Raw genomic sequence first — 1,153,433 nt, 5'->3', positions numbered from 1 at the left:
CATATTTAGGTTGTTAGCTTCTAAGGAACTCTGTTGGCGCAATTCTACCTGCAGAAGTGCTAGAGCTTAAAGTAACCCATACACCTATACAAGCTGTGGTCCTTGTAGTGGCTGAATTGTAGACATAGCCATTGTGAACACTGAGGAAAGCAGGATGAAAGGCCAGTATGTGATTTCCTGTTTTGTGAGAAGTAGCTTAAAACTATTAGAATGAGACTAATTCTTCTACACATATATCCTCATTACCTTCATTTATAGAAAATCCTCTGTAAATGTCCACAAACTCATAATGTACTTTGTCACCTATATCTCTGTCAACTGCAGTTAATCTGAGCACTGTTGTCCCCACAGGCACATTTTCCAAGATGTTCAAAGGAGATCCTTGCATGTTCCTTTTGGATAATAAAAATAATGACATCTTAGCTAGACACTGGATTGGAAAATGTTACATCATAGAGAAATAAAACTAATTGTATTATTTTACTATTCAGTTTCACTTCCTGAAGGAAATAACTGTTTCTCTATCCTTAATGGTTACGTAAACATATAGGGTGCATCTACATGAGATGCCTTACGGTGCATTAAACCGATCTAATGTGCAGTAAAACATCATTATCTACAGGTGCCCAGCAAATACAGTGCAGTATATTAGCCTAATGTGCCTTTTTCTAATACCCATAGATACATGTACTAGAAAAACGGTGCACTAATGCACCATACCACACATGTAGATGCTGACCGGGAGCAATTTGCTCTCAGTCAACCTAGGCAGCAGTGGGCCACAGAGGGCAGGGAGAACAGGGCAGGAGCAACCCTGGACTAGGCTGCTTCCGTCAAGGTAAGTTCTCCCGATGGAAGCACACATGTAGACTTGCATGACTCTAATGAGCCAAAATATTCTACACACACGTATATGTGCCCACAGTCTCCTTCAGCCTTTCCTGCGACTAGTTTTTGGACCAGGAACTGATCTCAGTTATATGACAGCAGTGAACTCCAGATTTGCACATGTACATAAGGCTAAAGTCTGGCCTATTAAGTTAAACAAACAGGAAAGCAACTCATTATAAAATGTATTCATCTAAACAGTTTGATAAGCACCCATTTAAAACCATAAATGTTCTCACATTCTGGCAGCAGAAAAGAAAAAGGGAATGCCATGTTGGAGGCAAATCATATTATACTGAGAAGAATTGGTTTTGAAATACTCACTGAAAGCAGAGTTGAGATTATGTTTCATCTATTAAGAAATGTACCATAGGCTGTAGGAAAATATAGACTTTCTTCTTTTTTTTCTCTCATGCTCAAAAGAGTTTCCAGTATCTGTAATGTCAGCTCTAATATTCTTTTTTCTCTTTTAAGGGCTATTTTATTAATACGCCTTCTTTGGTTTTTCTAAATGTTTCTGGATGAAGGACTGGCAATATATCCAATTTAGGCATGCCATTTTCTATCAATTCAGCCCTGAGTCCCTTTGCTGCCCCAGACCCACCTGACCTGTTTTTATTTCTCCAGAATTTCTCCAGATTACCAAAGCCTGCAGCAAAGCTATATACAGACCTAGCCACAAAATTTAGTTTAAATATGGATTTCATAGATTTCATAGACTTATAGATTTCATAGACATGAGGGCTGGAAGGGACCACGGGAGATCATCGAGTCCAGCCCCCTGCCCAAAAGGCAGGAAGTCAGCTGGGGTCATAGGATCACAGCAAGATAAGCATCCAATTTACTCTTGAAGGTGTTCAATGTAGGCGCTTGAACCACCTCCGCTGGCAGACTGTTCCAGACCTTGGGGGCTCGGACAGTAAAGAAATTCTTCCTTATGTCCAGCCTGAAACGGTCTTGCAGGAGTTTGTGACCGTTCGACCTCGTCATCCCATGGGGCGCTCTGGTGAACAGATGTTCCCCCAGATCCTGGTGGTCACCCCTGATAAACTTGTAGGTGGTCATCAGATCACCCCTGAGCCTGCGCTTTTCCAGGCTAAAGAGTCCCATGGCTCTCAGCCTGTCATCGTAAGATCTGTTTTCCTGACCTCTGACCATGCACATGGCTCTCCTCTGGACTCTCTCAAGCTTCTCCACATCCTTTTTGAATTGTGGAGCCCAAAACTGGACACAGTACTCCAGCTGTGGCCTCACTAAGGCCGAGTACAAGGGGAGAATGATGTCCCGGGATTTGCTCGAGAAGCATCTATGGATGCACGCCAGCATTTTGGTCACTTTACTAGCCGCAGCATCGCATTGGCGGCTCATGTTCATCTTGTGGTCAATGATGACCCCCAAGTCTTTTTCTTCTGTAGTGCTATCCAACGTAGCACTGCCGAGCCTATAAGGGTGCTGCAGGTTTTTCCTCCCAAGGTGGAGAACCTTGCATTTTTCGGTGTTAAACACCATGAGGTTCTCGTCTGCCCATTTGCTGAGCTTGTCCAGGTCAGCCTGGATCACCCGCCTATCTTCTGGCGTGGATGCTTTGCCCCAAAGTTTGGTGTCATCGGCGAACTTGGCCAGTCCACTCCTGACTCCAATGTCCACATCGTTAATGAAGATGTTGAACAGTATGGGTCCCAGGACAGAGCCTTGAGGGACCCCACTGGTCACAGGGCACCACGATGAGTGACTGCCATCAATCACAACCCTCTGGGTCCGACCACGAAGCCAATTTCCCAGCCAGCGGATCGTGGTGGAGCCAAAGCCACAACTGGCCAGTTTGGCCAAGAGGTGATCATGGGATACCAGATCAAAAGCTTTTTTGAAGTCAAGATATATGACATCAATCTCTTCTCCCTTGTCCAGGTGATAGGTCACCTGGTCATAGAAGGAAATGAGATTGGTCAAACAAGACCTACCCGCAACAAACCCATGCTGGCTGTCCCTTAGAATGTTAGCCTGGGCCAGTCCCTCAAGGATGGCCTCCTTAATAAACTTTTCTAAGATCTTCCCCAGGATAGAAGTCAGGCTAATGGGCCTGTAGTTAGCCGGATCCACTCTCCTCCCTTTCTTGAAGATCGGCACCACATTGGCCTTCTTCCAGTCTTCGGGCTCTACACCAGAGCGCCAGGAGTTTTCAAAGATCCGTGCCAGGGGCTGGGCTATGACGCTCGCCAGCTCCTTGAGTACCCTGGGGTGCAGGTTGTCAGGGCCAGCTGACTTGAAGATATCCAGCCTCTCAAGGTGTTCCTTCACGAGGTCAGCATTGATGGAGGGTAGGGGATCCCCCTCACCCAGATTTCCCTGTCCCATAGCAGGCATGGGCATCCCGTGTGACTGATGAAAGACTGATGCAAAGTACCTATTTAATAGGTTGGCTTTTTCCTGGGCGTCAGTTGTCAGTTGCCCCATCTGGTTTAGCAGGGGTCCAACGTTGCCCTTGCTTTTCCTCCGGCTCCCCACATATCTGAAAAAGGACTTTTTGTTGTCCTTGATGCCTGAAGCTAGTTGGAGTTCAGTTGCAGCCTTGGCTTTCCTGGTTTGCTCCCTGCAGGACCAGACCAGCGCAGAGTAATCCTCCTTGGAGGTGAATCCCGTCCTCCATCCTTTGTAGGCTTTCCTTTTTAGCCACAGTAGGTCCGCTAGGTCTCTGGAGAGCCAGGGGGGCTGCTGTGCCTTCTTGCTGCCTTTCCTCCATGTTGGAATAGATTTAGCTTGTGCACTGAGGATCGCTTCCTTGAGAAGCAACCACTCTTCTTGAACTCCCAACTCCCTGGGGTCATGGTCCCTGAGGGCCTGACTGACTAGCCTCTTGAGTTTGTCAAAGTCGGCTTTTCTGAAGTCAAGGACTTCTGTGTTGCTGACTGACTTGCCAGCTTTACGGCGGATGGTGAAGGTGATCAGCTCATGGTCGCTGTCACCCAACTTCCCATCAATCACTAGGTCGCTGATTAGGTCATCCCCCATAGCCAGTACCAGGTCAAGCAGCTCTTTGCCTCTCGTTGGCCCATAGACTTCTTGAGTCAGGTAGAGGTCAGCCATGCACGAGAGAAAGCTTTGTGCCCGCTCAGATTTAGCTGAGTGATCTTCCCACGAGATGTCCGGGTAATTGAAGTCACCCATGACAACCAAGGTCCTGGAGCAAGCAGCCTCAGTCAGTTCCTGGGCGAACTCCTGGTCAAGCTCAGGACTTTGAGTGGGAGGTCTGTAGTAGACTCCCACCATTGTGTCCCCTGTGCCGAATTCCCCACGAATTTTTACCCAGAGGGTCTCTAGTTGTCCATGCTGGTCGCCAACATCAGCTTGCAGGGACATGTAGCTTTCCTTCACATAGACAGCTACACCCCCGCCCCTTTTGTCAACACGATCCCTCCTGTACAGGGTATAGCCCTCTATACCCGTGGTCCAGTCATGGGTGGAGTCCCACCAGGTCTCCGTTATCCCAATGACATCATATTTCTTTGCACTGAGGAGGAGGATGAGCTCTTCCTGCTTGTTGCCCAGGCTCCTGGCATTAGTGTACAGGCAGGCAAGTGTGCCCTTGGGGGCTCTTGCCTTGCCCACAGATTGTGCCAGGGCTGGGGCAGGGGTGGGCTCCCTTAAGTGCCCCTTTAAGTGCCTTGGTCCACTGGCTTTGCAAGGGCCGTTCAGCGGGCCAGCAGGGGCAGTAGTCCCCCCATCCCCCAGCGGGCTTAGTTTAAAGCCCGGTGGAGCAGGTCAGCCAGCCTGGCTGAGAAGAGCCTCCTCCCCAGGGGAGAGAGGTGGAGGCCATCTCTTCCCAGCAGCTCGCTGCCTCTCTCCAAAGAGCGGGCTGTGGTCATGGAAGCCAAAGCCTTCCCGATAACACCAGCGCCGCAGTCTTTGGTTCACCACATGGATCCTCCTCTCCCTCCTCAGCCCATAGCCCGAGACTGGGAGGATCGAGGAAAACACCACCTGAGCTCCCAGACCCCTAAGCCCCGCTCCCAACTCCCTGTAGCGCCTCATGACCTGGCTGGGGGTGCTCCAAGCCGTGTCATTGGATTTGCTAAAAAGGAACTGGGAAGGGGAACTAGGCCAATTATTCACTGTTAACCAATGGAAGCAAAGTCTTGCTATGGCTCTCCTTTGTTCCTTGGGCCTCCGTTTATGATTTCATCACTGTTTATACTAAGCTATTAAATCAAACGCATCCTGACACTATGACTCTGCAGACACTAATTTAGCCCATGTGTATTGAGGGTGTCCCTATGGCCATTTGTTCTGGAAAGAAATCGAGTGCAAAATTATTTTTTTCCCCTATCAGATAAATCTGAATTACAAGTTAAGTGATGATGATGCATACTGCATACTGAATACCTAGGAAAACCTTGGGCTCAACAGAACATCTGTAATAAGACTGTTATGACAGGAATGGAAATCCAAAGCCCTACCAAGAGAAGGCCAGAGGACAGACATGGTAAGTGTGGCCACTAGGGCTGTGCAAAAAGGCTGTGTTTCAGTTCGGTTTTGGATTCAACCATTTCAGAGGACAGTGAAGTGATTCATTTTGGTGTTTCAGATCACTGTCCTGTTTTGTTTCAGTCGAATCTGACAGTTACGTAGATGCTCTTGGTCAGCATCTACATGTGTGGTATGATGCATTAGTGCACCGGTTTTCTAGTACATGTATCTGTGGGTATCAGAAAAAGGCACATCAAGCTAATATACTGCATTTTATTTGCTGGGCATCTGTAGCTAGTGATGCTTTAATGCACATTAGATCAATCTAATGAACCGTAAATTCGAGAGAGCCGAATCTCCTCCAAATCTGTTTCAAACAGGCTGCAAGGGAAACTTTGCATAGCCCTACCCAGACGGGCAAAGATTTGGGCTGGGGGCCCCAGCAGGGAGCAGGACGGGAAAGTGGGTGGCTCATCAGGGAGAGGGGGAGGGCCACTACCCTCCATGCAGGTAATGAGACCCCCACACAGATGTGCGATCCCTGTCACGCCTATTCTCAGGGCAGGGAAGCAGCACAGAGTGGTGGGCAAGCCTGCTGGTCCCTGCCACGTGACCTGGCTCCACAGGGAGCAGAGATCTGCACGGGGTCTGCTCACCACCGCTGCCTGCCCTGTGCAGCCCCACATCACCAAGGCAGTGCGGGGCAGGCAGCAGCTGCAAGGAGACCCCCAGCGCTGATCTCAGCTCTCTGTGGAGCCGAGTCACACAACAGGGCAGCAGCTGTTTCCCTCCAAGCCCAGCTCCGAAACTTCAAAATTTTCCAAAACATTTCCGAAACGTTTTGGATGCCTTGTTTCATTTTGGAGCTGTTTCTTTTTTATTCAGATTCAGCGTTTCAGGCACCAAAACACCTCCAAAATGAAATGGCTGCTGACATTTCTCACAGCCCTAGTGGCCACCGTGGAGCTATACACTATAAGAGAAATGGTCCCTCTAAATTCCTGAATAAATGGCCAGGCTTTTTTCCTCAGCCTACCTCTTCCTCAGCCCACCTCTCTTTGTTTCTCTATCCATTTCCTTTTTTGTTCTATTTCATTCTTTTCTAACATCTCTTATTTCTCCTCTTGCTTATCTCCGTGGGTCACTTCCTCCAGCCTATTATGCTTTCTTTCAGTATTTCTCTACCTAAGATATGGATACAACTGAATAAGAAGTAAGCCTTCCTGGATTTTTACAAGCCTAGATTTTTGATCTACAAAATGTACATATAGATCTATATATTAGCCAGCCGTGTTGCACTTTATTCTATATGCTTTAAGCACATTTTAAATATTTGACATATTATTAGGAGTTTGTATATACCATTTTTTTTCTTTTTTTTTTATAAAACTAATAAAGGGTTTAATCAGGAGAAATGTCCCCAGCTTATTAAAGTGCAAATAAGGAGGGGGTGAAAGTTCATTGTTACCTAATATGGGTTTCACCAGAAAATTTACCCTTTACTAAATAGCCAAAAGTGTTATGCACAGGAAGTTCAGCGGAAAGATGTGGTAAATACTTACACAAAAAGCGGAGCCTCATCATTTACATTCTGGATGTTTATTGTAATTGTGCCAGTACATGATCTGGGAGTTATTTTTTCCTTGTCTTTAGCAGCAACAACCATCTGGAAATGCTAAAGTACATAAGAAAGCAAGACTTATGCTCAGAAACAATGGACCTGATTGCAGCTCAGTTTATTAGTACGCTCACATGCATGTTGCACTCCTGACTTCAATTCTCTGGTTGGCTGGTTTCCTTCACTTTGCCCATCGGTATGATATTTGAGTATAGAAATGAAAGTAGATATTCAAGGAAGTATAAGCGTGGGCTGCAAAGCAGGATATCCAGTTCACAGGAAATTTCAGTCTTTCAAATTTTGATTTTTTTTTCCAAATTAGACTGATTTTTTTTTTTTTCAATTTCTTGTGACTGAGAATTCCAGGAAAACTTTGCATCAAGAAAAGGCAAGAAAGAGTGTTTCCAAAACTAAAATAGCTCTCCAGACCTTTCATCTGCTTAGTGATTCGTGATCCTTGCCTGTTTCGCTGCTGCTACGAGACATGAAACAAGAATGTAACTTTCACTGAAGTCCCTCTCAAGGTCTTGGCCACCCCTCCCACTCAGACTCTCAGCCTGGGAGCCTCTCTGAGGCTCAGCTCCGCAGCTGGAGGTCTTTGAACTCCACCAACCCTGCTTGGATTCTCAGTTCTGCTGCAGAGCTGGGAACCAAACCCTGGCACTAATCAAGACTCTTAGTGATTTTTGGGTACATCTATGCTATGTCCCTGGCAAAACTAACATCCTCAAACATTTTCTACCCGCTCGCTCCCAATCCCGTGGTTCAAACCCAGAAATATGACAGAGAGAAAACTCTGGGAGTGTCCTGAGCATCCTCTCTCAGCAGTACTACAGAATGTGATCTTGAGAGTGAGCGCTGTGGAGCAGCGTTTCCATTGCACTTCCACATTTGGCAGATATGAGTGGGAGTGAGGCAAAAAGGTACACTGAGGGACATATTTCTGAGACATGCAGCATGGATACACCCTCCAGTTCCTGTGGGACAGCTCTGGCTTAGCAAAAACTTCCCCACAGTTGCAGTCCATTGAATCCATTATCCATCACTGTAAGACTTTCTGTGAAGTGGATTGATGAGCTCTACAGTACCAGGGCAAACTGTTGCAGGGCCAAAGCCGTAGAAAATACCAGGTCCTGCTGTCAGGCAGTTCATCAGGAATGCCAGGATGAGCCCAATGGAACCCTGCCTTAGCTAGGAAAAAATGTCATCAGTGGGAAAACAAAAACAGGTTTAAAATGGCTTGCTAACACAATTAACAGGCCATTGGCAGAACAGCGAGAAGAATCTCAGGGTGCATCCTCACAAGCAGGAACATGCATTTCCCCCAGGACAAATAGCAGTGGCACATATTTGTGCCGCTGCTACTTGTCCTGGGGAATGCCCCTGTATGCATACTCTGGTACGTGGCAAGTTGCCCCAGGTAGGGTAGGGGAGGCTGGGGCAGCACCTGGGCTGACCAAAGCAGCCTTCCTGGGGTTCTGCAGGCCTCACGGGGATGCGGCAGTAGCGATCTGGGTATGTGGAGCCTGGTCAGAAGCCAAAGCATGGCTCTGGCTTGCCAGGCTCTAGTTTTAGGTGGCTTACACTGCCACCATGTGCACCACCCCACTTTTTCTGGCATGATATTTTTTTGACACTGGGATCTCCTGCTATCAAAAAACTCCAGCACACTGCAAATTAGCAGTGCTGCAAATATGTGCATGTGCAGCATGTGCAACTGCAGACAGGCTTGCAGTACCACAAACTACATGTGCACACTCATCTGGACACACACCCCCATGTCCTAAAACCCTGTTCTGAGTTCTAGGTGGATGTACAGCCATTAAATTAGATTGGCCTTAAGTGGTAACTAACTAAGCGGTTCAATCTAAATGCCCACCTGCACAGGTGTTCAGGGGACTAAATCAGGAAAAAAAATGGTGGGTCCAATCTAAATTAGTTTACCTGAGGAGATGAAATAACTTCAGTTGGGAACAGGTTAACCCAATTTATTGAATGCTTGCATGTACTTGAAGTGCAGCTTCAGGACTAGGAAAGCTCAACTATTCACCCTAGCCTTGGAGCTGGACCCTGACCAGCCTGACCCCCATTCCTCTCCCCCACCCCCCGCCCCCCATGGACCCTTTTACCCCTCCTCCCCCCACAGACAATTCCCAATCTATGTTCCCAATCTAGCTGTACCATTCCCAATCTATGTTCATGCACCTTAAAGTAAACCATATGAATGTAGATTAGGTACAGCAACTGGCTGTATTCACCCTAGGTGATCCTCATTTCTGCCAGTGTAGAAATTGCTGCTCTCCAGAAGTATCAGAGGCAAAGCTTGAACCCTAATTCAAAGGGTATATGATCTTTTCCAGTATCTTTTTATATAGTCCCTCTCCTCATACTCCTTTTGATTAACCCACTATGACTAAATATGCTGTGGAAAACCCTGCTACTTGTCCTTCCCCAGGACCTATGACCCTGTACAGATTGATACACAGTCACATCCTCTCCCCCATGGCCAATAAGTGCAGAGAACAGAACTCCTATGCAAGAATGTTGTCCAGAAAATGAACTCTGTCAGTGGGCAGTGGCCAGAGCAAGATGGGCTGCAAAAGCTATGTGGGCAAGTTGAGAGCAGAGTAAAACTGAGGTATCTCAGGGTTGGAAGGAGCCTCAAGGGCCATTTGATCCAGCCTCTGAAAAAGTGACAGCAGAACATATGGCTATAGAGCCATATGAGGAGCCAACCATGGGAATAGAAGACAACGAGTGCAAAGCTATATCTACACCATAAAATAGTGCATTGCATTGGTACAAACAAGTCTATTGTGCTGCTCTAGGAAGACTGCCTGCTAAACTGGAAACAGTACATCTGCCTCCACACGGCATTTTAGGAGGCTGCCAGGACTTGTGGAAAGTAGCAGAGACAAAGAAAAGGGTGACAGTACACATTACAATTAAATCACTTCAAATGTGATCAGTTAAAAATATTTCAAACTTTATGATTGTACCTTAAGGCTCATTAACAAGTGCCAAGTGCTTTTTAGGTGTTTTAAAGTTGTGCCACGTTGGGCAAGGATTAACTCTGAGCTGTGCTGCCTAGCAGGAATTAATTTCTGGGTGTTCACCTGAGATAAAACCACCAGTTTTCAGTCCTCTGATATCCCAAGAGGCACTGGTCCCAGGTGGACTAGCTATCATCTAGGACTCTATGGCCCTGGACTGACAGATGGGAACAGCTGGGTGACATGTGGGTGGCAATGGGGTGAGTGGGAAGACAGAAAAGGGGTGAAGGATAGGAGGTCTGTGGGCAGGGAGGGTGCATGGCAAAAGGGTGAGAGGGGACAGGATTGGAGAGGGAAGAGGGGACTGGGTAAGGGAGGAGCTTCCAAGCTGCTGCCCCTTCTGCTCCCCAAGTTGTCCCCCCAGCTCCCACTTCATTCTCTCCACCCCCAAATCACTCCTTTCCCACCCCAATTGCCCCCTCTGCCCCTTATCAGCCCATTTACCCCTTGATCACTGCTCTGGCACCCTGATCAGTCCAAGAATGGCAGAGATGCCAGTGATGGTGTTTCCCTCCCTGCCTGCTCCTAGGGTCCCTGCAGACCATGCCACCCAGATCCAGCCGCTGCAACTGAAAGGGAGGTAGGGAGTGGGAAGGGAAGAAGGTGGAACAAGGAATCGCCAAACAGCTGCAGGGCATGGTGGGGGATGGATCCAGGTGCATGGGGGTGGCATAGGCTGCACAGCGCCTGGAAGCAGGCAGGGAAAGGCCTCTGCCACTGCTCTCAGGCTGATTGGCAGAGGAAGGCAGCAATCCAGGGGTAGAAGGCATTGGCAATGCATTGGGGTGCATGCGGGTGCACGTGCAGCCTGAGAGTGGTGGTGCACCCCCTGCAAAAAGGCACTGCTGACAATGCCGGTGGTGCTTGCAGGTGGTCGCTGCGTTCCACCCCCCCATCTTGCTGCCGACACCACTGGCGGCATCTGTGAGTGGTCCAAGATCGCTACTGGCGGCATCTGTGAGTGGTCACCAACCACTGGCCGGCACTCGCTACCACCCCCCACCGCCAACAGTTCCTGTAGCCGCCTGCGGGAGCTCCCTGCTTGCCACTGCCACACTCCCACCATCGACAGCACCACTGCCATTTGCAGTAGCTTGCCATGCCCCTCCCCACCCCCAGTCTCCAGGGGCATGCAGCGTTCATGGTAGAGGGGCTCATCATGGGATGGAGAGGGATCCAGGATCTGATGGGAATCAGTGGGGTGATTTCAGGAGCAGAGGAGTTGATCCAAGCAGCATGAGGGAGCCTGTACTGTGGCTAGCAAGCAGGGTCGGCATGGAGCAGATTTGCAGCCCCTACCCACACCACTGTTCACCAGTCCTCTAGTAGCAGGTCTGCAAAGTGCACATTAGAGAGGGTATTAACCCCAAACATATGACTGGTCACTAGCAAACTAACATTCCTAAAATTTAGCATCTGTTGCTTCTAATGTGTAATCTCACCCAACGAGGGTCCCAAAGGGACTTCTCCAGAATGCAGAACCAGCCTAGAAAAGGCTACTTCATGCAAGTGCCTTAAACTCTGAGAAAGAGTTTGGGAAGTGATTAATACACTCCAACCAACAGACCAAAGAAAAGGACAAGCCCAAGAACAGGCCCAAACTAGCTCTGTGTTGCCATTAACCTAGCAACCACGGTGTTTCAAAGAAACCCTGAAGAAAGTGCTGCTCAAGCAGTAGGAAGAGAAGGCAGAGAAGCTGCCATCAACTCATCAAAGAATAATCTCTATTCCTTCCTTTGAAATTCCCATCCTTAATTATGAGGGATTTGTCAAGTTTGTGGATGTAAAGTATATGACAATGGACTACTGAGAAGAGAGAACAAAGTGGGTTAAATTTAGGATCCAGTTAAATTTTGTAGGTATGGTACATACACAAGACGTAAAATAAAGGGAAATTGTTTGTATTTCCCTTTATTTTACATCTTGTTTGTAGAACATAAAATACTTCTAAATATGATCTCTCTAGTTTTCTAACCCTCTTTCTTTTTTCCCCAGCAGCCTATTTATTGTGCAACATACTTTCAAACAAAATTCTTCATTAAAATAAATAGGAAAATATAAGAATGTAAAAAAATGAAATTATCATTTGAGAATAAACATTTTTGTACAGTTATTAAAAGAAACGTTTTATTACAGATCTCTTCGTACTCTTACTTTATGGTCCATTTCGTAATCCAGAACTGATTCAGGGGTTTTGTAAACCATGCCATTATCTGGATCCAGTAAAAAGTATGTAGTTGTGTTAGCTGAGGAATGCAGCAAAGAAAACTGAAAAACAAAATAATTAAAAGAGACATGACTATTTTTTCCTTTTGCATTTTTAAAGAGTACACTTTGGAAGGAACATGCTGCAGTCTAAAGTTAATCAGAAGAAGACAAATCATATAAACTAGAGCTCTCCAATTCCAAACTTCAGAAGGACTATGAAATCTGTTAAATCTCAATTGCATGTCTCCAAAGCATTTTTATAATAGTACATTTATTTCGATAATAAGCATTAAGGATCTAAATTGTGATATTTTATAGCACTTGAGACCTAGGATCTGTTAGCCCAGAGAAAATCTGCTTCCTATTCATTCATTCTACTGTTTGGAATTAAATACTGGCGCAAGAAAAGATGTCTTTTAGTTGCTAGCCACAGATTTCATATAGGAGGGTGGCCCTGGCTAGGAACAGCTAGCTACCTACAACAGGGAAAATGTGATATATTACTTCCTGATATTGAATAAGTGTAAATAGGGTTGTAGTCTGGAGAGCAGAGGAAAGTAATTACAGTACATATAGAGCCATATTTTTAATGCCATTCTAGTTTTGTGTCTTTAGTCATTTGCAGATTCCAGTCTGCAGGAATAATCAAATGCTGGCATTCCACAGTATTTCATAGACATCAGGGCTGGAAGGGACCTCGGGAGATCATCGAGTCCAGCCCCCTGCCCAAAGGGCAGGAAGTCAGCTGGGGTCATAGGATCCCAGCAAGATAAGCATCCAATTTACTCTTGAAGGTGTTCAATGTAGGTGCTTGAACCACCTCCGCTGGCAGACTGTTCCAGACCTTGGGGGCTCGGACAGTAAAGAAATTCTTCCTTATGTCCAGCCTGAAACGGTCTTGCAGTAGTTTATAACCATTTGACCTCGTCATCCCTCGGGGCGCTCTGGTGAACAAATGTTCCCCCAGACACTGGTGGTCATCCCTGATAAATTTATAGGTGGCCACCAGATCACCCCTGAGCCTGCGCTTTTCCAGGCTAAAGAGCCCCGTGGCTCTCAGCCTGTCGTCGTAAGGTCTGTTTTCCTGACCTCTGAGCATGCGCGTGGCTCTTCTCTGGACTCTCTCAAGCTTCTCCACATCCTTTTTGAATTGTGGGGCCCAAAACTGGACACAGTACTCCAGCTGTGGCCTCACCAAGGCCAAGTAAAAGGGGAGAATGACATGCCGGCATTTGCTTGAGAAGTATCTATGGAAGCACGCCAGCATTTTGGTCGCTTTACTAGCCACGGCATCGCACTGCAGGCTCAGGTTCATATGACTATTTGAGACTGAATGCTCAGCGGCAGGTGACTTCAATAGCAGATGCAAGTACACTAATATTTAGACAATGGCCACCACTACCACAATTTATACATTCACACTAGTTGTCAAGATTGTTTGAGTTAGGAAGGTCATTGGATAATGATCAGCCTCCAGGGAAATACCACTTACTATTCATAAGAGACAACTGCTTTATGGAAATATTATTGCGTGCAGGTATTGGAAGAGACAGGTGTGAGGGAGAGAAAGAGCCAGCAGGCTCCTTGGCTCCCAGCCTGAGCGGAGGGCCAGTGGCCCCAGGCCCGCAGCCCCAAGGAGCCAGGCAGAAATCCCCCTTACTCAGGTGTGTGGGGAAGGGAGGGGCCGGTACTTCCGTCGCCAGCATAAAAGAGAGGCCAGGGCCGACAAGAGGAGGCAACGCGGAACCGGAAGGAGGGCATGGAGGTGATGGAGCACCCCGGCGTACTCTGCAAAGGATGCAAGCAACACTGAGTGCCGGTACGAACCTCTGGCGAAGGGCTAAGCCCCAGCGGGGTTTTTGAGCCCAGTCTGTGGCCCCCTGCGGGGCATAGGACTGTTTGTTTACCGGCCAGGAGCGGATGGAGCCCTGCTGGAGCTGGGTACTGTAAAGACCCTAATAGAAGGGCACTATTTGACTTTGGATACCGTAGCTCCTGTAATTGGGGCGCAGCTCAACAGTGAAAGGGGAAGTTGATCAAGCCCTCCAAAGGGACTCTTTGAGAGCCAAAAAGGGGTTTCACCCCCACAGAGGGCAAAGTGGTATTGCAGGGTGACTGCAGGGCTGGAACAGCTGCTCCGATCAAGGGAACCCCCTTGGTCGTAGTGCTTGTTTTGATTTTTCTTTTTCTTTCGGGGACTATCTGAGTGATGTGCGGATACAAGGCCAGACCAGACAGTCGGCCACCACCCAGTGGAATGGGCGAGGGTGTAGGGGTGGCGGAGCCCTCAGAAGCTCAGGACCTACATGACACCCCCAATTAAAGGTGAGGACACACTAGGCAACGGGCAGGCGGCGCCTGCACAGTCCGCGGACATTGGTGATAAACCCAACAATAGGCCACACCATACCTATTTATAATCTGGCTCCTTTGTGCTGAGATTCTGCTTGCATTTATCCTTGTTTAGAGCTGTCCAACATGTGGCCTGGTGGTTACCACCTACTGCAGTGACTTGGGTCTCTGGACTCTCCTTCCCTCCTCTAGCTTCCACTTCCTAAACTCATCTGGAAAGGTGACAGCACAGTAGAAGGAGGCCCAAAGGTCTGCACGATGGGATGGGGGTTTGTGTTGCCAGTGGGGTGTTTTTCCTGTGCTGTCCATGCAGCAGGGGAGCGAGGTGCTATGTGACACAGGGTGCTGGCTCTATGGGACAAGTGGTATGTGACCCAGGACCCCATGGCCTGTGCAGAGTGGGCCCCCAGCCACTCAGAGGTTAGACAGCCCTGTTCTAGTTGAACAGGTATTTCAGTGGGTTTATAGCAGCAGCCTTTGGTCCTTAGTGTTCATGAATGTGTCTACTGCCTACATTATTAGTGAAGTAGTCATTACCACATATATATATGAAGGCATCCTAGATCCTGGAGAATAGGCTATCAGATTTTTACCTAAATAATTATCTCAAACCCAACCCTAGCGAAACCCAATCTGTACTTTCCAACTGAGGACTGGGATGTGGGATGAAACTTGAATGTCACCTAGGGTGACCAGAGCCTAGAACATTAGAAATACTCGGTCTACTTAGGGGTAACATTGGACCATATACTTGGTAACAAAAAGCATATATTAAATACTAAAACCAAGGTCAACGCATGAAACAACTTTCTGCATAAGTTCGCAAATTCCAAGTGGGAAGTACATCCAGCCACCTACTACACACTACTGCCTTAGCACTTTGTTTCTCTATGGCTAAATATCTGAATATGCCTGCCCCACATGGGGACACTCAAGTCACAGTAAATACATTGACACCACCCTAAATGAAACATGCAACATTATAACAAGTGGCTAAACACCCCCAAGCCCCCACCTCCCATCCTGTTCCCTGCCTATATGCACTACTGGGCATGTTGCCTGCTACTTTCCTCCTGATGTAAGGGGGCACTATCGACCGGCAGGTACAAGAACCAAACAACCACCACGCACTATATGGACATCAACCAGTGCACCATCATCTCTCACTGAGAAATAGCTTTTTGTCCTCTACCACACTATTGACCACATCACCAGAATCAGCCAGAACTACCCTCTGGCAAAAAGAAAAGGAGAAACTAAGTGAAAAAGTTGTTAAATGGAGCCAGCGAGGAATTTACCCCAGTAAGGAGTTAGCATTTGGCTCCAACTAGAAATGGCACACATGGCAGAGCCTGAACAGATGGAGAGTGGGTCTCAGCAAATGCAACTTTCTCATGAAACCATGGGGCCTCTATACAAATGCCCGATGTGTTTGTCAGGAGAAGCAAACCATGGAACATCTCCTCAGGTGCCTCATAGCACAACAATGCACCCCACAAGATCTGGCAACACCAACACCAGAAACAGTGGCCTGTGCTGAATATTGGGAACAGACCATATAGAAAGGTTAGACTGGAGACATGAAGAAGAAGAAGAACATGAAAGCATCAAGTCTCTTTGATTCCTGTTCTGTTTAATGCCATATTATAAGTCCCTGAGGTCCAGGACACTTCGGGAATACCTGTTCTCTGTGAAAATCCCTATTCCACGTGGTGTGGAGAAGACTGTTCAATGGATGATTGACTTCCATTGGCATTTAATTGCTCATAAAATAATACAAAACTTAATACATCTATCATGCATCCTTGTATACAGCCCCATCCCAAATTTCTATTATTTTAAAAACTACAGGTGAATTGTGGGTGTTCTTGGAAAGAAAATAATTAATTGCAGAGATAGAATTGGAGACTTCTATAAAACCAAGTTGAGTGTGCGTGAAATCATTTAGTTATAGTCTGTCTTATCATGGAAGCAACAGATGCCAGAATACCCTGAAGGGTTACCCAAAATATTTCATAGACTCGTTTTTTCACCTATACATATCTAAGGGGCATTTACTTAGTTGTGTAATGATGTTTTTTGACACTTATACGCAGTTTGAATTCTATTTGTGTCTGTGATAGAAAAATATCACCTGGGGACACATACCTTCATTTGGTAATATCTATTTCTCTACCAGATGAATACATCTTGTCTTCCTAGTAGGAAGGTACTCAGATACTGCAAACAAACCACTTTTCAACCATCTCTTTGATAAATGAAACAAATTGCTCTGCAATTCATCTTATCCAACCATCAAATCACCAGTGTGGCTCTTTTCTGCATCCTCTATAGTTTTTCAATATCTTTTTTTGAATTGCAGACACCTTAACTACACAACAGTCCTCTATCAGTCTCATAAATGCCACATAGTGAGGTAAAACCACCTTCCTACTTCCTACTCCTATTCAGTGCTCTCTTGCTTATATATTCAAAGATCACTGGCTCTTCTACCACGTCATCACACTGGGAGATCATATGCAATTGCTTGTCTAGGACTCCTAACTCCTTTTCACAGACAATCATCCACATTATATAGGCATGGTAGGAAGTTTTTAGTTCAGGACTAAAGAGAAGTTCAAACTCTGGAGACCTTAACCAATGTCTTAACCAAACTTTTGTAGAGAGCTGAACTGGTTTCAGAGATAACTTTACAGTTTAACCCCAAGCTGAAGAAAGATCAGCAGCATGTAATATAAAGGAAATAAATGCCATCAGAGAAGTAAACTCTGAGAGGAAGAGTAATTTCTCCAGGTTTGAAGATATTAACCATCTTTGAAGTGAGCTTTGTTGGGGAGACGCTTGCACCTGCACGAAGCCCTGTGGAAAGCAAAGTTGTTCAGCTGACATATGGAGGTCTGCCCACTGCATAATTACTGCCACAGTAAAAGCACTGCACTAACTATTTGGAATAAAACACATACACCAAAGAGGCCAATGCTGCAAAACAATAATAGAGCGATTGGACTATTTTTAGTTGCACAACTTTTACTCGCTCCCCTTTCTAGTTATTGTTGCACCACGTAACCGGCATAGCCCTTGACCTGCAAGCCTGGGTCGGCACAACCGGCTTGGCGCAGAAGGGATCAATAACCAGACAGGTGGGGATTAGCGGCGAGGAGGAGTCAGGTCACTTAAGCATATTAGTTATAATAAAGGTTTATTGTACTTACGCTACAGATGGTCGTAGCATAGGCAGGATAGCTGGCTTTGTTCAGTTACAGTGCTTGAATAAGAAACAAACTAGAAGGGTCTGTTGGTTGACAGGTTTCTTGAGCCGAGCCCTTGCTTTCTACCCTGGTGCTGAAGCCCGGGATAGGTGTGGCTGCCCGACTCAATAGTCCCAGAACTGGTCAACAGCTCATATAAGGGAATGCACTTGGATCAACCTTCCGAGAGCTCTTTGACGAAATGATCAGACGAACCGGTGAACGAGATACGCCAAATGAAGAATGGCTGGCGGGGAGAAGGTGTCTGCAGGTGGCCAATCTGCTGACGATCTCTCCAAGATGTGTGCGTGGAGTTCTCCACTTAATGGCGGAATCTGCTCTTATTTATAGTCAGCAGTGACCAATCACCTCATGCCAATTGTGAATAATTATTGATTGCCAATTACATTTTTGCACCAGTGACCTAAATACATATTCAAGCGACCTAGATACCTATTCATTTGACTCATATACATTATTCATCTGGCTGCCCTCAGTGGGTTCAAAAGGTCAACCTTGTGATTGGCACCTGCAATACTTATCACTGCAGACAACAAGCTTCTAAGTGTGGAGAACAACTTTTAATAAACTCCAATTGCAATGCTACCTTCAGCAAAGAAATAAAGGCCACTAATACTGAGGGGCTTTATGGTTTGCAATCCTACTAGATCTTTTGGTTTGCTGGCATCGGAACTCTAACTTAGCAAATGAAATTCAAACATGACAGTTATATTCAATTTAATAGTAGGACAAAACAAATATCAATCCTACATATGAGAAACTTAGCCAACATCCATTCCCAGAGCACAGGAGTCTGCAACCTGTATAAATAGTGGTCTGCTGCTTACAAACCAGCCACAGGCCATCCATCTGCTGTTGCCACCCCAGCACACACTGCTCTTTTGCTTTCACTTCTGCTTCTTACAGTCCGCACTTACCATTGCCTCCAAGCGGCACAGATTTCTGTGTCAAGCTGGTGGACAAATTTGGTGGCAAAGGAAGAAAGAAGGGAGGGCTGAGGCCTGCACAGGTGAAAGAAATGGGGTGCAGTCTAGGAATACACCAAAACAAATGGCATGCAGCAGACAGAAGGACTCTGGGGGTACCCATCTCTGCACCCCCTGCCAGCACATGCTTCCAATCCCCTCCATCCCCATAAGCTATATCTTTACCAATCCCTGCCCTAGAGCTATCCAATACAACACAAGTATGCTATTAATGTCCATACTGAATAATTAATGAATTAATGAATTTCAATGACACTCATTTTCAAAAATCCATTACATTCAAATATTATTTGATTTGGTTAATGTTCTACATCGCTTTCCAGAGAGTCTTCTGTTTTCTACAAGGACACAGAAGCCTTCTTCCCATTTATCTATAGCTTTCTTCAGGTGGTGAGATGAAGCAGAGGTGTCTAGTGACTAACTGTACAGCTCCATCTACCAGAAATAATTACATTGTGCACTTACTTCAAGAGTTTCACCAGGGTCTGGATCTCTTGCAAGAACTGTGTAGACAGCTGCAGAAGCTGGAATTGTTTCTGGAACTGATATAGAAATCCCTGGGCAATTGGAATAATAAATTAGACCCAGCACATTAACTTAAACAAGTGTGTCTAATGGCAATAACGGCAACAAATGACTACTTTAATTCCTGGAAAGATCTGATTTCATTCCTGTAAAAATGTACATTAAATCAATGGTCCCAGTCTCAAAGTTCTACTAACAAAAAGCAGAAAAACACTCACTGCCTTCATCAGTATTAATAATAAAGGCTACTGAACAAAATCATATAATTTGAAAGGGAAATACAATATGATCTGGGATCATTTTTCTGAAAACAAAATGAAATATCTTTGTTGAAAACTGCTCAGCAATTAGTAGCAATGTAAAATTCAATCCACTGATTTCATTGGCAAGAGAAGTAGAAAACTGTATTTAAAAGACTGAAGCACATGCTACCAATCCATTGATACTCTAGCATGCCAGGAAATACTTCTCCTCAGACATACACTCCAATGTGGAAACCACCTGGAAGATGATGCCGAAGAGAGAAATACAGGACTAGGGGCTAGTATGAATATATTATGGACACCTATCACTAACCAAGATATGGAACCAGATCATAATCACTCTCTTAAAGACCCTGAACAGAACTTACACAGAATTTATACCAGTAGGAGTGATCCTAATTGATGCTGCTCAGTGGCCACAAAGCTAGACACTTGCACCTCAATTCACCTGGTTTTAGACACCTAGGTTCCCCGTTAATTGTATAGGAAAGTTAGTTTGATTTAGGCTTGCACTCCTAGGACAAGGCACCACAGTGACTTAGTGGAGTCGCCTTATAATTCGACTAGGGTCCAATCACTGTTCCTCAATTGCCTATTTTATCCCTAACACTTAAACCAAAGTGTAGATAAAGCTCACATAACTACATCTTCACTTCCATAGCTTGTACCTAATCCTACCAATTCTCTCTCATTATGAATTGGGATGTTGGGGCTCCAGGATGAAACCTTGTCTCACTCACTCATTAGATTTTCAAGCAAACACCTTTGCACTTTCTCCCATGTTACTCCTAACCCTTGGAAGAACCTCTTCACAAACAAACATCTGCAAAGCTAGTTCATTATCCTTCTTCAAACCCTTGGCTAAAGTTTCCTTGGTGTTAATAAAAACTAAACACTAGTAGTTACACTGCTGATGCACTATGATAACCATCATCAAATTCACCAATATCATCTCATTGTTTCTTTCTACTCTCCTGAGCCTCTCTCCATATCCATTTGTTGTTGTCTCATAATTAGATCATAAGTTCTATGGAACAGGAACCATTATTTAATTTAATATCTTTTGTATAGTACCTAGTACAGTGGCATCCTGATCCAGAACTATTATCCTGTGTCTAACTGATACATATAATGCAAAAAGTTTCTGGTTAGCAATCTATTCCATTGTTTCAGATAATTAAACTTTCTGTTTGTCTGGATAAACATTCTCTCTTTGCTTGGCTATGGACAAATGTAGGGAGTTTCATAAAGATGAAATACATCAAGTTGCAAAGGATCATTGCCAGGCCTTCTGCACCATTTGGAAGTATGGAAACAATTCAGCACAGCAGTAAAACCCCTATACACTGTAGAAAATGTCAATGAGAGCCCTACATCATCCAGTGCAAAAGGCTGACTCTACAACTAGAAAGAAACCAGGGCACTGCAACCTTAACACTCATCATAACTAGCAAAAAGGAACTGCAGTCAGTTCATTGCCTGTAATGTCAGCTGGAAAGTGAGGGGCTTTGCAAAAACATACTCTACCTCCATTTTGGTTGGGGCATTTTCAACTCTACTTCAATTGTTCTTCTCCTAAACAGAGCTAAGTTACCCAGACTTCGTGTGAGTGGTGAATCTTACTCAAAGAAACCATATATGCAGTATGAGAGTACATAGCATATAGCAGGGGTATCAAACATATAGCCCATGGTCTGGATCCAGACAATGGAGGCACTCTATCTAGCCTGCTGGGCAACCCTGGAAGTTGGATGATGGGATCAAGGAAAGTGGCTTAACACAGAATCTGGGGTCATTTGGCTCCAGCAAACATGGCCATTGGCAGCAGAAGGTGGAGTGAGGGCTGATGTAACTCCAGTTGCCACTTCGCCCATTACTACAGCACACCCTATCTGCTTCCAAAAGCCCCACTGGTCAGTGATCCCAACAGCTCCCCATGCCAGAGCCACCGCCACACTGCACACCCTGTGCTGCTACATGCCCTGGGCCCAAGCTGCTATTGCTGCCAAATGCCCCATGCTGGAGATGGAGTTTCTGCCGCCCTGGCATATACCCCAGGTGAGAACCATCCCAGTCTGGATTCGGCCAAGGACACGAGGTGATTTTGACATCCCCAGCATGCAAAAATTAATACATTTGAGAGAGCAGTTTGTGCATTATTGACTGTCACGTCATGTCACCTGGCATGACACACACATTTCCCCATTTATACCTGTGTTTATAAACAGTACTTTCCTTATTAGAGTATGCAGTAAACTCTGGTCAATTTTCTTGTCCAAGGAAAATACAAATTATTCAAATGGTGGGGGTGGAGGGAGGCAACCTAGTGTGGAATCGGAACAGAGCTGAATTAAACCTTAGGGCTGAATTTGTGAAACCCAGAATTTATTGTATGGATCTCGAGATTAGCTTGCCTGTTCCTGTAGAAAAACCTGGATCACATACAGGAGGATCATCTACATTCTCTACTGTGATTACAAGTGTATAAAAGGCAGTATGAGAATTTCCATTGTCTTTGGCTTCCAGGTGTAATGGGTAGACTTTTGGCTTTTCAGGGTTGTCGAAGTCTAGTGGCTGGAGAAGAATAATGCTGCCAGTGTCTGATTTTTTTCCCCAGAAAAAGAAAAGAAAATGATCAAACAGTTTATCATATTCTATTGCTACTATAAAAATCATTACTTCAATTTCTAATGAAGCTATTTGAAAACTATATCCTATGATTTCCTTTTTTATTTTAACCGCTGGTTTGTGGTGCACTGTAAAAATTCAGTTTTAGAATGTGGTTTGCAAAAAAAACCTTTCAAATACCAAAACCAGAGATAATTTAAAGATATTTTAGTATAATCCAGCTGTGAATTTAAATGAAATTGAACAACAGATTTTGTGTGGAAAAAGAGAGGTTAATTAATAATGATAACATAGCAGATCCTCTTCTTGCTTGGCATGTATACAACATTGTGTGCACAGAAGTGTATGGGATCAGAGTCATAGTGCTTTCATCCCAACTGGTCTAATCTCCAGTCCAGCAAAGCATAGAAGAAATCAAGGTAATAGCTCACCTCAGACTCAAAGTGAGTCATTCCAGCCCACTACTCAAAAACTTTGCCAACCATTGTCTTAGTGTGATTCTATTCTGCCTTTTTCAAGCCCCAGAAAAAACCATTAATCAACTATCAACACGCTGCCATCTTATTCTGTAAGACTGAGTCAAAAAGAAGCAGCAAGTAGGAAGACCACTCCCTTTCCCCACAAAAAAAATGTCAGGGATGCAAGCAGGGTGGAAAAGAATAAGACTTATTAGGCACCTAAGCCTAATTATAAGCCTAAAAGGTTGAATAGAATCTGGTTCACATTTTCTTATTTAACTTGCTGAAATACAATCCTTACTCCCAGGTCAGGAAAACCAGGGAATCAAATATAAAAAGGAAAAGTTTTGAAATAGATAATATTTTTTTTTAAAGAGAAAGGGGCACTGAAACACAGAAATACCTTAGAAGAATTACCCAACAGAAAAATGAGCCGATAAATTTCAGGTGACTCACACAGCATAAAAGATGGATGAATATTGGCTTCACAGAGTTGTAATGTGGCTCTCAAATCAGGATAAGTTTGTACAGCTTCAGAAAGGTAGCCTGTACATATTAGAACAGTAATTTCTAACATTTTTGTATAGGATTGTATTTTGGGAATTCTGTGGAATAGATCTTTACCGGACGTGAGCTATGATACTTCAAATCTACTCCTTTACATCTGCAATTTATTTTGACTTCTATTTTGAGCCACAGAACACAAGCTGAACCAGTGATCTTAAAAGACTTGCAAAAATTGCATTTAAAGGTTTCACAAAACATAAGTTTTTTGGATTCTCTCCATCTCAAATACTATTTTTCAAATATGTAAGAACAGTTAATAAAATTAGTTGGTACTGGATATTCTCACTGTCAGGGAAATTGTGATTTGGTGCCTTGAACAGAGTCTAGTCAACTTCTGAACCAGCAAACAGACCAAGATTTAATAAGGAAAAGCTGTTGTATTATTAATGTTGACTTCCCTGGTTCTAGCTGAGCTTGAACCTTCGTATCCTCAAAACTTATTTTTTCTTTCAGATCTTATCATGTGTGCAAGTATGCAGCTTACTGGGGTCCAAACAAAATACTGTCTGTGGAGTTGAAAATTCATAGATGATGTTGCTATTTGCATCTCTGTCTGTTGCATTTACTCTTGTTATGATGGTGCCAACAGGTACATTTTCAGTCACATTAATTGAGTCCAGAGGGAATGGCCTAATTAAAAAATAAGAGGAACATATTTAATGATGAGAGGAAGAGCTAATATGATTCTCCCTCCAAAGCATGGAGGTTTGCAAGTAGTTTACTATGAACTTCTGTTCATTTCATTCTCTAAGAAGAGAAACCGAATTGATGGCTCCATTGCTCCCCTCCCACTTCTGAAACCCCTGTACACCTACAAGCCCCATTAATATGAGTGGAAATCTCAAATGCACAAATATTGAAGAATCAAGTCCCTGGTGGAGTATGTCTGCTTCAAATATAAAAAACTTCTTTTCCAAATCTCATTCTGTGTACTTATTGTCATCAAGCAACCGATTTCTTTATGGAAATATTCAGAACGTACAGATAGTTTACTGTAAAACCAGCTGATAGCAAAGTCCTGCTCTCCGTATTCGTGCAAAATCTATTATCATGTTATATGGAAATTGCTACAGAGTTAACATTAAATATGATGCTGTCCAGCTACTGAGAGCATCAGAATAACTTATCTGTGTAGTGCCCAGGTTCACAGGGGATTCCAAACAATCAAGACTTATTTTCTAGGACAAACTGTGTTCTGCTTTTTTTTTAAAGTTTTCTAGCTATTTATATCTGTTGTGATATTTTCTGAACTCCAAAAGGCTGGGAAAGTTAGATGAAATCAGGGGAAAATTACTTTTCCTTAACCTTTGAATACCTATCATACTCTTATTCCTCCCCTGTGACTTCACTGAAAACAAAAAGAATTTGGCCTACAGAGCTTGGTCTGATATAGTCATAATTACAAAACTACTTATACCATGGTATGAATTTTGAGGGAAATTCATGTATTGCATGGAAACTCTCTCAGCATTTTTGGTGTATTTCTTCATTACTTTATTCATCACAGCCAGCCTTGTATATGCCACATAAAGAAATATTATAGGACCAAACATTGTTTTTAAGCTTACAGCAAAATGTCTTTTTATCATGAGAATTTGATGAGGATTCTTTTAAAAAAAAGAAAATAACTTACACAAATTCAGGTCTTTCATCATTTAAATCTTGAACGATGACAGTCAGTGTTCCCTGACAGAAATGTCCTGTTGTGTCTGCTGCTCTCATTACAAGGTAAAAGCTCTAGAAGAAAAGTTGGAAGAAAAAAACAAAACCCTTCTATAACTGGAAAGAAGATTTTACAAATTAATAATGGAACTGAGATCTGTTCACGTCTAGGTAATAAATAAAAGCATAATTCCTAATGGTAGTGTCCAGACATTCATAGATTTCATAGATTTCATAGACATTAGGGCTGGAAGGGACCTCGGGAGATCATCGAGTCCAGCCCCCTGCCCAAAGGGCAGGAAGTCAGCTGGGGTCATAGGATCCCAGCAAGATAAGCATCCAATTTACTCTTGAAGGTGTTCAATGTAGGTGCTTGAACCACCTCCGCTGGCAGACTGTTCCAGACCTTGGGGGCTCGGACAGTAAAGAACTTCTTCCTTATGTCCAGCCTGAAATGGTCTTGCAGGAGTTTGTGACCGTTCGACCTCGTCATCCCTTGGGGCGCTCTGGTGAACAGATGTTCCCCCAGATCCTGGTGGTCACCCCTGATAAACTCGTAGGTGGTCATCAGATCACCCCTGAGCCTGCGCTTTTCCAGGCTAAAGAGTCCCATGGCTCTCAGCCTGTCATCGTAAGATCTGTTTTCCTGACCTCTGATCATGCGCATGGCTCTCCTCTGGACTCTCTCAAGCTTCTCCACAACCTTTTTGAATTGTGGAGCCCAAAACTGGACGCAGTACTCCAGCTGCGGCCTCACCAAGGCCGAGTACAAGGGGAGAATGACATGCCGGGATTTGCTCGAGAAGCATCTATGGATGCAAGCCAGTGTTTTGGTCGCTTTACTAGCCGCAGCATTGCATTGGAGGCTCATGTTCATCTTGTGGTCAATGATGACCCCCAAGTCTCTTTCTTCTGTAGTGCTATCCAACGTAGCACTGCCGAGCCTATAAGGGTGCTGCAGGTTTTTCCTCCCAAGGTGGAGAACCTTGCATTTTTCGGTGTTAAACACCATGAGGTTCTCGTCCGCCCATTTGTTGAGCTTGTCCAGGTCAGCCTGGATCACCCGCCTATCTTCTGGCGTGGATGCTTTGCCCCAAAGTTTGGTGTCATCAGCGAACTTGGCCAGTCCACTCCTGACTCCAATGTCCACATCATTAATGAAGATGTTGAAGAGGATGGGTCCCAGGACAGAGCCTTGAGGGACCCCACTGGTCACAGGGCACCACAATGAGTGTGTTAAATGGGCCCTATTCGATTTGGATTCGGATTCAGCCCAAATCGGGGACAGTAATTCAATTCGTTGATTCAGATCACAGTCCCCGATTTGATTCAGCTGAGTGCAAATCTGAAGATTTGATGCTGATTCGAAGAATCAGTGATTCAGCCACAGACACAACTTTAAATGTTTTTCTACATACCTCAAGGTACCAGGTGCGGCTCGTGAACACTGCAACCCTGGGACAGGTCGAATGTCCCACAGGAGCATGGGTTCTGATTCAGTTCAGAGAGATTAAAGGAGAGCCAAGGCCAGAAACTCCTTGCTGCCAGGGCAGGGGGACACTGTCCCTGCCCAGACAGCAGGCAGCTGCCCAGGGGCAAAAAAGCAATGTCCCACCCCTGGTCAGGAGACAGCTGTCTTCTGGCCCAGTGCTCCCTGCCAGCCCTGGGCTAGCACCTGGGGGAGCCTAGAGCTCCCCTTGGTGTTGGCAGGGGCCCGCTACAGGGCCCCAGGAAGTGGACCAGTTAGCCACAAATCTGGTCCCACTTCCCTCCATGTGTAGACGCCTGCCCGGGAGCATTTACAAGCAAACTGCTCCCAGATCTAACGCATGTATAGACACACCCACTGTGAAGTATCACAGCAGTATTCTAGAATGAAATATTTTGGTGTTCAACTTGTTCAGATAAAAAAAAATCAAATGTTTGCACAAAAGACATCCACTTTCTAATGGTCTTTCATTAGTGTTTTCTGACCATCTTCTGGTTATCCCCATTCCCAAAATCACACTGAAAATGTTCATAGAAAAGACAAGAATTTAACAGTATTGAAGACCACAAAACTTTCTTTTGGTTTCTTATGTAGGAAACAAAACAACTGTCTCTCTGATAAATGTTTTGAAGCTTTACAGTAGCTTTTACCAAATGGCTGGGAAAGCCAAAAAGAAGATTATATTAGTAGCGGTGACTATTTACAACTTTCAGTGAAGTGATGAGGATACTTTACTAGTTTTCAGGATTGGAGCCTATATGAGAGCTGCTTTTTGCTGAATAGACACATGAGTTACAAGCAAAAGAAAAGAAAAGACATTTCATCACTAGAAATGGCAATGCTAAAGAAGGGTGGGGTGACCTAGTTTAAATTGGATTTAAAACGAAAAACTCACAACAAATAAGAGCTGGAAGAAATGTGATTCGTAGAAGGAAAAGGACAATATTTACTAATCAAAAAGCAATATTGTTATAAGAATTTTGTAAAAAAGGAAAAAGAAAGGGTTAAGTGAAACATGAGGAGACAAGAGGTAAACCTAAGAAGGACAGTTCATTTAGCAGTATTAAACAGAAGGGTGAATTTTTAAATATTATTTGTGCAGAGGTAGATAACACAATTGTGGGAGGTGGAAGGGGGAAAATGTTAGGTTAAAAAGGTAAAAGTAGATGTCTGATTTCTTCTGAATGGGAAGAAGCAAAGTTGCAGGAAAATGTGATAAAATGTTTCCTATACGTAAAATAATACATTTCTATGGCCATCTCTCTGGTAGAAAAAAAACAATCAGATGCAACCCCTATTACAGTCAAAGGGATTTGCACAAGTTCAGAGCAGAGCTGAATTTTCTCCTTTATCGGCAGGATGGAAATGGGGCATAATACAAGCCCTTTGCCTGCTCCAGCTGCAAAATTAGGTTTTAAAGTTGACCCAGGCAGGCAACTGAGGATTCCCTCATCACAGAGGAATCTCTAGATGATTCAGTATCACATAGCAGGCTTTCCATATTCAGAACGAGAGGTATATTCAAATTCGAACTGAGGGATGATTTGAAGAAGAGGGTATCAAGAAGCTGATGCCTGCCAGTAGTCTCTGCTGTTATTATGTCCTTTTGGAACTTACTATCCATCAGGGTATGGGAATAAGCAGCTTTACCCCTCATTTAATCTCAACCCCCAAAGTCCTATGCTGAACAGACCAACAGGAGCTGAAAACTGGTCCCTGAATAAGGAAAATGAAATCCAGACATTGGCAATTCCATTACGTGATATCCCGCATCAAAATCCAGGGGTTCGTCTGAGTTTCTGCTAACAATACCAGTTGCTGAATCCACCATGAAAAAGTTCCCACCTCCAGCAGGCATGGACGACTGTGTTTCCATAGAGTACTACAAACCAAGCAGATAATACAGACATTGTTTTCATGACAGTGATACAGAAATATAAAGCTGCTTTAATCACTTAAGTAAGTATTGAAGCGGCTGTATCTGATTTCAGGAATGTTTTAAGTTGATGTATTGTCTCGTATTGTTCCTGAAAACTATTCAGGCTTATTCATTTTCATTACCACTATATCCGTAGTAACTGGAAATACTCCCAGCTGCTACTAGGGTCTTTTGAAAAAACAAAGATTGTGGTAGAAATAATCTATTGGGACAGAAGCAAGAGTGCCAAAAAAACCAAACATAATTATTAACTTCCTGTGATGATTTTTAGTAGAAATTGGGTTCAGGTATTATTTCTTTCTATTGTGAGAAAGAAGAAGCTAAAACAAGTATCTTGGGGAAATAAATCACTAACATTTTCAATCCTTTGCACACTACAGTGGGCGCATCTACGTGTTCCCCCCATGGTGCAGTTGTTACTGTGCTGTCATTTAGAGTTTGCTTTAGGAAGTACTAAATGATGGCGCAGTAACAGCCATTAATGCACTGCCCCAGCGGCACATGGTTATTTTTAGCAGCTACATCACTGTAGTGACACCCTATAGGGACTAGCAAGGTAACTCATTCCCACAGTGACAGAGTTTCGGCATCACGTTTTGTGCCTGCTGACGTTACATCACCATAGCGACCGGCTACGTCTTCATAGCACATCACTACGGTGATGTAGCTTCACATGTAGACGTGCCTGGTGTCACCTACACACCCACCTCAGCAGGTCCCTGAACATTCATGAGAATTTGAGCAAGAGTTGATACAATAGCAAAAGCTAGCTTTTTAATACAATATGAATGTGTGTGAGAAAGTGAGCATGTATATAATATATTTACTTCATTTTTTCTAGAAATACCCATTTACTCTTCCTGCCACCAAGCTCCATGAACAAAATATCTCCCTAATAGTTTACTCACAGCTATTAATTTTGATTCCTTTTGAAGTGCATCATTAGTAAAGGAAAACAAATAGCTTATCTACCGTCAGTCTTTCACCATTCGCAATATCCTCATCTGTGGCCATCACTCTATAGATGGACTGAAATATAGGGTAATTCTCATCAATGGCTGCAAAAGCTGTGAAATAAAAGTAAAGATAATTTTTATAGAATAGTCATAGGAAACCACAGTAAGATAGAATCAGTGCAGTCAATACTAAGAGCTAAATGCTATGCTTAGATATCTACTAGAATTTAGATCAGTAAAAGTTTTAATTTCAAGTCAGTTCAGTCCTGATCTTTATAGTCTCCTCTGTACATTAAAAATACAGCAGGGCCCTCATTCTCTTTCTACTCAACTGCAATCAAAATCTGTGAATTAGGTTCTTTCTTGGACTAAATCATGCCAATTTTACTGAGGTAGTAAATCTAGCTGATTTGTTTTTTTCCCACAGTCAAATGCATGGGATCCTCAATGTCCCGACCCTTTGGCAACTGGTCTTTTTTTTTCTTAAATAAACTAATGGATTCACCAAACATATTTGTCTGAGTAAAATGTGAGTGTTACACGTTAAATTAACAACTTGAAAAAGAAAGAAATGAATTCATGCTTGTATGAAATTAGTTGTTGGCCTCAAATTCTGTTTTCAGTGAACAAAGATATTAATTACCAAAATTAGCTCCATTTTATTAGAAACCTATATATGACACACTCACAGAAGAAACTGAGAGTTGAAAGAGCATGAGTGCAAACCAGGATTAGATTTGAGATGCCCCAAAAAAGTAGCATTGGAGAGTAATGTGGTGTTCTTTCTAGTGTATTTAAAGAAAATATGAGGAAAAAAATCAAATCACCAAGTTCACCTTGCTCCATAAGTATGGTATATAGTTGGTAAAAAAAGACTCCCAGGTGAGCTAAAAGTCCTATAGGGTGTTCCAAGCTCTGGCAATTTTATTTCTTCTCTACATGCATTACAACATAGAACAAAAGATGACAAAGGAGAAGCTCCTTTTCTTGCTGGGTAATCAGTGTCCTTCATATTTAATGAGCTACCGATAAAAAAGACAATATTTCTCACCTGTTCCTTCAACAAACTGAGGGTCAGTGCACACAGTCTCTTCAGGAATATCAATAATATTGATTACAAGACGTTTTCTTTCCTTATGCACAAACAACTTTGATTCAATTATCAGCTCATATGTTTTGGGGTCAGTTTCAAAATTAAATACTTTGTTGTTTCTAATGACCCCAGAACCTAAAAAGGGGAAAATGCAGATAAGAAGATTTATCTTCTTGAAAACTGAAACTTTGCTCTCCTCTAATATAGAACACAACATTTCATAAGCATCTCAAACAATTGGGGTGCTTATAAAAATTCACCATACCCAGTCTCTGATCACGCAGCTTACTTAAAGCTGCATCATTGCCAGGAGCCACATGGGGAGCCCAATGTAAGTAACTTGGGGTGTAGGAGGGGGGTGGGCCGGGTCACTGGGTGGGAACTAGTGGTTCTCCGGGGGGGACACTTGGCAGGTCGAGGGATGTTGGTGGGTCTGGGGGTGAACTGTCAGGGGGCTAATAAATAGCCCAATCGGGGTCCTGGAGTTGGTATGAAGAACACATCCCCAGGGATGGGGCAAGAAGCTGGGCTTTCTCAGACCCAGGGTTGTGCTCCAAATGTATGCAGACATTCGCTGAATCTGTTTAATCCATTCCCAATCTAAGTTCAACTGCTCAAGTGAACTGAGATTTGGTCCACCATTTTTGGCCCAGTTTAAACCCTGAAACACCTACAGGGATGGGAAAATAGTTATGCTGATCAAAATGTAATGTCTGAAAGTACCTTTGGATGGGTTACATTGTAAAACCATCCTTTCAAAACAGACTTAGTTATACTTAAAGGTATGTAATAAACCTAAGTGAACTGAGGTATTGGAAAGGCACAAATGGAAGTACCTAATTTTTCACTGTCTTAATGGCTGTTGAACATTAATGCTTAGTGCTTTTGAGCAGCTAGTGTGATGCAGGTTTGTATAATGTCAGGTAAGTGGAGCCCACGCCGCTCTGCTACTATCTTCTCCCAGCCTGTCTGTGCTTCCATGTTTCTGGATGTTGGAAGTGGAAGGAAGTTCTAGGACCAGTAGCACCTCTGCAGACTGCCTGGCCAGCTCCACCAGACCCATTGCCATACTCATGTCCTTCTGCCTCTGCCCAAAGCATGGTTCTCTCTTTCTTGCACTTGTTTCTGAAGGTTTCTGAGGGCTTATTGGGGCTCCAGATAAGCTCCTGCCTTGATACGCCCCTTTTTTCTCTCTGGCCATACCTGCCTTGGCCTGCTAGTAAAGACCTCAGCTTCTGGGCTTTGGACCCAGCCTCAGTGGTTGCATCACACTTTTTTAGAGTTCTGTCTCTATGTGCTAGGGTTCCCTGTATGGCTTGGGGTTGTCTTTTATCTCCTATGACAAAACAATGGGGTAGGAACACCCAGGCCCTCTATCCACAGCTTCCTCCACCCCTGTGGCTGTAACCCAGTCCTCTAGTTCACAAGTTCAAATCAAAGCAATAAATGAAAAGGTACAAGCTGATCTCCCCACAAAAGCAATAAGAAGTCTCCACCTTTCTCAAAGCCGGCTACAGGCCTTGCCTGCCTAGGAGGCTTTCTCTCCCAGTTCCTCTAAGTAGCTTACATGCCTGTCTGCCTCTACAGCACCCCCACACCCACTCCTCTCCCTTTGCCACCCCCCCTCCCCCAGCCCCTTGTTATATCTTTGGCTGGGTTTAAATCCCCTTTAAACTGCCTGCCTTCTCTGGCCTAACTACTAGTAGGGGCAGGGGGGTCCCTGTTACACACAGTAATGACATTTTGTAGGCCACGATTAGAGTAGGACTGGTTAACTGGGGCCCCGCAAGGGGTCCACAAGAGGTCAAGTTGTGGTCCGTGGTGCTTGCCAGCACAGCTGCCACAGTTGTCATGCTGGCACAGCTCTGAAACTCAGGGAAGGAATGGCACCACCACAGGCCCTCACATCCCATCCCCAACACCTTTGCCTGCTGCCAAATTCAGGGTCTTTAGTTGCAGCTGGCAACTCAAGTAGGTGGGAGTGAGAAAGGGGGAGGGAGCAAGTGGCATTCACAAACTGGCTGACAAGCTGCTGCCTTGCCACAAGGGTGAGACATCTGGTCCGTAGGAAGGCCCATAGTATGGACCTAGCCCATGGAGCTAAGTAATTTGGAAATCCCTGAGCTAGAGCAATCCCAGTCTATTTGTTACAGATTTTTCACCAAGGTAAATCAACATGAGAACTGTAAAAAAATAGTCTACTCCAGTGGTGGCCAACCTTTTGGCCCCATGGACCAGATGACTGATGTGGGGCTGCTCTGTGGGCCACATTCAGTCCAAAGGCCCAATCTGGCAGATGCCCCCAGCACCATGCACAGACTAAGTCCTGGCCCCATGCATCTGTTGGCCTTCACACCACATGTTGCATTGGGCCCCACAACCCTGGTCCTGTATGCCAGATATATCTCAGACACAGGTGTCAGATCAGACACTGCAGTAGATCATACCTGCAATTCCAACCCAACACACACGTCATCTCCCCAACCCTCTGACCCTCAGGGCTTTCATTTTTGCTGGCAGGGGAGCAGCAACAGCATTAATTGCCAACACTGCCCTACCACCACATTTCTGGATCTGTGGAGAGCCCCATGAACCAAATGAGATGGCACTGGGGGCCAGATCAGGCCTGCAAGTTGGAGGTTGAATGCTACTGGTCTACACTAAGAATAAGGTTTTATATGCTCCTGTAGAGTTAAGCACTAATGTTTTATGGTAATAAAACAACGAATGTTTGCAGTTCAGTGTAAATGTCAGTCATGAAATGGAGATGCTGCTCACCTATCTTATGACCTTTTGTATCAGCTTATGAGGGATAGGGTTTTATACAGCAGGCTAGCAACCTTATCTTGTTGTGCTGAAATCATGTTTTAGAACTGTGGAAAGCATTTTGGAAGCCAAATACCTTAAAAGCAATGCAAATACACAAGGTGATATTGTGCAATGAAGTTACCAATCAGAAATGACCTTAAACAGTTGAAGGGAAACCAAATCCAGCTCACCTGTGTCAATACTAAATTCTTCTGAGTTCCCAACAATACTGTAAGAATTTCTTCTGCCAACAACAACAGGATCATAAGCTCGGCTTAATTCTGTACCAGCAGGAATAGTTTCATTCAGATTCACTGGGTTAATGGTAAATAAGAGATCAGCAAACACTTTAGAAATCACTAGAAAATAAAGAGAAAGGAGCAGGATTAAGAACCTTCCCAAAGGGCAGAGCAATATTATGGTGGCAGTGCTGTGCTGAATAATAGGTAGTCAAAGCAATATAAAAATAGAACAATTTAGTTGATTTTAAGTGCTGCTGAGTAATACAAAATTCTATAAATCTATAAGGAAATCCCTTTTTTATGGCATATTATTGCTTATTCGTTATTTCTATTACAGTATCCAATATATCACTAATTAACAAAAATAATGGTCTATATGGTCAATAATGGCCTTCACTAAAAGAAAAATAAAAGCATAATCTGGGCCCTGAAAAAGTAAAATACCAGACATCCCCATGACTTTTTCCCTGGTAGATATACTGGGGTCCTAACAAACATATACCTTGGTTTAGTCTTCAGTTGCCAGGGAACTCCTGATAATTTCATACAGACCCTGAGTCAAGTTACAGTGTCTAATGTCCTCTTTTCTTCTTATGCTCCAGCTGCCTGGCAGTTCTTTTCTATTGGAGACCCATGCAAGCAGGTTACTTTCTACTGCCACCTTCATCGTTTAGATGAGAATACAAGTGCTTGATAAATAGAGTGCTACATTCAGACCTGGTCTAACTAGCTGCATTTCCATTGAACCAATGAAGTTCCACCTGCTTAAGACCCATTATCAACTTGAAATCATGAATTCATTACTAAGATTAGTGACGTTTTCAGACATAACTCTGTTGATTCAAAGAAGGTACAACTTCATACTCCAGCTCAGCATCTGGTCTGATGTACCAGTCATTGCTGTTTTATTTTATTTTGTTTTGTTTTCAGTCCAGTTGAAATGCTATTCCAGTTGGCGAGCTATCCATGTACACCATGCTGTGAGTAAACTTACCTGTGCATATTAAAAAAGTACCAAATGTATGCATCTCAAAAGCCATGGCCAAAATTCACCCAGTATCCAGTACTTGTAACGACAGTGCAATAACTCGTTCTGATGCCTTACTTATATGTAGACCATTAGAAACTGGATATAGATTAAGCAAACAATGCAGTAAAGTCCCTGGAAATTACAAAAGCCAGATATAGACTGCTGAGGGACTGTGAATACTTAGTTCATGTTACAGTGGAGACAGGTTGGTTTGTTTGTCTGACATAGCTGCAGACACTTAACAGCCTGATCCGATGTTCACAGGAGATCCCATTGATTTGGATGGACTTTGGACCAGACAGGGACTTTAAATACAGTGTAATTTAAGATTCCAGTACAGAAAAAAATGTTTTTTCTTCTACCTTTTTACACACAAGTACATATTCCCCATACCTACATATATGCATGCATGTGTACATGGCACCAGATTCTGCATCTCTCATTCCCATGGACTAAGACCATAGGAAAGATGGACTGGAAGGGACCTCATAAGGCCATCTAGTCCAGCTCCCTTCTGAAAGTAGGATTGTTTCTGACTAAATTATCCTACCCAAATGCCTGTCCAAGACATTTTTGAAAATTTCCAAGGACAGAGATTCCACAACATCTCTAGGTAGTCTGTGCCAATGCTTGACTTCCCTCATAGTCAGAAAATTCCTCCTAATTTCCAAACTAAATATAAATTTTCCTTGCTGCAGCTTCAGGCCATTGGTGTCCCCCTACAACCCATCACCACCATCCTTATAACCACCCTTCAGACTTTGGAAGTAACGGGGAAACAGTTGAGATTACAGGGAGAGTATTATCCTATCTGAAAAGAAAGCCTTAGTATCTATCCGAGAGGTCGAAATTTTCCCTCTAGGACTTGTGGAAAAGCTAGCTATGCACAGACTCATATGAAGATACTGGAGTCCTACCTGTTTATATATACAATACAATGTACAAAACCTTACATTTAAGGAACATTTGGGCTACAAAGTCAAGCACTAAGTAATTAGGAAATGCCCGAATTCAAGCTGTCCTTTAAAGCCAGATAAAAGCATAATCCAGCCCCTGGTTAGTTGTGCATTTCCAGGAATATAATTTGTAGACACTGAATATCTCCTTCCCATACAGCTCACTAATGCTGATATAACTCACAGTTGCCTAGAACAGCTGAAAAATCTTATTGACTCCATTAACAGGATGGGGAAGGACTGAGGGGGAGCAGCTACTTTTTTCCTTTATATAATTTATTTGCAATTTTCAAAAGATGAGGAACATCATAGCTGGGGTAGAGATGTGGTAGGATGGGGGGCTGAGTCATGCAGTGAATCACTCTGCTTTCTTCTCCAAACAAATTTCAGAATTTGCTTGAATGACTAAAGATCTTTAGAACTGATAACTTAAGTATCCCCTGGGATACTGTTAGATCTTGTTTGTGCATTTGTATCTGAGACAAGTAATAAGCTTAAGTTTCACTGAAGTCACAGAATTCTATCCTAACGAGACATTGATCTTTCAAGGTTGTATGTTAAATAAATGAGTTTGAAAAAAGAGAAACGAAATGGATTTAACGGTGTCAACTTAAGTTTTGCAAAAAAGGGAGGAGAAATGGCATGAAAAAAACTTGAAGAAATATTTCAGCCTAAAATTCACTGTCAAATATGAGTTAGATGCCTAAGAAATAAAGACCTCTAGAGAAGGATTTAGGCACCTAAAATAAGTTTAAGTAGAGTTTAAGTGTCTAATAACTTAAGTGTCATTTCTACCTAGGAGAACTTTTACAGTCTTTTCACCAAGGCTTGATGAAAGGTGTCTGTGCTCAAAAGCTTGCAATTAAAGATATTTTTTTACAAAAATCGTGTTGGTCTAATAAAAGATATCACCTCTACTATGAGTCCTAAGTGTCTAATAACACACCTGTGATCCAACAAATGCCTGCTCAGCTGTTACCTAATCCTGGAGGTGCCTAAAACTCATGAGGAACCTGTCTGTTTGACCAGAAAGCTTTGTGGGCTTTTGCAGTTCTGTTTCTGAATTGCCCAGGACAGCACCAGCCTGAGCATCTACTAACACCCACTGAGACAGAGACACTAAGAGCAGCACCCATGTTCCTGAGGAGCTCAGTCACATAGGTAAGGTTAAAGAGCTCCTAAGCTACTTCTGCAGAACTGGGGTCCCCAAAAATGGTACTGTAATTTCCTTATCTTGAAAATGTGGTTGGAAAAGGAGAAGGAATCAGTCATCTACATAATAGCTTAGTAGTTAGAGCATTTGTCCAGGAAATGGAAGATCTGAGTTCATTTTCCTCTCCAAGGAGGTTTAGTCATAGATTTTGCCCTTCCAGGAGAGTACCATAACCACAAGGTTATAGATTAACAGGGGTGCTTTCCACTGGTCATGCTCCATCCTGGTCAGAATTAAGGAAGAGAGTCCCTCCTCCAAGGAAAGCATGCTAATTAATACTACTACTGTCTACTACACAGGCATGTATATTTGTAACAACTCATTTTGTTTCCTTTAGCCCCCTTGGTTAAATAAATAAATGGACTGGGATAATTGATACATTTTTGGTTCACAGTTTGTTCTCAGACAAAAGGAAATAACTCACTGGTCGAAGCCAAAGCTTCCTGACTGCTCAGAAGCTATGATAAAATAAAAAGCCACTGTATCCATTATATCCTAATGAGAGGTATATTATACACAAGGACACACACACAGCTCTTCTATTATGAAGTACACACAAATCTAACATCTGCCTTGGATTATAGCAAAGATGTTTTTGAAAACTATTAAGTCATCAAGCCATCTCCTTGGAAGGCTAAAGATAGAGATCAGAGAACAGATTGATGCAACACTTCTTCTTAGCCAAATGAATATAGTGCTGTGCTCCTTGACTCATTGTGTATAAATATATATAACCGTTGTTTATAGATTGTGTATACCAAGCAAGGCTGAACTTTTGCCAGAGCTGTCATGTTGTATATGTGTGCGGCTTGAGGGGGTTTAAAAAAACCCCCATCAATGACGACATGTCGGGTGGCTTGTATAGAATGACTGGCTATAAGGAAAAGCAGCAGAAATACTAAGTTAAATACAAATTATATGGAAGGCTTATGGAGATCAGAGATAAAGGTGCAACAACACAAAGGCACAGAATGAGCTCTTAGTGAGAACTTAACAAATCTTTCAAGTATATAAAGGTTACATGCTTTGCAGCTAAATTCTGCTAGTGACTGCTTGGAATGAAAAAGGACCCTGCCATGTGAATTTATTCCATAGTTGCCCATTTCTTACATCCTTAAAGAAATACACAGCTATTTCAGAACAACAGAGAAACAACCTCCTGCGCTCTCCTGTCCAGGAGATCACTAGAACACAGAGCTACGTAGCTCCCCAGGTGCCTCTTAGGGATGAGATTGGATGTTTTCCAGGTTTATCCATGGTATCTATGATACCACATAGGAACATCATCGCTTACAACCCTACCAATGCCCATGATTTGCTGAAAGGTAATCATGAAGCCTCTTCCAAGTAGAATGAACTTTGTTTTCCTCTAATTATGAAGTAAGTAAACCTCTAGGGCCTAAACCAAAGATGCAAATGAAAGCAAATCTCTCTCATTAAATTGTGCAAATATTATGGAGAATGTCTGCCCAGGTCTACACCCAGCAATATTGGTGGGGATCTGTAAGGACTGTAGGGAGCAATGTGAAAGCTCATGAGTTCTGTACAGAAAGATGCTCATTGATACCCCCATGACCTGGGCAGATTTGAGTAGATCTGCAGATGCTGGGGATAGAGTCCCCTGCTGCTTCCACAGCAGATATTCTGATTGTGAAGAATCTTAGATTAAGTACTCTGTGGTAAGGACTGGCTATGGGTAACACACTCTAAAACTGTCTAAGGAACATACAAACCCAATATGCAGCTCAGGTAGCAACTAGGCACCAATGTCCAAGAGAGGAATTCTCAGAAACCACATCTCATGCCCTTAGGGCAGGGGTCAGCAACCCCCAGCACGTTTGCCAAGCATGGCACACTAGGCCATTTTGCTCAGCATGCCACTGCCAACCGGGGCTCTAGGCAGCTGCTGCCAGCCATGAAGCCCAGGCTGCTCCCAGCAGGTGGCTGGGCAGCTGCAAGCCCTGCCTAGGCCAGTTGCAGCCAGGAGGCTGCAAACATCTGCTCCAGGCTCCGGCATTAGGTCCATACCAGCGGGTGCATGCGCACTTCAGAGCAGATGGTGAATGAGGGGCCTGAGGCATCACAACCCTGGCCTCTCCCCTGCTCCTGGCACAGAGCTGATGACTGGGCTCTGGAGCCCGGCACAGCTGTTTGTAGCCAGCCTGGGCTCTGGGCAGCTGCAGCAGGCTCCACAGCCCTGGCATCAGATCCATGCTGGCGGCAACTGCACGTGCACCTCAGAGTGGACAGCAGGATGGCTGTGCTGCCTTAGGCCCTATCCCCACCGTCCGCTCAGAGGCACGTGTGCACCTGCCGGTACAGAGCTGGTGCCAGAGCCTGGAGCAGCTGTTTGTAGCCTCTCAACTGCAGCTAGCCCAGACTCTGGTAGCTGCTGCCAACCACGGAGCCCCGGCTGTTTGCAGCAGGGCTTGCAGCTGAGTCTTCCTGACTCCCACCCACTCTGAGCCCAGCCCCAGCCCAGCGCCCCCATCAGGATGAGGCTGGGGCTGCCCCTTGCCAGAAGTGCCACACCTTTTGTGGGCTTAGCTGTGCAGGGTGGGAGGGTGGTTGGGCTGATGGGCAGGCTCTGGACTGGGGCCTTGGCCAAATGCAATGAAGCCTGGGGGCTGGCTCCCTGGAGAAGCACAGGGGCTCTGGCAGGACCAGGGCATTGTTGGGTTAGACTCTGTCCAGTGGCCCAGGAGCCCGGCTCCATGCGCCACGCATCTGGTGATCTGAGCATTTGGAGCCTGGCTGGGCAAATTCCAGTTTCAGGCAGCACATACTGCCGCCATATACACTGCCCTGCTTTTTTCTGGCAGGGTTTTTTTTAAATCTGGAATCTCCTGCTGCGAAAAACCCTCTGCGCTCTAAAAATCAGCAGTGTGGCAAAAGCCTGCACGTGTGGTGCATGTGGTTTGCAGCACCACAGATGGGTCTGCAGTGCTGCAAAAAGCACATGTGCACCCATCTGGATATGTTCTCAATAGTTGTACATCACTTTGATGCTTTTGAAAATGTTGCATTTTGTTTTATTTTGCTCTTCAGTGTCTATTAATGCGGCTTGGATCGTTAATTCTCATCCTTTCCTCTATCATAATATAAAAGATTTAAGAGGAGTAAGTGGTAAATGGGAAATAAGAGGGAGTCTGAAACTCAGTATGGTGACATTTGTAGAATTTCTTCTCTGCTTTACAGGTACGGTTCATGTAGGAGACAAAACATCTTATTTTTGTGTTTCATTCAAACATCCTAAATTTAGTAGTCTCTTACATAAGGCCTTCAAAACCAGTTCACAATGAAACACGGCATGCTGTGTCGAATGGAAACTGGAACATGTTTATATTTTGGCCCACACTACTGAACTTAAGTAGGTGAAATCATTCTTTTTGAATTAGAAAGCAAAAAAGTAATGAATTCCTGATGTTAGATGCCTTTTTCTCCCTAATAAAAGACAACAGATTGTTATTAAGCTGCCATAACTTATGGCCACACAATATTTGGCAAAGAAAAAAGGAGTTTCCTGCCTCCCAAAAGACCAAACACTGTTCACATTACCAATTCAAATAATGCCATTGAGTCAAGCGTTTTATTTGCATAAAGCAGATGAGCACCATTTGACCTCATTAGTTTTATCCTGTAGCAGGTATATGGAAAGAATGAGTAATCTCTTGAGAAATGTTACTTTGAAGTCATAGAAGAAAAAAAGTCCCTTATGAGTTTCCTTTTTTTGCAATAACAGTAACTTTAAGATGGGTTGCCCATGATCTGGGTTATGGCACTAAGCATTGCTCCCAGCTGCAGTAGTAATTTCATCTCACCTCCAAGTTTCATAGTTGGTAGGTTCAGAAGGGACCTGAGCAGATCATCTAGTACAACCCCCTGCCAAGGGCAGAAAAGGATGCTGGCGTCAAATAACCCAGGTGGCTGTCTAGCTTCCTTTTGAAGTCCCCCAGGGTAGGGGTGAACACCACTTCCCTTGGAAGTTGGTTCCAGATCCTAGCCACCCTGACTGTGAAGTAGTGCCTCCTGATGTCTAGCCTGAATCTACTCTCAGTCAACTTATGGCTGTTATTCCTTGTTACCCCCCCGTAGTGCTTGGGAGAACAGGGACTCTCCCATTGCCTGCTGGTCCCCCTTGGCAAGTTTATAGGCAGCCACCAGATCCCCTCTCAGCCTTCATTTGTGGAGGCTGAACAGGTTCAGGTCCTCATAGGGCCTGCCCTATGTGAAGAATGGAATTTTTAACACCTTTTAAGGAAGGTTGAATCAACAAAGATACACAGACATTATTACGTATTTAGCATGAAATACTAATACTCTTCCAGTTTAAGAAGCTTAAACAGGATGTGGACCAATCAGCAAGTGGGATGTGGCTTAACAAGGTAGTCACATGACTGCAACAGAGCTCCTGAATTGGAGGATGGGTCTAGGTAAGCTCAGTACAAGCCCGGGCCCTCAGAGCTACGTAGACAGTTGCTGCAAAGAGCCAAAGGGATAACATTGCCAGCCAGAGCTGCTACTCCCAGAATGCCTGGAGGTTCAGGGTAAGAAGTATGGGGATGGAGGAGGTTCCTGGTCCTGGGGAATGACCTAAAACTAAACCCTGCTAGGGTTGGATGGTGTGGTGGGGCTGCCTGTGGTGGCATGATTCCCAGGAAATGCCAGACCAGTGCCTCCCTAGTGAAAGGCAAGGATGGGGTGCCATATAGCCTCAGCACCTATTACTGGTGAGGGGGTTCAGGAACATCATCACAGCTGAGACCCGAGAGGCATAAGGCCAAGAGCCCCAGTGAGGGCCCCAGTAAAAGGGCATATGAGAAAGCAATAGGCTCAAGTGAGAAGGCTGCATAGAGTAAGGTTCATATTGATGGGCCTGAAGGACCACGCATGGGCTGTGTAGAGTAGGGACTTCATGGGCAGGCCTGAAGGACTGCATATAGCCTGGCCTTGGTGATTAACTGAGCTGGTTTGGAGGGGTCCAAGAAGGCAGACCTGTATGTGAGAGAGAGGGCAAGTAGCTCAATAACTTAACTGGAGATACTGGTCAATGCTGGGGCCAGGACCAGAATGGTCGAAGGGCCAAAGTGCCCAGCGTGAGAGGCAGGAGCTCTGACTGGCCTAGGGGTGAGACATGGGCCTGTGTGACCAAAGGTTCTGGAGGGGACACTGCCAAGAGGGAAAAGGGCTTAGGGAGCTTTGCAGCCCAGAATAAAGGTGAAGTAGACTGCCTGAGAAGGAGAGATTCAGGTGGGCAGATAACATGGTCCAGTGTGGGGCCAGAGCCATACAGTGATACCATCTGCAAGGCATGGGACACGGTATAAGGGTAGATTTGGAGCCATATATTATGCCCTTGGTATCAGGCAGTAAATGGGCAGCCTCCTGCCTTAGAAACAACTACTTATTATGTTTCAACAAAGGTGCGGCAGGAAAGACAAGTGGCCCAGACAGGTAGGCAGGTCAATGATTAGATCAGTCTTGTGAAGGCCCCCCCCCCCCCCATCACAGAAAGAATGACCCTGGTTCTGTCTTTTAAGGACACAGTTGAGACACCTAATGTCATGAGAGGGTCTGGTCTCATCTGACACAGACACTTGCTTGAAACCTGGAAATAGATATCCAAGTCCCAGAGAGAACATCTACATATGCATTTACTCTGGCCTAAAATTACTGCAGTGTAAGCTAAGGCAGAGTAAGAGTTCTCAGGAAGGCATCTACACATGTAAAGATTAGGAAGAAGATTTGCACCCAGTTCCCTGAAGCCCTGCAATGGGCTCCTGTTGCCACTGGGGGAAGCTCCAGGATCCCCCTGGGTGCTAGATCAGGGGCTGGCAGGGACCATAAGCTGTCTCCTGACCCTGGGGGGCCAGCCTGTTGCTAGGACAGAGACAATGTTCCCCGGCCCTGGCTGCAAGGAGCTCCTGGCTCTGGCTCCCCAGTCAAGGGCACGGGGCTTGGAAAGAGCTGCAGCGGAGAGGCAGGTCCCAGCCCCCTGCCCCAATCTGCTGCTGGGGCACCCAGCAGCTGCCAATCAGGGCATGGGGCTGGAACCTGTCCATGACGGGGACAGTTTCTGGCCAGCCCTGGGCTGTGTAGGGGAGTCCACATGTGCAACCTAGAGATGGCTGCAGAATGGCCAAAACAGGACAGTCCCCAGCCTCCTCCAGGCTTCCGCACGCAGCCTGAGGCTGGCTGGGAACTCCCAGTCTCTGGCATGTCCCAGACAGCTCAAGGCTGGCTGGGGAACTGCCCCCATACAGGGACCTCCCAGCCCCTGCTCCAATATTGCAATTGCAATTGCAATCATGATGTGGGGGCTGGGGAGCTTTTTCCCAGCCTCCACTCTGCAATTACAGAGCAGGGGTTCAGAACAAGCTCCCAGTTTATTCCCAGCCCCAGCTCCATGACTGGATTGCAGAGCAGGGCCTGGGAACAAACTCCCAACCTCTGCTCCATGACCACAACTGGGGATTGGGGGCTAGAAGCTCCCTACTGCTGGGGCATGGGGGCATTGACCCCACCCAGGCAGGCAGGATGGGGGCTGGGGAGCTTGTTCCCTGCCCAGCTCCATGAGTAAAGGGCTGGAGGGAACAGGCTGGGGATCTTGGTCTCCTCCCAGTTCCACACTTGTGAGCTGGCTGGGAGAACAAGCTCCCCAGCCCCCGCAGGAAAAAGCTCTCAGCACCAGCTCCACAACTGCAGGGCCACTGCTGGAAGACCCTTATCCTTCCAGCCTGAGCGCCACAGCCATGGGACTCTGGCTGGGAGATAAGGGTCTCCAACCCCCGTTTCCCGATTGCCATCTCAGAACAGGGGGCAGGGGGTCTTGGACCTCCAGAGGCAGGAGCAGATTTTGCTCCCGATCAGGAGTCTATACGAGTGCTATAGCACCATTACTAATTCTGAGTTAAATTGCTATCGCATTTTCAGGTAGCAAATTTACTGAGGATTAGGGAGGTTTACTACAAAATAAGCATGTGGACATGTAGAAGCACATGCTTATTTTACAGTAAACTATGCTAATGCAAAGTTCAGTGTCTTATGTAGATGCACCCAGAGAGAGACAATATTTCTGAGACACCTCTTTGTCTGCAGTATGCTCTGTTGATTCACATGAACTCCACTAAGTCATTGGGCTGATTGCTGTGAATCACAGAATCACAGAAAATTAGGGTTGAAAAGGACCTCAGTTGGTCATCTCATCCAACCCCCAGCTCAAAGTAGGGCTACCCCCATCTATATCATCCTAACCAAAGGTTTGTCTACCCAGGTCTTAAAAACCTCCAAGGATGGAGAATCCACAACCTCTTTGGGTATCCTGTTCCAGTGCTTTACTACCCTGCTTAAGTTTTCCTAATATCTAACCTAAACTTCCCTTGCTGGAAGTTGAAACCATTACTCCTTGTTCTGCCACCGCTGAGAACAATCCAGCTCCATCCTCTTTGGAACCATCCTTTAGATAGTTGAAAGCTTTTATGAAATCCACCCCCACCCTCCCTGCTAGTCTTCTCTTCTCCAGACTAAACAAGCCCACTTTCCTCAGCCTCTGCTTATAAGTCATGTTCCTCAGCCTCCTAACCATGTTCATTGCCCTCTGCTGGACTCTGTCCAACTTTTTCAAATCCTTTCTATAGTGGGAAGCCCAAAACTGGGCATAGTTCTCCAGATGTGGCCTCACCAGTGCTGAATAGAGAGGAATAATCACTTCCCTCAATCTAATGGCAACGCTCCTACCAGTGCAGACCAGTATGCTATTACTACTAATGCCATTAGCCTTCTTGGCAATAAGGGTGCACTGTTGGCTCATATTCAGCTTATTGTCCACAGGTCCTTTTCTGCAGACATGCTACTCAACCAGTCAGTCCCCAGTCTATACCAGTACATGGGAGCATTCCATCCTAGGTGCATGGGATTTCATGAGATTTCTTTTGGTCCAATTTGCCTAGGTTTCTCTGAATCCTAGCCCTACCCTCCTATATATCTACTACTCCACCCAGCTTGGTGTCATCTTCAAACTTTCTGTAGATGCACTCTATCCCATCTTCCAGGTTGTTGATGAAGATAGTGAACAAAAGCAACCTCAGAATCAACCTCTGGGATACCAGCTGCCAGCTACACATTGAGCCACTGATTACTACCCGGTTCACCTGACAAACCAGCCAGTTTTCTATCCACCTAACAGTTCATTCATCCAACACATATTTCCTCAGCTTTCTTGCAAAAATGTTGTGGGAAACAATATCAAACACCTTTTTAAAGTCAAGGTATATTATATTCACTGCTCTCCCCACATCCACAGATCTAGTCATCTCATCACAGAAGGCAATCAGGCTTGTCATGCATGACTTGCTCTTGGTGAATCCATGCTGATTCTTCCTAATCACCTTATTGTCCTCCAAGTGCTTAGAAATGGCTTACTTGATGACCTGCTTCATGATTTTTCCAGGAACTGAGGTGAGGTTGCCCAGTTTGTAGTTCCCCAGATCCTCCTTCTTCCCTTGCTTACAGATGAACACTATATTTACCCTTTTTTGCAATCATCCAGAACCTCTCCTGATTGCCATGACTTTTTAAAGAAAATGGCCAATGGCTCTGCAATCACATTGGTCTACTCCCTAAGCACCCTTGGGTGCATTGGCTCTGGCCCCATGAAGGTGAGGAGCTGATAGTGGCAAAAGAACATGTCAGGGACTATTTCAAAATGTTGGACTATTGAGAAAAACTGGATGTTGCATTGATGCCCTGTGTTCAAATTCTACTGGAGGTTTGGGTAGTAACTATGGGGGAGGTTTGGACACCATTTGATAGGATGCCATACATGATCTGCAGGATGAGACCTGCTCTGGGCAGGGACACAAAAGGCACCCAGCTTTTTTAAATAGTTCCTAATCTGCTCATTTGCCACTGTCATCTGTTCACCTCCTCCCCAAACTGTGCTGCCAGGTGAAGTAGTCTGGGAGTTGACTTTGACTGTGAAACTGAGGTAAAAAAAAAGGCATCGACTACTTCAGCCTTTTCCACATCATCTGCCACTAGGTTGGTTCATTCATTCAGTAAGGGACTCACAGTTTCCATCATCTTCCTCCTGTTGCTGACCTACTTGTTGCTGACAAGCTTCCTTTTTGTGCTTTAGCTTACTGAAGAGCTCCCTGATAAGCCGAGCTGGTCTTCTGCCATACTTGCTAGTCTTTCTGCACATTGGGATGGTTTGTTCCTTGTTTCTCCATGTTAACATACTGTAGGAAGTGCCTGAAGCTTAGATCTTCAAAGTTCAACTAACAAGATACTTGAAACAGTTGATATAGCACTGAAATAGAAAAAGGCAAATAGAATTCAAGCATCAAAGATAAGTAATGAAAGAGGCATATGTTATACCTGCCCATGATACCAATTATATGCAGGAAGATAGATAGGTGGATGGAGGGAAGGAAATGGGCCTCGTTTAACAAACAGATACACATATGTACTTACCAGGTGGTTTATGAGCAAGATGTGCATTGATACAAATTTAAAAACTCCAGATCCTTACAGAAACTGGACTTTCCTAAAACCTTTCAAATTTAGAACCTTTTTAAAAGAAAAACCAAACATCGTCACACACAAAATATTTACTTTCTTTTTTTGTTTTTCAGAAAGTTCTAGTAGAGACAATTATTTTCCATTTCAGTGGGTGTATCTACACATGCACTTTAATGCACAATAACCTATTTTACTGTGTATTAAATTGTTATGTAAAAAAGTGGCAATATGATAATGTGCAGTAAAATAGTTTACTGCACTTTAAGCATCACTAAAATGTGTGCAGACGTGCTACTGTGCATTAGCACAGACTAATGCACATTAATTTAGCACTGTCACTAGAAGTATTATATTTAATGTGCCTTAGAAAATGTGCATTAATGCACATGTAGACATACCCAGTATCCTGGGCATGAATTGAACATGAATGAGACACTACAATATAATTTATCTGTTAAGATGTGCTTTGTATGGCATCAGACCCCAGAAGAATTCCACTGAAGGAAAAAAAATAGTCACCATACATAAGGAGCTAGGCTTTTGGACAGTGAAGGTTTTATTATATTCTTGAGAAGATCCAAAAAAAAACATTAAGTCAAAATTATATATTTTTGGCATTATTCTGTCATTAATTTAAATAATAGCTTTCATTCCAAGCCATTTTACAAATTCTACATACAAGATTCACTTAATCCACATCTGAAATGCAGCTACCTCTGGCATGAAATACAGTATTTTTTTTTAACAGTGAACAGCAATTAAATAGAAGAGTTTAAGGACTGTAAGTGAAGAATACTATATTTAACAGAAGCAATAGGGATGATAAATATTCCAAAAATACATCTGTTTTTGTTTCAGTCTATTTTGAAAAGTCCATCCTTGACCCTTCCCCTTTCCAAACTGGTCTCAACCAATTCCTGAGACAGCACCGCCTCTTACAAATGCTAAGGGGGTTGGTTCTTTGTGAAAGGAAGTTGTCTTCTGTTAGGAACCTCAACTTTCTGTTCTAAGCATCAGTGAGGGGATTTCTCCTAAGTCTACTTCCAACACTTATCTTTTGGGCAACTACTTCCCTATGTGTAGGAAGCTTGTGGGACCACCCTGCTGCCTGATACCCCCTTGGTCAGACCCAACCACCACACTCCCTGGCATCCCCTTGCCTCCTGTCTCTCACCTACTATAGTTTTCATGTTATATACTGGGGAGGCAATCCCTGGATGTCAGGAGCACCTTCCCTTTTTTTGGCTCCATCCCTGAGCTTCTTCACCGAAACTCAGTCCTGCTTCCATCTTAAGGCATCTCACCTCAAGCATCAACATACATATTGGAGTTTCAGCCATCTCAACCTTGGCTCCCTTTCCTCTGGCAAAGTCGTCAGCCCGGGTCCACTGCCCTAACCTTGACTCCTGGACCTCAGGTCTTTGTGTCCCCACACAAAGCAGGTCTCATCTTGCAAACTATGTATGGTACCCTGTCATGTGGCCTCCACACCTTCTCCATAGCCACTATTCAAACCTCCAGTAGAACTTCAGCATAAAACATCAACACAAACCATTCCAACTCAAATATGGACCCTTTCTTGGGTCTCTGCATCCTCTAGTCCTAGGCTTGTTTCTCCAACACTCCAGGTAGCTAGTTTGGGTGCACCTGAAGTCCTCTGTGGCAGTCAAGGTCCAACCTCTGAACCCTCTGAAGATTATATACCTATAAGCCTGGCCCCATTCATCTGACCCAGTTCTCTGCTTCCAGGGTCCAGGTGCTGCTGATTCCAGATCAGCCTGGACTTTTTGTGACCAGTGGCTGAGTTTACACAGGTGGCTTTCAGCTGTTCCCTTTGCCTTCAGGTTTCCTGACATCAGCCCCACCTAGTAAGAAGGGTAGGGGTTCCATGTTCCACTGTGAAATGGCCACCTATTCTGGATAACCACATGTTGTCTTGCACTACATTAATGGAAACATCTTATTTAGGACATTTTATATAACAGTGCTGATTGGACCTCAACTGAAGAACAGTATCCAGTTTGGGGATATGGATAAACCAGAGAGGATCCAGCAATGAAAGAAATGAAAATGGACAGAGATCTGACAAGTAAGGAAAGTCTGAAGAAGCTGGGAAAGTTTAGCCTGTAAAACAGAAGATTAAGGGGTGACTCGGGCAGCTTTTAAAGTATTGAAAGGTTGCAATAGACAGAATAGTAAATACTTGTTCTCCCTAGTTACTGAAGGCAAAACAAGAAGCAATAGTTTAAAACTATAGAAAGGCGGTTTCAGGTTAAACTTCCTAAAGTTCAGAGCAGCTAGGTATTGCAATAAAGTGTCTAGCTAAATGGTAGAAACACCCTCACTTGAATACTTTGGCCAGAGGTTGGAAGGGCATGTCAGGGTTGGTTTAGGTACAGTAAAGCTTGCCTCCATAGAGAAGGTTAGACTCATGACCCTTGAAATCTCTTACAGCCCTGTGATTCTAAGACTAGTCAATCCATTCTGAAATTTCTAAAATATTTTAATCATAGTAATCATGGCCTGTCACTGCTTCCTAGGTGTAGAAGAATGTAAGAGAGACATTAACAGATGCCAAGGCATGTGCCTTCTTCCATGTTCCCTCTCTCAAAATCCTAAGAACCCACCACCTCAAGTATTTGAGATCTCTTTCTGCTAAGAATGTAGTACCTGATAATTGATGGGATATGGTCAATGACATAAAAAAAATGCACCAGTAACCCCTTTTCCTGACATATCTTGTCCTCAAACCTCAAACCAACAGAAGTTTTTCTTCAATTGGGACCAGCTCTTGGTTGCACGACTAAAACCAAATGCCTGTTGCACCCCTAAGAGCAAAGACCCCCAGTGGACCCCTCTGCAATCATGAACCTTGAAAGTGTTCAAGAGGAGGCTGGACAAGCACCTTGTTTGAGCCCAATAACCTCCTTCCTGCTCATGGCAGGGGACCAGACTTGATGATCTTACAGGTCCCTTCTGGTCCTTTGATTCTATGATTCTCAATGGCAATAGCAGGGAAGTGCATAAACTTTCACCCCAATTCCTAAATATTTATGGTTCCACTGATCTCTGTATAATTTGGCGGCAGTCATAAGTCAAGGCTCCAGAGACCTTTCATATTCTGTGTTGGCTCTTGGTGCTCTTCCCAAAATGTCCTCATAAGTAAAAAAACTGCATGAGCTAAGCTGGTATTATAATGCTAACACAAAACTATTAACTGATCTAGAGCAGATCTATCCAGCTGTCAGCCCGTGGGCCACATGAGGCCTGTGAGGGCTTAAATCCTGGCCCCTGTGATCCCATCCAGCCACTGTTTTCCCCATTACTCTGGCTCTAACTGCAACCAGAGTCTCCGGCCTTCCCTTCCCTCCTTCAGCTTTCACTGCCTGCCCTCACACTAGGTGGGGGACCAGTATAGGTCAGCCTGGCCCAAGGAGCTAAGATTAAGCCTGAGCTCACATGGATGCATGACGCAGCAGTAGGGAACACGAGTGCTTTGTACAGTGGGGGGCCAGGTGTCCAGATGGCATGCAGCCCCTACTGTTGTAGCCCAAGGAGCATTCAGTTCCCAGATGCTTAGAAGTTGGACAGCCCTGATCTGAAGGACTGGTTCTTGTTAATGTATATTACAGCCCCAGTGCACCCTTTTAATGGAAAACTCCTTCCTAAATAGTAACTGTGGTAGAATGAGAAAACTTCCAGGCATTTCTATTCTAAACAGAAATACTTACCATTGAAGTATATGTGTAATGATTAAAATACACTTTAGGGTGATTTGAGACTTCAGGTCTCAAAATTAGGCCACTTAGGTATGCCATCATGGATTTTTAAGTCAATCTTTAAGCAAGCATTTTTGTAAACTCCTTTCAGGTGGAGAGGGGAGGGTAATAACCTTCAGGTTGTCTGCAGGCTGGAACAGGAGTCGCAGCGGTGGGGATAACCAGGAAACTGCCATGTACCTGGGGGCTTGTTCAACAGATCTGAGCACAAAATGTACCACCTGGTTGCAAGCAACAGCACGAAATACAGTGCACTTTTGAAGTTGCTACAGTTCAAATGGAGCTCCTTTATCATTGAAGTGGGCGTGGGGGGTACATTTTTCCAGTTATCTATTATTATAGTTTATGATTTTGTCTCCATTCATCATGAAATAAATGTTAGTAACAAGCTTACTGTTTTCTGCTGGGTTATTAGATTTTTTTCCCCCTCAACTGTTGGGAAAGAAAATCTTTTTTTTAAGTTTTCCAATTTAATAAAGTCCTCATCACTCTTTTCCCAGTAAAAGGGAACTCCTACACAACAGAGAAAATGTATAAAAAGTACCATCTGAACTACTTTCAGATGATAAATATGATGATGAAACAGAAGACATTTCCAATTAAAACAAACCGCTTGTCAAACTGCAGCTCACATGCAGCCAGCTCTCAACTAAGAAAATATATTGTAACTATAGATCATGGAGTAAATACATAAATAATTTACAAAAGGCGTCTGTGGAGAAGCAAACAGAAATGTGAGTTAAAACCAAGTGTAAGAATGAATAGAGGAACCTACCAAGTGCATGCCACTACATGCCTCTATATCGTACTCCTGAAAGAAAAAGAAGTATACATCTCCTTTCCTTGGGTAATGTTTAATTAGCTTTCATCAAGGTGAGCCAGGAATTTGAGGACAGATATTTTGCTGCCTTGTAATCCCAATGCATTGCACTGAGGTTGTTTGGCTGTTGCTGAGTGGGAACACATGAAGGGTCCGATCCTGCCTCAAGGTTCAGAGACACTGGGCAGAATCCAAAACAAACTTGTAGGTACCTAAATAGGACATTTTAGGGATATAAGGAACTTTACTCCAATCAACTACAGAACGGCCTAGGAACCTTCGTTTTGACATAAACAGATGTAACAATAGTGATGCCCACCTGTTGCCCAGTAGCTTACTTGTGAAAATACTTACCCAGTAAGTAAGAGACATCAATTCCAGGATTACTTCTAGATTTTAACCAATGACTCTGCAATAAAAAACACATGAGCAATACAGGGATCAAGCAAAAGATTGATTCCTTAGCACTATGAGTGTGGTACTCGGCAGAAACCCAGGTTCTGCTCCCAGCTACCAAAGTTATTTTTTAAATCAAACCACTGATTATCTAACATGAAACGCAGGAAAAGTCCAGAGATCAGGTGCCTCCCCTCCTCACACCCTAAAGGAGAGCCCTCCTCCTTGAACTACACTGATCTACCCTAATACTCTTGCTTGCTTTCCTTCTGGCGCCACAAATCTTGCCCTATCAACTAACCAGAGGACTTGTTTTAGCAGAAAGGATGGAGAGGGTCCCTTTCACCCCATTCTCCCCAAAACTCTCCTAGAAGCAATGCCATTCTTTTCAGAAGTAGGATGCAGGGAGAGGAGGAACTAAAACCTGGCGCTGCCACTTCCTGGAGGAGTGCTCTAATCACTAAGCTGTTGGACTGTAGTAACATTGGCACCACCATCATTAGCCATTATCAAAAGTTAATGAAAGGGCTACTTGAGACTGAAGACAGGAGTTCAGCAGACACTTCCTCTCTCTTATCCCAACATGAAGGCCATACCTCATATGCAGCCCTGAGTCAGACACCTAATCTTTGAGGAAGCGCACAAACCAGACATACTCCTGTGCATAGCAGTTCCTCTTGGCTAGGTATAGGTTCCTCCATGCTCCTATACCCACGTGCTTTGGATAGCCTTTGGGAGGCATCTTGTTCTCCTCCTTGACTGTACTGGAAGCCTCGGCACTTGATGCTGTTAATCTGAATCCCTCTCCTGAAGAAGACTTGCAAGTTCTGATGATTAAGTGAACATGCCTAACCAGCCCAATTTGGGGCTGTTGTCCTGTCTCTCACAATACTTACGTTCCCATACCACAACCAGTCAGACTTTACAAAGAGCTAACTTCATTTCTTCACTCCATCACTATGGTCAGGGAAGAAGTCTAGTGATGACTGGAAGTCACATCGGGATGGATGTTCACAGCGGTTATTTGTTCACTCAGAATTATGAAAGGATTTCCCCCCTGTTTGGTCCCACTCAGTTTGACTCCAGCTGTAGGAGATCACTGTGATCACCTAGGTAGGACTAAAGATAGTAAGAAGTCCTGGCTTCTCCTGCAGTCCCTTGTCCCACCATGAAGGAGATACCTTACATGCAGCCCTGAGGATCCCAACATGAAGGAGATACCTCATGTGCAGCCCTGAGCCAAACTTCTCAACTTTGAGGAAGAGCATGAGTCAGGCATATTCCCACCATGGTTCCAGCTAGAACTAGTTGGGAGTTTTTTGGCAAGATTCATATTCACTGTAAAATACCAGTTTATTAGACAAGGAATCTTTCACCAAAAATAAAATTGAAAAAAAAAAAATCTTTTTTTTCTTTGACAAAGGGTTGTAGGGTCCAAGGTGGAATGTCTTGTCAAAGAAGACGTCTACTTCAGAAGAGCAAAAAACTTAGAGAAGCCAACACACACCTCCTTGAGGTGGGTGGTTTGGATTCAAATCCCAGTTCTGCCTGATTCAGGACAAAGGACATGAACAGGGCAGTGGTCCTCCACTGGGGTGCCATGAGAACATGCAAGGGGGGCCACACCAGGACTCCTGCAAGGTGAAACCACCTTGCACACCTTCATTTTTTTCTGAAGACACATCAAAACCAAACTGAGAAGTGGCTGCAGCAAAAAGGCATGCCTATCTCAGGTGGCACTGACATTTATCTCCAGGCTGCTGCTGCCACAGTGTAAAGCTGCCTTGTGTGCCTCCATTTTCAGGGGGGCTGTCAGAGAAGAACTGGGAAGAATTGCAGCAGAAAGGCGTGCCTCCCTGAATTATGCTTTGTAACACAAGATGTAATGCAGGAAGGCATGCCTTTTTGCAGCAGCCACTTCACAGTTCGGCTCCAACTGAAAGCAGAGGTGCCTCAGATATTTCCATCTGCCTTACACACTTCTGTTGCAGGAAAGACTCTGTAGAATTGGATCAGGGACCGCTGTGGCAAAAGCACATGCTCCTGCCGCTGATACTTCTCTATCTGGCTCTGCAGGAAATGCACAGTGCAGTTCAACCTAGCTATTCCAGCATTGGCATTAGAGTGAATATAATGTCATTGTAATGACTGAATAAATGAATAACAGATTAATTGATAATTATAATATTTATATGATTAAAAGTTTTTTGGGGGTGCCTCGACTCTGAAAATGTTGAGAACCATTAAACTAGGGTCTCCCTCAACAGAAGTGAGCTCTGCTATTCTGTGGTATCCACATTTTTCTTTGTTTTTTGGGGGACAGATTTCAAAAGTCTATTTTTTCATTCTGATGTAGAGAGACAAGAAATGTTCACATTTCAATTTCATTCGCAAAACAGAATTCTCTTTTTGGGCCAACATTACTTGCAATGACTGGTCAGCCACACAGTAGGAAATAAGCTGATCCAAGGAAAATATATAAAAAGCAGTCACTCTTTGGCCCTGCATTAGAAGGAAACACTATTATCTGGTCCTAGAGAAATGCAAACACTCATTGCCTTTTATTAAGGGAAAGCTATAAGGCTATGCCTAGCCCTTTAAGGGTAAAACAATGAGATTGACACCTCTCTCAAAGACGCCAACCATCAGGTGTTAAGATCAATGCAGAAATAATAGAGTGAAATTCTGTGGCCTTTCCTCTGATGACACCAAAACTAGATAATCAAAATGATCCTTTCTAGCTCTGAAATCTATTAAAAGCTTGTAGGACTTTGGGTTTTCTCTTTTATACGATGGGTTATCCCCATTTTCAAATGAAAATACTTAGGAATAATTACAGATTTTTGACTGTAGGATGAGAGTAGCAGCAGCAGCACTAGTAATAATATAACAATGATGTTGATAATAACAACAGTAATAATAATAGGATGCCTACATATGCTCCCTTGATGCTACCAAAAGATTTTATCAGTAAGGCACACAAAATAGGTTAATTACATAGCATTGTAATAGTAGGTATTTGGACTGAATCCAGATGACTGTCTTGCTTGTGAATCAGACAAAAAACCAATATGCTTGTCTACTTTACAGCGAGATAGATACAGATACAAAGAAAAAAACATTCCTTTTTTAAGTTTCACTTTCTTTCACAGCCCTGTTTTGCAATAAACTTAAACGTATTCATAGTATTTGTAAGAACACAGATAACTTAGGTATACACAGACATTTTAGTTGCGTTTATAAATTTAATACATTATGTTTGACATTTTAATAAGAGAACATAAGCTTTACTTATTTGTGTGTTCATTATTCATATATCAATTGGATCAAGTCTGTTAAATCTAAATACTTAACATTTGTGTACAAACCAAATGAGCTGTCATGGATTCATTGCATTCTCAGCTTTTAGCATACCTTCTGTATTGCTGTACAAATCAGTAAGATTTGGGATAATCGACTATATAAGTTACAGTCAAGAAAGAAAAAGCTGTTTGTCTGCCTAGAAAGTTTTAATTTATGTACCCAAGTTTTACAATATTTCATATAATTTTATAACTAAGATTATTTGTTCCTTCCTTACTCCTTACTTCCTATACTTTGTTCTATGCTTTTCATCCCATTTTCAAATATGTGATATGTCCTGGCAATTTTTGAATCATCCACAATATTATAAGAAAGAGCGTATTATCTTGGAGTAACTAAATGAAAAAGAAAAAAAAGCAGAACAGCAACACTCAGCCTCCCGTAACACAAAACTCAGATTTGCAAATCCATTGGTGGAATTAAACTGACCTCTTATTTAAAACGAAACTCTTCCCTCACCAAGATGACCAAATCAAATCCATATTGGGTGCATCTACTTAATGCACAGTAGCCTAATAACATTGCACAGTAGCATGTCAGGCAAAAAACTGTGCTAATATGCTACTGCACAGTAAGCATCACTAAAAAACTGTGCCAGCGCTACTGCACAACAACTATAGTTACTGCACATTTAGTTAGTATTTCATTAAACAAGTACTAAATTAAATACACAGTAACTACTGCGCATTAATGAACATGTAGATGCATCTAGTATCACATAAGTGCCGCCAGTATGCTCAAAGTAGAGTATAATTGGTACTTACATCATGTAAAGGTCTCATTGTCATTCCTCTGTTCAGAGATAATTTCATCCCTAAACAATATAGCTCTTGGAAACAAAAGCAGCCATTGAAAACAAAGGCCTGATTCTCATTATAAGTGAGTTACTCCCACCTAAAGGCCCATTTATATGTCCAGATTGCTGATAACTAACACTGACTGAATATATTATATGTAAACTTTTTATGAATATTTTCAACCATGCTTGTATAGTTTGTCTTTTATAGTTGCAAATTATTCAGGTATGTTTTCCCAAAAGTTTGGAGAATGACCGTTTATATGAATATCAGAGTCCTCATTTAAATGAAGACACTTGCACATAAACAAGGGAACCTATTAGTCTCTAGTCAGTATTTTCTGTTTTTAAAAGTTCAATTATCTAATAGGGAAGCAAAATACTATGAGACTTAGGTGACCACTATTGACAAATAATATAAGGGCTTCTGAGCAATAATTACCTGAAATTTTTTCATGTAAAATGTACATTGGATAATTACAAATAGCAAGTCAATTTATAAAACCCAGGCTGTGAATGTTTTACCAAAATTGGGGAAAAAATGATATTTTTGCAATGTACAAACCAAATAGCTTTGGTTATATCAAGGGCCTGCAAATATAGATGAGTTGTATGATTTCATCTTTTTTGGTAACACATTTAGAAAACTGTTACACCATTTCTATCAACAAAGAAAGACAGAAGTGATGAATATACTGAAAAAAATGCTTCCTGTCACGAATGACTTTATGAACCTACTGGGAATGTTTTCATCTCTGCATCTGGTACATGATGACTAATGCCGGATAATCAAATTAGAAACCATTCTGCCTGTAGGGTCGAGTGACCACAACAAGGACCAATGACTACAATAAGATTAGAAGTTGATATGTGTAAATCACACTGATTCTAATCAGAAGCAGATGCATGATTTCAGACAGGGCATCTTGAGCAAGATGTTAAAGAAACATAGAAATAACTGAATAACGAGTGATAGTGAAATACATTTGACCTTATAATAGGAATTGATAGGGTTTTAGATTTGGACACAGGTGGCTTAACATGCCTAGAACCCATAGGAACATATTAGAAAAATAAGGCCCATATTTTTCAATCTGAAAATTGGACGTGTTTTTTCTATAAAACATTACTTGAAATTATTTTCCATATAATATCAATGAATGCACCTTATTCTATACATTCTACGAGACCAGTTTGATTACTTATTGGCTAAATTGACAGTAGAGTGACATGGCGATTTTCTGTTCACTGATTCTATATATCTGTCTATCCGTAGGGTGTGTCCCAATGAGCACACACATGCAGGGGCATACATTTCCTGTGGGACAAATAGCAGCAGTACATATTTGTGCCAATGCTATTTGTCCCTGGGCACACCCCTGCACATGCATGCATGGTAGCTACTGTTACCAGATTTGCCTGATACTTTGGGGCGTGCTCATTTATTAGGGCTAGGGTCTTGGTAATTCGATCAAAGTGCTGCTTGTGTTACTTGTGTTTCTATACGGAGCTGTATCTCTCCCTTCTGCAAGCCCTTACCCACAATGGAGCTATCTTGCAGGACTCAGTTCAGTGGGGCTGGGTTCCTCCAGTCCCCAAATCAGTCATACACACAAACACACACAGATTAACGTGACACGCCTGACCTGGGCGGGTTGATCAGCATGGACAGGCTGACACCCTCGTATGCCAAGAATCAGTTCATCAGAGCAACAATAAACTACAGTCAGACACAAGCACACAGGTAAACAGAATACCTCTGAATCTGGCTGGGTGTCCAGATGACACCCTTATGGGCCAGCATTCAGTTCATTAGGGCACGTCTGAGCCAAACTGGGTCAATCAGCCTGTACAAGATGATCCCCTTACATGTTTCAAACTCAGCATGTCCCAATATTTTAGTCTCTTGATGAGCAGACCCCACAATATTTCTGGGCTTCACAGGGATCTTTAGCTTAGGTAAGAGGGGTATTGCTGCAGAGCAAGTGGGGAAAGAGAAGTAAAGAAGGCAAAATATACCCAATTACCGCCAGTTTGACTATAAAAGGTATTTATTGTTATATATTGACACTAGTAGTGATAGACATGCAAAGGAAAAACAAACACAAACAGTCACAGTATACCCTGGTTTCACTAAGTATTTGGAGAAACTTAGCTCAAGCTTAACTGATACAGTTCAAGTTCAGAAATCTCTGCTTAGAGAGGGAAGAGAAGAGAGAGAGAGAGCTGGGATCTCACCAGTCCAAGGCACTCGGGTTGCAAAGCTGACAGGTCAAAGTTCTCAGCACGATCCTTGAAGGGAGATGATCTTCCTCCTGCCGCCTCTCCAGAAGAAAGCTGGTGGTGTCAGCACACACACTGCTGCTGCTTTTACAGATTTTTATACCCCCAGTTCAGCTTCTTTCAGGCATTCTCAATAGTGTAAATCAAATTGTCTTTTCTATTGACAAGGGGTTATCTGGGTGGAACATCTCAGGAACTTGATTGATACTCAGGAAACACATAGTTGGGAGCCAGCTTGACATTATATACTTGATGGGATATCTCTTGGTGTCTTCAGAAACAATAGATTGCAGCATCAGGGTTTTTGGATTTTTACTTGCTGTGAACAAGCCTCAGCTTAGCATGACTTTTCCAGATCTTACTATAGTCTTTTAACAGACTTAAGGCACTTGTTGGAGTGTTCATAACCTGTTGCAGAGAGGACTTCCACCAGTCGTCTCGGGAAAAGTATGACAACACTTGTGGACAGGTCTCCAATGGGCTGGACGCTGTGATGAACCTTGTACCATTGTTCAAATGTTGCCCATACCCCCTCGGACTCGGTCTGTTGCCTCAGCATTCCCTAACCCGGCAACCGAGTTGTAGCCAATTAAGTTTACATCGGCCTCCCGTAGTGGGACCGGGGAATGTACGGCCCGAGATGCCTAGTAAACTTACTCTTGCTTAGAGGTGTGTGTGTGGTGGTGGGGGAGGAGGAAAAGTCCTTTGTAAATCCAGATTAGAACTGGTCTGATAAATGCTGAGCTGGGTGTGGGGGCTGATTAGCATTTGGAGCACAGGTTCCCCATCAAGCAGTGCTCCCCTGCTTCGCTGATCCCAGAATTCACTGCAGTCTCTGCTTCAGGCTTTCTGTTCTCCATCGCTCATGTAAATGAATGGTCATCTGTTCCCATCTCCGATGCAAATGAGACCTAGGGCAGTTGTTTCACTTTTGTCACTCTGATCTAGAGGGTTTTAGGTGTGAATCGCACTGCATCTTAATCAGCTTCTGTTTGCGGGGGGGGGCGATGCTTTGTGAGTCAGACAGTCTGCGTCCTGTGTCAGGGTTCCCCAAGAACATGGAGCTGACAGGTAACACTACCCAAGTGGGATAGGGTAACCTAGGCCTGTGCTGACCCCAAAAGCCTTACCTGGGGTTTTGGAGACCTCCGGGGGCAGCAGTGGGGCCAAGCCAGCTGCCCAGAGCCTGGCTGGACAGGTACCATTTCTGGCAGCACACACTGCTACTGCGTACGTGTGGTAGCAGAGACCAAAAAGAGCTGCACTGCCCCCCGAGGCTGGGAACCACAGGAAGCAGGCTTACCCTGGCAGGGAGTCCTGAAGACTTACCTGCCAGGTGAAGAAGAGCATGAACCAGTGCCACTTTATTATCTCCCTCTGCATCCACCTGGGCAGCGCCCAGGCAACCCAGATCCAGATTTAAAAGGCCCAGCACCAGCAAGGCAACCCAACGGCTGATTTAAAAGGTACCCAGGATATGTCATGGGGTGAAGAGGAGCAGTGGGCAAGGAAAACCCGGTAGCTGGTCAGGCAGGCAGGCTTTGGGGTTGCATGGTAAACGCAGGGCCCAGGCGCGGCCACAGCAGGCACAGGGAATCTGACTCCCCTTTCTCTGCCCTTCCCTGCCCTCTCCCTGGAGAAGGCATCCGAGGAGACTAGGCATCTTCTTTCTTTTTATTGTTGTTGTCCCTTCTGTTGGGCAGGGAGTTTCCCTACAGGAGAGGAAGACCCAAGGGACCAGGCCAGGAGTTTCCCTACAGCAGAGGAAGACCCAAGGGACCGAAGCAGGGCCTGAGGATGAAGGAAGAGAGAACCCCAACTACCTACCTGGCTGGACATCTGGGAGGAAGAGTTGACCGACCCTTGTCCCTGACTACAAGGGTAGTATTTCAGTCATCAGAACTTCTTTTGGTTAGTTCTTTTTGCAAGCAATGTTGCATCAGCCAGCAGGTGGAAGCAGCAGAGCCAATTATTCCCCCATTGCAGCACCGGGGGTCGAGGGCCGGATGATGCTCCCACACCATTTTTTGCAGGGGCTAATAGAGCCAGCGAAGTGGCCAGAAGCAGCAAGGACTGCCTCAGAGTCATCAGCATCTACAGTTGGTGAGCGGATAGGGTGTAGCGAAGGTGGAGTCATCTATCCATGGACACGCAAGTAACCCCATGGGGAACCAGCTGCATAAATCACCAAGCCCTCCTGTTCAGAGCACCACCATCCACCACCCCACACCATTGCTGCCATGGGGTACAGGTGGGGGGAAGCTTGCGCATGGTGGCCTCCACCACCACCCACTGTCTGGCGCTGCCACCACTCCGCATCCAGCCATGCGCAACCCACCCCCCCACATTCCACGTCTGGCCCCACACGCAGCCCCCACGCCCCACTGCTCCGCAACAGTCCCACTTCTTCTCCCTGCTCCCTTCCCCTCCACTCCACTATGGCCAAACATACACACACACAGGCATGCACACAGACAGGTGCACACTCTACTCTCACCCACTTTCTGCACATGGACACACAGACACAAAAATACTCCCCCTGCCATGAGCACACACACACACACACACACAACTGCACACACACAGACAGGTGCACACTCTACTCTTTCACTATCTGCACCTGGACACACAGACACAATCACGTGCATGCATGCATGCACACACACATATCCACAAACACAGAAAAACACATGCACACATGCAAACAAATGTGCACTCTACTCACTCACTCTGCAGATGGACACACAGAGACAAACACACCTTCCCTCCTCCCCAAAACACACACATACACACATGCACTGACATATGCGTGCACACACAGACACAATCATGCACACATGCAGAAGGGTGCGCACTCTACTCAGTCTCTGCACATGGACACACAGACACAAACACATTCTCCCTGCCATGAACACAGACACACACATGCACATGTATGCACACACAGACACACACACGCAAACATGCAGATGGGCACACACTCTACTCACTCACTTTGCACATGGATACAACCACACTCTCCATCTCTCCATGAACAGACATGCATGCACACACGCATGCATGCACACACAGACACACGCACATTCACAAACAGACACATGCATGTGCACATACAGGTGGGTGCACAGCCTACTCACTCACTCTCTGCACATGGACACATAGGTACAAACACACTCTTCCCCTGCCATGAACACAAACACACACATGCACACACACTGACACATGCGTGCATATGCATGCACACACAGACACACACAGACACTTTACTCTCCCTCTGCACATGGACACAGACAGTCTCTCTCCTGCCATGAACACAGACACGCACACACACACACACAGAGACACGCACGCACACAGATGGGTGCACACTCTACTCACTCACTCTGCACATGAATAGACAGAGACAAACAGTCTGTCTGCCATGAACAGTCCCCTACCCCCTCCCTAATGCCCCTCACTCCCAACCCTCCCCCATCACTGCTGGTGCCCCTCACTCCTGACCCACAGCCCCCTGGCACTGTCTGCGCACTCTGCACTCCCAAGCCACAGCCCCCTGCCCCCACCCTGGTGCTCCACACTCCCAAGCCACAGCCCCGCAACCCAACAGCTGCCCCTCACCCCCAACCCACTAACCCCAACCCTGCCAGTGCCCCTCACTCACCAAACCTCACTACCCTGCCTCCTGGGCCCTGATGGTGCCCCTCACTCCTGACCCACAGCCCCCTGGTGCTGCCAGTTCCCTCTGGACTCCCAACCCACAGTCCCCCACCCTGATGCCCCTCACTCCCAACCTGCAGGCCTCTGCCCTCCAGCCCTGCCGGAGGGCCCCAGCTGTGCTCATTGTGCCCAGGCCAGGGCTCAGTGGCTCCGATTCATTCAGGCTGCAGCAAAGCGAGTCTGGCCCTGTTGTGGGCTTGTGGGAAGAGGAGGGGAGGCTTGTGGCACCCTCTCCTTCCCTCCCCACCCCATCCCTGGGCAGCAGTTCCTGGGTGCTCAGCCCCTCTGATCACAGGCACTAGTGTCTGCACTGCCACCCAGCCATGGAGTTCCCCATTGCCCCCTCGCCCCTTTCCCCCGCAGGAGAACAGGCAACCCTCCCTTCCCCCCTGCCCTGTCACAGCTACATCCCCTGCTCCCCCTGCCCTGACCAAATGTCCAAGATTTTGCTGTGCTTGGGAGTGGGAGAAGAGGAGGCGAACGGAGCCACGAGAGAGCACCTCATGGGTCTGTGTGGCTCTGCAGCTGCAGGCAGGTCTGTGTGTGCTCCCCACTACCTCCAATTGCCCTCCCCTGCTCCCACCACCAGAGCAAAGGGAAATCCCAAACAAACCACCCAGATGGTGATCAGAAGGCTTAAAAAGAGCTGGGACATGTCCAGAGAAACCCAGACATATGGTATCCCTATCTTGGTGGTGCGTGCACACTTAAGCAAAAGCATTATGGGCAGACAGACAGACAGATTAAGCCCTTTATTATATTAGATTCTGGATCCCCATTCTTTAATCACAAGAATCTCAAAAAATCTTACAGTATGCATGCAAAGACATTTATGTATATGTTTAACTGTATACTGCATTAACAGTCACTGAGTGCCCTCTGGGGTGCTTGCTCTGGACTGCTATGGCCTTGGCTGATGGCTGAGGGCCTTGTCACATGTTATGTTTACGACATAACCAGTGCACTTAAACTGTGAGTGTCCATGTGTTCAGGTAAAAACCACATGCTTAGTGTTATCTATCATAGCAAAGTCATGGCGTTTATTGAAGGAGTATCTCCGATTGTATTAAGTAGCACATGTTCAGCTATCAGCAGAGTGCTCCATGGACATAATACAAGTTCAAGACTGTGGAGTGGGACCAGGGCTGGGATTCACAATCCGCTGATTGTCAGTCCCAGGCCAAGCACCACACCAGAGCCAGTTCAAGACTGCCAGCAGCAGAGACCCAGCTTGTCCCATCAACCTGCTGCAGGTGTGGATCCAGCAGTGGATGTGGCACATTCTCCCAGTCTTGGCCCTCAATGACTCCATCTGCCTGCTGCCAGCAGCAGGGACCTGGCTCACCCCAGTGTGCCAGGGACAGGCACTCCCAGGCTTAGCAGTCCTCAATAAGCAACAAGAGAGTGTGGGCTTTAAGTGTGGGGGTTGCACGTCCTCAAGGGCAAACATGAGATGTGGTGCGTGGTGTCAGGGTCAGTGTCAAGGCGGGTTGGGGGCGATGCAGGCCCCCCTCTCCCAGCGTCCCCATGGTACATGCAGGGCCAGAAGCCACCTGCCCCCGGCCCTGGAGGAGCTGCTGGGCTCCCATGACCTGACAGCCCAGCCTGGCCTGAGCATAACCCACCCCCTGCTGGGGTCAGCACAGAGTAACCTAAGCCCCAGTCCTCCCCAGATCTTCCCGCGGCAGTGGTAATGGGCCGCTGTGACCTCCCCCTTCCTCCACTCCCCTCCCTACGTGGCACTCTGCAGCCATATGTCCCCCCTCCCCCACCCAGCACACTCAATGGCTGCAGCTGGCAGTCACTCACCGCAAGGGGGTTTCACAGATTCATAGACTGTAGCATCAGAAGGGAGCACAAAGGATCATCGTGTGATCTGACTCCCTGCCTCTGGCAGGAAAGAGGACTGAGGTCAGATGACCCCAGCCAGGTGACTGTCAAGCCTCCTGTTGAACACCTCCAAGTTAGGTGATAGCACCACCTCTCTTGGAAGCCCATTCCAGATTCTGGCCACCCTTACTGTAAAAAATGTCTTCCTAATGTCTAACCTGAATCTACTCTCCACTAGTTTGCACCCATTATTCCTAGTTACTCCTAAGGGTGCTCTATTAAATAGTGCATCTCCAATTCCCTGTCATCCTCCCTTGATAATCTTATAGGTGGCTACAAGGTCTCCCCTCAGATATCTCTTGTGAAGGCTGAAGAGATCCAGATCCCTCAATCTCCCCTTGCAGTGTCTATCACGGAGGCCACTAATCATGCAAGTGGCCCTCCTCTGAACCCTCTCCAGATTCTCCATCTCCCTCGATCTGTTGGTCATGCATCTGCTAATGCACGACAAGGTGCGATTGGCCTTGTTGATGGCACTGTTGCACTGCTGGCTCATGTTCATCTTGGAGTCAACTATGATGCCAAGATCCAGATCGAGAATGACCCATCCACCACCACTTTCTGGGTGTGGTCCCTAAGCCAGTTGACCACCCACCTGACTGTGTAAGCGTCCACCCTGCACCCTGCTAGCTTCCCTATGAGAACAGGATGGGAAACTGTCTCGAGGGCCTTCTTAAAGTCCAGGTAGATGACATCAGTCTCAGCTCCTGTGTCAAGGTGGTGTGTGACCTGGTTATAAAAGGCTATAAGATTTGTCAGGCAGGATCTACCTGTGCCAAATCCATGCTGATTTCATTTCAGCATTGTTCCCCCTGCTGGGCCTTCACAAATATGCTCTTTGATGATTTTTTTCCAGTATATTCCCAAGGATAGAGGTAAGACTGACTAGCCTAAAGTTACTCAGCTCATTCCTTCTCCCCTTGTTAAAAATGGGCACCACACTGGCCCTTTCCCAATTCTCAGGGACCTGGCCAGAGCACCATGAGTGCTCAAACAGCTGTACCCGAGGCTCAGCTATGACACTGGCCAATTCCTTCAGCACCCGTGGATGGAGGTCATCTGGGCCGGCTGACTTGTACCCATCCAACCCCTCCAAGTGTTCCTTAACTAAGTCAGCACTAACCTTTGGTGGTCTAGTGCCTTTTGGACATCTGTCTATGTTCAAGGTAGGGGGAAGTGTCTTGGTCAGTACTTAGGAATACTGAAGTAAAGAACTCATTGAAGAGCTCTGCCTTTTTTCTTGCATCAAACACCGACTGTCCTGATTGGTCCTGCAGGGGTCCTATGTTACTCTCTGCACCTTCCTTTTGCCCACTATGTATCTGCGGGGGTGTAGACATAAGGTGCTGCACGGGGAGCGAGCACAGGGGGCATGTCCCATCACATAGCCATGTTCTACAACCAGCAGGTGCTGCCCGCGCCCACTCCCTGCATGGCACCCTGTGGCCACACGCAAGGCCCTGCCACATGCCCCGCCCCCACATGGCAGTGCACCACACCCCCTGCAGGGCCACAAGCCACACCCCTCACCTTTCCCCCACACACACAGCAGAGTATACCCTGGTCACCACCACCTCTGCCTTAACTTGCCTATGTGTCTGTCAATAAGGCTCTGGGCAGTGCATGCGCAATTAGCCTGGAGCATTATGGACAGACAGACATACAGCCAGAAGTGCTTCAGCTTTTATTATATTAGGATTAACACAAAAATATCACAATAAACCCCTTCATGATCTGCCACATAGATGCATTGTTTGAGAACATGATTATTGAGAGGCATAAATCACAGGTTATAAAAAATAAATACATACATTAAGACTTTTTAGGGTACAAGGAAATATTTCCATTTCTGATTGGTACTGCCATGCAGTTCTACAGTAAAGCAACCTCCTTTTTTGTTATACACAAGTATCCCCTGACAGTCAAGTTACTCATTACCTATTCCCCTGAACCAATCCCTTCAAAATACATGGATTTCTGTGATATGCATTTACTTTTTATTTTATAGGAGCCAAAGGATCCAAATAAATGATTTTGGAAGCTTAATAAAATCAATAGACATTCTGTCCATTTAACAGTTTTCTCTCCAGCTCATAAATATCTTTTTCTCAGCATAGAGATAGTAGGTGCAGATGAACCCCCTCAGTCAGTATATTAGGAAAGCAGTAAACACAGTCTCCTTAATCCATTAAATTATGGCAATTGTCAGGATTATTTGTACACATCAAGTAGTTTCAATAATTCTGAATGACATGAAAAGAAATGAATGCCACGATATACTGTAAAGCTCAGAATTTATGTAGGGTCTCTTAGCTAGAACATGTATAGTACCTTACGTAAAAGGATATGGTATGTTGCACCAAGATTTATTGTCATTGTGGAGAACAACAATATAACCTCTGTAAAGCCATGCAAATGAAGTACTGGAAATAAATATGCCTATCTGAATTGGAAGGAGGCTGGCGAGCAATCTTCAACAAATGATTGATTCAGCAAATAGTCTGTGAATAACCCACAAATAGTTTAATTTGGCTAAAATAGCCTGTTCATGCACAATTCTTCAGTGAATCTTTTGTGCAGGCCATTTTGAGGCTGTGATTGGTTGCCATTTGTTCACTGTAGATAGTTGTGTCACAGGCAGCTTATCTCATGTGTTTCGTTTCTGTTCCCTGACTGGATGACTGTCCATCTTACAGTTGTGCACAGAAATTAAATGGTAGCTGATTCAGCAAATATTCCTATGTACTTATATTTACAGGAGTATTCTCATAACCACCTGCTTTCTACATATGTTCTTATATAGACAATGTAGGTTCTGAACAGTAGACAAGTGAGTTAGGGTTTTATTTCAGAGACTTGAAGTTAAGCCTAGATTCGGTAAACCCCTTAACCACAACAGATAAAATCTACTCAGCAAATCACTTAAGTGGGTCAAGTTAGTGGGACTTAGCATAGCTAAGCATGAACTAAATTGTTTTTTTTGTTTTTTTAATGGGGCATCGTTGAAATCAATGGGATGTTTTATGCTGACTTTATGCAGTGTTGGTTTGGCACTTTTATGGTATGAAAAACCAGAAATAATTGCCTATTATTCAGGGGTAAGGCTTGCAATGATGACTGAGAATGAGAATAATTTTTTAAATGTTTTCCTTATCTAATGTATAGAGCATTTAGTCATTGTTCTGCCTATGTTCCCTACCATTAAAAACCAACATATTCAGGCCCTGATTCTCCACCACCCCAACCAGTGCTAGCTCTTCTATTCATGTCAGTGGGTCCAGAGTCAAGCTGTTAGTCACTATTAAAGAATTAAAAAACCCAGACAAACCATGTAATTAAATATCACTACTCCAGGGGAGACATACTGGCTCTATTGAAGTCAATGGGAATTTTGCCATTGACTTCAAAGGGTTTCGTCTCAGCTCTCTTACAACAATATATTTCTGGTAGTAACTTCCCCATACATGTCCTGAATACTGAATTACTGCTTATTTACACTGCATATATTTGGCAATAATTATCTAAATTTTATTTAACTTTCTCTTAATAATTTGCCAAGGAGTAATATTACCATGGGTGTTTTTACTGTACTTAAAATGACCAGTAGTTTGAAAAAGAACAGTTACATATTTTTTTTAAAAAACACAGCTTCATGCCCCGAAGCACAAGCACAATTAACATCTAAGTCCTTGTCTGCTTCTTAAGACAAGCACTTAACTGGAAGAAGAGGATTTAATAACAGTATCTTGCTTTCTTGCTAGGTATTACAAGTTCACAAGAGAGATAATATTCTTAAGGATGAAAAATGTTGTTGATTGCTTGAATCAACATTATATTTTATCATTATATCTTACTGTAAAATAAAGTTGGCACCAACAAAGAAAGAGTTGATGAGTTTTAAAGCAAAGGGACCAAACAGAATCCGAGAAATTAATCCATATATGCACTATAAAGTAGTAGCATTGTTTTGGGACTCAGCCTTATACAGTAAGATGATCTGTGCTAAGCGGGGGGGTCAGGTTAGATCACCATAAGAACCTCCTTAAAATACATCTGCTAATCGAATCTGTGAATCTAAGAGCCTCCACTTAATATGGAACACTGTTTAACTCAATAAGTAACTCTTCTCTTGCACTGTGATCCTAACATCATAGTGATAGGAAAATGGTACTTACGCTTACAAGTGAGCACTTGCTCACACGATAACCACTTCCCCCCGTCTCTTCCCCCCCACCCCACAAGACACCAGCTCAACAACTTTGCCCATAGAGTTTTACAAATGCAGTCATTATTCAAAGCATTTTTGGCCTGATTCCCAAGATGGACTAAATGTCAGTATAGACGCCCAAGTTCAGTTTCGTGCCATGGAAATTAAAAATAAAAAACAATCAAATAGGCGACTAAATTCTTTGAGTTCAGTGTCTAATAAAATGAGAGCCTAAGTTCCTGTTATGAAAGGTCATGCATTATTTTTACCCACTGCCTGTCCAATTCTGCATGTTTCAACGCTTTACAGGACAGATTTTCAGCTGGCATAAATGCATGTAGCTTTGCTAAGTGTAACAGAAGTATATCGCTTTACACCAACTGCCAGTCTGTCCCGGTATTGTCTCCCCAAGAGATATCTCCATGAGAATGCTGGAGTTGTTGATCAGGAAACATTAAAAGGGCACTCTCCATCAGCAAAACAAGTTCCTTAGTCAGATCTCACAATCAGCAATCACATGATAAGATGGAAAAGGGAACCAGCTAAGTGGTTAGGGTAGGGTCTATAGGTCAGAACTCTGGCTTCTGTTCCCTGATTTGTCACTGATTCGTACAGTTGTTCAGCTGGTCTGCCTAAAACAGATTCAATAGTATTCATTTTCCTCATATAGGTACTACCAAGCTTAACTCCATAATATTTATGCTATGCTTTGGGATACAGAGGAAGGCCGTGAAACTAGTGAAAAATAATGTGTATGATTAACAGCAGTGATATCAGGTAGCCTTCTCCCAGTTCTGGATCATATGACTCTTTGTTTTGAACACACAAAGAAAAGTTTAGCCAGCCAGACTAGATTGGCTGTTTGTATTACATTTAATCAAACACAAGTGGGAAGAGATAATGTATTGAAAGGCAAAGCCCAGTGTGAAAAACAATGTCTCTGTTGTATTACTTGATGTGACTAATAGGGCTGCAGACAGAGAGTATTTATATTACTCCAAAGTCTGGATCTGAATTTCTGTGAATCACTGAAATCAGTAATTAAAAGACTTACTGGTTCATCTAGTCTGCTCTGCCTCTGCTCTACCAGCATCACAATTTTTTGCAGTGCTTTGCTTAGCCTCCTCCAAAGGACGGGGCTTCAGGATTAAGACACAGTTCCATAGTCCCGTCTGTCTCATTCTCAGGGTGTCCATTCTGTTTTGTAGCCCACTTTCTTCCTTACAACCAGTCCATTACAATAAAGATACCTATCTTGCCTTGCATCTGGTTGTGATTGAGGGCCACACAACTGCCCGAGTAATGGAGCTGAGGGTGATTACAATTGCCTTTGTTGTTCCCATGATCAACAGTCACAGCCAGCAAGCAAATTTTCTGTGAGAAGTTTGGGTGGTGAAGTCTGATTAGTGGTAGTGGCATCCCCACCTTAGAGAAGAGGTAGCACCCCAGGGAGAACAAACTACTGCTCCCTAGTAGATGGCACAGAATGCAACCCCCTTACAGCAAGTCCTGGAAAGCTGCATCAGACAGGCTGCTGTAACTTAGGGAAAATGTCCCAGTCACTGGAGCAGTTATAGGAACCAGGGCAGGCCAGAAGTCATTCAAAATTTCCTGGGCCTCTTCCTACAGTTGTTGTGATCCAGATCAGCAAAGCCCATCGCTAACATAGACATGGAGAGCTTATCTTCTGAATAGAGCACTTATGCAACAATTATATTAGCAGGTTGTACCTAAATGACACACACTGATCACCCTGCTTCCTGTTAAAGCAATCCTGTGAAATACCCATGTCAAGAGGGTTGAGCATTACTAATTTTTTTCCTCTCTCTAGTAAATTTTGATACCAAAAACCCCTCCCTTCCTGCAGAACTGATAGGGCTGTATTTTAAAATCATCCATAGTTTTGTCTAATTTGTCCTCCAGCAGTAACAGGTATATATAATCCTTTTGACCTGGGCATACAACAGCCAGAAATAGGCAGTCTACTCCTATTTCTTTAGCTACGTGCTTTGGAATAGGCAGGCGATCTGAGAACCAGTCCAAAGTATATTATATGAAACATCCCCAGTCTCAGTTCAAGAAAAGGGATAAGAGTAAAGACAAAAGTAATAGAGATGCTTGTCCTGCTCCCACTCCTGTGGATTATACCAGAAGGAAGCAATTTGTTGCCCCTTTTTATTGCCATGTGTAACATGTAAACCTGCAACACTGTACTGAATTAGTACCTGGTCTTCTGGCTCTATAGAGTTTGCACAGGTGTGACTTGTAAACAGTTTAGTCAAACCTGGCATTTAAGCCTCTTGTAACAATTTTTATTTAATAAACACCATGTGTTCTAGGAATACTCTGTTTGAATATTGTAACAAGAGGGACCAGTGGAAAATAGTCTCCTAGCTCGTCTCACTGAAGAACGTAAATAGGAAATGTAAGAACCGATAACCTCCAGAATCATAAAGATTTGACTTAAAGAGGGCAACATTAGTGATGTTGAATAAAAGGAGGAAAAAGGAGGCTATGGTTTATTGGAGCTGGACCTATGTCATGTTTTCAAATCAAGATTAGGCCAGAATGAACTGGCTTCCAGATAAGAACTTAATATGAAACAGACTTTGATCCAGAATTCAATGAAGGAATCATTCCAGCACCAAAGGTAGTAATGTGAAGCAGAAAATGCCTGAACTAAAGATGTCATATTCTTATTCAGCCAATTTACACCTGCTTATCTGATTTTTTTCAGGAATATAAATATTTTTGCTACTGTGTTGTTAATCCTGCCAGTCCTGAAAAAGCATGAGAGCTAGAGGCCCGGGTTATATGCCGGGTTCTGTACAACAGAACTGTTTAAACTCCGTCCAGAAAGCAGATGGAAAGTGCAGGGATGCACTGAGAGAAAGCTTTGTATTTGTAAAAATAAATTACTGAGAGACAATTAATGTGGATTGCCAGAGGGACATTTTTTACAGAATCACTTCTCAAAATCGAAGTGAGCTTGATGAAAACATCAAGAGAACTTTTTTTTTCTAAAAATGAGCCAGGTCAATAATTTTTAATGAACAGTTTAATTTTTAAATGACTTGTTATAAGAAACAGATATCTCCTCCTGTCTTAGGTATGACATTAAACAATTGGCTACTTGCATTACAGATTTAGTGTGGGATCCAACATCTTTTGAGGAATCTATTGTTGGCTACTATCACGGGGCAGATGTGAGATTTGATTGACCAGTAGTATTAAGTGATATAAGCAATCCCATTTCTACTCTGTACATTTTGCCTTTCTGGAAAATTTCAAAATTTCATTTCTTCTCTTAGAAGTACAGAATACAAAGTCTTAACACAAAATAAATTGGAATAATGTTATAATTGCATGTGGCATAAAATAAACCTTGATTTCGATATTGAAGTGATTTTTCTCAGGTTAAATTCTGACACCTATTTCCTGATGCACATTAAATTGCAGACCTAATTACATCTGCTTAGCTTTGGTGGGATCAGAATCTTTGGCCACATAGCAGGGAAAACTTTATAAAATAATTTGTGATATAATACAACTTTTTTGCTTGCTTTAAGCATAAACCATAAGTCTTCTCATCAGTCATTGTATTTCTCACTCCACTTTCCTAGTGGGATTGGTAAAGTGCCTAATCAAGTTAAGATGCAGTTTCAGGGATGTATTTGGCAGCAAAAAGAAATGCAAAAGTATAGAATTCTTGATTCAGAGATGATACCTTTGTAAGACCAACAAAGAAATCTCAACAACACTTGCTTTGCAAGCTTTTGAACACACACACCCTTCTTTAGGCTGAGGACAAATCCAATATGGTAAAAATCCTCTTTGGTAGAAAATAAACTTCATTTTGCACAGGAGAACTTTGTGGCTGGAAGTCTGTTCCCCTGGGTCTGCGAGAGTCTTTTGTGTGAGTTGCTCCTTGATGTGCAGATAAGGCTGTTCTCATCCCAGGAGGTGTCAGATGGCAGGAAGGCACAGAGGCTATTCAGGAAGCAGATTCAGGTTGTTTTAGCAGGTACCTACATCAATACACATGGAGGCTTCCTCCAGGAGAGTGATCCAAATCAACAGGATCACATACCTAAGATCCTTATATAGTCAACAAGGGGAGTAAGGAGCTTAGAGGAGTTTTGACACAACCATGTACTATATTCACCTGAATCCAAGATGACTTTAAATTTAAGATGACCCCCTACTGCCATGCATTAAAATTTTCATATTTAGAGATGATACCTTTATAAGAGCAACTAAAACTATAAAAATAAATATGTTTTTATAATTTTCCATGTATAGAATCAACTTATTGGAGGCTCATATTAAATTCACACCCCCCAACCACTGTAACGGGGCAGAGGGAAGAGGGGAAGGCAGCAGGGAGGTCAAGTGGCTGGACCCCTACCCTTGCCTCTGCCACCTGTTCCCCACACCACTTGCTTACCCTGCTGCCGGTCTCCCCTCGAGCTTGTGTGCCCCAATGCCTTCCCTCCTCCATGGGGCCTGCACCCCCTGGCACCTGTCCCCACTGCCACTTGCCCCTTCACAGTGCCAGCCCCCCAGCCCTGCCACCTGCACCCCTTAGTACCTCCCTCCATCCTATGCCTACAGTCCCCATCTGTCTGGCCTCCCACTGCCCTGGCCCCACTCCAGGCGAGGATGTGGAGAACCTGTTCATCCCTGCCCCCACCCAGCCACACAGCAGCTCTTGTGGTGGTAGAAGCTCCTCCTCAACCCTCACTGCAGCCCCTTAAGCTGGGGCCAGAGCCAGGACTGGAGCTGTTACCGCCACCACTGCTGCTACTTGGCCAGGCAGGAGCCGGAGAGACCATGTGCTCCATGTTCTGGGCTGGAGCAGAGTCAGAGCTGGAGTCATGTTGGGGGGTAAGCGGCAGCAAGGTGGAGGGGGGTTGCAAGAGCTGGGGGAGGAGAGGCAGTAGACGCCCAAGTCAGGGCCAGAGCTGCAGCCACCTGACTCCCCCTCCTTCCTCCCACATGTACTTGAATCTAAGACAAAAGTTTCCCCTCCCCCCTCCATGCTGAATTGGGGGGGGGGGGGAAACCTTGTCTTGGATTTGAGTAAATATAGTCATTATCACTGCCAGTAGGAAATACTGATTACATGCCCATGTCAGAACTCCTGCCCCTCCTCAGAGCTTAGCTGGCCACAAAGCATCTGTTGTGAACACCTTCTCTCCCCCTTCCCCCACTCCAAACCAAAAACTACACATTTTGTCTTTTATTTGTAAACCAAGAAAATGAGACAGATTACAGAGTAAATTTCAAGAGTTTTAGGGCAAGTTTTCAAATGAAAATGGGACCTGGTCCACGAACGTTTTAGATGAGTTTTGAGTACACATGAGCAAAGTTACAGTACTACACAGAAAGCATGAAAAGCTGCAATCAAAGTTAGGCGAGACTTATACTGTCTTACCTTAAGGACCAAATGCCCAGCTGATGCAAATTCATGTACCACTGTAGTCAATGAATCTATGCCATTTTATACTGTCTGGGCAAGTCTGGAGATGTCGTATAATGACATTGTTACCAAGCTGTGATTTAGCACTTCCTTTTGGAAGTGCTAAATTACGGTGTAGTAACAGCCTGTGCTGTGCCGTACGTGCAGCACATGGTTATTTTTAGTAGCTACTTTGCTATAGTAGTGTGCTATACTGGGGGATCACGTTGGTACAGCAAAGTAGCCGATAGTCACGTATTGCTGCCTGCGTATGCTACGTCACTGTAGTGCATTGCCACAGTCATGTAGTGCCACGTGTAGACATACCTTTTGATTATCGAATCCTCTAGTTTTATTTATTTGGCTTGCAAACCTTGCAGGAACAACAAGCATGATAAACAAAGTTTCAGAGCTTAGTAACACACATTTCATAAATAGAGAAGTCTCTAATTTCAAGATTAATTTGTCATATAGATTTGCACTGAATTTTAACTGGCTGAACAGTGCTTTATAAACTAGGTGGTCCCAAATGGTTCACACACCAAGTTGTTTTAAAAATAAAATTATCCAAAACATGCTTGCCTACGTGCAATGGGAACTGAAACATGGGCCCAATTGCATAGCAAAAAACTTAACAGAACTTAGATATGGATTGACATAAGCACAATACAAGGATATAGAAGAAAAGAGAATCATGTCATGTAATACAGTTGAATACACTAGTAGTGACTCAAAAGACACCACACAAGTCTACATATGTCTACACAACCTCGTAACATTTCAATATGCATAACATGCAGACAGTGTAGTATGCTTCCCTGAGGACAGCTGGCCTATCCTGGACATCATATGGAAATAATAGACCGAATGAGACAACAATAGCATTTTTATAATGATAACCATAATCTAGCTGATCCATTGTTGGAGCCAAACCATAGTCTTCTAAGCACAGTACGTTCCATGAGCAGTCCCCAAATGAACTACTGTAAGGCAATGGGGTTTCATCAGACAAACTCTTTTTATAACTTTGTGTATGTGTGAGTTTATAGCTTGGATTTTTTAACTCTCTGTCAAAGAAAACCCATCATAAATAGTATTGCAATCATTACAGAACACCCTACAATAAATGGGCATTGTTCTTTTCAGTAACAGCTGCTTTTAGTTTAAGTAGTTTACTATACCTAAAAGCTCTGACAGTGCAGAGACATTTTGCTATCAAGGTTTATCTCAACCTGTTAAAGTCCAGATAAAGAGTTGCCAGCTTTTCTGCTTCAAAGGAGACAAGAGTAATTGGAACTATAAACTCTCCCATTCATCATTAAAATGGGGAGCTTTATAGGACCAATAGAAAGCATCTGTGTCTTGACTAAGACAAGGCATACATTAAACAGATTTAACCGGAGGCTGCTCAATACAACAAATCACTTGTCAGAAGTTTCCTGATGTCAATACACGCACACTCATTTTAGAACAGGATAAAAACAGAACAGGCCAAATGAGAAGATTATTGGAAAAAATCAAGTCCTCGTCCTGTGGGGTGCTGAGAGTCCTTGATTCATGACTGACTTTAGAAGAAGCCAAGAGCTCTCAGCACCCCACAGAAAGAGCTCAGAACCAGACACGATCCGGCTCTGGACCTTAGTTCAGTTTTACTTCCCACATTGTGTTTTGGCATGCAGGGATTTTGCTATGACAAGACTGAATGTCCATTAATTTAAAATTATTTGCACTCACACATTGGCCAAATCTGTCAATTATTCATTTATTACAATATTTTTTAAAATGATTTTAAAAGAAAATAACTTAGGAAGTCTAGAGTGTCGATTAATCCATGAAGCTCCCTCATCAGTAGTCTATTAATCATATGCCAACACTACATTAATGAAAATGTGTATTTATCTCATGGTTAAGTAGATAGGATTCATGCAAAATGTGCTTGTTGTTTGATCTGAATCTGGATCTGAACCTGGATTCTCCCCTTTCCAAAGCAAAACAAACATTTCTAATAGCCTTGTCAAATGCACCGAAGACAGAAACAGCCTCTCAAGAGAATAGGGTTTGTTCTTTTAGATTACCTTTTCTATCACCAGACTATAAGATGGTTGAGTTTAAATGAAGGTGTCTGCCAGAGACCTAGTCCCAAAGTAACTTTCTACTTCCTTTCTCTTGTATTTAAACTTTCTTGACACAGCATATTTATCTTCCATGAGATCCCACTGGAACATCCAATGGAAGGTTACTTGATAAGAACTATTACAGTTTCCCAAAGAAAAGATGCTATAATAACCCTTTCTCATTTTGTTACTGTAGAATAAGATTTTTATTGACACAATCATTGTACAAATAAAGGTCTTGGATCTTCTAGAGCTCAAATTTGTTGAGTTTCAGGGTACAATGGGCTTATCTACTTTTTTGTAGAAAAGGTGGGATAAGATGTGTGAAAAGTAAGGGAGTAGTTGGCTCTGCAAGACTAAATGGACTAGAAAATAGGATTTATTGTTGATACTCTACTTTTAAAATGTGAGGGTTTTCCGGGGGGGGGGGGAGTTGCGTAATTCATGGGATATGAACACACTATCAATTCAAATAAATAGCTGATAAGGTTCTGGATCCATTCCTGCAGCCCTGGAACCAATCACATTCCAGTTAGGCAGGTATGCAGCACTCTACATTTGCCCAGGTATGCATATAATTCCCTAAAATTTAGCTGGGCAAACATCCATGACAAGAGAAGGAGAACCTCCCAGATTTTACCCAAATACTTCATGGTTAGGGGACTCAATCAAGCAGTAGAAAATACACTTTCTAGCTCCCCCTGCCTCCCTGTGCCCAGGGACGGTTTGAAAGGACATCTCCTGCTTCTCAGCATAGTGCTGAAACTACCAAGGTACAATTTAAATTAGTCCCTTGAAACTAGTCCGTGGACAGCCAAGGGAGGGAGATATGTGGAGTCGGGGGGAGAGAAGAAGCCAGAGGGAGGCTACATGGCTCACTGAGATAGGTGCTTCTCTGGATGGGACAGTCCCCTGGGCTCTCACCGGGATCCTTTCTCTCAGCAGGGCAGAAACTTCCCTGCTGCGGCCCAGCAGCATAACTTGGGGACTGAGCAGGACACCAGCACTGGGTGCCAAACATGAGGGGGCACCTGAATCCCCTCCACCCCCACCCATCTTCCACCTGGGTATCTCTGCCGTTGCATCTCCTAGCCATGGGAGCTGGGCGACATAGCCCCACACCCAGCAGTATATCTGGGGGTTGAGGAATGAGTGAAGCAAGTGGAACGGTGCCCCTCCAACTCCTGCCACACTGCTGCCCCTGAGTCTTTGCCATAGCAAGCACAGCCCTGCACCCAGTAGCACGTCTGGGGTTTGGGAGGTGTGAACAGGGCCACCAGGTGTGGAACCTGCACCATGGGGCTGCTGCTAAGACAGAGGCTTTGCCGTCAGTGTGCGGAGAGCCCAGGCAGGTGAGACTTCCCTGCTCCTCTGCCCCATCCACCAAGGTCATCATACCACCCCCACCCCACGCCAGGCACTGAATGAGCTTGCTACTCCTCTGCTACCTTCCATTTGTTTTATCCAATGACTATTACATCCAAGATGCCATGGCTCAGGTACAAGGGGAAGGCTGGAGAGGGGAATAGTGCTATCTTCCTCCATTGTGTTTCTCAGGTATGCACAAAGGCATCCAGGCTGACTCTGTTTCTCCCGAGGGTGAAGCAGAATTGCCAGCTGTGCATAAATGCCATTTTTGGCACTTACACAGCAGGGGAAATGCCATTGGGCATATTAAGTGAAATAGCATCTAGCCCCGTGCATTTGTTGGCCAAATTTGTAAAATACAGCTATAATTCACTGATTTGCCTCATAAAAGCTGTGAGTATTCATTAGGGAATATCTGGAAACAACTTCCAAATATAAAGTGGTATAAAATAATTACTCTTATATGGTCTGCATTTGGGAGACCTCAAATTGCTTTGTAAAGAAAATTACTAATATTGGTAGAGTGGGGCAAATTTGGGGTGAAATGCAGACAATAATTTCGGCTGACCAAATGGGGGGGAAGGACGAATTTTGAAACTATCTACATTTTCATGTTAGTATTTTCTAAATAAAGTGTTTCATTTTGGAAATTCTATGCTATTTCTCTCAACATTTTTACTTTTAAAGGAAAAAAAAAAGTGGGGGGACAGGATTTTGAACTTGGAGATCTAGCCAAACTTGTCTAAATAACCTGAAAATGAAACAACACATTTAGCGTGATGTCATATGAAATGTTCTGCATTGACTCATAAATACATTATCTAACCTACAAAACCTCAGAATTTTTTTCAGTTTTACATGAACCAAGTTTTCCCCTCATATTTTGATTTAGCTGCTAGAACAAAAAGGGCCTTTAGTCACCCAACTCTGTTTACTTCACAGACAAGAAAACTGAGGCACAGAGATTTCAAAGGCTCTCCCTGTGGGCCCGCAATAAAAACAGAAGCAAAGTTCATGTTTCCTGAGTCTCAGGTCACTGCTTTATATTGTGAGTAAAGAAACATTTACTAGACACACTGCTCTGTTCATATCTTTTCACAGCATCTTATGAAGTTAGTCTCTAAGGTGCATCTCTACCTTGCTATTTACAATGGAGTTATGGATCAGTTTTTTTCTGTTGATTTTAAAGACATAATGAATACTTTATTATTGCATGATCTTTCATCTGTAGAACAAGCTATTTAAGACATAGATTTTAAGTGAGTCATTCAAGTGATTCTTCTTTATCTTCACCATTTGTTTGTGATCCAAAAAAAGCCATTCCATACTAATCTTCAGCTGATTGCCCTATTTGCAGAGCTTTAGAGTTCAGCTTCTCTCAAAGAATAGGCATAATTTCTTTAATAAAATTCAGCTGGTTTTACTGAATAATTCAGGTGGTTTACATTTTTGCAATTTTCCCCTTGGAGTTTTAGAAAACCTTTTTATCTTTTTAGACTGTTTTCCAAAGTTACCTGAAAGTTACTGTTTGATTCATGGAGGAAAGCTGAATGCCTTTTTTGGATCAAATACATGTATCAATAGATTTACACAGAATTATGAAATAGCTCTCTCCCTGCCACCATGAAGCTGATCAAGGATGCCTTATATATTAGAAATATTTGCATTCATATTGTAAATGGTATCCCTATATTGTATTATGTAAATGACATAGAAAATGAGTAATTTGCCGTTTATAATTTTTAAGCAGTCAAACTATTCCATTTAAAATGCAGTAACTACTTTAAGCTACACAGCAAGGCTGCCAGCCTTTTACGCATGGCAGGCTGCTGTTTGTGACTTGGCTGTAGCCTCGGGTTATGGATCCTCTCCACAGCACCCCGCTCTGCAGCATCCCAGATCTCCCTGCTCTCTGTGGAGGGCAGCTCTCTCTCTGCCATGACCCCTGCTGCAGCATCCACTCACCCATGCCACTGAGTGCCCTGACTCTTGTCACCAACAGCAGTGGGGAGAGAAAAATTTAGAGGCAAGAGTGAGGGCTGTCATAGGGAGTCAAGACAGCACAAGAGAGCAGCCCTCAACACAGAGCAGGGAACAGAGCAGCAACAGTGGAAGGGATTGGTGACATCCGATGTATGGCAGAAGACAAAGGAGGGGATTGCACCAGGATGAGTTGCATGCTGCTAATCCCTACCTATTGCAAGCTGCATCAGACCTTTGGAGGCCAAATGCAACCTCCTCTTGGCCTGCATCTAGACTATGAGTTGTGGGTTGCTAACCTTTGCTATATAACACATATGTTGTAAAATCAAGTCATGCACCTGTGTAGGAGATCAAGTGGGGACCATATTGCCAAGTGAGTTTGCAAATACCATTGCAAGTCTTATCATCAGTTAGCTCCAATATCTTTCAGCTGCTTCAAAACATATTGTGAGGTTGTTTAATGTGAACTGCTATAACAGCAGTAACACAATTAGTTTCACATGAGCTACCTTGCCTGTAATTAAACTTGGTTCTATCCCATTTCCTGTATACTCTAACTGTTGAATTGTAGCTATCAAATAGAGATGCTGGACAAAAGATGAAAGGAAATTATTATTTTTTAATGTAATATTATGATTTCTTCAAAGTTGACCAGCTGTATTACTGTTATTCATGGCCCTGATCAAAGTAACCAGCATGTAAGGAATCCCACCTATAGGCAAGAAAGCAGTTATGAATTAATTGATACTATTCAGGTGCTCAGGGTCTCCCTCTTTTTGAATTAATTTTCTACACACTAGAATATTTCATACCACTATGATATTTTGAGATGAAAGTAGTCATGGCTGCTGTGATTTTTTTGTTGAGCCAACTGCTGTTTTTGTGTGTTATACATGCTTAGAGCACCCTGACCAATTAGGCCTTTTGTGGACTTAGGAGTGGAGGAACTTAACTGGGGAATGTCAAAGACATTTAAGTTTAGATGCGATATAGGCACTCATAGCTCTGGCAAGATAACCACGTTCATTGACGTGCGTAGTAGAAGTTTAAATGCTAAAATAATATTACTGGCAGAAACCCAGTCTACTCCATATTGCTGCCAGTGGCCTGAGACACTATAACAACAGTAACACAATTAGTTTCATACAATCTATCTCGCCTGTAATTAAATTTAGTTCTGTGCTATTTCCTATGTGCTCCAGCTGCTGAGTTGTACCTATCACTTAGAGATGACTTAGAAAAATAGAAGGAGGTGGGAAAACGGAAGAGATTAGAGAAGGTTATCATGGATCATTCACTTGGATGTATGTGTCTATAAGCTTTCTGGGGAGCTGAGTTTTCCACCCTTCTCCAGGGAAGCACAGCCCCTTGAACATATAACACTTGTTTTCAACAGGGCTTAAATACATGTTTGAAATTAGCATATGCTTAATTATTTTCCTGAGGTCTACATAAATTTGTCACAGTATCACGTATGTTGAAGTTCTGCTGCTGTTTGTCAGAAATTGCAGTCTTGTTGCCTACCTTAGTTAGGTTTCTAGGATATTTCCAAAATCTAGGGGCAACTTCACAAAATCTGTGTGTGTTAACTTTTCCTAGCACCTAGGCTCAAGTTTTTGGCAGTGGTAGACTTTGAGAGGAATAGAAGAGTTCATTACATGTAACTATACCAGGGACATGTTCACTGATCTGGAAGTATCTGGAAGCATGACATTTTCCAAATTATGGCTCCTACATGAAATGTTTAAACCAGATGAAAATAATAGCATGAGTCACCTGGCTAGGTTATCTTGTGCAGTATGAACTAACTGCCAAAGCTTCTCTCTTTCGTGCACATATTACCACAAAAAATGCCTAAAAGCAGTTATTCAAGACTTACATAAAAAGTTTTCCTATAATGTACTTAGAATAGGAAAATATTCTCTTGGTTCTTGCCCTTCTGCCAACTTTCAAAGCTTTACAGGGTTAGCAGCAGAACTGCAGGAAATGAATTCCTAGCCAATGACATTTTTTGACATTGTAAGAATTTTTCCCCTTTCACATTGGGATAAACTCGAGACCTCAAAATTAAGTCCCCAATCTGCTACATTTAAAGCAAAATCTTGAACTTCTTTCCCTCACCAGTTAAATGATTTGCTATTCTATCCTACTCTTGTTTTGCCCAGAAATTCCATCCTAGACCTGAGAAACCTTTTCAGTGAAACCATTTCATCAGAAGATTTATGACCCGGTGTCTTTAGCCATTCATCATGTAGAAAATACAGGCCAGCTACACATCTGACCTTATCTGAGTCTGTGGATTTTTGAAACATTTATAACACTTACAGCCGGGAAGAGGACATTTAGCATTCATTATATCAACTGGTCATATCTCATCAGCTGATCCCTTGTAACCAATTTGTATCTCTAGTCCTATGCCGCAGTATATAAACGTAAATGGGGACAGCTTACTACAGGAAGGAAACAGCTGCTAAACTACCACAGCTTTCCACTTCCACAGCTTCCACAGACAAAACAGTTACAGTGGGATCCACTTGAAATGATAAGTCCCCCCAGCCCTTTTAATTGGTATGACTGTTTTGTCTGCTCATGCAGCAAGGAAATAACTTGACGCTTCTGCTCCAGTTCTCATTAGATGCCCTTTGTATTAACTAATTAGCCAAGACACTTTATTCCAATCCCCATTTAACCATCACTTTCTTAAGATCCTTTATATTTGGGTCTCATCTAATTTGAATACAAACACCTTATACACATCAGCTCCAGTATGGAGAAGTCTTGATTTGGCACTATCCTTTATTAACAGACTTTACTAGCTATTTGCCAACAAGCACTCAATATTGAAGCATAACATCTTGGGGAGGCTTACTACCACTGTCTCTTATTCAGCAATGCAAAGGAACTATAAACACAGCTTAGCAGTTAAACCAGATTTATTGTTGCTTTGTGTCACCAGAGCAGCACAAAGTAGCCAGATTATACTGCTAAACCCAACTCCAGACTTCAGGAATTTACAGCTCGTTTCTGTTTTTCGCTCCAGGAGTCCCCTTTTTTCTTTTTATATGAGGGATATTCTACAGCTTTCCTACCAACTTGACAGAAATCATATTATTCTTTACACAGGTTTTATTATATATTAATTATTTACTTGCCATTGCCCATTACAGCAAGTGTTAACTGAGACCACTACCTCTTATGTGCATTCTTTCTTTAATACCCATGAACAAGAAGTGAAACAAGTATTTGGGAAAATCTTACACAAGGGCTTATTATATTTGCTGAGTGGGTGGATCCACACAAAAGACATCATCTGCATCTCACTCTCTTCGCCAGAATGTAAGCTATGCAGATCCTTATTGTGAAGCAGTTATATCACACATTATTTAGTCCCAAAGGACCCTGGCAGATGTTACACTTAAGGCCTGATTAACTGGTTGACTGTGTCTTGCAGTGTAACCTGCCCACACATTCAGGCAGAACAAAATGCAAAACCAGCCATAAAATTATTACACAAAAAATGTGTAAGAATTTTGTGCCTGCTTTCCATTGCACCTTAAAATGAAAGTGTGGATGGGTATAGATTTCATAGATTTCATAGACATTTGGGCTGGAAGGGACCTCAGGAAATCATCAAGTCTAGCCCCCTGCCACAAGGGCAGGAAGTCAGTTAGGGTCAAAGGATCCCAGCAAGATAAGCATCCAAACATTTCTTAAAGGAGTCCAGAGTAGGTGCCTGCACCACCTCTGGAGGGAGGGAGTGTATTCCAGGCCTTGGGGACTCAAACAGTAAAGAACTTTTTCCATATGTCCAGCCTAAAATGGTTTTGGAGGAATTTGTGACTGTTCAACCTTGTCATCCCTTGGGGTGCTCTGATAAACAGGCATTCCCCCAGATCCTGATGCACACCCCTGATGTACTTACAGGCTGCCACCAGGCACCCCTGAGCCTGCGCTTCTCCAGGCTGAGGAGTCCCATGGCTCTCAGCCTCTCTTCATAAGGCCTACTCTCTTGTCCTCTGATCATGCATGTGGCTCTCCTCTGGACTCTCTCAGGCTTCTCCACGTCCTTCTTGAACTGCAAAGCCCAGAGTTGGATGCAGTACTCCAGCTGCAGCCTCCCCAAGGCCGAGTACAGCAGGAGAATGTTGCCCTGAGATTTACTTGAAAAGCATATATGGATGCAAGCCAAAGTTTGGTTTGCTTTATCAGCTGTGACATCACATTGGTGGCTCGTGTTCATCCTGTAGTCAATCATGACCCCCAAGTATCTTTCAGTGGTGGTGCTAGTGAGCGTAGCACTGCTGAGCTTATAAGCTTGCTCCAGGATTTTTTTCCCAAGGTGACATACCTTACGTTTGTTGGTACTGAATGTCACAAGTTTGTATCTGCCCACTTTTTGAGCCTATCCAAGTCAGCCTGGATCACCAGCCTATCTTCAGGTGTGGACACTCTACCCAAAGTTTGGTGCCATCAGCAAACTTGGCCAGTCCACTTCTGACACCAGTATTCACATTGTTGATAAAGATGTTAAGTAGAACAGGTCCAAGGATGGAGCTTTGGGGGACAACACTGGTCATGGAGGACCATAATGATTCACTTCCATTGACCACTACTCTCTGAGTCTGGCCTCTGAGCCAATTCCCCAGCCATTGGACTCTGATGTAGCCAAGGCTACAGTTGGCCAATTTTTCCAAGAGGAAATTGTGGAACACCAGATCAAAGACTTTTTTAAAGTCCAGATATATGATGTCAATCTCTTCTCCCTTGTCCAGGTGATATGTCACCTGGTCATAGACAGAGACAAGATTGGTCAGGCAAGATGTACCCACAACAAACCCATGCTGGCTGTCCCTCAGGAAGTTGCCATCAGCCAGCTTGTCTAGAATGATCTCTTTAATAACTTTTTCCAGAATCATTCCAGGGATTGAGATCAAGCTGATTGGCCTGTAGTTCCCTGGATCTACTTTCCTCCCTTTCTTGAAGATGGGCACCACATTGGCCTTCTTCCAATCTTCAGGTACTTCACCTGAGTGCCAGGAGTTTTCGAATATCTTTGCCAGTGGCTCCGCTATGACTCCTGCCAGCTACTTAAGTTCTCTGGGGTGCAGTCTGTCAGAACCCGCTGACTTGAAGTTATCCAGCCTCTCAAGGTGTTCCTTTACAAGGTCTACACTGATGCTGGGTAAAAATTCACCCTCACCCTGGCCATCCCACATCATGCTAGGCAGGACAGTCCCTTTGGGTTGATGAAAAACCAACACAAAGTACCCATTAAGCAGGTTAGCTTTTTCCTGGGTGTCAGACGTCAGTTGTCCCATTTGGTTTAGCAGAGGTCCAATGTTACCCTTGCTTTTCTTCTGACTCCACACATCTAAAAAAAGGACTTTTTACTGTCCTTGATACATGTAGCCAGGTGGAGTTTGGTTACAGCCTTGGCTTTCCTGGTTCACTCCCTACAGGTACAGACCAGTGCAGACTACTCCTCCTTCATAGTAATTCCTGTCTTCCATCCTTTATAAGGCTCTCTTTTTAGACATTGGAGGTCTACAAGTTCCCTGCTCAGCCCAGGGGGTTGCCATGCCCTTTTGCTACCTTTCCTCCGAGATGGGCTGGACATCTCCTGTGCTTTCAGGATTTCTGCCTTAAGGAGCAACCACTCATCTTGGATGCCCCTCCCTGTTGAGTCATGGCCCCTTTGAGCCTCAACAACAAGCCTCCTGAGCTTATCAAAGTCAGCTTTCCTAAAATCAAGGACTTCTGAATTGCTGACTGAGTTGCTAGCTTTGCAATGGATAGTAAAAGTGATCAGCTTGTGGTCTCTGTCTCCCAGCTTTCCTTCAATTTTTAGATTGCTAACTAGATCATTCCCTTTAGCCAGCACCAGGTCCAGCCGTGCTTTACCTCTTGTTGGTCCATAGACTTTTTGTGTCAGGTAGAGCTCATTGATGCATGTGAGGAAGCTTTGCAACCATTTAGATTTGGCTGGGTGCTCTTCCCATGAGATGTCCAGTCTGCCATGAAAACCACGCACTGAGAGCATATAGCCTCAGCCAGTTTCCTGGCAAGTTCCTGGTCAAGGTCTTGTCCCTGGTTAGGGGGTCTGTAGTAGACTCCTACCATTGTGTCCCCCATGCCACGTTCCCCATGTAACACATCCCCCTATTTTAACCCAGAGCATCTATAGTCTCTAGGTAGACTACACCAGGGTCTCCAACGGGCTGACAATCTGCTTATCAGTGGATTGCTCCAGGGCTCCACTGAGAACTATCTCAGAGCCAGTGAACAATCAGCTAAATGTTGGTTTCACAATCCTGGGCTTCCCCTCCACTGCCAAATAGGTCATAATTGGTGTCTGATCCCAAATTTACATCTCCTACCATGTTCATTTACATGAATATCAGTCATCAGTTTTGGGGTGGAAACCATTGGGGGAGGGAGGAAAGTTCACTTGCGCTGAAGAAATTACAGAGAATGTGAGGATTTGAAATATCACATGCTGTTGAATGTGTATGTATTTAAAGCCCTTTTAGCTTCAGGTCTCCTTCTACTTGCTTTCCATTGAGTTAAAGAATTAACTTTCCATCAGAGCCAATATTTTACTGACTTTCAGCATGGTTTTAACATGATAACAGTAATTCGGAAATACTCATTATTTTAAAATAACATCAAAACCCACTAGGCTCTTATGGTAGAAAGAAGAGATGGTTCAGCTTGATTTGGTTTGTTTCTTTTACTTAGGAAAGCAAATACATTTTCCCTGCTTTAGGAAGCCAGCAGCATATTACAAAGGAAGCCAATCAGCTTTCATTTCCAATCTGTTTTGTTAATATTAATGAACATCTACAAAGAACCCGGTTTTGGTTTTTATGGAGTCTGACTGGAATCCAGTATGAATGTGCCCAAATGCATACCACGTCCTGTACTTGAATTGAATTCCATTCAATACATTGTTGTCTGTTACTTTGTATATGGTTTGCTCTCTGTATACTCTATGTTCCCATCTGGATTGACTACATAGTACTTGGAAGGAGATGGGAAAGGAAGTAGTCTGAGCACCATCCTGGGAGCCAGATATTTTGAAACTACAGCCTAGGACTATCCTAGATGGACTGTCCATCTTCTTCTCCATGTCCCCATCTCTAAAGCAAGACTCCAAAATTAGAGTGAGGATGTGAATAAATTAGCTCAGGCAAGATTTACTCTCAGTTATATAAAAGCAGTTTCTATTGATTTCAAAGGGAGCTTCTGCATCTGAGCGCAAGATTCGACTCTTAAAAGCCCCGTGTTACTCTTTTAAGCCAGGTACAGACATTACACTTTTACCAGTATAAGAGATCAGAAACTGGTCCATACCTGTAACACAACAGAAGTTTGTCACACATAGACTGGCTTAAACATGGTGGAACCCAGTTTAAGCTTTGCCAAAAAGTTATGTGTGTTCTGATCACTACTGATTGAAATTACTCTGCTTACAGGAAACCGTGCAGAAATTCTGCGTTTGTTTTTTTAATGTCTGTACCTAGCCTTAGGGAAGAATAAAGAAGACAGAAACATTTCAGCTGAAACTTCATAGTCCAAATCCTGAATGCAATGAAATCAATAGCAATGTCCAGGTGACTTAAGTGGACCCAAGATGCATCCTGCAAGTTCAGTGTCCCATCACGGAGGTCAGCTTCTCAAGTATCCACAGAAAAGGTAAAGTTCACTTCAAGGTATATGCTCTTATTCTCCTAACAGCACATGCCTTTTGTAAGCCTTTATCCAACTCACTAGGCATGCAAAAGCGTTACCTATACTCCAAGATTACCACAAAAAAGGGAGAGAGAGAAAGATACCATGTGACTAGCGGTAGCTAATTCGAAATGAAATTACGGAGTGAATGACTGTCCAGGGCAGATTGAGGATTTGGCAAAGGAAGATGCAGGAGCAACAATCTGTGCTGCAGGGTTGGCTGCACCCACCACTCCCAGCCTCTCTCCCTCTAATTTCACCCTGACTCTCTGCAGTCATAACACCCTGACTCTCAGAAGTCTCTGCAGGGAGGAGGAAAAAGGGTATGAGGGAACTGGGGAGTTACCAATGGTAACGTCCATACACAAATGGTAGGAGTATGGGGAATAAGCAGGAGAAATTGGCACTCCTGATAGCAAATACGGAATATGTTCTCATTGGAATAGCTGAGACCTGGTGGGATGCCACGCATGACTGGGCTGTATGCATTGAGGGCTACGGACTACACAGAAGGGACCGGATAGGGAAGAAGGGAGGAGGTGTAGCTCTCTATGTAAAGGAATGATATGTCTCCTCGGAGGCCCAGATTGGCTCTAGAGAAGCTCAAGACCTTGTGGTTCAAGATATGGGGGAATGAGCAGAAGGGGGCTTGATGGTAGGTGTCTACTACAGACCTCCACACCAAGAGGAGGAGCTGGGTCTGGAATTTTCTAGAGAACTAATGGAGGCTGCACATTCAAGGGACCAGGTTGTCATTGGTGACCTCAATTACATCTGACATCTGGTGGGAGGAGCACTTGACCAGATCTGAACAGCCACGTAGGTTTTTGACCTGCGTGGAAGAACTTTATTTAGTACAGATGGTGAACAGGCCAACCAGGGGAAAGGCTTTGTTGGATTTGGTTCTAGCCAAAGGGGACGACCTGATAGAAATCTAAGGATTGAGGGTAATCTGCGAGATAGTGATCACGAGATGATAAAATTAACTATGTCATAGGGCAGGAAAGTCATCCAGTAGGGCAGAGGTGCTTGACTTCAGGAAGGTTGACTTCAATGAGCTTAGGAAAATAATGAGAGAGATCCTATGAGAAGAGGGACTGGAGAGGAAGAGTGGTCATTCCTCAAAGGAGCAATCCTCAGAGCACAGAAAAGGTCTATTCCTGTATGCAGAAAAGGTAGTAAAGGGGCCAGAAAGCTCCCTTGGCTTACCAGAGGAGTCAAGGAGTGCTCAATAAAGGAAAATGAGGCTTACAGACAGTGAAAACAAGGGGTAGCCACCAAGGAGGAATATGCAAGTATAGCTCATATTTGTACGGAGAGGATACAGAAGGCAAGAGCTGTGACCAAGATCAGGTTGATGACTGAAATCAAGGACAATAAGTATTCCTTCTTTAGGTATATAGGGAGCAGGAGGAAGACCAAGGGAAATGTTTAGAAGACCAAGGGAGCCTTCCAGAGTAGGCCAGGACAGCTGATAACAGGCAGTCAGGAGAAAGCTGAACTCTTTAATGCACTGGTTTTCCTGCATGCGTATGGTGGTCACCCACCTGATCAGATACTGGATGGATGCGAGGGAGGGGGAGGTGATTGCTAACCAATGGTCAGTGTCGAACTGGTGAGGGAGCACTTTGAGTGACTGAATGTCTTCAAGTTGGCAGGACTGGATGGACTACACTCAAGAGTGCTGAGGAAATTGGCTGGAGTCATTGCGGGACGTTTGGTGAAGGTATCTGAAGACTCATGGTACTTGGGAGAGGTCCCAAAAGACTTGAAAAGGGCCAATGCAGTGCCAATCTTTAAGAAGGGGAGGAGGGAGGATCAAGGAAACTATGGGCTGGTCAGTTTGACCTTAAAACTGGATAACATTTTGGAAAAAAATATCAGGTCCATTTGTGAGAGACTGGCAGAAGGCATGATGCTGAGGAATAGCTAACATGGTTTCATTGTGGGCAGGTCATGTTTGATCAACCTCGTCTCCTTCTATGATCAAGTATGAAACACTTAGATGTGAGAGAGCTGTTGATGTCATCTACGTGGCTTTTAAAAAGGCCTTTGATATGGTTCCCCATGACACTTATAAAAAAAAAACTGGGGTATTGTGGGCTAGCAGAGTCCACTGTCAGGTGAATTGGGAACTGGCCATGGGGTCAAACCCAGAGAGTGGCAGTGGATGGGTCTGTATCACCATGGTGGGAGGTGGCCAATGGTGTCCTGCAGGGTTCAGTTCTTAGCCTTGTGCTGTTCAACATCTTTATCAATGATTTAGATGAGGATGTGGAAAGCATGCTGGCCAAGTTTGCAGACAATACTAAGTTATTGGGAAAAGCAGTATTGCTAGGATATGGATCCAAGCAGACCCAGACAAGCTGAAAATGTGGGCAGAAAGGAACCAAATGGAGTTCAGTAAGAATAAATGCAGAGTGCTTCATCTGGGGAGAAGTAACCAGCAACACAAGTATAGGTTAGGAGGAGGTATTCTAGCCAGCACAATGGCTGACAGGGACCTTGGGGTTATGATTGATCACAGGACGGACATGAGCTACCAGTGTGACACTGTAGTCAACAGAGTTAGTAGCATACTGGGATGCTTTAGCCAACGCATCGTGAGCAAAGCTAAGGAAGTGATACTTCCTCTCTACTCAGAGTTGGTGAGACCCCAGCTGGAATACTATGTCCAGTTTTGGGTGCCACACTTCAAAAAGACAGGGGCAATCTTGAAAGGGTCCAGAGAAGGGCCACAAGAATGATTAAGGGCTTGGAGGACAAACCTTATGGGGAAAGACTAAGGGATAGGGACTGTTCAACCTGGGGAAGAGAAGACTGAACTGGGGGGTGGGGGCAGAAATGGGGGTCCCCAGAGCAGCAACTGTGGGCATTGCTTTTCCATAGGACATTTCAGGGGCTATGATACCCTTAAAAATCCCTCATGGAGCCCTAGGCACCCTGGTTCTGAATCATTGCTATACGATAATTTGTAATTGTTTGGTTTCTTACCCATGTACCTAAGAACCACTGTTTGTTGTGTTCATTGGATAATTATCCTGCTTGGTATTATTTTGTATTCAAGCTGGAAAGGAAATATGGACTTATGGACATGATCACCATTTTCTAAATCGTGTTAAATGATTTGTATCATGATTTGTATCACACACTTCAAATCAAATTTGAATTAAGTGTTAATAGATGATCAAGGGGGGTTGCCCCCTGCTTCCCCAACCAGTAGCCTGTGTGCTTGGCAAGACTTTGGGCTTAGTCAGGATACTGATGCTTAGTCACAGTGAGGTATTGTTGGCATGTTTGACTTTGTAAAGGTGTTACTTTGTGCCAGGGTTTTCGGTTGTAGTCATGTTGGTCTACGGACATACACAGGCAAGATTCTTTTATTAGACCAACAGAGTAGCTGGAAAAAAGTTCTTAGTAAGCTTGTGAGCACAATCATCCTTCTTCAGGCATAAGGAGCCTCTGCTGTTCTGAGACTCCAAGAAATGGACGGACTCTCTATGCCTGAAGAAGGGTGACTGTGCCCAAAAGCTTGCTAAGAACTTTTTCCAGCTACCTAGTCGGTCTAATAAAAGATACCACATCTACTCAAAAAACCTCCTTACTTTGTGCCTGATAGCCTCTGTTGTGTTGCAAAAACCCATTTGAGTTTCCCTTGAGAGGACTGATATTTGTAATACTTATCTGCATTCCTAAGGAATGCTTATCTGAGTTCTTCCTCCTCCTCCTCCTCTTCTTCTTCCTTCACTTATCCCATCAAAATGGGGTCACTATTGTAGATCCTCTCTCCACTGGCTTCAGTCATACAATTTTACTTATACAATGTGGATCCAAGCCTGGATAATGGAGGACAGTTAGCATCAGGCAGAGCACCCATCTGTAAAAACCTCTGCCAAATCATCATGATGTGGACCTGAGATTTTAAGGACTGTTTTTCCTAAAAGCAACGCCATATATACATGTTAATACAGTTGAAATTCACTAATTTGAACTGCCCTAGTTGCATTAACTTTAGTCCTCATTTGATGAGGACTTGTTCATTTGAACAAGCCAATTTTAATTTGCATTACAGATGTCCATGTGTATATAGTGACAGCTGTAGTCTGGATTAAATCTAGAAAAATGGAACATCTGTAAATGGCTCTAGTATGGAAGATGGGAAGAGACTTATATAATTAAGCCAGCAATTCTGAAAAAAAGAATAATTGATAAGTTACTTCAACATTTCCACCTTGCAAATGATGATAAGGTGGCTAGCCATTTCCGACATGAGAAAGAAATGTAAAGTGCCTTGAGTCAACTTGCGTGGACTGCCAAGAACCTGCCAATAGCAGATCATAAATCTTATCCACAGAACAATGCAGAAACTTAGCTTGCAAAAGTGCTGCTGTTTTTTGGTTTATTTTTCCCTCTTCAGCATTAGAAAGGAATAAAATGTACCAGAAAAATGCTCTAAGGAAAAGGGATTAGGATAAATTTGGATTAATAGGCTTAATGGAGCCAAAAATGCAATTGAGACACTATTGTGCTAGATCCTGTACAAACACATAGGCCCAGATCTCCAAAAGAATTAGGTGCACCAATTTGGACCACAACCAAGCTCCTACAGTGGAGTTTACAAACCCAAATTTAGTACCTACATTTCCTAGACAGTGAATAGGAGAGCCAGACAAGGGATGGGACTCACAACACTCAATTTTCTAAGTGGAGTCACTTAAGACAGTCAGTAAGAAACATGAAAGAGTGTAACACACTTTAAATCTAGCCTTTCTCCTACATTTGGGTGCTTGCCTGCAGTCCTGATTCAGAAATTACGGAGATGAGGATTCACAACAGAAAGGGGGTTTTCTTTATGTGCTTGGGAAACTATGTTCCTTTAAGCATAGTAGAAGGACTTCTCTGTTAAAAACCAGGGGGGTAGAAGAGTCTCCTGGAAAGTGGGAGGTGTGGGCTTGGACACCTTTAGGCTGACAAAGTCCTAGACCCTGGGTGAATTGGCTGCTGAGATTTGTGCTGAACTCTAAGGGTGTCTGGAGACATGCAGGGACGAGCTGTAATTGCTGCAGGTCAGAACGACTCAATTAATCGATTCTTCTGGACCATGCTAATTAGCATGCTCCAGCAGCTTCCACATTTCATGTAGCAATGTTCAACAAGCTTTAATTAAAGTGCCCCTCCCGCAATTTTTTTTTCAATCAGGTTACTTCTCAGGGTGCTGTACATTTGAAAGATGGTATAAGGTGTGAGCAGATATGTGCCCTCTGGATGCTTGGAGGTGTGCCAGGAGGCTGCTTCAACACAGGAAGCCCCCCCCCCCCCCCGGGGGGGGGGGAGAGGGTAGTCTTTAATTAGAGCAGTTCTGAGAGCTCCTTTAATTAAAGTACTGCAGTGTCTCATGTATCAGCATGCCCAGACTTCAAAATGGGAGCAGGTTTAACTAAAGCCCATTGAATGATTTGTAATTAAGCTCCCCAGCCACCATTTTGAACAGAAAATGTAGAGGTGGTATAAGCACACTAATTAGCACACTCCAGCAAGTTCAGTTAATTGAGTCTCTCCAAAGTGTTGTAATTACAGTGCATTGGAGCAGCCTCCCGCCACATCTATAGGTACTTGGAGGGCACATATCTACTTATATCCTCACATCTTCTGGCATCTTTCAAAGGATCTGGCAGCAGCCTGGTTAAGAAACACTGGCCTAAGTCTGTTCTCACCTAATTAGCAGAATGCATAGATTTGTGTAGAAACCAATAGGCAATCCACAATCACATACGTTGAAACTTTTAAGCAGGACTTTAATGAATTGCACACTAGAGAAAAGGTAAAAAGTGACCAAAATTCATAAACCCCTTCTGAATCTGGGCACTAGCTCTAATGTATTTCACAGTGTTTCATCATGGAAGTGCTGGCTGTAAAGATCTGCACATTTACTGGAGAAGTGAAAGCAATGTGCTGGCAGTTATATGGATCTGATTGGATGCTGGCTGATGTGAGATTTCCTCAGGGAGCCAAGTGAAAGACTTACTCAGATTAATAAAATAGTCAGAAGTTGGCAGCTAGAAACTCAAAATAGAATCATAGGATTGGAATGGACAGAAAGGACCATGTAGTCCAAATTCTTGCAAAGATATAGGATTCACTTTCCCTACATAACACCAGAGAGATGTCTGTCTAGCCTCTCCCTTAAAAGCTCCAATTAATGAGAATTAACAGCCTCCACACAGCCTGTTCCATTATTCTATTATTCCTATAGATTCAATTTAACTCTGCTTTACTGTACTCTAAATAAAATGTCTCATGTCCAAGCCTTCTTGACAACTGATTTCTACCCTCTACATGGCAGCCTTTCAGAGATTTGAAAATGGCTGTCCTGTTCTCCTCAATCTTTACTTCTTCAGACTAAACTCACCTGGTGTCTTCGGCCTTTTATCAGATGATTTGCCTTGATCATCTTCATCACTCTTCTTTGGATCTTTTCCAGTCTCTCTGACTTCTTCTCAAAATGTGGCACCTAAAAACCAGACATGGCACTCCAGAGAAGGCCCAACCAGCACCACATCCTAGGTCTTGCATAAAATGCACCTGTTAATAAAACCCAATTTTTTTTTCTGATTCATGACGAGTTTGTGCTCTACCATAACATCCCAGATTCTACTCAGAGGTGCTACTGTGACACTAGTTTCATAGTTGGTAGAGTTGGAAGTGACCTGAGCAGACCAAATCTGGCCCCCCGCCATGGCAGGAAAGAGTACCTTTCGAAGAGTCTTTCAAATGACCCCAGCAAGGTGATTATCTAGCCTCTTTTTGAACACCCCCAGGGTAGGAGCCAGCACCACTTCCCTTGGAAGTTGATTCCAGACCCTAGCCGCCCTGACAGTGAAGTAGCGCCTCCTGATGCACTAGCTATTCCCTACTCTGTTTGTATGCATTTTCTTTTTATTTCCTATACATAACCCATATATTTATCTTTGCTGAACTGTATTTTATTGTCTACCCCATTTCTCTAATTTATCAAGATTAAATTTCTCCTCCAAAGAGCTCACCCCCCCATTGATTCTGCACCATCTGCTAATTTAAACAGTATTTCTAGTCCAAATTATTCAGAAAAAAGTTTTCCAAGGCTGGACCCCCAAACTGATGCCCCTACCTGATCAGCAAACAACTAAATAAATGAAAGCTGCCTTCAGAACTTACAATCTGTCCCACAGAAAATAAAATATAATAAAATATATATATTTTTAAATCTTTTCATTCCAAGATAGAGTGAAAGGCCAAATATTTCTTTTTTTTTTTCTCCTGGGAAGGAAAGACTGAAAAAAATACATTTCAGAAAACTAAACAGAATTATTCAATTTGATTCATAGGCTACTCATTCCTGGAAAGTTAAGCAACCAGCTGACAGAGTGGGGGCAGGTGGTTGTCTGGGAATTGATTGTCCAACAAACCTTACTAAAAAATGGTCACAAAAAATATTTTCATGTTGATGAACCTGCATGTTATGTATGGTGGAAAAATCCTTCCAACAGAAAATTCCTAAGTAGCTCCGATGCAAAATTTGTTAAAGCAAAGCTTGGACTTTCCTTTCTTTTTTTGGAGTTAAGTGTTTAAAAAGGGCAGAAAGTTATGATTAACTTTCTGCCTGTTTTAAAGTTATAAGTGATGTGTGCCTCACTACAGAGTTAAAAAAACTAATACTTATGGATAAATGCCCGTGCGCTATAGCACCAAGGGAGTCATTAGCTATAAGTGGCAACCGACGGGATTAAAGAACTAAAAGTTTACGGCTAGAACATAAACCCTCACTACTAGAATAAAAGGCCAGTTAAATCTGGAAAATCCATCCAGTGTTTGAAAAGGAAAGATTCAAAAGGCATGAGAAGAGCGCAGAAAGCACACTAATGGAGAGGTAAGGCCTTCTGAAGACAGCTGTGCCTTCCCTGCAGAAGGGGTACCTGTGGTTTTAAAAGGAGAAGTGATAGGAAGAGTCATAAGTCTAAAGGGATTTGATCCCTGTATGGGTGTGTCTACCTCAGAGAGAGAGACAGAAAGGGCCACATTGTCTTCCATCTATTAGGCATTTAAATCAACTTGGATGCCTGAGTGCGAGCCTATTCCATACTGCTCTAGCCCTGGAAAAACAGCTAATGGAAAAGGCTGGATTCTCGCCATGAACAACTGGTGCCTTCCGTGGCTTGGGGGGCACCATGTTGGCAAGTGGCAAGTGGGGACTGCCTGCAGCTATCGCCTATGCTGTTGGTGGCGGTGAGCAGTGAGCAACTAGTGGGGGCCACCTGCCGCCACCACCGGTGGTGTTGTGGGGGATGGCGAATGGTGAGCAGGGACCACTGGTGGCCATGTTGGCAGCAAGGGGGAATGGCAACCCCCCACAGAAGCCAGTGGCAACCAGCCTTGGTGGGGGGGGCACATGTCTCCTTATGCCCCCCCCCATGCATCGCCTATGATCCTTGTCCTCCTCACTGCTTCTTTATGACCTATTCTTAAGTGGGAGGAGTGCTACCAAAGTAGATGCATTAATGGTTTTTTCTGACTTGAACACGGTGGAATAGGATCACATTTAGGTGCTTTCATTCAGTGGATGGCAAATGGGTAGAATAGAATTTGGCTTCAAGTTTTCAAAATCAGCCTCAAAGAGTGAAACTAGCAGTTAGGGAAAACTGCTATAAATAACATGGAAAAAAGTAAGGAACGGTTATCCAGTCTTATGCACCGGAAAACATTCACTTTGGCTCTTTGCAATACCTGCGCGAACAACCTAAAGGTAAAAATTTCCAGGGACTGGAGTCAAAAGGGAGCTGTATTAGATGATTCAGGGTTGAACATTGTAACTTCAGGCATACTGCCAAAATACAACCTCAAATTAGGTACCTAGGCTTCTTAGAGATGGGTGGCTATAATCTTAAGAATGGGATTCATAGAAGCCAGCACACTGAGTGGAGCCACCTGAGCTCAGCAGTAGGAAATGCTGAAGAGGATGACAGGATATCATTCCTTTCCCCAGAAGAGGATGTCTGTACGGGACAAGGCAATGCCAGTGTGCTACTCCTGGTCCTCAAGGGTGTGCACTAACTCCTAGTGCCTAACTTATTCAGTACCTGTATGAGGTTTTGTGGTCTCAGGTGCCCGAGGAGACACAAATCAGGCCAACATATTCAAGTTTTAAATGACTCTATAATGAAAATCCTTTTTTTATATGGGTTGTGTCATTTGCTCAGCCAATTGTTTATCCTGTTATAAGCAACAACCTTTCTAAACTTCCTGTCAGCTGAAGAAAAAGTAGCAATGAAAGGTTTCTTTCTTTCTTTCTTTTTAATTCTAGTATGGCATAACAATGTTGTGAAACTCAGTGGATTAACAGCAGATGGCACATTTATGGACCAGGCACGAAAGGATCCAGTCCATAACAGCCATGTTGATGTGATGCATATTTCCTGTTTATGTATCATAATGATGTCAATCCTTTGGGAAACAAAACCAGCTGGGAATTTTTTCAATTAATATTATCTAAGCTGTATTACGCACTATAAACTCACTTATCACTAGAGAGAAAATCTTACCCCAAGTCCCTGAATGTCCCTATATTCTTATTCTTACTTTTAAGTATCCCAGTTCAACTGTATACCTTCTGCATAGTTTATATTTACTGCCTTAACAGACTCAACATCCAGCCTGGATTTTTCCCCCAACAAGGCACAATTTTAACACACATGACGAAGAACAATATTGTCCAGAAGATATGTGCTGAGGTGTTGTGCATCCTTAATTTACACTGAAGTCAGTAGATACTTGGCACAAAAGCACTCTCTTAATAAACGTAATTTATAGTAAAAGAAAATCTTTTCAAAAAAAGTAGTCAATTTTGAAACAAAAGTAGTCAGTTTGCATGTCTGAAAATTAGGGCTCGTATCTTTCAAACGAAATGCAGCATTCTTATATATGTTCTTGTATTTTTCAAGTGTAAAAATCTCTTTGAATTTAAAAAAAAAAAGAACACCATACTCATTACTAAGCAGTGAGGCTTCAGTGGGACTTAAAAGTACATGCCTAAATGTGCTTAATTGCTTTGACAGAGGTGGGCTGGACTACATGCTTAAGCCCTTGGCTGAATTAGGACCTAAAGCAATCCTGATGCCAATCAGAATACAAAAGTGGATAAGGAGAGCAGAATTCTGGCCCTAAAATTTGTATCAGTAGGGCTTTGTTATTCTTTTAAATGGATTTAGCGGAAGCCGCTGGTCTCTCCCTTGCTGTGAATTACAGTCCTCTCCATACTTAGAAGAAATCACTATCCATTCTTAAGTGTTCTGAGACAGTGTGGACCATTTTAGGAGAACTAAAACTATTAGGCTTGTCACACCACATATCCCATGTTACAAAAAGTGAGAGCACATAAAAGAATGTTATCTGCTCATGTTAGTGCTGCTTTGGCATTAACCTTTTTATGGTGTGCCATTTACCAATCCAGCTGCTTCCTTTCCTATTTATTGAGTAATTTTTATTAGAACATAGCTGTCCAGACATCGGCGCTTTTGAAGGCAGGGTTGATATACAACCGAGTTCTGCTAATGGCTTGTTCTGTTTACATGTGGATTGTTGAATAGCAAAGTGCAGAAAACAAATACTAAGGACCTTTTCTCAATTATGATGGCTGGAGTGCAATATTCTTATTAACTCCCAAAGATAACAAAGCCAAAACCACTGACTTAGTTCTGGATACAGGGCTTTCTATCTCCAAAGTACTATGCGAATGTTAGGTAAGTCTCTTGGAGGGAAGGTAGTTTCAAAGTATTATCATCATTGTCAACAAAATTCAGATTACAAACACCCCAAACTGCGTGAGAAGTCAAACCAGAGCTGGCCTTAGGGAAAATGACACCCTAGGCAAAGGTGTATTTTGGCGCTCTCCACAAGTCAGTGGCACTGCTACAGGCAGAGGAAGGCAGGGGTGCAGGGCACAGTCTGTCCAGCAGGAAGGCAGTGGCATAATGCACCAGGCAGGAAAGTGGGCAGACCCTGCTGCTGTTGCCCACACTGCTCCTCCTGACCTACAGCTGGAGGTGGGGGGGGCAGGCTGGGCTAGGCACCACTTCTGCTGCCTGGGTGGAGGAGAGCACTGTGCACACATATGTGAGCAGCCTGTGCTCACAACACTCTGATCACATGTGTGTGTGCAGGAGGGGGCACCCCCAAACCCTGAGCAATCACCCACCCCTAGGACCGGCTCTGTGTCAAACTATTAAAAAGATGGGCCCATTGGCAAAACTTAGATCTGTGTTGGGATGTCCAAAGCATAAACATTTAAAACTAACTATTCAAACTGGGGTTGGAGTTGAATATAGTTTAATGGATAGAAAACTGGACTTGTCACTCCAAAAGAGAAAATAAGTAGAACAGTTTCAGACTGATATATAACTTGGAGTCGCAGAGATTAAAGTTGCCAGGCCTCTACTACTGTTCTTTTAAAGGATTATAAATCTCCTAGCAGGTGCTGTCTGACTTTATATTCTGTTTTAATTACACTTTTTCCTCCTAGTCTTATCTCTTGTTTTTCTTCTTTTTTCAATCCTAGTACGTTTGGACCTAATCATCCTTCTCATTCTTAGCACTGAAATACTGAGTGTAACTTGGTAGAATCAGTTATATCTTTATTTGTAAGCACTATAACTAGAAGCATTAAACATGTATCAGAGGAAGTTTTTCCATTAGTTCTCAATCCTTACTTCTTTGTACACTCAAAACCCTCACTGAAATCAAGGGAGGGAGAGGGGGAAGGCATTATATTTTTCTATCACAGCAAGATCTTCCAAATGTAGTTTTCTTAAAATAAAAACTATAATGCTGAATATGTTATTGGTTTTTTCTATAAAATGTTTTATTAAGAATAATAAGAATAAACAAGTTTACAAAAATACCAACTTTATTAACTAATGATGATGTCATTAATTACAGAATCTTTGTAATATAAGTTATAACTACAGTGTTCCCTTCTTGGTAGGCATTCTGTTAGCCCCATTCAGTAGGAAGCATTCATAATTTTCTTTCTGTTTAAATACAAGAAATTATCACACCATCCACCGAGTTCCACTGACAGCCCCTGCAGTTAGGTTCCAAATTAGGAAACTCCATATGCAATTGCCCACAAGCCTGTTTAAAAAGGGACAATGGAAAAGGTGAAAAGCAATGTTAGTGCCTGCCAGCAGCCCCAACGTTCATGATACAGTAATATGCCAGTGCACACAAAGGGTGAAGGAAGTAATCAGTAAGTAAGCAGCCCTTATGCAGACAAAGCTCTCAAGGATTTCCACTGGGATCATTTCACTCGTTATTAGGCTTCTGAAAGAATGCATATAAGCCGAGGCTGCTGGAGCACTTGCCACCACAGATTCTAGGTTTTCCATGTGTTTCTACCCAAGGACCTGTGCGATTGGGTATGCAGCCATGATTGAAGGGTTGAGCACATTTCAAGTCTAGTTCTCCAGTCTTTTGGCAAAAAACACCCTCTGATTTCAAGGGGCATTTTGCCTGAGTAGGTTGTACCCCACACAGATATTTGGGGCCTTTCCAGAAGGCCTTATTTCATGTGAATGTCATGAAGAAGTTCAATGGCACTACTTGTGCAAGAATTTGAGGAGGCTCTATAAGAGCTCTTCTCTTAAACCAGAGAACGGGGTTTTAGCAGCATCAGAAAAAACTAACCCAGCAGATTTAATGAGAGCTTTAATTACAAAGGGCTCTTTGTTTCTTTTTCCCTTAGTCTTAACTGAAAGGTAATAATGAAAAACAAAAACACCCCAAAGTTTGGAGAGAAGGTTTGCATTACAGAAGTAAGAGCTATCAGCCAGAGCCAGCGCTCAGAGGAAATCGCAGCAAAGTTCCCATTATCCTGTTTAAATCCAGTTATCACATCTTCCATAGTCTAAGGAGTAGTATTTTTTTTTCTGCATGAAAAATGTGAGGAACAAAGGTGAGCTCGAATTCAAGACAAATATCAGTGACTGAGAGTTTTCATCTTTGTCTCGTAACTTCTAACCATAACCACCCAATTCTTTTAACTCTGATCATGACTAATTAATCCATAGAGCCCAATTCAAGGTCCATTTAAAGCAGCAGGAGACTTTCCAGTGACATCAGTGAACACTGGGTCAGCTTCTAGTTATTACAGAAACAAGTATTTTCAAAACAGTGAAATACATATCAATAGTGTCCTTTTTAAAGAGAATGCTGTAGCTATAACATTTGCCTGGTACAGTACCATTGGCACCAACAAGAAATATTCACAGGAATAAATGAAGTACAAATTCATTACCACATGTCAATTCTTCTCTAACCTTGCTCTTCAGAGTCTCAAGTTCCCTCCATGCGGAGAGAGAGAGCACCTGATAAGCAAGTGCCTGCCAACGTGTTACGTTCTAGAGCATCGACTCTACACAACTTGTTTTAGCGAGACGCTGCCTAGAACAAACAGGTAAAATTCCTTACGCATTGTCTAACAAAAACCAGTATATTTATCATATATATATATATAAAAAATCATATTATCTTCTGCACAGCAGAAGTGTGTAACTAAAATACTTTAGGATCCATTTCTTCATATTTTTGTAGACATAACAAAATGCCTGCAAATATAGTACAGTGAGCACATAACAATTCTTAGAATAGGAAAAGTGACACGGAATTGTATACGTCTTCCATGTTCTAATTGACAGCCAAAAATAAAAACTCACTAGGAGTCCCTTATCTGTCTTTAAAAGTTAATTGTTTCTTAATGTACTGTCAACATATATTTAATGAGAATATATTTTTTACATATATGGCAACAAGTATCTGTAAATACAACAGGCTAAATCCTGCCCTCTGCTAGGTTACTGAATCGGAGGAACCAGAAAGCAAAGGGTGCATAAGAGCCAGAGTGCAATGGGAAGTGTGTCAGTCTAGCATCTAGAACCTGGAAGGCCTTGTCATTAGCAGGGATCCTAGTTTTCTCTGATAAAAAAACCCAGAAAAATTAACCCCAAAATCCGATTTTTTCCCTGATTAAAATGAAACGCCACTATATATATATATCAGAGACAACCAGGATGGGCTGGTCATTACTCACTTAAATAGCCCCATTTTGACGAAGGATAAGGAAGGATTTTCAGGAACACACCTCTGTGTTTTGAGTGCTGGACATAAGCCTTAATTTAATGATGTACTTAAACATAGGCTGAAGGTTCAATCCCGTTCACCAAAACACTTAAGCACACATGTCAATCCAATTAAAGTGCTTTGCTGAATAAAGATTAGTGAGTCACAGTCCTTTGGGTGCATCCCAACACAGTTCACCCTGCAGGGTTACTTTTTCACTAGGGCAGGATTCAGCCCTATGGCACTCAGCATGTAACTATAACAAAACATGTTTTATTCGTGTGACTCTATGAAAAGATGCCTGTTTAAGAGCAATATAGTTATGCACTTTGCTTAACTGAACGGTTTGCTTTCTGGAACATAGACAATTTATATAGTTCACAAATAAAGTAACCATAAAGTTACGTATATGATTTAATGTACTGTAATAATAAGTACAATGGGATTATATGTCATATCCATTTGCCAGCAATTACAGGGTAATTAGACCATCTATTAGAAAATATTGCCATTTGCTAATTGCTCGGTTCTTTCATTTATACAATGTATTCTAAAGGAGCAACCCCTCATAGATGTTGGATTGTTTTTTTCTTGTTTCAACAATAATAAAGAAAATTATGGTTCTACATGTGCACACACAAAAGAAACGCAAGCAATTAAACTATTAGAAATGTTCTGCATATTGTATAGCAGGCAATACTCACCCCCACGATTGTTTTATTAAATTTAAACACATAATGTTAGAGAAGTATTTTTTGGCCACATACAGTTAGTTCTTTGTTAAAGAGAATATATGATACCCATAAAGAAGAGATGGGTAATGTTACTGAAGTTATATGACACCTTCCACTCTATTTTCGAATCATAGTTCTTTTACTGGTTTGGCTTGTTATACAAGACAGACAGAGACTCTACCCCCAGAGAAAGTATGCATTTTTCATTTACATACCTGAAGACATAACTTGGCCTTATCTACATTAAATATTCTTTTTTTTCCCGTTAATTTTATCAGCTAAGGGCCAAATTCCACTCTCACTATATTGCTATAAATGCAGAGTAGCTCCCTTGAGGTAACTAGAGTCACTCAATTTACAGCACAGTTAATGAAAGAGATACGAACTTAACTCCCTATATGAATATCATTTATTTTAATGATAAAAATGGTCTTTTATTGGCTAATCATGATACATTACTGGAACGCTATGAAATACACTTTACTTGGCACTGTAATATAGCATTAATTAGGAGACTTTAAAATAAAAAGCAAATGACTGAAAATTTGCTAATAACTTAGCACTATGTCTCTTCCCTTTTCAGGTGTTTTGTTATAATAGATACTATATACTTGTGGTGTAGCAAGTATAGAGCTAGTTCCAATAAATTGTGTAAAGACCATTCCCATTGACTTCGATAAGAACTCTGCTGATGGAGTGTTTAAAGACTTGAGTACACAATGAGAAGGTTAAAGAGATTACATTTAAAATCAGATATTTGATGAATTTAAATTCTGAAAATTGGGGAAGAGAAATAGGTCCATAAATGTTGTACAGATCAATGCTCTCAGCTCTCAGGAAGACTGATAGAGCAGTACATAGCGCAGTCTGAAAGAGGTGTGTAAAACAAACTTCCTTTGTTTCTCATGAACAAGCTGACCAGAAGAGCAGCATAGAAAGAAACCACATGATCTATTTCCATAAAACTCATTATCAGCCAGCATTAGTATTGTTTACCCATTCAAGTATCTTCAGGAAATATGTCACTATACTTGCATATACTGTAGCTCACTTCAACACTTATAAAACAACACTGGTAGACAAAAACATCAGAAAACACCCATAAATATCAACAGAAGCTCAACAACTTGACTAGCAAGTAGTTTAAAAAAAGAATCATGGATCTTTACATTACACGTTAATTTCACGTTCTCTGAAATCCTCATGAGAATGGAAGTGGTTCTTTTATGTAGAATATTCCATTATAACTCATTTGTATGTCTGCAAGATTTTGCGTATCCACTTGGAGTAATATGCCACTCGGACAAAAATACCAGGCCGATTTGGAATGGCACATCCACGACCAGGAACAATAACACCCACTACTATTTTCATCCTGTTTTGTTCACACACCAAGGGACCACCATAATCCCGCTGAGGAAAGAGAAATAAAAAACAAGCATTATTTTTAAAAAGTTAAAAGTTGTTTTCTTGGCCTAGATTCTTTGGGGTACCACCATTAGTGAAGCTGTTCATAGAATGGGGGACACAGACACACACACAGCCATAGGGTCCACCTCCACCTGAGTCTAATGATCACTGAGCTGCTGTAGTTACCAGCACATAAGAGAGTTGTGTGGCTCAGTCACCAGAGCTGAATGACCAGGTAGACCCATTTCCAGCTTGATCAACTGGGAACGGCCCTTGACAAAAAACTGCCAAGGCTCACAGCACTGGAATTTAGCAAGCTGTTTCAGTTATTCTGCCACCATCTCCCAGAGTTAGGTGATATTCAGATTTTCAAAAAATAATCACAGTCAGGGTCTATGTCAACAGGCAGGTTTGGCATGGTCTTACAAAAAATAAGCCACATTAGACTCCATCCCGATCCTTGTTCACACATGGTTACAATGCCTTCAAGCTTCACTATGAATACTATTGAGCTTTTCTTTCAGCTACCTAGCAAGAACAAATGCGTTTGTGCACATACAAATCAGACTGCAAAAGAGCAGCTGCTTGGAAAATCTCTTTGCTGTGTTGGTAGGCTATTGATAAAAAGGTATTACTGAAAGAACTGGCAAGGTTATCCTCTTAAGTGCAAATGTTGAAGGGCAAGGGCTTTGGGCATGTATGTGAAGATAGCAAAGCCCAACATTTGTCTGTCTTAAAAATGTGCAACCTGACAAATTACACTCTCTTTTCTCAAGTGCACTGGAGAATTAACAGGGATTGACCCTTACTAGGGTTTTTGCTCTCACTTATTGCAGGAAAATCCCCAGATGCACTGCTACAGTATGGCCCAAAACCTTCTGGTAAAATATTTTCTGAAGTGATGTTTCACCTGCCAGTTTGACTCAGTTTTACTGTTTGTGCCTTGTTGAGAAAGGCTGTTGCAAGTAGAACACAGGAAGGAAGAACCATCTGTTGGTTACAGTCATTGCTAATATCAATGCATGGCTTTTCTTCCTTCAGGCCAATAAGAAGCACTGCATTTCCTGAGGGTTTCATGCAGATATGTTATTTAGCATGCATAAAATCGCACATATAATGAAACACTTAATTATAAAGAAAATGCTTTGTTAAGATCCCATGGATCCCTAGTGAATTTTGATGCTACCCTTGAGCACTAAAAATTATTTTATTTTAGTAATATCACTTCAGTTAGGGAACTATAATCATACTAAGGGTGTTCACTCATAGCAGTTTGATTTTTTGAGTAAAGAATAAAAAACGACCCACTAAAATGAATGTAAATATTCCCTTTGGCTTCTCAGAATCGTAAGATTGAAACAAACCTTACGGGTCATTTGATCCCACCCCTACTCCTAAAATTTGGGCTCAGATGCAGATTGCAATCAAAGGATAGCAAATACCTCCACAAAGTACTACCAATTCAACTGTTTTACCTAGAAACAGCTGGAATCTGTTTTTCCTTTCGTCTCTTGCAAGACCCCTGCCACTTTCTGTGATGAATATAAATATGTTCTCTCTCCTCCTCTCTCTACCATCATATAAATTATGTTATTTTTATTTTACCAGTTATTACTATACTGAATAGTAACTTACACCAGAAATAGATCCTTGTCCTGGAGAGCAATTCAGCATGTGATGTTGATATGTAAGTGAGTTTAACACACCTTAAAGTACTTTCCTGTAATAAGGTCACAGACTCAGTGATTTCAAAGGAACATTTGCTAAATAAGGTACTACCCAATGTCAGAAAAAGGACCTTTGTTTGCAATGCGAAGTAGCACCAACATGTGATTTCTACTCATAAATTTAAAGCATACAGAATAATTAGGCAAAACAACAAATAAATTATTTGTCATTAAAAAGAAAAAAACACCCTGCTCTGTGTTTGTAGACTCCCTCACTCCATTTGCTGCAATACTACTTTACCTCACAAGGTCCAGAACCAACGGTCTCAGCCCCAGCGCAGATTTCTGACTCATTCACAGTGATTTTCCCTTTGAGATATTGGTTGCACTTCTCATTTCCTACAATAAGCAGGTTCGCTACTCGGAGCAGGCCATCAGAGGGAATCACTAACATGAAAAATCAGGAAAACAACTATGAACAAACAATATTTTGTTTTCATGAAAAACATTGAGTGCAAAACTGTTTGCGGTGCATCATGTATATTTAACTGCTGCTCTCTTCTCCATCCTCATGCTAATGAATGTGTAACTTTTACCTTTTTTATATTTGTTCCAACAAAAATGTCAGAAATGCATCTGCTGTGTAGGCATGTGTTATGTATAATATATATATATCATTATTATTATATTCTTCAGGTGCAATACCTGGAGCTGTATGTTGTCACTGGATAAAAAACCAAACATGGATTCATAAGTTTTATTCTTAAGCAATCACTGACTTGCTGTATGATTTTGGAACAATCACTGCAGGTGAAACTGAGACTTTGAGTAAAACCCTAGCTCCTTTGAAGACAGTTTGAGTTTATTCACTGACCTCAACATAGCAGGGTTTCACCCCATCTCTTGCAATGAATAAAAGCAAAACACAGAAGAGCATGCCAGGAACAACCCTAGGAAGAAAGTTTAGCAGCACAACAAAAGGTACTAATACACTCTGCTGCTGACAGCTATTTGGTCTGTGCCAGTAGTGGGTGGGGAGTTCTGGACTGCCCATACTCTATTGCCATAGACAAAATAGATGTTAGCAGCAATAATGTATTAGTACCTCCACCACCCCAGGGAGCTGCTTTGGAGGCTAGAGGTGCCCAAGCACCTGCCTGGCTTTCCCCACTCACAGAAATGCATGTTAAGCGATGCATCTCCACAAGAAGGGAAAGCCCAGGAAGTGTGGAACCCAGAAAATCTCAAGTGCCCCATGCCTCCATGCCAGGACCCACATGGCCACAGGGCTCCATGCTGGAACCTGCTCAGACCCATGCCTCAGAGATGCATGTATACAAGTACAAGAAGTATGGGGAATACACAAGATGAGTCAGAAGCTGCAGTCTGTGAAAACAATCTGATGGGCACCACTGGGACCTGGCGGGACAACTCTTCTGACTGGAATGTGAACACTGAGGGTTACACTCTGTTTTGGAACCACAGGGTTTGGAGACAAAGTGTTGGTGTTTATTTGTATGTCGAAAACGCATACATTTGTTCCCTGGTTCAGGAGGAAGAAGATGGCAAAGAAAAATGCATTTGGGTAAAGATGAAAGGTGAAAGATGCAGCATCAATATAATGGTGGGGATTTATTATAGACCACCTAATCAGGAAGAAGAGGTAGATGAGGCACCTAATCAGGAAGAAGAGGTAAGCAGGTGACAAATCTATCCAAAAGCTGTGGGATGGTACTGATAGGAGACTTCAATTTTTTGGCCATCTGCTGAAAGAACAAATGCATAAAACGGCAAACCAGTTCCTACTCTATGTGGAGGAAAACTTTCTCTTCCAAAAAGTGGACGAAACAATTAGGGTATCATCTAACTTGGATCTTGTCCCGACCAACAAGGAATAACTGGTGGAGGATGGGAAGGTGATGGGTAACTTGGGAGGAAGTGATCACGATAAACTAGAATTCCAGATCCTGGGACAGGGAAAGCATAAAGTCAGCAAAATTAGGATGCTATATTCCAAAAAGGCTGATTTCACCCAGGTCAGGGAACTAATAGGCATGGTGTCATGGAAGGGTAGATTGGAGGATAAAAGCACCCAGGAGGGATGGGAGCTTCTAAAGGGCACAGTATTGGAAGCCCAACAAAAAACTGCCCTGACATGACGAGAGAATGAAAAGAATGGCAAGAGACCATTGTGGATGCACAAGGAGCTTCTAGGATGTCTGAAATGCAAAAGGAAAGCATACAGGCAATTGAAAAATGGGAGGTCACTAAGGATACATACCATGAAATAGCATGAACCTGCAGGGACAAAACTAGAAAGGCAACTAGAAAGGCAAAGAATGAGGACAATTTTGCACCTGGCAAAGGAGGAGGACAATAAGAAAATGTTCTGTAAGCATGTTGGCCAGAAAAGAAGGCCTGAGGAAGCTGTGGTTCCTCTGTTAACAAGCCAGGAGGAACTCCTCACTGAAGATATGAAGAAGGTGGAGCTACTGAACAGCTACTTTGTCTCAGTCTTTACAAAAAAAAAAAAAATCAACTTCCAGACACCTAATAGGAATTACTTGGATAAGGAAGGGGGCAAGCTGAGGAGGAAATAACAAATAATGAATTCAAGCCAGCAGGGCCAGATGAGCTTCATCCCAGAGTCCTGAAGGGACTGATAGTTGAGATCCTGGAGCCCTTGGCAATGACCTTCATGAAGTCATGGGAGATAAGTCAGGCACCAGAGGGCTGGAAACGAGCCAGTGAAGTACCCCTCTTTAAAAAAGGAAAGAAGGATGACCCAGGGAACTACAGGCTGGTTAGCCTCACCCTCAATACCTTAGAAGTTACTGGAGCATACCCTGAGTCAGGCCATTGGCAAGCACCTGGAAGATGAAAAGCTGGTTGCAAGCAGCCAGCACGGATTTATGAAAAGCAAATTGTGTCAGAAAAAGCTGATCTCCATCTTTGACAAAGTAACAATTTGGGTGGATATAGGGAATGCTGTGGATATAGTGTATCTGGACTTCAGCAAGGCTTTTGACAAGGTCCTGCATGACCTTATCAGAAACAAATTGAAGAAACACAGGCTGGATTAAATTGTTACAAGATAACTGGCTCAGTAGCCACAGGGTAATTATTAATGGCTCCAGGTGAGAATGGCAGGAGATTTCGAGTGGAGTCCCACAGGGGTCTGTTGTGGGCCCAGTACTGTTCAATGTGTTTATTAATGATTTAGAGGCTGGCATAGAAAACTTCTTGAACAAGTTTGCAGATAACATGAAAATGGAAAGGATTACACACATGTTGGAGGATGAGAGCACAGTTCAGAAGAATCTCAGCAGACTGGAAAGTTGGGCTAGAACTAATAGGATGAAGTTCAGTGCAGACAAATGCAAGGTACTGTACCTTGGGAGGAATAATCAAAAATACAAATTTAAAGAGGATTGCAGCTCTATGGAAAAGGCAATGGGAGTCTTGGTAGACCACAGACTCAAAATGAGTCTGCAGTCTGATACACCCACACAAAAGGTGAATGTGGTTTTGGGCTTCATTAATAGAAGCATTAGGTGGAAGACACAGGACGTGACAGTCTCTCTCTACTCAGCACTGGTTAGGCCTTCCCTAGAGTATCGTGTGCATGTTTGGGCTCCACATTTTAAAAAGGACATGGAGAAATTACCGAGGGTCCAGAGGTAGGCAACAAAGATGATCAAGGGCTTAGAAGGCAAGTCACACAAGGAAAGGGTGAAGGAGCAAGGTATGTTCAGCTTGCAAGGTATGTTGCACCTTAAGAGGTGACAGGATAGCAGGCTACAAATACTTGAAGGGCTGTCATAAAAAAGAGAGACTGCATCTTTTCTTTCTTGCTGCAGAAAGGAGGATGCAGACCAATGGCCTGAAGTTGCAGCAAAGTAAATTTGGGTTGAATATCTGGAAAAACTTTCACTGTGAGAATAGTAAGGCAATCGATTAAATTGCCTAGGGAAGTTGCCCAGGGGACCTCCATCACTGCAGGTGTTCAAGAAGAGGTTGGTCAGCCACTAGTGAAGGATGATCTAGGAATAGCTATGCCTATTTTCTACCATGGGTACTTCCCATGCTTCTGGACTTGACTAATTGCTCCCATATCCCGCCCCCCCGCCCTTTTCTGCTATATATTTAAGCCTTCCTCAGAGGCACTGGGTATTGGCTACAACTAAGGCTGGGGATTTTCAACTGGGATGTGCTGATTCTCCTGATAGGAGCAAAGTCAGAGATTCCTGGTTAGAGGGTCCTGCCCCTACATTCAAGTTCAGACCAATCTCCATATTTAGGGGTAGGAAGGAATTTTACCCCATGTTCAAATTGGTATGGACTGTGGGGTTCTTTTCCTTCCTCTGTAGTAGGGGGCATGGCCCTCTACCCAGGATGTCTTAAGCATATTTTGACAACTTTTTATAGAAGCAGGACATTGGCTGCTGTGGTTCCCCTGCTATACCTGTGGCAAATTAGGGTGTTAGATCTATGTTGTGTCACGGTTAATGGTAGTCTTAGGTAGAATATAGATTCTGGTTGTATGGGAAGGTTTGCACAGGGATGGATCTGCCTGGGGCAGGGGACTGACCTAGACCTCTGGAGGTCCCTTCCAGCCCTACTTCTCTATGAATTCATGACTCTGATCACTGTACACCCACATGTGTAAGCTGGGTCACACAGCTTTTCCTCTGACAGCATGTAGTGACAATATGTATAAGCTACACAATTTAATATAAGGATCTAACCAAATGGTTCCCTCAGCAGCTATATAAGGGAAGCCAGAATCATGTCCTTAACTGCACTGACACTCACCATCAGATAAAAAAACAGGCATAACAACAAGTACTTCCTTATGTGACAGGAGTACTCTGAGGACTACTACATTAATCAGTCAGACCTATTAAAACAAGAGAGCACAAACTACTCCTATTAATTATCCTGGGCTACTATTTGTTCTGCCAACAATTCTCTCTCTTATTACTGAACACCACTGTAATCAGACCTTCTATTCCCTAGCGGTGCCTGTTGGATGTTGTCTGCCTGCTAATATCATAACCATGAAGTATAACTACTATTCTCATGCCCAAAGAGAGGACGCAGAACTCCATTTAAGAAACTCTGCCATTTGATTCAATGGTGGGCCTGCAGCCCTCACCCTGCGGAGGCTGATAGAGTGTTTCCAGTTGTGAAGGCCGTCTAAATCCCAAGAATCCCAGGTGGTCAAATACATCAGTAATGAAAAAACTTAGCCACATTTTATGATTTGCATTTTCAGTTCCCTGAGTCAACACTAACACCACAAATATAAGCCATCTTACACTTTCACACAGGACCTCTTACTCCCTTGTGTGAGATAACTGCACCATGAGGGGTTAAAGTATACTCTGAGTGGGGCTGCTATTCCATCCCCCATATGCCTGGTAGGGAGTAAGCGGGTAAGAATGAGGTCTTCATGTCATTTTCCAGCATAGTGACCAATTCAATAACTGGTGCACAAAGAGGAACAATCTGATTTAAGGTTGGTGTAGATTACTTCCTAACCCTTAAACAGTGAGGGGTGGGAATAACTAAACAGTAATCCTCATAGATTTGTTCTAGCTCCTAGTCTGCTTTTGGGGCAGTGCAACTATGTTGCTGTCAGTTATTCATGATTTGTGGCAGCAGCAAAACTAAGCCTGGAGTAATTATTGTCATCTGACAACTCATAACTATCAGTCAACATATCATTATTTGATATTTGATAGTTTATACATGTCTGCTCTCCCCCACAAAATTGATATTAAAAAAAAAAAGAGAGAGAGAATAAGCTACCTTATTATGGCAACAAAGTCAAACACTCTGAAGTTAGGTAATACCAGAATTAAATGTTGCCTATGCCTCTTTAATTCGCCATGCCTTGTACCTAGACAACATGGCACAGCCTTGGATTACATGATCCTTTTTCTCCACAGGACCCTTAACTCAGTGCACAGAATGGCTTGTGTTCATTTAATGAACATCTGTTCAATGCTTTGTTTTCTCTTCACTGTATGGTCCTGGCCCAGAATTACTGTCTGCTATTTGAGCCCTGCTATGAAGACAGAATTTTAATTTCCTCTTTGTTTTTTCTATGGTGTCCATCATTCCGGTATCCAAACATTCCACCAACAATTTATTTTCACCATCAACTCAACTGTAAAGACCTTTGTCCCATCTTATTCTGCTTGGCTCCCTCACATGTTTCAATCTTGTTCCCTCTGCATCCTAATCTGGACGTTTTATTCCCCATGCTACCCAGACACAGCAAAGGGGGCACTGACAGCTATATTAGGAGAAACAGTTCCAGTTCCAGGGCTCACCCACAGGCCAGGCCACTTGTAGCACAGAACTGGAATTGCTCAAATGCACATGGAAAAATTCCCAGGCAGATGAACACTTCAGAGATTTTATCTGCTAAACTCTAGACCATCAGGATGAACCCTACACTTCAGTGTAAACATCTCCATGTAGAAGCCCATACTGAGCATGTGCCAACTGTGATCTTATAATGTGGTCAAATTTAGTCCAATTTTAATGGTTATGGCAGAAAGATTCATCCCTGCCAAATTTAAAATCCCTACAGGGAAGTGCTGTAACTCCTCACAGAATATGGTGCCCATTTATACACACACACACATTTTTTATAGTCCAGTCATCAGAAATGGCCAAGCTATTCTGGCTGGGGTTTGACTTTTTTTTGTTTTTCCTAGAAAAAATAAAATAGAAAATAGCTGAAGGCAGATATGGAGCATGGAAAAATGTAGCTGAAACATATTTTGACAAATTATAAGCAACTGAAAACAGGGTCTTAAAATGGGAAGGGTTGGTGGCTTTAATAACAGGTAGCCATACAAGTTTCACCTATATTATATTAGGAATGGGAACTAAATAGGCTGTCAACATACTTTATTTTATTTAGTTTTAAAACACAAGTCTCTCTTACATCCTGTATATCCCCATCCATAAACACTGCAAGCGGTCTTCTCTGGAATGGTACATCCAGAAATGGGCAGTCGGATTATATCCACCTCAGCATTCAATACTGCAGGTCTGGGAAAAGAAACCAAAGAATACATGTAAAGGATTTTTCATGATAAAGTACAGTATTTGTCAAAATATCATTAAAATATATACTAATTCACAGTAGGAATTACAATTGGGCCAATATTGTGCTTTCTTTTCCATCTTATTAAGACCTGACAGATCCTTTTAAATATTTTTTGCATTTCATCTGTGAGTCATCAAAATATTTCATAGACTGCTGTCCCAACTTTTATCCTTTTTCATTTTTTGTATAGTGATGATATAAAGGAAATGTATTTAATTAAAATAAACATTTCTGATAATATGAAGATAGTCTGAAGGTCCTGTGTACAAAATGATCTCAGTTACACTCAACTGTTTATTCTGTAAATTGAAACCATACTCCATTCTAGGGGTTTTTTATGTCTATTTCTTAGGGAGGGTGGAGAGGAGTGGGGATGGACAGACCTGGTCATCAGGAGGAAACATGTAGGACATGTTGTTCAAGAAACACCATACGTTTTTCAGATGGGATTGCTGAACCAACATTTTTCAATGCCAGGTGAATTCCACCTGCTTGAAGTCCAAGTATTCAGGCCCGGTCATTGTGCAAATCTTGGTAATTTAGGAACTGAATGATGTAAACAATTCATCACAATCTAATGGCTGTAGCTATTCAGGTATCAACACACTCCAGTTACTGGATCTGCATAAACAGAGATCTACAGGTCTCCCCTTGATGCTCCCAACTCTTATGGGGTTTTTTATTTGTTTGTTTGGAGTGTTTTGATTTGGTTTCATTAGACTGCTTATGACCAATGTAGAAGGTGTTTCCATGCCTATTGGTAGTGGACCAGAATCCCTTTTCAGCTGCTGTACACAACTAGAAGACAAAAATACTAAAACCTAAACAGGTAAGTTCCATCGAACTGCTGTCCTTTGTAAAAGCAGAACCTGGGCATGGCTGGAAATTAGACAGCTATTGGGTACCTTTACACAAAACGGGGGAAAAATAGCCTTCAAAAACTAGCCACAAGGTTATGAATTATTTCACAGTGAGTAGAGCTGTTCAATGGGGTTTTTTTTGGCAAAACTGGCTTTCTGAACAGACACAGCATACTAGAAAATATTGGCTTTGACCAAGTTTTTTTAAAGAAAACATTAAATTATTTTCTAATATTTCCCATCCTTTCTTGATGTTACTTTATCCTGCTCTCATCTCAGTAAGGATAAAATGTGTAAAATTAAAAATTGAGGCAGCTTGCAGACATTAAAAAAACCCCAAAAAACAAAAATTGCATTTTAAACTCGGCTCATTCCCATGCTCAGCCACATGCATGCCTGGAAGAGGCAGTGACTTAGCTGGATTCACCTTGTCTGACATCTGTAAAAATTGGGCACATTTGTGGGGCTTTTTTGGCACTTTTATCTAATAGCTGATTGAATCAGCTTTAGCTAAAAGTGTCAAAAAGCCCCACTGAAGTACCTGATCTACACAGACACTGCAGAGCCAGGTCAAAGTAACGCGCTGCTTCTTTCCATAAAGTACGTCGTTGGGTTTTTTTCTAAATGTTTGCAAGCAGCCCAAATTATTTTTTTCTCTTTCTCTTTTAATTTGATTTATATTTGAAGTTTTTGTCAAACCACATTGCAAACCAGAGACGAACACAAGAGTGTTATTTATTTGTGTTGGTGAAATATATTTGTCTGTTGTACAATCAGTTCTAACCACGAGTTTAATCTGTATAAATATAGTCTACAACAGGGCTTAGTAACCCACAGCCTGCCAAGCAATTACATGTGGCCTGTGAAGCTGGGAGATCAGCGTCAATTTGGCGGCAAGCCAGTGACAATGTGGTGGGTTGGAAGCGATGGTGGCAGAGATGGTAGCTAGGTTGGAAGCAGTAGCCTGTCTTTGGACCGAGCTCCACTAGTTCAGCCTGTTGCTCTTAAGCCAACCCCAGATCTATAATACTGTTTCTGTCAAAGTCAAAGCCCATAGTTCTTACTTAGGAAAACTGTTATCAGCTGGGGGTCTTAAGAGTTAGTGGTACAAAAAACTAACCTGGCAAGTTTCAGTAACATCAAATCAGACCCTTCAGGACCATACACCAACTGGGAAATATTCCGAATTTGTCTTTTCGTCCCTTCTCTCTCTTCAATGTCATGAACTCCAAGCCAAGCTTTATAGTCTTTCAAATCTTTGTACCTATGTAAGGCAAATTTGATATGACACACTGGGGTTTTACTTACTGTATAACACAATAATACAAAACTATTTTATAGTGTGCCGTGACTATCATGTAAACACTGACTGATTTAAACTAACACTCTTAAATAATATTATGCACACTGCCAATTTCAGATCCAAACCAAAGCTCTTCCAAAATCAACATGGCCAGATGAAGGGTTTGGGATTGGAACCACTACATAGTTTTAGCTCAAACTGGTATGAAACATAACTGTTGTTCCCTGATAGTGGCCAAACTTGCTAATTCTCAGATGATGTGAATCCTTGACCTTCCAGAGGTCTGACCAACACTTGCATTATACTCTGGCTATTTCAGCAGCAGCATTAAATTAATTTTAAAGAGGCAAATACCTAACACTTACACTTGAAAATATATTCATGCTTGTCTATAAAATGTCTAGTATTCCTCAGAAGCAATGAATGTAATAATAAATATAAATACCAAGGTCCTTAAATATCAAAAGAGAATGATTAAAGATAAAGCAAAAGCAGCTCTAGGAAAGAAGCCTTGTGCTTCAGTCCTACAGGAAAGAAATACATTTCAATAATGCTACAAATTACTGTACCGAGAAGGGAAGCACTGTCTTGCAGTTAGCACCCAGTTCTCATGTATCAAAGAGCCTCCACAAATAAGTCTATCCCTGAAAAAAAAAAAGAGTAGAAGAAAAATAAAACTGTTTGCATGTACCAAACCTAAATCTCTAACAATGCTTCTGGCACTTGGCTATGTAATTCACATTGTTATAACTGAATATATTGCTAATGAAAGGTGGATTAACAAGCTCAGAAAATACCTCTCTCCCTCTAGCCACAGTACAGTTTTAAAAAGGACAGAAGTGGTATGGATTTCCCAAGACTGTCACACCAGTGGCCAGATCCAGACATGCAGGCACATGCGTTTCTTCAGGGACAAACAGCAGCAGTACAATACGTGCCACCACTACTTGTCCCTGGGGAATGCCTGTGCATGTGCACTCTGGCATGCGGCCGGTTGCCCCAGGGGAGGCTGGGGCCAGCACCTGGGCTGGCTCCAGAAGCCTTACATGGGGTCAAAGGGGGCAATCTGGCAGCAGGGAGCTTGGCTGGCAGCTGGAGCATGGCTCTGGCTGGCCAGGCTCAAGTTCTGGGAGATGCACGCTGCTGCTACATGCACTGCCCTGCTTTTTTCTGCTGTGGGTATTTTTGACACCAGGATCTCCTGGTGTCAAAACCTACCCCATGCTGCAAATTAGCAGTGTGGGGAATGCCTGAATTTGCAGTGTGTGCAGTATGTGGTGCCGCAGGAAGGTCTGCAGAGCCACATACTTCACACGCATGCTCATCTGGATGAGTATGCTCATACTGCACATGCATGCTCATCTGGACATGCTCAATGTGTCTAACAAGAGATGACAGGGAAGTTCAGTTTATATAATTTATCTTTTTATTCATTCCTTGGTATCAATGTTGAAGCTAGGAAGTGAGCCAAATATAGAATTGCAATGATATCAATATAGTAGAGACAGGACTGAATTCACCTGGTGATTTCACACAAGCCTCCAACTGCCAGCAGGGAAAAAAAAGCAACATTTGTTCTTTATTGAACTAGGTATTATTCAAAACTTTAACCTAGAAGTAGAAAGTTCCTATTTGATTACTAATTCCTTGAGTTTTATAGTTTCTCTTAAGGCACATCCAGATGAGTGCACACGTGTGGTATGTAGTGCTGCAAACCACACATGCAGGCATTTGCCACGCTCCTAATTTGCAGTATGTTAGGGTTTTTTTGACACCAGAAGATCCCAGTGTAAAAACAACCTGTGCCTGAAAAAAGCATGGTGGAGCACATGGCAGCAACATGCACTGCCCGAAACTGGAGCCTGGCCAGTCAGAGCCATGCTCCAGCTGCCAGCCAGGCTCTGTACACTGGATCACCCCCACTGGAGCCCTGGGAGGGCCCCGGGACCCCAGCTAAGGCTGCCTGAGACAGCCAGATGCTGGTCCTAGTCTCCCCTACCCAACCTGGGGCAACTTGCCGTGCCCCAGAGCACTTGTACACAGGCATTCCCTGTGGACAACTATGTTCTACTGCTATTTGATCCTGGGAAAATGCACGTACGTGCTCATCTGGACATGCCCTTGTAGTTCAGTTGGAAACAATCTGTGGTATGTGACATCTTATGTGTGATTATAAAAATTGCAACCTAATAGATGAAGAAAAATTTAAGTGAGCAACATGAATATTCCTATTCCAGGAATAAAGAAGAGAATTTGAAATGCAAATTAGTAAGCTTCTTTCTTTGTACCTCCAAAATTGTTTTTATTTACTGCTGCTCTTTGGAAGTGAGTCAGAACAGTCAGCAATTTGGGAAAAGCTTAACTTTTCACAATTTATAAATTCAAATCATACAGATGTTCAGAGCTTTAGAAAGAACTACTGGAAGAATCCCAGACTGATGCTTATTCTATATTGCACTTCAAAGACAGCAGAACAACACAGATGGGTGCCTTCTATTTCTTTTGGTCTGTGTTCCAGTCAAGGGACAAAACATCTGGCCCAACTGGCTGGATTTTTTTAAAAGCTAGTTTCTGCCCAGATTTCTTATGAATGTATCAGAAACAGGAGAATATAATTTTTTTTTTTTAATCAATGTCAGTTAGCAGTACTGATATCATCCCCTTTAAGAGCTTCAGAGGCAAAAATTCTGCTTTCCCACTGACATAAACTTTGAAATAGCTGGAGATTTGCTTAGATATACTGATAACAACATCTGGCCTCAACTGCAGATGCTCAGGGATGTAAAACCGTGTGTCACTGAATTTCTTTGTATTGTAGATATTGAACTTATCTGCAAAATATGGACACAGATATGGGTTTTTGAATATTTCAAAGCTTAGGCGTGTTCAGATCTGCCACACTGGCTTTGCATTTTATGATTTGGAGTCTAAGAGAATTAAATGTCTATAAAATCAGGAGCCAGATTCAGTTTTCAAACTCTTTCCTCCTTCCTGAAAAGTATTGACATGATGTGAAGTTTTGGTTCAGGCCCATATTTTAATTACTGGGTTGTTTGTAACAGTACACTTACAGAAAACTGTGCATCTTCAACCGATTCCACCTCAGGCTTTTTTAATGCCTGTACCTAGCCTGGATCTCCCAATCCCAACTCCCAGGGTAAGTGTCATAAACACTATGGGCATTTATACGTGTGCTATGGGAATGGGCAAGGGGGTGCTTTAATTAGAGTGGCTCCTAAAGCATTTCATGTATCAGTGTCCCCACAGTGAAAAATGGCAGCAGGGACGCTTTAACTAAATCTTGAACAAGCTTTAGTCAAAGCACTCCCACCACCATTTTTCAGCATGGGGACATTGATACATAAGACAACGGAGTCTGCAGGAGCAAGGTAATTACCATGCTCCAGCAGACTTGATTAATCAAGTTTGTTCCAACGTGCTGTAATTACAGAGCATCAGAGCAGCCTCGCTGTTCATGTATAGGTGCCCTATGGTATTGAACTAAAAGGGAAGCCGACACTAGGAAGGCCTCCTCCCGTTTCAAACAGCCATCCTCTCTCATTATTTTCCATCCAACCAAAGTTTCCGGGACTTGCACAGAATTATCCACCTTGTTAAGTGGAACAGGACTGTCCCAGTGGCTATAAGTTGATCCCTTCTACTCAGAAGGACAGGTCTAGTCACCCAGATGGAAAGAAGAGCTAAGAAATCCATTTAAGTGACAAAAAAAAAAACTTTAATACATCTATACTTAGAAACAGGGCATTTTTACACACGCTGTGAGATGCAACACTGGGCACTTTAATTAGCAAGCTGTGCTAATTAAAAGCACCTGTGCATCACATGTGTCAGCATCCCTTCATGTCCCCACGCTGGAAAAAATGGCAGCAGGGTGCTTTGAACTAAAGCTCATGTTTTATTTTATGTTTTATTTCAAAACGCCCCACCACCATATTTTCAGCACGGAGACGGGCAGGGACTCTGATACACGTGACGCAGAAGGTCGCCAGAGCACATCAATTGCCATGCTCCAGCATACTCAACTAATCACTGACTTTCCAGTATGTCTGAGCAGGCTCTGCACACATGTATAGAAGCACATACATAGCACTCAAATGCCTACAGAAACATAGGATTTAGGCTTGAGTATTTGCAGAGGCTAGACATCTTCAGTGTTGTCACACATATGCAGCAATTCCTGCCACTGCCCAGCTGAAACTTCATCATGAGTCTAATCTAATTGGATGCTAGCAGAAGTTAAAAAAAAAAAAAAGTGCTTTACCGGAAGAAGCAGTGCATTACTTCAACCCAGCTCTGTAAAGATTGGGCACTTCAGTGGGGCTTTTTGGCACTTTTAGCTAAAGTTGATTCAATCCGCTATTAGATAAAAGTGCCAAAACCCCCCCACTAAAGTACCTGATCTTTACAGATGCTGCAGAACCAGGTTGCATGCTGCCTCTTTTTGGCATTTGCAGGGCTTGGTGTGGGAGTGCACCACATTTAAAATAAAGCATCACTTTTTTTGGATTTTTTTTAATGTCTCCCATTTAGTAGGAAGTAGGTTAGGAGCAAGAAAGGCATTGGTGACAGGAGGACATAGAAAAGCACTGAAGGACACTATGCCAATGATCCAAAAACCCCATTTTTACAAAATATCTTTCCTATCATAGGTTTCTGCTTGCAGGTTCACTTTAACAGTAAAAACAGGACTGGTTAGGAGTGACAAATATCAAAATGAAGATTTTCATGTTGATTTTTTTTGTTTTACTTGGCACTAAATAGAACAATGTGAGATGAAATGCTGCTATGAATTTTACTGGACAGGATCTTGCAAAATGCAATGTTTCCAGCTGTAAACATTAACATATTATTTTACAGAAAAAAGGGGATTTCCTTATTGTCCATACTTATTTCTCATACAAATTCTAATTCAATTGCATGTAATGACATGAACAGATACCCTTAAATGTGACACCAATGTAAATTCTGCATATGTCAATATACATCCAAATGCACAGCTCTTAAAGTAAAGGAGGCATCATGCAACTACATTTTCTTACATCTAAAACACTAGAAAAAAATTGTGTTTTAAGGGTGGAAATAATAGTTACGATGCAACAAGATTTACAGTAGCTAATCTACAACACAGAAGATTTATGATCTATATAGATTTGATTGATAGCATATGATTTATAGCAGGTTTATGATCTATATAGAACAATAAAAGTTTTGAACCTAGTCATTGACATGAAAGCTGTAGACTCCAGAATATCAACATTTATTGCGAATGGGGGGGGTTGATTATCCAGTGTTGAACTACAGTCTACAACCTGCATGGAGATCCACGTTTAAGGTAATTTCAAAGCAAATACTCTCTTACAAAAGCACTGTGTTCTTTCTGTGCAAAGTTATAGTTACCTGTACATCAAACTAACCATCCATCCTGAGTTATTTTGCATTGGGATTCCATTTACAACTCTCAACTGCTTTGTTGAGGCACAAGGAATGACAGTATCTGAAAGCAGGTCCAGAGATCACATTTTACTAAAAACAGCGGTAGGAAACCTGTACAATTGCACATAAGGACCACAGAAAGGTCAATATTGAATATAATGGAGACTTTTTTTTTTCCTCAGAACTACTAAAATGTCTTTAAACAAAATTCAAAATAACTTCAATAGGATTGGGACTGGGCCATAATTTTAAAGGGGTTGTTGACAAACACATGTACCTGGTTTTAGGATCAAAATTTATAGAACTAAAAAACAAATATTGAAAATTACCACGTTTCATCACGTGCAAGGTGAATAAATGTTACAGAATATGTTAAAGGTATCAGCTCACTAAGGGATTTTTACATTTCCTTCTGTAAATCCAATTTTCTTAAAGCCACAGGTCATTTTCTGGGTTTTTTGTTGTTTTTTTCTCTGTGTGCTAACAGAAATAAGGACCAGGTCCAATTCATTCTCATAGGTGCCTCCACCTAAGTACTGCAACACCTAGAACTTGGACATCTTGCCTTAGAAGGGTGATCCAGATCAACAGGGTAAAGATACTAAAGATCCTTACAGCATCAAGAGAGAACTGACTGCTTCCAATGGGTGAACCTGAATTCTTAGGTGCTTAGCAGCAAGATGCCTAGAAATAGGCAGAGGAAAATCATAGGTATATTCACAGCTTATGTATCTAACTCAGGGCTGCAAAGGGCATGCCTCCATTGGGCATCCAGAGAGCCCACAAAGGATGCATTTTTCAGACCAAGATGCCTAACTCACCATAATTGCACTGAATTCTATACAAAGGACAGCACCTACTGTGATCTCACTCTCCAATATGGATTTGGATATCTGTAGTTGTGCCATCAATCTGTTGTACAATAGTGGGTTAAGAAGTTGCTCAGGAAGCATATGTCTCTGTTTCTAGGTCCACACAAAGGCTTTTGCTGCAAGAATTATTTCAGTGCATATGCGTGTGTTTTAAATCAATAGCTGTCTAATGTAAAATGCATAAACAGTACTGATAGTAGTGATGGGAACCAAGGATCCCTCCTGAGTTGCTCACTGGGATACAGTCATGTTGTCTCTTTCTTATTTTCCTTGCGAGTTCACTAGGATGGTACTGCCATCCAGCCTGTTCCCTAGTCTCATGGTCATCTCCAAAGTAGGAGATAGAAGCTAACAAGTACCTGGAACAAAGATCCACCACTTTCATGGCAAATGCTCTAATCATGTCAAAAGTAGGTGCTGTCATGAACCTTGTTATGTTTTGGGGGCTCACGGGGAGTCATGAATGTTTCCTTTGTTTTATGGTACTGATATAGCATGTATGTGTGGTTTTGTTGGAATGCCAATGGTATGCTGCGTCCTTTTAGATTACTGTTATCACCATATAAATGATGTTATGCTGTCTATATATACCTTTATAATTTTGGATATGATTCAGTCAGGGGACTGAGGCATGCATACTTAAAGCCAATTACCATCCTCCTCTCCAACCCCAAGCACAGACAGAAAGAGTTAGTCCCAAGGCACAGTCCACCTTTGATGAGGGAAATCAACTCTATAATAGCCAAGGCATCTGGGAGAAATTGCTCTGGGAGTAATGGGCAATTGGAGTAATGCTGATAGGAGGCTTTTTAGGGTAGAATCAAATCTCAGGCTTTGGGGTTCAGTGACCCCAGTTACCAGGCCTGGTAGAGTCAGCAGGAAGGCTGATCTCTAAGAAGTCTGGCAGGTCTCTCAGGAGGGACTAATCTGTAGCCAGATGAGAGGTTAAGGAACTTTATTTGTTTTGCCTTTCTGTTTTTTAAACCTACAGTCTGTTTGGCTTATACAATTCTTTTTCCCTACATCATAAATCTTGTTGTTTTGACTCCTTATTGATTGCCGGTGGACAAAATTATTTCTGGGCAAGTGACAGATACTGTGAGCTAGCTCTCTCTACAGAGAGAGGCAACCATAATTTCTTCTCAACCCAGAAGAGGGACGAGGGAAACCTGCAGCTGGCGTCTACAAGGTCCGGTAGAAGGACAGTAGGGAGCTATCCCAGGGCAAGCTCTGTCTGTTTCATAGGGAGATTGGCAACAGAGTGAGGAGAAATTTGGGGTTCTGTGGACAGATGTGTGACAAGCACTGTTATGCAAAAGGTGGGTACTGCCCCAGAGACGGTGCTCAGGACTATATGCCATCATGGCTCCGCATAATTGAGTGCCGTTGTCAGCATCAATCAAGCATTAGGCATGCTTTCTGAGTGCGTAGCACATTGGGAACTTAGGCAAGAAGCAAGCTTTGCTTGGTAATATTTGTATTGGCCCAATTATCATATTTACTTTAATTCAAGGCAAGGTTTCTTTCTCCCGTCAACATGGGGTAAAAAAGCTTTGTCTTAGATTCAAGTACAGGCCCAGGGCAGCCCAAGCCTGGCCAGGCAGAAGCAGCAGTAACAGCTCCAGGCCTGGCTTTGGGTAAATATGATATACAGCTGAGAGAGATTAGTCTAGAGAAGAAAAGACTGAGAGGGGATTAAAAGCAGCCTTCAACTACCTGGAGGGTGGTTCCAAAGAAGATGGAGTTGGACTGTTCTCAGTGGTGACAGATGACTGAACAAGGGAGGTCTCAAGTTGCAGCAAGGGAGGTTTAGGTTAGATAATAAGAAAAACTTTTTACTAGGATGGTAGTAAAGCACTGGAACAGGTTACTCAGAGAGGTTGTGGAATCTCCATCCTTAGAGGTTTTTAAAACCCGGGTAGACCAGGCCTTAGCTGGGATGATCCAGTTAGGGATGGTCCTGCTTTGAGCAGTGGATTGGACTAGATGTGACCTCCAGAGGTCCCTTCCAACCCTACTTTTCTATGATTCTATGTTAGCCAAGCTTTTGGGCACAGCATGCCCTTCCTCAGGTTTGGGAAAGAAGCAAAGTCAGCCGCAGCTAGTGTACTGGATAAAACAATGGCTTATACTCCATTTTGTAAGGAGAATAGTCATTAAGATAAAAAGGGGAAGAGGGCAGTAAATCCGTGGAGGAGTTAGCTATCAAATGTAGCTACAAACCAAGCAAAAGAAATAGACTTCAATAACCTAAAGAAAAGCTCTTCAAATGGACAGAGATAGTCGTGGTACCAGGAAGTTAGCAGAGAATTTGCAACAGTTTAGGTAGGAGCAAGATGTCTAGGTACTTGATCTGGATCAATTTTAAGTATATCTAAGTGTCTAAGACTCAGACTCAGTCTATGTGTCTATGATTCTTTTTCAGCCAAAATGGAAGCTGCTAATACATTTCAGAACCTGAGCAGCTTTGTAGCTACTGGAATGAGACTGATCCAGTTCACTTTCTGTGACATCTGCTTGTGTCCCTTTTAGGCACATATGAGAATGATTGGTGGGGAGCCCCAGTAGCGCTAACGCTACAGAAGTTACTCAGGTTCCTTTAGAGCATGCACAGAAACACACAGAAGAGAGGAAAACTATCATAAAGTAACAAAGGGCAAATAAGTAAAAATTACTTACTATCTAAACTGGTTGTGGCAGGAGTAGTATCACCTTTACCTAGGCAAATTCACAAGACATCCATAATAAGAAAAAAATAAGTTGAGTCATAATAGGAAAACAAATACTGTGTTAAAGATCAATAACTTACCAAATTAAGATTTCAGTAGGCTTTGAATCAAGCCATAAAGGCATGTTTAGTAGAAAGGAACAACTGGATGGAATTCAGATAAAATTTAGCAACATTTAAAAAATGTTAATTTTATGTGGTTTTCTGCTTGGCTAAAATCTGAATGTCTGAACTATGAGACATGCACCACATGTACACTGTAAATTCAAGATAAGTATTGGCCAATACTAACAAATAAATAAGGGTATGATTTTCCCAGGGGCCTAAAGGAGTTATGTGACTAAATCCAACTGAGATTCAAAGGAAGCTGGGTTCCAAACTTACTTCTACCCTTTTGAAAAATGCAAGTCTTGACTTTATGCTTATATTAGAAAAAGTGCTTCTGAATGCAAATTTACTATCCAAAATCTGCCTCCACTCTATCTCCAACCCTAATCAGAATTCACTTATTTTCATTAAGTTCTGAAAGTCTCTGAAATTCTGTTCATGTTACCTTTTACAAGAGACCTTTTACCTTAGGATAATTTGAAGGCATGACTGTATTGCTTGTGGTCATATCTGAGCTAGCTTGTTCAGCTTCCTGTGCCAGTTTAACCATAGCAACACTGGCTTCTGCAAAGGATTTACAAGTCCACCCAGTACCAGGGGCAAGCACTCAGCACAGCAGCTGAAGCCCACATCTGTCACAGCTACAATTTTATCAGTACACAAGTTAACTGATTTAAACTAGTTCTAGTATATCTACATGAGCTGCATTCATTCCTCTGGACTGCAGAGGAATTAGCAGGAATAGCACTGCCAGTGATAACCAAAAATCATGCCCACTAATGTTTGCTATAAGTACCTCATTAGTATAGACAATACAATCAAAAGCAGAATAAATTTATCATTTCTTCAACTACTGCTTTTCTACCTAACAAGGAAAAATACTTCTGCACAGTCTGTTTACTTTCCAACAATACAACATAAAGCACATGCATTTAGAGAATCTCCCTCTTAGACCAGATGCCGTGCCAGGTCATGATAAAATACTGCCAATTGCTTGTAGAAATGACTATAACTTATCCTTAAACTCCAGAGATCACACGAACACATCCAAGAGCCTGTTTTACTATATAAATGGTCTCCCAGGTTATGAAGCATTTGTGGTTTTAAGCTACAAATTGAAGAAGGATGTCTTTCATGTTTAAACATGCATTCCTATCTTTTTCAGCCTGAACTTCTTTTTCCACTAAACCTCAATTATTTTCCTGATCCCTTTTGATTACATTTGATAAAGCCGTTACATTTCTAATATACAATTTTAGTAGAAATGACATCCATAACATTTTTTAAGAAGGGGATCATTAAATCATTCTATAAAGTTTGAAGGTAGCCACCCAAAAATATATGCCATGTTTTATCCTCATTTAACAATGAATTGGGGCACAGAGATTTTGGTCACATAGGAAACCTCTTGCAGAGAAGGTATTTGACCTTGGTCTCTGAAGCCCCAGGCCAGTACCCTAACCCCTGGGCAATCCTCCCTCCCCTGCCAACCTGACTGTGCCAAGTAGTCCCACTGGAAAGCACTTGCCCATCTGTTAGACTTCCATCTATGCTGCTGCAGCACCTACATAAAACAGCCTGAAAGCCAGTCCTGGAAGCATCCCCTGGCACAGGCTTTGCACAGTCTCTGGACAGCCAGCTTCTCCCATTGCTCCCAAGCTAAATTACTCCAAGTAGGAATGTAAATTGTCTGGTCCCACATGTGACAGACAGAAGTGAGACCAATTCACAAGGCACCTTTGCATAACTAAAATTATGCAGCTGACAGTAATTCTCAAGTTGCAAATGCCTGAGGCATACTCAGTACTCACATCTAGAAATAGGACAGTAGTCCCAGGGGATGAGGGGATCACTTGTGTAGCACCAGGGACCATGAGCATCATCATCTGGATTGCGGCAGTAGTTTTTCTTCAGTTTGCTAACATCTGGTTCCCTGAACACAGGTATATGCCTAAAGAAAAATATAGGATACCAATAAGCATTGGTAAATGAGTGTTGTCCAGACTCTGAAAGCTGATTGCACTGTAATGTCTCGTTGATTAGAAGTGTAGAAGACAGGATGTGAGCTGCCTAAATGTCTTTAAAATCTTCATTTTCAAAATCTTATGGCCCTAGCAAATTCAGTCTCATTGAAAGTAAATGGCTGAACAGAACAATGGCTAAATATCTTTTAAAATCTTGAGTTATGTCATTACACATTATTAACCATAGCTGGATGAATAATACAAAAAATGACTATGAACATTCATTTCTATTTTTACATCAGTTCAATTTGACTGTGTTCATCCTCCTTTTGTGTTTGTTTCTGCAAAGCTTCTGGCATCTGATAGGAGCTTGGGAATTATTTTCTAGTTGCTTTGAGGCCTGGAAAGAAATAATTTACCCAACTCAACCTAGAAACACTTAGCTTAGATTTTTTTTAAGGCATTTTGGTACTTGACAAAGCAGATAAGCACCTACCATCCACCCATTAGGGATCACTAGCATTTTAAAGCCTACAGCTCAGTCATCTGCCAAACCTGTTGGTACCTATTGGGCAGAGGTACCTAAGTTGTCCCTGGTTTATATTTTAATGTTGGCTAAGCACTGCTGCCACCTCCTGGCTAATGAGTGCCTCAAAGCCCTATCTCAAGCTGGATGAAAGGCCCTGCAGTTGTCTGCCCCACCCAGGATACAGTCTCTTAAGCAGATTCTGAATACACCTAAATCCAACAACATGGGTCCATAGTGAGATGTATGTTGAGTGCAAGCAACACTGTCAAGTGTGGACAGGAAAAAGAGAATAAGGGAGAGAGTATCAGACAGAAGCAAGTCATGAGCTACCTAAGCTGCAGACATCCTGCAGGCACCTAATTGCAGGAGAGGGTTCACAGCTGAGAAGCCCAAGCCAAGGCCTGCATGGTTTTCTGGTCCAAATGACTGGAGGAGCAGCAGGTCAGCATCTTAAGTGCCTAAGCTCCCATCTCATTTCATCACCACTATTTACTTATTGGAAAATAGTAATGTGTCTGCAAATATGAAAAAAAGAAGCTCCTTGGACCTCAACTTTCTGGGACAATTCCCTTGGCTGACTCAGAGTGTAACTGAAAGGGGAAATTGTGTCTTATCCCATCAAGTATCTCCTGTTTGTGCCAGTATCTTCTGTTCCTCCTGGAAGCTTAGACAACTCCCAGCTCAAAATCCCTGGCTGAAAATCCTTTCACTCTCTCCATGAACCCTACAGGTAACCTAGGCAGCATAGAACTACCTAATTCAGGACTAAAAAAATCCATTCAGTGGAAATACACTTAAATCCTTAACAGAGGATCCAGATGGGAATGGATCTGGAGCTTGTCTGGATGCAATGTATGCATGCCCATGAACAGACAGGTACGAGGCATCTCTACACTGGTTCTGTGATGCTGTTGAGGCTGCTGCCCAAAACCTGCTCCCACACCACATACACCAAACCCAGAAGTCGAATAAGGAGGACACTCAGACACTGCTCTTGAGAAACAGAAATCTTGAGAGTGGCAGCAGAAGTCACCTCTGGCACATCTTCAGTGCAATAGTTTCAGGTTTGAAATATGCAGAGCAGGAACAGGTGGTCAAAGCTTACTATTATTATTAGTGGCAGTCCCTATAGCCCCTCTGTTCTGGTCAGCTCAGGTACTCGAGATAATCATGCTGCTTAGTTCCATGCCCATTCTGAGTAGCTGAGGCAACTAGAACAGGACTTTAGGACCCAACCTGTATATGCACATTACAACACATCCCTGAAATGCAGTTGATTAATAAAGACAGTCAGCAAGTGGGTGCAGAAATTCCCACTGTAATGGTTAACTAACAAAGAACCAAACAGGGATGGCAGAAACTAAATACAAAACAAAGAACAACTACTTTCCAAAGTGAAGGAAAATAATTTGCTTTGCATCAGTAACAATGTGTCATTATTCTTAATGATCATGTGCCCACTGTACCTTTACTGAGAGAGATTTTTAGTCTTCTTTTCCTAACAAGCAGAGTCTGCACGGCAAGTAAAACTGAACTAGGTGCATTGCAGAGAGCACTGATATGCTCATAACCTTTCTTGGAGTGTTGATCCATTTGCAACAACAAATTGAACTGATGTCTATCAAATTCCATTGCCTTTTTTACCAGTGCATCAGCTTGGTTCTTGTTCAAGTCTTGTTCTTGACAATATTCAGAGAGTGCTCAGTAATTCATAATTCATGTTCCATAGGGAGCAAATACAATATAATCCTTCTACCCTCCTCTTCAGCATAATATTTGTAAAGGGCAGACAGGGGGGAAACCTAGCCAGTAAACTAAATGCTAAAGCCTGCAATTAGTGGTAATCCTGAACAAAGACACATTATGCAATATACTTAAATGTTGAAGAAAATTATCCTGCAAATCCCAAGGGATATTTTAAATGCTTGCAGAAGATACAGAGGTGGCAATTGGAAATGGTGTTTATATGGTACTCATTGCATGTACTCTTTGTTTAGTATGTAACAGCACCTCCTTAAATCTTCAATATTCTTGTCCCACAAGGAGCAAGTTAGCCCAAGTCTTGTCTTGGACAAATTCCCCATGTAATTCCTGCCGTTGCCACGGTAGCAATCTGGATAAAAAATGTTGAGAAAAAGAAAAGTTGAGGGAACTTTTCAGTCATCCAAATAATTAAATAAATCATGCTCTATATTTAGCAAACACTATACAAGATAAAACAAATGTAAGTAAAACTAGAGAAAAATAATCCACCTGAATTAAGATGGACACATCCCCTTTTTGATGCCTAGCATAGAGTGTGACTTTAGTTTTTAGATAAATTGGAAGCTTTTCAGTTCAAAATAATTTAATTACAGTTAGGTTTACACGATCATTGAAGAATCAACTTCAAAACACTGCCAGGATGCATTATGCTTTTAAAAAAAATAGTCCAGATGTTCTCAACTGAAACTGGGAATGAAACTTCTGAACTCATTAGTAGTAGCTCTGGATTTTGGCAGGAGTAGATAACAATTAAGTTATTCTTTCCTCTGGCAAGGCAAAAGACTAGAGTATCTTTAACACATCTTTAAAAATTGTTGTTTTTTTTAGGACAAATCATTTTTATTTCATGACCCATTAACACCAAATGTGTGTGAAAAGCTTCAAAGGGACCATTTAAAATGGTCAATAGCAGAAAAAACCCCATAAAAATAAACAATTTAATATCAGTGAAAAACAGATATCTTATTGTTAATAAAAATAAACTACTCATTTCCTTATCCTGCCAAGAAAATATCCAGTGAATGCCAGAATCTGCATCTATTATTTAATATCATTGTGATGTAGGTTCTAATGCAACACCCAGGCATATTTAACTAGATGTTGTGTCACTCTCCATTCTCAAGGGATAACAATATACCCTGTAGAAATGGCAAGAACTGGTTATAGAAGAATAGCTATAAAGAAAGCTCATCTAGGCTAGGCGCACACAGTCAAAAAGCCAGAGGTTGAATCAGTTAAATCTTCACAGGTTAATCCAAACTGCGTAGATTGAATTGATAAGCAAGTGAACAGACATTCACTTTTGATTCCAGAAATGCAGCCAAATGCCTGCAGTGGCCCAGGCCAGAAGCTGGGGGTCACTAAAGCAAGCCTCCTTGCTCAGCTGAGGCAGACAGCTTGGGCCAAGGCTACCTACCTACTCTGAGAAGTGGGGTTTGCAGGGGACATGCAAAGCATCCTGGGATGCTGGGGGACAGAGTTAATTTGAATCTGGAGGGGTTCTGGGACAGAAGTTGAATAAACTGATTTAACCTAAATCAGTTAAATTGGATGTTACATCCATCCAGGCTTCTCTTACGCCTTTTCCAGTCATAAGTGGTTTATGTGCACTGAACTTACGTTGTGTTGCAGATCTGAACTGGTTTCCGGTCACTTATACCAATTTATGTGTAATTTCTGTCCCTAGCTTTAATGTTTTAGTCTTTGATTTTATTTAAAGTTCACAGCTATACTAATTATTCTATTCCCAGAGGTGATTTACATGGAATTGTTACAAACCATCTCATGGTAATCATTGATTCAAACGATTAAAAAAAAATCTCCATCATTATATGATCAATATGGGCACATCTACTTGTGTGATTTACTGCAGTAGACTAATTAGCTCTACAGTAAAGCTTCATTGTGTACACATGTGGTGCTATTAAGCCACAATAAATTAATTGACTCCACTGTACAACAGTACTGACTGACACAAGTACTATCCTACAGCAGAGGTTAGTGTGCTGTAATGCATCTGTGAACAATGACCCAGGATGGCTGGGGCACAATGGTGCTACAGTGAGGGGCTGCCTGCTGTCTAGCCCCACACTGTAGCACCCTTGTGCCCCAACCAGCCCCCTCTACAGCACGTTGAGCTGGGGCAGAGCTGCTGTGGGCTGGCAGGCTGACCTACCAAGCTACTTGCCAGCTGGGGCTGTTCCATCCTGGCTCAGCATGATATGGCCCCAGGCACAAGTGAACAGACATTCACTGTAGAGGAACAAATGAACTGCACTGGAGTTTATTCAGGCACATTAACAGCACATGAAGATGCCCCCTATACATGGTAAAAAAAATAATGCGCCAGGAGCTCAGCTGTATGACAGCATTTTATTTGCCTTCATTGAGCATCTGGCTGGATAAATTAGAGCAAACCTTCACCTCTGTTGGAGTTGAGGGACTATGCCAGTTTTGACCTCATTTAGACCACCATAGCGACCCTAGAATAATTTAAGTGAAACCAAGGGAATTATTCAGTTTTAGGGTAGAATGGAAAATGGGGATATGTTTCTTATTTTCATGAGTGCCTATTTGACACCTTGAACCAGTTACATTTACTTAAAATCATATTTATCTCCTTGTGCCTATTACCTTGTTCACTTGAGACATCACACTTGGGTATTTGGGAACAATAACCAATCCGGATGTTTGGGTCAGTTGTAAAACACCATGGTGACTCAGATCCATCTGGATTTCGACAGTAATTCTCCCTTAAATCCCTGTAAAAAAATAAGCATGTTAGCTTACACTGCACATACCCTCAGACTGCTACAGGTTTCTAGTGCTTTTGTATTTTGAGTTAACAATAATACGGGCTCCTTGAGGTCTGCATACTATTGATCAATGTCAAGTGCAGACAGATTAAGAGCCAATAAAAATGCAGGGACTAGTAAAGTACAAAAATGCAACTCGAGTGTGGTTATGGGGAATCATTTCCAGTAGATCCATGCTTTGACTAGCTATAGGATTTCATTTGAAGTATAATAACATTTTAAATGTGGTTTACTTTCAACAGGGAAACACCACCATTTTTTTTTCTAAGCTTTCTCTGATTACATACTTACAGCATGCAAGCTGGTATCACATACACCTGAAACCCATTAGAAGCCCTTTTTTTTTTTTTTTTTTTAAACTACAGGCCTTTCAATAGCACTTAAAGTACCTAGTACTTTGAATGGCTCCACTGAACAGGTAGAGAGGGGTGCCCTGATGTTTGTCATTGATTTAATTAGGAAACCACATCTGAAAATATGAAAAATGTGTGTTGAAATACTATACAGGTATCACCTTTTCAGTAAGAGTCTAACCACGAGGGATTATCTTTACAAAACATCTCTCACAGCTTGAAGCAACTAGGCAAACTTCTCAAACATAAGTTTTATTATCCAGTCTGTCGAAAATTGTTCTCATGTTCTTCACTGTGCATGCGTGTAACCTTACTGTATTTTTCCATATGGAACAGTTGTCAGTAAATTTACTGCAGCATAAATGTACCCAAGCCTGTTAACTCTTGTTCCACCATCATGTATGCAACCCCATTGACTTAAGTATGCCAATAGCTCTTATACGTGACTATTTTTATGAATGCTGGCTGCAGAAACAGCTCTAATATTCTTTGCTTTGTGAAATGTTAAAATTTTCTATTGGAGATGCCTAAACTACATATAGTTGTAATCCTGCTGTTAATTCAAACAAAAAAGCCACAACTTCACTGGTAATTTGGAATGAGAAGAAATCTGTATGAGCAGGTCCATGGATTGTTTTTTGAGGGCTTAGGGATTTTAATGTTTGTGAAATGTATAAAGGCAGGTCAGGACCATTCAGCTTCGTTGATATAGATCTACTGTAGTGGTTAACATCTGGGGCTAAGTACAGACATTCAAAAAGCCCAAGCCTGAATTTATTCAATCTTTGCAGGTTAGTCTAGCCTGTGTAGATTGACCCAATGAGCCAGTGAATAGATGTTCACTTTTGATTCTGGAAATGTAGGCACATGTCTGCAGTGGCTTAGGCTAGAAGCCAAGGAGCACTAAAGCAAGCCCCCCCTTCCCTTCTGCAGTGTCCAGAAGGCTGGGGGGAAGCTAAGCTGAGGAGGGGGATGTCGTGGCCAGGCCCCAGAAGGTTGAGTATGACTGGGGAGGGGTTAAAACCCCCACCCCAGCCTGCAGGGACCTCAGTTGGGGTGTGCCTGGAGGGGGAAGGGGGGAAGCAGCCCTTTGCAGGCTTCTTCTCCCTGAGCGGTACGGCATGTGGCCAGCCCACAGCACAGGCAGCACCTCAGGTGAAGGTGGGAGAGGGATTAAACCCCCGTATCCCCTCTCTCTCACCAGCATGGGACCCGAACTGGGGTCTGCCTGGCTTTTCCCCCCTGTTCGGGGCTCAGCATAGCCCAGGACCCTCACAACCCCCTTCCCAACTAGGGGGCTCGCTTGCTGTGCCTTCCTAGATCCTAGGGTGAGCAATTTCACTTGTGGCAGCCCAGGAGCAAAGACCAGATTGTGGGGAAGGAGAGGAGCAAAACTGGCCCCAAGCCCAGGAGGGAACACACAGAGCAGAGCACAGGGGGATCGTGGGGCTGGTGGCTCCATCCTGGATATGAGCCCTGCTGAGTAGAGGAACCCAAGCTGGAGGGGAAGGGGGGAATGACTTGAGTGTGTGTCTGCACCAGCCCAGGGCAGAGTGGAGCCATGCACACAGCTGGAGGAGCAGCTCCTGCTCAGCAGCCCCTTCTACCCACTGGAGAATAGTGCCCAGGCTAGCCCCGGCACCAGGTCCCACGGTGGCACACATGGCACGGGCATACCCCAGCAGCACCTGGAGGTAGGTAAAGGCACCAAAATTCTGGCCAGCACAGTGTTGTAGGCTGGAGCCAGGCCAGGTGCCAGGCTCCACAGGCAGATGGGCATAAGGGCTTCCCTGGGCAGTGAGGAGGAGCTAGCCACTGTGGTCGCCACTGCCACCATGTGGTACTCACTGCAGTACCTCACCTGCCATCCCCTTGGCTATGAAGCGCTGAGGGGCGAAGCTGTGCTCATTCTTCCCCAGCCCAGCTTGCAGCAGTGGCACAGCACAGCCCTGTGTACCAGGCATGCAGGGCACTTACCCCTATGGTTTCCCTGCATGCCACTGTCTTTCTGCCCAGCCAGAGGTTGACCACAGCTCAGTGGCACAGGAAGCACTGGCAGCACCTACCAGTATGGCAAGGGTGCAGGCTCCCCTTTATGGCAGCAGCAGTAGTGGGAAGCCGTAGGGGTAGTGCCTCCATGCTTGGTACACAAGGACCGTGCTGCACCACCACCACTACTGCTGGGTAGGGAAAGACTGCAAGCAGGGTGCACACCAGCTCAGCACCCAGTGGCAACCCAGGGGACACCAAGTAGTAGCACAGTGAGTACCACACAGCAGCAGCATGTGTGCAGCCAGTTCCTGCCCACCTGCCCATGGGGTGCCTTGTGCACCCATCTTCCTTGGAGCCCAGTGCACGTGGTCCAGGCTCAGCCTCCAGCATCATGCCACCCAGCTTCTTGGTGCCCTTGCCCACCTCCAAGATGCTGCTGGGGTGAGCCTGCACTGTGCAGTGCCACTGCAAGGGGCTGCGGGCAGCCAGAGCTGCTCCAGGTATCACTTTCCAGCAGGTAGAAGGTGCTGCTGGGCAGGAGCTGCTCTCTCAGCTGCATGCTCAGCTCAGCTCTGACCCAAGCTAGCGCAGACACACACTCGAGCGTGTTCCCCACTCCGCTACTCTAGGTCCTTCTGCTTGGCAGGGCTCAAGTCCAGGATGGAGCCACTGCTGCCACCTCCTTGTCAGCCAGCCCTCACTGTTCCAGCTAGAGACCAAAGGGGCGGGGCCAATCCTGCTGTGGGTGAGCAGACAACACAGCACAGCACAGGGCTGCAAAGCATCCTGGGATGCTGGGGGACTGTGATTTAACTTGAATCAGGAAGGGATTCGGGAGAGAAGTTCCATAAACTGGTTTGACCTAAATCAGTTCAGTCTGATACGACCGTTAACCAGGTTTATCTTAAACTAGTTTTGAAACTGATTTATGTGCACTGAACTTTTGTTCTGTTACAATTTTAAACCTGTTTCTGATCACTTACACCAGTTTATGTGTAACTTCTGTCCCATGCCTGGGTGAATTCAACTTGTTATTCTTAGCCACATAGGAAAATACCTTAACTTTGTACCTGGATCCAAGTTACTCCAGCTAATGTTCATTTTATTTAACTTCAAAATAAACTCTTGTACACACATTAATACATCATATAATACTGACAACAGCTCTGCTAGCAAAGAACAACAAAAGAACTGAGATAGCAAGGCTAAGTATGCTGCCCAAAACTGCAGGACAAGCTATTTTTTCTGATCTGAGTTAGGAAATTAAAAACCTTGTGCTCTGTCTATGAGATCAATGGACTATTTTAGGAACAGAGTGATGAAAACACATGCTAGAAGTGTAAAAATTAACAAAAGAGAAAAAACATGAAGAAGAATGCAAAATTAAAAAAAACTCTGCATAAAATATTACACATGTAGAGTATTCTCAGTGAGATTATGACTAGTTCTAAAAAATGAACACAGTAAGACTCAGCTACATTAAATATCAAAACTACGAATAACTACCTTTGTCCTTACAAGAAATTGTAATAATGTATTAACATGTATTGGATTTGGGCCACAGTCCCACAAACATAGATTCACTTAACTTTGAAGTCAATGAGATTGCAATTAAGCTCATGGGCACATGTTTACAGGACCAGGGTTTACATGTACAAAAATAAACAATGTCTGGAAGCAATTTGTTATTTTTTTCTTTCTTTTCTTTTTTGTCTTTTTTTTCCAAAGAGAATAAACATGTTTTCGTACAATCCTGCAATGTTCTAGCAGTTCTCTGCCTCAAGGACAATAATGAATGTGTCAGAATGCAGAGAAATAGCAATGATGATATATTAAAAAGTAATAACCTTTCTTTAAATGCTCTTTGACAACACAAATCTCTAAATTACAGGGAACTAATCCTTGTCCTGTGATCTGTGACACTTGCATGTCTCTACTCACTTGCACTTGAAGTTTTCTGGAGTGATGTTGTGCTGGTGAGGAAACTGGGAGTCCCAGCGCTGACACTGGATGCCACTCCATATGTTATTCACAGTACCTCGGTAGCCCTCACCTTGCCCCTTGATGCACTCTGTTGTTTCAACTGCTGCATCAGTGCTATTCACAATGCTCTGAGCTAGAAAGGAAGAGAAAAACTGCAGTTTTCTTGTTTAGTTCTTCAGGATCAAGCCCAGTGTTGTGAGAATGACCTGTCATCTCTAACCTGTGGCTACTCAAGTTCTGGCCCTCTGCTGAAATTAAGAATAATGATAAAGTCTACAACTCTAAAAATAATTAATTGCTGATCTCAGCATTTACAAAGCCAATTAAAATATTGGTGCGAGTGCCAGGGTTTTATGCTGGCACATCTTTCTCACAGGATTAGGGTCTGGAGTATAAGAATTTCTACAAACCTTTCTGTTCAATGAGGCACCTGTTTGACCCTACAACAGTCAGTGTCTGAGTAATATTCTTGATTACTATACTCCCAATCCTGCAAATATTTACATATTACTTTAACTTTTACAAAAGTCGAAAGAGATCCCCAATGTGTATAATGTTAGGCACATGGATATAAGTTTTTCAGGATTAAGACCCTAAAATGTATCTCTCCTCCTCCCCCCTCCCTCAAGAAAACTCCACCATAAATATCAATAATGAATTAATGAGCATCACCTTATTAATAAACAATAACTCTTATGAGCTAAAGTCCTACAGCTTCCTCTAAACTACTCCTTTTCTTTAACTTTATGAGGCACAAAAATATGTCCCCTTAGCTTCTGGAAACCTGAGATAAGAATTCTCTATAGAGAGACAAATATTTTCAAGACCAATGAACTCATCAGACTCGAGATCTTTTACAGATGTTGATAGGATCTGCATTCATGCTGGTGTGGGCTGGCTTGAACAATATTCAGAGAAAGAGTGTTTTTTCAAATGAGTAATTCAAATCACTTGAAAGCTCTTTTTATTTCTTATGAGATGTTGATAATTGAGAAGTTAATGGGCCAGATGTTGCAACAGATACCTACTGAGTCAAATAAAACTGAAAATTCTACAGAAACAGAAGTTTTCAAAACATAAAAAAAATCCAAAACCTTTTTTTCCAATCAGTTTTTTCAAGTGTTATTTTGTATTTGCTAATACAAATTGGTTCACAATCCTGGGAATCAGTTAGCTTATCAGATGTTATTTGCAAAGAGTAAGCATATTAATAACATATCCCAGTTAATGAGAGTTAATTCAGAATGCTCTAGCAACTACAACAATAATATAGACGCGTCTGCTTGATAACACCTTTCATGTTTGTTGTGTTGCTAATTCCACCTAGCTCCACTAACTTGCAAAGGGAATGCATCTTAGGGAAACTAAGTGTCATAAGAGATGGATTTTGTATGCCTTGTTTCCAGATTGTTTCCATTAAAGATTACATTCATATCAAATGATAACTTCAGGATTCAAAGTGGTACCATGTATTTCTCTATGCATTTCCCTTTTCTTCTTTTATTTGGTTGATGTTTTTACCACAATTTTTCCGGGTCAAATTAATTTCCTGCCTCTCCTTCCCAACACAGTCCATCTGCAAAGGCAGCCCCACTGCTCTGAGGTTAGGCATCCCAAGCTCATTGCAAAAGACAGAACAATGTCCCCTGCATATAGAGGATTCTGTGAGCTAGGAAGTTCATTTTCTATACTGGATTTGTCACAGGGATTTGCAGCAAATAACTAGACCTCAAGTTTCAATGTATTAAAAATATTGTTATTGATTTTATAAGGACTTTAAGAGGAAATAAGAAACATACATGTACATGCACATATTTGTAGAAATGTACAGTTATGTCTTTCAGGTCACATCATAATTTATATTTTAATAAAATCATTGAAAAATAATTACAGCCTTCCACTGTTCTCCCACTCTCTAGAACATACGTTGCCTCCAGAGGTTTAAGCAGAGTTTTGGAAAGTTTTTCATAGAAATCACAGAACAGTAGAGCAGAAAGAAACATCAAAGTTCATCTACTCCAAACCCTTGCTCAAAGCATGATCATCCCTAATCCATCCCATCCTATACAGGTGCTTGTCTAACCTGTTCCTAAAACTGCACAACCCTGTCAATGCATTCCCCCAGAACACCAAGGACTCTCTAACCTACCACAGGTAAAGGAGGGAGATGAGGATACTGTTAATGTCCTACTGTTGCAAGTGTTATTAAAAATACTCAGAAGATCCAAATGAGGAGACTATGCTCCCCATCACCAATCTGACTGTGGGGTAAAATTCCTTCCTGAATCCAAATGTAGCAAATTAATTGTATTCTTAGTCATGTTTGTTCAAAAGGGAGATAATGAAGTCTACTCCAGACTTAACTAAACACTTTGATAGAAGGAATCACCTACATTTTTAAGCATTTCACACAAAATAAGAACCACTGAACTGCCCAATATCGTAAAGCTATAACAAATCAGCAACTACTACTTTGTAGCAGATCCTTGCCATCATTAGCTGTTCTCCCAGGTAACTATTATGAATGAAGAATTAAGTCATTATGAAGAATGCTAATTTTTATCTTGTTTGTTAGTTATCAAAAGAATTACCTAACCTCAGAAAGCCATCTCGTCCCAAACAATCCTTAGTGTGCACAAACTTTTGACATACAATTTGCTATTTATAAATTAATAGGATCTGAGGAATGAGATGCAGGAATGGAAGGTAGCCAATAAGTCTTCTTCCCAGGAACTCCCCTCATCCCACAAAGCCTAACATAGGCAATGTGCTAAGGATGCGGCTGGATGAAGAAAAAGCATGTTGGACGGAAACAACAGAAAGCAATGAGATTCCAGACAGCTCTGCAAACCATTAAGGGGGGATGTAAACAGCTGCCTTAATAACCCCATTCCCTGCACACACACACGTGCACGCAAACAGTCTGTGTCATGTAAACAGGTGCACCAATCAACCTTTCTCTTGGAAAGTAATAGGATTCATTTGTTAGGGCTTGCCTAAAGAGAGAAAATATTGAAAAACAAGTTTGTGATTTGACATGGGGGGGAAGGGAGGGCAGGCAGTGTCCTGGACACCCTGGTTTTCCTTATGGTCACCCTAGGCATAAGCATGTTTGAGAACTAATGTATAGTTCTGAATAGTTATTCCAGCATGGCTAATCCACTAGACAGTTTGCCCATGTAAACAAACAAAAAGGCACCAAACGAAATTTCATTGAGTTTTTTCTTATACAACAAAAAGATTGAGCTCCTGCCTTAAGTGCAGACATAATGCAACCTGAGCAACAAAATTAACAGTGAACCATTCATTATTTAGAGAGAATACAGACCAATGTGTTGAATATAAAACAAGGGATACCTAGCAGACCCAATTTTGTCCCTCAAAACGTGTGTAGTTCTTGGCAGAACTAATCTCTCTGTAACAGTTTCACCTCCAAAATTCACATATCATATAAATGTACAATAATTACACAATACAATTTATATAATAATTGCAAGGACATTGAGAGGATTAATTAGCAGGGCTCAATGAGCTATGCACAATAAACCATTAATCCAGTGAACTTATCCTTTTTCCTGCTTGTAGAAAAGTTGCAAACAGCTTGCAGCTTCCTCAGAATTAGTCAACTTTTGAACGAATTCAGTTTCATTATTTCTCAAAATTCATCCTGTGAATTGATCATAAACTTTTCATACACCTGACATTCATAAATGGAAGCACTTTTTTAAAACCATTTGATTGGTCACGTGTATCACTATTATTTCTGTTCTCCGAGTAACTAAGCAAACAGGTACTTTTGTCATCAAAAAGTACCTGTTGAAATTTGGTAGTGTAAGACTGATGTAGCTCTGATGAGCCAAAACCTGTCAGGCAAAGTTTTCTTATCATGATATCTTTTATAGGACCAACTGTATAGCTGGGATAGAGTTAGACAAGCTTTTGAATGCAAGACATTTTTCTCCCAAGCTGACTAGAACATGCCAAACACAATATATGACTATGACTATGCTATGCCTGACTTGTTTTGGTCAGGCCTAAAAGAAGAATATCTTCAAAAGTTTGTCTAACTCTATCCTAAATCTGAAGCAGGTCCAATAAAAGGTATCACCCTAAGAAACCCTTGCCTTTTGTATTGAAATTTAAAATTAGTGACCACGCAACTTTAAAATTAATCTTCATAAAAAGCAGTGGATAATAACGGACTGTGAGCACAGTCCAAAAATCTGAATATTTTTACGTATGTATACCATATATGAACCCAACTTCATCCGGTCCTAATCCTGCAAAGTATCTTGCATGGGCTGCTTTTCAGGTTCAGCTCTTAAGTGATTTGTTTAATTAAGGTCTAAGAGCCTATGCAACTTTAATCACATGAATAGTTTCATTGACATAAGATTATACACATGCTTAAGTGGCTTGTTGGATCAGGGCCTTAATCAGAGCTGAACTGGCTGAAGGAGAAGTACAATTCTCTATAATGTTTTGAAAGAGTGTTATATAACAAAGTGCTACTTGCTTGTTAATGAAATGTCATTATTATTTCCAGTGTGGCGCTTTACTTGGAAATTAGAAGAAATCATTTTGTCGTTTATCTGCTTTTAAATACAATTGAAGCCATTTTTTACAGTTGAAGAACCAAGAATATCTCCTTAGGCTTTATTACTTCAATTAATTCAGACAACTGTGTCAGACTCTTCAGCACAATCATGCACACAAAGTTCAAATGGTACAAAGGCATCTGTTTATCTTAAAATATTCTGTTTTAATACCTTTACATGAACTGCTTCTTAAAGGAGGGCTTTTGTACCGTAATGACATATCCCAAATGAACTGTTGTAAAAACAAACAAGGGACATAATCTGAAGTGTCACGTACTGAATTGAAGCTTCTTTTTTCAGTTTCATTTCCTCCAACACTTTTGAGATAGGTGGAAGCAGCAATCAACATCATCTAGCCTAGGGGCAGACATTCAAAAGGCCTGAGCCTGAATTGATTCAATCTTTGCAAGTTAGTCTAACCTGGCTAGGCGAAATGTACACTGTTGTTAATTATTTTAAAATTAAATGTACATTTTACAATTAAATGTACACTGTTGTTAATTATTTTAAAATTCTAAGCTATAGTATAAGCAGGATCCTTTTCCTCCCCACATTCTGAACATTGCCTTTTCTTAAGCTATTCAAGCTGCTTTCTGCATTTCTCAGAACACGTGGATACGTAAGAGGACAAACCCCCATGCTTAACAGCACAAAAGTAGAATAACCGTAAAGTGCTATTTTTCAACTATATTGCATGGAGGCATAATTAAGGAATATGTTAGAGCTGGCTCAGAACAATGCAAGGAAGGACACACACCAGTTCGACCTAGAGCTTAACACCTCAAACTGAACATTTATATCTAAAATCCAAACATACAATTTCAGAGATGTCTCTATCGCAACAGCAAACTGAACTAAAGCCTTAAATTTAAATACTTTTTATGTTGCCACTTGGTCCTATCTAGATTAACCAAGGATCCTACATCTTGCATTTAAAACCATACTAGAAGAAATTATGCAGATACACGCAGAGAATGCCATTAGGTGGGAGGCAACACTTTATCAAACATTAGGCAGCAGTCTCTTCCCACTAACTCACTTCTATAAACACCTTTATCTTAAGTAAATATTAACTTTAAACAGCATGACACTTAGTTTTCATATGATTTGCTTCAGCAGGAAACTGAGAACTCAATATGCAAATCAGAAAGTGACTCCCAACCCCTTCCTCTCATCCTCCTTAGTCCATCCCAAGTTCAGCAGCAAAACTCATTTTCTTTTCCTGCCAACTTTTACCATGTTATACCCCCATTCAGATCCAGCCCCTTAATTCTTGTCTCTAGCATCCATTCTCCAACTAATGCTAAAATACTTGTCAAAATCCCTTCAAAATCTCTATCCTGGCTTCACTTTAGTTCTCATAGTATCCAAATTAATTCCTACTTCAATGGTTCTTGTAAGTCTATGCTATTCTGTCCTTTTTTCCCCATCCAAATTTGAAACTGTCTAAAGGCAAAATCTCACCCACATATGTGAACAACTTTCAAATTAATTCTGGTGTTCTAAAACCTTATACCAGATCCAACTTTCGCATCTTGAAACTATCTCTAATCCTAATTGCTCCTGTCATCTCGTCCTCACACTCTTGGCCTTAAGCCTTCGGTGCTTGGAGGCCACTGCACCAGTGCCCTTTCTCTGCCCCTTCAAACACTTCCATAAATATTCTTTTATTTTCTGAAAACTTCCCTCACCAATTCACTCATCCAACACGTTGCATGTGAACTGCTATTAGGATCTGAGCCTTAGCATTAGCCGATGTGACACCTGCCAAAGTACTCCAGTCATTCTTTCTTTCGAGATGAGAACATATTGCCAGATAGAAGGAGAGAGACCCTAGTTCTGGTCCTTCCTCCTGACATTGTTTATATTTTCTTAACCCATGATATTTTCATGAAAAGGACATAAACAGTCCTGCCACAAGAATGTAAATCCCTACTTCTTCCAGGTGAGTGCCTGAACCACAAGGCTACAAGTCATGCCAATTTTTTTTTTCAAATTAATCTTCACTTCCTTTGTGTACCCTGCTGTAGAATGGTTGGAGATGTTGTTGGAGCCGTGATGCTCCAAGTGAAAATCTTCACCTAAGGAGGGATACTTGGGATGCAAACAGAAGTGCAACTCCCAGCTGTAACTCAGAAGGTAGTCTGCAAAGTGTTCTGAGTTACAACGTTACTCCAGACCAAACAGAAGTTCACTGTTGGTTTCAGGGAAAAGGGGAATGTAGCTGCAGGCTGGGAGCCTGTAGCCAGGTTCCCACAGCAATGGCCATGGCTCCATGCCACTGCTCGCTCTTTTCAGAATGGGAAGAGGGAAAGGCGACAAAGAAGGCTCGTTCTTGGGGCTCCCCAGCTGGTGCTGAAAGTGGGGTGGGTGAATTAGAGCCCCCCCACACACACCCCAGGGAGCTTCCAATACACCCGCCCCTCCGTCTCAGGGGAGTGGGGGGGAAGCCCCAGACTGAACTCCCTCTGCTCCCTTACCCCCCTCCCATTCTGAAAAGGGTGACAGGCTGGGAGCTCCGCAGACACAAATTACAGAAGATGTGACATTTGGAAACATCTTTATCTGATACCTGAAGCTGTCTGCAGCCATGCATTTGTGCTTGGTCCCAGCTATAAACTGTTTTCTGTGAGCAGATTGGGCAAAAATCGTCACTTCTCGCTGCACCTTTGATGCCCAAAAGTTTGTCCAACAGCTCTCTCAAGAGCTGGCCCAATAAAAGGTATCAAAAAATCTTTCCCTTCCTGAACCATGGCACTGCTTCATCAGGACAAGTACAGATTGAAAAATATTCAGACCTGGCCCAGAATAGTCTGTAGCCTAGGGATGAAGTAAGAGTTATGGGCTTAAATCTCCTCAGAAACACAACCTGGCTGAATGCTTTAACCAATAAGCATTTATATAAAAGGGTGACACTGCAAATAACTTTTCCTCTCCTTTGACTAGGTCAGGGGTTGTCAATGGAGGGTACTTGGGAAGGCCCTAGGGGGTATGCACAGGCAGGGATGGAGCACTGCCACCTACCACCCCACACCATTTCCACCCAGGAGTAGGGGTGGGGTGCGGGAGGACCAGGGCACCAGTGCCCCTCTGCAGGCCACACAGGTGCAGCCCAGCCAGCTGGATGCTGAGAGGGAGGGGAAGTTTGCATGCGGTGACCACCACCCACCACCCCACATTGACATTGCTCTGTGTGTGGCTGCTGTCACCCACTTCCCCCGCCATTCCACATCCGGGTGCATGCAATGCCAACGCCACCCCCCCGTGTCTAGCCATGCACCATCCTCCCCCTCCCTGCTCCACGTCTCGCCACCAGGGGCACACTTATTGAAAACGTTGAAAACCTCTGGACTAGGCCATAAAAGAATATGGCAGCTGTCTCTGTATTTGGCTAAGGAGCCCAATTCCATCAGTGCATGTCAGGCATATTCTGAGAACTCCTTTTGGATCATGCTCCTCCAGGGATGTGTATGGAGGGAAAGGTACTTTTGGGATCCCAGTTATATTTAGGAATGAGCAGGGCACCCAACTACTCAGCACTGTCAAGACTGAGATACTTATGTGTATGTCCAGAAGTAGAAGGTATAAAAGCCTACAAAAAGTCAACAGCCTCTGAAGTTAGCTGGTAACTCAACAAGATTATAAGAATCACAACTTCAGATTTTTGTTGTTAGATCTGACATCGAGTGACTTGCCCAATGCTACATGGGAAGCCTGTACTGAAACAGGAACTTGAATGCAAGTTTCTTTTCAATACTGAAGCATTCTTAATCCACATCTTAGCTATGGTCAAGTTTGTAACATTAAAAAAATGCCTTTTTCCTCTTGTAACATAATGCAAATATGGACGCTACAGGATACTATTTATTTCTAGCATTGTCCATTCAGTGATAGGAAACAGAATCAGAAATTTATCAAAGGAATTCATGTACTATGGAAGTATTTCTCTTATATTCTCTCTTCTACATATGACTTACATGATGTCCAGAACGCTACAGTTCACCATAATAAAAATTTAGCTCCCTGTTTGAACACTTAATCAAAATTGTGTTAGAAGATAAAAGGAGGAATATGTGCCCAACGCTGACAGACCAGCTCTTAATTACAAGGCCAAAGTGTTTCATCAAAGTAGACATCAATGTGAAACCTTATGTGTAGTGGGGTTGGTACCAATACTGCAGTTTTTCAGGACTCTCAGATATTTCTTGACTCATGGAGATGAGAGTATCATTACTGTAGTTTGGAACAGATCCCAAGCATAGATCTTCATAGGTCAGATTATGTACATAAGGAATTTTACTGATTTTAAGCTTACGTGACCAACAAAGCCAGATGTGATTCCTCAAAACACTGGCATATCAGCTCAGGAAATACCAAAGCATAAGCATTTATAAAAGTTGCTCTTGAAAAATAGTCAAAAGTCATAACCAAATGCTTTTTTGCTTTTTTTCTTTTACTAATAAAAATGACTACTACCAAAATAAAATATCTAGGTATAAAACAACAGACAGTCATCACTTATATTTTATTAAATACTGACCATAGTGGTAAGGAGAGCTAGCTGATAACAGATAAAAATTAAATACTTTCTCTTTTCTTTTTTTTTTAATAGAACATAGTTTGGCCTTTACAATCTTGAAGCTAACTATATATACATGACTATATAAATTTGGGACAACAACAAGGTGCAACTAGATGCTATTTTTAGTTTGGTAACTTTCCTTTTGTGGCTTGAGGTGCAAGTTAAATGAGCAAGTGTCAAACAGTCTCAATACCATTAAATACACTAAGTAAGCTATGTTCATAGGACATAAATTTACAGACCTATCTGATTTTGAAATTACTATTCTCAGATATAGAGTCGCTTTTAAATTTCTTCATCTCTGGCCAAGCCCTTTGCCCAGACTGATGGTGTACATCAGGCAGTGCCGGATTATGACACACTGAGGCCCTTAACTATATCTAGTTTAAGAGGCCTCATACGATAAAAATAATCCATGAAATCCATGAAAATGGATTTTTGTGAAATTTTAAGATGAATTATTGTTATTTCTGCACAATCTCATGAGCTCAGTATGAATAACTGGAGCCATATATATGTACTAGCAAATTGCTCACCAAGAATAACGTGGTGGGGAGAAGTGGACACTGAGGCCCATGTCCAGCCCCCTGCACCACTTCTGGGCTGGTCCCACTCCCCCTACCCTCTTCCCTGCTGCTCTGGGACCGGGACCACTCCCCTTTCTTCCCCCACTGCCACTTTGGTGCTGGAACTGGGCCCACTTCCCCCCTACCTCTCCTCCACTTCGGGGCTAGGCCTGCTCCTCCCCCTCCTCTGCCACTTCACCTCTCTCAGAAACACTGGGTGTTGCCCTGCAGTCAAGGTTAGGGATTTTGACTCGGATAAACCGGTGCTCCCACTGGGACTAAAGCCCTAACGTTCCTGGCTAGAAGGTCTGGCCCCTCCTCCCTAGGTCACACCAAATGCCACATTTGGGGTTAAAAAGAAATTTTACCAGATGGTCAGATGGGAATGGACTGTAGAGGTTTTTTGCCTTCCTCTGAGAAGTGGGTGGGGGGTTTGCTACATAGCTCCAGTTCCCTCCCAGACCTAGAGCAGCCATTCCCCAGATGTGGATGTCCCTGGTCTGAATCATCCCAGTCTGATGAAAGCATGGAGAGCAGGAAAGAGAGAATACCTGTACACCGTCTCTCCCAGAAAAGTTGCTACCAATGGAAATTTCTGAATGTCTATTCATGGCCAATGGGACTCCACTGCATAAATACAGAATAAGTACAAATTGATTTGTGCCAAAGTTATGCTTGCTTAAAACTAGCATAAGTGGAGACTATTCAGCAGTACCAATAAGGAGGAAGAACTTGAAAACTTTGAGAGATTTGTTTTGTATAAGTACCCAAATGCTAGAGGGGTAAATTCTGTTGCTATTCCAGCTGGTCAAATAAGTATGGTATACCAGATATTCCACATAGCTCTGCACATCAGGGTGTAAGCTGCACCATTTGGCTCCACATTTTATCCAAATTTTAATAATTTGGGAGGGTAAGAGTAATGATGTGGAAGAATATCTTTCATAAGGTTTCAGTTCTCTGTCATTTTGGCCATTCTGAAATACCACAAGAATGGCTTGTTTTTCCCATTGTTTTTTTTCTGGTCTTGACCAAAATCAAAAAATGCAGTGGACTAAAGACAATTAAAAGAAAACAGTAATTAAAGTTCATTTTTGCTTAAGTTCAAAGGTTCAGAGTTGTTTATGTTGTTGTTTTTAATCAAATCCTCAAAAAATAAATGCAATTCAGAGAGTGAAGGTCAGCTTATGGTATTTTACAGAGTACCAGTTGGCCTTTTTCTCTTCAAAACTAACCACACTGTCTTCTGATGCAGCATATAACTACGTAACTCTAAAGAAGTCATAATGACATCTGGCTAAAAACAGTATTTCTAGTTTATGGGATATTTCAATTTTTGAAATGTGACTGGGGTCCAAAACAGTTGTAATCCCAAACTTTTCAAAATATTCCATTAACTGGAAGTGTTCCCTTTACATAGATGCTGAGAAATAGAAGTTTTTATAAGTTTCATGGCTAATAGAAAAATCATCCATTTCCAGCTTTACAAGGATTCCTCATTCAATAAATTCCTTTCCTGGTCCAGATTCATAACAAGTCTCTTCTGGGTTCAGGAATACTGGATGGTGACCAGCTAGGGATCCCAGTAGGGTTATATCAGGGTTTGGTGACTCTGAGATGTTTCAAAATTAACATAAACATTCAATATCAAATTTTGAACTTAGTGAACCAACAGAAGTTACTTATAGGTACAGCCTTAAATTATATGACTGCAGAGAACTTATTTCATAGGGCCCAACTTCATTAAGTGTGCATGTTCTGGGAATGAATCAGGATCATATAGAGAAGGAAAGTATTTTCTGTAAGCATTCTACTTTATTTGTTGCTAAAACTACAAGATGTGAACAAGGCAGAGGAGATTAGGAAGAGGAAAGTTATTCTTCTCATTAAGACAGTTTCCATCCTGAGAGCCTTGATGCTATACCTTTCTCTGCCACAGAGTTCCCATGGAATTCTAGGCATGCCACTTAAATCAAGCTTTGCAAGTATAGCCCCTAATTAAGTATCTGTTGTCATCTTCTGGGTGCCTAAATGGTGACACACAAGAGCACAAGTGCTGAACATTTATAGCCAAAACTGAAGTCAATGAAAGATGTTCTTTAAACATATAAAGTACAGTGAATACTCAGTTAAATGTCATCTCAAACTAGCACCTGAAATTAATGGATAGTGTTGAACTTATGAAAATACTTTCCTTCACTTAGTTCCCTCCTATAGAACAGGGAAGATGCTGTCACTCTACTTTACATGGGCATTGTGAAATTATGTAAGTTAATGTTTGTAAAACAGCTACTTTCATGAGCAGCACCAACAGAAGAACCCTAGACAAAATTAGTAACTCTATCTTCAGAGCAGAGTTTGAACTGTGCGTAGTAAAACAAAGCGTGAGACCACACATAGACCAATGAGGATGAAACAACACTGAAGAACTGTTGCTTAGGTGGGTAAGAAGCATCCCCTTCACTGAACAAGGCAAGAGTCTCATGTAAAAATGTTATTCAATCATGTAATTTATGCTTGGTAACCTAATTAGGGTTGCTCAGGCAATCTTAGTTCTAGTGCTTGATTTTGCAATCTTAGTGTTCTTTTATGTCTCTTGTATATAAGACAGACACATATTAGTATATTTTAAGTAAATATAGGCTTAGTAATGTGCTTCTATTTGTGTCTTATGCAGGCTAGCTATAACCTGGTTGTAAAAACTCTCTTTTTCATACTATATTTAAAAATTCACCAAGTATAATGAATGGACACAATCATTTATATTCCCATATCACTTAGATTATATGTGTCTAGATAGGGGATAGGAAAAGGAAGCAATAAATTTTGCTTTAACTCACCACACGTTTTAATTGCACAAAACTCCCAGGGGGTGTTTGGGTCAAGAGTGTAGCACCACGGTCTCGGCTTGCCATCAGGATTGCGGCAGTAATTATCATCAAAGCCCTTGTCAGGATATCTGCAAACCACACCGACAAACGTGTCAAGCAAATCTGCCTGGCAACATTATACAAGGAAGTACAAGCTATACAAAGATAGTTCTCCAGCTGGCATCTTTGGTACAACTCCTATTAGCCTGGGGCCTGATCCTGGAAGTTGACAACTATTCTTCATTGCCAGAGACAGAAATAAGAATGAAATCTCCTTGAAAACACCCAGCAGAATCAAGACATTCAAGGGGGAATACCCAGCTGTGTCAACGTGCAGGACACCAGATGGGGTAACTCTGCTAATTGCTTAACTCTACTCTTGTGTCTGTCAACTGACGGCCAAACTCTAAAGCCTCGTTTTTTTTTCAAACAGTCCAATTAAGCGTGGATTAGATAAACACTGCCTGGCATGCCAGGCTCATTACAAAAACAGGTTCTCTAGTGCAACAGCCCAGGGTTCAAACTGGAAGCTATTTTCAATAGCTTTGTTACTAATGATAGTTCCATTTTTGTAATAGAGATTGCTCTGGGTCATGCCCTCATTTCCAGCACTGCAAGAAAAAAAAATTAACCTCCTTCTCTCGCTTTATCTCTTCCAGGTTTGGTCATGAAATTTTAATAGTTTCCACGTTCCTTCTACCATTATTAAACAGACAGTCAGAGACACATAATAAACAGGCTCATTTAGTCTAAATAGGCCATACAAGCAACCAAACACTTCCAGTTATGAGGGTAAAATAAAATGTATTTATTTACCAATTAACACAAATTGTTACCTTTTGCAGTTTCATTGTGGCATATTTGAAAAGTAACAAAAATTAGTTTTTCCCATGGAGCAAACATAAAAACATAATCAGAATAACAAAGATAATGACTACCTATGAACCCGAGACCTTTGGTAGCTTTTAAGTAAATGAGTTTCTTACAAGCAGAGAAAAACAACATTTTCAAGTGTGCTGACAGAGGTTCTTGTTCTTAATCTACTAGATATATTCCAGGGTCTAATTGTACATTTGGAATCCAGTGGGCATGTCTACATGTGCGTTTACTGTGCAGTAACTTATTGCCCGGTAAGTGGGTTTTATGCCAGCGTCTACACATGCAGGCATTACAGCACAGTAACACCGTCTGGACCAATTTGGGACTAAAGTTAATCCCAAATCAGTCCACATGCACAGAGTTACTGTGCAATAAGGTGTCTACATGTGCCTTACTGTGCGGTAATTACTCAGGCGTAAATTTGCTACCTACATCATGCATGTAGCAAATTTACACCCAAGTTGTTGTAAGTCACCATGGTTACTATGCTGTATGGGCATGCACATAAAGACATGTGCCCATACTGTGCAGTAATTTTCAGCTACTGCACAGTAACCTAAATTACTACTCAGTAACTGTGCATGTGTAGACATGTCCAGCATTGGCGTCCTTGTGATATATCATTCTTCTTTTCCTACAGCAGAGGTACAGACACATTATAAAAGAAGGGTTCAGTCACTAAACACTGAAAAAATGGGGAATGGCAATCAAGGCAGCCTCAAAGACCCAGTGACAACTGCAGTATACAGTTCCCATGACTGCTCAGAGATCTCTTAAAATGCAAAGATTTTGTTTCTATTCCCTTGCCTCCTCTCCCCCCCATTTTTGTTTTACAAGAAACTCTAGGACTAGTGCTCACTTCTGTTCTCCTCCATGTAAATATGACCACCAGTCCTGTATTATGCTCCTTGTAAGCTGGGAAGGAAGCTACTACCTCTATGCCACATGCTATTAAAATAATAAGGGGTTCATACAGATGGAACAGTTGCCAAAGAGGAGCATGATGCTGGATAAGAGCCCACAAATACAATCGTGACTTCCCTGAAGTCAAGGGCAAAGCTACAATGGAGAAGGATTTAAGCCTCTGACTTCTTTCTGTACTGCTTACTTCAGGCATTTAAATAGATATCTGTTATCATCATAGTACAATTAACTCATAAAAGCCAATAATGGTCTCTAAGGTGCCAAAAATAAAGGTGAGATGTATTCACCTTGACCTGTAGCACATTTCACTGCAAGACTTAGATCTGGGAGTCTTTGAGGAGGCTACCAGGCCTATTTCTCACTAATTCTTTACAGCTTAAGGCTGTACAAGCTATTCTTTACTGTTTAAGGCTTCCTGGGTTCCAAGCAATACAGTGTATGAGTAGAAAAGCTCCCCAGACATAGGTGTACTTTAACAGGTTACATAGTTCAGACTTTGTCCTATTTACAAATTAGACACTCATAAAAACTCTTTATAAAATCTAGTATAATTAAAGTAGAATTGAAACAATCTAAATTTCATGTAGTTAATTAAGATCAAACTATAACAACTACTGTAGCCCAGCAATTAAACCGCTAAAAGCAAATGCTTTATATAATCCACAGTAATTGCTTTATTAATATTAAAATATGTTAGCTAGGGACAGAATTATAAGCTGGTATAAGTGCTCAGAAACCTGTTGAAATCTGTAACACAACAGATGTTCAGTGCACATAAACTGCTTTCAAAATGGTCGAAACTGGTTTAAGATAAATCTGGATAGATGTAGTATGAACTTCTGTTCCAAATCCCAGGGATCCAGATTCAAGTTAACGCCCAGTCTGCCAGCATCCCAGGAGGCTTTGCACCTCCACCACAAACCCTTGCTTACAAGATGAGTGGGTCAGCCTTGGCCCAAGCTGTCTGTTCCAGCAGAGCAAGGAGGTGTGTTCTAGCACCCTCCTGCTTCTGGTCTGGGCCACTGCAGGCATGTAGCTGTATCTGTAAAATCAGAAGTGAATGTCTGTCCACTTGCTTATCAGTTCAATCTATACAGCTTAAACTAACCTGTAAAGATTGAACCAATTCAGCCTTAAGTGTTTTGACTGTCAATAGTTAGCCTTTATCTTGAAAAGTGTAACAAACTTTGAGATGCCATTTCCAAAGAGGAACTATTGGAGACTGTACAACAAATCACAACATTCATTCACATATATCATCTAATACACAATCAAGTAGGAAACTTTTTGTTGATGACAATAAAGACTTTATTTTCTTACTATGGAATTCCATCAGCATATTTCATGCAAGAGAAATTCTTTAAGGATAAACATGATTGCTGCATCCACCGAAGTGAATTATGAAATTCAATAGTGGATCCCTGTTTTACAGATGAGGAAATATGGAAATACTTACCAATTTATCAAAGGTTATATAGGAAGTCTGTGGCAAAGCCTACAAAAGGACATGGAACTCTTTATTCCCAGGCATCTATTTTAATTATGGGACCATTGTAGTGGAAGCATAAGTGAACCCTCTGCAGTTCATCTTAACTAAAAAGGCAAAAAAGGCTTTACATAAACCCATCAGTTGGACCCAGACATGTAGGCACATGTGGTTTGTGGTGCTACATACTTCTTTGCAGAGAAACCACAAGTGTTGTAGATTAAACCATGGGCAAAATTTGCTACCAGGATTTCCTGATAGCAAAAAAAACACCCTGGAAAAAAGACACAGCACAAAGCACAATGAAGTGCTGTATGCCAGGACAAACCTCCCTGGCTGGCTGGGGCACAGCGTGCCTCAAGAACAGCCTCCACATAATTCAACACAGGGGCTCTGTGGCAGAGCCCTCATGCTGATGCATGTGGAGACAGGGGAGCAGCCAGCCCAGGGGTGCCTGCTACTCTGTCTTGAGGCACACTGTGCCCCAGCCAGCTGGGGAGTGGCTGGTTGGGGCATAGGGTGCCTCAGCACAAGGGCTTCACATTGCATGGAGATGGAAGAGCAGCATGGGTGACTGGTACTACCTTAGTCAGAGGGGCACGTGCCCCCCCGCAGCAACCAGTCAGAGAATGGGGGGGGTCCCCCCCATGGCTAATCCCACCAACTGTTGCGGGGGGTCTCAGAAGTAGCTGTGGCACTTCATCTAGGCGCTCACACTTTGTGGCCTGCGCCCGCAGGGAGGGCACCAGCGCTCCTGCCTGCCCATCACCTAAGCAGGAAGCACAGCCTGTCAGGGGGTACACCGGCACTCTCTATGCATTGTCACTGAAGAGCAGCCAGTCCAAAGCTGCCTGCTACCTCATCTCCCCCTGCCACTTCCTAGCTGGCTGGGCCACAGGGTGCCTCAATGTGGGGGTTGTCTAGTCCCACACTGAGACGTCCTGTGTCCCAGCCAGTCCCCCCTGTAGCACATGGAGTAGCAGGACAGTGTCCCCCTGCAAACTACACAAGCAGGGGTGTGCACTGCAGCATGATGTAGCAGCATAAATTTGTGCCACTAATATTTGTCCTCCTGTAAATGCACACTCTTGCTCATGTGGACACAGCCATTTAGTACAGATCCTTCAGCAGAAGCAGCAAAACTTGTTAAAATCTACTAATTATGTATTTCCAGGACATAATACTTAGGCCTTATTTCATTACTAGCACTTGAAAATTTAACAGCCACATTGAACAGAAAATCTCTTTCAAATATTAATTAATCCCAAGAATCTTCCCAGAAGCTAGCATTTTTAACTCCATTTATAAAATGGAGCTAATCTGACAGACAGAATTTAAAAAAGTCAACATTTTCAAAGCATCCTGGTTCCTATATGAACTAGTGCACAGGCCCATGCTCCAGGGCAGTAGGGAGAAAGAGGCTTTTCTGTGTGGCCTAAATGCATAAACAAAGACCCTCCTGGGGAATTGTAATTCATCATCAACTTAGGTGAATTTCACCATTAGAATGAATGCTTAGTGGTTTGTAGTTTTATAAATGGTATCTCCGACTCATTTTTGGGCATTATATTTCTATACCTAAACAAGTGACTGTCCAGAATATAAAGCTATGATCTTAAAATGTTAAACTTAACTATGTACAATTGCTTTTCCAGGGTGTAAAAATGTGTTTTGTTTTGTTTTTTTTAACATCATGGGGAATGTAAACTGGATATTTAAATTTGACTACTACAGACTGTCCAGCTACCCAGAACAAAAAATATTAGTGGCTGCTTGATACTCTAGTAAATTGATATATTGTAAGTCATTAATGATGGAAATCAAAATTATTTAATATTTGCAAACAGCTTTGAAACCACTGGATGAAAGGGGCTGATTTTTAACAACAGTTATAGTCCTTTTTTATTATTATAAATTATTTTAGGTGTTTTAAGGCAAGCTTTCCTATAGCTGTATGTATTCACACACACACACACACACAGATTGTCCTAAACTCTATTACTTCAATAAACTATTCCTGACTTAATACAGCATTCGTCTCAGAGAGTACCATCATTTTATAAACATGATGAGGATTTACTTATGTATTTATTTATTTATTACCTTTCTGGACGGAATTTGTGTCTATGTGGCCTCTGGAGATCCCAGCGCTGGCACTCTTTGCCAGATTCTGTGTGATCCATTGGGCCTCTATAGCTTTCTCCATTGCAAGTCATGCATTCAGCTAGAAACAAGAAATAACAGCAACACTTGTGAATGTCTCATAATAGTAAAAAAACTCAACATACAATGGCTGTCATAAATTCAAGATACCCTATATGAAGAGTTATAAAAATATTACCTCCTAGATTATGGCTTTCACATTGGTGGAAGAAATGTTCCTTCAAATGTATCTCATTGTGGGCACTTTGTTAAATCTAATCCAGATGTTTACATCTGAATTAGATTTGGATTATCTTTAAATTTGGTACCAATTTAGCACAAGGTCGTATAACTTTTCATGTATCTAAGTGTGAAGTGCTCAGGCCATTTACATACCAAAGCTTCTTTTTTCCTCACTCTGTAAAAGAGATTAGTTTGATTTCTGGTTCTAAAAACTCTGATGGGTTGCACACCAGACAAGAAGTGTTATTGCCAACTAGGTAAGTGACACTCCCCCATGTATCAATAAAATAAAATATATGACCCCTGCAAGGGCTATTAGAGAAAAGGGGAGTTTTTTTCTTGAAGATGATATCTTTTAGCTGAAAAGTAAAAGAAAAGTCATAATTCTTGACCACTTTTATTCATAAAAGATCCTTTAATGCTCCTCTCAAATGCATGGGTGTCAGCCCTAAGATGCTAGTCAGACTGTAATTTAAGTAACTATAGTCTACCCATTCAAATTCCCATTACTGTTTCAGCTGGATGTGAAACTCTTTCCTTCCTGATCTAAACTATTTTATAGAACTGATATGAATTTTTATTCCAATGGCTGCTACATTTAACTGAGGATAAGGAGAGGGGGCATGAAATGATCATTGGAAATAAAAAAACCTGTAAAGCAATTTGGGATGAAAGGCACTATTAACATACAAAACATAAATACATTCATGCCTAAAGAAACTAAAAAACAGTACGTAATTAAAGTTCACATTGATAATAATAATCATAATATAAGCAAACAGAGAACTGAATCTTAAGTCATTTACTTCAGTCACTTGCAGACTTGATTCTGCACTGAGCCCATGGCATCACACTGGATGAAGCTCTCTGAAGAAGTAGAGCTTAAGTATTATTTCTTGGACCACCAGGAACTAGATTTGTTAGACAACCAAACTAAATGCTACTTTTCTTGCTGGCAACTAAAAAGGGAATGAGGGAAATAGGGCTTGGTTCTGAGAGCAACAGGACAGTACATTTAACGTACTGCTGAACACAACGCTTAGAACTGTACATCATTGCTCAGATTTTATGCTGTACCAATGTCATGAGATTTGATGCTTTAAAAATCTAAACACAAATTATTATTTGAAAAGTGAAACAGCAGTGCATTCTCAGCATTGGTCTTCCAAACTACAACAGTTGTTTGCTATGAAGTAGTGCGCTGAATAGGTGAAGAGTGATCCAACTTGTGTGATAAGCACAACTTCATTACTCAAACTTCTTTTGTTAAATAAATTATTCTTGCTGAGAAATAATCTGTTGTAATTTCAAAGCCAATGTGATGTTATGCACTTGCTTCCAAAGCAGAGGAGACAAATTATGCCATGTTACCTTCTGAACAGAGAGGAATGTCACAGACTTCATGGCGTATCTCTGGACTGGTCGTAAAACACCAAGGTCCTCCTTCTTCCCCTCGGGGATTCCGACAGTAGTTTTCCCACAGGTCCTTACCCCGATAGCTCGAAGGCAAAAAGCTAGTTTTAAAATGACAATCATTACAGTATAAGAGCATGCATGCTTTGTTGTGAATCTTTCTATATTCATGAGCAGTTACAGATTATGAAATGTTGCTTCTTTCTCCACACAGACACAGACTCAGACATGCCCCTCCCCCCCCAACTATATAACAATCTTCACTTTAATATATGAAAAAGCCCAGATTGGCCATTTTTATTCATTCCCACAATACCTGACATCTGCAACTAGTCCAAGTGATTTCACTTTAAGGACTGTGCAACATATTTAAATGAAGCAAACTCAGAATAAATTCAATAAGATTATTATAAAAATTAGATCTATGAACCGCAATCTACTCCACTAAAATTTGGTTATTTTATTCAGTATGTAAAAATACAAATTTATTCCAATAGGACATCTTTGGCACATCTACAAGTCCCCTACAGCGATGTAGCGACGTGCTACTTCACCGTATGGCATGCTATGGCAACATAGCAATCACATGATCAGCAGCTGTATCACCATAGTGGCGTGCTCCTCACTACGGTGATGTAGCCATGGAGTCTAACCATGTGCCATGTGCATGGCACAGTAACCACCTGTACTGTGCCATGTTTTAGTACTTCCAAAAGGAAGTACTAAAGCTTGGTGCGGTAACAACATCGCCATATGGCAACATGTTGATGCCCCCCTTGAGGAATAAGTTTCTCTTAAGGAACATGAAAGAGGTAGAAGAACCTGTCCCCTTTCTCAGTCCAAGTGGATTGCAACTTCTTTCTTCTGTGGCCTTTCTGTAGAATTATATACATACCTACGTTAATGCATATATAAAAGCAGTTATCTTTATTTCCCTCCTCCATTTGATGTAACTTATGAGAACATCATAGGCCACAGCAATGTGGAATGCATTTCCATCCACTTTAGTTATAAATGTTAATGTTCCATTACTATGTGATGTTTACGAGAAATACAAACCCGGAAATGTACTATCTTGTTCTTTGCTTCACTTCAAAATAATATTTCTAATAGCCAAATTTAGCAAAATCTTTAAAATGGATTCAGAACCATTCTATAGCATAGATCTTCACTGAACAGTACAATCAGAGATAGTACAGTATGACTGCAGAATAGTAAAAATAGCACTGCTATTTAAAAAAGGGGGGGGGGGAATGACGGGTCCAACAGCTTGACTTCAGTTTTACGTGAAGCCTTAGAACAGATATTGACGGAAAGCACAATCAAGGATATGGAAGTAAACAAAAAAGGAATAAAATGCAATAGGGTTTTATCCAAGGAAGAATGTGTCAAACCAATATAACATCCTCCTCTAACAGGAAAAATGACTGTTTTAGACAAAGGCAATGCAGCATACCTGATCAGTCTAGACTGAAACAAAGCATTTGGCTCTGTGCTTCTCTGAAAATTATAAAAATGGAAATCAACACTATAACTAAGAGGAGCCTAAGGACCTGGCTACAGGGGAGGCTATACCAAGTTATGTTAAAAGATGAGTTATTAGACAGGAGATCAATTACTATTAATATTCTTCAGGGATTGGTCTCGAGGCCTTCCATTTAACATTTCTTTAGTGACTCTGGTACTAGACTAGTGCTTAGGAAATTTGTGGGTGACACTAAGCTGGGGGTTTTGCCAATGTAGAGGAGGACTGAATTATTATAGAGGAAGAATTAAATCACTTTGTAGAGTGGCTCAGTAGAAATGGTATGAAGTGCAAAGTCATGCATTTAGTAGACAACCATATATCCTTCTATGAGAGGTCACCAGGACTTGCAATGCATACACTTAGGCAGGAGTATGGAGGAGTGGAAGCTGCCCAGATCTTCCAACCCCACTTTAGACCACTGAGACAGTATTCAAAGGATACACTAAGTCCGGACATTCAGTGCCTCAGTGGCTGTAGTTACATGGATAATCAGGAACTGAACCCATGTCTCCTGCATGAGAAACAAGGATTCTACTACTGAACCACAATTTAGGAAGTAATAAAAAGACCTTCTGCTATAAGATTTGAGCTCCGACTTGTGAAAATTGTGAAAATCAGGGTCAAATTTATTTTAGCACAAGATTGAAAGAGGACATGATTGGTTTTTTACAAATATATTCACTGTATTAATATCAGGGAAGTAGAGGTAATGTTAATATTAACACAAAACCAAATGGCTACATACTGGTCATGAACAAATTTAGACTGGAAATCAGATGTTTCTAATGATCAGGGAAGCAAAGTTTTGAAATGGTCCACCAAACGATGCAAAACATTTTAAGTGCTTGAAGATGGAGTTTAACAAGTTTATGGAAGAAGTGTTCCCAAGTCAATAATCAGCACGTCATGTGAATTCACATATTTGCAGGCCATATACTGGGGTTGAAAGGTAACTCTGTCTCTATGTATCTGATAATCTCATTTATAAGCATACTATCTGTGACCTGTAGAATTAAGGAGGATTTTTCCCTCTCTCCCTGTCCCCGCCTCCTCTGAAGCACTGGATATTGGCCACAGCGAGACAAGAGTTTTGAACAGGATGCTCCTACCACTACATAGAAACATCAAGTATTTAGCTGGAACGTCTTTTCTTCCCTCTCAAGGTCAAACCAATAACCAGATTTGTTGTCTGCAAGGAAGTTTTTAGCACACATCAAATTGGTAGGGTTTGAGGGTTTTTTGTTTTGTTTTGGGGTTTTTGGTATTTTTGCTTTCCTCTATAATTTAGGACATGGTCCTCTTCTAAGTATCATCTGAGCATATATTAAACTAATAATCCAACTGCAGTGGCATTTTCCCTGATTTTTACCTGTGGCATGTTGTCAGGGGCTAGAATTAATTTTTTGTTTTTTAGGATTGTTAGGGGTTTTTTGTTCAAAAGATGCTTGGCCATGGTGGTGAACAAATTTTAGGATTTTTTGGATTTCTGTATCCCTACATATATAGAAAGGCTTGGAGTTCCAGTTTCATGATCAGTCAAGAACAAGCCTCATTGAACAATTCTCATACACAGTACGTTTCAGCTGATATTAATGATACTGTTTGTTTGTTTCTATTGTTCCCACAGGCAATTTTTTTAAAAATAAGCTCATGTGCAGAAGATCTCCTTACCCATTTACCTACCGGAAGAGCAGCTCTCACTTTGGGCCACCTCAACTACATGTTTCCATGATGAGAGCCACTCCCACTTCGGTGCAGAGAAATTCTCTAAAAGATGCATGGCCCTAAAACTGCCAGAAATGGCAGATATCTGATGGTCTACTTGGTAGAATTTCTAAAGATAATCCAGTTCCCCCTACTCTGCAAAGCGGCACTAGTGAATCACCTGGGGGCAAATCCTGACTCCATTCAAGTCTATGTCACAATGCCGATTGATCACACACAAGTCTGATTTCCACTTCCACACAGACGACAATTATATCTGCAGTATATTTTCTCTGAAGAACCAGTTTTCAAAAAACTCATAAGAACACAGCTTCTAGGAGTCGGAAGGCAAATGAAAAGTATGCCTTCTCTTAATATACACATTGTGGGTGTGACTCAAAGCCCACAGAAGTTAAATAAAAGATTTTCATTGGAATGGGCTTTGGTCAGGCTTTAGAAAAGGAACTGGTATTCTCTTCCTGTCCATGTATCTTGTTTTAATTAATGAATGTGCATCCATATCACGAGAACAACCCGTATTTGGTACTAGCTGTTATAGTTGCTGGCAGAATGACGTAGAGGATGAGACAGTGCTTGGTGACTAAATGGCACTTAGGTGTCCCCAGCAAAGTTGTAGCACAATAGGCAGCATGAGAAAGCTGACAGAACCATGCACGTTACTTGCTCTGTGAATAACTGGGTGTCCATCTCTACGGCTTTCGGTCTGAGCATTTTCACTCATTTTTGTTTAATTTACAAATTACTATTGCATTTTACACACCCTGAGAGTGAGCGGATATGAAGAAGGAAATGAAGGCATAAGATTTTATTTAAAGATCACTGCAACCAATGGAAAGACTCTAGTTTATCTCAGTGGGATTGGGATCAGTCCCATTGCAAGGCAGAACTGCTTTCACGATAAAAAATATCAGTTTACCTGTGTTTGACGATGAATGCTCTGGAGTTAAGTCTTTCACTTAGACCCTGTCTAGACTAAGGATTTGTCTAAATTGCAGCCAGTGCTCTAGTTTGACTAGTGAAATTCCCAATGTAGTCAGGACAGATGCTATTTGTACCACTGGTGCTTCCCCCTCTTCAGTGGAAAGAGTGAAACAAATTCTCCATCGCAAATAGTTACATGGAAGTAGGTGCAAAGAGCACAAATGGCTATTGCCAAGGCAAATCCCAGCAGAGACTCAGTGATCTTCTCTGAATGATTACAGTTCCAGAAAGAAAAACAAGAAAGAAAATGGAGAGTTCACTCAAACTGAAAACGCTAATTTTATTTGGGGTTGAACAAAACATTTTTCACTTGAAATGAAACATTTCTTTCACAAGCTCCTTTAATCTTCATATTTTATATTATAAAACTGAAGTGTCTAGATTAAATGTTCTTTTAAATAAAAATCAAAAAGTTTTGTTTTGAAAATGTGTTTTTTATTTTTTTTTCAGTGTTTTAAGTTCTTTCCCAAAGCAAAACAGTTTATAGCATGTATTGATTAATTAATTGGAGTCAATTTTAAAAAGAGGCTATACACTTGTATTTTACTTTTTAAACTAAATTAACTATTAGGTGCACCTGTACCTAAACTAAACCATTTCGTATACAAAATTACAAGACCAATTTACAGCTGCTGTTCCATTTGGCTAACTGCAAGTTAGAAGTGAATAGCAAGTATTTAAAAAACCTTACAAAGACGAAATCCCTGGCCCTCGCAACTACCCATGGTGTCATTTTTTATTCTAGTTAATTAAATCTTGGAACTGAATGACATGGAAAATACCCCTGTTAATCACATTCTGGCTACAATCAATACAATGTGGTGGCATTCTTTGAAAAAGGCTTTCTTTCCTTGGAGAGAATAACGTTCCTGTTTTTACTGCTGCCCATTGCATTCTTCTTCTTTTTCTCCTCTGAGGTCTCATCATATTACTGTCTGAAAACTTCTTACCTAAAACTGCCCTAGGCAAGCTCTTCTGATAGGGAACTACATATTTTGTCAGTGTTAATGTGTTGTGTCAGTGCATGTTAGAGTTCGTTATTTTGTTTGGTTTTGTTTTGTTTTTTTTTACCACCAGGGTCTCTCTGAAATGATAAACATTTTTTTTAAATCCTGACAAAAGTCAGTTCAAATTATCCTAGATATGTTGTTAGGATAAAAATATTTCAGAAATCCTTCTTACTGCATAACATTACATAAAGGCTCAAGCTGGCAGGAGCAGATGCACTAGCAGTTTCAGCAAGTACTGTAGCATCATACAAAAAAAAGAAAATATCCAGCTAGGGCCAGAACAGTGCAAAACACACCCACTTTCTGGGTGTGTGGAACACACCCAGCACCTTGCCTCCCTTAGCATTGTGTGTAGGTACAGACATTTAAATAGCCCGAGGCAGAATCAGTATAAGTTATGCAGTTTTCTGTAAGCAGTATAATTGAGATTGGTAGTGAACACATTCACCATTTGGTGGGGGGGGGGAGGAGGGGGGGCGGGAGGGGAGTGGAAATATTAGAACAGATTCCACCATTTTTAATCAGTCTGTGTGCTGAATTTAGTTGGTGGAGATAAACCAACTTCCAATCGCTTATACCTGTAAAAGTGTAATGTCTCTACCTGGCCTGTGAGTTCAGTAAAAGAAAAAGTTGCAGGATTTATTCCAGAAAATCAAAACAGCAAGAGTAAAATCATCACCATATTCACTTTTCTCCTATATTATCTTTCTTTAAAACTCTGGTGACTGCTTTTATGACTGCTTTCAATTTATAAGCTCTTCTGAGCACAGAATGTCTCTTATTTTATGTAAGTTAAAGGCTTATAACAACAAAGCCTGAGTTTTGCTTAAGGTCTTTAGGCATTATTGGAATAATAATAATACTAATCCACAACAGTAACAATATTATGCCTGTGGCTGGGGGAGCAGCGGTGGGAGCGTGGAGGCGGGAAAGCAGTGGCGGTAGGCAGGGAGCTCCCACGGACACCGCTGGCGCTGTCGGCAGCAGAGTCGGGGCAGTGTGGCGAGTGCCGACAAAGAGTTCACAACCACCCGCAGGTGCCGCCGGCAGCATCAGCAGTGGCCAGAGGGGATTGCTGACAGCCTGAGGATGCTGCCAGCAGTGTCAGCAGCAGGCGGGGGCAGGGTGGCAAGTGGTGACTGCCCGCAGGCACCGCTGACAGTTTGTAAGGGGTGCACCAGCACGCTCAGGGGGGTCACGTGCACCTGCGTGCATCCCCTATGCATCGCCCCCGTCAAAACATCTTTCCAGAGTTGGTAATAGTTTTGAGGACAACTCATAAAATCAGCCATGCACATTCCTTTCTAACGATAGGAGAAGGATTTTCTTTGCAAAATGCTGCTTTGTGATAACCAGACATTGTGACAAGACCAAGCTAAGAATCCCTTCCTTGAACTGTTAATAGTTTCCACACACACCACTGTTTGGTTCTTCCCATCTCACTCAAACCTCTCACGATGAAGTTGTACGTTCTGATGCTGAGAAACAAAAACTACCGCACAACCATCTCATTTAGTAAGCAGCCTTTCAAAAATTAAAGATGTCACACAAGCCAAAAGGAAACAAGTTAGCTTCATATTATGCATCTTTGATGCATAGCTGGCCAAATACAGATCTCTAATTCAAAGGTAGAAGTGCCTGATCCTGCTTCCACTGATGTTGATGGGAATTTGGTCCTTGACTCCTAGAAAGAAGTCTTAAAACATCCCTAAAAGAATCAGAGAATGATTTTGAAAGGTGCTAAGTCTTCCAGTCACTGCTGTATTAAGAGCTGAGTGGACTCAGCTGATTTCAGGATCTGGCCCTAGGCTCAAGAAATAACGGCTAGAGCTCTCACACTTACTCTGTAGTCACTGGTGTACTGTGCCTGCAGGTCCTTGAGGGAAGCCATTCATTTACGTGCTCACTCATTCATTTACGTGCTCACTCATTTTCAAGTACCAGCTACCCCAGGCTTAATGTGGACCCAAAACCAACATCCTACAAACTCCCATCCTGAATTTTTAAATGACCCATTTCTCTGAGAAAAAAGATGGCTGTGAGGAATTTTACACCACACATCATTGTTAAGGGTTACATTATGCTCTCACTTGCTACCCACTATAAATCTAGAGTAACACTGGCATGAGTCAAAATACAAAGTAGAGATGCACCTTATAGACTAACTGAATCAGACATGCATACACTTTTGTGAACAGCTCACTTTATCAGATGCTGTGAAAAGACCTACATAGAACAGGTTATCAAACAGAGAGAATGATTTGAATAAAGAGACAGGGAAGGAAAGAAAGGAGAGGAGAGGGGTGAGTGCAGAGACAAGCAAAGAAGTCAACAACCTATAAGGCCATAAGGCTGAAAAAAGTTAATCCAGGTAAAGGGATAACATATATTCTGGACATGTCTACACGTGTACGTTTACTGTGCTGTAACCGAAATTACTGCACGGTACGGGTACACATCTACATATGCACGCCCATACTGTACAGTAAATATGGTAACTTACACTGACTTAAGCATAAATTTGCATCATGCAGATATCAATTTTATGCCTCATTACTTACTGTGCAGTAACACACATGTAGACACCTTACTGCATAGTAATACTGTGTGTGGACTGACTTGGGACAAACTTAGTCCCAAGTCAGTCCACACACAGCACTAATGCGTTTTAATACCTGCATATGTAGACACCAGCCTGTTCCTATTTACTGCACAGTAAATTTAAGCCGGTGTAAATTCACGTGTAGACACACCCTCTGGAGGTTATTTCTTGTTCCACAATTTCATATTCAAGTCATCTTTCATTTCCACTTTTAAGAACAGCTATTCTGAGCAGACCATCAAGGAAGATTAAAGTATTCTTCCACAGGCTAGTCTGTCTTCTAAAACTGACGTCAAAATGGCATCCCTTCATTCTTTCACGTATGGACTGCCCCATCTGTACTGCCCCACCTAAAGTAGACTGCAGAAGGGCTCTATAAGCAGGTGATGGCATATATGATGTTAGTTGAACAAGTGGGTAAACCTCAGATGTTATAATCCATGTTATTTGGTCCAGTGATGATGTGGTCTGTATCAATGGGGGGGGGGGGGGGCGTTGCAAGGCCTGGTGTTGCAGTCAAAATAGGAGTTAGGTATGTTGCTGTCAAGAGATGCCATTTGAGGCTGCTAGGCTGTCTGTAAATGAAGACAGGTTTGTTCCACATGGCTACCTTGAAATAGTTATCTTTTTCCAGGAGAGGTTGGAGGCCATGAATGATCTGTCCTGGGTGTAAATGAAAGGAATCTGGCGTTTGCATCTTTAACACTAAGTTTGCTGACATCTAGAATGGATATTTCATGGATTATTTCATCTACAGCCTTCATGGAGAGAGGTACAATTTTTTATTTATTTTTTAAAAGAAAAAGAGCTTTTTAATGGGAATATGAAAAGGTAAGCTTTAGAGAGAGGTAGGTATACGTACATACCACTTGATCGCTTTCATAATTTTCTCTACATAAATAAATATTTGTATGCTTTATAAAGGTTACATAGTTACTAGTTTACCGTCATGGATTCTTACTCAAATTTTTTGTCCTTACAGGTTTAGTACCTTATTGTTCTTTCCAATCCCATTTGCCTCTCTCAGCACTGGCCTCTCCCTTCTCTTCCCTGCTTTCCCTGTTATTGTACTTAAATAAATATTACTATTTTACAGTCTGTTCTCTGTATGTCCTTTCATAGCATTTTATGAAGTAGGCTGGGGCTCATGAAAGCTTTTGCAACTCTGATTCAGTTAGTCTATAAGGTGTACCTCTATATCTTGCCTTCTGACTGGTTACCACTGTCATTGCTCTTAAAAGAAACTAAACTGCCAGTATAAGAGAGAAGTTGGATCTATCCACTTTTATACTGCATATTTTTCATTTTAAAGTACAGAACATCAACAGGACAGGTCTCCAAGAGAGCCAAATATCCTCAGGTTCAAATTATTCTTACCTGTGCTCATGGGGGATCATAGAATTCCACAACTGACACTGGATGCCACTTCTTGTAATAGATATTGTTCCCTTGTAATTTGCCCCTTTTCCAATTATACAATTTCTAACATAGTCTGTTGAAAGAAAACAGACAGGAATTAAGACTCTTAGCCAAAGTTTGTTTACTTAAAATTAGAGTGTCAAAAATTAATTTTTCAAATTAAAAGTATTTTTGTTGCCTACACTGTTATTCTTTAATTTGCCACAACAAATCAAAATATTTTAATATAAACATAATCTAAAAGCTATTGAAAAAGTAATTTAAATGTTTCAGTTATAAAATGGCCAGTGCAGAACACTCAACCATGACTCACAGCAGTGACTCAAACAGGACTAGCACAAAGTGCAATGGTAATAACTAGACGTGCACTGATACATAAGTCTGATATCAGATCAGCACCAATATAAAGAATATTGGAAATTGGCTTGAAGTGGCCAATAATTTTTCCAATAAATGGCTCAGGCATGTGCACAGCCACAGCACAGCATGTTGGCAGAGGCAGTCCCTCGAAGTCGAGAATGATGTCCATCAGGCTTGATGAGTCCTCAGGTGATTGAGGATCCCAAGTCTGGAGGCACACATTCTTCAGCAATGGGGGCACGTTGTTGCCTGGGGGAGTGCGATTCATAGCTCCGGGTTGGTCTCCTTCTCCTTCCTCAGCTGCCGCCGTTCTGTCTCAGTATCAAGTTGTTGGGCCTCGAAGTAGCACATGCCTTGGTGGACCAGGTGACACCATCCTGAACAGTCAGCAGCTTGCTCCTCCCAGCCATTGGTGTCAATGCCTCTGTGCTTGAGCATGTCTTTGTACTGTTTCCTTTGGTCACACTTTGAACATTGGCCAAAGGAGAGCTGGGAGAAGAGAAGCTGGTGAGGGAGGTAGTTCTCGGCCACTTGGATGCAGCGGCCCATCCATCAGAGTTGATTTCTCAACAGCAAGGCTTTGACGCTGGTGGATGCAGGTTCATGGAGGATACTCATGATGACCTGGTGGTCCTCGCATTTGATCCCCAGGGGTCAATGCAAGCACTGCTAGTGAAAGCTCTGAGCGTCGGTAGATGGTCCAGGCTTCACTGCAGTATGGAAGGGTGGTCAGCATGACAGTCTTATAAACCAGGACCTTTGTTAACTTCTGAAGATCTCTATTTTCAAAGACACATTTGTCACAGCTTGAAGAATACAGCACTGGTGCAGCTGACCCAGTGCTGGACTTCTTCATTGATGGTAGCCCATTGAGAGAGGTGGCTGCCAAGATACAAAAATGCTCCACATACTCCAGAGCCTCCCTGTCTATGTAGATAGGGCAAGGGATGTTCAGCTGGCTTGGGGAAGGTTGGTGGAGAACATTCATCTTGGCAAGGTTCAAGGACAGGCCAATTCTCTTATACAAAGTATTGAAGAGATCTAGGGTTGCTTGCACATCCTGTGCAGAGTGAGCCACCACACAGCAATCATCTACAAACTGAAGGTCATAGGTGTCCTTGGTAGTAAGTTTCATTTTTGCCCAGAAGCACCCAAGATTTAAGAAGCTTCCCATCCAGTCAATACTGGATATTGACACCAGGTGGTAGATCATCTCGGATGAGGTGGATGATGATGGTCAGGTAGATGCTGAACACGGTGGGGGTGCTCATGCAACCTTGTTTGACCCTGGTCCAGATGTGGCCGATGATTTGACCAATATATGACCCATGCATGCACGCAGCCACAGCACAGCATGTAGGCAGTGAGCAGTATAACCGGCAGTGTGGAAAGCTGTGTGCAGCTGGTAAGCCTGTTGTGATGGAAGAGAAGGGGCATGGTGGGGCAGATCAACGTCCCCGTGGTGAGGGTGTGGAGCTGGGGCTGCCCAGCTGGGGGGGGGAGGGGGGGCAAGACAGAACGAGATGCAGCTCATCTGGTGGAAGGTGCAGCTCCAAAACACTATGCTCAGCTCATTCAGTGGCTCAACTGCTCATCCAGTGGCTCCTGCCACTTGTCTGGGAGAGCATGGGGGAGGGATGTGTGCCCCCGGATTTGCATGGGGCTGGTGGTGGCGGCACTGGGACAGGGGCTATGGAAGAGCTACGGTGATTTTTGGGGTGGCTGCAGCCCTCTCCCACCCCAATGCCAGCCCCAGCCCACACCGGCAGCCCTCCCTGCCCATGCAGATCCAGGGCACATGCCCTGCCAATGCCCTCCTGGGGTGCACATAGCAGCGAGAGCCTCCCCTCCTTCCCCATGCTCCCCAGATGAGCCACGGCTCCATCCAACACTCTACCCCACCCCGGCTGGGCAGCACCTGCCCCAGCCCTACTCCCTCCCTCACCGTGGGAGGTGTTGATTTGCCCTTCCATCCCCCCTCCCTTTCCACCACAACAGAATTAGCAGCTGCACGCAGTTGTATTTGAGGAAGAGGCCCAGCATCCCAGTCACTTGCCTGTTGCCACAAGAACAAGCTATGATGCTGGACTCCTTCCAGAACCACACCTCTCACTCAAGTGCTTGGCTGCCACCATGGAAACAAGCCATGGTACTGGGCTTCTTCCTGTGGTGCTGTTGGGGCTCCAGTGCCCCAGTTCTTACCAGGGCATTTGCTTATACCTGTGGGATGGTCCCCCCCAATCAAGGTTGAGAGATGGATAATCCACCTCTCTCCCACAGGCCGTACTTTTGATATCCCTGTAGTAAGCAAATACCATAGATCACAAAAGTAGCATACTTAAAAATACACTCCAATGCTATGCAAAGATACAGAAGTGTATAGTATAACGTATAAATATGAATTCCAAGATACAACAAATCAAGTCCTGGAATTTACAAACTACTTTTTCCTCAAGCAGGGCACACAGTCATAAAGGTTGCTTGCTAACTCCAGCTGCCTTTCCTTCTTTCCCCTCCACAGCCCATTAGGGAATAAATCATAGTTACCTTTCTTTTCATACAGATCAAATGCATGGTCTTGCTTCTTCCTCACTCCATTTGTCAAACTATTGAAGGACAACCAGTGACATCGTTTCATAGCTCTGTCATAGGCAAAGGCCCTGAAAAGAAAATCTCAATGAGAAAAAATCCTATATGAGTTACAGTAATGCTGTGGAATATGCTATGACAACAAACTTATTATTACTGGGAAAAATCATGGAAGCACCCAGTTGGATATTTAAATCCACAATTATACTAAAAAGCACAAGGAAACAAAGAAAATAAGTTGTTACGGTCATAGCATTAAACACCAGTTCTGTTGCTTGCAGCAATCTCAAATTTCACTTGTTGCTATAAGATCCCTATTTTAAGTGGGAAAAATGTGGTTAAGGCAGCATCTAAAGCCCCTGTGGACAAGTGCTTTCTGAAGATGCTTTCTAGATCCAAATATCCCTCTGCTATATTTCTTTCTAGAAATAAATAAGAGGATACACCAAATTGAACAAACTCTGTGGGCAAAATACATACCTCATGCGAGTAGATGCAATTCAGTTGACATCAGCAGACCTACAGTAGGGATGAATATGTCTATTTTACTCGGAAAAAAAGTACATGTGGCACTTCTATGAAGTACTCCATCCCAAGTTCCTAAGGCAAGATATAATAATACTACACAAGACTCTCAACACCTCTTTTGAGGTAAATAAATATTTCATCCACCTAGAGACAAACAGAAGCACAAAGGGCTTGAGACTTGTCCAATGTAACAGAACAACCTGAAAGCAGTCAGGAGTATTACTGTTAATCGTTTTGGTTTGTGATAGTGCATTTTCCTCCTATCCTTACCTCTGTTATTGTTTCACTATACTCTAATCATGCCTGTTTTTTAGGGCAGAGTGAAATATGTAGGGTGAAAGTTTGATTTACTGAAAAATGAAGTTCTGAATTAACTAAAACTCTTCATGATTTTGATGCTCAATTTGTGCCTTTTGTAACCATCAATTTCTTCATTCCTTATTCCTCTCTGCCATATTCCTGGAAAATTATACTGTTTCTCCAGTTTTATTGATCCCCAGTTTCACTGATTTTTCCAGTCATAGTAATGGTATAGAAATGTGCATCTTTCATTCTTTCCTAAACTCCCTTCTTTCTCATTCTCCACTCCATGAAATATCTTGCTGACTTTTTAAGGCACAAGAACATTAGAGCACACAATGCAACTCCTTACTTCTTGTATTTCTTAAATAACTTTGCTTCTGGTAATACGGGACAAGGTAAAGAGGGTTTCTTTTCATCTAGCCTTCCTACCTGGTTTTTGGACAGGAGCCCTCCCCACGGGGCTAGTCCATCGCCCTCTGCTCCTTCCTCAGCCTTCTACTCTCTTCTGACCAATTCTCCTCAACATGAGAGCTATCAACCCAAAAACTATTACTGCCTAACCTAAGTCTCCAAATGAATTCTACATTTTTATTCCCTTCCTTAGACTAATGAATACATCATTTACAACCTTTTCCTTGAGTTCCTCTCCTCTAGCTCCTTCTTGGATTCTTTCCAATTCATCTTCCGCTCTCTCCACACAAAAGTTTCTAACAAGCTTTTCCTGAACCCGTCCCCAGGGCCTTCACACACCCAAAGTTTATACATTTAAACAAATTCTTGACCTTTTTGCTACTTTTGACACTGTTGATCAAGCAACCCCCTGTTGTCATCATCTGTGGTCCCTAGAGCTCTTGGTCAGGGACAGAAGGGTTCTTGCTGTAGCACATACGTGAAATAGGCAGTCCATGCCTCAAAAGCTTACAAAGTAACAGAGAAATGAGCAAGCTTTCCAACTTTTGCTTCTTATCATATGCATCATTCCAGAAAGAGAATTAAGTCTACCCTGAATAAACTACATCTAAACTTATGAACATGAGTGACTGAGAGAATGGCATCTTTGTTAAAAATGCGCACTCCCTCAACTTCTGTGATTCTATCAGAAAGCTCGTGGGAGTGCTATATACATGCAAAATGTCACAAGGAGTAGGGTGAGGATGATGGTGAGGATAATTATAATAATCTATCTACAATGTTATTTAATGCTATGTATTAATTTATTTCACTTTGCTCAGCTCAGAGAGTGAAAACTAAAAGTACACTATGTTTGCACTCACAGGATCACAGAAAAGTAGAGCTGGAAGGGACCTCACAAGATAATCTAGTCAAGCCCCTTGCTGAAAGAAGGATCGCTCCTGACTAAGCTATCCCTGTAAAGTCTCTGTCTAACCTGCTTTTGAAAGCTTCCAAGCATGGAAATCCTTGACCTGCTCAAGCTGTTACAACTTCTCCAGGTAACCTGTTCCAATGCTTGCCCACCTTCATAGCCAGAAAGTTCCTTCCGAACTTCCTTCCAGCCTAAATAACCCCCGCAGCAGCTTGAGGCCATTGGCCCTAATCCTGTCCGTTATGGCCACACAGAAAAGCCCATTTCCATCCTCTCCATAAATCACACTTCAGGTATTTAAAGACTGCTATCCCATCCCACTTGAGTCTTCTCTTCTCCAGGCTAAACAACTAGTACTTTCAGCCTTTTTTCATAAGTCTTGCCTCTAAGGCAAGACATCTTTCTTGAAGCGTGGGGCCTAAAACAGCATGAATTATTCCAGGTGAGGCCTCAACAGTGGTTGCTGAATAGAGAGAAAGAATCACTTCCCCAGTTTGCAAGTGGCAGGCCTTTTAATACAACCCAGAATGCTTTGGGTTGTTTTTTTTTGCAACAAGAGCACACTCTTGTCTCATATTCAGCCACCATAACTCCCAGATCCTTCTCTACAGTACTGCAACCAAGCCAGTCATTCCCCAGTTGACTTTTTCTAGTTGTTGCTGGAGCCACAGATTAACACATGACAGAGGGAAAATTAATAATAGTGTTTTGTTCCAAAGGCAAATAGAGAGCAAGTCCAAGAAAGGAAAGCAATCAACAGCATGATGTATTAGTACAGACAAAAACCATCATGCAACAATTAAGTATACTTCAATTATTGCACAGCCCATAATATCTGATTCCATTGTAGCGGAGATATTAAGGGCATGCCAATGACCTTCAACCATACAGGTACGCATGCTGCTTGTGTATAATTTTCAGTGATTCAATAGGAATATTGTGCAAAGGATGAAGGCACAATGTGGTCTGAAATGAGATGCAGTATTATAGCAGTAATACATGACAATAACCATTAGTTACAGAACACATCCTCAGTCAAACTGGAAAACTCAATACATGTTCACTGACAAAATAAAGTAAAGCAACTTCCAAATTTGAATACATTTCTTAAAACCCAGGGAGGAAAAAAAATTGACATTGCACCAATAAAAGTTTCAGAACATGCCCTTCAATCTCAAGTTCAGATATCATAAAGAAATGAGAATCTTTGGACAGGTACAGCAGGATCATAGCTGTCAAGAACGTGAATTTAGGCTATGTATTGTCCATAATCCAGACTAGCAGTCCCACTGATGTCAATTTAAATTATATGTTTGGCTGTCAGGTATTATAAAAGTCATTTCATTACAGAAATGAAAGTAATAGAGATGGAATAACTTACTTGCAAGTGAAAGAAAGGCCTTTATTTCTGCTGCATCTCTTGGCACATTGCTCCGTGGTGTTTAACAGCTTGGTTTTTACCTCCAGTGAGTTGTCAATTTTAATTAGCATCATTTCTCCTGTCTTTTTGAAGTCATGAAGAGCATTTCTCCTTCTCCCTTTGCCCTCTGTAGAAAAACCCAACATGAAAAAGAAAACAAAGACCTTAGGGAGAGCAGTAAAGGAAGTTTCCCTAACTTTTTCTTGTTGTGTACCCATACAAGCATACATCTTATATTTTAACCCCTTTAATGCCCATTATGATTATACTGAAAATTAAGTCTGCTGTTACACAATTGATCCTGCATACCCCACAACGATGTCTTGTGTACCACCAGGACCATGTGTACCATAGTTTGGGAACCCCTGCATTAGATGATATACAAAAACTTCTTAAGGTAGCGATATGCATTTAGTTCCTACAGCACAGAATGAAATGTAAAAATGAGACCCAAGGTCCAATATCATTGCTTTTGGTCACTAATCTCCATGTTTTTTCAGACACAGCGATGTTTTACAATAAAAAAGCCCATTGCAGTTAAGTTAGTGCATAAAACTAAAGCAGGATGCCATCTTGAGACAATTCAAGAATTCAAAAAGTTTCCTTTTTCCAAAAAACTATGAAATTGAGATACTACTAATTACCTTAAAATGAAAAAAAACAACAAAAGAGAGGCAAAGAAAGTGCTTAATTTGGATATTTTCTGGTACAGGCATGTGATGCTATAATTGGCTAAACAAGGCAGGAGTTGAAAATAGACTGCTTCTCCACTTTGCACAGGAAAGAAAAGGAAAAAAAAAAAAACAATACTCAACCTGAGAAATCACTCACAAAACCTTCCAGCTTCATCAGAACTGCTAGGTATCTGGGAGAAATTTATTTAATGAGAAATTTGTGTTTCATGATGAAGAATCGTTTCACTGAAAAATTCCCAGTGAAAGACCCTGCTCAACAAACTAGGCAAGAGCCATTATGAGATACTTGTCACTGTTAGAATCTGATCGTGTCATCACGCCTTTAATGATTTTTTTTTCCTACTTCTTTCATAATTTTTTTCTTCTGTAGAATCTTCAGTAATGGCTGGACAAAGATATTCAGTAGCAGTTAGGTAACAAAAGGTTCATTGGAGCCTGTAACTGTAAAAATACAATAATTGATGCAAGGTCACTGTGCTACCCCGTTAGAATGGTTGCATTTATGTTCACTGTGCACCGTTCTAAATGACTGAACAAGATACAGGGCAGCAATACTTGTGGCCCTAAGTTTCAGAAAAAACTAATACCAGCTATATGAAGAGTGAAGCGTTGAGACAGCTCCCAGTGTCCCTTTTGTTAGAATGCCACCCTTCTTTTAGGAAGGGCATGACAAACTCACACTTTCACTACATGCTGCTAAACCACCCTTCCTAGAAACAGCTTAACCCACAAATCCTCAAGCAAACTTATAAAACAACAGACATTCCTTGGTTTAGATCAGACTGCACCAAGTTTCAGCTGTTAGAAAAAAGATCCAAGGGAGAGAATCTCTCCTTCACAGCTCATTCCTATAAAAGGCTTTACCTCTTCCCTGCATCTTGACTTGCTCAAGCTGAACAATGCTATGTAGCAGTTTATTTTTTCAGGCACAATTTTAACCATTCCCAGGCAAGCACAGGTTTCCTTCAATTCTTGGTTACTGTTATGTGAACATGCCTTTACTCAAAAATGGATTATTTTCACAGGTTCCTTAGTTCACCTTTTGGTAGCTCTTGGGTTCATATGACAGAGTAAATTACAAAGGTAAAGGAGAACTTTTATGGGGAGCACTTTGTTTAAATATTAGCAGCCTATCACTGGCAACCATTCTCCCTTTACTGAGTACCACTAGCCAGCATAAACCAAGTTGCCTTTTCTTCAGTACCCATGGCAGAGCCAATGCACTGCAACAGAGATTTGTCTTCTGCGTCATAGCTACTACAGCAAAACCAGCCTTATTTTCAAAAGTTTGGCTCTTATTTTACAAGATTTCTTTATTATTGCTGAATTATTTCTCTGGAGCCAGAGCCAAGATCTCTATGTCAAATGGAGGTGAGAATCCATCTAATAATGGATTTTAATAATATCAAAGTATTTATTTCCAGTTCTTGCTCATAACATTTCCTATTTACCAATAAGTATCATTATCATAAATCCATATGATAATGGGTTCTTAACATGGTACTAGCTAGAATGCAAGGTCCTGATATAAAAAAAGTCACGTTTTGTTCAGCTAAAACAAAAAAAGCATAGTTGTGCTTTTATTTTATTTTATTTCTTATTATTTATTTCTTGTTATGAACATAAGTCTAAAGATTACAGGTTTGATCTTGCATTTAGCAGTTTATCACTATGTGATTTACTTTAGCTCTGAAATAACTGCATTCTCTGGCCCCGATCTAAAAGAAAGAGCCACGTTCAGCCTTGCTTTAATACCATTAGAAGCAAAAAACTCACAGAAGAGATTAATTTTATATTTCTAGCAATAAAAAATAAAACAGAAAGAATGAATGAAAGCATGAACTTTGATTTTTTTGAATAACAATATGGATTTGTTTAGTAACCTTTAAATACAGTATTTTATATGTTCTCCGATACATTAACACCCATTGGACAATGGGCTATCATCAATATGTGCATAACAAAATGTATGGTTGCCTGAGAGTTACTTATTTTATGAAGCCTCATGAATTGAAGAATGACTTTTGAAGAATGATTTTTGCCTAAGAAAGAAGAGCAAGCTAGAGAGTGCACAGCCCATGAGACGGATGCTGTCCTAGAAAGGAAGGGGACTTGTGTTAAAGGCATCACAATGAGGCAGTAACTTTTCCAGTGCTGTTTGGCCACTGAATTTTATATTAAAATTAAGTTAATATTTAATATTAATATTCCATGGCTCATTAATATTAAGTGAGTATTTAATCTCTCCAGCTGCTTCAATAGGAAAATGACCTGGGAAGTGCCTAGCTGTGGCCTGGTGGCTAAAAACACTTTGCTAGGAAACAGGAGATGCTGGTTCAAACCTCCTAGAAATAAAGAGACCCTACAACTTTCACCTCCTGCTCCTTTGGCAAGTGCACTGTCCACTAAACTTTTGGCCCTGGGGCCAAGTACAATCCCCATCTGTGCATAAGGACCAAAAATGCAGTTTTAAAAAATCCTGCATAAGCAATTTAGGAAGTAAAATAGGTGTGCACTTTACTTTGGTATTTTTTATTTTTCCACCAGTAAAATTGTTCAGAGGGATGGCTATTTCATGTGAACTATCTGAGCATAGAAAAGGAAACCCCCAGTGTCTCCGAAATTACCTCAGACAACTCCTTCACTATCCTAGGGTGCATCCCATCAAGCTCTTCTTGAAAGTATCTTGTTTCTCTAAGTAATCCCTAACCTGGTCTACCACTATTCCAGGCTGTCTGTCTCCTTCCCTATCTCTGCTGCCAACTGAACTTGTCATCTGACAACTACCCTTATTTATTAAAACCAAAGTAAAAAAGGCAGAAAATTCATCAGCTTCTCTCCATCATCTTTGACTAGATTGCCTTCCACAGACTGTAATGGACCTATGGAATCTATAGGTCCAAAACTGGTTTTTCTCTTTATTTTTTACTTTTATTTATTACCTTTTATGTCCCTTGCCAGCTGCATCTTAAATTGTACCTTGGCTTTCCTAATTTTCTCCCTGCAATACTCTTACGGTAATCTGTGGTACTATGACCAAGTTTCCATTTTCTATAAGATTTTTTTTTTTTAGTTTCAACTCCTTGAAGAGACTGCTGGCTACCCATACTAGTGTCTTACTGCACTTCTCATTTTTTCATTGCCATCTCATGAGTAGACAATGAAACCTTAAGAGATCACCTTTAAGAAAGCCTCCTTAACATGCAGCCATCTCTCCTGGAATCCTTTTCCCTTCAAATACGCCTCCCAAGAGATCCTGCCCACCAGGTCTCTAAGTTTATTAAAGTTTACCTTTATGAAGTCCACAAAGCATGTCTACATGTGCACATTTACTGCGCAGTAACCTAAAAGCATTCAAACGTGTGCTTTTATTTTTTCCCTTATTCTGATGTCCTCCTTCCTTCTCCCCTGAACTTTATCATTTCACAGTCACCCAAGTTACCTTCTACCTTCATGTGCTCAACCAATTCCTCCCCATCTGTGAGCAGTAAGTCAAGAAGAGCTTCCCCCCTTGTTGGTTTCTCTTCCATTGAATCAAAAAATTATTCCCAACACACTCCAGAAATTTGCTAGACATCTTATACACTGTTGTGTTTCCCTCCCAGATGTCCTAATAATTAAAGTCTCCCAATGAGAACTGAGTCCTTGTTCAGGTTACTAAACAAAAGATGGGTGGGTCCTCTTTGTTGCATGATCTCAACATCGTATAATTGTTTGGCATGTTAGGTGCAGGGAGGCTGTTCTGTTGCTTGAAAAAAACAAACAAACCAGTTGTATGCTAGTACTACCACATCACAAAAGGGATGGTAAAAAGGGAGAAAATGTAACCACCTCCATTCTTCAGCTTGCATGGGAATTTATTAAAGAAATGGAGAAATTGGTTGAGACAGTTATTTTTAAAAAGTTCAAGAATACTTTGATCCTTACAAGAATGTAAATTTCCAGGCAAGACCATTGTATTTTACTATATGTTCATATTAAAATTAAGTTATATAAGCTCTGGGTGGTTAACAGGCGAACTAATTAGAGACTGCACTGTGTATGGTAAACGGGTCAAAAGAGTAAAATAAGAAACTGACTCAGCTTCTAAAAGCAGTTTTTAAGAGCTAGGCTAATGTAAACTTTGTTTTGCAAACATACTAGGAATAAAGCAAGGAAGATTTCATAGATTTCATAGACATTAGGGCTGGAAGGGACCTCGGGAGATCATCGAGTCCAGCCCCCTGCCCAAAGGGCAGGACGTCAGCTGGGGTCATAGGATCCCAGCAAGATAAGCATCCAGTTTACTCTTGAAGGTGTTCAATGTAGGCGCTTGAACCACCTCCGCTGGCAGGCTGTTCCAGACCTTGGGGGCTCGGACAGTAAAGAAATTCTTCCTTATGTCCAGCCTGAAACGGTCTTGCAGGAGTTTGTGACCGTTCGACCTCGTCATCCCTTGGGGCGCTCTGGTGAACAGACGTTCCCCCAGATCCTGGTGGTCACCCCTGATAAACTGGTAGGTGGCCATCAGATCACCCCTGAGCCTGCGCTTTTCCAGGCTAAAGAGTCCCATGGCTCTCAGCCTGTCATAATAAAATGGGCCTGTCATAGACCCAAAGTGCATCTAATTAAAGCAAGTCCACTGACATATAAAGGTAAGTAACTACAAAAATATATACATGCTTGCAATAAAAAGTAGAAACAATTACAGTATAATTCAAAAGTGTCCAACAGGAGAATCCTATGCTCAGGACAAACAGCAAAAAAATCCCAAAAAACAGATTGATATATATACACACGCACAACTGAAGGAGAAGCTCTAATAATGATGATATAAAGAAAACAGACTTTCTTGTCTCAATAATATTTACAAAGTAAGTCTGCAAAAGACCAATTCCTGCCAAGGAAATAAATTATTAACAAAATAGATTTCAAAACAGATGTTGGGAGTTGTGATGTGTTTTTACAGCAGGTGTATGCAATGTCCACCACGCTGAAAAATACTGAATATGCACCCGATGATCTCATGTGGCAAAACCACAGTGACATCTCAATATGAAAGAAGATATCTGTGAGCAGAGTATGAAATACTGCAATAGGAGTGTCATGTACACTTGGGCTGAAGAGCAGTCTGCAAATGCAAACAGGTGCATAACTTGTCTACAAAACAGGATGCAAAGATATTCTCAGGAATTTAAGGATGCATTCAATGGAAAAGCATCTACTAAGGAATCATACAGAGTATTGTCATAATTATACATCCCACATGAGGAAAAGCCAAACATGACCAGATGGCAAAATGGGTTGTTACTGAAAGAACTGAACTGTTTTAGTGAGCTATGAGCACAGTAATGAAAAAAAAAAACCAAGTTCAATCTATTCAAGTCCAAACAATTTTAATAAGGTCAACAAAATGTTACTACATCTTGAGAAATGTTAAGTAGGTCATTTCTGCACCACAAAATGATTATTTATTTTCAGTCTTGGACCAAGTCTCAGCATACCAAGCTCAACAGAGAAAGTGCAATACTCAGCACATTCAACTCCTCTTCTAGCACATATTTTTAAGTGGATTCTCTTTAGAATTGTTCCAGCACTAAAGATGTCCCAGGGTCTTTCAGTATGTGGATGGGATGAAAGTAATTACTAATGACTGTTGTTTTGGGGGGAATTAACACAATGAGCAATCACATAAAAGTCTACAATGCGCCAAAGAAAAAGAACTGTAAAACAAATGGAAATGAATGCAAGATTGGGTTCAGACAGGTTATTTCTGTAGGACAAATTCAATGACAAAGAAGTTTGACTAGACCCAAGGAAAGTGGAGACAATTGGATGGATGAAGTCAGCAAAAAAAAATCCCACACAAGGTATCTATACAGAGGTTCACCCCTAACATGTTATAGTTAGATGCTCCTCCAGTATATTGTTTATGGACAATAAAGTCACTGGGATTACTTTAATTTCCAAATGTTTCCCCCGCCCCAAAAAAGACAAAAACTTGTAAAAAATGGGTAGAATCAATCTTGAAAAAGTAAACATTTCTATTCTGTCCTTATTTTTTGTGCTTTGCAATTGTTTTTGAGAACTGGGGGCAGAGATAATAAGCAAACAGAAGCATGCTCCTATGCATTTATTCTACCTGGCACCTCTACTATGGCATACATCTAACACTCAGGAACAAAGCCAATCCTTTTATTTGAAGTGTGTCTTTAAAAGTTAGGAAGTGCCATCTTTGCTACTCTCGTCTGTAGACGTTACCAAAGCCCAGTACACTCACGACAATGGTAACAACAGTTAGTGTGTGGTGAGGTTAGATCATGTGTGTGAAAGGACAAGCCATCTTCATCCAGGAAAAGTTATCTGTCCAGCAGGATGCTGGAATGAAAGGGCATAACCAGCTGTTCTGTGGTTTGTACTATGACTTGCTCTATAAAACCTCCAACAAAATAAACAAGAATCTTTTCTCTTAAGATTTATATCCCTTCAAAGCAATGTATGTAGCAATAGAAAAAAAAATCTCCTTCATTAAATACTACCGGCCACAGTGAATTAACACTCTTAACAAGCATTCATTGCCTCCTGCACCTCAAGTAATGCATCTTTCTACAGGTGCCCCATTGGCTGCTAAGGCAATGGAGGAGAGGGAAAAGAAAAATTCAGTGAGGCAGTCTTCTTGGAGCTCACTATCCATGCACACCAGCTAGGAAATGCAGCTGGGAAGGGATTTACACAAATGCAGAGAGAGGATACATACTGTTCCCAAGGAGAGGAAAGCAAAAATTTCTACTACAGTAATATGCTTCTCAAGAAGTAGAAGAGACATTGTACATCAACCTTTATTGGGGGAGTGGGAGGTAACAGCCATAGCCCATGGGCAGGACAGGGTATATAGGCTTGAAGCAGGGTGGGTGGATGTGATGGGAAATGGACTTCTTTTAACTGAATGCAGGTGACATTTGGGAGGCATGGTGGGATGGTTAGCTTGTGCCAAGGTTTGGGCAGAGTCAGTGTTTGAGCGGGGAGCTGGAGTTGTTGAGTCTTGGGGTGTTGTTTAGGGAATATTTGCTGTGGGTTGTGCTTTATTGTAAGCCACGCTGAGGCTTTTGGAAACATTTAATAAAATCAATATGGTAGCTGGTGGGGGAGAAGTGCAAATTCCTAACCAGATTGGTAGAAGTCCTGGAGCATGCAGGGACAGTACCAAAAGTCCTTCTCTACACTTGTGACAGGCCCATTTCTCCCGATTTCCAATTCTGCATCTTCCACCCAAAACCACCCTCCCTTTCCTTCAAAAGGAAAACTTTAATTGCACATTATAACACTGAACAAAAGGATTCAAAGGAAAGCTGTTAGTTTTCTTTGAAAGAGGATGTTCGCTTTCCTTCCAACGTTGGCGTCAGTTAGTATACTTTTTGAATGAAAGATGAAATCCTGCAATAAGAGGCTTTCCTGTCCATGATTTCAGTGCACAAATTCCCAGTTTTTATGCAATGTCCTAATCTTGTCTTTCACCTCTGTTCTTCTCTTATGTTGCTCTAAAAAAATGTTATTAGTGGAAACAGAACGTCTGCGAAGTAGAGGAGTAAGGAAGAGCAAAACAAGCAGCCATTGGCACCGTGCACCAAATGGATTCCATTATCCAGAAAGAATAGTCTTCAAACTGGCAAAGTATCATTTTGCATTGCTGACAGCATATAGTATAATGATTATCTACAGCTGGGAAGAATATAAATCACATTAGACTTGTAAAATGTATGCAGTTATGAAAGCCATTGAACACACAACATTCATAAATCTACCATGGCTACTTTAAAAAAACAAAACAAAGCAATAAGAAATTGAGGAGACAAAATGCAACTCCCACATTTTGCATAACTGCACTTTAGATTATTTTCATGGTGCATGAACCACATAAAATGCTGTGAAATTTTATTGGAGAGACATACATGACTGAAGACCTCTTCATGTAAAAATGTAATACGTTTTTCTATTAATCCTTCATGAATCAATCAGTGCTTCTTTTGAAATATGCTAATTTGTTTTCCTGGTTCCTAAAAATTGGCTTAGTTTATTCCTGTAGCTTTTATTAGGTTAAATAGTCTATTTTTTTTTTTTTTAGCAGAGCAAAAGGCTTTCTTCCCAGAACTACTGGATATTAAAGAATATCTAAATAGGCTTCATATAAATTTTAAAAAAAACTTCCTAAAGAAAATTATTAGCTTAGAGACAAATCTCAGTGTAAGTGGTCAGGGCTTAAAGTATATTGCAAACTGATAAAAGCTAGGTAGGTAGCTGGTAGGGACTTCATGTTTAGCTCACTCATCTGTTATTAATATCATATCATTTATATATTAAAAAAGATTCAGGACATCTTGCTGTGGTTTGTGTCAAGTGTTCTCATTGCCATTTTCTTCATCCTTTTCCTTCCACTCTGAACACGTCTATACATGCCGCTATGGTGCCATTGTTACTGCACTGCACTGTCAATGACGGCACAGTAACAGCTGGTACTGAGCAATGCATGCTGCACATGGTTATTTTTAGGTACTACAACCCTGTAGTGACACACTATAACAGGGCAACGTTGCTACAGCAACGTAGCTGCGGCATCACAGGTTTTGCCTGCAGATGCTACGCCACAGTAACATATTCCTACGGCAATGTAGCATTACGTGTAGACACACCCTTGCGTAGTAATGTACCACGACTAACATTGGGCTCTAAGCTCTGAAAGTCACGGATCTGCATTTGTACAGAATTCAGCACGCTGGGAGCCCAACCCTGAGTGAGACTCATAGGTACTACTTGACAAAAAGGTATACCTCTTAGTTTAGCCCATAATAAAAACTGGACTGGTCAAACACCAACTAAACTGAGACAGGTACTAACCAGACAATAATACAATACCAAATTTTCTCGCATAACCATGCACATTTTACCCAATAAAGCCACCTCCACCCAAACTGGGGTGCACATATTAAACAGGGAAGTTGTTCTCCCAACCAGTATAGTAGCACCCAGCTTGGATTCTTGTTTCACAGGACAGCAAATGCTGCCTCGCTATTTGGGTTCCTGAGGGAATCAATTGACTTAATTGCTCTTGTTGTAATTGTTCTCATTGTTTTTTGCTTCAGAGGTTTGGGGTCATGTTACAAGGGGCATTTAACATGTGTTAAGTGCACTTACACTGCCAGCGTCTGTGCAGTCAAGCAGGCTAACACATACTAAGTGCTCTTTTATTGTATCAAAGCAAAGTTACGCCTTTTTGAGTGAGGACTATGTCCAGAACATATTAAGTAGCACTTGTTGAGATAACAGGGAATAGCTCCACAGAGACAATATGATCTATTGCAGTCCCAGGGTTGAGACCTACAATCCAATCTGGTCCAGGACTGTAAAGGAGTCTCAAACCTTGCTCCCAAGCAGTCCCAGGGCTGAGACCAGCCATCAGCCTATTTCTAGTCTCAGCCCCAGGACCACATCAGAGCCAGTTGGAGATTAGTTGGGGGCTGGAACTTGGGCCAAAAATTAGCTGCCTGTCAGTCTCCATGCCAGCACCACACTGCAGCCAATTCAAGATTCCTGTGCAAAGACCTGGGACTGACAATCAGCTAATTACTGGTCCAGTCCCAGCAAGACTGATCAGAACACACTTTAAATACAGCCCAGCAATACTTACTACCATCTTAAATAAAACACGTGCAACAAGGCCCTTAACAATCATCTCTCCTTTTTATTGGTCCTAATGTTCCACCCAAGGTAGACTGTTCCTCTGTACAATATGGAATTTCATTTGTACCTGGGAATAATTTTACAGTCTTTGCATTCTCCTATGCCTGAAGAAGGGTGCATGTGCCAGAAAGCTTGCAAATAAAGAAAAAATGTTCTTGCAACTGTCTAGTTGGTCTAATAAAAGATATTGCCTCTAGCACACTGACTGCTTGTACTTGTCATCAACACAGTTACAACCTTTATCCCTTTACCATTAATCAAGCTAACTTTTCTTAGGGTACCTTGTTGACTGCTATCTGCTTCTGGTTTCTCTCTTCCTATTTCACAGCTATGGACACTCTAAGCTCTTTTCAAAATCACGGATCAATCCATGTAGATCCATCTTTGGCAATAACTAGGGCTTTAGTTAAGTGTCAAAGGTAAGTAACCCAAAGATTAGGTTCTGTGCCTGCTCTTTGCAACCATAACTCTGGAAAATGTCTTTTCTTCATCATTCTGCCTTTCAAAAACAGATTGTGCATTGCTGTATTTACCCAAATCCAAGATGACCCTGAATTTAAGGCAAATCCCAAATAATGAGAAACTATACATGGAAAAATGTTATAATTTTCCATGTAAAGAATCTAAATTGGAGAATTTTCTTAAATTTATCCTCACCATCACTGTAGCAGGACAAGCTGCAATAGGGGGGCAGGTGAGGGGTGATACATGGGCGGGGGGGACCAGGCAGATAGCTTGTGTGTAGACAATAAGGGAGGCAAGATGTTTGCACACCAGGTCTGTCCCCCTCCCTGCAGATACTGCCCCTAACTGTGCGGGGGGGGGGGGTGGCAATTGTAGGTCTGAGGTTGCAGGGGGAGAAAAGGTGGGGCACAGGCAGCAGCTGCAGCTCTGGGCCCAACCCAGGTCCAGGACTAGAGCCAGAGCCCCAGAAGCTGCCTGCTATCCCTGCCACCTCACACTTTATTCCAAGATGAGGGGCCTCCCCCCTGTCCCCACCACGTTAAATGGGGAAAGAAAAACCTTGTTTTGGACCTGAGCAAACATGATACATTGAGGGCAGGGTGTTGTACGTGAAAAAATATGGTAACAGTCTTTGGCTTCTGAACTCTATGATGGCAATCAAATAGGAGTTCCTAATTCAGGTACTATGGCTTTCAGTGTACAAGATATATTTCTTCCAAAAAGGAGATCTAACATTGAGATGCATCTTAAATATAGCAAGTACACAAAACTGTAATAATAGAAGTTAAACAAAATTTAAATCAAGTTATGTTCAATTTTTTTGCTCAGAATTTTACTAGTTTTGGACAGTGTCTTATATACCAGAAAAAATGGTACAGTAATTAACTCAAAGCTAATTGTAAAATGTGTACAGGCCTGTTTACTGACCCTCAGTAGAACAAAAGCTCAAAACCAGGAATTACTGAAAGCTTGTAGGAGAAGATATTTGGACATGGAAAACATTACTTTATTTCCAAAAATTAATGACATATTTTCACCTTGTCTGTTCTCAAGAGTGGGGGAGGAAGGTTGTTAAAATATAACCTTTGTGATAAAGTTCATGTTTATGAGAAAGTGGGGGGGGAAAGAGGGAAGACACAAGTCTCTGAGCCAATGGTGCAAGGGTGGTTTAGAGCAGGACTCCTCTTCCTTGTCCGCAAATTAACAATGTGATGAATGCAATATTAAGGTAGGGAATGAGAAAGAGATAAAAGAAAAAAAAAATAGAAAAGTGGCGTTGCCAAGAAACTGTCACCACTAGGGCTGGCCAGAAAACAAGAATTCTGTTCTGTGAAAAATTTTGCAGTTTGGGGATTTGATTTAGTTCCATATCAGGATGAACCAGAGACCTTTTGATTTTTTTTTCCCTCTCTTTTTTCCCTTTTTGTAAAAAAGGAGACAGAGACCCACCTTACCCCACAGTAGCCAACAGCAGGGCATTAGTGTACTCCTCTAGCCACAAGTCTATAGGGATTGGGGGAAGAGGCGTGGGGGAGAGGGATTCCCCTCAGCCACTTGTTCAAGCTGTTTGGTTATCTCCCCCACTGAAGTAAGTAGTCTTTGGACCAAAGAGACAGCCTCTAGAAAAGCAAGGATTAGGGCACCAATTTAGACAGATTTGATTCTTTACAGCTGGCATCTCAGAGGAGTGCTGTTAACATTAGATTACAGAAGTAATCTAAACCAGCCCCCTGTTTCCTAAGCTATAAAAGTTAGTTCCTCTCTTTGGGCTAATGAATATTTAATTAATTGTACAACTGTCCAACCCCTCATGTAACTGCAGCTCCCTGCATCTCCTACATCCCAGCCCTGTTCAGGACATTTCCTATCCTAGAAATTTCTGCTGAGAGAAAAAGATGCTGTCTCACCAAAAACTGCATGCTGAACGTGAGAAAGATTCATCCAAGCTGACACAGGTATCTATACAAAGTCCCAGTTTGAAGAAATGAGCACGTTCCAACAACACCCTCCCCCCAGGATATTCCCAATCTGCTCTAATCACTGTCCCACAAAGGTGCATCTCTATAAATCGCCCAGAAATGGAGATGCAGATGGGGATGGAAACAATTTTAAAAAACGAATGTATACGGTCATGGCTTAGAAAGGTGCCCAGCACCTGCCTGGAAACACTGAAGCCAATAGAAACCTAGGGGACAAGTCAGGGGATGGCTACCGCTTTGTAGAGTTAGTCAGGCACACAGAAACACAAGACGCTAAAACTCTTGGTTCAGAGGTGCTGCCTTTTATTAGACCAACTGAAAAACAGCAACACCCCAAAACCACAAACAAACAAAACCCACCTCTCTCTCTCTGCAAGCTTTGGGGCGCACACGCTGAAGAGAAATCCAGGATTGCACACATTCTCCCGGAGGGAAAATAACTTTCCTGAAGCTGGTGCTTCCCGTGCATGTGCCATCTGTTCCTTCAAGCAAACAACAAAACTAACCCTGCCTCCCTTCACCGCTGCAGGACAGCTCGGCTCTCCCCTGTTTAGGAGGGCGCTGGGTGCCTCGGCCCTACCTCCGCGCCCGCTGCGGGCACGAGCCGCACCTGCCCCGGCTCCGCGCGACCCCGAGCGGCGGCGCCAGCTGTCCCCGGGCCGGACCTCGACCGAGGCGCTGAGGAAACGCGGCGTCGCTCAGCCCGCTCTCCCGGGGCGCCGCATCCCCGCCGGCCCCGCGGGAGGCGGCTGCAGGCGAGGAGCCGGGCAGCGCGAGCCCCGCTGCAGGACCGCGCTGCTGCAGGCCGGACCCGACGTGGCCCGAGGGGTGCACCTGAGCGCGGCTCTCCCGGCCCGGGGAAGGGGCAGCACTGACCTGGCAGGGGGCTGGCGCCGGGAAGCAGCAGCTGGTGCAGCAGCAGGGCGGGCAGGAGGGCGCCGGGCCGCATGGCCGCGGGCGGGATGGGCGCGGGAGGCGGCTGGGACGGGCGGCAGCGCAGGCAGCGCCGCTTTTTATTGCGATGACCCAAGTTTGTTGCGCGATTAACTGGAAGGAGCTGGGTCCCGACTCCCTCTTACGGTAAGAGCTTGTTTAACAACATCCCCGCCGCTCCCCTCCCCGCCCCGCCGGCCCTGCCCCCCCTGCACCGCGCGGGACCTGCCCCCGCCCCGCGCGCGGCCGCCCGCCAACGGCTCCTCCCGCGCCCCTGGCACCCCGCCTTCCCCTCCCCCACCCGCGGGGCAGCGGCAGGACCGTCCCACCCGTCTGGGGTCCGGCTCTGCCCCAGGCCCCACAGCCTCCTTGCCTGAGCTGACTGCTTCCCCTTCCCCCAAGCTGGGCAGGTAAAGGCCTTCGAGTAGCTGTGACCTCTTTTATTAAACCAACCGAGTTGTTGAGGGGGGAGTTCTTAGCCAGCTTCGGGGTGCAGTCACCCTTCCTCGAGGACCCAGAAGCTCAGACATGAGATGGTGTCCTTCACATGTGACAGAGCCATGTGGAGCTCTCCCCCCACCACTCTTTTTTCTGTCTTCACCAACTATTATTTCTGTTTCTCCTAATAACGCCTCAACCCTGTGGTCCATGGTTTAAAAAAAGAAAAGCTGATGGGGTGAGGTAGTGCTACACAAAGTCAGCAGGGTCTTGATAAAACTCCAGGACTTTGTGTCAAGGAAAGTCCAGTGCAGTTCCTGAGTTGGCCTCTGTTGTGTGCCTTCCCCCACAGGCATCATCCCCCCTTCTAGCACCAGGCCGAGGGTGGCCACCCTAAGCTCAAGAGGGGCTGGCACGGGGACGGAAATAGTGCATTTTGCCACCAACTAGACTGCTTCTCACAGGACGCTGTTTGGGCACAACTGTATAGGATAAACAAAAAAACACCCTCCGAGGTAATCAAGAACACCCAGTATAGATTCAACAAGAGCAGGTCATGCCTGACCAACTTAAATTTATTCTCTGATTAAAAAGGTGATAAGCTATGTGGATGTGTGGGGAAGAGCAGTAGATGCTATGTACCTTAATTTAGCAAAGCTTTTTGATACCAAGACATTCTCATTAATAAGCTGAAGTAATACAGACTAGATGAGGGCTGTCAAATCTCCAAGCAGCCAGGGGCCATATACCTCATGCAGTGTACCAGGGCAAGCCACATCCCACCTACAAGAGGATGCCCCTCACTGCTGCACTGCATGCCCATTTCCCTACCCATACTAGGTCACTCAACTCAGGCTCACCCTCACTTCTGTGCTGCTGCACTGCCCTGTCCCCGTGGGGTAGGGACAGGACATGACAGCCCAGAGACTCCAGCTATTAATGCAGCCAGAGCAATGTGGGGAACAAGCCTGGGGTCACCAATTTAACCTGTCACGGGCCACATGTGGCCCGTATGCCACTGGTTGGACAGTCCTGGACTTAATGAAAGAACTGCAGCGTGGATAAAGTGACTGGATCATCATGCTTAATGAGTCACCATCAATGGCTCAACATCTAGCTGAGAGAAGGTATCAGGAGGGATTCCCCAGAAGCCTGCCCTGAGTGCAGCATTGTCTAGTATCTTCATTAGAAAATCTAGAGGAGGGGATTAACACTTAACACATTTGCATGATACCAAGTTGGGTGAAGTTGCAAGCACTTTCAAGAGTAGGGCTAAGATCCAGAGACCTGGATAAACTGGGATACGATCCCAAAAACAAAAGCTAAATGAAACCTAACCAGGATAAGTGCAAGGTCCTACACTTGGGACAAAGTAACTGCATGCACAAACACAGATTGGACTGGGGAGTGGTTGGCTAGGCTTCCCTGTGGCAGAGAAGAACCTTTGGGTTTCAGTAGATCATAAATTCAGCTGGTCTACTCTAAGTCAAGAGGTATGCTCTGGTTCCAGGAAAAGCTAAAACACCACAGTGGGTTGTATAGGAGTGTCTCTTATACAGCAGAAAAATCATTTCCCTTCTCTTGTATGACACTGGTCAGGTCTTACCAATGCTAGCTTTGGTCCCCACATTTCAAGAAAGAGGTGTACAGATTGGAAAGAGTCTAGCAGAGAACAAAAATTTTTAGAAGCCTGACAAATATGACATATGACAAACAGCTGAAAAAGCTAGGAGTGTTTAGTCTGGAGAACTGGTGACGAAGGAGAATTTTGGTAACCGTCTTCAAATATGTGAAGAATGATTATAAAAGGGAAGGGGATAGACTTGGTTTTAGGGAACAAGACTAGTAGCAATGGCCTCAAACCAGCAGAGGAAGTGTAGGTTGAAGATTAGGAAGAGCCATAAACAGATATAGGGTGTTGAAAGGGAGGAGGGATTGCAGATATTGTGGTGCATCATTTTTATCCAGGTAAAAAGAAACTAGAAGCATTACTAATAAATTGAGGACCAAAGGCAATATTATTCAGTTTAAAGACTGAAGCAAAAGGAAATATAACTTGATTGAAGTGTACATTAATTTACAGCATTGGATATGTATTAAACACACAGTAAACTAGGCAAAAAAAACAAAGACAGAAAACACCACACACACACACACACACACACACACACACACAGTCAAGAGAAGTCATTTCTCTCATCCCGTAGTCAACTGAATGCTGCTGCCACTGCCTGGCAGTTTGATTCCTGCTCCATCCAAAACTTAAAACAAACTGCACACCCTCCACTCTCCCCCTACCCCTGAATCCACCCGTGGGAAGAATTTTCTGATTGTGAAGGTGGTTATACATTAGAACAGGTTACCTGGAGAAATTGCCCATGGATTGAAAGTTCACATTTTCAAGAGCAGGTTGGACAGACATTTGGCTGTCATGGTTTAGTCAGGGATGATTTTGCCCCAAGCAAGGGGGTAGATTAGACTAGAGGTCCCTTCCAGCCCTACTCACCCATCATCTTATGATCCTACTTCTTACCCTGAATGTTTTTGAGAGATTTGCCCTGGGGCACTGGAAAAGGATATCCATACAATCATACTTTGCCCTGGGGAAAATAAAAAAAAACAAAAACAAAAAACAAACAAAAACACCACTCTCTCCTTGAACAAATGCAATGTCCATTCATATCTTCATTGACTGCAATGGAAATCTAGCCACCAATATAAACAACACAGGAATAACTAACAACATCCTACCAACTCCAGTTTAGTTAGCTTCTGTTGCACTGGATGCACTTGACATGTTGTCTATACACATACTATCCAACCTAGTCCCAAATAATTTACATAAAGACTATAATATTACAATGAAATTGAATTAATTTGAAGTTAAAAATGCAGTTGGTTCTTGGAAAACAAACTAAAAATGATGTTGCATGCTAATAATCTCTACATGATTTTCTGATCAAATTTTCATTTTACAAGTAGAAAAAAAAAAGAAAGATTTAAGTATGCTCTAGACAAACAATACAATATAATAAGCTTGATGCCAGAATTGTGGTATAAAATGTTGTGACCTCTGAAATGCACTTAGTCAATCTAAGACTATCATAATATTCATTTTTGGCCTTTAAAGCTCCTTCTTCCTCTTGTTTTTTAAAACCCTGCTATGCAACTATGTAATCTAGCTCCTCCACCATCAACAGGATTTGGAAGCCAGCAAAACAATACTGTAGATGATGTCCAAGCAGAAGTCACACTCACTTTACAGTAAATGTGTTACCTCTGAACTATTAGCCAGAGTAAAATATTGTGAAAGTTTATTTTAGTTGAAAAAGCAAGTAGACAGGACCAAATGTATACAACTTGCTATTTTTATGTAGTTCATTTTCTGACTGTGATCACATGTGAATGTATATTTGAGATGCAGCATCCAGTGGAGAAATGTTGGATACTCACAATTTTGGCAGCAGCCTTAACAAGATAAATAAATACTAATTCAGAATTAAGTTTAAAGGGAAATGTTGGGGGGGGAGGGGCGTTAAATGAACCAATATTGGTATCTGTCATATGAATCATGTACTGTGTTCAAAGCAAGTTTTTAATTCTGGACTTGTCTAATATACATAAACTTTACTCCTTCTATTATTATCTTAGGGGATCTTAAGCCCACTTAAGACAAATGGTAATTGTTTTCAAGTCTTAGTTGCTGATAAAACTGCAATATGGGGCGGGGAAGGCAGAAAAACTACACTGGCTTTTTTTTAAACTTTAGTTTCCATCTTGAGATGCATCAATTTATACTACATTTTCAAAAAACAAAGTGATACTGCAGGGAAGAATTCATAGCTCATATAAAAGATAAGAATAACAGGCTACAAAAAAAAAAAAAATCTCTTTTAGATATTGAACTGGGTTTTAATCAAGATCAAAGCCAGTTATTTAGTAACTTTCTTTCTTCTTCATCTTATATAAAAGCTTCCATACATTCCGTTTCAAGGCAATGCTGGAAAAGAGACCGTCTTACTGGCTCAGATGTTTAAAAATATAGGATCCAAATTTTCAGTGAACTTAATTGTATGGGTTCTCTCAAGTAGGTCTTCCTTCCTAATTATGCCTTTATTTTGATTATTTAAATATCCATCCTAAGTTCTGGGTCTTAGACAATTCAATGAAAGAGTTAAAATACCCTAAAAACTTAATAATTCAAAGACAAATAATCAGAAGAATCTTCCCCCAATCCTAACTCACTTTAGATCAATTATTAACCCATTAACTTTTATCACTAGTTTCCACATCCCATACCCCCTGCAAAGAAAATGGATGCATTTTCATGCAACTGTTAATAATTCTTTAAGAAAAAGATTGTAATTTGAAAGTTGAGTTTCAGAACGTTATAAACTGGGGCCCTATAGGATAGATCTAATAGAATACTTGTTTCAAGTTCTACTTATATCCTTTTGATTTCAATAGGCGTTAAACCTAAATCCCATTTTGGATCTGGGCCTTGAATAACTAAAGCAAGATTTACATGGCATTTAGACACCTAGCTTGAAAACAGCAGTAGAAAAAGGTATGTGGCCGCTGCCTAACTCAAGGTCTGGAGCAGGCTTCCACAGGAGGTGGTTCAAGCACTTACTTGAAGTTACGCACTTACGCCTTCAAGAGAAATTTGGATGCCTATCTTCCTGGGATCCTATGGCCCCTGCCGACTTCCTGCCTCCTGGGGCAGGGGGCTGGACTCAATCTTCCAAGGTCCCTTCCAGCCCTAACATCTATGAAATCAAAGTCCATCATTTGTCCAGACACGGAGAGCATATTTACACCACAGGAGTAGCTGCCTGGGATCTCTAAGCATGTGCCTCTTGTATCCATGTTCACCAAGGAAACAACAAGTGCACTGAAAACTGAGGGCACATCCCAAAAAGCACTCAAGTGCAGGGGCACACTTCTCCCGTGGGACAAATAGCAGCAGCACGTGTGCACCATACACCACGGAACAGGGTGAGCCACCCAGGCCATGGCCAACCAACCTTTAGCACATGAATTTAGCTAGTTATGCAGTTAAAAATAAGATAGCTATACAGTTTTAACCAAGATGTCAATTGCATATTTCTGGATTTATGGAAATTAGCATGCTAAGTTGGTCAGGTCATGCCCCAGGTGACCCACCTTGTTCTGCCACCTGATTTGTGCTGCTGCTACTTGTCCCTGGGCACATCCCTGCATGTGCACTCAGGTATGTGGCAAGTTGACCCAGATTGGGTAATGGAGGCTGGAGTCCTGGGGGGGTCTTACCTGGAGTCCTGAAGGCCTCCCAGGGAAGCAGTAGTGTGGACCTGGCCTCCAAGAGCCTGGTTGGCAGCCAGTGTGGCTGTAGCTGGCCAGGCTCCGTTTCTGGCAGAGTATGCTGCTGCCACCACATGCACCATGCCATGTTTTTGGTGGCTTTTTTGTTTGTTTTTTTATATCCCATCTCCTAATGTCAAGAACCCAAATCAGTAGTACAGCAAATGGGTGCACATGTGCCACATGCAGTTTGTGGCACCTCATATGGGTTTGAGGTGCCACAAACTGCATGTGCATACTCATTGGGACAGACTGTAAAGGTTTAAGAGCATCTGCAGCAGAATGCCAGGCACGGTCTCACCAGTTCATTACTGGATCTTGAGCATGCAAGTGAGAACTCCTGGGCAGGGTATAAATCAAGAATTTCCCAGCTGATATAGGCTGTTATTTAGGTTGACCATAATTTTAAGGAAAGCTGGGACAATGGGAGGGGGGATTGGGAATGGAGGCATGCAAGCACACTTCCACTTCCCACCTCCCCATGTGGATGCACACACCCCCTCCCACTGATCCTGTGCATCCCAGGAGCCCTTATGGCAGAGCAGGGTTGGGTTGTACAATGCAGAGGCCCATGGCTGAACTCCATCCCCTGTGCTGCACAGCCACATGTCACCCTCTCCCCCTCAGTTATGGGCGCAGAGACTAGAATCCAAGTCTCCCTATTCCAGGACTGTATCCTTAAATCACCAGGCCGCAGTCATGCATTCTCTCTCTCTCTCTACAACCCTCTGAAGTTCGAGTACTTTTCTGTACAATAGCATAACCTCAACAGGAATGAGAGTGCTTCTCACCCAAAATAGTGCATCGCCTAGTGGTTAGGGTAGCTACCTGGCTATTAGGTTAAGGTATTAGACAGTATCACAACACATTTTAAATAAAGGGAACCTTGTTCAGATCTTGAAAGGTTGTAGACTTCTATCCTCAGGCAAGAGTTCTGGGTGGTGGATCCCAATTAGACAAAAGTACCTAAGCTTTAGAAAACAATAGAGTTCCACAGATATCACTCAAGTTTTCCTAATTGTTAGCCTCGGTAGTCCTCTTCTCTACGTTTTGGATCCCATTCCAACATGCTTAATTCACCCAATGCACTGTATAGAGCAGTGGTCTCGGAAGTGGGGTGTGCAAGACAATCCACTGGGGCGCAAGAAGATTAGAACTTCTAATATACATATATTGGGGGTGCGTGCTCAAAAATTTTTTTACTGATGTGGGGTACGCAATCAAAAAAGTTTGGAGATCACTGGCATAGGGAACCAGGTGCCTAACTCAGGATTCTGAATTCTAGGAGCCAATCACTGCAGTGACTAGAGGGCTATGTTACACTAATTTTACTGGCTACTGGAGCTTTTAACTCCTGGATTGTCCACATATTAACATCTGAATCTAGTTTTAAGCATGCTTTAGGGAGCTTGGTTCATCTCTGATCTGTGTTACCCAGCTTATGTTGCATTAATGTATGGCCACTTTATGTTTTTTCTATGTTGCTTTAGGTACCAGGTGCAGCTCATGAATGCTGAGATAGTGGGGCAGATGGAGCATGCCACAGGGGGACTCCCCAGAACACTCAACAGTGGACCAGGAAGTAATTCTGGTTCATTTCTTGGTCTTCCCCACGGCATGTGGGGGACACCCCCCCCCCCCACCTCTGGCTCAGCAGCTGGCACCTCGGGGACCCCCACACACACTCGGCAGCAGACCCACTCTGCATTCATAAGCCGCACCTTGTATCTTGAGGTGTAGAGGGAAAAAAAAAAAACAAAGCAAAAGAAGCCACCATATAAAGCTGTGTCTATGGCCAAATTGTTGATTCTCCAAATGAGAATCAAATCTTCAGATTTGGCCAAATCGAACTGGGGCAGTGATCTGAATAAGGTAATCAAATCGCCATCCCCCAAATCTAGCCAAGCCTTCACACACCCCTAATATCTACATAGAAGTGCCCATTTAAACTCAATATAAGACTTCATGCAGAAGGTACTGTATTTGCAGATCAAAACGTTTCTAGGAACAGAACCTTAAGTCAGGATTGGTCTGAAAAGTAATTATGTAAAACTGGCACTACTCATCTTACTCAGCACATCAGCTTCATGCTGAAATTCAGAGTAGGAATTTACTAACTGAGGAATATACAAGTGGTTTTGTTGGCACTCATATACTTCCCTGAAGTGGTAACACAGCCATGTGGGTAAACATTGTCAGTAGAACTGCTAAATGAATTCCAATCAATTCCACCTGTGTTATCCAGGACCCAATTTCATCTGAAGAACACTTATTGTTGATTATGAGGAGTTCCAATGAAAGGACTCCCCACTCTTCAGTCTGACAGTGAAGAAGTGTCTTGAATGTAGTAAAACAAACAGAAGCCAAGTGTGTTTGATATGAAGCAATAGAATCGGAATCCAATAATTTACATGCCGTAGATAATTATAATTAGATAACCAAGTTAAGACGAGAGGCTGCCCATAATAGAACCACATCCCCAAGGGCAGACAACTATGCTCCCTGGTGGCCATGAAGCTCCTGTCCTGCTCTGTCTCTAGGGTACCCTCCCTTCCTTCCCAGCTCCTATGCCTTGTTCTTAATTAGCTTTGAAAGGAAGGCTGCCCAAGGGTCCTAGAGCAAGCTCCTCTGTCCTCCTGCCAGTCGGTTCCTCCCAGTCTTAATTGGTTCCAATCCAGTCCTCACACTACATTGACCCCCCCTGGTCCATGTGTGCCCCCAAGGCACCTCTTGCCTTATGAGCTATTCATGGCCTCTGACTTCCCCTACAGCCAGGCCTATGCCTCACAGATGTTCCCAATCAGTTTACTGGGCACTTGTCCCTAGTCTAATCTTGAAGCCTAGCAAGGCTTCAACGCCCTAGTTAGTCTCTGCCCCTCCTGGACGGTTGGGTCCCTGGCCCTGGTCTCTGCCTTCTTGCACTACAGAGCCCTAACCCTGGGGCTCCACCTCTCTCAGCATTGGTCTCTTGGCCCCATCTGTACCCCTCTGAGGCACTAGGCCCCTGGCCCTATGGGCATGTGTCTCTCTCAGTCTTCCTCTTTCCTTCACTTGCTGGGCCCCTGACCCAGTTCTCACCCTCAGTCTATACTGCAGCTTGTTCCCTGCCCTTAGCAGGGTCAAGCCTCACGTGCCTCTCTGGACCTGCTACCACTCCTGCTGGTCACAACCCAAGCTGCCAGTCCTAACTGTAAGACAAGAAAAAGCCTTTGTATCTGTAACACAAATTCCTTGCTGTTTTCATTCATGTAGCAGCTCCTCAGCTGACTCAAATCACTTCCCTCCACCCAGAGTAATATTTCCCTTTAAGCCAGCAGCATCCCACCTGCCTACCATACTACCAGGGTAGCCCAAGCATCCACCAGGCATTCCCCTGCATCTCACCCACTCTAGAGTTCCTTCCTCTGCAGTTTCCAGGGTCAATTTACCCATCCCAGCTCAGGTACTGGGTTTATATGGGGCCCAAGCCCTGCCCCTTTCTGGTCAGGTGGCTTCCCCAGCTAGTTGCAGGTATTTCTCATTCAGATCTGATGGCTGGTCTCCATGGCAGCTTACAGCTGTTGTTCCAGCCTTGGCTTTGTTGCCTATAGCTGGGCTCTGCCATATTGCACTATTGCAGGACAAGTGGTCGTGCAACAGGCACTCAGCTTTTGGTTTCTCTTTTGCCTATTCTCTTACAACCAGCTCATTCTGGGCAGCATTCCCTTGGCATGTGTTCCCTTTTACCTTAATGTGCAGCTCCCTGTTTAGGCAGCAGTGTTTCCTTGCTATCTACCCTCTTGCAGTCAGCTGCTATTCAGCTGCCTGGGATCTATCTGCTGTAATTTCTCCCCTTGAAGTAACAGAAGCCCTAGGCTCCCTGTTACACTGCTATTTGAAGTCAAACAGTCACCAAATATTAATGGATGTAGTGTTTATGTGTGTTTGCATGGCAGTCAGCACTGTTCCCTTTATATGTATGGGTTTAGCATGTAGCCCAGAGCTTCATCATGCTTATTTGAACATTCATCCTCTTTCTTTGAATGTTCCTCCTTTTCTTTGAAGTATAGGCTGAAAATTAACAGGCCATGTGGCCTGATGTCTCTATATTTATTGCTCAAGACATTTTAAAAAAGGTTTCTTACCTTTTTGTTGTAGGGAAATGTTTGAAAATATGATCTTTTCATGCTCCAACCAATTGTCAAATAAAAAGAACCCAAAACGTATTGAATTTAAATATCATGGCTTTTAAGCCAATACAATGATTTTGGTGCCTATTCTTGGTGCCTATGATTTTTGTATATTTTAAATCAGCAACTCTGTTATCCTTACTCTGAAACTGTGTTGTGCCTCCCTAGTTCTGCCCTTGGAATAAGAGGAAAGATGTTGAAAGTAAAAAAAAAACCACTTAAAAAACCCCCAAACTCTAAAAATAATGTATGAACCATTCACTGTGAATTGTTCATGAGACAAACCACTACAACAGGAAAAAGATTCACTACAGATTGACCAAAACCAGGAGGGACAGGGAGGGAGGTACTCCCCATCAAAACAAACAACTGGGGGAAAATACTAGCTTGAGAGAAACATTTTTTGTTATTATCTTTGGATTTTTTCCTTACTGTTCATAAATTTACACTTAGGCAAATTTTAAAGCAAGCTATTTTAGGTGGAACTTTGAAACATTTGTTTAAAATTGTCAAAATATTTTAATATTTTTCAATTTTGTCTAATTTTTTATCAAAATAAATACATTTGGCATGTATTTGGATCTCTTGGTCTATGTAAGTATACATTTTTAGGAGAAAAAATCACCCCAATATTTAGCACAAGTCTAACATAAAAGAAACTTGGCCATGTGGCTGGCAGAGAAAAAATAGGGCTTTCCTCTTCTGGAAGAAGAAACATCAGCTTGAAAAACAATGAGAAAACCTCAAAAAAATGATTGGAAGAAAAGATGTAGATGGTGCATCATAAAATACAGATATTAGCAATGAAGTTTACATCAATGGAAAATACTGCTGGTAATGTATAATGTCTCTCAAGCTGATAGACATTTTTGAAGCTCAGCCTCAGTAGGGAAATTGAAGCACAGAGAAATGTGAAGTTATTAAGCTGCCATAGCTCTTGATCCCAAATTATAGGATGAGTGCAGTGACTTGAAAATGCAGACAGGCAAAAAACATCAATCCTTAAAATTCCAGAGGATGAAAACTTCCAGGATCTCCTTGTCAAGAGGAAAATCTCTAGGCTTTCATATCAAAGAGGAGCTTTTGTACCTAGGGTACTGTTACAAAATGCTACAAAGAGTGCGTGCTGCAGTTGTCATGGAACATCTAAAGCAGACAAAAATATTAATAGCAGCTCTGAAAAAAAACAAAAACAAAAGACCTCATAATTGATGACCATAAAGCACTGATATTTCCTCCTTTAAAGCTGGCAACCTGGGGGTTGCAAGCTTGCAAAGACATCAAAAAAGATGTTATCAGTGAAGGAATCTTAGCCTGAGTTTTTTTCAAGAACAAGTTGTTCAGTATTTTATTTGAATCAAAGCCTCCTTGTTTGGGATGTGATCTCTGTAATACAGCTACTGGAAATTAGTCAAGAAGGAAGAGACAGGAAGTGTCAATGGAATCAGGACAGGAAGTCTCAAAGGAAGACTAGATCAAACTGTTGAATTTCCTACCGACTTTCCATCAGAGTATCCTTTCTATTAAATAAGAAATGTTTTCATACATTCATATCAGTGAAGAAGTGTAAACAGTTACTGCAATTATAGTTAACATGGGGTAGCCTTTGCTACATTGGCAGTGCATCTGAATTGTGTTCTATTGTGTTTCATAATGTTCAAGTTCATTGCCTCGTGCATGTTTACCACTGATCTGCTGGCATTCAACCTTTTGTCACCCTATTTTCTTACTGTAGCTGGATCTAGGTATGTATAGCTAATTCAAGAAGGCTCAGTCCACATTCAATAGAAATGATAAAAAGAGAGTTGAGAAAGCAATTGAAAAATGGGTTGATGAGTATATCTTCCTGCTTCATACAGCACATATGTCTTTTTCCGTAGTCAAACTGTCAATCTGAGAAGACCTTGTTAGATGACCAGTTAGTATCAATAGCCTTCATCTATTTATGTCTATCAGATTTGGATCTCAGTACCATTATCCAATTCCATTATTACCTCAAGCCTAGTGAATTTGGGCACCTATACCCAAAATTACTATCCTGAAAACCTTCTATATAATACCAGAGATACCTTAACTCTATAGGGGTGATGACCTCCAGAGGTGTTCTACTTCAAGCAGGAGGACTGGAAAAGGGCAGAGGACTGGAAAAGGGCCAACGTGGTTCATATTTTCAAGAATGGGAGGAAGGAGGATCTGAGTAATTATAGACCAGTCAGTCTCACCTCCATCTTTGGAAAGGTCTTTGAAAAGATTATGAAGGATTGTTTGTGGGAGTCCAGTGGGAAAAATAATGCAGCAGGGAAACCAGCATGGATTCATAGCAGGTAGATCATACCTGACCAATCTGGTTTTGTTTTATGACAGGGTCACAGAATGCTTACATATAGGAATAGAGGTGGATGTCATTTTCTTGGATTTTAGCAAGGCCTTCCATACAGTATTTCATCCCATTCTTATAAATAAATTAAGAGGCTGTGATATAGATGTTTACATGGTCCGGTGGGTGGCAAATTGGCTTAGTGGTCACACCCAGAGAGTGGTACTCAATGGGTTAGTATCGACCTGGAAGGATGTGGGTAGTAGGGTCCTGCAGGGTTCAGTCCTTGGACCTGTATTCTTCAATATTTTCATTGGTGACTTGGATGTGGGTGTGAAGTGTACTCTGTCCACGTTTGCAGACAATACCAAAATTGTAGGGTGAAGTGCACACTCCGGAGGGTAAAGAACAATTGCAGGTAAAGAACAATTGCAGGCAGACCTGGATAGGTTAGAAAAGTGGGTGGTACACAATAGGATGCAGTACAAGAAGGACAAATGGACAGTGCTGCACCTAGGGCACAAAAATATCCAGCACACCTACTGGCTGGGAAGTGACCCCCTCAGCAGCACAGAAGCAGAAAGGGATCTTGGAGTCATAATGGACTCCAAGGTGAACATGAGTCGTCAGTGTGTAAGCAGATGAATGACAAATAGATCCAAGGAGGTGATACTTCTCCTCTATGTGGCATTAGTCAGACTGCAGTTGGAGTGCTGCGTCCAGTTTTGGGTGCCATACTTTAAGAAGGATGTTGATAGACTCGAGAGGGTCCAGAGGAGGGCCACTCATATGGTTAGGGGCTTACAAGACAAGCCCTGTGAAGTGAGACTGAGGGACCTGGACCTCTTCAGTCTCCGCAAGAGAAGGCTGAGAAGTGATTTTGTGGCCACTTACAAATTCGTTAGTGGGGGGAGCAGCAAGGAACCAAAGATGCTCTGTTCACCAGGGTGCCTCTTTAGGTAACAAGGAACAATGGTCACAAACTGACAGCAGATTTAGGCTAGATATCAAGAAAAACTTCTTCATGGTAAGGGTGGCCAAAATTTGGAATGGGCTTCCAAGGGAAGTGGTGATCCCTTCTACCTTGGGGGTCTTTAAGAGAAGGCTGGATAGGCATCTGGCTGGGGTCATCTGACCCCAGCACTCATTCCTGCCTAGGCAGGGGGTCAGACTTGATGATCTGTTGATGTCCCTTCTGACCCTAGCGTCTATGAATCTATAAAAGTAAAATGTTTAAATATTCACTGGAGCAGGGAGTTGACCTCCTTGGCAAGTACAGTTATAATTAAAATTATTCTCACTGTATCTCTTTAGTGCTATGAATATTTAAGTATTTTATGCAAAGTTGGATAGTTTCAACAACACAGAAGGCAAGAGACACCTAGCTCCTATCCTAGAAAACTGTATTTTTGTGATTAGAGCACCATCTGTATTTTGTAAGACACAGAGCTACATGCCTTCCTAGGGGAAGAGTAATGCCACCTGACCCTAGTGGCATTTTGGACTAGCAGGCTTAAGGCACACCAGGACATAAGAGAGTGACATGTCCAGGTTCATGTCCAGCATCCTTTAATTCCCCAGCCTTAGTAATCAGGTCCCCATTTACATCTTGGTCAACTGGAGGAGCCTTTGACAAGATTCAAAACAGGGTTTAAACTTGCACCTCTTGAGCTATAGTGAGATACCTTGACCACTCTGATACTGCACCCCTTCCCAGGTATAGCAGGGTCTAAAATCAGCAGGCTGGTGGCCCAGCCTTCCACCTTAAGTGACTCAAGTTAGCTACCTAAGTACCCCTGGCCTATACAAAAGTAGAGATGGATTTGGGCCTTAGTGTCATCCAAAAATGAAGTTAAAGCAAATTGTGGCAGCATTGTATTACCTGGCCAGTGATGCATGACCACAGAGTTTCTTGTACATACCAGCTTTACCCCAGTGGTGAAGTGGTCCACATTGACTGAAGAATGAAATTTTGAAGCCCGCTCTTCAACCCCAAAGCTTTAGAGAATCTTTTCATCAACTTGGGTTCAGACCACTGAGCACTTTGAATTTAAGAATCAAGACTTTGAATTGGTTCATTATTGCTTTACAAGCTGGTGAGATATTTGGATATTGGTTTGAAATATTGTGCTGGGCAATATTTCAATATTAGTTTCAAATACTGAATTACCTACCTTACCTACCTACCTTTACTGTAATAACCAAGCTCCTGACTTGATTAATAAAACCTTTCTTCATTTTAATAAAATTCAGACTAATATCGATGGAAACAAAACAGCTGCTTACATAGTTATGAGACAGAATGAACCCCAAGAAAAAGTAATCTCATTCTGTTCAATCACACTTTTGTAATTTATCTTCTTCAAATTGAGACAGATGATCTGATTCTATTTTCTTAGTTTTCAAAGTTTTAGTTTTAAAAGTTTAGTTGTAGTCTTGGTTTTAAAAGATTTTCTCGGAAATAGCAACTTCTTATCCATTCTATATGTGTCGTCCAAGAATACACACAAAAGTCACATTATTACACAGTGATTTTTGTAGCTTCTTCTTTTATACATTTAATCTCTGATTTGTTTGTTTGTTTGTTTCTTCATGGCTCTTGTTTACTTGTTTAAAGTGAGTTCAGTTCCAAATATAATTAAGCAACATATTTTAACTGTATTTTTTCCACAGTGAATTCCACACTATTCCTGGTGTGGGTAGTTTTAGAGGTTGATACATTTTGATTGCATAAAATATATTCCAAGTATAGTTAACTGTCCAAATAGAAGCTTTAATTTGAGGACATTTTAGTAGTAAAGAAACAGTTTGAAACCCTCACTTTATTAAATTCTCGCCAAGCAGTTTGTACAACACTATTTTCTTTTTAGATTAAAAAAAGGCATCCCTTTCTCCCAAACTTTTGGATTTCTAGTTTTATCTTAACATTCCAACATACTAAAAGAATTTACATAGCTCTGGTAAAGTCCCAACTTACTTGTTGAAGATCAATAATAACACACTCTTCTTGTGGTTGTGTAAGATGATTTTATTCACAAGGCCTCCAATTATAGAAGCACTTCAAGTAAACTAGTGAAAAATGGGAATTGAGTTTCCTTAGGAAATAAATAAGATGGGCCACCCAGCTTAAGAGAAAGCTAAATCTAGATCCTTCTCTTACAATGTCATTTGTGGAATACATCTAGTGTTTGTTCTTCAGGATTAAAATAGCTGGTAGACAACCTGCAGTCACGACGTATCATGTCCTAAGGCTGTCTGATATTCAGTATCATTGGAAGGGTAGGTACAGAAAGCTGATTCTAAATCTGAATATAAATTTAGAATGACTAATAGAAGGATGCAATTAACTAATACTATGTAGTTATAAATCACATTTAATAAAACAAAGTTGCAACTAGTACCATGCCCCAAGGGAACTGTGATTTCTCTTGGTGGCCACAAAGCTTGTGCCCTGCTTGTGCTTCTGAGGTATCCTCCCTCTTCTCCCACCTGCCGCACTTTGATGTAGTTATTGGTTTCTGAAAAGAGAGGCTGCCCCAGGGTTCCAGAGCGAGCCCTTGCCTAGTATCGGTCAGCGAGTCCCTCCCAGACCCAATCTATTTCCATCCTGTCCTTTGGGTACTAAGTGGAGCCCTCTCAGCCCATCCATGCTCCAGTACACTAATCACCTTAAGGGCTAATGTTGTGGCCTCCAACCTCCCATACAGTCACTCTCAGGTCTCACAGATATTACCGATTCATTATTTCAGTAGGCACTTGGCCCCAGTCCACTACTGGGCCTCCTCAGGCCTCAGTGCCCTTATTAGTGCCTTGACTAGTTCAGGTCTACATCCACAGTTTAGGGAGATACTTTAATATATGAGTAACATTAAACATATGACCTATCCCATTGAATTCTCTAAAAATACTCACATGCTTTAAATCAGTGGTGCTCTATCTCCAGCCTACAGCTGAATTTGGCTCACGGGGCTCCCCACAGGTCTGGAACTTTTGCAGTGGGGAAGCAGTGGTTTCCAGAGCCTCTAAAATTAATTCTCTGCTAACAAATTTCTAGGTTTCTGGGCAGCCTTGTGGGCTGGATGATATGGTCTAATGTCCTGGATCACACCAACATGCAGGGTTGCTCCCCAACCAGATCTAGCAGCTGGAGCTGGACTGGTGCTTGGGGTCACACCTGTGGACCATCGTATGCTCTGATTCTATGCTGGGTCCAGCCCAGGGATCCCATACCTTTCATCTGGCCTGTGGAGTCAGAAGGTTGTTTTGTTCAGGCTCAAATATCTTCCCAGCATAGACCATATGAGACTATTTTTGTGTTAGCTGAATTACAAGGCTCCAGAAGAGTTTATAAAATGACCAAATGAGGCACAGACTGTGGAAAACTGACTTAACTTTAGCCAAAGCTATAGATATTTATAGAGCCAACCAAATTAGTTAATTGCAAATCTGGACTCTAGGAAACCCAGTCTATAATGAGTAGCTACTCTTTGTGATAGTATTTGAAAATGGGAACGAGGGGACACAAAAAAATTATAACATTCAAAATGGGAATGAAAGCTCTCCTGACAGGCACAAATTCCTAAGAAATATTTAGTCAAATGTGTCCTAAATGAAATGGCAGAGGACAACATTTTTCAATGGCACGTGACACACTTAAAGCCAAGTGTGACCACATTCTTCGAAAACAACAAGGAACTGGCACAGCTTTCTTTCAAGGTAGAATTTCTGCAGTGTGAACAATTTGGGAAAGGCAAATGTAGCTAAGCAATAAGGGCAGCGCTGCATTTAAAAAACAAACAAACTAGGTAGCAGAGTACAGATATATTATTATTTTAAGGAAAATATATGATAGTGTGCCAAAAAAATCTGGACCAAACTGAAAAGTAAAATTTTTATCTTATTCTGTGTTTAAAATTCTAGAGAGGGAACTAGTAACAATTACAAAGGGTTGTAAAATGCAGTATCACTTAACATGTCTGAATAGTAAATGCAGATGTACCATCTGTGTTAGAATGGAACCATGCCTACTCCATAAAGTTACTTTAAAAGACATTTGCTGTACATGCCAGAGAATCACAAAAACAAATACGAAACATAACAGGAGAATTTAAAGAGGTCATCCCATAAGCAGGATATCCATAAAAACACCACAAAAATACCAATCACTGACTGCAGTGATCCAGTAACAAACAAAAAGTATACTTACTTCAATAGACATATGGAAAAAATCCTGAACTCTATAATATGAAAAAAGCTGGAAGTTATTGAAAATATAAGCAAATCATGGATATTCATTTATGTTTAACAATGTAAAACAGTGGCACTAAAGCAAGATGACATTTTTAGGCAAAACTCCCATGCAGAAAAATGCCTATTTCAGTTGATCAAAAACTATTTATGCCTTTCTAACAAATCTCTTGAATTGCTTAAGCTAAAAAAAAAGCTGGAAAAATATTTTTAAGTTAAAATCTCTGTTTTGACACTTCAAAATGATATATTTTCATTTTAAAATCTACATTTGAAATCAAATGTCTCATTTTGAAATCTACATACATTTGAATTTCAAAAAAGAGAATTTTCTGAAAACTAAACTAAACTCTTTCAGACTGCACAACAGGCTGGATTTGACCTGCAATTAATTTTCTTTTTAGTTTTTGTTTCTATGGAAAACAGCAACATTTTTCATATCAAGTAGACTCAAAATAATATTTTTCTTGTAACCAATACTGTTAGTGAACTTTAAAAATAGATTATTCACATAGATCTAAGAGTCAACTCAACTAACAAAGCTGAGGATCATACCCTCAGTTTGTAAGACTTACAGTAGTGGTTCTCCACCTTTTGAAGCTCAAGGCACCCTTGTTAAATTTGAAGCACCCCTCGGAAAGTGCCAGCTCTAGTTTTTATACAATATTTTACTACAGAAAAATTATAGAAAGGGAGTGCCACACAGGCGCAGCTGTTCATGGCCTCCTGCCCTCCTGTAAGCACAATCCAGTCCTCTGGTCTCAAGTTCAAAACAGAGCAGAAACACAAGCCAGATGCTTCACAAAATAAATAGTCTCTCTCCCTCAGGATAAATGTTGACCACAGGCCCTACCACTGTCAGAGCATCTCACCCCAGCTCCCCTGGGTGCCTGACTGTCCATCTCTAGTAGCCCCTCTCTCCCAAGGGATCCTCTCCCTGCTGCAAGCATAGGCTGCTCCTTGCATGGTCAAGGACTGGGCTTTGTCCCCCAAGCAAAATCTCCTTCCAGCCATGTGACCTGGCCTTCTGCACCTAGGGACCAATTAGCTGCTTGGTCATTTTAGCCCCTGTCTCAGTCTACCTGGGCTGTTACTCCTTGCCTTTCCTGGCTGCAGGTTTCCTACCTTCTCAGGCCTAGCAACAGGGGCAGGGTTCCCTCTTACAGTGTATCATGCTACAGATTCCTATTGGAATTTCTGGATTTATCTTGTGAAACATGTTTGTACACCTAACAGTTCTAACATTACACAGTACCCTGAGACACCCTTGCTAGGAACTCACAACACCCGGTTGAAAATCACTGACTTAGGCTAGATACCAACGTTCAAAAAGCCCAAGGTGGAATCTATCCCACTGTTCTGGGATAGAGGTTTGTTGGGAAGACATAGCATCCACCTCACACCAAGGGGAAGGAACTGTTTTCTTCCCGGATGGCTGACTTGATGGAGAGCTTTAAACTAGTTGCGTCGGGGGATGGGTATGCAGATGTGTGTGCAAGCCGGGGGACAGCCAAGCAGGAAGGATGTAGAGGGGGTGGTGAGGGAGGTTTCGAGAGCCTGGAACTAGCATCGCCATGGGAGGGGGCTGCAGGAAGACGAGGAGATACAACCTGAGCAAGACAGGTGACAAATGCAAGGAGTGCCTACATAATAAACAGGGCTCCAAACAGTCTCCCAAATCGGGGGGTGGCACACACAGCTTGGCAAGGCCTTAAATGCCTACATACCAATGCTCATAGTATGGGGAATAAGCAGGAGGAACTCACCCTCAGAATAGCCAGGTCAGACCCAGACATAATAGGGCTTACAGAAACGTGATGGGATTCATCCCATGTCTGGGCAGTTAGCATTAGGGGCTATAGGCTTTACAGGCAGGGTAGAGAAGGAAGGAAAGGTGGGGGTGTGGCGCTCTGTCTCAAGGAGCAATACACATCCTCTGCCAGCAAAATGGGGTCAGAGGGGCAAGCTGAAGTGCTCTGGGTCAAGATACATGGGGAGAGGGATCTAATGGTGGGGGTCTACAGATGCCCCAACCAAGGGGAGGAGCTGGACTGGGAATTTTCGGGCCAGCTTGCAGAGGCACTTAAGGCAAAGGATGTAGTTGTCATGGGTGATTTAAATTACCCGAACATCTGCTGCGAGGAACAGTCAACCAGGTCAGACTGTTCTAGGAGGTTCCTGGCAGAGATACAGGACCTCCACTTAATTCAGGAGGTGCACAGTCTCACCAGAGGAAACACCCTGTTGGACCTGGTCCTGGCCACAGGCGATGACCTGGTAAGGGGCCTCCAGGTTCTTGACCACCTGGGTGATAGTGATCATTGCTTGCTGGAATGGGTGTCAAGGGCCTGCAGCAAGGCGGTAGTCCTAGACTTCAAGAGGGCCAACTTCAACGAGTTGAGGAGATTAGTGGGAGAGGCGCTGGGGTTCTCGAGAGCAGGGGAGCTCAGTGCCCAAGACGAGTGGTCATTCCTTAAGGAGACGATACTCAGGGCCCAAGGGGTGACCATCCCAACAAAAACAAAGGAGGGGAAGGAGTGTCTGAAAGCCCCCCTGGACTGCCCGGCTGCCAAAAAGGCGGCGTATAACCAGTGGAAGGGGGGTGCTATCTCCAAAAAGGAGTATACCTCCTCTGCTTGGGCCTGTAGGGGGGCTGTCAGGAAAGCTAAGGTGGACATAGAGCTAGAACTTGCGTCCAAAATCAAAGATAATAAAAAGTCCTTTTTCAAATATATAGGGAGGATGAAGAAAGCACCAGGAAATGTGGGGCCCCTTCAAGATCCTCTGGGCAATCTGGTGGTTGCGCCAGAGGAGAAAGCAGACCTCTTCAACCAATTCTTCACCTCTGTTTTCTTGTGCAGGGACCAGGACTTCCCCACCATGATTCAAGATGGACTTGAGGGGAATGCCTCCAGACCTCAGATTGGGGGGGACCAGGTTAGAGAGCTTCTGGAGGGGCTGGATGTGCATAACAAGGAATAACAACCATAAGTTGTTGGACAGTAGGTTTAGATTAGACATCCGTAAGAACTACTTCACAGTCAGGGTGGCTAGGATCTAGAACCAACTTCCAAGAGAAGTGGTGCTGGCTCCTACCCTGGGGGTCTTTAAGAGGAGGCTTGATGCCTACCTGGCTGGAATCATTTGAGCCCAGTTTTTTGTCCTGCCCAGGCAGGGTGTCGGACTTGAAGATCTACAAGGTCCCTTCCGACCCGACTTCTATGAGTCTATGATCAGGGCAGAAGGGAACTGGGGATTGCCAATGGGGGACGTCAGGGTCTATGCACAAATGCTGAGCAGGGGAATAAGCAGGAGGAACTAGCATTCTTACTAGAATATAGGGAATATGATCTTGTTGAAATAGCTGAGACCTGGTGGGATGCCACGCATGACTGGGCTATATTCATAGAGGACTACGGACTGAACAGAAGGGATCGGGTAGGGAAGAAGGGAAGAGGTATAGCTCTTTATGTAAAGGAGCGGTATGCCACCTCAGAGACCCAAATTGGTTCAAGAGAAGGACAACTCAAGACTCTGTGGGTCAAGATACAGGAGGGACGAGGAGCAAGGGACTTGATGATAGGTGTCACCTGCAGACTGCCACACTAGGGGGAAGAGCCAGATCTGGAATTTTCCAGAGAACTGATGAAAGCTGAATGTTCAGTCAACATGGTTGTTGTCATTGGAGACTTCAGTTACCCTGATGTCTGCTTGGAGGAGCACTCAACCAGATTCGACTGGTCATGTAGGTTTTTTACATGTGTGGAAGAACTTTATTTAGTAGAGAAGGTGAATGGGCCAACCAGGGAGAAGGCTTTGTTGGATTTGGTTCTAGCCAAAGGGGACAACCTGTTGGGAGATCTGAGGACTGAGGGTTATCTGGGAGACAGTGATCATGAGATGATAGAATTAACTATGTCATAGGGCAGGGAAGTCAGCCAGTAGGTAAGAGGTACTTGACTTCAGGAAGGTTGACTTCAATGAGTTTAGAAAAATAGTGGGAGAGACCCTATGGGAAGAGGGACTGGAGGGGAAAGGAGTTCAGGAAGGGTGGTCATTCATCAAAGGAATGATCCTCAGAGTGCAAAAAAGGTCCATTCCTGTATGCAGAAAAGGTGGTAAAGGGGCCCAGAAGCCGCCTTGACTTACCAGAGGGATAAAGGAGTTCTTGAAAAGAAAAAGGAGGCTTATGGACAGCGGAAATAAGGGATAATCACAAAGGAAGAATACACAAGTATAGCCTGTATTTGTATGGAGAGGATAAGAAAGGCAAGGGCATCAATGGCAACCAGGTGTGGTGACCGAAATCAAGGACAGTTAGAAGTCCTTCTTTAGGTATATAGGGAGCAGGAGGAAGACCAAGGGAAATGTGGGACCCTTGCAGAATGGGATGGGACAACTGATAACAGACAGTCAGGAGAAAGCTGAACTCTTTAATGAATACTTTGTGTCCCTGTGCTGTTTAGCACCTTTATCAACAATTTAGATGAGGATGTGGAAAGCACAATGGCCATGTTTGTGAACAGTAATAAGTTATGGGGAAAAGCAGTCATGCTAAGGGATAGGATGCAGATCCAAGCAGACCTGGACAAGCTGGAAAGGTGGGCAGAGCAGAACCAGATGCAGTTCAATAAAGATAAATGCAGAGTGCTTCACCTGGGTAGAAGTAACCTGCAACATCAGTATAGGTTAGGAAGAGAAGTCCTGGCCAGCACAATGGCTAAAAGAGACCTCAGGCTTATGGTTGATCACACAATGAAAACGAGTCATCAGTGCAACACTGTAGTCAACAGAGCCAATAGCATACTGGGATGCATTACACATCATGACCAGGGCTAAGGAAGTGATACTTCCTTTCTACTTGGCACTGGTGAGACTCCAGCTGGGCACCACACTTCAAAAAAGATGTGGAGAACCTTGAAAGGGTCCAGAGAAGGGCCACAAGAATGATTAAGGGCCTGGAGGACAAACCTTATGAAGAAAGACCAAAGGACTGTTCAGCCTGGGGAAGAGAAGACTGAGGAGGAACTTGGTGACAGTCTGCAAGTATGTAAGGGCTGAGTATCCGGACTGGGAGAAAACCTGTTCCCTAGGGTGCCCCAGGGGAGGACAAGGAGCAATGACCATAAACTGTCAGAGGCTTGTTTCAGGCTGGATGCAAGAAAGCAGCAAATCTTAGACCAGGTTCCACCATTTTTAAACCAATCTATCTGTGCCAAACTTTTGTTGTTACAGGTATAGACCAGTTTTGTTTGTTGAACTTCTGTTCTGTTATGGGTATAGACCTGTTTCCGATCATTTATACCAGTAATGTAATGTCTGTACCTGGCCTTAACACTGGAAGTTGTCACTGCTTCATGAAAGTCCATGAAAAAATGGGATTGACACTTCCCCCGCAGTTGTGGTTCTATCCCTAAAAATTTTAAGGAAATAATAATTTGTTCAATTCATAAGGAATTTTGGAGTAATTGTACAGAGATGATTATGATAAGTTCACTATGGAACCATGTTTACATTTGGATTTGGGACCTTTAAAAATGTAATGTCTAGGCAAGTTTTGCAAAGAAGAAGTGAAAGTGAACTTACAGTGAACTTGTAAACAAATAAATAGAGTTCAGCAGAAGTAATCTAGTATATTCTGACAGATTAGTAGAAGGGTCTAGTAATATATTTTGGATGCAAGTTTAGCAAGGAGGACTTAATTGCAAATTCACAAAAAGAACCCAATAATTGAAAACATCAATGTAAAGCAGATCAACAGACATTTATAGAGTTGTTAACATGATTGATGGAATTAACTCCAATCTGTGGTCAATAAACCTTTAAAAGAATTGCAGCACTTGGGAAATGCACAAATAGGCATCTGGGCAATTAAAAATGCCGATCAGCAATTTGCAAGTTTTAAAATACCCTGGTTTAATGAACCAGTTGCATTGTTAATGACTGCATTGTCCAAAGGATTAGATGCAAGCATTACACAGGAAGGGCGATTAGAGGTTTTTTGGATCTGAGATGTTTAAAGAAAGAAGAACAAATTTTATCTCAGAATGGAAGGGAGCTGTTGGCCATTGTGTCTGAATGTCTGGAATTCCCAGCAGTATTTAAATGAGAGAGAAAAGATGCCGACAAAAGCTCATTTGAGGATTTCATAAAATTAATTTAAATTATTTTAGAGATGCCTAGAATTTGACATATGACACTAAGGCTACAAATATATAATTCTACATGGCATATACACTGAGTGACAAAAAATAAATTAGTTCTTACCTTCTGAAATGCCAAATATCTGGAACACTCATTGATTGTAATTGGAACTACGGATCCTGAGGCTGTGGTAATATTTTTTAAATGACAGTCTTACGTTGCTTCATGTATCCATTATGTAACCAATCAGTTGTATTCTTTCAATTCCATTTTGTTAAAGTCAACTGGCTGTTCAACAGATTTCTATGGGAAAAGGTTAAAAGGACTCAAAATTCATTAACAAAAATGCAACCATCAACTGAAATAGGTGGCTTTTATCTTCCAAAGCTTTGATAATATCACAATGCTTTCTTATTAAGTTAGACTATGTATTGGATAACTGATATAAATGATAAGTCTCTTGTATGGGTGGTAACTGAACAGGCACTTATGTTTCCTCTTCCATTATCAACTGTCATAAGATCGAATTATCACTGTCTTTCTAACTCTCTAATCCCTATAATTTTTGTAACCCAGCAAACTCGGAAAAATGCTATTTGAAGTCTTATAAGTCTATTTTAAGTCAGTATAATTTAAAAGAAAAACTACAGAGAGATCCGGTTTTGTTAAATGGCATTTGACAGTTTTGCAAGATTGACATTAGGAGCAGACATTTTAATGTAACAGGCATTAGGATCAAATATTTTAATATAATAAAAATGATTGTTCCAGCAATACTGCAAAAAAAAATCACTACATCACTACAATATCATCTAGCTAATACAAAAGATGCACAAAAGGCAAGGGTTGTTCTAGGCATAAAAATGTCAGGATGGCTTTTTCAACCGTGCTAGATCCAATACAACCAATCAAGTGGCTGAAGCAGGACTGAGGCAGAATTAAAGCCAACCAAACTTGTGCTCCAATAACCTGTGCTCAACTGCTGCCTAACCCTGGAAATTTCTCAGTTCAAAAGACATATCCCTGATTGATGTTAAAGTTCTCTAGGTGCCTCGACTTCTGCTTCTGCATTTTCCTAGTTTAGCTTCTGCCCCTGGTTCACTCCAAATAGGAGGCTGAGGGCGCATCTACACATACCACTACAGCACCATAGCAATGTGCTATGGTGACATAGTGACCTCCTGCGTCTACGTGTCACCGGCAGCTACTTCACCATAGTGGCGTGCTCCCCATTTTAGTATGCCACTGCAGCAAAGTAGCAACTAAAAATAACAATGTGCCACATGTATGGCAGAGTATGGGTGTGCCGTGATTTAGTACTTCCAAAAGGAAGTAACACCTTCCTACCATCTATCATAGGGCAATGTGTAGATGCACCCAGTAAATGACATTCCTCTGCCTAAGTCCCAAGGAGGCATTCTTAGAAGATATCTTCTATACAGTAATACAACTGTGTACCTCACAAAGTGTAGTCATGGTTAGTCTTAACTATGGGGCAAGGAAAAACAAGTGCCACCCCTGTTTATACAAGAGCTCTCTCATTATAGTATTAACCCTAGAAGGAGGGTATAAGGCCCTCAGCTGAACACACATCAAACACTTATCACCCACCAATCCATAGAGGAGAGACTGGAGTCAAATTCAGGTCTCCCTGTTCCCCAGCTGGGGGCTTTAACCACTGGACAAGAGAATCACGGTCACAGTATATACCGCCTCTAAGGGCCAGTCTTTTGTTACACTTAATATGTGTTAATTGCACTTAAAACACGATTGTCCACATGTTCAAACAATAAAATAAATACTAAATACAATCAGACTATAGCTAAATTATGACTTTTGATGAAAGGAGTATCTCCAGATCATATTAAGCTATTGTCAGACAACTCCGTGGATATATTATAAGTTCAAGATTTCTGAGCAGTGCCAGGGCTGGAATGGACAATCAGCTCATTGTCGATTGCAGGCCCAGCACTGCGCTGAAGCTGGTTCAAGACTGCCAGGGCAGAACCAGTGGCATCCCACAGAACCAGTGGCAGGAGTGACACCTAATCCTGGACTCAGCTCCCCATGCCTCACTCAGCCTACCACCAGAAGCAGAGACCTGGCTTGGCCTGGCATGCCAGGGGCAGGCACTCCCAGGCTGGGCAGTTTGGGGGGTTGCACATCCTCACGAGCAACCTGCAAGCTGCAGTGCCTGATGCCAAAGTCAGTGTCAGGGCAGGGGCACAGCCAGCTCCAGCCCTGTCCAGAGCAGGCTGAGATCATAGAAAGCAGTAGCATGCAAGTGCTCAAAACACATTGTACTTTTAATACAGCAAGGTAATACTTACTATGATCTAAATAAAATACGTGCTAAGTGTCTTTGTGGCAAGGCCCTCACTCACGAATGCTGACGTTTTTGCTACACACTTACATAGTTTCAAAACAAAAGTGCTTCTTTCCTAGAACTAACCTGCCAACTGGTGATCGTTGATGCCTGAGTCCTTTATTGGATTATTAGATAATAGATAGCTCTCTCTCATTGCTTATGAAAAAAATAGTAGGGAAAATTCATGGTTACAAAAGAAAAGCAGGGGGAGGGGACTTGATGAAGTCTTGAAACACTTATTTTCAGTTCATTCAGAATAATATTCAGTATCAGTGTAAATTTCCAGACAGTGTAATTTAAAAAGTGAAAGACTGTAATATAATGTAACATATTAGGTTATATTACATATTAATAGAAGCTTGATCCTTTTCTATTAGTGGGAACATAGTACTGGAAAGGACCCCTCTTTGGTCCCTTGTGCTCAAACTATTTATTGAAAGATTTCTAAAAATCATTCAAGCCCTCACAACTACACAGTACAAAACCAGAAATACCAAAAACATGACAAGTAAAAACCGGGGAGATGGGAGTTTCAGCCAGTGCACTTCCATGTCCATGCCAGGGGAATAATTGGTCAATGTACATTCAGAGAATCCTAGGAAGAGGACTATACATCACACCACAGAGGAAGACAAAAATCCTCACAGTCCCACTATGACAGTTTGACCCAGTGTGGAAAAGCAAAACCCTCTCACCAGGAACCAAGGAGTTTTCTAAGGGCTGGCAAGAGCAGTAGTGCAGTGAAGTCAAAAACTTCTAGCCTTTGCTGTATCTAATTGTCCAGTGCTTCAAGGAAGGTAAAAATAAACTCAAATCCAGTAGAATCCATAAAAGAGAAAAACATCCTTCCAGGACCCTGCAGGCAAGCACTACAAGTCATGGAATATGGGATTTGGAATCCTATTGGTTCTGATTAGACATTTTCTTCATCAGAAAGAGTTAATCCATCAAGAGTAAAGGAAAGGATCCTAACAAATATCCTGTTTTGATTCTTTTTTTAAAAATTGTATAAAATTGTCAATTATCCTATTTTGATATTTTCAAAATATAAATTTGGATTCCAAGTTCAAAATGCTCTTTTAATGTTGAAACTCTGGTTCAAGTATAGCAAAATACATTAAAAATTAAAAGGCACAAAAGTGAAATGGAACATTTCAATTGCCCCAAATCAAAGCATTTATTTTGATTATCAGTTCACAGAACTTTTTTAGATTTCAATGTTTCATTATGATTCCTGGCAGGAAAAATTTCAGAATTTGGAAAATCCCTCTGATGGGAGAAGCATTTCCTGCATAGCTTTAGTTCTGATTAATAATGAAAGACCTGAGTCCTCAGGTATGCACACTTTTCTTAATTATGCTTTCTTTTGATTTTTAACCTTTCAGGGCAGAGATTTTATTTGAGTGTGGGTATGGATTATGCCCAGCACAATACAGCTCCAATCCCAAACATAATTAGTAACAAAATTAAATATCTACAAATAATAATTAGAAGTACAATATTTGATATAGTTTACACAGTGTACCAAACATTTAGAGACTTGAGAAATATAGTAGGGGAAATTGTGACTGAAGGCCATTAACCTCCTTGGGTCTAGAATTCAGGGGGATTCAAAAGCTTTTACCTTGGTACATTCTTAAACCTATTTTTCACTTTTTTTGTTGCCTGTCATTTTGCGGGGAGTATTTCATAAGGCTCTTTCTTGAGTCTTTTGCAGATGGAGTAGGGATCTTTTAAAAACAATTCAAAAGAATACTGGGGTTTTGAATAAAAATATCTTAGCTGATCAACTGTCAACCAAACTCCTTTCTTAAACATGCAGATATATAACTAGAGTATGGCCCTACACAGATTGTACATGAAAATCAGATGGGCATGCGGAAATGATCCCATTTTGCCAATTGTAGGTTTGATTCATATGGTACACAGCTGTTCTTTACATGAACAAATTCTTGAGAAGCTAATTTGTGGGAACCAAAGAAAGAATCTTAAAATCCTTAGTAAATATATCACAGGGCCTGAGCAATTTTTATTTGCCTCTGTCAATATTGATAATGTATAGCAGCTGATGACATAAAATTGGTGTATCTCTCTTTAAGGCAGTGCTATAAAGTTCAGAAGAGCATTAATTTGCAACATGTGCTTTGGGGGTGGGGGGTATGATCACTGAACAGTGCAACAAATAGGAATGTAATTCCAACCAACTGCAGCAAATTAGCACAACATCTTCCAGAGATATCTTAAAATCTAGACTATATACCACAGATATTCTGGAGGTTTTCTTTTTGTTTTAGGGGGTATTTTCAATGCTCTGCACTCGCCTACTTTTACTTGCAGAGAAGTTAATGGTGGGCAGGGGGGACACAACCCTGGCTTCACTGCCTTAGGCAATGGTCAATGTTTTTGATAATCCCACCATTAATAATTTATTACATGTGTATGATGATATGGGAAAGTTGTTATTTAATGGACTCCACCCCTAGTTTGTGTCTATCAGCCGAACCCTTATATTAAGGAACTGGTAGGGTCTGTAGCACTCAGCTCAGCAAAGCACACAGGCACAGGTGGACTTCAGTTCATGGTTGACTTGGGGCTTGCACAGAGGCTGATGTAAACCAGCTAATCCATGTTTAAGCTATTGTTCAGTCTCTTCTTTTCATAATATTAGAATGTAGCCCAATATCTTCACTGAATCTGAGGCCTGGGAGAAGTTCCCTACACTAGCCTCTTGGGCAGGAAGATGCTTGAGAGGAAGCCTCAGACTTCATGAAAGAAGAAATCTAGCCCCACAAGGGACACTGTCCATATGGTAGCCTCCAGTAACAGGCCTTCAAAACGAGGGAAGATGTGCAGACAAGGCGAGAATACGGGTCTTTTGTAAGACCATGGAGAGTGCATGCCCAGCCATCCTACTGTGGTCTTCATAAAGGCTTAAGGAAATGGCTGAGATCTGAATGCAGCCAGTTTATTTCAAAACAGCTCCCAGCATCTGATTAAGTGAGCTGCTGCTCACAAGAACTTATGCATTGCTAATTTACTTAGCTTATAAGGTGCCGCTCTAACCTGCCTTCTGTCAAACCACTGTGCCATTAGTTGTTCATTTTAGTTCATTTTCTTGACTTGTGTCTTTTTTTGCTAGGGTGGTCAAAGTCAAATTCCAGGATTCATTATTTATTTTAATCAATACATTTGCCAAAGAGGCACAGAACTCAGGATTGTGAGCTTTTTAATATTTTATATAGATCTAATTAATGAATGAAGTAATTAGCCGCTGCTTCTTTTGTCTGTCTTCCTTTATGGGCCTTTGCTGAGATGCTGGGAAATTAATTTGAAATTTCATGTCAAATAGTGACTCTATAGTCTTAAACTCAAAATGTTTACTGGCATCCTTACTACAGCTTGTAAATTCTGGACAGGGTTCAGAGGAGGCCACTCGTATGGTTGGGGGCCTCCGTGGCCAGCCCTATGAGGAGAGGCTGAGGGACCTGTATCTCTTCAGTCTCCGCAAGAGGAGACTGAGGGGGGATTTTGTGGCTGCCTACCACCTTATCAGGGGCCACCAGCAGGGACTCGGGGAGAGTCTGTTCACCAGGGCCCCCCTTGGAGTCACCAGGAACAATGGCCACAAGCTGAGGGAGGATAGGTTTAGGTTAGACATTAGGAAGAACTACTTCACGGTAAGGGTGGCCAGAGCCTGGAATAGGCTTCCCAGAGAGGTGGTGCTCTCACCTTCCCTGGAGATCTTCAAGAGGAGACTGGATAGGCACCCAGTGCTCTTTCCTGCCCATGGCAGGGGGTCGGACTCGATGATCTGTCTAGGTCCCTTCCCACTCAGTGATTCTATGATTCTGCCCATCATGAACTGTTTTCTTAATTTTTTCCATGTCTGTTTTCTTAATTATATTTTTGTTTTCTTGGGATATGTACATTCTCAGTCTCTTTTCTTCACATTATAACTATTCACTGATACTCACTAAGGCTTATTAAACCAATGGTTAGTGCTGCCTTGTAGCACTGATTTCCCTTGGGGTATATTATCCTGTGAAAATATTATTTTTTTACCTGGCACATCAGGGCCCTGAAGGTTAGCTTTGAAATCTCGGTTGAAGAACTTGAAGAAATCCAGAATACCTAACTTTTTAAACTTTGAACCTTAGGATTCTTCTGGCCCTATTCTCAGGAAATTACTCCGTTTCTTTTGCTGCTCTGTTTCAAATGGGATTTTTCTAGAAACTTCTTTCCTTTTAAACAAAAAGCCAAATGGTACCAGTTATTGTTGGGATATATTTGTTACGTATATAATAGTTTATTGTAAAATCAAACAACCTAGATGGAGCCATGAACCTCTGCAATGTTTGGGTGACATGAGATACAATTTGGCTTAGCTATAGACTATTTAATTAATCTGACTAGTTATTGACTATTCAGATAATAAAAGCTGCCCTAACCCTAACCTTAACCCTAACTCCCCCTTTTTTAAAGTATAAATTAGTGTTCTTAAGAGTAAGACAAAATTAAAAAGTGCCTGTATTATGCACTTCTTGTTATATCTATAATCACAAGATTCTTGAAGAATACGAGGGGTAATGCAAGCTGTTAATTGTAAATACATAGTACATAATAATTGTGGGTTCAACTTATTTTGATTATTTGCCTACCCTGTGTTGATATTATCTTGAACTTTCATAAGATCTCAGTCTGCTTTACAAACTTTAGCTTAGTCTAAATATCCATGCGAGTTTGTTATTAGCTCTCCAGTTTGATAAAGGATGAGATTGAAGCAAAGATAGATTAAGAGAACAAGAGCTGAGGATTACTCCACAACACCAAGTCCCAGCGATTTTAATGAATGTCTCATATTTGAGCGAGATGTGGGCAAAGAGGTTTTGCTAATGTCACAAATCTAGATTGAAGCAGATCTGGGACCAGTTTTGTATACCAGGAGATGAATCGCCAGCCTCTCAAGCTCCAACCTCCAGCCTCACCACTCTACCAAGGGGTGACAGAAGCTATCAAACCATATGAAGATGTCACCAAAACCAAACTTGTTTTTATTGTATATCACACCATAATCACACTACAATGTTATTACATATATAACTAGTTCTTAAAAGTTTAACATATTTTCTGGATAAATGAAGCCAGTTTTTCTGATTTTTGGCATATACAAAATGGTTACTATTCAGACTTCTTTTGGTGTATTTGGTGGGGAGAGGCTCCTTTTGTGGGATGAAAGGGTTGCTTAAGAAGGATGTCCAGTTTGTTTCCAATTCATATGTTGCATCTCATCATCCCCAATAGTATTAACCATTAATTCCAATTAATGGAATTTGCCATTCCCCAACATTTAACAAATATTGACTCTATTCCACACAGCACTATTAATCTCATCTTCACAAAACTATTCAGGGGGCTAATTCGTATAAAAAGGAGTGGTTGCTAGATACCTAAATACCTTTATGGATCTGGAGTTATTGTAAGTTGTTTCTTCTTACAGGCTTGCTGCTATTATCTCTCCGAACCCAGAATGCCATTTACTTTTCCTTCTTCATTACTAGTTATAAGCCTTTTATAGCTGCTCTGCTGTATAGAAGCATCAGTAAAAGCACTGATAGGGTTGAGATAAGAGAATGCGTGAGCAAGCTAAGTAACTTTATTTTCACTACAAGGAGGCTGAGAGAAGGGAGCAGAAAAGGTCCAGAAGCTCAGAGCCAGATCTGCTCCCTGTCTTCCTCCTGAAGCCTCAGAGAAGGTAGCACTTCCTTGTCCCAGGAGGCAACTCATCTCTCTCTCTCTCTCTTAGGTCTTGTACAGTTTTCAGAAAATCCAACTGCTCAAACACAGTCTCTTCCCTTTTTCTCCCTCAGCTTCTGCCCTTTGCACCTAGCCAAAGGTCCCCACCCTGACCATGTGGTCAGGAGAGTGACCTAGCCATTAGCCTTTCTTTTTGCACCTGTTCTGCAACACAAAATGAGCTCAGAATAGTCAGACAAAGAAGAGCTCCTAAATCTATGCAATGCCTAACAACCCTCTAGGCACAGGTATTGCATATGATCTGTAACACTTTCTGCAGGAACTAGGGGTCAGATTCTGATTCACCTATTAGCTGCTTAAGGATGATCCTTTTCTACTCAAATCTGTGAAAAAAAATAATGCAAAGCACTGGATATCCTCCTCCTGATAAATGCTTCTTAAGACTTAGTCCTAAGGGTAAGAAGATTGTGTGTTTCAAAAATGTGTATGGTAACCCAAGCAGAGTGGAACAGGATCACTTTAAGGCACTTAAACTCACTTAGGTGCCTAACAGATAGAGTAGGGTACCAGGTACATAGCCATGATCTTTATTTCATTAGCATCTTTTTTGTCTATAACAAGAACTTAAAAAAAGATCTGCATCCATTTTCAGGTTTAACAGCCTGCAGTGTATTTATTGGTAATTAGTTATATTTGAGAATTCTTTAAATATGCTTTCTGTTGAGCATGCTATTAATTTGGGGGTGTAGAAATATTAGGCTGCTGTATGAAAGATATAAAATTATGCATAGATCTGCAAAAATATACAGCCATAATATCTTCTGGAGTGGCTTGGTGCAACTCAGTCAACCTTAATGGAGCGGTCTCAGTTTATACCAACAAAGATTCTGGCACATAACTATATTATTTCTGTGTCTAATACCCCCTCTGAGAGTTTTCATGGTCATAAATCCTATGACTACTGAATTCTTTAAAGTGTGGTTACAGTCAGAAAAAAATTACTCTGGAAAAGAAAATTGTGAATTTTCACAGTCATTTTCTTAGGGTCAGTTACTGCTTACTCCCCTGCATTCTCACTATTACGGTTCAGCTATGGTGTGATGGAGAAAGAAATCAGAAAAGTAGGTGGGCTGTGCCAAGGATATCAAAAATTGTTCCTTCCTACCAAAGTTGAGCCCTGTCCTCCACACCACCTCTTACCATTGGCTCAGTGCGATCTTAACCAACAATGTTTAAACATTAGGATATTAGTACATGCTACAGTCTGTGAAATAATAAGGTTCCTTCCAGCTGCAGTAGCACCAAAGAGGAAGAGGATTGTAAGCACTTTTGGATGGAGACAGTCTTTGTTCTGCGATTAGATAGCACCTAGCACAATAGTGGCCTGCTCCATGGTAAGAAATCCAAGTCACAACAACAACAACAAGAATGAATACACTGCAACCATCTTAAAGAACTTAATAATTGCCAAAATGACATCAGTTTTGTCTGGCCTTTAGGAAAAGGAATAGGAATAGAAACAAGAGGAATACAAGCAGCAAGCAGAGTCACAAAAATCTATTTAAATGAATATAAAATTTAAAAAATGATTCATCTGTTCACTGAGAGCTATACTGCCTTGTCTTTTATGCCATCTCTATAACGCTTACCCTACTGTGCCAGCTACCTATATTGTGGGCAAAGAGTGCTGGGAAGGGGAGCAGAACTGGCAAAGCCTGGTATTGAGAAGACTTCCCAGCATAGGACTGAGGCAGTGCAGACATACTTTGGCTTTCAAAGTTGTAGTTTGGTTCCCAGTCTGCGTATGGGGCAGCCCAGCTATACATAACCATACATGAAACTTCAGGGAAAGCAACAGCTTAGCTCTGAGAAAGCATTAATTTCTTGTAGATCTTTGTGGCTCTCTAATTTATCTTCTTTACAGTGTTTCAAAGACTTCCAGGTGCCTATTTCCCCAAATCACTCATTCCCCTTTTTTCCTGTTTCCTGATCATTCTGTCCTGCTATGTAGTTAATGGACTTTTCTGGCAGTCCGTCAAATCTTTTCACCCTGCCAGTATTTAACTGCTACTGAAGGCACCTAGACTGGATGTACTGTTATTCTAGTTTCCAGTAATGCTTCATCCCAGAATAGAACACAGATTCATATGGCCATGGCAGTGACTTTTGCTAGGAGTTATGGTGCTGAAATGTTAAATTATCTAGTCATATACATTTACTAAGGCTCTTTTTCCTTTCCTGAAAGTGTGGAAGATCCAGCTTCCAGTTTATAACAACTTATTATATACAGAGGGCTTTTATTTAAGGATCCAGATAATGAACGATAATGAAAAGGCCATTCTCTCTGGGGAAGTAATGGCCAGGATTAAGAAGTGATAGAGCTGTCCTTTTGGTAACTGATCTGGAATAAGCAAAGAGAATATAAAATCTGAGACAGAAAAAAAGGAACAGGGAGAGATGGGTTTGGTAGGACCTAAACCTTAGAAGGATGGTGGTATTGCAGCTCCCATGTTAATTTAAACAAACTGGTAGGTCTTTCAAGTTAGGAACACAAGATTAACAGGGACCTACTGGGTAACTGAATCCAGTCCCCCTCCCCCCCCCCCATCATCATGCCCTTTCTTAACCATCTTAGTTATGTTTTTTGTCTTCCCCCACTGCTGTCAGAAGGCTGCTCCAGAACCCTCTGCTCTGATGAACAGAAACCTTGTTCTATTTTCATGTCTAAATGCATTAATGGACAATTTACATTTCTTTGTTCTTGTGCCTACATTGTCTTTAAGTCTAAAGCATTCTTTTTCCCCCTCTGTAGGAATAAAAGAGGAATTGTCCTCTACTATCCTGCACTTTAACCCTAAACTCCCAGACCTCTTAAATATAACCTTTTTTGGTGATCAATTCCCTTTTTCCATTCATTGTAAGCTTTTTGCTTCCCCAACTATCATTTGTGAGGTGGTTATTCATTCAGAATAGTCTGGAGACCTTCCATACACATGCTACCCCCTTCTATTTTAATGTGATGCAAACTCCAGATAGATTTTGGAGCTTTAACTTAAATAAATTCCCCCCGATCCCACCACTATCACCACCACCACCACCCTTCTTCACATTCAAAACCTTTAGCATCAGTTGAGTTGATTTCACTAGCTAGTTTCCTTAATTTTTAAAAGATGGCCCTTTGAAATCAGACCCCTTAGTTACCTTACTTAGCTGAAATTATTTCAAGGAATATGAGAGGAGAAGGGCAATGCTTGCCACCGTTTGCACAAGTACTTTCCAAGCTGATTTATAATAGTCAACTCAAAATGCAAGTGTTTCTGTTGATACTGCATTTAATTGGGCATAGTAATGACGAAAGGTTTCTAAAGGTCACCCTTTCCAGATGTTCAACTATTAGTCACCATCACCCAAACAACCCTCTACAGTAAATACAGATAAAAAAAGGAAACACTGTAACCCTCAAAAAGATTAATCTGCAAGGCTAGTGGGATCATGTATTTCTGCTTTTTCGTAATCTAAATTTAACCCCTCCACTGCAGAGAATCATACTGAAAGATCTTGTTTTATACAAATTACCCAATTTAGACTTTACCCAGACATAGCTTTTACTTCCATTATCAGTTCCACTGAATAACTGGTTACATGGGCTATCTATAATGAACTCTGTGTATGCTATTTATTTCTGAAGTCTTCCTAGGGCACTGGCGCTCAGGGGTTTTTTGTGGTTAGGCCACAAAGGTCTTGTCTATGTAAGTCAGCTTGCCATGCTTGGTAGAGCATGCTACTGTGTTCTGGGTGGGTTGCATCTCCTAGACGGTGCTTAGCAGATTGTAGGGTGGGACTCCACTAACTTTTTTAGTTCAGGGTCAGGTTCTTTGTGAAAAAATGAGGCAAGCACAAGAAAGATATTGTATTTGAAAATTTCAGGGTGTCTCAGTAAAATTTAGGATGTTATCCTAAAAACACTGTATATATTCATAACAAGTTTTCAGGATGAGTTCTAAACATATGTAAGTCACCCGAGCCCCACTGGAGACAAGGTAATTGCTACTTTTGCTAGGTTACATAACCACAAAGTTCTAACCAACACTTGTTTTCTTTGATCAAATATTAACAAGGTAATATAGGAAAAATATTGACATTTTTTAAAAGTTCATTAATTTGAAAACATTCCATTTTCTGGCATTCTTAAATTCTTTTTAGGCACTATATTATTTCAAATTTAAATGTAAATGGATGTTACAAGCTTTCTCCACTGCTGAGATCTATAAAAAGAGTTCTCATTTGGTTACTAAGGTATATAGGGCTCAAAGGAACCTCTCAGCTTATTGAGTGCAGTCTCTTGTGATCCCAGGCATCCATATAATAAACTTTTGTCTAAAACAGTCTCCAAGACCATCCACTGTTACACCTCTTCTACACACAAGACACAGTGAATAACCTAAATTATAAAACCAGATATTGTGCCACAAGAAGAACACAGAACAGGCAGGGGGTCATCAGTGCCTTGGCCCACTAGAGAGGAACAAAGTTTTTAAGTAAATGAATGGACAAATGAGCAAATTATAGAGAACTGAAAAAGGGGGATGGATTCATCAGGCCTCAATTCTAATGCAATAATACAGTAGGTTCATATATCTGGTCTTGTCCTGTGGTACGTATAGGATGACTATGGTAATTAGGCCTTGTATGCTTCATTTATTTATTTAAAATCTATTGTTTCTCTTAAAATGTCTCCTGAAACTTCTTTACTGTTAGCACAATGAAACAGTGGAATAGGCTGCCTAGGTAATTTGTGGACACTCCATCCCTGGAAATGTTCAAGAAGATGTTGGACAGCCACTGGTTGGGAATGATCTAGGCCTATGTTCTAGCATGGGTATTTCCCATGCTTCTGAGATTTTCTGGTTGCCCCTGATGCCCCTCCCCCCCCACACCTCTCCTCTAGTTCATCTGCTAGTTCTTTTGTACAAGGTACATATGTCACCTTGTTTTTAAGCCTTCCCAGAAGACTTGGGTGTTGGCTACAACCAAGGCTGGAGACTTAAACTGGGGTGTAATAACATTCCTGCTGGGACCAAAGCTAGAGGTTCCTGGCTAGGGGGTCTTACCCCTCTACTCAGGATCAGACTGATTGCCAGTCCTGGATTGGAGTCAAGAAGAAATGTTACCCTGGTTAAATTAGTATGGACTGTAGCAGGGGGTGTAGCCCCCTTCTTGGGATCTCATGAGCATATATTGACAACATTTTATAGAGACAGAACATTGGCTAGCATGATTCCCCTGCTATACCTCTGGCAGTTTAGGGTTTTAGGTCTATATTGTGTCATATATTAGTCTTATATAGAACTTAAAGTATGGTTTTGTGGAATGGTTTGGATAGGGATGGTCAGGCCTGAGGCAGAGGGTTGGACTAGATCAGCCTTTCTGAACCCATGGGCCATGACCCAAAAATGGGTCACAAGAATATTTCAAAGGGTCATGAGCTGCAGCAGGACAGAGGGGTGGCAGGAAGGCACTTGCCCCTTCCAGTGGGGAAGGGGTGGGGGAGAGCTTTGCAGCTGGGCTGGTGGCACCAGGGCTGAAGCCTGTGCTCCTGGGGGTGGGGTGGGGTGACTGGGAGATGCTGCTTGTGGGGTAAGAAGGGCCATGACCAGGCTGCCTGGCACAGCGTGGCAGCCCCAGCCTAGGGCAGGGGGGGTGCCACAGGCCTCTCTTCCTCCTCCCTCCAGCCTGTGCTGGGGCTAGACTCACTCCACTATCACTCACAAGAGCCAGACCTGCCACAGACACTGCGCTTCAGCCCGAGTGGGATGGGGCAGCTGGGGACCCTTCTGGCAGGGCTGAAAGGGCAGGGGGCTGCAGGTAGGGAGTGAGGGACACCAGTGTGGCCTGGGGGGTGGGGGGTGGGCAGGGGAATGGGGGTTGGGCACTGGCATGGATAGGGGGGTCTGGGTCAGTGTCAGCAGCTCACCTGAAATGTCCTGTGGCCCATGTCTCCTGTGTGTCCATGGACAGGTCTATGTAGTTCTCTCTCCACAGTTCTGGTTAAATTATACTCTTGCTCTCTCACCCACCATGACTGGGTGGAAAACTGAATTTGATAAGGAGAAAGAGTTTATGGATAGGTGTGTCCTCAAGGATCTCCACTAGATCTTCTGGGGGCTCCTCCTTGCCTACATGCCAGCCCTTGCCACTCTGTAGTGATGGTGATGTCCATTAATGTGGTAAATTTCCTGCCTGAATCTACGCAGAGCAAGATAATTTTTTATAACATTCATGTGTTAAAGTAAGTTGGGATAAAGGTCCTTGTTCAGTACCTTGGTCTAGTTATAGTGTCCCAGGAACAGAAAGAAAAAGGAAAAAAAAACAGAAGGTCCTGGCCTGTTCACACCTAGCTGCCTCATATGGTGGCAGTGGTCACAGTTTAATCCAATATTTCCTAGCACTGGTGAAAGCCCATCAAGGAGTTCTGCTGTGCTGTCCCATGAAGCAAATAAAAAACATTAAAAAAAGGAGGAAAAGGAAAAAACTATACTGTAAGGGCATTTGAGAGCATTCTCTCCCCAAGACTCTTCCCATACTGGCTGTATTGCCAACAATGCTGAAAGGAATCAGAAAACACCTTCCTTATAGCCAGTAGGTTTATCTTAATTAAGGAGCCTGGAGCTGTCCAGTTCTTAAACAAAGGTGTTTCAGTGTCCATTGAACTCCTGGCTCAGCTTTGCCTTCCAGTGAAGGGCTGAGACAATAAACAGCAGGAATAATCAAGAAAAGAAATTTAAAGACTCACTGTCTGTGACGTGGTCAGGCTTCAGCTATGATGTCCTTGTTTGCTTCCAAATATGTGGGTAGTGGAGCTAATCTATCTGTGCTCCTCTTGATTACTGCTGGAAATGGACACGCTTCCTCACTGCCAATGTTGCGCCAGCTGTCCTGCTCCATCTCCTGGCTTCCAGCATCTCCCCTTGTTCCACCAAGACTGCTACTTCCAGTCTTGGCTTTCCCATGGAGTTTTCTGGCTTCCTGTCCTTCCCTCCCAGCCCTAGCAGTTGCAGGCTGCGAAGGTTGGAGTGGGTTTCCTCCTCCTATCTGAAGGGAACACCAGCTTGAAAAATGTCAAGCCATGGTGGTGTCTAGGCACAGAGGGCCAGAGCCTGCCCGTTGGCAACCCTCTTGAGCCACTGCATCTTGTGCCAGTTTTGGCATTTCTCTCACACCCTCACAGTCAGGACAGGCCATGGATCTTTCGCAATGGGTCCCAGTAGGAAAAGGTTGAGAACCACTGTACTAGATGACCTCTGGAGGCCCCTTCCAGCCCTACTTGTCTATGATTCTATGATTCTTCTCTCAGTTTTAATTTTGTGAAGCTTTTTAATCTTGTCTCAATGGACAGGACCATATGTCTCCTAAATTATTCTTGGGAGAATTGTCTTTCTCTCCACCTATTCTAATTGAAATTAATCTTTGTTATATGTAAGTGGCCAGGAATGGTACACTGTATTGTAAAGAAGTCCTAGCAATGTCTTGTACAATGGTACTAATCCTTCCATGTATTTACCAAAAAAATTCCTACCACCATATATACTCTAGTCTTCTTCATGGTCACATGATACTTTCCACTGATCATCCAACCTAAGAATCTCCAGGAAATGTTCTTGATATTAGATCCTAATTATATGACTTTTCACTTGATACTATTACATTGCATGCTGTATCTTCACTTCACTGTGAAAAATTAACAAATTCTTCTTGTATGACAATCAAATCCTTCTCCATATTGATAATACCTCCCAGGTTTGTGTCCTCCTGAGAAACGCCACTTATAACCTCTCTACAAACAATAAACCATTTTTGTTATAACCTGTTATAACCTTCCTTTTAGCCAACTCTTTATACACTCTACATTTTATAATGTTAAACCCCATCTTCCCCATTTAACTGTTTATAGTTTTATGTGAGGCACAGTGTTGAGTGCTGTACTTGAATCTAGATAGGTTAGGTTTGCTGCATTGCTTTTTCCTGTCACAAAAATATATGAGATTAGTCTTCAAAATATATGAGATTAGTCTTCCTTGAATAAACAACGATAGCATTTTATCTCATCTTTTACTTACCTCCATGTCCTTAACAATTCTTTCCTTCAAAATATATTCCAAGACTTCACAAAGCGCTGAGATCAAATTTAGGGGGGTTAGAAGCTTCTTGGATGTCTCTCCCTCTCCCTCTCCACTTTTATTTAAAAAAGCACTGTATCACGCTTGCTAGTCTGTAATATAAGATACCATGCAGTATATTGCCAGATCAGTTAAAAATCATTTCTATAGGAGCTGCTAGTTCGTCTGCTAGTTCTTTCACCATTTGGGAAGGAAGATTATCCTTCCCTCCAGATTTGTCACAGAAAGATGTCTAAGTTTTGCTTCTACCTCAGATGTGGTAATTCCATCACCATATCTTCATTTCCATTAGGAAACCTGCCATTTTGTTAGGCACACTTCTGCCTTATTGAGTATTGATGCAAAGTATGCATGTAGTATGTTATTCTTAATCTGTATCCCATCTTCAATGTACAGTAGGCCTATTTCTTTTCTCACTTTTGTGTGACCCAAAACCTTTTGCTATTTCCATTTACCACAACAGCATGGTCTCTTTTGGTTTCATGCTGTTCGTTATCAAAATCTATTGATCTATTGCCTCTCTCATCTAAGACTCATTCTTTACTTATCAAGCAGGAAAGGCTAGATCCCAAAGTAGGATGAAATAGAATACAGGCAAGATTTAAATGCTTTAGCCTAAGTATTTAGATCCTCAAAGTTATCTATTGCTAACCCACAGGTGGTTTTATTTTTTATGTAAATGTTCTGTAAGTGCTTCAAGTTCTGCTTCTGTTCATGCTAGCAGTCCCTCAAGTGTGACAGTGCTGAGCAACTTTACATGCATCTAGCATCTAAACCTGTTGGGATTTGCAGGTAGGCATTTTTCCCCCTAACTTACTGCGGTGGGGGGGTCATGGTCTCATGGATAAGCCCAGAACAATCTCAATATATCAGATTTCCCTGGAAAACACAGATGCTGGAGGAGGAATTAGTAATGCTGGTACAGCAGTCCTTCTCCAACCCCAAAAAATCTTTTAAAAATGGATCAATGGTTAGAGCACCCATCAAAGATGGAAGAAATCTGGGATTTATTCTTTCCTCTGCTGGAGACTAGAAGGAAAGAAGGGAAGGTGGGGGGAGGTTAAACCCGCATCTCCCACACCCCCAAGAGTGTGCCCGGAGCACCAGGCTAAAGGATTGTGTAATGTTTCAGATTTGTGAGCAAAGGCAAAGATATTCCAGCATACTTGCTCCACGGCTTGTTTATGTATATTGCGTTAGCGGTATTTTGTCTCCTACTTTTATACACTCTACAGTTTATAATGGTAAACCCCATCTTCCCCATTTAACTGTTTATAGTTTTATGTGAGGCATGGTGTTGAGTGCTTTAAAGTTTTGCATAGATGCAAAACATTTGCAAATCTTGGTAAAAGTGACATTCAGGATTCTCTATTTTGGTAATTTCTTTGCAACTAAGTACTTATTTCAGAATTAAATAAATTGAGATCTGATCCTGCTCTCACTCCAGGTCAATGATAGAACCCCTGTAGATTTTAAATGGAAAAAAAATGAGTCCTTTAATTTCAGCTTCTCATACAACATTACAACTCAGCATTTGAATGACTGCAGGTACATTTTTGCCATTTAATTGACTGCTGCAAGAGTTAGCCCTAATGTGTTTTAGAAATCCATAGACCTTTCTTTTAGTTTGTTATAATTTATTTTTAGAAGAGCTTGAATCAAATAAATCAAATATGCCAACACAGTTTTACCACAAACCTTCTTCTTTTAAACATAACTTGATTTTATTTACTTGTTCAGAAGGAATGCTTCCAGCAGAAATATAATTAGAAACTTAAACTACAGTTTAACAGTCATTCATCATTGCAATCTATACAACTGCTATTTGCAAGAAATTAACATTAGAGAGTGTGGGGAATACTAGTAACACTGTAACATTAATTAGGTAAAGGGTGAAGTTGCACAGATGATATTGGTTCCCATTTTGCACTTGAATGTGTTAAAAGAAATCTGTTATTTTTAATGTAGAATATAACACTCCATCACTGAAGGAAAAATGATGCTATCAAACCTCCTTTTCAATCCATCTCTACAATGTTTCAGCCAAATACCATGCCCTTATTTATCAGTGCTGAGTTTCCCAAATGAGATAAACAGGATTCTTCCAAAGATATATTACCAGGCTTTACAGTAGAATTCATTTGCTGGAGTGATAAATCTAGGTCTGAGCCTGAAAACAGTCCCATTTAATCTCAGAACATAGTCACAATTTATGTAATGCTGCTCTAAAGGTTAACAAGAAAACATCCGCTCTCTTTTTTCAAATGTCAGTCAAATATTTGATAGATTTCTCCCCGTCCTCCTTTTGTAGCCCCTTTAGTTCAATTAGAGCAGCTGTCTGCAAGATCAGATTTAAGGTCTTTGAATGTTCCCTTGCTCTGAGAACAGATGCCCCAGGAGGCTTGCCAGCAAAAAGGTAAGGTGGATTAGTGCCACACATTTTCCAAGCACACTATGTAAACAGAAGTGACAGGTGGACAGAGGAGGTTCCACTGTTTATTAAGAAATGTGCAAAAGCCTTGAAACAAACTCACCATGTCCAAACACAGAATGGGTTAAAACACAAAGAGCCAATGCTGCTTTTTATTTAGAAGAATACTAGGTGTCTGCCACATGTTGGTTACAAAAGTACTGGAATAGTGGTGCAGAGTTAATGGTGATACTGCACAGCAGGAAGTGTTCTTTGCAAGGAGCAGTGAGAGCCAAAGCATGGTGCAGATAACGTGCCTGCTGGCCAGATAGGGAAAGGAACGAATCTTTTTATGCCCCCCTTGAGCCCTTATTTGCTAGCTGTATCAAGCCAACTTAACCTTCCCTTCAGGTCTAAACAGGAATAAGGACCAATTCCTCGGTAGTTCCCTTTTACCTGCTTCTCCACCAGCCACAAAAAAGTTTACTTCAGCTCAAACTACTCCAGAGTTTCTTTGCATTAATTGCACATGTAAATGCACCCACTGAGACTTTCAAAAGACTTGTTCAGCAGCTCCTAAATTGGAAGCATCTAGCAGAGGATTCGGAACTCCAGTCTTTGGTCCTAACAACTTAAGAATTAGGCACTGAAGCCTCTGTCTATGCCCTTTATTGGACCTACTGCCTATGCACTGTTTACCACAAAAAATTCATATTAAACATTGTTTTTGTTATTTGACAAGTGACACTTCAATAGTCTATAAAGACGAAGGCACATTCACCTCCATTAAATGTAAATGTTTATGTGCAGTTAATCCACTGAGATGTCTGAAATACTATGATGCCTTGGTATCTTGAGATGCCCGTGCTAGGATGCGGCATAGTGCCAGCCATAAGGAGGTTTCAACATAGGTCATATTTAAAGCCTGCACACACATTTTCTCAGAGATCATGCATATATCCATATGATTAACTGCAGAGCACACATGACAAACTGATTTATCATTTTCTTCTGATCTTTACCCACTAATTTATTTTTTCCAAGACTGATGGTAACATTTCAAACACCTGAAGAAGCAGAGTAGCACTGGGCTAAGCCATATATTTGGACTTTGGAAAGCTGGCACCACAAAATAAAGCAGGAGTATCTGAAAAAAATAGAAGGCCTGAAACACATTTTAAATTGCTTTAGGGACCAGTAGATATTTTATTAAATTAAAAACTAATAAAGTGTCTTTGTTTTGGTCCATGTGTTGGCAAATCAGTTCTTTGTCTAAATCCTTGCTTGAATTCCCTATATACAGTGTTTAGTAAAAAGACTCCATAAATTATTTTCATAGTGTGGTCAGTTATTACTGCAAAGGTGAATTCCTGTGCATACAGAATAGACATTAATGAACACAAATTGATTACACTTAACCTGTCATGAGAGGGACATCTTATAACTTTGCATGCATGCACAGCTATATTTTGCAGATATAATCATCCTGAAGTATTTTTAAAAGATTAAGACTGTGGCTTTTAAATATAAAGGCTTTCTTTAAATTTTGGTTAGCAAGCTAAATAAGCTAATTAGGTACTGACTTAGAGTTCTGGCTAAGAACCATCTACTTCTCCTGTAAAACTTTGACAGTGAAAATCTAGCCCTATTGAAATCACTGGACGTAACTGCCATCACCAAAGCTAGAAATTCACCCTTAAACCACTTTTTTCCTAGATTCGCCTATGATTTGGGGTGCCCCTCTTTTTGGATTCTCAACCGGAAACAACTTGAACTGGATTTTTCAAAGTGCTGAGTTTTCCCAGCTCCAGAAATCAGAGCGTTACAGGTGTCTAGTGTCTCTAACCCATATCCTGAAGTATCTCAAACCAAACACCTGAAAACCTGCAGCATCAGAAATCAAAAGACACTGTTGGAAATCTTGGCCTAGTTCTTAAAAACAGTTTGAAGGAATTTGCTGTGTACAGAAAGTGTCATTGTTCTTGAAATGAGCAGTGTGGAATACAGTGTGAGAGCACAAGTGAAAGGTGGCAAGTGAAAGGTTGTAAAAAAAGCAGTTTCTTACATTGTCTAAATCATGATCCCAGTACATATAGGCGTATTGGAAAAGGGGATAAGAAGCAAGCAGGATAGCTAGTTTCCCACCAAATGTATTAAGAGACATTAGGAGTCTAGAACTTCAGAAAACAGAAGTGACATATTTATAGCATTTGCGGAGGAGAGATAGGAAGAATGAATGTGTTTAAAGGGCATGTTTAAATTTAGATTGGCAGTTTCATACTGTTTAAACAATTTCCTCATCCCAAACTGTATATTTTTCCCCAAGCTCATGTGCTTACCATGTTGCCATCAATCATCGGTAAGAAAAGTTTATGAGGAGATTTTATGAAAATGGGAATAAAAATCTCTAAGCAATGAAGACGTGATCCTAGAGAGTGTTAAATACAGGATGCTGAGTCATCTCTGAAGCAATGGGGAATAAGGGTACTTAGCACCTTGCATGTGTCCCACACATGTACTGTGGAGAAAATTGTAGGAGGGGTCAAACAAGCCAGAAAAATCCATGGTTAAATTAATGGATTAATAGAATTAAGTTCCACAATTTCATGAAGACACGGGGAAGAGTACCCTCCCAAGGAGGCAGAAGCAGCATAACCCTTTTCCACTATAAACCATGTTGAGGAAAAAGCAAACAGATTTATCTCCTGCATCTGTTAAGAGCTCCCTCAATATCTACATGCAAATAGTTGTCCATACTGATGCTACGTATCAATTTTCAAAGCTTGGTTTCTCCTTAAATGTAAGCTTTCCTGTAAAGTTTAAGTGAGTTTTTAGGAGAATGGAGAAAGTATATGAGCTTTTTTTTCCATTATTGAAAAGAAAAATAAATGAAAGATCTTACAATTTTAAAAGTATAAGCATAAGAAACAGCTAAAGTTGGAAAGTTGTAGTGTGGCACCAAAATAGTCCTCACCAAATTGCAACACATAGCCTTGTTCTAGACAAAACCAATTACCCTCATGTAAAAACTGTATGCTGGACATGCCTAGGAATGAGGCTTTTCTTTTTTCCTTTTAACTTAAGGACTGACCATTAAAGAAATCGATATGGTCTTAAACAAAACAAGGTTTACTAAAACTGTGTAAATAACAGCCAATAGAGAGTATCCAGCAAAGCAAACTTATGTCTTATGTTTAGGTGAGTGTCAGTGTTAATCAGTACTTTATGTTACATTCCAATACTAAATCTTTAAGTTACACCAATATAAGAAGTCCTTAATTAATACCAGTTATTGTAAAATAAACTTACTAATAAATATAGTATAATTATTGTACTGGAAAACACAAATGTTTATGCCGTCACATAGAAAAAAATGTCATTTGTCAGTTTCCTTAAAAGTATATTGGATACCTTTCAAATCCATTCTGGATTTTATAACTGCACATGAATAGTTAGAATGGATCCCAAATCCAGGGAATTTCCTTTTAACTCCTTTGCAAATCCCATAGGAAAACAGTAAGAGACTAACACAGTAATGAGTTATCTTGAAGACAGATAGGAATGTGAAGCTGACTCCTGCCTCACCGGGATCCTAAAAAGGTGTCATATCTGTTTCTATTTTTGAACTACCAGAAAGTAATCCTATGACTCAGTTATCACCCTTCTTCTCCAAACAACAAAAACATGTCAACTGTTAATGGCTCGGCAATAAGCCATGTTGTTTTCAAAGGATTTTGAAGCAGGGTATTGAATTCATACATGCTGGATCTGAACTGCAAGGAGCCTCCTGAGCCAAATCCAGACCTGGCAGCCGCAGCAGGACAAGCAGCAGTGGACAAGTGGTGGCAATGCAGGGGTTAAAAGAGCCATCATTTGCTGCTCCCCCAACCCCTGTCATGCATGCCCACCCACTAGCCCGTTCCTGAATTCCTGGCCCCTCTACCAGCCTTACAGCCTATGCAAATTTGCTTCGTGGGCCAACTCCAGCCAGTGCCATACCTTTGATATCCCTGTTTTAAAGCAACTAACATGAAATAATGTATTGGACCAGTCACTTGAGTCATTGGCCCAGATTCTGAGGGAGTTTCTTATCTCAGTTATACACTGCAATTGTAGAGTACCACCAGTGGAAATGGTTTCACTGCACAAAACATTCTCCAGTAGGTGCTGAGAAGTAATAACCTCAGCTTCATCCAATATACATTTTCATGCAAACTTTTATTGGCAACCTTAGGTTCAGGCACAACACTTTTCCAAATGAACAGACTGCACAGCAGTAATATTTGCTACAGTGTTGATCCAAGAAAGGAAGAGGTCACGGTTAGGATTTTGCATAGCTTGAGTTTAATGAAGCTGAAGGGTATGTTGCTTCCTGTTGTCTGTTGAAGATGCAAGTGCTTGCCTAATGGAATGTCAAAATGTGTTATCAACAGACTTTTATGCAATGTGATGGTGTCAAAGAAAGCTGGAGGCTTTTTCTGTTAATATCTCATATCCATGCTTTTAACGGCTTGGGTTAGTGGGTCTGCCGTGGTGCAACCATAACTGACACTAAATGTTTTAGTTTGCTTTTTGTTTCATTGTAACTAGAAACATTGAATAAGGAGACCGCAATTTTACTTTGTTTTGCATCTTCAACTTTACAAGTAAAATTTTGGCTCTGTTAGTGTTAAAACTCTCAATGACTTCAATAAACAGAATATTTACTTTACCTATAAAACTAAATAACCTAAGTAGTAAGATTCTGTAGATCTACTGATTTCAATGAACAAATGGTAATGTAGAATGACATTGGATTCATATCTTGGATGGATGCCAACATACTATCCTTATTCAGGTATCAGTCTTAATGAAATGAATAGATTAGTAAGGCAAACAGGACTTGACTCAAGATTACAAATAGAGTTATAACTAAAATAAACAAAATACTCTGTGCAGATTCAAGAATAATATTGAAAACCAATCCAAAACTAGATTAGTCATGGGAAATGGACCCATTGTGCTGCACTACAGTAAGCTTCTTGTCATCACTGGGTTCAGAAGAGCACTGACAACAATTAAACAGAATTATTAGCAGCAGAATGCTTGCACAGTTGCTCCAACATAATAGAAATGGATATTGTTGGAGAACCAACCATTCAAAACAGAGAGTGCACATGATAGTCCAATGCTCCTGTAACTAGAAAGTATTTATAACTTTACAGTCAGACCAAAAAATAATTTCCATATTGGTCAGGAAAGCATACTAGGACCCTTACTACCAACAATTTATAAAAAGACATTGTAGTCTGCACATTTTAATCCAAGTACAGAACCTAATCAGTATGTAACATCAGCAGTTTTATGTATTGTGCATAATTACATAGCACTCCCTTGCCGTACTGCAGCAAGGTTGTTCTAGGAAGACTATGGTTGTATGCATGTGGGGAGCTGAAGCTATCTTCTAGTTGGCTCCAATCATTTCCCATTTTAGATCATTTGGGCATTTCTTGACTTTAAAAAAATATAATAGGCACAGGGAAAATGAATAGACAGTAGAGTATTTAAACAACAAATTGGAGAAATAAAACCAAAGAATTCAGACTTCCCTCTTCCCTTTTAATTTTCCTCCTGACATGGTGCCTCGTGAGTCATCTCTCGAAGGGACACTGCTGCTGGCTGGCCAGATTGCTCAACTACTTTACTTTTCCTGAGGGCCACAGAAAACAGGATCATGTTGTGCTTTAGTATTTAATGTTGAGAATCCACCACACAGCTGATGCAAACAAAGGAAGTAAAGGGATACAAGCACACCATCAAGCTGACTTGATGGTTTTTTATGGGGGTAAAAAGCATACAGCTAGGACTATAGGGGCAGAATTCTAATTTCCTTTGTTTTCTCTACCTCCTTTTAATACACATTTCAAGATCTGCTATTCCTCTCAGTGAGTTTTATGAGCAGGTTTCCTGCTGGGTTGGTATACACCACAAAAATAATCAAATAAGTCTCCGATTCAGCATCTTTCTTAAGTAGCTGATGGGATTCTCATCAGAGTCAATGGGCATAGTCACTTTAATATTCAACATTAAGCATGTGCTTACTAAATATGGAAACCTTAGGGTGAGATAACATGACAGGGGGTCGGACTAGATGATCTGCTCAGGTCCCTTCCGACCCTAGAAACTATGAAACTATGAACCTGTGTTACATTATAAATTTTGCAACACTACTTCCAGGCCTCAGCCAAGTTTGATGTACCATTGTGCTTGGTACTGTACAAACAAAACTGCATGGTGGTGGCACAAACTGCATGCAGGGAACATGAAAACATGCACCACACTGCAAGTTTGCAGTACAGTGGCAAAATTCACTATAGGGAAAATCCTGGTAGCAAAAAAAACTCTGGGGAAAAAAAGTGGTGCAAAGCATGCATCAGCTGCGTGCAGCAGAACAAACAGAGAGCAACACTCTGGCAGCCGGGCAGGCTCCATGCTGCTGGATCTACAACCTTGCTGCACCAGGACACCAGGTAATGCTGCTGGGGCCAGCACAGGTGCTGTCCCAGCCTCCCCTTCCTACCTGGGACAATTTGCTGTGCAGCAAAGCACCTGTGCAGGGGCATGTGATGTGGCACAAAGCAGCGGCACAAATTTGTGCCACTGCTATTTGTGCTTCTATAAGCCCATGCCCCTGCACAGCAAACAGCTGAACAACAAACAGCTGAACAAGACTGCTAAGGCAATTCAGCTTCTATTTCAAAGGAAACTGCTTCTCCAGTCAGTTGTACAGGACTGCTAATAGGCTGCAGCCTCTGCTGCAGAAGGGATGTCCTTTGAACTAAAAGCTACATCAAACACCTGGGCAGCTTGTCCTTACTTCAGCAACTGCCTGCAAATTAAGTAGTTTGTGAAACACCCAGACAGGATTGATTTGGATTGTACTCTAGTGGCAAACAGCAATAAAGAAAAGACAGTCTGAACTCCAGGCTAGTACAGGGAAAAGTTACAATATATCTCAATTTCTAGGGTTTTTTTCCATAGTTAATCTGCTGTATTCCTGGAAGTAAGACACTAGTTTTTAATAAAAAGTGGTAACTACTAATACTGCTTAGCACTTACATTGTATTTTGCATCCTTGGAGTCCCATATAAACATGGGTTCAATAAAGTAATAAATAATTCTGCGGTTACTAGTAACCATCACCTATTTTTTTTCTTGCTAATCATCTGTCTGGCCAGAACAATTAATAGTAAGTACTAATGTCTGCTGAACATAAAAGCAGAGCTACACACTTTGTATTGATCCCTTGTGGGTACTTGGGTCAATGTTTATTTTAAAATTCTATTTCTTGTTTCCGTTTCTTATCTTTTATTAACTACTGAGGGCAACTGTTCTCTTGGATTTAGTTTCTACTTCAAGAATTGCTTCATTTCCAGAAGAAAGGAATGCTTTTGGTAATCCAAGCCTCTGCTACACATTTTGGATGTTCCACAAGGTGTATTCTTAAAGCTATACCTTTAGAGGCTGATTCAAGCAATGGTAAAACTCACATTGACTTAAACAGACTTTGGATCAGGCTCACAGTGTAGTTTGGGTCTCGAACTTTTATCATAGTCTTTACAGCACCCCTCACTTACAGTTCTGAGGACCCAAATAAATTCAGGGTGCAGTTGGACATCCACAGCTATTAAGAACAGGCTGGTTAACTCACTTAGATATCTCATACTTGATTTATGGCTACAACCAGCAAAAGAAACAACCACAAATAGAAACCAGTGCATTAAAAAAAAGCCTCTATTCCCCTGAGTAATATGTCACTCTAGGAAACCTTGGCTCAGATTCAGCACATGGTTTCTGTTTGGGTTTTTAACCCAACCTTTAAACAGGTTTGGCAGAGCTTAAGGTAACATTATCTGACATTGTAGCATTCCCAGCGCTCCCCCCCCACCCCCATAAGTAGCTCCCTTCTTTTATTCAGATACTTGAAACACATACTCAGTCATTTGACACCTTTCATTTCTTACAGCAGTCTAGCCTCGCTGCTCTCCCCATTAATTCACAGAACTGGAGGGCATATTAAAGACAAGTGCTAAGATAGGAAGTTGTTCAGTATTAATTTGACACATTTCAATAACAATATTGCCTAGGTCATGCTTGGGGATATTTGGAAGGGCCCACACTACAACAAGAGACCACCGGATGAATTCTGGCTGACTCTGAACTTCTTCTTGGACCTTAGCTTCCTTTACTAATAGGGTAAAAAAGAAGGGTAAAAGGTGGCACCTGTAGGCAACTCACTGCCGCAATGGCGACAGTATTTTTCAGATAGAGGTAGTCTACCCATGTTAGAAACTTCATGTTTCCGATCTGACAAGTAGTGCATGGAGCTGCCATGTTGGAATCCAAGATGACTGCTGTGAATTCATGTTCTGGTCAATATTTCAGTCCCCAGTTGGGTTAGAAAATTAATTCTAATAACAAAACCAACATTGTATGAACCAAGGAGATCAATTCTAACATTTTCATTGTGGTAGCCATATCAGATTCCAAAGTAGCTACTGCAAATTTACAGTTTTGTACATTATTAGATACGCAAAAAGGTTTGCAAAATTGCTACATCAGTTCCATTCTGTTTCAAATTACCTTGATATGAAAACCTCCAACAGAGATTGTTGACAAGGGACTCACCCTTAAGCAAACTTTACAATAGAGCCAATAGCATCACTGAATCCAGCTAAGCACAGGAGGTACAACTTGGAAGCTACAAGATGCTTCATGTGTCTCAAAGTAGGTTGCAGTCAACAATTAACCAAAGCACACCTACAGAAATTGCATGCATAAATAAGGCACACATTTAGTGCCAGACAGTTGCTGAATCTGACACTTGTTATGGCAGTATTCTTGACAGACTATCACATTGTGTTGATCCTACACTACAATATTCCAAAAGTATCAACTGGCACCATTCTTGCTGTAGTTCTTTTACACACAAAAGGCATATTGAGAGACTGTTAAGAAAGTCACACAAGGTAGAAGATGAAAGGGAAATCCTACCAATAACATCAAGTGAACAACACACTGGGACATATAGCAGATTATCTACTCCAGCAGTTCACTGGAGGATATACATATTCTGTCATAAACATTCTAATAAGATGAGAGTGAGTCAAGTGTTATCGTTTGAATCAGCCAATATAATACACAAGCTGACAGAGAAGAATGAAGTGCTGAGTTGCCGAATTGGTGTCAAAGATCTAATAGATGCTGAGGCACATTACCATCGTGAATGCAGGCAGGGGAAACAATGGAAGCAACAAGTCTCTTGTTCCCATTCACATGTGGAGATTGCATAAGAAGATATTCTTCTTTCTGGTGAAATGAGAATGTGCTATCAAATGATTGATGAACTAGATGCTGGTTTTGCACAGAAAAATGAATACAGTCTGAAAGATATACTTGAAAGATATGGCAATTTAGGAGAAGATGAAGGTGGTGAACGTACTCTGAACACATTGAAGCAAATGAAGCAAGACCTTCAGAATTACTATGAGACAGCCATTCAGTTTCAGCACCAGAAAATGCAAATCTTATACTCCCTGTCTTCTGGACTGTGACAACCGGTAAAACCATACAAACAGTTGAAACTTTCCATATAAACTGGCATTGGAATGGCAATGAAAGCCATTGGCCTGCAGTTCAAAAAGAGTTTCTAGATACATGAAGCTTGTACTATGCTGCTGTCAAGATCAAACTGATTTGAAAGTTATAGTCATCCTGAAGGGATACAGCAACTGGAATGAAGAGTCCAGTCCAAAAATGTGTTCCTGATAGCCTTTACATTGCTCTGTTTGATTTTAGAAGATGACAATGATGACTTAGATTTTGAAAGTCATGTGCAAAATAAGAATCTAAACAGAGATATACTGAATATATGTCAGGATTTGGTTTATCTGCAATCAACAGGCAAAAAACTAACATCGAACACATTGGGTTAGCCTTTCTGATACATCATGCAACTAGACCTAATATGGCATAATGTTGTGCTTAAAGTCTGGATGAAGAGAAGCAACCCAATAAGCTCCATTCCAGTTCATGATATTGTGTCAGAGCCAATCTGCGCATCTCTAATTGGATTAGTGTTGCAGTGTCACTCGTTGTGACACTACCAGCCAGTTCAGTGGTCACAGTAAGAAAACTGCTTGGAAAGTGTTCATTGAACATCTACATGTACTGGCAGGTATAGGAAGTAGGGCTGATGTTGATAAGGATTTGTACAGTTGTGTAGAAAAGTTTGCTGTGTGGCTGTATCAGCCATCAGCATCTTTGATGGCCCTTGTGGATGTTAGGGTGAAATTATTCCATCGGCAAAAAGCTCTGGCTAAGCTTCTGCCTACATATGACTTTCTTGTTCACCATGTCTGTAGAGCCAATTATCAAAGTCTCGGTTGGCAAAGTGCCCTTGAACCTAATCTACCATTGCCATCACCTGACCAGTGTGGTTGGCAAGATGAAAATGACAGTTATGTTCCTATTGTAAACATGCCTGAGCCATTACCAGCAGAATACCTTTGGATAACAAATTGGAAGTGCAAGATATAATGCCAGGGACCAGCATGCTCATGCAAGGAGGTTAATGTGCCATGTACTCCTGGCTTCGAGTGCTATGAACAGCATGTTGCAATCTGTACACTAACTACAGGGATTCAGAAATGGATTCAAGTGATGAAGAGATTTGAAAAACTGCAATTACACATTGTATTAGATATACCCTTGTTGTATTACCGTTACGTTATCATTGGGTTTGACTATTACATTTCCTTATTGCCTCAAGCCAAACATATGTCTGTATTTCACTGCCATTGAATTATGTATTATTAATATCTGACCTATCCACAGTCTGAATTTTTTTTAAAATTGTATTGTGTTACTCAATATAACTCTAACAAGTAGGCTAGCATGAGTTTAAAAGTTTTCAGCTTTGTAGGCCTGCTATGAAATTTGCAGTGATAGAATTTGTGAGTTTTTAGCATTAGAGTATTCTTTACTAGGTTTTTTAATTATATTGAGTTGATACATACATGCTAATGTGTCAGCCATCTTGGAATCCATGACAGAAATGTGACAATTGATCTCCTTGGTTCGTACAATGTTGGTTTCATTATTTTCTAACCCTACTAGGGAATGAAATATTGACCAAAACATGAATGTACAGCAGCCATCTTGGATTCCAGTATGGTGGCTACATGCACTACTTGCCAGATTGGCAACATGACTTTTCTGACATAGGTAGACCACCTTTACCTGACACACACTGCTGCCACTTGTGGCAATGAGATGCTTACAACAAGAAAATCTAGAGACCTTATTGTTCAATTTATACTCAACTATACTTTCTGTTCCGTTCATCTCCTGAGCTGCTCTTCTAGTTTCTCTCATTGGTTACTCTCTCTCTTTATTCCTGTCCATTTCAGCTGGAATCTTTCAGCTGCTTGTGCCTGGCCCTTTTCTTTTCTCATTACCTCATCCATTTGTGTGGATTCACCTTCACACCTGCACCAGCAACTATGAAATCACACTTATACAGATCTATCCTCAGAGATTCAGTCCTGTTCTAGAAAAACTAATACAGCAACTTTTCTGTTGCAAAGAACTCAAAAGGACCAGAACATGTCAGAATGGTTTTAACACTGTGGAGTCCTACTTGATATCTCTGCATTTACCATATGAAACATGTTTGGACACCTAATTGTGCTAAGTTTTCATAGCACCCCAAGGGATTCCAAGATGCTGCAATACCCCAGGGAACTCCCTTCTCGTCAGCACAGAGGCCGAAAAGGATCTTGGAGTCATCATTGACTCCAAGATGAACATGGGCCAGCAGTGTGGGGATGCAGTCAGGAAGGCCAACCACACCTTGTCATGCATCCACAGATGCATCTCAAGCAGATCCAAGGAGGTGATCCTCCCCCTCCATGCGGCACTGTTCAGGCCGCAGTTGGAGTATTGTGTCCAGTTCTGGGCGCTGCACCCCAAGAGGGATGTGGACAACATGGAGAGGGTCCAGAGGAGGGCCACTTGCATGATCAGGGGGCAGCAGGACAGGCCCTATGAGGAGAGGCTACGTTCAGCCTGTTCAGCCTCCACAAAAGAAGGCTGAGGGGGGATCTAGTGGGCTGTTACAAACTAGTCAGAAGGGACCAGCAGGCATTGGGGGAGTTCCTGTTCCCCCAAGCACTACCAGGAGTGACTAGAAATAATGGTCACAAGCTGGCAGAGGGAAGATTCAGACTAGACATCAGGAGGCACTACTTCACAGTCAGGGTGGCTAGGATCTGGAAACAACTTCCAAGAGAAGTGGTGCTGGCTCCTACCCTGGGGATCTTTAAGAGGAGACTAGATAAACACCTTGCTGGGGTCATTTGACCCCAGTACTCTTTCCTGCCATGGCAGGGGGATCAGACTCGATGATCTACTCAGGTCCCTTCTGACCCTACTAACTATGAAACTATGAAACCCTGGCTGAGAATCCATCCTACATCTTGCAACCTCAGATACTATCACTAACTTAATCTCCTTCCTGGTTCCTTTCCTACCTATACAGTTCTCAATATTCTTTTTATCTTCAATCTAAGTAGTGTCCTCTCTGCTTTTATTTTCTCTTTTGAAATCCCTTCTATCGTTTGTTCAACAAACCACCTCTCACCTCCTTTAAATCATTTGTAGATGCTCATTTTCTTCCATTTCATCTACTAAAAATGGAGTAGGGAATAACTAACCAAATAAAAATGTTATAGTTATTTCAATATGTTTATGCCTTGCAAAGTAATTATGTGATCTCTTTTTCACTCATCCCTCACCTCTTATATATTTATGATTCAATTGTCTGGCTGGATTTAATGTGAATCCCACATTCTTTCAATCATTGCTTTTTTGTAAGACTCTTAGCACATTATTAGGCATGCAGAAAAAAAAAGTAATGGTAAGTCTTTGCTGGCTCAATATGGGTCCCAAAAGAGAATTGCCCAGATCACTAAAAATATAATGGCACCTGGTACTATTTTACAAGCTTGTTAGCAGCCTTTTCTGATGGAATAGGTAATCAAAAAGACGATGTATCCTCTACTCCTTAATGCTGTGCAGTAGATCGGGGTTGAGATAAAATGTCGAGGCATTTTTTAAATTGTGAGTGAGTAAAACTGTATTCTCCACTACAAGTGCAATAAATAGGAATTTTCTCTAGAGCTGTTATTCAAAAATAATTTTAAGACAGTCATGGCAGGGGCAACAAGGCCGTATAGTTTTAAAACCATGGTCAAGCAATTTTGTGTCACTTGATATCCTGTTTTTTTGCTGTTTTTTTGGATGGTTGCAGGGCCCTAGACTGCACTTTCACTTCCTTCTCATTCCAGAAACAACAGAATATACTGTGATCTTGATGACTCAATACCATCTTTAGTAACTATAGTCATTGTTGAGGATCATAGTTCCCATTCTTTTTTACCTATACAGTTTTATCTATGTTCTCTCTGCTTCCTAGATTTACCTGCAATAATAGCAGCTTGGTATTTCAAGCAACAACCAGGAAAAACAAAACAAAACAACAAAACCCATAATCCACAATTTGCTAGAATCTACTTTCTTACATGAATGAGATATTTTTCCTTCATTGTATTATCTAGCATAATTCAATTCTGATTCATATTTATTCAACTAGTCAGCAATCATTTCAGAGAGAGATTGCTTTCAAGGTTTTCTTAAGTTTACTAATCATTAGTTTGTTATTATTTATATAGGGCCAGAACCAAATCATTCTCATAGAAAAATTTGGCACGTTGCCTCAGGAGGGTGGTCCAAATTGGCAGGAGCAAATGTCTAACTCTCCAGACAAGGATTTATACACTTCCAAAGGGCCATCCAGAAAACCTAGCTGCTGAACAGGGAGGGACTTAAAGCAAGCTAAAATGAACCACTAAGCAAAAGGTCTGAACACCCACCTCTCCTCAGAGTTTACCTGCTTGACTTGGGGCTGTATACAAGAAGTACCTCCGTCATCTTGAGTTCCAGAGCACTGAGCAGAGTATGGTACCACAGTAACGTTTATGCATGAACAGTGGTGGTGGTATTCTCTCTCTTGCTTGTTCTCCTTTTGGCTCAATGAAGGAAGACACAGGACCTCTTAACTATCACCCTTTGATTCAAACCTCTCACCCTGCTTCACCATTTGGTTTCTCAGTGCAGTAAGGGGTCATAGAAACCTCTGACCATCACATATATGGAGAGGTTAACATGGCCCACAAGTTGCCTCTATGACTGGAAGACAACTAGAAGGCTAGAAAATGTCTTGAGGATTTTCAAAGATAGGCAGAAACTATCTAGACACTGGTTCCACAGTCCCCACTCTGGTACTTGTCCATGGAATGATACAACCAAAAATGTTTGCAATCAAAAACAATGCAACCAAAAATGCCATGATCATATGGACAGGTTAGAAACTGAGGTAGGGAAGGAACTATGTGATTTCCCAATGTGTAACAGTCCTCATGTCCCCCTTAGGAGGTAACATGGGTCCTGAGACCGTGAAACACATTGCATAGGGTCAACTGGGGTGTAGCCAGTCTTCACAGCTGTACTGTGTCAGGGAGTTACTGGAGCAGAAGCCAAGATCAAAGTTGTATATCACTCCAAGTTCCAGAATGCCAAACCAAGGGTCTGAGTGATCGCTGAGATTGAGATCACTTTACCAAAGCCAGGAGCAAGAATAATCATGAGCAGATAGGAGGGTCTCAGGCAGCAACACCCAACCATACAGTTGCTGGGAGAAGATCTTGCAGGAAGAGGGAGAGTTTTGTAGCCTTCTAACCAGATGCTTGTGGCTGCTGTTGGTCTGCCCCAGTCACATGATCCCCATTGAGAACCTTATGGGAGAGCCAGGATGAGTTGGGGGTCATTATGTTTTTAGTGATCTGGACAGTTCTTTTTTGGACCCTATTCTGAGACGGCAGACACTTACTCACCTTTTTTATTTCTGAATGCCCAGTGATTTGCTAGGAGTATAACAGAAATTGCAAAGATTGAAAGAATATGGAATTTACATTGAACCTGGTTGTGCTACAGCCTTGCTGGTACAGAAGGTCTGGATTTGAATCCCAGAGGTCCTGCCAAAGAGCTATTCACTTCCTCACCCCTCTTTTTCTGTGAAGCAACTTTGCAACTGGTTTTATTTCAATCATTTGTATTTTAAATTTCAAAGTGTGCTAACATTTTCTGTTTTAACTTCAGGGTATACACTATGCTTAACAGCCACTAATACAAGTAATTTAATGTAAATGTACTAAGTGCTGGAGATGAGGTAAATTGTAATACCATTTTTAAACTTAGTCTGATATGTTCAGGGAATTTGAAGGAACTGAGAAATGTTAAGTGAATTTGCAAGGAACTTCTTTTTGCCATGTTTTGTATCTTTCAACCTACCCAGAGCATTGGAACTAGTGATGACTTCCTTCACTTGGGACTGGATAGAAACAGATGTATACCATGTCAGTTGGCCAAAAAATAATCTTGTCTTGATTTGCAAAAGGAAGCTGCCTATCCTGCCCATTCTTGCTGAGGGATGGTGCTGAGCAGCCACTAAAGAGGAGGTGAAAGGGGACAAAAAATAATACAGCATGCACACCCAGTCTGATGTTCATGAAAAAAAGAAGTCTGTCGTTTATTGAGAAACCATTTCCTACTGAAGAAATCTATTATACAGCTTCTCTTGATTGATTTCCTATGTTATTTCCTATAAACATGAAGTGTGCAAAGCTGCATCTTTGATATAGTCATGTTTAATACCAGAATTACTTTCATATCAGTACTTGCCCATGAAAACCCCGCTCCGCCCCCGCACATAATTGAAAATACATGTTGGTTTAAAAAAAGGAGGTGAGAGCGAGCAAATTATATTTGACTGATGAACTCTCAATTTCTAAAGTTATTACTTTGGCCCATGTGTAATGGATACAGGATGTTACTCAGAAAACCTTGTTCTGTTCTTGGCGGTGGTGATCCCTCACAATTGAGGATGTTCATTCCCACAGGTCAAGTAAAGGTTTATAGATGAGTCCATTGATGGCTAAGAAGGCTGATCCTGGAGCCACAGACTTTCTCTGGCAAATGCCACAGGTGGTGGTTAAAGGGAGGATCAGATCACAGATTTCTTGTTCTTATTTCCTTCCATTTCTGTCATTTTTCTGCCTCCAAGGTAAGACAACTTTCCGCAAAGTAAAAGTTACCTTCTCTCAGAAGCTGTTGCCATGTAGTCCTGTCTTGAGGGAGTTTTTACCAACTTCTGGTGTCAGTGCTACACTTCTTAATGTTTGCCTTGAGGATGTCCTCAAAGCATTTCCTTTAGCCTCATCTGTCCTTTGTCCCTGGCTGAGTTAGGAGTGTAGAAGTTGTTTTGGCCAACGTACATCAGACATGCACACACAGTGCCACTGCAGCTGATGTTGAATGATCAACACACTGCTGGTGTTAGCATCAGTGAAGAAACTGGCATTTGTGTGATGATCCTCCCACTTTATGCCAAGGATCTTTTGGAGGTAGCACAGGTGATGGCATTCCAGGCTTTTCAGGTGATCACCCAAGCTTCACAGCTGTAGAGAACAGTTTGGATTACCACAGCCTTATATATTAGGAGCTTTGTTTGAGTCCCGATGATTCTGAACATGTGATGATTCTGTTTTCTGAAGGCAAAGCTGGTACATCGGATCCTATACTGTATCTCCTCTTTGATGTTGGCCTTTTTAAAGAAATAGCTGCCAAGGTATGCAGTGTTAAACTTTCTTCAGCTCCTGTCCATCAATGAGGATCTTTGCCAGAGGAGTTCATTGGTCCAGAGCAGGCTGGTGAAGCACCTTTGTTTTTCTGATGTTACGGGTCAGTCCCAGGTATGAGTATGCTTGAGAGAAGTAGTCAAGGGCCATTTGTAGGTCCTTTTCAATATGTGCAACAACAGCATAATCATTGGCGTACTGAAATTCGACAACCAAGGCTGAAATAAATAACTTTTGTTTTGGCATGGAGGCAGGAGAGATTGAAAATGTTCCCATCCATCCTGTACTTGATGCTGATACCGATGCCATGTGGCAGATGGTCACAGATGAGCGTCTTGATGACTTCAAGAAAGATGGCAAACAGAATTGGTGTGTCCCAGGGGCATTCAGACAAAAGAGCCCCGAGCCTCACCCTGGGGGCTCTGGGGACGGGGGCCATGTATAAAAGCAAAAAACCAAAAAAATTACTCACCTGCAACAGGATACTTGACACGGCAGGAACAAAGAGTGGAGCTTGTGTGGGTTACGAGCCGCACCTTTTTCCAGCTGAAGCTGGCCGGTGGCGTCACGGGCAATCACCGTCTGACGGAAATAAGAAGAATCACCGTGGGAGAAGCAGGGAGAGCAGGAGAAGTGGCGGAGGCTCTCCACACCGGTGGTGGCTGGTGCCTGTAAAGTTGGGGAAGATCCGGGCAGGAAGCAGCAGCAAAGATAGCAGGTTCTCCCTGCTCAAGCGAAGGAGAACTCAAGCCCTGAGGACTGAAGGACACCAGGGGAGGGACACTGCAGGCAACCCTGAGGGAGGACGGCACCGCAGGCCACACTTGACGACATGAAGGGAGCAACAGTCCAGAGGAACGGGCCATAGCAGACCCAGGGGAGACGACAGGTCATCCTCCTGAATACTCCCAGGTACTGGGTACAGGAGATGGACTGGCGGTAGCAGAGCCGAAGAAACTCCCCAGAAAGGGCGTTGAGGGGACTCCATTGAATTTTGACAGTGGGGCCTGTGGAACAGCCCAATAAGCCACCCAGACCCTTATTTTGGTTTTTGTTCAATTTTCTTTTTCCCCTTTTTGTGGGGTGGTGATAAGGCACACAGGCCTCATGAATTGAGTCTCTTAGGCTTAAAGAGCATCGGCCTGGGGAAGTGAGTGTGGCTGAGGGAGGCCAGTGTTGCGGCTTCCTTCCTTTTATTTTTTTGTTTCGCGTTCCTGGTTTTTTTGTTTTCCTCTTTCTTTGGTTGTCCCAGAGGGGGTAGACACCCAGTCTATGTAACTAGTAGGCCTGTGGGTCACCTCAGGCAAAATATGCTCAGGACACAAAACCTGAGGGAGGCATCATGGTCAAGGAAACATCTACACTGGAGAGACGGCCGCCTCAAGACCTGGTGTCCTGCTGGAGGTTGGCATGAGGTTGGGGTATAGGGGAGGTGGAGCCTCACAAATGATCGTCAAGCAGAGTACCCACCCCAGAGGGCCTCCAGCAGCTTGCCCCCCACTGGTAGTTGTGGCAGGTGAGTTTGGGGGCAGCCACTGAGGCAATATAGACCTACCTCAGGGGCCACATGAAGCATCAGTATGTCCATCACTGGCTGCTCAGGCCAAGGAGCATGGAACGGGCATTCAAGGCCAGGCAGGCACATGATGTGATCACGGCAGCCCTATTTGATGTCAGTTTGAATGGCAAAGGTCTCCACAGCAGAGCCACTGCATAGGATGGAGGCAGTCATCTGGTCATAAAGGAGTCTTCGGATGGTGTCAAATTTCCCCAGCAATGGAGAGGAGAGCGATACCTCAATACTTTCCACAGTCAGACTTATTTCCCTTTTTAAAAATGGTGATAATATTGGCTTTCCTTAGGTCAGCAGGAACTTCCTTAGTGTTCTATATTTTGATAAAATGTCATTCTGTTTTACGGAGGCAACTGGGGGGAAAAAGGATTATGACAGAAAACCTATAGGAGAAAGCATCTCCCATGCCATATTATTTTCCTGCCTAACATTTTTTTTATGTCAATAAGCCTTGAGAATTCAGACTACATTACATAACATGCAGTTATTTTAAGAGGCTTAAAAGCTTGGTTAACTCTGAATGCTCTTCTTTTTCCAAAGGTTTCACTACTTGTTCCCAGTCACCATAACAATTTTTCATGTGTTTGTTTTGTTCTCAAACTTGTGTCCAAATTTAGAGCCATGAATAATGGTGTAGCTTAAAAATGTTTTCCTAAAAGGACCAGAACCTAATTGAGCTCTAAGGCAGTATTTCTTAAAGAGGCTGGACATCTAGAAGTCAGCCTGCCTGGACAGAATGCACCCAAGAGTGCTAAAGAGTTGGCTGACATCATAGCACAACCAATGGCAAGGATATTTGAGAACTAGTGGTGCTCAGGAGAGGTTCCAGAAGATTGGAAGAGGGCCAATGTGGTGCCTATCTTCAAGAAAGGAAGGAAAGAAGATCCAGGGATCTACAGCCCAATCAGTTTGACCTCAATCCCTGGAAAGATCTTGGAAAAATTATCAAAGAATCCATCAACAACAAGCTAACAGAAGGCAACGTGCTGAAAGACAGCCAACATGGCTTTGTTGTGGGTAGGTCTTGCCTGATCAACCTCATCCCCTTCTATGAGCAGGTGATGCTTCACCTTGACAAGGGAGGAGAGGTTGATGTCATATCCTTAGATTTCAAAAAAGCCTTTGACTTGATCTCCCATGATGTCCTCATGGTAAAATTGGGGAACAGTGGGGTGCCCCAAGCAGCCCCTCACAGACTGGAACTCTGCCAGCCTGCAAGGGAAAAGCCATGGTTTTCCATGTTTTTCTCTTTTAAAGGAGAATCCATTTTTCAAGTTTGTTGATCCATATTTAAAAGTTTGTTTGCAACCCCTTCATATATTCTTGTGGCCCACTTTTGCATTGCGACCCACAGGTTGAGAAATGCTGCTCTATGGTGCCTCCATTTAGGCACTACCCCAGAAGTCAGCAATTCTAAATCAACAGGGTTAGGTACCTGGGCTCCCCATATTGTGAATGGGAAAACCTAGATGTCTCCCAAGACCAATCCAGATCACCTAGGCCCTCTCTACACAGTCACACACAATGGGATCTAATGCATGATTCACACAATTATGCATTAGATCCCATAATGCCTTATTGCTGACAGAGGGAGAGCCTGATCCAAGGCTCCCCTGCACCAGTACAAAGCAAGCTTCCACAGCTTGGAGCCCCACACACCCCAGTTGAGAGGCTTCCAGCTGTAAGGGTACCCCACACGCCCCCAGGGCTGGAGGTTTCCTGCTGTGGTGATCTCCCCTCATCTACCAGGACTGGCTTAATGCAAAGAAATAATTCTGGAATCAGAATTCAGAATCAATCAAAAATTGTTGAAGGATATTCACTGTTGTGGCACTGGAGATGTATTGAGAGGGTTTGCACATATTGCTGAGATAGAAACTTCCTCCCAATCAACAGTCTCTAAGTAGGACACAGCTCTTTCTGATGATGAATTGGGCAAAATTTGGGGCTTGTTTGAATCAAGTTGTGGAGTTGAGAATACTTCCCTCAAGGTCTGATCTTTCTCAGTTACAGGTTTATCTCCCTGTCTGATTAACTTTCTTATGGGTTCCAGCATAGAATGGAAATTTTCTGACCCGCTCTAGAGTACGGCTATATGAACAATTTACCTTAAGAGTAAACTTGGAGGGGGGGAGGGAAGGGGAAGATGTTTGCCATGTGTTCACCATTCCATGGTAACTGTCCATATATTCATACCCTGCATTTCACTGAGAGACTAAATTTAGTTTTGAGTTTTCACTTATTGTGAAAGTATTATTGTGAAAGTAGTCTTGTGAGGTACGAGTATTGGGGTGGTTATTGTGGAGCATCTTATGTGTCCTAACCTTGCATTCCTTTCAGTTTATGTTAATTCTTCATACGACCATAACCTTACTGCAGATCTTTCTACCGAAGTGCCAAAATAGCTAACACTAAGATTTGTCTAAAAAATTACTGGAAGAGGGAGAAGAGCTGTGGAAGATAAAAGGCACAAATAATGCAATGGGTATAAAGTGGCTACAAATGGGATGGCATGCAATAGCCTAGGGAGAGTGATCAGTGGGAGTTTTCTTTCTGCATTATGATGTTATTGCAGGTCATTTGTGTGGCTCCTTCAAAGACATGAGCTACCATAGTACTCTGATGAGGTGTCCTTGAGGGGTAAAAATATTTTTCAGGTTTATTAAGGTGGGTGTGTCGAGTGGTCTCCTCGGAGCAAATGCAGTGGTATTTGAGGACTTGACTGTAGATTGGGGCAACTTTTTGTAAGGCAGGACTTTCTTGTAAAAAATTAATACAAATAGTCCCCATTTTTTGACTAGAAGATGCTTCACTCACATGAACTCTAAAAGAAAATGCTCATGGAAAAGACCAAGCTCTCCATCAGTCAGCACATTAGCTGTCACTGGCTGCAGACTTCATGCTGCATACCACAGCATCTGCATGTACACAGCTGGAAACAGCTATAGCCACTGTTCCTAGTTTTGTGTTCCTGAAGAGAATGAGAGATTTATTTCTTAGAACTATTCTTAGAACTATTCATTAAGAAGGGAGCCTGCATATAACATTATGAGAGAATCTGCTATTCTGTGTTGTATTACAACATATGGCAGAGTCACTGTACTGACAAAACGGTGAAATCATTGTCTATTTACTAAGAGTTCTGTATTACTTGCACAATGTAGCTAAACTGACTTCTTGTTCCTTCATAAGGAATCACATACCTTATTTAGTATTGTTTTCTGACATGGGCAGAGTTGACATGAAAATCCTTCATCCTTTACAATTTCAGGTTTCTTGCATAATTACAAGTAAGGCCTTAATTTTCAGTTTACATTTCTACGCAGTTTACACTTCTATGCAGTATCAGCACTTTGGAGAGAGATAAATCAGCTCTGAATGTTCACACTATAATATCAACACTGAGAGGTGCTAGAATTTTTTTCCTGTATGTGTGGTTTTAGGGAACAGGAAGTGCATGTGTAACAGTAACAGCTGGGTTGCAAGATCACTATAAACAGAACCTTCTCAAGGTTAGCCACATCCCTCTTGAAGTGTGGCGCCCAGAACTGGACGCGATACTCCAACCGCGGCCTGACCAGCGCCACATAGAGGGAAAGAATCACCACCCTGGACCTGCTTGTGATGCATCTATAGATGCATGACAAGGTGCAGTTAGCTTTACTAACAGATTCCTCACATTGGCAGCTCATGTCCATCCTGGAGTCAACAATGACTCCAAGATCCCATTCAGTGTGTTGTTGAGAAGGGTTTTCCCCAGCAGATAAGTGTGTTGCTGGTTCCTTCTCCCTAGATTGTTACCTGGCTACATGTTAATGCTATTAAGGCAGGATAAAACATGGAATAACACATAAAACAGCTGGATTCATTTCTTACTGGGGTCACTAGATCCCAACTGACTTCCTGCCGAAGGCAGGGGAGCTGGACTCAATGATCTCGTGATGTCCCTTCCAACCCCTAACGTCTATGAAATCTATGAAAACTATGTGTAATAACTTTGTGGCTGGTTCCTATCACTCTATTAACTGAACATGTGATCAACTGATGGGGCTCCCATGCACTTCCAGGGCTAGAAGCCCCCAGCTGTGAGGATTTATGGTGCATACCTCTGGCTGGGAGTCATCAACTGATTGGGCTTCCAGCCACAGGAGCACATAATGTGCCTGGAGCCCAGATCAGTTGACAGGGTCCCAGCTGTAGGATCTTGCTACTTGCTGGTACAGGGGAAACCCAGGTTCATATACCTGGGCTCCCTCTCCACTGGCAATAGGGTGTGATGCAATCCAAGGCTAAATCCCACATTCAAACCTCCCGCCATGAACATGTGGCATGGCAAGAAGCACAATTGTGGGGATCCTGCATCAGATCCCATTGCACCTTCACTTGCATGTTTGCCAGGGGCCTAGTAGTAGTGTATACTTTTGCCCAGTTGAAATCAGCCTTATATTTGAGAAACTCCAACAGCAATGTAAATACTTCTGCAGAAGTTATTCTGATTCTACTCTGTACTAGCAGTAATACCTCCAAACTCAACTATGATCAGACTAACTATGAATAGATCTAGAACATTATTTCTATCCCTGAAGTGATCGATACTATTTTTTCTGTTTCATCATTTCCAAATTTAACAAAGCTTAGCTCCCATATATTATCATCATCTCACTCAGGCAATGCTAATTAGCTGGCACATTAGGTAAAAATAGAAGTTACATTTGTCACACAATTGGCCCTCTAAAAGTCCTCTATGACCATGCCATGACACACATGCAAAGCTGCAGAGCAGTTTTAAACTGGCCAATCACATGACAAGAATCCTTCATCAAATGAAGGATCAGAAGAAGGCACTATGTTTTGGAGTGCTTATGGACCGTGTGTTCCCTAGAGTTAATCTGTTGTGGGATTGGGGCTGGGCTGATGCAACCCAGCTCCACGCTGGAGACTGTCTGCAGGAAGGGATGGGGGGGCGGGAAGGAAGCTGAGGTTTCCCTGGCTTGAGCTGGAGGGTGCAGGTGGATTGGAGTCTTCCCTACCTAGTTGAATATCTGTTGGGTCAGGGCACTTTAACTCATGTCATTTTATGTAAAGCGCCATGAATTAGAATGGGGGCCTGTATGGCTGTTAATACCCATTCAGTTCTTTACTGGAGTGATATTAAAGCATAGGGCTGTATGCAATCATTTTGTAGCATCCTTAATCATTATAACCATTTTTTTCTTGATTTTTGATTGCTCACAAAGTAACTTTCCTTGTTGGTGTTTCCATCTCCATAGGTGAAATAATTCGAGAGTCACGAAGAAGTAGGCCTGGAAAGGACCCACCGGAGGTCATTTAGTGCAATCACTTGCCTCAGGCAGGATTATCCTTATCCAAACCATCCTATATGACCATAATCTAAATTCTTCATAAGACCACCCTCAACCCTGACCTAACACCTTAACCTGCCACAGGTTCTATAAAATGTTGTCAAAAAATGCTCAAGAGGTCCCAGGTACAGAGCCATGCCCTCAGCTACAAAAGCAAGCAACCCCCTCACAGTCCCTACCAATCTGACCCCAAATATGGTGATCAATCTGAGCCTTAGCGGAGGTGGAAATCATCTAGTCAGGAACCTCCAGCTTTGGTTTTAGCAGGAAAATCAGCACACCCCAGTTGAAGTCCCTAGCTTTAGCTGTAACCAACACCTAAAACACCCTGAGACACATAGCATAAAAAAGGTGGGGAGGACGAGGGGGTCTGAAGCAACCAGCAAGCCCAGAAACATGGGATATACCCACATTAGAAAATAGGCAATGCTATGCCTAGATTATCCGTGACTAGTGGTGTCCTAATGGCTCACTGGACCCTCTGCTTGGAACATAAGCTTGTCATGGTAGAGAGGCTTTTGTGAGTCTCAGAGCTATGTCATTTGGAGCCTTGTACTCCTGGTAGGGTCTCCCCTGGCGAACAGATCTGAGGTGAGGTCCCAAACTAAGCATGGTCCAAACTCCTGAAGACCCCAACAGTGGAACAAGTGTACTTGAGAACCTGCTGAATCTCTGTGGCTGTGAAGACAGATGAGGGCTGCAGCAAGATGGAGGTCTCCAGGTGTCTTGGACATCCTTGCCACTGGGTTCAGGGCCCTCTCCTGTCAAGCTCATGTGACTGTCACTTACACATCGGCTTCCCCATGTTAAAAGATGTCACTCACAGCCTCTGCCAGGGATATGAACATCTTCCACAAATTAAGTCCTGTGTGAGTGGTGGTGGAGACAGGAACAGTGATTTCTGGGAGTCCCTAGTAACAAATCTGCAAGTAGGTGGCAGTTGTGTGATGGTCGATTGTACTTACTGAGACAGAAGTACAATTCGGCAGCTGCAGCCATGACTAAGCAGTCCTCTTTAAGATCCCGTCTGCCCATGCTGCATGGGGAGGGGACTGGAAAAGGAGCCCTAAATATAGGCTGTCTCAAACCCTCCTGGCTGGATTGCTGCATCCAGCAGGATCACTCTACTTGCAGCTGAAACCATCCAAATAAAGTACTGAATTTCACCACATGGAATGTCTGCACTCTCATGTACTCCCCAAACAGTGAGTGTCCTGACAGAAGAATTGCCATAGTAGCTAGAGAACTTGCAAGATATGACATCAACATTGCCGCCCTAAGTGAGACTCACTGGGAAGGTGAAGGTCAGCTGAAAGAAGGGGGTGGCTACACATTTGTTTTGGAAAGGAAAGTCACCTGAAGAGAAGCGCATTCAAAGGGTTGGCTTTGCCATCAAAAATAAGATTGTCAGCCGGCTTTCCAAACTCCCTGTGGGCATTAATGAATGCCTTATGACTCTCTGCCTCAAGCGCAATAACAACCATACTATGTTCATTAGTGCATATGCCCCTACATTTGATGATGAAGTCAACAAGGAACAGTTGTACTGTGCTCTTGACACAGTCCTGACTGCCACTGCCCAGGAAGACAAGCTAGTCCTCATGGGTAACTTCAAAGCAAGAGTTGGACAACTCTCTGAACTCTGGAGCAGCACCATTGGGAAAAAGGGGGTGGGGAAAGTCAACTCCAATGTTACCTTCCTCCTCAGAAAATGTGCAGAGCATGACTTGCTCATCATGAATACCATTTTCAGATGGAGTGAAAAATATAAGACCACTTGGAAACATCCACACTCCAATCACTGGCACCTTCTTCACTATATTATTGTCAGAGCCCATTATCATACCAATGTCCATATTACCCAAGTCCTGAAAGGTGCGGATGACTGCTGGATGGACCACCTCTTAGTCAGATCAATCATGGATATACAGCTTGTACCACAAAAAAAGAGATTTAACATCGAGGCACTCCAAGACCAAGCTAGATGTGAGATGGTTTAGTAATGCCTTACTGAAAGGCTCTCTGAACTACCTGATGACATCAAGGACATCCAGGCACATCAGGAGGAGCTTAAGAACATTATTCACAAGGTATGTGCTGAATCAGTTAGATATCCACTAACCATCACCAAGATTGGTTTGATGAGAACAATGAGGAAATCCTAGCAACTTATCCATCAGAAGAAAGCCATGTTCTGCAGTTGGCAAAATGAATCCTCCAACCAGGAAACATGGGAGGCTAACCACCAGCTCAAAGCTGTAGTTCAGAGGAGGCTATAGGACATCAAGAACCAGTGGTGGCAAGTGAAGGTCATAGAGATATTGCATTTTAACATGACACAAGAAGCTTCTTTCAAGCAATAAAAGCCATCCACGGGGCACATTCCAATGGTCCGACCCCTTGGTAATCACAGGATGGCTCCACCCTTCTCACAGATGATGTATCCATCAAACAATGCTGCAAGAAGCAATTCAAAACTCTACCCAATCTGCCTCAGTTGCCACTGAGTCCATCCCTCACCCAGTAATAGAACCTCTTGCTGGTCCTCCATTCTTCAAGGATGTCTGGTGTGCCATCACTTGGACAAAAAACAATAAGGCACCAGGCCCATAAAGCATCCCTGCAGAGGTCTTCAAAGCTGCTAAAACAGCACTAGCGCAAAAATTTCACCAACTTCTCATCAAACCATGGGTTAATAAAGACATTCAACTGGACTTAAAGAATGCCAACACTGTGACCATTTTCAGGAAAGAGGACAAAGTGTGTGGGAACTATCAAGGCATTGCCCTCTTCTCTGATGCCAGGAAGATTCTTACTTGCATCCTTCTGAAATCACCTCCTCCCCCTTGCTGAAAATGTCCTTCCAGAATCACAGTGTGACTTTAGACCATCTTGGGGTATTACTGGCATGATTTTTGTTACATGACAGACCTAGGAGAATTACAGAGAGCAACACCAGGAGCTGTTTATGGCATTCATTGATTTAATGAAGGCTTTCAACTCCATTAACTGTGAAGCCTTATGGAAGGTGCTGACTAGGTTTGGTTGTCCACTGATGTTCATTAACATCCTCAGGCTACTCCATGACAGGATGATTGCCACCGTCCTTTGCAATGGATCAGAGACAGATCCATTTACCATCCATACTGGTGTTAAGCAGGGCTGCATCATCACCTCAAACCTTTTTCCCATCTATGTTTTTCCAGCTGTATTATTTTTTTACTGTAGTTTTGGATAGCATTCAGGATCTTGCAGGTTCAAGAGAAGGGAGAAAATATACCACTGAAAATATATCGTTTTTTTTAAATGTCACAGTATTGGTAGGGCAACTGAAGTAAAATCACTGCCCATTAGCATCTAAAATCACCATGTTTTGACCACTATTCCTAGGAGGCCAAAGGTTTCAACTTAGAGGTAATTAATGAATTCCTATGGCCTGTGTCATTAAGGTCTGGCTAAATGATCTAATGGTTACTTCAGGGCTTAATGTCTGTTAATCTGAGTCAGAACACATACAATTTTATTGAGTTATACTAAGCAGCTATGATATCATTAACTAGACAGAACAATACAGATATCTCAAGGGCTTGAGGCAGTAAAATGTCTTCCCTAATGCTAAACAAAGTAGTCTTCAGCCTGGAAACCAAACAAGTCCCAACAAAGGCATATAGACAATGCTATCAACAGTGGCTAAGGAATCTGAAAGGCTGAGTGTAGACATTTTATTTGCATACTTAATAGTTTGGGGTTTTGGCAACCATCAATCCTTCCAGATTATGGTGTATGAGTGAGAGTTCACCTAGACCTTTGATACATATGCCTAAGCAGGAGTATGGAGGACTGAAGGCTGTCCAAACCTTCCATACCCTTCTAGGCCATTAAGACAGAATCCAAAGGCCAGACATTTAGTGCCTCCATGACTGTAGTTGTAGAAGCATCCAGGAGTCAAGAACCAGGGTCTCCTGTGTGACAGACAAGGATTCTACCACTGAACCAAGGGGGACTCCATATTTATATAGGGTTAGACTTTTTGAGACTGTTGAGGTCCTGCGCAATCACTGCTTGACCATATATCAACAGTCAATGAAGTCCATGGAACATTTGCTTACATTCTACAAAGATTTGCCTAGTCACAGCATGCTAGCGTTCCTTCTTGTTGCCAGCTAATGACCTACATTTAAGAAATACTTTCCAAGTCTAAGTCAATTGCTGTGGCTGTCACAGTGACAAATGTATAGAAAGGCATAAGCAGGGCAGGGTGAAACCCTAAAGAATTGTTCAGAAAAGCATAAGCTTTTATAGGTTGCGATCTACTTCATCAAATGTCAGGAACATGTAGAAAGGGAGACAATCTACACTTTAATAAAGAAAAGAGTAGAATCATAGAATCAATGAGTCTGAAGGGACCCAGACAGATCATTGAGTCCGACCTCCTGCCATGGCAGGAAGGAGCACTGGGAGTAGGAGGGGTCATAAGACCCCAGACAGGTCTCCTCTGAGTTCACACTATAAAAAAACAGAAACTGAAAAACAGAAAACAGAAAACTGCTCATTAAGTTCAAAAACAAACTATTTTAGAGGCCTACTAAAGGGTAAGAAAAATCAAAGTAGCTATCAGCTAACCCTTTAAAAATATAGGCACATCTTTTTCTTCCTTGACTCTTTAATTGTCATTCTCTCCTAGGCTTCATGATACCTTCTATGCTTTTAATCCCAATTATTTTTAAAACTACTAATCACACTTTCACTCAGATTTTCAAACTAAATTCTTACCTAACATGTTAAATCACTTAAGATCTAGTCTGAGTTGTGAGTGGTAAGCACTTCTGAAAATCTGCCCTTTGACACCATTGCCTAGAAATCAGAAAAAGCACATAAAGCATATAAAGTATCTCCATTATCATTAAAATAAAAACGTTGAGGAAATTCACAGGAAACACTTCTTTTTGTTTGTGGTTACATTACTGACGTCAATTCAGTAGTTGTATGTGTATCTTGAGAACAGATGTCAGTTTTCCAATGTTTTCTATTATAAATAAATTGGCTTCTGACCTGTGTAATGAGATAGCTACACAATGACTGTAAATGCAATTACTTGTGCCTAAACAAAAAATGTCAAGGCTTATTTCTCAATCTGAAAACTGTTAATTTACAGAAATGTATCGATCACACTGGACAAGATACACATGACAGGAAAGGCTGTTTTATGGGCCCAGTGACTTTTATAGTATTCAGCTTTAATGTTAAATGAGTCTGAATGAATTAGAAAGAAGTATTTAAGAAAATTTACTGGGATGGAATGAATAAATTTGTTTCCTATTTTACATTACATTGCTGAGTTTCTTAGGGAACCTGTGTAAAGAAGGTGAAGCAAAGTGGTATCATATAGACAGACAGGGGTTAAATTAAGATGAAGCATGACTCCTTTTTGTCTTGCAAAAGCAAGGGTGCTTCCTTCCTTTCACTGATGTGTGTGAGTTCCTTCATCTATTTATTTTGAAATAAATGTTCATCCAACATTCATAGTTGGAGCAGCAGGAAGAAATACGGAGAGATCGAATCAAGGACTTAGACCCATATCCACTGATGTGTTAAGGTGCCTAATTCCCATTGAAATCAATTTATTTTCAGTTGTGTATCTGGGCACTTTTCTCTAAAGTGGAATTAGACAGAACTGAGGAGACTAAAACCAAAAGCAATCAGATACCCCATTAGTTGTCACCTAATAGAGGAGCTAAACTTATTAGGTGCTCCTCTGTTTGATCTTAGAATGATCAAGGCATCTCTGCTTCTCTGCGTGTCCAGGACTGCCCCCATCTAAGCTCGGCACCTAGCTCAATTAGCATCCAAAAACTAAGAGTGCCTTGAGGTAAGTCCCTTGAGGGATCCAGTCCAGTACATAGTCTCAAGGCACAGCTAATATACATAGACAGAATCTACTTTCACCCCACACCCTTCACCCCACAGTGGTAGTCACTTTCTTTGAACAAGCAGTTACCTATTGTGGTCTACTTTCCATACCTACTGCTTAGATGACTTGTCCATGAAGTGGAAGTCTTTGGTTTAACACCCTGCTGCACCTGAAGTGATTCAAACCCAAATGTCCTATGAGAGTGCCCTAAGCACCAGTATTTAAGAGCCTCTGGGTCGTGCTGAGACATTTTCCTAAACTCCTTTTTTGAGTCTATGACACTGATCAATAACAAATTCAAAATTCATCCGGCTGAAGAGTGAGCAGGAATCAGCAGGACTCTGTAGCCTACTTCTGTAGACCAACGAATCTTGAACTTGGCTGCACAAAGGCTTCAACATGAGGGGTGAAGACAAGGTTGCCAGTGATCCCTACATTCATGGACAGTACATACAAAAAGACTACAAATGCCTGTCCATCAAGGTCAGAAAAAAATCATCCATAAAAAACTAAGCAATTACGAGCATTTCGTTGAAGCTCTGTCATCTGAAAGAAGTTGGATATAAAGCACTGATGGACACACAGAGCAGAGCAGTGTCACCTGGTGTCTGAGCCAGAGCACAGCACCATTCAGGGAGCTGTTAGAGCTTTGTGGCCCATGGGAGGCACACTGCCTGCCTGTAACACCGCTCACCTCACAGCTAGATAGGGTTGCAGAGCCCCAAGCAAGACAGGGAAGGGATGGGGTATCCAAGGCAGAGCTGTGGGGCCAGGAGGGGAAAGAGGCATTGGGTGTGGGTCCATGCTGGTAAAGGGGCAGGAGGGGTAAGATGGGTGGGGGGAGCACAGTGTGGGGTGCAGCTGGGGGTGAGTAGAGGCCCTGTGGGGTGAGAACATCAGGGTGTAAAACTATTGTCACAATCACCAAGAGTTGGCCTTCCATAAAAATTTTTATTACTGATAATCTGCAAACTTTTAATGTTACTGTGGTTGGTGTTAAACCCCTAAATTTGAACCTAGCCCTTGTTATGGCCATCCAGGGCCTGGCAGAAGGATTACATTCACATTATTTAACTATATATCAGTAAAAAGTTTGCAGGTTGTCATTATTTTTTTTCCTTGGGTTGGCAACCCTAGGTGGACAATTCACTCCTCCATTACAGTCCATCATTAGGGCATTCTCCTGGAGTGGGCGATGTAGATTCAAAGCCTTTCAAGCTGATGAAGGAACAGAAGGAAGGTCTCGCACTTGCCGGGTGAATACTCTAAACAATAGGCTATTCCGTCAATACAGGACACTACCAGCCATCTGTTAAAAGAGTGAGCCGGGTCCAGTTTTTTGAAAGACAGTCTGTGGGTGCCTCAGGGAAGAGTTCCAGGAAGTGGATAAAAGTACCAATCTGAAGTCCTGACTCACACACCAAACCCCCAGAGAGGTGTGGAATTCCACTTTCAGGTACATCAAATATCAAATGATCTTCATGTGTTAGAAGAATTTGGGGGAGGGGGAGTTTGGTTGTTGCTACAAACCACATGCTATCAAATCCAGATAATATCACTCCTCTTTACATCATACTCCACAACTTCCATCATCAGTGCCTGGCTTCCATAAATAAAGATGTAAATGAATCCTTTGTTTATTTGAAGGCCAGGTTCTTTGGGTAGATGTGATATCTTTTATTAGACCAACTAGTTATATCACATCTATCCAAAGACCGTTGCCTGCCCATGTCCTTATACCAACAAGGCTATAACCAACAACTCTTTGTTTATTGTCACTCCAGACATTGACACAAACCACATCGTGTCAACAAGTTAGGCAATCTGGACTGGGTAACTTTACCTGTTACTGTCATAGTTATGGAATAATGTTCCAAGATCGAATCAGTTAGCAGTCAATTACTGGCAAACTAAGGATATGTAACAACAAAGAGTTATCATTTTGTACGTAATTGTAAGATAGGTTTTTCAGCTGCTTGCTGAGAACCAGGGAATTTAAGGTAACACCGGAACTTGAGTTCAGTTTGCCTAGGGCTGTCAGGTCATACATGGTGACTTGCCTTATCATTATAATGCATCGGGCATGTAAATTCTTACATCACGGAGTAACTGTTAGGGTTTACTAGTGAAACTATTGATAAAAGCCAAGACAAACTGGTAAAATTCAGGAAGTATGGGAAGGACAGGTATAGAGCCAATGGGCAATATTTAGAGGAGTTTATGCCCTCCTAGCAGTTTTGTACAGTGATAGAGCTTTTCCTTCCTTTAGTTAATTTCTAATAGTGTTTAATGCAGCTTAATTTTTCTGCCTTTCTTACATTAGATATAAAAACTGTCACAATATGACATGATATAACTCACAAAAAACCTGAGGAACAGGGTATTCCAGCCCCTTCAAATTTACAGCCACTTCACTACCCTGAAACAATTAAAACATGAGTAAGCAACACCTGGGGTGACTCTGGTTATGGTAAGCTCAATTTAATATCTCAGGCTTTGATTAGTCTTTCGCATTTGACATAATAAGAGCTAGCTTGTATGCCAGATTCTCAAAAATAATCAGTAAAGTTAAGGGAAAATGATTATTAGGTATAAATTTGGAATGAAATCTTGGCAAAACTCCAATAGCAAATTTATTCATGTTAAATACAGGACAAAAATATTTATGACAGCAACAAATGTAAATCATCCCTTAGAAAATCCCTTTGAAGAACAGCCATAATTGACATTGTTGTATTAAAGCAGAAAAAACACATGTTTTGACCCTGTTCTCAATTACCCAGAATTGCTTCACCCACCCACACACATATACACACACGGACATGCACATACTCTTGACAAACTGATCAATTGTTGACCCAAACTATGTTCATTATATCTGGAAAAGAAGGAAAAAATAAAGATCTGTCAACAACAAAAGAATGTGGACATGAATTTATTACTGGCTAAGGAAAAATGTTCTTCTCTGGAAAACAGAAAGGCTTGCATTTTCATCCCTATGGATTCAAGATTGCTAAGAGGTGCACCATCCTCAGGAAGTGGGTTTAGGGAGTAGTACTTTTTACTTTGATCTATTCTGTTTTTCCAGCCTGAATTTAATAACTCATGGGCAAGTGTTTCTTTACTTTCAGTGATGAAAGATATGGATCTGGAAGAGGTTGACCCTAGATATTCTAATTTCTTTACCATAAAGTTGGGCTATAACAAATGTTCGTTTTTGTTGCTGCATTGAAACATTAAGGATTTGAATCTATTCTCTCCCCTCTCCCCTTTCCAATTGACATTATTAGAATTCTGAGACATTCTCAGCAGTGCTTTTTCCAAGTGCTTTACAACTAACTAATCCTAATACAGCTGTTGTTATTTACAGTATCATATCACTTAATAGTTGCAACTAGGACTACAGCCTCACAGCTCAAAGTAGTCTCTGTTCAAAATGATTCTAATGATTTGAATTAGCTGTTGCAACTCAGAAAAGAGACCTTGGAGTCACTGTAGACAGTTCTCTAAAATGTCAGATCAAAACTCAATAACATGTAGAGCATCATTAAGAATGGAATGCAAAACAAGATGGAGTATAAGGCACCATCATGCCTTATATAAATCCAGGAGGAAACCACATCTTGAATACTGTGTGCAGTTCTGGTCTCTACATCTCAAAAGGGATGTAGTAGAATTAGAAAAGGTGCAGAAAAGGGCAACCAAAATGATCAGGGGTATGGAGCAGCTTCCATGCCAGAAGGCAAGGTTAGGACTCTTCAGTGTAGAAAGGAAAATGCTAGAATAGGATATGACAGAGGTCTATCAAATCATGAAGGGTGTGGACCAAGTTCCAACCAAGGAACTGTTGTTCATCACGTCCCATAATAATAGAACTAGGGGGTACCCACTGAAATTAGTAGATTTAAAACTAACAAGAGAAAGTACTTTTTTTACCAATACATAGTTAACTTGTGAAATTCATTGCCACAGCAGGTGGTAGAGGCAGATAGCATAACTAGGTTCAAAAAGCGACTGGACAAATTAATGGTGATAGATCTATTAACAGCTGTTGGACAGAACAATTGGGGATGTTTCCTCTGGCATCTCTAAACCACTGATTATGTGGATTCTGCATGCCAGAAAGGGTAATAAATGGGATAAATCAGTGCTAAATACTGATTTAAATCAGATACTCCTGGTTTAGCACTCTCCCTCTATAGCATCCACTCTGGCTACTGTTGGAGCCAGGATACTGGGTCAGATGGGCCATTGGTCTGATCCAGTATGGTATATATGTTCTTATGGATAACACAGCCGAAGGCCAAGACAGCCATAAAACCAGGGGTGGGCAATTATTTTGGCTGGAGGGTCACTTTAGAAATGTTGGTGATCTGTTGCAGGCTGCAGGGGGAGGATGTTGACTTGGCCTGGTGTGGCAGGGTGTGAGGGATGTTGGCCTGGCCCAACACAGCGGTGCAGGAGGGAAGCAATTGATCACTTGATCCTATTTGGCCCAGGCCTGCACATCCCACACCCACCAGTGGGGTCACTGGGCAGAGCAGACCAGTAGAGTCTCTATGGAGGTCAGCTGAGATCCATGTGGGTGGGTGTAAGATGGGGCCATGGGTAGGTGGAGAGGCATCCAGAAGCAGGACAGGCAGGTAGGGAGCCATGCATCATTGGTCTAGCCAGGCTGACTCCATGAGGCCCCAAGACTGACCCCTGGGGGACACCAGTTGATACTGCCTGTCAACTAGACACTGAGCCATTCATTACTACCCATTGAGCCTGACAACCCAGCAGCTTTCTATCTACCTTACAGTCCATTAATCCAACACATACTTCCTCCGCTTGCTTGTAAGAATGCTGTGGGAAATAGTATCAAAAGCCTTGCTAAACTCAAGGTATATTATTTCCACTGCTTTCCTCACACCCTAAGAGTCAGTTATCTTATTATAGAAGGCAACCAGGTTGGTCAGGTATGACTGGTCCTTGCTGAATCCATGCTGACTGTTCCTAATCATCTTCTTCTCCAAGTGCTTAGAAATGGATTTTTGAAGAACTGCTCACTGATTTTTTCTAGGGAGTGAGGAAAGGCTGAATGGTCTGTAGTTCCCTGGATCCTCCTTCCCTTTCTTAAAGATGGGCACTATATTTGCCCTTTTCCAGTTGTCCAGGTCCTCCTCAGATCAACAAGAGTTTTCAAAGATAATGGCCAGCAGTTCTGCAATCACATCAGCCAACTCCCTCAGGATCCTTCGGTGCATCCCATCAGGCCCCATGGACTTGTACATGTCTAGCTTTTATAGATAGTCCCTAACCTGTTCTTTCACCACAGAGAGCTGTTCATCTTGTCCCTCAACTGTGCTGCCCATTGCACTGGTCTGAGAGGCCATGCACACCACACAGCTTAGAAGGAACGCTGCTCTCCTCCCTACTCACCAGCTGTCCAGTCATGTGCCATCATGCTCAGTGCCTCCATATGGGCCTCCCAGCTGGAATGCCGGGAGCCCCACGGAGGTTGAAGCATAGAGTCTGCCCGGTCTGATGTTACATGACCTCTAAAAGCCCGCCTCCTGCCAGTAATAATTGTTTTTTGGAGGGGGCCCCAAAGACCAGATAGAATGGCCTGGTGGACCGCCTCTTGCCTGCAGGTCGTGTTTTACCCACCCCTGTTCCACTCCATGTTTTCCTGTTGGACTACTACATACCAAGTTACAATTTTCATTTCATTTTGTGTACACTGTTTTGAGTGCAACCTGCACTGTAGCTCCACTGTTGCCTTTAAATCTCAATCTTGGACTGGTGCTGTAAGCAGAGTGTTAGCAATGGAGATAATCAGAAATCATTAATCTGGCAAACTGTCTATTAAACTGATATGTTTTAGGACACGTGCTGATGACCACTCAAGGGAACCATTTTTGTACATGGCTGTGTAACAGTAAATGGCTTGCCTCATGAGGGGCTTGAAGTCATTCAAATGTACATTCCAGTAAGAAATGATTCATTCTCTAGTGAGTCTGCTAGTGAGTCTGTTTGATTTGCTATGTCTTTCTTCAGCAGGAAAAGTTACACTAAGAAAGCATGCATTCTTTTGCTAGTGCCATTTTTATCCACACATAAAAAGAATATTTGCAGGCCATAAGAGACAGCTTGCATTAATACTCTGTAGAGAAATTACATGTCTACTTTTTAATAATGGCTGGTTCTCAGTGTGGAAAAAAAAGACACCCTGAGATGTGGTATAAAATACCCAGCCCCCAGCTACCAACCACAATGCTATTCTGTTTCATGGAGTTGCTATTTGATTTTGCCATTTCCTATCTCTTTCTCTATTATATCCTGGCTTCACATGAGGAGCTTTAAATACAGAAGACTTCTTTGGACCCCAGGCTAGTGAATGCAGGGTGTGTAACCAATTCAGTTTCTCATGGAGTGATACAAAGAGTGACATTCCACAGTCTGCCTTTACGGCTGATTTCACAAGGCAGAAGTGTTATTACCTACAACATCTTCATTTTTATATTTCCAATATGAGTAGATTAGTTTTGATAGCAGCTGGCAGGAAGAGAAAAGGAACAAAACAAAGCAGAACAAAACCAAACCTGCCACATTATGCACAGAATCCGTGCTTGTTGCTGTGCAGAAATTATTCTGATGTATGTGCTGTCAGCTTCCTGGAGAGATGGCTCATCAGGGTAATCTTACTGGGTCCTGTTTATGTAAATAACATATTAAAGTCCAGATCCTATTATCCTTATATTATTCCATTATAAAGATGGTCTCATTAGTAGAAGGTATTATTTTCAGCACGGAGAAGGGTGTCAGAAAAGAAAGAGGATAATCTTCTTTTGAAAATGGTCTAGCTTTCATTTTGAGAAAACTTGTCTTCTTATGACCTTGGGCCTTCATGACAGTAGCTTCAGGATATCACAATAGCAGTTTCATATAGATTTTTTTTATTCAGATGAAGACGCTTCAATAAATCTGGAAAAAAAATCTATGGAGTCATTCATTCTACATCCTCCTAAAAAGTCGTATTTCTCCCAGGGAGAGGAGAAGCATGAAGCCATCAGGTAAGGCCCACAACTTCCTTTTTGTCACTGTTGTCAGTCTTCCATGAACTTTTCCTTAAAATAATCTTCCACAGTCTCATTATTTGAAAACAGTTGAATTTACATAAGACTAATGGATTTGTCAAAGTGCCAAAATCCTCAGCAATTTTACTTGCCCTCCTCTTTTATATGGATCAAAACTGGGGATCCTTATTCAAACACATTTTGCTTGTAGGTTGCCTGGGTCACTGCAAAGTACTGGTCTTAAAGATTAGGGCTCTGATCTTGCAGAGGCACTGACACATGTTTAGCTTTTCACATGTGAAGAGTTTCATTTAACTTGAAAGCTAGGGACAGACATTCAAAAAGCCTGAATTAATTCAATCTTTGCAGGTTAATCTAAACTGAAGAGATTGAACTAATTTGCAAGTGGAAAGACATCCACTTTTCATTCCAGAAATGCAGGCACATACCTGCAGTGGCTCAGGCCAGAAGCCCAGGGCCACTAGACCAGCCCTCCCTTCCTTTCACCAATGCTGAGCTAAGGACAGGAGGAGGGGGTAATCAAGCCCCAGCAGGCCTGAGTATGACTGAGGAGGGGTTTAAACCCTCACCTTGGCCTGCAGGGTTCAGAGGGTGGGGGAAGAGGGAGCATGGTGAGACGGGGGCATAGCCAGACCCCTGTAGCAGGGGAGAAGGATGAGGGGAAGAGCCTTACCCACCACAGCAGCTCCCTGACAGCCAGGAGCAACTCCAGGACACAGCTCCATTGCTTGGACCTCTTCCCCTTGCTTGTCTTCCCCCCACCACTGCCATGGGGCAGGGAGGGGGGCTCTGTGTGGTGCTGCCCAGCCTAGCCTGGCCTAGCTTGGGCATGGGAAGCAGCTGTTACTGAGCTGCAGCCAATGACGGTGCTGACATGTAGCTGCCTTGGCTGGGACTGAGCAGAGTCCAGGCTGTGTGGGGTTGGACCAGGCAGTGCTGCACAGAAGCCACCTCCCCACCCCGCAGCAGTGGGGGGTGGAGGGGAGGAGGGGGACTGCCCCACCACAGCTGTAATCCCCTGGTGGTGGTGGGTGAATTAACCCCCTCCCTGCCCCTTTAGCCTTAACAGTGCCATGCTGGGATGACTGCAGTTGCTGCCAGTGGGACAGAGAAGGGAGGCAGGGAATAAACCCCTTCGTATGTACCCTGACAGATGCTGCTGCCCCTCCCCATCCTTTAGCTGCACCAGTGGTGGTGGAGACATGGCCCCATTAAAGCAAAGGGGGCAGGGAGAGGATTAATTCCTTCCTTCATGTCTTCTGCCCCCCAGGGACCACAGTTGAGGTCTGCCAGCCCTGGCCAACTACCATCTCCACCACTCACCTGCAGATAGGCAGAACCCAGCTGAGGTGGAGGGGGAGAGAAGGGGAAGGAGGTAAGAATTAACCCCCTCTCTGCCCACTTTGCCTTGACAGGGCTATGCCATGACATGTCTGGCCACATCCTCACCCCTGCTTGGGCTAGAGAGTAGAGGGGCAGGGCCAGCCCTGCTCTCTGGAGAGTCCAGCCCAGGGCTGCAGAGCATGCTGGGATGCTGGAGGACTCTGGTTTAACTTAAATCAGGAAGGGGTCTGGGACAGAATTTGCATAAACCGGTTTGACTCAAATCAGTTAAGTCTGATACTACATTCAACCAGGTTTATCTTAAACCAGTTTTGGCCATTTTGAATCTGGTTTATGGGCACTGAACTTATGTTCTGTTACAAGTTTAAACCAGTTTCTGATCACTTAAACAGGTTTATGTGTAACTTCTGTCCCTAGCCCAAAGGTATTAGTATTCCTACTGTCTTCATGGAAATCCTGGAACAATCTTTAGGTTGTCCTTGAATTAAGACTTGAAGTCTTTTAAGTGTTAATATAAAAGATACAGTCATCAATGTTTGGGGTTTAAGGAGGACAAGGTGCTTTGGGTAACTCCATTATCCTTTATTAGACCAACTCAAATAGTTGAAAAAAATCCTTCATTGTAAGCTTTTGGGTACAAATATCCTTCATCTTTTAAGTAAAAACTTGTAAACTTGATGGCAAAATATATGATCCAGCCTTAAGCCTTACTCAAAATTCAAATCAAAACTAAGCCCACCACTTTCTGACATTCCCAAAAAAGTTTGGCCAGCCATTGTCGATGTTTTGGCGAATTTTGCCACAGAGACACAATGCCAAAGTACTTGACAAGGACCATCTGCCTGAGAAACCAAAAAGCTTAGCCCTACATCATATTATTATAACTGAACATCAGGCAACATGCAATACTCAAATTCATGGTACACACCAGGGCTGTCCATGTTCTGGACAGTGGTGGCCACACACTCCACAACTTGCAGAATCCGGGGCTGCACACCCCACAGGTGCCCTCCCACCACGATCCCCCCCAACCACCTGGCTCCACTTCCCCTCAACTGTGAGCAGCCTGGTGCTGTCCCACCCCACAGGCAATGAGAGCAGGCCAGCTACCCTCTGCTGTTCAGGCAGCAGAGCCTCCCTCTTGGCCACATGCACAACACAGGCAAACCAGCCCTTCTCTTGCCACACGGGCAGTCTGGCTGTTCCCTGTCATGCATACAGTGCCCTCCTGCTGCCCAGCCCTGCTCTCTCCCCAGAAGTGATGGAAGGAGGGAGGAGGAAGGGTGGAAAAGGGAGAGCCTGATATCCCAGCCAACCTGCAGCAACAGGAGCAATGAGGGAAGTGGCAGCTGGGGGTTGCATTTTAAATCCCTTGAGAGCTGGATGTGGCCCACAGCCACCAGTTGGACATCTCTGGTACACACCAAATCAACATTTTACATTAGAAACAGCTGTAAACCAGCTCAATACATCTCAGTAGAAACTGAGTTTTAAAAGCCCATAACAGGAAACCTATTAAATATATGAGTGCAAAATATGCATTAAAGAAATTAAATTATGCTTGTAACTTTCTTCCTCTTAGTCATTCAGGAAGCTAAACACATACAAAAACCAAAGACCGAGAATGAAAGTCAGGACAATTTTTAGAAACAGAATAGGAGATACCAATAATTTTAAATGAAAATACCATACAGCACTGTGGACTTCTGCACAGGTATGCTTATTGACACCATCAGAGGCAGTATTCCCATCACAATACACAAGTTAAAGCCATTTTTTAGAGGAGGGTGGTGCCAAACAGGAAAATGTTAAATTTGTGGCCAAAACCTCTTTTCTTTCCTGCCTTCACATACTTGTATTTGTCTATATTGCAGGACTTACGACTCCCAAGTTTATTTTACCACTAGTGATCCGTCCCATTTTCAGTGCGTGCTTTAGCAGCTCATGCTAGAAATGCCGTTTTGGTAACAGTTATCCTACCCAGTAGAGAAGGTTTAAGCTTACTAAGTGTCCTTTTGGGCTTTTACTTGTAGAGCTAATGGAAGGCGTTCACACACCTATAACTTGTATTCACTTCTCAGCACTGTTTGCAGTAACTAACCTGCTGAGATAAGTTGTTTTTCATTCCAAGTTCCCACACGTCAGCTTTGAGGACTCTTTTTGAGGAGACAGCAATTCTCTCATTAGAAGATTAATTTTTTTTAATCAGCAATCAACAGTCCGAGTATCCCCATCACTGATCAGGAGCCTCTTCCTTTTAGACTCTGGCTGATTTTCACATGCAGTATGATGCAAGCAACCAAAACAACACATGACAGGGCTGCATCCTGAGCCTAGTATCCACCCAGCCTTGAGCTCAGACTCAGTACACATGGCCTCTTAGCAGTAGGATTGTAGGAGAACTCGAAGAAGGAAGTCAGGATGCGATTTCCTGCCAGCTGTCTAGTCAACCAGAGTGCTGCGAGGACGGAAAAGCCAGATTATTCTGTTTGTTCCCTCTTCAGTCTGGGTCCTTGGGGCAAAGCCAACTTTCCCAGCAGTGCTGCTGATCCGTGGAGGGCAGCTTCACGATTACCATATCTTGACACCTATTGCACATTTCATTTCTGCAGTCAGAGTGATGTGCTTTACTGAACAATAGAAAGGGGAATGGAGAAGGTATTTTTGGTTGAAGACATGATGCAGGGCTAATTTGTTATAAAAATACCGTCCTTCTTATAAACATGAAAGCATTAATCATATGAAGCTATCCCTTTACATAGTGTTGGGCTCACAATGTTCCTGTGTGCTACCTCACACACATACTGACACTTGCTCAAACACTACTGTTTGATGTAAAGCCAGCATTAGGACTTTTAATTTAGATCTCTAGCAAGCATTTACTTCCACTGCATGATTCTGTCACAATTTAACTGAACACAACCTGCTTAAGGCTCTTTAGTTCCTGACCACTTGAGGAAATGTACTGATTTGGCTCCATGATGCATTCCTTTAAGCATTATTTCCCATCTTTTTCTATTAGCCTATTTCATGCAGTCTTTTAAAAAGTCAAGACTCATGTCCAGGCAGTGCTTCTGGGAGAAATCTTGTTAGCAGGAAGTTGCACTTACTGAATTTATCATCGCGTAGCACAGAGATAAAGCAGAATGTTTTTTCCTGCGCATTCAGCAAGTTAACATGTTTAGCATCACGTAGCAAACAATCTTGAAGGTCTGGGAGTTCAACTGTGCATTGTGTCACTCTTAGGATGCAATGTGAGGCTGGCAGGATGGAAGCTCCACCCTTAGAAAAAATACTAAGCATATAGGCATTTAGTATTTACAGATTGATAGGTGCCGATTCTCACCTGCTATAAATTGATGTTGCCTCCCTTGACTACTTAGGAGCTATACCATACACTAGGTCAGAATGTAGCCTAGCTGCAAAGATCATGACTTTCTAGTTCAAGTGCCTATTTAGCAAGTTGTACAGCTACATCCAAACATAAACTACTGCTTAACGTTTCGGCGTGGCAGAGGATTGTTGGCATTTACAAGGTTTTCCTCTCTCGTTTTCTCCACTATTTTATTAGAAGTGAGCCCCAACTAAAAATGTGAATGTGGATCTAAGCTACCATAGAGCCTACTGGGTGTGCAACTCAGATCCTTCAACTGACCTCAATCTTGGATTTGGCCTGACTAGAAAACAGATGAAGAATTGGCATTTTCTAAAGGGAATTGCTGAATGATGCAGAGCTGTTGTAATGTGGCACTGAGGCGGGTATACCTATCCCCTGGTGACAGAGGTGCAATGACATGGCCAGGCACCCACGGAAGCTACCTTTTTTTCCCTGTTACTTGTACTTGCCACGTATTTTTTTACAGGGTTAGCAGAAGCTTCTGGTTCCTGTAGTACCACAACTGTGATCGTGTGGCTACAGATGCAATTGGGTTTTTTTCCTGCCCTCCCTAACATTGACACCTGGGGCAACTGCCCCAGCTACCCTGCCCTGGTTACACCACTGCTTGGTGATGGAGAATTTTCTTGAAGTCAGGGGCAACATGGTACAAATAAAAGAAATCATCCTCAAAGAGGATCGTCACATGCTCTGAACCCCCTTCTCATACTAAGTCCTCTGTAGACTTTACCCACACATTTCTCAGTACAGGAAGGACAGAATGGCTGTGATTCGGGACATGTACTGGGCTGGACATGTAGCTTAAGAATTCCCATCACGATACATTGCAGCTGACTCAGGTTATTTAATAACCTAAAAATTATTGACTTACCTTCAAGCACCTTGGTCTGAGGCTACTTTGGTCTGAGGTGAGGATCTAGCCCTATGGTTGGAGACAGGACCTCTAGTTTAACCTACAAAGAATAGCCTTCTGAAATGGCTTACGACTAACCCCTCCTGTCAACACGGTTTCTCAAAGAGCTGCTTTTCTTCTGAATTCAGGTTTATGGGGCTGTAACGGTTGCCCACATGACAGCAAGTCAGCAAAGCAGAACCAGCTTCTCATTGTTTGTAGCATGGAGCATGTAATTGTGATGATGCATGAATCTCAGGGTTTCTACAGCTGTGGCTTCATTTCAAAGGTCCAGAGTAAGCAAGCAGCATGTTGATGAGCTGGATGGCTTTGTTTTTATAGGTTTAAAAAATAATAGCAGGACTAAAAAGTCTTACCAAAGATTAAAACGTGCTTCTGAAAACCTAAAATGAAGAGAAAATATGATAGTCTGCAAGTTAGTTGGAGAGAGTGAAATGATTAGTATTGTGCTGGAAATTTGGGATAATGTTCAGGAAGCTATGTATCATTTCGTTACACAGATTTATGTATTTCTTTTACTTGACTGCAGCTGAAATCACAAATTGAAGGTTACATTAGGTTAAGTACAATCCAAGTAAGGCACAAAATATAAGTGGCAGGTGTTTCATAACTCTTTCAAATGACATGCTACTTTCAACCATTAATCTGTTACTTCCACTACCAATCACAAATCATGCCCCTTTCATTCCTGTTTCATCAGCTCTTGGCAGTGCATTTGGAGACAAGGAGAATCCAAACTTTGCCACTCTTCAACCACCTCCTCAACAAAGCACATAGCCACTCTGCCTTCCTGTATTGGGAAATGTGTGGGTAAAGTCTACAGAGGACTTAATTTCGTAAAGGGGTTCAGAGCACCATGTGAGGATCTTTTCTGAGAATAATTTCTTTTAATTGTACCATGTTGCCCCAGACTGCAAATCATAATACAAGTTCACATGAGCTCTTCCACTGAAATCAGCAGAACAGCCCACATGAATTACTTGTGCCCAGGTTTGCAGGGTAAGGCTCTAATATGTTTTTTTCAAACAGTGTTGCAGGTTTTTTTTTTATTTAATCTAACATATTCCATATATTTTATATAACTTGTATGTGAAGAAAAGGCCCTTTTTATTTACCTCCTGTACTTCTTATATAGTCATTAGATTGCTAAAAGAGAGGGGAAAAAAGCATTGAACTAAAATATGTAGCTGTATAATAAAATATAGTCTGGCTATCTGACAGGAAAAGGTTTTTGACAGTAAAAATAGAGAAACTACTTTATAAAATGTATTTGGACTGACTGGAAAGGCTGAGATTTGCTTTTGAAATGTTACTTTTGCTGACAGCACATTTTGTGGATCTTTACAGGTTTGATGATGCCAGTGGTTCACCAAACATCCTGAAATTCCATTAAACTGATTGTGCATGTACTGTCAAAACACACTACCATGCAGAGAATAATGTGGTTTTATAAAATATTGTAAAATGGGCAGGAACACCAGGTCAGTGTAAGAGAACATAACTTTACTTTGTGTTGCCAGTTTTTGTGATTTTTATCCTGAGTCTTACAATTTATGTTGTGCATGGAGAATATAATTGTGATGATGCATGAATCTCATGGTTTCTATCGCAGTGGCTTCATTTCAAAGGTCCAGAGTAGGCAATCAGCATGTTGATGAGCCGGGTGGCTATGTTTGAAACCTCAGTTCCCAGAGCATCAAATGAGAACTTCCATTAACCCCTCCCTCAAAATATTAAGTTTCTTGCCCTCCCCCACTCCGGATAGAGAAAAAGAGAACAAAATGCACCCTAAAGGTTCACAGACCAAAATGCTAAAGCAAAAGGTTGTCCAACTTTTTTTCCCTTAATCTCTGTTTTTTTTTAACATTAATTTTTTATTTTGGGGGAAGCTGACTCATGGATGCCACATGCTACAGGAGGATAATACTGAGTTCTTTAAAAGCATATGCCTCTTTATTGTCTTAAAGTGCTGCAGGTAAAGTCCATCCTGAATGTTAATTGTGCACAGATGAATGGGCCTGGATATTTGCAATTGTGCATAGACAGAGGACATGACCTAGAGAACTAGGCATAGTGCCTGTTTACATTAGCAAGCTCCCTGACATCAGTGCAGCTGCACCTGGAATTGTGTACATGTCAGCTTGGGCCTGGGATACTGTGATGTCATGTAACATGTGTCTTTCCTTGTCTACACGTGCACCTTCCATGTGATAACGGTCACAATGAGAGACTGTAACACAGCTACAATGGCACAGTGGAACCAGGCCCTGACTATGGATACTGTGCTCCATGGGTAACTGATGTTGATGGTAACATCTTTCCTTAACTCCACAAAGATGTTTTGGTGGAAGGATCATAAACCACGCAGGGCAGTGAGGATTGGGGACTCTAAGGTATGCAACATGCTCTTCTTTTGTTTTTACTGTGTCTCTTAACAGGTGCACTAAACACGGCCTCCTAACTGCTGCTCAACACAACTGTCATGGGATGCATCTTCAGGCAGTGGTGAGTGCAGCACCTATCTTCTTACCTGGGTCCCCAAATCTTGCTCCTCTTTCCCATTTGCCACACCTTGATGTTAGAGTTAGCATGTTATTTAGGAGGCTGCCTTTCGGTAACCAGAGTCTAGAACAGGGTGCTTTGCCTCCCATCCTCCTTCCCTGGTTACTGAGCCCCCTGGGTAGTATGGGAATGCCTTGCCTTCCCCCTTGCTCTCTCCCCATATCTTTGACTAGGGGATCCACCCTGCTGGGTCCCAGTTCACCCAACTTCAATCAGGACCTCTGGCCTCTCTAGGGCTGTGACCCCTCCTGGGCTTTTGCCTGGTGGATGCAGCCACCTATCTCCCTCTCTGAGACCACCACAAAATACTAGGAAAGAGTTAACAAAATAAAACAAAACAAAAAGTGCAGGGGAAAACTTGTGAGGTGCTGAGCACTCTACTTTGTGACCTCCCTACCTTCCCTCACAGCCACTCCAGTTCCCTGGGTGTTACCAACAAATAAGCAGAGGAAAAAAAGCAAAGCAAACCCCTATTGGATCAACATAAATAATTCTCAGGGTGCACCCACCCCTTCACGCCCTTCATGGACCAATGTAAAATCCCCAGGTTTCTGGGTGCACTCGCTCCCCAGGACTCCTCCTGGGTTACCATAAAAAGCCCTCATTGGGTGCGTCTACACAAAATGCTATACACAATGCTAAAGCAAGTATTATATGATTGCACAGTAACAACTATAGGTGACAGGTACACGTGTCGAAGTGCCCAGTGTTTCCTATGCACTAATTCAATGCCCTTCCATCATTGACCTCCTTTCAGGTCACAGCCCCTCTTGCTGGGCTTGCATTCATTCTTATCTCCTTGAGGGCTCTATCCTGCTCTGCCACAGGGACCAGTCTACCCTGCCTCTGCTTTGAGGAAGAGTTTATATCCCAGTAAATCCCACCCCTTCCTTTGGCCCATCCCCCATCTTCCTTTACTGCTATTGTTTCTATCACCAGCTGGCTGCAAGGTGAGCTTTGTAAAACAAGGGGCTGGGGGAGGTGGAGCCCCTAGTGCCATGGGACTCCTGCCATTAACTGCAGCAGGCAGCACCCTGCTCAAACCTTGCTGTCTTTTCTGGCCACTGGTGTCTCAGCCCTTCTGGCTGGGTTGTCAGTGCATCCCCCTCTACCAGCAGCCAACCTTCTCCTTTGGGCTATAAAAATTCTAGCCTTAGGGTACTTGCGCATGTGATGATGTCACAATGTACACATGATGAAAATTTCCCTTTGTGTGGCTTAATGGCATCGCACATTACAGGTATGCAACTTTTGGGGGGTTCAAATGAGTTTGCATCATTGCAAACTAAACTGCATCCCAATGTAGCTTAGTTTGCAACACTGCAACTTGGAATGTTGCAGCCATTAGTCAGCTCAGCCCTCAGCCTCAGGAGAGGCAGGCAGGCTCTGCAGAAAAAAGGGATTGGGTTCCTTGCCACTTCTGCCTTCAGCAGGATCCTGCAGCTGGCAGCATGCTTGGGGCTGTTTGGGAACAGGCTGGCTTACCCCTGGGGCAGTGTGGGAAGGCAGCAGGAAGGTGGCTGGGTGTGCTAGCAGTTGGATACAGTGGTGGAGACTGTGCACTGGGCACAGGGCTGCCTAGGTGGGCTGCTAGTTTTCCTGAGCCTCCCTGGGCTTCCAGCACCCCGTCCACTGTCCCTGCCATGTTCTCTAACTGCCAGCACACCCAGCACAACCTTTTGTCTTAACTCTGGGATGCAGGAAGCACAAGCTGAACATTTGCCTCATAATGACTGCTGTTTACATTTCTGCACATTTCAAAACTCTTATCATCAATCAGGATGTATGTAACATATGGAATCATTATAACATATGGAATTTCTGCTTTTTCCAGGTTTTAGTTAATTAGTTTATATAATGCAAAATCATTCCTTAAAACAGGCAATAGAGTTAAGAGCCATTATTTTTTTCCATTTATCATGCAGTGAGCTGCAAACCCCAGGTGTTCCCTGTTCTGGTAGTGTATCACCCATTGCAGTTGTCCCCATCACACATTGACAGATGCATTAAGCAAGTTCCTCTCTGACCAACACAGAGAGCATTGCGAGTATAGCCTGTCCTCCTAGCATGCACACAACAATAAGAAACGTGTGCTGTGCTTCTTTAGTCAGTGCAACCATCAAACATGGGGCAGAATTTTGCCCAGGGATTAAAACTACATCATTATTACATCTGAGTATTTCAAAACATTTAAAATTAAATCAAATGCTGTCACTTTATAGTCCAGTACTAACACTCCCACTTGCCTCTGGACATAACTTAGTTTTTCTTACAGCTAAATGCTAAAATGTATTAATGACCCCAGGTAAGGGACAGAATTCACAAATAAGGGGGTGCATACAATACCATCATTTTTCACACCATACTGTAATTTCAAGACCCATTTTTCAGCCTTTTTTTGTGGACCAGATCCAATCTCTGTGTTTCGAACAAACTGAAACACATTACTATTTACTAGTTTTGTTTTGGATAGGGATGGGAGTTAGGAAGCGTGCTTTCTTTGCTCTAATATTAATAGGGATGTGGAACTGGTACAAAAACTGCTTTGTGAAAGGTTGCAGGGGTTTGCCATGTTTTTTACTATCTGCTTCATTTGCATTTCCCTCTGAAGGTCTGATTTCACTGAAATGCATCAATGAGTGTCACATCAGTCTTGTGAGGTCTTAATGTTTAAAATAGCAGTTTACTGATGATTTTGCCATATGTTAAAATAACAAAACAAAAATTGTCACAAACACATTTTTTCCCATGACAGAAAACTGCAGTAGTCTTTATAGCGCTGCTTAAAATACTGATTCTCAAGAAAAACATAAATACATCAGGCTTAATGACAAAATAAACTAAATGAAGCATAAATTAAGTAAGCCCAGAGTACCTTGATTAAAGCAATGGAGAGCTCTAAATAGAAAAATTCACACTACAGTCACCCGAAAATTCACTATTGATGACCTGACTCAATAAAGCATTTAAACATACATTTAATTTAAAGTGTACTTTTCCAATCCATGCTTACGCACACTGCAAAGCCCTGAAGAAAGTGCTTAATTTGAAGTATGTGTTCAGGTCCTATAGACTTCAGTCTGCAACCAAATGTTAATGTTGGTAAATTAACATACCCTTGCACATACATAGATGCTATATGATGCGAGACCTACAGAATGACTTTCCATAAATAATAATGTTCCATCCTTAAGGGCTTAAAAACTGTGACCCTTTTACAGGTACAGACAAAGCTAGAAATTTCCCCTTCCCGTGTCATAACACTTGAAGTACAGCTACCAGTGCCTCACTGTTAGAGAACTGCATGCACTTTGAGCCAATACAATTTCAGAAGTAAAAAAAAAAAAAAAAAAGAGTTAACTTACAGCTTACAGACATCCCTATGTGCATATAAAATGGCTTTCTGGGTAATTGTGCTCCAAACTCATGTCACACCCCTTCAAAATCCGTGCATGTGAAGTCCATTTAAAATTCTAGTACAAAGTAGCAAGGTGCAGTAAACATGATATGAACATTTTTAACAACCTTTCCCTTCCAGACAGGGTAACTGGTTTACTGGTAATTGCAATGCAGTACATATATAATATACATGGAGTTTAGTTAGGCTTTTTACTTAGCCCCATATGGCTTTCTTCTACCCAAGGTGGAGCAATTTGGACTAGATAGAGTTACTGTTAGGTGGATATGCCAGTGGCTGAAAGGTGGCAGGCATCTTTCTACAATGGGCCTTGAAGACGGTTTCAATCCTATGTTTCTACTTAGTCATTTGTTACATTTGCTTGTAAGTATGAATGCAAGCACCAGAGTTCAGTAAGCGTTTGAAAGAGCCACTGGGTCAAAATCTGTGCTAATTTTCACCCATACAACCCGTCTGCTCTCTGATAGCACTGGGAATACCAAGCACAATTTCAAGGCAGATGCACAAAACTCAGGTAGTAAATAATAAGTGCACTATTTGTGGGAAAGTAGTTTCTGAATAATTTATTTGGTTTGATATTTACTCTTGCTATCTAAAAAAAATGTCCAGATGCAGGAAGAGTTTAATAATATAAGGTACTGGGTAAAAATGAACATAAAAGGAGATGCATTAGCCAGCTATGTGTATTCTGCTTCTGTCAATCACAATGTCTGGGGCAATAAGGGAATCGATTATTATTTAACCAATAGAAGCTGGCATAGCCAATAAATTGTAATGCAATAAAAAAGACAACTTCCCAACATTACTTTTCTGGGGATAAACCAAGAAAAAGATTAGGGAAATATGTATCTTTTACTGTCTTCTAATATATATCATTCATAACTGCACTGATTTTCATTTTTAGTAATTAAATACATAAATATGTTTCAGCTTTTTTTCCTCATATAAGGAACTATCAAATTTTCGTTAGCCTAAGTGAACAAAAAGAGAACACAAGATGAATCACCTTAAAAACATTAATCATCTATCTTAAAACCATGAGACAAAACATCAGTGAAGTCACTTTAAAAATATTCAGGGACTATTATGTTTTTCCAGCAGCTGCATTTGCTTCAATTCCATATAGACACAAGTTAGCTGATTATAACCTCTCTGCCTCCAAGGTTCTTTTTAAAAGCGGCTGTGAAGTTTAGCATTTTTAAATAAGTAAAAATAAACCAAACCCTGACAAACACCTCCTCTTCCCTCCCCCCCGGAAAACCAAAGCAACTCAAGCCGCCCTGTTTCCAAAGGGACATCTGCCTACATTGCCAAGGATTACATTACCCTCCACAAAACTATAGCCAGACACCCCATACATACATTCCAAATTTCATGATTCGTAGTTTGTACATGCATTTAATTTGCTACAATTTGCTTTTGCCAACAATGAGTAATACACTGCAATATCATGGGTCAAAATCATTTTGCCTCTTGTTTGGGCACACAAGTAGTTAGGACAGTGGTTCTCAACATTTTTAGATTCAAGTCACCACTCAGAAGATTCCAGCTGTTAGCTTTCATTCGTTTCTTGGTTACAGAAAAAGAATAGAACAATTCTTCCATTGTAAAGAACTCAGAAAGACCACAACTGATTGAATGTTTGTGACAGTATGGGTTCCTATTTAAAATCTCGGGTTTTCTTGTCAGTTGGGTATAGGTGTTTGCATACCTAATATTGTGCAACATCCTTAGCAGTATCTCAAGGCACCCTGTTTGAGAATCACTGTGTTAGGAGGTCATATGGTCACTTGGGACTCTTGCAGGCAAAACTGAAGTAGCTATACTCTTCTGAGCAAAAGGATTGATGTGTTATAGAAACCAAACTGGGGGAAGAGGGAAAAGAAATGGAAGAATCAAAGATGAATGAGTACAGCCAGAAGAGTGCTGCATCTCCCTAAGAGATGGTGCAAAAGTGCCACGTTGTACTATTTAAGATTATTAAGCTTGAAGTAAGCATCACTAAGTGTGTTACTAAACAAAAATATATTTCAATTAGGGTCAGTGTTGCCTAAGGTAGGTCTCTAAAGTTAGACACCTTAGAATCTTCTCTAAATAAATGAAGCTTGTCTATTTTTCAGTAGTGATGAACAGTTACAGATCCTGTCCAGGTAACTGGACTGGTGGGGAGCCACACGTTTGGCACATCTGAAGGTCAAGGCCTTTCTTTTGGACAGAAGCACCTTTTAGGATAAAGTCCCAAGGTTAAGATTTTGGCCTAGCTTTAGAAACCACACAGACATTCAAACAGCATGAAGGGTCACAAACCACCAAAACACCATACTTGTGTTGGAGATTCCATTAAGTTTTCCTTTGGTGGCCAGATATTAAATCATGAACCTAGTTACTAGGACTGTGTGAAGCTTCGGTCCCTGATTCAGTTCAGCAGACATTCGGCCCGATTCTGGGGCTGAATCTCTGAATCCAAATCGAATCAGGAGACCCTTAAATCTCTCCAAATCGTATTGGAACCCTCTGAATCAATTTGGAGAGACTTGGAAAGATTCAGCGATTTGGACATAGACACAGCTTTAAATGTTTTTTCTATATACCTCTATGTAGCAGGGGGCTCATGAATGCTGTGATGCTGGGGCACATGGAGCATCTGACAGGAGTGTGGGGGCTCCCCAGTGTCCTCAGCAGCACACCCAGAAGTGGAACAGAAGCACTTCTGGTTCACTTCTGGGTCTACCAGGGAGCTTGCAGAGGGGCCCCCCGGCACTCCCCTGGCTTGGTAGCTGGTGCCTCCTGGGTCTGGGGGGGGCACCGAGGGTCCCCCCGCAGCCAATTGCCAAGCTGTAAGGGTGCGGGGGCGGGGGCTAAGCATGCTCCCCAGTGGACCCAGAAGTGGACCGCTGAACACATGAAGGGCCCCACCACACTCCTGTGAGACACTCCATTTGCCCTAACATCACAGCATTCACAAGCCATGCTGGTACCTTGAGGTATATAGAAAAAAACATTTAAAGCTGTGTCTATATCCGAATCAGCATCAAATCTTCAGATTCGGATTCGGTCTAATCGAACCAGGGACAGTGATACGAATCAACGAATTAAATCACTGTCCCTGATTTGGCCTGAATCCGAATCCAAATAAAATAGGGCTTGCTTTGCACACCCCTACTAGTTACCTCTACTTTTAAGACAAATTCACCAAGTATCATTGCTATAGTCCCATTCTGGGTTCATTCAAATTCCAAAACAAATGTGTAATGTAGTATGCAGAAGCTGTGATTCCCCTTATTTAATGAAATCTCTTGCATAACTAATGTAATCAGGTTCTGCACAATTCAATAACAAATATTATAGACCAATAGGCCATTAATGTGTACTTACCATTGTATTAATTCTGTATTATGCATTCATGGCAAAATACTAAGCATTTGAGATTTTTTCCATAAGGATCTATGGTGCATATAAAATATTAAGCTTCCAAAAATTAAGGTGGAGGAGTGTGCTAAGAAGGGCTTGTATTTGCATTCATAATAATGAAGAGATCATAACATTCCTAATGAAATTACAGAAGAGTAGGGAAACCTAAGCTGCAGAGTTAGAGTTAATCTGGCCTTAGCCGAGTGTCTTTTTCATTTTCTGTAATTCACTACGTGGCTTTGATTTGTATATTTTTGCTTGATTCAGATTGGGGGACAAACTTCCATACAGACATGGATCTACATATTCACCTCTAGGTCAAGTAGACATAAGGTTATACACTTTTGATTAATACTGCAAGTGACTGGGCTAACTATGAGTTAGAGCAAAGCAGAGCCTCAGTCTTGAGGTCTCTCCATTTAATTTCTGAGGAGATTTTAACTTTTTACTTTTGGCTATTATGCTGTCTCATGACTTTTCCCAGGACCTTTCCTATTTTTTATGTTTACATTTGTTGTAAAATAAAAGCTCAGAAGTTATAAACCATCTCTTGGTATGTTATATTCCTGTTCTATTACCAGGGATCTAGGTTTTCCATTTCCCATCGAAAAATGGGGGAAAAGACACGGATTTTCCCTTCTAACAGAGAAAAAAAGTAGATTTTTCATTTTAACAGAAAAACAGATTTTTCCACTTTTGCAAAGTTCCACCCTGCGCAACCTTCTTGCCAAAAGGTCAGCAAATGTAAGCCCTGTCCCGAGGGAGAGGGGGAAGGGCCAGGGCATGAGACTCGCGTCAGCCAGGGCTTGGCTCAAACTGACTTTCCCTCCTGGAGCCTTTGGGGTAAGTGGGGCTTGCAAAGAGCTGGGAGCCAGCTGGCGGTTCCCTCCTGTCACTAGGGTCACACAATATCTGCCCTATAAAAAGGGGCAGTGAAGACAGACACAGTGGGACACTCTCTCCATCTGGACCAGCACCACGCCACACCATCTCTCCACCCAGAGGCCCTGCCGGCGACCCCCCTCTGGGCAACACCTACTGGACAAGGACCCCTTTCCAGCCTGAATAGGCAGCTATCACTCCCACTCCCTCTTCAACCAAGGACTTGGACTCTTTCTGCTCCTCGCCCCTCTAACGTCTGTCTCATTTCTCCCTCTCCTGCTTCTGGCTCACTGTCACTTCCAACACCTGTCCTGAGCTCCTCTCTGCCTCCCAACACCCTGTTTTTTTGCCACTGTCTTATCCCCACTGCCTTTTCCTTTTTCCCTGAGCAACCAGGTTTCTGCCTCAGTTTCTTTCCTGGCTGTCTCCTCCTTGCCACCACTTATCTGCCCCGCTGCCCAAATCTCAGCTGTCTGCCTCAGTTTCCAGCCCCACAGTCTACCTTAAATAAACCCAAGCCTCAGGTCCTCAGCTAGCTTCTCTGTAGTCCACCAGTTCTAATCCTGGTTCTGGTAACTTTCACTCCTGACACTAACTTTCTCTCTCTTACCTGAACCTTCCCCCAAGTATCCCAGGTACCCCAAGCACACACATACACACTGTACCATCCAAGTTAAGAACTTACCTGTGTGTATGTGTAGTTGGGTTGAGTGTGTGTGTATATATATATATGTATTTGACATTGTGTACATGATATACGAATTAGTGAGCTGTGTCTAACTTTTGGGTTGTATAGTGTACGTGCTTGAATTGGTGATAAGTATGCATGTGTATAGGCTGGTTTGGATGTGTATGTGCCTGAGCTGGTAGTGTGTGTGTGTATGCACCTAATTGATTTGTGTTTGTATACATGCAATTGTGTGACACCCTCCTGTCTAACAGCGCAATATTGAGATCCTGAGAGTTGGCTTGACCCCACAGGGCAACAGTGGGTAGGTGCCTAGAAGTGTTGAGCAGCTGGGGCACCTGCATTGCCACCCACAGCTAGAAGGAGGAGGCAGTGACCATGGAGCAGTGCTACAGTGCAGGGAATGCTGCAAAGTACTGGAGATTGGGGTGGGTGCTGAGCTGCTGCTGCCATCAGACCAGGACAGGCAGCTCCATGCCTCCAGGTGGGACTTCCAGCATTCCAGGAGGAAACCACATGCAGAGGCAAGCAGAAGCCCATCTGGCCACATGACTCTGTGCCTCCATGTGCAGTTTCTTTCTGGAGTGTTGGAAGCCTCACCTAGAGGCACAGAGCCAGCCAGCCCAATGGCCCATGGCTCCCAGTCCACATGCCATTGGGCTAGGCTGGCTGCCTCTGTGCCTTCAGGTGGGGTATCCAACACTCCAGTGTGAAGTTGCGCATGGAAGCACAGAGTCTGCCCAGCATATTAGCTACCCAGTGGGCATGTCTACATGAGATGCTACATTGCTGTAGTGAAAAGCTATGGTGTAGCTCATCGCTACAGTGATGTAGCACCAGTAGGCACTAAGTGTGATGCCGCCACTACTGCACAGTAATAAGCTACTGCGCAGTAGGGTTGGAAATGACCCACGTGCCACTGGGACTGCACTGCAGGGCTGTGTGAAGCTTTGGTTGCTGATTTGATTCAGCAGAGATTCAGCCTGATTCAGTGGCTGAATCTCTGAATATGAAGACCCTTAATCTCTCCAAATTGAATTGGAACCCTCCCAATTGATTCGGAGAGATTTGATGATTTGGCCACAGACACAGCTTTAAATGTTTTTTCTACATACCTCAAGGTACCAGGCGGCTCATGAAGGCTGAGATGCTGGGGCAGATGGAGTGTCCTACATATACATATGTTTGTGCATATCTTAGTGCTAGCTATTACTCAGTGTTTGAAACATGTTAATGCAGACAAAGTATGTGTGTGTGTATAGACATATACATATACACACATGCACATATATATATAATATATATACATATACACACATGCACACACACACATATACTTATACATACACACACACACACTTTGTCTGCATTAACATGTTTCAAGCACTGAGTAATAGCTAGCACAAAGGTACGGTATGTGTGGTTAACATGCATTATTTGGCTTAAGTATTCAAGACAGAGTTCAAACAATTACCACTCGCTATGGTCACAGTTTCCAGTATGATTCAATATATCTTCAGGAATGTAACACCTATAAAACTATACAGTTACATATAGGTTCAATCTACGAAGACTTTTTATTAGAACTGCTTATTATAGATTTAGAAAGTAAAACCCTTTTTTCACCCTGTCTACCTCCAATCAGGAAGAAGGATTGTAACGTTCTCACATAATGTCTGTATAGACAAGGTGTACCTCAGGGCCATAGGAATCCTGTAAAGTCATAAAATGTGCAATATGTGTCCCCAGCGTGCTCAGTGGCAAACCCGGAAGTGGACCAGAAGCTCTTCTGGTCCACTTCCGGGTTTGCCACTGAGCACCCGGGGGTCCCGCCCCCACATTCCTGTGGGGTGCTTCATCCACCCCACCATTGCAGCATTCATGAGCCATGCCTGATACCTCGAGATATATAGAAAAAAACATTTAAAGCTGTGTCTATGGCCGAATTGCTGATTTTCTGAGTCAGCATTGAATGTTCAGATTCAGATTTGACCAAATCGAATTAGGACTGTGATCCGAATCAATGAATCAAATCACTGTCCCTTGATTCAGGCTGAATCTGAATTGAATACAGCCTGTTTTGCACACCCCTACTGCACAGTACCGGTGGGTACTTCACAGTCATTTAGTATTTGCTGAAGCAAGTAGTAAATGACTGCACAGTAGCAACTACACAGTGGGATGCATATGTAGACATGCCCAGTATGAGGAAGTCCCAGGTTCAACTGACACCTCTGTCTGAAGGCATATGGCCCACTTCCCTAGAGGGGCTATGAGGGAGAGCTGGAAGATAAAAGGACAGCATCCAACATCCCTATTTTTTAAATTAAAATAGCTCTCCTGTGGGGGGGAAAATAAAGATTCCTTCAGCCAGAGAGAGGGAGCAAGTAAGAGTATGAGTCACTAGTTTAGTGGTTAGGCAGTCACCCATGAGGTGGAAAGATCTAGATCATGGTCCCTGCTCTGAGGACTGGTCATATGTTTTACATTAAACAGTCATTGGTAAAACACATTAGTCCTGGGAACAAAGGTAGGAACTCAGAATCCACCTCCTACAGGTTGGTGTCTTAACCACAAGCCTGAGAAACCTAGTTCAAAGACTTGGATCAGAAAGGTGGTGTGTGAGATCGACCCACTGGGTGCCTGGGTCCAGTCCCTGCTCCAATTAACGTTTAACTATTTTATACAAAGTGGAACAGCTTCAGCAGGAGAGACTAGGTGCACCACACTACACAGCTTGCTCTCTACAACAGCAATAAGCAACATTAGTGATAGGACCTGGGCATTGCTGCTGCCTCTCCTTGCCACCTGGTCACAGCATGGGAGAAGCTCTTCACTGCCCTCCTCATGGTGCAGGCAAAATCCCCCACTGACAGAAGGCCACTGAAGCCTCCCATCTCCATGAGTCAGATTTGGTCTATGGGTTGTACCCCTGCTCTACAAGATAGGAGATATATACTCAAGTAGCCTCAGGTAAGAGGAATTTCTGTATTCTAGGTGAGCACTGAACCTGGATCATTGCCTCCACATTCTGGGTGAGGCTCAATCTGACAGAGATCAGGCCTTGTAAGAAATGGCTAACTCTTGCTGTGGCTTAGGAATAAGCTAAATGCCTAGCTATTCAGTACTGCCAAGACACGCAACGTTCTAGCACATATTTAGGAACTTTCCTGGGTGAAAAGTTAGAGTCCTAGGGATATTAGATATCTCCAGTGTTAGGCAGCAGCTGAGATCTGAGGATCTACATTTTGGATTTATGTACCCGAGAGCTAGATCCATCTAACCCCTGCCTCATTGGCATTTTGACGAACCTAAGTTTCAGTGAAAGTCAGTGGGAGTTAAACATATATTTTCAAAGGTTCACACATGCTATTGCTCAACTTGGAGTTCAAGACACATATTGCACATTTTATGACTCTACAGGATGCCTCTGGCTCTAAGGTACAATGTGCCTATACACACGTTATGTGAAAATGTTATAATCCTTCTTCCTGATTGGAGGTAGTCAGGGTGAAAACAGGATTTTACTTTCTATATCTATAACAAGCAGTTCTAATAAAAAGTCTTCGTAGATTGAACCTATACGTGCTAAGATTTAACTGTATGTTTTTATAGGTGTTACATTCCTGAAGATATATTGGATCATACTGGAAACTGTGACCATAGCGAGTGGTAATTGTTTGGACTCTGTCTTGAATACTTAAGTCAAATAATGCATGTAAACCACACATACTATACCTTTGTGCTAGCTATTACTCAGTGCTTGAAACATGGTAATGCAAAGTGTGTGTGTGTAGACACATATACATACACATATATACACACACACACACACATCACAAGTTTTGTTATCTGGCACCCATGGGGAATGGGGGGTGCTGAATAACCAAATATGCCAGTTATCTGAGAGGCCCGAACAGGTGTCTTTGTCTGTTCGGGCCGTCGCCCTTCTCAGCGCGTCCAGTGTGCCACTGCCCCTCCCGCCATGTCAGAGTGCCGGGGGACAGGGAGGGGGCCTGGGCACACTGGGGAAAGGCTGCTTTGCCCTGGGCTGTGGGGGCTCGGTGGAACTGGAAGTGTAATAGTGTTCTCGCTTTTGCCGTATCAATTGGCATGCCAGTTAGTAAGGCACAGGATAACACGGCTTTTACTGTATATATATATATCTGTGTGTGTGTGTGTGTGTGTGTGTGTGTGCGCATGTGCATATACACACACACAGATATATATATTACTATATCTATACACACACACACACATATATATGTATATAGATGTGTATGTATATATGTATTTATGTCTACACACGCACACTTTTTCTGCATTAACATGTTTTAAGCACTAAGTAGTAGCTAGCATTAAGATACGCACACGCACACACATACAAACATACACACACACTTGTGTACAGTAATACCCAAGGGCATTTATTTTTAAATAATCAAGACGCAAAGTGTAGCTGACATCACAAAACAGTCTGAATTAAACCAATGCAGATTAGAAGGGAAACTCTTCCCCCTTGTATTCCTTGTCTTGCATGAGGTGTGTAAAATAACTCATTTTAAGCTGTGCATGGAAACTGCTTTAAAGATGATCATGATGAGAACAAAAAAGCCACCATGCACTGTGGCTATGTACTTGAACATACTCCTCAACAAAACAAGTGTCAGAGGTAATCATTAATAGCACTCCTCCTGCCCCCCCAAACAAAAAGAAATACTGCAGAAAATGGTGGCAAAAGTAGCAAATGCAGCATATTCCTCACTCTTAAAGGCTTCTATGACTCCACCAAAGTGTTTGCTGACACACTAGTAGTCACTTTACCCTTTATAATCCACTGTAGGATAAAGTATCTGTGTTTCAAATGAGATTTTCTTCAATCAAGAACAAAGGCTGTGGTTATATGAGTTGCTGATTCCTCAAGTCAGAAAGCCAGACTACACAATCAGATCAGAAGGCTGAGTTATTCTGTGCCTGTAGGTTTTTACTGTAGAAGAGAATTAACCAATTTTCCTTAATCTGTCACTTTACAGAATAAAAATAAAGGCCCTCCAAATTTTTAAGATGTAATAAGGTATCCTAATTCAACTGAACTAGCTCCACAAAGAGGGGGGAGGCAGGAAGGCTATTTAGACGCATAAAAATGGAGGGGATTTTTTTTTCTCTTTCCTACATTTTCTTTTGGAGATCTTAGAATTCTTCATTCATGTTTAATAGCTACAAATTAGCTACTTATGCATGGCTTTAGCATTATTTGAATAAAAATATCCCAAAGCTACAAATGAGACACAGAAGGATCATAGACTGGCTTTGATGAACTGGGAAAATGTACGTATTACTTATAACTATTTATGTGCGGCTTAGTTTCCCTGTTCAACTCTGTATTGCTAATTATTTTAATTCAAGAGATTGAGTCTGACATTAGCTAGAGGGGAAAAGATAAAAAAAGAGTTCCTCCAAATACAAAAGCTAGGCTTACTGCTCTGAAGTGGGAGCCAATACTGGCAACAGGGTGCTTGCGATAGCCAAAGATTTGATTTAATAGGCCTACTAGGGAAAGGGTCTGTAATCACTGGGTGCATTTACATGTTGCCATATGGTGACACTGCTATGGCATTTTGAAAGTACTTTTGGAAGTACTAAAGCATGGCACAGTATAGGTGGTTACAGCACTGCAGTTAGATTTTGCCACTATATCACTGTAGCAGCATGCTATAACCGGAGAGCGCACTACTATGGCAATGTAACTGGTGATCACATGTAGACCTCCGTAATCACTGTGTCACCACAGCATGTTGCTACATCACTGTAGGGTGACATGTAGATGCACCCATTAAGCAGACTGATCTCCAGGGAGAATGGAGGGGCACTTGGTCTAAGTCAGTTCTATTCCAGGACCTTGTGGGGCATGTCAAGTGTGGACAACCAAATAAACCTGAAGAGGCATGGACAACATGATCTACGTCATGTCCTTGGCACTGGTAGGGTGCCCTCTCTTGAGAATGCTCCCCTCACATATTCTTACATACAGGCACCAAACACAGAAATGTGACGGTGAAGCCACTTTGGAGAAATCTCATGTGACTGGTTAAAAATACCAGAAACAGACTTTGACAGTAGCTGCAGGGAACACCCACAGTATGGCTTTACCACTGCATTTCTACCATTGTGCATGTAAAACAGGAAGAGATGACCAACATATGGTTGAGAGCGGGTGCCCTTGGCTACGCTGAGGACACAATGTGGACACATCCTTTGCTGTCTTATCCCTTCTTCTTTAAGCACTGTACTCTTTTGGACAAACTAGTATTTTTTTTGAAGAAGCACTTTCAGGATTATTGCTTAATGTTTACTGTCCACAGGAGTCCAAGAATGAAGCTCATCAGGTTGGTAGGCAGGAGTTGTATCCTCAAAGCCCAGACACAGACTGGCTGGGGTGAGATGCCATTATTCACAGAGAAGGGGAAGGATAGGGTCCTTGAAAGGGATCTCAAATGATAACACCTACACCATGGACCATGATGCACTGAATCAGGAAAACACATCAGCATGAATATTCACATGAACTGAAGTGAGACTCTAGATAAGGTTGTCCCCAGACCAAAACATGTGCTTTGTGCCATGGAAGTCTAAATGAAATCCTCCCACTGACTTCAGTGGGGTTTAAGTTAGGCAGCATCCAGTCACAAAACTGCTTCTAGTACAATTAAAGAGGAGGAAACAGATTGCTGCAGTGTGAGATTTTATATTTTATGTATACAACACTCCTGAATTTCTTAAATGATAGTGAAAAAGTTGTAAGATGGTGTTAGTTACCACTTAAGAAAAATATTGTATGCTCCATGCTATTCCAAACTTATTTTGAACTCAGGACTGGCATAAAACGTATCACTAAGGCACAACCATTCTCAAAACAGATTGTAGCAGTCAGATGCATTTAAAAACTAGAGGGTCACTCATGACACCACAGATCAGCCTCCATAAAGCACTTGCATCAAACATGTAACTGCTCCATTTTCACCACATTTCTGGAATAGTTTTATCATGATGTCTTCAGTGCTGACTGAGTACCACAAAGATATGGCACACGTTAAAAACCTGAAATTCTCTTCTCAAATTTCCAAGTAAGGTCTTAACGTAAACCTGTGTGTGAAAATTCTTCACTCTATTTAAAACATCAAGCATCAACACTGTTTACCATGAAATTGCTTATTTCCAGGATGTGAAATTTTGCCCTGTATCTCACTTCTTGGGGTGTAAAGATATACAAACATGATCTGTAATTGTAATTCTTTTAGTTCCTAACAATGTACTCTTGAACGGGGTTCGCTTACAATCACGTTTCTGAGACCGTCTCGGAAGGTTTTTAGACTCCGGCACACAGTCTGTGCTGGTTATGTTTGTTTTAGCTTTTAGAATATTTTACAGTGGGAAATGAAAGTAGAAAGCTAGGACTAGCACTGTCCAAGGCACATACGGAGGTTAACTGCACATCTCCTCCCCAAAATGATCTGGGTTTTTAGCTTACTTTTTTTACTTTTGATAAGATACTTAGATTCCAGAGTACAATTATGAAACAATTCAAAAAGAAGGAGACTAATTCAGCAATTACACCGGCTCCACTTACATGCTACTGTCCAGGGCAACAATACATCCAGACTAGTAATTGATTTTAAATGATAAACTTTTATTCTGAATATACTGTTTTTGCACAAGAATTAAACACAACATTTCTAGGATTATAAACTTTTTTATAACATTATTGTACAAATTTTTACAAAATTTTATTTTTCCCAGGCTTGTCAAGTTCCACAAAAGTGTCAAGAGAACACAGTAAAAGGGAGAAAAGACCTTTTTGCCACTAAGAGCAGTCAAGCCTTTTAGGTTTTTTTTTTCTTTTTTTGCAGGAATGCACACCGAGCATTTCAATAAAAATATCCCAGAAAGCATAATCCAGACATTCCATACAACACAAGAGAAGACAGCTTTGTCAGATCACAATTGCAAAGTCATGGCATCTGCAGCAGACAGTATCCCTTTAGCCTCAGTGAAATTATTTCTTCAAGATGATACTTTTCTTGGAAAGCCAGAAGCAGCACAGATGCAAGGAGCTGGTATTAGGGTGAGGCCAACACTTTGAAACTCTTGAATTGTTTTCAGATACTTTGTCTAAGTCTTTTTACAGTAGTGTACACAGAATATTAACAATATTAACATTGTGGCATGGAAAAAAACGGCCTGGTTTAAAGACCTAGATGTCTGATGAAACTAGGGAAAAACTTTATACTAAGAAAGTGTTCCTGACATATCACTTCCAGTAGACAAGCTAGAAGCATCACAGACTTTTGCAGGGGCATTGTCATAAGTCATAAGTACTAGCAGGTTAGCATCTGGATGTGCAGGACTGGTGGGATTAATGTAGTGTTTCAAAATTAAGACATACTACTAATAATAATAATTAAGCTTTCTGAGTGTCAGTGTAAAGGGGAACAAAGGGTCTCAATGTCCTCTAAAAGATACTGAAAATTCTTAAATGCAGCAAGTAACACTTGGGTTGCAAAGGTCACTTAAAAGGGATACTGCCTATTTGAACCCAGTAAGGCCAGTTTTAAAGTTAGTAAAAGGAATATTATAGGAAAACTTACAAATGGCAGCAACACTGGTCTTGTCAAGTTAAGCAATAAAGCCTCAAGCATTAGAAATATGAAAAAGATAATACTAAAGTCTTAAAGGTCCGGGACCTAAAAATCTCATCAATCAAACTTGCTATGTCATGTTAAAAACCTGTTACAAATATGGACCACGATCTGTGTTTTGGCAGTAATGCTGGTTGTTCAAATGAAAAAGAAGAGAAAAAACCATTCATGTTAAGTCCGTATACCATTTTGTTGTTGTTTTGTACAATGCTAAAATGACTCCATTTGTGGTTATTTGTCAGATATACATTAGGTAATGAGATGACTGTGTAAAATCGAAACAGTTCAAACAGCTTGTCTGTAGCTCTTGTTTAGAGGCTTTAATCAAATACCAACTCAACTTATTTAATAACTAAAAATATTAAAGCAATTTTTACAATATAATTTTAAAAACTTTCCATGTTAAAACCAAGGATTTGAGTGCGTTCCTTCATAAACTCTGTTATATGAGAGAATATACATACCAAACTTCCCTGTAACCAACAAAAAACTTTTCCTACTCACAGAAGTGGTTTCTAAAAGCTGGATCAAGCACTTTGGCCAAGGTAATGTTTATATTTTGTTTGGTTTTCTCACAGATAAATATTTTATATATATATATCTATATAGTGCATTTTCAGACATTTGGATATCATTTACATACACCCAGAAAATAAACAGCTCTCTGCAAACAGCAGCCAGACTTCATTTTTTTTGTAGTAAGCCTTATTAAAAAATAAAATAATATTGGGCCCATCATCAGACAGGCCCAGCTTTGATGACTGAGTACTTGTAAAGAATGGGATTATCAAAAGTGCCAGAGTGATTTAAGAGCATAGTTCCCACTGACTTTAAAGGAGAAGAGAGGGCCAAGAGAGATACAAAGAGCCCCTGGGTTCCTTGCATGGGCCAGGAAGAATTCCCATCCCGCAGTCTTGTAAGGGTATTCCTTTCCTCCTAATGTAGGGCTGCATTGTACCTTCAGCGGATAGGGGCAGAGACACCGGGTACCAGTGGTCCTCCTGTGGCAGCATGGTTCTACACCACCCTTCCCTTTGGGATTTGCCTATAAGTACTTATCCTAAGTAACTCAGGATATGGCTCACACATGCTAGCAAATCTAGTCAAGTATGCATGACTTAAAAGTTAAAGTATTTTACTTTTCCATTACATGTTTTTTCCCCCCGGAAAACTAAGTTGAACTATTTAAACATAAAGCACTTAATAGATCTTTCAAGTAATCAAAAAAAGCAAATACAAACTAATGTGCAATCTTAAGAGTTTGATCGTTACAGTCCTATAAGCATGTCATTTTTTCATGTTTGGGGGTTTGGAGGATAGAGCCTCAATGTTGGAAAAATCCTGGCATTTGGCAGCAGGGGAAGGGAGGGCGAAGAGAATTGCAACTACTGGAAAGTCTTGCTGTAATCCTCACTCCATGCAGGTGAAATCAGCTCATCTTCAATGGAGATAAACTGGAGCTACCAAGCTCAGTCAGTTCTATTTTTAATCATACGCCTATACTAAATGGATCAAAAAGCCAATGGTGATAATTCAACACAAAGATTGGAAGGGGTTTTTGTTTGTTTTTTTATTGTTTCCCCTACTGAACTCCTAAACATGAGAACATACACAGCTGGAACCAAGGGTACATGTGAAAAACAACCAACCAACTATGGGCACAGCTACAAGTAGAGAGTCAATTGTTGAAGTCATACCATGGGGTTTGAGGAACTTCTCTAACTTTCATGGTATGTCCAATAATTTCTCTGTAAGATTTTTCAGGTAATCAAATTTATATTAGAGTCATTTGCCAGCATATGCATACCAACGCTTTGCATTTTGTTATTTTTAAGAGCTATTGTACCATATTAATATTTGCATATTGCAGCTGTTAGCAGAATTGTACAATATCAGCAGAGTTGCACATTCATTGGTTTAGCTGTCTTGCAATACTGTTTAGTTTTGAAAACTAGAAAAAAGCGCAAATCATATTTTGCATCTACATTATTCTACACTGTAATATTGTAATTTACGGCACCAATTTGTATCACCAACAAGGTTGTATAAAAACAACTGTTTTTTTTTTTAATTATTATTCACAATCAAGGATCAATGTGCATACATATAGATTCAAGGCTCCCCATTTGTTCAGATTATGTTCTAATTTCAGCAACCAGGAAATCTTGCTTTGTTCAATTTGCTATTTTCCATATAAAATAGCAACAGTTAGAGGTTTAATATTACAGGTGCAACTGTATTGTAGAAACAAAGGGGGAACCTGGTATGAATCTTTGAGAACATATACTCTTCAAAAATAAATGCATCAGATCTGATTTATATATACGTAAAATATCTGTACACAGGTTTTCATATGAGAGCACTAATCTGTATAAAACCCACCTCATTTCTTTTACCAGGCAACTAAATTACTTTCTTAGCTTTTTCATTGCACAGTATATTCAGAGCTTCGTTTAACAATATAATTTATGATGATTTATTCGCATCACATTGCAATGTTTAGTTTCTCACACAACAAAAAAATCACTCATTTACCTTTTCAATGGACTATACTCTACCATCAAAAAGAAAAAAAACCTTAAAAACAATAAAGTAGCAGCATCATCATGCAAAATACCCTTGGAAACCAACGTTCAATAATCACAAAGACATTTTTTTATTCACAAGTTTTTTGTTTGAGCATTTTGAAGGATTTGACTAGCATTATGTAACTGCACTGTGAAGAAACGGGAGAATATTACATCAAAATTAACATTTTTGTGAAGGGGACATGACACTGAATTTCAGAGGAAAACCACTGGTTTTGTTAAAACATTGAACTCCCAAGCACCTTTATATGTCTAAATTCAGTAGCTTCTTGCTTGCTTGATTTTATTTGGTTTTTAAACCAACAGTTTAAGAACCTACCAAAACTTAGCGGGCCACCCGTTTTGATTAATTTTGGCAGAACCAGCCACTCAGCATAAGGCATTTCAGTCACGGTGAATTTCTGAAGACAACTAGCCAATATTTTCATATCCCTAAACCATTTTGGATGAACTGGAGTCGATTATATATTCTGGACACAACTGATGTTCACAGCAGCTGTGAGGGTCTGAATAAAGTGAAGAAAGAGCATTCAAGAAATAACATCTTTACTAGTGCTCATGAAGAACTGTTGCAAGGTCTGCAACAAATGCAAAGTTAAGTTCAAAATAAACAGAAATCATATGGACCATAAGCTACCTAAGGGGAGCCCTTATACATGAAGTCATCAATGATACCATAACCAACAAATTAAGATTCCTCCATGAAGCACACACAAATTCTGTTCAGATGGCATAGATGATGCAGCATTCACACAAGTTTAAGGATCTGACTCCAACATGCAGCCACTGTGGGTACCCTTTTGAGTCTTTTGTACAGAGTGATACCAAGTCATGGGCATTGCTGTTCTTCTGCTGTTTGAATAGTTGACCCCTTTTAAAATGAAACCGAGAGCTAATGTTTTGGCAGGGTCTTGATTAGGTATGCAGGTTTTGGTTTAACAGGGTCATAACTGACAGTGTCTGCTACCAGATAACAGCCAAAGCAGGACAAACTGGATTCCAATCATAGACCAAAGTGATGGGTTCAGACCAGAGACCCCACCACAGTCTGTTGAATCTTCCTGTTGTAAGAAAAAAAATAAGATAATTCAGCCTTAACTGAAGTAAACAACAGATATCTATCTACTGAAATAAGCTATGCTTTAGGATCTCATTTGTTGAACTACCCTTGCAGGGTAGATTTTGGTTTCAGATATATTGTTTTCCTTCCAAAAAACTGCAAATAATTCTTGGAGCCATAATCTAAATGCTCTTTTTAAAAAGGACAGAGAAAGTAGTTCTAGACCACCTCCTAAATAGAAAAACAAATAAATACAAGACCTACTGTGGATATTCACTGAGCCAAGAAACAGTGTTTGTTAAAACCAGCAGATACATTTTTATCTTGTGCAAAATAGTTCAACCAGTTTAAGTTTTTGAACAGACATAGTGGGTCTTCCAAAAACACCCTGCTGCAAGTCAAGATAGAAGAGTAGTGAATTATCCGTGGTAAGAGAAGCAGCCTAGTTGCAAACAAATTTATCTCTAGCACTCCTGTATAGACCTGCACTCAAAAGGAGCACACAGTACAACCAGACCAAAGACAGCACAACGCTCTTCTTCAATTCCTGTTGCTGCTTTCAAGTACAGGAACAAACCTCATGTTGACTTACGGCTCTCTCTACAAATCACAGACAACACATACTTCACTTTGGCTAAGCTAGATGCCCCTTTATGTTTTGCTGGGGCTGATTAGGGGCTGGGTTGGCTATTGCACTGCTCTGACAGCTAATGGCCTCCAAGGTTCATGATGCCATCCAGGAACCATAGCTCTTGAAGCACATCATAACTCCGGCCCCTTGTATTCTCTCAGGCAGGCCCTTAGCTTACCAGACATAGATGAAGTCTTTTATGTCTGCCAACATAGTTAAGATTATGGACCTGATTTCTGGATCTGACTAAGATGCACTTGATGTATGGACTTTTCCCCTTTGCCATCATCATGACTCCTTGGTTCTTAAGGCTGATACCTAACCACCCAGAGTTTCGTAAGTGGTTCTGAACATGAACACCCAACAACAGTGCAGTGTCTCGTAAGAATTTCCCCATGCCTGAGAGATTCAGAAGTAGCTAAAAGAATAGGGCCATCTTTATACTTCTTTTGACAACCAACACAAAGTTTTTTCAATTTTCCATTTTTTTTACTGTATCTTTATTATTGAGTAAAAGGACCCATATTTGATGCATCTGTACTATCCACCTTCTACAGTTTCTCCCTGAAACTCTTTACTATGGACAGTAATGACCTACTGGAGCTCAAGAAAGAGTTAGTTTAATGTTAAGTGTTGAAAGAAAGTTTACACCTGATGGCACTGGTTTTAATACCAGTGAATCTGCACTGATTTATACCACATAAGGATTTGGCCCATGTTGGTTTTTTTGTCCAAACTTCAGAGGTTCAGCTCTAAAGGAAACTCCAGTAACCAATCACACGATAAATGTAGGGTGAAGTCAAGTTTTTTCCTAAGCTTATTTGTTCGTGAGGTTTCCTGCAAAGGCTTTTTGGTCGTAGACCTCAATTCCCTTTGCCAACAGAGCTTCCTATCAGGATAGAAGCTACAAAGATGTAGCATCTCTCTGTAAGGTTTCAAGACCTGTTTCAGAGTAGATAAACTAAGGAAACCAGCCATTTGTACTACAAGCATCTTCAAAGGATTTGAAAGACATTTAGTACATATTTCGAACGTTTAGACCATTATCTACATAAAGAGTGGATTTGAAACATCCCTTGCCAGACATGTTGTAAAAGCTATCTCTAAGAAAATCAAAGACTTTTTAGAATAAAAAGAGTTCTGTGGTTTTTCAATGCTCCAAGAGTTAAGGCTGATAAGACTAGCCACGTTAGTGAATGTTCATGGATTTTCTTTTAAAATATATATCCAAGTGTTTCTAATTCTTATTTTCTCTTAAAGAAAACATCTGAGGCTTGATTCTGTTATCAATAAGGGCCCTTTCTATGATGCTTTTGTTTGATTGTTGAATTTATTTCCATTATTTTTGCTTTTTTTCCTGGTAGTATCCTGTAAGTTCAAACTTCCTAACGTTGCTGGTCAACAAATGAGTCAAAAATGAAGTTTGTTGCACCAGATTTGTGAGATGAGTGAGATGTTATGACATGACGATGTACTGGACTTTTAGGCTAAGTAAAGGCAGTCAAAAATCCGAAGGCTGGGTTAATTCAATCGTTGAAGGTTAGTCTGAGCTGCATAGATTGAACTGATCAGCAAGTGAGCAGACATTCATTTTTGATTCTGAAATGCAGCTACATGCTTACAGTGGCCAAGCTAGGGGGCACTGCCTCCCTGCTTAGCCAGGGCAGACAGTTTGGGCCAAGGCTAGCCTGCCCACCCTGTGAGAAGGGGTTTCTGGGAGGAGGTGCAAAGCATCTTGGGATGCAATCATTCAGATTTTCTTAAACTGGTTTTGGCCATTTTCAAAGCAGCTTACATGCACCAAACTTCAGTTTGGTTACAAATTTGAACCAATTTCTGATCACTTATTCCAGTGTACGTGTAACATCTGTCCCTAACCTTAGAGTTATTTAGTTTGGCTCCATTTACTTTCTTTTGGGGCTTGCATTGTGACTTGTTACATAGCTGGATTTCTATCCACAACACCTAAAAATAAACCAGCTGCATCTTCCTGAACATTACAACCACTAAGAAAAAATCATATTACGAGAGGGTAACTCATATAAATTAATCAGGGAGCAAAAACCCATTATCATATAACATAACTGCAGGTGGACAGGTATACTATAGACATGAAGGCACATGCATGAAGGAAAATCAAGGGCATAAAGCAAAACTGCACATTGGTTGGTTATAACATGGAGGGAAAAGTGTCAGTTTATTAAAAATAGCACCTGGTTTAAATACTAATGACGTAGATAGATTTCTAAGTCAGAATGAGCTCAGTAACCAGTGTTTATTTGTTACCTTTGTATTAGATCAGATACTGTGGAGAGTATACTGATGGATGATCCCTTCTATTATAAGTTATGGTTGAAGAAACTGGGGTGAATTTTGTTACAGCTTTCCTTTTTTAAATATTGGATTTGAAAAAAAATTACTTTGATTCTATACTGCTTCAATTTCTCAGAGTTTTACTGCCTCACAACCATGGAAGATGCCTCAGAAGCTCTGAGTTAAAAAGGCTTCACACCATATTCATCATGCTTGTGTGAATTAAGCAGTTCAAATACAAGTGTGACAAGTTTATACACACACACACACACAATTATTTTTCTATATTTTGGATATACTATTTGTCTTAAATTACTTAGAATTTCTAAGGCTTATAGACCAGTGGCCATTGGGCATATATATGAAGTTTTGCCTGTCACAACTCAGAAACAGAAGAACTTCTGTGGGACTTGGCTAGTTTTTACTATCCTAATCTAGGGAGAAATGTGCACAGTAAGGAATGAATCGGTGAATCTTATTCAAACTATTGTGTATTTTGCAACACTGTGCATTGCAATTGTCAAAATTCCTGTATGCTTAAGTGGGTACATACAGGAAAGAATGAAGAAGTGAAAAGAAAAAAATAAAGGAGAGTGTGATTCCATTCAGATGTAGGAAGTAAATGAAGGATGATATCATGGAAGGAAATGGAATTTGGGGAAAAGTGGTCTGAGCACAGAGTCAAGCTCAGTGGCACCACAGCTTTGTAGACTTCCCTTCAAAATATACAAGATCACTTTCTTTCACAAAGCTTTGTTATTTGTAACATCATGGTCACTCTCTTCTCCATATCTGCCAGGAATGATGGCATAGGACCTATTTTTTTCCAGCTTATGAAACCAGTATTTCCCCATATGTATAGAATGGGGAAATACTAAATAAGAATGGCATGGCAGAGAAAAGGTTCCTATATTATATTTTTACTTAGCATTTGCAATAACATGTTTCCCTCACTGAAAAGAATCCTTTTTGCCTACTACTATACATCTTGGCAGCACAAATTTCCTAAAATTAGGTACTGCTTGCCAATTCTCTTCAGCAGCAAGTGCTCGGAGCTACAAGTGGAAGAAGAGACAAATCCAGATGTCTCTTCCAGTTAGACAGCAGCAGTAGCAGAAGGTGGGCTGGGTAAGCTGGGTGCTAGCCCCAGGTGACAGTTTGCAGAATGGCAGCTCTGCATTCTGCACAACCCAGGAGCAGTCAGGTACATGGACCCTGCACCGCTGCTGTAGTAGCAATAACTACTGTGGCACTCAGCAGCATCTTACCCGCTCTCTCCCCCTGCTCTCCAGCAGGGGTTGCCCAGGCCATAAACCCCGGCTAGTTATGCCTCTAGGCAGCAGTCCTACCATAATGATAATGGGGGGGTTCATTTTATGCAGTCCAACACTAATTCAGTCCCTTCAGATTAGCAATGAATGCTTGTACAAAAGGTGTATTGGGGTAACTAATAACAAGAGCTACTGGAAGATAATGTAGATTGTTAAAAATGTGAAAAACTCGTGTTGCCCCTCAGAAACAAACTGCAGATAAATGTATTTTAACGTCATAAACTATTATAGTAATAATTATATTTTTTAACTTGTACATAGGAGACTTAATTGTGGAACCTGTACTTGTTCTCTAAGCACTCTACAAAGAGAACCAAAAGGTAGGATCTTCACAGCCAAGGCTTTCCAGTTTCGGACTTTTAGCTGCTAGTTACCTTAAAGATAATTACTGTCAACACAGACTTTTTAAAAACAACTGCAGACTATTTAACAACTGCATGCTACATGGCAAATTTCCTCAGGATTCAGCAAAATACAGCTGACTTCAACTACCATTCTTAAATACATATTTTTTCATCCTGCTAGCAATACCAACATATTTCCCATTTGTATTAATTTTCAATTGTTCTAATCAATAATTTTCTTGCATAATAGTGAGTAGACTATACTTATTGTTACTTTATTTCTCTTGGTAAAATGCAATTTGTAAAGTGACTTACAACAGTTGTGTAAAATGCTCGTAAGCAAGACAAAACCTCTTGCCTAGCTACTGAAAACAGCCTGCTGCAATATTTTTTGGGCAAGACTAGTAATCGAAATATAAGATGTATTGATAGATGCACTGGCAGATCATTTAAAAAGGAACAAATTAATTTTGATCCAATCCTGAAACATGCTACTTTTCAGGACACTGACTGCTTCGGGATGAATCTACACGTATGCTTTAATGTGGAGTTGATTGATTAGATCTGCAGTAAAGTGTCACCATCAATATGTGTGGTCATATTAGGACACAGTAAATTAATTAACTCTGCCACAGGATAGTACGGTCTGGGACAAGTACATCCTACAGCAGAGTAACTTCCACCACTGTAACACACATGTAGATGATGACGAGGACTGGCTGGGGCACTGCTTGCTGGCTAGTCCAGCCCCTCCACAGCATGCTGAATCAGGGCAGCTCCAGGCTGGCAAGCTGACCCCCTGGCCCACTGCCACCCATGCCTGGTCTGTCCTTGCTCAACATGCTGCGGGCCTGGGAGCATGTGTAAATGCTGCACCCAGGATAAATAAACTGCAGTGTGAACTGTGCTGGAGTTTATTTCTTTGTCCTAACTGCACGTGTAGATGTACCTCCCCCACCTCCATGGTTATGAGTGGGAGTAGAGGGAGTACAGCTTCTCACATAAGGTGTTCAGAAACTTGTAGGCTGTTTTCATTTACCAGGTCTATAAACGTAATAGAAATAGCACAGATAACTCCTTTGAGAGGTTGAAGAAGGCAATTTTGGTTTACAAGGAAAAAAAAGAAAACTATGATAAGTGAACCTGTTAACTGTTGTCAATCAGCATTGGCTTCAGGACCTTCAACAGAGCTACACTGATTTAAACCACATGAGACCTTGCCTTCAAAATCAAAAGATTAGTAAGAGTAGTATTGATGAACAAAAGCAATTCTCTGCAGCTACAATACTGCTGCTGAAAGCTTTTCAGTTAAAACTGTATTTTTTGCACTTCATTTTATGGGCATTTTAAAATGGCTTCCTAAGCACCGAACATTAGAAATTAACGTCAGATTCAGATTATGCTACTCTTGCATACTTGCACCTGGAACCACATTAGTTTGAGTTGGGGTGGAGCAGCCTCATGCTTGCGGCAGGCTCGGCTGGTCCGGGCGGTAGCACTGGGCAGTGGAGGGCTGGCTGGGGCATGAGGGTGCCTGAAGTGCACAGCCATGTGGCTGACTGCCTAAACCTGCTGCCAGCCTGTGGCTGCTCTGTCTCAGCTCAAGCTGCTGCGGTGTCAGTTATCACCCACACAAGCTTTCTGCGCAGTAAATGACTCTACTATAAGATAGTACTGTCGGGGGCTCCCTGACAGTATTATCTTATGGTGGAGTTAGTTGACTGTGCCCTAATGATGAAGCATGTGTATACAGCTTTACTGTGGAGCTAATTAGTCAATTGTGCAGTGAAGTGCATGTGTAGATACACCCTTTATGTAGTATACTTAATTGCATTACATTTGACCAGCGGCAATTTAAGATACCACTTGACCTGAACAAGAATTTGGTGTTTTATAGTTTTATGTGAGATCTGGCTATTATTGGAGAAGGAACTTTCATTCTCTCTCACAGCCTTGAACTACACTGATAGAAACTTTTCTACTCCCGAGATCATTTAATACATGACATAATACTTAGAAAAAAACAGAACTATCGAAGTATTAAGTTTTAGTTTTAACTTTTCCCAGTACTGAAGATGATGAACTCTCTAGGAACATTTTTGACTACGCTGGTTTTATTTTTTTCTTATTATTATTAAATTCAGGTAATACTCTAGCCCCATAACTATATGTACTTACCTTCAAACAAAACATTATTAAAAAAACCCCTCTTTAAACATTTCTAACAGCTTTTAAATAAATGCAATGTACATATTATATTTTTCACATTGAGAATTATTATATTAACATGATAATTGAATTTATTTTATTTGTTCTTTCCATTGTTAGCTCTACGGAGATAGTCATGGAAGCATCTCCCCCTAGTGGCTTGATGAGAAGTTGTAGTGATCCCTCCATATTTTGAAACCTTTTGCATAAGGATGGAAGAATAGCCTCATATGAATCCCTAGTTCTTCTGTATATGTACAGTGACTGTGGTACCTAAGAGTTCTTAAACAATTAAACATAACATGGAAAAGAGGTTGGTATTTCTTTGTGAACCTAGAGTATGTCTACGCAGTAACATTCCAGGTCACAGAGATGACCTTCAGGTTCTAATCTACATATATAGCATATTTTCATCAGAAGAAACTGCTTTTATTTTGATGATAACGCTGTGTTATGCTGGATAACAGTTACAGTAAACTTAAGAAGTTTCGTATTTATAGATTCAGGTTAATCAATGAATATTATTTGGATCGTGAATCTCTAAACTCTAAACGCAGCAAAGAGCAGCCAATTATGTTTTCCAATTTATATCTTTATATTTGCAGGTATTGTCATTGCCTTAGCACCTTTCTTTATTTCTATGCAGAAAGTTGGCCTTTAGCTTTTTTCCTGTTCCCCTTCTTCTTCCTTCTCTCTTTTGGTCATTTTCAGGGACAAAGGAGGCAATAAATATTTTGAAGGACTAGCATGACAAGGAATAGCATCAATATAGGGTTATATGTATACAAGTTCAAATACTGCTGCTCTACAAAGCCAATAGTATTTTGTGTCTATTGTGTTTATTACGGAAGAGGTCCCATGGTTCTATTAATTCTGATTTACAAGGCTTCCCACCGGTTTTTTTTTTAGTACTTAATTCTGCTTAACACTGGTACGATAATGTGCTCCAGATTGCTGCTTCAGGGACTCATTACGTTCTGTTTTCTTTTATGTGTTAGTTAGTAAAAAAAGTTTGCCAAGTTTTATTAAGCAAAGAACAAAAAAGAAAACCAAAAAAAATAGAGAAAGTAACTGACCATCCACACCATATGAAAACTTGCAGAAAAATGAAGATAGGAGCGGACATCATGGCAGAGGCACGACTCGTTGTGCATATAGGCTGATCCTATTAATAACGGGCAAAGTAGCAAGTAGAGGAAAGGAAAGAAAACACAGAAAAAAAGACATACAAGATGAGATTTCATGCAGATTGCTGGCAGTTAGCAGAGTTAATGTGATAGCATTCACCCAAGTGCAAGAGATTCACAGTGAGCAATTGAAATAAAATTAACCAAAATATTTCACTATTACAAAACACATGATTTACACACTGAATAGCACATCAAGCTAGTGAGCAAGATTTGCACTTTCACACACACTAATACCTGGATTATACCTGTTGGAAAATTTCTTACATTTAGGACTGATTTGCATATATAGGATTTTCTTAACGTTTATTCAATCTTGGTCAAAAAGAAATCACTTTAAAAAAATTTACTATTCCTTTGTGCAAGATCATTTACAAAAAAATGCTTTTACTTTCATGGTTTGAGCCTGGGTAAGCCCTAGGAATATTTGATTGATACATTAGGTGTCAATTCCAGAGGCAGACATTATGCTATACCATATGTTATATTAGACATAGTATAGTTTAGCAGCAGAATCAAAGAATAGCAATTGTTTTGAGGAAACCATTTTTCTCCTTTTGTTAAGACCACTTTTCTATATACCTATAAGGAACAACAGGATTACAAACACAGAGGGCTAAAATGCTTTAATTAAAAACAACTAAATTGCAAACTACAAGATCTGAAAGCCATTTGCAAATCTCTCTCTGATCTATAAGGCCCCCTCTACATGTGCAGGTAAAGGTGCAATGGGATATAATGGGTGATATACACAATCATGCCTTCTGCCATGCCACATGTGTACAGCAGGAGGTGTGATTGTGGGACTGTGCATTAGATCTCATCATGTCTTACTGCTAATGCAAGGGGAACACAATCCCGTACTTCTCCGGTACGAGCAGCTCTGTTGAGTCCCATGCACCTCAGCTGAGGGACCCCCAGCTGCAGGGACACCCCATGCACCTCTGAGGCAGAGGGATTGTGATCCCCTTGCCATGGCAGTGTGTGAAACTCCCAGGGTGGAAGGGTTGTCACAGAAGTGATCCCCACATTGCAGGGGTGTAGAGAAACCTCCAGGGCTGAAGAATCACCGCAGGGGTAATCTCACTGCCTGATAGGTGCAGAAAAGAGGAAACCCCCAAGGCCAGAGGATCACTATAGTGGTGATATTCTGGCTCCAAGTGTTTCCCGCACCTTCACAGCAGAGGGATCACTCCCAGTGTTTTGCTGCAGGGTGCTGCTGGGATCCAGGGTCTGCAGCTGATAGAGCTTATAATCCCCAGCAGTTGTGGGACTCACACAGCCCAGCTGGGCAAGGTGCACCCCTGAGCTGGGAACCCCATGACCTGATAGGGCTCTCAGTCACAGGGAAGACCCTGCTACACGTGCAAATTAAAGCTCGATTGCAACCAGCTATAAAGTTAAGACACATTTTTGGGGTTTTACTTTATAGCTGGTTGGAGGTTTTTATTGTGTAATATCTACTTTGCATGTGTACCTGGTCTCAAGGTAGCTATACAATTAACCAGGTAATTGCACAATACCTGTAACGTGTAAAGGGGGCAAATGTCTTTAAAGAAATTAAAATAGCTTTGGAGTCAAATCTTGCTAAGTGTCAATCAACTTTAACACCAAATGACTTCACTGAAGGTTGAAAGGCATTTTTCAGTCTGCAATATTGGGCTTAAATAGCAAATTATGTCATAGAAAGCAAAGGGCAGCCACTGAGGCTTTTTTGCACTATGAATTATCTAAGCATGCACACCTCAGTGGCTGAACCAATCATGGTTCAGAATGAATATGTTGGATTCAATTTGTTTTCTTTTTCATACAGTATTTAAAAATGAAGGAGAAAAATAATACTTAAATATCAAAACATATACTCTCTCTTTCTTTTCTACCAAAAGGATATCTCAATCCTAATTCAGTACTTGTAGTATCTTTCTATTGTTGGATGAACCAATAAACACATCTTATTTATAAGAGCTACGTGGAGATCGCTAGTTTATAAATTAGGTTTGTTGACCTACTGGTATCTACAGGAATCATGTGTGAAAGTGCAACGTCTATAGGAAAGGCAGATAAGAAAGCAGCAGTTCATTTTATGTTAATCATGGGACACTTGAAATAAAGTGACTATGGTCCAGAGTGAACAGTATGTTTAATGAAAAATAGATTAAGTCATCAGGCATTGGGTAAACTTAAGCATAGATTGCATCTACTTTGCTCTAAAACATCTCCACAGCTGTCTTTCAAGGGAGTGTTCTTATCTCTGATTCTTAAATCCTTGTGAACTCAACCTTACCTGCTCCGCTTGATCAAAACAGACCTCTGGCCCCTTCCTGTATCTAGGCTGCTTAACCATTTCACAAGGATTTGGCCCTTCATCTGATACTCTGATTAAGGAATACAACACATTAGCAGTACCAGCATTTGTTTTTATGTTTTTATAATTATAAGCATGCTACATGAAGCAAAACACTTATGGACTTCTCTGAAAGACGTACATTAGCAGCTACTGGCCGCTCTGATTGATGTAGGCTGTATTGCAATTCCCACCCGTTGTGACTGTACTCCGTTCAAGAAAACAGCATTAATAGAGAGCAAATGTGCTTTGTTTTTGATGACTTACAGGATAACCTTCTGCTGCTTCTAATTAAGATAATAAAGCAGACACTGCAATAAAATCAGCACATCTAACATTGCTTCTATAAGATTTTTTCCCTTTACTGGGGCAAAATGAAAAGTGGGAGGAGGAGGTGGGGAGAGAGAACCAGTTTATTTTGTAGCATTTTCATTATATTAATTTTATTAGGTTAGTTTTAGACAAATGGGAGTTTTGCAAAAATGTTACAAGATCTAGGCCTAGTATAGTATTCATTATTTGAATTACATTAAAAATGATCTTAAATTGAGATTAGGGCTTTTTTGCAAAAGGCACTGTAGAGGTTGGTATGAACAGAAATAAAGTTTAATTACCTCTTATTAGGGTTTCAAGTTTTTGAGCAGGAGGTGAAAAAAAGCTGAAATGACTCACCCAAGATCAATAGCAGAAATGAAAACAGTACTTAAATCACTGAACTCACTGCCGAGGAACAAGATTTTATTATCCAACACTTCATGTCTATAATCACATTACCATGAGAAGTCTGTTGAGCTTTTTATAAATTTCAGCTGTCGCTATTTGAAATTGTCAAATCTGGTCTAGAGTATTTCAAAAGCTTAAAACACTTCAAAACAAGTCTCATAGATATAATCTGTGCTGATTTATGTTCAGGCCAATACCCTGCCCAACTTTCACTGCAACCTGTGTGAAGTCAGTGAAGTTGTCCCAGTACAGGCGAGACAGTAACATTTCATTTTATAACAACTGGCAGCCTTGTTCACACCTTATTAGCTGCCACTTACCTAATGATATCATGATGAGATATGTGATGAGATTTCTATCATGAGAGAAAAGAGTCAGAGAAAGGGATCACTTTAAAAGTTATCTCACTTTAGCAAATCTGTACCAGGCATCTGGAAGGAATGCCTAATAACAAGTACCTGCAGATGACTAGCATGCAAAGGTCACCCTCTTGTGCATCATCATGCTACATCGGCATTTCACAATGCACCCTGAGACAGCAAGCTTGACTTAGTGCTGCTCAGGTAAAAAAAAGAAAATAAAAAGTCAATTCATTAAGTCATAACTAAGCCCACCTAGACGTTCAAGCTGCCAGCCTTTTCATCCAACCCTGGGAATTTAAGTGCTCCACAGGGAAGTACCAGAAAAATGCTTCCATAGATGTAGCTTACTTCTCAACCATAGCGCAGATAGAATTATACTTTTATAATGAATGCGACAGTTAGTGCCTTTCCTAGGGACTACCAGGACCACCACGAGAAGGAGCTTTAACATCTGAAGCAGAAGAAAATTTGCAAATCTCTCCTCATAGATCTCTTTGCATGTACATACTTATTTTTGTCAACCGTCTTTCTCTACTGTCCGCTAAAAGTCAGGCACTGTTATCACTTTTCATGCGATCTGTATAGCTTAAAGGCTATGGAAGGTCTGGGAGAATTTCCCCTGGCACAGGAGCCGTGCAAAGTTGTTTTTACAGAACTGACCACACATAACAGAGATGAGAGACAGCTGCTGTGCTGAGCAACTGAAAGACAGCCATGGAAATTTGCTGTTATTAGTCAATGTGCTGCAGGGATTCCAAAAGGCACAGGCAGGAGGGAGGCTGTTCACAGAGCATTACACACTGTGTTCGGGATTCAGCGTGGTATAGCAAGGTTTTGCAGTACCTTAGTATTAGGTTTTTAGTACAGGTATTTAATTTGAGTAGATTTGGCATACATGACTCCTTTACAGACATTGCACCAATTTTGATTTAGGTGACTTGACCAGGTCGCAAAATCCTTAGATGCAGGGGTAGCAGTGGACATAGTCTTTCTGGACTTTCGGAAAGCCTTCCACACTGTCTCTCACCCTGTTCTCATTAAAAAACTAGGGGACTATGGTGTTGACAGCTACACAATCTCATGGGTTGCCAACTGGCTGGAGGGCCGCACCCAGAGAGTGGTGGTGGATGGGTCATTTTCGACTTGGAGGGATGTGGGCAGTGGGGTCCCCCAGGGCTCGGTCGTTGGGCCTGCACTGTTCAACATCTGGATCAGTGACTTGGACGAGGGGGTAAAAAAGCATCCTGTTCACATTTGCTGATGACACTAGGATGTGGCGGGATGTGGGCATGCTAGAAGGGAAGAATAGGCTGCAATCAGACCTAGACAGGTAACAGGGGTGGGTGGATGAGAACAGGATGGGATTCAACACTGACAAGTGCAAGGTGCTGCACCTGGGGAGGAAGAACCAGCACCATACCTACAGGCCGGGGAACTCCCTTCTTGGCAGTGCAGAGGCAGAAAAGGATCTTGGGGTCATCACTGATGCCAAGATGAACATGGGGCGGCAGTGTGGGGATGCGGTCAGGAAGGCCAACCGTACCTTGTCATGCATCCACAGATGTATCTCAAGTGGGTCCCAAGAGGTGATCCTCCCCCTCCATGCGGCACTGGTCAGGCCGCAGCTGGAGTACTGCGTCCAGTTCTGGGCGCCGCACTTCAAGAGAGATGTGGACAACATGGAGAGGGTCCAGAGGAAGGCCACTCGCATGATCGGGGGCAGCAGGGCAGGCCCTATGAGGAGAAGCGATGGGACCTGAACCTGTTCAGCCTCCGCAAGAGAAGGCTGAGGGGGGATCTAGTGGCCTGGTACAAACTAGTCAGAGGGTCCAGCAGGCATTGGGGGAGTCCCTGTTCCCCTAAGCACTGCCAGAAGTGACTAGAAATAATGGTCACAAGCTGGCAGAGGGCAGATTCAGACTACACATTAGGAGGCGCTACTAGACATCACAGTCAGGGTAGCCAGGATCTGTAACCGACTTCCAAGAGAAGTGGTGCTGCCTCACCAGGAGTGACTCCATGGCAGATACTTTAACTGGCTGCCATTGACTCTAGCACCTAATGACTTGCCAGCTTTATCTTGGGCTGCCTCGTCTATGTTGCATCTCTCAAGTGAAACATCACTTTTTATTCTGCCAACTCCATCTATAATGCCTACATGTCCCAGTTCATCCTATGTACCTGAATGGGAGTTTTTGCCTCTACTCTTATTTTATAGTGAGGTGAGGACAATTAGGATACAAGCACTAAGATTTGATCAGCTCAGACACTACAGGTAGCTTGAAGGTGTGCTCAGCTCCCAGGTCAGGTGACCAACTAAGACCTTTGGATGTACTTCCTGGGCTCTGAAACTGAACCAATGTCGGGGTACTAAGGTAACAGGCAAGTGGGTATCAAGTGAAGGCATGCATGGCCTACCAACACATCGGAGTCTTTTACAGTGTGGAAAATCACATATATTTTCTCTGAGGAAAAAAAAACAACAACCCATCAGCATGGGAATACACATGAAGATGAGCAAATCAAAAATGTATTTAATCAACTATGGAAATATTTCAGACAATCCTTTTTGGGTTTTGTTATGTAGAAATTCTGCATGGTAATCACTGGTCGACACAGGTGCTACAGTGTTGCATGCCGCTATAGAGAGGGGTCCTATATCATATTCCAATATTTGCTAAGCAGTCATGAATCAACCTAACCAGTAGTCCTGTTTTTAAAAGGATACCCGGCTTTTCTGCTTGCATCAATGGTTTTGGATCACAAGAGCGGCAGAGAAATTGGCTGTCGCTGATTATGAATACTAGATTGGTGTTTGAAATCTTCTCCGCATGATAAAGTCTAAAAAAAAAAAGAAAAAAAAGAACCATAACTCCCATTACATGAAATGGGGGGGAGGAGGGGGTTTGCACTTATTCATGAAATCATAAGAAACTCCTAGAAAGGCACAGATTAAATTCAGCTGCTATTGCAGGAAAAGCATTTCTTACATGAACAGCAAAGGATGGCTAAGGGAAATTTTGCAATCCTTTTAACAGGTGCATCGCTTCCTTTAGAGGAAAAGCAGGGATGAAAAAATGCAAACAAAGAGCACAGGTTGACTTTACATTAACATGTAACCAGAAGCATATGGCTAACTCAGTAGTTCTGCTGAGAAGGGAAAGCAGTTCAGCCACAATTTTATTGCCAAGACAGGGTGGAAAAACATACTACACTGAAAAAAGTTGGAAAAGAGAGCCTGTTACAGCTAAGGGAAACATCTACTTTTTTGTTCACTTAGTCTCCTTGCATGCCTAAAATATATTTGATGATCCGTTATATCTTTTAGGTATGATATTTCCCATCTTAGACACCAGAGTTAAGAGTATTTCTCTATAACCAATGGTTATTTTTGATATTTCAAATGCAAAGGCAGTTAGATTGACATATAGATAGATGCAAAGCTAAAACAGCTATATTCAAGAAAGGTGAAAAAGTAACGCAAAACATTTCTCAGCAATGAAAAGAATGATTTCAGGATGTTTGTTCTTGTTTTGAATTTAGAAAATTATATCTATATTACCCTGTCAAATCTCTTCCACCCATCTAAAAGCAAAAAGGCAGAAGTTAGCCTTTGTTTTAAATGGAGATAACTTCATTCATCTCAGCAGGATTACTTTTGCCTATTCATAGTCTAAATTTGACCCAGCTGCTCCATTATATTGAGAAGTTGACTAAAATTGAATTACACATATTACATAAGAATTGAATCAGCAGAATTACTGGACAACAAGGGAAAATGTGAAGAAACTGATCAGTACTTTGAACATGTCCTGACTCTTAATTTGATAATGGGACAAATGGGAACAGTATCTCAGAAATATTTGGGCTAGAATCCCAAAAGTTCAATAAATGAATTTTAGAAAATGCATAAACACCTTTAGAAATAAAATGTCCTAAAATATATACAAGATAGTTCCATAAAACATAAAAATGCAACTCAGAAATTGTTAGTAGTGCATGTTAGTGCATACCCACCACCCCCAAATGAAATAACTACCTTGTTTTGGGAAGCAGAATGAGAGAAAAGGAGGGACAGTCTACTCTTCAACAGCACTCACTCTCTCCTTGTAACTCTGTCGCTCCAGTCTTAACACTGTCACAGCCACTGCCGAGTTGGTAGCAGCTTTTGGCAGAGTAGCTGAATTCAGCAGTGGTTTTGACGGGGTTAAGGCTTGAGCATCAGAACCACAAGGAGAGGGTGCGTGATGCTGAGGAATGGACTCTCCCCCTCCTGCATGCTGCTGAGCCCAGCACAGAGCCAGCCCCTGGTAGCCACTCCAGTGCAGAAATCAGCTGCCCTGTTTAAAAGACACACTCCAATTTGGGGTGATACATTTTTTAGGCAAAGGATAGAGAGTAAATACTATAAATTAAATAATTACAGATAGTATAATGCTGTTTCAAGCAAGAATCCTAAACATATCCATGTAAACATACACTTAACTATACATGCTGTAGCGTTGTGCAACACTAAATACTACTTAACCTTTCCACTGTGTGTGATGTAGCTAATACGTGGATGGATTTACCATGTAATTGTCTTTTCTACAATTAATATGGACAAAAACTGGTTTGCATAGTGAAAAAAAAAAATTACCTGGAACAGTTAATACAGTCTACGATCCCAATGAAGGATTTATCATCATTTTCAAAGAAATACTGAGTTTGCTCAGTAATGCAGTTCTGCTTTGACAGGGCAGCAGTCAAATCATCGTCATCCATGTCCACTGAGAGACAGAGAAGGAAAACAAAGGCAGTGCCAATTTAGTGATACAAAGAAGAGGGAACAATTTGATCGTGTGCCTGGAGTTATACCTTTTACCTTAAGTCGCCCCCCAAATAAACCATGCATTCACCTGCTTCCAGGAAACGAGGAAAAGTCAGGCTCAAAAACAGCTGCTGTAAGATAGACCTGAAGAGAAAAAAACAAAAGTTTTGTGAATTAAGTAACGATTTATTGCTACTTTGTCTATAGCTTTGCTGTCCCCAGTGTTTTCTTGGGTTTCTAACTAAGCAACATCTTACATTAATTATACTTACACCAGTTCATATGACTGCTATTATCTGCTACATTTTGTTGATCACCTTCTTCCTTCCTTCCCTCATATGCTGTCTGGCTGTCACTATTCACTGTCCTTATACATGTGTCAGCTAGCAGAAATGTTAAAGAGCACTTTAACTGTGATCCTTTTAGATCTCCATTTTTGTGGAATAAAGATGCCTTTAAAATCCTTTAAAATAAAGGTCCTTTTAAAATCTGCACCCTACCCCAGACTCATCCGTCTCCTAGCACTTTACACCTGACAACAGTCCTGGAAGGCAGAGAAATACTGGCATATTCAAACTATTTTATACACTTACAAGCCCACAACCATTCTTGCATTTCAGATCACCTCTGTCATTTCTTCCTGGATGAATATCTTCAGTGTATCTTCTGCATAAGTTTAGGATGGCTAAAATAAGCTCTGTTTTTCCTCATTCACGTCTATATCATTTCTATTTCAAATACCTATTTCTGTTTCAGAAACCTCCAAACTTGCCTTTCTCCCTCCAGGTTTAACATGCTGTCAGAAACAATGAATCACTGCCCTTACCCGGAATCCTTCCTGAGCGCCTCCAAACCACAACTTTTTCTCACCTTGCAGGACTAACTGTTGCCAATGTTATCTGACCTACTCTCTTTTAGTGGAAAACTGTTACAAACTGATGAATATGCCTCACAAGTCTGAGGGTCTCTCTCCACCACAGATATACCCCAGTTAATCCAGCCATGAATGGATACTGGCTACTTGGGCTAAGAAAAAAAGGTCGCAATATGCAGTACTAGTCACATGTACTGTTAGCTATAGAAAACAGTGTGCCATGGTATCCACATAGCCTATGGAGCTGAGGCAGAACTTGGAATATCCTTTTTTTTTTTTAATCCCTCATTTTTTTGCTCCACCCAAAAAGCTGGCCGCAGTGCTCCTTTGGTTTGTTTCTCCTGTTTCAGGACATATCCTCAAAGGAAAGGCATCTCCAAGTCACCCCCGTGATTAGGACTTGCATGAGAGGGCTCATTTCATTCCTACAACATTGTTGGTAAGGATCACTGAATGAGCAGCATACAGTCCTCTGGGATGAAGACATATCTGGTTATTTAATGACCCAACTTTCTGATAAAGAAATTAAGTCTCACGTAGCACTGTAGATGTGAAAAAGGTTAACACAGAGAATTTACTGAGGATGAATGAGGAAAAGAAGCTTGGAGAAATTATGAATTTCAAGAGTGCATAGGAGAGAAGATACTTACTCCTTAATCAAATTCTAATGCTCCCCGCATAAATGTTAACAATTATTACTTACTTTTTCATACATTTTTGCCTGAAATGCAATTGTTATCTTTAACCTGGCTTCTCCTATTTCTCTGCTTTGATTTCACCAGCTGGTTTGCTAAATCCATTCTGGTTATTTTTTTTTTTATTCTGCTTCCTTAATGGCCTTCTCCACATCTTCTAGCCTAGATTCCAGTTTTAAACATTCCACAGAAGATACTTTTATGGCATGCTTTCAGTTATAACATTGGGGAATACAAGGCCCAACTCTAAATTGAGTCCAGACCACTGAGTCTGATTTGAGAACTGATAAACCAAATTTCTCTGTCTCAGCAAAGATTAGGTTTCTTCTATGGATTATTGCCCATCTTCAGTTTCTGAGGTTCATTTTTGTTCTAGAAAACAAAGAGCTTAACTACTCCTGCCAGCTAAAAGTACCAATAAAAAAAATGGGCAATATCTTCAAAGTGCCATCTGTGAGACAACTGCTACACATCTGTTCAGCTGTAATACATTGTAATACTTACCTCCAGATATCAGACAGCATATCCCACCATGCTAATTGTTACTTGGAGGAATCATCACAAATCTTTTCAATGGGGAAAGGGTCAGAGGGTGCACTTCAAATCATTGTAGAGGGCCCGTCCAATATATACCGCTTAAGTCCCAATTAAACCTTTGCATTGTGCGTGAACTAACATATAGGGGCTCACACTGCCAATACACACTGGCTGAATTTATTCTTATCTGCGACATAAAACTACCAACATCATTCCTATCGTTATTGCTCATTATATATGGACCTAAATCAAAATGAGACAATGCTGCTATGTAGAGGTTTTGCTTAAAGATTTATACATTATTGTATTTAGCTAAAATACTAGTCACTTCAGTACAGTAATAAGTACAATTCTGGCTCCATAAAAAATCAAAGACAAAATCCCTCCAAGTTAAAGCTCCTACTTTTCCAATCTACAGCAGTCTGTCAGGTATATGTTACCTAAATGAAACGTAGTTGTACTGAAATGGAGCCAAATAAAAAAAGGAAGTTTTTATCATGTGCTGTGTGACATATGGTTGTTTCCTTTCAGTGGTATTATTACGTTTATGGGCTTTTCCACAAAACCAAAAAAAAAACCAACCGAGAACCGCTGAACACTACTAATCAATGTATTTTGATGTCACATGATGTTCCTAAATAAACTTCCTTATATTTCCCAGTGGAAACTGATATGTGTTTTTAGCAAAATGATTTACTATACTAAGGATTGAAAACTGATTCTTCATCAGCTTGCTAGAATGAATTAAAAACTATATTGTATGGTATTATGGAAACATATAATCAATAATTATAAATAGGTTAATTTGATCTGAAATCTGCCAGGCAGAAATCCCAGTTTAGGATAATTAACCCAAAACAAACTTCTTCTACCTACACATGACGGATAGAGTGAAAGTTTAGAACTACAAAGTCTGGGAAGTCTAATTTATCAAAGGAGTTTCCAAGAAGCCTTCACAGAAAAAAGTGACTACTGCCAAGTATGTTTTTATATACATTATTAGAATATTAGAACTCACCAGGCAGCTGCAGAGGCCCACCATCCTAAATGCAAAATATCTGCTATTGTTGGCTGGAAAAACATGATAAAGAACATGCCATTAGTACATGGCATCTGTATGTACATAAAATAAATGATGATATTTTGGCCGAGGGATACTGACCACATAAGCAGAACGAAGCCCAGCTCCTTGCTTTGGTTCTTCTTCAGGATCACATACAGACTGATAATCGTAAGACTTGTTAAATGCATATAAGGACATGTTAATGAGATTTCGCATCAAGCCAGGATCAATTTCACCAAAGAATCTTCCAATCTGGTATTAAAAAAAAAGTGTCAATAAAATCACTTCTGGACACTTTTATGACATGACAGATTAAAAAATTAGAAAAAAAATCTCAACAATTTTAGTTTATTTAAAAAACCATGGTGTTTTGATGAAATGGGTGTTTTTAATAACTGAAAAGCAGAAACACTCATGGAATTATTCACCAGAGATTTAATTCTCAATTCTCCAGACGACCACAAAACCAGTGGCATAACTAGGGTGGGGCGGCCAGGGCAGCAGCCCAAGGTACCAACTTGGGGTGGGGGCATAAAAATAGCAGCTTCTGCTGCAGCTGTGCAGTCATCCCAGCAGCACAATGACAGCTGGATGTCACTACTGCCCCCATGTGTGTCCTGATGTCTTGGGTGCCTGGCTTCCTGTTACATCTCTAATCAAAACTACACATAATCTTCCACAACTTAGTCCTTAGTTACTAGGCATGTGTGAAGCAGCTAGTATTTGCTTCGGATTCAGATTTGGTCAATTTGGGGGACAATGATTTGATTTGGTGATTTGAATCGCTGCCTTGAATTGATTCACCCAAATCTAATTTGGAGATTTGGCCACTGCAGAACAGTTCGAATCTCCGAATCAAACAGGCCCCATCCTCTGCCTGCTCTCCCACCCCCTCCATGGCTGCCGTGCCCAGCCCCAGCTCCCAGCTCTTTAAAAAAAGAAAAGCCTTATTAGTTACTCTCCTAAATCACTATGACCAAACTCATATTAATACATGTGTGGGATTGCCAAGACATTAGTAAGACTCCGATAAAAGCCATTAAACTACATTATCATTTGGATCTGGACATATTATTTCCAATCTGTGGAATTAGATAATTTTGATTTAAATAAAGGAAACATAAAAAAAATGAAATGTCTTATAGTATGATTTTCTATTGGCAATACAAGACAGCTACAATACTGTTCCTTATCAGCCAAGGCAATCTCTTCTCTTATGGTATTTAAAACATACCCACCTGCTGGGTATACTCATCCCTATTTGACATCAAAAGAAATCCACCATCATCAAGAATAACACAGTCGACATGCTATAAAAAAATGAAAAAAGATCATATGTATTTTAGAAAAGATATGGAAACTTGTTCTTTTACAAGCAAGCAGATGCCCTGAGAAAATACTGAAAGACTCAAATTCATGCCCCTCTTTTCAAAAGAAATCAACCTGGCTATAAATAATCTATGAATTTAGATTAGTTTCCAACCATCAGAACCTAGGAGATCCACGTTAAAATTTATATTAAGGATTTTAGGCAAATTCCTGGGTCACACATTCAATTCTCTATTGATCCAGTAATTTGACCCTCTTTTATTCCGATTAACACTTGGCAAAGATGTTTTGGGTTTGGCACCTGGTATTCAGACTGTGTAGTAATACAGATTATATGACAACTCTGGAACAAGCTAATAGAAGTGGATCTATAACAGTACCATAAAAGTTTGAACAGATCAAGGGGCTGCTCATGACTTTAAGTTGTTTTGTAAATGACTATTGGCTCAGAATACTTTACTAGTCCCAAGAGTGCCATGTCTTTGTAACAGCCCTATAAAGTGACCAAAACTTTTGAACTGCTCTTGCCTTTATGCCATGGGGCCTTTTTTAATTTGCTTTTAAAGTTAAGTCTCAAGACAGCAGACCCTAGTCTTGCTGCCTATTATTATTTCATTTTAATTAATGTATTTTAATCTCTCTGTTCCACCCTGGCCAAGTGTCAGGTGCTGGAAGTGGAAAGTCAATTAATTAATTATAACCCATACACTCTAGACACCTGTGTGGTCTGAGATTTTGAAGGTACGGATGGGCTAGCTAATTAGCTGACCTACTCAATTAACCTGCTTGACATAATTGCTACACTCAACAGTCACTCTTCAAACCATATAAGGACCTCATATAAATCCAGATTTAGGGAAGCAATATTAATATACCATCACATGTTCAAAATAGGAAATCTAGTAGTCTTTTCCTCCCTCTCTCCCCTTCCCCCCCCCCAACAATGTACAGAGGGTCTATGAGGTAAGTAATGAATTTACAATTCTTTAGTTAAAAGGTTGCATTTTCCCCTCTCCTCACATTCCCTGTCATCTTTTGTCTTTCTCCTTCTCATATCCATGTCTTATCCTGTTTTCTCTCTTATTCAATATCAGATCTGTATTCCCTAATCAAATTCTTTGTTGCTTCACATAATATTTTATCCTGTTCTTTGTTTCTCCGTAGCTCTTATATATCCTTTAGTTTTTGATGACTCCATTACCTACTATTTCATTAATCTCTCCCCTTACTCCTCCTCTTTCTATCAGAATCATCTACCATCTCTTCCAAAACAGGCAAGGTAGATAACTCTGAAAAGGTTGCTTCTGTCCATGCCCTTCAGGAAGTAACCAGTGGCCTTATTTTTTGATAGACCCAAAGAAAGAGAGTCCTCTTTGCTTAATCTGCTAGGTATTTAATTAAAAGTGCATTCTTACCATACTGTTTCTTTCACAGCCACAGAGTTCACTGTTGCACTGAAAAGAAAGAAATATAAATGTATTTAGGAAACTGCTTCTGTACTATGTGGTGATGTTCACTGTCTTAAACGTACAAATGCTTGCACTGTATTCAAGATGAAGCCAAGTGTTCTTATGTCCATATATGCCATCAATTTATCTTCAGGTATTATACTGCCACCCATCATGATAATAGTAGAGCTCCTTCCCTATGTAGTCAATTAGTAATAGCAAAACACCCAATGGCCTTTCTGTCTGGTTTGGTTTTAATGACATCTGAGTTATGAGACTGTCTGGGGAAGTTTAGGAATAGTATACCCTATATCTATGCAAGGGGTTGAAATAGATGACCCCTGAAGTCCCTTTCAACACTACGGTTATAAGATAAAGTACTTATGTTTTGTACATAGGAAAATACATAGGAACACTCCCTATTGTCCTTTTGTAGCGATATTTGCGCACTGAGTTTTACTGAAAAGTGAAACCAACTGATGAAATAGGACTGCACGTTTTAAACAGCTTAGTGTCTTTTTTCCCTAAGCGTGCCCCTTTATTCTCTCCCTCCCCCCATTTTTTTTTCTTTCTGTTATAATGGTCCATACAGTTCCCAGACAGTTCCACATATTCTCTTGCACCCACTGAATTTCTACAGGTCTAATTTGTCTTTCCTATACCCAGCTTGCTTTGTTTATGTGCTGATGATCTAGGCCAAAGCAGTTGCTTCTCTGCACTTTGCTTGCCAAAAGTGCGATAAAGGCCAGGTAAAGATCTGAGCTTCCCAAATGTAGCAGTGATTGCTGACTCCTTCAATTACTCCATCCATGCCTACCTTTTCCCCTTTTAAATGCATGAGGACCTTCCTTCTCTGTTCCTACCAACACATTTTCTCCTCACCCCTTTCATATCTACAAATGAACTATGGGAATCTGGTTAACAATGTGCTTACCACCTGACTTCTCAGTTTCAGTATAAACCCTTAATTGTACCTGCCTACCTTTTTTCCCTGCTAAACAAAAGTTGGTTTACAATCATAAGGAGTCTCCCAACCAGCTTTTCTTGGGAGATTTTGATTTGTTAATAAATTCTGTTGTTTGAAAGAAGGTCTCGCATGTCATTTTCCATGGTTTATTCTGTTCTAACTTCCAAGTAAATAATTGAAAAAATGCATTCTCCGTTTATATAGATTTATTTTGTGTGTTTTGAATTATTTAAATGTGTGCCAGTTGGCAACCATGCACCAAATATAAAATTAAAATATAGTAACGCTATGTCAGCTTATGGATGTGCCCTAGATATTTTTGAAAAACCTAAGTTAAGTTCAACAGAAGACAACTAATTCCTTACCAGGCTCTTGATTGTGGTTTTTGTAAAATTTTCCATCCAACTGGTTGTATCAATTTTTACTCCAACAACTAACAGGAGATACAAGAAAGGCTATTTAGTAAAATGTAAGAAAAATGAAGGAACAAACAGCAAAGGAAAACCATCACAATAAAAAGTAATATAGGAAATGAAAAGAAGAAATCTTATTTTTGATCATTCACCTGCCCTCTAAGACCCTTTCTCAGATTAATAAACTAGATATTTTTACTCAGACACTGCTAGATCTTTGGCTTGGTTTCTACCAACAAAATTAAAATAGTCTTGCGGAAAAGAATGTTTGATAAACAGAAGCTGCTTTGTGATTGCAATTAGATGTCTCAATGACCTTAACGAAGGGCAATAACAAAAGAACGTTTGTATTTAGTGTCTGAAGCGTTCCACCTTACCTGCAGGTTTGAGAAGTTTTCCATTAATGGTTATTTCCACCGCCTTGCTTACCATAATACCTGTTTCATAGGTACCAGTCTCTGGGGGTACAGGAAAAAAGGAGTTAAGAGTAACACAATCTTCTTCCATTCAAAAAAGAAAAAAAAAAATAGCCATCCTCTCCCAGTCCATCCTCAAACTTGAAATAAGCTATTATTTAAAAGGTAAACCCAGAACTTTTGCAATCAGGCTAATAAACATATTTGAAATCATCGCAACATAATATTTCCTACATCTAAGAAGGAGAGTATTTCAGTCACTACAGCCTCTGCTTTAGAGGAGTTTTACAAGGTTAACACTCCTCAGCATCCAGTAATGAGCTCCTCTCTCTAATCAGGTTATTATTGGGCATTTTATTCGGTTTTAAGTAGTACAGAAGGTCACAACCATTTCTGGAGAATAATGTTGATCTGTAAAATAATGAAAATGCATACATTATATTGTTAAATGAAGCAGTAGATTGTTTCTGTGGATCTTTTATACCTGCTGTCCTTGAGACTAGATCCAATGCTAATAAGTTCTAGCGACTCAGCTAGACAAGACTGCTATGAGAGCACCTCTGTAACTGTGATACTGATATATGAGGAAAGTGCATGCCTATGATTGCCTTCAACAAAAAATATGCATTTGAGAAAGATTTGAATTAATTACATTTAAAGCTATCTGCACATCTTTGCCCATTAGCCATAGATTCCAATATATACAGAGCACAGATCATATACTGGGATCGGCAGCAAAAGATTATTTTCACTGATAAGAGGCTATTTCCATAACTGAGCATCATTTTTCTCAGAGCTGCTGCTCCAGTGAACTGCCAGACTGTACTGGAACAGCAGTATTGCAAACTATGCTGAAGCAGTGATCTCAAATTGTAGAAAGCAAGCATCCAAGATCATATTTATGCTTTGCAGACAGCTTTGTAGTTTCAAAGTAATGAGGACTTACTGTTGTAGTATGGAGCGGTGAAAATATAGTTGTCATTATCCAAGCTCCGTTTATAGAAACTGAGTTCATACGTTTCAGGCTTTTCACACCAATCTTCTCCTGCCCTAAATATGAAAAAGAAAATTAATGGGAACAAGAAGGATGGTTAGCTTTTCATTTTAAATTGAACAGAAAAATATTTGTGGGTATCTTAACTGACAACTTCTACTTATTAGAGTGCTCAGATACTGCATTATTGCCTATCTTAGAAAAAAAAATCTGAGCTTTCACCAACTTATTTGCAAGCTCCAGTCATGAAAACGAGGAGAAAACACAAAAATGGGAGAAAAGGTTCCTGACAACAATATGTATGGGTTTTCATGTTTTTAGCTATATTTTCTGAAAAACAGCTATGCATAACTGGTTTTAAGCCATGTAAATATAGATTTATTTTGCATGGCATCTTTTGCATGTCATTCCAAAATACTTTGTGGAGTTAACTAATAGTAGAAGAAAATAGAATAAGTTTTTGAGGCAAGCCCATTGCAGACAATTACCCATTACTTTGTATATTGTTCCCCACAAGGTATTGTAATACAGGGAAAAAGTTACATTTGCCATTTAAATATATATGACTGTAATATCCCTGCCCTGCTCCCAGCATGAATCATTAAAGGTGAATTTTTTCATGACATGGTAGGAAATCTGATTATTTCATTTGGCATTTATGCTCTCCATTAAAGTATCAGCATTCCTCCTCTAAGTCCTGGGACAGTGTGGTATATTCTAAAGCACCGACTGCTAAAGTATTCAAGCTTGTCTGCTTCTCAAATACTTCGGAGCAATTACAAGTTAAAATAGAAAGACTGTTATTCCAAGACATAATGCTATTCTATGCTAATAAGATGTTTGAGTCCCTGTGACCTGCTTGGTATTTGGTATGAATTCAATAACATTATAAGCCAGTTTCATGTAGTGACATTGCTAAAATCTGCTTATAAAAAATATCAGGATAGAGGTATTTGTTCCCATGTGTAACAAGACAGATTTATTCAGCAGACGTTGCTCTCAGCTGTACTCATTCAGTGCACCACAAGTATCTGACTTAAAGAAAGATCAGTTGATTTCTCCTTTCAAATTCACCTGAACTGTAGGCATCCATGAAAAAGCTAATCCTTGGTGGTTAGAACCGCTCACACTTTACTCTCTTATTCGTTCTCCTCAACTTTGCTCTCAAATGTTTTTTATCTGCATCAAACCCAAAACCATGTGGACTTTTCAAAGTTCACAGAGCAAGAGCCAACTAATACAGAAAAGGTCAGCATACCTCATTACAAAGTGGATAATACTTGGTCAAGCACTTGTCTCTAAACCTGTGCCCCTTCTCTACCAGAAACAGATCACTTTTAGGCACACAGAAATCGCAGGTGCCCCAAACCTTGCCTTGATAGATAAAATGGGGATATTTCCCTGAGCTAGTTTTACATAATTGAAATGCCTGAATAATACGAAAACTAATTTTTCTGAAGCATTGCAACGGTTGGGGGTAGGGAGGCAACCTGTTTTGCAGGCATGCCATAGATTAGCCCAGCATCCTTCCCAGGTGCCCCTCTGATCCCCTTCCCCTGCCCAACCTGCTGCTCTGCTACCTGTGCTGTGTTCCCTGTTACTTTACTTTCTTCCCCTGCTCTTATCTGCTGCAGTGCTCCTTGGTCCATCCCTTCTCAGTGCTGCAGGTTGGCTGCTCCTTCACTATTAGATGCATCAAATTTTAGCCTGGGCTATCCATAATATAATCACATTAGGACGGGAGAAGGAGAAAGAAAGAGAATGGTCGGATGGCTAGTGAACATGTCATATTCGGTTAAGTGTTCTCTGTCTACAAAAGAGAAGTTATTTCAGTTTGGATACCAATATTTTCATCCCATCATGACAAAACTAGAGTAGGTGAGTCAGCCCTGTAACTTCACTTCAGAGTGTGGAGATGCCTGTAGCTAGACTGCTGGGTATGAAGAGCTTTGCGTGGGCAACAGTATTTTCAAGGACAGGAAAAATGACACACAACCAACTGAGTAATTATAGAAAACTGCTTTCACTTTTGTTTTTGTTTTATTTGTATTAAGGGTTAAGCAATTATGAAAGATATTGCAGGAATCCTCTTACCTAGTACATACAACAAAAGAAACAGCAAAGTTATTTTAACCATGTATGAAAAGTATAGGACAAGACAACTTAAATAATGGCATTGCTCTTCTTTTCTACATGTTTTGGGTTCCTAGCTATTTCACTTGTACATGTAACATTCATTATTTTGATATTCTAAACCAGCAGCTTGCAAATACTATAATACAGTATATCATTCAAAAATAAAATCTTACTTTCTCGGATACACTCTAGTGATTCCACCATCCGTAACAACAAAACGTGCAACAACTCCATCATTACTGAAAGAGAGAGAGGTCTAAATGAAAACTAACGGAAATCATTACCAGCTTCACCATCACAATAGTCATTGTTTAAGTGGATAATTGTAAAGAAACCACCTACAGCTTTTTAGCCAGCATTAAATACTCAAATATACATACATTTAGCAAATCTAGTTTTACATATTGATTTTGATTTCAAACAACAAAACAAATTGTACTTTTGGAGCTTCAATAGTTGAAAAATTCCAAAAATGCGCCACCAGCTATATAGGTAACAAAAAGTGTACTCACGGAGCCTGCTTACTCCAGAAATTCTGCGCAAGGTCATCTGTAAATCCAGCATCCAGCAAAACTCGAATGACCATATCAGTATTACCTAGCAAAAAAGACAAGTTAAAATCACTAAGAGCACATGCTTTTTAGGTCTTTAAAACCTGATACAAATGAAACTCCAAGTTGCCAGGCTCCTGACAACTAAAACATTCACGGCTTCTGATGAGAATTTGTGTGCAGGTTAATTAAATAGTTAGGCCCAAACTATGAAACTTGAGATGTTCATTTTGACTACTGAATCACTACATATGTTCAAGTTTGACTGCTTTCTATTGTTCATCCAAATCTGTTTGTATCCAAAATGACCTTGTTTTAGAGATGAAAATGTCTGCTGCTTCCAGACTGCAAGAGGAGTTTCAGATGTTGATCAGCACTGAAAATCAAACCACTTTTATTTAGGTGCCTAAATTAAGTAAACTATTTTGAAATATTTAGCTTAACTTCAGCTTTGCCACCATTACATCCTATAAAGGTATCCATATGCTAGCAAAATAAACAAGTTGTTTAATAGAGAAGCATCCCAATTTTGCAAAGATGCTCTAGCAAAGATGTAAGTTAACATATTGTTATTATTAAAAGCACATTTTCACACAAACATCTGACATTTCTACTTTTTCACACCATGTAATTATACAAAACGCAGTGCCTACTCTTTTCCACACAGCAAAGAGCTGCTTTGCAGAAAATGAAGAAACATCTTCCAATTATAAAATAAATTAACTGACTCTACTAGTTAAGAACATGTTTTAAAAATACAAAAAACACCAAGCAATTTTTCCTTCCCTTGGTGATGACTGTATTTTAAACTATCAGATTATATAGATTATATCTTCATTAGACCTTGAAAAGATTCAGATGTCATTGTTTCTCAGGTTTTGCTGGGGGACAGAATAAGAAAATTGGAGAAATGAGAAAATTTTGCAGGAGAACATTCTTTAAATTCAATATTGAAGTAAGTATTATACTTTTCTACTTAACAGTCATGGAAGATTCAAATGAAAGGAGTGAAACAAACAGAAACACCCTCTGTCTGACTCCAACGCCAGTCAGAGTCGCTGTGGTAGAAACCTGTGATTAGCTCCACAGGTGAGTTTACAAACATTTTCTTCAGTTTTGCTCCTGAGTTTCATTCAGAGGCTTGGATTCAAACAACCTCAGAATGTTACTTGGGCAAAACCCAACTTTTAACTATTTCCACATCAAAATAAAAAGGTCAATTAATCCAATTTAAAATCTGAATTTATAATGAAGCCTTCTGCATTTCAACTTCCAGACCCCATTGTCACCTGTGTCAGCCCAATCTCAATTAATACTGAAAAAGGATAATGAACTGTTATGTTTGTCAACACTTTTCTTACCCATTGGTGAGAGTGCTTATTAAAAGTGAATTATAGTTAAGAAAAAATAAATTTGAATATCATTTTGAATTTTAAATGGAAAGGTAGCAGTAATTTGACAATCTGCTGTGTGGTTTAATTACTCCCGGAAGCCCTAGTATGTACCAAAGCTGTCACTAAATGTGTCCTTAACACTCATTTAAGGAATGGTAATACAGATTACTGGCTTAGAGTTTTCATTTTCTAAAATTTCTTTCTGATTTATGTCATTTGAGATGAATAATCTTATTTCCAAGATTGACTCAGGAGATGTAAGCCATTATATAACTATACTATGTGGACAGAGGAGGGGCACTCTGAAGTGCTTTGGGTTAGAATACAAGGCAGTTGAGGGTGGTCTACTACAGACCTCCCAACCAAGAGGAGGACCTAGACCAGGAATTCTTAAGTCAGATCATGGAGGTAGTTAGGTCAAAGGATGTGGTAGACATAGGGGATCTGAACTTTTCAGACATCTGCTGGGAAGAGCAGTCAGCCAGGTCTGACCGCTCACGTAGGTTCCTAGCCAGAATGCAGGACCACCATCTAACCCAGGAGGTGCACAGCCCCACCAGGGGAGACACCTTGTTGGACCTGGTGCTGGCCATGGGTGACTACCTGGTGAGGGGGCTGCGGGTGCTCGACCACCTGGGCGACAGTGATCATTGCCTGTTGGAATTCACCATCCAGTGCAAGGTGGCAAAGGCCTACAGCAAGGCAGCAGCCCTAGATTTCAGAAGGGCAGACTTCAATGAGCTAAGGAGAATAGTTGGGGAAGTACTGAGGTCCCGGAGGGGAGAGGAGTCAGGTGTCCAAGGAGAGTGGTCACTCCTTAAGGAGACAATCCTCCAAGCCCAAAGGGAGGTAATCCCAACATGGATCAAAGGGAGCAGGAGGGCACATAAGCCCCCATGGCTCACCAAAAGCATCCAGGAATGTCTCCGAGCAAAAAGGGAGGTGTACACCCAATGGAAGGGAGGGGCCGTCACCAAGGAGGACTATACTGCGGTTGCTCGGAGATGCAGTTAGGAAGGCGAAGGTAGAGATGGAACTGAGACTAGCTTCCTGGATCAAGGACAACAAGAAGTGCTTTTTTAAATACATTGGGGGTAAAAAGAAGGTTCCGGGTAATGTGGGGCCCCTGCAGAACATGCTAGGAAATATGGTCATCACACCAGACGACAAAGCCAACATATTTAACGATTTCTTTGCCTCCATTTTCCTAAGCAGGGACCGGAACAGTCACCCCCCACTCTGGGCCCTCCTTAGACCCCGGTGGAGGCGCACTTAGGTGAAGGGTTAGTGAGGAACTAGTTAGAAAACTTCTGGAAGAACTGGATGTATTCAAATCAGCTGGTCTGGATGATCTCCACCCCAGAGTACTGAGGGAATTGGCTGAGGTCATTGCAGGACACCTGGCACAGCTTTACGAGCACTCATGGTGCTCTGGTGTGGTGCCAGAGGACTGAAAGAGGGCCATTGTGGTTCCCATCTTCAAAAAGGGGAGGAAGGAGGACCTGGGAAACTATAGGCCAGTTAATCTTACCTCAATCCTGGGCAAGCTTTTTGAGAAAATTATTCTGGCGCATATCCACGAGGGGCCAGCAGGGAAGATTATGCTTAGGGGCAACCAACACGGGTTCATTAGTGGCAGGTCCTGTCAGACCAACCTGGTGGCCTTCTATGACCAGATCACCAAATCCTTAGATGCAGGGGTAGCAGTAGACATAGTCTTCCTCAACTTTCAGAAGGCCTTTGACACTGTCTCTCACCCCATTCTCATTAAGAAACTGGGGGACTGTGGTGTCGACACCCACACAGTCAATTGGGTCGCCAACTGGCTGGAGGGCTGCACCCAAAGAGTGGTGGTGGATGGGTCATTTTTGACTTGGAGGGACGTGGACAGTGGGGTCCCGCAGGGCTCGGTCCTCGGGCCCACACTGTTCAACACCTTCATCAGTGACTTGGACGAGGGGGTAAAAAGCACCCTGTTCAAATTTGCTGATGACACTAAGATGTGAGGGGATGTGGGCACACTAGAAGGAAGCAACAGGCTTCAATCGGACCTAGACAGGTTACAAGGGTGGGTGGATGAGAATAGGATGGGATTCAACACAGACAAGTGCAAAGTGATGCAACTGGGGAGGAACAACCGACACCATACCTACAGGTTGGGGAACACCACACCTACAGGTTTGGCTCTTGTCAGCACAGAGGCAGAAAAGGATCTTGGGGTCATCATTGACTCCAAGATGAATGTGGGCCGGCAGTGTGGAGAGGCAGTCAGAAAGGCCAACCGTACCTTGTCATGCATCCACAGATGCATCTCGAGCAGGTCCAAAGAGGTGATCCTCCCTCTCTATGCGGCACTGGTCAGGCCACAGCTGGAGTACTGCGTCCAGTTCTGGGCGCCGCACTTCAAGAGGGACGTGGACAGCATGGAGAGGGTCCAGAGGAGGGCCACTCGCATGATCAGGGGACAGCAGGGCAGGCCCTATGAGGAGAGGCTATGGGACCTGAACTTGTTCAGCCTCCACAAGAGAAGGCTGAGGGGGGATCTAGTGGCCTGTCAGGGGGGATCAGCAGGCACTGGGGGAGTCCCTGTTCCCCTGAGCACTGCCAGGAGTGACCAGGAATAATGGTCACAAGCTGGCAGAGGGTAGGTTTAGGTTAGATATCAGGAGGCGCTACTTCACGGTCAGGGCAGCTAGGGTCTGGAACCAACTTTTAAGAGAAGTGGTGCTGGCTCCTACCCTGGGGGGTTTTAAGAGGAGGTTGGATGAACATCTTGCTGGGGTCATTAGACCCTAATACTCTTTCCTGCCATGGCAGGGGGTCGGATTAGATGATCTACTCAGGTCCCTTCTGATCCTAGAAACTATGAAACTACGAAACTCGCATGATTGGGGCAACAGGGCAGGCCCAACGAGGAGAGGCTACGGGACCTGAACCTGTTCAGCCTCCACAAGAGAAGGCTGAGGGGGGATCTTGTGGCCAGTTACAAACTAGTCAGAGGGGACCAGCAGGCACTGGGGATGTCCCTGTTCCCCCAAGCACTGCCAGGAATGACCAGGAATAACGGTCACAAGCTGGCAGAGGGTAGATTTAGGCTAGATATCGGGAGGTGCTACTTCACGGTCAGGGCGACTAGGATCTGGACAAACTTTTAAGAGAAGTGGTGCTGGCTCCTACCCTGGGGATCTTTAAGAGGAGGTTAGATGTACACCTTGCTTGGGTCTTTTGGGGTCTCCTCACATCCCAGAACTCTTTCCTGCCATGGCAGGGGGTCAGACTCAATGATCTGCTCAGGTCCCCTCCTACCCGAGAAATTATGAAACTATGAGACATAAGACAAATGTGAGGACAGTTACATAAAAAGGAGTAAGTTTTATAGAGTTAGCTTGTGAAAGCATTTCACATGTGGTTAGGTGGTCATACCATTCTAGTTAAGTGGTTTAACGAAACTTATGTTTTATATAAAAACTATCAGACAAAAAAACTGAGAATGTGACATCTCTGCTTCAGTGAAAATTGATTCCAGATAGTGACAGATACCACAGAGATAGACAGTCTATTTTTCTCTCAAATTACTAACAATGCTAACAGGAGATGCATACTGAAACACATACATTCATTGTGCCATTAAAGTCTGATACACAGCTGTCTACTTAAGTTCACTTTGGTTTTAGATGCATTACTTCATCCAGCAATATTTTCCATAATTACAATGGGCTATCCTGCTGGAGCTGATAATGAGCTCCAAACCAAAAAACACAACCCAAAAAAACCTGTACTAATGTACAGTAAAACAACAACCCATTTCATCACATTGTTTCACTCTGAAAAATCAGAATGGAGTAATGGCATGTTCTCATTATCCAGAGAACATTTTTTGGTGTAGCCAAAGTCATAGCTGTGACCAAAACAAGGATTTTTGTGTATTTCGATTCCAGCATGTGTTTTTTACTGTTTGTACGTCTCTGAGCCAACAAGCTAAGGTTGAGTTCCAAGCTGAATTTCATCTTGTGCCTCTAATGCATTACTTTACTTTGTGTTTAAGTATAAGAATGTTCAATCATTTTGATTTTAATGGGTTTTCGCCTCTATGATGAAACTCAATGCAAAATCTGAAAACAAAAGGAGTACATGGGGATAGTTTTGAGCCTAATTCGACCTTCAGGACTTTGATTGCTGGCGACAGTGCATGAACTGGAAATAATCCAGTTTAACTTTAAGAGTCCAAACTGAGTTTTTTAGGATGACAGAGAAAAATATTCCCAACTCCTTGACCGAGTATATTTGCCAAGACTGTAACTGAGACACAATAAGCATTAGAAGCGTGCAATGCTAATCTTACATGGCTATTTTGCAAAGCAGAACTGCGTTAAGACCCTGATTCAGTAAAACTAAAGAGTGTGTAAGCAGTTCCCTGACTGCTATATCTGTTCCGAAGTTTTAAATTAAGCCCATCTTTAAGTCATCTACTAGATCAGGACTTTACCAAGTCAAAACATCTATGCTTCATGATTGAATCTTCCTCTGAGTTTCCCCAGATGTTTTGGCTTATTAAGAGCATCAGATTCTATCTTTGGTTCAATACCTGGCATGGCACTGATGCTTAAAAAAATAGCAAATAATAAATGATAATAATACATCGCTTTTATTCAAGGAACTGTAAATACTTGAAAAAACCTTGGCTAAAAATATAACCTATTTGGCAGATAGCTAACTTTCAACAGGTCACAGTAGTGAAAGGCACAACCCTACACTACTGAAAACCAAAGGTCAAAAGTCAAGAGTTGTACGGTTTTACTTCAGCAACCTCCTAAGTTTGCCCTTCTGGGTTTCATTCCTGAGATATTTGTGACTTTTTTATAATGTGTGTTTACATATACATCTTAGAAGATATTTTGTACTGTATTTCTAAGTGACACATTTATGAATAAAGGCTGCAAAATAATTATTTTGATTTCAATAGGTTTCATTAACAAAAAGTTGATCTCTTGAATACACAAGTTTCCCTTGTTTTATGCGGGTTCTGTATGTGCAAATTCGCTCTTATGCGATGACCCTTTTTATACCAAAAATTTGTTCTATCGAAGGAAAATTCATTCTTATGTGAACAGTGTGGTGAAAGCCCACAGTCAGCTGCTTAGTGCAATACACTGTGGGAGTGACACACACCAAAATATAGTCTCCTGTGTGGATCTGTGCTCCTCGCTTGTTGTCTGTGACACGTGTTTCTGTAGTTGCTATACCCATTATGATAGTGTCCTGTGTTTGTGTGTACTGTCTGCTGTTGGTGAGTACCAAAATTGTCTTGTAAAAGTGGTAGAAACGGGTCTTGGGGTCTGTACCATCAAGGTTTTGAATGTATCCCTATTTGTTACACAGTAAAGTGGGTTCCCTTTATGCGAATTCGAGTTATGTGCCGTTTTCCAGGAACACATGTACAGCATAAAGTAAGGGAAACCTGCACAAGAATCTTCTGCTGGGTTAGCAGGTGTACTGCTGCATAGTCATTTCCTACAACACTCATTTTCATATTGACAATACCAGTTTAAAATATGATGAAATTCATATGAATTGAAATTACAAAAGACCACAGTCAAAAGAACAGACTTTTATGGGCAGATCATGGAAGAGACCTCAGGAGGTCATTTAGTCTAATCCCCAACTCAAAGAAGGATCCATCCCCAACTAGATCATCCCAGCCAAAGCTTTGTCTATTCAGGCCTTAAAAACCTCCAAGGATGCAGCATCTACCACTTCTCTGGGTAACCTGTTCTAGGGTTTTTACTACCCCACTAGTGAGAAAATTCTTCCTAATAACTAACCTAAACTTCGCTTGCTGCAACTTCAGACTGTTGCTCCTTGTTCTGTCATCTGCCACCACTGAGAACAGTCCAGCTCCACCCTCTTTTGAACCTGCCTTCAAGTAGTTGAAGGCTGCTATGAAATCCCATCTCAGTCTCCTCTTCTCCAGACTAAATAAGACCAGTTCCCTCCGCCTGTCCTTGTAAGTCATGTCCCCTAGCCCCATAACCATTTTTCTTGCCCTCCACTGGATTTTCTCATATTTGTTCACATCCTTTCTAAACAGGGGGGCCCAAAACTGGATACAAGACTCCAGATGTGGCCTCACCAGTGCTGAATAGAGGAGAATAATCACTTCCCTGCACCTACTGCAACACACTTACCAGTGCAGCCCAGTATGCCATTCGCCTTCTTGACAGCAAGAGAACTCTGCTGGCTCATATTCAGCTTCTTGTCCACTGTGACCCCCAGGTCCTTTTGTGCAGAGCTGCTGCCCAGCCAGTCAGCCCCAGCCTGTACTGGTACATGGAATTGCTCTGTCCTAAGTGCAGGACTTTGCACTTGTCCTTGTTGAACCTCATGAGATTCCTTTTGGCCCAATCCTCCAATATGTCTAGGTCACTCTGCATCCTAGCCCTACCCTGCAGTGTATCTACTAATCCCCCCAGCTTAGTGTCATCTGCAAACTTGCTGAGGGCACTCTCTATGACATCTTCCAGGTCATTGATGAATATATTGAACAAAACTGGTCCAGGACTGACCCCTGGGCCACTCCACTTGATACCAGCTGACAACTAGACATCAATTCATTGACTACTACCCTCTGAGCCCAATGCTCCAGCCAGTTTTCTATTAATGTAACAATCCATTCATCCATCCTATACTTCCTTAGCTTGCCTGTGAAAAGGTTGTAGGAGACCATATAAAAAAAAAAGCCTTGCTAATATCAAGGTACATCACATCCACCCGTCTCCTCACATCCACAGAGCCAGTCACCTCATCATAACATAGAAGGCAATCCGGCTGGTCATGCACGACTTGCCCTTGGTGAATCCATGCTGACTGTTCCTAATCACCTTCTTCTCCTCTAAGTGCTTCCAGATGGATTCCTTGAGGATCTGCTCCATGATTTTTCCAGGGACTGAGATGAGGCAGACTGGTCTGCGGTTCCCTGGATCCTCTTTTTTCCCTTTGTTAAATACTGGCACCGTGTTTGCTCTTTTCCAATTATCCATGACCTGTCCTGATCACCATGAGTTTTCAAAGATGATGGCCAATGGCTTTGCAATCACATCAGCCAACTCCCTTGGTACCCTCTGGTGCATCCTGTCTGGCTCCCTGGACTTATATGTCTAGCTCTCCTAGATAGTCCCTAATCTGTTCTTTTGCCACTGAGGGCTGCTCACCTCCTCCCCGAACTGTGTTGCCCGGTGCAGAAGTCTGGAAGCTGACCATTCCTGTGAAGACTGAGGTGAAATAGGCACTGAGTACATCAGCCTTTTCTTCATCTGTCACAAGGTTGCCTTCCCTATATAGTAAGGGACCCACACTTTCTCTGAACCTCCTCTTGCTACCAACATACTTGTAGAAACCCTTCTTGCTACCCTTCACATCCCTTGCTGGCTGCAACTCCAATTGTGCTTTGCCTTCCTGACTTCAACCCTGTGTGTCCAAGCAATGCTTTTATATTCTTCCCTAGTTATCTCTCCAAGTTTCTGCTGCTTAGAATCTACCTTTTTGTGATTTAGTTTACTGAAGAGTTCCCTGTTAAGCCAAGCTGGTCTTCTACCATACTTGATAGTCTTCCTGTGCATCAGGATGGTTTGTTCCTGCACGCTCACTAAGGCTTCTTTAAAGTAGTCAGCTCTCCTGGACTCCTCTGGACTCCCAGATGTTACACTTTAGATGTGCTTATCCAGTTAATCGTGCCTTACAGTGTAACCTGGCCACACATTCAGTCAATTAAAAGCAAAACCAGACAACTTTTGTGTAATAATTCGGTATCCGGTTTCCATCACACCTTAAAATGAATGTGTGGCTGGGTGGACTGCACCTTTGCTTGAACAGGCCCTGGTGTGGTCCCTGCTGTCTCCTGATCAGCTAACTGGCGACAGCAACAGAACCACACTAGGGCTCAAATGGGCTTACTGGCTGATCTAGGGACCACTAGTAGGCAAGATGATGACAAGTGTAATTGGGGTTGGATCCCAAGTCCAAAACCCTGCATCTTGCCAAATATGTGCATGAAACTATGAAACTACACGCAGCATGACAGCAGATATTATTGCAGGGGCTGTGTATCAGATTCCATTACACCTTTAACTGAATACCTCTCAGAGGCCTAATAACACAAAACTAGTATTTGTGGGCATGCTGGCAGGCTTCCCTGTTTTCTGTTGCAGAAAACCCCAAAACTGAACAATCATTCTGCCTTTACAAAATTAAGAGTAAAAGGAACCTACAACATTAAGTTATTAAAAAAAAGATGTAAAACAGAGTTTCAGATAGCTATGTTTAGTATAAACATATAGGCTAAGTACAGGCAGTCAAAAAGCTCGAGGCAGAATCAATTAAACCTTGCAGGGTTTCGCTAAGCTGCAAAGATTGGATTGTGAGCAAATGTAACACAGGCTCGCCCTTGTTGGAGGCAAAGTAGGCAAATACCTGCGCTGGCCAGGCCAGAAGGCAGAGGCGCTTCTGCACAGCTCCCAGCCTGGCAGCACAGTCTAGTGGCACATGGCCATCCCTGATTGGCTGTCAAGTACACGGGCCAAACCCCCTGTTTTCACATCAGACCCTCCCCCGCCCAGAGCCCTAGGCTGAGGTCTGCATAGGACAGGGGTGCCTTGTGGTAGGGGCTTTTCTCCCGCAGACCAGCTTTCCTCCAGCAGCCTGGTGGGGTGGCAGGGATGGTGGGGTGGGTAACAGAGCCCCTTCAGCCTAACCATAGTACCCCAGCTAGGGTCTGGCACAGCTGGGGGCTTTTCCCCTGGCAGCTTGGCTTTCATCCCTGCAACCCATGGGGAGCTCTGTGACAGCTCAGGGGCCAGCTGGGCTCTGATGAAGCAGCCAGTGGGCAGAGGCTAGCCTATCTGCCCTGCAAGGGGGGCGGGGGGTTGGCAGGAGAGGTGCAAAATATCCTGGGATGGTGGGAGCCCGAGCATTAACTTGAGTCAGGATGGGATCTGGGACATATGTTAGATAGACCAATATAACCTAAATCAGTTAAGCCTGATACTACATCCATCCATGTTTATCTTAAACTGGTTTTGGTACCCTGCTGCTCTGTCAGAGTGCTGGTATACTCTGGCATTCTTGGAAGCTATGGTCATGAGAAAAATTCAAGCTCAAAAGGTAACGCTAATGCAACTCTTCAATAGTCTTCCTATCAACACCTCATACTTATTCTGAAACTGGCTCTGGTAGCTGGTAAATATCATGGATTCAGTTGTGGAAGTAGACATTAAGGCTAAGTACAGAAAGTCAAAACGCCTGAGGCTGAATTGATTCAATCTTTGCAGGTTAGTCTGAATTGTACGGATTGAACCAATACGCAAGTGAACAGACATCACTTTTCATTCTGGAAATGCAGCCACATGCTGGCAGTGGCTCAGGTCAGAAGCTTGGGGGAGCTAGAGCACACCTCCCTGCATGGCTGGAGCAGACATCTTGGGCTACAGCTAGCCCACCCATCCTGCGATGGTGGGATTTGTGGGGGAGATGCAATGCATCCTGGGATGCTGGGGGACTGTGAGTTAACTTGAGTTTGGACAGGATCTGGGACAGAAGTTCAAAAAACTGACTAAACCTAAATCAGTTAAATCTCATTCTACACCCATCCAGCATCCCAACATGCTCTCTGGGCTGGGTGGGGCTCTCTGCTCCACAGAAGAACTGGTCCCACCCCTTGTACTCCCTGGCTGCAGCTCAGGCAGAGACTTGCAGGCTGTTCCCCACCATGCCCCTCACCACTCCCTGTGGTGAATCCCTCCCTCCCCTCTGCCTTGCTGAGAGGTGTCTGTGTATTAGCTAGCAGACCTGATGCTGGCTGCAGTCCATTCTGTGACAAAGGCACAATCAACAGGTAGCTAGTAATGTCCATCTGTTGGTTTCTTAATGGGATGATAAACACTGAGCTAGGGGTGATAAATACTGTTATGAATTTTCTGCTGGGCTAATCCTGCCAGGGCCTGGCCACACCTTTGCCTCCCCCCAGCTCAGCACTGTGCAGTGACGGGAGGGCTACTCTAGCACCCCCTGGCTTCTAGCTTGAGCCACTGCAGGCATGTGCCTGCATTTCTGGAATGAAAAGGAAATGTCTATCCACGTTCAAACCAGTTCAAGCTTTGCAGGTTAGATCAACCTGCAAAGATTGAATAAGCCCTGATATGTTACAGATTTGAACTGGTTTCCAATCACTTATACCAATTTATATGTAATTTCCATCCCTAGCCTCAAGCAGGAGTGAACAGATAACACAGTTCCCTACACACCTATGTAACTTACTCGCATCCAGCAATTTTTTACACAGGAAAAATCAGGAATGTACACCAGTGTAAATTACACAAATGTAGGTGTCTTCTCTTTGTTTCCATCCTTGTGTATCTATTTGGCCAATGCAAATAAGCTATTTCTGTTTCCCTTATCCCTAGTTACCAAGTACTGTAAGAACGCCTACTGAAAGCAGCTAACTTCTCTCTTTGCTCTGGATTCCAGGGTGATTTACATTGGTGGAGAAAACTTTTAAATTATACTGGTGTAAATGTGTTTTTTGTTCAGGCCCTAGAAGACAAGGAAAACAATCTTTAAAATCTGCCTGTCACGGAGGCACTGGGGTACTCCGTGCCTGAGAGTGAGATAAGGTGAGCTGCCAATCACTGGGGTAGCTCAGCTGCTGGTTGCTGGGGCAACCAGGCAGGTCATGTGGCCAGAAGGGGGCAGGGCTGGGCCTTTATAAACAGCTCAGGCCGGACCCTGACTAGCAGTTCCCTTCTGGCAGCCGCTAGAGGAGGAGCTCTGCGGCAGAGCTGAGCGGCTTGAGCTGGTAGTTGCAACCTTGTCATTCTGCCCAGCTGCTATGATGCCAGGGATCAGAGGACCCTGAAGGGAGGTATGGTTAGGAGCCCTGGTGGGGGCTTGAAGTTGCCTTATGAGCAGGGAGGCTCTTTCGTGGTTTTGTTACAGCCGTTGGGCTAGGGTTTTGTTATAGTTACACCGGAGGACCAGGTGAGGCTGTAGGGGCGTGAGGAGGCCTCACAGGAGTGCCCCAGTGGCTTGGGGGGGTTCCTGGCACCCAGCAGGGGCGCAGAGAGTGGTGCCACAGTGGGCACAGTGGACAAGTGCTGGAGAAGTGCTTGGTGTGCGGGGGTTGTAACCCCAGCCGCGGCAAAGGCCCCAGAGAGGGGCAGCAGGGCGCAAGAGCGCGGCAAAGGCCCCAGAGAGGGGCAGCAGGGCGTGAGAAGTGCAGTAGAAGGCCCAGAGGGGCAACGGGCGTGGGCAGCGCGGCAAGGGCCCCAGGGGCATCGGTAGCGAGTGCAGGTTGCAGCACTGGCCCAGAGGTGACGGTAACAGGGCGCTGGGGTTTAACCCACCCGGAGGTGTGGGTAAAAGGGTGACAGGCGCGAGACCAACTCGGGGGATGCTGGTAAAGGGGTGCCAGTGCTGCAGGTAGGCCCAGGTAGGATTGGAGAAGGGCGCCGGGGCGTGATGAACCCCAAGGGCGCCAGATCGGTGACAAGCCCAGGGGTGCCAGAGAGGGGCACCAGGGCAGGACAAGCCCAAGGGGTGCCGGAGAGGGCGCCGGAGGGCAAGGGCAGAACAACGTCCAGAGAACAGCTGCGAGGCTTGGGGCGTGCTGTAGGGGAGGTAGGAGGCACGCATTGCCCATAAGGCTTGGGGGGGTGTTGGAACATCCCACTTAAAACAGAGGTAACATCGGCGCGGTGTCTAAGGTGAGAGTAGGCAGCCTCTCATCTGAACCTATAAGATCAAAGATGTGGCGGGCGAGTCGAGGGTGCTGGACCACCTTAATTGACACAGCAGGGGGTGCTAGGGAGTACACGGCCACTCCTAGGCCCCACACGCTCACACTATCCATGTCACCTTATTGCCTAATACGTTCAATAATAACGAAAAAAAGGGAACTACAAACAGTGTGGGAGGGTAGAAAGTACTGACTGACTTTGGTTACTGCTAGAAAATCATCCACTGCAATAGAGTGGAAGAGAAGCTGGAAATTACCAAATTAGGTTTATGGTTATTACTATGTACTATTCAGGTAGATCATTTTAGATAAGGCTGGAAATATGCCCTCAGTGTTCTGGTCTCTGTCCTGGACCTAAAGAAAAGTTCATAGAGAAGTTCATCCCTGTTATTCATATAAATTCCATTAAGCAAATTAATAAAGAGTAAAACCACTCCCTCCCAATAAGCAAGCAAACAAACAAAGAAAAAAAGCCCACGGACATTTTCCTTTGCTACAAGTTTTGGTGACTAGAATAGAATACTTACATGAAGGGCTGGTTGGGGTATTTTGATCCATAAACTCCGTGAAATTTAAAAGAAATTCAGTGTTGTTTTCTGATACTTTTACATCATTACAATATTCTCTGTAAAACAACAAACATTCATGTTAGATGTGTTTCATGTGCTACTGGAACATGACATACATCTGAGGGGTCAGGTAGCACTTTACAGGCCCTTAGATAAATCTGAGCTAGCACATTGTAATGGAGCGTACAACAGGAGTCCGCAAAAATCAGCCAGAAGAAGGCAGTGCTTTAAATGAACAAAATAAATCCAAAGGATCAAAAAATAGTAAAGTTGATCTTTTGCCAAAGGGAAAAAAAAAGCAAATAGGTAAAAGGATACTGGAAGCCTTATGGTTGTAGTTTAACATGGTATCTTCAGACAATGGTTTCCTAAGAAAAGACGTTTCTTGAATCACATATGCACACTCGCACTTTTTTAACTTTGACACACACACACCCCCTCAAAATATGCAGAGGTAAACTATTTTCATTTATGCCAGAGCTACCCAACTGGCAGCACATGTGGCAGCTCATGTACCCCTGCAGCTGCCTCTCGTACTGCCATGCAGTGAGGCAGGGTGTGGTGGGGGGGCATATGCTCACTCTTGGCACTGGCATTGCCTATGTACAGGGAGGGGAGGGCAAAGGAGGACACATGCTGCTCCCCCTAGTCCAAGTGGTAGGGTGAGCTGTACACAGCCAGCACTATCCATGAGGATGGGGAAAGATTACAGTGGGCTCACCCATGCAGTGTGCAGCCTAGGATGATGCACACCACCACCACATATGGCCCCTGGCCACACTGAAGCCAGACAGCCCTGATTTATACAAATCTTGTATGACCACATATCTCATGTGATACACTCAAAAATCCCTATGGCATGGTCCAGAAAGGACCTAATCCGAATTTAGAGCCCAACACTGAAGTCCACTCTGCAGAAAGACCCATTGAAATTCTGACCCACAGATTATGTGCAGGATCAGGGACTAATACAAATTATCAGTTCAATAATTCAACCAATTTTCAGTACATTAAGCCCCTCAGGAAGATGAAATGCCCTTATGACTATAAGGGTTTCTGAGTGAAAGTAAATAAACAAGCAGAAAAAAAACCCTTACCTCTAATTTGTTTTAATTAGACTATACAATGATATAATTTAATAAACATTTGTATCTCACTACAGTTATATTCCAATGACAATGATTCAGAGGTACGATTTTTATTTGACTTTTATTTATTTAATCTCAGGTATTTAAAAAAAGTCAAACAAAATCCTTATGTCTGAATCATTTTAATCAGAATATAACTTGAGGATGCAAATACTTATCAAATAAACTAGTCTGAAACATTCTAGCCTGACCATGTGTATAGGAATTCTTTGTTATTTATCTACCATCAGTATTATTTTAAATATTCACACTAGACTCAGTCTTTATATAGTAACATTTATATCTCTGTGTTTTAGTTGCAAAAATGCCAAGGCCCAGGAGTGCAGATGCCCATAAGAAAACCCAGGGAAGTAATCCAATTACAAAAAGTAATGTACTGAAACTCTACTGATGTAACAGAATTGCACCCCAAAAAAATCCTTCACAAAAAAATCACTCTTCATCCTTATATTTCAAAGGTTTTACAAAATACAAAAACACTACAAAAAACATTTCCAAAAGAGGAAACTAAGGCATGGAATGGTAAAGTCATTTGCCAAAAATTAATTGAGACCCAGGATTAAAACCCAAGTTTCTTCAGTCCCATCTGCAAACTGCACACTCCCAATTAATACATTAATGAATATAAGTCTTGGATAAAGTTTCTGTGTTATTTTATTCATTTCTCCAAATATTGCAACACTGAAAAACAGAGTACAGCTCCATATAACAAATTACAAAAGAAAGTAGACTGCAAAGATATTTTCATATTCTACTAAGAAAAATATATCTGACCTTGCAAAACATGTTTAGCCATTGTGCTTTTCACTGAACGTTTTTCCAAGCACATTTCTTGTGCAAAACTAATTTTGCAGGCTATGTTTCATAAGTGTCACTAACCTGATCAAGACTTCTTATTTACTGCTGTGTATAATACTTAGAACTGGGAAATTGACCAACCTTGGTGCAATAAAGGTATAGCCGGCTTTATCAAAGTGATCGAGCTTCAGAGTTTCTAAATCTACAAAGAGGAAGATGAATGTCAGATAAATAAATTGGGCTTTGTTCTACTATGTCCCCAGGCTTGCCTTTTATTTGTTATTTGCAAAATTACACAAGAGCTTCTTCATGCATCTAGGAATTTTAAAAATGGTGATCTCTACAGAACAGTTTTCTAAAGAACAGCTTCTGACTAACCTACTCTACTAGCCACCAGAATTTCACCTTGCACAAAGCAATTACCTCATTACTATATAACAATGCACCAAGCAATAATAAGATAACTGAAGCAAGTTAAGTCTGAGTTGTTTCATTAGCATGACAATATGAAAATATATGGGACACTTTCATTAGCATTATACTGTGATAACTAGACATTTTTGGAACGTGGAGCATTTTAGACTATCAAAGGAAAAACATGGATTTGTAATACATTCAATATAATTCAAAAGCATTATTTCATATAAAAAGTTTATCATGAATCAAAAGGTGACAGGAGCAGACAAACAAGGATTAGAGATTGGCAACAAATTAAAATGTGCATGAAAACACAACAGCATTTTATAGATTTTTTTTCCTCTCTATTGCTATGGTACCCAATGATCATGGGAGAAATCCAGAGATGAGGAATACAAAGGAGAATGTCCAGTAGGAATGGAAACATAAATGGAAAATACCAACTGCAGTAAACAGAAGGAAATTGAGCAACAAGAATATACTTGCCCTTTTTGACTGTGAAAATCCATCAGAAAGAGAAAGCAGGGAAACAGAAAAAAACAGGGTAAAGCAAAAGGGGTCACAAACCAATATTTTATTCAACCAGCCCCTTGAATAAAAATATTGTGCAAAGATAGATCAAAGGTTCAATATATGTACAGTTGTAGTCTGGAAAAAAGACAAACATCTTTGAAGACTGGAGTGTATATCCTTATCAATTATTTCTATAGTACCTTCTATATACTGTGGCTATTTCAAGGGTCTGTTTTAGGGTGCACTGTTGAAGGTACAGCACAAACAGATCTACTGTGCACATACAGAATATTTTTTTCTCCCGTTAAAATTTTAATGACTATTCCCTATTTGATAAAGTTATAAAATGAATCAGCCCAAATTACTGGTTATTAAAAGCGTATTATGTCTCCTACCCATCACGTGATCATTGAAAATTTTCTTTTTCACTGATAAGGAAATCTAATTTGAGCTAACAGATGCTTTGACCAAAAAGTAGACTTGCAAAAAGTGTAGAAAAGCTTATATCCTAATGTTCTCCTCAGTTAAGTTTTTAACTATGTATGTTTCTAAATATAGATGAAGCTGTTTCAAGTTTGGATTAATTCTTGAATATAAGTTATACTTTGTTCACTAACTACAGTCAAACTAAACAAAGAAAATAATAATTAAAAAATACTTTATAGCTAGAAATACTTCAGAGATACTATTTCTAATTATTTCCCCTGCATCTTGAAGGTGCTTGAAATTAGTGTAATCCACACCAGTTTAAACATGTATTGAAAGTAGCTAGAAAGTTCAATATAAACACTTATCTCCAAACAAAAACTAAACCATTTTAATCATTATTCTAGCTATATGCACAGTTTACTATAAACAGCAATGTAAGAACTGCATAAAATGAAAAGCAGCTTGCTACCATAGCCTGTAAGTTAATATTTTGCAGGTTGACTATTTAAATGTCAGCTAGCAGGCCCTTAAAATGACAGCAACAGAGGATACACAAAGCAATGATTCAATAGGTACATAGCACGGGGTAAAGGGTTGTCAGTGAAACTGGGGTACCTGTACATATTCTAGCTACGTAGAATATTTCTTGTACCTTGGATGTTTACAATGGGTTAGAATCATTGCTGCAGATTTTTGGGGACATCATGATAACGTATTTTATGAATTTCAAATGTTATGTTGTTAAAAAAAGCCTGAGTCTCAATCATAACAGTCAGAAGCCAAAGACCCTCCACAGTACTTACATCTGGCCTGAGTTATTGATTCTTCTATTTTGGCTTTAATATAGTAAAAGCTGTACGATGGTAATACCAAGGCCAAACTGTAACAGAAATAAGACAAGCATAAAGAAAGAAACAAAGACACATTTAGCTCAGTGGGGAATCTCTGTACGATTTGTTGCGGTTTCCTCAAATCAGCTTTAATGTGTCTTTGAAAATGAACACATTAGGGGTGACAATTATCATGAAAGGAGATGGTTACATTAGTGTGTGCAATCCCCCATCTAGCACATGTACTGGTAGGCACCCACAGGGTTTGGGAATAAGGTAAATCTAATAAGAACAATGGGGAGGGGGAGGGGAGGGGACTTCAGCACCCATTTTGAAATTCATAGAAAACTCACTTTTTATGGGTGCCGTTATAGCAAGTCAGACTTAGAGAACAGCAGAAGAATCACAGACAACATTAAACTGCTATGATAACAGTGTAAGATGACTGATTCCCCTTTCAATAACAAGACAGCTACTGGTATCCACTACATAAATGTCAAACTCTATAGTGCTTAAACTAGGGTATCTCCAAGAGAGAGAATACCATCTATAGTAGCCACTAAACAAATAAAATCCCTTGAATATATATATATATTTGACATATAAATTTCCAATATATATATAGCCACTTGACTTCCTGCCAATGTTTCTTTACAAATCTGCCTTTTTATTTTTACCTCTAAAAAAATCAATGTGTATATGAATATAGTTTCAAACTGATGCAAAGTACAGATCCCCAGCAGAGAGAGATCTTCCCCATGCCACATTCTTCAGGGTTGCATTCCATTTTCATTAACATAAAAATACATTTTACTGGTGGTTTCTTATGATGGCTGCAGAAATTAACATTAAAACAAGTTGTACCTTTGGGCCCAAGCATGATGACCTTTAATGATGTATTTGCCATTTAAACAGCATGTAAATAAGATTGCTGATTATTTAGAGAGAGCCTTCCACCAATTCCCCTCCAGGGAAATCAGGAGAGGGTTACCTGTCATTAACAGTTATAGTGAACAGAAACTACTAATTAAAACCTATAATTTTATAGGTTTAATGGGCTTACTGCAATGTGACCCCAGGATATTAACTGCTGTCTCTCAGCCTAAGGAGTTAGTTAATCAAACATCTTTTTGTACCAATTCTTAGATAGTATTATATGATGCAAAACACCATTTTTTTTCCAACCAAATAAAAAATTGGTGTAGCTCAATAGAAAAATGACATTCAGAATTTAACATAACTAGGTAGCTCCTTACATTCATTTGCTACCACTAGTTTTACTTACTTGTGTCTGTTTGTGAGAGGATAGATTTGGACAGCAGGAATATTATTAATTCTATTTTCAATACAAAAGAAATTCAACTTGGGCGAGGCCAGTAGCACCTACTAGGGTAAGGCTAAGTACATACAGTCAAAAAGGCTGAGGCTGAATCAATCCAGTATCATACAATGTATATATGCATACATACATACATACATCTATATATGATTTTAAAAAAATCATGTCTTCTTTCATTTGCACTTTTTATCCACCTGAAATAAAACATTATGGGGAGGCTATGCTTTGAAACATGTACCCTAGTTTGGACTCTCAGGAACTCATGGAAGCTGAGCTTAATGCTAGTGATATTAAAAGCTACACAGTTTTCAAATGAAGTATGTTGCATTTTCTTGGATAGAACAAAAACAGATTATATAGGAAAAGGCCTGCCAAGATGTTACATCCTTTCCAGTATCACAAGGATGTTATAGAGGCTGAAATCATGCACACTGCAGCAACTGTGTTAGTTTTCCATGATGTATATCATTTTGTACTGCTGTCTCCTATGATTTTATATACACACAATAATTTCATTGATATTTCATGCTTTTATACAACATTGTAAAAGCACATTTCAGGGAGCTAACGTAACAGTTCTTGCCCTCAAGATCTTACAAATCTAGGTTAGAAACAAAATGATGCAAGAAATGATGAACATGAGATTAAGAAGAAGAATTACCCAAAGTTAATTTCCAATGTAACCTGTTTGGAAAGGCTTCTAATGTTCCCTTTTTAAATAGTAAATAAAAAATATACTTAAAAACAGCCTGATCCTGCATGTTTTTCTTTGGGAAAACGCGTGGCTGGCAATGGTGGCCTCTTATAGAGATGGAAAGAAAAAGAGGGGCACGGAGGAAGGAAGGGGTATTATAGCCCCGTATAAATCCCCTCTCGTCATCACCTAAAGGAAGATGCATGATATTCATATACACCATGTCTACACCAATTCAGGGAAATCTGGTTTCTAGACGTCTATGTGCTTGGTTAGATAAAAATAGAATTAATCAAAATAATCATATGTAATTCAATAGCAAAAGTAACTATGCAAACATCTGATTACCTGTAATCAGTGCTATTCACAGGAGTCCATGTATATGTTCGATTTCCTTTGTCAATATATCTCTGGAAAGCAACATACATCACATTAGCGTTGCCCTTAAAGCTCAGTAAATACTTTCTTCAGTGCATTACTGAAGATAAAGTAGTGTAAAATTCAGTATCCATCTACTGTATTACCTTCTGTCTTTTAACTAATTACCACCAGTAGTAGTTTATTTACAGTCTTCACTAAAACAATACAATAAACATTACTACTACTTATGAAAATGTGACCTTCCCTGCAATTACTTGTTTTCAACAACATAGTTATCTGCATAGTTTAAATCTGATTGTAAACAATTTTAGAAGTCAAGCACTTCTAAGCCTTGTATCTGGCATAGCCATTTCTACTTTGTGCCTCTTTGACAAGTCCATTCTTTTTTTGTTTTAATACATGTCATAGGTATTAAGGCTGGAAGGGCCCTCAGAAGATCGAATCCAGCCCTCTGCCCCAGAGGCAGGAAGTCAGCTAAAGTCAAAGGATCCCAGCAAGATAAGCATCCAAACATTTCTTAAAAGAGTCTAGAGTAGGTGCTTGCACCACCTCTGGCAGCAGTCTAGTCTAGGTGTCGGTGGCTCGGACAGTAAAGAAGTTTTTCCTTATGTCCAGACTAAAACAGTCTTGGAGGTGTTTGTGACCATTGGACCTTGGGAGTTTGCGACCATTGGACCCATGGGGTGCTTTGGTGAACAGGTGTTCCCTCAGATACTGATGTACAACCCTCATATACTTACAGGCTGCCACCAGGTCACCCCTAAGCCTGTGCTTCTCCAGGCTGAGGAGTCCCATGGCTTGCAGCCTGTCTTCATAAGGCCTACTCTCTTGCCTTCTGATAATGGGTGTGGCTTTCCTCTAGATGCTCTCAAGCTTCTCCACGTCCTTCTTGAATTGTGGAGCCCAGAATTGGGTGCAGTACTCCAGCTGTGGCCTCACCAAGGCCAAGTACAGAGGGAGGATGACATCCTGAGATTTACTTGAGAAGCATCTATTGATGCAAGCCAGAGTTTTGTTCGTTTTATCAGCTGCAACATCACATTGGTGGCTCATGCTCATCTTGCAGTTAATCATGACCTCCAAGTCATTTTTGGTTGTGGTACTAGTCAGCATAGCACTGCCAAGCCTGGAAGTGTGCTGTTCCCACTCTTCCACTGTGCCCGCTTGCCTTGGGGTCTCTCTGGGCAGTCCCCGGCAGTAAGAAAAAAATGTGGGGGGCGGGGAGAAAAATTTAAATGAAGAATGAGAGGTAGGGCCGTGGCCCATCCCCACTCACTAGTTCAATGCTGGTAGACCCAACAGTCTCCTGGGGTTGTCGTGGCTCCTCTCCTCTGTTGTGGACCCCTCCTGTGGGTCCAACTCTGAGTTCCTCGGTGTCCACTGGCACTGCTCGTGCCCAGCATGGGAAGCACCCTCACCGTCCGCTCCCCGTGGTGCTTCCCCCATGGTTTCCCCAGTGCCATCTTTTATTCCGGCTGGGCAGCATCCGGGGATGATGTCACCTGCTTGTGCCGGCCTCAACCAGAAACAGACGCAGCTCATGAACTGTATTGGTGCTTTGTGCCGGCACAGCTTATTGTTTATCTCTCCCCAGCCTGGAATGTGTTATTGTGCCCTGATTTCAGGGCTTTTCCCACAGGGACAGGCTGCCCCCATCCCGAATCCTGCTGTAGGAGGACTCTATCGTCCCCAGCCTGGATCACCAGCCTATCCTTGGATGTGGACGCTCTATGTCATTGACAAACTTTGCCAGTCCGCCTCTAACACCAGCATCTGCATAGTTAATAAACACGTTAAAGAGTACAGGTCCAAGGATGGAGCCTTGCAGGACCCCACTGATCATGGAGCTCCATGACGATTCACTTCCGTCAACTACCACTCTCTGGGTCTGACCACAGAGCCAATTCCCCAGCCATCTATTGTGATGTAGCCAAGGCTGCAGTTGGCTTATTTTTCCATGAGGAGATCTTGGTACACCAAATCAAAGGCTTTTTTAAAGTCCAGATATATGACACCAATCTTTTCTCCCTTGTCCATGTGATATGTCACCTGGTCATAGAAGGAGATGAGATTGGTCAGGCAAGACCTACCCACAACAAACCCATGCTGGCTGTCCCTCAGGATGTTGCCATCAGCCAGCTTGTCTAGAATGGTCTCTTTAATAACTTTTTCCAAAATCTTTCCAAGGACTGAGGTCAAGCTGATCGGCCTGTAGTTCCCTGGATCTACTTTCCTTCCTTTCTTGAAGGTAGGCACCACATTGGCCTTCTTCCAATCTTCAGGTACTTCACCTGAGCACCACGAGTTTTTGAATACGCTTGCCAGTGGCTGGGCCTAACAGCTTCTGGGGTGTCAGGACCTGCTGATTGAAGGTGGCCAGCCTCTTAAGGTATTCCTTTACAAGATCTACACCAATCCTGAGTATAAATCCACCCCACCCTGGCCATTTTGCATCGTTAGGCAGGGTGGTCCTTTTGGGCTGATGGAAAAACGATGCAAAGTACCCATTAAGCAGGTTGGCTTTTTCCTGGGTGTCAGTTGTCCCATTTGGTTTAGCAGGCATCCAATGTTACCTTGATTTTCTTCTGACTCCTCACATATCTGAAAAAAGGATTTTTTATTGTCCTTGATACGTGTAGTCAACTGGAGTTTGGTTTCAGCCTTGGCTTTCCTGGTTCACCCCCTACAGGTATAGACCAGTGCAGACCACTCCTCCTTCATGGTGATTCCTGTCATCCATCCTTTATAAGCCTCTCTTTTTAGACATAGGAGGTCCATAAATTTCCTGCTGAGCCCAGAGGGTTGCTGTGCCCTTTTGCTACCTTTCCTCTGAGATGGGATGAATATCCCTTGTGCTTTCAGGATCTCAGCCTTAAGAAACAACCACTCATCTTGGACTCCCCTCCCTGTCAAGTCATGGTCTCTTAGGGCCTTGACAACAAGCCTCCTGAGCTTATCAAAGTCAGCTTTCCTAAAGTTAAGGACTTCTGGATTGCTGACTGAGTTGCTAGCTTTGTGATAGATAAAAAAAGTGATCAGCTCGTGGTCACTGTGTCCCAGCTGTCCTTCAATTCTTAGGCCACTGATTAGATCATCTCATTTGGTCAGTACTAGGTCCAACAGCGCTTTACCTCTTGTTAGTCCATAGACTTCTTGAGTCAGGTAGAGCTCATCCACACATGTGAGGAAGCTTTGTGACCATTCAGATTTGACCAAGTGCTCTTCCCATGAGATGTCTAGGTAGTTGAAGTCTCCCGTGACAATCATGCACCAAGAGCATGCGGCCTCAGCCAGTTCCCTGGTGAATTCCTGGTCAAGCTCTTGTACTGTATTAGGAGGTCTGTAGTAGACTCCTACCATTGTGTTCCTCATGTATTTTAACCCAGTGGGTCTCCAGTCATCCTCCATGGCTACCAATGTCAGCTTGTAGGGACGTGTAGCTTTCCTTGACATAGAGAACTACCCCCCTACCCCTTTTTTCTGTACAATCTCGCCTGTACAGGGTATAGCCATCTATATCTATGGCCCAGTCATAGGTGGAGTCCCACTCCATTATCCCTGTGAGATCGTAGTCATTCTTGTTTAGCAGGAGGACCAGTTCTTCCTGTTTGTTCCCCAAGCTCCTGGCATTGATGTACAAACACATAAATGTCCCATTGTAAGCCCTAGGCTTCCTTGCACTCCTAGGAGGACACTGTTCCAGGGCTGGGGTAGGAGTAGATTTTCTTGAGTGCCCTAACCTGCTGGTTTTGCAGTAGTTGCCTAGTAGACTTGCTCTGGCAGTAGTCCACCCATCCCCCAGCAGGCTTAGTTTAAAGCCTGGTTGAGCAGGTCAGCCATTCTGGCTGAGAAGAGCTTCCTCCCCAGTGAAGTGAGGTGGAGGCTGTCTCTTCAGACCACTGCCTCTCTCACCAAAGAGCGGACCATGATTGTGGAAGCCAAAGCTTTCACGTTGACACCAGTGCCGCACTCTTTAGTTGACTACCTCAATCCGTCTCTGCCTCCTCAGACCATGACCTGTAACCAGGAGGATCAAGGAAAAGGCCACCTACACCCCCAACGCCCTAAGCCCCGCTCCCAGAGTCCTGTAGCCACTCATGGCCCGGCCACTCATATTATTGTGGTGACTGTGGTTTTTAAGTAAGAGAGAGAATCTTCCTCAGAGAATTTGCCCAGAATACTTGTATATGGGAAGGAACCAGTGATAAGCAGAGAAACAGTTAAATGAAACCTTATATTTAAAAAAAGTATACCCAGGCATACAGTATTACATATTAGTAATATTGAGGCATTATCTATCTATTCACATGCACATATGCTCTGTGACTTTGACTGTAGAAATATTTATCCAGGTGCTTCACTTTACATACAGGTAAAGCTACCATGAGTGTTTTTGTAAAGCATGGTATTAAGTTCAGTTTTTCAATTCACTAGCTTTGGGAATGAAAGATGACATGATAAAGCTGGGCCTCCAGCTCCCCATATGAAACTTAATCAGTATTAATGCACCCTGCTGGACCAATTTTCCCCAGTTTTCTAACATTAAAAATTATAACTTGCATGCCAGCTGCAGAATATTACTACTTTACAGTCAGAGAACAAGATTGATGAGGATGCCCTCAATAAAACTGAGACAGCTGCTGTAACATAACTTTACTAGTAATGTTCAAATGTACTATGGTACATTCTTCCAGTCCCTAAGCAAATATAAAAGCAAAAATATTATCATGATTATGAAGGCAAGGTGTTTTGGGCTATGGTCTGACATTTACGATTTGAACAGTTCTCTTACTCCTGCTGTTACTTTTCAGTAGAGCAGGGCAGGTGTCATTTGCCATAAAGAGGGTGTTTATAACAAAAAGCAATGTTTTAAAATCTTTGACTGAAGGCAACAAGATGGCTGAACGAACTGAGCAAAGAACTCGTCAAAAATGACTAGTAGGAGGTATATGGGGGTGCATGTGCCCCCCCGATAGGGCCGGTGCCCCTCCTGATGGCCGACACTGATGCTGTCAGCAGGGCTGGTGCCCCCCCTGACAGGGCTGCTGCTGTTGGAGTGTGCCCCCCCACCAGATTCAGGGGGCACCAGTCACTCATGGAACTCATGTTTATTTATTGACTTAATTACTGTGAATTCTTAGCCAGCTACATCAGAAAAGGAAAAGAAATAAAAGAAAACATCTTACATATATATCATATTCATGCATTCATAAAAGACAGACTAAGGATGAAATGGATTTTCCCAGGGAAAACTGAGTACAAATATATATAAGAATTTCTTACTATCTTACATGGAGCTGATTCAGAGAAACCATTTGCTACTGGATCTCTAGCTGTAATCTGGCTATGGTCAGCAGTGCTGCAGAGGCGTTTTCATTTCATAGTAATTTAAGGAACTGTAATTCATTTAATAAAACGAGCTGGCTGTTTCAGTCAACTATCTAATGGCTAGGTGCTGAGGCCATAAAAGTAATTTTGTATGCCTTTGACTTTATAACAGGGATAGGCAACCCCCACAGGTGCAAGAGCATGTATGTGAAGGCATTTTGCTTGGCATGCACTTCTCGGGGCAGACAGTGGGGGAGGGCTCAGGGCTGCACTGCTACAACAAGCATCAGGCCCCTTGTAGCTCCCCCACTATCCAACCCTGGCATGCCAACAACATCTTACAAGTCAAGGTTGCAAGTGTTTTTGTTACTTTGACCAAAAACATCGCTGACCCCTACATTCAAATGATATACTATATCAGCAGATAGCCATGGATTAAATGGAGACTGAAATATATCTGTTCTGTCTGTGTTCTAGAGGTGATGATTCCCTTATGCCACAGTTCTGACATACAGTGTCAAATAATTTGCAGAGTCTGCATAATAATAATGCAATATGAGGTTAATGTCCATGATTACTAATCAAAGACTTGTAAGGTGCTTGACACTGCTTAGAGGTTCATAAAAAATATAAAAATGGAATTGCTATTTAAAGCAATAAATTAACAATTAATGCTATGATTTTTACGGGGACACACTTCTTCAAAAATGACATTAGAGTAGACCAAATCTGTGCTTTCTGCCAAGACTTCTGCATGTTGTGGTATGGACAAGCATGAATGAAGAGGGGGGACATTTATCATAATTATGGCTACCATAAAATAAGTTTACGCAATAAATTGAATTAAATTGGAAATATAAGAAACAAATGTGTAGTGCTAAATAAAAACTTAAACTGTAGAAACACTTCCGGAATAATTTATCCATGTGCAAATATCATCTTCTTGATCCAAATGTTAATGTGAAAGGTGGACTATGTGCTACTATTACAAAACGACTGATTTAAACTCAAGGGTCTTCAAGCTTCCAAAAAAACATGGCAGGAAAAACAAATCTGTCATGTGTATTATTCTCTTTGCATCCTATTCTCTTGCTTCTCATGATTTTCTGAAACTGTCGGCCTCATAAGGAAGCCTCACACCTACTCATATTGAATTATTATAGATTCTTTTGTTTAAAAAAAAAAAAAAAAAAAAAAGATTTTTAGTGCCAGGGTGCTGGGACGTCCGTGGTTATCACCAGCACCATTTTATAGTCATATGGTTAATTAGCACTTTTACAGGTATGAAACAATGCCCGATTCTGAACTCACACAGATTTAACTTGGTTAAGGTCAATGTAGTTACTCTTGATTCACCCTGGTTGAAGACTAAACTTAGGCCCAACGGCTATTGGCAGACATGAAAAAATCAAAACAAAATAGCACTTTACCAGAAAAGGAAGCATGTTAGTTTGACCCAGCTTCCCAACATCTGTATAGATGGGTGCTTCAGGGGGCTTTTAGGTGCTTTTATCTTAAGGTGATTTAATCAGCTATTACATTTCCCAAACTCTGACAGACTGCGCACCACCATTTTAAAATGATGCAACCTTAAGTACCACCAGCAATATTTTCAGTTCAACCTTAAGTACCACCAGCAAATTTTTGTCATATGAACTAAATATAATAAATCTGTTAACACTGACACTAACAGGTTGTCTGCTAACCACTGGTGATAGATTGGGAACTGCTGAGTTATTAAAGTGAAAAAAGCCCCACTGAAGCGCACAATTTATACAGACGTTGGACAAGCTGAGTCAAACTAACATGATGCCTCTTCTGGGCATGCGTTATGCTTGGTGCACGGGAGCACCAAGCTTAAAGTAAAGCACTGGGGTTTGGGTTTTTTTTTTCCACATCTGGAAACAGCCAAAGTGTCCGAGTGGATCAGGTTGTTATTTAAGTACAGACATAACAGTAGGCGACAGTAAAACAGGTGGTACAGGAAAGGCAGAGAAGCAAGTAATTGTCTCTCGGTGATATGTTCATCCTGTTGGCTCTGCTTATTATTTTATGGTTTGCATGCATTTATAAATAAAACCCTGGTTTCTGTACTTTTTATTTGTTGTTATCTTAATTCAGGTTGTTTATATGTAAAATTTGCACTTCTCCATCTCTAGAAGTACTAGAAGCCAAATGAGTCCTCTTCAGACTGCTCGGACTTATAGAAGCCATAGCATCTGAAGAAGTAAGGTGTTGCCTATGAAAGCTTTAGCGTTTCTGAACAAGCTAGTCTCTAAAGGAGCCTATTACACATACACTGAGGCAGCTCCGACGTGCTGTAATTACAACTCGTCAGAGCAGACTTGATTAATCGAGTCTGCTGGTAATTACTGCATTCCAGCAGACCCCGGCATTACATATATCAGTGTCCTGGTCCTGAAAAATGGTGGCGGGGAGCACTTTAACTAAAGCTCTTTCGATAAGCTTTAGTTAAAGTACCCCTGCTGCCATTTTTCAGCATGGGAACATCAATACACATGACAATCTGGGAGCTTGAATTAAAACAGCTCTCAAAACTGCTCCAATTAAAGCACCCCCCCACAACCTTCTGCTTGACTGCAGACTAACACATCTAACCACCTCTCTTTACACCTGCCTATTATGGACCTACTGGGCTTAATAATGGCTAGGACTCATACAGACGTAGCACATTCTGGCCAAGACTCCAGAAGGGGAGAATAGCCATAGGACCTGCAAGCTCTCATTAAATTTGACAGGTATGAGCCATACATGTTGCAGATCAATATTATCTATGGATTCTCTCGACTGCTGGCAAAGCGCCAGGTTAGGGACAGTTCTGTAATTTTTGGAGCAATACGATAGCTACCCTTATCAGTACTGAGTATCTAACTTGTTTGGAAAACAACATTAGGACACCAAAGCATGCTGTTTTGAAAGTTTCGCCAAGTTGTAACTGGATGATTTGTTTATCGTAAAGAATCCTAATTATGAACTGTAAATCCAACAGACATTTTCCACCTTATTTTCTTCACATCCACCCAAAATATAATTGTACAAAGCCCCACGTTCCTAAACAAACAGACTTCTGCTGTTGGTTTAATGTGAGGAAGTACGACAGCCCTTTGTTAAGGCCCTGACACGCACAGTAACACCTTACCGACAATTTTATGACTATAAAACACGAAAGAAACAGAGAAACAAAGAACTCTGGTTCTTAAGAAATGCCTGCTTTCCTGTTGTGCAAATGTGGAAAGCTGACAACTCCACTGGGGATAGGGAATAGAAGGAAAATATTTGCACATGAAAAATCCTGCAGCTCTCCTCCAACATTAGAAACGTGGAATATTGCGTTTTAAATATAGAAAGACAGCATAAAACTATTATCACATCATTGTTTTGTAGTATTTTGTTGTAAAGGCATAATAGATCCTGCATTCTGATCTCACCTCATCTTGAGACTTGACCAGTGTTGTAAACACCCGTTCCCCACTTTCGCCATCTATCATTTTTTTCCGAATCTGGAAACAAGGAAAATAAGATGGTAAAATAAAAGCTAAAAATTATATACAATATGAATAATGTTTTCCACAATCCATCCTTACAAGCACTGCAATCATGATAGCATATTAGGAAAAAAATTGCTCAGACAAGCCTATTTGTTAAGAGACTATATCTTACTTGAAAACAAATGGAACCGACTCGTGTAATTCATACTAACGTAAGTGGTTACTTTGACACTAATGAGCCCATGCAGGTAAGCACTGCTGGTATAAGGAAAGGCTGCGTGTCTGGGTTCACTGGACATAGGTATCAATCACTGCAATATACAGAATGTATTTGCCCATGAGACAGCCTAGAACATGTATTTTTTCACTGATTAAAGATGTAAAAAATCTTGTTGTTCTTACAGTATTTTTACAGTGTATTGTTTAAAGAATAAAATGTCGGTATTAGAAATTCTATAGAAAGATGCATGGAGAATCTTAACACTAAATTGAAATTTGTAGCATCATTCAAAACAACAGGGTTATTAAACTCAGCCACTTGTGTTCCAAAGAAAAAGCAGATTCTCAAAAGCATATTCAGAAATGTCATTAAAATCCTCCTCTCATACAAAAACATCAGCTTTTTCTAAACAATTAAAAACTATTATGAAGTCTGCTTTTTAAAGAACTACAGCTTTAGCAAATGGTAGGAATCAAATGCATCTCAGCTATTACACAGACCAGCAGAGAATCTGTATTTCATGACAGGTTGCTAGTGTACCTCACCTCAACTTTAATATCATTTTCCAGTTCAGCATCAAGAAAATCCAGTGTCACAGGCTCCTGGGATTTAGGATTCTGAAGCAGAAGATATTAAATCATCAAATAATAAACATTTTTCATTGTAATGTTATGAATAGGTTGCTGGAAACTATTCAAATATTTACTCAGACCACATTAAGCTGTTTAAAAAAAGGATTACTTACCCTTCTATCTTTAATAACTTAGAGCAGAATGAATTACTAGTGGTACTTTGTCACTGAAAATGAACTTAAAAAAAATCAAGAAAAAATTGGGCAAGTGATAACTGGGTTAACAATCTGTTGCACACAATGCTGATGGCTAGATGCTGATTCCTCTATTGGTATGTCACAAATTGTAAGCATGGTAGTAAAAATTGTAGATGAAATGCTAGAAAAGGAGTCTTATTATGTTTCCTGCCACCAAAAACGGAGGGAAGGAAGGTGGTTAAAAGTTTTCCAGATGACTAATAATTTTAAAATTTCAACAGGACTTTTCTTATCCACAGCTGATGTAACAGAATAGCTAAAGATAGTCAAATGTGCAAGATGTGTTCTGAAAGAATCTGTTACCCTGCTCTCAGTGTGCTTCATATATGTATTTTATAACACATACATGGGACTTTAAGTAAAGTTCAAGATTCTCTTTATTTCCCCTGTGCCCTGCATTGTTCTCAGGTTGTTGGTCTATTATATGGCTACATGTGGATTGCTAGTCAGGATTGATTTTATTCATATATATTTAATTATACTTTTGTGTCAAGCATTTTATCATTTGTTAGGAACCTGTAGACTGTAATTAATGTACCCTATAATTAAATAATAATAATCATTATTAGAGTGGCAGGGGCACTTGCTCAGCTAAGGTCTATGCAGGCATAAAGGATCAGTGATATTGAAAATAAATGTCATATGATGATAGAATTAGTACTGAATCCATATAGGAACAATTACATGCTCAAAGATGGAATGGAAAAGATCAGTTACCTTTTGCATCTCTGTTTTCTTAATTCATGCTCCAGTCCTACACAAGTCTTACCAAAAGCAATGGGATTGCTTTATTTTATGTATTTAAATGGCTTTAAGTACTTACATATGTATCAAAGTATGAATACCTCAATCTTTTATGTGGTTCTCCTTGCAACATCAATGAGAAATCAATAAATCAAGTCCTATTTTCTTCATATTATTAAACCAAAGAGACTACTTATTTATCTATTTGGTGTATATGCTACCCCAAAGAAAACTCAAGGTAGCTTACAATAAAAGACAGTATATCTTATAAAATACAAATGGCATGTTAAAATAAGTAAGGCATATAACAATACAAAACTCCCCAAACAATGCCTCAACTTAACCTTGCTTGCTAAATGTATGCCCAAATAAAAAAGGCCTTCCAGCCCTTCCAGAGGATGCTTAAGCTTGGGCTCTGGTGGGCCACAGGAGGAAGTTGTTCAAAGCACATGATTTACTTCCAAAAATGACCTCCCATGTTTTTGCACCAAGTGAATTTGGCATACAGATGTTACTTGCAGGTGGTTGTTCTTGTCTGATTTTAGGGACCAGACGGACCATAAGAGAGAAGATAGTCCCTCAGATATGCAGGTTCCAGACCATTTGGGACGTCAGAGATCAAAATCATCACTTTGAATTGTGCCTGGAAAGTTATTGGGTGCTAGTGCAGACTCTGGAGCTCTGGATTAATGTGCTCCTGACCCATGCCCATCAGAAGGTGGGCCTCCACATTCTGTACTTGCTACAGGCCACACAGAGCCACAGACAGAGCATATTGCAGCAGTCTAGCTCCAGGTTATGAAAGCACAGGTTATGGTGGCCAGATCTGAATCTGAAAGAAAGAATTGCAGCCTTCTCACCAAATAAAATTGGTGAAAAGTGCTCCAAAGTAAAGGATCCAAGAGCACCCAAGGCCATGAACCTTTGATTTTATGACCAGCTACAATTTATCATTCCCAATTTCATATTAAGCAAATAACAAAATCTTGCTAATTCAATTTAATGCATAGAGGTAATTTACAGAGGTGCAGGTTGTAGCTGTGTTGGTCTAAGGACATAGGCAGGCAAGGTTCTTTGGGTGAATCTGATATCTTTTATTAGACCAACTTAAATAGTTGGAAAAAAAAATTAGCAAGATTTTGGGTTTAAAAACCTTTCGTCAGGCTGAGGAAGCCTCTGCAGTTGGTGTGTGCTCTTCCTGGATGGAATGAAAAGTAAAGAAGCCAGAGGCTGGGCTGGTATGCATACAAACAGGTAGTCAGTGAAGATATAAACTGAGGAGTCAGTGGGAGAGAGACAAGCTGGGGGGGCGGAGAGAGAAAAGGGGGATGAATGTAGCAGTTAAACAGTGGAGAGTCAGATGTCAGGCAGATTATAACGTGTCATAAATCCAATGTCTGTATTTAGTCCAAAATATAGACTATATGGACTCTCTCTCTCTCTATACATATATATAGGACTCTCTCTCTCCCTCTCTATAGTCACACAGAGACTATATGGAATATACAATATATGGAATATAGAATATATGGACTAAATATAGGATTAATGACACATTATAGCCTTCCTGACATCTGACTCCCTAGGTACCTCTCTACTATTTAACTACTACATTTGATCACCCTTTCCTATCCCCCGCCTGTCTCTCACCCACTGACTCCTCAGTTTATATCTTCACTGACTGCCTGTCTTGCAATGCATACCCGCATCTGGCTTCTTTACTATTCATTCCATTCAGGAAGAGCACACACCAACTGCAGAGGCTTCCTCAGCCTGCCAAAGGGTTTTTTAAACCCAAAGCTCACTAAATTTTTTTTTCCCCCAACTATTTAAGTTGGTCTAATAAAAGATCCTAGATTCAACCAAAGAACTTTGTCTGCCTAGAGGTAATTTAGGCTTTTCTTAAAAGAATTATGATTTGAACTCCAGCACTAAGCAGCTTAAAATAGGAGGGGAACTGGGTATCAATATATTTTGGTTTTGGTTTTTTTGGTTCGTTTTGTTTTGCTTCACAAGTTTTGTGCATGTGTGCGTGCATGTGCATGTTTGGGTAAATAAAACATTATATATGGAAAGGAATTCAGGAGCCAGTCCTAACTGAGCACTACATAAGCATTCCTCATGATGTAAGCCAATGTTGCTATCACTTGTACTCGCTAAGCCTCAATTTACTATGTCAGGGAATAAACTGTTCTCATTTATTTTTAGAATGGTGGCTGCATCCTTTGTTTATCTAAATAAAGAAAGGTTATAAAAATGTAACCCTTACATTTTGGCAGTAGCTAAGTTATAGTAACTGAATGCAAATCAGGCTTTCTGCCAAATGTAAATGGTCACTACTTGTGACAAATGTAGTAAGTAGTGCAGACATGATACTTCTTTCATTTATGCCAGTTTGACTCTATAGATTTCTATGCACTTACTCCCACTGTATGCTGGTAGAATCATGTCTTGTGTGTTTGGCTGGGAAATATCTTCATGTAAATGATGTGGAGTACTAGGGGCCAATTCAATTAGATTTGCTCCTGATTTTTGTGGTTCAATGAGATTTACATTGGTGTTAAAAAAGTGCACGTTCAGTCCCTTGAATTCTGCAAAACCAAAATACAAATTACTGGATAGTAAGCGTTCATCATTCTCTCACTAAGTTATTCTTTACAAAGAGAAAGTGGAAGAAATTTTAGGCTTTAAAAGAAAGCTCTTACTGAATAAATTTTGAACAGGGGACTGGTGGGTAATACTAGCTGTTTCTAGTATATTATAACTGGGAAGGTATTATTATATGGTTTATTCATATACAACACATTAAATAATTTTTAATGCAATGAAAATACATATTATAATTCTGTCTTTTGCTACTCATTAACTTTTCTACCAAATTCACACTCTTAAATAGCAAAAGACTAAAATCCAAGGAAGTAAATTAAAAAAAAAAATTCTTACATGCAATGGATAATGAATAGCACGGTCAAACCCAAACACCATGCATGGAGGTATTGCCATGGCAGAATTGGCATTGTGAAGTTCACATCCCATTCCAACACACAAAGGAAACAACAAGAAAAAAAAAGATAATGGTAAAAGAAGAGCCATCATATCAAGCCACTGTAAAACATCTCAAATGAGAACCTGGGCTACTCAGAATTAAGGAGTCCCACAGCTTGAAATCTGGAATATTTTATAAAACATGCATTCAATTCATCTTGTGTTTACTTAGGATCTCAAAATATTTTATCAATTTTTATTTTGGGCATCCCAACATACTTATGGTTTCTCAATAATGCCCTCGTGGTGCAGGTGACAAGAAGTACAGACAGATAGACCAAATGATTCCTCAAGATCCTACTGGAACTCTATGGTTAAGGTAGGAATAGAAATTTGTATGCCTATTGCAGTATCTTAAGCATAACACCCTCCCCACCGCTTCCCCCAGAGCCAGTTATATTCTTTCCTGAAGATGGAGGGTTTGGACTCCATAACGTTCTTTGCCCAGGTTACCATTTTCCATTTTTTTTCAATGAAGAGACAAGCTTTGTGTTCTGTTTGCTCTTCTATTTACCTAATCAATCAAAACACACAACATAACTATATATACTACAGAAACACTAAAATTACTGGCACAACTTAATACAATGAAACAAAAGTACATCACTAGAACTAAAGCATGCAGACAAGCATGGCAAGAAAGAGCAACAATGTGTTATTTTAGCTGATAAAATAGGAAAGAAAGAATGAACTGGTACAGCGAAATAAAAATAAATTCATTTAAATGCCATGGTAAATCTATTATTTGAAAAGACTTTGGGAGCATGTCTACATTCTCACAGACTCTTAGACTATATGTCAAGCTTCTTTCTTCCTAACTTCAAGTGGTTAGCATCTAATTTTTACCTTGTTTCTTACAGGTGGTGAACATGGGATGTTAGATTCTTTTTATATATGTGAAGCTAGCCCATGATCAGGATGAGTTTGGAACAATCTTGGCCCTTCTAAAGCCAAGGGGAATTTTGTCACTTCCTTGAATTGGATTGAATTTCATGCCATGCAGTTGATTAAATTAATTCTTTCTTTGCATAAACTGCTGGTTTTGCATTCTAACACCCTGAGATAGATTCCCACACATGTTGGATATTGACATTTATACTGTATTTCCTTCTTTATGTTGGTACCTATGTAGTTAAAACATTCTTTGTATTGTTTCAGTATTTTCAGTAGGTGTTTTGTTCTCAAGGTTTTTAACATAATTCAAAAAGAACTGCATAAGTGTCACTAACTTCCTTTTCCCTGTTTGATATGATGGCAGCTGGTCTGAGTCACAGATAAGTAGGGATCCGGGATTTCTGTTTGCCACAGAAAAACACGGTAAAAAACGGATTTTCTCATTTTAAGGAGAAAAACCTAGATTTTCTCCTTTAAAGGAGAAAAAATGCAGGAAATGGTGGGTTTCCCTTTACAGGCTGATGGAGTCCCAACCTGCAAGGGGCTGGGGAGAGCAAGATCAGAAGGCGATCAGCAGGTGGTGTCATGTGCATGTGTATGCTCAGACATACACATGGCTGCCGGGCAGCCTGGAGAGCAGCTCCCGGAGGTAAGTGTGGGGGGGGCTGGGGGAGGATTGAGGCCCCCATAGTCAGGGAGGGAAGGAGGGAGTTGGGCAGGGCTGTGGTTGCTGCGTTGGCACATGGGACCTGGGGCCAGAATGCACGGCCTCAGGATCCAGGTGGGGAGTGGGACAGAGGTGTGGGGGGCTCGTCTAGGGGTCAGTTTGAGGCTGGCTCCCTGCTGCTGCATGTACTCTAAGGGGGGGGGGCACATACCCCTAGATTTCTGCATAGGAGCAGGCTGCCTGCTGTAGGCTTGGGGCTCCCTACCTGCTTCCTCTGCCTCCCACCTGGGGCCTCCACAGCCCAGTTCACAGGACACAACACAGCAGGAAAGAGGAGGTCAGGGAAGCTTGTTGCTGCCACAAGCTTCACACCACCTTCGTGATGTGCCCTGTCTGCCCAGCAGCAACGGGGTGGCGGAGTGAAGTTGTGCCTCATGCTGCTGCCAGGCAGGCAGGGGGTGCCTTGCTAGGTGGTATGGGGCTCTCAGTGGCAATGAGCTTCCCCGCCCAGCCCCTCTCTGTCCTGCCATGGCAGGTTCCTGCTGCTGGGCCACAAAGGCCTCAGGGGGAGAGTAGGAGGGTAGGGAGACCTGAGACTGCAGCAGGCAGCTCATCCCTACTCTGCAAGGGATCCCAGTTTTGACATGTTGCCTGTGGGGGAGCGGGAGTTGGGCTCTGTGCTTCACTCTGCTGAAGAAGCCTTTGCCTCCCACAGGTGGCAGCTGGGACTTAGGCATGACTGCTGGGGGCAAAGGGCTGCAGACCAGGTCCCTGGTCCCATAGCCCTGGCAGATGGGGGCCCCCTCCAGCGGGTCTAGGGTGGCAGGGGAGTGTGTGTGGGGAGTGACAGGCACTGGCAAGGCTGGGGTGCTGTGGTTGGGGAGTAAGAGGCACCAGCAGGGCCCAGGGGACTGTGGCTGGGGAGTGAGGGGAAGCAGCAAGGCTGGGGGCTTTGGGGTGGGAGTGAGGGGCTATGGCACAGGCAGGGTACTTACATATCAGGGCTGCTAAGTGCCACAAAGCAGTAGGGGGTACACCTGCAGCTGGACTTGTGCTCCGGTGAGTGAAGGGGGAAGGAGGAGCTCTGATTTTCCATGATAAAAAAATCAAAACTCAAACACCAAAACTTCTATGTATTTAGAATTTATTTTCTTGAAGTGATTGAGGCACTAGCAGGCTTCCAAACTGCTTTAAAATTGTAAATATAGCAATAAAATATTGTGTTCGGCCGATACCTATATATAGTGCCATTTCATTTCAATTATGGAATTGTGGAAAAATGTGGATTTTGGCAGTTTTAATCAGGGAATTTGCAATTTTTATCAGAGAAGTTGAGATTTTTAAACAGAGAATACCAGGATCCCTGCAGATCAAACATATGCCCCAATATCTTATTTTGACATAGGAACTTTGTAAGTCATTGAAATTCTGCCTGTGTATTATTGTACAGTAGTGCTGTGCAAAGCTTTGGTTCCTGATTCGATCTGGTGGAGATTTGATCCAATTTGGTGGCCAAATCTCTGAATCCAAATCGAATCAGAGGACTCTATAATCTCTTCGAATCAAACTGGTACCCTCCAAATCAATTCAGAGTGATTCAGAAAGATTTGGCAATTTGGACATAGACACAGCTTTAAGTGTTTTTTCTACATACCTCAAGGTACCAGGCAGCTCGTGAATACTGTGATACTGGGGCAGATGGAGTGTCCCACAGGGGCACAGGAGTCTCCCTAGTGCAGTTGGCAGCAGAGCTGGAAGTGGACCAAAAGCACTTCCTGTCCACTTCTGGGTCTGCCGGGGAGTGTGCTGCCCCCCCCCCCCCCCGCAACCCCCTGGTTTGGAGACAGGTGCTTCCTGGGTCTGGGGGGGCACCTGGGGTCCCCCTGCAGCCAATTGCCAAGCTGGGAGGAGTGTCTAGGGGCCCCTCTGTGCACTCCCCGGCAGACCGGGAAGTGGACCGGAAGTATTTCCAGCCCACTTCCAGGTTTGCCGCCAAGCATGTGGGGGGGCCCCCATGCTCCTGTGGGATGCTCCATGCGCCCCGGCATCACTGTGTTCACAAGCCGTGATGGTACCCCAAGGTATGCAGAAATCAGCATTGAATCTTCAGATTTGGATTCGGTTGAATCAAATCAGGGACAATGATCCGAATCAATGAATTGAAATACCGTCCCCAATTCAGCCCGAATCCGAAATGAGTAGGGCCCGCTTCACACACCCCTATTGTACAGCATACACTGTGTAATAAAACCTGGCAAACAATTTACAAAGATGCAGAATTTTTCTCCTGATTTCAGGTTTATGAAATCTTTCTCCTCATTTCAGCCTCTTTTCAGCCTACAATTCATCTCTTAGCCTGAAGAATAGTCTTTAAAGCACAGCTCTAATTAGCAGCTATTAGTAATGCATCACAATTTAAAATAATGCCCTTCATTACCATGAATAACAATTTTACTATTATTTAACAAAGAAAGATGCAAGCTTCATGCTTTGGAAGCTGTTCATCAACAGTTCCCTAGTTAGGTTTTCCTAGTAAGCGGAGCAGAAGCTTTCTAATCTTATCTCCATCTCTATGCATTTTAATGCACTATTGGTCACCTCCATCCACAATTACCTGGACATGGGGTCTCCTTTTTCTCAAATTAACTTTTGGTATGCCCACACCAATGTGCTGAAGCAACAGAAAAGCAGTAATTTATACCTCTGAACCATCAGTGCACAATCAATTTATAGTTTACATTTTACCCTGGTTTCTACTCTTTCCCAATCGGTATGTTTATTGAATCACAAGAGAAGGCTCATTTTGACAAAGTACTTTGAACTCTCTGTTAACCTTTGCAGCAAGTTTCAAGTAAAACAACAGACAAGTCCCAAGCAGGTGAATTAAGTCAACAGAGAGATCTACATGTGCAAAATGAGTACGTTCTGCCAAAGATTTAATAGAGCAGACAAAAGCTAATTCCTTTTTGCTTATCATGATACCGTCATCTATTACAAACTAAACTTTCCATTTTGCTTTTAAAAATAGAAATAAAGTAAGCATGGTACACAGCATGATGGGATTAGGATCTGTGAAGACAACGGCAGTCTTGCCAAGGAACTGGCTCTGAAGCAGGACCCTAACATGGTGAGGGAAGGACACTGATACAATAGCAGAGCTAGCTTCATTTGTTTTACTACTTTAGAGTCCTTATCCCATTAAAATCAAGCATGTTGAGTCACATATAAACCAGTGTAATTCCACTGATTTTAATGATTAAATATCACTCTTGGGATGCTTTGTTTTGGGTCACGATAGCAGATTTAATCCATATAAAATTTGGCAGCAATATGTTAGCTGATTGCTCATTTAAAAAATTTTCATAACTAATTTGATTTTCTTTCAGGTACCAAATGGAAAAAAAAAAATCTCAAAATTACGTTCTTAATTTGGTTGCTTAAACATATAGAACAGGTTCACCTCAAAACGAACAATTCACAGAAGAATCTTTATATCCTGCACTATAGCAGGGAATTTGGGCATAAGAACATAATAGAGAGATTTTCATATTTCAGTAAACAAAAGAGCCCTAGCTATTTGATAAAACACTGCTCATTTACATGGGAAAGTCAGACCATGTTGTTTATATTGTAATGTATTTGAAAGTGAAGTTTAAACCAATGTGCTTTGCTAAGTTCATGATGCTTTTATTGTATAACATGAGTTACAGGATGTTCTCAAGAACTCTATGAGAAAAACAAACTATATGTTCCTTTGTAGGGAGTTCCTGGGTGTTTCTGCAAGACAATATTTCAAAATGTTAATTGTGTTGAACCAGTTTTGAAATTTAGGTTACAGATTTTCAGAAGGAAAGAAAAAGGCATTCAGAGGAAGAGGAAACTACTGGCACTATATTGCAGCCTCACCTCTTCAAACGTAAATATGTAGTTATTTTTTGGTTTACTCCCATTGAACAACTGCTGGTAAAGCGGGGGGAGGGGGGAATCAAGATGTTCTTTGTTAGTATGTTAAATGCCAATAGAAAGGTCAACTAAGATTAATTTATAGTGCATTAAAGGAAACCCATAAATTCTATACACAGCTGTCTTTGTTGTGTACCTTGGTTTTAGAAGGTAGTTCTGGTATCAGTCTGAATAGCATGCACCACCCGAAACAAACTGTCAATGATAAAATCTAGTCTGTGTAACTGTTAATAGTAGATACACAGAGAGGAGTATGCACAATACTCAATATACAAATTCTGCAAAGAATTAAGAAACACAATATATGTTCAAAACATTGTGAAACAGCCATTGAAGGAGTACTTGAAAACATCTCTGCTCATCTTCATTCGATTGATAGCTAAATCATCTTTAAATTAAAAAAAATGCAAAACAATATTCTAAAATACAGTTTTAAAAAAATCCATTGGTTTGCAAAGAGGGTGTTCAAGAGATCAGTTTTAACTTTCTGTGATCAAGAGAGCTCTGGTGAACACAATATTATTTACAACGGGGGTTCAAGAATTTACACTTCAGGTCTCAGAAAGAATAATAAAAATCTTGGTTACTGAATATATTGAGATTCTTGCCTACTTCAGTTCCTTTTTTCAAGAGCAGTTTGCTATACACTGTTATTTCATTGGGCACACAAGTTTCAACTAGGTGTGAAAAACTGGAAATTCATAGCCAACAAATGGTTTTAAATTTGCATGGTATGGCTGGGCACTAAAGGTAGGTGATACCAGTATGGGGAAGGGAAATCAACACTTCACAAAACGGGCCACAAATAATACCATTACAAATTCATTACTTTATATTATTTTTCTCTCCTTAACAAAGGACTCATATTTATGAAGTCATATAAAAGAGTCAGTTGCCCAACCCCTTTGTAACAACTTCTAATGAATTTAAAATCAGCAAATAATGGTGCAATAAATGGAAAAATCTGAAAATATTTCATCATATTAAATAATAGTCATCAAATGAAATGTGAAGTTTAGGTGTGGAAAGGCCCCTGTGAGAACACTGAGTCCAGCTGAATCTGTGAATGTTTGATGAAGGAATTCCTTTACACATCATCTAAAACTTGATGCATCTACTCATTATGCTGAAGTGCATTTCAGTTACTAAACTCAGGGGTTTTATCACTGCAGGGCACTGCTTGGGACCCAGTCCCTTGTGCAGGCCACACTTCCCTTTCAATCAGTGGATGCTGCAAAGGGAATCAATAGGAAAGTGCAGACGCTAGGACCCTGGGGATGCCTCCCCTACTGCAGCAGAGATACTAAGGTTGTTTACACAAATGACATTTTTCACAGGAAGGGGACCCTGAAAGTGGTCTACAGCTGTGACTTAACACATGTGCATGACTGCAGAGCACTTTTAAAATGGCCAATCACACGAAAAGTTAACCCTGGACACATGAAGTATTAGAGTAAGGAATTCTAAAACAGAGTGCCTTAGGGAACACGCGTTCCCTCCAGGGTGAATTTTTCACATGAGGATGGGTTTGGACTGCTGCTTGCCCCAGAAGCACCAGCCCAACCATGCTCCTGCGCATGTCCGTGGGGGAGGAAGAAGGAAGGGGAGGGAGCAGCCAGAGCTGGTGTGGCGGGGGGGTGGGCAGGATGGAATGGAGTCCCCTCAGCTTGTGGGGCCCTGCTAACTACCCCAGCTAGGGTCCTGGGGAGACCTGGGCTGGTCCCACGAGGGACTTCCTTTCCACCCTGTCACCCCTCACACTCTGGACGTTCAAAAGCTGCTGCTATCAAAGGCCTGGGCTAGGGAGAGGAGTGGCTCAGCAGCGTCTTTGGAGGCTGCTTGTGCACCCCCACCAGCTAGAGCCACTCCAATCCCTCCCCACCCCCCCCCGATCCAACAGGCAAACATCTGTTGGGCTCTGACTCATGGAGCTGTATGTAAGGCACCATGAGTTAAAGCAGACATCTGTAAGCACCCTAAACTGAACACAGTAGACAACAGGACCCTGGAGACGCTTCCTCTGCTGCGGTAGCTGGAGTTATGCTACTGATTTCCTAAACTGCCTCCAGCCTGATCCACTCTATTCATGGGCTGGATTTAACCCACAGATCATAGGTTGCCAACCCCTATTTAAAGCAATATTGAAATTTCTTCCCTCCTTGTTGCCTTTCTCCTTCTTTTAATAAAGAGGCATTTTTGCATGACTTCAAATTTGAAAATGAAGAAAATTCAGACAAAGAGGCAAAGACTTAAGCAAAGCTATTTTTGCCACATTTCTTTCCATTCCATAGTAAAAAATAATTATCACTGAATTATGCGTTCTCTTTCATAGCTCAGTGTCTCCTTCTGGTTCACCTGGTAAAAAGATTTACTGCCTTGTGTTAATTCTATTAGTTGTGGTGGGATTCCCCTGGTCCGGGCCCTGGGCAAAAGAGCTATACGGCCATCTTCAGGGAATCTACTGCAAGCCCTAACACAGTAGTGTGGTGGTGAAGCTACAACATAGAAAACAAAGAACTTTCTGCTCAGGCCTATTATCACGATGTAGCTTAGGTCAGGCAGCCCACAGTCTGCCTAGATTATGTTGGGGGATGAAGAATAAAACAGAATTGAGATTGAGGGATTCTTCAAGCCATTATTAGCTCACTCCTCTCATCACTGAGAGTCTTCTGTTACTTCATCCATATACTTAAACATAACTGGCTCAAACATCATCTTACTGATACCATTTAATATTAATAGTTGAAACAGATAGAAACTGAAGATTCTTTTCCTGAGTCATAGCGCTCATTTTTTTTTTGCCTGTTTCGTATTTTATATGTATTTCACCTTGGAATGAGCGTTTTCACTTCATTCATTTTATATATGATTTGACTTTGACTTTCCTATGAAATTTTCTTGCTGCAGTCTGTAGGTAGCAGAAACTGTTCGGGGGGGCAAATATTGACAAAGTATTTCTAGAGAAATTAAAGCAAAACATTTAAAGAAACTTATCTCTTGGCTTCAGACACCTGCAAGCATCTCTCCAAACAAATTAGAGAAAAGGCTGAAACACAGTAAGCCTTTCCACAAATAGAAATTAAAGTCCTGACCCTGAAAACGAGAACATACTACATGGTTTTATTTATGACTCACTAAAATCAATGGGGCAATTTGCAGGAGTAAATCTATATAGTATATGAGCATTTGCAAGATCAGTCTGATGTTAAACATCCTAATCATATACAGATTCAGGTTTCACAGCTCAGTGCTCTCTCCCTCGTGTCCTATCCAATAATCTTTGGAAAAATTCTCATTTGGAAATATACAAGGAAAAAAATAATGAAAAAGCAAATAAGTGCTATTTATTTGCTTTGGATATGAAAATTCCAAAATCAAAATTCTCGGCAGGATGAGAGAGTTCCTCTTTCAATGAAATTTGCAATAGCTAAAAAAAAAAAAAATTTTTAAATTTAAAAAATAAAGACTGAAGTGATCTTTTTCTAGCACTTTCTAACCATCTTTTCTTGAAAAAAATGGAGTGCACTTCAGAATCGTGTTTAGATGCAGTTACCACAAGCTATTATTTAAATACACTAGTGCCAATTACCTGGAGTAATTAGTCTTACCCTCCTTTTGGATAACCACTTTTTTCCAAATAATTAATCACCATGATATAAAATACTGACAACTGCATACTGTACTTTACTGTACAACAAATATATGGTAAGAATTGTGTGACTGAGATAACTGGCAGCTCGTGTATGAGTCAGAGAGTGAGAGGGAACATTATAGGGTGGGGCGAACAACTGCACTGCCGCGCCTGGGACTTCCATTACACTGGCAGACACAATACTTGCTGCTGTTAATACAAAACCTCCTTGTTAACTGACGTTCTGGAAAACTGACTTCCAGATAATCAATGCTCTACTGAAGGGGTAGGCAACCTCTGGCATGTGTGCCAGAATGTGGCACTCATGCCAGAATATGGCATGCAAAGGCATTTTGCTTGGCACAAGCATCTCAGGGAAGGGGCTGGGGCCGCACTGCCACAACAAGGATTGGGCCCCTTGCAACTCCTCTGCCGTCCATCCCTGGTATGCTGAAATCTTTTAAGTTGAGGTTGTAGGTGTGTTTGACACTGCCCAAAAACATTGCTGACCCCTGCTCAACTGGAACATGCAAAACCACCATGGTGTAAAACTGAAATCTGAAATGTCCTTTTTCCCCACTGAAGGTAGGGAGATTTCTATTGACAAGAGGCCATTTTTAATTAAACCAGGATCAAGACTTTTCTTCACTGTTATTGTGTGGCACCTTTGGCTAAACTTACAGTGCCCACATACAGTCATTAATGTTTCTACTGGAAGAATCACTTCTCTCCTGGTTAAAAAACCTATGAGTGTACAATTTCTCCTGTGGGAAGCATGCCCCCTTAGGGAGAAAGGCCTTCCAGGTGTCAATCTGAAAGATCTCACTTGCGAGACAAACCCTCTTGCAAAAATGAACACTTACACACTCCCCTCTCAGTCTGGTCTGGGAGGAGAGTGGAGCAAGCAGTTGGAAAATGCTCCCCTTGTTTTCCCAGACCAAGAATTGCTTGATCAGGTAAAGGGGTGGGAGACATTGCCCTGTTGCTCTAGTCCCATCCTAGACTGGTCTGGGAGGGGACTGAAGCAGCTGCTGAAGCTCCCCATCTCTTCCCCAGGCAAGAACTGCCTGGTCTTGGAAATGAATAAGGGGCTTTGCCCCACTTCCTTCCATCCCATAGACTGGTCCAAGAGAAGAAAAGCTCCCCGTCCACTCCCTACAACTGGGTATCCCCAGCTTGCAGAATGGGCTGAAGTCTTTTCCCACTGCTCTACTCCCTCCCTGGGAACCACGGTTTCCCATGCCTTCCCCAGACTGGGATCACCTGGTTTCGAGAAGGCCTGAAGAGCAGGGGAGAAGAGGCTGTTGCAGGCTGGATGTCTGCACTGCATCCTCGCCTAGAAAGATTTCTAGTCAAAATATCTCTAAGAAATTTCCACCGCTAAAAACAAACGTCTGCTTGTGGCCAGTGTATTTTTCTTATTTCTGACAACGATCCCAGGCTATAAGGACTTAACTTAAAAGATTTTTTGTACCTTTGGTTGAAGATTTGGATGAAGCAGCACATAACCATTAGGGTCAATTGCAAAATAATATCCATTTGGGCAGAGCTGAAAGAAAGAAAAAATGTTGCATGGTGTCATAAGGGTGTTTAATGGAAAATGAACAGCCTTCTAATAACGCTCAGAATCTGGAAAATATACAGTCAACAGCTGGGGTATAAATCAGAGAAATTATTTCTGTGGCTTGGGTTTCCAACAGCAACAAACATTTTCTTGGAAATTAACTAGTTAAATGCTTTGCCACACACATAGGATAAAAAAAAAATGCTCGCATGCAAACTCAGATTTGCAGTGAAGAAAACTTTGCTGAAGAAAAGCACTATATAGGAGCTATGCATAATGATGACTTATTATGGTGGCACGCCGTGTGCACAGTAATAAGAATATAACATAGAACTAGCTTTTAGATTAATAGCAGGATTGTGGGCTTCAGGCTGAGTAATAATCTATGGCTGTCTGGTTTCAGGGCTGCTGGAATACAGCCATAATATGCAAGTGAGCTACAGGATACTGATGGGCAGTTCATAGGTCAGTACTGATAAGGACTATAGAGGAAGCAAACTCTAAAACTGTCAGAAGTATAAGTGTATACATTGTCTACTATGGGGGTGGAGAAGAGGAAGAATGAAAAGAGGCTCTTAATTATCTAATTCACCACCATGCCTAGTGCTAGATGCTGCAGGAAAGAGCACACTATGATAAGCGTGAAGGTAAACAGTTGGTGCCATCACAACCATGAAAAAGGGGACTTACTGTAAACCTTGGTGTCAATTTTTTTATATCTTCCAAAGAGACATCGACTCCCATTACTCCAAGAATCAGCTGGTTCTGAGTAAGATTCCAAAATGTTAGCATACAATTTAATATATTTACAGTGTACAATAGTAGAAAGAGGTGTATCTTAATTTTGCTTTCCCCATTTTTTGATAGAAGTAACCTACTTTTGTATATAAAGTATAGTGTCATTATAACAAACCAGCAACAGGAGCTGTTTTGCCCCTCCCCCCACTCCATTATCATGATGCAGCCAACATCCCCTATTAATAAACTTTTCTCTTGGTCCCATGGGGGTTCATTATAATGAGATTGTATTGGGTGTCAGCTAGTCTTTTGGGGCAGAAGCTGTCTTACGTATGTAAAGGTGAAAATCAGCTACCATACCCATATGAGACTGATTAACTGCCAAGAAATGTAGAGCAGTTGGCCTAAACTGGAAAGACCTTATTCCCTACCAGCCATTAAATGGGACAGTATTAACATATGCCTCAGAGCATTAGCCTTCATGTCAATGGGCACATCTACACAAGCTGTATACTCGGTAGTTGCCTAATTAGCTCTGCAGTAAAATGTCTGCATCTACACATGTGCTGCTATTAGGATGGAGTAAACTAATTAACAACACCTTAAGATACACAGGTAACATCCTATGGCACCTATTTACTCCACCACAATGCACATGTAGATGCTGATGGAGCTGGCTGGGACTGCCTGCTGGCTAGCACCTCACTGAACGGCCCTCGTGCCCCAGCCAGCCCCTCCAAGGCACGTAGAGTTGGGTCAGAATAACAGTGGGCTAGCAGGCTGACCCCGGAGTCCCCTGCCATCTGTAGCTGCTTTGCCACAGCTTAATGTACTGCAGTCCCGGGTGCATGTGCAAACGGCATGCCCAAGAGCAATAAACTTCAGCACAAACTGCTCTGGAGTTTATTCAGGTATGCGCATTGCATATGTAGATGCACCCAAGATCTCAAAAGGTAAAACCAGGGGTGGGCAATTGTTTCAGCTGGCTGGCTACTTCGTGAGTTTTGGTGAGCTGTGGAGGGCCACACATAAAATCTTTTAGAAGATTTTGTTTTAACAAATTACAATTAAAAAACAAACCATACACTAAAAATGAAACATCTGCTATAACGTATTTACTTTTATTAAAAAAAAAAAGTCCCGATTTATGTTTTTTATGATGTCTTAAAATAAAGTCTTACTCTAGTATATTGTGGGGGAAGTGGGAAGTTGGGAGGCGCGTATGGGGGCATGGGAGAATATGGGGTGTGTGTGTGGGGGGGTGCATGTGTATGGGGGGCTGGCCATGCACTAGGTCCTGGGAGCTGGCCAGGGGACTGGGAGGAGGGCAGGGGGCATATGCTACAGAGTTCACCCGGATGGTGCAGTGAATGTGCAGATGCAGACCACTTTCCCATCTGGCTGCAGCTGCCTCTGCAGCAGCCTGCTGGGGGTGAACCACGAGCTGCTTCTGCTTGGGGCAAGCTGTGCCATGCTGCTGCCCACACCTGTACTGCACCCACTGACAGCACCGCCGTGGCCCCAGCCAGCACACAGTGCTGCTGCTGCTGCAGTTGCCTAGGTACTGCTCGGCTCCCTGCACCTCCAGCAGTTCCTCTTCCTCCTGCCCCTGCTGCACTGCTCCGGGCTGCAGGTATCATGGGGAATCAGTGGCAGGCACTACATGCCCAGTAAGGCAGGGGAGGAAGCTGCAAGCAGGCAGCTTCTGCCTCAGCATGTGGGGCTCCACCTCCCGCTCCTGGCCACCTTCTTGGTGCGACGAGCAGCCATCTGTGGGCAGCTGAGTGGGTGGAAAGTGGAAGCAGGCGAGACTCAGCCCCATGCAGAGAACTGCGGCAGCAGCCACGGGCCAGATACGATCAGTTGGTTGGCCAGATCTGGCCTGCAGGCTGTATTTTGCCTACCCTTGTGTTAAGTGGTAAGAAGATACAAAGATCCAAGTAAATATATATAGGCTCCCACATTAAGAAACTTATGTTTTCATGGTTGAGTGTGTAAGAAATACAGTAAACGACAGATAACAGTATAAACATGTGGGGTGTCTTTATTCATTTTATAGAATTACGGAAAAATAGGGCTGGAAGGGCCATCAGGGGAGTGATCTAGTTCAAAGTGTGTGTGTAGCTCTGTGATGCCAAGGAAACATTTAAATTCAAGATTTTCTAATTCTGAGCATTTCACTTTGCAACTCAAGGGTTACTATACAGTATGCAATTTACAGTATATTTATAAACTTATTTGGGTCATCTTTCAAAAAAAGTAGTAAGCGCAGTATGAAGTTAGATCATGTAATAAAGATGCCCTTTTGAGAGGAAGCCAGATATTCCTCTTCTATACTCAGAAACCCACCTGTCCTTTTTTGACACTCTCCTAGGTAAGTGACTGTTCTTCCATGTAAATTGCCTATTGTCCTGAAACTTCATAGCTTCCATTGTTTTTTATAAAGGCAAATGGACATCCTCTCCTGGAACATCTCTGTATGATTACCACCTGTTCCCCATCTAGCTATTCATCCCATAAGGAATTCTCAGTGTCACCAGGTCACGCAGGAAGATCAAGTAATGTCACATATTGAAACTTAGGACAACACAATCTGTATTTCCTGATTTCCAGGTTATCAGAAACTTGATGTAACAGTATATTTCTAGCTGTACATGCAATTAGACTGTAGCCTATAATCTTTTATGCAAATATCTATTTCCAGGGAGATTTCTCCACCAAGTTTAATTAATATAACTGAAATGTCTTTTTGACTTAAGTAAAACTTCATGCTTACTTTTTTTCCATCTTGGTCTTTTGTTAGATTGAAGACAGGCAGGGTTCCGGTAATGACTAGGCCCAGTTCCTGGAATATAATCAGAGATGGAAAACAGCAGTTAATGGCAAACATTAAACTAGAATATGTTAAAACAAATCCTTACTTTCTCTAAATCTGTGATATTTTTAGTTTGGGTATTAGGTTTTTTTGAAAAAACTGAAAAAGCAAACTTTGAATATAATAATATATTCTAACATGAGTGATCATTGTCAAATAATGGATGTAAAGCACTGAGCAAATATTTTTAATAAGGTAATTAATGATCATACTTTTCAAATTCCATGGCTTATCAAAAATGCGTGCATGCAATTCTTGGTATGTGGCAGGTGAAAGGACCAGTTTTAAAAAAGGAATGGTGTAATACAATCTGACATTGCATAAAAATTAGGATAATGAGACTGTATTTACATCTATACACCATTTTTCTCTCTCACAGTTACTGCTAACTAAGGTATTTATTAATAAAAAAAATAAAAAGGGTAGTAAAAATGTAGGTAACAAGCGGGTAACGTGACAAAGCTGTAAGGAAAACCGATAAAGTAGGTTACACTACTCCTGGTATCTACATTTTGCCTCGTCATTCCAGGAATGCTACCTTTAAACAGGAGTGTGTCTTGGGATGATGCCCAGTAACAAGGTTATTACATCACAGCTAAAATAATAACAATACTTTAGCTACAATTCAAGTTTCAGTAATATGTCAGGTGTATCGTGTGGATTTGTCATCTTACTTTTATCATTCGTTCTTGGAGCTCTCCTCAAAAACTCAAATGTCAGTGGCTCCAAAACTTTTTTCTTGTCATGATCCCATTTTGAATGGGGAAAATTTCAAGCTACCTCATGCATGTAGTTGCAGCTTTTTGTGTTCTCACAATTATTGGGAGGTGGGGCATTATTATATAGTAAGTGCCCCTATCTATTTAATGTGTGGATTGGAACAGATATGCCAAGACTGCACGACAGCAGACATTTGTAAGTCCCTGGTCCTGGTAACTGCAGGTCCATGTGCTATTTCATAGGAAGTCAAAATTAAACTGGAACAAATTTAATCATTTTATTTAGAAATAAAAACCATTCTGGTTTAGCTCTGACTATCAAGTAACTGAGGGCACCAATGAAAATTGAGGTGTTGTAAGTCTCCATCCCCTGTTAATTAAGGCAACTATGCTTTCACCCACAAATATGTCCTACTGAAAGCTAAACCAGGGCAGCCTGTCCTTGAATGAAACAGAGCTAAGTTGTCATGGTAGCAGAGGACACAGGGACCATTATGAAGCAACTGATGCACAATACAGTCTTAATACCTGCAAGAAGCCTGACTAAGACACATTACATAGTAAGCCTTTGAAGAGACTCAAGATGACATGCTTTTACAGACGTAATGGGAAAAATTCTGTAGCAGAAGCATGCTCACTCAAAAATCATTCCTGGCTCAGGCTGAACCATTCCCACATGTTTTTACTTCTGGACAGATTAGTGGAGAAGAGAGGTGAGATGAGGTCATTACAATGGTAAATGCAACAAAAAGTGACAAGCATTTTAATTGTCTGGATATTGGGCCCAGGCAGACAGGTCAAAGTGGGAAGCAACAATGATAGTTTTAGAAAGACTCTTCGCAAGAAAGTCTTCTAAGAGTATCATTGTTGCTTTCAACTTCGTCAAGGGAAAAGGGATGGTCAAATATCACACTATGGCGAATTTGCCCAAGTAAAAGGAAGAACAGATTGCACATAGAAAGGGAAACGCTAGGTGCATAGAAAGGGAAAGGCTAGGTGCTAACGAGAATCACCTTCAGCACCTCCATGTAGTCACCAATATAATGGGGGTGCAGTGCCTGACACTTTGGGACTGGGATGAGGTCAGAGAGAGAAAGGTGAATAAATGGAGTCCAGCAGCTTAACAGATGCCAAATGAACAGATGAGAGAAAACATATTTCTAGGTGCTATGTTGACATAAAACAAGTACTCTACTAACAAATATTAGAATATGTCTGAACTAAAGCACCCTAAGTAGAAGGGGTACATTTGCAACATTGGGGCCTGCAGCCAGTATTATGTTTTATAAAAAGAAAACTCCTAAACTGGGCTGAACTGGGACCCTACAGTTGAGCAGACTCCAACTAATGGGATTTTGAAATCTAGATCCTCATTCAACCCTCTGACTACTGCAGTTACCAAGGCTCAGAGTCACCATGGCCTTCCTGGATCCAGCCTGACCTACATTTTACAGCTTTGATACATCCTTACTTGAAAAAATATTTATACTGAGAACTTCTGGCACGTTATGAATGTGGGCAAAAAACCTGAAGAAAAGACTTGATGTAAAAGCATTTTGTAGCCCACTGAAACTAAACTCACATAATGTTTGTGTTCAGGTATCATAGTTCTTTTTAATTAAGTGAATCTCTCTCCAATCTCATATTGCAAAATTATCTTTGACTTGAGAACAGGATATGCACAGAACATATGAACTTTCTTCATAACATCCTTTATGTTTCCAGTAAATACCTCAACAGCAACCAAGAAATCATGGTCAATGAACTTCTGGCTACTGAAACTATAAGGACACAAAAATTGGCTCTTCTATGTCACACACTGTTCTACAACGAATGGATAAAAAATGAGCATTTTACGGTAATACTGACAGGAAGAAGAGCATTTTGACATGACTTTAGATGAACTTAGATAAACATATGATGTCAAATGACCATTTTACAGTAATTTAAGCAAAGTTAGACGTACATGCAGCACATTTATCTACTTCAGTCTGAGCTGTTGATAATAATACTTAGCTTTTCGTAGTTTCCTGCGTCTGTTTGTTTTACACGACTCAAATGATAAATTAAGCAGCCAAGAAAGTGCTGGAGTATATCCTTTTGTTTGTTTCCTCCATTACATGGACTGCTAAGTTAAACAAACAGTTGGCTGAGAAAATAGCTAATTGCAATAACTGTGCCCTTTGGAGACTCAAATTGAAATCCTGGTCAGGTAACAGGTGGAAATGAGTTTGCTGGCACCACCACGGTATTTGCCAGTTACAGTTTTCAGAGCACAAGGCCTCCAGATAATTTAGTAAAACTGTTAGCCTTTGCTGTGATGAAGACAGACATCATTGAGAAATCGTGTTTGCTTCAAGTCAAGAACAAGCTGCATTTAGAGACTGTGCAAAGACTTTGTGGAATAAATTACACTTCTCGCAATGCCACTATACTGGAGAAAATTGATACATACAAGTGACATCCCAGTGGGTTACAGCAGTTCAAAAAGCTATCTTATTGCAATGTAACCTTATGGAGAATCCTTTGAATTATTAGTCTATAAAGGGCTGAGTCCTTAAGTTTGTGGGCAGTGGGTAGAGGTGGGAGAATTCTTCATGTTATAACGCTTTCTCTCTATAACTGATGCTCTCCTTCACAGTTCATGAAAGCATTAAATGATGCACTGTAGGTGTAACATGAGGTGGGGAAGAGGGGCACATGCCTCAGTAAGGGGTATTGGCTAAGGGTAGGGGCATCAGGATGGCATCACCCCATGATTACTTGCTGCAGCCTACCTCACTGATATGCCTGCTGTCTTGCTGTACTCTGTAGACAAACCCTGGCCCCAGAAAGCAGAAGCAAAGCATTCTGGAAATCACAGTTTAGTAGAGCAGAGCTGGAGGTTTTCTGGGGGGGTTGTGGGAATGGGGGTTGGAGGCTGTCCTCTGAACATGGGGTTGGGTTGAAAAAAATTAGGGTGAAAGTTTCCTCCACAGCAGCAAGCAGCAAACTTCCCTGGCCAGTCCAGAGAACTACAGTTCCCACAATGCCTTCACACCACTTGGCTCTGTTCTGTTCTTGCACTTGAAGAAGATGGGGGGAAGAAGGGAGTATCTGCTCATGGTGCATTTATCCCATGCTATCCCTCTGATCTCAGCCAAGTAAGATTCTGTTTTTCCTTAGACTCTGAATACAATGATTATTAAACGCACAAACAAGTATACTCGTTATTGAGAATGTTATTTTACTATAGAAATAAATCTAGATCATACCAGTGCATCCAAATAGACATTGGTCCACTGTACTTGTTTTGATTTGTTTCCAGCTAAAACCATAGGTCTGCCCAAAACATCCAAATATTCCTGTCAAGAAGGTTGAGAATTTCATCATTGGCACATCATTATTGAACCAACATCCAGAAACAGTACCAAAAAGAAAACAAATCAAATGACAGAAAACAAATACGATGGGATCAGGATTACGGGGCAAAATTCAGCACCTGTGATATTAGACAGACAAACTCTCATGTTCTTTGTCCTTTCAAGGGCAGGCATTAGTCTAGACTGACCCCAAACTGATTCCAGCAGGGGGAATATTGAGACAGTCCTGGCACTGCAGAGTCAAGACCCAACAGATATTCTACCAGTTTTCTTTCCACTATTCACATATACAAAAATGAAATATAGATAGAATGATAAATTTACAAGATTACAGGACCCTCAACTCTATGGGGAAGAAAAAGGGGGAAGTGATTACTTACACATTTATACATCCTTGTAAAATGGTTTGAGGTGTATGGGTGGAATGCATAGTATGAAAAGGTAAAATTACGGAGTAACTTTAAATGGATTAGGGGAAGTGCCTACAGAAGCCAGGTCAGTTTTTAGGCTCTCTGATCTAGCACTAGACATAGCTGTAACAAATTCCCACATTTTTTCCAGCACAAAGATGGAGGGAAAAAAGGCCTGAAGAAACTGAGCATCAGAATCCATTGATTTAGATGATTCTTATACCAGGAGTAACCAGCTCATAAGTATTTATGGACAGAACTATAAAAACGGGGTTTAAATAGCAGATTGGTAACTAAGGACCAATTAAGTGCTATTTCCACATCTAAACATAGCCGCAAATGTTGGCACTGATGTAGATTTGAGATTGAATTTCCACTTGTGCAGCAACACTTACCCACATTTACCTTCCTGCCTCGCCAGTCCTATTTTGCCACAAAGCATATAGAGCCATAGTGGAGCCTCCTCAGCATGTTATGCAAGTGGAAATTCAATCTAAACTCTGTGTAAACGACAGGCATGCCACTTACATAGCAACGTCTGAGCAGATAAGTAGCACTTAGATTCACAAAGGTAAAATAGCATTTGGCCCTGGATATATCTATAATAATTTGCAGTGGCTTTCATGGGACAGTCCTTATTGGAACAAGTATCTTTAGCGTGTTGATCATGTGTATTTCCTGCCTTCAGTGAGTGCAGGAGCATGGACTGAGAGTAGGGATCTAATGAACAAGTCTACACGTTGCCACAGCAATGTGCTACATCGCTGTACGGTGTGCTATGGTGATATAGCAATCATGTGAGTCTACATGCGATCATCAGCTACTTCACCACAGTGGTGCACTCCCTCATTTTAGCATGCTGCTATGGCAATGTAGCAGCAAAATCCAACCATGCACTGCACACACAGCACAGAATGGGCGGTTACTGCGCCGTGCTTTAGTCATGTTCCTAAAGGAAGTACTAAACCACAGTGCCATAGTTATGTCACCATACGGCGACATGTAGATGCACCCTATGAGGAATAACTCCTATTTTTGGTTTGACTTGGAAAATCCATAGATAAACTTGACCATCTCGAATTCATATATTTTTGCCTACCACATTATGTCTCTTTCTGGCAATGCCAAAATGGCTGAAATTACGTTATTTGCTGGTCCGACAAATACAAGAATTACCAACAACTGCACAAGAAAACCTCTTAAATTTTCATTTAAATATTCAGGGTTTTCACCTAGCATGGATTCATAGAATCATAGGATTCAAAGGGACCTTCAGGATTATCTAGTACAACTACCAACATAAAAGATTTTAAAATAAAATAAAAGAAATCCTGTTAAATACTTTTGTAGAATAACTCAGATCTGAAGGAATGTCTTAATATGTTAGATCTTACAGGTATTATGTTCATACTATTTTTACTTTGTTCAAACAGAAATTTTTTTTGTTTGTTAGACTAAACAAAAATAGTATCTACAACATTTTATTACTGTTGTTATATTTTTTACTTATGAGTAGGTCTACTGTGTGCAAGCACTACAGACTTACCTGTGTGTTTATTCTTATTGCGCCAATGGAAGGGATTTCATAATAGTAACCTAAAATGTATAACAGAAATGATAAAATACCACTATCCTCTTCATTAGGGAGTATCAATTACCCTATCCCTTTTTCCTGAAGGAATAATGGAAAGTAGCTTAAACATGAACAGGTTGCAGGAAAGACTTTAATACTTGCTTTCATTGGGATGCAAAGAAAAAAAAGAGAACTTTCAAGATTACTGTGGAAAAAGGAAAAAAATAAACCCCAAAACCTCTTATCCTTGAAGAGCCTTGGTTTTTAAGGCTTCTATGCTGTTGGCTATTCTGCAATATGTCTCTGCCTGTGACTACACCTTTTCTCTTGAGAAAAGTTGCAGAGCAACAGTTGCAATTTTGCTTTTTTACAAATCAGCATGCACTTAGTGTCAAAAAAACCTTTTGACTAGCTCGTTAAGATATTTTAAAATGATTTCCAGGAAATATCCTGAAGGACATTTAAAAGTCTTCCCATTTTTTTTTAGCCTCGATCATCACATTTGGAGAACAGATATTATTAATGTTCCTGCCCATTTCAGTGTTTTTTGTCTCTATGCAATCCTTACAGAAAGTTTTTACCCATCAAGTCCACAGGAAAAAACCAAGAACTTTCTGGAACTGAAATAATTCTGCCAAATGTAATGGTGCTGCAATGATTAACGGGACACATTGGCACATCTTGCTGATGTCTTTCCATTTCTAGAGATTTATCTTGAGAAAAAATCTCAAGCAAATAGCAAGAGTCAGAGAGCCGTTCAGAGTTTTAGTGGCAGCTGGATTCTTTATAAACCATGTAGCTTGGTAACATTTATTATATTCTCACTTTGTTTCTGATTATTCAGTTGAACTTAATTAAATCAGTTCAGGTGTTTTGAAACTGTACACAGTGAGTAGTTACTTTTGTATCTATGGGCAATTAACATGCTTCAGACTTGGCAAACTGCCTGTGTAATTCTCTCTCCCATCAAATACCCCAAAATCTAATTCAAAGTATAAGGGGAAGGGATGAAGATGAGATTTGTTTTATACATTACTACATCATCAAGGTAATATTAGCAATAAACACTAATGCTATTAGTAACAGTACTATACAAATAATACTAGTCTTTAGTCCATCCGATATGTTTTCCCTTAAAACCAATTAAGACAAAAACCATTTTTTTTAATCTACATCAAACGCTCATTGACACAATAAAGTAAGTTTGCAAAGCATGCAAATAGTTTAAACTATTTTTTTGTAAAGCTGAAGCTTTATGAAGTTATGAGCAGGGACACATAAACATACCTTTATTCTGACAGGCCATCCACTGTATGGGGCCTTTGTCATAATTATGCTGACCGACAGAAAATGTGAACACACGAACCTAAGCAAACAGAAAAGAATAAATTTGATTTTCCTTCATAGCATAAATCAAGTGCCATGTTCATATTGGTGCTACTTGCATTCTAATCTGATTAAATAATTTACTATCTTCCTAATAGTTCAATGGTACATCCAAGACCTTAGAGCAGTTAGTTACACTGAGTACTGAAGCATGTACTATCAACATCTCAGTACAGTTTATTTTTCAATAGAATAAAGACAAGAAGAACGCTCTTCCAGAAATCTCAGAACCTTTAAGTCCACATCATTAGTTACTCAGTATGATACATTTGAGATACTTATTTTGGAGTGCTAATTAACATTCTTGAGATTTTTACTAAACATCCTGACATAACCCTTCATGGACACCAGGTTGTCTCCAGGGCAGAATTGTAGCCAGGGCAGTGCCAGTGGTACACCAGCCGTAGGTGCTCTCATACTGCCCTGGGTGCTGCCTTGCCAACCCGAAGTCACCACTGCCTCTCTGCACTGGGTGTTTGACCGCATGCCCATACTGTTGCTCCAAGAAGATATAATCTGCATATCTGAGGCAGGTGAATTCAGTGCAATACAAAATAGGATTTTCTAGGATGTAGAAAGATTTTTATGAGGATCTTCACTCTGAAATTTAAACTTGCAAATAATATTCAAAGTAAAGACTAATTAGGCCCAGACCTACAGTCTTCTTTGCATGCAAACACCCATATGATGAGAGTTCCATATGTAAGTGCTTGTCCGATTAAGGTCAACGACATGATGCAGTTGATATACACCACTGTGTCTCACAGGTACAACCTCACCAACTTCCATGTCTGTAACACGGAGAACAGAAATGGCTCAAAGATAAGCGTGAGGAAGGGAGGTGGGATTCCTATTTGTAGCATAGTCATCGGAACCAAGCCCGATACTGCATTCTGCATTTTATTAATGGGTGGATAAGCCTGTACAGCTTCCCCCAGCACTAGCAGGTACCCACCCCTTTCACACACCCATCTCCTTCACACACCTCTGCCACCCACATCCACACACCTCCCCCAGACAGTCCCCAAGCCCTAGCCTTGCAACCCCCACAGACTTACCTGTATCCAGCTGCCAGGGCTGCTCCCATCCCCTGCAGGCCTGCCTACATGCTAGTCATGTGTGTGTGCCCTGTCCCCAAATGCCCTCTCCCCAACCCCAAACAGCTCCTTGCTAGGGAAAGCTGGGAAGTCCTTGGAAAAAATTCGAAGCTGAGCTAACCAAAATCATGGACATTTGACCATATTTTAAAAAAACAATGCCTGGACTGAGATAGGAGGATGTGTGCCCAAGAAAACCTGGACTTATGGTAACCCTACTCACCATCTTTCAGAGGAGGCTGCATTTTTCCACATAGAAAAGGGTTAGGTTTTCCAGAGGAAACAAAATATTGCCAGGCTGAATGACTTTGCAGTGACTAGGGATACTCATATTGCCCCTTTATATATTCTTTGGAAAATCAATTTTGGGGGGGGGAGGGTATTTACAGTTGGATCTCAGTACTAAATGGCAATCCTCTTTGACTAGATTCAAGACTGAACAGATGCTCACAGCTGTTCTAGCTGGATGCAGATTTTCCATTCCAGGGGCTAAAAGATGTTGCCCAGCCTGTCTAGGCATTTTGGAAGATACTATCCACTATGTTTTAGGATGTTATTCATATAATGACATAAGAAAAACATATTTATTACTGTTCTTGCAGAAATTGATACATTTTTCAAACTGAGAAAGTAATCTGGCTTTTACAAGCAACAGATTCAAATTTAGTAAACAGTCTTGCAATTTTTGCTTATAAGGCTGAGGCAATTAGAGTTAAATATGAGGGGTGTGTGAAGTGGGCCCTATTCAATTTGAATTCAGCCTAAATCAGGGACAGTGATTCAATTAATTGATTTGGATCACTGTACCTAATTTGATTTGGCTGAATCCGACTCTGAAGAGTCAATGTTGATTTGGAGAATCAGCGATTTGGACATAGATACAGCTTTAAATGTTTTTTCTACATACCTCGAGGTACCAGGTGTGGTTCTTGAATGCTGTGTGAAGTACTTCTCCCAGGGAGAGTGCTGGGGGGCTCCCCTGCACCCCCTGGTTTGGTGATCGGCCACAGGGGGACACTGGGTGCCCCCCCAGACCCAGGAGGCACCAGTCACCGAGCCAGAGGGGAGCCCAGGGCCCCCCTGCACATTCCCCAGTGGACCGGAAGTGCTTCTGGTCTACCTCCAGGTCTGCTGCCAAGCGCGCTGGGGATCCCCCTGCACTCCTGTGGGACACTCCATCTGCCCCAGCATCACAGCATTCACGAGCCACCTGCTACCTCAAGGTATGCAGAAAAAACATTTAAAGCTGTGTCTATGTCCAAATCGCCAAAGCTTTCCAAATCTGTCAAATTGACTTGGAGAGTTCCAGTTTGATTCAGAGAGATTAAAAGGTCCTCTGATTCTGTTTGGATTCAGAGATTCAGCCACCAAATGAGCCAAATATCTGCCAAATTGAATCAGGGATGGAAACTTTGCAGAGCCCTATTAAATATCCTTTGTTACTGATATAAGTCATACAATTTAACATTAGGTTTGATTTTATTGTTTCAACTGTGAATCTATGCACAACAATATTATAGATTCACGTCTTGATTTACTACTATATGCATATTAATAATGTTTTTATATTGGTGGGCTCTATTTTTAGTATAATATTTGTAGTTTGCTTACTTTCTTTGAACGTATTTCTATTACGGTTGTATGTGTGTTATGTCATTTTTGGGAGCATGGCATTTAGCCAGAATCCTTAATAATTTGAACTGAAATTAAATTGAGAGGGGTAGGGCAAGCAATAAGCCCTGTGCATGGAGAAGGAACAACTGGGGCACAGCAAGGGATGGGCAGCCTGAAGTGCTGGGTGGGTTGCAAGGGATGGCCTGCAGCTAGTACAAGGTTAAAAACCTCTAATATAATTTAAAGTGCAGAAACCACATCAGGGCAGGAGACAACAAACCTGAAATGATGCCATCTTGGTTGAATCACATGCTTTGTTACCTATGTCCTGAAAAGGCTGCTTGGTATTTAAAAACTGGGCATTCCCCAAACATCATTATCAGGTGAGTGTGCTTAGAGGAAGCAAAACACCAGCTAATGAGTTCAGTGTGTTGAGGAGGAGAAGTGGGCTAAACCTTTGGCATAACAGCCTGAGGCCAAATACAGAGATGGATTTAGACACATTAGGCTTCTTAGGAATAAATTAGGCACTTAAGTCAAAACAAATGAACCTGGACTCTCTTTGATTTTCCATTTATGGAATAGGTGTCTACATTTTCCATGAAGTGTCTGGATGCAATGCAGGGAGGAACAAATCTTTCTCAGTAGGTCAAATTCTGGCTGGGGGACTGTAGGGTTGCAAATGATGTATTTCTGCAGCAGGCTGGCATTTGTCCAAGCTTCCCTCCTATGTTCTTCGATACTCCTTGGGAGTATCTCCAGATGGGATTTCTAGATTTGAGCCTATCTGGTGGTGGTATAGTGATTTTCTTATTGATTGGGAGCTTTGGGTTACTGATGGCCTTATGGCAGGGTTGGGCAATAATTTCAGGCAGAGGGCCATTGGGGGCCACATGACAAATAGCTAGAGGCAGATAAATATTCATTTTCTAAAATGTTTAGGGGCCCTGTGAGCTGGATAGAATGGCTTGACAGGTCACATCTGGCCCGTGGGCCACATTTTGTCCACCCCTTCGCCTTGTGGTATTCCCTCACACATGCAGCATCATGGCAGAGCTGTGGGGGAGCAATGTTCGCTAGGACTAGAAGCCGTGCCAATGGTGTACTTTTTGGGGTTCCTGATATAATTCACATAGCTGCATTTAACTGTGTATTGACAATCTGTGTGTGCATGCTTTTGTTCCAGGCTGGGGAGCAATATTCTGCTGCAGAAAAAACAAGTGCTAGAGTGACCACCCGAAGCATGGTTGTATTTGGTCCCCATGTTGTTACGGCAAGTTTATGCACAAGGTTAACTTGAGCTTTTGTTTTCAAAGACAGATGTTCACAAAAGGTAAGGCTTGAGAGTTACACCAAGGTATTTTGGGAACTTCTATATTTGTCTCTTGTACATACCTAAACCCAACTGCAGGCTACCTATGTTTCACAGAGATGAGGTCAAGACATATCCCTCTCCTTTGTGCTTCCTGTTGGCTAATTTACACGTCCTCCTGCTCAGCATGCTGAGAGTTCAATACTAGGCCCCTAAATTTCACCATTTAAAGTACAGGGAATGTATGAGCTTAACTCAGGTTAATGAATTCCACTCTTGGAGCTTGGGTTTTTGCATACATTTCCTTAAAAACATATTTAATACAGACCTACAGAGTGCCTACAAGAATGTGAGTGCTTGAATGCCTTTTTCAGGGAAGAATAATAACGGCAATTTAATTAAATAAATATTCCTTCTCCAACAAGTGTCTACAGTAAACCAACACTGGAAATGCACGCTGGATTTTCTGTCATAAGTATAGCCAGCTCAGTTCTGCAGGCAAGACTGAACTCTGCAGTGCCTATACAAAAAGGACATGTGAAATGATCAGTAGCACTTGTCCCCAGGGATATAGGTAAAAAGTGGTTATGTGGCATTATCTCTGCAGCTACTTTATAAGGAACTTAGATTGCAAACCACTGAGAAAGAATAAAAGAGATATCTAATCTACTGTTTCTAAGATGATTTCGAGAAATCAAGAGCAGCAAAAAATAATAAAAGTGAAGCACTCAGAAATTTGGTCAGTGCTGTTTGGTTTGGCAAACTGCTGGTATGATCGAATACTCATACTCAGAAATTTTCCTCTGTCTCATCCAGAATTGAAGAAAGATGGGTCACCTAGAAATCTGAAGTAGATAAGTTATTTCTGAAGAATTATTGACCAGATAAAAACAGAGCTTTACTGTGAAATGTTTGTACTCTGTGCAAAGTTATATTCCCCTCTCCACCTCCCAAATGCAAGACCGGCTGCAGTCCTGCTACAACATGGGAGTGTCTACATGGTGGAAAACCATGTAGCTAGCTTTGTGCACAATAGTTTCCCAACTAGAAGCAGCATAGCTTTTTGTGTAGTGCTGTGTCCCAGCTGATTAGTCCAGTTCAGTCTAGTTCCTGAACTGGCATGACTGTGCTCTTAGCAGTTTTGCATCCCCGTACCTGCACCTTTCCCACTGCTCACTGTTTTAAGGTATTCAGTCATATTACATAATACAATCCTGTATTAAGGTATGACTTAAAAGCAAGGGCTCAGCATATTGGAAAGCCAGAGATAAATAGCATGTTCAAGTTTGAGACACTAATCAAATATAGCTTCATGGCTGGGTAAAATGCAAGAAACCCATTTTTCACAAGAACCAGTATACAAATGTATTAGTACACATTTAAATAAAGTGTCAGTAACAAGTAATTAATTCCCAATGTTTCTCAAATAGTGGCAGCAGTTTCTCTGGGGAAGCTATAATCATTTTGTTTTAGTAGATGATGCTGTACATAACACACAGGTAGCATTTTATTAACTTATTAATAGGACTTTGCTTCGAAGTGTTTTCTGTCAACATAAAAAGAGGAGAAGATGAAAAAGAATCAAATCCTAATCAGAAGCAGGAGGGAAGGGACTGAGGGAAAATCCTTACAGATGCAGAGAAGAAAGGATTGCTGTTGTGGGAAAATGTACTTTCTCAAGAAACAAATTAATGTGCTTTTATTTTGGATCTCTCGCCAATGGGAGAGGTTCATATAGTTGAAGGTAAAATGAAAGGTTATAGGTGTTATAGACATTCGAGATTTCAAATTCTCTAGGGTGCTGAGCTGGGTAAAGGCAGATTGTAAGAGCAATTATACAATAAAGAGAGTTGCATTGGTTACAGATGTTAGTTTACTTCCATCTATCTTTTTCCCCTTCAGTATGCTACTGGAAAAATGTAAAACATGAACTGGTTAACTGAAGATATCTACTTCAGTGATGGTCAACCTACGGCACAGGGATGGTCCAGCCCCCAAGCGGACCTTATCCAGTTTGTAGCACAAGGGATCACACTAAAGCAGCTCAGCCTGGTGTGCCTCTTCCCTGTTCTGCCTGCCACTGCTGCCCTCCACAGCCCTGCCCGCTCTCTCCTTCTCCTCTCCATTGTGGCAGGCACTGCTCACGGTCCTTCCTCTCTCACCTAAGCAGGCCTGCTTACCAGAGGTAAGCTCCTTCCCTCCCCACTCAAGATAGTAAGTGCTGTTTATTAAAGATAAGCTCTTCCACTCTCCTTCTCCCTACCCTTTTCCCTACACTGGCAGCTGTCTCTCTCCCACTCTCACCCTTCCCCCTTCCTCTAGCAGAGGAGAATAGTGGGTCAGAGTGTACCTGGCCTGCCTCTCTAAAGGGTTGAGCTCTACTTGTTCTAGGTCAGCATGTCCTGCAAGTATAATACAAAAGAAGCAGGTTAATTATTGTTCTTCAGAAAAGTTGTCATGGGGTAAATGATAAAAACAGAAGGAAAAATGTTTGTATTCATAATTTATTTCAATGTGGTTATACATAGAATAATGGAAAATTGAGGTTGGAAGGGGCCTCAGGAGGTCATCTAGTCCAACCCCCTGCTCGGAGCAGGACCAGCCCCAATTAGATCATCTCAGCCAAAGCTTTGTCTTGTCAGAGCTTAAAAAACCTCCGAGGATGGAGATTCCACAGCCTGTTCCAATGCTTTACCACCCTCCGAGGGAGAAAGTTTTTCCTAATATCTAAACTTCCCTTGCTGCAACTTGAAACCATTGGTCCTTGTTCTGATATCTGCCACCACTGAGCACAGCCCAGCTCTATCTGGATTATAAGCACCCTTCAGATAGTTGAAGGCTGTTATTAAATCCCCCCTGTCCAAAATAAACCGGTATTGTCACATGTCCCAGCCCTCTAAACATTTTCATTGCCCTCTGCTGGACTCTCCAATTTGTCCACATCGCGTGCATGCATGCGTGTGTGGAGGAAAGGGGGGAAAGCAAAACTAGACATAGTACTCCAGTTGTGGCTTTACCAGTGCTGTGTAGAGGGGGAAAATCACTTCTCCATCTGCTAGCAAAACTCCTACCAATACAGCCCAGTATGCTGTTACTATGAATGCCATTAGCCTTCTTGGCAACAAGGGCACACTGCTGGCTCATATTCAGCTTATTGTCCACTGTAACCCCAGGGTCATTTTCTGCAGAGCTACTGCTTAGCCAGCCGGTCCCCAGTCTGTACTGGTACATGGGGTTGTTCTATCCTAAATACAGGGCTTTGCAGTTGTTTTTTGAATCTCATGAGATTTCCTTTGGTCCCATCCAATTTGTTAAGGTTGTCTCTGAATCCTAGATCTACCTTCCAGCATATCTACTACTTCCGGCAGTTTGGCATCACCTGCAAACTTGCTGAGGGTGCAATCCACCCATCTTCCAGATCATTGATGAAGCTATTGAACAAAGCTGGCCCTAGGACTGACCTCTGGGGCGCTCCACTTGATACTGGCTGCCAGATGGACTTTGAGCCATTGATTGCTACCTTTAGAGCTCAATGATTCAGGTAGTTTTCTATCCACCTTAGAGTCCGTTCACTCAACCCGTGCTACCTTAGCTTGCTTGCAAAAATGTTGTGGGAGACTGTATCAAAAGCCTCGCTGAAGTCACTCTATATCATGTCCACTGCCCTCCCCACACCCATGGAGCCGGTCATCTCATCATAGAAAGCAATTAGTTTGGTCAGGCATGACTTGCCCTTGATAAATCCATGCTGACTGTTCCTAATCACCTTCTCCAAATACTTAGTAAATGATTCCTTGAAGATCTGCTCCATGATTTTTCCAGGGATTGAGGTGAGACTGACTGGTCTGTAGTTCCCTGCATCCTTATTCTTCCCTTTCTTAAACACAGGCACTATATATTTGCATTTTTCCAATAATCTGGAACCTCTCCCAATCACTACAGGCTGTGCTGTGACTACAGATCAAACTTTACCTCAATAAGCTTGCTTGGCTTAGTGCAGAAAAAGAACATTTACTCAGAACATTTCTAAACTGCAGTCACCCAGTGACCACAGGATAGCACAAAGGTAGATGAGCTAACTCTATGCTAGACAGGTTGGCTACTGGTAGCAGTCTAGCCATTGCAGCATAAAGAACAGAGCAGACTATTCTTTCTTACTTCTCAATAAACTACTCAGTATGAAGCTCTATGTTACCATGGATACATTGCTGTTGGTACCTGCAGATAGCTCAGGTGTCTCTACACCGTGCTGCAGGCCACGAGGTCAATGAGAATCTATTCAATTTGACAGATTTTGGATCAGATCTATGTTGCGAAGGCAAGGAAGGAAAAGACATAGACGTCTACATCTAGAGATCAAGAGATGTCAAAGTAAATGCAAATAAAGATCAGGGATGCAGTATGTTCCAAGATGTACAACAAAACGTACTATTGTATTTTTCCCCTTTACTCTTGTTACAAAAGGTACAAAACTGTTCAAGATATTGTGTTCAGTTTAATTTCATTTAATGGTTAAGTATATTTCTCTGAAAGAATGGAAAGCCATAATTAATGCAACCCTTTCCCTTAGATATAACTCTTTAGTCTACTTTTTTTCTGTTCTATATTGCACTTCATCACCTGATTCTCCTATAGTTTGTAAACCACATCATTATCTTTTCTAATCTAGAGTTCTGTTTACAGTTTACAGGCTGACACAGTGCAAATGCTCAACACATGTTTCCTAATTTGTGCTTAAATTTGTGGGTGTGTCTCCCAACACATAATATAGTGGATTCTTGTGGGAAAAAATGTTTAAAGTATGTTTTGGATTTTACTATAAACTAGCCAAAACCAGAAGAAACTTGCTCCACCTAATTATGTGCATGATAGATTTGCATCAGTTTGAACATTGGCAGAAGTACGTGGTTTTAACGCTCAGATGATAATACCCAGAACTGTGTGTAACCCACACAAAATGGACAAGCCATCTTTGTACTGCAAAGGTGTTTTAGTGTAAATATAATCATGTGCTTTTTGTGTCTACTTTGTACAGCATGTATTGTAATCCATGATTTCTATGCTGAGTATCTTGTTTTTTCTCCCCCACTTGGGTAAAATGAGGAGATCTGAACTGGCAACTTTATAATCTCAAGCTCATAACTCAAGACCTCCAGCCACAGAGAGGCTCACTACTACACCTGTGGCTTTTGTTAGGCCTATTGCTTAACAAAACAGGATACCCCTCCTACTTACAGTAAATAAATGAGCGTGGAGTTACGTCACTTAAGCAAGTGAGGCTTGACTCCTAGCCTGATTGGCTAAAACAGGGCGGTGTTGTTTTTAAATTAACTGGTTGAGAGAAAGGCTGGGGTAGGGCAATCCCTGGTTGGAAAAGCTTGGGTGATGTCACACCAGGTATACAGGAACTTCTAAACTGAGGCTCAGGCCTCTTTCTCTTGGGGCTGCCGAGAGCTGGAAAGCTAAATTGGGAACTAAAGAAACTGCTCCCCATGGTGGGGTCTCCTTTTCTCTGCTCTGGAAAAGCAAAGTGGAGCTATGTGAAGGGAGCGTCCACGTTTTCTTCCCCAGCAGAGCTGGGGATTCGGATTAGAAATTTTCAGGGTGCGGTACACTGATTGAAGCCACACGTCACCGTCCACTGTGGACGTGGAGCTCCGTGCTCTACAGTTCCCCAGGGAGCAACGAGAGGTCCCTTGTACTGCAGAAGCATCTTCACTCGCTGCCCCAAGATGCAGTGAATCCCAAGGAGCAGCTCATTAGACTCTCCGGTGTGGGCCCTCCTGTCCATCCTATTGCTGAAGGGCAGGTACAGGGGTACAGGCCCCCAGAACTACCCTTTGGGGATCTCCCAAGTCCCAGACTGCCTGGGCACAGGTGAAGCCTCCCCAGGAGGGTGCAACCTATAGACTATTCCTTGTAGTTGGTAGTGTCTTAAATTGCATGTGGTGTTCTCCTTTGCTTTCCTTGCCTTTGTTTTCTGTAATAAATCTGTCCTTTGTGTTTACACTGCTTGCAATGAGGGGGCTTTGTTAATGTGGGACACCCCAGCCAAATTCAGTGATCCCAGATTTATGGGTGGGAGCTTGAGCCACAGTGAAAACATACTGGGTATCCCAAAATTTGAACCCTTGCTGCTGTTGACCAGTGTCCAGTAGAAGGGGTACATCTGGAAATATCTTAAATTGTCTGTCTCTGAATCTCTCTTCAGGTCTGGAAAGCTATAGGAGTGTGTGCACATTTGATAATGAGCTGTCCTAGGCTAGAGTGTGGACAAAGATAACAATTACACCTACATCTAAAGATACCCTACTACAAATGGCTAACCTCTTCTTGCTCCTGTATTAATAACATAAGCATAGAAAAAACAAAGAAATTATTGTATTCCATATTGGGAGGGTAACGGAAAAATACCCAGATCATTTTACTAACTGTCCAGGCAATTTCATTCCAATACACTGGGGATGCTGATCTCAGAAAAGCAATTTGTTTTCCAGTTATCTCACTTTTTTTAGTTTTCATGGGAAACTCAGAACAAAGGGACTTTAATGCTGCCTATTAATCTGGTTATTTAGGCAGGTTTACTTGTCACGAGTGGGCCTGACAAAGACAATGGAAATCTTTCCAATGACTTCAGTTGGTTTTGGATGACACCCTTGACAATAATTAACTTATGACTACTTTTATTTTAACTAAGCCATAGTTAAGCAGACTGAGCACTCTATTATTTTCCAAGACAAACAATGTGGGGGAAAAATGTAGTTTGAACATGTCTGCTAATTAGCATCATATCTGTTTTACAGATGGAAAAATGAAGTACAGAGGGGCTATAGGCTTTGTTCAGTGTTACACAGGCAGTACTTAAAATTAGCATTGGTGTGAAGACAGCATCTAATGTCTGAGAAGAGAGACAACAGGTAGCCATATAAATTGGCAAACGTGCTCCTCCTTGAAGTTTACTGAATCAAAATTAATATGAAATGCTAACCTTGAACAATTCTTATGGATATAAAAGATGGTTAAAGAAGTCCACCATGGATGGATTCTACCCATCTAATACCAGTCCCAAGCCTGGATAAAAGAGAAGGATTAGTGCCAGGAAGGGCATCTGGCTATGAAAACCTGTGCCAAATCAGCACGATGTGGAGATGAGATGGAGAGATATAGGGGAGAGAGACATGAGAGAAGGAGTTGGAAGATGAAGATGTATATGACCAAAGCCAGTAGAGAGCCAGGATCTGCAACAGCAACCCCCATATAGATGGGAAAGTGAAGGAAGTAGAAGATAAAAGATGGTTAAAGGATGGAGCACTAGATTCTGAAAGGAACGTAGGCACTGCAGTCCTGAGCACTGTTACACCAAACTTTTTGGCTCTTGATTCCTGGCATACAATCCAGACCCATGTTAGGTTCCCTATAAAATGTATGGGGAGAATTAGGCACTCCAGAATGATATTAAAAAACCATGAGTGCCAAAGCACACTGAGTGAGGCACTGCCTCAAGTCAGAAAGGTTATTATCATCTCAAGCTAGCCAACAGGGGAATGTTGAGAACAAGGGTATGTCTTAAACCCCCCCTTATTTCCAGGGCTTAGGCAGCTTATTTAATACTCCTGATGCACTTGGGATTCACAAGATGGAAACTTGAAGGTATGTGCTTACCTCTTTTCTTTAAAAACTGAACAGAGCCACACTTTTATTTTCCCTCTTTTCAGAAGATGACTCAAAGAAATGGAGGGGACCCCTTAATATGCAATAGCTTCATTATTAAATATTTGCTCACAACCTGGATTCAACTGCCTTCATGGAGCAAGGGGATTCAAACCCATCCCCTATTTTGCAGGAGGGTGCTACTCTGTAGGAAAGGATTCAACACTTATTGGGACAGAGAGCAAGTATGACTGTAACCAGTGTTAGGGTGCTCAGTCCTGGAAAATGGGAGAGTTATAATTTTTCCTTCCTCTTTGAGGTGGATTTGGTTTTGATTCTGGAACTCAATGATAATGCAGTGTACATTATCATTCCATCTTTAGGGATGGAAGCCATTGAATCATAGTCTCTCACTTTTTGGTCAAGTGCTAAAGCAAATATCAAGAGATTGAGCTACAAAATTGAGGATCTAGACCTATTGGTATATGACATGAAATTAGAGATTATGGGATAATACCCAATGAAAAAAAAAAGATAGAAAATGAATCATGACTATGAAACAGGTAGTAAAGGATAGGAACTATGCAGACAGAAATAAAGGTGCTTGGATAGCAGTTTGTGCTAATTAAGTCATCTGTTTTTAAAGAAATAAGAACAGGTACTCAGGAGGTCCTACTGGGGGTAAGTGCTGGGTGTCTCCTATGGGTCTTCAGAATCAGATTTGAATGAAGATATTGGTGATATTATTAGAGAAATAAGTACAACTGAAATTGTCATAATTGAGGGTTTTACTCAACACATATAGATGGGAGAATAAATGATACAAATCATGATGTGGCTCAGATATTCCTGGATTTAACTGCCAATGAAGATCCTCATCCAAAAAAATCACAGAATTAACAAAAGAAGAAGCAATTTTAGATCTGGTTCTAGTAAGTAATGAGAGCATTATAAACGGGTCTCAGAAAATAACCTTGGATTGAATGACCACAAGCTGATTCAGTAGAAATTAAATGGAAGAACAAACTTAAAAGGCAAGCTTTAATACACTAAAGGGAGCAGTTAATAACTATGCTGACTCGGCTAAGGAGCTCAGGGCTGTGAATGTAGGAAGGCCTTGAATTTCATCCAGGAAAGGGTGCTAAAACTATCATAAATCTGCATCCCATACAAGGGAAAGTTTTTTTTTTTTTTGGATGAATAACCACCTTAAGAAAGATATTAGGAATAAAAAGAGAGCCTACAGAAAGGAAAAGAAGGGTGTGGCAGCAGTGTGATTAAGGCCACTTGCTGCAGTTCCAGGGGCACATAGTTAAGATTTGCTCTGGATTTGTATCAAAAAGCTGCCTCCAGTTAACCCATCTGTACATGGTGATTCAGACTGGGGAGACAGTGGTGCTCATGTCTGCATGCCACTGGCAACAGAAACAACCATGCCTCGTCCATACTAGCCCAATAGTCTGTGAGGATCATATGGACCTCTGACCTACATGAAATGGAAAAAGAGATTAAATGGCCAGGAAAGCTAAGTTTTAAAGGCCAGAAGTGCTGGAATGAAATGAGAATTTCCAAGAGTCAAGCTGACTTAGACCTTGCAGAGACATTAAGACAAACAACAAAAGGCTCATCAGCTACAGAAAGAAGGAAAAGAACACAGAACAAAACAGGTTGAGAATGGAAAAGATAAATCAAGGCATGACCCCAGCACAAAATGGATACTTGCCTCATGGTAAGCAGGGTTGCCAACTGTCTGCAAATTCGTGGACGCTCCAAAAAATGCACCCTAAAAATGCCTGTTCATAAAAATCCATAAAGACATGGAGGTGGCACCAGAGCTTTAAGCTCTGCCCATGGAAAAAACAGCTGGAGTAGCACTGAAAGCTAGACAACCACAGCAGAGCCACATGCTGTCTGTGTGGCAGCACAGTACCCTTCATGCACACAGCTTTGGTCAGGACTTTGCACTCACAGGAGTCTTCTAGACACTTCCCCCTTGTCTAGCACTATGCTGCTGCTGAGTCCCTACGTCTGTCCTCTGTCTCTGCCACCTGCTCCATCAAAGGTATAGGGTGGGGGAAGTGTGGCCAGGACACAGCTGCAGGCCTGGAAAGGGAGAGGCAGTGGGTGGGGATCCATGCTGGGGCAGGATGAGTGAAGCCATTGGGGGGCAAGCTAAGGGGTGCAGACAGGCATGATGCCGGGTGCAGACAGGCATGTCAGTCGATTCCTGACATGGGCAGCAGGGTATAAAACCACTGCTGCAGATATACAGGGCTGCCAACTGAAAAAAAAATCTTTACTGACCATAAAAATCCAGGTTAGTAAAAAAAAAAGTTTCTCTATCAACAAGAAATGTGAAGATTGTCAGTAAAAAAAAAATAATTTCTTGGGTCAGCAATCTTGGGGACAAGGCATGATGCATAATGGGAATCAGAATGTGGGAACTGATACAACTGAGATGGAAGCAAAAGTGGTCAATGGTGGGGTAATCTCCAGCCCACAGTTCTGTAGGAACTGGTGCACACAACTGCAGGTCCAGTAGCAAATATTGTTAATAATCATATTAAGTCATGTAACAAGTCATGTAACTGGAGATTAGCAAATAGGAAGCAAAAAAAAACAACAACAACAAAAAACTGGGGTAATTTAAGTCTGTATGTTTGACTTCAGGACACGTGGCTTTAAACAGATCTTGAAGAAAACATAATTAAAATGGATAGTAAATGGAAAATGGGAGAATATGCAACCCCTGTATGTGCAATAGCTATAACTACATTATTAGTATATGACATGAAATTAGATCTTATGGAATAATAATGGCTAGATGAAAAATGTCAGATTAAGCTCTTAGTTTGCTTTGCTGAGATAACTGATTGTCTAAACAAAAGAAATGTACGCAGCTATTGTTATGCTATGCATCTTTACAGCAATCAGGTTTTGGAACAGCCTCCCAATCAGACCAGCGGGAGTGAAAAAACATTTTTTTTTTTTTTGGAGCTAGATAAATTTAAGGGTGTTATATGACATAGTGCATGTGATAGCAGGGCATCCTACTTGATGACTAGGAAGTCCATTCTAGTCCTAAGGTCTTATATTTCTAACCATGAAGGTATTTGACAGAAAGGTGTGCAGTGGCAACCAGCCAGGTTTTAAAGATGTGCAGGGCCCATGCTCAGCATTGTATCTGCATGCTCAGAGAATGCATACAGGATCATGCCCCTGCCCCTTCCCTCTCCCTCTCATGTTCCCTTCCCTCCCAGAGCACCACTCCACTGCAATTCTGGATCCCAGTGAAGCACTGGCAGTGGGGCTAGGGACCTAGAAATATAAGTATAAACTTCAAGAACTTTCTAGGGGAATAGGGAGGTGCCTAGCACATTAAGGAGCTTCCAGAAAAAGTTTTCTTTTTTTTGGACTGCAATCTGGTCTTTCGTACTAAAGTCTACCTAGGTCCGGTTTTAGATGCCAAGATCCATTTTTTTTCCTGTTTGGCCTCAAGAGGGTCCAGAGGAGGGCCACTCATATGGCTCTAAGAGGAGAGACTGAGGGATCTACATCTTTTCAGCCTTTTCAAGAGAAGGCTGAGAGGTGATCTTGTGGCTGCCTATAAATTCAGGGGAGGGCAGCAGGGAATAGGAGATGCTCTATTTACTAGGGCACCCCCTGGAGTAACTAGGGACAATGGCCACAAATTGACGGACAGCAGATTTAGGTTGGACATTAACAAGAACTGCTTCACAGTTAGGGTTGCCAGAATAAGGAATGGGCTTCCAAGGGAGGTGGTGCTCTCATCTACCTTGGGGGTATTCAAGAGGAGACTGGGCAAGCACCTGGCTGGGGTCTTCTGACCTCAGGGGGTCGGACTCGATGACCTACTGAGGTCCCTTCCAACCCTAACATCTATGAATCTATGATGGTTTGAGTAATACTGTGAGTCTGTGAAAGGCAAAAACTGATCCCAGAGTTTCTGAATGTCTACTACCTAAACCATAGCAGAAGATTTATAGGAAGAAAGTTTAAAGCAATTTTCCAGTGCTAAGTCCTTATGACTAACTTCCTATCACTTTGGGGCTTCTCAGCTTCTTGAGACAAATGATATTAATTAAAAGGTTTTATTTTTAAAAAGAAAGAAAGGAAAATGCTATGTATCTGATCACACCCATATTCAGTGAAAAGAAAAGTAGCACAAAGCCATGGAAAATATTTCTGGTAAAGAGGCAATGAGAAAGAAAGTTATTTCAACTGTAATTGACAATTGAAGGTCAATATCAAATGTCTCGATCAAATACTAATTAATACACTTTCCAAAGTTATCTTTCCACTAATTAATCTTTTAAAGTGACTTCTGTTTTTAAGTGAAAAGGTGCTTGTTCCACCTTTATCCCCCCCTAATGCTATTTAAAAAAATCTTCATTCCAGTGGAGATACTTTTAGAGCAAAGGCAGAAAAATAACATTACACTGATATGTGGAACAATATTTGATGTGACTCACTTTATAATGCTGCAGAAAGTTTCACTTCCATATCTTATTACTGCCACCTTGTGGCACACCTAGTGAACTAGCATGAGGTTACGGCTACCCATTCCTGAACCTGGCAACAGAAAGGTAGGACGCCCTCCCTGCCTTGAAGTTGGTAGTTCTTTTGTGCTGCTTGTCATTTTTTAATCACAAGAATACTTAAAAAAATTGATTTGCTTTAAAACTAAATATTGTCATTTGCATTTCAGCAGATTTCTAAATATAAACGCCTCTCACCGACGTTTTGGATGCTTTTTTTCATTCCTTGTTCTTTGGCATATTTCAAACAACTCTTTATAACTTGACCATGTTCAGAAAAGATGACACTGGAACAAATGCAGTAGGGTTTATTCAACTTTAGCAGCATGATGCTGTCACTATTAAACAATATTTTTTACTGGTGTTTATCAAAACAGCCCATTAAGGAAGTAATGAGAGTGGAGGTAAGCACTCTGAATGCCTATAAGAACAACTTGTACAACTGATTTTTGTGAAGCTGTCCATTAAACTATAAGCTATAAAATAAAAAGGTCTTTTCCCACAGTTTCAGTAGTCATTTTAATATGCTCCTCATATAGGTAGAATGGTCAATGGACTTAGTAGGCACAAGAAGCCAGGATCACCTAAATTCTAGCTTAGGCTTAGGTCTCTGAGGGACTTGGGTGAGCTGTCTTCTCTTTCTCTTGGGACTCAGGTACATTAAACAATAAGAATAATTCCTGTCTAATACTGAGGCTGTGTGAAAGCTGTGAAAGCAATGAATATTTTTTTAAATAACTTGATTCCTTGAACTCCCTACCCGATTTTTTTTTTGTACAAGACATCTCAAGGTTTATTAACATTTCCAAATCTGATGGAATATCACCTGAATTCCTGGGAGGTCTGTCCCAGGACCAGGGATCCTGAAAGCTCCCATTTCACAGAGCAGCTGCAAGGTCCAGGCAGCTGCCTGTCTGGCAGAAATGTATCAAATGTGGTGGGCTTGGTTTAACAAAAACCAAATAAAAAGACCCCCAAGCTTTCCCATGAACCAGGAAGCCTAGCATCTACCCCACTGGAAATCTGCAAGACTAAATTAATATCTGAAAAATATTTGAAAAAACAATTGGTATTTGTGACAATAAGTATTAATGCCTGAAGTCCAGGACCCAATTGTCCCACTGGTATTTCTCAATTCAGCTCAGTTGACTTTAGCATAGCATTGATTAACCCATGCTGGGGACCTGACCTATACAGGCCAATTTAAAGAAAAGCGGTGATGTACTGCCTTTGAGTTTCCCACAGTGGCCCTCAAACCTTTTTCAAAAGCTAGTCTCCAGGTTAAGGCAACAACTCAGAAGATCTCAGTTCAGTGCTTGGCTTTGTTGCCACTTTCTGTACAGTGCTAAATTGTTTGCCTAAGAGGTGGCTTATTTCTGAAGGTCTAGACCCAATATTAGTACATGGTGATATTTTCCACTTCAGACTACAGAAGCAGAAAGTTATGCTGTACAATCAGTATTTTTATAGGAACAATGGAAGAGACTGAAAACTCCAAAGTCAACTAATCTAGTTTACCTAAAAGTCTGCTTTCCAGCCCTGGTTGTGATTATGAAAAACACATTTTTCCAAAGAGGGAAAACAAGTATATGTCCTTCAGCTTTTCCCACTCCCTTCCTGAGCACCTGCTGATACCTGGGGTTGATCAAAAATAGAAAGAGAACATCATCATTGGAGCTGTGTGTTGTAAAGTGGACAGCTCATCACAGGACATAGACAATGTTTCCACTGACAATTTTCATTGCTCACACTAGAACACTAAGACTTTCCCTTCTTCTTCTGGCCACACCAGCATTTTTTAATAAATATTACTTACAAGACTAATTTTTGTATAGAGAAGAATTTTATTATCCCATGGAATGAAATCCTTTTTTTGCTTGGGGTAGTATTTTGAGTCCTAGTTCTTCTCAGCTGCTATGGATCAATTTTATTATTAATGCAAATAAGCTATTCTCTAGAAATACTGTGCTCTGCTCCTTTTTAGCATTATCCCTTCAGGGCTCTGTTCCCATTACTTTGGCTCTTTTCACACAAAATGTTTGACTGCAATTAAATGTTTTCAAATACCAAAGGGCCGTACCAGAAGGGGAAAAAGGTGAAAGGTTCCCAGTAGAACCCATTTACAGCAAATCGTCTCTGCAATTATCGGTTTTTCAAAGTTCAAATCTAGTTTTACAGTAGTCACATCTCCAAAGAAAAATGAAACTATGTTGTTGAGGAAAGTAAAAGTAATACGGCATTTAAATGTGAATGGTTGCGTGATGCTGACAAATGGTTAGTGTGCCACTGTGGGACAAAACAGGCTGAAAAACTTTTCCTAAAGAATTTGGACATGCTCCTGCCTTCAGTTCATAGACATTAATACATGTCCTGACACTACAAAAAATTGTTTGGCAAGTGCTTAATTTTTCCAACACAGCTACCAAGTGAGATAAATTAGTGCCTCTGGTAGCAAAATTACGGGTATGCTTCAGGTTCTACAGGATTTGGGTCTGAAAAAGAGCATACAGATAGGTCCTTTGCAGAACTTGCATATTAAAAAATCAGTCACCTGTTACCCCAATGCGATGTGAAGTACCTGAGGTTTTAGCTATTCCCCAATGACTCAAGACTTTAAAGGGAAAAAACCTGCTTAGCCTTAGCTAACAATGTGAAACGATAATTGCTAATACATCATTGAGCTCAGCTTTGAACTTTGAGGGAAGAATTGAGAGTGATAAATTCTGAAATGGTAATTAATGAAGACATTTGCTATGGTCTAGCTATTTCATTGAAAATAAAATTATAATAAATGGCTTCCATAATCCAACATTTCTTGTTTTGAACATGTTCTTCAGAAAACAGGGGGGGGAGGAGGGGAGGGATGCTAAGTGAATTAGTAACAAAATGATACACTGTTATGAAGTTAGAAGCATCACCAGCAGAAAGACGTGCCTACCACCAACATATTGGCAAATATGTTCGATATCTTTTTTGTTTACTAATGTTAAAAGGATTCATTTAAAAAAGACAGTATTGGGGGGAAGGGGGATGAGAGAAGGAGGCACCAAAACAACTCCCTTCACTCCTCCCGTCACAATTTTTTTTCCAGCACGTACCCCAAACTAATTACTTGTTCACTGGGGACAAAATTTATCCCTATGCAGAAGACCAGTACAAGGTCTCTGAGTTACCTAAGTCCTTCTTAAGCCTTGGATTCATACTGTTATATGAATTGAGATTCAAGGCTAACATTAATATGCGTTCATCTAAAAACAGCTACCTGAAAAAAAAAAAAAAGATTAACGGAGAACAGGTACTGGAAATGCAGTGAGCCAGAAACTCACCCAATATAAAAATGGCAGGCCAGAAAATATTAAGTCTGCTGCATAAGAGAAATGCCTGGTTTTGAAAATTGTTTTTGTGTTTTGTCATAGTGAAAATGGGATCTTTCAAAATTTTTACTGAAAACATATGGAAGGGCTTGAAGGAGGGCCCAGTACCTGAGGGAGCCACCAGCTACTGTGCCCGTCTCACATTTTTTCAATCTCTCCCTTGGGAGCTTTTCCACATTGGTTAAATAATTACATGTTCACTGGAAGGCTAACTTGACAGCCCACCTGGGATGCTGAAGAGTTAGTCTCAAGCCCTAGCTCACAAACAGGGACCTGAAAATGGGTCTCATGTTCTCATTAACCATGAAGCTGTTGGCTCTTCTCAGTCTGATATTTCATCCACGCCCTGAGAATTCTTCTGGACAGTTGTACCGTCGCATTGCATTGTTGTATGGGGGGAAATGATTTGGGGGGCGGGGGGGAAAACAACTAGCTTCAGTAAATCAGTGCTGCTTCACTGATTCAGAGAACTCTGAGGGCATATACCACTGAGGACCTGCCACTGGAAATCTCCTAACATGCCCCTCCTTTCTGGTTAACATTAACTGTAGGTGTTTCTAGATTTATGAACAACCTATTCTTTAGTTGCTGTTGTAAATTACCATTTGTTAAACACCTAAGCAGAGAGGGGATTTCACCCTTATTTCATAGTTTCATAGTAGTTTGGGGTCAGAAGGGACCTGAACAGATCATTTAATCTGATTCCTCGCCACTGGCAGGAGCACACGCTGGAATCACATGACCTCAGACAGGTGTTCGTCCAACCTCTTTTTGAATTTACTCAAGGTAGGAGTGAGGACCACTTCCCTACGAAGTTGGTTCCAGATCCTAGCCAGCCTAATAGTGAAATAGTGCCTCCTAATCTCTAACCTGAACCTGTTCTCCAGCAGCTTCTGGCTATTGTTCCTCGTCACTGTCCCGATTTGATTCAGCTGAATCCAAATCTGAAGATTCGAATTAAGCTGAATCCAAATCTGAAGATTCGATGCTGATTTGGAGACTCAGCAATTCGGACATAGACACAGCTTTTAATGTTTTTTCTACATACTTCAAGGCACCCGGCATGGCTCATGAATGCTCCAATGGCGGGGCAGATGTAGCATCGCACAGAAGTGCAGGGGGGAGGGCACCCTGTGTTCTCAGCAGGAAACCCAAAAGTGGACCAGAAGTACTTCCAGTCCACTTTCGGGTCTGCTGGAGTCTACGTCCAAACCGCCAAGTCTTTCCGAATCTCTTTGAATTGATTGAGAGGGTTCAGGTTCGATTTGGAGAGATTAAAGGGTCTCCTGATTCAATTTGGATTTGGAGACTTGGCGACTGAATCAGGCCGAATCTCCACCAAATCAAATCAGGAACCAAAGTTTCGCACAGCCCTAGAACCGTGCCTCTGTATCACAGCGAACTGCATGTCACTTTTTTTTTCGTTCTACTAAGAATATATCCTAGACCTACTGAAGTCAGTGCAAAACTACTAACAGAACTAGGATTTAGCTCTCAAATATACTCTAAACCACTCTAAAGTATTACTTAGAGGGTTTTAAAATCAGACAGTTCTTAAGCTACCAAACCTATTGTACTTGTAAATCAGGTAGTCAGACATCTGCATGCAATCATTTGTGCATGCAGGTAACTGTGGCTACAAAAACAAAAACTGAGTCATTATTTTTTTGAAGAACTGGAATGTCTGTACCCTTGTTTGTTTACCTATTACATTCAATATTAAGAGAGTTTTCACTGTACCATTTTGATTTCTTGTATGTCTCTTTTTCTTTGCTTTTCCTTTATATCATTTAATCTCCTTTTGCCTTTAGAAATGTTTCTGTGCTCCCCACTTCAATCATTTTGACATGTAAAGAATTTATATTTCTTTTCCTGATATCTTTACAATGTCCCTTCATTCACTTCACATTTATAACATCTATTTAAAATATCCTAATATTAGTTTGCTTTCTTCACTTACTATATTCTCCCAGAATACTGCTTTGTGTCAGTTGTTTTTTCATATTAAAAGCTTCCTTTAGATTCTGTTTTTTCTTAAAGATAACAATCTTCTGTCTCTGTTAACTATATGATCTCCTATATCTAAAAGTCAATTTTCTCTGATAACCTCAGAAAACTAACATTCAATATTTATGTACCTTTGATTTTCTGCTTACTTAAAGTTAAGCCTATGATGTGCTTATACTTACAGTGTAACTTCTAACTCCTTTGTTATGTTCCCTGAATATATAAATGCAAGCTGCATATTGTCTGAATGGGATTTAAGTCTCTTTCATAGTGTTTTCCATTTTTACTTTATTTTAAGTACTTATGTCATCTGCTTATATTGCTGCATATATCCTTCCTGTTCTACCATCTGTTTGTTTCAGCTGTTCCTTTATTCTCTTATTTACTGCAGAGATTCCCATCCTATAGTCTCTTCTCCCCTTTGGCTCTAGGATATACTCTCCCACATATTTCTACCTGTTCTCTCACCAGTACATTGGCAACCCTTTGCTTCAAATATACCCCAAACCACCTGTCCTAATTCCATCTGTTCCAAAGAGAGACTTAATGCCCAACACTTGTTTAATTATTCTGACATACATTTAGGTGCTTAAACTGCCTAGTCTTATTATTTGTGAACAGCAGCCCTTGTAGTCATGTACCTTAGTTTACTTTTATAGTTGTACCTGCTCTGTGTCATGTCCACTTCATGGAACTGAAATGACTGACTTTACAGTTCAACTAGAAACGTTTTACTAATACGATAATTTCTCCTCCTTGACAAACAGGACTTGGTTAATATAAAATATTTAGGACCATTATTGCATACCTAATGATATATACAGTTATTTTGGTTTTGTTTTAAAGCATCTTCTTATCAACATTACCATCACTTAATATTTTTTCTTATGCCCAGTTCTACTTCCATTTTCAAGGAATGGCTGTTTCATGTCTTTAAACTTTCTCTTATCCTTAGGTCTGTGTTTAAAAAGTGCATACATGTGTGTGAGAAAGAGCACAATTTTATTTAATTAAAGTCAGCATGGAATACACTTGGAATATACTAAGGACTAAGGACAGTTTTCTTCTGATACAAAAGATTGAGAGTGTTTCTAGAGAGGAGTGGTTATTTTGCATTTCATTTTGAGTAAACAGGGGGCCAAATTTCTCTCCTTGTTCTGAAAACTTAGAGAGAGAAAAGATCATGAAGTGACAAACATTTACTATTTTCAGAAAAAGAGGTATGAGAAAAACATAATAGATACAGAGACTTTATAAAAGAGGAGTTCAACAAATTCAGGGAACTCATGGATAGGGAAGAAATCTGAGGGATAAAGGAGTGCAGAAAAGCTTTGCTTCGTTCTTCATAAAAAAGGTTAATTATGATCACAAAAAAGGTTAATTTTACCAATGAAATAGGACTGGTGGCCTCGATAGCGAAAGAATACCTGAAGCAATACTTAGATGACATGTATTAAAATCCTCAGGGCCTCATGAATTCAACCTAGAGTACTTAAGGAATAATTAAAGTAATTACTAAACCACTGGTGATTATATTCAAGAATTAATGAAGGACAAGGGAAGTCCCAAAGGACTGAAAAAAAGGCAAAAAAAAGTACCTTCATTTTAAAAATGAAAAAAAAACAAAACAGATCCACCAGTATAACTTAGATCTCTAGGAAGATGGAGAAAGGGGAAAATGGGAGAGGGAGTGTTAAACAAGGAAATAGTTGGAAGTAATTAGAAGACAATAAGGTAACAAGGGGGGAAGGGGACAATCTGAGTTTTTCCAGAACAGACTATGGCAATTAAATGTAAAAATATAATATTCTTCTTTGATAGGGTGACTGGCTTATTAGATAAGAAGAAAACAGTAGATGTAATATACCTTGATTTCAAGAAGGCTTATGATACTGTCCCTTAAGACATTTTCACAAGCAAGCTAGGGATACATAATTTAGAAGTAATCGCTATACGGTGGGTGGGTGTCTACTTGAAAAACTTGCTGAAAAAACCCATTGGGAATCTTGTGTGCATTTTCCCAGATATCTGTCTTTCATTGATTTCGATTTAAAATGTTCAGTAATTATGTGGGTTATCGAATAAACTTTTTGCTTATCTGGATGATAAGTTGGGAAAGTTTTCAAAAACTTTGGAGGAAAGGAACATAGTGCAAAATGATGTTGTCATTATGAAATTCAATACAGCAAAAGGTGTGAATGTAAAATCAAATGCAATGCATAAATGCACAATTGATAGTTACTGACTATGGAACAGTATGACATGAAAATGATCTGGTAGTTACAGTGGATCACTAACTACATAAAAGTCACCAATGTGATGATGGAGAAAAGGGAAGTCTTAATGTGTTTAGTCTGGAAAAGAGACTAATAATAATGGAAGGAACATAAGATATTTTCAATACATGACATTTATTAACTGTTTTCCATGGCCACTGAGAGATGGACTAGTATAAATCAGCTGATTTGCAGCAAAGAGAATACAGGCTGGCATATTAGGCTAAACTTGATAATTGTAAAGGTGGTGGAAAAGTGCTGCGAAATGCTGTGGGATCTTCTTCGCTGAAGGTTGTTAAGAACAGGTTAGATAAAGACATGTTGAAATGATCCAAGTCATCTTGACCCTGCCTTAATGCAAGGAGCAGAACTAGATGGTTCCTTGATGTCCCTTTCAACCCTGTATTTCTATGTCTCTACAAGAAAGGGAGAATACTGCCAACTGATTGTAATTCATTACAAATTGACAAGAACTTGATGTTCTCTACTGCTTATAGCTATGTGGGAAGAGCAACACAGCACCCACTTCATCAGCTTCAAACCTAGACAGTTCTGCTCCAAGGAGCCGTATGTTTGTATAAATAAAATATAATCTGACTTTCTTGCTTTCACTCCAAAACAAACACCACATCCTATCTGCATTAAGTTGTTTCTGTCTCTACCACCCTGACTAATCAATTTACACCATCTGTAGCGTCAACCTGCTTGCGATACCTTGAATCAATCATTATTAATGTAGTCTGGGATGCAAAATGAACAAAAATAAAAATTTCAAGTAGACCTCTCTGTGCCAAATGAAAGGAAATAAGATGCCATTTGGATTTTATATAACAGAAATGTGTGATCCAAATATGACTTAAAAGATTACTTTTCAACAAAATTGTATTAAAACTTTTATTAGTCCTCTGCGGTCCACAATATCACCATGCTGATTTTATCTAATTCATCAAATATAACACTGCACAAGAGATACATGTCATATGATACCCTAACTAGGTTTATGCTGATAATTAAATAGTTGTCTAAAAAGGCACACATACTACACCCCATAGATCCATGTATAGTGGGAAAGCCCTAAATAAAGACCTCTCAGAAAAATGAGAACCCAGCCACTACACGGTAACACATGTCCATCCTCAATTCAGCTGATGGTTTCCCTAATCTGGGGTCTAAATGCTGAAAAGTAGAGGAGTGGGATGGACAAACTGAGTAATAGGTAAGGAAAAAGATGTATATCCTTCAAGATTCAACACTCTGGGGAGTAGAAGAGATTACAGTCTGGGCCAAGTGGGGCCCCTGGTGTTTCCCCAAGCAGGAAAAAAATGAGAGACTTTCTCCAAACTGTTGGAATGAAATAGCATTACCAGGGCCTCAGGAACACTTGGTGATCCATCAGCACTGGCCACATAGCTTTTGCCATGAAAGGATACTACTAACAAGGCAAAATTTGGACACTCTTCAAGAAAATCTTAATGATTCCTCTTCCTTCTCCGTGGAAGAGAAGGATTGGGCTCTTGCTAGGTTTTGTTGGGGTGGGGACAGAATTGTGTCTTAAATGTATTATTATAAAACATACTATTTTTATTTAGAAATGCTGAGCCCCACACATTTCTGCTTTATGCTACTGGACAATTAATACAGTAATTTGGGGATGCTGGAGGCTTTAAGGAGATGAGTCATTTTTGCAGAACACTTGAACATTATAAGTGTATGTATCTAATCTGTATCAGGCACCCAAATGCTATGACACTTGGTAATAACAAGACATTAATTAAATAAATGGTGCTCAGGAACTAAGTAAAATACAGATAATTTTTCTTAGCAATGTGGTATTTCTGCCCTGGGAAAGTTGAGCCTCACATTAAGTGACTTTTCACCTCTGCTGCATTTCAAAAGGCAGAAGCAACGACATTGAAAAATTTCTGAGAAATACCCTAAGTTTTCTTTTGAACCCCAGTTGTGTTTGCCACAGTACCTAATTAAAATATATTCAATTTAAAATCTGGTTGACAACAGTAACTTCACAATAATAGAAATCATTAGAGGGAAAAAAAGTGATTCCTAGTCATTCCAAGATCTGTTAAATTGCATGTGTGTGTAAGCGCACGTGTATGTGCGCGCACACACACACACACACATGCTCTAAGCATAAAATAGGGGTACTCTTTGGCAGCAGAGCATAGGCTGTACACTTTTGTAGATGGTCAAATTGTTGGATATTGCAAGACCTTCAAAATTTGACTACGGTAATTTGTTTAATAATGGGAAAACATAAGCCACAGAGGAAGAAAGGGCAAAGTCATATCCCTGAATATCACAAAGCACATCTTTGTTGATGAAGGCTCACTTTTATGCCAACTGAATGATGTTTGGAGGTTTACCACAAATCTGATTGCTGTGCACATTATTACAAGAAAAGCATATCTTATATAAAGGTTTAAAAAGAAAGCAAATATTTCAGGCACCTTAATCATTTTCAACTACACAGGAATAAATAATCAGAGGGAAAGAAGTTTAAGTGCACAGAATAAGGAAGGAGGTAGGTAGGTTACCTACAGAAACTGCATGACAACCAGTGTCAATCTTAAAAAATTCTCCATTCCCTTGGTTTGCTGCATGTTCTCAAGTGTGGCATGAGCAAATCTCTCTTTAGCTGGAACATGACAAATAGCAGAAATGGGAAAAAGTAAGTTATATATTCCTAAATGTTTTCACCTTAAAAATCAAAGATGCTTTTTCTGATAACAAGCTGCATCTTGGGTAGGTCATTTAACTTTTCTGTGCATTAACTCTCAGCCCTACACGGGTCCTGCTTAGGTTTAGAAATCAGTGGAGATCATTGCAAGACTGTGGCATCAGGCTGATCAGTTGAAGATTGACGTACGAGCAACAGCAGTGTTGTGAAGCCGGTCTGTAAAATTCCTGAGCGTTTGTAAGTGCTTTGAGATGCCAAGCATAATAGCTATACTATATCATGAAACACTTCTTCCGAGTCAGTATTTTTGCTTGTCTATCAAGTTCTCCTCCAAAAGTGATTAATTTAAACTTTTTTTAATCTCTGAGTTTAAGTTACCATTAATCTTCCCAACTTGGCAGATGACACTAGAACATAACATCACAGAACTTATGTGCTGAATATGAAATTTATAGAGGCAAAGAGCCCAGTGCCCTGAGAAGGTACATCACTTATGTAGTAATTCTCTGTCAGAAGAAAATGAAATTGCTCCACGTAGCAAGTTCATAGAAGTTAGAGAGGAAAAAAAAAATCCTCTGAGCTCATCTTGTACTGCCATCAGACTACATATTCTTTGTGGTGTTTTGTATATAAATGTCTCCAACTGCCAGGCTCCTGCTGCTTTTCCGAGCAGACTTATACTACAGTTCAGTTGATGAATTGGTTAGGAAGCTGAATGAGAAACAGAATTACCTCAAATGCTTTGCACTAGTCCACCTCCACTGCAATGTGGCAGTGAAGTCACCTTAATGGCCTTGAGGACAGTTCTGAACAGCAACCTCCAAACCATCGTTCTCCTGCAGCCACCGGCACATAATGAGGGGAAAGAGAAAGTGTCCTGACAATCCTCAGCTTCTAAATTGTTTTGAGGGCCACTGACAAATGATACAAAATTAACAGCGCAGCTTTCATATCTGACAGGTAGAAAAAGCGACTTAAAACTTTTGCTTCCCCTAAGCCTATCATACCGGTCAAGCACAGTTAAGGCACAGCTTGGGATCGGGGTCATTCACATCTAAACATCCCTTAATTTCAATCTGACATTAAATTGCACCTCTTTTCACCACTCATTTCTATACACAACAACTGCTTTCACTTGCTGCTGAATGTAAAAAATTCTGTGGCAGATTTTGGCAGTTGTTAATTTACACATGGGTGCCAAATGTACAGCTTGCAGGCAAGATCTGGCTATTATCTCACCCGTGGGACTCCCAGAGGGGCTGGGAATTCGTGGACGTGGGGGCGGCAAAAGCTGATATACAGGGCCCTATTAGATATATAGGTCAGCAGTGGGGAATGAGTAACAGCTGCATTAACCCCCATGGGCACTGTTTACTCCACTGCCACGACCACCTCTGGATCCAGTCCATGAGGAGTCCCATGGTTCAAATCTGGCCTGGGGGCCAGGTGAGTTTGACAGCCCTGATTTGCACTGGATAACAGTCAACATATTGCAGTTAGAACCAGTGAAAGGGTCATGGGTTTTTAAATGGACATATTAGTCAGAATTATTGTTTTCCACTAACTATATAATAAATAGTCTGCTGCTGCCCCAAATGCACCTCCTCTTACTTTAGATACTCAGATCATGCAGAGTCTTTCATAGAAGGACAGTGCACCAGAGATGCCCAAGATCCTTTTCTATCCAGAGGGGCTGAGAATTTGCCTGGAATGATCTTCTTCCAGCACGCAGACCCGAGGGGGCACAAGCAGCAGACAAAACTATAGTTAATTCATTTTGTATCTGAATTCAAAGTTCTAGGGATGGGTAACATCTGCTGTGGTTACATTTCAATTAAAATTATATGGAAATAGACTTCTATCTTCAGTAAAGTCATCTGCATTGTGAGTGTTCATAAAAATGAACATTTACCACCTCTATTCCTGAAATTTACCACTGTGTATGTGGCATTTCACATGCTTAATGTGCATTGCCCAAATGCCACCATAAACATAAACATGCCATATTTTAAACAGCACCCTGAGTGTAGTGCTGCAATCTGTTACACTAAAACCTAGTTTATAAGGGGGGAAAGACGAGGTGAGAAGCAATTAATATTTAAAACTTGAAAAGGAAGATAAAAAAGTTAGTATTTTCAGGGAACTAGTCTAACAATTAAGTCAGTTCTAGAACAATCCTTGTCTTCACATACTAAGCAATTTAAAGAGACAGAAAACTACTTTAAATATAGCTGTGTGCCAGCTCAGACGCATGAAAACCAGTAATTTAACAGGGCAGTTTTCCAGCCTCTAACTTCCAGGGTTATATTTTTTTTTTAACTGTTTATCATTTTCTTTAACTTGTCAACTTGAAGGCTGAGCTAAGGTCATGGTGTAACACAAACTAAACAATGTAAGCAAGTGTGCATTGACCACATTATACAAGGGGACACAATGTGAATGTCACATGCCTCTCGAGGCTGGGGGGACATGGTGACTGCCTATAGGTGATGGTGGTGTTGGCGGCAGGGCCATGTCAGCAGTGAGAAAGGAGCTTCCGCAGGTGACCGTGGTGGTGGCGGTGGCAGTGGTGGTGTTGGGGTGGGGAGGGGGGGGGGAGTGGTGACCACAGGCACCGCCAGCAGCGTTGGCGTTAGCCAATCTCAGGGGGTACACTGCCAGTCCCAGGGGGTGTACATGCACTCGTGTGCACCCCCTATGTGTTGCCAGTGGAACACAACTTAGTTAGCTCCTTTTGATGGATGAAGTAGTTGAAACCAAGAATGTAATAATTTGAAAAGTAAAGTGATTCCAGATTGGTGAGGCAGTAAAATAAGGAACAATAAATTTGAAATGGTCTTTTTGCTCACTTCATAGGTCATAATTTTTCCAGTATAAAGGACATATTACTGTGCAGTACCATCATACTGAAAATCATGAAGATGTACCTTTTATAAATCTTACATAAAATAAGATCAATTGATTAAACATGGATATACTGGTATTATACAAGAAAAAAAAAAAATCTAGTTCCATCTTATGTTATACAGTATCAATATATTTTGATACTCTGTGGTGTTACCGATACGGAAAAATGTGAGGCTAGATGTCTGATAGCCTGACTCTTAATTTAATAATATTTTATGTTCATATTATAGACCAACCTCTTCTTAGGGCGGTCTATAAATTTATAACTAAGCCTCATTATATTCTATGTATTGCTCACAGAATAAGATACAGCTGAATTAGAGTAAGGGTCTGTAATATATACCATGCTATTAAATGACATGTTTTATAATTTCTCTTTCACAAACATAGCCTTCAAAGGATTTTTTTTTTTTATGTTAGAATGTATGGGTCAGTAATACCACTTATATAATTTGCTGATCTGAACTCCAATTAATGCATATTGATAGAGAAAGGAATATATACATGTTTAGACTCTTTGAGAGGAATACGTGCATGTTTAGACACTTTGAGAAATACCAAAAACTTCACTATAGTACTGTTAATACTTGTATTCTAAGGTATACAAAGATGAAATTGCTAGTATGAGATATATTATCAATCCTTTGCTGTGAAATACTTAAAAAAAATCTTTTGTGTAACCACATATTCACCTCCCAGAACATAAAGATTTTTACTTGATTGAAAAGCACAAGGTTTATTCAAGGAAAATGAAAAATCTTTTCTTTAAATGAGATGCCAAAACTTCTTTTGTATTGCCTGTCCTTTCAAAGTCACCTTGGATGAAAGCAATAATACAAGCTTTTTGCTACATGACATCTAGAAACCTAGTTCATTATTAGACTAAGAGCAGGAATGTAAGCACTTACTGTGACTTGAATCAGTAGATTTATAAAATTTAATCAGATACCAGTCTCTTGCATTACAGTTAATTATAGTAGAAAAATGTGCTTAATAAAGAAATATGTTCCTAGAAGGTGGCTATTATCACTCATATTTACTTTCGGTGCAATAACAAAGAGTGAACCAGGGACATTAAAAAAGCATTATGAAATAATAATGTCTACTTATTTTCTATACCTCATTCACCATTCTTGCTTGAGGAACTGACTGCTTTTCTTAAACTTACACAGGTGAGCACAAGGCAGAAGAAGTAAGACTGATTTCTCAGCACTATAAATCAACTTCAGTCTTCAGACTGGGTCTGTTAAAATACCTCCGTTCTTAAGACAGGGATCTTAATAGAACGCAGTAATGAGTCATACATGTTATACAGAAGAGTGTTACCTAATAACTTTCCCTTTGGCTGACAGCATTTACTTATTAAAACAATTAACAGTATGAGTAGTAGAACTGAGGTGGAATAGCATGAACTATCCATGTATACGTGCAGTACTACAAACTATGCCTCACAAGTGGCTCTGACTTCAGCTGTTGCTGCAGTGCTGCTGGTCATTTACAGCTAGCTCTTTTCTTTTCTTTCTTTTTTTAATACTTAGCACTTAGATATTGACTTTCATTGCAAGACTGCAGAGACGTTGAAACAGATATTACTTAAGCTTCATAACAGCACTGTTATAAAAGTACTGCACATATATTTCAGATGAGAAAAGCAGGTAAATGAATAAGCTACTCAGGGTTACACAGCCAGTTATCGACTGAGATTAAACAAAGCCCTACATTCCTGGGCTCCAATTCATCATATGACTATTTAAATACATGGGGTGCATCCAGACTAGCGCAGCTATGTAGTATGTGGTGCCGCAAACATGTCTGCAGCACCACATACTGACCAACCAGATGTTCTCCGCACTGCAAGGCCACTCTGCCCGTGTGTGTACTGCTCCATTTTGCTTTTTTTCTGCAGGTTTTTTTGACCCCTATCCCCTCGATATCCAGCCAACGTGTAGTTAACAGTGGATATCCAGGGGGCAAAAAACCCCAAGGGAAAAAAAAAAACCCCAAGTAGCGCACGCCATGGGCAGAGCGCACTACTGAAAAATGGAGTCAGGCCACCCAGAACTGTGCTCCAGCTGCCAGCCGGGCCCCACCCAGTACAATCTCCACTGCTGCAGCCCGGGGACCTGGAGGACCCCAGGACCCCAGCCTTCCCTGATGCCCCTGGGTTAAAGTTGCAGTGCACCAAGGTGTGTATGGCATGGGCATTCCCTGAGCACAAACAGCTGCAGCACAAGGGGCACCACTGCTACTTGTCCCCAGGGAACCAAACATCCACGCTCATCCGGATGTGGCCATGAATATTTTTCTTGAGGTGAAAATGACATAAGAACGTAAAATGTGTCATACTGGATCATACTAGTCCACTTAAGCACATCTAAGTCTACAATGCCTTAGGACAGTGTGTGTACAGGGATGGCTAGTGAAAGCCATCTCCTCTCATACTGTCCTTGGCATTAACCATCCCTATTTTATTTAACAGCTGTTCATGGTTATGGCCTCGTTTGTCTAAGCCTTTTTGAGCCTGGTTATACTATTTACCTCTATAATTTTCTGGAGCAGTGAGTTCCGTAAGTTAAACTACACATTGGCTGCATCTCAACAAGATCCTTACCGAGCAATAGCTCGTTACTACTGCACAGTAGTTCATCAGTACTGCACAGTAGTGTCGCAGGGCATGACCTGTGACATGATGTTACCGTGCAGTCATTATCACCCAGAAACTGTGTAGGGACATGACTGCACAGTAACGCTGGTTACTGCACAGTTATTTAGCGCTTGGTTATGCAAGTACTAAATGGCTGTGCAGTAACAAATACCAGTCAGCACCTCATGGAGATGAAGTAAAAAAATAGTACTTGTTTATTTTAAATCTTCTCCCATGAATTTCAGTGTGTGTGCCCTGTTCTTCTAGTCTGGAACCTGATGAATAACCATTCCCGAATAACTTCTGTCCTTAAAGGTAGGTGCATAATTGAACCCCTTGCTGAACTGGGACTCCGATTTCCATTTATTGGCATTAAATTGTCTACACTTACTTTCATTATTATGAAATCATCATACAAGGTGTGTTTAACATTCTGCTAAAAGCGATGAGCCTTCAGAGCATAGTAACTTAAAATTGAAATATATTGGGTAAAGATTAAACGGTTGTACTTTATTCTGTATCTATGTCTGTATATGCATATCTGCACACACACGCTGAATAAATCATACATGTGTAAACATCTAGCTATGAAAGACATAGATCTGTGGATTTCTTTTGGTGTCTATCCCTCTCTATCAACCAGGAGAGACCAGCTAATATGACCTGAAAAACACAGGTCATAGAGTGCCATGCAACAATTCCTGCTTCTACCCCACATGTTTCTGGTTGGATTCAAACATATCTTGTATAAAGAGTTCCAAAAGCTATTTAAAAGCTATTTAAAGAAAAAATACTAATGGTGAGGACACACATGCAAATAAATGAATCCAAGTGAGAAGAAAAGTGAAATGGCAGGTTTGGAAACCATTTACCTAAGTCACGATAGCACAAATATGTGGTTCATAAAGTTGTTTATTTATAATTATATAAATCTTCATGTTCAAAACTCCCTTAGTTTTTAGCCTATTTTGTATTAATGTTAAATATAGTCACAAAAAAAAAAAAATGCTCCAGTGCCCACTGTAAGAATATTTGTAGGGAGAAAGAAGAGATACTGTGCATTTGAATATTCACCCATAGGAAAGAGGTTTGTGTTTTGCGGTCTTCAGCCAGTCATTTTATCTTCCCATGTCTCAGCTTCTTTACTTGTAATATAGGGATAATAATAATTGCCTACCATGTTGGGGCCATAAAAGTTCATAATTCCTTACAATATTTTAAGTGCCTTGGGATCATCATGTTGAAGGCAAGACAGAAGTGCAAAACTGTAACCTGCTGTCTTTTTATAAAACTATTCTTTACTAAGAATGCCACTGATGACATATTATGCAACACTTTCAAGTCTTAAAATTACAAGTTATTTCCTTCCAGAAATCATCTCCAGGTCTTATTTTGGGTCTTCCATGCAGAAAATTCTTCTAAATGTCACTTACTTTTTTGTCTTTGTTGTATTTGTGGAAAATCTCTTGTGCTCTTTCTTCACCACCATCGGTAAACAACATAATAATCTTATTGCAGTTAGCTCTAGATGCACTGTACTGTAAGAGAGACAAAGACAAGCATTTTGTTTAGTTCAGTCTATAAAAATAAAATATGCAACAGTGGTATAGTTCTTAGGAACACTGTTTTCTGAGGGTAGGGATCACTCATCCTTCTGTCTCATGCATCCTTAAGAATATTACTAAAATAGTACGAGTGAAGTGTTGCACCCCACAGCAAGGTCAATGATGAAGCTTCTACAAACTTCAGTGGAGGTGAAGGTGGAATTACTGACTCTACAGATGTGCTATTTCTAACTCGCTGCAGTTGAGCCCAGATACTTTGCAGGGTTAAGTTTCTTACCTTCCTGGACAGATGAGTTTTTGTTAACTAGATGGAAGTATACAGAACGGGGGCAACCAGCTGTGCAGGACCACTGAGATGCTCCAGATGGTTGCGGCAACTTTTATTTCAGCAAGTGCCACTTCCCCCAACCAATTGCTGAGCTTCACCTGGGTGGAGAAACACCACCCTTTGAAGTAAAAGTCAGCAAACAGCCAAGCAGCTTGTCTTTACGTTGGCAGCCCACTGCGACCTAAACAGGTTGCAAATTGCTTGGACAAGGTATGCTCTGGTTTCTAATGCATCTTGCCATTCATTCCTGAGCCTTTTGTGCAATCAATGCTTGAAATACAACAACATTGAAAGAGAGCCAAATTATGGTATACTTTAGATCCAACCATTCTGGTAATTGGGTATATCCCCCCCAATCAGTGTAAGAGACTTGTGTGCACTGCCCTAATTTGGGATGAGGATAAGGTACATATTTAAGACAAAACATGTTGATCACTCCCTGGCACAGCTGCTGTCCATGAAACTGCCTTGTATGAGAATCCAAAAGTGGAGGATCCACATTAGTAATTCATGAACCAGAACATTTTTGCTCTGCCTGTCATTTTTACTTAACCATACTCCTTCCATCCCCCTCAGCTGGGGAAGTTTTGGAGAAAACTTCTAGAAGCAGCCACTGATTTTGGACGCTTCAGGTCCTGGACTCTCAATATGAGACTCCTTGACTGTTTCAATCTGGGCACTGAAAACACTCACACAATCAAACCCAAAGGATCTTTTGTATATCTGGATCTCAGCAAATTTAGGATCTACTAAATCAGGGGTTGGCAACATTTTTGGGCAGAATGCCAAAAATACCTGCAAACCTCAACTTGCAAGGTGCTGGCATGCTAGAGGTGGACAGTGGGGCCCAATCCTTGTTGTGGCAGTGCAGCACAGCCCAGCCCAGCCACTTTCCTGCTGTCCAGTCCAAGGTATGTGTGCACCCACTTCCAGCAATGAGCAGGGACAGGGCACTGCAGATCCTGGTGCAGCTGCTTGCAGCCTCCCAGCTGCCTGCTGCAGCTGGCCTGGGCTCTGGGCTCTCAGCAGGCAGGTCGCAGCAGGCAGCAAGAAGGCTGCAAGCAGGTGTAGCAGGATTCACATAGCCCTGGCTCAACTTGTTGCTAGCAGCAGATGCACGTGCGTCTCCAGGCAGATGGCAGGGAAGAGTCTGGGGCTGTACTGCCAGAACAAGGATCAGGCCCATTACAGCTTTCCTGCCATCCACCCTGAGGTGCGCATGCCAAGCAAAATGTTTTTGCATGCCACTCTTTGGCATGCATACTAGGGGTTGCATACCCCTGTGCTAAACCTTAAGCTTCCAGTGAACCTCCCATCTCAGTCTCAGGCCCTAGCAACTCAGGTGCATACAGCTAAATTCACTGTGTTAAAAATATGCAAAATCATCTTGGCCTACTTATTTTTCTTCTCGTTTCATCTCCCCTCAGAAAATAGCTAGCCTTTACAATGTGTTTTATAAGGACAATATGCCATAGCTCATACTTGGCTTCATACGGGAATAAGATTTCTGACAACAGGACTATATCAGAGTGCAACACTAAATGACCTGACTCTACTCCCCAATTTACCAGACAAAGGAACTAGCTAATCCATGAAAAAAGTGAAGTAACTTTCTCCACAAGAAGATCAAGGGAAAGTGGAAGAAAATTTGAACCCTTTGGCCTCATCCCGATTTGCAGGCACATGCAATTTGTGGCACCACAAACTGTGCATGAAATGTAAAATATGACCTGCAGTGCAAATTTGTAGCACAGGGGCAAAATTTGCTACCAGGATTTCCTGGTAGCAAAAATAAATAAATAAATAAATAAAAAAGACCCAGGAAAAAAAGTAATGCAGAGCACATGAAAATACTGTGCACCAGACAGAACATAGAGAGGCTTGGTCCTCCAACGAGAGGCCTTAACTGCCAGCCAGCATGTCTCTACTGCTTCATTTCTGCTTCATTTGTGCCCCGCTGCTCCAGCATGCTGGGAAACAGGAGGAGCTGAAAAAGGGCAGTTTGCCCAAAGTGGCACAATGTGTCCCACAATGAAATGCACATGCAAGGGTGTGTGCTGAGGCACAAAGTAACAGTGCAAATTTGTGCCACTGCAAGCACGTGCCCCTGCTCATCTGGATACAGCCTCTGAGTCACAGTTTCTCTTCTGGCCTGCTCCTAGGTACTGTGGCTTTGGGTCTCCCTGTACTCAGAAAACATCGTCAGGATAAAACCTGACCCTCAAAAGTAATTTGATACCCTATTAGTCCAGAGTCCTTTCATCAAATTCCAGGATTAATAAAACAAAGCAAATAAAGAAAACAAACAATATTTTTTTTTCCCAAAGCAAAAAGAAATATTCTTTCCCATAGCTATTTTTAGTTCCTAAAATAAGTTGTTTACACATTTTTTTTACATCACTGGCTCAACTAATCAATAAGCACCTCTAACTCAGGGAAAAACCAGGCCCAAATTTTCTTCCCAATAATGACAAGAAAATAAATTTGAACTCAGCACATTAAATCCACTCCTCTAACAAGGTAAGTTCCATTTGGAAATAATCAACACATCTCTCTCTCTCTTTTTTTTGGCTTATAAAATGCCACAAACAACAGTATGTATTGCTTCAGGTTTCTATCTTGTGGTATTAAAAATGCAATGAATCCAGAACGAGAATGGAGAAACTCAGAAAAGCAGAATTAAGTACTTTGCAAATACTGAAAATCCCCAACTTAGTGTTTTATTATACATTCTGGAGTATCAGAGCACCACAGCAGTACTTGGCTCAGCAGTCAAATCTTTGCATGAGTTGTCCTATTAATTTAGAAGGACAAATGACAAACAGGTATTGATGTATTTTATAATTTTTCCAATGGATAAAAATCTGTACCTGCATACTTAGTGTTTTTTGAGACACTATTGTGTGTCCCACTCACATCCTAAGAGTGCCAAGGGCTTTTCTGTCTCTTGCAAAGGGCATAAAGTAGGGCTATTAACAAATATACTACAGCAGGAATGTACAGCTTGCTGCTAGGGCAATCCCAGTGGCCCATCATCATATTTTATTAAACCACTTTATTAAATTAAAAAGGGTCTGAAAAGCCAAATGACAATTCCCATCTCCTCACTGCTCAATCTGCACATGGGCCTGCACATGCAATCTAGTACTTGCAAACAAGCTGAAGGCTTACTCCAACAGAGCTGGACTCATTAGTGGCAGCCCAGACTGGAAAATGTACCTCTTGAGTTGTAGCAACACAGCACTAGGTACTGTTGACAAATAAGACAAATACTGTGGAAAGATCCTGGAGTGTTATCAGCCCTTCAGGATTAAAGACCTTCTGGTGTGCAAGCATACATTAAAGATAGCTGCTGCGGATATGCAATATAATTAACAGACACCCCTTCCTAGATCAAGTCCTAATGAGCTAGCAAGAGGACATCAATTAGAATGTACTATTTTGTCATATATGCATTGTGATGTATAGCTGTAATCCAAGTAACTCTAATTGGCTATTCTCACCAGTACAAAGGGATCAAACTCTGTTTCTCCTGCTGAAAGAATAGAAGAAAAGGTGTTTAGGCTAGTGAGAAAGAGAGAGACAGAGAGGGAGTGAGAATATTTTTGGAACCTGTAGGAAAGACTACAAAGCCTCTGAATATTACTCAAATATGATACCTTTAATGAAAACATATGACTAGATATAAGAAGCATCTTACAGCATGTAGAGTTCACATAAATTCACGTTTAGCTGATATATTACAGTACATTACATCAGGTTCACATGTGCTGGGATGGAATCTTGTTTTGGAAATTTTGCAGTTTCCCCTGGATTAAATAATGCTCCTACTTGCAGAATTTTGTCCAAGATACGTACTTTCTAAATATATATTGCTATGAACACAGTAGATATATTAGCAACCTGTTCTGTTCCTGTATCACTAAATCTTTTGTGCTTATAATAAATTATTTATTTGTCACGTTGACAATATTTTTTGATATTAACACACACACACTTTTAAGTGTTAACCTAGCATTAATCCTGCATTGCCCTCTAAGGTTGTTTATCTCTCTTCAGTTCCTCTGTAATGGTTTAAGAAACTGAAACAGAGAAAAGTCTCTTCCTGCAGTTTCTTCTTTCCCCCTGTTTTCTTTTGGGTTCATCTGCCTGCTTCATGAATTGTGTGCAAAGGAGCACATATATGCAGCATTCTTAACTTGCCAATTATGGAGGGCCAGTCTGTGACAAAGCCTCCATATTGTGGCGTAAGACTTCTACATTGCCTTCCTAGCACCTCCTCAAGCTGCTGCTTATTCATCGCTGCTCACTGGCCATGTCTACATGTGAGCCAAACTGCGGAGTAGACTAATTAACTGCAGAGTAAAGCATCACCATCTACAGGTGCAATACTATTAGGCTGCAGTAAACTAACTAACGGTGCTGTAAGACAGCACTGTCAGGCAAAAGTACTATCTTACAGCAGGATAGTACTTTTCCATGACAGCACTGTCTTACAGTGTGGTAACTGACTGTGATTAAATGCACATGTAGATGCTGACGAGATGCAATATAAGGCTTTGGATGAACATGACAAAATATAAACAAAATCCTTATGATTTTCTTGATGCTGGTGAATGATCTCTCTCTATAATAAAAATTATTCTCGTCCCCTCCCCCCTCCTTATTAGATGATAATTGTTTCTTTCACATTTTGTTTTAGATTTTAAACTTCAAAGAGCAAGCAAGGAGCTAGACCTTTTATTCTGTGGAAAAAACTGCCTTGATTTCAGGTAATTACCACATCCTTAAAAATTAATTGAACTCTTTTACCTGTAGACTGGGATTATAGCTTGGAGCATAAAGCCTAATGAATACATTTTGAGCTGTGAATTTGCATGTCATTGAAAAAAGAAAAAGTAAAAGCAAGGAAAAATCATCTAGCTGGAATTAAAATAGGCCTCTAGGAGGTTTACTGACAAATTTCTTCTACAGTAGTCATTACAATGGGGTAAAGATTAATTAAACCACTAAGCTAAAGAACATTAACTTGGTAAAGAATTCTTGGTAAGTAATATGTAGATCAGTAAAAAAAATGCTTATCCACAAATAAGCATATCCATATTACTAAAATTTGCCTTAATTTTTTTTGAGGACTGAAAGCATTTGTTTCCAACCAGCATTATATTTAGAAAGCAATTTTCTTGCAGGCACAAAGAGGGTAACACTTCCTTATTAGTGAGAATGAGTTCAAATGGTTGTTATGCACTGCACTGGTCCTTATAATGAGAACTAGCTTTTTCTTTTTAAAATATACTCATATTCAACACCCCTTGAACACATTATAAAGCTCGCCTGTCTGAAATCATAAACATACCCATATTCATAATCTTGTTATCTTTATATGCCTTCATTATCTCATCCTATTATATTTTACACTCTTGTCTCCAGGGTCTATAGCTGACTCCATCAGCAAACCTTTACCCTCCCCCTGTCAGCTGGATTTGTCAGAAACTGAACAGGAAGAACTAGTTCTTTAACCTCACGTAATCTCTGTATTTGCCTCGTGTACACATCAGAACATCCACCCATGATTACACATTCTTGTAAAACACTCTGAGGATCTAACTAAACCCACATCTACAGCAGTGAGAGATGTACGTTTTCTATAACCACGATCATAGTCAACACCTACTCATTCCCACCTTCCAGACAAATCTGTTCTGTGGCACTTCTGTACTCACTAATTTTAATTAGGACTTCTACTACTTCCTATTCATTATTGTTCTTGGTGTTGTACCAGGCATAACAGAGTATCCCTGCTTCAGTGAATTTATAAAATGCAACAAAACTTCTTGTTTCCTCCTAGTTTTTCCTCGTTATTGTACTCACCTGGCTGCAGACAGAGAAACAAATGGGAATACTGCCTCAGGCTGGCTGAGAGATTCTAGCACCTGGGGCTTCAGCAGCTGGATTGGCACTTTTTGGGTTAGAGGTGGGTGGGGGGTGACAGGCCAGTGCTAGGACCCAGCTGTCATTACCAATTTTTCCAGCAGTGGCGTGGGAAGAGCATCAGCAGCAGTTGCGTTCCCCTGCTGTTGTGGAGACACCTCTGACCCAAGCTGGGTCAATCCAACTCATAGTCAGAAAAGGTGGCAACTAGGTCTGTGTGAAGTGGCAAGTATTTGCTTTAGATCTGATTTTGTCAAATCCGAAATGAATACTTGCCCCTGAATCTCCCCTGAATCAAATCGGCTTCCAAACCTTCGCAAACCCCTAGTGGAAACCCCTGTTTGCAGTTGCAAATATCAACAGCAGAGGGCACCAAATCCATTACTCACCCCGTGTCGAATAGGTCCAAAATACTATATTCTTGAGAAATGGATACTGATTTTTTTCACCTGTCACAATTTCATATGCATGAAAATCCTACAGCTAGCTCTATTTTTAGGGCACGAGAAAGAACAATGGTTTCTGGGTCCAAAAGGTAGCAGGTCAGGGAAGAAAAACACAGGTTTCAGCTGAGAAACTTCACTGAAGCGACGTTTCACCAAAAGTGTATTCTTTCCAATACAATCACTGGATTTAGCATAGCTTTGTCTACATCTACTGAAGGTCTGACCTACGATCATTAACATGGTGAAATGTATAGTTATTTTTTAACATGTACATTAAATATTTTTCTTAAAAATTATATTTTATAATATTTACATTAAATTAAATATATTTAGTATGTAGTAAAGATATTTAGTATGTAGTATGTGGTAACATTTTACAATTTTACTAATTAGTCACTGTTTGTGTACAAACTAGAAAATCTGTAAAAACTGAAAGATGGAGGCAAAGCATTCAATCTTTGATCAAATCAAGTGTTTTAGACATGGCAGGAAGATACACATTCAGAATATTTTCTTTCAACTGCCTAAATATCTCTGTGGTTGTTTATATCCATTGTGTAGCTTACAGACACTCACACACAAAGGTTTAAATCTCAGAAAGTCTGGATACATTACATGTGGCCAGGACACCAAGATAGCTAAAATACTCATGGAAGATGCAATGCCATCAGTTCTCATTTGAAAGCTATCTGCAAAGTGGTCACTACTAATATCATGTGACAAGTGGAAGAGAAAGACAGAGAGTGGTAGTGGATGGGTCATTTTCAACCTGGAGGGATGTGGGCAGTGGGGTCCCCCAGGGCTCAGTCCTCGGGCCTGCACTGTTCAACATCTTCATCAGTGACTTGGACGAGGGGGTAAAAAGCACCCTGTTCAAATCTGCTGATGACACTAAGATGTGGGGGGATGTGGGTACACTAAAAGGGAGGAATAGGCTGCAATCAGACCTAGACAGGATACAGGGGTGGGTGGATGAGAACAGGATGGGTTTCAACACTGACAAGTGCAAGATGCTGCACCTGGGGAGGAAGAACCGGCACCATACCTACAAGCTGGGGAACTCCCTTTTCATCAGTGCAGAGGCGGAAAAGGGTCTTGGAGTCATTACTGATGCCAGGATGAACATGGGCCGGCAGTGTGGGGATGCAGTCAGGAAGGCCAGCTGCATCTTGTCACACATCCACAGATGCATCTCAAGCAGATCTAAGGAGGTGATCCTCCCCCTCTACGCGACACTGGTCAGGCCGCAGCTGGCGTACTGTGTCCAGTTCTGGGCACCACACTTCAAGAGGGATGTGGACAACATGGAAAGGGTCCAGAGGAGGCCACTCACATAGTCAGGAGGCAGCAGGGCAGGCCCTACAAGAAGAGGCTATGGGACCTGAACCTATTCAGCCTCCACAAGAGAAGGCTGAGGTGGGATCTGGGGGCCTGTTACAAACTAGTCAGAGGGGACCAGCAGGCACTGGGGGATGTCCCTGTTCCCCCGAGCACTACCAGGAGTAACCAGGAATAACGGTCACAAGCTGGCAGAGGGTAGGTTTAGGTTAGATATCAGGAGGCGCTATTTCACGGTCAGGGCGGCTAGGATCTGGAACCAACTTCCAAGAGAAGTGGTGCGGGCTCCTATTCCGGGGGTCTTTAAGAGGAGGCTTGACAAACACCTTGCTGGGGTCATTTGACCCCAGTACTCTTTCCTGCCACGGCAGGGGGTCAGACTCGATGATCTACTCAGGTCCCTCCCGACCCTACAAACTATGAAACTATGAAAAAAAGACCAAAATGGTGGGGGAAAAATGGTAAATCACAGCCATAAACAAGTTTCCCCATTACAAATCTTAACAAATCAAGCTAAGGGGATCTCTGCTAAGACAAACTAGTTTGCTGGGATACATTTCATTGCTAAATGACTTCATCATAAAACGCATCGATGTTACTAGGAGCAGATCATTCAAAGTAACCATCTGGACATTGCAGTTCTATGAGTACAGCTCAAGAGTTTAACAGTACTGAAGGATAACTTTGCAATACTTACATTTAGCAGCTGTTCAAAAGCATAGCTGAAACCTTTTTTATAATCAGTGATTCCTTTAGCTAAGATTTTATAGACCGCCTCTTTCAGCTTCTTCTTATTCCTCACATTAGCTTGGACGAGATGATTAAAGCAACTGACGTTCTGCGCATTATTGTTGAACTGCAAAATAAGTAGGAAAAAATGTTAATGCTAATAACTATCGGTCCCGTTCCCATCAACATTTCTAAGTGGTAAGGGTCACATGCCAGAATCTGCTAGCACTGGTTTCTCCAGGGATGGATGATGGGGAAAATCAGATGAGAGATGATGCGTACAAATGTTTGGATACTTATCAGCACTTTACTAAAAACAGCAAAATATCTTGAGACTTCAAGTTGGAAAATAAATGTCCTTTTTATGTCTAGGATCTGATGCAAAACAACCAATTTTAATGGAAAACCATGTGTCAATTTCAACAGGCTTTGTTCAAGTGCTTTCTAGTGAAGCAAACTCTAGCATGGAAAAGTATAGAAAAGTAAAATTTTAAAAAAGGGAAAACATTTACATTAAAAAAAATTGCATTTCAGAAAGTTTTGTATAAAAATTCTAGTCGTTCCTTATAGTACCTCACTTAGCCTGTCCACCCTTATTTCTAGTATCATAGTAGAATTGTCAATTGGGATGAATTACAAATATGACTCATACAAAAAATACATTTTTAGAGGAACATAAATACAATATAAGGTAGATCCTGAGAACGAAGCATCTTTTTACATGTAGGTTTCCACTGGTAGTAAGCTAGGGCTGTGTGAAACCACCATTTCATTTTGACTTCCATTTCGCCACTTCAATGGGACAGTGTGTCATTTCAAGTTTCCTTTCATTTTGAAAGCCCTGTTCCATTCCGTCGAAACTTTCGCTGTTCCGACACTGTTTTGATGTTTTGCCCATAGGCTATAATGGGGAAGCATGAAACTGCCTATAACGTTGTCATTTTGGGGCAGATTTGGATGAAGACAGCGGGAATAGTAGACCCTCCTGAGGGCATGAAGCCTGCCAAGTTTCAAGGAGATAGGTGTAGGAGTTTCTGGGAAACTGCACCTCAAAGTCTTGAAAGCAAAACTTGCGTCACTTGTAAGTGTGAAGGCACAGAAGGGTGAAAACTACAGGCATGGCAGCCGCTGCTAAGGCAATGAAGCCCACTAGGTTTCAAAGAGATAGGTGCAGGGGATTCTGGGACACTGCACCTCAAGCTGCTGACAAACAAAGCTTGTGACACGTGACTACGTGTGTAGGTTAAGGCGTGCCCTCACAGGCACTGGGGCCTCTACACAACACGGTAGTGTGCCCAAATGAGGCCTCCTCCTCCCCTAAAGCCTCAGTCTGGTCTGCCACTTTAAATGCCAAGAGGTAATAACTTAGTAAGCAGCACAGTAGCACCAGCACCATCTCAGGCAGCCAAACAGTCACAGCCGATCTCAGAGCAGTCCTTCTCCCCTCTTCTCCCTCCCTCTCCTTACTTTCTGTTTCTCTGCAGGCAAGCCCAGCTTCAGCTTTGGAACTTGAAATGTTTTGAAACTTTCAAAACATTTCGACTACCCTCATTTAGTTTTGAGGCTGTTTTGAAGCCATACATTTTGTTTCGTTTTGATTTCGCTGTTTTGAGCTCGAAATGAGTCGAAGCAGCATCGAAATGAAACAGCCGGCAGAATTTTGTGCAGCCCTACTAAGCACAAGCCCTGTTTGAGCTCCATTCTTCAGGAAGGAAGGAGAGGAGGAAGATTATAGGGTCTTCAGGAGAACTTCATACATCCTAACATTCATATAAGCATGCGCTTACTATGCTAAAAAATGTACATGCAAATATCTACATGTACCACGTTATGACTATAGAAGTCAAGGTCAATTTGAGGACCCTTTAAAATTAGACTCAGTGGCTGTATCTACATATACACTTAAATGTGCAGTAGCCTGTTTTACTGCACATTAAAGCATCATGTAAAAGCACATTGATGAATGTGTAGATGCGTCCAGTATGCAGTGACCTATTGCGATTAAACTGCAGTAGTGTCTAGTAGCCTTATTCAGTTTCTTCAGCACAGGTATCCTGGGAGTGAAACAAATAAGCATTATCTGTGTTCATCTGTATTACAAGAAAATCTCTTATTCACTTATAACAGTGATTTTCATTGAAAATGCAATTAGCATGCGTTAGCAAACAAAATTATTTTCCTGGTCAAACAATTGTAATTGTTTGGCTAGTCAAAACACTATACACAATGGAGAGAGTTCTTGGAGTTTTACATGGGCTTGCAAAGTTTTAGGAAAGAAAAAGGTGAAGTATTTTATGGGACGGAAGAAACGTATTATTTCATCCGAAAAAAAAAAAAAAAGACACGTGGTACAATTTCTTCCTTGTTAGCTCAATGAATGCACTCAGATCTTACAGACCTGATTCTTATTTAAGATAAAAGCTAATTTCTACTACTGTGGCAGCATAAATGGCCTTAATGAGAGTATAAATGTAATTTAGGTCCCATTACAGTGCCAACAGTGTGAAATGGCCTCAGAATAACTAAGAATCATTCTCTATGAGTCTAATTGTGTACACCTCTGTTTAAATCAGTTGCGTTAGGGAAGGGATAAATACAGTGACACTTTAGCAAGTGCTTTTGCATTTTAGAGTACGGTATCCTAGAAACTTTCTATTACCTCACTGATTATCTTAAAGGTAATTTTTTACTATCTTCTCTATTATCTTATCTATATTAAACTCGAAATAAAACACACTTAAAGGATATTTTCTGCTGTAATTAGTTAAGACATTCATGTTAGGAGATAATACTGTATGTAAACAATAGATAGATATAAAATTTGTGCAAAACTGTTGTACACTCTCCCCCTTGCCCCCCCACTACCCTCCCCTCCCTCACAAATGGAAAATATCATTTGATTCCATTAGAAATCCAAGCTTGAGTGTGTATGCCCACGCCTGCATACCCCCTGGGACTTTTCAAAGTACCCCCAGGGGTATGCTTACCCCAGCTGACACCCATTAGATTAACTGAAAAGAAGCTCAGTGCACATAAACCTGTTTCAAGAAGGCTGAAGCTGGTTTAAGATAAACCTGGTTTAATGTAGTGTCAGACACAACTGATTTGAGTCAAACTGGTTCATGAAACTTCCATCCCAGATCCCGTCCCGTTCAAGTTAAATCACAGTCCCCCAGAATCCCAGTATGCTTTCCAGCCCTGGGCTGGGCTGTCTGTCTCCCCCCTCCCTAGCTGGAGTAGTGAAGGCTGGCTGACAAGGTGGTGGGAGGGACAAGCCCAGTTGGAGATGCAGCCTAGTCTACAGGGGGTACTGCCCCCGCATCCTGCAGGCAAACCCCTGCTAGGGTCTGGCACCAGGGAGAGAAGTTAAACACCTCTTCCCCCACTCAAACTTACTGCTGGCTGCAACTATGCTCTAGAAATCCCAGATGTACCTGGAAGCAGGAATAGGAAGTGATGAGCAACCCTGCCTGCAGAGTCCTGCTACTGTAATTCTGGAGTGCAAATCTCAGAGACCTCAAAGGCAGCAGGAAGAGAAAGTGAATGCAGTCAGAGAGCTGTGCTCTAGCTTCCCTCTGGCTTCCTTACTGCAGGCATGTGGTTGCATTTCCTGAATCAAAGGTAAATGTCTGTTCACTTGTGTTGCAATTTAATCTGTGTAGCTTAGACTAACCTGGGAAGACTGAATCGATTCAGCCTTGAGCTTTCTGACTGTATGTATTTAGCCCTAGTGAGTAGCTGCCTAACTCTGGAAATATGTAGCCTAATCCTGAAATGCTGGAGCTCAAAAGGCCCATCCCTGTTGATGCAGCAATTTCCCTAGGTGCCTGCAGTGCAGTAGTGAGCACATTCTGGCCTGAGGGGCTAATTATCTAGCTCTTCACTATACCACACTGGGATCTAAAAACTAGCAGAGCTGTGCCTCCATTTTCTGAGGGGCCAGATTGTGCCAGCACATTCTGAGTACATCTAATATACACTGAGGAGATTAGGCCTGTCATTTACACAAAATAGGTGCAGTGTTTTTTTTCCAGCCAGTGAAGATGACATTTGCCTTTTGTGTAATAGCTTGGTGGTTAGAACACATGCCCAGAAAATAGGACCTGGGTTTTAATCTCATTTTCATATGTGAACATGAAGGCATTCCTACCTCCCAAGAAAAAAAATATTCTAAACAGAAGACTAGAAGTTATTCTATGTGGGCTGCACCTTCCATCTTTGTTGATACTATGTTGTGCAGAAGTGAACATACGATTGATAGAACCGGAAGGAGAGTGAGCAAGAGAAAGTCTGGCTCAACGATCTAGAAATTACACACAAACTGGTATAAGTGATCGGAAACTGGTACAAACCTGTAACACAACAGAAGTTCAGTGCACATAAAATGGCTGAAATTGTTTAAAGATAAACCTGAATGGATGTAGTATCAGACTGAACTGATTTAGGTTAAGATGGTTCATTGAACTTCTGTCCCAGATCCCCTTCAGATTCAAGTTAACTCACAGTCCCCCAGCTTTGCACCTCCTCCACAAATGTCCCCACACAGGGTGGGAGGGTAAGCACCTATACTCTAGCACCTCCCAACTTTCGGCCTGTGCCACTGAAGGCATGTGGTGACATTTGTGAAATCAAAAGTGAATACTTGTTCACTTGCTTATCAGTTCATACTATGCAGCTTTGACTAACCTGCAAAGATTGAACTGATTCAACCTCAGGCTTTTTGACTGTCTGTACTTATCATAAGGGTGCATCTGTAGTATAGCATTGTCAGGGAGGGTTACTCTTGAAAAGGTCCTGCCCACCTATTCCTATTTGCATTTGCCAAACCTAAAAATGAAATGGCAAAGCCACTCTGGAGACACCCAAACCTTCACTCTGAAGGACACCGGAGACAGGTGGAGAGTGGTTACCTATGGAGCAATTTCACCTTATTTCCAGACTTGGTGCAATCATGCAGGAATAGGCAGCCAGGGCTGTGATATAAAATGAGACATTGCTCTCATGGGGGAGCAGACAAGACACTTCTGGAGCTCATGTAGTCTTTATTTCAGAAAACTTTAGAATGGTGAAGAAAAGCAACCAAATAAAAATAAATAAATGCTTGCACTTCAGCCCCCAAATTATAACTATCAAGTACAGTTGTACTTCTCTTTGTAACAGATTATGTTCTCAGGGACAAATGGAAAGGAACAGGGTATTATTTGCATGATTCTACTATTTTTAAGTTCTTTTAAAAACACTTATACAATACCCATTTTGACTGACAGCAATTTCCCAGAATGGGAATCTTGCTTTTTCAGCTGAGTTTGGATTTTTAGACACACTGATGGTGTCCAGATGAGTGTGGCTGTGCGGTATGTGGCGCCGCAGACATGTCCATGACGCCACATACCACATATTCTATTATTCTCTGCAATGTGGAAGGGTTTTTTGACCCCTGGATATTCCGGGGTCAAAAATACCCATGGAAAAAAAAGCAGTGCAGCGCATGTAGGGGCAGTGGACATTTCTCAAGTAGAGCTGGGCCACCCAGAGCCAAGCTTTGGCTGCTAGCCAGGCTCCACGTGGCAGAATTGCCACTGCTGCAGCCCCAGGAGGCCCCCGGGACCCCAGGTAAGGCTGCCGGGGCCAGTTCAGTGCTGGCCCCAACCCCTCCTATTGCCCCCCCCGGGCAACTTGCCATGTGCCAGAGTGCGTGTGGCACAGGCATTTCCCAGGGACAAGCAGTAGAGGTGCAAGGTGCATTACCATCCCGGCTCCGGTGTCAGACGCGCGGGTGTAAGCCTGCTGTACCCCCATGAGCTCAGGGACCCCAGCAGTGACCCCAGGACCCCTGACAAGCCCCGGTCTGCTGGCAGGTGAGCAGGGGCCTGTGGAGGGAGGGACCTAGCCAGCTGGAAGCTAGCTAAGTGGACTGAGGAGGGTCACGCCCTCCCTGACTCCTACTTGGCCTAGCCCCCCAGGGAGCCGCACAAACACCCCTACAGGCACGTGTGCCAGGTTAGGGGGAAGTCACCCACCTGTTCCTTCCCTTGGTGGAGAGGAGGGACCCCCCTTAGCCCCTCAAAAGCACTGAGGCACTGGCCGGCCCTTCTGTGCATGCATGCAGTTTAAAAAAGGCCCGGCAATGGCATAAGCCTCATTAGCTGTCCTGGCTCCGGTGCAAGACACATGGGTGTAAGCTCGCTGCACCCTCATGAGCCCAGGGACCCCAGCAGCAACCCCCGGACTCTTGACAAGCCCCGGCCTGCTGGCAGGTAAGCAAGAGGCCTGTGGAGGGAGGGACCCAGTCAGCTGGGAGCAGGTTAAGTGGAACCAAGGAGGGTCAAGCTCCTCCCACTTCTACTTCGTCCAGCCCCCAAGGGACCAGTGTGACTGGAGCCTACGCAAACAGGCTGTGCAAACAGGCATGGTCCTGAGCCCGCCGCGCGAGTTAGCTATGGGAGTTCACACAGGACCGCGAGCGGGAGGGCCTGAGGCCCCTGCCAGTGAGTCCCCCTCAGAGCAGAGCAGTTCCAGCCGTAGCCAGCCTACCAGCAGCATGACACGGATGGGCACGCACCATACCCCGAGGTTCCCCTCAAGGTCTGCACCCCTCCCCCCCGGCACCTCAGAAATATTCACCCAGACGGAGCCCATGGTTCCGGGCTTCACGCAGATAGAGCTTTTGGCTCTTGGCTGCAGGGGCTGCCTGTCCCCTTTTCAGGCTCTGGGGCCTGGGAGCATGGCCACCTCCCCTTGTGGGGTCTGCTTCCTACTGGGCTCTCTGTCGTGACAGCTGGAGGAACTCCAGGCCACAGTCCAGAGACTGTGCCATCAGGGCCTGTGAGCAGGAGATTGACTCCTACTGCCAGGCCTTTCTCCCCTGGAAGCCAGAGGGTAGACCACAGTCTCCCTCCAGGACAAGGGAGGACTCAGGGACTTCCCCTTCTGTCCAGCCACAGGGTTGGACCAAGGTGGTCAAGGGCCCCAGGGCCCACTGCACCAAGGCCCCTGCCCTGCTGGAGCTTTGCTTCTTGCAGCCCCAGCAGAGCCTGCTGAGTTGCCAGCTCCCACAGGCAACACAGAAGACACTGTAGCTACCATCTCCACTCCCCCCAAAACCAAATGTAAAGTGTTTGTCGTGGGAGACTCCATCCTGAGGGGGACTGAGGGGGCAATCTGCCACCCCAACCCCTTAGCCAGAGAAGTTTGCTGCTTCCCCGGGGTCTGCATCCATGACATTGCGGAGAAGATCCCTAAACTCCTCCAGCCCACAGACCACTATCCCATGCTCCTTATTCATGTGGGCACCAATGACACAGCTCAGAGCACTCCCAGCTGGGTCATGAGGCGCTACAGGGATCCGGGAGCAGGGCTAAAGGGTCTGGGGGCACAGGTGGTTTTCTTTTTGATTCTTCCAGTCTCGAGCTATGGGCTGAGGAGGGAGAGGAGGAATCATATAGTCAACCAAAGACTGCGACGCTGGTGTCATAGGGAAGGCTTTGGCTTCCATGGCCACAGTCCACTCTTTGGAGAGAGAGGCAGTGAGCTGTTGGGAAGGGATGGCCTCCACCTCTCTCCATTGGGGAGGGGGCTCTTCTCAGCTAGACTGGCTGACCTGCTCCACCAGGGTTTAAACTAAGCCTGCTGGGGGATGGGGGGACTACTGCCGCTGCTGGCCCACTGAATGGCCCTTGCAAAGCCAGCAGGCCAAGGCACATAAGGGATCTCACACCAACCCCAGCCCTGGAACAAAATTTAGGCAAGGCAAGAGCCCCTAAGGGGACACTTGCGTGTCTATACACAAATGCCAGGAGCCTGGGGAATAAACAGGAGGAACTTGTTCTCCTCCTAAATGCAAATAACTATGATGTCATTGGGATAACAGAGACCTGGTGGGATTCTGCCCATGACTGGACCATGGGTATAGACGGCTATACCCTGTACAGGAGGGATTGAGTGGACAAAAGGGGTGGGGGCATAGTTCTCTATGTCAAGGAAAGCTACGCATCCCTGCAAGCTGACATTGGCACCCATAGTGGATGACTTGAGACCCTCTGGGTTAAAATCCATGGGGAACATGACGCAGGGGATACTACGGTGGGGGTCCACTACAGATCCCCTAATCAGAGTCAAGACCTCGACCAGGAGTTCACCAGGGAATTGGCTGAGGCCACATGCTCCCGGTGTATGGTTGTCATGGGAGACTTTAACTATCCAGACATCTCTTAGGAGGAGCGCTCAGCCAAATCCAAGCAGTTGCAAAGCTCTCTCTCGTGTGGATGACCTCTATGTGACGCGGGAAGTCTAAAGGACAAGAGGTAAAGCACTGCTCGACCTCATCCTGGCAACCGGGGATGACCTAATTGGCAACCTAACAATCAAAAGGAAGCTGGGTGACAGCAATCATGAGCTGATCACCTTCACCATCTGCCGTAAAGCTGGTAAGTCAGTCAGTTGTACAGAAGTCCTCGATTTCAGGAAAGCTGACTTTGACAAGTTAAGGAGGCTTGTCAGAGAGGTCCTAAAAGGCCACAATCCAATGGAGAGGGGAGTTCAGGACACGTGGTTGCTCCTCAAGGGAGCAATCCTGGATGCGCAAGCAAAGACCATCCCATCTCAGAGGAAAGGCAGCAAAAGGGCACAGCAGCCCCTTTGGCTCTTCAGGGAACTGGCGGACTTCCTGCATCTTAAAAGGAAGACCTATAAAAGATAGAGGACTGGAACCACCACCAAGGAAGAATACTCTTCATTAGTCCAGACTTGCAGAGAGCAAATCAGGAAAGTCAAGGCTGTGATGGAACTCCAGCTAGCTACAAATATAAAGGAAAATAAAAAGTCCTTTTTTAGATATGTGGGGAGCTGGAGGAAAAGCAAGGGCAACATTGGACCCCTGCTAAACCAGATGGGGCAAACTGACAACTGACGCCCAGAAAAAAGCTAACTTGCTAAATTGGTACTTTGCATCAGTTTTCCATCAGCCCCATGGGACAGCCCTGCCCACTATGGGTCAGGGAGGCCTGGGCGAGGGAGATTCCTTCCCCTCCATCAAAGCTGACCTCATGAAGGAACACCTCGACTGGCTGGATACCTTCAAGTCAGCTGGCCCTGATGGGTTGCACCCAAGGGTACTCAGGGAGCTGGCGAGCATCATAGCTCAGCTCTTGGCATGGATCTTCGAGAGTTCTTGGTGCTCTGCTGAAGTGCCTGATGATTGGAAGAGGGCCAATGTCATGACTATCTTCAAGAAAGGGAGGAAAGTAGATCTGGAAAACTACAGGCCAATCAGCCTGACCTCTATCCTGGGGAAAGTCTTAGAAAAGATTATCAAGGAGGCCATCCTTAACAGACTAGCTGAAGGCAATATCCTGAGGGATACCCAGCATGGGTTTTTTGTGGGTAGGTCTTGCTTGACCAATCTCATTTCCTTTTCTGACCAGGTGACTTATCACCTGGACAAAGGGGAAGAGATCGATGCCATATATCTCAACTTTAAAAAAGCCTTCGATCTGGTATCTGGATTAAACTGGCTAACTGCGGCCTTGACGTCACCATGATCTGCTGGCTGGGGAACTGGCTCTGTGGTAGGACCCAGAGGGTGGTGGTCGACAGGAGCCAATCGTCTTGGTGTGCTGTGACCAGTGGGGTCCCACAAGGCTCTGTCCTAGGGCCTATACTGTTTAACATCTACATCAATGATGTGGACGTTGGTGTCAGAAGCGGACTGGCCAAGTTTGCCGATGACACCAGACTCTGGGGTAAAGCATCCACACCTGAGGACAGGAGGGTGATCCAGGCAGATCTGGACAGACTCACAAAATGGGTGGACAAGAACCTGATGGTGTTCAACACCGGAAAATGCAAGGTTCTCCACCTTGGGAGGAAAAACCTGCACGATGCATATAAGGTCACTAGTGCTACTCTGGTTAGCTCTACAGAAGAAAGGGACTTGAGGGTCATGGTTGACCACAAGATGAACATAGGCTTTCAGTGTGATGCTGCAGCTAGTAAAGCGAGCAAAACGCTGGGCTGCATCCCTAGATGCTTCTCAAGCAGATCCTGGGATGTCATTCTCCTGTTGTACTTGGCCTTGGTGAGGCTGCAGCTGGAGTACTGCATCCAGTTTTCAAAAAGGACGTGGATAAGCTTGAGAGGGTGCAGAGGAGAGCCATGCACATGATCAGAGGTCAGGAAAACAGACCTTATGATGAGAGGCTGAGAGCAACGGGGCTATTCAGCCTGGAAAAGCACAGGCTCAGGGGTGATCTGGTGGCCACCTATAAGTTTATCAAGGGTGCTCATCAGGATCTGGGGGAACAACTGTTCACCAGAGCCCCCCGAGGGATGACAAGATTGAATGGTCACAAACTCCACTGTGACTGGTTCAGGCTGGACATAAGAAAGAACTTCTTCACTGTCCAAGCCCCCAAGGTTTGGAACAGACTGCCACCTGAGGCAGTTCAAGCACCCACTTTGAACGCCTTCAAAACACATTTGGATGCTTATCTTGCTGGGATCCTTTGATCCCTGCTGACTTTCTACCCCTGGGGTGCGGGGGTGGACTCAGTGATCCTCCGGGGTCCCTTCCAGCCCAAATGTCTATGAAATCCATTTAAAAAAAAAAGGTGCACTGCTGCTAGCTGTCCCTGGGAAACCAAACATCCACACACACCTGGACACCACCACTAGGTGCATTTTCACCTGAAATTAGTGCACCTGAATAAACGTCAGCACAGTTCACACCGTAGTTCATTGCTCCCAGGAGCATCATTTACACATATGCCCAGGACTGCAGCATGTTGGCACAGGACCCAGAAAGTCAGTCTACCAGCCTGGAGCTACTTTGCCCTGGCTCAGTATGCTGCAAGGGGCTGCCTGAGGCATGAGGGTACTATAATGCAGGACTAGCCAGCAGGCAACCCCTGCCCTGTAGCACCCTCATGCCCCAGCCAGCCCCAGTCACCCTTTATACGTGTTGCAGCAGTGTAAATAACTCTACTGTAGGACAGTACTTGTGTCAGGTAGTACTATCCTACGGCACAGCTAATTTGATTATGCCACACGTGTAGATGGTGCCACACAGGTAACGCTTCTCTGCAGAACTAATTAGTCAACTCCACCATAAAGTGTATGTGTAGATGCCCCCACTGTGGTGTTTTGAGACATTTGCTATATCAACATCAGAATGATTCTGTCTCCTGTTGTAGCCGATTAATCTCATAGTCTCTTATATTCAGGAGTTAGTCATTTTTACACACACAGGTGAATGACACTCAGGTTAATTATCAATAAAACAAACATAAAATGAATGTATAAAAAATGCACTTCACTTGTATATTGTTTATATATATGAACACGTTAATCATGGGCGTGTGTCCAGTAATTATTGATTAATTGGTTAAGAAAATGCTTCTGTGACTGACATATAATAGCAATGGCTATTAAGCAAGGATGCAGAGAAAATATGAATAAAAACAAAGAGGAAGAAGCAGCAAGGAGAAATGAAGGAGACAGAAAATGATACTGAAAGATGACTGAGGGGGTCAACAATCTCTCATGTAGTGGGTACCCTCTCTGACATTTTAGGCACTATTCTTCACTTCCCTAAAACCTTCTGTCAAGTGAGGGTAAAACAATACCCAAGAATACGTCACACTTTGCACAAGTATAAATGATGATACAAAGTACCAGACAGTGACAAAAAAATCAGCCTTTTGGAAGGAAGAACAGAAGCTTGGGTATTAATATCAGATAGCATCGTACAGCATGGTCATACAATAGTTTCAGGAATGCAGAGCAGAAGCAGAAGCAAGATCATCTCTAAGGTCATCTCTTATTAACTGAAAATATGTCTGACCACCCTTCTTTATTATACACTGTTATTCAATGCAGGTTGCTAAATTACTCAGAAAGTAGTCTACTTTCAATGCCTTGCAATCAGGTGTGTGAGCATATGTGCTCTCTGCTGCTGTGAACAGTAGTATTGGCAACTGGTGTCAGCTACCCCATAATGAACTGAAATATAAATTGTGTGTAGGCCTTCTCAAATGCCTTACCTTGCTCCATTTAAATCAAAGGGGTTTTGCTGCTGACTTCTATAGGAAAGGTGGAAGCAGCAAACAAGGCTATGAAACTTAAGGGAAAATGGGCATGAGGAAAGAAAAACTCTCAAACCACCTCCTAAACAGTTGGGAAAATGTTCTTCGCAAGCTTTAGGGTATAAACAGCTTGGCAAAGAACATTTTCCAACTATTTAGGTGATCTAATAAAAGAGATCACATTTACCCAAAGAACATTTTCTGCTCTGTCCTTAGACCAAAACGGCTACAACCAACATCCTCAATCCACCACCTGCACTTTCAACTGGTGGTTCTGATTTATATACTAGTTTTAGTTCAGATCTGATACAGAAAGGCTCTTATCATTTCATTGTTCTTCTGTTGTTCTCATACCGGCATGGATTTGAGAAATGGGATTCATTTTCATGATTTATATCAGGAGGAGGGGAAAATGATTTGCTTTACTGTCTGGGAACAGATTTAAATTATAGGAATAGAGAGAGATTTGCTTTATTGTAAAGGTTCTCTTGTGGATGTTACTGGAGGCATGTAACTAACCATAAAGAGAATACTTTTAATTGCCCTGGTATGATTCGAAAGTGGTATAGTATATCTTATGGATATTGAGTGCTGTGTGGCTGGGAACTCTCAGTAACGATGCTGTAATTCCTGTCATGGTAGCTCTGTGCACAGGAAACATTTGAGCCTCCTAAGATATCTTGGGCTTGAAGTCGAAGTGCTAAGGTCGATATAAATAGAAACATCCAGGCAGGAAATCTGGCCAGCCATACCGATAGAAACTGAAATTTTGCCGTTGACTTCAGTGGTGGCACAATTCACCACAATCACCTTCTACTTGTTTCATTGCTTACTCTGGCACGGCAACTGGGCAAAGAAGAAAGATAAACCTTTTACATTTAAGAAGTCTATTAATTTAATATGCATGGCAGAATGCCAGCACAGAAATGCACTATCAGCAGCAGAACACTTAGCCTATTGATTTAGTGTCTAATCTCCTGGCACTTTGGTTACTCCAGGCTTGTTTAAACTGGATCAGTATAGGGAAACAAAAATAAATCTGTTTCAAATCTTCTTGACAAATGTCCATGCACTTCTGTTTTTCCTACCTCTAGATAGATCTGGCAAATCTTACAATGGTAGCATTTCGTTCTTCGGTCGCCACGTACAGTTCTAAACATAACTGTTTTCTTAAAAATCATATACATCAAAGTCCACGTGGAGCAGACAGCATAAGACAGGCTGAATAGCTGGAAAGTCATTTTCCCATGGCACTGTTGTGCCATTGTCCCTTCTTGGACCATAGTAAAAGCCAAAGAAGCAAACCCTTTATTATTATTTTGTACATAATTTATTTTAGTACTAATTTAACATGCTGTCATTTTCATGCTGCATTTGCTTTGCTGATCAGCTGATTTTGCTCATTCTTCACCTCAGGTTACACTGACATTCAGTAAGTTATTGATACCATATACCAGCACATCTGCTGTCTTCCCAAGGTATTTTTCTTATGTACGCGATAAAAATTGATGCTGACTCGTGGCATGTATGGGGCTGGGGAAATGATGTGATGTGACATAAGGAATACCTTGCTACCATCTAAATTTTTTCTTCTGATTAATAGGGAACAAGAGGCTATTATTTTTTCTTTGTATGTCTCTGGCTTGTATCCAATGCCTATTAAAGCTTATGAGCCAGTCTTAAATAGCTTTGGATCTGGCACTATGTTTACCCCACCTCTCTAAAGAGCTGGGTCTAAGACTCCTATTCTGTCAGTACGTCACACTAAACTCCACAAGCTGCATGCATCCCACCCAGTCTGAAACGTATAGCAGAACACATGTGTTGAATTCCCTAGACAAGCCCACAGTAGAAGATTAGATCCAGAGCTACCATTAGAACTGAAAACTCCTAAAGGAGTCCCATAGAAACTAAAAGTATTCTCCCCCTCCCCGCCAACCAAAATACCTGTTTGTGATAATTATATTGCTATCAAAGCAGCATGCTTTGCCAAAACAGCAAAAGCATACATGTCTATTGCTCTGTTAAAACGGGATTACTTTGAAGTTCTGAACTGACACACTCAAATAGCATTGCTTATATTAATAAGTGATAACACCCCATATGATATTATGTGCACAGATGATAAGACTACAAAACATTACTGTGTTAAGGAACCCTTACAACTTTCTTTCACCTATTTAAAAAACAGGAAGGGTAGCATTGCATCCAGCAAAGTAATTTTGAAATGAATGAAACACACTGTAAACCAGGGGTGTGCAAAATATGGCCCGTGAGACAAATCTGACCCATCAGGCACTTTCATTTAGCCCATGGTGCCCCCCAACGAACTGTGCACTGACCAGCCCTTCTGCCCATGAGGGTGAGAGCAGGGCACCGAACCCACCCCCAACATACTCTATTATGCCTTGCTCCCACCTCCGTGGGTGGAAGGATGGGTTCTGCTAACAAGGGGTGGAGCTGCTGTTGCATGATTCCCTGAAATCCCGCTTCCTCTGGGCAGCAGGGAGGGAAGCTGGGGGTGGGGTTGCAGCTGGGCAGGAGTGTGGAGTTTGGGGCTGGCTGCAGTGAGGAGCCCGCGTGCAGGGGGTAGCAGCAGTGTAGACCTTGGGTGAGCAGGGTGTGTGTGGGGGGGAGGGGTATGGGGACCTTCCCAACACACCCTCTGTAGCACGTGCCCCTGGCAGGCAGCGGAGACAGCTGCAGCGGCGGGGGGGTGTTCTGCTCGGCGCTGGTGCCTGGCTCCGGCCAGCGCTGTGAGGGCTTCCCTCCCACACCTCGCTAGCATGGGGAGTGCTAGGGAAACAAATGGCCTGGTGGGGGCTGTGTTCTTTTCTGTGATGTTCAATGATGGCCAGAACCAGGCTCTAGTGCCCCACTCCCCCGGTACCCAATCCCACAGCGTTATCTGGAGCAGACAGTGTGTTCCGAAAACGAGTGTGATCCAGAGCCACACCCCCATACGCCACAAACACCACACTGCCCAACATACCCTATGTCTCCATACACAGCCGCACCCCATCACAAACTCCCCTTACACCCCACCATAAAAAACCGCATACCCTACCATATGCACGCACACCCCTACCCCCCACCATATACATACACATCATACACACCCCCTACTATACACCTCTCCACATAAGCGCCCCCCCCACAAACATAAAAGACTAAGAATTTATGAGTTATTATGCAATCACCTCTATATACAGTACACAGACATACATCATGAAAAAATATATTTTTTGTAATAATATTAAAATATGTTATAGTAGGTTTTTTACTTTTAGTGTATGATTTTTTCTTCTGGTGCTAAGATGGCAACTCCCCTCCCCCCAGGAGTATCTCCACGGGGCAAATGATGGATTCTGGTGGCAACGGTAAGGGATTAAGGGTGGGACTCCCACCCCAAGATGGCAGTCAGGGGCGGGGCTACTCATGCAGCCCTTGACAGCTTACCAAGCCTCATTAAGCAGCCCTCCACTTGAAATAATTACCCACCCCTGCTGTAAAGGGTAATCACTTTCTACTGAGAGATAACATTTCACTATGTCTCAGGGAAAGAAGTAACGAGGGGTACTCACCAGCAGCAGGAGACGCAGCACAGCAGGGGTGGAAGGAAGAGCCCATGCGGCTCGTCAGCCTCCTCTTTATTCAGTTAAGGCCGGCTGGTGATGTCAGCCTCAAACACCAGCTGGCAGAAATAAAAATGGTGACCGATGCCGCAGACAGCAGGAGGGAGAGCAGCACGAGAGGGGAGCTGCAGCCACTGCAGGGAGAGAAAAGGATCCTCCCCAGGGGACCCGCGGAGCCCGACGAGCTGGGGACAGATGCTGGCAGTGCGGACCAGAGTGCCCCGGCAGGAGCACGCATGGGATGGCGAGGGAGTAACAGGCACACCCGACCCAGGGACGGAACCAGAGCTGCACCCGGAGCCCGAGCAGACCCCAGGTTGGAGTATTAGGATGACCAGGGTGAGAAGGAAGCCACGCCAGAGGGAGAAGGCCCTGGGAGAGCGCCGAGAAGTTTACAGTCGGGGCAGGTATCACCGCCAGTCCCAGCCGGGCCGACGGGAGAATGGGAGTGAATCCCGGAGACGACGGGAGAGGAGTAAAGCGCCCCCCCCACTTCTAGAGCAAGGGGAAGGATAGTAAGGGGGCAGGGTGTAGCCACATCAGGAAGTGGCTCATTATTTTTTGTTTTGTTAATGCGTTTTATTTAGTTGTCCCGTGAGAAGGGGGAGAGTGGAAAGTGTGGGGTATCCCCGAGGAACAGGGCTAAGGAGGAGACTTGGAAAGTTTTTTTGTTTCCCCGAAAGAAGGGGTGGAGGCAAGGAAGGTTGAGGGGGTGAGCCCACATGGGCAAACTTGGCCATAGGCCACGGGCATCTAGACATCAAGCCGTGAGGCGTTATCCCACCAGAGGGGACGAGGCCAATGGAAGGACAATGCACCGGAGGAGACATGAGGCCAGGGTGTGGGGGTGGTGGAGCCCCGTGAATTACCGCTGGGCGAACCATGGGCCACCGAGTACACTCGAAGACCCATCCCACCTCCTGAGGAACAACAAGTCATGGCAGGTGAGAATGGGGGGGGGGCACTCGAGGGGGGAGACATATGCCTAGTCTGCGACACAAATCCATTAGGTGCCTTACGTCTATCACCAGAGTGAAGGTCACACAAGAACGACTATTCGAGGTCCTGTGGCCACACTCAAAATATGTATACCCTTGGAAAGCAAACTTTAATGCTCTCTGATACTTAACTCTACCTCCCCAAATTCAATTTCTTTGCAAAAATTCCAGCAGGTTTGTTCTGCTCTTTGTGAAATGTTTTATATATAAAATAGCTATATAAATATATTTTACATCTATCTATACTTTAAGCAACTTGCCCTGGGAATGACACAAGAAGATGGGTCGCTGTTCAGAAGAATGCCTGAGAGTGGCTGCTAAGAAGTTGATTGATTGCTAGCAGACAGATTAGGTTTCTGGGGTAGAAGGTGCTGAGGCAACTGCTGTTTAGAGAGGTACAGAGGGGAGCAGATGAGTGATGGGGTTAAGTTAGGAGGGACTACTTAAGGACAACAAAGGCTTGGGACAGCCTAGTTCAACTACCTCTAGTGAAGGAGATGAAGAAACCTGAGACTGACCTGTAGTATGCCTAGCACTGTATCTTTTTCCTGAGTCACCAATGAAACTGGCACCTGGCTCTCCTTCCAGGCTCTTTTGCTCAGGTGCCATGCCAGCCTCTCATGGTTAAAACATGCTACTACTTGCAAAACGCCTGCAGCCTCCCTACAGCTCCTTTGCTGGTGAAAATCCAGTTAGAGGTTGGCAAATCATAAAAAGGCAGTAAGTGACCTGTGTGAGCAGTCTTGTCAGGCCTTTTTGTCTACTTCTATAGAAAATTATTTCTACAGTTCCTAAAATAATGGGGTCCTGTCTCAGTTGAGGTCCCTACTAAAATAAAATAATTAACTAAGACAACAAAAATGTTTGAGACTCAAGCCCATATGTGAATATGGCAAAAACAGCATTAATGTGCATCTACATTCTGAAAAGCACTGGATTCATGACAGAAGATACATATGTGGGAACCACTGCTGGAGGAAGGATTATATATGTATAAATACACATAGTAACTTCACAGTCTGTAAAGCTAAATGATTCATTTTTATGAGGACAATCAAAGATTAGGGTGATAACCTCAAGCCTGTATCTTCAAACCTCTGGTTTTGTTTGCTCTGCCAAAAAAAAAAAAAAGTATCTCTAATGAAAATTAGGAAGATGATCTTGAGAGAATCACAGAAAACAGGCATGGATGGAATCTCAGTAGGTCAACTAGTCCAAACCTCTGGTCAGGGCAGGGTCATACTTCTCTAAAACACCCCAGACATGTGTCTGTCTAACCTGCTCTTAAAAGCTTCTAAGGATGGAGATTCTACCATCTCATTCATCTTTTAGTAGTATGACAAATTCTTTATTAGCTCCATTGGCCCTACTTTGACTAAATTCAGACTCCAAAAGATTTCCTAGCTGAAGGTGCTGCACACAATTCCAAGCCTTTAAAAACATGTATGGAATATCTAATATTTGGTACTTATATATTTAAAAGCAATAAACTGCGTTTAGAATTTATAGTAAAATGTACGAGAAGTACATGTAACTAATGGTCAACATCAAATGAAGAGCAAAGTAGCACTTTTTTTGAGAGAGCGCATGCATTACAGAGGCAAAACAGTCTCCAAATTTAATTAAGAATGTCTACCAGCCAGCTGATTGAAATAGGTCAATCAACACTTACGGTAAACAAGGCCAACAGGAAGAGTTTTCTATTAAATAAAGCAATCAGTTTGGGAAAATGTCACTATAGTGAGCATCAACTTGTTCTTCAAGAGATGAACCCAAGAGTCTGAAGGTCAAAGAATGACTGACAAAATGGCTGTAGGGAGGGACAAAATTCAGGGTTACATTTAATTAATGTGAACTGCAATAAACTAAAGAACTGAACTAATTGAAGCATTACAATTTCAGCTCAAGTGTAAAACCTTCCAGACTGCCCTTAGAACTCAGTAGTCTTTCCTATCTTACAATACAAAAATAGTTCAATGCTTTAGACAGCTGACAATGTGATAAATACCAGGAGTATCCAGGACCATTTGGACCCTCAGACAAGGTAAGAAATATTTTATCTTGCTGGTTTTCTATTACACTCATTTGCAATATCACAGCACTAATTTAATCATTCCTCTTTAAAATGCTTAAAAATGCAAATAAAAATCTCTGAGATCTGCATGTTTGATTGCAGACATGGCAACTAGTTCCAGAAGAAAGGAGTGGATCTTCTTGATGTCAGGTAACAGCCCTTTCCCTTTGTCTCTCTTGTCTGTCGCCATAGTGAAGCAAGTTTCCTTAAATTTCCCTTAATCATCATGTGTATAATGTATTTTTCAGTCAATATATATTGTGACTCCAATGAAGTTTTTCCGTTCTGCTGTAGGCTGAATGAGTCATTTCTAAAACAATACCTGGCTTTTGCAAGGGACAATCGGATGTTACAACTAGAAGCCATTCATTTACTACACACTGATCCTAGGAACTGGTGACATCTTCGGCTCTTTGACTGTTTAACGCTTACTCTTGAGTTTAAGCTGAAGGAAATGGTATGTAAAAACAGACCTTCAGGGCCTGTAAAGCCCACAGACATTTGCCTCCACTATTGATTTGGAGATGCTTTACATACAGGACAATTTAATTTTAATTTTAAAATTTCATTAGACCTTCTCATTATGAAGGCAGCCTTCAAAAATATGCAATGGCTTGAGTTTACATATGTCTTTGCTTCCCCTACTGATTAGAAGTTAGTCATGATCTCTACTCATAGCTTTCAACTGGGACCTTTAAAACCATCTCCTTGGTCCTGATTACTTAAAAAAACTACTTAAAAATCTATTCATAGTAAAGGGGAGGGGGCAGGGATAGACAGGTTTCTGCTGGTGGCATTAGCTAGGGAGACCAGGGTGTCATTGCTAGCTGGTGCTAAGCTGCCATCATGACCTCTGCTCCTATGTGAAGTAGCTCAGCAGGCTAAGTAACCTAATCTTATTGACCTAAGCAAAGATGTCCAGCAAGAGTAAACTGATGAGCTTAGGCAAGTCACCTATATCTTTTCCCATCGTACTTTCACTCATAAAAAGGGGTGTTGACAAAGTAAGTGGAAAAGTTGGATGGAACGTCAGTTAAATACTAAATCACTTTGCACTCACCATCTTCATCACCACTCTTTCAAGCCTCTGTAGATCCTTATTTCACCTTCCACTACAAGCAATTTCCAGCATTGTAGAAAAAACCCCTACCCTAACACCAGCATTGAAAAGATTTTTAGGAAGAAGAGAAAGCACCACTTATGATTTGTTCCTTCATGTCTTGTCGGGTGGCTTAGCTTGCTGACCATGACAAGCAGAGAATGAGTTGCCATGACAGACTCAAGAAAGGTGTGTGCTGAGAGAGGACCAGGAAAAGTGAAGGAAGAAAGGAGTGTAGAGATGCTAAAAAATGAGGCAACTATTGAGAGATTCAGATGGAGAGTAAAGAAACGTCAAGGAAGGGCAGTGAGTGGACTGAGCTCATTTGGGGGGTGGCGGGGAAATACACAGAAATATCTGGTTGTCACATAAGATGAGCTGCACCTGTAACCAGTGAGAGGAAGGGTGGGGAAGGAAACATAGGATTTACTAATCAATTTTAACATAATTTCCCCCCCGAAATTCTCTCCCTCCTACTGCAGCTCAGCTCTGTTTTGCTCTCAGACAACACACAGGGAACATTTTTGTTAAATCTACCTTCTGCTGAAGGTACTCAGACCCTCACAGAATGGGGTCAGCCATGCATGGGATCAGTGCCTTTCACCCACTAGCTTCAAATCACCTAACAAACATGAATGGCTTTTCTCAGTTTCCTAATTAAACAGGTCTGAGTATTGTTCTCATTTCACTGGTGATGAAACGGAGGCAAAAAGGGGCAGTTCCATCTACGGTTACACGGTAGCAAGGACGGGACGAGAACCTACGAATCTTGGCTCCTTCCCCACGCCACTTAAATCACCCCAACGCACTGTCTCCCTTTACCACTCACACTCAAATTCCCAGCTGGGAAATTCCACCCTTCAACTTGATCTTCATTATCTTACTGTTTTACGCACAAGGGCAAATATAGCACACAACCTTAACGCATAAATTCTTATAAAGCTCCTCTAACTAGGACTTATTCCAAAAGCATACATTGCTAATGAAATTCATTCTGAATAATACAGCACCAGAGAAAAATCGTTGGTTTCACAGACAATGTATAAATTGGTGTACATATGAAATTCTCTCTTTATACCTATGGATACAGAGGGGTAAAAAGGATTTAAATCTGCAATTCAATGTTAATCCTTCTTTTGTGGAACTTGGGAGGTTATTTAAATACACATTTAATATTGAAATTGATGTTTCTCTTTTTATGGCTGAGATCTAGAGCGTCCATCACCTTCAACTGCACGTTATTGGTACTGTCAGCAAAACAAGCAGACAGCATCCACTAGGGCATCAGAAATGGCAGCAAAAGAACAATGACTATAAAGAGCATTATCTTGGGTTGTGGAGAGAGTTCTCTCATTTATCTTAAATATAAGAAGTGGATTTATACTATCTGCTGGATTTTTACAGGGAGACACAATGGTGCACCCCATGCATTCCCTTATATATTGTAATTGTTTTTTCAGATGACTGAAAAGCAAAAATGTTTTCATATATTTACTCTGAGGTCACCTATCAGTATGTATCTGGGGTGTTTCTGATACAAGTAAGGACAGAATATGACTGCACTGAGCAGTAACGAACATCAGCCAATCAGATCAGTGCATGTGAACACAAGTCATCAAAAAGAAGCTGGAGGCCAGAGGTACTATGCAACTCCTTTCCACAAAACATGAAATAGTGAACAGAATCGTCTCATTGCTGAAAAATGCAGCATTACAAATTAGTCAGAATTAAGACAAATTAGTGACTTACACAATACTTCTCAGGTTTCAGCAGTAGGTGGCACTATGGTAAAAAACTTTGCTAGATCTAGAGTCCAAAGACTACTGTTTTACTTTAAAACAAGGGGTTTGCTCTCTCTCTTTTAAAAATGCCACAAAAAAAATCACAACCTTCTGTGAATGCTTTAAATTGCCCATTAAACTTAAAATAATTACTTTCTCATGTGTACCAGATGGACTGAAAGAGCAAGGACAGTAAAAAAGAAATACTGAAGTCTTCCTATCTCGAACACAGGAGGTTCATCATTATAGGGCGGATGGAGGACAGTCTATTCAGCCGCAAAGAGTGCACACGGTACAAACACAAATGCACTCATTGCCCATGAGTGCATATGGAGGTCTGCAATACTTGCTGTACTCAAAACCATGCAAGCCTGAACTGCCACGTCATGCTGCCTAAATGCTCTCTTGACTTCCAGTTACTGTATGAAACAATATTCTTACCACATGCTGTATCAAACTTTATGCATGTCTCCACTAAGATGATGCCAGACCTCCTTCCCTGGCATCTCTCAGACATACTTTTGTTGGTTCGCTAATATTTATGACAGGTCTAAATGGAACCCCTTTAAATGACATTTCATGACTAAAAAAATTACCTGACAAGAGCCAAATTTCAGATGCATTTGGACAAAGCAGTAATTCCTACATCTGGGCCTGCTACAAGGATGAATCTGATCCGTTTAAAATGCTGCAACAGGCCTATCTGAATAAATCAAAATATCATTCTGGGAATACTGAAAATTGAAAAAAAATATGGCCAGCATGTTGCAGATCTAATCAGATATTACTGCTGCTGATTTTCCAATCTACTGAGGTTTGTTGCTATGCTACTCCTACCCTCATGGCTAAAGCAGCTTGGTGACCCAGTTGTATCTATACATATTAAATAAGCAGTAGTGAAATATATCTGATTCCATCAGGCTTTCTCCTTATAACTAAATCCAGCTTTGGTGTTTCCTTTTTTTAGTGCTGTGGGCTCTGTAATAGGATTTTAGGGTTAATCCTGAGAAGAACCGAATCAGAATCAGGCCAATTTTCTGAACCATAATCTGTATTTTCAGTAGCAAGAAGCTAATATAAATTTGTGTTCCAGGGCATTTTGAGAACAGTAAGGGAGCACTTTGTGAAATTTTACTCCCAGATTCATTTCAGTGCATTAGAAAAATTGAGAGAATTCATCAAACAATGGACGCTTCCAATCCTGACAAGACAGGGAATAATATTTTATGTAAGGCTTTATCCTGCTATTGAAAAATAATGGTTCTTTCTTATGTTTGTATTCAATGCAAACAGGTCTTTAAGGAATGATTTATGTTCCCAATATACACGCCGTAAAGTGACTTATAAAACCTCATCCTTTTTGGAAGAATTATTTAAAATAACTCTTTATTGGCACATTTTAAACGGTAATAGAACTTCAAGGTGAAATACCCTGAAGTGGAAATAAGGTTACTTTTGTACATGGATTTGCATCCTGTATTTTCTAATATGTAGGAATAAAATACTCAGTTCTGTCCTTTCCATGATAAAACTGTTTCTTGCTTGGAATGCACATATTTTACAGAAATGCTTTATGTACACCTCTAATGAAACCAAAGGAAGATTCAATGAGAGATACATATTGTAAAATATGGCCACAAGGTTTAGCCATTATGTCACAAAATATATCTTTGTTGCTTGGTTATTAAAAAGACACAACAAGAGAAATATTTAAGAAAGGAATAAATGCTGGGAGACAATTCTTATCTTTCTTAGCCCTATGAAGTCCATCCTTCCTCCAAAAATTACAATAAGAATTACATAAAATTCCCACTGGCTGTGAAAAACTTAACATTTAGCCCAGAGGGTAAAATTATATCCTGTGCTTCCTGGGTTGCAGCTCAGAACTTTCTAGGTTGGAGCACAAGTTTGTTGATAAGCTAAATAAGCCCTACTTTACAACAACTTTTTTAGGACATCTCATGGTACTGTACAGTACTGTCCAAACCCTAAGAGCTCCCACTTCTTCTTTAACAGCAATCTATGGCGTGGCCTCTATGCCATGTCTCTGTGCCAAAAGCCAAATCAGAAGGATTTATTTCTGAGGACAGCACATTGTTTCCCCTCTGCGCTCTATTTTTAAAAAAATCTAACTTAATATTTGTCTTCCCTTTGCACGCTTACTTTTCTTGAAATGTGAAAAAAAGCAGAATTTTCTAAAATGTAAGCAAAGGTCTAATCAAGCCGTTCACAAGTGTGCAGGCCTTGAAGTTAAGCATTTAAAGAAACTTTCAAAATCCTGCCTGTTTTATTAAAAAGGCTGAGCTTCATTTATTCACCGTCACGCACTGAGGACTATGGAAGCTGTTCAATGCTTAGAATTCCAACTATCAAATGAGACAAAAACTTAAGGATATAGGAGGTCATCAACATTCAGGGAGCAAAATCTAGGATGTGGTCCTGGGTACTCCACAGATGGCTACTGGTAGCCCTGAAATTGAGTACTAGTGAGTTTCAAGGCTATTAAAACATAGCCATGAGAATGACAGTCCCTGTCCATTTGAGGCCTATGCAGTTGCATGGTTTATGAACACTGGCACTGATTAGGACACTGCTTGGAATTGGTCTGGAAACAATTCTTCATGTTCAGGACAGACTTCCAATTTCAGGGAGTCCTCAGGGGCATGAGGATGGAGTCCTGAAGTTAAAATCTGCCCTTAAAAATATAGGCTCCTTCAGGGATATATTTGCTAAAATGATACCCGCCTTCTTGAGGCACAATTTGCTCCCTTAATGTATTCATAGGCTCTGCCCTCTTCAGCTGCAGCCACAAATCAAGTACTCAGACAATTCTTGTATTTTTATATATCATCTTAACTAAGTCGACAGGTGCAACTTGAGAGAGAATTTTAGGCATAGATCACTACAGAAAAATAAAGGCCGGGGGACCTACACTGTAACTCAGCAGAAAACATAGGCCTTAATATCCAATTGTTAAGATAATGAGCTAATGAAAGTGGCAGAAAAATCCAGTTTAAAATATGAATTTGTAAACTCCCTATATGACTTGGATTTTACAAATGTTCTCAGGACTTTCTAACCACTGGTCAAAGATTCACAGTCCCAAAGGGATTTTTGCAGAAACTCTGTGCATAAGGTTGTTTTCCAAGTTATCACTAGGGATCCTGGTTTTCTCCGATTTAAAAAATCTCCAATTTTTGGTTAAAAAAAAAGTAACCCCATAACCACATTTTTCCATGATTAAAATAAAACACCACTAACTATATATGCATATATGAATGGTGTTTCATTTAACTCTCATAAAAATGTGATTTGGGGTTACTTTTTTTTAACCAAAAAGTGGGGATTTTTTTAAATCAGAGAAAACCAGGATCCCTGGTTATCACATATACCTTTGGACCAACAAGCTTTTTAAATTCAGTGCACAAGCATGGTTATGATATAATTTAATCTCTGAAATGCTTCCTAAGTCCTATTTTAGCTGTACAGACTTCATTTTAAATGATATGCTAGAATTAATGAAATATACCCTTCTGCTCATTTGGGACCTTCCTTTGCTTGACACATTTCCTAGTAATAGCTTACTAGTTTGAATAGCTGCAATATGTTTAAAAATGATTTTTTAAACGCTTGCTATTTCCTTTCTGTTTCACACAGCTCCTGTAACCTTTAATTAGTATTATGAATGCCGGTCTCATTCATTCTTCCCGATAAACAATGTATGTTATTGCTGTTTTGCGGACAAGTAGAATATTTTCAGTTAAACATTGATGCTGTCTGTCTGACATGTCCATCACTTGGAAAGCAAAGAAATACTGAAAGATCAGCTCTTTTTGATGTCCTACTCTATGCACTTCTATTTACACACACACTTTTACCCTCTCACATGAATACAATGCAATGGCGATACAGCTAGAAGGTAAGCAAGTATATTAATCATGAAAGAAATAAGAATAGTATAAGCTAAGGCTGTCAAACTTATCCAGCCTCACAGGTCAGACGAGTAGCATGGGGCTCCCCCACCAGGCCCGTTCTAGAGGGTGAAGCTGGTTGCAGGTGGGATTAAATCACAGAGCTCACAGTGTTGGAAATCTAATGGTGGGGCAAGCAGTGGCAATGCTGATTGCCACAGCTTCCAGAACCATGGAAGGCACTGCTTGTCCTGCAATCAAATATCCAGGCTATAGGTAAAGCCGTAGGCCACATGACATGGCTCCACATTCTGGATCCAGCCCACAAGGTCAGAAATTTGGCAGTGGGAAGAGCAGCAGTATCATTAACTACCAATTCTGGGAGCTGTGGCAATTAATTCTCCTGTGACTAACTGTCACCAAATTTCCAAGCCCACCAGGCAAATGACACAGTTCTGCAGGCCTTATCTTCTACATCCCTGGTATAAACGGATGGCTGAATGCAGACAGTAATATACCAAAAACTCAAAAATGTTCAGTAAATATTTCTATTTGGAAAGATAACAGAATGAACACCCATTTTCTTGGTATGTTTGTTTTAATTAATAAGCACCTTCACTGTTTAAACATTGTCTTTTTCATAGTTAAATGGGTCCAGTTTCAGTTTCCAGCAGTTGGTTCTTATTATTCCTTTATTCACCGGATTTAAGACTTTTTTTAAATCCAGAACAAATAAACGTAGCTATCTACTATAATAAGTAACTGTTTGATCTCTTTTTGACAAGCTAAACTGACTGAGCTCTAAGTCTCTGTAAAAGTTGTTGAACTATTTGCAACAGAAATTCTTACCACCCAATTTGCCCCCGGTGCTCTCACTTGGTAACCACTTTTAGACTACTGCTTTGAGCCTTTCAGTGATCCAATTCTTCTGTGACTCAATGAAGTTAGATCTATACAAGTATCTGGGTTGTACTGCCTTCCTACTTTGCTATTCAAAGAATCATAGAAAATTAGGGTTGCAAGAGACTTCAGGAGGTCATCTAGTTCAACTCCCTGCTCAAAGCAGAACCAGCCCCGACTAGATCATCTCAGCTGAGGCTTTGTCTAGCTGGGTCTTAAAAACCTTCAAGGATGGAGAGTCCACAACCACTCTGGGTAACCTATTCCAGTGTTTTACTACCCTCTTAGTAAGAAAGTTTTTCCTAATATCTAATCTAGTCATCCCATGCTGCAACTTGACACCATTGCTCCTTGTTCTCTCATTTGCCACCACTGAGAATTGTCTAGCTCCATCCTCTTTGGAATCACCCTTCAGGTAGTTGAAGGCTGCTATTTAATCCCCACTCCATCTTCTCTTCTCTAAACTAAACAGGCCAAGTTTCCTCAGGCCCTCCTCAGAAGTCATGTGCCTCAGCCCCCTAACCATTTTCAGTGCCCTCTACTGGCCCTTCTCCAATTTGTCTACATAATTTCTGTAGTGGAGGGCCCAAAACTGGACACAGTACTCCAGATGTGGCCTCACCAGTTCTGAATAGAGGGGAAGAATGATTTCCCCCTCTATCTGCTGGCAGCAAGCCTACTAATGCAGCCCAGCATGCCGTTAGTCTTCTTTACATTAAGGGTACACTGTTGGCACATATTCAGCTTACTGTCCAGAGTAACCCCCAAGTCCTTTTCTGCAGAACTGCTGCTTAGCCAGTTGGTCCCTAACCTATATCAATACACGGGACTAGTCTATCCTAAGTGCATTGTTCTAATTGAACCTCACGGGATTTCTTTTGGTCCAATCTTCCAATTTGTCTGGGACCTTCTGAATCCTAGCTCTACCCTCCAGAATATCTACTAGTCCCCCAAGCTTGGGGTCATCTGCAATCCACCCCATCTTCCAAGTTGTTCATGAAGACACTAAATAAAACCAGGATCAGGACTGACACCAAGGACACTGCACTTGCTACCAGCTGCAGGCTAGACATTGAGTTATTGATTACTTTAAGCCCAATAATCCAGCCAATTTCTATCCACCTTCTATTGTATTCATCTACCTCTAACTTCCTTAGCTTGCTTGGAAGGATGTAATGGGAGGCCATACGTAAAGCCTTGCTCAAGTCAAGTTCTGTCACATCCACCAGTCTCCCTGCATCCATGGAGGCAGACTTCTCATCACAGAAGGCAATTATGTTGGTAAGGTATGACTTGCCCTAGGTGAATCCATGCTGATTGTTCCTAATCACCTTCTCCTCCAAGTGCTCAGAAATAGATTCCCCGAGGACCTACTCCATAATTTTTCCAGGGATTAAAGTGAGGCTAACCAGTTCAGTTTCCCAGATCCTCCTTCTTTCCTTTCTTAAAGATGGGCACTAGATTTGCCCTTTTCCAGTCATCCAGGACCTCTACTGATCACTACGAGATTTCAGAGATAATGGCTAGTGGCTCTGTAACTACACGGACTAAGTCCCTCAGCACCCTTGTGTGCATTGTGTCCAGTCTCATGGAAAGTACACATCCAGCTCCTCTAACAAGTCCATAACCTGTTCTTTTGCCACTGTTGACTGTTCACCTCCTCACCAAACTGTTGCCAGGTGCAGTAGTCTGGGAGCTGACCTTGATTGTGAAGGCTGGGGCAAAAAAGACGTTCTACCGTTTCTGCATCCTCTGTCACTAGGGGTGCCTCCCCCATTCAGTAAGGGGCCCACATTTTCCCTGATCTTCCTCTTGTTGCTGACATACTTGTAGAAACCTTTCCTGTTACCTTCACATTCCTGGCTAGCTGCAACTCCAATTGTGCTTTGGCCTTCCTGATTTCACCCCTGCATCCCTGAGCAATATACTTCTACTCATCCTTAGTTGTTTGTCCAAGTTTCCACTTCTTGTAAGCTTCCTTTTAGTGTTTTAGCTCCTTTTTGTGTCCCCTCTAAGCCAAGCTGGTTTTCTGCCATACTAACCAGGTCTCCTGGACTCCTTTCCCCCTCAGTATGGCCTTCCATGAGTTCCCTGAGTGAATCAAAGTCTGCTTTTCTGAAGTCCAGGATCCTTATTCTGCTGCTCTCCATCCTTCCTTTCCTCAGAATCCTGAAATCAATCATTCCAAGGAGATGATAATTTTCCAGGTACAGAATCTAATTATTGGAAGTTTGCCTTGAATGTTTTCCCTTCCTGCTGCTACAGTAGGGAAAAAAATTCTGGGGGATCAGGTAATCCCCTTGCCCTGTGCCTGACCATCTTCTTGCTCCTGCAGTCCCTTCCCCCATCCTTACTGTCAGATCCTGCTGTCCCTGAGCACATGGAAGTGAGGGGCAAATCTTAAAACACGGACCTTGAAATAAACATACTTGTAGTAATTTGAATATTGGCAAATTACTACAGATACCCATTGACTTAGTTCATCTGGAATTGCTACATTTTACCTTTTTTGAAACTGCTGCAAGTTTTAGTACAGGAACTCCCTAAACACACTTTTAAGTAGCACTTTTTAATCTACTTATATATAATACAAACTCTGTGTGTGCGTGTATGCATGTATGTACACACACACACACACACACACACACACACACACACACAGACTATATACATAGATATCTATATATATAGATAGATCTCTCTCTCTCTATCTATAGATCGATCAATTGATATTCCAGGTCAAAATTAGCCAAATCAGTTCCAGTTCATATCAATTGAGCAGAACTCAGTCATTCCAAAAACCATATCAACTGAGCAGGGAGAACTCAATTGTTCTAAATACCATGTATGGTGCTATAACCAGCAAGCATTCTCCATCCTAGACCTATCGTCTGGGACTTCAGATACTTCCAAATCCATTGGCAGGCATCCTACACAGGTCTTAGGGTTCAGATGCCCCCAGATATACAGGCAAGCATCCTCCATCCCAGAGTTTTTAGTTTGGGACTTCAAATACATCCTACACTCAATCCTAGCCCACAAGAGCCCAAGAAGCTTAACAAGTACAACTTGAAAATCAAGTGCACAACCACCAACCTCCAAAAACTTCAAGCCAAAAAGCTCATGATTCCTATGTAGCACACTGGACTGGGCCCCAGCAGAGTGAACAGTGTTTCAAGCCATGATGACTTCACACCTCAGCACTCTTCAGTAAGTGTGTGTACTCCAGAAACCCACCACAAAGTATCCTTGTGCTAATTAGTTCCCCACTCACAATCCATCAAATATTCTTGTCGTGAGTCCTGGGATTCTCCAGAAAGTTATATGCAAATATGGCACAGTCTGGCTCCACATAATGGAAGGCGGGCCACACTAATCATACATACGGTCACAAACTCCTGCAAAACCGTTTCAGGCTGGACATAAGGAAGAATTTCTTTACTGTCCGAGCCCCAAGGTCTGGAACAGTCTGCCAGCGGAGGTGGTTCAAGCACCTATATTGAACACCTTCAAGAGTAAATTGGATGCTTATCTTGCTGGGATCCTATGACCCCAGCTGACTTCCTGCCCTTTGGGCAGGGGGCTGGACTCGATGATCTCCCGAGGTCCCTTCCAGCCCTGATGTCTATGAAATCTATGAAATAAGAGGCTGAAGGGCGGGGGGGGGCAACAGAGGGATTCTGTGTGAACTGTCTGAGGCCCCATTTGGTGATGTTTGCTAGACATTTAAGGCTGGTAAAGAAACAGGAACCACTGGAAATAGGAAAAAAAGATGCATCTCAGTTGTAGGAGTAAGAAGAGGAAGCTCAACATGACTTGGAAAAAAAGTTGGCAGAGGGGGACTGTGTGCAATGGACACCAGCATATACCTTACTCAGATGGGCTACACTAATGTTTCCTGGGCTCCCATCATAATCTCAACCTCTTCTGGTTTAAGATCAAGTGTGGTCATTGCACTTGTTTGTTGCCCTGACAGATGGATTGAATGGCGCCCTGTATTAGAGGGTGCACCTGGGTCCAGTGTGGACAGGGCACCTTACAAGAGTCTGGTGCAGACTCCCAGTTGGCAGCTCCCAGTAGGAGGATCTCGGCTACACACCTACCTTCTGAAAATGGAGGACTCCTCCCTAGCTTTTTCTTGTAGCTGCTACCTAAGAGCAAGTGAAACTTGGGGGCATCTAAACCCCAAGACCTCCAGGCTTGTGCCTGCATGCAGGAACCCTGCCAAATGGATTTGGGAGTATCTGGAGCCCCAAACTGAAATGCCTGGGGTAGAGGATACTTGCTGGTTGTAGCGCCACATATGGTGTTTGAATGATTGAGTTTTGCTCAGTGGAGAGGATTTGGAACTGATGTAGCTAATTAGACCTGGAATATGAAAAAAAATTTCCAAAAAAGAAAAAAAATCTTAGCCTTTTGGCTAAGTTCAAGCATTTTTGGCACCAAGAAGGTGGTGTCAGGGTTGGTTCTAGTCCTCCCAGTGCTGTCCTGGTATTGCCAGCTCTCCATGGAGGGAACACCCGGACCAGGAAAAAAAAAAAAAAAAGGGTTCCCAATAGTATGCTTATCCAATATGGCCCACAGGTTTTATAGCTATGTTGGCTGCATTTTAACAACTTCATAGTTGGTTCCTACTAATGAGCACATGCTGTTTTTGGCGGTAGTTTAATGATAGACAATGCATTTAATGAGGCTTCTTGTATGTGAATTAAGATGAAGGGCTTTTTTCCCCATATTAATTGGGAGAGAAACACCTTGTCTTGTATTCAAGTAAATATGGTATGTAAATATATTTAATATATGTGTGTGTGTATACACATACACACACACGAAATATTAAATACATATGCATATATATACACAAATGCATGCTATATGTGTATACATATATTTAATGTATGTATGTACTGCATATACCTAGGTATATATGTATTTTATTTATTTTAATATACCTAATACATCTATACATGTTATATGTGTATATAGAGACACACCTGTGTGTGTCTGTGTTTCATAGCTATACATACAATTTCCAGATTGGTTCTGCAGGTAATTGTTAAAAACCAAATGATCCAACAGAACAGATACATTTTGAGACTTTTGATACATTAAAATGGGAAAATAAGGACATTTGAATATTAAAAAGCCTCCAGAAGATGCATCTAGCAGTTTAAATGTTTCTAAAAACATTGAGCATGTGGTGAACAACAAAGAAATGCCCCTGTGCTGCAATGGAAATTAGTGTATTTAATTTTCTGTTATTTATAGCTCCTAAGGTAAATATAAGGGCTCTGATCCAACACCAGATCCAGCACTTATTAAAGTAAATGGGAAATAGGCACTGGATGAGGTCTGAATTATCAGTTTCATCCCAGGGAGCAGCTTTTGTGTGCAATTTGTATTTGGTACAAGAGGACTTGCAATGCTATTTAGAATTCAGTTAAATGAAGATTCATTCATTCCTTTTAGACCCTAAGCTGGTGCTTAGGGTCTGAATATGGTCCACTGACTTCTCGCCTGCATGGCTGCTCATGGAATTGTGTTTCCATGACCCATTCTTAAACCTTTCCTCCTGAATGCTCTCTCTACACATCCTGTCTGCATCTCTCCAGAAACTTCCTCCATTTCCTCTTTTTTACTTTGAGAACCACCTCTTTTCTTTGTTTCAAAATTACAGGCTCATTTCAGGTGTCATTTTTCTTACTTTTTAAAAACATTTTTAACATGATATGAAAGTATTTTCAAAAGGAAATGTCATTTTTAAACAGAAACCAATATATTTAAAGGAAAATTTCAAGTCTGGGGCAGAAAAAGCTGGAGTATTCAAACGCCCTTTAAAAAGTGCTTCAGACCATCCAAATCTGTTTCTCTGGAGGGAAGTTGGTGGGGGGAGTTCTGACCATTTTTTTTTTTTCAAAATCATAATCTCTAGCAGCTCCAGAGCATCACTGTTTATAGCACGTTACCTATTCCTCCTTCCTCCGAAGACACTATGATGGGAATTTTCAAAAGGATCAAAAGAAATTGTCAAACTTCAATTAAAATTCAGTGGGAGCTGAGGTCTAACATCTTTGGCACTCGATGGTGATCCCAGCCAATAACCTGTTTGGCTGATGTATGGTTCAGTATTAATTCCCCCTAGAATCTGCCTCTTGCATATCTCCAAACCACATTCAGGATCGGCACAATCACCAGATATGAGCTTTTAAAATCTCCCAGAGTATGAGTCTATTATCCCTAACACATGCAGACTATTTAATTTCTGGTTTCTAAACAGTCAATATAGGGCTGAATTTTTAAAAGGTTAAGTGATTCTAAGTAGCCCTACAGCTTCTGGCCTCTAATGTATCAGCTGCTACCAGTTAGTGTTTTTCTTCAGTGCCTTTTTTTCACCTACAGATCTGAACTTGAAATACATTTCTCCAGAAACCTCAGCCTACCCACAATCATAAACAAATTACACTCTGTGTCAACATCTGAAACCAAGTCGCTAAATCATAGCATGCTGGGATTGAATTGCTGCCCCTATCATCTACCACTTACTGCTATCAAAGCATATAACTGGATTAGTGGGAAAACAGCTGTATTACTCATACATTTAAGCTCTTTCTAACAGCAGGTAGCTTTTCTGTAACAAAGGACCACACTTCAGATAGCAGAAATGCAAATCCCAGAGGGAATTATGACATATCAACCCCTGGCAGACTATACATGGCTTAAATAGCCTGTACAGCCCTTTGTCCCTGAAAATGAATGCAAGGGCTATGTTAAACACGTAGGGCTGAAATAGTTTAGCACATTCACTTTTAAGCTTGTTGTTCCCCAGGATTTCTGGCACGCTTGATTAAATCATACTATCATTTCACAGAAATGACTGACGTGATTTTACATTCCAGTCTTTCAGGTGCAGGCACAAATCACTACACATATGGGTTTTAGGGGACAGCGTAGTGGCTGAGGTTAGTTGTTGAACAGCACTGTGTTTAAAACAACACCTTATTACTAAACGTTGCTGAGGTTATTACATGTATCAGGGCACAAAACACTTGTTTTCTTGGTGAAGGTATTCAGAAGGGAAAGAAGAAATTAAGGTAATCTACAATTACTAAAGTTTATATGCTAATATTGTGTCAAATTAAAAGTGCTACCACTTAGATATTTTTTAATATTATTATCATTATTAGCCAACAATGTTTGATACGCAGGATGTTTCAAGACAAAATATTCTGAAGAAATACTAGGGATCATTACATGAAATTACATTACATGATTTTTTGCATTAAAACATTTTTTTTTTGTATTTTGGAGAGATGATACAAGATTTTTAACCTTGTTATCACTGTGCTGAAGATGGCCTTTCATAAGCATAGCAGCATTCATTCACATCAGAATCATTTCATTTGCCAAGCATAAAATCAAAAGAATTAAGTCACAGTAGGATTAGAGAGAAATAAAAGGACTTTAAGAGAAAAAGTGATGAATTCAATACTTAACAGAAAATTAGTTTGAGGCTTCATGTATGCTAAGAGTTTTCCCTGCACTGAAATCTCGTATGCAATTTAAAACAATGTGTGCTATTTTTTCAATATTTTGGTAGTTTTATCTTTTGTTTCACACAAAATAAAGAATTTGAGTGCTGAGAGTTTTTTAAAAAAAGTAAAATCAAATAATAAAAACCAGCGTAGTTATTGTTAATTTTGCATTGAGTGAGCTGCATACAAAGAATGCTTATATATAAACCAAACTTTATGGTTAAGCATGTAATTATAATCTCTCCTTTACATGATATGTTGCTGCTGGTGCTTGATTTGACCTTGGGGATTTGGTTGGGTTATAAATACATTAAACAAAATTAAGCAAGTAAAAAAACCCCTAAAACAAAATGTCTCAAGGTTACTTTATTTTTCTAATTCCATAACCTAAAGAAAGCCTTACAGCAGTGAAATCATTTGAAACACCATAGCACATATATCCCGTTCTCTTGTCACATAAAGAAGTCATAACTGACACCCTAATCTTTCCTCATAATTTCAAGTCAGAATAGAATTTGAAATGTTTAAAAACACAAGTTAGATACAATATCCTGCCAGTAATATTTTAAAACACTAAAATGTACCACCCCATCAAATGACCTAAACTGGATTATGTAAAAATGGTTATTGCTGCCAGGTTCTGTTATGGACATACCTGTGGGACTTGCCTGCCCCCAGGGTGAATGCTTCGGGACAAACACATCTTTGACTTAAAAAATGAACTAAAGTTAACACTAACATTGCCACAAAAGCACTAAACAGTTAGTGCCAAAAAAGCATGCTCAAATAGAGTGGGTTACAACTCAACTCCACAATTTACAGTATAAGCATTCAAAAGGTTTTGAATCCCCTTTGAAGCAGTCTGCATTTTCATGCAGTGCTGAATCCTGCTTACCTAGGTCACTTGAGTAAGGTGAGAAGGTTTCACTTCTAAGTATTCTAAAGGTTTTTATCCACAGTAGGAACAATTAGCTACTTTATATTTTATAAAGTTCATGGAAAAAAACAGACAACATGAATCTCATTTTGTATATGAAAGCTAATGTATACATGCATGCTTCCGGAGGCATTCTGGGAGTGTCAGGTGCAGTTAAGGTTTTGTACGCTTATGGATGAGAACGCTATTCACAGTGAAGCGTGTTTGTCATTCAAAATTACTTAAGTAATGAGTCACACAAGCACAAGTCAGACTTTGAGATCCTCACAAGCTGTACATGCCAAATGCATTTGCTATTCCTTTTTATTAGCTTATGGCTGAAACACAATACAGTAAGTGGTCCAGGTCAACAGAGAACTTGAAGTAGTTTTCTATCACGGCCAGGCAGGAAACATAAGAAATCATAACGTTTCTTACTCTAGAGAGGTTGTGAGAAACTTTATTGGAGAAACTTTACCACATATTTTTCAGGCTGAGCTGCAAGTACCTGTACAGCCCCCTCCTCAGATATATTGCAAAGCAATGAGGAAAAGAATCATTTTAGTCTCTCTGTTCACTTTCTCCTAAATCAGCTTTGCCTAAAACCAACTGAACAATTACAGAAAGGCTTGCTTTCCAGTCTGCCAGACAGAGCGAATCAAGGATAAGCTACCTTTAATGCACCTGCATAATCTGGAGCTCTTAGACCAGCGAGACTCTAAAAGTGCTTGTCAGAGAATATCTAATCAACTATAAGAAAAAGTGATTCTTGGGAAGCCAGATCCTTAAACAGTATACGATGCTATAAACTCAAAGTTACCATTACTAACTAAGTAGATTTCTATCAGCTAAGCATCTCTTTTCTCTTAAGTAAATGAGACTTCAGGACGGATGTCAATTCACTAAGCCATGCATTCCTATTTTATTATTGAAAAGCTTCTTGTGTTTTAACAAACAACGGAGCTCACAGTGTGTTTTCCCCTTCCTCACTGTAGCTCAGACCAAAGAAGACTTTATCCACTATTAAAAATTTGAAGACAGGAAATGCCACTTCCATTAAAGGCTCCTTCTCTACTACTACAAGAGAGGTCTAACTAGACTGACAGCTAAAAGATGAAACAGTAAATGGTGTTCAAAGAGATTTTTGACAGTGTCATTTGAGGACTTTCTTCCTGCAGGCTGGTTACAGCACATCAGTAGAAGTTGAAAATTGTCTCCAAAATCATCGCAGAGTTACTCACCACACATACTGTCTCTTGGCGTTACGGATCTGACAGTGTTTCCGTTCTAAATCTCTATATTCAAAGCTTTATAATTCAGACATTAAAAAAGAAAATGCTCCAGGCTAAGCTATGGTATTCAAGGTTTCAGAGTGGAAATTAAGAACACCCGCCTCCACACACACACTACCTTTTAAAAACAAAATTATCTATTTCCCCTTCACTTCATTCTGAACCTGCCTTATTAAACCCCTAGAAAATCAGTGCTAATTCAAATAAACCCTGCCTATTCTGAAGTCTAATATTCCCTGAATCTATAGCATTAGGAAAACGTCAAAGATAAGAATAAATGTTTCTGGGTTTTAGGGAAGTGGGGTGGGTTTTTTTGTTTTGTTATTTTTTTAAGAGAAAGGCATGCAGCATGCTTAATGAATACACATAATGCCCATTTGATGTAGGGGTATAAATGGCATAAATATTTTCTCTTTTTTCTAGATATTTTTTCTTTTATTCTCCATGCCATTCCTTATGCATCCTAATATATTCTGCTTGTCTGAACGCTGCTGCACAATAGGCAGAGGTCTTGACTGAGCTTTCCAAAATGACCCAAGTCCTTTTCCTGAATGGATGTAGTTAGTGTAATATGCAAATCATTCCAATTATGTTCAGTCCAAAGTGTATTAATTTTGTATTTATGAACTCTTTATTTCTTCTTCTGACTAGCTGTCTATTCACTTTGCATGATTAGGTCTCAGTGTAGCCTTCTCCAGTCTTAAATATGACATTATTTTAGTTAAAGCAAATACTGACACCTCACTATTCACCCCTTTTCCAGACCAATAACTAATTAACTTCATGTAACTATACACCAACACGCAGTTCAGCCCATTATGTGCGAGTGTACATGACTACACTATGTGAAGGGCAGTGAAGAAGCTATCCTCTTATTCTTGTATTAGTGTTCTATCTCCAGGGAGACTCTCTCATATATTGCACTATAAAGGCTGCTAATTACCACTGATCTCAGTGGAATCAGCATTTACAGAAGAAAAAAAATATTTTTAATAAAGACCAAGAAATTATTACAGGGTAAATAGCTTCGTTTAGACCATGGTAAATTAATGGTGCTGTGATTGCAACCAACTCCTAATTTCAAATCCATGTATATGAATGCTTCATTGTTTTTCATTTATTTAATTATGTTTGTACAATATAAAATACTTTATATCAGATTTGGCAGTTTGGTATCGCCATGGGTCCACGCCTAAGATACAGTTCAGTCTCCAAATATGTTGCAGGTAGCCTGCCAGTGCTAGTTACTGAAAGAATTGATACTCACTGAAACTACATTCACAAAGTCATCATCAGATAAAGTTTCTAGCATCTCAATGACGGAGGTTCGGATCAGTTTCAGTGTCAGTCCGCTAACACTTCCACTCCTGTATAGCAGACAACCACAAAAACAAATATCAGATTTAATTAATTTGATTAGACACACTGAAAATATACAAAGGAACTTGATCATATAAACCTGTTCCCATATTTTGTGCTTTTATATTGAAGATTGCTCTTGAAATACTTACTCAGGCCCAGATCTTACTACTCTGTAATAGCAGCAATTGTTACGAAAAGAAAATGTTCCAAACGTAGAACCCAATGCCGTAACTTTGTGGCTCAGAAGGAACCTTTTTAGCACAAGAGTCCTACTGATTGAACTGATTTCTCATTTTCATTTCATCTTTGCTTTAAGAGTTTAATCACATTCAAGTTATGTGTTCCTTAAATATTCTTCTACTCTCTGGCATTCATTTAGTGCTTTAAATTTTCAGGGATCTAAAAGGGCACCTTGTTTGCTTTAGGGCAAAGCTCAAATTGCGGGAATTGCAAATGCTGTTTAAACACATTTCTGATATAGAAGTATTTGGCTGAGTTTAAAAGCATCCAATGCAATCTCTCCCACTGAGTGCAAAAACCAATGAATAGATTTTTTATTTTTTTCCAGTACAAAGCAATCTGTGAGATGCATCAAGCTCAGCGGGTCTTTTAGCCCCTTGACATTAGCTTAACAAAGGATGTCTTGACATGAGCACAGAGAGATATATTTTTTTAAGAATTCCTTCCTTTAGGCTTCATACTGTGTGGAATAAATTGTAGTAAAATACCAAACAGGCATTGATTTAGACTATACAATGGGGAATGGGGAATGTAAATCTGTCATGCCATTTTTACACCTGTATTCATTAATATCACTGTAAACAGCTCAATTTGAATAACAGACCAATAAAGAAAAATATACAAAGCTATATATTCTAAAATATGCCTGTTTTGATTAAATGTCAACTCCTCTGGTCTTTTAATTTGCCTCTGCAGTCAAAAACTGGTCTAAAATAACTAGACTATATTTTTACATTGAAATATCTATTTTGACAGATTAGGAATGAACATATTGTCAACTTTCATGAGGGTAGACTGAAAGCTTTTTAGTAGCACAGAGATCATAAAGAGCTGGAATACGTTACAAAACTACATAAGCCCTCCTCCCTCATTATAACAAATCCAGTTCCTTTCAGTCATTTCTTTGCTGTTTTACAACACAGATATTCACCTATGAAATATTAAACTGTTTGCTTAAGCGATTGACACTTTGAAATTATAATAATATCAAATTGATTAAAAAACACGTAAAATTGAAAACATTTTTTTGACACCAATTCATGTGTCTTTCAAGATGGGCTTTTTCTTAGCTTCTAAATTCAGCTCTCCTTCAACACAGCCTTTGTTCAAAAGGTGACAAATGCTTCTTATCCCTCCATATATCCAAGTCTTTTAGTACTTACGCATCGACTAAAATAAGCATGTCTTTGGGGGATGCAGCTCCTTGGATGTACCTAAAATAAATAAATTACAGGAGAACAAAAGGTAAGGATTTGAAAATGTTACCCCAACACTTGATCTAAAGAACTACTAACCTCTAAACCTATGTCTAGCTGGACCAAAGAAATCCTTTTATTCCCTATTCTATCTGGATAGGAAACTCTTATACCATGACATTTTTTTCCTCTTATTATTTCTTCACCTGGATAAAGCAAGATTCAATAGCAAAAGGCAGGCCTGGAGGTAGGATGTAAAAAAGAAAATCACCATTTTCATATGTCAATTACTAAAAAAGGTGAATAGAATTTGAGAGCTAAAGATATTCTGATGACAGGTGAATTATTCCATCAGTCCCTCAGGAGAATAATATATTCAGCTAGTACAAATGCATAAGCATTATGCACTACGACCTAATGGGAAAAATAGAGAGTATCAGTGTTAAATAAGAGCATTTTTAGAGAACTTCTATTGCACTGGAAATTTTGCTGATTCTTGTATTGACTACTCAGGACTATATAAATAATTTAAGAGAAGACAATAGTTCAGTTGAAAGCAATTTAAGACAAAAAATAATGTAGTCTGATCATCCTAGTTCAGACTTGGTTTGTTGCCTTCAATGGAAGTGTCTAATTGTCTTGCTTTCATTCCATTCCATTTCTCATAAAGACAAGGCCTTCTTGTAAAGCAGTATGGTCCTGTACAAATGCTACCTCCCCAGAAAGTGAAATCGAGTTTATAAAGACAAGGAAAATATATTAAAATGAAGATTTCTATTCTCAACAGTTACTTTTCAGAACAGGATTTTGTGCACAGTTTAATTCATATTTTCATTTTTCCCTTGTGTTTTCACAGAACATACAGAAAGCTAACAACTTCATATGCTTCTCTTCTCTACAGGAAACTTACCATGGTCTTCTGCGAACATCATAGAGGTCTATCTTGTTGTTTTGAGATCGACTTTTAACTACCCATGGAGAGGCTAATAATAATAAAAAAGAAAAAAAAAATAAAACAAAACCAGATACATTGTGCTTATATTAGTATAATATATATTAACTGAATAAAGAATGGTAAATTCCTTTTTTAAACCTTTAAAATATGATATGTCAATATCACCTTATTACCACCATATAAACTCTAACATGTGGCATGTAGTTAGAAGGTTCTCTACTTCCACAATGTATTTTTGTTTATTAAAATAGGTTTAATAAGCACATTTCTTGCCTTATTGTAATTAATGGGATTGGCATCAACTATAATGGAGTCAAAATTTCATCTATGTTCTTTTGGGACGAGAACAATTTGATATTTTATTACAAACTATTTTATTATTCTGATCTATAGGAATGCAAGTTTGATCTGAAGCCCATTGCAACTTCTCTATTGGCTTTAGCAAGTTTTCATTCAAAGTATGGAATAGACATGCAGAGAAAGCAACTCTTTTCCTGAAAACAACATGCAGTGAAAGTATCAATATTGTAAGCTGCAAACCTACAGACTCATTCACTGAGAAATGTGGGTCTAATAGAGGTATAACTAGGCTAGGGAGACTAGGGCAGACTTGTCAGACATCAAACTGGGGAGCAGGATAGGGAAGGAGGAGAGTAGGGAAGAACATTCTTAATGAATAATTATAAAAAGCATTAAAAGTAAAGCGAACAATATAATATACACACAACAAAATACGAGATGAGCTGATCCAAGTAATCATCCCCCAAAATCAGGGATGGTCAAAATACGGTCCGCAGCAGGACCCTTGGTCCCGCCTGGCCCAGGCACAGTCCAGCCATGGCACATCCTACCACCACCTGGGGATGCAGCGGGGCTCGGGCAGCTCCGTGGCTGGACTGCCTTTCTAGGCAGCCCACGTGGTGGCTGCTCCTTCCAGCTGCCACCAGTACTGGCCCCAGCTCTGCGGGACTGGCGGGGATCTGCACTGCACAGCCTAAACCCCACGTGCCCTGCCCCTGCTCTAAGCTTAGCAGCAGCAGTGTGGGACAGAAGCTGTTGCTCAGCATGGGCTGGGGAAAGCACCCCACCTTTTGCCCCAGCCTTGCTGCATGCCCAAGGATGGCAGAATGCCCCATGATGCACCATGGTGGTGAGGAGCAGGTGCAGGGCAGGCCAGGGTGGAGCTGTACCTGGGTTCCCACTGATCCGTTCTGGTAGGGGTGAGTCCGGGGTGGGCGCAGGGCAGGGTTGGGACTGTGTACTGTTGACGATGGCAGAGAGGTGACTCAGGGCGCACAGGATCTGAGCTGTTGCGGGCCGGGGGTGGGGACGAGCACCGACTACCTCTGGGGGGGGGGCATGCATGGGGGTTCACATGCATACCCTACCATACCCACAAATCCTTTAATTTGAGCAAAATTAATATGCTTGGACAGCCTGATTTAAAAGTCCTTTCCACGTTTAAAATATATGTGACATTGAAATTTCCAGGTCTACAAGGAACAATTTCTAAGAATTGAATAGACTGAGACAAATTGCTCAGTAGATTGGTAGCATAAAATATACAGATTAAGCATATGGGACAACATCATTTCATTATGATGCACTGGATGGACTAAAAATTTCTGTTTACTTAATTACATCTACCTTAATTTTTTATATTTTGTGAATTGATAGACCCATTACTCTTGTGGTCTATAAAGACTAATTCATGTATTAAAATCTGATCTAAAAATTCTTGCTTGAAACACTCTCCCTGAGACTTAAGAAATGCATATTTAATTTAATCATTCAGGTTTATTTGAACTGTGTTCTCTAGATGTGCATACAGAATGTAATTCAAAACACAGCCAAAATGAAACAGTACTAATGTGCAAAGTTATAGCCCCCTTCCCATGTCACCCAATTAAAACTTTCATTAAAAAGCCCTCCCACTCAAGCAATACTGCACAGGAAAGTCTAGGAAAAAAAGATAATTGAAATTATTTAAATGGCTCAATTTGGATTTGTTCCAGGGTGTACCATTAAGATGACTTCTAAACATCTTTTAAAATATTGTTCCTTACATCATTGCAGTTATAATTGCCCAGAGCAATTTGCTCAGATAATTGGAGAAAAAATATCATCTTAAATGGCCTTTCTTATCTCAGACAAAAGACAGGTCTGACTTTAATTGCTATGTGCAATGCTATGTTAAATTAATGGCAACTCAGAAGTTGAAAGATGGTACTAAATTTCATCAAGTGCTCTTGCTATAACAGTGGAGAAGTTCACCCATCTTTAATTTAAGATGGCTGTTGGTCCAAATCCTCAGCTGGTATAAGTGATCGTTAGCTCCATGAAGCCCAACAACATATACCAGCTAGGAGTCCAACAGTAATACATCCAATATTTCATTTAAAAATGCTGAGTTATTTTGGGTTTTTTCTCCCCCCGCCCCAAATCAAATTCTGGATATTCAGGAGAAACTTCTGGAATATTAAGTCCATTAGCAAATGAGTACAACTCCATGTGAAGACCACTATAAATCAGTGGGTCTGTAGATAATATTTAGAAATTATTTGCTTTAAATATATCAGTCCCCACTTGGCAAAACAATTACCTGATCCCAAGGTACATACTGTGTGCTTGAATCAAGTAGTTACATGAGCTAAATATATCCAAGCTTCAGGCCTTTTAGGCCCCCTCTACACAGGCAGGTAAAGGCACAAGGGGATGTAATGCACGAGTCACACAATTGTGTCTTCTGCCAGGCCACACGTGTATGGCAGGAGGTGTGACATTAGATCCAATCACACCTGATCCCAAGCTCCCCCTGCACCAGCAAGGAGCAAGCTTTTATGGCTGGGAGTCCCCTTAGCTGGAAGACACGTGTGGGGCATGAAAACACTGTGGGGCATGAATACCCAGACTTAGTGGGGCGTGAATACCCTGGGGCAGGTTCATGTACCCCTGGGGCTGGGAGATTGCTGCAGCAACAATCTGCCTGCCCCAGGGGCTTCATGCACACCTGGGGCTGGGAAATTGTAGCTGGTAGGACAAAAGTTGGGTCCCAGAACTGGGAGGCACGCTGTGGGGACCCAGCATCCACCACTGTGGGATTTGGGTCCCAACAGCTGTGGGGCGTTGCCAGGACCCAGAGTCCATAGCTGCTGGGGCTGAGAGTCCCCAGCAGTTGTAGGACTAACAGCCCTGGTTCTCAAGGTGCACTCCTCAGCTAGGAGCCTACAGCTACGGGCTCTCAGCCACAGCGGAGACCCTGCTAAACATGCAAATTAAGCAGCTATAAAGTAAGTACACATTTTTGAGGACTAACTTTATAGCTTTTTTTGGTGTGATAGCTGCTTTGCACATATAGCTGGTCTCAAGGTAATTGTGCAATTAACCAGCATAACTGGAGAGGGATGAGAGGGGCACTCACCCTGGATACTGACTTAAGAGGTGGCATAAGAATTGTACCCATCCCCACCCACAGCCTGGGAGCTTTGGCTATGGCAGGCATAGCCCACTGTTGCCCAGCCATAGAAGCAAGGCAGCCCTTCACTCTCTGGCATACACCAGGCCCATAGCATGGCCTCCCTGGGGCTGTCCCTGGTGCCTTGCTCATTTTCCCACACCCCTCTAGGAAATGTAACAAAAATCCCAGGGAAGGGCACTGTTTAGTTCAAGCCCTCCCCCACATACACTTTGGGATGCAGGGCTGCCTGGCTTCTATGGCTCGGCAGTGCTGGGCTACACCACAGCAAAGACTCCGGGGTGGCGGGGGGCAAGGACATTCTGGTGCCCCTGCTGAGACTGTTCCTCAGATGCAACAACATAGGTACATGCTATTATAGCCACAGGAGCTGCCGCTGAGTGCAAAGAGCACCAGGGAAGGTAAGCCTCTTTGCCCCCACCCTCCTGTTCTGACTAGGGCACTGAAGTTTGCTATGCCTCTGTGGACACATGTAACACTGAAACATAAGTCCTTTGAAATGCTTCAAAGGGTGAGTGGACAGATGCACTTACCCTTTGAAATATTTCAAAAATAGTCGCTGAGGAAACACTAAGTTCTTCCAAGCTCTTTCTATGTCTGTGCACTCTGTGGAGCATGACAGACTCTTGCTGAGTCCTCTAAAGTCCTACTGCATTCTTCTCCCTCTCCCCAGCCATGGAGGCGAACGCAGCGCTTCCTACTCTCCAGCACCCAGTCTCCACACCTCTTTGTGTCTGTGCTCCCAGGCTAGGGACAGATATTCAAAAAGCCAGAGCCTGAACTGATTCAATCTTTGCAGGTTATTCTACCCTGCAAAGATTGAACCAATTTGCAAGTGAATAGATATTCACTTTTGATTTCAGAAATGCAGGCACATGCCTGCAGTGGCTCAGGCCAGAATTCAGGGGTGCTACAGCAGCCCTCCCCTCCCTTTGGCAGCAGACACTTTTCCCCCTGCTCCTGCTCAGGCAGTGGGGGGCCTGGCCAGAGCCAGCTGGCATGGACCTGCTATCTGCCTAGGGCTGGGGGTGCAGAGCTGGGTTGAGCTGAGCTGCCCCGTGGGTACTGCTGAGCAGATGTGGAGGGGCCAAACGGGTTGGGTCACAGGGGCTGGGCCCTTCCCAGCATGCTGCCGCTTGGGCTGGGGCTATGGGGGCTGCACGAGGGCTGTGCAGCCAGATTACTCCCAGCTCCCCTCGCCCAAGTCGGGCAGGGCTGTCATGGAGGCCCTTTCCAGAGGCTGCAGCTCTGTGACAGCCCAGCCTAGGAGGCACTGGCAGGCCCCGAGCCCAGCAGCCATCCATCGCAGCCACTGCCGCACCCCCATGCCCTATGGGGTGGCTCTGGCTGCTTCACAAGCTGCAGGCTGGCCAGGGCCAGGCAGGCTGTTCTGCCCCCCTCACCTCCAGCTGCCACGACCAGTGCCGTTGCCTCTACCCCTGCCCTTTCTGCACCATGCCACACCACTCTGGATGGAAGGATGGGAAGCGTCAGTCCAGTGGCTTCTGCCCAGGGCATGGAGCTCTGGCTCTAGTTCTAGCTGCCTTCAATCCCCTCCAGCTGCTCCTGTGGATGGGTGCAGTGGGTGGAAGGGAGCCAGAGCTGGAGACAGAGCTCCATGCCTTGAGCAGAAGATGCCAGGCTGAAGCTTCCCATCTGCCCACCCAGAGCAGTGTGGTGGGGCAGAGGTAGGGGTCAGGGGTGGCAACAGCAGTGGCTACAGCAGCAGCAGCTGGAAGTGAGGGGGGCAGAACAGCTCACCGGGCCCCAGGGCCCATCAGCACCTCTGAGCTGCCTAGGCAGCCCATTACCCTGCCAGCTCCCACCACTGGGTTGGGCTGTCACAGAGCCACAGCCCCTGGGAAGGGCCCTTCCCAGCTGAGGCTCCATGACAGCCCCGCCTGGCCTGGGTGCAGGGAGCTGGGAGCAATCTGCCTGAACAGCCCCGGCAGCCCCAGGCTGCTGGGAAGGGCCCGGCCCCAATGTACTGGCCCAGGCTGGCCACTCCACATCCACTCAGCAGCACCTGCAGGTCAGCTCAGCCCCACAGTCCCAGCCACTGGCAAGGCATGTGGATGGCAGAGCTATGCCAGCTGGCCACCCTCCCTCCCCTGCTACTGGAGAGGGGAGGGGAGAAATGGCTCACAGGGGCTGCTTCACCCTGGTAAAGTGGACCAAGGCTGCTGGTAGGACAGGGGAGAGAGAGGAGATTAAATCCCCCTCCCACGCCCTGTTTGCTTCAGGCTATGGAGGGGGTGAGGTGGGGGGGAAAGAGGCGCTGCTACATCCTGGCCAGGCAGACCCTGGCTGTGGTTACCCAGTGGGAGAGGGAAGGGAGGTGGGGAGTAAGTGCCTCATGGGGCCATGCCAGGCACTGTCTGGCCATGCCCTGACCCTGCTCTGGGTAGAGAGCAGAAGGGCAGGGCCAACTCTGCTGTCTGGAGAAGACAGTACAGCACAGGCCAGCCCAGGGCTGCAGAGCATGCTGGGAGGCTCTGGTTTAACTTAAACCAAGAAGGGGTCTGGGACAGAAGTTGCATAAACTGGTTTGACCCAAATCAGTTAAGTCTGATACATTCAACCAGGTTTATCTTAAATCAGTTTCAAAATAGCCAAAACTGTTTATATGAGTTGAACTTGTGTTCACTTACAGGTGTAAACCACTTTCCGATCACTTAAACCAGTTTATGAGTAACTTCTTTCCCTAGCCCTGGTTGTGGTGGGGGGGAGAGGGGGGAGGAAGAAGAGTGATCTCCTCATTCCAACACAAGACCTCCTGTATCATGGTTTTGGGAACTCCTGGTTCGGAAGGAGAGCACAGTATGGGGGAATGGAGCCACAGGACCCAGAACCCTCTTGTCATGGCCTGGGCTCAGAACATACCACTGCATGCAGCCAAAGGGATTTTGAGGTACTTAAGCTGGAGCGGTGTGAGGGTAGCACATTGCAGGACTGCTTCTCTGTCCACAGTAAAGCACTTCATTTTTCAAATGCTTCAAAGTGCAGCTGCATTTATAGTGCTTCAACTGTTACATCTGACCATACCCTCCTTCTCCCTTTCTTTTCCTGGAACTACCACTATTATTTTCTTGTTGACTTAGACAAACCATGCTGGAAGTCTACATATAAGCAACGTTCACTGAGATTTACATTATAATTGAAAAGACGGGGAAAGTTCTCAGATCTTACTTGTGGGCTAGATTATGTAAACTCAAATTAAAGAGCAGAGTGCCTAGTATCACCAAGAGTACTTCCATTGATTTTGATAAGGATTTCAATACCGCTAAGTATCTCACGCAAATTGGAAGAAATGGTTTCATGATTAGGTATGGAGTGCACCATTTATTTCAGATAGCCTCTTATTCACACCAAGAACATACTGGCAACGCTGGTTACCAAGCAAACATAAGTTAATGATGAATCCATTGGTTATATCCTAATATGCTATGGTTGTTATTAAAACTGTTATTTGTGAAGTAGAAGAAATGTAGTAGTTAAATGATGAATGTGTTTAGGACAGCTGAACTTTCTTGATCTATTTTTGATTTATCCACATTTAATTTTGTCAGTATTTAAAGATGTTAGATGCTGTCTATGCTGAGATAAGTAATTATAGATTGAGAAGCCATACACCTTCATGAGAAGGGATGTTCACCTCAGAGGCATGTGCACTCCTTGATCTGTGTGCACAATATTCAATGGCAACAGACAGACCTGCATGAGGATTGAAGCCACTTTATACTTCCAAGCCCCAAAGAGAAAAGCAAATGTAAAATATGTCATGCATTAGAGTAGGGTGCTCAACCTTCAGCCCATGGGCCAAATACAGCCCATCAAGTTATTGCATATGGCCCATGATGCTCCCCGTGGGTTCAGAAACTATGTGGCAGGGGAATGATAGCCATTAATACATCTATGCTGCCTGCCAAGTCCTCAAACCCCAATACCTGTACAGCAGGTTGGAGTCAAGCTAAGCTCCCTTCCCCAACAGTGCTGGACTATACCTCCTTCCCTTCCATTTGGCCTACCCTCTTTCCCCCGTAGAGTCACATTGCATTGGCCTTCCCCCCACGCCCCTCCACAGGGCCAGATGCTGCCCACCATGGCTGCCTGGGTACCAGATTGGGAACACAAGCTGGATCCAGCCCGCAGACAGACTGGACACTGCCAATTCAGCCTGCTGGGGACAAAGGTTGGCACCATTGCATTAGAGACATCTTTCCTAATGTTTCATAGTAGTATCCTACTAAAATTGAACTCTATTGATAGTGCAGAGTTCTCCTTTGCACAGTATTTTTGTTTTGTTTTTTTTACCATGTTCATGTTTCATGGATGTCTTTATTGGCATACAGTTTGTCTTTATATTTTCTAAGTATTTCATTTTGATTTGGTATAACCCTTTTATTTCTACTATTTGTACTTTGGTGATATCGGCCTGGATAAGTTTCAGACACGATCAGTTCATGCTGCTTTGCTGATTGCTATGCATGTGGTCATTCCAGGCATATGGAACCTCTCCTTTTCTCTGATTACTCAAATTTACACTACACACTTTTATATAAAGGTAATGGGAAAAATAGAGAGGCTTAACAATTGAATTCAGATGTATATGTATCCATTTTTAAAAATGTATATCAAAGGTATCATCATCTTCATTATTATCTTTCTTAGAAGGGTTTTGCCATACTCTATGCTGTTAGGTATGATGTACTCTTTTGGCTTTTTCTCTTTCCCATTTTCTCTCAGAGCCAAGTTCATTTTTATAATTTTACACTGTGTATTTTAGAATTCATCCATTCAAACCTTGATGGCATAGTATCTATTCTGATTCAAGCTTATTAAGAAGCTTTGCCAAATGATCTTTAAAATTTTGCTCAGGTTAGACAACATTAGGTTGTGAGTCACACCTCAAATCACTGTCACTATTTTAGCTTAGATTAGGTTTCTCATATTACATGCATTCAAGTAAATCCAAGTTTAAAGTGTGGAACTACCCACATTGGAGGAGAAATGTTATTCAACAGCCAACTCCTTAGCTTACTACACTGAAATGGAGGTCCAATCGGAGTCAGCTGGGACAAAGGTGGCTCTGCAGAATCAGGTACATTTCAGTACTGTGTGCACAGTCACGGACTTCATCCATAACTGAATCATGAATGGCTCTAACTATATTAGCCACTGACATCATATTAATCATCATGAACTAAAGAGTAGTTTCGCTATGTGCTATGCGATGGATTACTCAGAAAAGACCCTATGATAATAGTGCAAGTTAGGTTAATACTGGTTACTCTAAACAAAACGGCTCACTTACACATGTGATAGCAAAATCTCTGTGCATGCATGTGAAAAATGAGAGGCAATGGGTTTGCATTAAATGAGGTACTGATTCCATGGCTCAGGTAGCCTCAACACCTTGAGGAGGAAATGAGGAGATTGTACTAGACTGCCCTGTCTTATCTTGTGGGCTGCCTTTCCAAATCCCTGTGAATGTATATGGAACCTAATCTTCTGCTTCTATATAGGTAAAGTGAATTTCATCCTTGTGAAGGGGCTAAAATACTTCAAGATTTTGAAAACACGAAGTACTGAACCAACAGGACATCACATCCTAACTGTCACTAATAAAGACCCTGGCATCGTTTTTTTTAATTTGTAAAATGTTAATTGTAGAGGTTTCTCTTTGAGTGATGGATGCATTGAGCTCATATTGCTTTTCATGTGATGTATGAGGGCTAGCCGTGGTGTGGATCTAGTCACCAAAACTCAAATGCTCTCACATGTCTGGCTTGCATAATGGTAGACATTCAATGTGACAACTGTGGAAATATGAGACCCAATTAAGTGCATTGATTGAGCTTCTGTATCCTGAACATGGTACAAGCAATAAACACTCTAGTCCCTGGCCTTTCTCTCCAGATGTTAAACAATTATAAAGTGAATAATGATCAAAGAGAGACTAATTCTCTTTGCAAGGGAACCACTCTGCCTAACACACTAATTGAATGGATACGTTACAAGCTGAAATGCTTACAAAGTTCATTTTACACACTTTACAGGCACACTTAAATTTTCAATTGTAATGGAGAAAACACGTTATAAAAAGATGTATGAGAAAGTGCACATAGTTCTCTCTCTAACTTCATCTCTGCAAGGGTTCTGATTCACTTTAAATGGATTTTTAGGGTTTCTAGCCTCCTATTACCTGCTACAGTAATAACTTTCTTTAGAGAGTTCAATATCATGGCAAAACTATTACTTGGTGTTAATGGTTAACAAAAGAGCAGATGTGCACAGCAAGTCCTTCACTTAGAGAGATACCATTCTATTTTATTAGAAATTGATTTTTGAAAATTGTTCCATTATTAATTTGCCTAAACAGGAAAAGCTTTAGTAGCTGGTTGAGACAGACTTAAGTAGAATCTGGAGAGATTTTTAAAAGATTTTTTTTTTAGATTATGAGGAAAAACTAATAATGCTGATTCTTATCCTTACCATCTTAAAGCAGAATTTCAAAAACCTTAAAAAAATATATTCTTCCAGATATTCAACTTGATTATGTACTTTCTTTAACCTAGGCTATGTATTCACTAGCATCCACAGAGGTTCTAATAATGTATAAAGATAATTCATTATCCCAAAGTACCACCACCACTGGGACTTTTTTTGTAAAACATTTCATAACGTGCTATGTCCATTTATCAAGTGTGTAAACTGAGGTAAAGAAAATCGAAAAATGTGTGCTGTCATGATGAACCAAGGGTAATAGGGGAAAAGAACTCAGATCACCAAAACCCCAATCTAAGACTGCAAAGATCCTAAAGAAACTAAAGAACACACTTACATCTAAATACCTAGGAACTTCACTACCATGAGTTGGACCAACCAGCTAAAGCAGTGCAATGAGATTTGGAAGACTTTGCTTCTATTCTTGGCTCCACAGTAGACAAGTCACTTCATCTTTTGTCACAGATTTTCCATCTGAAGAAGTGGAGGTGATGATACCAATTCCTCCTTTGTAAAATGCATTATCCTGCTTAAGAGCCAGCTCTTGTTATTCATTCAGACTACGCCCAATAGCAATATCAAGGACATATGTAAATATTACTATGAGATAGGAAAGGCAAACAACAATGGTCACAATGGGTTAATGACATTTCTCTCTTTATCATACACCACAGATTAGACAATTGCATGTTGCCAGTCAGTGGCGGCAGTGCCAATCCCTCAATTTGAAGATTAAATCTACCGTGGCTCATTGGTGGGTCTTGAGCCAACTTAAGGGGGGGGGGGGTGTAGGGAGGGAGGGGCTTTCTCTGGGGGAGCTGTTGCTGCATCCCCTCCACCAGCTAACTATATTGGAAGGGCTTGGACTCCAGTATAGCTTAGGCTGTGCCACTTCCACCATGACCAGAGCTAATAAGGGCCAGAACTCTGGCAACTGGGGGCGGGGGACGGGAGGGCTTGGCTAAGGACAGAAGCTACACACAAACTGGTTTAAGTCATCAGAAACTAGTTTAAACCTGTAACAGAACAGAAGTTCAGTGCACATAAACCACTTTCAAAATGGCCAAAACTGGTTTAAGATAACCTGGTTAAATGTAGTATCAAACTTAACTCATTTGGGTCAAAGCAGTTTATAAAACTTCTGTCCCAGACCCCTTCCTGGTTCAAGTTAAATTACAGTCCCCCAGTTAAGGGAAAGCATTGGTCACACTTGAAGATAGGCTACAGATACAGGTGGACCTACACAGGCTAGCAAGTTGGGCGGATCGGAATCCGATGAAGTTCAAAGTCGAGAAATGTAAAGGGCTCCACCTTGGGATGAGCAACCCCCAACACACCTACAGGCTTGGCAGCACCAAACTGACTAGCACCACAAATGAAAGGGACCTGGGGGTAATAACAGACCACAGTAAGAATATGAGCCAGCAGTGCAATGCTGTAGCCAGTACGGCAAATGATACTCTGGCACGTGTGAATCAATGCATCTCCGGCGAAACCAAGGAGGCGATACTTCCACTCTGCTCAGCACTGGTGGGACCGCAGCTGGAGTACTGCATCTAGTTCTGGGCATCGCACTTTAACAAGGATGTGGACAAGCTTGAGAGAGTCCAAAGAAGAGCCCGTATGATCAGAGTCTTATGTGGCAAGCCATACGAGGAAAGGCTGACAGATCTGGGATTCTTCAGCATGAAAAAAAGAAGCCTGAGAGGAGACCTGGTAGCGACTTACCACTGCACTAGGGGACTACATCAAGGGCTCGGTGAGCAACTGTTCACCAGGGCACCTGAGTGGGAAAACCAGGAGAAATTGCCACAAGCTCCTGGAAGACCGATTCAGGCTCAACATTAGGAAAAACTTTTTCACAGTCAGGGTGTCCAAACTGTGGAATAAAGTCCCTCCAGAGGTGGTGCACTTACCCTGGAAATCTTCAAGCAGAGACTGGATGGTCAGCTTGCTGGGGTCACTTGATCCCCAGTTATCTTTCCTACTTGGTGCAGGGGGCTGGACCCAATGATCTTTCAAGGTCCCTTTCAGCCTTACAATCTATGAATCCCAGCATACTTTCCAGCCTTGGGCTGGGCTGGGCTGTCTGCTCCAGCAGAGAAGGGTTGGGGGGCAGAGGGAGGGTAAGGACTGCCTGCCCCGCCCCCAGCAAACCCCAGCTGGGATCTGGGGCCAGGGAGGGGAGAGTTAACCCTCCCTTCCCCCAAGTACGGAGCTGCCCTGCTAAAGTTACTGCTGGCTATAACTCTGGACTACAAATCCCAGAGACACCTGGAAGCAGGAAGAGGAAGTGATGAGCAGCCCTGAAGAGTCCTGATGCTGCAATTCTGGACTGCAAATTCCAGAGACCTCAGGGGCAGCAGGAAAAGGAAAGGAAAACACAGCCCATGCTGGCTTCATGCCAGAGAGCCATGCTCTATTGCCCACTCTGGCCTGAGTCACTTCAGGCATATGGTTGCAAAAATGAAATGTCTGTTCACTTGTTAGTCAGTTAAATCTCTGCATTTTAGATTAACCTGAAAAGACTGAATTGATTCAGCCTTGGGCTTTTTGACTGTCTGTCCTTAGCCCTTAGGTCCAGTGTGGCAAAGTGGCTTTTTCCCACCAACTCAGGGTAGCAGGAAATCAAGTCCCTTATTAGGTCTCATCTTAAACTTATGTATGTTTTCCATGGCTGGAGGGAATTGTAGAAGTTGTTTGGGTCAAGCCACCCACATATTTCTGAACATGTCTAGCTAAGACGTACCACCATCTTGTGGACTTTGTGAGTACTGAATAGGCTGCAAAAAGTGAGAGCGGGGAATGATACAGAGTGTGATTTCATCCATTATAAACTTGATATATTTATGTAATGAAAGCAATTCACTGACACTTGAAACTCTTCGGACCCTCAAGAATATCATTCCAGGCTTTTTGTAGCATCACACTCTGGTAAACTACATTTAATATATCCTGAGGGAATTCATTCAGTTTTGTTGTCTATATTGTGATGCATGGCTAATCATTCATCAGAACTGAGTGTGCTTTTAATCTAGTCTTTTCTCAGCCAGACTGTGCAGCCAATCTTTTTAAATAACATCATCTTGTACCATGAACACAAACACTTCCATATCATATTTAGGTGCAGAGAAATCCCTCCCGCTGGTTAGTTTGACTGTAGTCCAAAACAGAAGGATGTCGCTATTACAAATCTTATCATTAGAGTAACAACATAAACAAAAAGAGAGGTGAGGCAATGATTAATAAGGCATTCAGCAAAGGCAATACAAAGACAAAGTAGTTCTTAAGTCTGTTTAATTAGTAATTACTACAGAGGCAATAATGTGCTTCCAATAATAGGATTATAATGAACCATTGATTTACAATTATAATCCCAATTGCATCTATAATTAAGAAGGATTTCAAGATTAGAAGGGAAAACGGCTGAATCACACCTACAGTTCTGTGTAGCCTGCCAAGAATTCAGTAGTTAATTGTTCTTTTGGGCAGTTGCTTTTTCCAGCCTAGAAGTAAAATTAGATAGTGGGATAGATGTCTCACAAAATGCAAATTGGTGAGTATCTGTCATAATTGTATCAAATTAACTTAATGGAATTAATTTATTTCAGTGCAACAAACTTATCCCTGGCTCTCCTATTCACTACAAATTCAGTCTGAAACCATATGTTTGGAATTAGGTTTGCGTATGTGCATCTTTCTGCCTGCCCAGACCCCACTGAAATAAGTAAAGAATAAGCAAGTGCATGGCTCAGCCTACACAAAGCCAATTGCAGGACTGAAACTAGTACCAGAAGAAATACAGAATTTGAAAACTGAAAAAAAATCTTTTAATTTAGGTTTGGACCAAACTAGAGTTAATTTCTTTTTTAATTTCACATGAGGCAGAAATTCCAGACCAATATGCATTTTGAAAATACTATGGGATATCATATGAACTGCTTAAATAGCATCTATTATTTAGCAATGAAACTAGCAATAATGCCAAGTTTACACAGAATCTCTTAGGCTATTGCCACAGAGTCAGGACTTGGAGCCTGAAAGTACTTGAATGGGCTTCCAATGTCCCTGGCTTTGGGGCAATCCATATGGCAAGGCTTCACCAGGCTGGACACCCTTGGGCTTCCAGAATCCTGGGCCAACTGGCTTCCAGGACTCTCGATTTCCCAATACTGGCACTCCATTAGGGAGCTTTTAAGACATTAGAGCTCTGGCTCTGACAGTTTTTTGGGTGTTGGGAGTTTTCAGGGTCCATCAGTCAATACTGCATTTTCATTCCTATTTCAAAGTTCCCGCCATCATTATACACACTGGGTTACTGGACAGAAGTAAGCCACCACCACCACTTTCACCCTGGTAGTTTTGTAAATCTTTATCTCCTTTCATGTCATGCCTGACCAACCTGATTGCCTTCTATGATGACATGACTAGCTCTGTGGATGCAGGGAGAGCAGCAGATGTGATGTATCTTGACTTTAGCAAGACTTTTGTTATGGTCACCCACAACATTCCTGCAAGCAAGCTAAGGAAATATGGGTTAAATGAATGGAGTGTAAGTTGGACAGAGAACTAGCTTGGTCATCAGACTCAGAGAGTAGTAATCAATGACTCAATGTCTAGTTGGCAGTCAACATCCAGTGGAGTGCCCCAGAGGGTCAGTCTTGGAGCCAATTTTGTTCAATATCTTCATCAATAACCTGGAAGATGGCACAGAGTGCACCCTCAGCAAGTTTACAGATGACACCAAGTTGCAGGGAAGTAGACTGGGGACCAACTAACTAACCAGCAGCTCTGCAGAAAAGGACTTGGGGGTTACAGTGGACAGTAAGCTGAATCTGAGCCAGCAGTGCACCCTTGTTGCAAAGAAGGATAATGGCATACTGGGCTGCATTAGTAAGAGTTTTGCCAGCAGGTGGAGAGAAGTGATTATTCCCCTCTATTCAGAACTGATGAGGCCACATCTGGAGTACTGTGTCCAGTTTTGGGCCCCCCACTACAGAAAGGATGTGGACAAATTGGAAAGTGTCCATAGCTATAAGAGTCTTCTATTTAATACTACACTATTGCCAAGGGATATTGTGTATATTAGGCTTACGAGGCCAAGTCTGTGAGCAAGAATGGCCTTGATAAGGACAGATTTGTAACCACAAGGCTGAGAAACAGAAAATTGCCAAAGAAAAATGTCACTTAAAATGTTTTTGGCCATCTGATTTTAATGGCCTGGAACTTTTGATAGTCAACATTGTTAACTTCACATATTTCAGCTACTGTTATAATTATTCACCCATGTCACAAAATTTAGGAGAGTCACTTTAGAAAAAATATTTAACAAATTACATGACAATCTTTGGAGTTTGATATATTTTATCTTAACATAGCAACTTTCTACATTTCTAGTGTGTTACAATTAGACATGTCTTTAGTCACTGGTGAAATGTCAACCATGGCTTACAGCAACCATTTCAATCATAAGGCATCAGTAGAGATTGTAGAGGAGTCTGGCTTCATTAGATCAAGTCCCAGCACACTGCAGAGAGCACCTTCTGCAGTGATTCCCACCCCCCGCATTTTCTTCATAGTTGGGTGAAGGGTGGAAGAGCAAGAACAGGAAAGAGGCTGGGATCTTGTTTATGTCCTCAATCAATGTACCAGCCAATACACTGGTACTCATTTCAGCTGCTTTCAATGTTAAAAAACCCCCAAACAAATGACATTTTATTTTAAACCTGCCACATTCCTGTGCCGAGCCCAGCGCATGCCCAGTGGAGGCAATGTGTTAGTTGCATCCAGCTTGCCCAACATCTGTATAGATCGAGTGCTTTAGTGGGGCCTTTTTGGTGCTTTAATTTAATAGCTGATTGAATCAGCTCTAGATAAAAGCAGCACAAAGTCCCATTGAAGCACCTGCTCTATACAGATGCCATGGAGCCAGACTGAAAGAATGCAATCCTGCTTCTGGTAAAGTCCATTTTTGGGGTTTTATTTTTAAAATGTCTGCAAGTAGCCTTCATTATTATTTTCCCTTTAGAGTGGGGCATTGGGAGAAGTCTGAAGCAGGTTGAACTCTCTGTTTCCTGATTGTTGCAGATTATGACTGAAAATATCTAGCCCTTAAATATGAAGCTTTGAATATACCCCTCCTGCTGGAGATCAGGACCCCTTCTTTGCTCTCTCAGCCCTGAACGAATCTTTTATAACCCCCACTCTTCTCTGAGTAATTGTCTGTACATATGCTACTAGTGGAGACTCTCAAGCAATATCGTATTTAAAGGAAATTGGTACCGAGGTCTCATTTGAATTCTGACTGAAGTACTGAAAATTTTCCAAGAATAGCATCTGCTCCAGAAGCCTGACCTCTAGTATAATGCTTAGTGAACACGCACAGCAAAGACTAAGTGGCAGCTCCGTAATTTGCAGAAGAGGCTGTTTTAGTAGCTCACGGTCTGGTAGCATGAGTTTTAATTTATACTAACAGTGTATTATGGCAATCTGAAATCCATTTTGATCATCTTTGAGGGAACAATACTTCATCCTTAACTTTTCTGAGAGGCAATTAAGGACTATGAAGATAATTTGAAACGTTTAATGCTGAGTATATATAATTAAGTTATTTATCCTTATTTCATGTGGAAAGTATTCTTTATAGCTTACCATCTTACACTTTGGAGGCAGGAATGAAGACCAAAGACAGCAAAACACTTATAAAAAGCTCAGAATTCATGAACATGACGTTCTGATGCACTTTGGAAGAAAACTAGGGTGCAGCTCCTAAGGCCTGAGTCTGGAACCCTGATTGTGAGAAGGAGGCACCAACACAATCAAATACAGGGAGCTGTATCCTCCTTGAGCTCCCTTAGCACTCAGGCAATCAATGATACAAGTGGCTACGCATGTACTAGAGGCTTGGACAGCTGTTCTGGTTCTCCAGGGAGAATCCCTGCTCGCTCTGGAGAAACCACGAGTGTACAGAAGTTCACCATTTTTCTCCTAGAGTTAAAGCAGCCAGCTGGGGAGAAAAATAATGTGGGAACCATGTAGTGAAGTGGCTTCTAACGGAATCTCTCAGGAGACATAACTGGTATATAGGCAGCAGATGCAGAGCCAGCCTCCACAATCCCAGCGTGCTTTGCTTTTTCTCCTCCCCCACTCTGACATGGGGAGGTAGAGTATGTGTCAGTCTTACAGGGGAAGGGAAAGGCTGGAGGGCTTTTGTGCATGGCACAGACCCCTACCTGCCTATCCCTGCCTACACTGCTGTACAAAAAAGCCTGCAAAGGTCTCCGAGACCGCTGGCAGTCCAGGCTCTTTGCTTCTCGGTCTAAACTTCTGTACAGGTCAGTTTTCGTCTCAGTAACAAACAAACAAACCTGGGAGAGCTGTCTTGGATAATCTGAATGTGTAGATGTAGCCTAGGTCTATATTTTCTAGGATAAGGAATGTGTTGGACAGTGATCCCTTCTTGAACCTTCCTGTGGAATAGAAGAATTTGCATTTTCTGTTTCTCTCATAGGAAAAAGATCGATGTTTGAGTGTCCCTGAATTTTAAAGACGCTGTTTACAACAGAGTATTTCATCAACCAAGACGAAAAAAAAGGAGGAAAGAAAAAGTCTTCCCAATTAACCTATTACACCATTCACGGTGTGTGCCTGCAATGCGGTTTTGATATTAAATATACCACTTGGACCGCTGCATCGCTTCTTTGACTAGGAGAAATGATCTTGCACTTCATCGCATTTTTACATAAAATACTGTGGTCATACTGTCATGATTAGAATGTTTTTTTCCACAACAGAGACAGGAATGCTGGATGGAATAAAACATATTGCTTGAAGATTTATTATATTTATGTGAAAGCAAGATTCCCAGTCTGTGAGTCCAATAGTAGGAGTCTTGACTGGGCTCAGAGGTAATTAGTCAGTGATGGTGAAAGAAGTGTGAAGTAGTAAACTCTGCAAACATTATCAGGGTGCAGCCACCTGAACAGAGATTAGACATGTTGAGGAATGTTAATTTTCAAATCTACTCAATGAATCAGTGACCTGAATACTGACTTCAATCAATGTTGAACACAAGGTACAGCAAAAGCTGTGTTAACTGGCACTTTATTAGCCGGAAAACTTGATTAACCGGTATCGGGGGGATGTGGCAAAAGCAAAACTGGAAGTACCACTTCTGGGTTTCGCCACTGACACGAGCAGAGTTCTTGCCACTTCTTCGGCCCACGGCCCAGGGCAGAGCAGCCTGCACGGGGTCCCCTCCCTGTCCCCTGTCACACTGATGCTGGGGAGTGCACCAGACGGTGCACATTTGATTAACCAGCATATTTGATTAACCAGCTTCCCCCATTCCTGGGGGATGCCAGGTAACAGAGCTTTTCCTGTAGATGCAGTCAGGCATAGATTTCATAGACATTAGGGCTGGAAGGGACCTCAGAAGATTGAGTCCAGCCCCCTGCCCAAAGGGCAGGAAGTCAGCTGGGGTCATAGGATCCTAGCAAGATAAGCATCTAATTTGCTCTTGAAGGTGTTCAATGTAGGTGCTTGAACCACCTCCGCTGGCAGACCGTTCCAGACCTTGGGGGCTCGGACAGTAGAGAAATTTTTCCTTATGTCCAGCCTGAAATGGTCTCGCAGGAGTTTATGACCATTCGACCTCGTCATCCCTTGGGGCGCTCTGGTGAACAAACGTTCCCCCAGGTACTTGAGGTCACCCCTGATAAACTTATAGGTGGCCACCACATCACCCCTGAGCCTGGGCTTTTCCAGGCTAAAGAGCCCCATGGCTCTCAGCCTGTCATCGTAAGATCTGTTTTCCTGACCTCTGATCATGCATGTGGCTCTCCTCTGGACTCTCTCAAGCTTCTCCACAACCTTTTTGAATTGTGGAGCCCAAAACTGGACGCAGTACTCCAGCTGCGGCCTCACCAAGGCCGAGTACAAGGGGAGAATGACGTCCCGGGATTTGCTCGAGAAGCATCTATGGATGCAAGCCAGTGTTTTGGTCACTTTAGTAGCCACAGCATCGCATTGCAGGCTCATGTTCATCTTGCGGTCAATCATGAACCCCAAGTCTCTTTCTTCTGTAGTGCTAGCCAGCATAGCACTGCCGAGCCTATAAGGATGCTGCAAGTTTTTCTTCCCAAGGTGGAGAACCATGCATTTTTCGGTAAACACCATCAGGTTCTTGTCCGCCCATTTGCTGAGCCTGTCCAGGTCAGCCTGGATCACATGCCTGTCTTCTAGCGTGGATGCTTTGCCCCAAACCTTGAAGGCATAGGATGTTATCTGATACAGAATAGTGGTGCTAGATCCTAGTCTGCAGGCCAGATCCAACCTATGAAGTTACGTCATCTGACTTGGGGGCACCCTGGATCCAAAGTCTGGTGGTGGGGGAGCAGTGTTAATTGCTGCCTCCCTGCTGCCAAATTTCTGGACCCACAGGGTGCCCTGCAGACTGGATAATGCGGCACTGCCACTGCGTGCAGCGTCACTCCATCTGATTGCCTAGGGGTAAGCCAGCATGTGGCTGGATCCAGGACATAGTCTCAAACCTGTGAACTAATCCCACATGCTAACCTGAGTGGGATCCAGCCTGTGGACCAAAGCCACACTGATCATTTGACCCACAGTCAGAAGGTTGGACACCACCAATCCAGAAGTTTGACAAGACTACACCAGGGCAGGAGAACCGTGGTGTTAAACCAATGAGTTGCTGCCCAAAACCAGAGCGTGATCCACTGAAGTCACGCTCCACCTGCTGGCCAGGCGCCAAGCTGCAGGAATGCCACAGCTGAAGCATTCCTGGACCCCAGGACAGGCTACTGGGGCCAGCAGAGTTGCTGGCCCTAGCTTCCCCTATCCCACCCAGATTAACCTGCCATGCACCAGAGGGTGCATGGCATGGGCATTCCCCGGAGACAAGATGTACACACCGGGGAACCAAATGTACACTCATTCAGACCCAGCCAAGGTGTTACAAAAAAAAGGTGAAGAAATGAATAATGAGCACAAATGCAAGCAAGCAAACAACAACAAGAAAAAAAACAGAACACATTTCAAAATTGCCACATACTTACCAATTTAAACTCCAGATGTACAACTTTAAGGTGAATGCCAGAATGTACTTTTGAATGCTAGTGGTATGTATGGAAGTTAGGTACTTGTCCAATTATAGACATGCCAAAGAGTAATGTTCAGCACGTTTGTGGAAAATAGAACAGGAACACGTGCATATGCTTTATTGCTATACAAAGCTAGGTGTATGTCTTGGGAGGAAGTTGACTCTCAGTTATCAGTGTTTCCTCAACTGCTCTCTGGACAAAATACTAAGGCATGAGTGATATCACTGCCAATAGCTCTGCAAGTCCCATTTCAGTGACTCTCTGAAGTGATGGATTTTTGTTGTCAAACATCTTTGGGGAATCTCTGCTTCTCTGTCAGCTCTAGGAAACTCGTGTTGCCTATAAACCTGATGTACCATGCACTGGTAGATCTTGTATATCTGCCTCTTGCTCTCTTTTGCCTCTGTACAGGTACTCATTTCTAAAAGATTGTTTCTGGCCTCAATAATAGCCCTTTTCTGTCTTTTGCAGTATTTTTTGGATATGTTCATCATGGATTTTCATAAACATGGGGTGAAACTTTAGCCCCACTGAAGTCAATGACAACATTGCAGATAGCTTGAATAGGGTCAGAAATTCGTGCAGGGACATTTTCTCAAATGCTCTATGATTTTTCTGACATGACAAACTTTCTGTGTGCACAGTAGTTGTGTAGAGAAGTTCTGAGGAATTATTTTGGGAGCTTATAGTGGCAGTTAGGTGGAATATGGACTCAAATTCTTTTCTGCATCTACCTCTGGTCTCCATTTAAAAAATGGAGAAATGCAGATCTATAAAATAGGGGTACTATGAGGATGAACATATTAAAGACCGTGAGGCATTTGGGTACTATGGCAATAGGGCTACTTACATACCTCAAACACTCAACTCAAATGAAAGTAACTGCTGAAAATGTATTTTCTATTATACATAAACATGAAAATGCATTTACCACCAAAAGGAAGAGCCACTACAGTTAGTTTCCTATATTGGAGAGCAATGCAGTGTGTTGGGAAAAAAAGTAGTAACTTGTAGTGAAAGGTGACTTTTTCATGGCAGCCACAAGATACAGTACTGCTACATTATATACATACTGTAATAAGCAACACTGTAAAAAGGAGGGGGGGACTTTATCATTATTATTTACCTATAGCATCTTACTGTACTTTTTATCAACATGAAGCATAGCAAATCAAACAGAATTAAACTGCTATAAAACATCTATTCTTGCAAACTAGCTTGAGGCAGTTTCACTGCCAGTGCAAGCAATTTTGCTAATGATAAAGCAATAGTATTAAGACATTATTCACTGCCCTCAGAAATACCAGCCATCTTCCATTAACAAAAGAGGAAACATCCCAACATGCTTCCTTAACCAACCGCTAGTATATGAAACACAAGATAAGGTAAATAATCCTGAATCTGTTATTCATAAAAGCATGTTTAAAAGAGTAGACAACAATACTAACAAAAAAGCAGTGGTGTAGAGAATATGCCTAGCATAAAACAAACCTTTCTACTGCATTCTATATGGAATATATTAATTCAGTCTACTGCTGACCTAAAGCCATTAAAATATACACTTATTTAAATGAATTACTGTGATTCAGTAATGGGATTCTTTGACCGATGGAACAAATGCAACTTGAAATAACTCAATTTTTACTAATGCATTTTAGCAATCTAATAATTGTTAAAGATCCTGAGGCTTGCAAGAAGTAAACACACCAATACACAGTTATGATTTTTTTTCCAGTATTCAAGTTCCCGATTCAAGTATTTTGGAGATTAGTAAAATACAAAGTTCACTAAAGCTAGTGTTTAAGCATTACTTAGGAGTTTTCTCTGCTGTCACTCAAAGACAACGTGCTAAGCAATAGGCTATATGAAGCTTTGGTCCCCGGTTCGATTCAGCAGAGCTTCCACCCAATTCAATGGCCGGATCTCTGAATCCAAATCAAATCAGGAGACCCTTTAATCTCTCCAAATCGAATTGGAACCCTCCAAATTGATTCGGAGAGAGTTGAGGATTCAGATATAGATACAGCTTTAAATGTTTTTTCTACACACCTCAAGGTACCAGGTAGCTTGTGAATGCTGAGATGGTGGGACAGATGGAGTGTCCCACAGGAGCACAGGGGACTCCCCAGCACGCTTGGCAGCAGACCGGGAAGTGGACCAGAAGCACTTCCAAACCACTTCCAGGTCTGCCGGGAAGCATGCAAGGGGGTGCCTCCCCCCCCCCCCCCGTGCCCCCTGGCACGGCAAGTAGTGCCTCCTGGGTCTGGTGGGGCACCCACGGTCTTCCCGTGGCTGATCACTGAGACGAGGGGGGAATGGGGGGGGGGCCCTTGTGCACCTTAGCAGTGGACCTGGAAGTGGACTGGAAGTACTTGTGGTCCACTTCCGGGTTTGCCACCAAGCATGCAGGGCCCCCAACCCCCGGGCTCCTGCGGGATGCTCCATCTGCCCCAGCATCACAGCCTTCACAAGCCATACCTGCTACCTTGAGGTATGTGGGGAAAAAATGTAAAGCTGTGTCTATGGCCAGATCACTGATTCTCTGAATCAGCATCGACTCATCAGATTTGGGTTCAGCCGAATGGAATTGGGGACAGTGATCTGAATCAATGAATCCAATCACTGACCCCAATTCAGGCTGCATCCCAACTGAATACAGCCCATTCCACACACCCCTACTATGCAACATTTCCAAGTAACACTGTCATCCTGAAGTTTCAGTGCAGAGGTTTCAAATACACCAGTTTTTTCCCCTTCCATCCTTTTTACATCAGAATAATTTTATTGACTTGAGTGGAGTTACCTTAATTTTTAATGGGACAAATGAGTAAAAGAAGTAGACGCTCTGGGTTTTTCTTTTGAGAAAGTTACTTTTAACTGGTGCAGGACTGAAAAAAATAAAAACAAACTGTGATGACTATACATCTGTAACATTCATTTATAGGTTGCAATTACCTGGATAATACCTGGCGAGGCCAGTTGCACTGCCAAAAACTTGCCATAATAAAGTTGGGTCTTCTTCTCTATTCTCTTTGAAGGTATCATCCAATGCAGCAGTCCAATTGAGTTCATTTAACACTATTGTAGCTGCAAAACATGAAAAAAGATTTGGTATTACAATGCTATAGCTTTCCATAATTAATAACTACTGTGAGTGACAGAATAAGCTTTTATAGCAAGTTAGAGCACTTCACTTTAAAGATCACATATGGAAATTTTTGGAAATTTGTCTCTATGCTTTGTATGATTATTATATCATCATCCACTGCTTGCTAGTATTCTTCTTCCTTTATATCTATAAAATATGCCATATTCCCAATTCCATGTTATAGACAGGAAATCAGCATGTAACCACATGACTTTCTGATCATAGTACACAGTAATAAAGAATACAGCGATACCAAGAAAAGATATGCGAGTCGCTGGAAAAAGCTAACTGAGATCTCCCTTGAAAGATACATGCTTTAAGAGGGATTCCATGGGAAAGGGAAACAACAAGGAATTAAAAAACATTAGACTTGTAAAACTGAGCTGGGAGCAGCATGCAAGATGGTGCTCATTACTGCAAGTTAACAAGATTTTCATGTTTATGGATGTGATCGCTTGCAAAAAGATCAGTTGTGTGGACATTAATATTCATAAGCTGGGTCAGTTCCACAGTGAACTTGAGATACAAGGAAATTCATATTCTTGAGCATGATCAGCTAGGCACTAAGTGGCCAGTTACATGGAAATTCATATTCACAAAGTTGTCCTGGACTGGTGCTTGTGTTACTCATGCAAATATTTATATTAGCATGCTCGGTGCCTTAGTGGGAAAGAGATGGTAGGGAATTTACTCAACAACTTCTAAACAATGCTACAGTACTAATCAATGGGACAAATAATGAAGCTTAATTATGAGACAGATAAATATCTATGCCTTTTGCCATGGTTTAATCAGTTGTAAATATCTCATTAATTTCCAAAAATATCTCATTTATGTTAGCCCACAGCTGGCATTCAGTTCATTAGAATAGAACAAAATTTTATTTGTTGGTTGGGTCACTAATTCTTTCCTTTCTCTTGCCTGATGGCATTATAAGGAGCGTTTCCAAGGCTGACATATATGTACTGATGGTCACATACTCATAATCGTGAAGAGCAAAATGAAAAGTAAAGGTGAAGATATCAGAAACACCTAAACAACTTTATATAAAGTTTCCGTAGTAAATGGTACTCTAATTGAAATTCCCCTCTAATTGAAAGTATGGCATCTAAATAAGAATGAGCTATTTTCTGGATCTCCACAGCAGCTCATAGAAAATGCAAGCTGAGATGAACAAGTCAGCTCCATGCTCAGACAAAGCAGTGGCATTATGCTAAAGAACTTTGTAGGTAAATCTCATTTCTAATCCATTATTGCAGTGGGGAATAAAACAATAAAAGTCCGGTGCATAACTACAATATAAATATCTGACAGTCTGCTTCTAAAATCAGGTTGTTTTACTTAATTAGACAAGAGACCAACATTAAATTGTATAAGCTTGTTTTTAAGGGTTAAGGAGACATGTGGTACAAAACATATTCTGGGGAATGATTTATCTGACTATTCAAAGCAGATTTAGAATCATGTGATATTGTTTCAAAACCTAGTCTTCTGGAAAAAACAGAAAATTAAATCTCCAATTCTTCAGATTCCTAGTAAGCAATAACTTGTAAGATATACAGACACTTTGTCAAATATTTAATTAAAAATATATACCAATATGTTTACGTGACCAGGAGGAACAATTCCCTTAGACATACTAAGTTCTTAAAAACTGTGAATTTAAAATATTTACTGTTGACTACATCCTTTAGCACCAGTCAGATCTTTCGTGCAATTAGGCAGTATGCATTCTTTGTAGACTCTTTGTAAATTGTTTCTAATTTGGGTAGATGTTACTTTACTTCCATGACAGGTTCATCCTGAAACCAATACAGTCAGCAGGCGTTTTGCCATCGACTTTACCAGTGTCAGAATTCAATTAAATCCTGCTTCAAAAAAAATAAAAATAAAAACAAAACCTCAAACTAATGTCACTGTTCTCCTTCATGATTTACAGAAAGCTCAGTGTAATGTAATTCTTTGCACAGAAGTCCTCACCCATACACTGCTGTAAAGCAGAGAGACTAGGACAAATAGGGTTTTTAAACAACATGGAAGATAGGAGGGTCTCTCGATAAGGAACCTGAACTGGGACTCGGAACTGTACCAATAACTTTCAAATAACTGTAGAAAAGTCACGTGTACTACAATTCAGAGAAACATTTCGGCACCAATGCAGTCAACAACACTGAAGCACATGCTTAAGCACTTCACAAAATAAGGACTGCCTTCAGAACATGTTCATCTTGAAACCTGCACTTATAGTACTTTCCTAGAGTACTTTACTAATTTACTAATCCATTTGACTCAGTTTTCCAATGCATAAAATGGGTGTAGCAATACAAATATTTAAGAAAATATTCAAATGGCATAGTGAGGTATTGCATAGAAAAGGCAAAATAATAATAATAATAATAACACAAAGACCTAGATATTAAAGTGATAAGGGCTTTGATATAATTAGATAAATTAATAGATCAGAAAAAAAATGAATTATGATTCTCTCTTGGTTTTTCCCTTTTGGTTTTTCCACAGTCATATTAGATGCCATGTTTTTTCTGCTATAAGTGAAGAAAAGTGGTATGTGGTTCTCTTTAAGCCCTTCCTTTGTTTTTAAATCAATCTTTTTCTGCCCAAGAGGATTTTAGGACATGCTGCAGTTTGCTAAGAAAAAGTACTTCTCCCTTGTTTACACATTTTAAAACTGTATTTTAGAAAAAAAATAAAAAAGTGCTACAGCTCAGGAAAAAAAAATGTTTCTGTCAAATCCAGATGCAGGAAACAAACGATAACAAGTGGAGTTCAACAGAAGCAGAAAATGCAGGCCACTAAGATGTCAACAATATTATAAGAAAAGAAAGCTGTGCTGTGCACCATCTCTCCTGTCACATTTAAAATAGCACACCTTGCAGCGCTCCAGAAATTAATATAGTGAATGCCGCAGCTTTAAATTGCCAAAATAGCTCATGCAATTGAAAGTTTCAACTTTCATCAGCCTGCTGTTAATTCACTCTCTCACCGTGACCACGACAACTTGTCATGTGCTTGCAAGCAAATGTGCAGTGTGTGATAGGGGAAAACGTATTCAGATTCAAGAGCATAAAGTCATTAAAACAATCATTCCTGGTGGAGGTTTGGTGTTTGCAATAGAAACCTGTTATAAAAAACAACAACAACAACAAAAAAAAACACACACACAAGCACACATATCAAAAGACCAGCGATAGAAACATTACTGGGAAGGAAGACTAGCTTTAACCTTTGTGCTTTCCAAACTTGTGTTCATCCATGAAGCTTGATGCTGCTTTGCACTTATGGATGAATGTACCCCCACTTTCAACAGGCAAGAGTGATAAAATTGCTGCTGCTGAGATTTACCACTTTTTTGGTTCTACTGTTAATTAGCAATTTCAAACCACTGCCTCTGATGAGTACCTGATTCTGGTTAAATGCTAGCGGCAACACATTTGAAACTTTTCCAGGATAAGAAAAATGACCTAAGGAAAAAAAAAAGTATGTGGCCACTTAGTAAAATCTATTTGTAAAACGTGCATTACTGTGGGTTTCTTGTATACAAAGTGCATACCACAGCAAGTAAGGCTTTCATTTATTTTCTTGTTATTTTTAAATTTTAAAAAAATGGAGCTTTCTAAACCAGATGTGTTATTAGTTGTCATGGAGAGGCCTATGAAGAAATTACATCTAAGAATGATCTATTTTGCTTTTTGATTTCCAGTTTTGGGGAACAGGATTTTGACTGACAGTTGGCAGAAGATCAAGTGTTAGACCACTCATTATTAACCTTACTTCCAAGAACTCTAAAACAGGTTCTGGTCTTTGAAGCTTGCCTCTCCTTTTATTGCTACTTCTCACTTGCCATGGGCAGGAAGAAAAACAAACTAAATTAATTAACACACAATAGGCAACTTCATTCTTGCCTGCTAATTCCACTGAATTACATCCATCTTTTCTTTTTTCTCTCTTGTTTATGACATGGGATTCAGGGGCCTTGACAAGTCATGGATTCAATTTGCCTCTGCAAATGCAATCAATAAAACATTGCACTACTGCGACCTTAAAAAGAGCTGGAAGAATACACTTTTGATGATTTATTCAATGTATAGGCCCTGGCCTGCATAGTAGGCAATGTATAACTTAATTTGAAAAGCCTAGAAGCTATTTGCTATGCCTGAAAATATGTCAGCTACGGTTCCCTAATGAAGCAACTATGCATACACTGGAGAGAACAGAAGGTACCATCTCTGCAGTTCATTTATAATATAAAAGAAAGGTTGGGGGGGTATTAAGTTCCACCAATGAATTTAACTCATTGCTTTTTAAAGATTATATAGATACAATTATTATTATGAAGGTGATATATATTTCTAGTCAAATGTTAGGACGGGCACTCAGGGAGCATACAGTTGCATACGCATCTGTTCATATGCAACAGTATGTGTGACCTGGAGCATACACATGAGCACACATGTGTGCACATCTGTCTGCAACAATGGCATGCATCCACACATTCTGAAAATTCTACTCAGGATGTATCCTCATTTTTTTGCACCCAATATGTTGTATTATATTTTCAAAGCATATATGCTTTCTCATTCACATTAAAGGAAATTAAATACAGAGCTAAACATTCCCAACAATCACTGAAACCCTTTATCGCCATCACATTTTATGCTGAGCTGACAATGAATGAGTAGCCTTCTATGCATCTCCGAACAGACCCAACAATGGAAAGGATTCTTATTAAGTGTGTAGGGCAGTTGTACATCTGGAGATGCTTCCCAAGTGCAGTAATCCTAAAGGGACCATTTAGTCTACCTAAATTCAACACCTGTATAAACTCTAAGGTTTATACCTTAGGGTACGTACAGGCATTACATTTACAATCTAACCAGGGATAGTTCTATCTAAATACCCATTTGTGTAGGCAGCCAAAGGTTTAAATTGGACAAACAATTACATGCCCAATCTAAATTAGTGCACCTCCTGAGGATGTGCAGTAACTTGGATTGGGAAAGAGTTAACTCAATCTACAAAGGGGTTAACCTGATCTAGTAAATGCCTGCACATGTTCCCAGCACAGCCCTGGGGCGGGGAAAGCCCAGCTGCTTGCCCCAGACAGGGCTGTACTATTCTTGCCCTCCTCCCATGACCATGACTTGTTTTACTTCATTTGACATACGAAGTAAAAAGCTTTTTAGCCCCCCACCCCTTCCCATTCACCAGGAACCCCCATCCACCCCAACCCACCTCCCAACCCTGCTGATCCCACTAGCCCCTCCCTTCTACCCTGTTACTTACCTTATGTTGCCTGCACCATTCCTGGCAGTGGCAAACAGCTGCACAGTTTGCTCCCAGTCTTAGTTTAGTCAGTTTAAAATAAAATGCTAAACATAGATCGGGTATGTGCAAAAGATTGTTTGCACCCTTAGTGAAATACAGATCCCAGAGCCAACTCTCCTTGCAAGATATTGCATTTCTTCCAATGCAAAGCTTACAATGACAGAAGGGAGTCCATTATACATTTAGGTGCCTGCACTGTATCTGTTCTTTTTAGGAAGTCTGCAGTGATGTTGGTAGGAAAAGGGAACTTCTCTGAACTCTTCAAACTTTAAAGAAGTTTTCACTCTTTTAAGAGCATCTGCCTTCTTGGCATTACGACAGTGTACAGCCTGAGCAGCTTATTGTTTTATTAGTCTGCAGTCTTGTTTTTTTATACATACAACTATTCATACAGGATGATCAGAGGAATGGATGGAAAATATGGTCAAACATCCCAAAAACATGCAACCTCCCACTGCTAAACCGAATACCAACCTGTTTATGTGGGAATGAACCAGTCGCCAGCTGGGCCACAGTGTTTTAAACTGTTGTGACCTTCAGGCACCAAATGCTACAAATGATGTCAACAGTGAAAACACACTACTTCCAACTGGTACAAAGACCAGCATCTTTTCTGCTTGGCAATAAAGTTCACCATGAACACCTCACCCCAGTGGTCTTCTCACTTTGTCAGCTGTCAGTGCAAACAGAATCCTGTTCAAGGCTTGTGCTTTGATATTCAAAATACACTATGGGATTGATCCTTGCTACCCAGGAGATCACCTCTCCTGCTGCAACCATGACCTCAGACAGCAGCTGTGCTCCACCAGAACAAAGATGCTGTCAGTCAAAAGGGACAGACTCCCGAGTGCAGGAGACACCGCTCTCCTAAAATAAGAACTGCCATAGAATTAACTATCAGAAATAAATGCAAAATTAATTCCTTAGGCTTGCCCCAAATTTTTCTCACTCTGTCATGCCTCTCCACCCATCTCCTACCTCAGACAAACAAAAATAGTAGTGAAGCTATTCTTCACGCTGAGAAAGGGAATGATTTCTATTACTAATATGCATATATGTGTATATGTATACATGTAAATATATAAAAGCACTAGATTTTTTGGTAGTTAGAGGTCATATAGACACCTGGAGAGATGTAGAAAACCAGGCAGTAAGGCTAGAGCGATATAAATATGTAGATTAAATAAGGATTAGTATAGGTACCTTGAATAGTTTTATACATCACAAATATTCACTATAAGCTTTTTGTCCTATGTGGGTAAATGTGCCTACACCTATTGCAAAATTTTTGTTCAGTGACTCTGAGATCTTATTGGTTTAAAATATGCGTATAGGAAAATAAGTATATACATTTCTACAGTACAAAGGATGTATATAAATTTAAATAAAAAGTTTTCGCATGCATATGGGTCATTCTTTGTATTGTATGTATGCACACACAAGAGTAAAAGTACTTTGGAGAGTTATACTAAAGAATTCTAAATTTGCCCTACTTATTTACAAATAGTTACCTAATTGAACATAGACAGGCAACCCCTGCTTAGCGCTCTTAATTGGTTCCTGAAAAACTGAGCATTAAGCAAAACAAGTGTTAAGTGAAACTGAAAGCATTTGAGGATCCATGATGTGTCCACAAGTGTGGTCAATATTGCAGACTAATAAAACAATAAGCTGTGGTCCATGATGGCAACCACAAGTGTTTCTAATGACACAAGATGGCAACTGTGAGCATTGTAATGAAACTCACTGGGCGCCAAGTGAAATCAGGTATCAATTTAAAATAGCGCTAAGTGAAACAGCGTTAAGTGGGGGTTGCCTGTATTTGTAACTGTGTGGATATGTATTGAATAGCAAAGTGCATCAAACACTTCCTTTTTAAAACAGTGGCAGCAACAATTAGTATCAGCGGGATGTTAGTACAGATGACACAAGGTTTGCAATTTTTTCTTTTTATCAATCCCCAATCTCCTCCCAGAAAATAAGGCTATCCTTTGTTATTTTTTCTAAGCACTAGAGATGCATATCAAACACAGAAACAAAAAAGAAAATGCATGGTTCTAAAATTGTTCCATATTATAGTAATAACCTAGTTTAGCAAGCGAGGAAGAAATTTCCGATTGGATTCTTTATTATCTTATGCAATGCTCCACTTGGCCTTAAAATGCTTCAAAATCTTAGTTTGAAATTATCTGTAGGAATTCCTCCCATATTAAGATTTAACCTTGCTGGAGAATGAGAATTTGTCCATGAGCTCTGTTATGCATCCAATGCAGTGTAAAGAAATCATGGTACTGTAGCAAGACCTGGCTCATGGGTGGCTGTGATGCTCTCTGGTGGTAATGTAACTCCTGCCCTACTCTGGCTCCTCAGTGTACCCTCCCTTTTACCTCACCTGTCATGCCTTCATGCATCTTGCAGCATATAGTGAGGCTGCTACCACGGTCCCAAAGCGAGCCTCATTCTTGCCCCTTTGGACACTAAACTGTGGCCCTCCTGGCTCTATTAGTCCCCAGGGCACCAGTCACCTTAGGGCAAAATTCACAGCCTCCATCCTGCTCTGTAGCCAAGCCCATACCTTTGTGATGTTACTCCATCGAAACACCAGCCTATATGGCCTCTTGGTTTTGGCCCATTAGTTGACATTACTGAGGACTCCTATGGCTAGGCTCATTTGCTCTGGCCTGGCTCCTCAGTTCCAGCCTCTCATCCATCTCAGGCTGCCTTGCCCCCTCTGGGCTCAAGCCCTGCCCCTCTCAGCTTCAGCTTGCCTTTGTCTTCCCATCTCAAGTGCCTGCCCTGCCAGATCCCTACATGGCCTCCAATCCACCCCTATTAGGCACACCTGGTCTTCCAATTTCAAAATTAATCCATACATGTGTCCCGGGAGTCGAAATAACACGCGGCACTCACCAGCAGCTCAGGACGGGACGTGCACGGGGCAGAAGGAGGAACCCGCGTGGCTTGTTAGCCGCCTTTTTGTTCAATTACAGCTGGCCGATGACATCAGTGTCGGATGCCAGCCGGCAGAAATAAGAACAGCGGCCGCTGTCGCGTGGGGGAAGGGGAGGACAGCACGAGCAAGGCGCTGCAGCTGCCGTCAACAACGGGAGGAACCTTCACCATAGGACTCACGGAGCCAGGAAAGCCAGCAGGGACGTGGGTGGCAAAACATCCCAACAGGAGCCCGCGCTGGACAATGCGGGAACTGTAGGCACGGTACCCGAAGAAGTGGCTGAAGTGGCATCCGGGAGCAACGTGACCCACAGGTCAGGTGCCGGGACAACGGGGCATGGAGAAAGCCGTGCCAGGGAGGGAAGACCCTGGGAGAGCCCTAAGGGGGTACAGTCGGAGCAGGAATCGCCGCCAGTCCCAGGTGGAATGACGGGGAGAAGAGAAGAGCGCTGGAGGTGACTAGTCCGGGGTGTACCACAAGAAACCCCAGGGAGTGTTCGGGATAGGCTAGTAAGAGGGTAGGGAGTGACCTGGCATTCTGTATTTTGTTGGTTTGTTTATTTAGTCACCCCAGACAAAGGGGTAGAGAGAAAGGGGTGTGTACCCTGGGGACCGTGGCTGAAGAAAAGACTCTGTAAATTTACCTTTTTTTTTTGTATGTTTTCCCCCCTGAAGGAAGGGGTGAAGGTGAGGAGGGCAGTTAGGAAGGCCCTTATGGCAGTCACAGTGGCTAGGGGCTGCGAGTACTTAAAAGGCTAGTCAGGAGGCGTTACCCCACAGTGGGGAACAAGGACCAATGGACAGGTGACGCATCGAAGGTGGCGTGAGGCCGGGGTGTAGGGGTGGCGGAGCCCCATGAGTGACCGCCGGGTGAATCCCAGGCCACTGGGTATCCCGTCAACCGACCCCCTCCTATTGAGGAACAGCAAGTCGTGGCAGATGAGAACGGGGTCGGTGACACGGGAAGAAGAGAGCTACTCCGTCACAGTCATGATCCCAGAAGGTGTTTGACATCCACCCATAGAACAAAGATCGCTCGAGAGCGGTTATTCAAAGCCTGGCGGCCACAACATAAATATAAGCAATTGAAAGTCACCCCACTCAGGGTCATCACCTCCCCCACTCCTTTCTTAGCTCTCTCCTTTTAGCTATGGGATGGCTCAGGGGCCTACCAGGCTCTCCTACAGCCATCTCTCTCAGGAGCTCCTCTCCCCACAGCCTGCAGGGTCAAACAGACTTCTTGCTCTCAGGCACTAGTCTTATATGTCCTCCAAAGCCCACCCCTTCCTGTCAGGTGGCTCTCCAACCACACACAGGGGTTTCCACTTTGGGCTGATGACCAGATGCCCTCCTCTGCTGCAGCTCAGCCCAGCTGCTTCTAGTTGTTATGTCTGCAGTGCCTGGAGGTTTGCCCCGGGCTGCTTATTGCATTGCAACTAGCTCTAAGATAGTCACCCTCCAATGGTACCTCCTCTCCCTGTTGTTGCTTGCCTGCTAGCATCCAGGCCACTAGCCTTTGCCCAGCAAGCTTAGCCTGCTTAAAGCCTCTGGCTCCCTGTTACAGGTACATTAAAAACTGAATTACACTTTAATGAAGAAAGCAATCAAATGGAATAATTTCAACCTCTGAGAGTGATGAAGCATAATTGGGCATGGTATACAATTATACTTTGATGAGAAGCAGAAATGGCAAAACACTCCATACTTTTTAAATGCTCATGAATACCTTATTCCCTTTTATATGCATGACACTAGGGCTCAGGCACTTCTATAAATGAGTCACTGTAGAAGTCACTGAAATCTAGCATACTGTTGTTTCCTATGTCAAATGAAGTAAAATAATTGGCAGTGCTACATGATAGAAGCTGACTGGTTTAGCTCCGACATACGGATAGCTAGAGCAGCATACTAAATTCTCATAAAAAAGAGAAATGTCCAGGAGAAGGCAATGGGAATAAAAATGTCAAGAGCAGAAGACGGCATTAAGCCTCTGCTACATCTCAACAGGGGCAATTAATAAAATGTAAAGTAGACGTAAACAGCTTCTCCAGATAAACCAACATTATTTTCATGAGTTATTTACCACTCTATAAAATGAAAGCAAAACCCTTGTACCCCGGCTTACTGACAGTTAAAATGTACGTTTTTTTTGAACTAGAGATGAAAGAACCATTACTTTGATGGTTCTTTAATAGATATACATAACAATATGTGTACTAGAACAAAACAAAACAGAAATAAAACCCTATCAATACAGGATACTCCACTGCATGTTAGTCTCTCCACCCCTTCCCCTTGTTTTTCCCTGGGGAGGAGATGAGAAAGCAAACAGCACATGACAGATGTTAGTCACATTGCTTAATGCACTACTGGAAGGCAAACAGATTCTACAGTATGGGGCATGGCATGAGAATCGACAGGCAATAAAACAGAACAGAATAGCACCTGATTGTTTTAAGTAGTTTAGTACATTTTGGGTTTTTTAAAATTTATTTTTAACTAACACTTGTGTTAGAACTGGGTTATTTAGCAGAATTCCCCTCCCCCTGTATTTTAAACTCCTTTCTTCTTCTGAATTAAATTCAAATTTTAATTACATGGAAGAAAAAAAACATATATTTTTTCTGATTTAAAGGATATACTTGACATTATGAATAAAACAATCTCATTTATTTTGCAAAACGAGAGATCAGAGTTAACATTCTTGATATTCTGAAGGTATTCACTCTGGTCTCTCTTGATTTTGGGTTCTCTCTGGGGTTTCATAAGTCCCATATTATTTCCTCTACCATTTAGCTAAGCAGGTAGGGGTAATACATCTTTTGCAAAGACTTTTTTTCACCACACATTACTTAATTGTTAACATTAATTAGGTGCTAAGGGAGAGGAACAGAAACCAAAGGCCATTAAACTGACTGTCTAGAAATCCCTTCCAATATAAATTGTACAAAATGACTCCTGAATGGCATGACACCACCATCCTACTAGGTCTCCAGCCATCATTTTCTAAGTTTTTAGTGTGCATAAAAAGAGGGGAAAAAGGAAATATTTAAACAAATCTTTCCAAATGTCTTTATAAATCATAAGAAAGCAAAAGATAGCCCCAAACCAGTTTCCCCTCCCTTTTGTCATGCTTACTCCTATTTCAGTTTATATTACTCCTGGTTTGAAATATCAGAAATCCTAATACAATTGAATTCTATCCAGATTAAAGCCCACTGAGTTCTTTAGGCTTTCCCCATGACAACTATACTCTTTGCTAGTGGCAGTAAAGCAGGATGCATTTATTAGGAGAGATGTTTTCAGCAGGCTAGGAAAGAGTTAATGCCACAGAGAAAAGCGATTTAAAGCCCGCATCTGGAATACTCTGTACAACTCTTGTCACTTATTGTGCAAAAAAAGATTAATTCAAATGGGAACCAGTGCAGAGAAAGAGAGAGAATGATTAGCAAAAAGGAGAGGCTATCTTATATGGCACACCTATGTGGAAAGTACACCATCCGGGTGGGCCAATTAGCAACTGCTGAGTGACAGCACCAATTAGCCCATCTCCAGACTAATGAGCTCAGATGTAGCTGTACTGCTTCCGGTTTAGGAGACAGTCTGCCCAGGGCAGTGAAGCATGCCTGAGGGTGCCACTGCCAGACACAGCATGTTTTCTGGGCAGATGTAGCCTAGGAGTTTTGCTTATCTGGCGGAACAAAATGAAGGGTGAGAGGAATATGATTGTGCTCTAGAAATACATCATGGGGAAGTAAATATTAAGAACTATTTCAGCTATTGGCATGAGAAAAAAAATGAGGTGGGGGGTTAGAAACAGTCTGTGAATAAATTTAGGCTGAAAAATTAGACGGTTTTTACCTATCAGATGAGTCAGGGTGAAGGCAGGGGGAGAAGTAGAGGGCAAACAACCTTTCTAGCTTTAAAATGGAGCTTAATCAAATTGCTAACAGATTATCAAACAGGATTGTATGAGACGGCATAAAACAAGACTCTGCGAATGAGGAGAGCCTTATTCCTATGTTTGATATTTTGCTATAAATAAAAACCAGGCAACTTTAAAAGGCCATGTAGGACAAACACAAGCACTGCTGATTTGATGCAATAACTAACCGTGCGGCAGAACAGCTAGCAATAAAACTGCTTTTTCAATTAAGTACGTAGAGATCAAGTGTCTCTCCATGAAATATATGTATTATGTACTTACATAGCATGTATATGAATATACTTGAAGGGCTGGGACACATTCATAAATATTAAAATGGTACAGTGGATTTAGCTAATGGATTCTAATCTAGTCCCTATGTAAATGGAAGATTAATGAGCGAGAGAGAGATGGACAGACCAGTTTAATCTATCTTATCTTATCTCAGGCTATAGAAATCCAAGGCATTATGTGTATGAGGGGAATACAATGCACCAGTGCACGTGAGGAAATTTATGATGAGACAAAGTGTGTTCCTTCATGTAATGTAGTACAGATATATCGGATTCACGGTCCTTGTCAATAGTCTAGGATCCTCCCGAATCAATGTGCCATCATAAATAATAGCAGAAGTCTTTTTTTCCAGGTAATTTTTGCTTGGTGAAAGTTGTGCCAGTTTTCTCTCTCTGGAGAAAGTTGCTGATACAGAAACAAAATAAATGAAGGGGAAGATGTTGTGTGGAATTCCAATCTCTGAGTTAGCTAAAGAAATGTTATTGAACATCTCGTACCCAACATATTACCAAATGTGCCTTCTTGAAAACAGAATATGATGTGATACAAGTGAGATGGGAAATTTTCTAGTCAATGCATAGATCTGCCGTGTAACAGTACTAGGCATGAAATGATAAGGGCCTTTGGTGTATATGGATCTTGGATATTTATATGGGGAATTAATAAAACTGTTTCCCCCTTCAAGGGGCCAAGGGACTACGGGATTTTGGAGAGGTGAGAGTGCAAGTGAACAGCCTCTGTATGCAGAGATGCTATTTGTCTCTCTACGGACACTAGCAAGACTTTGTGCTACCAATAAAGACTCTGCACACACGCACACAAAAACCCAACATGCGTGCGCATCTTTTTTGTATACAGTCAGCAGTACAGAGCCATGTAGCACAGGAAGCAGACTCGCATGCCAGAGTCTTATTTTCTAGGAAGCCAAACTGTATTTCACTCATATTGACTTGGGAAAGGGCAGGGTTTTATCTTCTTCATGAAACTGCTTTTCCTGCTTCTTCCTTCTTGTCTTTGTATTCAGTAATTGTGTCCCAATTTAATATACTGAGCACAGGACAGACAAGTCTTATTCTTTGTTTAGATTTGAAGAGCAAACAAAACCTCAAAGTTCACCTTTCTAAAAGCTCAAGGTGCTTTTGACATCATTAAAGATACAACAAAGATTTAAACAAGTGCAATTATTTTTCAACTGCATGAAAACAGAGTCATATAATGCACTTCTTGTGCATACTCTAGGGATTTTTTATTATTATTTCTGGCACTCACTCTTCAAGGGCTCTGAATAACAATTTCCATTGCCTGTAATACAGTCGTTGGTACATGGATAGAAGTCTCCTATCTATGCACTGGGTTACACTGACACTGTTTTGGCTGCTGATGCTACAGAATGGCAGAAAAAGGTGGCACAGATGAAGGGAAAATGTTTCAGGAAGTGGAATGGTAGGAAAGAAGAAACCATTTTAAGAAAGTGACTAGATGTTACATTTTACAAAAGGTAGTTGCAAAAGCTTTGGGATTTGTTTCCTTTTAAACCTGACAGCTTATTTCCCCTCTTCCCTCCCCCAATTAGTAAAAGTCACATAACGAGACCTTTGATGGCACTGAGGCTGCCAAGAATTGTTTTGCTCCAAGTGATAAAAATCATTCCCTAAGATGGGAAGAAGGCAGTGCTTTAACAAAATAAAAGCATGGATGAAGCAAGTGCTTAAGAGTGAAAAGAAGCATCTGGAACAAAATGGCCAAGGCTATTTTTTTAAACCCCTGTCAGAATAATATTAAAAGCTCCTTCCAACACAAGCCTGGAAACAAGGACTCAGAGCACAACATGTTCCTAAGATAAAGGCTGCGGTATTAAAAAGGGAATCCAAGTTTAATATAAGCCTTTTTACTCAAGGGCACACTTTTTAGTGAAATACAACAATTTTTGCCCCCAATCCTGCAAGCACAAATATGTTTAACTTTTCATATCTTAAGGATGTGAGTATGTCTAAGACCCTCCAGTCTTTACTCACATTCTCAAAGCTTCTGATGATGTGTGCTGTCCTAGATCTACGAGCTTCACTGGAGCTATAATAATGTGCATTAGTTCAGGATCTGCACTGGAACATTAGGGTTCAAACCTGCAAGACTTTCCTTGCGGGAACAGTGTAAAAAGAAAAGAAAACAAACACTGTTCTTCCAATCAATTAAAAAAAAATTGAGAATACTGCTAGGCAAACACAGGGTTCATCATCAGTGAAGAACCTGTTGCCTTGGTTTTGTAATTGAATTCAGTTCATACAGTGATTAGACAGCTGAGATATAATTCTGGTCTGGTGAACTAACAATGAAGGGTCAAATAAATTAAAGTATATTAATAAAACATAGCTGTGGCAGGGAATAACTTGGCTGCCAGTGAGAGAAGATATGCTGTCAACAGGCAATACACTGGTCTGTACTTAAATGAATGTGTCACGCCATCTGCAGTAAAATGTCGCCCAGTGATTTTCAGCTGCGAGGATTTGATATGCTCCAGCTATGGCCATATTAATTTGTTATAATTGACAGCAGATGTCACACAATTTCAGCTAGAGAAATTAGGCACTGTAAAGCTACAGTGAAGAGTGTAAGAAAGGATAGAGCAAATTGTTCAAAATCACATAGTTGACGTGCATGTAACATATACTAACTCCATCTGGCTTCTTAGGCAACTGTCTATTGTCTAGAAAAATCAACCGCTTCCTCGGCTTACTGGCATTGCACTAATATTGTGCACACTGATGAGCAGATCCTTAGCTGTTGTGAAATACCATAGTTCTGCTGAAGCCAACAGAGCTTTGACAGTTTACACCAATTGAAGATCTGCCTCAACAGATGCCCTTATCAAGGACATTTGTCCCTTGCCATTAAATTGGGAATCCAGCAAAGCAAAGCTGAGCATCGTGCCCTTTAAGGACATACATCATTCCTACTGAACCACTCTTTTACTTTAATTGATTCTCCTGAATCCTTTATGCATGTGACACTGAGCAGACAACCAGATATCAGCTAGACATAAAGAAACCAGCTAGTAGCTCCACTGGAGGCAAGGACTGACCTGAGCTGAGGTTCTGTTCCTTGAGCTTCTAATCTCGGTTTTAACATTGACTGCCTGGGCGACCATTGGGACACTAAAATCCTATGGAGTCTCAGCTTTCCCCAATACTTTGGGGACAATACTTTTCAGTGCTGCTGCCCAGTTCAACTGTATATTAGTGGGGTTTTGTGCAGGATTTTAAATTAGTACATTTGTTTCGGATTTGCCCTGGAATGATCCAAGCGTGCAAGACTTTCCCTGCAGGAACAGTGTTTGATGTTGCATAGAGAATCAACTACACTGGTGGAGGTAAACTATTTTATAACTATTTGTGGGTTTTATTGTTATTCAACCACAGCAGAAACCTACATCTGCCCAGTGTTTTGTTCCTGCTAAATCAATTAACAGGGGCTAACTACACAGACAAGAGTAATTTATAAGAGTCATCTGCTCAGACTTTCCCTCAGAACATCTGCTGTAGCAGTGGAGAAACCCTTCTGATATATTTGTAGGACATATTTATCTAAAATACCTTTCATGACACCGAAAGGACATGGTGCATGGGTAATTCAACAAAACAAAACTAATCTCTCATTTTGTCTGCATGTACTTAAACTGACAGTACTTAGAAAAGTTATTCTATTATTCATAGTTATGGCATAAACGCATTATTCAATGCAATCCTTTCCTGTTTTATTGAGTCAACCTAAGTGTGTTTTGGGGAATACTGACACACAAGATTCTACTTTATCCTTCCAGCTATCTGAAAACTATAATGAAAAAATCTGAGAATTACAAATGGAATTGATGACAGGTTCCTTTCTAGGTCCAAGAAAGCTACCTTTAGTCAGTATACATGGATAATATTTTAAGATGTATTAGAAGTCTAGCAGTATGGCTACAATATGGTTTTCACAAAGTCATATTTCAGAGTAGCAGTCAAAAGACCTGGAAATGCACAAAAGTCCCATCTCTGCAGATGCTTCCTCAGCCTGATGAAGGGTATTTATGCCCAAAAGCTTGCTAAGAAGAATTTTTCCAAATATTTGAGTTTGAGTAATAAAAGAGTAATAAAAATATTGAGTAATAAAAGATATCAGATTTACCCAAAGAACCTTGTCTGCCTATGTCCTTAGATCAACACGGCTACAGTCTATACCCATACATGCACTACATTTGTAACTGGAGGATAACTGTGTTTGTTTGTTTTGTTTTATTTTTATTTGCCCTTCAAGGCACCAGATGCCATGACAAAGTGTGAACGAAGAGATCTTTAAAGTAAGAAAATAATCAATATTCTCTTAGTAACATACTGTTGGAAAGAAAGGAGCATTCATGCTGGTGACAGCAGGTAACTAAAGCAGAGAGCAAAAACAAAACAGTTACAGACTTGGAAACTATTGACTATTAGGTGAGGGGAATAGAAAAGACAAGCAATATTGTTGGAAGTCATTTGCAATTATCAGTACATTAATCATATCTGTAATTGATTACTTGTTTCAAGGCCTTATTCGATTAAGTGCTATCCAATTACATAACATGCTTTCTATTTCTAGAAGATCTTAAAATCTAAGTTAAATGCTAATCCATCAAATGAAACAATAAGCAAAACCTGGAGAAGAAAACATAATGACTGCAGTGAGAAGAGGTAGTTTTCAGAGGTAAATATGGTGCTCAGCCGAACCATTTAAAAGAAACATATTGTACCCCTTTTCTAATTTAAACAAATATATATTTGCATTCCCCATTCTAGGAATCCCTACTGGATTTCTATTTAGGCACTGTTTGTGGACACAGGTGCTATAGACATTGTGGTAGGAGTGAGAAATGATTTGAAGGTGGGAAAAGTAGTGTCTTTACTGAGTTGATAAGGGAGAAAAAAAAATCTTTTCCATTCCTGCAAAATGCTGCAGGAATAGGATTGTGGGTAAAGAGAATAGTTAAGCCTTATATTATTAGCAGGAGATGGGGACAAGTTGTGTTTTCAAGGTGCAGTAAATCATAGGAATGAAAATGTAGAAACAGGATAAACTATCAGGATAAACCAAAGGCAACTGTCAAAAATAGAGTTAAATGCTGACAGCAGACTTCCAAGAAAGGCAAGATCAATTCTTGTGAGATGTCTGGAAAATTCCCTATTAAAAATTTAGCAAATTGTAAAATTTGTTCAATGGGAAAAGCAGAAAAAAAAGTTACCCATCATATCTAACCAATGCACAACAGCTTACAGCTGAAGCACTGAATAGAAGATTACTGCCAAACAATCTTTTTATTTTTTTATGAAGTTCCTCATACATTTTGGTCTGCCAAGCAATCCTGTACTTTGTATTAAAAAAGTGAAACAAAAACAAACAAACAAACAAAAATCTGCTGTAGTACGCGATAATATGATTGGTTGATAAATGAGTTACAGATCCTTAGTTTCCTCTGGCTCAAAGAAAAGCAGTGGTAGTATGTTTAGGGGAAAAAGGAAGTGTATTTAAATCTCATACGGCCCCGTATGTACACATTTCTGAAGAAAAAACAATAGCAGTTGTCTGTGTAGTGTTGCAGTGATGCTGTAGCCATACTGGCCTAGGAAATATGCAAGAGACAAGGTTTTTGTGCATGTGAAGAAAAATACATTGCTTTCAAAAGTTTCTTAAGTCTATCCAAACCATGCAGTTCAAGCAATAAAAAGTATCACCCCAAAAAATCTTTGCCCCTAAACAGAGGTAAGTATTCAAGCTTTCAACTCACTGCTAAAATGATATATTGCTGAATGGCTAGTAAGCATCTCCCAGCCAGGTCAAAATACAAAGGAGCACTGTCAAATAACTTACATGTTTCTACAGCCATATCCTTAAACAGTAAGAATTTAAATCAGAACTAATAATGCATACTTGTTTTTAAGATGTAAGTGTTGTGCTCTTCCTTCCAAAATTTCCGTAATAACTATCTCTTATTTTCCTACCACTCACTGCTGCTAAGAGCAAATATTAATAATCAAAGTACTTTTATGCCATTTGGTCTAAATCAAGTGATGTGAAGGATAAGTTCTAAAATGGTGACCCTGATTCTTGTCTTGCGGTGTATAATATGAAAGAGGGTATTTCTGTGATGAGAATAGGCTAAAAAAGTCCTAGTAAAAAGAAGAAATAGTTAAGCTTATGATAAATTCTCTTTCTCTGTCATGAGACAAAGGTGATTAGCTTTCATCCAAAATGTGATTTGCAAAAATGTTCCTAGATACCAGCAAATTTAAAAAAAAAAACAAAAAACACAACAGAAACCAGAACCAAGTTTATTCATCAAAGCCTAAATTTATAGCATCAAGAAAGTACCCCTGGGAATAGAACGAAAAGAGGATTCTGAAAGAACAGCATGCAGACTGAAAAAACCCATGACATATATGCCATATGTAGCATGCATTTTCCTGATGTAGTCTGATAGTAAAAAGAAACTGAAAATTGTCAAGCTATACTATGCTGTGGCTTCTTCAGCAAGTCTTAGGATACAGGACAACATCTTAAAAACATCCCAGAGTGAAATTAACAGCATAGCAAATTATTTACAGCAGAGGTTTCTTTAAAATGAAAAAAGAAAGGCCAAGCCTTATTGGCACCAACACTAAGAACAGAGTATGTGTGGCAGTAAAAATACATTTATATATTTGTACCTAGCATGCTTCCTCTCTCTCTCTCACTGTCTGGTGTAAAAACATAATTCAACTTATGTTTGTGAAATATGCAATAGTTTTTAATTTTTTTTTTATTTTCGAGTGGGCAGAAGCTAAGCAGTTACTCTGGTTTCCCTCAGGTTGCATTTTATTATAGCTCTACTTGAAGCTTTTGCTCAGCTGTCCTGAAAAAGTATAGTTTGCTGATAATCTTGCCCCGTGCCTGACTCTGTTAATACATAGATCTAAAAACATGCTGTTTTACATATAAAAGCAGCTGTAATTGTTCATTTCTCTGTAAAAAAAAACACAAAACAAAAAGAGCCTACTTAATAGCAGAGCACTCTCAAAAGAGTTTTAAGTGATGGTTAAGGCATATGGATATTTCATTTCACAATGATTCCAGAAAAATAATTTGTGAAATCAAAAAACTCCATTCTAGAGCTCCCAGACACTGGAATAGAGTACCAACTTTATGATGAACTGAACCTGCATGGAATATCGATTGCATAATAATAACAAGTAAAATCTGATGAGTGAAAATGAGAGTGAGAACAGAGGAGTATGATCCTATATCAATGAGAGTAGCTCCTCTTGTTATCACGTTAGTCTTGTTAAAACCTACAGAGGGAACTTGTAGCCTAATTTTGCCTTTATACCATGCACAACACATGGCACCTGTGTTTCTTAGGTCCGTTCTCTTGCCACAAGTGCACAGCGACAACCAAAAAGCAAGAATGTTTTGCTTCTCAATGCAGGAGACAAAACTTAGTGCTCAGACCTTGCTCACACACATAGCCTCTGCTTCACTAAGGCAAATAGCACCACACAGAGATTTGCTCCCTACTTGTGTGGGTGTGCGCGTGCATGCATGGCATACGGATAACTGCACACACCTATCTATTTATCTATCTAATATATTTATACAGATATACCTACCTAGCATCCATCTGTACACACACATTCATGCACAAATCTTAAACTGTATTAGGTCCCTGCCAACCTAAGGCACACATGCTCTTATCACAAGAAACACAAGCAGGCCAACAGAGAATTCCACTTCACCCTGGAGGTGAAGGCCAAAAAAGGCTATCAACTACCCCTTTGTTTTGTGGGGGTGTTGTCAGTTTTTCTGAATTTTTGTGATATACAACATATGCATGGGAAGAATGGAACCTAGGTCTAACATGAAGGGATTCTTTTGCTTTTCTGCCAAATAGTAATAATGAGGAATAGCTACCTTTCACTGTTCAATTTAGCAACCTGTACTTCCATATGAAACCAGAGAGTGAAAAAATATATTCATATTGTATTCCTGTCATGGGAGACTTTAACTACCTGAGTACATGAATAATGCTAATGGTTCGCTAATGAAAGATCATAAAACAAACAGCTTGTTTTTATAAATCTCAGTGCTATTGCTATTCTAGTCTTAAGAGATAAAAGGTGAATTTAGTGACATTCAGACCCTCGCTGAAATTTCAACTATGTTTACTACAATGTCTTAGGATGCTATAAATTTATAGATCCTCTCTTTTCTGGTTCTTTATCTGCATATATTAAAGTAATACTGCTAGAACTGTCTTCTCAGTAGTCAGTGAAAGCATTAGGAAGTCAATCCAATCTTCAAGTGAAGTGAGCTTGAAATGTCAGTGGTAAATAAATTACAAATCAGTGCAACAAGGCACAACTGATACCTGTATCCTGAAAGAAGCCACCATGCCACTAAATCAATTGCTCCAAGCACTCATGCCCGTTTGATAACTGTTCATAGGTAACTTCTAGGGCTGTTTGAACCTGTAGACGCTATTTCTTGTTCTGTTCTCAGTACTTTCAAATAATTGTGCTGCAAGAGAAGAGACTGAATTATTTATAAACAAGATCTTCTGAAGAGACCAGAAAAGGGTTTTTGTAAGGAATTTTAACCATACAATGAAGTGTAGGTTCTTTGTATGCAATTGTCATTACACTAAAGCGTGTCTGCCAACACCTTACGACTCGGATACTCACACTTACCTGCTGTATGGCTAGGGACAGACAATCAAAAAGCCTGAGCCTGAATTGATCCACTCTTGGCAGGTTAGTCTAACCTGCCTCAGCCGAACAGGTTTCCAACAGAACAGATATTCTCTCTGGACTAAGGAAATGCAGGCACATGCCTGCAGTGGCTCATGGTAGAAGTCAGGGGGTGCTAGAGCAGCCCTCCCTTCCCTTCCAGTGCTGAGCCGAGGGGGGCGTGGCCCGGACACTTTGATTAGAAAGGGGTCGCCCCCCCACAGCAGCCCAGTAGGGAATTGATAACAGTGTTTATCACCCCTTTAAGAAAACAAAGGGACATTACCAACTACCTGCTGATTCTCCCTTTGCCCTGTTACAGCATGGTCCATAGCCAGCATGTGGTCAGCTAGCTAATGCTGATGTGTCTGTAAGGCAGAGGGGATGGGGGGTGGAGCGGGGGGAGCAGACAGACGCTTGCAAGCTGTGTTGGAGCTCCCGCCAGGGAGCAGAGGGAGGGGCCAGCCCTGCTGTGAAGCAAAGAGCCCTGCCCAGCCTAGAGAGCATGCTGGGATGCTGAGCATGTCTGATTTATCTTAAATCAGCAAGGGGTCTGGGACAGACATTGCATAAATCAGTTTGAGCCAAATCAGTTAAGTCTGATACTACATTCAACAAGATTTATATCAAACTGGTTTTAGCCATTTTCAAACTGGTTTATGTGCATTGAACATCTGTTCTGTTACAGGTTAAAACCAGTTTCTGATCACTTAAACTGGTTTATGTGTAATGTCTGTCACTAGCCCTTATGAGTGATCACATAGCAAGGTTCTGAACGGGACGTGCAGACTCTCAAACCACTTTTTAAAAAGAATCACCTAGTGATGTTTTTGCCTGGCTTGGGGGACCCAGGCTCATTTCCTTTTCCCACCAGATAATTAAATTCCCTAAGGTTATGCAAAGTTAACACTGAGAGCTGCTCAGGTTTTATAAATGTTAGAAAGAATATTTCTATCATTAATTTTATAACAATGATACCGTACTTCTATGACTCATATGTTGTTGAAAATCGATTAGAAAGTTTTTCCTTTGTCTGTTTTTGTCCAGCTTATATGGTCTCAGGAGACAACTCATCTCAAAAGACTTTGTTTGTCCTGATGCCAAGTTCATAGTGACTGCAGAAACAAGTATATTTCTGGTGGCTCTCCCAGACAGGAATGAGGAGATTGCCTTCTGCATAACTTTTCAAGTCCTAAGGTCTCAAGGAATCCTGTATGGGCTTTCTGCATTTCTATCTGAAATTTCATCTTTGGACTGAATCACTTCAGATCCAGGATGGGTCATTTGATTGAAAGGAAACATTAGGTACAGCCAGTTAAGGCTCTTTCTACAATCTGTCATCATTCTTGAGTTTTAAGTGTCTTTAACTGTCCTTGCTTCTGGACAGACCTAGGCTACTCCTCAAAGCTTTCCCCATGTGAAACTGGTCACCCTCAAGGGGTAGTGCCAATACAAAGAAGACAGATGCACAACCACAGCATTTGTCACCCATGTCCAGGTGGATTTTTTGACTGTGGGGCAATAGTAAATATGTCTTGGGAAACAATTTTTTTTTTTGGGGGGGGGGGGGGGGGCAGAATAAAATAGTTTTTCTTTTCCAGAAAGGCATAAATCAAAAGATTTGTTTGGATATGATACCATGTAGTGGAATTCTAACTCTGCTTTTTTTTCATACTCAAAATCAAGAATAGGAGGTTTTTTTCTTTGGTTTGAGAAAGACATGCTCCTGAGCATTTTGTATTTGCTCAGGTTCTAATGCTCTTCTGGACCCACCATCACTTTCATGAGGATTAACACAAAAAGACAGAAGAGGAAAAGGTTCTGACAATTTTGGTCTTCCAGTTCAACCTAAATGGAGCAACATAGTTCTCCCGATCAGATAAGCTAGTTAACAGTGAGGAAAAATTAGCAATTTTCTTTTTATGTGCTCTGATTTCTTCTGCCTTTCTTTTCTAATTACAGAGGAATACAACACAAGGGGCAGTGCTGTGGAGGGCTTGAGATGAAAAAGTGCTTTGCTTTTTGAGAACTTGAAGGAGCCTGGTTTTCACACAGCATTTTAACTCAAGAATTCTGTTTTGGCTTTAAAAAAATTGGGAAGGCATAGGGCCCAGGCACACATTCATTTAAAAGTGCCATGGCATCTAATCCTGAATCCTAACAATTGTCCATCCTGACATTTCTCATATATATGACAGGAGACATGATTTTGGGATCAGAGATCAGATCCCAATGGCACCGTTGCTACTTGCCAATACAGGAGGGGCCCGGGATCAAGATCCCGGGCCCCTCCTGAATTGGCATGTTGAAAGTGGGTTCCTGCAGGTCTGGGCCCTGGCCTCACGACTACACAAGTTTATGGCTAATTTACCATTTTATGATGTCTTAAATGTGGTGCACATGTACCACCTTTGTGATCTATGCTGTAATTAATACATTAATCACAACATAAACATAATGTGTAGAAGGGCCCTTAGTTCCCTTGTAAGGGAATTAAAAATGGCATGCAAGTCATTTAGAACAGGGGTGTCAAAGATCCAGACCATCAAGGTAGTGTCTGCCACTGAAATCTAGGGTACAGATGTGTTTTGAAAACATTTCAGCAGCAGAAGGGGTAATCAATGGCTGTGTTCATCCCACAGCTCACTGAACTCATGCATTGGAGTGGATTGATGAAACGAGCAGGTGTCGCTGAATCATAAACATGGAAGTCCTGATGCATTTCTGCTGGCCATTTGCCACATTGTTATCAATGCACTGTAAAGCTTTGTTGCAACCAGTATAACCCAGATACAGAACAGGGCATCATTGTATCCCTGAACGCTGGTGGGCTGTTTGGAAGAGGGAGGAGCAACACAATTAAGCTTCTCCCTTTTGCTTTTTTGTTGCAGTCTCTGAGTATCATTCTGAAATGAGAGGGGCAGGGAATATGTTGTCCAGGAATTATTGCCAGGACTGGGCAAAAGAGGGCCAGGATGTACTTAGTCAGGTTTGCAAGAAAAACAGTGAGGGGAAAGGGAAGAAACAAAATACAGAATGTTTTTGTGCTACACATGGAGAATGTAATCTGCTATCTAAAGAGAAGCAGCCACTCCCAACAGGCAGGGAGAAGAAAACATTGCATTACTGTAAAGAAATGCAGGGTGCAGAGGATAAATATAGGTTTAAAAACACCTGCCTTTATTTAATAGAATTCTTCCCTTCATGTGCTAAGGTATTCAATTGTTTAATGTAATTTTTTTTTAAAGTTCATTAGGGAAAGATTACTGGTACTGGACTAGACAAACAGCATTTTCAGAGTGCCTAATGAAAAAGAAGCATCTTTGTAAAAGCCGTGTGAAACCATAGAATAACACAGTTTATATTTCTATATCTATGATTGCGTGTCCTGGTGCTACTCATGAAGTGATCTCTGTCTTCCCAGTCTTTTCAGTACTGTATATATTTTCAAATTAATCTCATTTTTGTAACAGCCCTCCACTTCTTTGTCAGTTTGCATAGCATCTGTTTTTATATCGATCTCATGGAAGGAGCGATCTTTCACTTCTCTTGTCAGTTTCTATTGCTTTCTATTTTACATTCATCTTATTCAAGCAAAGAGCTTTCACTTCCCTTGTCAGCTTCTATTGAATCTCTTTTTATATTGATCTTATTCAAGTAACACCTTTCTACTCCCTTATCATTTTCACATATATCACAACCATTTTATATTGACATTTTTATATTTTCATTACCGTTTCATCTCCTCCCCCCCACATTTCATCATTATTACAATTAAACACATTTTTAATATCTGACTTATTTACTGTTGTTTTTATTATTCGCTAATCAGAGGGGTGACCATACATCTTCTTACTGACTGGCTTGAGGTTGTGGATTTATTGTGCTAGTCATTTTTGCATTGGGTAGTAGCTACTTATTCAATTACTTCATGATTTTGCACACACCACTTGAGAGTTAAGGAAGTTTCACTTAATGTATATAAGAATGTTGGACTGTGGTCTGAAACAAACTGAAATGCCACAACCATGTTCTTCAATAATAAATATATTAATACAAATGTTTTCTGAAATAAACAAAACTCCCCTAAAAATGATACATCAACCTACAGTTATGGCTCCATATTATAAATCTTTACCCATGTACAATTTCGTATTAAAGTCAAGAGGGCTGATTCTTTTAGCCCTGTATCCTGAAAACAATTATGAACACATAAATCATAGAAAAGGAGGGAGGAAAGGGATCTCAGGAGATGATCTAATGCAACCTTCTGTTCAGGGCAGGATCACCCTTGTCTAAACCATTTGAGATAAGTGTCTATCTAACTTATTCTCAAAAATGATTCTCAGAAACACCCCTTTTGCTATATATATATAATCACTATGTTCAACAAAACAGCTTTACAACCCTGTGTTCATCTGAAAGTTCCCAGATTTACATTATTTTCAACCAGCTGATTATCAATGAGTCTCTCTGCAGTTACAGTAGATTTGCTCCACCTCAAACTAAGAAGCAGAAAACATGTTTTGACCAAAAAACAATAGAAGATGACTTGAAATTTGCACGTGCAACTCTAGCTGGTGCTGGGTCATCATGGCTAGGGACAGAAATTACACATAAACCAGTATAACTGGAAAATGGTTCAAATCTGTAACACAACAGAAGTTCAGTACGAAACCACTTTCAAAATGGCTAAAACAGGTTTCAGATTCTGGATGGTTGTAATATCAGACTTAACCGATTTAGCTTAAATCAGTTTATTGAACTTCTGTCCCTGATCCCCTCCAGATTCAAGTTAACTCACAGTCCCCCAGCACCCCAGGATGCTCTGCACCTCCTCTGCAAACCCCCTTACAGGGTGGGCAAGCAGGCTAGCTTTGCCCCAAGCTGTCTGTTCAGCTAAGCAGGGAAGTGTGCTCTAGCACATCCTGGCTTCTGACCTGGGCTACTGCAGGCATGTGGCTGCATTTCCAGGATCAAAACTGAATGTCTGTTCAATTGCTTATCGGTTCAATGACTAATCTGTGAAGACTGAATAGATACAGCTTTGGGCTTTCCGACTGTTTGTACGAAGTCTATAAAACTGGGAAGTCTGCACACAATCAAGGTACTACTACAGGAGATATTAGTTCCTCCAAACCAGACCTACCCAATGGGTGGCCCACAGTCTTCATGCAACCTGTGAACAGTTAACATGCACCCTGTGGGCTCTGGAGGCTGCCTCTCCAGCTGCCCTGCAGTGAAGGAGAGCCCAGGGGTCCATGCATCACCTGCACAGCCCACTTAGCTGAAGCACCTTCCAGTGGGGAACAATCCTCTAGCAAGCAACCTGCAAAGTATTCAGCCTGAGAGCTGTATGCCATGTGCAGCCTTCCAAACACATCAGCTTTGAATTTGTGGGGTGATGGGGGGGCAGGAGACAGAGTGAGGGAGCAACTATTTAGCTAACTATCAGAACTCAGTTTTCAGTGCCAACACATACACATTAGCAAACAGAATATATCAATAGAAACAATAGCTCTGGAACAAAACTTTCCCAGGCATAGGCTCAACACTGTTTCACTGAAATATCAGAGTACTAATAATATTGTTTCTACAGACAACTGCTATATGAAAGATTGAGAGGTTTACATCACATTCATAACTTTTGCTATACTATCTGCTCCTACATTTGCTGTCCATTATATAGACATGCACTCTGACATTTTAAAGCATGTCAAAGCTAGAATTTTATATTTGCCTTTGCTGAAAAGGAAGAAGTCAGGCTTTAAGCTAATAAAAACTACTGAGAAACTTCCACCAAGAAAAGGATCTTGTCATAAATTCCCTTTTAACTTGCAGAGTGCGGCAACATGTATCAGTCATTAATAATGCTACACAGTCTTGGACTGGTATGAATTGTGTTTTTCTTTTTTTCTTTTTCTTCCTCACCTTTGAAGTATGATTATTCATACTGGTAGGTAATGTGCAACTTAAAATTATCAGTTCGTTCAGTAAAATTTGCAAGATTGACTCATGGTTCCTTGGAAGACATTACACAGAACTTGCAATTAACCAGTTTACTACATCTTAAGTAGTAATCCAGCCACGTTAACACAATTAATGGTATAATAAAACAAGGGGTAAGTTACAAAGTTATTACACAATATTCAAAGAAATGTGTTTGATTCCCATCACACTTTAAACTGCACATGTGGCCAGGCATCAAAGCCCTCAACATCCATAAGTTCCTGGTGCTGGGAGACCCGATTAGCTGACTGCTACTCCCAGCCTGGGGGTGCATGGGAGTCAAGGACTCCAATGTGTCCTTGAGGCTTGAAGTCACAGTTTGTTGTGGCTTCCAGTCCTGGGGACAAATCAAAGTCAGGGGCTGTGCAAGACTGGGAGCAACAGTAAGCTGATCGGCACTTCCAGCCTTGGGAATGCATTGGAACCCTTGACTCCAATATGATCCCAAGTCTAGGAACAGGGATCAGCTGATTGGATTTCTATTTGTTGGTGCAGGGGGAGCTCAGGATCATGATCAATATGGCACAATAGGAATCTAATCCCCAATCCCAGTATCAAGTGGTTTTGTTCAATGTCTTCAACAACGACCTGGAAGATACCACAGAGTGCACCCTCAGCAAGTCTGCAGATGACACGAAGCTGTGTAGAGCAGTAGATACGCTGGAGGGCAAGGCTAAGATTTAGAGTGGCCTAGACAAATTGGAGGATTGGGCCAAAAGGAATCTCATGAGGGTCAACAAGGACAAATTCAAAGTCCTGCACTTAAAACAGAATAGTCCCATGCACCAGGGCAAGCTGGGAACTGACTGGCTGGGCTGCAGCTCTGCAGAAAATGACCTGGGAGTTACAGTGCAAAATAAACTGAATATGAGCCAGCAGTGTGCCCTTGTTGTCAAGAAGGCCAGTGACATACTGGGCTGCATTGGTAGGTGTGTTGCCAGTAGGTCAAGGGAACTGATTATTTCCCTCTGTTCAACACTGGTAAGACCACATCTAGAGTATTGTGTTCAGTTTTGGGGCCCCCACTACAGAAAGGATGTGGACAAGTTGAAGAGTCCAGCAGAGAACAAGAGAGGTTGGTACAGTCACCTACTCTGGAGATCTTTAAAAAAGTCCTGACACATACCTCGCTGGGGTCGTCTGACCCCAGCAGTCTTTGTTGCCTAAGTGCAGGGGGGCTGGACCTGATGATCTCATGAGGTCCCTTTCAGCCCTTAACATTTTTTAATCTATGAACAAAAATGGTGACGGTTCTGGGACGCACGACATATGAGGGAACTGGGAAGGCTGAGGGAACTGGGTTTATTTAGTCTAGAGAAGAGAAGACTGAGACAGGATTTAATAGCAACCTTCAACTACCTGAAAGGGGGTTCAAAAGAGGATGGAGCTAGACTGTTCTCAGTGGTGGCAGAGGACAGGATAAGGATCAATGGTCTCAAGTTCCAGCAAGGGAGGTTTAGGTTAGACATTAGGAAGGATTTTATTACTAGGAGGGTAGTAAAACACTGGAACAGGTTACATAGAGAGTTTGTGGAATCTCTATCCTTGGAGGTTTAAAAGACCCGGCTTGACAAAGCTCTGGCTGGAATGATCTAGTTGGGGCTGGTCCTGCTTTGAGCAGGGGTTTGGACTAGATGACCTCCTGAAGTCCCTTCCAACCCTAATTTTCTACGATATTATCAGGCACCTTCAACTGAAAGTCTGCCAGGAACCATAGGAATGGCAACAGTCTGATAACATCCAAAACAGACAGAGAATGATTTTACTTTTGTCATCTAATAGAACAGCAATATAAATATTTTGATTTTATGTTTCTGATTCTATGTGTATTCAGTACAAGAGGAAAATGGAGGGTTAATATTTAAAAACATATTTTAACTATAAAGTTCTTGTTATAATGTGAAGTGGGCAAAGGAAGTCAACATGAAGACTGACGTTGGCCTACTTTAAAAAGCAACTGTTATATAGCCAATGGAAAAGAAAATCTTGGTTTAACCAGCAGATTATTACTGAAATTCAATCTTCAAAATACAAAAATTATAAAATTTTTCCTAGTTTAACAGTATTTATCTTTTCCTCTAGTCAAGATTTAGTTAAAGAAAATCTAGACTAGAGGAAAGCTATTCACACTAAAGTATAAGTTTTGATAAAGTTCCTTAAGCTATCCAAGAAGTTTTGTGTCCTGGGAGAGAGCGGGGGGTAGGACCCCAAACAAAAACAAAAAACTATTTACCGAAGATCGGCTGTGGCTGGAACCAGGAAAGAAGCTGCATTTTTATTCAGCTGAGGCCAGCTGGTGATGTCACTGGTAATCACCAGCTGGCAAAGATAAAAATGGTGAGCAATGAGAGAGAGGGGGAGCGGAGGAGTGAGTGGCTCCCGGAGTTACACTGGGAGACCCGCATTAAAAGAGAAATTGAGGGAGGAGAGCCAGAAGAGGATCTCAGTCCGGGGCTCAGCAACAGCAGCAAGGAGCAAGCCACAGATGCCGGTCTTAAAGGTACAGCGACCCCGGTAAGCAACAACGGCTGCAGTGACCGGAGCAGCAGTGAAGGACTGGTGGATCCGTACGAGCTTGCAGGTAGGAACACAAAGAGAGAGGAGGAGGAGAAGAAAGTGACCTCAGCAGAGAGGTTCCAGCAAGACCCCCAAGAAGGGCTACAGATGAATCAGGCTTCCCCACAGGGTACAAAAACCCAGGGAGAGGGCACCCAGAAGTCCCAAGACCCTCAGCCAGGGACAAACCTGGAGGGCAAAAAGAGGGATGGCCCCGGAAATGCAAGAGGATCCAGGGAGGTAGCACGGATAGCCCTGGCAAGAGGGCTCGGACAACAGGGGCTGATAGAAAGGGGGAGTACCCTTAACTGAAGAATAGGAAACAACCTCCAGTGCCCCTAGAGCGAGGGACCAGGGAGGAAGGCTAGCCTGGCTGCAGTAGAGCAGTAGGCACGGTATTTTGTAGGGTTTTTTGTGGGCTTTTCTGTTTTGTTTCCCCGAAAGAAGGGGCTTGGAGAGGTGGTGTGCCCTGCACGAGGGCAGGGCCCGGGAGTAGGATGGTAGGCTAACTTATACCCTTAGAGGGGGTGAAGGAAGCCACATTCAGGGTGAGGGGCTCAGGTGAAGAGGGAATCTCAGAGGCCCCAGCACTGCTGACAAGAGAGGCTGTGGCCGTGAAGACAGAGGGATCAACTAAGGGGGTGTGAGGCCAGGGTATAGGGGTGGTGGAGCCCCATGAGTGACCGCCGGACAAACCAAGGGTCGCAGTATACCCGGATAGCCAGCCCCACCCACTGAGGGTCAAAGTCGTGGCGGGCGAGATGGGGGAGGGCTATCAACAGAGGGAACAGCTACACGACCCAGTACAGGGACCTGGAGGGCAGCCGTCATCAACTGTGTGGAGTAAGGCTGCACGTGACCAGGTGTTAGAAACTCGGCAGTCACATTTCGTTTTCAGCTATCTCTACACCCACGCTCTTAGGATAAAGTGTAGTTAAACAATGGCCACACTGATTTTGCAGCCATCAACCACAGTTCTATTATGGGTCCAAAGACACAATTTGGATGTCCAACCAACCCTAGGGGCTTCAGATCAAGCCAACCATTGCTGCTGGCAATACATATCTAACTATTTTTATTTTGATTCCATCGTACAATAAAGCCTTACCCTAATGACAAGAAATTGAGCCCTCCCTTCAAGATCTTATTGAAATGGGTTTTTATTGTATAATTTTTTATTATCAGTTGTTCATAGGTACTCCTTCTTACATTACCTTTCACTGCACAGAATTTCACCAAAACAATTATCACTATTTGATTAGATAAGGTTCAGGCCCAGATGTATATTTTCTAAACTCCACATAGGTATACCATATCATATACTATCACATCCAAAAGCAAAATGGGAACAATAGACAGAAAAAAACCACCATTCCTCTGATACTTGTATCGAGTATGATCAAAACCCAAAGGTTAACAGTTTATACTGTAATTATCTCACAATATCCTTAAACAAACAGAAACAAAATGGAGGGAATAGCTTTGTCAGGAAACTGTTAATATAGTCATCATCTGATTTATGTTGGATCATTACATCACAGCACAGCACACAAGCCAGGTTCATTTTTGGATGTCATAAAGACAAATCATAACAGTCTCTGAGTCAAAGCATAGGCTTCTGATACAGAAGTTCTGGAGTCTAGTTTCTTGATCACCAATTGTCTTCCTCTGCCCACTTACCTCTCTATGCTTCAGGTACTTATGTCAAAATGGCAGGGAGCAATACTTTTCTTTCATGCAGTGGCATCAACAAGATACCTTACTTAAGGTTTTCCATGAGATAAGCACCACAGAAAAGCCTATAATGAAATTAAATAAACAAACTAGAACACAGCTGCATGTTTGATGTCTAAAGCTTAGGTTTACTGACTCCTAAAAGACCATCTTCCTAAAAAAATGAACCTCACTATTGCAGGTAAAATTAGGGTTCTTTTATTCAAGTTGATGACTATACTACTCTCACTTCAAGGTGCATCTCACAGGCTTGACATATTAGTAAATGTTTTGTATGATTCAACTGATCCATATGTGGTACTAACTGAATGTGTTAATTTTTGTACGGAAGCCAGCATCAGGAGGCTCTTTTTTTCCTACCTAGTCCCACTGAACAGAATGCATATAAATTGCCTTAGCTTTTATTACTCTTTGGCTGCTATTATTGGTGCATATGCAGGAAAAGATAGCTAGGCAATGATCTGCTGCTATGATTAGCAGCCAGTTGCAAGTCATCACATCCTCAGGTTGCTTTATTAAACAGAATGTGATTTCTTTTTCAAATTACCTGGAATGGGGGGGAAAAAAAAGACAATAATATGGCTATAACGGTTAAAATCGTTACTTCCACTATATGGGTATTTACAGAGAAAGAACATTCTGTGGAATTAAAAATAAAAGAAAATCGCATCTCTGATGGATCAGTTATTCCTATAAAAACATAGGATTTGTCTTAAACTATAATGAATCCTTAGAAATGAAGCACTTAAGTGAAACCAGTGTCACTGTGGCTTCTCGATCACCTTACAATCACTTCCAACAAGACAGCTATCTGGATATTACAAAAATATTCTTTGAAACAACACACATAAGTCTGCAATGTTTTATTCACTCTTCTTGTATATTCAGAAGGCCATTAAGAGCTGCACCCATTTGACCAAGAATTCAACGAAAAACTCTTTGCCAGAAGTGTTTTATCTTGAATTGCCTATTACCTGTAATTTTTTCCTTTTCCAAAGTTTCAGGGAGTAGTAAATGTAGTAGTAAATGTAGTATAAGGCCCTATCTACATGTTACACTTAAGGCATGATTAGCCAGTTAATTACATCTTAAGTGGACACCAAGTTACATAGTCAATAAATAAATGGCATGATAAAAAGAGGGATAAACTACTAAGTTATTCTACAAAATATGTATATTAACTACATAGCTACTTCCTATCATGCTATTAACTGAACATGTGGGCAGGGACCCTGGGGGCCAGAAGTCCCACCAGCTGGTTGGAGCTCCCAGCTCAGGGGTGGTCATGTGCACCCTGTGGAAGAATCCTCTTCCAGCCTCCAGGGTTTGTTTTTTTTTTCCCTTGCTTTATCATTGTCTCCTCATCTGTCTGTCAACCTGGTTGCCCCGGGTTACAGCTACTATGTGACCTCAAGAAGGTACAGGGGGAGTGAACCTTGTCTCTTATTGTTCTAAGCAATAACCTCATGGCAAGGGGGCTTGGGCTTGAGCCATGTCACTCCTTGAGGTGACCAGTGATGCTTTTCAAATTGATTGGTCAGCATCAAACAACACCTGTTTTAACTGGACCTGGAAGGTGGGGTCAGAAAGGTTATTTAAAGGCCCCATCTTCCGGGAATGAGAAGAGCCATATTGGGGAACATGGAGTAAGCACATGGCCTCTGGAGCTCTTCTGGACTCCAGATGAACGTGCGAGTAACTTACCTGAAACTTATCTAGAAATACAGCTTACTGTAATGTAGAAGCGTGACAAAAGGCTACCTACTTAGCCATACTGTTTGCTCTGTGTTATTCTTTGATACTTCTCTATTCTGAATCCTTCCCCAAGCCTACCTTCTTTAACCAATAAAGCTCTCCATTATAATAAGCATGGTGGACTTGCTGGGAGAGGGATTGGGGCATGCCCTTAAGCTCCCTATGCTCAGCTGACTAAGAGAGGCTACTCTTTATGCTTTAAGTTAAAGAAGCACCCCAAGTTCTCACAGTGGGTCAAGCACCCTCAAGGTCTACAAGGCCTGGGTACCCCAGGGGGCACAGGGTCTAAATACAGACCAGATCCCTGGGTGGTGGCAGGCTTGAAGGTGTGCTCCAGGAGGGGGGGCTTAGCCTTACATGAAGCACCCCTTGGGAAGCATTTGGAATTTAGTAGGTGGTTGGGCACAGTGAGGTGTGTGGCTCAGCACAGGAACACCCCCCACTGGCCCACCACACACCCCTGAACCTTGGAATTCCCAGCTGAAACTAGCTCCCAGCCCCTGCAGTTGGGAGCCATATCAGCTGACACGTCTGATGGGATCTGACTGGCAATCCCACAGTCACACCTCCTGACATGCATGGAGGTGTGATTATGTAAATGTTTCATACTTCAGAATTCTTTACAAATAAAACTAGAAACAAAATATACCAAAAATCACACCTCCATTCATGGCATTCATAATCACGTGTGATTATGGGATCATGCATCAAATCCTATTATACCTTTACCTGTACATCTGGAGGGGCCTAAGTGTCACATGGGTGTCAGGTAATTGTTACACACTAGCAACAAAAAATAAATTAACAATTCAGAAACATAATACAGGCTGAACAACCTTACATAACAATTGCAAGTAACCATATTGCATTACGTTGATTGGAGAAGGGTTTTTTTTGAGAAATAATGCAATCAGGAAAAAAAAAAAAGATTCCTAACCACCTCTAATGAACTCATCTATGAATATAACATATATGCACATGAACTCACAAGCAAACTTACCTTTGTAATGTGTAAAAACCAAAACTATTCTCTCAGGCTATCATGTTTTCCCTTTTTAAATTTTTGGTACCCTTCTCTGTTGGATATCTGCAATTGCCTGATAAGTTACATTTGCCTAATGGAGGGGATGGAATTCTAACATTTTACACCATTATCTTACCATGTAAATTATTTTTGCTTTCTAATTTCATCTCCTCTCAATATTAAAATCCTGCTTAAAATTCTTTATAGTTCAAAAATCTTTACAAATAAAACCAGAAACAAAATATACTAAAATAACTTGTAATAAGATATTGACTATTGAAGCCTCTCTCATTTATAGGCACCAGCATGCTTATGCTATACACACATACACCTGTTTCTATTTAACTAGTGTACTGACTGAAATAAAAAGGTAGGGCTATTCATTATCAGTTTGTTTCTTTACTCAGAAATAGCACTTAGCACTTCACTAGAATGAACAGTGATCAGTAATTATTGACTCAATCACAGTGGTAAGATTAGACAGAGTGGGGTATAAAAGTAACAAATGTATCGATGTGAGCTGGTAGAGATGCAAGGTTATTTAAACACAAGCAACAGATGAGACTTTTGCAGCACAAGTAGTTGCTTTATAGTGATTATTTTAAGTGGACAGTGAATGGTACTTCCTGCAAGGAATTTCAAATAACATATTTACCCAAATCCGACACTGAATTTAAGACAACCCACCGCCCCCCCAAAATTAGATTATATACATGGGAAACTATAAATTAGTTATAATTTTCCATGCATAGACTCTAATTATTGGAGGATCATCTTAAATTTATTCCCCCTCCCACCACTGTGGTAGGGAAAGCAGCAGCAAGGGGCAAGTAGTGGGGAGGCAAGCAGTCAGTGGGAACAGACAGCCTGATCCTGGTGCCCTGTCCCTCTCCTGCACCTTGCCCCCTGCCACTTGCCCTCCCAACCAGAGCCTAACCCCCGACCTTGCACTTGGTCCTCCCCCATGCTTGAGTCCCTGCAACCACTTCCATGTCTGCCACCCCTGCCACTTTCCCCATTGCCTGAATCTCCATGTCAAGCAACAGTTAGGTCTCTTGCCTGACTACCCACTGCCGCACGTGGCACTGCAGGATGCCTAAGATCATGGTCCTATGCTGCTCTCTGCCTTGCTGAGCATATTCCTGCCGCCTTTTTTTACTGCAGGTACTGCATTTTTACCTGCCACCTGATTCTAAGACATGACTTTGGTTTTACCTTGTCTTGGAATTGAGTAAATATGTCATTGTTGGTCTTTGTTTTAGAATTGCAGAAAAAGTTTTGGTTTTTTTTTCTTTTTTCTGAAAGTGGGTAAGGACAAAACTTAAATAAACAACACTAAGGTAATCTTTACACTAGCTGCCTTCATTACAGTGTCCCAAAACAGACTCTACCCATAAGTAAAAAGGGTACCAATTACTTATATTCAATATCACTCATGAAAGGCTCTTTTACTGCCTAAGGGAAATGAGAAACATATTGGATTTCCTGAAAAAAAAATCAAGTGCAATCCCAAAAAATTTCTCTTCTTGAAAAAGTAAATATTTTGATTCAAATGTTCCAGTAAGCAATTCACAGATTGATAGCACCTAGAGTTAAGTGCTATCAATTAACACTGAGTTTTCTTGTAAAAAGCCTGATACCAGACATCTGCCCTGTGGTGAAATCTATTTTTTTTTTGTTAAAGTGTTACATTTCTACTGGGAGAATCCCCACTCTCCCAACAGACACCGCAAGTGTACATGCAGTCACACTGTTTCTCCCACACCAAAAATGAAGGTTTTGGAAGAGAAAATGAACCTGACTCTAACCAGCTAAAGTCACTCCCAGGACAGTTTCTTCCTGGAGAATGAATGTCTGTACACCTCCCCATGGCTTATGTGCTTTCAGCTGGCTCCTCAGGGTCCCCAGAGTGAGACATCGACAGGGGTCCTTGCTGTGCTGCTCCTGGGCACTGGGAGATGAGCAAAGGGGATGTGATAAGCCGCCCGTGCTTTGAAAGTGCCTGAAATAAGAAGTGGGCTGGGGGCCATGCCCCCACTTTTCTGTCTACTTGCATCTCAGGCACCAGGAGCCCAGAGGAGGGAGCAGCATTGTAAGCATCCTGCCCGCTCCTTACCAGTCCCCAGAGGGAGAAGCAGGCAGGAGATTTTGCTCTGCTGCTCCAGCCCTCTCAGGAATGAAAGAACTGAAGCAGCCCATGCTTTCCCCACACTGAGATGACCTCTGTCTCAGGAAGGCACATGGAGGCGGGGAGGAGAGGGTGGGGGTTGGAGGTGCTTCTGGTGCACTCTCACCCAGCGTCATTTCTAGTGGTTGAAAATTCCCGTGGAATTGTGTACACAGCCATGATCAAACCATCGGGGATGCAATGGTTATGGTAATGTTGTGGTTCCCTGGGTACTACAACATGGAAAGCAAGATGTCCACACAACTGCTGAAACTGCAACTTTGCCTGAAATGAAAGAAATCTTATATTTATTCATATATTGGTAAATTGTGTTTACAAATGTTTTCTTTTGATTCATAAATGCACATCTTGCTCTCGCATCGACACTTGCACAGAATCTTATTATAGTAAGGGAAGGTTCTCGCTTAACTGCTTTGCCTTAGAAACCACAAACTAGAAGGAAAGGGGAACTATGACGCACGCATTGCATCTAAGCCTTTCCTTCCTTTCTCTAATTCTCTCCCATGCTGTTCTGTACAAACCTACAGAGGGAAAAACTTTAGACTGGTGTAAGTGAGTGTATGAACATGGAGATAATCACAACCAAGGAAAATTTAAAGAGCACAATGCACTCAGTTTGGTTGGCTGTATAATCTCCATCCCAGAATTCTGATTGAATCTTAGGTTGTAGAAAGAATATTTTATAAATCTATAAAATTAGCAGCAGTCACATGTGGTTAGCAAATATTTAAAACAATGAAAGTGTGATCTAGGCTTCAGAACAAAACCTGAAAGACAGACAGAGTGACACTGGAGTTATGAAAAATGGTATAAGTGCAACCTGGATTTACTAAAGGTAGATCATGCCAAACTAACCTGGAATTTTTTTTCCTAGCAACTTAATTTTCGAACAAAAGGGAAGTGAAAGATCTAATCTAGCTGAACTTCTGTATTGTATTCATCTGTTGCCACAAGGGAAATTATTAGTAAAGCTGGAGAAAATGGATATTAATGCAAGAACTATAGTGCCGGTAAGAAACAGACACCCTGACATCTGCTGGGAGGGCAATATGGCAGTGCACAGCCAAAGTCAGGAAGTTTTTGGGGACAGCTTCCTAGTGCAAATTTTGGAGAAGCCAATGAGGAACTGTAATCTTCTTGATCGAATGCTAACAAACAGGGAAGAATTGGTGGAGAAAGTAAAAGTGGATGGCAACTTGGGCAGCAGTGATCATGACATGACTGAGTTCAGGATAGTTCAGGATCCTGAGGGAAGGTAGGAAGGAGAGCAGCAGAGTAAGGACCCTGGACTTCAGAAACAGAGACTCTGACTCACTCAGGAAACTGAAAGACAGGATCCCTTGGGAAGCCAGTCTGATGGAGAAAGGCGTCCAGGAGAACTGGTCGTACTTTAAAGAAACTCTACTAAGCATGCAGAAACAAATGATCCTGATGCAGAGGAAGACTAGCAAGTGTGGCAGAAGACCAGCTCGGTTTAGCAGAGAACTCTTCAGTGAGCCAACACACAAAAAGGAAGCTCATAAGAAGTGGACAAATGATTAGGGATGAGTATAAGAGTATTGCTCGGGCTTGCAGGGATAAAAGGCCAGGAAGGCCAAAGCACAGTGGAGTAGCAGCTAGCAAGGGACATGAAGGGTAACAAGAAGGGTTTCTATAAGTATGTCAGCAACAGGAAGGTCAGGGAAGGTTTGGGCCTGAATAAGGAAGGCGTCCTAGTGACAGATGGTGCAGAAAAGACTGAAATACTCAATGCCATTTTTACTTCAGTCTTCACAGGCATGGACAGCTCCCAGACTACTGTGCCTGGCAACACAATTTGGAAAGGAAGCGAGCAGCTGACAGGGATAAACAGGTTAGGGACTATTTTAAAAAGCTGGACATGTACAAATCCATGGGGTCGGACAAAATGAACCTGAGGGTGCAGGGGGAGTTGGCCAAAGGAATTCAAGAGCCATCTTTGAAAGGTTCTGGCAACTGTAAGACTGGAAAATGGGCAAGTAGAGTGCTCATGTTTAAGAAAGGAAAGGAGGAGGATCCAAGGAACTACTGACCAATCAGTCTCACTTCAGTCCCTGGAAAAATCATGGACCAGGTCCTCAGGAAATCCATTTCTAAGCACTTGGAGAAGAACAGACAGCATAGGTTAAATATTAGAAAAAGGTTATCACTAGGAGGGCAGTAAAGCACTTGGAACAGGTTATCCAGAGTGATTGTAGAATCTCTATCCTTAGAAGTTTTTAAGATCCAGACAGAAAAAGCCTTGGCTGGGATGGTATATTTAAGGCTGGACTTCGAGCAGGAGTAGATGACTTTCTGAGATCCCTTCCAACCCTAATTTTCTATAATTCTATGAAACTGTCCAAAGGAGAGAGGAGAATGGGTAAAGTTGAAAGGGTGAGTATCCAGCCTCAGAGAGATTTCCAGCACAGTTCTGCAAAGAACTGTCTTGGGACTGGTAAATAATGACATTGGCAACACTAGCAGGAGTTTACTGGTGAAATTTGATGATGACAACTTTGGGGGTAGCATCATCAACACAGAAGGAGTCTGTAATATTATACTGGAAACAATGGAAAAGATTGAGAGATGGAGTAATAGAAGCAGGATGGAACTAAATAGCAAGAGTACCAGGGGATCTTGTGATATCTTGTACTGAACCAACCACATAGTTGGGAATGCTGCTGGACAAACTCCCCCTATTATATGGTTAGTCCACTAAAGGATACCACAAAAAACAAAACCAAACCAAAACAAAACAAAAAAAATCCCCCCCACCTCGCCTTTCAGACATTTCCTGGAAAAAAGTGGGAGACAAAAGTTCAACCAGGGGAGAGATTTTGTCAGGTTCTGGCCTTGAAGCTGTGGCCTCAGCCTTCTTGGCATAGACACTCATCCCAGTTAGCTGTTTCTGCAGTTGATCATTCAAGGTGAGCAAGCTGACCAGAAACCTCCATCCAAGTCAAGCCAGCCAACCAACTGCCTGCCACCAGTGTGGCAAGCCAGAGTCTGCCGACTCACCATTTCCTCCCATATAAACTTCTAACCAAGAGGAGGATGTGTCTAGGAACAGGGCTCAACCTGATCCCAGACCACTTTGCTGTTCCCTCTGGCTTGTGTTCTGCATTTGCTCCTGGCCCAATCTCCTGGCTTCTTGACTTGGCTTGCCTCTAACTTCACACTGTCTGATCATTTGGCTCTCTGACACTGACTGGCCTCCTGCTTTCTGACCCAGCCCATACCTGGATTCTGTTCACTCCTCCTGAACCCTGTCAGCAGCTTGCTCCCTCTGTGGTCCCTGACCTGGCTGCCCACAACCCAGCATGATAGATTTCGAACAGCTCTCCAAAATCATATGCAAAGAGGTGGGAAGATTTGAAAGGAAATGAGTGAAAAATTTTAAAACTATTATTGTCAAGTACTTAGAATCAGTAGTGCAAACACAACAGCATCTGATCAACTACTGGGAGCCATTCCTACAGAAGCAAAAGCCACTACCCAGAGAGAATATTCCAAATCAGAAGACACTTTGGATGTTTGTCTGGTTTAAAAGCTGAATTCCACTTTGAAATCACTGTAAAAATCATCCAAATAAACCACTATATATTTTATGAATTAACGTGTGGCTTTTTCACATACTACACCGTATAATATATCATACCTTATTAATGCATGGCATTTTCTTAACAAAATACATGTCCCAACTGTCTTTGAAGTGGCATGACACTCTGCAATGCTTGGCTGACTTGAACACCATTCTGTGTTAAAACCTGCACTAAAATATGCCCTGCAGGGCCTGGAAGCTGATATTTTAGTTCTTTATAATATAATATGTTTTATAATAAGTTTACCTAATCTTAAACAATTATTGTTAAGAAATTGTTGAAACAAACAAATTTGTTTTTTCATGCAACAGCAGTCCAACCCTACTACTAAACAGCACAAAATGCAAAAGCATATACTTAAAGGCTAATGACAATTTCTGCTGTCACAGCCCTTCTTCACTGAAAAAGGACTGAAAATGAGAAAGACCTGGAAATACACAGGATTCCAGGATAACTCAGTCCCACCAACATGATGCTGCCATAAAAAGGGCAAGTGCCATCATAAAATGAACCAGCAGTCCTTCAGTGAGAGAGAAGCAAGAATTAATGCAATTTTACAAGGCACTGGTATGATGCATCTAAAATACCATATATAGCTATATTCACCCATTGCTGAAGAAACAGGAAATCTCACTGCAACAGGACTTTGATTACAAAGTCAATCAAAACTGGAAAATGAAGATTAAAAGATTTTATTTAGCCTAGCAAAATGAAGATTCAGAAAGAGTATGTTTTTTTTTAAATAGGCTAGTGTGAATATATGAACATTGTAAGTGTCATACTTCAAACCAGTGCTTCATATAGCACAGTATCCTGTTTCTGATAGTGGCAGTAGTAGATGCTTTAGAAGGCGAGCGTATGAACACATGAAACATGGGATGACTGTGGTGGATACCACCATCAAATGCATCCACCAGTACCCCAAAAGGAGATCCCTCACTGACCTTCCTACTCTAGAAGTCTGACATACTTTTAATTAAATCAAGAACAACAAGGCTACTGGACTGGACAGCATACCTGCTGAAATCTATAATGCTAGCAGTGAGGAACTGGTACTGAGACTCCATAAACTTAATCTATGAATTTGGAACAATGAAAAGATTCCTGGGGACTGAGGAATGTCAACATTTTGATTATCTTGAAGAAAGGAGATAGATCTGTGTGTGGGAACTATTGAGGTATTACCCTTCCTTTCCACAACAGGGAAAATCCTTGCCCACATTCTCCTGAACTGTCTTCTACCTCCTGCTGAAAATGTCCTGCCCAAATCTCAGTGTAGTTCCAGCCATCCCATGGGGCAACTGACATGATTTTGTTGCCCAACAGATCCAAGAAAAGTGTTGGGAACAACATCAGGATCTGTATACAGCTTTCACTGACCTCAGTGAGATCTTTGATTCCATCAATAGTGAAGCCTTGTGGAAAGTACCAGCCAGATTTGGATGTCCTGAAAAGTACATCAAGGTCCTGAGGCTTCTTCACGACCAGATGACCATGGTGGTCTTACATAGCAGATGCGAAATAGATCCATTTGTCATCCAAACACGGACCAAGCAAGGAGGTGTCATCACCCTCTGTTCTCCATTTTTGGTTCTCATTAATGACTACGTCCCTTCTGGAATTGACATAGAATACTGAATGGATGGAGGGTTCGTTATTCTGGGACATTTTTGCTTGAAAGCCAAAGTGCTCAGAACAATCATGCTTGACCTCCAAAATGCCAACAACTGTGTCATCCTTGTGTACATTGAGGGAAATTTCCAGATTGTGTTGGATCTTTTTGGAGAAGCCTAACTGACATTTTGGGATCTCTCTCAAAATCAAGATGACTGAAATGCTCTATCAACCATTGAGGGAAAGACCTTGAAGGTAGTCAAGGCCCTCCCCCTACCTCAGCAGCCACATCTGTCAGAGAATGAACATTAATGAGGAGATCCAGCACACTAGTGAATCTTTTGGGAAACTGCGTAGGCATGTGCTTATTTATCATGATCTCCAGAAAGACACCAGGTCAACAATGCACTCATCATCCCCACTCTCCTCTATGAATATGAAACATGGGTGAGCTACTCTCAAGATCCTGGAGAGGTATCAATAATGATGTCTCCGGAAAATCTTCCATGTCAACTGGGAAGATTGCTACACAAAAACCAGCATCATTGCTGAAGCCATTGTTACCAGCAATTAGACAGTGATCTTCAAGCATCAACTTGACTGGACTAGACATTGTGTGTGGATGCCCAGCTCTTGACTCCCAAAAGAAGTGCTCTACTCTCAGCTTAGTAAAGGCCTGAGATCTTACAGTGGCCTAAGAAAATACTACAAGGACATGTTGAAGGTATACCTCAAGACGACAGATGCTGACATCAAGAGCTGGAAAGAGAGGTCTACCAACTTTGGGGGACAGACTTGATCTGTTCGGGTCCCTTCCAACCCTAGAAACTATGAAACTAACTCAGTTCAATGGTGCTGCAATCTCAAGCAAATGGCAGCCCATTTTGAGTTAAAGCATCTTACCCTCAAAACAGAGGAGAGAGAACAGAGGAAGGAAAAGGAAGAAAATCCTAGCCTACAGGCTACTTTTCCCTGTGGAAAGACCTGCAAATTCTGCAGATGGGTCTGTGGCTTAAGGATTAGACTCTTAAGTCACCTCAAGAGCCATAAATGAGCCATGGCAGAAATCATCCTAGAGTCAAAGGATTGCCAACAATGATATCAACAGGGTATATCTAGAAAGATATATCCCCTGGCAAATACAATCATTGATTACAAGATGCCAGAGCATACATCCCTGACTGTTCTCTTTAATAGCTACTAATGAATCTATCACCCATTAATTTTTTTAGTCCCTTTTTGAACCTGCCTATATTATCCGCTTCTACAACCTCAATAATGAGTCCAGAAATTAACTATATGCTGAATAAAAAGTACTTTCTATAAAACATAAGTGAAGAGTGTAAGAAGTGAAGGGCATAAGAAATGAAAAACTTAAGCACGGATAAACACCAGAGAGGGGAAAATATTTAAGATAAATAACAAAATGGGAAAAAAATGGTATAAACTGGTCACAAATTCAGTCTGGAAATTAAGAGCGTGCTAATGAGAAAGGTTTGGGAACAGTTTGCTAACAGTGCTTCCCCTCTCTGACTGCTCCTAAACATTTTTAAGCTGGAGTTTGAACAGTGGATGGAATGGATTATATGATATTGTTGCCTGCAATAGGACCTGTGTCATACCTACAGAATAAGGTGAAAATCTGCTCTGTGGTTTAACATTTTCCCTATTTTATGTGCAGCCATGACAAAAAGGGGTAGATTCAATCTAGCCAAATATCTGCACAGGGCAAGGCTATCTGTGCTCTGTGGTACAAAATCAGATTTTGGTTGTCATAGGGTGAGATTACACATTCGATTAGATCTTGTTAAGAGATCAATTTAAAACTTCAATGATCACACATTAAGGCTCATTAACAAGTGCTCTTTAGGCATCTTAAAGTTATGCCACTTTGGGCAAAACTGTCTTTGAGCTTTGCTTCCTGGTTTCAGTTAACTTCTGGATGCTCACTTGAATAAAACCTCCAATTTTCAGTCCTCCAGTATCACAGGAGGCACTGCTTCCAGGTGAACCAGCTATCATTCTCCATGGCCCTGGACTGACAGCTGGGCAACATGTGGGTGTGGATAGGGGGGATGGGGAGGGAGGGAAAAAGGGTGAAGGGGGTCAGAGGAGCACGAATGGAGAGGAGGAGGAGGGAGGGCTATAGAAAGGGGGGAGCAGACAAGTGGGGAGCTGCCAGGCTGCTGCCACTTCTTCCCCCCAGCCCCCCCACCCTAATCACGCTGACCCCCCCCAGATTGTTCCCCTGCTACTCCATCTGCACCCCTGTTCCCCATTAAACCCTCCACCCTCAGATCAATACCTTGCTGCTCTGATCAAAGTGGCAGAAGTGCCAATGGGGGGGAGGTTCTTCCTCTCTGACTGCTCCTGGGACCCCTGAAGACCATACTGCCCCTGCACACCCAGATCTGGGACCCCTGGGACCCCTGTCAGGCCCTATAACTGAAAGGGAGGGGGGCAATTAGCTGCAGAGTCTAGTGGGGGCTGGATCTGGATGTGTGGGGGTGGCACAAGCTGCAGGGAATCTAGGAGCAGGTAGGGAAAGAGCACTACCCCTTGCTGTTGCTTCTTACCATTTAGTCTTTTTTCTGTGTTCTATGTTTCTTTGCTCTCATAGTGAATCTGCATTCTGAATGCTAAGAGATAATATCTCTACTAGTGAAAAATAAAAATAAGGAGAAACTGGTAGAGATAATTTAAAAGAAAAGAAATGGCTAATAAGCAAGGATAACTTCTATTCTTGCAGTGGTGGAGGAAGGATAAAAAAATGTATTAATTTGCATAGGCGGCAATGCTTGAAAGGGACAGGATTTATAGGAATAATTTGTGGAATTAGGGCATATTGATGGGGTTAGTGTGATTAACTTAAGAAAAGAAAAATCTTGGTTGAATATCATGTAAAACATCTGAGAGTAAAACTGGCTAAACTTTGGACCAGTTGCTTTGGAATTTTGAAATAAGAGCAGAAATGTATTAGAAAGATATTCTGGGGGGTGGGGGGGGGGGGGTCTCTATTGCCATAAAGATCAATAGATAGCCCATTAGATTTTTCCCTATCTGACCACAGAAAGTGAAGAATACTTTTGCCAGCCGGATTTTCTAATGGAATTCTTCTGTTCTGAATAATACAATATTTTAACAACTACATATGGGCATGACTTCAGCTCCCAATAATACTATTACTTAATAGAACAAGATAACTCACAGGGAACTGCAACCAATAAATCATCAACACATTTTCTGTAAATCTCATCTTTCCTTAGATCTCCTATTCAGTGTCTCTGGGTGCAAGCATGGCAAAATCACTAGGGAGGAATTTATTTAGGATTTTACTTCCTAGTAAACTTACTCTATAGCAAGGAGTAGACCAACATGCTGCTCTCCAAAGCTGGCTGCCCCCAGCAGATGCTATTACAATGCCTGACCAGTAGGTTGTAGGGAATCAGTTTGAGCTGAGCTAATAGCTATGTGGAATGAAGCTGGCTAGGGATGGAGCACACAACATGTAAACCAGTATTACTTACACTGATATTGTTTCTGAGTAGAGTAGTGGCTTATATCATTTTAAGGTAATGTGTTGTACATGCCACCTATTTTACTACAGTTCAAAATCAATTTACCTTTTAGTAACATACCACATGTCTGTATTCTGTTTAGCTTGCAGGACATCAAGGTACAATGGGTGACTATACACATGCTCAGGGGTGGGAGGACTGTTTTAATTAGAGTGGTTCCTGGAGAGCCACTCTTTATTAAAACACTGCATCATCACATGTATAAAGCTCCTGTGCATTTAAAAATGGCCCCGGGACACACTGACTAAAGCTCATTTAGTGAGCTTTAGTTAAAGCGTCCCAGCAGCCATTTTTAAACCTGCAGGGGCTTATACAGATCATGCTGCAGCAATGCTACAGTGTTCTAATTAGAATGAGGAGCAGACTCAGTTAATCAAGTCTGCTTCGACATGTTCTAATCAGAACGCATCAGAGCATGTGTACAGGCGCCCAGTATGACAATATGGCCAGTCCTAGGAAGTGACTTAAGTACAAATATATGCAACTTTCCAGAACTGCACATTCAGAAGCCTATGTATATTTCCTTCTGAATTAACCGTGATCAAACAATTAAAATGCACAAGAATGAATTAAAGGAAGTGCTATGTTAGAGCATGTAGCTGTATATTCTACCAGCTGAGATTAATTAACAAGATTCATTTTTACAATTCAATTTTGCACAATGTCATATAGTACTTCTGCTAATTTAAAAGCTTTTGCTCTCTTGATTTCCACATAATTACTAAGTATAAACCAGGAAAACATCTTACGTTGCTCCATCTTATATGTTGGATATTATTTCCTTCAAAATATTTGTAGCTATATATAATGCTTTTCATTCATGTTTACATATTAATTATAGTTTAACTAGACAATGTATTAAAGCTTTCCTCCAACAGATGCTGTCAGCTTCTGCACTTTGCCAGCTGTGTTGACACTGCAGTTCCAACAACTCAGTATGTAAATGCTTCGTGTTTTTCTTCAGTATCAATGGTGGATCTCATTTCTCAGTAGAAGGGGCAATACATCCTTGCCTTCTGAAAGAGCAGCCACGTATGTATTTCTGAAGTAAGTAGTCCGCCATGACCGGATGAACTCACTAGAAATCCTGGGCAAGCTTCTACATTTTCAATTGCATTCTTTGTACATGACGGGGGGGAGGGGGGGAAGGAGGAGGAAACTTATCAAGTTGTCACAACTGTAAATAAATATATTTTCCCTGCCATTGCAAATCAACACGTTAACCTCATGACAGGAGAAAAATACTCCAACATACACATCAACATTACTGCACTGTGATATGAAAAAGGCTATCTAATCAGATTAAAAGAACAGTTCCACACCTACAGAAAATAAGTATGTACAAATGATAGTACATTTCCACCAAGCTTTTTTTCTGATTATATGCCCTGAAAAAGGTAATACAGCTAAAAGGAAATGAAACAGATTCATTAATTCTTCTGTACTTTTTAGTACAATTATTTGTTGATACTATGATCTGGTTTAAAAAAAAAGACTAAAGCATGAAAAATCATAAACAATGGCTTGAAGAACAATAAATGCACTAAAGCATCCAATGCAAGTACAGTGGAGTACCCTCAGCTGGTATAGTCAGAACAGTACTGAGCACTGCAAACTCCAAAATAATATTCCAGAATTAGGGAGTTAGGGAGTGTTTTTTTGGTCAAAACTAGTGTACTCAGCACCTTGCAGCAGAACTGCTACTAGGAATTCTGGGACTTTAAGCAGGGGGAAGAGGGTATATTATTTAGCATTGGAGACTTATGTCCCTGCACACAGGCCACTGCTGCAGCACCATAGGCTGTTACTTTTATATGGTGTGGGTTCTATGAGGCTGTCATTCTCCAGCCCTCCATAATCAGTGCCTGATGATATAGGTGATACATGGGGGGGACACATGTCCCCCCAGAGATTGACCCTTCCCAATTGGGGAGTGGGGGGAGATGGTCGGTGACCCCCTGAGCACTTCCAGTTTTGCGATTGGCCCCTGGTGGTCCCCCCCCACCGCCCCAGCCAGCAATCAGCCGCTGGTGTACTCCTAGTATCAGGAGGCATCAGTCGCTCATGCCTGGTGACCACCATAGCTGCATCCAGGAGGGGAGCACATGCCTGTTGTGGTGTCTCAAAGCAGTTTGAAATGCTGCAAGAGGCACACCAGGAACAAAAAAATGTTCCTGTTGCTGCATATTTGTAGTGTGGACTCTAATTTTGATACCAGGGAATCCCGCTATCAGAAAAAAAAACCCACCCTGGAAAAAAGCAGCACAGGGCATGGGTAAGTTGAGACCTGTAAAGTCTCAGAGTCTTAAGCTCTGTCCCAGGTAAGTAGAGACCTGGGGGTGGGGGGACTGTGGGTATGGTGGAGCTATGGGGGGGGCAATTTTTCAGGAGGGTTGGGCCTGCCGCCTGCCCCTCTGCATGGTGCACACCTCCCCCTGCAGTGTAGCAGCAGCTATTGGGGTACTCAGGGTCCACTGCCACCTCAGACATGGGGGCTGCACATGGCACATAGTGGTGGCCCAACCTAGTGGTGTACACCCTTGCAGAAAAGCAGGTTGTCTCTTGTTGTCACCATGGCTCCCAGTACAATGTGCAAGGGCCACACACTATTGGGCTGGGCCAGGTCCTGCCTCCATGGAGCCAGCCTGGCCCAAAGGTGTGGAGGGCATGTGGAAATAGGACCCGGCCTGGCCTGATAGTACACATCCCCTGCACGAAGTGCTGGGAGACAGCAAGAGCCAGTCTGGTTCTGTGTGAGGGCATGCACCAGTAGCCCAAGCCAGCTGTGTGTGCCATGTGTAGCCCTTGTGTCTCAGATGGCAGTGGGCCATGAGCACCCTGACAGCTGCTGCTGCTACAAAGGGAGCTGTGTGCCATGAAGAGGAGTAAGCAGGGGATACACTCCTCCCGAACAGTCAACCCACCCCCACAATCCCTGGAGCAATTCTCTGGAGCAGCAGAGACACAGGGCAGGCATAGAGATACTCTGACCACCCATAAGTCCCCTCACCCCACAATCTACCCACAAACCCCACACCCCCACCCATGAAACCCACACCCCCAAATCATCCCCACAAACCCCACGTCCACAAACCCTCCTCCCCAAACTCCTGCACAAGCCCCATACCTCCCCATAAATCTCACCCCACAAACCCTGTACCTCTTGCTCCCCAAGCCTCACACCCCCCCAAATCTCACACCCTGTGTACTCAGCCACTAGACAGAACAGGACAGGAACTGCTGGCAAAAGCCACAACTGCAAGAAAACTGCTGCACTGCAGGCCTGTCCCATGCTCACTCCAGTGCTGAGAGATGCAGCCCTAGCCTGGAGGGCTGGGGAGCGGGCTCCTAGTCCCAAGAACCACTTAGGTGTGTGATGGAATGGGGGGGGAAGTGGAGGTGGCAGCAGGGGGTGGGGGTGTGTGTGTGTGTGTGTGTGTGTGTGTGTGTGAGAGAGAGATAGGGGTTAGGAATGGGGGAACGCTCTGGGTAGGAGAGGCCACGAGAGCTGGGCTTGGAGCCCCCCTGCCCCGCTAAAGCAGCCTGTGCAGGGGGAGGACAGCGCAGAAGGGAAGGTGCTTGCCCAGCCCAGTCCCTAGGCCCTAGTCAAGGGCTTTCCAGGAATGGCATGGGGATCATTGATGCCTGGGCACAAGCACAGAAAGCAGAACAGTAATGGTTGGCAATGTTCAGAGCCACAAAGCAGTGGGTGGAACAGCTGCAGCTAGACTCCTGTCCTGGTGCTGGGATGGAGCACAAATTTTGGGTATTTTAATGAGACAATTTGGGGTTTTTTTATGAGGCAATTTGCACTTTTTAAACAGGGAACACCAGGAACTCTGCTGGTGAGACAAGTGGCGTGATCTGAGCAGATAAGCCTGACCAAGGCCAGTACTGGGGACCCAGCTGGAGGGCAGACAAGGTGGCTGACCTCCTAGCCAGTTCACACTTTTACAGCTCAAAGTGAGCCACCATAACAAGCAAATCTTCTGGGCAATAGATGCCCAGATGGCAGAGCAGAGTCACCGGGAAACATGACAGCAGTGCTGCCCAAAGGTACTTCACATGACAGCAGTGCTGAAGCCCACCAGCAGCTAGCCCGGAGGCACAGGCATCTCTGCTGTACTGCCCATACCACAGCCCAGGTGACTGTAAAGTCTCCATCTGGGTCTGGCAGATATGCAGGCATGTGGCCGCAGGTCCGAGGCGGCAGATGCTGTTGCAGGTAGCAGCAAGTCAGCAGCCCCCATTGCCAAACTGCTGCAGTGGTTAGAGGGTGCAGGGGCCACTCTAGGTTAGGGCTGATTCAGCAGTCCAGCTGGCACAAGGGACTAGTGTCCCCAGATAACAACTGACTGAGCCTCAGAACCTCCTGAGGTAAGTGGTCTCACCAACTTCATTTGCAGGCCTATCTGGTGTATACATTTTCATTTATTTTCTGGCAGAAGTAGTGGAAGCATGACAAAAGCTAATTTTGATTAAAATTTAGGTTTTCCAATACACCAAAATGGCATGATTTAAAACCAATCTCTTACTTCACTTTGAGTAACTACAGCCTCCTATTTCCAGTTGTGCTTCATGTAAACCTGGCATTTTACTAACAGAATTGTACTCTCTAATCATCATGCAGAAGGGAACACGTAGCATAAGGATGTATTTTGTATGACGCGGTATTACATATTCCTTGAAATTCTTAGTTTGGTTAATGTAATTGGAGACTAGGATAAAGCAATTTGGTAGATTTTAGTCTCAGGTTAAATACTGCTTTCCATCAAGCACTATGGTCTTTCACTTTATTTCTCTCTCGCTCACTCATTTTAAAAAGTGCACATCACTTGGGGGAGACTTACAACCCACTCCTATAAATGTTCTGCCTCTTTAAACAATTGTGCAAGTTTTAGTTCAGTGTTTAATGAGTGCTCTAAGAGATTTCAAAAGCATGCCTTGAAACAGCCCATTTTAAAAAGACAATCTCTTTTATGAATTACATGAAAGGGACATGGATAGTTAAATTTTCAGTTAATCAAGACTTCAGAGAGAATTTACCATTAACGGTGCAAACATGCTGCTGTAAATAGAGATTTTTCTTTTTTACCTTTGAAAATATGATTTTGGTAAATTTTTAGTATTCATCACAGCAAAAGGCTGCCAGCATTGGAGACTGTTGGAATGGAGTGGGGGCGTGCTTCACCCTCCTGCCACCCCTTACCCCTGCACCCTCCCAGCAGTGGCTTCAGTTTTGGCAGCAGTGAGGGCAGAGAAGATGGGGAAGGAGAAGCAGCTGGTGGTTCATTGCTGTGGGTGAGGAAAGCTCACCACCTTTTTTTCCCACTGAATATCAAGGCTTCTCATATGCTGGTAGCAAAAAAGAAGATGATATCACACCCAGCAGCAGGAGACTTCTGACTGTACAGTGTGTGCCACCACGTCCCAAGGTGCAGTACTGGCCGGTTATGCCTCTGGGCCAACGCACTAAGCCTTGTTAGCCCGAACAACCTGAGATACTTTTACAGACAAAATGAAAATAAGCTTTTGCTTCATCTTACTTCTTAATGGATTTTGCAAATTACTTAAACCTAGATCTCATTGCTTGCATGTCTTGCCTAAGGATCTCTCTAAGACACTCTTCTAAATATCTAAGATCAAAAGATTTTTGCCAGGCCTTGTCTCAAAAATCACTAGGAATGAAATCCTTCAAAACCTGCCACACAGAGAAAATGAACAGACTTCTGATACTTCAAATCCCATTACTAATTTACAAAGTACAGACAAATCCATACTCTGAAGTACACTTGAAGAATGCTTTCTGATGCATTTCTAATTGATTGGGAGATTGATTGTGTGCCTCATTTTGCAAGCTGCAATCACAGTTTTTTCATATTTTATATATAGGTTCTCTTCAACCTCTATGATATCAGGGTGACCTTCTTGAAAACCACTTGGGGGGGGGGAGGGGGGAAGCTAGTTTTTAGTCCGCAAGAAAAAGAACCCCAAATAGACACTTAATATTTTAATTTTCCTGCCCATAAGCAATTGAAAATTTTTTGTAGATTAATTAAAATTTTAAAACCTTGTAAAATTATATTTTCTATAAACCTGCAACACATAAGTAAATAATCTATTTGTCAAAGGCACGGACTAAAATCACTCATGTTCCACCTACTATTTAAATAACAGTTGCCTGATCATCATCTATATAGGTTTTCAGCAATTCCTGCACACCAAAGAAACGTGTGTCAGTGTGTCAAATTGCCTGGAAAGCAGAACTAAACAATAAGTAAATAAATAAAATAAAGTGCTTTCATTTTACACAAAAAGAATAACATTTTAAATTGAATTTCTTACTGAATCAGGAAGGAAAGAACATTTAAACAAAATCAGATTCTTGTTTCTACACAGATTTCCAATTAACTCAATGGGTTTCTGTTTCTACATAGTTGATAAGAGAATCAAGGACTAAGTAACTGAAAGAAAGAATGGGGCCAGGATGAGATAATAAGATGATGAAACCAAATAGAAAGTTAGTATTGTGCTACCTTGGTGGTTACAAGCTTTATTTATTTATTTAAATATTATCTGAATTTCTATGCCTTGGCACAGAAAGCAAGCACATAGGCATGTAGTTAAGAAAAGGTATAAAGTAGCCAGTCCAATAAAACAAGTTTGGAGCAAAGTATGATGCAACGTGTACATGTTTAATCAGATATAAAAATGTTTCATTTTCGTGACAAATTAAAATTTAAAACTGCTTCCAGTAAAAGTGTGGCGGATTATAGAATAAATAATATAATCCAGTAATACAGGCAAATTCTTAAAAATAAAGAATATATTGCTATTCAAAGAATGGATTATTAGCTGTTAAAATAATCTGCATCTTGAAGGAAGAAAAGCCACACCACCACTTTCCAATTTGGAAAAAAAAGTGACATTAATTAATGATCAAGTATAATTTGCTATGTCAAGCTCATTTCTTTAAAATAAGCCACTTTTTTTTTTCCTGTTATGCAACAAGTTTGCCTTCACTTTGAGCTAACCTTGATGGTGGCTGTACATCAACAAAATTAAAATGTGTTGTACAACACGCCTGTGTCTGCAATTTATTTTCCTGCAGTGTGCTGCTGCCATCTCAAACCTTTAGTGGATCTCTCAACCTCTGTTTCCTTACAACACTGATAATTTCAAACACTTCAGTGCTGAACAAAGAGATTGGAGAGCATCTGTAGAACAGGAAGGAGTGAGAAAAACAAACTATCTGAACTAAAGGTGCTAATGTACTAATTTGGTTTCCAAGATCCTGTTTTCCATCTTTTCTTTATTCTGCACCGCCCCCTCCCCACTTCAGTCTTGCTCTTTCAAAAATGTTGAACAATGCTTATTCAGTTCAGCCACTGGCCTTGAGAACTCATTCTACAGCCGTCACTGCTCTCCTTGACTTCTGCAATGCACCATTATTTATACACATCATTATTTACATAAGGCAGGTATTAATCATAGACCAGGTTTGAGCTGTATTAGAAAAAGTTTATCCAAACCTAAGAGAAAACTTTAGTTCCTGACCACTGTATTTATCTGGTATCTTTAAAAAAGAAAAAAAAAATGTGATTTCATAGTTAAAGGGGCTCCTCTTAGCCTGAACCATACAACAGGTGTCCTGTCTGAACCCAACAGACTTGCAAAAGTGTTACTGCAAGTTGCTAACGCTCTAAAATGAAGCAAGATCCTTGGTGGGGAGGAGAAAGATAACAGCTAGATCTGTCATCTATGGTAATAAAATGGTGTTACTGAATGCTTGTCTCCAGGCTGGCAAGTAAATGTTTCTACTTCACCTCTGCATTTAAGCTACTGGCAGGAGACCATTATCCTGTGACTTTCTATTACAATATTATTTCAGACATCTATGTACAGCAAAACCTTTTTAAAGGATTAAATGCTGCTTTCCAGTTATACTCTCTGAAAATCAGCATTAAAAGGGTTTTTGTTGGAGACCAAGGAAGGATATCCACTATGTCAATATTGACAGCCTGGTAACGTATAAGCAATTCTATACACAAAGCATTTTGGTGAAGACAGAGGCATTTTCTGCATGGTCAATTTTTAGAAAGCTTCTAACTAACATCATGTGAAATAACTAACCTGATGATAATGCTAGGTTTGCAAAATTAAGTAATTTAATAAGGAATTAGACAACATTGGTTCGTATGTAATATGTTTAACTCAGCTCTTAAAGCACTCTACAAAGGGCATATTTTTAACGTGTACAAGGAAGTTTAGTAACTTCTCAAGGTCATGCAGCAGGCCAGTGGCAAAAATAGAAGAGTGAGAACCCGATCTTCTGATTCTCAATCTAGTGTCCTGCCTGTGGTTGCACTGCCTTTTGAGCAGTTAGGGATAACATGAAAAAAGAAAAGAATTACATTTCATGAAAATTATACTGGCTAATAAATTAAACCAAATGGTTTAACTATAAGATCCTACATTACTGAAGTGGTAGTATGTGAGGGAGATTGTAGCCATGATGGTCCAGTAATTATGCAAGAAATAAGGCCCTTTTTTTTGGCAGGGGAGTAGAAGGGGATGGGAGCAGCAATATCTTTTACTGACCAACTGGGTGGTTGGAATAAAGTTAGACAAGCTTTTGGATGCAAGCCATTCTGAATTCTTCATTTAGAATTTACTGAAGCAATTACTCATAGTTAAAAAGATATGCAGTAATCTACAATTACTGAAGCAAACTCATAGTTAAAAAGATATGCAGCCATAAAAGTCATTTAAAAACATACAGACAGAAAACAGAAACAGCTTGTTACTACGGCAGCTTGTCACTACTGCAGATACAGGAATGTAAAAGGGGAGCAAATGGAGAGCAAATGAATATATTACTAAGTTTTCAGGTACAAAATGTTAAAAAAGTGATCCATAATTATATGCTGATTTTTGTTGCTTAACTAAAAATCCCAAGTTTTGGACATTACTAATAGTAAAAATTTACAAACAATGGGAATTCCAAAGCACTTTACACCCTCTCATCTGAAAGCCCTTAAATTCAGCAAAAGAAAAATGAAGGTAATAGGGAAAGGAAATCATGTCAAAGATCAGAGAGGGAGAGAAGAGAGAGGCAGAGCCGGATGTAAAATCTCAGGCTTCCTGACCCTTATCCCCGTTATCTCACCAGTTTTTTGCACAGGTTTAGAGTGATCAAGCACAGGTTGCTTCTCTTGTTTTCTAAGGCTATACATTTAAGCAGTATTTTACTAGCAGAATTCTGTAAAAGGTAAATTCAGCACATTCAATATCTATTTTACAGTGGTGTGATTAAATTTAGTCTGACAGATACCGGTTGCTTTCCCTGACAAGGTAGAAAATCAATGGTGGCCAAATAGAAGCTCTTAAGGGTAGCTTACAAAAAGCAAGCATCACTGTCTGCAAGGATTATCTTTCTCCACAGTGTTCCATTACAATCCAAAGGACTGAACATTCCCAGAGTAGGTAATATATTTATACATCTTTCATTTTCTTGTGAAATGATACATTACATTAAAAAACTATAAACATTAATTTAGTAAAATGCAGTAATGACCTGTCAACCCTTGAAGGACAAGCTGTTTTGTGATAACAGAGGCATTATTTTAAAGGTAAAACAATGTTTATAATTTGACTACATTGAATTTTATATAACTAGTTTAACTATTCCTAGGTATTCCATAAGACATGCAATTGGAAGGGACTTCCTAGTCATCCAGTCCCATGTTATTGCAGGCAATTATGTCACGTGATTCCCCAAACTAAAATAGGTTAATACCATTAAATCATCAGCAGTTAGCGCAGTATTCATCTATCAGCACTTGGTAGAAAGGAACAACGGTCCTGTAGTTAAGCACCCTTCTTACTGTAAGACCCGAGATTTAGGGAATAGAAAAGCTTTATTTTGTAAGGGACATTTTTGTCTAATGGAATCTCTCCAGTCTTGCTCATAATTACTCCAGTGTCAATTCCTACCACTCACATATTATATATAATGTTCAGTGAAAATACTATAGAAAAGCTGCATTTCTTTTCATTGATCACAAAACCTTACTTTTCACTAATAAAACTTAGATAATACAACCTCAATTTGCAATGACTCTATACTGTTTAGGGCCCCACAGCATTTCTATATTTTACTTACAATTCTCGCTTTTTTCTATGAAAATGTCCATATGCAGTCAGACCTGAATAATATCACAACTCCTTATATCACACTCAGACTATAATCAGAACTTTAATTATCAGAAGCTGACTTCTACATATAATAATGCAAACAATGTTTATTGTCACTCTCAACGTTGTCAGAAATGCCAACAACTTAAGTGATCTCACTAGTTAAAATTACCATTCAGTGTCAAAATTATTGAATCATGTTCCAAGATTGAATCCATTAGCAGACACTTATTGACAAAAGAAATTTGCCTTGTAGAAGGAATATACACATAGATGTACAACATGAATTTTCTCTTTCCTGGAAGATAGGTTTGTCAGGCTCTTGCTTAACCTGCGGGAATTTAAGGTACCACAAAAGCTTGAGTGTAGCTTATCTTTTGTGCTCACACCTGGTTTACCTTGCAGTTAAGTCCATAGGGTGCATCAGGTCTTACCACATACTGTGACTTGTAGGCTGAGCTTGTGAAACTTGTGGGGGGTGGGGGACGACGACTTAAAAATGAATTAAATGTTCAGAGTGAGGAAAGCACTGGCGTGGTACCACTTGTGTGGGAAAGGCTGGAGACGCTATTTTTGGATTATAAGCCTGTGCTCCCTTCACTCCAGTAGCATGTTATTTTACCATACAAAACCATGATTTGTAGGCTTTTTACTTCATTTATGTTCGCTATTAAATAAACGGTCATTATAAGTTCACAAAAATGTACAAAAAGCAGCAGCGTTTAAAATCTAGCCCCTCCACATTTCAAAGTGCCTTCCTCGGTGAATCAATTAAGACCTGACTAAGTTCTGTTGTGTAACCCTAGTTATTGTCAACTGTGCTTAAAATCACAGGCTTTTCTTGGTCCCATGCATGCAACAGTGCTAGGGTCTTACAGTTTGTATGTGTGTGCATACACGCAAACACATATGTACATTCAAGTAATAACAACAACAGATCAAATAAGAAAACACTATTATTGTTGTTATTTAAAAGTTGTCCTAGAGCAATATTTTCCACAGACTTTTATGTAAGCACAGACAAATGCTTCTTAACTACCATACAGTCATAGAATCAAAGGACCGAAAGGGACCTGTTAGATCATCAAGTCCGGTCCCCTGCCATGGGCAGGAGGTAACTGGGCTCAAACAAGTTCAATGAGGTGCTTGTCCAGCCTCCTCTTGAACACATCCAGGGATGGCGACTGCACCACCTCTGCTGGGAGTGTGTTCTAGATATCTATATGGAAAAAGTTTGTTCTTATGTCCAGCCTAAATTTTTCCTCAAGTAGCTTGTGCCCATTGTACCTTGTCTTCCCAAGGGGTGCCTTTCTGAAGAGTTGTTCCCTTAGATCTTGGTGTTCGCCCTGACATACTTGTAGGCAGCTATCAGCACACCTCTCAGTCTTCTCTTGCTCAGACTGAACAAACCCAGTTCCTGGAGTCTCTCTTTATAGGGCAGTTGTGGGCAAGTATTTCGGGTGGAGGGCCACTTACTGAGTTTTGGTAAGCCATCGAGGGTCACCTGACAGGCAGCCAGGGGCACATAAATCTTAATTTTCTAATTTTTTTTTAGGGACCCCGTGGGCTGGATAGAATGGCCTGGCGGGCCACATTTTGCACACCCCTGTCATAGGGCCTATCCTCCAGCCTCCTAATCATACAGGTGGCCCTTCTCTGTAACCTTTTGAGCTTATCCACATCCTTCTTCCAAGTGTGGTCCCAGAACTGGACACAGTACTCCAGCTGTGGCCTCATCAATGCCAAATAGAGGGGGTGGAGGCACCTCCCTGGATCTTTTTGCAAAACATCTGCTGATTTGCCCTGCTGGCGACTTCATCACACTGATGGCTCACATTCATCCTCTGGTCGATTATCAATGACAGGTCCCTTTCAGATGCAGTGTTAGCCAGTAGAACACCACTCATCACTGGGTTCTTCCTACCCAGATGAAGGCACTTGCCCTATTGAACCTCATCTGATTGCACCGAGCCCACAAAACCAGCTGTCAAGGTCATCCTGGATCCTTATCCTGTCCTCAGATGTACCCGCATTTCCCAACAGCTTGGTGTCATCTGCAAACTTAATCATTGTGCTTTCCACTCCCTCTTCTAAGTCATTGAAAAAGATGTTAAAGAGCATGAGCCCAAGCACTGATCCCTGGGGGACACCACTAGAGATGGCCCTCCAGGATGAGGCCAGCCCATTGATTACAACTCACTGGGATTGGCCTCTGAGCCAGTTGCCAACCCACCTCATTGTAGACTGGTCAAGGCCAGTATCCTCCAACTTAATTGGAGCCTGAGCTCTTGGGAACTAATTTTTTGGTTGGCTAAGACCTCTAACGTTATTATATTTGAGTTAAAAAAAGAAAAGAATAGGTCTACTTCAAAGGGGGGCGGGGGGGAAAAAATACCTGCTGCCGGTTACATAAAATATAGAGTGGTCCTGCAATGTTAAAGAAAAGGTAAAACAGTATCATTGTTTACATGCACATCAAGATATAATTTCTAGTTTGCACCCTGGAATTTCAAATCAAGAGAGATCTCGATGGCTAGAAAATGTAAATTTTTCTTGCTGGAGAGAGCTGCAGGAAATAAAATTTGAAGATAATAAAGAAATAATGTAACAGCTATACCATATACCTCTCAGCAGATCGCCACTAAACACAGAAAAAATATCCTGCAATGAAGGTTCTCATTTATTAACTGTACAAGCTATTAGTCAGGATGAAACTAATGGTCTATCTGGGACATAATTCCAACTCATTTGTAAGATGTCAATAGGAAATTTTGTTCAAACATCTAATTGTAAAATGGTATTTTTATCATTACTTTTGGTTCATTTCCATTTATATTTTAATATTTGGGAACCTCAGATTTGACAGCACTAAAATATGCACTATAGCAAATGGTCACAAGAAAGGTAAGGAAACAGTTTTAGGATGAAAGTATCAGCAACAGTTTTCTTTAAACTAAATATTTTAATTCCTATTAAAATCAATTGTATTAAAAACACAGAATTTGACCTCAAATCATCCTATAATGAAGAATGTCCTTAAAAGGCCAGGTTCTGACATTAGTTTAAATTATTGTAATACTGATATAACTCAAACCAGAATCTTTCAAACATGACTATATTTAAAATAGTGTTGTCGCTTTTTAACGGATTTACCAACATGCAACTCCATCATATAGAAACTTCTGTCAGAACTCAGTAACTCGGTCACATCCAATAATGCTGCTACTGGCTGACAGAGATGGAAAACATCAAAATCAGCTATAAAAGTATTTGCTGTGCTCATGTCTCTTGCTGTGCAATGGATACAGACTTGAAAATATTGACAGGCTTTGCAAAACTTTAACCACGTGAAAGACAGATAGGAAAGATCTTATTTCTAACTCAATAGTGGAATGCTAGCCTGGGGTTGGTTCACTACTTAACTAATCAATCAAGAGTCTAGTTTTATTCAGCTGCAATTTTGAGTCAGTTCACTCACTGAATCCCTACTACCAACACCCTCCCCACCCTCCAGGAGTAGCAGTATTTTGTGATCCCATGCCGTGCATATTAAAATCAAAGCTATCGCACCCGAGGCCATCAGTTCCATAAACAGTTCAAAGTGATATTATTTCTATAACTTTATAAATATGACAGTGGTGGGGTTTCCTAGTGAAAACCAATTTCTTACCTTTAGTAATTAAGTTTCCCCAAGAAAGGTTCTTCCCAGAAATCCCATTCTTGGCATATATGGATGCCATACATGTAAGATTAGCCTCAGAACAACAGTATCTATCCGAGCTGTTCCACATTTCAGGGTACTAAAGGCAGAGCAGTCACTTTCAGGAAATCATGGGATTTTATTGTGTCATAGGCCATGTTTGTACAAGCGTGGACATGTGGTTCCCTGGGGACAACTAGCCATGGGACAACTTGTGCCATCACTAGTTGTCCCTGGGGAATGCCTGTGCCATGCACACTCTGACGTGTCAGCTTGCCCTGGGTGGGGTAGGGGAGGCTGGTGCCAGCACTGGGCTGGCACCAGCACCTTTACCTGGGGTCCTTTGGGCCTCCTGGGGGAGCAGAAGTGGCAACCCTGACACTTGGAGCCTGGCCAGCAGCCGGAGTATGGCTCCAGCTGGCTAGGCTCTGGTTTTGAGTGTCACATGCTACCCCCGTGTGTGCCGCTCCACCTTTTTTTGTGCGGGTTTTTTTGACCCCTAGATATCCAGAGGTCAACAAAACCCTCTCACACTGCTCCCTTGCAGTGCAGAGAACAACTGAATGTGTGGTATGTGGCACCGCAAACATGTCTCCAACACCACCTACCATAAGGATGCTGGACATGGCCATACTGAACAATGACTGAAGGGAAGTAGTTTAGTAAAGTTAATACCTAAATACAGAGCAAAGTGAGATGCCTAGACAGAAAACCTCTTCCACCCTGTGGCTTTCTACCATGGAGGAGGATATTCTACATGTCAGCTAAAAACACCTTCTAGAAGATGGTGCAAAACCATTCTAGGATTCAAGGCAGGAAGAGAAGGGCACTTCTTAGCAAGCGTGACCCACACTCTGGAACCAAAAAAATCAGCACTTGTTATTCTGACAAGTCAAATGATGTCACAGTTGGAAATGCCCATCCATGGAAAGTATTAAGGACAGCAGTCAGAGAATGACTACCCATGATATCACAGGAAAGACTTGTGTAAATCTTCTAGCTTGCTCTGGAGACTTATGTTTCATACAGCTGTGAGGTATGGTGAAGAGTATACCAACTCCACAAGTGAATCATTCTTCCTTGCCTACTGATGCATTTAATTTCTGTACTTTTGTCCATTAAAATCTGCATGATGAGATCCTGGGGAGTGGCAGACAGACTAGCACACAAGAGGAACTAAACTGAGCTTCAGGATATTTAAGCACAGATTGGTAGAAACTTGGAGTAGTTGAGAAATGAACAATTCATCCCCTGGTTGAGAGGGGAGTGAAGAAAAGGACACCATTACAACTCCTCAGTGCCTAAGTCATTCAGTCTAAACAGTCAGAGGAGTCTGACATGCAGAGTGATATTGGTATATGCTGTGAACAAGTTCTATAAATATATTCCTGTGATCAATGAAATTGAAGAAGGTTTTCTACTGCATTCTAGGATGCAGACAAAAAGCTGACTGATGATCTATATCACAGTCTGGAAATGCAACCCAACCCCCAGTGGAGAAAGCAGGTGAGAAGAGGGGAGTCCCTGATACTGCCCTGGGAGGAAGCCAAAAAAAAATCTTTAATTGTAGGTTCAGATCTTTTTGGTGTGCTGGATGTGATGTCAGGATCTAAGTAATTGCCTAGACTGTTAGATACATTGTTTCTTCCTGCTTTCTGATAGTACTAGGACTGTGGAAGAGCGAGGTCTAAGGGAATTTGCACCAAATTACCATTTCAGGCTTATAGGCGGAAGCTTCAGACTGTATAGTCTTTTCCAGCAAAAACAGTATTAGGCACTCTTCACTCTTCTACAAGGCTGTCTTAGAGAATACAAAGGAATACTGAAAAACAGTATCTTCCAGGCAGTTCAGACATAGAAAGTGGTCACTGATGATCAACATGGGACAGTCATATGATAGTCAATTTTTGAACTGAGGAAACTTGGGAGACCACCGTGACATGCAGGGTAGCAAGAAAGTGGAAAGGACCTGCAGTTGGGTGCACCAAAAGACAGATTTTCTTTCATTTAAAAGGCACAGACACTGGGTGGAGGTTCCATTTCACACTATTTGGTGGCCAAAATGGACTGAACAACAGCTGTGCCTGGCTTTTTCCAGCAAACACTTATTAAGCCAGCTACAACACCTTGGAAGATGTTAGATGACCCGTAACACTTGACTGTTTGAAACTACTTAAACTTAATGAAAAATCACTTCTATTTAATCAAAACTCAATAATTTTAAATATATTTCCTCCCATTAATGTAGAAAACAATCAACTCCTATAGACAATAAAGAAAAATATGTTTTAAATATGGCAGTTTACTAGTTATCTATAACTCATAAGTAGGCAATGGGTTAGCTCTTTTTAAATGTCCACCAAATTCCATTGTCAATTATTTTGGAAGCAATTGATGATGTTTTTATATACTGCATACAGATGCATTTCGTAGCATTATATTAGTGGCAGATGACCACCATTAGGATCTGAGATTCAGTTTGCCAAAATGCTGATTTTTGTCTGAACTGGTTGATCATTGGAACTATAAGCTCAGTCCAGCACTCTAATGGTAAGAGGGTCATGCAGAATTTAGAGAATTTTTCTCTTCATTACAGAGTTAAGAAAGGGAAAAAACAATACAAAAAATAAACTTCTTTGACTGCCCTAACCTTCCCTCCAAACATGTTTATGGTAATGTCAGGGTTCCTCTACATGCTACAGGTATGGTGCAATTACCTGGTTAAGTGTGCAATCACCTGGAGTCCAGCTACATGTGCAAAATAGCTATCATACAATAAAAAAAACTCCAACCAGCTATAGAATTAGACTTCAAAAATGTGTGTTATCTTTACAGCTGGTTGCAACTCAGCATTATTTTGCATGTGTAACAGGGCCTGCTTTGCATCTCAGAGTGCCTTCAGCTGACAGGGCTTACAGCTGCAGTGGTACACCTATGGCTGTCCATCATTTTGACAGATGAAAGGAGATGCGACATCAGTCAGTCAATGGCAGTGGTACAGGAGAAGAACCCAATGCACAAGCAGCAAGCCTTCCATGGTGCCTACAGGCCCACTCGTCAGCTGGAGGTTGAAGCACACACTCTGCTTCCTGGCTCACCTGCGGGCATCAGCCTGGGCTCCCTGATGGCTCTCAGCAGTGACTGCACCAGCTTTGACCTTGCTTCTCCAGACTGAGCGGTTGTGAGCAGGGTTCCCCCAGTCATCTCCCAGTAATCCTCTAGCCCCAGAGGTTTTCCATACCCCTGGGGCAGGGAGATAGCCCCAGTGGTGATCTTCCAGCCCTGAGGATGTCTGGGGTGCCCCTGGAGCTGGGAGCCCCTCAACTGGGCTGTGTGGGGCTCCCAGCCACAGAAGTTTGTTCTTGCCAGTGTAGGGGCACTCCCTGCACCGCCAATTAGGCACAAAGGGATCTAATGCACAATTCGACAATCACACCCTCTGCCATACACATGTGGCAGAGCAGGAGGATCAATTGTGTGAACTGTGCATTAGATCCCATTGCATCTTTACTTGGACATGTAGAGGGGGCCTTAAAGTGATGCCATAGCCATCATTTTCCAGGAATTATGTGAGAGGCAAGGATTTTTTCAGGGTGATATCTTCTATTGAGCCAACAGCATGGTTCAAATAAAGTTGGACAAGATTTTGAATGCAATGCTATTCTTCATTTTATGGTGCTGGTCAGACCTTACTTCTTTGAACCCTATTTTCCTGCTTATAATAATCTCAGTAGTTGCCTGTGATTCTTTATGGAAGGATGATAAATAATTCCAAAACATCTGTTCCTGGTATAACGTTCAGTTAAAAAAGTCTGGCTTATACTGTCAGGCGTATGCAAAACAGAAGATGCTAACTGACACCGGCCATCCCTTTGGACCTTCCACAGAGATAACTAACCAAACTCTGGAAACAGATCTTTAAAGCTTACCTCTGAGTCACTGAAAACACAATATGCAAAAATATACCCATGAAATAAATGGCCAGGCTTGAAAAATTTACTTATTTTGCCCTTATTTTTTCCCCATTTGCCAGCCCCTAAATGACTTTTTAAAATTTGCTTTAAGCAATTCTGTCAGCCTGTTTTGGAGCCGACTCTAATTTAAGATTTCATTATCTTCTCTCCTTCAGCCTCTGAATAGTCTGTCACTTGCTATACCAATCATTTGGAGGTACCCAAGCGCGCCTTTGATTTTCTAGCTACCAAGTGAGAGGAACCAAGTTTTATATTTTCGCCTTCACATGTTCTCTTCCTTTGGTGAGCTATTCTTTTCTTACCATTAAAATTGCACCACCCAATAAGGAGCTACTTCCAAAAGGCGCTGGATGCCCTCAAATTCTTTTCAAGCAAATTAAGTACTGAGGACAACCAGCACTTCATAGGACTGGACCATAAAGAGGCTAAACAAAGTAATTTGCCATTAGATGAATAATTACATAATTTAAGAGAAAAATAACCAGGAACATTATATAGAATCATAGAGAATTGTAGAGAAGTTGGGCTGGAAGGGACTTTCAGAGATCTTCTAGTCCAAACCCTGCCTGAGGCAGGGTCATCCTCATCTAACCATCCTATACAAACCATCATCTAAACTCTACTGATAATGTTTTACAGAAGCCATTTCAAAATGTATAGAGTAACAATGCTTGACATGTTTGTTTTGAACGAACTTAATTTTTTCTGAAGGTTAAAGCTGACTGTCACGGAGTCACGTAGGTGCCCCGTGACTGTGAGGGTGATTGGCAGAGCTGCCAATCACCCAGGCAGCTCAGGTGCTGGTTACCAGGGCGACCAGGCGGGTCACATGGCCAGAAGGGGGCAGGGCCAGGCCTTTATAAACAGCTTAGGCCAGAGCCTGACACACAGTTCCCTTCTGGCTGCCGCAGGAGCAGGAGCTCGAGCTCTGCGGCTGAGCTGAGTGGCCTGAGTTAGTGGTCGCAGCCTTACCACACTAACCGGCTGCGATGATGCAGGGAACAAGATCACCCTGACTGGAGGTAGGACTGAGAGCCCTGGTAGGGCTTGGAGTTATGGTTAGGCGTATGGAGCCTCTGTGTTTCTGCTGCAGCCAGATGGCTTGCGTTTAAGTTACAGTTTGACCGGAGGACCGGGTGAGGCTGTAGGGGAGCGAGGAGGCCTCACGGGGGCTCCCCAACAGCTTGGGGGTTCCCAGTGCCCAGTAGGGGCACAGTGCCAGGGGCACTATTGTCGGTGCCAGGGAGGCACCGTATTGTGCCAGGGAGGCGTGGTGTACAAGGTTGCAGACCCCAGCCCATAAGGGTGGGGTGTCGCCCGGTGGGGCAACCTGACCCTGAGAAGGGTCAAGGGGACAGGCACGGCAGCGAGCGCCTGTGCCCCTAGCGCGAGGCGCGCGGTGTCGGCCCTAGAGAGGGCAAGGCCCCCGAGCGGGGCAGAGACAGGGCGCGAGGTGCGCGGTGTCGGCCCTAGAGAGGGCAAGGCCCCCGAGAGGGGGTGTCGGCCCTAGAGCGGCAGAGAGCGCAGTACAGGCCCCAAAGGGGGCGAGGACCCAGAGCGGGGCAGAATAATTCGTGGTAGCGAGCCACCCAATGGCACCGAGACTAGGGCGGCGAGAGCGAGCCGGCCCCAGGGCGCCGAGACTAGGGCGGCGAGAGCGAGCCGGCCCCAGGGCGCCGAGACTAGGGCGGCGAGAGCGAGCCGGCCCCAGGGCGCCGAGACTAGGGCGGCGATAACGCTCTAGACCCAGGGGGCGCCAGCGATTAGCTGGATGCCAGTAAGACAGGCCCAGGGCGCAGGGAGCGGGCTGGAGACAGGAGCCCGGCCCAAGGGGACGCCAGGTGGGCGAGGAGCCCAGGGGCCCGAGAGAGAGAACAAGGGCACCCGAGGGGCGAGGGACCATACAAACGTCCCCCCAGAACAGCTGCGAGGCTTGGGGCGTGCTGAGGGGGAGGTTTGGAGACACGCATAGCCCTTAAGGAGGGACGCATATAGATACCCCATTCTGGAGTAGGGACAGGAACACCAGTACCGTCCACTAGGGAAACAGGCAGCCTCCATACTATATATATTAGTCATCAAAGTCGTGGCGGGCGAGATTCTGAGGGTGCTACGTTCACCAGACGTGACGGTAGGGGGCACTAGGGAGTTCACGGCCGCCCCTAGGCTCCGCTCCCTCACACTGACTTTAAGTGAGACTTAGGCCCACTACCTGTTAAAGGTATTTCAATATCTCTCTTTGATCATTATTTTAGATAAGGGGTATTGAGAGAATTCAGATATACATAATCCTCAAATTACACATTTAATGAGGAGCCACTTGGGGAATTATTAGTTAAGACTTAAAATATGGGGATTATCGTAAGCATGAAAAGTTAGGTAAAGAAGTTGGGACGAATTATCAATACAAGAAAAGAACATAAAGAGAAGACTTGAAAGAGGACAACAACAATTTCTGCATCTGTTTTGGAGTAAATTTTGGAAATGTACTGAGGGCCATAAGCACAAAGATGCATGGTTCAAAATAAAATGTGTGCTTGACAGAGCTGATACACGGTATAGGGATGCATGAAAGAGAAGGCAGCATTATTATCCTTGTAATGGAAATACTTACTAAAAATTCAGAAAAGCTGAATTTTATAATTTGTCAAGTGTTCAGCTTCATTCTGCTTTTGACTTTGCTAGAAATACATAAATCATAGAATCACTGTGTCGGAAGGGACCTAGACAGATCATCTAGTCCGACCCCCTGCCATGGGCAGGAAGGAGCACTGGGGGTGGCAGGGGTCACAAGACCCCAGCCAGGTGCCTGCCCAGTCTCCTCTTGAAAATCTCCAGGGAAGGTGAGAGCACCACCTCTCCGGGAAGCCTATTCCAGGCTCTGGCCACCCTTACAGTGAAGTAGTTCTTCCTAATATCTAACCTAAACCTAAATGGCATACTTCTGAAAATACATACCCTAATGAACTTCCTAAGAGTTAAAAAAGAAATCAAAGTTAAAGCTAAAAATGAAACCCCAACACAAACGCTTATTTTATAGTTTTACAAATTAAGGTAAAGATTAGAGATGGTTAATTGAAGACTTGTTTTCAACTAAAATTTGGTTTCTGTATGAAAACTATTTTTAATGGGGGTGGGGGGGCGGATAGTGTTCTATTAATAAATGTTTTCCAGCCCTGAAAACAAAAGAAAAAGCAAAAGACAGATGTTTTTGCACTCCTGCATGGGTCAAGATTTTAATCTAAAAAAGTTTGGGTGGGTTTTTTATAGAAATGAAGTCATAAAAAAGAACATATTTTAAAAAGGTCAGTTTTCCAGAGGCAGGTATATATCACATTTAATTTTTACTAGCCATAAATTATTTTTATTATTTCAGATCGTTAGATAGCTTTCATGACCTCACGTGTGAGCAAAAAAAAAACCAGCAGGGGGAACAAGAGGGGTGGATAGATGGGTGTGAGTGGGTGTATAGCAAATATGATTAATGTCTTGTAAATAGCAGCATTCAGCAGGTGATGAGAAGGGTTTTGGATCTAATATTCAATATTCTTTTAATGAAGTCTCCCCAAGACGCACGCAGTTCTACAGAAATTGGTAAGTTTCTTCATGTCCCTCCAGGATTAATCCCTAATAATTACATTTTATGAGATTGTTTCAGGAAGGTTTATTCTGGGGTTAGCAATAATATCAAAAGTTTTAGAAATGCCCCTACATTTTTAGAGAGCTTCAGGTTCCTAAATTCTTGAGTACCCAAATTGAGGCACCTCAGAGAAAACAGATGTTGTGCAGGGAGGTTCTCATAGTTTCCCAAAGTCAGATTTCTTTTTTTAATTGTCCCAAACCCTGCCCTCAAAATATTTATTGCATGTGGACACTTAGCCCTTTACTGCTGCAGTACAGGTTTCCTCTCTTGCCCTGTTTTTTGTTTCGTTTTCAGGGTTTAAAAAATTCATTGAAAACATTTTTTGTAATAAAAAAGCAATATATAGGAACAAGATTATATTTGAAAAAATGCTTTTGATTCATTATTTACAATCTCAGATAAACTAATGTGTACATTAACAAATAGTTTCATTTTACAAATTACAATAATTTCCAAATTTGCTCTTGAAACTGAATTTGCTGAATGTTAGAGAATATTCTAACTTTCACACATTTGTGTGCTTTGTGCTTTGTGTGTGATTTACTTTATGATGGGAAAATAATACAGATTTCCAGCAGCTAACAGAATCATACTTAAATATCTTGAAGGGGGAAGAGGGGAGTAGCTAGCAGTGGCCTCCATCAAGGCCTCACTCCATCAAGACCTGTCACCAGAGTGGTTGGTTAAGGTCAGCTGACCCTCCACTGTATATAAGCTCCCAAGCAGGAACAGGAAGCATCTGGAAAACAGGGATTAACCTGATCCTAGCCTGCTTCACTGTTCCCTCCAGCTTGCTCTCCCGGCTTCTGCACATGCTCTAACTCCACACTCTGTCCGATCACCTGGCTTTCTGACTTAGCCTGTTCCTAGACCTGGTTTTAGGACTGACCTTCTGGCTTGGCACAGGATTCTGCTCACTCCTCCTGACCCTGTTTGGCACATCAATCCTCGAGTGGCCCCAGACCTGGGTGCACATAAGCTGGTATGACAGCTTGCCTGGACACCCCTACTTGGTGAACAAGGTCTGGCATGAATCCCAATCTCCTGCAGTGCTGCCAAACCCATTTACTTTGAATCCCACAACTGGGGAGACCCACAGGTCAGGCAAGACTGGCTGAGCTAGCCTGCTTTCACCTGACAAATAATAGAAGCCTAAGTGCAGCAGTTTCAGGCTGAGAACCAATTCTCTAGAAGAATAACTCTCATAAGGAGGTACAATGGCTGCAGGAGACTGCTGCACTCCAGGATGTGACCCTTTCCTAGTACCTGAAAGGTATGATGAGAATCAGTGGTCTTAAGGGGATTTCTTATTCAGTTTTGCCTTTTGTTCTTAGCCCAGCCTGAAACCTACTCCAGGGAACAGGAAAAGGTGAGTCTCATCATAAGTCTGTTGACAGGATGACACCCTGAACTAAGCCTCCGCACTGGTGAAGCGCAACTGCCCTGTCCTCCAAAAAACTGGGAGATACACTGTCAAGGCTTGGTGGGAGTCATCAAACTTTTTGGAGAATTCTTGAATGGGTAAGCTGGGGTAGGATCTGGGTGCCTCCACAGCTCCACTCTTATGCAGACACCTCATATGGAAGATTAGTCTCTTGATGTTCCTAGCATATGTAGTCCATGTTTCTGAATCATAAAGCATGGATGACAGCACACAAGTCTTGTAGATCCACGTCTTCACTTTAGCTGATAGTTTGCTGTTATTCTACGCAAGTTTCTGTAGTAGCCCAAAATTCTTGGCTGCTTTTCTGATTTTGTGAGCCAGTTCAGTCTGAAGGTCAAGTTTCCTGCTGATCATAGAACCCAAGTAGCAAAAACTGTAGGCAACACCAAAAGATTTATCCTCCAGAGTCATGTCAGGATTTGGTTCCTCCACCCCTAGATACATGATCACAACCTTCTTGAGACTAATTGTCATCCTGGAGTTCTTGCATGACTCAGAAAATCTGCCCAAGAGATTTTGCAGGAAAGATTCACTGTGGGCAATCAAGGCTGCATCATCTGCAAACAGGAAATCTCCCAGAACCAGTTCTTTCACCTGTTTTCGCTCTAAACCTTGTGATGTTGAACAAGCCTCCATATAGCCTGGTTCAAAGAGAAATGTCATCTTGCTATTCTTGAATACATGAAGAAGCAGGAATGAAAAGGAAATGCTAAAAAGCACAGGGGCTAAGGTGTACTCATTTCATCCTGCTGTTGATGTCAGAGGCATTTAATTGTTTGTTTTCATACGCTACAGTTGCCTTCATACCTTGATGTAATGAATGATATTCAGTAGTTTTGGGGGGGGGACGGACAACCCAGTATCTTCAGAACAATAAAAAGGCCCTTTCTATTGGCTGTATTGTAGGCCTTTGTCAGATTGATGAAGGCTATGTATAATGGTATTTGTTTTTCTCCACACTTCTCTTGCAGTTACTTGACCAAAAATATTGTATCAATCATGGAAAATCCTGAGTGAAAACTGCATTGACTTTCAGGATAGATTCTTTTACCTAGAGACTGCAGCATGGTCCAAGTGACAATTTTTTCAATGATGTTCAACAGGGAGACACCTCTATAGTTGTCACAGTCACTTCTATTCCCTTTCTTTTTGTATAATTGTACAAACCGAGTATCTTTGAAAACATGCGGTACCGCTTCCTTTTCCCACCAGAGCAACATACCTTCGTGAATCTTTTGAAGTAATTAAGCATTAGCACATTTGTAGATTCAGCAGGCAAACAGCCAAAAACCTCGAGCACACCTTTTAACCTCCTTTTGCATTTCTTTTCAAGCCTTTTTCAGATTTTCCAAGGTTATGGTGTTGGGAGATTCAATGGTGACACGTAACAGGTGCAGGGGGGTGCATGTGCACCCCATCAGAGCACTGGTATACCCCCTGACAGGCCCCCCACTTAGGCGATGGGCAGGAAGGGCAGGCGGGAACACCAGTGCTCCTGCAAGTGTCAGCCAAGGAGTGGGAGCACCAGATGAAGCACTGTGGCCCCTTCCGGGAGTGCTGCAGCCACTTCCTGGTAGGTAAGACTGGCTGCAGGGGACTGCCACCACTTCTTTCCCTGGTCAGTGAGATTGGCCGCAAAAGGACCTCCCAGTCACTGACTGGTCGCTGGGGGGGCACGTGCACCAGTTGCCCATGGGGAGATTTCTTCTAATTGGTTAGTGCTATTCTTTTGTTCTCAGCAAGTGGTAGAAGGGTTTCAGAGTGCTCTTCAAACCAGACTGCATTTTTTGCCAGATGCTACTTTATTAGCATTGTACACCAGTTTCTAAGTTTTCCCAACTGAGCCTTGGGGTCTGAGTTGTTAGGGAAATTAGCCTTCTCAACTTCTTCATTGAATAGTCTGCATGTTTCTATGTTTGGACATCAGTCTGGCTGATATCTACCTGAGGACGACTGGTATTTTTTATACAGTGGATCTTTTGGACATTGATTCCAACTTTGCAGCAGACTAAGGTATGGTCCATGTCACAGTCAGTACTGTAATAAGACCTCAAATGCAGGATTTCTTCCAGGTAGTTACACTTGGTCAGTTCATATTACCAATTCTATATTTGCCCAGAATACCAGGCCGATTCTTAAAACTACATCCAACTCTTGCATTGAAGTTGTCAAGTATTATAATGGTCTCATTTCTGTTAGTTTTGTCAATTTCTTCTTCAGCTTGTTAGTAGAAAACATTTTTTTCTTCATTGTTAGCTTGAAGGGTAGGCACATGGACACTAAACAAGGTGATGAAGCTGTTCTGTGTATGCACCCTGAGCGTCATGGCATGTAGGGTTAAACAGATCCAGATGATCAGTAAAGCAAATGGTAATAAATAATTACATAAATAAATAATGCATGTCCTTAAGTCAGGCTAAAGAAAGACATTAGGTTTATCCCAGAGCTGACAGTCCTGGGCCGTGATTCACATCAAACATGTTTTGGACAGTTCTCTACACAGAGAATTTGAATAGCAATTAACTTGAATTAGCCTCTATTGTCCCAGGGCAATGTGTTAATTGGGATACTTCATAGGTATTTACGTGAGACAACATGTTTGTCTATCTGTAAGGTTCCAGTCTTTCTCCTGGGAGAAATCCAGTGTCTGTTTTTAGCCTTACAGTCTATATGAGTGTCATGGGATGGGGTCCCTAAGGATGGCCATGTTACCCTCAGGCCCCTTGACCTTGCCAATTTGGCCTGATGGGCACCCTCTAATTTCACCTGCCACATTTTGATGGATTTATGATATAGGGAGGCTGCCTTCATGTCCCATTGGGCACGGTCCCGATGGATTTCTTTGAACCCTGTGGGTTCCTGGACCCCTTGTGGGTCCCATTCCAAAATAGATGTCACGGGACACCCCAGCTTTTTGGGCTATATACGTGGCTCCAAACCACCCTTTTACCATGCCCCAAGCCTTGCAGATGGTACTTCCACAGCATCCCTCCAAGGCCTTGGTTTTGCTCAGCCTTGGGTTGTCTCTCATGGTGCCCACACTGGCACTGGGGTCTGTGCACCCCTCAATAGCACACCCCCACTAGTGCTGGAGACCCCTCACTATAGCGGGGCCCTAATGAGACCTCCTCCTTCCCCAGTAGCCTCTCCCAAACCACTGGTCTTATAAACAGAGATCAACATGCAAGCCCCAAAGCTATAACATAACTCAAGCCACCCGGATATAACATAACTCAAGCCACACAGGGCATGCTCTGTCCCTCAACAGTACCAGAAGCTGCATTTGCAGTCAGGCCTCTCCCCTTTGCTTCTGCTGGGAGAGCTCCTTCCCCCCTTGGCTGCTGGCACAGAACTGCCCTCCTGGCCTCTGGCCTGGGGTTTATATACGAGCCAGGCGTTGCCCCTTCTGGTCAGCTGACTGCTGGCAAGTGTGGGCCCACTAGCTCGTTCTGGCTGCCCTGGTAATCAGCAGCTGGGGCTCCCAACTGACTGCTAGAGCTCTCTCCCCAGCAGTTCCAGCCCTTAAAAGGAGCAGGACACCCTAGTGCCCTGAGACAATGAGTTATGAATGTCCCTATACAGGCATACCTCGGAGATATTGCGGGTTCGGTTCCAGACCACCGCAATAAAGCGAATATCACAATAAAGCGAGTCGCACGAATTGTTTGGTTTCCCAGTGCTTATAAAAGTTATGTTTACACTATGCTGTAGTCTATTAAGTGTGCAATAGCATTATGTCTAAAAAAAACAATGTACATACCTTAATTAAAAAATACTTTATTGCTAAAAAATGTGAAGTGAGCAAATGCTGTTGGAAAAATGGCGCCGATAGACTTGCTCGAGGCAGGGTTGCCACAAATCTTCAATTGGTAAAAAAACCCGCAATATCTGCGAAGCGCAATAAAGCGAAGCGCAATAAAACGAGGTATGCCTGTATATGTTATGAATGTCCCTATATATGTTATGAATGTCCCTATATAAACTGTGTTCACGAAGACTACAATGTCAGCATCTAAAGCTCAAACCTACACAAACAGAAACAATTCCCCCCTCCACAAACACACATCTACTATTTCACATCTACCTTTCATCTAATTCCATCCCTCTGCACATTCAGTTGCCTAGATCAATTGAAAAGATGAGTTTGCATTTTCTTAAACTATTATACAAGTACCATATTCCAACAACAATGGTAAGATATATATTATTAGTGTAGAAAATAATATTTATTTTAGTCCATTGCTCCCATCACTGATCAGGCTGGCAACTTCTCAGTAAAAAGCTCAATAGCACACACCAGATGAATTTCTCAATTGGGAGATTTTAAATAGCATCCAAATGTATGCTGTTTCCTTTTTAATATTTAATCTAACATATGTTTAGTATTTTCAGCATGAAATTCTCTGAATCTTAATTTTTATCTACTTGACATGTATACTTTATGAACTTTCATTCATTTCATAAAAGGTTCAAGTGAATGAAATGCCCTTAGAGTGTAGAATTATTAGGACACATGCCATAAATCTTGTAAAGTCCAATAAACCAAAGATGTAATTTCAATTTAAATAATGTGAGGAAGAAAAATCATAATTTATGGCCATGCTCCCATCAACTCACTCAAATTTCACAGTTGATATCACAGTCTTGAAATAAGATATTTCTGAAGCAGGAAGACTACAATTAATATTATATTTCCCTGTTCCAAGTGCTTTTTCGGGTTTGGAAAACAAAAAAAAGAGCTTTTTAATGAAAAATGTGTAACATTTTGTTTACAATGTATACATTACTTCCTTTTGAAATAAATAAATAAATGAAATGCTTGCATGCATCTGAAAACCCACGACTGCATAGAGAAGTTTTATACAAGGTGTTTCAAATTCTCCGAATGTAAAGATTGTGAATATGGTTTTGTTGACGGTTTGAGGAGATTTTACACAAGCACATGTGTACACACACACACACACACTTTATTGACAGTTTGAGAATATTAATATATAATGAACATATACGAACATGTAATATGTATAACATATTCTCAAACTGTCAATAAAACCAATATACACACAAAACATACATCCATGTATGTATATATTGCAAGCAAGAATGTGTATGGTATTATATGGCATGTGCACGTAAGATATAAATAACACTACGGCCATTAATTACCTAAAGTCTTACATAAATGCTCTGTTCAGAATTTTTAAACTATTATTTTTTTTATATTTAATTCAAGACCCACTAATGTTAATTGTCTTTATGTACAGTTTATCTTTTTTTTCTCCACATAAATCAATATTATCTATTGTTACCAGAAGAATCTGATCTAATTTTGATGCAAAGCCACATTTTACCTATTACAGGTTTGTCTTTGTGGATAGAGTATAATTCTGTTATTTGAATCTATAGGTGAGGAAGAAACAGATAAAGACAAACCATCTGGGGTGCTGCAGGGATAATCTTGCCTCCAAAATATTTGTAAAGTTAAATATTATTCAGTCACTTTGGCTACAGTAAAATGACTGTGTTGGTATCTCCAGACTTACTTTCATTTATAAGAAAAAACTGGGCTCTTGCCATATTGATGTGCCAAATATATGCTGGACTGTAGTCTGCTTCTAAGTCACCAAATGCCTTTTTACAAGCATTTAACTTCGAACCATGATGTCCAAGTCAGACATTCAACTCGGAGGAAAAAAAAATGTTTGGAACTTGATTTTTAATGTGTCGATGTAAGCTCCTACGCCCCTGAGTTTCCCACAACGTGGGAGCTTCTAGGAAGATATTTTTTGAAGAGTCCTTTTGTTAACAGAGGCTTCTCTTTTTGGTGGGATCAGAAATATTATCCCTGCAGAGTGTAAGTAGCAGATTCTGTGCCTTGGACTATAGCAGCGGCAGATGACAGCAGAAGCTGGGTCACCCCAGTGGTGGCTGTCACTCTTATGCCCCTTCTCCATTGGCACCAGGGGCCAGTACCCCAGGCGCCCAGCCCTAGTTACCCTACTTCATGATCATTTGCGGTGCATCTTTCCGTCTGTCATAATTAAGCTTGAATGATTAATTCACAACATTTAGTATCCTTGAAGGACTTGTGAAAAAATGTGTCATCTCAGTGATCCATGTAGATTCATTCCTCATTTCAAGAACAGGAATGAAAAAAAAACCTCTCAGAACACACAGCAGCCATTAGTTCCCACAGGGTTTATTGTGAGAACTACATGGGAGCCACGCGTGGGAAATTAGTCCCTAATTACGATGCCAAGTGTTGTAATGGGGGAGGGGTGATAGTTTAAAGTTTTTTAATTCAGTCTGTTTGAAAATAACCTAATGAAAATGAAATTCAATTGCTTCCTTGATTTAATAGCATGAACATTTATATTTCTTGAATAAATGTACTGCAGATAAGAGTATAATCTATTCAGCCTCCACAAGAAAAGGCTGAGAGGGGATCTGGTGGCAGTCTATAAACTCACCAGGGTGGGGATCAGTGGAAAATAGGTAAGGCTTTTTTCCCCTGGGCGCCACCTGGGATAACAAGGAATAGCAGCCACAAATTGATTGAAAGCAGGGTCAGGCTTGATATCAGGAGGCATTACTTTATAGTTAGAGCTGCCAGGCTCTGAAATGGGCTCCCAAGGGAGGTGGTGCTCTCCCCTACCTTGGGGGTCTTCAAGAGGAGGTTGGATATATATCTGGCTGGGGTATTATGATCCCAGCACTTGTTCCTGTCCGGGGCAAGGGGTTGGACTTGATGATCTGTTCAAGTCCCTTCTGACCCTAGAAGCTATGAAACTGTGAGTTTAAATCTTTCTTCTTCTACTTTAATCAGAATCAAGGGTCCAGGTTCCCAGAGAGTTCCCTGACTCCAGGTTCCAGGTATTGAGGAGGGACATTCTGTCCTACTGATGTAGCTCCATTTTGCATAATATAATAAAATATATTGGGGCTGAGAGTGGAACCTAGGTATCCTTTATCTTAAGTAAGTATCCTATTCATCAGCCTGCAATCATTTTTAATTTTTTTTCTCTCTAGCTTACCAAATGTTCCTTGATAGAATATAAGAAAATTATCCCAGTTACGCAGCTCATTTAATAAAAAATATCACCCAAACAAATACTTGCCTCTCACATGATTGCTACATTTTCTAGAGGAAGCAGCACACTGGCAAGGATACTTAGTGAGGGAAAATAAGAGGTCTGAAAGCCCCTTTAAATTCACGTCAGTTTGGAGATTTCCCTACTCTTTAACACAGGCTACTACAGAAGAAACACCACCTTGTCTCTAACAGATCATAATTCATTACAACAATAGAAGTGGCAGATATAATACAAACAGTAACATCCTATTTCAGCCTGAAACTCATAGTTGGCTGGCAAATGGACTTTTAGGTGCATCCGGTAGATGGCAGTTGCAGCAGCCCATCACATAACTGTACCCATCATTTTTTTAAGACCTCCTTCATTGTGAAAGGCCCTTGTAGATTATCAAAATGTAATAAATAATAAATCGTCACTTAGCGTCATGAAGATTTTCTATACTGGTGCACTTCAACTGATATATCTGCCTCCAATCTTTCCAGTGTTAGCCTTAGCTCAGTTCACCTCTCATTATATATTATAGCACAACAGAGTAAAAATTGGCAGAAAGTTTTGATTCATTCATGTAGAAACATTTAGAAAATACCATTTCTAAATTAATTCAAATGATCAGAATACCACAAAGAAGTGGAGGGGTGGATAACTAACTTTTTAAAGAAACCGACACTTTAAAAAGCATCTAATATGGTTTCTAAGTGATAGATTCATGTTACACACACACACACACCCTGCAACTTACTTTTATTACTGAACTTCTTAGAGTTCTTCCAGAGTGGCAAGAGGTCAAGAGGGAATGATAAATTAAGTACGGCCTCACAAGCATTTGGTTTCTTCAGTTAAAAGTCCTGGGGCTATGGTTTGGACAGATAGTGAATGTTGTACTGTTTGGTCTTTAATAATTTTTGGATAAAGGTGGATAAAGTGTCCAGGAATGTAATTTTTAAACTCTGAAGATAGTGTAAAAAAGGTACTTGAACATTTAGACAGGGGAACAAAAATCAATTCAGAAGTCTGTCACCAGCAGATCCACGAAGAAAACCTACATATGAACATCTGAGAAGCTAATATGCAACTTTAACAAGAGGTCTCTTTTTATAGGGCTCATACTACGTGATAAATAAAATGGTAGTAGGAAATATTTGTTTAAGCTTGTTGCATAATCTATGACAGTTTCACAAAAATGCATCATCTCTGGAGTGCTTTTCTTCAGTAAAATATGCATAAGAAATGTGCTTTAACCAAGATTCGGTAGCAGTGCAAGAATGAAAGTGGCAGCGTAATATCCATGTACTGCATCTTGTTGCAATGACGACTCCATCTATAACATGATGGGCAAAGAAAAAAAAACTTAAATAAAATAATCTATGGGGATATAGACTGCTATCATTATATTTGCTTCATTGCTTTGCTGTTTAAAATTGCTACATACGGCTAGTTCATTGCTCCTTAAAATTGTAAAATACACATGAAGAAACTAAGATTGTTACTAAGTCACTAAAATTCCTTTTAGTACGTCATGCAATCTCTCCTTAAACTCACAATAGATGACTTAAGACAGAGCCCACAGCAGATGTGACATCAAGCAAATACGTTAGACTAGCCAATAAAATTCATGTGACCTAAGTATTAAGATCACTATAGAGGATACTCTTCGTGTTCTTTTACTTTCTGAACTCTGACAGCGGCAATCTTTCTCCTCCTGAAGGATGTAATGAGAAATTTAAAGTAGTAAATTTTAAAGATATTAGCTTTAAAATACTAATAATGGAAGTGTTCACTCACTCTCATCATCATAAGAAGCCAGAAAGATAACTGAAGAAGACTTTCATTTCAGGAACTTTAGTAAGCTACTCAACTAAACAAAACATATAATTCTCCTAACAGAAAAGCAATCGTGACCCAAGATTTCTATGCTTGGGTTCATGCTTCAATAATTTCCTTCCAGGTTTAATAATGGATTCATCCAGGCAGGCTAGGAGGCTTGGTGAAACTAACATTTGCTTTGTGCTAACCTCAAGCCATAGTGCTGGTATTTAGAACTTGCTGATACAGTAAATTCATTTAAGGCTCCACTTCACTGATTATATATTTCTTAAATCACTTTGTAATTAAATCATAGTAAAGAAGATTTCTTGTTAAAGTCTTATCTGCTGCATGGTGATAAACATTGACACAATTCAACTTTTACAGCTCAGCTATTATCTGTCCCTAGATTCAGAGATGTGCACATGAAGAAGCATTCAAAGGTTTAAAATGTTTTTACTTGTCAATTTTTGCTGCACTAAAACAAGCAGCATGTACATTTGCTCTTCAGAGGAAAGTCTTGGAATAGTAATATCCTCGCTCAGCTATATCACCACAATTTGAATTTGATAGTATGAATCATAATGTATTTCATAGACAAAACAAAATACCGTCTTGCCCAGAGGAAAGACACCTTATATTGTACAGTTATTACCCTCTTAAAATATTTATTGTAAGACATAAGAAGCTTTTATTAATCCCTTGGTCTTCTATGAAATCTTTAAACGATGCAACGTTCTGACCTAACTATAAACAGAATTAAAAAATAAAATAAAATAGATGTCTCCTGTCATAAATCTACTCATTTACCCATGCACACATATGTAAATATTATTTTATTATATATACCATATATTTTATATATTTAATACTTATAGACACTATTTTACTTCCATTTATATATTATTTATACAAACACACACATATCATGTACGCATATGTATTTATAAAAACATAAACATAAGAGACATTCATTCCTTTTCTGGGTGAAGTTAATGGAAGTTTTGCTATTAGGATCAGCAGGTGCCTATACACATGCTCCAACACATTCTAATTAGAACACATCGGAGGAGACTCTATTAATCAAGACTGCTCCACAGGGTCATCCCTGGAGGGGTGAACTGGGGCAATGACCCCCGGCCCTGAACTTTGGGGGGCCCCACGGAGCCGGGCAGAGCAGGCGCAGTGACTCCGTGCTGCTGCCAGCTTTACGTCTGGCTGCTTGGCACACCCCTTGGCCCCCACCGCCGAATCTGTTGCTGGGTTCCTTGTGCCAAGGGGCAGGGCCCTGCACAGGCTGATTTGCCCTGGGCCCTGCACCCTGCTCAGATCATCTCTGCTGCTCCATATTCTAATTAGAACGCTCTAGTATCCTTGCAGCATCACATATATAAGCCCCTGCAGATTTAAAAATGGCTACTGAGGTGCTTTAACTAAAGGTTTGTCAAATGAGCTTTAGTTAAAGCATCCCGCAGCCTTTTATAAATGTGTTGGGGCTTAATACACATGACACTGCAGCATTTTAATTAGAAAAGTTCCTCCAGGAACCACTCCAATTAAAACATAGCCCACTACTGACTATGAAAGCTGTGAAAGCTTGGACAGTGCCTCTTGCACAAAAATGCAAGACAGTGGGTAGGGTAAGACTGGGTAAGCCTGTCACAAAGAAAATCAAACTCCACTAGTGTCTTGCAACCCATTGGGTGTAAGAGAGAGTAGAGTGCTTACAGTACCGAATACCAGATCCAGGCCATAAGACAATAACAGTCATGATAACAGCCCTCAACTTTCTACCACACCTGAGACAAAAAAATGTAAGTTTAATATAAATTTAGGTTAAAAGTATTGGCACAGACCTGACACACTCATTACACCTATGCAACAAGACTCAGACAGCAAACCTGAAAGCCAAGTGGCCTGGGGAGAAACGTACAAACTATAGCTACATATCAATTGAGCTAAGTGCCACTAAAGAAACAAAAGAACTAAAATATCCACTTCAAAGCAAAGTATGTAAGAGATGAGAAGAGCCAAGGTGCACTGAAAATAGGACTGTAAATATATCCTGGTTAACACATTCCCCCTTTTGATTAAGACCTATCTGTCTAAAGTTTGACACGTTTTAATGTTATTATGCTAAATCAGTCTACGTGACTACATCTAACATACCTCACACCTACTACCTGATCCTCACTGCCTCACGTTTGCATTTATTAAGGCATATTTCTCAAAACAGGCAGTCAATTTCAAATGGTTATTATGTTAAACCAGTGTATTTTCCCGAAACACACACCTATTGTACCCAATAATCTCTGATCTTCACTATCTCCATAAGCCATTTGATGCAGCTATTCATTAGACTCCATTGTTAAAATAACTACTGAAATAGTATTCTGTCATCAACTTCCTAAAGGTACCTCATTCAACCAATACTAATCCCAGTTCATTCCAAACCGATCAAAAGCTTGCAAATTTACGACCACACAAACAGGATACAATTGCAATGTGTTAATCCTGTTCTTGCCTGGTTTGTTAGGACTCTGGTTAACCAGCTATCAAGAAGGAATGCTTTGAAACTATACAATTAAAACAGTATAAAAAGCAAGACAGAACTGCCAGCAAGGTGTGTGCAGTCCAGGAAAGATCAAGAAGCCATCCTGTACCACCCAGCACAGGAGTGCAGGACCCACACTCTGTAAAGTTGTACAAGAACTGCTTCCTGCCTGCATTGGGTGAAGTTCGCCAGGAAGCTAAGATAATACAAGGACTGTAATAACTCATTTCTTGAATACTAAGAAAAAAGTCTTGTTTTTTTCTGTCATTTAGTCTTCTAGTTTGTTGGTAGTTATTAAAGCAAGCCTTTCTGCTTTTCATCAACCGAGTGTTGGGTCAATTCTTAAAGCACTAGGTTTAAAAATTTGGTTTCTAAGTGCAATATGACCCCCAAGCATGTGTATAGGTACCCAAGTATGACCAGGATTTTGACCACACACTTTAAGAGTGACAGACAAACTTAGATTGCCACACAAATAAAGGGAAATTTCACCTAAACATAAGCAAATTGGTTCTGAATAAAAGAACCTATTTCATCAAAACAATCAAATCATTTGACAATCATAACTCTACAATATCCCTAGTAAATACCTGGTGCGAGGGGGCTGAACTCTCTATTAGGCCATTATTAGTTGCCAAGACATATTTCAAGTGATGCCACTACACCAAAGACACATGATGCTTCAGTATGTGAACAGTGACAATTTGTTACTTTCATCAATTCTTCTGAGCTAATTAAACACTGAAGTGATGGCAGTCTTTGACTCTTGCAAACTTTTAAAAAGCTGACTTAGAGTGAACATCTACTATGAGGAAAGCAGGAATAATTGCATCTCAGTACTGGTGTTTATTGCATTGATTTGTCTAGCACCTTCTTCAAAACCTGGAGAAACACTAGTCCTGAATCTGGCTTGCATAATTTATCATCTGCTCCAAACAGCAAGAGCAATTTCCAACAGTACCCACGAGAAAGATTAACCTTACTTGAGTTCCAAGCAGGGCGACCTCTCCATTTTGGGCTGGCAATTTCACTCTTATACTTAGAGAAGTAAGAGGTTGTTTCAACGGGGTTTAAACATGAAACCTGAGTTACTGCTAATAGAAGCTGCATGTCAAATTCCGGGCTGTGGAGATCTGACCCCAAAGTCTATTTAGTTTTCAAAGTGACTGATTTTATTTTGAGACTCCTGGAAATACTGAAAGTTTTAGCCTTGGCAGAGGTCAGTTTTATAGCGTGATTTACATGGAAGACTCCCTTTTAGCAAGGTCATCACACCCCGTATCCAGCCATCCAGGTAAGTGATGGGAACCAAGATTTCTTCAGGCTTCTGTATGACAGTACTCAGAATAGGAGTCCAGCTTTAAGTGGAAAGCCAGGAATTACTTGCTCAATACTGCATTTTCATACAAATGGTGTGAGAAGTCATCAATGTTGATGAGTAGGAGAGTCGCATTGCTGCCCCCTTTCTGAAAATTAATGGTCTGCAAAAGAAGCTGAAGTAACATTGTCCCACTTGATTCCAAAGCAAGGGATATTTGACTTTAAGTTAGATGTAGATATTACCAAATGAAATGGATCAGCTATGCTGAGATGTGTCCTGGTAGAGCTTAATTAGGTGAAACATGTCGCCTGTTGTTCAGCCCATTGATCTTGCAGGACAACAAGCAATGTGATCAATCCCCACTCAACCAGGACTAACCCCAGGAATCTCTAGACTGCACCTCTGCAAGCAGGGAAACCCCTTTCTCACTTAAAAAGACGTGCTTCAGAGATTTCCAGAGTCTGAGTCTGTAAGAAGTGAAATCTAGGCAGGCGCTTCCAGGGCTTGAGGGGTCCAATGTTGTGAAGGAATTGAGAGGTACAAGGGATTGAGCCCCTCAAATGCTGGGAGTGATTCATTACTCCAGGGTTACTGGAGAGCATGAGCAGCTCTGGGTTGCCCGTGCTCTCGTGCTATAAAGCCAATAGACATCTGCCATAATAAAGCAGTAGAAACGATTTCTACCTTTTGTGATGGCCAAAAAATTTTGGTGCAACAAATGGTGACAGACATCTGTTTGCTTACCCTTTGTGCTGCCATAAAAAATGTTATGGTGGCACAATGGCGGTATCTATTTGTTACAACCAAATTAGTTCTCTTATCTGCTCCTGGGATGGTGTAATAATGCACTACCCCTTATTCACAGCTGACTGTAACATTGTAAATACACTTAAGATCAGATCCTATTTTACTTACTTAAGTGGAGGTGGGTACCTAAGTGACATCTTATTCCACTGAAATTCCTGAAAAACAACTGTGCCTATGTTTGTAACATGCCATCCTCTTAAATGACATTTGCACATGCAAATCTCAAATGAGAATAGGGCATTCAAAAGAATTATCCCAAATATTATTCTATATTTAAGCATCTGCTTCTATAACCTTTTTTCTTGCCATCCCCATAATATGTTCAATAAGGCAAAACGTCTTCCCCAAACTTGCTTATCTTTGTTCAAGATAAGCCAGTCAAGGAATATAATTCAACCCTGACCCTAAATGTGTTTCTCAGAGATACTTCCTGGTATACCCAGTTAACATCTGTATGTAGTCAAGGAACTATAAAGTCAACGGTTCTCAGACCATATAACTGTTCATTAGGAAGGCAGGCACCTAAACTTCTGTCACAGAAAAGCAAGGAGTGAAGTGCTATCAGTATAAAGACATGCAGGCAATTTTGCAAAAAAAGAAAAAAAGAAAAAGAAAAATTCAGTTAAAGAAATCTGGTTTTGAAAAAAGTATGTCTTAATGTTGGGAATCGTACTGATTGCTAGATTACTTTGCCTAAACTAGTGCAGCATTGTATGCTAAATGTTATAGTGCTTTGCATCACATAAATACAATCTGGAACCCCCTTGCATGTTACGAAACCTGTAACTTGAAAGTGTTTATAATCGTACGTAACCCTGGTAATGTATCTGTGAGACAATCTGCTTATTTACATACCCCTACTGGATTACAGGAAACGATGGCCCTTATCTGCATATTGCAATTGGTATACATGCTTGACAGCAAGGGAAACTCTTTTGTGCTTGTTCTGACTGCCATAGCAAGTGACTCAGTTTGGCAGAGCAACACCCTGACCTGCTGCAGCAAGCATCGGTGAGGCAGGTGAAAGCTTGGGCTAGCAGCTACACTGGCTCTACAAGATCCCATGTTCATCTTGTCTGGGACGAAGAGACAACGCTGAAACATATTGACTGTAATAAAATGTTAATAGCTGGCTGAAGTGGGCTACTGATTATTATGGGTTTCCCAACTTTGTTACATGTCCCACTTTCCTTCCCTCTTCAATAAACCCTGTTATAGTGTCATAATTGCTTACAAGCGGAAAGTTTGTTCATACTGGAACACCCAAACAGAACTGATTTTCCCAGGTTTCTGGGTAGGGCCTTGAGCCAAGATAATACATTTGTGTAAAACACCTACAATGAACCTGACCATCATTACTGCTGTCCCATGCCTGACAGAAGGGTTACAATTAAGCTGTCACCAAAAAAAAAAAAAAAAAATCTATAACTACGTAAATAAAAGTTGCACATTATCCTATAGGGATCTTAGATTAAAATTAGACAGATTTCAGGACTTTTTCTTCTTTGAATCTAAATCATATCTTAGTCAGTTCACCCCTCGGGCATTTAATGTGATAGCCTCAAAGAATCATGAATTCCTCATGAACCATATCTTCCTCAAATCAGGAAATTCAATCATTCCCCGGCCCTCTAAGAAGTTACATGTTAATCGTTTTAGATCTATCTCACTAAATACTGAAGTTGTACTTCCCTAGATGGATTTTTCACCATTTAGGTTTACAGACTCTTGATAGTAAAATTATATCAGAACATATTTCTATGATATATATGCAGCCTGGTGAATACTGCCTAGATTTCTAAATCCAAAAAGCTGCAACACTTCACATTGCTATAGCCAAAAACCACATCAGAATTCACAAGGCATTTGAAAGGAAAAATAGGTTCCCAGCAATAGGAACCATGCAATTTCTCCTATGAGTTTAGCAGCTAAGTGAAGAGGCTTTTAAAGATAAGGAAAGGAAACTGTCGTTGTCTTCACTTTAATAAATGCTAAAGTGCACTTTAATTGAAGGATTAAAGTCAGAATCCTAGAATAATCCTGTAAATCTGTGCCATTCAGATACACCATCTGAGAAATATCACTAACTATGATTTCCCTCCTCAATCCTATTGACATTTCTGTTTTCACTCCTATGTCATTTATAAATGCAGACACATGATGATGGCTATGAATTTTAAAGAAATGCAGGTCAGGTTAGGGTCTCCTTCCTGTTGATGAGATTTTGGCAGAGAAGGCAGGCCACAGAATTAAAATGAATAACACTAAATAAAAAGAAACTTGTTTTCCGGTCCTTCTGTTTCCTGGGGTTTTTTTTAATTCTGCAAGCGTTGTCTGTGTGAATAGCATCTACCATATATCTTCTTACTACATTACATATCTGTATTTCTATACACTTTCTAAAAGTCTAAAAGTGGCACTAAAAATATCTCTATCTTGAAAAACAATGTAACACTTTTTGGATGTTTTTTAGAAACTTCATTCCTACTGGATGCTGGACTAGATCCTGAAGTCCCTTCCAACCCTAATTTTCTATGATCCTATGATTGTTTCCTGTACATGCATAATATGAGAAAACTCATTCAAATAGTCTTAAAATCCTGCACTATCAAAAATGCTTCATACATGCTACATGTAGCAGAAGTACTATCATTATGCACAGTAAGCTGGAGAAGGGTCTGAATTTGGAAAGTGGAGTTAGGAGCAGGAACTTAAGGCAAACAAGGTCTTTGTGAGTGGCCTAATTTTTCTCATTCATTTTCTCTTTGTGCTGTTTTTTCATCTAGGGTAAAGTATTCTTGATAACTTTTCTTTAGAAGAATTTAGCCTGGGGCAGAGATGAATACTGGAAACACTTGAAGTATCCCCAAAGCATATATTGTTCAAGGGACTGGCTTACTGTGCATAATGATAGTACTTCTGCTACATGTAGCATGTATGAAGCATTTTTGATAGTGCAGGATTTTAAGACTATTTGAATGAGTTCTCATATTATGCATGCACAGGAAACAATCATAGGACTTGAGTCCAAAAAAGGTTGTGAATTATGAGTCTTGTCAAATAAGGATATTTCTATTGTACAAATCATGTGATTAAAGATTCTTAAAAGAAAAAGTACTTAAAGATATTCATACTCAGAACAAAATCATTAAAAAAGGCATGGTTAATCTGTTTGTTTTTTATGAATGTCATGCATAAAGAAGTTTACTATAAATATAAAGCCATATGTTTACATGGTACTTACAGCCTTCATAAATATCAGTTGGTATGTGAACGGCTGCATGCTGGTAAGATGTCTGTCGTCGAAAAACAGGATCTTCTTCAAATACTGGTTTGATTCTCTGGCTGCCAGTCTCTGTTTCATTCTTCTTAGACTTTTTAAAGAAAAGACAATGAAAGGGAAATATTATAATTAAGGCTAAAATTTTACATATGTATATCTATACATACATACATACATACATACATATAGATATGTATATAGATGTGTGTGTGTGTGTGTACACACACACACACACACACACACCCCTATATATACACATATCTGTATACACACACATAGATAGATACACACACACACCTATATCTATATCTAGATAGATAGATCTATCTATATTATTTTTGCCTCTTGGCTCAGAATTGACCACAAACCTGTCATTAATAGCTAAGGGTTTATGTGTATGAAAATACAGGCACACATATACTTCAATAGCTAAATTATCCTGTCATTTATGCTGATGTAAATCTTCATTACTCCAGTATGCAGAACATAATGCAAGAGCTCTTAAATTTATTGCATTACATTGATTCATACTCATTTGAAATCTGTGAAGGAAAAGTGTAAATGTAATTTATTCCTATAATCTTCCAAGAAATTATCACACAGATAACAAATCTTATATGGGTACAAAACTGCACAAATTTACAGGAGGATGTTTAATAAATGATGTACTTCATTTATAATGAGACTGACAAATAAAAAAACCCTCCCACAATATCATTTAAAAAAAATCTGTTTTAGGATTCTTTTTGAAACCAATTTAACTCTTATTAGATCAACTAAATACATACGCCTAGCAATCTTGTTTTATATGGGCCACCACATAAATTCCAGGCAAAATATGGCACTAATCAGCTAACTGAACTAGTCAAATGTGTGGCTGCCTCACACTTATTATTTGTTATTCAGGGCAAGATAAGGAACCTCATGCTCATTTTGCTGAGCAGTTACATTTGTAGGTATTGTAGGTATTACAACAGACTTCCAGTCAGTGAAATGTCTTTTGAGTATAACTGTTCACTTGAACATAAATACGAAAATCGGGAATCATCTATTCAATGTTGCATGAGATAACATTTAGTATGTCCAACGCTCTCCTTTATTTTCATAAGCAGCTCTGAAGCTGGGTACAGACATTCAGGGAGAATAGGTGGAGGTTAGAGTCCTTAGATAGCCACCCAATCTAAGGTAAGTTGGGTGGGGGGGTTGCTGCAGGGCAATTGAGAAGTCAAACAGGTATGGAGGAGACTGGGGGTCCACAGAGGGATTGGGGGGCAGGCGGGATCCACAGGACTGTTTAGGGGGAACAGGGGAGAATCACAGGAGCTAGTGAGGTCTTCCAGGGGTGGGGGTATTTGAGCACCTGTGCAGGATCAAGGGACATGCTGGATCCATGGAGGGACTGGGGGGAGCATGCAGGGTCTGCAGGGTCCTCCCCGCAGCAAATCATCTCTTCCACCCCTCTCCCCACTGGGACTTACTTGTTAGGCTCCCGGCATTGGCAAATACTGATAAAACTGGAACATGGAGCAGCTTGTGAGATGGGGGTTTGGTGGGAGGTGGAGGCAAGAGGCCAAGGGGCTAAAATAGACCTGTGCCATAGGGGCAGAGAACAAAAGCTCAGCCCTGGAGCCAGCAGCTGGGCTTTCCCAGCCCTGGGGCTGTGTTGGAAACTGTACAGAAGCTTGGGAAAGTTAGATCGATTTGAAAAATATGGCTAATACTATCTAAACTAGACTGCCTTGGAGGTAGGATTAACTTAGATCAGGGCAGCTACTTTTAGACCAATCTAGCCTTCCTGGAACTTCTGTACAGTTCGCATTTAGCTGGACATAACGAGGGATCCAAGTATAAGGTCCACACGTGGTGAATTAAGTTAGATTGCATAGCTATTTTTAACAAAATCTAACCTCCTCCTAGCCCCTCTGAAGGTCTGTACACACCCTAAGTGTTGTATCTTGCTTTTATGCATACTGCCTATAGCCAGTTTCAGCAACAGTTTAAAAATATTGTTTTCTGTTACGATTTAAATAAAGCATTAAGTTGGCCCGACTACTGCTTTAATGAATGATTGAGCACGGTAGTTTTTTTCCATGTCTGACAGACCACCTAAATAGTTAGCAAATTTTGGAGCGTTATTTTCTTGTATCATGCTGTCATAATTAATAAAGTAGTGCAGTTTTGTAAATGAGATTCTAACAATTGATTGTTGATCTGAGAAAGTTTCCCTTGTGCCTACAAGCCATTTCGTTAAAAAAACAACCCAAACTTTACAGCGTGATATCTAATTAACTCCAGGAATTACAATCTCTACTTTTTCCATAAACCTGTTCAAAAAAGAATACTACATTACAACTATAAGACAGCAAAAGGGTAAGACCTTCATGAATGCTCTGTTTTCCTCAAAGATAACCTGGTTTGAGTTGCTTCATTTTGCTTTGGTTGGGGGGGGGAGGGTTAGGAGAGAGGGCAAGGGCTTCCCATCCAATTATTTTTCACAAAAATATGACTCCAAAGGGTATGTTTACATATTTAGCTGGAAGGACGCTGGAAACTAATCACTTATATGAATGTGAAACTGTACCATCTTTTGTCGTCTCACTGTTTCATCAAATCCTGAGCAACAGATATCTGGATTTTGGCTAGAGGGCCCAGAGTCCTCCCTCCTAGCTATATTCTTTCCCTTCCTCCTTCCCCCCTCCCACACCCCCCTAGTGAAAAAAACTGTAAATCCACCCCCAAATTTCGTGAACTCTTCATTATCCATAAGAAGCATGTAGCATTATGTTTTTGTACAACCTCCAGCAAACACAAACTGCCTAACAGCACACCTACCACCCACCAAAAACATTAAGCACGGAGGCACTTCCCACTGGCTGAAATTCATTCCTACACAAGAAGTGCCAGACCAGAACCATTTGTATGGGTGTCTAAACAGGATTCACGTAGACTTTAGACACCTTAATCCGCAAACATAACTTGCCAGGCAGCAGTGCTGTCACACATGCCGTGCTGCTGTCTGATCTGGAAATTGCATAGCTGTATTTGCACAGTGCTTGGGATTGGATAATTAGCCCTGTCACTCACTGGAACAATGAACACCATATAACACCATATAACATGACTATAGCACACCTCGTTCAGAAGGTTACCTACACAGAGCAGCATACTGTATTTCAGAGTTTGCTGCCTTGCATGGTAAATTGTAAATAAATGCATGGGAAATTTGTGATAAAAATCATACTGAACTCTCAAGAAAACAATTCAGATTTACTCTTCTTCAGCCCAAATTATTAGGCACCTCTACACTGATCTCTAAGATTCCCTGACTTTAGGCTTCTGTATATGCTCAGAAGCAATCCAAAAATCAAGCACCTAGGCATCTATCTTCAACCCTAACTCTATTGTGATCTAGATTACTAGTGGACTCTCAAAACTCCCATTAAATTTCCAATCTGCTGGGCAGGAGTTTATCATAGAATAAATTTAAATGCCTAGGTGACACCAAAGGAAGAAAATCAGAATAAAGGGATCATGGCTCAATAGCCCAAAAAGGAAGAACCCTGGAAGGAGTCCCCAGGTTTGATCCCTGCTGCCTGAGTTATGTGTTTATTTAATCATGACTAATTTCAAATGGAAATAGCCCTGGCAACAGGGACCCAAAGCTGGGACTCATCCTTTCCAGAAGTGTATCATCTTTCCTAGGTACACATTCTCTCTTGTGCTCTTCTGGTCCCATGGCTCTAGCTTGCTTTGCTAGCCAATGGTCCCAACTTCAACAGAAGGGGCAATGCCCACCCTGCCTAGAGTATAGCCTGATGCTTAGGATACCTTCCTGAAAATGAGATGTGGACTTGAGTGCCCTTAGACTAGAAAGAGCCTGGATTCCTGATCTCCCCCAGGCAAAAGGTGGACAGCACCACTGCCATCATCAGCCATGTTTGAGAAAACAGAATACTGAAATTTGTGCTCAGCACAGTGCTGTTTTTCAGATCTCTTAGTTTAAGCTGATTTGGATCAACTCCTCGGGTCAAGATGCCTAATGATTAGGTGCTACAATGAAGAAGTAAAGGTACTTCTGAAAACAGTTTGGATCCAGCCACTACCCACACCATAATGGAGTAAGTCATTATAATGGGATGTCTGTAACTAGTATCATATCTGAATTAGAATAAAACAGAAGCAAAATAATACTGTACAAAAGGGGAATCTAATACATTCATGCTGATATTAACTGCACAACAATGATAGTCCTAAGAATTATGTTACTAGCAATAGATTAAATAAATGGTTAGCTTTTAATATCCAGAGCAACTTTGTTTTCTGAATAGTACTGCCAGGCACATATATTGCAAAAGAAAGTCATCCAATTCAGCTTGTGAATACAATTAAAATCTAACTCCAGCCAATTCCACTCCTGAGGCAGGAGCTGAAATACAATCAGTAATGGCAGAGGAAAATCCCATAGGAGACAGAGGCTGAAGATTAATTTTCCATCTGTTCAAACTCGGCCTTCACTTATTGAATTACATTGTTACCTACCACTGACAGTCAGCAAAATATCTCACTCATTTCTCTGAAATAAATCTCCAGACCAATTTCTCCCTCCCTTGTGTCAGAGTTACCATCAATTTCTCCTTTCAATTCACATTTGTACCATTTTAAAACATTTCTGTACAGAAATATAGTTCACTGTTCTCTGTCAGAATAGAAGAAAGCTGATGTTGTGGCTAAGGACTCCGCAGATGTAGATGTAAATTTCATTTACATTTTCCTGCAGACTTTCTGTGACCTCAGTCAAGTCACTTGAACTGATGTAAATTGGAAGCTTTAGTTTTAATTTAAGCAGACCCTTCATCTCTAATCAGTGGGTGAAGCTAAACGTGTAATTAATATGGCAATAAAATCTGGCACAGTTTGAGCCAGAGTTTATTGCTCCCAGGTGAAGTGTTTACATGTGCACCCATGACCACAGCATGCTGAGCTGAGGTGGAGCAGCCCTGCCTGGCAGGAGGCCCAGTGGGTCAGCCTGCCAACCCAGAGCTGCTCTGCCCCAGCTCAACTTGCTGCAAAAGGGAGGGCTGGGGCATGAGGTGCTCCAGTGTGGGGCAGCCAGCAGGCAGCCTCCACATTGTAGCACCCTCATGTCCCAGTCATTCCCGGTCACTATCCGCACATGCATTTCAGTGCATGATATAACTCTGCTATAGTTTAATACTTCTCCAGGACAGTACTATCCTACAATGGAGTTAATTTACTGCACCCTAATAGTGGTGCACATGTAGATGATGATGCTTTACTGAGGAGCTACTGAGTCTACACAGTCTAGCGCATGTGTAGATGCACCCAGAGGGCACAACTACATGAGATGTTTACTGCACGGTAGCCTAACAACACATTGTGGTAGCATGCCAGTCAAAAACCATGCTAATAAGCTACTGCGCAGTGTTATTAGGCTCAGTAATTGTCACAAAAAACCTCTGTGAGCCAGAGATACTGCACAGTAAATGTAGTGACTGTGTATTCAGTTAGTACTTCATTAAGGAAGTAAACTAAATACACAATAACTACAGCACATTAATGAATGTCTAGATGTACCCACCAAGTCTTACATAAATTAGAAATAGTTCTTCCCTTCTCACAAGAGTATAGCAAAGATTAATTCATTTAGGCATGTGAGGTGCTCAGACTATTCTGAAGACCTGTACTGAAACAGCTCCACAGAATGAATGAAATCAAACCTGCTCAGAAATCTCAGGATCATTCTTTTGCTTCCTTCTCTGGTGCAAGTAGCTTGAGGTTTGATTCCGTCAACATTTTCCTTGAGTGCAAAATATAAATTCCTTTTACATCATCAGAGTAACAGAAAGGCGAAAAGATTTTGTTGCCCTTGTTAGTAAATGTTCTATATAATTTAAAGCTGCACATGTAACTGTTTATGCTGTATTCCTTTAGACTGCAGTAGAAGATACCAGAAATTATATTTAGAAGTGTAATATAAATTGAAAATTCCTTCCATGACTCCATTATATTATTTTTTTTTTTGCTGCCTGCTACTTACAGTTATTATGAACCATGTCCTAAAAAAAAATTGAATTTTAGTTTGACAGATACTACACAGAAGTAAGGAAAGAAGGACTTTGACTTTTGAACTACTTAATTCAGGGGGTTGGGGTACAAAAACTTGGCCCCTCCGTGGTCATACAAAAAGTTGGCCCCTCCGACTTATACAAGGTGCACCAAGCCAGATGGGCTGGTGGGGAATCTGGCCTGGGACTCCAGGCTCTGTTGCCACAGAGTACTGGAGTGGCCCACCAGCACCTGGACATGGCAGACATGAACCACCCAGGTATATAGGCTTCTACGTGACAGAAAAGCAAAGGGGCAACCCGTGTCATGATCAGGAGGCACAGGGAGTATCAGCAGGGTACCAGGCCCGCCGACTAACTTGCTGGTCACGGCTGGGGTGACTGGCAGTGTGGGAAAAGCCTTGCTCAGGGGTCCTGGTGTGTCCGGAGATGGTCATCCAGGGTGGCTGCTGCCTCCAGTGGGAGGGTACCCTGGATGTCATGCAGGAAATGGCCCACGCTGCAGACAGAGTGCATGCCTAGCCAGGCAGTCAGGGCCTCAGGCGAGAGCCAAGCCAACTGAGCAGGGTCAAGTACTCAGGCAGACGACATGCGCCTGGATGAGGGTGGTTCTGAGTCTGGTGGAGGCCAGGCTTGGCAGAGGGTGCCTCAGGGCTAGGTTGTGCACCAGGGGCTCCCTCAACAGCTGCGGAAACTGCAGGTGCCGGGCCCAGGGCTGGTGGTGGAAGGTGGCCTGCCAGACTCATACCATACTGCAGCAGAAAGCCAGAAGCACCACCCAGTTCAGGGGCATGAGGTCCAGCAGGAAGAGCTCCCAGTTGAAGCCAAGGGCCCCCACCCTCTGCAGGAACCGGCATGCCAGTTGTTGTTAGGGTAGGCACTCCTCGCCATAGAGGAGCTGCTGAAGGGTTTGCAGGCGGAAGGCGACCACCTTGCTCATAAGGTCAACCAGGCTCTGGACTCCCTCAGCAACATGTAGGTAAAGGACAGCTCGTGGGAGCCAGTGACACCCATTCCAGAAAAAATCTGCCAGGAGGCACTGGAGCCTCTCAAGTAGGTCCAGTGGCAGGTTGAACATGGTGATGGTTGGTGGACCCAGGAATATACCCAGGACCTTGAGGCCCTCATGACGCCAGGTGAGGCCCACCAGCAAATTTGGGGGGGAGGGAGGGGTTGTGTTGATCCATGCACCAAGCAGCAGGCTATTGCTCTTGGCCCAGTTGATACCAGCCGAGGAGGCACATTCATAAGCTGGCTGGCAATCCGTCAGGCCCCATGTCTTCCTGGGTGCTAAGGAAGATGGTTGCATTGTCCGCATATGTTGACAGCTGGAACAGAGGGCCAATGGATGGGCCCATGGCAGTGCCCCTGCATGTGGTGAACACTGTTCACCTTAAGCAGGCTGGAGATGTCTTGGTACAAGACCAGGAGGGCCCTGGTGAAGAGTGGCCCAAAGCCAAAGGCCTCCAGGGTCTGGAAGAGATAACTGTGGCCCACCCAGTTGAAGGCCTTCTCCTGGTCAAGGGAGATGAGGCTGATGTCCAGGCCAGAGAGTTCAGTGGCTGCGAGGAACAGCTTGTCTTGGATGGTCCTGCCCAGCATGAAGTAGCTCTGCTCTGAAGCAGTGGCAGAGACCATGACAATGTAGAGGTGGGTCGCCAGTGCCAGGGCCAGAATCTTGTAGTCTTCGCACAGCAGAGAGACCAGCCACCAGTTCTTAATGAAACCAAGGTCTCTGTTCTTGGGCAGCAGTGTGAACAGCATTTGGTGGCAGCTGACCAGTAGGACCTCCTCGGCGAGGCTCTCCTGGAAAAAGCGTAGGAGGCAGAGGCCAAGGAGAGGCCAAAACGCCTTGTAGAACTCAGTGGGTAACCCAATGAGGCATGGGGCTTTCCTGGAGGTGAGACCGTCCACGGCGGCTGCCAGCTCCTCCAGAGACAGTTCCCACTTGAGCTAGCTGGCCTCCAGGGTGCAGAGATGTGGCAGGTCCTCATAGAGTTCCCGTGTGGCAGGATGGCAAGGCTGCAAACAGGTCACGATAGAAGGTGACGGCATGCTCACGTACTTCACCTGGGTCCATGATTACCCAGCTCTCGGGGGTCTTCAGGTGATCTAAGATTTTGCTAACTGCCCACAACCACTCCAGATTGAAGAAATGGGTAGGGGCGTCAGTTTCCTTGACCTTTGAGGGCCCAGCGGAGCCAGGTGTAGTGGGCGTGGCGACTGCACTGCTGCTATCTTCATGGCCGGTCGGCTGCTTGGCACCCCCACCACCACCACTGCCGAATCCGCCACCAGCTTCCTCACATCTGGGAGCAGGGCCCCGCACAGGCTGATTTGCCCCAGGCCTCACACCCTGCTTGGGTCATCACTGGCAATAGGAGTGTCATGACCACAGCAGTGAGCTTGGTGCCATGGTTCAGGAATGAGCGGCCTCACCAGGCAGTGTGCCAGGCCACCTGGTTGAGCCTGTCAGAATGTGTCTCCTGGAGAAAGGCGACAGCCAGCTACTTCTAGCACAGGAGCTCCCAATGGCCTCCCATTTCACCGAATCTTGACAGTCTTTGATGTTAAAAGTGCCAATGGTTGTGACTTTGATGGGTGTTGGTATGGGAGAGGAAGAGCAAGGTAAGGTGTGGGTGGAAGGGTGAGCACCCAAGAGCAGAGCAAGATAGCAGAGACAGGTCAGGGAAGGCCTATCATGCCCTACTCTACTCCACGGGCTCCCCCCCCCCCCGCAAGGCCCCACTTGTCTCTCACCCACTGTGCAAGCATCTCCAGACAGTAAGCCATCTGCCAGGTGCCTAGATCTTGCTGCATAAGTTTGGCTACAGCCCTGGCAGCCTTGACAAAAAACCTAGGGTCTGCGGATATGCACCCCACTACATTCTTCTGTCCTTTGGTCTGCTTCAAAGAGGCCAAGAGGCCCCCATAGTCAGGGATAACCGGGGGGGGAGGGGGGGGAGGGCGGTCCGCCAATGTGAGCTGGATGTTTCCAACAGCAGAACAGTGAGGCTTCACCTCAGGTGGGAGATTGCCCGAAAACAGTGTCTACACCCTCAATGTCCAGGCACAGCAGCTTCCTCTTATTGTCCAGGGCAAGGACCAGCTCCAGGAGAACAATTTCTGCCTTTCTGTGGGGAGAGAGGTCATCCTGCTCTCAAGGTCACTTTCAACACTCAAAAAGCTTACTAGCTTCTGCATCTAATCCAGTAGGTTGGGACATGTCCAAGAGGCCAACAAACCCCTCTTCCGCCCCCTGGGTCAGGCCTCCAGAAAATAGGCATTCTGTATCACCTTTACTGCCACCTGACTTCGGGAGCTGGGAGACGGGGAGGGGTTAGTGACCCCCACTGTTGCTTCCCCCACCACTGAGTCATTCCTGACCACAGTCATATGCAATGGGGTCACTGGCGGGACAGCACTGCTGCAGTCACTGGTGTTTCAGGTGCTTTCCCCAGTGGCCACTGGGCTGCTAGATGTGAAGAGCTACCACACTGGAAACACACAGTCTCCCCATGGAGAAATAAATCACAAACCTCTGCCCGTTGAGCTTGCAGTTCAATGAGCGAGGCAGAGACCAGGCCCTCCCCAAGGAGTATGAAGACCTATCTTTGAAAGGACAGGACATGCTTCAGCTTTGGGTCAGTTGGCGAAAGGGACTCGTAGGAACCCCACAGGGGTCGAGTCCCTTGGCCAGCTCCTGGTTGGACAGGTGTGGGAGCACGTTAGACATCACCATCGTCATTGCCTGGGTGTCTAGGGGCGTGACAAGATAGTGTACACCTCTGATGTCCAGGCCTTCCATGCACACCCTGTTGACCAAGGTGGAAGCGCTCAGGTAAATCACCAGAACGGTGTTAACACAAGCTGCATAACATACATAACGTTGCCCCAGGAGATCAGATAGGGCACCTGTGCAGACCTTGACCCTGACATGGGGAGGGGTCTGAACCCTCAAGCCATGGTTAAGGGGGAGGGTCTTGAGAGACTTCCTCATGCCATCCACTGGGTGTAGTAGTGGCCATTCCTGGTAGGACAGGGTTAATCCCAAAAGGTAAAACTAACTAAGGGAAAGAAAAAAAAAATGGTTTATATAAACTACAGAGATAAATGTCTGGGAATGCAGCCATGAAAACCAAAAAGAGGGAGGAACGAGTGCCCAGGGCAGAGAAAGGAGGAGTGAAAAAGAGAGAGAGGGTTATGGGGGCTATGGAATTAAAAGCACCCCTCAAAAAGCAAAAGATAAAATAAAGATAACTCCCCATGGCAGACAAGCAAAAAAGAAAGTAAGAAAGAAAGACAAACAGTAAGAGAGAAGCTGTGAAGTAGACAAATGCAACCTGTAGACAGAGAAACCAGAAGTAGAAGGGGGAGGGGACAGAAACAGAGAAAAAGAAGGAAAAAACACTGCAAAAACATAAGAAAAAAAAATCAGAAAGGGAGGTATACAAGAGTAAGAGACCTTTAGACAGGTGGGAGTCAGAAAAGAAAAGAGATAGGAAGTGGGGGAATCTTATGCTCAGGATCCCCCCATACAGCTCCAAGTGAGCCTGGCCTGAGGTGTCCAAAGCTGAAGGAAGGAAGGGGTAAACGATGGAATTGATTTCTTATGAAACCTTACTTACAGGATTAAATCCTACCAGCTACTTACAAAGATAATAAATTTAACAGAAGTGCAAAAAAGGCACAGGGTAAATTTATGCAGTGAAAGAAATCATTCACCTTCTTAACTACTGAACAGATACAAAAAACCAGAAAACAAACAAGCAAGAGAAATAGAGACTCTGTGCTTGGAGAGGAATTGGCATATCCAATCATTTATATGGCTCTGCTGTCTAGCAAACATGTTTTGTATGAATACACAGCCTCCTTATTTACCAGCAACATTAGAGAAAGTGGATGTAGGAGGCAGTAACTCAGTTACAATAATTGCTGTATGAATTTAGAGCCCAGTGCTGCTGCCTTCTCACTCTCTCTACCTTCAAGAAGCTCCTTCACTCTGGTCTTACCAATATCTTTATTTCATGCTAACTGAATGGTTTACACTTCTTTCAACAATTCTTTCTTCACAGTCCCTTTGCATTCTTGATTTCCTTTTGTCTTGATGACTTCTATTATGCTAGGCTTAGAATTTTCCCTTATGAAGCTAGCCATACATTTGTATTCTGCTTCCTCCCTACTGCCCAGTCTTCCCTCTCCCATTGCCATCCCACCAGGAGACACAAATATACTCGCTTATTTATCTGAATAATTATAAACATATCAATACAGCATTTGACTGGACCTCTATTGTCTGTCCCAAATTATGCTCAGCTCTACAACTTTTCCATAAGCATGTCCTTTAGGTTGTCCCTCCATATTTTAGGCTGCCTCTTCCCTCTTACAATTATTACAAAGACTAGTTCAATGGGGCTTGGATAGTCTGTAGGGTTCTGGGCACTGTTACATGCCTGTATTTGAGGAATAAGGACCTGAGGTATCTGGCTGCCTTCTGGTTCCAGTTCAGGAAGTTTTTCTTCTTTTTACTTTTTTAAGTATCCTGACTCCATTTATTTGCTGCAATTTTCACTAGTTATTGAAATTCATATTTTTTCCCTTCTTTTTCCATTCAACTGTGACGGGCTAGCTGGTAGTGATTTAGCCCAGGGGTTTTGAAAGGGTAAAAGATGACTGGAGGGCTTGGGATTCCCTTTCTTCACCAATTAGGCCTCAGAGACTCACCCTCTATGTCCCCTGATTGGCCCCTTGGGTCACCTGGAGGGGGATAAAAGGGGCAGCGCAGCTGACTCAGGGGACCAGTGAGGGACTACAAGGAAGGCATTTCAAAGAGCTGGGACAGCGGGGTGGGACCAGTTGCCCCAGAAGAGCCTGAAGGAGGGGGACCTGCAGGCAGCACTGGGGCCCTCAGCAGTGCGGCGTGCAGCCGGCAGGACAGGCTCCCCGCTGGGCTCCAGGATCCCCTACAAGAGGCTGGAGCCAGCAGGAGAGGCGCCCCTGCTCCAGGAAGGATCTGAGCACTGACCTGAGAGTTTCTCAGCTCTGCTTCCAGCTCCTCCAATAAGAGGCCAGGCAGCTCAACGTGAGGCTGGGGCTCCGGGAAGGTCAAGACCCCTAGCAGCTTAGAGGGGCACCAGTGCTGGTGGCTACACGGTAGAGTTTCTGCCCGCCATGTGGGAGATCTGAGTTCAAGTCCCTACTGGGGTGACCTAGAGTAAGTGAATTGATGGAGAAAAATACTTGTTACAGTAGAAAGGGGTTACTACACTTTTCCTCCAGGTACCTAGGCCCTGTATTTCTTGTTATTTCGTATTTTGTGCCTTTTATATTTTGCCAACCCGTATTGTTTGCTCTGCTGTTTGTGTTTTATATTTTGTCAACCCTGTCTTTTGTCAACTGGATGAATATGTCTACGATCGTAGGCGTCTAACCTTTATTGAATCCTGCCCCCTCGGGGCGTTGTAGTGTCCCCTATACCCCCTGGTTTATACCTGTTATTTTCCCACTACTGTTCTCTCATTAAAAGGTTAAGTCCCCGTTGGTGGTCTGGATCTGTTCTATAGGGGAAGGAGGGTCTCTATGCCTCCCACAGTGCTTGTGCACCTGCTCCGATCCCTTCAATTGGAGAGGGGGTACCTCTTGGAGTACTGCCCGGGTTATACAACAATAACTTTTTTTAATGACTGAACTTAAAATTTTAGGATTCTAATAGAATGTTTTGTTATCTATTCCTGTAAGCAAATCATTTATTCAAACTGAGTTTAGAGTGGAAAAAGTATTTGAAAAATAAATCACAATTCATAATCACATTCTGGTTTGACCCTCCTTGGAATCTTTTTTCTTTATTCACTAATACTCTTATAAATATTATTTTTTTCTTTTGCACATTCTATCAAGACTGTAGCCAATATTCATTTAATTAAAAACCAAACTCATTGCATGTTATTATGAAGCTTGCAAGAAAAAAATTAATAAAGGAAAGCCATCCATTAAGGTATGTATAACAATAGCTGATGTCCTTAGAGAAATCCCATACTATGACTTATGAATGACAAATAGTAGTGTATCAACACAGTTTTTGAAGACTCCATAAGGTAATATTTAATTGCAATAAGTTTGATATCTAGTAATTCTACATAATGAGGAAATATCTAAATTGTGATCTCAAGTATAATAAAAAGGATTAAAATACAAATACAGGTTTTGCAATTAATAATTTGATCAGGTATACTATTTGCAGTGTACCCGACATAGGCATATCAAGTAATTGTATAATTCACTAAATTATCAAAAACTAAGCTAAGCCCAATATTTGCCTGTTGCTTACCTTGTAATAAACCCTGGTTATCTGTATATCTGTTAAATATATAAACTGCTTGAGTTAATGGAAAGGTTTGACCCCATAATCTACATTGTAAATTGTACTGCATAACTAGAAAGTAGGGCTGTGCGAAACTTCAGTCGCTGATCCAATCTGGCAGAGATTTGACCCAATTCAGCAGCCAAATCTCCAAATCTAAATTGAATCAGGAGACCCTTTAATCTCTCCATATCGATTTGGAGCGATTCGATGTTTCAGACATAGACAGAGCTTTAAATGTTTTTTCTACATACCTCAAGGTACCAGGTGGCTCACGAATACTGCGATAGTGACTTGGATGGAGCATCCCACAAGAGCGCGAGGGATGGCAGCACTCTCGACAGCAGACCCGGAAGTGGACCAGAAGTATTTCTGGTCCGCTTCTGGGTCCACCAGGGAGCACGTGGGGGGAACCCCTCCCACCCCCGCGGCTCAGTGACTGGTGTCTCCTGGGTCCGTGGCCGATCGCTGGTTGGGCAGGGGGAGTCCCTTGCATGCTCACTGGCAGACCTGGAAGTGGGCCAGAAATACTTCTGGTCCACTTCCAGGTCTGCTGTCAAGCATGCAGTGGGGGGCACCCATGGTCCTGTGGGACTCTTCATCAGCCTCACCACCGCAGTGTTCATGAGCCGTGCCTGGTACCTTGAGGTATATAGAAAAGACATTTAAAGCTGTGTCTCTGGCCAAATCACTCCAAACCAGCATCAAACCTTCATGTTCAGATTCGACTGAATCAAATTGGGACAGTGATCGAATCGACACATCGGATCACTGTCCCCGATTTGGGCCAAATCCAAATCGAATATGGCCTGTTTCACACACTCCTACTGGAAAGTGACTAGGAGTCATTCAATTTGAAAGCTTCTAAAGCAGTCTTGAACTGAGGAGCTTTACCATTTCAAAGTTGCTATTTAGATGTATAAAACATTCAGTAACAGTAACAAGCGTTAACAACAACAAACCTTAAAGAACTTAACGTTCTTAAAGAACTCCTCCATGATCAGGAGGAGTCAAGAAGAAGCTGCCTCTATGCCTTCTCTGGACTGCGGAGGGACTCTGGTCTGGGGAAGGTGGCAAGGCATTAGCTTGATTCTTCCCAATCACAGAGAAGTGCTGCTGCTACTGCCTGCTTTCTCCCCTCCGACAAATGAGCTTTCACATGACTGGGGATAACCTGGTCTGGGGAATAGGCAGGGAGTATTGCTGTTTTCTTCCCTCTTAAAGACCAGAAAGGGAAGGAGCAACTGGTCATTTCTCAGACCACGGTATCTCTATAGTTTGGGGAAGGGGCAGGGAGCAGTGTCTCACCGCTCTATCTTCTCCCAGAGACTGGGGAAATCATGGGAGTCTTTCCCTGCCGCACCACTTAACCCCTCTCCCTTCCCTCCCACCCTCAGCCCCTGGGGACCAGGAGGAGTAAAGCAGTGATGGCTTTTCATGACTTCCCCAGACTAGTTCCCATGGGGAGTGGACCAGCAAAGCTTGTGAGCTATGGGATACCAAAAGAGCTACATGAACAGGCATTCATTCTAGCAAGAGAAATACTCTCATAGGGAAGATCTTCCAGTGTCAACCTGAAAGATCTCTCTCCTGGACTGGGCATGCTCCCTGCAGGAGAAACTGAACCCTGGTCTGGGGAAGACATGGGAACCGGGGGAGATGGACAGCTGTAGGCCTGATCATCTGTATTTCTCCCTCTCTTGGAAAGATTTCACAGCATAGACATGTATATTATATCTTCACAGCATAGGCATCTCTATGGGATATGCTGGCTCTCACCTTGCAAAAAGAATGAACTATCCACTGACACAAAAACTGGTCATTTATAAGAAACATGGGGAAAAAAACATACGGAGGACTGAATTCACCAAACTGCTGAGCCAGAAGGTGTTCTCTTAGCCAAGAGTTACAGGGTTAGAGTATTTATGCAAGGTATAGGAAGTTCAATTCCCTTCTCTCCCTGAGAGAATCTGAATTCAAATCTCTCATCTTCTAAGAAAGCACTGTAACCCCCAGATTATTCTAATTTACTACTAGTAATCTGTTTTGTGGTAGCAGTACTGGAGAATACACCCTTGAGCAGAGGCATAACTACCACAAATGGGTTGATATTGATGGTGCAGTGGACAGGACAGCAGTGGTTCCTTCTGCATTTTTCTGCAACCCCTCCTAAGTTAACACTGTGTCCTCTTGATATCTAATAAAACATTTAGGAGTAGATTATTGGGAAAAAATGCTATAATCAAATATTTTTCAATGCTTTCTTCATCTCTGTAAAGTTACTGCATGTTTACAGGAGAGGTACAAAGTAAGCCATGCATTATGGCCTTTGCTATCCCTAAAGCTTGGGCATAGACTCTGGGTAAATATAATGCTAAAATTTCCATACAAAAGATATTTAGGCTGCCTCTCATGCAGAAATTCGTATGGTGATGTAAATGTAGATACTAGTCTGAAGACAGTACTAAGCTAACTTTTTCTGCTATGTGAGATAGCTTAAAGTATTTCTGCACACCCTGCATTTCATTCATGCATATAAAAATACTAAGAATTTAGAGCTTATCAGAAGTACTTGGTAAGGTTTTAAAGTTTTGATAGTTTTAAAACTTTAAAGTTTTAAAGCTTGATATTAGAGTCACCTAAGTAGATTCAGGATTCATTTTAAAGCGATGAATCCAGTATGTGCATTTTTCCTCACAAGTTTGAACCAGCTGGATTTACTGTACATCACAAATTTCTATGCCTTAAAATCTAACTGGTACCTTGCAGCTGTCTCTCAAAGCAAATTAAAAGAGAGCAATTAAAATGTTAATGTTACATAGGATTCTGTCACTTGCACAGGAGTCCTAAAGAACAGCAAGCTATAGGGAAACGTCCATGTGTTTTTGGTTTCTTTTTAATGGTTCAACAAAAGCATGTTTAAATAGCAGCAAAATATTGGGTTCAGCTTTTCCTAGCAGCCAGCAGCTTTCAGTCTGAGCTGCAGGCAACTGGAATTCACAGGACTTTCAAAACAAGACAATCTGCAGTTAGCAATGACACCAAAGAACAAGATCATTTTCAACCATGTTAAAAAGAGGATAGCACCTATCAAAGGAAAGGGAAATTAAAGCACAGCAGCAACGGCACCCAGTTAGGGAGCAGTTTCACAGTAATTTAGACTAAATTGGGAAGAGGTGATAGACATTTGCACAAAAATTGGGGAAGCTCAAGTGCAAACGGAGCTCGGATGGACATGTTTGAATAGGCGATTATAGAGACATAGTGGAATCTTCATAATAAAAAATGGTAGGAAAGGGAATCCAGCTGTCTAGGGGAGTTGTGGAATCGTCTCCACTGGAGCTTTAAGAGAAGAAGCTATGTAGAATCACAGCAAAGCAGGCCTGGAACAGACATCAAGTGGCCTCCTCCAATCCTGGGCTCACTCCTGCCTAAAGCATGCTTGCCACTTAACCTGCACTTAAAAACTTCCAGTGACGGAGAATCCAAAACCTCTTCAGACTATCTGTTCCAGTGTTCATATTCAAATAAATTATTCCTAATATTCAACCTAAATTCTCCTTGTTTCAATTTAAGACAATTACTTCTCATCCTGTCCCCTGTGGACAGAAAGAATAATCATCATTAACCATCTCCTGTTTATGAGAACTCCTTAAGCAGAGAAGGTTCTTTGGGTAAATGTGATGTGTTTTATCAGACCAAGGAAATAGCTGGAAAAATTGTTCTTTGCGAGCTTTCGTGCACAAACACCCTTCTCCTGAGAACTCTTTATGCATTCTAAGTCTTGTTATAAAAAAAACAAAAAAAACCAAAAACAAAACAAAACCCTCATTGTACTCCTCTCCAAGATAAATTCCAATTCTTCCAACCTTTTCTTATAAGCAGGGATCCTGGTTTTCTGTGATAAAAAAACCCCCAAATTCTCTGATAAAAAAAATTGCAAATTCTCTGATAAAATTCCCAAAATCCATGGTTAAAATTAAATGCACCCCCCCCAACAGCCCTGCTGGTGTCCCTAACTCCCCCCCCAACACCCCCCAGCCCTGGTTGTGCCCCTTGTCCCCCACCCACAGCCACTGCCCCCGAACCCTGCAGGAGGGGGCCCCCAGCTGCCACGGCTATGGAGCCAGGGACCCAGGTCGGCAGCCCCTTCCCCTCAATGGAAGGCAGCGGCTGCTACAGCAGGAGCACAAGCTGGCTCTCCCCTGCTGCAGGCTTGGGCAGAGCCAGCTCCCAGTGGCAGTGTGCACTCCTGGGGGCCAGGGGGGACCTGTGCCCTCCAGATCTGTGGGGGTGTGGGGGCAGGGCAGATGTGCATTGCCCCCATGCAAGCAGAGGAAATGTGGCCAGGGCACCAGCAGGCACCTTTCATGCATGGCCCTGCTGTGTCCTGCCATGCCAGTCACATACACTGCTCTCTGGAGACCCTGGGCAGCATGGCGGGGAGCGCAGAGTTTGTGACCCGGGTTTGCAGCTGGCTGGGCACTCCGCCTGGGAGGGGGTTCGCAGCCTGCCTGATCCCAGCCAGAGTGATCGGTTGGCTGGATACCCCCACTGCTTCTAGATGGCTGCAAACCCCACCTGCCCAAGCTGGCTGAGGGAGGGGGGAGGTTTGCAGCTGCCCCGGAGCAGCAGCTGAGCACTCCGACGGGGAGGCTACAAATCCACTCCCGGCAGAAATGCCTGGCTGGCTGCAAACCTCCCTGCTCCCTCACCCAGCTCCCCTCGCCCTCCCCCCCCCCAGCTCTGCCCCGCAACCCCCAAACCCCACTTACCTTCAGCAAGAAGAGTGAGCCTGAAGCAGCTTCTGGTAAGTGAGAATGTCAGGCCCTGCCTTTCCCCCCAGGCAGGGTTGAGTGTTTCCCCTCTCCTTTAGCAAACAGCTCCTGGAAGCTGGAACTCACCCAGCCTGCAGAGCTCTTTGCAAAAGGGATTTCTCTGGGTTTCTCTTCTAAAAGGGAACATCCATGTTTTCTCTGATAAAAAATGGGAAATCCATGGTTTTCTCTGTTTTTCTATGGGAAATGGAAAACCAGGATCCCTGCTTATAAGTCATGTTTTCTAGACCTCGTGTTTGTTTGTTGCTATAGGGTATTTTTTAGGAGTAGTGCATATCACATTTACACAGGAGGAGTTGACTAGATAACTCTTGAGATCTCTTCTAACTCTGACTCTTGAAATACTCCTGTGGGACAGCAGGTTTGAGCATCTCTTGGAGACACTGAAGCATGGGGACATTAGGGAACACTTCTGCATCACACTTGCTCTCTTGATCCCAAATGATCTAGCAAAAGGCTAGTAGAGAAAAAAATTACATGGATTCAATAGATGAAGCCAATGCATAATGTTGCAAAGTAGTTTCAGTTACACTTCCAGATGTTGGCAAGGAATAGCACAGCTTGTGACAAGAGCCACACAGCCTCTGCGGATCCCATTCCCCAACTCAAAATAAATCAAGTTCCCTACACATGTCAGTTCACACATATCCATTCATGAGAATTTTGCCTTTGAGGGAAATCTCTCAGTGCTGAAATCTCTCACAGACAAAACTTAAAAGGATCTTTGGGCCCTGCATATGGTGTCAAAGGCTCAGTGCTCACATTATGGCAAGCAGCATATGCCCAAGTCCTTATCCTAATCTCCCCTTGCACCCTAAGTTAACTACATATGCCACTCCCTGCAGGACTACTGCATTATATATTTAAGAAGTGACATCTCATCCTGAAGCTGGCTTACTCTTTGACAGCTCAATTTACCAAAGCCACAGTGCCTTCCCAATTGGGCCCAATGGTCTATTTCCATGTGATCAAGCAATGTACTGCTGCAGCTCTTTTCTTCAGATCTAAGTTAGGACAGCTGCAGCACAACTGCAAGACCAATAAGGATTGTGTGACACTCTTCAACCCATTAAAATCAATTCCTGTGCAGCTGGAAATTATAACATTGCCTGCTCTTGGCACTACTTTACTGGCATTATCTATTCTCCCGGCACTGCCTATCTTGGCAGCCAGCACTCCTAGTTCTGGCTCTCTCTCGTAACTATTTTCTGCCCCTTTCCTGCCATGTTCAGTTCTTTATATTTTTCAAGGCTAGACTGAGTACAATGAAAGAACAAAACGATGACTTATATGCATTCTGCAGTCTTGTCCGTAACATTAATAAAAAGGTACCCTTACCTTGTTATTAAATCACTTATTTTATAAAGAGCGAACACATTCCAGACAGCATCTACTGAGCCCAGCCATTCCCTCCCCCTGTGTGCCCAATCACAGAGGCTGCTCTCCTCACCAAAACATGCTCTATAACATGGCAAGTTTGCAGAGGAAAGAAAGAGGGCTCAAGAGGTTACCCACCACTCGGTCTATATTGTGAAATGATCTTGTTCTCTCCTGTATGCAGAGCAGAATCAGGGATTCTGGGTGGCATTTTGTAGGGTTTTTGTTTTTTTTTCTTTTTGCTAACAGTAGTTTCATGGTCTGTCCCTAAGCTATTGCTTGGTGGTTGTAACTGCCTATATCAGTACTGGAAACATCTGGCTTTGATAGTTATTGCAGTAGGAAGGGAGGAATGTTCACAATTTAACTTAGTATTCTGACCTGGTTTAAAGAAAATGTGATGTAACTTTAAACCTCCACCTAAAACCAAATCCAAGCCTTTCTGGTGGTTCAGGGAAAAAGCCCTTACCTTATTAAAACAAGAAACAACAACAACAAATAATTTAGATTGCCGTCATGCCTCTTAATTTCTGTGGAGCTCTTGTACTGAGTTTCCATTAGGCAGTCAACTAAATGTCATGAAAGTAGATTCAGTCTTGTTGCCTGCCTGAGACTGTCTGATCTTGTGAGATTTCCAGCCCAAAGAGTTTTGCATGAGTGAATACGTTTCACATCCAGTATCAACCCAAACCCCTAATCTGTGTCCCAATCTTGCTTACAATTAAATGCAGTAAAACACGCATTGTTTTCCTTGCTTAATGGATCAGAACCAGTGTGAATATGAATTGCTAAATCCTCAGAGTCCTTTTTATTGACAGTTAGTTCTAAAACCAACATTAACAGTTAAATTTGAACTTTTTAAAGGTCATAGTTCTTTAACCTATACTGTGGCCCTTCCTATGCACTCCATCAAAGCACCACCTGAATCCTGATCCTGTTTTATAAGGCACTGCAATCTTCAGCCATTGCCAGGTTAGAGCTAATACCTTTTATTTCCTTCTTCAAGCATGCCACTGATTGATGCCCTCTCTGTCCCTGATCTACCACTCTTCCATGTTATCAATAGCAATATTAAGCAATTGTAAGGCTGTAAGTGTTCAAAGCATTGTGCAGACATTAACTCATGATAATGTTAATTGGGGCTATAAATGTGCCTCTTTAGGCTATTAAACTGCTGTTGTAATAGCTAGACAAACAGAAAACAATCAATGAGACCAAACAAAGCACAGATCCATGAATCAGGTAAGAAGCATCTATAGATTTTTCCCCAGATAAAAGCTTCCATTTGATAGATTCTAAGTGAATTAATCATGCACTGTTTGAGCATATTTATAGTTAATATAAAAATCTGGTTAGAGCAAACTTAAGAATGTATGAAGTTACAGGACGGGAATCCATAAAGATCAAAAAGAATCATAGTGAGATAGTAGATACAAGCAGAGAAACATTCAAAAGAAAGATAAAGAGCTGGGTTAGCTGAAAATGTTACAGGTGCTCATAAAAATGTCAGAGGGAGAGAGATGCAGGACATAACTACGAAACTCAAAGGCCAGCTAAAGCCCATTTTGAAATTATTTGAGGTTTGGACAATGGGAATCTTCATATAAGAATTTCATAGAATTAAAAATAAAAGTTAAAATGTAATGCACACAGTAAAAGAGAAAGCGTGAAGATTAGCTGAAAGCCATCGTTTCATGAACCATCATTAAGGCAGCTGAAAGGCTAGAACTGTTGAAGAAGCAGAACGTAGATGACCTTTTCCAGCCACACTAGGCAAGATTTCTTTCCTACAGATAAACTGCAGATTACTATTCAGGACAAGGCTGAAAAGACGTGCCTTGGATACAAAGCTCACGTCTGAATGGCCTTGCATTTAAAATTGTTTCAAGTCCAATACTTTGTTTAAAGCCAAATGCTTTTATTTAAGGAAGAATGGGGAAATAATAGATTATACTGTTAATGCAAGAAGAAATGAAGTAGAGGACAATGAATTAGAGTAAGTCCTAAACCTAAGACAATATGTGACTGTCTACAAATACAGCTCTACAGTGAACTGTTGTAATTTCTTCAGTCTGGTTTTACAGACATTTTATTCTTAACTAGATTAAAAAGAGTTGGAACCTCCCTCAAAATAGCTATGAGAGTTACCTGGAATTTTAAAAAAGCCATAAAGGATAAGACAGGCAGCAGCCCTTTTACTTCCTTTCCAGGGCAAATGGTAGTTCAGGGGTGATGAAGGCAGGGCCAGCAGTGTCAGATGAAGACTATTCAGTGTCTTGGCTTCAAACTCCTACTCACAAGCCACAATGACTGAGCCAGAATGAGAAATAACTGCCTGCTGGAGGAAGTGAGGAAACAGGGGAGGAATGTGTGGAGTCTCTCATGGAACCACCTGGAGTGGCAAAAACTGCATACTGCCCCTTGCCCAACACTTATCTAAGAGTTAGGGTCCAGGAATAAAGCATAATGGTTGCTGTTTTCTTCTTTTGGCTTAAATATATTTTAAGTAGGTTTGTAATTTTATCACAGATTAGCTACCAGTATTTGTGTTTTATCAGAGTAAGATTATATTTGGCAAGTTCTTTCAATAGATACTGTACAAAATAAGCAGCTCCACAGAGGTATACAAGTTTGAAAACATGTATATACCTACACAAAAAGATGTTATTTCCTCACCTCCAACTACATAGTGTATGTAGGCCCTAATCTATGCAACCATAAAAAGAATGTACCTATTAAAAATAAAATCTTTAAATGCTCCATTCCTCCCTTCCGGATAAAAAAATACATTTTTTCAAAGCCTGTTTCCACCTCAGATCAGACAATAAAATTACATCAGATTAAGTCATTTAGTTTGCTGCTATGTTACACAACTCCGAGTGACTGATGCAACCCAAGCGATGTGCCACAGCAGTCAGAAATGCACCCTTTTTTTCTAAAATTAAGGGACAGAGTTCTTTACCTGAAAATGTTGTTTCAGTAAGAGTTTTTAAGAAGTGCAATCATGATTAACTTCATTTAAGACACAAACAATTACAGTACATTCATTTTTGCCATTATCACTTGTGCGTCTCATATAAGTAAGAGAGACTCCCAGAGGAAGAAGTACTGCTGTAAAAAGATGAATTGCTAGCTTTAGGGTTGAATTTTGATCTTAAGTGTAACAAACTTATCCTCCATGGGGAGGCTTCCAGTATTGCTCTGGTATGCAAGTCTGCCTTCAAGGAAGGATTCTTTGCATTATGAACCCCCTCATCTTCTTAGGATATTGACAACTAATGTGACAGTCTTGCCATTATTATTTCATAACTTTGTTTCACAGGTAGGAGGTAGCTCTGGGGCACAGTTGTATCAGATCATCATGCATTTTTCATGCAGTCCCAAATACATATTTATGTATGGGACTGGAGGAAAGAACAGACCTATATGGATTTGAGTGAAAGGAGATGAGCATGGTGGCTGATTTTCTACTCCCAGAATTCAAATAGGATGTAAGGCCACCTTCACCTTCAGGCATTAAGATAATTTATAATTCTAACGGTAACTCAAAGAGAGTCCATACCCCTACCATTGATTAGAATCAACTTCCTTGTAATACCCTTGAAGACTTGACATATTTGGTAGGTATAGGTGGTGTAGAAGGCTTTCATTTTTCAGTGAACACCATGACAAACTCTTCATACCAAAGTAGCTACCGTCAGTCACCCATTCACTGTCAGTTCAAATATGCATCTCTTCAGGAAAGGCATTAATTCACAGTGACATCCAAAACAGACTGTTAAAAATGATACTGTTAGATTTCAGACATAAAGACAAAAGTGCAGTAAAAGCATATAGTGCGTATTTTCCTAAAAGAAAGAGAAGTCAAGGCACCCAGGATATAGTGGAGATGGAAATGCTCAAAGATCACAACAAGAAGAAACATGCCCAGCAAAAGGACTTGGTAAGACTTGAGTTTAAAAGTAGAGTGTCTTGCAGACTCACTATGCCAGAGGGGAAAACCCTTGACAGAGTTATGCTGACAAAACTTTTAAGTACGGTAAAATGGAACCAAAGTCTCAATTTGCTTTACCACACACCACTCGACTTCTAAAGGGAAGCTTCACTATATTTGCAAAGAAGTTTTAATTGACAATTAGTGAAGTCCAGAGCCTTGACCCCTCTGGAGTGCATCAAGCATCACCTGGACAGGTAAGTGTTAAACACCGCATTTCCAAGAGACTGTCACCTCTCATCCTCTTTTGTTCACCCTAAAGTTGGAGTGTTGTTGTAATCTTGAGAGTCCAGGAAACAGACAAGAAGCGTATTCTTCAGAGATGCTGCCCTGAGGAAGGGCATTTTCTGCCCCAAACCTTATCTAACATCTCTCCAAAATATACAGTTGGTTCAATAAAAAGTTATGATCAAGCCCTGCTTGCTAAACAAAGGCTGTTCCATCCTGAAGAGGTAACGGGCAGGAAAAGATGTAAGCCTCTGTCTCCTGCAGGTTTTCCCAACAGGAGATTAAGAGGAGCTTGTCCAGTCTTAAAATACCTGTTCCTTACTGAGAGGAACAAAACAAATCACCTAATTAAGAGGCTCCTGCCAGGCGAGAATGAGATTATTAAACAAAAAGAAAAAAAAAAACTGATTTCCTGACAATTCTGTGTTTATTACCTCAACCTTGTATTAACTCAGTTTGATGATTTGTAACATCACAATGATCACTTCCCTTGGTTTGCAAGTGACACTCCTGTTAATACAACCCAATATGATGTTGGCTTTTACAATAAGAGGACATAGTTAGCTTATATTCAGCTTACTGTCTACTGTAACTTCCCAGTCCTTCTCTTCAGTACAGCAGCCCAGCAGTCATTCCCCAATCTGTATTTGTGCATGAAATTTTTCTGTTCCAAGTGGAGGATTTTTCATGTGTCCTTGTTGCATAGCATGTCTTTGACTGTGAAGCATTTTTCCCCATCTAATCAGGTCACTCTGGTTCCTAGCTCTAGTCTGCATTTGCTGTATTTCCTTAATGGTTCCTACTTTCCAGAGTATCAGCAACTCCATCCAATTTGTTTTTTGTTGTGTGTAAATTTGGCAATTGTACACTCAATACCATAGTCTAAATCATTAATGTCAATATTAAACAATGCCAAACCCAGAACAGAACTCCAGGGAATCTCATTTGATATGACCTCCTAACACATTGAGCCATTGTTAACTACTCATGGATCCTAACAATTAGGAACTTATCAAAATCCTGATTTCATAGATTTTGCAAAATCTGTGGGAACAAAAAAAAAAAATCTTACTGAAAATAAAATGCTGGCTCCCCATAGGGAGCCAGCAGTCCTCATGGTGCTGCAGCCCAGCTGTGCAACCTGAGAGGGGGAAGGTACAGAGGGGGGCTGCCAGCATGAACGGAAGCCCAAAATGTCTACTGCCCTCGCCTCCGATTGGCTGAGAGGACCGCCTGCTGTGTGACCCCCACCCTCACAACCAATCAGCAGCAAGAAGTAGAGCCATATGACAGGTAGTCCTCTCAGTCAACCAGTGGTGAGAGGAGGGGTCACACTGAAGCCCCTCAGCCAGAGGCATGAGGGGGCCCTGCTACGATCAGCCCACAAAAATGGAGACCGGCCCCACGATCTCCCAGTAAAATCAGCCAGCTGCTTCCTCAAACCAGGCAGACACTTAATGATAATCTAACTACCTAACTTTCACCTAGTTCAAAATTCTTCAGCTTGTTAATGAGAATGTCGGTGTCAGAATCTATGCTAAAGTCAAGGTATATCACATGCTCTGCTCTCTCCCCATCCAGAGTAGGTCACCTTATGATAGAAAAAAGTCAGGTTGGTCAGGCATGACTTAGTTTTGGTGAATACCTGTTGGCTGTTTCTGAGCACCTTGCTCTTGGTGCTTCACAACAGATTCCCTGAGAATCTGCTCCATGATCTTTCTTAGTATAGAGATCAGGCTGACTAGTCAGTAGTTTCCCAGATCCTCCTTCTTCCTTTTCTTAAGTATGAGCACTAAGTTTTTGGTTTTCCAAGCACCCAGGACCTCTCCTAACCTCCACGAGTTCACAAAGAGGATAGCTGATGGCTCTGAAATTACCTTAGCCAATTCCTTCAAAATTTTGGGTGAATCCTATCCAGCCTTGCAACTTGAAAGCATCTAGCTTCTCTAAAAAAAATCCCTAACCTCTTCTTTTGATACTTTATGCTGTTTGTTTCCTTCTGAATCTTTGCTACCAACTGGATCCGTCTTCCAACCTTGCTTCTCACACAGAAAAACTTGATAAAACTAGACTGCTGATTGTTGTAAGAATGCTGCCTTTCATGCTGACCAATATGGTTTCACAGTTTTTGCCCATGTGTCAGTGTGTTAAACTGTAATCACTTTTTGTCCTCTGTCTATAGCATCCTGCGCAGTGGGGCTCCGGTCTCATGCCTGAATTTCTAGTTTCTACAAGAATATAAAAATACTGGTAGTATACCAATTTTTTTCCGACTCAACAGGGGAATAATTAGAGGTAACCAAAATATGTAGTAGAAAAAGATAGTTAGCTTTGTCACTCTGATGTCAAGCAGAAGGAAGGGTAGGGTAGGGTAGCACCTTAGAGTTAGTCTTTAAAGTCACAGTTAAGACATACTGTTTGAAGAGTTCCAGCTGAAGGCAGAAGGAAGGGTAGGGTAGTGGATGCAGGGTGCAAGTGTGTGTGGATGTGGGGGGTTGTGTGTGTGTGTGTGGGAAGTGTGGTTGTGGTGTTGGCGGGTTGGGTGTGTGTGTGTGTTGGGGGGCTTTCCTCACCCCCAACCATTTCCCCCCCCGCGTGCTCTTTGTGACATGGCTGAACCCAGCCCCTTCTGCAGGTGGGGGAAGGAGAACAGGATCAGCACTGCCTGCCTGGCTCGAAGTGCGCTGCAAGGGAGTGAGAGAGCAGCTGCTGCTGACTGGCAACAAGAAAAGCCCCTGGAAAGGGGAGAGGGGGTGGGACAGGGAGTTGAGCCTGGCACTGCTGGCTCTCTTATAGATTCATAGATTCATAGATGCTAGGGTCAGAAGGGACCTCAATAGATCATCAAGTCCGACCCCCTGCATAAGCAGGAAAGAGTGCTGGGCCTACATTACCCCAGCTAGATACACATCTAGCCTTCGCTTGAAGACCCCCAGGGTAGGGGAGAGCACCACCTCCCTTGGGAGCCCGTTCCAGACCTTGGCCACTCAAACTGTGAAGAAGTTCCTCCTAATATCCAATCTAAATCTGCTCTCTTCTAGCTTGTGGCCATTATTTCTTGTAACCCCCGGGGGCGCCTTGGTGAATAAATACTCACCAATTCCCTTCTGTGCCCCCCTGATGAACTTATAGGCAGCCACCACGTCGCCTCTCAACCTTCTCTTGCGGAGGCTGAAAAGGTCCAGTTTCTCTAGTCTCTCCTCGTAGGGCTTGGCCTGCAGGCCCTTAACCATACGAGTGGCCCTTCTCTGGACCCTCTCCAGGTTATCCGCATCCTTCGTGAAGTGCGGCGCCCAGAATTGCACGCAGTACTCCAGCTGCGGTCTGACCAGCGCCCGATAGAGGGGAAGTATCACCTCCTTGGACCTATCTGTCATGCATCTGTTGATGCACGATAAAGTGCCATTGGCTTTTCTGACGGTTTCGTCACACTGCCGACTCATGTTCATCTTGGAGTCCACTAGGTCTCTGCCTCACAGCTGCCTGGCAGGGCTGCAGCCAAGCCCATGCTGGCTCCTGCTGCTTCCACCCCACCTGCCTGTTTTGTGCCTGCCCGGCAGGGCTTTGTAAGTAGCGGAGCTCCTTCACACCCCACCTCTCCATCCACATGCTCCCCCGCCCACCCATGCATGAGCCAGACCAAAGCAAGCTGCAGGCAGAGCCTGCCTTCTGTCTTGTTCTCCTCAACACTCCAGCTTCCCCTCCCGACCTGCTGCCCAGAGCACTCCAGCAAAGACAGGAAGAGGACTTGATGGAGGCTGGGTGAGTCCAGAAGTTCCCTGGCATGCTGCAGCAGCAGCACTAGCAGCCCTGCCCAGAAGGTGTGCCTGCTGGCCAGGCCTGGGGCCCTCCTCTAGGGAAGGCTAGGAATGCAGTATGCGCTGTGCCAGGCAGGAGTGGGCGGGATGACCCCAGGCAGAGTACAGCAGGGGCAGCTGCCAGCCAGACCAGATCAATCAAGTAAGCACCTCCAGGCCGGATCCAATCAGCTGGTGGGCCAGATGCGGCCCATGGGCCATATTTTGCCCACGCACGCTCTAAGTTCATAGTTAAGTCATACTGTTTGAAGAGCTGAAGTAGAGAGGGCTACGATATTTGTTTTGTAGCTTATCTATCCACTGGCTTTGTAGCTTGTTAAAAGACAGAAAAGGGCAGTGGATATAGATCTGTGCATGATTCTGAAAGGTAAAAGACATGGGGTGCTGACAGACATGACAGTTTGTCATGAGACCAGCCACTGAAAGTGCTCCACAGCCATGCACTGATAGAAGCGCACGGCTGCAGATCACTTTAAAAATGCCCACTCACGTGACAATATGAATCCTCATTACAAAGCAGAGCACCTTCAATAACACCTATCAGCATGTGCTGGAAGCAGGGCTGGGTTAAGAATGGGAGGAACTTATTTCCCAGAACTGTCTTCAGAATAGGAGGGGGAAGAGGGAAAGTGGGGAGTTCAGTTTGGGGTTCTCCCAGCCAGCACTGGACAGTGGGGCAGGTGGATTGGAGCTACCACCTCCACTTTAAGGTGGGGGGCTTCAATCCACCCACCTCCCCACTCCAAAGTGGGCTGGGAAAACCCCAGAATGGACCTCCCTCCCCTGCCTTCCATTCTTCCCATCCCGAGAGAGCAGGAGAGCTCAGAGATGGAGGCAGGGCTAAGGGGCTGATGCTGCAGACATGCAACCTCTCTCCCTAGGTCAGCTCCAGAGTGGAGTTTGATCACCCACCCTCCCAACCCAACAGAAAATGTGTGTTGAGTTGGGCGGGTCAGTCTAACTCATGGCACTTTCTATGAAGTGCCATGAGTTAGACTGGGGAGCTATACATCTGTCAGTGCCCCTACAGCTCCCTGGACAGAGAGGTTTCTGGAGTGACACACCTAGAGATTTCTGTGCAAGAGACCTGCCTGATATTTGTTCTACAGAGTTCAAGACGACAGGACTTGAGTTCTATTTTCTTTAAACAGAAACCACAGTTATACTCCCAACTCAGTCAAGGACAAAGGGCACTAGGGGACCAGAGGAAACTCTTCAAGGATGCCCTCAAGGCAAACCTTCAGTGTAGCATTGACACCACAAATTGGGAAAAGCTTGTCCAGGACAGGAATACATGGCAACAACTATCTTACACTGAGGAAAAACAACTTGTCCTGGAGGCAGAAAAATGACAGAAACAGGAAGAAAGGAAACAAGACTGAGAAATCCATATCTGACCCTCACTTTAACCGCCACTTGTGCCGTTTGCCAGAGAGTCTGTGACTCTACAATCGCACCTTCTTAGCCATCAATGGACTCATTTACAACCCTTTACTTCACCCATGGGAGTGTTCATCCTTGACCATGAGTGATCACTGGCACCATCAACAAAAAGTAATACCAAACACTGTACCCAACTCATATCAAACTCCTCATCCTAAAAAAACAAATATGCCAGGCCTAGAATACTAGCTAACCACTTGGACCCAAAAACACAATAATAAAAAGGACAGTGAAGAATATGAATTTTTTGAGGGACAAGAATAGAAATAATTTTAAACCAATGCCTATGGATAAAACTGAAAACAATACCGCTGCACATTGGAATTCATGGCACATTTTCATTCATTGCTCAAGGATATTCAGCTTGCCCTTCCATTTTTCTCTTTTTGCTGAACTCCACATTTCTGCTTTGGACCCAAAAAGAACCAAGCCAGGCTGAAGTGTTATGAAGATAAAAGTTCACTAAACTTTGTCAAAGCCCAAGAAGGTTTAAAGTCTGAGTTGAAAGAGATTTTATCTAAACTTGTTCAAACATCTCTACTCCTGAAGGAGCATAGACATTGAGACATTTAAAGCTATGTGAAATTTCCATTACAAAAACAAAAGAACAAAACGTCACCAACCTGGTATCAGCACAAAATTGAAATTCACTCCGGGTCACTAATCTGAAGAGCACCAAGTAATGGAGGTCAATGTGGAGTGAGCCCAGACCCAGCATCAAGTAAACTTGAGCTAAATCATTGTCATGACTCTCATTTTAACTAAATTTAATGTAATTGTAAGTCAAAGCAAAATTCAAAAGTACTGCAATGCCATGAATTAACACAGAAGAAAAAGGCATACTCTAACGGCTACAACCTGCAACTAATGAGTTGTATACAGCTCTAACAACACAAGGTCCCTCAAAAAAGAGATAGGTATTAAAGTGTCTGCTTCACAGGTAACAAATTTTGTCCCTTAAAACACATGTATTCCTATGGCTCATATGCCCTCTAAAGCAAATGCATGGTAATTTTTTTTTCCTTATCTTTTGACATAATTCATATAAGAAGAAAAGGGAACACAGCAAAAGATTACTTCATTTTTAAAGGGTAAAGGAGTGTAAGGGACAGGTGTAATATGCCTTGCTTGGCAATTACTTTGATTTTTCACTCTGCATTTTAAGATAGCAGGTGGTGGTAGAGGACGAAGCAGAGATTTTCACAGGACTATGTTTTTCAAAAGCAAGTATGTACTTGGACTGCCCAACTTGACACATTTTAAAGGTAGCCAAATGTGCGAAAGTAAATTCATACTACTTGCCAAAACAAAGATCTCTCAGTCTGACACAAAAACTGGTACACTGAAAATCCTTCTTCATTGTGGTAGGGAAGGGAGCAAAAATGGTGTGTGTGGAAACCACACCTATACTCATAACACAACTCCTTGCTACTCAGCTTTCATGTCTGATCTAATGATTTTTGGCTGAAAGTGTGCACCTGTTTTCTGTTTGGCCTGCACTCACAAAGAAGTGTAGCAGAGCTATGAAGACAATATTGTTTTATCTCTTTAAGAGCTGATGTTTCAGGTGTTTTCCCACAGCAGCAGGCAGCTTCTCTCAGAAATGTCATCTACGTCCTGCGGCAGATATCACATACATTTTTAAACAGATTACTGCATGCACACCTTTATAAGAAAGGCAGTTCTTCATACTGAAAATAAATACTCGTAAGTTAGTCCTGATTTCATGGGAAACAAGTTGCTTCCCTCTAGGTAAAACTCAAATTTTAGCCATAATCTGAATGCTACTGCCTGTGCTCTTCCAGGGTCCCTGAACGGAGCCACAATTCTAGACCCCTGCATCTGTTCACTAAGGCAGTGAATGAAATGTGCCATTGTTGCTTTAACTATTAGCAAATGATTAGCATCTGCATAAGCAGTGCTGCTTCATCAGTCATGGCTTCTATCCAATATGCAACTCTGTGAAGGAAATCTTGTTCTCAGATAAATCACTTGTGTCAATTAGGAATGCAGCCCTTGCCAGGAGATGCAACTGACTGTTCCCAATTAAGGGCTAATGAATAAGAGCAAAAGGGTGCTGGAAGCTTTCAGTGGGGCATGAGCATTGTGGTTGGGGGTTAAGCTAAATGTTAAATTAAAATAAGGAGCAAAGAAAGTAAAAAGAACAAGACTTGGCCCTTTGAGTTAATTAGTTCTTCCCTTTATTTTATTTTAATTCATTTTCCTTAGGCTATTTTGTTCCATCTAAAAAGGGCTTATAAAAAAGCATGATTTGAGTTAATCTACCTTCCCCTTTAATGCAAGGCAGACCCAGAGTAGGACATATCACTATTATTTGCATTATAAATTAATAACAAGCTATTTGATAGGGCTGCAATTATCTGTGATAACTCATCATTTGACTGCCAGTGCAGTAACCAATTAAATAACCCATATTACTGCAACCTAAAGAGAGAGAAGAAAGTGTATAGCACAGGTTATCATAACTCTAGCTCATCATCTGACTGCCAGCATAGTAATCGATTAAGTAACTCATGTTAATGTCACAAAGAACAAGGGAAGGAACAGTAGTCAGTGAATAATGGAGTCCTTAATGGGCAGTTCTAAAACAATACTACAAAGAAGTCTAAAATCTAGAATTAAATTGTATAGGTAGTTTTAGCCTGTTGTATACTACAAAAGTAAAACCACAGGCTAACCTGCTACAGATTCTCTTTTTTAAAATAGCGTAAAAAGATAACTGACAAAACTAAACCAAAGAACATAGCCAAAATATAGTACTGGATTTTAAGCTCTTAAATTTAATATTATCCTTATGGTTTGTTACTACAAAAGCTGTATTATTTAAATACAATTAAGGTTATTCCATATAAACACTAGAGAAACACAAACTGGGCACTCTCTGCATAGTATTAGACTGCCATGGCTACTGTAGAAGTGACAAAGATTACAAAGAATAGCTGAAGGGGAAAAGAGTCAAAGAAGAAATGAAAGAAACATTAAATATATAAGGCAAATAAGAAAAGAAAAAGATTATGATGAGTGGAAAAGATGGGGCTATTAAAAACCTTCTATGGCAGGACTGGGCAATTATTTCATATGGAGGACTGCTTATCAAGTTTTGGCAAGCTGTCAAGGGCTGCATGGGTACCCAAGCCCTTGACAGGTACCCGGCCCCCTGGTCGCCATCTTGGGACCAGAAGTCCTGCCCCCTAACCCCTGACATTTACCGCCAGAAGTCCCTCCCCTTGCCCCCAGAAGTACTCCCTTCAGCAAGGAGTTTTGCCATCTTGGAACCAGAAAAATACCAATTATATTCTAAAAAGTGAATATCTAAAACATTAATTAATTTGATTTAAAAAACAGTTTTGCCCTGGTTTGTATGCGTTTGTGTATTGTACATAGAGGTGATTGCACAACAGCTTAAAACGAAGTCTTACACCTGTATATTGTGGGGGGTAGGTTTATGGGGGGCTGTGGGTGCATAGGTAAGTGGGGTGAGGGAGAATGGGTGTGTGTGGATATGTGGAGTGTGGGTGGGTGTGGGGTTTGAGGGGGTTATATGTGCGGGGGAAGGGTGGCTGGGGTGTGTGAGGGGGTCTGCATGTATGGCAGTGCAAGGGGGGTGTGAGTGCATGTGGGACTCGCCCTACAAACACAAACACAAACACATACACACACACTGCCCCTGCCTGCACACATACATACACACTCTGCCCCTGCCTGCCTGTCCACACACACGCATGCAGAAAACACACATGCATGCACACACACACACACACCACCGTACCAGCAGGGCTCTGTGCTCCCTGGTCTGGCCATGCAGCCAGGAGCCACGTGCTGCTGGAGCAGGACAGGGGCAGGAAACAGGGAAATAACTGAGGGTGGATGGTGTGGGGCTTCTGCCTCCTGCTGCTGGCTCCTCCTGGGTCCTATTGCCCCTGGCTCCTGTCCTCTTTGACAGGCAGCCAGCAGCAGATAAATATTTTCTAAATTTTTTAGGGGTCCTGTGGACCAGAAAGAATGGCCTGGTGGGCTGGACCTGGCCCACAGGCTGTATTTTGCCTGCCCCTGTTCTATGGGTTACATAAGCAAATAGATTTTGAAAAATGGTCTGTGAAGAAGAGATGAAATGACTGGATATAAAGTGAGACCAGTACAAAAAAAGACAAGAACACATAGAGAGTCCAAGGGGACTTCAGAGGAATGTAAAGAGCAAGGAGGCAAAATGGAAGAAGGAGAGAAAGAGACTTTAAGATGTGCAAAAGAGGACAGACAAATACAGTATTGCTCAGAAATCCTCAGAAGTACTGCATCCTTTGAACACTCTACACCTGAAAATTCAAGTGCATTACACAAAATACAGTACAGCACCTAAATATTGTAGGAAAAGTGATCTACTGAGTCATATAGCATGCAGGTCTGGTTAAAAAGCACACATTTAACTGACCTGGTGCACTGGATCTGGCATGCAGGGCCAGTCCGTGGTCCTGATCTAGCCTGAAGAACTGCCCTGTCCCCTTCATTTGGCCTGTGGGGCCTGATGAGATTGCTTACCCCCGCTTTACTGAATAGGACAGTGAGTAGAAACCTAACAGACCTGTACAGACAAGTAGTTTATCCAGCCTTCCTGTGTGACATGAAAAATTAAAATATAACAACTCTTTTTTTTTTAAGCCTGCAAAATATTCATATATTATGGTGCTGAGCTGAATATGAGCAATTAGATAAACTAATAGCATCTAGTTGATGTTGTACAGTGAGAAGTACAAGAAACTCACTGCTAATTGATAGGCTAATCAATTAGGGTAGCGTGCATGGTAGAGAGATGGCTTCACTTGAGAAATTAGGTAAATGAAATGTCAAGGAGAGACTAGTTTTCAGATGAGGTTGTAAAATTTCCAGGTGGGCAAGGTAATTAGGCTGAAGAAGGCTAATTTAGATGGTGAGGGAAAATAAGAGTTCCATCCATCCACTTTGTAACCAGAAAACAGAAAAGTAAACTAGACTGGAAAACATGAAGAAATACTACAGAAATAGAAACAAATAATTATTGGAAGATATTTCATATTATGAAGGAAAACAGGTAAATTTGCATAATGAATCCTGAACCTGATAGGCTACCCACAAAGATTTGAGTATAGGAGTTATCCTTATGCTGTCAGCTATGGAAATAAAACATAAGCCCATATGTCCTACTTTGAGTCTGCCTTGAGTTAATCTACCTTCCCCTTTAATGCAAACAATGCTTTTTTACAACAGAAGAGCTGGGTCTTGTGGCATGTCATAAATAATAACTTTTCTATAGATTAAAATGAGGGGAAGAAGGGGAAACAGAAAGAGTAGTTGAGAAACAGTTTCAGGGGGTGCTGTTTCACAGGTGGATGTAAGCAAATGTATAGACATGGGAGACAGCATGAAGATGCCATTCATTCTACAGTAAAAACACACTCTTATGGTTTCTAATGCTAACATGGCTACAAAATCTGAGATGAGCAAAAAGGGAAAAAGTGGTTACTAGGCAGTAGAAGACATGGTTTTGTCTGAGTCTGAAGAACTTATGAAGTCATGAGAAGGAGAAGAAACAGACAAAATGACTCTTCGTTTTGTCTGTTTCTTCTCCTCATGACTTCAGAACCAAGAAAGTCCATTTAACATCCTTGCAAAAGCAACCCAACCTATTTCTCAATAACAATATCTAGGCTTACTTCCTACAGATATTATTATTGTTAAATATGTTGGGTTGCTGTTGAAAGGACATTAAGTGGTAAAAGTTCTCCACCATCAGGCAAAAAGGAAGAGTTTAATATCTAGATAAAAATGAAAGAAGCAAACTGGTGGTATAAGCAAGAAAATGTCATGGTTGTGCTAAAGGCTAGGGACAGACATTACACATAAACCGGTTTAAGTAATCAGAAACTGGTTTAAAACCTGTAACAGAACACATGTTCAGTGGACATAAACCAGTTTGAAAATGGCTGAAACCGATTTGAGACAAACCTAGTTGAATGTAGTATCAGATTTAACTGATTTGGGTAAAACCAGTTTATGCAATGTCTGTCCCAGACTTCTTCCTGGTCCCAAACCAGACTCCCTCAGCATCCTGGCATGTTATCTGGGCTGGGTGGGGATCTCTGATATACAGCAGAGCTGGCCCCTCTCCTCTGCTCTCTGGTTGGAGCTCTGGCAAAGACTGGCTTCCCCGTACTCCCCTCCTCCCCTCACCACTTCCTGCTACACAGGGATCCTCCTCCACTCTGCCTACATAGACACCGCTCAACTTTAGCTAGCAGACCACATGCAGGCTATGGTCCATGCTGTGGCAGACAGGAAAAAGGCAGACAGGACTGTCAACTTAAGGCTTTTTGGAGCTAATCAGCAGGTAGCTGGTAATGTCCCTCCATTCCTTCCTTGTAAAAAAGTTGCTTAAGAAGAGCTTAAACTAATGAGAGAGGCTTTGTTTTCTGATGGGGTGATAAATGCTGATAACAGAGCTGATAAATGTTCTGTTATCAAGGGGGGGGACCCCCTCCCTAATAACAGTTTCCTGCCCAGGCCTGGCCATGCCCCCCTCAGCTCAGCACTAAGCAAGGGAAGGGAGGGCTGTTCTAGAGCCCCCCAGCTTCTAGCCTGAGCCACTGCAGGCATCTGCTTGCACTTCTGGGATGCCTGTGTAGTTAAATAATGCTTTAGCCTAGCCAGGTTAGACTAACCTGCAAAGATTGAATCAGTTCAGGCTCAGGCTTTTTGAATGTCTGTTGCTAGACAAACTGTTTTAAATGCAGTAATTAACAAAAGAAGAAATGATGCCAGAGCTATGAAAGGACTATAATCCACATATGCAAAAGGACACTTTCAGTAACTGAAATAGGGGTGCCAGCCAGAAACAGTAAGTATGTGAAGATAACATTAAATGAGTGTTACATTGAATATTTTGTGTTACAGTGGCACTACATATGCCAGCAACAAAGCTACATTGATACAATAGGCTAGCTATCATGAACACACAATTAAAGAACACTCTACTTGGAGACGCTTACAACAAAAAGAGAAAAGAAAAAGGAGTACGCTGTGCAAGAAACACATGAGGACCAGAAATAGAGATGATAAGGCTCGCCCAGTGCTCATAGAGGGGACATCCAGATGAGTGAGGACATGCAGTATGTGGTGCCACACGCTCGGGTGTTCCCCACGCTGCTAATTTGTACTACAGGAGATTTTTTTTACCTGGGGAGTGTCAAAAACACCCCACACCTTAAAAAAGTGGGGTAGCACATGCTGCTGGATACCAGAACCTTGACAGCTGGAGCCACACTCCAGCCGCCGGATTGCCATGGCTGTAGCCCCCAGAGGCCCTCAGGTCCTCAGGTGAGCTGCTGGGGCCATCCCAAGCCTTCCCTATCCTACCAGGGGCAATGATATGACATGTGCCAGAGCATGAATTCATGGACACTTCCCAGGGACAAGCAGCAGCAGCACATATTGCTGATCTTTGTCCCTGGGGCAACACACATTCCCACTCATGGGAATGTGCCCAGAGAAGTCTGTGGCAAAAAACTGAAATGACTTCTACTACTCATTTTTTTTGTATTACCAACATGCCTTGCTTCCTTTTTCATGTCCTTGTGACAAACTATTGAGCAGAATTTGCAGATTCGTTGGAATCTGACAGACCGTACCATGAATGCTTCTGCTATGGCTTACGAAGTTGCAACCTCTGGTCTGTCAACCACACACCTTTGTACCCGCATCACCCCTGCCTGGCACTAAAGTGTCTGGAAAATGTAACCAGGACTAGGGATCCATTTTTAAACACTGGCACTAAAACACATGGTAAGAAACACCACTATCCTTATCTTCTGATCTAAAAAGACGTTAAGGGGGTAAAGCAAGAAAAAAAGACTGTGACAAGTCCAGCCTCCAGATTCTTGAGCCTCCTTTCAGTGCCATAACCATCAGGCCAAATTTAAATAAGATGTGAGAAAAGAACTTCTAAATGTAATTTAGGCTCTAGAAGCATGAATAGATAGTTTGCCAGATTGGTAACAATGTTATCTCTAGAAGCATGCAATAGAATAAATAGATTAAGAATTATGTATAACAGAAATTCATTCAGTGCTTTCCATAAAACAGTAGCTAACTGCAAATTTTCCCCCCAGTATTTTGCAACAGGTGTTTAAGAACAATGTGCATTGTCTCTACATTCATCATGCTACAAAAAGAATACAAACGCAACAACAACAGAGCAGACTGTGTTGTAAATCTGCATTTTGTAAAAATCAATCTGTACAAAATTAAGTTATTCTCAAACACAATTGTCACTTATTGTATTTTCTGTAATAATTCTTTTGATGCCTGACTTAAAATAATCACTGTAATTTGCACTGATAAATTTCCCATTTTTCTGTTATTGAACTATGGAAATAAACAATTTAATTCTGAAGAACAAAACAGTTTCATTTCTAAAATGAATACATCTTATCAAACCAATATTACTGTTGTGTACAGAATCACATATGGCACATCTACACAAGACATTCACTGCACAGTAAACTAATTTCCCTCTTTTCCTTCCCATTGTACTATATATTTCATTTTATTAACCATTGTAGCAGGTAGCCCAATCTTAGACTAAACAAAAGATCCAAAGAACTGCATTTTATTTTTGTCAACTCCCTGATTTTTTTTTTCCCCTCCCAGGATACCAGGGATATTTCAAAATAACAATAACAAAGACTGAAACAATAGCAAAGACTGAAACCAGCCACCCAGGTTCAAATATTATCAACACTTACTTTGAAAAAATCCTCCACGATTACTACTGTGCGAATTGTACAAAATCTCACTGTAGCTCTAGGGTTTTAAATGTTTCAGTCATTCAGAAGCATCATAGTGTTCAAAAGGGAAACTTAAATTGGTGTTGCTCTTTGGTATTACACTCTGTACTGTTGCTGTCACGTTACAGTTTTACATTTTTATTGGCAAATTGTCCCTCACTGACTGACAACTGCTATTAACTCAACAGTCATGATGTCTATTAGTATTTTCATTCCTTTGGGTAGCAAGAGCTGTGAAGCCCAACCATTAGAATGAAAAGGAGCCTACAGCCATAGAGCAACACAAGCTAAAAAGAACAAGACACTGGGTAGAATATGATGATCGTCCTAAAATATATATGTATTTTAAAAGGGGAGTGGGGGAGGAATTTTAAGGAGCTCTGGACTTATAGTCTATGAATGCTAAAAAGTGTTAATTTTGCAGCCTTCCCTAACCTGTTTTAACCACAGCTATTAAAAAAATAGATAAAAATGTCCCAAAGAGGTTTTTTTTTCAATACTATCTTGTACCACAGGCTCTCAGGCCCAGGGGGCTAAATGTAAGCACTAAAGTCAACATCTTAGGCACTTAAACAGAAGAAGGATATTTTTTTTCAAAATCCTGAGCACCTAAGTCATCCATTGAATTCTATGCCCTGCATCTTTCAAACTCAGGTCAGTTACTTGGGTGCCTAAATATAAATTTAATCTGAGATACATGAAAAGTAAGATGCTGGTTTTTCTTATTGTGATTATACTTTTCTACATTTAGTATGAATTCCATATAATAAACGTAAGTATTTGCTGAGATGAACCATGTACTTTATTTACCTTGTAGCAACAGTACTTTTCCCATCATTTTATAAATTGATTATAAATACTGGCAGCCACATTATGTCATTTGGAAGTAAAGACGACTTCTCTTGCTTCCGAAAACTAAGGAGATTTTTCAAGTAAGGGCATAACTTTGAGCAATTTAGATTATGACTCCAATTGAAACCAAACATTAAAATATACTGCATCTTATCTAATCTTCCTTGGCCAAAATCTCTTTTTTTTGCACCTCCTTCATCATTTGCAAATGGTCATTTACATTATCACAAAGTGGAAGCAAATTCATTTTGGATTTAAAGTTACCACTTTACATCTATTTTTCACTCTTTTTTTTCTGTGCTCTAAATTATTACAAAAGGCACAGCATGCTGGAAAACACTGAATCTGAAAGTTCAGCCAAAGTTCTCTAATGAACAAATGTATTTGTTGAAAGCACCGTGCTATGGGTTTTGGTTTCAGCCAAAAAGATATTGATGGGGGGGGGAGGGAGGAGAGGAGAGTATGAGACTAACTAGATACTTCGAAACTTTTGAAATAGCATACTATGTTGTACAATCCTAGTATTCTGATTATATATAAAGTGATTCAACAAATGGGTAATAGTGGGTTAGAAGCACATTCCTTTATTATAGCTCAGTAGACCTGGTGAGAGGTCCCAAGAAACATTTATAGTCTAGGAAACTTCTTAGAGAGACCTGTGAAGTCATCTATATGAGGGCCAAGACATTTTTTTTTTTCAAAAAAAAAAAAAAAAAATTAAAATCTGGGTTTAATCTCTCAAACCTTGACTATCCCTTCTAATTGCTTGTAAATGAAAGGAATCTTGTAGTTTTCAAGTAAAACAAAAAATATATTACTTACATCATTCAGATCATCTTTTGCATTGTAATAGACGATGTCATTTGTCTGGGAGAGAAAAGAAAAAAAAAAGTTTAATTGTTGGGTAATGGATAATATGGCCTAAAGTGAATTTGAACACACAGATTTAAGAGACAAAACTGGATTTCATGGCACATGCACTGATTTCTGATCAGGATCAAGTCCTTTTACTCTTTTTGTAAAACTACAAAACCAACAAAGAATTGTCATTTATATAGTACGTCTTTCCGGAAAACTTCTTTCCTATAACAAGGTGCACCAATGACAGCTGGAAAGTACACGCTGCTAAGAAAAAAAGCTATGTCCACCTCTGCCAGCAGAAGACTTATAAAAGCTATGTGTTTTAAAGATATATGAAGAATTCACTATGCAAAGTGATGATATATGTACCCAAAACCCTACCAGGCAACAGACATGATAACTCACCAGCCTTACAAGGGTAAGTGGGTTATTAAGTATTTGTTGCACATATTTCACTCTTCATGTGCCACAGCAAAAAATTAGCTTGGGGACTATACATCACAGGGCAATCCAATTCTTGTGGCACACAATGGCATGTAACATTACAGTAGATTAATTGTAACATTCGAACTCTTAACACAGCAGTGCACTAGTATAATGTTAGCTTCTGTTGCTCTAACATTCTGAATCTTCATTTACAGTAATTTCCAGAGCAAGTAGAGGAAAATTTCCCATTAAAAGCTTATCTGTTTTTCGTTTTGGTTTGGTTTTCGTTTCGGAAAAATAATCCAAATTTAGTTTATTTTACCAGCCCTACATATTCCAGTAATGGATTCTGCTTACTATACAGTTGTGACCTTCCACTAGCCCTGATTATTATAATATATATATATATATATAGTATTTTGTATGTTTAGAGTGTCTCCTGTCCAAGGATCTGGAAGTGCTTTACTAAGGCCCCAGTCCCCTAACACATTTATTCATGTGTTTAAGTGCTTAGCTGGACTGGGACATATCTGCCTTTCTTTAGAGTGAAGAGGAAGTAAAAGGGAAAGAAAAATATAGCACATTTCATGATATTCAGCAATATGCCAGAATCAAAAGTTATTATTCCCTATCGAAGTCAATCTATGAAAAACACTGTTTATACTTTGAATCTGGTCTACAGAAAATAATGATTTTAGAAAGAACATATTTGAACTCTGTTAATCTATACGTGTGGCTCGGTAGTTCTCAACCATTTTAGACTCAAGGCCCTTCATTAGATTCACAGCATCCCTCCATAACTTTTGTGACTTGAGCAGCACCCCATTCCAAAAACTAACAATTTTATTACAGTGCAGACAGATTTATTACAGGCCATGAGTCATGTGAACAGGGGAATGGCCAGGCAGGGACTGAGCCTGAGCCTACGCTTATCTCCTCATCACACCATTCAAAGGATCTCGGGGCACCCCTGCACACCCTGGTTGAGAATCACTGGTCTAGCTTTATAGCACAGGATAATTAGTATCTGAATATAATATTAGCCTACAAACAAGGATAGGATGTTCTTCCATTAGTTTCTTCTATTGAAACACATCAGATTTTATTTATAAAATGTAGAACGCAAGTGCATTAAAAACAAACAAAAAAACCCACAAAACACAAACTCTTACTTACGTGCATAGATTACTTATGCAAAAGTTTGAATGACACTAAAGAAACAAGGAAAAATTGAGTTTTCCCTGTAAGTGTCTTGAAAGGCCGATTGGAAAAGGGCTATGTGTCGGTAAAGCACTAAGGGTACATACAGACATTTGGGGAAGTTAGATCAAGTTAAAAATGGCCACCTGATCTAAGGAAAGCTGAGATGGGAGGGTTAATGGCGCAGGACAGGAAGTGGGGGGGAAAGCAGGCTCCAGGGAGGGAATTGGGGGGTGGGCAGGGAGGATCCACAGGTGGGAACTGGGGGTCCAAGAGGATTGGGTGGAATTGTGCAGCTAGCAGGGTTTGCAGGGGGCTGGGTGGCTCTTCCCTTCTCCCCTCCCCCCCCCCCAGGATCAAGGCTTATTTTTAACCTCACTTTCAGATGAACAACCCTCCCCACAGTGAAACAATCCTCCCACACTGACTTACTTCAGTCAGCTCCCAGCACCAACAAAATCCAGTAAAACTGGCACTCAGAACAAGCTGTGAGATGGGGGCGGGGGGGTTGGCTGGTTTGTGGCGGGGTAGGAGTGTGGGAGTTGTCCATCTGGTAATGGGGCAAGGGCCTGGGAGGCTAAAAATACCCCAGTGCCAGAAGCAGCGTAGGAAAAGCACAGTCCTAGGGCCAGAAGCTGGGCTTTTGTAGTTCTAGGGCTGTGCTGAGAACTATACAGAAGTTCAGTTACATCATTCCCACCAGACCTGATCTAAATTAAATTACACTACCTCCAGCTATTTTTAGACTGATCTACTATCTTGAACATGTACAGTTCACATTTAGATCTATCTAGGGATCCAAGTGTAAGGTCCATACCTGGGAGAACTCAGTTTAATTGAGTGGCCATTTTTAATGTGATCTAACCTCCCCCTAAACTCCCAGCCACCTGTATGTACCCTAATTGGCTAAAGACTATTAGTTTATGCTGAAAAGAAAGCCAGCTTTCTACATGGCCTTGGGTAAGTCATGACATCTCTCTAAGGCTGATTTAACATACTTCTACTCTAAGGAATAGTCACAATTACCTTTGCAAAGCACTTTTTGAGCTCAACAAATGCTAAGTGCTATAGATAAACTAAACTAAACAAAACACTACCAATCCAAATCTATTTTCTCTCCTTTCCCCAAAAATAATTATAGTAGCATTATTTTTTAAAAGAAAGAGGGAACACATGAACAAAAGAATGAACAAAGCAACTACTGAAAGTACTAGGGTTTTGCATATCTGAGGGAAAATGAGACAAGTACAAACAGCACTAATTCATTCCTTTTTCCATCAGAATACAGCCTTTTTTCCATTACAGTTGGCTTTATATCAAAGCAGAATTGGTAAATCAAATCTTATCATATATGTACAGACATACAAGGAAATTCTTTCACCTCTAGGTGACCAAAGCTAATTGATCAAAGCACTATTCTTTGTAACCTAATAATTTCTATAGCAAAAGGCAACTTAGCATGTGACTTAAATAGTAAGGTGAAAGAGGAAAACAAGTCTCAATTTATTTTAAACCCTGTCGTTTTGCACACTGTCAGAAACAGAAGCAGTTGCATATGTTTAATTACATTTAAGGTCTATTCCTGAAAGGTATGTTGACTGCATGATACAATGAGTTATAGCAATAATCTGACCACAATACCATCCTTGCTGTGCTCCACCACTATTATAAGAGGATAGAAAATAAAACCCAAGATAGCTCTTATTACAGACTTGAATCTGCTCCATTTCAATCCATTGCTAAAACCTCAAATGTTTTTGAAAGTGAAAGATCAGAACTTTTTAACTGCCTATCTTGTTACAAAAAAGTGATTTACTTTAATAGTTGCAATTTACCCAGAGAGATACTCATTCCCCTATCTTTTATACCTTCATTTTTTTTTCCTGTTTTATGAAAAAGTTTCACACAGACATCAACTTGATTTTTTTCTCCCATCCATCCTTTTATTTTATCTCATAATAAACCAAGCATTTTTCCCTCTGTGAGTTAAGAGAGCATCCTGACTTGGACCAGTATGTTTTTTCTTTCCTTCCTCTACTCATACATTTCTGATTAACCAGTTTGGGCTAGCTGAGATGCTCATTTTTCTTTGTTTGTTTTGTTTTGCTTTTTAAACTATTTAAGGGGTTTTTTTTACATAGTCCCCATTGCTATTTATGTTAGGCAAAAATATCTAGAAACAGTAAACAAAAAAAAAATCTTAAATGAAGTTCCCAAAAGCATAAAATAGGGAGAAATATAACCAAGATAAAAAGAAATGAAAATAATTAAATCTTTGTTGCTGATACATTTATTGTATTCCACTATGATTATCCCAGGTGCTACCTGCATAATGCATAAGCTAGTAATGACACCATGTGTATTACACTGCCCTTGATATAGGAAGTTTGACCTATACTGTAGTATGATCCATTGAAGCCAACACAAGCTCACAAATTAAATTCGTGGATCAGCTAAATCTTTACAGGCCTATTTTTCATAATTAACCACTATAAGATGACAAGAACAAATTGTTTTGTTTCTGATTCTAAACCAAGCAGTTTAGTTATTTATTAGGTCCTCGATGCAAGGAATTTGAATCTGCCTAATACTATATTCCACTATACTATCTAAGAAGAATAAGGGTGTTTTCTTCTAGAAGGTAAGACATACAAGATGGAGATACCTCCCACCCATTTTTATTTTCTAAACGAGTCACTATCCCCGTCTTGAGCATGGCGACTTCATGGTGCCTTATGGTACGTATATGGAGAAAATTACTTCATGGGAAGCTGCATTTAGATGAGTTACTTGTCAAATGGTTGCACTAGTTTTACATGTTTGTATGTACTCCCAAGGATGAAACTACGATACATCACAACTATAAATTTCCAGTCCACAGCAAACAACTTAAGTGTCTGACAGAACTATGAAAGGGAAATTAAACTTAAATTTAGGAGCAATTTAGTAGTGTCATTTTTCTGACTGTAGAGATTATACTTATCCTGCCAAATATCCATTGACACTACTATCTGCTAAAGTCAGACCGTTTGCCTCTATTAATATTGCAGTCATTTGATCGCTGCTCTGCTTGCTAGAGATGAAATCATTCCTACGGGCAGTAGGAACTGTATACATTACAAACTGAGTTATGTTAATATCTTCTCAAGATACCAACTGTTCAACACACAAAATTCAATGCTTCTGATCTTTCATATCCGTGCAGAGATTTGAGCAAGACACTGATTCATTAAGCATGAATATAAACACAAGAAAATATCCACTTCCAAAATGTGATGCATATAATTTGAAGTTGCACCATAATCACTAATTGACAGGGACTCATGATTTTGACTCTTTCACAGAGCAATTTACTAAAAACAATCAACTGATTCCAGTGATTGCAAAGTTAATCTCCATTTCCCCTTAAATGGATATGACCTGAAGGGACCAAGCTACTTTCACGGTATCTTTAATTATTGATTAGATAATGACAACATGCTTGTATAACTTCACTGGTACAATGTTTTACATTTCCCCCTTTAGTAGGCAGTTCAAAGAGAGCAGTGGCCATAGACAATACCACAACTTTGTTGCTGGTTAACAACTGTGGCTCAGGTAAAAGAGCTAAAACTCCCAGCAGTGACCAAGGAAGACTGGTTTTTACATAAAATGGTCAAAACTGCTTTGTTGAAAATCTAATTTTCCACTGAAAAGCATTTTTCTTTTTAAAGAAAAGAAGCATCTGCCATGCATAAAAACCTTGACATTGTATCCAAAATTCTACTGAGTTTGACCACAGACAATAGGTCTTGGTCAAATAATGATTACTAAGTCACACTTCCTCAGAGATGGAGTCCAAGTACCTCATTGTCCCTGCTTCCATGTCTGAATAAGAGCTCCAGTCAGTCTGCATGCTTCAGCTACCAAAAAGATCATGGCACATCATGGGTGCTCAGGAAGTAGTAACAGAAGACAGGAGGCACAAGGAAGAAGCCCAAGAATTTGAAGAGGCAGCACTGTAGTGGCACCCCCTCCCAATCCCCGCCCCCCAAGAGCAATATTTTAGGCTCAAAACAACCCTTTCAGAAGTTCTCTAAATATGGAAAAACAATATTATTTATATAATATAGGCAAGTTACAGTGATAAGCAGAACGGCCTAAAAATAGTAGCTCTCAGAGAATGCCCCATAAAGCAATTGGGAATAAGCCACATAAAGCTAAACCAGTACACTCCTTGCTTGTTTACATGATTACTTCCAGAGGAATTAATCATATAGGAAAGGTGTCCATGGCAAATGTGGCAAACCAAGAGAACAGGGAGAAAGGAAAGGCAGAAATGTTCCATGCCATAAAAACGTGCTAGAAAGACTCAAAGATATCACTGCAGCAAGTTTCATTCAAGTATCAGTAACCTCATTATCTACATTCAAGTAACTTGAACACAAAAAATATAATAGCCATCAGACACTATGTGTGTTTTAAAGTCTGAACTTAAAATTCAGATTCTTCAGTTCAGGTAGTCTACATTGTTGCCTTCACACAATCTTTTTTTCTGCATCTCCCATCTTATTTTTACATAAAATGTTGCCAAAGCAATGTAGAAGAGGTAATGAATGCATAATGCCACTGTACATCATACTAAACCTGTCAGTAATGATATACGCCACAAATTCTGTGGCTCCATTCTGTGCAAAAAGAGAAGAGGTGGAAAAAGAACAATACACATTTCTGACTTCTTTCCCGTCTATGTTATGGACTGCATCAATCTTGTTTTGATGAGGACCCCATGCATGTGGTTTAGAGCTCAGCTCTAACCCTTCAATGAATCATAAGGGCAGAGTCTCATGCCTGTGGAGGGCCCCATCTGCTTACCTATCAGAAGTAGTAAGCACAAAACAATCTTTTTAAGGTTGTTATTCAGGATCTACACCATTAGCTTTTTCCCCTTCAAACACAGTGATATGAAGTCATTTTGTTTTCTTGATAGCACAGCTTAATCAATCAACTGCTTCAAGGCCAAGTCCAGGCATAGATTTTGAGATTATACTATGCCACAAACCAGTCTTAAGTACTTTGCAAATAAAACAATGCTGATACTAAGGTTTTAGGAACTACACGTTTGAGTGCCAAGTAGATGCAACAGAGTATAATGCTATTTTGGGCATACTACAGCAGTTGAAAGATTTCATAGACATTAGGGTTGGAAGGGGCCTTGGAAGATCATCGAAGCTGAAACTGGCTACCAAATGTCCAGAAAATAGAAGTAGGATTTACTAGCATTAAGTGCTGGTAAAAAAAATCTGTTTTTATTTCAGGCAGCATTTTCCTGGCTTCCTTTGGGTAATGCTGTGTGGATAAAAAACTGTTCTTTCTATTTCTGTTAGGATCATTATGATTTAACACTAGGCTAACAGGTCCTAAGAGAAATAAGCTATCTAGACTTAGTTCAATCCTTCACACTGCCTGACATATAGTAGTCAGGCACAGTTAGGCTCTTCACAAAAGCAAGCTAGATTACTTCTTCTGCATCTCAAATGAACTCTAAACAGAAGAACTGCTAGGTAAAAAGCACACCTGGTTTAGAAATGAGAAAAACAGAGCCAACTATTGAAATCAGTTTTCTAGAAACATAGTATGGTCTTATATATGCAAAAGGCCAGACAAAACAAATATGAGAACGTCAGCTAATAACATCTGCTCTTGGATCTTTATGGCTTGAAAGAACGATCAGCTCCCTTTTTTCTATAGCCAACTCACAAAAGCACAGAAATGCAGTATGTTAAAAGTGGCAAATACACAGGAGTCAACGTATGGAAAACAAGAGGAAGAGAACAGGTTAATCTTGTCATATAACAAACAGGAGCCCTTTTTAAAAAACAACTGCCCTGATATTAAGGTGACCATTCAGCAAATGTCAGAGAAGTCCAATAAAAATCCCAAACAAGAGATATTGCCCAGGGGATTGTGTTGTACGGAGTCACCACTGGATTTGCCTGAAGGATGTCAACAGGCAACGGGGATCAATCTCTGATGTTAAATATCACACAATTATTGCAGAGATCCAGCTGGTCAAATCTGTCTCCCAGCTCCTGCTTAGCCCATTGTGCCTACCAGTATGTCACATTTAGCAGAAAGAAGATGCATTAAAGGGAGCAAGGGAGGGCATGTCTATGAAGCTTAGTGGTTAGGGCACTCATCTTACAGGAGGGAGTCTTCACTTCTACATAATCCAAAAAAATCATGTAAAACATACCAGGGGATAAGGGGAACAGGTGGGCAGAGAGATGCTGGGCTGCTGCTTCCTCTGCCACCCAAATCACCCCCTCCACCATCACTGTCTCCTGGATCAACCCCTGCCTTCTGATCAGCCCCTCCACCCCCTGCCACCTGGATCACTCCCTCTACCTTTCCATTGCCCCACTGATACACACCTCTGTCCCCCATCCACCCCTCCACCTGTGGATTGCATCCCATCTTCCCAATCAACCCAAGAGCAGCAGCAGCAGAGGGAAGGGTCCTCCTTCTGTGCCTGTTTCCAGGCTCCCAGAAGCGAATAGGACATCAATATTCCCAGATGGAGCTGCTGCTGGATCCCACAGCTGCCTGGCAGTGGCTCACTGTCCCCCTTCCACTCCTGGATCTCTTCCCCTGTGGGTTGCTAAAGTTAGTGAAGGCTGAATCCAGGCATGGGGCAGCACAGGTTGCAGCAAGCCTGGGAGCAAACAGGGACTGCCACCCCCTGTAATCCCATGTGTTCTCTATAGGCATCATCTGCACCAGACTGGCTCTACCAGCTGGATCCAGGATGGGGGACTGGCTTATGGGCCCAATCCAGTCTGCAGACCAGACGCACACCACTCATCTGGCCTGCAAGACTGAATGATTTTGACACCTCCATCCTGAACAATTTGCTCTTACTGAGGAAATTAGCTCCAGAAAAAAAGCTCTCCCTTGAAACAAGATCAAATGCTGGGGACTGATCAGAAAGTCATCCAACAGAGGGTAAAGGAAATTATAAAAAGAGGGTAAGAGATCAGTGTTTTGTGTCCCAGCCACCCACAGAGGGTTTAGGATTGAGAGTGTGGTCGGGAGTAGAAAGTTAAGAAAGATTTACTGACTTAAGAAAAACACAACTACGCATAGTAACAAGACAAATGATGACAGACAAAAGCAATTTGCATTGGCAACTTATTGGCAGTCCCTCTGATGCCTAATACACAGCAAGCTTCTCTTTCCACAACGTTCAGCGAGGTCAGGCGTCCCCGAACAACGTTGTCTGAGGTGTACTGGGAAGGACCCTGGAATGCAGTTCTTAGGCTCCTCAAGGTCCACGGGCCCACTGATCCAGGCAACAGCTAACTAATCGTTTTCACAGAGCTGCATCTTCCTTCTAAATGGTTTCCAAATATTTCAGCTAATTTATAGCTTCTGAAGTACACCGATAACATACAACCACTTGGATTCCTTTTTCTTCAACTGTCCTTAGACTGACCAATAGCAGTACAAGCCTTGCATTCCTTTGATAAGGTAATTTTAACTGCACCACAGGGCCTTACTACTTCTAGGCTTTGCTAAATTTACTAGGCCTTACTTTGTACAAGGCCTCACTACATCTTAAACTATCATTAGGTTTTTATCAACAACGTATAGCTTAGTATCTAAACAAATACAGAAAAACACTTGGTCTAATCTTCATAGAGCCTTCAGCAAGCACTTTTATCACACAGCCATACTTTTCAGCTGCCACATTTTGCTCTCTAAAGTGGTCTATTGAGGGGTGCCTTGAGCCTAGGTCGATTGAGGGGTACCTTGACCACTAGTGTAATACTGCAAGGCAATGTTGTGCAGGTTAGTGCTGCATGTACTAGCGCTTGAAGGTCTGGAAGCAGCAGAACTCTTAGCCCAGTGCTTTGTCCAGACAAACTAGCTCAGCTTATTTTCTCAGGTGCAGAGCCTGATCTAATATTACTCTAATGTCTAAAAGCACATCCAAATAGATCCTAGTTTTAAAAGCATCAGTTATGTTATTTATTTTAATATGCAGATTCCTGCTGTGAAACATCACCCATCAAGGCAATTAAAATGTCTTCTACTGTCATCTGTTCCATCTCAGATACCCCATATGCTAAGTACAAGAGATAAGCATAGGCCTCAGATACAACACTGTGGTAAGTATCAGCAAAACAGACTGACTTCCTTTTTATGGAGAACTCAATAACATATGAAGTACTACATTCATTAAGAAAATCATAAGTCAACATAAGCTTATTGTTACTTTACAGAATTAAAACTTCTGCTTAGCTCAGCTAAAATATCAGGATGTGCAATGATTAATTCATGTTAGCAGCCCCAGAAAGAAGGATAAAATACCCTAAAGAGATTATTGCTCTGTTCTAACATTCTCTCTGGAAATGTTGATGGAAAGGGAAAATGTAATAGAACAAAATTGGAAAAATAGATATCAGCAAAACTGCTCAATCTTTAGATAATTTCCCCTCCCCCCCCATATGTTAAGAAAGTCTTTTTACAACCTCCACTGTCAGGATGATCTTAGCTTCCTATTGGGCATGTCTACACAAGACGTTTACTGTGATTTGCCTAATTAGTTCTGCAGTAAACTGTCCTTGTCTATACATGCAGCCCTATTCAGCTGCAGTAAACTAATTAACTCTGCTATAGGTTAGTATTTATAAATTCAAGCACTATCCCACAGTGGAGTTCTTTACCATGCAGCAAAGCATGCGTAGGTACTGATCGGGCTGTTTGGGGCACAAGTGTGCTTCAGTGCAGGGGCTGTCTGCCAACTAGCCCCACACTGGAGCACCCTCATACCCCAGCCAGCCTCTCTGCAGTATGTTGAGCCAGGGTGGAGCAGCCCCAGGCTGGGAGGCTGACCCCCCTCAGCTCCCAGCCAGCTGGGGCTGCTCCGAACCAAATGATGTGCTGTGATCCCAGGCACATGTGTAAAAATGGCACCCAGGAACAATAAACTCCAGCACTGCAGCAAACTCCAGATACGTGCCAGAGTTTATTGCTTCATATTAATTTCACGTGTAGACATGCCCACTGTGCATCTGAAAAAGACACACTAATTATTGCTCTCAAATCCACAACAAATAGCTATCAAAAGTGAACAAACATCTCCACAATACAGGAGAAAACACTTTAATCAGTAGTTTCAGTCAAATTTTCTTACACAATTGTTATTTGTTTGTGTGATATGTTGAAATTTAAAATCACCCATGTGTTTTTAACAATCTGTGCATCTTCACACAAATACATCTTATAGACCCATGCCCAGTGATCAAAACTGATTTATGTTGAACATAAAGACAATTGCTACTACTGTGATAGAAGCCTGTTAGCTTCCCCATTGGTAAAGCTAACATTTTTCTGATTTTCTTTTAATTGCAGCTGGAAAATTACAACCAGAAGTGACTACATTTAAGCTAAGTACCCTATATTATAAAATTCAAAAGACCAACACTAACAATCATTTAAGGCTGAAGACTCAACAACCACAAAGCATACTGCTATTAATCTCTGCTATCATTGGTTATGCATCAGCATCATTCATCGTATCAATGAACAGAGATTAAACTTTGTATATACACGTGGCATCATAAATCAAAATAACACAAGGGCTATGGTATATGTATGTATCCAAATATTAAGAGATATACTACGGTACATTTTCAGTTCCAAGTTCCAGCCATGAGAAAAGAGGACAGCTGTCAAAATATGAAAGATTTACATCTGTAGCCTTTAAAACATTCTTCTGTGACTACCTGCAATGTAACACTTTGTTCTATGTTCACAAATCACCTTGATATCAAAATATTCTGTAAGTGGAAAACCTTACATTTCTGGCTTCACATTACCAAGCTGACAACCACTGAGGATGTTGCACACCTTTTCTCTCCAAGCTTAGTGACCCTCATCCAAATGGCAAATTTGTCTTTGTTTCAAAGATGGAATTCCCTGGAGAGTCCAGAGGAGAGCCACACACATGATCAGAGGTCAAGAAAACAGGCCTTATGAAAAGAGGCTGAGGGACATGGGACACTTCAGCCTGGAGAAGCAAAGACTCAAGGGTGACTTGGTGGCAGTTTATAAGTATATAAGGGGTGTACATCAGGAACTGTGGGAATGTCTGTTCACCAGGGCACCCCAAGAGAAGACAAGGTCTAATGGTCACAAACTACTGGAAGACCATTTTAGATTGGGCATAAGGAAAAACTTCTTTACCATCTGAGACTCCAGAGTCTGTCATAGACTCCCCAAGAAGTGGTGCACGCACCTACTCTGCATACCTTTAAGAAATGCTTGGATGTTTATTTTGCTGGGGTGATCTGATCCCAGCTGACTTCCTGCTCCTTGGGCAGGGGGCTGGACCCGATAATCTCACAAGGTCCCTTCCAGCCCACATCTAATGAAATCTACTGAATGCCTTAAGAGTGACATTTTTTCTCCCTTGTAAGCAGCCATCCTATTAACATTAAAATCTTTGACTGTATGTTTACCAGGATTTTGAATATGAAATCTTTTCCCTTCCGAGTTAGCCTGAAACACCAAAAGGTACCAAGCAATAAAAGGAACGAAGCAATAGGTCATTAAATGGAGATGGTCCTCTACTCAAATATCAACACCATAAACCAAAAGTGTCAAAGATCTGACCCACAGGTTGGGTCCAGCACATGAAGCCCTATCATCCTGCATGTGGTACTGCCTGCGGGACTTAAACCAGCACCACACGCAGTATGCAGCGTACAGACCCTCTGACACCGGCTGCAAACAATTCAGAGGCTAAAGCTAGTGCATGCCTTGCACTTAGCACGTGGGTCCAGTCTGGGGTGTGTACTGCATCCAACAGTCACGCCGGATTAGCCCCGAGTGCTGGATCTGGGACTGATTCAGATCAGGCCCACAGACCAGGCACACATGCCAGATCCCACACGCAGAGCTGGCCTGGAGCAGGCGCCACATCCATCCTGTGCTCCACACTGGCCCCATGAGGTTGGGGCTAGCATATAAACATGCAGCATACAGGGATGATTTGGCACAGGCTGCATTATAGGGCTGAAGTCAGCATGTGTTGCATGTGTGCCCAGGGCTGGAGCCCACACGTGCTCTGCAAGCAACACATGGGGTGGGTCCAACCTGTGCACTACGTGCATCACCCACACCAGACTGCCCCTACCAGCTGTATCCAGCATGGGGGGCTGGTTTATGGGCCCAATCCAGTCTACAGACCAGACCCACACCACTCATCTGGCCAGCAAGACTGGATTATTTTGATACCTCTGTCCTGAAGAATTCACTCCTACTGCGGAAAGTTGGCTCCAGAAAAGAGCTCTCCCTTGAAACAAAGTCAAGTGCTGCAGGCTGATCAGAAAGTCATCCAACAGAGGGTTAAGGGAATTATAAAAAGAGGGCATGAGAACAGTGTTTTGTCCTCTTAAGTGGTTCTCAGCAACTCAAGCCATGGAGAAACAGCTGCCTACACCAGGCAGGCAAATACCCCCATTGTGAAGACAGGTAAATGTACATCACTTCTGCTGTGCTCAACAGAGCACTCTTGAGAAGCACATTCTGGCCACCTGCTCCTGTTCCAACTTGCCTAACCCGGAAAGCAAGCAGTAAAGCCATTCCAGTAAAGCCCTGCCACTGCTATCAAGCCCAGCAGAACAGATATTTTGACAGTGCTGGCACTGGAGACCTTCAGGACAGCTCCACAGCTGTATTTCTATACTTGGTAGATGCAAAGTACTAGTGGGTAGACACAGCATGCAACTTGCTGGTACTTTTAAGAGCATCATGGAAGTGCGCAAAGTGACCCCACAGGTTTGCAAGACAAGGGTGATCTTGAGAGAAGAACACTGTAATTGGAAAGTTTGTTGCCTTTTTAAAAGCCTGTAAACCCTTGTGCTTGATCTATTTTACCTAAAAACTAGTGGTGGTTAAAAAATTCTATACAAGGCACATTTGCTCACATCTAGCACATGTCTGCTGTTAGCCTGAAGGAATATCTTTGTTGAGATTGTGGAAAAGGAGATATATAGTTTAAAGAGTCAGAACTGGACCCGAGAAGAGGCAGTTGGATTGCTGCATCTCTTTCTCAGAAAAGGGTGTCCAAGAGTGTACCTAGATCAGTGGTTCTCAAACTCATTAGACTAAAGTCACCCCTAGTTAGACTCACTGCAGCACTTGGAAAATACCAGCTCTCAATTTTTATTTTGGTTTACCTACCTGATTATTTTAAAACTCAAATCATCTCAAGTATCTTGATTCCCTTTCAACAGGATAGTGAAAATATATTAGATACCCACAAAGTATTTTTCAGCCTTCTCCCTCCCTTTTTCTGAGTGAGCTAAGGGACACTAAAATAATACTTCTACCCACTGATACCTCATCTGGTCACACACTGCTCTTTTAATAACTCTGCTGTTTCAGTGGCATTTCCTTTTACTCTTTTTTTTTTTTTTAATAGACATGATCCAAAGTTCACTGAATCAAAGGAAGAGTTGAAACTGGCTTTAAAGCTGCCTCATACATACACAGAAAACACATTCTGACTTGAAGGCATGAATCATATGATTGCAATGTCCAAATCTTGCAAGTCCGTACTTTACAGATTTGCCACTGCTCAGGGAGGAGGTAGCCCAGATATCTAACACATGCCGTCCTTGCCTCTAATTGGTGTGAGGTTCAAGTCAGGGTATCCTTGCTACTTCCTATTTCTTCCCAGCCAGACATTAGTATTCTTAAGCTCAACACCACAAAGACCCTTCCTTTTGCAAGGTCTTTGCTTCAGATTTTGAGGCAAAAAACTCTCTATAGATGCAAAATGCAAATGTGACATTAGAGATGGAAAGAAAGTTTTCTGGGCGAATTAATGGGCATAATAAAAAGATTTCTAAATAAAGTGAGTTACAGTTTTATCTGTGGTGTAATTACCATAGCTGTATAAACTAAGTACAAGACAAAAAGAGTGATTTAATCAGACAATCTTCTCCAAACTTTCGTTTCCAGACAAAGCACTGCACATAATAGCTCACCAAATTGCTCATCTTTTAATCATGGTTTCTTCCTTGGATCACAATAAACGCGACTTTTTTTTAAGCAACACAAAGTACAATTGACTTTAGCATGAATTTCCAGGTAGGAACATTAAATGAATGCATTAACAACTAATTAACCTCTATATCACACTACACTATTTGCTTATGGTACTAATACATGTTTGTTTTAATTTAGTCTATTAATTCTCTCTTTGCTTCTTTACTTAATTGGAAAACATCAATACATGAAATGGAGATAAAAGCAAGCTGGATGCAGATTTCATCAGAACTGTACATCATGGTGTGTAATATAATAGACCACATCTCTACTTCCACAGTTTGGATGTAAAGTCTAAACAAAAATTGCAGGCCAAAAGTCCAGGACACTACCCAGACCACTGTCTTAGGAGTGTGTCACTAGGTAATGAAATGCCATGCTTTCACAACTGTTGTCATCTCTTAGCTACTTATCCCCAACTCACAAGGAGAGAGCTTTTAATAGACAATTCTCTAAAACGGTTTACCTTTGCTAAAACTAATTCATGTGCCTGCCACTGTTTTGTTATCAGGCAGCAGGCTGTGGAGCAAAATGATGAATCCCTGCAGCACAGTCTAGTAGTAGTGTTGATAAAGTGATGTATACCTTAGCGTTTTCCAGGGCAACCCTGAATTTCAGGACTGCGTCCTTGGTGTCTTCAAATGCCCTTTAAATGGCACCTTTGTTCCAAATTTGGAAAACTGAAAAAGCATTACCTTGTTGCATCAACCAGTGCAGTGTAATGCCATCCACCATAAGGACTAGATTAGATTGATTTTGATTTGGGAGGTAGCCCTGGACTACTTCTTGAAACAGTCCAGCCACATTAGCACAGCACTGCTACCTGCCTAAATGATGTCTGCATCTCAGCAAAGCTGATGGGCCCACCAAGCTGGATGAACTAAGACCAGAACTAGCATAGCCTACCTCTATTTCCACTTATGTTTATGACTTTGTGTTGCTTCTATTTGAACTGCTGCCACTAACCTGCCGTGACACTTTGGCCAAGTTCCTGCACCTGTGCCTCTCTTCCTGGCAGGACAATTCACATGATTGTGACCTTCTGGGAAGCTTACAATCGGGATGTTAAAATCACATATTTAGGACGGACTAAGGGGGAAAATGGGAAAGGGAGTCATGTAAAAAACAGCAATGCCTATTTCTGGTTTGCTAATGCCCTGGGAAAGAAAGTTCACGAATGCATGTGAATCAACGGTTCAAAAGTTAAAGAACATGATGGGACAGCACCAAATACAACAGCCCCATCAGCATATTTCAAACATGGAAGAAAAAGCTACATTATTCCGAAGTACTTAGGCAGAGTGACATATGCTAGAGGGGCTAAACTCAAAGGTTTTAGGCAGCCTTAAATTATATGCTACAATACTTAACTTTTAGCACCTGATGTCCAGGGTGGAATATAAAGTAGAGTGACCATACGTCCCGGTTTGCCCTGACTATCCCAGATTTCAAAGGAGTCACACATCCAGTTGGTGATAATTAAAATGAGTCCCAGAAGTGCAGCGGCATGGTATGCAGTCTGGCAGGGAGGGAGAGCGGCATGCTGTTCCAGCAGCTGTTTTTGTGAGAAAGTATGGTAATTCCTACAAAACTTGGAAGTGCATGAAGGATCAGCTGTATCTACAAGTCATAATAAAATGTCTTGCCTTACAAGAACCATAAGAGAGAGACAACATGGCCCAGCAGACAGCAACTGAAGCAGGGTTAAAGGTCCTTTATTTTGTGACCCATCTCTGCCATTGCCCTGCTATATGATTTAGAGTAGCCTTTTCACTTTTCTGCCCATACATACAACATGAACAATTAGACAGCTGGTTGTTGCTCCCCACCCCCAGGAAACACACATAAGGGTACCGATTTCAATATATTTCTAACTACAAGAAACAAATTACTGCAATTCTCTCACTGTACTAAAATTCAAGTATTTAATTTAGTTTTGACTTTGACATCTGACTAAAATATTTATCATCACACAACAATTTATAGTATTATATTTAGTGTTTTGAGACATCTAAGTTAAATTAATTAGAACGATAATTGAAAACAGTGAAACGCCTTGCTTTTTTTTGTTAATGTTTCAGTAAGGGTCAACATCACAGAAACAACCCTCCACTTCATTTATTTGGTTCGGTTTTATTTTGTTTTCCTGAATTTTCATTCCACAGGAATTTTCAATGGGCCATTCTTATTCATCAGGGTTTGTTTGCTGTTGTAGTCTCTTTTCCTCATCCCCCCATCCCACCCCTACTACATGCCAGAATTGCCTGAAGAGGAGAAATTCTGAGCCTTCACCAGCTACTCACTTTCTTTGAGAGCTACTTTGGGATAAACAGTGAAAAATAAATTAAAAATGGGTTCTGACAGATTAAACACATTATGCAAAACGTGAGCATTTTTACATTTTAAACATTCTCACTCAACCCTTTGAAAACTGCTTTAACGGTTTAAACAAAACACTTTGGAGACAGCATCATAATGAAGGAAGAGCAAATTTCTCCAGTTATTTATCCCTTCAGACAGCACAATACTGTAGAGTAGAAATAAAGCTTCTAGCATGGAATCAGTTACACAGTGATAGCACAAGACTTGGAAAGGTTAAAAAAAAAAATCCATGCACATCTCAGTATTATCACTATAATAGAATGGGTGTTATTTCTCTCAAATTTGTCTACATATTTCTTTCCCTCTCTCTGCATGCAGGGCCATCCTGGGGAGGGGGAGGCACTTTGGGGTGCCCTGCGGAGACAGGCAGAGTGGCCCCGGTGACTCTGTGCTGCCGCCAGCTTCATGTCTAGCTTCTTGTCACCCCCCCCCCCCCCCCCCGCCCTGCCAAATCTGCTGCTAGCTTCCTTGCATCTGGGGGCAGGGCCTTGCACAGGCTGATTTGCCTGGGCCCCACACCCTGTTCGGATTATCTCTGTGTGCATGTGTGTAAAAAAACCCCAAAAAACAAAAAATTAACACATAACATATAGGCATGAATGATACGTGCCCTCAGAGGCTGCGGGGGCATGATGACTGCCCAAGGTGGTGGTGGTGGTGTCAGCGGTAGGGGCATGGTAGCTTCAAGTGGGGACTGCTGGCAGCCACATTGGTAACGAAGGGGGGGCAGCGGCCTCCCACAGAAGCTGGTGGCTGCTTCAGTAGCAGCCAAACTCAGGAGGGGGATGTGCCCCCCCTACATGTCACCTGTGCATATAGGTAGACAAAAACTGAGAACATTTTACATTTCTGCAGATGAATGAAACTTACAGTCAGGTTACCTGTAGCTCTCAGTTACAGGTTTGCAATCTAATAAAACAGTAACCATCTTTCAGCTAGGGACAGACATTACACATAAACCAGTTTAAGTGATCAGAAACTGTTTTAAACCTATAACAGAACAGACATTCAGCGCACATAAACCAGTTTCAAAATGGCCGAAACCAGTTTGAGATAAACCTGGTTGAACATAGTATCCAATGTAACTGATTGAGCTCAAACTGGTTTATGCAACTTCTGTCTGAAATCCCATCCTGGTTCAAGTTTACCCAGAGTCCCCCAACATCCTCGCATGCTCTCGGGGATGGGCTGTGCTCTCTGCTCTAGCAGAGCAGGGTTGGCCCCACCCCTCTGTCTCCGAGCAGGGACAGGCAGGGACAGGGTTTGGCCAGACACTGGCCTCTGAACGGAGCAGGGAAGAAGATTATTCCCTCTCCTCCCACCAGCACCAACTTGGATTTCCCTGCTGACTGCTCCAGTGGCAGGGGCATGGCCAGGCCCTAGCCTGGTCTAAACTGGCCAGAGGGGTTTAATTCCCCCCTCCCTGCCCCTCCAGCATGGACCCAAGCTGGGGTCGGCTGGGAGCTCCCCCTCGCTGCTGCAGTGGCAAGGCATGGCCAGACACCAATTGGCATGGCCCCTGAGGAAGAGGAGGAAGTGAGGGGGATTATTCCCCTTTCTACCTCCACTGCCCTCAAGGGACCGCAGCCAGGGTCTACCTTCCCCATCTGCCACTGCTGGTCACTCTGTGCGCAGGGCAAGTCGCGGAAAAAGCCCTCTCTGCCAGATGGAGTGGGGAATAATCCCACTCATTGCCCCCTTGCCTAAGGGGCATCGCTAGCCATTGTCTGGCCACATCCCCGCCTGGCTGCTGGAGCGGCAATGGGGCAGGGCCCTGACGGGACAGCAGTCCTTGCCATGGTGTCCAGGGAGTGTAAGCATGGCCCCCTAGGCAGGGGGCAGAGAGTGAGGATAATCTCTTTATTGCCTGCTAAAGCATTCTGGAAAAATAATGCAATTCAAGCCATTTTAGATCACACCTTCCTTTAGACTGCTTTGGTTCACCCCCATACCAAATGTGTCTGCCATAATGTCTTTTAATTATTTTAATGGTGCTCTCATAGAACAAATCCTATCCACTTCATAAAATTTGAGTTAAATGATTTCCCTAAATCTTTGTTATGTCTCAGAAAGACAACTAGTATGGGCAGCCCAGTCTTAAAAAAGTATCAAATCCTCATGCAGTTAATAAAGAACAAAAGCAATCACAATTCAATTAGTTAGCTTTGACATCTACTTTGTGCCTGCTCAGACTACTGTCACTGGAATATAGCAGTGTTTCATGGACTGTGCAATATTACAGCACTGCAGAGTAACTGAGTGCTTTAAATACAACACGATTATGTATTACTGAAGAAAAAAAGGAAAGTTGAAAGTGATTACCGTTTTTCTGGTTAGTTCACTGAATTAGTGATAGTTAACAAGGAAGAGCTATATTGTAAACTGCTCTAAATCATCATTGTTGCATTAGCATCCTCCATACAGAGTAAAAAAGCAGTGCTATGTTATAAAGGCTAGTATTAATAATTTACCATTACACGTCTGTATTTAGATTCTAAAATCTCCTTGTAATAAATAAGTTTTATATTTGTAATTCTGGCATTTTCATTTCTTTGGATATCACAAAGTTTAAATTTTAACTCGTTCTGATACTACTTGTATGTCTACACTTCATGCTGCAGTGCAGTCTGTCTAAAGATTGGAAAGTTAGCTTCCACAGAACCCCGCACTGCTTCCGTATACAAGTTAGCACAGGCTTTTCTAGCATGCACTGCAGTCTACAAGGTAGAAATGCACACACACACACAACATATAAAAACAGTAGAAATATTTCAAAAGATACTTTCATCATTGAATATATATATATTTTTTTTGCTGTAGAAATATTTCTGAAAGTTTCTGAGTTCTGGAAACTAAAAGAAAGAGCTGTGTACACAACTGAACAGTTCAGCTTGGGAGAGAGAAGACAGCAAAGAATTACAGGTTTCCCTCGATTTATGCAGGTTCTGTATGTGCAAATTCACTATTAAGCAATGACCCTTTTTATACCAAAAGTTCATTATGTGTGAGATAAATTCATTCTTATGCGATCGGTATGGTGGAAGTCTGTGTCAGCTGCTTTCTGCAGTGCATTGTGAGAATGATGCACACCAAAATACAGTCTGCTGTGTGGCTCTGCACTCCTCACTCGTTGTCTGTGACGTGTTTCTGTAGTTACCATCCCCATTATGGTAGCCTTCATCACCACCCTGTGCTTGTGTGTATCGTGTCTGCTGTTAGTGAGCATCAAAACTGTCTTGTAAAAGTGGTAGAAATGGGTCTGGAGGTCAGTACAGTTGAGGTCTTGAAACATAACCCTTTGTTACGTTGTAAAGTGAGTTCCCTTTATGCAAATTCAAGTTATGCACGCTTTTCCAGGAACTCATATACAGCATAAAGCCAGGGAAACCTGTACATGCAATAGATGGTAGTTCCAACATTCACTACACTGAGAAATGCTCAGATAGTAGAAAAAGTGTTATAAAATACTGTATTTACTGGAATATAAAACAAAGTGTGTCCCCCTCCCCACCCCATTCAGCATAAGAAATAAAGCCCCTCGTCTCAGCTTTACATACGAAGTGGGGGGAGGGTGGGCAGGCAGCTGCTTTGGCTCCGACTCTGGACTTGAGCCTGGGTCAGGGCTACAGTCAGGCCAAGATCAGCCTCCTGCCCCCCTCCCTGCTTGCCCTTTGCAGCTTCTGCCCCATACTCTATCCTCTCCTACCCCCCTTACTGTTAAGCACAGCTGGGTCCTGGCTTGGGCTGGATTCCCTCCCAGGCATGGAACATACATAAACTTGCCTGGAAAATAATTTGGTATTTTTCAGTTCTGAGATGGTGAATACCCTCCCTGAAAGGAGTAGTTCTGAGGGGCAAGGGGAGGGACTAGTGGTGGCAAAGGTCAGGGTTAGGGGGTGGAACTTCTGATCACAAGATGGTGATACCTATCAAGGGGAGGGGCTTCCCTTGTGGCCCTCAACAGCATGCCAAAAGTCAGTAAGAGGCCCTCCACCTGAAATAATTCCCCGCCCCTGTTCCAAAGTGTTCGCAGTCCTTCCCAATGTCTTATTATCTGCAGACTTGATCAGAAAAAGCTCTATTCAGCCACTCAAATAATTAAGAAATATGTTCAGCAGCACAGGATCCAGCACAGACACCTGTGGAACAAGGACGACCACCTGTCCCCTTCTAGGCAGGACAGTCCCAGAATGGGAACAAAGTCCCGGTCCCAGACTGCATGACTCTGAGACAGCATTTGTCCCAGATTTACAGCATCTTGCAGGGATTGGGAAATGGCAGGCAGCATGAACAGCAGCTGCCTGCAGGTAAGTCTATGGGGAGAAAGGGAGGAGGAGGAGAGCAGATTGAGGCCCCCACAGTGAGGGAAGGAGTGGGGCAGGGGCTGGGGGCAATGCCCAGCCAGGCTGGTACATGCAGCCTGGGGCTAGGGCCAGGGTGAAGAGTGGGGCAGAGCCACAAGCAGCTCATCCAGGGAGCATGGGAGGGCATGTGCCAACCAGATGTGTGCAGGGAGGGGACAGATGCAGTCTGCCCATTGCAGGCTTAGGGCACCCCGCCCTACTCGTTTCTCCAGAAGTCCTGTGCTGGTTGCATGCCCCAGGCCCACCCAGCAGTAGCATGGAGTTGTGGTCCTTGCTGTTGTGCTGGCAGGGGGTGAACAGCCAGTCTGGGGATCCCAAGGGAATGGCGGGGGAGGGGAGGGGAGTCCCAAACCCACAACAGGCAGCCTGCATCTGCCCCTGCCCACTCAGCTCTGCTCCAGCTGCGCTGCTGGTGCGGGGAAAGAGTGGAGAAATAAGGCAGGTATGGGTCATAGTTTCATAGTTTCATAGTAGCTAGAGTCGGAAGGGACCTAGGTAGATCATCTAGTCCGACCCCCTGCCTTGGCAGGAAAGAGCACCGGGGTCAGATGACCCTGGCAAGGTGCTCATCTAACTTCCTTTTAAAAATCCCCAGGCTAGGAGCCTGCACCACTTCCCCTGGAAGCCGGTTCCAGGCCCTAGCCGCCCTGACTGTGAAGTAGCGCCTCCTAATATCTAATCTAAACTTACCCTCCGCCAGCTTGTGACCGTTATTCCTGGTCACTCCTGGCAGCGCACGGGGGAACAGGGACTCCCCCAATACCTGCTGATCCTCCCTGACCAGTTTGTAGCAGGCCACAAGGTCCCCCCTTAACCTTCTCTTGTGGAGGCTAAACAGGTTCAGGTCCCGTAGCCTCTCCTCATAAGGCCTGCCCTGCTGACCCCTGATCATACAAGTGGCCCTCCTCTGAACTCTTTCCATATCGTCCACGTCCCTCTTGAAGTGTGGCGCCCAGAACTGGACGCAGTACTCCAGCTGCGGCCTGACCAGTGCCGCATAGAGGGGGAGGATCACCTCCCTGGACCTGCTCGAGATGCATCTGTGGATGCATGACAGGGTACGGTTGGCCTTCTTGACTGCCTCACCACACTGCCGGCCCATGTTCATCGTGGAGTCAATGACGACTCCAAGATCCTTTTCCGTCTCCGTGCTGGCAAGAGGGGAGTTCCCCAACCTGTAAGTGTGGTGCCGGTTCTTCCTCCCCATGTGCAACACCTTGCACTTATCAGTGTTAAACCCCATCCTATTCTCATCCGCCCACCGTTGCAACCTGTCAAGGTCAGCTTGTAGCCTATTGCACCCTTCTAGTGCACCCACATCCCCCCACATCTTAGTGTCATCAGCAAACTTGAACAGGGTGCTTTCTACCCCCTCATCCAAGTCACTGATGAAGATGTTGAACAGTGCAGGCCCGAGGACCGAGCCCTGCGGAACCCCACTGCCCACGTCCTTCCAGGTCGAGAAGGACCCATCCACTACCACCCTCTGGGTGCGGCCCTCCAACCAGTTGGCGACCCATTTGACTGTGTGGGCATCGACACCACAGTCTCCCAGCTTTTTGATGAGGACAGGGTGAGAGACAGTGTCGAAAGCCTTCCGGAAGTCCAGAAAGACTACATCCACAGCAACCCCTTTCTATTTTGAAAAGGTGGTCAACCTATGTGGAACACGCCAAACATTCTGCATCTTAGACATTTTGTTTAAAAAAAAAAAAAAAGCACACTTCCTTGAGGTTATGGAGCCAAATTGTGTGCTCACATATAATCATTTCATTTAGGCCATGTTTCTCCAGCTACTGATATTGATAAGTGTTGACTCAAACTCCTAATTTCTTTCTCGTATAAGTTAAACCAAGGAGAGGTACTCTGCTCTTGTGTGAACACTCTTGTTCCAGAAGTGTTATGCTGCTGTAACTATACTGGTATATTTAGGTCAATATATTTGTCGAGGTAGAAAAGTAGCTCCTTTTTAATTTTCTTCTCTCTTTGTTTCTGTTCTTTATTACAAAATGGACTCCATTATTTCATTAGCTCAAATCAGCCTTGATTTCTTGAAAACAATCCATTAAGAACCTGGCAGTCTTAGCTTGACTCCAGCTGCACCCACTTGAAGAAGAATGGAAGAGATTTTTTTTTTTCATTTGGATGAGACTATGTAATATTTGTGCCAATGATTGTTTTCCAGATTAACTTCCTCATTTATAATAGAAAGGCCATTTTAATTGTCTGTTCTTCCCCAGCTCCAGATGGGGAACTTAAAAAAATTAAGTTGTAACAATGCCAGCCTCTGCTTTTGCAAAATAGAACTCATTCTAAATATTTACACTGCTAAAAATATTTTACTATTTGCATCTGTCTCATTCTAGATAGAAATGAACAAAATAAGGTAGGGTGAGGTCCTGGTCTAATCAAAATCAGTGGGAGTTTAACCAGGAATTACAAAAGTGAACTGTGATGTTCAGTGCAATATATGTTATAGATTTTTTTTTTACATTAAAACTTCGTAGTGTTTTTATAAATACTGCTGCATGAAAATCCATCCTTTCCAAAACACAATTACAAATAAGTGAGTTATAAAAGACATGGGAGATTGTCTCCCCTCTCGTTAATACTGTATCTGTAACTAACATTTGCAATAAGCCAGTTGCTGAAAAAGACACAGACATTTCAGAGGCTGTTGTATCCCCCTAAAATATATATTTTATAGAGATAAATATAGTGCTGGATAATAGTGCTGGAGAAAAAGAGTGCACAAGGAAGTAAGAGGAGAGTGAAAATTGAAGTTGGCTGCATTTTGTAAAGAAAGGATCCCTCCCCCCCACCCCAAATAGACTGACATTCTGTGTTACTTGGAAGGAGGCTTATTTGGTGTCACTGAATGAAGAATTTAGGAGCAACACTGTGCAAGGCTGAAGAGGGGTGACCTAGGATTGCAGAAAGCCATCTAAAAGGATGTTGTAGTCACTGATATGAGAGGGCAGGAAAGGGAACACGGAATACACAAAGAATCAAAACTGAAGAACTGACAACAGGGAAAAGCCAACATAGGAAGAGCAGAGAGAAGAGAAGAGGAGAGGAGGAAAGTATATAGTCAAGGGCAATGCCGTGTTTACAGGCAGTGGATGGAAGACGGGAGGAAACTGTGTTGCATTAAATGCATTGGTAACAAAAGAAGTGCATTTGTATTTGTGGCTGTCATGGCTATAAAGAAGGCAGGGTTAAAGTCATCTGCACATCTGACCTCTCTCTATCTGCCCATGGGCTTTCTTTCAAGTAACAGGATTAAAACAACAAAAGGCGTTTTGCACATGTGTTACCTAATCTATCCCAGACAGACCAATTTGGGTTGTTAGTGAATCAGGCTGTTTCACAACAGATGCTCCCTTTTCCTCTTCCCCAACCTCCCCCCTCAGGTCCAGGAATCTGAAATTCTTTCTCTGTTTTTTTCCTACTTGGATCCCTACTCCCATCCCAGCCCTCCCCGACACCCCACCATTGAACAAAACAGGGCAATGGTTAAAAAAACTGAAAGGATTTGACTGTTGTATAGACTAATTAGAACTGAAGACATTAACTTTGCTCCTAAAGATCTGCAGAAGCACCTATCACTTCACCTGAAGTTATCCTTTAGTAGGTAACACAATCAAAATCAAAAAGGAGAATGTAACAAATCACCACAACTTTAAAAGATTTCCCTACGATTTCCACAGTGTCACCTGGATAAAGCCAGCTGAGGTGTATCCATTGTTGGTCCAGGGAGGATGCGTTGAAAGGAAATAAAAAACCGGTCTCAAGAGGCAAGCATATTTGAACTGTAGTTCAAAATACATAAAGAAATAAATAAAAGTAGAGGGCCCGAGCATTAATGGGCCAAAATAAAATAAAATAAAAATTTGCCTCTCCACTGAAAATAATAGACTTACACTGAATTAAACCATCTGAGAATCTGACCCATAATGAGAGGAATAAAAAAAAAAAAAAAAACCAACTTTAAGATGTTGTGAACTAGATTAATTGAAACAAAGATGAAGAAGAGGAGACCAATAGTAATCTGATATTAAAGAAGAAGAAGGTGGCAGTAGAAATATATAGCCCCAACATGAGTTAAACTTAGAAAGATATGACCCACCACTAAAAAGAACCTTCTGGCTAGGGACAGACATTACACATAAATTGGTTTAAACGATCAGAAACTGGTTTAAACCTGTAACAGAACAGACATTCAGTGCACATAAACCACTTTCAAAATGGCCAAAACCAGTCTGAGAGAAACCTGGTTGAATATTGCATCAGACTTAACTGATTTGGCTCAAACCAGTTTATGCAATGTCTGCCCCAGACTCCTTGATGGTCCTCAGAGACCCCCCATCATCCTGGCATGCTCTCTGAGGTGGGCAGGGCTTTCTGCTCCACGGCAGGGCTGCCCCTGCCCCTCTGCTCTCTAGCCAGAGCAGAGACTGGCCCTAGCAGAGACACTGGCTGGTCTGGCTCCGTGAAGGCAAAGTGGGCAGGGAGGGAGTTACTTCTTCCCTCCTTCCCCACTGCAGCTGGGGTCAGCCCACCTACCCAGAAGCAGAGAGAAGGGGGCTGCAACAGTGACCCCTGGAGCTGGCAGACCACAGCTGCAGGGAAGGGGTCGGGGGGAGTTAATCCTTTTCCCTGCCCCCTTCACCTTAACAGGGTCGTGCTGCGTAGGTTGTCCTGCAGAGTTGGGAGGGGGGCTCTGTTCCATGCAGGGGGGGGGGGGGAACTCTTCCACTTCTTCCTCCCAGGGTGGAGAGGGGGACTCTGTGAGGCACTGAAGGGGGACTCTTAGTCCTTCTCTCCTTCCCACCTCCGCTGCTGTGGGGTTGGGGGGCAGGGTGGCTCCATGTGATGCTGCCTGACCCCGTGGGAGGGGAACAGGAGGAGACTCTGTTTCATGCTCAGCGCAACTCTTTCTTCTCCTCCTCCTCCTCGAGGGGCAGCAGGAGGGAGTTCAGCTGGGCAGGGTGGTGGGGTGGGGTAAGGTAGGGGACTCCCCTATGGCTGCACACACTCCCCCCCATAGCTGCAGCCCTGAGCATGGAGCTCAGTTGGACAGGGTGGGGTGGGGGGGTCTAGGGAAGTCTCCCAATGGCTGTACACTCCCCCAAGGCTGCAGCCCCCACTGTGCTCCTCACCACCAGCATAGAGCTGGCTGCCTCTATCCATGGGGAAGCCTCTAACCTCAGTGTAGGGGAAATCCCCTCCACCCCCCAACGGCAACCCTGCCCAACGCAGTATCGTGCTCGGGGCTGCAGCCATGGGGGCAGTCCCATACAGTCCCCACCCTACCCTGCCCTGCTGATCTCTGTGCTCCCACTGCCCCTCTGGTGGGAGAAGGAGGTGGAGAAGTTATCCCCAGCATGGAACAGAGCCTTCAGCCTGCCCTGGGCAGGGGAGGAGAGGAAGAGTCCCACTCGGGCTGGGCAGCCTCACAGAGCTCCCCTCCCCACCCCACGTGCTAGCAGGGGAGGAGGAGGGAGAAGAGTCCCCCCCACACGAAACAGGGCGCCCCGCCTGGCGCCATGGCAGTGGGGAAGAGGGAGAGGGGAGGGAGGAGGAAAAAGTGTTGCCCTCTGGGGCCGGACAGCCCTGTGTGCCCAGATTGCTCTGGGCTGTCAGGGAACAGCTGGGGCCTGGCCATGGCCCCCTCCTCCATTCAGTTTCCCTGTGGAAGGGATGAGAGGGCTGCTCTAGTGCTCCTGGGCTTCTGGCTTGAGCCACTGCAGGCATGTGCCAAACATATATCCACTTGTAAACCGGTTCACTCTCTGCAGGTTAGACTAACGTGCAAAGACTCACTCAGTTCAGGCTTTGGCTTTTTGAATGTCTGTCTCTAGCCTCCAAGTAATCAAATATAGTGTTAAAAGAAAGGATCAAAGTATGCGGTCAGTAATGCTGAAATGCTACTAGACAACACTATATACCGGCTTCTAAACCTTGCTACTTTGAAACACTAAAAAGGAAGCTTTAGACCCTTTAAAACAAAAGCAGTCAAGGTGTTTTAAATTATACCAAATGGTGCAAACAGTTATTGGAAAACTTGGCACTGTCTATAGATGAAAGGATTTTTCATACCAGCAAATAATATCCATTCACTTCATAAATGTATTTGGTTATTTCATATCTAGCAGACCATGCGATCTTAACTGCTTAACTCTGTTACTCAACATGTACCTCATGTTAACCATGTGCTTTGCTATATCGGCACCTTAAGAAGTTTCCCCAGTTAACAAATTTTGGGGGTGAAACTCTGACCTCAACAGCAGTTCTTTTTCTATTTATTTCAATAGAATGCTTCTAAAAGGGTTAGCTTTCTCATGAACTGTCTTGTTTTGACTCTTCAGTTAAGAGATAGCACCAGAAACCAGGCACTCTGTTGTGAGAGGTGGTAGAGTCCATTGTACTCAACGTGGAAATAAGAATCATGAACTGATAACCTCCAAAATCCTCCATTGACACTGACTCTGTCTCAATTGCCTCAGCTATTTATATATGCCAGTGTGCAAATATTATCCCCCAAAACAAATAATAATATATAAAAAATACAGTTTGATGCAATAGTTATAATAGTTAAAGTCATTTGCATAGCAAGAGAATCTACAAACACAAACCCCAAGGAGACAGGAGCACAACCCCTTTTCTTGCGCAGTCATACTGATTTGGAAGGAATACCAGACACAGTGATCCAAGTTAGGGAACTCCAATGAAGGAGGATCAGAGCCATGCTTTTCAGTAGGAGATAAAATGACATTACTTGAGGAAAGAAAGCCTTACACCCATCACTAGGGGGGACAGATTTATATGCAATACACTGCAGGTGCATTCTGTTTTTTTTCCAAGTGTCCAACCTTGAAATACTATTACTTGATGTACTACTCCACCAGTTTATTTAAAAGGTTTGTGGCAGAGATGGCATTGTGGAAAAAATATAATTAATGGGGAAAAATAAAAATAGACCCCAAATTTTCCATCCCATCAGTAACTGTAACATTTTCCTTTTAGAGGTAAAACAAGAGAAAAGTCTCACTGGAGTGTGTCTATTCCTATTCCATTCATTCTGGGAAATCTCTGGGTTACAATTAGGCAGGGCTGACTATTCTCAGTCCAACCTAAACTGCCTTCTCCTGATCTCCATAATCAACAGAAAAAAAAGACAAACACATAGAGATGTTAAATTAATGTTAAGGTTACTATAGTAGACACAATGAAAGATGCATATTTGTATCGTTAAGAGTAAGAGTTATAAGCCTTAAAAGTATGGAGGTGACAAGATAAGAAAACTTATGTTATACACAACTTGTCTGTGTTATTTTTATAATAAATATTACATGGCCAACCTTTATTACCAGTTATTCTGTCATAAACCCAGAAAAAATTAAGTAAGAGTTAATCTGGTCCACAAGGAATTCTTAAGCTAAAAAGAATTAAGTTTCCTGCTACTTCTTACATAATTTTTTTCTGTTGTGCATAGGCTTTTCTATGATGCAAAACACCGGCGTCTGCAGAGATTTGCAGGCACATCAAATGGAACCAGACTCTTAGGAATTTACCATTCCTACGTGTATTTTTCAAGGGATGCAGAACTGGAGTTTTTCCAGAAATCTTAAAACTCTCAGGCTTGAAGAGTTTAAATGAACTGAAATCAGTTTGAATTAATTATTCATCAGGCATCAGCTTCTGATTTTCTTATGCACCTATGCGGTGAAAAATGCCTTGCTTTGTTTTATAGGTCATTAGGTTTTGTCAGATCATTGCCACGCATTGCATTATAGTGTTTTATCAAGATCTTTAAATATTAAGACATTAAAAATCTCACCACCACTGTGTTAGAGTCCATCAGTAGTATCAGTTTTATAGTTTTAATTTCTACATATTAAACGGCAGCTCAGAGAGATCAAGTACCTGCTTAGATCATCCAAAAATCTGTGGCAGATGAAGAAAAATCTGAGTCTCTAAATTGCTCACTGTCCTACTATGAAGAGAGATGATGATGAAAAATGAACATTTAAAAGGTGAGGAAAGACAGATACCTTGCCTCTGTCCTCAGAATCTCAAAACAAACCCGCACTTTAAAAAGAATTTGGTTATTCCCCATCCATCATCTTGATTCCACACCTTTGTTCACCTTTACACACCCAGCTTCTGGGTGTCTGAAATGGAAGTAACATACCACCATGGAAAAACATTTGCTTTCTTTTCATTTCAAGTAAGTTGGGAAAAAGAAGATCCTGAAATACTTATCTTCAAAGCCAAACCAAACAACACATCCCTTAATGATTTTTGGTGTAATATGCAAATTGTGGAGGCAATTATTGATTTGAAATATTGTCGAAATAAGCGTTCATTCGTTCCAATGCTGATGCACACTGAAATGAATTTCCACACTTCAAAAAGAATCGTTCTGTTCTGGAAAGCAGATCTATCAAAATAGTAGCTTGTTACTCTGCCAATCAGCCCTTTGAACATAGTTGAATCAGATCAAAAAATGGTTCCTATTTTTTTTTTTTTAAAGGCACACCTCCCAATTAGTATTCCAAAGCAGTAAAGTTAAATGAGCTAGCTTACACTACAAACACAGGCTATATTACTACAGGCAGGGCCGTTCCTGGGCGGGCAAATTGGGGCAACCACCCCGGGCCCCATGCTTTGGGGGGCCCTGCAATGCCACACTGCCACCAGCTTCACTGGCAGCTCGGCACGCCGCCCCCACTGCTGAAATTGGTGCCTCTGGCTGCTCACACCTCTCCCTGATGAATCTGCCGCCAGCTTCCTCACGTCCTGGGGCAGGGCCCCTCAGAGGCCGATTTGCCCAGGGCCCCATACCCTGCTTGGATCGTCTCGACTACAGGAAAAATAAATGGTTGATGCTGTAGCCACTTGGGCAAATAATGCTCCAGCATGCATAAACCAATGCATCTCCAGCAAAACCAAGGAGGCAATTCTTCCACTCTACTCAGCGGTGGTGACACTGCAGCTGGAGTACTGCATCCAGTTCTGGGTGCCACATTTTAATAAGGGCATGGACAAGCTTGAGACAGTCCAAAGAAGAGCCACCCTCATGGTCACAGTCTTATACAGCAAGCCATATGAGGTGTTTAACACCGAAAAATGCAAGGTTCTCCACCTTGGCAGGCAAAACCTGCAGCATCCTTATAGGCTCAGCAGTGCTACAGAAGAAAGAGACTTGGGGATCATCATTGACCACAAATCAACATGAGCCTGCAATGCGATGCTGGGGCTAGTAAAGTGACCAAAATGCTGGCTTGCATCCATAGATGCTTCTCAAGCAAATCCCAGGACGTCATTCTCCCATTGTACTCAGCCTTGGTGAGGCCGCAGATGGAGTACTGCATCCAGTTTTGGGCTTCACAATTCAAAAAGGATGTGGAGAAGCTTGAGAGGGTGCAGAGAAGAACCACGCGCATGATCAGAGGTCAGGAAAACAGACCTTACGACAACAGGCTGAGAGCCACGGGACTCTTTAGCCTGCAAAATTGCAGGCTCAGGGGTGATCTGATGGCCACCTATAAGTTTATCAGGGGTGACGACCAGTAACTGGGGGAACGTTTGTTCACCAGAGCGCCCCAAGGGATGACGAGGTCAAACAGTCATAAACTCCTGCAAGACCGTTTCAGGCTGGACATAAGGAAGAATTTCTTTACTGTCCGAGCCCCCAAGGTCTGGAGCAGTCTGCCAGCAGAGGTGGTTCAAGCACCTACACTGAACACCTTCACGAGTAAATTGGATGCTTATCTTGCTGGGATCCTATGACCCCAGCTGATTTCCTGCCCTTTGGGCAGGGGGCTGGACTTGATGATCTTCCGAGGTCCCTGCCAGCCCTAATGTCTATGAAATCTATGAAAGGCTGAAGGATCTGGAACTCTTCATCCTGAAGAAAAGAAGGCTGAGAGGAGACCTGATAGCAGCTTACTGCTACCCTCGGGGAGTACATCAAGGGCTTGGTGAGCACCTGTTCACTAGGCACCTGAAGGGAAAATTACAAGTAATGGCTACAAACTTGTGGAAGACTGATTCAGGCTCAACATTAGGAAAAACTTCTTCATGGTCAGGGTGTCCAGACTGTGGAATAAGCTCCCTCTAGAGGTGGTGCAATTGCCTATCCTGGAGATCTTCAAGAGGAGACTGGACAATCGCCTTGCTGGGGTCACCTGACCCCGTTATCTTTCCTGCCTGGTACAAGGGGCTAGACCCGATGATCTTACAAGGTCCCTTCCAGCCCTAATGTCTATGAAATGTTCTCCCTGTAGAAATGACAAGGATGTAAGAATTTACTCAATTTGTCCCAAGGGAAAGACAGATTTCTGTGTGAAAGAGTTTCTCAAGAATGAAGAGAGAGAATTTTTATATCCCCCCCGCCCTCCTAGGCCAGGACGGGAGTAAGGAAGTAGGGCAACACTTACCCCACTTCCTAGGATGGGGACTGCCTGGTTGAGGCAACAGACATGTGGCATTTAACTGCTGCTCTAGTCCCCTCCCAGACCAGTTCAGGAAGAAAATGGAGCAGCAAAGGAACCCCCCCCCCCCCCCGCTAGCCACTCCAACTGGGATCTCCAGTCTGAGAAACAGGGAGTTTTCCACGGTACTACCTCCACTCAGCTCCAGGTCACCTGTGCTGAGCAGAGGAGCAGCTACTCTTTGCTCTATGCCTGCTCTTCCGACGAGGAACCCTGGTCTGAGGAGTGGGAGGGAGGGCTGCACCTCTGCTCCAGACCAGTGCCCAGCAACCGTTCCCCAGACCTGGGTGTCAGCCTGGACACTCAGGGTGTCATTCCCTGCTACTCCACTCTTCAGTAGGGACTGGAGGAGATGGAGCAGCCACTGTTCCCCACATCTTCTCCAGACTAGGATCACCCCAGTCTAGTGAAGACAAAGCAGGGAAGAGGGGGCAGCTGTAGGGTGAACATCTTTACTGCTCCCTCTCCTGGAAACTCTCTCACAAAATGTTCACCAATAGAAATGAGCCAATGTTCATGGCCCTAACTCTCTTACTGCTCAGAGATCCAGTAATTTCCTGAATTCCATATGAAGACAAAGCTCCAATTCAGAGCTTAATTTGACCTGTACAAACTTTATCAGTACTAATGATTCACATTCAGGAAAAGAAACTCAAGACTGCCTCTTCAATCCCATGTTATGCTAGGCAGGCCTGGCATTTAGTGAAGAAGTATTTTTAATATTAGACAGAGGATGTTTGATTTGAAAATGGAGAGATAAAAACAGAATTATACAATGTCATTTTTTCCAAAGAAAAAACAAACAAACCATATATACCCAGGATAGTAAAATTGCTTTTAAGGTTCACTTATCGCAAACTTAAAATTACTAACTCTATTCTGCAGCTGGAATATAAAATGGAAAAATAATAATGACTAGGCTCATATAAACGTGATACAAAGTCATTGAAGACTCTGGAAAATACAGAGACAACAGCTGCCTGCAGGAAGCATTTCTTAGCAGCACAGTAAGTTCTTTATATAAAGCTAGAGGCCCTGCAGGGTGCTAATAAATTGGGTACAATAGTACATCTTGCTTTTAATAAGATGTTTGTTCAGAAACCACATTAAAGAATCCAACCTAAAGAAGGTGATAATGCACATGTATTTTTTCCAGTGGGTTCCGATTATGAGAAAATTGAAGTCACACTAGGCCCAGGATTTTTTTTTTTTCCTTCTTTCAAAAGAAACACATTTTTAATTAGCTGCACAGTCAATATATAGAAAGGATATGTGATCTCTTTTAACACATTTGATTTCCCAGATAAAATGAGACATTTGAAAGATATGACCATAAGTGACGGTGTTTATCTTCTCATCCTAAAAACTTTCCTGGTAATCCCTTACCAGAGGATTGCTGAACTGAATGGATGCGATTTAAACAAACAAACAAAAAAGACTCCTATATTAAAATGGTATACTTCTACACTGAACACACACAAAGAGATGTTAGCATAAATAATACAAAACACAAAGATCCAGAAAAGCACATCAGAAAGCTATATAACAACAACAACAACGATAATTTGAGGTTTACATGAAATCAATTTGTGATCATTAAATTTCTAGTGGGTAAATGAGAATATTACAAATCAGCCTTTCAAGAGTCCCCTCCACTGGGAGATCAAAAACTTAATGACTATACGTAGGCTTAAGTATTCTGATTTTAATTGTTTTTTCTCATCTCACTAGTATTTACCTCTAGTCACCATTCTGAAACAAGACTGTACCTGGATCACATAGGATAATGGTGACTGAGAGCATAAAACAAAGCAGTGGAGCACCATTAGCACTGATTTCCATCATCATGAAGACACACTAAGACCACTGACAGATGTTCAGTTGAAGGTGTGATGGGATCTTATCCACGATCCCAACAATCATGTCTCCTGCCATGCTGCACTTGCATGGCAAGAGGTCTGATTTTCGGACTGTGGACCAGACCCCAATTGTGCCCTACATGCTAGTACAGAGGAGCCCAGGATCTGCACTGGTAAACAAACCCAACAGTTAGCTGATTGTTGGCCATCTCTGAGTACCCACCAAGCTGATTCAAGTCCCCAGAGCCAGCTACTGATTAGCTTATCAGGAGCAACATGATTCCCATGCTTAGACTCAGATGGGGCCCAGTGCAGTCCCTGCTAGTCCCTGATTAACTGATCCCAATCTGAGACTCAGGTGATTGGGGCCAACAGAAACCATACCAGGGCCCATCCAAGTCCCAGCATCGGTCCCATGCTGCCCCCATCAGCTGATTGAGGGCCAGTAGGGATGGCACTGGGGCCCAGTCAAGCCTCAGTGTGATCCCCATGCTTTCCCTGGTCAGCTTGTCAGTGGCCAGCAGGGACTGTGCTGGGGCCCATCTGAGTCTTGGTATGCTCACCTGACCCCCAATTATCTTTCCTACCTGGTGCAGGGGACTGGACCCAGTGAACTTCCAAGGTCCCTTCCAGCCTCACTATCTATGAATCTATAAATAGCAATTCCTCTCCAATTTCAAGCAGGAAGTACTAGAAATCTTGCAAAAGTGTCAGTTCTCACAATATTTCCAGTATGATTTCACAGAGCCAAAAGGTATTGTTTTGGATTCAGACACACATCAGAAATATCTGCCTAAGGTTCATTTCAACATGCTAAACTCCAGTTTTATTTCCCTTCTCCATCAGCCTCATAAGATGCACAGCACATATACTTCCCTTTCTTGTGAGCAAGAGGGCCCCAAAAGTGCACACAATCCATGACAGCAGAATGACAATTTCATGTCATTTCATTGAGATACATGGCACATCTCACTGAAAGTATGCACAAATCAAAGCTATATGTCACATAAGTGAAGGTGGCATTCAAGCTTTCAGAGGAGAAAATAGTCTCATCCCTAAGACCCTTACCATATGCCTGTCAGTTTAAATCAGATAGTACTGAATACCGACTTTCTCAGTCACATTTCCTAGATGCAGTGCTTCATTTGAAAGGATCTTCAAAATTATGGAAACTCTTTATTTCAATGGGCTGCAGATTAGGCCATGGTGTGAAGGCATTGAGAACTTTGAGGCTCATCATCACAAGTCTTATTGTCCACTGCTTTCTACAACTGTATAAAATCATATCAAAGTAGGGCTAACAGAGAACTCACAAGGTCATCTAATCCAGCCCCCTGCTCAAGGTAGGATCATCTCTAACTAAACCATCCAAGACAAGTGTCTGTCCAATTTGTTCTCGAAAACTTCCAGGGACAGAGATTCCACAACTTCTCTAGGTAGCCTGATCCAAAGCCTGACCACCCTTATAGTCAAAAAGTTCCCCATAATCAGCTTGTCCCCCACTGCAGTGGCTCCGAGAGTGGCTGGCACCAGCTGCAACGAGAATTCTCAGTTGGAGGGGGGGTGGCACGATCACCGGGAACAGACCAGTGCTGCCACCAGCCTGCAGTGGCAGCCTGCTGTCATCCTGCATCCAGATCCAGGTACACTGGGCTGTTCCTGGTGCTCGGCACCCACCTCAAGCAGTGGAAAAAATCAGCTTGGTGCTGTCACTGGCCCCAGCCTGCAGTGGCAGCCTACCATCATCCCACATCCAGGCATGGGGGCATGCACCCCTGGGAAAAGGTTGACACAGCCCCCAAGCCCGCAGCCGTTCCGGGGGGCCATGGAGCAGCAAGAGGTGCACCTTGACTCCCCGTCTGGGGCCAATGCAGCAGGGGCTGGGGGGCGAGTGATTGCTCTCCCCACATCCACAGAGCCAGTCATCTCATTGTAGAAGGCAATCAGGTTGGTCAGATGTGACTTGCCCTTTGTGAATCCATGCTGACTGTTCTTCAATGCCTTCTCCTCCTCCACATGCTTAGAAAGGGATACCTTAAGGTCCAGCAACTGAGGTGAGGTTGATGGGTCTGTAGTCACCCAGATCCTGCTTCTTCCCTTTCTTAAACATGGGCGCTATGTTTGCCCTTTTCCAGTCATCCAGGACCTTTTCTGACCACCATGAGTTTTCAGAGATACTGGCCAGTGTCTCTGCAATCATGTCGGTCAACTCCCCGAGCACACTCAAGTGCATCACATCCAGCCCCATGAACTTGTACACGTTCAGATTTTCTAAATAGTCCCTAACCTTTTCTTTTGCCACTGTTGGCTCCTCCCCAAAAGATGCTGTTGGATGCATTGGTTTGTGAGCTGACCTTGCCTGTGAAGACTGAGGCAAAAAAGGCATCAAGTGATTCAGTCTTTTCTGCATCATCTGTCACTAGGTTGCCTCCACCATTCAGAAAAGGACCTACACTTTCCCTGATCTTCCCCTTGTTGCTGACATACTTGTAGAAACCTTTCTTCTTACCCTTCATTTGCCTTGCTATCTGCCAGTTGCACTTTGGCCTTCCTGATTTCATCCCTGCATATCCAGACAATACTCTTATACTCCTCCCTAGTCATCTGTCCAAGTCTCCATTTCTCGTAAGCTTCCTTTTTGTGTTTTAGCTCACACAAACTAGCCTTCACTGCTAAACTAACCTGGTCTTCTGCCATACATGCTAGTCCTCCTGTGTATCAGGATGGTTCATTCCTGCACCCTAAGGTTTCTTTAAAGTGCAACCAGCTCTCCTGGACTCCTTTCCCACTCAGTCTGGCCTCTCAGTTGGGATGCTGCCCATTAGTTCCCAGAGCAAGTCAAAGTCTGCTTTTTGAAGTCCAGGGTCCTTACTTTGCTGCTCTTCTTCCTTCCTTTCCTCAGGATCCTGAATTCAATCATATCATGGTTGCCACTGCCCAAGCTGCCACCCACTTCTACATTCCCCACCAATTCTTCCCTATTTATAAGCAGCAGGATGAAGAAAAGCATGGTCCCTGGTTAGGCTCTCCAACACTCTTAGCAGGAAGTTGTCTGCAACATTCTCCAAAAACTTCCTGGGTTGCCTGCGCATGACTACTGCCCTCTCAACCAGATGTCAGGGTGACTGAAATCTCCCAAGAGAACCAGATCCTGTGATTGGGAAACTTCCCCTAGCTGTTTAAAGAAAGTCTCATGCACGTCATCCTCCAAGATTGGTGGTCTACAGCAGGCACCCACTGCAACAACCTTGCTGTTCTCTCCTCTGACCATAACTCAGAAACTTTTAATATCTCTGCCTTCAGGTTCATATTGGAGCTATCATATAGCTCTTTTACATAAAAGACAACTCCTCTTCCTCTTCTCTTCTGCATGTCCTTCCTGAAAAGTTTCTACCCATCCATGAGAGTGCTCCAGTAATACAAATTATCCCACCAACTCTGTTATTCCAATTATGTCATAGTTCCATGACTGCATGAAAACTTCCAGTTCTTCCTGATTATTTCCCAGGCTCCATGCATTCAGGTATACACACCTGAGGTAACTGGTTGACTGTCCTACTTTTTCAGGAAGAAAAAGGTCTCCTCCATTTTCCCCTCTTGCTTGTGCTTGCTCTAGGTTACCTGCTTCCCCACTTATTTCAGGGCTCTGGCCTATATCCCCCAGACAACCTAATTTAAAGCCCTCCTCCTAAGTTAGCAAGCCTGTCCAAAAAAGATGCTCTTTCCTTTCTTTATCAGGTGGATCCCGTGTTTTTCTAGCAATCCTTCTTGAACAACATCTCTTGGTCAAAGCAGCCAAAGCCCTACTGGCAACACCACCTGCACAACCATGCACTGATCTGTAAAATGCTTCTGCTCTTACCTGAGCCCTTCTACTTGACTAGAAAGATCAAGGAGAACACCACCCTGATCCTTTCACCCTTACCACAGTAGTCACTTTTGATCTGTTCAGGGTCACCCCTGGCAGAAATCACTGGTGCCCACATGGATGAGCAGCATGGGGTAGTCATCATAGGGCCACATGAGTCTCAGTAATCCTTTCATGACATCTCAGATCTGGGCTCCATTCAAGCTGCAAACCTCCCAAGACAACAAGTCAGGCCAGCAGATGGATGCCTCCATCCCCCAAAGAAGGGATTCTCCTTTTTCAGATACGTGGGGAGCCGGAGGAAAAGCAAGGGCAATGTTGGACCCCTGCTAAACCAGATGGGGCAACTGACAACTGACGCCCAGGAAAAAGCCAACCTATTAAATAGGTACTTTGCGTCAGTCTTTCATCAGTCCCATGGGACGCCCATGCCTGCTATGGGACAGGGAGATCTGGGTGATGGTGATCCCCTACCCTCCATCAATGCTGACCTCGTGAAGGAACACCTTGAGAAGCTGCATACCTTTAAGTCAGCCGGCCCTGACAATCTGCACCCCAGGGTACTCAAGGAGCTGGCGAGCATCATAGCCCAGCCCCTGGCACGGATCTTTCAAAACTCCTGGTGCTTTGGTGTAGTGCCTGAAGACTGGAAGAAGGCCAATGTGGTGCCGATCTTCAAGAAAGGGAGGAGAGTGGATCCGGCTAACTACAGGCCCATTAGCCTGACTTCTATCCTGGGGAAGATCTTAGAAAAGTTTATTAAGGAGGCCATCCTTGAGGGACTGGCCAGGCTAACATCCTAAGGGATAGCCAGCATGGGTTTCTTGCGGGTAGGTCTTGTTTGACCAATCTCATTTCCTTCTATGACCAGGTGACCTATCACCTGGACAAGGGAGAAGAGATTGATGTCATATATCTTGACTTCAAAAAAGCTTTTGATCTGGTATCCCATGATCACCTCTTGGCCAAACTGGCCAGTTGTGGCCTTGGCTCCACCACGATCCACTCGCTGGGAAACTGGCTCCGTGGTCGGACCCAGAGGATTGTAATTGATGTCAGTCACTCATCGTGGTGCCCTGTGACCAGTGGGGTCCCTCAAGGCTCTGTCCTGGGACGCATCCTGTTCAACATCTTCATTAATGATGTGGACATTGGAGTCAGGAGTGGACTGGCCAAGTTCACCGATGACACCAAACTTTGGGGCAAAGCATCCACGCCAGAAGATAGGTGGGTGATCCAGGCTGACCTGGACAAGCTCAGCAAATGGGCAGACAAGAACCTCATGGTGTTTAACACCGAAAAATGCAAGGTTCTCCACCTTGGGAGGAAAAACCTGCAGCACCCTTATAGGCTCGGCAGTGCTACGTTGGATAGCACTACAGAAGAAAAAGACTTGGGGGTCATCATTGACCACAAGATGAACATGAGCCTGCAATGTGATGCTGCGGCTAGTAAAGTGACCAAAATGCTGGCTTGCATCCATAGATGCTTCTCGAGCAAATCCCGGGACGTCATTCTCCCCTTGTACTCGGCCTTGGTGAGGCTGCAGCTGGAGTACTGCGTCCAGTTCTGGGCTCCACAATTCAAAAAGGATGTGGAGAAGCTTGAGAGAGTCCAGAGGAGAGCCAGCACATGATCAGAGGTCAGAAAAACAGATCTTACGATGACAGGCTGAGAGCTATGGGACTCTAGCCTGGAAAAGCGCAGGCTCAGGGGTGATCTGATGGCCACCTATAAGTTTATCAAGGGTGACCACCAGGATCTGGGGGAACGTTTGTTCACCAGAGTGCCCCAAGGGATGACGAGGTCGAACGGTCACAAACTCCTGCAAGACCGTTTCAGGCTGGACATAAGGAAGAATTTCTTTACTGTCCGAGCCCCCAAGGTCTGGAACAGTCTGCCAGCGGAGGTGGTTCAAGCACCTACATTGAACACCTTCAGGAGTAAATTGGATGCTTATCTTGCTGGGATCCTATGACCCCAGCTGACTTCCTGCCCTTTGGGCAGGGGGCTGGACTCGATGATCTCCCGAGGTCCCTTCCAGCTCTAATGTCTATGAAATCTATGAAATCTATGAAATCCAACTACCACCACCCATCACTTTCTCTTGGTGGAGGTAGTCTCTATCTTCCCAACCTTGGGGGGTGCCTGGCCTGGCCTTTTCCACCAACAGAACGTGCTCCTCCTCCTCTGCTATATCTTGCCTTCACACAAACTGATGCAGGTTAAGATGAAGACCTCTGCTTGCTGTCAGAGGTCACAAGCTTGCAGTTTCCATCGTCCATCTTCCTTCTCCAGCACTGCCTCCAGCAGTCCTTCATCTGCTCCCAGAGGACTCCTCCAACTCTGAATGAATTAAGTTCTCAAAGCAGCAGCTGTTTTGGAGCTCTGCAACCTTCTATAGCTCTGTTGCCTGTTCCCTGCAGGACACCCACAGGAGACCTTGACAGGTTGCAACGGTGGGCGGATGAGAATAGGATGGGGTTTAACACTGATAAGTGCAAGGTGTTGCACATGGGGAGGAAGAACCGGCACCACACTTACAGGTTGGGGAACTCCCCTCTTGCCAGCACGGAGACGGAAAAGGATCTTGGAGTCGTCATTGACTCCACGATGAACATGGGCCGGCAGTGTGGGGAGGCAGTCAAGAAGGCCAATCATACCCTGTCATGCATCCACAGATGCATCTCGAGCAGGTCCAGGGAGGTGATCCTCCCCCTCTATGCGGCACTGGTCAGGCCGCAGCTGGAGTACTGCGTCCAGTTCTGGGCGCCACACTTCAAGAGGGACGTGGACGATATGGAAAGAGTTCAGAGGAGGGCCACTCGTATGATCAGGGGTCAGCAGGGCAGGCCTTATGAGGATAGGCTACGGGACCTGAACCTGTTTAGCCTCCACAAGAGAAGGTTAAGGGGGGACCTTGTGGCCTGCTACAAACTGGTCAGGGGGGATCAGCAGGTATTGGGGGAGTCCCTGTTCCCCCGTGCGCTGCCAGGAGTGACCAGGAATAACGGTCACAAACTGGCGGAGGGTAAGTTTAGATTAGATATTAGGAGGCGCTACTTCACAGTCAGGGTGGCTAGGGCCTGGAACCAGCTTCCAGGGGAAGTGGTGCAGGCTCCTAGCCTGGGGATTTTTAAAAGGAAGTTAGATGAGCACCTTGCCGGGGTCATCTGACCCCGGTGCTCTTTCCTGCTAAGGCAGGGGGTCGGACTAGATGATCTACCTAGGTCCCTTCCGACTCTAGCTACTATGAAACTATGAAACTATGACACCACTCACATCTCAGGAACACCCCGACCTGGCTGTCACTGGAAGGGACCTGCAAACCACAGCCTCCACAGAGCCAAACAAGGACCTGGGCAGAAGCCTCAATGATGAGCAGTCCAGCCTGGACAGATATTTTAGGGAAGCAAGCAGATGAAAAGCTGACAGTACAACTGCCTCTGGCATTACAATGTCCTTCAGCCATTTTTCTGGGTGTCTGAATCCATCCTCTCTCTCCCTGTCCCTCTTTATAAGCAGATCTTTCCTAGCAAACTCCCCTATAAGCTGGCCTTGGTCCCAAAAGGTTCCCTTTTCTCTACCAACCTGCTTCTTCTCGCCAAGCTTACAATAAAGGAAGGTGAGAGAGTTTCCAGGGAAACTCACTAGTCAACTCCCCCTTACTCTGGATTCTAGTTAAATACTTAGTATTGGTCTAACCGCTGAGTTTTAGCTACTTACACTAAATATATGTAGGTTAGTTACTCTTAAAGAACTTACCTTAAAGGCTCCCCTTCTGCGAGAAAAGCAGCAAACTGACTTGCAAACTGCCCTGTTTGCTGCTGCTGTTTGCTTGCTCCTCATGTCTCCTTTTATATCCTCTGGGCTTGGACTGGCTCTGCCCCCTTGTTAGGGCTTTTGTCAGACACAGGCAGGAATCGTCCAGCTAGCAGCATTCCCAGCTGCTCAGAGCACATGCCCAAACACACAGCCCACCAAACAAACACTCAGCAAACCAAACAGGCAGCCCTGGTTCATGTACCTTCCCGAAGCACGATATGGCCCTGGCTCCTCTTCCTCTCCACTTGTCCTTGCTGAATTTCATCTGCTTGATTGTGAACCTGTGATTCTCAGATCTATCCACATCACTCTGGATCCTAGCCCTACCCTCCAAAGCATTTGCAACTCTACCCGACTTGGTGTCATCTTTGAATTTGTTAAGCATGCACTTAGTTTCATCACTCAAATCATTGTCAAGAGGATACAATGCAGGTACCTTTACTTGTCTCAGTGGCAGAGCTCTCTGCACTCATTTTGTGGTCATAGGGTTTGGTTCTCTGGTGCCTTGTGCCTGGCATACTCATTTAGACCAAGGGACCACATTTGAATCTGAATAGCAACAGTCTCCTGCCAATTTGCATTGTATATTGACTATATATTAAATGCAGAGAACAAAGAACCAAGCTACTTAGGACAAGGACAAGGACAAGAGTGATTAGAAACTGCACCTCTGATTACAGGAATGGAAGTCTAGTTTGTTTTCCTTTTCCCATTATTTGTTTCCTTATTTCTTGCAAGATCACCTTTAGCCGGTGATCTGGTGTTGATTTGCTGTTCATGAAAAAAAATTGACAACCTTGGAGACTGAGGTCTTCTATGCCTAGGAAAGGTCAGACCAAGCAAGATCTCCATGACTACTCTCCCCACAATGTGCTTCAAGCCTGACCTAAAATGATCATCTTTTGGTGCAGGACAGGTTAGTCTCAATTATTCTTCCCATCTTTTCCCTCTCTACTGAGCAACTCTGCATTCAGTATTATACAACTTCAAAAGCAAGGTATGAAAGTACATGATCCAAAAATAACATTCTTGTGCCCGTCTGTCTGTGCCTCAAACTCAAGTTCAAGGAATAATCAAATGTGGGTCTATTTTTTAAATCACATCAAATATTAGGATACCAGAAATAAATTATGCCCCTAATGAGCAAGATTTTAAAAATAATGCACACATTGAAAGGGTGGGCTTTTTTTTTTTAATCAAGCTTATTTTTAATAGGGTAATTAATTCACAGAAGTCTGAATTTCAGCCTTCATACAAAAATTAATGCATGTTAATAGGCCATGCAAAAGTTTCTGCTTGTTAAAATACAAATGAGATATCCCTTATGTTTATACATGTGTAAGTACAATTAATATTATGGCCCAATTGGAAACAAAATTGCTTTAGCTAACCAACCATTGCAATGCAATCAAATATGACATCAGATGTAATTGTAAAAGATCCATTTGGGGAATAACAGCAATTATTTTATGCAGAACGCCTCTTACACACTATCCTTTTTTTCTTTTTCTGAGCCCTTGAACTGCAGCAGAATACTTGGAACCTCACAAGTGAAGAAAAGTGTCATTTGCTCACTCGTCAAAAACCCAAGATAGTTAAAGTAAAACCTGACATGGCTAGTCTTTTTAGAAATACCCTTTACACTACTGATTCATGGCTGCCTTAATCTTCTCTCATATATCTTTAAGTATAGTTTTTTTATTTATCATGCTGTATTATTTAGGCTAGGCAAAACTGGATCTTTTTCTTATTTCTATGACTAAAATTTATATTTATTTTTAAGAATTTGTTTCAATTTTTAACAATTGAAATTTTCAGGATTGCATGAAATTTGGGGTGGGTTCCTGATTTTTGTGGATTTAGCATACACACGCATGAGTGCAAACCATGTATAAAGTGGCCACTGAGGCAACTGGGGGCCATGTCAGTAAGGCTATGCCAAGAGAGGGGGTTTGAGGGGCAGGGCTGGTAGCTGTGGGGAGCCCAAAGCTGCCTAGGGGCAGGGGGCAAAGTCCCAAGGAGCCCTGCCTGGCCTTCACAGGAATTTGGACCTCACCCCGATCATGCAGGGGTTACACCAGGCTCCAGTGGAGTTTGGCACCTGCCCCAATCTATTTAGCTGGGGGGGCACCCCGTACCCCGAATTTCCTTACCTCCACCCCAGACATTTTATTTATGTATTTATTTATTACATCATCTTCATGTACATTTTGATGATTACTGATGGACATTTTTCTGTTGGTCTGTGAGTATCAGGTGAAATTGATGTTTTATCAACGTCTACCGACAGAAATCAAATCCTGCCAAGTCTATGTATATTCAGTGTAGGAATTGTGTGACATGGTGAGTGAAAGAAATGGAGGACAACAGCATTGTTTTGTGTGTTTTTGTTTGGATTTGTTTTTTAAAACATGCTTCAGTTCAGTATTTTTGCTTCTTAAGGTTCACAAAGGTTTTCAAGAGATGTAACATAGTTTGTTACAAGCAAGTGATATTTTATGGACAGATATTTTATCAGAAAATACATATTTTATAAACCAATTCACACTAACCAATATACCCCAATGTTCACTTACTGATGAATGGCATTAAAATTAATAGATTATATTTAAATAAGTAAAATTAATTTTAAAACAGAACTTTACAACATCAGTTCTGTAAAACGTTCTCTTTTGGGGTCTCATGGATTTTATGGTTTCAAAATGCTCGTGTTTAAACAAGTTTTTGGGTAACAGTGAAATTTGGTTACACAGGAATATTCATCAGCTAAAATATGAGCATATAAGTTCTGATCCAATGCAAGCTAAAAGTTAGCAGAACTAGTTAATGATTTCAGTAGGCATTTGATCAGTCTCTGAACATGTAGCATACAGGAGTGAGACCCAGAGCCAGTGGCCTTTATAAAAGGTGTTATAGACCATGGTAACCACAAAAACAAATCAAGCCAAGGTCTTTTTATACATGCATAATTTTAAATCCAAATGCAGTCTCTCTGAAGTCAGATGCTAATCTTGTGCTCCAGAGGTAGCATTTGCCAATAATAGACACCAGCAAGAATTCACTTAGGTTTTGAGCTTTATGTTTAGTTCTCCATTTCCACAATTCTCTTTAATAAAGCTGTGCTCTACACACCAACACTAAGTCAATAAAAATATTTCAGTCTGTATTTATAGTACTGTACTTAGATTTACTATTGAATAAATAACCACTCCATGGCAGTTTATTTCAATGAGTGTATAACTGGGATACACTATATAGCTTTTTAAAATGGATTCATTACAGCTTTCAAGAGATAACAACCTGAAGTGGCTGCAGTGGTTTGCAATACTTATTCATTTCTGTGAACACATTCTTATAAACATAAAAGCCCCCAGTCAATGCACTAGAAGTTACTGGCGCAAAATGAAGCTTTGGACCATTAGGAACAAATCCAAAGTTTTTTCCACTGATGGCAGTGGACTCCAAATTAATTCAGCAGATAAAGAATAACACTTTCACATTATTACAGAATATGGTACTCCCCCTAGATATACTATACCTAGCTGTCTGCTTTAAATCACTTCTTATCAACTCAGGATCTAACTCCCCTTTTATATCCATATCACTTAGACAATGGTATTTCTTTAACATTGGCAGCTTCAGATCATATCATCCTCTATTTTTTCCATATTTCCAATTTTCCTAAACAGTGGGTCAAAATGTAAACTAGACTACAGTATTGATACATTTACAGAAATTACCATTGTGATGAATATACCCATTAATTTAGTTAAAATAAAAACTGAACTGAAGCCTTTGAACTAAACTGTCCTATTAACCCAACCCCTTGGGTTATTTATTTATTTAATGCCTGCAGTTCTTGTAGTTATTCCAAGTTAAAAAACACAGCAATAAAAAAACACAGAACTATAACAAAAACTTGTTTTCACTGAGTTACAAGTAGTTAAAAATTAGATTTTATTTACAAAAAGAAACTATGTCAATGTATTAGCTATATTTTTCTTCAAAAACAATTTTTCAAAATTGTATTTTTTACAAGAAATTATGGCTAATCTAAAAATAAACAAAGTTTATGATATATGTTGTGAAATTTTTTCAATGATCTGAACCGAACTTTCAAATTTTTCAAGATTTGCCATGAACAAGAAATTCTGGCCAGTTAGGTATTATTAAAGGTACTGGATCCCCATCTCTCTCCAATTGTAGCTTAATGATAAAATCTTTGAACTTTAACATATTTTAAAATCCTTGTTCAAATGTGTACAATTGTACATAAACACTTAGATTTAAATCAAGTTGTCAGCAACAAATGGTTAGACAGACTTCCTAATGGCAGATCTCTTTTAACCTTCCAGAGACCACAGAACTAATGCCACGGCTTTTACCTTCACTCCCCCGAGATCGTTCCACTTTCAGAAGTCTCTTCCCCACCCCCACAAACCTATCAGCTATCGTTGTGCTGTAAGACGCAATTAAAAACAGAATCCCTTGAAAACCTTCATGCTACATCTTCCTTTTCCAAAAAAGCTAGTAGAAGAATCAATTTTGCATTAAAAAATAAGTTGATCAAAAAAGATCCGTGTGCAAACTAATCTTAACAGTCATCCTTTTAGAACTAGGCCAGAAGAGAAGAAAGATTACTTCTGGCTAAAATGGGACAAATTAAATTATGAGAGGCTTAATGCATTTATTTTAAATTTAATTGCATAACCTTATGTCAAGGTTATTATATTCTGCACAGCATTCTCATCTAAAACTCAAAACAGTAAAGCAGAAGCTTGGTTTGCAGCTTCTTTAAATAAATCCACCCAGAGATTCTTTCAGCCTGTAAGATATGCACAGGTTGTGATTGCATTAACTGTAACTTCAGCCATGAGCTGGGCTATGAGCATTATTATAAAATTACATTTAAAAATGACTTTGGGATTTGTCTTCGGCAGTGAATTCTGATGAGCCCAGAAGCTTCTCTGCCCTGCATGTGACAACCTGCATTCATTTGTATTAAAGACAAAAGGCAAAATAGAGAGACAAAGCCCAGTGATAGCATATTCAGAAGGCACAAATGTGTATTGTTCCCATAAGAATCCAAAAAAGGAAGGACATCCTTCTATACCAAGTTAACCAAAACAGTAGACTGTTCCTGTCGCAGGGCGCTAAGGGAAGCTTGCCCCTTTAAGAGCAGAAGCAGCCTAGCTAGAGAGCCCTGGGAGTGAGGAAGAGTTCAACAGCTGCAAGTTGCCTGGGGAGTGGGCTAATGAGGAAATTAGTTGGTACCTGCATATGGTCAGCTGACCGGAAGGAGTCAGGGCCCTGGGCACATATAAGCCCCAGAGCTGGGGCTGACAGGGGTTAGTTCTCTGGCACTCACCAGGGGAAGCAGCTCCTGTGCGGAAGAGCTACCTGGGGACAACTGATTACTTGATTTGCTGCCTGCAAGATTTATAGGGCTCCATGAGCTCATAAATTACCTGGGGCTAGGAGGCAAACAGTACTAAGGGATAAATTTACCTTTTTAAAGGGGCAGAGTATGGCCTCCATTGTTATTGTTATGTTGTAGCCCAGGGGCTTGTGTCTCTGTTGTCATTTATACCAGTGGACTGGGATGAGGTGAAGAGAGGAGGAGGAGGCTTCACTGGGGTACACTATTGCGTACAGCCCCAGAGCCAGAGGGGCACAGCAACAAGGGCTGCAAAGAGCTTAGTGACTACAGGAGGCCAAGTTAGGCCAAGACCTCATCAGAGGGACAATATTTATATAGCACCCATAAGTCTTAGGGTGTCCCATGAGACACTGACTTGGAGCAGGACCCAACAAGGGACCCAGGTCTAATGGGGTTCAGCAGGACCATGGCCATATGGAAACTCGTGGGCAGCCTCCCTACTTATTTTCTTAACCAACAAGATGTGGCAGTTGTGATTGGAAGGCACCCACAGGGCAAAGGTGGCATGGTCATGGAGCCCTAGGGCATCATGACCCTACACCATGATGGTTCCCATTAGGACTCCATGATTTTCTGAACTATTAATTTTATCTGGGTTTAGTTTGAAACCTAAAAGTATCTTCTTTAAAAAAAAAGAATAATAAGAAACCTCTGTCTTGTATGTAAAGAATACTGTGGCAAAGAACAAAGACACTACAGAAATTTGCTGTGTTTAGGATTATATGGCCTTACCATTCTAGTAAGTGTTCAAAACACAAGCAGATTAACACATGGGGCATTGAGGCCCAGGCCCAGATGCCCCTGCCAGTCAGATGTCCCCTGCATGCCTGGGTTCCCTTGGGAAATGGCTGGTTTCCCCTTGCAGGTGGGCAGCCTTCTAGCCTGCAAGGGGTCCTGCTTGGGGCTGTTGGGAGTGAATCACAGGGGGTGGCATGTGCATGCACATAGCCGCATGCATGCATGCAACCAGGAATACATCAGGGCAGCATGGAGAGAAGCTCCCTGCAGTTAAGTCTATGGAAGGGAAGGGGCATCGGGGGGGGGCAGATCAAAATCCCCCGGTGAAGGCAGGTAGGGGCAGAGACTGGGGGTGCTGCCCAGCCAGGGTGGTGTGTGGGACCTGAAGCTGGGACAGGGAGCAGGACAGAGCCATGGGCAGCTCATTCAGCGTGTGCGGAGGGGAAGCGGGAGGCAGCTCCACACCGCTGCACACGACGAGAACACAGAAGGCACTGTCAACTGCCCAGGGCAATGCATATGGGATGCACGGGAGTGCACGTGTACCCTCTCCCCGTTTAGCCAGTGGGCAGGGGAGCAGGTGGGAATACCAGTGCCCCCCCCCTGCAATTGTTAGGCAGGGAGCGGGGCCGCCAGCAAAAGCAGCTGTGCTGCTTCCGGAAGTGGTGTGAGATCACGGTGAGTGAGATCTGCCATGGCCCCTCTCCCCTCCCTGGCGTCAGCAGGATCGTCCACATGGGACTCACCACCAATCAGTAGGATCAGCCACCAGAGGACCCCACACCCCCCCTCCCTGGTCGCTGACTTAAGAGGCACCAGACCCCCATACCCATGCAACTTCCCTTTATGAAGGAACAGGTAGAAGAGGTATAACAAGCAGAGAAACCACAACCTAACTTTAACACATCCAGCACAATATTAATTTGCCCAGGCTGCAATTTCCTTTATGATAGGAACAAAAGGATTAAAATCTTTACTATTGAAAGGCTCTTAACTTGTAAATCAACAGGTATCTGCACTAATTGAAAAGAGGACTGCTTAACGTTTAAAAACCAAAAACAGGATGAGGTTGACAACTGTGAAGCCATACAGCTATATGGGGGATTTTGAACAGCGAAGATATTGTTGGATGGCCAAGATTTCTGGGAATATGAACAAGCAAAAAGGCAAGCATTTAGGGCCCAGTATTCTGTAAGCTTCCATATGCTTTTACTTGATGAAACACAAAGTTATTCTTTTCAGACTCATATCATGAGGAAGTATAACTGCAACTGTGTACTGCAAACAGGTTCATTTGGCAGGATGAGAACAAACCAAATTCCTGTAGAAAGTACCTGCAGAAAATATTAAATTTACAGTAAATAAAATCCAGAGGGCTCCTATTCTAATTCAAGAGGTTGGAGTGGAATTGAGGGCTCCAATTTCTTCAGGGGATTTTTGTAGCAAGCTTCAAGAAAATGTCAGTGGCATACATGCAATAGATTACTGGGAAAACTAGCAACCTTATCATCACCATATCTGTTGTGCGTCCCATATATCTGGTCAACTGTGAAGACAAACTGCTATTGAGGCAGGCATTTTAATGCTAGCTGCTTGGGACAACAGAAAGAAAATCAGGAACCTACATCAGAAAATAAATGTTACCAGTTGACCATTATTAAGAACGATAAATGCACTAGATTTCTGCTTTTATGCCAAGAATGCATTATTCAGTGAGATGATGAATCTCAGGTCCCAAACAGCCAAAAACATAGTTCAGATTCTGATTTGTCCTACAGCAGTAATATGTAAAGACAACCAAGTCATTTCTCATTGTAAATTAAATTTGTACAGATAAAGCACCAATTCTCTGAGTCATGCCATATCAGTGTTTTCAGGGATATTGCTTCCTGCTGAGCCAGTGAGAACCCACTGGCATTGATAGGATACATTTTCATTGGATTCTCACAAACTGTGGAGCGGTAAATTTCTGAGGATGAAGAAATGTGGGGGAAAATGTAAACTTACCCCAAACTCATCCCTCCACTGATGTGTTGCTTGAATCTCTTCTGCTTTTTGAGCAAGATGCTGAGGAAAGAAAAGACAACACATCCATTTTAGTTTGGGGTCTTTTTCCTCCCCCGTACTTATCATAAAATATCATGGCTATTAACAGCTAACTGACATGAAACTGATTATGTCTCCTCTGAAAGGCAGAATCGACCAAGCTGACCATCTTCAAGGGCACTTCAAGGGCATGCCGGCTCACCACCTCCATTAACAATCCTTAAGCTTGACCCCCCCCACTTTCCTCACCAACTGTACAGCCTAACTGCAGCTCTGCTGAACTTCAGAGTTATAGGGACCAGCGACACCACTACTCATCTCATACCCTGCCCCTTAGCATGTCTGAAGCATATCCATACACTATAAGACTTGAGCCATATACACTTCAAGCGAGAAAGTCCAGCAGATGCAATCACACCACTGCATTCCTAACTTCCTCCACTTCTATACCTCACTTCCCACCTCTCATCTCTAATGCTGAACAAGCTCTCAAGGAAAGACCAAGAAGCCTGTAGACACACTCCTAGAAAGGACCAGTAACAAGGCAGTTCAGACAGGGTAACTGGGAAAGAAAGGAAGATCTGGTTTACAAGGGGACCTCATAAGGGTTGAAAAAGGGGAACATTACAGGTAGTCACAGGATCTGCTTAAGGACCAAGGAGCAACTGCAAAGGTAAAATGTTGATGGAGAGAAGGGCAGCTAATGTGACCTGGGCTGTTCGTGGGTGACTGTCAGGGTCTGCCCTAAATTTCACTTTGTTTTCCACAGGTAGAAGGCAAGTCCTAATGCCGAAATTCTGCAAATTGTACATTCTTTTTTTTTTAATCTGACAGATTACTGAGACTCCTTTCAAAGATGTGCAGTACTGAAAAGTACTCAGTGTATAGAGAGCTGTGTTATACATCTAACTGGGCCCACAGAGAAGAATAGAAAACCTGTATAAAGCCTAAGTAATCACACATGTTACAAGTTTTCCACATAATGCTCATGAGGTGACCAAATGCACAAGCAAAAACTGGGGGCAGGAAAGGATTTAGGAGCCATGGGATTACCATAGTGGATTAAAGTGGTCTCCCACCTCATTTCCCTTTGGTTGTTGATTCAACCTATGTACTAGAACAGCAACTGCTATTTCAGGTACAGCTTCTAAGCCACTTGAATAGCATAATTCTAATTCTTATCATCGTCATCATTAGTAGTAGTAGAAGCCCCATTATCATTAGCAGTGCTCATCTATCATTATGGTACCTTGCATACCAGAATGTATCATGAGATACTAGATATTGTAACATGATGCAATGGCCCTCACCACTCACTTATATTATGTTTCTTCTCCTTTCCAGCCTATTAACACTGCCTTTTATCTTAGTTGAAGGATATTTTCTGCAATGTAACATTAAAAAGTTAGCCACACATTTTTTTCCCCGCTCCAGATAAATTCACCAAGGAGGTAAAGCTCAATTCCTAATCCAAACCTTTGACACATGCAAGAGCTGCAGTACTAGAACAAGATACTGACCCCATCTACTATGCTGTCCTTCCCCTGCCAGCAACCAGTCTCTGATATAAAACAGACTATGCAAATAAGCCAGACATGCAAAATGACTCTGACCCATGTAATTCTGCAGCATGGAAACATCTATCAGCTTTTTTGCATACATATCTTGTCCTTTTCTACCTCGTTCACATTAAGTCATTTTCTTCCACGCTTTCAGATGTATTTCTATAGGTAGATTATACCCAAGATATATATGCCCATTAAAAAACTGAACTGTAGTCACTTACATTCTAGCTCTGATTCGTTTCAGTCATAAGGTTATAATCCTTTCTTTTAAATCCTACCTTACATGCAATCCCTAGTTTTTTGGGGAGCTCTCTTTCCTAGCCTTTTTTCTCCTTCATTTGTGCTCTGGTTTAGATGATGCATTCCCATATTACCACTTCTTTGAGTGAAGACATTATATATTCACAAAAATGTCTGCTCATCCATGCCTCACAGTCCCTCTATCGTGCATTCATTACAAACTGACCTTAACTTTTCTTGAGAACTCCCCACCAATTCAGAGCTCATCTATGCTTCTGGAAATGTTCACCTTTTTCCTGAGTCCAAAAAATTGTATGTTATCTACATTAAAATAATCTACCATCCTGCTACCCAGTCACCCAAGGTTTATTAGATTTTGAAGATAATGTTATAAGTATATATTTCACCACCTAACTATTTAGCTTTCATTGAAGGCAAGGTTGATAACAATATTTTTAAAAGTGACCTCACATTGCCTATGATAAAGAAACATTTTTTCCAGGTGTTTATAGCCTAGCTAAACAATGTGGGCTGAAAATTTCCATGGTAGGTGTATGAAGTGCTAGGAAGAATTTCTGTCAAATGGCTCAATGATTTCCAAAAAATAACTTAAAAATAAAATACAGAAATGTTGCATATCTTAAAAAAACCAAAAAAACAAATAAATCTCTTTATGATCTTTTCTTTGCAAAGCTCTTTACTTGGCAACAGGACCTGGGAATGTAAGATGGAAGTTTCCTTTCATGCAGAAACAAACCTTTTGCCATCTTTGCCTGTTCCTTGCCTTTCCTTTTTCATGTCCTTGTGGCAAGGTATTTAGCAAAATTTGCAGATTTATTGGAAGCTGACAGGGCTGTGCCACAAGTGCTTCTGCTGTGGCCTGGAACTTGCAACCTCTGGGCTGTCAAACATGCTTCTTGGTGATATCTAACAGTACACGCTTGCTAAGCAAAGGCATAGTAAAGGTTTGCAAATAACGTCCTGTGATTCTGATGATTACACTGATCGTGCTCCAGTCTAGAGTTAAGCAGGATGTTCTCTACAATTGGCACTCTGGATTCCTGCAGGCTGGGCACCAAAATTAAAAGCAACGAATCTGTGTGTGTGTGTATATATTTGCAATGTGCCAGATCCTGGGAAACAAGTAGCTGCTATATTTGAATATGGACCTGGAATAGTTCTTGGCAGGAAGAAAAGTCCAAGGGTGCCAAGACAATAGCCGCTTTGTGCACATCTTTCCAACCTTAAACAGACTTTTAAACCTTTAAACAGCTGGTAATGGTTGCCAAAATATGGAATGGGCTTCCAAGGCAGGTGGTGTTTTATCCTTCCTTGGAGGTGTTCAAGAAGGGATAAGGCGGGCATCTGGCTGGGGTTACTTAACCCCAGCACTCTTTCCTGCCTGGAGGACGGGGTCGAACCCAATGATCTACCAGGTCCCTTCCAACCCTAGAAATCTAATCTATGACTTAAAAATCAATAGATGTCCCATTCTCTAAAGACCTCTATTCATTAACTGGATTTATTAAACGTTGTCTTCACTATTATCCATGATGCAACTTTATACTAGAAGTGGTGCTTTCTGGAATTATAAAAGGAAATACCAGTACAATATTTTCACAGGTTTATTACACACAAAAGAAATTCCCCCTACAAGGAGGAGATAGGTTTGGAGGTTGGGCGGGGGGGGGGGGATTCTTGCTTGCTTGTCTGTTTGTTTTAATTATGGGAAGGGAGATACCAGCATGTTTGAAACAGCTACACAGGTCTGACTTGGGAGGGACAGGACGAGGGATAGGAGGGGACACCACTGAGCATGAGGCAGAGAAGTAAGAGTGGATCAGAATAAAAGAAAATATGGGATGAGGGGTTTTTTTGGGGGGGGGGTGTTTCTTTTATGGAGATACTGAACATGGGTTGCAAAGCAAAACTAGGTTGGTCTGAGAAAGGGGGTGGGGAAGATTATTTTCAAAGGAGGCAGGGAAAAGGAAAGAGTAGTAGATTGCTTTTGAATTTGGAGGAAAGTTTACTTTGTTGTACCTTCTTCTTACACTATTTTATTCTGTGTGTGTATATTTTGTGTGTGTGTGTGTGTGTGTGTGTGTGTGTCATATTGTAACCTGCCCTGAGCATCTTTTTGGGAAAGGATGCATATAAATCAAATAAACACATCAAACAAACAAAAAAAAATTTCAATATCAGTGAAGGGGGTAATAAGATGTTGGAATCCCTGCTCTGTGCCACACAGGTTTTGTGTGGAAAGGTGAAGTCAAGAGAAGTTGACCTCTCTCCACCTTTCACAAAGTAATCCATTTTTTTTTATACTTACTATCATCATATATGCAATTTCCAAGCCTGCTCTGCTGCCAAAGCAAAGCTGCATTTATTCATTTGGCTTAGCCAATTCAACCTACAGTACTCATAATTAACAGAATGTTATTAAAGTCTTATGGGCAAAACTACCTTCCAAACTGGCCATGTTCCAAGACTTACAAAATAAAACAATTACATTGTAACATGAAGCATTACTTGGACAAAGCATGGAATGACCTCATACAACTCACATTAATTTATTCCTTCAGATACCTATAATATATTCAATTTGGCAATAATATACTAGTTCAATTAACTGTCTCAGCTTTATAAATTCTTATTTCTTTACTTTACAAACTTATTTCTTTACTTTACAAACAGACAGATTTGCGCTCAGCTTTTAGGACTGTGTCCTAATGAATTATAAACTATTTGTATCTTTTGCACCAGAACAAAGCAAAGATGCCATCACTGACATTAATATGATGGCACAGAATCAAAGATTTGTTTGCATTGTGCTCCTCATATGATGCCTCAGTATCTCTTTGAAAATCTGCTACCAACTTCTACCGAGGTAAAAGGAATTCAGATGTATCAAACTAGAAAATGGCTTAGCAAGGAGGATTTGTCACTATAAGGCATTTCAGACAAAGTAAGCAATTAAAACTAAGTTTTTTGGTTGTGGGGGTGTGTTGTATGTCCCCCCATGCCCCAAATTTAAAGTGAGTTTAAAAAAAAGCTAACAGGAGCGGAGGGAAGGAGGGATTGTGCATGTGTACGTAAGAGATCACCTGCAATTTAAAGATATTTATGATTCAGTTGGAAGAGGAATCCTCATTCTGTTGATCTTCTTAACCTAATTTTGCAGTTATTGGTTTCAACTAGGTTAATCAGGAATCCATGTTTTAGGAGTAGTCCAAATCTAAACTGCTGAACACCACCACCCATTATGTCTTTTGTGTTTTACATCTCAAAAAAACATTGCTAGTCATTTTTGCTTTGTACTTGCTGAAGCAGACAAACACCTCACACTTCCAAAACTGGCACTGAATTATGTCTGACCAGGATTAGATACCGAAAGTCCAATTTATCAAGATGCACCCAAATCTCTAAATGAAGTAAAAAACAGTGGATAGATACTCCACACCCCTGAACATTTGCCACTTGTCCACCTTTGAAATGTCCAGTTTTACATGACAAATCCTTGGCATAAACTGGGGTTTCTCCACGGGACTCAACCAGACCACCATTCTCATGAGCAGGTCAAGTCCCAATAGAGGTCATATATAGAGGACTATGAGGCAGAATTACAAAAACCAGAGATTTTGCAATTTAATGTTCCCATTTAAAAAAGAAAGAAAGAAAAAAGAAGTGACTTAAACCCTTTTTTTCCTAACATGGATAGGGAAATAATACTATGTTTTGTAAAATCAAGAATATCAAATAACATATTACTACTGGAAAACTAAGGAATTCAAAGCAAGGGGGACACTAACACTATATTGTTATAGCAGTAGCCAGCCTACAGAGGAGAATGCTCATCTTTTTATAAAAGTATTTGTCAAAAGCATGGACAGATACATTGATTGTGAAGCAAATTAAATGTTATGCTTTATTGGCTTTCTATGATGCCTAGTGACAGCCTCCAACTTTTCCATCCTTTCCCTCATGACAGCTACCTCCTTGTTATCAGACATATTTCAGATCTTTCCTGCCTTTTTTTTTTTTAAATAAAAAATTCTCTGGAACCTGGGCAGAACAGTGATGCAACAACAGCTAACGCCTTACACTTCCTCCCTGGTTAATATAAGGGTTTAATAATCCAAACGCTTAGCCTGTGACAACCCCATTACAGCCCTTAGGTTCTCATGCAAAAACCTGAAAGAGGTTGATTTTTTTTGTAAACCAAGAGAAGAGGAGATGTTGCAAACTAAAACTCAAAAAAAAGTTGTGCAAGTTTACAATTTATAAGCTTCAATTTACATATAGTTCATAAGTTTGGAGAAGAAAACACAAAGTATTTTCAGAACCTCAATTTTATGAAAAATGCTAAAAAACATTATCCTTTTGCAAAGAGAACATGATGTAAAGAAAACAAAATAGCAACAGGATTTAAATATCACACAAAAACAAAGAGATGAATAAAAAAATCAAGACATGTAGGAGCTATTACTTTTAGGCACCACTAGAAAGTAGATTTTTTTTTCCAAGTGTAATCTTTTAAGAACATGTTGATTGCGCTAATAATCATCAATCGACCTACATAGAATAATTACTACTTAAAAAAAAAAAGATTAAGATCTGCTGTCTGTTTTCTCTATATCTGCTATTCGAGTATATAACCCCTCCTCCCCTTTTTATTAATTGGCAACTCAATGAGGCGACAGTGTATAAAATGAAAAAGGTTATTTTTGAAACCCTGGTGCAACTCACACAGGCATTCTTGCCCACATGTTGAAAGAAAGATAGAGCTGCCTCTTGGGAGGGTCTCTTTTAATCTTTCCAGCAGAGTTGAAGTAAAATATCCACTATGGAATGAAGTAAGGATATATATATGGAAATCCAGATTTGTTTATTTCATTGGTCTTTTGCAACTTTTAAGAGGGATTACAAAAAGATTACCCAAAAAATCCTATCATCTGTCAATCTCAGAACCAACTGTTTTCAAAGGGTTTGTCCCCAAATCCTGAGTGTATGCTACTAATCTGTGAAAAAGCCTTTGATGTGCCAAAATCTGGAGAAGAGACCTAAAGCAGCTTTATCTGATCTGTGAAAAATCAGCTTCCCCAGAAGGCCCATTCATCTTGAAACCTTCATTTTGTGAGTGTATGACATATTTTTATCTTTCCCCAGCCAGGATAAAATTCTGTCAGTTTATGAACCTATTACAATTATGATCAGTACAATGAAACAAATCTCTTTCTGCTTTCCACCCCTTCCTTTTTTTTATTTTTTCTGACTACCCCTTGGTACATTAAGCCATTATAAAATATAATCTGAGAGTTATTAGACCTCAGTAGCCTGACAAAAGCTTTCTAAATATACTGAATTTGAAGGGATCTTTTTTTAGGTTATTTATTAAGAGAAATGCCCCAGGCACTTGTAACTATTTAGAAATAAAGAACAAATTTTGAATTATGGTTTCGAAATAATGATCCAGATGCACAAGATTCTTCATGAATTAAAACAAAGAAGGGCACTTAACAGTCTGCACCTTTACTAAAGTTTTGGGCATATCTGTCATTCAAACATTAGTCTGCTTTAAGTAATGATAAAACCCACACCACATTACAGGAAAGAAGTAATGGACAGAAATGGGCTTTGTTGGGGAAGAGGCAGCAAATGAGAGAGGGGGATAGTCTATGACATTAAGCAGCAATAATGAGAGAGAATCCTAAGAGAACACAGAAGGAATGTTTTTCACTAATGTTTTAATAAAGTCTAGTAAAGCATTTCAAGTTTGAGGAATTATGATTTCATTTTTCATTAAGCTGCTAGCTGCTCTGTATTAAGCTAGATTTAACTATTCATGTAGGACTTACATCTGCCATCATTACTTATATCTAATTGTATCTTGCAGTGCATGGTAATAAATGCAATCAGTTACAGATTAGGGGCAACCCCATTGTGAGGAAAAGTGGATGAATCTGGCTCTACAGGCATTTTTGCAAAGTCCTGCATTTGACAGTCCCAGCTGGTTGTTGTTGTCGTCCCTGTTCCCCAGGGGTAGCTGCACTTAAGGTATTTGTTACATGGTGTTCCTCCTAATCACATCAACTGGACATTTTTATCAATAAGTAGCACAGACTTGGATGTGATGTTGTCATTCTACATACTGTTCAGAGACTTACAAGATGCCATCCTGCTCTAACTTCTGCATGACTTCAGAGTAACATGGCGTAATGTTTAGAGCAGGGCTGGGCAATTATTTCAGGTGGAGGGCTACGTAATGAGGTTTGCTGAGCTTTCATGGGCTGCATGGGTAGCCCCACCCCTTGAGAGTTGCCCTGCCTGCTGGTCACCATCTTGGGATGGGAAGCCCCACCCTTAACCCCTGGCCTTTGCCACCAGAATTCCCTCCCCTTACCCCCCAGAAATACTCTTTTTGGGAGGGGGGGTTGGCATCTTAGAACCAGAAAAAACTAAATCATGCTCTATAAGTCAAACACCTACTATTAACATATTTTAATTTTATTACAAAAAATGTTGGTCATAGTTCGTGTTTGCATACTGTATATAGAGGTGATAACATAATTTGGTAAAAGCTGGGTTATCCAGCATCCATGAGGAATGGGGAGTGCTGGTTAATCAAATATGCCAGCTATCTGAGAGGTGTCTTTGCCTGTTTAGGCCGCTGCCCCTCCTGCCACGTCCAGTGCGCTGGGGCTTTCACTCCCTGGTGTCAGCGTGCTGGGGGACAGGGAGCAGGGTCCCCGCACAGGCTGCTTTGCCCTGGGCCATAGTCCAAAGTCAGCAAAGTGGGACTTGGCACAACTGGAAGTGCCATGGTGGGACTTGGCTCTTTACACACTGCTCTTTACTTGGAATAAAAAAACAACTACTGAATACGAACTTCAGACTGGAAGAGACCTCCATTGAATCTGGCCTCCCACATTTGAAGCATCTTTTAACCAAAGGTTCCTAAAAATCATCCACTGGAGACCCTCACACATCATAAAGTCATTGCACAAAACCAAAACACTCTACACACCATGCCACAGGCCCTGCCACGGCCATTACAGAAGTACTTGGTTAATATATGTTCAAAGAATCCTAGAAAAGGACCACATACTATGCTATAGAAATAAAATAAACCCACTGCCTCTTCTTCCCCAAATACTTGGTAGTCTGATATGGGAAAAAATTCCTGCCTGACCTCAAATTTGACAAATAGTTTGATAGCAATAGGAAGTCAGGAACCTATTTATCAGCAGGAGCATGAAATCACCTCAATCAACATCCCCATCCATCAGTACGGCCAATGTCGGACACTCGGATCTCGCATACTTTGTGCTATAATCAGTATATAAACAATACTTTTAGTCACAGTGACCTTTTGTAGCTTGAACCACAAAGAAGAAACACACACATCAATAAGGCCAGGTACAGACATTACACATAAAGTGGTATAAGTGATTGGAAACCTTGTACCAGAACAGAAATTCAGAGCTAGTAGACAGGTTTAAAAATGGCAGAACCCAATCTAAGGTAGACCTAGATGGATGTAGTATCAGATTTAATCAGTTTAGGTTAGACTGGTCTATTGAACTTCTGTCCCTGACTCAAGCCACTGACCGTAAGTCTCTATTTAGGCATTTTATTTTGAGACTGTGAAAATAAAGTGAAAACCAATAAGCAGGACTACAATACATTTAGAAAGATGAAAACAAAACTTAAATTATTTTAAATACATTATATTCTACTGAATTAAGTTAGCAATAGAGCTTCTGTAATTATCAATTTTAGAAGATGACAAGACACATTTAAAAATAAAAGTTTTTGAAATTTCTCAATTACATTTTTAAAAAAAAGCAAATCACCCTTTTGCTGCTCTGATTACTTCTAGTGGTATCATTCCCCCCTCCCTTCCCCTTATATATATTTTTTATGATTGCCATCTGCCTCATAGCTCTGTACAAATATTGACCCATTAATATTTCAATATAGTTAAAAAATAACACTTCATTGATTTGAAAACACAATACAAACATTTGATCAAGTTTTTTATAGCTCTATCGTGTAGGATGAATATTTGAGGCAGAGCTAGTCAGAGGTATATGCAGGACTGCAAATGGCATAGGAAACTTATTTAACTACTTGTAAACAGTGATTTGGTATAGTACAGAGTATGCACAGCATTGCCATATGACAACCCAAATATCTGATATCTCAGCAAGCTGCAGTATGTATCATAGGGAAAAGGGGAAATAAAGGAAGGGAAATTAAATCAGTTTATGCACTTTGTTTTGGGGGTTTTGTTTTGTTTTTTAAGAACAAGGTAGCCAGCTATACATGGCACAACTGCACAATTCAAGGAGAGCATTCAGTCCTTAAGCACCAGGATGTTGCATGCACAAAATCTCTTGAGGGGAGATGCAATTTGTTTCGACTGCAGAAAGACCTTATCTTAAAGAAAATAGCATGCAGTGACATGAGTGATAGCCACCGCACTACATTTTCAAGAATCTCATTTCATGGAATGTGAGGTTAAAATCGTAAATGCTTTCAATCTACACAGCACGTAACCAGCCATATTAGCTCTGAAAGCCGTTTTGCTTTAAAAAGAAAAAAAAACTGTTAAAGTAATCTTGTCACAATTGTTATAAAACTGGAAATTAACAGGACCCATGCTGTGAATAGATTACTAATTAATCTCTACAGTAAATTGTCCACTACTGGAAAAGTGTATTTGGCACATAGCCAATCTGCATTTCTCCTCTTGGGATCTTAAGGCAGCTTTAGTTGTTTTGCAATCATGGCATAGCTGTTCTTACTGGATGAAGACATTGTGCCATAAGCATGGCTACACGTGCATAGGGCAGGTTGTCAGGGGGAGGGGAAAAGGAGTAACAGCTTCCACCACTGCTCCTGGCCAGCTGGGGGAGCTCTCACCGATCTTTAGCAGCACTGAAAAAACCTGAAAAAACCTGGGCTTGCCTCTGGCCAGGAAGGACATCCACAGGTATTTGTGCCAGGAAATGGGAGGGGGTGGGGGAGATGTCCGCTGGGCTTGCTGCTGCTTGGGAGACCTGGTTTCTGCTCCAGCCAGGCAGCTTCATGTGTGCGTGCGGAGGATGGGGGGGAAGAATTCCCCCAAGCTTGCTGCTACCCAGAGGACCTGGGCTGCACAGTGGCTAGGCAGGGTGCCCCTGGTTCCCTGTACTTGTGCTGGGAAGTTAAGGTGGGAGGGAATTGCAACCCCTCCCACCCACCCCCATGCTTGCTGCAGCCCAGAGACCCCAGGTTCCACTCTGGTGTCCCTGCTCACCTGCTCTCTGCTCACATGGGAGGTGTGCGGAGGTATTTCTCTGTCTGGCTGCCGCTGCGTAGGGGTTCCTCCTTGCTCTTTTTTCAGAGAAATTTATGCTGGAGACGGACCAATGTACCCTGGGATGCTGCAGTACCAGAAGATTGCTATCGTGCAATGCATTCCTTGCTACAGGTGCAAATTAAAGCTGGCTAGCAACCAGCAATAAAGGTACTACACATTTTTGAAGTCTAACTCTATAGCTGGCTGGTCCTTTTAACAGCATGACAGTTTTTTGTATGTGTAGCTGGTCTCAGTTAATTGCACAAATTATCTTGTTAATTTCACAGTACCTATAACAGGTAGAGGACTTAGAGTTAAGAAATGACACCCCAAACACAATGTGATATAGTAGGATTTATACAGGCACCAGGCATGTAAATTACTGAGTCAAAAATGTCCATACGGTGTAATATACCATTACAGTGATGTTGTAGCCATGCTGGTCCAGGAAATACGCGAGACACAATAATTTTTTTTGGTGATATATTTTATTGGACCAACAGCATGGCTGGGATACAGTTAGAAAAAATTTTAATGAAAGGAAGAATGCATTAGAAATGTCTGGTTTTATCCCAACCATACAGTTAGACCAATACGAGATATTACCCAAAACGTCTCACATAAAATGCAATGTCATCTGACAATTAGACATTTTATAACCCTCTGATATTAATATACAGTGGACTAGATCCCGATTCCTCCTGAAAAAAACCCATGTCTGCATTCTCCTAGCATGAAATAGCTTTTCAATAGTATTACATGGAATAGCATAGGCTAAGCACTCCTATACCCCATGTTTAGAGGTCATGCTAGGATGGGACATGGGTGGTCCTGCAGAAGGATGGACTGTTGGTAAGCATCATTAAATTATACCAGTCAGTTCTTTTATTTGAATGTACTTATTTTAAAAGTCTGGGATAGAGGAGATTATTTTCAGGTGTGTAAATACTTTTGAAATGTCAAAGCCTATCCATCCTAGGAGCTATTCACAAGAAGTGATTTGAGATAATAGCTCAAATATTATCCACACACAGTTCCTTTAGTTTTCCATATTTCTGTCATCCTACATACACAAAATGTGTTCCTAAATAGGCACAACACACCAGACATGCACCTAACAGTTAAATCAAATTTCACATGCCTGCTTAATGATTTCTAGTTGGATAGGAAGTAATTATATGCTCGGACCTCCTTAATCAATTTTTCCTAACCATATGACCCCAAGTCTAACATGAGAAAATCACCGTATCTAATAAAAGCTAATGGGGAAAACTGATTATCTTATATTTAGAAGAGTTTAGCTTTCTGCATAATGTTAGTTTCACAAATATACTGAGCATCATTGACATTGTGATTGAAGTCAGTCTTAATTAAAATGGATTAACTCTATGGGAGACTGAGTGAAACCAAATCACCATGGAAAATTCTTTCCATGGACAAGGATTTGCAATTCTAACACAGGAGGCCTGAAATCAGTGAAATACTTGTTTTCACTGAGGTCATACACAGAGTTAGGGCCTTGTTACACATTAATTTTTGGCAGTTCCTGGAGCTCTTAACAACTGGATTGTCAACACGTTAAAATCTAAAACTAATTATAACCACACTTTAGGCAGCTAAAAGTTATACCACTCTGAGGCAGGATTATCTCTGATCCATTTTACTGAGCTAGTTTTCCATTAATGTGTGGCTAATGTCCACAGATGAGGCACCTAAATTGCAGTCATTCAGCACTCCAGGATGATGTATCCCCTCCCCCACCCTCCTGTTCTATATAGGCAGACTTTCCACACTGTGAACTCTACTGCCTGGGGGTTGGTTGTGACACCTAGCCAAGTCCCCCTCCTGCCCCCGACCGTGTGACTTTCCCTTGCCCCATCTTCTCTAATTGACTTCCTCTTTATTTCTTTTAAAATATTTTTTTACTTTTTACTTTATCCTTCTGTGTCTGACTTCATTTCACCACCCATCCCCATTTCCTTTCCACCTCCCATTTCATTACCCATGCTTACCCCATTAACCATCTCCTTCCCAGTTTCATGTTCCTGCCCTGCCCCCTTCCCACCCAACCCATCTTTCACACACCCCCACCTTCTGCTTCAGCAATCCCTTGCAGTCAAGGATGATTGTCTTCCATGAAATTGATATCTCTGGGACCAAAGACGGCTGTTGAGGCTGATCTTTCATAGATTTCATAGACATTAGGGCTGGAAGGGACCTCGGGAGATCATCGAGTCCAGCCCCCCTGTCCCAGGGGCAGGAAGTCAGCTGGGGTCATAGGATCCCAGCAAGATAAGCATTCAATTTGCTCTTGAAGGTGTTCAGTGTAAGTGCTTGAACCACCTCCAATCGCAGGCTGTTCCAGACCTTGGGGGCTTCGACAGTAAAGAAATCTTTCCTTATGTCCAGCCTGAAATGGTCTTGCAGTAGTTTAGAACCGCTCGACCTCGTCATCCCTTGGGGCGCTCTGGTGAACAAACATTCCCCCAGATCCTGGTGGTCACCCCGATAAACTTATAGGTGGCCACCAGATCACCCCTGAGTCTGCGCTTTTCCAGACTAAAGAGCCCCATGGCTCTCAGCCTGTTGTCATAAGATCTGTTTTCCTGATGTCTGTTCATGTGCATGGCTCTCCTCTGGACTCTCTCAACCTTCTCCACATCCTTTTTGAATTGTGGAGCCCGAAACTGGATACAGTACTCCAGCTGCAGCTTCACTAAGGCCTAGTACAAGGGGAGAATGACATCCCGGGATTTGCTTAAGAAACACCTATGGATGCAATCCAGTGTTTTGGTTGCTTTACTACAGCATTGCATTGCAGGCTCATGTTCATCTTGTGGTCAATAATGATCCCCAAGTCTCTTTCTTCTGTAGTGCTAGCCAGTGTAGCACTACCTAGCATATAAGGATGCTTCAGATTTTTCCTCCCAAGGTGGAGAACCTTGCATTTTTTGGTGTTAAACACCATCAGGTTCTTGTCCACCCATTTGCTGCACCTGTCCAGGTCAGCCTGAATCACCCTCCTGTCTTCTGGTGTGAATGCAACAGATTCTGGAACAATGGATTCTGCTGCCTCTCAGACATGTATTTCTGTGAAGGGAGAGTGGCTCTGGATTCTTGTTTTGATCCTTGATACACATTTTTTTTTCCTGCTCCCACTTTTCTGTGTCCTGTTGTTGTCAGAAGACTTCAAAGTACTGAGATCCATGCAGCAAATTCTTTTTCCATTTGGGGCAGTCCTGAGTGATAGTCTACCCATAAGTTGATGTTGATTTTGTATTTTTTCAAGCTGACCCCAAGGACATCCTTGAAGTGCTTTCACAGAATCAAAGAAAACTAAGGTTGGAAAGGACCTCCAGTAGGTCATTTGGTCCAACCTCCTCCTCAAAGCAGGACTACCCCCAACTAGGTCATTCCAGCCAGGGCTTTGTCAGGCCAGGTGTTAAAAACTTCCAAGGATGGAGATTCCACCACCTCTCTAGGTAACTTGTTCCAGTTCTTTACCACCCTCCTAGTGAGAAAGTTTTCCTAATTTCCAACTGAAACCTCCATTGGTTCACCTTGTAACCATTGCTCCTTGTTCTGTCATTTGTCACCACTGAGAACAGTCTAGCTCCATCCTTTTTGGAACTACCCTTCAGGTAGTTAAAGGCTACTATCAAATCCCTCCTCAGTCTCCTCTTCTGTAGACTAAATAAACCCAGTTCCCTCAGCCTGTCCTCAGAAGTCATGTGCCCCAGACCTCAAATCATTTTCATTGCTGTCTGCTGGACTCTCTCCAACTTGTCCACATCCTTTCTATAGTGGGGGGCCCCAAACTGGACACAGTACTCCAGATGTGGCGTCACCAGGACAGAATAGAGTAGAATTATTACTTTCATTGATCTGCTGGCAACACTCCTACTAATGCAGCCCAGGATGCTGTTAGCCTTCTTGGCAACAAGGGCACATTGCTAACTCATATCCATCTTATTGTCCACTGTAACCCCCAGGTTCTTTTGTGCAGAGCTCCTGCTTAGCCAGTCTCTCTCCAGGCTGTAGCAGTACATGGAATTCTTTTGTCCTAAATGCAGGACTTCACACTTATCCTTTCTCTGCCCTTCTACTCAGCATACGCCTTGACTGAGCTGGATGAAGAAAACATGCTGCAAGATTTCGGAGTCAGGTATCTGAATGATTTGGCCAGACCAGCAAAGTTGATGTGGATGATCAGTGCCTTGATACTCATGGTATTTGCTTGCAAGAGGACATTAATGTTGCTACATCTATCTTCCCACTGGATTAAAGGGATCTTGCACAGGCAGCATTGATGGTGTTTTCCAGTGACTTGAGGTGCCTCCTGTATGTTGTTCATGTCTCCACTCAATACTGCAAGATGGGGAAGTGGAAGTGCTTCTGGTCCACTTCCAGGTCTGCTGCCAACCGCGCTGGGGAGCCCCCCATGCTCCACGTTCCATCTGCCCCAGCATCACAGCATTCATGAGCCACCTGGTACCTTTAGGTATGTTGAAAACCCATTTAAAGTTGTGTCTATATCCGAATCGCTGAATCTCTCCGAATTGATCTGAAGGGTTCTATTTCACTTCAGAGGGATTAAAGGGTCTCCTGATTCGATTCAGAGATTCAGCCACCAAATTGGGCTGAATCTCCACTGAATTGTATCAGGGACTGAAGCTTTGCACAGCCCTATTATGTATTTAGCAATAGTGCTGGACTCACTTTCACCTTTTGTGCTATAAACAATTTACTTTAGGCATAAATTTGTTGTATTTTCCTGTGAACGGCAGCAGGCTGATGGCATAGATGCTCTGCTGTCAAAGACAAATAATTCAACTGTCTTCTATACCCCCAACTTCCTCCTTTCATCATCAAGGTAAGCTTTAATCTCTTTTACAATGATATTGTTTGAGGGGAGCGGAGGTTGTATGAAGTTGTGGGAGAAAGGCAACGAATCTCATTCATTTGGGGGTTCTCAGAAATCAACAAAACACAGACCTAGATCTACTTACAGAGGGTAAAAGCAAGACAAATGTTTTTGCTAGGAGGTATTCCTACCCTACACACAGGAAGCAAGATCCGAAGTTATCAATGTATTAAAATCAAGCTGAGATGACATCAAAGCATGCATTCATTTCAGCAATGGTCCTAAATAGGTTTTGCTTTTATTCATAATAAAATCCAAATGAAGGCAGACACTGTAATAGAAGCTCAGAATAATAAAATATTCTATTGCAGATCCTCAGCCAGTACAAATTAGCATTGCTCTGTTGCCTGCAGGGGAGGTATACTGATTTACACCAGTAGAGGATCCGGCTTCCTATTTTTAAGAACCCTCAACACTGAAATAAAATATTAAATATGTATCAGTTATCTCAGCCAGCTTAAACAATGTGGAGGCTGACTTTAACTAGGCAGAATATTGGCAGTATATGCAATAACAGAGTCCAAGGCAGCCAGATAGCATATTAGCACAATGTTGCACATCAATGGAAAAAAAAAGAGAGAGGGAGAGAGAACAAGCAGGTGGTAGGTTATAGCTGTTGAATAATCAATTTAACCCCATCAATAGTCAAAGAGGAAATATCAAGGAAACCTGTTTCTAATGGCAACAGCAAAAACGACAAAAATTTCTTAAAATTGAAGGCTACTGTCAGGCAACATCGTCCCAATGGAAGTAATGTTTCCATTTTTTTAAACAGCAATATTTAATTATGAATGCTATAGAAATGATGACAACTAGAGGGAATTAAAAATATTTTTTCATCGTGACAATTACATACTTATTTTTAAAGGGACAGTGTGCTATTATGATGGTCATAATGGGAGCATTCTAAGGGCTTAAGTGTTCTCATATACTGTTTGTGCACTACTAAAACTCGAACGATTCTACAAGGAGGTTGAACCAACTACTCATCTAACATACCAGTACAAACAAAAGGAAAATTTTAGACTATACGGAAAGTTATAAATCCAGTTTGAATATCGCATGCAAGCACCAGAGTTGCCTAGCCATCTTTATCTCTGGCAAAGGGATTGGCAGACCCTTGAATATAGACCCCAAACTCAGAAAACATGTTTTTTAAGTTGATAATTCTATGGGACTTCTGTTTGTGCTCAACTTTCAATATAATTGGATAATATCTGAGAAGTCCTGAAGCTCTTTGGGGCTTCCATACCAAAAAAATAAGTTGAAAATCCAGTTTCCCCATCTAGCCTAATTTACTGGATGAAAAGTAAACAATACCCTATGCATCATCACTGAAACATGATTTTAATTCTATCACTCCACACAAATAAAAGATCAGTTTACCAATTAATTCTTCTGAATGTAGGCCAATGTGTAATTGCACACACTATGAATAAATTGTTTCAGTACAAAAGAGCTAGTCTGTGGCACAAAGGAGATTAATTACTAAAAGACAATAGTAATTTTTTGGCTATCAATCACATCTACAGAAAAGTGAAGCATTCTAATGAGGATTAAATTTCATTAACTTTCCCAAAATCTCATTTAAAATACTGTATAAAACATCAGCATGTAATTTTAAAACCTATCATCCCCTAAGGTGAACTAAATGAAAACAAAATACTTTCAAGATATTGATGTAGTTTTCCCCAGCCCATTTTTCATGAATGCTACATCTGTATTCAGCAAAAAGCTTCCAGTTTGGAAGGAAGAAAGCTTGGGAAATGGGCTGTTTTCCATGAGAAGTCCTCAAGCCTAAGGTCAATCCCACACAAAGCCTTTTAGAACACATTGCAGGCCTCCGGCTCCTGCTGTACGTGTAGGTTGAGTGATGTGGGATGGTGAAACATGCGTAGCTTATTTTTTGATCAAGTCCTATTTTATTTGCCGGTGTTGGCTTATGTTCATAGTCTATTTCCAGACTGTTATCCTTTTCATCCATATATATTCAAGTATCCAGAAAAAGTACCTGGGCCCATTATAGTTGGACATTTTAAAAATACTGAAAATCACTTACCTATACCCACTCCCAAAATTAACTCAGAACTGGACTGTACATGCCTTTACTTAAAGGCCAGGGAGAGAAGTTACACATAAACTGGTTTAAGTTATCAGAATGGTTTAAACCTGTAACAAAACATAAGCTCAGTGCACATAAATCAGTTTCATAATAGCCATAACTGGTTTAAGATAAACCTGGTTGAGAGTAGTATTAGACATAACTGATACCAGTTTATGGAATTTCTGTCCTAGACCCCTTCCTGGTTTAAGTTAAATCAGAATCCCTGAGCATCCCAGCATGCTTTGCAGCCCTAGGGATGAGGGGACAGCCCAGAGAGAGCTTAAGGACAGGGCTTGGAGCCCCGAGAGTATGGGGTTGGAGCCCCGAGAGTGCGTACAGGCTTGGAGCCAGTGTGTGAGGCCTGGGGCCCAATGTGTGTTTGTATGTAATGAGAGAACCCGCGGTGAGGGCGCTGGGACTGCAAGCTCTGGTGGGGAGTGAGAGTCTCGTGTGAGACTCCAGAGCTCGGGTCCCAGTGCTAGCGCTAGCTGAAGGAAACATCTGCAAGGCATGGGATACAATAAGGGAGGTTGGAGTCGTATACATAGGCCCTTGTCATCCGGGCAGATAAATGGGCAGCCTCCCTCTGATTAACATTGGATAATTAGTAACACCAAGGCGTGGCAGAAAAGGAGTTGGGCAGGCGGCCCTAAGACAAGTGGGTGGGCCTACTTGGACCATCCCCGGGATCCCCACTTGTTACAGGAAGGAAGAATTCAATGCACAAATACAAGAAAAAGAAACAAGTAGGGAGGCAGGAATGTTACAGAAAAGTAACCGGGGATTATAAAGAATCATTGTTAATTATGAATTATTGTGGCATTAAAAATATAATAGCATACTGAGTTGCAAGTCAAAGGAACTGATTCTTGCACACTATTCAACAGGAATAAAGTCCTCCCTGAAGTACTAGGTCAAATTTTGGGTACCATACTTTGACAACTGTGTGGAAAAAAATGGTAATTTTTTAAAATAGTTAAGAACTCTTCAGAATATTGTATATAAGGAAAGGTTAGAAAAATTGAGATTTACTCTAGAGAAGAGAAGACTAAGGGGTGATTGGATAGCATCCTTCAAATACAAAAAAATAAAAGTTGTTATAAACAGAATAATGATCAATAGTTGCATGTTCCCAGGTGGCAAGACAAGAAATAACGGGTTTAAACATTGCAGCAAGAGATTTTTATGACAACAGTTAGAAAATTCCTCCTAATATCTCAGATGGTCAAGAACTAGAACAGCTTACCTAGAACAGCTGTGCAATCTCTTTCAACATAAGATTTTAAGTTCCGGGTAGAAAAATATTTGTCCAGAATGGTTTAGGAGGGGGTTGGACTAAACGTCTAGCCTTGAGGAGCGGGATGGACTGAACAACCTCCTTTCAGTTATACTATGGGTTATTCCAATTTATGCATCTGGCCTTAATATTTACTATATTATTTAACATCTGTATCATGTTACATGTTATCATCTGTTTATTAACACCTGTATCATGTTGTTATCATCATCACTTGTCCTTTGTCTTTGTCTCCTTAGAGCGTAAGACCTTTAGAGCAGACTCTGTATGTGTGCACACAAAGGCGTGTGTTTAGAGCACTAATTCCTAACTGGAATTATTGAGTATTGCTTTAATATAAATGTCTACCACTAAGATTAAATATTATTTGTATTATCCTAAGAGGTTTCCACTAGAGACAGAGATCCATTTTGAATTCAGTGTACTGAATATACACATGGTAAAATAGGTGTGTCACGGATGGCCCCGCGAGCGGCCATGAGCTCGCGAGCGCCCCTTTGCCGTGCCAATTAGGGTGGTCTGGCACCCTCTACTCGCCCACCACGTCTTTGCTGTTGAGGTTCAGAATGGGAGGCTGCCTACTCGCACCTAACGACACCTTGATGGTATCCCCTCCGTTCCAAAGTGGGGTACTCTCACCCCAGCCTTATGGGCAAATGCGTGCCTCCAAACCTCCCCTTTAGCACGCCCTAAGCCTCGCAGCTGTCCCGGGGGACGTTGTCTGGTCCCCTGCCCCTCTGGTGCTCTCCCTCTGGCACCCTGGGCTCATCACCCGCCTGGCGCCCCTGGGCCGGGCTCTCACCCACCGGCCTATTACTGACGCCCTTGGGTCTCCCTAACTCCTCTCACCCCTCCTGGGGTCTCCGCCGCGCCCTCTGCGCTTGCGGGTTTCCCGCGCTTGGGGCTCAGGTGGCCATAGCCGTGCCTGGCCCCCTTGACCCTTTCCGGGGTCGTTTCTGCGCTCTTGATCCTTGCCTGTACTGCGCTCTCGGCGCTGCGCCCTCTCTGGGGCCTTATACCGCGCCCACTGCGCGCCTCGCCCTCTCCTGGGGCCTGTACCGCACTCTCGGCGCTGCACCCTCTCTGGGGCCTGTACCGCACTCTCTCAGCGCTGTGCCCTCTCTTGGGGCCTCGCCCTCTCTGGGGCCTGTGTACCGCGCTCTCTCAGCGCTGCGCCCTCTCTTGGGGCCTCGCCCTCTCTGGAGCCTGTGTACCGCGCTCTCGGCGCTGCGCGCCTCCCGCGCTTGGGGCTCAGGTGGCCGTAGCCGTGCCTGGCCCCCTTGACCCTTTCCTGGGTCTTTTGCCCCACTGGGCAAAGTGCCGTCCTTACGGGCCGGGGTCCAACCCCGGGCTCCGTGCCACTCCGGCACAAACCATTGTGCCCCCCTGGCACTGTGCCCCTACTGGGCACCCGGAGCCCCCAAGCTGCTGGGGAGCCCCGCTGAGGCCTCCTCGCTCCCCTACAGCCTCACCCGGTCCTCCGGTTAACCATAACTCAAGCCAAGCCCGAACGGCTGTAACAAAACCAACAAAGAGCCTACCCGCTCGTAATGCAAACTCTCAGCCCCTCTCGGGCTCTCAGCCCTACCTCTTATCAGGGTGTCCTCGTCCCTAGCATCATCGCAGCCAGTCGGTAAAGTAAGGCTGCAACCCCCGACTCTGGCCGCTCAGCTCAGCCACAGAGCTCCTGCTCCTGTGGCATCCAGAAGGGTACTGCTAGCTAGGCTTTGGCCTAGCTGTTTATAAGGGCCTGGCCCTGCCCCCTCCTGGCCACATGACCTGCCTGGTTGCCCTAACAACCCCCATCTGTGTTGCTCCAGGGTGCTTCAGCAGCCCTATTCCTCCTGCTAGTAGCAGGCACCCTGGTGCCTTGCTACACCTCTCCCCTTCCCGGGGCGTCTCCTTAGGAGCGGGGCACGGGAGTGCCCCGCGACAAGGTGTATTAGGAAAACAGTTTAGCCTTTAGGATACCTCACTGGATTTATAAAAACAAAATAATATTATAGAATGAGATCTTTAAAAACAGCATCTAAAAATATGGGGTTGTCTTTTACCCAGTCTGCTATTTTTCCTGTACCACGCTGCCTCCAACTCTTTTCTTTTTATCCTTCCTTCCTTCCAGGAAAAGTTCAGCACTTTTGTATTCCCTGTCAGCATAATAGTTCACTCAGCTTTACCTCTTTTAGATTCTTCATGTTTTTCCCAAAAGTACCTATAGGAATATGAAACTACAGAGCCTAGAGCTATGAAGGACCTGCATACCACTTTGTAATAGATTGACAGTATATGTCATCAGGTGTCCTCTTGGGAAAGAACAGAACAGTTTGCTGCTTATATTCATTGGAGGGAGCTCATGTGAAGAACCTAGCACCAATGCATCTCAGCAGATATTCAAATAAATAATATTTCACAATAATATTAATGTTTTCCTTTAACCCAGTGTGGAAAAGGAAGTCCTCTTGAAGTGAAATCTCGGCCCTGGTGACATCAACATGAAAAATTCCATTGATTTAACTAGGGCCAAGATTTTTATCACCACTGCTTCAAGGTGTGTGCTTGACGTATACTTTACAAAACAGGCAACTGTATATACATATATGCATACATATTCACGGGGTTTTTTTTCCCATGCATGCCATCTTCATCTGTTTTATAAGAAAGAAAAGGGCACAAGCTGCAGTCTTTTAAGGATTCACTGTACCTAATCTACAATCATGCAGCTGGAAGCCACATGATTGGAGATTGGGAGTAGCTTTTGCATATATTTACTGGTGCCAGGAGTGACACTGGGAACCCAGTCTAAGTAGACCTTCTTTATCATAGAGAAGTAAGACTGGAAGGGACTTCAAGAGATCATCTGGTCTAGTTGGGGATTTAAACTGCAACCTTGGTATTATTAGCTCCATGTTCTAACCCACAGTTGGCTGTGACTGCTGGGCCATAGTTTGCTGGGCCGTGGCCACTTCCAGGCCGTTGTTTGCATAAAAACTTTGAGAACCCCTGTTCTAAGCAACTGAGCTAAATGACCGCTCAGTGAGCTAAACAGGCAGGTCCATAGGCAGGTTATCCATCCAGGGGTGCGGAAACCTAAAAATAGCCTGGTCAGGGCCAGGTGGGTAGGAAAAGCGCAGCCCCAGCTGGGTGAGCAGCTGGCCTTTTCAAGACCTGGGGCTGTTTTGAATGTCTGCAGATATTCAGTAGATCAGGCTAACGTGCTCCTATTCTAATTTTCTTCACCTCCTCAAGTGAACTAATTTAGAGCAGGCTGGCCATTTTTTACCCAATCCCATGTCCCCATACATCTGTACAGATAGCAGTAGTTAAGTCAATCTAAGTGTAATACCGCCACGTACCCAAAATGATCTCACATATAGGCTTGATCCCATATTTATCTCACTCTGGCTTCAGTATGGCAAACCCTCCCCCCTTTCTTCTCCCTCTCCCACACCGAATCCAGCATTCACCAGCTGCCACGCTTTGCTTGATCCAGTTCTCCTACACACCATACCAGACGATACACCATGTTTCTGCCCCAGGCCTAGGTTCTCCTTTCCTTTGGGGAACGTTTACACACCCCAGTTACAGGTGCATTATAATAACAAACTAGATAATTTTATCTCTCCTTCAAAATGGTAATCAAGCAGAGAGATACCATGCCAACATATGTTAAGCAAGAGTCACTGTTTGCCTCTCCACACTATAAGACATAAAATTGGACTGATTAAAGAAAAAAAAGAAAAGATAGCACTGAAAGATACAGCAATGATACTTAGCTGCCTAGGATTGCACATTTTCATAACGTTATGCAAATATTAAATAATATTTACAGGACTCTTAAGTAATTAAGCTTTATTAGCTTTGTTTTCCATACAGAGAAAGAATAGAGTGAAGTTAAATGATTTGCTAAGGTGATACAACACATTTGTGCCAGCACTGAAATTAAAACACAAGTGCTCCTGGCACCCAGCCTCAAGTCTGCAACACTGTTTTTCAAATTATTATGTACCTGGTCCTAATTCCCCTTCCAAGCATTTGTACTATTAAAAAAGTATTATGCTTTAGCTTGACTTGTGTTTAAAATACACTGACCAATTCTCCTACTTAGAAATGACAAGGTTTCTAATATACCCACTTGAATCAATGCCCGGATTACAATTTCCATCCAAAACAAATATTTCTGAAAAGCTATTACTTCTAAGAGACTTTCAGCATTAGCCTCCTGGGTACAATATTTGAGAGCTGCTACCAGCAATCTGGATTTATCAGTGATGATTTCCAGCAAAAGGTGTTTAATTAGGATGTCTCACACTTCTCTACATATGAAAATCTAATCACCACCTTCTAACTCAAAACACAATCAAGTAGCATTATCACGCCTCAAAACTGCCTTTGCTTCCCTCTCGCATCACTTCCACATCTGGTATTACTTTGTTTTCTTAGTCTTTCATGCCTTTTATCTATAAAGAAACAAAAAAGCATAATCCTACACACAAGCTTAACACTCCCAATGCACTTTCATTTATTCATTCCACCTGAAGCTACATAACTCGGGATATCTTGTGCGTAGAGTTGTAAACAGCAAGAACAAAAGAAAAAAAGTGAGATTATGGAAATTAATGTAGAGAACCGCGATAGGCAGGCAAGGTTTTTTTGAGTAGATTTGATATCTTTTATTAGACCAACTGAGTAGTTGGGGAAAAGTTCCTCGGAAGCTTTCGGGTACAAACACCCTTCTTCAGGCATAGGGAGCCTCTGCTGTGTTTGTGACCAAGAGCTTGCCAAGAACTTTTTCCCAACTACTCAGTTGGTCTAATAAAAGATATCACATCTACTTAAAAAACCTTGCCTGCCTATGACCTTAAACCAACACGGCTATAACCAAAAACCAAGAAACCAGATAAGCATTCAACTATGAACTTTCCAGTACAAAACAGATCTTATCTGAAGACTGCTACTCCAGATCCAACCTCTGGTCCATCTAGGCCAGTATTATGTTTTTGATAATAGCAGGTATAGCTTTCTTCAGAGAAGAATTCAAAAAAACCTAGTAGAATCTGCCCACACAAGGAATGATGTTGCAAAATCTCATTGTTAAGAACTAGAGTACTCTACTATAATGCTACAGCAAGGTTATGATTCTGGTAAGAACTCAACAGTGTTCTTTATTCTTTTTCTTATATTGCCCATAAAGATCTTTCATACTTGGCTTTGTCTTCAGTTTCTGTAAAGCGGTGCCAAACAGATAGTTAAATGGATTACTCTAAGTACAAAAGCTAACAGCTACACTCAACCCTGCCATATATAATATTTCAATTTGAAAGTTAAGTGCATAACAACCCACTCCTTGGGTCACCCATATATTGTGAAATTAAAACATTCAGCATTGAAACAATGTGCTTCTATCACCCAAGTCAGAGTACCACTGGTAGGCACAGTAGATTCATCTTCCCCTATATCAATTAGCTTCTAGATTTGGACTTAAACACTGTCAGCATGTGTTACATGACCAGCAACATCTTGGTCCAAAAATAATTTGTATTATGCAATGTATTTTTATTTAGCATATATTAATATTCCCACACATGACAAAGACCTCCAAAAGAATTTGTTATATTTAACACAGAGCAAAAGCTTCGAGCAACTTTAAAGCATCATTAAACTGAAGTAGGGCCAAGTTTAAAAATATACTGAACTTCACCTAGACTTCTCCTGTCAATTCCTGACTGAATTATAGGCAAGTATGAATTTTAAACATTAGAGTTCTAGATTCTAAGATTTCTTGCTGTTATCTGATAATATATAGGCATCATCTGGGGATTCATGTGGGCAGATGTCAGTGCAAATGGAAAAAAAAAACTTCACTTACAAAGGAACTCTGAGATAAGAAGAATTCTAAATAGCACCGAAAAACACACTGTATACCATACAGCAGCATAAGATCAGGCAGAGAAAAAGTCACTAAAAAGAACTGCTTTTCTATTGCTCTTCATCAGACATGACTATTTGGAGATTTGGATTGGGTTCACAAAAGTCAATCCCATGATAATTCATGACAAGCAAGCACAAGTTATTATTTGAACTCAAAATAGATAAAGATGATAATTTATGTTTCAAGCCACTTTCCCTTCCATTCATGATTATTCAGATTGTGCCTTTCTTTATAAGGGTCACAGGGTTACAAAAACCATAATCTCTCTTTCCTTTCTTGTTTTGTGACTGTAGAGATAAGTATGAAAATAATCTGAGTATACTTAGCTCAAAAACAAGTTTACTATTTAAAATTGGCATTTTTAATGCCAACTCAACATTGTGGGTTTAAGTGACCATTCTTTTATTTTTGGGGGTGGCAAAATTGCTATCCACTGACAAGTCCTACATATCAGTGACAAGTCACCATGTACATAATGCTCTTCAGTTCTAAAACGCCATGTCATCCAATGGAGGCATCAGAAATTTAACATGGAAACGCCTGGCCAAAAAGCATGGACTGAAGAGCCAACATATTCTAGCTGAAGCTGTAATGGATTCATATCAACTGAGGATCAAGCCCAGGGGAGGATGGGGGGGAGAAGGGAGCGACACCATAGCTCCAGTTTCCAAGTGGGTTAAAAATGTAATATTCCATACCCTTTAAGAAAACAGTATGGAGAGCATTCCTCTCAGTGCCTTTTGTGAAGTACAAAGCACTTCCTTCTGCTAACAATGCAAAGAGACCTCCCAAATAATATGAAAAGGCTTTCCTTCCTTTTTTTTTTTCCTACTGAAAAATAGCTGAATTGTTTTTGTTCAAATTTTACCAAAAATATTCACTTTTAGGCAATAACTAAACCTGTAAACATGTCAACCTGACAGGAAAAAATTCAAACACTTTGAGCAAATGAAAGCAGAAATTTAAGAAGAAACTCTAATGAAATCATAAGCAATAATATTCTGTTTCACTATTTCACACATATATATTTTCCTTAATCTGTCCAGCAACATTAATTTTGGAATAGGTCTCATTTTTCCATTGTTCCTCCAAGTGTCATTTAAGCTACTGCAAACTGAGTTTTAAATACAGATAAATTCAGGCAGGCATTTACTTGTTAGACCTTTACATTTACTTTCACTCCTGTAACAGGAGTGAATACAAAGGGTGTTGGGGAAAGAAGAATAAAACTCAAGAGGAATATTTTCCATTGAGAAGTAAAGACTAAGGAAGTCAAATGCACCTGGAAACAGAGGGTTTAAACATAAAGCCTTTGGTGACTTCAACTATAAGGGTTACAGTCAACTACTGTATAATAATCTAAGAACCATTTTCAGCTTTATACAGTAATATCAGTCTACTGAATATGTATGAATTGGACAACGCAACAAACCCCGTTGGAGGAAAGACTAATGATTCAACAGATATTAAGGCAACCTTAGATATAAACAGGGGCTTCTGCAGGTATAAAAGACTGAAGCGACCAGAATAAGTTTCAGCAATCTTTAGAAGTTTTTCATTTTGGTATAAAGTTTTACATTTAATTAGCTCCCTAGCTGTTACAGTCAATCCCCTGAAACAGTAACTATTTCAAACAACCCATTTTGTTTCTCAACTATTTAATTAGAGAAAAGGTTCTGTTACACTGAATGATTTCTCATGTCAATATGATTCCCTCAATAGTTAAGATTATTTTAGTAGACACATGTCTATTAAACCAACCATCTATATCTTTAATTTAATATATATGTAACTATGGCAGAATGCACAACCATATGGATACATATGTCCCTTTAAAAAGGTACCATTTCTGCTTTTATTAAGTATTAGGGCCTCCAATGACACAACGTCAAAATAAATTATTGATGCTGAACAAATACATAAGCATTCACGTCCCAGACTAAACCTAATCACACAATTCAATAACAATAATAATAATTTGCTATTCTGTGTCAAATTACATTTGAAACGAGTAACTTTTGAAATGCTGTTACATAACCATATTAGAAACACAATGTAGGTGAAGTGTTCTCCACAAATTTCAAAGATTCCATAGATTTCATAGAAATTAGGGCTGAAGGGACCTCATAAGTTCATTTAGTCCAACTCCCTGCCCGAAGGGCAAGAAGTCAGCTGGGGTCATAGGATCCCTGCAAGATAAGCATCTAATTTACTCCTGAAGGTATTCTGTGTAGGTGCTTGAATGACCTCTGATGGCAGGCTGTTCCAGACCTTGGGGGCTCGGACAGTAAAGAAATTCTTCCTTGTGTCCAGCCTGAAATGGTCTTGCAGGAGTTTAGAACCATTCGACCTCATCATCCCTTGGGGCGCTCTGGTGAACAAACGTTCCCCCAGATACTGGTGGTCACCCCTGAGCCTGCACTAAACTTACAGGTGGCCATCAGATCACCCCTGAGCTTGCACTTTTCCAGGCTAAAGAGCCCCATAGCTCTCAGTCTGTTGTCATAAGGTCTGTTTTCCTGATCTCTGATCATACACGTGGCTCTTCTCTAGACTCTCTCAAGCTTCTCCACATCCTTTTTGAATTGTGGGGCCCAAAACCGGATGCAGTCCTTGATACCCAAAACTATCTGCAGTTCAGTTGCAGCCTTGGCTTTCCTGGTTTGCTCCCTGCAGGACTGGACCAGTGCAGAATAATCCTCCTTGGAGGTGAATCCTATCCTCCATCCTTTGTAGGCCTTTCTTTTTAGCCTCAGGAGGTCTGCTACATCCCTGGAGAACCAGGGGGGCTGCTGTGTCCTCTTGCTGCCTTTTCTCTGAGATGGAACAGAATTAGCTTGTGCATGGAGGATTGCTCCCTTGAGGAGCAACCACACTTTCTGAACTCCCCTCCCTCTGGGGTTGTGTTCCCTTAGAGCCTCACTGACGAGCCTCCTGAGTTTGTCAAATCAGCTTTCCTGTAGTCAAGGACTTCAGTGTTGCTGACTGATTTGCCAGCTTTATGGCGGATGGTAAAGGTAATCAGCTCATGGTTGCTGTCACCAAGCTTCCCATCAATCACATCTGTCACATTTGCTCAGGTCATAGAAATTATGCTCACAATTAATAAATATTATTCTCCACACTTAAATTTCCATGTAATTCCATCTTTTTTCTGAAGGAAATTCACACAAACTGGATGAAATTTTGCTACCTGTTAGAAAAGTAGAGATCCAAAGTAACTCACTAGAAGTTCGTACTATTGCCAGGTTTACTCTAGATTCATAATATCATTGTCTAACGTGGCCCACTTTACTTTGGTCCCACCATACTTTTTTCTACAGTTAGGCTTTATGACACTTCAAACTAAAATAATGATTTAAGTCAAGAAAGTAGAACCAATAATTCTATTCTGTCAGGAGGCCTTTATATAAACCTGTTTTTTTTAGCAGAAATAGTTTAATTAAACATCCGTTACATATGTAAATACTAGTTCTTATAAGTGAAATTCAATGACCAGATTTTAAAAGCTAAAGTATGGATCTTGAGCTGAGAAAAGCCAAAGCAACAAAGAGGAAGCTGATGAAGAGAGGAATTATGCCAGCACGAGTCATAAATCGCTCAAAGAGCAGAATAGGGACTGCGCTCAGCAGCAGCACTTACTTTCCCCATATGCTCCTTTGCCTGCATACTTAGATCCTGTCAATATATATGATGCAGGGCCCCTGCTGCAGTGAAGCTACTGTAGATAAATAAAATTGGGATCTGGCATCAACTTTACTAAGTTACTGCAGGTTCATGGGCTCTTTCACCAGCCCGGGAAAAGAAGGTGATTAGGAACAGTCAGCATGAATTTACCATGTGCAAGTCATGCCTGACCAACCTGGTTGCCTTCTAGAATGAGATAACTGACTCTGTGGATGCAGAGAAAGCAGTGGACATAATATACCTTGACTTTAGCAAGACTTTTGATACAATCTCCCACAGCACTTTTGCAAGCAAGCTGAGGATGTATGGGTTGGATGCACTGTAAGACGGACAGAAAGCTGGATGGATTCTCAGGCTCAACGGGTAGTAATCAATGCCTCAGTGTCTAGCTGGCAGCCAGTATCAAGTGGGGTGCCGACCGGGTCAGTCCTAAGGCCAGCATTGTTCAATATCTTCATTAACAATCTGGAGGATGGGATAGAGTGCATCCTCAGCAAGTCTGTAGATGACACCAAGCTAGGGGGTGTAGCAGATACACTGGAGGGTAGGGCTAGGCTTTAGAATGACCTAGACGAATTGGAGGATTGGGCCAAAAGAGATCTCATGAGGTTCAACAAGGACAAGTGCAAAGTACTGAACAACCATAAGGAATACTATGGGATGCTGCTGACAGCCCCTCTAAATTAGCACCCAAGAACAGTGCCCATCCCCTCTTGCCTACCTCTAATTGCATTACTGCTTAGAGGTTTTCTCCTTCTGTTTCTATCCATGCAGAACTGAAACACTCACCTCTTCCATCTCCTGCTTCAGGGTCAACCTAGGAGCTATACCAAGCTAAAAATTAGTCACTTCACCCCTTTAAAAGGTATTCCTGACACCTACCTAGCTGGATCTTATGGGGGCTTGTACACATGACAAAAATTGGCCATTTTTGTGGTTTAATTGTATCGTGCTGTACACGTGCAGGGTTTTTAATGATTTAAATGAATTTGCTGTATTGCAAAGTAAAACACGTCCACACGTAGGTTATGTTGTGTCAGAAGGTGGTGTGCCATCGGAGGTGGTTCAAGCACCCACATGGAACACCTTCAAGAGCAAATTGGATGACCCCAGCTGACTTCCTGCCCTTTGGGCGGGGGGCTGGACGTGATGATCTTCCGAGGTCCCTTCCAGCCCTAATGTCTATGAAATCTATGAGCAGGGAAAGAAATAAAGCAAGCCATCGAGGGGGATTCTTATATAGAAGGGAACAAGTTCTAGCCCTGGCCTTTGCTTCCCTACAGCACTGTTCTCCATCCATTTTATCCAATGACTATTAAATGCAAGGTGCAATGGCTCCAATTCAAGCATATGGTAAGAGGGGCCTACATTAATCCTAACCTGTGGGTTGGTCATTGGAGCACTGCCCTGGAAGTCATGAAAAATGTAGGTTCAAACATCCTGTAGGTGTGGATAGAGCATAACACCTGAGTTTCCCACTTCCTAGGCAAGTCCCTTAAGTACTAGCCTAAAACATGAGAGAAGCCAAAACATGGCATGACCCTCCCTGCAGCTGCTAGTCATGGGCTTTTATATGGCAACAATTTTGGGATCTGCCCAGGTAAGAACATATAGTTCTATACCTGCTTAGCCAGAGGGCTCTTGTGTGTGTTCAGCACCTACATGGATGCGTGTACATCCACACTGCAAATGGAATAGGACTGCAAACTGTCAGTATCAAAAATGTGACAAAGGTCCACTAAATTATCAGCTTGAGAAATGTAAAGGCTTTTGATGATGCTTAAAATTTGGAAATAATTTTCATTATCTTACATGTAAATAATAGATCTATACACATGCCACAAAAATCGCCTCTGTGTCTCTACATTACTCTGTTTCTTGGTACTGGAAGAGAGTCCGTGAGGCCTTATTTCAACAGATCTGTTAAGATCAGTCTCACGGCCTGATTGTGCATATATATCACACAGATACAACAACTTCTAGGAGTCATGTAGGCCTTAAATCTACAAAACATAAGTGTGTCTATATTTCTACAGGAACCCCTTAAAAGATTCCAACTCCTCAAGTGCTATAAGCTGCAGTTCAAGACCAGCTTTCATAATAGCTTGAACTGATCTGAATTGATTTTCTTCAGTTATTTATATCCAGTTATGCATTCCCTACTTCATTCTCTCTCCATTTACACCAATATGAAACATTTAAAAATGCTTTAAATAATTTAGTGTGAAAAAACATACAAGCTAATTAAAAGCTAAAAATCCAAATCCCAAACACATTATGAACGCAGGGATTTTGTTTATGGTTGGAAGCTCTGTTTTGCTTCATGTTCAAGATGCTGTAGCTTTATGGTAACATTGAAATAAAAAAAGTGTCATTAAGGGTCATTAGTTTTCAGTTGCTTTGATTTTGTACTACTTTTTTTTTAATGCAGTTTGAATATGCCAGACAGAACTAGGCAGCGTATTTTTTAACTGCACAATCTTATTTTCCATTAATTAGGAGTTGAAAGAAATACTGGGATAATTAATTGGCTGGTGAGACATCATTACTCAAAAACTTAAATACCAATTTATATGGTCAAAGGCCTGTACTAGCCAAGGACCAGATCGTACAATCAGATTTTGCATCCAATAGGGATCTGTGAAGATGCTAGGGTTCACCGGACCGGATCTAACTATAGGATTGAATCTCATGAAATTGCTCAATAGTCCTAATGCAATATTAATGTGAACAGCACTTCCCCATCATAGTCTCACTATTAACAAAGCAAATCCTGCAACAAATACTTGTATAAGCTTCACTGTTCCTTATTAAGTAGAGTTGATATTTTTTCAGCAGTTTCTGGCTGAAAATCTTCCGATGTTAGCAGCTTTCAGTTCTCTAACCTCATTACCCAAAGATCTGTACAACAGAGTTTAGAAAGTAACAGGATAAAACAGTGCAACTAAATCTGGAAACGCTAAGAAGAAAAGGTGCTCTCAATCTCCTTTATTGCAGAAGTTGCAATTTTCATAGAAAACTTAAGAAGAGAGCTTTTACAAGTGAGATCAATAACAACCCAATTCAAAATATCCCGCACCTGGTAAGATGGCATCATCTCTCTCTCCTTGTTTTACAAATCTAGTATCACAATGCCACAAGCAGGCAGTTGGGAGGATGCTCTGGCTCCCCCCACATAGGCTGGCGGTGGGACTGACAGGAGGGCTCTCATGAGGGGACATGGACTAGAAGACCCCATGGAGGGACACGGCTGTGCCTGAGGGAGGTTGACCCTGGGGGATTTGATTTTGTCAGTTTTTGTCGGGTCTTTTTTCTTTTTTTTAACTGCATTCTGTTGTCAAAGCATTCGCTCACATTTTCTTCACATGTAATAAACCCTTCTGTTTTTTCTGTTATTTGACTAAAGTGCCTGTGGTTACCTGTTATCTTTTATTAGACCAACTCAAATTGTTGGAAAAATTCTTCTTTCCGAGCTTTCAGGTATAACCACCCTTCGTCCGGCTCAGGAAGCACCTGCAGTTGGTGTGCATTGCACCAACTACAGATGCTTCCTTTGGCTCATTTACACCCAAAACCTTGCAAAGAAACTACTTGAGTTGGTCTAATAAAAGATAAAAGATTTACCCAAAGAACCTTGTCTGCTTATATGTCCTTGAACCAACACGGCTACAACCTACACCCAGAAACCTACAACTTGTGGTTTCTGGGCAAATTAGTATCTTGGACATAGCCATTCAGTGCATAAACTTGCACAAACCCGGGGTGCATCTCTGGGTGCACTTGGATACCCTAGGGTTTTGTCACATCTAGATCTTTTTTTTTTCTTCTTTCAAAACTATTTAGCGAATTTGACATGAACTTCTGTTTGGTTCTGGGGTGGCACAAACCATGCTTTTTTCAGTAAATTAAGTTGCTTACTCAAATGGCATGCTGAAGGGTTTTTTTGTTGTTCTTTTGATTTTTTTTTTAAACCTTTAAGGTCCTTTTCCTTTTCTCTTCTTTTTAAGTGAAAAATGAGTCTCAACTTTTATTGGAGAAAATCAACCTAGAGCAGGGGGTCAGCAACAGTTCTGGGCAGACTGGCAAAACCATCCACAACCTCGATTTGTAGGATGTTGGCATGCCAAAGGAGGACAGCAGGGAAACTGCCAGGGGCCTGATCCTTGTTGTGGCAGGCTCCGCCCCTTCCCCATCATCCACCCTGAGGTGCACATCCAAGCAAAATGCCTTTGTGTGTCATGCTCTGGCACCTGTGCTGGGGGTTGCCTACCCCCAAACTAGGGCTCTTGCTGCAGAGTCTGCCTAACACTACTATTTAAACAATAGCACAGCCAATGTAGCTATCTTTAGTTATTTGCCTTATTAGCAAAGGAGATAAAGGCTTTTCTTCCCCATTACCAAAGTTGATTATTCTTTCTCCCTCTCTCGTCACATCTTCCCCCAAATAAATCAAGATCCTACAACTGTCTGAAGTACCATGACAAACAATACAGTGCTGGGTGACATCTGACTTTACATTGTTAACTTGAGCCTCAGATCTGAAGTGTGAGAAGAGACACCTACCACTTTTTATTTGCACAGGAGTTGATTTGCAGCTTAATTAAGGTAGTGGCTGACAGTTTAGAAGAAGAAGACTTGCTTCTTCTACAAGCTTTGACAGCATCCTCTGTTTAAATGTGATAATGCAACTTAGGCAAATAGTACTGCAATGTAACATTAAACCATATACCTTAAAACTGGATAATTCTAGCTTAAGCAACCCAACAATCTTTTTAAATGATCCTATTTATTTTTTAAAGTCACTTTCTAATTAATACACTTATGCATATGGTGGATCTGTTAATTGAAACTGTAATAACTATTTCAGAGGATGTCTAATAAGCCTGTAAGCCTTGTAGCTGGTGGTTATGATACAATATAATACAATAGCCTGTGGTACTCAAGCTTAATTTAGAGCTTACCATTGATGAATGTATCAGGTTTACAAGTAGAAAATTAAAATTTATTTTTAGATGGTTACTTGCTACCTTGGACAGAGTCCAGCACATAGCAACAAAAATGATCAGGGGCCTGGGAGACAAGGAAGAGGTTGAAAGAGGGTGAGGAGATTGAAAGAACTAGAGTTATTTATTCTGGAGAAGAGAAAGACTGAAGCAGGGATTTGATAACAGCCTTCAAATACCTTATTGGTGAGTTACAGAGAGGATGGAGATGGGCTTTTCTCTGTGACTGTAGGAGACAAAACTAGGAGCAAGCTGCAGCAGAGGAAATTTTTGTTTCATGGTTTCCTAGTAGTTAGGGTCAGGAGGGACCTAATCAGATCATCTAGCCTGACCCCCTGCCACAGGCAGGAATGAATGCTGGGTTCACAAGACCCCAAACAGGTGATCATCCAACCTCCTCTTGAATTTGCCCAAGGTAGGGGTGAAGACCACTTCCCTGGGAAGTTGGTTCCAGATTCTGGCCACCCTAACGGTAAAATATTGCCTCCTGATCTCTAACCTAAACTTATTCTCCATCAGCTTATTACCATTGTTCCTTGTCACCCCAGGTGGTGCTGGGGAGAAAAGGGCTCTACCTATTTGCTGATGATCTCCCCTGATGAGTTTGTAGGCAGCCAACAGGTCCCCTCTCAGCCTCCTCTTGCCAAGGCTGAACAGGTTCAGGTCCCTCAGTCTCTCCTCATAGGCCCTGTCCTGCTGCCCTCTCACCAAGCGGGTGGCCCTCCTCTAAACTCTATCCAGGCTGAACACATCCTTTTTAAAGTGTGGCGCCCAGTACTGGATGCATTACTCCAATTGCGGCCTGTCGCATAGAGGGGGAGTATCACCTCTCTGGACCGGGCTGAGATGCATCTTTGGATGCACGACAAGGTATGGCTGGTCTTGTTGGCTGCAGTCTGGCATTGGTGGCTCACGTTCATCTTGGAGTCAATAATGACTCCAAGATCCCGTTCTGCCTCCGTGCTTTCAAGAGGGGAACTTCCCAGCCTGTATGTATGCTATGGATTCCTTCTCCCAAGGAGCAGCACCCTGCATTTATCTACGTTGAACCACATCCTATTCTCATCTGCCCACTTTTGCAGTCTGTCTAAATCTAGTTGCAGCCTCTCTCTCATTTCAAGTGTGTCTACCTTGCCCCACATATTAGTGTCATCAGCAAACTTGGACAACGTGTTTTCCACCCCCTTGCCCAAATCGCTGATGAAGATGTTGAACAGTGTAGGCCCCAAGACCGAGCCTTGAGGGACCCCACTATTCACATCCCGCCAGGTCAAGTATGACCCATCCACCACCACTCTCTGGGTGCTCCCCATCAGCCAATTTTTGACCCATCCAACTGGTAGGCATCAATGCCACGATCACTCAATTTATTAATGAGAATGGGGTGAGAGACAGTGTCAAAGGCCTTCTTAAACTCTAGAAAGACGACATCCATGGTGATACCATCATCCAAGGATTTAGTTACTGTCATAAAAGGCAATCAGGTTGGTCAGGCAGGGCCTACCTTTGATGAACCCATACTTCTGAGCATGATCTCCCCTGCTGGCCCCCCACAGATGTGCTCCTTGATGATTCTCTCCAAAATGTTGCCAAGCACTGAGGTGAGGCTTATGGGCCTATAGCTACTTGGGTCCTCCTTCCTGCCTTTCTTAAAAATTGGGACCACATTAGCTAGTTTCCAATCCTTCGGCAGATATTAGGATATTAGAATATTATCATTTGGTCAGATATTAGGGGGAAACTATGACTATAAGGCTGGTCAAACACTGGAGCAAGCTACGTAAGAAACTGTGGAATCTCCATCCTTAGAAATTTTCAAGAACAGGTTAGACAGATCCTTGATTTGGATAGTTTAGTCAGGGATAATCCTCCCTTCAGCTGGTCCAGATGACCTTGTGAGGTCCCTTCCAGCCCTACTTTACTATGATCCTACCTGAACTACTGTAAACAAATAGCACAGTCCGGATGAAGCAACTGACATCATAAAAGATGACCAAGACAAAGATCGGTAGATAAATGTATGCAAAAAGTATTTTAAATTAAAAAGCTTTTTGAACAGATTGATTTTCTTAAGAAGTGTCTGTTTCCCATGAAACAGTAAAGTCTCCCTGTGCCTGGAAAAGGGTGTTTGTGCCCGAAAGCTTGTAACAAACATTTTTTCAACTATTTAGTTGGTCTGATAAAGATCTACCCAAAGTATCTTGCCTGCAATTAACAGATCCAATAAAAATATACTTACTAATCAGACAGACATAGATTTCTCTGAAATAAATTGGATGACTTAAAAAAATTATTGGGCAGCTTAAGCCAATATTAGCTAATTTTAAAGCTTACAGTTCAAAGTCACATTTCAGTACTACTTGCCAAAGTTATATTATCACATTTAAACAGGATACTGTCAAACAGACAATTCTTACATGTTCTGTGGGGCAGTGCACTAGATACTTCTATATTATACACTTTCCCTCTCATCAAGAGGAAAGAAAGCAGTTTATGATGGGAAACGAAGGCCAGCTGCAGAGCCCAACAACAGGAGAAAAGAAGGGAAAGCAAAGAAGGGTACAAGGTACAGAAGGTGCATGGCCTCCATGAATCACTGCAGCACCAGTTTGAAAAAAAAAATTGTAACCCATGCGTTTGCCTAAAATATTTCACTAAAAACTTCCATGGAGAAAGAAAAGAAGAAAAACTATCTTTCAGCCAGTTTCAGCCTCAGGCAAGAGTTCAAAATCATTCAACTCAAGAGAACCAAGCAGTCCTGAATCCCCTCTCAGGCCTTTAGATTAGCTCTGAATGTGGTCTGATTCAAAGACATAGCTTCATCTGAGGTGCAGTACTAGAAAGAAGCATTCCATAAATGGGTTGATGAACAAGTGTATAAATGAATTAATTCAGCCCAAATGAATTAGTAGGACAGCAGGCCCTGGAGTAAAATTGGTGTCTTGAGTCTAACGAGGGTCTCAAGGGTATTTAGACTGTTGAGTCTAAGACGGTTGAGAACCACTGCCATATAGTTAGAGAAACCCATTCCTTTTTACTAAATATCTTGGTATCAGATTCTAGACTTAGCAAGTACTGCAGTTCTGAGCAACTGTTAGAACAAGGGAGCAGGATTCCCTATGTCCCAGCCTTGCCATATGGGACCCATAATCCAGCCTTATTAAAGGGGTAAAATGCAATACATACACATTTATATTCTTACCTTATATTTGATTCTAGTGTGGCAGCTGCTTATAATGAGAGCGTGAAATAATGAAATTTCTGTGCACATGTACCCATTTGGCTACCCATGTGGCTTTAAACTGAAATACAAATTCAAAATCTCCAGAGTTTTCTTAACATAAAAACTGGTATTATTCTCCTGCATGGATGTATAAAACCCCCAGGAAAAGTCTAAATTACAACAAGCAACTCTGTAATTGTTTTCCAAAAATGATTCATTTTGTTTAGCATGCAAGCAACTGAGGACATGACATCTCAAGGGAAAAGCATCCAGTGAAAATTAAAATGGAAGATAGAAGCTATTTAAGGATGCTTGGAGCATTCACTCTTGCTTCTTTTCATTCAGTAAAAGCTGTCAAAAATCCACATACTTTGATCTACTTGCATTTAGCATAGGGTCTTGTCGATAATTTATTGCAGAGAGTTCTGTCAGACTGGGATTAAGATGTCCTAAAATTCCCAAGAGAGCAATTCATCATAACACAATAGTATGTGAATAATGGACACCCACAATAGGCTCAGGCTGACACTGTGGAAGTGAATGATAGGTGAATTGAGGTCACAGACTTGATGGGAAGACATTGGACAATATATACCATGGCTGTCAATCAAGCCATTACAGAAAGAAACTACATGAATATAAAAACAGGGAACATGCCAAGTATTTTTTGTTTGTTTCTTTCTTTCTTTCTATGTTACTAGCAGTTAAAAACCTAGATTCTAGAGCTAATGAGCACTGTTTGCTCTATGCGGCAATGCAATTTTAGCAACAGTTTCTGTTGCTTTGAGTTAAAGAAACATATCCGGTATCAGGCCTGAATTATAGACTAATTAGACTCAATGTGCTTTTTTTCACTACTAATGCTACAATGGCTTATTTCTGTTCCCCCTACTAACCTACCTCCCCTTGTACTTTGTGGAAGAGAACTTCATATTTCAATAAAAATTAAAGAACTATAAAAGCTGAATAGGCATACTTTATTGATTTTTGTCTTAGGATCTAAAAATAACTAACCATAGATACATGAATAAACCATGCCTTTAAACTAAAATGAATAATCAAAACTAGAGCTGGTCAGGGAAAAAAAAAAAAAATCACAAAACGATTTTCTATCAGGGAATGCAGTTACACTGACGTCAAAACATATTGTGAAACTGTGAATTTCACCATAATTTTGCTGAGAACGAAGACAAGTAAAAAAGTCAGACAATATCATAATGATAAGTTTTGTTATTGAGCATTCAATAAATGCTTTGGGGGTTGTGTGAAAAAGAAGTTTTCATTTTTAATTTTATACTAAATTAAAATATCTGGAGGGGAAAAGACAATGGATATGGATCTGTTTGAAACTAACCTTTTGATTATTTCCCATCACAGAGAATTACACATTTGGGGGTTTTGTTTTTAACTAGAACTGTAACAAACAGAAAAAACTGAGTCCCCAAAAAATTATTTCTTCAGACAATAAAAGTCTTGCATCATCTACGGAGCCAAAGTAAATAACTTTCCCCAGAACTCGCATTCAATTACCTTTCCCCATCTCAACATCTGCAAATCACCGTGGCGCTGTTCATTACACCCATGCCGAGATACTACCGAGTGGCAGTGCCTTAGTAACTAAAACAGTCTGCACTCAGGGGGGAGCAAACTGAACTCTATTTACTTACATGGATACAGTCCAAGTCCAAATGTAGTCAGTGAAAGACTCCCATTGAATTCAATCAATGCTGGATCAGACTTACAGGATCACAGGAAAGTAAGGCTGGAAAAGGCCCACCAGGTCATTTAGTTCACACTCCTGCTGAAGCCTGATAAAACCATCTTAGCCAACTGTCTGTCCAACCTGCTCTTGGCATAAGGAGTCCACAGTTTTGCTAGGTAGCCTGTCCCAACCCTTGATTAGAGTCAAAGAGTTCCTTGTCATCTTCAGCCTAAATTTCTTCTGTTGCAGCTTGAGGACATTGCTTCTAGTCCTGCCCCTACAGCCACAAAGAAAAGCCCATCTCTATCTTTTTTATAAATTGACCTTCAGACCATTTCCCCTTAGTCTTCTTTTTCCAGACAAAATAACCAGAGTTCTTTCAGCCTTTCCGCTAAAATCATACTCCCCAGGCCTCTGATCATTTGTGCTGCTCTCAGTACACTGTTGGCCTTATTGGCAACAAACGCACATTACTGGCTCATATTCAAGTTCTGGAACACTATAACCCCCGTGTCCTCCTCTGCAGTACCACAGCTTACCTAGTCATTCCCCAGTCTGCATTTGTGCATGCAATTCCTCTGTCCTAAGTGCAGCACTTTGCAGTTATCCTTGTTGAATTGCAACTGGTTGATTTCAGACCATTTCTCCACGCTGACCAGGTCATTCGGGAAAATAGACCCATCTTCCAGAGGGTCTGCAACACGATCCAACTTGTCATCTCAAAATCTGATCTCAATCTGCGCTCAACCTGGTTGTCAGTGAAGATGTTAAACAATACCAGACCCAAGACAGATGCCCATTTGATACCTTCTCCCAACTGGACATTGAGTCATTGAGGACTACTCATTGAACAGGAGAAACAACCAGCTGCATAGTCACTTTACAGTACTTTTGTCTAACCTGTATTTCCTTCACTTGTTAATAACGTTGTGGGAGACACTCTCAAGAACCTTGCTAAAGTCAAAGGTATATCACATCCACCGCTCTCCCTGCATGCACAGCAGAGTCCTTGAGGACCTACTCCAGGGGTGGGCAATTATTTTGGGCGGAGGGCCGCTTACTGAGTTTTGGCAAGCCATTGAAGTCCGCATGACAGGCAGACAGAGGCAGATAAACATTAATTTTCTTAATTTTGGGGGGGCCCTGCGAGCCAGACAGCATGGCCTGGTGGGCTGCATCCAGCCCCTGGGCCGCATTTTGCCCACCCCGACCTACTCCATGGTCTTTCCAGGCATGGAGGTCATGCTGGCCGGCCTGTAGTTCCACAGATCCCCTTTCTTAAGGATGGGCACTATACAGCTAATGCCTCTGAAATTAGCACAGCCAAATCCTTCAGTACTCTAAGGTACATCCCACCCTGGCCTGCCCAACTGAAAGCATCTAGGTTCTCTAAGTAATCTCTAACCTGTGCTCAACCTTTTCAGGGACAGCAGGCACATGGAGCAATAATGCAGAAGAGCAAAGGGCAGATTTAACTGCTGCTGCTATGACATCGCCTACACTCTGACACCTCCAAGGGCTCCTCACAGCACCCCTGTCAAGAACTGGTCTTAAAGGCTGTTTAATTCCATTTCTACCTTTTCTGAAACAGAACTGTAAAATTATAGAAAATTTCTGTTATTCTGATCATGTCATAGAGCCGTGACTGCGCAAGAAACTTCAATTCTTCCTGGTCATTTCCCAGGCTCTGTGTATTCATGTACAGGTACCTGAGGTAACTAGCCAATTGCTCTACTTTCTCAGGAAGAATGAGAAGGCCTCCCCTGTTGCCCTGTTCCACTTGTGCTTCTTCCAGGTCACCCACTTCTCCATTTACTCAGAGCTTTGGTCTCCATCCCCCAGTGAACCTCATTTAAAACCCTCCTCACTAGGTTAACCAAATGCACTCATCTGGTAGCTGCCCCTATTAGCCAAGGTTGATATAAAAAGGCATTAAATGCTTCAGCTCAATAATCCCTTTTTATGACCTTTTATGCGTCTTGCATTTCAAATCATGCCTTGGCCTTCCTAATTTTCTCCCTGAATTTCCACATGATACTCTTGTACTCTTCCCTAATACTTTACCCAAGTTTCCACTTCTTGTAGGCTTTCTTTTTTGAGTTTCATCTCATGGAAGAGACTGCAGTATTAACAGGCTGGCCTCCTACTGTACTTCCCTTTCTCCTGTGTCATCAAGATACCTTGCTCTTGCACCTTTAAAATGGCTGCCTTAAAATACAGCCAGCTCTCCTGCTCTCCTTTCCCCCTCGGACTTGCCTCCCAGGGGATCCTGTCCATAAGTTCCTTGAGTCTGTGGAAGTCTCATTTCTGAAATTCTCATTCTGCTGCTCCCTCTACCTTTCTCTCCTTAGGATCTTGAACTCTATCATTTCATGGTCATGTCACCCAAGTTACCTTCCACCTTCATGTTCTTAAGCAATTTCAGACTTAATTTGCATAGCATCTCTAAACTAAGACTCATCCCATCCTTAATGGGACAGCAGCTCCAGTGGAGCTTTAAGTTTTAGAGCAGCTAACTACCCAACACATAAATCAGTGTCACTCCACTGGAGTCAGTTTACAGCAGCTGAGGGTCTCATCCCATGGGTAGCTGGTTTGCAACTGAAGAAGTCCTAGCTCATTGCTAAAAGGCTTATTTTTTGGAGTAGGAACATTTTGCTTTACCTAATGTTTTGAGAATTACATTTCAAATGGTTTTCTTCCTTCATGCAGGAAGCACTGCAGACTGGTTATCATTCCCAATCTTGCTTGATGTTCGTTCTTTATTTGCTGCTCCTTTCCCATAAAGAACAGATGGTAATTAAAAAAGATACCCACACAAAACAAAACTGGAAGTTCTGCACACACAATCAGCCTACCAATCTTTCCCAAACAATGTGTACTGCCCAACTTCATTTGATTCAGATGATTTACTGAATAAGTGCGTTTGGAAGTCGCTTTTGCAATGAACATTTTTAAATATTTTAGAGTAGCTCGCAAACAAAACCTTGCTTATATTTTGCTCCCACAACCTGGCATGTCTTTCACCTTGCTTTGGTTTCTCCACTCACAAACCAGTGTACCAACTCACCAGCCAACTTCACAGTGATGCACTTATTCTCAGACAAGCACAATACAACGACCAAACAAGTAAACCATGTCATCCTGAGCACTCCTTAGGCCTAGGTCTACAGAGAAAATATCCCTTGCCATCATTCTATGTGCCAGCCCTTCTTCCAAGACCTCCAGCAGGAGCCTCACAAGACCCCTATCCCATCTAAACTCAGATTACAGTTGTATACCAGTTTCCTTCTTGTATAATTAAGACTAGATCATACATAATCTCAGTAAAATAATCAAATCTGTATATAACCTGCAGTATTGGGATGGCATTTAAAAATGTCAAAGTTCAGGATTATGCAAATTGCTCATAGTCTCTCTGAGCTTTGCTTCATTTTATATCAAAGGAAAGTTTACAGGTTGTGCCCCCCTCCTCCCCAACCCACAAACAAGCACTTCTCAGAAAACTCTTCCTAGTTTCAAAACTGAAAGCATTAATAAAAGATTTACTACTGAGCCACTTTTAGAGCTTATAACACATGGACCCCAAAGCAGAATTAATATAGTGTAATAGTAGGAAAGCCATTAATACTACTACCTTGTAACAGTGGGAAACAGACATTTTATAACAGCCTTAAGCCACAAAGAAATGAAAAATACCCTTGCAATTTAATCTTCCCCCTTGAACACGTATCTTTTGTAGTGAAAGAAGTTTGTGTTTATGAAAGCAATAATGTGATGATATAATTAGATATAGATAATACTTTTATATATTCTACATATTTGCATGGATACCTCCATACCAGGACTGGACAAAAAGGTGCATCACTGTTTTCAAATCAACGTGCTAAATTGATCAAGCATATGATAAAACTTTGCCAGAAACATTTGACCAGGTATCCTGTATTCTGCTTACTAACCCGTTTCCACCAAAATTAATATTCTAAACTTTCAGTGCGCTTACCAAGAAGTTCTACCCAGACATTGCGACTGCCCCCTCCTCAAAAAATAAAAATAATAGTAATAAAAAAACAGCAGCACAGAATGACAACCGTTATGTCCCATACCAGTAACAGTTTGAAATGATGTCTCATACCCTGTCAGGACCAGAAATGGAAGCTGTTGACTTCTGGAAAGGAGAAATTTCTCTATGGCATTTACTTTTAGCTACACAAAACTGTCAGATGTTAAAATTGTGCCATGGTGAAAAATACAAAGCCTACAATAAGCCATTTATAATTTATTATTTCTTTTCTCCCAAGCTTTACAACACTGAACTCATAGTAATCAAAAAGGAAAATTTCTTAAATGCTAATTTGAGTTCAGCAGCCACCTTGAAATGATTTTCAGTGGGATTATTGATATGTTTAATTTCAAGCACAAAAGTAAGCACTTGCAAAATGACGGCTCAAGTCCAGTAATATCAAGTGGAAGGGGGAAAATATATTTAGACCTGCATCATAAGAGAAACAGTGCAAATGGGAGGAAGAAGAAAAGTGTCAATAAAGAACAAAGTAAATATGCCTGCCGCAGAAAGTTAGAAAAAATGAAATCAAGAGAACTCAAACAATCAAGCACCATTAAGAGTCAGCCGGGAAAACTGGTAACCCTGAAGAAACTTGCAGTACATATTGGCATATGATAAAGGAGTATAATCTTCTATAATCAAATGCTGATAAAGGACTATAATCTACTATAATCAAACGCTATTATAATCAAAGTGGTCTTTTATCCACAATATCACAATAATTTTTAATGTGGGTAGATGTAAGTTTTTAATAATTGTAAGATCCTCTACGCAGTCAGACTATTACATACAAGGACCTGTGCACATACACCTGTATTACAAAGATTATTATTAGAGCAGCAAAGTTAAACACTCATAAGCAGAGAAATGCCAGAATTCAGTTTCCTTTTGTGATTATTTTCTCTTCCATGCTGCGTACAGGCTAGCAGGAAAGCTGAAGGCAATGCTTTCAGTTCTGGCTCACAGCAGCATTTAGGGGACAGTGTTCTCAAGACCACATCACCCCAGACATAAGATGGCTTAGCCAGTCTGTAGCAATGGGGTTTGCATAATTCAGCCACATATAAGAACCAGAAGAGGCACAAACATACGTGAGAAAGGTAAGAGTTTTCAGAGATTTTAGCTACAAAACATATAAAAAATCTCTATAATGTTTGTGCCAGCTGGGATTTTTCACTAGCTTAGTACTTAGTAAAATTTGGGCAGATTCTCAGGAAGCAGCAAAACACATATGCAATTGCCAGCCTTGCAAAATTTCAAGTATATACACAACTCATACAATCATAAGTTTGGAAAGGATCTCAGGGGTCATTTGTTCCAACCTCCAAAGTTGTAAGTGACTTAGAACAGTTTCTAATTACAGGAAGTGATAGGCAACATTAACAGAGTTGCATATAAAATTACTATAGGGTAATCAAGTGTATAGTTAATGTATCTAAATATAAAAGGAACATTATCTACATTCATTTTATAGCAATCACCTTTAAAATATTTCAATTTATATATTTCCCTATAGTAATAATAATTACAGTAATTGCTACAAATACCTCCATTACAATAATTACTGTCAAGTAAAACCACTACACAGGCAGACAATCCTCACTCTCAAAGACATGTGCTATTGCTATGTCTCTCTCTCTCTCACACACACGTGCACACACACACACACACCATAATCAATTTTCTTCCCTCTCTCACTCTCCTGGGTAGATCACACAACCGCTAAGTCAACTAAGTCAACAGCTATACATTTAAAATGGTTGCAGTCACCCTTAATGACTCCTGTAAATATTCTATTAGAAAGAGCTGAACATAAACATTTGCATCCACAATGAAGAATGGGAAATAAGGGCCCCTCTAGACATGCAGGTAAAGGCATGATAGAATCTAATGCACGATCCACACAAACGTGCTTCCTGCCAGCCACATATGCTTAGCAGAAAGTGTAATTCTGAGACAGTGAATTAGATCCCTTATTGCCCGTGCAAGGGTGGAGGGGTATGCATTCATGATCCAGGCTCCCCCTGCACCAGCAAGTAGCAACTCCCACAGCAGGGAGCTGAGGAGGCTCCCAGTAATAAAGGCTGGGAGCCAGCATCAGGTCAAGGCTCAAGAGGTACACATGGGTCTCCCTGACCTGGGAGCTCCAATCAGCTGAAGGGTCTCCCAGCCACAGTGACCCCTTGCCAAACATTCAACTAATGGGGTGATAGGAACGAGCCACAAAGTGATTCCACATATTTTGTTGAATCACTTATTCCTCTTCTTATCACACCATTAACTGACTGAACATGTGACTGGTGACTACATAACTGGGTTAATCCTGCCTTGTGTGTAATGTGTAGATGTGTCCTAGTGTGCTAATAGTCCTGATTGTGCTAATTGACCATTATGGTCATCAACAGCCTTAATGTTGACCAGAATAAATACTTCCGATCCCTAAAAGGGGACCATATATGGTCGGAATGAGGGAGAGGATAAAGATATGGGAATGAGAAAATGTAGTGAAACATGTAGGCTATTCCAATTTGTGGAATTCACTTATGAGCACTGCACTGGTCAAGGCTAGGAACAGCCATTGTATTTGATCCTGGATAAAACATGGCTGTGTTTATCCCAGACCAAAAATATCCCACAAGTGGCATGTATTCATGCCACCCTTCTAATCAGGGTTCAGCAAGTGGCTGAATACAGTGCTGTTTTTCTGTCATTGATTCAGTGACGCAATCCTGGGATAATGGTATGATGTTATGCTAAACACAATAAATACCACACTCTAGCAGACTTGGTAACATCCTGGGATAAACTGTTAGTATCTCACATCCAGAAAACTCTCTCAGATTTATCCCAGGACAACAGATGTGGGCATCTGTAGGACTGCACTTTGGCCTGGGATAAAATTATTTGTTTGCAATAATGCAATGTCTAGGTTGTTCTGATGAGGCTGCTCTGATGCGCTGTAATTACAGCGTGTCAGAGCTAATTTGATTAATCAAGACTGCTGACACATGGTAATTACCATGCTCCAGCAAACTCCAGACACATGTATCAGCACCTCCTCACTGAAAAATCATGGCAGGAAACCTAACTAAAGCTTGTTTGATGAGCTTTAGTTAAAAGCACCCCCACCACCATTTTTTCAGTGTGAGGACATTGATACAAGTGATGCTCTGGGTACTTTAATTAGAGTGAGTCTTGGAGCTCCACTAATTAAAGCGTTCCTCCCCCCCACTCCCAGAGCACATGTATAAACACCCTCTGTTTGCAGCCAGGGACAGCTATCAAACACTATTGCCATTCTCAGCCCAGGTTTATTCCCTCTTATTTAAATAATCCCACTGATTTCATTGGCACTTGATTAGCTGTAGTACTCAGCATGGCATCGCAACAAAGGTACTAGAAATAGGCCCACGGGTGTGGAAAGAGCCACAAGAACAACTATGGAACACTTAATTTCCATTTAAACACAATTCTTATGACCCAAGTAGCAGCTCCTGTACAGGAGTGAATTCCATGCATAAGAGGAAGAAATTAGCATGTTTGTAGTATAATCTACTGACAAAAATAGCATAAAACTCTGTTTTTCTCAGGTATATGCCATGGGGGCAGAAATAAAGTATCTTGGTTGCCTTTACATGAATTTCCCAATATGCACAGATCTGGGTTTCCTCCAAACATCTCCTTTGCTGTTCTGGTCATGTGCCTCAGGCATCAGGACCAAAAGGGCTTCCTGGGCTATGTCCAGTCCCCTTTCCATTGCAAGCAGCAGCCACACATCTAAAGAGTCCTATAAAATCACCCAAGAAAACTTCTCATACATGACAAAACTGATAGTGTATCACAGGTAAAAGTGGGAGAAACAAGGGCACCAGCAGTGCCCTGCCATTTCACTATCAGAGAAGTAACTGTTTCATACATGCTTAGAGGATCATAAGAAGGTAAAAATGCTACAAGCTACAGAGGAAGGCAAAAATGCCCTCAGTCCTTGCCATTCTGACCTGGAGAAAAAATTGTTTCCTGACCCCCAAATCTGGCTTTGATATGACCTTGATCAAAAAGCCAATGTCCTCCTGCTCTGAAGAGACCAGGTACCTGGCAAGCAGGACCATACATCAGCCATGAAAGCTCCCCTCTTAAGATGTAGAGTATACCTGACGTTTCAGCAGAAAGATAGGGAAGATGGCACATGCATCCTGAAGCCGACAAAACAATATTGAGTACATCTAGACATGCAATTAACGCAAAGCAATAAACTCCAGAGGTTATTGTTCCAGAGTTTATTGCTTCCAGGAGTGTTGTTTGAACATGCACCTGGGACCATAGCACATTGAGCTGCATCAGAGCAGCCCCAGTGGCAGGGGCCCAGACTACCAGCCCAGGGCTGCTCCCCCTACCCCAACCTAACATGCTGCAGAGGAGCCATCTGGGGCATGAGGGTGCTCCAGTGCAGGGCTAGTCTACACATGCACTACTGAAGAGTAAAAAACTCTGCGGCAGGATCATAGTTGTATTTACTAGTACTACTCAGCTGCTGCTGCTATTTTCATACCCATTCTGAGTTGGGATTGAGGGCTGGTGCCCTGCTCTTCCCCACCTTAGCTTTGCTACTGAGTCTCCCCTTCCAAGTCAGGAGGATTTTATTTATTTATACTACTTGTTTCATAATAATCAGGCACAGGGCAAAGAACATGGAGAAGAGAGAAATCCCCAAGGGCAGGAACAAGGAAATCACAGAAACAAAGAACAGCTTGAATAATGGAAAATCAAGACTTTTCAAAAGCAAGAAAGGTCATTATCACCTGTAGCGTGAAGAGAGCTTATCTGGAGTCAGGTAGGTTTTGCCATGAAGTTGATATTAGTATTCAGTCCATGGTTCTTAGTGTCCAGCTACTTTATGAATTTTGCTCCCATGTTCACATTTTGAAAAAGTTTTGTAAATCTCTTTTGAAGTGTTTTCCAATATGTGTTCGTGTATCTTCGTCTTTAATCTTTTTCCTGCTATTATTCATTCTGATGCATAGTTTTACTCTAGTTCCGGGATGGGCAAATTATGGCCTGCGGGCTGGATACAGCCTGCGAGGCCATTCTATCTGGCCTGCAGAGCCCCTAAAAAAATGTAGAAAATTATTATTTCTCGGCCTTTGCTTCCTGTCAAAAGTGACAGGAAACAAAGTAGTAGGACCCAAGAGAAGCCCAGCGGGCTCCAACAACAGTGGGGCCCACCTGGCCTCACCGCCCAGCTGGGGTTTCTGGGCTGGGAGTATGGGGCGGGTAGGGGCTGGCAGTGGGGCCAGTTACAAGGTGGTGCTGAGCGCAGGGAAAAGTGGCCCCTCGCCCACCCCATGACCAGCGCCCCACACTGCAGCCACCTACAGCCTGCCTGGGGCTGCCTGTGCCTGCTCCAGACAGCCCCGCACAGGCTGCAAGAGGCTGCAGCGTGGGGCACCAGACATAAGGTGGGCGAGGGGCCGCTTTTCCCCATGCTCAGCACCAGCTTCTAACCTGCTGCTGAGGGGCTGTGCACTGCCCCTTGCCTGTACTATGGGACTGGGGGGTACTGGGTGTGAGTGGGTGGGGAGCCAGTGGGAGCACAGTGCCCGCACCGGTGCCCCTGGGGTCAGTGCCAGCAGGGCACATAGTAGGGTCGCAGGAGCATGAGGTCCCAGTCAGCAGGGGCTCTATGGAGCCAGGCCAGCTCCCCCCTCTCCCTGCTGGTGCAGCCCAGCCCAGCTCCACAGACTCCTGCCAGCCTGCGCCCTGCTCTGGGCCCTACTGGTGCTGGCCCTGGGACATTGGTCCCAAGATGGTGACCAGGGGCTGGGGGACCTGTCAAGGAGTGGGGCTACCCATGCAGCCCTCAACAGCTTGCCAAAACTGGGTAAGCGGCCCTCCATCAAAAATAATTGCCCGCCCCTGCTCTAGTTTCACCCACATGAGGACACTTGGTGCAGTGGATGAGATATACTGTGTTTTAAGATAAGCATATAAAGGATCTATAGATGCTGTTGGGTTAGTTGTGAAGATTGTTGATTACTGTAGCAGTGGAGGTGTGCTGACAGGTTTTATACCTATTCTTAAGGCAAGGTTGCATCCTATATGATGTCTGTAGAATAGTGGGTGAGTTTGTTTCTGATGAGTTGAGCATGGCTGGGAGGAGCCAGGAAGCAAGGAGCAGGGGTGTGGGGAGAAGGGGCTTCAGGGGGGGATGAGGCTGGAAATATTTCTGTCAAGGGTGGATCTTTGTCAAAAGCAGAAGTCCAATGCCACAAGAATGGCAAGAGACGGGTGTGGGTGCACAAACAGTTTCTAAAATGCCTCAAATGCAAAAAAGAAGCATACAAGCAATGGAAGAATGGACAGGTCACCAAAGACGTGTACCAGCAAATGGCAAGAACCTACAGGGCCAAAATCAAGAAGGTAAAGATAAAGAATGAGCCGTACCTGGCAAAGGAGGTTACGGACAACAAAAAGAGGTTCCATGTTGGCCAGAAAGAAGGACCGAGGAAGCAGTGACTCCTCTATTAACAAGCCAGGGGGAACTCCTAGCCAAAGATGCATAGAAAAGGAGCTATGCAACAGCTACTTTAACTAAGTCTTCAAAACATTTTAAACTGACAGACAGCTAACAGGGATTATCTGGATAATGAAAGGGGTAAGCTGAGGGAGGAGATAACAAAAGAGAGGGTCAGATTTTTGGATCTTGGGGAGCACTGGATTTGCAGCTGAATGAAGGCTTTAATCTGTGTCTCAGCAAAAGCTGCTGGTTACAAGGCAGAATTAAGTATTAAAAATAACCTTGCAAATGCTTAGGCAAGTAGTTTCTTAAGAATGGGGTAGTGTAGGATATATGGTGTAAAAAGAACAAGGTGCAGCCCAGCAGCTATTGTCAGGAGATAAAGCAGAAGCAAGACCTTGGAGATGAAGAAGTCAGCAAGAAACCGGAAAGAACCAGCAAGTGACCGAAAGAAGCCAGGGTCATCATCTTACGCATGCGCTCTTAGCAGAGACATGTAAATAAATGAAATGCATGCAATCCCATGCTAATGAAGTAAACAGTAAACAGAGGTGGAAACCTTGAGATGGGAGAAATGGGTAGGACCAAAGGAGGAGAGTGGGTGGAGTAAATGTTAATGAGTATGAACCAAGTTGTATAAAATGTCAAAAGAACTAATGTTCAGGGCTGCTCCCCTGGTTTCAGGGGCTGTGCGTCTGTGAGGGAAGTCGCCCGAAGCTGTCTCCGTTCTGAATAAAGCTGTTGCGAGCAATGTGTGCTGATGTTTGCTCCCTGCTTACTCTGGCTAATGAGTAACAGGATCCATGAGCGACTGGATCATCATCTCCCTAGTCATTGGGTACCACATGGAGTTGGGGTCTAACAGTTTTGAGTGGAGTTTCAAAGGGGTCTGTCTTCGTCCCAGAGCTGTTCAATGTGTTTATTAATGATTTGGATATGGGCATAGGAAGTTTCTTGAGCAAGTTTCCAGACATGGAACTGGGACGGATTGTGAATATTTTGGAGAGCACAATTCAGAAGGATCTCAACAGATTGGAAAAGTTGGGCTATAGCTAGCAGGATGAAATTCAATGCAGACGAATGCAAGGTGCCACCTCAGCTCTATGGAAAAGGATGTGGGAGTCATGGTAGACCACAGACTCACTATGAGCCTACAATGTGATGCAGCTGCACAAAAGGCAAATGCAGTTTTGGGATACAGCAACAAAAGCATTAGGAACAAGCCATGAGAGGTGATAGTGTCTCTCTACTTGGCACTGGTTAGGCTTCACTTGGAGTCCTGTGTGCAGTTCCAACATTTTTAAAAGGAGTGGGTAAGTTAGGGGGGGTCCAGAGGGAGGCAACAAACATGATCAAAAGCTTAGAAGGCAAGTCAGATGAGGAAGACTGAAGGAGATAGGCATGTTCAGCTTGTAGAAAATGCACTTCAGAGGGGACATGATAGCAGTCTTGAAGGGCTGCCATGAAGACAAGGGAAACATGCTGCAGAGAGGACACAGACCAATGGCTTGAAGTTGCAGCAAAGTAAGCTTAGATTGGTTATCTGGAAAAAACTTCTTCACTGTGAAAATAGTGAAGCAGTGGAACAGACTGCCTACGGAAGTTGTGGACTTTCCATCACTGGAGATGGTCAAGAAGATGTTGGGCAGCCAGCCACTAGTCAGGGATGATCTTGGCATAGGTATACCTATTTTCTATCATGCATATTTCCCATGCTTTTGGTCTTTACTGGTTGCTTCTGTGCTTCCCACTCCACTTTTTCTGCTATATACATCATGGTATTACCAAGCCTCCCCAGAGGCATTGAGTGTTAGCTACAGCTAAGGTTGGGGACTTCAACTACGGTGTCCTGAGTCTCCCACTAGGAGCAAAGCCAGAGATTCCTAGCTAGAGGGTCTTGCCCCTACATTCAGAGTCTGACCAAATCACCATATTTGGGGTCATGAAGGAATTTTATCCCATGGTCAGACTGATATAACAACTAGGGATAACAACTGTGGGGGGTTTTGCCTTCCTTTGCAGCAGGGATGTGGCCTTCTTCCTGGAACCTCTAGAGCATATATTGACAATATTTTACAGAAGCAGGACGTGCCATGGTTTCTTTGCTTTACCTGTGGCAGGTAAAGCAAAGGGTTAGGTTAGGGTTAGGTTAAGGTGTCAGGTTAGGTCTATGCTGTGTCATGGTTGACAGTAATCTTTATGCAGAGTTTAGATTATGGTTGTATGAGATGGTTTGGATAAGGATAATCCTGCCTCAGATGACTTCCTGAGGTCTCCTCCAGACCTACTTCTCTGTGGCTCTAATCATTGATGATTCTTCTTACCAACAAATGGGACACTGCTGTGGATCAGGGATCCTTTTAGTCTTTGGCTATGCCTGCTTCTCCCTCAAACCTGGAAAAAATGCACTGCATTTGAAAGCCTATGTCTACCCCAAACATGCAGCTGGCCCAATGAAGGCAACAGTTCGCCTTTTCTGGCCTAGAATTTTTGTATCTTTTAGTAAAATGTGTGCTTATAAATTACTTAGGCACGTTTGGACTATGGAGAGAAGTTACACATAGACCAGTATAAGTGATTGGAAACCAGTTCAAATATGTGACACAACAGAAGTTCAGTGCATATAAACTGCTTTCAAAAATGGCCAAAAGGGGCTCAAGATGAACCTGGAGGGATGGAGAATCAGACATACATGATTTAGGTTAAGTCAGTTTTTTGAACTTCAGTCACAGATCTCTTCCAGACTAAAGTTAACTCACAGTCCCCCAGGATGCTTTGCATCTCCCCCCAGATTCTGGCCTGGGCCACTGCAGACATGTGGCTGCATTTCTAGAATCAAAAGTGAATGTCTGTTCACTTGCTTATCAGGTCAATCTACACATCTTAGACTAACCTGTGAAGATTCAATTGATTCAGTGTCAGGCATTTTGACTGTCTGTACTTAGCCTTGAAAATCTTATCCTCTGTGTCTATGGGAAAGAACAAAAAGTACCGAAGTCAAATCCTGTGATTTCAGTGGTTTGGGATCACAGCCCAGTTACTACAGAATAAGGGGAATTTAACAATGTATACAGGCATAGAACATAGACTGATAGGCTTGTCCATAGTTTACTATACTTCAAAAGAACATTAAATACCCTTATTAGCAAGAGCCAACTTTTCAAGGAGTTATTTTCATGCAGGCAATAAATCCAATTTAATTCTTCCATTGCCTATTCATCTCAGAGTGAAAACAGAGAATGTTACAAAAGGCACTTAACAACACAACACAGGGACCTTTTCAGCAGCAGCTGAGTGTGAAGACTTAGTGTCATCTCATTTCAAAAGCATAATGAATGACCCCTATGTCATCTCATTAGCACTTTGGCTTTGCAATCACACACCACAGACAAACAGACACTGTAGTTTTTCTAAGAACTTGTCACACTTTTTAACAAAAAATAGAGGAGTTTTTTTTTTTTGTGTCAAAACAAGGACTTTTGTGAGGGAATTAAGAAAATGTTTCCATAAGGTTGTTTTCTAAAGTAAAAAATGTTTGTTTTATTGTTACCATTTCCTTTTCTTTGTAACGTATTGAATTTCTATGGTGGCAGAGTACTGCCATTCAGAGCCTTATTGTATTATAAAAAATCCAAAAAAAAATATTGATATTTATTCCAATACATACGTCAATTTATTATGTTATATTTATATTCTATATATTAATGATATACCTTAGTTTACAATAGTTACTACGTAAACATAAAAAAACTAAGGTTATGTTGTTTCAATCCATTCACGTGAAACAAATATTATTCCAATTATACAGGCTGCCATAAAAAAAGGACTCAAGTAACTTATACAAAGTCTCTTACAGAGCCCATGATTGTGCAAGTAATCCCATTAGATTTCATGGAAATATTTATATGCTTAAGCAGACATGTAATTGCAAATATTTTGCTGAAGTTGGGCCTGCAGTAGTAAATTTTCTGGCAAAAATAATATTTGGTGAAGAAATTCCTGAGCAGCTGTATCCTGGCACCCTAGCTACTATGCAAAACTCGGCTGGGATCTGTTAGGACATCGACCCCTTCCACCACCACCCTCTGGGTTCGCCACTGGAGCCAGTTTGCCACCCATGTGACTGTGCTTTTTGGTGCTGTAGTCATAAATACATATATTTTTTCTCAATTCCTAACCCATCGCTTTCTTTAATGGTCCATAGCACTATGGACTGAAATTTTCAAGAGGCCGTGACCTGTTTGCATTCACATCTGTCCAAGCACACAAAAAAATCGAAATGCTCACAAATCTTATAATTCTGCATACTAATTTTAACATGCATTTAAAATCCTTATCATGCCACAGAGATGAAAAACAACAACAAATCAATTAATCAAGCACTACTACAGACACAGAAACAGACACGTACACAGCACAACAGTATCTTCATAAGAAATCGATTTCCACAGGCTTCTCAGGATCTTTTTTGGGATTCAGGGATATTGAATACATTTAGGTAAGCTTCCAAAAACTATGCAAGTTAAACAATTTGCTAAGTATTCTGAAGGGGGAGGGATGGATCTTTTGTTTGTCTTTCTCAAAGACTATGAAAAATAGCAATGGTTTGGCTTCAGGGCAAAAAGCAATTGAATGGGAAGAGTAAGGAAGTGCCTACTGAGGAAGCAATTCTCCAACTGACCATGACAAGGTTGTCTTCACCTCCTGAATCACCAAATAAAATTAATTTATTCTTTAAAAATAGTCTCTAAAGATATGAATTCCCCAAATACATATTTTATAGGCATAGCAATAAAAGCACAGTCTGCTTCTATATTCATTACAAACACTGCTGAAAATATTCATCCTATCCACCTTCAAAAAAATGTAAATTCTTCACATTGCATCATGTAGCAATCTATAAAAGAAGGAAGTATAAATGTTTTCCTTTATGTGACAGTCTTCTCGTCTACTCTGTCTAATCTAGGCCGTCAGATCCACCCTCTTTTCCTTCAGCCTCTCTCACAACTTGCATTTTATTCCTTCCTTATGTGAATAACTATTGACTGGCTGCACTTGCCTTTCAAGCAGACACTCAGTAAAGGTATTTGAAACAGTTAATAGCAGTAAACTGCTGATAAGTGAGTGTCACCTAATAACTGACCTCGTGGACATGTTAAGCACTTGCTTCTTTGCCTTGGGACTCCTAACTTCTCAGTATATTCAATTATCTCCTTCAAATCAGAACTTAACCATTAATATGTTAAAGGTTGCAGCACTTTAAGAGGAAAGTGATTAAACAAATTACTCCCTTCAATAAGGAAGTTTTCATGCTCACACAGGGTACCCAAGAGCATGTTCACTCTGCATTTATATTCCCCAGAGCTAGCAGCTATGGTCTCTAGGATTCAGCACAGCATGGGGAGATATGGGTTCTGGTCCTAACTGTTTGCAACTTGCTTTGAGCACATCTCTGCCACCTCCCTGCCAAGTCTAGGACCGTTGAAAAGGATCAAGCCCTACCCACTCAACTCCTATGCTCTGTCTTGGAAGAGCCTGAGAGGTATTGCAGGGGAGGCACAGAGAGGGCCCCCTCTAATTGGTCTCCTCTGCTTAATTGCTGGGCTTGGATATAAACAGCATGACTGATTAAGAGGGGTTTGTGGCCTGGCAGTAGTCCTAGGCCAGGTATGAACCACAAATGGTGTTATGTGACTTGCCAATCTTCCCCTTTTATAATGCAGAAATTGTGGGGCCTTACAAAGATGTTAAGATGACACATTTAGATGTATTTAGAAGATATGATCTGTTTGCCTGCTAGTTGTTAGATGCTGGCTTCGCTGTAAAGGTATTCTACATGTTCAAGTGAAAGTCAATACTTGGGGATAAATTCTGCTGTCAGCTGCACGCACGCAATTTGCTTTGGCTGCATGGATAATCACAACTGGCATTTCACAGCTGAATTCAGCCTTTCGAATATTCTCCTGGTCATAATATAAGCCATCTTCTAACTGAGAGCGAGCAAGCTTGATGGTAATTCCACACGTCTACCTTTTAACTTCATAAACTGCTTCCTGCTAGGTGTCTCGGACCTTCCTCAGAAGGAGCTCTCTGATCGCTGCCAGAAACAGGATACTGCAATATCGACCACTGGCCTGCTCCGAAATGCTCTATTTCAATAGCCGCTTTCTGCTTGGCACTCCTATGCAACTCCATCATACTAGGACATATGGCCCAATTCAACGTGATGGAGGAAGGCTCATGTCTAGATGAGCTACTGAGTGCTTTGTAAACTAGGAAATAACACTGCCCCTTTCCCAAAGAGCTGTCTATTACCCTCAACAGCATAATCTCTGCCAACCTATTTTCCTATCACTATCAGCTCAGTCTCTTATCGTCATTTTATTTGTTTCATGTGCCTAACAGGCCAGCGCTGCTGCTGCTGCTGCTGCTGCTGCTGCAGCTGCTAGAGTCCTAATTAATTCTCTCTCTCTTGAGCAGCAGCAATAACGTGCAAAATGGAAATGTCAGTGCATCAGCCAGAGCTCTTGTAACCCAATCACAAACTTGTCAGATGTAGATGTGAGCTGCTCTATTCAACCTTTCCATTTCCAAATCCCCTAAATGAGGTTCAGTGGCACAATTAGATGCCACCCACACAGAGCCGCTAGACAGAAAGGACTTGAGTCAATGAAGGACCAAGAGGGATTTCTGAGTCCTCAGCGTATTAACACATCCCTAACCTCTTTACGCCTGGTATTTTGGAATGATAAAAATAAGATAGTACTGAGATGCATTTAGAAGATACAACTCCCCTTTCCCAGCAAAAAAAAAGAGATACTGCAGCCTTGCACTGTCCATGATATTTAAATATGAATCTCCTTCATCCCACAATATTTAGTATGAAGGAAAACCAATAACTCAATCCAAAAGTCCTTTTCATTAAAAATTGGAGTAGAGCTGGAGTAGAGCTGAAGCAAGTTACTTGAAAGCCAATTTTATTCTTAATGAAAATTAGCTCGTATTTGACCCAAAAATGTTTCCAATCAATCTATGATCCTTGTGATTAAAGGGAGTTGGGGTTTGTGGAGAGGGCGGTGGTAAGGACGTCTCTCTCTGACAGAAACTCTCTGAAAGGGAGCTAAGGATGAAGGAGTGCTTCAGGTATTGTGCCAATGTCTAAATAGAACTTCATCCTAGATAAAAATGATTTACCACTTGTCTACAAAACAAATGTAACTAAGCATTGTAAGTATTTGCACTCCTAGTTTTATCTTCCAAATTTCAAAGCGATTTCTAGTATTATCTTTGATTCTTCATCCTTCACTTCTCCATCAAAGAGTATAATTTTCAGGCTCCATCTGGTATAGCAGAGGTTTGTATACATACAACATACTCAAAGCCAAATTTAAACAGCACTGTGTTCATATTCTTGTACTAAACCTTTGCTTTAAGTGAAATAGTTCAGTTCTCCATGTTGATTCACTGCATTATTGTTGGTTAAATCAGACTAGCGGACTTTCAAGGATCCATTTTGAGTGCTAGGAAACTGTCAGAGATTATTTGAAAAATAAGACATAACGCTGTAATTAGGCTACATTTAAAAATAAAAGGGAAATTAGCAATGTTTCATGCGTCCCTTTCCACGGTACACCCTGATTTTGTAGAACGGCAACTGGGCTCTGCTGTGTCCCTACATGATACTGCACAGATATGAGTTAACATCAGACCCACATTCTCGCCTGTCCACTCTCTCAGAGCATATTGAGTCGATGACTTTTGGCAGCAAACTGAAAATGACGTTAAAAATGGCCGTTATAATTTACAGCATCTCAGTGAGGCCAGATAATGAATCAGTCTTGACAACAGGTTCATACATATATCACAGTGAAAAGCAGCTGCAGAGGACTCGGAGGGTACCAGCATGTCCAGAAGTTATTTAAAAACAGAATGCAGTTTTAACTCATTGGACTGAAGTGTGCTTACTCTTTGCCAGGCCAATATTAGCCTCATACTGATTGTACTGAGAATGCCCTCCTCCGTGCCATGGCATGCAGCTGAAGGGAGTCACTGATTTCTTCCTCAACACAAACATATATATAAATAAGTAAACAGGCCTGGAATCAAAAAACAAGCAAACCAACATAAAATCCCAAAAGAAAAAAAAATACAGCCACAAAACCCTCACAAAGGCCTTTCCTCAGCCTTAGGAACATCCTAAATCTCAATATGAAACAAAATAATGTGGCTGATCCCCTTTTGGCTTTTGGTTGGAGAATGAAAAATGAGACGGGGTCAACATTTTACAAGATGTATCTCTGCCTTTATATTTCATTCTATGTTCTCCTTCACAACAGTCCTGAGTCAGCAAAACATTTAAACCATGGGCTTAAACCCAACTTTAAGCAGCTAAGTATTTAAAATTGCATTCAGGTATTCCTGAAGCTAATGGGATTTAAGCACATTCTTAAATGGAAGCTATGCAAGTGTTTTGGCCAAATAGAAGAGGACTGCTAACGGGATCCTAATACCTGACCAGCTCTTTATCAGTCCTTTAAGGCAGGAGCCATCTTTTTGTTCTGTCTTCATACAACACCTAGTACAACAGGCTCTTCAAGTCCTGGTCTTGGGCTGGTTTAATTCAGATAAAACGTCTACATGCGAATCAAACTGGAGATAGGATTCTCTCTCATTTTAGCCAATCTGTCTGCCTCCAAAGTTTTCCATTATATCTATCAATGATGTCACGTTCACTTCTTATGTGGACCAGCGCCACTACTATTGATATGATGGTTATTATCTTTCCCCTTGGAGTAAGGAAGTGCTTTCTCCAGTCAGCTGAAAATTAAGGTCAGTGTAATGCATCACTTGCATTACAGTTATTAAATAATATAATCCTGGTAAAAGACTGATATATCTTGCATATCTCACAAGACAGAGGTTAAAAAACCACCACCGAGTAAAGAAAAATAATATCACAACTTACTTTTACAAGTAGGGAGGAAATTTAGTAAAGCTTCTTTGTGACTTAAGTATATTCTATCAAACCTTAATAATTTTTGATTCACAGCAGGTACTGAATATAAAGCATCCAATCTGAAGCATCTGTCAATACCTCAGGCTGCCACAAAGCTGTTGCTATTTATTGGCTAGCTCAGGCTGTAAGAGATCTCTAGGGAAGCACAGATATTAGACGGGTGTTAAAAAATGCTACTGGAACAAATACATTTTTGCTTGGCTGCAATATTAAAAAGTGATGCCTGACCAATAATTAAATAAGCTGCCAGAAAATATAAACTGTGTTGGTTTAGCTAATGTATGAAGATGTCACTACAGAGAGTGATCTAGTAAACAAAATATGAAACAAAGCCCCAGCGCAACAAATTAACCTTTATGGGTTAAGCAGATTGTGACCAAGGAACAGTAATCAGTAACCAAGTGTGTGTGTGTACGTGTGTGCATACAGGTATGTGTATACATACCTAACACACACGCGTGCACACGCACACACACAATTACGCACAATTCTTATTGCTTTGGAGAAATTAATGGGCTGAACTGTGGCAATGGACAAGTCATCATCCCACTTGCCCATCACCAGTGCATACTACCTATTATTACTATTTTTTCTAATCGCATAGCACCGCTCCGGGAGCAGTGGTAGATACAGTGTAAAACACAGCAATAGTAAACAAAGTTGGGCATACGTGTGAGATGGCAATTTTCTCCAGCTAAGAACTTCCCATGCTTTTTGTAGATGAGATTTTGTTAAAGAAAATAAAACCACTTGCCTTCTTTCAAAGCCATCTACTATATTTACTCAAATACAAGATGAGGTTTTTTTCCTCCAACCAGCATAGGGGGGAGGGGAAACCCGTCATCTTACATTTGCATATTATGTAAGAAACCCCATTACATGTGTTGAATATTACCGAACTGCTGCTAAATGCAGCATGTGCTGGGTAATGGAAATCAACTATGAAGCTGCTTAAATACAGCCATTACTGAGCAAGACTATAAAACACCTTGCCCATATTGGGCAAACATACTGATGGGAACCTATCACAAGCATAGATGAGTGCAGACCACCCGAATTCAATATATGATACCACCCATTAAGTGTGCACACACTCAGTGCCAACTCTTTTTCAAGGCATTGTGAGTGACTACACTGAATAGATTTTAATTTTTTCATCACTCCTACAGCTGACTTGCACTTTTCTTTCCCATTTCCAGTAATTCCTCTGTTTTTCACAAGCCTTAAATGCCTGGCAAATATCACCAAACAGGGCCCCAACCAGTTCACCCAGCATCCCTCTATCACCTCCTCTCAGTCTGTTGCATATGATTAGTGTGGCTCCACCATCCAGGAGGTGAAGCTGGACCAGGTTGCCCTTCACCTCTTCTACATATACCTTTTTAGAGGATCCCAGGACTCATGACAAGAATACCCAGTTCCAGCAATGAGTGGGAGACTAATTAGCATATATCTCCTTAGGCAGGGGGTGGTAATCTGGATTAGACACACACACACTGAGCAGTGCTGAACTACCAGAGCACCGTGGCTTGAAATTCTGCCGACTTTGGTGAGGCCCAGCCCAATGAACTATAGGCTTGTGATTTGGACTAATACCATACATGGTATCTGATATATATAAGTAGGTACAGAAGTGCTACTTAAAAGTATACTTATGGAGGACCTGTGCTAAAACCTGCAGGAAGTGACAAAGGGGATGAGGGACCTATGGGCAAGCAGAGTTGGGACTGATGGCAGTTCTGCTGCTCAGCTGGAAGCAGTCCTACAGTAGTGACATCTATTGCAATGGGCATTTAAGCTGCACTATAACAATACTATACTGTCAGTAATAAATGGCCTGCTACCACACCCCTAATTTTGTGCAATCCTGAAAATTTAAATTGAAAAAGATAAAAAAAAAGTTTTAAAATAAAACAAAGATTGTTATCTGTCAAAATTATTAAGAACATAAAAACTGAATTCTGCCAAACCTAAATACATAATTAAAAGGCCTATGAAATCAAGCAATTATTTGGAGATCTCAATACTATGACATTTTATCTCCATGTATGTCTCCTGTTTTGATGGGCAATTAAAGTTAATAAAGTTTTGATTTGAAGAGTGTCACTATCAGCACACAAGTTACCACCCTTAGTAATGAATGAGGGCAATTCACACCTTGAAGCAATCTTTCCAGGGTCTCAAATTCACATGCTAACACGTTCAGGTCATTTTCTGACTATGTTTTGTTGCTTCCTCACACCAAGCTAACAGCTGGAAACTCAAAACAAATCAAGTCATAATCAAGAGGAATGAAAGCACATTAGGGAACAATAGAAAAGCTGTCCCAAACTCCCCATTGAGCAGATGGCCATGCCCCTTATTTGATAAATAACCAAAGTTAAAAGAGGAGGAAAGGCACCCACCATATGCCATTATTTCTACTATGGCAGTTCTCAATCTTTTTAGCCTAAAGGCTCCCCTCCAAAACTTTTCTGAGTTTAGCAGCACCCCAGAGTGCCAGCAGATATTCACTGATGCAGAATCTAAATTTCGAAAAGTTATGGAAGGATGCCTTGAGACTAAAATGGTTGAGAAACACTAATCTAGCTGGTAGCAGGGGAGGATGATGGGGTCAGGACTTCACCCGGCTATGCCCTGTTTTCTGTGCCTGCCCCCCTCCCTGCCCCTGGGCCATATGGGAGGGGGCAAGGGCAGACCCTGAGGCCAAGGCTGCTCCTCTGAGCTTGTGTATGCCAGCAACTTGAGCCATCTTCCTCTGTGGCTCTACCAGGTGGCCCTGGGAATTTTGGATAAGCTACAGGGTTGAGCTGGACTAAAAAGCATGACTGTCCACATATTCACTCACCCACACCAGAGAAGACTTCTTAGTGTGGGGCAGCCACTTCAGGTGTACTGGAAGGCAGGGGAGAGCAGCAGCAACAGCAGCAAGCCCCAGATGACAAACCAGGGACATGGTGGCTCACCAAGATACTGCAGTGGATGCAGGGAGCCAGCCAGGAGAAGAGTTCCTTACTCCTCACACGTACACTGGGTACGTGTAGCACCTTCAAGGCTTCTCAAGGCACCCAAGGGTAAGAACATTGCTCTGTCGTCTTCTAGAGGCTTGATACATGAACGACTGAAAGCGCAAGACGTGAAGCCTGAGGAGAAATCACGCCATTGCAGCCACATCTTCATGAGCAAGTTGTATTCAACTGCTGCCTGAAAATATGGATGGAGATGGCCTTACTTCATCCAGCAATTAAATACCCAAATGCAGCAAACTTACAGAGATTCAAGTGGTTGTATACTGTGTTTGTCTTTAAAAATGGACAAGCTTTCATTTTCATAGCTTAACCAATTCACACGTTTTCATGGTCAGCATTATGGTGGTGGCCACTCTTGAAGCAATACCAACTTTGCCTTAAATAAAAATATATAGATTGTATTAGAGTATGGTATATAATATGGTTTTCATTATAGAGAATATATCCATCTTTGTCCAGTGCCTAGTACAGGGGTTTTCAACCTTTTTGAATCATTGTACCCTCCAGCGGCCAGACAGCCACCACTGAGCAATTGGGGGGGGGGGGGGGGGGGGGTGGTATGAGTGGCGCACAGCCAGATGGAGAGCAGCAGCTGCCGCCACGTGCAAGTTTCCCCTGTGTCCAGCCAGGTAGGTGGCTCCTGCATGGCAGCATGGGATGGTGCATGGTGGTGCTCCATCCGCGTCCGCCCGTGCATACCCCCTACGGCCTTCTCAAGTACCCTCACTGGCCTAAGACAATGAAACCCCTGGCCTAAGACAATGAAATGCTAATCCTTCTCAGAGTCTCTGGGATGACTCCATAGCAGAGTGAACTATCTTATCTAAGCACATGGTTGGTGCATCTCCAAGAAAGTTGGATACTTCACAGGAAATCAGAGCCAGGCCCAGAATGCACCTTAGTTTTATATTAAGATACCATGGAAGAAGTGTCTGTTCCCTACCCCCATCTCTGTCCCCCACAATGGTTGAGGATCTCATATGCTGAAGCATAAGGACTGCCTGCCCTTGTAATTTCTATCCTGGAAAAATGGACTCCTTTGCCATCATCCATCTGTGCAAGTGTTCAAATGATTCAGGCTTGCCTTATCATCATCCTGCAGCAGTGAATTCCAATAGTTAATTAAACATGGCGTGCATAAAAATTTTGAAAAAATAAGTCAGACATAAAGCATACCAAGGCACTTTTTAACAGACAGGACTGTTCAACCAATATATCACTACAGTCTAACTTGTCAACCCTTCTTAGCTCATGCATTATTTACCTGAAAAACTGTAGTGACAGCAGTGAAGCAATAATGCACCTCCTGCTGCCATCCATGCAAACTAGGTTGTATGCTAAACAGATCATGAAATATTCATGATTTTTTTGCAACTGAAGAAATCCACTTTACATGTGCAATGGCTGACTTTGAAGGCTCAATATTTTGGTCATTTCTTCTACTCCCACTACTCAAAATACCACAAACTGTGAATGACAGCACAGATGGTATTTTCCTTCCTGCTACTCTGCCTTGATGAGGGTGTTACACTTTTACTTATGGATTTTCATCGTGAATCTGGGCTTAGTAGATGGCTGATGATTTGCCAAAGAAGATGCAATTTCTACTTCTGTGGTCCTGGCTGATGAAGAAAAGAACTGCCAAATTAAAGGATTCTTGAAGATGTACAGAGTTCATAGTATAGAAGGGGGAGCATCATGGTTTTAGTCCCAGTTTATCACTCTTTTCTTACATAATATTGAGTCATCAAAATCTGCCTTGTCTCAGCTTTTATTACCCATAATTCCTATTTTTCCCTAAAAAGTTTTATGCTTCCCCTGGGAACAGAAACCTTTTATACCACACAAAGATTTAGTAGAATGGTACATGTGTGGCATATGTTCATAAGGTTACATAAGTGTCACTTTCTTAAAATATTATTCACTTTATGCCTGTGCCAGACATTACAGTAACATGGTTCATTCACTGTGAGATCTAAAATTTGTGCTGCCCCCTGCTCCTAAGGGGTCTCTTCTCCAAATGAACACAAAATGCAACTTTTATTTGTTGGGACCTAAAACAGCTTACTCATTTGTATCATCAATAAAAATGTATACAATCGTCTGAAGGAAGCATCCTAGTTTGAGCACACCACCATCATAATGAAGTTCAACAGAATCTACATCTATATTATTTCTTGTATGTTGTCCCCACCCTCACTTCATTAAAATTTTATAACTGAATTGGTGCTTTATGTGTGTTTTGGATCTGATCTTTGAGGCAGGCACAATCCCTTAATCTAGATTTAGTAAAGTGCCTTGGATATTTATGGCAGACAAGGTTCTTTAGGTTAATCTGGTGTCTTTTATTAGACCAATTCAAGTGGTTGGAAAAAAATGTCTTAGCAAGCTAAGACTTTTTTTTTTCCAACCACTTGAGTTGGGCTAATAAAAGATACCAGATTAACCCAAAGAACTTTGTTTGCCTATGTCCTTAGCCCAACACAGCTACAACCTACACCCTTGGATACTTATGGTACTTCAACAACAACAAGGACAACAGGTAAAAAGCATAACCACAGATCTACTAAAATAGTGATCATCAGGCTGTGGCCCGTAGAGACTTTGGATCCATCCAGCAGAGTCATGGCTGTGGCAGCCTTTAGCAACAGGTGATGCAGACAGCTGGCATGGGCGCTGGTGGAGTAGGAGCTCTCCCTCCACTGTGCTACAGCCAGATGGCAGGGAGAAGCAATGGAGACAACCAGATTCAAGTTCCTACCCCACTAAGACCTGAGTGGGGCCATTCTGGCACTCTGCAAAAAAGGCCAACCCCTGTACTAAGATTCCTAGACACATTTAAAAAGGAGCTTCATGCTCTCAATCTCAAATTTTCGGTATAGATAAATAATCTGTCACCCTTGCTCACACCGATTAGAATCCCTTATACTCCAGAAAAGTTTAAGGACCAAGACAGTACTTTGCAGCTAAGGAACAGCATACAACTGCCAAACCAAGACACATTTAAATCATCCATGCAAAACTCTATTGTTGTGAAAAGGTAAGGGATTGTGTAAAGAAAAGAGTTAATGTTAGACATTGGGGAATTACATAACTATTCATGAAACATAACCATTTGTTAAATCACCTATCACCATATTACTTAGGTTCCTATCACAAATAAAGTTTGCACATAATTTCATTAACATATGCAGTAATTTGCTGGGCAAGTGAAGATAAGATTGCTGTCCTGATAAGTTTCTATTTTAAAACAACCACAGACAGACCTGTTGAAAAACGATGTATGACAGATGGTAATGGTAGAGAAAGTGCACAAACTAAGTTTTGGGCAATAATTTTATTGTTCTTATTAAAACAAATAAATATTGGTCTGTTTTTATTTACTTTTTTCTCTTTTAAACAATAACAAGAAACACTGTCTCTAAGGAAGGTCCAGAAGGAAGACGGGGAGAATCACAAAACATATTCTATGCACATAACTCTGCTAGGGGATTGGTGGGCAGAATCCTGTAAAAAACATGTTACCAGAAAAAAAAAAAAAAGGGGTGCAGGTAAACTAGAACTGTGCAAAGTCTTGAATGCAAGGTTGAGGAGCTTGAAGTTAATATGGAACCAACGGAATGGTTTATAAAATAGGAGGGATGGGGTATGACAAAATATGGCAACACTGTCAGCTGCATTCAGGTAGAAAGAAGTGGGGCAAAGCACGGTGGCAGGAAGGCACTGCATTCGGCCAAGGAAAATGAAAAGAAGGTGTTGATGGAAGACATGGTAAAGGACAAAAGGCATTTTCATAGCTTGCAAATGAACAAGCAGCTGGAAATATAAACTGAATTTGAAGGGGAAAAGAGAGAGTGGGAAAAGATGCCATCAACAATATGGGCCTAGAAAAAAGGAAGGATTGCAGAATTAGTGGACGTAGTAGAAAAAGGATGTTTGGCAGACATGCAAATCTTCAGTCTCTCCAATAATTTTAGCGCCTGGGAAGAAAGCCAGGGATTTATTCTCCGATCAATACATCAGAAAACACCGAAAGTAAATAAATGAGAGAACTTCATTATTCAACTTCTGATTTAAATCAATAGGATGACTACAGGTATAAAGAAAAACTGCCAGTCTCAGGCTGCAGCATCCAAATACCAATTAGCAGCACTTGTACAGAAAGGAGCTGTCCATATTAAGCAGATCTTTCTGTGTTTTGTATGAATCAATCAGTCTCTTTGAATAAGACATACAAGGCAAAAGTTTGATAGCAAACACAGACACTAGGTTTTACGGTTCAGAATTAAACAACTGTAACAATATAAACACATGCGGAACAGGGCTGTGCAAAACACCATCCATTCGTTTCGATGTCCATTTTGCTGTTTCAAAGGGACAGTGTTTTGTTTTGTTCTTTTGTCTCGTTTCGAAGCACTGTTCCATTTCGTTTGGTCAAAACTGTTCCACTGTTTTGATGCATTTCTATGTTTCACTCATAGATTATAATGGGGAATCATAAAAATGCCTAAACCTTTGTCGTTTCTTGCCTGATTTGGATGAAAATTGCAGGGATGGTAGCCCCTTCTGAAGGCACAGAGCCTGCCAGGCTTCAAGGAGATAGGTACAAAGGTTTCTGGGAAACGACCTCAAACTGCTCAAAACACGACTCCTGACATTTGCCAGCAACAGCAGCCTCCTCTCATCCCGTGGACAGATCCAGGTGCTCACACCCCCAGGAGGCTCTGAAAGGCAGTGCCAGACTCCTCCCAGGGGTGCAGGTCTGTGATGGCCAGAACCAAGGAAATTCATAAGCAATACACATGTGCTTCTTAGAGGCATTTGGAACTTTTGTCTAATATGAAGCTTGTATTTCTGTAACCCGCAAATGTAACTTGTAACTGTTTGTGGAACTGACTAGGTCCCAAAGACAAAGCTCTAGCTGTGAAATTAGCTGACCTAATAGTTCTTTCTCGCTCAGAATTTAGCCTTAATGATGATAAAAACTGGATTCAACTTCCTAGCTTATCCAGTACATTTCAAGAAAGGACATCTCAAAAAACCATAGTCAAGAGAGTTCTGAAGGGGCTGGATTTAGGTGGGGTAATGTTAATTTCAAACCTGAAGATGCTGTGTTACAATTTGCTTATTGGATAAACCCAAGCCTGGGCAGTAACTTATTATAATATTTCTAACACCTTTTAACCCCATAGGATAACAGCTATAAAGTAATGTTATGAATGGCTATATAGCTAAAATTAGCATAATTAGAATATAAAAGAACACACATGTCATAGTAACCCTCGGGAAGGACGGAACAGAAGGGTCATTGCTGTCCCATACCCCCACAGATCTCTCTTACTCCCTGCGAGAGCGGGGACCAGATCCTGACTGAGGGGCTTCCACTGGTTCTCCTTCGGGCACCCCAGTTCAGAGATGTCTGACTTCGCTGATTCAACTTGACGTGCATTTTCTAACTGAGCGACTATCAATAAGTTACTAACCAAGTGGGAACTCTTGGTCAATTTCTTTATCTGTTTTATTATCCCTGTCAATTTTAATCTGTATTGTTATGTTGTCTGTTTATTAGCTTAACCTTTTATTAACAGTTATATATGCAAACTATATCTTTTGTTGTCATAAGTAAAATTCATTCTTTTTTGTAAGTGAAATTTGTCAGTTCTTTCCTTTACAACATCACCTCCTCGATCCCAAACCAAAAAGCCCAGTGGCTGATAAAATTGCAGTGCTCAGTCAGTCGGCAACTAAACTGATATACTCACAGTGCCCAGCTGGCCTGTGACACAGGTCCCCAGGTCTCTGCACAGGATGAGAAGAGGCTGCCGCTGCCGTCTGGTACCAGAGCTAGGCACAGCCCATGCCCAGCACCGGAGAAGATTTCTGCTGCTGCCTGTCACAGGCATCAGCGGAAGCTTCCTCTCATCCAGTTAACAGATCAGGGGGCTTGTACCTCCTGGGAGGAGTCCAGAGCAGCCCCCAGATCTGCACACCGGATGAGAAGAGGCTGCCTCTGCCACCTGGGACCAGCACTGGGCACAGTCCACACCCAGTGCTGGGGAAGATTGCTGCTGCTGCCAGTGCCAGTTGGCAGCATCCTCTTCCGGCACACATATCTGGCACTGAGGGGGCCAGGCAACAGTAGCAGCCTCCTCTCATCTGGCACAGAGGAAGCCAGCACAGCCCCACAGCCTTTGCTGGGGTGCGGGCCCCCAGATCTGCGCGCCACATTAGAGGAGGCTGCTGCTGTCGCCTGGGCACAGTCCGCACCCAGCGCTTGTCCCCAGTGGCAGAGTCAGCTTCCGCTCATCTGGGATGCAGATCTGGGGGCTTGCACCCCTGGGACGGCTGCTGGGCTGTGCAATCTTCCCCAGTGCTGGGTGCAGCCTGTGCCCAATGCCGGTCCCAGGTAGCAGAAGCAGCTTCCGCTCATCTGGGGTGCAGATCCAGGGGCACTCAACCCTGGGAGGTGTCCGGCACAGCCCCTCAGTGCTTCCAGGGGTGTGAGCCCCCAGATCTGCACGCCGGAGGAGAGGAGGCTGCTGCTGCCACCTGGGACCGGTGCTAAAGCCAAGTAAGCCCAGCTTCAAAACTCAAAACATTTTGAAACATATTGAGGGCCCTCATTTCATTTTGAAGCTGTTTCGAAGCCTTTTATTTCATTCCGATTTTGCTGTTTTGAGCTCGAAACGTGTGGAAACTGCTTCAAAATGAAACACCCGACGAAATTTTGCGCGGCCCTAATGTAGAGTCCATGGGTCAGATCCTCAGTTCAGCTCATTTGAGAGGCAGCAGTCTTCCCTTCACTAAAGACGACAAAACTGTATCAACTATGAACTACCAGCAGAGATCTCATTTGATGAATGTATTAGTAAATGTATGTTTGCCCTGCCTAAGTCTGGATTTAGATTGCTGTAATTTAATTGCATTGTAGTTCCTCCTGATTCACACTGGCCTTGCTATACATCCAAACTGATATATGTTATTTTACATACAAGAGGCTTAAGCAGAAAACTATTAACTTTACAGAACGCAGACAACTGCAAACAATGCTCAAAGACAAGAATAAATGTCTCAATCTTTTTCCAGGCCCCCTCAATAAGCTTTGATACCCCAACTTAAATGCTTCCTCATTCCCTCACTCTCTAGCTGCCTCAAATGTCTTTAAAAAATACTGTAAAGTAATTCAGATTCTTTGGTAGTCCCCAGTCACAACCTCCAATATGATTTCCTTTTCCAATCCATCCACTTTCAAGCACCCAACTATCTTCCCCATTGGCTGAAATAATCTCTGGAGAGTTTCAAATGTCCGTCCAGGTAGTCAGTCCCCCACCTGCTGGTTCTTGGCTCTCAAAATGACTCCACTGCAGTGTGTACACGCTCTGTATGAACAATGAAGACAAAAGACAGAATGGTGGCAATACAGGCAAAATCAACAACAGGCACTGTATTATAGCGAAATGTGAGGACAGACACCTATGAAACAAAGAATGCGGTGTCATTTTAAAATCTTTACGTACAAAGTCATTTGAAGAGCACAACAATTTTACTGAATCTGTGCATTTGTTTGTGGACAAGAGTTTTATTATATTTCTTTCTTTCTAACAGTCCCCCTCTACATGTGCTGCTAAATTTGCGATGGAATCTAATGTCCAATCCACACAATCGTGCCTCGTGCCATACCACACATGCATGGCAGAAGACGTGATCGTGGGATCATACATTAAATCCCATCGCACCTTATTGCTGGTGCAGGGAGAGCATGATCCCAGGCCCCCCCGAACCAGCAAGAAGCAGGCTCCTAGGGCTGTGATCCCCCTCTTTTAATGGGGCTCCCAGCTATGGGACACTTCCCAGCTGGGAGACTGCAGCTGCTGATCTCTCCCAGTCATGAGGCACTCCTTGCACCCCAGATGTTGGGCGATCACAGCAGTGTATCACAGCTGCTAGGACCCACAGTCCCACAGCTACAGACTCTGGGACCCGACAGCTGTGGGGTGCTGCCAGGACTCAATAGTCCACAGCTGTCAGGCACAACTGGGGCCAAGGGTCCCCTCAGCTGCAGGGGTGCATGGAGCACTCCCACACCTGGGAGATCACAGCAGCTGGGAGTCTGCAGCAGGTGACATCTTCTAGCCACTTTGTGGAGCACCCCCGCAGCTGGGATATCCCCCAGCAGGAGGGACACTACGTTGCTAACAAGCCTATTATGCATTTTTGGGCAGGCCCAGCCTTCCCTACCCCACCTAGAGCATTTTTCTCTGCACTAACCCCATGTGCAAGAGGTGTGCCAGAGCAAAAAGCAACAGCATGAATTTGTGTTGCTGATTTTTTTTTCCTTGTGGCAACCGCACATAGGGTTCCAGCCCATGGTTGCAAACTCAAACCCTCAGAAGTTACAAAACTTAGTAATTCATGCATATATATTCTGACACAGTCTTTAGTTATGTGATTTCATGCTACTTTTCCCATAGCATGCCTAAGGCACATGTCCGACAAAAAGGCCAGATTTCAAGGTCCCCCCAAAAAGTATCAGGGTATAGAGAATTCCAACATGAAACGTTACCATAACATTTTATAACAGACAAAACAGCAATTTTTTCTGGCCTTTGGATAGGAATCTAGACACTTGTGGTCGAATTTAGAAAACAAGCCAGTGTCCAGGAGACAGGATTTGAACCAAATTTAATCCTTTGGGCTAAGTTATAAATAAGTCAAAGAGTTTATCATTAAAAAAAAGTCAGACAACCTTAACAGCAGGCAATGCTACTACCTCTGCTTTCAACTAGATCATAGCAGCCCTCATATTTGGTCAGACCACAAGGTCCATGTGGCAGCATCCTCTCCCAGACAGATGCAAGTAGCAGGTACTCTGCACGAAGAGTTTGACAAACTGGGCACGTGTAGAATATCTGATCCTCTCTCACACCCTCCCAGCAGCCCTAGGTTTAGGGATGTCCTAAGATGGAAGCTGCACCCCAACTATCGTGTTTTATATCCTATCACGGACTATTTTATTTACCTCCTCAGGAGGCCCGATCGGGAATATTCTGCGAGGCAGTGGAAGGGACATTACAGACAAACAACAAACGACAAGATCACATGGCAAAGAGGATGATCACAATTCAATATATTCAATGATATTAAACAGAAAAGAGATATGACATATGTACACAGGGCTGCTTCACAGTTTGCACTGTGCCAGCATTCAATGTTTAAGAAAGGTGAAGAAAACTTGGAAGGAAACTTTAGATGAAGAAAACTCAGAGAAGTCACAGGAATGAACCATGGAGAACTTACATGAGAAACACCTTCTGCCTTATCAAAGACAACATTAAATCCTATTTTAATCACAGGCTCTAAGTACCTACACACAGCATTTGAGCCTTGTAAAATAAGGAACACCTAATGAACACATGCACTGTGACCAGTTGGTACTTAAAATGCTTTATGTTCTCTTTCAACACTAGACATCTCTTCCATCCTGGTCACAAATCGGTGAGAAGAGGTACTATGAAAACAGACCCTATCTGTGTTAGGTACCCGCTTAATTCTTCACACAGGTCTGAGTCTGTCCCTTCCGTCCCAAGAGCAACCTGCACGAACCTGTTATCCATCATACTGCTGCAGTTTACTTATCTCAAGGCCATCTGCCTTGCTCCTCTGCACCTTGCCCCCAGCGTGACAAACAAGCTAAGATGTGCTATGACAGATGAGACCCCATTTTCACACTGGTAGGGAGATTCAAATGAAAATTTAGATTTCCCAGAGGGCACAGAGAGGATGAAGAGCTTTCTGATTATATCAATGCAGCACCAAGTTCAGCAGGTTAGCAAAACAGAGACAGATAGTAAGGGACTAGCTGTGAGACACTTTTACTGTAAAGCTGCTCCAGTAGATTGTTCTCAATTCTGCAAGTTGCTGAGTACTGATCTTATAAATATGTATTCAATTTTAGTATATGGATTGCCCCACCAAAGTACCAGATTCAAGATAAAAGTGTACTTAGGTGTTGTGCTTTAATGGTGTCACATGGCTCAGCATTATGCACTTTTGAACTCTAATGGAGTCTCAAAAATGAAACAAAAACCTAGTCAGAAATATGTGCAGTTGAAAGTGGGGAATTGGGTTTGCTGTTAATCCATGGGCCCAAACACGCAAACTTGGCAGAGACCCAAAGGATCTAAAAATGCACCTGCAATTTCCAAACAATATTTTATAAATTCAGCAAAAGTTGTTATTCATTCATATTGGAAGTGTACTGTAATTTGTAATATTTATCCCCCTATCTATGAAGTTACTCACCCAACTGAAGAACAGACAATACCTTTTGATCCATCAGAGACCATAAGTAATGACCTGATGTAACTGTTTGTGAAACGATTCACAGGCTGAAGGTTGTTCTTTTTTTTTTTTTGTGAGTACTTTTAAATGACCACATTCAGGGACCTCAAGATTGCTATGTACTGGCTTTGTGAACATAAATAAATGTTATGTGCACAAAAATTCTAATTCAGACACTTGTTTTAACTAAGGCATTCACTGTTCAACTTCTGTGACACAGATACATGCTACACAGAGACCAAGGAGAGAATTATAAAGCTTGATACTCGCTTACAACTTCAGTCAGACAATTCTACAAAGTCGTTAAGGGAACAGTTAACGTATTTTAACATGAAAAACCTAATATCGTGATCTAAATGGTAGCAATGGTAAGTAAATGGTGACTACACTAAAACACTTCAAACACGTCAAGATTTTTCATTTAATCTTTACTATCAAACACATTAACAGGCTGATTAGCAATCAGCCCCAAATCCATATCTTGTGGCAAGTCAACTAATATCTCAGTGTAAGTAGGCAGGTACATTACATTCAAGAAACTACATTAACACAGTTTTACAAAAAGTTAAGAAATTCTTGTATTGAGGTCTCCTGCACCACTTACATTTAACCTTTGAGTATCTCTGAATTAATAATGCAGTCTCTCATGACGCATATCATTTAGTGCAGAAGATGGAAGGTGCTAAGACTGATAAATTAAAGCCAGGATGGCATCCAGTGTGTGATCCAAACAACCCTACCTCCTGCCATGCTACATGTGCATGGCAGAAGGTGCAACTGTGGGACTGGAGATCAGATCCCACATCAAGCCATACTGCCAATACAGGGGGAGCCAGGGGAGCATGAGTGCTGATCAGCCGGCTCCCATGACCTCCTCCAGCTGGCACATGGCAAAAAAGGTTCTGAAGCACTCGTCCAGCTGGAAACACTGCTCACACGCTCACTTTAAGGTATGTTGGGAACCAGCCACAAAGTTATCTGCACATATTTTGTTTAATAACTTTGTGGCTTGTATCCAGTTTTAGCACGCCATCACCTAAATGAACGTGTGGCCTGGTCATTAAACTTAAGACAGGATTAACCAATTAATCATACTGGAATCATAACATCTGTCAGGGGTCTAGCCAAACAAGTAGTTATTCAAAGTTTCAGTGTGGCCTTATGCCTTATTTACATCTCAGAATTCAAACTTGTTCTGCATACAGAAATATTTTATATTACCATAAAGGTGTCCTAACTCAGTGCATGGTTGACACACACAATGTGCTCAGTTTTCCTATACTCATCCCTCTTATAGCGTAATAAGCACCCCTCCTTTCCCCAGAAAAGTAAAGTGTTCACTTGAAAAGACATATACAAATAAGCAGTTCTTATGCTGTTGTGGTTTTTTGTTATGTTTTCTGAAACAATTATGGAAAATTGAAAGTAGAATGCAAAACTATTCTACCCCAGACATCTACTATAGGTAGGTAAAAATAAATAAATAAATAAAAAGACAAAACTGTTTAATCTGTTCACTGATTTCTAAACCTACCAGGTGCCAAGGATGTGCATGAATTCACATAATGCTTCTCACTACCATCTTGTTTGGTTGGTCTGGTTTCATCGTTTGTCTGTTTTTTTATACCTAAGACTTTTTCTTTTATTCTGAATAATATTTCAGCTTTGTTAAAAACTGAAACAATACCCCAGCTTTTAACTTATTGCATCTTGTAACCTATTTTAACTTATTATATCCCAACTTTTAACTTTTAACAATAAGTTGAACAATATCCTAGCTCTGTTAAATGTTAAAGAATATTTAACAAAGCAGGGATAAGGTTAAGGCCATATGTTACTGACCTCTCCCTATATGCCAGAAGCAGTCTGCTAACAACTGGATCAAGACTACAGAGCTGGAGGGTTTTTCCTGTACTGGTGCTCACACCCATGCCCGTACCCATGCCCAGGCCAAGCAACTGGAAGTTGTACCTATGCTGCTGCTGCTGCTGGTCTTCATGCCCCCTGCACCCCAGCTGTGGCATGGGTGCAGCTTCCAGCCGGTGGGTAGCTGTGCTGGGGCCAGGCGGCTTCCAGTTGTACCCACACAGCAGCCAGGAGGCGGGGTGGTGAGAAGAGGAGGCAAGGAAGCAGCGAGAAATGGCAGCAGTGCAAACATAGGCTGTAGCTGTCCTTTTGTTCATTCTCTTGTTTTATAAGCTATCCTGCTCTCTTACTATAAGCTATCCTGAAACTTTGTTGGAAAGGGTGGCAGATGAACTGAATAAATAAACATCATCAAAAAATCTTACCTGATGGCAGCACAACTGAAGAAGATCAAAACTATTGCAGACTCCAAAAAGGTTCTAAAATAAAATAAAAGCTGGTTCCTCCAAGTCTACTTGTTTCTGGATGAGGCGTTTACAAAAATGTGCCCTTACCCACGCTGCTTGCCATTTTGGTAATCTACCATTGCAAATGCACCAAAGATTTCTGTGGTCTGCACTTGCATATATAACCCTCGCTCCTTAGTTTCACAAAGATCCAACTGTTAAGCCAAGGGGCAGGAATTAACCACAATTAGCATAATAGCACAAATAGCCACAAACAGCATTGACAAAGTACACTAGTGGGGAGCCAAGGCTGTCACTCATTTGATAAGTAGGCAAGAACTGACCACGGTGGCATTAAAATAATGTCCCAGCATTTCTGATTCATTCAAAACAAATGAGCGGGTGCTCTCTGTGGTGAAGCCACAAAGAGACCATATATGTTTGTCACAGCTGCTTTTATTTTTTCAGTCTTATAAAAACTTCTGTACTGGCCCAAATTCCAACAAGGAAGGAAAAGCTGCATAGACAACAAATCACATATAGGCATATAAACAAAGGCATTTCTTTTAATCAGTCTATAATTCTGACAAATATAAGCTGCCTGTCTTTAGCTTTAGATTTGTTCCAGGCTGATTTCTGACTCACTGCCTAACACATGTTGACATTACTCCCGAGAAGGAAACAAAGTACTTTATAATTAAGTAAACACACCCTTTATGTGCAGCTATGTACAGAACTGTTGCTAACCCAAACAATTTAAAATATGCACATCTACATAAATTGGGAAGGATTAACTGATAAATTATAGAGGATAATAATATAACTGCTCTCACTACATTAGCTTCAAAATTTATAGCTTCACAACATTGCCCTTGGACTTAATTTCCTGATGCATTATTTAAGCAATGAGAATTCTCTGGTAACTATAAGAGCTATTAATATATTCACTGCAAATAATTTGGATTAATCGTTGCTTATTACAAAATACAATTATCCATAATATTTCTCATTACACCACAATCAGGAGAGCAACTCATAACAACAACAAAAAACTATTTTAAAATTGTAGACACTGTTGTCTAACGCATTTACTACATGAAAAGGCTTCAGGTAGTAATTTTCTAACACAATGGTTTTCAACCTGTGGTTCACAGACCCCTGGGGGTCCACAGACTATGTCTAAGGGGTCTACAAAAGATGACTATGATCAGCCAAAAGTATGTGAATACCAACACTTACTGAAAGGGATCCACAACTCCACTTAACATTTCTAAATGGGGTCTGCACCTCCATTCAAAATTGTTTAGCGGTCTACAAATTGAAATAGATTGAAAACCACTGTTCTAACAGAATACATCCGAGAGGTATATTAAGCAAAAATACTGTTTTTTTGTCTTATGAATTTAGGAATTCTTAAATTTTGTATGAACCTCTAAAAAAAAGAAAGAAAGAAACAAAGAACAATTAAAGCACTTTGCTGATAAATACAATATTAATTCTACAGGAAGATTCCTCCTTCACATGTTTCATAGATTTCATAGACATTAGGGCTGGAAGGGACCTCGGGAGATCATCGAGTCCAGCCCCCTGCCCAAAGGGCAGGAAGTCAGCTGGGGTCATAGGATCCCAGCAAGATAAGCATCCAATTTACTCTTGAAGGTGTTCAATGTAGGTGCTTGAACCACCTCCGCTGGCAGACTGTTCCAGACCTTGGGGGCTCGGACAGTAAAGAAATTCCTCCTTATGTCCAGCCTGAAACGGTCTTGCAGGAGTTTGTGACCGTTCAACCTCGTCATCCCTTGGGGCGCTCTGGTGAACAAACGTTCCCCCAGATCCTGGTGGTCACCCCTGATAAACTGGTAGGTGGCCATCAGATCACCCCTGAGCCTACGCTTTTCCAGGCTAAAGAGTCCCGTGGCTCTCAGCCTGTCATCGTAAGATCTGTTTTCCTGACCTCTGATCATGCGCGTGGCTCTCCTCTGGACACTCTCAAGCTTCTCCACATCCTTTTTGAATTGTGGAGCCCAAAACTGGACGCAGTACTCCAGCTGCGGCCTCACCAAGGCTGAATACAAGGGGAGAACGACGTCCTGGGATTTGCTCGAGAAGCATCTATGGATGCACGCCAGCATTTTGGTCACTTTACTAGCCGCAGCATCGCATTGGAGGCGCATGTTCATCTTGTGGTCAATGATGACCCCCAAGTCTTTTTCTTCTGTAGTGCTAACCAATGTAGCACTGCCGAGCCTATAAGGGTACTGCAGGTTTTTCCTGTTATATTATCAGACTGATAATGACCATTGGAATAGCTAAGTTAGCAGAGATGGGAAGACGGACCAATGGTTTGAATTTCCAGACTCCAAGCCACTTCCTTTCTTTAAAATCTCACATAAAAGCTTTATTGTAAACTTAAATTTTATTCTAAAAAACAACGTATTCTGGACTACCGTGCCCAGTCTGCTACAAAAGTCACGTAAGAGTTGTTTCCATGCTTTTATTTTTGTAACTTGAACTATGCACAAGAAAATAGTTACAGACACTATTGGAAGAGTCACCAAAAATGTAAAAAAAAGTTTTTACCTAGAGACAATTTAAAAAAAAAAAAGCCAAAAGTGAAACATGTAAAGAAATCATTATCCATTAGTGCTGATGCAGCCTATAAAGCATGCACATATTATTGCTTTTGCAGTAGTAAGAAGTAAAAGTTACTATGTGGATCCAGAGATGCATTTAGTAAGTGTGTTGGTCTGAAACAGAAAGAAATGCAAAACCCTAGAATGCCTGGTTCAGAGATGATACCTTTTATTAAACCAATTAAGAAATAGCAAAAAATCATTATCTTTCTTTGCAAAATTATCTATCTTTTGGGCACACATACCCTGAGCTAAGGCAAAGGTGTCTAAAGTTGGACAGAAGCTTTGGTCCCCCTGTTCTTTTGGGTTTTGCACACATTGTAAAAGTGGTACCAGTGAATTCTCAGCTAACAGGAGATATCATCTCCCTCAAAAATCCCTGTGCTGCTCCCAAAGGAAACAAATTGAGAGCAAGCAGAAAACATAACCCCCTGGTATAAAAATAATGAGTGCCACTATACTGTATAGTTTAGCTGGTTTCAGCTCTTCATATTTCTACCCTGTTGACTGTGTCCATCATCGTTTTCATTCAGAGCTCCAACTATATTGCCTGTAACTCCTTGATTATTATCCATTACTTGTAATACCATAACATAATGGGTCTGTCTACATAGCACAATTCAGTGTCATCCAGAGATACTCCAAGCTACCTGAGAATGAATTAGCTTGCCTACGGGAGCCCACACAGCACTAGGCAGCACCATGCAGAGTTACCTGATCTAGCAATGAACATAACTAACCCCCCAAATCAGAAGCAGTATAGCTAGGTGCTGCACTCAAACAAATCAGATCTGGTTCTCCAATTAGCCTGGCAGAGGACAACTGAAAACAGCTCCAAGGCTCCCGTTTTCGAACCAGCGGGTGCAGAACTCTCTCAGTGGCCATGCACAGCACTGCCTGATGCTGTATAGAAAAAAAAAAAATCTAGAAAGTTTCAACTGAGACAAGGATTCAGTTGTCCTATGTGTTTTATTTTGACATATAAACAGCTGGTCCTTACCCTGGAAAACTTACATATTTAAATATATGAGGCACAAAGAAGGGAAAGAATGGAACGACCACAGCTGATAAAGCACAGAAAATTGGGCGGGGGGGAGGGCTGCAGGCCCTGGGGCACCCAGGGAGAGTAGGGGACTGTGGATTGGGAATGAGTCTCTCTGGCAGGGCTAGGGGGCTGTAGATGGGGAGTGAGGGTCATCTAAGATTGTGGGGGGCTGCAAATTAGCAGTGAGGGGCCATGCTGAAGAATCATAGAATCACAGAAATGAAGGGCTGGAAGGAACCTCAAAAAATCATCGAGTCCAACCCCCCTGCTCTGGGCAGGAATATTGCTGAGATCAAATGTTCCCAGCACGGTGTCTGTCCAGTCTCTTCTTCAAGACTTCCAAGGCTGGGGACTGCACCACTTCCTTGGGAAGTCTATTCCAGATTCTGGTCACCCTCACCGTAAGGAAGTTCCTCCTTACATCCACCCTGAAACTATCCTCTAACGAAGAGAAGAGGAAGACAAATATAGGAGACCGTTAAGGAGGAGGGGAAAAAGCTGATTCAGAGAGATGCTGAAAATGGGTTAAAATATCCAGCATACGCCTTGGTCTGCTTTACACACAGCACCTCCATTAACCCATCTGCATCATAACTGCCACTTGCAACATTCAGAACAATATTACAATGTATGTAAATGTTATCCTAGATAATTTTAGCTTCTAGTATTTACTGCTTTGAACGCTCTTCAAGGCATGGCAGTTTGCCCCATCTTACCTTGTGCCCCATACGATAAGATGGGTCATAAAAATATAGAATATTTAAAAAAAACCCTACAATTATTTGAAAAAAAAAAATTCTAAATCTATTCCTTGCACATGATGGCTTCTACAAAGTCTTCCTTGATACATGCAGATGTCTTTAATATAATAAACCTAATTGCATGCTGTTCATGTATCTAGATCAGAAAATTAACAGAATTATCCATTAAATTCTAAGTTATCTGAATGGATACAGGGGATTAATACAGCCATAATAGCCAACTTGCTCTCCAAGTTCAACACTATTCAATGCCATTTATTTCTGTTAAAAAGGGTATTACTTTCTACAGTTCTCTAGGTTCATTCCTACCCAAAGAAGCACCAAACCCTCCATTAGTAATACCAGCTTTTCCATTTAATTGCTAAGAGCATAATGGCTTCTGTGCTTGCCTTCAGACACAGTGCTGTTCGTCGCTATCCCGTTTATAGGTGTGGGTTGCTATTTGACACCAAATTATTTTGTTTTATTCTGTGTTCCATGCTTTTGATAGCATCTATAATGTCATCTCCCCCGCCTCCCCTGCCTTTCTGTATAACTTAAATGGTGAGATACACAACTATACACAGTGTCCATTATGAAGGAATATGGGTCTGACATACAAAACATTTTAATTAGCCAGTCAAGTTCAGATCTTGGTAATACACAGGAGAATAATTATAAAATGTAAAATAAAGATAGGCAGTGTGCAAGTAACAGTCGAACGTTTGGTACAGTTTATGATGCATGAAAGACGAAATTGAGATACTGGGGGAAGAAATTAGCCAAGATAATTAATGACATTGTTCCAGAGCCCATGGAGCATGAAGGCAAAAATGGCTTTCAACATAAACCCTTGTTAAAAATCTATTATATACCTTTCCTACAGGGTTTTTTTCTGTTTTATAGATAGGTTCTTTTCTCCCTGTTTTGGTTGTCACACGCTAGGATTTTAAGAGTGTGTGAAATTTTTGGTTTATACACACTGGTCTCCAAGCTTTTTGTCCCATGGGCCACATGGACATGGCCTGGGCCCACTCTGACCATGGGCATGAGGGAGGGGCACAGTCTGGCCCCAATCCAGCTGTGTGGAGGGATGGAGGGGTGTGCAGCCAGTCCCCAACTTGATCCAGCTGCGCAGAAAGGTGGGGGGACATGACAGGCCTAATCCAGCCATGCAGTATGATCCAGATGTGTGGGGCTTGGCAATCTGGCATCAGGGAAGGAATAGCAGTATAAATTACTACCACTCCCTGCCACCAAATTTCCTGACCCACGGGGAGGCCCACAGGTAAGATGCCATGATTTGGCTCACATGAGCCAGTTCTGGCTCACAAACTGGCAGTTGAGCATCCCTGAGTCTAACAGAAAGTTCAGTGATACTTTACTCTTGAATCACTGTTTGCCTGTAATTTTGCACAGGTGAGTTAATAGGGAAGTTTTAGGAAACATGAAAGCTAGTCTGAGATAGCCGGGGAAATTTTATGGATTTCTTGGCCAGTTTTACAAATGTTGGAGTGGTCTGAAAGGTGAAGATTGTGTTCTGGAAGAATTAGTTCTTTTGAAGCAAATACATCAAACTTTGCTCCCATGTCCTTTCTGCTGGTTTTCAAAAGACTATTGTGCTTGTGCTGGACTCCTCACTGCCTGGTGCCATCCACAACTACAGAACAAAGAAAGCATTCAGCATTTCAGTGCAAGCTCCTCCAGCTCTCCACACCTACCCTGGAGAACTTACCTTCATTGGTGACACTATTCATCCTTGTTTCCCTGCTGAGACTGGCAAGGCAAGGAGGCCAAATAATAGCAACTGCAATGAGGACTGCCCTTTCCTTTTTTCTGTCAAAAAATAAAGATGATCTAAACTTTTATTTCATTTTTGTTAGGATTTGGTGGTGTGGACTCCTACCTACCCTCCAAGAACTACAGTCAGATGATATAAAGCAAACAACCGCCTGTGTTCATCTTCACCCTGGGTAATGTTTAAAGTAGATGCTTACTGCATGCCCCCTCCCCCCCCCACACACACATACACACTCGCAATTAGAATAAGGATGGCTACCAGCAAGACAAATTTTGGCCGGTGCAAGGGTGATACAAAAAAAATTCTCCTAGACACATCTTGGAAAAAAGAGGTCAATATAATTTAATTTTGCAATCTAACATAGCAAATTATAGTTTCTTTGAGAAGGAGAACAGCTTGATGGTTAAAAACAACCCTCCTTCTTCCCCTCCCCTGAAGTTAATTTTTGCCATAAGGTGTCTGTTCGTAAGGTATTGGAGCTTTCCAGGATACAACCTAGGTTTCTTTATGACAGATCACGACTTAAGATGGTAATGGGGTCATATCAGCTTTTAAACTTTTGTCTTTAGTTTATTTTATGCAGCACTGCTGCGTCCAGGTTAAGCAGCTTAATATATATAAAGCCAGTCCTAACTCATGAGTGACAATGACATTTGTGACAAATGAGGACTGTTGTGACAATAACATCACAAGCAGAAAGAATACAACAGGCAACCATTGCAAAGCCTAGGCAACATCAGATGACCAGAAGCCAAACATAGCTGGAAGTGTGACCAAGGAATTAATTAGCCATTATAAATACAAGCTCTAATCTCTGTAGGACTCATATTAAGCTGCAATGAGAATAAACATACAGTTTGCCCTTGGCAACTTAGTAAATAAAGAGAAAGGTGCTTTGCTCACTTTTTTTGAAAAAGTAACCGCCCCTGGCCCTTGCTTTGTCTCCAGGCTGTTGTACTCTCTTTATTATTCTATTTTAAAATCCTGTGTCCTTTGCAGTGTGTTAATAACCTTCCTCAGGCCCTGGTTGTTCTTCCATAGCCTGTCATATGACATGTTGGTCATTTGATTCCCTTATCAAGCATGAAAGGCTTCTTTCTATTTTTGTATTGTGTGTGTGTGTGTGTGTCCTATATTTCCATATAAAACATTACTGACACCAATGGGATTAAATAAAGAAGGAAAACCTGGTTTCATAGACAATCCTGCCATAAAAAAAAGAAACCTTGTTTAAAAGACAACATCCTAGAAACAAAGCCTATAGAAAGACAAGCTTGAGCCACGGGCTTAAGTGTCTTGTACTTAGATTTGGTTTTCTAATAGTAACACTGAGTGCTCAAGTATTGAACAACTGCTAGCTCACTTGACCAATGTCCTCCCAAAACTCAGTGCCAACATCTATCCTAAATATACTCACACCAGAAAGAAGTTCATTTAAAAGTAAATGAAGGATTTGCTGCAATTAATTCAATACCTATATTTTGAGACTGACACAAAGCAAGGAAATGACAAGTTATTAGATGCCGCTTAAATACCCTGCAATTCCCATGGCAGACTTATTTTCATAACTAATTTCCTTTTTTACCTCCAACTAGTTAGAAAGCACACTACAGGTACCACATTAAACTTCATTAATTGAAACTTCCATCTACAGTGGTACTGAGAGGACATCATAGCCTTGTAAAAGCAAAATTAAATTGGAGGCAGGGCACTTAAGCTCTATTTCCAACCCCGCTCTCCCCACCCAGCACTTCACCATACTGTGCCTTCTCTTCTCTTCCTAAGCTTTGCTTGTCCTCTCTGTTAAGGCCTATGAACTCTCAATGCAGAACCATTGCATGGTTTTCATACCTGTACTGCTCTAAACTCTCCTAGTAGCAGAAATACATACATTTTCAACACAGGCCTGTATGCCCAGGTGAAGTGTACCTTATGTTTGGGGAGAAGGCCTAAAATTACAATTAGGAATCATAAGAAGAATATGCTACAGACTGAGTAAAACAACAGTGGTAGCAAGTTACAGACACACCAAAGTAAAAAGGGATCTCTTGCTGGCTGACAGTGCGTTGTGCCCAACACACCAAACGCATTTCCTATTATAGTTATTGTTAAAAGTCTTGAAAATGGTCTGAAAAAATACCGTTTTCTGCATCCGTATGCAAAATCCAGTTATTAAAAACCTGACTTTTTAAAACGCGGAAGGCTCTGCTTTTAATTCCAGTTCTCCTCTACCCAAATCTTAGTATTAAACTTATTTTTTCTTCCAAATGCTTCTTGAAGTTAAATACTGCTAATGCTGGTATTTCCTAAACAGTCAAAAACATCCAATTATTGCAAGCAGAGACTTCAGTTGTTGAATACAGCTTCACATTAAGTTTGTTACACCTCAGAGGAATTCCCTTCCGTCTCTCATACTGTCTCATTCTCCTGAACAACCTATCAACACACTCTCCCTGGATTATCCAAGCAGCTCTCAAATAGACAGTAGTATACAACTAACAGATCTTTCCATCAATTGCAACATGCTTTACAAGGTAAGTTATCATACCCATTTTAGAGTTAAAAACTCCCTAGCACAAAGAGGTAAAGGAGCTTGCCTGGTCCTAAAATGACCAGTGTTAAAACCAGGAATATGTCACTTCAATGGTTTCTTCATCAGGCTCTTTGTAAAAATGCACAAACTCAAATATAAAGCTGCTGTGTTTTTGGCCTAAAATTTCACTTCAGATACCACAAGTTTATACAGAAACCATTTTCACATGTGTGTACATACACAAAGGATAGACTGAAATAGGGTTGACTGGAAAACAATTTCTCCAAAACATGTTTTTTTAAAAGAAAAAGTATTAAGATAACACTAAGAGTTTTCATGAAAAGAGCAGTAAAAGGCCTCCCACCCCCATTACAACCAGCTGTAAAGACACTCATTTCCTTGATTCACAGTAAACATTTAAACTTAATTTCCCACATTCCCACCCAGAAAACTAGTTGCTACCGAGTGATCTTCATTTTGACCAGATATTTCATCAACGTCCTCATGAAATTGCATCAACATGATTCCAAAGCTACAAAAAGTTTGTTGCAATGGCCTGGCATTTTCCACTAATTTTTTTTTTTTTTTAATTGCTAACAAGCCTCACTCCACAATACTTCCTAGGAATGTTAACTGGACAACTAGGGAAGAAGCCTGGTTTTATTTGCAGAATAGCAAAGTGACCAGCTTGGCTTAGCAGAAAACTCTTTGGTGAGCTGAAACACAAAAGGGAAGCTTACAAGTGGAAGACTGGACAAACTACTTGGGAAGAGTATAAGAATACTGCTTGGGCATGAAGTCAGGAAAACCAAAGCACACCTGGAGTTGCAGCAAGCAAGGGAGATGAAGGGCAACAAGGACTGTTCAGAAAAACTAGAAGTGTACACATCCATGGGGCCGGATGCAATGCATCCAAGGGTGCTGAGACAGTAGGCTGATGTGATTGCAAAGCTACCGGTCATTATCGTTGAAAACTTGTGGCAATCAGGGGAAGTCCCAGACAACTGGAAAAGAGCAAATAGTGTTCATGTTTAAGAAAGGGAAGAAGGAACATCCAGGGAACTACAGACCAGTCAGCCTCACTTCAACCCCTGGAAAAATCATAGAACAAATCCTCAAAGAATGTATTTCTAAGCAGTTAGAGGAAAAGCTGCTTATGCACTATATAGATATAGTGGTGTTTCATTTTACATATGGAAAGATGTGGATTTAGGGTTACTTTTTTAAACCGAAAATTGGGGATTTTTTTTTAAATCAAAGAAAACCAGAATCCCTGGTTAGGAACAGTCAACATGGATTCACCAAGGGAAAGTCATGCCTGACCAACCTGATTGCCTTCTATGATGAGATGACTGGCTCTGTGGATTTGGGACCAACTGGGTAAGCCGCAGCTCTGCAGAAAAGGACCTGGGGGTTACAGTGGACAGTAAGATGTATATGAGCCAGCAGGTGCCCTTGTTGCCAAGAAGGCTAATGGCATACTGGGCAGCATTAGTAGGAATGCTGCCAGCAGATCGAGGGAAGTGATTATTCCCCTCTATTCAGCACTGGTGAGGCCACATCTGGAGTACTGTATCCAGTTTTGGGCTCCCCACTATAGAAAGGATGTGGAAAAGTTGGTGAGAGTCCAGCAGAGAGGAGTGGTTCAGAAGCTGGGGCACATGATTTAAGAGGAGAAGCCAAGGAAACTGAGTTTATTTAGTCTTCAGAAGAGAAGACTGAGGGGGAATTCGATAACTGCCTTTAACTACCTGAAAAGGGTTTGAAAGAGGATGGAGCTGGACTGTTTTCAGTGGTGACAGATGATAGAACAAGGAGCAATGGTCACAAGTTGCACCAAGGGAGGTTTAGGTTGGATATTAGGAAAAACTCTCTCACTTAGAGGGTGGTGAAGCACTGGAACAGGTTACCCAGACAGGTGGTGCAATCTCCATCCTTGGAGGTTTTCAAGACCCAGCTTGACAAAGTCCTGGCTGGAATGACCTAGTTGGGGATGGTCCTGCTTTGAGGATGGACTAGATGAGGTCCCTTCCAACCCTAATTTTCTATGGTTTTTTAATTCTATTTGTCACCATTAGGGCAGTAGCGTTATAAGTTTTTGCCAGGAAGGCAATTTTAGCTATATCCAGCATATAGGTAGTTCTATTATCTTCCTATTAACAGAAACAGTCAGTTTCTTCCCACCAGGAAGAAGTTGTGTGCCTCGATAATCGAGCTGGATTAGTGCTATCAAAACAAATAAATACACTGATGGCAAAATAAAACATCTCATTTGTCTTTTTGCCACTATTTTAAAGACCTAGTGATTCACATAACATGCAAGTAAGCTACTGCATCAAGAGCTATACACAAACATTTATAAACCATTCCTGCCATCCCCGGTGACTAGTCCCAAAAAACAACAAACACTAAAAAATTCTGCATGTTCTTGAACAACAGAAAGCTCTCCTGTTTCAATTATTTAAGTGACATGGTACAGATCACCAAAGGAAGAGAAGTTCAAATTCAAGGCTGATGAAAAAGCACAGGGAAGTGAACTCAGACATGAGAATTCAATCTAACCTCTGCAGTTTAATATTTGTTTTAGTTTACACCCCTACTTTTAACTTTCTTGTCCTCACAAAAACTTTAGGTTTTTTACCTTATTATTCCCTTGTTATTTTGTGGATTTTGTTGCCAAGGTTCCCCAAAGCGTGAAAATGCCATAAATAAATGTCAGACTGTTTTGTGGAAGTGTTGATAGGATATGCAGTAACGTAGACTTTGGGACCACAGCAATCCCACACTTGTACATACAAATATCCTCAGATCATTACAGATTTGCCAAGTTATTCTAAATGAAAATACTTCTGCAGCGTGACCATTTTGCTACTTACGCTGTCCGAGATTCCAGTTAAGATGTATTATAGAAAAGGGAGGATACTGGTTTTAATTTCTTCTCCTTTCCTCCCACACTTTTGGGGAGAAGTACCAGCGGATTTTTAATAAACACAATAACCGCAGTGGCCCTTCACATTGGAATCATTTTCTGAATAAAGTACCTAGGTATTTGGGTATTGAAGTTCATAATATTTTGTGTAGGAGGATGTATAGATACACATGTAGCAAAATCGCCTTCAGCCAGAGACCTGAATGGATAAGCATGCCCACACTAATCCCCCATATGTTCTATATTCTGCACCACGTCCAAGGTGACTTCACGAGGGCTGAATAAAATGCTGCTAAACCCCATATACCGACACATATTCTGCTTCGGTTTAAGGCGCCTTGCCACATGTCTGGGGGGGGAATTTTCCAGAACACAACTGGATAATATCCTATACAGAAAAAAAAAATAAACAGGAAATATTAATCCTAGTTTTGTGCATTAATCCCAGTTAGAACATGAAAATCTGCCCCTATCATCCTATCCCCACTTTCTCAAACAAAAGGCTACAGCTTCGTTATCAGAGGCACCAAGTCCCTCCTGTTCTGTCCATGTCAAAGTCAGGCCATCTTTGCATAGGATCCTGAAAGCCAAACATGATCAAAGCAGACAGCAAGTTCCTGAGTTAGGGGATATCTATAGAAAGCTCATCGTCCACATTAACTGGGGGTTACAGCACAAAGACATTTAAAGATATGAAGAGAAAGTTTTGAAGGGAAAATATGCAAAGTGTAATATCTATCAGCTGCCCATTACTAAAATTACTTTGCAATATGTACCCAGCATGTGATCACAGCACTTATTTTATCTGACACTGGGAAACAAATGCATGACTGGCTCTGTTTTATCAACAGGTTACAAACAAGTGCAACAGCGAAGTGTGCCTTATTTGTTCAAAGAACAGTTAGCATATTTTGTACATTTTAGTAGAATAAATTATTGTTAGGATATTGATGACAAATATGATGTAATATCAATCCAGTCTTATCCACTGCGGTCTCTGGCTTCCTTCCAACACTGGTCTGAGGAGACAGAAAGGAGCTGCAGTATTTTGCTTTCCAAAAGGTTCCTCTGAACAAGTATTCTCCCTTTAATTGAGGTGTAAGTAATCAGATCTGCTCTTCCATTTCTTACACCTTTTCCATCAACACCAAACACCTGTATAATCTCATATTTAAATAATTTCATATTTATGAAGTTCATAATATCAGTGAACATCTATTCAAATCACTGCTGCAAAATCATTATCCTATTCTGTTGTTGTGACCACATCTCCCCCATCTTTGCATCTGTCCACTAGCTCTCCCACATGTAAGGTTTTTTTCCTTCCATTTCCATGACCTGTCACTACCCTATCATCACTCATTCACTAGCGAGTGTTGATTCCCACCTCCAATCAGCCCACAATGCCAGTCCCCATCATCCACTTATTATGCTTTCAATCGATCAAGCACCTTTGGGCTTTTTTCCAAGCTGCTTCTCAAACTTAGAATAAGCTTTCTGTGAGCATTTACAAGACTAACTTACTACCCTCCTTCAAAAAACATGCTTAAAAAACTCTGCTTTTAACACCAGTGCTGAGACCACCCTCTATTACAGTGTTTCACTGTTTCCTATTATTCCCTCTTCTATTTTCTCTCCCCTGTCCCTTGGTGTAAAAAATTTGGAGCAAATACCATCTTTTATTTTTATGTTTGTACAGTGCCTCATAAATGAACAGGGCTCCTATGTGCCAACACAAATAACAGTCCATTTTTTTCAGATTTTAGTCCTCTGATTTTAGTGTTAGTTCATATGCACAAGGGTTTGTGACTGAGTCTCAGAACTAACCTTCATCTGTTCAAGCTTACACACCACTCATTTACATCACGGGCAATTAATTCCACTAAAAAGGAAGGAAACAAAAAACAAAACCAAAAACACGTCAAAACACACACCACAACGTATGCAGAAACTAAATGTAAGATTAAAAAAAATTAGTGGCTTGGAAAGTGCTGCCTATAATTGATTTCAGAAAAGACGAGAGCACTGTTGAATTGATAGAAAATCGTTCTACCTGTGTTCGAGAGAATACTCCTTTAGCGCCACCTACTGGGGATGCACTAGGGCCACTGTATTTTCGGGGGGTACGGCTTTTGTCAGGCAACTTCAGTGGATCAGGAGGCATTTAGCACACAGTCATCTAGGATAATGCTAAATTACGCTGTCTTCCAAGCTTTTGGTTTCCTAAGTTAGTGAAAATCTTCACTATGACAGACAGGCTCACAAAGTCAAAACCAAGTGTTTCTAAAAACACCAAAGTAGGAACATTCTGTACCAAATCGTTCTGACCGTTCAATCACAGCATCGCCCCACCTGAAACGATGGCTATTGCATGTGCATCACCCAAGAGACTAGGGAGAGAGACAGAGAGAGAGACTGACCCCTGCACACTGGAGAAGCAAAGATTTTTGTTCTCTATAGAACTCACTGCCATCTCCCCACGGCACCCCCAAAACTGAAGAGTTTTATGTTTACAAGAGTTTAAAGGGAAAATAACCCTTCTTCAGGAGGCATTAGGAACACAGTGCTGTTTGCAAGATCTGTCATTAAAGACCAATTTCTCTGCTGTGTAGCAACTGGGTTGAAGTACGTTTGACCACAAGAGGGCCAAAAGCATCTTCTTTCCACAAGAGGGTGGGGAAGGAGCTGTGCATTTATATCACACAGCAAAAGTAAAAGAACAAAATTAAGAATCAGGGGTTTAACCTCCTCAAGTTCCACACTCATCAACTAAGAAGAAAACTTTTGATTTCAACATCAATAAAGTTTCAGGCATGCTGTAATCAGTAAGATATAGATGAGCAAATGCCATATACCCAGAAAAAAGAAGACAGTTAATTATGCATACTGATGTTCTTTATAATTAAAAATGCTTATTAACATAGTTTAATTAAAGTGTACCAGTGAGTTTTTCTACATGATATAATGATGTGGCTGTAATGCATAGCACCTGTAAAAGAAAGTTATTATAATATTTAATTTAAGGAAATAGTTCTCACTTGGAATAGAAAAAAGGTATCGTGTATCTGAAGTTTAATTAAATCAAGTTGTAAAATATGCAAAACCGGTAAAGGTGGCATTAGGTGAACCGTCACCATAAAACCTTTTCATTTTTACCATTTGGGAAATTCTGTGTTCTTCACGAGGCTTCATTATTGTCAGATTTTCATCACTGAGCAAACTGAATTCTATATTAATCTTAAATATTTTTAGCTCATTTCTTTATATTTTTTACAGTGGAAAAAATCTCTCTGCTGTCAGGAGCATGATTAAGTAGTAGTAGAAATGTTCCGTGTTTATTTCCTTTATAACAATCATATGCTGGTGATAACTGAAGCAGACTAAAACTTACCTAGTCATACGTTTCATTACTTTCAGTAATTGCAGTATTTATTTTAGCTGTTAAAACTCAATATCTTCTACACCCCCAGAAGCCAAAGAGTCCCAGCGGGAGTTAAAGAGCACACTAACTTTGAGTATCATTAATGCTTTATAATTCAAACTGCACTCTTTTAAAGCCTAAGTACACAGTGTTTTTAATCACTGCACATAGTACAAAATGAAGTGTTCGTTTAAAACAGCAGTCCTGGGAACATCTAAGACTTCTTCCAGAAGCTGATTTTCATCACTGTGCATAGCACACTGTGATGTTATCTTAGGACAGCAAGGGCTGCATTTAAATTTGTCCCCATCACTGCACTTCTCCTCCAAGCCATATACTCCTACTTAGCTTCTTGTTGCCCCAAAGGGCTCTACAATATCTCTGGCTAAGTCGTTTACACCAATTTTCTCCCTTAGCAAATCCCAGGGCAACCTATTGAATTGCAGTCCCAACTTTTATTCGCTTCTGCTCTTACAAGGTGTCAGTAGCCGTGGTGTATTCCAAGCATCCCTCAGTGGGTCAGATTCTCAGCTGGTGGAAATCATCATCTGTCCATCAACTTCAAAAGTACTCAGCCAATCAACGCCAGCCACGGTTTTGACCCCTTAATGTGTTTTACCCCAAGCCTTAAGGAAACAGGTTAGGTTAGTCACTTATTAAAAGTCTCTCTTTCCTTTCTGTTTAAGTCCTGACCTGACATCGTTGTGATATGTGATAACTAATCCTGATATGCCTGCATACAGATATCTGACTTCAAGATACTTATAGCATCCCTTTCCCCTCCCCTTCCGCCCAGCTCTCCTCTCTCTCTCCAACAAAAAAAATGCCTGCTGCTATTTAAACAAAGCATTAAGCTGAATCATTTAACAGAGGTATCAGGAAGACCAAAACTGTAAATTGGACTTCTAAAAGTCAAGGGAATTAGTATTCTAATGGTGCTCAGGAGCCACACAACCTCGGTATGTACATGCTCCCAGAGATCAGAACTTTTTTGGGGAAAAAAAATCACATCTGAGGCATGTGTTCTCCAGACACCCAGAAAGTCTGTTAAATAGAAAAGATCCTTTTCAATTTTTACTAAGAACCTTCTGTGGGGAAAATATACAAGGGGGTTGAATATTTGGTATCCGATGAAAATAAACAAACACACTCACTTTTACTGTCAGTGCCATATGGCACCAAAAGAGAAATACTGCAGGGAAATCAAACACTGTAGTTAATTATACAAAGAATGCAGGTTAGAGTGGAGGATTATAGGCCTGCTGTATTATGTTCACTGCCCTAATGACATCATCAAAAGCTATGTTTCAGTTAACCCTGCCATAGAATAAGAAATAACACATCTGACTGACGTGAAAACTGTTCATCTAAACACTGTGACCTTTAAATGAAAGGAATAATATGAGCGTGTAAAAATCAACTCATAGGCCACATCCAGATGAGCACGGACATGTGTTTCTCTGGGGACTAGTAGTAGCGGACAAGGAGTAGGAGAACATCCATGCCATGTGTGCCCTGGCTCATAGCAAGTTACCCCAGGTGGGGCAAAGGAGGCTGGGGCCAGCAACTGTGTTGGCCCTGACAGCCTTGCTTGGGGTCCTGGGGGCCTCCCAAGGCTGCAGCCATGGCAAGAAGCCTGGCTGGAGTGTGGCTATGGCTGGCCAGGCTCCAGTTTTGGGCGACACATGCACTGCCCTGTTCTTTTCAGCGTGGGTTTTTTTGACTCTGGGATCTCTCAAAACCTTCTGATCCTCCCCCCTCCCCCTTCCCACAGTGCAAGGTAGCAGCACAGGGAACATCTGCATGTGCAAAGCGTAGCACAGCTGATGGGTCCATGGTGCCACATACCACATGTCCACACGCATCTGGACACAGCCATAAATCATGCAACTCAGGAGTCTCTCTCCAAAGAAATCAGCAGGGTTTTTTTAAAAAAGCTAAAGCTGTATGTTAATTGTAATTGTAAGCTCAAACAGCTCTTAATTAATAAGTAAGTGCAATGAACATAAACCACACTTTGCAATGACTGATAATGCATCAGCCAAAATTAGCTGATTACATAGCTTTTAACAGCAAGTGAGACTGCTCTACTGATCTAAATCAGAATGCTGAACTGCTGAACTTATTTTCAGAGGATAAATTTAGCTGTTCTTTCATGCACTGTTTTTCTTTGGTACTTGAATCACAGTCACAAGGCATATAATTATAATAGTGCAGTTATATGGTGCTTTCCATATGAATGTCTTAACATACTCTTCAAACATAAATTAATTTGGGCTTGGAAGTCCTCTGTGACGTAAATATTCTCCATATGTAACAAAGGAAGAAACGGCATCAGAAACAGAAAATGGGTCATTCCAAAAAATAAAGGAAAATAAAATAAAATAGCTGGATTTTAGAGGTCTAAATCCAAAACCAGGATGCTAGAAAACCCTGTTCAGTTCTTGCCAGTACAGGCCCTATTTCCCACCTAAGTTAGATGGGGAACATGTCTACACTGCTTAGGTGGGGGAAAGTTAATTTCCTTTGAGGGGAGACGCAATAAGGAACCACCACTCTTAGAGCACATCCATAGATTTCATAGCTTTTTAGGGTCAGAAGGGACCTCGGTAGATCATCAAGTCCAACCACCCTACCCTGGGCAGCAGAGCACTGGGGTCAGATGACCCCACCAGATGTTTTTTGAGTCTCCCCTTAAAGACCCCCAAGGTAGGGTCACTACCTCCCTTGGAAGCCCATTCCAGACTCTGGTAACCCTTACCATAAAAGAAGTTCTTCCTAATGCCTAGTCTAGGCTCTCTATCAGTCTGTGGCCATGTTTCTAGTTACTCCAAGGGGCACCTTGGTAAACAGAGCATCTCCTATATATAGCTTGCTGTTCTCCCCCCAGCCCCCACAATGAATTTGTAAATGGCCACCAGATCCCCTCTCAGCCTCTTATGGAGGCTGAAGAGATCCAAGTCCCTCAATCTCACCTCGTAGGACCATTCCTGCAGGCCCCTAACCATATGAATGGCCCTCCTCTGGACCCTCTCAAGGTTGTCCACATCCCTCTTGAAGTGTGGCACCCAAAACTGGATGCAGTACTCCAGCTGCAGCCTGACCAGTGCCACACAGAGGGGAAGTATCACCTCCTTAGACCTGTTCATGATGCACCTGCTAATGCATGACACAGTGCAGTTAGCTCTATTGAACACTTCGTCACATTGTCGACTCAAGTTTATCTTTGAGTCAACTATGACTCTTAGATATCCTTCTGCTGCTGTGCTGCTTAGAAAGTAATTTCCCAATCTGTATGCGTTGGTGATTTCTTTTCCCCTCTGCACTTATCTTTGTTAAACTGCATCCTATTTTGTTCTGCCCACTTTTCCACCCTGTCCACATCTGCCTGAATCTGTTCCCTGTCCTCCAGTGCATCTACTTTGCCCCATAATTTGGTGTCATCAGCAAATTTGGACAATATGCTCACCACGCCCTTGTCCAAATCACTGATAATGATATTGAACCGCACTGGCCCAAGGACCGAGCCACTGCCCACATCTTTCCAAGGTGAGACTGACCCATTCACCACGACTCTCAGGGTGTGTCCCATTAGTCAATTCACCACCCACCTGAACGTGCAATCATCTAAGTTACAACCACTTCCTTTTTTTTTTATGAGAATGGGATGTGACACCATGTTAAAGGCTTTTTTTGACATTCAAATATATGATATTCACCTTGACTCCAACGTCTAAACAGTTTGTGAACTGGTCATAAAAAGAAACAAGGTTCATCAGGCAGGATCTACCTACTATGAATCCAGGTTCGTTGCTCTTCAGCATTATTTTTTCCTGCTGGAATCCCACAAATGTATTTTTCAAAGGTTTTCCCCAGGATAGACCAGTAACTCTCACCTCTATAATTACCTGGGTCCTTCTTCCTCCCCTTTTTTAAAACAGAGACTACATTGGCCCTTTTCCAGTCCTTTGGGACCTGTCCTGAGTTCCATGAGTGCTCAAACTGTCTTAGCAGAACCACTGGCACGACACTGGACAATTGTTTCAGTACTTGGGGATAAAGATCATCTGGACCTGCTGACTTGAACACATCAAGCCCCTCCAAGTAGCAGTGGTAGCAGTGGACACAGTCTTTTTGGACTTTAGAAAGGCCTTCCACACTGTCTCTCACCCTGTTCTCATTAAAAAATTGGGGGACTGTGGTGTCGACACACACACAGTCAAACGGGTGGCCAACTGGCTGGAGGGTCGCACCAAGAGAGTGGTGGGGGATGGGCCATTTTCGACCTGAAGGCTGTGGGCAGTGGGGTCCCCCAGGGCTCAGTCCCTAGGCCCGCACTGTTCAACTTCTTCACCAGTGACTTGGACGAGGAGGTAAAAAGCACCCTGTTCAAATTTACTGATGACACTAAGATGTGGGGGGATGTGGGCATGCTAGAAGGGAGGAATAGGCTGCAATCGGACCTAGACAGTTAACAGGGGTGGGCGGATGAGAACAGGATGGGATTCAACACTGACAAGTGCAAAGTGATGCACCTGGGGAGGAAGAACCAGCACCATACCTACAGGCTGGGGAACTTCCTTCTTATCAGTGCAGAGGCAGAAAAGGATCTTGGAGTCATTATTGATGCCAAGATGAACATGGGGCGGCAGTGTGGGGATGTGGTCAGGAAGGCGAACCGCACCTTGTCGTGCATCCACAGATGCATCTCAAGCGGGTCCAAGGAGGTGATCTTCCCCCTCCACGCGGCACTGGTCAGGCCGCAGCTGGAGTACTGCATCCAGTTCTGGGCGCCGCACTTCAAGAGGGATACGGACAACATGGAGAGGGTCCAGAGGAGGGCCACTCACATGATTGAGGGAAAACAGGGCAGGCCCTATGAGGAGCAGCTAAGGGACCTGAACATGTTCAGCCTCCACAAGAGAAGGCTGAGGGGGGTCTAGTGGCCTGTTACAAACTAGTCAGGGGGGACCAGCAGGCACTGGGGGAGTCCCTGTTCCCCCGAGCACTACCAGGAGTGACTAGAAATAACGGTCACAAGCTGGCAGAGGGTAGATTCAGACTAGACATCAGGAGGCGCTACTTCACTGTCAAGGTGGCTAGGAACGAACTTCCAAGAGAAGTGGTGCTGGCTCCTACCCTGGGGGTCTTTAAGACAAGGCTACACAAACACCTTGCTGAGGTCGTTTGACCCCAGTACTCTTTCCTGCCATGGCAGGGGGTCAGACTTGATGATCTGCTGAGGTCCCTTCCAACCCTACTAACTATGAAACTAAGTGCCCCTTCACTAAGTCGGTGTCCCTCTTGTGCCTTTCTATAGTCCAGTTTGGAGATGTGTCTTTTCCCATGTTCAGGAATACCAAGTTCCATTACTACCTTGGCCTTTCTAACTGACTCCCCACAAGTGTGAGCCAAGTAGGTATATTCCTCCTTGGCGGCTACGTACTAGGAGGGGAAAGGAAGACAATCCTGATTTAGTCCTATCTATTGTTGTGCACTTCTACAGTAGTTTTTGCCACTCCCAGGAGACAACTCCACAAAGTGAGAGTTCCTCCACCTGGAAGAGTGAGGGGATCCCAAGTCAGAGCAGGTTAACAAAACCTACCCAAGGCACTTCTTCCTTCTGCTCCCAACTACTATTAGGAAAGTCCAGTCTGCACCCAGAAGTGGTTTCACAGGAGCTTCTGACTGTTCCTTCTAGCCTATATGACTTGGGCAGTGGAGAAGGTGAGAATGTGATGGATGGCATCGAGGCCTGGTACCTAAACAAGAATGCTCACGCAGAAAATAACATTGTGATTTTATCAAGGCACAGACCAATGGTGTCAGGTAGACATCTCAATGCCCTCTTGGAAGTGCAGAAACCATTCATATCAACCCTGGTCCCTTGTTGATATGAATAATTACAATTTTAGATAAGCACCTGACTGGGGTTACTTGACCCCAGCGCTCTTTCCTGCCCAGAACAGGGAGAGAGCCTCAATTATCTGATAGGTCCCTTCCAATACTATAATTCATATATATCTATGAATATATGAATTATGATTCATTAACTCTTAATGTTTTTGGAAACTTGGACTAACATTTAAATACCTTAATAGAACTGCACATTAAGATAAAAAAACAAACAATAATAAATAATAATAATAGATGTTCAAGGAGATTGGGATATATTGATAAAATGTCCCCAATTCAGTTTAACCTAGGATTTGTGCTGTGCTTATAGAGCTATAATGTTCTTTTCTTATAGCTGTACAAGTGGTTGTTAGTGACAAAGATTAATCTGATGACTGGTTTCTTGAGTGTTAGGGTGGGGAAGTCGTTGGAGATATATGGAGTGCTCAATGATGCGTGTGCACAATGGAAAGACTGTGTAATTTGCAGAGAGAAACGATAAAGGAAAGAATAATCTAACTACACCTTTTTGTTGCTTTTCCAGGGAGGGAAGGAACAACATTTTTTTTAATTCTTATTCTTATTATTCATTCTTCTCATCACAACCTCTCCCTCCCTCCCATAAAACATTTTCAAGAGTTTCTTAAATCAAGAATACAGCTGTAGCCAAATTCACACAGTTCTGAAACATGTGCTTTAATTGTGGGTGCCAAGCACTTACAAAGGTACCAACACGCATATTTGGTGTAAGGTGTCTTGCAGGTATAGCGTGCCCATGGATTGACTGTTACTGGTAACAGCCATTGCAAACTAGGCGTGTGAGTTGTGACAGTACATGTTTTAGCACCAATGAATATTATTCCATGCAAAGTCATTTGTTTTCCTTGTACTAGGGATGGAGTCAGGGCCTTGTTGCACCTTACGCTGTGAGTCGCGCAAATGTTGATGAATGTTAGTGCTAGCTTGAGTTTGGAGCAGTCACACTTCATGCCAGCAGGGCCCTGGAGAACTAAAAAGTAAGAATCCCACCCCCATGTCCTTAATTACCCAAGGGTCCCCAGGTGCCCCCTGCCCCCAGGGTCCCCCCTGACCTCTGGGGCATTTATTTGTGGCTGTCCACACTGTCCCAAGAGCAGCAGAGGCCGCAGCAGCTGGGGTGGTTGAGTTAACCCTTCCCTGCCTGCTCCCCCAGGACAGGTAGTAAAGGCAGCCACAAGCAAGCAGGAGGGTGGGGGGAAGTAGTGAGCAGGGTTGGAGAGCACACAGGGGTGGGCGCAGGGGCAGTGGGCCTGATCCAGGCCAGCATGGGGAGGGAACGCAAGGACGTGTTTACACTAAGGTACAACTTACAGTGGCTACACCCTAGTGTAACAAGAGCTGGGCAACATGGATCAGAGGTAATCCTGCCCTGGAGTGGGCAAGATTTGAGCTGCATGCCAAGTTCTTCAAACCAGCTTCAGCTGTTAACATGCCGACAATCCAGATTTAAGAGCTCTAGGAGCTGCCCAAAATTACCATGCAACAAGACCATTAGAAGCTCAAAAATGTTCAGATATCACTTGAGAGCTAAGTATATTTAAAAAAACAAACAAACAAATCAAAGGGCAGATGCAGAATTATATACTCACCTACTAATCACTACTCACCTAGTACATCTCACCTACTAATCACCCACAAAACTGACTGTCTTCTGGTGAGACCTTGGTCCACTATTACTAAATGAAGTCTGGGCTTTAAAGCCTGTAGTCTTAGGATATTATGTAAAAGGAAGACTAGAAATAATGCCAGGAACATGCTGCTGGCAGATCACAAAAAATTCTTGCAGCAGGCTCAGTAAATAAAATAGGTCAAAATAAAGGAATCCCGTTTGGCATGTAGCTCTGTAGAATAGGCTCCAAAAGACAAAAGACAGCTTCCTATCATTGTCCACAAAGGAGTGAGTCCTTTAGTTGTGTAAATTGATGTAAATCCTTTGACCGTAGTTTGCACAACCAGAGGGTCTGCCCGAGAGCACTCAGTAGGACTCAACCCAAAAGAAATCCTGTGCATGTTTCTGGTTAGGCATTTCTGCATCGCAGTTAGATCATTTTGCATGGGATGTGTAGCCCTCTGCCATTTCTCAAATCTAAATATGCAGAAGATCCTTCACTGTTTTTGGCTATATATTATGAAATTGGTCACTATTAGAAAAATAACCATTTAAGGAACTCTCCTACAATCCCGAGATAAATTATTAAGTTACCTTTTAGGTTAGAGCCTTTTATGTACAGACAGAGTAAAAGCAGAGGAAAGAGTTCTGAAATCCATCCTGCAAATAATGAATATGCAGGATTTATATCCACATAAATACTAAGTTGAGGTAACTACCAATGACGACAGGCCCTACCACACACAATTACCTAATTTGACTGCTGCACAGAGAGATTAAAGGGAGTTACCCAAGGTCATGAAGCAAAACGAACAATTTGAGCCCTGATCACCTGAGGCCTTCATCAGAAGACAAGCCCTTCCTCAGACAGAATCCTTACCTACGAAACAGACTCATGACACAAAAATTACCATTACAATTTCCTAGCCTCAGTGCTTAAAAGGACTGAATTCTTGCAACAACCGAAATGAATCAAAGTCTAATCCAAGAAAGAGTTCCTATCTTTTTTATGTGTCTGGCACATCACAGGGAGTCAATCCCTGACCTGTTCTGCAGACAAAGTTCTCCAGGGTCATCACTCTGATATTTCTCACCAACACTAATTGCACTATTTTAAATTAAAATTAAGAAGGACTTAAACAAATTTCCAATCTTCTTGAGAATCATATGATAATGAAGAGAATAAATGTATTAAATAACCTAGAGGATACTGAATAATAGTCGCTGCTTTGATCAGTGCCAAATTAGCCAAGCAGTCCAAAGCAGGAATTTTATCGTAGACTGACATCATGCCATCCCTGCTACATTTGCTGCTGAAAACTTAAAAGAAAAAATTAATTAAACTGAAATCAGCAGACAAATTAGAGTGACTGGGTGAATTCACAAGATCAGTTGACAAGGTCTGTTCTCAAGCAAGCATCAAAGATGAGATACTAATGAAGAGATCTATTTCTTTTAAGGACTGTCAGATCCTTAAGACATCTGGTATGAAGACAGATGTGGGGGAAGGGTTCAGCAGGAAACTCGAACTGATGTTTCCCAAGCATTTTTATTTCATTTTAATATGATAAAAAAAAAAATCTGCTACATCTTGTCTGCCAGATTTCTGTGATGGAGAGGTTTCTCAAACCAAAGAGCAAGCGTGGACAAGGCTTATCAGAGGCAAAGTGGTCTAACAACATAAGCTGTGTTTTGTGCTATTTCATGAAAAGAAAGACTACAGTAAGTCAGCAGGCCACCTACCAAAGCTTTGTATCAGCACTCAGAACACAGATTAATAGCTTTCCAGCTAGGTTGTGCACTGAGATAATGAGCACATGTAGTCTCAGTGCCAAGATAAGGAATAAAGGAAGCCCTGACCTCAGACCCCATTCTTCACCCCCAGAACAATGCATCTACCATCATTCCTAGCTATACCGCTCACGGTCCACAGCTGATGAAGCTTGCTTCTTCATGTCTTTAGGGGTTGCTGAGCCCTATGTATACTATGAGATATACATGTTAGGGAACCAATTTCTTCCTGTTAACTGTTGGCCTTCATTGGCTGTTTCTTGTTTATCAGCTCTGCTCTGGTTTCCTGGGCAAAAAGAAGCTATACGGCAGAAACAAGTTCAGATCAGCACTGACAAGAGGACTTTAGGGAACAGGGGAAGATTTTTTTTTTTAAATGAAGCGAGCACTCAAGAATTATCCGTATAGTGTTGAGGTGCATTGAGTGCCATGTCATGTACCCCACGGGACTCCCCCAGGACCATGGTCTTGAATATTACAGGAAGCATACAGAGCAGTGCAGGACCTGATCTGGGAGCGTGGGGCCAGGCAGCGGTGGACCAGGGCTTGGGACCTGATTCTAGCATGCATGGTCCCAGAGTCCAATGCCAACATGTGGGCCTGGTCGGAGATGGCTCAGGACCTCAGTGCTCAGTCCCAGCACACAGGGCCAGGTGGAGGCAACACAGAGCCAAGGAGCACAATCCTGGTATGCGGTGCTGGGCAGAAGCAGTATGGGGCATTGGGGCCTGATCTTGGTGCTAAGGGCAGTGCAGGATCCAGTCTGGTCCATAGTTCAGCCCCACAGGGCCTGCAAGGCCAGAAGATTGAGTGCCACTGATCTAAAGGATTCAATCATGATTTCAATTACATCTTTAAAGCACTAAAAATGCTGCTGATGTCAACTGAGCAGAAGCAGGAACACCCTGCGCTACAGTTACACATGGCATTAGCAGCTGCCCTGCTGCTTCGGCTGGGTCAACAGCACAGCTCCTGCTACTTCTGCACTCCCGCCCCCCGCAGTTTGGGGCCCATGGCTAGAGCCCCAGTTGCCCCGCTTTCATTACGCTACTGAAACCAAGTTACTTTTAGAAGGATTGTGTTTAAAATCCCACCCTTAAATTCAGGATTTAAGTACCTAATTCCAGATGTCAGGTAAGTGCCTAGCTCCATTTTGGTCTAAGCCGTTTCCTTTGAAACTAGAATAGGGAGCTTAGTCTGGTCATTTAACAGATGGCAGCTGATACTACTGCCCTGTCATTCAAGAACTCAGTAGTTTGAGCAATCCTGTGAGAAATGGGGGTCTCCAGTTAATTCCCTCCTGCAGCTGAAGGAATTCCTGCTTCCTTGGACAGTGCTCTAACCACAAAGGCATAAGCTATTCCATGAGACCTCTCAACCTGTCTTTTGAAGCCATGAGACACTATCAACCTCTCTTTTGAAGCCATTTCATTTTACAGCAAAGAATTCAAGGGCCTTTGCCATTTCCTATAGCAGGGCTGTCCAACTTCTGAGCAACCAGAGGCTGCATGCTGGCTGGGATGCATACTGCACAGGGCACACTCTCCCCCTCTCCTTGGGCCTCCCCTGGCACACCACACCTTGCTGCATGGGTACCCTCATGCCATGCAGAGTCCCGTACCCCCACACCACACTCTGCCCTACCCACGGGAGTGGGGGCATGAAGCAAAAACTGGGAGGGAGATGGGGAACCCAGAGATCCCGGCAGCAGCAGAACAATGGGGGAAGTGGCGCTAGTTAACCCCCCTCAGGCTGCAGGAGGCCCATGGGCCAACAGTTGGACAGTCCTAGTCTAGAAATGAAGGAACTCAGCTGGCAAATGGGATAACTTAGACTCCTGTCCTTTCTCCTTCTGTGTCTTAGCCAAACAGCTGTTTAAGGTAAAATTAAGTTTCGTCATCATCTAGCGTCATAACTACTTGAGTTACTTAGCAGAGGAAAGTTGGTCATGGGCAAGAGGAAGCAGAAAACAGACGGCTGGAAGGATATCTACTAACCTTCATTTACTAGCTTCTTAAAGGATGCAAAGATTTGTACATGTACAAATTTTCATAGTTTCATAGTTTCTAGAGTCGGAAGGGACCTAAGCAGATCATCTAGTCCGACCCCCTGCCACGGCAGGAAAGAATACAGAATTTTAACTGAAGGTTGATCTTAATCTTTGTGTATTACATAATAACCACAAAGAAAAAAGAAATAATTGCAACTATCTATGTAAAAAAATGGAGTCTGTGTGCAAAATTCCCAGTGGGTTGAGAGACACCTTTAAAGTATCAGCCTTAACAGCATGAGCATGCTTAATAAACTTTCTCCCCAGCAGCTCTCTGCTGGTAACAATGGCCATATGCTACTTTTCATTTTGCTTCACTCATGATTTTAAGACATCTAGTCTTACCCAAAGCCCAGAGGGCAGCAATGGCAGGAGAAAAGGAGCTATAAACTAGAGAATTTCTCCCTTTTTCTCTTTGCTTCTTGGGAGACGGGGGAAGAATTTTGTCCTGTGATCTTCCAAAAAGAGTCAAAGGCTGTACATGTGACAGAAGCACTAAATTATGTAGCTAAAAAAGAATGCAAAGTATTGCAAGGGGGCGAGCCAGGTGCCATTATACCCACTCTCAGTATCTGTGTTTTAGTTAAAGGGGGTAAAGATCGAACATTGAGAGTTCTACTATCCAGTGACTAAATTATTCTTGCCAGAAGGAAAATGAAAATGAGTAATAAAAATAATTCATTCTTATACATAAATAAACATTTTCAGTTATTAGAGGAAAGGCTGGGAAGTTCAGTCTCTCTCACTAGCAAGTGCCTTGCTGCTTACCAATTTTCTCAATTCAAAATGAAGCGATTGTCTTTCCAGAAAAAGGGATCATAGAATCACAGAAATAGGGTCGGAAGGGACCTTGTAGATCTTCAAGTCTGACCCCCCTGCCTGGGCAGGAGAAAAACTGGGCTCAAATGACTCCAGCCAGGTAGGCATCAAGCCTCTTCTCAAAGACCCCCAGGGTAGGAGCCAGCACCACTTCTCTCGGAAGTTGGTTCCAGATCCTAGCCGCCCTGACAGTGAAGTAGTTCTTACGGATGTCTAATCTAAATCTACTCTCCAACAACTTGTGGCCATTATTCCTTGTTATGCCAGGGGGTGCTAGGGGAAACAAGGTCTCTCCCAAACCCTTCTGGTCCCTCCTCGTGAGTTTATAGACGGTCACCAGGTCCCCCCTCAGCCTTCTCTTGTGAAGGCTGAACAGGTTCAGGTCCCGCAGCCTCTCATTGTAGGGTCTGCCCTGTAGTCCCCGGATCATGCGGGTGGCCCTCTTCTGGACCCTTTCAATGTTATCCACATCCCTCCTGAAGTGGGGCGCACAGAACTGGACACAGTACTCCAGCTGTGGCCTGACCAGTGTTGCATAGAGGGGGAGGATCACCTCCTTGGCTGTGCTTGAGATGCATCTGTGGATGTACGACAAAGTCTGGTTAGCCCTGCCAACCGTGACCTCGCATTGTCAGCCCATGTTCATCTTGGAGTCAATAATGACTCCAAGATCCCTTTCTGCCTCCCTGCTCTCAAGAAGGGAGTTTCCCATCTTATAAGTGTGCTGCTGATTCCTACTGCCCACGTGCAGCACCCTGCACTTGTCAGTATTGAAACGCATCCTGTTTTTCCTAGCCCACTCCTGTAACCTATCCAGGTCTTGCTGCAGGCTTTCCCTCCCTACTAGCATGCCCAACTCACCCCAATTTTTCGTATCAGCAGCAAATTTAAACAGGTTGCCTTTCACCCCATCGTCCAAATCTCTGATAAAGAAATTGAACAACGCGGGCCCAAGGACCGAGCCCTGGGGGACTCCGCTTCCCACTTCTCCCCAGGATGAATATGACCCGTCCACCACCACCCTCTGAGTACGACCCTTCAGCCAATCTGCAATCCATCTGACTGTGTAGGCATCAATGCCACAGACACCCAATTTTTTAATGAGGATGGGGTGGGAGACAGTGTCAAAGGCCTTGCTGAAGTCCAGAAAGACTACGTCCACAGCAATACCTGCATCCAATGCTTTTGTGACCTGATCATAAAAGGCAATCAGGTTGGTCTGACATGACCTGCCCCTAATGAAACCGTGCTGGTTGCCCTTGAGCATCATACCTGAGGCCGGCCCATCACAGATGTGCTCCATGATGATCTTCTCAAAGAGTTTCCCTAGGATTGAGGTACGACTGAGGGGCCTATAGTTGCCTGGGTCCTCCTTCCTCCCTTTTTTAAAGATGGAGACCACGTTGGCTATCTTCCAATCATCCGGCACCTGGCCTGAGCACTACGAGCACTTATAAAGCCATGCCAAAGGCCCTGTGATAACCCCTACTAGCTCCCTCAATACCCTGGGGTGGAAAGCATCTGGACCTGCTGATTTGAACACATCCAGCCCCTCCAGAAGCTCTCTAACCTAGTCCTCCCCAACCTGAGGTCTGGTGGCGTTCTCCTCAAGTCTGTTTTGCATCACGGTGGGGAAGTCCCAGTCCCTGTCCAAGAAAACAGAAGTGAAGAATTGGTTAAAGAGGTCTGCTTTCTCCTCTGGCGCAACCACCAGATTGCCCAGAGGATCTTGAAGGGGCTCCACATTTCCCGGTGCTTTCTTCATCCTCCCTATATATTTGAAAAAGGACTTTTTGTTATCTTTGATTTTGGACGCAAGTCCTAGCTCTATGTCCGCCTTAGCTTTCCTAACAGCTCCCCTACAGGCCTGAGCAGAGGAGGTATACTCCTTTTTGGAGATAGCACCCCCCTTCCACCAGTTGTACGCTGCCTTTTTGGCAATCAGGCATTCCCGGATGCCCTTGGTGAGCCAGGGGGGCTTTCAGGAACTCTTGTCCCCCTTGCTTCTTGTTGGTATGGTCACCCGTTGGGCCCTGAGTATTGTCTCCTTAAGGAATGACCACTTGTCTTGGGCACTGAGATCCCCTGCTCTCGAGAACCCCAGCGCCTCTCCCACTAACTCACTGAAGTTGATTTCTCACCTCAACTTCCCAAAAGCTCCCTGTATACATCACTAGAATCATCTCTCTTCAGTTTTCTTGTCACATCACTGAAGAAAAGTTTAAGGAGTTTCAGTAATTTCCTTTTGTTGAACCAGCCTATGAAAGCTTTACTCATAACTGCACTGCTTTCCGCCTCTGATTTCCCAGAAAGCAGTTATTTGTTTGGTCTGTTGGCATTACAAGATTCCCTACATATCATCCACCTACTGCCTTCACTCAGACTTAGAGATACTATGTAAAGAAAGAGACACATATATAAGCTCCACTTTTGTTTTGTAGGTAGCTATCTGAAAGAGAATCTTGTCCCCATATTTAATGAATGCAGGACGGGGTCCTAAATCCTTAGCCTCTATTTTCAGAGTCAGCTGAAGTGCCAATTAGTAATTACTGTAACTGGCAACACTTTTGCTAAATAGACACCTATCCACCCCAATACAGTATGAAAGCAGTAATTACTTTGACATCCATCATTGAAAGCTATCGGCTTTTTTAAAACCCCCAAAAATCCACATAAAAATTATCTGTAATGTAAACAGGCTGGAGGAATTCAGGCAAATATAAAATTCTAACTTACTTTCTATCACTTGCACCCAATTTTGTTGTTTTATCTGAATAAATGAATCCTTGGGCATACTGGGACAGAGGTCCATATGTGAACAAAAGTCCAGTTGTAGGATGGGGGCTTTATTTTGGTGCATCATTCTAACTCCTTGCAAATCAGTGGGTCTAGGGAGAAACTGTTCTGGCTTGTCTGTAGTCATTTCCACTTTCTCATTCTCCTGCAAGGACTTCTAAATCAAATGATGATGTGTCAAGGAGGGGTCAGGGAAGAGGAAGATTTTAATTAATATTTTGTTAAGTTCCATGAAGATATTTCTATTAATATTCCACAGTTGGGGGGGAGGGGAGCTAAAACACACACCACCTAAATTTTAGGCCTTTTACTATTTTCTTTGCACTTGTATGAGATGTAAAGAATGGCACAACTAATGAGGCAGGCCTCTGAGACCCTGTAATAGCTTTAAATAAAGCATAAAACATTGCCAGTCATCTTTCATCGTGGAATTTTAAAAGCTGCTTTCAGCAGAGGCACCTCAGGTTCAGTGGAACTGTGGCTGTCAGTACATTTTCAGATGTTTCTCTCCAAAGTTTAACTGCCACTTTCTATTCAAATTCTAAAAATCGGGAGGCTTTTAATCTCCTGGCATAGCTATTTCTTTTAGCAAAACATAAAAGTTTTAATAGCGGGCCTGAGTTGAAACAGTCTTTCAAAAACTTTACCACTGTTATAAGTCAAAGGAATCCTTCTGCTCTTTTGACCGGAAGGATTATTAGCACACTTCATTAAATAATCCTGAAAAAAAATAAACAGCACAAAGACAAAAAGGAGTTTGGATGTCTTTTTTGTTTCACATCCTTTGCAACTTGGCAAGTATATGCCAACTTCAGGATTAAATAATGTACCCTACGGGCCACCACTCTTAAAAAATAAGCTTCATCTGTTTTTTAGGGCTATGCTACACATGTATTGGGTGCTATATACACATCAAGATATCACCATCATAAAATGCAGTTGCAATACTTTTGGAGGGGTTGTTTTTTTTTCTTTTCCAAGTGGTTTATATATATTTCTTTCTGACAGCCTAAAAATCTTAACAAGTTGACTATTAGATGTTGGGATGCAACACCACATTTTCAAAATCAGACCTAGAATGACAGTGGAAAAATGAATATGCAAATTGCCAGGACCCTGATGCAGCAAGGTATATGAATATGCACTTAATTTTAACTATGTGGTCATCTCATCCAATTACCCACCTGCCTGAGCGGGAAGAGTTATTCCAGAAATGGGTAGAGTTTAAACTCCGGCTGGCAGCATCAGAGGAAGACGCTCATTAAAGGTCGTTTGAAGATACAACAGAATAAAATTTCCACTCAAGTTTTTTGTGGATATCCCAGATTTCAATTTTTTTTTTCCATTACAGGGAAATTTTTTCAAGTTATTAGTTTCAATAATGTAAAGATCATTCCTTTCAACGAAGTGAAAATCTTGTTTTCATATTAAACTATAATTAATATTGCTTGTTTTTTTTATCTTGCAGTATGTACATAGATTATATATTATAATGTAAATTCCATTTCACATTGAAATATTACAATGCAATAATGTTTTAAAATTATCATAGCATTTTTACCTTATATAAATTAAAATCTTTTTAAAAAACTGCATGTTTCCGACTTTGGATTCCATAGGAAAAAAGTGTCAATTCAGAATAAACCAATTCAGAATGCAAACGCATTTCTCACAAAACAGGCATCCTGCGTTCTGTTTAGCTCAAACAGGTGCATATTCCAGTAGCAGATGAATTCCCCGGAAGTAAGAGAATTAACTCTGTAATATAGGGGGCTCACGCAGAAATGAGATTTTTTGCGTTATCTGGTCCCTAAAAGTGCTCTACTGACCTAACACGACCTCGGCTGCATAGTGCTTCTAAAATGACCAATTGTGCAAAAAGTAACCCTTGTCTAATCAGGTAATAGATCGAGGTGCTCTTCTTTAGGGCACCTTAGGGAAGAACCTGTGTTCCCTTGAAGGTTAATTTTTCACGCAGGAGCGGGACTGTCAGTGGAGCAGGAAGGAAGGGAGCAGCAGCCCCTCACTTCATGGTCCAGTTGCCCCCAGCTACCCTAGCTGGGGTACTGGGGGGTGGAGCTGAGCTCAGCCCCAAGGCAAGGAGGCTCTACTCCACGCTGCCCCCCAGCCCCCAGCTCAGTCCTGCAGCTGCCGCTGCTCCTTTCCCTCCATCTCTGCTGACAGCCCTGGAGCTGGGAGCGGGGCGGGCCTGGGGAGAGGGGCAGTTCAATAGCCACTTCCTTGGTCCTGGAGTGCCCCTGCCTGCTGGCCAGGAGGGCAGGCAGGCTTGATCCCCCCAACAGGCAAATATCTATAGGGGCAGGGGTGGGGGAGCGATGAGGAGGACAATTTACATAAAAGTACCATAAGTTAGAGCAGGACCATGAATGTCTATCAGCACCCAGAGAGTTATGATTTGTACCCTTAGCTACCTTGCTTGAGAAACAGAAAAGTATTCCCCCTTACTTGCTGCAGATAGAGAATTTAAGATCCTTTTTGCCTGATCTGTATTATTTTGCTAAGCAATATACTGCCAGGCATGAAGACAAGCCCCAGTCCTGCAGAATTACCATTCCATACAGATATGTACACACAAAGGGTATGCAATGAAGTCTTATTCTTGCCTGATAAATAGATGGATTGATGTTTGGATTCTGTCTTGGATTTTCTCTCTCTGTTATTCCATTTTAGATTAATGAAAGAGGTTTCTGAAATTATCTTCCCTGGATTCAGAAGGAGTGTGATTAACACTTCTGATATCAACTCAGCTAAACCCGTGTAAAGGAGAGGAGCATCCCAGTCAGGTGGTTTCATCTTGTAAGGTTTGGTATACATAGGCCTTGATTTCTAATCTTGTACTTGTTGCATTTGCCTAGCCTACAGTTTTAGGATATACATTTCAGCTAAACTGTTTTTGTTTCCCTCACGCTTGCTTTGTCTTGTGCCTGGCAGATTCAAAGGAAAGGAAAGTCAGTAGAAGGTGGAAACAACTATTGTGCCCATTCCCAAAATAAACTACTTATCTCTCTCTCATCTCTCTCAGCCGATAAGCTTTAAGTCTGAGGATCACTCATATAACGATTTCATTTGGCCGGATGCTTAACCCATTTTCTTCAATTACCCCGATCAGAAAGAGTTGGCACTGGTAGCACAAAGAAACACTATTGAAAGAAGCAGTAGAACATACTATAGAAAGGAGAAAAAATTAAAAATGATCTACAGCTCTTATTTCAACAGGAAGACCCATATTTTAACCATACAAGTTTCTCCATGAAGTATGCCTTAGTAGTTTAATATATGCCTTTACTGACTGAAGGCACCTGGCTGTACACAATACACCCAGATTGTGCATTAATAGATCTACTGTAATACATTCCACTGTGAGCGCCTTCCCTCACCACTCATTGTGCTGTGGCAGAGCTCAAGCTTCCCTTTAATACAGCTATTCTACTTTAAACAGTATTTAATATGTTTTTTTGATAAATTCAGCACCTCCAAAAGAGGTCAAAGCCCTGCATTGCTTAGGAACATTGTGTCATTTGAATGACTGTCAGTTTCCTTTTTCCATCTGTGCTGGATAGCCTCAAATCCAATTTATATGCGTTACATATAGTATAAGGGGAGGGAAGGAATATTTGATCACAACTTCATCTCATAGGCAGGAAATGGTGAAATAAAATATGAAACACAGCAACGATTCAGAGTAGGTTTTCTATGGGATCATAAAGCATTCTGCAGCAGTCGCAGCAAAAGGGCAGTACAATTAGGCACTGTTGGAGCTAAACACCATGGAGCATCACTAATTGCCTGTATGGTAGCCTTTGTATTTTGGCCACATGACCTGGTGAGCAATTTGGACTCTGGACCACCTGTAATGGACTCTGATGTTGTGTTGCTTATTATGACTTTTTTTTTTTTTTTAACTGCATTACTGTCATCTGTTCTCACATGCACGATACTTCCCTGCAGCTAAAGCAACATGTCTATATTCCCCTCATGCTTACAGCTTGTTCAATACTGTGCAACAGCATAACTTGTTTTTTCCATGAAACAAAGTCCCTGAAATTCACTTATGGGATAATCTACTGTATAACTGAAATATCTTGCAGCAATAGTCCTCTATATCTGAGTCCACTTGGGATACACAGAAAGCTCTAGTACCTGAATAATAAAGTGCAGTCACAGTAACAAAAAGTCCATTAGCACAGAAGATAAAGATTTTCCCCAAACTGCTAATATGTAGTAAGATGAAGTTCACTATAGCCCAGCTTAATACTTCGGGCTTGCTCCACATACACAAATTCAGGCTGCCTTCAAAACAGTGTAAGCGGTACAGAGAAATCCTAGAAAATCAGGCATTTGGGTATCACCTAGGCAACAACTATATAAAGATGATATGCTTAGTAGAAGGCAACAACATCTCACTTTTATAGCACCTTTCATCCCAAAGGATTTTAAATGTTTTATAAACTCTTAAATGGCAGAAGGGATAAAAAAAAATGTCAATACAACATTAAAGCTGCAAAGTTTAACACAAGTCCTGTGGTGCCAAAGTTACACTGGAATTGTTATTTCGCTAGGGCTTCACTGCAGCACATCTAGGTTGTACTGTATAATAAATTCCTTTTCTCACAACTTATAAATAGCTCATGAAGCTCATTGTAATAGTGTAATGTATCACTGAGGCCAAGAGTTCAGCAGGATTAAGAGGTATGAGACATTTCTATCTTGGTCCTTAACCAGCCCTAAATAGTATTCATACCTCAACCTTGTAGCAGTTTTGATCCTCACAACACCCCACCTAGGTAGGGAAGTATTATTATTCCCATGTTATGTGCAGGAAAACCAAGGCACAGTCATATCAGAAATCTCAGAAAAGCACAGATAAACAGGTCCAACAGACACTAAAAACAGAACTATTTCTCTTGCACTTATTTATATGGGTAACAAGAGTTACAAATGCATCACATTTCAAAGCAACCGGCACTAGTCCCACTGCTGGTCAAAGGTACTAGACTAGACGGGCCACCGGTTTGATTCATTCTGACAATTCCTGTGTTCCTATTAACTTCAAAACATACTCATCTATTTCCTACGGCTTATGAAAATCAGATTTCATGTGAACAGGGTCTTTGAGCCCATATGAAGCTACGTGGACTGCACTGGGACTCTGGCAACGGGCATCAGATCCCAAACCTGTAACAGCAGATGCAAGCATTTGCACATGTGGAAATTAAGAAAATCACAATAATGTGAATGGTGGATTTGCTAACACAGAACTCATTACAGTTGAGGACCACAAATTGCCCCAGTTATTAACTCACGGTCTCTATGTTACCTAAAATTTAAATAACAGATCACTAAACAACATTATGTCTTTAAATCTTTGTTCTTTAGATAGGATTTTTGATTTACAATAAAAGAAACTATTTGCCATGTTAACACTCATTAAAATTTTATTTGTTTATTCTCCAAATACGGGGGGGAGGGGGCAGTTGTCAAGGGAAAGGCAAAAAAGATGATGGGTTGCATTTTACATATTGATTTATTCAATAATTTATGTCACACTGATCATTAAAGCATTTGAGCATGCTAAAGGTCTGTTGTCATCAGCTACCCAGAAATCAGACCAATCCATGCCAAGATACTCTTCTAGATACTGTCAAAGCAGAAAGCCAGATTGAGGGTGTCTGTGCCAAAGGGGCAGACTGAGGTCACACAGAATAGTATTCAAGGTATTTGCTTCACCAGTGCAAGTCAGTGTTTGGTGCAGTTTGACACAATAACTAGTGTGAATTCAAACAGATGCATATTTCCAAGACTGAGGGCAGGCAGAAAGAATGGGCCAAAGCAGCAAAACTTCAATGAAGCTCACAACACCAGCAGTGTTTAGCCAATCACTTCAAATGACATCTGAATAACCTCCACCTCCACCATCGGTATCTGTTTGGATGTTGATTCTGGAGTCCAGTTACAAGCTTATTCTTTTTCGGCAGTTTCTGTTAAATCAAAACAATTCAAATATATTCAATAAAAAAAGCTTTAGAATCATGGAAGAAATTAAAGAAAGAAGGTTCCACCTAGAAATGAAAAATGTTTGGTTTCTTTTGGGAAAATATACTGATCATTTTTATCATCTCTACTATTAAACTTTTTCACTGCGTGTGTTACAGAAACATCCAACCATCCAGTTTGCACCGGTGATCCTGCTTCCCATGGTTTTTTGTGCATTTTGCACCTGTGCCGACATAAAAATACAAAAATGGTCCCTGAAAAGGAGCCCTAATCTATGGTCAACAAGTGCCCTCATGTTCTCTCTCTCTGGCCTTATTAATCTTGAATTATATTCTATAAAGTGGCATAATTTAAACAGAAGTTGAAAGAATTTCCTCCTAGCTGAGCCTTTTGCATGCCTCAGGAGATGTGACACATGTTGGATGGACCCTCCTCAGAGCAAGAAGAGCTCTGTACCTGAGCCTTCCCCATCCTGGATAAGTGTAGAAATGTTGCACACTATTTTATCTAAAGAAGCACCAACATTATAATTACCTTCCTACTGACAGTTTTGGAAGAAAATAGCCTTACCCTCTGTTTTGTGCTGCTTTCAATGTTACCCGTGTATAGGCACACTTGGAGTACATCTACTGGATCTGGTCAGGTGGTTTGGTGTGCAATAACTGCCAAGCCACCCAGCCCTAACAAGGTGCTGGACATGTCCAGAATTGAAATATTCACTTAAAGGCTTTTCAGACAACCAAGAGATGGGATGTGGGTTCTAAAGCTCTTACCTTTCTCCTATGCCCCAGTGAAGTATGCATCCACATCCTACCCAATGCTCATTTTAGGCACCTAAATCTACAATTGAGATCCTCAAAATGCCTGCTTAACCACTATCATTAAAGCTTCCCAGATCCCCTACATATCCACCTCTGAACACTCAGAAGTGTTTCAGTCTTGACACTGCCAAGTATCTCAGCACCATGAAGCTACATAAGCCATATCACTGTACCACTAGGTTCCACAAATTAGGCTCTTCCCAGCAAGGCCATTGGACAGGCTCAATGCACTGAAAGCCGTCCTATTGTGGGAACACTTACCCTTTTAAAAGTGTCACTTTACAGGGACAATAAAGGATTCACTGAGCCAAAGAGTGAGCATGACTATCCACTGATTTACAGATGACAAAGGAGCAGGGATGGGAACCAAGTCTCTCCCTTTCCAAGTAAGGGCACTAAGCACTACAAAATCGAGTTACCTTGTTCTAGTCCAGTCAGCACTTCGGTACTATATACACAGCTTAAAAAGCAAAGGATGCAAATAGTTCCTCCTGCCCCACAATGGCCTACAACTATGTAGGGAGAAGAGCATTCCCTTAGAAAATCGATGATGAGCACTGAATCCCCTTAGGCAGGAATTTAACCTGGGCCTCTACAACTTAATTCGAGGCTGTGGATTCATTTATAGAGGCACCTAATTCTCTTTGTAAACTTGGCGCACAGTTCCTCTGAACTTTTCCTCTAACGTTTGCCATTATAAATTGAAATATTTTTTTAAACAGATTCAGAGAGGAACCACAGGTGGAATATTCCAGTCTGATTCTAAAAAGCATTATGAGAATAGGTAGCAGCCTGAAAAGGGAGAAAGGGTGACCCCAGGTTTTTCTTTGTGCTGGCACAGAATGCCAACTTCTAGCAGGAAAAGTTGTCAAAAGATGTCCAGCCAAGTCAGCAAACAGCACCCTGTCCAAGGTGCATTTTTCATTTTTATGTACATATTGGTGTAGCCCGCTCTAATCTCCTAGTTGTGATGAGCAAAAATAGTGCTACTCCAGAGCGAGGAGGAGATAAGCAGCTTTATCAACCAGATTTAATATACTCTAAAACCTTTGAAACTCAAATACCATAATACAATAAATAATACTGGATTATTATATATTATTACCACAAGGAGCTGTTTCCCTCCACAATGGTTCTTTTGAGGAAGAGATTACAGAATATGAGCTGTCACTCCTTGCTTATTTCCCTTTTCTTTTTTTTTTCTTTTTTTTTTTTTAGAGAGATCCCTAGAATTTCTTTGTCTTCTATTTTTTTTTTTCAGCCAGGGATTGAAATCCTACACTTAGCAAATTAACCAGAAAGTAGTGCCTTTAGATTAATGACATTAATAACAGAAGAACTTTTGAATCTTTGGTCATAATGCCCTCTCATTCCCTGCTGCAATACTTCAGCCTGTAGGAGGTTACAGTATGAATATCATTTCTGAAAATATATCTAAGCCTTGGTTATTTTTAAGTGTACAAACACTAGCAAATTTGAATAGCCTAAGCACCCTTGAGTTTATTACGAAGACACAGAAAAAAATTGAAGTATTGTATGTCAGAAAACCAGGAAAATTAGACAGAAGAAGAGCCTGTTAGTTCATGTAGTTAATTTGGTGCTATTTTTCAATTTTCTTTAGAAGATTATTCCATAGTGGCATAACTCTAATCAGGACTACTCTGGTTGTTTATTGCTAATATTCCTTCTACATTTGTCCCTTCCTTAATCTCATTTTATTAATCCCACTTGCACATCTTTCAATCTACCATGCTCAAATCAAGTAATATTTTAGTACACAGGCAGTCCCACTGATTTCCATGGTACTACTGATGGAATGATTTTACTAAGTGGGCAAGAATTTATTCTATTACCAATCCACACCGCCCTTTTCCATTTTGTCTGCTGCATTTTAGTGCTTGTAGAGTACCTTTCTAGTGTATTGATCTTCTCTCCTTTCCACAGTGGCTTGGCAGATGAGAACTATTTGAATCCATTTATTTATTTATTTTTAATTAAGGCTTTCCCAGCACCAGAAGGTGCAATGGAAATGCAACTTGTCCTACTGTACAAGTCAGACAGCATATAAAGTATTCTTTCTACCGAAATTTCATACACAGGTATATGCACTATCCTAACAGATAAAGACTGTAATCTTACAACATGCCTTTACAAAGGGGTATAAGCCAGAGAATTATGACACAAAATTACGCGATCTTATCAAGACCCTTATGTTGGGGAGGAAATAAATTACTCGCCACTGTTCATGATGCAGCCTACTCCCCTTGTGCATCTGGTCATGCAATCACTTCAGCCAACCTGGAAGCAGAAGTATTGTGCTGCTCCCTGAACTAGGTAGTAGCACCAGCCACAACCTCAGTAGGAGGCATAAACAGTGGATGTCTTAGTCCCACCTTCTCTGCTTGGGCAGTAAGGACAGATTGATTTCCGCATCATATCAAAAGACAGAACTAACATGATTCTGGGGGTATTTTGTGTCACCATGTTTGATATCTTATTTCTGCAGCTTCAATTGAGAAAATCTGCAGTTGAACTGAAGAACACGCTAGGTTCCCAGCAAGGTTTGGCACTGTGCATAAGGCAGCGTGTTGGCATGGAGCCGGCAGCAGACTATGTTTTACAACTAATGATATATATTACCATAGCCCTGACACTAAAAACACATAGCCGGTGCCAGTTATTCTGTTGCACTCTAAATGCATATACATCTTGGGATGGCTTCCATCCATGCTGGCAGCTAAGATGTAGTGAATAAGGATGCTCCGATTTGCAGATAAATAAAAGCAAATGTGGGGTGTACCTAAATGGATTTGACAGATTGCGGGATACATTTAAGAGTACAACATAGAAATGTTGGCATTATCCATAATGAGGACAAGAATTCACCAATTATGTGCTATTGCTAGGCCAGAAAAGCAAGAGATAGGGGAGTATCACAAACCTTCAGAGCCCTCCAAACCATTTTAAAAAAATTGGATTTTGTGCTTGGTATATTCCAACCTTGTCCCCCCCATGACAGATCTCAAAGCATGCTCCACAAAAGAAAAATAATTTCACAGAAGGTTATCCAAAATTGCAAACCATGAGAAGAACTAGAAACAGACACTGAGGACTAAATCTCCAGCCAATGCCACTTTAACAAGCTTCAACAGAGCTTTGACAAATAGAGATATAGATATAGATGAAAAGAAAACTTGGCCTCAGCTCCCTCATACACTGCTGAAGACACAACTTTTTCCAGCATCCACTAGCTTCAACTGGTTATTTGTGTGATCCTCACCATGGTACTTAAGCACCTCAAACCAAGGGAGAGGAAAAATCCAAAACCCTTTGTTTCTTTATATATTTTATTTCTTTTTTGGATATAAGAGCAAAAAAGGTTTTATTTGTGGGGCTCTTTTTCATTGTTCATGTGTTTGTTTTCATTCATCTGTTTCTTAAAGAAGAAAAGGAATATAGGTTTTCACAAAGTGCATCAGTTCAGCTTACGAAGATGACACCTGTTGCATCGGCAAAGCTGTCCTACTGGTGCCTTACAGGCCACGCTTGGTTAACAGGTGGCCCACGGGCCCTGAAAATTGCCTTTCCTGCTACCACATGGCAGGAATTCACATACGTAGCCCAAGCAGCAGCAAGGGGGTTAAGGGTGCTGTGGGTCTCCCTGGTGTCAAAGTTAGACAGCCGTAGGCTACAGAATGCCATAGCATAGTACAGCAGCAATGAAATTATTTATTTAGAGGCGGTACACAGGCAATTGTGCCAACCCATGCATGTTGTTTCCTTGTACTCCTCCGTCAGTATGTACCAGTTTTCTAGTCCTTTATAAACTTTGAGACATAGATTACCTCTTTGTCCTATTTTTCTACAGTGGCCACCACAACGGGTCCTGGTTTGTAATTGGAGCTTACTGGTGCTATTTTTTTAAGTCAATATCATCACTGCAATACTTGCTTACTGTCTTTTTCAAAGGTCTGCATAGGATTTTTTGAAGAATAAGTTCTTGTACAAAGCAGGGGTTGCTTCCTTTGAATACTTAGGGAAACAGAGAAGCTGTGAGGAAAACAAAAGGTTTCAGAGACTAAGAGGATGTGAAAGAAAAGGGACCTTCTGAGGGAACGCTGAAAAAATCAACTAGGAATAGTTACTTTACATTAAGCCTATAACTACTGTCAGCTTTGCATCAAACTCCCATTAATGTCAATGAGAGTTCAAGCACCCAAATGAGGGAGCAGTTTAGCTCTCTTGTTTTCTTCATAATATTATATTTGTTATGATTGCATTCATTTCCTTTTTCAAGAATAAAATGTATCATAAAAAGCTCATGTTCCAAAAGCAGAATCACAAAGTGGGGGGGGAGGGGAGGGGACAAAAAAAAATCACTGCATAAAGAAAAAGACAGAATAGGCACAATAAATGAAAGGGTATTACTGTCACTTGTAATAATAATGGAAGTGGCTTGTTGGATAAAAGTGTAAGGAGAAGATTGTTTCATGTTACACAGATGTTATTTATCCTTTCCAAGTGATGGGATGATGCATCCAAAATCACAACAACAAAACTAAGAGCAACCCCAAAAGGGGAAAATGTTATAATTCTGATTGAAAGAGGTTGAGGAATTCAAGTGATTCATGAGGCTGTCTTTTCTTAGACCCATAAGGTCTCACAATTGAGACCTGCTGTGATAACGACCCACTTTGTAGGCTACCAAGTTGTCAAGGGTCTAATCTCAGAAGAACTGCAGGAAATAAAAGGGTACGCTTGGGCATCTTGTCACCTCACTAAGTTAGGGACAAACTCAAGAGGACCTAAATGCATCTAAACCCATGCTACAGACCTCAGTTTCAAGGCACCCAATCTGAATTACCTGAAAGAAGCCTGATTCTGCAGTTGCTCAGCCTTTCATTCAATCACGTATTTCAAGTTTGGTACCCACAAACTGAGCATATCCTAAATCACTAGTCACTGTTGAAGCTTTAAGTATATGCATGTACTGGATCACATGACAGCAGCACAGTTCTGACTATTGGTAGCTCTCCTGGGTAGAAACCGCTACCTCAGGGAACGACAGGGTAGCAGGCTGCAATTAGCAGACAGGCAAGGAAGCTCATACAGACTCTGCAGACACCATCACGAGCTTCAGCCAGGGCCACTGATTACATGTTTCTATCAACTACATGCACTCCAAATTCAGCAAGAATTAGTCAATTCCTCCCCACTAAAAAGAGGGATAGGAGGAAGGGGTGATTTTGAGAGTTCACTATGGTAATTCTTCATTAATATTGTATAGAACAGTAATTGCCATGGAAACATCCAACATAACTTGTGGGTGTGTAAGGAAAGACAGCCTCAAGCAGCTTCAGTTGTGCATACTAAGCTTCAATTCAAGCCGACTCATATTAATTATTGTGTCTCAGTGTCTGTGTTCCTATTTTGCCAAATAAGGCAAATTCTCATCAGGAACAGGGTTTCAGGACCAAACTTCTTTCCCTCTCCTAGATGAGAGAAGGTTCATTTATTTTAAGCCAATGAAGGCTTTTTGAAGCAGATAACTGATCATTTTTACACTGTTTTTCTCGTAAACAAACAATGAAGACTTGTAACACTGCCAAACACATGCACACACACATACACTCTCTCTCTCTCTCTCTCTCTCTCTCTCTCTCCCTCCCTCCAAAGGGGCTCTGCACCTTCTCAGCCCATATTATTTACACATGCAGAGGAAAGATATAGTCTAGTTTATGCACACTGAAAGCTATGTATAAACTCTATGAGCAATGTGTGATGAAGAAATGATATGCACATCCCATTTTCCAGCCGACTCTTAGCATATGGCCTATAGAAATGTTGTGCAAAATAATTCTGTAACAATATCCAAAGGCAAGCACTGCTTTGAGATCATCTTGTGTCTCAGGATGACCACAGTGGGTAATTTTCCCTTCTATACTAACCACACACTTAAAAGCAGACTTTACTACAAAACCAACTCCTACAAACATGCTTACACAAACCCAACATAGTATTTATTGATTCATTAAATAGGTCTCTCCTATGCTCAGAGTCTATGGATGCACTTCAACACACACACACACACACACACACTCTGTAATTCTTGCAGATGTGTGTGTGCATGGATGAGTGGGAAGTGGGGGCATACCATCCACCACAATCCACCATATTTGTGACTCTGCTCTTAGCACATTTACACCCAAATATAGGGGCTCTTAGTTTCACCAACTCAGATGACCTGAAATGCCACTATGGATCATGGCAAGAAAGGTGGTCACTCACACTGTCAAAGCCTAGCTGCAGAGGGACCAAAGTCAGCCCTTTGAGTTGTACCTGAAAGCAAATGGGATGCCAGGATAGAGACAGCTTCCTTCAGTGCAGCCACTAACTATTTCTTGCACTGCTTTCCTATAAGGAAGTTTTGCAAAGACAAAAATAGCACTCACTGAAGCTAAACAGCTGAAATTGGTTCTCCTGTATCTCATTTATTAGAACCCTATTTACAGATGTGCCCTTATTACCTAAGAACTGCATACTAATAAAGGTCTTTCTCTGTTATTTTTAGATAGGCTTCCCTCTCTATTGGCTGAATACTATACGTCTTAATGCTGTTAAATGAACTCCCACTGTTTTCTGGAATTTCATTAAGTTCATACACTCTTCTAGTTGATGGAGAAATTAGTGCCTTAAGTTTCCCAATTTCCAAAGCTGTAGAACGAGTCGTGAAACAGAACCTCCCCTTTGTCCGCTCAATACACTCCCCTTTGTTGGCAGATCTTTGTCTGAAGTTTTATTCTCCCCCCATCCACAGACACACACACAGAGGTAATATCAGAGAAAATTCATTTTTGTTCCAAAGCTCAAAACTCATTAGGTTGGTTTCCAGGCAGTCGGTTGAGGCATCAGTTAGTGTGAGTAAGAAAGGCTGAGGAGAATGCAGCTTCGTGTCACACTTCTGCTGTCTTTGACTCATCGGCAAGCCGCCTACTTTAATGGCTCTTCATAAATAATTCAGTTTTTAATTACACTACAAGCCCCCTGACCTGACGGGGAAAAAAAAAGAGACAGAAGGGAAGGAGCCGGAGAGAAAAAGTACATCATTTGGCTCAAATGGTGCCTGCAGCAGCTGAGCTGTTCTTCCTAAGCTCCTTTCCCTATGCTAGATGCACCTGCTTCCCAAGCTGTGAAGTGTTTTTCTAATAAATTTGACAGGATTACATATTGGGTTGGAGGTGGAGACATTAATTCTAGAATCAATTTCCTTCCCCCCCCATCCTTTCCCTTTCTAAGGGCTGCATGTGCGAGAGACATGCTATATTGCTTTGTCTCACATTCACCTATCCTACCTAGTCCCAGCCTAAGGCATGAAACCCATTCATTACCCCACTCTACCTGGTCACAATTAAAAGATAAACCCATGCTTTAAACTCCCTCATTGTAAGTGCTAACAAAATCACACCCCCCCCCCCCGGCTGCTCCTAGTAAGCCATTGCCTAAAGATGCGAGACAAAAAATGCCAACCCCTACCCTCCTGTGGAAAAAACATCCCCTCCGCTTCATCTTATAGACAGGCAGGCACTTCAGTAACAAGCCATTAGCATCATCCTGTCATAGCTTAAATGACACACCTGAGCTCTACTAGAGCAAAAGTCCTGAGGCTCCCTTTGAGCCCGGGTCTCGTTTTCTGCTGCATGCAGCAGTGTTGCCAAGTCAACCGCCAGCTATGGAGACTTTGTGTGCATCTGTCACACACAAAGCTGGTCAAGGTAGATCTGACAGCACACAGACAGCTGAACGATCTCCTCCTACCTACAACTATTTTTTAATTGCAAGGAGGTCTCTCAATACACAGCAGAGCATCTGCTCATTAGTGCCTAAGCGCTATTTTTCCAACTGACTCTTTCCTTTCCCTTCCCCCTCTTCCAGCCTCTTTGACAAATCACTCCTAAGGCTCTGCAAATTCTGTCTGACCCTTGGGGTTGGATTTATATTGTGCGCATTAATTAGTATTTCTTTAAAGTTCTGACAATTTTTTTCAATACAAATTGCTGATTGATCAGGGCACTGATGCAAGAAACCCCAGAGACTTACCCTAAATGGCACCTATGAGGTTTGTTGCAATTCCCTGTTGAAAATATTGCTGTGTATTGATAGTACATATCAGCTAGCACACACAGGAATTGTACACACTCAATTTGCTTTTCTTCAACTCATACTGGTAAACAGGTCATAGCTTACACTAATTGTTTGAGATTCACCCAAGATTATGTCAAAACAATGGGACTAACTTATTTTATATACCATAAGGGGAAAAAAGGAAAACAATTTTAGTCTATAATTAGTCATTAAAATGGGTAGGAGGTTTTCTTCAAGAAATACATCCAGTTTTAAGCCAAATATTTGGCTTTTGTTGGGTTATTTTATTCCAATATATGCCTTATTAGACTCTCTTTTGCAGCATTATGAATTCAACCATTGGGATAAAAGATGACAGCCAGTAGGATAAACTGACTCATCTATTTTGACCTTGGCCAGTCTTGCCGCTCTAGGGACATATATCGTCCCCATCACCACAGAATCGGAACAATTCAAAAACCCCAAATCTTTCTCCTCACTGGCTCAATATGAAGTAAGAAAATACTGTTATCCCCACTTTACAGAGGCACAATGAGGCTAAGTGACTTGCTTGAAGTTGCACAGGAAGTTTGTTGCACACACTTAAACCTATTTTCCCATGCCCTAACCACTATCCAGATGATACACTGTCAAAGGTCTTAATCCTATGAAGACTTAAGCTTATTCTTCCTTCTCTACATGCAAGTAGTTCCACTGATTTCACTGGGACTATTTGCATGCTCATGTCTCTGCAGTATCTGGGACAAAGAGAAATAAAAAAAAATCTGTACCACTAGTAATACAGCTAACTTCATGTTCAGGTTTAAAGTCTAAGTGTTCATAGCTATTACTGTATTTATTATTTGTGACCTAATGCTAAAGAGCTCTCAGTAAGGACCCCTCTATATAGATGAGAGCCCCAGACCCAAAAACTTACAATCTAAGTCCTTACCCTTGCAAAAGAGCCATGTAGGTGGGCTCTAATACCCAAGCAGAGTTCCAGCTCTATCCCTACAACACAATTTTAGTGACAAAGGATAGGGGTTCATGTTGATCTTCTACAGTTTGCATCAAATTTTAGAGGTTGGCGACATGAGTTCTACACCACCCAGAGTTCAAAAGATGAGGAAGTTGGTGGTGGCAGAAAGAGAAGAGAGGGGCTTTGATTCTTAACACAAATGTGCAAAATAGAAGATAACTTGTTTTATGTAAAGCCTATGTCATTGTCATCTTATTATTATTTTCCTTTCCAAAACTAAACAGAAAGCGACTTGAATCCGTGATAGATTTTATCACGACCAACATTCACATTAGGGACATACATTAAAAAAGCCTGAGCCTAAATTGATTCAGTCTCTGCAGCTTAATCTAACCTGGCTAGGCTAAATCACTTTTGTAACCAGACAGACATCCCAGAAATGCAGGCACATGGCTCAGGCTAGAAGCCAAGGGGTGCTAGAGTAGCCCTCCCTTCCTTTCCATACGCTGAGCTGGGGTGGGGGAGGTGGGGCATGGCTAGGCCCAGCAGGACACTGTGATTAGGGAGGCCCTGCCCCCTTTGATAGTGGAGCATTTATCAGCTCTGTTAACACCCCATCAGAAAATAAAGCTTCCCTCATTACAAGCTCTTCTTAAACAGCTTTTTTCAAAGGAAAATGCATACCAGCCTCTGGCTTCTTTACTATTCATTCCATCCAGGAAGCGCAACTACAGATCCTTCCTTAGCCTGACAAAGGATTTTTAAACCCAAAGCTTGCTAAGAAAAATTTTTCTAACTATTTAGTTGCTCTAATAAAAGATATCAGATTTACCCTTGTCTGCCTTTTCCAAAAGAAGGAATGCAGGGACATTACCAACTGAGCTGTTGATTACCTCCAAAATAGCCCTAAGTGGGCACCGTCTTATCTACCTGACATAGCATCAGCTAGCATACCACATTCTGGCTATGGTCTATTCTGTGGGAGAGAGGAGGAAGGGATCTCTGCTTAAACAGCGAGTGGGGAGAGGGAAAGAGGCACAGGGAAGCCAAGCAGACCCTGCTGTGCCTGCAAGTCTCTCCAGCCAGGGAGCAGAGGGGAGAGGCCAGCTCTGCTGTGGAGCAGAGAGCCCTACCCAGCCCAGAGAGCATGCTGGGATGCTGAGGGTGTCTGGTTTAGCTTAAACCAGCAAAGGGACAGACATTGCATAAACCAGTTTGACCCAAATCAGTTAAGTCTGATATCTGTTAAGTTTATCTCAAACTGGTTTCAGCCATTTTCAAACTGATTTATGTGCCCTGAACATTTGTTCTGTTACAGGTTTAAACCAGCCTCTGATCACGTGAACTGGTTTGTGTGTAATGTCTGTCCCTAGCCTCAGAAACAAGAAAGTATGGATACACATTTCTGTTATAGATCACTCTATATATAAGCTTTCAAGCTTTGAAAACCCCAGGAATAAGAATAACAAAGTAGTATGGAAGAGGAAGACTGGCTGTTTATTTTCATGCAACCACAACAGAATTCAACTTTGACCTCTTTGCAGAAATCCTCTGTTCCAAATGCTAGAGTTTCTCAGAATAAGTAAATATTTTGGAGTCCTGGGATTTTGGGTTTTGGGGGTTGTTTGGGCTTTTTTTTGCATTAGCAATAGATACAACTTATAACTCTGCGTAAGACAATGGAAAACATTTAGGACATGCAGGATCCTTGATTCCAAACATATATCAGAAGGATGAAATAAGGATGAAATACTGTGTACATCCCATGTCACAGGAAGGCAACTCTCTCTAACACTCTCAAAGGCCGGCCTGAAGGAAGTGAATCTTAAAAGAGCACGTAATTTGACAGAGAAAATGTGTTTATTAAATGTTCTTATTAAACTTGACACTTTCAATTTTAAGACTTGTTAAGAATACTTTCAGAAGTGGATACGTAGTTTATACTTGTAGGTACCTGCATGTGCTAACATTTGCACATCTAAAAAATAACTGGATTAACAAACAATTAAGCAACATGAATTTCTATAAACCAGGATGGCTTCCCTCTCCCTCAGTCCTGTTCAACTCCAACAAAAAACCCTCTACATTCAAACACTATTTTGTGGACTCAAGACTGCAAGACACAACCCCCAAGTTCAAGAAAGTCTAAAGTGAAGGATGAAAGTGTAACACGTTGACTCAGAGGGACTTCAAAAAGCGTGTAAACAAGTTGTATTTTTAAAGTTAATATGCATACATAAGTGTGTGTACCAAGAGATGTGTACTCACCAATAAACTATTAGAGCTCACTGGGGAAATATTAATTCCCAAATCTATGCAGTGGGCATAAGACAGGAATGTTAGAAAGAGCAAACCTTTTTCTCCTCTAAAGCAAACAAGCAATGACACCATGCAGCTGAAATTCAGGACCGTACACTTTGTCTGCCGGCCTTTTCATAAACTGCTTGTTGCATGGCTGATGAAAAATCAGGATGTTGAAAGAAAACAGATTAATCAAGTGTGTTCCTTTGCAAGTCTACACCCAGAATTCCCTCTTATCATACTGTTACTCACAGGGATGCTGAGTACAGCAGCTTTGTGAACAATCAAAAAGGCTAAAGTGAGACTGTTAAGTCTTAAGTACATTACTGCAAAGCTCTAGTAGTGAGGACTGTGGAGGACTACCATCCTCATACAAAGACCCGCAGACTTTACTTGCAGAATCCTGGTTCAGTGTGTTTTAGAAAATGGTATATTTCTTACAACCTCCTTTAGAAGTTATCTTCTCCCAGCACATAGACACAAACAGACACAATGTACATTCAGAACTCCCCCCCCCGCCATAATTTCAATGGATCTATTCAGATTTGAGCAAAATGCATAGACCAAATTACACTGAGAGCATGTATGTATTGAAAATTAAGCTATAAATCTCTGCTGAATCAGGATGTGGCACACTGAAAAAGCAAGATATCTTTTTTTTTCTTTTAAACACTGTACTTTAACTCAGCCAGAAGTCATGGACTTCACCGGAGACTCACCAAGTGAAATTGTGTGGCCTGTTACACAGCTGGTCAGATTAGGCAGTCCCAACCTTCAAATCTATGGTATTGTAAAGTTTGTCCATCAACAGTGAAACTAAATGAAAAAACAAAATCTGTGAATCTTTACTGTTAATAGAAGCCAACAAGACATGATAAATTTAACTTTGTGGCAAGAGAAAAAAAACGGGAGTGCTGGGCTCGGTGTCTGACAATTGGAGCTCAGTGTTTGGAAAGCCCCGTTTTTTATTTCTGCGTCCAATGACAGAAAGGCTCTCGAGCCAGATATGAAAGGGCTGTCTGCTTGTTAGTTGGACAGCCAACACAACCGTGCATTAAAAATCTTTGCAAGCTGAAGTAAATTCACCTGCACCTTTGATTTTAGGCTACAGGAAAGCATCTTCACACTGACAGCCTGGGAATAGTATATGGCACTGTCTTACCTCTGTAGTTCAAAACTGCTTCTGCATTCTCACATTGAACAAAATGCTTTATCAATAATTCAAATAACAGAGTGTGCTGAGCATTAACTTACAACCTGAACAGTAAACAAGCGCTGGAGCTTGGCACAACTGATTGATACTATATTGGCAACAGGATCACGTTTTAGAATCAGGGAGAATCATAGAAGTAGGGCTGGAAAGGACCTCCAGAGGTCATCGAGTCCAACCCCCTGCCAGAGAGGCAGGATCGTCCCTATCCAAACCATCCTATACAAATCCATAATCTAAAACTCTGTGTAAAACTACCATCAAGCCTGATGCAACACAGGATATAACACCTGAACCTGCTACAGGAAAAGCAGGGGAACCATGGCAGCCAACACCCTGCTTCTATAAAAGGTTAATACGCTTATGTTCGAGAGATCCCAGGTAGAGGACCAGGCTGCCCCCTCTCCCCTAAAAAAAGAAACAAACCCCCCACAGTCCACACCAATCTTGCCATGTTTGTTTGTGAAAATCAAAGTCAATTGGCAGACACCACGTGAAGGATGGAGTACCTCGATCAGCAAATTAACATAACGCAGGCTTGGGGGGGGTTTGCTGCTTAGCTTTTTTTTCTTTTTGGTGGGGAATTAATTGTGGTTTTTTATAAATGTACACACAGGAACATTGTGTTTTTTACTTAAATATGGCTATTAGTTTGGAGGGAGAATTCTTACAATGTAGAAGATCACAAAGACATATCACCTTTGTAAAAAACAGCATGTAGAAAAATAATCTTTGCTCCTGCTTTTGTTTTTAGATCCTATTTTCTTGTACTCTCCAACATCCCACGTGGACAAACCAGAGGCAATGGCAGTGGCAGCACATTATTATTTCATTTCTGGTGTTCCAGTGCAGGTTGGCATATGACAGGGAACTTTATTATTATCTCACTTAGGGACTGTAAAGAGAACATCTGTCTTCCACACACAAAAACCATCAAGTGATCTCTGCCCAAGCAGAAAGCCTGTGAAAATTGACAACTTGTCGAACTAATCAGATTGCCTGTGATTTTGCTGCCATCTGATGCATTCTCACAAAGGAGTCTTCTCATCTGTTTTTACAAAAGTGAAAATCTTTTTTGCCACCTTGCAAACAGTAAGTGTGCAACCATCACTTATTTGGAGAGGCTCTGATTCTGCTTCTCAGCATTTTTTCTCCCCTTGCCAGTCCCACCCTTTACCATTTAAGTAACAATAGAGTTCAGCAAAATGCGCTGGACTGCTTACCCCAGAGTCCTCCGTTTGTGCACATTCTGCTCTGATTGTCAAAGTGGATTTTCCAACTGCATAAACTGCAACTCAAGAATAACACTGATACACTCATTTATGTTTTCTCAAAGCAAACAGTGCAGGTAAGTGGTTAGTATAATTAACTTTGATACAGACACAGAGGCCTTAATTTCAGAGAGGAGTTGGCAGTAAAAAAGCTGGCCACCTTGATCACCTGGAAGCTCCTCTGGCTTGCTGGATTATTTTAACAATAGCCTCCTATTTCTACTAGGTGTCTTCCACTCCTTATGAGAGAGTGAAATCCTCACAATTACAACACAGAACAGGAGCTTTCTCTTCTCCAGCAATGAACATGGAAGGCGCCGATTCAAAAAAAAAGTTTGCTAACTTCTTGGGAGTAGACAGAGATACATTAATGTCTCACATTGCTACAACAAAGCCTTAATATCTCCCCTTAACGGCACACATACTTTATGGTCCAGATCATCAGCTGGTATAAATCAGCACACCACTACTGTTTTCTCTTAAACTTACACCGGTTTACCAGGAGATAGTGTGGCTCACTAATCATATCCCTAACAAAGCATGTTCACACATAGAAAACAACAAATCGAGTTTTACTTAAGGCCTGTACTCAAACATGAGCACTACATGCTGCTTTAGCCACCAAACGGCCATCTCACTGGTGCTGCAGTTAAGCGGCAATGTAAACCTTATTACTTTAATTAAACAACAGAATTTACAAAGGTCCTCCAGCGAGAGACTTGCATCTCTCAGAGCAGCTTTCTGAAAGAGCACTGGAGAATATAATACTTTTGGATGCTTCCCAGAAGGCCTACAAGTCAACAAATCCCTTCTTTTTACCAGTGTTACTTTGAATGCATGACCCACACCAGATAAGGATTCTGCACAGTCTGCCTGTGGTTTAATATTTCCTTCTTAACTTGGCTGCTCTTCTTGAATAGTTATCACAGCTGTTCACACAAGGCAAACAGCAGTCTCCCCATCAGCTTCCTGCCCAATTCCATGTTCCCACAAGAAGCTGTATTATTATCCTGGGAAGAGGCCCTTCTACAGAGAACATGGCCTGTGTATGTATTTTGTAGTCTCTCCGATGTGACAAGTACCACCTAGCAGGCTTTAACTCAGCCATTTTCATTGAGAACCTATAATTATCTTCCACAAGCAATACTTCAGTCAGTTTAACTGATGAAAGGCTAAATACTCTAGATAGCAGAGTGACAAATCACAGACATCCGAGGGAATGGCTTGTCAGGGTCAGTTCACAAGGAGACTGTATGTTTAATGATGCTTGTGCTACATGGCAGATGAATACTTTACACAGTTCAGACTGAATGATTCCACACAACAAATTCACTTACTTAAATCACTGCCACTCTGGTCACTCCTGCAAAACTGGTGTTCTCAGAGGCTAGGGACAGAAGTTACACGTAAACTGGTTTAAGTGATCAGAAACTGGTTTAAACCTGTAACACAACACAAGCTCAGGCCACATAAGCTGCTTTCAAAATGGCCAAAACTGGTTTAAGATAAACCTGACTTGACTGACGTAGGCAAAACTGGCTTATGGGACTTCTATCCCAGGCTCCTTCCTGGTTTAAGTTAAATCACAGTCCCCCAGCATCCCAGGATGCTTTGCAGCCCTGGGCTGGGCTGGGCTGCGCTGTGCCATCTGCTCCTGTGGAGCAGGGTTGGCCTCACTCCTCTTGTCCCTAGCCAGAGCACTATCACTGCTCTGGCTGGCTGAGGTGGGGGTGGGAAACCCTGCTCCCAGAAGCCTAAGGGGAAAAGGGAGGAGGTTAATCCTTACTCCATTACCTCTCCCACCAGCATAAGACATCAGCCGGGGTCTGCCTGGCTTTTCGTATAGGACCTCAGTCCTGCAACCTGGGCCGCTGTTCAAGCAGTAGGAGCAGGGGAGTGGGGAGGGGAAGGGTTGTGCTGCAGCAGCTTCTTCGATTCTTATTTCACTGTCTTCAACAGCTGTTCCTTTTGTTGCATCTTGTTAGTTAAAGCTTTGCATGCCAGTAGTAACGCTTCCAGAATGATTAATGTCTTTGTTTTTTTTTATTTGCCCAGGATCTGAGGGCCACTGGTCACAAAACTGTACAAATGTATCTGGTCCACAGAATATATCCTTACTCCAAAAAACTGGAGCTGTTTTTCTTATCCCCCATTCTTCTAGGTCTGATAGCTCTTTTCTCACCAAGCCTGCCATACCAAGTCAATCCAAAAAGGGGGAAAGCTCCTCAATTCCAACTTAATCAGTTCAGTGCTCCCTCCCATGCAAAACCAGTTTGGAAAGTTTAAGTGACTGAGCCTATAAACCCCTGGAACAATCCTCAACATCTCTAAGTTCAAGCAGCCTCCAATTTCTAAGACCAGTGTTCAATAAAATTTCCAAGTGCTGAGCACAATAAACCCCAAGTGAATTCAGTCCACGTGAATTCAGTAGTGCCCACCCAAAGAAGGGGGAAGCTCAAGCGCTCCTGCAGTGAGTCTGGGTAGGGGGACTGGGGATGCTTGGCAAGGGCTGCTTCCTCTCCCGCCACCCGCTCCCTCCAGGCACACCCCAGCTGGGGAGCATGTAGGCCAGAGTGGGATTTTAAACCTCTCCCCAATCATGCCCAGAGCCTGCCAGGGTCTGGCCACCCCTCTCAGCTCATCTTCCCTCCACCTCTCCAGCCACTGCCAAAGAGAAGTGCCCACCCCCCGGCTTCTGGCCTGATTCACTCCAGACATATGGCTGCATTTCCAGAATCAAAAGTGAATGCGTATTCATTTGCTTCTTGGTTCAATCTACACAGGTTAGACTAACCTGTAAAGATTGAATCAATTCAGGCTCAAGCTTTTTGAATGTCTGTACTTAGCCAGTTGGTTTTCTTGAAAAACTGCAAGCCCCTCCATTGTCCCAAATGCAATGCGTTCTTTTCATTGACATCTTACACACAGCAAAAGTAGCATATAAGAAATGCAGGGTCTTTGGTATTTAGAAAGGTTGATCATATTATTCTACATAATAAATGGATAAAATTACGGAACTGTAAAACATTTATTCCTTGTCTAATAACAGGAAAAAGAAATGTTTATATGAATATAGCCATGTAAAACCAATCACGTCCCTAAATGCTGAAATGCAGATGCCTCTATGAGTCACCAAAGCTAATTTTAAAGTGTGCGCCACAAACACAGACAATAACTTTGGACAGGAAGGGTGAACCAAAAAAAGAGAGATGGCTATTCAGGCCAAATTGCAGGCAGCACTGTAAGCAGAATTCAGTTTCCTAAATTGGAACTTGACCATCTGAGTTGATTAACCCAGGTTATTAGAGTTAATAATCCTGATCTTGTAAAAGGTGTCCTCAGATCTTTAATGACCTGAAAGAGAAGGACCTCCTTGTTATGACTCAATGAAAGACTGCTCCTCCAGTGCAATGCTCTTTCTCTCCTCTACAACTATGTTGCAAAACTGGTTCAGTGCCAAAAAATATATTTACTCAAAAGGAAAAAACATCATACCAGCATACTGGAATTTTCTCGGATGGCTCCTAACTGGACCAAAATAACATACCCACTCATGCAAGTTTTGGCAGCTACAACACTATCAACTCCAAGCACAAAAGTCAGCACAGAAGTTGCAGACCATCAACTCAAACTTTATCTGAGGTACTTTGGCAAGAGGCTTTCCTCCAACACCCCAGGGTCCCACAATTTGCATTTTCAGGAAGCTATAGTGAAAATCTGCATTCTGTGTAATAATGTGGTTTTGTCTCATTGGCTTAATCCATAACAGATATAACATTCCACCTGAAAAATGAGGTAAACTGTGCAAGTAACATGGCTATTACTGAAACTGGTTGTACCAATTTTTTACAACCCGCACTCAAGACAGCTTTCCATTTGCCAGGAAAAAAAAAAAAATACTTTATAGGCCTGGCATTCAAACAAATCCTGAAAACCCAGGGAAAAGCCCCATTTCCTCATAGGCTTCTACTTTTTCTGGCTCAGCAAATGTTATTCTTACAGTCTTCACTAGGCATATGCGTGTCTGCAAGGAAAAGGGACGGTAATCAGTTAGCTCCTTGCCTATTTACTAGGCCTGTGCAAATAAGGAAGTATTTTATTTGGATCCAGCTGATTCAGAGGACAGTGATTTGGTTCAGTGATTTGAATCACTGTCCCCATTTCACTCGGCCGAATCAGAATCGGAAATTCACCACTGATTTGGAGATTCCGATCGGCCAGGGAAAGGCAGGCACAGCCGGGCAGCTTCAGGTTCTCCCATAGCCCCCCCCCCCCCCCCGCTGTACCTGCCTCTCCCCGGGTGAGGGGAGCTGCAGGAGAAGCCCCCATGGCTGCCCTACCCAGCCCCAGCTTCCTGGCACTTTAAATAAAAGCCAGTAGCAGCGGTCAGGGTCTCTGAGGGCTCATAGCAGACCCACCCCCCAAGCAGTATGGGGCAGTAGGGATTGCTCCCCCCGCCCCGTCTGGCACCCGCGCAGCAGCTGCCCCATGGCATGGGTGCAGTGCAGCTCGGCAGAGTGCCGCACAGTGTCTGGGAACTGGAGCCACTGATGCTAAGTGGGGCCAGGCTCTGACCGACTGTTGGAGCTGCCCCAACTCCCAGATGGTGCACAGTGCCCTGCCAAGCAGCACTACACCCACACAATGTGACAGCTGCCACATGGGTGCCAGGTGAGGTGTGGCGGGGGAAATCCCTGCTGCCTTGCACTGGGCTGGGGGGCTCTGCCACAAGCCCTCAGAGGCCCTGATCACCTCTGCCATAGCCAGTGAGTGCACAGCTTTTTTTTTTCCTTTTAAATGCCAGGATGCTGGGGCTGGCAGTTGGGCGGGGGCATCAGGGGTGGGGTTCTGCCATGTGGCCCACAGCCAGTGAATACAGGGCTTTTTTTTAATATGGCCAGGAGGCTGGGGGCCAGGCAGGGCAGCCATGGGGCTTCTCCTGCGGCTCCTCCAGCTGTCCCTGCCTCTGCCCCGGTTGGGGGAGCTGTGGGAGAAGCCCCCATGGCTGACCTGCCTGGCCCCATCCCCCGCCTGGCTCAGCCAGCATTGGGGGGATACAAGGGAGAAATGAGGCAGGCACAGCTTGCTCCAAATGGCAGCAGAGCATAGCCCCCACTCCCATTGCTACCACACCTGCATCAGCGCTGGGAGCAGGGGCTCTGTCCTGCCACAGCTTGCCAGCCAGGGTGGGGAGTACAGGATATGGGTGTGGCAGTGCTGCCAGCTGAGGCTATGCCTTGCTGCTGCTTGCAATGCCTGCATCCTGCCCCCACCCTGGCTGGGCAAGCAACAGCAGGGCAGAGCCCCCGCTCCCAAGACTGCTGCGCCCGCATCCCCCGCCCCTCTCCTCAAGTAATGCACCCCCTCCACCCCAGCTGGGCAGCCTGTCCCAGTCCCAGCCCCTGCCTCAATCCCTCTCTGCACCACGGCCCTTCCCTCCTCCCTCCCTCAACCCCAACAGACTTACCAACTGGAGGCAGCTGTGTCAGCTGCTTGTTTAGTCTATAACCGAATCTGTGAATCGACCAAATCTTTTCCAAATGGATTTGGATGCTTCGAATCAATTTGGAGCTTTTAACTGGTCTCCCAATTTGATTTGGATTTGGCGATTCAGTCCCCAAATCAGGCTGGATCTCTTCCAAATCGAATCAGCTACCAAAGCTTTGCACAGCCCTACTACTTACATCCTAGAGCTTCCCTTATACCCCAACATGGGTCTCTAAAGAATATCTTCCCTAGCTCTTCTCCTTTGGACTTCTACTCAAGTTGACAAGTATACTCACAAAAAGAAAAAGACACACTTTATACCAACATCCTTCAGCTTTATCAAGAATAATCACCTCAAGTTTCAGGGAGGTTAGATTGAGAAGACTTATGTGAATCTGCTGTGAATGAAGCAAGAGGCTCCTATCCTAATGCATATGCCACTATATAAAGATGTTACCATGATATGCCTCAATGTGATGGACTGACTTCCATTCCTGTGCTTACAGCTTATTCTTTGGTGGAATTTCTAGGCTGAAACTGAAGCATGACCTTTAAATCTTCCCATTACCTTGGTGCTACAGCCCTCCTGGGGGGTGCGGGCCCCCAGATCTGCATGCGGGATGACAGCAGGCTGCCACTGCCACATGAGGCCAGTGCCAGCTCTGGGTTCTTCCCGGTGCTCGGTGCAGGCTGCACCAGGCAGACTCGGGTGCTGGTGCTGGCCCCAGCTGGCAGCAGCAGCATGCTGTCATCCCACATGCAGATTAGGGGGCCTGCGTCCTTCCCTGGGAAGAGTCTGGCACAGCCCCGCAGCCCTCCCAGTGGGTGCAGGCCCCCAGATCAGCGCACAGGATGACAACAGGCTGCCGCTGCTGGCAAGTAATACGAGTTTTGCTTGTCAGCAGTTCGAGGTACAGTTTCCCAGAATCCCCTACACCTATATCCTTGAAACTTGGCAAGCTTCATGCCCTCAGAAGGGGCTACCATCCCTGCCATTTTCATCTGAAGCAGGCAGGAAAGGACAAAGTTTTGGGCATTTTCATGATTCCCCATTATGGGTGAAATGTCAAAACACGTCGAAACAACAAAACAGTTTCAATGAAACAAAATGGAACAGTGCTTCGAAATGATAAGACACGACAAAACGAAACACTGTCCCTCTGAAACAGTGAAATGGAAATCAAAACGAAACACTGCTGTTTCACACAGTCCTACCAGACACTAATGACAAAACTCCTCATTTCACATTTAGACAGTTTGACAGATGTGAAAACTAGTCTGTTTTACAGACAACGTCAATAGAAGTAAGCTCCGGTGCTTCTGTAAACCCAAACTAGTTTGGTATGACATTTGAGGTGATGATTTCTTTCACCGAACTCCAGGAAACCTGACAGCAATTCATTATTTAAACACTGAGAGTCAGGCATAGGCTTCAACTGGAGTTTTGAGTCTCATATTAGCAAGGTTTGTGCCTCAAGAACATTTCAAATATCTTTAAATCTCCAACAGCCTCTTAAGCACTGAACCAAGTGAGACCTTTTGTTTCCTGCATTCAAGGGAAAAAAAGGAAGAGAGAGATTACAAGAAATAAGCCTCAGTAATTATGTTTGTCCATATTACAGTGTCCCTTGAGGGTTCCCATATGCCCCATGTTATGAAATATGAAGCCATAATAATATTTCACTGCAGGAATGGAAGGCTTACAATATCATTTCGTCTGTGCCTCAGTACGCAATATGGATGATAACATTTAATATTTTATTACCATTTCTATTACTGATTTTCCAAGGCTTCAGCAATGGGCTTTACAAACCCCACACTGCTCGACTCCAGATTAATGATACATGTTGTGTCCCACCCTGGAACATCTCAGAGAAGTGCCAGGTTCAGAAGATCTTAATGAAAAAGGCAACTGCAGTCCCTACATCCTAGAGAAGAACTGCCTGAAATAAGGAACTGGACAGGTAGCTTTTGCCTGCTAGTGCCATTTCTAAGCAAAGGAAGACATTTTACCGGTCCTTTGGTAAGTCCCGAGTATGCAGCAGGAAGGATATATAATAGATGGGAGAAAAGGTGCATCGTTCTGCAGCTTTGAATTCAGAGGAATTTTGGAAGTGCGCTTTTTGTTATACCTAGCTAGCGAGTACTAGCTCAAGCTGTAGCAATTCTTGCTTTTAGCCCCAGAGACCCCCAGTCCAAACTCTGCGATATCATTCAAGCTAGCAGCGATCATACAAGCACTTAACTACTGTATCATTGGAGAAATTAAGGTCTCTACTCTTCAGGTTCAAGCCAAACTCTGAACTATTTATTGAGTTAAGCCCTGGCAATAGTTCCCTTCTGAAATCCAGGGACTCAATCCAAATCACAAGAGTTTTAAACTTGCAATTAAAAGTTAAGACTGTATTAACTGGAGAAGGCAGGAGGAAGCAGAAGAATAAATTTCCTCTCCCAAGAAATGAAAGGAAGGACACCTAAAAATAATTATTTGCCTTAGATTTCCTCTACTCAGCTTTTTTTTTTAAGATTATTTTGCTGATTTTTTAAACTTAGTCCTACATTCCTCACATACCCGAAGCTCTCACTGCTTTTTGGTAGTTATTATGAAGTAGTAAATATAGAATAAATCTCTCCAAGTTTTCTCCTTTCTTTTTCCTTCTCCCCTCCCCATTCCCTATTTGCAGTTTTTGCTCGTCTTCTGTGCACTGTCTCTCTATTTCACTGTTTTGTTCTGTCAAACCCAAAACCTGTAAACTCTTTGCCTTGTAAATTCATAGGACTATGAATTTATTCTCTTATTTTGCCAAAATGCTGTGGGTTTTTTTATTGTAATACTATCACATTAAGGCATCTCTGGAAAATAAATCCTGTATCCTTTGTCTCTCGTTCACATAAGCTGTTTGTGGTGAAGTCATCTCTTGTGCTACTGTGACTTCTATGGACTTATATCACTAACTAAGTTCCCCTTTCCCGTTACAGGAGAAAGGCTTTTTTTTTTTTTAAACTCCCCTGACTATTCATGTTACTGTAGCTTTTCTTCTCTGACCACATGGAATCATCATTTCTAATGCCACTGCTTTTTACTCTATTCCTACAGACAGAAACAGATAAAATGACACAAAGAGCCCTAGTATTATGACAGAGGCCTCTGTTTTCTCAATATTTACTGTATTTCTACACTTTCCTCCCACAACTTCAGTAATTAAACAATTAAGATTTTATTTTCCAGTTGAGACTGCTGTAAGTATATAGGTTTTGTTGTAATTATTAGATTTTTAATGAATTAGCAGCTATCAGCTTTCAAAAACCACAGAGCATCTGAAGTTATTTCCACAGGAATGCAAACTACTGCTTTCCAATTGTGAAGCAGTTCAGAGAATATACAGAAAATAATCCATATCCATGTTTAGGGGAACACAACATTTCTCCCCTCTCTGTACTGGAATATAGAGGATCCATAGGATGATAATAATGTCCATCTCTTATGTATTCTCTTCATACTTAAAACCCCCTATTTGAAACAATCAGAAAAATGCATATCGTGTAGCACAGAAACATGCTTCTAGGACTAGAGAACAGGTTAACAGACAGATGCTAAAGGGGAAAAATACAATAAAATGAAAATAGTAGTGGACCAAAAATGTTTGTTATACGTTGGCTTTTCTTTTCTCTGTTGTTCTACCCTTAGCTCTATTCCTGCCACCAATATCAAGATAAATATCCCACTTTGATTAGTCCAGGCAAGTCTCACCTACCTACCTGTGCCAAGAAGCGTAACAGGCCTTGGTCACAAAAAGGACAGACAGATTCTCCATCATATCCTGGCTAACAAGAAAACAGAACAAACACATCATTCGCTCATCTAATTTTTAGCTCATTCACTATTTATTAGGTCTGTCCTTTGAACACGCCTTTTTATTAACATCTAGCCTTCACTTGAGGGCAGTGACAATTAGTATGGAGAGGTTTTGGAGGGTTTTTTTGTTGTTAGTTTGGTTTGTTGTTTTGTTTTGTTTTGTTTTTGGGGGGGGGGGGGGATTTCCAGAACATGGCCTCAAGAGCAATTCTTCGATGCCTGACATACAAATCAATTAGTGTATGGTGGTTCAGACCTCTCCCCGCTTCCTTTATGCTATCGCTACATAGCCAGTAGCACATTAAGAGAGCCTATTCCCTATTACCTAAATTCCCTACTTGCAGGCAGATTTAAAAGCAACTTGCACCTATTTTACTAAATGTAGCCGTGACTGCAGTTCCTTTTAGTATCAAACACTGTATAGTCTAATTTTTTTCCCCAATTCAAATAGCTTAACCCCTGTTGGGTTCATCTCCTTGTGCCTGTGAGTGCATTTGTTGTCTGATTCCTTTTTCAGTCCACAACATCTGTCCAATATGCTTCACTGCACTGACTTGACAGTGAAGGAAATAAACAATGGAGAGGGACTGAAACAAATCAAATCCAGATGCCTCTTTAGGATATGACCCAAACACTCGAAATGAAAACAAAAGTGTTCACGTAGCACCATCAGTTCAGAGTCCTGCTAGCTTGGAAAATATTTGACTCCCTATTCGTATTGCCATGTGCCACAAATCATTAACATTTCTGATCTGGGGATGAATCCCTGCTTCTAGGAACAGCTACTACTGATGCTTAACTTGCTGAGGCCAGATTTTTACAGGTATACAAGTGGGCACCTAGCAGGATTGTCGAAACAAAGTGCCAAACCTAATTTTAAAAGGTATCCAAGTCACAGAAATGCTGTGCATTTACCTAAAATTTAGGCAAGTAGACTTAAAAACAAGCAAATATTGCTTCCTAAAGTCTCCATATATTAATGGAGACCCTTAAGACACCCTTTGGTCAGAATTCACAGCACCCAGCAAGTTATACAGAAGGATGCATAAATTAGACAGCATTTATGCTGTTTTCCAAAGCCCTGAGTAAGGCATTTGAGATGGTCATTTGAGATTAATGATCCAGTCCCCTTCCCCCATGCTTAATTGTGTAGCGATCAAAAGGAAGAGGAAGAAGAGAAGGATGTTCCATCCAGCTTTTGTCCAGTCGTCTTCTGATTCGGATGCTTGCACTCTATACCCCGCTCAGCCACAGCAGGTTTGAATTCACATCTCCCACTTCCCACTGTCCTAAACACCAGACTAGGGTTGGGCTATGTTGAGGGGACCCTGCATTTTAACTACTGAAGCTTGTCCATGGGGCACAAGAGCCATGGGGCTGGAAGGAGGAAAAGTGAGCATTTTACATTAAACAGTTATTGGATATAATATATAAACAGCATTGGGACCAGAGGCAAGAACATGGCAATGGATTCCAACTCACTCTTAGCTGATTAAAAATAGAAGTGAGACAACGTGGATACTGAGGAGCTGAGCAACCATAAATGAAGAAGTTGTTCCTTGACTGGTATACAGCCTTCCAGTGATTTGAGCAAAACCCCAGCAACTCACACCTGAAGATCTGGTCCAAAGTCTGTTGCATCCGATTTCTAGTCCATGGGGCAGAAAGAGGAAAATGAATGGTTTGTTTTGCCTTCCAAAGATGGACTCTCATAGGTGAGTGGACAGACTATGGAGCAGGATGATATTAGATGCTCCGTTAGAACAGAATTGTTGAAATACGGGCTCTTTGCAAGAATAAAAAACAATACAGAAAAAGAGGGAAGATTAGAATTGAGGTGCTGTAAGGATTTTAGGGCAGAAACCACATTAAAGAAATACATTAAATACTGACTGCCCTAGAACCTATGGCAAACCTTCCACCAACTTCAATTTGCATTCATAACTGAAATGGAAAATTTTAACCTATAAAATTAAATAAGGTTAGTGAGGCAGACTGAGGGAAAGTGAGGGTGGAATGTAGCCTTTTAGACCTCCACATCTCAATTAAATATACTAGTGAAATCTTAATTTCAGTCTGTTCTATTTTAGAATAGTCAGAATTGAAATATATTTAAGTATTTAAAGAATTTAGTTTTTACATCAGAACCTGATAACATTTTGGAACACACTGAGAATTACTGCTAAAAATCAAATGTAAGGAAGACAGAAAAGTTTATATTCAGGGGAAAAAAAACATTCTAGGTGCATATCTTCATGCCATGCACTGGGGCTTGAATGAGCAAGAAGGTATGTCAGTCGTGAAATAAAGCAATAAAGAAAGATGCTATTGTTGATGAAGGAGATACAAGAGGAAATAAATAGGGAAGAACTAAGTTCTAAAGGATTTTAAACAGTATGACCAGAAGCTTTCTTCTGATATGATAGAAGAGCAAACTGGAAGAATTCAGAGACAGAGAAAGGAGTGACTTATCCAAGAAACGGATCTTCATCTAGAGCAGATATGCAAGAAATGAGATGGGTACCAGGTCTAAACAAGAGGAAGCTGAAGCAATCAAAATAAAAGATTAAAGTGAGCCTGGAAGAGAACGTTACCCATGCTAGATGCTACAAAAGCAGCAGGAGTAAGATTAATTTTGGGAATGTATCACAGTTCCATTTAGATTGTAAATCCCTTCGGATAAAGACCAGATTTTCTACTACTATGTACACACAAGCATGCTGTCCGCATTCAATAAATGATACCAATAATAGTGTAAAGCATTTTGCAGGACAATTTATGGAGGATGCGATTTAGTAGCTTTGTGTTTGTATGCTTTTAGAGAACAGAGCTACCTTGCCTGCAGCTCCAAAAGGCTTCACACAGTCAATACACATGACACACAATCTTTATGGATCCCACAACAAAACAAAATTTCAGCAGGAGCACAGATCAAAAGTATTCTAATATAACCAGCACATAATGGTTTCCTTTTTAAATCACTGGAAACTATTATCCTTAATCATTTTCTCCTTCTTGTCTAAATATTGCAGTCTCCCGCCCCTAACACGCTAAGGGCTACTGTGAAAATTCCTTCCCACAAAACGACTAGTGAGATTAAGAAAACTGCTGCAGACACTTGCAACAATAGCCAACCTACTACCTGTGGAGTTTACTTGCTGCTCACAAAGATTTCCCCTTGGATTTTCATATAAAGTGTTCCGGGTTTATTATAGCCATTACCATTGCACATAAAGAGTTGTTTGCCTACAAATATATCAGAACCTGGATTTTTATTTCATGTTAATACTTTAAAAACTAGATATAACAAAATGCACTTTGGGTGGTGAAAAGGTCTAGTTGCAGCAGTTTTCAATCTTTATGTTTCTCTGTCCACTCTTTTTATTTACATAGTACAATTTATTTTCTCTATTATGGGACTCCTGAGATTGGAGGGATTATTATTAAACTTTTGATTCATAATTTGGGAGGTCATTTTGCAGACTCAGAAGTGGTTTTAGTGCACACTGATAGAAACATCTCTCTGTCAGGTTTCCTAGATATAGGCATCTACTAAAAAGTTGGCTCTACAAACACTCTTAGGCTCTAGCCCCCACCAGGCTGTCCTCCACCTTGCTCTATCTTGCAGTCTCTCAAATCATTCGGGGCCATCTCCAAACAGCCCTTGCGCCAGAGAAAAATAATCTAATTTTCATTTTCAAAGCTATCTTTAAGATTCACCACTTCCTTGATGCCCAAAATCCCCAAACTGAGGACTGTGCTTAGGCAGAAGGCAAGCTGTGATTATTCATATTCCTTTCTTTTCTTTTCCCTGATCCCTTTATTCCTACCTCTACTGCCCAATACAAAACATCAATCCCTTAAGAAAAAAAAAAAGCTGTGCCAAATCTTCACCATGGTCATTTGCTTGTACAGTACAGCCTTCTCCTCACTCCTGAAAATGGAGAAATACCCAGCACTCCATGAAGCTCAGTGATGACTTCAAGTGCATTATATCTTACATGGGAGGTGCTCAGAAAGGACTGAGATGTCCAGCAGCAAGAAGGTCTAAAATAAAGAGAAGAGATGGGGCCTGCTGCACTTGTCAGCACTTACCAGAATGAGGCACCAATCACAATACATATGCATACTCTTTTTAAGACTTTTTATGAACTTTGCAACTACATCTACTTTTGATTCGTAGCATCTCAGCAATACAAAGCTACAAGGGGCCAGGAAAGAATGCAGAGAAAAACAACTGAAAAAACTGTAAATCTATAGAGATTTGGCTTATGATAAAATATAGTTTAAAAACTGTATATCTCTATGATAACTAAGGGATAATGAGAGTGGTGGTAACTGGAACTACTGGAGTGGCACAGGGGAACATACCAAGGAAATTTAACACTGGAAATTAAACAAATTTAACACAAGGCCGAAGGTGACATACAGTGCCTTCAAATGACATGAAGCCTTAACACTGGAAAATCTCCCAAAATAAACATAAACTGGAAGCCAAATCACTTAGAAAATTAAATACTAAACAAAACACTAGACAGCAATGAAGAAAACAGCTCTTCCTTGATTAGCTAAAACTAGATCACCCAACAATTGTTACATTTCTGTAACATATGCAATTCCATAATAATAAATCCTCTTGAAAGCCCTTTTAGGGTGCTACAGTTATGATTTTCTCGTTAGATATATTGTCCTGTATCTCATTGATTTCAACCTATTTTCTTGACATTTAAGTTGAAAATTAATGTTTGTTGTCAGCAAAAAGATCTATTCACTGTAAGGAAATCGCATTAAATAATCATTGTATAAAGTAGGCCCTTATTAAGTTCTTAGGGGCATAAAGTTGGTGAAGACCGGAAGACATAACAAAGCTTGCCAAGAGGACATAATCTGAAAAGATGGTCGCTAGCCCATCAATTATACAGCATAACTATACTAAAGCTCTTAAGTAGAAATCCCATCTACTGATACTAGTTTTAATTCAATAGAACTGTGTGAAACTCTAATTTCCCAGGTGACAAACGGTCGCCAGTGGAACAGAAGTCTACGGTTTTATGCCTGGGTGCCAATGCTGAGAATTAAGAGTAAATAAACCTAGTAGGAAATAGCTTTCTGAAGCCATTATGGAAATACATTCTGCAGAAGGTGTGCAAAAGCAGCAAGCAATCATCAATGATGTCCAAGTCACAGCGAAATAGTAACTTGACATACAGAAAACTCAATGGAGCTGCAGGGAGAAAAGCTCCCCTGCTGAACTGAACACAGCAGACAGTTAAATAATAAATCAGAGCATGTAGCCAAACCTCTTGCAAAAGCATGTCTCATTCCCACACCTCTGCCACCCCGTGTCCGTACTACAAACACAAATGTACAGCCAGTATCTGAGCCAGCTAGAGCTGCACTCAAGACTAAGATTAAGAGAAGTCTCAACAGAGATATCAGATTGTTCATCTATATTGAATTTCCCAGAATATTATTAATTCATGGCATGACTCTTAGTATAACTTTCAGATTCATGTTGATCCGCAGAAGCATAACTAAAAAACAAAGTGCAAAGAACATGCTGCTTGGTAGATATTATTCTAGACAATACAAGTAAATATGAAGCTGATGAGAAATGGTGAGTTATTAAAATATGAGTTCAACTTACTATTAAGGCTAGCTGTGAGTCATAGTGTGCATACACTTTTGATTATGCAGTGTAGTTCTAATCCATTAGTTAGAAAAGCCAAGATGAAGCTGCTGGCACGTTCTAATGGCTGGAGGCCCTATTCATGAATGATACTCATGTTTACAGGGGGATTTTCACATAACATGTTCAAAGACCTCCTTCTGCCTTCCCACCTGCTCTCAGAGACACAGATCACTGGGCCTGCAAAGCTGAAATCCAGAAGTAATATTCACACTGAGGTCTCCCATATGGTGCTATGAGAGGCCAATGTAAGTTAAAATAATGACAGATAAAAGGGCAGGGGATTATAGATACATAATCTTGTGTGTGCACATGAACACATGTGTATACACACACACACACACACACACTTATATATGCATGTAAAAAAATGCATCAGCATGGAGAATTATAGTTTCAGGCATAATAATACAATTGTATGGGTATTTCAAATATGCCCCTTGAATATACTATTTTATAAAACAACCGGTAGAAAAAGAATGAACTAATCTCCTCAAAGCAATGACATTAGTTTAAATTCCAGGCTTAATTCTATTACTATTTTCACACGTGCAGTATACATGATATTGCAATATTTTTAAATTTATTCTGTTCTAAAATTATAATACAGGCTCCCATCCAACCCAAATGAAATCTATAGGTCTATTCAAATACATAATGATAAACATACTTGATTCTGTGTAGGATTCACATAGGTATCTCACATGAATGTATTACTATGCCAAAATCTCTGTTAGGAAGCATTTCAGGTTTGCTACACGCAGGCCGCCATGTCGACACGAGACACTGACAGAGCAGTCATTACTGTGCAGTCATTTAGTACTTGTATAAACTGCTGACTGCATAGTAACCCAAGCAGCACCAACGAACGTCTTTTTTGTGATACTACTGCGCAGTCACGGTTTGTGCCATGCAATGCTACTGCACAGTAGTATTGGGCAGTTACCGCACAGTCAGTGCCTTGTGTAGACATGGCCACAAAATACTTGATATAAAACTTTGGAAGTGTGGAAGTGAAATATTAAGCCACACAACAGTACACTGGCTAGTACCTAAACCACAAGCTCACATTTTCCATGACCACAGCTACTGCTCACCGCAGACCATGAACCACTGCCCTTTTCTCTCTCTCATCTATACACATAGCTTTAACAGGTCATTCTCACCTCACAACTTGTAGTAGTGGATGTCAGGTGTATTAATTAGTTGTATTGCCAGTAGGTAGCATCACACTTGCAGAAAAACAAAGTGATGGGAAACTGGCATCTCTGGATTGGTTGTGTAGAGTTCAAGCTCTTCACAGAAACAGCACAGAAAATTCAAGGGTGAAGGGGACTCAGTGTGAAGCGTCAAACAAGTTGGACTCCTACTTGCAGAGGAAAAACAAAACCAGTAAAACCCCCAGAAATGTATGTTTCAGTGAGAACAAAAGCCTAACTATGTAGGCACTTACCTAACACTTAATATTTTCAAAGCTTCACTATAGATAAGGTGGGATCCCATCTGGACACAACCTCATCTATGCACACCAGGAACTGAACCTTATGCAATGGGTCATGTCAATGGGATTCTTTCCTAGATAGTGGAAATATCAAGGGCTGGTCCTTTGACCTCCTTTTCCTGATCCATACTTAGCTGTGCATTTGCCAAGCTAGTTGTTCCTCAGCTGGATACTTCCACTGGTATGTACACCAGTAGCATATGTTTGCTGGAAAAAGGGGAGTAATTAGTGCATAACTGTGTACACACAGGTTCTAAACCCAGTGGGAATTCTAGCTGGTGGCACTTGGCCTGCAACTGAAGGAGAGAGGTCTCAGGGTACAGGATTCCCAGAGTACACACATGCACGCACACACTTATAAGGACTGGTCCTCTTTGCAACTACCTAACAATATTAGGCCCTGGGATTTAAATTAATCTGAGCTGCCTTTATCGACTTTGAAACAGGTAAGCATGCTTCTCTAGTGTTTTCTGTCCATTCCCATTTCTTTTTAAGAACTGATTAAAAGAGAAATAGATGCTGACAAATCTGGAATTCATGCAAATCCTTAAAGGGGGCCAAAACAAACAAATGTCAAGGGGGATTGCTCACTGCGAGCGCAGCCACAAGAGCTCTAGGGCCGCCCACTCCTGTGCCATCATCCCAAACACGTCCAGCAGAAACACAATTATTGCTCAACAGTGCTCTGACTCAGACAATGTACTTGGGGAATAGTTACTGAATTTAGCAGCAGAGGCTGTCTGTTTAGTACTTTACACTGGACTGAGCATTAATGAGTCACTGCTGTTGTAACACAGAACAACTCTGTGACAGCATAAAGAGCTAGGGAAAACGAGCTTAGCCATAGCCGGCGTGCAAATGAAAAATTGAAGCTGAAGGGTTATATAAGGTTTCTCTGTAGAAGACAGTAGGACCTAAAGCACCAAAACTGCTCTTCTTTTTATTTTTTTCTGAGGCAGTCTTCCCTGCTTAGTTTTTTGAAAAATTCCTCCAGGGCTGAAGCTGTAACCTGCAGAGAGCTGTAGCAAGTCACACAAGCTCAGATAGGAAGGAAGTGTTGGAACATAAGCTTATAAAACACTGCCATTAGTGCAAATCTACAATGTTTGGGCCTGTAAATACTATTACTAGCAGCGCCTTTTCTCCACTTCGCTAATTTGATCCCATTCGGGGGCTATGTCAATAGCTCTGTACCTTTCAGCACATTAAAGTTGTTTTCCAAAATTTCACAAATCATAGATATGTATTATAGGCAGCACATGGGTGGGGAAAGTAATGTTTCTCCCCTTTTCAAATTAGAAGGGATAAATTGGGGAGGGGGAAATCTTCAAGTTAATTACTTGCTAACTCCCCTTCACACCCAACCTTATTACCACATGAAAACTAGCAATACATGAACAATTAGGCTTGCCATAATTATACCTGTCATATTCATATGGAACAAAATATATTGCCTTGGGGTGGTTTTAATTACAATCAAGTGGGAGATGACTGAAGTTTTAATAAGAAATCCTGAATTTAAATTACATTAAAACCAAAAGTTATTATGAACAAAATATCATGAATGAGCAGCAATGGCTGCTTAGGGCATTCTGAGCCTCTACACTGGCAAAAACTTTTGTGGTTCTTTCAAAATTAGAAACATTAACTAGAATAATTATAAATAAAATTATTTACACTAAATAAAAGATTAAAATAGTGTTATATTGCACATGTGAAAATCCATTTTTAAAGGAGCAGTCTGCATCCTAAGGATAAAATACCTGTGGGGTTTGGGATTTCAAATATTAAAGACTTTTCTGAAGGATATAGTTTTTTCTAGAACAAAGTACACATAACAAAACCAACCTCCTCCCCCCCAACCCCTCCCTTTCTTTCCCTCCCTCTTGATTTCATATTACCATCACCCAACAGTTCTCAACTCTGCTCTGTTCCACATCTCTGACATCTTCCTACTGCTGAAACCCTTTACATGACACAAACCTTGTCCATGCATTTAAAAAGGACACTGTCAGTATCCCAGGATGTGGTGGTCCCTCCCTGATCCTGTATGGGCTCTCACACCCCCGGCTGCTTCTGCTAACATTATTTCCCATGTGAGGCTGGAGGTAGCAGGTATGGGGAAGGGTGAGAACTCTTCCTGTAGGAGAGGGAGGGAGCTGGGAAAGCGAGAAACAAGCAAGGCATCATCCTGCTGCTGCTGCTTCCTTTCCCCTCTCCCCAGGTGGCTGGACAGGAACCATGTTAAGGGCTGAACGCCATGGCTAAAACCAATTGCGGGTGTCGCTGGGACAGAGAGGTAGCTGAGGAGCCCATCAGGCATGATGATCACTATAGATTAGGAAGGGCAGGAGCTGGCGTGCAGGCCTGATGTTGCATGTTTTCAGAGCTGGTCCTGTTTTTGGCTTCAGGCAAATAAAAGTAGAGCCCCTTATGAAGGCACTGATGCAGCCCAGAGGCAGAGATGGAGGCAGCAGGCTTGGCAGATGGAGGCAGCAGGCTTGGCAGGGTGTCTATAGACCCGATAGCCCCAAGACTCAGGCTGGCCTGGGATCCATGGAGAGAGATGGGCCTGGGAAGTGGGGATGGGGAAGGAGATCCAAGTCCCAGTGCTTGGCAGTGTCTGCCCCCCACCCTTGCTTTCTGCAGTTTGGGGTTTTGCATAAGAGCCAGGCACTGGGATTTTCCAGGTGGACACCTGAGCAGCTCCAATCGTAGCCCTCCCCAAATTGGGGACACCTCCTCCGCTTGCTTTCCTGGGACCTGATCCCATGATCCTCCCCTAGGAAAGCTCCCTTTCTACCCCCAGTTCAGCCAGATCCTGGGGCTCCCCACTGGCAGCGCAGGTCCACCACTGGAGGCGGGAGCTCAGCAGGCAGCAATCTCCCCATGCAGACCCTGACCGAGTCCCTAACTTCCCAACACTTGAATTTTTAACCAATATGTGAAGTTGTTCTCTTATCTTGTCCTCAAAAGAACTAAACCCTGATTACCTGGCTTATCATGCTGTTGCTTTGATGCCCTCTAAAGGGCAGAACCTACTTTCCCTTCAGTCTCATCCTATGTTACAGCATTTAAAATAATTTCATCCCACAGTTCATTTTTTAACCTTCCTTTTAATTTTTTGTAGGTGATAATATTGCCTATATCTGTATATCTCCATTCTTATCTTCTCTTGTTCCTTCCCCATTTCATTCCTACTTCTTCCATCAGTTAGGTTTGCTGGAATAAGTAAAGTGATCTTTTACTTTGAGGCTGGATTAGTGCCTTTTATGTTACTGTCTTGAGCAAGTGTCATTGCAGTGTCATCAACCCAAAATGAGCACCACAGAGACCACGTTTGACTTTGAAACTCATTGTCACAAGAGGTCACTGAGACAAGAAGATTAGCTTGACTGAAAAAGGGATTAGACACTTAGATGGATAATAAAAATACACAGAATTATAATAGCTAATATTAAAAAGAAAACAAATATGGAAGCACACAAGACTTTGGGAAGGGATAAGAGCCTTCAAGCTTCAGATCTTAAACTGAGCTTTAGCTAATGGAGCCTAAGAGAAAACTTGCCCTGGAGGCAGCTTACCCTAAAATTACCCATTTCAGGGTTTCAAGTACTTTCCTCTGAAGCAGATATTATCAGTGACAGAATAGTAGACCACGGGGACATTGATCTGATTCAGTATGGAAATTTCTATATTTCAAAGACATTTTTTCCACTGCTGTTACGTGTGCTTGTGAATACAGTGTGAGGAACTCAGCAATGTAATCCATGCTTGGTCTTACCTGTGTTATCTCTTCATTTCTCTCCTCAGAGTCAGTAGTATGGTGCAAAAAAACATCTGCCCTAGAACAGAAACTGCTATTATGTGCAGCCCTAAACAGTTGTCCAGAGGAGAGGGGAGAGTTGATTAGCTAGCCCTTCTTGCCTTGGTGTCATAGAAAAACTTGTACCTTCCTTGCATTGAGACACTAATCAACCCTTGTTTTCTGAAGCTTCTCCTTACACAGCAAATTCATCCTTATTCTGTAAAAGGTTAACATAAAAACACCTGATTTTGTATTAGCCTCTACCAACTAAGTCAAGTTTTTACAGGTAAACCTTTTATTAGTTTGTGGGCAAGTTTACAACTGGATCAGAATTAGAATAAAATACAATTTGTACCTCCAGGAAATGGCACAGGACAGTTTATTATACTGCCTTCCAACAACACATCCTGCCTTCCCAGCTTTTCCACAGACACTCATTTATGGTGCAAAGAGACAGCTAGGTTCCTGGGGAATTTTGCCTTCTGTATTAACAAGTACATCAAAGGTCAATGTTGCAAAGAAAGCTGACAGAAGCTGCCCTTAAGGAATATTTTAACACGGAAATTCAACTAGAAAGCCCAAAAGACATGGTAAAGGTAGCAGGCAGGCACCTAAAACTGATGGGGGAGGGAAACCTATCAAAGAAAGATGCCAGATGAATGTACAACTTGAATCTGCTTCATACTTTCCTGAACAGAGAGATCTGGCATTGGTTCTTAACTAGCTCTGAAGCAAGCTGTTTCCCAAGGATTCCAGCCCTGATGATCCAATTCCTTCAAACCTTACTTGGAAAACCCCCAGATTTACCTGCATTATTCCTTGAGGCTGGCAATTAACAGCATGCTTCAAATACTTGCAAAACTGTGCCACCAAGATGCTCTAGGAAAAATGAAAACCATTCCAAGAAAGAATTTGTCACACCATCGAACCCATAGTATTATGCCATTTCTATAGCACCTTTCATCTAAGTACAACAAAGCACTTTATAATGAGTGTAGTCATTTCACAGATGGCTGACATATCATTCAGAACAAGACTTCCTGAACTGAATGATGAAGAACAGGAAAGGACGAGTGATTGGAATGAGCACAGAACATCATCTTATTTATTAATATTATAATGTATTATTGAGGTATGGCAACACCCCAATTGTAATGGGCAGTTTTCAATCATATATGAAGAACCAATCCCTGCTTCAAAAGGTTTACAACCAGACTTGGATATGTTTTCACACCGTTTTGAAGCAACAAGCACTCCACTGAAGTGAAGAAAACTACTTGAGCAGAAGATAACTATTTTTACTTTGGGAAACAGGAACTTAGATGGACAAAATTTTAAAAATCTGGTCTACTGCACTTCAGAAAGAAAAGTTGGCAGGATGCAGGGGAGCCAGGAAGTTCTGTCTCTACTGGGAGCTTCTAAAGAACTGGGTGTGCAAGCTGGCATGATACCAGCTTCTATTCGAGCCCTACTTCAGCCATCAGACTTCATCCAAATTAAAAGCGTTCCATGAAGGTTTTCACATTATAAACTACAGAAAGCCACCAGGTTGGAAAATATGAAGTATACAAGTGCATTCAAAGGGAGAAAACAGTGAAGACCAAAGGGTCCTTTAAGGCAGAGAAAAACATAACAAGAACAAGTAGCTGGAACCTGATAGTGGATGAATTCAAATGAGAAAGTGTGTGTGTGTGTGTGTGTGTGTGTGTGTGTGTGTGTGTGTGTGTGTGTGTGTGTGTGTTTTTAAAAACAAGGTGAGTAACTAAGCACTGGAAGAAACTGTGCATGTCTACATGTTCATTAATGCACTGTAGTTACCACGTGTTAACCAAGTACTAAATCAATGTGCAGTAACTCACACTACTGTGCAGTACCACCAGAGCATGGGTTTTTGATGACACTTACTGCATAGTAGCCTAATACTACTGTGCACTAGCTTATTAGCATGGTTTTTGCTTGGCACACTACCGAGCAGTGTTATTAGGCTGCTGGAGCAGTTAGCATCTCGTGTAGACATGCCCACTATGGAGGAAGTGTGAAACCATTCAGTCACTTGATGCCTGTAAAGGAAGACTAGGTGGCCTTACCAGAAAATACGTTGCAGCCAAACACAACCTAGTTGACAGGGATAACTGTGAAATTAAATAGCATGTAATACAACAGGAAGTCAGCTGATGCAAGGGCTCTTCTATCTCAGTTCTGTGAATAGGGAAATGATAGAATCATAGAGAAGTAGGGCTAGAAGAGACCTCCAGAGGTCATCTAGTCCAGCATTTCTCAACCCGTGGGTGGCGACCCATGAGTGTCTCACAAGAATTTATGAAAGGGTTGCAAATAAAGTTAAAAATGGATCAACGAATTTTAAAAATGGACTCTCCTTTAAAAGAGAAAATTGTGGGAGACCATGGCTTTTCCATTGCAGGCTGGTAGAGTTCCTGCAAGGGACTTATTGTGGCTCCCCCTGCCTAACACACTGAGGGACTGGAGCCTCGTGATGGGGGGCAGCAGGTCAGAAGTGAGGGGTACTTAGTCACGACTGGCCATCAACATTTACAAATGGGTCCTGGTACCAAAAAGGCTGAGAACCACTGATCTAGTCCAGCCCCATGCCTGAGGCAGGATCACCCTTACCACCTATCCAAACCATTCCAGACAAACCATAATCTAAGCTCTACATAAAACAACCATCAACCCTGTCACAACATAGACCTAGCACCTTAACCAGCCACAGATAAAGCTGGGGAACCATATAGCCAATGTCCCCATTTCATGAAATGTTGTCAATATATGCTCAAGAGAGCAACCATCAAAGTCCATAAGCATGGAAAATACACAGTTGTGAGCACAGTCATAGATCATCCCTGACCAGCGGCTGCCCAATCTCTTCTTAAACACCTTCACTGATGGAGAGTCCATAATTTCCCTAGGCATTCATTTCCAATCCTTCATTATTATAACAGTGAACACATTTTTTTGAATATCCAATCTAAACTTACTTTGCTGCTACTTCAAACTATTAGTCTGCATCCACCTCTCTGTAGCAAGACAGAAAAGGTGGAAAAGGTGTTTCCCTCTTCTCCGTGGCAGTCCTTCAAGCATTTGAAGACTGCTATCATATCCCCTCTTAAGTGCCTTTTCCAGAAGTGGAACATGCCTACCTCCTTCAGCCTGTCCCCATGTGACTTGCTTTCCAAGTGTTTTATTGTCTTTCTTGCCTGCCTCTGGACTTTCTCTAACTAGTCCACATTATTTTTAAATGTGGAGTTCTTGTTAGGTCCTTGTCCACAGTACTGCCATCCAGCCAGGCATCACTCACTCTGTATTTGTGTTTTTGATTATTCTTCTCAAGGTGCAGCACCTTGCATTTGTCGATATTGAATTTTATCCTGTTAGCTCTAGCCCAACTTTCCAATCTGTCAAGATGTTTCTGAACTGCACTTGTATGCTCCAACGTGTTTGCAATCCTTCCCAGTTTGTATCGTCTGCAGACTACCTCAAGAAGCTTTCTATGCCAGCATCCAAAATGTTAATAGACACATTGAACAGCACCAGGCCAAGGACAGACCCCTGTGGGAGACCACTCAAAGCCTCCTGCCATTCTGACATGCAGTCATCAACAAATACCCTCTGCTTGTGGCTATTAAGCCAGTTATTTATCCACTTTCTACTAATTTTATCCAACCCACACTTCTCCACTTTGTTAAGGAGATTGCCATGGGGGATCTTGTCAAAAGCCTTGCTAAAGTCCAGATATCCACACACCATTCCCTTCATGCACCCAAGTAGTTACTTTGCAAAAATGGAGATCAGCTTTGTTTGACATTACTTGTTTTTCATAAATCCATGCTGGCTGTTTGCAATCAGCCTTTCCTCCTTCAGATACCTGCAAATGGCCTCCCTTAGGATATGCTCCAGGTGCTTCCTAGGTATTGAGGTGAGGCTAACCAGTCTGTACTTCCCTGGCTCCTCCTTTATGCCTTTTAAAAAGGGAACTACGTTAGCCCTTTTCCAGTCCTCTGGTCCCTGGGCTCTGAGATGAAATTCATCCAGCCATTCCGGCTTGAATTCGTTCAAACCCAACAAAAGCTCTCTGACCATCTCTTCTGTTATCCCCTCCCTCAACTTGCCCCATTCTTATCCAGATAATCCTTATCAGGTGTCTGAGTGCGGTTTAATTTTCCCATGAAGATTGATATAAAGTAGCTGCTGAGTAGTTCCACCTTCTTTGCCTCTTCAGTTAGGAGTTCCCCCTGGCTTGTTAACAGAGGACCCAGAGCTTCCTTGATCCTTCTTTTCTGGCCAACGTACTTAGAGAACCTCTTGTCATCCTCAGCCTCCTTTGCCAGGTGCAGCTCATTCTCTATCTTTGCCTTCCTGATTTTGGCCCTACAGGTTCTTCTTGCTTTTTCCTGGTAAGTTCCTTGGTGACCTGCCCATTCTTCCATTGCCTGTATGCTTTGCTTTTCCGTCTGTGACATTTTAGAAGTTCCTTCTGCGGTCATGCTGGTCTCCCATCATTCTTCTTGTGCTTCCACTGTGTCAGGACAGTTTCTTGTTGGGCTTCCAATATTGTGCCCTTTAGAAGCTCCCAGCCCTCCTGGATACCTTTACTCTTCAATCTACCCTTCCATGACACCATGCCTATTAATTCCTTGAGTTGGATGAAATCCGCCTTTTTGAAATCCAGCGTTCTAATTCTGTTGACCCCATGCTTTGTCTCAGGATCTAGAATTTTATTCGCGCTGTGATCACTTCCGCCCAAGTTACTTATCACCTTCACATCTTCCACCAATACTATTAGGCTTCTTTCTTTTCAGGAAAGGGAGCAGGAGAGAAAACCAGGCAGGGCCTACTACCATTGGAAAGGCCTGAAAGTAACACTCCTGCAGGGAACAGAAGTTGCCTGAGGGGAAAGCTCATTTGGGAGAGTTCAGAAACCCTGAGAGAAAAGCTGTAAGGACTGTAAAGCCCTGAAGACGAGATGAAAGACAAGGCTATGAGGGGCAATGAGAAAAGACTTTTCTTTTTTCTTGTTCTTTTTTTTTAAAAAAACCTGGTTATTTCCTTACTAAAGAAAAGCCCTTGCCCAAGGAACTGGAACATGTTCTTTAGAGTCTGTTCACTTTACATGATAGCTGGATTAACCCACCATCTTAGCAGCATATTCACTGTACTGAGGCTGGGGATGTTTAGAGATGCAATTATATAAGCAATAATAGTTCAAATCAGAGGAACTGAAAGAGCATGCCCAGAAGAGAGAAATGCAGAGAATTCTCCAGAGGGAAAGAAAAATTTAACATATTAACCTAGGAAACCTTATTCGAATCATTACCCTCGGAGTATTTATTTATTTTTGAGGGGGACAGGGAAGATTTTCCTCAAATACAAAAAGAAAAAGGCAGCCTACTGGATAGAAACTCCTATTTTTTGTCACAGTAGCTCCCGGTGTCTTTGTTTTCTTTACTTGCAAAATGTTGCTAGAATAGTGCTATGGAGACAAAGGAATGTATTTTGCACAATGATACCAGGGATACTTTATTGAGTAAGGGGAAAGAAGGCAAAGTGGAAAACTGATACTTATATTAAACTAGTTGTAGCAAATATAAATATTTTAAAACTGCTTTTATTAAAATACCATTTGCCTCAAGCCATCTTGACCTAGGTCATCTCAGTTGCATCTGAGGTAGTCTAACATGATTCTGTTACTGCATGATTCTGTGCTCGTAGGAAAGACTTCAGCACATGGCTCTTGAAGCCAGATAACCAAATGATTTCTCAGCATTGCTGCAGGTAATTACATGCTGCAGGTAGTTTGAATAAGGAGCCACACCTATCCATGAAGATACCGAGGTAGTAGAAATAACCCCCTCTTCATCTCGCTTTAAACACATAAAGATCCACAGCAACCAAACCAAGTGAACAATGCATAGAAGAACCAGGAAACACCCAATCCATGTAATCCATATAAGAATGTTTTCAGTGAAAGTCTTCACAATTTATTTCCCAGAATCTGTGATGTTTCTCAAGGTGTGTGAATTATGGAGACATCACTTTCAAGCGTAATGTGCTCCTATATAATATTCTGCATTCATACAACCAATATCCAGTTTGCTAAAATAACACTCAAAAGGAGGGAAGTGAAAACAAATACAAACAAATGATATGTGGACAAGCTGACAAATGCTTGCTCACATGTATGTCACAGCTCACTAACTGTCATTCCAAAATGCATCTGCTCTAGCCACAGCTCATGATTTTCAAAAACAGGCTGAATTTGCATGTGATAGTTAAAAGAGTCCCTACATCCTAACTAACCCTATATTACAACATGAAGATGATTCTCTCTCAGCACCTAAGACCTTTTTCATTAGAGGCAGTGTTTTAAATGCAAAAGTATGGTTTAATATATATGCTATGCTTCATATGGTATCTGATCCAGCAGTTATTTTTACCATAACTCTTAGGGGGACCCAAGAACAGCTTCTATACAATTATTCAGCAAAATCTGGCCTCAAGAATGACAATCAGGTCTTCAAATGCTGTTTCCCTGAGAATTATTCAATATAGAACTGCGGGGGAAAGATAATGTATGCATATAAAGTAGCACTAGAAGTGAAAAAAAAATCAGATGAAGAATTGCATTACATGGTGCTGTCCAGGGACCTAGATTAGACATCTTGCTGCTCTTACACCATTGCAATGGCTCTTTACATCCTGCCAAACTAGTAAAATCATTCCATGTAGGTTTTTGGCAAATTACAGGCTGTTTTGTGTTGCGATGGTGACACATGCTTTCTGTGTGTTATTTTTTTCAAGGCTTAACAATTCAAAGCTATCTTATCATAACCCAGTATTTAAGGGCAACACTTACAGCCCTTTCTTAACATATTCAATCTGAATTAAAAAGGAAAAGTCAAAGAAAGCCACTGGTAGAGGGAACTGCCAGCCTAATTACTCCAGAATGAAGCTTGATATGTTGGGAAGGAGCCTATAACTTGGTCAGGTGCATTATATAAATGCAAACAAAACCTCTGTTTACCTCATACATCAACAAGATAGTCCATGTACCCTGTATTTATTCATGCCGTCACAACATTTTTCTTCCCTTAACTCTAAAAGAAGCATCTAATTGTAACTGTTGCACAAGGCAACCGAGAACATCGGCTCCCAGGCTTCTCTATGGTGAACACCTATTTAAGTAGCCATAAAACACTAGGAAAGCATAAGCAGGTTCCCTTGTGTGCTGCTTTCCAACAGAAAAAGCAAGGACCTCTCCTGAAGGTAAGCACTGTCAGCCCTTTGTGCTGTCCTCCCTCCAACCAGTTCTCCAGTGTAAGCTCTTTCCAGTGCAATTGTGCAATGCTGTTTTTGAGTAACAAGCTAATCAAGACAAGGGAGGAGGAAGAGTGGACATTTTTACAACTGAACCCAAACTTTATCCACCTATTCCTAGTAGTTGGTGCCAGCTTCTGATACTGATAAAGCTATGATGGTGGGTAATGTAACTATGGAGGAGAATAGGAGAGACTACAACGCAGGGAAAAGATATCTGATCTTGACAGATCTTATGGAGCTACAGCAACTCTTCACGAGCACTGATTTTCCAAGCCAGTAAAGCATAGACCTAGGATCATTGAAATGATTTGCACGCAGATAAATACCTTCAGCTACACTGACTTGCTTCAATTAAGTTGGCAAGTGTGACTCCTCATCAGTGCCACATTTTTTCAGGACCAATATAATCCTCAAGGTCCCTGTTCGAACCAGGTCTCACTCTTCCATGGCTTGCCATGCTTTGATGTTAATTCAGGGCGCAGACAGAAGAGACAATTTTCACCCAATCTGGCCACAGAAAGCAGTCTACAGCTGTGACCAAACACATGTGCACAACTGCAGACAGCTTCAAAAATGGCGGATTATGTAAAAATCTGACCCTTCATTGCATGAGGTATCAGATAAAGACATTGCAAAATGTAGCATCTTCTGTAACTTGTGACTCCCAGCTCCCAGCCGGTGTTTTCAGAATGGGAGGAGAGAAAGGGAGCAGGGGGAGTTCAGCCTGGGGGGTTTTCAACCCCTCTTTCAGCACCAGCTGGGGAGCCCCACAACCAGCTTCCTCAGCTGCCTTCCCCCCCTCCTGTTATGAAAACAGAGTGGTGCCAGACCCTGGCGGCTGCTGCTCCCTGCTGGGAGCCTGGGTGCAGGCTCCCACCAGGCAGCTATATTACCCTCCCCCTGGGAACCAACAGTGAACTTCTGTTTGGTCTTTGGTAAGGTAACTCAGAGCACTTTGCAGACGTTGTTGTGAGTTACAGCTGGGAGCTGCACTTCGGTCTGCACCCTTAGTGAGTGTCTTGATGTTAATTCAGTGAGTGGGTCACAAAAAGAGCATGAGCCTTGGTCAACGGGGTGTTGCCCCTTTTGCAGCTAAGCAAACTCCTGTGGCTTTTAAAAAGCCAGCCTGGCCCTTTTAATGTCCTTTAGGCTTGTCAGCAGTCCACTCAGGACTTGTTCTATTCCACTACCCCTACTCAGCCTAAACTGAGTCATTCGCAAAACATTTTTACTTTCATTTTGAACAACGCTTGTCTTCAAAATTTAGATTGAGAGAGAAGACGAAAATTACTCAAAAACAGAATCTGTCCATTTGGGGTAAACAACATGCTTCGCTTGACTCAAAGCTTTTTTGTTTGTTTGTTTACAATTTTTTGTTTTGATGACCAAAAAAATCATTTCAGATGGACATGAATTTCCCCCTCAATTTTTTTGGTTCAGACTGTTTCATGTGACCCTGTCTGGGTAATCAAGGAACAGCTCCCTACTTAATATAAACAGTGTCTTTATTATAGCAGTTTCTTACAGAGCTGTTACAGGGCCTGCTGTTCTCCCCTAGCCTCTATAACTCTCTTCTTCTTCCTGTCTCCTCCCCTCACTTCCTTCGGACTCCTCCTTTCTTCTGCTGCTGCTTTGCCTCGGATCCATACATATTGCTATACAGACCTTAAAAACATCAATAGTTTGCAGAGTTGGAGTAATTATGCTTACCATTTCTCTTTACCAAATTCTCAGAACTCATAACCATATACTTCAAAGAGCTTTTGTGCACCAGGACTTCGTAATATTTTCACCAACCAGCATGTAAAAGTTACTAATAAAGCACTGCAGTGTTGAAGCACAATGAAATTAAGAGGTGTAGGACTAAACAAATTAGTATTCAGTAGGTTTTTGGTATGTTTAATTCAGCACAAAAGCGAAAGGGCCATTTTATTTTGCATATAAAAGCCAAAGGGCCATTTTCAGATGTAGAAAATACCTGGGATTTCACTCATAGATTTTATCCCTGTGGAGAAAACAGACTTCACAGACTGAGGTCCCCTGTGTACAGTGCCATCCCTAGGGTATGACAAATTGGGGCAACTGCCCCAGGCCTTGTGCTTTGGGGGACCCACGGAGCTGGGCAGAGTGACTGCGGACCCTCCCGCAGGGCCCACCTGGAGCTGGCGGCTCAGCCCCGTGCCGCAGAAGAAGCACGGAGGATCCCCCCCCCTTTGTGGGAGTGCCATGGCCCTGCAAATGTTAAGGGGGTCCCATACATACTGATTTGCCCTGGGCCCCACACCCTGCTAGGCTCAGCCCTCCTGTGTTTCCCCTTTATTGAGGATGAAGGATTCAAAAGACTGAACTGAATGCTATGAATAGCCTTCGAAGTGTGCCCCCAGTTATGGTTTCTGGGTGGGGAATTTGTATGCTGGCCCTAGTTAAATGCTGGGTGGAATATAATAACAAAATTACAGCCTGCTGATTAAATCCATCCCTGGACCCATCCCCCATGCTTTACAGTAAAAAAAGCATAAGGAGCCGTATCTATGTGGTGTATTAGTGAGAAGATTAAAAGGCATCTTAACCTCCCAGTTCTATAAGTATCTAAATAGAAAAAATGTAGCGGATACTGGAGTGCTTTTTAATTTAGTGCATTCCAGGCATAATGAGCTCCAACAGCTGGAATGTAAAGCTGAACAAATTCGTATAGCAAATAAGGCACAGATATTCAATCAGTCAATGAAAAAGGATCTTCCACCAGCTAATGTATTTAAACTGAGACTGGACAACACCTCCTAAGATATGCTTTCCCAGGGATATGCCTTTGTTCAAGCACAAATTAAGGCCTGAGGCTAGGGTTAATGAGTGGTGGAGTTCTGTGGCCTATGTGATGAAGTTCAAATTAGTTCATCAGAATCAGCCTATGTAGAAACTCTAAGACATTTAAAAACTACCTCTCAGTGTCCCAACATCTAGTTCACTTGCATCTCAAACCCCAGTCCTGCTTGATTTAGTTACATATGTACATACAGTCTGCCTGAATTGTACCTGACCACTCATGTAAATAAAACCAGCAGAATTTGGGGCATAGCTTCCTGTTTCACTGAAAGGTTGAATCAACAGGTCTCAAAGGTAAATGCAGTATTTAAAGACATGGTTTATTTAAATATAAGACTGACTAAGCAAATTACTTGTGGTATTTGGTATACAACTCCCACCTTCTGCTCTGTTACTGCTGTTAATTCAGTTTTTCACAAGCTCTCAGTCAAAATGGAAAAGAAGGATTGTTATTGCCTTCTGGTCCTCTTCTGCCAGAGACCCCTTTGCTCTGCTTCTCTCCTCAAGGAAGTGAAACTGCCAAAGCCTGCCTCTTCTCCATCTGTTTCATCGCTAGCTTGGCATTTCTCTCTTGTTCAGGCATTTCTGAGCTCAGGGTCTTCCACATATTTGTTAGTGTCACTGCATCATACACAATTTTGTTTTCACACTCTCAAAGTTCATAAAAATAAATAATATAATATATGAGAGTTGAAAACTGTTTTTTGAGCAATTAGATCACACAGTTCACTATATTAGAACTGCTGAAATCAAGTCTGATGTTAGTTTGAAACAGGCTAAGCTTAACACACACACATATCTAGCAATACAATAAATGCTATCATAGCCGGTAATTTGCACTGAGACAGAGGTAAAGATACTGAGCAAAAGCCAGGCTTAAACAACCTAACACTGCTAAAACGAGAATCATTTCACTGGACAGCTGAAATACCGCAGAAGTTGCAGATCAAAGTTAAAGTGTAAGAGTGTAGCAGTGGGGTCTCATTATACCCAGTACACTACTTGTCTACACTATTCCAGCATTTGGGAAGTGCAGGACAAACAGGGCAATGTAAGTGTATCAGTTAAAGCAAACAGAAACTACTTCCTGAGCTACGTGTCCTCCTGGAGCAGCATCTGTCGCCAAACTTTTTTTTGTCATCATCATTTACAGGAAAGTTGGCTCCCCTTATCCTATATGACCAAAGGCTAAAATTTACCTGGTTTTGGTTCACGCCGGTCACCTTTCTTAAACAGTGCCTATACCTTACACATACCGAATGCAGTCAGGGACCCAGCATTGTCAAATATAACTACACAGCTATGAAGGGCATATACGACAAAGGCAAGATGCGCACGGATACTTTCTAACAATCTCCCTATTATGCAAGACCTTTTCAAATGATCTCTGAAAACAGACTGCAGTTAGTTCCCCACATACATTCAGCGCTCAATCATACAGAGCAAATCTGCAATGTCTGCTAAAAGGAGTCTTGGAGTTTAATAAGTTAATTGATTTGGGAATGGGGTAGCCCTGCTGTACCTGCCACGGTTATCCCACTTTTAACACAAGGAACTTTTATTGCTGTTGTTTTACTCATCCAACTGGGCCTCATTGAACTCATCTACCCCACATTACAGAGGACATGGACAGCAGGGACACCAGGCAGTAGCATAGCACTTCAGTACCCCGCCAGTTGCTACAGGCATCACTAGCAGACAAGACAGACATTCTGGCATCTGTGAGCCATAACCGCACTTCACAGGCTTTTCTTCTCTTTGGGAACCAGCTGTTAACACCAACCAGCATATTATTGTTTCACCACTGATTTTTACCCAGACTACATAGACTGATGGGATCCTGGAGGGCAACTTGTGTTAGTAAAACAACAACATTAATAATATTTTTGTGGTTAAGATGCCATTTTATTTAATGTTAAGGAACTATTGTGTAGTCCTCTCTCAAATCAAAATTCTTATTGACTTCAATGCCCAAATAGCAGGCAACAATTTTATCTATGTCTAGTTTGATGACCAAGAGTACTTCTTTTGGATACCAACCCCATTCCAGTCATTCATGCATTTATCATTTAAACCTTTATCTATCTATTGCTGTATTTTGAGAGTACCAAGATATTGTGTGAATGCAGACATCTGTTATTAAGCAGCGGTATGCTAGGAATACATTACAACAGTTCTCTCTTATCTGTACTGTTCCTCTGTTTGCTTCAGAGTGGAGCTCATGATGTAGGTGTTAACTAAGGTAGCAAAACTGTTTTGGAATTAGGTAATATGATAAAATGCTTCTCTTCAAAATCCTATAAACACAATATCTGCAATCAAAGGAGTCATTAGAATACTCTGGGCTTTGTTGGACATTTTCTATGAAGAGTCATGAACTATAAAATATACTTGTGGACTTGGTTCACCACAGCTTAGGTTTGTTAACTTTTCCAGATATTTCTTTGAGCAAATCAGAAGAGAATGAGGTAGGAACGAATATAAATTAATATCATTGTGGCAAGTGAGTAGAATTAGTAAACTTTAAAAGTTCATTCTAGAGGTATTCTGCATTGCAGAAATAGTTCTTTCTGTACTGAAACTGGGGAATAATGCCATCACAAGCAATAGCTCCAGAAACCAATTGATTTTTTAAAGAACTTCCACTGTATATGTATGGTATCAAATAATGATAATGATGTATGATACTCAAATACACCATAGCGGTTATTTTCAATACAAAAAAAAAATCACAAATAAAAAACAGCATGATGAATGGTACTTTTGACATAAATCCAGTGAATACAGCTAAAATGAATCTGATGAGAGTTTGAAGTGTAATAATACATCGTCATTATAACTACTGTAAGGTGTCCTTACAATGCAGATTTGCAAAGGGAGATAACTGGACAGTTCTGGCAAGGAACAGAAAGTAAGAATGCGTAAGAGAGGGATGGCAGAACCTGATCTGAAATCTAACTGCCACAGACTCCCTCTATGACTTTAACTGACAACCTCTTTCTGCTCTCATTTGTTTAGATGTAAAACCAAGGTAATGACAATCATATCAATTAATACTACATTTGTTAACTTGGTTAATTTAGGTAACTAAAAGGGAGCTTAAGAACTGTATCCGCAAATATGAATGGAAGAAAACAAATTCTGCTATAAACAATCATTCTATGTATTGCCAAACTGTTAGAGAAAGTCAAATAGAAAAAGGAGTTTCGAAGTACTTTCAAGATTAGCAAAAACATGTTTAAAAAATAGCATGAGCAAGAGCAATAGAACAGGGTCATCTACAGCAGCATTTCTCAACTCGTGGGTCATAACCCAAAAGTGGATCGCAAGAATATATGAAAGGGTAGAGAACAAACTTTAAAAATGGATTCTCCTTTAAAGGACATGGCTTGTCCCTTGCAGGCTGTCAGAGTCAGCTTGCAAGGGGATGTCTGGAGCTGCTTGCTCCCCTCCTCACCACGCACTGTGGGGCTGGGGCGCAGCGGATCAGGAGTGAGGGGCACTGGATCATTGATGTTTACAAATGGGACCTAGTACAAAAAAGTTGCGAGCCACTGATCTACAACAGAGGTCTCTAAGAATAAATCAAACCATGACCTTTGTTAGAGAGAACTCAATTAAATTAGGCATTAGTTTCATTTTAATTATATTAACTAGTTTGAGAAACAGCAAAATGCCCCAGCAGCAGCATGACATGCTGGGGGACTCATACAATCTGTATGGAGTCTCCAGCAGTGGGGTACCAAAACGACAGCTGCACAGCTCCCAAATTTTGTGAAGGAGGAGGAGACCATAGCTGCCATCTGAGGGGATTGCCTCGGCATTGCCTTGGTGTTCAAAATATCCTGATAATTCAATATCCTAAGAACACTGCTATAGTACTCTGAAGAAAACACTGAAGAATAGCTATGGTAAGATACAATGTTTAGAGCTATCGGTGTTAAAAATTACTGTGATTTTATACAAGGGCCTATGGGTAAAATGTTCAGCACTTATGTGATTTAGGCCCTGCAGGGTGCTATCATTACAGCACAATGCAGTGCTGTGCAGCACAGATGTACCCAAGCTAGCTCGGGGACCAAATGCAGTATGATCATGTCAGTGTAGCACTCAGCCTAGGCTAATTAGGCCAGATAGTCTGGGCTTGAGCTATCACATCTTCACAGAACAGCACTGTGCTGTGTAGCCATGTTAGCTCAACTGGAACTAATGCTGGAACACATATAGTATTGCAATATATATTTGCACCCCTCTATCAAGTCACTTCTGACAATTTTACCATGCCATTTCTGCTCTTTATTAGTTATTTGTATTGCCAATCATTCTACCCTGGTAGGTACCATACAACTACAAAGAAGTATTCCCTGGCCAAAAGAATGCAGAGCCTAAACAGATAAGAAAAACAAAGTATGGACAAAAGGTAGGACTATCATCCCTATTTTATGTGTGGGGAGATTAATTTGTAGTACATCACAAAGGAAGCATATGGCCCATACCTTCCAAATATGTGTCTAGTGCCTTAATCTGCCATTAAGGAAATAAATGGGGGGATCAGCAGGCACTGGGGAAGTCCCTGTTCCACCAAGCACTGCCAGGAGTGACCAGGAATAACGGTCACAAGCTGGCAGAGGGTAGATTTAGGCTAGATATCAGGAGGCGCTACTTCACCGTCAGGTCGGCTAGGATCTGGAACCAACTTCCAAGAGAAGTGGTGCAGGCTCCTGCCCTGGAGGTCTTTAAGAGGAGGTTAGATGTACACCTTGCTGGGGTTGTTTGACCCCAGTACTCTTTCCTGCCATGGCAGGGGGTCGGACTAGATGATCTACTAAGGTCCCTTCTGACCCTAGAAACTATGAAACTATGAAATGTTTAAAGGCAGAAAGTCACCTATGGTCAGGCCTTAAAGCACCAAAGGGAAAACAACTGAGCACGAGGTGACAGAATCAAGGAAAAGGAGCAAGAGTATAAATATTACAGTGCCAGGTATCTTCTATTTTTATGGCATCCATGAGCATTTTAATCTGGGTACACAAAAGCTCAGGATGCTGCCTAAGAGTAGGGATGGCAAATGGAATATAAGGTTATTAATAAATGCACTCTGACAGTAAATTATAGTGTCAACAGCAAGGTTTTGACCATAAGGCCTCCTACAAAAAAACTTTAACCCCTGGGAGGAGTTTAGCAGGAGATACAAGAGTACAAATGAACTGAATTAGAGTGGACTTGATGAGGGAACAAAGGGTATTTCCCTTCAGTATGCAGCACAGCAATAACCACTGAAATAGGAGGGCAATAAAAGGAAAATGATGTAACTGGAGTACAAACAAAAGAGACATTTTTATGGTTTCATTCACTAACAATGCTGCTTATAAACACTGTTATTCAGGACTTTTCATTCCTTCCTGTGTTCACCTTTAAACTTTACACATTATTAAGAAAATAAAGACTTGTACTTCCTACATCTCATCTACATGGGGAAAAAAAGCTTACCATGGCCAGAAGCAACAACCTCAAACAAAACACCACTAAACAGAGACTGCCTCCTAGCCCAGAAGCAGGGCACGGGGCTGCACAGGTGCAGTAACTAGCATGCAGGTGAGCAATGCCAGTCAGCAGTGCCAACCCGACCGCCCAAAGCCCAGCGAGGCACCAAGTATAGGAGGCAGCTCGCCCAGAACAAGGCAGGATGCCTGAGGACACTGCTGGCAGGCATGGTACTTTTACCATGTCGGTACAACAAATATAACCAAGAAGAGGACACTGGGCCCCTTTCATAGTGTTTTCTTAGAAATGGATGGATATTAAAAGGGCTGTCTTCATAATTTGGAAGAATATTGTAGAAGGAAACTGGAACTTCAGTTTAGTCTGGAGCATTAGCTAAAAAAATCGGACTTATCCCTAAATCCATTCAAGTAGAAAAGCTCATCTTCCCTGCAAATGCTGGATAGACACATGCTTAATGGAAATTTTAAAACAAAAATAACTTTTTCAAAAATAAATCTGTTCAAGATTGAAAATTCTGAAAACCAGTGCTAAGGCTTAAAATTGACTACAAGCTGATGAAGTACTTTAAGTATAAAATATGCAGCACCAATGAGCTGCCTTCAATTTTTAAATGAGTCAATGGGAACTGCCTTTTTAATTGTGTGCAAGCCCAGCAGGAAACACTCTAAATTACAATACTTCATTTTAAAACAGCTTAATATACCTGCCTGTGGCACACTGTGGATCATGAAACTTGTCTGCATAACAAAGGTGTAGGTTGTAGCCGTGTTGGTCTAAGGACATAGGCAGACAAGGTTCTTTGGGTGAATCTGATATCTTTTATTAGGCCAACTTAAATAGTTGGAAAAAAAATCATTAAGCAAGCTTTTGGGTTCAAAAACCCTTTGTCAAGCTAAGAAAGTTTCTGCAGTTGGCGTGTGCTCTTCCTGGATGGAATGAAAACTAAAGAAGCCAGAGGCTGGGCTGGGCTGCATACAAACAGGTAGTCAGTAAAAATGTAGATTGAGGAGTCAATGGGTGAGAGACAGGCTGGGGGAGGGGGTAGACAAGGAGAATGAATAGTGGAGAGATACCTGGGGAGTCAGGTGTCAGGTAGGTTATAATGTGTCATAAATCCAATGTCAATATTTAGTCCATGATTTTTAGTGTCCAGGAGGCTAACAAAGTGGAGTGCATAGGCTCGTCTCTGGGAAGTATTTTGTAAGTTTCCCAGAGATGAGCCTATGAACTCCACTTCATCAGCCTCCTGGACACTAAAAATCATGGACTAAATATAGACATTGGATTTATGACACATTATCTCTCCACTATCCATCACCCTTCTCTCCCCCCCGCCCCACAGAGTGGTGGTGCACTCGGCACATGCCAATGGCACTGTCTGCAGGGCTTGTACAGCACTGTCCATGGGACCACCCAAAGCACAGGGCCTGGGGTGGTCACCCCAATTTGCATCCCCCCCCACAAGGGACAGCTGTGGCTGAGGGACTTAGGATTGTTTAGCCTGGAGAAGAGAAGACTATGGGAGGACTTGTTGGCAGCCTATAAGTATATCAAGGGCATACATCAGGGCTTGGGGGACCATCTTTTCACCAATGATCCCCAGGGGAGGACAAGAAAGAATGGGCACAAACTGACTGAAGATCGCGTCAGGCTAGACATGAGGAAAACCTTCTTTACAAACCAAGTGCCGAGGGTTTGGAACAGGCTCCCCCAAAGGCGGTACAGTCACCCACCCTGGCGACCTTCGAAAAACATCTTGATGCCCATCTGGCTGGGGTCATCTGATCCCAGCAGTCTTTCCTGCCCAAGTGCTGGGGGGCTGGACCCGATGATCTGCAAGGTCCCTTCCAGCCCCTAACAACTATGAAACAATGAAACTACATATAGCCAGATGGACAGACTTGCACATCTCAGATATATAGCTCTCTTCTAGAGGGAGAGTATTCATTTCAGTTCTAAGGAAAGGTGATAATCCCACATCTCAGCTGAAGGGAATTGTTTCCATATTCATCTCCATTTAGAATTATGGAGCCAATATAATTGAAATACTTCCTAATGCTAAAAGAAACAGCCACTTGGTTGTTTTTTTTTTCTGGGGGGGTGGGGATTGCACAAATTATATGTATTGTATTATTTGTACTTTGTCCAATGTTTGGGCTCTGCCAGATTGGCAGGTATGGATTAGCTTTTTTTTTGAGCAGGTTAATATATAAACATAGAAACGTATGACCCAAAAAAGCTTCCTGGCCTGTTGTCCTGTGTCACATGTAAACAAGTCACAGAACCCGTTTCACAGACTGATCAAACATGGCTTGAAAAGGGATTTTGCTTTCACGATACTACTGGGAGGAGCTTCAGAACTTCAGTTTGTTAATTCTTGGAAAAATTCTAATTTCCAACCTAAATTTATTCATGACCAGTTTATAGCTATTTGTTCTTATTCCAAAATTGCCCTTTATATTAAATATTCCTCAGCTTTTATGCTATTTATTCCCCTCCCCCTGATCCGAGTAATTATAGAGAACAATCATATCCCCTCTCAGCCTTGGTTTTACAAGCTAAATAACTCAGCTGTTTTCTGGTGTGGCTACCCAACCTCAGGGACACCTAGAGAGTGCCATGGTGAAGCACATCACATATATTCTACGTGTGCTACTCCCCAAAATGCACATAACACAGCCACATCAGAGAGGCTTTGGGCTTATGGCAATACTTTCTCCAGAAAGAGCAAGCATATAGTACCAGCAAGCAGCTATATTATGCCCATTTCTGGGGAAAGTTGCTCTGAGTGGAAGTGTTGCAACTCAGTGTAGGGTTCCCTAGTGTGCACAAAGCTCCTAATCTCCTCTCATAAAATACATTTGGCATGCCCCTAGTCATCCTAATCACCTTTCCTTTCAACTATTTCAGTTTAAATGTCTTGAGCATGCATCACTATAAGTGTACAAAGTATTTCAGTTGCCATGTGCAATGTCATTCATACTTACCTACCTCTACTGGAAACAAATCTCTTGATATGGCCTACGATGCATTCAGTTAAAGGAAAAGAGGATAACATAGCAATACGATATGTCTTCTAATAGGAAAGCACCTGCAATTTTCACCCATGTCTTTAGGCACTGACAGACTTCAGGCCCCCACTATAACCCATGGCACTTTACATAAGGCACCATGAGTTAGAGCACCGCCCCATAACCCAACAGACATTTGCCTGTTGGGTTGAGCAATGAGCCGAGAACCTGCCCCCCTCTCCAGCCCCGCCACCCCCTTCCAGGTCTGGGGCTGTCAGAAGGGAGGGAGAAGAGGGGAGGAAGAAGGGGAAAGCAAGCAGCAGTGAGCTGCCAACTGGGCTTAGGCCAGCCTGCGTTGAGGCACGGGGGAGGGAGGGAGATCGGACTGGAGTCACCCCTGGCTTGCGGCCCCCCTCAGCCCTCCCAACTGGGGTATTAGGGCTTGCCAGGCCCGACCTACAAGGCAGGGGGGCTCCTACTGAGCCAGCCAAAATCCAACCAGCTTGCTGCTGCTGGCTTCCCCCTCCCTCCATCTCTGCTGACAGTCCTGGAGGCCAACACACAAAGTATTAACCCTTGGGAATGTAAGTCCCCCAAGGTGCTCTAAAGCAGGGTGCCTTCATCTAGCACTTCATTTCAGGAGGGTTGCAGCCATGCATGTGTGTTATCACAGCTGTAAAGAGCTTCCAGGGGTCCAATACTACAAAAAAATCTAACTCCTGTCTGCGCTGCTCATTATAATCTCTCCACAGAAACTCTATAATGTTTTCTTAATGTATGCCACCCAGAAACAGAATAATGAATCTCCTCTGACTTCCTCCAACCCTTGATGGAGTGACATTTTCATCTGTCACATATAGAGCCTTCAGATAGGCCAACGATCACCCTCATAAAGATGGCTGACCCTTAGCACAGCGACAGATTAAAGACACCAGAGATTTTTCTGCCACCCAAGGAAAACCAGTTCATTGTTGGAAAAAAAGTCACCACTAAAATTTGCTTATTATAACTTTGCCTAAACTTTGTTTCTATAACATGCCTAGGAAACATCATTTACTCACAGAGTCCCTTGGCTGAGCTAATGCATGAACAAGGAGACTGCTGATGTCATTCACTGTCACCCCCCTCAGGACATCACTGGAGGCAGTATTGTCCTCTTGCATCATCCTCCCTCCAGAATTCAGATTATAATTAACACTTTGAGACATTTCAGCCCCAATGCTAATACCCAGCGCTGCTGTGATTAGTGACAGGCACATTGGACTTGCTCCTGCTTTCAGAAACAAATGTGAAGCAGAAGCCACAAAAACGTCTAGATTTCACATAAATTTTGTGTACCATAGATGAACTATTTACTCATTAAGGTATACAGAGATCCTACTAAAAAAAACAAAAGGATATCTGGTAGACAAAGAAATATTGTTAGAAGAAGATAACAGTTCAGAAGCTAACAAGGGAGTATCACAAGTGCATAAAAATAACTTAGAGGAGGGCAAAAACACAGGAGTCACTAAGTTCTGATGAAGAAGCAGAGACTTTGCAAACAGAAAAAAACAATATAAAATAGTTCGCCCATTTACATGAGACAAAAAGTTTAAAATGTAAGGTAATGGCATAGGAAATCCTAAAATAAGAGTGATCTAAAACTGAGAATAGTGGCCGGCAACAAGACCTGAATAATACTGATGCTGGTAACAGCATAATTTTATCCTAAATTTTGCAATATTTGTAATAATTTTTGAAGACAGCTCCTGGAGTGAATACATAAGAATCTCAGCTTTCATTTTTTTTAAAAATTACAGAAAAGTTGGGCCAGGAAGAGAGTTTAGGATGTTATCTAATGTAAACCCCTTGCTCAAGGCAAGATCATTCTTATATAATCTGCTCTCTACAAACTACTCTCCTAGTGGTAAAAAAATAAATTGAATAATAGGAATCCAATATGTAGTATTTAAAAAAAGACTCATGAACATTGAGACAAATAACATAATTTTAGGGGGAAATCTTTGAATGCCTACCATTGGCAGTGCTATGCCAATATTCACTACTCCCATTTGCACAATGTTGGCAGTAGTTACAAAAGGAAGATAATTCTGGAAATAAATAATCCACTTTCACCCATTTCCAGTTAGCCTTCCTGAAGTCAACAGGGTTTTACAGCTGTGCCTAAAGACAAATGTTAAGGAAGGTCCACAGACTTTATGCATAACACACTATTTTGAAAGGAACAGACTATCCAGTTATCCTGCTTGCACAAATGAACTGGCTGACTGTAAAAGACTTTAAAGAAGCAAAATAGGTTTTACATATTATTGCAGCTAAAGCAAAGACACAAAAATCCTATACAAAAACTAGGAGAAAGTTTCACAGAAATAGAAATCTGCTAGTCTCCAGAATAATCTAGTGCTTTGCCAACTGGAGCAGATGAATATGTAATTGCAGTAGGCTGGATGAGGGTTATATATATCCGAAGTATACTCATCCAAAGAAGGTCTTATGTATCTGTTATGTTTGCTTAATTAATATTTGCAAATTACAGGGATCTTCATATTATAAAAAGTGCTACTAAAAGCCAAGTAAAAAATAATATTTTGGGGTATACTTCAAGAATAAAGAGAGGAAGACTTAGATGCTAAGAGACTGCAAGTGAAGAAGTATGGTCAAGTCTAGACATTTAACAACTGAAAATCAGGCCCCAAAAGATCAGACTGACTTAAATCACAAATTTGAGATTCTTATGGTTTTTGATCCTTGACATTGCCCCACTTGATGTTTTGAAGCTTTCTTCAGCAGCCACATGATCTACAAAAAAACCCACTGGGTGTGACAATGCAAGTCAATCCCACTGACAGCTTTAAGTGTTTTAGCACAGGAGGTTCCTCTCCGCAAGGTATTTAAGCCCCTCTCTGCAACTGAAACCAATAGCGATGACATGCCTAAGTACAGCTAAGATTTTAGGCCTGAATATTTAAATTAGAGACCCCCCCCCAGGAGGGAGTTCGGGTGACAATATGGTGTTGTTACCTTTGCATGCAAGAAACATAATGGCACCCACAAAGACCAAGTCTCTCTCGCTACATTTAAACAATGCTTTCAGCTGGGAGTTTACAAATATACAGAAGAGGTCTCCATGGGTCACTATATCCAGTCATCTGCCATTGTAGTGACACATGTTGCATAATACACTAAGCAAGTTCCAACTTACAGCTACATAGTTAGGTATTTTGCTTTCACTCGTCTCATTGGAAGGTTGGTGCAGAACCTTTTTAAGAGCAATGCAGTAATTCTCCTGCATTACCTTGATTTCAGAAACTAGTAACTTCATGAAAAACAAACAACAGCAACAAATTTCACAATTAAATGGTGTGATAGGTACACAGCAGTGAAAAGACATCAGTATGATTAAGAGGACAGCTTTCCAGGCAGCTAAAACTGTTGTAAGGTGACTACATCATACTCACAATGCATCTTCCATGAAAAAACTCCCAAGTGCTATGTAAACACTAAGTAAACCAGTGAGATATTGTTGGAAAGCAGATTTATGTTCATTGTATACATGGTAAACTGAGGCACAGAAAATTAAGCAACAGTCTGTACAATCTAAAGACACAGACCCAAATTCAGTACTGAAGACACTTAAGAGTTTTGAAACAGGCAGCTAAGCTTCCTTCTTGCCAGTACAACAGCAACTAAGAGGTACGTTGCATCATGCCCCATATGCCCTGATAAATACTGGCAAATGCAAGGTCCTGGCTCCCCTCGCTATCTATCAGGAGCCTAGTGATTCAGACTAACATGGAACAATGATTTCACATCCTAGTTACCATTTGGTTTGCTCTTGAGCAAGGTTGTCACTGGATTGGGATAAAAACTGTCTCCTCTTTTCCTATACCATCGTGGCAAACACAGATCTCCCAGGCAACACTGAGTCAGCATGTAGATGTAAGGAAAAGCCATTTTCTCCCTGACTAGTGCCATATCCATGAGAAGGCACTTCCATACAGATGCACCTGAAGTGCCCTATACAATTTTAGTCAGTCTCTTCTAGGAGGAACAACAGTGCAGCAGAAGCTGACTCTGAAATGATTCAGGGCTTTGTGGGTATGAGTAATGAAGAGCAAATTTTCCAGGTTTGGCCTATTTCAAGGGTAGGACAGAAAAGGATCACTTCCAACAAGCAGTTGGTAAGATTGTATTTTCTCACATACTACACACCCCAAATGTTTTGGGGAATATGGAATAAAGAAAAGACACATTCTTCCAGAGTTAAGGCCATATAAAATCACAGAGACTAATCTTCAGTTTACTTGTCCTCCCTTTCCTGTTCAGGCAAAAGCTACAGGTTTAACACTGCTTCATCAAAAGCTGTAACTGTAGCTGCTGATGAAGACTGGACTCCATAGTCAGGGCTAGGATTTTGAAAAGAGAGAAAAACAGTTCGCAGAGCTACAAAGTAGAAGAAAGATCAGAAATAGCTAATTCCTTAGCAAAACTCCTCAAGAAAGAATAGCTTGATTAATGGGACATGAAGACCATTAAAAAGGAGAGCGGGGCATTAACATCTGTGGAGTGAAGGACAATTAACAGGAATTAAGTGGATTATAATGAGCAGAGATCTGGGTTTTCTGTTTCCTGCAAAATGGAAAAAAATATGGATTTTCTTTCCCTTTTTACCAAGAAAACTGCCGATTTTTCATTTTAATGGAGAAATACGCAAATTTTCCACTTTTGCAGAGAATTCTCTGCAGGCTGGCAAAGTCTCGCTATATATAGTGGTGTTTCATTTTAACTGCAAATTTGGGGGTTTTTAATCAGAGAATTTGCAATTTTTAAACAGAAAAACAGGATCCCTGAGAATGAATTATGAAAAGCACTGCCTGAGTAGAAATGCCACTGCTTCTACTATGAGCAGAAAATCAGCTTCCTCCCTTAAGACAAAGGGAATTCTTGAGTTATTTGTTTTGAGAGAAAAGATGTGTGTAGTATGTGGATAATTATGGCAGAAAATACTTGTAACTCACAATAGAAGTTATTATGGAATTCAAGTGAAGGACAGGCTTCTCATAAGAACTTCAGGACAAATTTCTTTTATATGGAGGGCAAATGAAATGCAGGGTATAATGACAATTCAGTATCAGACTGACATGATTCAGATCCAGCAGACACGCAGAAACATTTTTGAAAAAGGAGAATCAGATACTACTGTCACAAAAGATTTGAAAATAAAAAAATTGGATAAAGGTTGAATAATTTACTTACAGATAAACATTGTATTATTAAAACTGTCCCCACTTTATCTAGTAGTAAGTGGTATAGAAATCTTGAAAAGCAAAAAAAAAAGTCTCCATTTTGAATTCTATATTCCTGTTCTATTTTTCCTAAGACTATTTATGACTAGGGAGTACTATGATCTTCAAGTCATGAAAATTCATGTACATCACTTAGAGGAATATTACTCAATCTATTTATATTTTGATTTGCCATTTGGCCAGGGTCCCTAATCTGTCAATCAATATTATAAATGTCTGCCCTATGCCAACTAACTAATGAGTTCATCTTCCATCATGAAGTCACAAGCTATAATTCTGCATGTCACATCCTGTAGACATCAGGTTGACATGTCCCATACGTGAGTAGGCAGCAAAAATAACAACAAAAACATGCTTCCATTATACATGAAATATTAAAAATGAGGAATAAACAGAAGAAAATCCAATCAGCACTCACCACCAAGGCTTTAGACCTATTGCTTAGTAGTTTTTCAATATCTCTGGCTGCAATTTCCACCAACTGGCGTGCATTGTTGGCTTCCACGGTATACAAATTTCTGTGTGTCATATAAATCTGCAAAGGGAAAAAACAGAAATAAAGGACCCATTTCTTTAATAAAACAAAATGGCCAGAATAGGAAACAAAACCATATGCTACTAACCCTTCCATATTAAAAAAGACTAAATTGTTTTCTGCAAATCACACCCTTTCAGGTGGAAGGTGTCTACATGTGTCCACCAACTGAGGGAGTGACATGAGTATAAGAGAAGACCAAATTCATTCTCATTGTAACACTAATTCAATATTAATATTTGAGTGGTATGTCTATCAAGCTATTTTTATTCCTGATTATTTGTAATACAGTAGCGCCTAGAAGGTCAAAGATTAAATGCCATGCACTGTCAAGCACTGTACACATATATAATGAACACAGAGCCTTATACCCCAAAAACTTTGGCTTTCTCTATACGTCTAGTCTCCTAAATGGAAAGAGTATTACTTCCTTTATTACCCACACCACAGTGAGGGTTTAAGATATGTGCAGGTACTCTGAAGAACAAATTGCAGTTCTGCAAGGAACTGAGCACACGTAAACCAGTGAGAATGGAGGGTTCATGGACTGTCCCTGAAAAGTGGTAGTGATTGCAGGATTGAGCCCACATTTTTTGAGAAAAATTATTAAATGATACTGGGTGCCTCAGGTTTCCTTTACTCAGCTCAGGACAACCTTCTTATAATCTCCCTTTCAGAAAATGCACAGTACCATCTGAAAATCAGGCCCCTTTATAGTGTGTTTGGATGGGTCCAAAGATTACTGCTATCCCCCGCCTCCCCAAAGGTTAAGAACCAAATACTCTGATTCACATCAAACGAGTAACTATGCTGAAATCAATAAAGTCTGGCTGATTGACACCAGCTGGCCATCTAGTGCCTCTTTTCTATTTCTTTTAATAAAATACTTGGTTCATCTAGGGTGTATTTTTAATATTGTCCTTTATTTCATGATTATGAATTCTCTTTGATGAGGAAGCAGCTATTTCTGTTACTCCAATGGGTTCTTACCAAAACAGAAAGAAAAGGGGCGGGAGGGGTTTTTGATTTATTTGTTTTTAAAAGGAATAATAGAATATCTCATTTTTGTACACACAAACTACTACAAATTGCTTAAAGAAAATAAAAACTGCTCTATCTAGTAAAAGAAAAAGAGCTTGTACCTTATGGCTACATGCACAGGAGGGAGGCGGCAGGGTGGGGGGGGAAACTAATTTATGTAACCAACAGATGGCCTGAGTTTACTCAAGTACTTTGCCTCTCTGAAACACTGCCTGATGGGGGTTGTACTGTCTTGTGGGAAGCAATGCTCGGCGCACACACACACAGGAACAGGTCCAGCAGTAATTCACTGGCCAAGCTCCAACAGAAGGAGCTCAGAAACTATCGACCAGACTGATTCTACCAGCAGTGCCAGGTTTCTCAGGTTACAGCTCCATGGTGGCCTTAAAGAGACAAACCCATGTTCAGATCACCTGCTTGGTGATGCCCGGGTTTGATTATTCATAGGTCTGATGTGACTCTGATGAATGAAAACAGTGATGTTTGATCAGTCCTGTCATTCCTATCACTCACATGCACTCCTGTTAGTTTCAATCAGTTTCGCTTTTGAGTGCACTGGAAGTATGTCATTTCTTTTTCTTTATTTTCCCCCCAAAATAGAAAATGTTCTCCTAGCAACTGACTAATTAAAGGGGAAAAAAATAATTCTTTCTTTAGGGAAGAAAGCCTAAAAAATGTTATTGAAAATCCACCGCCAGAGAAGACTTTGGGCCAGGTCTTATTCTACCTATCTGGCACCTAAAGCTGCATCCAGACGAGTGAGCATGTGCCTTTTGCAGGGTCTCAAAGCAAAGCAGTTTGAGATGCCACAGGAGGCACGCTGGGAACAAAAAAAAATGTTCTCTTTGCTGCACATCTGGAGCACAGTCTCTAAATATGATACCAGGAAATCCCGGCATCAAAAAATAACATGCCGGGAAAAAGCAGCACAAGGTGCGCTCCTGGAGCGTGCCCTGAAGCAACTGGAGGCTAGGTTTTCCAGAGAGACACTCTAGCACCTGGCCAGAGCATCTCTATAGCTGCTGTATGTCCCTGTTGCTCTAGCACACTCCCTCAGCGTGCTGGGGCAACTAGGAGTGGGGCAAAGCTGTGTGGCGGCTTGGACCCAGGCAGGTAGGGACATGGGGGTTGGGGGATTTTGTGTGGGGAGGCACTGTGGGTGTGAGTGGATGGATGGAGGAGTGCTCGGGAGGTGTGAGCCCCCCCCCGCACAAGCAGCAGCTGTCGGGGCAATCAGCTCCACTCCTGCAAGAGACTCCTGGCCGTGAGTCACTGCCTCAAACTGGTGGCTGTAAATGGCATTGGCCCAGCTTGACCCACACACCCTCAGGCAGAACCAAGATGGCTCCTGCTATCACCCAGGGCTTCTGGCAGCGCAGGCAGAAGCCGCACACCCTCAGGCCAGGCCAGACCAGGTCCTGCCTGCATGGACTCACACAGTCCCCACAATATCCACACAGTCCCCACCCCCCCACAAACTGCCCCATAATCCACCCACATACCAGCCCACAAACTCCACCCCCCTGCAATCCACCCACAAACCCCATCCCCCCCAAACCTTCACCTCCTCCTTCCCCAAATCCCACACCCCCTACAAATCTTACACCCTGTGTGCCCAGCCTCTGGACAGGATGCGACAGGACCTGCTGGCAGGAGCTGCAGCTGCAGGGGCAACTGCCACACTGCAGCCGTGAGCCACCCCTGGCCTGTGGGGGTTCCTAGTCCCAGGAACTACTTGGAGGGGTGTGATGAGCTGGGGGAAGGGATGGAGGTGGCAGCAAGCGTGTGTGTAAGAGAGAAAAATGGGGGTTGGGGTGTGGGAGAGCTCTGGATAGGACAGGCTGCCAGAGCTGAGCTTAGAGTCACCCTGCCCTCCTAGAGCAGCCTGTGCAGGGGGAGGCCAGCTTGGAAGGGAAGGGGCTTACCCAGCCCAGCCCCTGACCCCCAGTCAGGGACTTCAGAGGAATGGCATAGGGATTGCTGGGCCTACCTGCAGGGAACAGAACTGCAAGGGCTGGTACTGCTCAGAGCCACAAAGCAGTGGGTGGTACAGCTGCAGTTGGACTCATGTCTTGATGCTAGGACAGAGCTGCTGCTGGGAGGGAGCTAGTGGGGGCTGCAGGTCCAAAGTGAGGGTCACTGGCATATCAGTGCTGCTCAGTGCCCCATATCTTGGTGAGCAAAGGGGGCAGGGGCAGCTCTGAATTTTCTAGGATAAAAAAAATCAAAAGCAAACACCAAAGTGTATACGCACTTAGAACTTGTTTTATTATGATGATAGAGGCACTGGTTTCAAACTGATTTAAACTTATAAATATATCAGTAAAACATTGCCCAAGTGATCTCTTTGGCATTTCATTTTAATTGCTGAAGAACATGGATAATTTAATGAAAGAATTTGGGGGTTTATATCAGAGAATCTGCCATTTTTAAATAGGGAACACCAGGATCCCTGCTGGTGAGGCAAGTGGCAAGACCCCGGCAGAGGAGCTTGCCCAGGGTCAGTGCTGGAGACCCAGATGGAGAGCAGATGAGGTGGCCAGGGCAGCTTCTTTTTACTGCAACGGCCAGCACAGGTACTAGCCCCAGCCTCTAGCTCCCCCAGGATTAAGATCCGTGAGGAGCTGGACAGGGTCAGTTTTCCCCAAAGTGGTAAAACCTGCCCCACACTAAAGTGCATGTTCAGGCACATGTGATGAGACACAAATCTCCAGCACAAATTTGTGCCGCTGCTATTTGAGCTATTGCAAGCACACGTGCCTGCGTGTGTGGATGTGCCCTAAGCGTACTTAGAAGTCTAAGTACCCTCTTGTTATGCACAGCTGAAATCTGGGACAAACCATTAACCCAAGAAGCTGTGTGAGTTTAGTTTTGTGTTAATAGTTTTTGAGCTGGATGGAATGAAATCTGCTTAAAACATCGAAGTCAACTTTGTGCCAGAGATTTGTGTCTCAACACATGTGCCTGAACATGCACTTTAGCGTGGGGCAAGTTCACTTTGGGGAAAACTATATGGTGCCATATAGATGCTATGAGTTCATAAAAATACAACAAGGTTGACCTCACTCAGGAAAATTTAGAGTGCTCCAAAAAATGATGTGGGCAAGTCAGTTGTAGTTACTTCTTACTCAGCCAGTTGTTATTCAATGCCCCAGTATGGTGAAAGGCAGGAACTGGGAAGAGTTCATGACACTTTTCCCAAAGTGGAATCCCGAACCCCAGTAACTGTGTCAAATTCCACCTTGACTGACTGTATCATGCTTTTCTAAAGTTTCCTTTCAAAACCAAATTAGCCACCATTGGTAAGACGGTCAAAAGAGCGTGGTGCCTACCACTAGAAAGAGATTTTCTTTTCACCTCCTACTACATTCGGACTTCAATGATGGCAAGATATTCAAAACTACTAGTCACATTTTTGTCTAGCATATGAATGTGCTGAATTCTTTTGAAAATCTAGCTTTATTTCAATAATGAGAATATAGTAGAAAAGACCTAAATCTTCATATTTGGGGGCACAGGCCAACAATTAATTGACAGAGATAAGGAAGAAACTTCCAAGGGCACTTTATCCCATAACTACTTACAAAGCTTTTTGCACTTTTCTCTGAGGAACCTAGTTGGTCACTGCCAGAGATGATATTGAATCATACAGACCACCATTTGATCCAGTTTGGCAATTCCTAGATGTCTATATTTACATCAGCCATCTCATCATAGACAAAACTAAGTACTTTTGGGAGAAAGGATACAAAAACTGCCAGACTTGAACTCAGCTGTGCACTCTCAAGAGGTTTGGATCATAGAGGTAAAATTCAAAAAAGAATCTTAAATTTGGGAGCCATATCAAATTGTATCAAAACTCCCATCTGTACTCATTCTCCAGTCTGGTTGCAGTAGCGGGATTGACAAGCATGCAGAGAGTAAAGTTTTGAATTAATGAGTGCTGAAGTTGCCAAGGAAAGTGTGCTGAGTGGGTTTTGAGGGGGGGAGTGCTGAGGGTGGTTTTGAGGGGGGAGTGCTGAAGGTGGTTAAGCACTGGACCAGACTACTTGAGAGGCTGAGGAAGCTCCATCCTTGGAAATTTTTAAGAGAAGTGTAGGCAAACACTTGTCTAGGATGGTCTAGACAGGAATGATCCTGCCGTAAGCAGGGGGCTGGAGTAGATAACCTCCTTCCAGCCCTACTTTTCTATGGCTCTTTGAAAAACCAGCCCCACTGGACAGTTATACATGCCCTAGCACTGAGGCCCACATACATAAAGGTATTTACACACCCAATTCCTATTAAAATAAATGGTAATTAGATGCTCACATGTATTACCTAGACCCAAGTCCTAGGAAAGAGCTCAGTTTGTGAGATGGTGCTGTCACATTTTCCCACAAGGAGCATGGCGTCATCCATAGACGTCAGGAACAAACTACAGCAACCAGAACCCAGGACTGGAAAGGACCTCTTGGGTCATCAAGTCTAGCCTCCACTCCAGCACCTCAGTCCACTGGTGGTTTGCAAGGTTGTAGGTAACCAAAGTTTAAGTTATCTTTCTGCAGCCTGTGAATGGTTAGATTCCGCTGCAAGCCACAAACCACTTCTATTTGCCTTCCCCCACTCCCACAACAAAAGCTGTCCGAAAGATTTAATTCCCTTGAAACAAAACCGGATTGGAATCCTTTCCCCAACTGGAAGTAAAGCATTTGCAGCAGGCATTGGCTTTCCTATAGATGCCAGCTCCTTGCTTTGTCCCAGCTTTTCACAGACCTCAGAAATCTTAACCCATGCTTCCTGCTCTTCCTCAAATGTCAGGCTTGGCTAAAGTAGCAAGGCAAGAAAAAAAAAAACCCACGGAAACAGTCACCGATTCTTTAATAACTACTTACATAATTTATTTGTTTGCTCCCCAGTTTTTCAGCTCTGCCACGTCAGTAAACAGAGCAGCAATATAATGGGAGATGATACAATCTTCAGTATCTGGTGCACACAGGGACAAAACTTCATTCTCATAGCCTCCCATCCAACAGTCAAACACAATTAAGAAAGCTCATCTGTAATGGCCATAAAGTCCTCATCAGCCAAGGTGCATTCATTCACCTTTCAAAATGCAATCTGCCTGGCTTTGGAGTTTTTTCTAAGGAGCCAATTTATGCGTGTATATGGCTACAGCCAAGCAAATATAAGCTTCACTTAGCTTTTTCATCTAAATTCATATTTAGTACTTTAATCACTGGTGTATTGCTAAAAGCTCTTCAAATTGATGGTACAACCTAACATTTTTCACAGAACAAAGCCTCATCGCACAGCTAAGTGAAATCTGTAAAGGTCATGGCAAAAATAATATTTTCACTTCTCTCTAAATTCAGTAGTCAAGTATTTTTCCATTCAGGAGAGAATGTATTAAAATTGTTTTCTAAATGCTGAATATTTATTCAGAGATAATGAACTATACTTATTTTGTTTTACACTTCACTATGAAATCACACAAGAATAATAACAATACTCAAATGGGTTGAAGATTAGAACTGTCAATTCCCCAGCACAACCTACTCCTCTCCACTCTGTCTTCAAGGACATATTTATAAATTGCTCATAAAGAGATTCTCCAGCTTGCGGTAGGGTTGCTAAGGAAGTCAAATGTTCCATATAAATTCAGAGAGAATGAAAGATGTGTATTTGTTGTATGCCTCTTGTTATATTGTGACTTATGTAACACCGGGTTACTGTGGCCTGCGCTAATACTGAAATTCTATTCAAGCAGCCTTCATGCATTATACCACCAAGAAAAGTTTGCTTCTCATATGCGTTTTTCTAAGAGCAAAACATTTGCTGCTTTTTCGATGGCCCGCATCCTCCGCATTGTTTCGACAATTGCCCCGTAACACAGCATAATACATGGCCGTGAGTCATTCCAAACCACAAAGAATTCCTTTGAATGTTTTTGTAAGATTCTGGAATTATTTATTCCACCTGCGATTACTTCTTTGTATCTTTTGTAATGCCGGTTTTCCCAATTTAAGAAACAAAAGGGCCCTTTTAAGAAAAGTAGAAACATGGGTATGGGACTGGAATTTCTATTCTTGGCTCTGCCACTGACTTTCCTTATGAATTTTGGCAGATTCCTTGAGGCCACAGTTCCAAGTGCTAATCACCTGAAATTAATTTCTTTATGACTCAGGACCCTTTTTGTAAAATACTATTTGTCAACATCAGCAAAGTGTTGGAAGGCTAAATGTAATGAGATATCCAGGTATATCTACATTAGTATTTTGGTCCAATCCTGAGATCATGACCTATGACCCCAGCTGACTTCCTGCCCTTTGGGCAGGGGGCTGGACTCGATGATCTCCCGAGGTCCCTTCCAGCCCTAATGTCTATGAAATCTATGAAATCATTCTCAATCAGCCTGAGCTACATGAACCTGCATGCACATTGTGCATCTAGTTTTTTTAACATTATACTAGCAGGTACCTCAAGTTTCCCTTATGGAATCCTTTCCAGAAGCCTACTGGTCTCTCCTCCCAAAATTATCTGTAGGAGTGGGACACATTAGGGCTAGAAGGCAGCAACAGCAAATTTTGTGGGTGCTGCTAAAGGACTTTCCTTCTGAAATTGTGTGGCATATGGTTAATTCCGTATGTACCACAGAGAATTGAGGATTAAGAGGCAGCCTCATACCCAGAAGCTCAGCACAGCTCAGCCTAGAATGGCCCTGGGAGTTGAGCTTAGAGATTTACAATGCAAATGGTCAGTATGTGGGGACGTGAAGCCGACTGTAGCATGGGTTTAATTATAAATGTATATGCAAATTTAGGGGCATCAGTGATGGAAGTCACAAAAGTACCTCAACAGCTGCATAGCTCACTCCAAGCTTGAAGTGGTGCAAAACCACAGACATTCATTATTACTTTATTTGTTTTACACCTGTGGGAAGTATAAGGATGCTAAGAAAATACTGTTCAAAAGTACTCAGAAGAGACAGATTATTTGTTTATATTAAGTCTAAAGAAAGTAATTCCTATCCTTAAGTGCACATTATAAATATCAGTCACATTAAATACAATTCCTTATTTACTAACTCACATTAGAATATTAAAATGAAAATGCAGTCTAACATTTATGTTCCTTTTTAATTTGTAAATATATGTAGAGCTATGTGAATAACTGATATTTCGGTTTACTGCCTAAAATTACTCCCCTACCACCCAACAATTCATTATGCTATACTTTATACCAAAACATTTTTTTCATTTTTAAGGACATTTAGATATATTTATGATTGTTTTCACTTTGAATATGTCAAAATAAAGCATGCTGACTTGTAAAATGATCCTTTTCAGGGTTTTTTTTCCCCCTTCAGCTGAGGCTATTCATTGAATTCAGCATGAATTCATGAGTAGTTTTTGACTTGAGTATGCATGCTTTGACTAATAAAATATGTAACAAAATATTTCACACCGCTGTAATTGCATATAATGAGTTTCATTTGGCAGTCATGAATGTTATAAACTAGGACAATACTGGGGTAGAGGTGTGTTGGTTAAAAAGACGGGAGAGTTTTTGGCTTCTGAATGATACCAAATTTCAGGAAAAAGTCACTGGGAACAGGAAGAATCTGAAAATGTAGTCACCCTAACCCATTTTAGTGTTCCCTAATTTCTGCTGACCTGCTGATGCAATGGATATTTTTCTTAAATAGAGCTTTTAAATTGTTGCAAGCAATCGAGCAAGCTGCCCAGGGGGAATCATTTCTGCCCTCTTATTGCCCTAACAGATTTCTAAAGTAATACAAGTAATATCTTTATTTAGGGCTCTAGCTGAATTTTTTGAACTTCATTTATGATGGAACATAAACTTAAAAAAATGCAAACCATTCACGGTGTTTTTTTAATTTCATGCCAGAAAATCAAAATTAGCATGTTAAGCATGGCTTGCTTTGTTAGACACAAAGTGTTAATAAAATTACAACAGTTTCCTAGCAACCAACAGATGTCTTTACTTTTAAAAACAAAGCCACACGGGAAGAAAAGCCCCCAATAGATTACATTAGTTGTCGCTTCTCAGAATCACTAGCGTAGTCACTGACTGCCAGGATGATTAGACCAGGCAAAATTTTGAGATCCATCACATCTCACCATAGTGATGGGTACACTGAGAAGTTCTAGAGCAGTGGTTTTTGTGGGCCCTTGGGGGTTTGCAAACTATGTATAAAGGGATCTGTTAAAGATAACTGTGAACAATCAAAAGTATGTGAATACCCACACTTACAATTCAAAGGGCTCCACACCTTCATTCAAAATTTCCAAAGGGGTCTGCACCTCCATTCAAAACCTTTTAGAGGTCCACAAATGGGAATAAGTTGAAAACCACTGTTCTAGAGCTATGGTAATACACAACCTACTACTAACTAATACTTTTAACAAATGTCCAGTCAGTCAGAGCTGGATCCTGCAAGATGCTAATCACTCCAGCCTGATCCAAAAAAGGCACTTTAAGCACCTAGATGATGTTGAACACTGAGTGTTGTTAAACACTGAATAGGCCAAATGCCAACGGGACACTGATGTGTGTAGAGTTAACCTGGCACTCAGGGGGCCTCTTGTAGAATTGAGCCCTTGGTCACCTTGACCTTTAACTGCTCACATACTTTCCCTGAATGTCTGTAATGGGTAAATTATTTTTACCAGGGCAATTTCATATTAAAAAATGTATCTTTTAATCTTTATGTCTATCCAGTCCCTTCCCTGTCACCCATTCAAAAATACAGTTCAGGGAGCCCCTCTCAATAAACATTAATCCTTCAAATCATCTCACCAAGAATCATATGAACAATACTGAAATAAGTTATAAACACTAAGGAAATACTAGTCTATTTTGCACTATGAACACCAAAGAGCTTGTAAGTTTTGTACACAAGTGAACTTACAGCCACTATGAGAGGGAGGCATTGACCCTGTTTCACATTTGGAGAAATCAAAGCATATTAAAGTTCATGGACTTCCCTAAAACACCAGCAGAACAGCATCTGGGCCAAAAACAGAAAACTAACTCCTTAAGTCATGCCATAACCTAGAGGTGTAACAAGCATTTTCTGTATCTGGGAAGCTGCAGCAAGGGTAGGGACAGCAGAGCAGCAGCCAGGGTGATGGCAGCAGGCCCCACTCTTATACCCCAACAAAATTTAAAACCACGGTTGGTGACCTAGTCATCCATCCCTAGTCACACTATTGCTGTAACCATTAGATCAGTGGTCCCTAACTCTCCTTGGCCAATGGGCAACAATACCGAGTAAGCATCACATTGCAAGCAAGAGTGGATTTTACTCTCCGTCGGCCTCAAGATACATGCGTATGCAGAAAACAAAATTTCCTGTGGCCATGAGCAAAGTCAGAGGCTTTTGCAAGCAGTGTGTTGCCCACAAGCTGTAGACTAGAAAGACTGAATTAAATTACACTAGTCCCTCCACAAATAAATGCTGGTGTGCAGCACAAGCAGGACACTACAAAGCATTACTGCCCACAGGAAAGCATTTCAACCATCTTTCACTACTGGCATATTTTAGCTGAAGAACATTTATTTATGCCTGTAAAAATGAAATAATTAAAGAAGGCAAAATGTGTCCCTATGCAGAGATCTGGCACAAGCACTACATGACACTTAAATCCCATTACACCCTGTGCTAAGCCTCTACCCAAGGGTATTTTTCACTCAGAGAAAATTAGTGGAGGCTCTTTCTGGTAGCTGAGTAGCCAACAAACTCAGACAGAAGTTATTGGATAAATGCCTTTTTGAACAAGGAAATATTTTAATCTGTCCTCTGGTGTCATGATAATCAGCAGAAAGCAAGCCTCACAGGATGTTAGAATAGCATGGTTTATCACTGCCACCAAGACTAATAGAAAGTTATAATTGCAGGCGTGATGCTTAAAAAAAAAACAGTAAGTCTCCATATGCCATGGATAGTATCTTGTTCAATGATTTCCCAGATCATCAGGCAGCAATAATTAAAAGTATGGTAATGTCAGACCACCCCTTCCCCTTGAGTCTCAATGAGCTTTGTTAACAGAGCCACCTATTCTTAGAGTCTTTCAAGCAACTTCACATGCTTGAAGAAGAAACTCTTCAAAATGCCAGCTGATTGCTAAGGGAGTTGGGGGAGAGGAGCATCTGCAAATTATAAATGAGGCTGTCTGTGTTTTGACAATCCCTTAATTTCCATTTGGATTATAAGGAGAACATGCAGATGTGTCTTCAAATTTCCCAGACTGCATTTTTAAAAATGATTTAATTTCACTGACATCTTGACATCGGTTAGCAATGTGTAAGCTCAACAGAATTTAATTTGGAGCATGCTATTTTTAATTTGTGAATCTTTGGCATTCAGTCTCACATAGAACTACATAGCAGAAGCAGTGATATCCTGAAAATGGGACATCTATTTGGAAACACAATAGTATAAAAATATTATCCCTATATTTTGGGTATCTTTAAATCACGCTAACCTTTATCCCAAAACTTTGATCTATCTCAAACTGTTTACAGATGAAGAGAGACATTGAGTGGCACACAGCAGTACATGTATAATTAAAAACCTCAAGAGATCTTGAACACCAGTCCTATACTCCCTATGAGCTCAGTCCTATCAACTTTCCTATCAGCAGTCCGGTTGCTCTACATGTTACAGAACACAGAAAAAAAAAAAACTAGGGAAATTGCTTTCTTATTTTCAGATTTACTTCCTCTTAGCTCTAAGCAAAATACTACAAAACTTGAGGGCATGTAGTGTATTCACTACACAATCAGAGTTTCAAGGCAATAGAAGCAATTCACAGATTTGGGTTGAATCTGAAGTGTTTCAGCTTTAAAAGATTCAGACAAGTCTAAATGAAATGTGCTGACATTTTCAAAACAAAGTCCTTTGACTATTAATAAAAAAGAAATGTCTTGAAATGTAGCTTGACTTTTTTTCAAAGTTAAAAAAATACTAAGAATGCAAAGTTTCATTTGAGATAAAACAATTGCTTTTGTTGATTTTATTTTTCTTTTTAGCAAGCCAGACAAAAAAGCACCTAATAAGTTTTTATTTTTCTATGGCCAACTTACAACAGGTACTTAACTTATTCCTGGAAACATTTTTTAGGCAGTGAGAGATCAGGTTGCATACGCACAGATAGGTGCATAAATATTTGGGCCCAAAGGAATAAAAAGATACAAGATAAGTACTGACCAGAAAATTCAAATTAACCCAGATTCTGCAGAAGCCACAGAGGACTAGAGATAAATACAAACTGAGTGTAATATATAGATAATTCCCCGCTCCAGCATGTTTCATCCAAAAACTAATCTCCCACTGTTTTCCTCTTTCTTTTGCCAACCCAAAATATATCAACTCTTTTTTCATCTATCAGGGTTGACTGTTACTATTCACTTTTGGAATCTGGCCAAATTATCTCTCAGGTTTTTCATGTATCAGAAAATAACATAAACCGTGCAGGTCTTTGTCACTAAGGTTGGAGGAAGCTTGTTTTACAGTGCTCCAGCTTCCTGATTTCAACTCCCCCCTGAATAATCTACCATAAAAAAGTCAGTCGTCTGTCCACCTGGTATAACTTCTGTAGATCAATAGGAACCACAATCAAGAAATTATACAGAGTATTTATCATCAACCCCATTATTTTCACCAGAGAAGAGTTTTTGGTGTTTTAATATTTGTCTGAAAACAAAAAGAAAAAAAATATATATAGCAGCTGGTAAAGGTTACAAAAAGACATAGGACTAACATTCAATATCTTTATTATGGAATATCTAAAAAAGTTTGGGTTGTGATTTTGAGGTTTTGATTTTCAAAAATCCCTAATTGTGAAGAAAAATTCAACTTTTTATCCACATTTTCATCATCTAAGAATGATCAAATCTAACTTTCTCTGTTATTGTTAGAGAATAAGAATATAGAAGAAGCGTTTGCCAGGTACTGAACTCCAGGTACTCAATCAGGGACTTCTAAAACTAACCTTCAAAGCTTGAACAGAAAAGTCAGGCTCTATAGCTGGACCGTGGGGATCAGGCAAAAAGTAGGATTCACAACATAATCACCAGTTGGTTACATACTCCCTTGTGACAGAGAAATCTTGTTCTAGGTTTTCAAGACCACAGAAGTTCAAATCAGAGACAAACCTCTACTTATAGGTAGGGGTCTACCCAACTTGAGGAGGCAGCCAGCCAATTCTGCAGGGAGATTGCAGGGCTGGAGGGCTATTTTTCCAGGCTGATCACAGCAGGGCCCCCCACACCTCTGATTGGCCAAGAAGGCCCGGTGGCCCCACTCCTTGCCACTGATTGGTTACAAGGTCTATCATGTGGCTGCACCCCTGCCATAGATTGGTGGAGAGGGACAGTACCACATGACAGGCAACTCTCAGCCAATCAGCAGCAAGGGGAAGGGAGTGCCAGTCATCTTAGGCTCCCCTTCACAAGGGCAGCCCCCCTCCCCACTTCTCCCTGGCAGGCTTCATGGCTGGACCACAGCAACATTTTATTTTCAGTACCTTTTTTTGTGTGTTTTTTTTCCTCGTGGATTTTGCAGACATCGCCTGATTTCATGGGCAAAGCCAGATTTCACAATTTCCACAAAATCCATGAAATTGTGACTTTGGTAGGTTCCTACTTATAAGTTCCCTGTCATCTTGGCTAAACCAAGGTACTGACTAGGGACTTCCAGAGTCCCTAATAACCTGAACCAAGTTATCAAGCTGACAGCTTCAACAAATAAACCCTCTATGCAGCAGACCCAAAAAGAGAGACGTAACACATCTAAAGGGTTACATGCATGCATGCAGATTCACAACTGGGTGCATGAAACTGTTGTTTATTATAAACACTGCATGTTTGAAGAGCTAACACAAATAAAAATAATCTAACAATTAACAGTGGATTGATTCTAGGAATGTAATTCACACCCACGCATCAGATTTCCATACACATCTTCATTTCATGTTGAGGGAAAAAAATTAAGCTGTTATCTTGGTATGAATATCATTCAGAGGCCAAGCCAGTTATCTATACTGACTCACTGTATGCAGTTCCTGGGTCTGTAATAACAGCATGCCTTAAAAATATCATGCATGGCCTGCCATTGCAGCTATATATCAAAACAAGTAGATCCAGAGACAAATTCTACTTGGAACAGTATCTCTAAATTGCTATTTTCTTCAATTAGCCTGTTGCTTCAGAAAGTCACGCTGTACAAGATGTTATTTGCCACTGAAGTTATAGCATGGCTCCTGTGTTTTTGTTATATCAAAGTTTTCACCAAAGTTTCATCCACTGTTTATAGAAAATATGTTCTGCCCTATGTTTTAAATGGACAAGCTAGTATATTGCTATGAAGCAGGTTCCCCAACTGAAGTTCTTGCATTTTCAGGTTTGTATAGGTTCTTCCTCCCCAGATATCTTAGTGGCTAATGTAAAAAAACTAGGAGCATACTCACCAGGGTTCATTAAGAGAACTGTCAATTAAGTTAGTCATGGGTCTCTGCTGTAAAAAATCTATGTAAAAACGGGGACTATGTACACATTTTTAAAGAAAAGACCTACTTGTGTACTTAGCAATACAAACCACTCTTCACTCACTGACAGCCACAGATTTGGAATCTCCCCTTGTAACTGCTACGGGCAAGATTTTTCTCCCACTGACCAGAAAGACTGCTCTCAGTGAGATTAGCCAGATACTAGGGCTGTGCAAAGCTTTGGTCCCTGATTCGATTCGGTGGAAATTCGGCCCGATTCAGTGGCGGAATCTCTGAATCTGAATCAAACCAGAGGACCCTTTAATTTCTCTGAATTGAATCCTCCAAACCGATTCTGAAAGATTTGGCAATTCGGACATAGACAGCTTTAAATGTTTTTTTCTACATACCTTGAGGTACCAGCACTACGTGTGAACTCTGTGATGCTGGGGCACATGGAGCATCCCACAGAAGTGTGGGGGGCTCCCCAGCACACTTGGCAGCAGACCCAGAAGTGGACCAGGAGCACCCACCCACACACTCCTGTGGGATGCTCCATTTGCCCCAGCATCACAGAGTTCACACGTAGTGCTGGTACCTCAAGGTATGTAGAAAAAAACATTTAAAGCTGTGTCTGTGTCTGAATTGCTGATTCTCCGAATCAGCATCAAATGTTCAGATTTGGATTCGGCTAAATCAGCAATTCCATCTATCAAATCAGGGACAGTGATCCAAATCAACTAACTGAATCACTGTCCCTGATTCAGGCTTAGTCCAAATCCAAATTGAATAGGGCCCACTTCACACACCCCTACCAAATACTCAGCATCTGAGAATAACCAGGCCATTCTGGTACCTTAATTATGGATTTGAAAACCTAACTTCGGAAACTCATTTTTTTAAACCCATATTTCATCATTTTAAATCATTTCAAGGGATCCTGCAAATGTGTTTGCTCTAGGGTCTCCAAATAATTTAGACAAGAACTCTGCTAGCTATACAGATTGTTCTGAAGTGGGCAGAAAATTTTGTAAACGTTCACTTCAACACACATTTACATCGACTGAGAAGTTTAAAGTATCTTAAGCCAAAATGAGAATCTGTCCCCTAATACTTTTCTTTCCTTTTTTAAACAACAGTTGTTCATGTTCACAGTCCATGTGTTGGGCAATAGTATGAAAGGACACTGTGTTTCTAAATCTAAACTGACACTGTTACAGAACTGCTTACAGAGGCTTTACATTTATAGTTAATATTCTAGCCATGTGCAAGCTAACTGAATTCCTGGTGGCTCCTCTAAAGCCTTCCCCCCTTGCAACCTGTCCTCTTATTTCCCTGTTCTGTGCAGGATACAATCTCTGTGGCACTGTGACACTCTAGACCCATGTATATGTTGTGTTTCTTAGCATATTCTTTCCTCTTTTTTAATAAGAGAAAATGAAATTCAAAACAATTCAGTATCAGGATATTAAATTAGTGAATATAACCCAGAGCACTCATGGTAAATGAGAAACACAATGCCAAAAAATACACTAAGTCTGTGTCCTTCATTCCTCATTCCCTGTATTTAAAGATGTATTTAACATAGTATTAACATAGTGTTTCATTTTCCAAATAAGATTTGTATGCTTGCATCTTATATTGAGGACACTAGGGAATGAAGTCCGTTGTTGACAGGCCTAAGTGGTATTAATCATCAAGGCTCAGATAAGCCAAAGGAATTGCATTCACACTAGCTGATGGCCAGGACTACCAATTACTTCCTTCCTTCTTTGCTAACACAAACTTCGCACAACTACAAATGGGTTGAGGGCATCACAATAAATGCTAAATCTCAGTTGGAGTTCTCCCAGCTCTCAAGCTAAAACCCCTAATTAATGTCTCAGAAAGCTGTATTTAAAAATGCAAAAAAGCCCCTCTATTTTTAGAAAACCACTTGGAGGCTATTCCCACACAGAATAAAAAGAATCAAAGGCCACAGAGATGAACTATGAAGTAAGGGAAAACGTTTAAGCATGGTCCACCTTACTGGTAATAGTACCTATATTTACTGGACAGTACCTTATTAATACTTCACCTAATGTCAAGATTTCACAACAAAAATTATTTAGAGAGATAATAATTTATGGTTAAAGAACTGAACTGGGTCTGATCAGATCTGGGTTCTGTTCTTAGGTCTGATACAGACTTCCTTTGACTATGCATATACCACCTTCCAACTGAATCAAGGTCTGCCATGGATAAAGCCCACACATGACCAAACAATGCAATTAGGCATCATAGAGGGGTCCTGAGCACATGTAGCAGCTCCACTTTTGGGACCTTCCTAACAGACACCATGGAAGCAGTACTGGTGGGCATGCTCAGCACCCCTCAAATCTGTCCATGATACCTCACTGCCTGGCTCAGGTGCACACAGACCAAAAGTGAATAGGCACAACATGTTTCTTGGTAAGGACACAGCAGCCTCAGTAAAGGGGAGCGGAAAGCAATATAAACACATATTGCAGGACTTCAGACAGGTCACTTAAACTTCTATATCTCAATGCCCTTTCCATAAACTAAAGAAAATTGGGAGTCCTCTTCCCTTCTTATTGCCTACATTTTTATCTTCCTTATCTATTTAGATAAGGGCTGTTCAACTGGTGGTCCATAAGGGGCCTGTGGTCCCTTGGGCTCCTGCCCAGCTGCCACTCTGCTCTCCGTTCTGGTTACAACAGAAGCCAGAGACTCTGAGCCCCAACACCCTCCTCCAGCTACTGCCTCCTGCTCCAGCCCTAGGAGGCAGAGGGGCCAAGCAGTGCAAGGAACTGAGGGTGAGCCTGGGCCATGCAGTACAGCAGGGGATGGGGACATCAAGGGAGCATGCAGTGCAGCAGTGGGGGAAGGAGGGCATCCATAGCATGTGCGGCCAAACAGGAAGCATGGCATGCCTCGGTACAGCCCTTGGAGCATGTAGCCCCCTCTCGCAGCTTGGAAGTTGACCAGCCTTGATTTAGATTTTAGTCTGTATTGGACAGAAGCTTTATTATCTACACATATAGCATGTAGTAAAATGGGGCTCCACCCTTGTTTGGCACCTTTTGGTGCTACTGTAATATAAATCAGTACTCAAATTTTTGTAGGTAAACTATCCAGAAGGAGTAAAAAATAAGTCCTCTCAAAGTTACTCACTCTCCCTCTCTCTCATCTCATCAGTATGGGAACCATAGTCATCTTAATTCCAGCGTTCTGTTTCCTCCTATCTTGTATTGCACTAAATATTTTCCTTAGCACTTTGTTTTCAAACACTTGCAGCCTTTTTCCATTTGCTTTTGTTACTGTCCAGGATTCATAACTGTATAAGAGGACAGGGTGAATCACTGTATTATAAAGCTGGATTTAAAGGTTTCTTGAGATTGCCCTTGATGCCAAAGTTGATCATAGTCACCAACTAATTTCTTCGTATTAATTTCTGTTCTGTTAAGGAATACTTGGAATATTCATAAGCCACCCATTCTGAATGTTCATTAATATTCAGCTGTTTTGGAAAATCTTGATTAAAATAAGTTACCATAATGCTGTTTATAGTAACTCCATTAAGTATCCAAATGCAGGAGACAGTTTGGTTAATCATTTGAAAAATATTATGATTAGAAGTCATCAGAATAGCTTTCACAACTGTAGAGACTATTAGATAAGAAAATACTCACCCAAGGGAAAAGTAAGAGAAACATCGTCATTTGGCTCTGTTAAAAATTAACAAACCTTAAAAAAGCATAAAATAACCTTAGGTTTGGTACCTTTGGATAAGTGTTCACCCCAGAGTTAACTAAGGCCCTTATTCAGCTGTTGCCTCTTATTCCTCTCTGATCTACACACAAAACCTGGAATTGATGGTCAGCTCACGGTACAAGCTAGAGTTGGGGTGTCAGGTTAGCTTGTCACATTTAGCTTTAGTTGTACCTGCTTGAGTGGTGAATTATAGTATTATTTAAACTTCTATAGTCAACCTTATTTAACCATTGCTTAAGTTTCTGTATAGCCTTATTACTTGAATTTTTCTTCTGCATTTAGCCTTGAGCTCACTTTCACAGGCAGCTTATGTTCCAGCATTATCAACATACGCATGTGAAATGTAAGCCTTGTTACTAGCTCAGATTAACTGAACCTGCCATTAACTGACTGAATCAGAGGGATGACATGATTGTATACATTAATGAAGGGCGATAAGAGGGGACCAACTGAACAGCGCCCAACTGCAGAGCCCTTGGAATTTCTGGTTTTGATGAAGAGACCAAATTAGATGTCTGCAGCATGTCCAAATTAAGACAAACGAGTAAAAGACAAAGTCAAGATGTGTGCATGTGATGGGTTTGTTGGAACAAAAGACAGGATAAAAACATGAACAGTACAACGATCACAGGAAAACCAATCAACGGTAACCGGAAATGAAGAGTCAGAGGAGTAAAGTTAAGAAAAAGCATAAAAGGGTGGCAACTAGGAAGTAGGGTATATGTAATCATCTATCCAGCAAACAACATCTGTCTGGACTGTACAAGCCAAAAAAACTACCATCTTCTACTTTCAGGACCTCTGACCGGCCAGACCCTGTGGCAGAGTAACACCTGGGACTGGGTGAGACAATTGGACTAAGTGTTTTTCTCTCTATATAGAATCTACTAACGCACTGAACGTATTAATAAAATTAGATTTTAGTTAAGTTGAATTGTGTAAAACGTAGTCCATGTACACTCTGGGTTAATTATGCGTTAGCAATCCTTTAGCACCATAAGGCATTTGTACAGATGCATGCACTGCAGTACCAGACATTTTTAAAAGCGCCTGCTGCTATAGCATGTATTTGTATAAACAGCGATATGTGTGTCAGCACTGAGAAAATAATGGTGACATGCTTTTGAACTAAACTGAAGATGTTTTAGTTCAAAAGCACACCACTGTCATTTTCTGCATGCTGACGTAAATTTCTCTGTTTATACAAATGCATGTGATGCAGCGCCCAGTGCGTCAGCTTGCGTGCACCACAGGCCTGATTAATCAACTCTGCCCTGATGCACTGGATTTCTAGCATGTTGGAGCAGACAAAGGCACATGTATAAGTACTTGTGGGTGTGTAATAGGGATGCCACTTTTACTTGGGCTGGTAACTCACCCAGTTGGCACAGAGGATGCAATCTAAATCACTTGAGTGTTGACAGTCAATGCTCACCCATAGTTCCCTCCAAGCATGGAAAGAAAGACAAACAAGTTCTCCTACAGTTCACTAGAACAGAATAATAGTGGTGAGGCTCATCTTACTATATATAGTACCAATAATCATGGGATATACCCCCAGGAGTCCTACTGATACACTGGGCATGTGAAGCTGCAGGGAGGATTCAGTGGGTGCATCTACACGTGCTATTAGCATGCAGCAACAAACTCAGATGCATACCATGGCAGAGTTTATTGCTCCCAGGTATTCTGGTCAAACATGCTCCTGGGACAACAGTACATTGACAGCCTGCTCTGACCTGGCACATGCTGTGGAGGGGCTGGCTGAAGCACTAGGATGCACCCTCATGCCCCAGTCAGCCGCATCAGTGTCTACACTTGTGCTGTTGTGGAGTTTAGTTTCCTGCAGCCTAATACGGTTACACACGCAGACACAAAATGTTTACTACAGAACTAATTAGTCTAACCCACGGTAAATGTCTTATGTAGACGCACCTAGTAACTACAAGAGTCTTCCCACTGATTTCAGTGGAAGATGGAGCTTAAGGGGCTAAAAAGATATTATCCATGCTAGTTGTGATTTTCAACCTCTCACCACTTGACCAAATCAAAACTGATTTTCTCTAGAACAGAGATATATTTCTCCTTCCTAAAATTTTCCAAAACAAATATTTCAGCTAACTACCCCCATGTACTCTGGTACTTCGGCTGTTCATAACAGTAACGCCTGTTAGCTTGTCTTGGAAACAGCTGGATGCAAGAATGTCTCAATTCACCCTTAATACAGAAATTACTATTACAAATCCCTCCATTAAACCAGCTGGCTTTGATCTCCTTAGATACCTTTGGTCTTCTCTAAACCAAATCAGGTCAGGACATGGCAGATGTGGATTTCTGTTACATCTATGGGGCTGGACTAGCTCACTGACCTGTGACCGTGGCACCCCTGTTCAAACTCTGAACCACATCACCTCTGAATGCCCTTTCCGTGCATTTAATGGAACTCTATTGGATTTACACATTACCACAGCTGAGGCAATCAGTGGATGAAAAATTTGAACATAAAATTGTGAACGTTTTTCCTTGCTTTGTGATCATTGTATCATCATACCCTTAAAAACCCCAAAAAACACCCCAGCATTTTTTACACTAATAATTTTCCCCATCTGTGCCCTTCTCCACAAATGGGGAAAAACCTCAACCTTGTCTCTCTCTTTTGTTTCCCCAAAATACAGAGACTAGAAGATCCGTACCGGAAGTCACTCGGAGCATTTCCATTGACTTCAGTAGGCTTCATCAGGTTACACCACGGGCCAGGGAAGAGCCACAATCTGCACACGCCTGCAATGGGTGGCAGTTCTGCTGGCAAGGAAAACAGCTCACCCCTCTGCCCTAAGCCCTAGCCCTGTGCTGTCACTGCCTGGTAATCTTAGGGTCTCCATGGAGACTGGCCAGGACCCACACAGGCAAAATGCATGACCGGGCGCATGGGATGGAGCCACAGGCAGTTGGGAGCAACCAGGAGCAGAATGAGCAGGATAGACCAAGGCTGGGATTGAGATCATGGGGCTGTGACAACATGGGGCCAGGGCCTGAAGCAGCACCATGATCAGCTATCCTCACCTCTCTACCTTCAGAACCAATGCCCGCAGCAGGGATGTCTGAGCAGCTGATCATGGCTCTGCCACAAACTCCCAGTTTCACACTGTCAGTGTGCTGCAATCCCGATCCCAATCCTAGCCCTGGCCCTGCCCCCACCTGCCACTCCCAGACATTGCTCCCTACCCATCCTAGTCCCATCCCATCCACACAGCTGTGAACCCTGCCCATTCAGGTCCCAGGCCAGTCTTAATGGAGACTCCACCCACCTTGTCCAGTGCCCCTGGAAGTGGGCGCAGGGCAGATGGGCCAGGGTGTCGGGGCAGCAGTTCTGGGTCTGGTGGGGCAGCAGCAGAGACTGGCAGCAGCAGCTGGAAGGAGACCCTGTTGTAGGGACTGCCCAGAAGCAAATCTGGCTGCTGCACCACCCCAGCCCCACTCTAGGCCCAGGGGAGGCAGGACTGGCCACATGTGCCATGGCCAGATGGGCTGGGAAAGGCCGAGAAACCCATGGCAAGCCAGACAAAATCCCTTGGTGGGCCAGATCCAGCCTGTGGGCCATATTTCACTCACCCTTACTTTACACCTAAACATTCAACCCAAATACTTAAAATTTCGAAGCAACTGAAAGCAGATTCTTACCATTAAAAATACAAAACAAGTGCTCCTAGCTATAGCTTTCACTCTTTTAAATGTATGTTAATCCCCAATTCGGTAAGACTCAGGTCCATGTCAGAAGAGATTTATCTAAGCATTAATGGAAAGATATTAATGGAAGGATACTAGAAAAAATAGCATGTTTTTTTAAATCTAAAGTGACAAGGATAGCTTGTAAACAAGATGCAAAGGAGAGAGAGATTGCTTGGGTCACACCTTCCAGGGTTTTATTCTCCCACTTGCAGAGAAGAAAACCAATTAAAATCTGTGACTAGTGAAAGTCATATTATAGTATAGGTCAGTCCCAAATGGCCTGTATATAAAGTGATATCTTACATGGAAATTCTTAGCATTTATGGTTTTCATTCTGAGATAAGAACTATTCATAAGCCCATCAATATATCCATTGAAATAGCTCCTTCATTTGCATTAGATCTGTATTTTGTTCTGTCTTTTGGCTTTCAAAAGGGACTTTTATACAATATGCATAAAATAATATTTTTCTTGGCTTTCTGCAGTTTCTTATAGGTAAAGATAGCTGCATTGATTATTAATACATTTGGTGAACATTTCACATCATAATTTTGCACAGCAGTCATGCTTAGAGTCCACATAAAGAGTTGACCAACTAAATTCCCCAAAGGCTCTGTGCATAGCAGGCCTCCTTTACCCTGGGGATGAGGAATGGAAACTCTGGACTGCTTTGGGTCATGCTTCATCAAGATGCCTACACTACGAGTAGAGAGGCTGTTCTCCATGCCCCCGACTGAGTGGACAAGGCAGTTGTCCAAAGGGAGATGAAAGCTGAACAAGCAATCTGTACAGGACAATGTGGAACTAGAAGCTGGGAAGGATAAGGAGGGAAGGCAACTGCAACTTGGAACTGGGGTAAGGAATATCTGGCCATGAATAGGCAAGGAGTAGGACTGAGAGTTAATGGAGTTTGGAGAAAGATGAAAAGAAAGGAGAATCACATTAAATGAAAAGTACGGGGACAACCAGGACTGACTAGTTAAAAGAGACTTTGGGCAGGAACTTGGGGAAACCATTAAGACTAGACAAGGAGGAAAGGAGGGAAGTCAGTGCTGGAACATATTTGGATAACAGCTATGGGGGGAGGTACAGAGGGCAATGTGGGGGTGAGACAGATTGGCCAGGTGGAGGGCACTGAGGGGTGGGGAGGGCCCTCAGTGCGGGGTTTATCATGGGTCTGGGACAGGTGAGGCTGGTGGCTTGGCACAGTCCTCCCTGTCAGTGATGGTATGCAGCTGTGCCCAGTGTCCTTGACTCATGGGGCATTTTGTTTAGGCACCTGGCCAGGGACCACCCCCCCCCCAGGAAGGAGCTGATGCTTCTGGCCCCTGGTGGCCAGCCATGGCTGGCTGTGCCTCATGTCTGGCCCTGAGGCTATGCATGTATGTTACTGCATATTAATTAGTCCCGGTTAAATTTGAAAGACAGAAAATAAGCCTGGCTGGGAATGAAGTCTGGAAACTCAGGGACTAGCTAAGCAAAGAAAGTAGGACGGGGGATGAGAAGCCTATAAATTGGTGAGTGGACATGGCCTCATGAGAACAAGAATAATCAAGATGAAGAGACAGCGTGAAAACAACTGGATGGACACAGGTTGGTAAGGATCAGGAAAAGGAGTCAAACATGGGAAAAATGAGTCTGCACCTACTGGAATACACTCCCCTCCAGAGCATGAAACAGAAGTCAGGATTCCAAAATCCGACCATTCCCTGGTGTCAGTAGATATCAGGTGAAACTCACTAGCAAAGTGTCTTATTTCTCCTCCTTATGGTCCACTTACTACTGCTATCAGTCACTGTATTATAGCGATTCCCAAAGGTTGTACCATGACACACTAGCATGCCAAAATGCGATGGAAGTGTGCTGCTAAACAGCCCTGCACCTGCCCCAGCTACATCAGCCATGCCCGCACCAGCTCTTCTGGGGACTACTGCCACTGCTGCTGACTTCCCCACCTTCCCTACCCCCAGGCTGCCCCTGTGCCAGACCATCCCCACCAACACTTCCAACAGCATACTCTTCTGTGAGCAGGATAGGTGGAAGCACAGAGAGAGCTGCCTGGCTTGTCCCCTCCAATCCCCCATGCTTCCAGAATACAGGCGAGGCCATAGGGTTGGTTGCTGGCATATAAGACCCTGCAGGAGCAGCCCCAACAGAAGAGGATGTCCTTGTCCCTTGAGGTACAGACCAAGGATTGAGCGGGAGCAAACCATGAAAAGAGCAGAGTACAGTGGGACGAGGTCCTGTTCCCACCACCCTTAATTGGTTCCAGTTAGATCAGTGATTCTTAACTTTTCTAGCCTCAAGGCCCTCCTCCATTATCTTCTCTGATTTTATATCCATCTCAACCAGGTGCCACTCAATTTAGAAATGTTATAGAGGTGGTAGTTCTACACGCTATCCCTTGGGGAGTAGGCAAGAGAGCTACAGGAGAAGGTGGCAAGGCTCTAAAGCATCCACCACCATGAGGACTTCATCAATTTGATACTGGGGGAGACCTCAAGGACTGTGGAAGAAGAATTACCAGAAGAAGTGCTAGAGAAGGAAAAGGAGGACATGGATTCCCAGAAAGCTGCAAGCTTGTGACCCTCTGACAGCTAGCAGAAGTCTTTATCTTCACTTGCAGTGGTTTGCCTGGAGAACAGATATGGAGCCCTGGCCACACAGAAGGAGGAACATGTTCCATTGATGGAAAAGGCTAGGCCAGGCATTTCCAAGATTGGGAGGATCAAGACCACTGCCACTAAGAGGAAGCAATGGGTAGTGGTGGCTGGAGACTCCCTTTTGCGAGGGACAGAGGCATCCATCTGCCTGACCTTTGGTCTCAGGAGGTCTGCTGCCCACCTGGAGCTCAAATCCAAGATGTCGTGAAAGGATTACTGAGACTCATCTGGCCCTCTGTCCAGAACTTCATGTTGCTCACCAGGGATCCCGGTTTTCCCCGATTTAAAAAATCCCCAAGTTTTGGTTTAAAACAAGTAAGCCCAAGTCCACATTTTCCAAAATTTCCAGAATATAGATATATCTATATATTAGTGGTGTTTCATTTCAATCATGGACAAATGTGGATTTAGGATTACTTTTTTTTTTAAACCGAAAATTGGTTGTTGTTTTTTTAAATCAGAGAAAACCAGGATCCCTCTGTTGATCATCCATGTGGGTATGAATGATATTGGCAGGGGTGACCCTGAGCAGATCAAAAATGACTACAGGGCTCTGGGTGCAAGGGTGAAGAGGACAGGGTCTCAGGTAGAGTTTTCCTTGATCCTTCCAGTCAAGGGGAAGGGCCCAGGTAGGAGCAGACGCATCCTGAAAATCAAAGCATAGCTCTGCAACTGGTGTCACCAGCAGAGCTTTGGCTTCTTTGACCACAGATTCTTGTTTCAAAAAGAAAGATTGATTGAAAGAGCATCCACCTGGTGAAGAGAGGGAAGAACATCTTCACAGACAGGCTCACTAAACTAGCGAGGAGGGCTTTAAAGTAGCGGGGTAGAGACCAAAGCCCTGAGGTCAGAGGGAAAACGAGCGACCTGGAGGAAGCATAAGCAGGAGGGGGCAGAGGAGGCCTTCTGATTCTTCCTGGGAAAAAGGGTCATTGGCTAGTTACCATAGGTGTCTGTACACAAATGCACAGAACCTGTGAAACAGGAAGAACTGAAAGTCCTCGCAGAGTCACAGCACTATGACGTGGCTGGCATAATAGAGACTTGGGAGCTCAAATGACTGCAGCACTGTCTTGGATGCGTACAAACTGTTCATGAAGGACAGGCAGGGAAGAAGAGGAGGACAACTTATACTTTATGTTAAATTATTCTGTGATTGTTCAGAGCTTCAGTATGAAACTGGAGACAAGCCTGCTGCAAGTCTCTGCATTTGGGTGGGAGGGGAGAGTGATCAGGGTGTCGTAACAGTGGGTGTCTGCTATAGACCACCAGATCCAGAGGATGAGGTAAGTGAGGCTTTCTTGAAACAGCTAGTGGAAGTTTCCTGATCACAGGCCTTGGTTCTCATGCAGTGCCTCAATCACCCCAACGCCTGCTAGAAGAGCAATACAGCTGTGCACAGGCAATCCAGGAAGCAGAGTGCGTGAGCAGGGCAGCTGCCCTGGGCCCCATGCTTTGGGGAGCCCCGATGCAGCCACCACGCGCCGCCAGCTCTGTGGTCCGGCCACTCACCACCATCCGCCCCCCAGCTCACTACTCCCGCCTCCCTGCTCACTACCCCCCCACCCACCCTCCTGGGCCCTGCACACCCCTAGGGATGGCTCTGCAAGGAAGTTTTTGGAGAGTGTTGGGAACAACTTTTCTGGTGCAAGTGCTGGATAAGCCAACTAGGAGTCACCAATTTTAACCCAGAAAAAAAAAAAGGGTGCCGCAGGTATCAAACATTTGAGAAACACTGCTATAGTAGATCAAGTGGTAGAGGTTTGCGAGGTGGAGCTAAAGATTCTGACCCTGTTGGTGACAAATGTTGGCATCAATAAGGTGTGGCATGATAGAACATTGATTTTTTCCAGACTATTAAAAAACCCTTAAAATTAAACATTTTTTTAAAAATTATATTGAACCATACTTTTTAGCAAATTCAAGTACTTTGAAAATACAAAAAATTTAGCAAGACAAAAATGAAGGTTGCTTCTGTAACTTGAATTAACTCTTCCTTAGATTATGACACTGAGTTTAGTTACATGATCATATACTATTTTTAACATGAACACATAAAAATAAATATATTAGAAAGGACTTTTTAAGATTCCAAAATTAAGCAATAGGAAGTCAGCACATGGGAAAACTATGGCTGCCTTCGCAAACTTTTATGCGCAGGCAATCATAAATCTAGGATTTGCTGACTTCTGAGTGCTTGATTTTCGATTTAAAATCCTAAAAGTCCTTTAAGTGTGTGCCTGTGTATGGGTGCACATGTGTATGGTTGACAGAGAGTCTGAGAGACAGAAAGAAAGAAATAATAAAATAAGGTAATATAGATAATTCTCCATAGAAAAGAAGAATTTTTCTTCTAATATATACTCTGAATTAAACTAGCGTAACTGAATTCAATAAGATAGCTTTTATTGTCTTCCATTGACATGCCGCCAATAAAGTCTGTCTCTATTCAGAAAATGTGTGCATCAAAAAACTTGTCTTCTCTCTTTCAATACAGAGCAGAGGTTTTTACTATCTTTCCCTGAACAGTTGCTTCCTGGATACTATATTTGACAAATATATAATATAAAAGAGCTCTGTTATCATGCAAGTGAGTTACAACAATGGTAAACCATATGCCTGGTACACCAGAGCTGATTAAATATTAGCAATAAGCAAGTGCTTCAACATTAAAGGAGTGAATTAATGGATGTCTATGTTATTCATTTCCCTCTAAGTAAACATTAGAGTAAAGGGATGCTGTAGAGTTTAATTCCCAGAGAAGTCATTGCTAGATAGGATGAATTAATTCTATCCTCTAGATGATGTATACTATGCATTTTTCACCATGCTCCTTGCAGATAAAGCTTCCACCCATTCTGACTTACCTCGGCCAGCCGGTCCACCCCGCTTGCAGTTCTTGCCAATGTTACAAGGTCATCTTGCATCTTTTCCACCCATGATTTTATTCTACACAAATAAAAAAAAAAAATAGAGAAAGAGACGTCTCATCAGATCAATGGCAAATAGCTATGAAGATCACAAACGCAAATGCAGGCTGACAGATTATCTTCCACGTGGTAGACTGATGCTGAAGTCCCCTTGATATTGTTGTGAATCTGCTTCAGACATGCTATTTCCCTATTCACTGTCATAGAAGCTCTCTGCCTAGCAAATTAGGAAATTTCCTGCAATTACGTAGCACCAAGAAAAGGGCAAAAAATCAAAACATATGGAAATAGTTGTATAGAGCCTTGTCTTTGAATGCTGACAAATCAGTTGTTTGCCCTCTCAGAATATGTCTTAAATATGGGGAAATATGCAGGAAGTTGAACCAATTCTCTTCTAACTTTTTCTGTTATCCTTCTAAGACTTCATGGTCATCACTGTATATCCTACCAGACTACAGTTTATTTCTCAAAACCCATCATCACAACCAATGTGACAGCTGCAGCAAAGAGGTCCAATACTAAACATTATTCAGACCGAACTAGTGCCCTATTCACATTTTGATGGTAAGCTTCCTTCTGGCAGGGGTGACCTTTATTCAAGCCTGACTTCCATACAGCTTTCTATAGCAATTGCTCAACTGGCAGCTGTGGAAGCATGAATGCTATCAGCTCACACTACTATCAATGGTATAGTCCCCATCACCAGAACATCCAGCTATCCCGTAAATTTTAATATATGTATCCTTTCAACAGCCCTGTGATGTATATCTATTCTAGACATAGGACATTGAAGTACGGAGGTGCAAAACCTCAGAATCACTGGGAGCTGAATCTGAAGGGCCAGGTTGCTGAGCAGGCTAGAAAGGGAAAGGCCTACTCAGCCCACAGGCTTTAAAAGGAAAAAAGTGATGCTCAAGGGTGCTCTTCAGCATTGACAAAGACAGGGAGAGCAATGTTTTACTGTATTACCTGTTCCATTTTTTTTTTAATTCCATAGTGGGGGAGGAAGAAAGGATGAATGGATTTTGGAGACAACCATGGCATCTTTCTGAGAGGGAGGTACATCTTGGGAGGGACAGCAAATCAAGGGAAGGAAACTCTTGAGTAAGAGTGTTGAGAGTAGGAGTGGGTAGAGAAAGGGAGGAATGTAGGGGTGGGAATTCTTTTTTTATGGAGATACTGAATGAGGGTTGGGAAGAGAGGCTGGGTTGGTCTGGATGCAAGGTCAGGGAGGGACATCTCCTTGGTCAGGGGCAGGAGAGCAGAATGGGAGTGGATTGCTCCTGGATATTGGGGATTTAGGGATAAGAATTCATTCTGTGTTATCGTTTTAAATCATTTCTTCTATTTTTATATTGTTTTGTCTTTTATTGTAAGCCTTCCCAAGCCTTTCTTGTGAAGAGTGACATATCTATCTAATGTATACATAAATATAAGTACCAAGATCCCCAAATCCACCATTTAAGTTGCCAGTGACATTTTCAAAATCACGACTCAGTCATCAATTACCCCTCTAAGAATCATAGAAGTTGGGTCGGAAGGGATCTTGTACATCTTCAAGTCCGACCCCCCGCCTGGGCGGGAGAAAAGACTGGACTCAGATGAGTCCAGCCAGGTAGTCATCAAGCCTCTTCTTAAAGATCCCCAGGGTAGGAGCCAGCACCACTTCCCTAGGAAGCTGGTTCCAGCTCCTAGCTGCCCTGACTGTGAAAGCACTTAAGCACTTAACTTTTTGCCATTGAACATGTGGAAATCATTGCAAGTGCTAACACCATCCTATAAATGAGTTGTTTAGAGCCCTAACTCATACTGAGGTCCAAGAGCAGGATTTTCAAACTAGGCACTTACTGGTCTTTGTGGCACTGCCCAATCCTACCAGTATGCTCAGACCATAAACTAAGCCAGATGTAGTCTGCATAAAAAAGCAGTCTATAAACAATGGTGTATAGATGCTTCTGACCCCATAATAGCCAACAGCTCAAAAGGTACAGCCCTAAGTTAAAATCCCCGTTCTACCTGATTTGGAGTAGTTATGATGCAACTAGTATCAGAAAAGCCATACCTCAGGAGCCAAATTTTCCTCATATACTGTATGGGGAATCAGCACACCTAATGCAGGGCTGAGGATTCCAACTTGTAGGAACTCATATCGTTCTCAGTCCTCTCCCATACTGGCACAAGGTCATTTGCATGTGTCCCTATGAGATGTTTTTTCACTTTTGAAACATTTTTATTATTATTATTCCAAAGGTAGCACTTGTAGAAAAAAAAATGCTGAGGACAGGAAAGTTAGTTACAGACTCCCAGGGGGTTCTGCTTATTGTATCAGTGGGTAAAACAAATCAACCGACATGGCAAAAGGAGACCATCTCATTGCAGTCATTTATTACAAATTAATCCTAACTGAATTTTTTTTAGGTTCATGAGCTCAAACTGAACCTCTGAAAAGAAAGTCTTGGTTTTCTCCAGTGTATCTTTATTACTGTTATGATTATAATGAAGATGAAGGGTTTTTACCCTTCTTTAAAAATAATTTAAGTGAATTTCAAAAATGAAAAGTGATAAATCTGGCAGCAATTTGCAGTTTTGGTCAGCTCACTCTATGGTTTTACAAAATAAAATTTTCATTTGTTTCCCCCCACCACCACCCCAGCTTCTCCTCTTGATGAACTGTTTTGCGTACTTGGAATACTGAAGTGCACTAGCTAGTCTACAACAGTGATTCACAAAACACTACAAATTAGGGCATCACAAAGGCCAGAATCCCAGTTCTGTTTTGGTCTTTCCGCAGCAATCTGTTGGTGTAAGGGGTCAGGTTCTGCTCAGGAGGGAATTCTGTGGGCATGCATTTTGCACCTGTTTCACCGTGGCACCTGGCACCAGTCATGCACAAAGGTGTCTGATGAGCTCCCACAATCTGACTGGCCAGTATTATACTCCCTTGGGGAACACTGCCAGCTGGCATAATTGTTGCAGTCCCCAAAATTGGTCTATTTCTGCAGAGGCCAAGCATATGCCGGTATGGATGGCTTATTTAAGGTACAGTACTAGCTTCCCTATGTATGGGTCCCCTCTGCTGCATGAAAACAGAAAATCTGGACAAAAAAGAATCTAGGCTGAGGTCTTTAAATCAGGGACTCTCCCATATACACATTATCTAAAATGCCAAACATCTTAGAGAAAGTCAAATGCCATGCAAAATTTCCCCAAGGCCCATTCCCATACAAGCAAAACAGGCTCCTAGGACATGGACTTGCACACAGGCAGGAAAGCAACTTCCCATGTTCAGAAATGAAAAACAGGTCATTTTTAAAGGTCTATTTGGTTGCCTACCCGACATTCCTGCTAGATAAAGCAAACTTACTTTGTCCAAGTACATTTTCCAGAACAATTGTGTGGTCCAATTTTCATGGTTTCCCTTGGGAGTCTACACCGCAGTCTGATTTCAATAGAAATTCCATCTCTCTATTTCATCCCATCTTCCCTATGCAGCTAGCTTGATGCTTGTGAAAAGAACACAGAAGTGTTGTAGGGGGTAGGGCCGTGCGAGCTTCAGACAGAGCTTCGGATCCGGAGAAGCTTTGGACACTTCAGCATCCGAAGCAGCATGTCCGGATCGAAGCAATGGCTTCTTTAGGCTTTCCAAAGCAGTTTGGAGCTTCCGAAGCACTTCAGAAAAGCTTCAGAGTTGCATCGGAGATCCGGCCATAGGGTATAATGGAGAAACAATGAAATAGCTATAACTTTGTTGTTTTGTGTCTGATTTGGATGAAATTTGCAGGGACTGTAGCCTCTGCTGAGACCATGAAGTCTGCAAAGGTTCAAGAAGATTGGTGCAGGGGTTCAGGGGGAACTGCACCCCAAATTCTTGAAAGAAAAGTTGATGTCACGTCTATGTGTTACACCACAGGGGGGTGAAAACTGTAGGGATGCTACCCCTGCTGAGGCCACAAAGCATGCCAAGTTTCAAGGAGATCAATGCAGGGGTTTGTGGGGAACTGCACCTCAAGCTATGGACAAACAAAATCTGGAACAGGTGACACTATGTGCGTTAAGGGTGAAAGCTGCAGGGATGGTAGCCCCTGCTGTGGCCATGATGCTTGCCAGCTGTCAAGGAGATCAGTGCAGGGGGGTTCTGGAGCCCTGCACCCCTAGCTGCTGACAGACAAAACTCATGCCATGGGTGCTTGTGCAACTGTGTCTGTCTTGGGGCGGGGGGGGTGGGGACTACTGCGGGCCTAGATGCTGAGCTACTGTGTTACCAGTAACCAATCAGTCACGATTCACTCAGGGACCAGCTCAATACACATGACCTAGCTAATGTAGCCAGTAATTTACCATCAATTAACACCTACAACATGACTAAGGAGAGGAAATAATCAATACAGACAATCAAGTGCCCTGAGACAGAGACAGTCAGTTGCACAAGCACCCATGTCACGAGTTTTGTCTGTCAGCAGCTAGCAGTGCAGGGCCCCAGAAGCCACAGCTGGCACGCTTGTGGCCGCAGCAGGGGCCACCACCCCTGCAGCTTTCACCCTGCTGTGCCTTAATACACATGCCTTAATATACCATGTCATGAGTTTTGCCTGTCAGCAGATTGAGGTGCAGGTCCCCCCAAACCCCTGCACTGATCTTCTTGAAACTTGGCAGGCTTTGTGGCCTCCCCAGGGGCTACCACTCCTGCAGTTTTGACCCCCCTGTGTTGTAACACATACACGTGACATGAGTTTTGCTTTAAAAAATTTGGAGTACAGTTCCCCCCAAACTCCTGCACCAATCTTCTTGACACTTGGCAGGCTTCATGGTCCCATCAGACGCTACAATTCCTGCAGGTTTCATCTAAATCAGACAAAAAACAACAAAGCTATTGATATTTCATTGATTCCCCATTATACCCTCTGGCCAGATCTCTGAGGCGGCTCTGAAGCTTCAGAGCTGCTTCAGCCGGATTGAAGTAGAAACCTGGTCGGCAGCTCTGGATCGGATCCCTGGCATCAGAAGTGGCTGGATCCTAAGTCGGACTGGATCACTTCTGACTCACACAGGCCTAGTAGGGGGGAAATAAGGAGGTCCAGTATACAGAAAAGTCACCCCTTTCACCTCTCCAGAGCATCTGGAGAGACAACAAGCTTAAACATCCACAAGGAAATCTGGCCCTAACTCCAGTGATATCAATGTCCTTCCTTAAGGGTCTTCCTGCCCTTGTAGGGCATATCCAAATATTACTGCAATTATATCCCAAGGTGCCTTTCATCCCAGCGTCATCTTATTCGTGTCTATGGTACTTCTCTAGACTGTAGAAAGCATGGAATTTAATTGTGCTCTCAGCAGTTAAGCTCTGTTATTCAAGATACATTAATGTTTGCAAATGGTTCAACACTAAGCAGAAATTGGCCATTTCTCTATGTTCTTTTTTCCATATTTGGAGTTATTAGAGATTCAGTTGCAAAGCAGATGTGTTGTCTGTAATCCAAATCGAAATGCCTTTGTTAAAGGAGGAAAAAATAACCTAAGGATGGAACACATCTCATTACAGTGCATCCTTTCATATTATATTAGGTTGGAATGTGACACGAATTATACAGTACAATACAATGGGAACATAATAACATCTATTACAGTGCAGTATGATCTAGTGCCACGTTTCTACACCCATGGGTCACAACCCAAAAGTGAGCTGCAAGGATATATGAAAGGGCTGTGAACAAATTTTAAAAATGGATTTAAAGGAGGAAGACATGGGAAACCATGGCTTTTCCCTTGCAGGCTGACAGAGTTACAGCCTGTGAGTGGCTGCTTGGGGGCCCCCCATGTCCTACACAGCCCCCCTCACCCCATACTGGGTGGTTGAGTGTGGGGGGCAGTGGGTCACGAGTGGGGGGCACTGGGTCAGGACTGGCCAAATTTACAAATGGGTCCTAGTACAAAAACAATTCTTTAAGGTGGCCCAAAATGGGCCAGAGAAAAGCCCCTCAGATTCTTTCAGATGGTACAGGGTGTTTTCATATGCATTCATAGCATCCATTCCACACATTTTGACACAACTGCTGAGCCACTAGCATTTCTTACCACCATGCTAATACAATTAAGTGGCACTAAGCAGGACTGTAGTAAAATGGCCACTGTGCTAGTAGTACCAGGGGATCCTAACCCTGTTATGGAGTAGAGGGGGCCAGGAAAGAAAAGGCAGCGAGGCCCCTTTAAGGTTCAAACCTTTGCAGCCCAGAGAAGGGGAGGATCAATTGCTATAAGGAAAGACCATGCTAGCATGGCCAGGGTACAGATCCCCTCTGTTACGAGAAGCCCCAGCTGGGCAGGAAGGGAGAGCCATTTGGGGGAGAAGAAAAACAGGGAATGCTCAGGGGAAATGCTGCACCCTGAGCTAGGGGCACCCACTTACAAAGCTCAGCCTGCAGTCAGCCAGCTGCAGGACCCAGCAGAGGGAGGGGAGAAAGAGACTGATCACACCTGTGCCCAAGGACCCACACAACTGGTCAGCCCACCAGCTGGGCATGGCTGACATATAAACTGTGTCCAGGGGGCTGACCATGGTGGCAGAGGGAGACGAGGGTAGAAGTCCCTCTAGCCAGAATAGCTGCTGCTGGAGAAAAGGGACTTTGGTGCTCGGGAAGTGCTAAGGAAGTGCATTTTTTCCCCTCTCTCTGTCTCTCCCTCTCTCCCCCCACCTTTTTTTGTGCCTTGGAAATCTCTGGGAAGGGGATACGAAGAACTAAGGATGTTTTCATGTCCACCTTGGAGAAGCCCTGTGCGGAGAGGGAAGGAAAAAGGGCAGGTTGAGTATACCCAAACAGACTGAGAACTGTTCGTGTTGGCAACTGAAAGGCTGGGGGAGAGCATGCCCCGAGGACCATGGGCTGCTTGAAACTAGGGATGGAACTAAATCACTGTGAGACAAAGGGTTTTCCACAGCCCGCTTGTGGTACACAGAGCCCATTTCATGGGCATTTTGCAGCAACCCTGCCCCTCAATGCTGATTGGAGGAGAGGCCCAGGGGAGGGACTAGGGGGCAGCCAACATCTTGATGGCTGGCTGCCCTTTCTACACCCCACTCCTCAGTGCTGATTGGCAGAGGCCCCGGGGCAGGGGGAGAGGGAAGAGGGGAAGGACAAGGGCCCCCCATCTCGTTTCCTGCCCTTTATGCCACCTCACCAGCTGGCACCTTCCCCTCCCAGCAGCGAGGACCACTGGATCCCACTGGAGAGCCAGCATTTTATTTTCATTATGTTTTTTTATGTTGATTTTTGGATTTCACGGACAATCCTGGATTTCGTGGTTTCTGTGAAACCACAAATAAAGTAGGTCCCTGTAAGAGCCCAACACAGGCCTGTACTTTGTTTTTGTTTTTATTTTTCTGTTCATAACAGTAGTAACACTTGGTGAACCAGGGCAGCTGTGAGGAGAGGCACAGAGGGTGCAGAACAGAGGGCACTATGATTTTTTTTCCTGTATTTTTGGGGGACTGACTTTACCAGTTTCAGGGTGAGAGACCTCAGGGGAGGCCACAGCCCAGACTGGGCAGAGCCTAAAGGAAAAGGCAAAATAAGAGCAGCCTTCACCCACTAACAGAAAGGGGGACAGAAGAAAGAGAGAGGGGACAGAGCCTTGCACTGCCCAGTCAGGCTCGGGCTAGGGACAGGACAAGGGATTGTTTTAATGCTATTCCATAGATCAGATGGGTTTGCTCCTCAGAGACACAGTTCATAACTGCTTTTCTTCTTCAGCATCCTAACAAAAGGACCCCACTGAGCCATTTCTTTGCTCATTTCTATCCTGGATCTCCCCAAGGATGACACAACATAAGCTTGACGTGTCTCTGGATTCACTGATCAAATTCTTGCGACAACTGTAATTAATACAGAAATTAGTCAGAAGCTCTTATATAATTTTTTCTCCCCAATTTTTTTTCAGAAGTGTCAAATATAAATCACATCAAGCTGCATGGTTTCAATGTCCTGTGGAATTAACATCAAGTAAACATTTAGGGTCATATCCGAGTCTACCTATTGGGTGTCCAATCTGGATCGTACTCTATGCTGCTCAGGTCCCTACAAAAAAAAAAAATAATACTCCAGAAGGTAAATCAGCCCTATATATGCGACCTACTATTCTTACCTTCTGCTCAGTGATTAAAAAAATACAATGGTTAACAGTATTTCCAGGTACTACAGATGTCCTTGAGATCATCTGCTGGTTTCACAATGACCTCCTCCTATTTTTAAAGTCTCTCTTCTTGCCTATGATTGTGTGATAAACTCACAGAAAAGGGGACAAGCAAAGAAACAGTAAATTCCATTATGAAAAGAGGGTTTTCAAAAGTAAAAAAACCTGAAAAACATGGAAATATTATCATAGCACCATTACTGTAACACTGTTTTCTCTCACTGCCAGTTGCCACTTGCTCAGTTCAATCTGGGATGGTAACCTATGCTTGTTAAAATGCCTGTAACATATTTAACCTTTGGAAATTTTGAAGTGGATTGCCTTTAGAAAAGTGAATATCCATACCTCTCGTAATAGTAAAGCTTTAGACACAAGTTGATGTCTAACTTGTTGTGGAAAAAGTGTGCTTGGCTTTTCTTTTAACGTGTTTCTTATGTTTAAGAAAAAAAAATCAGCAGCTGATTCTGATCTCACATAAGCCTAAACCTGCACCTGGCTTTCTCCAGTTACACTGAAACTAGCAAAGTAAATTAAACCAATGACACCCCCCCCCCCCCGAGTTTAGCCATTTCTAGAAAAATAGTTGTTCTTTATCAAATATTGATTTTATATTTTATACCCACAACTAGCTATTTTCTAGAATATCTATCCTAGATGATAGCAGGGTTACAGTGTTGTCACAGCTGTGACGGTGCAGGAAATGTACAAGAGGCAAGATTTTTTGGTGGGGTAGGGGTCGTTATGTTTTTTGTTGAACCAACTGTATGAGAGGGTTGGGAGAGATGTTGTACAGGCTTTTGTGGATAAAGTGCCCTTATTCAGGTCTGAGCTCTAGAGGACAGGAAATATCTTCATATTATTTGTGGTATAATGGTTAATGGGAGTGGCTAATGGTCTTTATTAATAATGAAGAATAATCAGTTTTTCCACAGACTAACATTAACAAGTACCATAGTGTAAAATGACAGACACGGTTCTTTAGGTAAATCCAATATATTTTATTAGATCAACACAAATAGTTGGAAAAATTCTTCTTAGCAAGCTTTCGGGCACAAACACCCTTCATTGGGCTAAAGAAGCATCTGCAGATAAATGGCACTTTAACATTCCTAGGAAGTTTTAGTGTGATTTGCTCCCACTCCCACAAGCATTTAAATAACACAAATGGTATTATTACTTCATAGCATCTAATATCAAGCCTCCAGTTTCACTACCAGCTGAAGCAGCTCAGTAGCATATGTTCTTAATAGACGGTGCTTCCGAACTGTGCACACTCTCAACTCTACACTTTCACAGGAAATTCAGCAAAACATAGTAATCTCAGCCCAAAATGGCACTGTCTGTTAAACATATGCAAATACATCATATAATTTCATTTATTTCATTGTATTTGTTTTAATAAAAAAAAGTGTCAATTTAGAGAGAGAGAGAGAAAGAGAGAGAGAGAGAGAAACAAGAGCCTGTAGGCAGTGAATGCTTGTCTGATGCTTCTTTTAACTGAAGCCTGTGGTGTAATGTCTGTCTGACAGCTGCTCATGGTCAGAGTTTATTTAACGATTGGAAAGCTGTCACAGCAAACATAGGTCTCATGACTTAAAGAGACAGCTTTTTTTCTGTTAAGGCCAACAGCAGAAATTCTGTGGTGAAAGTTAGTAACCAACTAACATTAAAACTTTCAAAGAGAAAATTCAACTCAGGACATCTCAAAGGAGATGTCATATTGTAATTCAATGGCTCTGAGTCCCTTTTTGGGCATCTGAAATACAATAAAAGTAATGGGCAAGAAAAAAAATTAATCCGTGAAATTCCATTTTCCCTAAGATAAGTTTGAATATACTGTACATTTCAGACAGGGAAAATGCTCCGTATTTGTGAGCACATTTGGGGTGTTTCACAATAGATTCTCTGAGAGCCTCTATGATGATCATTCTGGGTACTGAGGTCACACTGCCTGGTCTGTAATTCCCCGGATCCTCTTTCTTCCCTTTCTTAAAGATCAGCACTATATTTGCCCTTTTCTGATCATCCAGGACCCTCACTCACTCAACTCCCACAAGATCTCAAAGAGGATAGCCAATGGCTATCCAATGGCTCAGAAATTAGCTAAGCCAATTTCTTCAGTACCCTAGAGAGCATCCCATCTAGCCCTGCTAACATGAAAGTAGCTACCTTCACTAAGTAATCCCCAAAATGTTCTGCCACTACTCCAGGCTGCATTTCTGCTTTCCTATCTCTGCTGCCAACTACACTTATCTAACAGTTGCCCCTACTTGCGAGCAATGAAGTAAAAAGAAGGCATTACATACTTCAGCTCTCTCTGCAGCATCTATAACTACACTGCCTTCTGCATTCTGTAAGGGACATATGGTTTCTTTGGTTTTCTTACTATTGACATACTGGTAGAACCCCTTCTAGTCTATCCCCAACTGCTTTTTATATCCCCTGACAGTTGCATCTCAAAACATGGGCTTCCTAGTTTTGTCCTAGCATGCCCATGCAATACTCTTACTCCCTTCTCAAGTGATATGACTGAATTTCCACCTTTTGTAGGATTCCTTTTTGAGTTTCAGTTCCTTAAAGAGATTGCTGCTTACCCAACATGTCCTTAAGCAGAATGGTCCACTGATCCCAGTAGGATGCTGGTGGAAAAATATGGTCAATTAAGCCCATTTTTACAATCCATACAGTGGGGCTGACGTTCTTTCAGTAGATGAATCTGAAATCCCCAGAAATCAGTGGGTTTAATTTTAGTCTAGTAAACTTCCTGCCAGTTAAATCTCATACTAAAAGCTTCAGTCTAGAAGACTTTTTTTAACCTAACCCAACTTCCTTTTTTATGTTAGACCTGCTTTTAAAATAAACCATATACCTTGCTATGTAGAAAGTGGAGCCCTTAGAGTCCCTAAAGGAAATGAACTGTGGAAGTTTGATTAGCAAGTGGTAAAGAAAGTGTACTTTGTTTAAGTGCATAGCCTTGGGATTGAAAAAACAGCCATGCACTGACCCCACCGTATGTGCTTATCCCAACTAAGTGCAACAATTTGCATTAAATAGCACCAATAACACTGAGGACGCCTATACATGTGCAGCAAGGCTACTCCGATGCACTGTAATTACAGCACGTCAGAGCACATTTAATTAACAGAATCTGCTGGAGCGTGGTAATTACCGTGCTCCAGCAGACTCCAGTGTCTCATGTATTAGCGTCCAGGCACTGAAAAATGGCGGTAAGGGTGCTTTAAAACTTGTTCAGCTAAAGCCCCCGCTGCTACTTCTCTTTCACTATTTGTATGCAGCTCACTGGAGTACAATTACATTATGAAATGGACAGCAGATCGAAAGACGCTGTGCACTTAAGCATGCACTTAACCACTATGCCAATAACAAATGTTTGTTACACTTCAAGCAGGCTCCACTCCCGGGCCGGAGCCGGAATTCCAGCCCCACGTGGGCACAGGCCACGGCCCAGAAGGAAGGCAGACGGCCGGCGCAGGAGGCACCACCTAGGGCCTGAAGGCAGCAGGTGCAGGAGATGATGAGCCTATCTCGGGCTTTCAGCACCTGTCAGCAGCAGCAGGACACGTGCGAGCGAGCAGGGGTCTGGGTTGGCTCAGACCAATCTGGAACCCCTTAAGTCAGGATGCACCAACCCCAGGAGGTGGGAGCTCAGCCACAGGCAAGTCTGGCTGATGGCATCCTGCGCCCCCCCCTCCGGAGACAAAAGACCTGGGACCAAGGACCTGGATCAGCACAGCTCTGCAGACAGACTCCTGACCACCATCTCACCACAGGAGGTCAGGTACCTTAGGGGCTGCCCCAGGGTTTATGACACCCCTGGCCCCACCTTACCTAAAGTGTTTGACCCAGGATGAACCAGCTCACTTGCATTGAACTCGTGCACAAAGCACGCCCTCAAGAGCTCAGGCCGCCTGAGGGAAGACAGTCAAGATACACTGGTGGACCAAAGAGAGGCTCAGGGTAGGCTTGGATATTGTTATTTAGGCTTGATTAGTTCATTTATTTTCTTATGCAGGCCATACATTGCTGACCCAGGATGACAGCAGGGTCCTAAGAGCTCAACTAGAGCCCCCGGCTCTGGGGAGTGCTGCTCTCCTGCCGCCATGGATTCTTCGGTGTAGGCAATGAGTCCAGACGCCCCACATGGCCAGGCATCTGCACCAAGCATCAATGGAAACACCTGCATGGAAAGAGGTGGGGTGTAGAGGAAGAAGAGTCCACACCTGAGTCCTCAGCTGTCTCCATCTCCAGTCAGGTACCACCTCCTGATACCTTTCTCATGCCTGCACCAAATCATGGCGAGCAAGATTTGAGAATGAAAGAGAGAAAGAGAGAGACATCCACTGAGCATGCAGTACATGGGTCCCATCCCAGTGTACCCGCTCAGCTCAGGTCCCTCTACACAGCAGCAACAAACTGGCATTTGGTAGGCAACTCCGACTGACACTGTATTTTGCACTTGTGCCAAGTATGCACTTATCTGGTAAGTAAGCATAAGGAGTTTGATGCAATTTAGGCAGTATCCTCTTGCCACTGAAGTTGATGGTACTTCTGTCATTGAGTCAAGTTCATTTATTGTGACTTCTGAGTCCAAACATACTGCTTTTGGCTCTTATCCATTACATAGGCAGACCCTGTTCCCCTAAAGGGCCCCCTGACTTCAGCATGTTGCTGCCTGGACACAGCAGTCTGTCCCATCCAGATCATTACACAGACTGAAAATTTAATTATAATCTCTTCAGGACAGGGACTGCATTCTTGTCTGAGGTTCTAAACGGCACCTTGCGTGGTCATATCAATTTAAAGTAAGGGAAATTGTGGACTGAAGAGATAACTATTTACAAAACTAGTCAATATTGCTCAGCATATCAAAAAGAGAAAAAAAATGCAGACCACATGCTCTTAATTCAATAGAAAAGAAATGTGGTATTTGAAAAATGAAGATAAATGAGGTTTGACTTAGAAATAGTGAAAAAGCAAGCATTGCTATATTTATCCAATCTAACACCACACTTTGTTTTCCTCCTCAAAATAACCTTCACACTCAGAATCAGATGTTACTGGGAGAAGATTTACTGTTGCTGAAAGGAGAAAAAAGCCCCACAGAAAAAAATGCTTACTACTACAAAATTATCATAAAAGAATCCTCATCTACCATTTTCCCCTCATAGACAACACTGACGGGCACAAAGGGACTCCTCATTATTACGTTGTATTGATAGTATGTGAAAGAACACTTATTATAATGGTGCTATTAATATTTTTTAAACAGAAATTACCGGTTTTACTAGTGTTTATGTCTCCTACTGCTAAACCACTGAACTGTAATACTACTGTATAATTTGAGGGTCTATCAAACTGACAGTACTTGTATTTCACATACATGGGTAGATGGATGGATGGATGGATGGATAGACAGATGGAAGAACGGTTTTAAAAAAAAGCAACAGAGGCAGATCCTGTGAAATACTGACCAAATTATCCTGCAATGTGCTGGATAATTTCACCCTCAAATTTCATGAATTCCAAGTCAAAGGAAAATAATGGTTCTCAAAGGATAAAGCCTGATCTAAAATCCACTGAAGTCCCACAGTTACTCTTCTATTAACTGGAATGCATGGCATCATATCAAGCCTTTAGTAAGGTGGCCTGAACTTGTACCCCACTAAATAATTGCTAGAGATGAGAGAAACCAGCATTCAGTTGTATAGATTGTTGGCAACATGAAAACCATAACAAGGAAAAGCCATTGATATCTTAGTAAATGAGCTTCACACATCTGATTTGATAGATTAATTGATTTATCTGCCACCCTTCCCAACAAGACCCAGGACAATTTGCAATAAGAGAAACAAAATACTTATAAAACAGGGCAGCAATAAAACAACTTAAATGGGAACTAGAATACCAATGCAAGAGAGAGACCCCCTAAACAGGATCTCAGCCTGGCTTTGTTTGCTGCCCAAATAGAAAGGTCATACAGCGCACAGAGATGTTCAGGCTCAGGCTCTGGTGGGCCTTAAGAGGAAGGGAGTTCTAAAGCCGAGGGGCAATAGTTGAGAACAGCTGCCCATGCATTTTCACCAAGCACACTTGGCATGTTGGTAGTACTTGCATGAGGTTGCTCTCAGCTGGCCTCATGACATAAGGTATAAGTCAGTGCCATAGGTATGTAGGGCCCTCTAGGTCAAAAGCAGCACCTTGATTTGCGCTCAGATAACTACTGAGAGCCAATGAAGACTGGTACACCAGAATTATGTGCTCCTGGCAATCCACCCATCAGAAGGCAGGTTGCCATATTCTATACCAGTTGTAGCTTTCAGTCCTCAAGGGCAGCCCTACACAGAGCATTTTGCACTATCTAGCCTCAAGGTCATGGATGATGGTGCCTATATATCCAAATCTTCAAAGGGACTGTTAACAATTAATTCAATGTGACATAATAAAGGATTTTTAAACACATCTGAGCTGATTGTGTAGACTCTAGATATTTCTGAATCTGGAACTGTTCAGGGGACAAAGGATTTGCACTATGGTATAATTAATTCATCACTTGAATGCTATGCCTATTTAGTAATGCTGGGCACACCTACACGAGAGGTTTACTGCCAAGCAGATTAGTTAGCTCCACAGTAAATACCTCATGTCTACATGTGCAACCTTATTAGGCCACAGAAAAATTTGCCAACTCGGGTTCACCTTCTGGGTGGGGGAGGGCGGGGTGGAAATTAGGCCACAGGAAAATAATTAACAGTGCAGCAGGGCAGTACTTGTGAAGTACTTACAAGGATATAGACGTAAAGTATTTACAAGTACTGCCCTGCTACGGAGTTTGTGCTTAGCAGTGCATATGTATATGCTGACTCAGCTGGATGGGGTACAAGGATTCTTCACTGCAGGACCTCCTTTCCAGATTGGCCTGGCAGGGGTCCCCTTGCACCCCAGCCAGCCCCTCCACAGCATGTTGAGCCAGGTTGGAGCAGTCCTCTTGGCAGGCTGATTCTCCAGGGATGCTCCGACCTGGCTCAAAGTGCTGCAGTCCCAAGCCCACATTCAAACGGCATGCCCAGGAGCACTAAACACTACTGCAATATGCACCACAGTTTATTGCTATGGGCAAATAGCATGTGTAGACACACTCTCAGTAGTACTTTAGGAAATGGTGTACAAAGAGTTCAAAGCCAGGTATTTAGTAGGGCTGTGTGAAGCTTCGGGTGCCAATTCAATTCAGAGGAGATTCAGCCCGATTTGGTGGCCAAATCTCCGAATACAAATCAAATTGGGAGATCAATAAACAGGTCCAAATTGATTCAAAGCTCTCTGAAATCAATTTGGAAAAGATTCAGACAGCTTCAGAAATCTGGGCAATCCCCACTCACTGCTGCAGGGAGCTGGACCCAGACTCGGTGCTAAGTACGGGGTGTGGGGGGAGGGCTGGATGAATGGGAAGGGGACCGTGAGGGGACCCCTGCCAGGCCCTATCCCCTGCCTGCTCCCCTAGCCCACCTGAGCACCCCACAACCCCCACCTGCTCACCCAGCCCCAGCCCCCCGGGCTCATTAAAAGAGGCCCGCACTCACCAGCTACTGCAGTGGCCATCGGAGCTTCTGGGGGCTCATAGCAGAGCCCCCCATGCAGCATGGGCAGTGGGGGGCAATGTTGATCGCCCCCCACACCTGACAGGAGCCAGTGAGTGCAGGGCTTTTTAAAAGAGCCAGGACGCTGGGGGTGGTAGGACAGCCATTGACAGGGCTGGGAGAGCAGGCAGGGGATGGGGTTTGTTTGATTTAGAGATTTGGCCAATTCGGCAGTGGCCAAATCTCCAAATCAGATTCAGGAAAATTATCTGAATCACCAAACTGAATCACTGTCCCCTGAAACATCTGAATCTGAAGCAAATACTAGCTGTTTCACACAGGCCTAGTATTTAGGTAACTTAGTGCTTTTAAAAATCTGGTCCTAAGTCCTTGCATAGCAGGGACTTGCACTATAGATGCTGAAGACCACATCATAACTATCTTATGATGGTTCTGATGTGCATATGGATTACTTGATATTCATTTCTCAGTCATATCATATATAGTCTGTGATCATTGTGAAGATGAGCAAAAGAGCTTTTGTTTAATTAGAATTCAGATTATAGCATTTAGCCACTGAACTGAGTGAGAAATGATTGGAAGCCATGCCACTCATATGCGCAGATAAAGTTTTCACAGTGCAATTATCCATTATTGTACCCATTATACTGGTGCAGAGTGTTTCCCTCCCAACAAGTATTATAATAATGCTTTCTTTCTCCCCTTTCCCTTTTGCCTAAGTGTGATACGCCACTGACCACACGATGTACAAGACTACAAATAGCCACACCCATCTGAAACTTAGTGCAGCCTTTGGCTCATCTGCTTTCAAGATACAGTTGGTTTCAAGTAGGGTTCCCTGCCCCTTTGGATCACTTTTTTCCATGGTGACTTTAGGGAGGCCTGGGTCCCTATGCAGCAAGTGCTATTGTTGTTCCATTGGAAAGGCTTTACCTAGTGTCTGCTTAGGGCTACATTACATCTTACTATTCACACACACTAAATCTATGGAATGTTACACAGTATTAAAGTTAAAACATGCTCCAAGTAGTCACAGGTTGAGGGTAAATACAAGGAGACCATGCGGCCAGGGGGTTGGAGAGAATCGGTGTGACTACAAGTCAAAAGGGCTGGGTTCTATCCCTGCTCTGGGAAGGGTAGACCAGGGGAGCTGGGGGTCAGAACACCTGGGTTTGGTTTCCAGCTCTAGAAAGCTAGCAGGGAGCAAGAGACTGCCCGTGCTGGGGGAAGACTGATGAAGACGTAGGGCTACTAACTGTGAAAAACAGCTACGATTCTCTCTCAATACTATTAGCTGCAAGAGAACATCCATAAAACCTGTTCTCTTGCAGCTCCTGCCCAGTCATTCCACTGGCTGTCTGCTGGGGGCTCCTGCTCCCCTTCCTGGTGGCTCCATGCTCCCACCGAGCCAACCCTCCTCTCAGTGGCTGCAGTGTCATCTTGTGGGAAAAAGCAGATTTGTATGGAGCTGCTGGGAGAGGGAGAAGCACGGTCCAAGTTCCAGCTCTGCACCCAGCCACTGCAGCTCCACACTTGTGGCAGAAGCCAGACTCAGGTGAACATGGATCTGCCAGTAGGGGGAGGTTGGGGCGTGGAAAACACTTCTGACCCTCCCCTCCTCCTCTAGATCTAGGCTCCCACCATGCCACACCACCTGTCTCCAGTCACAGGTGAGTCTGGCTTCCCCCCTCATTGCTGGGAAATGAGGACTGGTATAGCAGGAGCAATGGAGAAATGAGGTGCTCAGCCTTGGGCACTTGTGCTATGTAGGGGGCCCAGATGCAGCAGGTCTCAGCACTGGCAGGGCCCACCTGCTCCAGGCAGCACCACCTGGGATGTACTGTTCAGAAGGCTGGATAGATAGTACATGCAAGTACAAGGGGCTGGAAGCAGTGCAACCTACATCTGGAGGACCATAAACTGCTTGTTTTATCTCCACGGAGCAGACTGACATTAGTGCTCCTCAATATCAGCTGAAGATACTCCACAGGAGCAACTTTCCATGTGTTTTCCTGTTAATGTATGGATGTCCACATTTTAAATGCATTTAACATATGCCAAGGATAACACACAACAAACTCCTTAGACAGCAAACTCTTCATGTAATACTTTTTATGCAATAGTGTTGAGAATATTATCAAAACTTAATTTTAGATGAATGCATGAGTGAATGACTATGGTTTCAAATATACCCAGTCTGCTGAGAAAGCAGCCTTGAAAACAGGAAGATACGATGAACAAATAAACCATCAACAGGAAAATAAGAAGCAGGGCAGACTCCTTGTCTCCCTGTCTCAGGAAGCTGTAAAACAAGCGATTCTTCACCATCCATCCATCTGCATACCTAAGCCATGAGTATGTAACCAAAAGACTGAGTTTTGATGAAAACTCAGCAACTCAGCTCAACAGCAACAATTGGTATAGCAGGAGGATGGAGTAATGGAGTAGCCACGCTGCCATCTGCCTGCTCAGCCTGGGGCACCTATGCTATGCTGGGGGCCCAGGTGCAGCAGTCCCAGCATTGGCTGAGCGAGTTGTCAGACACCAGTCTGTCTGGATAAGAAGGCAGTGAAAACCAGGCCCTGACAATGTCGTATGATAACCAAATCAACTCAAGAGAAAACTACTGGCATCCCTCCCATAAGATCATCATGTCCAGAGGCACTGCGACTAACCATTGTGACTGAACCTGAGCACCCGTGGATTTGCTTGTGTGTATGTGTGTGTAAGTATGAATGGTTTTAGATAAAACATTGTTCTTCCCCACTTGATCTATTTGTGTCACTCAATAAAGATCTTGGTTGCTGAACCCATGTGTTAGTCTTTCGTCCAACAATAGCAGATGCTTCATTTAATCTCAATCTAGGACAGCAAGTACCTTTCTATGGATTTTAAGGCAGTTAATAACACAAGAAACTTTGTAATGTTGAAGCAAACGTTAAAGAAAAATAAACTTCTACATCCCTATTTAATACCATCATCATGAGCCTTGCCAGACAAAATGTACTAGAACATAAAAATCTCCTACTTAAGTGCAAAGCAGATATATTGCAGGTAGTCCCCATTCTCTCTCTGACCCCAAATTATGCCTCAGATCACTAGAAGGACAGTTCCACGGGATAGAAGTGCTAGGTGTCTTTCTAGTTGTTGAGAAAAGCCAAGGCCTAAACTTTTTAATTCCAGTAACTGTTGACATATGTGATGTTAATATCTGTTTACTAGAAACTAGATTCAAATTTTACATGACAACAAAACCAATAATTTCTTGACCCCTATTTACCCAAGCACAAATCTAATTAAGTAACATTCTCCTGCAGAAGGTTTTAACTACTGTTATATGAAGGAAAAAGGCTGTAGACAGAAGACACCAGAATTTACCTAATGGAGGATGACATAGCACAGGCTGGGCCTTCCATACTTCTTGACCAGATGTTAGGACCACTAGATCTACATAAGCTTGGACCCTATGGTCCTCTCCATTAAATAAAGCAATTGTCTCTAGGCATTTCTAGAGTTGTAGAGAACAGCAATCTATTGAGATTCAAGTATAAATACTTTTTCCAGCTACTCCTGAAAGTAACCCTCTGTATCACAGGTAAATGCCACACTAAGTATAGTAAAATAATGTTTAGACACATGAAAAATCAGAGGAAGAATAGCCCCATGACTGGAGACCTAGCCTTGAACTAAGACATTTAAGTTACAATCCCTACCCTGCCCTGACACAGATTCATTGTGTGATGTAGAACAAGTTACTAATGCCCACATATTCAAAAGGCGCTAAATGCTCAGTTCCCAATATCTAAACTGAGAATAACTGTATTTCTCAACCTTAGATGAGCACTGTAAAGACAAACACATTGCCAGATAATCTGGCATCAGGGGCCAAAACTACCTAAAACTGGGCCCATCTATATGTGCATTAATGTGCCATTTCTAATGTGCATTAAAATTTAGTACCTCCAATGTGAAGTACTAAATTAATGCACATTAAGCTACGCTAATGCACAGTAGCACATTCACATGCTTTTTTAGTGATACTTAATGCATAGTGACTATTTTATTGGGCATTAATGTTCTGTTTTTTTACATGACACTTCAATGTACAGTAAAACAGTCTACTGCGCATTAAAGTGCACATGAAGCGGCGCCCACAGACTCCTAAATTCACAGGTTCTTCTGCCTGTATGAAGGCACAAAGATCAGGCGCCAGTCATGCAACTGGTCTGTATAAGCTACTTCTGTATTAACCTTGTAATAGATAGGCGTTTAGCAGCACAAACTGATAACTGCAGCTCCTGCTCCACAACTATTTCTCTCCTTTTTGCCAGACAAGTCTCCGTTTGCAGTCTGCAGCTTTCCAGTAAACAATATGAAAAACCTCCCCTACTGGAAATTATACAAAGAATCATTTATTATTTAAAAACACAATGCGCTTCCATTTTTTCTTAATGTTTAACCCAGGATACTCATGTCTGAAACTGATTCTGGTCCACAATTAATACACACAGCAAATAGAATCCCTATTTAAAAATTATTAAAGTTTAACCAACTCCAAAAAGGGTAGTGATCAAATAGTTAAATATCTCCTACAAAGAGATATGGCTTAATGAAGGCATATCTCGTTCTTGCAGCTTATTGCCAATGTTTGCTAAGTTTTATTAAAGGATCTTGCAATCACCTACTCCAAATCTAGTTATCTGTATTTCAAGAGCAACCTAGAATTTCATCATTATGATAATGACTACTTAATGGAACTTAACATAATTTATTTGTGTATTTATTTATTTATGCCTAGTGCAAATATCAAGAAAACTGGTTCAGGGAAGAGAGCTCAGGAATAATAGAGCTTGTTTTTGTACCTGTCCCTTTACTTGCAACAGCTCTATGTTTATTATGGTTAACATGTTAATATCACATGGTACCCAACTATAACAAATGGGGTATCAGACTACTTACCAAATCCTACAACAAATATGTGTGTTATCATCTAGAAGTTATCACCACATTAGTTAACATACAATAAAAATGATCTAAAAATTCAAAGGCAGCACAGTGAAAGCTTGCCAATTTACCTTTGTACTCAGCTTCAACAATTTAAAATGGAGATAATGCTCCTAGTTTATATACAGTACTTAGGAACTCCAAACGTTCAGATATTAGGTTGACAGGGACAAGTATACAGATTTGATAATTACCCGTATTTCACCTGCACTAGCGTTAATCTGAAATAACTCCACTGGATCCGATTAAGATCCCAAATACAACAAAAGAAATTAGGAAGAATTCCCTTGATTTCGGTAGACTTGGGTAAATAAGATCAAAATTGAGCTTCATTTTAACAGTTACTCTAGAATCATGCCATCAGATCTGGGATTAGAATCTGGATTCCTGTGGATGCAAAGCACTGTGGTAGTCATATTAATTTATTATGCAGCAGTTCTTTGACAGTGTTGGATGCTGAAGAAAAGAAAACATTCTTCAAAAAAACCTTGATTAAAAATAAATCTCTTTGTAGTGAGATTGTATAAAAATGCTTATATACATAGTTTTGCTAAGGCATTTTATGCATGAAACAGTTTTATCAGTTCTGTTAAACGTATCAGGTTCACACTTTGACTACAGTTTATATTGAAATGAATCCCCCCCAACTAATAAGCATTACATTTTAGCCTTAGAAAAAAAAAGTATAATGACATTAAAATATGGCAGAATGGGTACTAGTAAAAAAGAGATTAAAGGTTAACAAGAAAAGAGGCTTATACAAATGAGGATCAATTTGGAATTTTGACACACATTTTATATAATTTCCTAGAGCAATTGCTAGTGTGTAAAAAATCCATCTGGACCACACAATTTGTGTCTTTATCATAACTACGTCTAGCAGCTTAAAAGCAGAAGTTAGTCATGCCATTAAAAACCCATGCTTTCTAGGCAGAATTAGCTATAAAAACCTTCACACATGTGCAATTTTCACCATTAAAATTAAGAATTATCTAAACAAGTATCTGAGGTATTGCACTTACTTTATGTATAGGGAAAAGCTATGGTACTTCACATATGACTGTGCACTGATAATAGGCAAATATTGTCGACCCCAAGATCTCTCTGATCACTGACACTATGAGCTTCAACAGGACTGCAAGGTTCAATCTGATCAGAATATAGTCACTCCTGACCAAAATTTCTCCTCACTTTTGCTCCTCAGTTCTACTCCCAGAGCACGTCTACATGAGGCATTTACTGCACATCAGCCAAGTAACACTGCACAGTAGTGTGGAAGTCAAAAACCATGCGAATAGCCCACTACACAGTGTTGTTTGGCTAATTTGCAGCACTGGTGCTACTGCACAGTAACTCTAGTTACTACGCATTTAGTTAGCACCTCATTAAGCAAGTACTAAATTAAATGTGCAGCAACTAAGGCGTATTAATGAACGTGTAGATGCACCTCCATTGAAGTCAACAGCAAAACGTAAACTGACTTAGATGATGCAGGATCAAGTTCTTACAACTATGAAGTCTTACAGATTTCAGTGGCATTATCTGAGGTGTAAGTCAAGTTTCAGCATGGCACTCAGTTCTCAGATGCTCCAAGTCTATATTAATGTTTCATAAGAAAAAAAATAGAGAGTTTACAGCATGCCAGTCTTATAGTCACTACACAAGGTATAACACCTGAGCAAAACAGTTTTGCTCAATGTAAACGACTACTGAAGTAGGTTCTATAAACTGAGTTGGTTGCCATGGCTCAGCATGTAGCTATAAACAACAGAAGGTCCATGTCATGGGACTTGGAGTCAGAAGATCCATGTTTTGAGTCACTGTACATTAAGTTAATTAGTTAGTTCTTCTGTGCCTTAGGTTTTGATCTGAACATAACTTTGGGTGTGAGAAGTTAAAACAACTACTCACATCTTTGAGGATCTCATTAAGCAAGGAGCTCTGTACCTTAGATCAGTGGTTCTCAATGTTTCTCAATGTTTTTTATACCAGGACTCATTTATAATCATCAAAGGCTGGTCCCGAGCCAGTGCTCCTTACTCCTGCCCCACTGCCCCCAGCTCCTAGCCCCCAGCCACCCAGTGTGTGGGGTAGGGGATGGGCGTGTGGGACATGGGGGGCCCCAGCCAGCCCCTTGCAGGCAGGAACTATGACAGCCTGCAAAGGAAAGCCACCATTTCCCACGTTTTTCCTAAATTTGTTCAGGACCCTTTCATATATTCTCGTGACCCATAGGTTGAGAAACACTGCCTTAGATGCTGTACTAGCCTGTTTTTAGTTTTGACATTTGCCTAGGTATATAATTTTGAGCACAGATGTTGCTATTATACTTGTTTTAAATGAAACTCCTCTGTCCTGTTCATTCTTGTTTTATTTATGAAACTTTGCCATGATTAAACAGCTATTAGTAGAAGTGAGGCTACTGATATTTGATACAAGTCCCTGTAGTCAAAGAAAATACCTTTGGCTGCAACTCACTGTACTTAATTATTGTACGACTGTTTCAAATCTACAAATTTAACTGAAATGTTACATATCATGGAACCATTTTGTTGCACAACATACTCCAAAGAGTAATTCTCGGAAGCCCCACATCCAAACTCTCCTGTTACATCTGCAGGTATCTTCCCATTTTCAGGACCTTACTTCTAAGTGTCACCTTTCTAACATACCACAACTCTTACAGAATAAAGAAGCTGTTCCACAAAGACCCAAATAGACTCCATCTTCTAAAAGATTAATCCTAGCTTCAGTCCGTCCCAGTATTTAAAAACACACAAACAAACAAACAAAAGTAATTAAGGAAAAAGTAGAAATGCGTCAGATCTAAAGGGTATTGCACAGAACGCCAAGCACCCACAGAACGGGCAGGGTATGTACGTGGTGCCTTGAAAGGCCTCCGCCGAGTTCTGCTGAAGCACCCCACGTTCCCGTGAAACGGAACACGCCGAGTGTTCTAGAATGTTCTACGGATGACCACGTTCAAGGCTGTGGACAACAACACTAATGACGGCTTGGGGTACAATTCAGCAACAAAAAAGCAATTTGCTGTATTTCTAGGCAAAACAAGTGAATCTAATCCAACCCAAAGTGTAGTTTTCTCTGCAGTCAAAAATAGCCATATTTTAAAAATTGAAAATTGTATATGACTTTTGATTTCGGTATGTAAAATTGCTGTGGGGGACGATTAGTTACCCAAGTAAGGGCTGTACAGTCAGGCCTATGGTTGTGTCAACAACAGTTATGTTTAATTCACATGAAATCGAGTTTTTCCTATTTTTCTTGTTTTAATTAACAGCTCTGTGCCTCACAGGCAAGTTCACTGTGGCCAGCTCTCAGATTGATATGTACTTCTTTTCTTAATGCCTTCTCTCCTGGACTCAGTTTAAAATTCACAATTTTGATTGAAAAGAATTTATTCTATTCCTATCCGCCATTATTACATGGAAAAATAAAGAAAATAACTAAAACAAATAAATAAATAAATAACAGGCTTGCTGGGAAAAAAGGTATGCTTTTTTAACATACTGAGATTTGAAACCAAATCTCATGATTTCAGTGGCCTAGCTCATGATTTTTGAATGCCTGGTGTTAACAATACTATACATGTGCCAAAGGTCAGTAAGGGTGATTTCACAGGAAAGCTGAACAAGGGTGACATTGGATGCAATCCAGTTCCAAAGCAATGCCTTCTCAAAGAGGCTTTGCTCTCCTTTCTCAGGCTGGGGTAAATGCTCTAAGGTCAAGAAGCCACAATGCCTGTCAGAGTAGTCCATGCATGTTAAAAAGACAGGCTATTAACTCCAAGTGCCTGACATTTATATGGGAGTCATCCCTCCTCCTTTCCTCTGCTCTCCTCCCCCCATCTAGACGTGTTCCCTAATTAAGCATCAATATAAAACAATACAATTGAACAGATGTAGTAGCCATTAACAGGAATTACCCATTCTCCTATCAAACTGGAGCGCACAGAGACGGCTCTATTTGTAATGGGTGAACTTAATTGCCCGAGGGGCCCCAAGAGGGATGTACAAACAGATCAAGACATCACACACGCATAACTGATCTCAGCCCTGACAAGCTTTTTGTCACTCACTCATCCATCTTTGCTTACCAGGGTTAATGGTGGCTGGAATCGACATTGGACAATTTAATAAATAGGAGTACTGGATGTGTTGCAAATGAAGCATACCAGAAGTCAGGTTTTAGTGACACTTTGATTAAAGGTCTATACGTAGCAGAGGCTTTTTATGAGGCAGCTGCTTAAAAGACAATCTATTTGAGTAAAAACAGAGCAGAGTAACTGGGTATCCCTTGGCAATTTACTGTGAAACATTTGTTTGCTTCACAACGATCTGATTCACAATCATTGCACTTGCATGGTTGGTTGATTAAATCAGTATCTCTAGCAGTCATTAGAGTGAGCACAGGAAAAAAAAAAAAAAAGAGTCAATTGCTAAAGAAATTCTTTTCTGTGCCCTTTGCAAAACATCAATCACAACAGTAACCAGACAAAGCATCCTTTGCCCCTGTACACCTCTCCATTTCCATTTCCTCAGCACAAAGATATTTTGTTTGTAAATACAAGCAAGCAAAAGGCAGTTCATTACGAATTATGCTATAGCAGACGAGGAGCGATAGATGCTCTAGTGCCACTACATGCTATGAAGACTGTAATCCAAGTCTGGAAATCAGAAACAGCTGATTTTAGATCAGGAAAGCATCAAGTTCCATAAAAAAAAAATAGCATATTGAAACCTAAAGATCTGATTGAAACCAGAATAATACCATGAATCTGACCATAGCCGCCACTCACAGTTGCTCCCTTGTAACAAGAAAGGTGCTGTGATGGTCCATGTTGTGACAAGTACATGTAAAATCTTTGCCTCTAGGCCTGGCTATAAGACAGGCTAGACTACAAGGAATAGAAAGCAGAGTATTGGGGATGAAAATAAAGTAAGTGTCTGGACATCTAAGAAAAGGAGACTAAGGAAGAGCTTGGCAAAGAGTATTTTGGTGGGAAAGATGAAAATAAAAAATTGTATCTGGGTTTCATTTAGCTTTAACCCAAACAACGGTGAAGAAAAGCCTAGGCCCTAGACCCACCAAGGCAGTGTGTGTGTCTACACGAGACACTACATTGCTGCAGGAACAAGCTACGGTGACACAGCATTGGCAGGCACAAACCATGACGCCATTGCTGCTGTGGCAACAGTAGGGTCAGAAACCACCCATGCGCTGCTGGGACAACACCCTAACAGCAGTTATTGCACAGGCAGGGGCAAGTGTAGACACACCCAGCGGTAGTACAGAGCTACAGATGATTGAAATAGTTGGCTGGGGTGAGACAACTCTCTTCCAATAGAAAGACAAATGTACTAACTAATAAATGGTGCTTTCTTTGTATAGAAGTCAATGGCTGCTATGGGGGGGGGAGGAGATAGTTGGTTTTTTTCCCATTAGGTCTGCAAAATGCTATCTCCGGCAATCTCAAGCAGCTCAGTAAAATAGGTATCATATTCAGTAAAGCAATACAAAGAGGATTTGTAGACTGGGCACCAATCCTGAATTTCCCTTAACTATCAAGTCCATAATAAAACAGCTGGAAATCTTGCAGTAACAGCACATAGCATTTACAAGATGTGTTAATTGCCTCAGCATCTCCTAATATGTAACATTCCCCCGGTGGAAAGGAAGTCCAGCTGTGAAGCACCTTGGTAGTATTGTGCTGCCTTGTTCACTGTAGAGATAGCACTGATGCAGCAAATTCATTCCCGTGACTGGCAGCCATACACCGAGGGTTAAAATCTGTAGATATCTCTTCCTTGTACTGAACATGATTTATTTTGGAGGTAGATACCTCTGTGTCTGACAGGAAACACAGCACTCAGCCCATAAATCCTTGTGTTTTTGCTAACCCTCACTTCAGATCTTGTTTTTTGGCTCTCTCAGTGACACCCAACTTTCACTGGTACTGCTAGATAAATTCACTGATGACATTAAGCCATGTAATGTCCTCTTACCTGTAAAGAAGCCTTTCCAGGCTACACAGATCCAACAGTGCTTTGGACTCAAGTGGGGAATCCAAATCGGGAGTGGAGGGGTGGGGAGAGAAAAGGCTAGTAAAGCCTTTTAGTAAATTAAAGTATTTTAGTCTATAGCAAAGTCTACTTTAAGACTTTACCCCTTTGCTCCCTTGCAAGCATGCTAAAATAATTCCCATGGCACAGCACAGAATATACTGTTTGCTTACTTTAAAATGTTCTCTAATACTGCAGCATCTCTATTTAAGTAATATTGATTGAACAGTCTTATGTGGCGTGTTAAAGTCACATAAAATTAAGTAATTTCAACCAGCTCTAATCCATTATCCAAATTTTGTCAAAGAGATTTGAGATGGATTGTGTAGAACAAGTGCCAGATTCCACTCCTAATAAAAATTGATTCCTTACGCTGGGGTCATGCAGCCTGCTTTAAAACCCAGGCCTGTCCCACTGCCAAGCTTTTATATTCCAGTTATTGATTAAAGTTTCAGAGGTGCTTTGGAAGGCGCTAGGTTTCCTTTTCTCTTTGTATTAGGGATGTTATATTAGATCAACATGGTGGGTATACTGCATGAGGTTCTCAGATGTGATGTGAATGGATACAGCTCTATTGAAGTCACTTCCATTTGGAGCAGGTTAAGATCAAACTCGCTATGTTTAATGCTGTATGAAGAAAGGTAAGAATGTAAGCATCAGAGCCATGAGATCTGTATAAAGAACATGGGGTTTTTTTTTAAAACAGTAAGTTTGGGATTTATATTAATTTGTCCTCTAGGGTTTTTGTACATTGGCAACACTGCACTATGTTTTAATTAGTATCAAAATTTCAGGCTGAATTGAAGATAATAGGCTTGTTCACTGAGTGTGTATGCAAGTCAAGCTAGCTGTCTACCCTGTGTGTATAAATATCCCATATGAAAATGTGCTTGTCTTATTCTATTCTCACCCATATTATCAACCACGTGTTTGATTCGTCTAACTGTTGCATCTTGTTACAAACCCATGCTGCTAACTGCGTAGACAGAAACCACCTCTGTACTGTATTTCTGTACAGACCATAACACAATGGAGCTCTGACTGGTGATTGGTTCTTCTCTAGGTGCTTTTGTTATAGTACAGCTGAGATTTTAAAAATTCCCTAAAGGATTTTGATGCCCAAACACCATTATATTAATGAGAAACTAGTGTCCAAATCAACTAAGTTAGGGGTGGCCAATCTACGGCACATATAAACTCTGTGGCAGGCAGCATGGCAGAAGTAGGGTAGAGAACAAAAAGCAGAGCAGCAAATCAGACAGGGAGCACAGGATGGAGAGTAGAAGGCAGAATGGCAGATCTGGCCAGGAAAGAAGATCGATGTAGACTTGGGATGGGCATGGACTAATCTGTATCACATCAGCCAAAAAAGATGGCCCACACAGCTCTAGGTGGCTTTCATAAAAGCCTTGCCCTGAGTTTTGAATCCTCTTCCATTAACAGCACTACTTTTTATGGACTCCTCTGTTTCATGTACAGAAAACTCTGATCCAAGCCAATCCAATAGTTTGATTCATGTAGGAACAAAGGACTCTGCACAGGCAAATGGAAATATGCAATCCCAATTTAGCCATGTGAAGAATAAACATGCTGCTGTAATGAGTGTCCGGAGTCTATATTAATATTTGCATAGCATTCTAAAATTATTTTATTAGTAAGGCCCTAATTATGCAAAGCAATATTAAAATCCAAATCTGATCTATTTGTGCCCTCTTTCTTAGACTGTCCTTGAAATTTAATCCCTTCCTCATCTACAGTATCCGAGTGCTGTGCTATGCAGGATCTGTTGCACACAGTGCAACAGATTTCTCTGCAGATAAGAATGAAGATGAGATAGCTTTCTATCTTGTACAGGTAACAGACCACTTTAATGAAGGCCTAGAGTCTGTGTTTAATATTTAATCATCTTAATACTTTGACTTACACAAGCTATTGTATACCCTCTTAGGGAAAAATCGAGAGTACTTTCAAGGAAAAGCACTGGGGAAAAAAATACATTGACATTTCTACTCAAGTTAAACTCCTAGTTGTACACAAATCTTTTATATTTCTTCTATTGTTCTGCATATGTTACTTTTACTTTTCAGAGATTAAATCAGAGATTTCCAAACTGGAAGCTAGAGCAAGTGCTCTCATCACACCGCACTGGCTCTTCCTCACTTCCAGCTAAATAACATAGCTGTTAACTGGCAACTAAAACTATCAAATGTTTCCCTACTGTTTTTTTCCCATGCAAGCAATTCCTACAGCTGTCACAGGGATCATAGGTGGAAAGAGAAGTGTCCATGAGACAGTCCATGTATTAAGATGTGGTCTCACACTGCAAAAAGTATTTGGAAGCACTTATATTTAAGAAAAGCTTCCCTTCGAAGGATGAATTGTGTCTGACGGCAGCTTATAGGAAAGTAAATGGTTTATGGTTATTCCGTAGCAACTCTATAACCATCAGTAAATATGACTGTACGCTACACATTTCCCAAGATGCTGTGAAATAGTCCAGAGGATCAGAGTCCAAGGAACAGCAAGTACTTTTTATGCCGAATGCACTACTTAAATACCTGTAGTAATCACTGGGATTACTGGGAGACAAGCTGAAGGAGACAGGGGCACAGGCGGTCCTCTCATTGATCCTTCCAGTGAGCGGGCGTGGAAGATGTCATGAGACCTGCATCTGGGACCTCAACTTGCGGCTTCGGGAATGGTGTCTCGCAGTGGGCTTCAGCTTTCTGGACCACAACCCTCACTTCAGAACGAGAGACAAACTTGGGTGGGATGGGCTTCACCTCTCCCCCAAAGGTAAGCATGTGTTCTCTTCCAGGTTGGCTGATCTCCTCCGGCGGGCTTTAAACTAGGCATGCCAGGGGTGGGGGAGGAAGACCACCAAGGGAGCCACAGACCACCAAACCAAGAGACACCCACAAGAACAGTCCAGCCAAGTCAGGTGATGAGCACAAAAAATACCCAGGTAAGAGAGAGGAGCCCAGACAGTCTGGGGATTGGGGGGGGAGGCACATACACCCTCAGGAGGCCTTAAATACCTCTACACTAATGCTCACAGTATGGGGAACAAGCAAGGGGAACTTGCCCTCCTGCTAGCTAACACAAACCCAGACGTAGTGGGGCTCACTGAAACTTGGTGGGATCCAACGCACTACTGGGTGGTAAACATCAAGGGCTCTAGGCTGTATTAGGCGGGCCAGAACAGGAAAGAAAGGTGGGAGTGTGGCGTTCTATGACAAAGAGTAATACACATCCTCTGCAAACAGCACTGGGTCTGAGGTAGGGCAGACAGAGGTGATCTGGGTCACAATACAAGGCGGGAAGGGACCTAATGGTAGGGGTCTACTACAGGCCACTTAACCAGGGAGAAGAGATGGACCGGGAATTCTCAGGTCAGCTCGCAGAGGCAGTTAAGTTAAGGGACATGGCCATCATGGGTGACCTAAACTAACCGGACATCTGCTGGGAAGAGCAGTCAGCCAGGTCTGACCGCTCATGTAGGTTCCTAGGCGAGTTACAGGACCTCCATCTAACCCAGGAGATGCACAGGCCCACCACGGGAAATGCCTTGTTGGATCTGGTCCTGGCCACAGGCAACAACCTGGTAAGGGGACTGTGGATGCTCAACCACCTGGGTGACAGCGATCATCACCTACTGGAATTTACTATCCAGCATAGGGTGTCAGAGGCCTGCAGCAAAGCAGCAGCCCTGGACTTCAGGAGGGTGAATTTCAATGAGGTAAGGAGACTAGTTGGGGAGGCACTGAGGTCCTGGAGGGGAGGGGAGTTGGGAGTCCAAGAAAAGTGGTTGTTCCTTAAGGAGACGATCCTTCAAGCCCAAAGCATGACAATCCCCAAGTGGATCAAAGCGGGCAAGGGTGCTCAAAAGCCCTCCGTGGCCCACCAAAAGCATCCACAGATGCCACAAAGCCAAAAAGGAGGTGTACACCTAATGGAAGGGAGAGGCCATCAGCAAGGAGGATTATACCTCCTTGGCTCTAGATTGTAGGGGGGCTGTTAGGAAGGCCAAGGTGGAGATGGAACTGGGACTAGCAACCCAGATCAAAGACAACAAGAACTCCTTTTTTAAATAGATAGAGGGTAAAAAGAAGGTGCCAAATAATATGAGGCCTCTGCAGGACCATGCTTGGTAATCTGGTGGTAGCACCAGATGACAAAGCTAATCTCTTTAACAGATTCTTTGCTTCCATTTTTTTGAGTAGAGACAGGGACATCCCCCCCCCCACTGGGATTCCAGACAGACCCAGGGGAGGTGCAGCCAGGCCCAGGGTCAGTGGGGACAGTCAGGGAAATTCTGGAGGGACTAGATGGGTTCAAATCAGCAGGTCCTGATGATCTCCATCCCAGAGTGCTTAGGGACTGGCAGAGGTCATTGCAGGACCCCTGGCACGGCTTTACGAGCACTTGTGGTGCTCTAGTGAGGTGCCTGACAACTGGAAATGGGCCAATGTGGTCTCCATTTTCAAGAGAGGAAAGAGGACCCAGGAAACTATAGGCCTGTTAGTCCTACCTTGGTCCTAGGGAAGCTCTTTGAGAAAATTATCCAGAAGCACATCTGCGAGGGGCCAGGAGGGGAGTTTATGCTTAGGGGCAATCAACATGGGTTCATTAGAGGCAGGTCCTGTCAGACCTACCTGGTGGCCTTCTATGACCAAGTCACAAAAGCCTTGGACACAGGTGTCGTGGTGAACGTAGGCTTCCTGGACTTTAGGAAAGCTTTCAACACTGTTTCTCACCCCATCCTCATTAAAAAATTAGGAATCTGTGGTGTCGACGCCTACACAGTCAGATGGGTCACAAATTGGCTGGAGGGCCACACCCAGAGAGTGGTGGTGGATGGGTCATTTTCAACCTGGAGAGATGTGGACAGTGGGGTTCCCCAGGGCTCAGTCCTCAGGCCCGCACTGTTCAATATCTTCATTGGCAATTTGGACGAGGGGGTGAAAAGCAGAGAATTTTGGCTAAAAATGAGGAGGGGAGAAGGCTAGAAATAAAAATCAGTTCTACTCTTATGCCATTACCTTCTGGTCATATAATAAAGAAGCAGTTAAATGAAGCTGAGGAAAACCAATTGCAGCACAGAAGGAGGGAACTGAGCCCGATCACTAAGTTCCCCTCCTCAGCCCTACCATCAGGCTGGTGAAGGCAACTCAGGCCAGCTGAGCTGAGTTCTCCTCCCCAGCCTGATCGACTGCAGACCTGGGGAGGGGAACTGAGCAACTGGGCCCAGTTCCCTTCCCCAGCTCCCTGGTCCCAGCTGGCAGCACCCAGCTCCCCTCCCTCATTTGGTGGCAGCACCCAGCTCCCCCAATCTGCCTGCCAGATGAGAGAGCCTGTTTTGAGCTTCCCAATTATAGCCTATGGGTGAAACATCGAAACAGTGTTGAAACAACATCATTGCTTCAATGAAACAAAATGGAACAGCGGTTTTACATTGAAATGAAATTCGAAACAAAATGCTGTCCCATCAAAACCTCAAAACTCAAGTCAAAACAGAATGGTGCCGGTTCGCATAGCCCTACTTTACAACCCCCTTGGTGAAAGAGTTTTTTCCTAATATCTAAGCTAAACTTGCCTTTCTGCAACTTGAGACTGTTGCTTCTTGTTCTGTCATCTGCCACCACTGAGAACAGTCTAGCTCTGTCCTCATCATAATTTGTTGGTTATACGTGGATCTATGGATGTAGGTCTAGTCACGTGAGGTGTTTTAGCATCATCTTCATCCTTGCCCTAGTTGCGTTGGGTCAAACTGCAATGTTGGGATGTTTAAAGAGCACATTACTACACTCAAGTCTTTTTTTGGATACTGCAGAGGGCCTACGTTGTGCCATGTAACAGAAGAGCAGTGGTTTAACACAGCCTACATAACATCAACAGGAGGTGTGTGCATGCTTTTGTCCAACTTCCTTCCCACCCAGCACACAGATACTCTCCATTTTTTACACTATTTCTCTACCTCACAGGAAGATTAAAGTTCCTCTTATAAAAAAAATGGACTGAGACAAAACAATGATGTTATTTCAAAAGACTGCAGAGGATGTTATTAACTGCGCTAGGCAGAGTGTTCGGGAACCCCAAATTCAGATCTCTAAACCGCTCTCAAAAACACCTCCAACTCAAGGACCCTAGTGCTTTGTTTAGCAATACAATATATTTCTGATATTTCTGGGGATATTCTTGATACAAGCGATTGAACTGTATGAGTTCAACGAGGTGCTTATGGTATATCTACAACCCTTTTGGGGCAAGGCTTACCTTCAAACCCCCGCCTCCCCCCCAATCACATGAGCTGTCACTCCCTATTCACAGCAACTCACTGTAGCTATGCGCGGGAAGCACAAAAGAAGAACATGTAGCAGGCCACTTGATCCCTAGAAGAGCAGGGACATGAAACTCAGACTGAGCCCTCCTAGGAATGACACCAAGCCATGTCTCTCTTGTGCTTGGTCTAATTATGGACAAGAGACAGGAAGTGAGGTAGAGAAAGGCAGAGTGTACTTTCTGTGCTATACCCTACGGTGCATGAGCGAGTACTGAACAAACTATACAGGAGAAGGAGCTTAAGTGCAACCTTAGGAGAGCTTTCAGGGGCAAGCCGTACAGCCGTCAGGTGCTAGTGAAGGAGTTCTTCATGTAAATGAACGGCAACTCTGGGCAAAGTGGGGGGCCGGATGTGGCTCAAAGTAACAATACAAACACACTCTTACTCTATGGCTTTTGTATGATGGAACAGCTTGACATGGCCAGACAAAATCAAGGATTTGCATTGTAGAATTATCTGATATGATACTAGTTTTCTAATGCAAACATGAATAAGAAGCCTGTTTCTGTTGCCTAGTAATTCAAACACAAAGGGTATTGACAGACCTGGAAGTAAACAAAACAAAACAGCACTTTACCAGAAGAGGAATCACATCAGTTTGACCTGGCTCCCTAGAGTCTGTATAGCTCGCCTGCTTCAGTGGGGGGTTTTGGCACTTTTATCTAATAGCTGATTAAAGCACCTATTTACTGTTCGTAAACAGCTGATTTTCAGCTGATTAAAGCAGCTATTAAATAAAAGCGCCAAAAGGCCCCACAGAAGCAGGCAAGTTATACAGACACTGGGAAAGCTGGGTCAAACTGATACAGTTCCTCTTCTGGGCGGATGCTGCACTCAGCACAGGGGCACACCGAGCTCAAGGTAAAGTGCTGTTTTGTTTTGGGTTTTTTCCATGTCTGTGAGCATGTAAAAAGCATGCAAAGTTTCTTGCAACTAGACTCAAAGGAAGTTAATACTCAAAGTATTTAAACAGTATCTTTCTAGCAATTTTCCTATAACCGTCTCCCAAAGCCAAATATGGGTAGAAGTTACAGAAGAGGAGTATAGAAAGAAGTGATCAAAGCATGTACAGCTTTGATTTTGTTCCAGATCTGCACCCATGTATCAGGCTATACTGACCTTAGAAATGTCAGTGTACTCACTTCAGACTGAGAATAACATGCTCTCTCAATTCTGGCGGGAGGGAGTAAAACCCAACTACCATGTTTGTCAGCGAGGATATTTAGCTTCACCACCACAGAAGAGAATAAACAAGTATGATTTGCTTTCCACTTGTAATAAGTCACTTCCAGATTGGCTGAGTGAGGCGTGCTCTAAAAACAGTTCTTCTATCAACATGTTTTCATCTATCACATTCACTTGTGACCTTTACCATTTCTTTTCAAGCCTTGCATCCACTGTGCATCAAAAGCTCCTGCTCAAGAGAGCTATGCTGGACCATTCACCGGATCCATTCACAGCAGTCTTAGGATGGGAAGGAACAAAAATAATAGCACTCTGAGTAAAAAGAGGCAAATGACCTACTAAATCCGAAACTGACCTTTTGTTTGTTATCAGTTGTCTAGACAAGTGTAAGGAACCACCCCCTTTGCTATGCCCTTTGTGCTATTGTCAGTGTTACATGGTCCAAAATGGGATTTCCTGAAAGGTTGCATTACAAGTAATGAATTACAAGTAACTTGTGCCAAAAGATGCAAAGGAGATCATGGCAAAGGCAGGACAAAAATCCTTAGTTCTGCTATTTGCCAGTAATCTTTGGACAAGAAATCCCAAGTAAAATCTTCAGTTGATCTAGACCTGAAAATCCCAAAAGAAATCTTCAGATTTACAATTACAAAACCAAAAAAAAAAAAAAACGGTTTTAAATCATCTTTTTAAAACAGTTACAAGTCCCCACTTCCATGCAAATTCTCAGTTGCTCAAAGCCTTTGCAACCCAATTCTCCTCTACTTTGAACCAATTTTGTGTTAGTGCAATTCCATTTGTTTTAGTAAAATCACAACAGCACAAAACTGAAGTGCCACCTTGGTAAAAATCAAGCCCTTGGACCTTACAGATTGTGAGAATACTTGCATTCAGAAGTATAACGTTTTATAAAGACAGGCCAGGCTGCTCACTATATCAGAAAAAGGGTCAAGGGTCCCTTGGAAGCTCTGGATACGCACTGGACTAGCCTGGTCGAGGCACCCCGTTCATGTAGGCAGCAATGCAGGAGGGAATGATGTTGAGAGCAATCGCTGGTGCCTGTACACGTGAAAGACATCTGCTCCAATACATTGTAAACACAACACCCCCGCAGTCTTGCCATCGCGTGTATTCAGTATCGCCACAATTCAAAACGGTGGCAGGAGTGCTTTAACTAAAGCACAGCAAATGAGCTTTAGTTAAAGTGTCCCCGCTGCCATTTTGAAATGAGGAACACTGAATAAATGAGATGCTGCAGGTGTTTTTATTAATGTTTTTATTTTCTAATTAAAATCACCCCCCTGTATAGATAGATGTCTGTCCATATTATCACCTTTGACCAGGTTGTACTATGACCATTTCGTACTAAACGTACCCAATTTCGTACCCATTTCCAGCTGGGTTGACAGCCTTACGCACGATTCCAAAATGAGACTAGTAAAAAGAGGAAGGCTCTGGAAAGCATAAAGTAGGAGAGGTACCATCTGGGAACCGGCTGAGGTAGATTAAATAATATGGTTTCTTGGACTAATTTCTGTAGACCAAATTCTGCAACCGTTAACTGAGTAACAGTCCCACTGCAATCATTTTGATTATTTAAGGACCAGGAAAAAAAAATATGATTCTATGCAGTTCTCTCAGGGGAAGCCACTAAAAAACGTAAAAATGACTCGCTTCTAGATCTCTGACGAATTATTCTCATTCTGCAAATTTTCATACTTGAAACAATAATTTTCATAAGAAAATGTATGTGTACGTGAGGCCAGAAATTGATATTCTCCCACAGACAGACACAATGTACAAACACAAAAGCTCACTCTACAGCGAATGCAGAGGGGAAAAAAATACATACAAATTCAAGAAGAAAGCCACACCATTTCTGTTGTTTATTACATTGAGGAAGACGATTTTTTCCATCAGAGTTGCCCATAATACTTTCCTCGAGCTCTGATTGCAGACAACCTAATCCTGAACTAAAGAAGTCAAGCCTTATCGTGCAGGGTGGTCAAAAAACATGTTAAAAATAATTTGTTGATAGCAAGAGCTCTTCTGAATTTTAAGAAGACCCTCTTGTCTTTAATCTATTTATTCTAGTGCTTTTTTCTAAAAAGCTATTGAATGATCTCTTCAGGCTCCTGATAGCATTTGTCTCCAAGTGACTGATCACTTAAACCTCCAATTCAGCAAAGTATGTAGGCATGGGCATAAGTGTTCTGCTGAATAGGGAAGGACTGCTAATCAGGATTTATGACCCCAAATCAGCACTTAGATGCCTATTCACCAAAGCACTTAGATGCCTGTTCTAATGTTTAAGCCTTTATTTAGGATTAGTTCCTATTCACCGAAGCATTTCAGCACATGCACCACTTTAGGCCATATTCTTAAGTTTTGCTGAAGTCCAGGATTTTTAAAGGTCAGTGCGTGCTTAAGTGCTGTGCTGAACAGGGACCTAAAACTGGCTAGACAGTTAGCAAATCTCAATTTAAGCAGCTGGCCTGAATGGATAATATAAAACCCAATTTTACTTTCTGACCACTGTAAGTGATCATTCACATCCTTATAATCAACACTACTTTCATGAATTTATATAGCAGATTACTTCTTGGTAAGGAAGCACAACAAATCATAACAAGTACAGATTAAAAATACTATCACTTAATAAAGAAGCTGCTCAGGAAAATCAAAAGCCATACTGAAAATGCTCAAGTGTTCCTCTGAATGTTAAACATTAAGCAGTCAAAGGTCCCAGTACCAGAGTACAAACTGTGTAACACAGAAAGATGCCATCCATACATATGCAGCCCGGCATCCCACAGCCCTGTGAACAACAGTGATTACATTTTCTGCTTGGCATTCTTTGGGGCAAGGCTTTGATGAGCTCTGGTTTCAGTACTGCAAGGAAAAGTAGATACTTGAAGAATGGTCAGGGGAATAAAAATGCAGTAATGGAAGAGATTAATAGTACAGAAAGAAATTAAGGGGAGCTGCTTCTCTTAACATTGCCTTTTTTGGCACACAGTGGGCTTGATCCCACAATGCACCACGTGTTCTGCTTACTGCTCTGTGTCCTCAGAGCCCGCTGACAAAAAAGGTGGTGCTCCATATATTGTACGATCGAACTGAGCTCGTAAAACCTAAGGGTGCAATCCTGCCTTGATTGAACTCTATCAACAATACCAATAATTTTCCCAGGAAGGCCACGGTCCAAAATTTGCCCACACTGAACCTAATGGGAGAGTCTTGTGAATGACATCATGGGAATTAAATCAAGCCCCAGACTCAAATAGCTTTTAAAATTATCTTTATGTTTTCTTTCCCACCAAGGATGAGAATAACTTTTGTGATGGCAGAGGGAGGAAAATTTCAAACATTAATCCTTTTTCAGGAATAAAGGTTTACACTTTGTCATCTTTTATTCATTTTATTAGTTTAAGAGCAATTGTTTTAACAGTTGCAATTACCTAGAGGCATGTAAAATGGTTTCCTGCATAGAGAATTGATTTTTACAGGCATTGTAATCCTTTATCATTCATTCTTACTGCCCAGGTCTTCACTGTACTTATCCCAGCAACTTGTTACAGTAAGAGAGTAAATAGAAAAGGTATACTATTATTAGCTCTTTATCCCAAATACCAGCAATTACCATGTAGCTATGGGTTACCAGTACTGTAGTTATGGTCAAGGATACAACGTCCCTACAAAGCCTTGGTTCCAGATTTGTCTCGAATTATGGAGCTAACAATCTCCAGGCTGAAATTCTTCATGCTCATTATCAAGCCAAGGGAGACAGTTTGTTTATGTATAAAACTAGGTACAATTACATTCAGACATTTTTATTAGGCTAAACATGGGGGAGTGTATTTTTAAATCAGGCTGTTTTTTGGTGCTCTGGTAAATGTTGCACATTAATTTGCAAACTTAATTCTTGTTATTATGGAACAACACGCTGCTGCAGTGACACAGAACATTTCGGCGGCCCATTGTGCCATGCAAAGCTCCACACAAATGCAATAGCATGCTACTTCAAAAAGTAAATCAGTTTGGGGTTCTTCTAGTCTTTATTTCCCTCCCCAAGCTAACAGGTTTCGCATTGTAAAATACCCCTTTCAAAAGCATAACTAGCAAAAAACTCACTCTTTAAATGAAAGCTGAAATTCTCATGCAATAATTCTAGCAAAGGGAGACTCAAGAAGCACTGCCAATTATCAGGAATCAAAATACAAATCAGTAGCATTGGTAATAGTGACAGATGCAGTTCAGTGTACGCTGAGACACATACAAGCGTCCAGATCCTCTGCTGATATAAAGTCAGCCTCTCTCCTCCCCAGCTCTGGAAATACAAACTTTGAAGGGCAGTGAAAACTGACTGGGCTCTGAATGCCATCTCAGATCTGGCTGCTCCATCTACTATTAATACATAAACAATGAATCAACCTTTTCATTCACATTTACGCACTCTGAAATTGTACGATTCAGATTGCAAATTTAATTCTGTATCTTAAAAAAGATATGGAAGCTGTTAGTGAGGTGGTAGAAATAATCACAATGGCATTAGCAGTTCTCTTATTAAGGCAGAAAACAATTTTGCTCAAGCACAATTCCCAGTGTGTATTTCAACTGTGTGCCACCCTGTATTTACAGTAAAATGACACTTGTGGGGAGGGGGTTTCCCCAATGTGTGATAATTTTTTAATTAGATGCAATTAAAAACCAAAACCCCTCATTAATAACATGTTTAAATTATCAACTTTTAATAGCAGAAAAAAAAGAAGTAATAATCCCACAGTGACCATAATTAGGTCATATTGCACCTAATTGTTTTTCTGATATTTAATATTTGAATATTTTATATTTAAAAATGCACATTGTTAAAATAACTTCTGACAGTATTGATAGAAATACCATGAATTCCTTCACAAAAGCTGTTAAAGTTCATTTAAAACAACAACAAGAAAAAACAGGGAATGTACATAACTTGAAAGGCTGGACCTTTATTTATGTATTTAAAATTAGACAGACACACACAGAGATAGACTACATCTCTGTCTCATGCATACTACTACTAAGAGGACTTTAGCACATTAAGTTCCATATTTATTTTTATTTTTTAAACTTCAGGCAAAATTTCTGAGATAAAAAATTCACAATGTAAATCCACAGTTTGGGAATTTGGTCAGAGATATCTGCACAAGTATAACTTGAACAGATTTTATCCAAGTTTTTTCTTCTGAAAATAACAAAGTCCCATTCTGATACATTCTTACGTGTGAATTTAATCCTGTTTGTCCTTTTGCCAAGGCTAAAATTCCACCCTGACATCTGCTGTGGGCATCTCTTCTCCATAGCTCAGTTCACTTATCTCACACAATTTCCAAAGATGGTAATGGGAGTCTGGTAGAAGTGGAAGGAGTGTACAGCATGTATTAGAGCCCTATAAAGCAGAGTGGAGAACAGTTTTGCCCTCATTTAAACCGGCATTTTCCTATGCTAATCAGAATCATCCGAATCCAGGGTACTGTCATCTTGGAGCACAGGCCGAGAGGTAAAATACAAGCTTAGCACAGAAAAAGGAAGATCCCATAGTACAGATTAAAATGATGAACTGGAAAAAGGTGTTCAAGCACATGCTGAATTTCCTGAGCTATAAAAAAAAAGTGTTAATGCAGGCTTTAACATTCTGGCATAAAATTTATATCTACATTAGAAATTAGACTGGTGCACCAAAATGTATTCAATTGATTTGTGCTTCAATTTATAGCTAATAAAGCTGTGCCAGGCTCCCATCACTACTGGGGAAGAAACCAAGGAGCATAATTTATTAAGAGCTCTCTTTAGTTATTTTCTGAAAGAAAACAATGGGGCAGAAACACTCGTTCTGCTGTTTACTACGACTATAAAATGCAAGGTGCTGGGGAGAAGAACCAGGGACCCTCCCTGCCTGACTAGCTCACTGAACCAAACACCCTTTAGCATACTCCTCGCTGTTGGTCCCATGCCCGCACCCCACCCCTCCAGTCGGCCAGCTTCAAGAGAAGGACTACAGGGTGCTCTGGCCAATGCTCAGCCCATGGCCTGGTGATTAAAGTATTGTGCTGGGAGGTGGGAAATGCAGGTTCAGGCCCCCTACCAAGACGGCCCACGACCCAGATTGTCTACTCTTAGGCAGCTACCGTAACCTTTAGGAGGTTCATTATCTTCCTCGTCCCCCTCCCTCTGTGTCAAATGGCCACTTGCCATGGGTCTGTCTGTCCGTTTTCACAACCAATGTTTTGGGGTCTTTCATGACCAGGTATACCCATATTCTGTTCTGCCTTGAAGCCTGTACAGGCACACTGCTGCCTTCTGAGCATGCCCAGAAGGCAATCACAGCTACAAAAGAGGAAATAAGAGTCTAAACTACAGCATTAATAAGTGCCAAAACTGTACTTATGCATCCTCAGACATAGCATGAAGGTGAAATAGGATCTGGCCCTTAGACTGTTATTTCTGACCTGGATGTCTTACCTCTGTATTTTAGTTTCAAAGACAGTGTTCTAGGACACTACCCCCTATCCTCTGTCTCAGTCTATCAAAAGATGGTCATGCTCCTGGATCATACGGTGAACACTGGGCAATACAATGGACACTGGACAATTCAGGTGATCACCCTAGGGAAGGACCCACAATGACGCAGGATCCCTGCAAAACCACAAGACTGGAGGAGTCAGATAGATTCAGTGATTCTTTGCACTGCAGAAATCTAGGTGCCGTGCAAGTGAGGAAAGAAAAGCTGGAAGCAAGTTTGAGTAAAGAGCACTAGACAGTAACCCACTCAAGGATGGGGTCCACGGGCTGTCAGGAAGGATGGGTATGTAAATATGCAGAATTAAAAACACCGAGGACTAAACTATGATCAAAGTCTCTATGTGTAGCGGGATGCAGAATCTGGTCTTGAATTGTGAAACCTACAGGCACTATCAACATTAAGTGAGGTTATTTATCCAATGGTGTAGTTTTGGGATTACACAGAGCATCAAAATTTTTTTTTTCTTAGCATTAAGCCACAGCACAGGCTAGGGAAAAACATCTATATATCATGCCAGAAACATACCTCTAAGCTAGATAACCATGCCATTAACAGATGACTCCACCACTGTCTTCCCACAGGTTGTTTCCATTTTACCTGTCAATACTAGCATCACTTACACTTCAAGTAACTACAGAGTAGTCACAGAATTCAAAAGGTGCAAATCATTTTTTCAAGGTAGCATGTAAGACACTGATCCTGCAAAGCGAGGATCTAGCTGATGCAGACATACAAGCTTACAGAGTGGCACCAATTTCTGCTTGCAGGACAGGAGCCTGAGATTGCAATAAACAGGACACGAACATATGAAGCTTTTAGGATGTAAACAAAGTTTTTCTTCAACTATAGTACATGCAAAACTAGCACCAAGTCCAGTGTTTTACCAGCAACAGGAAAACCGCTTTACTGTTTTATTTCTGTCTGTATGGAGTTAATGCCATGGAAGGAAGTGGACTGACAGACCCAAAGACCAAAGTCCTTTTACCTAGAGAGGACCTCTAGCATGACACCAATACTGTGAGCCCCCACCAATATGTTGCAACCAAAGCTAGAGGGCCCATTTCTCCCAACAAGAGACTTTAGTCATAACAGCCACTCCTTGGTATTTTTTTTTTTTAATGAACAAACCATATCCAATGAACAATCATTTGTACCATGGCTAGTCTTGTGCAGATACTCATGCAGACACAATGCATTCATTTCATGTAGACTAACAGATAAACATCAGATGGCAATGCCCTTTAGTCACCATTGTGCTTTGTTGTTTTATCCTGCTCTGAGTTGCACAGGCTGGAATGGCCTACCTAGTATCAGCAATTAGAGCCATGCAGAATGAGTTGTGCAATACGGAAGCCTTTAAGGAGCGATGAAGAACAAAGAGTGAAGCATACTCATTTACTGGAGGATATTTAGCTATCTCTGTACATTACAATTCAACTGACTTTCAGAAAAGTTGCACCAAAATTGACTGCTACCTTGTAAGTGCCACACACATACTGGAAATTGCTCTAAGTTTTAAGAAAATGCATTTCCTGAGAGACTTTGCAGTAAAAAAAAAATATGCCAGTGATTCTTAGATTTGTACATCTTTTCAAAGTCCTTATAAGCATGTACTAGTTAGTCTTCACAATATCAATGGAAGGCATTACTCCAAGTAACAGATGGGGAATCAGAAGAAGAGAGGTTAAGGGGCTTGCCCAAAACCACAAAGGGTAATTATATCAGTGCCCAGCTCACAAGCACCTACTGTTATTGAGACCTACGCTGCTTAGTCTTTTTGCCTCCGTCTTTTACCAACATTTGCAATTATTCTATTCTTGAATGACTCTCAGTCCATTTGGGAAGGAATACTAAATTTATGACTAAGGAAAAAAGTGAAATGTGCATGCCAGACGGCAAAAAACTGAGATGCTTATGCCTTTAAAAACCCCCTCAAAATCTCATGATTTCTCAACCAGACTCATAATTTTTTTCCTTAGGATTAGCAAAACTGCTTTTTCTGGGGATTCTGGCTGATAACATTGTGTGTCATTAACCAAAATGCCAACTTTCAATATAATTTAGTAAAAGGCACACTGAAAAGAGGGGAAGTTGAAGTGACAGGAAACAGTCTTCAGAAAAATATTTTTAAATCCCAGGACTCTGCAAAACTGCCTGTTATTTGAACCATCTTTCCACTTAAGGCCATCTGTAACAGGCTTTTAGTAAGATGGAAAGTGAGGCACAGCCAAATAAAAACATGCTAATAAAATAGAGATAGAGAAGATTAGAAGTGACATATTAGCACTTAAGCTCCAGCTGTACCAAGGAACAATCAGGAAAGATTTCTTGGTATTTTTTGGCTGTATAAAGACGTGGGGGGGGGGGAACAACCCACAGCACTACTTTCAGCTAAGCGTGCCCCCACACAAAACATGCACAAAAGAGGCATCACATTAGTCTGACCTGACTTTCCCAACGTCTGTACAGATTGTGTGCTTCAGCACAACTTTTTGGCATTTTTATCTAACAGCTGATTGAACCAGCTTTATATAGAAGTGGCAAAAAGCTCCACTGAAGCACCCGATCTATACATACACTGGGGAGCTGGGTCAAACTAACACGTTTCCTCTTCCGGTAAAGCGCTGTTTGTTTTGGTTTTGCTTTAATGTCTGTCAGCACCTGTTGTTTCAGCCCTGATTCAACCCAAGTGGCCACGTAACTGCTCTGAAGAATGGACCTGAAATGTCTAACCTGTCTGATTGATTGCTGCTTTCCTCTTCTACCAAAACTGAGCCACTGTTGAACTCTGTATCCTTCTCTGCAACTGGACATGAAATTCAGTAATTATACGTAATGTTATAGCTTCAGGAGAAGTTATATGCCAGCTGCAGATATCACTGAAGGAGGTTATGCATCATGGAGGAGGTCAGATTAGATGGTTCCTTGTGGCTATAAATCTTTTAATCCATACCGCCTGCTGAAAGGATTAAATCCCATTGGCTACACAATAGTCCATGTCCTAGTCTTTTAACGTTATCAGCAAGAGGACAACAGTAAGGTATCATTAACAGGTCTCTGTCACAGAAAAATAGGAGTGGGAAGGGAACTCTTGAGTTACCAGCAGGAATCTGGGTTTTCTGTTCGCTGTGGGAAAGGAAAAAAATCACAGGCTTCCTTCCCTCTTTAAAGGAGAAAATCGTGGCAAGCCATGGGTTTCCCCTTGCAGGCTGGCAGCCTTCCAGCCTGCAAGGAGCTGCTTGGGGCTGGGGAGCAGGGGCGCCATGTGCGTGTGCACATGCACATGCATGTAGCCAGCATACAGCCAGGTGGGACGGTGGGAGCAACCCTGGCAGCTGGATGCAAGTAAGTCTAAGGGGGAAAAGGGGTGGAGTGCCAGGGCTTGGGGACTGTCTTTGGGGTTGTGTGCTATGGGGGGCTGGAGGAGGGTAAGGGGCTCCAGGCAGTCTCTGTCCTGTCCATGGTGACAGAATAAGTCCAGCCCCGGCGCAGCTTGAAGGGAGGAGGGAATGCCTGTAGCACCCCCCACCCCAGGCTGGGGCTCACGTGCTATGCAAGGCAGCCTGGCCATGGCCCTCCCCCTGCCCCACACCTGTGCAGCATCTCCCAGCCGCTTGCAGCTGCCCCTGGCCCTAAGAGCAAAAGCACGAATCTCCTGTGGCCCAGCCATGCATCTCCCCATTGGCCCTGAAGGACCCCTACCCCCCTTCCCCTGCTGTGACCTCCAACCCCCTTCCCTCACTGTAGTCCTGCAAATCTGCATTGAGCCAGCCATGGTGGGGAGCAGCTGGGGGCCCCCTCCAGCAGGGCTGGGTGGGAACAGAAGTTGGGAATGAGGGGCACCAGAAAGGCCAGGGGGCTGTGGGTCAGGAATGAGGACACTGGTGGGGACAGGGGCCTGCAGGTCAGGAGTGAGGAGTACTCGAATGGGACGGGGGAGGGGGTACAGGAGCTGTGGCTTAGGATGGGGGGCACCAGTAGGTCTGGGAAGCTGTAGGATGGGAGTGAAGGGCACTGGCATAAGCAGGGCACCGGCATATCAGGGCTGCTCAGAGCCATAAAGCAACAGGGGCAACAGCCACAGCTGGACCCGTGTCCTGGTGAGCAAACGTGGCAGGAGGAGCTCTGATTTTCTATGATTAAAAAAAATAAAATCAAACACCAAAACATATAGGTCTTTAGAATGTATTTGATTATACTGACTGAGGCATTGGTGGGCTTCCAAATTGCTTTAAAATTATAAATATATCAATAAAACATTGTTTCAACTGATATATATATGTTTCATTTTAATCATGGAAAAACACAGGTTTAGGAGTTTTTAATGAGAATGTGGGATTTTTAAAAACAGAGAAAACCAGGATCTTTGGTCATCCATCCCTAGCTCCTCAAGTCAACCAGATAATACAGTGCCATCATAATTTCATCAAGTTCCATCCCAAAATTAGGGTTATTATTTTTTCTTTTTACTCCACTGCTCCTATTAGAAAAGGTATTCTAGAGACTGATATTTCTAGTGGAGCCCTGGCTTCTACTGCAAGACATCAGTTAGATCAAAACCCAAGACCTTCAGCTCCAAAGTTCAAACAGTAACTAAGGGCACAAACAGAAGTGACAATTTTCACCTGATCTGGTCACAGAAAGCTGTCTATAGTCGTGACCAAACACAAGTGCACAGCTGCAGACAGCTTCAAAAATAACCAATTAGTTGAAAATCTGACCCCTTATTGCATGAGGGGGTCAGATGAAGACATTTCAAAACAGAACATCTTCTGTAACTTCCCTCTGCCTGCCTGTCACTGTTCTCAGAACGGGAGGGGGTAAGGGAGCAAAAGGAGTTCAGTCTGGGGGGTTGCAGCTCTCGTTGGAGGGTAGGGCAGGTGAACTGGAGACCCCTGAGTAGGGGGGCTCCAAGGTCACCCAGCACAACCTCCAGCAACGCCTGGGGAACCCCTAGAATGAGCTCCCTCTCAGCCTGTCCCTATTTCAGAATGGGAGGGGGGAAAGGGGAAGAGAGAGGAGGGGCCACAGCCAGAAGCTAGATTCCCCTCCTCCCTGGAACCAGCAGTGAACTTCTGTTTGGTCCAAGGTATTGTTTTAACTTATTACACTTCCTGCAAAGTGCTCTCAGTTACAACAGGGAGCCGCACTTCTGTCTGCACCCTTCAAATCTGGGTAGTAGCTAGGAAACAAGGCATGCTTAGGAAATGTTTACACCTTCACAGGTGTAATCATAATACCAGAGAAGCTTAGTCACTGACCAGGATACCAGTGAACTGTATAAACGTGGAACAAAAAAATGATCCCTACCCCAAAGAATCTGCAGTCTAAGACAAGATATCAGATAGATGACAATGGTGACACATACAGAGTTCATGGAAGTCCATGGAAATAATGAGGCAACAACGTTCAGCATGAAAAGAAAGAGTCCTGGCTCACTACCAGCCTAACCATTGTCTAAATTTTTGTGGGGGTCCCAGAAAAGGAGAGTTTTAAAGAGACAATACAAATGAAGAAGCTCAGCAGATATTTACAGGAAGCTCTTCCCATGCATATGGTCAGCATGGGTAACAGCACAAAGCTGCCTATTAAAAACTTTAGCAAATAGGTGCAGGCAGCTGACATCATGGGTTGATTAGTGATATAGCAACCAACTGTTTGATGTTGAATAAGAGAGGACACAAAAGGTCCCAACCAGCTAGGAAGTACTTGATAGCAAACATAAATATGCAGTTTCCCCGAGTAATCATTTACTATAAATTTCATTAATCCTAACAAGGAAAGGCTGAAAAAAGCAAAGGAATTATTATGGGATTTGACCCACAGGAGATGGTGTTTTTCAATTGTACTGTTGCTGAGGATAATTCAACCTTGGGCTGTTATTAAAAACCATGTCATACCCCAGCACCTCTGGAAGCTAGTTTCCTCCTGCCACATGCAGGGTCATCTACAGCTCTTTTAAGATCAAAGATACTACTAACTTGGGAAGGGTGCAAAGGTTAGCAGAGTGTATTGGTGTAAGACGCCTCACACGTTTGGCTGAATTGCAAAATATCCCAACCCTTCCTGCTATAATCAATAGTTCCACTAGCCCATTAGCCCTCCAAGTTATAAAGTAATCACATCATTCATACTTTTCATATACAGAAGACATTATCTGTGTCAGCCAAATAACTGATATTATTAGACCACAGCAGCTCCTCTGCTAACACCCATGCTTCCCTGTCTTTGTCTAAGGAACAGAGATGAAACTAAGGTTTTTCCAAAGGATATTGTGGAAGCAGACTGAGATAGTAATGATTGGGCGCATCTACACGAGGCACTTACTGAACAGTAGACTAATTAGCTGCATGCAAGCTAGCCCTGCACTGAAGTACCCTTGTGTCCCAGTCAGCCCCTCTGCAGCACATGGATCCAGCGGGGAGCAGCCCCAGGGTGGCAGACTGACCGCCGGCAACCCTTGCCAGCTGGGTCTGCTCCAAACTGGTTCCATGTGGTGCACCTAAATACACTCCAGGGCTGATTGCTCCAGAGTTAATTGCTGCCAAGCAGATGTTCAAACAGCACATCCCGGAACAAAAAAAATTCTCCAGGGCAATCGGCTCCGGAGTTTGTTCACGTGCACCAATTGCATGTGTAGATGCACCCGCTGTGCAGGATTCTCTACTCCTGCAGGCAGAAGAAAAAGCATCAACGGAGGTTTCCTACAACATACTAGCTTTTACCAAGTCTAGATAAGGCTTTCAGCCTAGTTTTTTTTACTGACTAAACAGACTATGAATTTATCATCATGCACTGGCTTGGGAATTCAGCCAGAAACTGAGGACCTATCATTATGTCAAAAGTTTTGTTCCTCAACAAGAATCAAAAGTTCTCTTCTGTTCTCTCTTACTTCCCAGCAAAGGCTCAGCACTACCCAGACCCCTTTTCCAGCCTCTTTTAAAGCTTGTCCACTGAAAAGAGAGGGTGTATGGGGAGTCAGGAGGAAGACAGCAAGCCAAAAGTTGTATAGCACAATGAGATGTATGCTGCCCTGGAAAGACAGCTTAGGTCCTAGCCTTAGCCACTGCCCAATGGGACAGGAACTTTCCTAGTGCTTTTACTCCAACTAATATTAAAAACAAAATGCAGTGGGCCAGCTTCAAGAACAGGATAATGCCTGATGGTCAGAACATTTTGCTGAGGAACGGAAGATACAGATTTAAATTTATGTTGGTGAGGGGAGCCCAGAGATTATGTCTTCTGCTCTTTGGCCAAGTACCCTAAACATTAGGCTCATCTTCCTCCTCCATTATAGTCCCACTGTGTATATACGTATAAGGTGATTCTTCACTGCAGTGGTAAAACAGATTTCCAATCTGTGATTAAAAACTGCACCAAAAATTGTAGTGTATGTGCCAATTCAGCACAAAGTAAAACTGGATTTAGTCCTCCGTCTCCAGGAGGCTTTTTTGTTTTTTGCAGGAGTAGATAAATCAGGCATATGTCAAAGAATAGGAGTCAAGAAGAAAAGCTTATAATCTCTCTCCATTTTCCTTATTCTCTTTCAGCTCTTTCACCACCTTGAAAACAAATGTTGGTAATAGCCTGTTTGTCATTCTGTTCCAGTCTATATTCTCCTCTCACCAAATCTGTTTTGGCACAATCAACCATTTGGTTGAAGGCATAGCATGCTCCTAGCTAAGTCAATGTGAAGTAATAGTACATAAACCACGACTTTACGGGACAACTGCTGCTGCACTGTCCCACTCCATGGAAGGGTCTGAAATATCTGTTGGGTTCATGGCCTCTAGGTTGATTCACTGGCAAACAGCAGCTGTCTGGAGTCTGACAGCTCTGATAAAGAGCTTGTAATGCAAAGGAACTATCTGTGATCAATAATGTAACCCAATACCACTAAGCACAAGACAATGTAGAACAAGAAGAGGAATAATAGATATATCTACCTAAGCTATCCATACATTCAACCTTACCTGCCTCATTCAAGGTTTTGTAAATGCTATTGTTTCCATTATACAGAGGGCAACCTGAGGTATAGCAAGACTAAATTTACTTGCCCAAACTCCTACTAAGACCAATAGTCCTTCAAGCCCAGTATTCTGTTTCTGACAATGCTAATACCTACACTAAACCCTTGCGCAATGTTCAGCAGACTCCTGGACTTGGTGCCACTACACTGGTCCCGGATTCTCTTCGCTGGGTATCAATAAGCTGCAGCAATTCTGATTTCTTTCTTGGCATTATTCCTGGGCATAGGTTCATTCCTTGTTACTGCTTTATAGAAATGGGGCCCCAAAGCCCAATTACCATGGGAGCCTCAGGACCAAGATACTCTTTTAGTTTAAAACATCCTTGTGTGCATGCAAGCACTTTGAGGTTTACCATTTACTTCTCCTAGGCATATGCACAGATTTTGTTCAGGATTCTAAATAGCAGTATGTGTAATTTAGTAGCATACAAATACACAGATTTAGACAAAAATATAGCCTACAGGTATTTCCCTAACTCAGCATCTTTACCACTCTGGAGCATTCTCTGGGCTTGGGTCACAGTTCTGTCGGGCTGTCCAAAATCAAAGTTCAGTCATTAAAGTTAAGGAAGAGGTGAAAGTATTCCCGTCAAACAATTTCTATAACTTCTATATAAAAAAAAAAAAAAAACCCCCAAGGTGCAAGCAGGTTTCCCAAATCATCATGCCCTTGTGTTCATCCTTTTACTGTCCTAGAAGATCTAGAAGACGCACCATGATCATCTCACGGTGAACTTAAATTAAATTATAGTGAGAGGTTGCTTAAGGTAAAGAATTATAATACCAATAAATATTTACATGATTCAATCAGTCATCAAGTGTATTCAGCTTTACCCCAACAATTCCTGTTCTGGAGTTTCTTATGTCTATATATCCATAAGGCAACATATATGTTGCACGTTTGAAATTTCTCATTCTGTGGACCCCTTCCAAGTCTTCATGAAATTCCCTTCCTGACAAAAACCACTGTCTGATTCTTAAAATACTTCTTTCTACAGACTGGCAGCTAGCACCAATAGTGCTGGTCTCATTACCCCTTTCATCTTCTCCTATTATCCATACTGCTCTTTATGCATGAAATACCTTCCTAATCCCAACTGGCCAACCTCCCTTCTCCTTCTCCCATCTCCTCATTAAAATCTATTCTGCAATTCAGTCTATAATGCCTTCAGGTACTAAGAGATCTAAGGAAAAAAAAGTTATTTCCCCCGTTGGGTTGCCCAGGGCTTCTGGATGTCTTCGCTGCATCTGCCTATAAGCACTCTGACCACAGACTGCTCTTATTTTTTACCTGATAATAATGAGCTCTATAGAGTACCAGAGCTCAATGGACTATAGTCCAAGAAACACTATGTAACAAGCCAAATTATGCTGTGTGGAAATGTGGTCCCCTTCAGGTTAATAAGACTTCTGTCCAGGAAAGAATAGAATACAATATAAATATACAAGAATGCCTTTGTTTCCCATTGGAAAAGAGCCAAAAAACTACTTAAATTCAAAGTGTCCTAGAAAGACAGATGGATGCCATTTGGGAACAGAGAATCAAGTGACTTTAGGATACACTGTTTACAAAGGAGTCAAAGTGAAGATGTGTGATATGTCCTTAGAAGCAAACAATAGCTGTGCTTGAATGTATTGTATGAGCATACAACGTTCTTTGCAGCATGCTCAGCCATTGTACATTTGTACAATGTGCCCTTGTACAATGTGCTCTTCCTGAAGCAGGAACTTTTACACAGAGTTCTAATAAAGTGTCATCACCGAGATCAAGGACTTGGATGAACACCACAGTAACTTTTGGTTTTACCCACCAGTGCAAATTACAACAGGTAGAGAGAGAGATCACCAGCCTTCCTGGAATACAGTAGGCAATGCTACAGCACCACACCAGTTGATGGCAATACCCTATTCGCATTTACCAAACAGCTACTGTGGAACAGCAGCAGACACATATACAACAATGGAACTTACACCAGGGGAGTTTAATGTCTCGTTTTTCCCCGAGGTAACTCTGCACCACCTTCCTGTCAATAATGCTGGTGCAGAGCTGTACATCATGCGCCTGCCTTTTTCTAGAGGGAGAGAGACTGATACAAGGGGAGGTTATGCTGCTGAAAATGCCACGTGTCCAGACTACCACAGGTGACTGAAAGTCATAGGTACACTGTTATTTTTTGTTCTCTACCAGAACTTATAACAACTACATGAATAAAATACTAACCATAAGAGAACGAACCATCATGTCCCTAACTTTTATGACTAAATTTTTTGTATGTTTGCCATGATATTCCACAGCTATTGAAATGCCAGTGGCCATTTGTTTCTACTACTTAAAAGCTTTTTTTTCCAAATATCTAGCTTCAAAAATTCTCCTCTGCCTCAAGCCACTGTTCTTTGTCCTTCTTCCTCCTGATTAATTCCCTTCCTTCGTTTATAGCATTACCGTGAACATTTTTATAGATGATGGGCCACATGTCTCCAGGGTCTTATTTTTTTCTGAGCTATGAACGCATAGCATACAATGAAGTAGGCTGTGGCCTATGAAAGCTTATGACTCTCTGAATGAGTTAGTTTTGATATGCTACCCTGCCTTCTGACTAACAGCTAACTACCTCTCTCTATGTAAATTTAGTTACTTTAACCTCCTCAAATAACTTGAACTTTGATCTTCGTATCTTTTTTTCTTAAACTTGTTGCATTTTTTCTCATTCTTATAAAAACCATATATACCATCCCAGAGCAAGGCTATGTAGAATGGCACAACTACTTTCTTAGACTTACAAGCTAATGCATGTGTGGCTAAGATTTTTAAAAGCGATTTTGGGCCCAAAGTCTCAAACACAATAAAATGCACAAAAGTATTGGGAGCACCCACCTTCAGCTATGTATACCCCCCAACCATCTCAGAAGCATTCATCCTTGCAGGGGGGTAAGAAACCTAGCCTTGTAATACATCTGAGTGCTGCTTTAAAAGGTACAGAGCAGAGAGAACTGTCAACTGAACCAATACAACTGATGTGCTTATCTGCTTCTATACTGGTGTAGATAAAATTAAATCTCTGTAATGTTAAACCTGTTTGATTCAAGTTTATAGTTACAACCACTTATCTCCACTTAGACAAATACAGGATCAAAGAAGCACTTGTATCAGTACTGCATGACCTGTTCTAAACTGGTATAATTTAAAACCAGTATAAATGTTTCATCAGTCCACGCCCAGAGGGGAGAAAGAAGTAAAATAGTGTTTTATCTCCTTTCTGAGGTACTGTATATTTTTCTCAATGAGACTGCACTGCCATTTTATATCAAGTCTGAGCTACTATTATTCCTTACCTTCCAGAAAGCTGTCCCTCAGTACATTACTATATTATTAATCTCTCCTCAGATGCAAATTTATAAAAGTGAGTCTCAACTCACTGCAGTCTACCCACTGCTCCAGCTCTTCAAGTCACTCTGAAGCTTGAAGTCCGTGTGCTTGCTTCTCTTCTGAATGTTGACAGAATTTGTTCATTGTCAAATGTATACAGCAGCTTTAGATGTCCACTTGAAAATCTGTATTAATTAACCACTGCTGTTTTTAACTAAGCCATTTTGAAACCATGCTATTGTTCAATCTGATTAGTATTTATGCCTTTTTCTCTAGGCCTTTACTATACAGCACCATAACAAGTCTCTCCCCAATAAGCCTGTATTATTTCTTTTGTTGACATAAATCAATAGTTTTATTATAAAATAGGTTTCTGCTAATACTTCTTTGTCAGCTGAATATTTCTATCTAAAATATTGTATAGCAACTTACAGATATATTTGAATATCTTACCCAGAACAGACTCATTGATTGGCACCTTCCTACTTCTAAATGCCTTTCATCTTGCCATCAGGTACCTCTCCTGACAAAGATGATTTATGACAGATAATTTTCAGAGGTTCCAAAACTGTCAGTAGTAGCTCCCTTGGAGCTTACAGATGCATCTTCTCCAGACCGACATATTTACAGACACTTAACAGCTTCATTTAACTGTGTCTTTATTATATGACCAGAAGGTACTGGAAGGTAGGAGTACCACAGATCCATGGCTACCATATGAAATGATAGCCCTGTGCCTCCTTCCGTCTTTGGGAAGGAGCACAGGCAAGCTCACAATCTCACCCAACACGCTTCAATCAAAAGGACATGACTGAACCAATAAGGGGTGGGGGAGAAAGACAAACAAAGCCCTAGTACGGTGGCTATACATTCAAACATGACAACGTGCACAGCAGACAAACTGCACTTCCACATCACTTGAGTTGGGTCTGCCCCTGATCATCGGTAACGGTACTTCTCTGGACAGTTACAAATTAAGAGCCCAATACAGAAAGTCTCAGCCAAGACACTAAGGATCAAATAAATGGATCCAGAAACAAAAAGTCTTATCCGTAGCGGCCACATTAATAAGACGGTCTGGAAAAGTTGGCACAACTGTTGCCTATGCTATTTTATATATATTCCAGACCCTTTGGTTGTCAGGCTGGCACTCTGACAAACACTAAATAAAGCCTAATGCAAACCGCTTAAAAATGTGTGATTAGTGTTTGTAAAGCACAAGATTTTGGCATTTAACTACAAACCACAGTTTGCAGCTGCACTGTTCCAGGAGGAATTCTCATAAGACTGCTTATTAGTATCAGGGGCTAGGCAATGCATGACACCCTTTACGGAATAAAACATACAGCACCACAGACCAGCGCGTAAGAGTAGAACTGATTTTTATTTCTAGCCTTCTCCCCTCCTCATTTTTAGCCAAAATTCGCTCCGTAGGAAGAAGCAACTTATCAGCAAGGCCTACAGTCCTTGTCCATGGACTGGCTGCATTTCCAACTGGTCCTTTAGCAGGGGTAAATGCCTACTACACTCTATGACCATATAAAGAATGGCAGCAGCCTATCCCAAATGACATTCACATTAAGTTAAAAAGTTGACTTCACACGAAGCCGGAATATATTTTTTAAAAAGTCCTTTATATGTTTTACTTTAAGATTCCTGGCAATTCAAGAATCTAAACTGTTTTCTTTAATTAAAGAGAACAACCCAAGATTAGTTCAAGCAAGAATATTTGAAAAGAGCTAACAAAACTCTATTTGCAAAGACTAATTGCAAAATTAGAACCATCAAGCTGTTACGCTGCCAGGTGGCAACATTCTTCTAATAAGAGTTAATTTAATTCCCCTCTCCCCAGTCCCTACAGGAATTGAGTCCCCACTAAGAAGTATATAACTGAGCCATATTTATTTAGACAGACAGCCCGCAGGTGGGCCCTGCTGGGAATCTCTCAATAAGTGCCCTACTAAGCACATTCTGGTGTCATGAGTCTGACATACATATTTTTACTTTAAGAGGATCATGCTACTTAAGGATTTGCAGCTCTTCTTATGCAGCAGGCGCTTGGGATTAGTTCTTGAAAGAGAATTCAGTTGGTTGCAGTCAGGAAAGTTTATAGGCCTGGCACTGGCAAAGGAGGTGGGTTTTGATATACAGCAACACAAAGCCAATAGTTTCATTTATTATGCTGGGTCACCCCTTCACTTGCAGAAGCAGAGTCCATAAAATGGGCAGAACAGCTACATTCCAATTTGTGCTGTGCTTCTAGCCATACTCTGCCCTTAGTGTTGCTTTATAACTCATCGGGTTACTGACCCATACAAATCTAGTTATAATTTCTGATGTTTAAGAAACAACTTAAGTGGGTTTGACAAAGCAAGTCAGATGCCCTTCCGACCCTAGAAACTATGAAACTATGCCGGTTAGAAAGGATAGGGTTGCATTTGGTTCCAGAGTGAGATACCAGTAGAAACGGATGAGAAGAATGCTCTGAATCAGCACACTCTCCCAGCTAACCTCCCCTCTAGCCAATATTACCCAGCAGGGAAGAACAATAGCTACCAATAATCCTTGTCCCTATTGGCTGTAGGTGGGTGCAGTGCTTTCTACCACTGAGACAGTTTGCTAGAGGTTATAATCAGTGACAAGTCCATTCCAGCAGAGATGCCGGCCTAAAATCTTGGCCTATGGCCATCATTTAAGTGTGTCCAATGAAAAATGCCCCACAAATGCAAAGCATAATATAAATTATAAAAAATTTTATAAATAGGCTTTAATTTCAGGGCCTAAGCAACACCTGCAAATACATATGCAAATATATGGTGTGCATGCCTCAGGCTATGAAATCTTTTAGTTTCTGGTGGAGACAACAACTTTAACCTACGTTGCCCTATAGGACTTGCCTCCCTGAGGGACAACATCTCTGAGTACCTTAAGTCATTTTAAGTGTGAGATGCTTTTTTATCAGTTACAGAAGTTTTTGAAAGAACAGAAAGAAGTGGATTATTAGAAGAAGATAACGAAAGGCAGAATTCAAAATCTTCTTTCAAAGATGTGGAAAATTTTTCAACTGTATCAAAATACAAATTTGATTGCTGTTAAAGGAAAGGAGAACAGCAGCCCTCCAGTTGACACAGGTTCTGAGTTCTTCTCAACTTTGTCTCAGGAATGATAGAAAAGATACTATCAAAGAATTGGTTTAGTACGTTTGCACTCAAACATGAGGATGGCAGTTTCTTTGCCTCTTAAATATGACATCCAGCCCATCTATTTCCTGAAACTTTTATTTTGACAAGACTAAATTTGACCTTTTGCATGCAACTGTAAGAGAAATTTGGCCTTTTCATGTCACTCTAAGAGAATGTTGCATGTAACTCTGAGAAATACGCTGTTATACAACACAGCGCAAAACATCAGATCATTAAACCTAGGTGAACTACTCATCCATTGATGGAATCAGTTTCCTGCTAACTTAAAAGCACAGGACAGGAATCCAACCACTAGGACACATGCTTCACTTGTACTCTGATTAATACAAACTCTTGCTAGACTTACCAACTTCCAAAAGGCCTCAGAGTTACTGACATAGACAACCTAGGAATGTAAGTACTGTAGACAGGGAGTGCAAGTTTTAAACAGCTTCCTGAAAATCTTATTGTTTGCTCATGTAACTACTAAAAGATGATGTCCATTATGGTGGCAGTGTACCACGATGTTGCTTCATGCACCAACCACATTTAGCCACAGGCCATGTTTAATGACAATATATAGTTGTAACATCTGCCAAGAAAATCAAAAAGGATGATGGTGGCTGTCAACCCTGCTGAACTCCACAGAATGGAAAAACATGTGTAGGTTCAGCATGGTGCATGTTATTCATCCCCAAGTACCAGTAAAAAGCAAGACAAAAGTTTGAGTTGCTAAAATTGTTTCCCAGATTTCGTAAATCAAAAACCAACCATCTTTTCCACTATTCTGACTATTCTGCTCACCGAATTCATCTTCTCCTAGGACCTCTTATAAAAATAATTTCCCCAAGTGAATAATATTTCCACTTTATTTAGTTTTATCCTTCCTTCAACTCAAGAAATACTTTCACACATGCAAAGCGATATTCACTGAAGCTGACTGGAAAATTCCCATCCAACAGACTTTGAATCTGACCCCACAAGTTTACTCTTTTTAACCTATGCTTCTCCCCGTCCAAAATAGTGAGGACCAGAGTAGGGTGAGCATAGCCTGATCAAGGTACTAGGATAAAGCAGTAAGGATCTCCCAGAATACTCAGAAAATGACAGTGTAGGAAAAAGAAGAAATCTACCTCGTGAAAACGTCAAAAGCAGAAGACGGTGGTGGAAGAGATGGACTTTGCTGGGGCAGTGAGAATGGCCGAGCTGGTGGCAGAGGGAGGAAGGGAATCCCCAATAGTCTTTAGAGCACAACTGCATTTAAATAAATAAGTAAATAAAAAGTCCTAGTTTTCCAATAGGGTGGTCCTTGGTTCTACAGAGATAGATGACAGCTTCAGGTGAAAGAGACACTCGTGGACCAGAGGCAACTAGTGCTTAGTCAGGGGGGCATGTGCCTCCCCCCGCCCCCGGTGACCAGTCCTGCCGACTGAGGGGAGCGGGCAACCCCCGCGGCCCATCCTCCTGCCTGGGGTAACCCTCGCGGCCAATCCCGTGACAGCCAATCACTGCAGCCGCTTCCAGGAGTGGCTGCAGGAATCAGCCAGTGCTTGCAAGGCCCCCCCGCCCATCGCTTCAGCAGTGAGTGTGGCTGGTCAGAGGGTGCACATGCACACCCATGCACCCCCTACATGGCACCACCAGCATGGACCCAAAGGACCAGACTTCCACCTTCAGCTTCCTCTGTGCAAAATGAAGTTTAGTTTCTATCCATGAGGACTTCTTAGTTTTTACTGTCTTTAATTTCCCCTGAGCCTGAGAAAGGGCACGTGTTCCTGAAAGCTTGCAAAGAAAGATAATATTTTTGTGATTTCTTAGTTGGCCTAAAAAAAGGTATCATTTCTGAACCAAGAGCTCTAGAGTTTTGCATTTCAGTTTTTTGGCTGACACTGCAGATTCAGGTTTTCTACACATGCAGAGCTACAGCTGTGCAAGGGAGACAGCAGAGTCTGTTCACACCAACTGTATTCTCCTCCACCAGAAATCATATTCAGATCACAGGATTTCACACCCCAAGAGGTCCAGTTCTTTTGAGCCTGGAAACTTAGAAAACACTTGGCCAAAACAGCCAGGATTTGTCAGCTTTAGGCTCTGGTTTGTGACAACCACTCAATTTACATCCAACATTTTCACAGTTTATGCCAGAAAACATAAATCCTGCCTAGGTTGCTCATTCAGCTGACTGCTCTTTCCCCTGATGCAGAGCTCAAACACCTTTCCCTGGCTCCCCTTGTAGTTGAGAGGAGAGAGATGAAACCCCTCCTCCTCATACTGGAAGCATCTTCTTCTCAACAGGCCCCTTACTTCTTCAAAATTGAAAGTCCTGCTGCTATTTGCAGCCCTTTGACCTCACTCTGGGGTTTAAATCACCCCCACATGAACCATATGAACAGATAAATCAAGAACCGGAAAGCTGCCTGGGATTTGGAATATGTTTTGTTTCTTTAGAAAGATCTTCTTGGTAAATGGGGATACTGAGTTATCCCATGAAGATGTCAAAAAATAAGTGCAGTAGCAAGCTCCTCATGGTTTGGCAACTGTCAGTCCTTCCAGATCATGGTGTATGTGCAGGAGGTCACCCAGACCTTTGATGCATATGCTTAGACGGGAGTATGGAAGAGTAGAGGCTGCCCAAACAGCAGGCTCCTCATAGGTGATGGACAAAACAAGAGTTGGAAAACTAGGTTTCTCTGGTAAACAAAGGCAGGGGAGGGGTGTTTTGCTGTAAGACAAGGCACAAAACCAAGGCAAACCTGAGCTGCATGTAACCACCACTGTTAACAGGGGAAGAGTGCTACTGGTGATGTGCACAACTTAAAGGAGCTTTTTAATATAATGAATGTATGCAGTCATGAAGATATGAACTAGAAAACCCAGAGATTCACAATTCACACTAACAATTCAAAACCTAATTTCAGGGTCCTCTGAGAGTAAATGCAAAGCATCCCTTAAACGGTGATGTCAAATGTGAGAGACAGAAGAGGAGATCCCTTTAATTCCTGATTACAATTGAAACAGAGAAGCTATCCAATCCCTTTAATCTAGCATCCCAAGTCTTTGGCAAATATCTTAATTACTGTTTGCAGTGACAGTAAATTAAACTTGGCCAATTAATTTTAAGTAACAGAAATGTACTTTCTTAGCAAAGTCCTCAATGTGCATATTGTTTGAAACAGACTTTCTGTTTGCATTTTCTTTTATATTTCATTTTGCTTAAAATATTTTCCTTAAAGCAATACAAAACCTTCAAGATTGAGATAACTGCTTTTCCCACCATACAGGGAACACAAGAGAATTTCACTCCCCTCTCAGTCAAAATTCCAACTCACCATTACATATGCAGTTAGTCCATCATTCTTGAAAAATTCAGGAGAAAAAAAAAATATATTTTTTCTGTTGCTAAAATGAGTTTGAACACCTAAGACAAGACGAAAACGCTTATTTCTTTTGCTGAAATATCTTTCTAAATCAGAGGTCTAACTTTTATTAAGGACCTGGCACACCAGAGCCTTTTCAAAATGCATTTTCTACCCCTTCCTAATGCATGCTTCCCTCACTGCCCCAGACAAACCTTTCCTGACAATGGTCTCGTTTCGGAGAAAAGCTCTTATGACATGCTTCATAATAAAGATGATCCTCATTTGCAGACCATCTTGAGAAGAGCTAGTAATTAAAAACATGTGCAGACACTTAAAAGAAACATCAATTTGGAGTTTAGTTGGTTAAGAGAAATGCTAAATCAGGGCTTGCTGATTGCTGAAGCCAACTGACGGGTGGCTTCTATATTTAGGATCCTCCTTACACCTGTCAAGAGACAGAGAGAGCGAGAGCGAGAGCCAGAGAAAGGGAAAGTGTATGCAGCAGAGCAAGCAATCCATAGCCTCATCTCTTGTAGCAAAGAGCTAAAAATAAAAGAAAAAGAACATGAAGAAAACAGAGCAAATATTTATTATTTATATTACCCAGTTATTGTGTGACATGTTGTCAGAGAGCACAGTCTAAACAGTGTGGACCTCATTAGCTATCAGGGATTGTAGGTTCCCATAGGAAGCCACAAAGATACTGGAGGTTGGATTCAATCCAAGTGTGTCAAACCTGGGCCGTTCAGGTGGATCCAGCTTCCTACTGCTTCTTAGCAGTATACGCTATGCCCTGACCGCAGGAATTAAATCCCAAATTGAACTCCAGTTAATATTCCACTGAGATTTTTAGCAATGGCACTAGACACTGGCATTCTGCAGTTTGACTGGCATCTGGCTAAATTCAAGCTGTCCTCAAAATGCTGCCCTGACGGTATTTCTTTTGACACTGAAGACTCATACATCCTTATACAAATGCAAGAGAAGGGAAAGCAAACTATTACCTTGTGCAACAACATACAATAACTTAATTAAAGAATCCCATGATGGCTTCCTCAGTTCCTTTATCTTTAAGCAAAATAAAGTAATAGTAATGGTAAAATGTTGCAAGATACAGCTGTAACTTTAGTTCAAAACACATGTATATTTCTTTCTTCCTATGCAGCCTGTACCACTCCCTCATGCTTTCTGATCTCTTCCTAATACCTGAGGAAAGAATTGTTCAGTCTGCATAGTTGTATGAAATCAAAAGCACAGATTGGAATGAGAAAAACAACATTATTTAGACTGATTTTATAAATAATGTATGTCCTTGCTAATCAGGCCCTGACAACTCCCCAATAATTAACCCTAAAGCTGACCAGTTTTTTTAACGCCCCCATCTCCAGAACAACCAGAATTAATCTAGGAGCAAGCACACACAATACTGGGTTCTGAACTTCTTGTTATGACTCAGGACAGAGACCCTGGAGTCACTGTAGAGAGCTCTCTAACAACACCAGCACAGTGTGCGGCAGTGACCAAAACAGCCAATAATATGTTGGGCATCGTTAAAACAGGAATAGAAAACAAACAGAAAATATCATCATGCCTTAAACCGAATCTATGGTGCACCCATATCTTGAATACTGTCTGCAGTTCCAGTCCCTGCACCTCCAAAAAGGATGTAGCAGAGCTAGAAAAGGCACAGAGAAAAATAAACAAAAAGATTAGGGGCATGGAGCAGTTTTCATACCAGGAGAGTAAAAAAGCTAGGACTCTTTACTTTGGAAAGGAGAAGGCTAGAGGAGGGCTAGGGGGGAATATGAAAGAGGTCTGTAAAATCGTGAAGAGTCTAGACCCAGCGATTAGGGAACTGTTGTTCACCAAGTCCCAAAACACTAGAACTAGGGGGCACCCACTGAAATTAGCGGGTTTAAAACAAGGTAATTCTTTTTTGGCTACACGTACTTGACTTAAAGAGTACATTGCCTCAGGAAATGACAAAGGCAGACAACACAGCCAGGCTCAGAAAAGGATGGGATAAATTGGATGATTTATCATCCAATTGGATGGATGATTGATATATTAATGTCTATTGAACAGAACAGCTGGAAATGTTTCCTCTAGTATCTCTAAATCAAGAATAGTGGCTGCTAGGGGATACCCGGATCAACGCTCTCCCTCTATAGCAGCCATTTCTGCCACTGTCAGAGACAGAATACTGGGTGAGATGGCTATTGGGCTGACCTAGTATGGCCCTTACATTCTTGTGTCAGATCTGGTATCAGATTCTTCCCATCCTCTGTCACATAGGGAAATCTAATGGTCTTCAGTGTTCCCTAGTAATCACTAGGACTATTACAGACCAAACAGTGTGAGGCAGTTGCAATATCCAGTGCTATCCTAGATCACATACAGATGTTCCACTTCTCCTGGGAGAATCAACTTTCTCCTGGTAGAAAACCATGAGTGTACAGATATTCCAGCTGTTTCTCCTGGAGTTCCACATGAAAAATAAGTCGACTCCACCCAGGTGGAAGTCACTCCCAGGAGAACAAATGTCTGTATACTTTCCCATGGCTTACCTCCTCTGGGGGACCAGGAGAAGTGGGGCTGCAGAGAAAGGTTCCCTTGCCTTCCAGAGACTTGGATCACCCCAGTCTAAACAAGGTCCATGGGGCAGCTGCTCCCACTCCTCCGGGGAGGGCAAAGGAGGACCAACTGCCAGCTACTCCCTGCTGGCTCCTAACACACTGGAGTCCCCAAAGTAAGAAGCTTTGCCACACTGCTCCAATACACTTGTCTCCCAAGCTCTGGGAGCTAAGTGAAGGGATCAGCACCACAAGTCCCTTGCCTACTTCTCACATCAGAGTCCCCAGTGTGATAAGGGGACAGGGGACTTTGACCCAGTGCTCCAGTCCCCCTGGGAATGGAAGAACTAGAGCAGCCCTAGCTTTCCCCAGACTTGGATTATCCCAGTTTTCAGAAACATGTAAAGAGCAGAGGAGAGGGCCATTTGAAGACTGAATATCTGTACTTCCCCTTTCCTGGAATCATTTCTAGCAGTGGAAATTTTCCACTGCTAGAAATAAATGTTTGTATGCAGCCAAAGGAGCAACATCTGTGTGCTTGCTAACAAGTGTATTTTCTGCACATGTACAAGACAGATATCTGACAGCCTTAGAGATAGGAGTCCTCACCTGGTGACAAAACAGGTATAAAACAATAGAGCAAGTAACTCCCTATATAGCCTCACAAAATGAAACCTATTTCTCTCATCTGTCAGTTGTAAACTTTAACCAGCAGGCAATGTACAATCCACCTATACAGAACTAGATATAACCTAGCTATTAGCTGTGACTGATAAAGTCATAAGAAGCACCTGGATTCAGACAAAACTAATGGTGAAAAGAAGATATTCCATTTGGTCCAGGTACAGGTGCAATAATTCTATATGTTCTCATTATATAGATATATACCATTATTTCATCTATACCAACATCAGAGCAGATATTTTTTTTAATGCTGGGCTAAAAATCCAGCTCCACTTCAATCAATGTGACCTCTGACTTCAGCTTCAATGAAGCCAGGTTTTTATTCATACTCTCAAAAACAGACAAGAGAAATGGTTCAATATTTGCTGGAAATCGGATCCAAAATAATCAGTCACCGAGTCTTGCTGGATATCAAATAAGGATAGATGCGTTAACCAAGTGACATGACATGCCCAAGGCCACATAGTTATTAGGAATTTAAGAGGACCTCAGTAATTTAGGTGGAAATAAAGGCAAAAGACCATGCAACAACAACAAGCACTAGAGGTTTTCTTTTATAGATACCTGGCTATCTTGTTTCTAATTGCATGGTACTAAATAGATTAAGACAGTGTTGATCATCTCTGCATTTAAAGAATACACTTAAAAAAGAATAATTACCACATGTAGAAAAGAGCAGGCATGTTATTGTTGCATAGTGTGAATAGATGGAAGCAAGACAAAAATAAATATTTCAATCTCTTGTTCTGAGCAGTGGTTGGACTAGATGATCTTCTAGTCTCTTCCAGCCCTACCACTCCATGATTGCATGTGCAGCTCCCGCCAGTAGGATCCACATGAACATGTGCTAAAGCAGTATTTGGCCTGAAGCAATTATAAGGGTAAGGAAGGTAGATGCCAGTCACTTTATATAACTCCTGTAAGATGGGCAGACTTGGATTAGGAACTGGGAGTCTGAGATACGGAAGTATCTCACGTTTTGAAAGTGAAACAGCAGCAACACTGGATATACTGTGACAAAGTAATGCTTCCAGAAACTAAAATGAACTACAGGAGGTCCCAATCCTGCAAATACCTTGATGAATACACCCATGACTATGAGTGGTACCATGCAACTCAAGCACTAGTCATATGCATACGTAGTTACAAGAACAGCATCTTAAGAGAGAGATTTAACAAACCTCCCTAAAACTGCTTACTAAAAAGGATAAAGGCTTAATTATATCCAGTACTATAAAGCAATTTCTACCAAATATGGAGGAAAATTATGATGCTTCTCCAGTCGTCATTAATGGTACATGGACAGCTCTAGGAAGTGCTGCAAAATGTTATTATTTGGAAAGGCATTTAGGTAGGAAACTTAAGTTGAGGTATTGTTTGGGGAGTTTTTGTTATGTATTTAATATTTCATCTGCTTTTAAACATAACTTCATGTTTTTACTGTAAGCTAGCCCGAGCCTTTTTGCGGAAGGCTGGCATATACAGGGCTAGGGTTTTCTGTTCTTATGTACAGCACTCAGCACGATGAGATCTCTCGACTATGGCTTCTAGATGCTTCTGCACCATAAGTAATAGCAGACACACATGGGTAGTGCATAGAAGTTGCATGAACCGCTGTTGTTCATCTCCACATCTGCCAGCCTGGCACCTACATTGCTAACTGACATCTAATATCAGGACTGGCACAAGAACGGATTAACATGAGCTAATGGTTCCCGTCTCTCTCTAATTTGTATAACTCTCTGAACTTGTTTACCACTGAACAAGGAAAGAGGGATTGCGTATCTGTAGTGTTTAACATATTTTGCCTCAAAGCATGAATAAGTGAAAAGGCAACATTTTCTTTCATTAAAAAATAATGTGGACTGAAACTAGATAAAACGTAAAACCATTGTCCTAGCCTTTCTCTGGAGAATGTTGGCAACTAAGAGGAGGTTATATGTAGAAACACACCAACGTGGGAAATCTTCTAAAATCTCCTCCACTAATATCTAATTGACAGAAGCCTTAAAAAAAACATATATATCTCAGCTGAAGAAGTAAATTGTACCTTTAGGCTTGTCAATACCAATTCCTTTGAATGAGTGGTTGTTAATATAACAGATTCAAAAGGTTGAAGGTCAAAGCTTACAATAAAAAAAAATACATTGGATTGCAGCAAAGGTGCTTCATTTTTCATATATCCCTGTTCCCAACTGGATATAGTAAATAACAGGTATTTTGCTAGAATAAACAAGCTGTACACAAAGCAAGTTAACATTGAAAAGCAGCATTCCCCGCCTTCTAACTGCTAGAGAACTGGGCTTTACAATACATTTCCAAATCCTCGGCAGTATAATTTTAGAAGTCTCATGATTTGGAAGCAGCCACAAAATTCCTTGGGTGAAACAATACAAGCTAAGAGTTACACTGTCAGGATTTTTTTTTATATATGTAGTATAAATATTCTTTGCTGTAATCTGTATTTATGTAATAAATATATGGAACTGTCAGGAACGTAAATAACTCTTAGCCTCTAAAATCATTCTAATAGATATTTGTGCATAGTCTTTTCATGTCTTTGGATACGTAATAATAACTAGTATTTACATAGCATTTCACATTTTGAGAAAGCTGTCCAAACACTTCATTAAGCTTTACCATACCCCAGTGAGGAGTGAGAATTATTATCCCACAGTACAAATAAGAAACAGAAGCAGAAAAATGGTAAGTAACAATTAGACCCCATGCCTCCACTGTGACTTCAGTGAGTAAATGATCAGCTCCTATATCAGGGGTGGGCAAAGTGTGGCCCACCAGGCCATTCTTTCCGACCTGCAAAGGCCCCTAAAAAATTTAGAAAATTAATATTTATCTGCCCGGGGACTGCCTGTCATGCAGCCCTCAATGGCTTGCCAGAACTCAGTAAGCAGCCCTCTGCCCAAAATAATTGCTCACCCCAGTCCTATATGGTCTCTGCAGTGGAGCAAGGCATCTGGACACAGTCCCACCCTGCAATTCTCTAGGTGGACTGTTTAATGATCTCCAGTTGGGGGATGCAAAAGTGTTTTCCTGAAAAATGTAAGTCTGGAAATGATAGACTGTACAGTGAAGTAAATGCCTGTATGACTCCTAGCAAAGCAAGCATGAAACTACAGGATGCTTCATCACAGCATTTGCCTTGCTAATGTCTTTCCTGAAAGTGCATCTGTCTGATCCAGTGTCTATAATATAGATTCCCACATGAATCAAGCTAGTAACCGCTTTCAAATAAAAGGAAAAAATCGGGTGACTGAAAGATATCCGATGTACTACCAGGGTCCCCAGCACCCTGTGCTCTATTGCACAGACCTCACTTCATTGCTATCAGCCAGAGAACCACAAACACAAGGCAGAACAAGATACCTCTATAAAGTCTAGCTCTATGTTGATCTGGTGTAGTTGAAACGAAGTGTTATGTTTGTAATTGCTCCCCTCTGAAAACAGGCAGCATTTTTCAGCCAAGAAAACCTTCGTTAGTTGATTATCCAATTTCCCCAGGTGAAACAAATGTCACATGAGGGTTTGTGTCCATGGTAATTACAGTGATAACAGGCCAAGTTGGTGACTATCCAAATTAGCACTGAACCAGAAGTCTGTACAAAAACAAACAGGAGGCAGAGTATACAGCCCATACTACTTTGTGCATGACAACAATGTATACTGAAAGACTGACAGACAAATTGAGAGAGAAATTCCACTTGGTAGTTTGCAAGGAAAAAGAAATGTTTTTACGTGTCTCTCTTGAAATATTTCACTTTAACAGTTAGGGAATCTCTACTTATTAGTCTATCATGGACATCTAGAATGGGTTTTTTAAAGGATGTGGCAACTTGCATTCCTTCCCCAGTAAAGATCATTAGTTGAACTTGTTTGAACTATGACTTATGCTCTTAAAATCTGAGTTGCCTTAGACCGGAAAAGCTAGAGTTATATTCCTGGATAGCCTAGCAAGAGAAAGTGCTACTTTAAACTAGTTTTTGTTTTATTGTGTTGGATTTTATTTTGTTTTTTTGACTAAGGCTCCCTCCAGAATGCACACAAACTCCTGATGAAGCTGCTTCCAGCGAGAAGCACAGCACTCCTCTTTTTGTCTCTGAATGCAGCCAGTTGAGGTAAAACAAAACGTCAGTTAGATACTCCTATGCCAGCCTGCTGAGCATGGCAAAACCCCCCACTGAGATTAAGGAGTAATCTGTGCCACAACGTACAAAACCAGGATTGTATGAAGTGGAGTGGTCATTCAGCATAGAAGAACACAGTATCTGTTACTCAATTCCCTTTCCAGGGAAAGCTACCCACCTTGGTAACCTGCAGTCTCCCAAGGGAACCCAGGCATCCAGGGGCCCCAGCCCCATAGGCAAGAGGGACCCTAGCCAGAAAGGATAATTAATTATATTTAATCAGAGAAAATTACTGGCTACAATGACCAAAAAAGGCAATAGCCAAAAATGTAAATTTCCCTTTTAATCGATGCCAATCTGCTATGCAACCAATACTGTGGCAACTTGGTGCACCTCTAAAAATTATATAATAGTTTCATAGTTTCATAGTTTCATAGTAGCTAGAGTCGGAAGGGACCTAGGTAGATCATCTAGTCCGACCCCCTGCCTTAGCAGGAAAGAGCACCGGGGTCAGATGACCCCGGCAAGGTGCTCATCTAACTTCCTTTTAAAAATCCCCAGGCTAGGAGCCTGCACCACTTCCCCTGGAAGCTGGTTCCAGGCCCTAGCCACCCTGACTGTGAAGTAGCGCCTCCTAATATCTAATCTAAACTTACCCTCCGCCAGTTTGTGACCGTTATTCCTGGTCACTCCTGGCAGCGCACGGGGGAACAGGGACTCCCCCAATACCTGCTGATCCCCCCTGACCAGTTTGTAGCAGGCCACAAGGTCCCCCCTTAACCTTCTCTTGTGGAGGCTAAACAGGTTCAGGTCCCGTAGCCTATCCTCATAAGGCCTGCCCTGCTGACCCCTGATCATACGAGTGGCCCTCCTCTGAACTCTTTCCATATTGTCCACGTCCCTCTTGAAGTGTGGCGCCCAGAACTGGACGCAGTACTCCAGCTGCGGCCTGACCAGTGCCGCATAGAGGGGGAGGATCACCTCCCTGGACCTGCTCGATCTTATAACAGTAGACTGTATTATCATGTATAAGCAAAAGTGAACAGGCAACTCAAAATCCAGCATCTCCTATTTTTCAAGTGATTGGCTTGCAACCTAAATAACTTCATTTTAACCCAATCTTGTTTGCATGCTATTTCCTTGCTTGGTTTTCTTTCCTTTAAAAATACTTGATACACAAAAACAGGCTGTCCCCCATCACTTAGCCACTTGCTCCTTGATAGCACCAGCAGATGCTTACTTCTACCGTCTGCGGTACAGGAATGACTGCATTAGAGAGTGCGCTAGTTTTGAGTTATGCTCTGCCACTGTTTTAATGCGTAGCCTTAGGCAAGGCACTATACTTCCCCATGCCTGTATTCCTGCTCCCACTCTGTCTTCTCTTGTTCATTTAGACCATAAATTCTTCAGCTGACATTTCTCTATCTATAGCTCCTAGTCAAATAAGGACCTGATTTCAAGCAGGGACACTAGGCCCTCCAGCAAACCAAATAATATACAATACTGATAATTATCCCTGTCTCTATGGGTACTTTTACACATGCTCCAGAGGTGGGGTAGGGGAGCGCTTTAATTAGAGAGGCTCCAAGAGCTTTAGTTCAAGTGTTTGTTCGACAAGCTATACTTCAAGTGCTCCTGCCATCATTTGGAAGTGCGGGGTTGCTGATATATAAGACACGGAGTAAATCTGCTCCAACATGCAGTAATTACAGCACATCAGATCAGCCTCACAGCATGTCTATAAGCACCCTAGAAGACTAGCCAGGAAATCAGAAATAGGACAGAAAGAAAATTGTGCTTACTCACAGTCCATGGGAGCATTTGGCTTCTGATGTCTAAATTTTTTTAATATGATCTTTACATAAAGCACTCTGTATTTTTTTCCATATGGTATTGCATAAACCAATTGATCCCCAGTGATCATATAATTGTCCTAGTACAATTTCTAGTGGTGGGTATTATTTCATTCCATAAATAGTCCCATCTACATCAGTTACATGAGTCACAGTATGGGAATTTAGCTCATGGTGAACTAAATAATGGTTTACTGCATAAAAATACGGCACATTTCTTCAGGGGAAGCCTGTTGAAATTCTGGCTTAACTTATTGGTAGAAAAGAAGTTGGTGTTTTTGTGATGATAACTAATGGAAATCTGCCCACAGTTAACAAGAAAAGAATCTACAGACACGTAGCTTAGTATAAGAGCTAAGGAGCATCACAGTTGTGCATAAAAGTGATTCAGCCAATCAAAGAAAATTACTAGCAGAGAAGTCTACATATCTAGCCAATATTATTGTTCTTTAGTTGGTAGGAAATAAATTTACGTGCACAAAAATACAAAACAAGAATCAAGGGACTGACCAGCAAAATACTGAGAAAGGACAGTTAAAAAACAACCAAAACCCCCCCAAAAATAAAACCAAACAACCAACCAAAGAAACCATCTCTACTCTTGAATTTCACTATCCTGTGTCATCTGAGTGTCTATTACATGACGTCACCCTTGTTTTCTAGTCTTTATCGCTGCTTTACTTCCTCCCTGCTTCCATTTGGATAGTCTGTCTTTATTACTCACACTTCATTACTATACTATACAACTCTCTCCTCCAAAAACTGTAATGTTAACATAGTTTTCTGACAATAATTTCTTTTTTGTCTGTGTTCCTTTTCAATGCTGCTGTTCTAGCCTATCATGCTACCATTTCAGCTTAACCCAGATGATAAACTGTCATCTTTCTGGATTGTTTTGTGTTCTTGCCATGAAGCCTGCCCTCTGTGAACTTCTGCTCAAATATTTGTCCTTCCTGATAGGTCTATGTGACAGAAGGATGTTTATCTTAAACACACATTTTACTTAAAATCTTAAAATTGTCCTTTAGGTACATCACCCCTAAACATAAAAGATATATATACATATATAAACATAAACACCCCTAAACATAAAAGATGTATATTTGAAAAGTTGTCAGTTTAAAATATGTATAAATACATGCATGCACACATTTATACACACGTACGTGTGTGTGCATGCAGTGCATATGTATATATATTATACACACACATACATACACACACAATTTAAACTGATAGAACTTCCAAATCACGGAACCTGGTTCTTCTCATGGGGGGGCTTAAATTTTATTGGTATGTCTGCTTGTAGAGAAACATAGCAATGCACCTGAAGTCCAGCAAATTTTTGGAGTATGCTGGGGATAACTTTGATAGAGATGGTATAGAGGCGAACTTGGGGGGAAGCATTTTTTTAAATTGCGGCTCACAACCAGGAAATAACTGGTTGAAAATGTGAACTTGGGTGACAGTGCTTTTGAATTGATACAGTTAAAGACCTTAAGCAGAGGAGGAATAAAGAAGAGCAAAAGAAAAAGACCCTAGCCTTCAGAAAAGCAGACTACAGCCACCAAATTGGTGGGCAGGATCCTGCTGGGGGCAAGTTAGAGGGGAGAAGGAATCCAGGGAAAGTTGGCTTTACTTTGAAAGGAGATCCTTATAAAGGCACAGGAACAAGCTATCCTGAGCCAACAGAAGAATGGAAGATGCAACAGGACATCAGCCTGGCTTGACAACAAACCTCTTCAAGGATCTGAAACTCAAAAAGGAATCCACAAAAGGTGAGCAGTGGCGATGCATAGTGGGTACAGGGGGGTATGTATGTAATACTTTTTTTTTTTTTTTTTTTTTTTTTTAAGGTCAGTGTTCACAAACAGGGGAAACTACCAGATGATGCAAAAAAAGGAAGAAAAAAGGGAAGGAGATAAACAGCTTATATTAGTGACAAAAATGGTCAGAGCAGAGGTGGGCAATTATTTGGGTAGAGGGCCACTTAAGGAGTACTGGTGAGCTCGAGGGCCAGAGTGGGGATGCAGGGGGCTGATCAGGCCTCAGCCCTGTTGCAGCTGTTTACACTCCACAGCAGGAGGAGGAGAAGGAGAGAAAAGGGATGGCTTGGGGATACGGCAGTTTCTCGTACCTGGCCATGGGCCTGTCTGTCCTGCACCCAGCACTGGAGGTGCCAGAAAGAGTAGGCAAGAGTCTCTACAGAGAATGGCCCGAGCCCTGCCACAGGCAGGACGTGCTCAGCCATGCAGATGGGATGGGACTGCAGGTGGGCAGGAAACGGCATCCAGGAGTGAGATGGGTAGACAGAGCCAGAATTATGGGATGGTAACAGCATAGGGCTGGGGCCCGGGGCAGAGCTGCAATCTACTTCCTGCATGTCCCTGCAAAAAGGTGCTGGTTCAGCAGGCTGGGACATCCAGGGAGCGAATCATGGCTACGCCCCAGCTCACACTGTCACCCCTCCATCATCCCAGCCCTGGCCCCATCCACCTATCCCACTCCTAGATGCTGCTCCCTGTCTACCTAAGACCCCATCCCACCCATCCAGCTAAGTGCACCCCATCCCCAGGGGTCCCAAGCTGGTTTCCACCACCCCTCCCACTCCATTCAGCACCTATGGTAGTGGGTGTGTGGCAGGTGAGCCCAGGGTGCCTGCGCAGCAGGGCCGGGGTCCAGCAGCAGCAATAGTGAGACCGGGGCATGCACCTGCTCCTGGGCAGAGGGGGTTGCCACCAGCAAGCCAAGTCTAGCCACCGTGCCACCCACTCCTCCACTCCACAAACTACAGTTCCTGGGGTGCCTGAGAACGTGTATGGGGATAGAGTGGGCTGCACCAGGCAGCACCTCTGCCCCCAGGAGCAGCAGAACGAACCACACATGCCATGGCCCAGGCTGCACCCTGCACCTGGGCCAGGTGGAATCACTTGGCGGGCCAGATGCAGTCGATGGACCATATTTTGCACACCCCTGCATTAGAGATCACTTAGTAAAGCTAGAGGCTTTCAAGCTGGCAGGGCTGGATTGGATGCAGTCTAGGGTACTGAAGTAATTGGCTGAAGTAATTTCTGACCCATTAGCTATCCTCTTTCAGAAGCTGAGTAAGGTCCTGGGTAACTAGAAAAAGGCATGCATGGTATCCACCTTTAAGAAAGGAAGAAGGAGGATCCATTGAATTACAGACCAGTCAGCCTGGCCTTGATACCTGGAACGATCATGGAGCAAATCCTCAAGGAATCTACTAGGAAGCACCTAAGAAGAGAACAATGTGATAAGAAATGGCTAGCACAGATTCACCAAGAGCAAGTCATACCTGACCAACTTGACTTTTTTCTATGATAAAGTGACAGACTCTGTGGATAGGGCTGGGGGGGTGGAAACCGGGGATGTAATATACCTAGACTACATCAAGGATTTTAACACCGTCTTCCATGATATTCCTATTAACAAGTAAAGGAAATTCAAACTAGACAAAAATACTTTAAGGAAAATATGTAACTGCCTGGATCATTATGCTCAATGAGTAGTTCTCAATGGGTTAATGTCTAGTTGGGATGGGGAACCCCACGGTGTCCTGGGTCCAGTATTATTCAATCTCTTGATAATACAGACTGTTCTCTGCAGCTGAAGGGGACAGAACTAGGAGCAATAGCCTCAAGCTGCAACAAAGGAAATTTAGGTTGGATTTAGGCGGCACCTTCTGACCATTACGGCCATCAAGCATTGGAACAGGCTACTTAGAGAAGTTGTGGACCCTCCAACCCCTGGATATTTTCCAGGGATGGAAACATTTGGCTGGGGTGGGTTAGTCAAGGATGATCCTTCCTGGAACAAGGTGCTGTATTAGATGATCATATCCCCTCCAACCTTACTTTCCTATGATCCTATATTTATTGTATTAAAGATACCTTAATCTAGGGGTTGATGTACCAGTCTATTTAAATCCCTCTCATTGATTCCTGTATTCCTTCTTAAGGCTGAAACAAAAACTTGGCATGTAACTTGTAAGCAACTGCCAGGTATATGCTCAGGATCTAACTTGATACTATGGTTAGACTGGACTGAGTACCAGGATACTCCCATACAGCAAAATGTTCCTACTGCAGATGCAGTCATACCAGAGGAGATGCATCCAATTTAGCAGAAGTCTAAATAGGCATGTAGGTATAGACTAAGGCAATAGTGTAATGATGGGTGGGTGAGTGGGACGTAAGTGCTACCTGAGGCAGAGAGGGGTCAGAATGGAGTTGGGGGGAACCTCACCCTCCCATCCCTGCCCCTGCCACTGCACCTTCTCTACACCATCTTCAGCTCTGGCCACGAGGAGGGCAAAGCAGCAGCAGCATGTACGAGAAGCAGCAGCTGCAGATTTGATGCTGCTGAAGGAGACATCATCCCTCCTTTTTGCCGCAGAAAAATGGTTATTTTCTCAACTTGCATGTCAGGGGCAAAAACAGGAGGAGATGACATCTCACCCAGTAGTAACAAACCACCAGCAGCTTCTCCTGCTCCACTGCCACTGCTCTGCCCTGCCCATTGCTGGGGCTAGCCCTGAAGCAGGAGATGTGCAGTGTGGTGGGAGTACACTACCATAGACAGTGAAGTACTGGCCCATTACTCCTCTGTGCTGAGGCCAGGATTAACTAGGGAGTTAATCCTTTAAGGTGCTGCATATCTTTGGTCCACTGCTGTGATAATTCATGGAAGTTTAGAGTGCTCAGCATGGCCAGGACCGAGCCCACCACGACCTACCGAACACTGCACAGAAAGTCAGCAGTGTGACTCCCAGCCCCCAGAGCTCACCCAGGTAACAACGCTTCCTACCTACACCTTACACCATCCATCCATTAAATAACTTGGCATTCTTTCAAGTTAGACTGAGAAACACAAGGTAACTTGTTCCTTTCACATTTGATTGAAAAAAACCCCAAATTTTTAATACAAGAGATATTGTTGCTTTCAATGTCTTGCAGAATTTAAATATAATTACCTGAAAATCAAGATTTTATACTACAATGTGAACCAAGTAATCAGGTCTGCATAATGAGGAGTTAAAACTAATGACTTCTATCATCTCTGGCCTAGCTGAAATTCAATGTTGAGCTCCAGAACTAATTGCTTAAGGAAAGAAAAAAATAAAGGGAATGTATGAAAGCAACTTATGTTTTAGACTGCACAATGTTAGATACTTGGCAGAATTTTAAGGAAGGGATGCACATGCATACACACACGCACACACACACACAATATATGAATAAGCACACACACACAATTCTTGCCCGTCTGAAGGGGTCAGCAGGGCAGGCCTTATGAGGATAGGCTACGGGACCTGAACCTGTTTAGCCTCCACAAGAGAAGGCTAAGGGGGGACCTTGTGGCCTGCTACAAACTGGTCAGGGGGGATCAGCAGGTATTGGGGGAGTCCCTGTTCCCCCGTGCACTGCCAGGAGTGACCAGGAATAACGGTCACAAACTGGCGGAGGGTAAGTTTAGATTAGATATTAGGAGGCGCTACTTCACAGTCAGGGTGGCTAGGGCCTGGAACCAGCTTCCAGGGGAAGTGGTGCAGGCTCCTAGCCTGGGGATTTTTAAAAGGAAGTTAGATGAGCACCTTGCCGGGGTCATCTGACCCCGGTGCTCTTTCCTGCTAAGGCAGGGGGTCGGACTAGATGATCTACCTAGGTCCCTTCCGACTCTAGCTACTATGAAACTATGAAACTATAAGAAACAATTTGCCAGCCTTTATAGGGCACTAAAAAGTCCTCTTTTACATGGACACTTGCTCAGCTGGGCTTAGACAATGAAATGGTGTCAGGGCTGATCGTTTAAGGGAAAATGAATCACTGTATCTGATATCATGCCTGGTTTCCCTTGTGATAGGTAACTATTCCCCTTTGCATAGGCTAATATGAGCATGTATTACACACAATCAGTCCCTGACAGTGATAACTCATTCCCTTGGGATTATACCTGCACATGCATAATAAGAAACTGATTAACGTGGATTCATCCTTGAGCTTTGGATTTATGTGACTTTACTCTCCTGTTCATCAGTACAACTCCATTTGCTTCAGGACAATTATTCCTGACTTAAACTGATGTAAGAAAGATCAAAATCTGGTACCAAATTATTGCTTTGGGCATTTAAAATAGGAAGTAACCATACCTTCTATTGTACAACAGGCCAAGTATATCCCTCCCATAACTCCACTCACATCACAACAGGGATTAATTTAGCCACAAGAGCCAGATTCTGCTTTTGGTTTTACCAGTAAAAGAGCAGACTTTGTCCTTGCACCAATAGCTTATTGTACTCTCCTGCAAATATTAATGAGCCTTTCTACAGCTGACCCATCCACTTGCATTTGCTAGGATTTCTGCAAAATAAAAGAAGAGCAAAATTCAACAAGATGTCATAGAAGGAAAAGTGGCTTTGCAGGTAAAATATTGAAGGTGTAAGGATTATACAAATTTCCTTTTGTTGTGAACATAAAAATGATTGCTGTGAAGAGACCTGTTACTTGCACTTGAAATCTTACTGCTTCAGTGGTTACCAGGTAATACTTGTTAGTCATGGGATTAATTCATGGTGGGAAATAAAACCATCCCACCTAATACACTCCACCTTCCCAACATGCACACATACGGATGCATAAAAGGATTAGAAAGTAATTTCAGTAAGCACCTCTGTCCTTAATACCTTCTAGCCCAGCACTTGTTCATCATGAAATAAGAAGTGTATTTATTCAGACAGCAATCTGGAAAGGTAGGGTGCAACTGATCCCTGTTTTACACATGGGGAAACCAAGGCACAAAGTTATTAAGTGACTTGTCCAATGTCACATCAGAAATGGACAGCAGAAAAGGGAAGGGAACCCAGCTCTTCTGAGTGCCAGGCTACCATGCTAATCGCTTCTTTCCAGTCCACTCTTATTAGACAATGCTTCCAACACAATCACAGCCCAGTTTTCAAATGAGCACCTGCAGCTTCCACCGACTGCAACGAGAATTGTTTGTGCTCATTATTTCCAAAAATCTGGCCCACTGTTGTTCTCATCAGGGGCAATGATGGGGATGTAGCAAAAGCAGTGCCAGTAACCCACGCTGCTGGTGTGAGTCAGAGATTTCGGCCTGTTTCATGATGCTGTCTGCAGATTTTTGCTGACTCCTGTGTTAGTTTCTAAAAATGCTATTAAGCTTATGTTTTACAATCTGTGTACATCTGAGGAGTAGATATTCCAGGGATTAACTTTCCCGGTTCCCTAGACCTTCAGTCATCAAAAAGAAAAGAAAAAGGAAGAAAAGCAAAAAGAAGCAGGTATGACAGCACTTTTTCATTTGTTCTATAAAAAGCCTTGTGAAGCAGATAAATCAGAATTATTATCCAGCCAAGGAAGATCATATGTATGCAGGTTTTTGAGGCAAAGTGGGAGTATGAAAAATACACAGCTCCAGTAAACAGGCTGTAGCATTTATAACACACTGCTTTTCTACAAAGGGCGTTACAAATATTCATGCACAAATGAATTCTGACAGTCACCCCCTGCCCCATGAAGGAGGTGAGAAAATACTGCATTCCCTATTTTACTAATGAAAAAAACTGAAGTGGTAAAGAATATAAATGGGGCACAAGCAGTCACAAAATGCATGTCTGCACTGCCCCATAGCCATGCCCACGATGACCACCGTGAAGCACATCCCTGCTCTACAGTCACTGACTCCCAGAAAGGAGGCAACGTAGCCTCTTCAGAGTGCTCATCCCAGCAGTGGTCTTATGTGCTGTCTCCGGCATGCTTCTTGGCACATGCGCAGTGCTGCTAACAGGCGTTACGCTGCCTCCGTTCTGGGATTTGGCATACGTGGCGAGCAGGACCGACAGAGCAGAGAATGCTTCACGGCAGCACGCCAGAGCACAGGACTGAGCCCATGCAGACCTGTCCAGAGAGATACTGTATTACATGGCAGGACCACTGTAAGTACAAGGCAACAAATACTCTACAGAAAGCAAAACCAGAAATAAACAAAGCTGTCTTTCAACTCTTTCTACAGAACAGATACTGCTGAAGATACTTCATAAGGAGGGATTTTGCCCTAGGGAGAGATTTTGCCAGAGCAGGCAATACTAATGGATCCATTAGTAAAGGTCTGCACAATGGTATAACCCCTCTCCCTATCCCAGTACAAGGCCAAGTCTTATTATGTAAGACCTGAGCAAAAGGAGTCTTAGTCTCATGCAGATTTCTTTAGCTCCCACAAAATCCAACTCCAACTTAACCTCCACATAAGCAGAATGGCTTATAGCAGTGATTCTCAACTGGAGTGCTGGAAGAGCCTTTCAAGGGTGCCACAGCACAGGTGCCATCACTGCTACTGCAGTCAGCTGAAGCTTCCCCAAGCGGCTTCTGCTAAGCCGGGCTAGGAAGGGCTGCAGCAAGGATGACCTGCACGCTCCTGCCAATGTGCCTCTATCTCCAAGAGAAGTGTGGGGGTTGGACAGAGAAGGACTGCAGCATGTACTGCCTGCTTTAGGTTTATTATATAACTCTAACACAGGCAGGACTGTAGGCTCCTACCCCAACCCATCCTGGCTCCACGTAAAGGCACCCAGGGCAGCCCAACCTGGCTACAGCCACTGGTGGCAGCACTGCTGTTGAGAACCAATGAGGTAAGTTGAGACAGCACAACAGTGGCTTTCAAACGAGGTGCAGCCAAATACAAAACACTTATGGATGGGTGCCATGAATCTAAAAGGGCTGACTGAGAACCACTGGCTTATAGCTACTGAATGGTGCACTCATTCCCTTATGGAAAATACTTGCAAAATTCAATGCCGGGGAAGCCAACAGGAATCTGTAGATATCTGATACAGTCCTATAGAAAGCACTCTACTTAACATGAAATTTTAATGCAAGAATCATAATCATACATGCTGTCCAAGAATGGTGCTGTATTAAAATGGACTGTTAAAGCTTTAAGAATACTGGAAATGGACTGAACCATTGCACTCATTCTAAAAATGATGCTCCTGTGAATGACAAGAACTACTCTCTTTTAAAAAGCAGCAGACTTCACTAGGCCATAAATGGCCCACCATGTCTTGCTCATGCACCAATATATGTCATGAACCTGGAGAAATATAATATCGCCTCAGAAGCAAATAGATGACTGGCAGTGCAAGGCACTACTTGGAAAATTCACTTCCATACCCTGGTGCCAAGTCAAGCCCCAGCACTCAACCTCTCGGTTGAGACTCAGAGCTCTTTGAAGTGGAGGGCCTTGTGCATGCCATCCAGGATAAGATTATTGCTACAAACAACTGCAAGAAATTTATCCTCAAAGGCGACAAACATGGCATGTGCGATGCAGTCTTACCAAGAAAATGATCCACCAAATGACAAGCAGAGGTCAGGTTCTTGATAGGTGAAAATGTGCCAAAATGGCACAGTGCCTTAAATGAGATAGTGCATCAGTAATTGATACATCAGCTAATGGTACAAATAAAGTCCACCAAGAGTGCTGGAAAATGATAAAACCAAAATTTACTGGGATATAAATAACAAACATCACAGATCAGACTGTGGCATGCTACCAGCCTGATTTCCTGGTTGCGCACGAGGCCAATGCAGCACTACTCAATGATGTTGCTCTCCCCCAGCCTGACAATGTGCAGAGGGAAATGAGGAAAGTACTGTGACCTGACATGAAGTGAGAATGGTACCACTAATACTCTTTGCATCACAACTGATTGTAAAGGCTTAAAGTACGGGTCAACAAGATTTTGCACTCTGCAAGTTGGATAAAATGGTTCCATGGGCTAAATCTGGCCTGCAGACCATAGGTAATTAACCTCTGGCCTAAGGAATGCTGGAAATGTAACAAACCTTCACACTTATTCAGAAGTTATGCTCCTACGGACAGCAAGTGTTACCAGAAAAGGTCCTTCAGTGTGTGTTAGCAGCTATGGCTCTGCTGCTTATGGCCTACCATGTTCTGCGCACACAGAGCCTAGACAGCCAGTATAGCGGGAAACCAGGTTTTGCTGCAGAAACAGAGCAGGACCAAACTGCCTTTCTATGAAGCAAGTAGGGCAAGCTGGAGGAAAGTTTGCCTCAGAAGTGTGTATCTGATCTGTGATTCCTTCCACAATGTTCCACCCATCCGTAAGTTTATGGTTAAGTAGGTAATCCTTGCTCAGGGATATGCCTAAAGGAACAACCTAGCTCCAGAACTTACTTATTTCATTCCTGCTCCTTCCTTTCATACAAAGGTATACAATATACAATGCTATACAATAACTATACAAGTGCTTTTCTTCCTACTTACAAGAAAGTATGCTTTATATAAATATGCCCGGAGGGTATATTCCTTACTCCATGCCTGTCTTCAGTTTTCTCTAAAGGAATGGATTTAATTTCTCATTTTAAGGTGGACAGATGTGGTACATTATCTATTAGTCTTGCTTCCAAGAAGGGACAGATTCTCACATTCAATGGTATGTTTATGAAATTCCTGTAGCGGAAGGGAAAATCCACCAAGATACTGGAGGTAAAAGGTGAAGGTAAATACTATGTTTTGAAACAGGGCCCAGTCTTTATTCATGTGTCTGGCTCACAGTTTCAACTGAGCTACTTCATTGTGTATATAAGGCAAACCAGATCTGGCCTGTGATTAGCAAATTATAACAACAACAAAAAAAAGCCATGGTAGAAGGTTAGGAAATTAAAAAAGATTTGGGACTAGGAAATGTTTCAACCTTTTGGGACTAACTGTCTCAATCCTGGTGTAACCAGACTCCAGCTGAAATTCATCATACTAAGTACATCACTGTGAGGACAGTCATGGGATCTCCGACATCAGAAGTATCCTAAAGGAACCAAATTTTCATAGCTTCCCCTCCAAATATAATAGTCTCATATATTGTTTGGTTGCCATAATCGCAAGGGATGACTTTTACCCCTATGTTGCTATTTACTTTAGAAATTAGGTCCATAGTGTGTCAAGAAATGGGATAGGTATAGCCCTTATTCAGGCAAAATTCCCACCATCTTCACCTGCATGTTAATCTGAGGGCCACAGATACCAAGCCTACATTTGCCGTGTGGGAAAAGCTTGAGAATTTATGCAAATAGGTTACCATAAACCAATATACCCCATGATATATGATTTTTTGAAAAGCCCCTCTTCTTTCTATGTATTATAGCCTCAATACCACAACTAGCGCTCTGAGGAGACAGGTGCAATTTCAAATCAAAGTTCAAATCGTTATGCAGAAAAATCTGTCACCTATCAAACCCAACCTTCATCGCTTTCCTCTTGAATGCTGGAACAGAAGGGGAGCAGGGGGATGGGTAATTAAAATAGAGATTGAAAAATCCAACAAACAAGTGTTATAATAGATAGACATATTATACATGGAGTAGTGCAGGCACTGCCTCATACAAAAACAGCCTGATTTTGAATTACTGTAATTAACTGCAAAAGCTTGCTGATTTGTTGATGCAATATAATGTCAATCTTTTTCATAAACTTGTTAGATTCTTTGTAAATAAACAGCAAAAATTATACAAGGAGCAAAAACTCAGTTTCCTATTTTTAATCCCTCCTCAGTGCTGCATAGTAAAATGTACATTTGTGAGGAACGAGAGAGAAATAAGGTCATTTGGGCCAGCAGTCTGCCTGCAACCCATTGATGCAAAAGAAAACTATTGAATTCAGTGAGAGTAGGATTAAACTCTCCTTTTTTTCCCTCCCTGTTTGGGGGGGGTGGGGCAAAGAAAAACCTATGATCCTAAATCCACAAATTCTTGCTTATGTAATGAGTACTTACTCAGGCAAAAAAAACCCTTTGACATCAAAGATATTTCTCAAAGTCAAGATAAGGGTGGTGCAATCGGACACTAGCCAAGAATAGGGTCGATTTGGAGAGTGGCTTCTCAGACGAGTAGGTCTGACCCACAGAAACCATCCCAATGATCTCTGAGAGGCTCCTGTATATACACCTCTATTAATAACGTTATTGAAAAGACAGTTAATACTGATTTATTTCAGTCAGTGAAGATGTGTCTATCAGGCAAATCCTACTAGAGCACAAAAACACTTTTTCAAATATTCATTTCAGTTTTACATAAAAATTAATTTACAGTACGCTCCTCTGAAAGACAGTTGCTTGTAAAAAAAGACACACTTGACTTATTTTCCTTCATAGAAATGTGTGTTCTCTGCACTCCGGCACAGAAATGTATATTTAACAACAAGGGAATGTATATTTAACAACAAATGCCCAGGAAAAAAAAATGATCCAAATGCTCTTGGAGTAGGAAACATCAAGGCTGTTAGAAATTATAAAAATAAATTAAAGCAATTAGGATATTTAATAGTAGTTAATAATCACCTTATTTTCAATAATAAATTGCACTGTAACTTTGAACATTTATATTAAGTCAAACCCCCACTAATGGAAGAATGTGTAGGAGGATTAAAGAGACAGGAGTACAATTCCACCATGTGTTTTTCATAGAGTTTCTCCCTGATCTTTTTATTCAAGGGAGGCAAGTTTTGGCCTCCAACTAGAACAAGCCTTGGCCCTTGCCATTATACAGAGAGGATCTGGACCCCCCAGAGAAACTATACTGCCTTTACATCTTTTCTGAGGACAATGGTGACTTCCCACCCACCACGTCAGCAACATGAACAAAGCTCCAACCTCTGTGACCTTAGCCACCAAGGAGGATCCTCAAGAGGAGTGCCATGCATCACTGCCCCTCATCCACCCACTGAAGGATAACCCACTCCCTGCCCAGCCTCATTTGTTGAGGACCTAAAGAACTGAGATCCTCGGACTTGGGAAGTAAGAAGATTGCTTAGATGTTTGAAGAAGCCCTTTGGTGCAGATCATGCCCTGATGTCTCACGCAATCTCAATTTTACCATGCAGCACTGCACACCAGGAAAACAACCCGAGACCAAATTGGCAGTCCCAATGGCAGCCAAGCTGCCACTGTCTTCAGACTGACCAAAAAGTTTATACAGTCAGGTTCTTAGGTGTACTCCATTGATGGGAGCTGGGATTGTTCCTCAATTATCCAGGCACTTTGAAAATGCCACCCAAAAACAACCAGGCTATTGCATAGTTAGCAGGCTCAACTTAACTGTACTAGAACAAGGGCTGGCAACCTTGACAGCACAGGCTGCCTTTCCAACCTGGTCCCCAGCACAGGTCACAAGCCTTTGCCCCTCAGAACAGCCAGCTGCCTTTGCTTACCCTTGCCACCGATCCCCATCCCCTCTGCAGCAACAGTAAGCACAGACACGCAATGGAGCAGCAGGCTGCACAACAGAGGGGAGCATTACAAAGGGAACAAGTGGCATGGAGAAGCTCTGTGATCCCAATCCCACATGCCAGGTCAGGTCTTCACAGGCTGGACTGGACCTCTTTGCTGGCTGAATGCAGCCCAGAGGCCACAGGTTGCCACCCCCTGCCCTAGAACATTAGACTTACAGGGCTAGAATTTGTCCTCAGTTCCACGCAAACAACCATATTAACATCGCTGAGATTTAACCAAGGGCAGGACTCTGCTATTTATTAAAACTATTTTCACGTCTTATATTTCCTGGATTCTGACACCATGCACCACATGAAAAAGCAAGAATCTGTTGGATCTAAGACATGCATCCAAAATGAAATGCTTAACCAAATCCTCAACTTGTTTATATTAGCATAAACCAAGAGCAAGAAGAGAATCCCACCCTTAATGATGATGATGATGATGATCAATTCAATACTTTTAACAACAGTAAATATTGCAGAATTCAAGCCTGAGCCCAATCCTACAAATTACTGAAAAGATCTGACTCATGGTAGTGAGAACTATATGCATGAGAAGTGGCGCAAAATTAGGCCTTTCATAGACACAACAAGAAAAAAAAAAAAATCAGGACAGTATTCTCAGACTCAGACCATTTAAATATTCATTGATACTCGTCTTGCAAGAGATGCAGACAGAATGAAATGCTCATACTGGAAAGGACTGAGAACAATCTGAGTACTAAGGAGAGGGGATGGTCAACAGGGAAAAAAGGAAATTGCCTTTTTTTCCCCTTTTACTGACTTTTCAAATTTTTTAATTTGAATTTCATTGAATTTTTTTAGGGTGCCAATGTCACCAGTCACAAAAATCCACATGACGACATGCAGCATTTCTGTAAATAAGCCTGATTCAGTATTTACTAGAGACATAAATAAAATATAACATTTGAGTGTAGCAATTTATAGTTGTGGTGTAACAATTTTAGCCTGATGTTATAGATAGGGTTTTCTAACCAGGAAGTAGAAATTAATGTTATTTGGGGTCCGATTTTGGTATTTGGCAATATTTCCTTTATAAACTGTCTCAGCAAACGACATGTTTAGATATAGTAGGATAAGCCATTTTTCTTCAGATGTAAAAAATACAAAGGGATTTTGAGCCTGATCCTGTTTCAATTAAAAGTCCCTGGGAACAGGAATGAGCCAATTCTTTTTTCTTGAGCTACTAAATTATCCAGTACTGCAACCCTTAAAGCCTAGAGTAGTCCACTGGCTTAAATGGGGCTACTTACTTTGGTAAGCCAATGCACATGGGTAAAGGAGACAGAATTAAGGAATTAGACAGATTTGTGTAACCCAAATTATTGTTAATTGCTTTCAAAAGAATACAATATTTTGCCACTATTTTCCCACTAAATTAAAACATCCAGGCAGATTAATATTTTAAAAGATATATCCAATTGGTTTCTATTTAATAATGAAGGCTGCCAAGCTCCATCTCTTTCTAGCAGCTGGATTCTTGGATAAAATCATTTTGTATGGTACGGACAAGGCTATTCTGAAAATAGCATCACTATAAGATGAAAGATGGCAAGGACCCTTACAACACTGATTTATTTCCATGAAAAAAAAAAAAGTCTCGTGATCAATGCTTAAGTAGAAGTTTTCCATTTATATTTTCATACCTCAAAATCTCAGAAGAGATATCCAAGAAATGAAAAATTATGAAAAGGTTGGGGGGGGGGGATAAACATATGAATAAATTTCACATTCACTACTTGTATTGTTAAAAATGTGTGACAGGAAAAAAATATCTAGGCATCCAAAGAACTTTTGTTTACCACCAGCACACGTACAGACATGCACGCATTCACAAGAAGACAAAACTGATCAACAAACTGTTTTCTAATTGTCTTTTCTGTTTCTACTAGAAAAGTATACATACGAGATCATTTCCTAAACACCTGTGATTTTATACATCTTGTGTAATGTTTGGCGTGCATGCACACACACGCACACACACACACACACACCCACCATGAGGTGATATTACACTTCTCTGATTCTAACTGCATTACATCTTGGACTTCGTATTTAATCCATTTACACAAAGTTCTCTTTTTAGTGGGCATTTTTTCCAGTAATGAGTATTCCTATATAGTCCAGCACAATGTTATTTTTAAATGAGACGACTCATATTTTATAGTCCACTAAGGAACGCATCCATTCTAACATTCAAAGCTAAATGTGAAATTGTGCTATCGTAAATTTAGTAATAAAGACATCAAATAACATTTTACTGGATGTCTCAAAATGCGCAAGTATGAAAGTTTATAAAACACATTTAAAGTATACAGGTTTACAATCTTCCACCCGCCTTTCTGTTACTAATTGTTTTAATACAGAAAATGATGCTGAGTATCAAGTCTAGCCCTGCACAGTTATCAATGATGGATCTGAACTTATGTTCATGCGAAGAAATCAAAAGATAAATGCCTCAATCTTGCAAACCTATTTCATATGACTCATCCTTACTTCAATGAATAGTCCTGATGATATAAAAAAAGAATGATTCACATTAATCTTTCTGAAAATTTGCTTGCCTATAAATATGTGCATAATTTACTTGTTATCATTATGTAGTTTATACATTCTGAGCAATAATAAAAGGCATGATGACTAATTTAAAGACCCCCAAATCTGTCTCTTGTATATCATAAATACATAGTTCATATTTTAAAGTCTAAGCAGCATGAGGGCCATCTTAAACAAAAGAGAAGGTGGGGGGAGAGAGGGGGAAAAAACCCAAAAACTAAAGGATAAAAAATGGTTTTTTTGATAGAACCAAACTTTGAGTTCAGTCCAGCAGAACTTGTTCACAAAAGGAGAGCTACTGAAGTTGAATGAAACCAGTTCTTAATTTGTCAAAAATCAACATCATATTCTTATATTTTAGTTATTTTATGAAAATATCCAGGATATCAACTCAAAGTAGTACATCAATCAATTTTTGGTTGTGAAAAATATAAACAACATTTTAATATTCCACTTTTTAACTGAAGTCACAAATATACTTACTTTAGAAAATAAAATTAAAATAGCTCTTCATTTGTTTTAATTATTACTTTATTCATATAACTCCAAGAGTGTGCCATGCTATCCTTACCAGTAAAGCATCAAAAACACACCTAAGTAACATTAAAATATTTTAATCTGGATAGATCTAGATATTAAGTAGACATCTGTGAGAAAGAAATGCATCGTGTGCTGTTACCAGTAGTTTAGTTATAAGTGGCAGGACTATCATATCCAGCACTAGTCTCATACAAGTCCAAATGTCTGCAGTGTTGCATATAATTGAAAGATTGGGAGCTGAAATAAAGTAAGAAATTCAGTATTGTGTGTGGCACTATAAAATGTAATAGTTCTTTAACATCCGGTAGAATAAAAATGATAAATTTTAAACAGACATATAATATACGGTGACCGGCAATTATAACCAAAGAGAAAAGCATAGCTACTTATATTCTTGAATAACCATACACAGAAAATCCCCCAAAATGGTACTAAAACATGCAAACAAAATACTACAAACAGCCTCCATGACTGTATCAGCTTTTGGGGTTTTTAAATGAATCATTCAGGTTTGCATTTCATTCAGTATGGACCTGTTCTATTATGCTGAGTTCCCATACTTTTCTTTATAACATACCAAAGCCTTTTACATTGTCAAAGCAATGACATTGATCAAATGACTGAGGATCTTTCAAATGAACACTGGCAAAACCTTTAGGATTTTTCTTTAGGAAAACATGTTACAATTGCATTGGACTGATTACTACAGCATACAAGAAACCCCCTGGTCAAGATACATGTCCTAAAATATTTTCTGATGCCAAATATACAGAAGAGTGGCATAAGAAAAAGAAACTGGCCAACGATGAGCTGTTTATGAAATCTAAAAATATATAGCCTTGGACACACAAAATTCTTCTCACTGAACACCAGATCGATATCATCATCACGGACCAACTTTTCACAGACACCTAACCGGGAAACCTGTGCGTCAGAAACACTGGGGATATGTCAGACGTCAGGCGCCAAAGCGTCTTTGGCTAGTCTTTCTTTTTCTTTTCTTTTACTATCTTTCTTTTCTTCTATTCCTTCCAGGTCTCTATTTATTGTTTTTAAACCTAAAATTATGTATTCTTATTCGTATTTTTTTGCTTTGTTTTTCTCCATTTATACTGTGCACTGATGAGCAAAGCATCATTCGGCAAGCAGTTGTTAAAAGCAGTAACCTAACATGGTTTCCGGATGCACCTGTTACATCAGTACTTTTTACAAAGCAAGTCTTCCAATTAGCCTCTTGTGCTGCCTCCTAAATGAACTAAAACTTATTTCCTCTGATCTCATTTAAGGGAATTACCTTGTTATGAAGGCTAGGCAGACATTGCAGATTAGTTCTATAATATTTCACTGACTTGATTTAAACGAGAAAGTAACAGACAGACAGCAAGCAGACAAGGTTGAACAAACAGGTGCTATTTCCCAAATAATAATAATAATAATGGTATTGTCTTATCATGTATTCCTTATCATTAAAATAATACCTCATTCTATTAATTTTTGGTACTTAAAACAGCACAAGTAACTGTGAAGGCAAGTGGTAAAGATGCAGTGAATAGACTTCCAATTTTTAAAAACAGGATCTGTTTTCTATCACAGTGAAATTTTAGCCATCATAATACTAGACAATTAAAGAACATCTTGAGTTTGATTTCCATCTTTCTTTACATTTCTACACATTAGATGTATTTAAAAAATGAGGATTTGCTGTATGACATATTTTAGTAATTCCCCGAGTTAGACAAACACCCCAGCCCTATAGTCTAAGCGAACGTAGCAAGGATTTCACCAACTCCTACAGTGGCATTGGGTTTTGTGTGGTTGTGCGAACTCTTTGTTTTTGCATAGCACGCCATCGCGTGCTACTCTCTCCCTCCAAGCACATAAAAACAATGCTCATCTGCGCGCTAATAAAACGGCGACGCATCTTCTGCTCAGCAGATATTAAGTGATGCTCACACGCTTCTCTTTTTTTTTTTCCTTTTTTGCGCGCGCCTACCTTTCCGTGCACATCCCCAGAACCGAATTCACTTCTACCCCACCCACCCGCAGTTGTGAGAAGAGGCAGGACTTGAAGCGACTGGGTTAAAAAAAAAAAAAAAAAACCAAAAAAACTCATCCTTCTGCACACAGCCGAGCAAGGAAATTTCAGCCCAGCATCCCACAATGCAGAAGTCATGGACCATTCAGCTTTGTTTTCCTTGGGTGAAATGCAGTCCTCCACTTACAAGTTACCTACTACAGCTCAACCCACGTCCACTAAGTGGTTCAAAGAGAGAAGAACAATAATAATAATAATAATAATAATAAAGTCACTAGCCCATTTCTTCTCTCTTTCAACCCCGAGCTGAGGTGAAAACGCAATGTCCTGGGGGTCCCCCCTGCGCTTCGTCCCTCCTCGCCGCGCGAATAAGCGGAGACGGCCCGTGGGGCTTGCGAGGGCGCCCCCGCCTCCAGCCGGCCCGGGCCCGGGCCCCAGCCCCGGCCCCGGCCCCGGGGCCGCTGCAAGGGGAGGGGAGGGGAAGGGGCTCTTCCCTTTTGTTCCCACGGCTGCGCGCCCGGGCGCGGGGCGGGGGGGCAGCGCGAGAAACTTTGCGGCCGGGGGAGCCGCCGGCGGCAACTCACGTTGTGGCGGACGGGAAGGGTCCCTCGGAGGAGCGGGTCCTGCCCGCGGCTTGCAAAAGTGCGAGGAGGCTGAAGAGGAGCCGCCAGCCAGCAGCCATCTTCCCCCGCGAGGCGCGCTGCCCTTCCCGGGCCGGCGAGGGGCAGAGCCGGCGCTGTGGGGGGGTCCGCGCCCGCGCCCGGAGCGGAGCGGCGCCGCCCGGCGGGGACGCGGCGAGGGGACGCGGGCTCGGCTCGGCTCGCCCCTACTCCCGCGGCGCCGGCTCCGGCTGCCTCGGCTCCGCCGCCATCAGCGCGACTTTTGTAACAGATCCGTGTGTGTGTGTGTGTGCGCGCGTGTGTGCGTGCGCCTCTTCCCTGATTTATTCCCCTGATTGCAGCGGGGAAGGAGGAGGCGGGGGGCGGGGGGAGGCGGGCACGGCTCCTTACAAGGCGGCGGGGGGGGAACCGGGCGGCGGGCACGGCTCCTCCTGCGCCCGCCGCCCCGGCCTCCAGCCTTCCCGGCTGCCCCGCCGCACGCCGGCCTCCGCCAGGTTTTAAGGCGGGGATGGCTGGCCTTTTCCCCCGGCAAGCTGAGAGAGCCTGCACCCTCCTCCTCCTCCTCCCACCCCTGTCCCTTGTCCCCCCGGGCCATGTGGGGACTCCCCCCGGCAAGCTGACAGAGCCTGCACCCTCCTCCTCCCAACTCTGCCCCTTGTCCCCCGGGGCAATGTGACCGCTTCCCCTGGCAAGCTGAGAAACCTTCATCCTCCTCCCAGCCCTGGCCCCTGTCCAGGGGCAACACGTAGGGGGGTGACTGCAGGTGCACCCCTACGAAGGCGCCGCCGGGCGGTCACCGCTCACCACCCCGACACCGACACCGCTGGCGGCATCCGTGGACGGTCCGCTATCACCACTGGCCACCACCAATGCCACTCGCCACCCCCACCCCTGCCACCGACAGCACCAGTGGGGTTTACGGGAGCTCCCCCTTACCGCTGCCACGCTCCCACCGCCACCATGCCCCCCCCAGTCGCTGGGGGCATGCGTCATTCATGCCCTTGTCCTCCCTGGCAATACGATGACTTGCTTCTTCCCCAGGCAAGCTGAGAAAACCTTCTTCATCCTCCTCCTAACCCTGTCCCCAGGGGCAGCCCCTCCTATCCTGCAAAACCTGCATCCGCTGGAGGCCCCGCACCCAAGGGTCCCATGTCCAGCCACTCGCCTTCCCTCCTCTCCCTCCCCATTGCTGACACTGGCTTCTTCATGTCAGGGGCCCCAAAACTGTATTTTGCAAGGGGCCGCCAAAAATTGTGGGCCAGATCTGTCTGTCTCTCGTCCTCCCTGGCAATCTGATGCCTTGCCTATTCCCCTGGCAAGCTGAGGACACCTTCTTTGTCCTCCTCCCAGCCCTGTCCCTTGTCTGGAGGCTGGGGGGCATGGCGACTGCCTGCAGGCAGTGGTGGCAATGTCGGCAGCGGGGGTATTGTGGTGGCGAACAGGGAGCTCCCACAGGCGGCCACGGTGGTGTCGGTAGCAAGGGGGGAGGGTGACAGTGTCAGCGGCGCTTTTTGCAGGGGGTGCACCGCCAAGCTCGGGGTGCACGTGTACCCGTGTGCACCCCTTACGCATTGCCAACGCTCCCTGGAAATATGATGACTTGCCTTTTCCCCTAGCAAGCTGAGAAAACCTTCATCCTCACCCCAGCCCTGTCCCTCACCACAAAGGACATGACTGTGACAACAGAAGTTATGGTAGAGGTGATATTTTTTATTAGAGCTGGGCAAAAAAACAATTCTTTAATTTTTGCCAAAATCTAATTGGTCTAATAAAAGATGCCACATCTACCATGAATTCTGATCCCTTTTGCCTGTAGGCCAACATGGTTACAGCCTGGATACGTGGCTGTTACAACTGCTTTTTTGTTTCATGTAGAAAGCAGACAGGAAATAAGATGGGGGACACGCAAATGAAAAAACAACAGGTTTCATGATAGTATTTGGTTTTTTTTCTCCACTTCACTTCCAACTGGAAGGAGGCAGAGCCAGCAACACCTAGCTTAGATATACGCAACTCAGCAAATTCTTCAGTGTTTGAGGGCCTTATATTCATCTGCACTACCTGGCATTGCTGTGGGGAAGGCCTGTCATCTCCATTTTGAGGGGCACAGAAGCACAGGAAGACCTAAATCACCAAAAGGAGTTGGGCATGGAAAGAGGGATTTTTTTCATGTGATTTAGGCTCCTAAAGCCAAAACTGCAGTCCTGAAAACCTCCACTGAGCCACCTGCTAGTCCTGCAGATTCCTCAAGTCTGGAGGTGCCTCACTTGATCTGCTTTTGTGTGTGTGTGTGTGTGTGTGTGTGTGTACACACAATACACACACACACACATATGAGCACAAGCTTTCATAGGCTCACTTAATCAGAAGCTGACTGATGCTTTTACTGGAACAGACTCAAACAAGATAAAGCAGCACTGCTACTTCCCTGCTGTGCCACCCCTCTTCCCTGTTATGCTGTAGCCCAGCAGAGGGTTCAGTCCCCTCCTTTGTCTGAGGATTTATCATCCACTTTACCACTTTTCAGGAGACTACCTAACCATTAGGTTAAAGGCCACAGGGAGACGCTTTCTATACTTCCTGCTGAAATCGTGTCCTTGCGCATGAAAGAGTAATAGATTTATTGGGCCAGTGAGAGTGAGCATGAGTGAACACAGCATACTCACGTGAGCAGGATGAGGCCTGTATTTCAGCTGAAGCAGGTGGCTCCTCACTCAGCAAGCTGGCTTGTGCAAATCACATTCAAAGACACCCAAGGCCATTCCAAATATTCAGTGTAATGGACTCAAGTCCCTTTATGGATCAGGGCGAAATGGCTCACCAAAGGCTGCTCAGGGCATCTGCAGTGGAATGGGAGATTTAAATGTCCCCAAGTTCAGCCTACCCAGTGAACCATCCTCCCTCTCTGGTAATAAGCGAGCTCTCTGCAACCTGCCAGGAAGCATTATACCACCCTCGGTCTGGGAATCCCCACTTTACAATGAATTAACTGTGCAGTTTGTCTTATCATAACTCAGTGTGGTAGCTGAAGTCAGCGGGAGTCTTAGGTGCCAAAGAAATGCTTTACTAGGCCAATGGTTGCTTTCTTTGGGCTTAATCCAAAGACAATCGAAGTCAATTGAATGCTTCCGATTTTGTTCAATAAATACTAGAGCCGGCCCTTTAGGTAGGCTAGAGCTGTCATTCATTGTTCTGTCTTCCTTTAAAATGTTAAAATCGAATGCATTTTATTGACATCCAGCTTGAGTTTGTCCCCCACAATCCTTATGAAAACTACACTTTGGGTCCGAGTGAAATGGACAAGTTGGATTTTTGGTGAAAGCAACATTTAAAAAAATGTTTTGGGGTCAATACAAAATATTGTTTTGACCCAAAACGATTCTTCCCCCTCCACCACCTTCCAGGTTTTATTTACTTTTAATTTAGATGGAAGTTACAAAGGGAAAACGACAGTTTGAAACCAAAAAGTTGAATTAAAAAAATGTCAAAAAAGAATCATTCTGCATCACTAAAGAGAAAGAGATTAATTTAATTCTTTAAAATGTTAAGATGAAACTCACGGTGGTTTCTAAATGTTACCCCCATTTTCTTTTGTCTGATACCATTTACTGTATTCAGTCTCAATTTGAAAATAGTTTTGATTTCCCCCTAACCGTGAATTCTGTTTTTTAAGCAAATGTACCGTTTGTTGAAAAAAAATTACCCAAATTAGACAAAAACAGCTGGGCACATTGCACGTTACAATCCACCTTAGCTTTGAAGTAAACATGAAAAGCAAATCTCTCAGCCTACCAGGGTTCAGCTTCAGTTTTGCAGAGACTAATGGTATTAGGTATTTTTCTTAAAATCCCATATCGTAGGATCATGTGTTAATGCAACAATTTAAGCTACCACCTTAAAAAGTATGCTTGTAATCTTCTTGACTGTACTAAGGGGAGAAGTGGGGGGGAGAGACTGGAGCCGCATCTGTCAATATGCTTTAACACTAAAATGAAGATAAAAATATTGCAAAATTAATTATTTTTAAAATGTCTCTTTTTTGTTTAACTAATCCCATGGTTTTGGGCATGATTTTTGAACACTTGGGTTGGCAGCACTGATGTCTGAGAGACAAATGAACAACGAAGACAAAAATGAGGAATGCTGAAGTAAACAAGCATAGAGCCAGAAGCATAGAGTGACATTAATATTATTTTCTACAAGCTTATCTTCATGATGCTGCATTTGTCATCTATGGAGTTCCTTAGGGCAGTATCTGTAAATAATTGTAGGAACAATAATAGTAATAAATTGCTTCTCAGACCCACGTACAATAACGTAAGTTGTTCTGTGTTCCTTCACTGCCTAGTACAGTGAGGCCTTTGTCCATGTCAACTCAAACAATGCAAATAAAAAGCCCCCAGTAAATAATTAAATAGGATACTGGTGAAACATTATTTTTCATACATTAACACCAAAACTGACTACAGGTTCACACAGATCATGGTGTAAGAATTGTTGAAAGGGATACACCATGGTTCAGTCATATTTATGACAGGAAAGTGTCCTGTTGGCTGCTTGATATTGCAAATTTAACAAATGTATTGTAGCAAACAAGTATTGGCTTCATCTATTTGGAAGAGTTATGGGGTGCAAAACAAGGTAAAGATCAGGAGAAGAAGGGTAGATGGTTGAGTTTGCTGGGGTGAATCAAAAGGCAGTGGAGACAGAAAACACAGGAAAAAAGGATGGAGAGAACCATGTTATTCACAGACAGGAGGTAGCAGGTGAGGGTTGAAGCACATGAGCTTGTAGTTGTTTTATGCCTGGGTGTTCCTAGGGTTGTTCCCGAGAGCAGAGAGAGGGGAAAGAGTGGGTAGATGGCATCCTTGGATTAAAAGAGTGGTTCTTTCTCCAAGACATGCAACCCTTTCCATGAGTCTAGGGTCACCCATCCAGATATACCCTGCATCCACACCAGCACCGGGGGCCTCAGCTCTCTCATTTCTACTCCCAGACAATGTTGTTCCATTACTCTCTCCCAAGGCTGGTTCTATTACTCTTCCAGCAAGGGCTGCTGCTACAGATCCTTGTAGTTAGAGCTGGGCTACCAGGGAAGAGTGTCAGGCAGAAGAACTTGGAATGAAAAACATGCCTTTTGGTGACTCTGAGGCTGCAGGAAGAAGTGACAATTTTCGCCCGAGTGCCTGGGGTCAAAACTACTGCCAGTTCTGCTGATAGAGGGGGGCAGTCCTTATCATCTGACAATTATTTGGGGAAAATATACTCTGGGCTGTGTTCACACCTAGTCTTGAGAAAGAGGTACCCATTAGCTGTGATGCCTCCATTTTCCTTCAGGAAGCATCTCTGGCTATGTGCAGATGAAATGAGGGGCATTTGTGCATAACACTTTAAAGCAGGTTAAATGCTTTTGCACTGCTTTAATAGTGTTGGTATTTGCACACATCGGCGGCATATTGCACAGCAATTCCAGCCACTGTAGCAAATTCAGATATTGCACAGCAATTCCAGCCACTGTAGCAAATTCAGGAGTGTAATGCGCCTTAAATGACTGGGGGTGCAGCACGGGGCCCTTCAACTGCTGAGTGAAGCCCCGTGCTCCATGCAGCCCAGGGGCTCTGCAGGAAGCCCTGCAGGCAGCCTGGCAGCAGCCCGGGAAGGCAGGCTTCGCCCAAGAAAAGCAGCGAGTCTGATCTTTTTTTTTTTCCCTCCTTGCCCTGGAGCCTGCCTGTCTGCCTGAGCTGTGCAGGGGCCTGCTGCTTCCCACCGTGGTTGTGGTGCCCCCCCAGAGCCAGGTGCCTGAAGGCAGGTACTGCCTGGCGGGGGGGGCTGCTGCTGCCACAGAGGAAAGCACCAGCTCCCCCGCCCCTCCCCACAGGGACCACTCTGCCCACCAGCAACTTGCCCTCCCTTCCCCACTGCGGGAGACCAGGCAAGTTTGGGTGTGTGCGCTAGGATGGTAAACCCTTGCATTTTCCCACCCTGTGCCTCTTGCATTTTCCTGCCCTTTCTTCCTGCTGATTGATGGTAAGCCCTTGCATTGGTCATGCAGCTAATGCACTGCTTACTTATGTTTGCATTTTCCCACCCTTCTTTCCTGCTCCCTTTCTCCTGCTGTTTGCTACTCTTTTTCCTGCTCTTTTCCCTTGCTGATTTGTGCTGAGCCTGAACACTTAAAGATGTTGGTCTTGCAGCTGATACATACATTGCCTATGCCCAAGTTGGAGATTTAACCAGGCATAAGACTTAAGATGCTAAAGTTAGCAGAAGTGTAATGTTTGTTTTACATGTTTGTTTACTTAGGGGCTTTGAATAGTTATTCATTTGTCTAATCGTTTGACTGTTTGTTTAGTTGTGAAATAGAGGAACTCAAACCAGACAGGGGAGGAAACCAGTGGTATATCAAATATAAAAGTAGGCTTTTAAGATGATGAACCACAGGTGACCAAAGATAGTAGGGGGGATGACCTCATGCAGGTGCAGAGTGGAAAGTTTCATGGTAATGGACTAATGCATAGCCAATTCCATGCAAATGTAGGGGCAGAGTCATGGGCATAATGGGGGGAAACTGAGCATGGTTTAATGCTAAAGAGTGTGGGCTGGAAAGTATAAGTGTATGAATGCAATGATGTTCTGGGCACTCCTCAGTTTGGTGAGGACCCTCCCGAAGTTGCCTCCCCTTCAATAAAGCTGTTGAATGCTGTGTGTGCTTGTGTTTACCCCACGAGTCATCCCACAGACAATTGATTCATTCGTTCCCCTAGTCGTTGGGCCTCACATGGGGTTGATGTTTAACAGTGTGCATGACACGGGGATTTAAAGGGCCCTAAATTTAAGTGGTGTTTTTAAAAACCCACCACTTCAATTCAGAGTCCCCATTTCATCTACACACTCCCTCTGAGAAATAACTGAAGTACAACTGGGGAGGGGGATATACCATAAAACATAACCATAACAAGCCATAGTACCACCCAGTTGTAACAGTCAGTGGAACCAAGGCTTTGCCTCCTTACCCTCCTGCTCTGACAGCAATAGTCATCTTGGTCCTAGGACTTAAAGTCTTAGTTGCATATGCAGGAAGTCAGTGCAATCACAGTCTGGCTTCAAAGCTGGGCAAGTCTGAATCCTACCAACTTTGACTTAAAGGTATATTTATGTAGCCCGGGTACACCCAGGGGGTATGCCCTGTCCTCTGATGACAGTGGTGGTGGTCAGGCAGGGTGCTGAGGAAAGGGTCAGCTACTAGAGCAGCTTCCTCCCCTGTCTATAGAGCTAGGCCAAAATCAAGTACTTAACTATGTGCAATTTATTACAAGAATAAATACAGACACTTAATATAAAACATAGAATATTTACAAGGCTTAACATATAATACTATATATAATATTACACAATTCACCTATAATACCAAATATGAACCAAATAACTTACAACCTATACAACACAATTAACACATAGGGATATTAACCTATATAACCCCAGTAAATTAACAATAATATTTCTTTAAACCTTCACAAATAACAATACTAATATACACATTGAGGCATTAAAGCACATAGTTGTTTCATAGTTGGTAGGGTTGGAAGGGACTTGAGGAGACCATCAAGTCCGACCCCCTGCCCTGAGCAGGAAAGGATGCTGGGGTCAAACAACCCCGGAAAGGTGTCTACCTAGTCTCCTTTTAAAGACCCCCAGGGTAGGAGCCAGCACCACTTCCCTTGGAAGTTGGTTCCAGATCCTAGCCGCCCTGACTGTGAAGTGGCGCCTCCTGATGTCTAGTCTGAATCTACTCTCCATCAGCTTATGGTCGTTATTCTTTGTTACTCCCAGTAGTGCTTGGAGGAACAGGGACTGCTGGTCTCCCTTGGCCAGTTTATAGATGGCCACTAGATCCCCCTTCAACCTTCTCTTGTGGAGGCTGAACAGGTTCAAATCCCATAGCCTCTTCTCGTAGGGCCTGCCTTGCTGCCCCCTGTTCATGCGAGTGGCCCTCCTCTGGACATAAACCATATAACCCCCCTTAAAGAATACCCCTAGCTATATAGCTCTTAACATGACACCCTCAAAATAGGGAGCACACTGTCCCTCGTCATCTCACCCCAGCCTGTCAAGCATGCTCCCCTTTTATGCTCTTCAGGGTCTCCAGACATGACTGGCACAGTTCTGATTCAGGTCCAGCTTTGGAAAGGGGCATGGCATTGCTTCTCTTTGCTGTCTCTGGATTGGTGCATGAGCTTCACCGATCAAACAGCAGACCCTCGAGCCTGGGACTCTACCTAAGCCCTGAAAAAGGTAAGCCTGCTACACTTCTATTATAAAAATATTACAAAAATGTACTCTGGGGTGAATTTATTACAAGAATAAAAGTAGTGGGGTGCAAGTTCTTCAAAACAGGAACAATTTAGTAGGTTTTGAGGTCTCAGAGGTCTGCTGATTTGGATCTTGTTGGATGAATCATATTCTTCATATGCCATCCAGGTTTAGCTTAGAAGCCTTACCAGATTTAAAAATGAGATTGCAGCTGAGTTCACTTTTAAGAAGACCTGGAGGCAAATAACGGTTTTGCCTTCAAACCAAGTGAAGCTTGGAGTTATATTTTGAATTCTTGCAAGAACCACCCCAAAGCAAAGCTGAAGAGACTCCACAAATTCCAGGCGTAATTTAGATTTTTAATTTTCTAGCATTTGTTTTACATATTTATGTTGTTTTTTCTAAATATATATATTTGCATATTTGCATTACAAGAGGATGCAAAACACACATTATAAGTGTTAGCAGGATGAAGCCACCTGTGAATAATTCCACTTAACTGGATTCCCGCTGAGTTTGATGGGAAGACTTGGGTAGTTTAAATTGCTTGTGAATACAAATATACGTGGGATGGGGTTTTTATATATGTCTTCATATTCTTGCAGGCCAAAGACAGCTTTTGTTTAAAGCACAGAATTTTGAAAAACTATGAACGCAGCCTGAAATGGCCAATTTAATATCACTTGAAAATCAGAGGGTTTCCATATGCAGTCATGTTTCAAGTAATATTTTAATATGTATATCTACTTTCCATCATAATAGCTTTGCACACTGTGAAGTAAACTGTCAATTTGTCTGTGTAATGACTCCCAAGGACCTATATTATGGTGCACAAAGCTGAGTTCTTTATAAAAAAAAAAAACAACTTAAATATGGATTTATGTCATAAACCACAAGAGAGGTGGTCTTATGTCATGTGTAACTCACCTCAGGCTTTTATGTTCTTGGAGTTGATTTGCAATTAGGTTACTAGTGTTGATAGGGTTGCTCCAGTAGTGCTATAGATGGAAAGCCTGATCTTAAATTCTAGCCTCTAACTCCTTATTGAACTCAATAACATCTGAGACTGGGACTGGGACCTGTCCCTGAGCAAATAAGCCAACTCTCCAGGTCTCTTTACTTATTTCAGCTAATATCCTTTCATTCTAAAGATGCAGAGTGACTCCTAACCTCCTCAAAGTATCTTCTTTCCCTGCGGTCTCAGTACAAAAAAGTGTTGGGTTTTTATTCTTTGAGCGCAAGCATGAAGAAAGGGTTACTCTGACTTGTTAAAAGCTGAGGATTAAAATTGTCTTAGGAGAGTGGTGGGCAATTATTGTGGCTGGAGGCCTGCTTAATAAAGTTTGATGAACTGTTGAGGGCCACCCCTTGACAGGTACCCCGCCCTTTGGTCATCATCATCCTGCCCCTAACCCAGGGACAGGCAATTATTTTGGGCGGAGGGCCGCTTACTGAGTTTTGGCAAGCCATAGAGGGCTTCATGACAGGCAGCCCAGGTCAGATAAATATTAATTTTCTAATTTTTTTAGGGGCCCCATGGGCCAGATAGAATGGCCTGGCAGGCTCCATCTTGCCCACCCCTGCCCTAACCCCTGACCTTTGCCACTGGAAGTCCTTCCCCTTGCTCCCAGAAGTATTCCTTTTGGGAAGGAGGTTTGCTATCTTGGCACCAGAAAAACACAAATCATATACTAAAAATCAAACTTCTACTAAAACATATTTCAATTTTATTTCAAAAAATATTTTTGTCCTGATTTATGTGTGTTTCTGTAGTGTATATAGAGCTGATTGCATTATTTTTTATGGCATCCTTTCATCTGCAAGAGGTAGCAGTTCAAAATAAAATCTTAGTCTTGTATATTGTGTGTGGGGGAGTGTGTGGGGTATAATGGGGTTTGTGGGAGAGTGTGTTGGGGGGCATGTGAGGAGGTGCAGGGGGTATGTGGGAGTATGGGGGGCTGTGGATGTGTGTGAGTAGGGGGTTTGTGCAGGGGTGTGGGAGCCCCATGAAGGTGAAGGCACAGAGCTGAGCTGGCCTGGCCCACTGGCGTGTTACCTTTGAAAGCCCACATCTCCTGCCAACTTTCAGAAGGGCAGCCACAGACTGGTAATAATTGCCTTTTGAGGGGCCCCATGGGCTGGATGGAAAGGCCTCATGGGCTAGATCTGGCTCATGGGCCACAGTTATCCTGCCCCGACTTAGGATGATGAACCACACCTGCAGAACTTTCCCCAGAGGAGCCCTTACAGCGCAGTTGTCAGTGAGACAATTCACGGAGGCAGAGACAAAAACAAAAGTAAAATTTTGTTGGAATGAACTTTAAATAATTAAAGCTAAATTCTTGTATGTTCTGAACACACCAAGGAAAACGGTTGTAAAGAATGCTACTCTAGGCATTAAATACATTTCATGTGTAGCAGTGATGGCTAAATGTGTAACGTAATTTCTGCATGCACACACGTTTCTTTTCCCAAACAGGACTCTCTTTTCATAGTTACTCCTGACCCAAAATAAACAGGATTTATGATTAGGCCGAGGCCAAGACAAGCCTTTCTATACAGAAAGATGTTTTTATTCTAAGCTGATAGTATGCAGTCCATGAGACTAGAAAAGGGGACGTAATCCCACTGTAAAGGGAAAATTCCCAACTCTTTGATGAGATAACCAGTGGAACTGCTACTAGTCATAGATACCTTTGTATCTTTTTGGGGGATAACCTCATTAACCCATATCCATACCACCAGTGAATTACAAAACGTGCTTTCAGAAGATAAGTAAAATGGAAGAATTAACTACGTTTGTGTACAAGACACCCTTCCATATCATGTTCTCATCCTAAAATTCTTTTTTATTTTGCCCGTGCAGATCCATCTTGGGTCTGACCTGCTTAATGCAATGGGGTCATGACCAGGGAGAGGTAGAAACAAAATAAACATCAAATATAGCATATATATGCTACATCATGATAATGTTATAGATGTAGTGTATAAAAATACACTACAATAGAAATGTTAAATAATTGCCTTCTTCAACACTTCTCTCTGTAATTGCTTTCTAAATATTCCTATTTGACATTAGGTAGAGCTATTTTTTCTTTCAGGTACCTAACTGCCCTGCATTGCTGCATATCACTGCAACATATTTATCTTCACAACACCTATGTGAGGTGTGTGTGTGGGGGGGAAATGCTTGTATTTCATATATGTACCAAGAGTACATCTATGTACTGAGGAACCAAGAGACTAAGTCACTTGCCCAGGGGTTTGTAGCTAAGCAAGGAATTGAAACCAGGTCTGGAGTGCTAGGGTAACTAGTACCTTAACAGTTGGATCATCCTTCCTTTTTCAGAATCCTAAAGCATCCCCATTTCTCCCTTTCTTGGTATGGTTTAATAGCAATAAAGGAAAACCTCAGAAACAGTGCCATTACCCTCCACAATTCCCCACATTGCAGCAGTGGGATCAAACGTGTCTTAGCTGATATGCTGTCAGTGTAGTATCCAAATGCTGCTGCCTTAGGCTTGCTCTTTAAAGGCCGAAGCAGTGAGTCACAGTACAGTAGGGAGAGCTGCATCTGAGTCCCTGCTTTTCTGGGATTAATTTGCAGTGTTTTGGCTCTGCCGATCCCAGGGTCCCCTGGGAGCTTATTCAAGTAAAAGAGGTTTTCTTTTGCCTTAACCAATAAGGAACGATAATAAATATTAGGTTTCTGATTAAATGAACACAGAGCAGAAGTGCTTCTATGACTCATGTTCCCAAGCGCCTTTTGAAAAGCTCACCCGTAAAAAATAAAATACGGGTGAGACCAGGCATTTAATCAGAGTGGGTGAGGGTGTTAGGCTAGGAAGCACCTGGGGAGTGGCAGCTCTGACAGGACTGTTGTGCATCACCTGGGCACAGCAGGAGCACAGGGATTAGCATATACATCAGCTTTATGGGGTGTAGGTGGTACTCCTGGTCTGCATGGAAGGACGGCAGGATCATGGCTCAACTTCTGCCTCTGTGTGCATGCATATGGCTGTGTGTAAGTATGTACATGTTTGTGAGTGTGAGCGCTAATGCTGTACAGTCTGGCACAGCTGTCATTGCCAATCTCCCACAGTCTTTGCGCATAGGAAACATGATCCACGGTCTAAGAGAAACCACGGAAGTCCACCGCCCCGCCCCCCGCCTCACTCCAGTGGATTTTCAGATCAGTTTCCAAATGCACAAAGGCTGATCCCAATCCCAGGTCCGGCAGAAGGAATTATTACATGAAAAAGAAAAGGAAAAAAAAGGGTATTTGCTTCCTTCCCACCCATTAAGCATCTATACAGAGTTAGACAGACTCTAGAAATGCATATATACTTCACTTTGGGCTTGTCTACGCAAGACACTAACTTGTCGTAGCAACAAAACGTAGTAACTTGCTGTAGCTACAAAAACGTAGCTCATTGCTATGGTGACATAGCATAGCATAGCATAGCTCGTTGCTGCTGCACAGTAGGGTCAGAAGCGACCCGTGTACTGCCAGGACTGTGCAGTAGTGGTAGTTACTGCACAATCATTTAATACTTGCTAAAATACTAAATGACCGCGCAATAACAACTGCGCATTTGGCAGCATGTGTAGACGTGCCCCCGATCACTTTCTGTTTTGCCTCAGTGAGGGTAAGCCAGCTCAGCATCTGGCTCACTTCCATTTACAAAACATGACAATTTCTTAGAGCTCATTCAACAGAGCTCTATTATAGTCAGGAAAGGTATATTTTTCCAGGTCCAATCGCTGCAGTCGGCTCAAATTTGCCCTAACCCCAAACAAAAGATTTCAAATAGCCAACTGATGCAGGCCAAACATTGCTTTTACTTTTATCCTGGGTTTTGCACCTTCCCTAGTTTCTGGTCCACAATGTGAGACCTTAATTTTACCATTATTTTGGTGCCCAGCCTAGAACTCTATGTCCATAGGCACAGATCTGAGTTAAAAATCTGACCGCAGTGCTTAACACCATTCTTTCCAGTGGCATAGCCTTCTTCCTCTTCTCTTCCCCACACTTCTGTCCTCCTCAGATAAACTCCTTTCATCTGATACTATTTACAAGTCACTGTGGAACATTAATGTGACTCAGGAGAATGGGTGAGTGAAGAAATGGAAGGAGCCGAGGTTATGAGAAGTGGGATTGACCAGAAGGTGAACAAATGAGAGAAGATGAGAAGGAAAATGAGAGTTCACAGGTGAAAGCAAGAATAAAGACTGGTGAATGCAGAAGAAAAGCAATCAAAGAAGGTACAAGTAGATAGGAGAGAGAGCAGGAGAGCACATGCCAATAGGCACTTGGTCTATATGCATGCATGTGCCTGTTTTGTTCATATACCTTTTACTGATTTTATATTAATCTAATGTGGTAAAAAAAGCAAAAAACAGCTTGAGTAACTCTCAGTCAAAATAAAAGAGTTTACTTGTTTACATCAGCTTGAAAGCGGATTTTAGTTAAGTCATACGATTTGTGTGTGAGAAGGCCTAAGAGGAAGAGGAGGTACTGCAACAGCAAGGAGAGCTTAAGCCAGAAATGATTTTATGTAATAATAAAATAAGAAATAAATATTTATAGTATTCCTTTCCTGAAGAAAACCTTGGCAGACAGATTCTCTCAGCCTTTTTATCTTTTATTTAAAATCTTTAATTGGCAGTTCTTAAAAATTCCAGTTTAACTATTAAAGTAAAAAGTCAAAGATAAAAGTGGTTGCAGGTAAGGGTGCACATCTGATCAACCCACTACCTATAATCAAAGCGAAGGAAGAGATTTAAAGCCACATTTCAGGCTTCTGCTGACAGGCCAGAAGCAACCTAAAGTCTTTTATGTTGTCTGTATGCATACAATACACTTTTTGTTTGTGCTTATGTTAAACATAGGGGTCAGATCTTGCTTTTATTTAACACCTTCACTTTATTACATAATAACAATATCATTCATTTATATTCATTATCATCATCCCAACTAGTTCAAATCATATCATATAAATATAATAGCAAACCTCCATCTTGCAATTAGCTCTGCATAGCCTGGGGCTTCCTGCAGAGAAAAGGGACCATCAACACTAAACCCACTGCAGATTCAGGGCCTAATTATATATATTGACTTTACCCTGCACTTGCAAATGTTACTAATTAGTGCCACTCCCAATTCATTGTTGTTTCCATAGTAACTAACATACTTCAAAGAAGGTGAGAGAGAAAAGCAACTGGAGTATTTTTAAAGGGCAATAAAGGCACATACACCAAAGCAGACAATTCATTCAAAAGCAGCAGCCTGTGCTACAGAGGGCTATAAAGGGTTTGTTGGGATTACCAAAAGAGCTCCAATACAATGGGTGTGGTGCTCCTAACACTTTTGGAGGCCTCAGTCTACCCTTTTTCCCACTCTTTCAGTAGAAATATTTCCACTAGATTTAGCTTTTTAATGAAAAATACAGTAATGCCAAATATATACCCAAATTACACTATACACATGGCAATCAGACTATGCTTCAAATAAGATGTTGTGGTCCCGATAAAGCTAGAAGGCCAAGAAATTACATTCTTTCACCTTTCTCAATTGTGAACGGACCATGGCTTATGGTTCCTAATATCCAAATTTGATTTTTTAAAATAATCTTGCCAGACTTTAAATGCAGAAGATTGACCACAACATTAATTAAGCTAGTGCTGTGTTTTCTTGCGTATAACACACCCTGGAATATAGTTTGCCTCTTGTTTTTGACAGGCAGAACAAAGGGAAAAGATCTTTCCTTGTAGTAAGTACCATATTTAGTCAAACTCAATATGAGGTTTATTTCCCCATTTAACATGGGGGAAAAAATCCCCTTTGGATTTGAGTATGATGCAGTGGGGTTGGGGGAGGATTGCTGCAGTTCCAGCTGATGCAGGGTCAGGGATGGAGCTGCAGGGCTGCCTTCCTCCCCCAGCCCCCCACCTCTGCCCCCTTCCCTGCCCTCCCCCATAATCTCCCTGTGTCCCCCTCACCTCCCCGCAGCAAACCCTCTCTGTCCCTATCTACCCCTATATACCGCTACTTGGTTAGGAACACTAAATGCTCAAAATTGGGAGTAAGTGCTCAAAAGTGCAGTTATGTGACTACATACATGTAGGCTGACCATACGGAAATCCTGGAAATCCGGGACATCGCCTCCTTCCTCCTGCTCTCACAAGTTGGCAGGGGCAGGGCTGCATGCTGGGCAGGTAGTAGTGGTGCCACCTGCCCATCTGCAAGGCACTCTGAGTCACTCCAACTCCCAGCCAGACTGCCACGTGCCCCTGCATTTCTGAAATGCCCATTATAATTCTCAGCAACCAGCTGGGATCAGGCTCTAAAATCTGGAACTGTCCCAGCTAAACTGGGACATGTGGACCCCCTATCTATGTGCCATTTAGGCACATAAAGTGAAATAGGGATTTAGCACTTAACCTTTTAAACACAGAGCAAATCAGAGCTGGAAGTTTTCCTTTTAAGAGTTTATTTGCATTTTTTCCAAGAGAAGGGACCTCCGCTGATGTACCAGCAGAGACCAGTATTTTACTGATGGGTCAGCATGCTCCATAGAGTCTCACAGTTTTTTAGCTTCCCAGAAGAGACTTCTCTGCATCGAGAACCACTGCTGGGAAACAGAAGGCAGCTCATAGAAATGATCTCTAATAGCTGCCGATCCCTCCTCAGAAATCTTGGCTGGTCTCAAGACACCCTCTTTAGGCCAGTTGAAGCAGGTCTGGTATTAATACCCAGTATACAAGTCCCTTGCCACCTCCCTAGTGGTGAAAGATTGAAATGGCAATGGGAGCTGTCTTTTCATCAGTAAAACAGGAGTGGGGCAAGGTCAGGGGCAAGGGAAATTTAGCTCTGCCTTTAGCTGTCATCCTATTCACTCTACCTCTGAGCCTCATGCTATACCCAGCCCAGCCGTTGCCTTCTCAAAGGCAAGGCACACCTCTCCAAGTCTAGGAAGAAAAGATTGTGTCTCTGTGTCTGTATCTGCTGGATTTTGAAAACAAGGACATTCTGAGGGGAAAAAAAGGGGAAAGGAAAAAGTAACCTTGGAAGAGGATGCAGGAGAGGGAGGGACAGAATCTGGTCTAGTGTCAGAAAAATGAAAGCGGGGGAAAGATTAATTAATTTATATTAAGACAGTGTTGAAGATGAGAAAGGGCTATAAGTGCTAAGCATTTTTCTTTGTAATAAAAGCTCCATTGGAAATCAATGAGAGAAGCATTTTTTTAGTGGATTTTGCATATTAATATTGCAATAACATTATTCAATAGCATATAGAGAGACTGGATAATTAAAGGTTATGACCACATACTCTGCTTTTTTCCCCACGTTTATTTAAAATAAAACCAGGAAAATGTCACAGTGTAGGTTTGTCCTTGATTTGTTTCCATTGCAACATTAATTGATGCATTCACATGTTTTGCTATGCGATTTACAAGCTGGGTAACTCAAAGGATGATTGTCACCAGGCTGTCAATCTGTATGCCAAGCCTCACTCACAGTGAACTGGCTTGCATATTTCATTCTAAAAATCGTAGCTTTAAAATGCTATATCATAATGTTAAGGAGTGGTAAGCAACAGTAGAGCTCTTTGGAAGGGGGAAATGATCATTTGAAAATAGCTACTGCATCTGCTGGTAACTATTTTTTTCCTCCAACTGGAAAGATGTCCAGTATTTCAAAGGGGGGGGGGAAGTGTTTTAAAGAAACAGAATGTACTAGCCCTCACAAAGAATTCAACGAGAACAAAGAAAGGATAGCTGCAACTAGTAAAAAAAATCAATTTCTTTCCATCAATACTTTAAAAGCTTCTTTGCAAAGCCCTAAGTGACCTGAGAATTTGTGAATTATAGTTTCATCCCAACTCAGCTCAACAGTAGCTTGCTTATATGACCCCTGAAAACCAAAAGCATAATGGTAACAGTGAAGAAATCTAAATGTCAGGCCTGGAATTCCTGTGCCGCTCTGATACCAAATGCACACAACACTTTATGTTTCATCTACTTTTGTACTGTAATTTTTAGTGTAAAAGATACCTACCAGAGAATATTTTAGAAGCATGTTCCGTTCTTTTAATGCCTCCATGCTGTTAAATGAGCTGTTTAGAGAATTTGAATGCTAGAGAAATAAATATTATCTTACGCAGCTGGTGGCTGTTTCTGTAATATGAGGTGATTTTATAGATGGATTTCGACATTTGCTATTGGTCATTTTCATTCACTCCAAGAGAATTTCAGCTTCTTAATAGAAATTAACTAGGAAAATTAAATGAATCTTGATGGAACAAGTATGAGAAAGGTTAGTAAACCAGGTAACCATGATTTGGTATAGAGGAAACCTGGCACTTGCTTGAATAGCAGCTGTATTGTTACTTTTCATGAAACAACAAGCATCTTTAACAGGTGTTGTTAAGAAGATGCTAAAAGATACTAAGTAAATGAACACCCCGGTTATCTTTTTAAGGTAGAACAAATAAACTCTTTTTACAGCTATGAATGAATGGACAGGGGTGTAGGTTGTAACCATGTTGGTCCAAGGACATAGGCAGACAAGGTTCTTTGAGTAAATCTGATATGTTCTATTAGACCAACTAAATAATTGGAAAAAAAATTCTTAGCAAGCTTTTGGGTTTAAAAACCTGTTGTCAAGCTGTCAAAGCCTCTGCAGTCGGTGTGTGCTCTTCCTGGATGGAGTGAATAGTAAAGAAGCCAGAGGCTGGTCTACATGCAAGACAGGCGGTCAGTGAAGATGAGGAGTCAGTGGGTGAGAGACAGGCTGGGGGGGATGGGGGAAGGGCATGAAAGTAGCTGGTAATAGTAGAGAGGTACCTAGGGAGTCAGGTGTCAGGCAGGTTATAATGTGTTGTCAATCCGATGTCTATATTTAGTCCATGATTTTTCGTATCCTGGAGGTTGATGAAGTGAAGTTCATAGGCTCGTCTGTGAAATGTGTTTTGTAAATTCCCTTTGAGAATTTGAACTGAGAGATTGGAGAGACAGTGGTTGTCTTGTGAGAAATGTGCCCCCACTGGTAATTGGGTATTCTTGTCTTTGATAGATTTCCGATGTGTGTTCATTCTGGTGAGCAGTTGTTGTTTGGTCTCTCCAATGTCCTTTCCATCAGGGCATTTGGTGTATTGAATGAGATATATAACATTTTTGGAGGTGCATGTGTAAGGTCCAGGAATGGCGATGGTTCTGTTGTGGGGTCTTGCTATTGTGGGGCCAGTGGAAATGTGTTGGCAGGTTTTGCGTTTCTTGTCACGGCATAGTATGGATCCATTCGGTGTGTTTTGTGCCATAGGAAGTTTGCTTCTGGTGATGAGGTTAGTGGGGTTCGATGCTTGTTTAAAGGCTAGGGTGGGTGGTTCTGGGAAGATCTCTTTAAGAATTCGGTCTCCTTCTAGCATGGGTTGCAATTGTTTGAGGATTTTCTGTATAGGTTTGAGGGAGGGGTGATATGTCATAACCAGCAGTGTGTGATTTGTGGGGGGTTTCCTTCTGTACTGCACGTGGTAATTGGGTTGTTCTTTCAAACATTAGATCTATCTGTCTGGAGGAGTGTCCTTGTTGAGTGAAAGGCTTTTTAAGACTTGTGAGGTGGCAATCCTGGGTGTTCTCCTCTGTGCAAATTCAGTGGGATCTGAGGGCTTGGCTGTATATCACAGCTTTCTTGGTGTGTTTAGGGTGATTGTTGGTTCTGTGCAGATATGTACATAGGTCTGTGCATTTCTTGTATAACATGGTCTGTATATTACCATTCTGGATACTGATCATTGTGTCTAAGAAGATGTTGGTGCTGGAGTGTTCAAGAGATATTCAGATGGAGGGCTGATAATTGCTGAATTTCCTATGGAACACAATCAGAGATTGCAGGTTTTCAGTCCAAAAGATAAAGTGAACACAGCCAGAGAGCTGTGGTCTAGTGCTGCCCCCTCCCCGCTTGCTTCTGGCCTGAGCCACTACAGCCATGTGGCTACATTTCCTGAATCAAAGGTAAATGTCTGTTCACTTCTGTTTCAGTTTAATCTGTGCAGTTTAGACTAACCTGCAAAAACTGAATTGATTCAGCCTCGAGCTTTTTAACACGCTATACCTAGCCCAGTCAGACAGCCCTGTTTTATAGTAAGCCAACTAGAGAATGAAAAGTAGGTCCAATGTGGTTATTACAGTATGAAGAACGTTCATATAAGGCAGTGATCACCACCCAGTGTATCTTGATCTACTGGTAGATCTTGGAACCTCTTGGAGTTGATCTGAGGCAGGTCAGTCTGTGGGGGAGGGAAGAGTCGAGGGCTCAAATGAGGCCCCCGTGGTGAGGAACAGTGCCATAGAGGCAGGAGCTGGGGTAAGTTGAGTGCGGACAAATGGGACTTATCTTCTGGGGAGGCATGCCCCTAAATAATTTTATCTCCCTCACCTTGATCTTCCCCCACCCCCCCAGACTTACCTGCTGGGCAGGGTGGTGGCAGCTCACAGTGGATCTTGGGTTGCTTTTAAATGTCAAAGGTGATCTCCTAGTTAAAAAGGTCGGAGACCACTGATTTAAGGACTAATAAAAAAGAATATCTGCTACAGGCCGGGAGTTCAGAGGAGAAAAGCTAGGATGCACTACTCCATCACAAGATGACAATGAGCTGCCAGGGTGGGGTTGTGTGTGTGAGGAAGACCAGGTATCATCCAAATATGTGTCAAACAAAACATTTCCCATAGAGATAGGAAGTATTAATGCCATTGTACACCACACCATGATCTCATCTGGATAATCAGAAACAGATGGTCCTTCATAGCTGAGAAAGATGAATTCAAACTTGAATAGGTATAGAGAAGATTGCTAGGATGATTAAGGGCATGGGGGATATATTTTATGAGAGGAGATTTAAAAAGCTTGGCTTGTTTAGCCTGGCAAAATAAAGCCTGAATGGGGATATCGTTACTCTCTACAAATACTGCCTGAAGGGATAAGAATGGTTTAAGCTAAGGACAATGTTGGCACAAGAACAAATTGGTATAAACTAGACACAATTAAATATTGGCCAGAAATTAGGTGTCTGGCCATGAGAGGAGTGATAGCTCTGCAGGGGCAGAGACGACCAATTTTCAGGTGACACGCACAAAACTAATAACACCACTGTCTCATTGCCTCTTAACCAATTTCCACATCTCTGACTACTCAATCCCAAGGAACAGATATATTTTTCTTGAAACAAATAGCAGAATTCGGTAATTGCTTCGCTGCGTCCCTCTAGTGAGAGGGATTCTGTTAACACAACGCTGTACATATTTGCTCTCACCTATTTTTTGTGTCCCTTCTCTTCTGGGTTAAGCTCTATTTTCACTCCCCAATTTTGCCCTCTCATATTCTTTTCTTGCCCTCCTCTTTCTTCCTCATCTTCCATGCTGCTTTGTTCCTCTTCGCAGCTGCGTCTTTCCTTTCCCAATTGCCTGCTTCCTTTTCTTATCAAGAACCACTGGAGCACAGCAACAAATTGATACCTGACAACAGACAGGGTCCATGATCTTAATGAAGAAACACAATGCTTACAATTCAGCTTTCCTTTCCAGTCACCACCAGGGATAACGGGAACAGGAAGGGACTCTGAAACATGTATACGCTATCTTGAAAGCTTTGGTTGGAAGCCAGACGAACCAGGACTTGCCATGTCAAGCATCTCTCTAGCTTTCCCTCGTGGCAGTGTATTATTATTCCCCCACAGCAGTCGGTTATTATTCTAATGAAGTCCCTTGTTTGGTATTAGAAGAAAACAACTCTTCTTGTGTCTCTCTCCCTTTGTCACATGGCAGTCTTGACCTTTACAATTATAGGGCATAAACAACAGACCTTACTTCTTGCATTAATGTGAACGTAAATTATTCTGAATTTATTCTGTTGAACACCCAGTTACCCATTAGCATCAGTACCTCACGGCTTATATTAACTTCATTTCAACAAAACAGGTTGGACATTGAGAGCATTTAGAGATGCCACTCCACACCTTTTGTGAAAGGGTTTGTCTCCATGCAAATAACCAATCAACGACCAGCTCCCTCATTACATCTTCTCCAGGAGTACCTTGCTTGTTTGCCCCGGCGTCTTGTGTTGGCTGCTTGGTGAGCACCAAATGGTGAAGGCTCTCTTTCTGCTGTTTTCCTGCACAGGCAAGTCAATAGAAGGAGTAGATTTATAATAACTGGCTTGTTCCTTCTTTTCTCTGCTGATAGTACATGCCCTATTACAGCTAGCTTTCCGTTCCTGCTTTCTTCTAGCAAAACCTTTAATCATTTTGCTTTTAAAACTAAGGCAGATTTTTTTCGGCCAAAGATGGAGGTTTGATAAAATTGAACGTTATTTTGTTTCCTGGTTTATGGGAACAAAGCAAATTAAAAAAAAAAAATTCTTTCTTCTCCAGGCTGGAATTCACTCATATCAAATACAATCGCCGGTTAATTTTACGACCAATTACAGCTATAGTTTGCAAGCTAAAATAAAGGGGATCAAATCTGTTTCCGAAGGGTAGGCTAATTCAGAAGGAATTGAATACACCTGACAGTTTGTAAGGCAAATAATGAGTTAGTAAAGGTGTTAGGAACTAGCCACTGTCAAGGGCAGTCTGGTTTCTGTTAGGGGAGTGCAGCGGATGAAAAATCTGCTTCACAAAGGGTTCTGAGATCTCACCTTTTGTTTAGGAACGAAATCTATAGATTTCAAAATAGATATCACCATGGATTTAAAAACAAACACAAAACTACCAAAGAAACAACCTGTGATAGCTATGTTCGGGGTAATTTTCTGGGTAACATAAGTACAAAAAAATTCACTTGAGGTCGATTGGCATGTCATTTTGATTTTGCCCTTTTTAAAAAAGATCGGAGCTATAATATACATAGCAATCTTATAAGACAAATAAATACATTCAAAACAAAGTCTGGAGTGAAAAGCTGAAGCATTTTGTGCCAAAAACATAAAATATGAAAGTTTGGACATATTTTGTTTTGAAGAAACGTTGGAAAAAATTCTGACAACCAGTGGAGGAAAATGCACAAGTTTGCAGAGGTTACAGAGTTTGGTAGTATTATATTCTCCAATAGAAAGTGGCTCTGTCAACATGATTCCAACCAGTCGTACTCATGAAGTACTGCTGACCTGATCCATTAGAGCTATTCATGACATTTTTATCAGATGTTGGTTCTTTTATAGTTTTTCCTCTGCTTTTAAATTTCTAACTATATAGGTAAGAACTTTGATTCTATACTTACTGTTTAATGAGGGCAGAGGATATCATCTTTTAAAAACTTGAGCACATAGGATAAAATGTCACACTTCTTCCAAACACTGCACAAAATTGTGCATTCAGAAAAAAAAATAATTACAATACTTCCAGTTTTCCTCATTCAAAATTTTGCATTCAGAGGAAGTATCAGGGTTTGTTATCTTTTTTCTTTAAGTTTAAAAAAAGGGGAGGGAGGCATATAGATGATTTCAAGCTGATTTCATAGACATTATTTCATAGACATTAGGGCTGGAAGGGACCTCGGAAGATCATCGAGTCCAGCCCCTGAGTATGTAATACTGTTGCAAAAGTCAAGAGTGTACTGGAGTATGGTATTCAAGTGATAGAAAGTGATTCTTCCATTTTGTTCTCCACTGGTGAAGCCTTTATCGAAGTACTGTGTCAAAATTTGGGTATGGTATTAGTTATGGATAAACCGGAAAGACTTCTTAGCATATCTTCCCATATTCAATATTGGAAAGGCCAGAAGGAGGTAATGTGAATTTTAATGGTTGAAAAATTACACCTTCTGAACTACAGAGCTTCTTGGGGGGATCCTTCTTTCCCTTCAACTCTTTAGTACTGTTTGTGATACAATTAAATTTTTCAACTTCAGAGTAGGATTTTTCCTGCACTTTAAGCTACTTCCTCTTTCTGCTTGTCTTTAACTTCAGACTTAGCCCTTATTTTTAGTTCCTTAGCTTTCTATATTTTCTTGCTTAGTGCTCCCCAGGAGGCTAATTCAAAAGGAAGAGTTTAATGACCTACTTCAATGTATGGAGCAAATATTCACTAATCATGATTTTATTGAGGTAGGTAAGGCCTCTTCAAAGTGGTCTTTCACATAGGAGAGATGTTTCTGATTCTAGCCTTCCTAGAATCAAACACGGGATAAGAAAGTGGGTGATACGAGGGAAAAAAGAGAGAGTGGGGAATTCTTGAGTCTGTCAAACGGTCAAAAAGAAAAAAAAATATAATTATGCAATACAAATTCTCTGTCTCGTAAAGTGAATTGTATTACAGTTTAAGTAGTAATCTTATTTATGCTATGAACTCTTCAGGGCATGGTAGTACATGTATGTTTGTGAGTCCTGCATGCTTACCTAGGTGGACTTGCTAGGCAGACTGTGAAGACTATTGAGGGAATGCAGCACATGTCCTGAAGAGGGCCCAGAGTGCCAGGCAGCTGCACGGCTTCTTTCCTGTTCCATGAGCTACTCTTTTTGTCAGTGCCTCTTTCGAAGGGAGATACTGCTTTAGCTCTTCTCCTTCTTTCTGCTAATCACGTTGTCATTCCTCCTCCTGCTTCTTTTGCAGGAAACAAAAGGCAAGCTGGAAAAGAAGAGGTTATGTCTTCGTGTTCAAACTGCAGATTGAGGAAGCAGAGAGCACTGAGGAAGGTGAGCAAGTTACCTTTGACTCTGCATTACTACACTGGGAAGTGGGCTCACCCTTCACTTTTGCATCTGCTTCCTAAGGGGCAGAATCATACGCAAGATTATTTCCTGTTGGCAAGTTGGGGTAAACTTGGCCTTTCTGGCACCTACATGCTACCTCCAGCTACTGAAAAAAGAAAGACAGGTAAAATGTGACAAAGGAATGACATAGGTCTATATTTTTCTTACAAGGAAAAGGCATTGAATTTGTTCAACCCCCCCCCCCCCCCCCCAAACCCAACTCATTTCCTATGCAGGTTATTTTTGTCTCCAGTTATTTTAGGGTGGGTAAGAACTGCCCATTATCTTCAAATATATTTTGTGAAATTATTTTATGCCAGGATGTCCAGGAAAAATGAAATTGTTTATTACAATAGGTGCTATTTATTCAAAAATAAAATATTCAATTGTTCTAGAACTCCTTTCGTAACATATTAAGGATCAGAGAGAATAATTATTTTTTCTGCAGTTGTATTCTGCCTAGCACAATGAGGTCCTGGTTCATGACTGGATCTGGTAGGTGCTACCCTGAAGTTATGAATAATCATAATTAAAACAGCGGTAACTACCAGATGTTAATTATGGAAAAGCAGACAAAAATGCTGGTAATCACAAAAAAACTAGCACATATGGAGATAACAGCACAGATCTATTTTTACCGTTTCTATAAATAGTAAAGTTTGTTCAGTGTTACTTACAGCATTCATTACCTGCCTTCACACTCATTTATTTATTTAGTTTTACAAGAAAAAGGCCCTAATTCCTGAAATCTTCACTCCAGGCACGGCTGCATGAACGTCACCACCAGGGAGGGTACATACACTACACTGTTCTACCTCTGTGCACACTCTAATACCAGACTAAATGGGTAATGTCATTCCAACCTCTTGAGTGTCTAAGGCCCCTGGCAGATACACAATTAATGGCTTTATCCACATGTTCATTGAGGCAAACCTCACACTGGAGACAGTGGTGATGTAATTATGATTATTGACTGACTAAAGACCGACACCATGATTATGGATCCTATTTCTCCTGCTTTATGCTCCTCTGTTGACAAAGCGAGAAGTGATTCAGGTCCCAGTAGATTCTGTTCAATAGTACCAATGAATTGCTATATTGCCGTTACTGCATCCTAGCTCTTAGCCTGGGAAATTAGGTCTTTTATCAGGGGAGCAGAGCACTGCCTATAAGGCTGCTGTCATTTGGTTATTTTCAGCTTACAGCCAACCTTTTCGGGTTATAGGTGTGAATTAGTGTGGTCCATGGCATGCTGTAGTTCTCTGCAGGGGCAAAAACTGTTCTCTGCAGCCTGCAGAGTTTGGCAATAGCTCAGAATATGGATGTTTATATGGGTCCCAGAGCTGGCCAAAGAACGCCACATCCATAACACAGTATCGCTGTAGGACAGCTGTAGCATGCTGCACCACAGCTAACATAAACTCATTAAACACCACCACCACTTTCTGGAGCATGTCATTTTTTTTTTTAATCCTATGAGGTCATTGTGAGGTCTTTAAATGCTGACCAATGAGAAACTGAGTTAGCATGTGAAACCTGATATGGACTTCCCTGTCCTCTTCAAGTTTGTTTAGTAAAAGCATCACCCTAGGTCTAGCTCTTTCTGTTAACTGGCTTTTGGTGTATTTTTTGGTAGCAGCAAATAAATAAGAACTTGTGGCTGCTGTTAGTCAAGGCAAATCTGTAGTCAGAGGTAGTACAAGGAAATCTATGCTCAGCATTTAAGTACCTAGGGATAACAAGATATTTTTCTTTTGGTTGCCATGTCTTGTTCATAGTCAGGACCAAAACAATCTGTCCTTACCTGAAAATTTGTCTTTCATAGTAGAAAACCTCTAGGTTTGGAGACAAATTCATGGCCTCCCACGCTTATTAGTATCTATAGAATATCTCAAGTGATGATTTTTCCCATTGATTCCCTTGTTACACAAAGGGAAATGTGAGGAACAATCCCAGTGTTCTGCCTTCATGTGACATGCACAGCTTATAATTACAGCAAGCTTAGCATGCATATGTAATTCTGCATGGTAGCTAGTGTTGCAGTAGTCTCTCCAGACTGATAGAATCATTGAGCACAAAAACGATGTGTGTACTGACACTGAAGAAGGAAAGCAAATAGAATTTCATATACACATGATCATCTACTAGGTGGGTCATGGGGCTGCAAGTGACTTTTGGTTCTCCTGTTGGCATCACACTTTCACGCCACTAAAGCATTCTGCTTTTCAATATTATAAACATAACTAGTATTTATTGGATGGAGATACTAACTGTAGTCAGTGAATTAAAGCATTTATTTTTGATTAGCATAGGATTTTTTTAAAATATGCCTGTTACAAAAGCAATACTAAAAGTGATAGGAACACAAGTTCTTAGTTGCCTAAATCTGTTGAAAATGTCAGTCTCCTAAGTTACTTAAGCTGTCCTTTAGACCTTTAAAACTAGTAGATCTCACTCCCCTCACTCCTTGCTTTCATTCCTAGATGAGGAGGAAGAAACATTTTCTTGCTTTTTCAACTCCCAATTGATTTATCACATTTGCATGAAACAGTCTAAATGAAGACAATATTGGTTTTATGCCTGAAGGATGGGCTACTGCTTGCAAAAATGGATAGATGAATAAAAAGAAGCTTGGTACTTCAACCAGTTTGGCTCCAGGTGCTGCTAATTCAGTGATTTGATTTTTCTTTAAAATGATTTTTCAATAAATACGTAGTGCTTGAGTAGTTTACCTCCCAACCTGGTTAGTATGACCAAAGGATGCCTATTGGGCCCCTGGCACATATTACACTTAAGAAGTGATTAACCAGTTAATCACATCTTGTTGCCTGGCCACACAGTAATGCAATGAATGGTGTGATAGATCAAGGAATAAGCCAGAGAGTTATCACACATGGTTTCATGGACTGGTTTCTTTTATGCCATTACTTGAGTGTGTGGCAAGGCTGGGGCTTCCAGCTATGGCAGCACATGTGGGATCTCCATGAGCTGATCTGATCTCCTAGCCAGAGGGGTGTGTCAGGCATCCCCCAGGCTAGAAGCCATCAGCTGATGGGACTTCTAGCTTCTGGGGTGTACCAAGAGCCCCCAAAATAAGGAACTGTCAGTTGATGGGGCTCCTGGTTGTGGATTCTTGCTGCTTGCTGATGCACGGGGAATCCAGGACCATGATACCCTGGCAGTAAGTCATGATGGGATCTGATGTTTGATCCCACAATCATATCTCCTCTCATGTATGTGGCATGGCAGGAAATGCAATTCAGGGGACTGCACATCAGATCCCATAGCACATTTAATTGTGTATCTGCCAGGGGCCTTAGACACTCAAGAGGTTGGAATGACATTGGGGCAGCAGGAAACTGGGCATTACTAATGAGGGACTTAAGTGTCTATACACACATGCTATGAGTATGAGGAATAAGCAGGTGGAACTGGCACTCCTGCTAGCAAATAGGGAATATGATCTCATTGGAATAATGGAGCCCATGACTGGGCTGTATGCATAGAGGCTACAGGCTGCACAGAAGGGTTTGGGTATGGAAGAAAGGAAGAGGTGTGGCTGTATATGTAAGGAGCAGTATGCCTCCTCAGAGACTCAAATTGATTCGAGAGAAGGGTGACTCGAGACCCTGTGGGTCAAGATATGGGGAGATGAGGAGAAGGGGACTTGCTGGTAGGTGTCTATTACAGATTAGCACATCAGAAGGAGAACTAGATCTGGAATTTTCTAGAAAACTGATGGTATCTCATTCCATTCTTGTAAGTAATTTAAGAGGCAAAAACATAGATGTTTACATGGTCTGGTGGGTAGCAAATTGGCTTAGTGGTCACACCAGAGAGTGTTAGTAGATGATTTGGTATTGACCTGGAAGGATGTGGGTGGTGGGATCCTGCAGGGTTCAGTCCTTGAACCTATGTTCTTCAATATCTTCATTAGTGACTTGGATGTGGATATGAAGTGTACTCTGTCTAAGTCTGTGGATGATAAAAATTGTGAAGTACACACTCCGGAGGGTAGGGAACAATTGCAGGTAGACCTGGACAGGTTAGAAAAGTGGACAGTACACAATAGGATGCAGTACAACAAGGACAAGTGCATAGTGCTGCACCTAGGGCATAAAAATATCCAGCACACCTGCTGGCTGGGAAGTGACTCTCTCAGCAGCATGGTAGTGAAACGGATCTTGGAGTCATAGTGGACTCCAAGATGAACATGAGTCATCAGTGTGATGGAGTCATCAGCAAAGCTAACTGCACTTTATCATGCATCAGCAAATGCATGACAGATAGAACCAAGGAGGTGATCCTTTCCCTCTATGTGGCACTGGTCAGACCGCAGTTGGAGTACTGCATCCGGTTTTGAGCACTGTACTTCAAGAAGAATGTTGATAGTCTTGAGAGGATCCAGAGGAGGGCCACTCATACGATAAGGACAAGGCCTATGAGGAGAGACTAAGGAACTTGGACCTCTTCAGCCTCTGCAAGAGAAGGCTGAAAGGTGATCTTGTGGCTGCCTACAAATTCATTAGGGGGACACAGCAAGGCATCGGAGATGCTTTGTTCACCAGGGTGTCTCTAGGGTTAACAAGGCACAATGGTCCCAAATTGACAGATTTAGGCTAGATATCAGGAAAAACTTCATGGTAAGGGTGGCCAAAATTTGGAATGGGCTTCCAAGGGAGGTGGTGCTCTCCCTTACTTTGGGTGTCTTTATGAGAAGGCTGGATAGGCATCTGGCTGGGCTCATCTGACCCAGCAGTCTTTCCTGCCTATGCAGGGGGTTGGACTCGATGATCTATTGAGGTCCCTTCTGACCTTAGCATCTATGAATCTATGACTAGAAGAAGTCCTTCTTTAGGTATATAGGGAGCAGGAGGAAGACCAAGGGAAATGTGGGGCCCTTGCAGAATGGGACAGGACAGCTGATAACAGAGAGTCAGGAGAAAGCCGAATTCTTTAATGAATACTTTGTGTCGGTGTTCAGAAATGCAAATGGTGGTTGCCCACCTGGCTGGATACTAGATGGATGGGGGAGGGGGTTGATTGCCAATGAATGGTCAGTGTCAAACTGGTGAGGGAGCAGTCTTCCAAGTCAACAGGACCAGATGGACTACACCTGAGAGTGCTGAGGGAATTGGCTGGACTCATGGAGTCTTCAAAAACCTTTGCCAAAAATTCTGCATTATTCTTAGGAGAAGTCCCAGAAGATTGGAAAAGAGCCAGTGTGGTGCCAATCTTTAAGCAGAAGAGGAGGGAGGATTCAGGAAATGATAGGCGGGTCAGTTTGACTTCGCTACCGGGTATAATTTTGGAAAAAAAATTATCGAGAAGTCTATTTGTGAGATAGTGGCAGAAGGCATGATGTGAAGGAATAGCCAACATGGTTTTGTTGTGGGCAGGTCATGTCTGACCAACCTTGTTTCCTTCTATGATCAGGTAATGAACCGCTTAGATGTAGTTAATGCCATATACTTGGATTTTAAAAAGGCCTTTGATAGAGTCTCCCATGATCTTTTAAAACACAAACAAACTGGGGGATTATGGGCTGCCAGAGTCTGTGGTCAGGTTGGTTGGGAACTGGCTAAGGGGTTAAACCCATGGACCATTAGTGGACAGGTTTGTATCGTCTTGGTAGGAGATGGCCAATGGTCTCCAGCAGGGTTTGGTTCTCGGCCTTGTGTTGTTCAACATCTTTAATCAACAATTTAGATGAGGATGTGGAAAGCACGCTGGCCAAGTTTGCAGACAGTACTAAGTTATAGGGAAAAGTGGTCATGCTAGGGGATAGGATATGGATCCAAATGGACCTCGGCAAGCTGGAAAGGTGGGCAGAGAGGAACCAGATGCAGTTCAATAAGGTTAAATGCAGAAATAATTTAGGGAGAAGTAACCAGTGACATGAGTATAGGTTAGGAAGAGGTGTTCTGGCCATCATGATGGCTGAAAGGGTCCTTGGGGTTATGGTTGATCACAGGATGAACATGAGCAGCCAGTGCAACACTGTAGTCAACAGAGCTAATAGCATACTGAGATGCATTAGCCAATGCATCGTGAGCAGGGCTAAGGAAGCGATACTTCCTCTCTATTCAGCATTGGTGACACCTCAGCTGGAGTACAGTGTCCAGTTCTGGGTGCCACACTTCAAAAAAACCCATGGATAATCTTGAAAGGGTTCAGAGAAGGTCCACAAGAATGATTAAGGGCCTGGAGGACAAACCTGATGAGGGAAGACTAAGGGATCTGGGACTGTTCACCCTGCAGAAGAGAAGACTGAGGGGAGGGGGACTTGGTGGCCATCTCTAAGTATGTAAGGGGTAAGTATCAGGAGCTGGGAGAAAAAGTGTTTACTAGGGCGCCCCAAGGAAGGACAAGAAATGATGGCCATAAATTTTTAGAGGATGATTTCAGGTTGGATGCAAGGAAGAACTTCTTTATGGTAAGGACAACCAGCATCTGGAATAGACTTCCCAAGGAGGTGGTGCAGTCTCCAAGCTTGGAAGTCTTCAAAAGGAGAGTGGAGAGACACCTTGCTGGGATCATTTGATCTCAGCAGTATTTCTCTCCAGAACAGGGGAGTTGGACTCGATGATCTTTCAAGGTCCCTTCCAGTCCTTAATTTCTATGATTCTATGTCTAGCAGCATCAGCATCTTCCACAGTTAAATATAGTACAATAGGAAAGTAGAGCTGGAAGGCACTTCACAAGGTCAGCTAGTCATCCTGCTCAAGGAAGGATCATCCCAGATAAGTTTCTGTGCAGCCTGCACTTGAAGATTTCCAGAGATGGAGATTCCATAATTTCTCTAGGTAGCCTGTTCCAAAGCTTGACCAGCCCTATAATCAAAAAGTTTTTTCTAATATCCAGTCTAAATCTGCTTCTGTTTGAGGCGACTGCTCCTAGTACTGTCCCCTACAGCCTCAGAGAAAAGTCTGTCTCCATCCTCCCTACCCACATCTGCTTTCATATTATGTTGAGAATGCTGGCAAGAAAATGAGGTTTGTTATAAATTCTTGATCCATCTGCCTCTTTACTGCCTACATCTTAATTCCTTTGCTGGGTATTTCTTTCTTAAGGTCTTTTGACGTTCTTTTCAAGTTTGAACAGCATTGGCAATACAGCATGGCTATGGAGAAATCTTTTAGTACACTGTAAATTTTTCTTTAGTGTGATGTTGAATTTTATAGTTATTTTGTTTTGATTTTCTTCACAAATTTTCATCAGAATGAGCCAGTTCTTTATAAATAGCTCAGATCATCAACCACTGAATTCCATTATAGAACCAGGGGCAAAAATTATTTAGATCCTCCTGCTCCCTTCAATGAAAGGACAGTGTTTGTTACAACACGTTCCTTTAATGTTCCAGTTCTCCAGTTGAGAAATATGTTTGCACATTATAAATTGTAGGTTCTCTTCATTATCATTGTCTCAATTTGATCTCATCTTTGGTATATTTGAAGCATTGCCTTTGACATATCTATGCATTTGATTTTTTGATCATGGTTTGTTATAGTTATTACTGCTACTTTTTAAAATTGTTTCCTCGTTTATAAAATTTTTCGGTGTAAGACAGAGTACCATTTTCTGCTTTCACACAGCTGCATATCTCTGATCAGTAGTACACTGTCAAATATACATTGCTTATCAAGACACGGTTTAACAAATTTCCCATAACTTTTTTTTATATTAATCAATTTCCTTCTTGTACACTATCTTTAGCAATGTCTGATCTGCAAGTTGAAGTCTAGCCTTGCAATCATGATCAATTTATGTCAATGAAACGTTTGTTCTGAAAGGGAATATTTGTTTAATCTATTGATGAAGAAATCCTTTGTCTGACAGAGGTAATTTGCTGTCTAATATGTGTTTATTTTCAGCATGAATGGTGCTGCCAGCTGAAGTCATAGATATTGCAGATGATGGTCATTCATAATCATAGCCCCTGATGTCTAAGCTAGATCTTGGAATAAAATGGGGAAAATGTTATTTGCAGGGTATCAGTCAATACTCAGCCTTAAAAGAAAATGAGATAGTAATTTGAACATTCATTCTTGTGCTGCTCGTTAAATGATTATAAAATGTATTCCAAATGCCAATTTTATGGGGAAATAATAAATGATAAGAATAATCTACACCTGTTTAAACCCTTATTTAGCAACATACCAAACACCTCAAAAAGGAAACATTTATAAAAGTTAAAATGTATAAATGTCTAATAAAACTTTACTTTTAAAGAGGAAATAATTACCTAGGTTGTCTGATTATACTTAGTAATAAAAAATCATTTCAAAGTCTAGTGCTAACTGTAAAATTGCAATTGATAAATATTCCCACAACAAACTCACACACCAATAATATTTTGAATGCAATGATAATCTGTTTCTTAGCATGGTAAGATGGCAACAGGACAACTATCTTTATTGATAAGAACAAAAGGCTTCACTGATGGCTTTTAAGCAAAACAGCAACCAGAAACAGGAGATAAACATAATTCAGAGTAGTGCCTGGCAGGAGCGCATAATGTTTATACTCAGACCCCTTCCACCTAGATAATGTAGTCATTTAAGGATCTGGTCTGGAGAGTGACTTGCATTGGACAACCTGATTTAGGGATTGAAGTCTCCTCACCGAAAGTGACAAGAGGCTCTTTCAGCTCTTTTTGAATCACTTTGGCAGCTGAGATTTGGTACATTGCTTTCTGGGTTTTCTGGAAGAACAGCTGATGGACTTGTGAGTACTGGTCCTACTAGATGGTCTTCTGGATCTGTATGTGGCACATCATTTGACTTCATATCTGGTTTAAATGTGGCTGCAGTGTCTTGCCATTTGGAGTCTGTCATGGGAGGGAGTCCTCAAGAGTGGCTGTGTTGTCCCAGGCGCCTCTCAACCGTGCCAATACAGCCTGCTGGGCACCCTTTAGTCTCGCACGCCGCATCTTGGTGTCATTGTAATGAGTAGGAAGGCTGCCTTTAAGCCTACTTGGGCACGGTCCAGATGGACTTCTTTGAACCCGGTGGGTCCAGGACCCCTTTTGGGACCCATTTCAAAACAGATGTCCCAGGGACATGCCAGCCTTATGAGCTATATGCGTGGCTCCAGCCGGCCCTTTACCACACCCCAAGCCTTGCAGGTGGTACTGGCATTGTCTCATCTAGGCCTCATTATAATTCAGCCCCTTCTCCTCACTGGGCTTTCTGCAGCTCTGTCTCCGCTGAGCTCTCCTGAGCCCAAATGTTGCACCCTCTCTGGTGCCAGGGTCCCCATGCTGCAGTGGGCTCCCAGTGAGGCCTTCTCCTTCCCCAAATAGCCTCACCCAAACCACTGGGCAAACAAAATTGCAAACAAAACATAAGCCCCTGGGCTATAACATAACACAAACTATATAAGGTGTAGATTTCATAGACATTAGGGCTGGAAGGGACCTCGGGAGATCATTGAGTCCAGCCCCCTGTCCAAAGGGCAGGAAGTCAGCTGGGGTCATAGGATCCCAGCAAGATAAGCATCCAATTTGCTCTTGAAGGTGTTCAATGTAGGTGCTTGAACCACCTCCACTGGCAGACTGTTCCAGACCCTGGGGGTTCGGACAGTAAAGAAATTCTTCCTTATGTCCAGCCTGAAACGGTCTTGCAGGACTTTGTGACCGTTCGACCTCGTCATCCCTTGGGGCACTCTGGTGAACAGACGTTCCCCCAGATCCTGGTGGTCACCCCTGATAAACTTATAGGTGGCCATCAGATCACCCCTGAGCCTGCGCTTTTCCAGGCTAAAGAGTCCCATGGCTCTCAGCCTGTCATCGTAAGATCTGTTTTCCTGACCTCTGATCATGCGCGTGGCTCTCCTCTGGACTCTCTCAAGCTTCTCCACATCCTTTTTGAATTGTGGAGCCCAAAACTGGACGCAGTACTCCAGCTGCGGCCTCACCAAGGCCTAGTACAAGGGGAGAGTGACGTCCCGGGATTTGCTTGAGAAGCATCTATGGATGCAAGCCAGCATTTTGAGTTGCTTTACTAGCCGCAGCATCGCATTGCAGGTTCATGTTCATCTTGTGGTCAATGATGACCCCCAAGTCTTTTTCTTCTGTAGCGCTAACCAACGTAGCACTGCCGAGCCTATAAGGATGCTGCAGGTTTTTCCTCCCAAGGTGGAGAAGCTTGCATTTTTCGGTGTTAAACACCATGAGGTTCTCGTCTGCCCATTTGCTGAGCTTGTCCAGGTCAGCCTGGATCACCCACCTATCTTCTGGCGTGGATGCTTTGCCCCAAAGTTTGGTGTCATCGGCGAACTTGGCCAGTCCACTCCTGACTCCAATGTCCACATAGTTAATGAAGATGTTGAACAGTATGGGTCCCAGGACAGAGCCTTGAGGGACCCCACTGGTCACAGGGCACCATGATGAGTGACTGCCATCAATCACAACCCTCTGGGTCCGACCACGAAACCAATTTCCCAGCCAGCGGATCGTGGTGGAGCCAAGGCCACATCTGGGCAGTTTGGCCAAGAGGTGATCATGGGATACCAGATCAAAAGATTTTTGAAGTCAAGATATATGACATCAATCTCTTCTCCCTTGTCCAGGTGATAGGTCACCTGGTCATAGAAGGAAATGAGATTGGTCAAACAAGACCTACCCGCAATAAACCCGTGCTGGCTATCCCTTAGAATGTTCGCCTGGGCCAGTCCCTCAAGGATGGCCTCCTTAATAAACTTTTCTAAGATCTTCCTCAGGATAGAAGTCAGGCTAATGGGCCTGTAGTTAGCCGGATCCACTCTCCTCCCTTTCTTGAAGATCGGCACCACATTGGCCTTCTTCCAGTCTTCAGGCACTACACCAGAGCACCAGGAGTTTTCAAAGATCCGTGCCAGGGGCTGGGCTATGACGCTTGCCAGCTCCTTGAGTACCCTGGGGTGCAGATTATCAGGGCCGGCTGACTTGAAGGTATGCAGCTTCTCAAGGTGTTCCTTCACGAGGTCAGCATTGATGGAGGGTAGGGGATCCCCCTCACCCAGATTTCCCTGTCCCATAGCAGGCATGGGCATCCCGTGTGACTGATGAAAGACTGACGCAAAGTACCTATTTAATAGGTTGGCTTTTTCCTGGGCGTCAGTTGTCAGTTGCCCCATCCGGTTTAGCAGGGGTCCAACATTGCCCTTGCTTTTTCTCCGGCTCCCCACATATTTGAAAAAGGACTTTTTGTTGTCCTTGATGCCTGAAGCTAGTTGGAGTTCAGTTGCAGCCTTGGCTTTCCCGGTTTGGTCCCTGCAGGACTGGACCAGCACGGAGTAATCCTCCTTGGAGGTGAATCCCATCCTCCATCCTTTGTAGGCTTTCCTTTTTAGCCACAGTAGGTCCGCTAGGTCCCTGGAGAGCCAGGGGGGCTGCTGTGCCTTCTTGCTGCCTTTCCTCCGTGTTGGAATAGATTTAGCTTGTGCACTGAGGATCGCTTCCTTGAGAAGCAACTACTCTTCTTGAACTCCCATCTCCCTGGGGTCATGGTCCCTGAGGGCCTGACTGACTAGCCTCTTGAGCTTATCAAAGTTGGCTTTTCTGAAGTCAAGGACTTCTGTGTTGCTGACTGACTTGCCAGCTTTACGGCGGATGGTGAAGGTGATCAGCTCGTGGTCGCTGTCACCCAACTTCCCATCAATCACTAGGTCGCCGATTAGGTTGTCCCCCGTAGCCAGTACCAGGTCGAGCAGCGCTTTGCCTCTCGTTGGCCCATAGACTTCTTGAGTCAGGTAGAGGTCATCCACGCACGAGAGAAAGCTTTGCGCCCGCTCAGATTTAGCTGAGCGATCTTCCCAGGAGATGTCCGGGTAATTGAAGTCACCCATGACAACCAAGGTCCTGGAGCAAGCGGCCTCAGTCAGTTCCCGGGCGAACTCCTGGTCAAGCTCGGGTCTTTGAGTGGGAGGTCTGTAGTAGACTCCCACCATTGTGTCCCCTGTGCCAAATTCCCCACAAATTTTTACCCAGGGGGTCTCTAGCTGTCCATGCCGGTCGCCAACATCAGCTTGCAGGGACATGTAGCTTTTCTTCACATAGAGAGCTACACCCCCGCCCCTTTTGTCAACACGATCCCTCCTGTATAGGGTATAGCCCTCTATCCCCGTGGTCCAGTCATGGGTGGAGTCCCACCAGGTCTCCGTTATCCCAATGACATCATATTTCTTTGCACTGAGCAGGAGGACGAGCTTGTCCTGCTTGTTGCCCAGGCTCCTGGCATTAGTGTACAGGCAGGCAAGTGTGCCCTTGGGGGCTCTTGCCTTGCCCACAGATTGTGCCAGGGCTGGGGCAGGGGTGGGCTCCCTTAAGTGCCCCCTTTAAGTGCCTTGGTCCGCTGGCTTTGCAAGGGCCATTCAGCGGGCCAGCAGGGGCAGTAGTCCCCCCATCCCCCAGTGGGCTTAGTTTAAAGCCCGGTAGAGCAGGTCAGCCAGCCTGGCTGAGAAGAGCCTCCTCCCCAGGGGAGAGAGGTGGAGGCCATCTCTTCCCAGCAGCTTGCTGCCTCTCTCTCCAAAGAGCGGGCTGTGGTCATGGAAGCCAAAGCCTTCCCGATAACACCAGCGCTGCAGTCTTTGGTTCACCGCGTGGATCCTCCTCTCCCTCCTCAGCCCATAGCCCGAGACTGGGAGGATCGACGAAAACACCACCTGAGCTCCCAGACCCCTAAGCCCCACTCCCAACTCCCTGTAGCGCCTCATGACCTGGCTGAGGGTGCTCCGAGCCGTGTCATTGGTGCCCACATGAATAAGGAGCATGGGGTAGTGGTCTGTGGGCCAGAGGAGCCGCAGGATCCTCTCCGCAATGTCTCGGATGCGGGCCCCCGGGAAGCAGCAGACTTCCCGGGCTAAGGGGTCAGGGCGGCAGTGTGCTCGGATCCTTTACATTACCCAGAGCAGAACTTAGTCAGGCCTCTTCCCTTCAGTTGCTCTAGAAGGACTCCTTCTCCCTTGGCCGCCAGCAGAGAACTGCCTTCCCAGTCCCCATCCTGGGGTTTATATGGGCCCAGGGCCCTGCCAACTTCTGGCCAGCTGACAGGTGCAGGTGCAGGCTAATTTCCTCATTAGCTAGCTGCCATGGCAACCTGTACCTGGGCTCCTGTCTGGCTCTTTGGGCTCTCCCCAGGCAGTTTCTGCTCTTCTAGGAACAGCCATCTAAGTGCCCTGCAACAGAGTCTAATGGTCTTAAAGCTTCAAGGACAGTTGCAGGCACCCACAGTGGCCTGCATGAGTAGTTTCAGGCATACATCAGACCATTTGCTTTGAAAGTCTCACAGATGAAGTAGCTTATTTTGTAGGGAACTGGTTTCCTTGGTCCTTGACTGTAGGCCTTGGCATAACCAACACCATTTTAAGGCCTTGACATAACTAATGCCATGATCTGCATGTGGGGTAAGTGCATAGCAGCTTGCAGGAGAAGGGCGATCTACCTAGTTGACTGACCTATATTACCTACAAAAGTGACCTCCCTTGCAATGAGAAAACTGAAAGACACGTGGGCAATAAAGTAATAGAGTGATAGTTGCTACGAAGGGGTGATCAGCAAGAACCTGTGACATCAGAATATGTGAAGGCTTGTCAATGATTTGAAAGAACAAAAATGTAGGATGTATAAATAGCTACAGAAGAAGCTTAACATTTGGGAAGCTAGGGAAACCAAAGAAGCAAACAAGACTCAGTTGGTGTGATTGCGACTTCCAGTGCTGTTTCAGTACCTGGCCAGCTGAGCCATTGCAATATTAAGAAGGCCTACAAAAGGAACGAGGAGGTAAAAAGCACACTGTTCAAATTTGCTGATGACACTAAGATGTGAGGGGATGTGGGTATGCTAGAAGGGAGGAATAGGCTGCAATCAGACCTAGACAGGTTACAGGGGTGGGTGGATGAGAAAAGGATGGGATTCAACACGGACAAGAGCAAGGTGCTGCACCTGGGGAGGAATAACGAGCACCATACCTACAGGCTGGGGAACTCCCTTCTCAGCAGTACAGAGGCAGAAAAGGATCTTGGAGTTATCATTGATGCCAAGATGAACATGGGCCAGCAGTGTGAGGATGCAGTCAGGAAGGCCAACCACACCTTGTCATGCATCCACAGATGCATCTCAAGCAGATCCAAGGAGGTGACACTCCCCCTGTATGCAGCACTGGTCAGGCCGCAGCTGGAGTACTGCGTCCAGTTCTGGGCACCGCACTTCAAGAGCGATGTCGACAGCATGGAGAGGGTCCAGAGGAGGCCACTCGTGTGATCAGGGGGCAGCAGGGGAGGCCCTACGAGGAAAGGCTATGGGACCTGAACCTGTTCAGCCTCCGCAAGAGAAGGCTGAGGGGGGATCTATGGCCTGTTACAAACTAGTCAGGGGAGACCAGCAGGAATTGGGGGAGTCCCTGTTCCCCTGAGCACTACCAGGAGTGACTAGAAATAACGGTCACAAGCTGGCAGAGGGTAGATTCAGACTAGACATCAGGAGGTGTGACTTCACTGTCAGGGTGGCTAGGATCTGCAACCAACTTCCAAGAGAAGTGGTGCTGGCTCCTATCCTGGAGGTCTTTAAGGGGAGGCTAGATGTATACCTTTCTGGGGTTGTTTGACCCCAGTACTCTTTCCTGCCATGGCAGGGGGTCGGACTTGATGATCTGCTCAGGTCCCTTCCGACCTTACAAACTATGAAACAATGAAACTATAAAAGGACACCTTTGTAAATTGTTTGGAGTTTTATTTTGGTATTGTTTAAGTTTTTAATAATACGTTTTGGATTTGAGGTTGCAATAGCCTCAATAATTAGTTTATTCCATCCAGGCTACCCCTTAATCAATTCAGTACAACAGACTACCAGGTTTATGTGAAGCCAATCCAAAAAAGTCTTTAATTGGCAGTTCATCAGTAGTTCTGCAGGGTTTTGGCCTATGGCTATGGATGAGGTTACATTCTGTTGTAGTAAAAATCAGCTAATCATAGGGTCCGGCCACCATCAGTGATCCGCTTCAATGCATCTTTAGTAGTTTGGACCATCTGCTAGGCCTGGCTTTTGGATAATGAATGGAACACTGCAGATGTGATATGACGTATAAAATTTCTGCCCATGAACTTTAGAAGTGAACTGTGCACCATTGTCAGGCATGATGCGTTCTGAAAGAGCATCTGTCAAAAACAGTTTTTTGTAGAACTTGGATTATAGTACCTGATAGCAGCCTGTTGCCACCTTCAGCAAGGCAACTCCAATCCCTAACAACTTCCAGCTGCTTAATGAAGGAATTGGCAACAGTGAAGAATACCTGGCCTTGAAATAGGCCATCACAATCTATACGAAGATGTACCCATGATGTCCTAGTCACCTCCCATGAATGGACTAAGGCCTTAGCTGGTGACTGATGAGTATCTTGGTATGGTTTACAGTTCTTTACAGTTTGCTTAATGTTAACATTCCTCTTTGGCTCCCAGAAATGACTTCTAGGAAGTACTTTCATGCAAACAATTCATGGACGGCATCAAGGATTCTTGTTTAACCTCTTTGGGGATGACCTCTCTGTTACCCCATAGGACATCCCTTATAGGCAGAAAGTTCATGTTGGCCTGCACTCACCTGCTAACTTTGTCACAGGATATCCCTTCCTAACCCAGTTTAGCACCCAAACTAACACTGGTAGTCGTCCAACCAACGTCAGTTGCCTGGAGAGGAGGATCAAGGGCTGATTCTAACATTAGAATTTCAGACACTGGAGGGGACAGTCAACTTAATGCATCCACATTGGCTTTTGACTTTTCAGGGTGGTAATGAATTTCATAGTCATATTCACTGAGGAGTAAGGAGGATGCATCGTGAAATGATTTGGGCTGTTAGCCTATTCTTGGTGAAAAAACATACGAGTAGCTTGTGGTTCATCACAAGCTTGAATTTATGGCTATAAGTAGTCATAGAATTTCTCCACCCCAGAAATAACTACAAGAGCTTCCCTGTCTATTTGGCTGTGTAGGCAACTGGATCATTTTGCAGATGACTCAGGAGAACCACAATTCTATATGGTGAAGCATCATAAATAGAAGTGGCTTCTTCAAGTTATAATAAATTTTCTCTAGTAAAAAGGAGCTTATTCATGGCTGAAATTTGACATGGATGTTTCTATAGTGCTTTGTTTATCCTTCATGTGCAGTCAGCACAGATTGGAACATCCCTGTGAACATATTGGAACATCCCATTCCAATGTCAGTGGACCACGATGGATTTGCTGCTCTGTGAGTCTTGGGATATGGCTGATCTGGCCTAATGGTTAGGTTGCTAGGGGAGAGCAGGAACCAAACTACAGGTTAATTCAGGGATAAGGAAACAAGCTTACCAAATCCAAAGGCAAACTCAGGGCCATGGTCCAAATCACAGGGTGAGTCAAGTTCAGGATTTAGACACCATTGCTGAAGTCAGGATGAGGTAGGAGATTAAACTAGAGTCAGGGTATGCTAGGAGTTACAGTGAGCCAAGAGTCAGAGACTGAGTTACTGGATCCAAGGATAACATCCAAAAACCCAGAGTCTAGGAACAGAGCTAAGCAGACTCAGGAGTCAGAGAATCAGGAGCACAGGACTAGAGGGCCATAATAGAGCAGACCTTCAAAAGAAGTGTTGGCTGGCCTGCAGCCTGCTGCCACCAGTGGAACTAAACAAGGAGGCTGCTTTCCCCAGCAGCCACTTGGGATGGCCAGATAGTAGCTAACTGGTTCATTAGCTGGGATAGTGCTGCCAGTCAGAACCCCCAGGCACATGTGGCCAACTAGGTAATTACCCCAGGCCAGGATGCCTGTTTAGGGCTCGTGACAAATGGTTCTAGGACACCTTGCTGTATAAGACTACCAGTCTCTGCATCAGTCTTTGGATGGAGGGCAGATGCAACACACCAGTGTTTCTTTCAAATCAGTGCCGTAAATGGATCCAATGTAGATGAAACAGGTAGGCCTTTATGGACACCTAAACTTAAAAAAAAATGTTGCTTCATTCCTTTAGCACTTCTTTAATGATATCTATCACAATGCTATTCTGCACTCCTGTTAACTTGATGCCCAATGGCTTGAACCAATTTCCAGCTAGAAACCTTGCCTGCTATCCTTTGGCAATTATGAAGCAGAGGATCCCTTGATCCTTTCCATGGTGATGCCAACATAATGTTCATCAAAATCAAATGTTTTCCTATTGTAGACAACAAATCTAGTTTCACATGGGACAATAGAAGGATGCTTTTGAGACCATAGTTTATATATACTTTCTAAAATTCCATCCTGGATTCAGAGTCTACCTCCATGACACACAGAGCATTCCTGTGTGGTGTAGGTCGCCTTCTGTCAAATTCCCTAGGGTTTCCATATTATGTAGACATCAGTAAGGGTTCCATAGGCTGAAATTCCATTCACATCAATAAAAGTATTTGTGGCAGCTGGAGGAATATCCTGTTTGTTTGACACCTTTCCAGATGACTTGAATTTCTGGTGACATACACATGCAGTGTAACCCTTGTGTTTGCAATGATGGCATTTGGGATCACAGAAAATGGCATGACTTGTTTGTGTCATCCATCATAGATATAGCACCTTCCCTGGAATGAAGAATGGGTTTTTTGTTCACTGGTAGTGTCTTCTTTAGAGAATTCCCTTTAGATTTCACTTGATGAGTTTCAGTATTGTTTTCATGGACGCTGCATGGATATGCTTTGAATGGAGAGATACAGCCTCATGGCTAAGTGCTTCTTGAACACTGGCGAATGTTATTTTCTGCGTCATGAGGAGTCTGCCTAATCTTGACCACACATGAGTCAATCCCTCAGTAAGGACTCAAGACTGGTGCTAAAGTTACAGTTCTTGGACAAACAACAACTCAGCAAAGCATGTTGCAGTCCCTTTGTCTGGCAGCTGATTGTGTTGGTTGAATGGTATCATCTGGCTACTTCACATGGAGTTAGTGGGCACGTCTACATATCACCATCTGGACAGTGCATGCTTACATTTTCCTGCTACATCATTGTAGTGTTGCACTACAAGCAGGGAGCACACCACTATGGTAACATAGCAGGCAATCAGGTGTAGACCCACATGTCTCTAATTAAAGCACCCGCAGTGTTACGTGTATCAGCATCCCTGCACTGAAAAATGGTGGTAGAGGCATGATAACTAATGCTTGTTTATTGAGCTTTAGTTAAAGCGCCCCTGCTGCCATTTTTCAGAGCTGGAATGCTGATATATATGATGCTGGAGTCTACTGGAGCACAGTAATTACCATGCTCCAGCAGAGTTGATTAATCAAGTCTCCTCTGGTGACCTGTAATTACTGTGCATCTGAGCAGCCTTGCTGCATGTGTATAGCTGCCATAGATACCTCTAAGGATAGGTGAAATCATATTTATTGATCCCTATGTACATGACTTCACACTTCATCCTGTTGAACTTCATTCCATTGCTAATGCTCCATTCCACAAAATTATTCAAAATGTTATGAATAATTATCAGTTCCTCTTCTATATTGGTAGTAGTCCACAGCTTAGTGTTATTTGCATAGGGATGAAATATAAAGGTTACTGATAAAATTATTAAAAAGCATAGGGCCTAAGAGTTTTCCCTGAGCAACATCACTGCTAACTACCTTTTAATCAGATTAGATGCATTTCAAGCTACGTTTTCATATGAGCCAACCCGTTATCCACTTCACAGTTGCAGCATTCACTCCTTCCCTAACCATACTGACAATAGTTTTCTATGAGGTATGTCAAAAGTTTTGCTTATATCTAGATAAATTAAATTCTCTTAATTTATTCACTTATTACACTAATCCTAGTCCATTATTTGTCCTAGGAAGATGTAATATTAGTCTGACACTATCATCATCTGAATAACTCATATAATGTTTTATCTCATTTTTCTATTTCCTTCCCATATTTGTAACTCTCCTTACCTCAATATTTGTTCTAAGAGACCATCTCTTCCTGAAGCCCTCTATCTTCCTCTCCATGCTCCTCAGCCCCACCTTCTTTAAAATAAGTATGCTATTATATGCTGTTTTTCAGCCATTGGGTACTAACTGGAGCAGCTTAGCCTGCCAAAAAAAAGGCTACTGCAATTTAGCTTTCAGTAACTCCCGGTGTGAGTGAGGGTCAGATCCTGATCAAGGGACCTTCCCCTTCATCCATTTATCTGTTATTATTATCTGTTTTTATTATTTACTATTAGCTCTTTAAAACGGCATTATCTGCACATCGCATTTATCTTTCTGTTAACAGTTGCATGTGTAAGCTATAATAAATTTACCTTTGCTTCACTCCCAGCTTTGCCTCCTTGATCCAAAACTGAATCAAACAGCCCAGTAGCTGATACCCTTGCAGTGCCCAGTTGGCCTGCCATAGAACTGAGACACTCACAGTGCCCAGCCGGTCTGTGACACTGGGCCAGAAAGGGAAGGAACAGCTTGGATGATGAGCTAGGAAAGAGGGACTGGAATTGGGACTGGGAGCTGAAGTGTGGAAGACGTAGGGTTGAATATGTAAAGAGAGGGCATCACGTTTTGAGAACTGGGTTTAGCTTGGCAAAGAGACAAGGGCAAGAAGAGCTGAGAAAAAAGTTGAAGAAAATGGAGATTCTGTAATTATAAATCCATGTTTTTCTGCAATTAAAATGAAATACCACTATATAGTGAGGAACTAGTTAGGGAGCTTCTGGAGGGACTGGACGTATTCAAGTCAGCTGCTTCGGACGATTTCCACCCTAGAGTTCTAAAGGAATTGGCCGAGGTCATTGCAGGACCCCTGGCATGGCTTTACAAGCACTCGTGGTGCTCTGGTGTGGTGCTGGAGGACTGGAAGAGGGCCAACGTGGTTCCCATCTTCAAAAAAGAGAAGAAGGAGGACCCGGGAAACTATAGGCCAGTTAGTCTTACCTCGATCCTAGGCAAGCTGTTTGAGAAAATTATTCTGGCACACATCCATGAGGGGCCAGCAGGGGACTGCATGCTTAGGGGCAGCCAACACAGGTTCATCAATGGCAGGTCCTGTCAGACCAACTTGGTGCCTTTTACGATCAGATCACCAGATCATTAGGTGCAGGGGTAGCAGTGGACATAGTCTTCCTGGACTTCCGGAAGGCTTTTGACACTGTCTCTCACCCCATTCTCATAGAAACTGGGGGACTGTGGTGTCAACACCCACACAGTCAGATGGGTTGCCAACTGGCTGGAGGGCTGCACCCAGAGGGTGGTAGTGGATGGGTCCTTCTCAACCTGGAAGGACGTGGGCAGTGGGGTTCTGCAGGGCTCGGTCCTCGGGCCCGTGCTGTTCAACATCTTCATCAGTGACTTGGACGAGGGGGTAAAAAGCACCCTGTTCAAATTTGCTGATGACACTAAGATGTGAGGGGATGTGGACACACTAGAAGGAAGCAACAGGCTTCAATCAGACCTAGACAGGTTACAGGGGTGGGCGGATGAGAATAAGATGGGATTCAACACAGACAAGTGCAAAGTGATGCACCTGGGGAGGAACAACCGGCACCATACCTACAGGTTAGGGAACTCCCCTCTTGTCAGCACGGAGGTGGAAAAGGATCTTGGAGTCATCATTGACTCCAAGATGAACATGGGGAGGCAGTGTGGGGAGGCAGTCAGGAAGGCCAACCATACGTTGTCATGCATCCACAGACACATCTCGAGCAGGTCCAAGGAGGTGATCCTCCCCCTTTATGCGGCACTGGTCAGACCGCAGTTGGAGTACTGCATCCAGTTCTGGGCGTGGCACTTCAAGAGGGACGTGGACAGCATGGAGAGGGTCCAGAGGAGGGCCACTCACATGATCAGGGGGACAGCAGGGCAGGCCCTATGAGGAGAGGCTACGGGACCTGAACCTGTTCAGCCTCCAAAAGAGAAGGCTGAGTGGGAATCTAGTGGCCGTTTACAGACTAGACAGGGGGGTCAGCAGGTATTGGTGGAGTCCCTGTTCCCCCGAGCACTGCCAGGAATGACCAGGAATAACGGTCACAAGCTGGCAGAGGGTAGGTTTAGGTTAGATATCAGGAGGCGCTACTTCATGGTCAGGGCGGCTAGGATCTGCAACCAACTTCCAAGAGAAGTGGTGCTGGCTCCTACCCTGGGGGTGTTTAAGAGGAGGCTGGATGAACACCTTGCTGGGGTCGTTTGACCCCAGTATTCTTTCCTGCCATGGCAGGGGGTCGGACTTGATGATCTACTCAGGTCCCTTCTGACCCTAGAAACTATGAAACTATGAAATTATATATGTAGGTATCAGTTGGTAAAAATTTTATTGATCTATTTACAATTTTTAAGCAATTTGGAAGCCTACCAGTGACTCCATCATTATAATAAAATACATTCTAAATATCTATATACTTCGAGTTTGCTTTTGCTTTTTTTTTTATCATAGGTAATCAGAGCTCCCCCTGCCCCATTCACTCACCAGGATGGGATGCGGGTCAGCTGCAGCTGTCCCCACAGCTGACACTAAGCAGCACTGATATGTCTATGCTCTGCCTTTGCCCATGCCTTTGTTCCTCACTCCCAACTTGCAGCCAGGCCAGTGGAACTTACTCCTGACCCAGAGCCTCTACCTGCCCCACTTGCTCCCTCCTGGCAGCAGCTGCCTCTCAGCATCAGGACACAGGTCCAGCTGCACCTGTTACGCCTATGTAGCTCTGAGCTGCGTGGCTCTGAGCAGTGCCAGCCCTTGCTGTCAGCCCAGGCCCCAATGATCCCCATACCCTTCCTGGGAAGCCCTCAATGGGGCTGGGCTGGGCAAGCCCATTCACTTCCAGGCAGCCCCCTCAACATCCCCTGCACAGGCTTCTTTAAGGGGTGGGGGATCTGGATCTGGTGGCCTCTCCAATTCAGAGCACTCTTTCACCTCTCTCACATCCCTCTCACATCTCTCTCTTTCTCTTGCATGCACCCCTGCTACCGTGCCTGGCCCATCACATAGACCCATAGACCACATTGCCACCTCAATCTCTCCTGGCCCATCACCCACCCCTGCTGCCACTTCCACCCCCTCCCCAGTCCCTCACACCCCGAAGCGGTTCCCAGGATCAGGAGCTCCCCTCCGCCCCAGCTGGGGCCACATGTCCGAGAACCAGCGTAGGTATAGGGCAGAATTTCAGCACATCAGCTGCCTGTGCGGTCATGGCTCCTGCCAGCAAGTCTTGGCCTATATGGCAGCTGCTTGTGCAGGATGTGATATTTGTTGGGGGATGTGAGGTTTGTGGGGGAGGTTGTGAAGGGGCGTGGGGGGATATGTGTGAGGTTTGGGAGTATGTGGGATTTGTGGGGGGGTATGGTCTGGGGTTTGTGGTGGGGTGTGGAATTGTGTGTGGGTTTGTGGGGGAGACATCCCTGCATGGTGCACAGTTCTCACCAATGGCAGTAGCAGCCAGCAGTGGGCCCTGGTGGTACATGGCTCTGCCTGAGTTCCAGGGGCTACACCTGGTGCATGGAGCTGGCCCTGCTCACTATGTGTGCATGTGGGCTTCTGGCACTGCAGGCAGAAGCCACATGCCATCTGGTCAGGCCATCTCCTGTCTCCACATGGGACTCTTGGCAGTCCAGCAGGAGCCTGCATGTGGAAGCATGGACCCTGCCTGGCCTGCTGGTGCACTGTTGGACTGGGCAGGCTCTGTGCTTCCACAAGTGGGCTGCTGCTGGAGTGGTGTGAGTTCCATGTGGACGCAGGAGCTGGCCCAGCCCAATGGTGTGTGGCTCTTGCCTGAGAACCCCATGAGAACCCCATGTGGCAGCACAGAGCCAGTCTGATCTTGTTTGAAGATGTGTGCCAATGGACCAGGCCAGCTCTGAGTGCTATGTATAGCCCTTGGGACTCAGGTGGAGCTGCGCACTGCTGGGAGGCTCTGCCTGGAGTGGGGCCATGAGCACCCCATGGGTCCACTGCTGGCTGCTGCCAGCAGCAGGGGCTGTACACCAGGGGAGGGATGGAGGGCCCCCGCCCTCACTTCCCCCTCCCTTTCCTCCACCACCCAACAGTCCCCACACCCACCCACACACACATGCCATCAGGCCAGGTAGGCTCCATGGCTGCCCCGGCTTATGGTTTTCTGTGCATTTGCAAGTACCTCTTCCAAGCTGGAATTTGGTCAGCTTGCCGAGAGCTCTTTCCAAATGGGGAAACCCATAGTTTCCTTTTTAAAGGGGAAAATCTGCATTTTTTTCATGGGAAACAGAAAACTCACATCCCTGCTTATCATTGCCTTTGGTCCATGTCGCAGCCTCTGGGTCCTCCTGACTCTGCTGCTGAGACCTGGGTGCCTCAGCCTTCAGGGCACAGCTGCCCTCCTGTGCATGTCTGCAAGGCAGCCTGCCTGGGGCTGCTTCTGTGCCTGGGTCCAGGATGTACCCTGGATACCACACAGGCTCTGGAACAACTCAGGACAAAACCTGGGTCCCAGCTAGCTCCGGAGCCACTGCTTCCAGCCATACCCTGCTTTTATAATCACCAGGTGCCTGACCACCTGAGGGAGGCAACAGTCAAAGAGACCCTCTGGCCAGGTGCTAGAGCATCTCCTTGGAGGACCCAGCCTCCAGATGCTTCCAGGCATGCTTCGAGAGTGTGCCCTGTACTGCTTTTTTACAGTGCATTTTTTTTATTATTTTATATATATATATATATATATATATATATATATATTACTATTTGGATTCCCCAGAATCAAATTTAGTGTCTGCACTGCAAATAAGCTGTGTGGCAAACATTTTCTAGTTTATAGGGTACCTTCTGCCGCATCTCAAACTGCTTTGAGACATCATAACAGACATGTGCAAGCTCATGTGGATGTGGTCATAGGGTGTATCCCCATGAGCAGGAATGTGTGTTTCCCCGGGATCAAACAGCACCAGCACAATAAGTGCTGGTGCTACTTGTCCTTGGGGAATGACTACGTATGCTCACTCTGGAGCATGGCATTTTGCCCTGGGTGGAATAGGGGAGGTTGGGGCCAGCACCTGGGCTGGCCGCAGCAGCCTTACCTGGTACCCTGGGGGCTTCTGGGAGCTGCAGCTGCGGCAGTCCGGCAGCACGGAGCCTGGCTGGCAGCTAGAACATGGCTGTAGCCAGCCAAACTCTGGTTTCGGGTAGTGCTTGCTGCCACCATATGTGCTGCCCCACTTTTTTCTGCTGTGGGTTTTTTGAGACCAGGATCTCTCAGTGTCAAAACCCCACTCCCTGCTGCAAGTTAGCAGCACAAGGAAGGCCTGCATGTGTGGTGTGTGGCACTGCACTGCATACAGATCTGTGGTGCTACATGCCATGTGTACACACTCTTTTGGATGTGCCCATAAAGTGCTGTTTTGTTCTAAGTGCTCTGAAGAGTCAGGTCTTAGCCACTTCCTCTGTAGCGAGCTGTATGGTTGCTTTCCTAGGAACTTCTGACCACATATTACCTATTTCTCTGTTGTTGCTATGCCAGGGTTTTAATAGTGCTTTTATTTCCCTTGCTTTTATAGAGTATGCTGAGTGTCTCGGTTACTGTTCCTGGTAGATGTGGAGGAGGATATGAAATGGTGGTTGCTTCATTTAATGATTGCCTATGAACATCATCAACTGGAGGTTCCTTTCAGTCCTATATTCCTGTCTCTACTTTCATGCCTTCATTTCTCGGGGGGGGAAGCACATTAATTGTTTGTGGAAGTCCAGTATTAGTCATGAAAAGCCTGCAGGAAAATTATTTCTTCTTCAGAAAAAGTGTTTGCTTAGAAGTCAATAAACAATGATTCAACAGTGAGAATTAAAAATAGAAATAGCTGTTTCTTTAAGACAGTACTGTCTATTTAGTGCATGGAGTGAGACACTTGTCTAGAAAAATAATGTGATCATGTGTAATCAACTTATAATGCATATGCTAAGGGATTGAATTCAGGTGCAAAAACTGCCTTAATACTGGCATTTCCCAACTTGTGAGTGCTTGATTTCAGAACTTTAATAATGGCTTTTTAACGTATATTTTTGTGGGTTCAAATTTGTATGTCCCCGACTAGGTGTGGTTAGAATGAACTGTGTCACCTTTAACGAAAGCTGGACGTTCCACAGGTTCCTGACTTTATAGTGGCCTGGGTCTCTCTAGGGTCCCATGAGTTACCTTCAGCTTTGAAAGTGCCTGACATGATGCAGAAAGATTGTCTCTGCTTCATGTCAAGCCTAATAGCTCAGACTGTCACACTTATCTTGTAATCTGTGGCCTGCCCCTCTGATTGTTTTCCTGTAATTTTTCTTTGCAGCAATACTCTCTACAGACTGCCACCATTTACTTAGTGACATGACAAAAAGTACTGTATAAGTTATTTCTGCTTGATTTGACTATGAAGGTTATTTTCCCCTCGCACTGTTTCTAGCTCCCGTGAACCAAGTATCAACAGCATGAATTCGACTGGTACTTTTCCTTCCCTCTTCCTCCTCCTACTTGCTCTGTGTCAAACTGTAATTCAAAGAGGGGAAATCTCTGAAGCATTTGATACAGGCTGATGCATCAGGATCTTTTAACTGTGGTGCCATCCTGTCCTTGAGAAGTATGTTGTCTACCTTCTATATTCTTCTGCAAGCTCCTTCATAAATGTATCTGGACTCCTGAAGTCAAACATTATTTAAGGCAGCCCTATCCATTAGGAGACCAGCTTGTAGTGTGTTGTTGCAGCTTAATTGTTAGACATCCCAAGGAAGTTTAGCATTGGCTCAAAGATGACTTTTTAATGCAGTCCTATGGGCCATTTTCTGGAGTAGAAAAGAGCCAGGAGGGAGGGGCATTAAACTCCTCCATTCCTTAGACGAGGGGTTGTCAACCGGGGGTACGTGTCTTGAGAAGGCCCTAGAGGGTATGCATGGGCAGGCAGGGATGGAGTGCCACCACGGGTATTTATTTAAGTTAAAATAGATTTATCTTATAAATGAATTGCTGAAACATCATAAAGCTATGGAAAGAGTGTGGTGCTGGAAAAGTTTGAGATTCCTGATATGGCTCTGATTGCTTATTTCCTACAATTTCAGATGAAATTTGAATAGATTTACTACAGAGCTCTGATAGGACAAAAACACTTATGTGGGAGATGTGTACATTTTTCTTTCTGAATTCAAGCTTTACTCCTCTGGTTATAGCTCCAGCTATCAACTGCAGCTGTGTACAGGTGATCTTTGAAACCTCTCTTTGAGATTGCTAAGTTAGCTACCAGATGTAATGTCCTCCATGGTATGTAAATACTTTGATTTTTAGTGTTTTTTCATAGTCCATGTCCATGTCTGCTGCATTTTGCAAAGGGATCATAGTTTAGGAGAAATAAGTGTTCTTAGATATTTTTTTTTTAGTTTTTAACTTTGAGGGGACCTTAAAAGGCAAAAGGTTGGAATCAGCTTTCACCTTGTGGCTTGGCCCATGGAAATACCAAAGACATTTCCAGTCTGCAGGAACACAGGAACCATTACTTTTCTGCACTCTGTTGATCGCAAGTAGGTGGTTGCTGCACGTATGGGAGCTGGAAGAGCTGAGATGGCCATGGGCCAGGTGACACTTGGCACAGTGGACCAGCACAGCAGCAAGCAGGAGCATGGGGCACTGCTTGTCATTGCCAGGGGCAAGGCCAGAGCAGCCCTGGTACAGGGATGCACTGCCATGTGCTGTCCCTGTGCTGCACATACTGGTCCTCGCCAGGGAAGTGGCTGGCCAGGGAGCACTGAGCGGGGCTGCAGCCAGAGCCTGGAGCTCCCCTGGTGGTGGCAGGGGCCCATTGCAGGGCCCTGGGAAGCAGGAGCAGATTGGCAGCAAATCTGCTCCCACTTCCCTGCATGTTTAGATGTGTGCCTGGGACTGTTTACTCATGATTAATTTACTCATCAGTAAACTGGTGCCACATCAAATGCATGTTAGCACTGAGTACCAAACTGGCTTCCCATTATGTCCCAGGATAGTGGAGGCCAGAAGCCTTGCTTTTGTCTTTATGTCATTTTTTATACTGACTTCATCTTATGCACAGAGGATGGCCCGTTTCCTAGTCTATGCTTGGGTTTGTGTGGTGTCTGTACATAAAACACCTGAGGAAGGGTATAATGGTACCTGGAAGCTCATCTGCATACCTCCCAACAGTAAAGGCTGGTCCAATAAAAGATATCACCCAAAAAAATTCTTACCTCATACATTTTGGAGCACTGAGACATAGAATTTCAATATGGTTATGGAAATGATTAGTCAGATCTTCCTTTAAGTTATCATTATGGGAACAGGTTGACAATCAGTTCCTTGCCATGTACTGGCTCTTCAAAGGGTAAAATAGTGAGCACAAGTGAGCAGTGTTGTCCCTTTCATATTTCTTTCAATGATCTTTCAGTCTTTTTCTTCAGGGGCAGCTGCTTTGTTTTGTCAGATATTTAAGGGACTTGAATTGTATTTTGGGGGTTTGGCTGTTTGTGAGATTATTCAGAAAGTTAGAATTCCTACACACCGTTCACTAGAATTTCGCTGTCTTGGACAAGGGTCTCTCAGCTCATTTAACTGGTATAAATATCTTGCCTTTTGCATACTAGGCTCTATCTTGAACCTGAATGCAGTTGATAAGATTATGTTAACTGTGCTCTGAGAGTTATGAGAAATTCAAACTGCAAACCCTAACTGAACTTCAGGAACACCTGCTAAGTCGTATCACTAAGGAAGTTTAGAGGAGAGAATCCATTTGTCACTAATAAATGTGAAAGCCTCACTTCTAATTGGAAAAAAAAAGGGAATTGCCGAGTAGAAGTGTGTAATACAGAAGCTAAAATAAAAATTAGAAAAGAATGAGGTCTACCTCAAAAAAAATAGGGAGTCAAAACATTTAATTTTGTAACTATCGATGTTTGGGTTTTTTTCTGAATATTTTTCCTTCTGTTTCAGGGGTGAAACTACTTATACATTTCAACACACATATGTATAGGTTTGGTTAAGGTTAAACTGTATTATTGGCAAATGAGATATTCATTCAAAAAATTGTACTCAATTCTAATTGGGCACATACATTCCATGTAGGCAACAGCCTTGAATACTTCTGAAGATGTGATAATGACTTGAAAAAATCAGAGGAGCAAAAGATTTAAGACCAATACTTTTTGATCAGCAGATGGGAAAAATATTGTCAGTCTTGGAGAATATTCCTGGCCATTCTTGAAGTCATGGCCTCTGTGCTCCCTGTGGTTTGCACATTTGTATTTCATTAGCATTACCATGCACAATGGGCGAGTCTACACAAGACACTAAATGTGCAGTAGCCTAATAATACTGTGCAGTAATGCGCCATGGCAGAAACAGTGCTACTGTGTTACTGCACAGTATTATTAGGCTAGTTCACAGCAGTGTCACTAAAAAGGCATGTCCCAGCTCACCACACAGTAATGCTGGTTACTATGGATTGATTTAGTACTTGGTTATACAAGTGTAAAACTTAATGTGCAGTAATTATGGTGCATTAATGAACATGTAGATGCATCCAGTAAGTCTCTTATCTAGTAACCACTTGAATGTGACTGTGCACCTGTGTGTACTCTGGTATGTAAATATTTGGAGGCTCCGAGGCCATAACGTTGCATATTTCATCATTTCATCATGGGTAGGCATGCAGCTGGAAATCACTTTTATTGTTAAGATGGAATGGTATAACATGAGAACTGATTGATTCTGAAACAATCGCAGGCCCCAAGCATGCTTAAATATTCTACATGGACCCTTAGACCCATATTATCCCCTGTGCTGGGATCTAGTTGGTATTAGATAAGGAATGTCAGAAAGAAATCATGGCTCCCTGAATCTCTGAATCAGGCTGTGCCAGATTCAGTGTGGATTGCATAGTTCATAGATGAACTATGCAATCCACTATGCAATTTCATCTGTTTATCTGTTTGAACTATGCAATTTCACCTGTTTATCAGATGAAAGCTGGCAGAGTTGTGCTTGATCCTGACATGTTACAACCATGTCCTGAGGGTGGTATATGGTAGCTGGGATGCAAAACATGCTTTAATTCAACTACCCCTTTTTTAACTCCCTACCCCACAGCAGAAGGAAGCTTGGCTAGGTAGCTAGTCATATTATTAGAGAAGAGACTCTTCTCCTAACTCTAAATTAGAGAAGGGTCAAAATGGGAAGAGGGAGGGTTTCCACCCAGACGTGAAGTTTACCCCAAATTAAAAAAGTAATATTTTAAATTGTATAGAACTAAAAGTATTATATATTCAGCATGTGACACACAAGCATGGTCAAACATTATCCTTAAAGTTAATCAGAGTAATTTAGCTAAATCTTGTCCTGAATTAAAGCTGTAATCCTAAACAAGAAAAGCTCTTGGTTCCCATATCAGCAGTGTGAAAAAGTCAACTTCTCATAACGTAACTCTGGTAGGCTAGAAGAGTCAGCAGGAAATTCCACGGCTAGGTCCTCTTGCGATCTCTCTTCCAGTTGAAGCCAGGGAGTGGTATTTAAGAGGGACTGTGGAGAGGACTTCATGTTTTGCTACAGGGACACAACTCTGGGCTGAGGGATAGGACCAAAGAACAGCCGGTCTGTGAGGCCACTGCCCATCTATACTGCATAGTGCAAAGCTGTGCAGAAGGGTAGATCTGAAGCAGTGTAGCTCTACTAGTATTCATGCATTGCATTGTGTAGACATACCCTCATAGCCTGCACCACACAATATGTGGGAATCTGCAGGGTTCAAAGTGGTGGAGGAACCAGGGAGTGGGGTTTTTGTTGTTGTTGTTTTTGCCAATAAAGATGATTTTAAGATCTAGCTAGATTTTTTCTATTGGAGGCTTCCTTTTGGGAAATACTGATTTCATGTTCTGTGGTAACGTGTTGATTCTGTTAAAAGCATTGACAGAAACCAAACAGGAAGAGCTGGCCAACTCATCTGATTTCCTGCCAGCTCATCTGTTTGTCTTCCCAGGCTCCCCAATGCCTTGCGGTCCATTGGGTGCATGACATCAAGCCTGGGACTTCCAAAACTTCCAAGCTCCTGGGCAGATGCAGCAAGTCACTGCTCTCCTGTCGCTGGGCTCCACAGTCGCCCATCTGCTGTGGACTGGAAATCCATGAAATATTTTGAGCACATCCTTCCCAGGGAATAATTTAACTGATCTAACTTTGCATTCTGAGGCAGAATGATGTTTGCTTGCTTGTTTTCTGAAGACATGTACATTTTGTGCTTTTGTGACTCTTAATTTGGAATGACTTGCAAGTAAGTTTTTTTTTTCTGTAAGGTTCTTCCCGACAACCAAGAGACAGGGTTTTGGAGCTGACCACCAGACAGGCAAGCCCCCACCCAACTATAATAATAATAATGCTAAGGAAATATTCATAAGATAAGTCCTTAAATATGATTAAATGCTTTGCATGTTTAATCAAAGGGAGAGAGCGTCGTACTTTTGTCTTGTTGCTATCATTTTTCAGGCTTTTCTATCCTTCATTGACTTTATTTCACTAATTTAGATAGGTTTTGAAAGCTTTTTAAAGAATGAATAAGGTGTTATTTGGAAGATCACTTCAGCATTAAATTTACTGCATTTTGTCCAAGAACTAATGTAACGACTGCAGTTATAGCTCTGCTCATCACCTGAATAGATAACAAGCTTGCTTTTCAGTGATTCAGAGCAGCCATTTCTGGTCTTGTATATTTGAAACACATGCACGTTGTCAGCTGGAAGGCACCTTGGTGTATTTGAAATGAGTGCATAGCTTGATCGAAGAAATGGGTGTCAGCCAATTCACTGATGTGTTACAGGCACATAATCAATAGAGCATGGAGGAGGGAGGTCAATTTTATTTCCTAAATTATCCAGTTCATTTATATGTGAATCAGTGATTAGCATTTAAATGTTTCCTGACATTTAAAATACTATTGATGCTCTCTTGTCTCCATGAGACTTTGACACCTGCTGAATGCCTCTTTATAACCTGAATCTGGGTGACTATTTCATCCAGTGCCTCAGGTTATTTTGTCAATGATCTCTGAACCTCAGAGGTTTGGTTTTGATAAGTGGCTACACAATTAGATTATTACGTGGAGCTGAAGTCAAGCCTTGGGCCTGAACCAGACATTTTCTGTTATCTGTGTTACAGCACTGTCCAAGCTGTACTGTACAGCTATTGTGTTGGTGATGTATAGAACAGCCCTCCAAACAGCTTACGGTCTAAATAAAGAAAACAGACAAGGGGAGAATTTAAGTGCTATGTTTATTTGAAGGGTTGGGAATTGAGGAGCAAAGGGCATTCTGACCTGCCCAAGGTTACAAAGAGCTAGGAAGCTAGACTTGTGTCTGTTGAATTCTCAGCCCAATGCACTAACTGCAAGGGCAGCCTTTCTGCAGATTTGAACTTTGTTGCTGGTCATGATATCTCTAATAACTGGCAGCAAAATCCTGGGCAGGAGTCTGAAACTTTGGATCTGAATTCGGTCTTTGTAGGCTGGACTTAGCTTTTAATTTGATCCTTTTGTGTCAAAGCTTGACTGAATACCACATGAGAACTAGAGCAAAGGAATCACTTGTAATGGACACTTTAAAAGTAGACGGAAGTCTAAAGAATTGATATGCCACCTGTTCTAGTGGTGAGCGCACCCTCTTTCACATTATTTCAAAACTTTGGATTTGAATGCTCATGAGAAATGGGAATTCAAATTGTGTCCAAACACTTCCAGATCATTCATGAGGGTTGGGTCAATTCTTGTGCCTAAAAGCAAGTATTTTAAAGTAGGGAGTTAGGTATTTGGTCTAACTTAAGGAGCATACAAGTGTTCTTTTTGTGAGAGATTTTTCTTCTGGAAAATGGGGGGTAGGTGTTTCCCTGGGAGAAATAGACTGAATGCTTGTATGTTCCTAGTTTCTACTGGGAGAACAGCAACTCTCCCAGTAGAAACATAATGCCTGTAAGTGGCCTTGAATTGTCCAACATTAGGATCAGATTGTGCTTAGGTTTTGCACTGAGCTACAGAAAGGAAAGGGGGCAGCAAGGTATTTTCCATGTCTTGTAGAAAGGCTAAAGATGACCACATGCCTTTGGAGCTGCCTTGTGTATGGTGGAAGTGCTCGGATAGCACCATCTTTTCTGGTTGAAGTCTCATTTCTACTTCTCACAAGCCTGCCAGTTCGACCTGCAGGTCTGCACAGGTATACCATGATTTTGTCCACTCCCACTCCTCTTGTACACAACTGTGTGAATAATGGAGTTTTCAGCTTACTGGCAGCTCTGAAAAATAGTTTAAATCAAAACTTCACAATGTTAGAGTGAAAAGGCATTTTCAGTTGGAAAATGAAAAAAAAATGTAAGCATGTCAAAATCAAACCTTCAGACTTTGAGAACTATTTTCACTGTTTTTTTCTTGAGAACAAAGATTTGGGTAAAACCAGCACAAATGTGTGGAACAGTTCAATAGCACCAACATCTGCATTTTATACTGAAAAAAATGTTTTGGCCAAGTGAATTACCCAGGTCTAATTCTTGCTCTTTGTTTGGTAATCATTACTCCCACAGACACATTTCTTGGACAGGGACCAGGACAGCTCTTCCACCACAGGTAGGGGCAATTTTGGGGATAGCACTGGTAGGCCTTGGGTCTGTGCAGATGTAGCTAGAGAAAGGCTGGATGTTTTTAAATCTGAGGGCCCTGATGCCCTCACCCAAGGGTGCTGAGAGAGCTGGCGGGGGTCATTGCTATGCCCTTGGCCTGGTTGTACGGGCGATCGTGATCCACAGGCCAGGTGCCTGGAGATTGGAAACTAGCTAATGTGGTCCCCATTTATAAGAAAGGGAGAAAGGAGGACCCAGGAAACTATAGGCCCATAAACCTCACATAGGTCTTGGGGAAAATCCTTGAAAAAATGATCAAGGATCACATCTGTGAGGGGCTAGCAGGGAGATCATGCCCAGGGGAAATCAACATGGGTTCATCAAAGGCAGGTCCTGCCGGACCAACTTGATGGCCTTTTATGACCAAGTAACTAAATCTCTAGATTATGGTGTCACCGTGGACGTAGTCTTTCTGGATTCTAAGAAGGCCTTTGACACTGTCTGTCACTCCATTCACATTAATAAATTGAGTGACTCTGGCATTGATGCCTACACAGTTGGATGGGTCAAAAATTAGGTGATGGGGAGCACCCAGAGAGTGGTGGTGGAGGGGTCGTACTCGACCTCGTGGGATGTGAATAATGGGGTCCCCCAGAGCTTGGTCCTGGGGCCTACACTGTTCAACATCTTCATCAGCGATTTGGACAAGGGGGTGGAAAACACGTTGTCCAAGTTTGCCGATGACACCAGGATGTGGGGAGAGGTAGGCACGCTGGAAGGGAGAGAGATGCTGCAAATAGTTTTAGACAAACTACAGAAGTGGGCAGATGATAACAGGATGGGGTTCAATGTAGATAAATACAGGGTGCTGCACCTCAGGAGAAGGAATCCACAGCATACATACAAGCTTGGGAGCTCCCCGTTTGAGAGCACAGAGGCGGAAAGGGATCTTGGAGTCATTATTGACTCCAAGATGAACATGAGCCACCAATGCCAGACCACAGCCAGCAAAGCCAACCACACCTTGTTGTGTATCCAAAGATGCATCTCAAGCCAGTCCAGAGAGGTAATGCTCCCCCTCTACACGACATTGGTCAGGCCACAGTTGGAGTACTGTGTCCAGTTCTGGGCACAGCACTTTAAGAAGGATGTGGCCTGTCTTAAAAGGCCCTATGAGGAGAGGCTGAGGGACCTGAACCTGTTCAGCCTTAGCAAGCGGAGGCTGAGGGGGCATTTGGTGGCTGCCTACAAACTCATTAGGGGAGATCAGCAGCAAATAGGAAGGGCCCTATTCCTCCCAGCAGCACCTGGGGTGACGAGGAACAATGGCCAGAAGCTGCTGGAGAATAGGTTCAGGTTAGAGATTAGGAAGCACTATTTCACTGTTAGGGTGGCTAGGATTTGGAACCAACTTCCTAGGGAAGTGGTCCTCACTCCTACGTTGGGTAAATTCAAAAAGAGGTTGGATGAGCACCTGTCTGGGGTTGTGTGATCCCAGCGTGTTCGCCTGCCAGTGGCGGAGGGTCGAACTAAATGATCTGTCCAGGTCCCTTTTGACCCCCAAACTACTAAGAAATTACTATGAAACTACTATGAAACTATGAAATTATCTGTCTGATCCATGAATGCAACTTCAAAAAATCCAGTTTCTTTAAAAAAAGAAAGCTTGCAAGTTTAAATATAGAATGATTCCAGTCCAGAGAGACTTCACTAAAAAGAAATAAGCTTTCCTTCTGGGCTCACATAAAACATTTCTGTCTCAGGTTCATAAATTTCATTCTCCCTCTAATGAGTGAAGAATTTTGGGATCGTGGTAACCTCTCTACCTTGACTGAAATGTGCTTTATGAGCTTTCTTGCCTTCATAAAGGCCAGGAACAGTTCGGCCTAAAAATAAGGTTTTTAAAAGGGGCCAAGTGTAGTTTTACTTACACGTGTAGTTTAATGTACAACTCCCACCGGCCCTTTTGGGGTTCTTTGTATAATAATAAAAATATAAGTTATGAGATTGCATTAAAAGGCTTTTAATTCTTGAAGCCCCAGGTGCAAATGTCATCCTATGTTCTTCCAGCAATGCTAGCTAGGCTTAGTTGTTCCTGAGGTAACAATATTGTCTGCCTTGATTGGTTTCTTCAGGTGCTGAACTCCACATGCCAATGGAAGCTTTCCATCATCCTTATTAGTCTTATATGAAGCAGCTGTTACCTCTTTCTAAATAGCAAGCAGGTTGCCAGATAGCCTGAGGGGCTAACCATCTGACATCCATATTTTGTTCTCAATAGTTCTGTGACTCATGCTTTCAGAGGAATACAGTGGTAGGTAGGTTCTGCCTTTTTCTGTGCAGCTGATGGATGTAGTTTCATTTCATACCACAGCTGGACAACCAGCACAGTTGTGTTTCTTTTTAAACAACCCACAGACAGATCCATTTAGCCATGCCATTTAATTTATTGGTAATAGGTGGTCAAGGAATGCTGCACAAATAACTTTTCTCTGGAGGGCCTTCAAATGAAATCAATTACTTATAGCCAGATTAATGTCAGAATAAGAAAAATGTATGTAAGGAATCTTCTGACTGACCAAACCTTGGGCTTTAATGCAATTGTTTGGGGTCAGACACTTGATCAGACTCTGAAAGAAATTATAATTTTGCATTACATGGGTACCCAGATCTCCATTTTTGACTGGATACCTGTTGTGCTAGGCATTGTAAAAATATCGGGAGTCTTTTGTCTGAAAGAATTTACAATATCAGTGAGACAGAAATAGTGGGAAACAACAATATAGAGAAGTGAAGTGTGTTGCATAAGTCAGTGTCAGAGTTAAGCATGTTGAATCCACATCTGCTCACTCCAGTCAAATACGTGAGCTATACCTATACTGGCTGCATCTACACAAGACCCTTACTGCACAGTAGCTTGTAACTACTGCACAGTAGCATTGCTGGGCATGAACTGTGATGTGACACTACTGTGCAGTAGTAACTAGCTACTGTGCAATCATGTCACTAGGCAACTGTGCCACTATGCTACTGTGCAGTAACAACAGTTACTGTGTTACTAGCATTATTGCAAGTACTAAATGACTATGCAGTAACAACAACACTGTCAGCATCTTGTGTAGATGCAGCCACTGACTCCCAAGAAAGCTCCTTAGGTATTTAAGCTTGCAAGCGTAACAGAAGGATGATCAGAGTCCATAGAGGAATCACTGAAATCCACCAAGAACTTCTATGTCTCAGTTTCAGGGGGTGTTGGTTGTAGCTGTGTTGGTCTAAGGACATAGGCAGACAAGGTTCTTTGGGCAAATGTGATACCTTGTATTAAACCAACTAAATATTTAGTTGGTCTAAAACAAGTATCACATTTACCTAAAGAACCTTGTCTTCCTATATCTCAGTTTCACACTTTCCATGCAACCTCCTATGAGTGAAAGCCTCCTCACTTCTGTTCATCAATTGATCCACATGTTCTTTCATAAAATTACATTTGCATTTAAGCCATCTGTATGGAGGTGTTCAGCCTTCAGGAGGCTGAAATTCCAGCTGTAGGCAGGCAGCAGTTAATAGTCTGCCTGGCCAGAATGGCAAATAAGGTCAGGAGTCAGCTGCAACTGATGGTTAGTAAATAAGGATGGAGCCACAAAGAGGGTTAAGAGCTCTAGGAGCACAGAGTGAGGCAAGGCTGCTAAGCTGACAGGAGGAACACGGAGTCTGGGCTGGTCCTCACAAGGCCTGAAGGAAGGCGGCACATTTTAGTTTTGTTTCTTTGTTGCTTGCACACTTTCTCATTTTGGTGTTTGTTTTATTTACTGTGGGGATGAGAGTGCCCATGTAAAATAAACTGGCTGGGAACGCCAAACCCAGAGCTGACTGGTGTTGTTAAGGAAGCTGGGTGAGTAACCTGTTGACACTATCCAATACTAGGATCTTCAACAATAAGCCTCCATTCTCTTCCTTAAGTTGAATCCTTAACCTATCTTTATCCTGACTCCAGTAATATAATAAGTTCCTGGGGAGAGGAGCTGTTAACATGGCTCCAACGTGTCATATGTACACATACTTTACATTGGTATACAGACCACATTACCCAACAGTGCAGGTCTAAATGTAGTACTTCAGTAAATTTTGTACAAATTATCTGGACTTCAAGCGGAGCGATGAGGCAAGACTAGAAATTTTCCATATAACTTCTCTCCATGCCAAGCTCTGGATGTTCAGCTGAACTAAACCAGGAACAAAGCAATCCCTGATTTTTGCAGTTGCGAGCTAAAGCTTGAATGACAATGTTTAGCAAATCAACAGCAAAGCCACCATATGAGCTCCTCTCTGATCTAAATAAATGCATAATAAATAAATCATCATTGTATCTCTGTAAATAATGACACTTCAAAGCATTTTCAAGTCCAGTAGATTTTTTAAAAGCTTTGTTAATTAGCAAACATAAGGAAAATTTAATGACGGCTGCTATTATAATACAAGGCCATATTTGCACATCCACCCTGCATCTGAGAGTCTCCCACTCTTATGCTGCGTCAGAAACAAGAGTGGGCTTGCTTCAAAGAGCAACATCTAGAAAAATACCCACTTCCCTTCCCCTTCATGTCCCAGCTGCACATTCCCACTCGGAGTTATTGTTCTGAACTCTGACAAAGCCTATACTTAGTAAACAAGTACTTCACACCCTCTGCCATCTTCTTCCAGGCTCAGACACTCATTCTCAGCCTCTGTTTTGAGTCATGATTAGTACATTTGTTTAAAAATATTGAGTGTCTCCTTCTTCATTCGCTTAGCTATAATTTTCCACCTCTCTCTGGTTCAAACAAAGATTTAATATAAAGAAAGTCAATGCAATATTTTAGGAAGCCAAGGAGTCCTAACAGTTGATGCCCAGGAGTCCTAACAGTTGGAAGTAAATGCAACTGTGTGGAGGTCTGGCATTCTCAAAGGGCACATGCAGACATTTGGGGAGATTAGATCACATTAAAAATAGCCACCTGATCTAACTTAGCTCACCCAGGTGCAGACCTTACACTTAGATCCCTAGTTAGGTCCATCTAAGTCTGAACTGTACAGAAGTTCAGGAAGGTGAGATTGATCTAAAAATGGCCAACCCACTCTAAGTGAAGTGTAACTTGAGGATAGTCACCTAGATCAGGTCTGGTGAGACCAATCTAACTGAACTTCTGTACCATTTTAGGTGCAGCCCCAGGACTGGAAAATCTCAGCCACTGGCCCCAGCCCTGGGGCTGCATTGGGAACGGTACCCACCCTCCTCCAGCATCAGGCTATTTTAGCCCCGTCCCCCTCATCCCACTGCCAGGCAGACAAATGCTCTCCTGGACATCAGCCCACCAAACCCCTCAATCCCATAAGCCCCTCCTGGTGCCAGTTTTACTGGCATTCACCAGTGCAGGGAGCTGAGGAAGCTAGTCAGAGTGCAGGGAGGGGCAGACAGGTTTAGGGTGGAGGTTGGTTCAGTGTGGGGGTTGTTCATCAGGGGAGTGGTCCTGGACGCCCACTGTGGACCCTGATAGGCCTCCTGATACCACCCCCCGATCTCCCCAAGCCCTCCTGCAGACCCTGCTGGCCCCACCAATACTGCTGAATCTTCCCTGACCCCACCAACCCCACCTGTGGAGCCTGCTTGCCTCCCTCCCTGTCCCTCCCCGCATTTAATCACTGTCCCAACTTACCTTAGATCAGGTGGATATTTTAAACTTAATCCAGCCTCCTCCTAGCCTCCCCAAATGTCTGTACATACCCAAAGAAACAGTCTCTTTTTTTAAAGGCAGTTTGCGTTTTCATCATAAAATAATGTAAACATAGCAAATGACACGGCATAGGAGAACACTTTTAAATGTTAAATAACTGATGGTGGCATAGGTAACTGGGTATTAAGCATTCATTATAGGGAATATTTCATGAGTATTAATAACTGGTCAGGAGAATTGATGACCCTGAGGCAACGCTATAGGCAATTAACCCAGTTATTTTTGACAGCCCACAGGGCAGCGCTTGAAGGGCCTGATTCAAAGTCCATTGAAGTCAGTGGAAACAGCCTTTGCATCAGGGTGAGGTAAAGTCTTCCAGGAAAAAACTCCAACAAATTTCCTGAAGTAACACCAAAAGAAAGTCTTAAAATAATGCCAGGCTTGAAAGTATGAAAAAGTAAAATGTAAACAGAGGAAGTGAAGGAAATAACATGTTGCTTCAAAATTCTGAAGTTTTCCGTACAACACACCATAACCCATTTTGTGGCTTTATCTGTGCTTGTGAATTTGGAGGCATAGTAAGCATGTCAGAGACCTACTTAGAGTATGTGATCTATAAATGCTGAAGTCAGGAGTACAGCTGAAGCCTCTGGTAATCTCTTGTTTTAGTTTATTACAACGGTTTTCTACAGAAAATAGACCAAACCCTGAGTTCCCAACTCATTTTCCTTGTTTCTTTTTGTGGTTAATGGGAATTTACCAGTGTGAGGAAAATTGTCAAAAGACCTTAGGATTTGGCCCACTGATCATGATGTGGATTTCTTCTTCTTGTTAAATTTCATTGATCAATCTGTAAGAGTAGAACATAGAAGGGAGGAACCACCAAATCTTCACGTTTCCTTCCATCATTCTGAATACTTGAACTGTGATATAAGATGCTGGCATATTTCAACATATTATGAACTTTAAATGGATATTTTGGGGCTTTTTCCCCTCTACCAGATAAGGCTTCTTTTCCTATCAATTCCTATTATTATACTATTCAGATCATTTACAGTAGTTCAGCTTTTGAAAAGAATACATGAATCTGGAAATGGCTTGGAAATAAATAAAATTGAAAGCAAACTAACAAACACAAAAGGTGTGTGTGGGGTGGGGGAGGGAAGAGAATGGGAGGACAAAAACAGCAGCTGTTAGCTGTGGTGTCCTGGTTGCTGGGAGCTCCACTAAGGATGAAAAAATAGCACAAAAAGCTTTTATTTGATTAGCTATCTTATATCTATACTGTATTTCAAAGGAGTGGTTCAAGGAATGAGCTGGAAATGCAACTCATTACCATGGTATGATTATTTCTAATGCAATATTTGGACACCTTGCTGAACAGCAGGGTTTCACTTGGATACTCTTTGTACTTATCTGGAAGCATTTGACGCTCATTCTAGATTCCATGTGTTTTGCTTTCCTTTGTACTGGCTTGTATTGGCTGCTGCCTCTCTCAAACCTCCATGACAGCGGAATAAAAAAAATCCAATATGTACAGGAAAATTCTAATAATTTTCCAACCAAGGTGTCTCATGTAATCCTATGTCAAGCAGAGAGGTGAGGTCTGAGAAAGTGCTGGATAGCTGCAACTGTCCTATTCAGTGACTAAGCCCAGTGGTGGGAAAAGTCTACTTTTCTAAGGTTAAAGGAGATCTTTTACCTTAAGTGGAGTAACCCATGTATTAGTGCTGAAGTTCCTAGTTTTGGACTCACATATATCCCTGAAATGTGTATGTGTACATGTACACATACGTGACACATACATATCATATATATAAAAATACATACATGCATATATATTGTTATGTATCATTGCTTTAATGAAACTACCACTTAGATTGTCTGGGAAGGCTGAATACAGGACTTCTAGGGGCAAATATCCATGCCATACTTATCCACTGGGGCAAAACAGAGCAGTTGTAACTGAAGGGATCAAGGAAGATATATCTCAAAATACTCTCTGGTCTACTGGTTAAGAAATAGCAGCAGATGGTCTCATGGTTAAGAAAAAGCAACAGATGTAAAGATGGGTAGAACATTTTCCTGAACTCTGTTCAAGGGAAAGTGATGTCACTGAGACAGCCCTTAATCTCTTTGAGAGTCTGTCTGTCCTTGAAGAGCTTGATGATATTCCAACTCATGAGGACTTAAGTAAGGCCACAGACAATCTGGCTGTTGGCAAGGCCCCTGAAAAAGATGGCATTGCTGCAGAGAGGAAGACACAGATGCAAAAACCAATGTCTTGAAGTTGCAGCAAAGTGAGTTTAGATTGGATATTTAGAAACACTTCTTCACTGTTAGAATAGTGAGGCAGTGCAATCAACTGCCTCAGCAAGCTGTGGACTCTCCGTAACTGGAGGTATTTTAGAAGTTGGGCAGCCACTGGGTCAGGGATGATCTTGGCATCGCTATGCCTATATTCTACCATGAGTATTTCCCATGCTTCTGGACTTTGCTGATTGTGCCCTACCACCCCCTTTCTGTGACATGTGTCAGGATGGTTTTAAGCCTTCTTCAGAGGCATTGGGTGTTGGCTGCAGCCAGGGCTGGGGACTTCGACTGGAGTGTGCTAATCATATAATCATATAACATTAGGGTTGGAAAAGACCTCTGGAAGTCATCTAATCCAAACCTGTGCTCAAAGTAGGATCATCCCCAACTATATCATCCTAGCCAAAGCATTGTCTAGCCAAGTGTGGAGATTCTACCACTACTCTGGGTAACCTGTTCCAGTACTTTACTACCCTTCTAATATCTAACCTGAACTTCCCTTGTTGCAACTTGAGACCATTGCTCCTTCTTCTGTCATCTGCCACCATTGAGAATAGTCTAGCTCCATCCTCTTTGGAACAACCCTTCAGGTTCTTGAAGGTTGCTAAATCCCCCCTCAGTCTTCTCTTTTCCAGACTAAATAAGACCACTTCCCTCAGCCTTTCCTAAGTCATGTTCCCTAGCCCGCTAACCATTTAGCCCTCTGCTGGACTCTCTCCAGTTTGTCCACATCCTTTCTGTAATGAGGGGCTTCAACAGAGCAAATAGAATCATAGAAGATTAGCATTGGAAGGGACCTCAGGTCATGTAGTACGACCCCCTGCTCAAAGCAGGACCATCCACAACTAGATTTTTTGAACCAAGGCTTTGTTGAGCTGGGCCTTAAAAACCTTCAAGGATGGAGGTTCCATCTCCTGTCTAGGTAACCTGTTCCAGTGCTTTACTACTGTCCTAATGAAATGTTTCTCTTAATATCCAACCTAAACTTCCCTTATTGCGACTTGAAACCATTTCTCCTTGTTCTGTCATCCGCCACCACTGAGAACAGTCCAGCTCCATCCTCTTTGGAGCCCCCTTCTGGTAGTTGAAGGCTGCTATTAAACACCCCATCAGTCTTCTCTTCTCCAGACCAAATAAACCCAGTTCCTTCAGCCTCTCCTCAGAAGTCATGTGCCCGAGCCCCCTCACCATTTTTGTTGCCTTCCACTGGACTCTCTAACTTGGCCACATCCTTTCTGGAGTGGGGGGGCCCAAAACTGAACACAGTACTTCACATGCAGTCTCAACAGTGCAGAATAGAGGGGAATAATGACTTTTCTTGATCTTCTGGAAATGCACCTACTGATCCAATCCAGTATGTTGTTAGTCTTCTTGACAACAAGGCCACACTGTTGCCTCATATCCAGCTTATTGTCTACTCTAACCACCAGGTCCTTTTCTGCAGAGTTTCTGTTTAGCCAGTTTGTCCCAAGCCTGCAGTGGGATTCTTCCAGTTTAAGTGCAGGATTCTGCACTTAGGCTGGAAGAATCTCCTTGGTGAACCTCATGAGATTTCTTTTGGCCCAATTTTCCAATTTTTTAGGCCACTCTGAATCTAGCCCTACCCTCTGGCATATCTACTACTCCCCACAGCTTGGTGTCATCTACAAACTTGCTGAAGGAGCACTGCATCCCATCTTCCAGGTTGTTGATGAAGATATTAAATAAAACTGGCCCCAGGACTGATCCCTGGGCCACATTACTTCTACTGGCTGCCAGCTAGACATTGAGCCATTGATCACTACCTATATTGAGCCCAATGAGCCAGCCAGCTTTCTATCCACTTTATAATCCATTCATGCAGCCCATACTTCCTTAGCTTGCTTGCAAGAATGCTGTGGGAGATCAAAACAAAAGCAATGCTAAAGTCAAGGTATGTCATATCCACTGTTTTCTCCACATTCACAGAGCCAGTCATCTCATCATAGAAGGCAATTACATTAGTCAGATATAACTTGCCCTTGGTGAACTCATGCTGCTAATTACCTTCTCCAAGTGCTTAGAAAGGGATTCCTTGAGGACCTGCTCCATGATTTTTCCAGGGACTGATATGAGGCTGACTGGTCTGTAGTTCCCTGGATCCTCCTTCCCTTTCTTAAAGATGGCCACTATAGTTGCCCTTATCCAGGCATTTGGGACAACCCCCATATTTCCACAAGTGTTCAAAAAGAATGGCCTGCCACTCTGGAATCACAGCAGAGGGGAATATTCACTTCTCTCAGTCTGCTGACAATGTTTGTACTGATGCAGTTCAGTATGCTATTAGCTTTCTTCAAAACAAGGGCACACTGTTGGCTTATATTTAGCTTATTGTCCACTGTAATCCCTACGTCCTTTTCAGCAAAGCTGCTGCTTAGCCATCACTCCCCAGCCTGTACTGGTACATGGCATTGTTCCATCCTAAGTGCAGGGCTTTGCATTTATCCTTATTGAACTTCATGAGATTTGTTTTGTTCCAATCTCCCAATTTGTCTAGGTCTCTGAATCCTAGCCCTATGCCTCCAGCACATCTATTACACTCTCACCTTGGTAATATCTGCAAACCTGCTGAGGGTTTTCTGTGTCTCATCTTCAAGATTGCTAATGAAGATTTTGAATAAAACCGGTACTAGGAGTGACCGCTGAGGCACTCCACTTACCACTGGCTACCAACTAGACATCAGGCCATTGATCACTATCCTTTGAGCCTGACGACCTAGCCAGTTTTCTATCTACCTTAAAGTTATTTGTCCAACTCATACTTCCTTAGCTTGCTTGGTAGAATGTTGCGAGAGACGATATCAAAATCCTTTCTGAAGTCAAGGTATATCACAATCGCTGCTCTTCCCACATCCACAGAGCCAGGCATCTCAGAATAGAAGGAATCAGATTGGTCAGGCATGACCTGCTCTTGATGAATCAATGTTATTGCAGGGATCAAAGCCAGAAGAGTTCCTGCCTAGAGGGTCTTGTCCCTCCAGTCAAGATCAGATCAATTGCCATATTTGGGATCAGGAAAGATTTTTACCTCATGGTCAGATTGCTATGGACTGTGGGGAGTTGCTTTCTTCTATAGTGGGGGGCAGGGTGCTATACCCTTGATCTCTTGAGCATAAATTGACAACATTTCATAGAAGCAGTACGTTGCCTGCTATGGTTCCCCTGCTTTACGTGTGGCAGTTTAGGGTCTTTGGTCTGTGTTGTGTCAGGGTTGACAGTAGTCTTATGTAGAGTTTAGATTCTTGATTTATATAGGATGGTTTGTATAAGGTTGATTCTGCCTGATGCAGGGGGTGGTCTTCTTCTCATGTCTCTACACCATGTTTGACCATTTTGTTACATATGCTTATTCTCATTTGTTGTCCTTTGCAAGATCTTTCATTGTATACATGCCTTCAAGCAATGGGCATGGCAGCAGGTGTTGCATAGTCTGAGGCTCTGTGCTGCAATCATAGGTTGTTGAATCAATGGTATTAGCCCCGCTTCTTCATAAGTTCCTGGGAGTGTCTGACTCTGGTATGTAGGCAGTTGATATATCACCCCTGGTTCCCATGGTTTGTAAGCCCCTGGTGCTAAGGACTCGGCTGCTGGAATGTCCATTTTTCCACTCTTAGGTATTTTCTTCCACTGTTAGGTATCATCTTCAACAATGATAATGTTCCACACTGATAATGTATTATTCTAATAGAGGATGAAAAGAAGCTTCTTCCTTAGGTTAGCAGAAATTCAGAGTGGTTCCTCTTGTTTTCTAAGTTTGCAAACAGGTCTATTCATCTACTGCTCTTACTCCATTTGGAAGCAGTAGAGACCAGTAGAAATCAGTGAGAATGAGTGAATGACTATAATGTCTTCTGGAATTCTCCGGAGGGTAGGCAGGCTAAGTTACGTGAGGGTTTCAGCCTTGTGGGGTAAAGTCAGCTTTGCAGATCATATGCCTAAGTTATGGTCTTGGTGTATCTTTTATCCACTGGGGACCTCTTATTAGAATCAGGAGACCTGTGATTGTATTGCCCTAGCACATCCCTTCCTCACTTCCCTCTGCATGTCAAGTATCCTGCACTGTTTCCTGTGTATTGTTGGCATAGTGGCTGGTTTGTAATGTGACATTTTCATGATACAGTTGTCACTTTGTATATGTAAAGTTAGATTTAGCAATTGCACACATTGGATGTTAATGTGTATAACCTATTTGTTGAATAAGACTGAGTTTCACACCTCACTGAATTAATTGTTTTATAGGATTGCAACCACCTCATCGCAACCTTGCTACAGCTCGGAAGTTAATTTCTTGTAGGCTACATGGTGTGTACCCGGGAGGGATTTGAATATAGAGATGCAAGGAGCTTTATGGTTCAGCTCCAGCAGAGATGGGGGTTTGGTTATTCACATGTTTGCATTCTGATTCTTGAGGCACAGAAAATAAAGCACAATTAAAAAAAAGCAATATTCTTGATAGCCCTTTGTCATCCAAGAGTGTTTTTCTCTTTCAGCTCTGTACAGCAATATTCCAATAATTTCACACCATTAGTGCAGGTATTAACAAACATGTCGCATCACAGATCATACTTGGAATTCTTGCTTCTCCTTGGTTTCCCATTTGCTTCAAAGAAAATCAGGGTAGATGGAAATTCTTTAGTGTCCTGAGTCTCCTGCGGAGTTTTGTTCTTTGCCATAATTGCATTCTTCAAACATCAATCCCTTGACTTCAGAGGCTGGAGTGGGGAGACAGCAGATTTTTCAAGATCTTTGCATTCTCACGATTAATTCTTTATACGTCTTCTAAATCGGATGTGGTTTTCTTATGTTGCTGAAAAATCAAGAAAGACACAATGGTAAATGCCTGACGTGGATGCCTTGATTAGCTACCAAGGCTTGTAGAGATGGCAACTTGAATAGTCACGTGCTGGGATACATATTTTTGTGAATTATATTTGTTAACATTGTATATGTACTATATCTCATGATAAAAAAGGTTTCCATTCTTTTTGCTTTTATCAATCAAATTTAATCCTGTAAATGATACTGATAAGAGACATTATTCAAAAAAATTTTATATTAATTCTTAAGAAATCTATCAGAGGCAGGGGAGATGGGAGCAGAGAGCTAAAAGCACTTTATCGCCTCTATAAAGCTGATATTACTTGAGATAATGCCAAAATACTTCTAACCAATTCATGTATAAGCTGCCACTCTGTATATCTTGATTGCATCTACAGCGAAACTGTCTTCACATTGAAAGATAATACGGCTCTAATTTATTCAGGTAGAAACTTCAAATAAAAAAAAATATCAGAATCTTCCGGCAACAGTTTTTTTTCATTCTACCAGTCTTTGAGGATAATACAAAACTGAACAATGTTGCATAAAAAGAAAGATGATGTCTTTTGATTTTTTTTGGTTGACTTTGCTGATTGACACTAAAATCATTACACAAATTACTGTACTTGTCATTTACTAATCAATATTTGATTAACTTAATCTTTATCTCTCTCTTATCACAAAGCAATTTAATAGATATATGTGCGAAGATATAGCTATACAGATCACCATAAACATTTCACCACTAGCTGGCAAGTATCCATACTGTGGTGCCTTGAGATGCTATTGTTATTCCCTTTTCTAATACCAGTAGTTTCTGTGTTACTTTTGTTACCATTCTGTAAGAGGTGAATACCGCCATTTATGATTTTATCATCTGCCCTTGTGACATAATTTTGGGAATAGCTTGTGGCCTTGTTTCTGCTGTTATTCTAGGAGGGGCTACTTGTCATAGGTTGTTGATTGTTTAAAGACAGAAGGGACAATTATAAACTCTGCCTTAATCTCCTGTCTATTAGGAACAATTAAATTTCACCCAATTTCCTCTATCAGGCCACATTTTTTGTCTAACTAATGCATAACTTATAACTTAGCTCAATACATCTTCCAGAAAGTTATTTTCCCCATATCCTCCATTGATGTATTGGCAGTGGTATAACCTAGGCCATGGTGACTGGGACAGCTTCTCCAGGCACTGAGTTGGAGGTGGAAAAAACAGCTGCAACCACACAAATTGCACCAGCGGTGAGACAGCAACCGGAAGTTGCCACTTCCCCTGTGTGTGGCAGCTGCCCTGGATGCCCAGCTACATTACTAAGCCTTTGTGTATAGGCAGCCATCTAATCCTGTGAATCAGTAGCCCTGAGAAAGTGGCATGTGTACATGAGGAAGGGAAGGACATGGGAATATTGATTATAGGATGACAACTTCTGCAATGCAGGCTGACACCATCTTAGGATGTGTTCAGAGTAGTATGTGCAGTAGACACCAGGAGGTACTGAAACCATTTTACAGACAGTGGTAGGACCTCATTTACAATACTGTGTGCAGTTGTGCCGTTCCGGCCATCACCAGTATTTAACCTGGATGAACTTTAATTGCAACGAGTTCCAAAATGGCCAATAAAGTCCAGGTGAATTTGCAGGTCTTGGTGGGTGCCATAACCACTTCGCTGTTGGGTAGAAGGGGAACCATCTTCTTGGTGCTTTTGTCACAGCTGTCATAGCTCATCACTTCATATCCCCTGTTGTACTTTTGCAACAAAAAAAATGCCAGCAACTGAATCATGTTTTTTTCCTCCATAAAAGTATGTTTTTATTTTTGGCTTACACTGAACCATTTTATTTTTCAAAATATTTTCTTGAGCTGGGGAGGGCAAACTGGAAAATGGGTTATTTACAGAACTTTAGTTTCCCTTGAAAAGTTGGTCCAATAGAAAGATAAGTGCTTAGAATAGTGTTGTTTTTCAGCCCTAATATTTGCAGGGCTGATGTGAGAAGGATGTGCATTCCTTCACAACTTCATATCAAACTGTTAGACTGTCAACTCCTGTGCCTGACCTGGACTGCTGAACACTTGAGATTCCCTTCATGAATGTGCTGCTGCTGCTGTAGAAGCAGATGAGATCCCTTCTTCAAAGAGAGGTGTAATCTAGACTCAGATTCCCCTTTTCATGAAGATCAGGATGCTGTGATCTGAGACACACATGGCTCACACATTAGTCCTATCCACATGCTCAACTGATGGCTCCTCTAGGCACTGACTAGGATAACACCTCTTCTTGATGTGATAATAATGGGCTTGCAGTATCTTACCTGCATCCCAATCAGTTAGGAACTTATTATTATGCCATGATGATATTATCACTTATACAAGAAGTTTTGTAAGCCTATAGCTATTTTGGGCTAGCAATAATGTAAGGCTTGCCTAGGCAAACACTTAGAATTTAATCTGCTTATTACTTACAGTGCACATCTAAAACATACACATGACTAGGAAGGAGTCCCTAGACTAATTCCATCCTGAATTAGTCTGATAGTGAATAGTGTTCAATAAAGATAGCTTTAAATTGGGAAGAAGAAGAAAAGTAACGATGAAAGAGGAAAAGACAAGGACCTAATGCATAGGTGTAAGAAAGACTGGGTATTGTATTGTATTGTACTGTATATTAGAGGTCCTAAATTTAATGTGTGGTAGCAAAAGTGCATTAATATATGTGTAAATGCATCCACTGATTCTTAAAGTCTAGGGGAACAAAACTGGCATCGAACCTTTTTTGTCATCTCTACAACACAGAGAATAAAAGGCACTGTTGTGGTCAGTACCAGCAAGCAAAGTGTTCTCTAGTCAGAAAGACGTGTGGGAAACACCTAACTGAATACTGTGAATCTTTAATAGAAAAAAGGTAGCAACAATGGCGAGCACAGCCATCATCTGTGTGGCTATACTTCCCTCCCTGTTTGTGTCTTGCTAGGGGAGACAAGTAAGGGTAAAATGGTTATTAGTCTTCCACCATTGCATACCTGTTTCTACTCCATTCAGATCAAAGAATGTGGTGGCATTAAATTCATGGGAGGGTGTCAGGTAGATTAACTGGTGCCTTACTTCACAACAGTCTGATTGATTTCTCTACAGGCTACTTGCAAAGCAAAGTGCTACTCACTGTAAGAGTGGCAGAATCCTAGACTAAATAATTGAAAAGAAGTAATATTACTAACTGTCATGATCAGCAAAACTCCTATGATGTTTTTATGATTTTTGAATGGCAGAAAAGAAAACCCCATTGAACATAGGAAATTGGAATTGACACTGATAAATAAGGACAAAGACAAGTACAATAACAACAAGTGCAAAGTCCTGCACCTAGGATGGAACAATCTCATACAATGGTACAGGCTGGGGGCTGACTAGCTAAGCAGCAGCATAGAGGGTGTGTGTGTATGCACGTGCACCCCCTGAGCTTGGCAGTACACCCCCTGCAAAATGCACTGCCAACACTGCCGGCGGTGTCTGTGGGCAGTCAGCACTTGCCACCCCCTCCCCTGAACTGCTGACAGCACTGCAGCTACTTGCGGGGGCCACTTACCTGCTGCTGCCATGCCCCCACCGCCGACACTGCTGCCGCTGCCTGCGGGTGGTCTCCATGCCCCCCCATCCTCTAGGGGTCCAAGGCGTTCGAGCCCTTGTTGCAAAGAAGGCTAATGACATTAGTAGGAGCATTGGTGGCAGATTAAGGGAAGTGATTATTCTCTACTATTTGGCTCTAGTGAGGACACGTCTGGAGTACTGTGTTCATTCTGGGTCCCCCACTACAGAAAGGATGTGAAAGAAGTGGAGAGTGTTTAGAGGAGGGCAACAAAAGTGATTAGGCAGCTGGGGCAAATGACTTCTGAGGAAAAGCTGAGGGAATTTGGCTAATTTAGTCTGCAGAAGAGAAGACTGAGGCAGGGATTTAATCGTGCCCTTCAACTCCCTAATGGGTGGTTCCAAGGAGGATGGAGTTGGACTGTTCTTGGTGGTGGCAGATGACAGAAGAAGGAGCACTCATTTCAAGTTGCAGCAAAGGAAGTTTAGGTTGGATATTAGGAAAAACTATCTCACTAGGAGGGTAGTACAGCACTGGAATGGGATGTGGAATCTCTATCCTTGAAGGTTTTTAAGACCTGGCTAGACAAAACATTTGCTGGGATGATCTAGTTGGGGGATGCTCCTGCTTTAAGCAGGGAGTTGGACTAGATGACCTCCTGAGGTCCCTTCCAACCCTAATTTTCTCTGATTCTAAATCTAGGCAATTTAGACGTTTTTCTGAGACTATTACATTTTAGCTACTGTGTTGCTGCCATCACCATAGTGTCTGAACTTTTTACATTTTTTAAACTCTGTAGACTTACTCTCAAATAAGATGCTGTATAGATGGTGTATAATCTGCCTTCAGAGTATTTATTACACCTGGGATTTCAAGATCATTCACTAGTTCTAAATTTTCTGAGCTCGCATGTTTCTTTTCTCCTCTGCTCTTTTAACTAAGCCCAAGTACTTGTTCAAGATTCCCTACATTTGGACTCAGAATAAGAAGAGGTGTATTAGCATCCCCAAGGAATGACCTCAGAAGTGTCTCAGTAGGGCTAAGCCAGATATTACCTCATTAGCATTCAAAACCACTGCAGTAGCACAAAGCAGAAAAATAGAGCTGTTAAAAGCAGAACATCCAAAGGGGTGGGGGCGGAGGAAGAGGGGAGGGGAGGGAAGAAATAATTTCTTAAGTGATCTAGAGAGAAGGATAGGTGAAGGAGGCCATTCTCTATGAGAACATCTTTCCATCTGGCAGGGGGAGTGAGGCTGCCAGGAAATATTTTCATTTCAGCTTGAATCCAAAGAGTCACTGAGAAGCAAGTTTAAGTATGATGAAAATAATTCACAGTAATACTCATAGCTGCTACCAACATCTTTACTTGCACACTATCAGTTGCCAGCTCTGTTTTGTAGCATTTATTAATTAGGGCATGAATGCTGTTCATTGTAATAGAGAGTCTTCTCCTAGCTTAACTTAATTAAATAATATAGACAACCCGTTGACCTCCCAACTAAGCCTACTTTGGGAAATTAGTTTTGCCCACTTTCTCTCACTCCCTACCAGTCTTTTATACTGCATGGTTGCCAGACTTGGACATACATGGAGAGGGAGGGAGTGGGTAGGGTTTGTTTCTTGGAGCAATCCTGGCCTTGTTAGAACAAGCTAGAAGAGTTTGGTGTCTATAAGTGGTTAAATACAATGGAATTTATCATATTAAACTGGTGAAATGGTTTCATAGATATTAGGGGCTGGAAGGGACTTCATGAGATCAACGAGTCCAGCCCCCTGCCATTTGATCTCCAAGTCTGTGGAGATCAAATGATCCCAGCAAGATAAACATCCAAACACCTTTTGAATGGGTCCAGAGTAGATGCTTATACCACCTCTAGGGGGAATCTGTTCCAGTCCTTGGACACTTGGACTGTGAAGAAGTTTTTCCTTATGTTCAGTCTAAATCAGCCTTCTAGGAGTTTGTGGCCATTGGATCTTGTTATTCCTTGGGGACCTCTGGTGAATAAGTGTTCTCCCAGATCCTGATGCACTCCCCTTACATACTTATAGGCTGCTATCAAGTCACCCCTGAACCTTCTCTTCTCCAGGCTGAAGAGCCCCATGTCCCTTAGCCTCTCCTCATAAAGTTTGCTCTCTTGGCCTTTGATCATATGGGTGCCTCTCTTCTGGACTCTCTTGAGCCTATCCGTGTCGTTCCTGAACTGGGGGCCCAAAACTGGATGCATTACTTCAGTTACGGCCTCACCAAGGCCAAGTGAAGCAGGAGGATGATGTCTCTGGTTTTGCTAGAGATGCATCGATGGATGCATGCCAGAGTTTGGTTAGCTTTGCTGGCCACAGCATTGCATTGGTGGCTTATGTTCATCTTGTGCTCAATCAGGGCCCCCAAGTCTATTTCGGTCATAGTGCTAGCAAGCAAAGCACTGTTGAACCTATGATGCTGGTTGTTCCTCCCAAGGTGGAGCACCCTGCACTTCTCTATGTTAAATGCCATCAGGTTTTGGTCTGCCCACTTTTCAAGGGTGTCCAGATCAGTCTGTATCCCCAGTCTGTCTTCTAGCGTGGCTGCCTTCCCCCATAGTTTGGTGTCGTCCGCAAACTTTACCAGTCTGCATCTGATGCCTGAATCCACATCATTAATGAAGGTGTTGAAGAGTACTGGTCCAAGAACTGAGACCTGAGGGACTCCACTGGTGACCTTGTGCCACGTTGATTCGCTCCCATCAACTAGTACTCATTGGGTCCGATCCTGGAGCTAGTTCCCCAGCCATCGGACCATGAGAGAGTCAAGGTCACAGTTCCCCAGATTAACTATGAGGACATCATGGGAGACCAAGTCAAAGGCTTTCTTGAAATCCAGGTATACAGCATCAACCTCATCTCCGTTATCGAGGCAATGCGTCATCTGGTCATAGAAGGTGACAAGGTTGGTCAGGCAGGACCTTCCAGTGACAAAGCCATGTTGGCTGGCATTTGGAAGGTTGCCTTCCATTAGCTAAGTACAAGTGAAGTTTGGAAGACACATCTAGGTTTGATTTTAGTCTTTTGCCTGGAAGAAGAAAAAGTGAAAATGGATAGTTGTTGATTTGTGACTGATCTGATTAATTGCAATAGAATGATGTGGCACATACGATTATATGCATGAGGTGTTCTACTACAGATGCTTCTGTCATGGGGGTTCATCCATTTAAAATGCAGAAGATTAAATTTGGTACTATCTACTGAGTTTGGCATCTGCATTACAGGAGAACAGTTATAAATACTTGAAAATAAAATTTCACCACATAAAATGTTTGTCATTACTCAAGCAAAAGATCACACTGAAGTTGAATCCTATTAGAAAATAGAATATTCTCTGCATTTTGGTATGTTTGGGATATTTTGACATTTGTTTTCAACTTGATTCAGGAGGGAAATTGTAATAAAAAATTGTAGAATGGAGCATTCAAAGAAATATTACTTCATAATTTTTAAATGAAAAAGTTTATATTTAAGTTTATAGTGTTTCAATGTGTGAAAATTACGATGAAAAGAAATAAAAGCTCACCTTGATGTTGGTTTCAGATCAACATTTCTACTGAAAAATGTCAGTGTCATAGATCTTTTATAATGTTGATATAATGTTTATAATAACTTTTATAATCCTTTTTTGTGTCTGTGAGACAAGTTATTCAACAAAATTTGCAGCTTCATCAGAATCTGACAGGCTGTGCCACAAGCACTCCTGTTATAGTCTTGAACTTGCAACTTTTGAGCTGTTAACCATGTGACAGCATCTGCACCACTCTAGCCCTTGTTGAGTTAGCTAAAAATAATAAAATTAAAACAGTTTCACATCAAGATTTTTGAATGAAAAACTGTTTAGTTGCAAAAAATTGATTGCCAATGAACTTTTCTCAACCAAAAATGAAAATTGTAGTTGAAATCAATTTTTTTCAAGGAGAATTGCATCTTTAGTTACTACCACAAATTGAACATGAAAAATTGGCTAGACCTATTTAGTAAAGAATATAGGTCCAGGATTCTAAATGTATTAAAAGAAGGTCTCTGGGAGAATTTGTGCTGGAGACCTTTTCAGTTATCCATGCATTCTCTGTGTGCAGTGTTGGTTAACAGGAGTTTCAGATTAATTTTCAGAGTTTTCAGATTAAATTTACTATGATTCTTATGTTTTCCAATTTAAATTTAGGTTGCCCATTACCCACAGAGAGTAAAAATAAACTGCCATCCTATGAATTTCAGCCTCCACTTTTCAAATAACTTGATTTGATTTATTTTTATTTATTTACTGGTAGATCCCATAGGTGGGTGGCTGTGTACTGCTGCTGCAGTCAATGCAGCAGTGGAGGAATACCAGTGGGTCCCCCTTCAAAGTATATTGCTTGAGTAATTTGCAGCCTGGGGGCCACATGCCAGCACTATGTGGTTCCCAGCTGCACTGAAGTTGGACAACCCTGATTTAAAAGTAACAGGCTTTAGAAAACAACATGGAGGACTCTAGATTTCTGAAGGAAGTACTGAGCCTGGCAAGAGGCTACAACTGAGTTGGGGAAAGACATTAAACTTGGCATTGAACTGTGGTTTTAATCAAGCCATCCTTAAGAATGGATGCTATTTCATACATGAACACTTCAGTCTTGAGTTACCAGGGAACTCAGGAAGGGGAAACTACAGCAACTTGGATTGGTTTATGACCTTTGAGAGGACACCCACTGAAGGCTCTAGGTACCATATCATAATTACAAAAACAAAGAATAAAAGTAAACAGCTGGCTAATATAACACCTCCTTCCTTCAAAAAATCCATTAAAAGCATTCCTCTTCAGTATCCCAGCATGAACTAGAAAAATGTGGGGCCATGGCGGAGCTTGTTCCAGAGCTGAAGAGTTTTCAGAGACTTGCACAGTGATTGCTAAGCCAGTGTCATAATACTTTTTCTTCTAAGTCTTTGCTTATGTTTTTTTCCCCATTGTTTTTCTATGAACTCCATTCAGTTTGTTAGCAACATCTGTCTGGTAAAATGATATCCATAACAAGATGCAAAATTCAAGCATGGAACTTGTGTTGTGTGGAAAGGAACTATTGCTTGCTTTCTAATATATGTGTTTACAACCAGATATCTCATTGGCCTTTTTGCTAGCTTACTGCATTGCAAACCTGTCTAACTGGCTATCCATTCCACGACTGTATGCAGGAATAGGTGACTATATATCACTACTACTTTTTTCAGTACTATTATTTCCAATATTATACAGTCTAATCCATAGTATCTCTCAGATTATTTTTTCCTGGGAATGCTTTCTTGCATGTTCAAAGCTGACTCTCATATTTTTATTTTATATGTGTGTGTTCAAGTGCTGTACATCCCTGGGCATGTCTACATGAGACGTGTTACTGCACCTGAGGTATTAAACTAGTTGTGATTAGTTAAAGTGTTACTGTGCTTTAACAAGGTGGGCCCAGAGGAGGTGGGGCTGAATGACCAGGATGGCAACAGCAGTCCCAGGAGCTGTTGTTGCTGAAGCCCCTTGTCATCATTGCTGGTTGCAATGGCAGTGGGAGCTCTGAGAGGGCATGTAGCAGTTGACCAGGTGGTGACTGTGTGGGGGGAACCAGGCAGAGCAAGGCAGTGGTGACTGTGGTAGCCTAGCAGGAGGACTGAGGAGGCCAGGAGGATCAGGGGACCCTGTTCCTGGCAGCCACAGGCTGGGACATCCATAGCTGAGGACTGCAGATGGGGCAGGAACAGAGCTGCCACATGCTGCCTGGGTCCATGTCACACTGCTTGTCTGTGCACTGGAACTGGTTGCCCAGATGGCACAGAGCGGGGATGTATTTCAAAGATGGCTGCCAAATGGTGGTAGCTGGGGCTGGAGGCTGGGGCTCCCCCCACCCCCTCCCCTGGTGGCCATGGGCAAATGGCAGGGGTGGAGGCACCTGTCACTAAATTTAGTGCCAGATCTCTGCATGTGTAGACACCTACCAAAAATCACTTAATGTGCAATAAATTTATTGTGACTATTCACATGTGTAGATGCACCCCCTGTGTAGCATTTCTGGCAACCCCCCCTTAAAAATAATTGCACCTCCTTCATTGTAGTAATAGCTGCAGAATTCACTCAGTCCTCTCTTCTCCAGACTAAATAACCCTAGCTCTTTCAACCTTTCCTCATAAGTCTCATGTCCCAGGCTCCTAATCATTTTTGTTGCTTTGTGCTGGACTCTTTCCAAACTGTCTACATCCTTCTTGAAGTATGGAGCCCTGAACTGGAAAAAGTACTCCAAGTGAGGCTTCACTAGTTCTTAAGAGAGCAAAATAATCACTTCTGTCGATTTGCAGGTGACACTCTTGTTAATATAACCCAGTATGCTGTTGGCCTTTTTTGCAATAAGAGCAAACAGTTGGTTCATATTCAGCTTATGGTTCACTATAATTGACAGGCCCGTCTCTGCACTATTGCAGCCTAGCCAGTCTTTCCCCATTCTGTGTTTCTGCAGGAAGTTATTCTGTCCCAAGTACAATGCTTAGCGAGAGAGAGAATTGAGCTGCAAGACCCACTCCCCTATTTTCTCATTTCCTTTTGTGCCAGGAGTTGGGATAGATGACTATATATCATTACTGTAAAATCCTCACAAGGCCAAGTTCCTGACTTAAAAGCTTTTTGGGTCTATATGGGAATACTGCTACATAACAGATACTCTAATGTATCAGTGGGAATGGCTTTTTAGGATTGAGATTGTTCAGCAATATATACAAATGGGATTCTGTTTTTTATAAAATTGTTTGTAGAAATGTTTTTTGAGAAGCAATGGATGATGTGCCGGGTTGAAGAAAGACCAAGGAACCAACTTGCCTAGAACTTTATCAACAAAATAACCCAAAGATTTTCTAAGTCAATAAATGGCTATTTCTTCCCATTTTTATTTCCAAACACTTCTGAAAATTCATAGGACCAGATTTTAAGAAGAGTGAAAGTAAAATAGCATCTTAGAAAAAAGAGAATGAATATATTTGCTTATTCCCATCATACAGTTTCTCTCCTGGGACCAATTATTGCATTTACTCAAATATAAGATGACCCTGCATATGTGATTAGTCCCCCAGTAATTAGATTTTTATATGGAAAATTTATACATTTGTTACAATTTTTCAGGTATTGGAAGGTTATCTTGAATCACCCCCTTCCTCCCAGTGCAACAGCAGACAAAGCTGTGGTGGGGGAGGGGGGCATTAGGTTCCCCCCTTGCCATCTGCCCTGCCCATATCTCCCCCCAGCAGCTTTCCTACCCTCACTTCAACCTGAACCCCCATAGTCCCAGCTCCCCACAGCCTCTTCCCCCCTGCTTTCTGCAGTCCCTGGCCCATCCCTCCTCTGCTCCCCCTAGTCCTGTGCTTCACCCCTCCCCTGCTCTCCAGTCTCTTCCCCTTCCCCACTCTACTTTCCCCAGTCTCTTCCCCATCTCTCCCTGCTCCCCCTTCTCTGCTTCTTTCATAGATTCATAGATTGTAAAGGCTGGAAGGGACCTCGCAAGATCATCAGGTCCAGCCACCCTGCACTAGGCAGGAAAGACAACTGGGGGTCAGGTAATCAAGACCATCCAGTCTCCTCTTGAAGATTTCTAGGATAGATGATTGTACTACCTCTGGAGGGAGCTCAGTCCAGAGGAAGCTAAAACCCTAACTGAGAAGAAGTTTTTCCTAGTGTTAGGCCTGAAACAGTGTTGCAGGAGTTTGTGGCCATTACTCCTGGTTTTTCCCAAGGATGCCCTGGTGAACAGTTTTTCACCAAGCCCTTGACATATTCCCCTGATGTAGCAGTAAGCTTCTACCAAGTCCCCACTCAGCTTTCTTTTTTTTAGGCTGAAGAGTCCCAGGTCCTTCAGCCTCTCCTCGTATGGCTTGTCTTGCAAGTCTCTGATTGTATGGGTGGCTCTTCTCTGGACTCTCTCACACTTTACCACATCCTTGCTGAAGTGCGGTTCCCAGAGCTGAATGCAGTACTCCAGCTGCAGCCTCACCAATGCTGAGTAAACCAGAAGAATAACTTCCTTGGTTTTGCTGGAGATGCATGGATTGATGCATACCAGAGTATTACTTCCTACTGGCTACAGCGTCACACTAACAGCTCATATTCATACAGTGGTGTACTATTACCCCAGGTCCCTTTCAGTCGTGGTGCTGGTCAGTTTGTCACTGCTGAGCCTGTAGGTATATTGGAAATTGTTTGTCCCCAGGTGGAGCATTTTACATTTCTCAGTGTTGAAGTTCATCTGGTTCTGATCCGCCCAACTTGCCAGCCTGCCTAGGTCTGCCTGTAACTGCAATCTATCTTCAAATGTAACCACACTTCCCCATAATTTGGTGTCATCTGCAGACTTGGTCAGTGAGCTCTTCACCCTGACATCCAAATCATTGATAAAGATGTTGAAAAGAACTGGAGCAAGCACTGACCCCTGAGGGATACCACTGGCCTCTTCTCACCGGGATGATACAGATCTTTCCCTGATTGTTCCCAGTCTCTGCCTCTTCCCTGCTCCCCACTTACTGTCAGATACTGCTCAGGCTGCTTTGTCCCAGAGCACAACAGATGGAAGCTTTGCCCTTGCCTGGCTCTTCAGCAGTGTTGGCACTGCTGATTGCCTGGGCAGGGGTAGGAGTTTCAATGTGCTCTGTGTGCGGGAGAGAAGCTAGCTAGAGCTGGGCCTGAAAGTAAGGGGAGAAGGAAGGAGATGGGCGAGGGCTTAGAAGCTGCAGAGGGGAAGTAGAGGGAAGGGCAGAGTGGCTTCATGTGCAGAGCCTTGTTATTTGTATATACATGTAAACTTGGTAACATGTAATTGTAACCACTAAAACATATAGTATATACTCTGTATATACCATATTTACTCCAGTATATGATGAGCTTCCCACTCCCCCCAGTCAGGAGGGACTTCCGGGTATAGGAGGGCAGGGGCAGGGGCTCAGGGCTAGAGTTAAAGCTGCAGCATCCATCTGCTCCCTCCTCTGTTTTGTATTTGAATTTAAGATGAGGGGCTCTTCATCTTATGATGAGGCCAGCTGGGCACTGTGAGTATATCAATTTAGCTGCAGACTGACTGAGCACTGCAATTTTATTAGCCACTGGGCTTTTTGGTTCAGGATTGAGGAGGTGATGTTGGGAAGGAAAGCAATGACAAGTTTCACTTACAAAAAAGAATGAATTTTACTTATGACAACAAAAGATATAGTTTGCATATATAATAGTTAATAAAAAGGTTAAGCTAATAAACAGACAACATAACAATACAGATTAAAACTGACAGTGATAATAAAGCAGATAAAGAAATTAACCAAGAGTTCCCACTTGGTTAGTACCTTATCAATAGTCCTTTGGTTAGAAGATGCACATCAAGTTGAATCAGTGAAGTCAGACGTCTCTGAACTTGACTGCCCGAAGGAGAACCGGTGGAAGCCCCTCAGTCAGGATCTGGTCCTCGTTCTCACAGGGACTAAGTAAGAGATTTGTGGGGGTATGGGACAGCAATGACCCTTCTCTTCTGTCCTTCTTGAGGGTTACTATGACATGTGTGTTCTTTTATATTCTAATTATGCTAATATTTTAGTTATATAGCCATTCATAATATTACTTTATAGTTGTTATCCTATAGGGTTAAAAGGTGTTAGAAATTATTATAAAAAGTTACTGCCCAAGCTTCGGTTTATCCAGTAAGCAAATTGCAACACAGCATCTTCAGGTTTGAAATTAACATTACCCCGCCTAAATCCAGCCCCTTCAGAACTCTCTTGACTATGGTTTTTTGAGATGTCCTTTCTTGAAATGTACTGGATAAGCTGGGCAGCTGAATCTAGTTTTAATCATCATCAAGGCTAAATTCTGAGCAAGAAAGAACTATAAGGTCAGCTAATTTCACAGCTAGAGCTTTGTCTTTGAGGCCTAGTTAGTTCCACAAACAGTTACAAGTTACATTTGTGGGTTACAAAAATACAAACTTTATATTAAAAGTTCCAAATGCCTCCAAGAAGCACATATTTATTGCTTATTAATTTCCTTGGTTCCGGCCATCACAGGACTCCCCCCAGGCTGATTGGGAGAAAAAATTCATCATATATTTGAGTACATATGAGATATAATGTTTATCTACTGTATGTTTCAGTGGCTACAATTATACATTATTTAGTTGATATATAAACAGAGAACAGGATGTTGTACTTGAATTTGGGTCCTTTTCCCCCCACTGTTCCTGAGTGCACTGATTCAAAGGAAGCCATTCTGTCTAGTTGACAGGAATTTGGTGTTAGCAGAAAATTAGTTTCTAAGTTCCTTCCAGTTCAGTAGTAAAATTCACCTTTAAGGATATGCATCTTACTCCTCTTGTGGAGCAGATTGGCTTCACAACTATGAAACTGCTATACTAAGCCCTTTTGCTGAATAAAGTACATAATATACATCAACACATACCTGATGTGCTCTGACACCGAGATATGGGACAAGGAAATATGGAGCATCATGAAAATATGCTTGAGAAACAGACAGAAATATTACTCTGTGAATGTTTGTACTGCTGCTATCTTTCTTGGGAGTGAATATAGCTGTCATTCTGTGTTCTGTAGAAAATAAGATGGCTTTTGACAGTACATGAAGCTGGCTTTTGAAAGCCAGCTGGCAATTATTCATCAGTATATTATCTATAGTACAAGAGGACTTTCTTTGTGAGAAAGTGACATTCTTTTAAAACAACATTTTGTGAGATTCATGTGCTAAGTATTGAAAGCATGTAAATATTCACTCTAATAGGAAGCCAGAGGCTCACCATTACTTTAAGGGAATGCCAGCAGTAGGGAGAACTCCAGGTGGGATAGTCTGCCCATGGGAGTAGCAAAAGAATAGGTTGGCTGGGTACTTTAGACTGGGAGTGCTTGTTGCAGAGCTTACTCCTCGGCAGTAGTACCATTGGGTAGAGACTGCTTGGGACAACAGAGTGCTTACTGTAGAGCTAGTTGCTCTGCAGTAGTACTAGGGAGCAGGGCTATAGCTCCAGCCCAGCAGCTGTAAGTTTCTCTAGAGGTCCACCAGCTGTCCTAAAAGAGATCACCTGTTATGGTGAGTCATATGACCCAAAGGGGCTGGGCTTAGACAACATATAAACTAAGGGGTGAACCCAGGAGACAGTCTGTCTTTGCAGGCTGCCAGGGAAAAGCTTCCCCCAAGATGACTTTAGATGAGACACTGCCTAGCGAATCCTAAATACCAAGAAGGTAACAAGTAAGGGGTGCAAGGCTTGCAAAAGAGGTAAAGGCTATTATGCAGCTGCAGGTCTTTTAGTTTCACTTATCACCCGAGGGCTTGCTTTTTTAGTATAATTTATACCAGTGAACCAGAAGCAGCTAGCAAAGGGCTGATGAGGAGGCCACAGTGGGATGCTTGAGGGGTGAACTGCAATTAAATGCTAAAGGGGCATGTGGGGTACAGGATGCAAGTGGGCAATAAAAGTGGGCAACAGAAAGCCTGAGGCTAAGAGGGCTGGCGCACAAGCCTGAGATGGGTGATAGCATGCCCAAGGCTGGTAGGAGCAGAGTAGCTCAAGAGGGGTAAGAACCAAAGCCAGGGGCCCAAATACCAAGGGTGGGGCAGAGTGAGAACACAATAGGGAAGAATCAGGGACTCATAGCCCTGGAGGGGCAAGAAGCCCAAGAGAGCAAAACTGTGGCTGGAGCCTAGAAGCCAGGTCTGGGATAGCAGGCCTGGGCAAATTGGCCTAGCTAGATACCTGGGGCAGAAGATAAGAAGGTTGAGGCCCCAACAAAGGCTTAAAGGCCTGAAGTAGCCTAGAACTATCTTGCAGAAAAGTGCCCTGCGTGAATGTAACCAGTAACACCTGTGAGGCATGGGTGCAGCTGTAGGGGAGGTCGGAGACTGTGAATAGCCATTAAGATGAATAGTGTCCCAGAAAGTTCAGACTTTCCAGGAATAGTGTCTGGAGGCAGAATGGAGGAAGGAGGGGTTTGTAAGAAGCCCACAGACTACAAGATGAAGGGTCACTCTGTGATCCTGAGGCAGCCTCCCTTACTCCCCAGACCAGATGACAACAGCAAGGTGTTGCAGGTAAGAGTAAAAAAGAGGGGTGCCTGGGGAGCCAGAGTAAGGCAGGAGTCTTGAGGCTACCAGGGGGCATCACAGCTGCCCCTGGAACTCAGCCCAGCTACAATCACAAATTAAGAATTAGTCAAAGAAATATGAAATGAAACTGTAGGATGGTTTTCTGCACTAAGGCTTGATAAAATTCCCTTGGAATCTCACAAGGTTGTCGGATGGATTTGTTAGCTGGCTTCTGTCATACATGATGTCATTGGCAAGTAGAATAAGCCATGGAATTTATCCAGCTAATATTTGATGTGATAGTTATTTTATCATGTGAAGTAACAGCTAGAAGTTAATTCAAACTAGAAAAAAATTACACATAATTTTAACAAGGATGTGTGTTGACTATTAGAACAGCTTAGTGTTTTAATGGATTATTAGACAGTACTACTTGATTAGGAAGACATTTCATCTTGAATTAACTAAAAGATGGTTCTAGCTCAATGACCACATATTGGACTGGTTGTAAGAATCACTCAAAAACTTTTTGGGCCTGATAAGATGATATTAATAAGTCTTTATGCTATCAACATCTTTGGAAAAGACAGAACAGTAGATTCTGTTGCAGCATGGGTAATGCTAGCAAGGTATTGTACTGAACCCTAGAAACTGCACAGAAGCCAATGAGGGTTTCTTACAAACTTATTTAAGGTACTGGGGTTCAGGCCACAGGCTTAGGAGATTGGGAACACCTGGATGGGTACATTAGGGTACAGTCACTTAAGATGTGCATAACAGGCAAGCAAGCCTTAAGGGACATGTACTTAAACATAAGGGCCAGTGTGGTTCCCTTTTTCAAAAAAGGGAGGAAGGAGGGCCCAGGAAACTATAGGCCCGTTAGTCTTACCTTAGTCCTGGGGAAGCTTTTTGAGAAAATTATCTTGACGCATGTCCCTGAGGGGGCAGCAGGGGAGACTGTTAGAAATATTATTAAAAATGCATTATCAATAGCTGTTAGCTCCCATCAATAGTGTTGTCCTTTGAATAAGCACGGCTGCCAGCCCTCCTTGTCTCCTTAATGAGAGAGGGAAGGGGGGGTTGGAAACTGAAGGAAAAACTCCAAGAGCTCTCTTTGTTCTGCAAATTTACTATCTCTTTGTTACACTAAATCACACTTTCTTTCATGGCTCCTACGGTTTTTAGGCTAAGATAAGAATAATTGCCATTTTAGCCTTCAGGTTGAACCTTGAGTAACCTTGAGTCCCTTTTGAGCACGCGTAATAACCTAATACATATTAAGCCTATCCGCCCCGCATACTTAAGTAGTTAATTATAATACACATGGGATGCATGATCTGACGTATTCTCATGCATGTTTGTATGAACCGGAAATGAGTTGTAAGAGTTCCTGTTTCTGTACACGTGCCAGAAGAGAGGGGATAAAAGCCTGCTAATGATAGTACTCGGGGGCAGAGGGTTTTGATCTTTTGTCTTCTCCCTCTGACCCTATTTGCAAATATATACCTTTTGTCTCACCAACAATGTGTGCCTAAGGATTTGTTATTCAATGAGCCTCCAAAGAAAACGAACCGAGAGAGAGTTTTTTTACCTCAAGACCATGCTTAGTGACAACCAACACGGGTTCATTAGAGGCAGGTCCTGTCAGACCAACCTGGTGGCCTTCCATGACCAGGTCACCAAATCCCTGGATGCAGGTGTCGCGGTGGACATAGGCCTTCCTAAAGTCCAGAAAGACTTCGAAACTATCTTTCACCCCCTTCTCATTAAAAAAAAAATAAGGAGACTGGTGTCGATGCCTACACAGCCAGATGGGTCACCAGAGAGTGGTGGTGGATAGGTCTTATTCAACCTGGAGGGATGTGGGCAGGGGGGTCCCCCAGGGCTCGGATCTCGGGCCCGCACCATTCAATATCTTCATCAGTGACTTGGACAAAGGGGTAAAAAGCACCCTGTTCAAATTTGCAGATGACACTAACATGTGGGTGGATGTGGACATCCTAGAAGGGAGGAATAGGCTACAATTGGACCTAGACAGGTTACAGGGGTGGGTGGATGAGAACAGGATGGGTTTCAACACTGACAAGTGCAAGGTGATGCACCTGGGAAGGAAGAACTAGCACCATACCTACAGGTTGGGGAACTTCCTTCTTATCAGTGCAGAGGCAGAAAAGGATCTTGGAATCATCATTGATGCCAGTATGAACGTGGACCAACAGTGTGGGGATGCGGTTGGGAAGGCCAACCATACCTTGTCATGCATCCACAGATGCATCTCAAGCAGGTCCAAGGAGGTGATCCTCCTGCTCTACGTGACATTGGTTAGGCTGCAGTTGGAGTACTGCATCCAGTTCTGGGTGCTGCACTTTAGGAGAGACGTGGACAACATGGAGAAGGTCCAGAGGAGGGTCACTCACATGGTCAGGGGACAGCAGGGCAGGCCCTATGAGGACAGGCTGCGGGACCTGAACCTGTTCAGCCTCCACAAGAGAAGGCTGAGGGGGGGTCTAGTGGCCTGTTACAAACTAGTCAGGCGGGACCAGAAGGCATTGGTGGAGTCCCTGTTCCCCCGAGCACTGCCAGGAGTGACCAGGAATAATGATCACAAACTGGCAGAGGGTAGATTCAGGCTAGACATCAGGAGGCGCTACTTCACTGTCAGAGTGGCTAGGATCTGGAACCAACTTTGAAGAGAAGTGGTGCTGGCTCCTACACTGGGGGTCTTTAAGAGGAGGCTGGATGAACACCTTGCTGGGGTCGTTTGACCTCAGTACTTTTTCCTGCCATGGCAGGGGGTTGGATTGATGATCTGCTCAGGTCCCTTCTGACCCTACCAACTATGAAACTATAAGAGGCAATAAATGTTACCCAGCAGTAATATCTTGCAACAACAGGTAATAGGATAATCAGCAGGTAACATTAACACTGAAATATTTAATCTGAGAGACCCTTGAGCTCTCCCTTGACTCCTGGTGGACTCCCAAATCAATCTCCAGTTCCATAGTATGCCCAGTGCCAGATTATGACATGCTGAGGCTCTAAGCTATGTTAAAGAGGCCCCATACAATAAAAATAATCCACAAAAGCCAAAAAAATGGATTTTCATGAAATTTTAAGTTGAATTATTTTTATTTCTGCACAAAATTATGAACTCAATATGAATAACTGTGAAGTCATATATACGTATATTTTTGTCACATTAGAATGAAAATGTCCAGGTTTTTTTTCTTATTTAGAGGCCCCACATATTGTGAGACCCTAACGTGTAGCTTAAGACTAAATCTGGCACTGACTACACCTGGTTACCAAGCACCCGGGCACCGTGCCTGAGTGCTGTTGCCATGGCCCACAGATTCAGCTTTGTTGCACCCCTGGGCTCCACACCTGAGCCCCACTATTGTGGTTCACTGAGTTGGCCCTGCTATCGCTCCTAGGTCCTTGCTGCGCATCTCCCTGGCTGCCTCCTCCTGGACCAGCCCTGCTGCAGCTCCTGGGCCTTGGCTGCATGTCTGGACAGCCCCGCTCCCACGCCTCTGCTGCGTGTTTCTCCAGCTGCCCCTTTCACTCCCATGCATTCTCTCTGTCACCTGTTACTATTTTCTCACCCAGAAACTCCAGCTTCCCCTGGCTTCCTTCCCCTTTCCCCAGCAGCATGCTGGGAGCTATCTTTCTGGTTGTGCCGCTGCAATCCATTACAGTATCTTGAGTGCACTGCACATTGTTGTCAGAAGACAGACTCCTTCAGCGTTGTTATCTGATGCTCTTAATGTCATTAGGGAGGTAGGTGTTATCAGTGATGTCAGGCTTCCTCAGTCTGGGGCGCGCTGTGAGTGCTGTGCCGGGATGCCATCTGCGGTGCTGCTGTCACTACCGTGTGAATGTATGGCCCTAACAAAACTGATATCACAAAAAAGAGACCACAGACTTCAGCAGCAGTAACAAAACCTCAGCCATGTTTTTTTGTATACAAACAAGCCTAATATCTATAACTAGCTGGTGCTAGCTGAATTATTTGCAGGAAAAGTACAGCCGTGAAACAAACCCTTTATTTCCACCCTCCCACCTTTCTTCCTCCCCCTAGAAAAACCATTAAGGGCTCTCTTGCCCCTTTTTTTCTGTCTACCAAAACACAATTTCATGTTTACAGCATACATATCCTCATTTTCAGCAAATACTACAAGATCTTTCAGTGACATCACCCACAATCTAGTGCTCACCAGATAATGCAACCTTCTTCCTACCAGGTAAGGAGACCAGTCCACCAGGTCACTCCGATCCTTGTTTTGGTATCTCATACCAGTCTTTTCAAACAGTCTGTAGCTGTTGCCTTATAAGGACTAACAATATAAATTTCCCAGCACTTCCACATTATATATGGCAGTACAGACCGACCTTTTCAGCAGATGTGCCATAAAGTAAGGCCCACACCCTCTGAGTCACTTTGATATGCCACTCCTGCCCTGTGCTTCTTGCCTGATCTGTTGCTTTGTTTTCTGCTCCCTGCCCTATCGACCCTTGTGTTCCCTGCTGCCCCCCACCCAATATGCTGTATGCTACACACAGGCTTCCTGTGGCCATTTGTGGCATATGGCCAGCCTTGATATATGGTGTGCCTAGCTCTCAGTGGACACATCTACACATGCCCCTGACTGCACAGTTGGTATTACACAATCATTTAATACTTGGTTTAGCACAGTAGCGATTTACTACTGCACAGTAGCGGTGACATCACGGTTCGTGCCCGCTGACACTATGTTGTCATAACAATGAGCCATGTTGCTGCCTCAGTACTCAGTATAAAAAAGAGTTGACTGCCACTCCGCACTATGGTGGTTACTTCTGGACTTCCGGTCTGGTAGCCAAACCTTTTGTGGACTAGCAGCCAACCCGGGGGTTGGGAGCCTCTGTAATCCATACTTCAAGAAGGACTACAGGAAAAATGAAACTAAATGGACTAAGAGTTAGAAGCCATGATTGAACTTAGAAGCATTAGTCTCAGTGGGATTAAACTGAATTACACCAGTTTCATTTCAACTGCTGCTGTGTAATGCAGTTATTTTGTACCACAGTGCAAGTAAATTTATTCAAATTTATGGTTAATACTTTGCATATATAGATATGTAAAGTTTCATACTAGTTGTGTCAAGCTGGGAAATGTGCATTTTGGGAATATAATGCATGCTTCTGTGCATTTTACAATGAAGTGTCTGCAATGGACTTTTATCAAAAGGAACTGAGGGAACCAAGCAGGAAAAGCAATGCAACGGCCTATATCAGTGATTCTTGACCAGGGTGTTCCAACATCCTGGGTTGCCTTGAGGTCCTTTCAAAGGTGCCGTGGGGTGCCACACACTGTGAGGTGTGCAAATATGAGTCAGAAGAGATACCCAAAGTTAAAAACATTCTGACCTATAGTTGTCTTTCTGATCTAATTGGGGCTGGTCCTGCTTTGAGCAGGGGGTTGGACTAGATGACCTCCTGAGGATCCTTCCAACCCTCATTTTCTATGATTCTATGATTAACAGTAGCTTACTGACAAGGTAACCATACATCCCCTTGCCTTGGGTTATATCTCCTTGATATCAAGCCCTTAGCACCTTACTTGAACCCTTAGGGGATTCCAGGAATCACCATAGCCCTTTTCTGCAGTTTGTGGCCAGGAGCTCATCACTAGTTACAGGGGTGGGTGGATGAGAGCAGGATGGGTTTCAGCACTGACAAGTGCAAGGTGCTGCACCTGGGGAGGACGAACCAGCACCATCCCTACAGGCCGGGAAACTCCCTTCTCATCAGTGCAGAGGCAGAAAAGGACCTTGGAGGCATTATTGATGCCAAAATGAACATGGGCTGGCAGAGTGGGGACACGGTCAGGAAGGCCAACCACACCTTGTCATGCATCCACAGATGCATCTCAAGTAGGTCCAAGGAGGTGATCCTCCCCGTCTACGCAGCACTGGCCAGGCCACAGCTGGAGTACTGTGTCCATTTCTGGGCACCACCCTTCAAGAGGGATGTGGACAACGTGGAGAGGGTCCAGAGGACAACCACTCACATGTTCCAGGGGGCAGCAGGGCAGGCCCTATGAGGAGAGGCTAAGGGACCTGAACCTGTTCAGCCTCCACAAGAGAAGGCTGAGGGGGGATCTAGTGGCCTGTTACAAACTAGTCAGGGGAGACCAGCAGGCATTGGGGGAGTCCCTGTTCCCCCAAGCACTGCCAGGAGTGACCAGGAATAATGGTCACAAGCTGGCAGAGGGTAGATTCAGGCTAGATATCAGGAGGCGTGACTTCACTGTCAGGGCGGGTAGGATCTGGAACCAACTTTGAAGAGAAGTGGTGCTGGCTCCTACCCTGGGGGTCTTTAAGAGGAGGCTAGATGAACACATTGATGGGGTCTTTTTACCCCAGTACTCTTTCCAGCCATGGGAGGGGGTCAGACTTGATGATCTGCTGAGGTCTCTTCTGACCCTACCAACTATGAAACTCTGCAGCTTGCTGAGTTAGCCTCCAGGCAAAGCTTGCTTACAATCCACCTCTCAACAACAGGCCTCTCATCACAATGCTCTTCTTTCTCCAGCCTCCTGAGCCACACTGACTGCCCTGGCTCAGGCCCTGGCTTATACTTCTCCTAGACTGTGCCCGTTTCCAGTCAGGTGATGCCACAGGGTTGGCAGCAGGTGCCTTCTAATTATGCTCACCAACTGGCTTCTGTGGCAGCCCACCTGTAGCAGTGCCTGGTCTCCCCTGCTGGGCTCCAGCCTATAATCCTACTGCAGAGCAACTAGCACTGCAATAGGCTTCCAACCGCTCATGCAGGCATTGCCCTATTATGTTACTGCAAAGCAAGTCCCTCTGCAGTAAGCTGTCATAGTTCCTGCTTACCTGGGCCAGCTTTCTTGCAGCTTTCTCCCTTGCAGTCTTTTCCTATGTGGAGCTCTCCCTGGGCTCTTTATCCCTTAAAGTAACAGAATCCCAGGGTCTCTGTTATCAGGTGCCAAACATAAGCGTGCCTGTCACATTAATGTGATTAAGGTAACCATGGCTGATACCCAGACACCCACGAGTCACCAGGAAGCCTCAGGCATTACAACGCATCGCTCTTCAGCATCTGGTTGTCTTGTGGAGCCCATAGACCTGAATTAGGCATTGATGCATGAGGAGACGTAGATATATGAGATTCCCAGAAACTAAAAACCTGAGATTGGTGCTGCATAAATTATTCAGTAGGAAATGCTAGGAAGAGCTAGGAAACCTGTGTTTAGTCCCAAATTATAGGACAGATAGCTTTTGCATAATATAATTGAAGTGGCCCAGAGAGCGGGCATTCTTCTTGGAGATCCGGACTTTAATCATTGCTTCAGCAAGGATATAAGTGTATATCATAGAATAATAGAGAAGCAGAGCCGAAAGGGACTTTCAGAGGTCATTTGTTTGACCCCCGGCCTGAGGCAGGATCATCCCTATTGAAACTATCTCATATAAACCATAATTTAAACTCTACGTAAGATTATCATCAACCCTGACACAATGCTGACCTACACCCTAACCTGCCACAGGTAAAGCAGGGGAACCATAGCATGCAATATCCTGCTTCTATGAAATGTTGTCAAAATACACTCAAGAAGTCACAGGTAGAGAGCCATGCACCCCCTGCAGACTAAGGCAAAAACCTCCACCGTCAGCACCTATTTGACTGTGGCAGGACACCTGCACTTTAAGGTTTCAAGTTGGCAGTGCAGCAGCCCGCAGGTGGGTGCTAGCTTCAGCAAGGTTAGCACATGACCCTAGGAAGACACTGGGATTGGCTTAGGGGGTGGAACAGCCTCCATTTTAACTCAGGCCCTCAGAGAGAGAAGCAGTAGTCTGAGCAGAGCAGGCAAGGAGGTAATATCAGGCTGAGAGCCAATTGGCGGTAAGGGCAGGAGCTATGCGGATGGTTGGGAGGCTCCTGGTCCTAGGTATGTCCTAAAACTGCACCTTGCTGGGGAAGGGTGGGCTGGTGGGACTCCCTGTGGCAGGGGAGTCCCCAAGAAATGCCAGACCAGTTACCTTTCCCAGTGACAGGTGAGGAGGTGTGCCTGAAAACCCCAGCCCCTGCCTCCAGGTGGGTTACAATACCAGAGAAGAGAGGGGCTAGGTAAGCACGGTGTTTGGTCTGCCTGAGCCCACAGGGTGAGAGACCCCAATGTTAGGGGCCAGGCATGGCAGCATCCACTTGAGCCCATAGGGTGGAAGATCTCAGTGAAGGGGCAGAGAGAGAGTGTGGTCCCTTCTGTGCAGGGCAGGACCACATTCTAGATTTCCAAAAAGCCTTTAATCTAGTATCACACCATATCCTTGTGGGGGAAGATTGGAAGATTTTGGGCTTAAATGCTTGATAGTTCAGTGGGTGGGGAAACTGGCTACAGGGTAGGACCCAGAGAGTTCTCATGAACGGATCTCTTGTTCTGGAGGGAAGTGGCCAGTGGTGTCCCTCAGGGGTCCATGCTTGGTTTGGCACTTTCCAACATTTTTATCAGTTTTCTTGATGTGGGGGTAAAGAGCTCACTGGCCAAATTCGTAGACAATGCCAAGTTATGAGGGAGTGCAGTCACACCTGCAGATACAGACGGACCTGGAGAAGTGGGCAAATTGGACCCGGATGATGTTCAACATTGAAATGTGTCAAGTACTCCATCTGGGGGCAACCAGTTCCCAAAACATCTACAGGCTCGGTGGTGACAATTTGACTTGCATCATGGCCGACAGGGACCTAAGGGTAACAGTTGACTATCACATGAACGTGCGCCATCGGTGCAATGTAGTAGCAAGCAGGGCAAACAACACTCTGGCACGCATGAACTGATGCATCTCACGTAAAACCAAGGAAGTGATTCTTCCACTGTACTCGGCACTAGCGAGATGGCAGCTGGAGTACTGCCTTCAGTTCTGGGTGCTGCACTTCAGTAAAGATGTACAAGTTGACCCTCTCAAGCTTTTCCATAACAGGGGCTTCTGCTTCCTTTTTAAAGGACCAGAATGAACTGTTTCATCATGATACAAGCGTACCAAATGAATTTTTAAATAATAATGAAGCTATGCAACAGAAAAAACTCCCCCCACCATCCCCAGAAATTGTAAACGCAGGCACAGACTATGCTCATATTTCAGTCATAGCAGTAATTGTAGTGTGATTTGCAGATCATAGAATCATGGAAATTAAGGGCTGGAAGGGACCTCAAGAAGTCATAGAGTCCAACCCCTCTGCTCTGGGCAGGAATACTGCTGAGATCAAATGATCCCAGCAAGGTATCTGTCCAGTCTCCTCTTGAAGACTTCCAAAGTTGGGGTCTGCACCACCTCCTTGGGAAGTCTATTCCAGATTCTGGTCACCTTTACCATTAAAGAAGTTCTTCCTTGCATCCAACCTGAAACCATCCTCTGACAGTTTATGGCCACTGTTCTTTGTCCTTCCCCGGGGCGCCCTAGTGAACAGATTTGTCTCCTGGCTTCCAATATTCATCCCTTACATACTTATAGACAGTGACCAAGTTCCTCTTCCGTCTTCTCTTCCCCAGGCTGCTGAACAGCCCCAGATCCCTTAGTCTTTTCTCATAAGGTTTGTCCTCCAGGCCCTTAATCATTTTTGTGGCCTTTCTCTGGGCTCCTTTAAGATTCTCTTTAAGTTGGATACATTCACAGTCTGAATAACCTGTGGACCATAAAATGTGAAAAAATTGCAGGAAGCCCTTGTCTTCCAACCAAGCTGTATTAATTCTACTACTTCTTAAAGTCACTATGGCTCATGTGTGCTTTTTTTCTTGATCAAAACAAAGTCTGAACATTTCAAAATGGAGCATAGCTCAAGAAAAGTAGCATTCCTAAAATTAACAGCTGTCCTGAAAACACATATGAGTTTCTTAGGTAAAAAGTGACTTTAACACCTGTTTGGTGAATAGACCCAGATCTTAAAGATTAATGCAGTCCTTAGTTTTTATTTCAGAGGTATTGTCAAGTGAAGGCAATAAATAGGTGTACCATGTCCTTTTGTGGTGAGGGCTAGACTGAAATCTGAGCAACACTGAAGTTTTGGGAGTTTGATTTCAATGAAGCCCTAGTTTGCTCAGAGATTTCAATTGCTGTGGCTAATTTCCCGCCCCCCCCACCAAAAAAAAAAAAAGGGTTATGAATTCACTTGGAAAAAATCACTTTTCAAATGTAAAAATAGTGGAAAATAAAGTAAAATAAATTATTTAAAATATAGTTTCATTAATATTTTGTATTCCTTTTATTAACATTTTCATGTGGGCATAAAGCAACAGTCACTTTTATGTGGTGACCCATACGTCTGTGAGTGAGATCTGTGCACGATTTTTATCTTTGTCAGTTGATCGGCTTTCTCTTCTAATCTAAGCTAATAGCCATATTGAATCATTGACGAATCTAATGCACCATAAAGTGTCACTGTCTACATGTGTACAAAAATTACTGTGTAGATTAATGTAAAGCATTATTTGCTAGTACCAACAGATACTGGTACTAATCAATGGTGTTTTACATTAATGCATCTGAATACATGCGTAAATGTTCACACAGGAGGAAATTGTTCCTAGATTAGCCCTGGCAGCAGGGTGCCACACCTGCTGCTCAGTTTAGGGACAGAGCAGGAGCTGTCCCCAGCTCCAGGGTGTAGGGTAGGAATTGTCCCCAACTTTGTGCTGCTAGGAGCTGCCCATGGAGCAAGGGGCAGCTCTTTCCTCACCCCAGGACCCCAGTCCTGACTCCCCCCCATGCTCCCTGCCAGCCCAAGGCTGTCCCCAGAGCCCACTGCCAGCCTGAGGCTGCCCCCATGTTCCCTGCCAGCTCACAGCTCGTACCCAGGCAGCTGTGGCTGGAGTCCAGACTAGGCTGTTCCTGTTGGGCTCAATTTGCTCCTGCCCTAGGCACATGTGTAGATGCCCACCTGGGCTCAGTTTAACATGCCTAAATTTTCTGTGCACAAAGCTCAGACACATTAATTCCATATGTAGACATGCCCAATGTGTCCCAAATTTGGCTGAAAACAGATCTATAACTCAGTTTAAAATGAACCCAGCCATCCAAGACAAATTTGCAGGATTTATCTGTGTATAATACATTTTATATGCTTGCTCACTGTGCATTTTAAAAAAATAAAACACATTTGATATGGAAAATAGTGCAATATACTCAGTGGCCTGCTTTGTTGTATAGCCAATTATCTCAGCATTAAGGAGCTATGGAATGCTGTCAGTCTGATTTGGTAGGTCTGTAACCATGCTTTGCATTGGTGTAAATGACTACACAAGGTATAGGGGACTGATGAATTTGGCCAATGTTTTAAACCCTTACATTAGTTGTGTCTTGCTTCTAAAAGCAGATGACATTTCCTGAAACACGTTCCTACTGCATCATTATTTGTGTTTACTAGTTCTGAGAACAAGGGATTTTTGTCCCTTGTCAAGTAATGCTTCCAATGCTTCAGGATTAAAGCGAGAGGATGGTTCAGATACTAGATGGTTCTGAGCCTTAGACTGAATTCCCTGTCCTGTTCTTGGTGACACTAGACAAGTTACCTGGGCCCAGATCCATGAAGGAATTTAGGCTGGGCAATGTTGAGCCTAGAGAGAATGCTGTACCTATACTTGCCCAGTTCATTCACTCTTTCACACCTTTTCCCACATCCTTTATGAATATTTTCACCTGCACAGGTCCCACATAGATCCTTGGTTGGAGGTAAGAAATGGGGTCACAGCGATCGTAGCAAGGTTAGGGTTAGAAGAGACCTCGGGAGTTCATCTAGTCTAACCCGGACTCAAAGCAGGACCATCTCCAACTAGATCATCCCAGCCAAAGCTTCATCTAGCCAGGTTTTGAAAATCTCCAATGATGGAGTTTCCACCACCTCTGAGTAACCTCTCCCATATTTTACTACCCCTCTAGTAAGAAAATGCTTCCTAATATCTAACCTAAACTTTTCTTCCTGTAACTTGAAACCATGGCTACCTGTTCTGTCATCTACCACCACTGAGAACAGTCTAGCGTCATCCTCTTTTGAACCCCACTTCATGGTTGGGGAGGGCAGCCTGTACCTGGTTTTGAGTATGCTTAATATTCTATATATCACTTTGGCTACCATGGTATACAGTTTTGAGTAACCATGGTTTTCCATGGCCGCACATTAGCCCAACACCAGCCATTTTTCAAATAAGTCTTTTGTCTTGCCAACCACGGTTTTGCCAACCACAGGAACTTTCAGGAACCTAACCCCAGTGGTTCGCAAGGGAAACCTGTAGTTTAAGGTTGCTATTAAATCCTTTCTCAGTATCCTCTTCTCTAGACTAAATAAGCCCAGTTTTCTCCATCTTTCCAAAGAAGTCTTGTGCCCTAGCCCCAAAAACATTTTTGTCACCCTCTGCTGGACTCCAGTTTGTCACATCCTTTCTATAGTGAGGGGCCCAAAACTGAACACTGTACTCCAGATGTGGCCTCACTGGTGCTGAAGAGAGGGGAAATAATTACTTCCCTTGACCTACTGGCAACACTGCTACTAGTGCAGCCCAGTATGTTATTAGCCTTTTTGGCAACAAGGCACACTGCTGGCTCATATTCAGCTTCTTGTCCACTGTAACCACCAAGTCTTCTTCTCCAGAGCTGCTGCCCAGCCAGTCAGCTCCCAGCCTGTACTGGTGCATGGTATTGTTCTGTCCTAACTGCAGGACTTTGCATTTGCCCTTGTTGAACCTCATGAGATTCCTTTGGCCCAATCTAGGTCACTCTGAATCCTAGCCCTACGCTCCAGGATATCTACTACTCCTTGCAGCTTGATGTCATCTATAAACTTGTTGAGGGTACACTCCTATGCTATCTTCCAGATCCTGATGAAGATACTGAACAAAACTGGCCCAAGGACTGACCCCCTGGGTCACTCCAATTGCAAGCAGCAGACCTCCCAAGGCAAGAGGTCACATGGGCAGATGGCTCCCTCCATCCCCCACAGAAGGAAATCTCCAACCACCACTACCCATCACTGCTTGGTGGCAGTCATCTCGATCCTTCCCACTTCGGTGAGGCCTGGCCTGTCTTCCTCCACCAATGGAACATGCTGCTTCCTCTCTGCTGCTAGAGCTGCATATCTGTTCTCCAGATAAACCTCTGCAGGTGAAGGTAAAGGTTTCTGCTTGCTGCCAGATGTCACAGACCTCCATCTTCCACTCTCTTAGGTGTCCATGTCCTCTCTCTTCTCTAACACTGTCTGGCATTTCTTCCCCAGCAGTCCCAGATGTTTCCTTCAGCATTGAAATGATGAACTTCCTCATGGCAGAGGTTGCTTTGGAGCCTTGCCACCGCCTATAGCTCCCTTGCATGTTCCCTAAGTGACACCATCAGGTGGCACTACTCACACCACAAGTACTCCCCGGCCTGGCCATCACTGAAGGGAACTGGCAAGCTGCAGTCCCCATAGCACCAACCCCAGACCTGGGTGGAAGCCTCAAGGGTGAGCAGTCCTGTCTGGACAGATGCCTCACAGTTGCGAGCAGAGGCAGTGGCAGTGGCTCTGGCATTCCACTGTCCTCCAGCCATTTCCCTGGGTTTCTTAATCTGTCTTCTCTCTCTCACTGCTCTTCTTCCAAGCATTTTCCCAGTAAACTTGACTAGAAGCTGGCCTGTTTATTGCGCATTGCTGCAAAGGGTTCCTTTTTTTCCTGCTTCCTTACACCAAGCTGAAAGGCTTGCCCTTCAAATGTGTGTGTTGGGGGGGAGGGCATGAACTGACCTGTGAACTGCCTGTAAACTACTTATCCTTTTTGCAGCCCCTGTTCACTGGCTCCCTGGTCCCCCATTATGAGACTTGACCACTAATGCCTACTCTGTTTCCTGTTCTTTGGCCAGTTGCTGATCCATGAGCGGACTTAGGCTGCCATTTCAGTAGAGGCAAATTTCATTAACAGCCTTTGGGCAGGATTCTGTGAAGAGCCTTTTGAAAATGTGGATACACTGTATGAGCTGGATCACTCGGCTCCACATTCCTGTTGATGCCCAGAGAACTCTAGTATATTGGTGAAGCATAGCCTCCTTTTAGAAAAGCCATGTCGACTTTTCTCAGCAAGCCCTGCTTATCTGTTGGACAGACTATCCTATTTTTTATTATGGCTTCTACTGATTAGCCAGGGACAGAAGTTAGGTTCACTGGTCTATCGTGCTCTGGAGCTCTTCTTTTCATTGGTGTAGGTGCTGATGTCCACCTTTGAACAGTAACGTAGTGAATAGGGCATTCGCTCAGGAAGGAGAAGGCATGGATTTTAGATATCTTCTCTACTTCCTTCCAGCTGGTTTAGACAGTCCACCCTCTCCTTTCTTCCCTCATCTTGAGAGTTGTGAATCTCAGTCCGATATGCCTAAGTATCTCCATTTAACATTCAGGAAACACAGGCTGCCTGTAGACATGCTCATTTGCATTCTAATTTGAACATTTTGGAGCAGACTCGATTAATCATTAGGTCCAGCCCCCATTTTGCAGAGATTAATCGAGTCTGTTCTGTGTTCTAATCAGAACGCTCCAGCATGGCCTCACTGTCAGGTGTATTAACCCCCTCCCCTGCACGTCAAAATAGCCATGGCGGCATTTTCACTAAACCTCATTGAATGAGCTATAGTTAAAGTTTCCCTGTGGCCATTTTGAAATGGGGGCGCGGGGTGGTGCCTTGCTATACATGGCGGTGAACTGTTTTGATTAGAGCAGCTGTCCAGGAACTGCTGTAATTAAAATACACCCCCTTCCCCCTCTGAGCACATGTATAGGCAGCCATAGGTACCTAACCTGGCTTCGTGAGATTAACTCCCAGATCCCCTGCTTTATGTTTTGGGTGGGTGAACATTCAGTATTATCAGGCTTGAGTTCCTTTCTTTTCTCTCCCTTTGTTTCAGTTCCCCATCTCTACCACTTCGGGGTGCTTGGAATATCACTACATTTAGACTGCGAGGTTCCCAAATACCATAGTATCGGGGAGGATATATAAATACTTAGTGCAGGCAGCTTGTTTAACAGCTGTTTCCTTTTAAGTCTAAATATGTCAGTGCTTTATTGTTGTTCATGATTATGAAATAGACAGAGCTTGGTTTTGATCCATGATGCAATTAAGACATTCAATTTGGGTTTCTTATTGTGCTTTTCTAACGCATGCATGAGGCTGAGTAATGTAGTTTTCAGAGCTTCAGGCACATACCCTGCCAAGAGTTCCATTTTTGCCAGACTGTCCTGTGCTGTGTAATCTGTCCCTGGGCACTGTCCCAAGTACTGCTGTCTGACACTGATGCTTAAATTTTATTAAAAGAATGCCAGTCTTGTGCAACCGCTCGGCTGAGATGGGAGACAGTCGGATGAGTACCATGGTACATTTTTCCTCACTTTCCCATTGCTCCTAGGTCACCAATAGGAGGCATGATAAATTGGGAAACAAGTACATGAAGGGGGACTGTACGCCGCTCATTTGAACCCCATATTGTAGTAGCTAATCATGCCACAGTCTTTAATGACAAGGCCCATCTGGAGTTGAGAAGCTCTGTTATTCATAGATTCATAGACTATAGGCTGGAAGGGACCGCAGAAGATCATTGGGTCCAGCCCCCATTTTGCAGAGATTATTTATAGTAACATAGGAAGTAGGTGGTATAGTAGGATACTGAATCCTGGTCTCGCAAGAGAAATACATTTGAAGATAGAAATAAAGGAGATAAGAAGGAGGCAGAGAATATGGAGACAATAAAGAGGCAGAGAAGGGTAAAAGAAAGGGAGCTATGTCAGAAGGAAAGAGAAGACTTGAGTAAAGGGAGAGTGGGACCACAAACTTGCTCATCAGAAAAGACAAGCCGCCCTGTCCTTCAAGGACTGTGGAAGGGGGAGAGGGGGAAGAACAGCCTTGTGCCTACTTATTGGCTTCATACACTGCCCATCTGAACAAATAAATGACAAAAAACATAAAAATCTCCAAATGAGAGACTAATGAAGCAAACACCCCCACCCAAAAATAAAAAAATTCAAAAGCCATCCACCTCACCATCATCCTCCCGCTCCTGCTCCCCTGCCACTACCTAGAACAGTGTCCCTTCTCATACAACCCAACCTCACTTCCCAACCCCTACTCACTACCTCCATAAGGAAAACAATAATTTATTCTCCATATTCCCTCCCATACTTACCTACTACCACACACTCCCACGCCTCACACTTGGGACCTCCCACCTCAATTTACTATCCCTCCCAAGCCCATACCTCCCTCTTTCACAGGGGATAGAGGGATGCTATGGCTCTTCCACTCAGTCTACACCCCAGCCTTGCATTTAGAGGAGTTCTTTCCCCACGTCCACTGTCCCTCCCAAGGCTGTACCTCCATCTGTCAAAACAATAAGACCCCCTTTTCTTGTCTCTGTGAGAGAGCCCACCCCAAACAGTGCCCTTCAGTAGTGCCTACCCCAAGGGAGACTGAAGTCCTTTAAGTGTATATAGGCTGGGTAGGCCCGTCCCCTTTCCTGCCTGGGTGGCCATGTGATGCCTGCTCAATTCTTGTTCTAGAAGAGGGATGTATCCCATGCAAACACTGGCCTGTCAGCAAGGATGTGTATTCTGTTTCCATACCACTGGTGTAATCAGGAAAAAGTGACCTTTTAAAAATTTGCTTTTGCATTTGCTTCTACTTTAAAAAAACTGTGAGCTGGGACTCACTACCACAGCCTAAAATGATGAGCTTTATTAATTGTAGTAGGTAAATAAGGTGATGCGCTGCTCATCTCTTAGATGTTTCTAATTAATGTCAGTTATTTATAAATTAGCCTCTAGCAAAATATTTCAAGTGTCTGTATTGATGCTGGAGACTTCTTCCCTTTCAGTCTCAGACAATGAATAAGTAAACTTTGCCTTAGGCTCCAAAAAGGCAACATATTTTCCTAATATTGTAGTCATTACATCATGCTAATTACTCTGTATGATCCTGAATGAGTGGGAGTTGCAGTACACATACATTCTGACTCTTCCTTCTGGGCCACCAGTTTTCATCATTTTGTAATACTTCCTTTTTGTAATAAGATGTCCATAATGAATACTGATGGCAAGTCCCCTTCACACTGGTATACCTCCATTATAGCATTGGTGTAGTTCCATGATAGGATTATAGCATTATCCATTATACTATGGTATACCTCCATTATAGGATTATAGCATTATCCATTATAGGTACTGGCCCTCAACAGCCTGCAGCAGCAATTCCTCTCTGTCAGCAAACCGCAGCCTATGGATCCGGCCCACTCTCAGCCTGGGACTGCCTTGGGGAAAATTTCTGCCTTTACACCTTCTGTGCTAGTCTTCCCCAACTTGCTTTCTACAGGTAAGAGGGAATATGAAACCCTGAGTCAGGAACAGCATTTTAAAATGGGTATCTTGTGGTGGTGATGAATTTTCTGAAATGAGGAGAACATATATGCACAGTTTTTAAATCTAGGAGCAATATGAAAAGAGGGTTTACAACAGGGATGGGCAATTATTTGGGCCAGAGGGCCACTTACTGAGTTTTGGTGATCTAGTGGTCATGGCCTGGGTTAGCACCAAACAGCTTACCAAACTCACAGGAACACAGCGCAGTTTTGGCATGGTCTGGCCTGGCCCGGTCATGTGCCAGGGACTTGGAGCAGGGGAGGAAGTACTGGGAGAAAGGGAAAACACAGCATAGCACTGGCCCAGCCAAGCCTGGATAACATGCAGCTCCTTGCCCCCTTTTCCAGGCACCCGCTCTCCCACCCTGAGTCCCCAGCGTGTGGCTGGGTCTGGTAGGACCAGCACCAGCTGCACCCATGCGGCCTGAAGCAGCAAATGGGAACACGGTGCAGCACTGTCCTGGCCCAGCCCAGCCGCGTGCCAGGAACTTGGGGTGCGGGGTACAAGGAGAATGGGGCCAGGATCTGTGGGTATCCAGCCTTAACCAGGCTGGTGCTGCTCTGTGTTTCTCCATTCCCCCTGGACCCCCTCCCTCGCCCCAAGTCCCTGGTATGCAGCTGGGCTGGGCCGGGCCAGGCCAGTATTGCACTGTGTTCCCATGTGCTGCTTTGGGCCATATAGGTGCAGCTGGTGCAGGACCTGCCCGGCTTCATGCCAGGGACTCAGGGGGTCATGCAGGATCTGTGCTGGGGCTGGGTAGGTACACACCATGGGGTGGCACAGCCTGAAGCACTGCATGGGAACACAGCATGGCATTGCATTAGTGATGCCTGCAGCCCTACCAGGTCACAACCTAGTGTGGCAGACCCGGATAACCTCTGGCTCCTGGCCTTCTTCTCCCTGCACCCCAATCCCCACCAGTGGAGAAAACCTTACCTGAACTTCAACACGCCACAGACTGGTCTGCAGATGCCTGCAGGGTCAGAGCTGTGCTCAGATGGCTTTTGCCCAGCGAGGCTCGGACAGGAGTGCAATGCCCCCTGCCTTGGAGCTTACAGTGGGGGGTGAGGGATAGGACAGGGCAGGTTGGGCCAGGGAGGAGGGTAGCTGTTGCTGGTGTAGCTGGCTACGGCATGGGGAAGGGAGAGAGGCACTGAAAGCCAGAGCAGGTGTGGGCTGGATACAATTCTCCGTCAGAGGAGCAGCCTTGGTCCAGATGGAATCACTTGGAAGGCCACATCTGGTCCGCAGGCTGCATTTTGTCCACCCTTGGTTTAGAAGAATGGTAGCCTGTAACAAGATCCATAGTAGCGATCCAGTTTTTTTTTGGTTGTGTTAAAACTATAGAAAACAAAACAGATATGTGGACATGTCTGGTAAAATATTGAAAGACTAAAAGATTTCAGTGAAAAAAGAGGATTTTTTTTCTATAGAAAGCAGATTTTTTTTAGGGAAAAGCATAATTTTTTTAACGAAGCCAGTTTTGATAATTGAATATCAAGTCAGTAATTTGTAAATGGTTACAAAATTTAAGCTTTCAGTCTGTAAAATAGAGCTGCTTTTTAACCAGAAGGATCCAGTAAGTGGTAATAGTTATTATAAAAATATAAGGGCCTCTCATTATACAAGTACGTCTCTCTGTGGAAGATCAGATTAATAATGGGAGAATTTCCCTTTATTTCTGACCCTGACACATCAATACTAGATAAGGATTCTGCCTGTCTTGTTAGCTTTCTATAGACTGAGGTGCCAGCCAAGTCCTAGACTGACTTCTCTCACCTTTGCCTAACACGGTACTGCTGCACATCGTACATTGTTATTTTCAAATGCATTCTTAGATCTCTTGTTCCCTATGCAGTGTTCTTCCTTCCATTAGCATGAAGCTGGTCGCTTTGCTGCTGTCCTTTTGATTCAGAAAGAAAAATCCCACATCTGATGTACAACTTTGATTTGGCAGTAATTAAAATTCAGTGTGGGAGCTAAACTCCTTCCCTTCACTCCATCTTGCTAAGGGCAAAGGCTAGTTTTGGATCTTCCCCCCTCCTCCACCTTCTAAGACTGAAGTAAAGCCCTTATTGCTGCTTACAAAGCATCTCAAACATTGCTAAATACTTGCAGATAAACTACTTAGAAGCAGGAAATGTATAGGGCCACAGCAATATTTGTGTTGGATGTATAGTGTCAGCAAAACCTGAGTTAGCTGCTCAAACAGGAAAGGACAGCTTGGTCTTGCGTCGTGGGCACTAGCCATGGTAATATAAGTCAAGAGACACAGGAATGCCAGTAGAAAATTTATTGCTTCTGCAGAAGGGTAGACTCCCACCTTAAGGGCCAAGAGCTATGCCCGAAAGGGGTTGAACCCTCTATATTTATATGTTTGTCTTACATATGGTATAATGAGGTTAGTCATCGTTACATATTTTTCTGTTAGTTATAATTATCTCTTGCGATTGTCATCGTAAGGGCATCTTCCCCTTTTTCAGTTGAGGGCGCCTTCCTCTTTCCAGTTGGGTCAGGGTCGAGCTTCAGAATAGATGTCTTCTGTATTAGCACTTACATTTTCGTAAGATTATATTCAGTATTAGTATTACACATCTTAGTCATATATGCTTGGATTAAAACTGCCTAATAGTCAATTTGTTAGACAAACATTTAAAATACTGAACTTATGAACTTATAAACTTCTCATGCTTGAACTTACGACTTACTCAATTAAGCAAGTTAGCCTATCTTTTATATCGATAGTGGGCTTACATCTCACCTTTTCATGGCACCTATGCACTGTCAGCGTATTTCAGTGATTTACTTTCTGTTTGAGAAAGAACCTTCTCATGGGATGTTTCAGCCCTTTCACGAGGTATACCACAGTCTGTCAGATACGTTAGGCTTGGAGAAGACCTAACAATGGTGAGATTTTTCTATTGCTTAATGACCCTTTGTTTACTTGGGCAGCACAAACAACTGGCATTTGCATGGTAAATTATAGAACTACCACCCATATAGGAGCAGTCAGAAAAAGGGAAACCCCTTTTTCAAATAAATTCATGCTGTTGAAATAGCTTGGCCTGAAACAGAATGAAAGGATTTTCCAGAAAAATCCCATTTTGGGAGAACTACAGTGCAGTGTTTGGGCTCCCTGGCAGCCAGCTTTACAAGGCTCCCGGTAATTACATTTTCTCGTAGCGGACAGAATGTGACACTGCCGAGGAGTCTTCCAAGCCGCCTGCCAGAGCTGCCTGCCTTTCCCAAGACCCCTCCTGGCTGTCCGTCGGAGAGATGGAAAGGCTGCAGGACCTGCAGAAAGCCAAGGCCCTCAGCCCCTTCACTTCCCTTCAGCTGTTGGAGAGCCTGACAGCTGGGATTCTCAGTCGGTCGCGGTCTTTCCCAAAGGTTTGTATCGGTTTCACTTGCAGGCTTAGGGCACCAAGTGAATCCAACAAAAACTTTCCCAGAGCCATGATTTAGCTTTTCCTATTGAGAAAAAGTATTAATATGGCAAAATAGGTTGGGTTTCTTGCCTCATAGAAAACGTTGACGTTTTTGTGAAAAAACAAGCAAACAAAAAGAATCTTCTGTCAGGAAAAAATACCCCAGCCAAAAATTCCCAATTCGATTGTTATCGGAGTTAGGTCCTGTGTAGGTGCACACGTGTGCTTGCACGCACATGGGTGCTTGCACGCATGCGCACACGCACGCTCAGCCTAGCAACACGGTATGCAACAGTCTAAAGATACATCAGCCCCTTGCCTCGGCGCATTCCAGCCTTTGCTTGAAATTATGTCAGGGGCATGAATCTGGCACAGGAAAGAATCTAGCTGTGAAGGTGTCCTTCTCTGTGAGCTGTTTATGCGACGTGTTCTTTATTAAGTGGAAGACTGGAGGTGGACCTTGAACAATGATAGCAATCATTGGAGAGATGGTTATTCAGTGCACATTTTGTACACACATGCCATGCTGCTGCTCGGTGTGCAACAAGCATACCCTGAGAAAAGCATTAAGGGTTATTAGTTACTCATTTTCCACAGCAGATCAGCATCATGTTATTGAGCACAGCCGCTTCCATTATTTTGACACATTGGGGAAAATTCTCAGTGTCTAATTGGCTTTCCAACTCCCACGTCCACCTATGTGGTTTGTTAATCTATCATTAGTACATGTGGGGTGTAATAGAAAACATGTAGCATAGGAATATTGACTGGCTCAAGAGCTGCTTAAAAGGGTTTTTTTTGTTTTTTTTCTCTTTCTGCTCTTTGAGTGCCTTTCTTCATCCTATTCTGTTTGGTATTAATGCAACAGAAAATAGATCTTTTAGGCTATCTTTTAGGCCCCTTATTGAAACTTAATGGATTTCTGACATGCTCTGCTTAAATCACTTGAGCAATTGGCATATACAGTAATGAAGGGTTTTACTGATGCTGGTGTGGCCATGATGCATAGATCCCCAAATCTCCTTATTTCTCCATTACAGTAAAAGCTCTTTATTTCATAGATTTCATAGACATTAGGGCTGGAAGGGACCTCGGGAGATCATCGAGTTCACCCCTATTTGAAAGGGGGTTTGGAGAAAGGAGGGTAGATTAGGGTATGAAGAGCCTTTTTGTCGCTTTGACTTGCTGACTAGATAACTTGAATTGTTATGTAAACAAGTATTAAATGCTACCTTTTGGTCATAATTTCATTATCATCTATTGAATCTACTGTTAGGGAAACAGGGGGTTTTGGTACTTTGTTGTTTTTATGATTAAATAAAATTAAAAATAAAAATAGGAAAGCTTGGTATGTTCATTTGAAGAAAGGTTGAAGGAAGGAAGTATGTTTAGTTTGGGGGAAAAGGAGAGTGGAGTGCGGGGGTTGGCAGGCTACTTACTGGCACTCACATTAGCTTTTAGATGGTTGAAAGGCTGTTATAAAGAGAACGGAGAAATATAGTATTTTTCTTGCCATAGGCTTGAGGGGGTGTATTTTAAACTGTAGCAAGCAGATTTGGATCAAATGTCAGGAATAACATCTTCACTGTAAGAACAACAGGACAATGGAAAATGCCGGCTAAGGCTGTTGTGGATTTTAGAAGAGGCTAGATGAGCATCTGTCTGAGATGGCCGAGGAATGGTGGATCCTACACCTCAGCACGGGGCAGGGGGAGGGGAAGTGGATGAGATGCCCCCTGTGGACCCCTCCTATTCTGTGATAGTAATGTGAGCAATAAGTAATCGGTTATTTTGTTGTTTCTGCATACAGCATATATCTATCTATCTATCTATCTATCTATCTCCTTGTCTTTCTTTGACTTGAATTTGTGATACTGTCGTGATGAATAAACAACTATGTTAACTAATCCACTCCTGAGCCCAACTTGATACTGTGACATGCACAAATAGAGCTCTTCCTAAGGGGTTTTGCACAAGTGTGGATGCTCTTTGGATGGGGAATAATGCAAAATTAAAACTGGTCTCCACAAAAGGCTTGGAATAGTTTACTTTGGAGTTTTAATTTTACATGAACCTGCTATGGGTTCCTTTTTTTCCCAGGCCATTTAACTAAGCCTCTGTTCCCAAAGCCCAAAATTGCTTAGCATAAAGCATTAATGGAATATTTGTATCTGTATCAAGTGTATAAATAGGATATAAAGAAAGATCATTGTACCATAAATGTCATTTACAAGGAAATAATTTATTTGTGCATGGATTTATACTGCTGGCAAATTCATTACATTCAGTAGGGTTGCCAGGAATATGAGAATGTAATTTGGCTCCACCATTTGCCTATAATTTACACTAGTATTTTCTCGGTTTTTACCCAGTGATACTGCTCTAAGCCGGACCAGAAAATCTCATCACAGATGAGCAAAAGCTTGAAGCAAGTCTCCAACTGCTCCCTAATACATAGATCCCCTTGGAATGAGACCAGTAATAGGTGCACATGTCCTGCAGCCACTTGGTATATCCTTTCACCTTGCTGGAGTCCCTGAAAAATCTTAAATGATGTCTGCCTTCATAATAAGACTTCATCCTACCCTTAAGACATTAAAGTCCTAAAAAGTGAGAAGGACCTATCCACCTACCTTTTGCCCAGTACCCTACTGTTTAGGACACATGCTTAAGAAGTTTAAACCGGAATTCAAGATCCTACTCATCCATCTGGGGTTGGAACACACATCTGCTACTTTGTGTAGCCCATAAACCAGTGGTTAGGGCCTGCAAAGCTGGGCTAGGATAGCCTCCATTTCTCCCTTCTCACATCCATAACATTCACATGTGCAGTGTTTCTGAAAGAAGTGCTCCCTAGGTCTAAACAGCTTAAATATTAAAATGCATTCTGTGTCACTGTCATCTTCTATTTCTGGTAAGTAAGAGTTACTTGGCTTGCTTTTAAAAGAATACTGCTAATAAGTTCTCTGTTATATCTACTACAGAAAATCTGAAATCTGGCTATAAGGTTATGATGTAGACATTAGATGATAATTTAGTTTCAGTATTAAGACCCTTAACTGTTTAAACATTCAGTTGACTTTGCTAAAATGCAATTGGCATTTATAACTGGAGCAGCTTCTGCTTAGTATTTGATTGATTTTTCTTTGGTATAAATGAGGATTAAATTCCAATCCAGTATTGAGAGGAACTTGTTGATTTGCTGATTAGGTCTTGATTTAGTAGTGGTGGTGCCTTGATTTAAATATTAATAATAATCTAAAAATTGGTAGTACCTTTCCTTGAACTTATTTTTATTTATTCAAGTGTTTTAATAACAATTATAACATTTATACTCCATCTCATCTCTTTTGACAAGCAGCACGGGGCATTGCCCTTGTCCCCACCACGGAGCCTGGGCTGCTCCCAGAAGGCAGTAGAGAGGTTGCAAGCAGCTGTACCGGGGTCTGCAGGGTCCTGGCCCACCTCGTTGCCGGTGGCAGGTGAATGTGTGCTTCTGGACAGACAGCAAGGGAGCTGCAAGAAACCTGAACTTTGTTATAGCAGTGCAGCCCTGGCCCCCTCCCACCATCTGCCCTGAAGCTTATATGCCAAGAAAATTGTCTTTGAGTGTCAGTCTGTCACATGTGCTGGGGGTTTCCAACCCCTGATCTAGATACGAGGTGCAGAATGAGGAATCAAAGAAAATGCTGTCTACTAGAAATTACACATCCCATTTTCAGAGATATTAGCCTTAGCTGCATTTCCTGCATGTGGAGCCCTTGAATTTTTTTTTTAGTAGGTTAACTCCAGCCTCTGAGTGCCTGAGGAAAATTTCCCCATTACTTACAGTCCTGATTTTTCACAACACATGTGCTAGCCCTTATCCCAATGTCTTGCCAAATGGACCAAGGAGATAGGGAATCTAACAGACAACTAGAAAAACAGTACAAATCTCCGCCCTTTGTACAATTCAAGGGAGAAGAGGTTAGTCCTCACTTAGTCGATACCCATCACTGAACACATATGAACAGATCCCATGCTGCCCACAAGATACCTAAGAGTATGTGGCTAAAGCATATGCTTCACCTCAAGAGACATATATTCAGGGGTCAAAAAATCCCGTGGAAAATAAAAGTGGAGCAGCACCCGCACAGGCAATGTGTGCTGCTGAAAAGTGGACAAGGCTGCCCAGAGCTGCGCTGTGGCTGGTGGCCAGGCTCTGTGCAGTGGCATCACCACTGCTGCAGCCCCAGGAAGGCTACCAGGACCCCAGGTAAGTCTGCTGGGACCAGCCTGCCCTCCCCCATGTGTGATAACTTCCCACATGTCAAAACATGCATGGCTCTGCTTTCCCTGGGGACAAGTAGTGGCAGCACAAGGTGCACCTCTGCAACTTGTCCCCGCAGAACCAGACATTCATGCTCATCTGGACGTGCCCCTTGAGACCAATGCTGTTCTTTTGTGGAGATGCATAGCTCTTCCATTCTGGAATTCCATCTCCTAGAAATATAAATCCCTTTTATTTAAGAAACAAAAGTAAAATAGAAAAAAAAAGAAAACGCTATAATTAATATGGCAGTATTTGGGAAGGTCTGTATGTGTTATCTTCTTGAGTGTAGTAGAGTAAAGCTGGAATAACAGGCAAGGAAGCAGGTAATGCTGTTCTACCAGTACACTTAACAGTGCCCTACAGGTAGGTTGACCATATGTCCCAGTTTGGCTAGGGCAGTCCTGGATTTGAGTGGTGACTCCTGACCGGCCAGTGAAAATTAAAACAAGTGTCCCGGGCAGGAAGGAAGAATGGCACAAGTTGTGAAATAGGAAGCCCTAGCAGACAGCAAATTTTTCTGAAAACAGGTTAGAATGATTAATGAAATGAGCATTAAAAAAGGGAGACGATTGTTAACACCTGTGAAATGAAGAAGAATAGGTCATTAATGGGCCATTGACTTCCTTGGATGCCTGAATAGTGATACCACAGCTGTACCAGGCTGCCTTGTCCTTGCCTCTGAAGTCAGTGGCACTGTTGCAGGCACAGGTGGGAGAGGGGGGCAGGCAATAGGCTGGATTTTACGTTGTACAGATTTCATATTTTCCCATGTGGTCAATATAACTTCTTCCTCTTTCCCCACGGTGATCAGTTTTGGAAATTCTAGATATCAGTCTTTCCTGTGATGGTTGAATGACCCTGAAGAGGTGGATCTTAGCCCCATCCTTGATTCTTATACTTCATGGACTTTGTCCACGTCCACTCTGCCTTAGAGCCCGCTGTGCTTGAAGTTGGAGTTATATGATCTGGTGTATGGCTCCTGGTTTGCACAAGGTTATCCTTAGTGATAGTGGTCATAAGTTTAAAACAGTTCCACTTAAATCTGCAATGTTAATATTCATTGCTTTGCATTCTATACCAAAGTACCAGTCTGGTCTCTGGCTACCTGGAGATACTTTTGGGTAAATGGGCAGCATCTTATCTGTCTGAAAGTTCTTGAGAAGACATTATGTCAAGCTAGTGAGTTTATGGGTAGTTGATATTAAAATCCTATAAAACTTGGGAAAAGAAAACCTCAGTATTTTTAACCTACAAAATGAAATAGTAGTTCAATCGATCAATTTAATCATCTCATATTTTCCTTTAAGAAATCCATTTATAGTAATGTTTCTACTTTGGAATTGGTTATGTTGAAACACCTGATCCTTTAGAATCCTCATCTTGATGGCAAAAGTTATTAAAAGTTTACTAAGATGAAACCTATTTGAAATGCAATGTTTTTAAAGCTTATGTATGTTTTATGCATCCATCTACATTTCTATCTGTGCTATATAATGTATATATATTGCTTTTAGAGTTATATCTGTGAAATTCTGGAGGAGCAAAGATCTGTATACTCCCAACTATTGGTGAACAGAAGTGTGGTAAGAGAGCATAATTTGCATAAATTATGTATGCAGATTTTTCTAGTGAGTCACCATGAGTGCAGAGACAATCAAGTTGGTTAGGAAGTAGAACCACGAAATAGTGATAAGAATAAGGCTTAAGAGGAACTGTTTGTGATTTTAAGTCTAGTTTTGTTCCTAGTGACAGTGACTAGAAAAGAAATACAGCTTGATTTTTAATCTAAATGAAATCCACCACCAAGCAGAAAATCTACCATTTGCAGAAAATTGGATCCATATTTTTAATTCTGTTTGTGTTGAAATATACTCAAAATTAACTTTCCAAATTCCTGGGCTTTTTCTATTAAAATCCTTAGGAAAGAAATTTTTTTCCCCCCACAATCTTGCTCTGCCCTTTGGGGCAAGATTTCCTTACACATGCACTCGTGCCTAAAATGTAATATTACTATAATACCATGTGTAAAGGTATGCACAAATGTGCACATGCATATTGACACACACAAACCCATTCATGTACACCTGCCTCTAAGTCAGCTGGCCCTGACAATCTGCACCTCAGGGTACTCAAGGAGCTGGCAAGCATCATAGCCCAGCCTCTGGCACCGATCTTTGAAAACTCCTGGCGCTCTGGTGTAGTGTCTAAAGACTGGAAGAAGGCCAGTGTGGTGCTTATCTTCAAGACAAAGGGAGGAAAGTAGATCCGGCTAACTATAGACAGGAGAGAAGAGATTGATGTCATATATCTTGCCTTCAAAAAAAGCCTTCCATCTGACATCCCGTGATCACCTCTTGGCAAAACTGGCCAATTGTGGCCTTGGGTCCACCACGATCCGCTGGCTGAGAAATTGGCTCTGTGGTCGGACCCAGAGGGTGGTAATTGATGGAAGTCTCTCATCATGGTGCCCTTGGCCAGTGGGGTCCCTCAAGGCTCTGCCCTTGGACCCATATGGTTCAACATCTTCATTAATGATGTGGACATTGGAGTCAGAAGTGGACTGGCGAAGCTCACTGATGACACCAGATTTCTGGGCAAAGCATCCACACCAGAAGATAGGCAGGAGATCCAGGCTGACCTGGACAGGCTCAGCAAATGGGTGGACGAGAACCTGATGGTGTTTAACACCAAAAAATGCGAGGCTATCCACCTTGGGAAGAAAAAACTGCAGTATCCTTATAGGCTCGGCAGTGCTACGTTGGATAGCACTACTGAAGAAAGAGACTTGGGGGTCATCATTGACCACAAGATGAACATGAGCCTGCAATGTGATGCTGCAGCTAGTAAAGCGACCAGAATGCCGGCTTGCATCCATAGATGCTTCTCAAGCAAATCCTGGGACATCATTCTCCCCTTGTACTCGGCCTTGGTGAGGCCGCAGCTGGAGTACTGCATCCAGTTTTGGGCTCCACAATTCAAAAAGGATGTGGAGAAGCTTGAGAGAGTCCAGAGAAGAGCCACGCGCATGATCAGAGGTCTTATGTTGACAGGCTGAGAGCCATGGGGCTCTTTAGCCTGGAAAATTGCAGGCTCAGGGGTGATCTGGTGGCCACCTATAAGTTTATCGGGGTGACCACCAGGATCTGGGGGAACGTCTGTTCACCAGAGCGCCCCAAGGGATGACGAGGTTGAATGGTCACAAACTCCTGCAAGACCGTTTCAGGCTGGACCATAAGGAAGAATTTCTTTACTGTCCGAGCCCCCAAGGTCTGGAACAGCCTGCCAGCGGAGGTGGTTCAAGCACCTACATTGAACACCTTCAAGAGTAAATTGGATGCTTATCTTGTTGGGATCTGATGACCCCAGCTGACTTCCTGCCCTTGGGGCAGGGGGCTGGACTTGATGATCTTCTGAGGTCCCTTCCAGCCCTAATGTCTATGAAATATATGAAATTAGCTATCTGTGTGCATTGGGTAACCTCAACATTTCTTCATGTAATGCTTCCACTTATGAAAGTCAGGATCTACTGTTATAATTTTTGTTTAGGAAAAAAAAGTTCTTTCTTTAAAGATAAAGAATCTGATCTTTTGAGGGGAAAAATGCTGTGGTTTTAATTTAATATTAACTATTTGAAGAAGTAGAGTTACAAGTAGGTGTTTTACAGATATATTTTTCATTTCAAACAAATAAAAAATATACAGCTAATCCTAAAATACAGGATAGCCCTTGAGTTACACAAGGACTCAGAGCTGTGTGTCCAGAAGAAAAAAAATATTTAAAAAGATTGATTGGTTAAGTCAGATGATCAAAATGTAGGCTGTCATACGTTGCCACTGGCCAAATGACTGCAACATGCAAACTGGCTGAAGTGCCACATTACTTATGCTGACTCATGGAAGTGAAATGAAAAAGGTAATTTATTAGCTGAAATTCGAGCAGCTGAAAAAGATAAAATAGACAGCTTGTCATATTGACGTAGACTAATGAGTTTATAGTTGAATGCGATAAAGATTATGAGCGGAGATCTTGGAGTTCATGAACCACTCAACAGTAACAGGAAAGGGAATCACTACTAAAACAGTATATGTACTTAAAATAACATCCTTTACCTTCCATTTTGTGAGATATTTTCTCTTGACTAAGTAATTTGTTTGTAACTGAATTTTAAATTATAATGTTCAGGTGGAGCAGGAAAAAATATACCATGTATTATCATGAAAATTCATCAGTGATTTGGATGAGGGGGTAAAAAGCACCCTGTTCAAATTTGCTGATGACACTAAGATGTGGGGGGACGTGGGCACACTGGAAGAATGCAACAGGCTACAATCAGACCTAGACAGGTTACAGGGGTGGGCAGACGAGAATAGGATGGGTTTCAACACAGACAAGTGCAAGGTGATGCACCTGGGGAGGAACAACCGGCACCATACCTACAGGTTGGGGAACTCCCCTCTTGTCAGCACGGAGGCGGAAAGGGATCTGGGGGTCATCACTGACTCCAAGATGAACGTGGGCCGGAAGTGCAGGGAGGCAGTTAGGAAGGCCAACCGCACCTTGGCATGCATCCACAGATGCATCTCGAGCAGGTCCAAGGAGGTGATCCTCCCCCTGTGTGCGGCACTGGTCAGGCCGCCACTGGAGTATTGCGTCCAGGTCTGGGCGCCGCACTTCAAGAGGGATGTGGACAGCATGGAGAGGGTCCAGAGGAGGGCCACTCATATGATCACAGGACAACAGGGCAGGCCCTATGAGGAGAGGCTACGGGACCTGAACCTGTTCAGCCTCCACAAGAGAAGGCTGAGGGGGGATCTTGTGGCCTGTTATAAACTAGTCAGGTGGGATCAGCAGGCATTGGGGGAGTCACTGTTCCCCTGAGCACTGCCAGGAGTGACCAGGAATAACGGTCACAAGCTGGCAGAGGGTAGGTTTAGGTTAGATATCAGGAGGCGCTACTTCACGGTCAGGGCGGCTAGGGTTTGGAACCAACTTCCAAGAGAAGTGTTGCAGCTCCTATCCTGGGGGTGTTTAAGAGGAGGCTAGATGAGCACCTTGCTGGGGTCATTTGACCCCTGTACTCTTTCCTGCCATGGCAGGGGGTTGGACTAGATGATCTGCTCAGGTCCCTTCTGACCCTAGAAACTATGAAACTTTGAAAATCTTGTTTGCTTTTTCCAGTTATGGCCAACTTGTATGACTTTATTACAAATGTTTGCTGCTTTTTTTTTAGACTCTCACCATCTAATGTCATGAGAATGTACTGTCTACTCGTAACTAGTTGTAAGATTGGGGAAACTGAGATGCCATACTGGGTCAGACTATAGGTTCATCCAGCCCAGCATCCTCTTACAACTCCTACAAAGAAAAGATCCTGAGAAGAAAAGCTCCAGGCTTAACCAAATCTTTACCTGAACAATGCAACAATGGTCCTATTATCAGCAAACCACTGGGCTCACAGCAAAGTAAGTGAAGGGACTTCATCTTCCACTGGGGGGTTCAGTGCAGAAGTACTAGTTGCAGTTTGAGCTCTCTTCTTATCAGGTACTGACTCCTTGCAGAAGTCCTGCCCTTGTCAGTGGTGTGAACTTGGTGTTCAACATTACTTATATAATGCATCAAGAGCATAATGTTGGACCTAAGGTCCATAACCTGTCTGACACAGTAAAGCATATCACAATGAATAGCTAATTGGAGAGCAGGCACAAGGGCCTGCTGCTATGCCCAGACTGTTCCTCTCCCAGGGATGAAAAGGGCATCCGTGTGGCCTGTTCAACTAACAATGTAGAATACCACCTATGATCTAACTTAAGACAAACTTACAATTGATACAGGGACACGCACACACTTTCCTGGACCCATGAGGATTTAGGGGGTGACCTGCTAGGGACCCTCTGGACTTCTTCCCATACTGTGCATAGAGCAGCAAGAAGCATTGCCAATTCAGGACATGTGCAGGATGTGTATTGCCTATTCAGATGTGCAGGAAGAATAAGCAGAATTTGGCCCAGTGAGAGTGATAAAATTGGATTAAAAATCTCATTTGTAACTGAAAGCACATTTGTCTGCAGATGTCTGAAATGGGGCAGGGCTGTACAAATGTGAAAATGCAGAAGGGGTAAGAGCTGTACAGTCCCCATAGTACTATTTTCATACTAAAAATATTATTGTGAACTACAAATAATCAGGATAGCAATTATTTGGATATGGACAATTCTGTGCCTCCTGCACAATGTGCATGTTGTCACTCTTCTATATATTCTTCACATTTTGGAAGTTATGCTATTAACATTCTTCAGCACATGCAATTTAAAAATAGCTGTTTAAATGAATAACTGGAAGGAACAAACCCTTTTCCCTGCCTAGCCTTTCTTTGTGCTCCCAGAGAAAAGAAAACTCGGTATTACCATCTAGGAGTAGAGGAGTCTTGTAGAATTCCTGAAGGTCAGCAGGTAATGAGAACTCCTGTTCAGCAGATGAAACTACTATAGAAAAATCACACACCCATTATGCAGAGGTTAGATCTGTGGCTATTGGTTTAAAAAATGCATGTTTCTCTTCTTAGAACTAAAGAAAGGGCTATCAGTGACAGAGGGCTTTTTTTCTGAAGGTAAATTGATTCTAGCCCATACTGTTAAAACAGTCCTTCTTGTTTTAAAGATAGAGAGGACTGAAACTATATAGTGCTCTAGAAGCCAAAACCAGGTGCAAACGTATGACAACTAATAGTGTATGTGGCTTTCATGACAAAGAATGAGTGGATCACTTTTCTGTTTCCATATATCCCTGTAGGAGGCAGGATACTGCACACTGATATATCGTGTGTGTGTATGCTTTTGTTTCTCGTAGTCATGCTCAGTGAGGCTGAGGCTGGCACAGCTAGACTGAACCCCTGCAGAGCAGCTTAGGAGGTGGTGGGGATGGGGGGTCTTCTATGTATTTTATTCTACCCTTTTTTCTCATATGTATAATAAACCTCACATGTTGAAGGCTAATATAAAGATAACCCTTGCAGCTTAACGGGCAAATGGGGTGAGAATGGTGAGCAGAGATAGCCAGGAAGGATAAGGTCAAGTAGGAGGAGTTGATTTCAACTATTTCCTTGTGTGGCTCCTAGATACCCTGCGTCTCATAAGTTGGTGCCCTTTTTAGGCTCTGAAGTCCAATGTACCTAGTGATCTTGATAACTGGATATGAGCCACAGTATGTTCCTGTTTTCTTCACTCTTTTCCTCAAAAGAGGAGTCTTTAGACATGCATAACTCTTGCCTTACAAATGACAGTGAGTTTGACGGTCTCATTCAAGTCCCTCCTTTGCACATGCTGAAATTCACAAAAATCATTACATAGTTTTGAGAAACCGCCACAATTGGCAGCCTTTGCTCATGACAGGGTGAAGGCCAGAATAACAGAGCTGTTGCAACATCAAACTAAGGTGCATTTAATAAGTCCCGCAGAGCATTCAATAGGTCCTGCTATACAACACAGTATGCCACATTCATAGCAGTATCCTGAGGCTGTCTGCATACCACTGAAATTTGCCCAGTTTTTCCTGGAAAGGTGTTAAATATATAAAAAATTAAGCTGTCCCTATGATGAGAATAGTAGTAGATAGATGCACTGGAGGGTAGGGCTAGGATTTAGAGTGACCTAGACAGATTGGAGGATTGGGCCAAAAGAAATCTCATGAGGTTCAACAAGGACAAGTGCAAAGTCCTGCACTTAGGACACAACAATCCCATGCACTGGTACAGGCTAGGGGCTGACTGGCTGGGCAGCAGCTCTGCAGAAAAGGACCTGGGAGTTGCAGTGGACAAGAAGCTGAATATGAGCCAGCAGTGTGCCTTTGTTGCCCAGAAGGCCAACAGCATCGGTAGGCTGCATTGGTAGGTGTGTTGCCAGTAGGTCAAGGGAAGTGATTATTCCCCTCTCTTCAGCACTGGTGAAGCCACACTAGGAGTACTGCACTACAAAAAGGAGGGAGTCCAGCAGAGAGTGACAAAAATGATTTTGGGGCTGGGGGATATGACTTATAAGAAAATACTAAGGGAACTGGGCTTATTTAGTCTAAAGAGGATATTTAGAGGGGATTTAATAGCATTCTTCAAATACCTGAAGGGGAATTTGAAAGAGTCTGGCGCTGAACTGTTCTTAGTGGTGGCAGATGACAGAACAAGGAGCAACAGTCTCAAGTTGTAGCAAGGGAAGTTTAGGTTGGATATTAGGAAGAATTTTATAACTAGGATGGTAGTAAAACACTGGAGCAGGTTACCCAGAGTGGTAGAAGCGCCATCCTTGGGGTTTTTCAAAGCCCGGCGAGACAAAACTTTGGCTGGGTTGATCTAGTTTGTGCTGGTCCTGCTTTGGACAGGAGGTTGGACTAGATGACATCCTGAGGTCTCTTCTGACCCTCACTTTCTATGATTCTGTGAGAGCTTTAACATAACATTAATCTGGTCAACTGTTGCAGCTGTAATCTTGAAAGGAAAGGAGAAGTTAAAGGATTAGTATTAGGAGTCAGTGTGCATATCAACATGTGAATCTATGCATGCCTAAACTTAATGCACCTTAGCCTAAGGTGCATTAAAGCGATTTAGGTGTGCATCTACATGTGTACACCTTAAGGTGCCTTAACGCATCTCGCTGGGTGAACGCATTTGCAGCCTGCCCTGGACAGCCCCCTGCACGCGGTGGTACTGGGGCCTGCGGGTGGGTGCCGTGCTGGGAGAGCGGCTGGGTGGAGGAGAGGGAGGTGGGGCAGCATGAACAGTGAGTGCATTCCTGGCTGGGGAGTGCAGAGAAAGGTATGGGTTGTGCCCAGGAACCACCATGAGGAAGAAGTGGTGGGTGCTATTCTCCTAATCCTCATAAAGCAGCAGTTATGGCAGCAGTAGTATGTCAGCTGACTTGGTCCTAAGTCAGCGGAGGGGGCAAGAGGCAGAGGGGGCAAGAAGTGCCAGGGCTCCTGTCAAAGTACAAAGGAAAGTCCCCCCCTGTGACTTTCTGCAGTCCCAGCCTGCTGATATCCTGGGCGTGAGCCCCTGTGTGGGCTTCTAAGGGTGCCTGAATCCCCGGTGGGCAGTAAGGCATTCTGCCCCTGAAGGGCTACATTGCCCAGCCAGCAAACCTGCCCTGAAGGAGAGGCATGGGGGAGCCACTAGCAAAGCCCCTGTCCTTGCTGTGCTGCCCCTTTCCCCTGCAGAGTCACTGTGTGTGTGGGGGGGGGACTTCCCTTGTGCTTTGACAGGAGCCCTCGTACATCCTGACCCCTCTGCTGTCTTAGTCCCAAGTTGGTGTGACAAGAAATAATGGTCACAAGCTGGCAGAGGGTAGATTCAGACTAGGCATCAGGAGGCGCTGCTTCACTGTCAGGGCGGCTAGGATCTGGAACCAACTTCCAAGAGAAGTGGTGCAGGCTCCTACCCTGGGGGTCTTTAAAAGGAGGCTGGATGAACACCTGGCCAGGGTCATTTGGCCCCAGTACTCTTTCCTGCCATGGCAGGGGGTTGGATTTGATGATCTGCTCAGGCCCCTTCTGACCCTACCAACTATGAAACTATGGTTGGCACACTGACTGTACCGCTGCTGCTGAAACCACCACTCCAACTGCCTGCACCTTTGAAGAACTGCACCCACTGTGTCTTCTTTTTGGTGGTACCTGGCAGCAGCACAGGGCCCCATGGGCTTGGCTCTGGCCAACTTAATCATCATAAACAGTGATTAACCTTTATGCAGGTATTGAATCTAGGCACGATTAGCCAAAAATTGTCATTTTTAAGGCATGTTAAGGGTGCACACATGCAGACCTGTGTCTTTAATGTATCTTAAAAATTGCTAATGTGCCTTAAATCAGCACGTGTAAATGTGCCCATATACAATCAATCACATGTATAATTAATGCTATTGAATACACTAATCCAGGCAAAGCATCTATACATGGCAGGGGAGTGGGACAGCATTAATGGCTGCTCCTCTGCTACCAAATCTTTGGGCCTGTGGGGTCTTGCAGGTTAGATAGTGTGGCCCTGAATGCTAGATTGGACTCACAGGGCCAAGTGGGTGTGAGGCCTGATCTGGACTTGTGGGGTCTGCACTGCATCTGGTCAGTGGACTAGTCCTGTGCCATTCCTCTGGCCCACGGAGTCAACAAGTTAAGCACCACTGATCTAGCCTATGTGAAAAATGATTGCTGAAGAACTGCTATGGACAGAAAACTGTCTAGTGACAATACTGGTTGCTCAGCCATGAAGTGTGTGTGGCTTGGTACTTAAGACTGTCCATGGAGAAAGCTCAGCCAGATTGCCTGTGGCTGACAAAATGGGATAGCTAGTTCTCATAGAAACTGTGAAATCAGGGTGATTTATGGTTGTTTCTCTTTTAATTTTAATTTAAAATATTCTTGATTCAAAGACTAATATAAGCGAAGAAGAGTTCACATACGTTACCAGTGTAACTACAACTTGATGTTAAACATTTGCTTAATTGGTTACTTCTGTGGCTTTAAAGATGTCCCTGAAGACCCGCATGTTTTTCTAGGCCTCACCTGGGATGAGAGATTAATGGAGAAGCTGAGCGGTTGGTAGTTGATGGAGGCAGATGCAGTGGGAAAATATACACAGAGATTTCATGTTTTAAAGATCTAAAATTCATCATTGTAATCCACCATTTCATTATGCACATATAATTAAGCACAAGGTATGCAGTATCTGTAACATTACAACATTATGTACATTAAGGATACAAATGAAATCTTGACCCTGGTCCAAAAAAAGGTACCCATAGAGAAGAAGAGGGCAAGGAAAGGGGAATCTATAAAAAAGGAAAAGAATATAACCCCCGCCCTCTCCAAGCACTAAGGAGATGATTTGGCAGCTCTTGATTTAATAGTTTTGGACAACTGACTATTGGAAATAAGAAATTAGAAATCAGTGATATGTGCTTTACTCGTCATGTCATCAATGTACTAAGCCTGAAAATAGGTTCTAATATAATGTAACAAACTGCTCCCACTACGAGCTGATTACATGATGTGCATGCAGAACACTGATTCTTTTATTAACAAAAAAGGCTACATATGAAAACAATAAAAAATACCCCATCTGCTACTGAACCCTGGCATCCTTTGTTTGATTTCTATGTCTGTATGGCTTTCTGCTTTGTATTTGAAATCTCAGATTAGGGTCACGTACTTGTGCTCTGTCCATAGCGGTAGATTATGGTGCACTGCAATCTTCCTTAGTTTCATCATTCTAGTCCCAAATGAGCTTAGTTCACTCAAAAGTGAAAATTGTTGTGGGTTATTTTCTTTAAAAGAAATAGAAGAGGGATACAGAAATGTTGTATCACAGCTTGTGCCTAGTATCTGCAGTCTTCTCCATAGAAATAATATAGGAAAGTTTAGTCACAGATTCCTTAATATGCAGTGTGTATGATTGACCAAACGGACTTGTAAATGAAATAGCTCACAATAGTGTTTAATTGTTGATGTTTTGATATGATCTATTAAAAAGAGAAATATCAAAGGAGTACCTTGCAAATGTGTGGAGGAAGTGGGTCACAGCTGAATACATTTTCACCACTGTATCTGTACAAAGTCTAACATCATGGAGCATTGATTTTTCTCTACTGCCCTTGGGTATTAGCACTATGCTCAGAGCAAACTAGAGGAGGAATAAGGGGTCCTATTCCAGGTATATGTATATGCATATGCAGTTTGATTGCCTTCTATGTCACCTTCTGTGATGCCTCTGATTGCGTTCTATGACACAATGATTGGCTCTGGATGTGGGGAGATTAGTGGATATAATGTACCTTGACTTTAGCAAGGCTTTTGATATGGTCTCCCTCAACACGCAAGCTAAGGAAGTATGGGTTGGACGAATGGACTGTAAGGTGGATAGAAAACTGCCTGCATTGTCAGGCTCAAAGAATAATAATCAATGACTCAATGTCTAGTTGGCAGCCAGTATTCAGCGAAGCGCTCCTGAGGTTGGTCTGGAGCTGTTTTGTTTCAATGGCTTCATTGACAATCTGGAATATGGGATGGAGTGCACCCTCAACAAGTTTGTGTATGACACCAAGCTAGGAGGAGTAGTAGATATCATAGAATCACAGAAGTAGGGTTGGAAGGGACCTTATAGATGTTCAAGTCTGACCCCCTGTCTGGGCAGGAGAAAAAAAACTGAGCTCAAATGATCCCAGCTGGTAGGCATCCAGCCTCCTCTTAAAGACCCCCAGGGTAGGAGCCAGCACCACTTCCCTTGGAAGTTGGTTCCAGATCCTAGCCACCCTAACTGTGAAGTAGTTCTTACGGATGTCTAATTTAAACCTACTCTCCAACAACTTGTGGCCGTTATTCCTTGTTATGCCAGGGGGTGCTAGGGGAAACAAGGTCTCTCCCAAACCCTTCTGGTCCCTCCTCGTGAGTTTATAGACGGTCACCAGGTCCCCCCTCAGCCTACTCTTGTGAAGGCTGAACAGGTTCAGGTCCCACAGTCTATCTTTTTAGGGTCTGCCTTGTAGTCCCCGGATCATGTGGGTGGCCCTCCTCTGGACCCTCTCAATGTTGTCCACATCCCTCCTGAAGTGGGGTGCACAGAACTGGACACAGTACTCCAGCTGTGGCCTGACCAGTGTTGCATAGAGGGGGAGGATCACTTCCTTGGCCCTGCTAGAGATGCACCTGTGGATATATGACAAGGTCCAGTTAGCCCTGCCAACCGTGACCTCATGGCCCATGTTCATCTTGAAGTCGATAATGACTCCAAGATCCCTTTCTGCCTCTGTGCTCTCAAGAAGGGAGTTTCCCATCTTATAAGTGTGCTACTGGTTACAGCACCCTGCACTTGTCAGTATTGAAATGCATCCTGTTTTTGCTAGCCCACCCCTGTAACCTTTCCAAGTCTTGCTGCAGTCTTTCCCTCCCTACTAGTGTGCTCACCTCTCCCCAGATTTTGGTATCATCAGCAAATTTAAACAGGGTGCTTTTCACCCTGTCGTCCAAATTGCTGATAAAGAGATTGAACAGCGTGGGCCCAAGGACCGAGCCCTGGGGGACTCCGTTGCCCACTTCTCCCCAGGTTGAATATGACCCGTCCACCAGAGTATGACCCTTCAGCCAATCTGCAATCCGTCTGACTGTGTAGGCATCAATGCCACAGTTGCCTAGTTTTTTAATGAGGATGGGGTGGGAGACAGTGTCAAAGGCCTTGCTGAAGTCTAGAAAGACTATGTCCACGGTGACACCTGCATCCATTGCCTTTGTGACCTGATCATAAAAGGCAATCAGGCTGGTCTGACATGACCTCCCCCTAATGAAACCATGCTGGTTGCCCTTGAACATCATCTCTGAAGCCGGCTCATCACAGATGTGCTCCATGATGATCTTCTCAAAGAGTTTCCCTAGGATTGGGGTAAGACTGATGGGCCTATAGTTGCCTGGGTCCTCCCTCCTCCCTTTTTTAAAGATGGGGACCACGTTGGCTATCTTCCAATCATCCGGCACCTGGCCTGAGCACCACGAGCACTTGTAAAGCCATGCCAAGGGCCCTGCAATAACCCCTGCTAGCTCCCTCAACACCCTGGGGTGGAGAGCATCTGGACCTGCTGATTTGAACACATCCAGCCCCTCCAGAAGCTCTCTAAACCAGTCCTTCCCAACCTGAGGTCTGGAGGCGTTCCCCTCAAGTCCGTCTTGCATCACGGTGGGAAAGTCCCGGTCCCTGCCCAAGAAATATGCTGGAGGGCTAGGATTCAGAGAGACTTAGACAAATTGGAGGTGTGGACAAAAAGTGATCTCATGAAGTTCACTAAGGACAAGTTAAAAGTTCTGCACTTAGGACAGAACAATCCCATGCACGAGTACAGGCTGGGGGCTGACTGGCTGGATAGCAGCTCTGCAGAAATGGACCTTCGGTTACAGTGAACACTAAGCTGAATATGAGCCAATAGTGTCATTGTTGAAAAAAGGCTAACAGCACAGTGGGCTGCGTTAGTAGGAGTGTTGCCAGTAAACCAAGGAAAGTGAGTCTTCCCCTCTCTATTCAGCACAGGTCAGGCCACATCTGGAGTACCGTGCCCAATTTTGGGTCCCCCACTATGGAAAGGAAGTGGACCAATTGGAGAGGGTCCAGTGGAGGGCAACAAAAATGGTTTGGGGGCTGGGGCACATGACATCTGAGAAGAGGCTGTGGGAACTGGGCTTATTTAGTCTGGAGAAGAGAAGACTGAGAGGGGCTCCAATAAAGGTCTTCAAGTATTGCAAGGGCGGTTACAAAGGTGGTAGGGCTGACTGTTCTCAGTGACGGCAGACAACAGAAAAAGGGGCAATGGTCTCAAGTTGCAGCAAGAGAAGTTTAGGTTAGATATTAAGAAAAACTTTCTCACTAGGAGGGTGCTAAAACACTGGAACAGGTTACCCAGAGAGGTGGTGGAAGCTCCATCCCTGGAGGTTAAGACAAAGCCTTGACTGGGATGATATAGTTGGAGATGGTCCTGCTTTGAGCAGGAGGTTAGGCTCCTGAGTTCCCTTTCACCCCTAATTTTTTATGATTCAATGATTTTAAAATAAGACTGGTTGTGTGGATAAATATATTATGATAGCCACAGAAATGGCATAATTAATGTAAAAATATAACAAGATAAAGTACCTTTCATTTCCCAAATAGCTTTCAAACTAATAGAAAAAACAGAAAGAAAATTAATCCTCGTTGCTTTGTGGCCTCTCACTAACGTCATTCCTGGGGTTGAACTACTTGTTGTCATGCCCTTTGAATGACAATTTCTTAATTTCCCTTGATGTTTGTTAAAGATACACTGAGCCAATTAAACAACTAAAATCAATCAAAAGATTCCCAGTTATTTTGGTGGGTAATGTGAATAATCTAAATGCAACAGATCCTATGAAATAAAGGAGACTTTTTCAAGACCCAAACAAATCTACTCTTGATAAGTGAGAGACACAGGTTTTCTAACCTATTTTTTGTTTCTCTCATTTAGGCATAAGAGGACAATAGTCTAAACTGGGGGAGCACCATCAAAGTTTATGGGCTCTATTTATACCAGCTAATAATTTGGCTTATGATATTTTTCATATATGATGACAAGCCCAGCAAACTTACTGATGAAAGTGCTAACCAGGTGAAGCACCAAAATCCATGCATGGGATACCATGGCTGCTAAATTTATGCTACAAAGAAGGTCATGAATGGTTTTATATTGAATACAGCACCCAGAGGAATTAATTAAATGGGATTTAAAATTATGAATACCAAAGCCAAGCAGGTCATATTGGATAATCCCATTTTATTTTACAGTAATTGGTTACACAAAGTATTATTGTATTATTTAGAACATCCTGATTCTCAGTGGAAGCCCTTGTGCATTTAATTAACTATGACTACAAAATGACTTAACAAAGTGAAGCCATTAATCTACTTCTCATAAATTCCTGTTCAATGGAAAGTGACAATGAGAACATTTTTATTTTTTTTTGTATTACTTATAAAATGAAGAAACACTGTTACTAGTGGTACATTGGTTTAGGCTAGATATCAGGAAGCGCTACTTCATGGTCAGGGCGGCTAGGACCTGGAACTAACTTCCAAGAGAAGTGGTGCTGGCTCCTACCCTGGGGGTTTTTAAGAGGAGGTTGAATGAACAACTTGCTGGCGTCTTTTGACCCCAGTATTATTTCCTGCCATGGCAGGGGGTCGGACTAGATGATCTGCTCAGGTCCCTTCCGACCCTAGAAACTATGAAACTATGTTCCAAATTGATTTCCGCCCCCTCCCCGCCATGTTTGAATTTTGATCCCTTGGGGTTTTCTCTTTTTTTAAAATTTTTATATGAAAATGTATCCTGGCTATATATGTTCTTTGACCTTCATGTCGCCAAGTTTTGCAGAACTTTACATTTCTATCCACAACAAATGTTAGCTACTGTTGCTGCATCTTTTGCTTAGGTCTACAGATTCTCTGATGGATTTAAGAAAAAAGGCAGAAAAGTGTGTTGTGGTAAATTTAAATGGGCGGAAGGAGAATTAATCTTTTTCCATCTGAAGTCCACAAGAGCATCCTATTAGTACGTGCACCAACACCACTCAAGTATGATGAAGTGTTCTACCACTAACTTGTACACCCATCCCATCCCATCCCATCCTTTTTTTTTTTTTTTTTTTAAGTTGTTGCTGATTACAGGCTTCAGTGTTAGAATGAACACAATATTTTTAGATATTGAGAAATTTGATCAGTGGATCAACAGGTCAGTTCTGGATAGAGCCCTCATCTTCTGTATTTCTGTCCATTTCACTACACAATAAATCATACAGCTAATGTTGCTTGACATCATAAGGAGTACCTTAGTGGTTCTTACTAATTCTTCTTACATATTTTATTTAGCTTCAGCTGATGGGGTCTACTATGTGCAGTGGGGAACCTACAGTTGATCTGGGCTCTTGGCTCCAGGGTTGCATCATGCACTCCCATGGCTGTGAGCCTGGATCAAGTGCAGGCTCCCAGGCTCTGGGGCACATGGTGCGGTCCCACACCTGAGAGTCCGGATCAGCTGGTGGCATTCCTAGCCACAGGGGTGTACCTGGCATTGAAGTACTGGTATGATACAAACAAGCCACAAAAGTATTAAAAAGGTAACCTCTCTCATGACGGAGTGTGGCTGTGGCACCGGTGACTCAATTTCTCCAAGAGTATCTCAGTTTAACAGGAGGGTGCAAACAAGTTTGACTTATTTATGCATACAAGCAGCAAGCTGTAGCCCTTTATGGAAACCTAACAAAATTACCCCTTCAACAGAACAACTCAAAACCCCAAGTCCAACAGGCTCCCCACCCCCATTACTCTCTTGGTGAGGTGCGTGGCTGGGCTGCCAGCATTTTATTTCCCATAATTTTTCCTTTTCCTTTTTTCTTTTTTTCCTTTTAATGGATTTTGCAGGCATTGCCTGCTTGTTTGGACAACGCTGAATTTTTCATCTTCTGCAAAATCGCAGTTTCAGTAGGTCCCTAGTTGTACACAGTTTTTGTTGAATAACTTTGTAGCTTATTCCTCTTTTATCATGCCATGAATTGATCAAATATGTGGCCAGGTCACCATTTAAGACTTAATTAACTGGTTAATCACATCTTAAGAGTAATGTGTGGCAGTAGAAGTCCTTAAGTGAAACAGCCTTTAAGTGAAACAATGCTGTGTGACAAAGAGTGCCAAATATATCAAGAGTCATTAGTACATGTCATCCGTACATGGTTAACCTGTGCTCAGCAAGATTTTGAGAGTATTTTGTTTTGTGCTTTGTAAGTGGTGAGAACGCTCAACCTTTCCAACACTGTCTCTTTCTGAGAAAAATGTCTCTTCAAATTTAATTCTTTTAAGGGCAATGAAAGCATTGGGACTGCCCAAATATTAGTATTAATATGCTCCGCTTTCTGAAATTGTTTTCCCTGAAGCAACAGCTTTATGACTGAAGTCTATGCTAGATTAGTCCTGGGGCTAAGTTGCATTTCTTTGGGTCAAACATGCTGAGTTAACTGAATTACTGTCTCTCTTCTCTCCCTGTGCCATCACTCTGCTGCTCATTAGTGAGCATGCTTGAGCTGAAGTCCCTTCAGTTTAGAAGAGAATTCCCTGCCAATAGTGTCCTCAGTGGGGGCCCTTCAAATTGGGGAGTGGCTTCTCCCTCTAAGATCCAATAGAAGAAGAGATAGTGTGGAAGAGGAAGAGACCATTGGGAATGGAAGTATGAGCACTACTTACTATTAGTAAAGAATGGTTCTACTCTGGATTCAGACTATATCAAGAGCCAGCAACCCTGGCACAGATGCCAAAACATGGCACATGACGTCATTTTGCTCACCATGCCACATCTTTCCAGGCTCTGGGCAGCTGCCGCTGGCTACAGAGCCTAGGCTGCTTGCAGGAGGTAGCGGGGAGGTTGCAAACCTTGCTGCAAACAGCCTGAGCTCTGTGGCAGGCAGCAGCTGCCCGGAGCCTAGGTTGGCTGTGGCAGGCTGCCATGAGCCTGCAAGCAGCTTCACCATGGTCTGGAGTCCTGGCTTGGCTCATTGCCGCGTGTGCCTTGGGGACCACAGTGGGGAACGGGCCAGGGCTGTGCTCCACCACCAGAGGCTGTGGGCCTGCAAAACGTGGCATCCCCACAGGGAGAAGAAGAGGAGTGGATTGAGGGGGCCAAATGGGTATGTCCCTGTCCTGTCGGGCCTGGCGGTGAAGGGTAGGGCGAGCTGAGTGACCACAGAGGCCCTGTGCAGGAGGGCTCTGGCTGGGCAGCTCCAGGCTCTGCTGCCCCCATCCTCATCTCCTCTCTCTGCATGGCTTGTCCACACAGTGGCCATGGGAGCCACATCCTGGAGGGAGCTGGCTCTGGGCCTGGCTGTGGGGGCTGGAGGAATGTACTTGTGGTTGGGGGTGGTTCTGGGGGGGGTGGCTGCCCTGGGTGGTTCTGGGGGGGGCTCTCTTCCTCCTGCACCAGGAGGCCAGTACAGCCAGCCCCAGAGCCTGCTCTTGCTTCTGCTTCCTCTGTGCTGAGCCAGAAGCCAGGCTGTCACCATGCAGTAGCATGGATCTTGGCCATGACCCTTGTATCTGTGGGGTTCGTGCTGCTCCGACTTGTGTGGCTAGCACCCAGCCAGTGGTGGGGAAGGGGCTGGACCACCCCTTTCCCATGCCCCATGCCCTGGACACTTCCTCACTGTGTTTGCAGAGGTGTGGATGCAGCTGCAGCCAGCAACGAGTGGGGCTGGGGCTCTGGACCCCGGTGCAGCTGCTTGCAGGACCTGCTCATTGCTGGCAACGACTGCACATGTGCCTCGTGGAGCACAGTGGAGAAGGGACTGGTGGTACGCTGCCATGACAAGGATTCAGCCCCTCATGGCTCCCCCACCATTCACCCCTGGCACACCATCATCTTCAAAGTCCAGGTTGCTGGGTTTTGGCACTCGGCCCTGGACTCTGTGATTACATAGTTTGGATTTTGAACCTCCCAGCTGTTACTTTTATTTTGTTCTCAGACCCCTCTGAAGCAAACTTTTGTTCTCAAAATCTAAATAAATATATGATGCATTAACTTGTGATATGTAAATGTATCCACTAGAAAAGGAATTGATGCCATTATCACATTGCATATATGCGAGTTGGAGGCAGGCTACTTAGAGTAAGGACATGCCATTTTACTTATTCTTGAGTGTCTCAGATCTGAGTCTGCCCAGGCCTCTAGAACCATCTAATTCATACTGGCCTTGGAGACTAAATAAAAGCAGCAGTATAGTTACTCTATCAATTTGATATAATCGCATTACCATGATCCTGTCCCTTCTAGTAATATTTGTTGAAATCTTGGCTCCACTTAAGTCAATGGCAGTTTTGCCTTAGACCTCAGTGTGCCTCTGATTTTTACAAGACAATCAAACAAGAATTGATACTTTGCCCTCTAAACTATCTAGTCCCTCAAAATACCCAAACCTCTGAGCGTTTCTTGAAAAACCTTTTTTTCTTTCAATGTGCTAAAAGGCACTAGGCTGTATACTGTGCATTTGAGTGTGATTCTTTCATGCAGCTCTGAATCTTAGAAGCAGCAAATGTATTGTATAACGTAGAGCTGAAATAATATAGCTAGTGAGTGCTTTTATTGATCGCTGTGTTAAAAACAAACAGCACCCGATGTGAAAGGGCAGGCATGATGTCAAACCTGTCTCTTGTCTACATACTCTACAGCCCTCTCCCTCCTGGCAGCTATTGTCTGATTTTTTTTGTGGGGGGAGGGTGAAAGTCTCCTTTCCTTAAACAGAATTTGTGTTTAAAAAAGGATGTAAGTGTTTCCTCTGATCACATTTCCTTTGACATTTGCTCACCACTTGGAATTAGTACCAAAAAAAAAAAAAAAAAAAAGCCTGGCCTTTGTGAATGGGGAACCAAAGATCTTCATGGACTTGTGCTTTAAATACAAGTCTTCAGAAAATTCAGGTCATTGACTTCACTTAGCTATGAGTGGGTTTTACCACTGTTGGGCTGGATCCAGGCAAGCAGGCATGTGCACATTAAACCATGTGCAACACTGCTAATTTGCTACTAGACTTTCCCGGTTTAAAAAAAAAAAAAACACAACTGAAGAAAAAAGCAGCACAAAGCACACCAAAGCTGCATGTGCTGGGGCAAATGTGGAGATGGGGGAGTAGGCAGCTCCTCTTTGCGTGCTGTGGAGCTCCCACGTCGAGGCACCCTGTGCCCCAGCCAGCTGTCTCCTGGCTGGCTAGGACACAGTGTCTCGAGATGGGGGAGCAGGCTGCTCTGGGCTGGCTGCTCCCCTGTCCCTATGTACCTCAGTGCAGGGACTCCGCAGGGGCTTTATTCACAAGATAAACCTAGAGATTTCAAATAAGAATTCATAGTGCCAAAAAACCCCATCCTGGCCTGTTGTGGTCTTTTTGAGTTCTTTGCGATAGAAGAAAATGGAATTTTTTACTCTCTTATTTTTCCATAGTAAAAAAACCTAAGAGGGGTGCCTTGGGTCTAAGGACATGACTGATCTAATGACAAGACTGTAGATCTCATGTAGTAAAAGCTCTTGTTTTTCGATGCAAAAGTCCTGCGTTCTGCCTCACCACCCAATCACTTATTACATGTTTTTTCTAGAGATTGGATATAGAAACCAATTGGCATGGCTATTTCCTATTACTTTAAGCTACATAATAGAATGTGCCTATTACTTATGTGGTATTAGATCATGTGGAGATACAGCAAATCATTAGGCACAGCTATTACTCTGTTATCCTTCAGGTTTTTTTTAAGATCTATCTTTACCATGCCACCCATGCTTAATGAGAGTGCTTAAGTAGGCAGGTTGTTAGTGATTCATCAGTATCTCTTGTCCACTTATCTTGCTGAAATAAACCTTTAAAGCCTCCAATTGAATGCTCAGCCGATAGCTCAAGCAATCCTGTGATTCTGTTAGGCATCTGGGGCTTCAACTTCCTCTCACCCCGCCACTCCCCCAGCATGTCCCACGATTTCCCTGCAACTTTGATCCTGTTTAGATAGCAAGTACTTTGAGACAATAGTATACAGTTTGTACAGTACCTAGCACAATGAGGCCATGATCCTGATCAGGACCTCTGACTGTCACTTTACTATAAGTAAAGATGCAGTGACTACGTGCTGCCAAACACTTTGGAGAGGAAATTCTGTAAAAGTGTATAAAGGTGCCCACTTACGGGTTTGCGTTTCAGCAAATACATTATAGTTCACATCCATGCTAAGGCATAACAGAGATCACAATAGTGGCACTTTATTCCTATTACTTTAATATTGAGAAACTTACAACCTTAAGATCAGCCACCACAAAATGAATTCTTAAGACTACAGTGTTTTTTCCTCTCAATCCCAGTGCACATTCCTTAATCCCCACATTAGAAAACAATTTGTATTATTCCTATGATATCAGGGATATCTAGTAAAAGTTTTTTACTAGAACCATGGCAGAGAACATAAAATCATTAGTGCTGGAAGGCACTTCATCAGGTCATCTAGTGCAACCCCCTGCTTAAAGCAGGACCACCCCCAACTACATCATGCCAGCCAAAGCTTTGTCTGGCTGGGTCTTGAAAACCTCCACCACCTCTGGGTAACTGTTCCTGTGTTTTACTGCCTTCCTAGTGAGAAAATTCTTCTTAATATCTAACCTAAACTTCCCTTGCTATAACTTGAGACCATTGCTCCTTGTTCTGTCATCTGTCCATCCTCTATCAACCCCCACTTCAGGTAGTTGAAGGCTGCTATTAAGTCCCCTCTCAGTCTTCTTTTCTCTAGACTAAATAAGCCCATTTCCCTCAGCCTGTCCTCAGAAGTCATGTCCTCCAGCCCTAAAACTATTTGTCCACATCCTTGCTGTAGTGGGAGGCCTTAAACTGGACACAGGACTCCAGATGTGGCCTCACCAGTGCTGAATAGGAGGGAATAATCGCTTCCTTTGATCTGCTAGCAACACACTGCTGACTTGTATTTAGCTTCTTGTCCACTGTGACCCCCAGGTCCTTTTGTGCAGAGCTGCTGCCCAGCCAGTCAGTTCCCAGCCTGTACTGGTGCATGACATTGTTCCATCCCAGGTGCAACACTTTGCACTTGTCCTTGTTGAACCTCATGAGATTACTTTGGCCCAATCCTCCAATTTGTCTAGGTCACTCCAAATCCTAGCCATACCCTCCAGTGTATCTACTACTCCCCTCAGCTTGGTGTCACCTGCAAACTAGTTGAGGGTGCACTCTGTGCCATCTTCCAGGTTGTTGATAAAGACTTTGAACAAAACCAGCCCCAGGATCAACCCCTGGGGCACTCCACTTGATATCGGCTACCATCTAGACATAGAGCCATTGTTTATTGCACTCTGAGCCAGTTTTCTATCCACCTTACAGTCCACTCACCCAGCTCATTCTTCCTTAATTTTCCTGTGAGAATGTTGTAGGAGACCATATCAAAAGCCTTGCTAAAATCAAGGTACACCACATCTACAGGTCTCCCTGCATTCACAGAGCCAGTCATCTCATCATAGAAGTTAATCAGGTTGGTCAGGCATGATTTGCCCTTGGTGAATCTATGCTGACTGTTCCTTATCACCTGCTTCTCCTCCAAGTGCTTAGAAATGGATTCCTTGAGGATCTGCTTCATGATTTTTCCTGGGACTGAGGTAAAGCTGACTAGTCTGTAGTTCCCTGGATCCTCCTTCTTCCCTTTTTTAAATATAAGCACTAGATTTGCCCTTTTCCAATCATCTGGGACCTCTCCTAATCGCCATGAGTCTTCAAAGATGATGGCCAACAGCTCTCCAGTCACATCAGCCGACTCCTACAACACCCTCAGGTGCATCCCATCTGTCTCCATGGACTTTATATGTTCAGATCTTCTAAATAGTCCCAAACCTGTTCTTTTGCCACTGGGTGCTGCTCACCTTCTCCCCAAACTGTGCTGCCCGGTGCTGTAGTCTGGGAGCTGACCTTGCCTGTGAAAACTGAGGCAAAATAGGCATTGAGTACATCAGCCTTTTCTGCATCACTTGGCAAACATATTTTGGTGACCAGTGAAAAAAAATCTATCTTTAATTTTAAATTTAAAAAGTATCCTCATTTTAAGATCAATTATGATGTTATGCAGGGTTTATACTGGAATAACTGTATTCATTTCAGTAGTGGTACTGGTAATTTTTATTGGTGTGAATAAGGTCAGAGACCTTTTGGTTTCATAATAGTTCTTAAACTGTTCTGACATGCTTTTCATTCCAGTCTTGCAGTTTTGCAACTGGACTCCGTATCCTTTAGTCTGGCAGGTCAGATGACAACAATAGAAAAATATATTTTGATTCTATGCATAATGAAATGCTTTATTATTGGTTATTTTTATGCACTCAATCATGGTTAAGAGCCTCATTCACAGGCTTAATAGCACTTCTGGAAATTAGAAAAACTTGAAGTTACATGAAGTTCCATTTTTGAAGCCAAGCCTTACAGATATTAAAAATGAATCTGTCATAGAGCCATGAGTAGAGCCTTTTGCAAAGCATTTGTCTGATGTATAGCTGTTCCCAGGAGAGCAGAGAATCCAAGAATGAGTTCTGAGTGAATGAGCTCTGTTGGCACATGCTAGAATGTCAAAGCTTCACTGACTCCAATAGGGAGTTTCAGTTTGACAAACATCGTGCCACCGCCTTTTGCTTGATAAAATGAAGTCTAGGAGGAATTTGGAAATATATGAAAGGAATAAATCAGTACAATAATACAAACAGTGAACAAAAAGCCTTATAGGATTGGAAGGGTAAATGAACCCTCTTCCCTATTTTCTTATAAACCAAAGAAAATTTGCTCAATAGATATTTCTCCAATTGTTCTGTACTGCTATTAAATGACACTGAAGTCATTTTTGGAGGAAATCATGTTATTGTGTGCATTTGTCATGTGGATGCAGGATGCTGCGCCTTAGGTGCAATAATAATGGGAAGAGACAAGCCTGACAGCTTGCTTTCAACTCCTACAGCATTCAATAGGAATTGGTCTGTATTTTGCTCTGAGATACCTTCCATGAAGTCAATTAAAGTGAGCACAGCGCAGGCCATGCTTCCAGCTTGTTGAAATATTCAGTAAAAGCATACTGTGGGCGGATTGTTTAATGCAGTTGTAATGGACTGGTGCTGTTGACTTTCTGGCCAGTGAATTGCACAGGAGCAGGTTTTTATTTAAACAAGCAGAGCTGAAGCTGCAGGCAGGTGTGCCTGTGTAGGCAACCTCGTTGGGGATTTGGGTTTGGGGGAGTTGCCTAGCAACACTATGCAGACAGTGTCTGCACAACAACAGCATTCGGTCTGCACACACCTTGGAATAGGGCCCCAGGACCAATATGCTGGGTGCACAGGTGTCGCATAGGGATGTATAGGGAAGGGAGGTGACAAAGGCAATTGTGAAATTTGTTTCTAGTGAACTCAGACCGAGTGAAACTCCACTTGCAGGGTTGTAGAATCAAAGTTGCACTGAATTTAAAAACTGCACATTAAAACCCCTCCATCAGACTTGACACAGGCAAGTGCTAAGTGCCTTCATCTCCCACTGATTTCTCATATATGGCAGATATATCAGTGGCCAGCAGCATGCAGCCAGTTGTTTAAAAAAAAAAAAATGGCCAACAACATACTGGGTTGTATCCACAATAGTGCCACTTGCAAAATCAAGACAAATGATTCTTCCTCTCTCTTTAGCACTGGTGAACTCTCACTGGGACCGCTGTGTCCAGTGTTGAGCCCTGCACTTCAAAAAGGATGGGGACAGCTTGGAAAGAGTCCAGCAGGGAGTGACAAAATGATTAAGGGCCTGGGAAGCACGACTTGCGGGAAGGCTGGAAGAGATAGGATTATTTAATTTGGAGAAGAGAAGACTGAAGGAGGATAACTCTCTCTCTCTTAACTACGGTAGCAGTATCAACTTCCAAATCTATAGGCCAGCATCTGCTATTGTTGCTCAGTTTGTGGATCCCATCTTCCCTGTCTGGGCATTTGTAAAGATTGCAGCTTTCTATTAAGTGTTTGCCCTTTGTTGGACACCACGTTCAGGCAGAGGGCTGTCCAAGATGTTCGCTTTGTGAACTGTTGTTTTGAAGCGTCCGTATCCAGATCTCAGTCTGTTTAGCTTCCCCCATGTTTCTCTGTTCAGGTCATGCTCAATGGGGGACTCATTTGGTGGTGGTATAAAATGGTGTAGGAATAGGTCTGATCTTTCCTAGCAGTTGGCCTACTCTGTTGCTGCCCATAGGTTTGGTTCAGCATCCCTAATCTCTTCCAGGAGCTTGTGGGTTTCATGTATAAATGCTTTACGACTTCTAAGCCTCTAAAGCCTCCATCTGTTTGGGTCATCAGTGAGTTGACAGAGCAGGTGATTTTTGTCATTGCTTGCCTCTATTACCTTCCCCCCCAGATGTGCATGTGGGTGCAGGCTGCCTGCTGTGGGCTTGGGCTTCCTGCCCTGCTGTCTTCTCCCCAGGCCTCCAGAGCCCACTAAGTGGGACCCAGTGCAGCAGGGCAGAATGGAGCCACATGGGGAAACTCAGTGCCCACATTGCCCTAGCAAGGTTTCCCATGCTTGCCCAGCAGTGGCTTATTGCTCCTTGCTGCTGCCGGGTGAGCAGGAGGCATGTTGCCAGGGCAGCTCAGAGCTTGCAGTGGCAAGGAGCTTCCCTACGTGGACCCGCTCTGCCCTCTGTGCCAGGTCCCACCTGTGGGGCTGTGGAGGCCCCAGGGGAAAGGTAGCAGGGCGGGGAGTCCAAGTCCACAGCAGGCAGCCTGCTCCTGCCCCCACCCCATGCACAGATCTGGGGGACGTTGAGGGAGTGTTGGGCACTGGTAGGGCCCAGGGGATGTGGGTAGGGAGTGAGGAGTACCAGCAGGACCCAGAGAGCTGTGGGTTGGGAGTGAAAGGCCTAGGTCTGTGTCCTGGTGAGATAAGGTGGGGTGGGGGGAGCTGATTATTCAGGATAAAAAAAACCCCCAAAATCAAATACCAAAATTTACAGGTACTTAGAATTTATTTTACTATAGTGATTGAAGCACTGGTAGGCTTAAACATTGCTTTAAAATGGTAACTATATCAATAAAACATTGTGTTCAATTGATATATATATATAGTGATATTTCATTTTAATTGTGGATTTTGGTGGGGGTTATCAGAGAATTTGCAAAATTTTTTTATCAGGGAAAACCAGGATCTCTGGTGATCAAGCATGTGGAATCTCCATTCCTGGAAATGTTCAAGTGTAAACTGGACATACACGTCGCTGGCATGTTTTGGTCAGGGGCAATTGTGCGTTGAGCAGGGGTGTGGACTAAACCAGCCTTGTGAAGTCCCTTCCAGCTCTGCTGCTTATGACATTATCATTCTATGAAATTGCAGAGTAGTACTCGCCATAAATGTCTGAAAGGTTCTGTAAAAAGGTGTCAGTATAAGATGCTTCAGTGTGCCTAAGATATTTAATATAAAGCGTCAGTTTTATGTTGGCAGATATAAAACTAAAAACTAATTTGTCAATGGTCAAAAAAGCAAGTTTCTCCTCAAAGAACATGTATGCTACCTGCGCATGATTTCTTCTCAAGGAAATAGACCTTGTAAGATATTTGGGTAAAAGGAGTTTTGACATGAAAAAGTAAGTGTGCTCTTTTTAGAGATAAAGAGAGGACGTAGGGTTGTTTTGTAAAAGCCACAACTCCCCATCACAAAAGCAGCCTTCTCCCATGCCTCTTTGCAAGGAAAAAACCTCTTCAATTTTAACCTATTCAAAAGGGAATGAAATGTTGTTGCTACAAGTGTTTTTCTTCTTTAAGACCCTTAGATCTTTCAAACCTTACAATAAACCACGGTGGTCTGAAAAATGTTCTACAGTAGATGTTTCTTCCTTCTGTCGAACTCATGTTTCCTCTGAGTCACGCAAATCTTGGCGATTCTTTAAGGCTAGATCCAAGGAAGGACCTTTGGTACTTAAAGCAAGTTTTCAGTGGACTTTATGTCTAAATCTCTAACAGATTCCAAAATACTCTGCTTAATGGTCATCTAATCTTGGAGTCTCTTATAATCCAGGTGCCTTTATTTCTTTAAAGTTCCCTTAGTGCCTAGAGTTGTGCCTCTGCATGGGTGGACCCAGAGGGGCCTCAGTGGCATGGGTGCATCCTCCATTTGATTCTTACTCCATGCAGCCATTGCACTGAGGGAGTCTGATATGCCTGGCATGCTGTTGTACTGGGCTGGAGGGCGAGAAGCAAGCTGGTAAAAGGGAGGTTTGGGAAGAAGAGCAAATGGGGAGATTTAAAGGGGCTAGGGTAAGTAATGCAGATCCCTGAACCAGGCTGCAGGAGCCAGGAAATGTGCTGCTTCTGTGTTGGCTTCCATCTCCTCTTTCCCCGACCCTCCCTTCCACATAGGTAGCAGTGCTGCTGGAATAAGGGAGCAAACTGCTGGTACCAAAGCTAGCAGGGAATGAGTTAAGCAAGTGTGGATTAGCAGGGTAGGTGCTGCGCCTGGGGAAGGTTTTATCCCCTCTTTTCCCTCCTTTTCATGGGGCCAGAGCTGTTGCTGCAATGAGGGAGCAAACTGTGCGCTCCAAAGCCACCAGGGAACGTGTTAAGCAGCATGGAGTCCTGAAATGTGCACTTTAGAAGGCAGGTCTTTCATGTGCATAGCCAGCTGGGATCCAAACCCTCGCAGCTACAAAAAACCCCAGCAGCAGTGAAAGTGCAGGCTGGCATGTATTATTGTTTGTAATACAGGTTAAGTGTCCTGAAGCCATGTCTCTCTGTAGCTCTCTGCAATACTTGTTGCAGTCTCATGCCTTGTATAGATCGTCGTCATGTTTCTATTTGCTATTCTGAGGCAAGGACTTCTTTGACATCACTTATTGGGCCACTTGTATAGCTGGGAGAGCTGTTGGATGAGTTAGCTTGAGGAATGGCTCTTGATTTGTGGAAGTTTATCCAACATCTCTCCCAACTGTACAGCTGGTCTAATAAACACTGTACATTTGAGATGAGATATACATTTAATTCGTGGTTTTTTGTGTTTGCATACTTTGTATGTAATATAACAAAATAATGCACATTCTGATAGCATTGTATTTGTTTTTGCATTGATCCTGAACTGAATAATAATTATTATATATAATATATTCATAGACATTAGGGCTGGAAGGGACCTCGGAAGATCGTTGAGTCCAGCCCCCTGCTCAAAGGGCAGGAAGTCAGCTGGGGTCATAGGATCCCAGCAAGATAAGCATCCAGTTTGCTCTTGAAGGTATTCAATGTAGGTGTTTGAACCACCTCAGATAGCAGGCTGTTCCAGACCTTGGGGGCTCGGACAGTAAAAAAATTCTTCCTTATGTCCAGCCTGAAACGGTCTTGCAGGAGTTTATGACCATTCGACCTCGTCATCCCTTGGGGTGCTGTGGTGAACAAATGTTCCCCTAGACACTGGTGGTCACCCCTGATAAACTTATAGGTGGCCATCAGATCACCCGAGCCTGTGCTTTTCCAGGCTAAAGAGTCCCATGGCTCTTAGCCTGTCGTTGTAAGGTCTGTTTTCCTGCCCTCTGATCATGTGCGTGGCTCTTCTCTGGACTCTTTCAAGCTTCTCCACATCTTTTTGAATTGTGGAGCCCAAAACTAGATGCAGTACTCCAGCTGCAGCCTCACCAAGGCCGAGTACAAGGGGAGAATGACGTCCCGGGATTTGCTCGAGAAGCATCTATGGATGCAAGCCAGCATTTTGGTCGCTTTACTACCCGCAGCATCGCATTGCAGGCTCATGTTCATCTTGTGGTCAATGATGACCCCCAAGTCTCTTTCTTCTGTAGTGCTATCCAACGTAGCACTGCCGAGCCTATAAGGATGCTACAGGTGTTTCTTCCCAAGGTGGAGAACCTTGCATTTTTCAGTGTTAAACACTGTCAGGTTCTCGTCCGCCCATTTGCTGAGCCTGTCCAGGTCAGCCTGGATCACCCACTTGTCTTCTGGTGTGGGTGCTTTGCCCCAAAGTTTGGTGTCATCAGCGAGCTTGGCCAGTCCGCTTCTGACTCCGATTTCCACATCATTAATGAAGATGTTGAACAACATGGGTCCAAGGACAGAGCCTTGGGAGACCCCCCTGGTTACAGGACACCATGATGAGTGACTTCTGTCAATTACTAGCCTCTGGGTCCGACCACGGAGCCAATTTTCCAGCCAGTGGATCGTGGCAGACCCAAGGGCAAAATTGGCCAGTTTTGCCAAGAGGTGATCATGGGATACCAGATTGAAGGCTTTTCTAAAGTCGAGATATATGACATCAATCTCTTCTCCGTTGTCCAGGTGACAGGTCACCTGGTCGTAGAAGGAATTGAGTTTGGTCATGCAAGACATACCCACAACAAACCCGTGATGGCTATCCCTCAAGATGTTGGTGTTGGCCAGCCTCTTTAATAGACTTTTCTAAGATCTTCCCTGGGATAGAAGTCAGGCTGATGAGCCTACAGTTAGCCGAATCCACTTTCCTCCCTTTCTTGAAGATAGGCACCACATTGGCCTTCTTCTAGTCTTCGGGCACTACACCAGAGCACCATTTAATAGGTTGGCTTTTTCCTGGGCGTCAGTTGCCCCATCTGGTTCAGCAGGGGTCCAGTGTTGCCCTTGCTCTTCCTCCAGCTCCCCACATATCTGAAAAAGGAGTTTTATTGTCCTTGATGCTCGAAGCTAGTAGGTGTTCAGTTGCAGCCTTGTCTGTTCTGGTTTGCTCCCTGCAGGACTGAACCAGTGCAGAATAATCCTCCTTGGAGGTGAATCCCATTCGCCATCCTTTATAAGCTTTTCTTTTTAACCTCAGAAGGTCTGCTAAGTCCCCGGAGAGCCAGGGGAGCTGCTGTGCCCTCTTGCTGCCTTTCCTCTGAGATGGAATAGAATTATAGTTTCATAGTTTCTAGTACTCTTTCCTGCCATGGCAGGGGGTCGGACTTGGTGATCTGCTCAGGTCCCTTCCAACCCCAGGAACTATGAAACTATGACCCCCCTGCCATGGCAGAAAAGAGTACTGGGGTCAAACGACCCCAGCAAGGTGTTCGTCTAACCTCCTCTTAAAAACCCCCAGGGTAGGAGCCAGCACCACTTCTCTTCAAAGTTGGTTCCAGATCCTAGCCCCCCTGACCATGAAGTTGCTCCTCCTGATATCTAACCTAAACCTACCCTCTGCCAGCTTGTGACCGTTATTCCTGGTCACTCCTGGCAGTGCTCGGGGGAACAGGGACTTCCCCAGTGCCTGCTGGTCCCCTCTGACTAGTTTGTAAGAGGCCACTAGATCCCCCCTCCGCCTTCTCTTGTGGAGGCTGAACAGGTTCAGATCCCATAGCCTCTCTTCATAGGGCCTGCTCTGCTGTCCCCATATCATGTGAGTGGCCCTCCTCTGGACCCTCTCCATGTTGTCCACATCCCTCTTGAAGTGCGGTGCCCAGAACTGGATGCAGTACTCCAGCTGTGGCCTGACCACTGCTGCATACAAGGTGAGTATCATCTCCTTGGACCTGCTTGAGATGCATCTGTGGATGCATGACAAGGTACAGTTGGCCTTCCTGACTGCATCCCCACACTGCCGGCCCATGTTCATCTTGGAATCAATGATGACTCCAAGATCCTTTTCTGCCTCTGTATTGACGAGAAGGGAGTTCCCCAACCTGTAGGTATGGTGCTGGTTGTTCCTCCCCAGGTGCATCACTTTGCACTTGTCGGTGTTGAATTCCATCCTATTCTCATCTGCCCACCCCTGTAACCTGTCTAGGTCCAATTGCAGTCTATTCCTCCTTTCTAGTGTGCCTACATCCCTCCACATCTTAGTGTCATCAGCAAATTTGAACAGGGTGCTATTTACCCCCTTGTCCAAGTCATTGATGAAGATGTTGAACAGTGTGGGCCCAAGGACTGAGCCCTGCAGAACTCCACTGCCCACATCCCTCTAGGTCAAAAATGACCCATCCACCATCACTCTCTGAGGGCAGCCCTCCAGCCAGTTGGCAAGTGTTGACACGACAGTCTCCCGGTTTCTTAATGAGAACAGGGTGAGAGACAGTGTCGAAGGCTTTCCGAAAGTCCAGGAAGACTATGTCCACTGCTACCCCTGCTTCTAAGGATTTTGTGATCTGGTCATAGAAGGCCACCAAGTTGGTCTGACAGTACATGCTGCTAATGAACCCGTGTTGATTGCCCCTAAGCATAATCTCCCCTGCTGGACCCTCATGTATATGTGCCAGAATAATTTTCTCAAAAAGCTTGTGCAGGATCGAGGTAAGATTAACTGGCCTATAGTTTCCCGGGTCTTCCTTTCTCCCTTTTTGAAAATGGGAACCACATTGGCCCTCTTCACATCCTCTGGCAACAAACCAGAGCACCATGAGTGCTCGTAAAGCTGTGCCAGGGGTCCCGCAATGACCTCAGCCTATTCCCTCAGTACTCTAGGGTGGAGATTTGAATACTCCAGTCCCTCCAGAAGTTCCCTAACTAGTTCCTCACTAACCCTTGGCCTGGGTGCACCTCCCCTGGGGTCTAAGGGGGGCCAAGCAGGGAGGTGACTGTTCTGGTCCCTGCTTAGGAAAATGGAGGGAAAGAAATTGTTAAATATGTTGGCTTTGTTGTCTGGTGTGACAACCAAATTTCCTAGCGTGTCCTGCAGGAGCCCCACATTACCAGAACCTTCTTTTTGCCCCCTATGTATTTAAAAAAGGACTTCTTATTGTCCTTAATCCAGGAAGCTAGTCCTAATTCCATCTCCGCCTTGGCCTTCCTGATTGCCCTCCTGCATCCCCAAGCAACTGCAGTATAGTCCTCTCTGGTGATGGCCCCTCCCTTCCATTGGGTGTACACCTCCCTTTGAGCTAGGAGACATTCCCAGATGCTTTTGGTGAGCCATGGGAGCTTATGTGCCCTCCTGCTCCCTTTGATCTGTGTTAGGATTACCTCCCTTTTGGGCTTGGAGGATTGTCTCCTTAAGAAGCGACCACTCTCCTTGGACACCTGGCTCCCCTCCCCTCCAGGACCTCAGTGCTTCCCTGACTATTCTTCTTAGCTCATTGAAGTCTGCCCTCCTGAAATCTAGGGCTGCTGCCTTGCTGTAGGCCTTTGCCACTTTGCACTGGATGGTGAATTCCAGCAGGCGATGATCACTGTCACCCAGGTGGTCGAGCACCTGCAGCCCCATCACCAGGTCATCACCTGTGGCCAGCACTAGGTCCAACAAGGCATCTCCGCTGGTGGGGCTGTGCACCTCCTGGGTTAGATGGAGGTCCTGCTTTCTGGCTAGGAACTTATGTGAGCGGTCACACCTGGCTGACTGCTCTTCCCAGCAGAAGTCTGGAAAGTTCAGGTCCCCCATGATGACCACATCTTTTGACTTCACTACCTCCGTGAGCTGACTTAAGAATTCCTGGTCTAGCTCTTCTCCTTGGTTGGGAGGTCTGTAGTAGACCCCCACCGTTAACTCTCTTTCCCATTGTCTGCTTTGTATTCTAACCCAAAGTGCTTCAGAGTACACCTCCTCTGATTCTTTGCTAATTGACGAGGATGTGTATTCCTCCTTAATATAGAGTGCCACGCCCCCACTTTTCCTTCCTATCCTGTCTCTCCTGTACAGCCTATAGCCCTTGACATTCACCGCCCAGTCATGCGTTGGGTCCCACCACGTTTTAGTGATCCCCACTATGTCTAGGTTGGTGTCAGCTAGCAGGAGGGTAAGTTCCTCCTGCTTGTTTCCCATTCTACAAGCATTTGTGTAGAGGCATTTGAGGCCTCCTGTGGATGTGTGTACTGGCCCAATACTTTCAGCATTACCCTGCCCCCTGTCACTTCCCTGTGTATATTTTCCTGTCATCAGCCTAGGCTGGGCTGTACTTGTGGGTGTTGCTTGGTCTGGCAGTCTGATGTTTCCTCCACCCTCATCTTCCCCTTCCCCCAACAGGCCTAGTTAGCATGTGCATTGAAGATCACTCCCTTAAGGAGCAACCACTTTTCCTGAGCTCCGCTCCCCCTGGGGTCATGGTCCCTTAGTGCCTCACTGACAAACCTCCTGAACTTGTCAAAGCCAGCTTTCCTGAAGTCCAGGACTTCCATGCTGCTGACTGACTTGCCAGCTTTATGGAGGATAGTGAAGGTGATCAGCTCGTGGTCGTTGTCACCCAACCTCCCATCGATCACTAGGTCACCGATTATATATTACTATATATTAATATTATAATTCTATATTAATGTCATTATATTAATATACAACATATTATAAAATAAATATTATAAGATATATCATAATGCACAATGTATTATTAATATTATTATTATAGTAATATAGTAGTAATGTTAATATTTAATAAAGATTACAAAACATTACTTTTTAATACACATTATATCATTACTCTTAATATATAAATATTGTAAAATTATATATTAATATAATAATTAGAATGATATATTATTATATATAATAATTATATAATTCATGGCCCCATCTTCCTGATTCCAAGAAGGTGCCGTAACCCACAGACTTGACTATTCTGGGTGCACGCACGCCCCAAGTTGCCTATCACAGCTGTGTTAATGTACCTCAAAGAGTGCAAGACTCATCAGCTAGAGAGAGAGAGAAGGAGGAATGGTTGAGCATTCACCTGGGATGTGAAATTCCTAGGTTTTCAGAACTGTTTATGTATTTTACTTAAACCAGGGGCAATGTGTAGGGGGTGCACATGGTAGTGCACCCCCTACAAAAAGGTGCTGCCGACCCTTGGTCGGTGCTCGCCACTCCCTTCCCCCGACAGCGCTGGTGCGTCTGTGGGAGCTCCCTGACTGCTGCTGTGCTCCTGCTGCCACCGTGCTCCCCCAGCCTCCGAGGCACAAGTTGTTCATGCTTTAAATGATTATTAGATAAAATGTGTATGTATTAAACATGGTATATGGTACATATTCATGGGTTGAAACTGTTAACTAAGACCAAGCCACAAAGATGTGGAGTCAGAGAAAGTAGACAGTGCAGTAATGACAAACTTCAGATGCAGTCAAGTATGAAAGGGTTGTGTGTTCCTCCTTTCATGAAGCTATGGAAAGGCAAGGTTAGATAAACCATCTGAAGTGAACAGGATGCTCTTTTTCTGCTCACGCTCATCACAGCTCATCTTGTTCACTTTTGCAAGCAAAGAACAGTCAGACATCTATGAAGAACAGAGGACCAAAGAAGCTTCAGCACAACATGAAGAAGGAATAGCCTTCCAGTTTTCATGATAATAAGGCTAGGGCTCTAATGAGTGCTGGAGAGATCAAGGTGTAAAGCATTGCCAAGAGATTAGATTTACGTTTTCTTATAATGTTTGGAATGGGATGCCAAAATGTTATTGTAATGTAAGATATTAGCAGCTTCTCCTGTTAAACCCAAATTTGTTTGGAACATACTTTCCTGGAGAGGAGATGAGACCTATTTTTTGATAAATAGAAGAAGGATGTAAATCAGATTTAAGATTCATTGATTTGTCTTCTCTTGAGAACTCCTTGAATGGCTTCCTTTGAGTAATTTAATTAAAATGCTGTTTGGTTTTATAAGACATGATTAAAGTTACTAACATTTGCCTATTTATAAACTGTTTAGGTTATCCATGACATAACTCCTAAACTATTTGAGTGATATATGATAAACTAGGGCAGGGCTCAAATAATGTTTTTTAACTAGTCACTTTGATCTTGTCCATAGGTAAGCCCATTCTGACAAAGCTATCCACAGAAGTATGCCAAAGATAATGCCACTGAGTTAGCCATTGTTTGTTTTTGTGTTCTGTCTCATTTTTAGTAATAATTAAAATGATTAACTATTGTAATGATTTTGCTCGCCTCTAACTGTGGAATTCTCTAAGGGAAGGCAAATAACCCCATGTGACAAAAATAATGGGCATAATGTCATAGAAGCATAGAATCATAAGCAGGGCTGTGCCTGGAGGCAATAAAAATTGGATTGACTGCCCCAGGCACTTTGGGGGGCCCTGTGGAGCTGGTCGGAGCCACTCAGCACCACCCACCTCTGCCCCGCTGCTGAATCTGATGCATCCGGCTACTCAGCACCCGCCACCCTCACCCCAACGCTGAATTCACTGCTGGCTTCCTTGGATCTGGGGGTGGGGCCCTGCACAGGCTGATTTGCCCTGGGCCCCGATCCTTGCTCGGGTCATCTCTGGAAGTATGGCTGGTAGACACCCCAGCGGTTCTCTAGTTCAACCCCCGCTATCTAAACTATCCTGTACAATTCATAATCTAAACTCTGTATAAGACTACCATCAACCCTGACACAAGGTAAAGCAGAGGAACCCTGGCAACCAATGCCCTGCTTCTGTGCAAAGTTGTTGTCAATATATGCCCAAGAGATCCTGGATAGAAGGCCATGCCCCCTACTACACAGGAAAACAAAACTGCCTGCAGTCATTATACAAATCTGACCATGGGGTAAAATTCCTTCTTGACCCCAAATAAGGTGATCTAGCCAGGAATCTTTGGCTTTGGTCCCAGGAGGGGCATTGGCACACCCCAGTCAGAAGTCCCAGTCTTGGCTGTAGCAAACTTCTAATGCATCTTTGGGAGGCTTAAAAAAACCCTGACATGTGTCCCTTTGGTAGCTTCAGGTAGAAAGGTTGTTAAAATATGGCCAACCATCTTTTGTTTCTCTCATAACTTTTAGGAATTTTGAGATAATTTGAACCATATGTAACACCCTCTCCAGTTTGCAATGCACTGTGTACTTCAGCAGGAATCTTACTTTTGCTACCTAAAAGATCAGAAGAATTATATTCAAGAACATATCTGAGTTAGAATATGTACATCTTTCTTCTTGTGTACTCTGCATGGTGCTGAAAGGCAGTTCATGAAGAGGACAGTTTTCAAAATTTCACTCCACTGCACCTATTAGAAATCCTGCACCTTCAGGCACCCAATTACATGACACCTCAGTGTCCATTTTTACATGTGAACATGAGTCTGCAGGCACAATTTTTTGTAGGATTACTGGGTTACATTAAATGGACCTATTTCTACAACAACTCCAGGCAAACAAGACATGTATGTTTTCATCTTATGACTCTAATATTTACTCAGCCAGATAGGGCACTGGGAAAAAATAGAATTCAAACATCATCTAAAATCAAAGTGAGCTTTTTCTGAACTGTATGAAACAAAACGGCTCATTTCTGCAATAAATGACTGTAGGCATCATGCATAGAATTCAAATATGCTAACTATAGCTGAAGCCTTACCCAGTGTGATCGAAGTTGTTTTTCCTTGGTTTTCTCTTTGAGACAATTGGAAAGCCCAGTGAAGCCAATGCAAGTCTTTCAAATTATTTCAATAGCTTTGGATCAGACCCTATATCCTTTTGTCACTTTTTATTTATCCTTTAGAACTCTGAGCAGCAATAAGCGTTATTCCACCATCTCACTCAGACTGAGCAGATGCTTAAATGTTATGCTTGTGTAGCTGTGCTGTTGTTGTTTTAGTTAATTAGACCACCACAAAATCTATTTTATGTTTAACAGGAGTAGAATGGAGCGCTGTGTCTGTTCTCAAGGGAAATGTCCATTCTCCATGCATGAATGCACCGGCCAAAGCATTATCTAGCATGTGTCAAGCTCATTTGTCACATCTATTAATTAAATCACAAGGATATAAATGTAGAAGCAGTAAACATTTTTTTAGATGAGCTAACCCCTTTCCTAGAAGATATGTTTAAAGGAATGGAGATTAAATATATCCAGATAGAGAAGGGAAAAACAAACCGTGCTGTAAAATGGCCAAGAAAAGCAATCAGGCTGAATTTTATTTAGATGATATACTTGGTTAATAATAAGTCTCTGGATTTCTACTAGATACTCTGAGCTTAAAATTCCTTCCAAGATTCTTTCCATATTAACTTTCTGCAGGTTAAAATATTGATAAAGTAGCTATTTCAACTGGCGTTCAAGTTCAGAGCCCAACACTCCAAAATGTATGCGCTCTAGTATGTTAAAGTGACTCCCATGTTTATATGTTTGCAGAATCTGGTCCTTTGGATTCCAGAATATTGTATTGCATTTTGGCAGGTGATGGCTTGAGGATATATTCTCTAGAGCTCTCTAATCTTTAGAAACAAGACACAGTGAACAAAAAACCTGTGTATTTAGTTAGATTGGAGTTTTTCATTTTCTTCAGTTGTACGTTCCATTACCATCTTGTTATCCTTTGCCATTTTCACTATATAACACTGTCTTTGCAGATGAATAAGCCCAGGCACTCACAAACTTAGCACATTTCACTGTCACTTGAGAGTCTTAAGAGGAGAGCCTGTTTTCTTTAATACTTGACTAGCATGCAATAAGTGATCATAGTATTGTTGTGCTGGATCGATTTGGATTAATGCCTGATGTTGTTTAGAAGAAAATAGATAAGTGCTCCCAGGAAAGTTAGATGGAGAATATAATGCCATGACATTAAATTCTTATTCTGTTACATGGGTGAAATCTTAGACGAGTGTGTGGTCCTCCACTAATTTAATTCTACTGGGACTGGAAAAATAAACACTTGTATGTTTCCAGATGTGCAGGTAGCCTGCAGGCTTTGCTTTCATGTGGCTTCAGGGAATAGCTGTACATAAAGCATGGAAAGCGTATCGAATTTTTTTGCCAAACTAAATAGCTGACTATTGGGTATAAACCTGAAGTAGTGAAAGCCAGAAATAGTTGAGTGCTCTAAGGAGGAAGGAAGGAGAGAGAGATGTGAATGTTAGAGGGAGTCTCAGCTTTTATTAAAAGGGTCACAGAAGGGATTAGGTAGAAACAGGGAAAGTGGGTAAAGCGAGGTGGGCAAGCTAAAAGAATTGTAGGAAGCAAGTCATTCTACCCAGAGGGAAACAGGTTACAAGGAGTGATCAAGGACCGGTTTAATGCCCCTTAATAGCAGTGAATAGATTTCAGTTGACGTCAGTGGGTGTTGAATCAGGCACCAGGTGAAGGAATGTAGGCTTGAATCACGGAAGCTAGGGACAGACATTACACACAAACTGGTATAAGTGATCAGAAACTGGTTCAAATCTCTAATACAGCACAAGCTCAGTGCACATAAACCATTTTCAAAATGGTTGAAAGTGGTTTAAGATAAACCTGGATGGATGTAGAATCAGACATAACTGATTTAGGTTAAATTGGTTTATTAAATGTCTGTCCGAGTTCCCCTTCAGATCCAAGTTAACTCCATTGTCCCCTAGTTTCTCAGGATGCTTTGCACCCCTCTCCCCTTTGCAGGGTAGGTGATCTAGCCTTGACTCAAATGGTCTACTCCAGCTGCGCAAGGGGGTATACTCTAGTGCCCCCTGGCTTCTGGTCTGGGCCACTGCAGGTATGTGGCAGCATTTCTGGAATCAAAAGTACACTTGATTCAAGCTTTGCTAAACCGATAAGCAATTCAGCCTCAGCCTTTTTGACTGCTTGTACTTAGCCAGAGAAGATGAGAGGAATAAGTCAGGCAGTAACATGGGTGTGGCAGTATAGATCTGGATTTGCATAGTTAGAATGGAGGCTACCATAAAGCTAGTTGGTGTGTATGGCTACGTGGGAGGGATCACTTTCATATTACAAATACATATACACTTCTGAATATATTGCCACATGAATTGAATACAAACCAAAAATTTGGCACTTCAAGATAGACATTTTAATCAGTTCACGCAAGATGCAGACTTCTATTTAAATCCTCCACATTATGCTTACAAATTTCCTTAAACTGTCCTGTTAGGGAGAAATTATCTATGCTTGGTCTGAACCCAAATGAGAACTTTCTTTGGAAAATGAGTGCATATTATGCCTCAGTCTTTTATTTATTTATTTTTACCTGCTAGCCTTGACACAGCTCCTGTATGATATAGTTCCCATGTTCTTCTGGGCAAGGAAAGAGCCTGGTACAGGTTTTTCATTTGGGAACAAGGAAAGATATCAGATGCCATCTAGACTATCTTAGGAAGACAGTGAGGTAGATGACCTTGGTTTTAAATCTGCTCAGTATAATTAGGTGGCTTCTTGAATGACTAAATAGCCCATGACGAGGTGGATGTTATAAAGCTTCTTTGAAGGGCTTTGGAGTGATCAGAGCCTTGGCTAACTCACAAAAGCTGGGTCTATATCTTGACCTCTGCATGTGAACTGAGTCTGGGAAAGCTTTGATAATGTGTAGATTGCATTGAGTAATACTTTCAGATGGTATAACAGATCAGGGGATGCTAACTTAGCCCCATAATGTGTCAACATTCAGCTAGCTATAAACTCATCAGCCATATTGACCTGGTAGTCGGGGGACCACTGTTGCATGGCATGACTTTCTCTCTGTGAGATAAGGAAGGAGAAGCTTTCAGAGAACCTCTTTGAATTTAGGTGTAAAGGCTGAAAATTATAGGTGCTTATAGGCCTGTGTGAGAGGCTAAAGAAGATCCTGGTTGAGGTGGCTGAGAAACACGGAGAACTTCCCTAGGAAAAAAAAATACATTTAAAAAAAATCAGAAAATCAAATACTGATAAATTTTGGCTGAAATCCAAAATATATAGTCTTTTGGCCAAAGCACCCTGTAACTTGTTGCATACCCCGTGCAAGTACATAAGAAATGTATCTTATTTTTGAGAAAACTGAATGAAGAAAAAAAAGATTTTCCTAGAGTTGTGATTGCATAGAGCAGGGACAGAGACTAATCTCAGCTCCTCCTCCCCCCCCGCCACTTCCTGTTCAGGCAAAAGCAATTGGTTTCACCCTCTCACAACTTCTGCTTTATTGGCAGCAGCTTTTGAGTACTTAGCTAAAAAGCTACTGCCAATTCTGTAGCAGCTGTGAACAGATCACAACTGTAGCTGCTGCTGAAGACTGAACTTTGCCCCTCTCTCCATGTGGCCGGCTTGGGGAGGAGAGAAGGAAAAGAAACTTCAGTCATTTTGCATTCTTTTATCCTGAAAAACAGCTGCCCTCCTTAGGACATGCACCTCAATTTTGGAGGGCTAATTTTGGGGGAAAGGGTGAAATATTTAAGTAAATCTTGTATTTCAGATGGTCAGTTTTGCAGTGAAAAATCAAAATTGGAAGGTAGTTTCTGAAACTCCAGTTTTCTGACTAAATAACCATGGTTTATCTCAAATAAATCTCCCCTAGACCATGGGGTTCCCTGCTCTCAGTGTTTTTTTAACTGAGTTTATTTGCAACTGCCTTGCACAAGGAAAATGTTTTCCCTGTAGGGTTACAAATATTTGGGGGAATGAAAGTAGTGAATATGGCTTCCTGATATTTTAGGGTCATTATATTCACTGCTTTGGAGAAGCTGGACACCTACCTATGTTCTTCCATACCATGTAGTAGTGTAGAAGTGATGTTGTAGCTGTGATAGTTCAGGGAATGTGCAAGAGGCAATTTTTTTTTTGTGGATAATATCTTTTATTGGTCCAGCTGTATAGTTTAGAGGGATATGGACAAGTTTTGGGTACTAAGTAACCTGAGGCTGTGGCCTCACCTGTGACCTCATCCTTCCCAAGCAACCTGAGGAAGAGTACTTGGAAAGTTTTCTATCCTTCTCACCTACACAGTTGATTCAAAAAAAAAAAAAGACATCACCTACAAAAATCTTTTCTTCCCTTACACTTTAAATGTCCTGGTTTTAGTAGACATGATTATTCCACTGAAAACGTAATACTAAGATTCAGTCAGAAAACTATGTTACCACTCGGACTCCTCAAATCCAAGGAATCTCTGTGTAAAGTTTATGAAAAGCTCTGAGACTTTCAAGTTTAAATTATAGTGTTGGGCAGAAAAGGAATGTGCAAAAACCTCAACTTTCATATTTCTGAGAAAAAGCCTTGCTGTGCATTGTATGTTTAGTCTCAGAAGAAACCACTTAAGGTCTGTCTAGAAAGGATACTTAATTTGGTCTGGTTATTGGGGAGACTTTATCTTAATTTAAAAGTTATTACTATAAAAGATTTGGAATAACTTTTTTTTTTTAAATGATTTGATTTTTGGAATGATTCTTGGCATTGATTTTAAAAAAAAAAATCCAGTGATGAGAACCATATACCGACAACACCCGTGGGCTAATTTAAGTAATCCTTATGTCTGGAATGCATTACTTTTTAAAGGCATGAATATAATGTGCTTGTTTTTGTATCTGATGAAATAAAAGTGCCCACATTTTATAATTATTCTAAATAATTTTATTAAAGAACTCACTACTCAAGTATTGTTAAAAATCAAAATAGGTGGGTTTTTTTGGACTTTCAGTCCAAAAAAAATTTATGTTGGAGATTAGGAAGAATGTTCTGACAATGAGAGTGATCAGGCATTGGACCAAAGTTGCCTAGAGAACCTGTGAAATCTCCATCCCTGGATATTTTCAAGAGCGGATTACACAGGCACTTGGATGATTTAATTAGGGATGATCCTATTTTGAGCAGGGATCTGAACTAGATGACTTCATGTGGTCCCCCCCAGCCCTACTTCCCTATGATCACATGAGGGGTAGCTATAGCACACTGTTGGGAGATGGAGGATACAGGTTTGAGCAAATCCCGGGACGTCATTCTCCCCTTGTACTCAGCCTTGGTGAGGCCGCAGCTGGAGTACTGTGTCCAGTTTTGGGCTCCACAATTCAAAAAGGATGTGGAGAAGCTTGAGAGAGTCCAGAGGAGAGCCACGCGCATGATCAGAGGTCAGGAAAGCAGACCTTACGATGACAGGCTGAGAGCCATGGGACTCTTTAGCCTGGAAAACCGTAGGCTCAGGGGTGATCTGATGGCCACCTATAAGTTTATCAAGGTGACCACCAGGATCTGGGGGAACGTTTGTTCACCAGAGCGCCCCAAGGGATGACGAGGTCGAACGGTGACAAACTCCTGCGAGACCGTTTCAGGCTGGACATAAGGAAGAATTTCTTTACTGTCCGAGCCCCCAAGGTCTGGAACAGTCTGCCAGCGGAGGTGGTTCAAGCACCTACATTGAACACCTTCAAGAGTAAATTGGATGCTTATCTTGCTGGGATCCTATGACCCCAGCTGACTTCCTGCCCTTTGGGCCGGGGGCTGGACTCGATGATCTCCCGAGGTCCCTTCCAGCCCTAATGTCTATGAAATCTATGAAATCTATGGATCGCATAAGGCTGAGGAGGGCACAGAATCCAGGTCTCCCTCTTCATGGGAGATGCATATTTTGAATAGTAAGTCAAAAGTCAGCCACCAACAGCAAGCATGTTTTAAAAGGGAGAGAACTCTGCTGAGTTCCCTCAATGAATACTTGTTCACGCCACCTTCAGGAGTGGGTTCTGGGTTCCAGATCTTCAGTGGACAAAAGTGTGTCCCTTGCTATCCTGATTTAGGTGTCTAAACTCTGGAGGGGAACAGGATTTCAGACAGACCCCTCTGTTTTATCATTTGTCATTTCTTCTTGGCTACCTCTAGATAGCTTTTCACTCAGTGAGCAGGCTTTATGAATTACCCTGCTGAGTTTCTCAACTCTTCCTATGCTCTATGCAGGGCTTCTAGGCTCCAGTCTAGGGGTTGGGATTAATTTCCCTGGTCAAAAATCAAAGAATTCACATGCTTTGATTTTCTTAGACTTTGTCTACCTTGGAACATATTAGTTACTATTGAGCCTTACCAGTGGAAACCACAGGTAGATAATGTGGTACACTACTATAACCATGATTTACACTGGTGCAGTTTATCTGACTTTGAAATCACTGAAAATCAGAATTTACTTTACTGCAGTCTCCACACTAGTTGTGTGTACTGCAACATCCGTACCTGTAACCCAGAGTTAAGGTCTAGATTCTGATTTCCTTATTCATGTTAAATAGCTATTACTTGGTGTTTAAATAGACAATTAGTATCCTAGCGTATAGGAATCTGACGTACTATCATACTATATCCCAGAAAGGAAGGATTATTTTGTGGTTAGAGAACTAGCCTAATACTCAGGAGATCTGGTTTCAATTTGCAGCTCTGCCACACCTGTCAAAGATCTGCATCAGTGTAACAATCAATTAGTCTGGCACACACCTGCTTCTTTAGCCTGTGGCTTTCAGGGGAGTAATACAGTTATCCTCATGTCTGGTCATCTTTGATTCCTCATCCTATATAATTAGCTGGGCCAACTGGGGCATGAATACATCTGAGTATTTGGTATGCATACAGCTGAGCTTTCAGTTGTTGCTGGAATCATAGCAACATGCCTTAACCACTATGTTAGAATGGCTCAAGAAGCCAATTTTTGTCACCTTGAATGAATTGGAGACAGGTCATGTTAGACTGAAGTTAGGCAGAAGGCAGGGTAGGGTGATACTTTATGGGCTAACTCATTCAGAAAGGCATGAGCTTTCATAGACTGTGGCCTACTTCATCAGATTCTATGATGAAGTAGGCTGTAGTCTACAAAATCTCATGTCTCTCTGAATGAGTTAGTCCGTAAGACATCATCCTTCCCTGCCTTTTGAATAAATGGGTATGACTCTCACTCTCAGCTCTGCCTTTCCCATTTCAGTGAGACAAATGTAAGTACCTAAAGTAGTCCTCTTTGATAAATGTGCATCTCTTAATGTGGCTGAGGGAGTAGCTTGCAGATTTGCATTCCAGGGACCAAGGTATAGAAATTAGGTCTGAGGTTTGGATCAAGCATTACATGTACATTTAAGTTTGAGCTGGTCTGAAAGAATACTGGTAGTTCCCTTCAAATGTCATTCAAAATAACTCTTGTCCTGTCTTTATTGTAAATGCACCTTTGTTTAAAACAGGGCTTATTTTGAGTATTTTTACTGAAAATAACTTCTTTGCTTCTTTGTAGTCATTCTGCCAAAAGAAGGGAGAACTGTAAACAAACAAGCCTACAAAAAGACAGGATGACAAAGTATTGAAGTCCAAAGGAGGCAATAGATGCTGCTGCAAAAACAGTTGGGAGACTCTTTTTATTTATTTATTGCACTGCCCAAGCCATCCATTCAAGAATCAGCTCTTCAGGTACTAAATGCTCTCTCTCTCTCTCCCTATATATATCTATATATATCTATATAGATATATATATAATACGTGACAAAGTGATCTAAGCCTCAAAGGCCTCAGAGCCTTAGGAGAGGAGGAAGGAAACATTGACATATGATGTGTTGGTTATATTTTAGAGGAGCATCAACATTTTTGCTAACTAAACAAAAACTGCAAAAAGTTCATCTCATTTTAGATTATTCTCTTTATAGTCATCAAATTTGTCCACTGTTTTGGCCTGTTCTGTTATGCAAGCTGAGGCAGTAAATGATATGCAATCCTGGCCTACACCTGTATAAAATAAAAGCAGAGTGCAGTGTCTCATAATTTATCAAAACCTGTTTGTACAGTGTCATGACTGTCTCATTCCATGACTGATTTATGACTGTTTTCAGTCTTGAACTGTGGACACTTACTAACTACATGACTGATAAAACTAAATATTAGGGCTCCATGAGCTACATTACTTATGCATATTCAATATTCATTGGTTTGGTAGGTACAACATTCCATGACAGTGAGTGTATTTTGGTCGTAATAAATAATCTAGTCTAAGTAATTTTAATGCAGGAAACAGCAATGCAATTGACAGTGCATATTCTAGAATGGGTCAAATATCTTTGTGAATCAAAATTTAATATCTTTTGGCTGCTACACTGTCTGATTTGTCTACTTTGCCTTACAGACCCTGACATCAGTAGTTTATATAAAGAGAAAAAATGATATAGGCTGATATTACTAATGTGTGTCTGTGAAACACAGTATAGATTTATATTTTTAATAAAATGCAAAAATATGTTAAATCCTGCTCTTGTAAACACACATGAGCATGAAGTCACTTGTTTGTTTAATCTCATCAGTTTCAGTCGGAGTGTGCTGAATCAGGTGCTCAGTGATGGTGGTTCTCAGTAACGGAGATATCACAGATCGCTTTGAGGTTAAGGCGGGAGTTAAGTAAAGCTGCATCATCAATCCAATACTCTTCTCAGTATTCCTTACTGCAGTGCTGCTTCTGATCACTAACAAGCTTCCAGTTGGAGTGAAGCTAAATATACCGAATGGATGGTAAACGGTTTAATTTCAGCCAAACCTGAGCCAAAACCAAGACCACCCTGGCCTCGATCATTGAGTTCTAGTATGCTGCTGATGCTATAGTCTCTGTTTACTCAGAAGCAGAACTATCATTGACTTCTTTACTGAGGCATACAAGAAAATGGGAATGACATCTCTGAGAGCTGTGCTAATTAAAGCTCCTGGAGTGTTATGGGTATCAGTGTCCCTGTGCTGAAAAATGGCGTTGTGGTGCTTTGAACTAAAGCTCATTGAATGAGACTTAGTTTAAAGCACCCCACCACCATTTTTCACCATGGGGACATTGATATATGTGATGCTGGAGTTAATCAGATGTCCAGTGTGCAGGAGCAGCCTCCCTGCATGTATATAGGAGCTCTTAATGACCAATCCCCAGCTGTAGTAATTCAGCTTCATGGAGAGACTCTGGAAAATGTTGAGTACTTCCTGTGCCTTGGAAGCCATCTCTCGCAGAAGACTGACATCAATGAAGAAATCCAACATCACTTCAAATGTACTGGTGCAGCCTTTAGACACCTGCGGAAATAGGTGATTGAAGACTGTGACATCCAATCTGAGACAAAGCTTATGGTTTATCAAGAAGTTGTGATTCCCACCTTGCTGTATGAAGCTGAGATATGGACAACATACAGGAGACATCTCAAGTCATTGGAGGAGTACCATCAACTCTGCCTGCAGATCTTTTGAATCCAGTGTGAATATAAACACACCAACATTAGTGTCCTCTCTTGATCATCACCGTGACACTCATAGTGATTGCTTATCTGACATCAACTTCATTGGGCTAGCCATGTCATCCAGATGTCTGACTCCAAACTCCCGAAGCAAGTTTTATTCTTTCAGCTCAGTCAAAGTGTATGCTCAAGAGAAAGACAGAGAAAGTGTTTCAAGGAGGTCCTGTTGAGCACCCAGGCCTGAAGGCCTCTGGGTCCCAACTCAAGCTGAATGCTTAGCTTGAATTGTGGTTGAGACGTGTACCCAGGAGCAGATGGAAAAATACTGTACCTGACTTAAAATGAATCAAGAAGTTGGCTAACTAAATTGAATAAATATTACCTGGGCAAAAGAGGAACAGCTACAGCAAAACCTACCTCCACCTAAGAATGAAAAGATTACCTCAGAATAGAAAATTCCAGTTAAAGGTAACTATATTTGGCAAACAGAAGCAAGATTATTAATATGCATTTGAAGGAAATTATTATGTATTAATTGTTATGAATACATAATAATTTTATGTATTAAGAAATGCAAGCCATATGGTATATAAAGAGAGATGAGAGAGTGGACCCTTTGGAAAACTCCTGAAGAAAGCCTGAGGAGATCCTGTCTCAACATCAGATGTGGGAACCAGGAGTCCCAGACAAGACTTCATGGCCTGATCAACCAGCTAGGCTTATCTCTTGCTTTCTCTACCAAAGTTGTATAGAGACCATCATAGGCATACAACATTCAGGAACTCACCTTCTTTTCTATAGGCTGAAGGGAAAACAACTTCTTCCAGGTTCAAAGGATGTGGTTTCATGTTGCATTTAACACACACTAACTTTAAGGAATGTTAGGCTGATGTCAAAGTTAGCATGTGCTGTGAGCAGTTCAGGGCTAAAGCCCTCTGTACTATGCACAGGTCTGACCTGCGGCTAGGAACATGGCTTGGAGCTGCCAAGTCTGCATCTAGCAGCAACACACCCAGCCCTAGTCCCAGCCACCAGGACCTGCAACCCCACCCCCTCACACCCTCCATGTGCTCCCACACACGTGCACACCAACATATACATACTCACATATGCCCATCCCTAGACTTGGCGGTCATCACTGCTGAGCAGCAAAACTGGGGCATGGGGACAGCAGTGGCAGTGAGGGATGATGTTCTTGACTGTGTGGGGCAGCACAGAGCCTGGGACCACACAAGGAGACCTCCCCCATGCCCCTGCTGCTGTGCAGTGATGGTGGAGGAATGCAGTCCATGTTCTTGGGCTCTCTACAGCCTCATGCAGTTAGGAACAACCCCCCTGGCTTCCATTGCTATCCTCCTGCCCTGGCTGTGCTATTCGGTGATGATGGTGATGGCAATCAAAGGCTCGTCTGGGGACATGCATATATGTGCATAGGGGTAGCTCCTGACCCTCTCTCCCACCTTCCCCAGTTTCACTCAGGTGCCCCCTTGTGGCATGGCACCTCATCTCTTCCACTTGCCTCCTTTTCTCACTCACTAGCCATTGCTATGTTGTTTGGCCTGTCATTGTGGGGCCATCAGAGTTGAGGAGGACAGCTAGTTTACCTGAGACCTGTGCCTCCTGGGATACTGCAGCACCACAAAGTGGTTGTTTTATCTCCATGGAAGTTAAGTTGAGCTGCCTAGCACAACGCAAAGATAACGCTCACCTCAAACGGCATAAATTTAAGTTGCCCAGAAGGCACTTTGCACTTTAATGAACTTGAACATAAGATTGTTTTAAGTGTGCTTAATATTTAATTATAACATGTAAACCTACCCTAACTTCTTCCAGGGTCATGATCTAAATAGGTGCTCTAGCAGTACCCCCCAACCAGTATATCAGGGAGAAAATTCCTCACTATCTCAGTCCCCTGCAGCTGGATTCAGCCCACTGGCCGCATACGTGCCGCGGAGAGACCTGGCACTATGCATCTGGCCTGCAGGGCAAAAAGGTTGGGCACCACTCCTGTATAAAGGAAGAAGAATAGGAAAACATGATTTCTCATTTATGTAGAGTGTCCAGTTCTTCTACTTGAGAAGCACTCAGGGCTATGCTTGGTTAATTTACTGTGCATTAATTTTTAGTAGAAATATATTAAGATACTTGAATTAAAGGGCCTGAGAGGCTGTGAGACTGAACAATGAGTATTCATATCTCCAGGCTTATCTATTATTAAAGTTTTCCTACTTATTTTCTTTATATGCCAACAGTGTGATCATATTGTACAATTATGATCAGTATGTGCAAACAGCACATATTACACAGTTACTGAAATATCCTGCACTAAACAGCTTATACTGCAAAGTGGGCAGATGAAGTAGACAGGACACACTGGGAAACAGAGGAGATAATTAATGGGGCTTTTAAAATAAGAACTCACTTTTAACATCTCTCTGAAGAAAAGGGCTACATAGTCTATCATGATGTGTGTGTACGCTACTATATTAAGATTGCCAAGAATTACTAAGAATAAGAAAACCACCATGAATATCTGCTTATTAAGAAATTATCAATACTAGAATACCTTTGGCAAATTGTTATATTTCTAATCTGGCTGAGTGGACACAAAACATTGAAAATGTCAAAGAAAAGGTATCATTTTACTGTATGTTAGAGCTTGAGTTTTCCATCTGGAATTGGAAGGCACAAACAAGGCTAGAGGTATAACAATGATCATCAGCTACTTTGTAGTTAGGTGGCACCAGAACCCCAAGATATATGAGGGAGCTGTAACATGATGTGAGATGATTGTAATACGGAGTCATACAATTGAAAAATACTGAGATCTGCTATATTTGGATTTCATTGCTAGATCCTCAGCTGGAACTCATTGGTAGAATGCCACTAGTCTTAACAGAACCCTGTCCATTAAAGCAAGCTGACCTAGTGACTATCAATGATCTCCTTTAAAATCCAGCAAGGTTTTGCTAGCTAATTAAGCAAGGCACTTTTTTTTGGAGCTAGTGGCTCAAGGTTATAGGAGAGTTGATCATATTCTGTGTACATTATTATGATATGGCCCAATTTCAGATGTGGCCAGGTATACCCCTGAGATGCACTCCTGGGGTGCTTTCCCACCTTCATGGGTGCTCTTCAGCTCCAAAACCATCTCTACTGTATGCTGCTCCACTAGGGAGAGCACACTGAGATGCTCCAAAGGTCATCTTCCTGACTGTTGGTACCTCAGCTACATCTGTCTCACTGAACACTTGCCAGATCCTAACAGAGGGAAAAAACAACAGGCTCTCTTCAGTATCCCATATACAGCATTTCCACTGTTTAGCTTTCAACAACCATTCATTTCCTGTTCCTTTCTGATTTCTCACCTAGACTACTTAGGCTCAATGGATGATTTTCTCAAGCCTACTATTGCACTGACTACAAATTTGCCCTCATACATGTTAGACACCCATTAGTAGTTAGGCCTACAAAGAGTGTATACATTTAGAGGAGCTAATAATGCATCTCCATATCTCAGGTACCCCTATAACATGTGAGGCATTAAAAAGCTTTATAGAATAGAATAGAAAAAAAAATGGATCAAAAAGTCATTAATCCCATTTCTTATGCTTGGGTTTTAGATATTGGCTAGTCATCACTACTGTCAGAGATTGACTAATCTCTGCCGCTCAGAGATTAAAGATACAGGGGTGGGGGTGGGGGGAATACAAGAGGCTATTAAGGTCAAGAGAAGCATACCCCCAAATACTCTACTCCCAACTTCCACACATCTCCTTCTCATGGATGTCATCCCTAGCCTAAAGATATCTTATATAGATACAGCCATGTTCTTCTCTGAGATCTGGAAGTAAGCAAAGATTTCTATCTCTTCTTTTATACTCAAGAACCTAGATTGCCACAACCAGAAAAGTTTTTTCCATTCTGTTGCTGACAATGGTATCGGGACTTTGAAGCAGACCTCACGTTCTTCATGAAGATCTTCTGTGTCTGCTTCTGTTGTTCTTCAAAGTTTCCTGAAGCAGCAGCAGCATGCAACTGATGTGATTCTTGACAGCTTCACTGCTGCCCACATGGTCTGAAATGTAACTGTGAAATTGAACAATCTTGTTAATTTCTTTCTCCTGCTTCTTGGCAAAGCTGTGAGCAGCAGCACTGGAGCTGTCTGTTTGTAGCCTGGAAAAGATGTTGTATTGGTTGTTCATGTTTAGAACCATATGTGCTAAAAATAAACCTTAAGCAAATAAATACTAAAAGTTTAAATTCTACCAAGATAGATGCTCTCAGACCCATCAGTTGCCAAGGCAAGTTTCCCATTTACCACTGGGTGACAAGAAATTTCTATTCTTGCTTTTGCTGTGTGAATGCAGTAGAAATGGATTCTTTGAGGACTTTCTCCATAGTTTCATAGTTGGTAGGGTTGGAAGGGACCTAAGCAGATCATCTAGTCTGACCCCCTGCCACGGGCAGGAAAGGATGCCGGGGTCAAATGACGCCAGGTAGGTGGCTGTCTAGCCTCCTTTTGAAGACCTCCAGGGTAGGGGCAAGCACCACTTGTCTCAGAAGTTGGTTCCAGCTTCTAGCCACCCTGACAGTGAAGTAGTGTCTCCTGAGATCTAGCCTGAATCTACTTTCCATCAACTTATGGCCACTGTTCCTTGTTACCCTGGTAGTGCTCGGGGGAACACTGACTCTTCCATTGCCTGCTGATCCTCCTTGGCAAGTTTACAGGCAGCTGCCAGATCCCCCTCAGCCTTCTCTTGTGGAGGCTGAATAGGTTCAGGTCCCATAGCCTCTCCTCATAGGGCCTGCCCTGCTGCCCCCTGATCACGTGAGTGGCCTCCTCTGGACCCTCTCCATGCTGTCCACATCCCTCCTGAAGTGTGGTGCCCAGAACTGGACACACTACTCCAGCTGTGGCCTGACCAGTGTCACATATAGGGGAAGGATCACCTCCTTGGACCTGCTCGTGATGCGTCTATGCATACATGATAAAGTGTGGTTAGTCTTCCTAACTGCGTCCCCACATTGACGGCCGCTGTTCATCTTGGACTCAATAGTGATTCCTAGTTCCTTCTCTGCCTCTGTGATGACAGGAAGGGAGTTCCCCAGCCTGTAGGTATGTTCCATGATTTTTTTCAGGGTGTGGCTGGATGCTCTGTAGTTCCCTGGGTCCTCCATCTTCCCTTTTGTAAATGTGGGTCTTTCTTAAAAGATATTTGCCTTTTTTTCAGTCATCCCAGACCTCTCCCAATTGCCATGAGTTTTCAAAGATAATGGCTAGAAACTGTACAACTGCATGGTCCAACTCCCTCTGTACCCTTGGGTACATTTCATCTGGCCCTATGGACTTGTACATGTCCAGCTCTTCAATAGTCCCTAATCTGTTCTTTCACCACTGGTGGCTGCTCATCTTCTCTTCATACATTCCTTTTGGGTGCAGTAGTCTGGAAGCTGATCTTGCCTGCGAAGACTGAGGTAAGAAATGCATTGGGTACTTCAACCTTTTTTGCATCATCTTTCACTAGGTTGCCTCCCCATTTAATAAGGGACCCACACTTTCCCTGATCTTCCTCTTGTTGCTGATATAATTGTAGAAACCCTTCTTGTTACCCCTTGGTTCACTTGCTCGCTGCAACTCCAGTCGTGCTTTGGCCTTCCTGATTTCATCCCTACATGCCTGAGCAATGCTTTTATACTGGTCTATAGTCATTGGTCCATGCTTCCACTTCTTGTAAGTTTCCTTTTTGTGTTTTAGCTCACTGAAGAATTCCCTGCTAAGCCAATCTGGTTTTCTGCCATACTTGCTAGTCTTTCTGTGCCTTGGGATGGTTTGTTCCTGCACCCTCAGTATGGTTTCTTTAAAATACAACCAGCTCTCCTGTACTCCTTGCCCCCTCAGACTGGCCTCCCAGGGAGTTCTGCCCATGAGTTGAAGTCTGCTTTTCTGAAGTACAAGGTCCTTATTCTGCTGCTCTACTTCCTTCCTTTCCTCAGGATCCTGAACTCAATAATCTTATAGTTCCTGCTGCCCAAGTTGCCATCTACTTCTACATTCCCATGAATTATTCCCTGATTGTGAGAAATAAGGCAAGAAGAGTATGACTCCTGGTTGGCTTCTCCAATTCTTGTACCAGGAAGTTGTTGCCACTACTCTCCAAAAACTTCCAGGACTACCTGTGCACTACTTTATTGCCCTCCCAACTGATGTGTCAGGGTGATTGAAGTCCCCCATGAGAACCAGGCTCTGTGATTGGGAAACTTCTACTAGCTGTCTGAAGAAAGCCTCATCCACCTCATACTCCTGGTCTTGTGATCTATAGCATGCACCGACCACAACATCACCCTTGTTGCTCTCTCCTCTGACCCTAGCCCAGAGACTTTCTACAGGCTTATCTCCAGTTTCATAGTGGAGCTCTGAGCAATCATACAGCTCTTTTAGATAAAGCTGAACTCCTCCTTTTGTCCCATGCCTATCCTTACTGAACAATTTGTACCCATCCATGACAATGCTGTAGTCATGCAAGCTCTCACCACATCTCTGTTATTCCAGTCATGTCATAGTTCTGTGACTATGCAAGGACTTCCAATTCTTCCTGCTTGTTTCCCAGGCTCCATGTATTTCTGTATAGTGTTTCTGTATAGACATCAGAGGTAACTAGCCGACAGCTTTCTCAGGAAGGCCTCCCCTGTTGCCCCTTCCAAGTTTGTGCTTTTTGCCAGTCACCTGCTTCTCCACTTACCCTCAGGGCTTTGATCTTCATGCCCTGGTGAACTTAGTTTAAAGCTCTCCTCACTAGGTTAGTGAGCCTGTCTGCCAAGATGCCATTCCCTCTCTTTGTCAGATGGATCCTGTCTCTTCCTAGCAATCCATATTCTTGGTACAACATATTGTGGTCAAAGAAGCCACAGACCTGCTGGTGACACCATCTGCACTGCCATGCATTGATTTGCAGGCTGAGTCTGGTCCTGCCCAGGCCCTTCCCTCTGACTGGAAGGATTGAGAAGAAAACCACCTAAAAACTCCCTTCATCCTTAGACCCAGAGCTCTGTAGTCACTTTTGATCTGCTCAGGGTCACCTCCTGAAGCATCACTGGGGAATTTATCTGTTAGATGTAATGACATAAATATAGCCATCCTTCATGAATTTCAAAAGATAACAAGACTGGGGAGGTTTTTTTCCCCTTTGTTTTCTTACCAGATCTTCAAATGAGTGTTTCCAGCTATCTACTATGTGAAATAATGGCAGATTTCACAAGATCTCTGTGTGATCTTTCATCACGGAAAGCCATCCCTACCTGTACCTTCAAATGATGATTTATTGGCACCTGTACAAAATCTACCAAATTTAAAGGCCTCTGTAATAACCATTCATCAGTGATTTTGGGCAGTCTGATAGAAGCATATTAGAATAAAAATTCCAGGTCTAAACTCCTTTAAACTTTGGAAAAATATGGATCTATGACAGTAGCTGACATTTTGTGGTTAAAAGTCATCTCTAATTGTGAAGTAAAAGGAGGCTATATTTGGGTTCAGCTTTCTTTAGGTTTGGTAAGTCATTTCTCTCTATAGCTGAAAAATGTTGATAGTGAGTTATTTTCTTTTTAGCCTGGATTTTAGATGACACCATTTAGCAGGCTAGAATCTGATCACTGTCTTTGCTCAACTTGTCTTACATGTGAGGATGAACCAGTTTTAAATAAATCTTAAATTGCAAATCCAAGTATGACATCATTATAAACCTCTGGTTGTTCACCAGTATGACAATTTAAAAAAGGGTGAATAAAAATTATGCCTTCATTGTTAAATTTTACCACTAAAATGGCAGATTTCTTTTTATCCATACGTGGGCCTTATAATATTTCCAAGTGTGGGATGAGAACAACATAACTCCTACCAAGAAAAAGCTTGCAGAAACTTGATGGGCACCCTATGCCTGACAGCTTGTCCAGCATATCTCCCAACTATACAGGTGGTCTAAAATAAGGTATCATAAAGAGCCCTCACCTCTCATGCAGGGAATAATCAAGAGTACTTTAGCAGGGAACCTGTTGTTGTATGATCTTAAAGTATTTTCACAACATTAATTAATTAGACCTTATGTTTCTGCTAAAAAAAAAAGAAATATTACTTGTTTTCCTTATGGCAAAATGGAGGTACCTAATAAATAAATAACTGAGGTCCCTGGCAGGTGTTAAAAGAATGGTACATTTGGGATCAGAGGAATTTTATGCTGCATCCCAAACATCATGGCTTCTGCTATAGCTAGGAATGTATGGCGGAAGGTGTGATGTTTGAGTTGGAGAATAAAATTAATCTAATCCAAAATCATGCCACTTCACAGCTGCCCCCAGCCTCATCCTACAGATTGCGCAGGGAGTGGCTCTATTCTGGACCCAGGACTTCCCCAGTGAGTTCCAGATCCAGAGCTTTCAGGGCCATGTTCAAAAATTAGCTGGTTGTCAGATCTGTCCCTGGACTGACCCAGGGCCAGTTCCAGACCCCAGGTAGTCTGATGTCAGGTTTGACAATCTCCTGATTATCAGCCTGGCCCCAGGACAACTATGGTTCTGCCTAGCTGTGTGCAGTATTCTTGAATTCTTGTGACCTCAGGATCAGGGAGCTTTTCCTGAATCACAGGGTCCCCATGCCCCAAGATGTCTAAAAACTGCTTGTTTGGCCTAGCTTCCCTGGCCTTGTGTTTTCAAATGCCTTGCCCTGCAGGACAATGCAGGAAAGGCTGTTGGGTTCAGGGGATGCCAGGGGGAGCCCCTCAGCTCCCACTTCCTGGGAACCTTGCAACCCACTCCCCTAACGGCCCATTTTTGGTATTGGGACTCAGGGTTTCAGTTTCTGATGGCAGTCCTTGTCCACATAGGGATGCTGACAATCAGCTGAGAGTGATACACATTTTGTTTTTGGCACCGTACATATGAGTCACAAAGATGTTCCACATATTTTGTAGAACATCTTTGTGGTTAGTTTGTCATTCTGTGCTACCATAAATTGGCTGAAAGCACTGGTACTACTTATCATGTAAGTAACACATTAATCACACCATAATTGTAATGTGCCAGGGGACTAGGGCCATGAGAACAGATTAGAACTCAAGTTGTCAGATCCCTCTAGCCTTGTGTTGTAATAATGAAACCATTCCATCTCCTGTCATAGGTTCTCAGTGGTGGCAGAGGAATAATGGTCTTAAGTTGCAGCAAGGGAACTTTAGATTAGATATTGGGAAGAATTTTCTCACTAGGAAGGAACACGTTACCCAGAGAGGTGGTGGAAGCTCCATCCTTGGAGGTTTTCAAAACCTAGCTAGATAAAGCTTTGGCTGGGATGATCTAGTTGGGGATGGTCTTGCACTAACCAAAGTAGATGACCTCCTGAGGCCGCTTCCAATCCTAACTTTCTATGATTCTATGAATCGAAACATGGCATAACTGGTGTAGAATGTCTTTTTAGGTCATTTCATTGGAGGTTTCAGTGGATATTAATATTGTATCTTTGCACATACAGCACAGCCCCAAATATAACACACAATTTGCTTTTGGAAGGCAGAATTTAGATCCATGGACAACTGAATGTAGCAGCTCACTTGTATTCATCCAGCTCAATGGCAGCTTCAGGCTCAAGCTACATTATTAACCCTCTGCAGTCAATTAAGAAATTAGTAGATGCTTCTGGCTGCTCAGTTGAAAGGTACTGCCAATTCCTTAGCAGCTGTGAGAAGTTTACCACTGGACTCCACCCCTGCTGCTTGCTGAAAGAGAGAGAAGCATATTGTGAGCAACTAGAACACAGCATCTTCATACTTCTATGTTTTCATTCCAGCAAAGAAAAATCAGCTTCCCCAGTTAAGACACATAACCAGTTTTGGAGGGCTGAGTTTTGGAGAAAGGGGTTCATGTGGTATGTGAGTAAATATGGTAAATTATAGAACAGGCTAAGGAAACAAATGGGAAATAGCAAAAGCTTCCTCATGTGGGTTTGTATTCACATGGGGTGACAAAAATGCTTGCTCTATACAACTGCTTCTCAATGTGCAGGTATTTGTTGAGTATTTCTTCCATACTTCATATTAAGAACTCCTAGTGACTTCATACAATTTTGCTGCAAAAATGAAATGAGGAATCCCTCGTTTCAAGCAGATGGGAAGCAAGCAGATGGGAAGAACCAGCAGAGCTTAGCTTTTGCTTCCTGATTTTTCCTATTTAATATAACACCACTTTTGGAACAAGTTGCCTGTATTGTTTCATCAGTTCTACTGGGTCACTTCTATACAAAGCTCTTGCTATCTAGAAAGCCTTTCTTTAACGTTTTCTCCAGACTCTTTATGGTGACCTGACTGACTGAACACATTTATCCCTCAACACTGCCTCTAACAAGTAAGCACTGGAGCTAACTGGTGGCTTTGAAAATGCAGGCTGTTTAAGTCTAACGGTGAACAAAGCATTACACTCAGGGTTCCTGTATCAATTTTAGTTCAAATATAGAAATATAGAGAAATAACGAGAGAAAATCTAAGAAATAGTTTACTTAAAAATAGAGCTGGAAGAGGAGGCAGAGGCCACTTCTACATTTCCTCCAATCCTGGAGCTAGTCAGGGCCTGGGCTAGCATGTTATTGAGCAGCCAATGAGCAGGTCGAATTTATATGTACAACCCCAAAGGACCAAGGAGGTGTTGGATCCAGGAGTTTGGACACACCCATGTCCAACCCTTTTTGTCAAGACGTACTCAGTGTGATGACTAGGAGACCGAAAGTCTCACATCCCCCGAAGATAGTCCAGTGTTGAAGAATTTTGTGAGTTTGCTACTGACATTCTCTAATTTCAGTGTCCAGGTCTGTTAAGTACTGTCTGCTCTGTGAGGAAGAAAGGTGCCTCCTCTTTCTGAAGTGAGAAAATGTTATCAGGTTTACAAACCAAGGAAGTAAAAAAATATGAATTATTACAGGGTGCACCGAGTCTTTTGAGACATGCAAGTCCTAGTTCTAATTTGTGTCTGGTTCTCCTGCTCACCCTGGTCATGTGGTAGACATCAGATGACTAAGTAGGCTTGTTTACAAATAGTCTTTTCTCAAGTGTGAAATTGCCCAGGAATGGGCTTCTGGAAAAGAGCCTGCTGTTGTTCTCTACCACAGAAGAAGAGAGAAAGGACATGAGAGCAAGAATATGTAAAAGAACCTGGGAAGAGCCCTGTAGAAAAAATTAGGGAAAAAGTTATGAAGAGGACTAGGGATGGGTAGAGAAAAAATACATAGAAGCCAAAGAAAACCTGACCACTGTTACAAGTACTCGAAGAGATGGAGCAGGGCAACCTTAGATTTAGGGTTCCAAAGGTGAAAAGCAGTAAGAGGATAAATCAGCCCCATTCGCAACAGAAGAAGTAGGTCAAACCCTTTTATGTACTGGTTCTAGAAATGGCCAAAGGGCTAGGTTTTAATTTTTCATTGGGATGTGTTTGGGGCCTCGAAAGTAGAGGCATTTTTGTCTTTCTAATTTTGTTGTCTATTCAGATCACTACACTGAGGCTCATACTTCATGATAGTTAATCATTAATTTCCCCCAGAACCACTGGGCATGGAAAGTTCTTTTCTTGAAGATAACCTGAGAAAAACACCTGCTTTTCTCTCCTAAATTGTAGAAAAGTTCATTCCCCACTTATTGAAGCATATGTTTCCTTCTAAAGAAAAAAATCTGTCCTTTTCACTCTCTGTTTCATGAGTGTCATTTTCATGGAAACTGGCTTACTTTTTGTCAGAAAACCAAAATCTAAGTTTTTCTACTTTTGCCAGGTTTGGTTTACAAGTTTAAACATTCCTCTAAAAAATGAAAATGTTGATGAAAACAAAAAGATGTTCTGATGAGTAGCTGTAACAGAAGGCATTTCTACTTCTGGGTTAGGTCAAACTCATAGGCATTGCTTGCTATTAATGTTCATTAGTATCTTCTGTCCTGTTGAACAAAGTTACAGCTCTTTCTGGATCTTAAATTACTTGTGCATTGCCACTCATGACACTGTATATCTTTTTTCAAATTATCATGCAAAATAAAACCCAGTGCATTATCTCAGTGATTTCACATTCAGCCTTGTCTCCTACAGACATCTGATCTTAAATCTCTTTTTAGTATCATCTCAGTAACATCCAAATTTTGACATTTACCATTGCAACATTTATCTTTTTTAAACTACATCTTTGTTGACTTTCTTTCCAGATCAAATATTTATTGTACAGCCCCTGCTGCACTTAGAGCTAATCCTGTCAACCTTCCCAACTACAGCAGCTAGATATTATTTTTCAAAAACCCATTAACCCAACAGTAAAAAATAAGGACCTAGTGACTCTAATACTTCCTGCCTCTGGTACTTGCCCAGGGGAGTCCAGCCTGCTTTGATTAAGGGCCCTTTATAAGCTAGAAATGAGTAGCAGCTGTTCCTGACATCTCTAGACAATCTGGCAAAATTAGACCACCTAGCACTTGATAAAGCTGCAGGTGGGAGATAACAGCTTCAGTCTGTGGTCTTCAAATCAGTTTCTCCAAATCAAAGCTGTACTTCAAAGCATACTTTTTAACCATCTGACCAAAAACACCATTACAAACATGTGCTCACATAATAGGCACTCCTTTGGGGTGGTGGTGCCACTGAGAATCGGGGGAGTTTGAGCCAATATGCCTGCAACATCAACAACAAAGCAGCATCAGTGTAAACAGCACTTGTTTATGTATTGACTTCTGTTGGCTGGAGTATTTTGTATTCTAGGATTCATCAAGGTTTTGATGAAATACTAACATTACATCACACGGACAAAGACTAAATCATGATAAGTGGTGCTAGGAATTAATCAAAATGAGGCAATGCTCAGTTAATGGTGAGAGGAGCTAAGCAGTCTTCAATATTTAGGAAGAGACGGGCATCAGCTGCACGATTCTACTCAGGTACATGGCCCTGCATTACTTCACATCTGTAATATCACATATTTACTGGTACATTCGGGAACTTATAAGCTACGAAGTGACTCTGCATGAATTCAAGGATTCACACCAGGCCTTGAGAAATAAAAAGGGCCAAAGTAGGGACTTTGGTAGTGAAGGGTCATGACATGTAAGAACCACATTTATTTTATAGAGTTATAAAGGACCAAATTGAAGGGGAAGACTATGTTGTTCATATGGCAGCCTACCATAAGTGGCTGTGTATTGTCCACTTCACAAGAAATTACAAATATTCAGACTGGCTTCTTTAAGATAGTTGATAAACTTGAAGATAATTAAATGGTCCTACTCCCTTGCTCAACAGTATTTCTAGCTGCTATTGGTTAACTATCACTGAGTGAATCTACACTAGTCGCTATGGCACCATAGTGATGAGCTACGGAGATGTTGCTTGTCGCTATAGTGATGTAGTGTCAGAGGACACTAACCACGATGCTGACACTACTGTGCAGTAGTAATGAGCTACTGCACAGTAGCTTGTTGTTTCTGCATAGTAGGGTCAGAAACAGCCCGTGCACCACTTGGATTGTGTTCAAGCAAGTACTAAACGACTGTACAGTACCAACTGTGCAGTGGGAGGCATATGTAAATACACCCATTGGGAATATTATGTAAGAAAAAATAAAATTTCCAAAATTCTTTGCTTTTTCTCCATATATGTATCATGTTTTATGAAAAATTCTTTGGAAAGTTTTCTCAGAGCTGAAGAAAAATTTTGGGTCAAAACCCACTAAAGGCATCATTCCAGAACAGTGAATTACCCAGCTGAAATGTGAGAGGTTAGGTGAAATGTGAGAGACCAGGATTAGTATCTGATCTACCTGATTCAGACCAAAGGTTTGAACTTCATCACATGTTAGGTAAAGGTCTTAAATGCTGGGTTGTTTAGCAATTTCTGTGTAGCAAGCTATCCTTTTGGAGCTGTTCCACTTTTTAGAATAATTAAATACTTGACGCATGGAAGATAGCAGGTAAGAGAGAAATAGAGTCTGACTCTATAGCTTTATGTGAAGGGCAAGGATTTTTTGGGTGATATCTTTTATATGACCAGTTAGCCATGGTTCTTAACAGTAGCTGTGCTTGCTTGCCTCTTCAGACCTGAAGAACAATGCCTTGCATTTGAAAACTTATCTAACTTTATCCCAACGGCACTAAGATGTGCCTTCTCCTTAAGGTTGAAGCAGCCTAGCCTGCAGAGCTCCACAGCTGTTGGTTGCTGGGGTGAAACCTGCAGGAGTCACATGACCGGAAGGAGTTGGGGCTTTGGGATGTATAAGCTCAGGGCTGGAGATAGCAGGACACTCTCTCTCTCTCTCTCTCTCTGGCAACTGCCAGCAGAGGAGGTTTTGCAGGTGAATGCTGCCTGAGAACCATTGCTGTTTGCTTTGCTACTCAAGTGTTGTGAGACTTTAGGAACCTCTCAGGTATTTAGGCTATGGGAGCATGATATATTGAGGGTGTAAGTTTGACCCTAAAAGGGGGTATAGTACTGTTGCTGTTGATGATACTTAAATTATAGCCTAGAGGCTTTTGTGTTTTTGTTTACACCAGAGGACCAGGATGAGGCTATGAGGAGAGGTCTGGAGGCCTCATTAGTGCCTGGAGAAAGGGTCCTGGAATTTGAGTAGAGTCAGTGATAAGCACACAGACAGCCTTAGCACCAAAGATGTGCAGATAGGAGGGCGTTAGAGCCCAGCATCAGAGGGACGCAGAAGTGATAGAAAGTAGTAACACCTGCGAGGCTTGGGACACGATAAGTGTAGGTTGGAGTCGTATGTAAATCCTAGACATCAGGATACTAAATGGGCAACCTCTCACCTAGAAATAACCTATTCGTTACATCAAAGGCATGGCAGGAGAGATAGGTGGGTGGACTGCCCAGGTGAAGGGGCCGTTGTGATGACCGGTCTTGAGATATACACCTGTTACACCAACAATTAGCCGGTCCAAATAAAAGATAGTATGAAAACAACCTCTGCCTTTCACATAATTCTTGGACTGTCGTGGCTACAACAACACTCCTGTAGGCATTCAGTAGGGATGTCAGCAACTTGGGTTCAAATCCCTGGTCCAACTGTCTTTTACAAATTCTGAGGAAACCATCCTTCGGATGAATAATTCTGAACCAGGATGGAATTTGTTTTAAAAAATAGAGGTGCCAGGGAATGGGTGCAGGGAGGGTGCCAAATATTAGAGACCTATTGCATAGGTCTCTCATTCACATGACCCCTGTAATTTTTGTGCCTAGGCCTGGTACCCTGTTTTCCCACCCGTAATGACACTCATCTAGGCTATCTAAGTGTAGAGAGAGGTAATTTGCCATGTTAGTCTGAAGTCTGCATACAGGGTCCACTTCATCAGATACTGTCAAAGGAAGTGCAGAAAGTAGAGTATAAAAAGGAAAGAGAAATTAGAATAGAAAAGCCAAGGTGTGTGTCCAGGGTGGGGAGTGTGACATTCAAGTCCTTATTCTTAATCACCTGAATAATACAGGCATTATTTCCAAAGCTACTGGCAGGGCTGTCCATAGGGGGGGTGAATTGGGGTAGCCGCCCCAGGCCTCACGCTGGGGGGGGCCCACAGAGCTGGGTGGAGTGGTCACAGCTATTCCGTGCTGCCGCCAGCTTCATGGCCAGCTGATCAGCTGCTCGGCACCACCTCCCCCTGCCCCACACTGCCAAATCCACCACCAGCTTCCTCACATCTGGAGGCAGGACCCCACACAGGCTGATTTGCCCCAAACCCCATACCCTGCTCCAGCCGTCTCTGGCTACTGGCTCTTCTTTTATCTCTCTTTTTTTCCCCATGAAAAAATATTTGAAGATCTGCATTTGTTTCACATTGGAATAGAAAAAGAAGTAAAAAGCCTGAGGAAGAGCACTGTGATACCTGAAAGTTTGCTTATATCTGTATCAACCATACTGTACCATTGGTCCAGTCAAAGATATCACCTACCAGAATTCTTGCCAGTCAAAACCTTGACGTTTTTCATGACGTACAGTTCCTATTTTCCAGCCACTGTTAATCTATTTTCTAACTGTAACGGCTCTGGAGATTTTTGTGGTTTTTGAAAGCTCTAGGCAGGATCTTCAAGTGGTATAAACTGCAGTCAGGGAAACCTCACTGCTTTGCCTCAGCTGAGGATCTGTCCCCGTACATTTTGATCCTCCTAAACATTTCAAGGATTTTTCATAGTTTGGTTTTTTAATTTGTTTTCCATTACTAAGAGACTGGAACTCTACTTAGGCATTGCAATTCAGAAGCTGTGTGTAGGATTGCAGTTCAGGAACAGAGAAATAACATGTTTTCCCTCTATATCATACGTGAGGTATGGCTGTACTTCTGAAAGTCATAATCAATTTGAAAGTGTTTCAGTTTACTGTGTTTCAATATCACATGCACTCAAAGGGCAGGTGAAAATCATTACCCTTATAACTGGAACCACTTGGCATTCTTGTTGGCGACATCAGACAGCTAAGAGCTGAATGGACAAAATGAATTTCCCTTTCACCTTCAGAGATTTGGAAATTGAGGCACTGTGGTGCTGCATAGTGAGAAGGGCATGCTACTGTTTACAGTCTGTCTTTAAAAGAAAAAAAACCCAGAAAATTGAATTCCCTAGGACCACTCAAAAATTCTCCACAGAATAATTACACATTTTGTGCCCACCTACTGCATGATGCTATTCACACAAACACAATTGTTTATACATATTATAGTTTTAAATAGAAATGATAAGACATTTCTACTCCTTGTCACTCCAGGGCAGAGGAATTAATTAAATAAAAAGTCAAGATCCTGAAAAGAGAGGCAAGTTCCTGACCTACTCTATTTACTTGAATCCGAGATGAAGTTTTTTTCCCCCACAATCAGTATAAGGCGGGGTGGGGCAGGGACCTCAGACAGTGCCTCTGCTGTCACAGACCAGCTGGGCACTGTGAGTGTATCAATGTTTTCACAGGCCAACCGGGCTGTTAGGTTCAGTTTTGGATCAAGGCGGCAAAGCTGGGAGTGAAGTGAAGGCAAATTTATTATAGCTTACTCACACACAACAGTTAACAGAAAGATAAATGTGATAAGCAGATAGTGCAGTATTAAAAAGCTAATAGTAAATAACAGATAATAACAACAGATAGATAGATCAATTCTGTTGCAGGCCAACTGGGCGCTATGAGGGTATCAGCTACTGGGCTGTTCAAAACAACAGATAGACAGACATGGGTTGGCAACTTATTGATAGTCCCTCAATGCCAGGTGCGTGCCAAGTGATTCCAGCGAAGTCAGGAGACCCAATTGACACTGTCAGAGGGATTACCGGGGAAGGTCACTAGATCAGGATCCAATCCTCACTCACACTGGGTGTCTGGGGTCCGGGCATGGAACAGAACTGATTGTTCTGTTCCCTCCTTCCTGCTGGTCACCTGATGCACATGATTTTTATACCTAGTCTTATGTTAATTTGTTGGCTTTAGAGCCACTCATAATGTTACCCTATAGCTGTTACCCTATGGGATTGAAAGGTTTTAAAATTATCATAAAAGCTTACTACCCAGACTCGGGTTTATCCAATAAGCAAATTATGATTTAGCACCTTTAGATTTGAAATTGACTTTGCTCTGCCTAAGCCCCAACCCCTTTTAGGTTTCATCTGAATATGCTTTCTTGGGCTGTCCTTTCCTGGAATGTGTTGGGTGTGCCAGGCAGCTGGATCCAGTTTTATCATTAAGGCTGAACCCTGAGCAAAAAGTTAGGTCTTCTAACCTTGCAGCTACAGCTTTGCCTATGGGGCCCAGTCAATTCCACGAACAGTTAATTTATCGTTTTGGTTAAACTTATGACAGACAAGCTACATTTGCAGTTTACAAACTTACAAGCTTTATATTAACTAATATTACCTGTTTAGGCAAAATACCAAGTGCCTCCAAGAAGCAATATTTATTGCTTGTTAATCCTCTGGTTCTAGCCATCACAGTCTGCCACTGCCACTGCTACTGCCACTGTCACTGTTGACTGCTCTGGAGCCAGAGCCACTTGGAAATTAAGTAGCCAGTGGGGGGTGGGGGGGAGGGGAGCAGGAAAGGACATGGGAGAGGGGGTAGGGGTCAGTCTTAGGCATGGGGAGGCACAGGGCACAAGGGACGGTGGCACATGTTGGGACAGGCACAGGCATGGAAGGCAGGTGGCAAGGGGCATGTGGGAGGCAAGTGGCAGAGGGGGCAGGATCCTAGGCGGGGTAAGTTTCAATAAGGATAGATAGCAGGGAGTCACGCACAGGCAGGGGGGAGCAAGGGACATGGCAGGCAACACATTTATAAGTTTTCCATGTATAGAATCTTATAGTGGGAGGGAGGGCTGTCTTAAATTCAGGGTCATCTTGGACTTAAGTAAATGTGATAAATACTATCTCAGTCAATGTAAAGATTCCCACTGACCTCAAGGTTCATGTCCTTTGAAAAAAAATCCCTGGTAAGCCTAAATCTGTAATTTTGCAATTGGATCCATCTGGGTGAATGGATGGACCCTGTCCCTACCATTCCACTTTTTCCCCACTGTTCTGGCTCTGTGTAGCCAATGCTGAGCATTGCATACTTTAACTGACAAAAGCTGTTTTTCCCCTTGTATGGTTTCTGGAACATCTTATTTCAGTATAGTTCTTTCTTTTGATTTTTTTAAGGCATTCTACTTTAAAAGCAAGTTTGCCTACTTTACTGCATACCCCATGGAATACTGTTCATAGAGAAGGATGAAGGAAAATGGCAGACAAACAACACTTAGCAAACACAATATTAGAAATGTGTTGTTTTACATTGGCTTTGATTAGGAACTTGTTTTGTAGCTCTCCCTTTGGAGCCTATATTCCCTCCAAAACACAGTATCTCAGCTGTGGCTTTCTGTAACTCTTCTCCAACAGAAGAGTGACTTTCAACATTTACTTTCTACCAGAAGAGCTAGATTGGGAGTTGCAAAGGGCCTAGTAGCTAGGGGCATTTTTCTGAAAAGTATCAGCAACTAAAGGTAAGTAGCTTTAAATGTAGTTTCTTCTGAGAGCTGCACAGTATTCATTCATCCACTCACAGCTCCTTGGACCCTTTTTAAATTTTAGCTTTTGTTGAAATAGTGAAAATGGAAAGAGTAAACAGTGTTCACCCCCCTTTAAAGCCTGAAACATCACAGCAGTCAGAATGCTAGTGAAGGATGGTCAAGGATATCCTACTGAAACAACGCTTTAAATATCAACTAGAACTTCAGGTTTTATCCTTGGGGGCTGCCTCCTAAATTTTCAATGTGTATTTCATTAAAATATTGATTTTTTGATTCTTGATTTTTCATCTTCTCTCCCTAGGGAGGCTAGCTTTTCATATCTCCTTTTACCAAGCTACTTCTTTCTAATATACCAGACTGCTACATCAATTTTCACAGTGCTGGGAGAAGGCAGCATGTTACGGGGTATGCACAGAAGGGAAGGCTGAGGCAACAGAGTTAAGATATGTGCTTTTCCTGTTTAACTTTGAATGTTCTTTAAACAAAGGTGAATCACCGAACACCAGCAATTCTGAAATAGAGCAATGGGTCTTAAGTAACTAGAAGTAAATTTGTAATAGTAATATCAGGTTGTGTTTGTAGAATTCTCTACAGGAAGACAATCACCACTTTTAGAATATTTTACAGCAGTCTTAATATATTTTTTGTTACACAGCACTTCTGTGACCCTCCATTACCACCATATCTGAGTGACTCATGATCTTAACTACAGTCATCCTCACAACAGCGTTATAAGAAAATTTGTTCTAATTTCTGAGATGGGGAACTGAGGCACTGAGAGACTGATTGACTTGCCTAAGATCAAACAAAAATACTTTATTGTAGCAGGAATTAACCCTAGGTATCCCTGATCCCAGTGCTTTAACCTTTTGATTAACAGAAATATGTAGACCAATTAGCTTACATAATAGCATCATCATCAGCAGTCCCTTGCAGTGGAGGATGATTGTCTTTCATGATTGTTTATCTGTGGGTCCAATGATGGCTGATGAGGCTGATTCGGACCGACAACTCTGTTACAACTTGAGTATATTTCTATGTGGGGTGAGTGGCTCTGGATTCTTGATTTGGTTTGTGACATGCTGTTTTTGCCACTCCCTCCCTTCCAGCTCCTGTTATCATCATAAGGTTTCAAAGTACTGAGATCCTTGCAGCAGATTCTTCCTCCATTTAGGGTGGAAGAACTTGCCTCTCTTTTCAGTATCTTGACTTCTTATTTAATTTCCTCCATTTGGCGTGATAGGGTCTCATGAGTTGATGTTGATGTTACACTTTTTAAAATTGGTCTTGAGGACATTCGTGAAGCACTCTCTCTGCCTTCTTCTTGAGCATACACCTTGATTAAGCTGGGAGAATAAAACTTGCTTCCAGAGTCTGGATGATGTGGCCAACCCAGTGAAGTTGGTGTTGGATGATCATTGCTTCGATGCTCATGGTGTTTGTTTGCAAGAAGATGCTAATGTTGGTGCGTCTATCTTCCCACTGGATTTGAAGGATCTTCTGCAGGTAGCGTTGATGGTATTTCTCTAGCAACTTGAGGTGTCTCCTATACACTGTCCATATTTCCATACAGTAAGGTTGGGATCATGATTGCTTGATAAACCATGAGCTTGGTTTCAGATCTGATGTCAAGATCTTTGAACACCCATTTTCTCAGGTTGTACATAACAGCACCTGATACCTGTAGATCTGATGGGAGCTGGAAACTCTCTTATAAGGATGTAGATGGGATAAAGGTTCTATTTTCATTGCTTTCTGTAATGTGTCCATTTTTTATTATTTTTTTAGTGCATATGAAAGTTCAGCAGTGATGAAACTGGAGGGTCCTACTTCTCTATTTGCCAACCAGGTCTAGCAGAGAGAACTGTAGAGGACAAGCTTGATGCTACTGCTCTGTCTCGAGGATGGGTTAAAAAAGTCTCCTTGCCTAATTCAGGCTTATATAGACTTTTAGCAAAAGGTTCCATTTTATTTGATGGTGATGTTACATGGACACCTGTTCACTTTAGAAAGAACTTCAAGTTCTCCCACTGAAAAAAAATATCAGCTAATGATGTTGACATTTAGCTACCAAAGAAATTAGCCTAGTGTCTTGCACATCATATTATAAGATATATAACACTGTAGATCTTTAATGTCCCAATTGCACAGGCATCTCATCTCCTGTGGGATTGGGAACTAATTAAAATATAATTCAAAACAATCGAATGGTATAACTTTAACAAAACACAAAAAAAACCCCAACACAAAAAGCCCACCTCAATAATATAATAAGAATTTTACTGGGGACAATAATTGTTATTAGCCATAAACAACTATACATTCATTATTGTCATGATACTCCGCACAGTTGATATGATAGGAAATATACATAATCGTTCACAGTATACAATAATAACATACATTTGAAATGTATTTTAAAAAGCAAGTATTATTGGCTATATTACTAATATGTACCATTTCTAAATCTTCAGTCCTAATCTAATCTCTTGATTTTCATGTGTTAAAATATAACTAGTAAGAAATAAAAAGGAACCTTAGCCTAATAGCAATGGGCATTCTGCTCTGATCGCTGTGATCTATCAAGTGTCTAAACAAGCTGAAATGGAAGCTGTAATCTTTTTAACAATCATTATTGATTTGAAACCTTCATATTTTGGGTAAGATGCAGCTTGTGAGGAATATAATTCTTTTTGCTCTTGTAAAAGTGAGGGATGATCAAGTACATGTATTGGCATTCTCTTGTAGAGAATGTTGTGAAGGCAGGAATAGATTAGTTTGCAACACACAATTAACCTAGGGCTGTCTATGACAAGGGAATGTATAATGTAGTGAGGAACCCTTCCTCCCCATTAGCAAAAACTCAAGCTGATGCAGTCAGGGCTTTAAATCAAATCTTAACCATCCTAGCCAATTATATCTCTGGCTATGATGTGTAGTAAATGGAGAAGACATAATAAATCTTTCCATCGTACCAGGCATACCAAGATATAAATGTGCTTCACTGTGTACTATTATGTTACAACTATGTTTCATGACACTTCATATCTCACTGTATAGCAAGATTTTGAGTAGGCATATGCTAAATGGTTTAAAACAAATTCAGGTGCTGACAAATGGCCCTCTTGGGCTAAAGACATTTCCATGCTTTGCAATGTTGCCAATTGCATATACTGTTACTATCGTTATTACTTGAATCTATAAAAAAGCAAATAATGCACAAGGATGAAGTATTTCTGTAATTCCTTACTAAAGTTATTATGGTCCCCCAAAACAGAAAATGAATTGATACATATGTGGACTGCTTAGTTTTTTCATATAAACTTAATTATGGAAACAAAAAGTTCAAAGTGAATAATTTTATATATTGTCACTCAGGCATTAGTTCAATACTGTCACATTTGTCTTTCCAATACTAGTTCAAGATCATTTAAATCCTGACTGAAAATATTTTAAATCTTGATTCATAAATGTGCACAGCAAGGATGGCCCTGAAAGCTCAAGTCCAAATTGCTGCAACTTCCCAATCAGAGTCCACCGGTATGATAAACGGCCAAGAAAGCAAGCCGTATGGGGAGAAGCCGAGGGACTTGGGACTCTTCATCTTGGAGAGGAGAAGGGTTAGGGGGACTTGATGGTAGCCTATAAGTATATAAGGCGGGGTGCATCAGGATCTGGGAGAACAGTTGTTCACCAGGGCTTCTCAAGGGATAACTAGGTCTTACAGCCACAAACTTGTAGAAGGCCGATTCAGACTCAATATAAGGAAAAACTTTACAGTCCGAGTGTCCAAGGTCTGGAGCAGACTCCCCGCAGAGGTGGTGCAAGCATCTACTTTGGACTCATTCAAAAGGCGTTTGGATGCTTATCTTGCTGGAATCATTTGATCCCTGCAGACTTCCTGGACTCGATGATCTCACGAGGCCCCTTCCAGCCCCTAATGTCTATGAAATTTATGAAATTGCCTAGCAATTTCACATTACTGCAGTGTATGAGTCATGTTTGAAATATGACTTCTTACAATAGTTAAAAGTCATTTGAAGCCGGTACAAAGCACTTATTATTGTGATACTGCCCTTTTAGGCACAAAATGGAGATTTCATTAAGAAAAGGGGAAAATGGGAACGTTAAATGGAATAGGACAAATTCCTAGCTGCACAAAGCTGATGCAATGCCATTGGCTTTATGCCAACCACACTGTTCATTCCATGCCCACTCGAGTTAAAGGAGCTGTTGTAACAAGCAACAGTGAAGGATTTACTTTAGGGTGAAAGTGCTTTGCTGTCTCTTAGTAGTCTGCCATAATGAAATAAAATTTTCTCAGCCAGTCGAGAGCATAGGGTGGCTGTATATTATTAACAGTTATGGGCCAGTTGTTTCTCAGTTATGCAGTTCTCCATAATATTATTATAAGTTGCATTAACCCGGTGTATATCATGAATCTGTTTTGTCTTTTCAATAATGCAATAGGCAAATCTGGCTTTTTTTTAAAACTGACTGGTAGCCAATAATTGATCCCTATGGACATACAAGCATCATTGTTGCCTGGGCTGTGATCCCGCTCCTGGCTTTCTCCCCAAACCCCAAACTCCAATTTATAGGGGAATTAGGGGAAGAAGTGCTAGTCATATTTTACAAGGAAAGGAAGGGCAGGGTAAGATGTTAAAAAAAAAGTTTAGAGTTGGGTGTGAGTTCATAGTAGTAAAAAGAGGAGAAATGCAGTCTATGTATTTAGGTAGATAAGTGCAGAAGTTTTCTGAGGGCGATAGCTAATCACAGTGCTGGTATCTGGAATAGAATTAAGGGAGCAGGAGGGAGGAAGCAGGGGAGGGGGAGACGGACAGACGTGAGTATGTAAGACTTTGATGGCACTTCATGCTTGTTGTTTTGTTGGGTTTTTTTGGCCTTACTTTCTTCAGCCTGAAATATGGCTTTGCTATTGCAAAGAGGCAACATTTCTGAGTTATGTAAGTATTGTCATTGCTACTGTGATAAATGGAAGTGAATTAATTAAATGTAAATTAAATTGGCCTCTATTGACTATGAGGAATTTTTATAGGTAGCTTTTTCACTGAATCTTCGGAGTGGTGTCATGACAAGAGGAAACTTTTGTCTGGAAACTTCAGAAGTTTAAATGTCTGGAAATATCAGTAGAAAAAAAACAAGGAAGCTGGTTTTAAACATAGCACCTGGGTGCCCCTTTGTGGATATTCGTATTATTACAGCTGCAAACCCTGTGAAACGGTAGGCACTAGATTTCATTCCCTATGATTATCTATCTGATGTTTATACACTTAGCAAAAACATATCATTTTGAAATTATACTTTTGCTGCTTCCATATCTTTTTGTTGATTCATTGTGTTCCAAGCCATCCACCTGCAACATAGTATTTTATTAAACTAAGATGCAATTTAACATGATGAGTCATTTATTATCCATCTCTTAGGCAAGACAACGTTGTAGTAATGGAAATATTACATTGAGTATATGGAGATAGAAGCCTGGGAGAAGCAGAAATAGTAAATATAGAGCTAGAAATAAGAATATGTATTTATGTATAGGGGAATATATATATTTCCTCCCTATGCACAAAGCAGCAGAGCACACAGAGAATGAAGCCCCGAGACTAATTACAGAACATAATATGAGGGAGATAACATCATACCAGAGTAAGAAACAATAGCATTGCAAATTAAGAGACATGGCTAAACATGTAATTAGCTGTTATATTAGAGCAGTTGCTAGACCCTAACTGAAATCAGTGATCCGTTTTGTTCATTTCTGTTCAAATGCAGAGAAAGAAACAACTTGATCTCTTACAATTTAGACAGACAGGATGAACAAAGAAATGATCATCTAAGTTTGGAGATTGGGAACTGAATCTTAGAGAGACTATGTGTATTTGTTGAATGACACATAGGAAGTAAAGATAGGCATTGATTTAATTTCTCCTAGGTGTGTCTACTTGTGCCATTAATGTACAGCAATAAACTCTGGATCCTACTAATAAACTCTGGAGTTTATTGCTCTGCAGTTTGTTGCTCCTGGGAAGCTCCTGGGCATGCCCTTTATATATGCACCTGGACTGCAGCCCATTGAGCCAGGTCAGAGCAGCCCCAGCTGCAGGGGGCCTGTGGGGACACCCTGCCAGCCTGGGGCTGCTCTGTCTGGGCTCAATGTGTTGTGGAAGGGCTAGCCAGCAGGCAGCCCCTGCACTGAGCCTCATGCCTCAGCTAACGAGGTTAATAGTCATACATGTGCTGCTGCACGCAAAAAAGCTCCACTGCAGAGTTATTAGTTTTCTGCACCCTAATAGAGGCACAGATGTAGGTGCTGAGCTAATTAGTAAATGTCTCATGTAGACACACCACCTGAGTCCCAGTCTAATGCCCTGTCCACATGACACACAAAGCTCTTCTAAGTGGAATGAGGACTGTTAAACCCTTGCAAATAAAAAAAGATTCCTCTTTATCTCTGGTGGTAGAGGTATCTGCATTTTCAGAAGAAGAATTTCAATCTTGTCCCTGCTTCTGCAAAGAAATTCTGCATAGCTATTGTGTGATAGCAGAGCCGAGAATTAGTTGGCAATTTTCAAATGATTTTCTCTTTGAAAAATTGTTTTTTTTTTCTAAAACAGAATTATCCAGAGGGAGGAAAACATTATTCAGACAGCATTTTATATTGTAAACAATCAAATAGAGCACTTTTGGTTTGATCAGTTTAATTCTAATCTCTGCATCTACCTGAGTTATCCTGAGGTCATACTGGAGTCTGGGTCCTTCATATTCCCATTTCTCAGTCTCTCATGATTTGCTATGATCCATCCTAGGATCATTCCCAGGGGCTGAGCTACTGCTGTATTTCATGGGCATCTTCAGGTGATCAGAAAATTTAATATTTAGACTTTTTATAACATTTCAGGGTGAAGTTAAATACTGAAACAACTATATTTCCAAGAGGCACACATTTTTTCATTAGCAATAAGAAAATCTTAAAAAATACTGATTTTTCCCTACATTATTATTAATCAATATAGTTTAACTTTTATTATGCCAACATTAGCTCATGAGTGAGGTATTTGACATTTGAAACATGTATCTGAAAAACACTGTCATGACAAGAAATTCACAACATCCACAATCCATACTCAACATGGCCAGGTCTTCAGCAGTAAAGCAAATAGTCATGGAAGTGGACAAGCCTTCCACTAGTCAGAACCCAGATAAAACATTAATGGAATAAGACATTCTCCCTGGCCCTCCACAGGCAACCAACAGAAACCCTGAAGCATGGGATTAGCGTTCCCCAGCTTTCAACCTGATCATGGGGATACCAAATGCTTGACTTTACTTATCTCATGCACTGATTATGGCTTCAGAAAAATCTCTAGCATGCTGTCCCTTCATGCTATCCCTTCCATGAACCTGTCTCCATGCTGAAGCCATTTGCAGCTTTATTTGGCATTACTGAGACAAACTTCAGCTGGGGGATCCGAAAAAAAAAAGTTTTTAAATGTGCTAACGCTTACAAATTCCCAAATGTTTAAAACTTAATCATCATCAGGAGGCTAGCGAAAGACTGAAGGACAATTGTAGCAGGGTTGTTTATCTGCTTGGATAGGATTCATTTCCTCAGCCTTTATTTGACACAAAAACAGATGTACCTCTGTCATTCCTCTGACCTCTGGGCAAGATGAACAGCTAGGCTGATACTTTTATTGATCAGAGAAAGAAGCACTCCATGGGAAATAAAATATAGATCCCTTACTGTGAAATTGAAGATTTAACATCTGTCCCATGCAGATGGTAATTAATCTAGAATTTGTAATGCTCACAATTGGTTGGTTGACAACATTACCTTCTTAATCTGGGAGCACAGATAAACGAATTTATTGGGTTGCTCTGCGGGTAACATTTTATGAATGTGTTATAATTTCACATGCAGCCCATAAATCAGAGGGTTATCTTGTCTACGTTGTTAATTTCATTTATTATTAGAAATGCTTCACATTTTGGTATTAACTAAATGGTTGATTTTCCACCTTCCTAGCTCCTTCTCCAGTGTAGTAATTAAAATCTTGAAGCGCTACCATCATCTAAACTATATGGACCTACATGTGTTGCAAATGAAAAAAAAAATCTGGATTCCAAATATCTGGTGGGTGGATGAATGTGAAATTAAATTGTGCATGGAACTGTAAAAAAAAAAAAAATTATAGCACCTATCAGAACTAAATGTCACCTGTACTTTGGCTTCATAAGTGCCAGTTAGAATATGAATAATGATGTATGTAGAGCCTTTCATCCTGAGGCATCTCGAGGCTCTCTTCCATTTGGTTCCCAACTTGCGAGACATCCCTTTACCATATCACTCTTAACCCATGTTCTTCCTTTGAGGATATATGGTGGCAAAAGGCTACTTTTATGGTAGGATCTTGCCAGTGTAAATTTAAAGTCTGTTATTCTTGTGCGTGCTGGTACTCTAGCAGGTACAGATTCTCAGCATTTAAACCAAGATTTATTGGGCTACAGGAAATAGGGATCTTGAAGGCAAGTGATGTTCTCAGTAAATAAAGGTGTAGCCTAAGAAGATGGCAGTTCAGAAGGGAATCCCTACTATGAACATTACTTGAGGCTTATGCTCAAAGTTGAAACATGATTCCAAAGTCAATTACTCTATGGAAGAAGTTTGTAATAGTTCAATGTCTCTAGAGGTAGTAAGTCAATAGTACACTGAATTTTTAAAGAAAATTAAACTTTCAAAATTGTTTTTGTTTCACGAGTCTTGGGTTTTACTTTTGTATTTGTTTGCTTTTGCTAACATTTTTTTAAATTAAATCCATTTCTGGAATTGCTTGGTTTCTAGAAACCTGGGTTTCAGTTTATTCTCCACTCAAATTTTCAATAAAAGACATATGCTGATTGTTTAAAAGCCAATAAGCAATGATACCATGAAAACTTTTGTGTCAAAAGTCAAACACACAAAAATGGTTTCATTGTGGAAAAGCATGTAACTTAGATAATATGGTAAGATGATCCAAAGTGAAGTGTAAAGTTTATAGTAATGTTAGATCTAGAGGGAATGTTTGGAAATTTTTACATGAAAAAAGATCCACAATTTTTTAGGCAGCTTAAGTCAAATAACTGCCAATATAACTCAGTGACCTGGAAGAACCACCAATAAGGTAAAATGAGTAGTTTTCTCTTTCTAACGGTTCAGTCCTTGGCTTATTCTGTTAGAATCACCAATAAGAACATTGCTGGGCTCCAGATACAATAATGGATGATGTGATGCCAGCCCCATTGCAGTCAATGACAAGATTCCCATTTATGGACAGGATTTATCTCATAGTATTTAGTCTCTAGAAAGGGCTTAAAGTGAGGAGATGTGGTGTGGGGAGCATGGATTTGCAATGGTACATCTCCCATTGCATTCTTCTCCTGGCTGGAAAAAGTTTAATTCCCCCCCATCATGTTTCAGTCTGTTCTAAACACTTCATCTGGAATTAATCCGTTGGACACCAGCTATTTATCCCATGTTGGCCTCTGAACAGACATCAACAGATGTTAGATATTTTTGATGTCAAGGCCTAAACCAAAGCTCTTTGAAGTCAAGGGAATGATTCCCATTGACCTGAATGGGCTTTAGATCTGGCTCCCAATCACTACCGAGAAAGGCTTGGCTGCATGGCAACGAAAGAGCCTTTATCTCATTACCAGTGCCCTGAGCCAATTGTTTCCCTGAAATGTTTGTTCTTTGATTTTAAATGAGGATGTAGATTCTAGGGAAAAGCATTAAATCTGGAGTATGACATTAAATCCTCAAAATTTCACAGATCCTCTGCCATCACATTTGTACTAGTACTACTTTAAAGGCTGAGCTATTGATAAAAATTAGGAGTTGCTGGCTTCTGTTGTGAGAGTTGGAAGCCCTAAAAACTCTGCTTGTATCTATCTGAAACTTTCTGAATTGATTCATCAATCCTTTTTTTGTGAATCTTGCTGTAAAGTCTGCTCAGGATTCTAATAGTCCAGGGCTTTAGACGTCTGTGTAGCTGCAATGACAGTCATTCATTAAAGTTGTGCTGTAAGTCTTTCTAGACTAGGCATTTTTCTTAGAGCAGACGAAGCATGAGTTTGAATTCTGAAATGATATAGGTTTGATGTGAAAGGATTTCAAGTCTTGTATCCTGAGCCATGATATAGGGTTTCTACAGTCGTTGCTAAAACAGGCCCTATACGTACATTGGAAATACTATCACAGGTCCTGCTCCTTTCACGGGAAGCTCTGCTTTGGGACTCCCTCAATCAGAGAATATAAAATTGACACCACGACTTGTGTACAAAAATATCACTGGTTTGGACATCTATAAAATGTCTGCATGTGGTCTATCATTCCCACAGTCTACATAGTATGTAAATTAGTCTGTAAGCAACATTTCAGGACCTTAGAAGATGAAAGGAGAGCTGTGTCTTTTGGAATGTATGGCTATTGATTTGGATCTTTGCGCTATTAAAAACATCAAGGTTATGCCTTTTCTCAAATCCTAATCACTATGGTTGGAATATCTTTGCCCTGTGTAGCATTCAATCTTTCTATTCCACCCCAAATTCTTTTTTTATTTTCATTAGTCTTCCATCATTGATCTTATTTTAAAATTTATATCTGTCCTAAATATTCATGCATTCTGAGGTCACAAATCTGTTTTTATTTGGTTATTCAGGTTCTGAACTGGGTAACATGTTTAATTAGAGCACAATTTGTGTCTAGTCAAATTTCTAGGAAGGAAAAATTCTAAGAAAGCACCCAGCCTAGATATAAAGACAGGAAAACATCACCTCCCAGGGTAGCTTATTTTAATGATTAATTAATCAAACGGTTAAAAATTGTCATATTTCCAACTTGAATTGGTCTGACCTCAGCTTTCAGCCGCTGGATCCCATTTTGCCTTTCTCCGCTAAATCAAATAGCTCCCTGTGTTCTTCCTTATGAGAGTGCTTATATACTGTAACCAAGTCGCATATTAATTCTTCCTTTGGTAAACTGAACAGGTAGAATTCTGTAAGCTTCACCATAAGAAATTTGAGTATTTTTATTGGCTTTTATCACTTGTTTCAATGTCCTTTTTAAAAGGTGGACCCCAATCTGTATTCAGCATTCTAGTATTAATCTTACTGATGCCATATATGGAAATAAAATCATCTCCCTATGCCCATCATTGCTCTCCTGTGAGTGTTACAAATGTTTTTTCCAGCATGGCACCAGAAGTTCATGTTTTGCTGCTTGATTTCTAATGTCCCTAAGCAATTTTCAGAGCACTGATTGTAGAAACCCTATATCATGGATCAATATATACAATTTGAAATCCTTTTGCATATACAGTTCCCATTTTGGATCTCTGGCATGCATTCCTTGTCCCTAGATATAATTTTTGCATTAAGCTGTGTTAAGACACCTTTTGTCTGAACAACCTTTATATTAGCAAGCCAGCAACATTATTACAGATGTTTGCCTTGCCCTTGGTTTTTGCTACTAGCCAACCTTTGTGCTTTCTGCAGACTTTATTGGAAGTGATTTTTCATTTACTTCCAGATCAATGATTGAAATGTGCAATAGACTTGGGTCTTGTACTAATCCCTGAAAACCTGATTAGGAAACCGCACATTCGAGAGTGATTCCCCATTTACAGCTGGCTTTTGGTTTTTTTCCAATTTCTCAGTTAGGCCATTCTTAATTCATTTAACATGCATAGTATTGATATTGTACAGTGCTAATTATTTTTAAGAGAATATTTTGTGGTAATAAGACAAACACCTACCAAAAATCTATTATAGAATGATAGATAATGTTGATTAATTAAAATGAATTGTATCAGTTATAAAACCCATGCTTTACTTTAGCAATTCTGAAATAAACTTCTGGCCTGTCTTTATTTCTTGAAAATGAAATAGTGCTTCAGGGAGAATACTTCTTTATTAATATTAACTTTTTCTCTTCAGAGATTGTCTGTACATAGGAAATAGTTTACATCAGGCCTTTTTAAAGTCAATGGAGCTTTGACTCTGACATCAAAGTTGCCAGCATGTCCCCCCCATGATTTCTCCCCTCCATCCCCCAAATTTGTCATGAATCTTGTATAATTATAACCAACAAACAAGATTTTTTCTGTGGCTGTGCATGCAAGGTTCAATTTGATTTTTTTGTGATCCTTTCTCTTATTCTTGTTATATAGTGGTAGACGTGAGAACAGAATCAATCCTGCTGATCTGAACACAACAGTAAATATACCTCAGTCACTGAACATTCACTTTTGCATTTCACTTTGCTATAATTTCCTTTCACCCTTTCTATATTACCACCCCTGGGATATTGTGGCTAATTCAGAAGCAAAGTCCTTAGGGCAGGCACCTGTCTAGTTTTGTTTGTCTGTAAAGTACTCTGGTGCTATGGAAATCATAAGTCTGCTTCTGACAATGGCCAAAGGATGATATGTCAGATGAAGGTTAAAATCCTCTGTAATAAACCTATGACCCAGATGCCAGCCCTGACAATTACTGTTTTAGAGGTTATTGTGTCTACTGCAGCCCGATGAATTCACATGCAAAGGAATAGAGGAATAATTGAAAAAATCACTTTTTCCTGCCTACCACCTTCATAGCATGCAAAGTATGAGCATGACAGTCCTGTAGAGTGAAGTAGTCTCTTCATGTGCAGCACAGACAGGTTACCATGTAATCTTCCTCCATGTTGCTTAACAATGGTCCCAGATTTTTGATTGCATGGACATACCAGATGTCTATTACTGCTCGGCTTTCTATAGGAAGTGTGGGCAAATTTGGTAGCAGTGCACTTAGAAGGTAACTGGCCTTGATTTCAAGAAAGTGCAGGGGAACTGATGTGGGATTCTGGGGTTCAGGAGGGGCTGCATGAGGTCTTGGGGAGGACCCCCCTTTGGGGGTGCACCATGGCTGTGCCCCAGTGGGCAGGGTGGAGGGGCGCAGTGTATTCCCTGATTTTCCTCTGTGTGCAGGGAGGCTGCTGAGGTTCTGGGGAGCTGCATCGAGTCTCAGGGGGGTCCCTTCTGGAGGCATGCAGAGGCCATGCAGCAATAGGGGAGTACTGGGTGTACTCCCCACTATTCCCCCATGTAGAGCTGTCAGGGGTCTGGCGGGCTGCCTAGGGTCTTAGATGGGCAGCACTATTCGGGGGTGGGGGGACATGGTGGTTGCACAGTGATGCAGGGAGGTTCTTGTGGGGCTGGAAGGGGTCTTGGGGGTCAGGGCTTTTGTGGTGGGGGTGTGGTATCCTGCAGGGGGACTGGACTATTTCCCATTCATCTCCTATGTGCCAGGGATCTTGGGGACTGCAGGGGATCTTGGGTGGCCACCCCAATTTTTCAGGGATGATGGGGGGGGATGGAGTGTGGGGGGAGGAAAGGGACTTGCCCACCCAGGCTGGGAGAAGCAGCTGGGACCAAGTGGAAGCCCCAGGCAGTCTGGACTGGGAGGAGAAGGGAGCTTCTCTGCATTTTCATTGCTTTGCACGGGCAGTGGGTGGGGTGGGTTGGGGGTGCGGGTTGGGGTGTGACTTCTGCCGCCCCATGCAATGTGTCCCTGAGTGTGCAGGGCTTAGGCACCCCTGCTCCCACCTCCCTGCAATGCCCAGTAGTAGGCAAAGCTAGGACATGTGTCCTAGGAACATGCAGGACCTCTGAAGGCCATACAGCAATCGGGGGAGGGGGTATCCCCTGCTTTCTGCCCACCTGGGGAGAGATGCTAGGGTTCTGGAGGGGGCTGCATAGGGTTTTGGAGGTTCCCTCTTTTGGCGATGTTTGGTGGCCATGCAGTGATAGGTCAGGGTGAGGTATTCCCCACTTCCCCCCACATTTAGGGGAAATGGGGGGAGCTTTTTGAGGACTGCCAGAGTCTGGGGGGGCTGCAAAGTGTCTGTGCCAACTTTTTTGGGGGACGCAATGACTGTGCAGCAGTGGAGGGGATGGGGGCTTCCCTTTGCTACTGTGCAGAGGCAGGGGTAGATACCTGGAACTCCCTTTCTGCCCCCCCCATGCAAAGGATCCATGGGGGTCCCCACCCTGTGGGGAGGGACACTTCCAAGCTGGTATTTGAGCTACAGTGGGTGATGTCCAGGCCAGCTTGCCACTGCCTAATTTGGTGTTTCCTGGCCTCAGTGGGGAGAAGGCACTGGAGTGTGGCCACTGCCACTGCCATTGCCCAGCTTGGGGTTCCCTGTGACCCCCGCCATGGGCGGGACCCCTTTGGGACCTTTCTGCATTGGGGCCAGTGCAGTGTGGTGCTCGTTTCCCATCCTGTCCCATTCCCCCGGTGGCTGTGACTCTGGGTGGGGGGGGGTAGATCAGGGGCCAGAAAAGACTATTCACCTCCCTGGGTGTACAGGTCCTTGCGTGGGTTCTTGGGCCATAGGCAGGGAGGCCGACATCAGGAGTCCCATCTGTGTCCCCTCCCCCTGGCAGGGATCCTGATGTGCCTGCTTGGGTGGCAGAGTAGGAACCATGTGATCCACACCCCTTCCTTCGCTCCCTTCAAGGAGGGTGTTGAAAAATTGATAAATTAGATTGTGTTTCTGTTTCTTTACTTTTTTTTATACCAAAGGAGATTGCTTTTATCACTCACTCACTCACTCACTCACTCACTCACTCACTCACTCACTCACTCACTCACTCACTCACTCGCTCTCTCACAAACAGTATAGTCAGTCATGAAGATTGTGCAGTACCTGGGACCCCCTGCCTTTTACTCTACAGAGCGACAGCAAGACATGAGACTTGCACCAGACCATGGAACATCTTTGAAGTTTTAAGATGCTGTACCTGAAGTACTGTAAGTAAAGCTGAAAAATTACAGTGTCTTTGGAAATGCCTGCTGTGCATGTATATAGGCACCCATTGTTCTGTCCACTGTTAACTATATTAACAGAGTACTTAGATTCCTTTTATGAATTCTTATTATATGACATTTTTTTAGGCAGAGCCTCACCTCTCCCCCACTTTTTTCTTTGTCCTTTCATACCACTAGATATCAAAGCACTTCACAGATACAGTTAGTTTTTCCATTATCTTCATTTTAACAAATGGGAAAACTGAAACACAAAGAAGTGAAAAGCCAGGCCAAAGTTAATAAGCAGGCCAATGGCAGAGTCACAAATGCAAGCTAGGACTCAAAGTATGAATTATGAATTAATGTCTAGTTTTCTATTCGCAATGTTCTCCAGATTCTCCTTTATTGAATATTCCTTCTGTATTAGTTAACATAACCATGCCACATGAGAATTGGAGTCTGCTTATAATTCACATTAATGGCAAATGTCCTGTTCTCTTTTGAATGTTCTGTCATATAAAGCTGCAGAAATAAAGCTGATATAGTTTACAAGGAACTGGGCTGGTAGTACAGCATTATTACAGAAGCATATCTCAGTTTCATATCAATCAGTTAAAATGAACCATTTTTAATTAAATCAAGGCTTTGTTGATTTTATTTAATCTGTAAATGGGGGCTTGTGTCTTGTATCTCCTGTGTACATCAGCAGTTTATTCAGTTCTTCTTAGTGCTTTTGTACTGTGATCCAGCAATAACCTTTCAGACTGAAACTCACATATAAAGGAGTTACCAGATTATGAGGAGGAATACAACTCTGTACAAAGCCTTGCAGATTAGTTTTTCTTTTCTCAACACTGTTGCTCACTTCTGCAGGAAGCTGCGAGCTGACCAGACTGTTTCATACTGAACCCCGCTGCAGGAAAAAAGCCTGTATTTCCCACATTGAAAGATTCTTGCTGACCTCAGTTTGCTGAACTGAGTAGTTCAGATTCCCAAAGTGCAAGGAAATGGAACGCTTTCCTGTTGCCAAATATGAAAGAACTGGCATGAGACGGCTGCTCCACTCTGAAGGAAAGCAGATGTGCTCTAATGAGAGCTATTCCAGTGCAACTTTCCATGCACTCACAATACTTCAGAGGCAAACTTTCAAATGAAGCACCAAAGGCAGTTCTCTAAAATATATATCAGTATGACAACACTTTGCATACAAAAATTGCTTTAGAAAGATCAGATGAGAATGAGCTTGGCATTGTAAGCTGCTTTGAATAATAATTTAATACGATATAAATAATACTGCAACTACTAAGTATTTATGAGAGTTAGATGAAAATGCGTGCAACTGATCTGAAGCTGACCAGTGTGTAGGCTGTAATTCAGGAAGCAACTGTCCAGGAAGCATAAAGCAAGTGCTACACTGGTTTTGACCAGCAGTAATAGAAATGCTTGCTGGAAGTGACTGTATGGAAAAAGGTTTCATGACATGACAGCCTGACATGACCAATGCACGAGGAGTTCTGAAAGAGTAAAGGACTTTGCTATACCAGATATATGAGGTGGTCTAGTTGGAAAGGATTTCTGTAGACCAGAGCAAATTAAGTAACAAAACCTTGTTGCATTGTGATAATGAACTCCTCACTGCCAGTGTCTAAGAATTATATGCCTATTTATGAAGGTCTATAAATCCATAAGAATGATATGTCTCTTTATGTATATATGCCTACAAGAACTGCATTATATTCCAAGACCTGTCCATGGACTGAGACCTCGTGATGGAGAGGCTTGTGTGTCCCAGTGATTTTCAGAGCAACATTGCCTGGAGACTTACACTCAAAGCAGGTCACCCAATGTGGAGGGGAAGTTCCAGACAAACCACGGTCCAACCCCAAGTTCTCAATGGAGGATCAGGCAGAAGAAGATGCCGGGGTCTGAACAGCAGTAATGACAGAAGAGAGATGAAGCAAGATGGAGGTCTCTTGTCATCTGGGGTTCTCCCTTGCCACTGGGCTCAGATCTCCACCCTGTCAAGATCATGTGATTGTTGTTTCTGCCCACAGCTTTGTCAAGTTAAACAGTCACATGAAGGCATCTACCGCAGGAAACAATATGCTTTCCTGCAGCAACCTCCAAAAGCCCTGCTGCATTGGACCAGTGGTGATGGAGACAGAACTAGTGAATCTGGCAGTCTCCAGACATGAATCTGCACACAGGTGGTGGCAGTTTGATAGCTGTCTTGCACCTGGATTGAGACAGGGGTGCAATTTGGCAGCTGCTACTTTGATTGAGCAGTTCTATTCAGGATCCCTCTGCTCACCCCACATGGGAAAGGAGCTAGAAAAGGTGCTTTAAATGTAGGCTGGCTAATTTACTCCTGGCTGGATAACCACATCCAGGGGGCAACATGCCTTCTATGGCAGATAGCATCATACGAATACAATGATTTTCACAATATGAACTGTTCATACTTTGATAGATAACCAAGACCATGAATGACCAGAAAGAACTGCCATCATCCAGTGAACTAGTGAGATACAAGATTGACATTGCAGCTCTGAGTGAGACAAAATGGCTGGATGAGAGTCAGCTGAGAGTCTGAGAAATTGCTTTGGTGTGTTTTTATTCATTGTTATCTCCAGAAAGAAGACACCACAATCCAGATCTACAGTGCAGTCATCATCCCCACTCTCCTCTATGGGTGTGAAACATGGGTGATCTACTGTCATCATCTCAAGAGTCTGCAGCGGTATCACCAATGCTGCCAGAAAATCCTCCACATCAAATGGGAAAATCATTGCACAAATGCCAGAACAAATGCCTTGCTGAAGTCAATGTTACCAGCACTGAGATGGTGATCCTCAAGCACTCGTTTCACTGGATCAGACACTGCCCGATTCTTGACTTCCAAAACAAGTACTCTACTCCCAGTTTCATAGCAGCCTAAGATCTCACCATGGCTAGCAAAAACATTTATAAGTATACTTTGAAGGCATACTTTAAAAAATCATATGGCAACATTAAGAGTTGGGAACAGCTGACTACTAACTGACTCCAGTGGCACCACAATCTCAACCAAGCAGCAGCCTGTTTTGAGGTAAAACATCTTGCCCTTGAAGCAGAGAAGAGAGAGTAGAGGAAGGAAAAGGAGAAGAGTCCCAGCCTGTAGCCTACTCTCCCCTGCAGAAAGACTGGCAATTTCTGTGGATGGATCTGTGACTCAAGGATTGGACTCTTAAGTCACCCCAAGACCCATCAGTGAGCTATGATAGACATCATCCTGAAATCGAGGGATTATCAGCACCAGTAATATTCCAAGAACTATGTTTTTGGAATGTGCATTTATGTGCTCCATTGGGTCTCTTTCTCCATCCATCCAAAGTGTGTATATAATAACTGGTCAAATGATAGCCAATACATATAATACCTGTCGTCATGAAAAGCTTCTAGGTGGATATAGGCGTGGGTTGATGTCTTTTGATAAATGACATTGAAACTGTTGGCTCTGAACAGCTCTCAAAATCCGTTTAGATCATTGGTATGCATTTAAGCCAGCTGCAAAAGTCTCTACATCATATTTCCTAAGGCATCTTTCCTTCCTGATTGAACGTCTTGGATAAGCAGCAATATTCAATATCCATTGCTTACAAAAGGTGTTAAAAAAGAAACACTACATAAATGACTCAAGGACTGGAGAAAATGCTGGGTACATCTACATGTGCTATTAATGTGCCTGAATAACCTCCAGTGCAATGCACACCAAAGTCAGCTGCTTTCTGAGTGCAGTGTCTTCACATGTACCTGGGACCTCAGCAATTCGAGCCAGGGTGAAGCAGTCTCAGTTTGGTAGGGTGCCAGAGCTAGGTGGCAGGCAGCCCCTGCACTGTAGCACCCTCACATCCCAGGCAGCCCCGGTCACTATCTACATATGTGTTTGAGTGCATGTAATTACTTCTCTGTAGGATAGCATTTGTCCCAGACAGTACTATCCTGTAGTGGAGTTAATTAATTTACTGTGCCATAATATGGATGCACGTGTAGACTGTGATGCTTTACTGTGGAGCTAATTAGCCAGCTCTGCAGTAAAGCACATGCGTAGATGCACCCACTGTGTAGTTAGCCCTGAAAGAGCTCAATCTAATTAACACTGTTTTGCCTCGATTATAGTTAATAATCACTTTCACAGGGAGAAAATACCAAACCCCATGAGAAAAAACATAAGAAGCCAAGCAAACATCACATGAGGAAAAAAGGCACAGATATTTAACTCTGAGGTGACTGACAATTGAGTGGTCAGGGGGAACTATTGAAACGCTGGAGTCACTATCCTTCAAAGTACACCTCCATTTTACAAATAGGTGATTTAAATAGCTTATCCAAAGACAGTTATGACAGCAAAGCAGTTAAGTTGGAAGCCCGGGCTCCAAGGTCTGTCTTATGCTCTGAGTGCTATAATGTTGTCTCTCCATCCTATGTCCAGTTTTAAAATAATTGTATACATAGAGGAGAAAAGCAAAAATATATCAAATTAAAATGCCAGGACCTGGCTGGTGGTCAGCATACAGGTACAGTTAGAGGAGCTAGTGTGGGCTTGCTGGGCCATAATTTCATTCTCAGATGTTCACTGGAGATAGCAGGATGCTCAGAGATTCTGGGAAGGCCACTAGATCATGACATTGGGTTCAGGACACTGCAGAACTCAGCAGTGAGTCTGTCCTTGCAGCAGAAATATTGGCCAGACAAGGAATAATTAAATTTTACATTTCACATACGCTGTACATTTCTAATAACATTAATTTAAAGCAGATCAATAACCAGAAAAGAAACTTGCTTACAGTACTTTAAGAAACTGCTCTTTAAAGTATGACAAATGTGCCTTCCCTCTAGAGTCTGCCTCACAGTGCTGTCATTAAACATCTTGGCTCAGCACTTTTTACTATAATGTAAAAGTCCAGAAAATTAAACAGTAAGGGTCTGATCTACAATCCATGGCAGAGAATGCAAAGGCTCCCATTGATTGTGATTGAGTTTTGGGGCCTCAAACTTTAAGTATATCCTAGTCCAAAGGAAGGGCTTGCCCCCCACCTCCAGCTCTGCTGCCTTTTCCTTCTTCACAGTATGGACTAATAAACCCCAAATCTCTCCTTTGCCAGGATCTGATCAATGAACCAGAAGAGGGCACCTGTTAACATCCCATATTTGTCTGGCACTCCTTACCTGGCTTCCTGATGCCTGCCATTTCCCTGAGGATAGGAATCAGTAGGCAGGAATTGTGGTTAGGAATGAATATTCAAGTCAGAAGGGCGGACTGAGGAAGAGGCTTTTGTCAAGGGGTCTAATGGGAACTTATAGCCTGGCCAAACAACTTTTTCCACAGCCAGTCAAAACCGTTTATACTTCCACCAGAGCCCTACACATTCCCAATGGTTCCCTTTGAAAATCTGCCAAGTCCTCAGTTTGGGAGCAAATCGTTCCTCAGTAAATAAGAGAATAAATGTTTACCTGAGAAAAAAGAAATTCAAGTTATGCGCTGGCTCCAGTTCAAAAAAATATCAATGCTGAACATAGATTCATAGATTCATAGATGCTAGGGTCGGAAGGGACCTCAATAGATCATCGAGTCCGACCCCCTGCATAAGCAGGAAAGAGTGCTGGGCCTACATTACCCCAGCTAGATACACATCCAACCTTCTCTTGAATACCCCCAGGGTAGGGGAGAGCACCACCTCCCTTGGGAGCCCGTTCCAGAGCTTGGCCACTCAAACTGTGAAGAAGTTCCTCCTAATATCTAATCTAAATCTGCTCTCCTCCAGCTTGTGGCCATTATTTCTTGTAACCCCCAGGGGCGCCTTGGTGAATAAATACTCACCAATTCCCTTCTGTGCCCCCCTGACGAACTTATAGGCAGCCACCAGGTCGCCTCTCAACCTTCTCTTGCGGAGGCTGAAAAGGTCCAGTTTCTCTAATCTCTCCTCATAGGGCTTGGCCTGCAGGCCCTTAACCATACGAGTGGCCCTTCTCTGGACCCTCTCCAGGTTATCCGCATCTTTCTTGAAGTGCGGCGCCCAGAATTGCACGCAGTACTCCAGCTGCGGTCTGACCAGCGCCCGATAGAGGGGAAGTATCACCTCCTTGGACTTATTTGTCATGCATCTGCTGATGCACGATAAAGTGCCATTGGCTTTTCTGACGGTTTCGTCACACTGCCGACTCATGTTCATCTTGGAGTCTACTAGGACTCCAAGATCCCTTTCCACTTCCGTGCCACCCAGCAGGTCATTTCCTAGGCTGTAGTTGTGCTGGACATTTTTCCTCCCTAGATGCAGCACTTTGCATTTCTCCTTGTTGAACTGCATTCTGTTGTTTTCTGCCCACTTGTCTAACCTGTCCAGGTCTGCTTGCAGCTGTTCCCTGCCCTCCGGCGTGTCCACTTCGCCCCATAGCTTAGTGTCATCTGCAAACTTGGACAGAGTACATTTCACCCCCTCGTCCAAGTTGCTGATGAAGACATTAAAGAGTATCGGTCCAAGCACCGAGCCCTGCGGGACCCCACTGCCCACACTCTTCCAGGTCGAAACCGACCCATCCACCACAACTCTCTGGGTGCGACCCTCCAGCCAATTCTCCACCCACCGGACTGTGCAGTCATCCAAGTCACAGCCCCTTAACTTGTTCACCAGTATGGGGTGGGATACCGTGTCAAAGGCCTTCCTGAAGTCCAAGTATACGACATCCACCCTTCCTCCTGCGTCGAGGCGTTTTGTGACCTGGTCATAAAAAGAGACTAGATTGGTCAGGCACGATCTACCTGCCACGAACCCGTGCTGGTTTCCCCTCAGCATAATTTGTCCTGCCAGGCTCTCACAAATGTGAGCCTTGATGATTTTCTCAAAGATTTTGCCAAGGATGGAGGTGAGACTGACTGGCCTATAGTTACCCGGGTCCTCCTTCCTCCCCTTCTTGAAAATGGGAACCACATTGGCCCTTTTCCAGTCCTCCGGGACTTGACCCGTGCGCCACGAGCGTTGAAATATTCCCGCCAGTGGCTCTGCAATGATGTCGGCCAGTGCCTTCAGTACCCTCGGATGGAGCTCATCCGGGCCTGCCGACTTAAAGGCATCCAGTTCCTCCAAGTGACCCTGCACCACCTCAGGGTCCACGCATGGAAGTCTGGTGCCTTGCTGCTGCCTCCCTACACTCCCAGTGAGAGACTTGTCATGCCTCTCGCTTAGGAACACTGAGGCGAAGAACTCGTTGAGGAGTTCAGCCTTGTCCCCTCTGTCCGTCACCAATTGTTTCTGCCCATTTAGCAGGGGTCCTATTCCTCCCTGGGCCTTCCTTTTACTCCCTATATATCTAAAAAACAATTTCTTATTGTCTTTTACTTGGGTTGCCATCCTCAGCTCCATGGTAGCTTTGGCCTGTCTAACTGCCTCCCTACAAGCACGAGCAGAAGAGGTATATTCCTCTTTGGTGATCTCTCCCTGTTTCCACTTTTTATGTGCTCCCCTTTTGGCCCTTAGTCTCCCCAGGATTTCTCTGGTCAGCCAGGGAAGCCTCCTGGCCCCTTTCCCTCTTTTACCTCGCACGGGGATCGTCTCGCTTTGTGCGAGAAGGATAGCTTCCTTAAGGCACAGCCACCCTTCTTGGGCTCCCATCGTTTCAAAACTACTACTCTGCAGTGCATCCTTCACTAATCGCCTGAGTTTGCTGAAATCAGCTTTCCTAAAGTCCAGCACGTTCACCCTACTGGTTACCTTACCCACTCGACGCCTTATGTTGAATTGTACTTTTAGGTGATCACTGTCCCCCAGATGGCTACCGATCTGTAGGTCCCCTACTATGTCATCCCCCGTTGCCAATACCAGATCCAGTAAGGCATTCCCCCTAGTGGGACCATGTACCTCCTGCATCAGGTGGAGGTCCTGTACACAGGTTAGAAACCTGCCTGAGCGGTGGGACTTTGCTGTCTGTGTCTCCCAGCAGATGTCCGGGTAGTTTAGGTCCCCCATGACCACCGCCTCTTTAGCTTTTATGGTCTCTGAGAGTTGCCTCAGGAGCCCCAAATCTATTTCTTCCCCTTGATGTGGGGGTCTGTAGCAGACCCCTACCACCAAATCCTTTTCTCCTTGCCCCCCATGTAGCCTAACCCACAGTCCTTCTACTTCCTCATCCTTTGATTCTGTCTTGATGAGGGTTGATGTATATTGCTCCTTAACATAGAGCGCAACCCCTCCCCCCCTTTTCCGCACTCTGTCCTTTCTGTACAATCTATAGCCCTCAATATGTACCGCCCAGTCGTGGGAACATGACAAAAGGGAATCAGGCATCCAGGGGATATGGCTATGCCTTCAAAAAGCGACTTGTTCATGGGATTGCACTGGTGTGCGTCAAACTCTCCTTTAGCACATGGACCATGTGTGGTTATGAGAAAGCATGGCTGAAGGAGCTGTACATAACAGTGACTTCTGTACACCAGTGTATTGAAAGAAGTTATAATTTAGAGATGCTCCCTAGCAGGAGACTGAGGACGGTGGAAACTGGGAGGTGATCAAAGTAGCTAGTGAGAGAGACTAAAGGACTGCAGAGGCTTGCCTACTGCTCCACAGTAAACCTTACTGTTGTGGCTCTTCTCATTCACATATGCCTGTGTTTACTGAACCCAATGATCAGAACGTGAAATATTGATTTCATTTTGCTTACATTTTTGTAGACAAGTAGAATTTTGTAGAACGCTTCCTGGGCACCAGTGAGTATAGCAAACATAGCAAATTACTAAGTCATTTCTGAATATACACCAAGAACTGCATTCCAATCTCATTGTGAACTGATGAAGGGAACATGCAACAGGTTTGCATTAAGGTAGGCTACCGTATCTCATTTAAGTTAAAAAAATTTGAAGTTGGAGACAAACACCACTAAACTAAGTATTTTCTTTATTATTAAAAAATCAGTGGAAGCATTGAATCCAGTCTTGCATTATTAAATATTTCCCAAAGTTCCCTGATCTTGTAGTCATGTTACAGGAGGAGAATTATACTTCTTGGATCCTATGTGAATCCCACTATAGTGAATAGTATAATGCAGTAGCAACTTGGCAATGGACTTTAAATTTTACCTTCAGAGGCTAGGTCCAGATGTATACATTTTAATGAGTTAAAAGTGAGGTGGGAAAATTGGCTACTTCACAGAACGTCCGGTTTTTTCTTCTATCCAGTGGTAAGTGAAATGTAAATGTAGCTTATCCCTGAATGAAACAGGACAAAGTTACTATAGTTTAACTTCCACTAACTACAGGATCTGAGTGAACACACAATTACCAAAGAGTAAATTTACCAAGGTATATTCCCTTACCACCCTCTTTCCCTATTTTCTTTGCACTTTGGAATAATATGTTTGTTAAAAGTTAAGAAGACACCTGCTTTTCTTATTATTCTAACGGTAACGTTACAGCAAGTTGTGAGGAGGATATTAATAATTTGTCCAACTTCTGCAGGTTGCACTATTTTCAAGTAAAAGGAAACTCATGGGTAAGGGAGATGAAAACAAAAATTGAACAAAATGAACTTATCTAATTCCAACTTGTTTTCTGCAGACATCAGTGCATCCAAACATGGCATGGAAAGGACCATTCCCATTGCAGGTACTAATTCTGCAAATACTTACATATTTACCTTTAAGTATATCAGTAGTCTAACTGAAATGGATGAGGTGTTACACATTTGTGTGTAATTTAGAATATGTGCAAGAGCCAGACTATGACATATGCTATCTATCCAGGCCATACACTGGTCAGATTAATTAGTCTTCCTTCTCTATGTCCAGTTCATAGGGGAAATGGGCCCATTAGTGTCTATGATTCAGACCCATATTTAAGTTGCATGCAATGATATTTTTAGCTATGGAGATTCTTGGTTTAATCCCTATCAGTCAAAATGGTAGCCATCACATTGACATAGGAAAGCAGAGACCTCAGGGTTGCTACAAATGCAAATCCCAGAGATATGAGAGTGCTTAAAAAAAAAATAAGAAAGAGTTTCTCCACGGAGGTTATGTATATACTGTATTGCACAGTTGTCCAAATTCACCATTGTGCAGATGTCTGGTAGCTCACTTCATTTTTAAATTGGCTATTAGTGCCTATGCCTAATGCTAGCTTTGCACAGGAATGACTCTAAGTATTTTAAAGTCTAGATTAGGACTGTGCTTTAAAATAAACAGTCTTCCAACAGTCTCAGAAATATTTTTAATTGAGTGTATTTCAAAATGCTTTCACATTCACTTTTATCATATCTCATTATACAAAACGTGGAATGACTGTCTGGGCAGCAGTTCTGTAGAAAAGGATCTGAGAGTTACAGGTTCATAACTTGACCATGAGTCAGCTATGTCATTCTGTTATGGAAAAATCCAACACCACCATAGGAGATTTAAATAAGAAGGTCATATTAAGCAGTTCTTCCATTCTGCTCAGCACTGGTAAGGCCTCAGCTGGAGTACTCTGTCCAGTTCGGGTACCATACTTTAACAAAAACGTGGTCCAGCTGGGGGCAGCCTAGAGGGAAGCAACAGAAATGACCAGAAGTCTAAAAACAATGACCTATAGAAAAAGTTGAAAAATTGGGGTGGATGTGTTTAAAGAAGAGTGGTGGGAGAATAAAAACAGTCTCCAAATGTGTCAAGGAATTCTGCATCGAGGAAAGCTATAGACTGTTCTCTATTGTCTGCTGGGGTCAGAACATAAAGCAATGGTATTAAATCAGATCTGTCCAACTTTGTTGAAGCAGGGGGTGCCAGCATGCAGCATGTGGGCTGCACACGATGTGGGCCACACACTGCAGGTAACCTCTCCCATTGTACTGGTGGCACACGGACCCCTGCCCCCTTCCTCACAGGCTCTGCTGTCAGCACGCAACTTCCTGTCCCCTGCCTGTGGCACACGGCCTTCTTCTGGTGGCATGCAGTGCCCTTGATACTGGCTCCCAACGGCAGCAGGCAGATCCCCTGGTGCACTGCTGCACTGGCAGTACATGGCCCCCTGGCCTTCCCCCACATCAGGGCACATTGGGCAGTCTGTGTTAAGTGCTCATGGGTTCCATGTGGTCCACAGGCTGCCGGGTGGCTAGCCCTGCTCTTAAATTGTAACAAAGGAGAATTCATTTAGACCAAAGGAAAATCACTTTCTAATTGTAAGGAGAGTTAATTTGTGGAATAGATTATGTATTGCATTGTGAATCTCCACCACTCAAAAATATTTAATAACAGGTTAGAAAACATCTCTCAAGAATAGCTGAGTTTGACCCTGCTTTGAGGAATGGATGGAGTAGATATCTTGAGATCCCTACCAGGCTTGGTTCTCCATGACTTTATTGACTGCTCTGTTCCTCTTATAGTGCCCATCATCATTGCATCTACGAGCTTGTGTATATATATTTTTTTAACTTTCTCTCCTTTTTCTGCCAAGCCAACTCTGTCCTACCCCAAAGCCTTCTACTGGAGGCAGTGGGGACCTTGTGTGGGCCAGCTACGACATGATGATCCCTGCTTTTTCTTCGTTTATGAAGCCTGAAGCATGAAACAGTTTAGAGAGCTGAAATCCTCCTGCCACTCCTCTACACCACTTTAAAATTAACTTTTTAAAGCCATTAGCCAATAAAATATTGACAGGACTTTGGAGTCTCTTAGTTCCACATGCATCAGGTAATATATTGTTTTTAATAAACTGTATTTACTACTGGAGGTCTCTGTAAAGAATAATCTGCAGACTTGTTGGCATTCTGTGGAATAATTAACATCTATCACTTTGTGTGTGTCCATTAAAATTTTATAGAATGGCGGGCACAAAAAGTGCTACTAAATCATTGCAAGCTGTTGTCTGGTTTATTTTATGTCGAAATGTTAAATATAATTGTAGTGAAGGAAAAATGCAACTCATGCCTGAATATTTAAGACAAAGTAGGAGGCTGTGAAACAATTTCCTTTGATTGGGACACTACAATTATCAGTCTTCTGGCCCAAACTTAAGACTGTCATTTTCAGCTCTGTTCCTTAAATAACAATACCATATACAAGCAAAGAGGATCAGGCACCTTGTACTGACACATTTATTTAGAGGCTGGTTGTTTGATGTCTCCTGGTGATGGTAAACAAGAAACAGCACCCATGGCCAAAAACATAAAAGGGAAATAAAAGATAACAACAATGACAGAAGAAAAATGACATGGATAATTTTGGCATCGATTTACCTTAGGCATGTATTATGTCATATTTTTCTGGTGTATGTTTCTCCTTGTTTCTCTTTTGAGGTCTCTCTCATGGTAATATCTTTACTAGACATGGCCAAACTTCCTAACACTTCATTACATTTGGCTACAAACCAAATTCTTGACAAAGCCAAGATCTGCAGAAAGAAAACTTTTGAGCTGCTCATGTCCTGTAGTCAGTGATGTCCCAGGGTCTGGGCTACCCAGTGTTCCAGATCAAATAATGATTTTAAATGACTTTTCTTCAGGATCCACCTTTAAACGTCCTTGGTGGCTGCCTGCAGCTTGCAGGATACAGTTTGACCACTTGTGATCTAGTACTGGGCATGTCTATATGTGCGCATTTACCGCACAGTAACTGAAATTACTGCACAGTGTGGGCACATGTCCACTCATGCATGCCTGTATTGCACAGTAAATATGCTGACTTATGCCGACTTGGGTGTAAATTAGATACCTGCATCATGCAGGTATCAAATATACCTCCGATTAATTACTGTGCAGTAATGCACATGTAGATGCCTTGCTGCACAGTAACCCTGTGTGTGTGGACTGACTTGGGACTAACATTAGTCCCAAGTCAGTCCACACATAGAGTTAATGCACTTTAACAATGCACTTTAATGCCTGCATGTGTAGATGCCGGCCTATTCCCACTTACTGCACAGTAATTTAACTGTGCAGTAACTTTCAGTCAGCATAAATCCATGTGTAGACATGCCCACGGAGTATTTTCTTGTGGAAGTAAACCTCATCCAAAGTCTAAAAAGGGAAATAATACTTCATTATGTTTTGGATCACATTGTGGATCCAAAATGGTTTTTTTTCTTTGTACAGTTTGCTGCTTGCCATCTATTCCAGTTTCCATGCTGCTTATTGACCTCGGGAAGATACCATTTCTAGGAGAATTCCTGATCAAAGAAGAGGGCCTCTCCTTTGGGCATTAGCACTCACTGGATTGAACTGCCTTTCTCTCAAAAGCTGGGGAGGAGCCCAGTGCTCAGAGCACTCCCCTGGGATGTGGGAGATCCACCTTCAAATCCCTTTTCCTCTGCTTGATGTAGAGCAGGCGTTTGAAGCCAAAACACTTTTAGCCCACTAGGTTATTGGGCATTTGGAGGCCTGTTTTTCTCTGTCCCCTTTGTATAACATACTTAAGCCATTCGAGTAATGAGTGGAAGCCAGGTCTCACAGGGAGTGACTTATCTCCTAGGCTATACAGACATTCTCTCTCTCTCTCATAGACACAGGTAAATCCAATTAATGTTTAAATATGTAGTGCTTAGATCAGTTTTGTATAAAACCAATATTGTATAAAACAAAATCTTTAATCCAGTAGTTACAGCAGTTTCCCAAGATGTCAGAGACCTTGGTTCAGATCCCTTCTTTGAATCGGGGGGGAAAAGAGGGCTTTAAAGTGGGATCTCCCATATTCTAGGTGAGTGCCCTAAACTCAGTCTGTTAGGGAAAATGGATGCATCTTCCTCCTCTGTTTTGTGTATCCTTTACATATGCTTTTTTGCCTGAAACTATTTGATAAATTCGACCTGAATTTATGATGAACAGCAATTTGACTAATCACTGAAAAAATATTCTGCCTGCCCTAATGGTGGTTCAAAATGTTATACCCCTCCACTACCTGACCACCCAAAAGCCAGCAGACAAAAACTGGTTCTTGGAAAGAAACAAGACTGTCTTGTTGGGGGGAAAAAGTAACTGGTAGTGTGGTGGAGTGGACCAGACCTGGGGTAGAGTTAAAGGAGGCGCTGGATGGATGGGAAGGAACTTCATGCATTCCTGATGTGGGCCAGATCCTTCTTCCTGGAAGAAAATACTTTTCCCACAATGGAAGCAGCCAGAGGAAATTCTGTGAAGGGAAAGAAACTTGGAGAATATATTGAGTTATATGAGAGGTTGCTGAGAAAGGGCTTATTTTTGTTCAGGGTGGTTTGAAAGATGGAAGGTGAAGCAGAATTCTCCGTTGCCACAGAGAACACAAGTGAGCACTCTCCGGAGCACTCCCAGGTAATTGTGTACATCCCTTGTATATTGATAGGAGGAAATCTGTCCATTAGTGTCCTGCACACTTGCTTTTCACTTTTGCTAGCAATGTGGTTTTCAAGCCTTTGAAAGCTTTATTAATTCTGGAAGTTTTTAATTCTTACATGATAAATCTCCCTTTTTGCTGAACCCTCGCATTCTGCTTTAATCTTGGAATATAAACTCAAATATCTCATCTACAAGTCTAATATTTTGTTGCTTCTAAAGAAGAATTGCTATTTATGTCCCTGTTTCAGCACAGACAGCATGCCCCTCGGGACTACAGAACTCTGCAAGCAGAGAGAGTTGTTTTCCCCTTGCAATTATATTTCCTCTAGCAATAAATCCAGTTATGTTCCTTGGCTGGCATGGTGGCTTGGCTGCAGAATAATCTGTTTCCTGCAAAGTCCTCCATCCCACGCTTTCACGAATTGGTATAGGGAGGCAGATCAGAGAACTATGCCATTTTCCCCCTCTCTCATAGACTGAAAGTCTCACCTTTGCATCTAATCTGTGGCCAGGAAGTAAGAAGCCTGAAACTGTGCCTGCTCTTAGATCTTCTCTTGGCATCTACTTTCTGTTGTGCCATCAGGCCAATCTTTCCCTTGTAAACAATCTCCAGGAAAATTTGAATTGATTTTATGCAAGTTAATGGCAGAACTGTTGATGTCAATGATGCAGACTGAAATTCCATCTTCCTTCACTACCCATGTTCTGATCCGCCCTTTTGATATTCTTCTTCCAAGAAACAAACACAACAAATACCTCATAATTACATGCTATAGCTTTCCTTATGCATTTTTTTGAAGCACCTGATCCTGGCTACTTTTGGAGATAAGACAGTTAACTGGATAGACTGCAGGTTTAATGCAAAATGGCAGTTCCTATGTACCAGGTTCCATCAAACATGAATATGGGTAGATTTCCAAATGGTCCTGTTTGGCTGCATGTATTATAAAGTAAAGACGATCCTATATAGCACAACTCAGCTTCTGATCCAAACCTTCCTAAAGTTCAGTGGGTATTCTAATTTTGAGGACGGGGTTCAGAGTCAGAGGGTGTGGCTACACATTCATTAATACGCCATTGATTGGATAATCAAGTACTAAATCAATTTGCAGTAACTTGCGCTAGTAAACAGTAGCGCCAGCGCACGGTTTATTTTTGGGTGCTAACTGTGCAGTAGCCTAATACTAGTGCACAGTAGTGTATTAGCACAGGTTTTGCCTGGCATGCTACTATGCAGTGTTGTTAGGCTACTGCACAATTATCATCTCATGTAGATGCATCCAGACAAAAAAGTGAGTTGCAGTATTTATAGAGTATCAAACCTCCCCAAATGTTGGTGTTTTTCAGATCCAAGCAGTTGTTTTTGACACATCCTTAATGCCAAATAAATTGAAGCTGCAACGAGAACAGTAGAATACAGCAGAAATATAAGTGAAAAAGATCTTTCTGGTTATTTGCATTATAATAGGAAGATGTCTTTCCATCAAGATAATTAATGATCAAAACATGAATATGATGAGAAATATGCATTCAGTACATTTTGTATGTAAATTCCCTAAGATGAAAAATAGGATTCCCTAGTAAGATGAAAAATAATGGCCAAATAATAATTTTATACTCTTGCAAGCTGGGGCTGCTTTTTCTTTCTTTTTTTTTTTAACGTTCATTTTCATTACATTTTCCAGTGGGATTATGGGGATTTATGGGCTTTGTTTTTTGGTTTGGTGTATATTTCTTATTGTTACAACCAGCTTCAAGATTTTGAAAAAGCTGTAGCTTTATGTAGCTCCCAAAAGAAATGCAAGCTTCAGCTCCCTTAACAAGCATTTCAAAATAGGTTAAATAATCAGGTCCTATTGGTAACTTATTAAAGAATTGCAAATCTACAATAGATACAACAGAATGATGAGAGGTCAAATGGAAGCAGAAAAAAGGACTTCTCTTGTATCTAGTATAGTTCATTTTCCTCTCTGAATACTGGTAGCCTGCAGAGCTGAACCTGAACTGAAGTTCCTAGGTGAAGCATGTGAAAAAATGGGCAAGCTTGGTTCTGGACTATCCAGCTTGTCCTTGATTCCTGGCATTTTGGAGAAAATCATATCTATACCATCACTAGGATCCAGACCAGGGATGGGCAATTATTTTTGCCCATGGGCCACATGGGCAGTCCTGGGAAGCTGCTGTGGGCTGGTCAGCACCCTTTCCCTTCCTTCCTTCCCCCATAACAGCCTGGAGCTCATGTACTGCTACCAACAGTGCACACTCTCTACCACCCGGCTTTTCTAGGCAACACAGGTGGCAGTGGCAGCTCCTTCTGGCTGCCACCACATTGACCCCACATTGGCCCCAGCCCTGGTACCCAGTGGGACCCAGCAGGGAGTGGCAGGGCAGTCAGGGCACAGTCTCTGGGCATCTCCAGCAAGAAGTGCCTAACAGTGGTGAAGGGGAGTGGCTGCTTTCCTCACGTGCTGAGCAGCAGCTTCTGCCTGGCCTCTGCTGCTGCTGCTATTGCTCAGTGTGGATGGGCAGGCCAGAGCAGGCGTGGGTGGTGTGGGGCTGTGTGTGCGGGTTCATCTTTTCTGGAGCTGGCCCACTCTACCCAGCTGAGTCTGGAGCAGGCGCGGGGTGGGCCAGCACTGGGGCTTTGAGCATGTGTCCCTGCCAGAACCACAGGGCTGCGGCCAGCAGCGGCAGCAGCCAGAAGGAGCTGTGGAGCCACCCCATCCCCACTGTGTGCCCAGGGGGCAGCAGGATGCACCACAGGACAGGTGGTGTCTGGGCCAGGTGTGATCAAGGTACCTGCTGTGGGCTGGACAGAGTCCCGCTATGGGCTGCATGCAGCCTGTGGGCTGTATTTTGCCCACCCCTGATCCAGACCCAACTTAACTGTTTGTGGCCCTGATTCTGAAAGACAAGACACTGCATTTTAGAAGTTGATAAGGCCAAGAATAGTGCTTGAGATGGAAAATGCATTTTTTTTTGTTTTCTTACGCCACTAATCATTGTGGTTAATGAGGATTGTAGAGGCTTCAGTTAGACGAATACAATGAAAAATTATTAACTTGGGTTAGTAAGGATTAAGTAAATACTAGGCCAAAAAATCAAGGCATCAGTCCATTGTTAGACAGACCAACTTTCAAATGTGTATGCCTTTATGGAGTGCCACAGAATCCCTCTTGTAGGTCCACAAAACAGACATTAATATCTCTAGCTGCGAATCTGAGCATCCAAGCTTTATTAGGACAGGTACACTAGTAAATTAAAATCTAATCAAATTGGGAAGCAGGGAGAAAATAATCTGTACAATCAAATAAACTATACCAGGAAAGCAAGTGCTTGGAATATTGGAAACAGAACACTTCTGTGTTGAGTAAATTGGTAATTAGGTATACAGCATTTGGATAGAAACCAGTATATTGAAATGTGCTGTCATATTTAAGTGTCACCATTTTATCTAACTGCTTTGAGAAAAGAAAGAGCACCTGTATGAATCAGACAGCCTATTTTTTTGTTCCATACCCCATCAAAATTTGTGATCCAATTTGACTTAAAAATGTCTCCATGCCTGCTGTTTGCTCTTGAGTTGCTGTAATATGCTTTTTTTTGTTTTTGTTCTATCCCCTATAAAGTGACTTTTTTCATTAGTTTGACAAGCCCTTCAGAGTGTTATGTGAATTTTCACATACAGGTCCAACATTTCATAAAAGTGACTCTTCATCCTTGACATACTGAAATCCACCTGGGAAAGGCATGAAAGAATAACTTAGCCTTCGCTATGACAGCCTTGATGTGTCTTAAGGTTGTAGCTGGATAACTTCTCTTTTCATTTAAACACCAGCAAAAAAAAAAAAGTATGAAATCATGTATGAAAAACCTCTTAGGCTACTGCTGGCAACTGTTGATTCTCTTTGATTAAAAGATGTAGGTAGAAAAGCAGATGTTAAGAACAACAGATAAGGGAAGGCATACGGCAAGTATGCCATCAACCCATTATTGCAATGGACTAATGCAGCTGCATACAGATAGAGACATTAGTGACTCTGTTGTAATCCTTTTTAGTGTAAACAAATACAATGTCACATTTTTCTAGTAAACTTGCTGAGTGAAAGAGTCCTTTACAGTCTTTATAGGTGGTTCCCTAGGAATTAGGGATTTCTGTTTCTATCCATTATGATTTAAAAAGAAAGAAAGAACACCCGTCTTCCCCATTTCTCCCCGCCTCCCAGAATGTCCTATAGTTATAGGTATTTATGCTAATGTGGGCTATTATTCCTGGTTCCCACATAGAGCTTCCAAGGGGGTGTCACCTAGTGTGTTTGGTAAACATGTCACCACTCCCTATCTCCCATCAGGATTCTCAAGCTTTGCACTGGTCTGCATTGGTTGATTGTAGTTGCTCAAATAGTTCACTAGGGTCATTTGATGCTATCTGAGCAGAACAGGCAGATAGCCTGCCCTCTCACTATTGCCATTTCCTGATTCCTGTAAGAAAGGTTCATCTAGATGCAAAGATAGGGGCCTAATTCTGGCCTGAAGTTCCCTCACTATCAGCTAGATGCACTGGGCTTTGGGTTTGTTAGATCCTCCACCGTACAAACACTCAGAAAACACTCATTCTGGTGCACCAGCATAAATCCCAGGCATCCTACTCAGTTGCCCTAGGTATCCCTTTTAAATATATTCCCCAGAACTTCCTGGATTTAGGGTCTTGAGACAAATACAGGGACAGTAGGTGGGATAATGATGGAAGTGACTGCAATACTTTATCAGTCATTTGGTTCTTCTACCACTTGCTTAGAGATAGGCAGACAGCTTCTCTTTTATTCTCACATCTTACCCCCCTTTCCTATCTAGCCTGATTGGCTAGTAGGAAAGTAGAGCTTAGTAGGGTTAATATGATGGTGACTGGCACTGATTTCTGCAAGGAACGTACAGGTGGAGAATGGAGAAGCATTACTGGGAACACTGGGAAGTTGAAAGCAGGAGTTGGAGGAAAACAATAGGAGATAAAGAGAGGTTTTGCAGAAATAGAGTGCTGAGCCATCTGGGATGGATGATCATTAAAACACAATGTGGGAGAGGGGAACTGAGGGTAGTACAATTTTCCCCAGGCAAACTCCATCCTTTCCTAGCCTCAAAGAAAAGCTTAAATGTGGTAGGAGTGGAGTGATGCTATACCCATGATAGTCCAGGAAATATGTAATAGGTAAAGATTTTTTACCTATTACATAAAAGGGTGGTATCTTTTGTAGGATCAACTGCATCCCTCCCAATTCTCCTTAGATCTCTCCCAATTATACAGTTGCGTAGGCACTAAAATTTGAGCATCCCCTGGCCTGGTCTCCTTTAAGTTAGTGTTTTTGCATAACACTAAAGCCTGCCTGCATAAGTTAAGTACATTGTGTAGCACGTGTTCAGTATAGTATGGAGCTGGTGCATACTGTGTCCTAGTTTTTGAGTTATGAGCATATACATTTGTTCATTATATAAGTGATATTCGTGCCAAAAGTGGAAAAACAACAACCATGCTTATCTGAGGTGAAAAAAAGTCTGATTGGGTAAATGAATGATTGACAGTGGGTATGTTTGCATGAGATGTTATGTTGCTGTAGCAATGCACTATGGTGACATAGTATTGGTGGGAACAAACTGTAACACCACAGCTACATCGCGGTAGCAAGGTGCTCCCTTGCTATAGTGCATTGCTATGGTGATATAGCAGCTAAAATAACTGCACATTGCCAGCACGGTGCAGTACGGGATGTTACTGCACTGTGATTTAGTCCAAAAGGAAGTATTGCATCATGGTGCAGTAACAATGGTGCCTTAGGGGCGGGCACATGTAGAAGTGCCCAGTGATTGATGGCACCCCTGGGTGAATGACTGGCTGAGAGAAAGATTGACAGGGGTGGTGTGACTGAGGAGTTTAAAAGGACTTTGCACCCAAGGGTGTGAGAGAAATGACAGGAGATAAAGGGAGACAAAGTGTGTGTGTGTGTGTGTGTGTGTGCGTGCGCGCACACACGCATGTGCATTAGAATGGTTCAGGATGGCCAGCAGGGGTCAACTGATTTCCAAGAAGCTTGGGTCTCTCACACAGTTTCTCTACAGCCTTGGAAGCAGACAGGCTGTCTAATACAACAGGACAACAAGGACACATAGTCTGAAAAACAGTCTGGAAACTGAGGGAGTATGTACCACACTGCCCATAACATGAGATAAAAGTGGCACCAGGTAACAAGGCCACAAAGCAGGGGGGGCTGAGTCCTGGTTTTGGGGGAACAGACCAAATTAGGAGAAGGCCCAGAAAGCTATGTGGATGTTTGACCACAGAGAGACAACCAACCAGCAACAGCCAAGAATCAAGAGTCATGAAGAAGGAAGAATACATAAACCAGAGACTTGAGAGTAACAAAGGGCTCCTTCCCACCCCTCCCTCCTCCTCCTTGTCCATCCCCATCCTTCTCCCCAAGAGGGGTCCCTGGCCCCATCTCCTGGGAAGGATCCCTGAGGCCACCATTGACAGAGGGCATACCACCAGCCCATTTTATCTACCCCACTGGTGGTGGGGTCTGGCCTTTGGCATCCCACCTCCAGACAGTTGACCCCTGTCACTTAAGAGAGAGCCTCAGAGTGGAGACTGCATCCTGGCCAGATGTACTTTGACTCTGATGACAGCCCAAGGGTTAGGTAGATATATAGAATTGCTTGATTGTTTGTAATGCTTCTTTTCTGTTATCACTTTGTATCAATAAATTTGCCTATTATCTAATGGAGAGGTCCTGGTCAGTCTGAGGGTGCCTCTCCCCTTTCCTGGAACAAGACCTCTGGGTCCTAAATATAGAGCCAATGCAAAGCACCTGTGAAAGGGAAAAGCCCCAGAGAAGGGAGGGGGAATGAGGGGAGCTCCTGTTCTGTCTGTCATCCTTGTACTGTAAAGTTGTTCAAAGCCTGCAATGTTGTTTTACGTGGCAAAGAACACAGATTGCTTTCTATTCTTTTCTCTGTATCTGTTTAAGTTTGCACATATATTTGTAGTTTGTTAATTGTTATTTTCTATTGTCATTTACCACAGTACAGTCCCATTGCTGAAGTTCATCTTATTCTCCTCTGTAGCTGTCTCCTAATTAATATAGTGGTGCTAAGTAGAGCCCGGTGGTAGGCCAATGCATAGTGAGAGATAAGGGAAAATACCAACCTCATTTTGGCAAATTCTCAGTGAGAATTAACAACTTTCATTCCTTTGCTAATTAAGAGAGATTGCATTCAACAGTTGGTCCACTAAAAAAAAAATCACCCCCAAATCCTTACCCCTTGCATAGCACCTTAAGTGTGAAAGCAGTGCTCCTTCATTCTCTGTGCTACCCATGTGCCTTAAATTGTAAACTCCCTGGGGCAAGGATTCCCCCTGCTCTGTATTTATATGGAACCCCGTCCCTCACCTGATTATGTTATATTCTGTTCTTGTTCTAATACTGTCATCATTATTGTATCATCTCTTATCTGAATGCTTTCAAGGGGCTTTCTTAAATTCACAGAGATCAGTTCTTTTCTTTGACTCTATCACATATGGGAATGTCTTCCCTTTCCCTTTAACTTCTTACTGTTCCTATGTCCAAAACTAAAACTCTGACCACCCTTCTGGACATTTAATGGGAATACAACGATACTGCATGTGAATGAATTTGACAACAGTACTGGAAAAATGTTTACATGGCTCTGAAATATTTGTACAATTGATCTTAGTTTTGGATCCCATACCTTCGAATCCCATACTAGTAACTTCTCTCACTTTCAAAGTATCTGTAATTTAACACTGTGTGTTTATGATTCAAACCATGTTGCTAGGATGCTCTGAATTCAAATAACTAGTCAACCTGCAACTCAGCACCACTCAGTGATGTACAGTGCTACACAGATGGCTAGCCTTTAGAAAGTAATTTTTTGCTACTGTGCTAGTGAATAGTGACAACTAGCAAATATTAGAGAAAGTGCTAGTCTATTTGTTCTTTAATTTTGTTTGCTAGATTCTCATCTCAGTTACACTAATGTGACTCCACATCTGGATTTAAATAAGACAAGTGCAAGATCCAGAGAGTAATGGAGAGAAGAGAAGATGTGTAGTCAGAATTTCTTGTGGTCTAAGGCTACCTCTATCACTAACTCACTGCATGATCTTGCAGAGATAATCTCATCTCTTTCTGCTTATAGAGACATCACCACATAGTTTTTAACCATCAAGTTGACATGCAGTTATTTGTCTGCATAATAGTCAGGGAACACAAAGAGTATTAACAATATTGAGATTTCTGAATGAAGGCTTGAATTACATACAGATTTCATAGATTTCATAGATTTGGCTGATTTTTTCTTTGCTTTTTGCATTTGTGTTCTTTGTACTCTACACTCCAAGTAGGAAATCCCTTTCCAGAAAATAATATTTTCCTTTTATTCATCCAGCAAGAAGTTATGTTATTCACAAATACGCCAGAGATTAAAGGCATGTCCTGAAAGATGCATCAGCCATACATTTTCTTTTACCTTTTCAGTACCATGGTCAGCAGTCATTTGAACAGAGATGCAAGCCGCATCAATCACAAGATAAAAATGAAGAGCAACCTAATTGTAATCAATGGCATTAGACAAGATAAAATTGGTGTGAAAGGTATAACAAGTCCATATAGGCCAGGGACAGAAATTACACGTAAACCAGTATTAGTGATTAGAAACTGGTTCATATCTGTAACACAACAGAAATTCAGTGCAGATAAACCACTTTCAAAATGGTAGTGTTTATATGTGTGTCTGGGACTGCAGCACGTTGAGCTGGGTGAGGCAGCACAACCCCAGCTAGCAGGGCCTTGGGGGTCAGACTGCTAGCCCAGGGCTGCTCCATCCTGGCTCAACATGCTGCCTGAGGGGCTGGCTGGGGCACGAGGATGCTACCAGAGGCACTAGACTGCTAGTCAGCAGGCAGCCCCTGCCCTGTAGCACCCTTATGTCCCAGCCAGCCCCAGTCACCATCTACATGTATGTTGTGGCAGAGTAAAGAACTCTACGGTAGGAGAGTACTTTTGTCAGGCAGTGCTATCCTATGGCAGAGTTAATGAGTTTACTCTGACCTAATACCAATGCATGTGTAGATGGTGATGCTTTACTGCAGAGCTAATTGGTCAGCTCCACAGTTTCATAGTTTCATAGTTTCTAGGGTCAGAAGGGACCTGAGCAGA

The 1,153,433-nt window shown here is 42.3% G+C and overlaps 2 protein-coding genes and 1 long non-coding RNA gene across 7 annotated transcripts; 1 reads left to right on the top strand and 2 right to left on the bottom strand.

Annotated features, from left to right (window-relative positions):
* Positions 1-97,962: 97,962 nt before the first annotated feature.
* HGF (hepatocyte growth factor) lies at positions 97,963-183,354 on the bottom strand. Of its 2 annotated transcripts, none has more exons than XM_090041893.1 (18): positions 183,130-183,354; positions 169,362-169,527; positions 165,784-165,896; positions 162,835-162,949; positions 153,570-153,712; positions 151,917-152,037; positions 146,495-146,613; positions 133,867-134,041; positions 129,399-129,526; positions 127,011-127,113; positions 124,319-124,458; positions 122,351-122,389; positions 118,764-118,860; positions 113,915-113,989; positions 113,163-113,306; positions 111,018-111,124; positions 104,355-104,500; positions 97,963-102,389 (listed from the first exon to the last, which is right to left on the bottom strand). In XM_090041893.1, the coding sequence occupies exons 1-18, from the start codon at positions 183,200-183,202 to the stop codon at positions 102,225-102,227; spliced, it is 2,169 nt and encodes a 722-aa protein (XP_089898019.1). In that variant the 5' UTR covers positions 183,203-183,354; the 3' UTR covers positions 97,963-102,224. The 2 variants fall into 2 exon arrangements, with proteins under 2 accessions (XP_089898019.1, XP_089898021.1); XM_090041895.1 differs by having other exon boundaries at positions 153,570-153,697.
* A 103,205-nt stretch (positions 183,355-286,559) lies between these two features.
* Positions 286,560-940,174, bottom strand: CACNA2D1 (calcium voltage-gated channel auxiliary subunit alpha2delta 1). Of its 4 annotated transcripts, none has more exons than XM_090041889.1 (39): positions 939,803-940,174; positions 852,512-852,593; positions 824,828-824,944; positions 654,933-654,992; positions 605,182-605,226; positions 565,488-565,617; positions 480,169-480,300; positions 457,066-457,138; positions 456,123-456,173; positions 454,625-454,724; positions 417,108-417,266; positions 408,236-408,340; positions 374,569-374,647; positions 373,255-373,304; positions 371,191-371,280; positions 367,119-367,187; positions 364,295-364,369; positions 363,515-363,589; positions 357,061-357,117; positions 348,813-348,884; positions 347,988-348,059; positions 339,178-339,239; positions 336,770-336,846; positions 334,749-334,809; positions 332,620-332,717; positions 318,875-318,959; positions 318,536-318,601; positions 316,179-316,282; positions 315,194-315,274; positions 314,769-314,836; positions 313,404-313,442; positions 311,898-311,969; positions 310,759-310,911; positions 310,615-310,667; positions 307,579-307,634; positions 307,320-307,449; positions 305,409-305,521; positions 301,536-301,618; positions 286,560-291,238 (listed from the first exon to the last, which is right to left on the bottom strand). In XM_090041889.1, exons 1-39 carry the CDS (start codon positions 939,898-939,900, stop codon positions 291,122-291,124), a joined length of 3,309 nt encoding a protein of 1,102 aa, XP_089898015.1. In that variant the 5' UTR covers positions 939,901-940,174; the 3' UTR covers positions 286,560-291,121. The 4 variants fall into 4 exon arrangements, with proteins under 4 accessions (XP_089898015.1, XP_089898016.1, XP_089898017.1 ...); XM_090041890.1 differs by having other exon boundaries at positions 348,813-348,869; XM_090041891.1 differs by lacking the exon at positions 357,061-357,117.
* Positions 940,175-1,129,666: 189,492 nt separating this feature from the next.
* Positions 1,129,667-1,141,476, top strand: LOC149865520 (uncharacterized). The gene is made up of 3 exons (XR_016441728.1): positions 1,129,667-1,129,903; positions 1,139,487-1,139,534; positions 1,141,356-1,141,476. It is a non-coding gene; the product is annotated as an uncharacterized LOC149865520 (long non-coding RNA).
* The last annotated feature ends 11,957 nt before the right edge of the window (positions 1,141,477-1,153,433 follow it).

Source organism: Crocodylus siamensis, chromosome 4 (genome assembly GCF_052110815.1).
Source record: "Crocodylus siamensis isolate JL-2025a chromosome 4, ASM5211081v1, whole genome shotgun sequence".
Lineage (NCBI taxonomy): Eukaryota > Metazoa > Chordata > Crocodylia > Crocodylidae > Crocodylus > Crocodylus siamensis.
The sequence above is the reverse complement of the archived record's forward strand: the minus strand, read 5'-3'. Positions and strand labels throughout refer to the sequence as shown.

Bases quoted from the DNA above. Each gene is read 5' to 3' on its own strand.
- CACNA2D1 (XM_090041889.1), bottom strand. From the start codon at position 939,900: ATGGCTGCTGGCTGGCGGCTCCTCTTCAGCCTCCTCGCACTTTTGCAA. The intron at 417,267-454,624 runs GTGAGTATCAAT...CTTATTTTGCAG, and splicing joins ACTTTGTGAATGTAGTTTCA to TTCAACAATAATGCGCAGAA. The intron at 363,590-364,294 runs GTAAGTCCCCTT...TCTTTCTTTCAG, and splicing joins AATTGACACCAAGGTTTACA to CTCTGCCCAAATGGATATTA.
- HGF (XM_090041893.1), bottom strand. From the start codon at position 183,202: ATGCGGCCCGGCGCCCTCCTGCCCGCCCTGCTGCTGCACCAGCTGCTG. The intron at 127,114-129,398 runs GTAATAGGCACA...TTTTTTATCCAG, and splicing joins TGATGTCTCAAGTGAACAAG to ATTGCTACCGTGGCAACGGC. The intron at 118,861-122,350 runs GTAAGTAATTTT...ACCTGCTTTCAG, and splicing joins TGCCACAACCAGTTTAGATA to ATACTGTCATTCCTTGTGCC.